This window comes from Saimiri boliviensis, chromosome 10 (assembly GCF_048565385.1).
Source record: "Saimiri boliviensis isolate mSaiBol1 chromosome 10, mSaiBol1.pri, whole genome shotgun sequence".
NCBI lineage: Eukaryota > Metazoa > Chordata > Mammalia > Primates > Cebidae > Saimiri > Saimiri boliviensis.
Genome location: NC_133458.1, coordinates 93791862 through 94852329, shown reverse-complemented (window position 1 = coordinate 94852329; position 1060468 = coordinate 93791862). Strand labels below are relative to the sequence as shown.

Sequence of the window (1060468 nt, the reverse complement as noted above, 5' to 3'; positions counted from 1 at the left end):
TGGAACATTTTAATTCTTTGCTATTTAAATGACATTAAATAGCAAATAAAACACACCATGACAAGTCAAGGGATTGACTTTATAAGAGAGGAAAAACTTTCTATTTAATATCTTCAATGGCACTTTTCCCCTGCCTCTTAAACAAGAGGCCCTGCATTTTCAGTTAGCACTGGGTTCAAAAATTATGTGTCAGATGCTGCCCACAGACATTTGATTGAAGGGATCGCCAGACCCTAAGCCATGCTGAGAGGAAAGGCAGCAGACAGCAAGAGATTTGACAGCCTTAACCTTGTCACTTACTAGGTGTGTGACCAGACCAGGGCCAATATTCTTTTTATCTCTCTGAACTTCAGGTTCTTCATCTATAAAATGGAGATAATATCAGCATCTACCTCCTAGGATACTTCAAGGATTTGGTGAGTTAATATATGTAACGTGCTTATAACAATGCCAAGCACTACTAATTACTGGGGGGAAAAAAAGTGTTAGATAACTAATTATGCCCTATAAAGTTTCGGGGAGAATTTAACAAAATAATTCATGTCAAGTGCCAGCCCTGTGCCTGGCGTTTAGAATGTGCTCAATAAATATTAGTTACATAAAATTGCATGTGAGATATAATATTGAAGTTCTATGGGTTACCATGGAGGAATGAATCCAACTAGTCCTGAATTTGAGTCTTAGCATAAGCCAGTTGTATTTGAAGGAGGTGGTACCTTTAAGTTAACAAAACTGAGTTTGTGGGCAACAGAGAGCAATTTCATACAAGTTGATGCTCTAGTTGAAGCCATCACACTTTAACATTCTAGTCTTGACATAAAAATTCATTTTTACACCAGTTGTAAAATTATCAACTCTAGCATGATTTAGTTTCTAGAATCATATCTTGAAATCCTAACAGGTGTTAACTCAAAAATGTTGTGTTCTTGCACTGGAGGTGCAGGTGCATATCAACTTTGAAATGTCGTTTAACAAGAGACAGCTGGGTCACCTGGCTCAAGCTTGGGGAACCTCATCTGGAAGTCCACCGGCTGCTAATGGCTTGACCTAGTTCTATAGGGAATTATTGTATTCACTACTCTATAAAAGTTAATGGTTTCTCTTGAACCTGGCTGAAAATCAAAAGCTTCACCTATCTTAAAGAGTATTAGCATGTTAACATCCCTATGAAAGTTACTCTTAATGTGTTCCTCTTTTTTTAAAAGAGGCTTGATTAAAGGAAAAACTACTTAGTCTTTATTTTTTTTTTCTGCTTTGGGATTAAGTGAAAGAGATTGACACCTGCGCTGAATAATGACCCAGAATAACAGTGCTGCGTCAGCACACTCCAAAAATTTTAGTCATTTCCTTAAGATCAATGGTAAGTGGAAAGTAACGGTTTAACAATAATTAGGAATGCTTCATATATAGGGAAGGTTCATTTAGACTAAAACATTATTGATATCCCATAAATTAATATTGAGCGTCATCTCACATGAACTGATATTTCACATCCCACCTCTTTTTGTATCGTCGTTAACTACATGTTTAACTCATGTACTGCTGACGGGGAAGGTTATTCTCATCTCTTTAGGGGCATTTGTAAGTACCTTTTAAAAATGATTTTCTTGAGAATTTCAGTAGCTTTTAAACCTAATTGATCAGTGATTCCTCCTCATTCTTACATGACACAGAATATTTAAAATCTAGGAAGTTACTCTGAACTTCATTTGAATACTGAATATTATCCACTGTGGATATCAGAAAATATAAAGCTTCCCCTGCCCCGCCCCCGCTGCGGCTCTCTTCCCCCATCCTGGTTTTAAAATGTTCTGCCTATAGCTTTTATAACAGTGCCCTTACTTGACACCTAAAGAGACTGCAATATACACAGTACACTGGGACACTGTCCTGTTTGGCAAAAGCATCTATTTTCAGGGCTGCTGTGGCTATTTAATGCTATGTCAAACTCTGAAAAAAAGGAAAGAACACTATTCTTTGTGAGCGCCCACTCTGAGTCAAGCCTGTTATATCTTCCATCATGTCTAATCCTGATAGCTCTGGGTGAAAGGTATGATTACTACTATTTTATTAATGAGAGAACTGAAGCTCAGAGAGGCTAAGTAATTTGACTAAGATCACACAGCTAATAAGTAAGGAAGTTAAGTTTCAAACCTAGTCCTGGCTTCAGAATCCCCATTGTCCATCACTCTGCTGTGTTTTCATTCCAAGACACTTTGTCTCTCCTTTCACCCTCCTGCTTAACATTATTTAGCTTTATTGAGCAAGCCACCCACAAAACGTGTGTGTGTGTGTTTTTTAATTTTATTTTCAGTAGAGACAAGATCTTACTATATTGCTCAGGCTGATCTCAAACTCCTGAGCTCAAGTGATCCCCCTGCCTCAGCCTCCAAAAGTGCCAGGATTACAGGCATGAGCCACTATGGCAGGCCTAATTTTTGTATACAGTGAGACGTAGGGGTCCAGTTGCATTCTCCTGCATATGGTTAGCCAGTTTTCCCAGCACCATTTATTGAAGATTTTTTCTCCATTGTTTATTTTTGTCAACTTTGTCAAAGATCAGTTGGTTGTAGGTGTGTGACTTTATTTCAGGGGTCTCTATTCTGTTCCATTGGTCTATGGGTCTATTTTTTACCAAAATGATGCTGTTTTGTAATGTAGTTTGAAGTCAGGTAATGTGATGTTCTGGCTTTATTCTTTTTGCTTAGGATTGCCTTGGCTATTGGCTAAAGCCATTTTCCTATCACTTATTTTGTAGAATTTTTTTTCCAATTTGTCTTTTGACTCTTAGCTTTGTCTGTGGTATCTTTTGCCATATAGAACTTTTAAATTTTGATATAGTCAAGTTTTTTTTATGATATCAACACTTTCATGAGTTCTAGAAAGGTTCATGGTTCTAGAAAGGCCTTCCCCGCTCGTACATCAGATCTCTGTTACAACTTGCCTGGTCCTCTCAGTTCTTCTCATGCTCTTAGTTTAGCAACTGCAAAATGGTAACGTAATGATAAGTATGTATAATAGAACAACAGACGGAAGGAAAAAATATCCGACCAGGTGCAGTGGCTCCTGCTTGTAATCCCAGCATTTTGGGAGGCCAAGGCAGGAGAATTGCTTTAGCCCAGGAGTTCGAGACCGGCCCGGGCAACATAGTGAGACCCTGCCGCTACAATACAATTTTTAAAAAATTATCCAGGTGTGGTGGTGCACACCTGTGGTCCCAGCTGCTTGGGAGGCTGAGGTGAGAGGATCACTTGAGCCTGGGAGACCGAGGCTATAGTAAGCCATGATCATGTCACTGCACTCCAGCCTGGGCAACAGAGTAAAACCCTGTCTCAATAATAATAATAATAATAATAATTGTCTGATCTTACCAAATAATATACTTGCATAAATTTAATTTCAAGAGAAAACTTTTCAACATCTAGGCATGAAATAGACTTTGAAAGACATTAAGTCCAGCATGCTATTTACTATAAAGCAGTATATATTCTCCCTGTTAGCTATGGAAATAGCAGTATAGGAAGCTGAATGAGTTTTAAACTTCAAGTCCCTAATGATTCCATTGACATGGGATAGAAAAGGTTCATATTTGTAAACTGACTCATCAGCCTAGCACAAAACCCCTGCCTTCTTGTTTAGTTGTTAGAACTACCCACAGGCTAGTAAGTGATGCTAAGTTAGCAGTGCTAAGGCTGACCTGCACCTGATTTCTACTTTGGCTACAAAGCCTCCATTATTCTGGAAGTATTCTACGGCTGCTCTTCCTTCACCATCCAGAGCTCTATTCACAAGGCCTGACACAAAAAGCAAACACTAAAACCTGAAATTAATTCAAATACGCAATGGAGGAGAAAATAGTGGTGTCATTAAGGGTGGTAGAGCCTGGTCCTTAAACTTAGGGCTGTAATCTCAGGTTTCATGAATTTGAATCCCCTCTCCAAGAGGAAGAGGAAATGAAGAGTTATTATTTAATGGATACAAATTTTCTCTTTGGGATGATGAAAACATTCTGGAATTAGACAACAGCAACGGTTACCTAACATTATAAATGTACTTAGTAGCACTGAATTGTACATTTTAAAATGGTTAAAATGGTAAATTTTGTTATGCATATTTTACCATAATAAAAAACGATAGAAAAAAAGAATCCCAGTTCTACCTCTTACTAGCTGCACAGGCAAAGGTTAATACACCTCCCTCTCTATCCTGCTGTGTACTAATCTGCAGAATAGAAGAGCTGATAACGATACTGGCTTCATAGGATTGTCATGATTAAATGAGACACAGGGGACAGGCTTTCAGTGGTTCATGGTAATCAAGTTTAGGTGTGTTTTCATGGTTTAGGAGTATGACTCCTGTTTTTAAACTCTCTTGCATCTATAATATAGTCCTCCGTTTGTCAGATTTCATGTACAAACCACCAGTTTCAGTTTTGCTTATAAGACAGATTTTTATCTGTTTGCTATCTTATGTAAAACTCTAATCACTCTTAAAAGATGCCAGTGATTCACTAGCCCAAGTAAACTGACCGAGGGGCAGCTGTGGCCTGTTTGAGTCTCCTAGATGCAAATTCTCAATACCCCCACAATCTGGAGGGAGAGGGAGATGCTGTCTACTCCAGAGGCTGGCTCTAACCCAAGAGGGCCAAACAGATGGGATCCTTACGTCTCCTTATCTTTTCATGTCCGTCCCACCCTGTCCCAAGTTTTGTTTCCCCAAATAGATCCTTCTGGAATACAGCTGCCATCACTCATTTCGTTGTCAAGGGGTGAATGGCTGCCTTCTTGCAGAGGAATACCACTCTGTAAATCAGCCACCAGGCACTATTTATCCCACTGATGGATGTCACACATCCACACATATGGGACCAAAACCAAAGCTCTGGACTTTTTTTTTTTTTTCAATCCATGTGTTGGATTTTTTTTTTTCCCTTTGTATCTTCAACTCATTACACTGCTGTTTTAAAATAAATTCTTCCTGAGAAATCAGTTTCCACATATCATCAAGCCTCTAATGCTAGGCATTGTTATTAACAAAAACAGTCCTCAAGAAAATATCCACATAGCCTTATGCATCTAAGATGTATTATAAAGCAATCTTGCTTTATAAAAAGACACTCAGGTTTGCTTCTTCTTTTTATACTCAAAGCCTAGTGAAATGAATAAGGGATAAATGATCCAGTGTATAAGGAGGAGGAGACAGTAGAGGGAGGTGAAGGCAGAAAGATGCAAGCCAAGACAGGGCCAGCGAAGAATTCAGAACTTATGGCTGTATTCTCGCAATGATACTTGGTATTTCTGAACTTGCCAGAATAAAAATGAAGTAATAGCAGCCAAGAGTTATAGTCCTGTTTTAAAAATTTAAAAGTTGCAATTAAAATGATTAAACTAAGTAAAACAGACACAGGAAACTTATAGAAAAAAATATATTTCCTGTGCGCTAAGCCTCTGATCCCATTAAGTACTTAAATAATATCCTCCTGACATCATGACTATATAAATAATATGTTACTTTCATATTTATGACATCAAGAGATTATATTACTAACTTATGAAAAAATATGTTTAATTTGCAATTTTTAAATGACACTGATATAGATTAGTGTATATTATAGAATTAGATACATATGCCATACCAGCTAGTTTTATATTTTATTATAAACATCCCAACAGGTGCAAAAATACCACCTAAAATAAAACAAAAGATAATGTATCTTATAACAATAAAAGCATATCTGCCTTGCATCCAAAAAGAAGGGAAAGCATATGTATATTTCCATCCCACATCCTTCTTTCTAGAGCTTTATCTAACTCTTTCTCAGGCACTGTGCCATATATCTCTAAGCCTTTGTATCTTCTGATTAAAAGAAAATGGTGTAGAATCATGTTTGCTACAGTCTGCTGCCAAAAGCCCATGTCTATAATTCATCATTAAAATGTGACAGTGTACGGCTACAAAGAAAGAAAAATCTCAGTCATCATGCTCATTTGCAAATGTTTCAGGGGCTGGAGATTGTTTGGCAATCCTGCTGTTTCTAGGTTATTTGTAGAATAACCAGTTTAATTGAGCTGATGATTGCCTTGTGTCTGCATAGCACTTCTGACTTAGATCTTTCTTTCTGCAATTGGCGTTGAATTGTACTATGCGGCAAGGGGAATGGCATGCATTCAGCAAGCCCAAATTCCAGGGTTCCAGCCCACCCCTTCTTTTCCCTTGCCAATCTGATTTCTGAGGAGTTTGTTTAGAATTACTACAGAAAAAAAAGAAAAGAAAGGAAAAGAAACCCCTTGCCCAACTTTTCAGACCATTTCATAGAATGCCTCCTTTGGATTGGGATTCTTGGCCCCACCAAGTTAGAAAGGTTTTATGCCTTTATTAAAGCAGAGGCCTGTTTAGGATGTTCTCTGTAATTGGACCATATCCCACTGCATGTAGTACACAATGTAAACCAACCTGTTGCAACGTGGAGAATAGTGCAAGTCAGATATTTGCCACCCAGTGAAGCCAGTTGGAAAAAGAAAGGAGTAGCGGGGAACCTGGGTTTAACACCAACCCTGTCCTGACAGGCACTAAGGCTGTAACATGAAGGAAATTGAAAACAGAAACATCAGGAAGATCAGCGAGAAGGCCTCTCTTTCTTCCTTTACTTTGTTCCTAACAAATATTCAGCTTCACCCGCTCTAAATCATGTCACTGGAATGAGGATTGTACACAAGGGAAATTCGTATCACAGAACAAGTATGGAAATAAACTGTCCCCGACCATTACTAGAAATGGCTACGTCCTCCTTTGGAATGGGCTTGTTGCCCTTGAAAGTAGATGAATATTCCAGAGTAATTGCATTTTGGAATCTGAGATTATGATGAGATTGACAGACATCATTTAAAATGGTTTTTGTTTAAATGAAGACCCTAATATAGACACCTTTCCAAGGAAAATGTAGACAATGTTCTCAAATATATAGTTAAATTTTAAAACCCTCAATTTTTTTCTCCTGAGACCCCCCAGGGAAGTAGCTATAGTCCTTTTCCCCCTTCAGGGAAGAGAGATAATCCATATCCTTTCAAAGCAGAAAGGAAGATAATTTTGATGAACATTTCCCAGTACATAGAAGTCACTCCAATTCAAAAAAGGTCTAAAAGCAAAGAGTGTGGCAAAGCTAATAGGAAAATATGATAATTATTTTACTCCTCCTTTATAAAAACCAATTAAATAGAATGCAATGGTTAGAAGATGAATTTCTCAATGGGCTTTTCATGACAAAGTCTTTAGAAACATTGTTCTATTCTTGGTGAAGCCAAATCAGACCTGAACCCTCAACAGGCATGCATATCACTAAATTATAGTGTACACACTGTCAAATATGGTTGAAATTCGGCTGTGCTGAATATGAATAGACAGGGTACTCTCTCTGAATATAAATTACATATGAGGAAAAAGCAAGGCTTTTAAGAACACCTAGCCCTCTGCTTAACTGTTACTTGCCTTAAGGACTAACTTATCTGAAATTAATACAGCTACTCCAGCTTTATTTTTATTGGATTAGCATAATGTACCTTTCTCCCTACCTTTACTTTCTACATGTGTTTTTATACATAAAATGGGTTCTTGTAGACAGCATATAGCTGGGTCTTATTTTTTTTTAATCTACTCTGTTAGTCCCTGTCCTTTAATTGGCTTACTTAGGCCATTCACATTTAAAGTGATTATTGATAGTTGGATTAATATCTATGCCATTTGTAACAGTTTTCTATTCATTGCCCTTGTTTCTCTTTGTTTACTTTCTACTCTTTTGCTGGCTTCTCTGTGTTTAATGGAGTATTTTATATGATTCCATTTTCTCTCTTCTCTTAAAATATCAATTATATTTCTTTTTTAAAAAAAAAATGTGGTCATCACCCTAGAGTTTGCAATATATATTTGCAACCAAACCAACTCCACTTTTTTTTTTTGAGGCAGAGTCTCGCTCCATCCCCCAGGGTAGAGTGTAGTGGCATGATCTCAGCTCACTGCAGCCTTGACCTCCATGTTCAAGTGATTCTCCTGCATTAAACTCCCCAGAACTGGAACTACAGGTGTGCACCACCGTACCCAGCTAAGTTTTGTAGTTTTGGTAGAGAAGAGGTTTCAGCACGTTGGCCAGGCTTGTCCGAAACGCCTGTCCTCAGGCGATCCACCTGCCTCGGCCTCCCAAAGTGCTGGGATTATAGGCACAAACCACCACACCCAGCCCCAAGTCCACTTTAACACAACACCATTTCACAGGTAATGCAGGTATCTTACAACAGCGAATTCTCAATTCCTCCCCTCATGTCTTATAATGTTGCTCTCATTCCTTTCACTTATTCCTAAGCTATAGTCACCCAATATATTGTTGCTATTATTATTTTGAACCACCTGTTTTTTGTTAGATAGCTATTGAGTTTCAGTTATGAAGATGGCAGCGATGACTGCCAGGCTCTTTTTATGTCAGACTAGAAGCCAAAAGTTGACCTGAATTTTCACCACAATAAGACTAGGTAAGAATATAGGACAAGTAATTAGGACCTAGAAGAAAAAGCAATGACACCAGAATCCACAGTCAATCATCAGAATACCAAAGTAACCAAGAAAAGTTTAAATGAGTGGAGAGATGGGTGGAAATAGAGCAGAGAGAAGGAATAGGGGACAGCTGTTTGAAAATCTAAACCTTTAGCTCACTGCTTTGTGAAGTGCAGCCTGAGGAAGCAAGGATTCTGAGAGACAAGTCAGATGCAATAAAAATATCTGAAATGTCTTGACTTAAAGGCATTGCTACTTTGTGGGTTGAGAGAGATGGCTTTAATTTAAAAGGACAATTGAGTAAACAAAGAGGGTCTGAGGTGGCAGTACACCTGCCCTCATTACAGCTGAAATCACGTCATGGTCATGAGACAGATGAGGTCTAGTTACGGGACTAAGGTATAACCTGTACCTAGAAAACCTCTTCTGCCCTGCTGATCTCCTTTTCCATATGTATAAAAATGAGGATTTGAAGGCCGGGCACGGTGGCTCAAGCCTGTAATCCCAGCACTTTGGGAGGCCGAGGCGGGTGGATCACGAAATCAAGAGATTGAGACCATCCTGGTCAACATGGTGAAACCCCGTCTCTACTAAAAATACAAAAAATTAGCTGGGCATGGTGGCGCATGCCTGTAATCCCAGCTACTCAGGAGGCTGAGGCAGGAGAATTGCCTGAACCCAGGAGGCGGAGGTTGCGGTGAGCCGAGATTGCGCCATTGCACTCCAGCCTGGGTAACAAGAGCGAAACTCCGTCTCAAAAAAAAAAAAAAAAATGAGGATTTGACTAGATGAACTGTGAGATGAACATTAAGATCACTCTAAACTGAAATTCTAAGATTCTATGAAAGGTAGGTAGGTAGTGGAAATAGTGATCTATCATCAGTCAAGGTCAAGAGTGAATTAGAAAGACCCCAGAGTTAAACCCTACAAGACAAATATTGCATAACTTATAACATGTAATTCCACATAAACCTGGGCTGTCAGAAACAAGGCAAAACATGTATTTGGTTGGTGCAAAAGTTATTACAGTTTATGCCATTGAAAGTAAGGACAAAAGCCACAATTACTTTTACACCAAGCTATAGAATGAACCAGCCATTTGAGGAGAATCGAAGAGGCCACCACAGCACAGAGACCTAGAAACAGGATCTGCTGAAGCTTAGAGCAGCCCCTTAGCACAAGAATGGGGAGAAGAATGCTCTTTTTTAAAGAAATTTTTCTTTATTTTTTAAACTCGTATTTAAGGTTCAGGGGTACATGTGCAGCTTTGTCATATAGGTAAACTCATGTCACAGGGTATTGTTGTGCAGATATTTCATCACCCAGGTACTAAGCCTAGTACCCAACAGTTATCTTTCCTGCTTCTCTTTCTCCTCCCACCCTTCACCCTCAAGTAGGTCCCAGTGTACGTTGTTCACTGCTTTGTGTCCATGTGGTCTCACCAGTTAGCTTCCACTTACAAATGAGAGCATGTGGTATTTGGTTTTCTGTTCCTCCATTAGTTTGCTAAAGATAATAGCTTCCAGCTCCATCCATGTCCCTGCAAAGGACATGATCTAGTGAAGAATTTTCTTTGGCTTTCCTAGAACAGCCACAGTAGGAATGGAAAGGTGTCCTCCAGAGGGACCATGGCTAAGAATGCAAAGGCTACTGGGAAGCAGACCCCAAAACAGGAAACAAAATAACTGCTTATTACATAGAAGGTAAAGGGCATGAAACACTGGAGGTAAATAAACAGAAATGAGAAAAGGAGACAGAGATGGAAGATTGATTTGTTGTTCTGATATTTGGTGAGAAGAATCACATCCAATCCTTCCCAGAGGACATGGGAATGCTTAGATTGGGTTGAAAGCAATTTTTTTTTTCTTTTTGAGGCAGAGTCTTGCTCTGTCGCCAGGCTGGAACGCAGTGGCACGATCTCGGCTCACAACAACCTCTGCCTCCCAGGTTCAAGCAATTCTCCTGCCTCAGCCTCCAGAGTAGCGGGAACTACAAGTGCATGCCACCACGCCCAGCTAAGTTTTGTATTTTTAGCTGAGATGGGGTTTCACCATGTTGGCTAGGATGGTCTTGATCACTTGACCTTGTGATCCACCCATGGCCTCCCAAAGTGCTGAGATTACAGGTGTGCTCCACCCTATCCAGCCAAAAGTAACTCTTATAAGTGGCTGTCATTAAAGAGCACACTGAGGAATGCCAACTGATTGAACATCAGAATTGGAGTAGACTTTATATCACAGCAAAGTTTGTGATGGCACGGATTCTCCACTGAGCAATTCTTCAATGGCCAGTTGTTCTGATTTCATTTACTTCAAGCTGTAATTATATTGGAAACCATGAAAATATTTCAAATACAAGGGTTTTTTTTTTAATGTTCTTAATTTTTTTTATATACTTTAGGTTCTGGGGTACCTGTTCAGATCATGCAGGATTGTTGCACAGGTACATACATGGTAAGGTGGTTTGCTGCCTCCATCCCCCCATCACCTGTATCTGGCATTTCTCCCCATGTTATCTCTCCTCAACCTCCCCACCCGCCACTGTCCCTCTCCTAGCCCCCACCAACAGACCCCAGTGTGTGGTGCTCCCCTCCCTGTGCCCATGTGTTCTCATTGTTCCACACCCGCCTATGAGTGAGAACATGCGGTGTTTGATTTTCTGTTCTTGTGTCAGTTTGCTGAGAATGATGGTTTCCAGGTTCATCCATGTCCCTACAAAGGACATGAACTCATCGCTTTTTATGACTGCATAGTACTCCATGGTGTATATGTGCCACATTTTCTCTGTCCAGTCTATCATCAATGGGCATTTGGGTTGGTTCCAGGTCTTTGCTATTGTAAACAGTGCTGCAATGAACATACGTGTGCATGTGTCTTTATAACAGAACAATTTATAATCTTTTGGGTATATGCCCAGTAATGGGATTGCTGGGTCAAATGGAATTTCTATTTCTAGGTCCTTGAGGAATCGCCACACTGTCTTCCACAATGGCTGAACTAATTTACACTCCCACCAACAGTGCAAAAGTGTTCCTATTTCTCCACATCCTCTCCAGCATCTGTTGTCTACAGATTTTTTAATGATCACCATTCTAACTGGCTTGAGGTGGTATAGAAGTTTTATTTACTCACATGATTATTTTTCAAAACAGTCATTCTACAGCACACAATGGCCTGTTAGTAGCTACAAATGAAATCCAATTAAATGACCAGTGAGAGAAGATAGAGGAAAAGGCAAAGCATCTGTGAAGTGCTTATGTGCCACACCATGTGCTTGGCTACTGACATCTGAACTTATTTGATGGGCACATCACCCCTTAAGAGAGGTGTGAGTATTACCACAGGTCTGAAGATCATGCCAACACATGTGAAAAAAAGTTCGATAAAATTATGGTATAATATTACATTTGAAATGTAACAGAAAACTGAGTGATGATACAAACATATTCGTTTTACCCAATGGATAATTTTTAACTAAGAAACGAATGGCAAATGTACTAAGATGACAACACTGAATGGATTTTCTCTGTTTTGAAAAATCTACAAAGCAAAATTATCAACAAAGACTTGAAAATTCAATAAAAATAAAACAAATATACTAGGAGGAAAATGCTGCAGATTCTATTCTATTCAACCCATCTTTCAAAGAGTTAAAAGTGCATAAGGAAAATCCAAGTTTGAGTCGAATCATAAACTTGACTTGAACTCTGTTGTCAATTGCCGGGGAAAGCATTCCAGACTCTAAGAACTGTTTGAATTTTTTTTTTTCCTTCAGAGCATGAAGAAAATGCTAGAGGGCTTACAGGGCTCCTGGCATGTAAATTGTAGCCATCAGGAGAAAACCCCACAATACTACCAAGTGACACTTTCAAAGTCTTTTTCCTGTAGTCCCTTATACTGCTACTACACAGAGAGGGTAAAGGAGTAATACAGAACTCTTCCGGTTTGAATTTAGCCAAGTAGTGCAGAGGGAAAAGAAGCACTTTGCAAAAACCCCACAGTTAAAAGTAATAAGGGGAGAAGTTTCTGTCAGTATCTAGAAGAGTTTTGTAAACGATTAGGTGCAAGACATCAGAGGCTCCAAAAGGAAAGATTTCTTTTCAGTACCATGTTTGACAAGTGATCAGTAACATATTTCATTTCTTGTTTAATAAGTTATTATCAGTTTCCTTTTTAAAAGAGTGAAATAATGTTTTCTGTGAAGGTTTGCCGATAAGCATTAGTGCAGTCAAAAATTGTGTGCCTTTTTATGAACAGACTGCACGGTAGAATAAAACACTATCTACATGAGCTTTCACACAGCAGAGCAATTAATTGACTTATCTCCCTGAACACTGTTCTTGCTGAAACTTATTAAAAGTCTGATTCATCAGCAGAGCCTGAAGCAATCATCAATTGCCTCATAATAATACAAAAGAAAAATAGGCGTCAGTTATGTTCTCATTTAGTATCTTAAAAAGATCCTCTTTGCCCTCTGTCTTTGTTTGAAAATATCTCTATTAAGAGTTGAAAAGAAAAGAAAAGAAAAATGAAAAAACCCTCCTACTTGACATGATATACGTTATGGCCGGGAACTGTGGGAGTAAATTACAGAGCCTCCAGGATACCAGATTAAGAGGAGAAGCTGGACTTTCTCAAAGACACACAAATCATTCAACATGTAGCACAACAGGGCATACAGTGTGTTATCGATGCCGAGTTCCAAGCACCATTGTTAATACAGACCAGAAGAGGAATTGTTCATTAAATAATACAAGGGGGAGGGGAGGGGCCGCCAGGCTTCTGCATTAACCCAGCAGAAGGATGCTTGTTTCAAAAGTATTAGGCAGCTTAATAGTTACTATTCCGAATAGAGTTTTGGTTTAAATTTAACTCCCAAATATCAATCTAACGACTTCTAAGCAGAAACTGTATTTTATAAACCCTTAAAAAAAAAAAAAAAAAAGTTTAGTACAGTTGGCAATATCAATAGCGCCCTCTACAGGAAGTTTTAAATCCACAACTCTGGCTTTCTTGAATTTGAAAACAAAGGCTAAGTAAGGTGAACACCCTCTGAGGACAAGATTAAATTAAAGAAAAATTTGGAATGTTCATGAGGTCTCCATTTCACATGGAGATTTGGGAATTTGGAACAAAGCAAAAGAAAACCACAGCCAGTAGCCCTGGATTAGAATGTGTGTGTGTGTGCGTGTGTGTGTGTGTGTGTGTGTGTGTGTAGTTGTTGGTTTGTTAACACTGGGTCATTTGAGAGAGGTCAATAACTCCAAATTCATCTTATTTTCCTTATGTTGAAATCTCAAAATTAGTTTTCTCTAGTCTAAGATTTGCTAGTTGCAATATTATACAGCATTACTCAGATCTTTTTAAGATGCAAATAGTGTTCACTTTTTTCAGAATGCATACATGACTAATGTGCAGACTTTTCCAATTATTTCCCCAATATTCAGTAAATAATGAATGTGAGGCTTTTGCATGTGAAAAAATCCGATGCTGCTGATAAACTACGCCAGTATGAATCCTAAAGAGATGGTTGCTTAATTACTACAAACAGTTCCTCTCCGAGATTAGTGGTTCAGAGTCAAACTTAGAAGCTGACTGTGCTTGAAGAAATAGTTACAACCACATTTTCTACCCATGTCACCACAGCCTTGAAAGTCAGAGATGCAGGCGTCTTATCTCACAGCTGTAATACATCAAATGACCTTGTGACAATGATTTCATCTCACCTTATTTTAGCAAGTTATCACAATTTGGAAGAGATTTACTTCTGATTTCAGAGATACGCCAAGAGTTATTAGGACTGACACAGCACATGCCAGCTCTAAGAGTTGAGGCGTTATTGTTTTGAGTGATGGAGAAAGAAGTGAGCAAAGAGTTCGGAGGCTCCGTTTTGGATCTCCACTTTGCTATGTCTTTTTAGAGTCAACTAATTTTTATGCACCTTAGTTTCTTCATCAGAAAAATGATGAAAATCTTCTGTTTGGAGAAATACTTGGAACTAGGTACCTAGAAATGCTGGATGAACTATACTAAACAATCTTTTAATAGTTCAGCTCATAAGAAAGGAAGGGTAAACAAATGGTTGAGCTCATTATGAGCTGGAAATCAGGTGTTCCCTGAATCTATGGCTGGTCTGTAGGCATCTGCCAATCTTGATAACCAAGAGGTTTGAATTTTAATGGCCACACTGAGGCCTAAACAAGATGGGGAATTGGAACCGAGACCTTACATAAAACCAAAATATTGAAGGAGTTCATCTTCCACAGACACCACACAAAGATAACAAGGAAATCTCAGCCAGGGCTCTGGGTCAGAATATTACATATTCACTGAAAATTCATAACTACAGGCCTGTCCCTCAAAGGTCCAGTGTTAAATTGATACTACCTGTGCAATTCAGGAAATTGCACAAAAATCTTTTAGGCCAACATATTAATCTAATGTGAACCCAGATGGGTAGTGACCTGCAAGGCCTGGCAGAAGTAAATGTAGACTCTTAGGAACTCGCTCTCAGCTGAGGTCTTTCAGGATTCCTCCAGATACAGCTGGATAGGAACTTAAAATACAAAAGTACCAAGTACAAGAGGAAATAGGTTCCATGATTGAGAGTCAGCAAAAACAACAGCGGAATTAGACCCTCGAGAATTTGAAATATTGAAATGGATGATGCAGAATAAAGTAACCAAGTGTAAAATGTTAGTGAAATAAATATGAAATAAAAACCTGAGAAAGTAATAAGGTACTCTCAAAACACCAGATTTTTTTTTCTTTATTTTTCTCTTTTAAAAAAAAATTTAAGTTCAGGGGTACATGTATAGGATGTGCAGGTTTGTTACACAGGTAAACGTGTGCCAGGGTGGTTTGCTGCACAGATCATTCCGTTACCTAGATGTTAAGCCCAGCATCCATTAGCTCTTCTTCCTGATGCTCTTCCCTCCCCACCACCCCACCCTCTGACAGGTCCCAATGTGTATTGCTGTCTCACATGTGTCTATGTGTTCTCATCAAGCTAGAGAGCTTCTGCACAGCAAAAGAAACTATCATCAGAGTGAACAGACAACCTTCAGAATGGAAAAAATTTTTGCAATCTGTTCATCTGACAAAGGTCTAATGTCCAATATTTACAAGGAACTTAGACAAACTTACAAGAAAAAAACAAACCACCCCATTAAAAAGTCGGCAAAGGACATGAACAGATTCTTCTCAAAAGACATATATGCAACCAACATATGAAAAAAATTTCAACATCACTGGTCATTAGAGAAATGCAAATTAAAACCACAGTGAGATACCTTCACACACCAGTACAATGGCTACTAGTAAAAAGTCAAAAAACTACTGATACTGGAGAGGTTGTGGAGAAAAAGGAATGCTTTTACACTGTTGGCAAGTTCAACCATGTGGAAGACAGTGTGGTGATTCCTCAGAGACCTAGAAGTAAAAATACCATTTGACTCACCAATCCCATTACTGGGTATATACCCAAAGGAATATAAATCATTCTATTCTAAAGACACATGCCCGTGTATATTCACTGCAGCACTATTCACAATAGTAAAGACATGGAATCAACCTAAATGCCTATCAGTGATAGACTGGATAAAAAATATGGTATATATACACCATGGAATACTATGCAGCCATAAAAAGGAACAAGATCATGTCCTTTGCAGGGACATGGATGGAGCTGGAGGCCATAGTCCTCAGCAAACTAATTCAGGAACAGAGAGATATTTTTAAAACTAAGAATTATATTTAAAAGCACAGGGTAACCTAATAAATTAGTAAAAACTAAAGAAAGAACTGGCAAACTGGAAGATAACACTCAAGACATTAACCACAACAAGAGCAAGGGAAACAAAGTAATGGTAACTGCAAAAGAATACTGAAGAGAAATGGAAAATAGAATCACAAATTGATAAATGTCTAATTAGAGTTTAAGAAGATCGCTTTACAGAAATTCCAGATATAATGGCATAGAATTTTTTAGAATAGATGAAAGATAAAAATTTTCAAGTTCAGACAGCACAAGTCCTGAGGAAGATAAATAATAATAAATTCATACCTACACTCATCAAAATGAAGCCACAAAACACTAGATGTAAAGACAATATTGAAAGCACCTAGAGGAAAAGGCAGCTTATCTATAAAGTAAGGGTAGTTAAACCAGCAGCACATTTCCCAACAGCAGCAACAAAAGCTAGACTGTAATAACATAAAGTCTATACAATGTGTAAAGGAAATATTAACACAGAATTTTACACAGAGAAAAAGTATGAGGGTAAAATCCATTTCACACAAACTAAAACTGAGTCCATTTACTGCCAGAAGCCACTCAATTAAAGAAATTTGAAGGATGCACTTCAGAAAGAAGGACTATGATTCTAGAAGGAAGTTCTGAGATGCCAGAAAGGAAGATACACAAAGAAGATGCAAATAAGTGGGTGAAACTAAACAAACATTGACAGTATAAAACAACAACATTAATGTCTAAATTGGGAACACAAAAAAGGTGGCCCCAAAACAGTGAACAACAGTATTATGTAAGATGGGAGGAAAATGATTAGACTGGCAGATATTTAAGTCTACTTATATACATATGTAAATCAGATAAAATGGAGTCATTCTGATGGAAGTACAGGCCAGAAACCATGATTCCTACCAGCTGGGTTCATCCCTGAGCTATGACCTTGAAGCCACAGGACCCTAAAAAATGATCTAGAAACTCATGTGACTGCATTATATCTGAACCATGCAGTTCTAACATTCTGTGTCTGTTATTTTGTTTTAGCAATATTTATACTTTTATTCTAAAAACTGATTATTAAAAAAGTACATACCCTTTTACCTCTTTTTTTCATTCTAATACACATATTTCTTTTTCTTAAATTTTTTTTTTTTTTTTTTTTTTTTTTTTTTTTTGGTGAGACACGATCTTGTTCTGACACCCAGCCTGGAGTGCAGTGATGCCATCACAGCTCACTGCAGCCTCTACTTCCCAAGGCTCAGGTGATCCTCCCACCTCAGCCTCCCCGGTAGCTGGGACTACAGGCATGCACCACCACACCCGGATTTTTTTTAGTTTTTGTAGAGAAGAGTTTTGCCATGTTGCCCAGGCTGGTCTTGATCTCCTGGGCTCAAGCTGTCTGCCCACCTCTGCTTCCCAAAGCACTAGGATTACAAGCATGAGCCCCCATGCCTGGCCTCAGATACGTCTTTCATTGACTTCAAAGTTGAACAATTTAGTCACGGAACCTGCAGAGGAATCGTATCTGTAGATACTTGGTTAACTAGCGAAGGTGATCTCTATGAGCAAGATTCTTTTTTTTTTTTTTTTTTTTTTTTTTTTTTTGTAAAAATACGACTTAAAAGCACAATTCTGCTGCCAGGTAAAAATTGTTTTCAGAGGACATCAATACTCTTATCTTTCAATTAGGTAATACATACTTACACAAGTTAACGTGGAACTGTTTGTATATGCTATAGTGCTATTTTATCATTAGTTCTTTTAAATGATGAGTTATATATACTTATCTTTAAAAATACAGATGCACATAATAGATGAAACACCCTTCTCAAAGATATCCAGTGTTAATACTTTGATTTTTTTTAAGAGAGAACTAATTATATAAACACTGATTTGGTATATTTAAGTGAACTTGGAATATTAAACATCTCTGGACTAAGACAGAGAGCCACAAGTTGAATTTTCACATAAAATTATTTAAGTTTTAACAAGGAAATGTTTACCAATTTAAATTGATTACAGCATTCATTGGCGAGGGTTTCACAGGAACTCAGATTAATATCTTTTTGATGCATTGCAGTGGGAAAAATAAATACTTCTGCAGTGGCCTTCTTTTAATGTTCTGCTTTTCTAATTGCACCAAGTATGCTGTCAGTGTTCTGATTATTACTATACTATCAAACTTGTCTCCTTCTCTGACTGCATCTAGTATACATATTAATTAATACATCTCTCTTTGGGGGGTTTTTGATTAGGAGAAGTAACTGCTTTGACAGCTCAGGTTCTCTTTAATACGGAATGATTTATTTTCATATATGAAGATCCTAATGCCTGTTCAATACCAGGTTATCTCAGGGGCCAGGATGGAAACCTCGTTGGAAGCATAATGCCACAAGACTGGGACAGGCAAAGTCACGTTAAGCCACTGAATTTGTGGTCATTGTTACAGCAGCAGCAATAGGAAACTAATACAGACACTATTCAAAAGACAGTTGTAAAGCTGTCATACTGTGAGCCTTGAATGTGAATTTGCTGCCTTTTCTTACTCTGTTATGATATCATGCGCTCACTCTCCACCAGCAGTAGTGCACACTAGGGTTGCCATTGTTAGGCTTGCAATTGTACTTTGCTAGCTAAAGACGCTCAGCCTTTGGCCTCTTTTTCATTCCCAGCATGTCCAGTGGGTGGCCTGTGATGTCTGGCTGCTAACCTTAAACGATATTTCATCCGATCTAATAAGCACTCAGCTCAGATGGTCATCTGTGCAAATGCCACAAGGAACAGCTCCCATGGGACCCAGAAGAGTATTCATTTTCCAAAGAGAATTAAAACCTACATTGGTAGCCGATAAAATAAGGACTCCTTAAAATGTAAAGAGCAATGAGGTTATTTTACCCCTTTGTTACGCTTTTAGAAAAAAGTAAAATTTAAATGTTAAGTGATTTGTATGTGTACTTGAGGAGTCAAAGAAATAGAAAGTCAAATAGCAAAACGTATCCTAACTTCCTTCCCCATCTTCTGTACTCCCCGAATTGGCTACTGATATGGTTCAGATCTGTGTCCCCACCCAAATCTCATGTCCAGTTGTAACCCCCAGTGTTGGAGGTGGGGGCTGGTGGGAGGTGATTACATCATGGGGGCGATTTCTCATGAGTAGTTTAGCACCATCCCCTTGATGCTGTACTCACAATAGTGAGTGAGTTCCCTGGAGTTCTGGTTGTTTAAAAGTGTGTGCCACCTCCCCCAACCCTTGCTCCTGCTCCTGCCATGTGAGATGTGCCTGCTCTCACTCCATCTTCCACCCACTTCACCTTCCACTGTGAAAGCTTCCTGAGGCCTCCCCAGATGCTGAGCAGATGCCAAGAAGTGACCATTTTCCAGAACATTCTAAAATGAACAATAGACTTAATTAATGCTCATGGAAAAAAAAATGCATGATGGTTGCTTTTGGGTGTCTATCTCAATGAATTAAGGGGTATTCAGATAGCTGGTAAAGCATTGCTTCTTCTCAATCATTGCATTAATTCTTCTCAATGCCTCCAGAGGCACTGAGCCTGCCACACTTCTGCTAAAAGGGAAACCTGGGTGCTTTTGCTTCCAGATTAGAATGACTGAACTGCCCCGGGTGTGTCTGTGAGGGTGTTTCTGGGAAAGATGGGCATGTGAGTCTGTGGACTGAGTGGAGAAAATCTGCCCTCAACGTGGGCGGGCACCATCCACTCAGCTGGGGCCTTGGATGGAACACAGAGGCAGAGGAAGCATGAATTCTCTTTCCTAGAGCTTGGTCGCCCTTCTCCTCCTGCCCTTGGATGTCAGAACTCTAGGATCCCCCGCCTTTGGCCTCTGGGAAACTTGCAACCAATGGCCCTTGGACTCTCGGGCCTTCTGCTTTAACTGAGAGTGACACCATTGGCTTCTGTGGTTCTGAGGCTTCAGACTTGGTCCAAGCCGTATAGCAGGCTTCCCTGGTTCTCCAACACACATTCTGTCTGTGGTGGCCCTTAGGCCCTGTCATCGAGTGAGCCAATCCCCCTAATAAGACCTTTATATATATATATATATATATATATATATATATATATATATATATATACCATCTCTCCATAAATATCCTGTTAGTTCTGTCTCTCTGGAGATACTGACTAAACAACAAATTAACAAGACATAAGCAAAACTCAACCACTGCCAAGTTCCTCTTCGGGAGAAATGACCCACCTTGCTGTGGTTCTATTTTGTACTTAGGAGTGATCATTTTCTCAGGTGGGTTAAGAAAAATTCCAATTTTATTAGGGATTAACCAATCAGCAAACCCATATAGCTCTTTCTGCCAGGGTATTCTTGGTTTAATTCAACCATGAGGGTAGAGGAATGTGTTTTCTGGGCTGTTGCCAATCATTCTGTAATGCTTCACAATTAGGTAAAGAAATAACTTGTATTTGTCTGACTCTTCCAGTGCTAACCCTATGGGAAATCAAAATCTGAAAGCTACATGATACTTTGAGGAGCTCTGGGAAGAATACTCCATTTCCCAATAGTCTGATGGGTTTCTTAAATTTCACTCTCATTGGTTTCCTTCCCTTTAAAATGGGGATAATAGTAGCACCTCTTCTGAGGATAAAGTGACTGTGAATATGAAAGCAAACTACCTGTCACCAGGAAGACATTCAACACACATGGGTTCCCTTCCCTCCTTGGGGTTAAAAGATGTTTACCTACTGTTACATTGCATCTCACTCTGAAACACTAAAACATGAAGTAGTTCTATGTCATGTTCGCCCCAATCTTGATTAGTACCTTCACTCTCTTCTGACTGACCCATAAGTGAGGGTAAGGAGAGGTCAAGATCCTAGCTTGAAGGGAGGAAAGATGCCACGAGGAAAAGAGTTCTCTGGAACCAGGCTATGATGAGCATCTATGGACAAACCACCTGCCCCCTAGTTTTATACTAAGCCCCAGTTCTGAAAAACTCACTACAGACAACACTATAATTTGATGGAAAGTACATGGGAGGCATATCAAATAATTACCCCTTATTATTGCTATGCTGGGTATTTTCACATATAGGATCTCAATTAATTCTCACAACAACCCCACGAGGTAGTACCATTGTCTCTATTTTTACACGAGGTTAACGTTTACACAGTAGGTCAAAAAAATTATGTGAGGTATCAAGATCACACGCCAGAAAGAAGAGCCAAAAATGGCAACAGACTCCTTCAGTGCCAGCCCAGCTGTCATGGCGGCCTTCTTCTGCAGCCACGGACACCACTAGTCGGGGCTAGAGTTTCTTCCAACTGCCTCCCCACAACCCACCCCTCAGATACCAAAGATCTTTCACTCATTTCTAATTGCACACTGATGTTGACTTTCTTTGTCTCAAGGTGCCTCAAACGGTTGTAAAACTTGGATTTTAATGCCCACAGTGGGATTCTTCCTTTGTTTCTTTGCAGCAATGTAGCACCATCACAGCACACCTTGTATCAGCCACTGTGGGTCAAAACCACATGTCAGAGAATAAAATAAATGTCAGGAAGTGAAGGCACAGCCGAGGAGACAGCAAATGCGGATGAGCAGCCTCCAATGGAGGGTGGCACAGTAGTGTGCAGACACTACGTGGAAGCGTTCCTAGTGCCTTCTGCAGGACCAGTTCACTGGCTAAGAGGAAAACTGAGCACCCAAAGCTTCCTGCGTAACTTACCTATGGCCGTAGAGAGTTTTCACTGGCCTCAGACCACACCTCTTTAGGGTGAATAACATTTGACAGAAAAGCTTTTTCCAAGCAGGAAAGAAACTTATAGCAGTAGTCTTCAAACCACAGCATGTGTCAGAATCACCTGCAGTGCTTGTTAAAACACTGATTTCAGCCAGGCATGGTGGGACACTCAGGAGGCTGAGGTGGGAAGATCACCTGAGCCCAGGAGTTTGACGCTGCAGTGAGCTATGATTGTATCCAGCCTGGGTGACAGAGTGAGAAACAAAGCAAAACAAAACAAAATACCGATTTCTCAACTCCTCCTCCAGAGTTTCTAACTCAAAAGATCTGAGGTGGGGGCTCAAGAATGTGTATTTCTAATAAATTGCAAGAGGTGCTGAAGCTGCTGGTCTGGAACTCTGCTTTGAGAACCACTGACCTAGATCAGTATCTCAACGTTGGCTGCACATTAGAATCCCCAGAGAGCTTTTTAAAATCCTGATGCCCAACTACGTCTAGACCAATTAAATCTGAACCTCTCAGGGCATGTGGGACCCAGGCGCCAGGATGTTTAACGCTTCCAGGTGATTTTCATGGGCATCCAGAATTGGGTACCACTGGTCCTGGATCTGTGAGAGCAGAGCCTTGGCTTTCTCCATAGCTCCTGAGAGTTAAGCAGAGGCAGCATCTGACATTCACTTTATCTGATAGAAGAGAACATGTTCATGATTATTAGTAGAAAAGAACTTAGCTGTTCTAGATTTTAAAACAAAATGGATATTTCAAAGACAATAGCCCTCAGAACCTTAAAACACTGAGGGTCAGCAGAACATGTTGTGATAAACAAATTGAATTGCTCTGGAAGTGCAGTTGGCTTAAACTGATGGGTAGAACATATGAGAGCAGTAGAGCGTGTCTGTATCCAGGCCTCTGCTATCCTGTAACTTTACCCTTTGACTTAATGCATCATTACTCAGCATCACCACTTTGTTACCGAGGCTCGGCTAATTTAAAACCCTGTTATTTATCATTTTCAATCCAATTTAAATTTAATCTTTCAACCACACCTTTATCAAGACAACTGTTCCAATTTTCAGAAAGTCATGAGAGTAGGGGGGAAAGTAGATGCCAGAAACTGCAGCCTAGCGAGATTTATGTCAGACCTCTCGTAACATTCTAGAATTAACTCTTTTAAGGACACTGGGCAGTGATCACTGGGAGCCAGCATGGGTTCCTCAAATGAGTCTTTCACCAAACCAGTCACATTTTCTTCTTTGACAGGCTTATGGGTCAGGAAGATCAGGGGGAATGCCATAGACAAAAATATATCTTCATTTCAGCAAAGATTTTGACATCCACTGGACAAGTTGAAGACACAAATGCCAGTACAGTTGAGTAGACTTGTAGCAGGTTGAACAACTCTACCCAAGGAATGTTGATTACTTGATGAATCACTCCCTAACCAAAGGGCAGTCACTATGGCAGACTCCCAAGTGCTATCTATGGTTTATGCAATCTAAAATTTCAATTAATGATGGATGAACACACAAAAGACATGCTTATCGAAATTGCAGGTGTGACAAAGCCAGGACAGAAGTCTAATTCATTAAATGTCAGATAAACTGAGAGAGGCAAAAGGTATCAATAAACTAAAATAGAAGGGTAATATGAACAAGTATAGACTTAATAGAAATAAACAAAATCGTCCATTTAAAAAAATCGAATGCATACATGGGAGACTGAAATTAAAAACAGGTTTGTGAGAAAAAAAAAAATCCCAGGAGTTTTAAGTGACTATGGCTGCAATACAATCTAATATGTCTTAACTTTTAAAAGCCTCAGATCTCTTTGAAAGCCTAAGAAAGCTAAAGACTATCTTAAAGACAAAATCCCATAGTTGTAAAATTTTGTTTACAATTTTAGGTGGCTCATGAATCTAGAGCCCATCTGTGACCAACCAGCATTCACAAACCCTGAGTTAAGGACCCTTGAATGGCATAATTAGGCCACCACACAAATTAAAGCAAACAGGCTGTTTTTTAAAAAGTGCAATATTAAAACAAGAGAGATGACAGCCCTAAAGAGCATGGTATATCTCAGTTCTAATCTTCAGCTTATGGTATTCAGCTCAATGTAAAGACTGAAAAACTAGAACACATTTAATGGTGAAGAAAACTATGTTAAATAAAGAACATTGAAAAGAACCTGAGAAGTCTATCCTTTAAAATTGTTTAAGGGAGGCTGGGCGTGGTGGCTCACACCTATAATCCCAGCACTTTGGGAGGCCGAGACGGGTGGATCACGAGGTCAAGAGATCGAGACCATCCTGGTCAACAAGATGAAACCCCATCTCTACTAAAAATAGAAAAATTAGCTGGGCATGGTGGTGCACGCCTGTAGTCCCAGCTACTCGGGAGGCTGAGGCAAGATAATTGCCTGAACCAGGAGACGGAGGTTGCCGTGAGCCAAGGTTGCGGTGAGCCGAGATCGCGCCATTGCACTCCAGCCTGGGTGACAAGAGCGAAACTCCATCTCAAAAAAAAAAAAAAGTGTTTAAGGGAAAAATGATAGCAGTCTTCCAAAAATCTGAAGACTGCATTTTAAACAAGGTGCAGACTTATACTCTATAGTAGTGCTATCTAGAAAGAATATAATGCTAGCCACATGCACAGTTTAAATTTTTCTAGTTACTGCATTGAAAAGTAAAAACAAACAGGTAAAATTAATTTTAATAATATAGTGTATTTAATTCACTATACCAAAAACATTATCATTTCCGCATATAATCAGTATATAGTTTTTCATACTAACTCTTTGAGATCTTTGTGTATTTTCCATTTACAGCATATTTCAGTTAGGATTTGCTACATTTCCAGTGCTCAGTATAGCCACATGTGGCTGGTGGTTACCACGTTGGACAGTACAACTCTGTAGCTTCCCAGAGCAAAAGAGAGCCAATTCATATATGTTAGGAAAGGATACCTTTCTAATAGAAGTGTCTAAAATGAAAAAAGACCCTTGTAGAGTAAAAACATTCGTCATTTGGATATGTTCTAATGCAGACTGGGAGATCACGAGTCAAGGGTTACTGAAGCATTTCCACGAGGGCGTGGGCTGGGATGGATAATCCTGTAGTTAGTTCTCACTCTAAGTCTATAATTGTATGATGAATGGGTTTGGGAACAGAAATTGTTTGAATCATCAACCTCCTAACATTCTGGGACAAGTGGCCAGCCAGCCTTTTCTAAGAAGATCTTGCCAACCTAGTTACACAAATACATGGCAGGTCTCAGCAGCAGAGCCAATTTGCCCCTGCTTCTTCTGTGTGGAGTCCAGCCTAAGTTATCCAAGAAGACAGCCCATATGCTTGGCCCAGGCTCTGACATGAGGCTCAAGCATTATCACATTACGAGCTAAGGTGAGTCTGGAAATAACCCACCTAGAACATATGTCTAACATACACACTTGATTGCTGCATTCATTCAACCAGCTCACCTTTAGCTTCAGTTTTGCATTGAGTTCATTAACATGTTGGTCACGCCTGTAATCTCAACACATTGGGAAGCCGAGGTGGGTAGATCACCTGAGGTTAGGAGTTTGAAACCAGCCTGGCCAGCATGGCGAAACTCCATCTATACTAAAAATACCAAAAATTAGCTGGGCATGGCGGCACGCACCTGTAGTCCCAGCTACTTGGGAAGCTGAGGCAGGAGAATCACTCAAACCCAAGAGGTGGAGGTTTTAGTGAGCTGAGATCGCATCACTGCACTCCAGTCTGGGTGACAGAGCAAGACTCCATCTCAAAAAACAAAAAGGTACTTATCAGGAACTCCTGAAAGGGCCATTCAAAAGGAAAGCATTTCGCAAAGGAGACCATTTGCTTGTGTGATGTTAACAGGTCACAGTCCCAGTCCTCACCGTCTGCAGCAGCTGATGATTGGCATCAGCATACAGTGAATCTAACCAAAATCGAATAAGCAATCAGTTTGATGAGCCTCTTATAATCCACATGCAACAGCAGTCAGGAGAAGCTGGAAGGGACATAGTGGGAGAGAAGATGGGCTCTGGAGGCCAGCTGCATGAGTTCAAGCCTACTCCTGCCTCTCACTAATTATATGAACTTGGACAAGTTATTTAACTTCTTTGTGCCTCACTTTTCCCATCTGTAAAATGGGAGTAATGATAGTACTTATCTCAGAGTTGTGAGGATTAAAGGAAATAACCCATGTATAACACTTGTTACAGACTAAACACTGTCTCTTTTATTACTGTCACTTGGAAAATCCCTGGTCTAGGAACATTTCTGGCCTCCATATTTGCTTTTTTTTTTTTTTTTTTTTTTTTTTCCAATAACAGAAGTGGTCCATTTTGAGCAGCACTCACTTCCAGATCAGAGCGGCTTTATCTTTGCTGACAGCTACATGGACAACCCACCTCAAAACCTAAACTATCTTCATGATGCCCACCTGACCCCTCAAGAAATCTGTTTTTCTTTTTTCTTTTTTCTTTTTACTCACAATCACATCATGAAATATGGGGTGTCCGTCCCCTCAAGCATTTATTCTTTGTGTTAGAAGCAACCCGATGATACTCTTTTAGTTATTTTTAAATGCACAGTTAAATTATTATTGACTGTAGTTACCCTGTCGTGCTATCAAATACTAAGCCTTATTCATTCTAATTTTTTGTACCCATGAACCATTCTCACCCCCAACCCCCATTCCCGTTCCCAGCCTCTGGTAACCAACCTTCTACTCTCTGTCTCCATGGCTTCAATTGTTTTGATTATTAGATCCCACAAATAAGTGAGAACGTGCAATGTTTGTGTTTCTGTGCCTGGCTTATTTTAAGAAATAGTGTTGAGGGTAAATTTCCCATAACCAAACAGGACAAAATCTTAGATGCCCCAACCTTTATTTTCTAAGGAGGTCTTAGGTAATCTCTAATTTTTTTACAGCTTCATGGAGGTGTATGCTTTACATACCATAAAATTCACTTCTTTTATGTTCAATGAGTTTTAGTAACACAATCCAGTTTTAAACCACTTCCGTTACCTCCCACTACTGCCCACATACAACTTCACAGTCTTCTGCTCCCCAGGGCAGAAGAGAGCCAACTGATAGGTGTCAATGCGGGAAGAACTTTCTGACAGAACAGTCCAAATATTGAATGAGTTCCCTTGTACAGTGGATTGCTCTCTGCTATTGTGTGTGGTTTCACTGAGACTGGGTGACCTCCTATCAAGGGCTATCTGGGCATGGGTGAGCCTGGGATGGATAATCCCAAAGGCCTATCTCACTCTGAGGCTATAATGCTATGACTGACGAGTTGAAAACTGAAATTGTTTCAAACAGCTAACACCCACTCATACCCCCAACCCTAGGCAACCAACCGCTGTCTTTATAGATACACCCTTTCTAGAAATTTCGTACCAATGGAATCATACATATGAAATCACATGTAGTCTTACATACCAGGCTTCCCTCACTTCTCACAAGATTTTTGAAGTTCATCCACATTGTTTCATGTCTCAGTAGTTTGTTGCTTCTTACTTTTATCCTCGTTGAGTGATTCCATTGTATGAATATACCACATTTGTGTTTATCCACTCACTTGTCAATGGACATTTGCTTTGTTTTCAGTTTGGGGCTATTATTAAATGACACCATGATGAACTTTTGCCTACAAGTACCTGTGTGGAAATATGTTTGGAGTGAAGTTGCTAGGTCATACTCTAAAAGTAAGTTTCATTTTCTGAGAGACAGTCAAACGTTTCCATTGCACCATTTTACACTCCCACCAGCAATGCAGGAGGTCCCCATTGCTGTACACCATCTCTAGCACGGGGTATTGTCAGTTGTTTTTATTTTAACAATACCAGTGGGTGTGTAGTGGTATCTCCTTGTACTTTCCATTTGCATTTTCTGGATAACTAATAATGTAAAGCACGTTTTATGTGCTTATTTGCCATTTGTATGTCTTCTTTAATAAAGCATTTATTCAAATCCACTGAAGCTCAGGCTTTTAAGAACAAAGGCTGATCAGTGGTAATCTTGGTAACTTCTGATTTCCACTTCTCACTTGAGGTACTGGTATGTCCCTGCCAGGCATTAAAGTGTGTATAAAACTAGAACGTTATAATGGAGGCAGAAAGAAGTGTTGGATAGAGTTTAGTTCACTGCTGGCATTTCGTAAACATTAACCACACTTATTTTTTCAAGTGTTTTTATTTTTCCTGAATATATGTATATGAATATGTATGTGGAATACATTCATTACAGAAAATTTGGAAAATATGTGGGCTGGGCTTGGTGGCTCATGCCTATAATCCCAGTACTTAGGGAGGCCAAGGCAGGAGGATTGCTTGAGCCCAGAAGTTGGAGACCAACCTGGGTGATATGGTGAGATCTCATCTCTACCAAAAAAAAAAAAAAAAAAAAAAAATTAGCTGGGCATGGTAGCATGTGCCTATGGTCCCAGCTACTTGGGAGGCTTAAGCCCCAGAGGCAGAGGTTGCAGTGAGCCAGGGTTGCACTACTATACTCCAGCCTGGGCAACAGAGTAAGACTCTGCCTCAAAAAAAAAAAAAAAAAAGAGGAAGAAGGAGAAGAAATTGAAGACCCCATATCCTACTACCACTTTTTAACATTTTGTCACTTCTGTACGTTTTTTACCATAATGCATACCATTTAAAAAACCAAACAGCAATTTTTAATGTACTTCTCAATTCCAATATAACAAAGAGCAACTTACTGAAATCTCTATGCCTTTCTGTCTATCTTGACTGTCACGGGAGGGACATGCCGCTACTCTTCTGATGTTCAGTCAGGAGGGACATCACAAGTCTGGACTTACTCCATGAGACGGGGGATAGAAACCAGGTCTTACGCTAGGACTGAGTCGCAGATAAAAGACTATTAGAGCTGGAGTCCAGACGTTGCATTTAACAGGTGAGGAAACAGGCCCAGAGAACTAGCGTGACTTTCCTGTGACCACTCAGCAAAACAGAGCTAGGCAGGAGCCAGAGTGGTGTGTCCTTACCCGACAAAAACACCCTCTCCACCACACCACACTGCTAATGCAACATGACAAAACCTTACACAGTCTAGCTACCTGCAGCCTACTTTCTGCTAGGCACCTCTATATTTTAAGATCAAAATGAAGTGTTTTAACACAATTTTTAAGAGAGTTGCACGGTACTCGGTTTGATAATAGGAAAGTCATTTATTCCACAAAGGGCACATTATAAGGCTGTCTTTCCAAAGTAAAAGCTGAAAAGAATTATCTTTGCCATGTGTAAAATATCTACTTAATTAACATGAGCACTCATATTACTGGGCAATTAAAATGATTTATTCAAAGAGCTTTATAGGCATGCCTTAATACCAATCTATAATAAACTGGAGAAATAAGAGCAATAACACTATCGTCCCAGTTAAATATAAGCATCATAAATAATATTTACACCTTTACGCAATTCATATATTCTTCCCAAATAATACAATTGTAATGTGGAGCTTTTGCTTTTCAGCGAGACAAAATATATTGCTGAGCTTTATTTTGCTTTTTGCCAGGCTAACACACAAGGAAGGAGTTTTCCTGGTCTATTTTGGACTCTTTGTCTCCTTGAGGAATAAATAATTTTAAAATTACTGGGACACCTCCATTATTACTCAGGCACTCCTTCTAGGGGAAACCCTCCCCAAATTCAGGGAAACAAAATCACTCCCAGTCCCTGGTTCTCACTCTTTTATATTACTGCCACATTTTATTATAATTTATTTGTCATTTATTAGTAATGTATGTATCTGCCTCCCTCATTAAATCATCAATCAATCTGCTTTCCCTGAGGGCCGAGAGTTGCCGCGAGAATCAACTAATCGTATACATGGGGCACTTAGCCCAGCGCCTGGCACAGAGCTGGTGTGACCTGATGTTCCCCACTGCTAACAGCATCTTTATTACTGACTTTACTCTGGGCTCACTACTTCCCAGAACAGAGTCTGGCACACTCAAAAATAGACTGGCACGTAGGTCCTTTGAAGAACTGATACTTTAACCCTCTAAGTCCTGGGCCATTCAAATTGTACAAGTTGGGATGAAGAGTCTTCCTGCCATTTTTCTTTTTTTCTTTTTGAGATGGAGTCTTGCTCTGTGGCCAGGCTGGAGTGCAGTGGCGCAATCTCGCTCACTGCAACCGCCTCCTGGGTTCAAGCAATTCTCTGCCTCAGCCTCCCGAGTAGCTGGAATTACAGGCACCCACCACCACGCAGAGCTAATATTTGTAATTTTAGTGGAGATGAGGTTTCACCATCTTGGCCAGGCTGGTCTTGAACTCTTGACCTCATGATCCACTCACCGCAGGCTCCCAAAGCGCTGAGATTACAGGCGTGAGCCGCCACGCCCAGCCAGTCTTCCTGCCTTCTTAAGCAGATTTTACTTAACAATCGTGGGGAATGTGGTGTCTACTAGGCCAGTCACAAGTGAAGACAGCCTGTCCTCAGGGCTCCCACAGGAGAATAATGGAGGACACGCGTAAGCATGAGGTCTTACAATCAAGTGCAGTGAGCAGCTTGTAGAAGGGACAAAGGGACGGGACTTCCAACTCCATCCGGAGGACCAAAAGAGGGAGGCATTTCAAACTGGCAGCCTTCATCCCGGATGTCAATGCAGGGCTGCCTGGGGAGGCCAGATAATAAAGGACCGCTGGGGCCACAGTGGTGCTGCCCGCAGGGCTCTCCGGGGCTCAAGGCCTGTTCCAGCTCCGGCCTGGCCCGTCCCCACCTCCCCGTTTTTCCTGAATGTTCTGCTACCGCCTGGTCCCTGTGCTGCTTCTGGTTTCCCCCTGCCATCGCTGTCTGCCGCTTCCTGAACCTTTCGCCCCTGCTTTCCTTTGCTCATCCTTACTTTGCTGTCTCCTGTCATTTATTTTTTCACTTCTTGGCTTTGGCTCAATCCTTTGTCTCAACGAAAGAAGTGCTTCTTTCCTTCTGTCTAGGGAAGAACTCATTCCTAGGCCTCGAAGTTATCTGGCAGTGCTGGCTTGCTCAGAGGTTCGGGTTTGCATTTTCACTGCTGCTCCCCGCACAAAACGCCTCTCTTTGCCACCAGAAATGTGTTCATTTTTCTGATTTCTTGGTTTGGCAATGTCTGAAGTGCCAAAGTGCAATCTTTGAATAATTAAAGCCTTATGTAGGCAGCTCTGGGGAACTTTCTACTGCTAATAAATCCTATGAAATTCTGTTACTGCAACTCCCCCAAATAGTTCCCAGAAGTCACTGGAGCTGCAGTGCGTATGTGTTTGTGTGCATATATTTTCTGCAGTATGTACATACTTTATATCCTTTACAAAGTGCTTCTGCCTGATTGGTTATTATTTACATATAAAAATACATTTCCCCAAAAGTAATTTCTTTAAAGCACAATACACGTAACTCAAACACAATTTTCCCTATTTCTATATATTTAAAGAGGCTCACGCTTTTCTGCAATCTTAATGCATTTATTTCTAATTCTTGAACGAACCAGAACGTCACTTTTATGCCCCCACACACGTCACCTTTATGAGGTGTTTTATAATTACCAAGCTCTTTCACATACAAGATTTCATTTTCTTAACTCAGCAACTCTGTATTATTTTTCTCACTTCACATATGACAAAACGAGGCAGAGAGATGTTGAGTATTTCTTCCCAGTCCTCCAGCTTAGCAGTGAGTGGCAGGCCTGACTTCAGGATACCTGAGGCTGAGGCTAGGAAACGTCCTTATAGATAGAAAGACCTGAACATTCACATTCTAGAGCCTCTCCCATTTCCACTAATAAGAAAGTGTAACTACTTATCCTTCCCATTCTTTCTTCTTTTAATAACAGGAGGCTCTTCTTGTCAACATTCAACTATAATGCAAAGACACTGCAGTAACTCTTCCTTCTACCTATGGTTTTTACAATGAGCAGGTAAGTACGACTAATAGACAGCATTACTAGGAAAAAAAAAGTAGCTGCTCGAGTTTTCTGGTAGAAGAAAAGGTGATAATCACTGCCCTATTCAGGTTCCAGAGAAGCAGAACCCGAGCCAGGGATTCTCGTAGCCATGATTGATTAAGGCATTGCTCCCAGGAGAAAGTCATACGAAGTGAAGCAATCAGGGTAGAGAACGGGAAGGAGGTGGCGCCTGGTGAAGATTAGCTTTAGCCCGAACGCGCAGGAAGATTTGCAGACACAGAAGTCCTGGTCTCCTGCTGGAGGACTCCCCAGGGTCTGCGCTGCCTTGAGGCAAGAGCAGGATTTTATAACCCTATCCTCGTCTGCCACTGGCCATGGGACAGAGCAGTAAAAGGAATCTCAGGAGAGACGGGTGGGGTGACAACATCATCTACCATAAGTACCATCAGTTGAATGCCTCCTATGGGTCAAACACTTGCCTATATTATTTCCAATTTTTACAACAATCCTAGAAGTTATCTTCATTTAATATGTGAGGGTATTGAGATATTAAGAATGATGTGACTTGCCCGCAGTGTCCATAGAGCTGGATGCTGACAGTTCTGGGGTTAAATCCTTGAAAAGCCTTATTTGACTCCAAAGTCCATGATCATCCCCTGTTCTGTGATACCAGCTCCAATTCCAGGTCAATGCTCAGTAGTGGGGTGAGCTGCAAGTAGTTACCCAGGCCTACAGTACTAAGGTATTCTTCCCTGGAAATACCACTGGGTATTTCAATAAAGCTGTAGCAAACTGCATCCACTCAACAAATACCTGTTGAGCATCTACTACATGGTTGACTCATTTTTAGCATTGGGAATACAGAGAGAATGAACACAGGAAAGATCTCTGCTTTTGTGAAGCTTACGCATATGAAAACAGATATAATCAATTTCTTTTGTTGCTGTCGTTGTTGTTGTTTGAGGCAAGATCTCACTCTGTTGCCCAGCTGGAGTTCAGTGGTACCATCCCAGCTCACTATAGCCTTGACCTCCTAGGCTTAAGCAATCCTCCCACATCAGCCTCCCAAGTAGCTGGGACTAAAGGTGTACACCACTATGCCCAGCTAATTTTTTACTTTTTATGGAGAGGGGTGTTTGCCATGTTGCCCAGGCTGGTCTCAAACTCCTGGCCTCAAGCAATACTCCTGTTTCAGCTTCCCAAAGTTCTGAGATTATAGGCATGGGCCATAATCAATATAATCAATATAACCTGGCCTAATCAATATAATCAATTTCTAGTACAATATTTGCTATTTAAAAATATAGGATAATGAGCTAGCGTGGTGGTCAGGGAAGGCCTCTAAAAGGGGATGTTATATGAGCTGAGGTCTAAGGAAAAATATGAGGTAGCAACGGGACCATTTAAGGGAAGAAAAGTCTAGGCTCAGGACACAGCAAGAACAAGGCCCTCAGTTAAAAGCAAGCTTGCCATGTTTAGGAACAAAGAGAGGGTTCATGTGGTTGGAGTTCAGTTAGCAAGACAGCAAGACAGACATGAAACTGGACTCAGAAAGGTAGGCATGGCCAGCAACGGTGGCTCAAGCCTGTAATCCCAGCACTTTGGGAGGCTGAGGCGGGTGAATCACCTGAGGTCGGGAGTTTGAGACCAGCCTGATCAACACGGAGAAACCTCATCTCTACTAAAAATACAAAATTAGCCAGGTGTGGTGGCCCACCCCTGTAATCCCAGCTACTTAGGAGGCTGAGGCAGGAGAATCGTTTGAACCTGTGAGGCAGAGGTTGCAGAGAGCCAAGATCGTGCCATTTCACTCCAGCTTGGGCAACAAAAGTGAAACTCTGTCTCAAAAAGGAAAGAAAAGAGAAAGGTAGGCATGGCCCAGACCACAGAGCACTTACAGACCCAGATATAAAATTGTAATTTTTTTTCTAAATTATTTTTATTTCAACAGTTTTAGGGGTACAGGTGGTTTTTGGTTACATGGATGAATTGTATAGTGTTGAATTCTGGGTTTTCCACGTACCTGTCGCCTGAATACTCTACATTTTACCCAATAGGCAATTTTCATTCCTCACCTCCCCTACTGAGGTTCCAATGTCCATTATACCACTCTGTATGCCCCTGCTCATTCATAGCTTAGCCCCCACTTATAAGTGAGAACATGTGGTATTTGGTTTTCCAGTCCCAAGTTACTTCACTTAAGATAATGGCCTCCAGTTCCATCCTGTAACTATTTTTTGCATAGCGTTTTAGCCAATGGAGTAACATGATCCAACTGACCTTATGAAAAGACACTTTGGCTGTTTGGTGGAGCATAGATCATTGGTGGGTGTGGCAGAATGAAAGCAGGGAGGCCAGTGGGAGGCATCGAGTCCTCCAGGCAAGCCATGATGATGGCATCCGGGCTAGAGAGGGAGGATGATGAAGAGAAGTGGATGGATCCAGGGTAGGTTTTGAAGGGAGCACTGATGAAGCTTGCTGAGGGAAGTGATGAAAAAGAGAAACCAAAAATAACTCCTAGGTTTTTTCATTTCACAACTGAAAGAATGATGGTACCATTTTCTCAGATGTGGAAGATTGTGGAGAAACAGGTTGATTGGATGTGGTGTGAGAATCATGACTTCTCTTTTAGACATGAGCAGTGTGGGATGCCAAACCGGGCCTTCACACAGGGCACTCGAGCGGGAAGCTGTATGTATGAATCTGAGCTTGTGGGAAGACCATCAGTCTATGGCCAGTACTTGAAACATTGGGACTGATGAAGAGATGGCCAAAAAGGAGATGGATGGGGGCCTAAGAATGACACCCACCTTGCTCAACATTTAGGGATAAATAGGGAAGGAATCTCCAGCAAAGGAACTGAGAAGAAAGGCTATGGAGTTAGACAAAAAACAGGGGTCTTAAGAGTATGCTGAAAATTTCCAAGGGGGATATATGCATAGGTAGTATTAAGGAGAGCGATTTTCAGATCTTCAACCTCATACGTACTCTCTCCAAACCCTTGCAGCCTGAGAATGTACCTAGTAAAGATGTTCTCCATCCCAATTTCCTTTCATGATTCCCCATCTATGACTTGCATCTGTCCCAAATCTTATTATAGTGCAGTGTCCAACAATGTGAAACCATCCTAGGCACAAAAAGAAAGCAATTAGAAATACTGGTGTCAGTTTGATGAAGTTAATAACTATAATATCCAGGTAACAACTGTTGGACATCACCTGACTTGCACAAGGATTTGCCCAAGGATGTCCAATATTTTGCTTTCCGGAAAATTGGAGGAGAACTTAACTGCGTTGAAAGTTGGTAGTTAAGAGCTAGATCATTATTAAAACTTCTTTGTGATAAATTACTCTGATTTGGGATGTATAACTCAAAAGGAGTTCAAAGAATTGGATAGCACTTCTGTGATAAAGTTTCTAGCTACTTATTTATATAAACAGGATTTCTCAGAGCTTACATCTTTTAAAAAGACAAAATATGGAGATGGTTACTGCTAAACTTGGTCTCACAGTAACAGTAAGTAGTAGTATCCCCAGAGTTGAGTGGGGGGAAAAGTCCTAACCAACTCATAAGAATGTTTACAATACAGTTTTCTTTTAGGGTAATGTTTTTTCATCAAAATTTGTAATCTGTAATGTTTATGTTATGTTGATCATGTATAAATAATTAAATAACTGCAATAATAACTGAATATTAAAGATTTTTACTTATAGAGCTTTATAGGAAATTTCTGAAGTTCTAACTTGAATTTATATAATTTAGTTGCAGAGAAGTTGGTGGAATAATAAAATATATTGGAAAAATTTTTGCAGGGAAACTTGAATGAAAATATAAATTTAAGGGAAAAGGAAACAATGTAAAATTTCTGTTAAAGAAGTCTGTATATTTTCTACACAAATTGTGGTATCAAGTTTCTGTGGTGTTTAGATTCCACTGGGCACATTTAAAAAGAGCCATAACAGTTTTAAGATGTCAATATTTGTAACATACTGGAAATTCTATCCCTAGCAACTATTTCATCTGACGATGAAAAATATAGATGTCAATTCTAAAAAAATGTGTAACAGTCTACAAAATTTTACAAAATTCTTTTAGGGGCTATATGAGTAAAAATATTTGAAAACAATACAAACCAAGAGAAATAAAGGGTTTTAAAGAGGGAATGTTTGGCTGTATTGGATGCTGCTGAGAGGTAACTGAAAATGCATTTGGATTGCCAACAGACAGATCATGGGTGACCTTGAGGAGAGCAGTTTCTGTAGAGTGGTTGAAGGGGCCAGATGCCCAGTTGGAATTCTGTTGAAGAGAGAATGGGAGGTGAAGAAGTAGGGACTGCAAGTAATGACAACTTTCAATAAATGTTGCTATGAAGGAGAGCAGTGAAAAGGGGTGGGAGCCAGAAGGATAGACGGGATCAAGAGAAGGGAGACAAAGATATCACAACACATTGTTTGCTGATGGGAAGAGTTTAATAGAGATGGAAAAGCTGATAATGCATGGAGAAAAGAGGATAATTCCAGGAGCAAAGGTGAGGGGGTAATATCCAGAGCACAAGCGAAGCATGGACATACCTTCCATTGTAGTGAGAAGGAAGGTGTATGATGTGTGGATATAGACACCAGTACTACTGTGTTCATAGATGATGCGGATAATGAATAGTGGAAGATGTTGTAGAAGAATTGGACATCTTGATACGGTCCAAAAAATTACTGCAAAGACATTACTAGAATAAACGAGATAGAAGAATCGGAAGGACTAGAGAGAAGAATGTTTGAGACTGATATTTTAGAGGAGATGCAGTTCTTGGTTTAGTCAAGAAGATTGATGGTAAGGTGGGATGGAGGAAAAAGTAATTAGAAGCAATAAAGTTAAGGAGCTGAGAGCCAGGGTATTGAATGGATGTTGATGTCACTGAGAATAATAATAGGAGTAGAATGAACAAGCCCATGGACCAGGTACCAATCTCATAAATAAAGGTGCATCCCTGGGAGGCTAGTAGAAGAGGGCTATAAAAGAATGTTGGGTGAAATGCTAAGACGCCAGGAGCTTTAAAAGAGCTGGGATTTCTGAAAGATGAAGGAAGACAAATAGTTTCTAGCAGATGATAGGTAGCTAGAAGGACAGCGATTCTACCTCTATGCTCTGAGATACAACGAGTATGAGAGAAAAGGCAGCTATCACTTTAGACAAATGTTGGCAAAGTACGTGCAGATGGAACAAGAGGGTCCAGATCAGTTCAGAGAGGAGCCTGAGGATGGGGCTGATGACAGACTGAGAGTGCCCGCCTGCGTGGTGGAAGAACACTGGAGGAGTCTGGAGCATGATGGCTGTCTCAGGAGGCTTGTGTTTCTGTCATGAAGCACAATGTCAGTAATGAAGGAATTTGCCCTCTTGGCCTCTATAAGGAAGAGGCACCATCAGTGCATTCTAAAGTCCAGAGGATTTAGCTAGAAGATATCTGTTCTTGACACTCAACATTTTTGTTTTAAACTGATAGAAAAAGCAGTAGATGTTGAGGAATTGGTCAAAGAGAAACTGTACTCAAGAACTGTCTCTTCGTAACTTCCCTCAAAGAGCTAAAGTTTTGTTTTCTTAATGTTCCTGCAGTGTCGGTATGTCACCACCAGAGAACAATTGTGCCAAAAATCATAAGATCTTAAGATCTTTCTGTTTTATTCCACAGATCTTTCTGCCCAAGCTTCTGAAGTTTTCCAACACACAGTTTAACACTCAGTTGAAGAAACATAAATTCATTATGAGATAAACTGAAAATACCTAACATTAAGCCATTCACAGCTAAGACTTGACAGAAAATTTTAGAGAAATAAGCAATTTAATGTTTACTTATCCATTTCAACTAACACAAACTGTAGTTGTAAGCCTAATTTGGCTCATAGATTTTAACTAGAATATGCCTTTACTACAAACACTGCTCTTGTAAATATGGGGTTAAAACTTCTTTGTGCATTATTTCAACTCAGAAATTCAAGCATTATTTGAATAATTCTAGCATTATTCTCTCAAATTCTAGCATTATTCTCTCCATTTCACAGATAAGAACAAAGGGTTACAGAGAGATTAAGTAGCGTTCTGGAGTCCCCTAGGTAATGGGAAGCCAAGATTCGAGCTCAGCTCTGCTGCCCTCCAAAAATCTGTAACATCTTCAATGCCACAGTTCTACTCTATGGGGGGCACTGTATTGTGAATAAGGATAATATGAAAATGAGAATCGGGTAGTTCTCACCCTCAAGGTGTTTATTACCTAATAGGGGATTCAGACCCACAGTGAGTTCCATAGAGAAGTTCAAAGCCATTCTCGGTGGATGACATCAAAGCTAATTGGAAGATCAGGAAAGACTATGGAAGAAAGGCCGCTTGAGATGGGCTTCGAAGGATGGACAAGAAGGCAGCAGGACGACAAGGGAATATACATTCACAGCCATGAGGCTCAGTCCTGAAGCAGCCGTCACACTCATTTCAGGATCAGCAGCCCCAAATAAGGTCATTCTAGCCAATTTCCTTTACCTGCATTCAGCCTGATCAAAGGAAAATTATGTGTTTGCCTTCTTTATGGCTCAGGACCAAGAATACTCGCTTCGTGTTGCCATGTTAGGGGAAAGACAGGGGAAGAAAAGTGAAGAAAGTTAGTTGTCCCCAGGATGTCACTAATAATGGGATGACCAAACTCTCTCCTGTCATAAATATCCTCCCAAAATATTTGGCTGCTCTAGTGATGTCATCCATGATCCTTTCCTTTTTCACCTGGACCCAAAATGATACACAATGGTTGTTTCTAGTGGTTAGCTGAGCTTGCCCTTAGCACAGTCTTAACATAGAAAATGCTTTCTCCCCCTAGTGTTAGATATTATACAATACTTCCCTCCAACATAGCCCTTCAAACACATTTAAAACACTATACACACATGGTCTCATTTAGTCATCAAAGTGACCATCTGGAATAATTACTATTATCATCCCCACTCTACAGATGAAAAAACTGAGCCTCAGAGGTGTCAAACTTTTAACCAGCTTCAGCAGAGACTCAATGATTTTATTTAAAAATATTTGCAAAGCTTGTTTAGCCAGTCTTCTTGTGTGTGCGTGCACCTCTACTCAGTGACGATGAGGGTGGTAACTACTGCTACAAGCATATATGAATACGTAATTTAATTTTACAAATACTTATTACTTACAGCTCATACAATTCAATCTAAACTTGGAAAAACTGCTAGTGTTATCTACTGAGAATTACTAACAAAATCAAGAACTGCAATTCTATTTCTGTTCCAAATTCTGTCTTTTGTGCCTTTGAAAAATAAAAGCTGCTTAAATCTCTCATGCACTGGAGTTTCACAGGTATATATTTGTAATGAGAAAAAGTATATGTACAATATATTTTGCAAACTTAAAAATGACCAGCATATTTTAAGCCACTAAACACATGTGATTTCTTACTAAGCTATTTTTTCAAAACAGGAAGGGAAGCTCATCAGATTTTTCTTTTTCTAACAGTCATACTTAAGGTCCAGAGAAACAACCTAAATTAAAAACAACTATTAATGAATTTGTTAATTTCTCTTTTTTGTGCTTATCACTAGCCAGTGTCACTGCTTGGCTGGACTATTCCTAAATGGCACAAAATGTAAGTTTCCATTCTATACAGATATTAAAACCGGGTTTGGCCAACAATAAAGATAAAATGGGGTGAAAAAAGATAGCTTCAAATGTATATTTTACAATAAGTATACTATGTACTTCTGAGAATTTGCTTAAATCAATATTTTAAGTCATATTGTTGCCCAATTCTATTAGCCAAATGTAAAGGGTTCACCGTAGGACAGAGCTAAAACATTTTGCTAATTTATGTTTATTGATAAGGACCTGGCTAGAGGAAGAAGATTCCACTTTTCCTTCAATAAAGAATGTGACTTTTGAACTTAGAGCTTAATACTTGCTGCAGTGCTAGTGGGAAATATACAATTAGAAGCTCTTTGCTGTTTTGTCAACAGGCTACAAATCCATGCGTCCCTCCTCATCCCCTCACCAAAAGACACAATACAGCGCGCTATTGTTCTATGCGTTGGGTCATTGGTGGGCAAGTGATCAGTCAAGGGTTTTGGCTGCAAGCAACAGAACAAACACTGGAGATGTACTGAAGACTGTGGGAACCCTGCGGAGGCCACAGCGGGCTGCAAACAGGCCTTGGGAAAGACAGGAACCAAGGGGTTGTGGAGTTGGAAAGCAGGCCCCAGAGGCGTAAACTCAAGCAGGAATCCTAAGGTCAGAAAACTGCTGCATGTTTTTATCCCTTCTTCCACTCAAGAGTCAATGTCCTGGAAGAAGTTATTTGGCCAATGTCAGGTCATATGCCCACCTCCTAGCTGGGCTGGGGCAGGGAGAAGAAGGATGTGGCCTCTTTTGCTTCCTTAGAGAGGAATCTGGATTTATGTTGCCACCGAGGCCTCACAATAATTGGAGAGAGGAAATTCTCAAAAAGGAAACTCGTGTGCTGTTGAAGAGGGGAAATGGAGAATAGGCAGCCAAAGCAAGACGAATGCTGACTAATGTAAAATAGGAAGGGTTGACGATGAAGGACCGCAAATATGTAGGAAGGATTCTAGAAAGAGCCATCACAGGAACACTGAGCATGGAATAGGCTTATGAACACAGCATCCGCCAGGTAATGAGCTATGAGTTAGTTGTACTGCTTTAATCAACCTCTGTGCAGTAAGTACTCTTATTGTTACAGTTATTTCTGTCCTATAGTAAGTCTCTCTTTTTTTCTTTTTTAGCTGAGGTTTATTAAAATAAATCAGAGGTTTTCAGCCTCAGGACTATTGACATTGGGGGTCAGATAATTTTTTGTTGTGGAGGGCTGTTCTGTGCATTATAGGGTGTTCAGCAGTATCCCTGGCCCCTACCTACTAGATACTGGTGGCACCCTGCTCCTCAGTTGTGACAACTATAAATGTCTCTGGACACTGCCAAATATTCCTGGAGTCAAATAAAACTTCCCCCAGTGGAGAATCGCTGAGATAAAGTAATTTTCCCATCTCACGCCACTAGGAAGGATTACTCCCAGACCTGTCCAAACCCAGAACACAAACTGCTAAGCAGGCTTGTAACATACTACACCTTTTAGAAGGCACTTTCTGTTTTTGTGTTATTACATATTGAAAGATTCTAATCACATATATTTATGGGGCACAAAGTGATGTTATATATACACAACGTGGAATGATTGGATCAAGTTAATTAGCATATCACCTCAAATTCCATTTATTCCTCCATTCTAACTAAAACATTCTACCCTTTGAGCACACCTCCCTTTTTCCCTCACTCTCTGCCTTTCATAACCACCATGGTACTCTATGCTTCTGTGAGTCTGACTGTTTCAGATTTTACATATAAGTGACAACATGTATTATTTGTCTTTCTGTGCCCAGCTTATTTCCCTCACCATAATGTCCTCCAGGTTCAACTATGTTGTTGAAAATAACAGAATTTCTTTTTTAAGGCAGAATAGTATTTCATTGTGGATAGATGCCATATTTTTTAATTCATTCATTCGCTGATAGACACTTAGGTTGACTGTATAACTTGGATGTTGTAAACAATGCTACAACAAACATGGAAATGCTGATATCTCTTCAACATACCGATTTCAAATTTTAGATATACAACCAGAAGTTGATTGTGGATCATGTGGTAATTCTATTGTTAGTTTTTTGAGAAGCCTCCATATAATTTTTTACAGTGATTGTTCCCACTTACATTCTCACCAGCAGTACACAAGCATTCCCTCTCCACATTCTCACCAACTCTTACTACCTTTCATCCTTTGAGAATAGTCATTCTGACAGGTATGAGGCGATACCTCATGGTGGCTTTAATTCACATTTCCCTGATTAGTGATATTGAGCATTATTGCTTATATCTGTTGGCCATTTGTATGTCATGTTTAGAGAAATGTCTCTTCAGGTTATTTGTTTCCTTGCTATTGAGTTCCTTACACATTTTGGACGTTAACTCCACATCAGATGTGTGGCATACAAATATATTGTTTCTCATTTGCATGTTGTCTCTTTACTCTGCAATCGTTTTCTTTGATGTACAGAAGCTTTTTAAGTTTGATGTAATCCCATTTATCTATTTTTTCTTTTGTTGCCTGAGCTTTTGAAGTTAAATCCAGATAATCATCGCCTAGACCAGTATTGTATGGTTTTCACTGCTATGTTTTCTTCTAGTAGTTTTACAGTTTCAGGTATGATGTTTAACATCTTGAGCTAATGTTTGTATATGGTATGACATAAGAGTTCAATTTCATTCTTCTGCACATGGACATCCAGTTTTCTCAACACCCTTTATTGAACAGACTGTCCTTTCCCCATTGTGTGTTCTTGGCATCTTTGTTAAAAAGCAATTGTCCGTAAATGCACGGGTTTACAAAGTACTTTCACACAGATTATTTCATTAGTGTCTGACAACACTCTTATGGGGGAAGTAAGACAAGTTTGGCTGTCTTCATATTTCTTCTGAGGAAATGAAGCTTCATAGAGATAATGATTTGCTTAACATATCTTAACACTCTCTTTATCCAGCTAGTACGTAAAACTGCATTTTTGGTTTGTTTGCTTTGTGTGTGTGTTCGTTTTTGAGTTTTTTGTTTGTTTGTTTCGTTTTGGGTTTGGGATTTTGTTTTTTCTTCTTCTTCTTTCCCATCCTACCCAGTGTTTTTCCCACCTGCCACAGTTTTACAAATGACAGAATTAATATTGGGAATAAATTCATCGATCAAAGTGTTAAAGAAAAACAAATTCTCCTAGAAGGATTAGCTCCTATATTTTGAAAGAAGTAAAAAGTCAAGGAAAAAAAGGAGAGGGGAAAAAGGAAAAATGAGGATGCATCTGGTTGCCCTGAAGGGTCCTCCTCACTCCCACCAACAACTCCCCAATAAGTACACCAAGTCACTTTGCACCCCAAAGAACTAAGGGGAAAGAATTTCTTTAGGTTTCATCTCAGGTTGGCCCTGTATTCCCTGTCAACAAAGCTGAAGCATTGTTTCGTTTCTGAATCAGAGAGAGAACTGACTCACAAATACTACTTTACCACTTGGCCTTTCATTGACAGTCTCATAGCCAAGACCAGGTCAAATACGAGGCAGCTTGGAGTAAGAGATCAGATGAGCTCATGGCCCTAGGCAGGATGGCTCCAGATGCTGGGGAAAGAAAGATTTTGACAGCTGAGATGTTCGTGCCTTAAAAGCAAAACAAAACTCCTGGCTAATCGGCAATCGAGGTAATGTCTAAAAAGAAACTAACATGCCTTGGTTCACCAGAGCTCCCGAGCTGTCCCATCTACCAATATAAGTGGTGACCAACAGTGTTACCCAAGAACCACTGATGATCCTGATATTGACTGCACACCATCAATGGTCTCTCCAGCCACAAGCAGCCATGGCAAGTCCTGGAGACACAGCAGCTGCCTCAGCTGGGGAATGTGTGACTGTTGGGGTCCATGTGGGAGAGTGGGAGACCTGAGAGTTGTGTGAGCAGGAGCCCCCAGTTAAACCAGCTTGCCAGCTCTTCTCCTTATATTATAACCCAGTGTTTATGGTATAACCCAATGTTTATGGTAAAGTAGAATGAGCCTGTCAAGTCAGTGGAGCATATTTAAGCCCCCATTCTGATTTTCAGAAGACGTGACGAACATGGTCCTTCATTTCTTTCGGACTTCAGTTGCTGTGCAGACTAAACCAGAGTGTGTATGCAAGATGCCTCAGACAATGCATGACATACAGTGGGTGCTCAGTGAAGGCTACCAGCTCCTTCACTATAGAACCACCCCCAACAAAACTCAGGCTCTTTTCTCCACACTGGCCTCCTCCTCTGCTATCAATAAGTACACACTAAATGCAATGATAGCAATTTAGATTCTGCCCCCATTCACCTTACTCAGCCCATAAACCCCCAAAATATCTTCTCCTTTCACTTGAAGGATCTTTCCTTTCTTTCATAAACCACAGCCACTTCCAAGAATTCCTTAATGAAAGCTCTGACTTGTCTAGAGTGATATGAAAGGCTATTCCAAGCAACTGCCTCCGCAGTTAACTTCTAGCGCGATACTGTATTTACTTAGTTCCTATGTGCAGAACTCCAATGCACACGCTCCATGTTCCCCAGGGGCATGTGCTAAGTGACATACACCCATCACATGAAGTCATGCATCTCTCAACTACAGAGATAAAAGCTTAGCAGGAAAAGGAAAAATGGATTGGGAGTCATTTTATTTTCTTTTTCTTCATTGCTTAAATGAAAAAAGACACATAAAAATTTTTTTCTTTAAAAAAATTCCAGATTAATAGAATTCTTATCCAATGGCTGCAAATAGCAAACTCCTAAATAAATCATACAAACACTTAAATACCAAATTTACCGTACCTCCCTTCATCTTCAACAAGTCATACAGGCAGGTCCAACCTGATTTTTCTCTCAGTACAGACGCCTGCTTGCAAGAAAAGACAGGAAACTCAGAAACCCTTTCAAATGAAAATGCAAAAAGCTGATAGACATTGAAGTTATTCCAAGAGGAAGCTGCTTTTCAAAGAAGACTCTAGATCCATGATGAAGAAAGATGTGCTGTAGAATTTGGATATCAGCAAGGTGAGATTTAAGAAGCCAGCAATACAGCCTTCCCTCTACCCCTCTCTGGAAAGTGAGAAATATTCTTCAATTTAGCATTTGTTTCTTGACCCACACCAGGTATAGGGAAAGAAGAAAGAAGGAAGTGAGTGTGTACCAGGGCCCTGGCATTTTTATCTTATTACTTGTTACAAAGCAGCTTCTTCCTCTGTATAATCACATGTGGCAGAGTTGCTGGTTGTTCCCCAGTATCCATGTTGCCCTACTTTATGGTGTTAACACTCTTAACCCCCAGGAAAGGAAACACACTGTCAGCTCCCTTGCAGCCAGAGGTGGCCATATGACTTAGCTCTAGCCAACCACAAGTGTCATGTGGCAGCATCCAGGAACCTAATGTGTCTCAAGCCTGTAATCCTAGCACTTTGGGAGGCTGAGGTGGGTGGATCACGAGGTCAAGAGATTGAGACCATCCTGGTCAACACGGTGAAACCCCATCTCTACTAAAAATACAAAAAATCAGCTGGGCATGGTGGTGCGTGCCTGTAATCCCAGCTACTCGGGAGGCTGAGGCAGGAGAATTGCTTGAACCCAGGAGGTGGAGGTTGTGGTGAGCTGAGATCGCGCCATTGCACTCCAGCCTGGGTAACAAGCAAAACTCCGTCTCAAAAAAAAGAAAAAGAAAAGAAACAGCGTGTGTATGCCTTTGTCAATTCTCATCCTGTGGCTGAAACACAGCACTCAGTGCTGCAAAGCCACACAGCAGGGACAGCCTGGCTCTCTGCCCCAGGAGCACCATAACAGCCCTAGGCCATCTACCCGTACTTTTACAGGACGCATAAAGGAACCTACCCAAGCAGTTCCTTTGTAGCTGAATGCAATGCTAATCAAGACAACAGGTGAGGGTAGGTTATCAGGTTAGCTCCCAAAAGCCTATTGATCTGACTGCCTGTGGATTTATATATCTGGGCCAGCCTGGGTAAATACTCAACACACGTTATCACTTCACCTCTAGTTCAACGCATTCAGAATTCCAAACCGTTGCCTAGACGATGGCGTAAAAATAAAACCTGTTGCTAAGTAGAGAGGGTGTTGCACGCAAACCCATGTATGCACAAACACGCATGTGTTATAATACAAATACATACAGTTTTTATTGAGATAGCAGCTGTGGAGGTGGAAATCCTTCTTTCCAGCATGCTACATCTGGGTAAACTCCAAGAGCCAATTGCCTTTCACTTTGTGGAAGAGTAGAAAATGACTCATTGTATCTCAAATGGGCTTAAGTGCCCCCTGATTTATTTACCTATCTGCATTCAATTAGAAAAGTGCCGTTCTTTTCTATTTATTTATAGACGTCATTTTGGTTATGCTGGCGCTTTACTGTATGTTGTTCATTTCTCCCGAACAGAGAGGCATGTTTACAAAGTCCTTACCCATAATTAGTGTCACTCCGTGGAACAAGGCACCTCTGTTCTATATGTGCCACAGCTGTCATGCTCTCCTCCCCACGAATTGCCCTGATGGGCGACTTGAGTCACTCATTTCTTCAGAAAGCATAAAAAGTGTTATTGCAGTGGGCCCGGTGCTCAGGGAAGCCATATCAGGTGTTACGCCTTGTGACAGCCCCGAGCTCAGAGACAGCCTCGTCTTATTACGTTTCCAGTTAATTATTCTTGTACTTTTCAATAGCTCTGTGTCATAAAAATGCGGCAGGTAGTCGATTCAGATTAGCTTTATCCTATCAGGTGATGGCAGACCTCAGATGACATGTTAATCAGCGGCTGTTGGCGTGGGTATGCTATACATGCGAATACCATTTAAGTGGTGGCAGGGGGAGCACTTTTATGGGTATATATTTCATTAGAATTTCAATAAAAGGGCTGTGTCTGTCTGAGAAAAATATAACAGGCTCCACTGCTGTATTTAATTTTTTTCTTTAGGATACTTTTCTATTAATATAAATTGCTTGAGGGAAAAGTAATATTTTTCTTCAAACATAAAGTCTTATTACAACTGCAAGGTACTTAAAAAAAAATTCATGATTCTCTCTACTATGGCTATGGGTGCCTCAGATGAAATCACAGGCCAAATGGACTTTGTTCCATGCCATGCCAAGGGTCAGCAGAAAGAAACTGAGCCATGGCTGAAGGAATCCGCCAGACCATCTCTGCGCTGTCCAGAGCAGGTGCTGCACACACATGCTTTTATCCCAAAGGGCGCAGGGGCTTCACAGAGCTCTGTCCCGTCACCTGTCACCATAACAAATGCACTATAGAAACGTCCTTCTCTTGCTTGAATGATTCAGGCAGTGCATACACAGTCAAAATGAAATCAAAAATTCTAAGTCTCTTGCATGAATGCATGTGACTTTTCTAGGGATGTTTTCTGCTGCAACGGAAGACATCACCAACAGTGGCTTAATTCAGAGGCACATTTACTGTTTTCTTACCAAGACACGCCGGGTGGCTAGGCCCCGCTGGTTTGGAAGAGTCATGCTGCCATCCAGGACCCAGGCTCTTTCCATCCGTTTGTTCCACGTAGGTATTCATCCTTACATCCGTGACTTCACAGTCGAAAGATGGGTCCCAGACGTCAGCTTCTGACACGGCCTCCTAGTGCGCCTCTCCTATTATCAACAAGTCAAACTCTTTCCCAGAAGCCCACAGCCACACTGGGTCACATGGCTACCCCTAGCTGAATGGCTGGAAAAACAGTATCTGGGTTTTTAAATCTCTGAAGTGGGATGTGGGCCAAAGAGGGAAGGGCTGATGACTCAACCAACAGAGTCTGGCCCAGGGAGGGCCAATGCAGTGAGGTGGGAGCTCGAATTGGTCAGGTCGTAGCCTTCTGTATTAGCCAGGTTCTCTAGAGGGACAGAACTAACAGGATAGAGAGATATACATAAAGCGGAATGTATTAAGTATCAACTCACATGATCACAAGGTCCCACAATAGGCTGCCTGCAAGCTGAGGAGCAAGGAAGCCAGTCTGAGTCCTAAAACTGAAGAACTCGGGGTCCAAGCTTCAAGGGCAGGAAGCATCCAACACAGGAGAAAGATGCAGGCTAGGAGGTAGGCCAATCTCACCTTTTCATGTTTTTTCTGCCTGCTTTAGATCCTGGCTGTGCTGGCAGCTGATTAGATGGAACCCACCCAGATTAAGGGTGGGTCTGCCTTTCTTTTCCCAGCCCACTGACTCAAATGCCCAGTCTCTTGGCAACACCCTCACAGACACACCCAGGATCAATACTTTGCCTCCTTCCATCCAATCAAGTTGACAGTACTAACCATCATACCTTCATTCCACACTTAATTTAGACATGAAAGCACACCTTAGTAGTACAGAAAGTCATTCTCTATCCTGCTAGCAGAGGAATCTTACCTACATTTTATTCTGATCAAGTCCCTCTTCTGCTAAAAGTTTCAAGCGACTTTCTGCTTATCTCCAGCTATAGTCCAAGCTCCTTAATGTGTTTACTAATGTCTGTAACGGCGTCTTACTACCTCCAGAGCTTCGTCTCTCCATTCATCACCCTTTGTGCTTGACAACTCAGTTATCCGAGCTACCTTCCATCTTCCGACTACACCCCATTCTCCCTTTTTTTGTATGCTGCTTCCTTTCCCCAGAACCACTTTATCCTACACATGTGCACACACACACTTTTCCACTTGGCTAGTCTTCCTTGTTCTTCACATCTCGCTGGAGATAATGTAACTCATTTCTGAGAAGCCATCACTCACTCCAAGGCCAAGTTAACTGTCCCTCCCATTGATTCTCCCAGAACCCTGTACTTCCCTTTCAGAGGGTGGGATCTAGGACAGGACTTTCGAAAGAAAAAGAACTTCTAAGGAAAAGAACAAAAATAAAAATTGAAGAAAATTTTTACCCATTTCTTTCACTTGGACTGACTCCAGGGTCCTATTCAGAGGTAGGGATATGTTTACCATGGCCAAGTGGTTTGTACAGTGGCTAAGAACATATGTAAAGTCTGAATGCCTTGGTTCAAACCCTAGCTTTCCGCTTATTAGCTGAGAGACAGTGGGCACATTACTGAACCATTCCAAGACTCAGTTTCTCTATCTGTAAAACGGAGATAATGGTAGCATCTATCTATAGTAGATGTGGTTGCTTTCCTACTCAACATGTATTCCTTACCTATTGGAAAAGTCTTCTGCCTAAGTCTTCCAACTATAGAGAAAACCAGATGCCAGGAAAAATTTTTCCCTCTGCTTCCTCTGGGGATTGACATGAAGAATGTGACTCTCAGATTGTGGCAGTCATCTTGTGATCTTGAAGGGAGCCAATCCAAAGTGAAAGTCACACACTGAGAACAGCTGAGAAAAAGGAAAGAACCCAGGTCCTTAACAGTGTCAAATGATAAATTTACAATCCTGGAGCTGCCCAATCTTTAAACCTCTTATTACAAGAGAGATTTCTTTGTCACTTATATAATTTCTGGATTCTATTTTTCATACCTACAACTAAAAAATATCCTAGGTAATGCACTCCCTTTGAGGACTATAAGCATGTGAGGTGTTCAGCGCAGGAGCTGGCCCAGAGAAGCCCTTGATACTTGATGTCAATCATCATTATCACCCAGGGGACTCTTCCAGGCCAAGGAAGCGAGACCATTCCCAACACTGCTCAGGCGAGTGCAGATTGTTGTGGAGGATAAATTCCTCAAAGGAAGGAACCTTGTCTAAGTAAAACTTGCTGATTTCCATCATTATCGAACCCAATGCTGAAGACTCTATGAAAAATAATCAGAATAAGTTTTGGTGATAACATAACAGCTCTATGCCTTCAAATGATAGTGGAATATTAAGCCTCAAATCATGTCTATTTGGTTTTTTAAAATAATTTTTTTAAAAACAACTAAAATCAGACACTTTAAAACTGGCAATTAAAACTAGTTGCATGTGGTTTCCATGAATGGCCCAATTTTCTAAACGGCTTGATTTATTTGGGGGATGTTAATTTACATTTGTCCCTTTCACTCATCACTATCCCTTTATTACCAAACTTTATTACTGCGGACTATAAATTCCTCCATAGCATATGGACCACATAACTTTCTTGAATACCTAATTAACAACGATTTTTTTTGAAACCATAATTATAACAAAATATGGTACATTTAGCTTAATTTTCAATGTAATGCTGGAAAAGTGCATAGGAAATTTAGCTTCGTGGCTCAGAGATGGGGAAAGCTGCCATGTATACACTCCATTCTCAAGAGGTCTGGGAAACAGATGTTCATAGAAGCAAAGGAGAGATGAGGATAATGAAAAAGTATATATGAAATGATATCAATGATTAAAGGCCAGGATGTAGTTCATGTTCATTAATAGATTGGAAAAAAGGAATAGGAAAGGGAAATCTCAAAGTTATCAAAGAACACAAAAGACACTCTGCTCTTAGCACAGGCAAAAAGCTTTCCCCCTTGGCTCCTCTGCAAAAACTTCCTTCCTCCTTCATGCAGTTTAGCAGTATGGACCTGCAAGTGCTGGGTGTGTGTCCTGAATAGGAACGATCTCCTATGGGTGGAACAGGACACAGAGCACTTTGAAAAATCTAGCGTTAATAACTGTGTAATCCTAGGATCATTCTTATTGATTTGTTTCATGAAGATACTTGGGAGAATGGAAGCTATTCCAGAAAATCATATATTACCCCCTAAAACTGAAAAATGCCATTTTCACTTTTACATAGGTCTAGCTCTTGCTTCTCCTTACCATCCTAGCCACTTATCACAGTTACCAAGTAATTTATTTGAGAAGAGACAGATATAATCCATCTTTAGAATGCATTTTACTTCTATCATTATGTAAAGGTGTCTGATGGAAATTCGTAAGACTCATTGCATGGATAGCACTCAGGAAAGCTCAAGGTCCATGGTACCTGCTGTGTCTCTGTATCACAAGTGACACAAAGTCCAAGAGGCTTCAGAAAATAAAGGGAAATGTATTAGCTTATATGATTAGATAGCAGAGATGAGGCTGACTTCAGAGAAGGCTGAATCTAGCAATGCAAAGAGTTATCACCAGTGATCTGACTTCTCTTCCTTCTGCAGCTTGGCTTCCTCCTCCAGCTCCCCACGCTGCCCTCTTCTCCCTACCTACCCTTGAAGCTCAGGGCTCTCCCTGGGATTGCAAAGCGAATGTCTGATCTCCATGCTTACATGCACCATGAAATCTAATAAATTCCATGGAGCAAAGAGAGGAATCTCTCTTTTCCAGAAATTCTAACAGAGGTTTTGTTTGTTTGTTTGTTTGTTTCTATCTCAACAGCTACTAGATTGAGGGACTCTCCCTGAACCAATCACTATAGCCAGAAGAAACAGGAAGAGTAATTGGTTGAAGCCAGTTAGTACTCTCCCATGAACTTTGTTTGTTTGTTTGCTTGCTTTTTGATATGGAGTTTTGCTCTGTCATCCAGCCTGGAGTGCAATGGCGCGATCTCAGATCACTGCAACCTCCACCTCCCGGGTTCCAGCAATTCTCCTGCCTCAGCCTCTCGAGTAGCTGGGATTACAGGCATGTGCCACCACGCTCAGCTGATTTTGTATTTTTTGGTAGAGACAGGGTTTCTCCATGTTGGTCAGGTTGGTCTTGAACTCCCGACCTCAGGCCATCTGCCCGCCTTGGCCTCCCAAAGTGCTGGTATTACAGGCATGAGCCATGGCGCCCAGTCTCCCATAAAGTTTTAAAAAGGCAAAAATTCCACCCATATCTCATGATACAAATGGAGAAAGAGAGCTTTCCCAAAAGGAATGTGAAGGACTCTAAGCTGTGAGGAGAAGCATCCTGTGCTGAGCAGAAAGCTGCTGAGGTAGCTTCCCCTCAGCAGGCGGCCAGCCTTCTCTCTCAGAGATAGCATGAAATGGAACACGTTGGAGGGTGCTGGAGGAGCAAACAATGGCCTATCTTTAAGACAAACAGAGATAGAATTATGAATATGGATATGGATATATTCTTAGTTTACTAGAATTAAGAATATGGATATGTATATATTTTTAGTTTACTGCTTATGCTAACCTTTCCCATGTTGACTCTGAAAGACAAAAGTAAGCACTTGTCCTGCATCCCACCAATGCTGGCTGAATACCTGTATCCATAGGGTAAATTCAAGGTGCTAACTTTCCTGTTTAATTGCCTCTGTGTAGCAATCAGCCTATGACTTAAAAGGCCTTGACTAGACTTGAAAGCAAAAATTTAAGTCATTCAACTGCAAATGACTTCTTTTGTGTGATTTTTGTGAAATCACATCACCTTTTCCCCAGAGCTACCATACAGGAAGCAAAACTCACAGCTCTCTCTGAAGTGTCTGGCACAGTGCATCATGTAGTAAAATAAATATTTGAACAAACAGTCATCTGATTGGATGAATGATTGAAGGTAAAAGCACAAGTAACAAACTAAAAAGGAGCAATCATCATGGTCACATCTCCCAGTTGTACATCGTCTCCTGGTGTCCCTCCGTCACTGAAATTAAAGTCCCTGGTCAAACAGACAACTGTTCACACCAACATGGCTTAAAGGCTGTATAACGGATATAAGTTTCACGGGCCAATGGTGGGTCTACTTCCTTAGTTGGTTCATAGGCCATAAGAACTTGGAGCAAAAGCAAAATTATAAAATTATGCAAGTTCACATCTCCCTATTGGCCCTTTCTCCTGAAATCAATGCCATGGTTGATAACCCCTCTTTCTCTTTCCCACCACAAAGGCATACTAGATTGTTTGGGAATGGGGAGAATTTGTATCAAAATTTGAATTTTAACTGTGGGTTTCAATACATTACTAATTGGACTTGAGAATTAGGGAACGCTAAGAAAGAAAGACTGTTCTGTCTGAACTTCTTCAGATGAAGAGTAAATTAAGAGGCAAAAATTGGAAAATATCGTAGGTACACTTTGATATTTTCTTTTAACCTTACTTCTAAGGCTTATGACCACTGTCCGAAATCCTTGCTGAGAGTTCTCGAAACTTCAGAATTACAGAAAAATCCAACCGTTCCTCTCCACCCAGGCACCACTGATGTGCGGTGGACTGTCTTCACTTAGGATGGTTATTGCCACCCCAGAGCCTGGAATTATGGAGCTGACAATAAACCCACAGGCCCAGTGCAATTGCATTGGTAAGCCTGCACCTGGCAACGTTTGTCTGTGGAATTCAGTTTCCCACAGCACACGCCTTTCCCCAGCACTAATACTATCATTTAAGAAACGAGAACAAGAGCTAGGCCAGAATCAGGGTTGGTTATGCCATAAATAAACTCATGTTTGAAGCAATTTAGCAGCTGCCTGGTGAGCCAGGCCTGAGAGGCTGGCACACACAGCCACCATGTGGATGGCCTGGCTTGGAGAGTGTTCTGTGCAAGGAATGTGGCTGTTGGCATCACTTTGTTCTGTACCTGGACTGGCTTGAATTGCTGCCTCACTGCCAGGAAAGCTAGCAGACCTTTGGGAACCCTTTAGGAAAAAGGCCATATATTTCATGTGACTTGTGAATGGAAAGATGGATGCTGTTGGCAAGCTGCTTTTCCTGCCAGGTTGGGCATAAGATGAGCATAATGGGAATTTAGATTACACAGAAAGAGTCTTTCCATAGACCTTATTTAGTAATAGCTAATCATAATAATAGCTTCCAAGTATTGAGTCCCTACTGTGGGCCAGGTAGTATGCTGAGCATTTTAGACATAGACATATCTCTAATTCTCACCACTATCATGCAAGGTATGTGTGTGCGTGTGTGTGTGTGTGTGTGTGTTTGTGTATGTGAGAGAGAGAGAGGGAGGGAGGGAGAGAGAGAGAGAGAGAGAAGAGGCACATGTTGATCATCATTTCATAAATGAGGAAGCTGCTGTTTGGAGAACTGGCAAGACTTGTTTAAGGCCAGCAATGTGCCAACAATGAGATGCAGGCTCCGTTTTGGTCAGCTCCTGAGCCCACGTTGTTGTCCCTGAATCACACTGTCTGTTACCATGATCTGTTTCTGCCCTTGTAAAATGAAAAGCCACATGGGTAACTGGTGATCCTGTGCTCACAAAACCTCTGGATTGCCCAGTGAGAGTGTTCAGCTGAATAACTCAGGGAATCTCAGCACATGAACATAGCTCGTGCCCAACCCAGAACAGCACTTCATACTTCTCACCTGGGAACCCTCTCTCCCTACAGCTTCCCTGGCCAGGGCACCAGGTCTGGGATGAGTTTTCAAATCAGGTGGCTGGCTTGGAACACAACAATCCCTCAAGGACATCGGTCCGCCCCAGCTCAGGAGGGAGGGCTCTGCTAACAAGTGGTTTGAATTATAGGGAATTCGAATGTGTTCCCTTTTCTTGGACAGAGTCGATGCAATTATGAAATAACCACGTTTTTTAAAGTGTGTTGTCCATATGCTGCTACAGCTGAATATTTTCATGAACAACAGACTCATGCAGAGTCACACCCCACATGCAAAGTGGACATACATAATCTGTGAAAGGATTCCAAAGTGAAATTGAAGCTATTGCATTGAAATTTCAAGCTATTGAAACCTGGACACTCTGGGGTGGGGAGCAGGGCAGAGTTAGTATTATTTAGAAAAGAAACAACAGCTGTTTAATGACACTCTAAGAATTAGAAAAATTTCATAATTTGCCAAGATGAGCCAAATGTTGTGACACATTAAATGCTGACATCGAAACATGCTGTAATATGAGTTCCTCTCTGCTTACTCACTTCATTTTTTAAAGGGGGAAGATTTTTTTAATATAAGAATTTTCTATTCTTGAACTCAATCTAAACATTATTGTTCTCCTTCCTGCCTTCTAAGTAGCATTAACTTAAACATCACTTTGAGCTGGTCTGGTCTTGTAACACAAAATGGTTGGAACAACACACTGGAAATCTCATAATAAAACATTAATTTAAGTCTAAGGGACAAAATTCCCTTAAGAAATACTTCTTTAAATTAACATTGCATGTTGGCACATGATGAGCAGATTTGGCTGTTTGAATATTTTTATGGCATGATCAGCCCCAGGGCCACAGTGTACAAGATTTGCTAGAAGGAACAGGGAGAAACATCCTACAGATACCCACAGAGCAACTGGATTCAAGTACACAAAGTCTTGACCTGTTGCTTCTATTCTTTCCCACTCCTTCATTTGTCCTTGCCTCTTCTCCTATCAAGACAACCCAGTGGTACTGAATATATTATTTCTTTCCTTTTATATTGATCAGAGTTCTAATGTCCCCATCCTATCTTTCATGACCTTGGCACTCACATCTCCCAAGTTGTAGCTTGTGGTAGATCCATTGTGCTGGATTTTGTGATGCAGTCCCCAGATCCCTCTACAGGAAGGAAGGACTTATTTCCCCAGCTGCTGGGATCGCAGCCAGAAGATGACCCTCAGCTGTTAACCATCTTTAAGAATTTCTTCTGTTGAAGAAAAGTGTCTGGCCCAAAGTTTCACCTGCTTCCTGCTGCATCCAGACTGACCAATATAGGGGTAAAAAGGCCTGATTCCTGACTCCTGTAACTCAGGGCAATACTAAGGGGTTCTCCCAAGTTTCCCCATGGAGTTGGCTAAGGCTTTTCTGGGGATGATGTTATGGCCTGAATGTTTGTGTTCCTCCAAAATTCACATGTTGAAATCCTAACCCCTAAGGTGATGATATTAGGAGGCGGGACCTTTAGGAAGTCATTAGCTCATGAGAATGTAGCCCTCATGAATGGGATTAGTGCCCTTATAAAAGAGCCCCCAGAGAGCTAGCTCATTCCTTCTACCATGTGAGGACACAGTAAGAAGGCACCAGCTACCAACTGGGAAGAGGCACTTAGCAGACACTGAATCTGTGGATGCCTTGATCTTAGACTTCCAGCCTCCAGAACTATGAGAAATAAATGTCTGTTGTTTATAAGCCATCGAATTTATGGCATTTTGTTATAGCAGCCTAAATAGACTAAGACAGATGGTGTCTTAGCCAACTTCTTCTTTTGCTCAATCTTCCTATTGCTTCCTTACACAGGTGTTGATCACAAGAGCATTGCCAAACATGCTGATTTGTATCTCAGAATCTACTCTCCCAGAAAACCCGAGCTGGGAAACTTAACCCATCACTGCAGTGCCCCATTTCTGATAACGTGCTGTCTGTGTCTGAATCTTGAGTTGAACAGAGGCTCTGCCCTGTAGTTTGTAGGGTTGGGCTTCTGATGGGCCACCATTCTAAAGTTGCCTGTCTCCTGCTGAGGATATGCCCCTGCCATGCCACCCACCCTCATCACCAGCTCTCCCTGTGTCCCTGAGTTCCAATGTGTCCGTTTGGGTCACACCACCTCTGCACAAGTCCCTGGATGACAGCTGAGAATCTGCATGGATTCCTGCCTATGGCCTATCTTCATCTGGCATCAGCAGCTCCCACCATCCTGTTGGGCAATTCCAATTACCTCCCAACTTGCCCAATGCTAACCATCTGCCAGAGCCAGCACAAATTATTGCTAACTCAGGCTCCCTTGAACAGTATGTCTGGACTGGAACTCTGCAATGAACAGGACACGCCCCTTGCCTCAGTACCTCTCTGCCTACAGGACCTGCTCTGCCCTAAGGGACAAATTGAGATCAAGCCTGACTCCTCCCAGCACCATTCATCCCATCCCCACTCCCCTTAACAACCAACCCTGTTATACAGTAAGTGGCATTGTTAGCTCAGACTGATCTCAAACGTAACAACTGATACTGATTTCTAGTTTCATACCATTGTGGTTGGAAACAATACTTTTCATTATTTTGATTTTTTAAAAAATGTTAAGACTTGTTTTGTGTTGGTTAACACACTCAGAGAGAAAAGAGTTTTTTTTTTTAAAGAAGACTTGTTTTGTGGGCTACCATATGGTCTATCCTGGAGAATGTTCCACGTGCATTAGAGAAGACCGTATATTCTGTTGTTCTTGGATGGAAAGTTCTGTATATATCTGTTAGGTCCATTTTGTCTAACGTGTAGTTCAGTTCCAGTATTTTCTTATTAATTTCTGTCTATTTGATCAGTCCATTGTTGAAAGTGGAACACTAAAGTCCCCTACTATTATTGTATTGCTACCTATTTCTACCTTCATGTCCATTAATATTTGCTTTATCTATTTAGGTGCTCTGATTTTGAGTGCATATATTGCTTACAATTATTTTGTCTTCTTGATGAATTGTACCCTTGATACATTAAATAATGTCATTCTGTGTCTCTTGCGACATTGTTTATTAAAGTCTATTTTATCTGATGTAAGTATAGCCACCCCTGTTCTCTTACGATTACCATGAGCATGGAATATCTTCTACCTTTTTACTTTCAGTCTATTTGTGTTCTAAAGGCTAAAGTAGGTCTCTTGTAAGCAGCAGATCTTGTCGTTTTAATTTTAAATCCACTTGGCCATTCTGTCTTTAGATTGGAGAATTTAATCAATTTACATTCAAAATAATTATTGATGAATAAAAACTTACTAGTGCTATTTGGTTAGTTTTTTTTTGGTTGCAATATTGAGCAAAAAGAAGAAAGCTGGAAGCACCACACTACCTGACTTCAAAATATACGACAAAGCTATAGTAGCCAAGACAACATAGTAATAGCCTACAGACACATAGACCAGTTGAACAGAATAGAGAACCAAGAAATAAATCCATACATTTACAGCCAACTGATTTTCCACAGAGGGACCAGAACACACACTGGGGAAAGGATAATCTTTTCAATAAATGGTGCTGAAAAAAATTGAATATCAACATGAAGCAGTATGAAACAAGACCCCAATTTCTCACCATATATAAAAATCAACTCAAAATGGATTAAAGACTTAAATGTAAGACTGAAAACTATTAAACTACTAGAAGAAAACGTAGGAAAACGCTTTATGACATTGGTCTTGGCAAGAATTTTTTGGATAAGACCTCAAAAGCGCAGGCAACAAAAGCAAAAACAGGAAACAATTAACATACTGAAGAGACAACCTACAGAATAGACAAACATATTTACAAACTATATATCTGACAAGAGATTAATATCCAGAATATATAAGGAACTCAACTCAATAGCAAAAAAAAAAAAAAAAAATCAGTAAAACATAGACAAAAATTCTGAATAGATACTTCGGTAAAGAAGACATACAAATGACCAATAGGTGTATGAAAAAATGCTCAATATCACTAATTATCAGGGAAATGCAAATCAAAACCACAGTGAGATATCACTTTACTCCACTTACAATAGCTATAATGAAAAGGCAAAAGATAACAAAGATTGGCAAGAATGTAGAGAAAAGAGAATACTTGTGCAATTATTTGTGGCAATATAAATCAGTACAGTCATTATGGAGGTTCCCCAAAAGGCAAAAAATAGAATTACCATATGATTCAGCAATCCCATTACTGGGTATACATCCAAAGGAAATAAAACCAATATGTCAAAGAGTTATCTGCACTCCCATGTTTATTGCAGCACTATTCACAATAGCCAAGGTATGACATCAACCTAAGTGTTCAACAAATGAATGGATAAAGAAAATGTGCTATATGTAGATATAGATACAGATATAGATATATGCAATGGAATACTATTCGGCCATTAAAAATAATGAAATCTTGTCATTTGAAATAATATGAATGAAGCTAGGGGATACTCTTTTAAGTGAAATAAGCCAGGCAGGCACAGAAAAACAAATACTGTATAAAGTTACCCACATATGGAATCTGAAAACGTTGATCTCACAGAAATGGAGAATAGAAAAGTGGTTACCAGGGTCTGGGGATAGCCTAAAAGGTTGGTCAATTGATACAAAGTTACAATTCAAAGGATTAATAAGTCCAGTGGGGTGATTCCAATGAACATTAATGTGTTACATATTTGAAAATAGCCAGAAGAAAGGATTGTGAATGATCTCACCACAAATAAATAATACATTTATGAGGTATGCTAATTACCCTGATTTGATTTTTACTCAATGTATGCATGTATCAAAACATCACATTGTGCCCGATCAGTATGTACAATTATTTTGCATCAGTTTTTTAAAAAGTGACCATTGAAATTGGTATATGGTTTTGTTTCTCCTGTAATCTGTTCCTTTCAAGACCCCACAGGCCCAGCATGAAGTGGGACAGAGGGAGGGGTTACAGATACAGAGTGAGATTACAGAAACAAAGAGTTACTTTTTGGCCCTTATTACTACATAGAAGTTTGAAACTCAAGAAATCTTATATTTTATAATCTTGCCATTTTAATTCTGCAACTGATGCTGTGTTATAATAAACATTGCAGATGCAAGCATTTGTTACTTGAGTTGTTTTACTTAAAAATCTTTTTTTTCTTAAGAATTCAGGAATTCAAACTTTGTACTTCTACTAGTGTTAGTACCGATTAGTCTGAATCAATGAAGTTGATATCTTATATAGTTACTTTCTTAGCCATTTCAGCTCACGGGAAAAGGGGCCTTCTGTACCGCTTTGATCTTCCTACTCAGCCCAATCTACCCTTCCACACTGTGACCAAGGATGATAGCCACATGTAGGCAGCAAATGAAAGACAAGAATGGTGATAATAAGTGTTTATTTTTACATACTTGAGGCCTTACATTTAAGGATCATGGGTGTTAAGGGATACAGATGGAGAAGAGCAGAGGAGGACAGGACGTTCTCTGCTTCCAACACAACATTCACTTTTTCAAGATTGTCCAGGGGCTGGCTGTGCTGATATTTCACTAATATAAAATGATTCTCTGTGTCTGTGAACGATTCTGTCTTCCAACCACATTTACTAAAAAGAGCTCCTGGTTTCCAAATGGCCTTTTCCTTCCTTTCTCTCTCCTCAAATTATAACTGTCCATCAGTACCAACTCAAAACCTCGCTTCCTGCACAAAACTTTCCCCGCCCTCACTTCTGACTGTCAAGAAAGGGGTACAGGTACAGATATTCTAGTGAACTTGGCATCAATCCCTTCTGATTTTTAGAATGAATTATTGAATAGTGACAAATGAGCAAGGGTAAGAGAAAGTGCTAATTGTTAGGAAGCTGTGTGGATCCACCACGTACAATTCACTCTGTTCTCCAGGACAAGTCAATGTAAAACAATAAATGGTTATTGGGTACCTCTTACGTTGCACATCCAGCACTGTACTAAGTATTAAAAAGAATGCAAGAGAAAATAAAGTGCAAATCTTTTCCTACGTGAGCCAAGATGGAAGCAGATACGATCAGATAGAGGTAGTGTATGGATGACGAAGACAAGATGCCCATTAAGAATTTAGTAACAACCAGGAGGTAGACATCTCAAGGTAAGAGCCAAAGTTCCATCTCTTCCCTTGTACTAGTCAACACTGCAATCCCTAACACAGGCAAAAATATAAAATACCTGCTTAACGGGTGTGAATAACTGGTATAATGGAGAGCGAAGTTTAGTTCCAGGATTATCTCAGGGAGTTGAAATGATGGGAATATTTTTTCTGATAATAAATAAAGATAAATATAAATTATTATAAGTTTAAACTAAAGAAAATCAGTAGAAAAAATACTTATGATACAGTGTTAAATTTCAGAGGAGAAACAAGAGGAGGTGGAACAAGAGGGCTGAACAGAAGCCTCCACCAACCATCCTCCTCCCAGAAGCACCAACTTTAACAACTCTCTACCCAACAAAGCACCTTCACGAGATAGACAATCAGATGAGCAGTCATGGTACCTGGTTTTAATTTCATATCACTCAAAGAGGCTCTGAAGAGGATAAGAAATACAGTCTTCAATTGCCAATACCACTCCTTCCCCATTCCTCAGCAGTAGCCACATGGCACAAAGAAAATCTGTGCAGAGAGAGAACCTGGGGAGAGAGAGCACAGTGATTGTGTGACTTTGCATTAGAACTCAGTGCTGCCAACAGAGAGCAAAACGCAGCTGATGCCCACAGAGGGAGCATTTAGATGAGCCCTAGGCCGAGGGGAATCGCCCATCCCAGTGGTCAGAACTTAAGTTTTCGCAAGCCTCACCACTGCAGGCTAAAATGCTCTGGGGTCCTAAATAAACTTGAAGGGCAGTCTAGGATACAAGGACTGCATCTCCTAGGCAAGTCCTGGTGCTGTTCTGGGCGCAGAGCCAGTGGACTTAGGGGGGCACATGATATAGTGAGATACCTGCTGGAGTGGCCAAGTGCGTGCTTGCACCGCTCCTCTTCTAACCCCAGGCAGCGCAGCTCACAGCTCTGAAAGAGACTCCTTCCTTCCGCTTAAGGTGAGGAAGCACTAAAGAGGACTTTGTCTTGCAACTTAGAGACCAGCTTAGCCCTAGTAGGATAGAGCACCTCTTCTGAGACCCCCATTGCAGGCCCAAGCTCCCAGACAACATTTCTATACACACCCTGGACCAGAAGGGAACCCATGGCCTTGAATGGAATGACCCAGTCCTGGCAGGATTTATCACCTGCTGACTAAAGAGTTTTGGGGCCCTAGATAATCAGCAGCAATACCCAGGCAGTACTTGCTGTAAGCTTTGGGTAAGACTCAGAGCCATGCTGGCTTCAGGTGTGACCCAGAACATCCTAACTGTGGTGGCTATGAGGAGAGATTCCTTCTTGCTTGAGAAAAGCAGAATAAAGAATAAACAGAATTTTATCTTGCACCTTAGGTACCAGATCAGCCACTGTTGGGTAGGGCACCAGGCAGCCTCCTGGAGTCCTGCATTTCAGGCCTTGGCTCTTGGATAGTATTTCTGCAACTGCCTTAGGCCAGAGTGGAGTCCACTACCCTGAAGGGGTAAGTCCCCCCACCTGGCAGCATTCACCACAAGTTAACAAAAGAGCCCTTGGGTCTTAAGTAAATACTGCCAGCAGCCTGGAAATGCTGCTCATGTGCCTGGGGTGGTGCTAGCCATGGGGATAGACTCTTCTTCCTGTGGAAAGGGGAAGGAAGAGTGGGAAGGACTTTGTCTTGTGGTTTGAGTGCCAGCTCAGCTGCAGTAGAATAGAACACCAGGTCAATTTCTAAAGTTTCTGACTCCAGTTCCTGACTGCTGGACATCATCTCTGGACCAGCCTGCGGCCAGGGAACTTACCACCATAAGGGGAAGGACACAGCCTGCTTGGCTTTGCCACCTGCTGATTGCATAGCCCTGGGACCCTGAGTGAACACAGGCGGTAGCTGGGCAATGGTATAGTGGGCCTTTGGGCAGGACTCACTGCTGAGCTAGCTTCAGGTCTGAGTCAGCACAGTCCAAATGGTGGTGGCCACAGGGGTGCTTGGGTCACCTTTTTGCCAGCTCCAGGCAGGTCAGCCCAGAGAGAGAGAGACTCCATTTGTTTGGGAGAAAATAAGAGAAGAGAATAAGAGTCTCTGCCTGGTAATCCAGATAATTCTCTCAGATCATCTAAGACCACCAAACTGGTAAGAGTCTGCAAGAATCATAGTGTTACTGGGCTTGGGTGCATGTCCCAAATGCAGATATGGCTGCAGTGACTAAAAACTTAGATCACAATACCCAGGTCCCTATGAATACCTGGAAAGCCTTTCCTTCTCCTTCTTTCTTTCTTTTTCTTTCTTTCTTTCTTTCTTTCTTTTGTATTACTATACTTTAAGCTCTGGGGTACATGTGCAGAACATGCAGGTTTGTTACACAGGTATGTATATGTACGTGCCATGAGTTCTAATTTGACTACACTGTGGTCTAAGAGAACGTGTGTTATATTTTCCGTTCTTTTCCAATCAAAAGACAAACAGTGGCTAACTGGACTTTTTTTTTAAAAAAAGACCCAATGCTCTGTTGCCTACATGAAACAAACTTCACCTGTAAAGACATACATAGACTGAAAATAAAGGATGGAAAGATATTCCATGCCAATAAATAACAAAAAACAGCAAGAAAAGCTGTACTATATCAGACTAAATAAATTGCAAGATGAAACTATAGAAAGAGACAAAGTCATTATATAAAGATAAAGGAGTCAATTCAGCAATAGGATATAACTATTGTAAATACATATGCACCCAAACTTGAGCACCCAGCTGTATAAAGCAAATATTATTAGATCTAAAGAGAAAGACTCCAATACATTAATAACTAGAGACATCAAACACCACACTTTCAGAATTGGACAGATCATCCAGACAGAAAATCAACAAAGAAACATTGAACTTAATCTGCACTACAGATTAAAATAACCTAATAGATACTTCAGAGCTTTTCATCCAACAGATTAAAATAACCTAATAGATACTTCAGAGCTTTTCATTCAACAGCTGCAGAATACACACTCTTCTCCTCAGCCACTGGATCATTCTTGAGGCCAGACTATATGTTAGGTCGCAAAATAAGTCTTAAAGCATTCAAAAAATTGAAATAATGTGGAGTATTTTCTCTGACCACAATGGAATAAAACCAGAAATGATTCACAACAGGATTTTTGGAAACTATGCAAACACGTGAAAATTAAATACTATGCTCCTAAATGACCATGAAGAAATTAAGGAGGAGACTGGAAAATTTCTTGAAACAAATGATCGTGGAAATACGACATATCCAAACCTATCAGATACAGCAAAAGGAGTACTAAGAGGGAAGTTTATAGCTATAAGCACCTACATCAAAAAAATTAAAAACTTCAAATAAACTGTCTAACAATGCATGTGGAAGAACTAGAAAAGCAAGAGCAAATCAAACCCAAAATTAGTATAAGGAAAGAAATAGTAAAGATCAGAGCAGAAATAAGCAAAATTATAATAAAGCAAACAATGGAAAAGATCAATGAAAGAAAAAGTTGGTTTTTTGAAACGATAAACAGAATTGACAAACCTTCAACCAAACTAAGAAAAAAGAAGACCCAAATAAATAAAATCAGCTGAAAAAGGGGACATTACAACTGATACCAAAAAAAATTTAAAAATCATTAGTGACTACTATGAGCAACAATATGCCAATAAATTTGAAAACCTAGAAGAAATGGATAAAGTACTAGACACATACACCTACTAAGATTGAACCATGAAGAAATCCAAAACCTGAACAGCCCAATGACAAGTAACAATATCAAAGCCATAACTAAAAGTGTCCCAGCAAAGAAAAGCCTGAGACCCAATGGCTTCACTGTTGAATTTTATCAAACATTTGAAGAAGCCTAATACCAATCCTACTTAAAGTATTCTGAAAAATAGAGGAGGAGAGAATACTTTCAGACTAATTCTATGAAGCCAGTATTACCCTTATTCTAAAACCAGACAAAGACACATCAAAAAATAAAACTACAGGTCAATATCCCTGATGAATATTACTTCAAAACTCCTCAACAAAATGCCAGCGAACTGAGCTCAATACCACATTAAAAAGATAATTCATCATGACCAAGTGGAATTTATCCCGGGGTGCAAGGATGGCTCAACACATGCAAATCAATCAATATGATACACCATTTCAACAGAGTGAAGGGCCAAAACCGTATGATCCTTTCAATGGAAACTGAAAAAGCATTTGCTAAAATCAAACATCACTTAATAATAAAAACCCTCAAAAAACTGGGTATAGAAGGAACATAACTTAACATAATGAAAGCCATATCCAACAGACCCACAGCTAGCATTGTGCTGAATGGAGGAAAATGGAAAGCCTTTCATCCAAGACCTGGAAAATGACAAGGATGTACATTTTCAACACTGTTAGACCATGTAGTACTGGAAGATTTAGCTCGAGCAATCAGACGAGAGAAAGAAATAAAGGGCATCCAAATAGGAAAGAAAGGAGTCCAATGATCCCTGTGTGCAAATAATGTATTTCATTTGGAAAGACTTCCCAACGTGCTTTGTGTAGGAGTATGCAGGAGCATGTGCAAAGTGCAGGAGTGAAAGAATAAGGATAGAAGGAAGAGGATGCTGGCCCTCCCCACACAGGATTTTAGTCATTTGTACACGCGTCTCGTTCCCACTAGATCATGCATTCTCTTCCCCAAAGGGCACAAATTTGTTCATGAGAGGCAAGAAACCTTACATTTATAATAAGCACAGGTATACCTATAGCACATAAACAGATCCACAATATTAAGTTTTCATGAGATGAAGAGGTAATTAGGGGGAAAAAAAATTCTAAAAAGCCTCCCTAAGGGAGCAATAATAAAAAATGTCTTAGGGACACCAAACTATGGTATTAAATTTTCATGGGCTGGATAGGTGATTAGGGAGGAAATAATCTAAAAGGGCTCCTTAAGGGAGTGATAATTAAAAGCTGGTTGAGGAATACCAAACTAGAACTTCCTCAAAACTAGGAACCATGTCATGGTCATTAATGGGTAGTGCTCAGTAACTATTAACTCAATTGTTGAATAAATGGACGAAATTTCAGGGTGACAAAGTGGGCCTCACTAATGAGGAGAGGCGTTGTAACTGATAAAACTAATAGTGAACCAGGTCTGTCCCCACAAGGTAGAAAATACCCTGTTCTTAGAAGTTTGCAAGCAGAGGCTAGATGAGGATTTTCATGAGGTAAGTGTCAGGACTAGTATAGAAATATTTGTTAAGCTTCACAAGTACACTATGGACCAATGCCATAATACCATACATTTCCTTACATATTTTTCCAGCCATTTTGGCTTTTAGGCAAAACAAGTCCAGTTATTGCAAATCTGAATGTCTCTCTCTGACTATACATACAACTTAACCATCACTTCAGAATTTGTACCATGAAGGAAAATACAAGAACCTGCTGAAAACTGGTGTTGCTGCTTTCAACCTGCCCTTCAGCTAGGAGACTCAGCTCAGAGTCTGTGGTTGTTTCTTTTTGCTACTTTACTTTCACTACTCTATTTTGCAAAGACCCTAAGAATATTGCAAATTAAATGAATCATCAAAGAATGCAAACTTAGATAAGTCACTGTGTTACTTTCTTTTAGATATATTTTTTTATTGCATTTTAGGTTTTGCGGTACATGTGAAGAACACGCAAGATTGTTGCATAGGTACACACGTGGCAGTGTGATTTGCTGCCTTCCTCCCCTTCACCTGTATCTGGCATTTTTCCCCATGCTCTCTCTCCCCAACTCCCCACCCCCCCACTGTCACTGTATTACGTTCAGTCTGTCATTAATCATATTTCCAGTTTGGTCCTAGCGGCAAAGCACTATGGGATATCATTAGGGAGAAAGAGCTCCACTGATGACGCAAACTAAATATGCAAAAAAAAGGGGCTGGGGGTAAGGCTCTTTCAGCACATGCTAAAAGAGAGAATTTTTCAACAATTAAGTCATATTTACATATGGAGATAGTTTAATCCTCCTCTCAATTATCTAGAAATTGAGTAACATGACAAGATAATTGATCAAAGGATCTATAAATTTGAATCACTGAGAGCAGCTGGCGTTTCACAGCCACTATACGATACCAAGGAAACCTTCAAAACAGGAAACATCACACAACACGAGAGAACCGAGCTATGGTGAATTTGTACTTTTCGGTTTTGCACAATGATTTGCAGATGTCCTTTGAAACCTGTGGCCAAGCAAGGGCATCTTGGGCCATGCTCGGCCTTCAGGGGACCTAACATTGCAGCCATCGAGATTAGGGAGCCCCCATGGAGCTGCTTAGCTGCTGCCAGAGGGAATGAACTGGTGGGAAAGGTGTTTCAAATTATTCCATCCTGAAGAGAAAACAGCTCCACAAAGCCATCACAAAAAGTACTTAAGCATCTGCTCTTATTGGACGTGTTTGGTTTGATCTTACTTCTCTGACCAGCGCCACACGGGATGGCACAGCTAAAGTTGCAAGGATTTCTGTATTAACAACAGAGAATTCGTGCCCCTCTGTCCTATTAACACTGTAAGGTGCCAAGGGCATAGATCATTACACTATGTGGGGACAATTACAGTGTGATCTTTGACAAAGAGCTGCGCCCTTCCATGACTAAAACCGGATGCAAAATTTCTCATTCTGGGGAACTTTTTTCAATGAGGGGGAGAAATGCTGGCTCTAAAATCTCACACACCATATTCCGGCAATTCTATTTTTTGAAAGAAAGAAGTTGAAAAGTTGAAACAAGTTGGCGAGAAGTCCAAAATATCATTCTGATTTTTATGAATGTTTACAATGTGAATCTACATTTGTTTTCTGAATGCAAAAACCTTGGGCACTGAGCCAGCCTGAGAGGCTACAGCCCCAATTCTGCCTGTTTTTCCAGTGTTACCCCGTTCTATAGCTGGACGGCTAGTGGAAGGGTGAACTCTGGAAATTTCTGGAAACACAAACACAGCCTCTACCTCAGTCTACGATCTGCTAGCAGCAAAATTAGAACCACTTCTGTAGCGATGAGCTTAATGCCAGAAAAGGGAAGCCCAGTGATTTCAGCTCATAGATTTGACGGTTGTCACGGTTCCATGAGAAAGAATGGTGGCTTCCTTTCTGTGAGAAATTTCCCCAAATGAATAATCCTTATTCATCTATTAGAGGGTTCACCCAAGAAATGGATTCTCAGCTTTACAGAATGAACCACTAAGATGTTCCTCTGAATGGAGAGCTTCATGGGTGACACTGAAGTGCTGTTTACAGACAGCTGTTGTGTACTTGGCATAACAAAAGAAAAAATGACACATACCTCTCAGAAAGGAGAGGGTAAGTCACCGGCAAAATTCAACTGGCTCCACCAAGAGTGTACACGCATATGGCTCTACAGGAATACTATCCATCACATCATGGTGTGCACAGTGACAGCCCAGAGCCCCCTCAATACCCGAAACCGTGGTTTGCAAAGTTTGGCCCACCATAGCAGAATTTTCCCAGCTGCCTGTGAGCCCTTTCAATTCCTGAGCCCCATCCTAAGCACTCACATCAGTTATCTGGTAGCAACCTGCCTTTTAAGCAGGTGACTACTTTTGATAAGTTTGAGAACCACTTCTCAGAAGCAGAGCATCTAACTGTGGTGTATGGCTATGCGTACAGCAGGCTCCCTCCAAACTTGGAAGAGTCTGGGCAGATAACAAGTGCTCAGCAAATATTATTCTTATCATTATTATTATTATTTAGAATAAGCATTTGAAAGCCTTTTGACAGGGCATCCTAATGAAAAAAAAGAAAAGCCAGGTGGAAACGTGACCATGCCTTAAAAATACACAGCACTGAGTCATTCATTCACACACCTTTGGCTTCCCTCTTGCCAAAGATACTTGAAACGATTTGAAAGTGAGGTCTGTACCTCACCACAAATGACAGTTGAGACACAGTCATAACCCTTTTGTGTGGGAATCTGTCTCAACTGCCCTGTGTTTTTAGTTCTTTCTTGTGGCCAACTCTCTGCATGACAATAAAATTTATGAATTGGATTTTACTGAGAAGGGAGGCGAAAACTGAATGAGGATGATGGGCTTAGATTGAATGCAGTCATGAAAAGTTGCCATGCAAAAAGGGTAGCTTGTTCTCATCCGTTCCTCCAAGTTCACTTGATATAGCAGACGACTGACTCTGGTTTGCAGGAAATCCTAGAAGCAAGTAGGAGATAGGCCCACATGTTTGAGGGGTGCTGCAGCTATTTAAACAGCAAGCTTGGGAACAGGAACGTTCTCAATCGACACCAGAAGATTTTTATTTTTTGATCTTTCAGCTAGTAATGTTGATGGATTACGAGAGCAGAGGCTAAATGTAATAAGGGGTCTGAACAAAACCAGACTTGTTTTTTGAAAAAGGAAATGGAATATAAAGTAACTCATTTATCCCCAAATTGAGTCTTGAAGAAGCCATCTTATCTGCCACAAATCAGGCCTCATAAACAATTTCTAATATCTGCGTTAGCATTTTCTCTCTCAGGGGGAGGTGCAAAAATTATTTCAGTGAAATTCTGAGAACCTATAATTACAGATGTTAAAAGGAGGAAGAATGTTTTTGCCAAGACTGTTTAGCAGGAAGTGCGGCCACAGTAAATAGAAAAAGGCAAAAATGAATTAAAAGCTCTCAAGGGATCAGACTGCAAAGGCAACAGAAATGCCCAATTATGGGACAAGTGGGAAGGGCAGAGACAAATAAGAAATGCTATTAACAAGTATCTTAATCAACACATACTACAGCCGAAGATAAGTTACATAATAACAAATTTTAATTCAAACAACTACTTTTTTTTTTATCAAACATCTACTCTATGCAAGAAACACTGTTGACTTGCAAATGAGTATTAGGCCTATATATTTAAATTTCATTTCCCTTAGAGCAGCCCATTGTGTTTTACTAAATTGTATGAGTCAGTTCATCAAGTCACTCTGAGGCACATGACAAAATGCAGATTCATGGGTTGGAAGCATTTCTTGGAGCCAAAATTTACAACTCTTGAGTATGGCTAAGGCGTAACACACCAGAGAGAAATAAGCATTGCTCACTTGGTCATGCCTACTCCACATTCCAGAATCATATTCAGATAAAGTCTACTAAATACAGTTTCTATATGTTTATCCCCTATGTCTACCTAGGACATTCTTTAACTTAGAACTGTATGAATAGCCAAAGGGTATATTAAAAATAGTTGAGCCCTACTTCTGTAATAAGTATTATATGTAACCTTAACCAATTTATCTTCAGCAAACTTTAAAGTTTAGTAAAGACGAATTGTTCAGAGCAGAGACACAAGGTCTAGGGTAGCAACCATGAGAACAGATATTCTGGCCGCCTCCTTCATTGTTGTCTATGCAGTATTCAGCTTTGTGCCTGATGTAACTAAACACTCGGTAAATATTTGAGAGATGAGCAAATAAATGAACAGACAGACTGAACGTACCTACTAGTAAGTTATAAGCTGTTAACATCAAACAGCAGTAGGGCTGGAAGCATGGATTCCCAAATGCGAATCAGCAGTGCTGGGCCAAGGAGACAGTCCATGTGGGGAGATTGGCTACATATGGGGGGCCTGAGCAAACAAATATATCAAGGATAGTGGGAGTCAGGATTCTCACTGCTGGAAAATAAAAAGCTATAAATATGGAAATAAGGTTGATTTTTTAAAGTATGTAGTACTAGGTTGGAACTGTGGGTATCAGTGTAAACTCATGTTGTTAAAGATAGATAGATAGATAGATAGATAGATAGATAGATAGATAGATAGATAGAGATAGATAGATGATAGATAGATAATGTGTGTGTGCCAGTTCTGTCCACTGAGAAGCCCTAAAAGCAACGACATCACAGTAACAATGAGTACATCTAGAGTCCATATCTTGGTTACTAAATGCCATCCTCCACCAAAAGGAATTAAAGCTCTTTGAAGAACTGATTCCAGACAAAGTATAAAATGAGCCTGAAACATCTTTCTGTGGCAGAATATAATAAAGTACTCAAAGAATGACAGAGGTGTCTCAAAAGGACACAGAAGCCAGCTTGAAGAAACTCTGAATGCCCAAGTTTGGGACAATTTGACCGTCAAAATGCTTAATGCTAGTATCTGATTATAACCCATTGAATAAAACAGGAATTCATTGCTACATCGTGATATAAATGACAAGGGTAACATTAAAGCCAACGTCTGAGTAAGAAGAAGAAGCTGATCATGTGGAAATCAGAGGCATGAGTGTTCCAGGCAATGGGAACCTAGAGTAAGGGTCCCTTAGTGAAGATGACCTTGGCATATTAGAGGAACAAAGAGAAGGCCAGAGTGGCTGAAGAATGCGTGGCAGGCACAGGAAGAATCACATGAGATAGATGGAGAGGTTGGCAAGGTCTAGACCAGGTGGAGCATGACCAGTGCAAGAAGCTTGGCGTTTATCCCCAGCATCAAGGGAAGCCTTCGGAATGGTTTAAGCATGGTTTGATTGGCATTTTTTAAGCATCTCTCTGGTTGCTGTGTAGAGAAAGAACTATCGGGGTATAAGTATAGAAGCAAAGAAGTGAACCGAGCAGTTACTGCAGTTGTTCACATTAGAAAAGATGACAGCATGTAGTAGAGTGATGTGTTGGAGGTAGAAGAAGTGGGCAGTTTAGGGATGAATTCTGAAAGAGGAGTTGACAAGCCTTGCTGATACATTTGACATAGAAAGGTAAAGAAGAGAGAACATCAAAATAGTTCCTTGATTTTTGGTTTCAGCAGCTAAGTGGATGACAGGGCTATTTACAGCAATAGGATGATTGTGAAAGAAGCAGATTTGGGAGGGAAAGGAAGTATCAGCCGTTCTGTTCTGACCATGGTAATTCGAGCTTCCTATCAAACATCCCCGTGAAGATGATGCCTGTGACAACTGGATATAGAAACTCTGAGAGTCAAAGCAAAGGTCAGAGCTAGAGACACGGATTTGGGAGTCATTGGTGTGCAGATTATATTGAAGACTTTACAGTTGGATGAGATCATACACAGGAAAAAATATTGCTTGGGATTAGAAGAAGGCTCGGGAATGTGCTCCAAAAGCCTCCAGCATTTACAGGTCTACCAGGGAGGAAGAGCCAGAGGAGACAAAAGGAATAGCCAGAGAGTTGGGAGAAAAACCAGGAGTATGTGGCATCATGGAAGTCAAGGTATTTCTTTTAAAGGTCTATCAAAAATGAGGCAATGTCACATAAAGTAAAACCACTGGACTTGAGAGCATGGAGGTGATGGTGCCTTGACATGAGCAGTTAGAGGAGCGGGGACAGAAACCCAACTGGAATGAGTGAAGCAGAGAACTGAAGTGAGAGAGTGAAGATAGCTCTTATAGACAACTCTTAAAGAAGGTTTACTCTCAAGGGGTACAGAGAAAAGGAGCAGAAGCTAGAAGGATAAAATGGGATCATGTAAGGTTTGTTTTTTATTTTGTTCTTTAAACAGGAGCTTTTGGAGCACATTTTTTGCTCTAGTTTGTATCCCTTAGACCAGGGATTCTCAACCTCCCTAGGGGACCGCACAGTAGGAGGTGAGCAGCGGGTGAGTGAGCGAAGCTTCCACATATTGATGGCCGCTCTCCGTCACTCACATGACCACCCGAGCTCCGCCGTCAGATTAGCAGCAGCATTCGATTCTCATAGGAGCAAGAACCCTGTGGTGAACTGCACACGTGAGGGATCTAGGTTGCCAGCTCCTTGTGAAACTCTAAAGCCTGATGATCTGCAACTGTCTCCCATCGCTCCCAGATGGGACCATCTCCTTGCAGGAAAACAAGCTCGGGGTCCCACTGATTCTACATTATGGTGAGTTGCATAATTATTTCATTATATATTACTATGTAATAATAATAGAAATAAAGTGCACAATAAATGTAAGGCACCTGAATCATTCCAAAACCATCCCCCACTCCCACCCCAAGACCATGAAAAAAATTGGCTTCCATAAAACTGATCCCTGGTGCCAAAAGGGCTGGAGGTCACCACCCTAGATGGAGTAGGGATGCTGGAGACGCAGCCAGTGATGCAGCAGGGAGGTATTGGTAAGAGTTCATGAGCTGAAAAGTGGTACAGAGCAGAAATAACTCCTTGAGAGAATGAAGGGGCAGTTTACGAAACAAGAAGGAAAAGAAAGGGGTATTGGGTAGATTCGCTGCCGAAAAAAGTAAAAAAAAAACTACTACTTAGTTGCTTCTATTTTTCTGATGAAGAATGAAGCAGGGTCCCAAGATAAGAACAGGGAGGGAGGGAGGAGGAGAAGGCATAAAAACAGTAAATTTGCAGCCTAAAAAAGGGAAATAAATCAGATTTGCTGCTACGTTCAATGTTCATTTGAGATGCGAGAGCAAGGATTTAAAGTGAGGACAGTCAGCACTGAGAAGAGGCGGGCGCAGACACAGAGCAGGTGGCTGGGCTTTAACCAGGACTGGGGCTCTCCCAGCCAAGTTTGGTGAGGGAGGAGGTATGAGAGAATGAGGGTGCTAATGTCCCTAACGAAAGGGCATGGCCGTTAAGCTGGATACAGAAGGCAGTGAGGGCACTACGGGAGGTAGTAAAGTGCTGCTCAGTGTTTTACCAATAGTCAATTTGTTAACAAGGCAGAAGAATCACAAGTGAGTACTAGAGTAGATTAGCTAGAGGACAGAGGAAAGGGACTAAGATTATGGTCTCAGGAGTGGATAATTAAAGAAAAAGATCATTGGAGGTGACACGGTGGAAGAACTGAGAGGCCAGTTACATTTAAGATTAAAAATTCATTTTGAATAGGCTGGATAAAGAAAATGTGGCACATATACACCATAGAATACTATGCAGCCATAAAAAAATGAGTTCATATCCTTTGCAGGGACATGGACGAAGCTGGAAACCATCATCCTCAGAAAACTGACACAGGAACAGAAAACCAAACACCACATGTTCTCACTCATAAGTGGGAATTGAATGATGAGAGCTCATGGACACAGGAAAGGGAACATCACATACCAGGGCCTGTTGGGGGTGGGGGCAAAGGGGAGGGACAGCATCAGGACAAATAACTAATGCATTAAGGGGGTTAAAACCTAGATGATGGGTTGATAGGTGGTGCAGCAAACCACCATGGCACATGTATACCTATGCAACAAACCTGCACATTCAGCACACGTATCCCAGAACTTAAAGTAAAATATAAAAAATAAAAAAATCAAATTTAATTTAAAAAATTTCTTTTGAAATTTGACAATATCTCAGCTTGCTAAATGAACTCTGCTTCATGCTTTCCCCACACTCTCTAAAATCTAAGATGATTAATTAGAAAAGAATAAGACCTAAGGTAAATAAACAGTAAAACAATTATACTACCTACTTAGTAAGTAGGTAGTTCTGAATTTCAAAACTCTGTTCATTCTGTTCTACCCAGGGATCCAGCTGTTCCTCACAGAACCCTTTTCTCAAGCAGCACACTTTGGAAAATGCCCATCTAATGCTTTTGGGTAGAAGAACACAAAGATCTTTGTAAAAGAGACTTTTTCACTACATCTCTGGGGTAGACCAGTTGGTTAAAATGTACGTTTCCCCCGCTAAGTTTCATAAATGGATAAAATGAGCTGCCTAATTTGTGTTAGTCTCACTAAAACTGATAATTAAATCCAATTTCTAAATCTTAAACCAAAGAATTGCTTTTAATAACCAAAATGGAGCTTTAGTTGATGGCTAACTTTACACCTTTTCTGCTACTGTCACTGCCAACTTCATGGACGTCTGACACAGAGTCCATCTGGTGATCATCTTGAAAATTCTTTATCATTTTCTCTTTGAATGGTTTTCTCCTAAGTGAAGTCCAGTGGAACAATGAAGCGTGCACCAGGGTTGGGGACTCTGCTCCTGGGCGGTGCCCCTCACCACCTCCCTGCCTCCCCGGGATGGGTTATCTGCCAACCCACTCCTGCCCCTAGCCCAGTGATCTCTGTCTCCCCAGCCCTGGTGGGAAGCTGGACACAAACACAGCAAGGGTTGGAGTTGAGTGCACACTCACACACCAAATTTCAGGGAGGAGCTCCAGGCACTTGGGAGTCTATACTTGACCAGAGAATATCCCTGTGCCTGAGAGAAGATGGGTCAATAAATAGCCAACAAAGAACCCCGTGATACACAGGGGCCAGGAGGGTGAGGGGGCTGGGGGAAGAATAGCAAGAGGGGCGGGGATTGGGGAGGCGATGACGTCATTGTAGATGACGAGGCGATGCATACAGCAAACCACCACCAAGGCACGTGTACGCTACGTAACCTGCATGATCGGCACATGTAGCCCAGAGCTTAAAGTATAATACGTACATTAAAAAAAAAAAAAAAAAAAAACCCATGATAGATTGGGTAAGAGAGAGAGAGACAGAAGAAAGAGAAATTTTTTTTCCCCCGAGTTTTGGACAAGAAGTCCTGAAATTTCATTTTGTCCTGTGCTCCACAAATTATATAGCCAGCCCTGGCCATTTAGCAGGTACAAACATGCTGATGAAGAAAGAGGAGGAGGAAGAGGAGAAGAGACAGAAGGAAGACAAGGAGAAGGAAGAGGAGGATGAATGTTACAAAAAAAAAAAAAAAAAAAACAAGAGGATAAAGAAGTAAAGGCAAGGTTTTACTAGGAAGCGAATACTTTCACACCACTTACTAAGTGTTAAGCAGCGTGTCCAAGTGCTTCACATGCTCTAGTGTATTTAATTCTCTCTACAATCCTTTGAGACAAGTTCTGCTATTGCCCCATTGTACAGATGAAGAGAGAGCAAGGCCCGGAGAGGTCGGGTCCTGTGTCCCGGGTTTCCCAGGCGGTCAGTGGCAGAGCCATGCCGTACACCCAGAGCATCTCACTGCTGCCGAGTCTGTGTTCTTCTCTGTGCTCTCATTCTGCCTCTCTGCATTATATAGCAATTACATATACTTGTACCTGCATCTCAGTTTTCACACTTTCCGAATATGAATCCACTTTGCTTACATTTGTCTTTCTACTCATAAAGCTTTTCTTAAAAATTGTCCTCTGCTTTAGTAAGCCACAGCTAATGGAAGTGCTGAATAAAGTCGACTCTGTAGAGTGAAGTGAGTGTTCTAATGTTCAATATGTTATCTTTACTTAAACAGACAACAAGTGTCAGCAAGCCTAATTTATTCACCTACCAATAATTATCTTAGCTGAGGATATGGGCCCATCCTTGGCTTGGAACCTTAACATAGAACAATCTTCATCATATTTCCTGTATTCCAAAATTAGATCTTTATGCAAGACAGGCCAGTAGGATGCAGGCAGGATTCGGAGCTACAATTCAGCAAAGGGGAAGGGAAGCCTGGTAAGGGGAGCCTGAAGCTAGGCTCCCATGTGGCCCATGTTCTTACACGTGTTTCTTTCCAAACTGCAGGCTTTCATCCCTGTAGCCACCAACTACCCTGGCGGGACCCTCTGGCATTGAAAGGCCCCTAGATTCCCAGTAATGGAATTTCCTTCTCTTTGAGAAGGGCATTAGTTTGTCACCATTTACACCCTTTATGATTTGTGCTGACTACATGGGATTGGTGTTATATCGAGATTGCATAAAAGTGGTCTGGCATGGTGGCTCACACCTATAATTCCAGCACTTTGGGAGGCTGAGGCAGGTGGATCACTTGAGGTCAGGAGTTCATGACCAGCCAGGCCAACATGGCAAAACCCCATCTCTATTGAAAATACAAAAATTAGCCAGGCATAGTGGCGCATGCCTGTAATCCTAGCTACTCAGGAGGCTTAGGTTTGAGAATCACCTGAACCCAGGAGGCAGAGGTTGCAGTGAGCCAAGATCGCACCACTGCACTCCAGCCTGGGTGATAGAGTGAGAGTCAGACTCAAAAAAAGAAAGAAAAAGAAAGAAAAAAAAAAGATTACATAAAAGAAAAATAAATGCTATTTGTAGCAAAAAGATTTATAAAGGGTAATGTTTTCCCTGATAATAAATACAAAAAAGCCTAGCCACCTTCCCAGCCTCCTGCCACCTAGAGGTTTTCATCAATTAAACAAACACATGGAATAACACTTGAAACAGACCATGGAAATAATAAAGACACAGACTCCAGGGACGCCCACTCTACCTTTCTGGTGCTGCCTTTGAACTTGATGGGGAAACGGTGGGGCATCCCTGAGAAGAGTGAGTGGGGCTGTGAGGATGGGTAGAGCGGAGGAGTCACCTGTATCCACCTTCACCTTCATCACCTCCAGATGAACGCCGAAAGGCACGGTGTGGATGGAGGGCTAGAAATAGCATTTTCACAAGTACCTGAAAGTCCAGCCTCCTCTTTATCTTTTGTTCAGAGAATAACAAAGAAAACGCCTCCACTAGGAATCTAGGGAATCAAAGGATGATATACCTTTGCTCTCTTTTACCCTAAAGTTACCTTGCAGTTTGCCAACTTTGAGGGGTAAAAATACTCTAACTTATGGATAAAGGTATTCTATGTAAATGAGTGGCACAAGTGAAAGATACATTCGGTATAAAGGAATTACTCTATAACATAAACAAGCCTTTTTTGCCCTTATTAGTGAGTTTTTCAGCTTCCCTTTGACCCACCGGTCTTCTATACCGGCCACGTAATATGGCAGACCTAATAGGGGATGCCATTTTCTTCCTTTCCCTCCACTGGAGTTTTTTCTTAGGGCTCCCTATCCTTCTCAAGCTAGGGAACGGGTCTCCAGATACATTCTAGGCCCTGACCTTAAAGGAACTAGAAGAGTATTGGAATGACCTTGTGTGTCACTCCAGCCAGTGAATTCGCACATTGAACATACAGATAAGCGGCTTCCTTTAGTCTAATTGATTGAAATGCCATAGACAGAATGTCAGTCCAGAATGGAAATCTGTTGAGTAGATGCTATTTGGGAGGACTTGTCTGGCACTTTTCATTTTTTTTCCCCACATAATTATTTCTAGGTGTCATATTATCAATCTGCAAAAGCCTAAGCAATTTGATTTCGGTAAGCCTTGAAGTTCTTCCTCTTCAATGTAGTAGCATAGGATTGTGTATTTAGGATGACATTCTGTGCCTCTTCCGAGAGTCCAGTATTTCATTACATATAACTAGATGTGGGACATTTTAGGTACAATCCCTGGACCAGGAACTGGTTCTGCCTCTCAGTCTCTTCCAGCCTGAACACACCTCCTAGGTCAAGCCATGCAGTCCAGCTCCCGTCTCAGGCAACCCCGAGAAAGAGGCATTGTAGCAGAGAAGGGAGGCTGACAGAGAAGCAGTGATGTTGGAAATAAGTGTATTGTTAGTCATATTTTTTCTGAAATGAATAATACAGTTTCAGTGTAACCCACCAATGCCTCAAGGCATGCAGTAAACATATTTTGAAGCTTAGAAAAGAATGTCGTAGACTTTCACGAATAGCACCTATTAATTTTTGCAACACACTTTTGTTTGGCATAGATATTCCTAAAACATCTGCATCTTGTCTGCTGAGGCATCATTATTGCCGCCTGATCTTGGAACCAACACATTGCAAATTGGCAACGTCAATAATTCAACATTCATGTATGAAATTGAACAGCCCTCTGTGGTCATCTGAACTGAGGGAATGAGCTTAACATTATAGGATTTATAGAAGAAACATAGGCTGTGGTAGACTGGAACGTCAGAATCATTCCAAACTTAAAATTCTAGGAATAAATACTAGGAATGTCTGGCAGGTTTTAAAATCAGATAACTTCACAAATTTTGAAAACAATTGGCTAGAAATATAAGAATTCATTGGAAATTTGGAAATATTGTTTTGGTATTACTGGCAAATTTCAGAAATGTATTTGGAAATTTATTTAAATGACTTGAAGAGCTTTCAAATAGATTCAAGATCGATCTTCCTCTGCTAATAGTCGACCAACGTTTCAAATACTGAATGGCCATCTACTATGTGGTACAATTAGAACTGCAGTCATCCCACATAGAACTCAAGAAATAGAGACAGAATCCTTCTCCTAAGGTGCTTACAACTGAAACGAAGAGATTAGTCTGACATGTACAGAACAATAATACAAAATACCCTGTACATTATTGAAAAATATTCACTGATGTTTACTAATGTGCAGTGCACTGTGCTAATTACATATAGTACCTAATCTAATTCTCTCAACAACACAATGAAGGAAGAAGATAGAGAAATGGGAACCAGATAAGCAAATGAATATTCCCCAAATTAAATAATTGTGATTGTGAAGCTGAGCTTTAAGCTGCGCCTGTCTGAATAAATGCAAGGCCATTGCTTTTAGCTCCTGTGCTATTTGCCACCTGATGTACCACAGCATCAGCTATTACTCCCTTAGAAATTCACAGATGAGGATATCAAGGCTATCACAAAGATGCCTCTTTCCCTGCCCACTCAAAGTGTGTTTTGAACTCTGAAGTTTATGCGGTGTCCCAGGTAGAATAAGGGAGAAAGTATCTGTTTGCTCTTTGTCATGTGGAATACGACAGCCAGAAACCCACCTCTGATTTGAAGGTTTTCACTGCTGGTGCCCACCCTGGTTTCATGCTGATAGAGATTTCTCTGCATTACACTTTCCTAGGGTAATCTGAACTCTCTTTTTCTGCATGAGATGCCAGTTTACAGCATGCAACAGGGAGAAACTAAAACTGAAGCAGAAATGTGGGCAGCAGAAAGCAAAAAATTATCAGCTAAATACTGTCAGGGAGGAGATGGGATGGGTCTCCTTTTGCATTTCTGCCAAAATACCTATGTGGGTGTCAGTTCTGTAAGTATCAAGTATGTCAGCCACGGAAGACAACCCTTAAATCAAGACTTACCTTCAGAATGAAAATCTGGCATCTTATGGGAGGCAAAGTCATATTTCTTGTTGACCCAACAATGTATCTGCTCTTTCAACAATCTTCAAGACAAATATTATCATCCCCCTTTTCACAATTAGGATACTGAGGCTTGGAGAAGCCACAGGAACCCAGCTGCCATCTATCACATACATTCTGCATTGTGAATCAACAAGGAGATTTTGAAAGTATTCTGAAATGTAAACACGATTAGAGCTGTTAACTAGACCATACTGTACTAAGCAGCAGAACTTTCAGCTAGAAAATAGGATGTAACTTGCCAGGCATGGTGGCTCATGCCTGTAATCCCAGCACTTTAGGAGGCCAAGGCGGACGGATCATGAGGTGAAGAGATAGAGCCATCCTGGCCAACATGGTGAAACCCCATCTCTACTAAAAATACACAAAAATAAAATTAGCTGGGCATGGTGATGTATGCCTGTAGTCCCAGCTACTTGGGAGGCTGAGGCAGGAGAATCACTGGAGCCCAGGAGGCAGAGGTTGCAGAGCCCAGATCACAGCACTGCACTTCAGCCTGGTGACAGAGAGAGGCTCTATCTCAAAAAAGAGAAAGAAAGAGAGGGAGAGAGAGAGAGAGAGAGAAAAGAAAGAAAGAAAGAAAGAAAGAAAGAAAGAAAGAAAGAAAGAAAGAAAGAAAGAAAGAAAGAAAATGGATGTAACTATGCCAGCTATGCACTAAGAAAAATGAAATGCCCCAGTTGAGTAAATCTCTGAAACCACATACTGGGGACTTCCCAGGCCTTGATGCTCAGCTCAAGCCAGGCTGCCAGCAGGAATGATACAAGACGCCCAGTGGATGACAGACACTGCCAGGATCTGGTGGTGCATTTCTGCAGCATTCACTGACTCCTAACAAAGGCAATATTTAGTTCCCAAGCTCCCGATCCTGATTGATTTGTCTTTTTTTCTTTTTTTTCCTCTCCTTTTCACTCCCAATTTAAATTATAAACTATTTATTACTGACACATCCTTTTTTTCCAGCCCAGCAGTGTCCTGGGCAAGCTTTTTGGCTCAGGTTTTCCCAGGCATTGTCAGGCATTTCCCTGGCTCCAACGACTCCAATGTTTGTCTGCAAGTGTTCCAGGCAGATGTCTGAAAATCACCCACTGACAGATTTATGTTCATCAACCTCTGCAACACTCTCCGCCCCCAGCCCGAACCATATCATACTTGTGGGTGAAAGCCCTTGGAGGCCAAGTTCACCAAGTCCTCTCAAGCACATGCAAAACTAAGCCACGGAATTGCAATGGCATCCCCACCCACCTCCTCGGCAATGCACGTTTCCCTGGCCTGTTTTCTACTCAAGATCTGGAACAACGTGGGTCTCCAGGTTTTTGAAACAAGATTAAAAGGTCTCTTTTACAGCACTTGCCGAAAAGCTCCCCAGAGGAAACGTGGTTGGCAGGTAGAAAAATCAGGACCTGTCTCCTTGAAAATCACAGCTGTGTTATCTTTTTCCTCCACTGATCACTTCCAGATTATCACTAGGGCAGCCAGCCATTGAGCCGGTCCACTGTGTCCCAGAGCCCAACTCTGGCAATAGCTCATTTCCCCAGAGACGGAAACCCATTTAAAGATATATAACTGGGTGATGTGCAGAGCCAGGGAGGAAGAACTTGTTAATGAGTGTGACTTTGCCACCGAGGCAAGTCCACACAGGAAGGTGAATTAAGAGCTGGTCCAGCAGGAAGTTTTCCAACGCGTCAGGACGAGGTTAAACACAAAAGAACCCTTTCTGGGAGGAAAGAAGATTGAAACTGTAGGGAAAAACAAAATGAAAACACACCCCATGTGAACCTCACAGTGATGAAATCTGTTGTTGGAGAACAGAGTCCTTCATTCAGTGTCTCCTGTCTGCTTTTGCAGAACACGTTTTCTGCAGTGCCCGGCTGGAAACATCTTCTTCTCCAGGGTTCTCTGGCACCTGCCCATTGCTCAGATCCAACCAAGAGGAGTTGCTAACAGAAGGCAACCTCAGCTTCAGACAACTACTGCAAACAGAGTCACCACTGTGATTTTTTCTGAAAAAATAAAATTGTCGAACCAGGACCCTGGCTGCTCAGAAGTCTCTTTAACAGAATTCATTAAATTGGCAACCCAGCAGGAATGGCAGCTTATGGGGAAAAGATTTGTGCTGTAGTCCCTGTTGGTGTTGACAATGCAAATGAATTGTGTCCACAAGAAGTCATTGCTTTGGCAAGAATCATCAGGAAGTTGACATATATATTGAGCCATTCTATTCACCCAGCATCTGTTCCATACCTACTGTAGGCTGGGACTGCACTAAGCACAAGGACAGGGTATCTCCTACTGACTCCCAGGGCCTGGATTAGCAGCTCCCAAATAGTGCTTTAAGGCATACCAGTCTTGAGGCAGAAAAATATGTTTCTATCACTGGAACATGGTTAGAAAAATGCTACATTAAACAAAGTTGAACAGGTTTCTTCACTGTTGGGCTCTCTACAGCCTTTATGTGCTGATGTGCCCATTAGTAGCATTTGCCAAATTTATTGACCATACAGCACTTTTCTATAACATACTTCTTAAGGTTGAATTGTACACCAGTGATCCAGTTGGCGAAGAATTGCTACAGGCTCTCAGTAAAGAGACACAGGTGACCCAGAGCAAGACTCCCCTTCCGGGAGTGCTCTTCTAGGTTTCTTCGCCTTGGGGTAGGTGTGTTGCTGCTCACTAAGCCTTACCCCAAAGTACATGAACTATGAGAGAGGCATGTCTTGGTCACCAGACACTGGGCTGCATGTGTTGTCTGTACCTTCACGTTACATATCACAAAAATCTGTGGGGCAGATGTCACTCTTCTGGTTTTAACCAGACAATAAAAACCAAGCTCAGAGATACTGAAGATCACGAAGGCATGGTGCTTTCAAGCTCCACAGCACTAACATTCATGCCCTATGATCAGCAGCAAACCATTTTCACTTGGAGGAAGTAATGAAGATGGATAATAAATACAGCACCATCTCCAAGGAAAAACCGATGAATGTTCTAACACTTGAATTTCCAGACTTTGAATGTAGAAGGAAGGGCACTGTCATCTCACCTTGAAGTCTTTTCCTAAAACATGTGTGATTTCACTGGACTGTTGTGCTTTTAATCATTAATTAAGCTGTTTCACCAAATCTGCACAAAATAATCTCTATAATCTTTCTTCACATAGCTACAAGAAACATCAGGATAGCTGCACTTCAAAGGCAGCAAATACCTGTTTTTTCCTTGGAAACATAGATATGTTTCCTTAAAATTGAGATCCTGGCCAAAGCTCCACTAGAAAAATCAGCTCTTAATCATCCTCCGATTCTTTTCTGAAACATTCTGCAAACTTTTAAGGGGGTTGCTTTGGCATGGCCAATATTTTTTCAGTGGTGTCAATGTTTTATGCTTACCTATTTCTATTAAGATTACATATTTTTGCAGTTCCCAATAAAACTGTTATATGGTACGCTAGAATAAATCTCAAAATCTCCCTGAAGTGCTAGAAGCTTTCAGATATATGTCTATTAAATTTTTATTTCTTCAGCAAGTGGCATGTGTGCCAAAATATGCATTCCATTGCTGAAATGATCACAAGTCCACAAAGCTGTGTTAAAACTGTGAAGGAGTATTGAGCTGTCCATCACTAGAACTCTACATCCATTGAGTGAGGAGTAGTTACTTAGTGGTTATTCCCACCTTCCACAGAAATCCCTGAACTAGCTGGTGTAACTCCCATCCCCCAAACACATTGGCCACTCAAAGCACATTAGCTCAATTGAAGTTTGAATTTTCCAGGAACAGATCAGATTCTTTTCTTCTTAGAATGGCTCAAGGTTTTTGCCCTAGTTTCAGAATGCCAAGACAGTCGGGTTCTCTTTTATCCTTAGGATACGGAATCACAGACCAAAACTAATAAAAATGCTTTCTGTTAAAACTATAATGAATAATTTTTAACTCTACCATCAAAAGGGAAAGACATACTGCCTACAGGTAAAAGGGATGCGAAGACAGGTTTCAGATTCATATGAGCAGGAACTTCCCATCAGATTAAGTGCATTCATGTTTCAGGCTATCAGATGGCATGAGCAGGCTCATGAGGCAGAAGTTCTCTGTCTCTGGAGGTATTTAAGCACCATCTAGATCGGTGGTTCTCAAAGCATGGTGCCCAGATGAGCAGCATCATTAACAGCTGAGTACACACCAAAAATGAAAATTCTCAAGACCCATCTCAGACCTGCTAATTCAGAAACTCTGGGACTGAGGTTCAGCACTCTGGGTTTTAGTAACTCCGATGCCTACTGGAGTTTGGAAAACACTGGCCTAAACCACCACTGGTCAAGAATACTGCAGGGAGAATTCAATCATCAGATGGGAGATTGGACTGGATGGCCATTCGATTCTGTAATTTCACAAGTCTCATACGGTTCTTTGGTTTGCATGATTTTCTTTTTGGAAATGAGGAACTGAAGCTCTACAACTCTCAGGTTTGACCAATGGCAACACTATGAGTTAGGGAAAGAGAACTAGAATACATCACTACAATTGTTGTCAACTCTGACATTAGAATGGCCGGAGGAGCTTTAAAATAAAACAGAATACCAATACCTGGGACTAATTTCTGGAGATGACACCTGGACTTACATTTTACCAGGTACTTTCACATTAATTATCTCATTTAGTCTCCATAATAACCTTATGAGATGGGCACTGTTACCATCCCCATGTTTATAGATGAAAAAGCCTCAGAGTGGTTGACTGACTTGGCCAAGTTCACAGAGCCAGTAAATGCCAGACTCAGCACCCGTGTTCCTTCTCCTCCACCTGCTTCCCTCCTCCTTTGTAGACCAGAGACTTTCTGCATGCCTGCGGTTCCCCAGGCCACCATGCTGCTGCCCTCTGGCTGCACTGGTTTTGTCACTAGGCCCTCTCAGCTCATGCCAGCATTTCTTGCAGCTCTACCACTCTGTGCCTTCCCCTCTAGGAAATCCAAGAAAGTATCATGGGTATTTCATTCTCTTGTAAACATGCTTTCATTGGCTGCCCTCAAAACTCACCATCCATGAGCAGAAAAAGAGGCTGCTTTTGGGTTCTGATATGAAGGCCACTAGGAGACCCTTATAAGCCAACTAGGCACTGCTAGCTAAAATTCTACTTTTTTTTTTTTTATCATTTAGCTATGTATTTCTTTCCACTAAAATGAAATTAAATAAAAATGAACTCAAAGGAAGACCATATCAAGTTGGTAACAGCCAATTATATCTTTGGGTGTGAATTCACTTAATTAGATCTTTTCCCACTCAAAAACAAAACAAAACAAAACAAAACGGTCTCTGCATGAGGTAGAAGAACAAAGGGGTGCAGAGCACAGTGCTCTTCCAAGAAGGACTGGCTCCGCAGGAGGTGTAAGGAAGGAGGGAGAAGTTCTGGTCCGAACAGCCCAAGCCTCCTGAGAAGTACAGAGGGCCTGTGGGAGGGGCCACATGAGCAGGGAGACTGTCACTGGGAAGGGAGGAGTACAGACTACAGAGAGAGACAGTGCCTGCCATGTGATGCTTTTGCTGCAGAAAAGGTTCTGGTCGGTGACTCCATGAACTAGTTAGTTTAGTCAGGGTCTTCAATGACAAGCCACGAGGTCCAGAGAGGTGCTGTACCTTGCCCAGGAGTGCACCAGCCAGACGTGGCAGAGCCAGGACCAGTACCCAGGGTTCCTGACTCCCTATTTTCTAAAGGAATGTATCTTAATACAGAATTAAATCAGAGTCTGTGGCAAGCTGGTCTAAATTAAAGAAAGTGACCAAGAGCATCAGTGACTACACTAATTTGCTGGGGTAGAATATAAAGTACATTGTGTAGGACCAAAGAACGTTTTAAATTTGTAAAAGGAGGACAACTCCAAAGGTCTGTTTCTGATCAGTGTTCCACAGGAGGAGGGAAGAGCGGACAGTGGGGGATATGTTTGAAAACATATCCAAGGTTTCCACTGCCCAGGGTTTTAACTGCTCAGTTCCCATTGGTCTTAATGATGCAGGGACAGCTGAAGTTCAGCAACGTTCTTTCAAAATAGGTCCTAAGGGCTCAAGAGTCCATGAAAAGTGAACTGAAAGATAGAAACAGTACCAGCCTCCCTTAGATGGGAAGCCAACCCAGGGGTGTCTGGTCACAATGCCATTTACATTGTCTCCTTAAATTCAGTGTAGGCTCATCTGACTGGTTTCACAAAACCACTTTTGCATTAAAATACGTATTCTTTAAAAGAGATTAAAGAGACATAATGACCAAACATCCCATGTGGACTCTATCTAGATCACAGTTCAAACAAAGCAACTGTAAACAGATATTCTCAGGACAGTTGGGAAAATTTGGTTATGATCTGCATATTGGCTGATAGAAAGCTGTGGTCATCGAGCATAATAATGATTTTGTAATTGTTCTTTTTAACATCTGTATAATTCAGAACACCAAAGCATGCAGAGGTAAAATGACATGAAGTCAGTCTTTTAAAATAATTCAACCGAGAAGAGGGAGAGAAGACCGAAGAGAGGAAGCAAATAAAGCAAGATCTGAACAATTAGGTAAACATACTTTTGTGTATGTTTGAAATCATATAATTTAAAAATCCTTAGACAAATATATAGAGAAATGTATCACCCTGCTCTTGCAATTACTCCTAAGAGCAAAATTGATGTGAAACTCTAAAAATTTCATAGTTGAAAAGAATGTTAGATCTTGTCCAGTCCACTCCACCCATCCCTGTCTCCAAGATGAGGGATCTCAGATCCCCAAAAACTCTTCTAACTATTTAATAGTCCAGCCAGAACTAGAATCTGGTTCTCCAGACTTTCTGTCCAGAGCTCCTACACAAACACCATCAGACAAGCCTAAGAATGTTGTTTTCTAATCTGTGTGATATAAACTCTCAGAGAAGGTACTACAATTATTTTACAGAAGCGGGGCTGGTCAAGGGCCAAATGAACACTTCCTTTGCTCATTCTGAGTAAACGTTTGCATGAAATAATTCTTTCTATTCTCTACGGCCTCACCCCCCGCTACTCCCTTCCACTCTTTTTTCCACTCCTTTCTCCATCCCCCAGGACACCCGCTCCTCTAGGCTTCTTGCATTCTTTGCTGCTTTTGACCTCATACTTTGGGTATCTGTGTCCACCCTCCACTGCCTAGCTCCTTCTCCTGAAATGTTGCTTAGTTCCAAAGCCCAGGACAATGCAGACATTCCATGAACCCTTTCATCCCTCCTCTAGTAGAAAGTGTTCTCTCCCTTCTCTGGACACCCCTAGCCCTTGTGTTGAGCCCCATTATGGTCCTTATCTCCTTCCTTGTTGATAGTTAAGCACATGTATGGCCTGACCTTTCAATGGTCTCATGTCAGGCGTGCTGAGATGCAGTGGTAGGAATCAGAGAAGAAAAGGAGGAAGCCAGAAGCAGAGAGACCATGTAAGGTCAGGAGCTATGAGGTGGCTTGTCCTGGAAATAGCAAGGGAGGGATAGAGCTTTGGACCAAAATCCAAACATCATTTCTAAAGGGTATGAAGGAAACCTGAACTTTTCCTAGCTGGAAACATCGATATCCAAAAGGAACCAGCTGAGGGCTTAGGCCTGGTATGTGGGCTCTCCTAGCATTGGCAAAATCAAGTCAGGCAGCTCAGCAATGAGGGCAGGGCAACACCAGCCAGGCTCTCAAACTGGGAAGCTGGTGAGGGTTAAGCAGGATGTCATCCGGGAGACCTGCGTCCAGGGAAGCCTCTATCCCTGGAAAGGAAATACATTAGCAAGTAGGCACAAATCAGGAGCATGTGCCAGAAACCCAGGCAAACCCACTGAGCATGACGGTGGCATGAAGAGAAAAGAGGGTCCTGAGACTAAGGCCCTTTAAGCGGGTGATCCAGGTGTGTTAATTTCACATGTATTGATTAAGCACATACTCCAAACCAAATGCCAGGGATACAGGGGTGTATTAGTCAGGGCTTCCCAGAAGAACAGACCAATAGCACGTATGCATTGAGAGAAAGAGATTTAGTATAAGGAATAAACAAATGTCTCACATGAGAATGCAGGCTGGTAAGTCCAAAATCTGCAGGGTCGGCCAGCACACTGGAGACCAGGAGGGCCGATGCTGCAGCTCCAACCATAAGGCAAAATGGGCGGTCTGGAGACCCAGGAGAGCTGCTATTCTGGTGTGAGTCCAAAAACAGTCTGCTGTATAATTTTCGCTTGCTGGGGAGATAGCTGGTCTTTTTGTTCTACTCAGCCGATTGGTTGAAGCCCACCTACGTTATGGAAGTCTCAAAATCAACCCCCCTAAATGTTCATCTCATCCAAAAATAACCCTCACAAAAATATCCGGAATCATGCTTGATCAAATAGTTGGGCATCCTATGGCCCAACCAAATGGACACATAAAATGAACCATCGGGGACAAACAGAAAAGATCTCAACTCATTGCAGAAACTAGAAGACTAAAAGGCCTTATACCTGGATGAAGACCCAATCATTATATGATTCCTGAGATGGGCAAGAAAGGATGAGCCCAGGAGCTTGTAGGAGTGGGTGTGAAGGGACTGTGCCAGGGGCCTGGCATAAGACAGGCAGCTTTTTAAGCTATTAGAGGGAAGGGAGCAAGAAAGCAAGCCATTCACCACTAGCACACGACACCGGAGCCAGGCAGCCTGGGTTTGAGTCTAGGTCTAACACTTGCTAACTTGAATAAGTTGAAATTTTTCTTCAAATAATACAAAATGAAAAGGGGCTGAGCCACATAAAGAGTAATTGCAAGAGCAGGGTGATCCATTTCTCTACATATTTGTCTAAGGATTTTTAAAATTATATAATTTCAAACATACACAAAAGTATGTTGACCTTATTTTTCAGATCTTGCTTTATTTGCTTCCTCTATTCAGTCCCATGTTTTTAAAAAGGCAATTTTATTTAAGTTGCCTAATTAAAACTTTTTCAAGTTTTCCCTTTGCCTTAGGAAACAGACTCAGGTTCTTATCAGGGCCTCTAAGGCTTCCTGATTTGCTCTGGATGTGTCTCTGCATTGACTCACCTCTTGCCTCTCTCATCTATGATCCCCAGGCACCAGGGATGCCAGGTTACTCCGAGTGCCCTGAATTATCTACAGGGCCTCTGCTGCGCTGTCACCCGTGCCTGAAGCAGCCCTCCTTGGGCCCTGCTCTACTCACCTGCCAGCTCCCCTGCATCATTAGGGGCTCAGTTTAAGGAAAAGTCTCCACAAGGTGTGCTTCTGTAGTCCCTCCTCTTCTTCACATCAATCGTCAATAACCTTGGAATTCGATGTTCAATCATTATCTGTCTTCTTCCTCACCCTAAGACTAGGAACCAAGTTTGTATCATTCACAGTTGAACCTCTGGGGCCCAGCACAGTGCCAGGCACATTGTACTCAGCAAATACATCTTTGAAAGAATGTAATAAATCTAGAGATGACAGGTTTCAGCTCTCAGCTAAGTCCAACTCATTTCCAGTGGCATTTTAGAAGCCAGATTGAGGATTCCGGAGTTTTGTCACATGGCAGCTGTCTAAGCCCATTTGTGCTGCCTAGACTGGGTAATTTATAAAGAACAGAAATTTATTTCTTATAGTTCTGGAGGCTGCAAAGAGCAAGGCATCAGCAAGTTTGGTATCTGGTGAGGGGGCTCAGTCTCTCCTTTGGTGATGGCACCTTGTTGCTGTGTTCTCTGGAAGGGATGAAGACTGGGTCCTCACCTGCTGGGAGGAATGGAAAGGCAAACTTGCCCCCTCAAACCCCTTTATTAGACACTAATCCATTCATGAGGGTAGAACCTTCATGGTCCACAGATCCTAAAAGCCCCACATCTTAGTAGTACCACCAGGGGTATTAAGGTTCTGTATGAATTTTGGAAGAAATGTATTCAAACCACAGCGGTGGCTGAGTGTGAAAGTTTCGTGTCACAAGCAACATGTGCCATAGCCAAGGGACATGAGAGGAGGAGCAAGGGCATGTGACATCCATCTCTTTATCTGCTGGGAGTTAATTCCATACGCCATCATTAGACTTCATAGTAGCCAATAAAGTTTCAAGAAAAAGTATGAGGGTGATTCCTATCTGAACAGGTAAAAACTGCTGGAGCGATCATTGTACCACAAAAGCAAGTAAACCAGAATGTGGTCCTCTATTAGATTCCTCCTTCAGTCATCATCCTCACATTTCATATGTATTCATGAATACCTTTTTATAGCTACAGAATTGTATCTGCCTGTACTGACACCAATGTTTTTCACTGCCCATTTAAAATCTTGTGCCATTATGGGCAATAAAGATTTTTGATTTGGAAGTCTGCCCTGGCAGATGTCAACCCACTTAGGAACCGGCTGTAGCTTCGGAAGGGAGCCGGAGTGGTTGGAGTAGTAAAAGGGCAGAGGTTAGAGTCAGAGATTTCAGAGCTGTGTGATGGTCTACAAGTTATTACCCCTTCTGAGCCTCAGGGTCCTCCTCTGTAAAATGGGTGTGTAGAGAAGAGAGCTCTCAGTAAACAGTAAATATTACAACTGGTATTCAGTTTCACACTTTGTGGATTTCTGCCTATGCTAAGCATCAACAGCAAGTGTTATAACTATGGACGCTTTGGCTGGCTGCAGCTACAGCCCAGGAAAGAATCTGGCTTTCTCAAACAGATGGCACAAAGACACCATCTAGGAATAGCTGCAGCATTGGCAGTAATAACAAAAAACTGGAAATAACCTAAATTGTTACCGATAGCAATATGATGACCATAAAAGCAAGGGGTAGACAAGAATATCATTTTTGCAAAAAAAGTAAAACGTGTATACATGTCCATATGCATATGTGTAAATGTACACACACACACATATACACATATGCACACACTGTTTCTGGTGTATAGACAAATATCTGGATGGGTTCATGCATATTATTAGTTGTTACCTCTGGGCAAATTTTATATACTTCTGTATTGTTTGAATTCGTTCACAAAAAAAATATGTTACCTGAATCAATCAACAAGTAAATAATTGAGGCCAGGTGCAATGGCTCACACCTGTAATCCCAGCACTTTGGGAGGTCGAGGTGGGCAGATCACCTGAGGTCGGGAGTTTGAGACCAGCCTGACCAACATGGAGAAACCCAGTCTCTACTAAAAAAATACAAAGTTAGCTGGGTGTGGTAGTACATGCCTGTAATCCCAGATACTCAGGAGTCAGAGGCAGGAGAATCAGTTGAACACAGGAGGCGGAGGTTGCAGTGAGCCAAGATAGTACCATTGTACTCTAGCCAAGGCAACAAGAGCAAAATTCCATCTCGAAGGAAAGAGAGAGAGAGAGAGGAAAGAAAGAGAAAGAAAGAGTAAACAAATAAATGAAGTGGTTCATTAAAATGAAATAATGTTTAAAAAGAACAAGCAGACAGGTGATATTCACCATGAAGTCTAACGCTGAGTGATCCAGGAAAGGATGAAAAAGGGTGGCTACTGGGAGCTATGAACAGCAGAGTCCCCACAAGTGAAGGAACTCACTTCAGGAGGTGTTCTTAGAATTCCTAGAATTCCCAGGGAAACGCTGGGTTCCTCTGACACCCACACTGATGTTGAAGGAAGTAGTGGGTTGGCCTCCAGGCTTGTTCAGCAGTGCACTGTAGGTTTTCCTGGGATGTTCTCTGAGAGACTCAGAGAGGAGGAAAGAAAGGAAGAGCAAAAGGCTAGACAAGAGCTACTGTAAAGACCGGAGGTGAGAAAGCCAAGGTGTGGGTTCAGAATTGTGTTTCAACATGAAATCAAGGATATTGTAAAAAAGACAGTTGAACAGGCCGGGCGCGGTGGCTCACGCCTGTAATCCCAGCACTTTGGGAGGCCGAGGCGGGTGGATCACGAGGTCAAGAGATCGAGACCATCCTGGTCAACATGGTGAAACCCTGTCTCTACTAAAAATACAAAAAATTAGCTGGGCGTGGTGGCACGTGCCTGTAATCCCAGCTACTCAGGAGGCTGAGGCAGGAGAATTGCCTGAACCCAGGAGGCGGAGGTTGCGGTGAGCCGAGATCGCGCCATTGCACTCCAGCCTGGGTAACAAGAGTGAAACTCCGTCTCAAAAAAAAAAAAAAAAAAAAAAAAAAAAAAAAAGACAGTTGAACTACCCCAGAAGAACAGGGGAGATGAATGTGAATTGTTAAGAGAAGTGTATTTAAGAACTTCACTGAAAGAGAGATGCTAAATATTCCTCAGTTATGTTTTAGGACAAGATCGGCAACTCATAGCTTCATAATTAAAAACAAGAGGCTGGAGGAGCTAGACTTTTTTAAAAATGTTTTTTTTCCAGGGGCCGGGCGTGGTGGCTCACGCCTGTAATCCCAGAACTTTGGGAGGACGAGGCGGGTGGATCACTAGGTCAAGAGATCGGGACCATCCTGGTCAACATGGTGAAACCCCGTCTCTACTAAAATTCCAAAAATTAGCTGGGCATGGTGGCACATGCCTGTAGTCCCAGCTACTCAGGAGGCTGAGGCAGGAGAATTGCTTGAACCCAGGAGGCAGAGGTTGCGGTGAGCCGAGATCGCGCCATTGCACTCCAGCCTGGGCAACAAGAGCGAAACTCCGTCTCAAAAAAAAAAAAAAAGTGTTTTTTCCTAGTTACAAAATTTGACAAACATGTTGCAAATTTGGGGACTATGAATGATTTAAGTGAAGAAAGTCATACATACATATACTGCCTGGACATAATTACTCCACACACTTCAGTGTATATTCTTCCAGCCTTTCATGTGTACAAAAACATACATATTTTTATAAAAATCAGAACCATATAGTATTTTCTGTCTTACAGGCTGCTTTTCCCCACTTAATAGTCTAACATAGAAATGTTTCCATTCTACTCCATTTTTTTACAATGTGAATTTTAATAGCTACAGCGTATTCCATGGTATGGGTATACTGTACTATAATTTATCTACTAGTCCACAATTATTGGATATTTATGCAATTTCTCTTTTTATGGACTTACAAAAACATTAATCTTTATGCATGCCTATCATTGCTTTTGAGATTTCCTAGGTGACAGAGAGAGCAACAAGTTTATGGTTCTCCATAACTACTGCCCAATACAGTCCAGAAAATAATCAACAAATATTCCCACCAGCAGGCTAAGAAAGTACTTTTCCTTTGACCCAGCAATCCTATTACTGGGTATATATCCAAAGTATTATAAATCGTTCTACTATAAGGACACATGTACACAAATGTTCATTGCAGCACAGTTTACAATAGCAAAGACCTGGAACCAACCCAAATGCCCATCAATGATAGACTGGACAGGGAAAATGTGGCACATATACACGATGGAATATTAGGCAGCCATCAAAAACGATGAGTTTGGCCGGGCGCGGTGGCTCAAGCCTGTAATCCCAGCACTCTGGGAGGCCGAGGCGGGTGGATCACGAGGTCAAGAGATCGAGACCATCCTGGTCAACATGGTGAAACCCCGCCTCTACTAAAAATACAAAAAATTTAGCTGGGCATGGTGGCACGTGCCTGTAATCCCAGCCACTCAGGAGGCTGAGGCAGGAGAATTGTCTGAACTCAGGAGGCGGAGGTTGCGGTGAGCCGAGATCGTGCCATTGCACTCCAGCCTGGGTAACAAGAGCGAAACTCCGTCTCAAAATAAATAAATAAATAAAAATAAAATAAAACATATTAAAAAAAAAAAACGATGAGTTCGTGTCCTTTGTAGGGGCATGGATGAACCTGGAAACCATCATTCTCAGCAAACTGACACAAGAGTAGAAAATCAAACATCGCATGTTCTCACTCATAGGCAGGTGTTGAACAATGAGAACACATGGACACAGGGAGGGGAGCATCACACACTGGGGTCTGTTTGGGGGAAATAGAGGAGGGACAGCAGAGGGTGGGGAGTTGGGGAGAGATAGCATGGAGAGAGATGCCAGATATAGGTGAAGGGGAGGAAGGCAGCAAAGCACACTGCCATGTGTGTACCTATGCAACAATCTTGCATGTTCTTCACATGTACCCCCAAACCTAAAATGCAATTTAAAAAAGAAAGAAAATTATGCTGTTTATAGAAAAAAAAAAGAAAGTACTTTTCCTTGCATCCTTCCGCCCCAATCAAAATGCGGTATTAGCATTTGAAGGAGATGAAAAGGAGGAATTTAAAAGGGAGAAAATGAAATATCTACTATAAGTGGTAATGTCTTTGTTTACTTGTCAAGAGCATTTTTCCACATACCTGTCATTAGTTATTTTTCACATATCCTCTTGCACTATGAGTCTATGATTGAGACAGAGCCAAATAAATATATTCCATTTTCTTTTCTTATAAATCTATATTTACTTAGGTAATAGTCTGGTGGATGGTTAAACCATGATATTCTTCTTTGTCTGGTCACACACAAAAATTGCCAGGACTCTCACTTATTTTTCCTCTGAGATCAGGCTCACATCTTTAATGGAAGACTTATAGATAAAGAAAACAGGATGAAGCCTTATATTTATTCTTGCTATCATTAGGTTCTAGAATAACACTGTTTAATTTATACATTCGAGCTACATTATAGCATTCCAAGTGCCAATATTGGAATTATGAAAAAGCAGCTGTTCTGGGCCAGGCGCAGCGGCTCAAGCCTGTAATCCCAGCACTTTGGGAAGCCGAGGCGGGTGGATCACGAGGTCAAGAGATCGAGACCATCCTGGTCAACATGGTGAAACCCCGTCTCTACTAAAAATACAAAAAATTAGCTGGGCATGGTGGCGCATGCCTGTAATCCCAGCTACTCAGGAGGCTGAGGCAGGAGAATTGCCTGAACCCAGGAGACGGAGGTTGCGGTGAGCCGAGATTGCGCCATTGCATTCCAGCCTGGGTAACAAGAGTAAAACTCCGTCTCAAAAAAAAAAAAAAAAAAAAAAGCAGCTGTTCTTTTGAGCTATTTATTCTCTTATTAGCAAGGTTGCTTAATTTTTATTCTGAAACTATATTTATTTTATTCCACTTTTATTGCCAATGTAAATTAAATGTATGTTTTTCTTTGCATATATTTAAATTTTATTTTTGAACACTTGTGCAAAAAATATTATAAAATCCCATTAACATTAATCAGGTCCATATTTCTCAAATTCTTATCTGCAATAACATTAAGTCAAATATGTATGTATAAGCGTATATTTTGAGTTATATCCATAAAGTTTTAGAAAGTGAGAAATTGGCCACAGGAAGGGAAAACTAGATATTTATATCAATCCTATTCTTTTACTGCCTCATAAAAGGTCCAACACAATATACAATTCCTGTTCATCTTCAGCAACCATGCAAATATTCGTGTCAAGCAACTTAATCAGAAAGCACATACACATTTATTAGGTGTTCCTGCATTTTTACATACAGCGAAGTTAGAAAAAGAAGAACCTCTCTACATTAAAATGCTCAAATGTTAACTAGATAAAGGCTGCTAATTTCTCTCTTGATTTATTGTTACAGTATTTTTTAAAGTTTTATTGCTTTCATCTTATAAAATGAAATGTAATCATATGTCACTTTGTTTTTCTATTAGATCTTAGTTAACTGTGCCAACATTTAAGTGAGGGCCCAAATTTTCAACTGGCCTCAAAAATTATGCCTATGAATTAGGGCAGTCCAGAACCAATGGCTCTTACCCAAATCAATAAGATTCATCGTAGGTCTGCTTACTCAACATATATTGTACAAACATTTGGAATTAGATAAGCTACAACTAATTCTAAGATTAGGACTAGAAATACAGACCTATGCTCTGAATTTTTAAGAAAATGGTGTTGGAGATGAGAGAGCAACTCTATATGCTGCCATCATCCTGTGAACAGCATTCCTTTTCTTTCAAGTTTGATTTTTATAGTAACTTAATCACCATAATTGGTAGGCAAAGAAGAGGTGATTTCTGTAATTTTTGTGGGTCCAAAGCCAAACAGATGTGGTTTTCTGTTCTCCTAAAGTGATTTTCCATGTTAGTCTTTAAAAGTGGTGCTTTAGCGATTGTTTTCCATGCTGGAGAGAGGGCTGGCTCTCCATGGAAGGTGAAAGGGGGTGTCCACAAACTCCTAAGCAGGACTTTCGTGGCCTTGCTTGCCTCTTCTGGCTCCAGCCCATCACGCCCTAAATCCTCCTTTCTGGGACTTTGGAAGAGGCATGAAAACTTTTTGGCATTCACTTTCCCTACCTATAAAAAGAAGGGATTGAATTCAAAATCTAAAATCTCCTCCAGCTCTAAATCCTATGAATTTATCATATTAAAATCCCACCGCTTAGATAATTATATTTACATAGTTTGATTTCTAAACAGTAAACATGACAAAAAATACATTAAAGTCCATTGTCATTTTAGCTTCAACCTGTATGAATCATTTGAACTAAGGCAGATTTTTAACATGTGATATTCACTTAAGAGAAATGCATAAATGTTTTGGAATCAATTTAACATGGGTATGTCTTCTCAGTAGAAACCAAGAATCAATCCAAAAAAATACCCCTCAAATTATCAGTGACATACTTAATGTGATATGAAATAAGCAGCCATTTATTTGGTGCTTTAAAATTAGTGGATTAATATTTTTATATGATATATAGGGTTACTGATATTTCATACTTTGTTATTTTTAGCTTAATATACCACATTTATTATGACAGAAATTAAATTTGCTAATGATACATAGGCCACTCAAATATTCTCTGACTTAATCTATTTTAAAGAATTTCCAACCCAATTGCTTATTATTTTCTGAAGTAGCTTCCATTTAAAATTCTCTCTCCAGATATCAAACCTCTAACTTCACTCAGTTACTTTTCCTATTTGGCAAACCTCCAGAGAATTTGTCTCAAGGTGAAACTTTTTAAGAATAGACATCAAATCCAAAGAAAGTCTTTTTAAACAATTGTTTCTGTCACATTAGTAACCCTGGGAACTCATTCACATCAATGGGACTTGTGCATCCTCCTCTTCTGAGCTAAACAAAACAAACTTGTGAACCACAGAACAAATATTTAGAATCAGACAAGCTACAATTAATTCTAGGATTAGGACTGGCAATATAGACAACAGAAATTCATAGCCAGGCTGTGTCTTCCAGAGATGAGAATGCTTTCTCTTCTTCTAGAGTACAGAGTACCTTTAGACAATAGGGGTCTTAATAAAATGTAGATCCTTATTCAGTATATCCTGGGTTGGACCTGAGTTGTAATTTCCTTTTTTTTTTTTTTTTTTTTTTGAGACGGAGTTTCGCTCTTGTTACCCAGGCTGGAGTGCAATGGCGCGATCTCGGCTCACCGCAACCTCCGCCTCCCGGGTTCAGACAATTCTCCTGCCTCAGTCTCCTGAGTAGGTAGGATTACAGGCACATGCCACCATGCCCAGCTAATTTTTTGTATTTTTAGTAGAGACGGGGTTTCACCATGTTGACCAGGATGGTCTCTATCTCTTGACCTCGTGATCCACCCGCCTCGGCCTCCCAAAGTGCTGGGATTACAGGCTTGAGCCACCGCACCCGGCCCTGAGTTGTAATTTCTAACTCACTGCTCCAAGTCCCAGAGCCTACATCAGCATCTCAGAGTTTGTGGGAAATGCAGACTTGCAGACTTTCAGGCCAAGCCCAAGCCTCCCTTGGCAGACTCTGCATGTATAATAACAAGATCCCCTGGTGATCTGTATGAACATTTGTGTTTGAGTAGTACTATTATACCTCAGTTTAGGGCTTATTTCCCAATGGGTTTTGGTCAATACTAAAGTTTGCTCCCACACACACTAGTCTAGAGTGACTGGATTCTCCCCCTCATGTACTTGAAAGGCTTAAAATCCCTACCAGACGGTTTGACCACAATCCAGGGACAGCTGAAACAACTGGTTGTCTGATGTCATACCAACCTGATCAAAAAGGAAGCTTGAGTGACTTTTCTGCTAGAGCAGGGGTTCTCAAATCTGTCTACATATTGGAGTCACCTTTAAAAAGGGCCTTTAAAAAGATCAAAATGTAGATCCTAACCTGGACCAGTTAATCACAGTCTCCAGAGCAGTGGTTCTCAAATTTCCAAACATCTGAATCACTGAAGGAACTGTTAACACATAGACTGCTGGACCCAAACCCAGTCTTTGTCTGGGCCAGGGCCTGAGAATCTGCATTTATGACAAGTTCCAAGGTTTTGTGTGTCTGTGGATTACGCCTTGAGAACCACTATTCAGGAGTTGGCCCTGAAGAGTAGTATTTTTTAAAGCCCTTCATGAGAGTTTAATGTACAGCCAAGTTTGATAACCACTGTCCTAAAGATGAGTCTATGAAAAATCCTATTAGCTCCCATACTTCGTGAGAAATGTGTTTCATCACATTAAATCACACACACTTCAGCACAGATTATCCATGGTTTCCAAATGTTTTGGCAACAGGAAATGTTCAGTAGGATTTTTGATTAAATGTGCATTTTTTAGCTTATAATAACATTAATTTATTCTTTTTTATTTATTTTATTACACTTTAAGTTCTGGAATAAATGTGCAGAATGTCCAGGCTTATTACATAGGTATACACGTGCCATGATGGTTTGCTGCACCCATCAACCTGTCATCTACATTAGGTATTTCTCCCTCCCCAATTCCCTTACCATCCTACAGGCCCTGGTGTGTGATGTTCCTCTCCTTGTGTCCATGTGTTCTCATTGTTCAACTCCCACTTATGAGTGAGAACATGCAGTGTTGGTTTTGTGTTCCTGTGTTAGTTTGCTGAGAATAATGGTTTCCAGCTTCATCTATGTCCCTGCAAAGGACATGAACTCATCCTTTTTCACGGCGCATATACACCATAGAAACGTGCATTTTTTTTTACTGCTCCTCTGAAAACTCCTCAAAAGCAGGGGCTGTCTTGAATGCACCTTTGTACTCACAGGTACCACACACAGGGGCATGGCACATAGACTGAATCTGTTTATTGTGTGCCCAACACCAGCCACCTGGAGATGGACATTCGCTCTCCTGAGAAAAGGAAAAAATTGCCTGAAATTTTCATTTTTCACCGAGCTGCCTTGGCAGCATATAAATGTAACCAAAACTCCTGAATCTTGACACAAGTATTAGACAAGCAAATTATCTTCTCACAGCCCATTCAGTTGGTGTGTACATGTGATATTCTCAATGGGAGCCAAAGCTTGAAAACCGGCAGCACACGAGGAAGGTGAGAAGCCCAGTTCAGGCAATCCCTGCACAGACAAGGGAGGGTCAGAGTTTGACAAGGTGAGCATCCCTCCCTGTATGACTGAAATGAAATGCCTAAGATAGAAAAAAAAAGAAAGAAGTAAAGCTAAAAAGCAGTATAAAGAACAAAATGGAAAACAGGATGAAAAGGGCAACACATTACAAAAAACTGGATCTGGAGAAATTCGGATTTTCTGAATAACTACATTTAATTATCAAAATCTTAGTGATTTAGATTGATTCTTAGAATGTGCAAGATGCAAATTCGATTTCAAGACCATGTTGATGTCCATCAAACACATTATGCAATGTGTATATTAATTTACTCTAGCTCCTAAACTTTGGTAACACGCCATTGAAGCTTTGCAAAATGTATCTAACACAGGGTCAATGTTAAGTAAATGTTTATTGGGTCACATCGCACAATGGGTGCTAGTAAATAACACTTCCTAAGATCTTCAGGTAGCATCAGCAGAAAACATCCAGTATTTGTCTATTCTTTTGAGGACAATAAGCAAAGAATACCAGTAGCCCTGTCTAGAACTTTCTGCAATGAAGGAAATGTTCTATATCTGTATTGTACAGTATGATAGCTAGTAGCTATATTAGATTGTTGAGCAACCAAAATGTGGCTAGTATGACTGGGGGTCTGAATTTTTAACGTATTCAATCTTAATTAATTTTAATTTAAATAGCTACACATGGCTGCTGCCTACCATACCAGACCTCCAGAAACAGGACGAATGCCAGAGTATAAATGCTTTAGGCACTACCTGTCATTCTCAGAATGGTGTCCAAAATCTGCCTCTTGCTCCACTCCTTGGATTCATCAGATCAAAAATAAGACAAACCTAAAAATACTCCAGTTAATTTCCTATAGAATAACAACACAGAGACTTCCAATGTGAAATCCACGCTCTTTGAAAGGCCACAGACTTCCTCACTGTTATAAACAGTCAAAGTAAAAGCAATCACAAGGACCAGCAGCTTTAGTATTTATATATCTCAGTCCTTCAGACAGAGGGAAAGACGCCCTTTTAAAGCCCAGACCTCTTTAGAGACTTCCAATTGTGCCACCCAGTGGCAATATGGTTGGTTGAATTTCTGACTCCAGCAGGATTCTTTCTGGCCAAGGAAAAATCCTGCGTCGCCAGGATGATGAGAAGTAAGTAGTCAGGTAAGACAGTGACGATGACGGGATGGGGGACCTAACCTGTCCATTCACACCGTGACTTTGTCACACTTATTTCCATCTTCAGTCAATCCATGCTTTGTCTTATAGCCTTTCTCAAAAGGATTGTAAAACAGCAGTGGTCATCATCTTGGTGGGCTGTTAATTGTGTTTAAGATTCCAGAAGATTGTCTCTGAATTCCTTCAGCCCAATGTATTTACATTACAGGAAATATATCTCCCACTCATCAAATTTTATATGAAGGTGTTAGATGAGTCTTTGCCTTTGATTAAGAATTTTTTAAAATAGAACACTTAGTGAGCCAGAAACATTTGGTAACATCATTTTCTGAGGATTTAAAAACACTTCAACACAAAATTAAATGCAGATGTATAATTTGAGAGTTCATGAATCATTAGTTTGTATATACATTTATAATTATGCTAAACCTAAATATTTGAAAAGCCACATTAGTCTCTGGCTATTGTAGCTAATTCTCTGGTAAAGAATTTGAATGGCATTGTGTGTAGGATTTAGTTGATTTTGTTTTCAATTTAGAATAACCATTCACCGGGAAAAATGCTCAATATGAAATATAGGTAAGCTCCTTATAGATGTAGGTTCCAAGAAGCAAATGTCTAAGAAACAGAAAGTTACATAGAAACTGAAAACAGGGGAACAACATATACTGGGGCCTGTAGGAAGGTGGGTGGTGAGAAGGGACAGCATCAGGAAGAATAGCGAATAGATGTTGGGCTTAGTAACTAGGTGATGGGTTGATCTATACAGCAAACCACCATGGCACACAGTTACCTGTGTAACAGACCTGCACGTCCTGCACATGTACCCCTGAAATCGAATAAAATTTGGAAATTAAAAAAAGGAACTGAAAATAACCAGCTCCACACAGCATTCAATGTCATTGTAAAGCAAGCAGATGGCGCACCTCTGGCTTCCACGACTCAAGAGGGCCCAAGACTGTACTAAGTTTGGCACAGAATCTTGCTGGAGCTCCAGATCTTACAAAAAATGTAACTCCAGGGGACATTTTAAAGTGATAGGAGCTGCGAATATCCCCTGGCACAAATGCAGAGAGAGCAAGCTTAAACCTAAGAAAATGACATGAACACAGCACTGGCCCACTTAGCATGTGTTGACACTTTTGTTGGCAGTCCTAGCAGAAAGACAAAGATTAAATGAACACAAGCACTCAGACTGGCACTAGGTAAGTAGCGCAAAGATGTTCGTCACATTTTTTTTTTTTTTTTTTTTTTTTTTTTTGGAGACATGGTCTGTTTCTGTCACCAACCTTGGAGTGCAATGATGCAGTATAGTCCCAGCCTCCGATCGTGGTTCAAGTGATCCTCCTGCCTCAGCCTCCAGAGTGGCTGGGACTAGAGGCCCACGAGACCAGGCCTGGCTCTTTACTGAGGATTTTGGAAGTCCTTCTCAGAAGAGCTCTGCTCTGGTTTCTCCACTGTCGTCCCCAGAGCCTGTTCTCAGCATGCAGTGGGAACCTAGCCAATTTGTTTCTTGACTCTAAATCAGTCCTTCACTGACTCCATCACTTACTATCTGTGCGGCCTGGGGCAGGCCACTCATCCTCTAAGCTCTGGAGGATCATCTCCAGAGACGTCTCCGAATCCAAACAAGGTACAAACAATCACAGGAAGTCCTTTGAATCCCGAGACAACCCTTGGATATGTAAAAGAGGGAGATTTTAGCAGACGTGAGGCTACATTCCAATTCTAAGTTTAGGAGAAGCACATACTATAAGAAAGGAGATTTGAGGTGGAGGATCCAGCCGGGAAGACTTTCCTGAGGCCCCCAGGCGCCCCCTACCGTGCACCTTGAGCATGCTTCTTTCAGCAACTGCTTCTTGACTCCTCTGTCTCCACCAAAGGAAAGCCTTATCTCAGCCATATTTTTCCCCCACATCTAATTTAGTCACTGGCCCACAGAAGGTGATCAACAAATGTTTGTGAAATGCATTTCTATGATTCAAAGCAACGTCATCTAACTTGCCAAATAGCAGCATCGTTTGAAGAGCTCAGTCTCTCCTTAGAATGTGTTTTTTATTCAAAATAGAAATAATTTATCAACAGGATGAAACATTCAGAATTTTCTGGCTAAGTAGAAATATGGCTGGAATATTCTGGCAATGGTGTAGCTGAGTCAGAGAAAAGTACTGTAGCTGTTAAGGAGACTCATGAGAAAAACAGAAAACCTAGCACACAAGGAAGGAAGGCGAGAAAAACGGGAAAGAAAGGGCAAAAATGAGAGAAGGCAGGAAGAAGGACAAAGCAATCTCATTTATGGGCTTCCATTTTTAAAAATACTGAATACAGTATTAGCAAAAATAACCTAACAGCATTTCAAAATAATTAAACGATAACCTGGTTGAGGTTACTTTGCGAAATGTAAGGTAGACTCAATATTAGGTGATCTGTTGATTTAATCCATCATATATTTAGAGCAAAAGGGAAAATTCATATGATCCTTTTTATAGATGCTGAAAAGATATTTGTTAGAACTCAATATCCCCTCTTTTTTATTGTTATAAAATACACATAATACAAAACTTACCACTTTAACCATCTTAGGTGTACAGTTCGGTAGCGTAAGCACATTCCCATCGTTACGGAACCCTCACAACAATCACAAAGCCCATTCATCTTCCCAAAGAGAAACTCTATACCCATTAAACATTAACTTCCAGTCTTCCCACTCCACAGCCTGTCTCTACATCTCTATGAATTTGATCACTCTAGGTACCTCCGAAAAGTGAAATCATACGATACTTTCTTTTTGTGACTGGCTTATTTCACTGAGCATGCCTTCAAGGCTCATCCATGTTGTAGCATGTGTCAGACTTCCCATTTTTTAAAGACCAAATATTATTCCACTCTATGGGTATACATTTTGTTTATTCATTCATTTGTTGATAGATACTTGGGTTGCTTTCACCATCTGGCTGTTGAAATAATGCTGCTATGAACATAGGTCCTTTATAAGCTTTAATTCTTTGGGGTATGCACCCAGAATTGGAATTACTGGGTCATAGGGTAATTCTACTTTGTATTTTTAGGGGAACTGCCATACATGAAGACATGAAACATGACACAATGTTCAAGTATACTTGAGAGATGTAAGTTAAAATGACACTAAGCGTTCCATCTACATCAAGTCATCCTCCATCCACTCATGCGTCCACCTCTGTTTATCCAGTACACATACGTCGCATGCCTACTATGTGTTGTTTGTGACTTCTGTATGAGACTCTGGAGGGAAGAACTCAGGGCTAGAAGACAGGAGACCTGGATTCTATCTAGATCAGCTCTTGATCTCCCTTCTCCCAACACTCCCAAAGTGTTAAGATACAATTTCCACTTTCAGATTAGCAAAAGTCAAAAAAAGGCTGACATACTTCTAACATGCTATAACATACTATGTTAGGGTAAATATGAAGAAATAGGCATTCTCATACATTGTTGGTGGAAAATACATTAATACAGCCCCTGTGGATGGAAACTTGCCAGTATTTATCAAAATTGAAAATGTATGAATATACCCAGAATTGGAATTGCTGGATCATACGATAGCTCCATTTGTAATTTTTAGGGAAAGTGGCACCCATGAAGACATGAAACATGACACAACGTTCAAGTATACTTCTTTTTCCTAAAATGGAGTCTCACTCTGTCACCCAGGCCGGAGTGCAGTGATGTGATCTTGGCTCACTGCAACCTCCACCTTCCAGGTTCAAGCAACTCTCCTGCCTTACCCTCCCAGGTAGCTGGGATTACAGAGAGCACCACCACACCCAGCTAATTTTTGTATTTTTAGTAGAGGTGGGGTTTCAATATTTTGGCCAGACTCGTCTCAAACTCCTTACCTCAAGTGATCAGCCTACCTCGGCTTCTCAATGTGCTGGGATTACAGGCATGAACGCCATGCCTGGCCTCAAGTATGCTTTTGATGAGAGAGATGTAAATTAAAATGACACAAAGCCATCTACATCAAGTCATCCTCCATGCATCCATGCATTCATCTTTCCATTTATCCGCTAAGTACAAGTTGCATAACTTTTGACTCAGTGATCCCAATTCTAGTAATTTATCCCCCTATCGTTATGCCAATGTATAAGAAAGGTGACATTTATGCAAAGTTATTCATTGCACTTTGCTTGTAAAAACCAAGGCAGGAAACAAACCCATCAAAAGAGAACAAGTTAAATAAATCATGGTACATCTCTGCAATGGAATACTAGGGGATCATTAAAAAGAACAGGGACATTTTCCTTTGTGCTGATGTAAGAATCTCCAAGAAATGTTATTATTTGGAAAGCACATGTATACAGTGTGCCACTATTCATATTAAAAGAAAAGAAGCCTGGGCACAGTGGCTCATGCCTGTAATCCCAGCACTTTGGGAAGCCAAGGCGGTTGGATCATGAGATCAGGAGTTCGAGATCATCCTGGCCAACATGGTGAAACCCTGTCTCTACTAAAAATACAAAACTTAGCTGGGCGTGGTGACATGCACTTGTAGTCCCAGCTACTCGGAAGGCTGAGGGAGGAGAATTGCTTGAACCAGGGAGGCGGAGGTTGCAGTGAGCCGAAATCCTGTCACCGTACTCCAGCCTGGGTGACAGAGCGAGACTCTGCCTCAAAAAAAAAAAGAAAGAAAGAAAGAAAAGAAAAGAAAGAAAGAAGGAAAAGAAAAAACAAATATGCTTTATGTTTTTGCTTTTTATGCATTTTATATCTCTGGAAAGACATAAAAGAAAACTGGGGACGATGGATGCTTATGGAGACTGGAAGTGGCACCTGAGGGACTAGGGTGGAATGGAGGCTTTTTACTGTATCCTTTGTACTCTGCTAGTTTTTGTAACAAATGACTAGGTTACCTATTGTTTTATTAATTTTTTTAAGAGAGAGGTATTCATCCAGATACTGACCTACATTACCAAGAGAACTTGCATCCACATTCAATTGCTGAGACTACAGTTTTAGGTTAAATAAATTTTTCAAGTTGACTTTTTCCACACTGTTGTCAAGACAACCTTCCTTTCTCCACAACATTGAGAGAATTAGGTGTCAACCTGGCATCTAGTCAGAAATAGCTGCTTAATTCCAAACATGGATGGGTTAGGAAGGCCAGAAAGTTATTGTTCTTATAGATTCATGTAACACCTTGTAAATACTTTTTGCCCAGTGGGGGCTCAATAAATGTTGCTGACTCATCTGTCACAAGGCAGCAATATTAACTCAGAAGGACTAACTGAAGTCAGTTAATCAGAAAATCAATTTCATTTTCCTTGTCATGGGGAAAATATTTCTGCTAAGTCGAGAAAAATGTAGAGTTAATTATTTTGTGTCAGGGATTCAAATGGAAAGCCAGGAGTTAAAGTGGTGAGAACAAAACAGTTGCAAATCAATTTGCTTTGCATTACAGTTGGCAGTCTTGGGCACACTTAGCCACATATGGAAGTCATGTTTACTGTTTCAAGAATATAGTATCACTTTACAGCGCTTAGTATTCAAAGTCCCACGTTATATTGCTTTTTTGTAATTTTTGAGCAATTTCTGGGCCAATATTTGGCACAAGGAGTACTAGAACCCTAGAATAATTGCAAACTTGCTTCCCCCCCCGCCAAGCTTTACTTCTTGTGGTCCTAAGACCATGATTGTATCAGATATTAATCTATAACCCAACCGCCAAATGGATTTTATTGAAGCTGCTGTAATTCCACCACCAGAAAACATGACAAATAGCCAACATGTCACTGAAGATTTATGTTTGGTTTTGAAATCCATTATCTTTTAGGAAATATTGCATAGTATGATTCACTGAGTAGTAGCAGTCTCATGTAGCCCAAGGTTTCTCTGTATTGATTTCACAGCATCGTTATTACAAATCAGAGTGTCTGCGCTTTGCTAGGCTCACAGGATTAAAACCATGCAGCTTCAGGGATCATTAGCAAAAAGTAAATGTACCCTGCAATACTAAGAATCTCAGACACAGCTTCTACATGATGGGAATAATGCAGCCTATATTTCCCCCTCTGTTGAAGGCAAATTCAAGATGGGGAAATGTGTTGCTTTGACTCAAGTGACAGAACTGAGTGCATGCTGCTTTTCACTGCTGGCAAATGAAATGGAACCACTTCAGATCTATGCAATATTGGAGTCTGAAGGGTCCTTAAAGATTCTGCAGTCCCAAACTCTCTCTTATCATGAACCAAAGCTCAAACAGATGAAGTGGCTTTATACCAATGCTCTGCCACTCCACCATGTCTAACACCTCTGCCCATACCCAATGCGGTGAGGGCGTGGTGTGGAAAGGAGGCAACTCAAGGGACTAAGAGCACAAATCACTCAAGGCCATGGTTCTGTCAACTCTCCCTTTCTGTTTCATTTGGGGAAATCCTCTTGATTAGTTAGGTGAGGGCACTAAACACTCTTGTCATGATGAAAAGCTCAGGACCTTGCAATTTGACGTGAGATGAAGAGGGAAGTGGAGGCAGGGGACAGTGGCAGAGGGTGTTCAAGTTACCTGTACAAACCGTTTCAGCAGACTGCTACTAATTAGGTGCTGCAGCAAAGGCTCATATTCTTACCATCACCAAGTGGATGTCCTAGATGGCTGTCTTGTTCTCATTTAGTTTTCTGAGTTTGGGAATCTAACTTTCTTTCTCTGTTCTTACTTTACTAAAACCTCTCTTCCACATTAGACACAGCTGACCAGCTCTTCCTTCTTAAAAATACTTTCCCCTCTTTGTCCTTAACCCTGCTAGTTTTCCTTCTATCTCACAGACAGTTCAATGTCAATCCGATTTTCTCCCTGTCCCTGACCCCTCATTTCCTCTCACCCGCTTTCTCCACTTAATGGCTAACAGACATCTTATACTTGACATGGCCAAAACAGAATTCATCATTTATTTTCTCCCACCACATATATTTCCCCCACTTCACCATCTCAGTGAAAACAATTCAGGAAACCATAGTCTAAGCCCCTAAATGTGTCTCATTCCTGAGCAAACAGAAGAAGGAGGACTATGCAGAAGTCACCAGCTGCCTGGCCCCCAGTGGGGTGAAGGCTTTGATTCCTTGGGGAGTCAGCACTGGCCTTCAAAGGCAAGGCACAGTCTGCAATGTCAACTATTTGCTGAATGTGGCACATTTGTAATGCAAACTCGGTCTGGCCTGATTTGCGTCAAGAAATAGCTCTAGTTCGTAAAAGCATAAGACCTCCCAACACTAAGTCAAGCAGCAAATCAGCTATTTCTTAGTTAATGAAAAACTCCTTCCCAAAAAGCAATAGGTAAGTTGAATCGTTATTGAGGTGGAAAGCATGGGAGGTGGGAGAGCAGAAGCAGACTGGCAGAGGAAAAACCTCATTTAAAAAACACTCTCCCTGCCTGGGCAACATAGGGCGAACTTGTCTCTTCAAAATAAAATAAAATAAAAATGAGTTAGTGATGGTGGCACACACCTTTAGTCATAGCTACTTAGGAGGCTGAGGTGGGAGATCGCCTGAGCCCAGGAGTTTGAGGCTGCAGTGAACCATGACTGCACCACTGCACTCCAGCCTAGACAGCAGAGCGGGCCCTGTCTCTAAACACAAAAACAAAATAGAAGGAAGCACAGAAACACTATTAATGAAAAGTGCTGCTGCATATTTTTCAGTGTTGTCTGCTATAATTGGCCATAGGAGAAGTGCTGGGGGCCTACCCAGGGGGCATTTTTAGAGCAAACTGGTATCAACAGTCAACAGCCACATGGAAAGAAATGAGGCTGGGGGAGGGATGCTGGAGCGCCTGATCGTAAGTTTTCTTCTTACCTTAAGCACTATTTGATAATCTGAATTACAATACTTATTGTGTGTCTTTAGAATAAACCCCTAGAAGGCCTCAATTTCACAATCACAATTTTCTTGCATAATCCAATGCTGTAATGGCCCAAGAAAATTAGAAGAGTTACTTGTGACTCCAATCATTTTTGAAATGTATCTAATTTGAATGTGGTTTTCATAGATTCATAAGTTGGTTTTATAAGTTAAAGTGCAGCTAAAACCTGCATAAAGCTGCCTAAAGCCATGCCAAGCTCTTTTTTAAGAAGTGTTTAAAGGCCCCTTTGGAAATGATGAGTGGCTACTGATTATTAATTTGTTTTGTGAAGGAATAAAGTTAAAAGATTCTCTTTGACTCTGAGCCAAAGTGAGTGTTCCACAAGTGATGGGATTATTCCAAATCATTCCTGGAAAAATGCTTGCTGGGCTGGTCATGATGAATTGTAACTTGCCCCTGTATGTAATTTAGTCTCTTCCATTCAAAATGTGGTCTGCAAACTGCAATTCCACAACCGGGTGGGTGGCTTTGCATTATCTCATTTAATTGTAAAATGACAATCCTATGACCATGTAAGGCACTGTTATTCATTCCATTTAACCAAAGAGAAAACTGAGACTGAGAGGGTTTATGCGATTTACACAAAGACACCCAACTGGCAAATGGCTGTATAGGGACCAGAATCCCAGTCGGTCTGACTACAGAGCACCAGCTTTTGTTTCAGGTTATAAATATTCCGTATCACAAAGTCACTAGTTTCCTTTGTCTGCAAATTTCTAGACCCTGGGACTCCTGAAGAAAGAATCTTAACAAACACTGATTTTTGTTTGTTCACCAACCAGACATATATTCCTCAGCTGTTCCTCGAGATCTTAACAGAGTATAGGAGCTATGGTTATGTTTACATACCATTTTCCCATGTGTTTTCCCAATCCTTATTCCAACCCTCTGAGGCAGGGAATCATGTCCTGATGTTTGAGGTGACAGGAAAAGGCCCAGGGAAGTACTCGGTGAATCAGCAACTAAATGGCACAGACTTCAGGCTTTGGCCCCTGACCTCTGTCTTCTCAGCACCGCTGACAGACGGTCCAAGGCCGTATTCCTGACGAGTCTGTTTCCACTTCCAATGAGCCATGGGGCATTTCTCCCTTTAGGAAAACCTTCTTCAAAATGGCTTCAATTTGGAATTGGTCAGACCCACTCTTCATCACTAACCTGTTTTGGAGACATGATTATCACCTTGATCTGTCTGTTTCTATAGCAGCTATAACTAAATAAATATCATACCAAATAGATCAGGTTGTAGAAAGGTTTACTTTTGGCTTTGCTCTCCACTCATAGCATAAATTGTGCAATGGAAAGAGAGCAGAAGGAAGTCCTTGTGATGCCACACAGACCAGGTAGTAGAGTGAGAAACAGAAAACAGGCTGAGCTGTTCTGGGGCCTTTAGCCCATGCTGCTTCAAGATGCAGGCAAATTAGAGCATTTGACTTTTACTTGTAGTTACAAAATATGAAGATTTTATGCATCGTCTGACATTCTTGGGATTGAGAAGGAGCAGGATAACTCCTAACAACTGAGATACACACACAAAAAAACTGTTTTCAATAAATTAAAGAGGAGAAAGAAAAATGATGCAGCTTCAGTCCTCAGAGATGTGACTGCTACGCCTACAGGCAATAGGACAATGTAGGACAATACACACACACAAACACACACACACGCATACACACATGCACACTCACATACACACGTGCGCATATGCACATGAACACACATGCATACGCACATGCACACACCTACACATGCATATGCACACGCACACACACCTACACATGCATATGCACACGCACACACACGCACATGTGCACACATGAACACACATGCATATGCACACGGACACGCACACACATGCATACACGCATGCATGCACTTGCACACACACATACATGCATACACACATGCACACACACATGTGCACATACATACACATGGCTAACATTTATTGAAAAACATTATGCGAGAACACATTATATATATATTAGCTCATTTAATATGGTTTGGTGATATTATTTTCCCCCATTCCACAGGTGAAGAAACTAAAGCCCAGAGAAAATAAAATAACTTGCCCAGGGCCTTTCAGCTAGTAATCAGCAAAGCAAGGATTTAAATCCAGATGACTCTAGAATCTACACTCTTCACCACCAGAAAGACGACGTCCTTGTGATTGACGGGATCCACAGCACAGACCCCCTTCATGGGCCTACAACTAACACAGTCACACAAGGCCCTGGGCTCAGAAGGACCCACACTAGGATAAATGCTCTGTTGTCACTGTCTTTAAAATTCTTAATAATTTGAACAAAGGATCCTGCATTTTTATCTTGCACTACAACTAGAACTGATGTAGTCAGTCCTCGGTAGGGAATACTGATTAGCAAAATCATGAGGTTAAAATGATCCTCCTTAATTATTTGGGATTTTAATTGAATGCTTCTGTGTTTGTGTCTGTTGTTTGTACCCTTTGGATATGTTTGAATTTTCTCAAGTATCCTAGAATGATTTAAGCTGACGAGGATTTGTCTTTCCCCCGAATCTGAATTCTAATTAACTTCCTTCTCCCGAACACTAACCTCTTTTCAGCCTTGGGAAGGGTGTATAATAGTCCAGAAGACAGGAACCAGGCAGCCTCTCCAGGTTCAAATTAGAGTCTTGGAAAAGACTAAAGGGGAAGGAATTAGGGTGGCCTTCAATGAACTGCTTGTCCATACTGTTAAAATTCAGTAATAATTTAGCAGCAAGTAGGACCTTTAAAAACTCACCCCTCATGAGGCAGCCAATACAGTAAGCGTTATTTTCTTTCCCAAAGTTATCGGGCATGTTTTGGGTGTGTGTTTGAAGGACTGAGATGGTGCTTCATTGTGTATGGATGGGAAGAAATTATATATTTGATTAAAGGTAAACGCTAATCTCAAAGGAAGTGAAAAGGGGTATACAGAGACAAGTATGTCTCCCCGCCACCGTGTTCCCTACCCCTGGTCTGGATTCCTTCCCTGAGTATAATCTAGTTACCTGTCTCTTGTGAATCCTCCTAAGAGTATTTAGGGTTAGCTGTGTCTTTGTTTTAAAAGGAGGAGGAGGAGGAGATCAAAATAAAGTAGATAGAAACTAAATATTTAAACCAGAAAATCTGAGACATAATTGCTATTATAAAAATTAATGGAATCTGGGGCTAACAGTTAAGAAGATACATGAATAATGAAAGACTCAAGTTGATATGGTTTGGCTCTGTGTCCCCACCCAAATCTTATCTCCAATTGTAAATCCCCACACCTCTAGGGAGGGACCTGGTGGGAGGTGATTGGATCATGGGGGTGGTTTCCCCCATGCTGTTCTCATGATAGTGAGTTAGTTCTCACAAGGTCTGATGCTTTTAGTTTTTTGTTTTTTGTTTTTGTTTTTGTTTGAGACGGAGTCTTGCTCGGTCACCAGGCTGGAGTGCAGTCGTGCAACTCGGCTCACTGCAACCTCCGCCTCCTGGGTTCAAGCGATTCTTCCGCCTCAGCCTCCCGAGTAGCTGGGACCACAGCCGCGCACCACCACACCTGGCTAATTTTTGTATTTTTAGTAGAGACGGGGTTTCACCGTGTTGGCCAGGATGGTCTCAATCTCTTGACCTCGTGATCTGCCTGCCTCAGCCTCCAAAAATGCTGGGATTACAGGCGTGAGCCACTGCGCCTGGCTGGTCTGATGGTTTTAAATGTGTTTGGTGGCCAGACATGGTGTCTCAGCCTGTAATTCCAGCACTTTGGGATGCCCAGGTGGGTGAATCATAAGGTCAGGAGTTCAAGACCAGCCTCGCCAAGATGGTGAAACTTCATCTCTACTAAAAATAATACAAAAAAAAAAAAATTAGCTGGGTGTGGCGGTGGGCACCTGTAATCCCAACTGCTCAGGAGGCTGAGACAGAATTGCTTGAACCTGGGAGGCAGAGGTTGTAGTGAGCCAAGATCGCACCACTACATTCCAGCCTGGGTGACAGAGTGAGACACCTTCTCAAAATAAAAACAAAAAAAAACGTTTGGCACCTCCCCCATCAAGCTGTCTGTCTCCTACCATCATGTAAGATGTTGTCTTGCTTCCCTTTCACCTTCCACCGTAATAAGTTTCCTGAGGCCTCCCCAGTCATGCAGAACTGTGAGTCAATTAAACTTCTTTTCTTCATAAATTATTCAGTGTCAGGTATTCTTTATAGCAATGTGAAAATTAACTAATACAGAAGTCAACCTGTGCAAAATTTAAGTGTTTTTCTTTATTTAAATCAAAAGAAAATGATTAAATGAATCATGTGGGAAAAAACAGAGGGTATTATTTTGCATCCCAAAAAATGTTAATTGGGAAATTAAAAGTTGTAATTTCCTATAGATTTAGCCTGGACTGGAACACATTTTAGTGAAAAAACAGAGCTTTATGCATTTCTTTTATTCATTTTTTTTTTTTTTATTAAGACAAGGTCTGGCGCTATTGCCCAGGCTGGAGGGCAGTGGCATGCTCTCGGCTCACTACAACCTTTTCCTCCCAGGCTCCAGCCATCTTCCCACTTCAGCCAACCAAATAGCTGAGACTACATGCATGCCTCAGCCCACTCAGCTAATTTTTGTATTTTTTTTTTGTAGGGACTGTAGGGATGGAGTTTCACCACATTGCCCAGGCTGGTCTCAAATTTTTGAATGGAAGGGATCTGCCTGCCTTGGCCTCCTGAAGTGCTGGGACTACAGGCATGAACCACCATGTCCAGAGCATTTCTTTTAAATTGTACGAATATTCAATAAGCATCTGTAATGCTCTGATCACTTTGCTAGATACCTAGGAGCTGCAGAAAAATAGGCACAACTGCTGATGAAGACAGACATAGAAGCATGACATAGCAACAGTGCTAATATCTACAAGCCACCATGCCAAGAGTGTTATGCCTTAACACATTTGATTCTCACAAAGATGTCATTGAGGACATTGAGGCCTAGAAGTCACACACCTTTAGTATTGAAAGTGTAGTTTATCATAGCAACAGGGTGAGCAATGATAGCTACCCATATGAGTGAGTGCTGTGAGTATACAAAAGAGGGGCCATGGAGGGGCAGTAATTATTTTATTAATTTGTTTTTTAGTTTGAACTTGGGAGTATCTGTAAAAATTTTCTCCTTACCCATTCACTCCCACACCCTACCTCATTTCTCCTAAATCATTCCCTCTTCCTTCCCCCACTCCCTCAAGAAATAGCATTTCAGACTCTGAGAAAGGAAAGAGAAATTGTGTACCACTTTTAAAAATGGATATAGCTTCATTATCTGTGGACATTGATTAAAAGTTGCCCAATGTTATATTGTCATTGATTTGTTATTGATATATAAATGTGTGTGTGTGTGTGTGTGTGTGTGAGTGCACACACGCATACATAAATAAATACACAAACTAATGTGTTCCCTTAAACTTGTTCTTTCTGGTGAAAAATACTGTAACAGTCAAATATGGAGATTGGAAGCAAACCAATATTGTGCTTGCATATGGCTATGAAAACCAAGGAGCCACGTCCAAGGAGAAAATAAAGAAGTAACTCAGGTCACCTCTGCCAAGTTAGAACAAAGGTCTCCTGAGAACCTAAGGACTTCCTGATGGAAAGACATTTCAGGAAATGAAGATCTAAGATTAGACATAATTTCATCTCTGAAACTTTTCAAATGATAAAATTCATCCAATATGTTTTCATAAATTTGATCCAGAGCCCATTTTTTGACACAATATTTGGTCTATATGGTAGGATGTGTTGTTTGGATGCCTACCAAAGTATTGGAATTCCTTTGACAGGAGAAACTGCAGATTTCTACATTCAATTCCTACCCAAAACCTAAGATGAAAAAAACTCCAACATAAATGAAGGAGTTTATCCAAGAAAAAAAATACAAATAACCTTTCAGCCATGGAAAACAGTGACGAACTGGGATTTAACTACAGATGGGATGACTTCCTTCACAGCATAAACTTGTGTGGAAGTGAACGACAGCATCTGAAAGCTAGAAGGTATCGTTTTAATTATATCAGTCATTTTTTTTTTGTAGGAATGAAAGTTCGAAATTCAGACCAAACATTCCAGGTAATTTCATTCACTCAATAAAACATCTGATCACTTTTATTCTTCTAATAACGCAAGAAATATCCTTTTAATGGAATGTTTAAAAAAATGTAATAAAAATTTTTAAATAAGTTTAAATAAATTTTAAAAGGAGCCAACATTAATATTTTGGGATATAGTTTTCTAAATATTATTTTATGCATTGGAGAATATAAAAACATAGATTTTATTTTTACAAAAATATATGCTCACTGAAACTATACATCAATGAATATATTTCTACACCACCACTTTGATTACCTACATGATATTACTCTGAATGTACAAATCATAATTATATTGGTTATTTTTAGATATTTATTTTTGTTCCCAATACAGTGCTAAAATTTATTTTACTGTTATTTAAGTTGCAATGTAACTAGTCTTGATACACATCCCTAATTATTTTCTTAAAATATATTCCTAGAAATGGGATTTCTGATTGAAAGGATATACACATCTCTAAGACTTTTAACCACTTTTGCCAAATTAATCTCTATTTATTCAGTCAGCAAATACACATTGATTGCCTATTATGTGTTTGCTTCTATACCCAAGTCTGAGTTACAGGTGGGGGACAACAGAGATATAGTCCTTGCCTTTAGAGAGTTTACAATCTAGATAGAGAGAGAGAGACAAGAAGCAAATACCCAATATTCATGACAGTAATAAATCATGAGCAAAACCAACAGAGTACCATGAGAAAATAGAATACAGTGACCTCACTTGGGCAGGGCCAGAGGAGAAATGCCAAGGAAGTTCCACTGGGACATTGAAACTAAGAGCAGAAGGTGAAGAGTGGCTGGACAAGCATTCTGAGAGAGGGACTAGCATTGTGTGCTATCCCCACATCCCCGCAAGAAGAGCTCCACGAAGGGACGGAAAGAAGCCATGGGTCCAGAGTTCAGTGACAGAGAAGGAGCTTGGCAGGTGCCACACTAATTGCAATGAAAGCTATCACTGAACGGTTTGAAGCAGCGGAGTCACATGGCCTGACTAATGTTTTTTAAATGACTCCCTCTGGCAGCTCTAAGCAAGTTAAGTAACAACACCGTTTAGATTAATTCTGTTGTCCAGAAAGTCAAGACAATGGTATCTTAAAAGGAAGCAATGGCAAAAGACATGGAGAGAAGCGGAAGAACTTAAGATATATTTGGGGATTGTATCAACAGCTAATAGCGGCTCAAGCACAGAAGAGGGCCTGCTATCCTAAACGCACAACACTGTATTTTTTAAAATAAATATAGTAAGATAAAAATAGCATTTTGATATTGTTTTTTATTTTGCATTGCTTTGATTACTAGCCCTCGAACATTGTTTATGAGCAATCTGCATTTTGGGTGCACTGCCTATGATTGGGTTTTCTCCCCCCTCTGCTGCTAGATCATTCTTTTTCTGGTTGCTTACGTGTCAGTTTCCTAAGGCTGCTGTAACAAAATACCACAAACGAGGTGGCTTAAAGCAACAGAAATGGCCAGGCATGGTGGGTCACACCTGTAATCCCCACACTTTGGGAGACCGAGACAAGTGGATCACAAAGTCAAGAGATTGAGACCATCCTGGCCAACATAGTGAAACCCCGTCTCTGTTAAAAATACAAAAATTTGCTGGGCACAGTGGCATGCACCTGTAGTCCCAGCTACTTGGGAAGCTGAGGCAGAAGAATCGCTTGAACCTGGGAGGTGGAGGTTGTAGTGAGCCGAGATTGTGCCACTGCGCTCCAGCCTGGCAACAGAGCAAGACTCCTTCTCAAAAACAAAACGAAAAAACAAATGTATTTTCTCACAGTTCCAGAGCCTGGAAGTACCAAATCAGAGCATCAGCAGTGCCATGCTCCTGCTGAGGTCTCTAGGGAGGATCTTTCCTTGCCTCTTCCAGCTTCAGGCACCCCCAGGTGTTCCATAACTTGTGACTGCATCAGTCAGATCTCTGCTTCCATCCACACGTGAGGTGCTCCCTGTATATCCATGTCCCCTCCTCTTACGGCACCAGTCATATTGGCTTAAGAGCCCACCCTACTCCACAGTTTAATTATTCTGCAATGACTCTATTTCCAAATAAGCTCCCATTCTGAGTGAGGTACTAGGGGTTAGGACTGTGACATATCTTTTGACGGACCCAACTCAAGCTGTAACAACTCACAAGAGATCTTAATACACTGCAAGTATCTTTCTCAGTTTGTCATTTTCCTTCGTATCCTGTTTATGATGTTTGGGATGGATAGAAGGTTTTAATTTTATGAATTTAATTGATCAGTTTTTCTTTTACCCAATATTTGTTGAGTGCCTACTCCGTGTATGTGTGTGTAACAGATGCTGTTCTAGGTATCCTTAGTCCAAAGATGAATGAGAGTTGACTCTCTTATCCCTACATGCCCAAAGTCTAGGTGGCAGGCACGTAAACAAATAAATATCATTCAATATGATGACTACAACAATAAAACTTTGCACTAGGGAGAGCGGGGCAAAAATAAGGAATGCTCAGAGAAGTTTGGGCAGTTGTACGGAAGAGGTCACTCATGCCAGCCCCCCTCAACTCTAGTAGGGACGGCACCAGGTTCAAGAGGCCGAACAAGAGACCCAGAGCCAGCAAAGCAGACATGGGGTTTACTGAGGGGAATTTACTCACAAGGATGGTCCAGGGTCGGTGGGCTGGACAGGAGCACTGCTCTTCCCAGTGGCAGCGGGCAGGGCAGGAGAGCTGCTTGTAGGAAGCGTGCAGTTTAAATAGCGTTTTCACTTAGCACCTTCCTCCTAACAACCTCCAACTGGCAACCTTCATTTAACCCAAAACACAGGGCTTTGATCTCCTGTACAGCCTGCGTTCCTTGGGAGGGCTGAGGGGCTCAGATATTCCTCATAGATAAGGAATGAATCTTTAGGTCAGCCACTTCTGGATTCCTTAGCTTGGAACTCCAAACACACATCTGGGTGCATCTGCCCTGCAGGGTCATTCTCAGGGTATGCTGAAGTCAAGTTATCGCTGTCAGGTGCGTCTACTATCCACAGGTGTCTATTGCACAAGGCCCGTGGGCAGTAGTTAAGGAATACAAAGTTTCACTAAGTATGCCTCAAACGGAAAGTTTCCCAGCTGACTGTCCATCAGCAGACTCTCACACAGCATCAGCCTCACCTGATAGCTTGTTAGAATGCAGAATCTCAGGCCCTGTTTCAAACCTAGGCAATGAAAACCTGCATTTAAATGACATCCCTGGATGATGCGTATACACGTGAAAATCCGAGAAGCACTGCACTAGCTTTGGAAGTCACTTTTTTCAGATTTGCAGTCACAGGCTTTTGTCTGTGATCACAAGCACATAATTAGAAAGTACTCTAGGAAGACTTGGAGCACAAGGGCAAACTTTTAAACTCTTCCCATGTGTTATGTCAAGATGCTGATTAGTACATCAAATGAGTAGCCTTCACCACATAGCTTCATAATCCATGGGAAAAGAGACCCAGTGTGCACATTTCAGGGTAAGCCCAGTGGAAGCAGAGGGGACAATTTGCTCTAGAGATGACCCTGGCATGACCCTGTGATTCAGACCGAAGATAAGCCTCCAAATCCATTCCCTGGATCAGCTGTTCAAAGGGGATTTGTCTCCTAGGTTATAATTGGTCTCCCGCTTGTATTTTGAGCAGGTGGTTCAGGGAAAAGGGAAACTTTGTTTCACTTATTTAAGCAGTTGAATAAAGGAAGCATCTCTTTGGGAAAGGAGACAGACAGAAATTGTTCCTGGCGTGGTAATTGGGTAGAGTAAGCCTGAAGAGGTGGGGGTAGAAGAGAAAGTGATGGAGAGAGAAACGGAAAACAAGACCTGGTTAGAGAAGAAAACTCTCACCAAAGTATAACAGCTGCTGGATCACTCAAAACCCAGTATTGTTCACTTCAAAGTCAAGTTCAATTCTGCATGCTGAAAAGGAAGGAATGCAAGGTACACACAAGGTGGATAACTAGGGACGAAGGTGTAAAACAATACAGCCTCTAGATATAAGACATTCCTTAGGAAACATCGCAACATGGATGAAGCCAGCCTCAGAGTGTGCAGTACCAGCCGGCAGTCTCATCGTTGGGTCATTCAGTCATGGGTTTTACTAGAACAAGACTGGAATCCATTCTAATGTATGCTAAAAGATATAACAGAGGCATTCAATGCAAATATTAAGCTGGTCTAGTGTTTACTACCTGTCTCCAATGCATTCTTCCCACCAAAAATCTGCCAGTGATTTTAGAGGGAACTTATGGGAATTCATTTTAATTCAGCAAATAAATGAAAAGACTTACTGCCTACAGTTTATTGTGATGGTCAGGGTTACCCTGTACAGTGAGAGAGACGTGCACTGCTCAACCCCAAGCACCCTTTAACGCTGTGTAGTACACAATCCATAAAAGCAAAACGTAGCTGCCCTGGGGAGAGAAGATGATAAAAACAAAGGGGATTAAGACAAGGTATCTACAGTCAAGAATTTACCATTTAATACAAAAATAAGTAGCTAAAAAATACATCCAGGAGAAACTCTCAAATTTCTATGACCAGCTTTGCAGAGGCTACTGCCGCCAGGAGTCCCGGTACCATCAGCCACGGTCAACCCTGCAGTGCTCAACGTTGCTATCGATGGCGACCCCTTGGACCACGTCTGCTTCAACCTATTTGCAGAAAAGTTTCCAAGGACAGCAGAAAATGTTCGTGCTCTGAGCTCTGAAGAAAAAGGATTTGGTTCTAAGGGTTCCTGCTTTTACAGAATTATTCCAAGTTTTATGTATCAGGGTGGTGACTTCACATGCCATCATGGCACTGGTGGCAAGTCCACCTACCAAGAGAAATTTGATGACGAGAACTTCATCCTGAAGCATACAGGTCCTGGCGTCTTGTCCATGGCAAATGCTGAACCTAACACAAACAGTTCCCAGTTTTTCACGTGTACTACCAAGATGGAGCTGTTGGATGGCAAGCACGTGGTCTTCGGCAAGGTGAAAGAAGGCGTGAATATTGTGAAGGCTATGGAGCGCTTTGGGTCCAGGAACGGCAAGACCAGCAATAAGATCACCACTGCTGACTGTGGACAACTCTAATTAAAGTTGGACTTGTGTTTTTTATCTTAACCACCAGACCATTCCTTCTCAGGAAAGCGCCCCTCCGCCCCACCTGCTCACAGTGTCCTAGAATATTTGTGCTCTTGCTGCAGTGCCCTTTGGGTTCCATGTGTTTCTTGTTCCCTTCCATGCCTAGCTGGATCACAGAGTTAAGTCTATGATTATGAAATAAAGACTAAATAACAGTTGTCTGTCCTCATTTGAGTCAGGGCATTGATGTAGCCTACTTAAGGATGTTACTTCTGAAACATCACTTACATGTTTGCTTAATTCTACATATCACTTAATTTTTTTTTCACTTTCCAGACCCAGGAAGTCTCAATGTTATTTGTTGAGTGGAATAGTGAAAATGTAGGCAGGGGCTGGGCATGGTGGCTTACTGCCTGTAATCCCAATGCTTTGGAAACCTAGGCAGAAGATCACTTGAGGACAGGAGTCGAGATCACCCTGGGCAACATAGTGAGACCCTGTCTGCACAAAAAATAATTAGCCCAGCCTGGTGGTACATACCTGTAGTCCTAGCTAATCAGAAGGCTGACATGGGAAGATTGCTTGAGCCCAGGAGTTAAGGCTGCTGTGAGCTATGATCATGCCGCTGCACTCCAGCCTGGGTGGCAGATTGAGACCCCGTCTCTTAAAGGTAGACACGGGCAGAAAAAGCAAGCAGCCAGAAATTAAAGGTTGAACCAGTGCTCAATTAATTCGTGCATTTAGAGGTGTTCTTCAAGGTGACTAGTGTCACAAAGTGAGAAATCCGTTATGGCTAATTTTTTTAACAAAGCTAAACTTAAACACTGCTAGTATTCCTTAAGGGCTTTAGTCTCTATGGGGAGGCCCTTTGAGTTAACTGAGTTGGACGATGTAGGTCCAGTTTATACATCTTTTAAGTTTGGTGGAATTCCTATGTAAAGTCTGAAAAGCCAGGTTCTTGGTACTAGAGTCGAGCTCCCTGCATAGGGTTAAGGCTGAGACCATCTGCAGTGACTAGTTACTCCTTCTAGCATATAGAACCTCTCCCTAGCTTTGGTTATGGAGACTTTGAGGTCTTGCCAACCTGACCAATCTGAGCCACAAGATCTGGTCAAAACAATTTCCTTCCCTTAACTGAGGACTTGGTTTCTCATGAAATTAAATGTACAGTGCTGGCAATTAGATGTATAGGCTAAACAATACATGTCAGAGGACAATCTAAGCTGTGGAAGCCCCTCCACTACCAACCTTAACTGACATCTATGCTTCTTTTTTTTTTTTTTTTTTTTTGATACGGAGTTTCGCTCTTGTTACCCAGGCTGGTGTGCAATGGCGTGATCTCGGCTCACCACAACCTCCGCCTCCTGGGTTCGGGCAATTCTCCTGCCTCAGCCTCCTGAGTAGCTGGGATTACAGGCACGTGCCCCCATGCCCAGCTAATTTTTTGCACCTTTAGTAGAGACGGGGTTTCACCATGTTGACCAGGATGGTCTCGATCTCTTGACCTCGTGATCCACCCGCTTCGGCCTCCCAAAGTGCTGGGATTACAGGCTTGACCGCGCCCGGCCCGCCATCTATGGTTCTTAACGCAGCAATCAAGTTTGCCTCTCCTAAAGATGTGAGGTTTGATCAATTGGCGTGTTCTGCAGATTTTTGTTTTACTGTCTAGCTGGTTCCTTCTGCATGAGTTACCAGTGCAACCCCTCTACCACCATCAACACTTGCTCATATCAGTCCTGTATGTTGCCTGATTACCTATCTCTGGGTGACATCATTCAATGTCTTAATGTACTTCAGCTCAGGCCTGAGCACAACGTGGAAATAAACATTCTTTAATTATCAAAAAATTTTTTTAAAGTCTATGACCTCTGACAATGAGAACCAGAAACTTTAAAATCCATTTGTCTTCATATAATGTGCATAAAAGTTATTTGGGCATTCATGGACCATTTTTGAATATGTTTTTAGTTGGATATTTCACGATCCTGTTATTTTTGAATTGCCCGTTTGCTTAAAATTTATCACCTAGATCTTTATGACTGTTTTCAGCTTTCTTGTGACTAAATGAGATTGGCAGGGCAGGGGAACAAAAAAACACAGCATATACAATTAACAGAACAATACACAGGCAGCAGCTACCTGACAATTCCATTTTCAGATCTTTTCAAAAAGGAAAAAGCTTACTTTGTTTTTGTATATCTTTTTCTAATTCAGTCTAATGATGATCAATTTAAATGTCTAGCTACAGGCATAAAAATTTTGAAACGACAAATGTTAGGACTTTGAAAGCTGTCAGTTCATTATGATCATAAACTTATTTTTAAAATACCTTTTTATTCTTAAAACCATTTTATTCTGAAATATTTTTTGTGAAATATTTTTATTCTTAAAATACCATATGCCCCTACCTCACACCATATGCAAAGATTAACACAACATAGTTCACAGATCTAAATATAAGAATTAAAACTGTACAATGCGCATGTCTACCAACTGATGAATATATAAACAAAATGTAAATACCCATATAAAAGAATATTAATTAAAGTTTTGATACACTCTACATAACCTTATAGACATTGTGTTAAATGCAAGAAGTCACACACAAAAAGCTACATATTACATGATTCCATTTCTACAAGATGTTCAGAATAGGTAAATCTGTGGAGACACAAAACAGAATTAGTGACTGCCAGAGACTGGAGAGAGGTGAGAAGGAAAAATCACTGCTGATAGGTACCTTTCTGAGGTTGATGAAAGTGTTCTATAATTAAGTAGTGATAACAATTCAACATGTGAATATACTTTTTAAAACCCACTGAATTATATACTTTAAAAGGATGAATTTTATGTTAGGTGACTAATATTTCAATAAAGCCATTATTTTTTAAAACTACACATGTATTTCAGAAAAAGAAAAACTAGAATAGGGAAAATGTACTCCAATTCTAAGGCTACAAAAGCCCTACAAGATTTATTTTCTAAGAGAAACATTTTTCTTTTATAAAAATGAAACAACTAGAGGGACTGTGTAATTTGTCAATTTATAATACAAAAATGATCGGGTCACTCCACAAACCACTCAAGTGAACTGTACATGGAAATGTAACATCCTGCAGAGCCCGAGGGTCTTTGCCCCAGACTTCTGTACACATTAAAATGAAGCTTCCCCAAAACTGCACTTACACACTGAAAGATCAAGGAGTAAAGAGTCATGATATCTACAATTTATTCTCAAATTCTTCAGCAATAACAACAAGATTAATAAATATCAGTATTTACCTAGAGAGAAAATAAATACAGCAGTCACTAGTGAGTCTGGGTTGTAAGTAAACAATAATTCATTACATTATTCATGCAGACTTTCTCTAAATTCCAGTTTTGCTATTAAGATAACAAGTGCAGAAAGTAATAAGGTGGATTTTATATACAGTGACTCTCATTTGAGGGAGCCTAATGCAGGATTTCTTGAATTTCCTATGTGTATCCACCTGTTACCTGAGAAATTAAGTGGGGTGGTGGCAAGGGGCAGTAAAAGGAGTGTCCCCGCCAATACCAACTTCCCAGTCCTGGTTTCTCATGTGAGTTTCTTGGTGATGGGTGGCATTTGAAGAAAAAAACATATCTTACCCTAACTACTAACTTAGGAAGGTCCCAGTCCTCACTCTCCATCAGTTAAGGCACTCATCTGAAGTGCTGTCATACATGCTTGCAAGAGAAGAGTTTCTTCTCTTGTTCCTTTACTCCAAAATTATGTTTTAAACAGTTAATCTAAGTTATAAAAAATGCATTCCTATACACACATGAAAATAACTGAAAGGATATCCACTAAACTGGCAGGGGAGGAGAGGAAAAGAGAGGTGAAAAAGGGATTTCTACTTTTTACTTTGAGTATATATTCTGTGTTGTTTTTATGTGCTTCAATATTCATTATGAACATTAACTAGTTTTATAATATTTTTGAGCCTGAATATCTGGCAAATCATTTTATAATTTTTTAAAAAAAATTACTCCTCTAGTGGGATGAAATCATACAATCTCTGTAATTTACTTTAAAATATTTCAACAAAGAAAAATATTAACTAAATGTGGCCAAATATTGGTAATTATTCAATCTGGACGATGGACATATGGTCGTATTGTACTCTCTATGGTGTATTTTAATTTTTTATAATAAATATTATTTAAAGGACCATTGTAAAAAAAATGTTTAAAAGAAAGAGATTGAGGGGGGGAAAGCTGAATCCATACATAAAATTATATGAGCAATAATTTGTTTTTTGTTTTTTTGAGACAGGGTCTTGCTCTGTTGCCCAGGTTGGAGTGCAGTTGCACATCACAGCTTACTGTAGGCTGTACACATGACTGTGTTCCAATAAAACTTTATTTGCGGGAACTGAAATTTGAATTTTATGTAATTTTCACATCAGGAAATATTATTCTTTTTTTTTCAATCACTTAAAAATGTGAAACCATTCTTAGCTTACAGGCAATACAGGCCAATAGCATGTGGACTGGATTTGGTCCCCAAGCCGTATTTTGCCAGCCTCTGCTCCCATCTAAAAACATTTATCATATATACAATGCAAAAGTGTATATTTAACGTTTCTCTACCAAAAAATATGATGAGGAGTTAAACCTTTAAATAGTAATTACCTCTGGGTGATGAGGTTATAGATGGCTTTTATTTTCTTCATTATAGCTTTCAGCATTTTCCAAATATCTTAAAATAAATGTATTTCTAATAAATAATGTTTTTAAAATAATCCTTTCACTATCTTCAAAAAGAGACAGGAAGACGAAACATGGAGATTAGGAGATTGCCCATCTGTCTTGAACGTCTTCTGGAGTTCAGATTGGATTAAATAACTTCTGAGGATTTCCTTCCTGTTCTGTGATTCTGTCTCCTCACACAATCAAATGCCTGTAACATAATTCTCTTCAATTTGGAAAGCAATCCTCTCTCTCGCTTCTCTCTGAAAGTAAATTTCCGAAATTAAGTCCGTAGGCTGAGGGACCCCCTTTGCCATCTGGGCAAATGTAATTAGCAACCCTGTCTGGTGTTCAGGGAACCAGGCAGCCTCACTCTTCTCAAACCAGCCTGGAAATGCAAAACGCAGTAGCACTAAACACACACCCCCGGAGGAAGGAGGAACGCCACAAGGGGGCAGAGAATCTGCAACCCAAAGAAAAAGCAGGTTTGGCCCCAGATAGAACATACTCTTTTGTAAATTGCCCAATTATCTAAATCTCTTTCAGCAACCAAATTAAGAATGCTATAACGACTTCAATTTGTTCAGGTAAAATGGTAATTCACAAAATTGAGCATGCCTTCTTCTTGGAGCCTAGATAACGAGGGTTTTTCAAAAAGGTTAAAGCCAATTGTGTTTTTTTGTTTTTAGCTATGATAAAGGATCTGGAAAATGTATACATTTTTCTTGTCAAACAGAGATTTTTTTTTTTTTTCTAGCTCACAAGCAACCACTGCTTTACAAAAATAGTCTGTTTTATTTTTTTCTATATAGCAAAATACAACCAAATCAAATTTGAAGGGGGAAATTCCTATTTATTATAATTCCCTCATAAAAGATCCAGGAATCAAATGGAGAAATATAAGGAATATGGACAAAGGAATATCCACTAAATCTGTTTAACCACGTAAGTTACCCTAATAAAGTAGCTAGCATTGTCTCCTAATTCACACATTTAAAAGTTAGGTAAAAGATTTAACTTTTGCTTTTTCGAAGTAGCAAATAATAAAGAATAACAAATAGTAATTGTACCTACTATTTATTCAGCACTGACTTCTCAAGAAAATACTTTTCATGCATTTTTTAATAATCACGACTACCCTAGGTGTAGATAATATTGTTACTCCATTTTTCTAAATGCAAAAATTCATCTGCCCATCTCTCACCTGGACATTCCTGACTCAGGCCTACTCACGTGTATACCCTGCTCTCTTCCATCTTCCCACTGAAAGACAGGCAATCCTGCAAGCATTCTTAGATTGATAAACATAATTCTTCATCAACATGAACAGACAACTGAGGATCACAAGAACAAAACACTCTTGGTCTCATTTCTACCTCTATTTTTCTCCTTTCCTTCACAGAAAGGAAAGAGGCCAGGCAGCAAACACAGACACCCCCAAGTCTGTTGGGGGACTGAGGCCTTCCCAGGCCTCCAAAGGTGCAGAGTCCAGAGATATCCAGAGCCTGCACCGGGGAGGACAGGGCTCCCGCCAGCTCCATGGAGCCTGCAGTCAGCCCCAGCCACACCTCACAGCCTGGGGCGGAGGCTCCAGGCCCTCCCTGGGTGCCTCTCTGCTCACCCCTCCATGCTGAGCTGCTCCACTACTGGCAGGCAGCCCCCAGGGCAGCAGGCTCTGGGAGAGTGGCAGGGTCCCGTTTGTCCCTGTCTCCCACCAGCTCCATGGAGTGCAGCACCGCACTGGGCTCAGCTCTGCCTCCTCCCTGCACCCTTACTGCAGAATCAGTGGGCAAGAGCAGGAAGGCAGGGTCAGAGTCCAGAGCAGCAGAGGCTCTGGGCCTGGGGGTAGGTCTCGCCTGGCCATGAGAGAGTCTGGACACCCCAGTCAGTACAGTCGACTGGCTTGGATATGCAGGACACAGAGGACCCATCACCACCACTGCTGTTCCCACAGCCACTCCTGCTGCCACCACTGGCACCTCCCCACTGCAGCTGGAGTGGTGGCAGCAGCCACCTCAGTCTGCTGCAGTGGAGTGGGCAGCTCCAGGTGCCAGCAGAGGTGCTGGCTCTCTGCCAGGCTGCAGCTGGACCAAGCACACTGCAAACAGCTTCCACAATTGGCACTGGGGAACATGATGGCCTCCAGAAGCTTGGAGATGCCAGGAACCTCAGGGCCCTAAATACCACTGCCATCAATATTACTTGGCCTGTCGTCAGCGTTTGACACTCCTTGATTCACTTGCCTCACTTGGATTGTAAGACACTACAGTTGTCTGGTTTTTCTCCTACTTTTACTGATGGGTCTTTCTTAGTCCTTTTACTGGTTCCTTCTCATTTTCTTGATTTCTAAGCTTTAGCGAGTTCCTGGGCTTAGACTTTAGACCTCTTCTTTTTTATATTTCCTCCCTAGTAATCTCATCCGATCTTACGGCTTTAAATACCATTTCTATGCCAACACTCCCAAATTTATATCTTTATCCTAGATATCTACCAGAATTCCAGACTCATATATTAAACCACCTACTGGCCATCCCCAAACGGATGACTAATTGCATCAAAAATTAACATATCTGAAACTGAGCTCTTGATTTTCTCTTTCCATTTTACAAACCTCTCTGCCCATAAGCCTCCTTCATCTCAGTTCCTGGCCCTTCTATCCTTCCAGTTGCTCAGGCCCATGTGGAGTTATTCTGAACTCTTCCCTTTCTCTCACACTCCCCAACTAATCCTAAAAATCCTGTTGGTTCCACCTAAAATGTAAAAGAGTAGATGTAGATAAATGTGATCACTTCTCATCATCCCCATTGCCAGTACCATCCTCCAAGCCAATTCATGGACTGTCTGTATTACTGAAATGGCTTCCAGGATGGTGCACTGATTCTACATGTACCTCCCTTTCATCTATTCTCAACACAGAAGCCAAAATGAATCTGTTAAAACGTAAGCTAAACTGTGTCATTTCTCCGGACAAAATCCTCCAGAGGCTCCCCAACTCATTCAGAATGAAAGCCAAAGTCTTTATTATGACATACAAGATTCAGTGTAATCTGATCCTCAATGCCTCTCTGACCTCATCTCCCAGTCTGTTCCCCATTGCTCACCGCTGTAGCCACACTGCCCCTCACTGCCACCTGGAAGTCAACAGCTCACCTCAGGGGCTTCTCACCTACTATTTTCTCCATGTAATGTTCTCCCAAATATCTGCCTGTCTAGATCCTTCACTTGAGACACTTACTCAAAATTCATCTAAATGAAGCCTCCCTGGTCATCCTACCCAACACTTAAAACAAACAAAAAAACCCATAACCCAACACTTTATACTTTATATCCCACTCGTTTAAACTTATGTTTAAAATTTGTCATTATATAATATATTATATATTTGACTTATTTATCTGGTTTATTCTCTCTCTCCTTTTCTCTTGTAAACTCCATGAAGGGGATTTTATCTACTTGGTTTACTTCTGTATACCCAACATATAAACAAAGGCTAGAGGGAGTATGCACTTAACATCTGTTCACTGAGTGAAGAGAATAAATAATTGACTAGATAAAATATGAATTAATAAACAAAGGTCAATGAACATGCAAGAAAACAAGCCACCATGAGTGAGTCCACAGAAACCACACACACCAAAAAAACCCATATTTAGAACCCCTTCTCCAAAGATCTCAGATATTGAAGTCATTGGCACAAAATATAACTACATGGAAATATTTTTTAATTAAAAATGAAGTATTTACAAATAAGCAAGGAAAAACATCAAAATGGCCAGATTCATAAAATAATCAGATTAGATTTTTGGTAAAAACATAATTGTTGAAATGTTAGAATCCTGTGAATCCGTTAAACAGAAATTAGACATAGCTGAAGAGAATATTAGTCACTCACTTTACGTCATATACAAAAATTAACTCAAAATCAAAGACTTAAAATAAGAGCTAAAACTAAAAATTTCTTGGAAGAAAACATAGGAGCAAAGCTTTATAACTATAGATTTCATAGCAATTACTTGGATATTATACTAAAAGCACAGGCCACACACACAAAAAAAAACAGGTAAACTGGGCTACACAAAATTTTTTTAACTTCTGTGCATCACAGATTACAAGGAACAGAAGGAAAAGGCAGGGAGAAAATATTTGCAATTCATATTTTTGATAAGGGTTAATAATAACCAGTATCTACAAAGAATTTCTACAACTCAACAACAAAAACCCTGATTTTAAAAATGGGCAAAAGGACTTGAATGGACGTTTCTCCAAAGAAGATCTACAAAAGGCCAGTAAGTACATGAAAAGATATTTAACATCACTAATCATCAGTGAAATGCAAATCAGAGCCCCATACTTATTTAGCACTGCTGCTATTTTTTTTTAAATGAGAAAATAACAAGCGTTGGCAAAGATGTGGAGAAATTGGACCCTTTGTATGCTGTTGGTGAGAATGCAAAATGGTGCAGCCATGCGGCAAACAGTATGACAATTCCTCAAAAAATTGAAAATAGAATCACCGAATAATCCAGTAATTTAACTTCTGGTTATATAACCAGAAGAACTGAAAGCAGGGTCTCAGATATTTCTACATTCATGTTTATAGAAGCATTATCCACAACAGCTGAAACATGGAGGCAACCCCAGTGTTCATTGATGAATTAATGGATAAACAAAATGTGGCATATACTGTACACACAATGGAATACTATTGACTTTTACAAAAGAGAGAAATTTTGGCATGCTATAACATGATGAACCTGGAGGATATTATGGTAAGTGAAATAAGCCAGGCACAATATTACAAATACAATATGATTCTACTCATAGGAGAAACTTAGAGTAGTCAAATTCATAGAGACAAAGTAGAATAGTGACTCCCAGAAGCTGAGGGGAAGAGGAATGGGAAGTTTTTGTTTAATGGGTATAGAGTTTCAGTCTTGCAAGATTAAAAAACCTCCAGAGATTGGTTGCCCAATATGAACGTACTTAATGCTACTGAATTGTACACTTAAAAATGGTTAAAGTGGTAAATTTCATGTTATGTGTATTTTACAATTTAAAAAGAAAACCTAAGTGTGGGAAAATATTGTCTATTGTGGTTTTTTAGTGTCCCTGACCATATAAAGTACCTTGCAGAGGTTATTTGTCCCTTGAGGACAGATGATGGTCAAATCAAATGAATTTCTACTTGGTGAAATTTCATACAGTAAAGGAGACAGTGAAAAAATTCAGCCAGAAAATACTGGTCATGTTTAATTTTACATGTGCTTTGTACCTTGTTTTCCTAGTACTTGCTCTAGCTGTTATTTTATTTAATTTGACTGTGTTAAATTAAACTAAATTTGGCCTGAGGCTGTCTCTGTACCGAGTCCCTAAATAACAAATGCAATCCAATTGTACCTAAATAAACCGAAAGCCTAATTTAAGAGTATATTTTGTAACAAATAGCTGCACTTCAGCCAATCATAGCAGCTGAGCTTCAGCCAATCACAGGCTGCCAACTGATCAGACCATGTCCAAATAAGGCAAACGCTGAGCTGTAATCAATCAAGCTGTTTCTGTACCTCATTTCTGTTTTCTGTCTATAAATGCTGCCTATCCACATTGCAGAGCAGAGTTCTCTGAACCTCTTCTGGTTCTGACAGCTGTCTGATTTGCCAGTTGTTCATTGCTCAAATAAACTCTGTTAAGTTTAATTTGTCAGAAGTCTTTCTTTTAACAACTGATTATCATCAATATCGAACGGTGAAGTCCATGAGGACAGGAAGCAAGGCTGGCTTTCACTCACTTTTCTGTTCCTAGTGCCTAGATACATCTCAGTGATACTTTAGTAGATACTGAAAACAGAGGAGCCACAATATAACAGTATCAGTAAAAGCTACCATTCATTAGACATCTTCTAAGTGCTTTACATATGATTTCTTATTTGATGCTCACCACAACTCTCCCAAGTAATGTCTGCCGTTTTCCGTGTTTCCACAGGTAAGCAATAGAATTCATCTTTAACAATCCATTTATTTCTTTTCCAATATTTTGACCTCAAAGACTGAAATGGAGTTTCACTCTTGTTGCCCAGGCTGGAGTGCAATGGCATGATCTCGGCTCACTAAAACCTCCACCTACCCTGTTGTAGCGATTCTTCTGCCTCAGCCTTCTGAGTAGCTGGGATTACAGGCACCGACCACCACACCTGGCTAATTTTTGTATTTTCAGTAGAGACGAGGTTCCACCATGTTGTCCAGACTGGTTTCAAACTCTTGACCTCAGGTGTTCCGCCCACCTCTGCCTCCCAAAGTGCTTGGTTTGCAGGCGTGAGCCACTGTGCTCGGCTGACCTCAAAGACTCTTAATCAATGGTTCTTAATAAGGGAGCCCTAGATCTGCAGCATCAACATCACCTGGAAACTTGTTAAAAATGCAAATTTTAGGGTCCCACCTGAGACCCACTGAGTCAGAATCTCTGGAGCGGGATAACCAATCTGTGTTTAAACAAGCCCTGGGGGTGATTCTGAGGCAGTTTGAGGACCCACAACTGTAAAGTCTCCAGTTGGATTTTTTTTTTTTTCTTTCTTAGACTTTTTTTCCAAAATCACTCCCCTGAGTTACTTTATAATACTGGTTATAAAAGTTTGAGGGCCCAGAACAAGGTTAGCTGTTTGGTGAGTCATTGGTAACTCAGGTGTTTGCAAATTGGTAACTATACACACATTATGAACATTTCCGCTAAAAGCAAAAGAAAAACACTTTGAGCTCATATTTTGCTACAAGGCCAAAGTTATTGTTTCATTCATTTTATTGAATATGCTTTGGATTGCCTCTGTAAAAGATTAGTTTTCATGTGAAATTCTCTCCATAAAAGTTTATATTTCACCAGTTCTTTTCCTTATGTCATGACCCCTACCCAAAATAAATTTAAAAGTTATTTAGCAACAACACTAATGTCAATAATAATAGCTTCCTTTGTTTTATCATTAAAGGAAGTTTTTGGAGACTTCTTTAGAATGTTAATGTATCTACTGCAAAGACCCACTTTTGTAGACTTAACTTTGTTATATTAGTATCTGATACTATGAGAAAGACAAATATGCATGCATGAGAAGAATCAACTCGGTAAGGCAAAAGTGAGTCTGAAAATTTCTTCCAAAGAATCATAAATTTTTGCAAAAGTGAGTTAGCCACTCATGGTAAGTTCTAACAAATTAGGTTAAATTGTGATTTTCTGAAATGTGGTTTGGAAAATGTATGCACCAGGGAAATAAATGAATTGGAAGAGAAAGAATAGTATTCACAGTATGAAAAGATACAAAGTGGACTAGATTCCTCTACCTAGAAGTCATATGTAAACAGTACTTATAGACAGAAAAGAAAGGCAGCAAAACTCCTCCACCAATGTTAGTAAACCCCAGCAAAAGTTTTCCAGTCTCTCAAGTCAAAACAAGTCAAAATAATCCAGTAAGTTGGCTTTAACTCACACGTCATATTAAGTGCTGAAGTGAAGTAACTGATGACTTGGCTTCCTTGATCTGATCAAAATTAAAATCCTCTTCACTCCCATCTCCTTTTTGTGGAAAAAAAAAAAAATGCATATATTTTTTCTGTTACTTTTCGATTACTTTGCTTTTTAAATGCAGTTCTTAGCTTTGTGTTATGTTTATCAAATACTAATAACTCACTTGATTGGGCCATTGCTCTGGGCCAAGTATACACTAAGGACTCCCCTTACATTGTTTAATTCAACTCCCACAACACCCCTGTGAAGTGGAAGCGTTACCAGCGGAGGGTGTCTAGGTTCTAGGCGTCTTGAACAAACAATGGGACACAATGCACAAACAAAGCAAAGAAAGAATGCAGTGACAAAAGCAGAAATTCACTGAACGTAAAACAACACTCCACGGTGTGGAGCGGGCCTGAGCACAGAGGCTCAAGGGCCCCATTACAGAATTTTGGGGGGTTTAAGTATCCTCTGGAGGTTTCCACTGGTTACCTGGTGTACGTTTTATGTAAATAAAGAGGATATAGTAAGGTTACAAAGTCATTTACTTGGCATATGCCCTCGGGAGAGGGTATTTCCTGTCATAGCTTAAGTGTGGATCGGGCTTATGTTCCCTGCCTGCAGATCCTATTTTCCGGCCTCAGAAGGTGATACCCTCTTTGCATATGAGAGAACCAAAGATAGATGAGAAAACTTTCCTGAGATCACACTCTGGTAACTGGTGTAGCCGATACCAGGAAGCAAAAAGTCATCTGTCTTAGGCAAAGTGAATGTTCCTCACCAAAGTAAAAAGCACAACAGAATACAAAACAGACAAAAACGCCAACAGGGTAGACCAGAGATGAGCTGTCCGGGATGAACTTGCAGAGACAAAGGGAAGTAGTAAATGGAGATTTTAATTCAACTAAAGAGATGAAGTTGTTTATAAAGAACACTTTAGTTCCCAAGAAACCACAGGAAGGCTATGTTCCTCATGGAAAAAGAAAGGGAAAGAGGAGGATTTTTCCTCCATACAATTACCATGACCTCCTGAAACCTGTCAAGCAGTGGTTCTCAAAGTGCGGCATGGGGCCCAGCAGCATGGGTAGCACCTGATGGCTTGCTGGAAAAGAAAGTTCTAAGTCCCCGTTAGAGCTACAGATATGCAGACTCTGGAGTGAGGCCCACTAGCCTGTCTTAACAAGTCCTGCAGACAGTTCTGATGTACATTCAAGTTTCTTTTGTGACATCCTGGGAAAACTTAGCAGTATGGCTTATTACAAACATTTCCATGTTTAAATCTTGGACCTGCTTACAGTGAAATTAATATTAACTCACTTAAGAATATTAATCCCATTCGGCTAAATGTTTTACCAAAACTACCTAAGCTAATGCTTCGAGCCCCTACGTTTAAAATAACAAAGCAAACACTTTTCGAACACTGACTATACACCAGGGACTCTTCTAAGTGTTTTACATTGATTAACTCATTTAGTCTTCATAAAAACGTATGAGATTTGTACTATTTTTACCCTCTTTTTACAAATAAAGACACTGAGGTTGAAATAGATTAAGTAACCTGCCCAAGTCCCACAGTGAGTAAAAGACAGCTGAGATCTGCACGTAGGCCACACAAGTCTAGAGTCCCTGTTCCTAACTGCTAGACTATCTTGGGGCAAAAACTCTGTAAAAAAAATCTATGTAAAGGATATTTGTAGGAGAAAGAGAGAGAAAGGAAGGAAGGAAGGAGAAAGGAAAGAAAAAAAGGGAAAGAAAAGAGAGAGAAAGAAAAAAGGAACGAAGGAAAGAAGAAAGGAAGGAGAGAAAAAAAGAGTACCTATGAAATTTGAATTTTGAAGAATTTTAACCATACTTGTCAAACCAGTCAACATATTAGAGGCAAAAATCAGAGTCCTATAATTTCATGATGTTAAAAGTCTCCGGAAACATATGTTAGAAGACTTTTGGAAGTCTTGGGACATTTGGAAGAAATATTAAGCTTAGGTGATTTTGTAACTCTACTGATTTTAAGATTCTGTGAAGGTATTTTGGAAACAATTTCTTTCTCGGCTTCTGTTTCCAAATTACATAATCATCTTCATCCTGTGGCAGTGCATTTATCCTGTAGTATATAACCAAGAACCACTCCAGAAAGCAAACTGCACTGACAGGTGAAATATACACTCGGTTTATCACATTTTGGCCTAAACAAGGAGCACAATAAGTAGACTGGAAGACTTTACTCTGAGCCCCACAACTCCTATTCTCAATATTTAATGACTGGGTTTTTTTTTTTTTCATACTCTTTCTGAATATCTGGCTTATTGGCTCTATACCAAATTAATTTTTGTTGTACTAGTGTATATGTAGTTAACCTGAAAACAGAGTGAGAGTGTTGTGAATGCAAAAAGTTTAAAGAGTTCTGCTGCTGGTTCCGGCCTACTCCATGGAAATTCTGAGGCTCTGCTTACTTGAAAGGTCAAAGCTGGATATCCTCTTCCTGTTAAAACCTGGGAAGTTTTTATCACTGCTACTTTGCAAAAGAGGTTAGTTTTCTGGTGACTGAGGAGGAGAAGAAAGGCTGGGATAGAGGGTGGGTTCCAGGCAAGATGGTGCCCAGGCAATCCGAGAGCTGCTGCCTCTCCACATCACAAAGAATGTATTAGGATTTGGTTCAGTGCCGAAAGGAAAGACATACCAAGAAGAAAATTACTTAAAATAGTGTCTTTGCTTTTTACATGACAGGAGTATTGCCCTTGCAAAATTCCTGCCACCACCATCACCTCATCTGGGACTTCTTGAGACATGGAGAACAAAGGTATATGTGGCCACTTGGAAATGAGGGGGATGATAATGCATGTCATTTGTTGGGATTAGAAAATAAAGAGGTCTCTGAAGTCGTGTGTCTTGTCCCATTTCCTTTACCAAATCTTCCATCATGTGTCCTACCAAAGTAGGAAGCTTTCCCAGATCCTTTGTGAGACCTTTGAACTCTTCCTATTTCGAAGGAAAGAAGCTGGTCTCTTCCCACATATTGGTAACTGTCAGTGGCTTGCTCTGGTTCCACCTGAAATATGCTCTATCATTGTCAGATCAAAAAAATTACCCACAAATCTACCTCCCAATGCATAACCAAAGTTGGAGATGTTGCTGAAGAGCTCCAGGAAAAGAAAAAAGAAATTTTATGCCACAAGCTTGGCTAAGGTAGGTTAATGAAAGATCTCTTTTAAATGATAATATTCTGAGACCTAAACATTGACAAGACTCAGAACCATCCAAAGTATGAGCGTTCCAGGCAGAAGAAATAGTTAAGTGCAGAACCCAGAGACAGAAACCAAGATTCCATGCTCAGAACCAGAAAGGTGAGTGTGGCAGGGGAAGGCTGCTCAGAGTGTTGTCTTCAACAGGTTGTCCACAACGAGGGAAGGGATTTGTGCCAGCATGTAATTCAAAGTACTGCTCTTTCAGCAAAAAATCTTACCTCCAAAAAAAAGCAGCTGAACTAAACAGTATACTTAGTGATGTAACTGATTCTTTTATGGGACTATTTTTTTGGCATTTTGAAAATATGTGAAGAATCAGTTTAGTTTAAGATTATAAATATTTGACAAAATTTCTGTGGTTTTGTACTTTAAAGATACTTTAATATCTTTTACTGTTAAAATAAGGATTAAACAATAAGCCAGGCACAGTGGCTCATGCCTGTAATCCCAGCACTTTGGAAGCCAAGGCAGGTGGGTCACTTGAGGCCAGGAGTTTGAGGCCAGCCTGGCCAACATGGTGAAACCACGTCTCTACTAAATATACAAAAATTAGCCAGGCATGGTGGTGTGTGCCTGAAATCCCAGCTATTTCAGGCAGGCTGAGGCATATGAATTCCTTGAACCCAGAAGGGAGAGATTGCAGTGAGCAGAGATCACACACTGCACCCCAGCCTGGGTAACAGAGTGACATTCTGTCTCCAAAAAATAAATAAATAAATAAAATTTAATATTCCAAAAATCTTCTACAATCTGATCATCGCCATATTTTTATTTTTAGTAACATTTCGTTCTTTGCTCCTATAAATATCCTTATATAGTTTCAATCATATTGGACACACATTTTTGCATTTTCAGTTAATATTAAATCTCATGCATTTTACATATCTATAAATAGAAATAATAAGAGTCACTTTAAAACATAATCACCAATTGCATTTTTTTTTTTTGAGATGGAGTTTCGCTCTTGTTACCCAGGCTGGAGTGGGATTACAGGCACGTGCCACCATGCCCAGCTAATTTTTTGTATTTTTAGTAGAGACAGGGTTTCACCATGTTGACCAGGATGGTCTCGATCTCTCGACCTTGTGATGCACCCGCCTTGGCCTCCCAAAGTGCTGGGATTACAGGCTTGAGCCACCGCGCCCGGCTCACCAATTGCATTTTTAACAATTGATTTAAGCACCTATCTTTCATGAAAAATTTATTTCCTTTTTTTTTTTTTTCTCTTACAAATAGCTTTGCTATGAAAATCTAGGTACACACTCTTTTTCCTTCTTTTGGATTATATCCTTTAAAGAACTCCCAGAAGTTGAATTACTGTGTCAAAGAATATGAACCCACATTTGCTATGTATTGCTTTGTTGCTTTCTAAAAGGGTTATAGACATTTAATGATTTAGAATTTTATCTGCAGAATTTTTAATGTAGTGCAAGACATTTGGTACCTGTTGAACTGTTTTCTTTTCTTTTCTTTTCTTTCTTTTTTTTTTTTTTTCTGTAAGACGGAGTCTTGCTCTGTTGCCCAGGCTGGAGTGCAGTGGCCTGATCTCGGCTCACTGCAACCTCTGCCTCCCCGATTCAGCAATTTTCCTGCCTCAGCCTCCCAAGTAGCTGGGATTACAGGCACACACCACCATGCCTAGCTAATTTTTTTGTATTTTTGGTAGAGATGGGATTTTCACCATGTTGGCCAGGCTGGTCTTGAACTCCTGACCTCGTGATCCACCGGCCTTGTCCTCCCAAAGTACTAGGATTACAGGCGTGATGTTTTCTTTAGAGTTCTCAGTTCCGTGACAGTTGGGATCCACAAGTGAATTTATGCAAAAGATTGTAATATATATATATATATATATAATACAAAACATACTTTAATATCTTTAATATCTTCCATTACAAAAGATTGTACTATATATGTAAGACAATATATATATATAGTACAATCTTTTTATTAACTGGGTATATATATTTCTACAATTCAGTTAATAAAATGATTAATAAAATTGCTTATTGCAACAATTTCTGAGAGACATTAGTCATTAACAGCTAAAATTTTAAGCACAGTACTCAAAAAAACAGACATAATCCCTGAATAGAGCCATTGGTCCTTCTGGAGATTTTCTGTAACCCTGACATGTAAAGGTACCTAACCACACAGTCCAGGAACCAGTGATATAGGAGCTAAAAAGCAAAACATTATTTAGGCAGTTAATAAAAGAGTTCGCAGTGGAATTTCCTTTTAACAAAAATTAGCCCACAAATCATTTCTTTTCTAACAAAGGCCAGCTTGTAAAATCGAGCTGCACACAGAGATAAGAAAGCTGGAAGTTTGCACAGCTAAATGTCAGCAGATGTGCCAATAGGAAAAGACTACCTGGGGGCCAGGAATATTCAACATGGAGGTTCCTTCTTCCCTTTTCTTTGTTTCCTCGTGTTCGGTAAAAAAGCAGGCAACATGGCACCAGCCAGGTGGAGACCCCATCTGCATAATGAAAACTCGATGGGATGTCCAGTTTCTCGGCGCTATGTAAATGACACACGTGGTCCAACCAATCTTTGGGCCCTATGTAAATCAGACACCACCTCCTTAAGCTCATCTATAAAACCAGCTGCATCTTACTGAGAACCCAGAAACCCGTTGGGGACCCCTTCCTTTGCACAAAAAAGCTGTCTTTTTTCTTTCGCCCATTAAACTTCTGCTCTTAAACCCACTCCTCGTATGTCCACATCCTCAACTTCCTTGGCGTGAGACAACAAACATCAGGTATTACCCCAAATGAAGCCACTTCCTCAGGCTGACCTTGGGTTGTGATCCAAGTTCACTTTGCTACAAAGGAAATAGGCTTGTACCTGCAGAACTGGGAAGAATCTAATTCATTACACACAGAAATCGGGAAATTAGTCAATAGAAGAATTCACCTAGATAACACCCAGGAGCAAACCAACCAACCAAACTGAAAAAGGAGAAGCATTTGGTTCATCTCATTTAGTTTTTAAAAGAGTAACATTGAATTTTGATGTATTAACTAAATGCTGCTAATTCACAGAGCTAGGCATGAAGATTCTTCTCTTTAGTTTTTCAAGGACATTAATTAAGATCCTAGCCATTTTTGCATTAGTAGCAATATCATAGAATTTCAAAGTACATTTTTTCTTCGCATCCTTTCATAACTTCCCGGTCACTAACAGCTGTGACAGGTTTACACAGGCAGAAGTAGAAGATGTCAATTACCCTGTGTATGGTTCTTGTCTTCCATGACTTTAAAAAGAAGACATGGTTTAAAGACAGCCAAGCCCAGAGCCAAAGTGGGATGCTATTAGGTTCTCCTCAAGGTCAGCACTCCAGCCGGTTTTGGCTTTTGTCAGTCCTTAAAAGCCTGATAATCTGCTGCATTCAGCCACCAGTTTTTGTAGATACCATGCTGGGCATTCAGTAACATCCTTGCCTCTGTTCCGTGTATAACTTTGACACTAACCCCTCATTAAATCCACTATGTAGAGGACAGAAAATATCACTTCTCCGTCGGAATGTTTACTTGTGGGATTCTGCAGTGTTGAGTCCTACTTGCCACCTGAGAAGGTTACATACCATGACAAACTGTAGGTCACACTGTACTTTGAAGAACCTTCCCCAAAAAGGCTGATTTTGGGGACAGGATCAGCAGTGCTGAATGGAGTTGCTGTTTGTGGACAAAGTTTTCAGGTCAAAGGTGAGAAAAAGAAGTAGCAGCACGAACAGCAGGAGGCCTTAGCTAGCAGCCTCTTCCACAGTAGTCACTAATCAAAGGGCTGGCTTCCACGTGCACAAAGTGAAAGAGGCTTTTCATTTCCATGAGGTCTCTTCAGGCATGCATATGCAGGTACACACACCCCATAAATCTTAGTAACCATCTTCAAAGATGAGGAGAAAATTTAGGTGCACCTGCTGTGTCAACTCGACTTGCCATGGGCAAACTGCATGCAGACAACACTAATTGTAGAAGCTTCCTCAGAGCCTGTATCAGAATGAATCTTATTACGAAATACCTCACTTGAGGGTTTTGTTTTTAAATGCATTCATTGAGTAAACAAGAATGTAAAGAAAAAGGAAATTACCAAAACAATATTCCTATTGAAAGTTTAAAAATAAAGCAAGTCTGTCTTAAAGATTTTTTGAGCTCTATTTTTTCAATTCAGTACCATCAAGTGTTTTTATATTTAGAATCAAAATTTTCTCTGCATTCGAAATGTCCTACCTGGTCATTTTCATGCTGCCAAGGAAACTGACTACTGAGTAGATTGATTTATACTGTGGCATATAGCCTGGTTAAAAAATAAAGTTACGAAGAAAAAAAAAAGGGAGGGAAAAAGCCACCTTTACTCATTTAAAAAGACAAACACTGCATGACCTCATCGATATGTGAAACAGGCAAACTCCTAGAAGCAGCCAGTAGAGTGGAAGCTGGGGATTCAGTGGAGAGGTAGCTGGTGGGAGAGATGAGAATAGGAGAGATGGTCAAAGGATACAGAGTGTCGGTTAGGAGGAATAAGTTTTAGAGATGTATTGCATAGCATGGTGAGCACAGTCAGTAATAATGCATTGTATATTTCGAAACTGCTGAAAGTAGATTTTTAAAATTCTCACCACAAAAAACGGCAAGTAGGTGGGGTGATAAATATGTTAATTAGCTTGATTTGCTCTCCTACAATGTATACATACATCAAAACAACACATTGTACCCCACAAATGTATTCAATTATTTACTAATTAAAATTTTTTTTAATAAATAAGTTTTTAAAACCTAAAACTAAAACAAAAAAGTTTGAATGAAGTAGCTGAGATATATCTTCTGTAACTTTCAATAGAATATTTTAGAATGGTGGTATTTTATTGTTAAAGAATAATTTGGGGGCGTGGGATTGAAGGGAGGGAACTTAACTATGGGTCAATAGACGTAGCAAACCACCATGGCACACGTATACTATGTAAAATACCTGCACATTCTGCACATGGATCCAGGCTTTTTTAGAAGTATAATAAAATTAAAATAAAAAATAATTTGCTTGACCTCATGCCATATAAAAAAGTTAAGTTGTGATCAATCATAGATCTAAAACAAGAGCTGAGACTAAAAAATATCTAGAAGAAAATCTTTGTGAACTTGGGTAGGCAAAGAATTCTTAGATAGGACACACAAAGCATGATCCCTAAAAGAAAAATATTAACCAGTTAGATTTTATCAAATTAGAAACGTCTGCTCTTTGAATAACATGATTAAGAAAATGAAAAGGCAAATGACAGACTAAGACAAAATGTTTGCGCACCACTATCTCATGAAGAACTTTTATTTAGAACATATAAAGAATTCTTACAATTCATAATTCAGTAAGAACAAATATAACACAATTTTTTTTAAAAAAAATGTTTGAAAGAAGAGATGCAAATTGCAAATCAGCAAATAAACACATGAAAAGATGCTCAATGTCATTAATTCTAATGGAAATACAAATCAAAACCACAATGAGATAACAGCACACACTCGTTTGAATTTTTTTAAAAGAAAAAAAACACCAATAATACCAAGTGCTGGTGAATGGAGAGATATGGAAATCTCTTATATTGCTGATGGGAATCATCGAAAACTGAAAACACCCCAAATATCTTTCAGTGAATAAAGGATCAAATTATGCTACAACCATGCAATGAAATTCTGTTCAGCAATAAAAAAGGAATGAACAGACTACTGATTCATGCAATGTGGATGAATCTTCAAATCCATTTTACAACGTGAAAGAAGACTAAAAATGCCATATGTGTAGAAATCTGACATTTATAAGACCTTATAAAAAAGGCAAAACTATGGAGACAAAAATAGAGCAGTGTTTCGAGGGATTGAGGCAGGGGAAGAAGTTGATTACACTTGGTATTAGCCAAAAGGCCGTGAAGTGGAAGAAGTTGATTACAAAGGAGGCTGGGAGACGTTTTAGGGTGAGGGAATGGTACTATATCTTGATGTGGTAGTGGTTACCCAACTGCATTTGGCAAAACTCATAGATCTGTCAAAGGTACATTTTATCAGATGTAAATTACACCTCAGTAAGAAAAACTAAATTCAATTCCTATTTCTTGCCAGATTAAAAATCAATTTTAGGTACATTAAAGATTAAAACATAAAAGACAAAATAAAACATTTAATACCCAACGCAGGAAACTATAATTTAAGATATTAGATTAGGGAAGAATTCCTTAAATAAGGCACGACATAGGAAAAGATGGATATATTTGATGACTTCTGTTCATCTGTTCATCAGAAGATGCACAAAGAGAGTGAAAAGTAAAGCCCCAAATGACAAGAAGAGATTTTCAACATTCATAATTATCAAAAAGGTATCAAGAATATACAATTAATTACTACAAAATAATGAAACAAGTACTCAAATAGAAAAAACCGAGCAAATACCAAAGTCAACTGACTTTAGTTACGCACTCTAGAGCGCACACATCTGAATGTTCTGTTGATGGCCTGCGATGTTAAGTGAATAATAAGATTAAGACACAGAAGAATACCTAAAGTATAATCCCATTGGTATCAAATTCCAAAACAGACAAAATTAACAATGATTTGCTTGATAGTACATATATCAGCTATTAAACAATAACGAAAAGTGAGGGCATAATGGCACAAAATTCACAACGATGGTTCATTTTGAAATGATGGAGGGAAAGGAGGGAGTTACAGGTTTTCTATTTCTTAACCTAGTGGCAGCTTCACACATTTTTTTTTTTATTATGTAAAGTGTGCATATGTGTTATATATGCTCTTATGTTTATGATTGTGTTTGTTCTAGTCCTCTAAGAAACAGATGCCAAAAATGGGGGTTGAACATGCAAGAGACTTATTAGGGAAATACCTGGAAGGGACCGCAGTGCAGATCTGATACCTCTGAAGGAAGAGAAGGAAGCAGGATTCCATAGGCAGAACTTTGGACTGCAGAGTAGTTCTAAGAAAGTTTCAGCCAGATCCATAATCCATAAGGAGTCAAGGTCACCCATGAGAAGTCCCTATTTTGCAGGAACAGTGTTCTTGTCATACCCAGCCACTGGTTGGGATCAGCCTTGGAAATCATGGTCTTGGTATGAATTCAGAGGTGCTTTCAGAAGGCAGTAGCTGTGATGTCATTCAGCTACATTCCCCACAGCAGGAGATTTGAAAAGTGCTTTTTTGTGGCTGCCACGATAAGTATGTTTCAAACTTTTTAAAAAACTAAATGGTAAGGAAAATGGGCAAAGGATGTTCAACAAACAGTTCCAAAAAAGAAAATCAAATGGCCCTGAAACAAATAAAATGATGTTCAGCATCACTCAAACTGGGACAATTAACTTTCAGATTAAATTGCATTGAGAGGCTCTTTGATGATCTAGGTGATTCCAAGTCTAGGGCAGGGAAAGTACAAAGGCAAGGCTAGCTTTTTGTTTATTACAGAATGATGTTATCGATACACGTAGAAGCAACACTGGCATTAGGGGAAAAAAAATCACCTTTTTTCAGTCCCCAAGGCAATAACTGATTTGGCAAAGATAGCATTGGCTATCTTTGCTAAAACACGGCGCAAAGTCTCACCCACCAGTTACTGACCAAATACAAAGACAAACTGTACATTACCGCTGGAGAGATCCAGGGGTCATCAGCCTTAACCAAGTAATCAAACCTGAGGACAGACCCAGTGGGGAAACCTGAGTGTGCGTGTCCCAGCTCACCTCACACTTTCAGGGCCTGGAGCTCAAGAACATACATAGGCTCAATGCCATTGTCTAGACATTTAAAACTTGTTAATGACCAACTTTCATAAAGTACATTTTATTCTCATATCTTGACAAATATACCTTTATAATGTGTATTAAATGCACGTAAGATACATCCAAAGCTATGGTTTTCAAACAAGGTTTTTAAGATAACTGAAACTTGGAAAAATATCAAAGACAACTGTATTTTATGATTAATTTTATTTTTATTTATTTATTTTTTGAGACAGCCTCTTGCCCTGTCACCCAAGCTGGACCAGTGGCGTGATCATGGCTTACTGCAGCCTCAACATCCTGGGCTCAAGGGATCTTCCTGTCTCAGCCTCCTGGGACTACAGGCATGCGCCACTATGCCCAATCAATTTCTGTATTTTTGTAGAGATAAGGTTTCACCATGTTGCCCAGGGTGGTCTCAAACTCGTGAGCTCAAGCAATCCACCTACCTTGGCCTCCCAGAGTGCTAGGCTTACAGGTGTGAGCCACTGTGCTTGGCTTATTATTGTGCACACGTGAATGTTGTATTGCTGGGCTGTGATTCTGTAATAAAATAGACATGCATAGTTTTATAAGTTATATATTTATTTAGAAAAAATTACTTTATGCTACCTTCACTTTACTAAAATCACTAACTAGGTTGTTATAATTAGCAATTTCACATGAATTGTGCCCTGTAGATAGTAATAATCTAAAAGACTAAAAATAAAATATAATGGTATTTAGATAGCTAAAATTTGAATATTTTATCAAAAATATAGGTTAAATAAATATAAATATATAAAATTTAAATTTACTTTTTATATATGCTTTCCAAAAATATTAATTTTCTTCTAAATATTAAAAATAATCTATTAAAAGGCAAATACAATTTGCCACTAACAAAAATCAAAATTTTATATAGGGTTAAACGAAAAGTATTTAATAAAGCTGCAAGTATATTTCCTTCTTTTGAAAACTTAGTGAAAGCTTATTACATACTTACAAGGAATATGGGGTTTCTTTACAATTCAAGTGTTCAATAGTCATCCAGTTACCCATATAAATATTAGATATTACACTTCACACATATATATGAACTGTTTGATACTAAAATGTGCAACTGTTACATACACCACACAAAATTATGAGTATTTCTGGAATCTCAGCTTCCAAGGTTAAGAAAAGCATGAAAATGGATGCTTGGTAGTACTGGAGGCAATCCTTCATTATGCAAGAGTGTTCTGCATTCATGTTGAGAAGAATGATTTTGTGAGTTAAGTTGTGTTGTCCTCTAAGTTCTTCTACCCCTCACCTCCTCATTGCATGCAAAAGCAGTGTCCCTCCATCATGGGCAGGGGCGCAAATCTAACTTTTCAGGGCACTGAGAACACTTTGGCTTCTAAGGATACAATGTGAAGAAGCATTTCCCTGGGGCCCAAACAGTGTTAGTGACATCAAGAGGAAACAAGCCAATGAATTGAGAATGGCACACTTTTTACAGGACAATTGGCCTGGTCTCCTTGAAAAGTTAGTATCATGGCTGAAAAGGCTAAAGGAATTAGGTTAAGAAACTAAGGCCATGTATCAGTCAGACATACCAGATGAAGCTTGATCTATTCCTGGTTCCAAAAAGTAAAACGTTGATAAAAGACTTGGCACAGTTAGGGAAATCTGATCAGGGACTGGCTAGCAGATGATACTATGAAATTATTGTTAAGATTTTGTAGCTTTAATAATGGCATTGTGGTTATATAGAAGGATGGTTTTATTTTTTAGGAAGTGCACACTGAACTCTTTAGCAATAACGTGTCATGTCATTAGCAACTTACTTTCAAATAATTCAGGAAAATATGTTTCTCAACTGAGAAACTGGTAAACATGCATATCACTATGGGGAACAGGTTGTGGTAAACAGGCAGCATTTCATAACTCTTAGGAATGTACATTGATAAGACCTGTAGAACAAACAATTTAACAAGGTCTAATGTGCAAACCCACAAATCTTTTAAGGCAAAAATTCCACCACTGGGAATCTACCTTACAGATACACTGGTACATGTGCAAAATGGTTCATGTCCATCAGCAGAGAAATGACCAAATCAATTATGACATGTGCATACAATGGAGTACTACACAGGGGGAAAACAGATGCTTTTAAGGTAGTGGTACAGAACGATCTCTATTACTAAGTGGAAAAAAAGCAAGGCACTGAAATCATTATAGTGTGATCCTATTTGTTTAAAAGAGAAGAAATATTTATGCATAAATTCTTTTTATGGCAGGATGCATAGGAAGTTAATCACAATGGTGTCCAAAAGGAGGAGAATGAGGTCTCTGAGATGAGAAGGATACTTTTCCCTGATGATTTTTGAATTTTAAATATGTGAATGAATCACTTACTCAAACCAATTTAAAAACTATCCACAAAATGCAAAGGCAGGTATCATGAATGTCAGACAAAGGTTTAATAACTATAATATATAAATAATGTACAGACCATTAAGAAAAGAAAACAGAGGGCTGAGTGGTGTCGGTTGTCGTTGACATTGCTTATAATGCTGCTGTAGGTTGACCTTTAACAGATTTCATTACTGGTTTTAAATTGTCTACAAACAATATACCCTCATATGACCTGTACCCAGGGTAGACTGCTGCCATGGTCCTGCCCTTAGTATGTGTCTGTCCCAACAGAACACTGGGTAAATGTCATGGGCAGGCAATTGACATACAGGGAAAAAAAAGAGAGGGAGAGAGACAGACAGAGGTGGGGAGATGGGTAGGGAAACAGAAAAAGAAAAGCCACCTCAAAATAGGTTCAACTTCATTACTAATCTTTTAAATCCAATTTAAAATATCTATGGAATAACATTTTCACAGGGGATTCTTAAGGTAGTAACATGCCATAGTGGAAAGTAATTGAAGAAGTAAGAAACCAGATTTTTAAATGTTCATAACCTCTGACCTCAAAATTCCATTTCTGGAAATTTATCTAAAGAATATAATCAGACGTGGGAACAAAAGCGTATTATTTACAACAGAAAAAAAATGAAAAAGTAAATCCCATAATAAGATACTAAGTAAATTATATCCACATTATGAGAAACTATATAAGCAATCATTAAAAATAACGCTACAAAATAATGTTTATTGACTTGGAAATGTTAACAAGGCCATTAAAACCATATGTAGCAAAAAAAATTTTTAACATGATAAAATTAACGTAAAACTTACCACTTTTTTTTTTTTTTTTTTTGAGACGGAGTTTCACTCTTGTTACCCAGGCTGGAGTGCAATGGCGCGATCTCGGCTCACCGCAACCTCCGCCTCCTGGGCTCAGGCAATTCTCCTGCCTCAACCTCCTGAGTAGCTGGGATTACAGGCACGCGCCACCATGCCCAGCTAATTTTTTGTATTTTTAGTAGAGACGGGGTTTCACCATGTTGACCAGGATGGTCTCGATCTTTCGACCTCGTGATCCACCCGCCTCGGCCTCCCAAAGTGCTGGGATTACAGGCTTGAGCCACCGCGCCCGGCCTCTAAAACTTACCACTTTAACCACTTGTAAGTGTACAGTTCAGTGGCACTAGGCACATTAACATTGTTATGCCCCTTCTACCACTGCCCATCTCCAGAACTTCTCTCATCTCGTAAAGCTGAAACTTCATATCCACTAAGCAGTCTTTCGTTTCTCCCTCCCTTCAATCCCTAGTAACCACAGTTCTACTTTCTGTTTCTAAGACTTCGACTATTCTACGTACTTTATATATAAGGGAACTCATACAGTATTTGTCCTTTGTAACAGGCTTATTTCATTTTGCATGATGTCCTCAAGGTACATCCATGTTGTAAGATGCATCAGAATTTCCTTCTTTTTTTTTGATCTTGTTGCACAGGCTGGAGTGTAATAGCGCGATCTCAGCTCACTGCAACCTCCACCTCCCAGGTTCAAGCAATTCTCCTGCCTCAGCCTCCTGAGTAGCTGGGATTACAGGCATGGGCCCCCACGCCTCGTTAATTTTGTATTTTTAGTAGAGACAGGGTTTCTCCATGTTGGACAGGCTGGTCTTGAACTCCCGACCTCAGGTGATCCACCCACCCCGGCCTCCCAAAGTGCTGGGATTTACAGGCATGAGCCACCGTGCCCGGCCAGAATTTCCTTTTTTAAGGCTGAAAAAATTCTGTTATTTGGATATACTATATTTTTTTTAATCCATTTGTCTGTCAGTGAATACTTGGGTTGCTTCTACCCTTTGGCTATTGTGAATAATGTTGTTATGGGTGTACAAACATCTGTTCAGGTCCTCAATTTCAACTCTTTTAGATGTACACACAGAAGTGGAATTGCTGGATCATATGGAAATTCTAGTTTTAATTTTGTGAGGATCTGCCGTACTGTTTTCTGCAGCAACTGCACACTTTTTCATTCCCACCAATAGTACACAACAGTTCCAGTCTCCACATCCTCACCAACACTGGTTGTTCTCTGTTTTTCTGAAAATAGTCATCCTATTGGGTGTGAAGTGGTATTTCATTGTGGTTTTGATTTGTACTTCCCTAATATTAGTGATGCTGAGCATCTTTTCATATACTTACTAGAAAGCAACCATTTTCATAACAGGAAAAAAAGTTTTTATATAAATATTATATAGGGGAAAAATGAAAAGAATAGACATCAAAATATTTACAGGGTACTGATATACTGTTTAGCAAATATCGGCTCCCTTCTCCAAGTATCACCGTGGGAGGAGTATAGTTCCCTGCCCATTCAAGTTGGACTTCTCCACCATTGTGCCTTGATTTGGGCAATGGAGTATGGCAGATCTAATTGCAGACCTTAAGAAATAGCATGTTTCTACTAATCCTCTGAGTAGACATGTTCCTCGTAATCACTGAGTTTAAGAAATAAAGTGACATCTATGAAGCAAACCTAAAATTGGCCTGTAGCCTGAAACAGAGCTGCCCAAGCCTACCCATGGAACTGTAAACAAGAGATAATCGCTCATTGTTTCATGCCGCTGAGATCTTTGAAGCCATTTGTTACACTGAAAAAGCTAACTAGTACATAGAGATTATCTCTGGATAGTGAAATTAAGTGTTTTTTAAATTATCTGTGCTTCTAAGTATTTTCCCAATTTTCCACTATAAATATGTACTGTTTCTAATATTACTTAAAAACCTAAAATATTTCATGCCAAATATGTGGTTTTTTTCCTGCTACAAATCACATATTTTAAAAGTATATTTCTTTAAATTTTGAATTTGTTTCACAATAAGCATGTCTTACTTTTGTAACTAGGAAAAAAATAATAAAGATTTTCTTTTCTTTTTTTTTTCCTGGAATAATGGTCATTCATGAATCCCAAAAGGGACTTCAAGGATTTAGTAGTGAAGCCAAGTAGACTAAGGATAAATCATCCTTCTTTATTGGTTGCTTGGGGCTGGGGTGGGACTGGAAAGTGATTAAAATGGCACTGAGTTTTTATTTGGGGTGTAGAAATGTTTTAAACTTGGATTGTAATCATGGTTATAAAATTTGCTAAGGACCATTGAATTATATATTCAAAACGGGTGAATTTTGTGGTATGTGAATTACCTTTCAATAGTTTTTTTTTTTTTTCCTCTACGTGACAATTTAAAGGAATAGAACTTCAGTTTCAAGAACTGAAACTACAAATAACTCTTTGTCCTAATAAAAACACAGACAACAATAAAAATAAAAATAAAAAATAAATATACAGACTCTCATTGAAAAGATAGACTAAGCGTCTTTGTGGGAGGTTGGGGAGGGGGAAGCCACAACCCTGAATTTAACAGGAACACCTTCCTTTCACTGAGAAAACTATGATTTGCAATCACATTCTCCTGAACAGTCTCAGATCGTCCCAGATAGCGTGTAAGAGTGAGGTTTCTGGTCAGAGGTTTAGTAATGGAATGGATTCGTGTTTTTGGAAGCCAGTAAAACTTCAAGATGGGGTAGGAGACACGTAAAGCAAAGGCACTAACGCACCCAGCTTGCTAACAACTGCAAGATGCAGACATCATCCACCATCCCCACAGCTGCAGGCTAACTAGTTAGCTGCTAGTTAAAACTTACAGAATATTAATGAATGAATTGAGTAGCTCCTTGTAAGGACTTGGAATGTAACCAAACACTCTATGGTCGGTTCCGAGGACAGCTTACTTGAACCAAAACAATTTCCAAATCATCTAAACTTGTCCAGACTACAGTAAAAGCCCTGTGCCCCCTTCCAAAAGTCCTAAATCAGCCCCTCTGTCTGGAAGTCATCTGTTTGTCAAACCTCTGGGCTGACATCTAACTCTTGCAATTTGAAAGTTGCCATAGCAACCAAGGGGAAAGTTTTGCTCAACAGAATATCATCCAAGAGCAATTTTTAAAAACCCTTTGAGCAGCTTCTAGAAGCCAAAGGAAATGTGAATGATGCACACCCCAAAAGTAAAATGTCTCACAGGTATAAAATCTGGGAATCACAAGGCAAGAAACAGAAAACGAGATGGCATTGTCAAATTAACAAAGCAGGAAACATGGCCAGCCCAGCCACCTCTTTTTATCCTGAGCACCTTACATGTAAGATGTCCAAGAAATGTTTGTTGACTTGATCTGATTTGGAGCTATTCAAATCCTTATTTCTTGTTCCAAAGAAGAATGAGCTTGTTTCATTTGAGCTGGGACCCAAATGCACTACATGAATATGAATTTCCAAAATCCCAGTACTTCAAATGATTGAGCTTTTATCATTGTGCTTCTTCAACCACCTTTGAGTTAGTATTTGATTTGACAAAAGTCCAAAAAACTGCTTTTGCAAAACTTAAATTCAATTAAGACAAAATAGAAAATAAGACAATTTAAAACAATTTTTTTTGAAGCGTATTTCAGGGGAAATTCTTTCTCTGTGTATAATGGGAATTTTCTTATTTTTCTATGCATTATTTATTCTGTCTTGTCTGATGAGGGCCCTTGATTTTTTTTTTTTTTTTTTTTTTCACATCCTCTGTGTTTCAGGGAACCTCTTCACATTTCAGAGGGAGGTTAGAACTATGTCTGGCCAATCAGATGTCTTACACTGCCCTTGCCACAATGATTGGTTTAGGGTTATACACATGACCCAATCAGAACAGAGTCAATGCTGGCTCATTGGCTGAAGAAACTGGAAGAGTTCATCTAATCTCATCATGTTTATTTCTTGGATTGTGAGTGACTGTAGCATGCTGCAAATAACACTGCACCAACAGACAAAAGGACTTGAGTTTCAAACTTGGCTTTGCTTCCTACAATCTGTGTGACCTTGGGCAAGTCGCTTAATCTCCTGGGGTCTCATTCTCCTCATCTGCAAAATTCCTTTGAAGTTTCTGTAAGGATTTCATAAGAGATGCATATGTGGAGCCACTTCATATGTTACAATGCCTTACTGAAACATCAGGCCTTGCCTTTTGTCTTCACGGCAGCCCCAAATGAAATTAGCATATAGGGCTGTTTGGATCCAGTGCCCTAAAAAACAAAAACACCCCACAAGAAGAAGAGAACCTGAAGCCACAGAATGTCACAGCCAAAAAGGAGCTTGGGTGATATCTGTTCCAACCCCCACATTTCTCCAATGAGAAAACTCACTCTGTCTACCCTTGAAAGGGAGGAAATGAGGTAAGAACAACTACTGCAATTACTCATGCAAGTTCCCCACATTAACTTAAAGCAATCAGATAACAACCTATGGCCTTTTAAGACAAAGACCATGTATGTGTTTTGGTAACGTGGTTATCTTTTCCTGTGGTAAACAGTGTCATCTGCGGATAAATGACAGTTACAGAAAAAAAAAATGGATTGACCAGTCAGTTCAACTCATCCACACAGTTCAGCCATCTGAGTTCTAAAATGGAAGGAAAAGAACTTTGCAATTGAAAAAATTGCTGAGCCATGTGTCTGAAATGCTTTAAAAAATCACAATGGGGATTTTATTTGTTTTTTTTTTTTTTTTTTTTTTTCATTTTCCTTGTTGGTGAGAACCACTCCTGCCAAGAAATTATTTGCCAAATGGTGACCTCATTTATGATGCCGGTAATGTGATGTTTAACAGCTGACATGTGACCAGTACTTCAAAAAAACTGGGTCCCTTCGCTTACACAACGACAGAAGTGTTGCAAAAATTCAGAGATGCACATTGAAAATTCAAGAATTGAATATGAATAAGGGTTACTGAAAGGCACAGCTGGTCAAATTTTCATTTATTTATTTATTTATTATTTTATTATTATTACTTTTTTAGAGACAAAGTCTTGCTCTGTTGCTCAGGTTGGAGTGCAGTGGTGTGATCATAGCTCACTGTATACCTTAAACTCCTAGGCTAAAGAGATCCTCCTGCCTCAGCCTCCTGAGTAACGAGGACTACAGATCTGCACCACTATGCCCAGCTAAATTATTTTTAAAGATTATAATAATAAAAACCCCTAGTACTCACTATGTACAGAAAGCAGTTTATGTGTATTAAATAAATTAATCCTCCCCTTTCTGGAAAACTGGGACTAACTCTATGAGGTGGGTGCTTTTTTTAAATCATCCACAGGTTTGAAGTGAGGCCCAGAGAAGTTGAGTAACTTTCCCAAACTCTCACAGCAGGAAAATAGTAGAGCTGGGATTTGAACCTAGGAACTTGGTTCTATAGTCAGACTGCTTAACCACTCTATTATACTGACCTTTTTGTGATATTCCTGCACGTGGAATACCTCATATTTTCTTTAAAAAATAACTTATATATGAAATTAAAATGAATTAAAACATCTGTTCAAATTTATCTTTCTAGAACACTCTTTTAACGACAGCATCAAGAGAAAGCAGAGTAAGAATGCAATATTTGGAGCCAGGTCACTTGAGTTGAGGCAACTGACTAGCAGCTGTTTTGATCTTGAGAGTAAGTTCCTGAAACTCCCAATGCCTCAGTTTCTTTGTCTGTAAAATAGGGATAAGAGCGGTACCTAAATCCTAGAGTGTTTGCCAGGGTGATAGTGAGATAGAAAGTGAAATAGTTTATGTAAAGTACATAGCCCAGCCTGGGCAACAGAGCATGAAAAGCCATGCTCCACCTTCCTATGAGTGAACTTGTTCATCCTCCTGGAGATGAGTTATGATCTCCATAGAATTCTAAAGAAGAAAATATTCCAGGCAAATTGGAAAAGAAAAAAAGATGTGCTAGATTTACACCAAAAGGAGACAGAAAAACCATACAGTAGTTCAAAAGCTCTCCAAATTAGTGCTCCAGCATTATACAGGAAAGTTAACAGATATGTACCTGGCCAATCCCAGATTTTAATTAAAGCCTATATTTTAGGCCAGACATGAAGGCTCATGCCTCTAATGTCAGCATTTTGGGTGGCCGAGGCAGGCTGATCACCTGAGGTCAGGAGTTCAAGACCTGCCTGGCCAACATGGTGAAACCTCATCTCTACTAAAAATACAAAACCTAGCCAGGCATGGTGGTGCATGCCTGCAATTCCAGCTACTTGAGAGGCTGAGACATAAGAATTGCTTGAACCTGGAGGCGGAGGTTGCAGTGAGCCAAGATTGTGCCACTGCACTCCGGCCTGGGTGACAGAATAAGACTCAGTCTCAAAAAAAAATTTTTTTTATTAAAAATAAATTTAAAAAAAAAAAACATCTTTTATTAGTCAAAATATAACGGGTATGGCCACCCAGCCAAAAGAGAGAACTTGCTTAATACATATGTGCTCTCACACACACAACACAAACATAAACTTCTTAGCATTCTGTTATTTCATTCTGCGTGGAAGCAGCAGGATGTAGATGCAGACGGATTTTTCATGTATTTCTCTTGGCATTATAGCCATATTTAATGTAACATCCAGTAAAGCAGAAATTTTAATTAAGTTTATGGCCTGACCATCTGTATTTGTTTGGAATTTCTGCCTCTTCAAAGCAAAATGTGAACCTGGCTTTAGACCTGGAAATATCTCAGGCTGCAACCAAAAGAATTAATCAACAAACTGCAAATGTCTGGTCTGAAATACAAAATAAGTTTAGAAGAAGTTGAAGCCTATTATCCAAATATCACAAAATACCTGGATATGAAGTATGTAGTCACTAACTTATTTGGATATGCTTCAGGGAAGATGAAAGGAAACTTTTATATATTTTCAAGGGAAGAAAAAACTATCTCAGCATCAATAAACTGCCAGAGAATCATTTAAATGCATTTTATTTATGTCTCTGGGTTTTGATGTTGTTTTTCTTTTAATCTTAAGTTCTCTGCATTTTGTAAATGAATAAAGCCCATGTACAATTCATATTTAAATGTTTTAGTTAATCATGGAGGTTTCTTTTCTTTAAAAGAGTAAAAACTCACTAATGTATACCAAGTAAGAATAGTGAATGTGACCAATATAAATTAGTAAGAAGCATTTGCATGAACTTGGAAGCAATGACAAAACACTTAAAATACTCTCTACTGTATGTATGGGCATAACTTGGACCTGCAGCCTCTTGTTTGCCTTTGAGCGGGTGAATTGAGCTGCTCATAGTTCAACTTTGTATTCTCTGTGAAATGCTTGTTACCCAAATTAAAGGTGCAAATAGATGCCCAATTTGAAATGGAAAATCTGAATGGAAACCCTGAAACAGCATTGCTCAACTCCCTACTAAAATACATATGAAGGCAAAAATTCACAATACTGAAAACAAGTACAGTCTCCTCACTGCCAGAATCTGGTAGGCTTTTCCCAATTCTTGTCTCCAGAAAAATAAACTGTCTACCTGGGTAAAAATGCCTTTATTTTTTCACCACCACCATCTTGCCCCATGAATTCAAGCTGAAAGACCAGTACAAGTCCTCAGCCAGGCAGAAAAATAGGAACTCTGTCCTCTTAAAGGACTGTTGCTTTTTGAGGTAGTCAGGGCCCTGTGTCTCCCACTAAACTCTCCCATTTCCAAACTAACTTCCTTCTGCCAACCTTATCCATTATATATACTCACAAATTTACTCATAACACTGTGTGCCATGCCAGAAGCTATTCTAGAAGCTAGGAAGACAGCAATAAACCACAAGAGCAACAACAACATAGACTGCTTTTGTGAAGCTTATCCTCAAGCAGGGCACAAAGCAATAGATCTTCTGTTCAGAGACTCATGCTCTGAGAAAACAGCTCGGCAGGAGGTAAGAGTGAGATGGGAGTAGAACATTGCACATGGGGAGATGTGGTCTCCACCAGAAAGTGCTGTAGTGGGAACAGGAAAATCCCATTTTTCTGTGCTCCCTCCATTCAGAGTGATAAACCCCAGGAACTGGGTCTCACTTCATACTGTCCAGCAAAGCAGAACTAGATTAAAAGCCTGCTAGACAACAGGGAGATAAACCTGTTTGATGTCAGGTAGGATAAACCACAGCAGAGTAAGGGGGACAGGGAATGCAGGGGTAGGGGGTGGGAGTGGGGACAGGGTAGTCAAGGAAGGCCTCCTCGAGGAGGTGACATGTGAGCAGAGCCCTGAAGGAAGAGAGGAAGTGAGCCACGTGGATGTGTGGGGAAGAGCTGCCCAAACCTGTGCATGGGCGTCAGCCTCCACTTGGCGGCCTCTGCTCCCGTAGGAACTCCTGGTTTGCTCAGTCAAGGCCAGTTGTTTCTGCCAACAGCATCTCCACAGCATAGCTTCCTGCTTCTGTGCTCGGGAATCTTCTTTAACACAAACCTCCCGAATCCCTGGGCAACAGACTTTATGGCTTACCTTCATGGTAGAAGGGCTGCAAGAGAAAGAAAAAGAAAAAAAAACTGGATTACACAGAAAGTAAGTATAGCCGAGGGGCTTACAAAAGTAGTATCCATATTACATCTATTCTAGAAAAATTATTAAATTTAAAATACAAATATGAAGAACAAAAGGTTCTACAAAAGGATACAAATCAGGCTTTGCTCAGTCTTGGCCTTTATAATAGTAAATTTTAGAAGACGATGAAGACTTTAGGGAAAGGATATGATGCCAGAATGCACATATATGTATCTATGTATGTGTGTGTACATATATGTGCACACGTGTGTGTGCACATGCACACACATATGGAGACAATAGTAAGTCATTCTCAAGTTTGTGACATCTCAGATAGCGAATCATCCCAGTATCTTGAGGAAATTTTTAGAAAATATATGCAGATGATCAAGACATATAGGACAAGTAAGACCTCTGGAAGAGGAAGTTGTAGCTAACAGATCAGAGGACTCCTCATGTACTCAGGCGGGGGCCTGGAATCAAGAAAGCCAGCTGCAGGCCCATGTGAGGGGGCCAGGCATGGCCCCACAGCACTTCCTCCACCACTGCCTTTTCTGCAGCTCTCTCCTCACTTTCCAGTGCCAGGAAACGGGCTTGTTGCACCATATCCTTCAACTCTCAGTTCAGAGGAAACCTTCCGCACGTTTAGTGGCCACTTAAAGCAGGAATGAATAGTGTTCTCTTCCAGTCCTTTCTAACAGTGGCTACGTGGGTCACTCTGTTAAGAAACTGAACCAGGAGAATTACTTTAAAAAGGTATTTTCCCTGCACAAAAGCAGAATGACGGAGCGCAACCTAATTGTCCTTTTTTCTGCCATGGAACATGAATGATGGTTTTCTGTGTCTTTAAAAGTCATACTGAGAGTCCTGAGTCATTGAGGTTTAATTGGGGAAGACTACTAAACCACCAATAACAGATATGATCTGTCACTGAGCCTCTTCACACTCTTTCTTACGGGATCTGTGCACATTAATTAAGCTTCAATCCAGCATAATCACAATTATGCTTTTTGAAAAAGGAGTTATAAGAAAATACACCCAAATGTTAAAGGAAGGGATAGTTTCTCTGGGAGGCAGACTTCTAGGTGATATTTTTTCTTCTTTATATAGTTAGCAGATATTTTAAAAACAGATTTTTTAATAACCCAGCAAATGCAATTGCACAAATACCATGTAATTGCAACCATGTAGAAATTAATACAGATGCTTCTCGATTTATGATGGGATTATGTCCCAATAAACCCATTGTTAAGATGAAAATATCATAAGGTGAAGATGCATTTAGTACACCTAACCTCCAGAACATCATAGTTTAAACTTGTCTCCCTTAAACGTGTCCAGAACGCTTACGTGAGCCTACAGTTGAGCAAATCATTTAACAGAAAGCCTATTTTATAATAAAGTGTTGAATATCTCCTGTAATTTATTAAATACTGTACTGAAATGGTTGTGTGGGTCCTTGGAGTACGATTTCCACTAAATGCATATCACTGTTATCCCAACGTGAAGTCAAAAAATCCCAGGTCAAACCTTCATAAAGTGGCAACTGTTTGTATGTCAAAAGAAGAAAATAAATCACAATGGATATGTAAATGAAACTATTGATTATTTCTTCCTTCTCTTCATTTATAGTTTCTAAATTTTCAATAGGAGCATATATTACATCAGTAATTGAAAGAAATTTTTCTTAAATTAAGGTGGTGAGTGACTTGAGCATGCTTAAAGAGAGCAAACAGACTGCTACTCGGATGCCAAAAAAGTGATTGCTAAATTATAAACAATTACCATTTTCATCAAGTCAGTCAGGCAGTTTTTACTTATACTTCAAGTAGAAGCCAATGTTTTTAGTTGCAAAGAGCTGAATTGCTTCTATAATAGAGTTCGAACTGCATAGGCCTGTTCTTTGAGGACATTAGTAGAGCTCTATAAATCTTTAATTTAATCCAAATTTAGAAAGATGTTCTGTAGGAAAGAAGGATAACAGACCCTGAGTTGTAGCCTCAAGATGGATTAAGTAGTCAGATCTATGTAGCTCCAGGCAAATCCCGCCAGGTGCACAGAAGGTGCATCAACCCGTTGCGTAGCTCACCTCATACAACCCAGTCCAATTTTGGATGTCAGCTCATTCCTTAATTCCCCTCAGACCTTGGGATCTAAAGTTAGAAATCCCGTAAAGATAGGACACTTGTCTGCCACACTTACCTCAGTGTCCTAGAATATGGGAGGTGCTCATCAATTTGTGGGACTGAAAAATATGTTCAAGTGCCCAACTTCACTGAAGGATTGGAAATCACAAAAAAGAACAAAAGATCAAAGAATAGCAAAGACCTTCCCAGTGGATGTGACTGCCAGCAGAGTCGTAAGAGGAGCGCTTCCAGAGGAAAATGGCCTGCTAGCACTCTCTCCTTCATCCCTGGCCTGCAACCACCACTTTGCAGTGGCCAGTGCCTTCCCCAGCAAGAGCCCCTAGACCAGTTGTCTTCTCCCAGAGCCCAGACCCCAAACAATGCTTGAAGCAAAACTTTGCAATTCACCAACTTCTACCTTCCAGGATAAAAAGTTCTGACAGCCGGCGCGGTGGCTCAAGCCTATAATCCCAGCACTTTGGGAGGCCGAGGCGGGTGGATCACGAGGTCAAGAGATCGAGACCATCCTGGTCAACATGGTGAAACCCTGTCTCTACTAAAAATACAAAAAACTAGCTGGGCGTGGTGGCGCGTGCCTATAATCCCAGCTACTCAGGAGGCTGAGGCAGGAGAATTGCTTCAACCCAGGAGACGGAGGTTGTGGTGAGCCGAGATCGCACCATTGCACTCCAGCCTGGGTCCTATTGTCAAAAAGACAAGGCATCCGAATCCAAGCTGACAGTAGCATCTTTTCCACATTTTAGAACATCCAGTATAAAAAAACAGCAAGAGGGAATCACCCACAGAACCGAGGTGCTGGGCTTTGGAACTACCAGGCCCCTCTCTGTGTTGCCTTCACATCAGCAGAGAGAAGCTAGACTCCTTCATTCTTTGCTCATGCCCACCTCTGCCCCAGCTATCCTGGCATAATTATTTGGTCCTTTGGAAACCAAAAGAATGTCCAGAGTCATAGTAGCCCAAATCTATATTAAGAACAAAAAAGCATTTCCTTAAACAAACACATTGCCAAGATTTCACTTCACAATGAAATCGGCCTTTATTTTACTTTACTGATCAAGTTAGTTGTTCATTGTCTTAAATCTTTCCACTTTGGAAAGGAATTTTGCTTTTCATTTACACTACCAAATAGCACATTAAACAGACTCCCAAACAATGTGTTCTCAAAGTAGAAATCGAAGCACACACTCTCCCCTGTTTCTCAAAGTTTGCCCACAGCTGCCCTGCCTCAGAATGACGTATGGAACTCTTAAAAGTGCAGATTCCAAAGATTTTTCTGAATCCGAATTTCATAGGAATGGGTCCCACAATGCACATTTTAAAACAAATTTCCTGAGGAAAAAGCTATGTGGTTTACATGTTTCCTGTTTATTGTGATAAATAAATGAACATTTAAAAGTGGGGAGGAGTTTCTTGAATGATTCTAGTGCAAACGAAAGGCCCCACTGTTTTGCTCTAGAAAAATAAACTGACGTTTAAAAGAAAAAAAAAAAAAAGCCTGCTTTTGCGGGGCCCAGTAGCTCATGCCTGTAATCCCAGCCTACCGATGGAGCTCATAAGTTCGAGACCAGCCTGGCCAACATGGTGAAACCCCATCCCTATAGAAAAATACAAAAATTAGCTGGGGTGGTGGTGCATTCTTGCAGTCCCAGACACTCGGGAGGCTGAAGCATGAGAATCGCTTGAGCCTGGGAGGCAGCGGTTGCAGTCAGCCAAGATGACACCACTGTACTCCAGCCTGGGTGACAGAGGAAGATCCTGTCTCAAAAACATAAACAAAACAAAGTGAAGTCTGCTTTTCCCACTTCTCTTCCATGTTTTCCCATGGGTATTCCAAATTTTGGGGGTTCAGGCTCAGCTGAAAATCCTCTTGTACCTCATTTTACAGATAGGAAAAAGCATTCAGGAAGTGCTCACCTGCAGACTTTGCAAGCACCTTTGTGGTCAGACTTCATGATGGCGAAGGAACAGTAGTCTATTTGTTGACTGCTTATGTGGTCCGTGTACTTTACATACATTATCATTTTTAATCCTATAGATAGAAAAAAATCTTACAGATGTCATTATCTCCATTTTGTAGTTGAAGAAACTGAGGCTCGGGAAGAATTTGAACTCAGGTGTGTTCTTTCATTCAGAGCTTGGGTTCTTCCTACTGCATGCAGATGCCTGTCACCCACCCAATAACGTTTAACTAGTTTTCTCTTCTTTTGTTCTGTTTTATATTTGGACTTTTCACCTGCCAAAATATATTCTATATGCCAATTGATAGCTTAAATTACATATGTAGGGCTATCCCTTTGATTTAAAGATTTGTTTTCTGCTAAATTCACCCTTTTGGTTTTTGCTAAAATTCACATTTTTAAAAATTCTTTGGGCATTAATACTCGATCGGTTCCTGAAAACCCCTTTAATAAGGAAAGGATGGCACAAGAATGAGACACCAGATGCAGGGGGGAAGGCACAAGTTTAAGATGCTCCACCTGGCAGGTGGAGGCTGCAGTGAGGGAAGGGAGTATCTTGTCACTCCAGGGAGAGGCAACAATGATCAATGACTGTCACCCTCACAGTTTTACCCACAACCAGCTTGCCCTGGGAGCCTACATGGATGTCTTAGGATCCATGGTCACCGGTAACAGTACTGTTATGCCCATAGCGGAGTTTTTCAGAGGATCTTTATGTATAAAATGGCAAGGAGGAATATTATTTGCCTGGAGAGAGACTAAGAATACAACCGACATCCATTAAAGTAAGTATGTTTGTTATTGACGCCACATCTTTGTTTTAGGCCATAAAAATGAGACGCATTTGGGTTGTGATTCAATGTGGCAAATCAATTTTATGAGCTTTTGCTTGTAAGTTAGGCCATTATCAGGCCCTCCATTGTTCAAAAAGGAAATGACACAGAGAGTTTGTTTAACAGCTGAGAAGGCAGTGGAAGGCCAGAAGAGCAACTCGAAGTTTGGGCTTCGAGTCTTTCTTTCCTTTTTTCCACGGGAGTGTGGTTTTCTTTTTTTTTTTTTTTTTTTTTTTTTTGAGACGGAGTTTCGCTCTTGTTACCCAGGCTGGAGTGCAATGGCGCGATCTCGGCTCACCGCAACCTCCGCCTCCCGGGTTCAGACAATTCTCCTGCCTCAGTCTCCTGAGTAGGTAGGATTACAGGCACATGCCACCATGCCCAGTTAATTTTTTGTATTTTTAGTAGAGACGGGGTTTCACCATGTTGACCAGGATGGTCTCGGGGAGTGTGGTTTTCAATTACAAGCTCTATGAGGTTAGGGATGGTGTCTGCCTAGGTCATTGCATTATCTCCGGTGCCTAGCACCACAACTAGAACAGAGAAGGTGATCAGTCAACGTTTATGACGAATGTTGAATTGAAGCCTTTCCGAAATCCCATGTTGGCTTTGTTACACTGATTTTGTATTTTCTAACTTCTTGCAGTGCAATAGAATTGAATGCAGTACCAATGTCTTAAGTTGCTAAATATCTGAGGACATATGAAAGATTTCAAACATCCTTTTTTTGTCTTTAAAGATGTCACTAGGAAAAAATGTAATAATATAGAAATATGATAGTTTAGAACAGTGTTGAAGGATCAAATCAATTCAAAAATATCACAATGTTAGTTACTGTTTTTCTCTTTCCTTTTGTTCTGAGTAATATTGCTTTGCTCCAGAAACAATGACTCATTTGTCATCTGCATTATGCTCTCTTCCAAATAAAATAGCTATGTAGAATGGATTTATACACAAATGCCTTCTTGAGTCTGAAGACATGAGGATAATATATTCAAGACTAGTCATTAATAGCAGTTATAGAAATGTCTTAAGTTTTAAAGTCTAAAGAACTCAATTTTTAGATTGCTGCAAGTTTGTTTGTATGAATTATAAATACGGAAAAACATTATTTCCTTGGGTAGAGATATTAAAGTAAAGTAGTTTTGTTTGTTTTCAAAGTATGTACTATTCAGAGTTATTGGATATGGAGTCATAAGCAATCTACTTATTGTGGTTCATGCTAGTCTTACAGGAATCATGGATACTTCTGTATTATAATGAGAGAATTATAGAACAATAAAGTTAAAGGCTGGGCATGGTGGCTCGTGCCTGTAATCCCAGAACTTTGGGAGGCCGAGGTGGGCAGATCAATTGAGCTCAAAAGTTCAAGACCACCCTGGGCTATGTTGTGAGATTCCTATCTCTACAAAAAATTAGCCAGACATGGTGGCACGCACCTGTAGTCTTAGCTACTTGGAAGGGTAAGGTGGGAGGATCACTTGAGCCTGGCAGATGGAGGCTACAGTGAGATGTCTTCACGCCATTGCACTCCAGCCTGAGTGATAGAGTGAGATCTTGTCTCAAAAAAAGGAAAGAAAGGAAGAAAGAGAAGGAGAAAGGAAAAGAAAGAAAGAGGAACGAAGGAAGGAGGGAGGGAAGGAAGAAAGGAAGAGAGGAAGAGAGGAAGGGAGGAAGGGAGGAAGGGAGGGAGGGAGGGAGGGAGGGAGGGGCCAGGCGCAGTGGCTCAGGCCTGTAATCCCAGCACTTTGGTAGGCTGAGGCAGGCGGATCATGAGGTCAAGAAATCAAGGCCATCATGACCAACATAGTGAAACCCCGTCTCTACTAAAATATAAAAATTAGCTGGATGTGGCGGCGCACGTCTGTACTCCCAGCTACTCAAGAGGCTGAGGCAGGAGAATTGCTTGACCCCGAGAGGCAGAGGTTGCAGTGAGCTGAGATTGCGCCACTGCACTCCAGCCTGGTGCCTGGCAACAGAGCAAGATTCTGTCTCAAAAAAGAAAAACATTAAAAAAAAAAGAAAAGGAAGGGAGGGAGGGAAGGAAGGAAAGAAGTCTTTTGAAGAAAGACTTTAAAAGATCACAAAGTATGGGCTTTGTTGATACACATATTCTAGACTAGGGAATATATTCAAAAGTCTTAGAAATAGGCATGCCCCCTGACCCAGTAATTCTACTTCAAGGAATTTATCAGAGGTATAAAGATATATGTACAAATAAGTACATCATGGCCCTACTTGTGGTAGCATGAAATTGAAAACAGCCTAGGTATGCAACAGTGGCAGATTTAAAAATACTCTATGGTATATCTAATACTTTGCAACCACTAAAGTAATATTTGTTTACATGGCAAATGTTCACCATTTATTGTTAAATAAACATAAAAAGCTGAGAAGGAGACAGAGTATGGTTGGTATGATGCCATTTTGGTAAGCTTTAAACTGTGTGTTTTTATATGTGTGCATGCACAGATACATGAAAACTGTCAAAAAATTAATAGTGCTTGGATTAGACACCTCTAGGGCCTCACATTCTTTCATCCAGACTTTTTACTTCAGTCATTGCTGTGGAAACCAACTACATAGCTGTAACCTGACAGTGTATTGCCTCAGCCGGGAGGAGGTCCTACCAACCCTGTAGGTTGTCTGCAGAAACCCTCTCAGCCTTCCGAGGTCTGTGCAAATTTGGAAGAACAAGGCAGTTCAGGCCCTATGGGGTGACCCTTGACAAAGAGAATATTGGAGCTAGTGAATTGATACTTCAAGTGATGTGCCAATGAACCTTTAACAAGCAGCTCTCTAACAAAAATAGCCCTGATTTGTGGCTTTCACCAACTTCTATGGTGTAAACATTCCCACTGTGGTCAATTTCAAGCTACCAACCAGATGTCACTGAGCACAAAGTTGTCACAAGATATGCACAACAGGCCATGCCAAGCTGGGCAAGCGGGTTCCAACACACCTTTGAATATATTCACCTCTTCCATCTCTCTCCTCTCTCTCTGTCTCTGTCTCTGTCTCTGTCTCTCTCTCTCTCTCTCTCTCTCTCTCTCTCTCTCTCAGAGACAGGATTTCACTCTGTTATCCAGGCTGGAGTGCAGTAGCATGACCACAGCTCACTGTAGCCTTAACCTTCCATCTCTTGGATGAACAATCTGAAGCACATTCTACAGTAAGACTATGCCTTAGTTGCCCAGAGTGGTGAGTGATTTGACAATCACTTTTGAATGGTTTTTCCCTCTTTCCCTGTTTCTCTTTCTCTAGCCCTCCACTCCCATTCCCTGGGGTCACTTCCCAAAAGACAACCTGCACAGGAGCCCTTGTACCAGGGTCTTTCTGGGGAAACCCAAGTAAGACAGAGGTTATTCTGGAATATGACAATTCTGGATAATTTCGACTTTTTTATGTGTGCTTTTAAAATGTTGTCCATTTCTTCCATCAAACATGCCACTTATGTAATATTAATGTAAAGGTAAAATGCACGTTATTTATAATTGTGGGTGAATTTTATATATTATAACTGGGATCCTGGTAAGTTGGAAATCATTGTACAATTTAGAAAGATTCAGCCTAGAGTACATGTTGGTCATTCTCCACACTCGCTGTTCGTATCATCCTAATTTTGAAGATATGAGACCAATCCATACGAGGGGAATTGAAAGAAGGGTGGAACCAGAAAAACAAGGACTAAAGAAAAAGAAAGGTTTCCTTATTTTTTTTTTTGTTGCTTATTTTCCCCTCAATCCCACCAATGATCCATTAAAGGATAATGAAAATAACAGCTACTGATGAAAAAACTGATTGACAAAGTTTAATGAGCAGAAAAAGTGATTTGGCATACTATTTATATTTAGAGATAATTGCTATAGATACATGAGTCTTAAAAACATGTCCATCAACAAGGAAGCAATAATGTCATTATATTCAGGACATGTTTCATTCCAAAGAAATCTTCATAAAGAAAAAAAATTTATTATTAAAAGAGAATGTAGTTAAGCATTCCATTTGCAAAAAAAGGTATAAAAATCTATAGATGTTAGAAATGGCCAGGGAAAAATATAATAGCACAAACATTTTTGTTCACAATATAAAAAATAACACATAGTGTAGTATTAAACTCCACAAGAAATACGTGGTGGTGGCCCAGCGCAGTGCCTCACCCCTGTAATCCCATCACTTTGGGAGGCCGAGGCAGGCGGATCATGAGGTCAAGAGATTGAGACCATCCTAGCCAACATGGTGAAATCTTGTCTCCACTAAAAATACAAAAATTAGCTGGGCATGGTGGTGTGCACCTGTAATCCTAGCTACTCGGGAGGCTGATGCAGGAGAATCACGTGAGCTGGGGAGACGGAGGTTGCAATGAGCTGAGATTGTGCCACTGCACTCCAGCCTGGCAACAGAGTAAGACTCTGTCTCAAAAAAAAAAAAAAAAAAAAAAAACAAGAAAGAAAGAAGTATGTGGTGTTTATATTTGGAAAATTACAAAATTATACTGAGGAATATGATTCTTAGAGAAACCGAGGGATAGCCACATGAAGGGACTTGGAGTCCTTAATTCTCTTTCCACTCATGAATAAGACCAAAGAGACCATATTAACCCCCTGTGGTTACACTGCAGGAAGAATCTTTTCAGCTTACTTCCTTTCAATTTGCTTTGTCTGTAATCAATCTCTCTTTCTCTCACTACATATATGGATATAGATGTATATAGATTAAATAGATATACACATACATGTAGACATTATACACATACACGTACACATTATACACATACACACACACATAAAATCCTAACTATGGAAAGAAACACACTCAAAGCCTTGAAAAAGTCTACATATTATAGTTTTTTGGTTTTTGGTGGTTCTTTTCTTGAGACAGTCTCTGTGTCGCCCAGGCTGGAGTGCAGTGGTACAATCTCTGCTCACTGCAACCTCTGCCTCCCAGATACAAGCGATTCTCTTACCTCAGTCTCCCGAGTAGCTGGGATTACAAGTGCCTGCCACCACGCCTGGCTAATTTTTGTATTTTTAGTAGAGACGGGATTTCACCATGTTGCCCAGGCAGGTCCACGAACTTCCGGCCTCAAGTGATCCGCCCACCTCTGCCTCCCAAAATGCTGGGATTACAGGTATGAGCCACAGTGCCTAGCCTTATACAGTATAGATTTACAATGTCATTTTTTTCTTCTTTAAAATTTCCATCTTCTACAAGAAGACTATTGTATGTATTACTTTTATAATCAGAAAAAAATATTTAAAATCAATTGAATTTTATGTTATGTGTTTTTCTTAATCACAATAAGAAAAAAATTTAATCAAGTTCGACTGGAATACACTTTCAGACTCTCAGGTATTTACATATGAATTATCTCATCAAGGCTGTATTTCTACCCGCCTGGTAGCAGTCATCAAAATTCATCCATCAAGTGTGAGGCACTCGTAGGGCCAGGCATTATGAAGCCAGCCAATGTCAGTGGCAGCACTTGTCACAACAGGGAAGCTTGAAAGCTCCGAAGCTGAGGTGAAAGTGTGACTTAGCAATATCTTGGCATGGGGCACTAAGACAGACACGGACTCAGGGACAGAGGGCTGTTCTCCCCTTAGGCAACTGGTTTTTGTCTTGCAAATCCTCTGGGTTAGGTGCTGCTTTTTATGTCCCCCTTTCCTCTGGCCTTGAGAAAGTTCAGAATTTAGTTGTGTAACATCTTTTGCAACTCCCCATGACCCTAGGTACATATTTTCGGAACAACTTTATTTTCTTGCTCATACTTTCTCTTTCACTTGATTTTTTTTTTTTTTAATTTTGGAGACTCTACTGTATTTGATGTCTCTGTATAACCTGCCTAAAATCATTTTGGAAGAAAATGAACACAGAAGCCCGATGCAGTGGCTCAGGCCTGTAATCCCAGCACTTTAGGAGGCCACAGACAGCGAATCTCAAGGTCAGAAGATCGAGACCATCCTAACACGATACAAAAAATTAGCCAGGCATGGTGGCACACGCCTGTAGTCCCAGCTACTCGGGAGGCTGGGGCAGGAGAATCACTTGAACCTGGAAGGCAGAGGTTGCAGTGAGCAGAGATCATACTACTGCACTCTGGCCTGGGTGACAGAGCAAGACTGCATCTCAAAACAACAACAACAACAACAACAACAAACAAAACACAGAAATTAACAAACTAAAAAGAGTCAGGAACACACTGCATTCATTCCCTCAGGTGCTTTGCAAGCTCTGTTGAGCTCCCTGAGAAGTGCAAAGAAAATTCAGTGGAAAGGGGGAAGATCAGCCTTCTAAACACACCCTTCTCACAAGCAGGGCCTGAGTCAAACTACTGACTTTCTTGGACCTTACTCTGTGAAAGATTTGCTTTCTTCCCTAAAATTTCTTGGAACTTTCTCTTGTCCTAGCTTCTCTGACTTGTAAGAGCCATAAATATTAGCTACCATAAAGTATTAGGTTGACGCAAAAGTAGTTGCGGTTTTTGCCATTACTTTTCAATTTAATATATTTGATGAAGTCCATTCATATAACAAACATTTAATGATGGCCTACTATATATAGGGAAGTGTGTTACATTAAAATTCTCACACTCCTGATGCCCATAACACAATTTCTCTGAGATAATTCTAGAGAATTTCTTTCAAGATATTTACAGCTCTTTCATTCACAATGGCAAAAGGATTTGCTACAACGTAAATATTCCACTATTTGGGACCAGGATAAATAATTTCCTAATTTGAAAATTGTAAACATTAAGATGGGATAGAAACACAGAAAAGGATATAGGTAGAAACGTAAGTATATTTCTATTTTATTAAGTACAGATATATTTTATTATGTCAAAAGTATATATAATTATATAAGTAGATGTAATCATATTAATAATTATTTAACATAAATACATTTTAGCAAATTATGGCTGTTTCTGTATATAAAGCCAGAAAGGTGTACACAAGAATTTAAATGGCTGAATTTGAAGTAGAGTTTTTGTAATGTTTTGTTTTGCTTTTGTTTCTGAGACAGTTTAGCTCTTGTTGCCCTGGTTGGAGTGCAACGATGCGATCTTGACTAACTGCAACCTCAGCCTCCCGGTTTCAAACAATTCTCCTGCCTCAGCCTCCCAGGTAACTGGGGTTACAGGGATGGGCCACCACGCCTGGCTAATTTTTTTGTATTTTTAGTAGAGACGGGGTTTCGCCATGTTGACCAGGCTGGTCTCGAACTCCTGACTTAAGGTGATCCACCCGCCTCAGCCTCCCAAAGTGCTGGGATTGCAGGCATAAGCTACCTCGCCCAGTCTGAAGTAGAGTTTTTTTTTTTTTTTTTTTTTTCTTGAGACGGAGTTTCACTCTTGTTACCCAGGCTGGAGTGCAATGGCGCAATCTCGGCTCACTGCAACCTCCGCCTCCTGGGATCAGGCAATTCTCCTGCCTCAGCCTCCTGAGTAGCTGGGATTACAGGCACGTGCCACCATGCCCAGCTAATTTTTTGTATTTTTAGTAGAGACGGAGTTTCACCATGTTGACCAGGATGGTCTCGATCTCTCGACCTCGTGATCCACCCGCCTCGGCCTCCCAAAGTGCTGGGATTACAAGCTTGAGCCACCACCCCCGGCCTGAAGTAGAGTTTTAAGTGTACTTTTTGAGTATGACTGGTCAGAAAAATTAAATTATTATTATTATCACATCATCAGTTGCTTTGAACATTTAGGTGCCAAAATTTTGGAAAGACTTAAATTTGTAAAGGTATTAGTGCCCATAAACGTGTTCAAATCACAAATTCTTCAACAACTGATCTAATAATTATTTGAGAAAAATTCATGATAACTTACTGCCTTATGAAAAACTTTGGACAACTTTGCTTACAGTTTCAATAGTGTCAGTCTTCTTTCGGTGTTAGCAAGGCTATTTTCCAAGAGTTCGTTGGCTTCAGCAGAAGCTTATTCTTTACTGTAGGTCATCATTCTCTGTTTGTGGCAGAATAATAATTTCCATAGCAGCCGACTGGGATATTTCAAGGAGAGGATTAAGACTTCAGGAAAGAGATAAACAAGAGGAGCAGATGAATAATGAAAATAATCATGATCCTTATTCTCAATCGGAAATAGAAGGAATATTAGGATGAAAATTTACAGTATAGGTCTTTTAGAATTACTTCAGCCTTCAAAACAACTACTTCAGTTCAGTTTTCCAGGAGAACTCAGCTACCCTAAGATGCAGTCACTCTTATAGTGTAGATGTTGTATGAATAAAAGGGACAGGAGGAAGCCTAATCAAAGCTCCATAACATTCCAATCAGGTACACGCCAATTGTACAGAAATACTCTCCAATAGCATCTTGGAAAGATATTTATAGGTGTATGTGAGTTATTACATGTGGCATACTACAGGCCAGAGTTAAACTATTTTATTGTGTTAATTTACTTTTTTTATAACAAAAAGGGTTCCTAGGGAGCAGCTTAGACAAGAGTAAGTCATTTGAAGAATCAATTTAAGTGAAGCATAGATTAATATGATCCACACTTCTATTAAAAACACTCTGGATAAATAAAAAATTCAAAAGAATATTGATGGAATTTGCTTGTGTCATCTGTATTTCAGAGCAAGTATTACATAACAAATGATTAATAACATCACACGTGGGCAACCCTAAATGTTTAGTTCTTCAGCTTAAAGCAATTTGCATGTTATACAATCTGCTGTTACGGCTCTATGCTGGATATACCTATGCTGTTAGTTATCTCAGACAGCAGACCAGCAGGCAGGCAGCCAGTTCTGAAGAAAGCTAGCTCAACAAAAGGCCAGGAAATGTTTTCCTAATTGTTTTCATTATGTTATAATTTACATGTGGCTAAATGCACATATCTGAAGTGTACCATTCTAGTAGTTTTGACAAAGCTGTAGGTCCTGTCATCAACACCCAAATCAATATAGCATTTCTACCTAGCTAAAAGGTCCCCTCGTGCTTCAATCTTCTCCTCTCACACCCACCAAGACAAGCACTATTCAGATTGTTTCATTGTAGGTGAGTTTGCCCATTTAAGAACTTATGAAAGGAGTCATACAGACTCTATTCCTTTGTGTCTGGCTTCTTTTGCTCAACAAGTTTCTGAGATGCATCCACATGGTTGTAGAGATCAGTAATTCCTTTTTATTGCCGAGGAGTATCTCATTGCTTGAATAGACTATTTTAATTCATGCATGCTAATTGATCATTTGTGGCCAGTCTGTATAATATAATTGTAAATCACAAGCCAGCCTGCCTATATAACCCACACCCTCTGTCTCATCTACCACTATTTCGCACTTCTAAGCATTAAAATGAAGTTAAAACCTCATCATTGGGACTGACAGAAAAAGCCAAAATGATATCATTTTCGTTAAAGACATGAGTTTCATTGCTTTCATATTTTTACCCAAACTACTTGCTGGGCAACCGAAGTGCAAAGCAGGGATTTTCTCAGGATTGCTTTAATGAATCTACAGGGATTTTAATTAGCACATCAATTATTTCAGAGCTACCACAGGGCGAATGTTGTGGAGCAGATAAACTTTGATTTGGAAGGTCTTCCACTCCTGCCCCTCTCATTGCCCCCTCCCCTTCCCAGGGCCCTCCCCAGGACAGCTATCCTGACGCCAGTCTCACACGGCCTTGATCGCAGCTGGCTATGACAGATGGAAATGGTTCTAATAAGTTAATTCTAGGGGTTAGATAATGAGGGCTTAAGGATTTTTTCCTGCCAGAGGGAATTTACATTTTAAAAGGGGCCTCTTGCAAAGTGATGCCAGCACGTGGACGGTAATCAATAAATGCTATCTCCATTCCGTTGAAGAACCAAAGCAAACTTAGAGGGTAAGAACGATATTTTCAGATCCAGAGAAACATCATGGCATCCTTTGAATTCGACCAAACTCTACTGATAATGTTGTAGTGGAACTGCCAGTGTCCATCCTGCTGCTGAATAAAGACAAGCAGGAGTGTAGACTAAGACACAAAGAGGGAGCAGCCTGCTCAGTCCTCCAAACCCCGTATTCAGACAACTCACTGATAGCTACATGCAGTCCTTTGCAAATGGGGAAGAGTAGGGGTTTGAAATGTTCACGTATGCTTATTCTTTCCCCAGCATTCCAGGCTGCCCTCAACCTTCCCCCAATTCAGGCAGCAGAGATGTTTTGTGTATGTGTGTGTGTGCACCTGCCCTCACAGAAGGGTTGCTATGGAAGAAAAGCAAAGAGATCGAAAAGAGAAATGACTTTGTCTTAGTCCATTTGTGCTACTGTAACAAAGGACTGCAGACTGAGTGATTTGATTGAAATTTATTTCTTACAGTTTTGGAGTCTGGAAATTCCAAGATCAAGATGCCATCGTTCAGTGTCTGGTGAGGTCCTTCTTGCTGTGCCCTCACATGGCAGGAGGGCAGAAGAGCAGAAAGGGACCTAAGGTGACTTCCTCCTGCCCTTTTATAAGGCACTAATCCTTAATCACTGACCAAAGGACCACACCTATTCATACCACCACAGCGGGAATCAGGTTTCACAGTGGGGATGAGGAGGAATTTTGAGAGATATTCAGGCCCTAGCAGAGTTTCCAAATAGACTTTTGAAACTAGAGACAATAAACTCAAAAAGTTTCACTCAAAACATTTAACTCAAAAAAGGTTTTTGAGCTTTAAAAGCCTGGATTATCAGAATCAAAACCAAGGTTCTTAAGGACTAGAGGCATGAAGTTTATAAGCCACAGATTTGAAAACATTGCTTCCCAAAGGTCATACAGACCCTCCATACTGAGGGAGGAGGAGGAGGAAAGCTATTGATACACTGATAGGTGTCCCAAAGAAGGAGTCACACCTGCCCCTGGGTGAGTCTAGATAGCTAGAGCCCCCTGCTGAGTTTGGGAATCTGAGCACAATCAAGGGCTATGTCTCACTCCTTAGTTGGGGTTGACAGAAGAGCCAGATCTTCTAGACCTTTCCCACAGTAGTGTGGTTGAGCAGCAGCAGTAGACAGTGATGATCGCACAGCCTGTCTGGGCAGCAAGACCCTGAGGCAGTCTCACTCCCATCTACCCTCAGTGTGATGAGGGAAATTGCCTTGATGCCATGATAGCCTCTATGCTACCAGTACACTGTTGCACAGGCTACCACAGAGATACAGGACTCAAAAGGATCAGAGACCAAATTAATATATTCAAAGCACACGATTTATCAAATCAAGCTATCCACACAGCAATCAAAAAGGGGAAAGCAATGGGGTGGGGTAATACACTTAGGAAAGGGTGCAAGAAAGGTAGAAGGACCACGCTACATAAAACTTGGGTTACGAAAGACTCATAGACACTGCTCTCTCCACCCCATCAGTCTTCTCTCCTGATGGTGTGGCTATGAGGACCAAAGATGAGCAAAGAGGCCTGAAACACAGAAGATGCCTGGGACCAGCAAAGGCAGTTGTTTTCTAAGACACACATACTCACATATCCCACAAACACCTGGAGTGTACATTCTCATCCCCAAAAAACATACGTGATGGCCGGCAAACCAAAAGATACAGTCATCTGAGAGACCAATGACCAGCGACCAAGTAAGAACTCAGACTGCTCAGCAGATGACAGTTAGAGGATTGAGAACCAGACTCTCAAGGAGCCTTCTAAGACATAGATGCAATCTAGGGATAAAGAGAGGAGAGGGACCCCCTGAAATTAACAGAAATCCTTGTTTTGACCGAGTTTGCCCTGTACTAATTATGTTTTCCACGACTGGGAAGAATGGGGACTCTGAATCTGTCCTGTCCGAGAAAAGAGATGGCTTCTCTATTTGACACAGTGAATGCTTCCATTATCACAGAAGGTTCTATAGCATTGTTCTAGATATAAACTGAATAGTAGAAAAATAAAGTTACATATTTGGAATAGCTAAGCTTACAGACTGACATTATCACTTACTGTACGTATACACATTCATCATTACTGGAGTATCATCAATTCTTCTCTTTTTCTAAACTTTTGTTTGTTTTAGTCAGATTAAAATACAGATTCAGCCACTTGCTTTCACTAAATTTTCTGTGTGTCCAGTGGCCTTTGTGTTCAAGATAGCTAGCTGCAGGAAAAGGATTTATCATTTATCAAGAACAGAGTGAAACCAACACTGATTAGGGAAAGAAAACCACAGTATCCTTTGCTAGATAAGGCCATACCTTGGGGGAATATGTAAGGACTCTAGCTGTTTCTCTGAGTACAATGGGAGTCATAGGTGGTTTAAGAAGGGAAGTGGCAACATCTGGTGCATATTTTAACATACTCACTCTGGCTGCTATGTGGAGAATTAATTGAGAAGGTATTAGGGTGAATGTGGGGAGACCATTTATTGCAGTACGCTAGGGTGAAACGATGGCCACTTGACTCAGGGTTATGGTAGGGGAGAATTTGAGAAGCGGTCATTTTCTGAATATATCTAACGGGAGTATGGCTGATGGATCATAACGGAGGAATGAGAGGAAGAGAGGAACAAAGAATGAGTCCATGTTGGCCTAGGCAGCTGGAAGAAGGGAATTTCCAAATATTGAGTTGGGAAAGCTTGCAAAAGAATAAGAGTTTGCAGACGGAGTGTTTTGGAACATGCCACATTTGAAATGGCTACTTAATCACCCAAGTAGAGACACTACATAGACAGCTGGAGGTGTAAATTCAAAGATGAGGGCTGGAGATAAAATGTTGGTTGTTACCAGCATCTAGACAGCATTTAACGTCATGAGACTTGCATAAGATCATTTAAGGAATGAGTAGGCGAATGAAGCTAGAGAGGAAAGGAGATCTTCAGGCTGATCCCTGAGCCTCAGCAAGGTTCAGAGATGCAACCAACACAGAAGTTTAAAAAGCAGTGATCAGGAAAACCTGAAAACCAAGATAGTAGGGTCCTCGAAGCCAAGTGAATATATAGTCAATGAGTAAATGATCAGCTGGGGTTGGTAGGTTGAATAAAATGTACACCATGAAATGAGCTTTGAGACTGAAAGCACAAAGATTATTTGGGCCTTGAAGGGATAGGTTTTGGAGAAATGACAAGGCTGAAGGCCTGGGTCATATGTAGCCCAGGCTTCCTGGGATGCTCATCTCCATGAAGTATAAGAGCACAAAGAATTTAGCACATGAAGGAACCAATGGATGCTATTGACTTGGACGGACTCAGTGAAACAAATCTACTGAGACAGATGTTATACACCTGAGAGACAGGACAAGAGCAACTCGAATTAGACAGAAAAATAATGAGAACATCATGAGTCTTCAGGTCCTAACTCACATGGAAAATGTATCAGCTACAGGGCTTAGAAACACCCAGGATTACTTGTGTTACTGTTAGATGACTTTTTTCTCAGATTAAATTTAATTCTCTGGCATTACCTCTTAAAACTCTTGGTTTTTCAGATTTAATCATAAACTGTAGCTGATGTCTAAAGGAGGATCAGATTAGTGAGACTAATAGTATAATCTACCTCACTAGAGACTTAAGTGGGTTTTCTTTTTTAAATAAACATTCCATTTTTGTACTTTTTAAAAGTGCAGAAGGGCATATAATTGAAAGCTTCATCCTGACCACCTCATCAGAGGAAACCTAATCATTTCTGGGTTACATAATAAGAACCCATTTCTTCCTTACATAATAAGTTTATATATATTTTCAAAAATCTATTTGTCAATTTAAGAGATTATTGTTCAAAAGGTTCAAGAACATTGAAGAGATTCCCAGAAAAGCAAAAACGTAATTCATTTTCATTATTCTTTTTCTCCCCTCCTCCAAAATGTTGATGACTACCACTTTAGTTCCTTCATAGGTTACTTTCATTATATGCTTAAATAGACTTCGAGTTATTTTTCATCAGTGTTAGCCATTACCTCTTGATTCATCACTATAATAGTTAAATAAATTAAGACCCTTTTAGAAGGGTTTCCAGATATAGCTAATAATTCCACATCTGTCTCTTTATCCTTACTTCAAGCCACCAGTGTTCAGTGTCCCCAGTGTTTACTGTCATTTCACCAGTGTTCACTGAAGTAACATCCTAAATGCTTTCCTTCAGTCCTTTCATATTCTCTAATCTAGAGACTCTCCACTTTGAGCGTGCATTGGAATCTCCTGGTAGGCTTGTTCAATCACAGATTGCTGCCCCCTCCCACAGTGTTCCTGACTGAGCAGATGAGTAGTAAGGCCTGAGGAGCTGTATTTCTAACAAGTTCCCAGGTGAGGCAGATGCTGCTGGTCCAGAAACACACTGAGAACCACTGCACTAATCCATTCTCTGCACTGACATGAATCTACTAAGCATTGGCATATAGACTCCTTTTTACTCTGGCACATCTTGTCTTTTTTAAACAGTTTTACTGAGATAGACTACCCATATCATCTAATTCACCGTTTAAGTCTACAATTCAATGGTTTTTAGTATATTCATAAACTTGTGTATATGTTGCCATAATCAATTATAGAATTCTGAAAGAAATCCTGCATCCCTTAGTCATCACCCTTAACATTTATTTATTTTGATAATTTTGAGTTCATATTGTGCCTTATTGGTCTTTGCATCCCTAGCACTTAACGTAATACCTACAGTAGGCATCAACTAGTGTTTGTTAAGTGAATGCAAAAATGCCATCAATTCACCTAACAGTCTATAGTTAAGATTTTATCATATAATTAAAAAGCATAGAATATATTAGAACAAAGACTGCTAGTTACCTCCTAGTAATAAGACTCTTCTTAGTAACAGAACCTCAATTTACATTTGGGTACACTGCCCTCCAGCTAAAAGACGACACTTTCCATTCTTCCTTGCAGCTAAGTTGGCCATGTGACTGAAAGTTAAAGCATTATGTAAAACACTGGAGAAGTCTTCCAAGAGGGAGGGGCAATACCCCTTTTCAGCCTTTCCCCCCTCCTGCTGCCTAGAACTAGGATGTAATATCTGGAGCTCTAGCAGCCATACTGGACAATGAGGATAAAGAAACAGAAAGCAGGAAGAGCCCTTGACCCTGAAAACCAAGGAATTTCATGCCACCTTTTACAGGAATATAGTTTTATTCTTAAGCCTCTATTTTTAGAATTTAATTGATCGGAGGCCAATGTAATCCTCACTGATTTATCGAAGCCTATACTACAGGATTCAAGGCACAAAAATGCCTTCTGTTATTACTGTTGAACTGAGCACACTTTTTGTTGTCACCTATTAGTGCTCCTTTGGGCATCCCTTGAACTTGGAGTCAATATCAAAGTGTTTCAGTCTCTTGGAGTAGCACTGATTCATTGAAAGCGAATGGGTAGACAGTCTTAGGGTCAATCTTGGTTCTGTCTCTTTTTTTTTTTTTTTTTTTGAGACGGAGTTTCGCTCTTGTTACCCAGGCTGGAGTGCAATGGCGCGATCTCGGCTCACCGCAACCTCCGCCTCCTGGGCTCAGGCAATTCTCCTGCCTCAGCCTCCTGAGTAGCTGGGATTACAGGCACGCACCACCACGCCCAGCTAATTTTTTGTATTTTTAGTAGAGACGGGGTTTCACCCTGTTGACCAGGATGGTCTCGATCTCTTGACCTCGTGATCCACCCGTCTCGGCCTCCAAAAGGGCTGGGATTATAGGCTTGAGCCACCGCGCCCGGCCCGGTTCTGTCTCTTAATAAACCTTGCTGAGCCTCAACTTCTTCCATCAAAGGGTGGTAACAAGACCCTACCTGTGGGATTGTTAGGAAGAGGAAAGGAGAAAGGCGTGTAACACATCCAAAAGAGTGACCGGCACATAGCACAGAATGTTTCTTCCCGCTCATGCGGGATTGCTTTCGAGAGCTCAGATCAGAAATGACTTAATTTAGGCTGGGCGCGGTGGCTCAAGCCTGTAATCCCAGCACTTTGGGAGGCCGAGGTGGGTGGATTACGAGGTCAAGAGATCGAGACCAACCTGGTCAACATGGTAAAACCCCGTCTCTACTAAAAATACAAAAAATCAGCTGGGCATGGTGGCGCATGCCTGTAATCCCAGCTACTCAGGAGGCTGAGGCAGGAGAATTGCCTGAACCCAGGAGGCGGAGGTTGCGGTGAGCCGAGATCGCGCCATTGCACTCCAGCCTGGGTAACAAGAGTGAAACTCCGTCTCAAAAAAAAAAAGAAAAAAGAAATTACTTAATTTGAGACATTGTGATCATTTCATAGAATCCACATGAAACATTAGACAATTAGGATTTAGAGGAATCTCAGCCAGATTACAAACTACACGAGGGCAGGGACTGTCTTGTTTACTGCTTAATCACTATTGTATAGAAACAATGCACTCAAGGAACATTGGCCGAATTAGTAGATAAAAACATTAAGTTCTATGGCCCTAATGCCTCAGAATCAGTATTTCTCTGCATGTAACACAGACTAAATATAGACCAGATCCCTGTAAACTGACCAATCAAACCTATATCAGAATCTTCCAAGGCCATTGCTAGACCAATGTCCCAAAACCCCTCTACAGCTGTTTCAGGGTCTTTGAACTCTGCAACCAAAAGAAGGGACATTATGCACAACTATTATTTATAAGCATCAGGCAATGGGATGCATGTCAAAGTTACAACACGGCAAAATAGAGGCAACCTGATTAAATCAACTGTATACAGACAAAAAATATCCCTTCTTACAATTAACTTTCTGCTTGGACAAACAGACACAAAACAGATAAAGAAGTAAATAAATGTGAGGAGGGCAGGCAGGGGCCAGATCAGGTATAAACTTGAAAGCCGTCATAAAGTGTCTGGATTTTGTTCTAAAGAATAACCAGAAGCCACTGGTGGCTTTAAAGGAGGGAATTTGATGACTGTGTGGACATGAATTTGGCACAGAGTAGATGAGGGGGACATGAGTTTAAGAGTTACCGTAGTTTCTGGAGAGATATGCTGATGGGGCAGTCGAAGTGAAAGAAGCTAAACTGATTTGTTTTAGAAGTGACCTGCCAGTGCCTGTTGATGGACTGGTTGTGGTTAGCATCCTTGGTCTGGAATAGTCTTAAGACATGGCTGTCATCTGCCTGCCTCTCAGTATCATGCTGATGGCTGAAGAGGTGTTAAGTTGGTATCTTGAGTCATTGAGGGCATCCAGCATTCGGTCATCCCCAGCTATTTCCATGAACAACCCCACAACACTTTAATAGTGAACAACAACAACAACAAAAAAATCAACTGTAATGTCAAGCACTTGGGAACATTCACATTCCTTTTTTCTTTTTATTCTCCTCTTGGGAAGAGTATTGATTGGGTGATAAATTCTGTACTCAGACCCTGACTCACCTGCTCTGTTAGGAAAAAGATCTCTTCTCACTCCCAGAGCCTGTATGAGCTAACTATTGAAAACTGTTATGAGCTTTTTTTAAAATTTATTTATTTATTTTTCAAAATACAATATCCCTACAGTGATTCTAGCAGCAGCCTCAGGAGAGAACTAGCATTCTTTTTCTTGACTTTTTATATTTTCAAAGGTTTAACTGAAGTGCCATGCAATCCCCCTGGAAATTCCCTCCTCAAGTCTGTTAAATAAGCAGGAAACAGATACAAGCATCTCAAACTTCGGATACTCATTTTGAGAAACAGGTGCAAGCCTTGTGTCCCTCATATCCAAGAAAAGCATCAGTGTTGATCCAACAACAATTTTCAGGAAGCAAATTTTGCAGAGGAGATCAACTCCGTGTGTAAAAGGATTTGGAGCCCAAACCATAAGTTATGGAAGAAAGGAAAGAATATGACATTTCTCTCCCAGGCAGGGCATTTACTATCTTAGTCAAGTTTAAGGATCTCCCCGGCACCAACTCACCACCCTGCCACTCTTCACTTTCTTACATTCCTGGGCTTCTATCCATCTTTAAAACTTTAAAGGAATGAAGTACTAATACATGCTATAACATGAAAGCCTAGAAAACATTACGCTAAGTGAAAGAAACCAGGCACAAAGGGCCACAAACTGTTATGATTCCATTTATGTAAAATATCTAAATAGGCAAATCTATAAAGACAGAAGATGCATTGGTTGTTACTTAGGGGTGGAGTGGAGGGTTAGAGGAATCGGGGATCATAGCTAAGAGGAATGAGTTTTCTTTTTTGAGGTGATAAGAATGTTCTAAGATTCACCATGGTGATACACAACTCTGAAGATAACAAGAACTATGCAATTGCATACTTTGAATGGGTGAATTGTATGTTATGTGAATTATGTCTCAATAAAGCTCTTACCAAGAGAAACTCTTTTATGATTAGTTTTAAATCACACTAGGCTTTATGTAAAAATTTACCTAACTCTTATTGAAACTCCATTCCAGAAAGGACATTGTGGATGAGCTGGGCAAGTGACTGTATTTATTGACATGAGTCATTCAGAGTTTCCCAAGAGGTACTCTAAAGGACAGCACGTTTTCAGCTGTTAATAGGTGAAGTAATTATTTTAAAAGGCTCCACAATCAAGGAAATTTAAGAATGATAAAGTTAAATTTCAACAGGATCTCTACTGCTGGAGCACTCAAAGATTTAATAGGCAGACATGCATTGTGCATCCCCAAGAAGGGGATTTACCAAACTGATTTAATCTTGAAGTCTTTTGTCACAGAGCATGGTGCGGAGTCAGTCTTCCATGACATCTATGCTCGTAAATGCATTTACTTTAATCTGAACAGGAACCCTTGGAAATAAATGTTATGCAAAAATTAACATAGGTCCTCATACAATGGTAACATTTTCATTTACATGTCTGCATCTTATTTTAAAAGTTCAATTATAAACATTGTTTTGTTTTCTAAATTCTTTTCATTCTATATTTAATATATGTAAACATACAGAGTGTAATTTAGAGTAGAAATTCTCTTCTTTGTTAAATAGTAAGACATTTTCTGGTATAACTTGGCTTGCTTCTATGAAGTGGAGTTTGTTTTATTTTTCTCCTGGAATAGAAAGGCATTCTAAGAACATATAAAAATCCTCAGTAATCCTTCTGTCCCTGGCCCATAGATCAAATCATTCTCTCAGAATTCCTCTTACTGCATTTCTCAGCAAAGATGTATTGGCAAGCTAAATGGAGAGGTTTCAAATTACTCAGACTTTATTAATTTTACAAAATATGCTTTGAAGTATGATAATAAATAATTAAAAGTAAATAGCACATTTGAGATTAGTGAGCAGATGCTTGTGAGCATTACTTACTGTTTCTTTCCTACCCTGTTCTTCTCCACTTGCAGGGCCACAGAAAAGGCAATCTATTGCTGCATCTTCCTCCCATCGCTGCGTCACGGCTTGAGTTACATTGCCCAGACGTACTGAGAAATAATAATTCAAGAGGGGAGGGAAGGAGACTAATCATTACGGAGCATAATAACTGGATAACTAGAATGGCAAGAAAAAGTACTCTCAGCCCAGGAAGGCACCAGGTTGAGAAACTGCAGGCACTCACCTGAAGCATGACACCTATCAGTAACTCTGTTTGGCAACTAATATTAAGAATCATTTGCAGTGGCCCTTGAATTTTGCAAAGCACCGTCAGATGCAGTATCTTAACCTTCAAAACAATTATGAGAGGTAGCTCCTTTTCCCCTGTTTTACAAATGGAGAAATTGTGGCCCAGAGAAATCAAGAAACAGGCCTAAGAGTCTCAGATAATTCTGTGGAACAGCAATTTGACTCCGAGGCTTCTGAAGTCAAAACATACTCTCTTTCCACCTTCGCTGAACTGGGAGAAGTTCAAAAGGCAGGCCGGGAAGAGATTGTGAAGATCTCTGAATGACAGAGAAGTTTATCCTTTACCTTGTAGGCACTACAATTGTTATCTAAAGGCATACAGCTACAAAATGCTTAGGCAAATAGATGAGCCATTTCTGATTCTCTTAAGAAAAGTTCCCAGTGTTTCTAACCTGTAAATGAGTTTAAATAATCATAAAAAGCATCAAATGTTTACTTGCTTTTTGTTGTTGTTCGTTTTGGCTTTTCTGTGTTTTTTTGTTTGTTGTTGGTTTTGTTGTTGTTGGGACAGGATCTCACTCAGTCACTCAGGCTGGAATGCAATGGCACAATCTCAGTTCACTACAGCCTCGACCTCCCTGGCTCAAGCAATCTTCCCATCTCAGCCTCCCAAGAAGCTGGGACCACAGATGTGTCACCATGCTGGCTAATTTTTGTAAATATTTTTTGTAGCGACAGGGTTTTACCATGGTTCTTAGGCTGGTCTCGAACTCCTAAGCTCAAGCCATCTGCCTGCCTCAGTCTCCCAAAATGCTGGGATTACAGTCATGAGCCACAGTGTCCAGCCTACTTTCTGTTTTTACTCCATCTTACAAATGTTCATTGCGTAGGTAGGCCAGGATCCTTTAAAAAGAGGTCCATATCTATCAGTTATTCATTAAGGATACAAATAAACTAATTTTCTAACCCTATGTCTGTCCTTCCAACCTTTATACTGAAACAGAAAGCAATATAAAGAAAGTTTAAGTCCAATATTACATATTAATTATTCAACACACATTAATTGAGCATTTTTTATGTATTAGACAGGCATCTTTGTTAGGGACTGGGCATTCAACAAATGAAGACCACATGTCACTACCATTATAGAGTTTGCAGCTAAACATAGCAAAGCATCCAGGCAAACAGAGTACAGTGTGATAAAGAATAAGACAGAAGGCCAGGTGTGGTGGCTCATGCCTGTAATCCTAGCACTTCGGGAGGCCGAGGCAGGCAGATTGCCCAAGCTCAGGAATTCGAGACCAGCTTCGACAACACAGTGAAACCCTGCATCTACTAAAATACAAAACATGAGTCAGGTGTGGTGGCATGCGCCTGTATTCCCAGCTACTCAGGAGGCTGAGGCAGGAGAATCACTTGAACCCAGAAGGTGGAAGTTGCAGTGAGCCGAGTTCACACCACTGCACTCCAGCCTGGGCGACAGAGAGAGACTCCATCTCCAGAAAATAAAAAAGTTAAAAAATAAGATAGCACAAGAGACATAGGAGCACATCACTAGACTTAGGGGTTGGGGAGGTTTCCTCAGGGAGGTGACATGCAGGCTGAAGGACCAGTGGGAGTACAGTGGTGTCAAGGCTGGAACCAGCGATTCTAATCTTGACTTTTGCATTAGACTCACCTGGAGAGTTTTTAAAACTACTGCTGTCTAGACCCCACCCAGGCCAATTCCGTCTGAATCTCCAAGAACAAGGTTCATTCAGGCAGCAATTTTTATAAATCTCTGCAAGTGATTCTAATGTGTAGCCCTATTTGAGAATCGGTGACTTCCACCTTTACTAAAAAGCATTTCAGAGTAAAAACAATGTGGATCATCTCTAAATTCAGATTTCAGTTCCATGTAAACTCAAAGTAAATAATTTTTAGATGATTTTCTTGGTATCTACAATGTGACCTTTATCTTTATTATCTTGGATTTCAAGAATATTTATGGCAAAAGAAACATAATACAAATTTTTTACACACACAAAAAAGATAAAGATAAATCTAAATAGTCTGAATATTACTAGCTTTTCCTAACAGTTGGGAGAAAACTGTTTTTGTGCTGGCTATCCCTGTGCTTTCCAGTATTTCCTGTTCTTCTACTACGCACAGTGGGAAGACTATTCTTCCTTGCCTCTTTAAAATTATTAGTGGTCAAGCAACTTTCTTTAACCAATAAATAGCCAGAAGAATTGATGTGTGTCTCTTCCATGAGGAAGTACGTAAGAGCTGGTCACATGTTCGGTCACATGTGCTCTTCTCCCACCTCAGCGATCCCTGAAGGTTTGGATCACAATGGTAGCATCTTAAGACAGAGGGATGATGAGGTCAAAGCAGCCTGGAGTGATGAGCACCCCGCCAAGAGCACTTACCTTGCAGAGCTGCTCACAAAATGCATTGTTTTAAGTCACTAAAATTTTAGCATCTTTATTATTGCAACACAACCTAGTTTCACCTAGGAACTACCTTCTCAACCAGGCAGATCCCTAATTTTGTATTTTCTTTCCCTGATTCACGAATTTTCTACTCACACACTTCCCGTGATTAACGTTACAATTAATATCCATCTTTTTTCACTCTTTTCCTTCCTTCTTTTCCTCCTTCCTTTCTCCCTCCTTTTTTCTTTCCTTTCCACTTGATCACTCATTTTAAAAATCATTGGAGATGCCAAGAAGAAGGAAAGTTAGAAAGTAGTTGAGTGGATGGTGCCCAGCAGGCTGGGGGACTGCATACAGGAGGACTGAGCAAATAAATCCACTTGGCCCTCCATATCTATAGATTCCACATCCATGAATTCAACCAACTGTGCATCAAAAATATTTTTTTAATCACATCTGTATTGAACATGTGCAGACTTTTTTCCTTGTTATTAGTCCCTAAATAACACAGTAGAGCAAGTATTTACATAGCCCTTACATTGTATTTAGTATTATCAGTAATCTAGAGATGATTTAAAGTATTCAGATGAGCTGGTCATGATGGCTCATAGCTGTAATCCCAACACTTTGGGAGGCTGAGGTGGGAGGATTGCATGAGGCCAGGAATTTGAGATCAGCCTGGGCAACATAATGAGATGCCATCTCTATAAAACATTTAAACAATTCACTGAGTGTGGTGGCAGAGGCCTGTAGTCCTAGCTATTCAGGAGGCTGAAGTGGCAGGATTACCTGAGCTCCAGAGGTTGAGACTGCAGTGAGGCATGCTTGCACCACTGCAGTCATATATATATATATATATATATATATATATATATATATATATACACACACACATATATATATATATATATACATATATATATATATAAAATTAGACACACACACACACACACATAATTAGATAGGTATAAAAGTGAATATAGATATTTCAATGTTTTGTCCTTTTTCTGTCCACTGAGAGATCCTGGAAGTAGCAATAGGCCAATCGCAGTAAGCCTACATAGCATATGGATTTCTAGAAACCATTTTCCACTAACAGAAGACATCTTAGGAAAAAAAGACAAATTGATTTCAGGGCTGGCTCAGCAAAAGCACAATTTGCTTCTGCTTTTTTTGAGTTTGAAAAATAACTTTTTTTTTTTTTCTTTTATGGAGACGGTCTGGCTCTCTGTTGGCCAGGCTGGAGTGCAGTGGTGCAATCTCAGCTCACGGCAACCTGTCTTCCAGGCTCAAGCCATCCTCCCACCTCAGCCTCCCAAGTAGCTGGGACTACAGGCATGCACCACCACACCCAGCTAGTTCTTGTATTTTTTTTGTAGAGATGGGGTTTTACCATGTTGATTACAGGCCTGAGCCACTGTGCCCAGTCTAACAAATAATGTCAGGAAGGAATGAAGTACTCAAAAATGATGGGGGCATGTGAAAAAGACATTGATGCCAATTTAGAAGGCTAACCACCTACCCATTAATTAAAGCATTATTAAGTCCAAGCATAGTTAAACAAACTAATAAATAAATGGAAAAAGTGAAAGCTCTTCTTTATAGCAGATGCTATCTATCAAATGTAGAAGAAATAATAGAAAATCACCATTTGGCAATGATCATAGTAATAACTTATTCAGACAAGAAAACTCAATGAATGCTAACATTTGTTAGCTAACAAGAGTTAGAAGACAGGTAAAATATTGACATAGTCTCAGAGTATGTTTCCACAAAAGACATATTCATTATAAAAGAAAAAGAATAATTTTCCAGTAAAGTAACCTGGCAGAAACCGCCTTATTCCAGTATAACATCAAATGTAACATCACCAGATTGAAATCACGTGCCAACTGACAGGATGCAAGAACTTAGCATTGCTTTTGTAATATTCCCTCAAAAATGCATGCCTATCCTGACTCTAATTATAAGGAAATACTGGAGTCTTCTAAATTGAGGAACATTCTACAAAATAACTTGCCCATAATCTTTAAAAATGTTGCAGTCATGAAAGTCAAGGAAGGACTATGGAATTGTTCTGGATTGAAAAGACTGAAGAGTCATGACAACCAAAGGCCACACATGATACTGTATTAGATCATTTCCCGAAGGACATTACTGAGGCAATTAGTGAAATGAATGGGATCTCTGAGTGACGGATATATAGGAGTTCTTTGAACTGTTCCTGCAACTTTTCTATGATTTTGAAACTTTCAAAAATGAAACAAACTGTTTTTACAATCTGTAATAATTTTATAGACTCCCAATTCTGGTTTATGTTATAATCTGAAAAAGTATGGAAAGCTTGAGAATAATTTCAAATTGTTTGGTATTAGTTATGGTATGTTTTGTTTATTTTTAGTAAAGTCATTGAAGTTTGATAATGATATGCTTTGGCTGTGTCCTTACAAAAATCTCATCTTGAATTGTGGTTCCCCTAATTCCACACACGACAGGAGGGACCTGGTAGGAGGTAATTGAATCATGAGGGCATTTCCCCCATGCTATTCTCATGATAGTGACTTTTCATGAGATCTGATGGTTTTATAAGGGGCTTTTCCCTGCCTTCAAACCGCACTTCTCCTTGCTTTTACCATGTGAAGAAGGATGTGTTTGCTTCCCCTTCCACCATAATTGTAATTTTCCTGAAGCCTCACCAGCTCTGTGGAACTATGAGTCAGTTAAACTCTTTCCTTCGTAAATTACCCAGTCTTGGGTATATCTTTATTAGCAGCATGAGAACTAATACAGATACCTTAATTTTTTAAAGTTGTTATTATTCAAGTTTGTCTTTTATATTTAAGTTTCTACAATCACTTAATGGTTTCAGAACAGTGATGTGATTTAGGGAAATATGAGTATATGTCTTTTATATTTAAGTTTCTACAATCACTTAATGGTTTCAGAACAGTGATGTGATTTAGGGAAATATGGGTATATGGCAATTAGGTATATGTACCAAGAAATTATTTTCAGGTCTTCAGTAATTTGAATGGATGTCTCTAGCACATGCCAACAGAATTATTACTCAGAAAGACATTAAATTAAAAATATAAAAAGAGAACAATTCCCAAGTATTGAGCCCATGCTTAACACAAGTAAATTCCTCTGGCCAGAAGAATATGAAATGAAGATTTTTAAAAATTGTCTTCAAAAAAGGCAAAATTTTTTTTTTTTTTTTCTGAGACGGAGTTTCACTCTTGTTACCCAGGCTGGAGTGCAATGGCGCGATCTCGGCTTACCACAACCTCCGCCTCCTGGGTTCAGGCAATTCTCCTGCCTCAGCCTCCTGAGTAGCTGGGATTACAGGCATGCGCCACCATGCCCAGCTAATTTTTTGTATATTTTTAGTAGAGACGGGGTTTCACCATGTTGACCAGGATGGTCTCTTATCTCTTGACCTCGTGATCCACCCGCCTCGGCCTCCCAAAGTGCTGGGATTACAGACTTGAGCCACCATGCCCGGCCAGGCAAAATATTTTCTTAAAAAGCAATTTGTAAAACAAAGAAACAAGAGAATTTTATTAAGCAAAAGTTTTATCTATCTCAATAATCGTATGTCAACAGTTTACAAATTTTTCCCAAAGAGGCTGCCCTTCAACTTGCTAGTAAACAGATATTCTGTGGACAATCCCAGCATGTACCTCCTAACACTGCCTTCTAGGCCAAATTCCACCCTCATCTACTGAAAGAGACACAGTGAGAAGTTCAAAATCTTAGCTTAGCAGGTATAGGGGCTGGTCTCTAAGTAATCCTTCAGAGAAAGGATTCAGGTCCCAGATTACCTCCCTCAACAGAGCATGTGTAATCTATCCCACTCAATGGCCAGTTGTATATAGTGTGGGGTTCATACTGAATGTGTACCTGTGCTAGGGACCAAGGGTCAGCCTGGACTCTGCTTTCCATGATGAGGGAGCAGTGTCCAGAGAAGTGTTAAGTCCTGCTTTGTCTACCTTACAATCACACTCAAAAAGTTCTAGTTGTCACGTATCCATCATGCCATTTCATATCATACTACTTTCATAAAAAGCAAGGATAAGGAAATATCATAGTTCTGAAAGTTTCACAAAATTTTTTTTCATTAATCTCAAAATTATTAGGTTGGCACAAAAGTAATTGTGGTTTTTGGCATTACTTTCAATGGCAAAAACTGTAATACCTTTTGCACCAACCTATCAATCACCCTGTGGACTCCTTAAGAACTGTATTAAAATGAGTAGAGCAGAGGGTGGCAAGTAAGTTATGAAAGGTTTCCATTCACCGTATTTTCTTTAACTCAGAAGTTTAGGCAGTTTAACATCAAATAGGATGAACAATTCCTCAGCCATCCTTAACTGTTTTTGTTTGCCAGGAGTGCTGTAACAAATGCCCCAGATTGGGGGGCTTAAACAACAGAAATTTATCTATCTTCCAGCCTTATCTGGAGGCTGGAAGTCCAAGATCGTGGTAGCAGTGGGGTCCATTTATTTTGGAGCCTCTCTCCTTGGTTTGCAGATGACTGTCTTCTCCCTGCTTCTTCACATGGTCTTCCCTCTGCGTGTCTCTATGTCCTCCCTCAAGGACAGCAGTCATATTGGATGAGGGCCCATTCTAATAACCTCATTTAACCTTAATTAGCTCTTTAAAGACTGTCTCTGAACACAGTCATATTCTGAGATATTGGAGATTAGGCTCATACCTGTAATCCCAACACTTTGGGAGGCCAAGGCAGGCAGATCACCTGAGGTCAGGAGATCGAGACCAGCCTGGCCAAAATGGCCAAACCCCGTCTCTACTAAAAACATAAAAATTAGCTGGGCGTGGTGGTGGGTGCCTGTAATTTCAGCTTTTCAGGAGGCTGAGGCAAAAGAATCACTTGAATCAGGGAGGCTGCAGTTGCAGTGAGCCGAGATTGTGCCACTGCACTCCAGCCTGGGCAACAAGAGTGAAATTCTGTCTAAAAAAAAAAAAAAAAAAAAAGAGCTGGGCACAGTGGCTCATGCCTGTAATCCCAGCACATTGGGAGGCTGAGGCGGGTAGATCACGAGGTCAAGAGATCGAGACTATCCTGGTCAACATGGTGAAACCCCGTCTCTACTAAAAATACAAAAATTAGCTGGGCATGGTGGCGCGTGCCTGTAATCCCAGCTACTAGGGAGGCTGAGGCAGGAGAATTGCTTGAATCCAGGAGGCGGAGGTTGCGGTGAGCCAAGATCGCACCATTGCACACTCCAGCCTGGGTAACACGAGCGAAATCCCGTCTCAAAAAAAAAAAAAGAGAAAGAAAGAAAAGGAAAAAGAATATGGGGGTGACATAATTCAGCCTCTAACAGTAAATATTAAGAATGGTTCTTTTTGCTAGATTAGAGCCTTTATTGATACTAATATCCACACATTTTAAAAACAGACAAAGCTTATTCTATGATTAAAATTTTTAGAAAATGTTCAGAGCTATGTGGACAACTTTGCTATTGCAGAAGTAGTTCCCTAGTCCACTAATTCAGAGGACATTCAGGTCTCTCTGCACTGTATCTTTGAGAGATCAGCATTGGTATTAAATTCCAACTTGATCTTTATCCTTCATGGGCTTACTATTTTTTTTTTTCAGCCCAGATACTGTGGAGCTTGTGGATATGACTGGGCCCTCAATTAATACTCATCTTATGATAGGTTTTGAAAGCAGCTGTGGTCCTAACCAGGGAGGTCTCCACCTTGATCACAATCTCATGGCCACTATTTCTAGACAAGCCAAGATGGCATGCATTTGAGAACATAGCTTTAAGAACTATCTGCTTTCCCCCAAATTCAAGGCCATAGTGAAGCTTTCCTACATTGCTAGAATGTTAGAGTGTAACTTGGTGATAGCTCTCAAAGTAAAAAATAAAAGAAAAATGTATAATAAAATTTTATCCTGAAATCTACTTCTGAATACTTACTATATTGAAAGACGTGTGTGTGTGTGTGTGTGTGTGTGTGTGTGTGTGTGTGTGTAATAATATGTGATGTGTACATGGTAGATGAAGAATTCATTCACTGCACTATTATTTATAATATGAAACATAAAAACAACTTAAGTATCCATCATAAGAGAGTAGTTAAATAACATTAATATATACATACAATACAAAAGTATGCAGCTGTTAAAAATATTGTACTGCTGTTTTTGTCAATGGCAAGCTAGGTTTTTCATACCAATCCGCCCACTGAACGCAATTTAAAATTGCTGGCTAAAATATTTTTTAAATAGCCCTTAAGATGAGGAAAATCCAATAAATTAAAAAAAGATATCTGAACAAAAGTGAGAACCCAGAGAGATAAGTGATCACAACAGCCATTTTTATCCTGAGATCATTTGTCAGTCCCAGCAACTTCAAACTTCTACTTTTTGGGGTGAAGGGAAATAAATCAAGGCTCACAAGGTACCCTAAGAGCAGAAATAAAACCAACACCAACACCATCTCCAGGGGAATGCAAGGGAAGTTGCCTTTACACTGAACTGAACAAGGGGGAAATCCCCCATTTTGAGAATTTTTTTAACTACAGAGTAGCTCTAACAAAAAATTTTACCTCGAATTTACATCATCTGGGTGGTCCAAAAGAACCTCAAGTCATGCATTTAGTTTAAAGCGATCCCAGACTAAATAGAACAGTTTTTATGTGGCAACAACAAAAGCAAATTCTCTACAGAGGAGATTCCTTTATCCTTGGCGTCAAAGAACCCCCACACACAACTTTTCAAAGGTGACAAGAATCACACGGTCAAAAATAACCAACCACCAGAGGAAATGAGGCATCATGAGCAAGAAAAGAAACAATAGAAAGTAGAAACAGACCCACAGATAATTGAAATATTGGAATTATTAGACACAAACTTGAGAAATTTCTGCAGATATAGAAAATATAAAAAGTCATGTAGTATATTTAAAAAAGAACTCAATGTCTAGAAATGTCTAGAATGTCTCGAAATGAAACCAATAACTCAAATTAAAATCTCAATAGATGGGCTTAACGGTAGCATTAGACACAGAAAAAGTATCCACGGGTGCAGCATAATTATAGCACTTGGGGAGGCCGAGGCAGGAGAATCACTTGAGTTCAGGAGTTCAAGATCAGCCTAGGCAACACAGCAAACCCTAGTCTCTACTAAAAATAATAATAATAAAAAAAAAATAGCTGAGTGTGGTGGCACATGCCTGTAGTCCAGCTATTTGGGAGGCTGAGATGGGAGGATTACTGAAGCCAGGGAGATGGAGGTTGCAGTGAGCTGTGATCATGCCAATGTACTCTAGTGTGAGCAACAGAGAGAGACCTTGTCTGAAAAAATAAAATGTATCCAGAACACACTAAGAGGAGAAAAATAAGATGAAAAAAAAATGGAAGACGGATTAAGATGCATGGACCGTCAAGTGATAAGGTCTAACATAAATTTAACAGAAATGATATTTTCATTATGCTGAAAGAAAATAGCTACCAACGCAGAATTTTACATATTTCTCAGTGACAATAACTTTCAGTAATGAAGGCAATAAAGACATTTGTGAAAGAAAAAAACAATGTATTACCAGATGACCCTTATTCAAAAAAATTCTACAGGTCCAGCAGCCAGAACGTAAGTGAACTCAGACAGAAGGTTTGAAATGTGAGAAGGAAGTAAAACCACAAAAAGAGAGGACATAAGAACGGCAAGCAGAGGAGGGTAGGGCAATGGCACTCAAGGGCAAAGGCAGAGGTTGGACGAATGCTGGAGTGAACCCAGCCCACACCTACAGCATCCTTCCCCCATCCCACATAAGTTTTGAAGTAGGAGTTTTAAGTATCTAAACGTAGAATTAGTCGACAAAACAAAAACCATCAGTTAGAAACTGGGCTAAAGGGGATAATGAGGTTAACTTGCAGGCTTAGTGGGAGAGAGGTGTCAAACATCCCGAAGGGCAGTATGACAAAGGGAATAAAAATGAAATGACCACCAACAATTCTACGTAAAAAAGTGGTTGTGAATCTTGGCAATGAATATGTAAAAAACCGCAGTTCTTCTCTGGAAGCAAGAGAGTAAAGAGATAAAAAATGATGTCTATGAAAAGGTAGCTGGGCCTTGATGTAGTCACTGCCTCTCAGGGGCTTGTCTTTAATTCTGCAGGTCCCAATCCTCAATTTGTCAGAGGACTCAGAAGTGAATAGTCTTTTAGAGCTTGGCTCTGGGCTGCACGTTTATTAAAGCATAGCCTCTGCAGTGATCAGAATGTTTACAGCCACCTTTAAGGTATCTGATGCCAGAAACAAGGTAAAATAAGAATATATATTGGTAGTTTCTTGCATGCGACTAAAGAACTCTTGGAAGGATGTTTCAGTGTGTTGGGAACTGGCTGGATAGACTACAGGAGTGGAGGAAGGCTTTTGCAGTGTATATATTCACATGGTCCAATAATAGTTACGTCATCTGAATTATCTATATAATTTAATTAAAGCAATTGTCTCCGCTTTTTCCCCTTCTCTGAAAACTCTCAAAGACATACAGTGTTTGAGCCACTTGGTGCACTTACGAAGGTAGGTAGTGATGGATCCTTTCCTCTGTTCTTAGAATGTTGCCATAAATGGAATCACATATGCCTTCCTGTCTTAAATTGCACACTCCTTGTCTCATGGGGCTCAGACACATCACAACTCGAATGCTTCACTGTTGTCTCCTCTGGGTCTCCAAGAATGTGACCTCTCCTGAGCCAGGAATAAGCCTATGATTAAATTAAGCCTGCAGGAATTAGAGACCAACTCATCCCAGTTTGCCCAAAACTTTCCCCAGTTTTAGCGCTGAAAATTTCATCTCCAGGGAAACGTCTCAGTCCCAGGCTAGCAGGGACAATGGGCCATCCTGGCTGCTACCAGCTTGGCTTATGTTTCATCCTCTTAGAGTTCAAAAGACTTCAAATTTATGAAAAAACAAACATGGTTGAATAGAACCCAAGTAAAACTAATAATGATATCAAACAATGCATATGTGACAATTATGATGTGTTAGACGGTGTTCCAAGTAGTCTATTCATATAGGCTCATTTAACCAGTCATAATAACCATGTCATGGATGAGAAAACTGAGGTCTAAAGAAGTTAAGTAACTTTCCCAGGATTAGAGAGCTACTATGTAGTAGAGCTGGGGTTGAAAGTCGGGTAGTCCAGCTTCAGAGAGCAACAACTTAATAATTTCACTATACTGCCTTTTGCTGTATTATCTTCCTCACATAGTTTTTATTCTTCAAATGTTGCACCCTCTTCTCCCATTTCTTCTCTCTGTTGTCCCTGCTGCTCCTATCTTGGCTCCAATTCCCTTATTCCCTCTGCTTACTTCTATTCCACTCTTCGTTCAGTGGTTACTGAACACGCTTACTGTGTGCCAGGCTGCTCTCAAGATCTCTCAGTCTGTCTAGAGGAGGTACCAGACATGTAAACGGCCAATAGCATAGCGCAGAAGTTCCCAAATGTTCTCAGTTCATGGTGCCTTTAGCGTTTCCATAACATTTCACGGTGCCTAAAGGTCAAAAGAAATACCTAATGTTTTTATTTATTAGTTTAATTCCAAACAACTCATTGTACTAGTAAATGTAGTTCTTGAAAGATGGATCTGTGTTTCTCTCAAAAGTTAAAAGATCCTGCAGTGGCCTTTCCTCCCTGTGGCCCTCTAGGGCACCGCGGTTTAGGAACTGTGGACATAGCAGTTCAGTGCTCAGCTCCTAAAGTGCATTGCTTGGGTTCAAATCTTGGCACACCCCTTACAGTGCGAGCTTCGAAGTGTAATGAGGCCTCCTGTTGTCCCAGCACTGTTTGTTGATAAGACTGTTATTTCTGTTAGCTTTCCTCATGGGTAATCGGTATTATAAAAGCAGCTATATCATAACAATGTGGCATGAATTTAAATAAAAAACATGTCACACTCCTGGAAAAAAGGTTGCCATCAAGCGATTAGAAAGTAAGTTCCACAAGGACAGGAATTTGGCTCTGTTTGGTTTACTGTTGTATGATCCAGCGCTTCGGACAGCACCTGGCACTGCTCTTTTACCTTCTTCTTTTCTCTACTTTAAACAAACTGAAAGGAGGGCTGTCCTGATTCTGATGTAATTGACAAGGGGCAGACCTCAAAAGAAATAGATTTCTACAATGGGTAAAAACTAGGAGTAAGTTCTGTGCTCAGTTTCTGGACAGAAACCTGATCTTCATTATGGGAACAAGGGAGGCATGTAATCCTTGTACCACTGCTCCTGGCACTTGGTGTATGATACTTTGCAAGCAAGTCTTTTTCTGGGCCTTTCCCTGTGGGTTTTATCAGTGGCTCCCTCCTGTGCTATCTTAAAGTTTCATCAGACTAACTTAGAGCCCACACAACATGGGAGGTGTTGAAGAGGGTGCGATCTTCAGCACTGCCATTTCCTGTGATACACATGTGCAGCTGGTATGATAAGGTGGAAAGGTAGTTTCTCCAACCCTTACTAAGGGGTGCTAGGTTATCATCATCCCCAGCTTCCGTTCTCCATAAGGCCCTCTCTGATGAAATTTTTATAGCAATCCTGTTTTTCTGCCGAGGGCTGGCTTTTTTATCTTTCGCATTCCAATTGCTCTGTCATTTTTCTAGTTTATTTTTTAAGTGCACAATTTAGTGGTTTCTAGTATATTCACAATATTATGCAACCATCACCACTAAGTATTTCCATAACATTTTTATCATTCCAAAAAGAAACCCCATATCCACTAGCAGTCGTTCTTCATTACTGCAACCCCCCAATCCCTGAAAACCATTATTGGACTTTTTGTCTCGATAGATTTGCCAATTCTGGACATTTCATTCAATGAATTCATATATTATGTGGTTTTTTTTGGATCTGACTGCTTTCACTTAGCATGTTTTCAAGGCTCATCCATGATGTGGCATGTATCAGCCCTGCATTCCTTTTTGTTGTTGAATAAAATTCCATTGTATAGGTATACCACTATACCACATTGCGTTTATCTGTTCATCAGTTGATGAACATTTGGGTTGTTTCTATTTGTGTCTATTATAAATAATGCTGCTATAAACATTTGTTTGTAGAAATATATTTCAAATTCTCATTCGTATTTCTCATATTTCGTTCTCATATTTTAATTCAATACCTAGAAATAGAACAGCTGGATCATTGTAACTCTATGTTTAACATTTTGGGGAACTGCTAATCTGTTCTCCAAAGTGGCTGAATCATTTTACATCCCCACCAGCAATGTATGAGGATCCCAGTTTCTCCACACCCTTGCGAACATTTGTTATTGCCAGGTTTTTAGTTTCTGTTTTTTCAATTACGGCCATTCTAATGGGTGTGAAGTGGTATCTTATTGAGGTTTTGAGTTGCATTTTCCTGGTAGTTAATGATGTTGAACATCTTTTCTCGTGCTTTTGGCCATTTGTATATCTTCTTTGGAGAAATATCCATTTAAATCCTTTGTGTCTTTTAAAAATGGATTGTCTTTCTATTGTTAAGTTGTAAGTGTTCTCTGTGTATCCTGGATATAAGCCCTTTGTCAGATATATGACTTGTAAACATTTTATATCATTTTGTGGATTATCTTTATTTTCTTGATGGTGTCCTTTAAAGTACAAAATTTTTCATTTAAATGATGTCCAATTATTTGAAATGTGTTTGTTTTGTTGCTTGCGCTTTTGGGGTAAAATCTAAGAAACCATTGCCTAATCCTAGATCTTGAAGATCTACTTCTATGTTATCTTTTATGAGTTTTATACTTTTAGTTCTTACATTTAGGTCTTTAATATATTTTAAGTTAAAATTGTTTATGGTGTGAAGTAGGGGTCCAATTTAATTCTTTTGCACGTAGGTATCCCACTGTTTCAGCACCGTTTGTTGATAAGACTATAATTTCCATTGTTGAATGTCTTGGCACCCTTGTTGAAAAGTCATTTGACCACAAATATAAGAGGACTCTCAGTTCTATTCCCTTGACACTGTCTGTTCATCTGTGTACCCATAACATACTGGCTTGATATTGTCAGCTTAGAGTAAATTTTAAAATGGAAAAGTTTAAGCTCTCCACGTTTGTTCTTCTGTTTCAAGATTCTTTTCAACTATTTTGGGTTTTTTGAATTTCTATATGAATTTTAGGATCAGTTTATCAATTCCTGCTCCCCCCCCCAAAAAAAATAATAGCAGCTGGGATTTCTTCTGCTGCTTCTTCTTCTTTTTGAGACAGAGGTTTGCTCTTGCTGCCCAGGCTGGAGTGCAATGATGTGATCTCAGCTCCCTGCAACGTCCACCTCCCAGATTCAAGTAATTCTCTTGCCTCAGCCTCCCAAGTAGCTGGGATTATAGGTGCCCATCACCACACTTGGCTAATTTTGTGTTTTTAGTAGAGATGGGGTTTCACCATGTTGGTCAGGCTGGTCTTGAACTCCTGACCTCAGGTGATCCACCTGCCTTGGTCTCCCAAAGTACTGGGACTATAGGCGTGAGCCACCACACCTGGCCAGTAGCTGGGATTTCTATAAGGATTATGCTGTTAAATTTGGGGAGTATTGCCTTAGATCAATTTGGGGAGTTTTGCCATTTTACGATATTAAGTTTTCTAATGAAATGTCTTTTCATTTAGTTATGTCTTCTTTAATTTCTTTCAACAATGTTTTATTTTATAGCTTTCCATGTCCAAGTTTTGTACTTCTTTTGTTAAATTTATTCTAAGCATTTTGTTCCCTGTAAATGGCATTGTTTTCTTAATTTTATGTTCAATTCTTCATTGGAATTGTTTTTTTAATTTCATGTTCAATTATTGATTTTTATATATTGATCTTGCATCCTATAATCTTGTTGAACTTATGTATTAGTTCTAATAATTGTGTGTGTGTTTGTGTCTCTCTGTGTGTGTGTGTGTGTGTGTGTGTGTGTGTGTTCCTTGGGATTTTCTATATATAAGATCATGTCATCTGTTAAGAAGTAATTGGGTTTTGGATGTTGAATTTACCAGTAAGAAGTCCTGTCTGCATTGGAGTGGAAATAATCTTGCCTGTGAGCAGCAAGATGCCAGATGGGCATTTTGCTATTCAGAAGGAAAGGCGGATTTTGATCTTAGAGTATTCACCAGAATGTTGGATTAAGCACCAGATCTTGAACAGAAATTTTGCCCCAGGGAACATTTAACATTATCTGAAGACAATTTTGGTTGTCACAACTTAAGAGGCAGGAGCAGGGCAATAGCCACAGATGATGCTGAATATCCTGTAACACACAGGAAATCCCCCAGAAAAACAATTACCTTGCTCAAAATATCAGTAGCACTGAGGTTGAGAAACCCTGGATTAAAGAAATAGCTTCTAAAAATGGCCTCTTCTCTCATTGACATGAGCCACTCTTCTCAAAACTGCAAGATTCTGAAGAAGAAGTATGGAATGAAGTTTAGGGAATGAGTTCTCAGCTCACAGCAGCTATCTGATGAAAGTAGAGATGGTGTTCTAGGCTCTGGGTCAGCAACTCCAAGAACAATTGGACCAAGGAGTGCACAATCTTCTGCACAGCAGAGATCAGCATTTGGCACAGAACACATGCCACCACCCCTGCAACACCGACACTGTAGCTGGCTCAGGCGCCAGTGGCCAAATGTGATAATTACTATGGCACCAACAGAGGATATGAGGTTTTGCGATGCTTGATGCTAATACATCTGATGGAGGAGCTCTTTAAGAAAAAGAATACAGCATTAGACACAGGGTCTTGGTAGGACTCGTGCAAGTGAGGTGCCTGAAAACTGCTTCAAAGTGGAAGTACAGACTGTAATGGAACCACCTGTAAATTTCTTCATCTTTCCTGCTTTTCTGAAGAACTCTTCAGCTAATTTGCATTAAGGAAAATACAAGCCGCGTGGTGTGTTTTATTTCCTTACTCTTTTTTTTTCAACGTCTTCTCCGGTGAAAACAATATAAAGTTCTGCAGTTTGGCTTTAAGATCGAAGTTGACAGTTGCAGGGAGATAAACAACAGCCCTAGACACTTAAAAGCAGGTGCTAAGTGGTTAGTCAGTACAACAAATGGCTTTTATAATAAATATTTCCAAATGTTGCACGATGAATTTAGTACCTAAGAAGTAGGCTTTGTAGATACAAATGAGTCAGGTAACCCATATTTCCATAAAAGCAACGAAATATGCATTTTTATGGTGCAAAGCATGATTTCATAGTTATAGAGCACTTTGTATCCGTTAAGTGTTTTCTAACCTTTAATTGTTTCTGTTAATGATCTAGTGAGACCAATTCTGGTGGGTACCAGCATCACTTGAAAGGTGGGAGAAAAAGGCAGAGGCTACAAGAAATTATCTAAAGGGCAGAAAGAGACAAATGCCATAGGAAGACAGACTCCAAGCAGTAGAAATACGGGAGAAATCCAAAGGAAAATATAACTGAAATGAATGCAATTGTGACCGTCACAGAAACCTGAATTTCTAGGCTGTGGCAAGGGGGTATCTTTCAGAGGTTGAGATGCCAGAATCAATGCAAGGACATAATGACCAGCCTTTAATTAACTACCGTTAAGAATGCAGAATTCCTTCTCAGTGAATGGCAGAGAGGAAACGCAGGCCTTCTGCTTGCAAATTTCTTTAGTGCCACTGTCCCTCAAGGAGTCTAGGGAGGGCAGCTTGGACCTGAGCCAAGACAGCCACATATACATCACACCTATCTCACTGACTGCTCAGAGCCTAGAGTACTTCTACAAACCACCCCACTCCTCTATGGTCAATATAGAACCAGTTAGACTCACTCTGAGCAGCTGAAATTCCAGCATTGTAGTTATTCATGTTTAGAAAATAGTAACACTCATATTAAGCGCCAGGCCCCATCCTAAGTACTTACAGACATTAACTCATTTAATCTTCATAACTACCTCGTAAGATAAGGGCTAATTTGACAGATGAGAAAAGTGAGGCCCAGAAGAGTTAAGTAACATGCTCAGGGTCACGCAGTTAGTAAACAGCAGAATCTGGATTGAACCCTGTGCAGTCCCTTCCAGAATCTGTGCTGTAATTGCTTCTCTATAACACCTTATTAAGAACCTTTAATGCCAGGCACGGTGGCTCATACCTGTAATCCCAGCACTTTGGAGGCCGAGGCTGGTGGATCATAAGGTCAGGAGTTCAAGAGCAGCCTGGCTGGCCAAGATAGTGAAACCCCGTCGCTCCTAAAAATACAAAAAATTAGCAAGGCCTGGTGGTGGGTGTCTGTAATCCCAGCTACTCAGGAGACTGAGGCAGGAGAATCACTTGAATCTGGGAGGCGGAGTTTGCACTGAGTGGAGATCACCCCACTGTACTCCAGCCTGGGAGACAATGCAAGACTGTCTCAAAAAAAAAAAAAGAAAAGAAAAGCCTTTAAAATACTTTTTTTATTGTGTTATTTACATATAAATGTCAATGAACAGTTCAACAGCATCAGAAAAATGGACAATGACAATAACCAAACTATTTTCAAAGATAAGAAAAGAATTTATATATTTTTGCCTCCAGGATTACTCACACAATATATGTACTTCTTTTGTGCTTCTAAGTTGTTTCAGAACTTATCATACTTGTTTTCTTGGTTATAGTTGGTTGGTGTTTCTGGGGCAAGTCCAGGAAACATTTCTGTTTTCCTCCATTAATTTGTGATGTACCTGAGACAGGGACCTTTAAAAAATAAAAGTCTTTGTAACTCCTGGAGTATCTAGGAGATACAATGCTTCATACAATGTAGGCATTTAATAAATGTTAATTGAGTTAGTGCTGGTTTTGTCTATTCAGGTTACAATAACAGAATATCAAAGACTGACTTGGCTTATAAACAACCGTTTATATTTATTTGTCACAGTTCTAGAAGCTTGGACATCCAAGGTCAAGCCACCAGCACAATTGATGTTTAATGAAGACCCACTTATTGGTTTGTAGATGACTCCTCTCATGGTGCCATCACATGGAGAAAGGAAGGGGTAAGGGAGCTCTCCAGGGTCTCTTTTATAAGGTCAGTAATCCTACTCATGAGGGTCTGCCCTCAAAACTTAATCACTTCCCAAAGGCCTTACCTTCTAATACTGTTACCTTGGGGATCAAGATTCAACACACGAATTTTAGGGGACATAAACATTCAGTCTATAACAAATGGAATTGAGTTAAATGCAGTCCAGGCCACAGCTGGGTCCTAATTTGATAGTGGATTAAAAGATCACTCTGTAGTAACACGGTACAATGGAAATTTTTGCAATGAAGGAACTGTTCTATATCTGTATTGTCTAACGTGGCAGTCACTAGTCACATGTGGCTATTGGACACTTGAAATGTGGCCAGCGTGACAGAGAAACTAAATATTTAATTTTTAAAATTTTGATTAACTCAAATTTAAATTTAAGTAGCCACAGCTTTAGAGTATTAGGTTTTTAACCAAATAAATTATTTCAGGTCCATGGATATAAAACCACTTCCTGAAACTCAGAGTCTTTGTTAAAGTTAAGGACCCAATCCTAGCAATCACAGATAAGAGACTAAATTACATTACCTTCTAAATGGTGTATTGATATTGTGCATTCAAAGTTCCTCAAGCAAAATGAAGGATCATCACTGAAACACTGCTTGTCATAAAAGATGATCTAAAAGCCCATATGTAGGGAGCAGATTAAATAAACTAGGACACTGCGGTAGGCAGAATAATGTCCCCTGCAAAGATGTCCACATCCTAATCTCGGGAATCTGTGAATACTTCCATGGTAAACAAGACATTTCAGATGGATCTTGATTAAGGATCTGGAGACGGGGAGACTGTTAACCTGGATGATCCAGGAGGGCCCAATGTAATCACAAGGCAGGAGTGTAAGAGCCAGAGAGAATGAGATGTGATGACACACACAAAGGTCACAGTGATAGGATTGCTGAATGGGGGCCATGAGCCAAGGAATACAGCCTCCAGATGCTGGAAAAGGCAAGAAAATCGATTCTGCACTGGAGCCTTCAAAAAGAATGCACTCCTGAGGACACTTCGATTCCCACCCAGTGAGACCAATTTTGGACTTCTCACCTCCAGAACTGTAAGATAATAAATAGGTATTGTTTTAAGCCACAATATTTGTGACGATTTGTTATGGAAACAATAGGAAACTAATACAAGTACTTCTGCATATAATGGAATACTATGCAGCCATTTAACAGAATGAAGAGCATCTACACATTTTCATATGGGAAGATCCCTGTGACACATTATTAAATGAAACACATCAAAGTCTCAGACAATGTGAGCCTCATGCTACCCCTTGGTTACAAGGGACATACACATGGGCCCGTATATATCTAGAAGGCAAAACAAAAAGTGAGTAATAGTGATTGCCTCTGGGAAGGGACACACTGGGGAGGGAGTGGGCAGAGCTGGAAGCAGAACTTCCCTTTCATGATGTACTTCTCAGAGCTGTAACACATGAGAATTGTCACTAGATGGAAAAATCCATTTCCACACCAAATTCTTTGGGGAAGAAGATAAACCATACTAAGTCCTATTGGCATTTTGCAGGCGTGTTGCCCTAAACTTCAGGGAAGAGTAGATAAATAACATTCCCTGACTTAAGCAATTAGCTGCTGGGTGTGAGAACGGCTAATCTCTGGCCCAGAGCAGCCAGAATTGAAGTTCAGATGGAAGCTGAGAGAGAGAGAAAAAAAAAACCCAAGGTCATTGTGAAAAAAGTAGACACTAACTCCACATTTGGGATCAAACCATTCAGAAAAAGATATGGTGCTTCTTTCCCAGAAGTATGTAAAGAAGAAATGTTAGAAGGAGGTTTTTGTTTTGTGAGCTAGAAACCTAGAACAGGAAATTTAAGAAGGTGGTGAGGCTATAGCTAGCTAATTATGAAGTGTGAACCGGAGAAGAAATGAAAGTCTGCAGCCACTCCTGCAAACTGGTGCAGTTATCACCCAAGGCAGCCAGCTGTCCCTGCAGGCCTCACTCTTAGCAGGGACTGTACTCCTCTCTCTGCAGTGACGTATCTCCCCCAACCAGGATTTCACCAGGGACCTTGGAGGACCCTGGCTAATGGGGCCCCAGGAGGGAGGAGGAACTTAATTGTGGGCAAATCATAGGAGTTAGCACTTGGAAAAGGTGAAGGAATGTAGTTTCAGTATAGGTTTGAGGTATAGAGAAACAACTTGTGAAACCCAGCATCAATTTGGGAAGTAGGGATGTTGACCCCCCAACCCATGAGATCTAGGGCTTCTCAAAGCAAAGGAGAAAAGGAGAGAAACCGCCAGGTCCTCAAAAGCACAGTTGTTTAACATTTGAATCACTGCTAAACCTCAGTTTGTTTATCTGTGAGATGGGAATAAATGGTACCTACCTCTGTGGGAGGGTAAAGGAAGCTTCCTGTGCTTGGCAAGCATTCTGGCACTAGCTGTCTTCTTAGGGTTTGCAGGCGCTTGGCGTTCACTGTCTCACTTGCCATGGGCTTCTCCATGTGTTTTAATACCATTAGCTCCTTTACCCTCCATGATGACCCCATAACGTAGGCTGCTTCTTTTCTGCATTTTACAAATGGAGAAACTGAGGCATGGAGCCCTCAAACAGCTTGCCATGGTTATCTAGGAATTGAGTAGCAGAAGCATGGCTTGACCCTTGGCAATTTGGCATTACAGGCTGCATGTTTAACCACTAAGCTATACACATCTTGTAGTAAATGGGAAAAAAATGGTAGTTGTGGCTATGGTGATAATGAGTGCAATGTAAAGGTACCATTATTTATCCCCATCATGCAGATAAATAAAATGAGGCTTAGAAGGATTAAGTGATTCAAGTGTTAAGTAACTATGCTTTTGTGACCTACTTGTGGGCCTCAGGTCCCCATCAGAGGGATACAGATAAATGCCACTAGGCCTGCTCCAGTGACAGCTCCTGGGTGGCTGGTGGGAGCCAGAAAAAGGGGGCCCCTTGAACACATCTGGAGATGACTGATCTAGGGGCAGCCCGATGTGCCCTGTGCTGCTGGGACTCCTCACTCACCATTACTAAAATGACTCTGGCATTAAGAGATATAGCTCAGGGTAGAGGAGGCCTGAGTGGGCTTAGCGTGGCTCTGAAGCAGGGCTCTGAGCAGAGCGGCATTATGATAACACGTGCAAGAACCCAGGATTCTCCAGGTGGGGCTGCCAGGGACAGACATTGACACTTGCAGGAATGGAAGCCATTATAGGGCACCCAGAAATTCCCTGTCTTGTTTGGACCAGAAGGAGGAGATTCAGCCTGAGAACACAGTGAGACCCCATGTTTACAAAAAATTAGCTGGGTATGGTGGCTTGTGCCTGTAGTCCCAACTACTCAGGTGGCTGAGGTGGGAGATCACTTCATTCGAGGAGGTCGAGGTTGCAGTGAGCCACGATCACCACTTCACTCCAGACTGGGTGACAAAGCAAGACCCTGTCTCAAAAAAGAAAAAAAAGAAAGAGAAGGAGGAGATTGCAGGAGTCAGGACACAGAATATGAACTTCATTCCTCATTAGCGCTTTGACCATACACCTAGCATGGTGGTCTGGGGAAACACCTGCTCTAGCTCCCATTGAAGTCTATAACGCACTAAAACAGCGCTTTGAGTTAAATGTAGTTTGAAAAGTTGGCTCCAGCTCAGCTTAAGAAACCACAGGAGAGTGAAAAGTTTATAAGCTACACCATTACTAAAATGACTCTGGTATTAAGGGATATAGCTCAGATTATTAATTTAATAACTGGCAGAGCAAAAAAAAAAAAAAAAGTTCTTGATTTTGGAAATGGTCTCATTCACTTACCAAGCAGGTAGATCAGACCTGCTTAAGTTTAAACTCATTTATTCTTTCTTTTTTTGTTTTTTTTCACCCCTGCTTTAATCTTCAGCTTGCTTCAGTTTTCTGTATCTATAAATTGCTTTTGGGAAGCTGTACTCACAAAATGTTTCAGTATGCAGTTGACCTATTTTAGTTCCTACATTTTCTTTTTGGTAAACACTTTTTTTTTTACTAATAAAATCATGTGGTCAAGTATGGTGGCTCATGCTTGTATTCCCAGCACTTTGGGAGGCCGAGGTGGGTGGATCACCTGAGGTCAGGAGTTTAAGATGAGCCTGGCCAACATGATGAAACCCCATCTCTGCTAAAAATACAAAAATCAGCCAAGCATGGTGGCACACTCCTATAATCCCAGCTACTCAGGAGGCTGAGGCACAAGAATCACTTGAACCAAGGAGGTGGAGGCTGTGGTGAGCTGAGATTGCACCACTGCACTCCAGCCTAGGCCACAGAGTGGGACTCCATCTCAATAAAACAAAATAAAATAATGGTTTGGGGAAACAAAATTTTGAAAAGGGGGAAATGGAGTGGGAGATAGAAATGGAGTGGGAGTGATATCTGCCACAGTGAGCATTTTTGCTGTTCCTTTCACAACCGCAGTGACCTTTTCACTGGTGATGGTGTTGAAGTGGGGGGAAAGGGGTGGAAAATCATCCCTAGTCTAAGGCCAGGTAGAAAAAGGCAGGTGAGTGAGAAAGTGCCTATGGGCTGATGACAGAATCCTTTACAGCTTCCAAAAGACCTTGACACTGAGATTCGAGGGCTTGATTAACTCAACAGGCAGGCCTGCAAATCTCTAGTGCAAAAGCAGGAGGAAGTTTCACATTTGTTGCAACACATTGTCATGGATCTCTCCTTCCTGCGACAACAACAGGCAGGGAGCTCTGCTATGATGACCTTTAGTCCTCAACTTTTGATTCTACCCTGTGGACTTCCAGATGCTACCTTGGAGTAGAAAGACCTGCCCTGCTACCCAACCCCTGGTTCCACAGTGGATCATTTGGCTTGGCAGAGCCTTTAAAGCTTAGTCCTTCATGACCCAGGTCAGGGAGCCTCAGTGAGTTGTATACATTTCTGTTGTAAAGGCTTCTGTTCCAAGTCAATTGTAAAATGCTGAACAAATCAAATGGGGGATTACATTGAATGAATATTTAGAATACCAGAATTTCATTCAACTATGAGTAATAGAAACCTGAGAAGCAGTGGTTTAAATCAATAGGAATTTATTATTCTCTCACAGAATGAGAATTCCAGAAGTAGGCAGTGCAGGGCTGATAGGGCACTTCCAGTTCATCATCCTAGTGGGGTCCACATTCTCACATTCATAAGATAGCTACTGTTGCTCCGGCTGTCTTGCCGTGCTCTTGGAAACAGAAGGGAACATGGGCCAAGTGAAAACAATGCCCAGCAGTTGACTCAGTGTTTTTTATTCTCACCCTGTTACTAAAGAGCAAGGTGGAAACAGATACTGGCTAGGTACCTAGAAGTCTCTGCTACAAGATGTCTCCGAATGGACGAAAAAGTGAATTGCTGAAAGTGCCAACTGTAACATGGCAGGAACAAGTTCATAGAAAAATTCAGAAACTCCTGAGCTCTGTTCATTAGTTCCCAAAAGCTGGCAGGTAATACTGACTGACAGTAATCCCACGAATCTAGCATTTATGACAAGCCTACCCAATAGACAGTGAAAGACATGACCACTGGAAACATGGAATCCAATTCATGACGCTGCCACCTCCTACTCCAAAAATGGAACCCATGAAAGGCAACATAGGAATATGTTAGGTACTATTTGAGTGCGCATGCATAGTTTTGTCAGTTTGCATGTTTTGCTTTTTTAGGAGATACATATATTTAAATGAAAATATTAAGTCAATTAAGTTTATATCAACTCTCTCCGCCATCTTCAAGTATATCTTTCATGCTTAACAAGCTGGTGTCACTAGTTACCTAAGTCCAATAAGATGAATTTTTTAGATGACTAAGGAATTATTTTAAGCAAAAATTAATAAAAAATTAACCAGCAGTAGTGGAAATAATACTAAACCTTACCGCTTGTTTCATCAGCATATATTGAATAATTTAACATATGGAAAGTTGTTTTGTTTTTAACTGACACATGATTGTTCACATCAATGGGGTACAGTGTGATATTTTGATACATGTAAATACTGTGTAAAAATCAAATCAAGGTATTTAGCATGACCTCATGGATTTATCCTTTCTTTGTAGTGAGAACATTCAAAATCCTTTCCCCTAGTTATGTTGAGACATACAATATAAAATTGTTAGCCGGAACCACTGTGTAATAGAATGCCAGAACTTATTCCTCCTCTCTCACTATAACTTTGTACCCACTGACCAATCTCTCCCCGTCTCACTCTCCTCTTTCTCCTCCCCGGCCTCTGCATCTGTGAGCTCAACTTCTTCAAGTTGCACCTGAGTGAGGTCATGAAATACTTGTCTTTCTGTGCCTGGCTTATTTCACTTAGCATAATGTCTTCTGGGTTCATCCATGTTGCTGCAAATGACAAGATTTCATTCCTTCTTTATAGCTGAATAGTATTCCATTGTTTATAAACAACACATTCTCTCTCTCTCTCTCTCTCTGCTCTTTCTGTCTCTTTCTTTCTTTCCTCAGACTATAGCAGTGAAAATAACATATTTTCTTTACTCCTTCATTCCTTGATGGTATTTATGAAAAATGCTTAACATCAGTAATCATTGGGGAAATGCAAATCAGACCACAGTGAGATATAACTTTACCCCAATTAGAATGGCTATTAGCAAAAAGAAAAAATAACAAATGCTGGCAAACAGGTGAAGGGGAACTCTTAAACATATTGTTGATGGAAATGCAAATTAGTACAGCCATTATGGAAAACAGTATGGAGGTTCCTCAAAAAATTCAAAATAGAGCTACCATATGATCTAGCAATCTCACTACTGGATATATATTCAAAGGAAATGAAATCAGGATGTCAAAGTTATTGCAGCACTGTTTGCAATATCCAAGATATGGAATCAACCTAAGTATAATATTACGTTTTTGACTGGTTGCTACTTGTGCAGAAAATAACCTTCCTTACCATTACCCACGCCTTCACCATCTGTCCGCCCCCTCCCCCCACACCACACACTCCTTACCCTTCCCTCTCCCCACATGACTGCTGTATCAGGAAGGAAAATTTTGTTTGATGGAGGTGCTGAGATATTCCTATTTCATGGAGAATAGGTTAGAGCCAGCAGGTACTCAGGCACTTGCGTTACCTTTGCATTAAAAAAAAAAAATCTTAATTAAAAGAACTGAAATGTATTTAGCCTGTAGACAACATAAAAGCAAAAGGCTCTGGGAACTCTGAACCACTGATGGTGAGTACGTAAATTGCTAAGCTGACTCTGGAAAATGGTTTGGCAGAATCTATGAAAACTGAACATAGGCATATTTACAGACTACACTCATGGCCATCAACTTAGTGACACAGCTTCATCCACAGCCCCACCCTAATGCTAGGACCCAGTTCAGCCTCCCTTCCTCTGTGATAGCTCAGGCCTCCCTCCTGCAGCGTTCCCTCCATCAGCTGGTCAAAGGTGGTCTAACCTTAGCCCATCAGAGGCACGTTCACCGCTGTGAACCTCAGCAAGAAAGATTAGGAGATGGGAAGCTTCCTCTCAGTAAGCTCCCTGAACACTATGTAAACTTTCCCACCCCTTGTCCAGAAACCTTCGAACTCTACACCACTTAGGATGATGACTTCACCGTCACTATCTAGCACTCTAAAGCCCAACACAAACTGGTTTATACAATAAAGATGAATCACTGGATCATGTAACAGCAAGGACCAATGTGGGCTTCAGGCACAGTTCTATCAGAATTCCAGTTCAGTTTCTCAGAGATCTCTTAATTCCACATTCTGCTAAGTTGGCTTTGTCCTCAGGCAGAAGTCCCTCCTGGTCTTAAGATGTTTTCCAGCATCAACTGGGTTATGTGCTTCCTTCTCAAATGATGAGAAGAGAGCAGGCAGAGGCTTATCTGGATATATATCTAGATAACCACTGGATAAAAGCACTGAACTTAATTCTGATGGGACTTTCTGGCCATACGCCCACTTCCCAAACCAATCATTTTGGCAGCAAGATTCCAGCTGCCTGCAGTGCTAAAGTTGCAAGCCCTAGTCAAGCAAACCAAAACCAAAACTAAAATAATACCCGTTGCACTGCCACCAGAATAATAAGTATCTTACTATGTCAACAATACTAAAAAGGATCCATTCAAATGACTCATCTCAAAATAAAGCAGGTATGCTCCAAAGTGATTTCACATCCTCATGATGTCTCTGAAATAGCAATGGTTGGCAATTTAAAGTTTCCTTCCTATAACTTAAAGCTCTACCTCATTGCTGTATTGGACTGTAACACCCACCCCCTTCTCCAAATAATCTAAGAAAATTTGGTTAGATGACCACATGCCATAGCATTTGTAGCACTGGATTCAGATACAACAATCATAACTCATCTTTGATTAGCATTTTAAGTTTCCAGTGTGTTTTCACATGCAGCATTTCATTTCGTTCCCGGAAGCTGGGTAGAATCTGTACTGTTAGATCCAGTTTGTAGGTAAGGAAGTCCCAGAGAGATTGAGTGACTTCCCCAAGGTTAATGATCTATAAGTGAAAAAAAAAGAGTTGGCATTCGGATCTAGGTCTTTTCAATGCTGAACTTCTGTGAAGACCTTTCCTCTGATCAGTCTTTTGGACCAGGGTATAGAATAAGAAGATAAGATGCAAATGTGATTGTGGTTCAGAAGAATAAGAGACCAAGCAGGGATTATCTGAAGAGAGGATTCCTCTGCTGCAGGACTTTGGTGCACAGGAGAGAGAAGACAGAAAAAGATATTCTCAACCTTTGCTTCTGCCCTTTTTTTTGTTTCCTTTCCCAATTTCCTTTTTCGTGTTTCTTTCTTGAATTCTCTTCTCTGGTAAAACTTTCTCAAACACAATACCAAACACTCTCCATGCCCAGGCCCCATTCAAGAATCAATCCTGAAAAGGCATCATATTTTCAGGGGGCTGGGGACAGGCAGGGAAAGGCAGCAGGGGAGGAACACTGGATTGGGGAAGGGGAAAGTGAGAATGGGAATGGTGAAAGACAGAGAAAGAATCTGGAATCATGAGTTGGCTCTCACCCTGAAGACTGTAATCTAAAATGTTTGATTACCATATACATTTTTAAAGAGAATACCTTGCAAGCAATATTGAGCTGCAGACACAAGAGAGGGGATACTCAAAGACTGGGCAGCCCAAACCTACCAACTGAAGGGTTTTGTTAATGATTTTATAGATAAAGACTGGTCAGGCGCAGCCAGGCACAGTGGCTCACGCCTGTAATCCCAGTACTTAGGGAGGCCAAGGCAGGTGGATCATGAGGTCAAGAGATTGAGATCATCTTGGCCAATATGGTCAAACTGTCTCTACCAAAAATATGAAAATTAGCTGGGTGTGGTGGTGTGCACCTGTAGGCCCAGCTACTTGGGAGGCTGAGGCAGGAGAATTGCTGGAACCTGCGAGGTGGAGGTTGCAGTGAGCCAGTATCATACCACTCACTGCACTCCAGCCTGCTGACAGAGCGAGACTCCATCTCAAAAAAAAAAAAAAAAAAAAGGACTGGTCAGGTGCTATAAAAAATTATCTTTTACAGCACATGCTTTAGATAAATTTAGAGTACTTAGACACTGAGCTTGTTGAAAATTTTCTTATGACTTTGATCTGCACTGGGGAATATGGAAAGACGCTGAGAACCAAGAAGTGTTACAACCAGGAAGACAGTCCTTATCAGCTATTTATTTCCTCTGATATGACCATTTACCTGGGCACCTCAGATATTATCTTCAAGATCTGTTTAAGGTGCAAAGAATCCTCCTTGAATTATTTCCAACAAGAATTAGATCACATCTAATCTCACAGTGATGAGAAATAATTAATCCGGATATTCTTGGGCTGCTGTGGCAATAAAAGTAATCTAACTTTTGCACTGTGGCATGGAAGGAAAAATAGAGCTTGCAAACTGGAAGCTTCATGGGCCAATTGTGGGCTGCAGGTGGAATGTGTTTGCCTTTCAATGTTTTAAGAGAACAGTTCTCTCCGGGTCTCCATTGTCCCATCATTCACACAATACAAAGGTGCATTCACACACCTCTTGTCTCATTGCATCCCCTGTCTGATCCTAAGGCTTCTGAGTTTGAGTCCTTGAAATAAGAAAAGTCATTATATATATATATAAGGCAATACAAGGAAGAAAGAATCATTTATCTTGGCAAACACATAATGGGATGAAAATTACAGAAAGGTAAATTAAGTTATAAAACCCAGGAAAAGTCATTTCCTAGAATAATGACTGGAATCTGGTTTCATTTTCTGAAAGGCAAAAGTAGCCTCCACATTGGTCCAGATCTGGAAAAGAAGGGATTGGGCTGCAGAGCCCTTTGAGAAGACATTTAGTGGGACTGTTTGTTCTGTGACTCTGGGAAGTAAAATTGCAACAGAAAATATCATTATGCCAAACAATTGGCTGAAAGGCAACACCAGTTAACTCCTTACAAAACAGGAGTCAAAGACAAAGAGCACGACAAAAGCAAAAGGGACACATTTCCTCATGACAGGTGATGCCTGTGTTCCCTACTCCACCCCAAAATCACCAGCAGGAAGGCAGAGAGTGGAGATTATCAGGAACAGGGTGAAGAGCAACAAAAGGGTAAAAAGTCTGACATCTTTTTTTCTTTCTTTCTTTTTCTTTTTTTTTTGTTTTTTAAAGACGGGGTTTCACCATGATGGCCAGGCTGGTCTTGAACTCCTGACCTCAGGCGATCCACCCACCTCAGCCTCCCAAAGTGCTAGGATTACAGGTGTCAGCCACCACACGTGGCTAAAAAGTCTGACATCTCTATAAAGTTTCGTTTTCAAATAAGGTATTGAAGACCAGAAACAAGCTTGGTAACAGCAATGAGAGGATCTCCCAATAGAGAAGGAGAGGGGAAAAGACAAGCCAAGAGCTTCGGTTTCTGCTGGAGGGCCCATGACATCTCCATCATCCCTTCCCCATCCTGATCTTCAGTATCGTCATCTAAGTGCATTTGGCAAAGCAGGATGCTTCTGCCCCTCTAGCTCAGTGTCTGTGATTTATGTGAGCATGGGCTTGCCCCTAGATTCAAGGGGAGAGAACAAAAATGTTCTATAATCTATAAATTAAAGTATGGATAGAATGTTAGGCGCCAGGACTCTGGAGTCAGAGCAGAGTTCAAATCCTAGGTCCAGCACTTACTAGCTTTAAGGACCTTAGCAAGTGACCTTATTTCCCAGGATCATGTTTTTTCTCATCCACAGTTTGGGCATAATAGCATTTGTCTACCTCACAGGATTTAAGAACTGCTCTGTGTTAATGCATCAAGTCCAATAGTAGGCACTCAATGAATGTGGTAATAGTTATTTAAATAATCATCATAATGAATTTGAACATCTGTGAAAGGGAAAGGTATCCTAGTCAGTCCACAAAAGCAGAGCTAGTGTCAAATCTCATGTCATGGCTGAATGGCTCCCTGCTTATCTCTGTTTAGTTGAATGGCTTTGCGTCAGGCGTCAGGAGACTGGGAAATAAGCACCATCAAAATAAATGAGACAAACATTTTGTAAGTGCCCGTTATGGGCTCAGCACAGTCACTGCGCTAGACCTTAGAAAGAGGTCTTGCCAAGGGTGGGTTCACCATCGTGGGAAGGAATGACTTGTAATCAATCCAAGCTAAGAGACTGAAGACTATCTTGCCTTGATGCTACAAATAAGAGAACAGCAACAAATAGTTAGAAACTGCTTTAACATTGAAAACTGAAATCTTAGCATACTGCCTTATCACAGTGCTGAGCTATACTCCCATGTAACTTTTATTGAGCAGTGCAGGCACAATGAAAGAGCTTCTTTTCTCCAGGAGGCTCCCATCAAGTGCAGAGGCTTCCAAGGAGGAATGCATTCACCCCAAGATGTGGGCCAGGCAATACTCTGCAGTATGGTATAAAGATACTAGGCCTTCTATTCTACGTTTAAAAAAGAGTTTGATTTGCTTCATAACATACATACTACATTTGTTTTGGTTTCAGTTTGTTTTAGAGATAATAGAGATAGAATCTCACTCTGTAGCCCAGGCTGGAGTACAGTGGTGTGATCATAGCTCAGTGTAACCTTGAACTCTTGGGCTCAAGTTATTCCCCCCTGCCTCAGGACTACAGGTGTGTACCACCACATCCTGCAGACATATGGTCTTGTTATATTGACCAGGCTGGTCTCAAACCCTTAGCTTCAAATGTCCTCCCACCTCAGCCTCCCAAAGTATTGGGATTACAGGCATGAGTCACTGTGTTCAGCCTATAATATACATACTATATTTGAAAAGTAGCACCTGTATATAATTTATAAATAAATATGAATATGAGATCAAGGTTCAAGTTTTCTTATTGATGGGATTTTAGATCAAAAGGTTTGAGAACTACTGGTATATAGGAGATGGGAGACCAGGAAGCCAGTAGTCAGAATCTGATGCGGAAGGAATTTGGCTAGAACACAGATGATAGGCATCCAGCTGAGCAGGGAAGGAAGAGGAGGAGGTTATAGGGAAGGCTTCCTGGAGGAGATGACATGCTGAGATGCTGCAGTGTATTTGGGGAAAGTGGGAAAAAGAATGTTTCAGGCAGGCTACACAGCATTTGCAAAGAAAGGCAAGATGGACTTTGTGTGAACAAGTGAGTGCATTTTGAAAACTAAAATGGCAGCACGCAGGGGCTCACACCTGTAATCCCAGCACTTTGGGAGGCCAAGGTGAGTGGATCACTTGAGCCCAGGAGTTCGAGACTAGCCTGGGCAAATGGCGAAACCCCATCTCTACAAAAAATACAGAAAATGAGCTGCGCATGGTGGTGTGCGCCTGTAATCCCAGCTAGTCAGGAGGCTGAAGTGGGAGGATCACTTTACTCCAAGAGGTCAAGGCTGCCATAAGCCATAATCGTGCCACTGCACTCCAGCCTGGGCAACAGAGTGAGATCTTATCTCAAAAAAGAAAAAAAAAAGAAGAAGAAGAAAGACAACTATAATGGTTTGGGGAAACTGTAGGAGGTAAGGCTGGGAGGCTTCTGCAGGGATCAATTATGGTCACTGAAGAGCAGGAAGCTTATTCTGGTAGTGAAATTACTGCTAAGACATTCTAGCAGGGGAGATGAGATCATAGAGCAGTATTCCCAACTTTATCTTTTAGTTCAGTGCCCACTGATACTTGTCTGAGTCCTAGAGGAAATGGATTGCAATGGTGTGAGCTGGTAAGACCTCAAAAAGCTACAGCAAAAAAAAAAAAAAAAAGTGCTAGTAGCCTTTGAAGTTATAGAAATCCTCGAGACTGTGCATTGCTGAGTGAGAATCAGTAAAACCTAAAAACACATCTTTGGGCAAAAAAGCCTCTGCAGTCTTTTACAAGCATTAGTGCCTTAGTGGCTCCATTACAGTCAACAGCAACCGAAGTTATCATCTGAGTGAGCCAAAGCTGGAAAGGAGGGAAATAGTAGATACTAGAGCAGCTGAGGGGGTAGTACATGGAGTCCTACCATGCCACCCCTAGCAGGCCCTTAGAAGAGATTGAGAAGGACTTTGCAAAGCACGTAGTGCTCTCTCATGTGAGGAGAGACTGTGCTTGTCTTATTCAAATTGTATCCCTCATATCTTGTATGGTGGAATAGGACTGCAAGGCTGCACAGATCCCAGGGTCCCTGTTCATGCAATTGCCTTTATAAATAGAGCCTTCTAGAGTTGTGTAACAGGAGCCTTGCGTAGATGTTAAATCAAGATAGGTTAAAGGAAAAAATGAAATATTGATTTCTTAGCTGCTTTTGTTAACATTATTCTAAATCTCAGGTTGGGCTGGCCTGAGCAGCAGTGGCTCCCATCAGATCTAGGCTTGGGGTTATCATCTGGGTAGCAGCGCGGCACATAACGTAGGGGAATGGACCTAGGATGCGCAATTAGAACTGCAGAGATTGGATGGGTGTTTTCCTACTTTAGTTCTGGAAAAGTCCTGCAAGGAACTAGAAATAAACACCATAACTATGTTTATAATCAGTAGGCAGAAGTAGCTAAGTGGAGAGCTAGGGACTAACACTCATGAAGAGAGGTCACTGGTGGCAACTAACAAGAATTCCCCCATTACTTAATTCTAAGGCCAGCTCTTAATCCTAGGCAAAATGAGACTGAGGGACAAAATGAGAATTAATCACCAGAGAGCAGATAAAGCTGATTCATTTCTGAGCTGGAATAAAATCAATACAGAGAACTTGCTTGCATAAATATTAAACAGGAAAATCTGGAATAGCTATCATCCTCCTTAGAAGAAGATGAGGCCTAAAGAAAGCATCCCATTTGGCCAAGGTCACTGTTGGTGGAAGCGACAGCCTTAGTATTCAAGAGCTGGGGAACATCAGATATTGTAAGTGTCCACAGACTTGCATGAGCTAAAGACCAAGGTTCGTGATCTGCTCACTCGACACAGTGGTGATAACAGAAGAAACAGCTAGTAAACCTGAAAATCACCTCAAGAGGGACCTGGAAAACAATCTAAAAAGCCAGAGAAAGATAAGAGTTGAAGGCAGTATAGAGTTAGATCCAAGACAGAATCTAATGTTCATATAGATCCTCTTGCATCGTGAACAGATGTCCACAGAGGACACAGGAAGTGCTCGGTTTTGATGATCAGTGTATGCCAAAATAAACCAATTCCTGTATGTGGAGGACAGACAGCTGTGTGAGGCAGGATCTTTCAGTGTCTTCGCTTGGCTCCATTAGACCAGCGAATTCACACCTTCCAGCAGCTGTCCCATCTTCAGGGGTACTGGACATGCTGGATTTGGGGAGACTGCTATGGGATCTCAAACCATTTTTAATACTAGGTACCGTACAATGGGGCCACTGCACATCCATACTTTGTGCCTACACATTGGGAGGCACTGGGCTCTGGGGAGAGGCAGATGGTTTTCAAGAAAAGGCTCTTGAACCCAGAAAATGCTTCTCGTCTACAGCCACTGTCATATCGTTCTGACTTCTCAGTTTCCTCACTGTCCCCTCTTCTTTCAAATATTTTCATTTTCCAAATCAGACAGGTAAACGTTTTTTACAAGTACAAAGGTATATCAGTCATCACCTTCTCTCTCAGATTCAGTAAGTTGAATTGTGTGTTTTACATATTTTCGTAGCTTAGATGTTGACTTTAAAGAGATATTGAAACAAACATTTAAAAAATGTTAAGTATAGAAAGGTAAGCATGCTATTATAAAGCGATTTTTTAAAAAGTTTGTAGGCAGTTACTATATCTTTGTCCTTCTATTGCCTATCAATGCCTTCTAAATGCACCATGAGTACGGAGAAAAAAACTGTGTGTACCTGGGAGAACTTGCTTGAGGTCCCTGTTGCCTCAGTTTACCACATCTTCAAAACCAATGGTTCTGACAGCCAGGTTATCTTCCAGATCTAAAATATCATAATCATGTATTTTACTTAAAGAACAGAAATGCCTAGAGAGTACATATTTTTTTAAAAGTAGCATGAGCAAAATGTCACATAAACAAAGCTTCAGTCATACAAAGTAGCAGGGTAGATTATTTTCAGGCAAAATAAACTGATTCCTTATAAAATATTAATAATTATCCAAGGTAGAGAAAATAATTTTGTCTTAAAAATCAAAATCTTGATTCATCTTGGAAGTTATTTTGGCTCATTTCATTTTTTAAAAAAAGTCTTATTTTTCAATTTGGCCTAGCAAGGTTTTATTTTAGGAACACTGAAACTGACAGGAGGTAGTGGAAAGCCATGCATTACTTCCTTCATCTTTCACCTGCGTATTTCTGGCACTTTCCGTCTCTGAGCCCTCTTGCCTGAACCATCACTCCACACTCTTTTGCGAGTTAATAATTCCCCATAGACAATTTTCCCTCCAGAGGACAGAGTTGCTACTTCTTCAAAGCTTTTGGGGCTCCCCAGATGCTGCACAGTGGGGGTGCCTAACACTCATCTCTAAGGGTGGCTGTTTTGGCACCATTTTTGGCTGAAGTTTTTGTATTGCATTTCCATGTCATTCGGTGTGGTGTGTGTCTGCCAGATATTCTGCCTGCTCTCAGTTGAAGGCCTTCCCAGATTGGGCAGCTGAATGTACTGCACAGCTGCCAAAATTCTAATTCAAGATCTAGAATTCTAACTCCTGCTCTTTAGACCCTTGTCTGGTCTTGGCCCCAGTCTCCTGCCAACTGGGTCCCTGGCTCATTATCAGGCCCACCAAGGCCCTGCCCCCACCCTCAATTGGACCCACAAAACAATTCTTGGCACCAAACTGAACTTCAAGACACAGCTGCCCCAGTCCCACCCAAGCGGAATCTCATCTCAGCAAAAGTTTGTCACCTTACTGTAAGCTGCAAGACAGAAGAGATGAGCAAGAGAAAATGCCACCAGTGATGATCAGATCACAAAACTTCCTGTAACAACAGACACACTACATGTGCCTTTACCCTAAGCACTCGCACAAAAAGCAAACAATGCCATTATCAGAAATAACAGTAGATAGAGATGCAGAGTTTATGGAGGGAGGAATACTATTTCTCCATGTATCTGAATCAGAGGGTCAGTGAAATTTGCCATACGGAAAAATGCTAAATTCAGTACGCATATATTAATATTAATAAAAAATGTACTGCTGGGTCATAAACTGCAGATAACGTGTAATATTTCTTAGGAACCAGGAAAAGTGTTACTGGAAAACACACACTTTACAGCAGAAATATGACTGCAACTGGAGGAGGGGGTGGGGACAAGAAAGTAATTGATTCTCAGCAAAATGCTGGTTTTCAGGGAAGCTACTAAATTCAGCTTATGTGCTTACCTGGTCAACATTGTGGTTTAAATGCTCACAGGATGAAATCGCTTCCTTTTTAAATGAAGATGCTAACAGAATGAAATTGCTTCCTTTTTAAACGAAGAGTCACCATGTCCCTTGACCTTGTTTCTTTTCTACTCCTTATATGCTTAACCAATACACGGTCCTTTCTGCTGTGCTGAAATGTAGATGGGTTAATTACCAGACCCGAGATGGTGGAGTGGGTACAGTGGGGTGCTGTGATTTGGGGTGATGAAGTTATTTTAGTTTACGTTTTCCCAAAAGGAGCAGGAAGTATAAAAACCGTGGTACATATGTAAAACACAGGCAAATGCACTTGACAACCAGGCACTCTATTTTGAAATTTAAATAAAGCTAAGATTTTCTTCTGGCCTAGAGGGAAGCTTCATTAAAATCAATTAGTACAAACCTCCGGAGAATATAGACTTTTTTTAAAGAAGGTTTAAAGAAGAAGGTGCACACAATTACCTTTCCTGGGTCCCCTGTGAATGTGTCACACCTAGACAGGTGGCTGAGTACAAAAAAAGGTCCCCAAGAGGGGCCAGGGTAACTCCCCGAGTTCTCCTCGCAGGGAGGTAGGTGTAAGTAATCAGTGTGTATATATTAAGAACGTCATATACATAACCAAGGAGGATCCAAACAGATGGCACGGATGGCAAGCCGTAAAGGGCAGGCCTAGCAAGATAAAGTTGGTGGCAGGGCTCGCAGGTGAGGCCTGGGTCCTAGCGCGGAGGTTGGGGCCGCACAGCTGTAGCCTCGCGCCGTGGTCCCTCCTCCCAGCTGCGGCGGCCTCCCCCAACACCCGCCCCCACCCTCCCCCAGCCGCTCCCGACGCCGCCGCAGCCACCGCCTCCTCCCCTCTGCCTCCCGGTGGCTCCTCGCTCTCCTTCCATCTTTCTCGCCCCCTCTCCCTCCGTCCCGTCCTCGCCGCTCCCCTCACCCCGCCTCTCTCCCCCTCCCCCAGCCCCTCCTCTCCTCACCCCACCCGGCCTCCCTCCCTCACTCGCCCGCCCGGCGCTCACAGAGCCGACACCAGGGGGGCTCTCGATGTAGCACCATGACAGGCATCGCCGCCGCCTCCTTCTTCTCCAATACCTGCCGATTCGGGGGCTGCGGACTCCACTTCCCCACCCTGGCCGACCTCATCGAGCACATCGAGGACAACCACATCGGTAAATGACCCGGGGGTGGGCGGGGGTGCCGGGCGCGCGGAAACTCCTGCCTGGGCGGGGAGCCCCGGAATGGCCAGGGGTGGCCGGCGGGGAGGGAGGCGGCGGGGCAGGGAGGGCGCGTGCGAGCCCCGAGGTGGGGGGTGGCGGGATGCGGGGGCGCGAGGTGCCGGGGGGCGGGGAGCGGGCTGGAGTGGGGGAGGGGGCAGGCGCCCCGAGGTGCGGCGGGCGGGCGGACGGCTGGGGGACTCCGGGGCGTGCACGCGGGCTGCGAAGTGGTGGGAGCTGGGAGCGCCGCGGCGAGGCGGCGGGGGGTGCGGCGGCGGGGCCGAGCGCCCGGGCTCGGGGCGGAGGGCGCGGCGGGCGGCGGGCGGCGGGCGCTGGGCAGGGGCGCGGAGTTTGTTGGCCCGGTGGTCCGAGCGGCCGGAGGCGCTGGGGGCTGCGGGGGGCCGGCGCTGCACACCGCGGGCCGCTTCCGCCCCGGCGCGAGCTGTCAGGTCTCGGCTGCGGCTGCTGCCGCGGGGAGGTGGAGCGGGGTGGGGGGGGGCGGGGGTGGCTCCACCGCGGCAGCCATTCCGCTTCCTCCTCCCGCCGCCGCCGCCGCCACTGCGTCCTGTCAGCGCCGGTTGCTAGGTGTGGTGCGTCGGGAGGGGGCCGAGGCCGGCGGCCGCGGGGCTGGGGCCGGGGCGCTCGCCCTCTTCCCGGGTGGCTGCCGAGCGGCCCGGGCGGGGCTGGGACGCGGGACCGGGGGCTCTGGATGCCCGCGCGTGCCCCGGCCTGGTGCGGACGCCTAGGCGCTGCGGGCTGAGGTCCTGGGTGCGCCCGCGGGCCGCGCCCAGCGCCCCGGGGTCGGCGCGCCCTGGAGGCCCCTGCGGAGGTGTCCGCTGGAGAGCCACCCCCAGGGCCCACAGCCGGGTATTTAAATGCATCCCGGCTCTTCGATTTGCTTTTCTAATAGTGCTAGGCCCGAGGTGCGCCGGCTGCGCCCTGGGATCAGCGGCGGCCTGCGCAGCGCCCGGGGCGCGGGGGACGCTGGGGAGGGGGTGCCCCGCGGATCGGCTGCTTTCCCTTCACGCCGGGACCCCTGGGTCTTTCAACAAGTCCTCTGATTTGCAGAAGTCCTTGCACACATTTACACACTTCTATCTGGAACCCCTGCTAAGGGAGGTGGGCCGGGTGCATCTGGCTCAGGTGATCCAGCCACCTGCGGAAGGTGTGGCCGACGCCCGCGAGTTGTCCTGCGTGGGCTAGAAGGTGAACGGGCCGAGCGATGTCCCAACGGGCTGTCTAATCCAGAGAACCTGTAAATTGCCCCAGGAAGTCCAAATGAATGCCATGGATTCAGTCATGTGGATGCAGCTCACGTTTCTACAAAGTTGAGAGAATAAATCACGACTGCTGTGTATTTATGCACGAGTAAAATGAGACAGAACCGTATACTCTTTTGCTTAGTATAGTGCTGTATCTGCACACAGTGGGTACTCAGTAAGTGTTGAATACCTGTTTAGAATGGGATTTGATGGGCCATCCAGAATAGGAGATAATCATGGGAAACGTCTACAAAATGTCTTTCAGAAGAAAATTCTGATGAGTAATTGTCCAGGTTTGAAACTTTTCAAGTTTCGGGCGTCCTTGTAATAACTTCTTCCATTTCCTCTGATAAAGGTGTGACAGAAGAGCTAGGCAAGTTTTGGTAGTCTTAAAAGCAGTTTAATGAAGCAACAAATTTGCTGATTCATAACATGATTGAATAGTCATAACTGAAAGTGCTTCAAAGTATTAAATCAGATTTTTCATGATGGCTAGTTTAAAATAAAGTGAAAATACCGGTATTGTGAAGTTCTGGTAGAAATGTTATTAGTTCAAGTTCTTCCCCTTACTCACAATGATAAGTAGAAAATAAGAAATATAAATAATGCTATACATTAATATGAATGATATAAGTAATATAAATAATATCTCTTGACTTCATTGCATATCCCATTCATTCTCGCTAACAGTTATTTGAGAATAAATATAATTTAATAAACTGGTTTAAAGACTGTATAAATTATATTTATTAAAATGTGTTAAAGAGTTATCTTGCTTGAGGATTTAGTTTGTATGAGATTGCTTAAAACTTGGTGAATCATGAGGTTTTAAGTTTAGAAATTGTCTTAATATTTTGCACACATTTTTTAAGAGGGCCAAGAGCTTGATACATTTTCTAAAATTCAGCTTTGAAGTAATGGTACTTCATTCCCAGAAAGCTAATGTTGTCCTTTTAATAGTGAAAATATGCAAAAATTAAATTTACAGCAGTAGCAGTGACTTAGGCAAATTGTGTGGCAGGGCTAGCACAGTTGAAAATAGTTTGAACCAATAAACTTTATGAAAAGTAAATGTTAAAATGAACAAACACTTGCAATTCCGAGGATGAAGAGGCTTATATTACCTCTGCTGGGGAGAGACCCTTTGCTATCAAAGGGAGCCCTATATGCAGAAAGAAGAAACAATTGATTTTTTTTTTTTTTTTTTTTTTTTTTTTTTTTGAGACGGAGTTTCACTCTTGTTACCCAGGCTGGAGTGCAATGGCGCGATCTCGGCTCACCGCAACCTCTGCCTCCTGGGTTCAAGCAATTCTCCTGCCTCAGCCTCCTGAGTAGCTGGGATTACAGGCACGCACCACCATGCCCAGCTAATTTTTTTGTATTTTTAGTAGAGACGGGGTTTCACCATGTTGACCAGGATGGTCTCGATCTCTTGACCTCGTGATCCACCCGCCTCGGCCTCCCAAAGTGCTGGGATTACAGGCTTGAGCCACCGCGCCCGGCCCAGAATTGATCTTAAGAAGAATAAAAATATCCTGGTTAGTAGATAGTGTCATATAAATACACTTTTGATCAAGAGACATGGGTGAAAACATAAAGCATTTAGTGAAAGTTCTATACAGGTATTGTTATGTGGTATTTATCATTTGTGTTTCAATCTATAAATATGTGGAGACAGTTATTTTTAATGATTGATTTACTGATTTCATGTTTATTGGTGAGTGGTTACATTAAAAAGATTCACGAAAAGAATAAGAGATGTAATTTGTTCAACAATCTTGTTATTTAGGAACCATGAGTGTTAGAGAGATATGCTTAGGCCAGTGTTCCATTTTGGGGGCCTATCTGGGTTATTACCACTTAGCCACTAGTAAAACTCCTTAAACAGTTGATAAAATGAACATTTATGGGAATACGATGTGTTTCTTGCTTGGCAGATTTTTCAAGGCCTATATTTTTCATTATAAAAGTATTATGCTTGGTTTGTGTAAGGGTTATTGCCGAGTTTAAAATGAGGAAACTGAGGCCAGTATAAGAAAATTAAATGCCAATTTATTCAGCTCCCAGGCGAGGTTCTGTGGTCAGGGAAAGGGGGCCAGAGAAGTCGCGCTGACTTCCTGGGGCCGGAGAGGCGGGGTGGTTTATGCTAGGAAGAAGGAGCAACAGCTGGGTGCTCTGATTGGGTCGGGGGAGCGGGATTGGGGCGGGGTGGGCTGCTATTGGTTTTCGGTGTAAAAGCCGGCCAGGGCAAACCCGGAGCCTTCCAGGGGAGCCATGCGCAGAGCCAGGTGCCGGGTGCAGAGCCAGGTGCCGGGTGCAGAGTCAGGTGCCGAGTGCAGAGGTGAGTGTGTTTGGCCTCCGGCGAAGCAGCAGGCCTTACAGTTTGGATTAATTAAGTGCATTAAGTTGAGAATAACTCTCTGTCGTCTCATATGTGTACAGGTAACTTTTGTTTTTAACTATTTTCCTCTCCCTGCAAGGAACAAAGATTTGGGGCTTTGAAACCAAGGGAAGTACGATTTTCACCATCCACTTTTTTAACTCTTCCCTCCTGGAATAATGCTGTACCAGTGTTTCTGTCTTCTTTCTTGCATTTCACTGCGGGTTCGGTCCTGGAATACCTGTCTCAGTGTACACACTGAATATCCTAGCTAAAACTCTCCTCACCCCCACTTAAATTGCCTAGAAATCCCATCGCCCTCCACCTGTGAAGTGCTTCTCCATCAATTTTGCTATCGGTTCATTCGTAGGTCTGGCTCTTTCGCATGGAGATGGGAAAAGCAGGTCCGGGTTTGTTTGCTTCTTATTTCCAGTAGGTAATTGAATTTGTGGAAACACTCTTGGTATGAACTTCCTAGATAGATGAAGTTAAACTGGTGACTGGGAATCTTAGAAACACCGGGAGCACTAAATTTAGCACTGAAGGTCGTGCCCCAGGCTCATGAAATGCCTGCTGCAACCCTGCATCCCAGTGCTTTGAAATTGTTTGGCTTTTTGTCTCAGAAACACAACTGTTGAATCATTCTTAGCTTATTTGATTATTTGGTGAATTTTTAAAAGTACCTCTGTATTTTGAATTTATGTAATAATATATATATTGAGTCCCTGCTTTATGCCAGGCAAAGTTCTGAGCACTTGATGTCTTTTGGTTAACAGAATGAAGATGTCACTCTTTAGGGAGTTGTTCATTCTAGGGGAGGGGGCCAGACAATGAACAACTGAAGTATGTGATATACAGGGTGTTGGGAGGTGGTTAGTGATAGAGAAAAGAGGAAAGCTAAAGTAGGGTCTAGTGTTTTGGGAGGAGAAAGTATTGGAATTTAAAATAGGTTAATCAGGGTGGGCCTGCTGAGAGGTTGATATGGGAGACAGAAACCTCCAAGGAGGAGTAAGAGTTAGGCATGAGGACATTCCAGGCCCCAGGGCAGGACTGTACCTCTTGAGTAGAAACACAGGAATCTGACCGAATTCAATTATTCATGTGATAGTACTGGATTAGCAGGTCATCTAGAACTTTCCTAAGATCTTAGGAGCCTCAGCTTTGCCATTGAAACAGATTTCCTTGCAAGGGCGCAGTTAAAAGGTAGAGTCTCATTGACCAAGAATGCCTTGCATTAGCTATGACTTGATTCTTGACCACGAATATCAACAGGTGTTGTGAGTCTACTTATTAGTGTCGTCATCTCCAAAACCCAGTTAATAAATCTATAGTGCTTCATTTCATAGGATAGATTTATAAACCATCTGATTAATAAAGGTCAAAGTTGCCAAAGAAAAATCAGGACATTTAATATCAAAAATACAGAATTTGGCTTCTAAGATGAGTTAGTAAATATTTGCATTATTTTCTCAAAAGAGCATCACAGTATACTAAATAGAAAGAGATAGGCTGTACGATACGTCATAGGCCCTTATTACTCTCACTTTTAGGTGAACAAACTAAGATACAGTTTATAATTGCCTAAGCTTTCATGGCTGGTGTGTACGATCTGAGATGTGAATTCCAGACAGGTATACAAAGCTGAGCCAGTTGCCAATTAGATGAATAACGAGACAGTCCTCCCATCTCCTCCTCTCACAGGGTTGGTCTGTGCTTCCTCCTTTAGAAAGTAACTGAACTCGAGCTGAACGTCATCTGAACAGTGGCATAGCCAACCCAGCCTGCTTGGGGTTGAATACATGTGTTTGCCACTGGTCAGCTATATGACCAGGCACAAATTAACCATACTCTTCTGTAAAATAGGATAGCAGTAGCATCCATCTCACAGAGTGGTTAATGGAGATTAACTGAGATAATACATATGAAGTACTCACCTACAATAATAAGTTGTCTACATCATCTAGTGTCTTGCCATTTGTATATTTGCTAAATATATATGTAATCCTACTGTGAAAGTCTACATTTGAGGTTAACATGGGTTGTATCCACCTATTCGTGGTGCTGTTCTGGGCATTTTACAACTATGTGACATCATCAGGCTCTTCCTGGGAAGGACTGAGAACGGGAAATAGGAGACTCCTCAACAGTCTAGCGCTGGTGTTGCAGCCTCTGGCCACATTCTTTTTTGTGTGGCCAGAGGCACTTCAGACCCTGGCAGAGGTGTTTGCCACAGTGGACTGGGAAAGTGGTGTCAAAGCCAGCGGCTTCCAACATGGCCTTTCCTTGTGGCCTGAATTTATTTGAAAAAATTCAGGACTAGAAAGAGGCACTGTGCATTGGCCCTGTGGGTGCCTTCCCTTGAGGACACTTCCTGTGGGGAGAAGGAATGACTGAATGAATAAATGAATGAATGAAAGGCTTGTTGCTGCCTGCCCTGCTCTATGCCTGTGCCCTGTGGCTTGGCAGCAAGATCTCCCTGTTGCTCCCAGGGTTCCTGAGAAGCCCCCAGGTGTAGTGCTAGGAGAAGTTTTAAATACACATACACATACACACACACACACCCCCCACACACACACCCATACACCCACACCCACAGGCAGGATAAGGGAACCCTACATCTGAAACTTCATGGCAGTCTTTAAAACTCTGTCTTCAGTGGTTTCTCCATTTGCCCCTTCTCACCTGTAAACAGATCGTCCTTTATAAAACATCACTGTTCAACATCCTGTCTCATAAGTTTCACAAGCTTCTAATTGTTTTGATTTAGTATACATGTTTTCTGACATATGACTGAAATATACAGACATGTACATGCAGCCTGCAACTGACTGGGTTGTAAAAAAAACCTCCATATTCTTCAGAAAATGGTTTCCTTTAGAGTTCATATATTTTGAAGATTTGTCCTACCTTGACAATTGTAGAAATACAAACTGACAGCTGTTTTGATAAAACCCAGTTCTTCCCGTAGATGACAATGAGGACACCTCAAGGCTGGTGCAGGCTGGTGACACTTGAAGAGGGGCTTCCCTGGGACTGTTTGGAAGCCAGAGGCCTGGTGTTGTACGCTGAATCTAAGAGACAGGAGACAATGTTTCTCAATTCCTTGAAAGCCCTCCTTTTCTAGTTGTTGTTTCTAGGGCAAGAATCATACATACCCCACATTTCCTGGTGTTTCTCCACTGCATTCTTAGCCCTGCCTTCAGAGCTTGACAATGCAGACGTGTCCTGCATACGAAGACATACTTACTGGATTGTAGATACACATTTTGTTTCGTGATGAGGTAATAGATTTATTGCGTGTTGAACTGGCTAAAGTGCTGAATTGAAAAGTGTCCTTTATTTAGAATCTGAAGATGGGAAACCATAGATGTCAGAAATTTGTGTGTATTTTCAAAAAGAGCTTTTCATTTAATATGTTTAATTGGTGTAAAGAAAAGTATATTTTTCCCTTGCTGCAGGAACTGGAATGTGGCATTAGTTTTCACCTACTTTTTTTTTTTTTTTTTAAGACTAGCTGCAAGCAGGGACCAGCTTAGTGAATATCCTCTTTAAGGATGAAGTCTTTCCAATTGCTCTCAACTTTGCCAGGAGTCAAAGGGACTCTTCTTGGGTCGCTAACGATAGACAGTCTGCCCAGCACTGGAGAGCACTGATAGTCCCCTGATGGCCGTTGTCCCTTGCCTGGCTCACCCACTGGCCTCCCAAGGAAGCACTGTTTATTGTTTGCCAGACTACAATGGTGATTTTTTCCTGAGATAGACCTCCTTGAAGGGACACAGACTGGATACCAGGTTAATAACATTGAAAAACTTACCATTTCTTTGGTATTATCTATATAATTGATACATAGAAATAAATACATATTTTAGACACAAAGGCATATAGGATATCTAAGACATATATAAATAATACATGTATATGTCTAATACACAAACCACATATATGTGTGTACGTGTATCCATATGTGTGTATATATACTTTTGTATTATACATTCTTTCCCTCTCTCTCTCTTTTTTTGAGACGGAGTCTTGCTCTATCACCCAGGCTGGAGTGCAGTGGCACAATCTTGGCTCACTGCAACCTCTGCCTCCTGGGTTCTAGCAATTCTCCTGCCTCAGCCTCCCAACTGTGTGGGGCTACAGGTGTGCACCACCACGCCCAACTAAATTTTTGTATTTTAGTAGGGACGGGTCTTTACCGTGTTACCCACTCTGCCAGGCTGGTCTCGAACTCCTGAGCTTAGGAAATCTACCCACCTCAGTCTCCAAAGGCGTGAGCCACCATGCCCGGCCCCCTCACCCCTTTCAAGATCACCACAGAAGATAGGACAATCACATTTTTTTTTTTTTTTTTTTTGGAGACAGAGTTTCGCTCTTGTTACCCAGGCTGGAGTGCAATGGCGCGATCTCGGCTCATCGCAACCTCCGCCTCCTGGGTTCAAGCAATTCTCCTGTCTCAGCCTCCTGAGTAGCTGGGATTACAGGCACACACCACCATGCCCAGCTAATTTTTTGTATTTTTAGTAGAGACGGGGTTTCACCTTGTTGACCAGGATGGTCTCGATCTCTCGACCTCGTGATCCACCCGCCTCGGCCTCCCAAAGTGCTGGGATTACAGGCTTGAGCCACTGCGCCCGGCCCTCTAATCACATTTTTGAGTATTTCTTATATGTTAGTGCCTAAGACAGTACTGTTTCTAAGGATTTGAAATTTATTTGGAGAGACCAGACATGTACAGACTGAGATAAATGATAAATACTAATAGGGACCACAGAGACAGATTTATTGTGAAGCTAATGAAGCTTCAGCCCCAGGGCCCCTCAACTGTGTAACACATTCCTTGCCATTTTTGAATATATTGCCAGGGCTCACCCAGCATTTTTCAGGGCCCTGGAGAAGGCCTAGCAGTATTTGAAGCAGGGCCTTCATGGGATTATAACTGGTAAAATTGGGAGAAGATTTTAGCAGCAATCACTTAATGTTTTTCTTTCCCATTCTGAGTTCCCTGCTGTCACATTTCTCGTTGGGTTCAATAACACTGGACTTAAGACTGCTTTTGAGATCTAGCTAGAAGGAAGTTGACTTGGGGCCACATTTCATTTGGGTTTAGTGGGATGTATTTATGTAGTTCACAGTCATCTCTGTGTCAAGTTATCTCTAGCCATCCTAGTGTAGAAATTGCTTCATAGGATTGACACCCACTGCACCAGCTCACCTGGTTACATAAAGGGGAGGGTCAGAGACCACTGCAGTGCTAACGGGTACCATGGCATCTGCTGTGGGATGGTTTAAGGTGTATAGACCCAGGTCTGTGGAGAATTCTTTCACTTGTTAGGTGTGTAAAATTCTGCATGAAGGATTCAATTCTTATCTAAGTGTAGTCAGTATAAAAGTTCTCTTCTGTTAGGAATATGCTCAATAATGCAAATATACTATTACACATGCACCATTTTTAATGGGAAGTCTGTGTGGAAGATTCTTTTTCATTTGACATCAGCCTGTTACCAAAAATACTGACAACAAACTTGTTAATGAGTATCATTGATACAAAGAGTGTTTAGTCTCTGTACGAGAAAATGTGAAATGTCCTGGATTTTTATGGCTCATATGTGAAAGAAAATTACGAGAGGTGATCACATTTGACAACAATCCTGAAAAAGGTATATGTCATTGCCAATAAAGAACTATAAGGCTGAAAGTAACTTTTCTGAATTATCCATAATTAGGAATAAATTTTGATCACCCATGCTTGAGGGGAGAGTGTAGAAAATGATATTAATATAAATCATTGTCATATGAGAATTCTTCAGAGTATACAGCCCAAAAGAAGTATTTATAGCAGTGTGTCAGAAAATTAGTTAATATACGTACTGGGTTCTCTTCCTGGATTCTGATTTTAGGATGTTTTGGTATTGCAGCTTATAAAATTGTGTGATTTGTTATGATTTCTTAATCTTAATAAATCACTTTTACAAACATTTTATAACGTTAAATTTTTTTTTTGTAAGAAAGGTCTGAAACTGCAGGCCCACAAAACTTGGGCCTTTTCCTTGAACTCCCAATTAGGGAATCATTACTATGTGCCACAGACAGTGCTAAATAATTTTCGTATAGCAAAAAATACTATATTGTATTTTAAATACTGTATTGACCTTCCCAGTAATGTGAAGTAGACATTACCCCCATCCTATAAGTACTGCCTTCCATTTTGGAGTTAAATATGCTACCATATTAGTCAGACACCACACCTAGTGAAATATGGACTAGAATGTTTGTTTATATTGTTATAAAACAGAAATATTTTCCTTTAGGACAGAGAACCTCTTTTACCTCAATAAGTATGATTATTTTAATGGATCTTTCCCTCTCTGTCTTGCAGCCCCTGCCCACAGCTGCACCAGCGGGGGTGTGCACTGAACTGTGTAGTCACCTCCTGTGCCCTGTTTCCTCCCCCAGAAACTCAGGGTCTTGTCATCTTCCTATTTTCCTCCCCAAGACATGTTTTCAGAAATGGTATGAAAATAAAAATTGAGAAGTACTTGGACTGTGAAAAAAATAAATTGCCGGGCCGGGCGCGGTGGCTCAAGCCTGTAATCCCAGCACTTTGGGAGGCCGAGGCAGGCGGATCACGAGGTCGAGAGATCGAGACCATCCTGGTCAACATGGTGAAACCCCGTCTCTACTAAAAATACAAAAAATTAGCTGGGCATGGTGGCGCGTGCCTGTAATCCCAGCTACTCAGGAGGCTGAGGCAGGAGAATTGCCTGAACCCAGGAGGCGGAGGTTGTGGTGAGCCGAGATCGTGCCATTGCACTCCAGCCTGGGCAACAAGAGCGAAACTCCGTCTCAAAAATAAATAAGTAAATAAATAAATAAATTGCCAAGGTAACTTTGGGCAGTGAAAAACATTTTTGAAATTAATTTCTGTAGGTGTGTATCTCTGAGGGCTACATATTTATGCATTTATATATTTGTGGTATTCACACAAATACCGGTTATATAATTAGTCCACTATAGTTTATCTTAAGGGAATCTGAAAAAGACTTTTTTAAAAGCTGATTTAGAAAGGAAATTGATTTTCCTTCTTAAATTGCCAGGGGTATTTGGTACACAGGAGGCAGACGCCTGGGTGGGGAGAAGCATGGACAGTGAGACTGTGAGAAGCATGGACTATTGAGATCTAGCTAGAGGGAGGTTGAATTGGGGCCACATTTCGTTTGGGGTTAGTGGGATGTATTTATGCAGTTCACAGTCATCTCTGTGTCAAGTTATCCCTAGCCATCCTAGTGTAGAAATTGCTTTATATTAGTTAAAATCACACAGCTCACCTGGCACATCCAGCTCACAGAACTGGATTTTGAATCCTTATCTCGCCAACTTTAGCTTTTCAAACTTGGGCAGCTCTTACAGTCTTATTTGCATGAAATAGTAATACTATTATTTATTATTTTGGGGGTCCTGAGATTGATTTTACTTTCACAGTACCTACTGGCTAGTGGCTTTAATAAGTAGTATGCAGTGTTAGTACCATGCAATGCAGAAGGAAGCCAGGACACAGAGCAAAGAACAGCCAGGAAAATTCCCTGGGGGAGCCAGGGTTGGCTTTGCTCCCAGGTGTACCCATATACTCAGTGCTTGCTCTTTACAGCCTAAGTTGTGATCTTTTACAAGATGTTTGCGTTTTCATAGAAGGCTCTTCTGCACCTAAAAGTCTTGCAGAAATAAATACAGAGAGGCTGGATTTCCACTCCACCAAGAGCAGTGTGGATGGGAGCAGTATGGACGGTTGATGAAATATTTTGATGCCAGTTGTCTGGTTGAGGTAGAAATGTTTCTGAATGTTTCATGGCTTCTGAAGAAAACACTGAGGTAGGACAGGATGCTCCATGAGCATCCCATCACAGTAACAACAATGAAAACAATAATTTGGCCATTCTAAAATGGTTGTAATTACTGAATTGTCTGAAGATGCTAGCTGGTTTTCTCTCCTTCGCTGATGATTATTTAGGGATAGGTTCTTCTGACAAACACAATACCTAACCACACACACACACACACACACACACACACACACACATCAACTTCTCTTTTATTTCAGATTTCCAAAATTAAAATCATGTAATTATGTTCATGTACTTTATTTTATTATTATTATACAGGGTCTTGGTATGTTGCCCAGGCTGGTCTTGAGCTTCTGGGCTCCAGCGATCCTCCTGCCTCACGTGCCCCAGTGCTTAGCTCATGTACTAAAGGTTATTTTTTTGTATCAGTGCAATAGTTACATATGAGCCCAACTGTAAACATTGTGAATTAAGCACTGAAAACCCTCTGTGCTCGTGGCCTATGTGTAGAGCCCTCACTCCTGGACACTTCCTTGGTGGCATCCACAGAGAGGCCACATGTCAAGTTCTGTCACTCTAGCACCAGACCTTAAGTCACTTTTACAGGAGCACATCTGGGCTTAAAATTGAAGCACCCTTTTTCTTACCTAATTCGTTTAGTGAGAGCCTCTCCAATGCTAATTTAGCTGCCTGATTTTCCATATACGGCACAATTATGAAAGTAATGGCAAAAGCAGGGGAATCTGTAAAGTCACACTTGTACAGTTTTCTGTTAAGTAGATTGAACACCATGGTAATAAGCATAAATAAACAAGAATTATGCCCAGGCTTCCTCAAGTATCAAATATCACATGAAGGAAATGGGGTTTTTGAAGTTTCTTTGTAAACCTAAGCTAGGTACTTCTTATGGAACTCTATGGCCTCAACAGTTCCCAGTTAACTTTTTCTAGGCCTCTCTTTTCCACATTGAGATCGTCTCATTTTACTTGAGAATCTGACTGGCTGGTGGACTGTGGAGTATGACTTACCTTCAGGACTGATAGCAAGTGTCACACAGGTGTTTCACAGCCGTCGTGTAACTTATGGATAGTTTAGGTTTTAGAGAGATGCCAAGTACGTCTTGTAATAAGATCTTTCTGACGCTAGACATCTGGAGTTTGGCATCAGCTCAACCAAATGGTTGATGATGCGTGATTTAAACTAATGTGTCTCAATATTCTGCCCGGACTGGAAACTCCCTTTTATATGTTGGCTCCACTTCAGCACTTTCAGGGGCCCACACCAAAATATTTGCTGTTAAAATATGCAAACATCAGACAGAAAAATCGAGAGATTAATGTATAATGTTAAGTTAGACCTGCACTTCACTTCAGAGGTTAAAATAAAGGAATTGTATTTTGTCAATCCCTGGAAATATCATGGCACCTTAAATGTAACGTATCTAACATATCTTGCAATAAGAATGATACTCATCTGTGGCTTGTGGAAAATCAGCCTTATTGGTTTATAAGTCACTGCATATATGTCAGAGTTTACACCAGTAGTTTAACACATGGGTAGCCATTCAGAATCACTTGGGTGAAGCTGGGGAAAAAAATGTTTCCCGGGTTGCATCCCCAGAGCTCCTGATGCAGTTGGCCTGGAATGATCTGGGTCAGGGCCTCTGTGTTCTTGGCCCTTCAGAGTTGATTCTAATGTGTTGCCAAGGTTGGGAGCTCATTGGGTTACGCTAATGAAATAATGAGCACTGGGAGGACTGTGTTGTTTCAAAAAGGAATCAGACTTTTAAAGGGGCGTGTCCGTTTTGGGTTTCAGTTCTGTGGGAGTAGTTTTTAGTTTTACTGGAGGCAGGCCTTTAATATACAGCAAGTTTGATGCTGTGATACTATCTCAGCTGTGTGGTTAGAGTAGAAATGCCCAAACTGGGGAGCCTGTGGTGGTGAAAGGATCTCAAACTCACATGCCTCGGGACACACACAGTGTATGAGGGAAGTAACCAAGTTCAGTGCAGTGGGGCGTGGTGGAGACTTTGGCAAACCAAAGAGTCTCTGCTTTGCTTAAAAAGGCAGCCAATACCCAGTGTTGCCATGTTGGGGTACAGGCCCTTTGTTGGCAGATGCTCTTATTTATTATTATTATTTGACAGAGAGAAGCTGGGAATTGAGATTTTTATGTGAAACTCATCTTTAAATGCTGGCAACTAATGGGTTTAAAAACATTGTACAGGCTGGTCGCGGTGGCTCACACCTATAATCCCAGCACTTTAGAGGGCCAAGGCGGGTGGATCACGAGGTCAACAGGTTGAGACCATCCTCGTCAATATGGTGAAACCCCGTCTCTACTAAAAATACAAAAATTAGCTGGGCATGGTGGTGCATGCCTGTAGTCCCAGCTACTTGGGAGGCTGAGGCAGGAGAATTGCTTGAACCCAGGAGGCAGAGGTTGCGGTGAGCTGAGATAGTGCCATTGCACTCCAGCCTGGGTAACGAGCGAAACTCTGTCTCAAAACAAAACAAAACAAAAAACATTGTGCAAGACAACTGCTCTACTCCACCCGATCACTGTGTTTAATAAGAGCTATTGCTGATAGGCCATGTGCTTTAATGAAGCACATACGAACGTCTGGATGCAGAGCAAATCTTGCATACTACTGCTTCCTGCAAAGAAGCTATCTGAACTATAGAAGTTATAATGAAAAGAATGGTAACTTATAGTGGTTTTAGTCAAAATTTCCATTGTTCTTTATGAAGCAGTTAACTTTCTTTTAACATGAAAACTTTGTGATAAAAAATTTTTCTTTTATACCAAATTCTAAAGTGATGAGCCTTAATCCTAAAAATGTATTAAGATTATGATCAGTACCTTTTCTCTTCCCTGGGAAAAAAAACAGGACCACTGAAAAACTGTCTCCAGAGTATTTTTATCATAGCAAAACCCTTTTGAAAGTGAATTTAGTATCCTATTATTTAAAAACAGAAAGGAAACTTAGAGATGATCTAGGCCAACTGGCTAATTCCATAGATGAAGATTTAAAGTCGTGAGTGAGTGCAAGTGCTTGGATGAGAAAAGCTGAGAGAACAACTGTAAGCCGTGGTTCAGTGTGAGGTTCCTGGAGCTCACTTGCCTCACTTGGGATCCTGGCTTTGCTCCTGTCAAGTTATAGAACCTGTCTAAAATGGGGTGATAGTATGCACATACCTCAGTGTTTTGTGAGACACCACCTATATTCGATGCATTAGCTGCCGAATTCTGAAGAAAAGAAAGCTGTCTGGTTAGTTCCCTTCCTTGTCATTTCTGGGTGGCTAGGGCGGAGGTTTTACTGTGAAGTGGTTATCCATGCCACTGGAATCCCACAGGCCCTGTGACCTTGACCAACTTAGTTAATTCCTCTAGCCCTCAGCTTCTGTGCGATGAGGATGGGAATAGTACTTATCTCCCAATGTTGTTATGAGGTTTAAATAGGAACATGACTTCGAAGGGCCTGGCGACCAGGCAGCCCCCACACATGTTAGTACTGATAGAATTTACCTTTTTTTTTTCCATCCATGGTGATACTCTCATGCCACACACGCCTCAGATTCTCCTGTCCTTTTTGTGTTTCCATGATATGATGGGAGAAAAATAATCAAAATAACCATATACATTTCTGCTTTTTGTTAAACATTTTAACTTGGAGATATTTGATGAAATTTGATTTCCCTGGTAAAGTTTTGGTTTGTATTTGTGTAAGTCATACTGAGCGGTCATAGGAATTCATGAGCTGTTAACACATTCCACACACAAATTCTTGCTGTTTGAAAATATACGAGCCTTAATTTAGTATTGTTTATTCAGATTTAAGTTTTTGAGACATTAGATCATGTGATTAGAAAAATGTTTCCATGTTTGATAAATATAATTTTCTATTTAGGAGAAAAGGCATTTCAAGAGTTGGGAGAGGTTTGTTAAACTATATAAACAGAAAACCTAATTATTTCATGTTGCAACAACTAAGCAATGGGAAAAACATGATTTTATGTGTATGGTTTGCAAAGGTTTGTTATGAATCATTTGAAAGGATTTGTAGGTCTTTTATGAAGAAATTCAAAGACAGGGCTATAGGACTCACAAAATGCTATGCCTTCCCCTTTAAGGGACTGTGTGTCTCTTTAATAATAGTCCTTGAAATGTTGCAGGTTTAAATGCTGGAAGCTTCTTGGGAAAACCCCAAGCTGGGCCTTCTTTTAGAAACTTGAATAGTGATAGTTGAATTGTTTACTTATTGCAGTGAATATTTAAGATACTTTACTCCTAAGCAATCTTTGTCAACGTCACTTGAAACCATTTTTAGTCTTATAGAATATATTGCCCTTGGTTTTCCTCTTTTAAAGGGCATGCTGGGATCCGATACAGTTAAGCAGCTGGTCCAGGCGTATTTGACTTAGCAGTAGTTGAGTAAGAAAATGGTTTCCAACTTAAAAAAAAATTTTTTTTTTATAGCCAAGGGCCTCTTTTGTTAATTTTCCTTCTTTCTTACTGTGGGTTCTATTTCTTGAAAGATTTTGTCCAACAAAACAGGCTGATTTAATAAGTAATTAAATGCTTTGTTTTTTAATTTGTCATGCAGCAACATCTCAAACACCTGATTTATATGTTTAGTAACTATTTATTGAGTGCCAACTATGCAGGCACTGTCTTGGAGCTGGGATACAGTAGTGAACTACACAGTTAAAGCCTCGTGCTCATGGAAGAAGCAGACAAAACACAATACGTGAGATAAATTCAGACAGTCATAACCTTGTGAAGAAAAATACAGTGAGTCAGGAGAGAGAGGATAAAAGGCCTGTTTGAGATAAAGTGGTGCCTCTTTGAGAGGAAATCATTTCAGAAGAGGTCTGAATGAAGTTCAGTGAAGCTCGATGAAGGGGAGTGAATGAGCTATTGGGGTGTCTGGGGAAAGAATGTTCCAGGCAGAGGCTTGCAAGGGCCTGAAATGGGCATATCTGGTGTGTTTGAGGAGGAGAGTGTTGGGGGTGGGATAGGAGAGGGAGCTGGGACCTGCATGTGTATCCCTGTGTCAGCCAATGTCACCACGTGGAGGGAACCTAATTCCAGCCCCAAAGGATGATGTGGAATGTTGTGTGGCTTCATTATGGTTAGTTTCCATTCTGCTTTTTTATAACATTCAAATAGCTCAAAGCCCCATTACCACCTTCAAAGCTCCCTAGGGATCTGAGAAGCCCTAATTGGCACTCCAGGTCTCTTTAAATCTAGTTTGCTTGTTTTTTAATTCTAAAAGCTCTATTTATTTTTTGCGTTCTGTATTGAAATAACAATTTTTGGCTAGTGTAACTCACTTGACTAATGTAATTTATTTAGTGTTTGCTATTTGGAAATGGTAGTGAAAAATAAGGTTTTTGTTTTGAGACAGAGTCTGGCTCTGTCACCCAGACTAGAGTGCAGTGACATGATCTTGGCTCACGGTAACCTCCGCCTCTCAGGCTCAAGTGATCCTCCCACCTTAGCCTCCACCACACCTGACTGATTTTCATATTTTTTATAGAGTTGGAGTCTCACTGTGTTACCCTGGCTGGTCTCAAGCTCCTGGGCTCAAGTGATCCTTCTGCCTAGGCCTCCCAAATTGCTGGGATTACAGGTGTGAGCCACCGTGCTCAGCCAATTGTGATGTGTTAAAAATAATATTTGGTACAGTTTTCAAACTGAGAACCTGTAGATTTCTTTTAAATTTCTTTCAGATTTCTTCTTTTAAATTGTGAAATCTGCAAAGATTTTAGTGGTCATGAGATTGCCAGAAATGGGGGCAGGAGAGGAGAATGGTCTTGAAAGTAGTAACGTAAAATATATTTTATTTGAGAAAAAGTACTGAGGGTGATTGTATAGAGTCCAGCCCTGAAGATATTATTTCACCATCACCTTTTCTTTAATTCTGAAAGGTAGTATTTTATGAATTCTATAAACAGTAGTTTTTTTCTTTCAATCTGCATGTTATGGAGAGATGTTAGTAGAAATACTTTACTGTCAGAATAAGACATTTGTTTACCAAGGAGATATGAACCTGTTGTCTGTATTTTCACCTGTCAGCATCTTTGTTCGAGTAATTGAAAAGTAGCGTGCTTTGGGTGACAGGGTGCCCACGCAGTCAGTCAAGTTCAAGGGAAAAATCAGAGAGTGAGATATTCAAGATACATGTATTTGTACCTATTATTTAACCTTTCCTTAAGATAAAATGATGCGTTAGTCAGCTACTGCTACAATAATAACACAGCATCACAAACTGTCCCAAAACTCAGTAACTTTAGACAGAAAGCACTAATGCTGTCTGGTCTGCAGGGAGACTGGTTTTACTGATTGAGGCTGGGTTTAGCTGGGTGGCACTGGGTTAGGCTGCTGATCAGCTTATCTGCTGTGGGTTGGACTCGCATCTACTCACAGGTCTTCCTTCTGGGAACCAGGCTGAAGGGGCAGCAGCTAGTAGGCGCATGCTTTTCTCATGGTGGACTGCTAGAGCTCAAGTGCCAAACCAAACCACTGAAGCTTATTTAAGGCCTCTATTCACATCATGCCCATAACATTCCTTTTGCCAAATTAAGTCATATGGCCAAGCCCAGATTTAATAGGTCAAGGAAGTATATTTCTTTTGAGGAGAAAGAGCTGTGAGTGAACAATAATCCAATCTATCATGGGTACATTTTATCAGAAATATAAAGAGTCCAAAAGGATTTTGATATTTAGTACAGAGATAAAAATTTTCTCCTGAAGTGACCACGGTACTCTTTAAACAGGAGGTTGCTGTTCCTATGACATGCCAGAGGGCTTGGGACACATATGTTGTAACTCCCCATGGAGGAGTTGATAAGCATTTCAGGCAAGGAAATTGAGACTTGACGGGGAAAAAAAGCAATTAAATGATTTCTCCTTGGCCACAAAGATTAGGGGAACCTGCTTCTTTGGTTAGGGGTGATCCCTTTTCATACCAAGGTTCCTTGAGAATCTAAAGGCTTTAATTTGGGTTGCCCAGTCTTCTGTACTTGTATTCCCAATTCCTGAGCTGCTTGGCAAGGCTGAGAAGGTTAAGGGATGCTTCCTGTGATGCCCTCCCCTAGGATAGAGACCTTTAAGAATCTTTGGGCTTCTTTGCCACTTGTTCCTGTGCCCCTTGTCTTCTCCAGTTCCAAGTTGATGTCACAGAGGATGGAAAAGGGCTGCCCAGCCAGTTTGGAACCTCTTTCTCCCATTCTCCTGCTATATGTCACACCTTCTTGTGACTCAGAGAGCAGTCACTGATGTCAGTGGATCTAGGTTCTGGTTGGACTGCTGTGTGACCTTGGCCAACTTACTAAGGTATGATTTCTGCATGTGCAAACTGAGGACTAGGATCCCCACCATATAAGGCTGATGTGTGACGGGCACATACTAAACATTTCATGACTATGAGCTGAAAATGCTTTTGTTATTATCTGGCGTAATAGGCACAACAGGCAGCATTCTGTTATCATTGTTCCAGTTTCTCCTCACTAAATTGTGGGCCTCCAGAAGACACGGTCTATGGCTCTGCATCTCATCTCTGTGTCCCACTCTGCAGTAGCACTGAGTTTATGATGCAGGAACTTAGACTGATAGCCACTGAATCATAGTCAGGTATGTTTCCTCTACCATGAAGTCTTAAGCTCCAAGGACCGGATTAGATTATTCCTAAAGACAGATTCAGTCCTCCTTTTTTCACTTTCATATTTTGCCTGAAATAAAGACTCTTGAAGCCACGGGACGTTAAAGACTTTGAGTTAGTTTCATGCTTTGCCTTTCATCAGACATGCTATACATCCAAGGAAGCCCCTGGTGTCTTTATATCAGCAGAGTTGCAAAAAGTATGGAGACTAATTTTCACGGTGTGTCTACAAGACTTAACGGGTATTTAAAGAATATATCCTTCCAATATTCTTCTATCATCTGTCCTTTTACTTGTCTCTCAGATTGTGGCCATGATCTTACTGTTTAGCTTGTTCAAACGTATTGTAAATGTTTCAGCTAGAGTCACTAATCCCAAGGAGTAGTCACGCTAGGATAAAGAGCTCAGCCGTTGTAACAAATAGGCCCAACCTTACATGAACTAAAGGCTCAAGAAGTTTATTTGTCTTTCACATAAGAGCCCAGGGTGGGTAGGCAGGCTGCCTGGTTCCATGTAGTCATTGAGGGCTTCAGGTTCCTTCCATTTTATTTTTCTGCACTCCCAAACTGCATTGCTCTGCTGTATAGTAGAAGCTGGATTCTCTGAGGCCTGAGGAAACTGTGTTGCTCTAGAGGGAAAGGAAGAGTATGGAGGAGTGCACATACAATGTTTATGGCCTAGGCCGTTAGTGATAACTTGTCATTTCCACTTTTATTGCGTAAGTGAGAACTTAATTGCATGGCTTCACAGAGCTGCAGAGGCGCTGCTGCATATATCCTCAGCATGGCCTAACTATAGTTCTATTACTGTGGAGGAAAGGGAGGTCTGATTTGGGTAGACAGCTAGCAAGTTTCTGCCTTGGACCAGTAAGTGAGCCTGCTGTTGAGAACTTTGCCTTTCCTTTGAATAGCTTACATACAACCTAATAATGGTTTAATGGAGAGAGTAGATGGTTATAATGATAATTAATAGTAGTTACAATTTATTGTGCTTCAACTAAGTGCTGTGGACTACAAAACACAATCAAAAGCATTTTCTCATTTCACCCTCAGAAAGGCTGCAAAGGAGATACTATCTGTTATTTGCGTTTTATAGGCAAAGACACTGAGCTTGAAGGAGAGTAAGTAACCTCCTCAAGATCAGTCAGTCTTGTTTGACTCCAGAGCCTTTACCAGACTGCCGTGGGAATGGTGAGATTCTTGGGGAATAAAGGATAATCATATACTACTTCTAAGTCTGGCTCTTATAGCTAGTTAGCAGCAAACGCTGTCAGGAAGAGCAGTGCGTGCACTGGAAATATTCAAGCAGAGGCTGTATAACCGTCTGCCAGGGAAGCCTCAGAGGGACTTACCGCTTTGCACTTTGCCATGGGCACCTCCATGATTCTCTGTGAAGATCACATGTAGTTGCTGAATGTGATTTGTGACACTCATTCCTGTGACAGCAGCAAAGCCCCCATTAGCACAAGTTCTGTACTTCCTTAATAACGAGTAGGCATCTGGTAACATAGAGTGCAGGAGGGCCAGTAGTTGAAACCAGAGTTCTCTGTGACCTTGACTAGTCACTTCAACCTGCAGCCTCCATTTCTTGGGGAATAAAATATGTGCATTGCACTTAATCACTGGTTTTCTAGGAGTGTTCTTGGGGCTCTAGGGTTTCTGTAGGACTCCCTACTAGTTTTCATCCCCTACCTATAGGGCTTTTGAGTAAACCTTTTTTTTAGATTAAAGGGTTTTTTCAAGTTAAAAAAAGTAGAAACCAAAAGGCTGGTTATAATGATAATGGCTAATATTTGTTGAATGACTGAATTGTGCTATGCATTATAATTGTTCGGACAGCCTTACGTGAATTAATTCATCTATGGAGTGTACCTATTATTATTCCCAATTTACAAATGAAGAAGCTGAACTACAGAGTGCTTAAATAACCTGCCCATTGTCACTTAAAAGATGTAACCAGAGTTCAAACTTAAACATTGAGGTCCACAGCTACATTCTAATGCAGGAATGGATGATTTCTGAGATTTCTTCCAGATCAAAAAACGCTGTGATTCTATACCTGATAGCTCAAGAACTTTTCTCTCCAACAAAACCAAAAACAAACTTCCAAATGATTTACTACCTTCTTGACAATTAGAGGCTGAATGCAAGTCATAAAGGTCCATATTTTGCTGATAATTTTAGAAAGCCTATCATCTTTTCATGATCACCTGAGGCAGCATGAGGTACTGTCATTCTGAAGTTTCTGACCATGGAGCTACTTCGATAAATATATCATGGCCTTCCTAAAACACAGCTGGTCCTGGGGGTGGAGCTCATAAGTGGGGCCACCTTCTGATGAGATGGTTTTGGTATGCAAGGAATGGCCTCCTGGGATGGATCTAAAGCAATGTTTTGTGGCTGACAGTGCTGCAGGGGCATTTGAGAATCCTAGAGTTTTGCAGCAGAAGGAACCTTTAAGGACATCTCACCCAACAGCCTCCCTTCACAAAACAAGCCTCGCCTACCATGTGTCAGGCCCTGCTGTAAGTGCTGGGGGTGGAGCCCCAAGCAAAGCACCTGCTCTCATGGAGCCTCCATTCTAGATGGGGGACACAGACTACAACAGAAACAGAAGTACGTCATGTTAGGTAGTGGTAAGCGCTGGAAAGAAAAGTAGAACAGGGTGAGGGGATAGAGGGTGACAGCAGAGTTCTGCCTGGGTTATGCTGTGTTTGGGGTTTTTATGCATATTCACATTTCTCAACCCTTTTTTCGCTATGTCCTCCTATACTCCCTCCAAAAAGGCAAAAATGCCTTTTTTTTTTTTTTTTAAGACGGAGTTTCGCTCTTGTTACCCAGGCTGGAGTGCAATGGCGCGATCTCAGCTCACCGCAACCTCCGCCTCCTGGGTTCAGGCATTTCTCCTGCCTCAGTCTCCTAAGTAGCTGGGATTACAGGCACGCGCCACAATGCTCAGCTAATTTTTTGTATTTTTAATAGAGACGGGGTTTCACCATGTTGACCAGGATGGTCTCGATCTCTTGACCTCGTGATCCACCCGCCTTGGCCTCCCAAAGTGCTGGGATTACAGGCTTGAGCCACCGCGCCCGGCGCCTTTTTTTTTTTTATTTGACATTTTTTCCTATTCTTATCCCTCTTCATGAGATTTTAATCCCATAGATAAACTGTGCATCTGTTGATGTCCTATGTGTATGTAATCTGTGCTTTACACTTAGAGTGAGATTCCCTGGAGGGCAGATGGTGAAAATTGGTTCTGAGTAGGATTATTCTTTTAATAATCTCTATCTATGTATCTATCTATCTATCTATCTATCTATCTATCTATCTATCTATCTATTTTTGTTATGAGCAAAACCAAACTCATGAAGCAGCCATTTTCAAAATATCACAATCTAACCTAAAATAACTTTTTAATTAAAAGCACTTTATTTCCTAGTTATGTTTTAATTTATGAGGGGTATCAGGGCTTGGGTGAATATTTTAAAAACTGTTCAGGCACTAGGAGTAAAGTATGAGAATGTAGACTCCCTGTTTTTATGCAGTCTATGGTATAATAGGCTGTGTATCTATCAGGAAGAATGGACTTTACTAGGTACACCCAGTTCTTCCTGCAGTTGATAAGGAGGCTGAAGACTGCGACTGAAGCTCCCTCACCCACTGCTGCAGCCTCCTCATAGGCCTCCCTGCCTCTCCTTCCTCCACCTCCCTAGAGCCTGTCCTCCACAGCAGCAAGGGTGACCCTTCAGAATGTCATTCATGTCAAGCCACTGTGCTGACATGGCTCTCCATTCCAACAAAAGAAAATCCACGGCCGGGCGTGGTGGCTCAAGCCTGTAATCCCAGCACTTTGGGAGGCCGAGGCGGGTGGATCACGAGGTCGAGAGATCTAGAACATCCTGGTCAACATGGTGAAACCCCGTCTCTACTAAAAATACAAAAAATGAGCTGGGCATGGTGGCACGTGCCTGTAATCCCAGCTACTCAGGAGGCTGAGGCAGGAGAATTGCCTGAGCCCAGGAGGTGGAGGTTGCGGTGAGCCGAGATCGCGCCATTGCGCTCCAGCCTGGGTAACAAGAGCGAAACTCCGTCTCAAAAAAAAAAAAAAAAAAAAAAAAAAAGAAAATCCAGACACCTTCCCAAGGCTTACAGTCTCAACACCTCCCACCCACACCCCCTTGAAGACCTCACTCTCTCTCTCCTCCTGTGCTGCACCCACTCACTGTCCTCCTCTTCCGAGTCTCCTAGTGTTGCTCATGTCTCAAGATCTTTGGTCTTGTTCCTTCTGCTTGGGTTTCTCTTCCTTAGGTTTTTAAAAATGTGTTATATTAAAAATTAGCATGATTTTAAAAATAATTTTAGATTTACTGAAAAGTTGCAAAAGTAGTACAGGGGGTTCCCATCAACCCCATTCTCAGTTACTTCTCTGGATTTTCCTATGAATATCCCCTCAGCATCCAAGTCTCATCTATTAAGAGGCATTGTCTCTCCATGCCAGCTGAGTTAGGAGCCCACCCTCCCGCTTATTTTGCTATTGCATTACCCAGTTATGTCTTCTTATAAGACTGTCCTCTGTCGAAATTGTCTTATTTATGTATTTGTTTGTCCAACATCTCTGTCCCCACAATCAGCTTGTGAGTTCCTTAGGGGCATGGACTCATAGCCAAGTACCCTGCAGTTCCTAGGGTCCAGGACAGCAGTTGGCACATACAATATTCTTACCTACTGATTGGCTTTCAGTCAGAGAAGCCTGGTCCAGGGCCTAAAGCCATGAATGGGGGGCCAAAATGAGGAGCTCATTTTTTTGATGTTCAAATGCTTGACATCGTTAAGCCCAGTTTGTGTTCATATCAGATCGAATTCTCGTGAGATTTTAATAATGGCGATCAAAGATAGGACTGCTTCTACAGAGAACCAGTCAGAGTTTATTTGGATAAACTGACGGTGAGAGGACTTACGCAAATAACTGGCTTTTCCAGAATAACCCTCTGAGACCAGTATCTTAGCGCCGTGTATTGTTGCTCCTTTATGTCTGAGAATTCTCTCCATCAAAGAGCTGTTCATTGCATGGATTTGGCCATTACCTTTTATTGGTTTGCAAATAGGATCTAATTTGAGACTTGTGTGAATTGGAATTGCATTGGCTGCTAGTAGCAGACACCTGACACAATAGCTTAGATCAAGAATTCTGGAATTCACCTGTTGCTATCTTCAGTGGCCCAGGGTGTTTGTGCCAACTGGAGTCTCTGCCATTCTCTACTTTCGTTAGCACTCCTGATTTCTAGGCTTCCAAAAGGAAGCACAGGAGGCCAAAAGGGCTTTCTGGAAGGCTCTACCAATAACTCCTGCCTCCATTACGTTGGCTACCCATCCCTGTCTTTTTTTTTTTTTAAAAATACAGGGTTTCACCGTGTTGGTCAGACTGGTCTTGAACTCCCGACCTCAGGTGATCTGCCCACCTTGGCCTCCAAAGTGCTTGGATTACAGGCGTGAGCCACCGCGCCCAGCCCATCCCTTTCTTTTTATCTCCTGTCAGTCAGTCTTCTATGGACCATGGTTTTTGGGTGAAGCCCAGGCAGTATTAGGAAGAGAAAAAAAGAGAGAGAGAGAGAGAGAGTGTGTGCGCGTGTGTGTGTGTATTTTCAATATGGCCTCCTTTCTCCCTAGGCCCAGAGTGCCTGCTATCAACTGAGTTTTGAGCAATCAAGAAGTATAATTCTCCTGCAGGCCACAATGTCCTGGTTCTGTTATGCAGAGATAAAGTGAGAATAGATATTGGGCAGTCCCTGCTGCAGGAACCAAGATGAGTGTTTTTTCCTGTAAGTTCTGCTACCTGAGAAAGTTAGGAGGAGACCATGTGGAATTTAAGCTTACATCAGGGATTTTAAAAAATAGTGGACTCTTCTATTCCTTGATTTTTTGTTCATTTTGAACAGTCCTAAACTCAAACTGTGTCACACCAAAACGTGATTTCGTGTATGTAGGTGCATGAGTTAGCATTACATTCTAAGCTTCATTAACAGGGACCTTGAAATACAATTGTTTAAAAGAAGAAAATAGCTGTCTCTGTCACTAATGGAAGTCATTTGTGGTTCAGGGTGGGTAGTAGGTGTGCTCCACAAAGCTATCTAAGGATGGGTTCCTTCTGTCTTGTGTCATCTTCCCCTCGGGCAGGGATTGGCAAATTACCACCCTTGGGACAGATTTGTCCTGTCTCCTGTTTTTGTACAGCCCACATACTAAGAATAGCTTTTACAGTTTTAAATGGTTGGAAAAAAAATGTGAAAATTATTTGCAACTCAGATTTCATGTCCATAAATAAAGTTTTATTGGAACAGTCATACTCATTATTTTCATACCGTCTGTGACTGCTTTTGTGCTACAGTGGCAGAGATGAATAATTGTGATAGAGCTGATAGGGCCCACAAAGCCAGAAATACTCACTGTCTGGCTCTTTTCAAAAGAAGTTTGTCAGCCTCTGCTCTAGGCTGCAGTCCCGACTCAGTGCTTGAGGCTGGCCTCCTCTCACTTTGTCTGCTTATCAGCCTGTGGGAAGAGGGACTTGTTAGTGGGCACACCTAGCTGCAGGGGTAGTGAGGGCAACCATTTGCCCAGCAGACACTGGAGGTGCTATACAAAGAAGGAGAGAGGGAAGTTGGGTTACATTGAGCAGACCACCACAGGTGCGGTGTGTATGCTTTCAGAATTCACTGTGGTTGGTTGAAGGATACTGAAGGTCATCTTTTTTTTTTTTTTTTTTTTTTTTTTTTTTGAGACGGAGTTTTGCTCTTGTTACCCAGGCTGGAGTGCAATGGCGCGATCTCGGCTCACCGCAACCTCCGCCTCCTGGGTTCAGGCAATTCTCCTGCCTCAGCCTCCTGAGTAGCTGGGATTACAGGCACACGCCACTATGCCCAGCTAATCTTTTGTATTTTTAGTAGAGACGGGGTTTCACCATGTTGACCATGGTTGGTCTCGATCTCTCGACCTCGTGATCCACCCGCCTCGGCCTCCCAAAGTGCTGGGATTACAGGCTTGAGCCACCGCGCCCGGCCTCTGAAGGTCATCTTAATGGATACTGAAGACTGTCTACGTAGTGTGAAGTCCAGTATAAACAAATATGGGAAATGTGGCATGATGGAGGAGAAGGTATTTATCTGCCCTTTGATTCATGTATTCATTCAATGACTGTCTCATGAGAATGATTTCCCCTCTTACTTGGTAGCGTGCTAGTTCTAGGATCTGAATTTAAATTTCTTACAGTTACTAACATACTCTTGCTTATAGAGCAGTGGTCTCCAAGAGTGGTCTTGGACAAGCAGCATCAATATTTTCTGGAATTGTATTAGATGTGCAGATTCTCAACACTGTGTCCTCTTGCCCCAGACCTACAAAATCAGAAACTGTGTGGGGCCGAGACCCAGCAATTTGTGTTTTAACAAATTCCTAGGCAATTTTGATACGCTCTTGGGAACTTCTGCTATAGAAGATGTAGCGTTAATGCATAACTCTAATGAGTGAATGGTCATCTCTCTTCACTGAATGAACATTTTGTGCTTTCTGGGAAATCAACAAACATTTTCTCCACTTACCTAAACTTCTTATCAATAGTCTTTTGTACTCAGAAAATGTACACAAGTCAAAATAGACAAATCATATTTTGGCTCCACATTTATTCCAGCAGACAGTGGCAGACTCTGCCAAAGCCACAAAGTGACTCCCCTGAAATTGGCCAGGTGACCACCACCACCACCACATAGAGCAATGTCAGTCCATGACTGATTCCTCTGTATGAAAAGGGGCCTCGACAGCCTTGACCCAGTGACTTACAGATTCTGAGGAAAACAGACGCTTGATGCCTGTCCAAAGTAAACAAAGCCAAAAGAACCTTTCACAAGTCTGGTTAAGGATCTATGGTTCCACCCAAATGATTTAGATGATTTCATGTTTAAGTATATTGTTGCATAGTTCTTGGCAGCCAAAGATACCAGTGTGATGGAGTGAGTGGCAGTTTGGATTGAATGAATACAGTATCTATCAGGGGTATATATGTGTACATACCAGGTACTATGATTTGGACATTACCTACATTAGCTTATGTAACCTCATAGCCACCTTATCAGGTAGGTACCCTTACGATCATTTTCCAGATAAAAAAGCTGAGGCATTGTGAGGTTAATTTGCACAAGGTCATCTTTCCAGGAAGAGGCAGGGTTAGAATTTGGACCCAGGTAGTTGGTTCCTGTACTTTCTATGTGTGTGTGCGCACACACACACTCATTCCGTGCTCTGTGCTGTCACAGCCTAGGCGTGGTGGTTTCTCTTGGTCTCTTCTGCATGGGTCATTTCTTAGGTGACAATTCTGAATTTAGGTGGAGGTTGCAGTTTCTGAATGGCCTTGGGTGGCCAGGCCCTCCATACTGTGTTCAGTACCTTTGATGATTAACTCTGAAAGGGAAGAAGGGATTATTTAGTGCAGGCCAGAGAGCTGTAAAAGGTTCCTAAATTAGTCGTTTCCCATCTGAATTTCTTCTCTTGCCTCAAAAACTAAAACATACTTTCTATTGGAAGAATGAAGGCTGTTTAACTCTGTGGCAGCACAGTTTGGTAATTAATGGACCTGTGCCTCTATCCGAAGAATGATATATTATTCCAGAGCCCTGCAGAATGAGTTAAACTCAGAGTGAATTATTTGGTTTGACTGATGTGTACAGTAACTGCAGATAATTTATTAGTGGGCCAAGTTTTAATCTTCTCTCAAAATGAGTTCTGCTCATACTCTGCCCAACTGCCCAGTCTCTTTCATGGTTTGAAATTGAGTAAAAGGAGAAGGTGCTAAAATAGTTGCAACAAGAAGTGAAACTTTCTGTTTCATCATAGGTTCCAGAAAATATACAGTGTATTTTTACTACAGCCTGCTTTCCATCTCCACTCCCAATCATTTTCATTAGTGATTGATGTGATTGCAGAGTGGTTTGGTGGGGAAACCAAATTTAGTAAACCACAGGCCAATTTTATTTTTAGTTTTAGCGAACAAGGGCAGATAGCAATTGCAAATAGCTTACTGTATCCACTTCTAAGCTTTTTCTTTTTTAAAAAATGTTTTTCCTTTTGTTTTCCCTAGTATGTTTTGTCTATTTTGAATATAATTGTTTTTTAGGAGAAAGGGCCATTTTTTCCTTCTATCATTGAGACCCCCCCTTTTTTTCAATATTGTAGTCATCATCTTAGTAACAAATAGAGTATGTTTATAGTTATTGATGTTACAGAAATTTCAAAACTCAGAAATTAAGTACCATAATTAATACATGATAGGTAGGAATAGGGAATCATAAATAATTATTTAATATTAATTGTCAACAGCAGCCAAAGATCGCTCAGTGATAGATAAATAAGATCAAGCAGAATAATAAAAGATCAAATTGGCCAGAGAATGTGAGTGGAATTCCTTTTTCAACTGTATGGTACAGTGGTGGCATTCAAGAGACATTCTGTAAATGTGGGTTAGTTGGTTGATTGTTGAATACATGTTTGAGTCCTGCAGTCACTCCAGGACATCAGAGTGTTAGAAATGAGGTTAAGTTTGACCAGAGGATCTTCAAGAGGCTGTATAATGATCTTATCTTAAATACTGGAATAATCAGTAGTGGTCTCAAACCCACGTGCTCTCCCCACTGGAGACTTCTGTAGGGACCCTGACAGTAGCCCTCTGCCATGCATGAACATTGTAATCACTAAGGGAATATCTTATTTCTGGTCTACTCAGATTGTGGGATCAACTTGTGGGATTGTAGCAAAAGCTCATCTGCGCTTGCAGATTGTTTCTTAAATCGTTGTACAAGCCAGTTACCTTCATGGGTTGGGATGAAAGGGGGGCAATTAAGGAGGACAGCAGTCCCTAAAACTTTGGGGAGGCTTTGTTAGGGGCTGCCTTTGTGTATACCTCTTCATCCCATTATGAAAGGACCCAGGGACTGAGAATTCTTGGCGTTGCCCAGTGTTCTGTCTGGATTTTTCATAGTGAAGTTTTTATTTATTTATTTATTTATTTTTTGAGACGGAGTTTCTTGTTACCCAGGCTGGAGTGCGATGGCGCGATCTCGGCTCACCGCAACCTCCGCCTCCTGGGTTCAGGCAATTCTCCTGCCTCGGCCTCCTGAGTAGCTGGGATTACAGGCATGTGCCACCATGCCCAGCTAATTTTTTGTGTTTTTAGTAGAGACGGGGTTTCACCATGTTGACCAGGATGGTCTCGATCTCTTGACCTCGTGATCCACCCGCCTCGGCCTCCCAAAGTGCTGGGATTACAGGCTTGAGCCACCGCGCCCGGCCCTCATAGTGAAGTTTTGATAGGGACTTCTTTTAGAGTCTCATGATAATTGTTCCAAGGGAAGTGGGTAGAGGGGCAAGTAAGTGGAGGGCAGGAGAGGATATATGTTTTGCAAACAGTTCTGAGCTGCAGGCATCCCAAAGCACCCCTACTAGTGGTATGGGTTTCTGGGTATGATGAGTGGTAACCTCACTGTGGTCATTGCCAGACCACATAAATTGTGATTGTCACATTCAATGGAATAAGTTTCTGTGGAAAAGCTATCAAGAAATGAAGGCTCTGGAAGCCTTGAATGAGGAAGAGATGAGGAGGAACTTGTAATACTTAGCTTGGTGAAGAGAAATATGAGGAGGGCTGTCAAGAAAGAGGGAATAGATTTTGTTCAGTGTGGCTGCAGAGAGTGAGACCGTCAGAATGGGGATGACTGGTTTGCCTCGGGTAGAATTTCCTGGTATCTTCATCTAGAACTGCTGAACAATCCTTTCTTTTCTTTTTTCTTTCTTTCTTTTTCTTAGTCTTTGCACTTTCATTGTAATTGGCTAAAATCTAAAAGCTGCAATCTGGTTATGAATGAAAATTTCCCTAGTTAGAAGTTAGTCACTTTTTTGAATAATCATATTCTAAATACAGTCTTTAGGAAAATAAATTTATTTAAAAAGTTGCTTTTTTTTTTTTTTTGGTGGAAATGTGATGCTTTTTATCATTTGCAAAGAACCAGATGCTTACATTTCATTAATTTTATTTCAGCAAACATTTTCTGAGAGCCCACTTCCTGGCTGACAGTGTTAAAAACTGTATGCTCCAAGATGAGTAAACCACGGTACACCCTTGGAGGGTACTGGTGGCTCCACGCTTCTCATAGGGCCACAGTGAAGGTGCTTAATCGAGGGAGAAATTATAATGAACTGGATATTGGTCTCTGGAAGTTGAAAATTATGTAAGCAGCTCAACAAATCTTTTAGATGATTTATAAATCATAAAACTTTTTTTGAGAAACTAAGAAACTATATAATACAGTTTTGCGAAAATGCAACACCAATTTACACAGTTTTTAAAAACATTTAATCATAATAGTTATGAAAAAGTTGTATGTAAAATTCAAATATATTTCTGTATGTCTGTATTGGGTTATCTCTGTGTTTTTCTTGTGCTTTCTTCCTGTCATTTTTTGCAGTCTCTCCTTTCCAACCTCCTACCTTCTTCCTTTTCCTGCCCTGTATCAACGCTTTCCTAGCTGAATTTCACCTCTCCATAACCCGTTCTTCAATCACTGCTCTCTTATCTGTAATTCTTCATTGACTTGCTGTATTTGCTCATTATTCTCATATTTCCTGAGTTGAATTTTTAATTTTTATCTTTCTCTTTTACAAAGGAACAATAAATCCGGATTCATTTGTTACTACTTACTTGGCCTTTGACTTTTCTCTTTCCTCCTCTGAGTCAGTGGGAGATAGAAAAAACTAATCCAATGCCTGACATGCAGGAAGCATTGAATACATATCAGAAGAAATGCAGTAACGTTTGGGAGAGGAAAAATGTGCTAACAGATGGTAGTATAGTCGGCTAACTGGGAGACGGAGTCTCAGTGGGTCAGAGGGCCAGCTTCCTAACACTAGGGATTATTAGATTCAGGGTTTCATGAGTCATAAGTCAAGCCTTTTTTTATTCCAAATACAGGACTTTTAGGTATTCAGATGAAAATTTGTGAAATTGTTGAAGAGATATAGCCAGATATGGGAAAATCATATAAAGGAAAGTTTTAACAACCCTGTCATGAAATCATGAAACCCAATTCATTTTCTTTAAAAACGACCTATATTGTTAGCTGACCTGCAGTAGTTTTTGTTGTTGTTTATGTAAGAGAACAATCTGATTCATCAGCAGACCTAGCTATATTTCATCTCTTCAAAATGACATAATGAAGTCAAATTGAAACTCCCACGTCATCATGTGAGAATGAAACTACGTAGACATGAACCTGCTGGTTCAATTTGGGAAATCTATAAATAAAATGCCAATGAAATAGATATACTAGAGGGTGGGGGGTGATAAAAAGAAAAGAGATAGATATACTAAAGTGAAAGAAAAATAATTATTAAGTAATGTCAACATGAACCACAATTATTCTTTGTTTTTTGTTTTTTTTACTAGTAGAGTGAATTGTGGCAATTTATGACAATTTCAAAATGCAGATTTCTAAAAGAAATTAGTTTGACTCTCAAACTTTTAAAAATTAAAAGATGGTATCCTCTTTTTTTTTTTTTGAGATGGAAGTTCTGCTACTTTTGCCCAGTTGGAGTGCAATGGCTCAATCTTGGCTTACTGCAACCTCAGCCTCCCGGGTTCAAGCAATTCTGCTTTAGTCTCTCAAGAACTACTGCTGTTAACATTTATGCATTTCCTTCCAGTCTTTATTTACATTATTAATTATTATGTATAACTTCTGTTGTGCTTTTCCCTTTGCCTTATAACTTAAAACTTTTTATTTCTAGTGCAAATTCTTAATACATGAAATTTTTAATGGCTGTATCCTATTGAATGAATACATTGTAATCTAAAATACTTGGACTCTACTTCACATGCTGCCAGCACACACTTAACACGAGTGGTGGAGTTTTGCACCTCAGGAGCTGGAGCCGGTCTCCTTCCATCGTCAGGCCATCACCATGGGCCTGTAGGCCAGTTGGCTGTGGCATGAGAAGGAGGTGGACACACGGGCTTTCTTTCAGACCCGCCTGAGTGCTTCCTAATGTCTCCCCTGTGTGAGGCTTGGGCAAGTTGCATGTCCTCTTAGAGAGGAAAGACCCTTCCTATGCCCTGTAGTCCTCATGCCCAAATGTGCAGAGCAGGGCCAGCCCGTGACAGTGTTCCCGCTGGTCCCCATGCAATGAGAAGAAAATATGGATACACTGTCGTGACCATTTCCTCAAGTTAGTGTGGGGGCATTTGTGGCCTTTATTCTGAGGTGATGCCTTTTGATGAGTGTGTGCACTAAATTGTTGTTTCTTTTACAAAATGGGATAATGATAGTCGATATCTTTATTTTCTGGACTCTTCTATGGGTGTTACTCTTCTTTCATGGCTGGCTTTGTGAAATCGTAACGTCTGGAAGCAACTCTTTTGCAGGCCAGCTGTGCCAAATGATTGGCAGTTCCCTGCATGCTCCCAGCATATCTTTTGCTCACCCTGTTGCTACTTTCTTGAATGTCCACCTTTGACAAGGTGGCAGATTTATCAAAATTCTCTTAAGCAGTACCCTGCTCCACTAAGCTTTCTGGACCTGCTTCCCCACCCAGCAGGATGATACTGTCCTGCTTAGAGTAACACTCATTTCAGTTACTGAGAGCCTCCTCTAGAAAGTTTCTTAAGGAAGTGGAGTCCTCTTCAGAAAACCTATCTCCAAGGGAGCCAGGGAATGCTTGTTAGGGTGCCCCTGGCAAGGAAGTAGAGAAAGGTAAAGCCCTCTTGCAGATCACGTGGGTGCTCTGTTTGCTCTAGTGGTCACTGCTGAGGCTGCTGCCAGAAGGGACTTTTCCAATCAGCATTGTGAGACTTTGTTTTATTTCATTGGCTCAGGGCAAGAAAATGTGGGGAAGACAATGGAGTAAGAAAATGGACAAGGGGGAGAAAATGAGATGACTGCCGAGTGAATTAATCAGTAATTATTTAGCCCATTGCTGTAGCCCATGTTTCAGCAGATACATTCGCTTTAGACAACTCCCACGTTTAAAGATAAGTGACCTTTCCCCCTGCTGATTCAAATTGAAGATCAATGTGTGCTTGTGTGGGAATCTGGTTGAACCCATGGGTTCAAGCATTCCCATTGCCTCTTTATTTTTGCACTCTTACCAACTGGATGCTCTTCCCTGTTTCTGACACTGTAAAGTTCACCAATGAGGGAAGCATGCCAGGGAGGACTTGAAATTTCGCGAAAAGACAGGGCCTCACAGAGCAAAGAGACTGGGGGTGGGGTGGGGACCTTTGAGTTTGACCCAGGCCTTTCTGCTTGCCTGCCTTTGCCTGCCTGTTTACATTTTGATCTTGAGAGGGAAAAAAATAGGTGAACTGTTGCCCTTTCTTTCTCCATGGACATCTTTCTTGACACTGGCGACATACTTCTTTGGCACTTTTTCCAGTCTGATAGGCATTTAGAAAAAAAGATGCTTTTCATGCATTTGTTGACAGATCAAGAAAGGGGATATAGTTGTCTGGTTCGATTGCTAAGATATGAGCCATTGGGCTGCTTGAGGAGAGGAGGCTATTTACAGGTTCTGCAGCCCAGCCTTTGTGTGAATGCTCCCTGGTAGCACAGGAAAGGTGGCCTACCACCCTGGATTCCTTCATGGAAAATGATGGGGACAGCAAGTAATGCCAGGAGAGAAATAGTTATTTTTGCTCTACTTGACTTTGGATTAGGGGGAAAGATTTGAGTACCATCTTTTCATTAATATCAGAGCAGTAAAATAGATAAATAAAGCCAACTTAAGCGGGTGGGACATATCTCGCCTAACCTTAAGGACTCTTCAGCTGCCCATTTCTGACTGTGTGAACCGCAAGGAGGTTTTCCTCCTGCAGACCCTGAGTTATATGTGTCATCAGTTCACCATGGCTTAGCAGTCAATCAGTGAACCCTGTCCTGTTCCTTTGTTGCTGTCTCATTGTTTCAAGTGCAGTGAGTTTGTCTTGAAAGCTAGTTTGTGAGCTTACTGAATGCAGCAACCATGCTTTTTAATTTATTTCACTAAAAAAGATCTCTAACATTAAGAAGGAACTTGGTAAATGGGTTTCAAATAGATAGATGGATGGATGAATGAATGAATGAATGAATGAAACAGTTTCTTAGGCCTCACTCTGATGATAAGAAGTCACATCAAGAAATACTCAGATATGCCTTCTCAGTAGATTAAAAGTCCAAAGATTAGACTATGCTTAAAGGTATTCCCTGGAGTCTATTTATAATAGCAAGAGTTGGAAATATCCTAAGTGAGTAATGATGAGAGAGGATTGGTTCAATGAGTACATTCACTTGCTCTGCTATGTAGCCTCTAAAACAATGATGGTGTGTACCAACCTAAATGAATGTGTGGGCCAGGCACGGTGGCTCACATCTGTAATCCCAGCATTTGGGAGGCCAAGGCTGACGGATCATTTGAAGTCAGGAGTTGGAGACCAGCCTGGCTAACATGGTGAAACCCTGTCTCTACTAAAAATACAAAAATTAACTGGGCATGGTGGTGTGCGCCTGTAATCCCAGCTACTTGGAAAGCTGAGGCAGAAGAATCACTTGAACCCGGGAGGCAGAGGTTGCAGTGAGCTGAGATTGTGCCACGGCACTCCAGCCTGGGCAACAGAGTGAGACTCTGTCTCAAAAAAGAAAGAAACATGTAATAAAGTGACATACCACATTATATATGTAATGCACAAATCTTGGGGAAACTAGTTGCATGGGGAAAAAGGAAAGAAAGAAATTCACCAAAATGTAGAGTGGTTGTGCTTTGTTAAGAGTGATTCTTTTTCTTTTCTTTTCTTTTTTAGACAGAGTCTCACTCTGTCACTGAGGCTGGAAGGTAGTGTACAGTCACTGCTCACTGTAGTCTCAACCTCCCCATGCTCAGGTGATCCTTCCACCTCAGCCTCCCTGTGCCCCCTTCCCCCAACCCACTCCCAGGTAGCTGAGACTACAGGTATGTGCCACCGCACCTGGCTAATTTGTGTGTGTGTGTGTGTGTGTATTTTTTTTTTGTATATGCATATTTTTGGTAGAGATGGGGTTTTGCCATGTTGCCCAGGCTGGTCTTGAGCTCCTGGGCTTAAGCTATCCACCCACCTTGGCCTCCCAAAGTGCTGGCATGCCCCACTGCACCCAGCCAAGAGTGATTTCTTTTTACTGTTTTCCAGATGTCATGGAAAGTAGCTAAACTTTCATAATGTTAAAAAAAAAATTGTTTTTACTAGTAGGGGAAAAGTGATCTGAAAGAAATATGTCAAGTGTGTACAGTTGCTGAATCAGAAGGTGAGTACTTGTATATGTATTCTTTGGGCTTTTCTGTATGATGGAAATATTTTATACTTCTCTTTTAATAAAAAGAAAATAGTACAGGTTGAGCATCCCAGATTGGAAAATCTGAAATCCAAAATGCTCTAAACTTGGATATTTTTTGGGTGCTGACATAATGCTCAAAGGAAATGCTCATTGGGACATTCTGGATTTTGGGTTTTCAGATTAGGAATACCCAACTAGTAAGTATAATGCAAATATCCCAAACTCCAAAAAAAAAAAAAAAAAAATCAGAATTCTGAAATGCTCTGGTTTCAAGCATTTTAGATAAAGGAAACTCAACCTGTAGTAGGTTAAAAGCAAGAACATAGCAACAGTATGACTAGTGATAGTTAACATTGTAGGAATAAGATCAAAACTTCTATTTATGACAGTATTCTGGGACCATTTGGAATAGGGAGACAATTGTCTACCACCCCTGAGGACAACTCTGTTTAAGAGTTTAGCATGCAGTCAGACTGTTTATAATGATCATTCTGCATCATCAACTAAACTCTTAATTATATTCAGTAGACTCCGTTTAATAGGGCATAGAATTAGCACCTTTTAGTACTTAATTAGTACTTACAGTACTTAATAAGATAAATTTCAGTTATCTGAAGATTCACTCATCTGTTACACCAGAACATCCTGAATCTTCAAGTGCCATGGGATAGCTCATGTCACCTTCACAGTGGGACAGGTTACAGGTTATATATCACTGTTCCCTAAACAGAAATACTTATTGATCAGTCGATCCTAAATTTCATGTTGTTCTTATTTTTTATAGTGAAGAGATTTCTTCAAGATGGTGGCTTCTCATCTGCTGGCTTCTGCTCCTTACTACGTCTAGTCATTTCCAACTCTTCATTTAAATTCTTGTTGGTTTGCCTAGCTTGACCCTTCTGACAAGTAATTTTTGTACCTGGCCAAGTGGCCACAGCATGGTGACATTTCTGCCAAAGACAAAATGAAGAAAAGTCAATAAATAGTATTTAGAATAGTAGCACAGGGCTTATCTGATGGCCTCTAGGAAGAGTATAAGACTGATATGAAGAAATGGAATATTACTCAGCAATAAAAAGGAACCCACTCCTTATCCACATAGCAACACGCATGAATCTCAGACCCATTGTACTGAATGAAAGAAGCCACGCACAAAAGCTACACACAGTTGGATTTTACTGCATGAAATTCTAGAAGAGGCAAGACTGTAGGGACAGAAAACAGATTAGTGGTTGCCAGGGTCCTGGAATGGGGAAGAAGATTGTACAAAGAAGCGCAAGGGAACGTTTTGGGTGCTGCTGCAAATGCTCTGTTTTTTGTTGTGGTGGCGGTTACCCAACTGTATGTATTTGCCAGAATCCATCGAACTACACACTTAAAAATGGATGACTCTTATTTTATATAAATTCTTTCTCAGTGGCTGCTAAGTGATATGAGAACGCTTCCAAGTCACTTTCCATGCTCCTTTGAAAATGAATTGTTACCAAACCCTTCTCACTCTTACTATTTGTTGGATACCTACAAGAAACTACGGTGCTAAATATTTAAACATGCTTTATCTGACGTTACTTAGGGGTAAGAGTAAGTGGTTGAGAATTAAGCTGCAGGGTCAGCGTATAATTTATCCTTATCTTTGCATTTTCCTCATCTCCATTTCAATATGTGCTTAGGCATGTTTCATATTTACCTCCAGTATTTAGGGAGGCATGATCTCTTAATATCTTACCTTCAGTACCCGAAAAAGCAAAGATTATACATGTGAACCCTGACTCACAGACCTTTCAGTGTCCTGGATATTTTAGTTAGCTTTTCCTTTGTCCTGCTTCTGGAAATGTGGATCCGGTTTAGAAGGGATCAAGGATGGGAGCTCTCTTGTTTTTGTTTCTTTTTTCCCGTCAACCTGCATCATGCTTTGATCTCTTGGTTTCTTTATTCCTTGTTCAGTGATGCAAGCTCATTATGACCTCTGCCATTAGATACAGCAGTATTGAACGTGTTTGGATAGTTATGTGGAAACAATTTTTAAAACGGAGAGTGATCTCATCTCCTAACTATAAGTAAAAAGTAAATTGAAAAAATCCAACCAAAATTAAATTTTCAGTTTCATAAAAATTTATGTTTTACTTTCCCTTCCTGGAATATGAATAATAATGCTGGAAGCTAAGTGCCATTTTCCAGCAGATTTACCTTTGATTTAAAAAGGCTGAAATAGAAAAATTAGGAATCTTTATCCAGCTCTCCATTTTTCTTCTTTTTTAAAAATTTAATTTGGAGTCTCATGTATAATATAAACGAGCATATTTGCTGCTAGATGATTATACTGTGACAAAACATATTTATTTTTTATGTCAGCCTATTGTTTGTTTGATTTAATTATTTTAAAGTTAGGTTTTATTTCCTTTTCTCTTTCCTCTCCAGCTGCTCTGTAAAGAGTCTGCACAGACCCCTGGCAGTGAGTGAGCCCCAGCCTCCTGGTGACAGAGTGGTGTCACTGCTGATTGGCAGGCAGGGCCTGAGACTCTAAAGCGAGACTGCAGCTCCCATTGTTTCCTGCAAATGTCTTGCCTCTCAGGGCCTTGGAAATTGATTACTGAATAATGCAGTGTATACACACTGAGAACTTACCATTCCAGACAGAACTGTCTGTTTCTCTTTTGATACAGTGTGCTGAGAACATGTGCAAAGCTTTCTTGGTCCCATGCCTTCAACTCTTATTTTCTCTAATATTTCAACGTTTTGGAGATCAGCAGTATCTTTAATCTTGTTCTTATTACTGGCTAGGCGCTAAGCGTTGAACTTGAAGCTGATTTGCCGTGTGACCTTGGGTTTGAATTCCCTTATCTTAAAATTGGGAGGATAGCACTGCCTGCATTGGAGAGAATGTGGCTTAGAAAAGCTGATTAGTGATTTTTTTTTTTTTTTTTTTTGAGCCGGAGTTTCGCTCTTGTTACCCAGGCTGGAGTGCAATGACGTGATCTCGGCTCACCGCAACCTCCGCCTCCTGGGTTCAGGCAATTCTCCTGCCTCAGCCTCCTGAGTAGCTGGGATTACAGGCACATGCCACCATGCCCAGCTAATTTTTTTTAGTATTTTTAGTAGAGACGGGGTTTCACCATGTTGACCAGGATGGTCTCGATCTCTCGACCTTGTGATCCACCCGCCTCGGCCTCCCAAAGTGCTGGGATTACAGGCTTGAGCCACCGCACCCGGCCAATTAGTGATTTTTATAAAGCAGTGTGTACAAATGCAGAACCTGTTCCTAGTTCTTTCCCTCCTTTAACACCCCCACCAGCAACTTTAATTTTCATAGGCTTATTTGTTCATTTATTCCTTCATTCAACAACTTTTTACAGAGCACCTTGTAGGCTCCAGGTACTGTTTTAGGTGGCGAGGATTCAGCACTAAATGAAATTGACTTTGATCTGCCAGAGCTTACATTTTAGGAGGAAAGATGGATAACAAAATAATAAACATGACCTAGCTTATGGTATATAAGGAGGAACTTATATATAAGGATAAAATGATCCTTTCCATAAAGGAACCTCTTTAAGACCTGTAGTCTGGCTGCACTGATGAAAAGAATATACCATAAATTCCTTTTATGGATAGTATCATTTCCCTTCTACTTAAAGCATGTCTATAGTTCCAAAGACCAGGCACAGGTCTATCCCTCTCTTTGATCACAGGGACACTTTACTAACTGCTAGAGGGTAGAAGAAACAGTTTTTCCATTTATTAATTCCTTCCGTGAATACTGAACATCCTAACCTGGTGGTGTATGGTCAGTGGACCATCATTGCCAAAGGTTGTGTCCCTCCATGGAATGGGAAGATGGGCATGCCGGCCAGGAGCAACAATACAGCATGGTGCTTTGTCTAAAGAGGGTGTATATGGTCAAGGTGTAGCGGTTAGAAGCAGTGCCTGAGGGAGTCAGAGAAGGCTTCAGCAGAGATAAAGGGCCGTGTAAATAACTATTTCTATTTCAGGCTTTTGAAATCAAAGTTAAATTTAATGGGACTTAAACTTGAAGGACATGGATGTGTTCTCAAGAAACACAAGTATCAAGAAGGGCTTCCTGAGCAGGGAACAGCACTACAAGGCTGGAGGCATCACAGAGAAAGTCTGATGACTTTTGGAAGTAGAAGTGTTTGAATCAATCTGCAGTAGAGAGAAGGAGGTGGAAGTTGTGGAAGGTGAGACTAGACCCAGAGGGTTGGACCTAGACTTAGAGAAAACTCTTCATATTCTCTCTTAGAGACTGCAGTGGCCCAGTGACGATTCCAGTAGCCGATCAGAGGCAGGGTAGAGACTAAAGCTCTTCTGACTCCCAGTACAGTGCTCTTTCAGCTCCAAAACAATGCCCATAGTTCCTATCCCTGGAACACAGAAGACGCTCTAGGCAGGGTTGACAGTGAATTGGATTGCATCTGGGGTGGTTGCTCAGGTTGTTTGAGGTGCATGAACACCTGGGCGGGGGAAGGGTTGCTGAAATCCAACCTGCTCGCTGCTGGCCACGCCCTGCGTCTCATGCTGGGTTGTCCTACCCAGAAGTAGTGGTACCTCTTTTGACATCCCACAAAGAGCCGCCTGGGCTAGCAGGGCCCTAGGTGACCTCCTGAGACATGCTCTGGCTCCAAGGGACAGATACAGTGAGCAACGTTAAGTTCAACAGCAAGGCCATCTATACTTGGCGTCTTACTGACGTGTCCTTTGTGCTGGGAGCTAAAAATGGCAGGACAAAGGAAAGGTGCTCACAGTAGAAGGGCCTTGAATATTTGGGAAGTACTTACGAAGTCACCTCCTCCATTGCCCTTAGAACTTATTTTTGACTCCTGGCGGTCAGTGCTCCCTAAGGTTTTAAAGTGGAGGGTCCTCAGCGGGCCTCAGGGAATATGTTACTGCTCACCTGGCTCTGAAAAACTGAGTGTCACTGGGGCTTTAGAAATGGTTCTCTAAGTGTGGTCCTCAGAGTACCTTTGTTGGAATTGTTGCATGTATGTGTGTCCGGGGGGTGGGGATACATACAAAAAGTATTAGATTCTGAACATCACATCAGAGTCTCTGGGGATGAGCTACAGGAATTTCACTAAGCTTCCCAGATGATGTTTATGGGCAGTAGCATTTTAGAAATTCTGTTTTCATGTCCTGTTGACAAAGAAGAGGGAAAAAAATGAGTCAACATCATTAAGAAGATAATCCTAATATTTTAAAATTAATTTTATTTAATCATATATCTTGAAAATCATTTTGTATGAGTAGTAGTAGAACTGCCTCATTGTTTCTAATGACTGCCATGTATTTCACTCTACAGAGATACTATAATTTAGCTAACTGGTATTTTTCTGACAGTATTCTTTTTTCTAACTGTAAACCCAGTAAGAGGTTGTACATCAATATTGACCAATAAAAAGTATTAGTTTTATAGTAAAAGAAATTGGAAAGAGTGTTTTGTGAAACTTTTTTTTTAGTTTTAAACATGTAGGTATACTGATGAAGGTATTAGAAATTATTTTTTACTGTCAGCTTTGGTGAAAACTCTGGAAGTCATAGGTTAAGAGAACTATACGTAAAGTATCTGTCAAGCACCTAACATCAGAACCTTGCATTTTCTGTCTCAGAGGGTGGTCACAGTAACTGCAGAATTTACTGTGTATGAACATTTGTACTAAAAACCAGGATTTCTTTTTCTTCTTTAGTTTGTTCTATGACTGATAATAATGAAGGCTTCCTGTTCTTAAAGCATGCTTTCTTGAAAAAGTCTAATTTGATCTTGAGGCTATAATATAATTCTATAAAAGTTGAATTGACAGTCTTACTGGAATTAACTCAACATTAACTACACCCTTTTTACCGAGGAAACCGGCCTCATTTGAGTAGCATTGGCCTCTTACCAACACCTTACAGGAATTTTCTGGCATTCCATGACTGTGTACCTAAAGAACTTAGTGCAATTTCTCAGAATCCACCTCTATAGCTTAGAAAGCTGAGCCTTTGAGAATTACTTTCCTTAAACCTTCTCTTTTGGTTGTCAGGCTTTCCATGTGGGAGGTATTTGTTCATTTTGTTAACTTCAGCTTTCTAGAAGTTACACGTTTTTGAGTTGTGTCTGCCTTGACTTTCTATTTTACATTTGGCTTGGAATTTCACTGTAACAGGATACAGGGCTGTGGCTGCATCTTTTGAGTCTATGAAATTTTGTTGTACTCCAAATTAAAAGCTGGGATAGCATAATACAACCAAGAGCTTCCTAAACTTTGTGCTGTGAATGAGTTTCACATTACCACCAGATATTCACAGCTGTAAATTTCTTTTTGTGTTAAAACATTTAACATTTCTTACAACCATTCAAAACATTATAACAGTTCAAATTATATTTGAGTATCACTTATATGGCTCCTTATGTCACCTATGTAAAGTTCTTGAATTCAGTGATTTTAAGAGATTGTCCTTGGAACATTTATCAAACTTCTTAATAAGATCTTTCCAAGTATTTTATTTGTCTTATCATAACAATGTGATATAAATTTAAAAACGAGGTTCTTCTTACCTGTTGCTGCATAAATGTTGTGAGATTATCTCTGCTGTAATTCAGTGTGTTGTACACATATTGTCATTGCCCCTATCTGCTATTGTGCTATGGCACTAACTGTTCCCTAGGCCTTTAGCTGATGGACGGAAGAAGACATGTGCCCTTTCAAAGAGTTGCCTTTGGTGTTTCTATGAAAAGCTTGGCCGCTTCATAGATGGAGTAGGTTGATGGCCCTTCAGGCACTGATAGGAGGACACAAAACCAGTGCCAGAATCCAAACCAAGGTCACTACAGGCAGTCAGGAAATTTGTCTGTGATGTTGAAGCAAAACAACTAGTACCAGGTCCCCGATCTTCAGCAGACTCCAACAGACTCAACCGTGGGAGGTGGGAGGCAGAGGGGAGGGCTGGACAGTAAAATCCCCTGCAGGACTTTTTAAGGGCACATGCGTTCTCTCCCCACCCTAGATCTACTGAGTCAGAATCTCAGTTGGGTTTGGGGTGAGGGGTGGCAGGTGTTAACATTTCCGAGACTGCCATAAAAATACTGTAGTGAGTATTTCTGTCTCTGTTAGCCTTCCTCATATTTTGAATCCTAGGTTACTTTGTTCTCTCCCTGTTTTCTGGGCTACTAAGATTTGTGACTTTTGGCCTGGCACGGTGGCTCACACCTGTAATCTCAGCACTTTGGGAGGCCGAGGTGGGTGGATCACCTGAGGTCGGGAGTTTGAGACCAGCCTGGCCAACATGGTGAAACCCTGTCTCTACTAAAAACACAAAAATTAGCTGGGTGTAGTAGTGGGCGCCTGTAATCCCAGCTGCTCAGGAGGCTGAGGCAGGAGAATTGCTGGAACCTGAAGGTGGAGATTGTGATGAGCCGACATCATACCACTGCACTCCAGCCTCGGTGACAGAGCAAAATTCGCTCAAAAAAAAAAAAAAAAAAAAAAAAAAAGATCTCTGACTTTCAACTTCTATAGGAACTGGAGTCCTTGAAGGACTTACTGTGTCAGAGTAAGCACCTCTTTCTGCAACCTTTTCCTGTCTCCCTCCACAGCCTCCTTCCCTTTCCAGAAAGAACTATGCCTTCTCCTCTGTTCCCCACATACGTATACTCTGAACGTACCTCCACACCACTTTCTCATGTTTGTCCATAGGGCTGTTGCCTCCTACTCGACTCTAAGTTCTTTAAGGACAGAATATAGTTGTATTCTTCACGCTCGTGTCCAGGGTCTAGTCGTTTTGTGCATCCTCAGTGAATATGATTAAACAAATGAATTACTGAGTGTAGGGAAACAGGAGAAGCAAATCCTAAATGTATGGTTTCCTGGGGCTACGATGACCGTACCCTAAACTGAGTGGCTGATACAATAGGAGTTTATTGCCTCCCACTTCTAGAGACTAGAATTGTTGGCATCGGAGCGTCAGCAGAGTTGTGCCCCCTCTAAAGGCGCTGGGGAGGGGTCAATTCTAGGTCCTTTTCCTAGCTTCTGGTAGTTCCTTGGCTTGTGGCAGCATAATTCCAATCTTCATAGGACGTTCTCCTTGTGTGCGTGACTGTCTGTGTGTCCACACTCTTTTTTTTTTTGAGACAGAGTCCCGCTCTGTCGCCGAGTCTGGAGTGCAATGGCACGTTGTTGGCTCAGTGCAACCTCCAACTCCAGGTTTAAGCAATTCTCTTGCCTCAGCCTCCCGAGTAGCTGGGATTACAGGTGACTGTCACAATGACTGGCTAATTTTTTTGTATTTTTAGTAGAAATGGGGTTTCTCCATGTTGGCCAGGCTGGTCTTGAACTCCTGACGTCAGGTGATCTGCCCACCTTGGCCTCCCAAAGAGCTGGGATTACAGGCGTGAGCCACCATGCCTGGCATGTCCTCCTTTTTATAGGGACACCGATCACATTGGATTAGAGGTCCATCCTCATGACTCATCTTAACTGATTATATCTGCAATGACCCTTTTACCAAATAAAATATATTCTGAGGTACAAGGGCTTAGGACTTCAGTGGATCAGCTCTGGGGGGATACAGTTCACCTCATGACACTAACTGTTCCCAAGGCCTCTAGCTGATGCACAGAAGGAGGAATGTGCCCTTGCAAAGAGTTTCCTTTGGTGTTTCCATGAAAACTTGGCCGCTTCATAGATGGAGTGGGTTGGTGGCCCTTCAGATCTTCAGGCACTGACAGGAGGATACTAAATCAGTGTTTTGTGATAAAATCTAAACCAAGGGCACTATAGGCAGTCAGGAAATGTCTCTCTGATGGTGAAGCCAAACAGTAGTAACAGGCCCTTGATCTTCAGTACACGGCGGTGGGGCAGTGACTCGGCCCTTGATCTTCAGTACACGGCGGTGGGGCAGTGACTCAGCCCTTCCTCTTCAGGTCTACCTAGACCTAATTAATTAGCCAGCTCACCAAGTCATTCACATTTATGTGGTGTTACAGCTTCCAAACAACTGTCATGTAATTTATCGCGTTTGAGCCGCCAGCCACTCTGGGAGGTAGGTAAGGTAGGTGCCTCTATTTTATGAATATGTAAACTGAGGGCAAATTCCTACTCACAAGTGGTAAGCCTGAGGCCCAATCCCAGATCTTTGGACTCCTAGTTTAGTGCCCCAGTACTGGACATCCACAGTTTCCTGCCGGGACTGTCAGTCTTTGCAAGTGAAACATTCAACATAACAAGGAAATCCAAAACCCTTTTGAGAAGAAGATGGGCGGCAAATATTCTTCACAGAACGAGTTTGGATGAGAAGCCTACTAGGATTTAAAAATCAGATTTCCTTTTTCTCTTTGAAAAGTGTCTTTAGTCTAATTTTAAAAACCTGTCATACCTGTCAAAAGAAGCTAGCGACAGGTGAACGGCGAAGCATTCTGAGAATGAGAATAAAGGGCTTTTTATTAGGTAAGGAAGGCATAGCAACTTAATAATTACTGTTGAAATAGTCACAGCAATGCTGAAGCTTCTCCATAATTTAATCTAACTTAATACTAACTGCCTCCTCCCTAGTGGCAATACATAAATTAATTAATAGTAGGTTGGGTTTGAAGCTATGTCTTTATATTTAGGCCATTATTAACTTGTTCTCTGTGCCTTTCTTACCTGGCTGGGTCTGTTCGTAGAGTTGCAGAAACCAGGGTAGCTTCTGGTTCCTGCTTCCATTGTGACTTCTACCAGCATCAGGCTTTTGAAAATGTGTGCTTTTTAAGTCTGTGTTGATTACCTTCTTGAAATAAACACATAAACCCTACAGAGAGATTACACCCACTTGTTTCATAGCAGAGAGCAGGTATGGTTCTGGAACGTGGATCTCTCTTCTTTAGTTTTCCTTGTGAGAGGCAGTGAACAGAGGATAGTAAAGACTGAGGGCTCTGAATGAGATTATCTGGAATTGAATCCTGGCTCTGCCACGTACCTACTTGCTGTGTGATTTGGGGCAAGGCCCTTAACCTGCCTGTCCCTCAGTCACCCCATCAGAACAATGAGTGATAATTAATTATATCATGACAATTGAATGAATACATGGAAAGTTATTGGAAGAGTGGCGGCTACCTTCTAAGTACCACTCACATTGGTTCACACTAATAAGGGAATCCCCTTGGGCTCTCGTTTGCTCTTCATTCCCCGGGTGCTGACTATTCTTTTGTTTGTAGCTAGTCACTCCCATTTGCCAGGTGGTCTCAAAGGATTGAAGTTGGTCATCCTGGGTTCCTTGCTGCACGATGACACCACTCATGTGGTGACTACCAAGAAACAGCATCTGTGGAGATGGGGAGGCACCCTCAGAAACCACTGCCATCTATATCCTGGGGATCATACAGGAATTATGCACAGTTCATCCAAGAGCTCAGCCCGTGGAGGCAGAAAAGAACTTGCAAGGCCTTATGAGGCCTGCGACGAATACCGTTAAGGAGACCCAGGTAGGGGACTGCGAAGGGCATTCTGATTTGCAGTGGATTGCTTGTTCCAAATAGATTCCTTCTTTGTTTTGGAACACCGCAGGCTTGGGAAGGATGACTGGCATCAGGAGAGGGAGCTATCAGCAGGAGAAATTTGACCACAAAGAAGATGCTGTTGCCGAGCAGTTGACCGGCCTCCGTGCCTCTGGTCCACTCCACCCCTTACTTTTCACAGCCGTGAGTGTGGTATTCTAAGACATAGACTGAATCATGTTACTTCTCTGCGTAGACCCTTTATGGGTTGCTCCTTCCTGCCCTCAGATGCTTACTGAACCTCCGAGGCCACATAGCACTGCAGTTCTCTGCAGGCTTTGGAGTGAGAGGTTGTGAGTCTCAGTCCCTACCCCATCGTGTTAACTGTTGATCAACTTCACACGAGTCACTGATTTCCAGTGCCCCAGCTGCCTCATTAAGATGGCATTAGGATGCCTAGCTTGTTGGGCTGGTGGGCAGGAAAGTGTATTTGCACAGGGTCTGGCACAGAGTAGGCACTTAGCATTGGCCATTGCTGTTTTCTGGCCCTGCAGCCTCATGGCCTGTGAGCCTCTGGTGTGAGCACATGTCCACCCATCTCACTCTGTGGGCTTCCTCAGGCCCTCTCCTTCAGGAAGCCTTCCTGGCAGTCCCTTGTCTTCTTCTCCGTAGGCTGGGTCCAGACATACCCTTGTCCCTGAAAGTTAGTACTTAGGTCAGAATTGGGTCTCATTATGCAGTATTTTAATTCCTCCTCCTTCCGTCTCTCTCCCTGACTAGACCACAAACTCTGTAAGGACAAAGACTCTGTTACTCATCTCTGAAATTGTGGCGTGTGTTAAAGTGGTGAAAGTATAGTGGGTGCTCACTGAAAAATAGGTGGATTTGAGCTGTCTAATCATACCACACATTCAACTCAGTGCCAAAGGCAGCCATACACAGACCCACTTCCACCAAGGTGTTGTCTCTCTCTAGATTCTGAGTGTGCTGCTGCTTCTAGGCTCATCCGTATTGGAGTGGTGCAGCCCAGATCCCTGTATGTGTCCAGGGATTTCTGTCTTTTCCTTCTTGAGGGAGGCTGAATATCCATTTATGAAATCACAAGATCAGGAACTAGTTCAATATGGGAGATGAGGGCATTGGGTTAGAGTTAGAAAAACTGGGTTGTAATCCCAGGCCTACCACTCATTCTTAGCTGAACTACCTTAACCAAGTAACTTAAAGTCTGTGTCCCAGCTTCTTCATCTGTAAAATCGGGAGAATAGAGTGTGACGGTTATTTGAGATAACAAATACCAAACATTCAGCATGGTGCCTGACACAGTGAGCATTGAGTAACTCCTCCTCGCTGCGATTATGCTAGTTTGTTGTTATATTTCGGGCTTCCATGGCAGTGTTGTATACTGGCAGTGCTAGCCATACATTTCAGAAGAATGAAATTTTTTCCCAAAGTGAAACAGGGAGAATGGAAAAAGGTATTTGTACAGTTGCCAATCTCAGCAGCTTGCAGAAACTTCATTACACAGAGTGGCTTAAAATAAGAGCGCCAGTACAATAGCACAAGACTTTAATACAGGAAGAGGACTAGAGATGAATTGGTTGATAATCTCCATCTACCTAGTTACATAGATACAAACAGAATTTTATGTTTATACCACCTACTTAGCCAGAATACCACCAGCTTGTTTGTAAGTATTTTGTTCTTGGTGTTGCTGTAAAGGTCACTGCACCTCACCCTGAAATGAGTTTTTAAGAGGTATTTTATAGTTCATGCTCTTCGCTATTGATCAGACTTAAAAAGTAATTGCCTCTTTTGAAGCTTTCTTTTGCCCTTGAAAACATCTCCTCCATGTTCTTTCAAAACAGTGTTTCAAAATCCCGTCCCCAGATGTCCATGTGTGGGGGGCGGTTATCAGATAAGATTTTGGCAGAAAGTCCTAAGTAAAGTTATTTTGCTATAAATCCAGTCCAGTTCTTATTAAAATAGCCAAAAAACATGTGGCTGTGAGCACGTGGCAGGGTGCTGTTTGTTCTTATAAGCAATTAACTGACATAAGAACAATTGTAAAACTTGTAACATGTAGCAACCCCTACATCTTAAACAGTATATTTAGTGCCACGTGGTGAAAGCTCTGTCTAATATCTGCCTTTTAGGTAATGTTTGTGGTGCCAACACAGCCTGGTTGTTAGGTATTAAGTCTGTTGAGGAGGGATGGCTTCTTAGTTTTGGGGAACACAGACTTTGGGAATAGAGCTGTCCATGTTTAAATGTTCACATTTAAGTTTCACTCAAACCTGTGTCAGTGTGTATGCAGTGTAACCTGTAAATGTTTGTATTTCAAATAGTCTGTATTTCTCAATGGTCATTTAGGCTGCTATTATATAAGGAAAAGGTTGCTTCCCTGGAATTAACTGGTTATCACTTAGGGAAACTGCTTTTGCAGACAGGATAGGCTATACTTTGAGTCCTTTTGAGTAATAGTGCCAGTATCATTTGTGCATTCATTTGGGGTCTGTTGAGCATCTGTATAAATAAAGCACAATGCATTTGGGAGGTAGCAGGAAACAGACCTGGATTCCATCCCTCAAGAAGCTTATAGTCCAAGTGAGAGAATATATATGTATCCTTAATACAAAATGGAAGATTATAAATAATAGTATAAAACAGGATTGGACAATATACTGTAGGAGTAACATACCTATATACACGTATCTTTCAATTTTCTCTTCTTAAGTCCTTGGGAAGTCCTCTTCCATGCTTGTATTGTCATGATAGGATCCTGTTTTTAAACTAAAATGAGCTCATTTGGGTGTAAAAAAAAAAATAAATATGTCACCTAGACTGGGTTCTAATTGATGGCCTGCAGGAACCAGGGTCCTGTTGTATTTCTTTAGTAAAAGAAAAATATTGATAAATTTAAAACAATGATAGAGGCTGGGTTCATGCCTGTAATCCCAGCACTTTGGGAGGCTGAAGCAGGAGGATTGTTTGAAGCCAAGAATTCAAAACCAGCCTGGGCAACAAAGTGAGACCCAGTCTCTATGAAAAATTAATTAAAAAAAAAAAAAAAAAAAAGCAAGGCATGCTGATGTGCATGCCTGTAATCCCAGCTACTCAGGAGGATGAGTTGGGAGGATCACTTGAGCTCTGTAGGGAGAGGCTACAGTGAGCTTTGTTTGTGCTACTGCACTCCAGCTTGGGTGACAGAGTGAGACTGTCTCTGTCAGTCAGTCAGTCATCAAAGAAACGAATACATGTGGAGACCCAACTTGGGCTGTTAGAACTATGACTATTTAGTTGGAGATGGTTATTGGCTATTGCCTTTGAAACTGTTCATATTAGAGAAATTCCCAAATTAAAAAAAGAAGTATCCCCTATAGTTATTGAAATTCTTCTTTGAACAGCCAACATGCATGGAGTGCTCAGTACCCACCAGGTGCTGTTCAATGCCCGGGGTTGACAGCAGCCATCAAGAGATGACACCTCTGCCTTCAGGAAATTTGGGTTTTAGTGTGGAAGACAGATGATACATGAGTAAATAAGTAAACAAGATAATGTTTCTGATAAGCCTAAGTGCTAGAAGGAAATTAGTAGGTAATGAGACAGAAAGAGACAAGCAGTTATGTGAGTTTTGTGGAGGGGCAGTGGGACAACATTGGTTAGGGTCAGGGAAGGCCCATCTGGAAAGGGGAAATTTATTGGGACCAGAGTGATGTGAAGGACTCTGGAAGAAGACCGTAGCAAAGGCCTAAGGCAGGAGCAAGTTGACCTGTTAGAGGAAAGGAAGGAAAACCCACGTGGTTAGAACACTGAGTGAGGACCGTGGTGAGGTTGGCAGGGGACCTGAGTCCTAGTAGGCCATGATAAGGAGTTACAGTAGCAGATGGGTTCCTAGGCTAGTGCACAAAAGACCATTTATCTCAAGTGGAAGCCCAGTTCTAGTTTTTTTCCCCTCTTCAGTGAGTCTAAGTTGAATAATGGGGCCTGGAAGCAAGTTGCTGTTAGAGAAAGAAGGAACAGGAGAAAAGAACATTTCTTTTCTTTCCTGGATTCTCCTGGCAGATCTTAAAAAGTGCAATTTATGTCATCATCTCTCTTCATCTAGAGCCCTTTATCGAAGCAGCAGATAGGCTTATGAGTCTTGGATTTTCTTTCCCTGTTGTGATACTCCTTCCTTGTCATATCACTGTAGCACTCCATTTTCTGAATTTAATTGTATCTTTCTTCCTCTCTTAATCATTCTCATTCAAAACTCTGATTTCTTCAAGGCAGCTGATGGTAGCTGATAATAGGAAAGTAAATCTGATTCATAGTGTGAATAATGGATGTGGTCTGGTCCACTTATCAAGTCATTTGCATTTTACAAAGGGTGTTTGTTAAGCCGAATGAATCTTCTGTTTTATTTAACAAGATGGTGAAATAAAGATGAGTAAACCGTGTCAGAGGCTTGGAGGGTGATCTTTTTTGGGGAGGGGAGAGCTAGCCTTGCTTGCTTGCCAGAGGCAGTTTGCTCCTGTCTGCTTTTACGGCTTCTTCCTTTCTTCCACGCACAACTTTTCTTGAAAGTTCCTTGTTTATCTGTAAGCATTCTTTGTGTTGCTACTGCAGCAGCAGCAGGGAGTTCCATAGTCAGGAGTACACAGTGTGAAGGCTCAGAGATGGGTGGGGTGGGGGCAGTGGTGACAATGAATGTATCCATTGTTTGCAAGTTTAGTGTTTATACATTGAGGGCTAACTGTATCTTAGTATTTTATTTGAAAAATTTCACCTGCAGTTGGAGGAGCTGAAAGATGTGATTATGGTTGACCTTCCTTCCATGTCTATGTTTAATTTCTACTCCATGTTTATGCATGTGGATGCAGGGTAATTCTGAATAATGGTAATGATGAAGGGTCATCATTACACAGAAGATCGTTCTATGCTCCTAATTAAAATTATGGCTGGAAATTGCTTCCTTATGTGTAGCTCCAATTGCCTTCCCAATAATTTTTCACTTTATAACTTCTATTTAATCCTCTCCTTACCTCCCTTAGAATCTTTCCATGTCCTTGAAGTTGACTCCTTTGAAATTTCTGTGGGCAGCCCTGGTTTCCCCTAAGCTATGGGTGTCCTGATAAGTTTGTTCCCATAAGTCTTTCAGCTTCTAAGTAAAACAGTCTTTGCTCCTCTTCTCCCACTGCATTTTTTAATGAGTTCTGGTTCTGGAACATGACTTGATTTCATGTTGTGGTCAATATTATAAATTAGCTGAGCCTTACTGATCCTTGTTCTTCTCCCTAATGAATTCATTGCTAACTGTCTTTTGGGCCAAGACCGGCAAGTATTGCTTACCCTAATTAGTATTCTCTGATGGCAATCAAGTGACCGATAGCTCACATGTTTTCAAAGTGAGCACTTAACTGTATTCCATATCATCAGTTATAGTAGGAAAATTACATATAATGATATTCTCCATGGAATTCCAAGCAAGAAATGTTTTACCCAAGAAGGATCTGATCATGGGAGTAGTAAAATCAGATCAAAGAGTATTTGTTTTTCAAATTAGTACTTTATGTGGTCAGTCTTTGCCCCATGTTCTAGGTGAGATTGTTTAGTACAATAAATTTGAAGATTTGTGCATTGCATTTTGCTTTCCATTAAGTTTCAAGAACCACTTCTAATAATGCATCCAAAGAAGAGAAGTGTTTTGTTGATTTTTCCCACAGCAGAGGAAACTTTTGAGAACAAATGCCCATGGCAAAGTAACAGCCCAGTTTTCCAAACTAGAGATTAGAAAAATTAGGCAACATTTGACTCTCTGAGAGTTGTAGCAGAACTCTATGCAAATTGTAGGATACTACTCTGGGCTAAGCCCTGAAGGTTTGTGGTTGGTGTTGAGAAATGCTGTTTTTGGTCATTTGCTGGATGGATAAAAGAATGTTGTATACAGAGCTTAGTCCACATCCTGAAGGCAAGGTTGTATTGACCGTGGACCAAATGTCTGTTCATTTTGCAAAATGCTTATAGGAAAAAGAGATAATACCTATGATCTTAAGAGTATTTTTAAAGATTCTAGTCATCTAGTGCATATTGTGGTTTTATTTATGTGAGGAGAGAAGGCTCTGGTAAAACAAAAAGTGTTTTGGAAGGGGATTGAGAATCTTCTGTTATTTCCCTAACCTTGAGCAATAGGGAGAAAGTTTACTGTGTACAGTCGGGTATACTCATTTAGATAGTTTTTTTTTTTTTTTTTAAGTGATAGAGAACACTCATTTTAAGGGTCTTCTGTCATTGTGAATATACAAATCACTGACATGCAATTCAATCATATTGTACTGAGGGTTCCTAGTCTTACTGAAACAAATGAACAATCTTTTGTCCAGGATAATTTGGCATAGAAACTACTGTGGTAAGTTAGGGCATCTTAAAATTTTATATGTGATTAAGTTAAAAACTCCAGAATCTGTTGTGAGGCCTGAGAATACTTTGTGTTTCTGGAAAGCTTACCAGGTAATGGCGATGATAATCTGAGTTTGGGACCATGCCCCATAATTCTCAGAGAATTGTTATTCACAAAGATTTTCCTGGAATATACTTGTAGTGAGGGATGCTGGTAGTAAGGGATCTGTGGGTCTGATTCAATTGTAAAGCACTTGTCAGGCCAAATATTGAAAGATTAAATCTCTGTTCTTTGGCCCAACACACATACATTTGATATTCTATCCAATCTCTTGTGTTCAGGAAGTTGTGGAATACTGTATGTCAGCAATAGACTAAGGAATGGTGTGCGAGCAACCCTTTTGAGAGAGAGTGATACCAGTTGGACTCATGATCACATTGGAGTACCACTCCACATAGAGCTTCACGTTTTATACCACATGGCCCTCAGAAAACCCTGGGTAAATTCATAGATATGTTGTTTAGTAGCATCCATGTTTTCTAGATGAGGAAACTGAAACATGGAAGCATTAAGTGGCTTGCCTCACATTCGTGTGACTACTAAGTGTTGAAGCTTTTGCAAGATTTCTGATACCAAGAAGGCCTTGCAGGGGAGTGTGAATGTGGGTAGCTACATAAACTCACATTCTTGTGTCTCATTTATAAACATGTAAGAATTTAGCTCTCGGTTTATGATGAGTACATTCTGTGAAATGTATTTATTTTTCAACCACTCCCTAGTTGAACAGAATTAGTTTGTAGACTCTCAAGCCAGGTTAAAAAAATGTTTTTTGTTTGGAGGAGGGTCCTTGGTTTTTTTTTTCCAGTAGAGTTTTTGGCTCCCTTTGGATTTCATGAGAAAAACCTTGGTCTAATACATTTCATTTAAGGTTATACTTGTTGTATGAATATATGGTAGAGGTATCCAGAGGCCTTCAGTAATGTGCATGCCTTCACTAAAATCAGCTAATGAGCTAGTAAAGGTTGCTAATAAACTCTGCCTCAATACTAAATCACTTTAATAAAAAGAGTTTTAGCATACTTGTACAAATGACATAAATATTTGTATTTATGCACTAGTTACATAGAATTTCAATTTCTTGTCATAAAAATCTCTTCTGTTTAGGCATTATTTAACTTTATATCTTAAAGAACTGAGGAGTGGTGGAAAGCTATTGACAGTGTTGTTAGATGTAAAAACACATAACGCATTAACTGCATATACTCTGAGCCCAGTATTTAAAAAATGTGTTTGGACGGAACCAGCACGTTATCTGGAAGAATGTAATGTACCAACTTATCTCTGGATGGTGGGATTATGCATAGTTTATAGTTTCTCCCTTTTGTGTTTCTTTTTAAAATTTTTTTGCAAAGAACATGTATAACTTTTATAAAAAGAACAAAATTCTTATTAAAAACTTACTTTAATGAGAGACCTACAGACTTTTTCTCAGCTACTTTAGTAAGCATCCAGGGAAGACGGAACTTGTAGTTCTTTTGTATAGTAGTATTGCCTTGTTTCCCTAAGTTAAAAAGTCCTCTCTCATTTTACCTTATTAATACCCTTTGAAAACTGGAGAAAGTACCATGTAACTAAGTTAAACACAAATTCCTGCATCAAAGTCACCTGGGTATGTTTATTAAAAAGGCAGATTCTGGGACCCCAATTCACACCAAATGAATAAAAAAAGTTTTGGGCCTAGAAATCTGCATTCTTTTTTTTTTTTTTTTTTTTGAGACGGAGTTTCGCTCTTGTTACCCAGGCTGGAGTGCAATGGCGCGATCTCGTCTCACCACAACCTCCGCCTCCTGGGTTCAGGCAATTCTCCTGCCCCAGCCTCCTGAGTAGCTGGGATTACAGGCACGTGCCACCATGCCCAGCTAATGTTTTGTATTTTTAGTAGAGACGGGGTTTCACCATGTTGACCAGGATGGTCTCGCTCTCTTGACCTCGTGATCCACCCGCCTCGGCCTCCCAAAGTGCTGGGATTACAGGCTTGAGCCACCGCGCCCGGCTAGAAATCTGCATTCTTATTAGGCAACACAGTTGATTCTGATGTGCAGTTACATTTGAGATTCATCCTTCTCCTTGTAGATTTCTTCATGGATAGCTGTCTTACAATGGTTAAAGCATCTTCTAGGCTCTTTTTTCATCTTCAAAGTTTTGAAACAACCATACACCTGCATAATATCCATTTTGTTGTCAGGAATGTTAAGAGATTCTCTCTAAAATAAGAGAGGTAGAGGGAGTTTGGGGGGGTATTCACAGAGGGTCTTCTTGTATGACTAAGACCCCTGTCCACTGCGAGGGAGCTCCTGCTGTTTAGGATGGAGGCCTGACGGTTGGCCACGAAGGGTCAAGGAAAAGAGTCTTGCATCAGAGAACCCAGTGATTCTCAGAGCTTGGCTCAGAAGGCTACCCCAAACTTACGTTTCCTAAAGAATAACTCACTTTCTTCTTTTTTCTTTTTTTTTTTTTTTGAGACGGAGTTTCACTCTTGTTACCCAGGCTGGAGTGCAATGGCGCGATCTCAGCAGCTCACCGCAACCTCCGCCTCCTGGGTTCAGGCAATTCTCCTGCCTCAGCCTCCTGAGTAGCTGGGATTACAGGCACGCACTACCATGACCAGCTAATTTTTTGTATTTTTAGTAGAGATGGGGTTTCACCATGTTGACCAGGATGGTCTCGATCTCTCGACCTCGTGATCCACCCGTCTCAGCCTCCCAAAGTGCTGGGATTACAGGCTTGAGCCACCGCGCCGGGCCTCACTTTTTTCTTTCTACTTCTCTCCCAGTCAGAACAATGAGTTATCTTAAGAAATCAGTAAATCAGCACCTTGTGTTCTGAGTGGTGCATTCTTTTGAAAAAGTCACTATGTGAAAAAATTCACATAACGAATGTGTTTATTTTGAATGTGTGCCATCATGCAGAAGGTACAGTGCAGCTATCCGTGGTTTCCTGTTGATTGGTATAATTTGCAGCAAGTCAGTGCTAAGTATAAACTCAGCAAATACAAAGTTATTGCTAAGTATAAAGACACCTTCTTGGTGAATTGGCCAGGAATGGTAGTTCTGAAATATACCGCACATCGGAAGCTCCTGGAGATTGCTGTAGCACAGGTTGCTGGGGCCACTGCCAGATTTCTAATTCATTATGTCTGGGGCTGGGCCTGTGAATATGCATTTCTAGTAAGTGCTCAAGTGTTGCATCAGCTGTAGGTCTGGGGACCACACTTCAGGAACCACTGACCTAGAAGATACATCTCAGTAACCAACATTATGATCACATGTACAACCTGATTTTTAACTTGCAATTTTTAAAGTGGCCTCCTAGGACTCTGAGTAGATGCTGCTAAGAGAGGATTTTTTTTTTTTTTTTTTGTAATCAAGTGGTGGGCCACTGAAATGGTTTGGCTGCATCCCCACCCAAGTCTCATCTTGAATTGTAGTTCCCATAATCCCCATGCGTTGTGGGAGGGGCCTGGTGGGAGGTAATTGAATCATGGAGGCACTTACCCCCCCGTGCTGCTGTTCTCGTGATAGTGAGCGAGTTCTCATGAAATCTGATGGTTTTATAAGGGGCTTTCCCACCTTTTGCTTGGCACTTCTGCTTGCTGTCGTCATGTGAAGAAGGATGTGTTTGCTTCCCCTTCTGCCACAATTGTAAATTTCCTGACGCCTCCCCAGCCATGCTGAACTGTGAGTCAATTAAACCTCTTTATGGGTATGTCTTTATTAGCAGTGTGAGAATGGACTAATAGAGCCACATTTTCCTTTTTTTTTTTTTTTGGTATTTATCTCCAGTTTCATGAAATACAACTTTTTGTCACTTTTTTTTCTTTTAAAGACCTCCTTGGTGAAATGAGGTGCCAATGGTGTTTCACTGTAAGGGTTAACATGAATTAAGGCAAACCTGGTGAAATGTGTTGTCCAGTCAGGGGTCACAACTCCCGTTGCATACCTTGACATTGTCACCATTCCCGATGTAGGTCCATGCAAGGCCACTCGATAGACTAGATTCCATCCCATTTCCACAGCTTCCTCTGGCATCTGTGTCCCCACCCTGACATGGGTTATACCTAAGGTTACACATGTTTCCTTAAAGGGCATTCACATTTAATAGTAACTCTTAAATACTTGAGAGACTGAAGGCATGGCTTCTAAGGCTACAGTGAGATGCTTTGCAGGAAGGGTCTGTCCATTTTTCCTTGCCCCAGTACTCTTAAGGTTAGCCTTAGGATCCTTGGCCTAGTATGCAGCTGTTAAGAGACTGTCAATTCTAGCCAAAAGCCAGCTCCAGAACTTTCTGTAATATATGTCCTGATATATGACTACTGCCTGGGATATCCCAGAGCCTTGATTGAGTTTCTGGAACAAAATGTTCCTTGAGAGGCAGCGGGCTTCAACCAGAAAAGCCATTCCCCCTCTTCTAGAGGAGATCATTTCAAGAATGTACTCTCCACTGGCATGGAAGCTTTTGGGGGTGGGGTGGGATTGGGAAGGGACTGGGCCTTGACCTGGAAAGGAGAGGACCCCTTGTTCTTTTCACTTCTCCCGTCCCCTCCCTTCCCTTCTCCTCTCCCTCATATGGCAGACTTTTGCTCCTGCACTGTACCGGAAGTGGCTCTAGAGACAGTTGTGTCCCTGAAGCACCGTAAGGTGGTGAATGGGAACTGCAGTCTTGTTGGAAGAGGGTTTAGGAACTTGTCTCAGAGTTGCTCTGCCCTTCCTGTACTTCGTGACACTCAGAGCCTCTGGCCTCTGTGCTGTTCCAAGCTCATTCCTGCCTGGCTTGCTCCTTTTCCTCTAGGTCTGTGTAGAAGGTACCCTCCCTCCAAAAGACCTTATCCAAAGTGGTCTCCCAGCCATGTCCATCTCCTCTCCTTATTAGGCTCCTTTTTTCCCTAGCTCTTATCACTACTTGAAATTATTGTTTGTAAGTTTTTTTATGTATTTGTGTCTCTCCTGCACTAGGAGGGGTGAGAATAGGAACTTTTTCTAATTCACTTCTGTGTCTCCAGCACCCTAAGGTAATTGTCTGGCAAATAGTAACTATGCAGTACATATTTGTTGCATGAGAGTGAAAGTGAGGCACGCACATTGCTTTTGCCTGGAGTAGTGTGTTACTAGGGTAGCTTTGGAGGATGATGGAGATTATGAAGGGGCTACATCCTTCCCATTCCTAACCCCTTCTTGGTGCCTCCATTGACTGGAATATGGTACACTTGAACCATAGGATAAGGCCAGGGTGTAGCTGAGGAAAGCTGCCGTATTTGGCATCCTTATAGGGAATTTGTTTGCTTGGATCCCATACGGATGGAGTCACCCAAAGGTCTTGTTCCCTCTGAAAAACTACACTTGAGACCAACCTTCGTCTTGGGTTGGCAAGGCCGGTGCATCAGCTGATTGAATTCTAAGCTGAAAGCATCATCTGTCTATCATGTAGCACTGATGAGAAACCAGGGCTTGAGAAACCACAAGGCCCAGCAGTCTCATTTTTTCGTCATCTCTCATGCTTACACTGAGTGAGGGTGGCGGTGAGGTGGGACAGGGAGGACAGGTACAGAAAAATGCCAGACAGGATGGGCAACCCCGGCAGCTTGCGGTCCTTCCAAGAGAATATCCTCAACTCTAGTCCTTTGAACACCAGAATGATGTTAATCAGGGGATTTTTTTTGTATCAGCATTGTCAACATTTACATTCACTTTACACATTGGATTTGCATCTGAAAAGACCAACTATAATCAACATTTAAGGGATAACACTCAAATTTGCATCTGATTGAACAGACATGTTAAGTAATTTTAGCCCCCGCTGTTGCTAGGAAACCAATTAATAATGCTCCACATTTCATTAAAAACCGGGTTCTATCTTTGCTTTCATTTAACTTCACAATTCAGCTGCTTGTGCTGCACTTTTTTCCCCCTCGGTAAATTGTGACAGATAAATTATCGTTTTACTAAATTTATTTCTGTGATTACAATTGTTAGTCATATCTGTCAATACAACTTCAAAGCTTTTTTAAAATGCTTTTGGGGGGAAAACTGAATTTTAACTGTTAATCATTTTTTCCTTTAGAAAGCTTATTGGGTCTTAAATAATATTTTTGTGAAGGCCTTCCAAATTGTGGGTTAACAAAAAAAAAAAGAAAAAAAAAAAGAAAAAAAAAAGCAATCTTTCCTGTTCTGTAATTGCACCTTCTCCATGTAATGACTAATAATTAGAATATTAGGCACTATTCAGAAAGTGACAGACAGCTGATTAAGCATTCAGCTGCATTTTATTTTTCTCTGCTTTCCATGGTTTGTAGGCTAGATCAGGTTCTGTCCTTTATATAGTGCAATTAAAATTTTTATGACTTTATTTCACATAATAGACTCCTGCTCTTATAAAGTACATTTTTTTAGCTACTGTAATGCCTCTTTGAGCCAATCAACTGGGTAGCTGCATTTAAACAGTAATGGCATTGTACAGTTTAGCATTTTGTAGTATTGATCTGGTCAAAATGCTCATTAAAAAGCAAAATTAATTCCTATTCACATCTGTTCTACAGCATTTCAGTCACTTTATTTAAAGGTGTCTGGTTCTTCCACTTAGTTAAATGGTGATCTCTCCTCTTTTCTAAGGGCTAAGAAAAGCAAAATAGAATCTGCTTTCATGTTTTACACTCTACTTTGATCTTTTGGATCTATCCGAAGGTAAACTGCCAAGGCCATGGACTTTGGAAGCACAAGGCCCTGCAGTCAGGTTCTAGCTTGGCTCCCTCTGTGGCTCTCAGCCTGTTTGTCAAGTGAGGATGAAAGGATGGCACTGGGGAGAAGGTGACACCTAGGATGGTGAAGAGTGGGGCGGGCGGCAGATAGTTGGAACCTCTTCCTTCCCTTTCTCTCGAGAACCGCTTGCGCTGCCACAGCACATAGTATCATAGACTAGTTGGCGTCAAGGGTTGAAAAGTATTTTTCTCACAGTTTTGGACACTAAAAGTCTAGGAGCAGGGTGCTGACAGGGTTGGTCTCCTCCAAGGCCTCTCTGCGTGGCTCACAGACGGCTGCCCCCAGCTGTGTCCTCACAGAGTCCTTCCTCTGTGCGCGCACACTCCTGGGGTCTCTGTGTGTCCGGCTCTCCTCTTAGTAATCACGTTGGATTAGGGCCCATCCTAATGGCCCCATTTTAACTTAATTTCCTTTTTAAAGTCCCTATCTCCCAATAGTAACTTTCTGAGGTACTGGGGGTAAGACTTCCATATGTGAATTTTGGGAGGACACAAGTCAGCCCCAAACAGACACTGACCGAGATACTGCACGTGGCACAGTGCTCTCTCCAGTTCACTCAGTTTGGTTTTTACTCAGCAGTCGAAACAGCTGAAACATCAAGAGAAGAACCAGGAAATGGGGTTCTTTGGTTGTGACTTTTCTGGTTAGCTTTTCTGGTTAGGTTAGAATTGATCAGAAATAGTAACATTACCTGCCCCCTTGATTTTTGGTTAGTATTTCTACCTTTTTGGATCTGTTCTATGGCCACTTTTACCTGACCTTAGAGTCATGAATATCCTCCATCATTGCTCTAAATGTGTATGCACAAGGTGCAGGAGTTAGGGATGCATGTCCACTTCCATTTTTAAATGAATTCTGGGGAAGTGTTTGCCTCCGATGTGGCTGGCACGGGCCAGGCTTTGTGGCCAGCACGCAATGGGCAATTAGAATATAATGACACAGACACTGTAGAGAAGGTCATTCGTTCATTCAGCTAATTTTTTCTGAGTGCCTACTGTGTGCCACTGTGCTGGTCACTTGGGTTGCAATGACAGATAAAAATAGGCATTGTCCCTCTTCTTACAAAGCTTACAGTCTGGTGGGGAAATAGACTTTAATCAGGTCATACCCTGGTTCTACTGGAATAGCTCTGATAAGTGCAGGAAAGGAAAGGCATGGGCTGCTTTGAGGGTGAGTAATGTTGGGGGTTAGGGAAGGCTTTGCTGGTTGAACTGAGATCTGAAGACAGTGAGACTTACTTTGAAGAAGGGCTAAGTGGTAGGGGTCACAGTGCTGGGTGGGGGTGGTCACGATTCAGAGTACAGGCAGGAGCATTTCTGAAGAGCAAACTGCATGTGCACAGGCACTGAGACAGATAGCAGATTAACATGGAAGCCACAGAGAAAAGAGCATCGTGGCCAGAGGAGAGAGCGAGGGTGGGGCATGCAGGGTGACACAGCTGGAAAGTCCCCTGGAAAGGCTGGGGGAGTTGGAAAAGACTTCCTAGGGAGGTGACATCTGTGTCTTTAAGGATTGAACTGATTTCTTCTGATAGAGAAGAGGGAGAGCCATCTTTAGATAGGATATCAGTATTTTGGTGTGTTCAAGAAATAATGAGAAGTTCATTGTGGCTGAAATGTCACCTTATGTGAAGGAAGCCATCATTCCAGTTAATGGAAGTTCATACTTCACTGGGTTCTAGCTAACTGGGGGCTCACTAAAATTTCCAAATTGGGATGTATCTGCCTGTAACTATGGAGGGGCTTATTACATAGAGAATGAATGAGTGAACACATGAGTGCTGCATCCCTGCATGGGTAGTGTTGATTGTCATTCCAGGATTGCCGTAACCTTGCAAGCAATGATACGTTAGGGTTTCATCCGTTCAGGTCTGGTGGATTGATGGAAGGCAGACCACGTTGACATCTCAGGCCCAGCTGGCTCGTCAGTCACTGTTTTCTCCTCCTCCACAGATCTGGCCTGGGGTGGGGCGGGGGTGGGGGTGCTTAATCCTGCTTGGTGGCCTAGTTGCCTTAACCATTTTCAACTCAAGACAGAAGGGACCCAAAAGAGCTCCAGCCCTATGATCTGGCTCAGTAGTTACTGTTAGGCTGACCTGGGTCATGGTGGCTGGGTTCTGGAAAACAAAGTTCAGATGTTCACATAAGCTGAGCTGCAGAGCATATTCCAGACATGATAGTGGCCTGGATTGGGTGGAAGGTGCCTGTCCTGTTTGCAGGGGAGGAAGGGGAAGAAAAGCTGAAACATGAGTTTGGGAGCACATTAGAGAAGACTCTCTGGCAGCTGTATCACTGATGGAAGGTTCTGTATGTTACTTGCTTTTGGCTCAGACATGAATTCTTATTTCTTTCCCCAAAGAAGCTAAAATCAGATAAAAGATTTAAAATTGGAGCTTAGAATGACATGTTTCTACTGCTTTTAACAATTCATTTAATTAAACAGAAATAAACAAGCCCACTTGCTGGCTGCTGCTAGCAAGAAATTAAATGAATTATTAAAAAGCGTAGAGGTAGAAAGTATCTATACTTCAGAGATTTTCATAAATGCAAGGAATATTCTTCAATCTTAAGAACTTTTCTTTCTATGTGAAGATTAGCACATGTTCTACCATCTTATAGATATGACGGTAGCTTGGGAGAGAACTTTTGTCAGCCAGCTTCCAAGATTATGGAAGCTGTCCTTTGGTGTCCCAAAAGACGGGGACACCGCAGGTGATTATAAAATGAGGGTATAGATTTATTTGTGAATAATGGGAAAGCTGTGTAAAACAACACCCAAAGGATGTCTCAGTTGGTCAACATGGGCTTAATAATCTATGCCCAATTAAGTGCTATCAGTTTTTCTAGGCCCCACAGAGAAATGTACAAACATACGAGACAATCTTATCAACATTGGTCACATGTATGCAACTACACCTCTGTTAAATTTTACTCACTTATAGGGGATTCAGGAAACATTATTGAGTACCAGTTGTCATTTCAGTGAGCACAAGGGTTGGGATGAAAATAGGATCACACATTTCCCCCTTTAGTTTCATATAAATAGTGGAGAAAAAATTACATGAATATAGAAATGGAGCTCATGTTAAAAATCCTACACCATGCTGCATCTCACAGCTTTATAGATGATTCCTGGACCCTACCAGCCTGTTTCAAATTGCACATCTCATATAGCTATTCTTATTTTGTGCTTGTAGATACTTTTCATTGTAGTTCCATTTTACCTGTAGCTGGGGTAACAGCTACCTCCCTTAGAGAGCTCTCTGGCTTCAAGCAGGGACAGCTCACTGGCCAGACGGGAGGGAAGAGCACTGATATGGCAGAATAAGGAGACTCCTGAATTTATTTATTTATTTATTTATTTTCTGAGACAGAGACTTACTCTGTTGTGCAGTGGCACAATCTTGGCTCACTGCAATCTCTGCCTCCCAAGTTCAAACATTTCTTCAGCCTCAGCCTCCCGAGTGGCTGAGATTACAGGCACTTGCTACCATGCTTGGCTAATTTTTATATTTTTAGTGGAGATGGGGTTTCACCGTGTTGGCCAGGCTGATCTCAAACTACTGACCTCAAGTGATCCACCGCCCCCTCGCACCCCACTCGGGCCTCCTAAAGTGCTGGGATTACAGGTGTGAGCCACCAAGCCCAGTGGAACCCCTGGATTTCATGGGTGGGGTTAATATCTGGACCTAGGGTTTAGTTCTGGAAAATATCTGGGTTTAGGGTTTAGTTTCTTAGCATTGTCTAGGTCCCAAGCAAATGCAGGGAGTAGGGGATTGAAAAGAGAGCAGCAGGGCAGAGCTGAGCAAATCTCCCATTTGCGGTGGGCTTCCCAGCTTAGCTAGGCCTCATCTGGGGAGAAGCTCCAAGCAATTCATCAGACAGCTTAAGAGCCCCTGCATGAATTCTAGAGGTGAAAGAATTGTGTGCAACTAGTGGTTCAGTCATCTTCCTCTACCCCTAGGGACAAAGGGAAAGAGGCCTGCTAGACTGCCTTCATATTTTTATTCACTTCTTTTAGCATTTGATGTTATAGTTTAGCTTCTCCATGTCTCAAGTTCCTCAAGCAATAAAATGGGTTTGATGAACTGGGGTCAGAAGTTTCCTTTGGCTATAATGTTCAGTAATTTGGCATTCTAGGGAGTGCAAAGAAGAGAATAAGCATCCAGTCCTCAAAGACCTTTACTCTAATTAGGGAATTTCATTAAACCCCTGAAAAGCTTAAAAACAAAACAGTCTCACCAAACAAATAAAAACTGTTAAATACTTTTATGTGATAAGGTAAGTGCTATTGCAAGACAGAAAGGGACTGATGGCCCCTGATGTGGGCTTGCATGCCTGTGGGAGTCTTTGTGGTCATTGGAGAGGTTGGATTGCATATTTTAGGATGGCAGGGTTAGAGGGGACAGAAAAAAACTACATCTGTCTGGCTCACTGCTGAATCCAACACATAGTAGGGGCTTGTTAGGCATCGTTGAATGTATCAGTACAGTAGAATATAACTGCTGATGCAGATATATGTATAGGTAATGCCCATAGTTAGGTAAGGGACTAGTGGGGTAAGGGACAGGGGATTAAGACAAGATTAAGCAAGAGTTTTTATCAGTTCATCGATATGCCCCAAATGCCCAGAATAGCATCTGGCACATAATGGGTATTCGGTAAATATCTGTTGAGTGAATGAGATGATTTATGGCATAATTTGGGACTGTCATGTAAGTAGTAAGGGGAAGCATGGAAGGTTTTTGAGAAAGTACCATTCAGGAAAGGCCCATGGCAGCCATGTGGAAAGCCGATTTTAAATGGAGAAATGAAGAAGCAAATTAAGAGATGATGAAGTGGACACAGGGTTGAGAGGAGGATCTGAAATAGGTAAGTGGCATTGGAAACAGAAAGGATGGGCAAGATGCAGACATCACAAAAGCAGACTTAGTGAGCGGTTGTCGTAGGTGTCAAGGGAAGTTTGAGTCAGAAGATGCCTATGGTCTGAGGTGCTAAGGAGTCCGGGTAAGTTGGAAAATGATCATATGATTGACATAGATAGGGGAAACAAAGCAGGGTTTTATTGAAGGGGAAGGGCAGGGGGCATTAATGGTTACTTTTAGATGCTTACGTGTGATATAAGGGCAGATCATCTCCATGGGGCACTTACTTGCAAGCCAACAAAAGGTTGAAATTCAGGAGCATCCTCTCAGGGCTGGAGATGAGGTTTGTGAGTGAAGGAAGAGGAGCTTCTCGAGGGTGGGAGTCGGTAGGGAGACCGGGGGCTGCCTTGGGAGCAGCGTGGCCACTGCCTCCTGGTTCACAGAGCTGTTGGCTTCCAGTTCAACTGTTTCTTTTCACAGCACTGAGGTCTTAGGAGCCATACTTTGTTCATGTCTAGGGAGCTTTCATTCTACCGGGTTCTCCCTGCCCTCTTCCCCAGCATTGCCTTCACTACTTATGGAGGCGCATTCTGTTGTTGTAGCTATTTATCTGGTAAGATCATCTGCTATGTGAAAAGTTTTATATTTTTTGTCTAATACATGAGCATCCCCTGTGGGAACAGATCCCCCTGCTGTTTTTGAAGGATATGCTGCTAATGACTCTCTCTCTGTGTGTGTGTGTGTGTGTGTGTGTGTGTGTGTGTGTGTGTGTGTGAAAACTCTTATAACCTCAAATGACAGGGTAATGTATACATTATGGATTGAATAAAAACTTGAAGAATGTTAATATCGAACATTAGAATTAGTAATGAAATACAAGGTCATTTGCCATAGAATACTGTAGCTTTCACATTTTTACTTTAAAAATTCCAGTTTACTAGAAACTTTCAAATAGAAATAATTGGGAATGTTAGATCCTTGTTGAAAAGTATTCTTTTTGTGTTCCTCTTGGTGGCACATACGCAAAAATAGGAAAGATACAGAGAAGATGAGCATGGCCCTATGCAGGGATGACACACAAATTTACAAATCATTTTATACTTTTATCCCTGTGAAAAACTTGAAATGTCACTTACCACTTTTCTGGCTGAGGTGGACCGGACATTTTCAGATTTGCCTGTTTTCCCTGTCCTATTTTTGTTGTATTTTTTTTTTTTTAATACTGCATTGGTGTTCATATAAAATAAACTTGAGTAAACCAGAATTCTGTGAGTTTTGTCAGACTTTAATTGTGTTGTATTGCTTGCTTTTTAAACAAATTCTGAAAAATCATTTAGCGACCTCCCAGTTGTAATTTTCTAAATAGCAGTTTGTGTCTGCATATCTCTTCAAGTCAAGCATCTGCTTAAAAGATATTGTTGATGATGTGATGAATGCAGTTTCATGAAACTTGGCAGTTCCCATAAATAACTGAATAACGTAAGTTGTATTTACCTCTGTAGTGTCTAGACTGCAGAATTAGAACCATGAGTTTATAAAAATCCAGGTTACTGTCTAGACAAATAGAGTAGTATTTAAAAATTGTGTTTTCCATGAGATAATGATGAGATTTTTAGAATACGGTATTGGGCCAAGTGGGTGGCTATCCGGAGAAAGGTGAGGTTGGTTCCATATCTCATACCATTCAGATAAATTCCAACTTGATCAATTAATTTTATATGATTACCAGTGTCGTATTGAAAAGAGTTATGACAAAGAAAGAAGGGAGGGAGAAACAAGAAAGTCAATACAGCAGATGACTAGTCTACCTCAGTTGGGAAAAGTGAAAAATGATATTTTTAAGATGGATTTCAAGGTACAAATACATATTTGTATCTGCATAAAATGCTGAGAAACTAGAAGACATTCCTTTATAACCTTGAAGTAAGAAGGGCTTTTTAGCCATGACTCAAAATCCAGCAGCCATTAAAAAAAATTGATAATAAACATTTGTAGAACTCTCCACCCCAAATCCACAAAACATAGATTCTTATCAGTACCACATCACACCTGCTCTAAAAGTGACTACATAATTGGAAGTAAATCACTCCTCAGTAATTGCATAGCATTTCCCAGGTTTAAATGAAATATTGGTTGGCTGCTTGTTTGTTATTTTCCTCCCTTATTCCTTCCTGTCTCCATCGTTAAGCACAGTTATTGGCATAAAAGAGGTTTTCAATACTCACTTTTAGACTGCATTCTAGCCTGGGCAATAAAGCAAGACTCCCGTTCTCTCTCCCTCTTTCTTTCTCTCTTTCATTCTTTTCTTTCTTTCGTTCTCTCTTTCTTTCTTTTTTTTTCTCTTTTTTCCCAAAAAACAAAACAAAACAAAAATTGATAAATTTGACTTAATTCAAATATTGTTTACCTGATTTTAAAAAATGGCATAAGCAAATTCAAAAGACAAATGACAATCAGAGAAGAAACTATTTGAAATGAACAAAGAGTTAATCTCTATATAAAGAGCTTCTACAAAGGAATAAGGAAGTGACATGAAGGCCAAGGTGGACAGATCATTTGAGGTCAGAAGTTTGAGACCATCCTGGACAACATGGTGAAACCCTGTCTCTACTAAAAATACAAAAACTAGCTGGGCATGGTAGTACATGCCTGTAATCCCAGCTACATAGGAGGCTGAGGCAGGAGAGTCGCTTGAACCTGGGAGGCAGAGGTTGCCGTGAGCCAAGATTGCACCACTGCATTCCAGCTTGAGCAACAAAGCAAGACTCCATCTCAAAAAAGAAAAGAAAAGAAAATGTCTTGGAATACCAATAGCCTAGGCAAAATATATGAACAGATTATCCTTAGAATAAGAGGTAACATTGTCTTGGCTGGGAATGGTTGCTCACACCTGTAATCCCAACACTTTGGGAGGCCGAGGCGGGTGGAGCAATCATGAGGTCAGGAGTTCGAGACCAGCCTGGCCAACATGGTGAAACCTCATCTCTACTAAGATACAAAGAATTAGCCAAGCATGGTGGTGTGTGCCTATAATCTTATCTACTAAGGAGGCTGAGGCAGGAGAATTGCTTGAGCCCGGGAGGTGGAGGTTGTGGTGAGCTGAGATTGTGCCATTGCACTCCACCCTGGGTGACAGGCTGAGACTCCATCTCAAAAAAGTAAAAAAAAAAAATATATTGTCTTCAAACCTACAAAAAGATCTTCATATAAGGTAATAACATCATAAGAGAAAGACAAACTTAAACTGTGCTGAAGTAGTACTTTTAACTTTATCAGATTGGCATAAATTCTACTGTGTGAATTTAGACATTGTTTGACATTGTTGACCACTTGTAGAAACGTCAGCACTATACTTCTGAGAGTACAGAGTGGCATAACCCTTATGAGGGCCAGTTCGGTCAGTTTTCCTCTACCAAGATTACAAATATAGTTACCCTTTCACCCAGCAGTCTGGCTCTGGCCATTTCTCCTGGAGATGCATCTGAATGTGTATGCAGTGATGTATAGAGTAAGTGTTTCATTAGACTATTGTTTGTAATAGAAAAGACTGGAAGCAATTCAAGTATCCGTTGGCGAAAGACTGGTTAAATAAACTATGATCCACCTTTACAATGGAATATTGTGCAGCATTTTAAAGAGAGCATGGAAACTCTTCATACACTCATAGGGAAAGATCTCCAAGATACGATATTAAATGGGGAAAAAAAAAGGTATAGAACCATGTATAGTATGCTCTTTTTGATGTAGAAAGGAGACAAAATAGGAGTCTGTAGTCATATCTGCCTGATGAATGAAGAAACATTGAAAGGATAAACAAAAGGAGCTCGATACAAGTGGTGACTTTAGTGGGTGGGTGGGGTGAGGGGTAGTGTGGATAAGGATGTGGTCAGCAGGAAGAGGCGGGGGCAATGCTCTCCGTTGTGTACTCCTTTGCATTATTTTTATATTTGAAGCCTGTAAAGTATTACCTATTCAAAACAAAAAATAAGTTACATGTCTTTACAGTCGTATTTCAGTGCCAGTTCACCGTATGTCCAAGGGCCAGAAATACCTTCCCAGAGCTTTGTCATTTCTTGGTGGTACTGTTGAGCGCAGCCTCCTAAGTGGGTCTTCTATTAGCTGTAGTTTATGTACAGCTGTGCTGTCCATTGTGGTAGTCACTGGCCACATCTGGCTTTTGAGCACTTGAAATGTGGCTAGTCTAAATTAAGATGTGTTGTACGTGTGCCTGATTGAGAAGACTTAGTGTGAAAGAAAGAATGTAAGCTATCTCATTTATAATTGAAACAATCTTGATTACATGTTGAATGATAGTAGTTTGGGTTTGAGGGGTTAAAGCATATTATTAAATTAATTTCACTTGTCTTTTCTTACCTTAAATGTGGCTACTAGAAAATTTAAAATTACATATGTGGCTTGGCCCTGAGGTTGGCATTTAACTTCTTTGTGCAGCCCTGATGTAGGCTCCTGTCCACAGTCAGCATGTCTGCCAGAATTACTTGAAAACAGCAACAGAGCCTAGATGTGTCATTTCACCGCTTTAAAGCCTCTTGCCTCCTACATGCCTGTAAAGACCCTTTGTAAATAGTCTCTGAGATCCTTCCTTTCCCCATGCCCCACTTCCCTGCACATACAAACACTGCTTCTCTTTACTCCCTGGACTGCAGGCCACTTCATAAATTTGAGTCTCTGAACACACTGTTCTTTCTGTTTAGAATGTCCTTTCACTTCCATGTTGTTGCCCAGAAAATTCTTGCTCGTCCTGTAAGCACCGTTCATGTGGCCCCTTCTTTGATGAAGCATCCCTATTCGCCCATCCTGTTTTCTTATAGCATCTGGTAGACTGTTCTCACACTCATCCTCAGTACCATGGGTGTCCTTTGAAAAGGTATCGTCTCCCTCACCAGACTGGGAGCTCCTCAAGGGCAAAACCCATGCCATGTTTCTTTTTGTATTCTCAGACCTGAAACTGGCAATAAATAAACCCTAAAAGTAAAAAAACCCTAAAAAGAAGTTGGTTGTATTTGGTTGAGAGTACACCATGCCCAGTTTGCCTTGCTGATGCTTCTATTTGTCTGATCTATATATTGAGGAAAGCAGGCTCCAACCTGTCAGTCTTCCTTGATTAAGAATAGGTCTCTTAGGCTGGGCACGGTGGCTCACTCCTGTAATCCCAGCACTTTGGGAGGCTGAGGCGGGTGGATCACGAGGTCAAGAGAGCGAGACCATCCTCGTCAACATGGTGAAACCCCGTCTCTACTAAAAATACAAAAAATTAGCTGGGCATGGTGGCGCGTGCCTATAATCCCAGCTACTCAGGAGGCTGAGGCAGGAGAATTGCCTGAACCCAGGAGGCAGAGGTTGCGGTGAGCCAAGATCGCGCCATTGCACTCCAGCCTGGGTAACAAGAGTGAAACTCCGTCTCAAAAAAAAAAAAAAAAAAAAAAAAAAAAAAGAATAGGTCTCTTTGGAATGCTCTAGCTTTGAACAGGCCAGCCTCCCTACAAGCAGAAGATTACAAACTGCAGAGATGTCAATAGCACCAAACCCGCAGTAAGTTCTAGTTTTTGGGGCTGTGTTCAGACTATAAGATGGAATTATCTGTATTCTGTTCAGAGAGCAGAACTTGCCAGGCTGGCAAGGTGCCTGTGTTTGCAGAAGGTAAAGGTAGCAGGTGGTTGCCAGAAGGTGAAAGCATTGGTGGAGCCTGGCCAGCTCCAGGGAGGCAGTGAGCTAGAGTAATGAAGTTCCCCGCAGTCTGATCTGTGGGAGCCTACTTCAGTTACCACCTATGTGGAAAGTTGTTCTTGTTTCTTAATATTCCCCTTGTCCTTCTCTTCTGTGTGTTAAGCTTTTGTTCTAAAGAGAAATGAAGAAGAATAAACAATATCCAAGATATGTGGAGCAAAGATTTTTGGAAGGAAAAATTGGAATTTTGCAAGAAACTTCTCTCCTTAGCAAAGTAGACTGAAAGGACCTGTGTTTGCCCCAAGATTTTAGAAGCATTATTACCAGTATTCAGAATCTATTTATTTCTTACAGAGAGATCCAGCTACTTTCATCAGGCAGAGCTTCCTGTGCAGCTCTAATAATCAGCTGAATGAGGAGTCCTTTCTTTAGCAAAATTTTGAGAGCTAGTAGTGTAGTAGAAAGGGCAGTGTCTTCCATGGCTAGAAAAACCAATCACTACCTAGTAGTCTGGACTTAGTTACTTCCTGTCTCTCAGCCTCATTATTTAGTAAAATGAGGCTATAAACACCTCCTGGGTTATAGGCATTACAAGAGGTGAATGAATGCAGGACCTAGCACTGTGCCTGGTCTATAGTAGGTTCTGGTAACTAGGAGTTATAGGTCCACTATGAATATAGATTTTCTTCTGCAGCTGTCCAGTGTTGAATCACCAGGTGAGCATGCCCAAGGCCAGAGAGAAGCATGTTCTTTCCTAACGGCCAGACTGCAGTGAGTGAGTACTCCTCAGCAGCAGGGTTAGTAACCATGCTTCAGAGCCTCACCACCGGCCCAGGGAGAGAGGACAGGAGCAGCTGGGTAAAGGAGTCAGGACACGTGGGTTGGAGAACTGGCTTTGCCATTAGTTAGTCCCATGAGGATTCACTCTGCCTCCTTGGTCCTGTTTGTAAAATGAGGCTGGTGATTATTTCCATCTCTAAAAGGCCATAGTCTGTCACCATAAAGCAATGGAAGTGGGCCCCCAGTGGTTACACTGCTTTGTTTTTAGAAACTGATTCCCCAGGCCAGACTCTTTGAGAATGAACCTGGACATTACGCAGCAAGGCTGTGTCACCTCCGAACGCCCTGAACTGGAGGCGGGTTCCCACTTTGAGATTGTGTCCAGAGGCCCAAGTTGTCTTTCGGGGCCCCATTCCCCGCATTCTGCTTTCACATTCTCCTGAGCTCGACCTGGCTCAATTTCTCCCTAGAGAGGCTCACACTTTTTTTTTTTTCCGGGATTGAGATCTGATCCTTGTCATTCTCTTAACAAGAGATACAGAATAATCATTTTTAAGAGGAAGATTATCAGCAGGCTGTTTTTAGAAGTGGAGTTTTTGTGCTTGATACAAATGTTTATGAATGTTTGCTTTCTCTTAAGCACTTGAGGTCTGTATAGCCAGCCTTCTCTGCCTCCCATCTTATTTGACTGCTAACCTGGGGCAGGCCTGCCGTTCATTCTTGTTTGAGATAGATGAACACAGTACTTCGTATGCCTTATGACCAGATAATTCCAGCTGGCAGTAATCAACATTTGGGGCTAATTATCATTATAAGATAATTTTATTGCTGCCCATAATTGATCTTTTCTTAAACCAATTGTAGTATTTCTTTTGTCATATAATTTAAATTTTTTAAAAAAAATGCTTTTGGCAATAAACTTTTGAAAACAGATTTCCTACACTCAGTTCTTTTTTTAAACCAACTTTGCAAACTTTAAGTGTGCCTTTATTAATGTGGTGATTTGTCTGCTTTGTAATATTGCATATTCAAAATAAAAAGAACATGAAAGCAGTTCCTCACTGAAGTGGATGTTAGAAAATCAGCATCTGGTTTGAGTAATGAGTCTTCTGGTCCAAGTTTTGCTTCAGTGAATGGAGCTAATGAAGCTGTCCTCTATTGTTAGGTCAGTGACTTCCCCTCCACTAACTTTTGGTTTCTTTCGGTTGCCAATGTGGAGGCCACTAAGGTTTCTTCAGAAAGTTCTTTCCTAGTAGTACTTGTTTTAAGTTACTCTGGGACAGCCACATATCTGTCACCAGCAGGGGAGAGGTGAAGACACCTCATGATCATAAAATCATAGGTTTGGGCCATTTCAAGTATCCTTCGCCACCAGTCAAGCTCTGGAAACGAGCAAAGTGGGGGAAAAAAAAAAAAAGCTCTAGAGTTGGAATGATTGAAAATTAGATGTTGGTATAGTACCGTAATACTCCACAATTCTGGGTCAGGTCTATAGACAGCTGTCCCAAGCTTGTTTCTACCTTGAACTTTGATGCTTGCAGAAATATAGTTGTACCTGGGAAATGATAATACTGCCTGCAGGGCACAGAGCCACCCTACTTCTCCTGCTGGTAACACACATGCACGTGCACATGCATGCGTGCTGCGTGCACACACACACACCCCTAGGAAGTCTCCTGAAAGTAAATACACTCTTTTTGTTACTAAATTTTCTGATCCATGGGTATCTATGCTAATAACAAGTAACAGTACCCTCTAATACTTATAGAGCACTTTTATATTCGTCATCATAAAGTGATTTGGCTTTCAGAAAACCACTTTAAGATGAATAGGGTAGATTTTATTATCCCCTTTTACTGAGGAACTTCTTCAAAGAAGCATTGTGACTTATTCAAGACATGGCTGTCATGTGGTAGAAAGCAATGATATTTTATAAAGGCCTAGTTTTATATTTTACCATAAAATCTAAGGGAAATGCTTTATTGCATGTTCTTCCTCAATAAAAAGCTCACCAAATGAATGAATAAACAAAGAAACATAAATAAAAATGTAACAAAACTCTAAAGAGAAATGTGGGATTCCCTCTCTGGGGTCCCCTTCCACAACCTTCGTGGAAGCTTTGTCTCTCTCATCTTTTTCTCTCTCCTTTTTCTCTGCCTAAGTAAATCACTTTTCTGCAAAAAACAAAAAAAGGAGAGAAATGTCTCCAGCAGTCAGAAAGTAGAAACATGGAAGCAAATGAATATTTTCTGTTTGTTACTTCTGTGCCTGTAACCAGATTTGGCAAGGATGCAGAAAAGCCTGTGGTAGATTTGCAAGAAATATTTATTGAACTTAACTGGATTAGCATTACTTTGCTAAGTAGGAAAACAACAGACTATCTCTTTATCTATGAATACTTTGATATTCAGGTTGTATCAAGCATAAAATGGGCCAGATTGACTATGAATTCCTTGTTTTTCTTCAGCCAGATCTAGTTGTCTCCTGTAGCAGAGTCCTCAGGAGACTCTAAGCCAGAAAATCAGAGTCATCTGTCCATCTTTTTGACCAGATTGCAAGCATTTTCCCATGCCTCATTTTTGTAATTTTAAATTTATTACCAGTGGTAGTTTTTACTGCTATCTTCACAAGAATAAGAGGAGAACAAAACTTTTGGACGGAATTAGAAGTCCCTCACAGGCAAGGCTCCTGGGTTGCTAGTGTGATTTTAGGTGACTGGGGTATCGTGCTACCCTGTGGCCAGCCATGTGGGCACATCACCACGTCTTAATCTTCAGGACACTGGGGCAGAAAGCCCCATCCCCTTTACATCTCGGTAACTGAACTCTTAGATCTTAGCTGAGAATCCTGGAATTTTTGCTTTTTCTTTCTTTAACTTTCTTTTGAGATGAAGTCTCGCTCTGTCACTCAGGCTGGAATGCAATGGTGTGATCTCGGCTCACTACAACCTCTGCCTTCTGGGTTCAAACCATTCTCCTGCCTCAGCCTCCCAAGTAGCTGAGATTACAGGCACACACTACCACACCCAGCTAATTTTTTGTATTTTTATTAGAAGTGGAGTGTCACCATGTTCTAGCCAGGCTGGTCTTGAACTCCTGACCTCAGGTGATCTGCCCACCTCAGCCTCCCAAATTGCTGGGATTACAGGTGTGAGCCACCACGCCCAGCCTGAACTTTCTAATTATAATTATTTTCAGTTGAGTCTTCTCCTCTTGCCCAGACTTCTTTTAAAATTTTAACTCTTCAGGAGCCAAATAAATGTTTCCCTTTTTCTTGATTAATGTGTGTGATGTGCAAGTGTTCCTTAAAAAAATACCTAGTGTTTTTTTGTAACCTTTACAGCTTCATTCTGAGTTCTTTACTGACAATTTCTCGTTAGATAATACAACTTCTCCTTAGATACTACTACTCTTTTAAATTCACTTAGGCCGTTTAGTTCTCAAATGCCCGTCTGTTTTAGCTTGGCTGATTCTTCACTTGTTGGCCCCGTTCGGCCTTCAGGAGATGAGGCAAGATGAGTGCCCTCCGTAATTCCGGTTTCTCAAGGCTAATACTGAACAGGGGTTGGCAGAGTGGGGGATGGAAGGACACTTATTTAGCAGCCTGTTGATAGAGTGAGTCCCAGTTCAGCCGTTCACTAGCTCTATTATCTAGGAGAAAAGTAAGTTAATTTGTACAAACCTTAGTTTCCTTGTGTGTGAAATGAGTTACATAATAGCCATTTCCCAGTGTTGAGGTGGATTGAGATGGTAAAATCGGAGGTACTTTATAGTATTCGATGCTGTTGTTACTGCAGATGCTCTTTCATGGGCAGGTGGTGGATACACCTTGACAGAGCATTTCTAGGTTATCAGATGAAATATGTAGGCATGGTGGCGTATCAGTTGCTTGAATAAGGAAAAGGATAGGCTATTTTTTAAATTTAAATTTTATTTTTCCCCACTTTATTGAGGTATCACTGGCAAATAAGTAAATATATTTACCTTATAAAATGTGATATTTTGATATATGTAAACATTGTGGAATGTTTAACACAAACCAGCTAATTAACCGACCCATCTCCTCGTTATCTTTCTGTGTGTGTGGTGAGAACATTTGAGATCAACCCTCTCAACAGCTTTCAAGCGTATAAAACAGAATTAACTATGGTTACTGTGCCTATAAATTACATCCCCAGAATTATTCATCTTACAAGTGAAAGTTTATGTCCTTTAGCTGATGGCTTCCTATTCCTCCTCCAGCCGCGCGCCCCCAGGCCCTGGCAACCACCATTCTAATTCTACCCTCTGTTTCTTGAATTCAACTGTCTTAGTTCCCACATGTAAGTGAAATCATACGGTATTTGTGTCTTGATTTTTTCATTTAGAGTAATGCCCTCAGGTTTCATTCATATTGTTATAAATGGCAAGGTTTCCTTTTTTATGGCCAAATAATTTCCCTTGCATGTGAATACCACAGTTTTTAAAGTCTGCTTACCCTTTGAGGGACTCTTAGGTTGTTTCCATGCCTCGGCTGTTGCGAATGATGCTTCAGTAAACGTGGGAGTGCGCGGATCTCTTTGAGAAACTGATTTTGTGTTCTTTGGACAAAATCAAAAGTGGGGTTGCTGGATCACACAGTAGTTCTGTTTTTGATATTTTGAGGAACCTTCATACTGTTTTTTTCCATAGTAGCTGTACCAATTTACATTCCCACCAATAGAGCAAGAGGGTTTCATTTTTCTCCACAGAGGACAGGCCCTCCTTGATCCGGCTGCCTCATGATGATCAGATCCATGAGAAACTGAGCAAGTGAACGTTCGAAGAGCAGAGCGAACTGTCAGGGAAGAGTAAAGACAACACGCATTGTTTTGATTATAGAGAGAGGAGCTTGGAAACCAAGGGCAGACCAGCCTGCCACCAAAATGTAATAAAAGGAGCATCATGCCAAGGCTCCTCATTAGAAACTAGGATGCCAATGAACTTGGACTGGATGAATTTGGCATTGCTGGAAAGGGAAGCGTGATGATAGGTTGGAAGGTTAATCCAAGCAGGGCATTAACTGGGCCTGAATATGACTGTCCCGACTAAGAAAAAGTAATGCCAAGTCCAGTGCCTGGCAGAGCAAGGGTTAAGTAAATACTTGTTGAGTGAATCAGTGACACTAAAGACAGTGCAGAGAACCAGTTGCATAATTGAGGTTGTATTCTCACACCGCCCTCAGGAAAAGCCTGTCCTCTGAAGAAGAGAGTTACTGCATTCCACCCCCCAGGTCAGTGAGCCTCTGTGACCTGGGAAGCTCATTCTTTTAGCCCTGATGGAGCACAAGCCTTCTGAGCTCAGGGAAGTGAGGTGTGCCTAGGTGTGATGCTGGCTCTAAGCCTTTATGCTATGTCTCTGTTTTCATGTGTAGGCCACCATTTGTTTTAGTTTAATAAATCATCTCTGTGAAAATGCTTTAGGTCCATCGTAGGATCTGTAAAGTGGAACCCGTTTGCGTTCTCTGACAGTAAACTACATTAGGGTTGTGTCTAACGGGAATGGTGTCCCTGTTTATTCTTTCCTTTGAACAATTATAGAATGGCATTTTGCTCTGATAATGTTGTAAACTGTCAGGTCATCATGTCCTCCTCTTGTGTATGTGCCTTGGGTTGATTGTGTTTCACTTAATTTTGCCTTGTTTCTATTGGTCTGCCATGGCTGCCTCTGGCTTAGACAGCTACAGTGTAATTTTTGGCTTAAGAAGCCAGTGGAGACCCTAGATCCCTATGTTACTGGCTGTTTCATGCTGTACATCGTGAAACACATCTCCAGTTTAGGTTTCTTCAATTTGGAGGGAGAAGCATAGTGAATCCAGGAACCAAGAACATTCTCAGCCCCACCAAAGCACTTTACCCTAGGCTGTCTGATACCAAAGTGGACACTGTACCTGGTTTTATTCTCCACAGGTGACTTGCCTCAGCCACTGTATGCTCTAATGTTGCTGTAGGAGGTCATGGTTTTTGAAATACACGGAAGTGCTTCGAGAGACTGGTTATAAAATTCTGCCCATGATGAGAAATGCCACAAGATACTCACTAAGTGCTGGAAACGTACTCTAGTACGATGTTTATGGGTTCATTGCTGTTTAAGGGACAAATATAAACCACACCTGTAAAACTGGGAGAATTAGGTGGCAGATTAATTTGATGTTGGCAGCTTGAGTTGTCAAAGTTTAGATGCTTCTGCTGCAATTATCAACTTGTAGTCACTTTGTTCCCTCACACAATACGGAAATAACCGAGGAATGATTTAAATAATTTTCCTGAACTCAAAATCTGTCAGGAACTAAGGCAGTCCTGTAACTCTCAGATTTCTCCAGTTCCAGCCTCGTGGTAGCCCACTAGACCATGGGGCCTGCGTGGAAGAGGAAAGTAAAAATGTCTGGACCTGTGTTTCCTAAGTCAGTGGAGTGCTGTGTCTCTTGCTTATATATAGAGTACAGGATTTCATATTAGTGTGCACGGTACTCACAGCTGAAAGGAGTATTTATATGCAGCCTTCAGAGGTATGCTTGGTATGAAAACCGTAAGTGATTTGCCTCACTGGTTTGTTTAAAATTCTCGAGCATATTGCTGTCCTAACATAGCTTTTATTCACTGCATCTCCTTTACAGTGGAGGGAAATGACCATGTGGTGAATAAAAATATACTGGACTTGATTCCCATCGCAAGAAAGGCCTCCGATGTTTATGTTAGAAGGTGATCCTGTGTTTCTTCTGCTTGACAGAAGGCTTGGATGTATAATGAGGTATTAACATGTGTCAGATCTTGTGTCTCCCCCGAACTTGGTGTTGTCTTGTAACACTTGAGTTCTATTTATTGAAATGATGACATGCGGTAATCGGGGCATTGCGGTAATCGGGGCATTGCTGTTCGGCAAGCCAGGTGCACGTCTGCGTCAGAGGTTATTGGGAGAGTGGCTATTGGAACATTAACTCCAGATTTCCTGACTTTTGTGTGATGAAACTATCAAACCCAATGTAGAGTTAAACCAATATCAAAAGCAAGTGAAAAGAAAAACCATTGCTCCCTGAAAGGAAAAATGCCACATCAGCAATACTAGGGGATTTATTTGTAATCCTTTGGTCTGATATGGATTCACTTATTTTCTCTAGTTTGGCTGTGATAAATAAAGCATTTTAAATGCTGAAGTAAACTGTGAGACAGCATTCACAGTGAGTATTGTTCTTGTTACCTACTGAAAACCTCCACATAGGCTTGAATTGGATCCCAGCAGAGCCCATCATGGCTTGCCAGTGTGTCATCCTTAAAACGGTTTCCCATGACATCTCATTTTTCTTGGGAATATGTTGTTACCCCTGGAAGAGAGTATAAATGCAAAATAGCTTTTTGCTTGTTTGGTTTACTTTTAATGGAGAAAGAAGCCAGGGTTGATGAGGTTGAGATGCTGTGTGCTCATCTAGTCACTTACATAAAGTGAAAAATGAAAGCTTTTTCTATAGCTGCTTGTATAATTCTTTCTGGTGCACTCTTCCTCTTCTGGGGTAACACAGTCTTGATGTAATGATGTGAGAGGAGTAAGTCAAGCTTGGTATGTTGCTGACAGGCAAAATCTTACAATTAAGCTGATTAAGTCTTAAATTGGTCAGTTTCCAACTTTGATATTAGAGTATTTAGCAGGATACAATTTTATAAGTTGCTGCTTTCTAAAGGAGCCTTAGGGTGTGACGAAGGAAATCCTTTTGTCAAACTAAAAGGTGAACTCGATACAACTGCCTTCCTGTCAACTCCGTGCATTCCTGAAATAGGGCAGGCGTTGCTGCTGGGCTCAGGTATCCCAAGGTACAGCTTTATCCATTCGAAAACCCTTATGTGTTCGGCTCAATTAGATTAATTTCCTTCCTCACCAGGATTCACAGTGCTTTGCAGTTTACCTGTGGTAACTAAATACTAGTTTTGTAAGTAAAAGGTACTGTTATTGACCTCAAAAGGGCCATGGCTCTTTTGAACTTACGGAGAGGAGTTCCCAACAACCGTTTCTAACCAAGATGGAATATGGGTTAGCAAAACTGTTTTTTAAGTAGAGTTTTCTACTGGCTAAGAGGCTTTTGCATTTAGAGGAGAGTTCTTGTTTGTTTTTTTAACTCTGTATCATTTCTGTTTGGTGTCTGTAAAAAACATCTGGCATGTCATATCCCAGCGTGCAGTTTTCTGTATCTCCTCGAGTTACTAGCATATTTTAAATACTCTTGGTTTAAAGATGAAGATCTTTAAGCTAAACCCAAGCTGCTGTCTATTGAGAGGTCACACAGAAATCCACCTCGAGTGAAACATGGTTGTATCATCAGGACTAAGCAAAAGTCAAGGGCAGAGTCCGCTACGCTGAGCGGCCTTAGGTTAAGTGGTATAATATTTCTGAAGCGCAGTAAAGAAAGAATGGGCACTGTTTGCACTCTTCGGTGATCACACTTCATCTTTTAATCTCCCCTTATCCTTCCCCATGGGAAGACAAAAATGGGAAGATTCAAATAATTATTTATAGGGTTAGGCATTCAATGGTCTGTGAACCTAATACTTTCCAGAATCCTAGTGTTCTAAGAATCCTCAGGAATCACAGGTCAAGCATGACTAATTAAGGCCACATCTGGCAGGACTGGCACACGTCTTCAACAGTGATAATAGTAACACTATCCCCTTCTTGATCTAAGTGACAAATTATGGAGTAGTTACGTTCACATTCCTTTTTTTGTGGGTTTCTTACATAACTCAGACAGGTAAGAACAGGCCATTAAATCCTATTTATTTATTCAAGAAATATTTATTGAGTGCCCAGTATTTGCCAGGCCCTGTACTAGGTACAAAGGATATAATTGGGAACAAAACCATAAAGAAATCCTGTTTTTGTGCAATTTATGTGTTAGCTCTAGGGAGGCGACCACAAATAAATGAAGTAAGTGAAACAAAAGTTATGTTGGGAAATGAAACTGCCATGGAGAAAAGTAAGATAAAGAAAGTGGAGGGGGGAGCATGGAGTTGTCCCAGTACTACCGAGGGTGGCCTGGGAGTCGCCCCAGGGAGAAGACATTTGAGTAATGACCTGCAGGAAGTGGGAAGGTGGCCAACAGGGAGAGCAGCATTCCAAGTAGAGGGAACAGCTCAGCCTGGGGCCCTGAGGTGGGAGGCTGCCCGGTGTGCTGGAGGAACCGCAGGGAGGCCAGTGGGGCTGGAGTGAGTGAGAAAGAGAGCAGGGGGAGATAACGTGGCTGTGGGCACCCACATAGGCCCGTGCAGGGCTTGAGGCATTTACTTTCTGGGACATGGGGAGCCACTGGGGCCTTGAAAAGAGGAGTGACAAGGTGGACAAATGGGTACTTTAATAGTGTGACTCTAACTGCCATGTCTTGGGTAGACTGGAGGGGACAAGAGTGGAAGCAGGGGGACTGATGAAGAGGGGATTGCAGTAGTCCAGTAACAAGATGATTGTCCGGGACTAGGTGGTAGTTGTGAAGGTGGTGGGAAGTGGCAGAGTTCTGGGTGGATTTTAGAGGTAAGGGCCTCAGGTTTGGTTTGGGTATGAGAGAAAGAAAGAAGCCAAGGATGGCTCCAGAGTGTCTGACCTGAACAACTGGAGGGATATGGTCAGCATTCGCTGTGATGGCTGGAGGAAGTTTGGAGGAAGATGGCAATCAGGATCTCTGCTTTGGCCAGGTTAAGTTTGAGATGCCTATTAGGTGCCGAATGATAGTTTTCAGTGGGCAATTTTAAAAATTATTCTAGAGATGGGTCTCACTCTGCTTCCCAGGCTGGAGTGCAGTAGCTTTTCAGAGGCATGATCATAGTGCACTATAGCCTCAGAGCCCTGGCCTCCAGCCATCCTCCCACCGCAGCCACCTAGGTAGCTGGGACTATAGTTACATACCACCATGCCCAGCATCCAGTGGGTAGTTTTTGGTGTTCGTGTCTGGAGTTCAGGAGAGAGGTCAGGACTCAAGGGAATGGTGAGCATTAAAATAATAGACTGGATGCAATCCAAGAAGCAGTGTAGGAGACCAAGAAGGAGGTACCACCAAGGTGGGAGGTAAAGCCAGGAGGGAGTGACCTGGAAGCCAAGGCAGTGTTCCAAGGAGAGGGGCCTGGTCATCCCTAGCAAGTGTTGCCTCTGGGGCAAGATTGTAAGCTGAGGCCCAAGATAAATGACTCACCAAGGGCCGTGGCTGGGGAATAGCTGGGTTAGGGCCCAAGGTCAAGTTCACTTTTTCTCTGCCATGAGAGTCCTCTGGCTGTTCCTGACCTTTGATTGCTGTTTTTTTGTTGTTGTTGTTGTTGAGACGGAGTGTCGCTCTTGTTACCCAGGCTGGAGTGCAATGGCGCGATCTCAGCTCATCGCAACCTCCGCCTCCTGGGTTCAGGCAATTCTCCTGCCTCAGCCTCTGGAGTAGCTGAGATTACAGGCACGCGCCACCATGCCCAGCTAGTTTTTTGTATTTTTAGTAGAGACGGGGTTTCACCATGTTGACCAGGATGGTCTCGATCTCTTGACCCCGTGAAGCACCCGCCTCGGCTTCCCAAAGTGCTGGGATTACAGGCTTGAGCCACCGCGCCCGGCTGATTGCTGTTTTATGTCATCGTGTGCTTTTGCATTGGAGGTGGCATTGTAAATATTTGTACTAGTTCTGATATTTTAGCAGCAGTATCTTAATGATTTTGTTTTTTAGAATGTATTAGAATTTTGATTTCTCATATTTTTATATAACTACGGAATGTATGTATGTTCACTATAGATAAGTTAGAAAAGCAGATAAGCAAAAGGAAAGCTAAGCTGTTGATTGTAGTTACACCACTCAGAACAATCATGCTTACAAATCAGTGTGTGTCCGCTCATACTTCTCCAACCACATATGTAGACACATGTATTTTTTCAAAACATGATTTTGTGCTAAATATTATATATCTCTCTCCCACCAACAATGTTATAATTAAACATTGTTGTATTTTTTTTCTTAAACAGTGCCTAGGTATTTATTCTATGGTTTACAAGGACATGGTGATAAGAAATGACCTAGGGATTGCCAATGGCAACAAATCCAGAAATCCGAGAGTGCTACTTAAGAAAATCATTTCTATTCATTGAGCAAAGCATGTGCTGGGCGCTATTGCCAGGCATTTTATTCACAATATGTCCTTCGTTCTCATAATAGTCCTGTGAGGTATAGCTGTTACTGTTTCCACTTTTATAGCAGACGCCCTAAGAGATAAAGACATTTATTTGCTTGTGGTTACCTTGAGCAAATGTTGGAGCAGGGATGGATTTGGTCCGTCTCTTACCTCTTTCTGTGTTTCGGATTTGAGCCCAAGCTAAGATGTCCCTCCAGCTGCCTGCCTCTGCATTGCCCGCCGTGGTGCTGGGCAGGCAGGGTGGTGGCACCGGCTGGGAGGGGTTGCTGGAGGCCTGCCACCCACCCAGGGTGGCTCTACTCCCCAACCATGCCACTGAGACGTGTCTGAGGAGGCACCATTTATTTCTCTGTGGTTCATAAGACAACGTATAGAAAATTAGCATTTTATCCTTCTAGCTGTATTCTGTTAAAAATGCATCTAAATGCATCCTGTGTCATATTGATCCCCTTTGAGCTAAGAAAAAAAATGGCATTTCCCTCAAGCAATTAAATATGTATTTGTTTTCTACAGATTCTCCAGTACACCAAGCACACACTTAAGATGGGCTTAAACTTTATTTATTTTTTTAATTTATTTATTTTGAAACAGAGGCTTGCTCTATCACCCAGACTGGAGTGCAGTGGCAGGATCACAGCTCACTGCAGCCCCAGCCTCCTGGGCTCAAGCAACCTCCTGAGTAGCTGGGACTATAGGCATGCATTATCATACCCAGCTTTTTTTTTTTTTTGTAGAAATGAGTCTCATTATGTTGTTGAAGCTGGTCTCAAACTTCTGGCCTCAAGTGATCCTCCCGCCTCAGCCTCCCAAAGTGCTGGAATTACAGGCATAGCCACCATGGCTAGCCAAAACTAAATACGTCAGAACCTTCTGTGATTCCCTTTCAGCCCTTCTCGAGCACCCTAGTCTTGTTAGTCTTGCAGTAGAATCAATATAATGTGTAACGTAATGTATGTAATAAATAGTATATAACACATAGTATTACTGTGTGTCTGTGATAGAGGCGTGTTTAATATGTGGTATACAGCAAGAGTTAAAATGTTGAAAAGCTGTAGTGGGGAAAAAATCAGATTGTGTTTGAAGTCACAGTTGTGTTGTTATTTACAAAATTAACGTGGCACGATGAGGATAAAAAGAGTTCCTCCTGTGTTTCCAGTGCCTCTGTTGGTATCCAGAATGTTGAGGGAACGCTTATGTTACCAAGTCACTAAACACGTTCCAAAGCAGTTCTGAAAGAGGCAGCTTCACACAACAAATCACTAGGATGTTTTTATCTTTTCAGGTGCTTCGATGACAGGACCCGTACGTAACTGCTATCACCAGCTTATTGTTAGATGGAGAGTTTAATCTTTATCCAGAGTGGATGAGTGCTGCTTAAAGTTTTGCTTTGTTTTTTCCAGTTTTTAGCCCATCACAAAATACAGTGTTGATGCACAGATCCCTCTAACCTGCTTCTTGGTGCTCCCATGACCACAGACTTGGTCCAGCTATTCTCTGCATTCTTTTCCAGACACACCTTTGGTGCTCAGAATTTCGGCAGATTTTTAAAGCAATGCATATGGATGGTGATCTTGTAATTCTGTTTTCTTTTCCTTTCTTCAACTCCTTTAAGTTTGGGTCTAGAGTGATCAGAGTGTGAAGGCACTTCTGGATGGGTTAAGTGAAGCTGAGCCATTTTGTAGGGTACTCATCATGGTGCTCATAGAGGCGTAACATACAGGACCATAAATTAAACTTGCAGAATCACCCTAGCATTGGGAAGTTGTCTGAGAGGTAAATTCCATCCATCTGAAAGTACCTCTTCCTGCTGGTAAGTGGGAACCTCCTCATTTAATAGGGATTTTATCTTGTTATTATATATACATATGTTCTACCTGAACAATCAATAGTTTGAAAAATAAAACTTTTTTGATTTGGATTTGGAGTGGTATACTTTATATAAGTTTTAGGCAAGCTTAGAGAGATGCTAGTCTAAAACCCAGAGTTTGTGTAAGGATTGTGATTTATAAAAATGCTTTTATGTGTTAGTTTAAAAATTCAGGTTTATAGTTTATTTTGAATTTGATTTATGGACAGAGTATTACTCTCATATATTAAGGTTGATGGGTTTCTCTCCCACCCTCTCTTCAGAACTTTCCTGTTTGTCCTTTCTAATAAATTTGGGAGTGTGGAACACACTGTCCATGATTCTTCCTTCCAACATTAGATTTACACTAATTAACAGAAGAAAGCAAGCATCTTTCAAAAACTCGACTTTAAGTACTTGGATATGTATGATCAGAACCATTAAAAAGAACACAATGTTTAGTGCATCTCTCTTCTCTTAGCGAGCACAGGAACTTCTCTTGGCTGCTCCCTGTGTTGAGGCAGGCCAAGTATAGCTCTAAGTACTGAAATCTTGGAGACTAAAAGGCTGTATCTTTTTGTAGAAAAGTAAGGACCCCTTTTTGTTCATTAGTTTTGTTTTTGTCACTGGTTAGCTTTTTAAAATGTTTAAAAGGTTGGGCATGGTGGCTCACTCCTGTAGTCCCAGCACTTTGGGAGGCCAAGGTGGGTGGATCACCTGAGGTTGGGAGTTAGAGAGCAGCCTGACCAACATGGAGAAACCCCCTCTACTAAAAATACAAAATTAGCTGGGTGTGGTGGCGCATGCCTATAATCCCAGCTACTCAGGAGGCTGAGGCAGGAGAATCACTTGAACCCAGGAGGCTGAGGTTGCAGTGAGCCGAGATTGTGCCATTACACTCCAGCCTGGGCAAACAAGAACAAAACTCCATCTCAAAAAAAATGGTGAAAAGCTGTTACATCTTACATACTCCCTCTCCCCCATGTTGGTGAGATTCCAAAGTTTGGAATTTTTAACTTTTCTAAGCTGGAATTTAGTCATTGTTTAAAAAAAAAAAAAAAAACTTTTTAGTCTTTCTGAAGTTGTGAATAGAGAGTGAAAATTTCATAGAATTTTTTTTGGTCAGGCTGAATACACATTTAAGAAATAAGTCCCAAATGCTAAAGAGCATTGGAATTTGGGGATGGCGATACGGCTGAGTGTAGTCATAAGAGACAAGATACTGGGCATTTGGACAAAGCACACTATCCTCTTTGAGAAGAAGAGGAAGGTTTCCATTCCATACTGCAAATAGTCCCCACATTATTCCAAGTCATGTTGGCTAATATGTCAGCAATAACAGAAAGTCCCAAGAAAATGATGCTGGCATGCCTCAGTCCTCGTCCTAACTCTGCCCTGTTGCTTAGTAGGAAAAGGTAGAGTAGTTCATAGAAGCCTATCATGGCCCTAGAGAGAGGACGTTGAATTCAGAATATTTTGCTTTGTTTTACAAATAATTCCAGAGTAGGAGTGGGGCATGATTAGTGGACTTTCCTTTATGGACTTCCTTGTTGCACTGGAGGATGGTCATATTTCTCTCCTCGGAGTGTTTTCCTGATGGTTGGATGAAATGTTGTGTGTGACATGCTTAGCACAGGGCCCCACACGTTGTCAGTACACAGTGTTAGCGGTTGCCGTTACCACCATCACTGCTAATCATGTGTTACCATCAAATGCTGAATTGTGAGTCTAGCATCGATTTATCCTCAGTGGAACACATTGTGAGGCGTCCCAGAGTTCAGAAGAACTAGAATCTAGTTGCACTTTAGATAAAGGAGCCTCTGAAATAAAAAGTGAATACTGTTCCATTCCGAACCAGAATCGACATTCTACCGGGGAGATTATGACTGAGTGGCGTTCATTTAGTGATGCCTCTTGGTGGCCTCTGTGCATCCCCTATGTGCCAGGCACTTGTCTAGGTGCTGACCACATAAAGATGAAGAAGCTGTACCTGGTCCCTGCACTCAGAAGTGTCTGAGGTTGGGCTGCTACAATGAAAACTGTAGACTGGTTGCTTACACACAAACATTTGTTTCCCACTGTTCTGGAGGCTGGGGAATCTGAGATCAAGTTGGTGAGGGCCTGCTTCCTGGTTTGTGGATGGCTGTCTTCTTGCTGTGTCCACAAGTGTCACAGAGAGAGAAAGAGAAAAAGAGAGAAGAAAAGCTCTCTGGTGTTCTCTTCTTATGAGGGCACTAATCCCATCCAGAGACCCTCATGACCTACTCATCTCCCAAGGCTTCACTCCGAATATCATCACATTGCCGATTACAGATTCAACACAGGAATCGGGGGGCACAGATATTTCAGTCCGCAGCAGCAAGCTTAAGGTTTTTGGGGTTTAGAGACAATGTTCCATTTTGTGTGCTTCAGTTTCATCATGTGTAAAACTTGGAATTTAATAATAATAGCTACGTTAAGGAGTGGCTTTGAGAGCTTAATGAGTAGCCTGGAGCCAGGCACTGCTGTGCAGAAGTGCACAGTGTTCTGGGCTTGGTTAAGCAAGTTGTGGTATGGCTGCTGGGAGTTGTGGCATTTCTAAGATTTACCTCTTTCCTGTCTTCATCCCAGTTCTACATGCAAATGACCTCCCAGACTCTAGCAGGCCTGTGGCTGCCACCTTTCATTTTAGCTCCCTGAATCTTCCCCTTCATTCAGCTACCTGAAATCCCACCTCCTCCCGGAGGCCTTGCTGTCTAATTAGCAGACAGCTGTGATTTCTTCTTGCCCACCCTTTATACATCCGGCTCCTAGAACTCTCCCATTTCTTGCTTAGGGACACAATGTAAGTACATTCACTTAAGTTAATGTGCCTGTGTTGTTCTGTTGTGTCAATGTGTATGACTTCATCTGTTTTAGGAAACAAGCGCTGAGGCAGGAATTTGGCTTAACTCATTTATACAGGGCTTAGTAAAAGGCTCTGTGGAATTAGAGACACCTAATAAATGCTTCAGACTTTTGAATGATGCTGTAATCATTTTAATGGAGGCTGATGTTGTGTGTGTTTAAACAAATGGCATGTTTTACAGCAACATTCTGGCAAATTAGCAGCATCTAAATTTTAAAAAGTCTGTACTTAGAAAATGAATTTTGTAAACTGTGGTAACATGCCGTTATTTATTGCTGAGCTCATTTAAGCAGAGGCCCAAATGCAATGGTGGGAGCCAAGATTTAATTTTTTGCAATATATGTTTTTTGAAAAGTTGGTTGGCATGGCAGGGTTTGAGTGGGAAAGGCGGGATGATTTTAAGGCGTTATTGTGAACTTAATGCATATTTTAAAGAGTTAGTTAAGAACCCTTTATATTAGGTTAGCAGATGTGATTTGGCACCGCCTCTTTCCACACATGTGCCCTTTTCATTAGGAATGTGTGCCTGATGTGGTGCAGATGGCATTTACGCCACTTGGTAATATTTTCCACAACCTGTTTTTAGTAATTAGGCTTGAATTTGCTGGTTCAAAATACAGGACGTCTTTCGGCAACTTTGTAAACGAAGGAACTTGAAATGTGGTGATTATACCAGCAGAGGGCAGTGTAAGCCAGTGTTTCATTTGCAGTCAGCCTTCCTGGCCATCCCGCGGCCTTGGCTGTGTTTCTACACCCCAGAGCCAGAATGTTCCCATTACTTTGAGACACAGATGCAGTTTGAGAATTAAAAAAAAAAAAAACAAAAATTAATTGCAAATGAAAAAGTTTAAAAATGGTCTTTTATTGGCCATTTTCTAGTAAGAAGATAAATTGTTCAGAATAGATTTGAGCTACAGTTGTGTTTTATGAATTTTTTTGAGTCATCAATATGATTATGTGAAAAGTGTAATTATTATGTAAATCATTTTGCTAACGCATATAGAAGGCAAAATATTTAATTTGATAGTAAGTGTTTTTCCTTGCTCAATAGTGGATAGTAAGATTTTCATTATGTGTGTAAGGGTTTCAGTTATTTTTATGATGGGGGTGGGGGGAAACTCATTTCCGATTTACGTGGTCCAGTCAAGTGTCTGTGACCTTCAGAGCGTTAACACCAAAGGACTGCTTCTTGTTATAGCCTATTGTCCCTTATAACCAACAGTGTTGCCTTTTACTCATAATTTTTTCTTCACCACAGAACTTCTCAGTAGCCCTACCCTCTGGCCATCTCATTCCCTTCATTCTTGTTTTCTCCAACTCTAAGAGCAGACAGAGGCCCTGCCTCCCCTTCTCCCTTTACAGTGGCCTCCCTTTCAGTTCTGCGTACTCCTCTCCCTTTTAGTGTCTTCTGCCTCACGCCATCCTTGCTGTTATGTATGAAGCCCTGACCTCCAAGGTATTTGGAGATGGTGCCTTTGAAGAGATGATGAAGGTTAAATGAGGTCAGATGGGTAGGGCCTGATAAGAGCTATTGCTGGTATAGGAAGAGGAGGAGCACCAGAGCCCTCTGTCTCAGCTGTGTGAGCACACAGCAAGAAGACCAGTCGATGAGCCAGGAAGCAAGACCTCAGCTGAACACTCCTGTTGGTGCCTTGATCTGGGACTTCTGCTCTCCAGAACTGCTTCTGTTGTTCAGGCCACCCTGGCGGTGGTATTCTCTTATGGCAGCCTAAGATGACTGATGCCCTCTTGGGATCCCATAGGGATTTGAGGTTTGGAGAAGGGGACCATGATTACCTGTTGGAAGGCAGCAGAGGCTCTGCTAGGACAGGTGGGCTGAAGATTAGCAGAAAGCCAGAGAATTGCTTGAGGTAGGGGCTTGATGTGGTTAGGGCTTGTGTCCCCACCCAAATCACATCTTGAATTATAATCCCTATAATCCCCATGTGTCAGAGAGACCAGGTGGAGGTGATTGAATCATGGGGGTGGTTTCCCCCACGCTGTTCTCATGATAGTGAGTGAGTTCTCACAAAATCTGATGGTTTTGTAAGGGGCTCTTTCCCACTTCACTTGGCACTTCTCTTTCCTCCCTGCTTGTGATGAAGATGCTTTGTTTCCTCTTTGCCATTCACCATGACCATAAGTTTCCTGAGGCCTCTCCAGTCATGCTGAACTGTGAGTCAATTAAACCTCTTTCCTTTATAAATTACCCAGTCTCAGGCAGTTCTTCATAGCAGTGTGAAAATGGACTAATAGAGGGTCTGCGTAGGAGGTCCGGGAGAGTGAACAAATACATAGAATGATTGTGTGCTCTTGATGGAGAATGAAGAGATAGGCTTGGATGAAACTGAAGACTTGCGGGAACAAGACGGGATAGGTTGTGTGGAGCCTTGAAAGTAGTTTGGCTTTGTTGCTATGGGAGCTTCTCAGATTCAGAGATGGCACACCCTTGGGTACATGTGGGAATCAGGTACACCAAAGCACAGAGTAGAGACTGTGCCCCTCTCTGGGGTGCCAGTTTTTCTGGGTGGGGCTTCTTCCTTGTTGGGACTCCAGATGTAATTCTGTGTGTTTCCTCTTTGCCGCCTTATTAAGGGGGCTTTGGTAGCATGATTGAGGGCAGTGAAGGAAAGAGAGCATCATTAAAACACCATGAGCAGGTGCGGCTCGGCCCTTGGCTCCCTCCAGCCGCAGGGTGGGGCTGAGCTGGCAAAAATTTTTTTAAAAGTTTAAAAAGTACCACAAGCAAAACATGAATAAGTGGAGGTGAAGCAGGTATTTCTGCCTGGAAGGAGAGGCTTCGGTCTGCTTGCCCTTCTGCCAGAAATTTTCAAGTGCTGGATGCCTCGTGGTTCATTCTTCCCTCATGGCATTCCTGTAAAATAGGTGGCTGCTTTTCAGCAGATGACAGTTTGGAAACAGAACTTATTAATATGTGTAGGGTCACAAACAAGCTGGCTGATGTGTCAGGACAAAACCCAAGCCAGTCCAAGCATGTCCAGGCCTTTCGTGCTATAGAGCGGTTAGGCAGAAGCGAGCAGCCCTGGAGAAGCGATGCTGGGGCTGGAAAGGAGACTGCTGGTATTTGGCAAGTCAGCCCTTTGGTTTCTGCCCCACCCCTTGCCAGCTGTGTAAATGTAGCCTCTGTTCTGAGTGAACATCAGGGATCTATACTGATGGGAAGAGGAAAGAAGGGATATTGGAGAGGCAGACGATTTACTTTTAGACCCTCTCTTGATCAGAAAAAGAAATACAAAAATTTCTTTTGCCTCTGAGCTCCACTTCAGAGGGTTACATTGCTGATTTTTGCATATTACCACTTCTCATAGCCTTACTGTATTTTGAACATACATACTTCTTCTCACCTCTGAGACGTGGGGACATGTATCAGTGTCTGAAATGATTTTATTTATATGTTTTCACATACTGTCTCTTGCTTTGGCCACACAAGAATCTTAAGTTCCAGTTAAGGCCAGGACTGCGGTCTGCCCTGTGGTATCTCCACGTTTATGATGTGCTTGTAACATTTGATAAAGATTTGCGAATGAATATGTAGAGTACTGAAGAGGGAGGGTCAAGTTGTCCTGAGCAAAGAATACATTCTTCCCACCCTGGCTTCTGCTCATCACACCCTTACTTTTGTGTGCAGTTCGTTCTAAAAGGCATTCTTGCTATTGGCTTGCTTGCAGGCATTGCCACAGGGGGGCGATGCAGCATTTGAAAAGAAGAGGCAGTGGTCAACATCTGCAGGCAGGCACCTGTCTTTTGGGTGTGCCCAAAGCTCAGTGAGAAGTGAAATATCACTGTGGCACTCTCATTGCCCCCGAATGGGCAGAACAACCCAGTGAACTTGCTGCCTGAGACAACTGACTATATTTTGGCAATGTGAAATGGTCATATACTAGGAGAAATTTTTAGCAAGTTGAAAGGAACATATGTAGGTAGGAGAAATTTTTAGCAAGTTGAAAGGAACATATGTAAGTGGTAATTGATCAAGAATCAAGTTTTTCAGATACTTAAGTTTGAAGTTATCCAATCAGTAATTTTTTTGTTTGCAACGAACAGTAGTCTGTTTTCACACTGCTGTTAAAGATATACCTGAGACTGGGTAATTTATAAATAAAGAGTTTTAGTGAACTCACAGTTCCATGTGGCTGGGGAGGCCTCACAATCGTGTTGGAAGGCAGAAGGCATGTCTTACCTGGCAACAGACAAGAGAGAATGAATCAAGTGAAAAGGGAAACCCCTTATAAAGCCTTTAGATCTTGTGAGACTTATTCACTACCAGGAGAACAGCTTGGGGGAAACCACCCCCATGATTACGTTATCTCTCACCAGGCCCCTCCCACAACACATAGGAATTATGGAGCTACGTTTAAGATGAGATTTGGGTGGGGACACAGCCAAACCATGTCAAACACCGAATTCACAGATGCTAATTAATGGTGGGAAGTAAGGGGTGATAAGTCATACTGAAGTATTGAAACATCAAAATTTAAAAATGCTTTTAAAAAGATTATGCCTTTCTATGTTCTTCAAATGCACGTGGCAACTAGAACTAGAACACTTTGTAGGAACCCTTTCAGGGACATGTTTTAAGAAAGATAATTTAAGTTACATGAAATACTGTATTGATTGTTTGTCCATGGATGGAAATTTCTAGATAAAAAATTCCTTTTTTCTTTTCTTTCCATTTTGTGGGGGGAAATCGGACCTCAGTCTACTGCCCACTCTGGAGTGCCGTGTGGGATTATAGCTTACAGCAGCCTCCATCTTTCCAGGCCCAGGTGCTCCTCCCATCTCAGCCTCCTAAGTAGCTGGACTACAGGCACAAGTCACTACACTCCGCTAAATTTTGGAGCTTATTATTATTGTTATTATTGTATAGATCAGGTTTTACCATGTTGCCCAGGCGGGACTCAAACTCCTGGGCTCAAGCACTCTGCCTGCCTCAGCCTTCCAAAGTGCCAGGATTATAAATGTGAGCCACCGCATCCAGCCAGAAATTTCTAAAAGCAGTTCTATGAAGTAATTTAAGCAGTTTTTCTTTTTTTCCTTTCCTTCCCTGCTTTTAATTTTTTTATATACTTTTAAAATTGCTTACCACTTGTCTGAAAAGGCAGTATAATATCAAAGCACAGTCCAACTGTGCATTTTAACTAAATAGAAGCCAAAAATAAGGAGCTGCCATTTCTAAAAATGACATTTTTAATTTCCTTCTTTGTCTACTTTGACATTGGTTGGTAATTTTTTTTTTTTTTCCTTTTTCTCTGAAATGGGGTGTTAGAGTTTAGATTATTGCTGTCAGGCTAAAAAAATATAATTTGAAACTAATTAAAAGTTGATAGTTTAAACATTGACTCCTCATTGAGTGCCCTTTATATATGTAATTACAGTGTTTACATATATACACAAATACAACATTGTGTTTACATATATACATGGTCATATGAAATACCTCAAATATATCCTCAATGAGAGGAAAAAGACAGTATTGAAAAGTTTACCAAAATCTAAACCTTTTCTCACTGGAAGTTCAATGTTGCTATGTACTTGGGTAATTAAGTCATCAGCAAATTTTATGCTAAGGTAACATACTTGGACCGCCTGAAATGTTATTACTGAGTTGACTTTACCGAGTTTTGACCTATTGACATGCTAAGATAGGAGGTATGTCTTTTCAGTTCTATTACACAGGATTCAAAGACCCATCATCACTGAAAACAAGAGAATATTTTCCAGTTGGGCCATACACGCGCTGACTATTCTAACAGTGATATAAATGTTGAAGTGTGTTTCTGAATTTTAAAGCCTCAAAGTAATAAAGTTTACATTAAAAAGATTTTCCTTTGATCTTTTTCTGTGTATGTATGTATATGTATATATGTGTGTGTGTGTATATATGTGTGTGTGTGTATGTATGTATGTGTGTGTGTGTGTGTGTGTGTGTATATAATTTAACTTACATTGAGCTCTTCATTCAGGTCTTTGTTCACATTAGTATTAAGTTGGTTTTAAGGCCATAAAAAAAAGTAAAAATATATTCTCTTTTTTCCAAAAGTGGATTTAATGGGAAGTACCTAAATTAAAAAATCTAAACTATTTTAAGAATGTTCTTAGTGGGAAAATTGTTATGGTAGCATATTGGGAGCAAGGGAAAATGTCTCGTAAATACCTAGTTTAACAACTGTGGTTTTAAATAGTTGTGAAAAATAACATGACTGTTAGGAGGAAACATTAAATATTCATGAAATATGGACGTCTGTTTGAGACATAATAAAAAATTGAAATTCAGGTTGACAGAAGAAAGTACATCTCTCAAAAGTATGTAAAAATAAGAATAATGTTATTCCCTCTGATAGAATTAGAACAAATCGTAATAATTTTAATTAACTTTTTTTTTTTGAGATGGAGTTTCACTCTTCTTACCCAGGCTGGAGTGCAATGGTGCGATCTCGGCTCACCGCAACCTCCGCCTCCCGGGTTCAGGCAATTCTCCCGCCTCAGCCTCCTGAGTAGCTGGGATTACAGGCACACGCCACCATGCCCAGCTGATTTTTTTGTATTTTTAGTAGAGACGGGGTTTCACCATGTTGACCAGGATGGTCTCGATCTCTTGACCTCGTGATCCACCCGCCTCGGCCTCCCAAAGTGCTGGGATTACAGGCGTGAGCCACCGCGCCCGGCCAATTAACTTTCAAATTAAACAACTAAAACGAAAGAAGTCTGTGGAATAGAGAAAAATTAAGAACTTGAATAGGAAAAGAGGAAGAGAAACAGAGGATGAGGAGGTGAGAAGCGAGGTGCGTCGGCTTTGATTCAGGCGCTGCCAGCTACCAGCCTGTGGCCTCGGGTGAATCAAACAGTGAAGCCTCACTCTTCTTCTCTATTATACAGGAGTACTAATAGCTGTGTTAGAGAAGATTGTGATGCTCAAATGGGATATTTTAAACAAAGAGTGAGTTTTTACTTTTCACGTAGATAGAATAGGATAAGGCTAAGAATCCATTGTAACACTAAAATAATTTCCTTTTGGCGTGCAGTTGGCCTGGAATTTGTATTCGATTCTTATGCTTCAATTTAATAATGTTTAGAGTTAAGAAAAATAAGATGAATAGACACGTTAGGCGGTTATTGAAGAAATTGGGGAAACGATATTAAGATTGTAGTTTTACGGGCTGGGCGCGGTGGCTCAAGCCTGTAATCCCAGCACTTTGGGAGGCCGAGGCGGGTGGATCACAAGTTCGAGAGATCGAGACCAACCTGGTCAACAGGGTGAAACCCCGTCTCTACTAAAAATATAAAAAATTAGCTGGGCGTGGTGGCATGTGCCTGTAATCCCAGCTACTCAGGAGGCTGAGGCAGGAGAATTGCCTGAAACCAGGAGGGCGGAGGTTGCGGTGAGCCGAGATCGCGCCATTGCACTCCAGCCTGGGTAACAAGAGCAAAACTCCGTCTCAAAAAAAAAAAAAAGATTGTAGTTTTACTGGATCTTAGCATCTTTAATAGGCAGAGAGATTTGTTGTTCATGGGTGATGATGATGATAAAGACTGTTAATGTTCATTGAATTCATGAGGTATGTTAGGCACTATAAGAGCTATACAGGCAATCTTATGTACTCTTCAGTACAGCCCGAGGGGTAAGTTCAGTCATTAAACTGATTTTAAAGTTGAGGAAAGTGTGGTTTAAAGAGGTTGAGTAACTTGATAGTATCCACAGTGGATACTGGGTTTGAAGCTCTGGTGGGCAACCTTGATTCTTGACTGACAGTGGTACCCTAATGGATTTGAGGGTACCTGTGGTCTTGGGGACCCAAATCTTACATGGACTTTTGAGTCTAAATGGTGTAATCTCACCACTGAGTTTCTTGTTTCCCTCTCATCTCAATTTCTCTCATCTTGTATTTTACTATATGTAGTCAGCAAGAACCAAGCTCCTCCTTCAACACTTTGCTTAGAAATTTTCTCAGCTGAATAGCCAATTTTATCACTTGCCATTTCTAGCTTCTACAAAACGCTAGAACATGAACACAGTTCAATCTAGTTCTTTGCCACTTTATGACAAGAATTTACCTTCCTTCATTATTCAGTAACAACTTCCCCATTTGTCTGAGCCTTCATTGGTACCCTACCTATTTCTATCGTCTGAACAGGATTACTTACGTCTTTTCTCAGAAGATGAAAACGTTCTATGTATCTCTACTCTTTTCTTTCTGAGCCCTCACCAGAATCACCTTCCAAAATCCCTTCACGGCAATATCAACATTTTCTAGCATGCACCTTCCAGCCTCTCTACCCGTTAACCAGCTCCAAAGCCACTTCCACATCTTTAGGTATTTCTTAAGGCAGCACTCCACTTCCCAATACCAATTTCTGTTTTAGCCTGGGCTATTACAATACAATACTGGTATCCATTTATTTCTCATGGTTCTAAATGCTGGGAAGTCCAGGATCAAGGTGCTAGCATAATTGATTCTGGTAAGGCCCCCTTACTGGTTTGCAGATGGCTTTGGTTGTGCTGTCTTCAAATGGTGCAGAGAGAGAGAGAGAAAGCAGGTTCTCTCAAGTCTTCTCTTACAAGAGCATTAATCCCATTATGGCCAAGGACTCTACCCTTAAGACCTAATTACCTCCCAAAGGCCTCATCTCCACAAAGCCTCACAATGGGGATTAGATTTTTAAGTTCCCTTAAATATTCAATACCGTTATTGTTTTATTCTCTGTTCTCCTTATATTGCTCATTGGAATGTACTCTGATGACCAAGTGTATCCAAATGGGAGATTATGTCTTGGGCAGCATTTTTGTTCTTGTTGGATATTGGCAATGATTGGAAATACGATGAATATATGCAGTGCTGATGATTTGTCCAGTGTCCCCCTAGTTAGAGATGTTGGTAAAATAAAACTAATTGAAGGGAGGAATTACATGAGAATGAAGTCCACTATTAGTTTAAGAATTAATTTATCCTGAGAGAGACTGTATAAGCTCTCAGAAACATCCATCCCTATTTAAAACAATAAAAAATAAACACTTGGGACAACAGAATGCGAATAGTAATTTAATAGCATAATGGCAGGTTGGCATGTGAATAACAGAGTTCTAGCAGAGGAGAATCAGAGGACCAGTCCTTGGAAATGGAGACAGGCCCTCTTTTGTTTGGGAGATATTAGGACAAGAGTTGGAAGCAGAAGGAAAAGGAGACACTCCTTAAACAAACCTGGTTACACTTCATCACACACTCCTCTGACTTTGATCCCTGTGGCAGGAAGCACTACTATTAAAGTTGGGACTTACTGAGGTTTTCTCAGGTAATTAGGAAAAGGAGAGGTGTGTTTGACAATGGACCCTTTAGGTCTAATTACCTGCAACCTAGTTGTGGCTCAGTGGCCAGAAGAGAGGCACCAATAGCACTTATTAATGTATTGCTTAATTTCCTTATAAGGCACTGGGAGCTGGTAAGAGAGCTAGCTTCTAGCAGCAAAATATCTCAGAATCCAGAAAGGATTTAGCAGTATGGAAGAGAGATTTGCAGAAAAATGTAGAAGTTGCAGTTTTAAAAGCGATGAAACTTTTGGAACATGACACCAGTTGAAACTGCTCTCGGCTACCATGTCCCTGTACCATTGCTGCTCACAGTAGATGGTAGCCCTGCAGATGTTAACCCTAAATGACTGTTAAGTTCCGGGAAGGGATGTGTTTTCAGACCCCCTGGTTTTCAGGCTGTGTCTGTTAATGTCGAGCATCTAATCTGTATGAAGGGGTTAAGGAGGTAGTTCAAAAGCCGGCAGGGAGACATCCACTGGGAAGCAGGAGTTAAAAAGGTCCTTTGTCAAACCCTTCTCTTTACCTCTCGCCTTCTCACCAGGAAAAAAAGTGGAGGGGAGAAAGAAAATGTTCAAGAATACTGATTTTGACTATTTTTTTCCTTTTAAAAGGTACATTTTCATTGATATAGGAGAACAAAAGGAGGGAAGGGAAGACATGACATCTAGATTTTGGTGCTCCTTGTTTGATATAGACAAATGGCCTCCTCCTTGCATTATTCCTGAAGAATTCTGAAAACGTCCTTAGAAATTTTGAAAAATCTTATGTGGAATTCTGAAGCTCACTATCCTAAGTAAATGAGTCCTTGATACATTTTTCTCTGCTTAGAAGCAAGAGATGATTAACTGTATGCAAAGTGTCTTCATTTTGTGTGACCATTTTTCCCCTTAGAAAATGGAGAAGTTGGTTATTAATACAAACCAACAGTGCTTTTTTGAATGACGTTATTTTCTGAATTAACACTGCACTACTCTAGTTTTAAAAATCCTACTCTGGTAAATGTCACGTTTTCATCAAAAATAAAGCAAATGAAAAGGAAAATCCTTGAACAACCTAGAAAAAAATTAGGGATCACTTTTGAGGACTGTTCTCATTCAGAGGTAATCACATCTATTTTGCCCTCTGAAATCAAATGGAGTATGATTTTTTTTTTTTTTTAACTTCTAAAGGGGCCCTTCCAAGATTGCTTCCTAGAATAGCTCTGGCTGATATATTCTCGAAATCAATTGAGACCCTGCCTTACTGTCAGCAGCATGAATCCAGCTTTTAAGGATGGTGTTGGTCCTTAGATTAGCAGCTGCGACATAGTTACTTTTGTCTCTCTGATCATTAATGCATAGAGTATCCGTGAAACTTGTTGAAAACTAAACAAAAGCCTACTTAAGTCAGTCATTTGGTATCATAAAACTGATTGTTTATAACATTAACATTTTTTAACTGAATTAAATTGATTAGTATGAGTTACAGAGTAAAGAGAAAAAAGACACATAATAGGTTAAATAAAGGGCTCTGTGTTTTCTGAATGGTAGGAAAATTTCCCAGGGTACATCACCCTTATAATACTACTGTGGGGAAGTTGTTAACTCTTTTTAAAATTCTACTTCTAAGGATATTTGTCATCATCAGTGGTAACCTTTTCTCTTGCTTCAGATGTGTTAAGTCTTTACACTTATTAATTCTTTTATGTAGTGTTTGTAGTTTGTAGAAGGAAATTGATTTTCTTGTAATGGGAAAATCATCGCTCCTATTATGACATAAAACTTTAATTTGATGTCTCCTCCACTGACCCAAACTAATTACAGCAAAAACACTTTAACCAAGTGAGTAAGGTTCTTTCTTTCATGCATCAATTTTACTACTCAGGGCTGCCCCAGAAAGTCTTAAATGAAGGTGCTGCTCTGTTAACCTGGGACTCTGTGTGTGTGCGTGTATATGTGTGTCTGGAGTAACTGCTGTGACAGGCAGTGAAATATAGATGCTCATGGTGAAACTTGAACTCCTCAGATCATCAGCTTCTAAGGAGCAAAGAAATATTAAAGGGGTTTATCAGTAATGGTTAGAACATACAACAGCTGAAAACATGGGCAGAGCCTCCTCTTTAATTTGGGCAGATTGGAATGCATCTCCCCAAATGAAACGGAAATAGTAAAATTTAAAAACTTTTATGAGTACCCAGCTCAGCTGCACCTGGCTGCTCTAATTGCCTTCACCCCAGTCATTACTCGGGAGGCAAGATGTTTAGCCACCAACAGCCCTTATTAATGTATAATAGGAATTTACTTGTAAAACAGAATTATTGGGATGGCATGATGTCATAAAGACAGAGTGCTGACATTTTAGATTGTTTTATATAGGGATGTTGAATTAGAATTTAGGAGTGGGATATTCTTTTGGTAATTAATCACAATTTGGTACAACCTCAGTGTGGATTAGGCATATGGATACATAGAATTCATGATTGTAGTGCTCTTCTACAAAGGCTGTGTTTGTGCAAATGCATGTAATTCTCATGAATTATCTATGGGAAAGAAAAATCTTCTCTAGTACGTTGCAGATGTACAGAATCTGACCACAGCAGGTGTAAATAAATGCAGTGTTTCAACAAGTCTGCCTCTGGATTTCTGTAAAAATGTAAAAGCCTCACAATTCTAAAACTGCCTGCAACTTTTCTTCATGGTATCAGTGATAAAAGAAATGGGATACATTAATTTTGCTGGACCTCAAACCTAGAATCTGTCAATATGGCTGTGTGATTAATGGCTACAGATTTTACCTGCCTCATAAATATAATGGGCCTTGATTACTGAGCTCAGATTGCAAAGCAATAGTTAACATGATGTCAACACTTCCATTGTAAACCCCATTTTTGGAGGGGTTTATAACATGGTCATAAAAAATCACGGGGGGATGACACTTTGAATATGAGGTCTTAGTCCAGGGAAACAAAGATATTTTCAGGAAAAGATTTAAGTGTTCCACTTACCTATTTGTAGGTTTATGAACACCTAAGCTGCATATAAAAATTTCAAGTTTTATGTACTTTACAGAGAAAAATTTTAAATAAATAGGATTTCTTATTGCTCATCTTGTTCAGTTTTTCTAAGGAAATACTATACAGTTAGAGAATACATTTTAAACCAGAAGGGAACATATTAAACACGATATGGTACATATCAGAAGATATTTTAAAAATCATTCTGTATTAATGTCTTTGGGATTTTATGCCAGTTAGCCACATAAAAATCGTATGTTTCAGATCCTTCTCAACAAGAATTCTAGGGCAAAGCTTAGTTTTTGCAAGCCTTGGAAAATGTGGTATGAACTGGGCCACGCAGGGCAAGACAAGGTTGCATACAAGAGACTACCTGAAACTGGGTAATTTATAAAGAAAGAATTTATTTCTTACAGTTATGGAGGCTGAGAAGTCCAAGGTTGAGGGGTTTATCTGGTGAGGCCTTTTTCCTAGTGGGGACTCTGCAGAATCCTGAGGCAGCACAGGACATCATTGGCAAGGGTGTGCAAACACTCCAGCCCAGGTCTCTCTGCCTCATCTTACAAAGCCGCCAGCCCCAATCCCATATGAACAGTCTAATCTATAAATGTTAATCCATTCACCTTTAAAGTCCCCACCTCTTAATACTGCCACATTGGGGCTTAAATTTCAACATGAACTTTGGAGAGGAAAAACATTCAAACCGTAGCAGACAACAAACATCCTTTGTGAACTAGAACTTAGATTGCCTCTTGCTGTGAAGAGAAAGAGTCTGCCAAGAGCTGCTCCAGGCCCACTTCTGAGCCTCCCTCCTGGGCATGGTGATGGCACGATGCTGCTTGCCCCCCCCCCCCAGAGGATGGGGTCACCCTTAGAAGTTCAGGATTTCTTCAGTGCCCTTACTGACCATGGCACAAAAAGACTAAAGGAACCCATACACTTTTTAATAGGCAGTACTTGTACAAGTTTGTGAGAGCAAACTTCCTGACGGGAAGCCAGGGTTAACTCTCTTGGAATTTGAGGGAGGTTGCATTGGAGGCCATGGTCAGAACCCACACTTTTGAAGTAAGAGTTCAACTCCCACAATGTACTTGACTTGGTGTATAGCTTAAGAGTTTTCATTTAAAGAGTCATCTCATAGTACTTTGTAATTGGTTCCAAAGCTACTAGTTGGCCTGATGGGAAGGGTTTTTGTTGTTGCCGTTAGTTTGTTTTTGTTTTGGGGAAATGGGGAGACTGGATTGTGCCATAAAATCCATAAAGCAAAATTGTTAAACCCACGGTGATACTGGGCAAGGGTTAGGTTTTCTCTTCTCATTCTCAGAACCTCCTTGTCTTTATTCCACCCCCCCCTCACAAGGAGGCTTTTCCACAGTCTTCAGAAGGCAGCAGAAAGTTGCAGTGTGGTGGTTACAAGACTGGCATATATCTCAGTACTGTTTGTCATGCCCAAAATATTTATCGAAATATACCCATGACATCTGCCCTCATTCGATAATCCTGTAAAGAAACAAGCCGTTTCACTATGTTCTTTATATTGTTAGACTTGTTATAAAATGTAAGATGTAGAAGCAATACCAATAATTCTTAGGTTGGCAGAAATTATTGGATGTTCCAGCCTGCTTGAGTCATAACACTGGGCCTTGAGTTGGTTGGGTTAGACAGTGTTGCTTATAACATTATAACATTGTTGCAACATTGTCTTACTCAATGTCAGGGACCAGTGTTTTTACTGGCTGGCTCCATGGACAAGGCTTTTCCTTGAATAATGCTCACATAAAGAACTTTAAAAATGTCTCTGATGACTGGTGGGTTAAGGCAGCAATAGCATTAATTGGCATAGTGATAAAGAAGTTTGTAGCACTGCATGTTGAAAAATACAAAATCATGCAGCTCTCTTGGCACTTCATATGCTGTGTGTATTTTAATCTTCACAACAACCCTGCAAAGTAAGTGGTTGGTTATGCTCTTACAGCTTTGGAAACTGAGCCTTAAAAAGTTTCTATGCATTTTCTGAGATCACATAGCTTGTGAGCTGTGGAGCTGGGGTGGGAACCCAGGTCTGTCTTATTCTGAAACCGATGGTACTCCCATTATGTATCAATAGCTCATAGGTCAGGTACTAAAATATTCCTAATTATGAGTTTATTTATTCAGTAAATATCCATGGAGTGCCTGTCATGTGGTAGGCCTTGTGCAGATTGCCGGGTTGTGAAATGACTGAGACAGCCTTAGGGTTTTATGCAGGAGTCGGGCAGGGATCCTGAGAAGTCACAGGAAATACACTTGAGGCACGAGGGCTAAACTGAGAGATGTGAACCCAAAGAGAGCACATGGAAGGGGCACTTGATCTAGGGTTGAGGGGGTTCAGGCAAAACTTACCAGAAGCCGAAAAGCTAGAAGGCAGTGGCCCCAGCCAGGTCAAGGGGATTTGGATAGGGGACAGCATTTTTTTTTTTTTTTTTTTTGGTTTCTTTTATTTTTTGAGACGGATTTTCGCTCTTGTTACCCAGGCTGGAGTGCAATGGCGCGATCTCGGCTCACCTCAACCTCCACCTCCTGGGTTCAAGCAGTTCTCCTGCCTCAGCCTCCTGAGTAGCTGGGATTACAGGCACGCGCCACCATGCCCAGCTAATTTTTATTTTTTAGTAGAGACGGGGTTTCACCATGTTGACCAGGATGGTCTCGATCTCTTGACCTCGTGATCCACCCGCCTCGGCCTCCCAAAGTGCTGGGATTACAGGCTTGAGCCACCGCGCCCGGCCCAAGGGAAAGCATTTTAATCCACGCGTGCAGCAGGTGCAAAGGAGGTGAGAAAAAGTGTTTCCATTAGGGGGAAGCTGGAGTGCTCAATGGTGGTCAGCTCTGGAAGGGCCTTGAGAACCCAGTTGGAGCCATTTCGACTGTCTCACAGGTTGTAGGAAGGCACTGGTGGTTTCTGAGCTGGGATTGAGGCGACCAGATCAGCATTTGAGAGGCTGACCCTGGCCACCTTGCAGAGCAGGGAGTAGTCATGGTGGCACCGAGGCCAAGGCCTCCTTTGCAGTTGCCCTGAGTGGAGTTGGGAGTGGACTCCAGTGATGTTCAGCAGGTGGATGCACAGTCCTTGGGGATTTCTGGGACGTGAGGAGTAAGGTCCTAGAGAGGGGCCAAGGATGGCTCCTGGGTGGCTGGTTGGACATGTGCCTTTCACCCAGAAGAGGCTGCAAGGAGGACCAGGGCAGAGGAGCTTCAAACATACTGGAGCCTGGGGAGCTACTGGTTGTACAGTAATAGGCGGCTGGAGCTGGAGGAAGAGATTTGAGAGCCATCGCCATACAGGTATTAACCAAAACCATAGGAGAGGAAAGACCGTGTGGCGTGAGAAGAGCACTTAAGAAGATCCCCGAGGCCAAGGACTCACCGAGGAGGGACAGAGTAAAGGGAGTCCGCACAGGAGCAGAGTGAATGGGCAGAGGCGGGAGAGCAAGGGGAAGCCCAGGAGGGAGGGGTCAGTCCGGTGAAATGTTGCAGAGAAAGCCCAATAGACAAGGGCGGCAAGGGTTAGGGACATCCGCGCCTCCCCGTGCCCCCACGCATTGTCTTAAAGGAGGTGATGCTTTGGCAGGATTTGTCTGAAAAATTCTACCAAGTGTCACTTCATTTTGTCAGAGGGACCTGTCTAAAGGATGATGTAGCAGGCTAAAGTTTCAAGTCTCCAGATACTCTCTCATAATCGTCACACATGCTTTCCTCTAAAATAGCCTAAGGACTTTTAAATAATAAACGTATTCGTTATCACAGAATGTCGCATTTTTAGGTTGAAAGTCATGTTAGAGATCAACTTTTTTAGCCCCTCAGTATTACTGTCAGTCATTGACTTTTTCTGTAAACACTTGTTAAACTCTGGTATCATCCAGGCATATAGATTAATATGAGCTTTACTGTAATGATCTTTTTAAGTGCAGCATTTTGTTGTAATGAAAATGATACAATATGCAAATGAATAGAAATAGAGAAAATTCAGTCTGTATTAATTTTTTCTCTCTCTCTGGAAAGATGAAAACACACATAAATGCAGACTGAGTCATCCTCCATAAGGTTTTGAGTATCACAAACTCCCTGGCCTTGATGTTTTACTAAAGTCTTCTGGGGGGTCTTGTCTCACTTCACTCTCTGGTGGTGTCGAGGCTTCTGGACAAGGAGAGAGCGTGGAGCAGAGGCTGCTGCAATGCCCCAGGCCCACCAGCTTGCCCAAGTGCATGGGCACTGTGTTCTGTAGCCCCAGCTACCTTTCAAGCCCCTAAAACACCAGCTAAGCAGCGTGAAGACATAGAACAGCGGGGAGAATGGCGCAGCTTGCTTTTTTTTTTTTGGTGCTGGTTATGACCAAACCTTGGAAAAAGCACGTGGAGCCGAGAAGTGCTGGATGCTCTCCCTCCTGCTCCCCCGGCAGGCACAGCCCCCCAGGCTCTCCTGCATGCCTTCCCCCATGCTGGTATGGGTTCCTCCGAGGGGGTGCGTGTTTACTCTTTATCTGCATGGGACTTCCTCATCGTAATGTGATTTCTATGGGGAGGGGCTGGCTCCATTTCAGGCTTACTAAAGAGTAACAGTACTGGGCTTAGCCTGTCCCAAAACCTTAACCTGAGCTGGTCACATCCCAGAGATGTCCTCCACTGCCCTGAGATCAAAGAATGCAAGGCCTGCTTCGTCTCTGCCAGCCGCTTTTCCTGTGCTGGTCCCCATGGGATTTTCTTGACGTTTGCCCTAATTTACCAGCTTACTACTCTGTGTCTTCTTAGGAACTTTGATGCCTTCCCTTCCCTAATACAGGCATACCTTGCTCTACCACGCTTGGCAGATAGTGCATTTTCTTACAAATTGAAGGTTTGTAGCCATTTTCCCAATGGCATGTGCTCGATTTGTGTCTCTGTGTCACATTGCGGTAATTCTTGCAATATTTTAAATCTCACTGTTATCGTATCTGTTACTGTGATCTGTGATCATCTTTGACATTACTGTTGTAATTGTTTGGTGGTGTCACGACCTGGACCCATAGAAGACGGTGAATTTAATCAATAAATGTTTTATGTGTTGACTGCTCTATCAACAGGCCCTTCCTCTGCCTCTCTCCCTCTCCCTGGGCCTGCCTGTTCCTTAAGACACAACAGTATTGAAATTCGACCAGTTCAGTAACCTTATGATGATCTCTAGGTGTTCAAGTGAAAGAAAGAGTAATGCATCTCTCACTTAAATAAAAATCTAGCAAGGATTAAGCTTAGTGAGGAAGCCATGTTGAAAGCCGAGACAGGCTGAAAGCTTGGCCTCTTGCACCAGTTAGCCAAGTTGTAAATGTGAGAAAAAAGTTAAAAAGTTCTTGAGGGAAATTAAAAGTGTTACTCCAGTGAACACACAAATGATAAGAACACGGAACAGTTTTATTGCTGATATGGAGAAAGTCTTGAGTGGTCTGGACAGAAGGTCAACACAGCTGTAACATCCCTCAAGCCAAAGCCTCATCCAGACCGAGGCTTCAAGTCTCTTCAGTTCTGTGAGGGCTGGGTGAGGTGGGGAAGCTGCAGAAGAAAAGTTGAAAGCTAGCAGAAGTTGCTTCACGAAGTGTAAGAAACTAAGCCAGCTCCATAATGTGAAAGTGCAAGGTGAGGCAGCTGGTGCCGATGGAGAAGCTGCAAAGATCCAGTAGATCTAGCTCAGATGACTAAGCATTTTTACAAGGCATTTTTTAGCAACAAAATATTGTAAAATTAAGATATGTACTTTTTTTACACATAATGTTAATGCACACTTCATAGCCTACAGTAGAGTGTAAATATAACTTTTATGTGCACCGGGAAATCAAAAAAATCAGTGTGACTCACTTTATTGTGATATTTGCTATTGCAATGGTCTGGACCCAGACCAGCAGTATCTCTGAGTTACGCCTCTAGATTACTCCCTGATCCATGGTGCTGGCTGAACAATCAGCAGGGTTTGTAAGCCATCGCTGCAGTCAGTAAAGGTTATTAACAGCATATTGGATGTTGTGATGAGATTAGAAGCAAAGTATTTGAAACGTGGCCTGCTGCATAGTGAGTATAATTAAATGTTTCTTAATTAAGAATTTTAGAGAGGCGCCAAGTTCTCAAGTTCCTACTCAGTTTATCAGCAAGTATGTATTGATTTACTTGTGGTTGTTAGCCTTTGCATTATTTTAATACTTGCTAACCTGTGGGTAAACTCTCAAGTCATTTTTGTTTAGGAGGCTTTTCAGTTTTATGATTTCTCATAATAAATTCTCTTAAGTGATACTTATATTGTATTTTGCTCCTAATGGCTTAGTTTTCCAGTATTTTCTAGTATTTCTTATTCTATATCAATGTCAGAGTAAAATGGGATGAAAGATGTATTTTGAGTTAACAAGTGATTAAAAAAAAAAAAAAAAAAAAAAAAAAAAAACAAGCAGGAGGAAGCTCCAAGTGGAGGTAGCAGCTGTGATGGGATTTGGTAGTCGGAGTCCAAGTGAGGTACATCTTTTTAAATTATGAGCATGGTTGGGCACGGTGGCTCATGCCTGTAACCCCAGCACTTTGGGAAGCTGAGGCAGGCAGATCACCTCGGGTCAGGAGTTCAAGAGCAGCCTGGCCAACTTGGTGAAACTTTGTCTCTATCAAAAATATTTTTAAAAATTAGGTGGGCATGGTGGCAGGCACCTGTAGTCCCAGATACTTGGGAGGCTGAGGCAGGAGAATCGCTTGAACTCAGGAGGCAGACGTTGCAGTGAACCAAAATTGTGCCATTGCACTCTAGCCTGGGTGACAGTGGAAAACTTTGTCTCAAAAAAATAAAATAAAATAAAAATAAATTATGGGCATTTTAGATTTTCCGTCTATAAAGAAAGGAGGTGGAACAATGTGGTATCTCAGGTCCCTACCAGTTCTAAAACTCAGTTATTCTAGTTCAAGAGTACAGGCAAAACTATGGATGGCTTTTTGTTTGCACAATTTTTATGAACGTTTTCACTGGCTTTAATATCTGTGTCCAGAATAATGTGAAGGGTGAGACTTTCACCAATACTCAACTGATCTCCTGCTTCTCTTCGTGTCCAGTATTTTCCACTTTTCAAAATTCTGTATCATCTACTAGTACTATAAGAAAAGGGACCAGAGTACAGTATCTGGATTCACTGTTCATAAGTGACATTAAGAAGTAAACTCGAGTTGATCCTTTGAATTATGTGTTTTATGTCAAGTGGTCCTCTCTCTATTCGCCTGGCAATTAAGAGTTGGTTACTTAAAATTAATCTGGAAGTAATACAATCTTCAATTCACAAAACCATTTTCTTTGCCTTTGAGTAGCAATGCAGCTTGCCTACCACAAGAGGGCACTGCAGGTGATTGCATGAAGGAAACAGTTTCTGCAAAAAGAAATGACGTTGATGACGCTGGTTTCCAGCTTAGAGAGCATTTTCACATGCATGTATGACGGTCTCGGCGGTTCTCTGTGTTGGATAAAGCATGCATAATTGCTCCCATTTTATAGATGGAGAAACTAATGCTAGAAAGGCTTAAAGATGATTTGCATAGAGTTGCACAGCTGGTAAATGCCATCCAGTGCTTGAATCCAAATCTCTTGCCGCTATACTACCACCCTGCCCATAAATGGTACATGATCATCATCCGAGTGACTTCCTAAAGCTAGGAAACGTCTGTTCTATGGGGAAAATTCTCAAATGTTTTCATCTAACACAGCATCTTGTGAAAGCTTTCAAGACTTAGGTTTTCTTCTGTTCCCTAAGACGGGAAAGGCTGGGAATTTGTCTCATAAGTGCCACCATGCACAGCCATCATTGCAATCTCAGTTGTTTTGAGCTAGATTACATAGAGGGTCTTAAATAGTAAGAAGGTAAGGAGGAGAAAGAGAGAGGTGAAAGTGAAGGAGAAATTAGGACCCAGATGTACATAATCCAAATGACCACTTCCTCAGTTTCCATGGTGAACCTGGAAATTCCCCATGGACTCGCAGAACTCCAGCTCCTTAAGTAGTTTCAAAGGAGATAGCAGAAAACAGTAAAGGCAGAAGCAAGGCTAAATCAGAACCAGAACAAAGCACCCCGTTATTGTACACCCAGGTGAAGATTTTTCTAAACTCTGAAATTCTAAGACTTAACACTGGGTGGCCTGCAAGCAGTCAGACAAGTGGTCACTTTGCTGGAAGACTTACATACCGAATTTATTCTATTGGCATTTTGCCACTTTTTTTTCTAGTTAAGGTGGTTCTGTCAGGTAATTAATTTTAAGCGTTTTTATTATTTATTTGTTGTAGGAAAAAAAAAAAAAAAGGCTCCAGTAGCAATCTGTGGTTATACCAGTTGCCTGATGATTCATGATTCACATCTAAAGCCAGAGTTGGTGTAATCAATACGTGAAAAGTAGGTGCTGCCTAATTGCCTTTCTAAATCAGTAAAATAATTAAAGCCTTTATAGTCTGGCCAATTAATGTATTGCACATCTGTATGGTCGGCTTAATAGGGAAAATGCTTGAGGAAGATAAAATCACAAGACCAAAAGCAACTAATAGCAGAAAAAAATATATAGTTGATTAATTGTCCAGAGACCAAACATTTAGTAAATCCTCCGAGTTTGTATAGTTCTGATTTAGTCAGCATTCCCATTGTAAAGTGCCAGTGTTATAATTTTTCATTCATCATTTTCTTAGATTCCAATGTAAGTGTCATTGTTGTGTTTAGTGAAAGAATACAAATATTTATTTTAACATTCTTTAAACAGATTCTTAGTGGAGGGTAGAGTTTTCTAATGCTCTGCAGCTGGGTTCGAGGCTTTAAAATTGGTTGTCGTCTGCACACTAAGATCTCTGCAAGTTCTCAGCTGCAGAGAGCAAAATCCCACTTGACAAGAAGTCTCTAGATATGGATTTATGCAATAGGATGTAATGTTTACTTTGGACCTGCTATGATCTACCTGGGAAATTTTCCCTATTATACATTTATTAAAAAGTTCTAAATATATATTTGCACAATTTTTTCTTATGGAAACATCTGTAAGGAATTATTAACTTATTCATTTCCACATGGAATTTTTTTTTTTTTTAAGAGAGAGAAAGACAGCAATTGTGTAAGCAAACCAGAGGAAAACGATGAACATAATATATTTAGAATTCACACTCTGAATTCCACTTGGATTTTCTTTCATTCTCATCTTGGTGCAGATAGATAACATTAATTGTTATTCTAACTGGAATTCAGAATTCACATCTCATTCTGATTTCCTTAAACAGTTTTAGAATTTCATCAGTCTTTTTTAGCAAAACCTGTCATAGGAGGAGTTGAGTATTGGCCTTTTTCCTTCTTTTTCTTTCTGGTTAGCCTGCATTGAACCTTTGGCCTTACCCCAAGTGTATGGGTGGTATATGTTTTTAAATTGATATATCAATGTTGACTTTTTGTTGTCACAGTTTCTGTTCATGCTCCCTTCAAACCTTTCATTTATTTGTTTCTGAACCTTGGATATCTCATAAAAATGTCACCATTGTGGTTGAACATTAAGCACCTTCCCATTTTGCTCTGGGCCGTTGAAATAAATTTGGACCAGGTGCTCTGTTCATAATGGAGCCCCTTGAAGTGCTCTGATAATGAGCCGTGAGCGGAAGCTGTCAGCCTTCAGCTGGCTTGAAGAATGCAATTAGAGCAGTTTTAATACTGCAGAGGGACCCCATCCAATCAAGGCCATTTGAGTGAAACCAAGTCTAGAATCCTAAACATGTTCTTTTAAGCATGTCAGCTTTGTCTCTGCACTGAGAATGGGGAGAAGGCATTCATGTACAATGGATTCATTTTATGTCCAAGAGAAAAAAAAAATGCTCTGAATACCAGTAGTAGTTCCCTATCTCTTATCTCTCCCATTATATGTCATTATGACCTTATTTATGATCTGATGTCACTGTGGTCAAGATAAGCCAATGTTAAATTAAGTTTCAAAGGAATCAAGGATTTAGCAAGCCCATTTCTAGAAATCCACCCTAGAAATAATGCACAGCCTTTTTTTCTTTTAATAGCAAAATACTGGATTCACGTAAATATCCTTTAATACGGGAATGCTTAAGTAAAGTATATTCACTGTAGGAAACACTACGCAGCCATTAAAAAGAAAAATCCGTCTGTTTTTATGTTGTTGAGTAAAGCAGGTCACTTATAGAACAGTTTGTACAGCATGATGTGTCTTTCAGGGAAAACCAACCAATTACAATATACATTTATAGGTAGAGAGAGAAGGTTGGGAATAAAGCATACCAAATTGTTTACGGTAAAAATCAGGAAAAGTGGAGATGGAGGGAGGTAAAGCTTTTTTACTCTCCGTAGATGTATATTTTTAAATTATTTTCTCATATTTGCTTGATAAATAATTTTTATATTCTAGGGGTAGTTTAGCTCACTTTCAGGCAAACGCCCTGTTGTAAGTAAACCGATGAGCTTCTGTGGCCCAGGAGGAGTGGAGAGAAGCTTCTGGTATTACCAGGGATGCTGGGGCGTAGTAGTGATGAGGGGTTATCCCTGAAGGAGAACTTTACATTCTTCATTTTGGAAAATCCTTCCAACAACCCAACAAGGTAGTTGCTGTTACACTTTGTTTATAGCCAGGGATGCACAAGTTTGGAGAAATGTGTTGATTTGTCTGGTCACAAATTTGCAGTGAGTGTTGTAAAGCTTTGAACCCCCGTCAACTTGTCTCCAGCGACATGCCCATAACCTCCTGCCTTTTGCCTGCTTGGTTTCTGAGGACAGTTCTTTAAAAGAAGATTTGATTCCCTGGGTCGTGTGTCCTTTCCCTCCTTATTTCTTTCAAGAAAATGAGAGCACAATTGAGGAGTAGTTGTTATTGTTGTTAATGGCTGACATTTTTTTATAAATGCTTGGACTAGGCATTAAGAAGCCTCATTCTGTGCTCATGGGATTCACCGTGGATTCTCCAGTGAGTGGAAGTCTTTGTCCTAAAATGAGGCAAAGACTAGTGGAAGTCTTAATCCAGTGTATAATAATGTCAGTTCAATTTCATTTGAAATACAATTTAAAAATAAATAATTTCACACAGACAAGCCAGGGTTATCTTCATTAAGGAGAAATATTATGCAAAATTTAAAGATCAGAATAATTATGAAAGTATTTTTATAAACTCCTTTATAAACTTACTCCTGCTAAGTAGTAGCTTACTCAAAGAGCTCATTTCTTCTAACGTATTTATTAAACCACAAATCTTTTTGATTTCATAAAAATAAGCTGATTTCATTAACAAAAGATATGACTATATGTGTGTATGTACACATAAGTGCATACAGATATGTATTTCTCTTTCTTATTTTTAAAAGCTCTCCGGAATTTTTTGTTTGCCATATCTTCTTCAGCTTGAATTCCTGCTTCAGATGGTGGGATATGGCTTTCCTGTGGCTTTTTAAAGTGTTGTGTGTAATATTAAAATCTCATTTCAAGTGCCCTCTCTATTCCATGACTCAAACTTTGGAATTATTTCTGTGAAAAAAAAAAAATTACTAAATTTAGCCACAAGTTCGCCTTTTCCAGTGACCTTAACTAACATTTCATGACCCTTCTTTTGACATTGTGACACTGACTTTTTAACTTATGTGGGGCAAAGTAATTACTTGGGACAAATAATGTAAACATCCTTGCCCAGAGGCCTGGAAAAGTAGGAACACATAGGTAGACATGAGGCCCTTTGAAAATGTTGAAATGACCCCTGTGCAGTACTGGGTTAGCTAATTTTATTTAAAAAAAAACATAAGAAAGCGATAGAATACATGGAAGGGAAAAAGCCTCACCTCTGATTTTTTTTTTTAACTAAGTAAACTCTTTTTTTAAGCATATAGTTTTAAATAATTGAAATTACTTAGCATTTAGGTTCCTTTTTCTTACACAATTTCTTTCTGATTATGATTATTTGGTTTTATGTTTTGCTTCTTATCAACTCCTTTGACCATGTAATCGTGAGAGTAGCACTGGCTCTTCTCTCCCTTTGTTGCAAAGAAAAATTCACAAATCCAGGGGCTTCTGCATGTAGAAGGTGAGTGTCTTTGAAAGTGGCCACAACACAGTGGTTTTTCTTCCTGCGGTTGCCAGCCAGCACACCCCAGGCAGGGGCAGTAATGTAGATGTGACGTAAACAGGCATGTTTCCTGTGATGAGGCGTGAGGGCTCCTTATTCTTCCAAAGAGAGTATGTCTCAGTGGTTGTAAGTATACCTCGTCAAATTGTCCCCCAGGAGAATACTTTAGGCCAAATCATTAAGAGACTCAGCCTAACAAACTACTTTGATTTAAGGTGAAAATAAAACAAAATGAAAAGATTTGAGTCCAGAGAGTCAGGATGGGAGTCATGTGGTCCTGGCTTTGATTTTCGGTCCTTGGGTGTTCCCTTGCCTGAGAGAAAGGGAGGGGAGGCAGCCTGAAGTTGTCATACTCCAGGGCAAATCTGAGGACTGACCTTCCCTCTCAGAAGACAAACTGCGGTTTTCAAAGAGCCCTGCACATAACAGCATGGATGGGTGGGCGGGCTGGGTGGGAAGTCCAGAGACCAGGTCTCCAGCCGGGCCCTGGCATGACTAGGTCTGCTAATACAAGCACTGTGTAACCTATCTAGATCTAGATATTAGTTGCTCATTTTAAAACCTAGGGGATTAGAGAGGGTCCTCTCCAACTCAGATGAAGGAAATCTAGAAGGCAGTAGTGTTGCCTTTTGTGTGAAAGGAAGATTGTGAGTCACACATTGCCTGCTGCTAACACCTACTGATAGTGCTAATTATAAAAGTCATATATTTTCATACCGAGGCAAGGCTGGAGTTTCCTTTGCTGAGGTAGGGGAGGAGGGGAACAAGGTGAGAGAGGTTGTCTTTGTACTTTTTTTAAATACAATTTTTTTTTAGTTATTCACAAAATGTCCTCACAGTTTCGGTTTTTAAAAACTATCCAGAGGAAAATCTGAAAGGTGTGTATGCAAGTGTATATAAACTAATTTTCTAAAAATTAAATGTACACGCATATGACTTTAAAAATTTAAAGGATACAAAGAAAGGTAAACTCATCCTTCCCTGATCCTCTAACCCCATCCCAACTTTTGAAACAACTGTTAAGTGTTTGTCTTTCTTCTAAAATGTTAACCATACATGTTTTGGGTGGTGGAAGGGAGCTGAATTATGGATGATTTCAATTTTTTTCTTTTTATTTATCTTTTCTAATTTTTATAATTACTTCTGGTCTTTTTAAGTTTTATCCAAGAATTTGTACGTCTGGAGATATTTATCTCAAAAGTGAAGCTGTGCCAGTTTACATTAAAGGCCTGACTTTGGGAATTGTTTTATGCTATTTAAGCATGAAGTTGCATATAGTCATATCCATAAGTAAATGTGGTAACAATTATTGTAAATGAACTTTATTCTTCAGCTTGAACAGATTATATTCTGTAGTGGGCTCATTTTGTTAATTGCATTAATTATTTATTACATACCGCCATTTCGCACACTTCAGTGGGTTGTGGGAAGTTGATTATAGCAGTTTGTTTCAAGTCAGTTTTACACCCTGGTTGACAAAATCATCACACTTTCTCACTGAAATGAAAGAGCTGGAATAATGCTTGGGGCAATTATAACAGATGCAAGGTTAAGGTGCAAACTGTGTGTGAAGCCCAGCCGCCATATCTTTAATGAGATCCAATTTATGCAAGCAATATATACCGTGTTTTCTTCATTCATCTTCTCAGAAATTCTTCATTTTAGTAGATTTTAGAACGGAAGACATGTTTGATTCAGACACATCTCCCCGACCATGATGCTAAACTTAAAACGTCATGAATTTCTTCTTTAACATTTTCTGTGTTCTGACAAGAAAACAAAAGTTAAAATCAGCTCTTTTGTATTGTTAGTAGTTTTATTCCATGTTTTTGGAATAAAAGATGCCAAGAACTTGTTAAATATGGAATCACTTGGAACAGCGCGATCTCTCCTGAACCCAAGCAGTAATAATGCAAATCGAAAGCAGCTTCCTCCTCCGCAAATTTGCACTTTTTCCAATCACAGATGTGTCCTTCCATGTTGCCGGTCGGTCTTTGTAAATGAAGCATATTTTTGTCATCACCTCCAAACCCTTTAATCAGCTGTAAGTGCCGTCACTGGCTAGAAGGTCCGTCCTTGGGTCTGTATGTGGGTGGCAAATGGTAAGTGAAAGGTTTCACTGAAATCTTGGCAGATTAGGAGCTGGGTTAAAAATACTTTTATGGGACGTACTGACTTTTGTGTATTAATATATTTATTGAAAAACCAAAATCTTTCCAAGTGATTCTATGAGGAAGGAAGGAAATAAGAGTTGAATCATAAAAGTTTGAAAGGAAGATTAAAGATTTTTTGAGGGCAGTCGAGGCAGGGTTTTCAGAAGAATTTGAATTTAGCCACTAAACTGTAGACACCTGCTAGTGTTAGAGTTGACAGAGGTGTATCTGTTGAGGGCATTGTATTAGATATTCGTCCTGGTGCATAAAAGTGGAGAAGAAATATGCTGTGATGAGCCCTATTCATAATGTTATGAACGCAGGTCTTGCCTGTGACTTAGAACGGCCTCTTTTGGCATCAGACCTCCCTGCACACTGGCTTCTGGCTGCACCTAGTTGGATCTTTGAATCACACCGCATTGCTTGCTGACCTGTAGTATTTCATTACACAAAGGGATTCTGGCTCTCCAGAGCCGAGTCCCTTTTAGACAGCTGCCTTCACCATGTAGGAATACTGTTTACCTTGCCTTCACCTGGTAACCAGTTCTAGGTAAGATGCTCGCTGGTCGTGGCCCTGTTCCCATGAAGGTATTCTCAGCTTTTGTTTCAGTCAATCAAATTTATTGAGTGTCTGCTCTGTGTGTGCAGTATGCGAGTGCTGGGGCTAGAAAGATGAATAAAACCACAGCCTGTGCCCTCGAGGAGCTCACACTTTTATGGGGGATTTTGGATGACCTTAATGCTTCAGGACTTAGTAAGAAATAAGCCCGAGTACTTGCGAAATTTTAAGCTTTGCTGGTGAATGTCATGAAGAGAATTCGTACCTTCCTCTTGCCTTCACACTCTGCCTCTGGCCCTCTGTGCTGTTCAAATGCCCGTCTTCCTGTGCTACCTCCTCTACCCTGGACCACTGCGGGGCTTGGAGGGAGCTTGTTCTAAAGTCTAAGAAGAGCTAGATGATTTGTGAAACTTGCTTCAGACAGCTGCCACTGACAGCCTGCCCGGAGCCGGACGTGGGGCGGGATCATGCCGGGATTTCTGTGACTGGATGGTGGAAAATTTTGCAAAAACATCTGTTCTATTTGGAGGGTCCAAATATTTTCAAAAACATTTGCTTAGCCAAAGCTCATATTTCACAAAACCTTTGCAAATATCTCGAAGCTTTTCTTCTTTTCCATATGGACATGGAAGCAAAGGAGAGGAAAATGTGGCCACATGTATGTTTTCGACGTCTTATTTCCAAGTGTTTGGCTTTTTCAGGCATGAAAACCAATCAGATCACTTTCATGAGGTATGCGGTGCCTCTAGACTGTTCTCTTTCTTTTGGATAGATACATGAAGTCTTGAAGAAAGAAAAATTTCTCTGAACACAATGGGAGAGATTACAGTAATGATATCAAGCTGTAGTTTTAATTGCTTGAAAATAAACGAAGAAAAAGGCAACACAGCTGTTTGAGAATGAGGACCAATCATGGGCAGAGCAGCAAAAAAAACTCCCCTTTCCTGGGATGACTGCCAGGGCTCAGCTCTCCACATCTGAAGACATTTTACAAAGTGCACTGTGCCGTGAGCAAGGAGAGAAAGGCATCCAGAGAAGGCGTGGGAGGACCTGAGTGAGGAGCCGGGCTCTGGCTTCCTCCCAGGCTGTGGGCCTCAAGGTCAGGGGAGTAGGAGCTCATGGCCAGACAGACAGGGGTGATGGGGACGTCTTAGGGAACAGTGTGAGTTTGTTCAAACTTGAGGGCATGAGTTTTTGAGAAAACTGCTCAATGCTCAGCACGTGAATGCTGCAGACCAAGCATGGAGCTGCACCCAGCACCTCCAGGAGAAAAAAGTGCTCCAAACTGTAAAGCTAAAGGCCTCTGCACAGGCGTTTAACTTGATTGCCTGCGAAGCAGAGGGTTGGAGATCAGTTTTCTCCCCCTTTATGTCGTTATGTATGTTCCACGTTGGGCATGGAGAGCAGCTCTTTTGCCCTTTGAACCTGGCACAGACCCGGGAAACCTGGGCCCCCTCACTCTAGATGCGTGGCTCAGGCTCGTGGAACAAATCAGCTAGCTTTCCTTTGTTTCTTAATGCTAGGGAGCAGGCAGGGAGTTAAAGGCTGAAGGAAGTTGAGGCACTTGTCCTTAAGACTATATTTAGTGAAGTGGAAGGTACAGCATCTGCCGTTTGTCGTGTCACCTTAGAACAAGGAAAAATCCCCAAGACACAAATATCTAATTGATGTACCATACCCGATCTCCAGATTAAAATGTAATACAGCTATGATGCGTGAGTCTCACTATGAAAACAGCCGATTGGTGAGGAAGGTCAGTTCTCACTAAATTGGAAAGATGAGGCTGTGAGATTAAGAGGAGGCAGCGTTGAGCGGGAGTCCGGATAGCCGGCTCTGTTCCCTGCTCTGCCACCAGCTGCGGTGCTGGTTAAGTCACTGGGCTCTTCCATCCCCTCTCTGCCTTGTCAGGAGGCAGATTCGATGATGTGTAAGTTCCTCCTGCTCTGAAAATCCTTGAACTGAGGACCTGATTTCCAGAGCCCGGGGAGCATCTTAGAAATGGAGTAAATTCCATGAGATTTTCCCAGGGGAGGCGTTGATCACAGTTTGTACAACATTCAGTCATGTATGGTTGCCATGATACCAGGCAGCGTTTTGAAACCATACACAGGGATAAGCTGTTCAGTCAATGGCCTAAATCACCTGCCTTTGCTATCTGGGCCAGTTTTCCGGCAATTCCAGGGGAAAGTAGGGGCAATTGTTAACACCTCGAAGATTTTGTATGATTTTAAAACAAAGTGGTCAAGCATCAACATTGTTTACCAATGACTCATGTGTTCTTTTTCTCTTTGTTCTCCTTTTTAAGAAAATAACATTTTCTCGGTATGTTAATTTCTCTGTTCTATCCTGCATGTACGGAAAAGTGTCTTGAAACCTATAATTTAAACCTCTCCATTTTCTGTATTTTTCCTGCTCTTGAGATTCTCATGTGGCCCTGATTAAAATTTTAATTTGTCAGTAGAGTCAAGTCTTATTAGTGCCATTCCAGCAATTGGGCACTGGGATCATTTGCAAACTCTGCAGGGAAGTTTGCCTTCGCACAGTTTAGGAAAGATTCTATTAATTAGATGAATGTTATAATTGATACAACAAGAGGATTGTTTAACTTAAGGGAAACAATTTATTATGCATGCATGAGAAGCTGCTAGGTATTTACTGACCAAATCGCATGCCCATTATGTACCCTTTTTGTATTTTAAAGATGATCATCTTCTATTGTTTACCTCCTAGCCCAGTTTTTGGCACACTTGAAAGTACTACAAATTGTCTTTTAAAAACAACAACAAAAAAAAACTAGGACAGACGCGGTGGCTCAGGCTTGTAATCTTAGCACTTTAGGAGGCTGAGGCAGGCAGATCATCTGACCGATCTGGCTACCACGGTGAAACCCCATTTCTACTAAAAATACAAAAATTAGCTGGGCGTGGTGGTGCACACCTGTAATTCTAGCTACTTGGGAGGCGGAGGCAGGAGAATCGCTTGAACCCGGGAGGCAGAGGTTGCAGTGAGCCGAGATCGCGCCATTGCACTCCAGCTTGGGAAGCAAGGGCGAATCTCTGTCTCAGTAAAAAGAAGAAAAAAAAAAAAAAACTACTTAGAAGCAGAGGGAGGCGGGAGCGCACTAGGCTGAGAGACTGAGGCTGAGTCTGGGTTCTGGTCCTCACCTCAGCACTGATCAGCAGGTGAGCATAAGTCATTTATCCCATCTGTACGGTTTGAAGATTGGGTAGAGACTTCGGACTGCCGACGTCCCCTTCCAACCTGTTCTGACACTGAGATTTCACTAATTCAAACTAAATCGCCCTACTTGGTTCAAATAAATTATGTTTTTCTAAGTGGCCCAAATCTACCTTCTTCCTCATTTTTTCATTTTGTTAGACTAAGCAGAAAACAAGAGAAAATTTGCCAATGCTTTCTCCATCACTGGTTCTCCAGAGCTTTCCAGCTGCAGAAGTCAGACTACCTAAGGCCTGGTGTAGCCTGGGCAGCTGCTGCTGAGGCTCTGGCTGAAGCCTTGGCATTGATTCTCACAGGCCCCTGGCTGTGCTGTGTGGTCACCCTTTTAGTTGCTGGATTGTAGGGGGCCTGAGGTAGCCCCAAGGAGAGGGCAGGAGCAGCACGGGATTCCTTCGGGGATATGGGCACGATGGTATTTGCCATTTGAGAAACAGTCCACTGGTTTAAGAACGAGAACAGCAGAATTCAGCCCGGCTGATGTCTGAGTTATCTCTGGAATCTTCTGATGGGTCAGGGAAACATTTTCACTGAGGATAATATTTACCTTAATTCGAGTTCTTTAAACCCAGCCTTTCCTACCTCCATCTGCTGTGGACCTAGTAAATGACACAGCTTTGCTTAGTTGTCTGGAGTGGACAGAAACTCTAGCATTTTCTCCTAGAGTTTTTATTCAGGTATCTCACAGCCATGGAGAGATGGCCGCAGCTTGTCAGAGATTCTTTCCAAGGGTAGGCAGGTACAAAGGAATTAACTTGTGGAAGCTTCATCTGGAATAGGGACCAGCCCTGTCCTGAGATGCTATAGGTACCTGCTAGTTCTTCTTGGCTCTGGATGAGCAGAGGCTGTCTTTGGATGGATTTTGTAGAATTTTTTTTTTTGGATAGGTTTTCTTAAAAAGACCATTCATCTTTTTAGGAGTCATAAAATGGAATTACAAACTGATTTTCCAATTAGAGTTTTAAAACAACAGTAACAACAAGCAAATCAACAGCAGCACCACCCTCTGGAAGGTGTCGAGGCAAGCACAGACACTTCTTTTCCAAGCAGGGACCTTGCAGTGCTCTAGCTGAGGATCATTATCTGGTTTGATGGTTCCCACCTTTTGTTGGTGGTGCTTTCTCTGCCACTTCCAGCCCTGATCAGGCATGTACCCAAGCCTTTCCAGTGTTGTTTTACAAAGAACCCAGCAGTTCTTAGAAATACCTCTGGTGACATTCCATAGCCTTAGAGATTTGTTTCTGTTATTGTTAGAATTCAGTGCGTCTAAGGTGTGTGTTAACACTTCTGTAATGTTCTTAGCAAAGACTGAATCTGCCCAGGGGTAATTTCTTTAGCATTTCTAAATTCTTGGTTCTAGGTGGAATAAAAACAGAAACAGAGATAACACTGTCAAGTTCCTTGCTTACATTAGTAGTCCTCTCGTGAACATTTAACTGTGCTCTTGGCAAGTTTTGCAATCCATCTGGTCCAGTATTTTGGTCACAAGTAAAAATTTGCTTGATGGAGCTTAACATCCCACCCCCTGCTCTGTGTCAGATCTAAAATGTACACTGTTGGGGAAAGGAAAAGTAGCCCCAGGCTGTATTGCTAACACACAAATAAAACATGTTGTAGTTTTATTTTCTCTGCCTTTTCACGTTTAAAAAGAAGGACAAATATAGTACCCACATAACTTGCAATTTCCTAGGAAAGAAAAAGAAAAGTCATGAGGTGGTTGGGTGATTTTCTTTTGCTTTAGCTATCACATTAACCCTTGGTATTTTGCTACCTAGATAACAAGATTCTAGGCAGAATGTAAAACATTTTTGGTAATTTTTCCAAATAGTTGCAAAATTTCTAGGCCATCCTGCACTGACTTAGTAACACATGTTGGGATAGGATAGTGACATTTACAGTCTGCTTGTTGGCAGAGAAAGGTCTGTGAAACATTGTGCAATAAACAAAGTGTGTTTCTTCCATTCCCACACCTCGCTGTCCGATTGCTCTCTTGAGGCACCTCCCCACTTCTCTCACCCACGTCTCTTCCCTAGGTTTTCACTCTGCCTACATTTATCAAGAACCCCAAACTGTGTCTCCCTGACCCAAGTCTGGCTCCCTTCTGGCCTCTCCTACTTAAAACCTACCACCCCCCAATCCTGTTCCCAAAAGATTCCTCATCAGTGCTCAGGGAGTAAGTCAGCTAACCGATTCTTTGGTCATTTTCACCACCACCACAATTAATATATAGGTTATTGTCTGCCAGGATCTGGGACTATGGAGGTAAAGAAGACCCGGTCATTCCCCTAAAATAACTTAACCTAAATGGGATTTGGATATGCTTCTTGAGTGAGTCTGGACTCAGGATTGACAAATGCCCTTCAAACTTTTAGATTCTTAGATCTAAAGTTATGTAATGAATAATGCTATAGAATGAATCTCTAATGGTGGAATTTAAGACATCCTGTTAGGCTGGTGAAGAAATTTTAAAGGCTGAGTGATCTAGTGCTTTTAAAATTGTACCCTGTTTATTCCACCTGCCTGTAACATCATTAACAGAGCAGTCTTTAGAGAGAGAGAAAAAAACTTTTTTGGTTCTCAAGTTCCTAATCTGTGAAAGAAGACTGAGTTAGATGATCATCAGATCTCTTTATGCTTTATCCCACATTCGTGATATTTTGTTTGGCAAACATGAAGTATGAGGAAGTTCTGTTGAACTACTTGAGTGTTGTTGGAAGTTTGCTTCAACTGTCATATTAATATTAATTTGAAAATTTATGGAATTTTTTGTAGTTGTATTTCAGAATGCATTGCTTAGTTTTTCAGTTTAAAAACTAGTTCTTTGTTGAATGGGTGATAAATAGGACCACATTTGTTTTTGTTCTTTTCTAGTTAATAATCAATTTCCAGAAATCTTGCTTTCTGCTCCCATGTTGGAATAAAAATTTTGCTTATATAAGATTTTTGCTTATATAAGATTTTTACATAGTTTCCTTCTTTTAAATTTTATGTTGGTTTCCTGCTGGCTGGTTAAAGTAGAAAGTGATGAGGTTTGAAATATGTTTCTATTTTGGGGAGAAATTAAAATTAAAAGACAAAAATAAGTAAATATATTGCCAGATTTTTCTGGGCATTAAGAGGTGTTAATTCCAGATCTTTGGTTTCCTTGATGCATGTAAATTTTGCCTACTTCAGTCAGGTATATATATATAAAATAGCATACAAGATGTCCAATTTTTTTTACTCTTGGAAGTTACCTATCACTGTTAGACTACTGTGACCTTTTAGAATATTTTTTTGGGGAGAAAAAATTGAGCATTTCTTGCAGTGATGTTGAAACTCCCTACTTAGATATGATATGCAACTCATTACTTTTAAAATTCCTTTTTGATAACTTTCACACTGTGGCATTTCTTGAGCCCTCCCTGATATGTCAAAGAGATGCATATAGATTGCAAACTATTTATTCAGGGAACCTCAAATGGTACTATAAATACAGTTGTAAAATGTCACGTTTTTTGCATGCTGGTGAATTAGATTTCCTAAAAATGTTTGTAATCCCAGATAGTTGCTTGTTTTTATTACCAAGGAACATAGGAAGATAATGCAAAAAATGCACACTGCATATCCTTCTTTTCTTTCTGTTCTATTTTGCTATAGTAACTGCTGTATTATATGTGATTTTGTTTTATATTTTGATTTGATTTAGCTTTTACAATTAAGAGCCCAGGTTCAAAGAGATGTGATACGAAACTCTTCTTAAAGATATTTGATTCTTTTTTCCCCTGAATTATATGGGTTAGACACTTAAGAAGTGTTTAATAATGTTGGTCATTATTACAAGGGTGATTTTTTGGAGGAAATTTTTTGTTATCCTTTGCTATCAAGTCTTCCTGCCTTTCGTTCTCTTTTTTCACCTATACTCTGGCTCTATTTCAGTTTGCAGAAGTGAGGATGCCTCATTCATCTTTCAGTTCCTAGTCTGGAGTCTGTCCAATACTGGGTCCTAAAAGAAAGATGAATAAATGATTTATATTTTTAAATGCACTTTTTAATATCTTAGTTTCAAATGTGGAAGTAATTAGAATCTGCAAATTCTTGTTGAAATAAAATGTTTTAGAATAAGGCATCGTGAAACCTATTTATTATTTTTAAATTATAAACAAAAGTCCAGCCCTTTTCTGTGGAAGAGAGAAAGAACAGGGTGTGAAAAAAGGATGAAATAATTAGTTTGACTTTAAATCCTTGGGTAGGCAAGGTGCTGGGCTTGGCATTTTTTCATATGATATAAGCAAAGAATAAAATAAGCTTAGAAGATGTTTTCTTGCATCATTCAAAGTTTTTCAAAACGTGAGGAACACGGTAATTGGCCAAGATTTCAGCTGACATACACATGAAAAGACGGCATATTTTTAATGGTTAGAGTAAGTGGCGTATGATGAGGAAAGAGTACATGACTATATGGATTCAGAAATGCAGAATTAAACACTGTGTCAGTCTGGGTCAAACAAGGAGACAAAAACCGCATAGGAATTTAAACAGAGGAAGTTTAGTATAAGGCATTACTAAGCTAAGACAGGAGACTTACTCTAAAGATGTAAAGAGAACTCAAAAAGTGCCCTCGGGCTGAAGAAAAATATGCAAGGAAGGACACACTTGGAAGCCACTCCCCGAGGCTGGGTTCAGACAGCTTTGGAGAGGATGTCGATGTAGCTCCCTGCAATGGCACGGAAGTTTGTTGGCTTTGGGGCACAGACAAAGCTGAGGCTCATGGGGAGTGGGGGTACCACGGTGGGCACAAAGCCTACAGCCTGCAAGGTCTATGTGGAGACCTGTGGAAAGGTGGTCTCCCAGCCTCAGGACAGGGCTCCATAGTCACTCAGGGACTGCATGCTCTCTGCACACAGGACTGGAGCAGAGATATCCCTGTATACATGCGCCACTGAAGGACAGTGAAGCAGGAGCAAGAAAACGTCAAAACACAGTACTCTGGAGCCAATACAGTGTCCCTGCGCCCTCTACTGACAAAGCCTAATGTTGGCTCATTCAACGTTAGGCTTTGCGTGAAGAAGAAATGCTTTGAGTCCAGTCCACTATCACAGAGCAGCTACTAAGGGGCGTATTTGGAGTTAAGCAGTGATCACCTGACACACTTGGCACAACCCCAAATCCTAATTTAGCCAAATTGTGTTCCTGATAATGAGTGTGATTTTGATACTTTAAAAATGTTCACGTATTAAAATCAAGAAATACTTCTCTTACTAAAGCCAGCTCTTTCTGATTGTATGCATAGTACATGCCTTTTTACATTATTTGTAATATATTGGGTTTTGAACTTTGTATATACAGCCACTCTGGGCCTGAAATTTCTCACGGCTCTTATTTGTACAGCTCTGTCTCATAGGGCTTAATAAGAGCAAGGGATAAGCACGTTTAACAAAGCCCTCTTCTTTTTCTTATTAACATGCTCACCTTTACACTTGATGGCAACAGCTGATTCCCTCCATTAGGCATCATTAAAATGATTCTTTCGGTTATTTTGATTAATGCTTTTTAATTTCGTTGTGCTCCTTCTTGGTCCTAAATTACAAGAGCAGTTAAATAGGAGTGTTCAGTGGAGTGTGTCTGCCATTCATTGTTATGCATATATTTATGTGTTTTGTGTACTTTCTTAAATAGAAGCTTCATAAAAATGAGTGCATTGGCAGAAATGTTTATGTAAAATTACATTTTGCGGAGCTTGATTTTACAACATAATAATACGAGAGAGAATATTGAGGAGTAGAAAGCAGCATCTGCATTGTAAGGTCTCATCATGGTGCCACAATCTAATAGTAATAGTAATAATAATGCCTTTTTTTTTTCTTTCGAGTGCTGACTATGGCCAGGCATGTTCTAAGTGCTTTATTGCATTAACTCATTTGATCCTTACAAAACCCATGTATGAGGCAAGTACTATTCTTATTCCCATTTTACAAATAGAAATATTAAAGCAGAGTTTGAATAACTTCCCAAGGCTGCCTGGCTAATCAATGCTGTGCAGCAGTTTGAACCCAGGCAGTCTGGTTTCAAAGCGCTCATTTCTCAACCACTGTAAATCATACTGCCTGCAGGATCAGTGGAACAGATTTTTTTTTTCAATTGTACTGCCCATCTGACAAGACAGGAAGAAATGCTCAGATGCTAAATACCAAGTAAAATTTGGAAATTCAGAGAGAGCTCTGGAGGCTGACTTTCACCCTGAACTTGCTCTTAACGTTTTTACAACCTCCAGAGCCACAGAAGGCAAAACTCTAGGCCCACCCACGTTGAACTGTATAATTAACAAAGGCTCCTCCCACCATGGAACTGGTACCTCTAGGCTATATTCTCTTGGTAATGGCAAGCTAGAAAAAAACCTGAGACTCCTCCAAGGAAAATTTTCTGTCTTGAACCTTAGAGCTGTGTGGAGGAGCAAAAAATAAATCTCCTCAGAAAATCTGTAACCACAGAACAGCTCATGGATTTACAGCTGAAATTCACACTAGCTGAATAGTCAGAAAAACATTCGCTTAGAATCTAATTAAAGTGGTACTACATTAGTAGTCTCTCTTGTCACCTAGCAGAAGCAAATGCAGATTTTTTGTGAAGGAATTCTTTCTTAATTTGACCATAAAGAACCCTTATGGAATTCCTAAAATACATTAGCTCCCATTCAAAAATCTCAAAACACACAAAATAAATTATTGTTGAAAAACAATCTGCAGTATCAACCTGTAAAGACTTCAGATAATGAATTTATCAGACAGTACATAAAATAAGTAAGTTTAGTGTGTGTACAAAAATGAAACAGGAGATCGAAAATATGTCTAAGGAGCAAAGAGTATTGAAATAAAGAAAATTTGAAAATGAGGCAGGTACAACTTATATTAACTAAAAATATAGAAACAAATTAGCAGCTTGATAGGCAATCAATGACAGATCAGATAGAATCAAATAAAGAATTAATAAGCTAGAAAATGAAATTGAATAAAGTATTTAGAATGTAGTACTACAAGATATAAAAGATGAAATATATAGAAGAGGGCAAAAAGAGAAAAGAGTGAATTTTCCAGAAGTGATTAAAGATACCAACACATTAAACAAGATTAAATTTTGAAGAGGTCCATATGTCTAGATATGACATAGTAAGATAGCTGAGTACCATGACAAGGAGAAAACCCTTAAGCAGTCACAGGGAAAAGACATGTAGCTTTCAGAGGAGCAGTTCAACTAAGTATAGTGATGACAGAGCAGAAAATAGTGGGACAATGTCTTCAGAATACAGAGAGAAAATTAGCCTGTAATTGTATGCTCAGCCAAATCTGTCTTTCAAAAATGAAGGTAAAATAAAGCAATTTTCATACCAGGGAAAGAAGAGCAACATATTATCACAAAAGGAGATTCTAAAATATGTACTTTCAGAAGAAGGTAAGAGATGGTGCATAAAAAGATGAGAGTTAAAAGAAGGAACAAGAAGTAAAGTGGTAAATATGTGGGCAAATTTGAATTAACAGTAACTATCTTTTGAGCTTAAAAAACCAAAATATGTGTCATTTATAACGTATCAGTCAGGAGGTGATTAGATATAACAAGTTTTTTGGGAGGAAGGTAAAGAAGTTGACAATGTTTAGGTTTTGATACATTATATATAATTTCAGTATTTTCAGAATAACCACTAAATTATATTAAATATAAATGGACAAATTATTCCAGTTAGGAGACAAAGATGATCAGTCTGGAGTTTTAAAAATTTTGGCAGTGTGCTGCTTCCAAGAATCATCTTCACAACACATAAAGAAAAGTTGAAATGAAAACTATTTAAAATTATATGCCCTGCAGAGTCCTACCAAAAGAAACCTGATATGTTAATAATGGAATTTAAGGCCAAAAAATATTAATAATAAAGAAGGTCCCAGCAGGTTCCGTTTACCAGAGACATAAAACACTTCTAAATGTTTATATGCTTATTACATTACTACTATGACCCCAAAATATGTAAAGTTAAAATTATTGAAATCACAAGGAAAAACAAAACTGTCTTGTTATAATGGGGCAGATTTTAATCTCTTTATCACTCTAATTGGGTGATCAAGCAGGCAAAAAAACAGTAACACAATTAGTGTTAAGCTTGAGGTAAAAGACATATAGGCCAGGTGCAGTGGCTCACACCTGTAATCCTAGTACTTTGGGAGGCCAAGGTGGATAGATCTTGAGGTCAGGAGTTCAAGACCATCCTGGCCAAGATATCTTGCCTCTACTAAAAATACAAAAATTAGAGCAGGCATGGTGGCGGGCGCCTGTAATCCCAGGTAGAAAGGAGGCTGAGACAGGAGAATTGCTTGAACCTGAGAGGTGGAGATTGCAGAGAGCTGACATAACACTACTGTACTCCAACTTGGGCAACAAAGCAAGACTCCATCTTAGAAAAAAAATGAAAGACGTAAAGAACCCTGCATCCAACATTTGAAGTGAAACAGCATTTTAAGGGCATGTAAAATGCTGCAATGAAAATATTTAAGAAAATTGCACTGTAAAGTCGGTAACAAAAACTAGAAGAAAACTTGTATGTTTGGAAATTATGAATCATGCATGCAAATAAATCGCAGGACAAAGCAGACAATATGGGAAGTATAAAATATTTAGAAATAAATAATGAAAATACTCTTATGTTAAAACTTATGGGATATAGCTGAATAGTACTTAGAAATGTATTGAAGAAAGGCTGGACATTAATGAGATGAAAGCATCTGTGCGGTACTGTTCCCTGCTCAAGTTGGTTAAACCAGGAACTGTGTTTCCCAGATTCTCTTTCCTCGTATAAGAAGGCCAAAAGATGAATTTGTAGGAGACTGGTGGGTAGAATGAATGAAGCAGTTGCCTTTGTTTTCCAGAGGACTTCAGGGTGAAATGAGATGATGAACAGAAATCGAGGCAGATGCAGGTAGGTTCTAGCTTGTCCTCGGTTTCGTCCTTTCTGCATCTAGTTCTTCTTCCCTTTGGCCGGCCACCTCAGGTTCTTTACTGTGGACCCACAAAAAGTGAGCTTTCGACTGGGCGCAGTGGCTCATACCTGTAATCCCAGCACTTTGGGAGGCTGAGGTGGGTGGATCACCTGAGGTCAGGAGTTCAAGACCAGCCTGACCAACATAGAGAAACCCTGGCTCTACTAAAAAATACAAAATTAGCTGGGCGTGGTGTTGCATGCCTATAATCCCAGCTACTTGGGAGGCTGAGGCAGAAGAATTGCTTGAACCCAGCAGGCGGAGGTTATGGTAAGTCGAGATCGCGCCATTGCACTCTAGCCTGGGCAGTAACAGCGAAACTCTGTCTCAAAAAAGTCAGCTTTCCTTAGACCTCTCTGTGAATCCCCCACTTTGTAGGTCCACTGTGGTGCTATATGAGCGTGGCTTGAGTTCCCCGCATAGAAACTCTGACTGGTCCTCCTGCTCCAGGGCTTCAGAAGGAGTGAGTGCTGTCCCCAGCAGGATCAGCACCACCAGCTCCACTTCCCCAGAGCCTCCCGCAGTAGCAAGGTCTAATTGCTGTAAGCATTCCTCGTGTCGCATCACTGGTGGTGGGTCTGCATCCCTTACTGGTACAGCATCCAGCCTCAGTTAGAAAATAACGACCACCTGATAACCCCTCAGAAAATGGAAGGAAATAATGAAACAAGAACTGGAATTAAGGGGAAAATATAAAAATTTTACGTTAGACAGGATCATGAAAGCCAAAAGTTTGTTCTTTGAAAAGATGAATAGAGTTGACAAACCTCTGCCAAGACTGATCGAGGGAAACAAAAAAGCCACAAGTAAATGATGTTAGTAACTGCAGTCACAGCAGAGTTTTAAATCTAATAAAAGAATATTTTGAACAAATTTGAGGCTCATATGTTTTAAATCTTAGACACAATGGGAAAATTCCTAACTCATTAAAACTGACCTAAACGACTACAAAGACCTGGATAGCTTATAACTATTAAAAATAGGAGTGAGAAGTCTCGTAGGTTCGGTGATGGGTTATGAAGATTCATTATAACATTCTCTCCACTTTTGTGTATGTTTGAAAAATCTCTGTACTCAAAAATTAAAGATTAAAAAAAACTTTTCATAGAGACAACAACAGGCCACAGATGTTTTTTTACCACATAAGATGATTGAAGATTAAATGAGATAATACATATGAAGTACTTAGAGAGTACTTCGCACAACATTAAGTGATCAGTCTATTATCACTCTTAACATTCCTTGGGCTTGTTTGCAGGATCACTCTTCAACCTATACTGAGGTACGAAAGTAGAGTTTAAAATAGATAATCTCTGAAAACCTCACAGAGGTAGACACAGAGGTTAAGGTCATAAAAACATTTTTTGTGTACTTTTACAGTAATCAGACTGAAATCATCCTATACTACCAATTCATTTATTTAGCAAATTGTTTACTAAGATGTGGGTTAAAGGAGAGATTCAGCCTAGCCCCTATCAGGTAAACCCTCTTGAACGTGCAGTGATTTCTGGACTTCAGTGATGAGGGTAACATGATGGATAGCTAGGAACTTGCTTTAATCTTACTTTCTATTATTGAGAAATTCAGGAAAATAGCCAAATTAGTGTATTGTTCAGGTGTTCCAGAATAAATTTACGGAATTAACATTTTAGCGTGCTCTAGAATAGCAGCTCAAAATCTTATCCCATACAGGCACAAAATATTCTGGTATGTATGTATTCATAAAGGAGAGTACAGATGGCCCTCAACTTAAGAGATGGGTGGCTTCTGCAACATTGTTGTACCTTGGCTCTTGAGTCATGGAGGTGAGGAGCTACAGACTTGGGAATGGGTTTCAGGAGCAGAGGACAGGAGTGTGCACCAGGAATTGTTAGCATAAAGAAGACCAAGAGAAGGGTGCTGTGCAGCCACATAGGTGATTGCAGAACAGCAGCCTGAGCCTCAGCTGAGCATGAAACCAGGTAACTCTCCTGACTTCATGAGCTGTGTTTGCTTTCAGTTTAATCCCTAGTTCAGCACTTGTCATACGGTGACATGATTCTTAAGGAGGAAAAGGTTTAGAATGATTTCTTCTGTGAAGTTTCATGCTCACACTCGGGTAATAATACATTCAGTCCAGCCTCAACAATTTCTTTCTTTTTTTTCTTCTTTTTTTTTTGTAGTTGTTGAAATAGATCAAGGAATGAAGCTGCCACGTGGTGTTGCCCTTTGAGTGTTGTAGTTAATTTTTTTATGGTAAAGACTTGCACTCCCGGGAGTCCCATCTGACACGAGGCTGTTCTCTGCTGTCATGTACATGTGGTGTGAACTGCCTCCTTTTACTAATTAACTTGCCTCCTTTTATTAATTAGTGCTCATTTATGCTTTAGTTTATTGTGTGCTCCAGGTTTTTTTTTTAAAGAGATACTCTCTAAATCATATACCCTCACCCCTTTATTACCTACCCTCAGTCACTCACTAGATATTTATGGAGCCCTGCACTGTGAAGCCCTGAGCTGGGTGCTTAGAGGATTCCGCGATGGGTAAGACACTGTCTCTGTTCACAAAGAATGGAAAGCAGAAGGAGCAAACAGGCTACTGTGTAGTATAGTATCAGGCAGAAGATAAGCACCATAGTACAGTGTTTTCTGAGAAATCAAAGGAAGAGGAGGTTGAATCCTGACTGTGCTGAGCTATGAGGCCTTAAACAAGTTACTTAACATCACTGAGCTTCAATCTCTGCATCTGGAATGTGGGGCTTGTATTATATGTGTTGCTTTGTGGTTTTCAGGAATAGAAATGATCTCTCTAAAGCACAGTGTGTGGGAAACAGGCTCTCCTTCAGGACAGCTATTATCATCAAATCAGCAAATAATCCTTATGCACCTACTCTGTGCCAGATGCTCTTCCAAGCCCAAGAGATAACATTGGTGAATACAACAGAGAGCCTTGTCTTCGTTAAGCTTACATTGTCTGAAGAAAATGCTATCAAAATATTATTAATTAACAAATCCATAATAAAGATTTCTTGCTGTTACTATTAGAATATCCATTTGGAGAAAGCTGGAAAGGTATACATGCGTTTAACAGTCCAAGATGGAAATTTGGGGAGAGGTGGAGGTAGAGGAGAGGAAATCATGCGTACCAAAGTGTGGGCTGGGAGGCATTCATAGGACGGGCTTAGGGAAGGCTGTTGAGGGGCGCTCTGGGCCAGGGCATGTGGCTAACCCTGCAGCAGGGAATGAGTGCCGGCCAGGGAGTTTATAGACAGTGATAAACCGTGAAGGGCCATCAGGGATTTTTAACCTGGAATATGATATGATCAGAGTGGAACTTTAGGAGTTTCAATATGTTAGTGATGCAAAAAGGAGCTGGAGGGGAAACTAGATTAGAAGTACTTGGAGAGATCACATCATTACAAAATTTAGTTAAAAACAAAACAAAACAAAACAACACTGAAAGGAATGAATTGGAGCCATCCTGTCCTTTAGTAAGCCTGTATTGGGAACTTTTAAAATTTGATTTTTCAAAGTCTTATTAACATGCAGTACATGAATTCTACGTGTACTTGACTGATTTTTAACAATTGCGTATTTCATCAATAGCTCCGGTAAACACCACCCAGATCGAGATACAGCACATTGCCGTTGCCAGCACCTATACCGGAGACTTTTGCCTCAAAGGGCAGCGTTAGCACCATTCACTGTAGCTTGTTTTGTGGAGGGATGGTGAAGTCTATGAGGTAAATCCTACCTAGCGCCAGCCGTCTTTTCAGCTCTCCGGTCCATCTCCCTCCCCTTCCTTCCTGAGCAGCCAGTTGCTACATTAACCAGACAGCAGGAAGAAAGGCAGACTGTGTCTACCAGCGTCTGCACCTCTTCCTGCGTTAACGTTTTAAGTGGGATACACGAGGCACATTTACCCTAATGGCCTCGAGCATGAGAGAATCACATATTATACCAGGCCCTGGGTTTCCTAGAGGGAAATGGCGGAAATATTTACAAGTAGCTTTAGTGTGGCCAGAACATACCCAAACAGACGGCAAATAGAGATCCTGTCAGCGAGTGCACAAGGGGAGGCTTCACTGGGGCACGGCTGGGGAGCAGGGGCGCTAGGGGCAGTGTTTTTTGCCATTCTCCCTCTGAAAAGTAGTTGTAAAGTCTTCTCTTTGTATATAGGAAGGGACCCATTTTCTTTCCAGTGCTAGTGACTGCCTTGGCATACACTAGTTGAATATACGTGCATCATTTGTTATAAAGGACAACTGGGATTGGTTAAATTTAAAAGGGTACATTCTTTTACGTTGTATCTCTTCAACTTCTGTAACAACTTACTATGGCAGGAGTCCCCAGACTTTTTACACAGGGGGCCAGTTCACTGTCCCTCTGGCCGTTGGAGGGCCGCCACATACTGTGCTCCTCTCACTGACCACCAATGAAAGAGGTGCCCCTTCCTGAAGTGGGGCGGGGGGCTGGATAAATGGCCTCAGGGGGACGCCTGTACCATGGGGTCAGTTTTATGCTAGAGCAAATAGGAGAGGCATCCTATTAATAGATAAATGGTATTGATTGAGCAAGAATGATGACTGACTGAAATTAGCGCTTTGTATGTTTAAGTAGATGTAGGATTCTATGCTCTGTGGAAAATAGAATTTGAAGGTTATGTTCTACTTCACTAATTGGTTCAAGGTACATTTACTTTTCAAAATGAAGATGGGAGGTGTATACTTGGGGAGATATGCAAAGTGTGAAATAGGCAAGGATTCCTACCCTAGTTGAAAACATTGAATTTTAATCTTGGAAGGAGCGTGAAGACTTAAGGGCTTCCCTTTTTTCTTTTTCTTTTTGCTTTATTCAACAGTTTTGTAAAAAGATTGATGCAGAGCTGCTTGGCACATGGGGTGGGGTGGGAAAGGTGAGGACAGTTCCTGTAAGGCCGTCTAGCATCTTCTCAGTACGAGTGGATTCAGCCCATATCTTTTTAACCCCCTCCAGTTCTTTCCTTACCTTACCAACCCTTTGCTCAAAAGCCAAGTGCTGGTGTTATGAAATTTAAGAAAAGCGATTTCATTTCAAACTCTTATTAGTTGAAATCTCTCTTTGGGATCACATTTATTTTGGTTCTTTGGGATATTTTTTGCCATTAATGGGACGTATGCAAATACTATTTTATCTGTTGTTTTCTTTTGCTGTATAGTAGAATCAAATTCTTCAGTTATTTCCTGAGTACACTCCTGCAAAAGATTTCTTCCTCCTGTCTGTGTAATTGTCACAGAGTTGGCAAGGATGCAGAAAGATTGGAATGCTTGTGCATTGTTTATGGAAATAAAAAAACAGTACAGCCATTGTGGAAAACAGTTCCCCAAAACGGAAACAAAGCATTATAGAAAACATGTTCCTTAAAAAACTGAAACTAGAATTACCATGTGATTCAGCAAACCCACTTCTGGGTGTATATCCGAACATAATTCAAAGCAGAGTCTCAAAGAGTTATTTGCACACCCATATTCTTTACAGCATTATTTACATAGCCAAGGAGTACAAGTGACCCAAGTATTCATCAGCAGATGAGTGAATTAAGAAAGTGTGGTGTGTAATTTCAGTGGAATATCATGCAGCTGTAAAGAAGGAAATCCTATCACATTACAGTACTGCCGACCCTCGAGGACAATATGCTAGGCAAAATAAGTCAGTCTCAAAAGGCCATACATGACTCAAAGCATATGACATATCTAAAGTGAAAATCATAGCAACAAAGTAGAAAAGCAGTTGTCAAAGTCTAGGGAAGGGGAAATTAGTATTTAATGGGCATAGAGTTTCCATTTTACAAGATGGAAAATTCTAGAGATCTGTTGTACAACAATATGAACATACATAACACTGCTGAACTATATACTTAAAATTTAATATTGTATATTTTACCACAGTTTTTTTTTTAAGCCAGTCTCCATTCTTGTCACTCTTTCTTTGAGTGAAAATGATTCCTCATCTTTGTGAATGTCCTATATTCTAAAACTAGGATTGTTAGCTTGATTTTTGTAAGTTTTATTTTTACATTCTGGTTGATCAGCATATGAAGTAATCACAAGTAACACAAAGATACAGTTGCTTTGCTCTGCTTAAGCAGCTGAAATGATTGGAGGTGTTTGTTCTAATTTGTTGAATACTTCTACAATTCCTGTTGTGCCAGATGGCCTATACATAGCTAGAGAAGCCACTTGTAGGTGAAGTCTTGAGTGTAGATTGTCTGCTTTGCACTGAGGTAAAATGTTGGGCTTAATAGGGATTGCTTTCTTCCAAAAGTTTTTATAGTAGATTTTTACACCTGCCTATCAATTATCAAATTAGCAAATTGATTCCAGAAACTCAAATAAAATGCAAGTGAGGGAAAGACAAAAAAAGGTATGTAATTTCCTTGGTGCTTTTCAACTTCTCGAGAGCAGGAGAGCACCCATTTTTTAATACGAGCAGTTTACAGCCACTCATGGTTAAATGGTTTATAGGATTCTTTGTAACGAAAGGTGGTCTAATTACCAAGGAGGAGAGAATAATATAACCAGGTTATTTACAATGTGTGACTTACTTAAATTATGATCCTGCTAACTATACAAAAACGACAGAAAACAGAAACATCAGAGCAAATTAAACATTTTGGCTTTTCATTAATTATCTTGAATATAGGAGGTGTGCACAAGGTTAATTTTTTTTTCTTTAAGCATCACATGAGGCTTGCCCTCAGAGTGAACCTGCAGTTTCAGATTCAGTGCATTGGCTTCTAAACAGATTCTTTTCCACTAGTCCACACTAGAATGTTTAGTTTGTCAGTAAATCATTTGGTAAGGTTTCTAATGCCCGTCTAAATCAATTTTAGGTGTGATTTCTTTCCTTGTGATTTCTGTTCTGAGTTACTAGTTGATTTTAATTGTTCTTATTTGCAGGCTTTAAATATTGATGGACTGTGTTATTTATAGCACTCTTTGGTGGCACTGACCTTTGTAGGGAGTTTGCGTATGAACCCCAGGACATTTTTTTTTAGTGGGGAAGTGGGATGGGTGAGGCTTGTTGGGGAGACACGTTAGTTATAAGTGACACAGATGAGTATGCAAAAGGAGCTAGAAAACTCAGGTTTCAGGAGGCAGTTGGCAGGAGACATTGCAGAACTTTACTAGACTAGAACTATTATTTAGTATAAGAATATTATACTCACTTAAAATATAACAGTAGTTTCTTTTTAAAAGAACAGTTATAGTGGAAGACTTTATTTTATTTTAGTTATTTGTTTTTGAGATGGAGTCTCGCACTGTTGCCTGGGCTGGAGTGCAATGGCATGATCTTGCCTCACTGCAAACTCTGCCTCCTAGGTTCACACGATTCTCCTGCCTCAGCATTCTGAGTAGCTGGGATTACAGGAGCACACCACCATGCCTTGCTAATTTTTTGTATTTTTAGTAGAGACGAACTCTTGACCTCGTGATGCCCACCTCGGCCTCCCAAAGTACTGGGATTACAGGTGTGAGCCACCGTACCCAGCCATAGTGGTAGACTTTCATATCCCTTTAGCAGAAATTGGAGGAATTAATAACAAAGAAGACATATGTAAAATATAATTAACTCAGTCAACAAACATGACTTAACGAGAGTATTTAGAATTATTCTTTTTTATCCAACGATAAGGGAACATATATTCTTTTCAGATATTTACGTGACACTTACAAAAATTGACAGAGACTAAGTCACAAAGAAAATCTCTATGCATTTCAAAAATTGTACATTATGCACAGTCTGAATTCTCCAAACAAGATGCAGTAATAGTAGATGTTAGCCTTCCCAAATCTAACAACATGGACATTTAAAAATTCTATCCTTTATAACTGTTATTGTTGTGGAATAAAATTCATGTAAGATAAAACAGACCCTATTACAGTACACAGTTCAGTCGTTTTCAGTCTATTCACAGAGCTGTGCGGCCATCAACACTGTCTAAGTTCAGGACATTTTCATCACCCCCAAAAGAAACCCTGTGCCCATCAGCAGTCACTTCCCATTCACTTCTCTCTTCAACCCCTGGTAACCACTAGCTTACTTTCTATCTCTATGGATTTGCCTTGTGACATAATAAAAATATAAATATATTGGTTTCTGCTTCTGGTGCCTCGCACAGAGCTCCTAAAAGCTTTGTAATTTTCTGAGCAATAGGGGTGCTAAGTATATCTTTAATTCTAATATTTGGTCTTTGACCCCAGTTCCTGACACAGAACTTCTACATCTCCTGGAATTTCCTGAGTGACAAGAATATCTGTTGTTCTAATGAGGAGACTCTTGGTGGGCTTCTGAATGGGGCTGGCCACCAGAAAGACCAAGCCATGGTTAGAAAGTTAGAGCTTTCAGCCCCACCTACCAGCCTTAGGGAGGAGAGAGGAGCTGGAGATTAAGTTCATAATCAATCATGCCAATGTGATGAAGCCTCCATAAAAATTCCTAAAGTCTGGGGCTCTGAGGCGTCTGGGTTGGTGAACATGTGAAGCTGGCTGGGATGGTGATGTGTTCAGAGAAGGCACGGAAGTTCTGTGCCCTTTCCACAGCTTGTTCTGTGCCATTTGGCTCTTCCTGAGTTGTGTCCTTTATAGTAGGTGGGTAAATATGAACAAAGTGTTTCTCCTAGTTCTGTGAACCATTCTAGCAAATATTGAGCCTGAAGAGAATGTCCTCTTTACGAGAACTTTCTGTTTATCACCAGTTGTTCATAAGCACAGGTAGCTACCTAGGCTTTCAGTTGGCATCTGAAATAGGGACATTCTTGTGGGGCCGAGCCTTTACCTGCGGGAACTGACACTAACTCTGATTAGTGTCGTAACTGAATTGAATGATTGTAGAACATCAGTTGGTGTCTGCCAAGGACTGGAGAATTGCTTGGTGTGAGGGGAAAAAACCCCACATGTCTGGTGTCAGAATTGAAGTATTGAAAATAGTAGAATAGAAAGGGTTTCATCATGCCTCCTCTAGGCATTTCATATAGAAACATGTAGTATGTGGCCTTTGGTGTCTGGCTGCTTTTCCCTGGCATGTTTCCAGGAGTCGTCAATGTTGTAGCATGTATCAGTGCTGCCTTCCTTTTTATGGCTCAGTAATATTCCGTTGTGTGGTTATACTGCATTTTGTTTATCCATTCATCCGTTGATGGACATTTGGGATGATTCTACCTTTTGGCTATTATGAATAATGTTGCTTTGAACATTTATTTACAAGTTTTTGTGTCAGCATTTTTTATGATTCTTCAGTGAATGAAGAAATTGTAGTGAAAATGATAAACTATTTTGAAGTTAATAAGAACGAGAATACTTCATATAGGAACCCAGAATTCTAGCCAAAGCAGTTTTCAGAGAACAAATTACAGCCTTAAAGACATTTATAAGAAAATTAAACACGCTTTTTTTTTTTTTTTTTTTTGAAACAGAGTCTGTCTCTGTCACCCAGGCTGGAGTGCAGTGGCACAATCTTGGCTCCCCACAATCTCCACTTCCTGAGTTCAAGCAATTCTGCTGCCTCAGCCTCCCAAGTAGCTGGCATTACAGGTACCCGCAAGTATGCCCAGCTGATTTTTGTATTTTTAGCAGAGATGGGGTTTCACTGTGTTGGCCAGGCTGGTCTCAAACTCCTGACCTTGTAGACATGCTTTTTGTCAGCATCCACCTAAAAAAGAAAAGAATCTTAGAAGTGCTAAAAATTAATGAACTAGGTATTCAAATCAATATTTGAGAAAAAGAGCAACTATTATAACAGAGCAAAAAGTCAAATAATGTAAGTTAATAAGTGTAAGTTCAGAAATTACATAAAAAAAAGATTAAAGACAAAAACCTAATGATTTGTTAAAATAAAACTCTTCCTTTTGAAAACATTGATAAAATAGGAACAACTGGCAAGCTTACTTAAGGGGAAGAGGGAGATAGAACCAAAGATTTCTAAAATTTTTCTATATGTCAGTCTTTTACAAATGAATTTGAAAATTTTAAACAATCATACATTACCAAAAATGACTCAAAAAGGAACATATGACTAGAAAGGAACCACAGAAGAAAGTTGATCTTTTGTCTGTCTGTCCATCCAACCATCCATGGAGGGTCCATTCATTCTAGCCAGCCATCTAATTCTTTTGGAAAAGTAGCCAAATCTCCTTCCTCCTCAATGATAACTAGGCACAGATTTTGTTATTTTACTTGTAATTTGTACGCCTCCAAAGCATAGAGAAAGGTAGGACATATCCACGCCTATTCTACAGACTGGTTTAACTCTTGTTACCTAAACCAGACAAGAATATGACCATCTAATTTATCAATATAAGTGTAAACCAAGTACAGCAAAATACCAGAATAGTAATACATTGTGATACTGTAAACTTAAACTGGGAAAGCAAGGATAGTCCAATATTAGGAAATCAGTGTAATTTGCTTAGTTAATAGCATAAAAAGCCAAAATCCATATGATTATCTCCGTATATAAGTATTGGAAGCAATGGATCAAGAGAAATAAAGCTTCAGTGAAGTTGAAAAAAAATGAATATTTTTAAATTTGATAACAGTAACCATGTATATAGTATTATGGGGGGAAAGGGATACCTTTCACAGTTGCATCACAGTCTATAAAAATGAAAAATAAAATTAACAAAAATTGTTTATGAGATAAATGATAGAAATTTACTGAAGTATATGCAAAGAGATATTGATAAACAGAGGTACATTTTACTCCTGGCTAGGAGCTTAGTATTGTAGGTTCTCTTCAAATTAAGGTAACACTCTTTGTTCAATTTCAATAAAATTCTAATTGAATTTCTTTTTACAACTTTAAAGTTTGTTTCTAAAGTTCATACAGGAGAATAGGTAGGTAAAAATATCAAAGAACTATTTTTAAGAAGAGAAATAATTAGAGGGAATTTGCCTCACCAGATTTTAAAATATGCTATGGAGAATCCATAAAGAGATCCATATGTACATGAGAATTTAATATATGATAAAGGTAACTTTCAACTCAGTAACAGTAGATGGGCTACTTAATATATAGTGTTGAGTCAACTGGCAATCTCTTTGGGAAAATATATATTTAGATCCCTAATTCATAACATACTACATTTCAAATCTATAAAATTCTAGAAGAAAATAAAGCAATATATTTTTATAGTTACGGAGAAGGCCTTTAAAAGCATGACAAGAAGCCCTGAAGTCTTAAAATGTTTAACAAATTCAGTTTCATGAAATTATGGTGAAAGAGACCATAAACAACATTAAATTATGGAGGGCCAACTGGGAGAAAATATGTGAAACATATGTAACAGAAAAAGCATTAATTTTCAAAATTTATGCAGAGCTCCCACAAATCAGTAAGGAAAAGACAATGAAATAGATCAGTGTTGCAAGGATTTGAACAACCACAGAAGAAATACAAACGACTGTTTAACATATCAGAATTCTTTCAACTTCAGTTACAATCAGGGAAAACAAATACTGAAGTCAGTTTTCATGTATCAGATTTCCAAAAGTGAAAATGATTGGCAATGTCCAGCACTTGGGAAGGCATGTCAGAAAGGACACTCTCGCAACATTCTTTCTAGAAATGTAGATTTACATAGGCTACTTAGGAGGGGAACACCTATCCAAACTTAAACCGTACTATTTCGACCTGACAGCTCTGCTATAATTTGGAAATTCATCATAACGGTATTTATAATAGAGGAAAGTTTGGGACAGCCTAAATGTCCCACAGTAAGGGAACAGATGAAATAAAGTTTGGAGTATTCATTAATGTAATGCCATGCAGCCATTTGAAAAGAACAAGCTAGTTTTCCATGATTTGACACGGACAGATGTCATATGTCAGCATGAGGACTAACAAGCCAGGTCTGGGACTAGGTGTGTCATCTACCAGCTGCTTGACCTTGAGCAAGTTGCTTAACTTCTCTGCACCTCAGTTGGCCCATCAGTAAAAATGGGGCTTTTTGTAGTACTTGGTTCCTAAAGGTTTTGTAGAAACTAAAGAAATAATTTCTCTGTCATGCTGGGCACAGCTGGAAGCACTCAATAAGAAACAGATATAAAATATAACACAAGCATTTACTTATTTGCTTTTACGTTAAAAATGTTAGAGAAGGAAACCTATCACAGTTGTTGTAATTAACCTAGGGAAGTGTGGTGGGAGATTAAGGATACTCACTTTTTAACTTTACACTTCTATATGGCTTTCTTAAATCAGTTAATGGTTTTCCACTTTAAAACAAAATTGCAGATGCTATTTTGTAATTTTTAAAGCCAATAAAATGCTTTTAAACAAACAATAAAAACAGGCCAGACACAGTGGCTCATTCCTGTAATTGCAGCACTTTGGGAGGCCAAGTCAAGAGGATGACTTACGGCCAGCAGTTCAAGACCAGCCTGGGCAAAACAGTGAGACCCCATTTCTACAAAAAATAAAATTAGGCAGGGCATGGTATAGCATGCCTGTAGTCTTTATTACTTATGATTCTGAGGTGGGCAGATTGCTTGAGCCAAGGAGTTCGAGGCTATAGTTACCTATGAGCACAACACTGTACTCCAAACTGGGCGACAGAGTGAGACCCTGTCTCTAAAAAACAGAAACAAAAAATCCTGCTGTGAGGTTCTTCTAATTCATGCACTCATTGTGCTTCTAACAATTTTGTCTGTCCTCTAGGCACTGTAGGTGTTTCTTATTCTGAATATAATCACTCCCCTTTGCCCTGGGTTTTGAGTATAGCAGAAAGTAAGTGTAGTGGTGGAGAAATAGTTTCATCTGGTTTCAGCAGACCTTTTTCTCAAGTGTCCTTATAAACTCTTCCCTTTCCTGGCAGTTTCCCCTTCATTTGTTACTCGGGTCGGATTGAATTGGGTGAGGAAGAAGGTAGCCCAGATACTGTCTGAAGAAAGCATATTTTGGATTTTAGGGAAAATGGGCTTCAGGGCACTTAGCCAGTCAACAGCATTTCTGTAGACAAACTCCGACCACTCATGCCCACCCCCACCTCCTACCTCCCACCTTCTTTGAAGAAGCAAAGCAAATGAATTTCTTTTATGCCTCCCTAATTTTCACCTTCCTCCTGGCTTCCTCCTAGCCTTTTTCCTTCCTGCCTGCCTGCCCCTTAGGCTAGGCACTGGTCTCACCTCATTCAGAGTTTAAGAGGATGGTGACCCCTGGTGTCAAAATTCCATCTCTTTTAGGGTTGAACTCCTTTTCATTTGTTTTTCTGGTTGCTGGCAGCAATAAAGGAAAAGCTGAAAATAAAGTCCCAAGAGTACCATATTCCAAATGGGGTGGGTTAGTCCTTTGCCCCAGAGTGATTATAATGTTTCTCAATCTGTATCCTCCCCGCATCCCAGCAATTAGGTGGTGTGTAGAGACCTAGGAATTCTCTGATGATTATAACCTTTTTCATTGTACTGTCACACTGTTAGTATCACCAGTAAATGACATCGTTTTTCATTACTATAGCTGCCTCCAGCCATAGAATCAGAAAGGTCATTTTTAATTAAAAACTAAAGAAAAATACATTTTGTGGGATTTTTTTTTTTCCTTAGAAGAATAGGTTATTAGCTTTCTTTGTAACTCCCACTATCTTGCTGAACTTTCAGAGAATGTGGGCAGACTTAAAATTGTGACAGTGAAGACACTTGGGAGGAAGGGGATCATTCATCCCTGTACCTGCTGTCTATATGGGATGTCCAGCAAATTATCTGTCAGAGACTAGAGCAAAGCAAATGGTGTGAGCATCATCTTTGTGCAGTTCCTGTTTTGCAGGTGAAGACTTTGCTTTACTTTGTTCAGAGTTCATAGCAAGCTGGAAATGGAGGAAAGAATGAGGATGAGAGGAGTGTTGAGAGGCAGGAAGGACAGATGGACACTCACTAGCTAAGAAGAGATGAGATAAATGTTATGATCTTCAGTGAGATGAGATATCTTTGATGCATTTTTTTTTTTAGTTGAGGTAAAGTTCACATAGTGTACTGTTTACCATTTAAACATTTTAAAGGGTACAGTTTAGTGGTTTTTAGTACATTCACGAGAATGTTCAACCATCACCACTGTGTAACTCCAGAAAGTTTTCATCACCCCAAAAGAAACCTCCAACCCATTAAGGAGTCCCTTTCTACTCCTCCCTCCCCCTTGCTCCTGGTAACCAGTAACCTGCTTTCTGCCTCTATGGATCTGCTGCTTCTGGTTGAATCCTACTGTATCTGTCCTTTTGTGTCTTGTTTTTTTCACTTAACGTAATGTTTTCAAGGTTCATCCATGTTGTAGCATGCATCAGTACATCATTTCTTTTTATGGCTGAATAGTATTCCACTGTAAGAATATCCCATTCATCAGTGGAGGGACACTTAGATTGTTTCCATTCTGGCTACTATGGATAATGCTGCTTTGAACATTTATGTTCAAGTCTTTGAACAATTGTATCCACTCTCTTGAGTGTTTACCTGGGATATGGTAATTGTATGTTTAACTTTGCGAGGGTCTGCCAGCTTTCTACAATGGCTGTGTAATATTTTTAGAGCAATGTTTAACTCACAGTGTTTCTCAAACTCCAACTCATGTACCCGGCCCTTGTCTAAGCCAGGAGAGCACAAAAATGAATAAAAAGCAGCCCCCATTCACAAACGAGAAAATGTTGGGGCTGTAAGGTTGGGTGGAACTTGCTGAGCTTAGGGGAGGGCAGTTCATGCTCCAGCTCTTGGAAGAGGCAACAGTTAAGCCAAAAGATGAAGGTGGTAGGTCACAGAGTAAGACAGACTTGCAACAGCTGGCATTCTTGCAACCGAAGAGCTCATATTCTGGGGGAAAGAGGACTAATGGTCCGCCAATCCAGGCAGCTATGTTTTGTGTAAGGTCATCAGCTAGCCAGTTTGTTGGTTTCCTAGTGCTCGGCCTTGTTATGTCACAGTTTGTTGTTTGCATTAGAGACTTAGCTTCACCTGTTAATGTGAATCCTCATTCAATATTCCCATATGCTTCCTAGTGATACTCAGATCATATGCGTCTTTTGCAGCAGTTTCACATCCATCTTATATTTTTGCAGGATCGCAGTGCCCCAGAAGACTGTCAGGTAGGCAAAGCACACACACTTAATAGTAGAATACAATCACATGTCACTTAACCATGGGAATACTTGCTGAGAAATGCTCATCTGAGAAATGCATTGTTAGGTGATTTTGTCATTACCTGAACATAGAGTGTACTTACACAAACCTTTATGGTAGAGCCTACTACAGACCTAGGCTATATGCTATAGCCTATTGCTTCTAGGCCAGAAACCCAAATAGTATGTTACTGCACTGAAAACTGTAGGCAATTATAACACAATGGTATTTGTGTATCTAAACATAGAAAAGGTACAGTAACAATACAGCATTACAATATTACAGGACCACCATTGCGTACATGTTCCATCACTGACCAAAATGATGTTCTGCGTCACATGTCTGTATATTATAGTGCATAGGAGACAACCAAGACAACAATGTTTTAAAAAAATCCCTCCTGCCAAGCACTTGGCCAAAGGACCATTGTTACTCGGGTTTTTAACATAAATTAATTTGCTTTCTGCTTTGGCTCCAGTCTTCACACCTCCTCAGTCTTACCCTATCCATCCTCCAGCTGCTGCCATTTCCGGTGATCTTTCTAAAACTTGGTCATGTCAGGAACCCACCTCCCTGGCAAGTCCCCCTCGGACTCAGAATTCTGTGCTTCTCCCCTTCACTTCAGGGTAATTGTCTCACCCTAGCAGGAACTCGAAGGTCTTTCTGAATGGAGCTGGCAGTAGTCACCTTCTCTCCCCACAGTGCGCTGTAATCACATGGGGCTATTTGTTCCACACATCACACTCCACCTTGCCTCTTTCTGTCACAGTTGGCTCCTTCTTTGAAATATTGTCACCATCTCTCAGCCCTCTTAACAAACTCCTACTGATCCTTCAAAACGTATCCTGTGTGCTTTCAGCACATCCTTCCTCTTGGTTGTCATTGTTTACTTCTGTGCTTCCCCAAGAGGACTGCCTCTTTTAGGCACTCTGGCCTTTATTTTCCTGGGGTGACCCCGCCATCTGGAACTGTACAGAGAACGTGTTTGAGGGCAGCACTTCACAGGGTGGTGTAGATCCTTGGAACCCAGTTAGGCTTGATCTCCTCCTACAGGAATAGAGAGGAGTCCTTCTTTGAAAGTCAAACAATTGTGGAAATGACTCCCTGCCAGTTTCTTAGATAACTTAGTCATGAGTAGCATTTGTGGGTATGAGAAATACTGTTTCTGAGATACTCAAGACAAGTATCTCAGACAGCCACATTACAGGGGAATTCTCTGAAGATTTATTAACAAGTAAGGTGGTCCTTTCCCAAATGTAGTTAAGGAGACTTGGAATCAAGATTGTTGACTCTGGTATGTATTAGAGTCATAACCCATCAATGCGAATCATCTGAAGTATGTAGGTCTTGCCCTTGGGCTGATGAGGCTTAGACACAAACATGTCTTGGAAAGTAAAGAGGCACAAGAAGCTGTGATATCTCATTGGCTTCTAGAAGGCTCTGTCTTGGGAAGTAGATGTGGCCGTGGAATTCTCTGCTGCCTTGGAAATTTGCGTAATAAGGTATCTAGTTTCATTTTTCCCATACCTTTTATAAATGTCACCTTTTAAAAAACAGCTTATACCAAATGATAAACTGTTTATCCATCTAAAATCAAGCTCAAAGCATCCCAAGCAAGAAAGTACAATCATCTGGGCAACCTGACTTGGAAAGAAGATAAACCTCCCTCCTTCCACCATCAGCAATATGAAATCATGCACACTCACACCCAGGCAGACGTGCACACAACTGGGCTTAAACACGTAGACATTCACCGGGCAAACAATAGTTCTTTGTGTTGTAAACCACCACTAAAAAGCCTTTCGCTCTTCAGTTCTCCAAATACTCTCTCCTATTACACACATTTTAATTTTTTTTTTTTTTTTTTTTTTTAATAGACGGAGTTTTGCTCTTGTTACCCAGGCTGGAGTGCAATGGCGCAATCTCGGCTCACCGCAACCTCCGCCTCCTGGGTTCAGGCAATTCTCCTGCCTCAGCCTCTTGAGTAGCTGGGATTATAGGCACGCGCCACCATGCCCAGCTAATTTTTGTATTTTAAGTAGAGATGGGGTTTCACCATGTTGACAAGGATGGTCTCGATCTCTTGACCTCGTGATCCACCCGCCTCGGCCTCCCAAAGTGCTGGGATTACAGGCTTGAGCCACCGCGCCCGGCCACATTTTAATTTTTTTTAAATTTTTGCCACATATATCCAGGGTACCCATTTATATGCATTTCTGAAAGAATTTGTGTCTTTGAGAGCACACTGTGTTATCTATGTAATAGAAATAATCTGTGTGATTTCTAGATGGGTCTTCTTTGCTTAATAGAACATTTTATGGTATGTCTACTATGTTGAATTTGGGGCATATTAAATTAAATATTAGCCAATTAAATTGATTATCTAAAGTGACTCAGTGCATTAAAGCCTGTTAGACAATTGTGGTCTTCTACCTTAACGTCACTGCAGTCAGTGGCATCCATCCCTGGATTCCATTCCCAGTTTCTCTCTTGACTCCGGGCGATCATAGAATTGCTATAAATTATTGTTTTATCATACCATTCTTTAAAGTGAGCATCTAAAACTCCACGTGTCCAAAATACAATCCTTGATCCCACCAAACACACTTCCACATCCCCATACTGCCATCTGCCGTGTGGTCCAGACTCTGTGGCTGCCTTCCTGCTCCTCAAACCTGCCTGGCACATTCCTACCTTCCCATTGTGGTACCATGTATCTCTCTCTCTGAGATGTTTACCCCCAGACTTTGTGTAGCCAACTGCTTATCACTTAGGATTTGACGTAAGTTCTTCCTCTTCACAGAGGTCTTCCCAGTCACTCTTGATTACATTACTCTTTAATGTTCTTTATTGTGCTCATCTCTCTTGAATATTTTCTTATATATTTGTTGTTTGTCATTTTCCCATCTAGACTGCACAAGAACAGGACCTTGTTTGCCCCACTTGAAGCAGCACTTCCCTGGCACATAGTTGGCACTCAAGATACTTAAATAAGTGGGTGAATGAATGAATAAAAAAATGACACGGGCTTTCAATATTGTTTTTTATGTGTTTAAAAGGCTCAAGTATTATGTAAAATTGAAGGCTTCTGACAGTTTAATTCATTTTTTATAAAATTAAGGTTTTTCTTTCATGTATAAAGAATACCCTTTAATAATACTTTAGGTTTGCATTATCTGGACTCTCAGCATTTTTTAATGTGTAGGAGTCTTCAGTTCGACGACTTTCTGAAAGGCTAACTTTAATAACATCAGACCTGCCATTTCCACAGGGCTTAGAATACATTCCAAAATGCCAGAGAAAATTAAATGCAAAAAAGCTCCAGTTAATTAATGTTTCAGAATAAATTAATGCTTTAGGTCTGACTTTAACTGACAAGTATAGTCAATTTCAAAGTTAAAACTGCCACCCTTTCCCCACGTCTGTATTTTGTGCTGTATTCAGTCATTCCAGTTATTTATCTCCTTGGGGCAGGGGGAGAAAGGAGACATATACACATTGAATTTCAAATTAAAATAAAAAACACAATTGCACTGATTATTCTTAGGGGAATGAGTTCTAGCATTCCTCATAACTCTCCTTAGTTATGCGATAATTCCATAATTTTCAGAGTTGAGAGTGGGTCCTAAACATCTTTACCTGTCCCCAAGATGCTGTAACATACTGAAAAGAAAGGAAGCTAACATTTATGTGAATAGCGTGTTCCAGGGACTACCTTGGCTTATTGCATATATCTCAGTAAGTCAGTTATAATACTGGTGTTTGCATGGGGCAGGGGAGGCACATTTTCATCTTGTCTGATTAATTTCTTATTTATTCTTGGATCTTAGACCATAGGAAAGAATTGGCAAAAACTTGTTACGCTTCTTTCTTTTTCTTATTCCTTGTCGCTTTTTTCCCTCTGTCACTTTCTGAACCTCAGTTTACCCACTTGCAACATAAATATATCTATCTCATAAGACTATGAAGTAATGAGTATGTGTGTGCCTGTGTGCATGTGTTCCCAATATGGCAGCTGATACAAAAGCATTTTTAAAAACATTAGAATGTTCTTGGAGGAGCCCTGCACAAAGGAGGGCCAAATAAATATCTAAGGTCTCTTTAAACCTTAAGATACTATGAGCTTATTCCGAGCAATAGTGAGTATTTTAAAATCTAGCACGTTTTGCGTCTAATTTACCACTATTTATTAGTTTGTTAGCACAAATAAATATTTTACTATGCAGGTCTAATCAGTGTGCTAAGCATTAAAGTTGTAGAGATAAAAGATAATACCTACTTATATTCTGCTTTGTTCTACAAAAGAATTTGAGGTAGCTGTAAAAGGTGCAGTTCATACCTCATCATGAGCATGGTTTTAAGTATACCAAGCATGGACAGTGAAGCTGAATCTATACTGACCTACAGATATGTTCAGCAAGTCTTTTGCTTTAAATAAATTTGTGTCTTTTTTTGTCATTTCCTGCTTTCTTATAAAAGTCATATGGGAAGGACAAGCTTCAGCTCGTCTGGAATTCTTGGTTGGGTTTTGGCTCTCAGTTAATCAAGGATTTGCTAGAGTTATGGGGTGTGTGCATGTTTCTTTTTTTGGAATTTTAGTTATGTGATATTTGCAAGTAATTCTTGGGAACAAGAATTTCAAACTGAATGTTCACAAGAAATAACAATATTATAAAAAGCAGATGTTGAACAGTTTTGTTTAAATAAAAAGGAAGATTATCTCTAGTATTTATAAATGCTTGAAAGAAAACAACAAATTCCGTAGTAGAATTTTTATCTTGTCTTCCTTTCCTTAGTTCAGTTATATAAACAAAATTATATGAATCTCTTAACAAGTTCAAGTCTACTTTGGATTTATAGTGTCAGAATCATAAAACCCTGAAAAATGAGCTTATATCTACTAGTTATGCTAATACAAGCACAGTGAGAAGCTGTTTGCCACAATATTCCCCCATCCCAAAGTTTGTATGTTGAAAGTTTTTTTTTCACCTGGATTACTCTAATATAATATGTTAATGTTTCATTTCCCTTGCCAAAAGTAGGCTACCCACTGCATGGAAATTTCCATTCTCCTCTGTTCTTTGTTTTGTGTTGCATTAGCCCATCAGTTCTAATATTTCTTCCTTTGTCTGGTACCATTTGTAAGAATTATCAGCTGAGTTTCGTGCTTTCTCTACTGGAAGAAAAAAAGCTTTTTGTTTTTCCTATTTGAAATTGTGATGTTGGCAATGAAAATTCCAAAGTCTCTCTGCCCATTTCTAAGTAAAGCAGTTTATGCATACATGTGACTAGAGGAGAGAAAAGTGAGTGCCAGGCAGAAATGATGAGGAGGCATATAGCCCAGAGACATCTGTGATAATTCATGCTATCCAAAAATGGCGTGAACCAACTCAGCGGAAGATTCCTTGTTGCTGGGGGTGTCCTGGAAGTCTGGAATTCATTTATAAGGTTTGAATAAGGAATCTTTCCATCTACACATCTCTGGATATAGAACAATCCTGTGAATTGGGAATTTAGAAAGAGAGTTCATTTTGACCCAATTTGTTTAAACTGAGCCTAGTTTTTAATAAAATTGAGATGAAATAGACATATACAAATAAAACTGTAAAGATTCCTTCCTTTCTTTCACATGAGGAAACAGAGGCTCTGAGAATTGAAGGGACCCATCCAAAGCCACACAGCTAGTTACTGATTTGGGGAATAAGAACTCAGATCTCATGACTCACCTCTTCCACTTTTATCTCCCCTCTTTTTCCCTGAATCATTTTCAGAATGTTTTACTTGAGTCATAAAACTCAACCAAGGTTAAAATGGGGCCTGCTAAACTCTTATAATACTACACAGACGAATCATGTCAGCTTTGCTTGAGAATTTTATTAAGACAGGTTTAATTGGTACTGCCTGGAAAACTGAAAAATAAAACAAAGTCACTGATTTCTCTGACTGTGCAGATCTCTTAGATGTGTTCTTTAAATTCTTCTGTTTCTGTATCTTATTGCTGAGGACATTTGCAAGAAAGCATAATATTTATTGTGTTCGAGTACATCTAGTCTCGCTGCTTTTTTTTTTTCCTACATCATAATTGTCCCTTTTCAGCCAGAGGTGGACAGTTAAGCAAGTTCTGCACGTACCCAAATAAACTCTGAAAAGATTGCTTCCCTCTGCACCCCAGTAAGGGTGTGCTCCACTGTGTTCCCTTGTCTCCAGGCCCAGAATCTTCCTAAAATAAACTGGGCCACTGAACTGTGCCCATTAATGAGCTGAAAGGTTGATGTCTGCTGTACCTAGAGGGAGTTTGTTCTGTAGATGCCAGTGGGCTGCCGTGAGGGTTGCTGGTTATTCACTTTGTTTGGTCTTGCTATGTGCTCTCTTTGTAGATGTTTCTCCCTATCCCTGACCATACTTCCCTACCCTCTCCAGGAGCACAGCTCGCTGCAACCTCTGCCTCCCGGGTTCAAGTCATTTCTCCTGCCTCAGCCTCCTGAATTAGCTGGCTAGCTAAATTTTTTGTGTTTTTAGTAGAGGTGGAGTTTCACCATGGTGGTCAGGCTGGTCCCAAACTCCTGACCTTGTCCTCCATCTGCTTCAGCCTCCCAAAGTGCTGGGATTGCAGGCATGAGCCACCGTACCTGGCTTGGAATCTTAATTATTGCAGAGTGCTGCATGTTAAAATGACTGGTTGGGGCCAGGTGTTATTTACTTGTATTTCCCCCACAGTTATTACATAATAGTGCGAGACAAATGATTATAATTTATTGAGTAAAGTTGCGAGGGTCCTTGGCAGTCATTTCACATACGTCTGCTTATAGAGCAGCTAGAGCCAATCCATTTGACTTTATGTGTGTTACATTGTTAGAATAAAAAATAAGGTCTTCCGGCTGAATTGTCACAAATATATCTTCTTCCAGTTAAAGATATTGTTTGACAATTGGATTTAATTTTTTCTCCTTTATTTTCATGTATTTATTGTCATACATGTCTATGGTCTGTTCTCAGGGTTTTAGGTTGCTGTTGCTTTAGAACTGAAATTGAGAACTGTTCAGAACAATAGTTGAAAGCATTGGTGGGTTTTGAAAACCCAGAAGGAAAATTTTTCGTATATACATTTTCTGATTTACATCTTGTCCCTCTGGGTACTCACTAATGAGTACATGGTAACAGTTTCTAAGCATGTCATAATTTCTCTGCACTTTATTCTCCAGCTTACTCCTCCTGCCCCACCCTTCCCAAAAATAAGGCAAAAAACCACAGGCGTCTCTCCTGCAGTCAGCTATCAGGGGAATGGGCTCTACACCGGAATTGAGTGGCTCATTTGCTTTTAAAAGTTTGCTAAACATTTTTTGAAAAACTATTTTCTGAAAAATTTATGTTTTATGATGCTCTTCTTTATCTCTTAGATTTCTTAAGTTTCTCATTCTTTTTCTGTTTTTTCACTTACTTGAAATTAATGTCACCCTGATGTTTTTCAACTCTATGACAGATAAATTGGGCTGTTTCTTTTTCTTCCTTCTTTTTTTTTTTTTTTTTTGAGATGGAGTCTCACTCTGTCGCCCAGACTGGAGTGCAGTGGTGTGATCTCAGCTCACTGCAACCTCCATCTACTGTGTTCAAGCTATTCTCCTGCCTCAGCCTCCTGAGTACCTGGGATTACAGGCACCTGCCACCATGCCTGGCTAACTTGCGTATTTTTAATATCATTTTTTTGAGATGGAGTCTTGCTCTGCCACCCAGGCTGGAGGGCAGTGGCACTCTCTTGGCTCACTGCAACCTCCGCCTCCCAGGTTCAAGCAATTCTCCACCTCAGCCTTTTGAGTAGCTGGGATTACAGGTGCCCGCCACCATGCATGGCTAACTTTTGTATTTTTAGTAGAGACGGGGTTTCACCATCTTGGCCAGGCTGGTCTTGAACTCCTGACCTCGTGATCCACCTGCCTCGGTCTCTCAAAGTGCTGGGATTATAGTTGTGAGCCACTGCACCTGGCAATTTTTATATTTTTAGTAGAGACAAAGGTTCACCATGTTGGCCAGGCTGGTCTTGAACTTCTGACCTCAGGTGATCCACCCGCCTTGGCCTCCCAAAGTGCTGGGATTACAGATATGACCTGCTGTGCTCAGCCTGTTTCTTTTTTTTTTTTTTTTTTTTTTGAGACGGAGTTTTGTTCTTGTTACCCAGGCTGGAGTGCAATGGCGCAATCTCGGCTCACCGCAACCTCCGCCTCCCGGGTTCAGAGAATTCTCCTGCCTCAGTCTCCTGAGTAGCTAGGATCACAGGCACGCGCCACCATGCCCAGCTAATTTTTTGTATTTTTAGTAGAGACGGGGTTTCACCAAGTTGACCAGGATGGTCTCGCTCTCTTGACCTCGTGATCCACCCGCCTCGGCCTCCCAAAGTGCTGGGATTACAGGCTTGAGCCACCGCGCCCGGCCTGTTTCTTTTGTCTATGTAAAATATTGCAGTTGGAGGACAGTTACTGCTCAGCCTTCAGGTCCTCAGCTTCACATTGTAAGTTCTCATCTTACTGGCTGTGATGGTATTTCATTAATATACAGGGTAGTAAAATATCACACTTTGTTTGCAGAGGCCATGGCATGTTTACCTTTTATTCAATAACAAATTCCTTTCCAAGTGAACAGGGAAGCAGGTTTCTCTTGATATTTCATCCAGATCTCTGTTTCTCTTAAAAGGATGATGATGTCATTTTTGTACTTTCTAGAAGGATTGTGGCATTTTAATTCAAAAGATGTGTTCAGATTCTAACTTGGTCATACACCTGGCTATGTGAGTATAGGGAAATTATTTTCACAGTTTGGCCTCTGTTTTCTCATTTGTGAGTTAAAGACAGGTCTGTCTGTTTCGTAAATGTTTCTGGAATGAAGCAGGATTGGGAAAAAAAGAATATTTTCCATACAATAATGTGAATATTAAATGCTCCATTATAAAAATTATAAATCAGTATGTGTGGGTATTAGTTTTTTTTTCTATTTTCATTATAACTGGCCACCTTCAAAGGCTGCCAGTTAACAGAAGAAATAACAGAAGAAACTGAAAGGATTTCTTTGTGCTTCTGATTGTTCTTCTCCCTGCTGTTTGTGTTAAAGGTAGTATGGCCCCCAGTGGGCAAAGTCTTCTAGGATTTGGCTAAAGGGAGCAAAAACCCACCCTAGCCTTTCAGATTCTCATGTTTCTTGACTCAAGTCACTTAAGTAAGGTTCTACTTAAACTTTGTGTCTGTGTGTGCATGTGTGTGTTTTGTCTGGTATCAGTAGAACACAGAACAATTTGAAATTTATATTGTGATGTTTTATTTCAGAAAGTCATCGAAGAAAATCTTTCTGTTTTTGGAGAAGTGTTGGTATTTTTTACGCATCAGGACTAATGAATTTAAGAAAGAATTAAGAGTTCTACCTGGGCACAGTGGCTCACACCTGTAATCCCAGCACTTTGGGAGGCCAAGGCGGGTAGATCACCTGAGGTCAGAAGTTCAAGACTAGCCTGGCCAATGTGGTGAAACCCTGTCTCTACTAAAAAATACAGAAATTAGCCAGCGTGGTGGTGGTGCTTGTAATTCCAGCTACTCAGGAGGCTGAGGCAGGGAGAACTGCTTGAACCTAGGAGGTGGAGATTGCAGTGAGCTGAGATGGGGCTACTGTACTCCAGCCTGGGCAACAGAAGGAGACTCATCCCACCTCCCACCCCCACCTCCAGATAAAAAGAGTTCCCATAGAGTACCGTAATCATAAGTTCAGCAACCAGGGGTCTTTGAAAGTCAGGAAAGAAAGAGGTACATGCATTTGAAAGAAAGAGGAGTTACTGTCAAGCACACAGAATAGTATTTATACATGTAGCTGCTGTTTTTGCTTTCCTCAGTTCAGATGTGCCCTGTGATCACATTACAGTAATTCCTTGAATCTGCTTCACACCCTCAATTCTCATTAGTGGGATGTCCTCTGTCTTCCAAGGGTCCTATTCCCCAAATAACTTTGAATCCTTCAGAGGCTTACATATGCAGCATATCCTAGGCCTAGCTAGTTTTGGGTCCTGTAGTGTCTCATTTGTAATCAGAGCCACAGTCTGCTGCCATCCCAGCCTCTGCCATTGTCCTCTGCCACCTTGCCAGCCTCAAGTCTTTATCCACATTACATACTACGCTCCAAATATCTGGTCTTCCACTTTAACTCCTTGTAAATGTTTTTATGAACTTTTGACCTCATGATTGATCCCAGTGCCTGTGCAGTCTCCTTGTTTTCACCTGAGTCAGCACTGTATCAACTAAGTACCAAGCACTTTGCTTTGTTCTAGGGATAAATATGGAAAAGATGAGCTCCCCATCTAGTTTGCTTAAGTGGCATAATCCATACTGACATAGGTCCTTTGTTAAATTCAGTTTGCAAGGTGCTTTAGTAACATCTTTAGAACGCAAAGATGAAGAGGTCAAGGACCAAGAGGAGTTGCTTGGGCGCACACGTTTGTGTTGGGATGCCTTTGCATCATTGTGGGGAGCTGAGGGGCGGTGCTGGACCTGCAGTGGGAGGACCAAGTGGTAGAAAGGAGATGGTAGGACAGGTGGGTGCAGCACAGGTTAGGGTCAAAGAATGGGAACTCTGGGTACTTTTAATGACAACTGTGCCTTTGTTGGTACGAATAATAACACAAGGATGAAAATGATGAATCTATTTATCTGAATATATCATACGAAGGTTTATCTTTATCATGGGGGCAGTTAGGTAGAGCTTGACAATCTTCTCAGTAAATGTTTATGAAATACTTTTGGGCAAGACAAAAACAGAAATAAAAACTTCCATTTTACCTTGTTCCCTAAACCAAAAGAGAGAGACATTATTTCAAGTTTAAGTTTTAAACCAACACAAAGATAAATAAAAACTATTTTAATGTCAACATGGTAACTGACGACCTGTACTTTACATTATAAATAGTACAATGGTTCATAGTAACTCATGTACTTTTTTTAGTGGTACAAGTCTCAATCTGACAAATAGATAAAGCAAAATTTACAAGATCTTTGCAACTCTCTTCCAAAAGGAATGAAGCCAGGCCTTGAAAGGAAGAACAGCCCTTACTAATGCAGAATTATCCATAACAAGTCACAGGTACTGTGGAGGTTTACCTGGTCAAGGCATTGTTGCTTTTCTCAAGAAGGTATTTCTGTATCCTGTGTGGTTTCATAAAGCCCTATAATTGGAATAGCCAGACCAAAATTTTCCAAGTCTCCTCTTTTGGCAGCAAACCTGGGCTGCAGAAACATTTTAGTTGTACAAGACATTTAAAACTGTTTATCTCTTGCTCCTGTCCACATTGATTTGTTTGTATTCCATGCCTGCCTTCCACAAGCCTATAAAATTTCCCTGAACTACAGTCAGAACTGAGGCTGTGTTCTGTATCTGTATATTTAATCTGAACACTCCTTTTCATTTCTTTGGAAACATTCTCCACCCTGCACCAGCCCCTACAAGGCTCTTGCTCCTTCTGGTTTGCTCAGTTCTGCATCTAGAGGGGCACCGCCTGCAGAGTCCTTATCTTTATTTTCTGAATCTCATCAGCTCACCTGCTTTGACACTCTGATATAATGATGCCAAGCTGTATTATTAACTCTTGGTATTTTTCAGATTTTGAAAGTAAGGATGCTTTAAACCAGGTATACCTGAGGCCAGTGCTCCATTCACCTCAACCACGTGACCTGAATGTGTGGCACTTTACTTAGTCTGAACTTTCCACTGATTCTTATGATTTCTTTTCCACCTAGTATACACTGCAGCCAGCACCTGAGTACTGACTGTATAATTCTTCACCTTGCCAGCTAACTTGGCTCTGCTCATTGCAAATGCAAAACGAAGGTGCCATTGCTTTCTTTTTTTAAGCTTTTAAATAATTAGCTTATACCATGTAAGAAAAGATCTAAACATTAGGTTAAAAAATTTCGGCCAGGTGTGGTGGCTCATGCCTGTAATCTCAGTACTTTGGGAGGTCGAGGCGGACAGGTCACAAGGTCAGGAGTTCGAGACTAGCCTGGTCAATATGGTGAAACCCCATCTCTACTAAAAATACAAAAAGTACCTGGGCATGGTTGCAGGCACCTGTAATCCCAGCTACTCGGGAGGCTGAGGCAGGAGAATTGCTTGAACCCAGGAGGTAGAGGAGGTTGCAGTGAGCCGAGACCGTGCCATTGCACTCCAGCCTGAGAAACAGAGCGAGACTCCATCTCAAAAAAATAAAAAAAATTAACATCTCCGTTGCCTCAATATTTAAAATGATTGCCATTTTATAGAAAACATTATTTCCTATGAATTCTATAGATTTTCCCATGTAGCCTTTTATTCTCTACGTAGATATTACCAAGTTCTGTAGTCACTTTTGTCTACAATATATCTGTTTAAGATAAAGAAAGTTAGCAGTTGCATTTGTAGTGACTTCCCATAGTCCATTCTGTTGCATGTGTTTGGTAGTTGATTATTCGAGAGGGGATATTTAGAGGACTTTCTTTTCATCTGCCAGCAATTCCTTACAACAGACAAAGTGTGACGTGTCAGATACTTTTGATTCCATTTTTTCTCCTTCATTATTAAGATATTTCATAAGCTTCTAAGTTTTCTGACTAAAATTTTGCCATATTATTTAATGGTCCAGCATAAAAACGAATTGTTGGTTTTGTAGGAAGTAAATTTGACTTGGCAGAACATCACAAGAGTGAGTCCTGTGCTGGGAACCCTTTTCTTCCCTGAGGTCATTTTCTAAGAAGCATTCAGCACAGTCCCTTGAATCACTCCAGCCCTTAGAAGTGAAAAAAATGCGAGAAAGATGTCAGGAATGTGGATATTAACAAAAGATGTCTGCATGGTTTTGCTTCAGGTTAGGTATATTATGTTAAATCTTCTGCAAAATAATTTTTTTCTCCTAGATGAAGCAACAAATTTGAGAAACTCATAAGTTTGCATAATCACGAAAACCATCTAAAAGTGATACTCTTTTTATTTTTAAATTTTAATAAGTAAAGTTTTTACTGTATTATTACCAAGTTTTCTCTCCACTGCAGGGAGAGGTCTGTAATGGCAAGGATTTTTGTCTTTATTTTTAATTATCTTTTGTATCCCCATCATCCTGAAGAATGGCTGGCATTAATAGACACTGGGTACATGTTTGTTGAATGAATAATTGCCTAATGTTATTCACCAATGCTTAATAGAGTTGTTAAGGCAAAGGAGACATTCCAAATGAGATGCCAAATCCTATCCTTATTTGTGACAATTGATTCTTGCATCTTTATTTGTACATATTAATGAGTGGATGCATTGTTGTTACATTCCTGGGGTGGATGGTTTTGCTTTGTGTCTAAAAGCGAGAATGGAGCAGAATGGAAAGGTGGTGAAGAAGAACATTGCAGCCTCTCTACATACTGCCTTTGGTTTAGTATTTAGTGCTACATGACCCTTAAGAATACAGCCATAGTGTGGGTTGTGCCTTTTTGGAAATAGCAACAGCATGGTTAAGTTAAATTTACAGATGATACTTAAGTGAGCTCCTTGGTCTTTGATATTTTTCAAAATCCTCCCACTTAAACTCTGGTTTTAATGAATAATTATTCTAGCCTACCCACGCTCTTGGAAATAGCAACAAGCAGTGAAATACCCAGAGGTCAAGAAAGGTAGGGTAATGACTACTTGGGTGCTTCATATTTAGCTGAAGACTATTGCTTTGCTGAAGATAGGTTTGCTTCATATTGAACTTGGACTTGTTTAAGATTAAGACATTTCCAGAGCCTTGCAGAGCAGTTTCTGAGACCAAACTTTAAATAAACCAATTAGAAAATACAGAGAATATGGCCGGGCGCTGTGGCTCACGACTGTAATCCCAGCACTTTGGGAGGCCGAGGCGGGTGGATCACGAGGTCAAGAGATCGAGACCATCCTGGTCAACATGGTGAAACCCCGTCTCTACTAAAAATACAAAAAATTAGCTGGGCATGGTGGCGCGTGCCTGTAATCCCAGCTACTCAGGAGGCTGGGGCAGGAGAATTGCCTGAACCCAGGAGGCGGAGGTTGCGGTGAGCCGAGATCACGCCATTGTACTCCAGCCTGGGTAACAAGAGCTAAACTCCGTCTCAAAAAAAAAAAAAAAAAAGAAAAGAAAAAAGAAAATACAGAGAATAAACATACTTTTATTATAATGTCTTCATGATCATCTGGGTTTTAGAACGTCATAGGCTCTATTCAGAAATGGTTCCCTTCACAACTGTGATTAATTCAAAACCTCTGTTGTGCTGTTCAGTGAAGCTGATAGCCCTGCCTTTCCACTGTATATCCTATGCAGCAGGAAAGAAACAGGCATCAGGGCTGAATCCCAGCCTTCCACAGCTACCTGTTGAAGGGTGAGTCATTTGCATAGCTGCACGTTTAATTCCTTAAATGGGAAATGTGTCTGTTTTGCAGAGTAATTATGAGGATTAACTGAGATAACATAAGAACCCAGCCTGGCCTCAACTAGGTGATGAAGATAGATTGTTGCCATCCCCATTAGCTATTTAATGTTTGTGTTGCAGCCAACAGATTGGAGTTCTGCGCTGAGAGTGCTCTCCCCACTCTCCTGACCTATGTTCCCTTATCTCTGCTCTTTAGAAGCCTTGGCATGGAGTCTAAGGAAGTGTTTCCCAGACTTTTGCATTTCATGGGCCAGTAAAATTTTACCCAAAAAAACTTTATCAATATGCCAGTGGTGACTCTCATTTTGCCAGTGAAAGACATTTTAAAACGTCACCTATTGTCAAACATCATTTCACAAAACAAAGGGTATTTCAATAACCAAACAAGAACATAACCCACAAATAAAGGACTGTCCTTATCAGTGTTTCATCCTTTGAGAGAGATCAGAAACAGGCCAGGGCCAGCATTAGGAACCACGTTTTCCTACTCCCCAGACACAAATAAAGATTTCCTTCTTTACCATGAAAGCAACAGCCCTTATCCCCAAGTGAGCTACTTTTGGGGCAGCCCCTCAGACCAGCATGGGGCTGGGGTCAGAAGGCCTGTTCATTCAGGCTGTTTCTACAGGGATGGGAGAAGGGGCCTCACCCCTCCTGACAAGCCACCTCAGCTGTTACCATTTAGGGGCCTGAGTCTGTGGTGAGCCCAGAGCTTGGAGACTTTCACCAGCCCTAAATGCCCATAAATTAAAGAGTCTGTTTTTAAACATGGGTAATGGAAAAAGACACACTGGCGAATGGGAGGGAAGGTGTGAAGCCCCCTCGGGGCAGCAAATCAAGTAAGTTTCTGTCCTGATGCAGTGGAAAACCGAGGTAAGGGGTGCTGTAAGTTTTGTAGCGTAAGCCATTCTGCGGACATGTCCTGACCACTCACCAGTAAGGAGGCGCTTGCTCCCCTCTCCAGTGCTGGTGGCTTCAGGAATACTTAACTAGGTCCTATTCAGTTAAGAGAACATTCAGTAAATGACTAGTAGGTATAGAGTTCTGTGTTAGGGGCAAGAAATTGGGTCTGTTTTCAAAAACGTGAGACAAATTGCCTTTGCATGGTACCTTAGATACCTGTACCATCAGTTAGATTCCCCTATACCAAGGAATTCTTATGACTGGTACATTCAGAGGGAAGACATCTTCAACATTTGTTTTGTACATATGTTAGAGGCATTGTGCTCACCCAGAGGAACCTGAGCCTTGAGGGGGAAACAGCTAGAATAGGTTCAAACTCAGGGCTGTTACTGGGACACAAATGCCAGGGATGTCAGTTTGGTACACAAAAGGCTCGGAGCTCTTGTGTCTGCACCACATTCTCTTATTCTTTTACTCCTCTTTTCAGAAGGATATTGTAGTAAGGAAAACAGGCTGCCTCCACTGCAGCCCACCCTGCTCCAAGGTTTAGGGTAGATGGTTTGGGCCAGCTCTGGGCTTTAGAGAAAAATGGCGAAAAGAAGCTTTTTGTAGCATTTATTCCTGTGGAGCATTTTTCCTTAGATTCATCTTTAGAAGCTACTTGTTGCTGTTAGCAACAAGATGAGGTTGTGAGCCTGCGCAACCAGACCCAGTGGGGCCTCTAGACTTGCTGTAACCTAGCCCTTAAGCTAAAAGGTAAAGGGGCTCCTTATGACCAGGGTGACTGTAAGTATTGGTTTACCATGGCCAGACCTGGTTTACACATTTGTCCTGCTGTCATTGTTAATAACCCTTCCCTTCACTGTGTCCCAGTGGTTTGGACAATGAATTAAATGAACCCCTACTTAGGATTCATTGACATATAACCTACCCCAATTTATCAGCACCTTGGCGAAGTTTGGTGGCAAGGTCTGAATAATAACAGTGTGCATTTGGCTAGAGTAACCCCAGCTCTCATGAACCTGTATTCATTATGGAAAGCTGGTCTAGAATTTAGGGTTTCAGAAACCTGGCCAAAAATCTTTCCATCTCACATCAGTCCAACATCTGCTGCTGCAAGCACCACACTGACGAGACTGAATACACCAGCAAACCATAAGTGAAGGTTTAGGAGTTAAGGATTTAATTTCAAAGTCAAGTCTTAAACCCCTGATTGGTTTCTTGACCAATCTTCTGTAGCAAACACATTTTCTGCCAACTTGAGAAAGATAGTATGTTTTCAAATGACCTATTTTCTTTCTGAAGAATTAAATACTATAGCAGAATGAGGCTGGCCTTGGAGTCAGAACTGGGTTTGAAGCCTGCTTATGCTCTTATTTAGCCATGTGGGCCAAGGCAAGTCAATTTACCTTTTCCTGTGTTTTCATGTTTTGTGAGGACAAGCATATCTTTTTCTCATGGTGGTGGTGGTAAGGATTTAGATACTGTGTTGCTATACAGACAGCCTGTCACCTACACTGAAAAGTTGAGTTTAATTTGTCTTTATTACTCATAGCTTTGAAGAAAGGAGAAAAAAGTGTTCACTAGATTGTTGTTAAGCATGAGGACAAATGTTCTTTAACACTATTATTGATAAGTGGCATTTCTCCAGCCGGGAGGTGACAAAGTAGCTAAACCCAGGAGAGGAAGAGTGTGACTAAGCCAGGAGGAGCTGGATACTCACGGTTCCATGTGGACATTGTTGGTGGGTCACCAGGTTAGGATTGGGGATTATAGAAAGGTGTGAGGGAACAGAACTACTGTCCTGGGTTTGTCAGACCCAGAGAAGAACTGGGGCTGTAGCTGTGGTCACTGTTTCCCTGTGGTCAGGGCTTTCTCTTCCTGGAAGAAGCTTGGCCATCTTTCAAAGAAGAAGCGTCAGTCTGTGCTTCTGCGGGTCATGGTGCTTTAGGAAGTAGTTGACCTATATGAAATCCTTGCCAAGCACTGCAGAGCGCTCCCAGTGTCCCAGTATGCTTGTCACCCCTGGTAGATTATAAACTTCTTGAAGGAAAAGGTTCTGCCTGCGTTTCATGATCTCTCAAGTTGCAGGCTCAGGGCATGGCATGTCAGATGACAGAAAGTGAGCCCTTTAATCTCTCTGGGAAGTTTATGAAGATTTTATCGTCACTTATTAATTTCCAAAGCATTTTCTACACTGCATCATTGTTAGTTTTCTGGAGATGCGAAATTCATCATGTCCCTCTTCCATTCAGGGTCCTTTGGCTACTAGTGTTCTCATACCTGTTTCCTCATCTTCAAAATGTTGATAATTATGGGAGGATTGTTTGAGGTCTAAATGAGTATGTGTGTACACACACATGCCTACATGTGATTGTGTATGTGCACACCCCGAGGTCACCAAAGCCCTCCCTTCTCCACCCTCTGACCCAGCCATTCTGAATGTCTTTTTCTACTTTTTCAACATGTTTTTTTCTCTCCTTTAGAACTCTGAACATGCTGTTCTCTCTTCTTAGACATTTTTTTTTTTTTTTTTTTTTTTTGAGACAGGGTCTTGTTCTGTCATCCAAACTGGAGTGTGGTGGCGTGATTACATCTCACTGCAGCCTCAACCTCCTGGGGTTAAGCAGTCCTTCCACCTCATCCCTCTGAGTAGCTGGGGCTGCAGGTGGTGCCAGCATATTCATTTTTAAATTATGTTGTGTTATGTTATTTTGAGATGTGCTGTTGCTGTGTTGCCTAGGCTGCTCTTGAAGTCCTGACCTCAAGCAGTCCTTCACCTTGGCTCCCAAAGTGCTGGCATGTCAGCCATGAGCACCATGCCCAGCCTTAGATATTTCTTTTACTGCCACTCCTGACTTTCTTCTATTCTTCCTTAAACTTAAATGTTATCTATTCTAAGAAGCCTTTCCTAATTTTCCAAGCCTAGGTTAATACCGTGCTTTTTCTAGCTGCTCATTTCTTAATGAAGCATTTATATCTCTAGCATCTGTAGTCCTTAAGGTAGCATAATTTATCCAAGCATTTATTACATTGGGTTGTCATTGTCTGTTTACCTGTCAGCCTCTCTCCTACTAAAACTGTCCACTCCTTGAGGGCAGGAACCTGTCCATATGGTTTATTTCACCTTAGCACCTAGCCCAGTGCTGGACTCATTAACACACATTCTAAAATATTTAACAGTATTTCCTAAATGGATGAGCAGATGAATACAGGTTAAATGGGAAGGTCTGTCCCAGGAATTAAGCTTGGTTGATAAGTGATTCCAAGTTTCAATATCATGTGTGGAGTAGATTCTTGCTAATTCTTGCATTATGTGTTATTTAGATATCAGGAATCTGGAATTTCAGAATTCACTTCTAATTCTTCAGGTAACCTTTTTTATTTTCTCTTAAAGCCTTGTTTTTCCTTGTGAATCCAACCATAATTGGAAAATTATTTCGAATTACTTACATCCTCATTTATGGTATTTGAAAAACAGCTTTTGTGGGAGCTCAGCTTTGTCCATAATAGCAAAGGCATAGCAAGGGAAATGACTTCAGTGAATCTGTCCTGCTGTATATTGGAGAAAGGGAGGTAAGTTAGTAATTATCAATTCACAATTTTCTATAGAATTATAGTGCTTCGCGGTTGGACTCGTTTCTTTCTTCCCGTATGAAGTCCTTGCAAGGCCGTTCTAGGCCATGGTAATCTCATCTAGGTGTGAACCTCACAGACATCGTTGTTCGTACTACCCCTTTCTTCAGTCATTCTTGTATGCCATCATTATTGTGTACCATTATTTGTTTTTCCTGTGTGTTTGTCGTGTATCCTCACAAAGTACAGACCTTTAGAGAATAAAGACTTCACGTCACATCTCTTTCAGTACCACTTGACACCCAGCACAGCTTTATGTAATTTGGTAATTTTTTACAAATGAAATAGTGTGGTGTGCACCTGTAATCCCAGCTACTTGGGAGGCTGAGGCACAAGAATTGCTTGAACCTGGGAGGCGGAGGTTGTAGTGAGCCAAGATCATGCCATTGCACTCCAGCCTGGGCGACAGAGACTTTGTCTCAAAACAGACAAACAAAAAAGTGAAATATTAAATAAAATCTTCAAGTATAATAAGTGAAAAGGTAAGACTGACTCCTTTTTAAATGTATATGTGCAAAGAAGACTAGAAGGATAGTTAAGGAAGAAGTAAAATGCACAGCCTGAGGCCGGGCGCGGTGGCTCAAGCCTGTAATCCCAGCACTTTGGGAGGCCGAGGCGGGTGGATCACGAGGTCGAGAGATCGAGACCATCCTGGTCAACATGGTGGAACCCCGTCTCTACTAAAAATACAAAAAATTAGCTGGGCATGGTGGCACGTGCCTGTAATCCCAGCTACTCAGGAGGCTGAGGCAGGAGAATTGCCTGAACCCAGGAGGCGGAGGTTGCGGTAAGCTGAGATCGCGCCATTGCACTCCAGCCTGGGTAACAAGAGTGAAACTCCGTCTCAAAAAAAAAAAAAAAAAAAAAAAAATGCACAGCCTGAGCTGTGTTTGGCTAGTTGATTATGGGTACCTTGTTTTTTTGTAAGTTTCTAGATTTTCCACATTTTCTTTAGTCATCTGTTATTTGTTATAATCAACAAAAAAGTATAAATGTTATTATTTTTTAAAGGAAGAGATTTTTATGCCCTATTTAGTATCGGAAGCTACAGCTGAACTTTGTTGGCGGCTAGGAGCAGATGTTGTTCTAAACTGTCTCATTGCAGCAAAGTTTATCCGTTTGTTAGGACGGTCAGGACAAGATGGTGCCAACTGCATTCTTTTGGTGGAAAATTGAAAAGATTTTGTCTGGAAAAGCAGTTAAGGGCAGTGCTGCCATGGTGTGTTTTGGAGCTATGCTTGAGAAGTGGAAAAGTTACATAATGTGGAGAAATTCAGATAAAAACCCAATTTTCTTAACAAAGCCCTTAGAAAATACTGTTATGACAATATCGTTGGACCCTGTCTGTTTTATCCTGAGCATATCCTTAGGTCTTTGAGACTGGGTTTCCTAGAAAACAGTCTGTAGTACTTTCTGTGAAGTTGGCAGCAAGGACTCTAGCAGGTGTGGTTCTCATAGCAGTTATCTTTTATTGAGCCTTTTTCCCGTCACTTGTCCATTGACTTGCACTTTCTCGTTTAATCCTCACCGCAACCAAAACCGGTAGGTATTGTTTCTTTGAATTTTACTGTAGAGAAACCTGCTGCCTCACAGAGGTTAGTTAATTTGCTGAAAGTGACCCAGCACAGTCAGGGGCCAGGCCAAATGCTCAGTGAGTGTCTGCTCTGCACCTGGGCCTTCTGCTGGGCCCGCAATGATGAACTGTGGTCCATGGCTCCAGAAAGCCGAAATAACCTCCCTGGGGAGAGGATATAAAGAGGCAAAAAGAAACCAGGTGAAGAGTCAGGTGGTGCACTGGGAGATCAGAGAGGAGCAAGAGTGGTCAGGCAGCTCTGCCTGGTGTCCAGTGCCTCCGTCCTCCGACCCTGCCCCACCGCCATGTCCTTGATTGTCCTACGTCCACACTGTCCTCACCTGCTCCTGACTTCTGCAGGCAGTGGCGGCCTTTCTTGCCCATGGCTTCGCTCCTGCTGCTCCTCCATCTATTAGCAACGGCGTTCTCGTGTGTGTGTCCTTAGCGTGTGCCGAGTCATCACTTCTACACATTATTTTATTTGTTCCTCACAACTCCATCGTGAAGTCAGAATTTTCATCGCTGCTTTTCAGAGGAAGCAAATGAGGTTTTGAGAGCTCACAGATCATGTTCAGATGGATAGTTAGGAAGTGATGAGCCAGGGACGTGAATCCTGTTTTGTCTGATTCCTAAGGCCCGTGACTTTAACCACCTGTTATAAATGCCTTCATGCACAACTTTATTTGCCCCACACTGCTCATCCTAAAAGAAAAAATGCTGTTCTCCCACAGGAGCCTTTCCTGGGGCCCTCTGGCAGAACTCTCTCGGCCTGTGTCCACCTGTCGCCTCTCCTTTGCTTCACAGTGATGGTCCTGCCCATCTCCTGTTGGACGGTGGACCCTCTGAGGTGCACTGGTCCCCCAGGTGCTTTGAATGCAGCAGGCACTGAGGACCATCTGGGATTCTGCGAGATGGAGGGTTTCTGGCGCACCTCCATTACTGAGTCGCTCTGGGGTATGGTTGTGAAGAGAAATTTAATTTTGAAATTCCAAAGAACCAGGTTGCATTTCTATTTCCTGCCTTCCTCTCTTAGACTTCATGAGGGGGTGGTTTGGTTGGTATTGGAAAGCTCTAAGCAGCTGCAGTTTTCATTTCACTTTTAAAACAATCAGTAAGTTTTAGTAATTCTCCTAAAGAAGCCTTGAGTGCTAGAGAAGAGGTGCTCAACCAAGGCTCCAGAGGCTTGTAGCCACTAGCATGGATACAGTTGGGGGACACATGCCAGTGTCACTTTCATCAGCAGTTCCTTCCCTCACTCTGCCTCTACTGAGAACAGGGAGCTTGGGGTTGAGAAAACGTTTGATGCTTTTGAAATGCTGCAAACTGGAGAGATGGTTGTGATATTAATATGCATGCCCATGCTTGCCATGGGGCCACGTAAGTGTCATGACACTTGTGACCACAAGATGTCAGTATGGGATCAGTCCTGAGTGTCCTAGGCTTCAACTCCTGTTTCCCTGGGTTTCTGAGCCGTGAAGAGGAGGCACCGTGGGGTGGGGGCCGCTGACTCTCTTGCCTGTTTGCTTCTGCAGCATTTCCGATTCATTTTCCCTCTGCCGTTTTCCATGTGCTCACACCTCACCAGAAGGCTTCTTTCCGTTTTCTCTCTAAGCTTACTTTCCTGACTCCTACTTAGATCCCAAGTCACCTTAGGAATTCCCCCATTTTGGTGTTATCTCAGCACTCTATAAAAATTTGCAAAAGAATGTAAGTTACAGCATAGTTTTAGCTCTTATCTAAGGAGGTTTCCAGTTCAGCAGAGGAGAAGATGGTATCTCTGGTAAGAACAGCACTATTAGGATGTTTTTGTTTTTGTTTTTTTGGTAAAAGCTTAACCTATACGGAAAATAACTGGAACTCCCATTAACTAAGCAGAGCAAGCAAAAGAGGGAGAAGTGGTGTTCAGGACAGAACATGTATCTGTTGAGGCATTTCTGTGCAACATATGTAGACTTTTGTAGCCCTCAGAGAGAGGTAGCTATATTGTACCCACTATTCTGATGAAGAAAGATGAACCATAATACTCTTCCTACAGCAGTTAGCTACTAACTGGTAAACTAGTGGCATAGCTTGGAATTGGAGTCGGGTCTGTTTGTCCCCAGAGCCTGTGACTCCCCCGAAAGCCTGGGAGTGTTACTCTTGTCTGTACCATAAAGCAAGGAGGAGCCTCAAGAATCCATTCAGGCATTTGTTCAGCAAGTCTCTCCCCAGAGACCCAGGTACATGGAAGATGTCATGTTGTGAACAGTACAAAGACCTATTAAATACATTGTTTGTGTCCAGGTGCAGTGGCTCACTCCTGTAATCCCAGCATTTTGGGAGACCAAGATGGGTGGATCACCTGACATCAGGAGTTGGAGGCCAGCCTGGCCAACATGATGAAACTCCGTCCCTACTAAAAATACAAAAATTAGCTGGGCATGGTGGCAGGCACCTGTAATCCCAGCTACTTGGGAGGCTGAGATAGGAGAATTGCTTGAACCCAGGAGGTGAAGGTTGCAGTGAGTCGGGATTGCACCACTGCACTCTAGCCTGGGTGACAGAGTGAGACTCTGTCTCAAAAAAAATATACACACATATGTATATAGGCGCATATATATATATATATATATATATATGTATATATATATAATTTGCCCTCAAGAAGCTAAATAAAGTCAAGGAGGGGGGTGGGAAAAGATAAGTAAATTTAGGTCGGTATAAACCAATCAAAGGGTGGTCACATTTCCATGAAATAGATAGAGGGGCAGCAAAGCAGAGGGGAAGGGCCATGGTCCAGGGTGAGTTCCGTTCCATCTATGAGCAATTTGTAGGATCAGCCTTCAATAAATCTACCAAATGAAGAGTGTTACTAAGGTCACATTTACCCTGACGCTCTGAGATCCTAAGATGGAATATGAGAAGGGGCATAATCCGAGCTGACACAGGTTGCCACGCCTATGTGCCTTTGTCCCCCAGACACAGTGAGATTGTGCTTAATCCTCTCGTTAGGTGGTCTGGTCCAAGGAGGACAGGTGGAAGCAGGGCAGGAGGCACAGCATGGCTTGACGGCACTGGTGCCAGTTTCCCAGCCCAGGGCTTAGATGCAGAGGAGAATGGCTTTGAGGCTTCTGGAAAGATTTGCTAGGGAAAATAGCAGAGGGCTTCTGGAGTATAACTTTAGAAGTACTGTGTCAGTGTGAAGAACTTGGCAAGGATAAACAGAGGAGCCACAAGGATGACTGAACATTTGAAAAATAAGACCTGAGAGTAGAGGTTAGAGAAACAGGGCTTATGTAACCTGGAGCTGCTTGGAGGTGACTTTGGCAGGCTTCTTCAAGAACAGAACTCTCAGGATCTCTGCACAGAGAGCAGTGACTGGCTCTTTTTGTCCGTATCAAGTGAGGACAGACTCCAATTGAACCGCAAAAATTTTAGATTTGATCTGTGGAAAAGTTTTCCCCTCACAGCCGCTGTGAAATGTGGAATAATACATCATGGAGAGAAGTTTATAGAATGTTCTCTTCTTCCTGTCTTTCAAAAAAAAACCCATCAGAACACAGTAGAACCTTTTTACAAATGTGATGCTGGAGGACAGGCTTCATTTTCCACTATAGAATATGTTGTGTTTGGCCTCTGCTGTGTTTAGGGGAATGTGATTGGTACAGAGCATATCAGGTTTCTCAGAACAGTGAATCATGTTAGTTATAATAATGGGTTCTGGATAGGATAGCCATATAATTTTTCCCTTAATCTGCAACACTTTGGAGAGTGAAATGGGGTGCTGTTAATAACAATGCTAGGACAACAGGCATAAAGTGGCATTGTCCATGCCAGTGTGTGACATGTGGTCACCCTGCTTCTGGGGCAGTCTTGTCAAAGGGATCCTCTTAAGATAGAACTCTTGTGTTCTCTCCTGCTTAGTCTCTCCTGTGGCTTCCCATTGCGCTTAGAATGAAACCCACACTCCCAACAGTGGCCCACAAGGGCCTGTGAGAGCTGGCTCCTGCCTTCCCCAGCCTCATCCCCACACTAACTGGATTCCGTGAACATGCACCGCCTCCAAGCCCCTGGCCGGCTCCTCCTCCAGGAGCTGCTTCTTGGTTTCCTGGCCCACCCCCATCCTGCCCTTGGCCCACCTGGTTCGTTCTCCCACTTCCTGTCTTGACTGGAACATCATCTTTGTGGAAAGGCCTTTCCCAGCCTCCATGTTGCTTTTCTCCATTTAGTCTCCCTGCCCATTTCCTTCTTGGAAGTAATCGCTTATCCACTTTAGGAGGCTGAGGCAGGCGGAGTACCTGAGATCAGAAGTTCGAGACCAGCCTGGCCAACATGGTGAAACCCCATTTCTACTAAAATTACAAAACATTAGCCAGACGTGGTGCAAGGCACCTGTAATCCCAGCTACTCGGGAGGCTGGGGCACGAGAATTGCTTGAATCCCAGAGGCAGAAGTTGCAGTAAACTGAGATCACACCACTGCATTCCAGCCTGGGCAACAGAACTAGACTCTGTCTCCAAAAAAAAAAAAAGCAAAAAGAAATTATCGCTTATCTTTTGCTGGTCTTTTTCACCAAAATGTACATATCACAAGGGCAGGATTTCACTGGTGAGCCCGTGAGTGTCTGGCCAGTGCTGCGCTCACGTGCCCAGGCATGGCTGCTGGAAAATACGTGTGGAATGGATGACTGCATGCAGTTCTGCAAGGATTAATTCATCTCTACACTTCCCTTTGCACCTAGAAGGTCTGTGTTTCCAAAATATGAATCAGCTGTATAAGTTTTTGTGTTCCACAGAATTGGCTGAACAGCGACTGTGTGCACAGTCCTATGCTAGAAGAAGCTGAAAACAGGCCTTATTGTTTGAGAACACAGAGGGTCTAGCTGAAGAGAAAACAAAGGAAACATTAACTGGCTTTTTTTTTTTTTTTTGAGGCAGAATCCTGCTCTGTCACTGCAGCTGGAGTGTAGTGGTGCGATCTCGGCTCACTGCAACCTCCACCTCCCAGTTCAAGCAATTCTCCTGCCTCAGCCTCCCAAATAGCTGGGATTACAGGCATGCACCACCACACCCAGCTAATTTTTGTATTTGTAGTAGAGATGGGATTTCACCGTATCGGTCAGGCTGGTCTCAAACTCCTGACCTCAGGTGACCCACCCACCTTGGCCTCCCAAAGTGCTGGGAATACAGGCATGAGCGACCAGGCCCAGCCAAATGATGGCATATCTAACCTAAGTGCCAGTGAAGAGAGCAGAATGGCTGTCACTATCATCCCTTACCCTGTTCTGTTTCTCTTCCTGGAAGTTACCATCTGACATAGAACACATAGCAGTGTATATTTAGTTACGTTCTTATTGACCCTTGTGCTTCCCAGAATGCAAATCCTCTTTTTTTTTTTTTTTTTTTGTTTACTGCCATATTTCTAGTGCCTAGAACAGTACCTGGCCCATAGTAGGTCTTCAATAAATATTGGTTGAATGAAAGACAAATGATACAAAAGAAAGCAGAGAATGAACCCCTGGGCTGCCTTTTGGAGTTTAACAGCCCCTTTAGGGAGGTATTGGGTTTGACTCCACCGAGGAGTGGAAGGAGAGCAGTCGAAAATGACATAACAGCATGAGTTAGGGCAGGGGGAGCCAGCAGGTACATGAGGGTGATGTGTTTGGTCTAGAAAACAAACCAGTATGCTTTCACTGTCGTTTCTTGAACTCGCAAACAATGCCCCCTTGGCCCTTGTCCCCTCATCCTCACTCATTTGGTCTGGGTGAGACCCAAGGCCAAGGCGTCAGGGGAAGGCTGGCTGCCACACACATTCCTTAGTGTTGGCATTAAAACAGCAGAGCAAAAATAGCCGGCCTCAGAAACGTGGGCAGCCGTGAATGTCCCACTATTCTAGGGATTAAAATGCAGTTTATGGGTTGTTCAGGCCTCTTAGCTCTCTTTCCTCTGAATCCCCATTCTGTCAGTTTCACCACCTGTTTTTAACTCCTTCAGAGGTTGGAAAAGAAAGAGGTAAGTAAACGACTTGGTATGTCATCACGAGCTCCGGGCTGGCCTCAGAGGCACTGCTCCATCAGAAGCCACTGGGGTGAGGGGCATAGGTTTTACCTCCCACCGTGGGCAGTCAGTCTGTAGCAAAGAAAGGCAGAGAGAAATGGCCAACTGGCTTGGTCTGAAGGCACTGGCAGCCTTCGCCATGCAGTTTACTCCTGAGGGCCTCAGAGGTTCTATAGTGCCCTCTTTAAAATGCCATCACCGCCTGGAGGAGGGGCAGCTACTGTTAGAGGAGGCCTAGCTGAGATGAGGGTCCTGTGGCGCTGTAAGCGTGAGATGAGATGTCCAGGCGTGTGGTGGGTGTGAGGGGAGAGGGAGGGACCTGGAGCCTGGGGAGCAGGTGGGGCCCAGAGCACCTCCATCGCAGCAGTGATTTTTTAGGGATGATCCTGAGCATGGACAGGTCCCTGTCATGGTGCTGGAGCTGACAGTACAAAGAGGGTTTGCACAGAAAGGATTCACAGGCACTGCTGGGAGGAGGATGTGTTTCAGGCCTGCAGCAAGCACAGTATCTTTATCTAAGCACAGGCCAGTCCTTTTCTGAAGAAAAGACAGAACAGTGTGTGAGCAGGTATAGTTTTTACAATTTCAAATTACAAAATATTTTATAATACATTACAAAAGATACCATAAATATTATAAACATACAGGAAATAATGCCACAGATACCCACTGTGTATCTAGCATCTTGCTTTAACACATAGCTCAGAGCATCAGTTCCCTGTTTTAAACTTTTTTAGAAAAAAAAAAAAAAAAAAAAAAAAAAAAACACACACACACACACAGAGATAGTACAGTTCTTATATATTCACATGCCCAGTTTTCCCTATTATTAATGCCTTACATTAGTATAGTCTGTTTTTTACAATTAATGAACCAAACCGATGCATTGTTAACTATTCTTTATTCAGATTTCCTTAGTTTTCCCCTAACGTCCTTTTTCTGTTCCAGGATCCTATATTAACATTTAGGCTTATCATGGTTGTCTCAGTTTAGTTCTCTAACTTATAAAATGGAATGGTACCATCTTCCCCACAAGGTTGTTGGACTTGCCCAAGAAAAGCTATGCTGAGGTGCTTCGAGGACTCTAAAGCTCTATCAGTAGCTCTCAAACTTGAGTTGCATCAGAATTTTTAGCATGGGACTTGTTAAAATGTAGGTTGCACTGCCCACTACCCCTCCAGATGTCTACACCACAAACACACACACACATACACACATGTGCACACAGTTTCTGCTTTTGCTAGGTCTGGGGAGTAGGAGGGGCTGAGAATTTGGCAGGCTTCTGGCAGCTGCTGCTGCTGCTGGTCCAGGACCGCCCTTTAAACCGTTGCTTTCTTCAAATGTAAGGGTTGATCCTTGTTGAGTGGGTGAGCCCACCATCTTTATGCCACTCCCTTCCCAAAAACAGACTGTTCTCAGAGAACACAATTTCCTGTTTACTTCTGTTCTAGAAACCTCTTGAAGACTGTCTCACAACCCCAAAGTAGAAAGACATTCAGTTGTCTAACACCCAGATTTATTACTGCTGGCTAGGACCCACGTATTTAGTCGGTTTCCATGCTGCTGCTAAAGACACACCTGAGACTGGGCAATTTACAAAAGAGAGAGGTTTAACGAATTTCCAGTTCCTCATGGCTGTGGAAGCCTCACAGTCATGGTGGAAGGCGAGGAGGAGCAAGTCACATCTTATATGGATGACAGCAGACAAAGAGAGGTGTGCTTCTGCAGGGAAACTCCCCCTTTTAAAACTATCAGATATTTTGAGACTTACTCTCACAAGAACAGCATGGGAAATACTTGCCCCCATGATTCGGTTACCTCCCAGCAGGTCCCTCCCACAGCATGTGGGGATTCAAGATGACATTTGGGTGGAGACATAGCCAAAATATATCAAACCATAAGATGGCTCACCAGAAATGGAGAGAGAACCCTGCTTCAGTTACTGCCACAATGCCATTTGTGTCCCTGTTCAATGGCTTGGGTGATGAGAGGGTTACTAGGAACCAGTAGCCAGTGCTGTCTTAGGAAAACTAAATGCAATTGGCATTTTCCTTCTTCCTTTCCTTTGTCTTTTAAGAAGGAAATCTTTTAACTGTCAGTAGTTGAAGAAAGCATGTATTCTTCCCCCATGTAATTTTAGTATAGAATCTATTTGGGTGGCTGTTGGAAGCTTGGATTTTAAACCACTGTATTTTTACAGCTGTCGAATCCAGTGCTTCAGTTGATTTAACTAGCAGCCATGGGTTTGTTTTTTGGCCTAGGTCAGCCACTGGTTGCTTTTGGAAAATTTGATGTTGGGCTTGTTTCTAAGAAAGTGTTACTGTAATTTTTATTTAGATGTTGATGGCAGTCTATTCTTCCCAACCATACCGTAATCCTGAATAGTAGTGCATATGTGATGGGTAATTCATATACTTAAGCCATGAAGATTAAAGGTTGCTGATTGAATTGGAATCACAGTTTAAAGAGGAGATTTTTCTCAGCCCTCGTCTCTCTGTGGCCAGCAAACAGATACGATTAAAGACCTGTTCAGCCCCTCCTTGTGATGTCCCTCATAGGATCACTGTTCTTGGCCACCTCAGCAGAGATCCTGCAGCCCCAGGGTATCATGCATGACTATATGTCACCTAATCTAAGATTACTAGGCTGCATTGGTCATGTCAGTGCTGTGGTTCTGGAATTATGGTCCTGAGATCAATCAGCAGCATAAGTGTCACCTGGGAACTTGTTTAAAAAAATGGACATTATCAGGCCCCACCCTAGAGCTACTAAATCAGGAGCACTGAGTATGCCCCCGTCTTCCCCTGCTGTTCTGAGCTGTAACAGGCCTCCAGGTGATTCTGATGCACACTCAAGCTTGAGAGGCTGCTAGTATATATACTCTATCCTGAATGGCCCTCCTATTTTTTCCTCCCACTGTCTTCTTCAATCACTGAATAATACTATTTTATGTATTTCCTTACTATTTAGCAAGCAGGCCCTGTGCTAGGTCTGGTTTAAAGGTGAATAGCCCCGGGCTTGTCCTGGGGGAGCTAGCGCAGCAGCGGTTCTCAGCCCTGGCTGCACAGGAGAATCACCTGGGGGTACACTCAGGTGCTTCAGTGGTTCTTTCATGCCAGATGAATTAAATCAGAATCACTGGGGCTATATAGCACGGGGACGCTACGTGGTAAACCTCCTCACGTTGGGAAACACTGAACTAGTGGGAGGGAATGCCCATCGAGTGGTTTCAAACTGCGGGGTAAGTGTGAAGACGGGGCATCTAGAAGGAGCAGATGGGAGGATCACTTTACCCAGGGTTGGGTTGTAGGGGGACAAAAGTGGGAGAAATATCTGCAAAACTTTTTTTCAAATTGTATTTAAAGGGTATACTAAAGGTGAGATGAAAATGTGGTTTAAATAGAGATCCACAAGTGATTTCAAAATGAGTCATGACGAAGACTCTCAAGGGATACTGCTTTCTTCTGCAGTGCATATCCTTCATCCTCTGTCCACATCTCAACCCTCAGTGGCAGTGGGTTGCAAAGGGCCAGCTGAGACCACACCTGAAGGGGCTGGCATGCCCTTTGACCTCGTAGTCCTCCCTCCGCTGGAAATGCCAGTTCTGGCTTTGTCTTAGGGACCACCTAGACACCAAGAAACCCCCTCTTCCCTGCTATCTGACTTTAAGAGGAGGCAGCCCAGAGGTGCAGCCCACACCTTTCAGTGACCTTAGTGGCTTACCTAACAACAACAAATTTGTATCCCAAGAATTTCACTTGTTTCTTTTCTGTTTTAAGAAGGAATTTTTTTTTTTTTTTAAAGAAAAAGGGGTGTTTACTTAATAATTCCTTCTTCATGAGTCCCTCCATTTTTGATTCAGAAGGTCAGGTAGGGAGATTTAATGTGAAATATTAGCTGTCTTTGCCAATTGCTGTGCCCCGTTACCATGTTGTAAGCCAGAAATAGAAGCGACCTGTTTTCAATGACAGATCAAAATTTAGTGCTATGTTGATGGTTCAGAATGAAGATTTTTTGACACAGTGAATGAAATACATACCAGTGCATTTCTGGTTGTGATTTAGCTGACCAAGTAGTTCAGTTATAATTATATTATTTTTACTCCTGGAGATCATTACTCTGAATGAAAAATGCTTCAGTATCCAGACTGTTAAGATGTGGATGGTGAACATTATTTACAACAACAAAAAAATTTTTTCCCTGGACTGTGAAACAGCTTTATGGGCATGTCGAGGCTGGAATATGGTGGTTAGCATTTAGAGTTAAACGAAAACATGGAAGTTTTTTTGGTTTTAAGAAATAAACTCGCCTGTCAGTTATTGTTTGCTGCCTTTTGTGACCCATCTCCCGTCCCTTAAGCCTGTTTTAATGGAATGGGGAGACACATCTAGGTAATATATAGTTCACATAAATCTGAGGACATGAATATCATAAAAGGGCATTGACACGAAGGGCTGGAGGGAGAGGCCGGAGGGGTTTGTTTATCATTTTTTATGAGGGCCCATGCTCTTTGGGATTGAAGTATCTTTTAATAGTAGGTGTAGGTTTGATTTGATCTCTGGGTCACTATGTTGTTTTTTGGGCAAATATTTCCCTGCGCTCTGATTACCAAGGTGTTAGAAGAATTTAAAATGTCCTCTCACCCTCAAGTTTAAAAGGCTGTGTGTTTCCAAGTGTCCGAGATGACATAAACGTTCACCAAGCCCAGTGGTGTTTTCATCACGACACCTTTCTTCCTCCTCACCTGTAATATAAGAAAACAGAAGCTGACATTTGTCATGTTCAGAAATCCTTGAGTGAAGAACTGTTTTAAACTGACCAAGTATGAGATTAAGGTTGTCTCCTCATTATCACTACCTTTTTATGCAGTATGATTAAATAACTTGTGCAATGCATTTTAAAACACAGAAGTTTAAACCTTAGACTTCATTAGAAGTTATTGGACTAAATCTGAAATGTAAACTTACAAAAGACTATAATTGAATAGATTTAACCTATACTGACGAAAAGGAGAAATCTCTAGGTGGTTATCTTTTTTTCTTTCTCTCTATGGACCTTTTTCCTAAACTCTGCAGGTCTCTTGTCTGTTGATTTGATTAATGAATATTTTGCCCACTAAAATTGGCCATTAATTATTTCCTTGGGTTGCGGCAATAATTACATCTTTCAAGTAAAATCTTATTAGCATCATAAGCAGAAACACCCTGCCAGGTGATGTGGGATTGTGGGGAGCCAGCTAGTTACCACCAGAGATAGCAGGTTCACCACATGGTAAGCAGCAGTTGTCTCTAGCTGGATCCCAGCAGTGGCAAAGAGAGAAAATGGACTAGGTCACCCCAGAATGGGAATTAAGACAAAGCAGCTCTGTAGACACTTTTGCTAGAAAATACTACCTACTGGCATGTATTTGTGATGTCATTTAATAATTGAGAATCCTATTACCTTTCATTCATTTATTCTTTCAGTGATCATGGTTACTTGCCAGCCCTTGGGCTAAGTCCTAGGGACAGGAGAGAAACAGGGTGCTGGCTTTGGAGAAGCTCAATCTGTTGGGAACAAAGCACTTTAAAATGGAATCTATCTTTATAACAGGCCTGACTATTAAGGCAGACTCTACCATGTAGCTTCATGGAATGCTTTGTAGAGGAAGTGACTTTTATAGTGGGCTTTGGATGATGGGTTTGAGGATGACCACAGAGAAGCAGGTAAAGACGAGGTGTTCTGGGTAGCATGTGTTACAAAGGGGTATCATTCTGGGCCCCAAAGAACAGGAGAGACTTAAATATGGGGGCTACTTGTAGGGGTGTGACAGGGTAAAGGATATTGAAGCACCCAGTACCTGGCAACAGCAGAAGGCTGAAGGGGGAAAAAGGAGGTGACCCTGTTAACAGAACCTGGAGAGTGGCACCCTTGAAAGAGGGACTACCCCGCCCTCCCAGAGCTCTGGCCTCAGTAGAGCATAGCAGCTGCTTCCAAAGCCATGCCTAGCTGAGAGGGAGCAGGAGAACAAATACTGGACCACCCTCTCCTTTCACCCTCTGATTTTCTCTGAACCTAACCAGAGGCAAGAGAGACTCTGTAGAATAGTGCTTGGCACATGGAACAGGGCAGAACAGGGCAAACAGGATAATCAGAACCAAAGATATAGAGTGTAGACAAGGTGTGTGCAGAGGACAAGAAGATAGGAGTTGCTGGAGTGTAGGGGGCATGTAGAGAACTGGAGGTCAGTTTGCAGAATTTGATTGATGGAGCTAAATTGCAAATGATCTTCTAAGTTTTACCTAAATCTCTTATCATATAAGCAATAAAGAGCCATGTATGGGGCTTAACACATGCCATTATGGATTTGTAATTTAGCAAGATTTGAATTTTTTCCAAAGTCACCATTTGGGACTCATTAGTCATTAACAACATCACTTTATCGGGTTATCATAACATTTTTAAAAAATGCAAAGGTGTTATCGGGATACATCGCGTATGGTGAGGTTTAGTAATGTTTTGTGAAACTTTCATGTGTTTGTGTCTGGAGGAGTTATATTTGTGTCTGGAGGGGTGTACTGGTTATTTAAAATGTACGTCTTACTGTGAGTTGCCTCAAGAATATTGTAAAAAAAAACACTGAACTAGATGATTGGCTAAAGTAGGAAGGTGTGGGCTGAAGGGAGGAGAGATGGACAGGCCGAATGGTTGTAGCAACTTTTCTTTAAGTATGTTATCTCTGCATTCCTTTTAAAACCAAGCCGGAGAAGTGAAAACTCAGTATCTTTATGATATTGAACCCATGTCTAGAGTATTAAACCTCATCTTAAGTAAGCCTAGAAAATCCATCAGAGTCTCTGCCTTCCATTTATTGAAACTCAGCTGATAGTAATGTTTACCAAATCCCAGAAGTCTCCTGAGCTTCTCTGAGGAATCTGATGTTTTGTGATTACCTTGATAATGTCTATTTTACTTAACCATGATAGAGAGTTTTGCATTTCACTTGAATGTGTGATAAAATCATTTAAATGTGTCTTGGTTTTATAAATTGAAAGGCTTTCCTTTTATGTATAAAGCAAGTTAGTTGATCACACAGTTTGTAGTGAGTCAGAAAGACTAGCCAAAAGGTGTTCTAGGCCGGGCGCGGTGGCTCAAGCCTGTAATCCCAGCACTTTGAGAGGCCGAGGCGGGTGGATCACGAGGTCGAGAGATCGAGACCATCCTGGTCAACATGGTGAAACCCCCCGTCTCTACTAAAAATACAAAAAAAATTAGCTGGGCGTGGTGGCGCATGCCTGTAATCCCAGCTACTCAGGAGGCTGAGGCAGGAGAATTGCCTGAACCCAGGAGGCGGAGGTTGCGGTGAGCTGAGATCGTACCATTGCACTCCAGCCTGGGTAACAAGAGTGAAACTCCGTCTCAAAAAAAAAAAAAAAAAAAAAAAAAAAAAAAAAAAAAAAGGTGTTCTATCTCTACTGAAAAGTCTCATGGCTCTTTGGAAGAACATTTTAAGAACTTTTGTGATGCAGTTCCCTGCTCTTCCAAGAGAAAACTCATCATAATACAAGTGCGTGTATGCACTCTAAGCTCCAAGGATAGCAAAGTAAAATGAAATCTAAGTTCTTTATACAAATAATTCTGGTTTCTATTTTAGTGTATAGTTTAAGCCTTCTCTTCCCAGAGATTATTTGCCAGAGAGACTAATCAGTAAGACGTGGCTGCGCTGGGGCGGGACCTTGGAGTTTATACGGGAATTGCTCAATTAAAATGTGTGATTCACATGGTGGCTCACGCCTATAATCCCAGCATTTTGGGAGGTCAAGGTGGGAGGATTGCTTGAGGCAGGGAGTTCAAGACCAGCCTGGTCAAGACCACACCTCCACAAAAAATTTTGTTTTAAAATTCACGCCTCTAGTCCCAGCCACTGAGCAAGCTGAGGTGGGAGGATCGCTTGAGCCCAGGAGTTTGACATTGCAGTGAGCCATGTTTGTGCCACTGTACTGCAGCCTGGGCAACAGACCCTATCGCTCAAAAAAAAATTAACAATTTTAAAAATCAATAATTAAAATGTATGATTCTCACCTCAAGCTTGTGAGGAGTTGGTACATGTATCATTATCTCCAATCCACAGGTAAGGAAACTAACTTGAGGAAAGCGCAAAGCTAGAAATAGAACCTGGACTCGAGCCTCGTGTTTTTTAAGATCCGTCACCCAAAGGAGAAACTTAATAAAAGATGGAGGTGCAGTAACAGTGTTGCAGCTTCTGTCATGGGTTCTGATTTCCATCAGAATTTGTCTACATATTTCATTCCAGTGTTTCCGAAGCATTCCAGCATTCTATGAAGCACTTTTTTAATGAGGGAAAAAAGAACTCTAGTGGGGAATGCTGGTAATGGGAGAGCCGTGCATGGGGCAGGGGCAGAAGTAGATGGGATATTTGTATTTTCTTCTCCATTTTGCTGTAAACCTAAAACTGCTCTTTTAAAAAGTCTGATTTTTAAGTCTTAAAGGAAAGAGAGGCACGGTTCAGGCCTGTATGCTTTCTCATCCAGCCAGTCACCTGGTCAACTTGTGTTGATTCCTGACACCATGGCAATGAGGGCAAAACCAAGCACTTAATTCAGAGAGCTGCCCACCCGCCCAAGAGCAACCTTAGGGTCCAGAAATTTTTTTTTTTTTTTTTTTTTTTTTTTTTTTTTTTTTGGAGGCAGAGTCTCACTCTGTCGCCCAGGCTGGAGTTCAACAGCATGATCTCGGTTCACTGCAACCTCTACCTCCAGCCTCTGAGAATCCTGGGTTCAAGCGATTCTCCTGCTTCACCCTCCCCAGTAGCTGGAATTAGAGGTGCACACCACCACACCTAGCTAATTGTTGTACTTTTAATAGAGAAGGGGTTCCACCATGTTGGACAGGATGGTCCCAAACTCCTGACCTCAGGTGATCCATGCACCATACCACGCCTGGCTAATGTTTGTATTTTTAGTAGCGACGGGTTTCACCATATTGGCTAGACTGGTCTCAAACTCCTGACCTCAAGTGATCCGCCCACCTCGGCCTTTCAAAGTGCTGGACATGAGATATATTTGGGTCCAGAAATAATTCTATGCCTAGAGTCAGACATGGACAATCAAAAACATAAACCTGATTGGAAAGATGAGGAATAAACTCTTACATGCTCCTATGCTATCGGGCTGCTGCCGTCCCATTGCAGTAGCTGGATAGCACTTAAAGAGCAGGAAGTGGGCAAGGCAGGGTGCCTGTTCCACATGCTTCTGGGATATGCAAGATGATGTTGGGTCACACAAGAACAAAATTTTTTTATGCTAATAGTTAGATAAAGCTTATTTTAATTTTGTTATAAAAATACCCATGTTCATTTATGGAAGAGATATAATAAAATCACCTCAAAAGTTAAAATACAAAGGAAATTGAGAGCATTGTTACTGAACAATATTGTAGGGCTTCATGCTGTGAAACAAGCAAGTTATTTCTACTCGGGGAAGCAGCAAATATGGTCAAATAGCACACACGTTGAAGTCAGACAAACCCAGATTTAAGGCTTCAGCTCCTGGTGGTGTGAATTGGGCCTTTTCTGAGCTTTATATTTCCTCAGGGAAGCATGGAGGGTCAGGAGATAGCTCCCTATTTTCATGAGGACTGCACATGGAAAGCAATTCATTTCATATTGAGCCGTAGTAGACACTCGGTGATAGTAATAATATCTTTATTATCAGTTATTATTACTACTTGAGAACTATTGATTGTTCACAAATGTAGTCCCACAATGTAAGCACTAAATGCTTTCAGACCTTACTACCTAAAATAATAATGGTACCTAGTGAGTAAGATGTTTTTCTTTGTCTTTTTTTTGAGACGGATTCTCGCTCTATCACTCAGGCTTGAATGCAGTGGCACAATCTCAGCTCATTGTGACCTCTGCCTCTTGGGTTAAAGCGATTCTCCTGTCTGGGCCTCCCATGTAGCTGGGACTACAGGAGTGCACCACCATACCTGGCTAATTTTTGTATTTTAGTGGAGAAAGGGTTTCATCAAGTTGGCCAGGATGGTCTCAAACTCCTGATCTCAGGTGATCCAGCCACCTCGGCCTCCCAAAGTGCTGGGATTACAAGCGTGAGCCATGGAGCCCAGCCTCTGGTGGGTAAGATTTACTAAGTATTTACCATGTATTGTGCTCTGTGCTATCTACGGCTTATCTCTCTTAATCCTGTTAATAACCTAATCATGTGTGGGAGCCTTGAGTCACTGTCTTTATCTGCTGAGAAACTTGCTCAAGTCACACAGAAAGTAGCAGACTATGTCAGTAACTACCATCTTACATTGTCTAAAGAAATTTAAGCCTTTAAAAAAAAAAAAAGCAATAGAAAGTCCAGAGTTGATTCCCAGAAGTCCTTCCACAGAAGCCAAGAATGTCAGGAGCCATCTGCCAAGTGCCAGATAACTGAGAAGGGCCAGGGACTTCCCAGACGCCCAAATTCACACCATCAGCGAGATCAATATGAGTTACAGCTCAGCATGCGCCCCTACTCATTAGCAAGCAGAATGAATACACAACCTGCACAGAATCGGGAGCTATAAATCCCCAGCTAGCACATAACCTCTGTGGCCCACAAGCCTGAACACGGTGTTCCTGCTGCCACCTGGGCATGGAGTCGGCATGCATGATGCTCTTGCTGGCCAGGCAGAGCCTGTTGGATCAGACTTTGACCTGAGTAAGCTGTGACCTGTGTGCACTTACATTTGATAACTCTTAGGCAGAACCATCCAGTCACTCTGTGTCCAGATGTTCAGTTTTTTCTTCCTGTGGTTTTTTTTTTTTTTTTTTTTTTTTTTTTTTTAAAAGCAATGATTCAGCGTCCCTGGAAGATAGGAAGCAATGAAGGCAATTCCTTTTGCCAAATCCTTGACGAAACTGCCTTCTGAAATACAAAACTAATATACTTGGTTATGGCCTGATTTGTTACCGAGGTGAATAATAACAGCACAGGAAAACCACTCTGGTTCTGGCCAATCTGACTTCCAGAAAATTCTGAAACCACAGAACAGCTAAAGTGATGTGTTCTTATTCATTTTAGGCCCACATTATGAAGAAATTCAATGACCAAAAAAATAAATGGTTCCCAGTCAGAGGTCTTGTCAGAACATCCTTACCAAATACATGAAAACCACTCACAATTCCAGGATTGTTTGTGATTTGGTTTTAGAAATACATGAAAACACTAACTTGTCTATATAATTACTAAGCTTAATAGAATAGAAAGTGAAAGGGGAGAAAATAAACCTGAGCCCCGAGTTAAATCAGAATTTAATGATTTCAGCTAGGTCCAGTGGGTCATACCTATAATCCCAGCACTTGGGAGGCTGAGACGGTCAAATCACTTGAGGTCAGGAATTTGAGACCAGCCTGGCCAACATGGCGAAACCTCATCTCTATTAAGAATACAAAAATTAGTTAGGCATGGTGGTGCACACCTGTAATCCCAGCTACTTGGAAGGCTGAGGCATGAGAATCACTTGAACCCAAAAGGCGGAGGTTGCAGTGAGCTGAGATCATGCCACTGCATTCCAGCCTGAGTGATAGAGCAAGACTCCATCTCAAAAAAAAATTTTTTTTTAATGATTTCACTGGATGTCGGACTTACTTACACAACTTTTAAATCACTTTCAATAGTTCCTTTCCAGTTACCTTTTTAGTTTGGGAGGGTGGGAGGGATGCAAATTGGTGTAAATAACTTTCCCAACCAGTTCTATATCCTTTACCAGTTTCTAAGCCTTCTCAGAGTCTGTAGTAGTAATTGTCAACCCTGATTGCATATTAGAATCTTTAGGGATGGGTCCTTGGCATCAAGACTTTAAGTTACCCAGGTGATACTAATGGGCAATTCTGGCTAGAAACCATTGGCCTCTAGGCTCTTGTTGATTTAGAAATGGCTGAAACCACAGGACACCGACTCATAGATTGGATACATAGGTGTCAGGTCGTAGGCCTCTAGCACAGGTGTTTCTTCTTAGCTTGGGAACATCTATTCCAGCTGGCTCATCAGGTGACCCCCCCCACACACCCCCAAACCCCCCCATGTCCCCGAGGTTATTCCTGCCATTTCTCTAAAGTCCAGGTACTTACATACTTACGTCGCAAAACATGCAAATAGTGATTCCTGTACTTGATTAGAAAAGCTGATATTTTTACACTAGATTATTCTTAGATCAATATGAGTTGCTTCCTCTACAGTCCAGTCTGCTTGAGAGCTGAGACCTTTCTGTATGTGTGTTGGCAGGGGTGGGTGGGGGCTGACCGGGGCACTTCAGTGCCTAGCACCCAATACTTGGTGTATATATTTGACCCTCTGTAAATATCCGTTATTGATTATTTTCATCTTATTTTGTGGTTTCCTGATTGGGTTTACTTCTTCATCAACTTTTTTTCCTTCTAGAATCCAAGTTTGTCCTAAATTTATATTTGAGTCAAGGGAAAGGGAGGAAAATTTCTTTCAATGCAGGTAGGAGAGATGTCACAGTACATGCAGGTTTCAGGTAAATGTGATGCATGATGTCAGAGCTGCCCTTTAAAGAAAAACAAAAATTGGCAGGTGGGGTGGAATGGGTTATAGGAAAAGGAGAGGAACAAATGGGAACAGATCTGCATTAATAAATATTCAGACTGAGCCCCACTCCTATGTCAGTGTTTGTAGGTGGTGATATTACATGTAGTACTGGGTGATGGAAGTTGTGCACACTCTCATTTTTCACTTTAATTGCCTGCCTGAAAAGATCCTGACAGCTTCAAAGGTTACTGCTGGTTGTATTGTTCATAACTCAGAAGTAATATGCATGTGCAATTTGCTTCATTATTGTCCACTAATAATTAATTCTGGAAAAAGTCTTAAGACGACCAAAAGAGCCATAATTGGACATGATTATTTTCTCCTCCTCTTTCTCCCATTCTTTAACCATTCCCATTTAGAGTTAGCCACAGAGGCTGGGATGATTTGGGTGTGATTTTACTCTGATTTTCTTTTCATGCACTTAGTATGGTACATTTTTAAAGAGGTTTTAATTTTTTTCAATCCAAGAAAATAAACACAACATGAAATATTTCATGTTTCAGATTAGAGTATCGGGTCCAACAAAATAAACCAGAATTCTGGTGGTTTTGTGTTTCAGTCAAGATTTGGTTTGACTTCATGTGATTGAAAAACCTTCAAATAATGGCTTAAGTGGAAGAGAAGTTTATTTCTCTCACTTTAAAGAAGACTGGAGGTGCTCAGTTCAAAAGTAGTGTGGAGTTTCACCCAGTCAGGGATCCAGACTCCTATTGTGTTGCTTCACCATGTATGACTTCCATTGAGAAGATTGTCTCATACCCAGAATAGATGAAGGAACTCCAGTCTTTCTTTCAGGCAGCCCGAAATAAATCTGCAATATTAAGGAGGCTTCCTGATGACTTATATACTCTTGGCCTCATCCTATTGGCCAAGACTTAGTCACATTGATGCACCTGGCTCAAAGAATGCTGGAAAATGTGGTTTTTATATGAGGCAGCCATATTTCTAAGTATTGTGGAGGGAAAGGGGGAAAATAGCTCTTGGGCAGCAGCCAGCTGTTCCTGCCACACTTACGTGAGTGATGAATTCTTATATTTTCTATGTATCATTATGCCACATAAAATGGAAATAATCCAGAACAGTGCAAATTTTAATTTCAAAACACTTTATGGACTAAAGAACTAAGCAGTAGTTACACTTAACATGTTTACTAATTTAATCCACATTTCTTTTTTTTTTTTTTTTTTTTTTGAGACGGAGTTTCGCTCTTGTTACCCAGGCTGGAGTGCAATGGCGCGATCTCGGCTCACCGCAACCTCCGCCTCCTGGGTTCAGGCAATTCTCCTGCCTCAGCCTCCTGGGTAGCTGGGATGACAGGCACGCGCCACCATGCCCAACTAATTTTTTGTATTTTTAGTAAAGACGGGGTTTCACCATGTTGACCAGGTTGGTCTCGATCTCTCAACCTTGTGATCCACCCGCCTCGGCCTCCCAAAGTGCTGGGATTACAGGCTTGAGCCACCGTGCCCGGCTTAATCCACATTTCAACCCTAGGGTAGAAAGGACTATCCTTATCAAGTTTCTGTGGTTGAAAAAAAACTTGAGGCTTAAAGAAGTTAGACAGCTAGGATTGAACTAGGCCGTTTGACTTATATGCAACACCATATGTGCCAGTGAGAGGGCGATTATCATAGAGAGCCTTCGAGACTCGGGGACCAGATCAACTAAAACACTGAACTCAGGGCCAATTTTTATTCTATTCTTTCTATCCCCCAGTCTTTGATATTCACTCTCTTGTGAAATTTACCATTCACTTAGTTTCTTTTTTCTTTTCTTGTTGTTGTTGTTGTTGTTGTTGTTGTTGTTGTTGTTGTTGTTTTGAGACGGAGTTTCACTCTTGTTACCCAGGCTGGAGTGCAATGGTGCGATCTCGGCTCACCACAACCTCCGCCTCTTGGGTTCAGGCAATTCTCCTGCCTCAACCTCCTGAGTAGCTGGGATTACAGGCACGCGCCACCATGCCCAGCTAATGTTTTGTATTTTTAGTAGAAACGGGGTTTCACCATGTTGACCAGGATGGTCTCGATCTCTCGACCTCGTGATCCACCCGCCTAGGCCTCCCAAAGTGCTGGGATTACAAGCTTGAGCCACCACACCCGGCCATTCACTTGGTTTCAAATGCAGCACAACCTCTGACTTTTAAAAAGTCCCTGCTGGGGAGAATTGCTTGAACCCAGGAGGTGGAGGTTGCGGTGAGCCAAGATCGTGCCATTGCACTCCAGCCTGGGTAAGAAGAGCAAAACTCCGTCTCAGTTTAAAAAAAAAAAAAAAAAAAAGTCCCTGCTGGAATTCTACTGGGCCTAGTAGGTTCTCGGCCAATAGTTGGCCGCGTTATATGATAACCAAGTTTTTAATCAGGGCAGTTGGCATCTTACAGAATATCCCTGTTTTGTTTTGAGAGACATGTTTTTGTTCAGTTGCCTGTTGGAATGTGTGGTGTTACGATGGGATTCTTCAGCACTTCGCTTCCTATCTATACCATGAATCTTTTATCTCCCCTTTCTCTGAGGTCCAGACTTCTTGGTTCTGCAGAATATCTTAACACACGTCAGAAACAGACTTCATATTCCTGACTATCAAATTCCTTTTCACCTTCTAGTTTCTTCTTTGTTTTTGTAATGAAATACTCAGATCTATAACATAAAAATCTTCTATTTTCATTTCTTTTTCACCAAATCTTGTATTTCTGTATCCCAGTTTCCCTTCAGTCCTCCCTGCCACCACCAATTATTTTTCGAAAACATGGGCCTTGTGAGTTTATACCTTCATTTCTCTGCATTGTCTGCAGAATTAAGTTTGAACTCTTGGAGAGCCTTGCAAGCCTTTTGTGATGTGAACCAATCTGTATTTCAGGTCTCTTGCAGAGTTCCAGCCTCACTGACTTCCTGCCACTCCCTGCTCCTTTCTGTTAAATACTTCTGCTTTATATGGTCAAACTGTCTTCTATTTAGACTCATCATTTTCTCATCTTCCCTGAATGTACATTTAGTTCAAGACTCGTGTAAATTTTTCTTTCAAGAAGTTCCCCTGAGTTGCACAGAGAATCATGTTTTGTTTCTAGAGTAGTTATGTTTCTCTATATTGACAAACATTGTAGTCTATCTTAGATGATTGGGTTTTTGTTTTGTTTTGTTTTTGTTTTTGTTTTTGTTTTGAGACAGTCTCATTCTGTCGCCCAGGCTGGAGTGCAGTGGCGCGTTCTCAGCTCACTGTAACCTCTATCGGGTTCAAGCAATTCTCATGTCTCAGCCTCCTAAGTAGTTGGGATTACAGGCATACCACCATGCCTGGCTAATTTTTGTATTTTTAGTAGAGACAGGGTATTGCCAGGTTGCCCAAGTTGGTCTCGAACTCCTGATTTCAAGTGATTCACCTACCTCAGCCTCCCAAAGTGCTGGGATCACGCATTGCACCTGGCCAGATTATTGTTAACTGTGAATGTTCATCCTTTTTGCTCAGTTATGAACCTACTGACTGAAAATTTCCCCTAAGCAACTAAACATGGCAAGAATTCAATGTCTCTTTTGAAATGAATTCACTTTATTTGTCTTCATTAAGAAAATAAGAACACTGGCTGGACGCAGTGGCTCACGCCTGTAATCCCAGCACTTTGGGAGGCCAAGGCGGGTGGATTGCTTGAGCCCAGGGGTTAGAGACCAGCCTAGCCAACATGGCAAAACCGCATCTCTACTAAAAGTACAAAAATTACTCGGGTGTGGTGGTGGGCACCTGTAATCCCAGCTACTCAGGAGGCTAAGGCACGAGAATCGCTTGAACCCGGGAAACGGGTTGGAAGTGAGCTGAAATCCTGCCACTGCCCTGAATCCTGGGTGAGACTCTATCTCAAAAGAAGAAAGAAAAAAAAAAGAAAATAGAAGCATTTATCTAGGTCCAAACAGCCTCTTTGTTATTCTTGTCTTGTTGCCCCCTCACCAGCCTTCTGGCCTCTGGATTTAGACTGCAGAAAATGACAGGCATTGTCACCTAGAAGCAATCTAGGAGCAATAGCTCTGTTTCCCATAATATTCATGTAGCTTTAAAGCAGGGTTTCTCAACCTTGGCAGTATCGACATTTTTGACCAGATAATTCTTTATTGTCAGCGCTACTCTGTGTGCATATATGTAGGGTGTTCAGCAGCATCCCTGACCTCCACCCGCTAGATACTACACTTGCACCCTCTCTCCAATTGCTAGTGGACTTTGCCAAATGTCCCAGGGCAGGGATGTGGTGGGGGCGGGGGGAGGCTGCAAAATTGTCTGCAGTTCAGAACCACTCTTCTAAAGTATCTCTGTAAATATTCTGCCACTAATGGATATTGCATCTTCAACTACACTCCTTTTCCACAGTATCCACAGACTTCTCCCATGTGCTTTCTGCCTCAATCATAATGCCATTCTAGGTTTCTTGCCCACACCTATGAATGACTCTCTATGCTCATACCCTTCAAAACCTGCCTCAGTTCCCATTCATCAGTAAAGCCTTCCCAGACTAGCCTTATCTGCCCTGTGTCCCTTATTATTGTGAATTGTACATCAGTTTGTAGCCCTCTGAACATCTGTGCTTGGTGGGATGTCTTTTGGTGGGAGTATATATCCTGGTAAAGTCATTTACCATAGGTCTGTTTTCCCCTCCTGTCTGCCTCACACTCTTAAGCAGAGCTGTCTGAGCCAAATTCTTTTGTGTCCTCTGTGGTCCTGCATATCAAGGGCATTCATTCATGCATTCATCATACATAATCACACTGATTATTTACAGAGCACTGGGCTTAGGATTTATGGCCTCTAAGATCTGGGTCCTTAAGGAGCTTCCATTTTAGTGGGGTGATAAGACATATTTGCAAATATGTGTGGTACAATGCATGTTGAAAGAACTATACGGGCCAAAGCTTTGGAAGGTGGGTAGGATTTCCTTGAGCAAACAATGTTAGGCAGAAAGAGGGGTAGCTTTTCTTTCCATAAACAGGTATTTGTCTTCCAGCCTTCAGAGACAATTCAAGAGCCTCATGCTCCTGCCTTTTCTTTTCTAAGTCTCACTCACAAGCAGCTGTCTTGTCTTCTCATAGGCTCTTTTCATGGGCAGGGTCCACAGAGCAGCTCCTTTATGATCTTTTGCATTGCATGCTGCTTGCATCCGTCATCTGGTTCATTTCTGGAGAAAGCAGGCATGTATGTGTGTGCACACAAATGAAATTAACTTGGTCCCAGGATTAAATGGTACCACCTTTTGGCCCTACTCCAGTTGGAAAAATTTTGTTGTTTAGTCTCAGCACCCCAGTCTCGAGGGCTGCTGTATACAGATGTGCAGGTTGTATACTTAACAAGCATATCTGGCAGCCATTATGGTTTCTGGCAGGCTCTGTTGTCGAAAGTACCAGGGCAAGAGCTTGGGTGGATAAAGCACACCCTGTCAACCACTGAAGAGTTTGAACTGATAGTGTCATTTTCATAGATAGAAGGGCTACACATCTTATACTTAGGGAAAAATTCAAGCCATCATTGATGATCCTAGGAGTTGGATAGATTGGTACAGTTGGGAAGTATCCTAGTCAGAATTATTTTTTATCATTTTAACCCTCTGGACTGCCAGAAGTAGGGAAGGTTGCAGCAGGCGGCTGATTGAGCCTCATGGAGCATTATCCAAACAGTTCTTGGTTGAATAATGTTTATTCATTCACTTATGGCAGGAAAACACAGGCTACAAATGTGAACATGAATGCTTGTTTTAATAGATGGTGTTATTGTGCTGCACAGTGTCCCTGACTTTCAGATATTTGACTCATAAAGTTTACAGCAACACTTAACTGCATCTGGATTTCACATTGAATTTGGGAAAGCAAGAATCTCACTGAAATTTGCACTGACTTCCCTGTAATGGAAATTATGGCTTGGGAAAAGTTTCAAATGACGTGTCTATTATAAACTAAGGAAAAGTTGATCCATTCAAAGGCTGATTATGTGCAATTGTAGAATTTTTTTTTTAAGGGCCATTGCCAACAAGAATTATTTGTTTCAGCAGCTGAAGTAAATTAGCCATGAATTAAAAGTTGGTCTTTGTAAATTGTTGATGCAACAAATTCAGTCTTCAAAGTGGGGTGAAAGTTGCAGCCAAAAATGCTGGGCTTTTAAGAAAGTATAAAAAAGATGATCTATATGGAGTCTGGTGAGGATGAGCAGCACTTTTTTTTTTTTTTTTTTTTTTTTTTTTGAGATGAAGTTTTGCTCTTGTTGCCCAGGCTGGAGTACAGTGGTACAGTCTTAGCTCACTGCAGCCTCTAACTCCCAGGTTCAAGCGATTCTCCTGTCTCAGCTTCCCAAGTAGCTGGGATCACAGGCATGTGCCACCATGCCTAGCTAATGTCGTATTTTTAGTAGAGATGGTGTTTCTTCATGTTGGTCAGGCTGGTCTCGAACTCCTGACCTCAGGTGATCCACCCGTCTCCGCCTCCCAAAGTGCTGAGATTTCAGGCGTGAACCACTACGCCCAGCCGAGTGACATTTTTGATAGTCCAAATGCTGGCCCAATGAGAGGACACAGGGCTTCTGGTCCTAGCCCTGCCAATACCGGGTTTGTGTAAGTAGATGTGTCAGTATCCCAGGCCTTGATGTGTTTGTTCCTTTGCTCGTGTCTTCCTCCCTTCCTTCTTCCCTGATTCCTCTCTTCCTTTTTTCTGTCCTGGTCTCCCCACTGGTTTGTTTTGGTTTCTCTCATTCACGTTTAACACTTTTCCTCCAATGTCTAGCGACAATTTCTTGACTGTTTTTGGCTCATATTTAAAACCAAGTCAGGTTGAGCTCAGTGGTTCACATCTGTAATCCCAGCACTTTGGGAGGCCGAGGCAAGAGGATTGCTTGAGGCCAGGAGTTCAAGACAAGCCTGGGCAATATAGCAAGACCCCCATCTCAAAAGAAAAGAAGAAAGGAGAGAAGGTAGGCAGGCAGGGAGGCAGCCTGGCTCTCCTATGGTGATGCACACCTGCAGTCCTATCTGCTGAGGAGAATGAAATAAGAGGATCTCTTGAGCCCAGAAGTTTGAGGCTACAGTAAGCTATGGTCTGATTCCACCACTGTACTCTAGCCTGGGCAATAGGGCAAGACTGTGACTCTTTTTTTTTTTTTTTTGAGACGGAGTTTCGCTCTTGTTACCCAGGCTAGAGTGCAATGGCGCGATCTCGGCTCACCACAACCTCCGCCTCCTGGGTTCAAGCAATTCTCCTGCCTCAGCCTCCTGAGTAGCTGGGATTACAGGCACGCGCCACCATGCCCAGCTAGTTTTTTGTATTTTTAGTAGAGACGGGGTTTCACCATGTTGACCAGGATGGTCTCGATCTCTTGACCTCGTGATCCGCCCGCCTCGGCCTCCCAAAGTGCTGGGATTACAGGCGTGAGCCACCGTGCCCGGCCTAAGACTGTGACTCTTAAAAAAAAATACCACAGCAATAAAAAGCTGCTAGAAGGCTCTGGATGGAAGCATGGATGGAGCTTGTTGACCATGCACTTAACTGTAGGGAGATCATTTAATTAGGGAATCATCAGATGTTGGCACTGGCAGTCTTTTCTCCATGCCCACTTAACTCAATCAGAGAAGAATCTTCTTGACTGGTTACCATTGTTATTGGGAGCTGTGGAGTTGGCATATTTCCATTTTAACTCCATTTTCAGCCCTGCACTCTCCCTTCTCTCTCAACTACAGTTGGTGTCCTGCTTTAGTGTCCCTAGATAATCAATCTTTTAAACAACACCCCTATTTTCAGCCCTTAACCTTCGCCCACTTGCCTTTTGCCATACGCGACACCTCTAAGTCCAGGGCCTCTCAGGGTTTCTGCAGGGGCTTCAGATCTTGGCTCTGATCTCCCCCACTGCAGGTGCTTGAGGCTGTATCTTCATCTACTCTAGGTCTTTTTCTACTCCTGTATGGGTTTTCCATCTTCCAAAACACTGATTCTAATAGTAACTTATTTCCGGATGCCTCTGGGCCATTCTTCTATCCTTGATGAGTTTTTTATTCGTGAAGTTTTTATTCATTTATTTCTAGTTTAGTGGGGCTTTGGATGGTGAAGGAAACAAGTGCTCTTGATGAAGCTGCTACCTGTAAGCAAAAGTCTTCAGTTTCATCATAATGAAAATAGTCGATCAGTGTATTCATTCAGCAGTTACTTTGCATCTCCTACATGCAGGGCACTGAGCTGAGTGCTAGAGAAATGAAAGAAGTTGAGACAAGTTCTTCACCTCTGAAAAGTGTGGAAGGAGAGGATATGCCTGGATAACCTCCCATTAGGGGCTAGGACTAGGAACACAGTGGTGCAGAATGAGGAGGAGGATGCAGCAAACTCCACACAGAATGTTGTGGAAGGCTGTGCTGAACAAACTCGACAACTCTGTGGCTTCACAAGTTCAATAGCTGGGGGAAGGCCATGAACAGACAGCACCCATTAGTTACTGCTGATTCCCAAGAAAAGTAGTGTATCCAGCCCAGATCTTCCACGTCACTCATCTGGCTGGGTGGGCCTTTGCCTCTCCAGGGTCTTGCAGCACTGCAAATCCCTCACTGCCTTCCCACCCACATCCTCTCAGGCCTCCCACTGTTGCCGTACACGCTTAAAAAAGATCCTGGCGTTTAGAGGATATCGAATTTGAACAAGTTCTCAAGGAGCATGATATCACATCTTTCCCCCGACTGCTACCTCCCAGCGTGTGAATAGCACGTTGCCCATAGAGGCCTCCTTAGTCTTGTTGAGAGGTTGTGTGGCTGATTCCTGACTTTCTTAGATTATAAGTAATCCAGGTTATAAAGTGTATACTAGCTAGAGCATAGCTAAAGCCCAAGAGCTCATTAATTAGCCTCACTTGACCAGGCAAATAGCTTTCATTTAGTCTTGACAATAGCACAGCAAAAGGCGATTCTTTGGAACCGTGGCCGTCCTGATGCTCGATTGCCATTGTTTCCAGTGCTGGAGACAACAAAGCTGATCAACATGGACTTCACGGAGACAACACAGAGGTCTCTGGTGCTCGCCTTTCCTTGGTTACGTTGCAGTTCTAGTTCCTACTGAGAAGGACCTGAATGCTGTCCTTTCCTTATTACTGCTATCTGCCTTGCTGTTTCTTTGCCACTTGAGAAGCTATGGGAGCTACTGCTGTGACCTGCACCCCTTCGCAATGTAATTGAGTCTATAAAATCATGAGTCACTAGGACCACATGAACTACAGAAAGCTCTGTTTGTACCTGTGTCTAGCATTACATAGCCAAGTCCTTATTACAGAGTTGTGCATTCAGAATTTCATTCCCTAAGATAAAGACAGACATTTTGCCATCTACTTTCAAGAATGCTATGTTTTAGAAATTTTGAAATAAGCTAGTGTAGGTGTTTATCACTTGGGTATTTTAAAATATATTATAGGCCGGGTGCAGTGGCTCACGTCTGTAATCCCAGCACTTTGGGAGGCCATGGTGGGTGGATCACAAGGTCAAGAGATCGAGACCATCCTGGTCAACATGGTGAAACCCCGTCTCTACTAAAAATACAAAAATTAGCTGGGCATGGTGGCGCATGCCTGTAATCCCAGCCACTCAGGAGGCTGAGGCAGGAGAATTGCTTGAACCCAGGAGGCGGAGGTTGCGGTGAGCCGAGATCGCACCATTGCACTCCAGCCTGGGTAACAAGAGTGAAGCTCCGTCTCAAAAAAAAAAAAAAAAAAAAAAAAAAAAAAAAAAAAATATATATATATATATATATATATATATATATATATATATATAAAATACGTGAACTACTTTGCCCTTCAGTCGACCTGAAATCTGTGAATATGCGAGGGACCGTGCATGGGGTAGTATAGGGCAGAAAACAGTGCTATCATCTCTGTTGGTGTTGTGCTTGGCTCTACCGTGCCTTGCTAACAAAGTTGATGTTTGAGTTTATCGTCTTGTCACTTCTTAGTGATATGAAAGTGGTCGAGTGTTTTTATGTGGCTGTTGACAGCCATGTTACAGAAATGCTTACTCTTCTGCCAAATTGCAAGCTTAAGGAACCTCATGTGGTTACGAAAAATTCAAGTATTTTTATTCCACAGACCATTTGCCAAGGTAGATTATATCTCCGGGCAATTATAGCCAATGTTGTCGTTCCACATTTTTATCGGCACCGTAAATGTGGCCGTGGCCATCTCATTTCATATTGTAATCCTTAGTGTAGCAGTTCATCATGTGCAAAAAATGTCTGAACAATGCAGAATGGTAGAAGGAAGTTCTTTCTGTTGGATTTAGTAATGTCTAATGCATAGTGTTACTCTTTCCAGTTTATTCTGATTGTGTCTCCTGTGCCCTCATATAATCCTCATGAGGAGTAGGTCATTGTGCAGGACCTGGGATCTGTCCTGCTCTGAAAATCCTACTCTCTTATCTCTCTCCTTTTTTCCTGTAGAGGGTTTTTTTAGCATCAGACAGTTACATTTCTGTCAGGGAGGGAGAAATCATGAAGGCAGCTATTATACTTTTACTGTATGTGAAGTGCTCAACAGCATAATAAAATCCATAAAATGGTGAGTCATAATCCCCACACACCAGCCAGCCAGGAAGCAAGTGACGGAACCGACATTTATTTGTGACCAGCAGCTGATGTTACTTCTCCGGTAGCACTTGTACAGGCCTCTCCTGGTTTGCAGGCACCAAATGCCCGATTTCATTCTAAGATTTCAAAGCTTTAATGGATATTCTAAAGGTTGCCCAAGGAAACACTTAGTTTGAAAAGGACATTTGGGGACCTGGTAGATGTCTGTCTGGAAGTTCTGCTGTCTTGTTGGTTACCAGAGTGCATTCTAAAAAAAAAACGTAGAATCCTACCTGAGGTGCTTCCAAGGTGATGGAGAGGGTGGTGTTTGGAAGCTTACAGAAATCTCTTTCCCACTTAGAATTTGAGGATATGTGAGCCTAAGTCTAGATTAGGTTATGGAAGATGATGAAGTAAATTAAGAAGACAAAACTTCAAAGCCTTGCTTTGTAAGTCAAGTGCTAAACATGATTGATTTTCTGTGAATCGAGATTACAAGATGCAGTTTGTATGATCAACAGGAGCCAACACCATTTGTTTGAGCATCAGAACTGTAGACTTTTATATAAGATGCTTCCTTCTCATTTCTTGAAGAGATTCTAGAGCTTGAAGAAGGAAAGAATAATATAAATATATGTGTGTACATACACACATGGGAAAAAATTAAAAGCAAGGTAGTTAAGAGAGGTAATATTTAGAACATTTTAGAATTATACAATCTGGGAACAAAGGAAAGCTTTAGAAGATGGTTTGTGTGAATATTGTTAGGTTGGGGAATGTCAGTTACAGGAATTAAGACAAACAAAAGATTATAAAAATGTATATGGGCCTCTTCTCCCCTTTATACACAAATTTTACACTCAAAACAGCGTTCTTTTCTTTCAAAATAACATGCCTTATGAAATCATGTACCAGATATCTCTTTGAAGGATAGTTTTTAGTGATTGAAGTTAAGGCCCCTGTCTCAAAAGCAAAGCCCTTTGATCATCAGTACCTAAACTTGAGGTGAAACTGTTTTGTGAGTACTTGAGAAGTTTTCTACATTGCCTTGTTCTTTCTTACATTCTTCCTTTCTTTACGTTTTCATGGTTTTTATCTCTAAGTTCTTGTTTTTTACCTTGTTAAGCACCTAGAAAGACCTTGTAGGACTGGCATGTCAGTCACCATTTGCACATACGGCCCACCCAGCATAGCAAGGTGCCATTTCTTTGGACAAAACACCTTTCTCTGTTGAACATTGTTCTACTGACTCCTCCAGCGAGTATCTTCTTTTCTGAAGCCTGGATATATGTTGGGATTACAGCAGATGTAAATGAGTGTGAGAGCTGTGTTTGAAAACTGTGTTTCCCCTTGAAGAGTGGTTTTCTTGTATTTAGAGAACCACTCCTTTTATCACTAGCCCAGAGATCGAGGTATACCCTCAGTTGCATGTGTTGTAATCATTGTAGGAAGGAGGAAACGCAGAGCTACTGATCTATGCTGGTTTGCGCTGCCAAAACCTTCAGACCCGACTCGATGGAGCCATTCAGAGAATCTTTGTCTCTTGTTTCAGAATTTGGCTTTCAAGGGCCTGCAGTGGCAAAGACCCAGGAAGCAGGATTTCTGAATAGTGTCCCTGAAATTCTTGGCATAGAAAAAACAATAAAATGAACATGCGATTCTTAATTTTAACACCAAGAATAAAACTGGCACTACTGTCCAGTTTTAGTCTGGGAGTTAAAAGCATTGTAATTTGATTTTTATGCTGTCATTGTTGCCACCCGTGTTCTCTGCCACTGTATCTGCGTCCCTCCCCCCATCACCTGTTAATGCACTTTGGAGTTAGTGGGCATAGCTTACATCTACCATGTGCAGTAAACACTTCCTGTGCAAAGGTGCTGGAAACAACATCTGTCATTACATCAAAGAAGGGGTTACTGCCAAGTGCAGCTGCAAGGTTTCTAATAATGAGATAGTTTTAAGTGAGGCTGTAATGAAAAGAAATCTGTGGGAAGTCTCTGAAACCTTTTTCTAAGAAAACGAAATTGAGTGCTCATTTTCCTCCCTGTATGTCCTTATTACATAAACATTGTTTTTGCATATATTTATACAGCCACTTTTCTGTGAGAAGTTTGAGAACACGTTTCTGGTTGTGAAAAGTACCTTTTTGGTGCTGTGCTGGAGAAGCACCATTTTGAAGCGTTGCTATGGTGTTGAATTCTGTCTCTATGAGGGGAAAGCTCCTCTGGTGAATGTAGTGTTTGTTGACTCTGAACCCATATGAGAATTTCTGATTGAGAGTCTAGAAAAGTTATAATAAACTCATTATACATTTTTAAAAAGAGAAGAACTGCCCTCCAGAATATGAATCCAAATGCAGAAATGTGTTCCATGAACAAGAACAATACTCAGTAGATTTTCAAATTGATGGAGCTTTCCAATGGAAACTAATTTGTTCCAGCGTTGAAGTGAGCATAATTAACAGAGACTTTCTTTCTTAGGCCGATTAACCAAAGAAAACCATGCCAACATTGTAACTGTAAGCAGTGAAAACCAATATTTATGAGGGGGATTGTGCAAAAGTTTGTGTGACAGATGGACATTTTATCACTGTTGATGTTTGGAATTCCCTTGAAAAGTAATGCAATATCTTGTTATTTATGAATGAATGAACAAATGATTGTGTTTTGCCGACTGAGTTTCCTTTAAAAAGAGGTGTACTAAATTAATCTTTTTCTCTGCTTAGCCTCTGTTAGGCAGCCTCATATATTCTGATGCAAAATCTAAAAAAATCATAATTTTGTTTTTATTACAGATACAGATCCGCGGGTTTTAGAAAAACAAGAATTACAGCAGCCAACCTATGTTGCCCTGAGTTACATTAATAGGTAAGCCACTTTAAGAATCTATAACAACCTCATATCTGCCACTTAACTTACTTTTTAAACACGTCTTTTTAACAGAGTAGAAGAATAATGTTTCAGTCTTAAAATATTTGCATGAGACTATTTAAAAGCAACATCTATACGGAATGCTCTTGTTTCTCTGTTGGGGAGAAGTTGAATTGCAATGCTCTGTGCATATGCTGCAAACATGACTGATTTATAAGCTCATTTCGGAAGTATTTTGTATGCAGAGTTGGAATTACGCTCTTTGGACTTCATAGAGCAGTTTGGGAGATTAATGGATTTATGTTTGAGTCAAACTTTTAAATCCTGAGGTGAAGAAGTACTTTATGAATTCAAAACATTGTTGGACTATCAGAATATATCAGAATATAATAAATTGAAATAATTTAATTTCAGAAAGTTATTTAGTAGCAGCTCATCTTTTAGTAAAAACATGCTCAACAACTGACCCCGTCTGTAGAGTAACATGAGTTTTTACTTAAACTGAACATGTGAACCCAACTTTAGAGGAACATTTCAAACTTGATATATCAGGTCTAAAAAAGGACTTAGTGTTTCAGCCAACTCAAATAATTAAGGAGACAGTAATATTTGGAGAGAACCTGAAATCAACTTAGGTTAAGAAAACACACAGTCCCAAAGCAAAAAAAGACAAAGTAAAAGCAAAACTCGTTTTTAATGAGAATGAGAAACTCTCTGCTCATAATTCAGGGAATGAATTTCCGTTGATGAGTCTTTTCATAGAAGGTGAGGAGTGTTTTTAGTCTCCTGGTACGGGAATGGAGGTTTGGGGTCTGAAGTGGTAACCTGGGAATGAATTATCTGTACTGTTTCATTTGAGGGCCTTTTTTGAAAACTTACTTGATTCTTGCCCAGATAGTGCTGTGAATTAGAGACACCTCTTGTTCCGTTTCAGGTTCTTCTGTGAAGCCTGTTTTTAAAAGGATTCGTTGGCATAAACTTGTATTTGCATAGCTCCCTTGGATTTCAATAGCTGCAGTTTTTCCTTACCCATAATTTTTGACATGTGTTAAGTAGAACGCCTTCAAAATTACATCAAATGAAAATAAAGACATATATACTTTTCTGGGTTTCTTACAGAGGCAGTATTGTTTTCCATAATTAGCAAGGGTTTTAAATTTTTTAAATTATATATTGAAGTTATATGAATTAATATAACTAATAATATTAGCCTAGTAATATTGGAGAATAGGATGAACAGGTATATAAATTGTGATATTGAATAGGACTTTTAATAGTGTGGCTGTCGCTTTGGGTAAAATATGTCACCTATGTGTATACAAATTTGCGTAACACTAAGTCATATTCTAATAAGAATCTATGAAATTTTCACCTTCCTTCTTTGAATTTATATTGTCAGCAATGCTGGACAGCAGGTAGCTACTAATTATATAGGAGTTACACTCACTAAGGTAAAAAATATTCTGCCAAGCATGATTTGGGACTACAAAATAAGTCAAAGAATAGGGACAGGGCCCCATACAAGAACCACCAGAGAACTTGAATCAAGTGCAGTTGTTTGGTATAAACTGTCAGTAGGATGTGCTGGAATTCTAGAATCAGGGCATGATCAGTGGGTGTGAAATTTCTTGGATAAGTCATCTTGGAGAAAGTGAGTCATTTTTAAAATAACATTTTATTATTCCAGCTGTATACAGGCATTATAGAAAATATAGTCAGACAAAAATGTAAAAACAAACTAAAACATCACATTCCCACCACCCAGTTATCACTGCTGCTAACACTTTAACTCATATTTTTTCAGATCATTTTCTAAAAATACATAAATATATAATTTTTAAAGAGCTCAGCATACTACTTTATAATCTGCTCTTTTTAGTCATCCATCTCTACTTTTTGATTTTAAATTTAAGTCTTGTCTAATACCCAGATTTCTAATCTAATATTCAGATTTCTCCAGGTGGTCTAAACATGTTCTTTATGGCTGGTCTGTCTAGTCTAGCAGCCCAATTCAGAGAATCACATTGCACCTGGATATTTTCTCCCTCAAGTTTCTTTTAATCTGGCACAATCATTTTATTGGCAATGACTTATTGAAGAGATAGGTTAGTTGTTCCACAGAATGTTTCTACCTTCCGGATTTTCTCTTGGCTGTTTCCTCTAGCCGTCATGTGATGAGTTCCTCTGTCTTCTGTATTTACTATAGATTAGAAGTTGGATCTCGAGAAGATGAGTCTTGAACTGGGTACCTCATTAAATTTACAAACCTGAGAAAATAGGGAATTTGACAGATCAAATCCCAGCTGGGAGAGAAGTAGACATATGTAGTGGATCAGTAAGTTTACCAATGATTTTTAAGTGAAGAGAGAGATTGGGTGGAAGGTTGCCCAAGTTACTGCTACTTCCACTCATACAGGATCCCTAGTGCCACATGCAGGGCATAAACTTACCACACAGCAGGCACTTTCGATGTATTTGCAGGAACCTAGTAGACGAAAGAGAGGGCCAAGCAACAGACAACTACTAGCCTGGCCATGATGGAAAGATGGCTAAAAGGAGTCTTGGAGACCTTGGGTAAGAGAAAGGAGACATGCAGTATCAAAATTCAGATGAAGCCAGTATGCATTCAAGATGATAGTAATGAGGGTTAAGTCATGTGAAAGAAAATCAGCTTGACAGCAATAGGCTAAATACAGCTGAAGATGGTGCCTTTTTGTTTTTTTTTTTAAATACGGTTTATACAAATAAGAGATTTTTATTTCCCCTGAGGGGAAATAAATCCTAATTTTTCTAAGCAGTGAAGACAAGAAAAGAATGATGATTTTTCTGCCCAGATATCTGTTTAAATAACCTTGATGGACATGTGGTCATCTCAAAATTGAGATGAAACTTTTCTTTGGCAATAACATTGACTAATCAATCAGAAGAGGGTTAGATTCCTTAAAATGGAGCTAGCTTTTTGGATTATTAAAAAAAGAACAAAACAGTTAAATAAAAATTGTTGCCTTTATATACCTCTTTAAAATTACGCTCTTGAGCATAATATGTTGAACATAATAGATATTTATGGATAGAAAGGAAAAAATCTTTGGTTTTCTTAAGAGTGGAGTTGGTTTGTTTTTTTCAATTGAGTCTCACTCACTTGCCAGGCTGGAGTTTGGTGGCATGATCTCAGCACAGTGCAACCTCCACCTCATGGGTTTAAGCAGTTCTTCTGCCTCAGCCTCCTGAGTAGCTGGAATTACAGACACGTGCCACCAGGCCCAGCTAATCTTGTATTTTTAGTACAGACAGAATTTTACTATGTTGGCCACGGTGGTCTCGAACTCCTGACCTCGTTATGCAACCATCTTGGCCTCCCAGAGTGTCTAGGCATGAGCTACCGCACCCTGCCAAAAGTGGGTGTTTGTTTGTTTGAGACAGAGTCTCACTCTGTCGCCAGGCTGGAGTGCAGTGGTACCATCACAGCTCACTGCAATCTCTACCTCCCAGTTCAAGCGATTTCCTTGCCTCAGCCTCCCAAGTAGCTGGAATCGGGCACACACCACCATGCCCGAGTAATTTTTTGTATGTTAGTAGAATCGGGGTTTCACCATGTTGGCCAGGATGGTCTCAATCTCCTGACCTCATGAGCCGCCCACAATGGCCTCCCAAAGTGCTGGAATTGCAGTTGTGAGCCACTGCACCCAGCCCAAAAATGGTTTTTTTAAATGACCTAATGGACATCAGCTGGATTTTGGATTTTGCATCTAATCTACTGCAATGCTGTGTGTCATACAGCCTCTGGAAAACTCCACTGTACACCTGCGAAAAAATGAGAATGAAAAAGGCAAATGATAGGACACAGTGGGGCATTGGGTTCAAACCTCCACAGTTAAGCTCCAGACTCTAACCATTGTGTAGCTTGACCTGCTGGGATATCAGAAACTTAAAAGTTAAGTATCAGAGGATAGAAAAGTAAGAGGAGAATTTGAAAGAGTTTCTAATATTGGAAAAATAGAGTAGGACACCTGGGCAGAAGGAGCATAGACATAAAAATAATAGCAGAATAATTCCCATGTCCTAGATAATTAGAGGTTAGCAACCTGATAAGATGAAATAGTAGAAGATGAAGGAGCTGAAAACACTATGAGAGAGGTAACGAGTAATTCCTATATGATAGATTGCTACCACTGAATTAGGTTGACCATGCAAGGCAAATCCTTAGCATTACAGGCCTCAGCTTAGTAAATAAGGACACCTTAGCATCCCCAGTCAATAGGAAAGAAAGGGCATAGCACCCAGGAAATCATCCTCCATCATGGCTCAACAATGAGGCAGGGGATAGGTGAGCTGCGGGGCAAAGGCAGGTGAGTCTCTATGAAAAGGTTACTGAGACGCATAAGGCTGTCCCTGGGTGTTTCCTTCAGATGATTGTCTAAGTAGTTTAGGTAGCTTAGTAATAACTTGTGGCTCCCAATAAATGGATAACTGACATAAGTGAAAGACATGATCCTGGGCACAGTGGCTCACACCTATAATCTCAACTATTTGGGAGGCTGAGGTGAGATGATTGCTTAAACCCAGGATTTCAAGGCTGCAGTGAGCTATGATGGTGCCACTGCAGTGTAGCCTGGGTGATAGAACAAGACTCTGTTTCTGGGGCGGAGGGGGGAGGGGGGACAAAGAATAAGACATGATTAGGTATATGGCCACAGCTGTTAATTATACTGTATTTTCTGCTTTTATTAAAATAATATAAATCGGAGTTTCCAAATTAACTTTAACTTACAGATACACACACACACACACACACACAGACACACCATATATATGGCATTTAGTGTAAGATGTAAAGAATTATCATCCCTAAGCACAAATTGGCATTTTTATACTCAATTCTTTTCATTTACTACTTAATAAAAATATACTATGTTCTTACAACTAAGTTACAGGTCTACTCTGATTCTCTTTGTAGGCCTCCCTGCGCTACATGGTGCAGTAGTGGCTTGACCTCTAAAAATGGTTTTTATTTAGCCTAGTATATGCCGTTGACATTAAGTAGCAAATTCTAAAATCTGTTTCATAGAACAGTAATTCCAAGGAGTGTTCACTACTTTCATATGTGTTTACTCTCACACTGTTTCTCTCTTTCTCTCCTCCCCTCCTTCTCCCCCCAGACAGACACACACACACACACACACACACACACACATTACCTCACTGACTCACAGTAGGGTACTGTGGTCTTTATATTTGGAACTTCTTGAGTTAAATAAAATGGTTTTCTTTACCATAGGATTTATTTACCTCTGCTATGCTGATATGCATTTTAAGACTCCAAGAGGAATAATATAATTCTCATATGTACCTGATTCCAGAGGACTTTTTCTTGCAGCATCTGATGGGAGTAGTGTTCTGCGTATAGTTTGGGGTAATGGTAATATCACTTCCACCTACTTCCTCAACTTCCCCAGGGAACCCTGAAGCCTTTTATTTAGAATGGCTTTTTATTCTTTTTCTGATTCAAAATACAAAATACTCCTTTTGCTCATCATTATCTGGGAAAAACAAAGACAAAATTTTGCCCTAATGGTCTAACTCAATCAGCTTCTTCTCTTGTGCCTCTTTTAGTGTTGTTCCAACTACTTCTCAAAACCTGCTCAGACACCAAGCTGGCTTCTATTAAAAATATAGCTTCTGTTTTTTTTTTTTTTTTGCTCAGAAACTATCACTGTTTTTCCCCACGTTTCCAATGTATTTGTCCTCTCTTTGAAAAGTAGAACAATGCAGGGGTTAAGACTATAGGAGCAGGAGTCAGACTATTCAGGTTCGAATCCTGTCTCTACCCCCAGAACAGTATCTGACATATACAAGACTCTCTGTAAGTATTTATTGAACAAATAAATGAATTTGTTTATGAAAGAATAAGAATGAATGATTCTAAGAACTCTAGGGACACTTTTATGTGAAAACAGGAGCTGCTACTGTCCACTTGCATTGAGAGAGCTTCATGGAATATTATGCAGCTTTTATTCAACATTCATATGGCATGCAGCATAAAAATATGTTAAATTGCCATCATGATTTTTCTCACCATAAACAGCTGGACATAATGGTTCTCAGGCTCTAGACAATAACCAGTGCAAGACTGTGGTCCCTGAGAGAAAGGAAGTTTAGGACGCGAGCCCCATGAGCATCGGGCCCTCACTGTGAGGACAACGTCCTTACTGCAATGGCATAAGCTAGAGTCCAGGCAGAGCACAGCAGTTTGACTGAACTGAGGAGGCAGAGGTCAGCGTTGGCACAAATAAAGCTGCTGAAATCTGCCTGTGTGTGTATGTGTGTTGAGGGAAGGGGGCGTGCAAGTGAAGATAAGGGAGCTGTGAAGACTTTGCAAAAATCTATGTGAGGATCATCCATGAGTCCATGTTCATGTTCAGAGTAAGACTGTAAATCAGAGTGGCTGTCACAAAAGTGAGACTAGAACAGAGAAACCATGTTGCACTCTAGCCGAGCCAGTATAGAAACAATTTATGGACACCTAGCCATTCAACTGAGATACCAGAAAGACTTCAAATTATAAATAAGGACTTTGCTCTAGGGTATGACTTACTCTAAAACCATCCCAACAATCCCTAAAACCAAACTCACGTAGGATTGTCAGAGGAGACTGAGTTTGGAGTCCTGACAAGTTAAATGGTCTTGGGAAACATTTTGGGCTTTTATTTTTTTAAGACGGAGTCTTGCACTGTCACCCAGGCTGGAGTGCAGTGGTGTGATCTCAGCTAACTGCAGCCTCCACCTCCTGGGTTCAAGTGATTCTCCTGCCTCAGCCTCCCAAGTCGCTGAGATTACAGGCACCCACCACCATTCCCGGCAAATTTTTTGTACTTTTAGTAGAGATGAGGTTTCACCATGATTGTCAGGCTGGTCTCGACCTGCTGACCTTGTGATCTACCTGCTTCCACCTCCCAAAGTGCTGGGATTGTAGGCGTGAGGTTTTTGAGCCTTTAAGAGATGTATTCTAATAAAACATAAATCTAAGCTTATGCAACAAGTTCAACACGATCAGTGTGAAATTGAACTGCCTGCTAGAACAAAACTCAGCATCTTCATAGGAATGGATCACATATCACAATGTCCAGTATGTAATTAAAAATCACTAGACATGAAAAAAGTAGGAACATCTTCTCTTAGACAAAACAAAGCAGTCAATAGAAATCTTCTCTGAGATAGCCCAGATGCTGGATGTAGGAGACAATGACTTGAGAGTAGCCATTATAAACATGTTCAGGGATTTAAAGTAAAAATAAATGGAATAAGAGGTTGTTTTGAATGAAAATAAAATCAGTCTGGATGCTTTTTTTCCCTTCTTCTACCAGAATGTGAACTGCTTAATGAAAGCTTTATTTCTCTTTCCCACATTTCTTCCCACTCCAAAACCTCACCTAATCCTCCCAAACTCTCACTCTTGCTGTTTCAGTTGGACTCATTTTTGCCAGATTTTAGTCAGTCATGGCCTCATAAAAAATGCTATAATTAGCTGAGTGTGTACCGGCCTTCTATTTTTTTAATACAAACAAGCCTGCAGCATTTGATGTTTTTTAAATCTAAAAGCAGTGACTTTTTTTTCTTGAAACCACCTGTTTATGGTCTTCTGAGAGCAGTCATATTTATTACAGTACAAGGCATGCCTTCCTATTTTCCTTTTTTGTCTACCAGAACTAAGGTTCTGCTGTGTCCCCGAGCCCCAGACTGAAGTTTGTGGCCTAATTCATGCCATAATAAACATGTTGCATGCTGTTAGGTTTCAAACACCAGGCATCGTGCTACCATTTTCTTAGCCTGTATTTTTATGGACATCAGTTGAAACAAAGCTGAGATGGCTGCCTGCCAGATTTTCCTTGTAATATCTCTAACTTGATTTGGGGTGTTCATTGTGTTTCACAAAGACCATATATTCTTGAGAGACGTTGGGAAGCTGGAAGGACAACCCTTATGTGACATTTTGACTTGCTCCGACAGAATTTGTTTGCATTGCTCGCACAAAACACTTGGTAGGAGAGGTGAGTCCTGGCACAGTTGGGTGATGTGATCCATTTGTTAGGAACTGTGCCTCCGGTAATCTACAGTTCATTCTTAGGACACTCTGTGTTTTAAGCAGTTCCTTATCCAATTGAAATTACATCAGACCATTTCTTAAAATCTTTATGTCTACTCATCAGTATTTATGACTGATCTTTTTGTGCATCCTTGAGCCCAGTTCAAAGCTGCTTTATAATTTTTCAAGGGTTTTAAACATGTTACAGGTCAGTAGAAATTCAGTGATATAGAAACTCTCTAGAAATAGACTTGGATTTCCTACTTCTTTTTTATATAGAAAGCCATTTCCTGGACTTTGTCATAAGCAAGAGCTGCTGTACTTTTATTATTTCAAACTGTGAAGCTGACCTACTGATCAGAGGCTCCAGTGCTACCCCTGCTGTGTCCTCTCCTGGGTGCCACATTTGCCTTGAGACCTCGAGGGTCTCAGCCCATCCTGTCTTCACATGTGATATAGCTCAGATGTCTACTCCAAATCTCATGTTGAGATATCATCCCCAGTGTTGGAGGTGGGACCTGCTGGCAAGTGATTGGATCATGGGGTTGGATTTCTCATGAATGATTTGGCAGCATCCCTTTGGTGCTGTCCTTGAGATCATGAGTGAGTTCTCACAAGATCTGGTTGTTTAAAAGTATGTGGCACCTCTTCCTCCTCTAACTCCTGCTCTTACCATGTGACACGCCTGCTCCCACTTTGCCTCAACCCTGGAATAAAAGTTCTCTAAGGCCTCCCTAGAAGCCAAGCAGATGCTGGCACCATACTTGTACAGCCTGCAGAAGTGTGAGCCAGTTAAACCTCTTTTCTTTACAAATTACCCAGTCTCAGGTATTCCTTTACAGCTTCACAAGAACAGCCAAACACAACTTGCCTTCACCTAGTTGCGAAATTAAACTTTGAATTTACCAATTAGATTAATTCCCTTGTCCTGATGATCTCGCCTACTCATCTTCTCTAATCCTCAGCCTCAGATAAACCTAACATGCACCTCTCTACTCCATGGCTGCTGAGAATTGCTACATAAAAGGATATAGCGAGGTGATTCCTCCCACTTCAAATGCAATCTTTCCAACCTCGGCTGGACCCTCAAGATTGACCTGTAACATTCTCAGGTCAAACCCTTCCTAAACTTACTGCAGTTCAGTTGGAAGTATTTTACACTGTATTCAAGTTCCTTATGGAAGTTCCCATCCCCTCATCAGCAGATGCTCTCAGTTCTGAAATCCTTTCTTCCTTTGTGCCCATTAGGTTGTTCTGTCCTGTTTCTTCTACTTCTTTGCCATAACAGCAAACTCCCTAAGTTTTGTCCCTACCATTCTGCTTTTCTGTCTGTATTTGTTCCATGCCTTGACCTTGGCTGTTGCCTATGTGGAGAGGACCCAAGTGCCCTGCTTCCTCCAGCCCCCATTTCTAACCACCCTTCTACCTGTGGGCATGGGAATGTTCTGACAGGCTTAACTCATCTAGTGCCAGACACCGTTATTTCACATCCTTCTCCAGAATGGCTCCTTTTTTTTTTTTTTTTCGGATTGATGATATGTTTAATGCCACCCACCCATTCACTAGTCCAGGAAGCTCAGAATTAATTATATTCCAGCTATCTTATTTCCTCACCCCCATTTCCAAATGATCAGGCACCAAATGGATAACCTTTGCATCCTCATCACCTCTTGAATGCTTCCCCTGCTCCCGTCCTTACTTGAGGCTCTGACTTCCTGTTTGGGATTGTCCCAAGAGTTCAGCAGTCTCCCTGTCTGCCTCCATTCTCTCCACTGAAACCCTGCCCACCAGCTGTCATCACGAGATCTGTGGAAGCATTCGTCTGGTCTGTCAGTGCCAAGAACGAAAACCTTCCATGTATTGCCCTCGGCTTGCAGCTTCCTCTGTCTTGTCTCTGCTTCTTTGTGGCTGTGATAACCCTGTTCTTCAAGATGGACATTTAACACTACCTATTTTACGAAGATTCCCTAATTGCTGAGAATAAATTGTTTAAATCTTTGATTAAGTTCCTTTTTCAAAATCATGTACCCCTACTGGGCATGGTGGCTCACACCTGTAATACCAGCTCTTTGGGAAGCCAAGACAGGAGGATCACTTGAGCACCCAGGAGTTGACTTGTTGTTGGCAAGCCTTGGCAACAAAGCAAGACCCCCTCTCTACAAAAACTTTTTTAAATTAGCTGGTCATAGTGGCATGTACCTGTAGCCCCAGCTGCTCAAGGGGCTGAGGCAGGAGGATTACCTGAGCCCAGAAGGTCAAGATTGCAATGAGCTATAATTGTACTCTATCCTGGGTAATAGAGCGAGACCCCCATCTCTAAAAAGTTAAAATTTAAAAAATCATAACATTTGCAGTGAGCTGAGATCACACCGCTGTACTCCAGCCTGGTGACAGAGTGAGATTCCATCTCAAAAAAAAAAAAAAAAAAATTAGCCAGCCATGGTTGCGCACAACTATAATCCTAGCTATGCAGAAGCTGAGGCAGGAGAATTGCTTGAACCCGGGCGGCAGAAGTTGCAGTGAGATGAGATCGGGCCTCTGCATCCGGCATGGGTGACACAGCGAGACTTTGTCTTAATTAAAAAAATAACAACCCTTAACACATTTTGCTATGACTGTTGAATATTGAGTAATATAAATTTTATAATTGTGTACAAATACATTTAAGATTAAAGCTTCTGTCCTCTCTCCCTGAGACCCCACCCTGTCCCACCCCAAGTTAACAAATGTCAACATCATGGCGGGTATTCCCCATGTGTGGGGAGATATATATATGGCTTTGATTGGTTGTGACATTTTTTTTTTTTTTTTTTTGAGACGGAATTTCGCTCCTGTTACCCAGGCTGGAGTGCAATGGCACGATCTCGGCTCACCACAACCTCTGCCTCCTGGTTTCAGGCAATTCTCCTGCCTCAGCCTCCTGAGTAGCTGGGACTACAGGCACGCACCACCATGCCCAGCTAATTTTTTTGTATTTTTAGTAGAGACGGGGTTTCACAATGTTGACCAGGATGGTCTCGATCTCTTGACCTCGTGATCCACCCGCCTCGGCCTCCCAAAGTGCTGAGATTACAGGCTTGAGCCACCCAGCCCAGCCGGTTGTAACATTTTTTAAATAGCCTAAAATAAACATCATATATGTGTATATGTGTGTGTGCATATACACACATATACGTTATATGCTTATATATGCCTAAAATGTATATGTATATATTTCAAATATATACAGATAGACATATATGCACATCTCTGTGTGTGTGTGTGTGTGTGTGTGTGTGTGTGTGTAATCCCCCCATACACTTATCTTTTGTTTTTTATATAACATCCTTCCAGGTCAATAGAGATAGATCTAAGTCATTCATTTAAACAGCAACACAAAATATTATGATACAGATCTAGAATGGTTTATTTCACTATTAAGTGGTGGGTATCCCAGTTGTTTCCAGACTTGCTTGCATGTGTTTGTGTTTAGCACCTATAACAATAATCCTACAATGTGGATTAATCCTTATTTATTCTACAGACCTATATTTGTGTGTGTGTGTGTGTGTGTGTGTGTGTGTTTTGAGATGGAGTTTCGCTCTTGTTACCCAGGCTGGAGTGCAATGGCGCGATCTCGGCTCACCGCAACCTCCGCCTCCTGGGTTCAGGCAATTCTGCCTCAGCCTCCTGAATAGCTGGGATTACAGGCACGCGCCACCATGCCCAGCTGATTTTTTGTATTTTTAGTAGAGACGGGGTTTCACCATGTTGACCAGGATGGTCTCGATCTCTTGACCTCGTGATCCACCCGCCTCGGCCTCCCATAATGCTGGGATTACAGGCTTGAGCCACCGCGCCCGGCTCTTTGTGTGCATTTTTATCTTAGCAGGAACTAAGTCATATTACCTCCTTCACCGGCCAAAGCCTTCCTGTCACACTTGGAATAAAAGTGAAATAAAAGTGAATAAAAGTGGCCAACATGGCTCCTTTGAGCATGCATCCCCTCACTTCTCCAGCCTCACCTCTTAGCACCATCCTCCTTCCCCAAAAAGAGCTGCAGTTCCTGCCCCTTGAGCAGGGATCCAGCTCAGGCCTGCTCCAAGGCACTTGTTCTCATTGGCCCCTCTGCTGGGATGCTGTCCCTCTTATCTGAGCTTCACACAGTTCATGTCCTCCCTTTCTCTTAGTCTCTGGTCAGATGTCACCGACACAGCAGGGCTTCCCTGCTTTAAGCAGTATCCTGTTCATCCCTCTCTGTGCCCTTACTCTTCTGTTATTCATAGTGCTTATCACTGCTTGAGTCACACTGTTTATGTAATTGTCTTGTTGAGTACCTGTCTTCCACTGAGGAATGTGGGCTCTATGGGCGCAGAGACTTTGTCCATCTTGGTCATTACTACATCCTCAGCTTCTAGAACAGTGTTACACAGTAGGTGCTCAATAAATAGATTTTGGATAAATGTGTCAGTAACAAGCACAGTTTTACATGTGTGTCTACTGTGTTGCCCTCCCATTGTGTCTTACTAATCTTTCTGTTTCCTGTCTTTTCACACCTGACTATATAGCAAGAACTTTGCACGTGGTATGAAATAAAATCATAAAGTGGCAAATTTAACACAAGAGATGACCTTGGAGATTTCCCTTCCACCCCCACCATACACATTTACAAGATGACTCAAGGTGCTACACCTCTCTTATTTCATTTGGAAATTCAGATTGCTGGCAGTAATCTACTTGATTTATCGTTTTCCCCTTATGTGCGGCACCTCAGAGTTAATTAAGAAGACCATGAATCTTCCCTCTGTAGCTCTAGTGCATTCCCATTAGTAGAATACTCTCATATTGCTGAGACTGTTGATTTGGGACTCAAGTTGAAACATTACTTAATTTTCTCACATTGAGGTTCATTATGCTGAGCCTAAAGACTAGACCTGTCTTTGAAGGCTCTCTCACTGGCAAGCTTTAAAATAGCTCTGTGTTCCCAGTTTCTAAATAACTTGTTCTCATTTCCTTCACTGTGGCCAAGGCCTTGCTTGGCTCAAAGCAGTGCAGCTAAGTCAGCTGTATATCCCCTGTAAGGCCTCCCATCCTCAGCCAGCGTGGACTCCTCCCCAGAACTCTCCCCTCTGACCTGTGCATAGATTGTCTCCAGTGATAGCACTTTGAACGTAGAAGAAAGAACATCCATATACCATATTGTCACAAACAGCACCCAAGGCCAATGAAGACAGCCAAGTCGTACGAAAGCATTAACCTTAAATCCTTGAAATACCCAAAATAAACCGTATTGAAATTAGGAAGAATGAAGGGCATAAGGTAAAAATTAATTCCCTTATCTCATTGTTTTCAACACATACTTGCTTCTCTTGAATGTCTAGTATGTGTGGGGCACTAGGCGGCGTATTTCTCTGTGTCGTCTGGAACTTCAAGCTGACCCTGCATCATGGCTCTTAGCTCCTTTTGACACCTAAAGAAATAGATTCCCAGGGAGGTTGTGGGAGCCCTTTGGCAAACTTGTGAAGCCTGTGGACTATTTCCCAAAATAGTGTTTTGGAATTAACTAGAACTAGTTAAAATAAACTAAGATTGATAAACTAAAATACGTAAGATTCCAAAGAAAACCAGTTACATTAAAATGCTATTGTCAAAGTAGTAAATTACAAATGTGTGATACAGTAATGTGTGCTTTTTTATTAAGGCCTTAAATAAGGAAGCTTAGGCACTGGGTTGGTAGGTTCCATAATTTCAGTTAGTAATGAGTATAAAATTTTGAGATATCTGCCATAATCGTATTGTGATATCAAAATATGTGACTTCTGTGGGTGCAAAGTCATGCATAGATACTGTGGAAATACTGTGACTCATTGCATATACTCATAACGGAAAGAGACGCTACATTTCAGTTACAGGCTAGTGAAAGTAATGATGTAAGTTTTGTTGTTGTTATTTTGTCCGGGTTCACGCCCTCTCTCCCTTTTGGGTCCTCAGATTAAGAATAGCCGAGTAAGGTGTCATCACAGTTCTAAGTAGTCAAGCTTTTAGAAGTGCGTTCTTACCCTAATTTATGTGATTCTAAAGTTGTTGTTTCTTCGTTTTTGTTTTGTTTTGTTTGATGTCATAGAGCTTGTCCATACTAAAATCTTGCTTTCTGTATTATCTTTTACATATTTTACACTTCATCACACTACCTTGTATAGTAAGTTGTGGCAGAAGCCATAATGAAAACCAAAATGTATATAGCCCTTTCTGTTTTACAAAGAGCTTGCACAGATACTTCGAGTTATGTGGTTTGTTAGAAAGTCATGTGCTCAAGTGAGCCATGATTCTACTTTAAAAGACTGCTCTTAACACTATTTTTAACAAGGATCAGAGAAATTGATTGACTTCCCCAAGTTTACACAGCTGGTAAATGGCAGGTGAGGTTTGAACTCTGAGATCTTCCTATTGTATATCCCTGTTTTTATCATTATTCTGGATTGCTCAGATACTGAGGTAGAAAGATGCCAGATGATTTTTCTCCATGCTGCACAGAATGGAGGCATGGCCAAGGCAAGGCCTGTGTCTCCTAATCTCCAACTCCATTGTCTTGCCTGTTGAACATTGCCTCTACAAACCTGCAGCTCAGAAATTACAGAGTTCTTTAACCAGACATGCAGACCATGTGAAATTACCAGACTTGAATAATTGAAGTGCTAGCCTGTATTTTATGTCATTGTCTCCAGTTGCAGATAAATTCCCCTTGCTTGTTTTTTGTTTTTTTTCATTCCACCCTAAGCAGGGGGTAATTTAGTCTCTGGTCATTGCACTGGCGTCAGCCTTGTCCCAGGAGCTTTTTTCCCTGGCTTGATATGAGTTAGTGCATTTTCCTTGACAATCAATTCACTCTGTACTGTTGCTAAGGCCGTAAACATGATGTTCAACAAGCAGAAGGATTCACAGAGAAGCCCTCCCAGCAGCTTCCACCTTCTGTGATCACCGAAAATTTCCCGGTAGATTTAAGTGACAACATGAGCCCTGTATAGTTTACAGACGGTGGGGCCGGCATACAGTCAGTCCTTGCCAATGTTGTCTCCCCACTAATGAGATACCATTCAGCATGCCAAGATCAGCAGTGGGATCTGGATTTTGGAGTTATCCCTGCCTTCTTGGTGATGCCTGTATGCATCTCTTCTTGATGATGCCAAACGTGGCTGACGCACTCTTTCATTTCAAATTGAGAGAGCTTAGCAATAGTCAATAGTTGTGTCTCTCAGGAATCACAGTATCGCCTTGGCAAATTGTGAGTTGCCCAAGTTTGCCTTTTGACCAGACTAAGGTTAGCAGAAAAGGATAAATGATGTCACATCCTGTCACCCAGACAAAGAGTACTTTGTTTCTTTTAGGAGTAGGGGCCATGTCAGTACTATAGACTACCAGGAAAAATACTATCTATTATTGGTACAAACTTGATTGATTTTTTTTTTCATTTTCATTATAGGGATGAATTCATTTGGAGCAAATTAGCTGGGAAGTTGCTTAGACTTGCCTTCCTTCTGCCCATCCAAACATCCCTACTTTCTTTTATTGCCCATTTTATCATTGTGTTCAGCACCAACCAGATTCAGTGATGTACAATTCTCCTGGGCCGAATAAGTGTGATGAAAAGCTGGTTTCTGTATTGCATTAATCTTTGCTAGACAGCAGGCATATTTTTGAAAACTCAAAGCCAGAATCCTTTTAATAATAAAGGCACATTATGCTCTTAACTCATTTACTGTTTTTGAAAATAGCACTTTCTGGTCTTTGGCATAAATTTATCTCAAGGGCTAAGGCATCAGGGTCTTATTTTCTAAAATTTTAAAGAGGCATGCATATTTGTATATAACAGCAAAGTCAAAGAACTCTTAATTTAAATTGGAAAGCTATTGTAAGCCCTGCAATTTCTGATTTCCTAGGCACAAGCACCCTTGTAGCCACTGAAAGATGCTGAATGCAAAAAGACCAGGCTCAGGCTCAGGAATTCTACCTTATACATGCATTTTTTTTCCATCTTCCAAACAAGTGCTTCACCAGTTGCTATCACCTCTCCCATCTGTTAATAAGTTTATTATGTGACTGTGAGTTATGGGACTAATTATATTATATGTCGTATAATACCTGTTATGGCAAAGCAAATTAATCTGGAATTTCAGGTGGTCTCCATTTAACTTCCATTTAATTATGTCTGATTTCTTTTGCTCAGCGTGTTTTTGAGTTTCTTCCATATTACTGGATGTTAGTACATGCTTTGTTGTTTGTTATATAGCATCCAACTATATGAATTACCGCAACTTATTCTCTGTTGAAAGTCTTTGACCCTATAAAGAGAGGGGTTATGAATATTCTTTTTCCAGTACTTTTTCATACATAGCTAATTTCTAATATATTACTAGAAGTGAAATTGCTGGCTTGTGGTATAGAGTATGTTTAGCTATTAGAAACAGCCAACCAGTCAAACTTTTTAACAATAAAATGACGGGACCACAATACTGTCCTAATGGCAAGGTTTGAGACTTCCTATTGTTTTGCATACTTACCAACAATTTGTATGGTTAGCAATTTCATTTTAGTAATTCTTGTAGTTGTGTAGTGGTATATAGAGCAATTTATTTTTGATCCATCTTATCTCTTATTTTATTTAAAAATAATAATTGGCGGGTGCGGTGGCTCACACCTGTAATCACAGCACTTTGGGAGGCTGAAGTGGGCAGATCACCTGAGGCTGGGAGTTCGAGACTAGCCTGACCAATATGGAGAAACCCTGTCTATACTAAAAATATAAAATTAGCCCAGTGTGGTGGGGCATGCCTGTAATCCCGGCTACTCAGGAGGCTGAGGCAGGAGAATCGCTTGAACCTGGTAGGCGGAGGTTGCATTGAGCCAAGATCACACCACTGCACTCCATCCTGGGTAACAGGAGCAAAACTCCCTCCCAAAAAAATCAATCAGTAGCAATAGGAACAAAAATGGAAAGAAACAGCACCAAGAATTTATCAACAAATAAGATGCTTTTGTATTTCCCTTCAAGTGTTTATTCATAAGTATGTAAAAAATTGCATTAGAGGAACTTCTTTAAATTTTGCTTTTTTATTTAACTTACATTTTTGTAGATTGCTTTTCAGTAATATATAGTGTTTAATGACCCTGATCAATCTGAATCCACAAATATGGCTGGCAAGAAGACATTACTTCATCTTTTTACAACGAAAAGTGTTAAGTCTGTTGCAGGCATCCCCAAACTACGGCCCGCGGGCTGCATGCGGCCCCCTGAGGCCATTTATCCGGCCCCCCCGCCGCACTTCAGGAAGGGGCACCTCCTTCATTGGTGGTCAGTGAGAGGAGCACAGTATGTGGCAGCCCTCCAACGGTCTGAGGGACAGTGAACTGGCCCCCTGTGTAAAAAGTTTGGGGACGCCTTGTCTGTTGGGTCCTTCCCTTTATCACCATGAGAAGAAGGATCAGGCAGTCAGAAAGCTATAAGATGCCCCTGTGTTCTGGTTTTTGTTATCCTATGCAAGCCGAGGACCCCACAGATCCCTTTGCTATTCCTGTTCCTGTCTCAGGGAGAGCGGTATGGCCAGAGCACGGGACGGGGGCCCTGCAGCGTCTGCTCTAAAGCTCCCTCAGGTGCATCATGGGTTGGCCAGTGGCTTTGACCCACTGCCCATAAGCCATCTTGAGGAGGGTGCAGCTACTTGAATTTCTTTCCCCCACCCCAAATGAGGACAGCTTTATTTTTAAAAAATAAAACCAATGTGTCTAAGATCCGTATGTGTATAATAAAAGCATAAAGATGTGCTTTATGAAAAGGAGACTGCAATAAGAAATGATAGTTGGGTCTTTTCAGATATCTTGATTTATCATTGATGTAGACCCTGACTAGCTCAGTTCCTTAGACCTGTTTAATCTCTGCCATCTTGCCAATCAACCTGGATGCCCCCATCAGTTTTCTTTTCTTGTTTAACGTTGAAGCAATGGAAAGTTAAACCACTCTCTCAGCTTTGCTGCTAATACTGCTTCATTTCGAGTTACCAGGTCAGAATCCCACATCTTTAAACGAATTAAGTAGAAGGAACTTTCTAGACAAAATCATCCCTTGAGAGTTCCCTAAGGATTTTGTTTATTCAAAAGCTTTAACTAATAAAAAAGCATGAAAAAGAAAACCTGCCTTTCCCACCAGAGAAATTTGGCCACCAGTAACGATTGCTGCAAACTTACCCTGCTTCTGCTTCTCCCATGCATTTATGGAGACTCGGAAAAAGGGGAAATGCAGTTTATGGACCTCATCTTGTTATAGGCGTGGCCACACACACCGTCAGTGCCCTTCTCTTCCTGGACTACCCCTGTGAACTTGACTGTGTTCAGGGTCAGCCTTGAATTGTGTTTTTCTCACTTGTGATGGGAATAGAATTTTGCATCCCACGCTCCACCTCCATCCATTGCCAAACCACCCCAATTCCCTCATCACTGCTTCAATCTGCACAAAGTGAGGTTTCATTTCCCTATTTGTAATAAAAATGCTATAATCATGTAAGGCTGGTATAAGAAAGAGTGGGTGGGGATTAAAGAAAAACAGCACTTTCTTCCCAAGTAAAACTTACACCTAGCAAGGCATCTTCTCTGAAAAACCTGGGGTTATTAGCTTGTGGAGTTGTGGAATGTATTGTATAGTGTTAATGTGTTGAGTGCTTTTTTTAAGTGAATCTTCTACAACTAAGAAAGGATGCCAGCATGCTGCTCATAAAGCATTAACTTTTTCTAATTACATTACCATGTTTCACAATGGCGGGGGAGGGAGAATTCAGATACTTCCAGCAGCTTTCAGCTTCAACATTCATGACAAAATACAGAAACACATGTATCCAAGTGACATGTCACTTGACAGTGAATAGTTTTCTGCCTCGTCTTGGTTTGGTATATGCAGTGGCTGCATTGCTCATGTGTTTTTATTCATATCTCTATATCCTACTGCCTGACTTGTTCTAGAGATGGAACAAGACAAACTTCAGAAGTTAAATTCAAACAAGATGTGCAGGAATGAATTTCTTTTAGGGATAAGGGAGGAATGCCTTCTGTTCAGGAAGGATTTATGATTTTTGGCTTTTTCTCTTTCGTTTTTCATTAGTCTTCAGACTACTGAAATATAATATGCTGAAGATTTATAAAATACAAGGATCTTTCCTTTCTCATCAGGAGTAAAGATCGAGAAAGGTTAATCAGCATTTTACTGGATATGCTCAAATGTATTCCAAAAAGATGTCTCATATGGAAATATGACATTTTTTGAAAACAGGGAGACATTTGCCAGTCTTCTTCATGTAGTCATATTTAAGGCTGTTGTGATCCACAGCGTTGATTCATCTCAAGCAGTAATTTTGGGATGTCAGAAGACTTAAGTGATAGCCATTTATGTGTATTAATATTAGCTATAAAGAAAACATGTATCTATGACTATAAAAATAAATTTAACTATAAAAATAAACATGTTCAGATCTTCTTTTAATACCTGTCAGCAGTTTTACTTTATCTTAGACTTTGCATTATAGAATGGAGGCATTTTGCTTAGATGCCCAGTTTTTTGTTTGCTTATTTGTGTTATAAACATCAGGGAATAGAGTTATTTTGGGTGTACAATGACTGGGAAAAAATAAGAAGAGGAACATTTTGGTGCTGTCAAGAGTTAAGATCTTTGCTTAGATTTTATGCTGAAGAACAATATGTACATATTTTAACCTTTGTGTCTGATACATACTGAAATGTGCAGTGTCAGTATCTATAAATGAAACCCTGTAGCTGTCGCAGCTGTCTTGACTTCTGAAAAACGTACAGCACATTTCTAGTCGTTCTCATGCTGATAATGTTAGAAAAAAGAAACACATGCAAACATACACTCTCTCTGTCACAGATACCACAATAAATTCCAGACTACAAGATGTAGTGGGAAAGCTTCTCTCTTGCTCTCTTGCTTTTTTAAATGACTTTTATTGAGATTTGTTTGACCATTTTAGCCAATTTTTTAAGGACTAACAGATTCATGAGTTGTCATTGTTGGCATCTGAGGTGACCCAACTAGCCTTTGGTAAGATTCATGACTACCAATATGTTGGCTCTTTTTTCGTTTGGTTTCCTTAGTCATCTTCTGCTTGACTTCTTTTTTAAAACATAATATACTGTGTCAGCCATTAAAAAAACAAAAACAAAAAAAACAAAAACAAAACTTCTTCTGATTATTAGGGAAATAGTAAAAAAAAAAAAAAAGTTTTGAAAATGATTTCAGTGGGGTGGATCGTTTATATTGTACCATTCTTGCACAATACTTTTATGTTCAGTGGCTCAATTTTTTGAGTTTCATTCTAATTTTTGAAGCATCTGTGGCAAGATTATAATTGGGTCGTACATTTAACTATTGTATCATGAGCATTCTCCATGTTGCTGCATCTTCAAAAGTACTAATTTAATGGCCACATAATATTCCATAAGATAGAGTTCACTGAAACATGCCCTTCATTTTGTCATGATGGCTGCTTACAAGCTTTCATTATTATAAATTACACTGAAGCAAACATTTTTTGTTGTGCCAAAAAAGATCCACTTAGATCATTTTCATAGAACCTTTTCTCAGAAGTGGTTGGACTGGAGAAAAAGAATATGGATGTTGTAATGCTATTTACCAATGAGTTTCCAATTTTTGTAACAATGTGTGTTTGGGATGATAATATTCATTAAATATCCCCAAAGGAAAACTTAGACTTTTACTAAATCCCAAAACATTTGGGGGAGAAGGATACAGTGGAAGCACTAGAGAAATTGACAATTGCCATCACGATAGTATGGGTATGTAGGTATATAAGCAACCAGTTCAGATGTTGTCCTCTTTCTCCATTGAAGAGATTGTGTTAAAATAAAAGAAAGTGCTGCTTACATCCAGCACTTTAATCTTCAGTCTACTTCAGTTTGTTAAAAATGGAGCCATTGCCTTCCATGTTGACTCATACCTTAATCCCAGCACTTTGGGAGGCCAAAGTAGGAGAATTACTTGATCCCAGGAGTTTGAATTGCTTTGATCCTAGGTCTCTGGGCAACATAGTAAGACCTTCTTCGTACCAAAAAAAAAAAAAAAAGGAAAAAAAAAAAAGCCCAGTGTGGTGGCTCATACCTGTAGTCCCAGTTAGGAGGCTGAGTTGGGAGGATCACTTGAGGCTGAGAGGTCAAGGCTGCAGTGAACTGTGATTGTACCACTGTACTCTAGCCTAGATGACAGAGCAAGACCCTGTCTCCAAAAAAAGGAGGAGCAGGGGCATTTGCAAACATTGATCCATTTGTGCAATTATTTGTGATACATCACAACAACAATGTGCAAAACCCCAGGATTGACAACTGCCCCCAATTTACGATTGTAACTTAATACATACTTAGTAATTAATATGAGTAACCATAGGGAACAAGCATAGCAATTCTGAATTTGGAATGAAATAAGAGAATAGTCTTTTTTTCTCATCCAAGAATTTGCTCTGATCCTCTTAACAGGTGGAAAGAGAGTTCCAAAGCTATATTGTTTCCAATTTAAAGTTAATTGAAATTTAACTGTGATATGGAGAAACATGATTATTACCATACTCCTAAAATTGTCATTGACTTAAGTAGAAAATAAGTTTGCAGAATGCCAAATTGTAACATAGTATACATGAGAACATGTTTCCCAGGAAATTGTTTTATAATGTATTCCCCTTTATTCCCAGAAAATCCATCCCAAAGAATTCAACTTTGTAGTACTATATAATTTGGAATTCAGATTCTGTAATTCTGAAAGTTTGCCCTGTTCAATTTGCTCAGCTTATTAAATTAAAGAGGTGAATGCTAACCTCACACAGTGAAGTTTTAAAAGGAGGAATGATGGGTAGATCATTTCTGTTAAGCTTCAGAGACCTTCAGGCTATTCATTTAAAAAGGACAAAAGAAGATTTGCAGTGTATTTCAGAAAGGCATATGTAGGATTATTCCACAGCAAGGGCCAAAGTTCAAATTCCCTAGAATATCAGGGGAAATTCTCCCCTCAGCATGTTACTGTTTGAAAAACAACTGCTTTTCTTGCTGATTAGAAATGATTTTAACCCCAGAGCTAAATACCGAAATGAAAGCAGCAGATAGGGAAGCCCTTGCATATCTTCTTGCTTTTACCCTAAGCCTGGCCATTAAAGGTAATTAATTTATGGGCTGGCAAATCCTACTGCCTTTCCTCTATGGATTTGTTAGTTCTGCATTCAATATGGGATTCCAAATAGAACTTGTATCCACCATTTATAAAATACAAGGACTGATCCCTTTGGCTTCTCTTGTCCCTCAGAGATTTCAGGATTAGCATGAAAGCTTTTTGTTTTTAGAAATGCAAGTCTTGACTCTCTGTGGACTGGGGAAGACTATGAATCACCCAGCCATGAGAGCCCGTCGGATAAACTTTTCATAAGTGATGCATACTGTGAGGCTTGGCCTTCCTAACACTTACGGCTATGGTTGTCAGGATAATTTCCTGAATATTACTATGATCACTTTTATCCTTTTCTAACATACCGTCAACGAAGTTAGCCACATCTATAATCAGAAAATTTTGAGGAAAAATGATGTGATACTTCTTAACATACTTATATTTCCTCTTGTGTACAGTTAGTCTTGTATCTGCTAAATATTCAGTAAATCAAGTGAGAATATCCATACTGCAGTGAATCGTGTTATTGCACATGACGACTATCAATAATTCACATCAACCAAATTTGATATGAAAAAAGCAAAGAGTGTTTATGATCCCTATTTAAATAATCTATTACTACGGCTGAGACACCATCTTCATTTTATAGTTAAGGAAACAGAACTCAAAAAGGTTACTCACCACTAGTGGAGCTGGGATTTGTACTCAGATCTTTCCAATGCCAAAGTTCTGGACTAACATACAGCCTTCTGCCTCTAGGTGATGACAGTAAATCTTTGATACCCATGATGGAAAGATCCAGAGAGCACCATGAATCCCTAGAATCTCAAATACCATGACATGGTTGTACAGTTTCCCCCTTACAATGCAGTGTTTCTCTGGCTGGAGCTCCTACTGAAACTGTTTAAATGACAGTGTTTCCTTGTTTTTTATAGACTGTCTGGTGGACAAGTCCAACTAGCATCAAAGTCAGCATTCTATAATTAATCCAAAAGTGAATTCTTCTGTAATCTGGGAAAACCTATCACTTGTTCCTTCTTTCCTGCCACCTCTGGCTCTTGCAGTAAGCTTTCTTTGGGGAGAGTTTTTTCCTGAAAAATAAACTCTTCAATGTCTTCACCAGAGTTCCTGGGCATATGTTTGGTGACAAATAGAGACCAGCTTCTTTCAGTTACGATGTGGCCTGGGACAGTCAGTGGGTCTGAGTCATCCATCACCTGTGCCACTCACCTACACACCAGCCTTGGACAGCAAGTGGAATTGAGAATCCCACCTCAGGCAATTACATTTTATATACAAATCATATAATTACATGTAATGGGTCTGATAAGTTCAGTGGCCTTTGACAAGTTACTTAACCTCTGTGTGCCTTAGTTTATTCATCTGTAAAATGGTGGTAGTAATAGCTACCCTAACTACTGTTATAAGTACTAAATAAGTTAATATTTGAGTCAGCTGTGGTGACTCAACGCCTGTAATCCCAGCACTTTGGGAGGCTGAGGCGGGCAGATCACCTGACGTTGGGAGTTCGAGACCAACCTGACCAACATGGAGAGACCCCCGTCTCTACAATAATACGCAATTAGCCAGGTGTGGTGGCACATGCCTGTAATCCCAGCTACTGGGGAGGCTGAGGCAGGAGAATCGCTTGAACCCGGGAGGCGGAGGTTGTGGTGAGCTGAGATCACACCATTGTACTCCAGCCTTGGCAACAACAGTGAAACTCTGTCTCAAAAAAAAAAAAAAGTTATATTTGTAAAGCAGTTAGAACAGTGCCTGGCACATAGTAAGCAATAAAACTGCTCGCTATTATTTGTCCTGGTTTCTCATAGAAGTTCAAACAGTAAGTCTTCAAACGCTGCGTTTCCATTTTCATAAAGAGGTTTCATTGACTCCATTTGCTTCTGCATGGCCTACTCTCACATGCTCCCTCTGTAACACCCCAGGATTTTCTTTGGCCTGTCATGCCTCTTTGGACTCCTCATTCTTAGCTGTATTTGTTGTCTGTTCTGCCCACCTCCAGCATCTCTGCTCTGCTTCCTCCCTCACCGTCCCTTCCTTGTCTGCCAACCTTCCTGTACTTTTCTCCCAGCAGGCTCTGCTGCCAGGTTGGAGCAGCTCTGACCCGGGCCTCCTGGGTGGCTTGGGAAGCCAGGCTTTGTTCCTCCAGATTTCACTTCCTGTGGCGTTACTTTTTGCCAGACTTCTCTCAATTCTCATTCTGCTGATGTGCCAACCCCTCAATTGTCAACCACAGAAGCCTCAGCCCTCTCTGCGGTCCAAAATATATCAGCAGCCAGGCTGAACTTCCACCCCATGCCATAGCTTAACTTCTACAGAATACCCTGTTGTGTGCTAAAGAATATACCAGCAAGACTGTCAGACATTGTTAGAGCCCATCAATCCTTGTTACATTTTTACACAGTGTCTTCTCTTCTGAGTCTTCCTGCTGGGTTCATTTAGTATTTGTTATCCCTAAGTGAATGTGACCTGAAGAAATTTTTGCATGCAAGATAAACGCAGTGCCCTTGGGAAGAAAGATATGCAGGTTAAAAATTAGCCTTAGAACACACAAGTTTTTTCCCCAAAGGAGTTAATTCTCACTACTGGATTCCCTGGTCCTTTCGATGTTGTGGCTTAGAGGAGATACATAAACTGGTTAAAATTTTCCATTGAAAAGGCCATTCAGAGCCGGGCGCGGTGGCTCAAGCCTGTAATCCCAGCACTTTGGGAGGCTGAGGCGGGTGGATCACGAGGTCAAGAGATCGAGACCATCCTGGTCAACATGGTGAAACCCTGTCTCTACTAAAAATACTAAAAATTAGCTGAGCATGGTGGCGTGTGCCTGTAATCCCAGCTACTCAGGAGGCTGAGGCAGGAGAATTGCCTGAACCCAGGAGGCGGATGTTGTGGTGAGCCGAGATCGCGCCATTGCACTCCAGCCTGGGCAACAAAAGCGAAACTCCGTCTCAAAAAAAAAAAAAAAAAAAAAAAAGAAAAGGCCATTCAGTTAAATAAGCACAACAAGTGTAATGAACTGGGAAGATTTCGTGTTCTGAGGTTTGCTTTTTCTTTTAGGAAGTTGCTCACAGATGTATGCCTTTTCCAGAGAGAAGAATTGGGGGGATTTAAATGCTAGTTTTTTTTTTTTTTTTTTTTTTTTTGAGACAGAGTTTCGCTCTTTTTACCCAGGCTGGAGTGCAATGACGTGATCTCAGCTCACCACAGCCTCCACCTCCTGGGTTCAGGCAATTCTTCTGCCTCGGCCTCCCGAGTAGCTGGGACTACAGGTGTGTGCCACCATGCCCAGCTGATTTTTGTATTTTTAGTAGAGACAGGGTTTCACCATGTTGACCAGAATGGTCTTGATCTCTTGACCTTGTGATCCACCCCCCTCATTCTCCCAAAGTGCTAAATGCATTTTTATGCTGAGTAAAGTAGGTGGCAAGGTTGCAGTATTTCACTCTAACCTCATTTTAGACCCCCAGTACGTTGCTGCAGTGATTGGTACAGTCTGGCCATGTCATCTGCAAAAGGGCATCTGATCTGAGTATGATGCACTTCCACAAGATTAAGAAACTCGTCTGGGCCGGGCGCGGTGGCTCACGCCTGTAATCCCAGCACTTTGGGAGGCTGAGGCTGGTGGATCATGAGGTCAAGAGATCGAGACCATCCTGGTCAACATGGTGAAACCCTGTCTCTACTAAAAATACAAAAAATTAGCTGAGCATGGTGACGCGTGCCTGTAATTCCAGCTACTCAGAAGGCTGAGGCAGGAGAATTGCCTGAACCCAGAAGGTGGAGGCTGCAGTGAGCTGAGATCACGCCGTTGCACTCCAGCCTGGGTAAAAAGAGCAAAACTCTGTCTCAAAAAAAAAAAAAGAAAGAAAGAAAGAAAGAAACTCATCCGTTCATTCTCTTCCTTTTTTTTTTTTTTTTTTTTTTTTTGGGGGTGAGACAGAGTCTCACTCTGTTGCCCAGGCTGGAGTGCAATGGCGCGATCTCAACTCACGGCAACCTCCACCTCCCGGGTTCAAGCAGTTCTCCTGCCTCAGCCTCCCAAGTAGTTGGGATTACAGGTGCCCACCACCATGGCTGGCTGATTTTTGTATTTTTATTAAAGACATGGTTTTTCCATGTTTATCAGGCTGGTCTCAAACTCCTCACCTCAGGTGATCCTCCTGCCTTGGCCTCCCAAAGTGCAGGGATTACGGGCTTGAGCCACTGCATCCAGCTGTTCATTCATTTTTAGAGTGTCTATAACATATGCTATATATAGAGAATGGTTACTATATACTCATGGATCCCAGGTACTTTAGAAGAGACAAAGAAGTATAAACAGTGGGTCTGTATACTCAAGATGAAACACATGGAAACTTAAATAGCAGTGTAAAGTATGTCACAGGGCCAAAGTATGTCCTTGTGCCAAGTTAATAGCTCAGATAGTCGGTGCTGTGACTTCATGGGAGTTAAAGTAATGAGAAAAGCTTCATGGAGAAAAAAAAATGAGATGGGCTTTGCAGTTTAAACAGGAGTTGGCTAGCTAGAGAAGAATGACATTTTCTGTAAAAGGAATAGTAAAATGACTTGCCTAAAAGTATTTCCTGATATTTGTCCAAAGAACCCTGATCATAATTAGAAAGCTTTGGGAACACCTGATGTCAAATCTTTATCTGCTGTTTACTCTGTATGTGGCCTTGGGCAGGTCACCTTGGCAGATTATAGCTGTAATTTTCTCATCTGTAAAGTAAAGATAATACAGAAAAGTTAATAACATGTCTTTTTATTTCACCACTCAGTAGGCTTTTCCCCAGTGGTTGCTGCCGTTAACTTTACTCCTACTACTATCACTATTCTGCACCACCACCACTGCTATTACTAATCTTGTCATTACTCTTGCACTATTACTGGTGCTACTGTTAAAGCCAGTTATTGCTGCTAGTACTACTCTAATTTCTATTAGCAGGTCACATCCCAGCTTCTTCCCTGCTTGTCCCCTTCCTCCCTCCCCATCGACATCCATTCTTCTTTCCAAAATATTCTTTGTAAGGAACCCTGACTTGGGGATGGCAGGGTGGATCTGGTACAGTCTGGACTGCAAAATCAAATTTGAAGGCTGAAGTCAAAGCTAGAACATTTGACCTTAATTTACTCCCAATTTATGGTGAGTAAAGATAAGTCACACAGAACTGGACCCCCAGGTTCATAACAAAAACAAATTGGAGAGCCTGGACTGGACTTTAGGCTTCACCAGAGCCATGTACACACCTCCACAGATGCTTTGGGTGAGCTGTAAAGTCTAGCCTGGCAGACTGCTTTGGTGGAGCAGCAGCCATGTTCCTGGAGTATACAAACTACGAGTTGCTCTATTTGACCACTGTCAAGGTTTCCATGTGATGGCTTTGTGGAGGTTGAGTCCTATATATAGCTCTGTTATCCTTCTTCTTCCTTTCCCCTTTACTTAGAGTTGGTTATGCCGCATTTGGAGAAAAAAAAAAAACGTTTTCTCTCCACTTGCTTTAGAAGGCATTTCTTTTCTTGCAACATTTCACCTACTCTTCAGTAAAAATTTACATCAGCGATCTTAATGAGGCACATTTTGAGCATTATCTTGTAGAGCCACCCTGAGCATCAAGTGCATCTTTTAAGAACAGGAATGAATATTAAAATATCCAAAGTTGGTAAGATCCAGACAATGTTTCTTAAATATGTCTTTATACCGTTAGAGAGAGATAAATCTGTAAAGGAGTATGGGAATAAGAAATGTATGAGTAAATTAATAAAGGGGACCCCATTCCTTGCACCTGCTCTCTGTGTGAGAAACAATAATTCCCAGTTCTCACCCTTGATATATTAGACCACTGTCATGGTTTCTATGTGATGACCTATTCCCTCATTTCTTGTTTCACTTACCAAGGTCTCCTATTGCATGATATGTAAAACTTGTCTGGTGGGCACGTTAGATATGTGTTTTACTGCTTTATCTCAAGGTCTGGAATATTTTACATGCTATTCTTAGAATTTCAATTAGCAAATTTAATTAACTAATTGGGGTTTCTTATTAAGAAGCTTGTATGATTTGTCATAGTAGTCTAGCCGTATATGCACCCTATTCTATTAAGAAGTCATTAAATCCTCAGAAACAGCCTGTGAATTCATTAATCTTACTGCATAATTGCAGTAGTCTGAGTATAGAGCAGGGGCATTTGCAAGATAGTGTCTTAAAATAGGATCTTCTAGATGGTAGGACATTATATCAATGGAATTGAACTGGGTAGGAAATACAGTAGTCTAGGGTAACCAGAGCACTCCGTTTGGATGTGTAGTTTGTTTTCATTCATTCACTTTCTTATGCATCTGTATCTGATGTTCTTGAATGTACGATGCTTCACACCAGCTGCATCATTTGAAATCCTGCAGAAATTTCCCCAGTTAGATGAACTACCTCGAGGTGTTGCTTCCTCTGAGACTACCTTGAACATCATCCCTTATGTCATCACATCCTAGAAAATAAAAGCACAAAATTATGTTATTTATTTCATAACTAAAATAAGCATCTCTTCTCAGGTGCCAAGTGGGGCCTAATATCTAGGACACAAGAGCTAGAAATTTGAGGAGTAAATGTGGCCAACTGATGTCAGGGTCTAGCTGCTGTTCCTGAAGGTCACAGGAGGAGTGCTTTGAGGATTTAAATTCAGTTCACCTACCCAGGAGAGAACCAAACATGATTCCTGTGTCAAACCCTAGTAGGCCTTTGCCACTGGGGAAAGGGAGAGAAAAATGCAGACTCAGGGCAGAGCAGAACTGAGTCAACGGCACAAACTCTCCATCAACAAGTGGCTTTGTGAGTTACCACGTTTAATTTTTCTGCTAAAACTCAAAAGTGAGATTTGCCATTATTCGTGTGCAGCCTTGCATCAATACGATCTCACATAAATAGACTCCTGCTTTGGCAGTAGCACTCCACAGAGTCTGCTGCCTCTCCAGCCTCCCGGTCCCCCAGTGGTTGAATTGACAATTTGCGAATGTTCTTCTCCGACAGTCGTGGAGGCAGATGTCCTCAGCAGCCTCGACTGGACGTAGGCAGAACCGTGAGGTGAGGCTTGGCGTGACTGCATTTTCACCCCATCCTCCTTTTGAGCCATGGTGTGGCTTGCCTGGTGTTCTCTGGCCTTGTACTCTGTAGCCTACCACACAGGGCCCTTTCTTACAGAATAGCAATCCCTGGCATTTTTATGAAGAGGAAATAGACTTTCTCTACAGTAGTGTTAAGAATCCTGGTTAGGAGTGGAAAACAGGGAAGAATAAATGAAGATTCCAAATGGAGGGGATGTTAGGGAGTAATAATGAGTGACTCATGAAGTTCAAGGGCATTGACTAATCATGGCCTAGTACATTATTCTCCTTGAAAGCATTCCCACTTTAAAAGCTTTGGAATGCCTGGGTCACACCCCCAATGAGCATGATCTTAATAGGGTCTTTGGTCACCTGGTGGAATCAGTGAAAGAAGTAATTGAGTCAGAGGACCCCCAGATTTGTAATATATGGCTACTCGCCTGCTCTCATGAGTATGTAAAGAGGAGAGGATAGATGCAAATTCACAGGTGCCACATCAGCCCCTCCACTACGTTCTACCCTGTACTTCGTCATGACAGCTCTCAGAGCCAAATAAAGCTTCTGATACTTGTGAAACGCTTTAAGATCTGCTGTACCCTACTCACTGACGTCTTTGACCCTCCTTCACTACTTCATCTCTGCTACCCCATCCCACTCAATCAGAACACAACAAGGTCATCTGTGCCTTCCTCCAGCACTCTCCTAATTTCAGTGAATGAAGTCGGCGGGCCCCAAAGTGAGTTCTTGGGAACATGCATCTCATGAGATGCCCTTAGAAAAAAGGAGTCTATGGATGAGTTTGGGACCTGCTGTGTGTCACAGGCACAGATTCAAAAGTTGGCAATGCAGATTCAAGCCTCTGAGAATTTTGTTCACTAAAGATAATCTGGTTAACCTTGTTGAGCTTTGGTGACGTTGTCACTAAAAAGCATGTTTTTACACAATAATGTCAGCTGGGAGTGGTAATATATGAGACCACAGTTAGGCATGACCTTTACTTAATGAAGCACTCCCTAAGGGGTGGTGGGCGAGTGCCAAAGCTCAACAATAGTTGTAAAATAATAAATGTAGTCAAATTGCTGAGCAAGTCTGGGGACTGAGCTGGGAGGGTGGAGAAAGAAGCCTCTCTCCATGATTCCCAGTAAGCAATTGCACCCAATTTCATGAAACAAAGATTTGTTCGCCTGACTCACAGAAATCCTGAAACCCAAAGAATGCCTCTTAACTTTTTTTTTTTTTTTTTTAAGAAGTCTGGAAACTTACAAGGCTGTAGGGAGGTGATGTCCATCAGGAAAACACTCTAGAAAGCTAATTAAAAGTCCTTGAGTGTTTAAGAGAAACAAATCATTGCAGCTCGATTGGAAAGGCCTCTGTCAAAAGCAGCCAAGAGCATTAACTTAGCACTGTTGTAAATGAAATGATATAAATCATACCGCTTTTTCTGAAAACACACTGAACTCAGAGAGTGCATGTTGGCATCCTTTTCATATGAGCTACAAAGGATGTGTTTCACTTGTGACCACTTTTTACTATTACTTCACAAATCTGGCAGAAACCAATGTTGAACATGCAAGAGACTAATATACTTCTTAAGAAATCTGTGTAGACCAAACCACAAGAATTTATTAGTCAGGCAACTTAATTGTCATTTAGTTGGAAGAAGTCAATTAGAAAGCAGCCCTGTTCGCAGTCTGGAAAATCAAGTGTGATGCTTAGAGAGTGACCTTGTTTATAGATTGGAGTGATAGCCTGCCTTGCTCTCCACCTGTGGGCCTCGACCTTCGCACATTTGATTGTCACAGAATTCACTGCATTTACACATTACCAGTTGATACCCTAAGCCACCTGTCTTTGAGTTGCTGAATTTGACCTTCAGATATGGGCTGACTAATCATAATACTGAAAAGCTGCTGGAGTACAAGGCAGTACTTCTTTTTTGAGGGATGGAGGACAGGATTGATATTACAGATGGACAACGAGGCCCTGCCAAAGTCACCATCCTAAATTAGTGTTCCCAAGCTCAGCAGCCACACCCACTGCCAGCCATACTCTATTCTACAGATAGTGTCCCTCTGCAGATGGTGGCAGGCACTGTGCTTCCAGAGGGCCATCTTCACTGATATTGCATGATCAGTGAGATACAACCCGAGCCAGGCTGGGCAGAGTAGTTGAGCAGGACATCCAGTGAAAGGAAGCAGGAAGAAGAAACACCATGGACCCCACTAACCAAAATATTTACCTCTAAGAGCCATGGTGGATTGGATGCCTGAGTAGGGCTACTACAGAAGAACAAGTCATATCTGTCGGAAGCCTCTAGGATGTTTGCAGTTAGACATCTGAAGTCCCATCTTCACTGGTTCCTATACAGATCAACTGGGAAGGGCTGGCAGACAGATTGATGAGCACACTGCAGGGCGCGGCATCGCAGGACACCAGGGTGGGAAGAAGTTGGATGCTCAGTGGGTCACGGGTCAAGTGACCTAGCTCAGGATGTATGCCTTTATCTGCCATGCCAAGGCAGTGTGAATACTGTCACTGTGGCTTCTCTGATGACATCCCCTGTAAGAAGCTGACTGTGTTACAGTTACCCAAGGTAAACATCCATCTTTTCTCCAGATCATTGAAGCTGCATTCCTTACCTTCTCACAGACTCAGCCCCTAACTTAGGATAATTATATATTTTACAGATTTTTGATCCGTCAAGGAGTTTAAACATACTTTTCAGTCTACTTATTTTCTAGTCGTTCAAGTTAAATTTGTCTTTTTTTATCCTTCATAACCCTGCACCCCCAAAGAATATAGGTGTGTGTGTGCCACCTCGTTGGAGCCTCTTTAGAGATTCCTGGGATCCAGATCTTTCTGAGTAGGTAGATTCCGAGGTCAGGCACCACAGCCAAACCACAGAACCTTTTGAAGCCTGCTCTCCTCTCATCCTCTCAGAGCTGAACTTGCAGTAAGCTGCAGGCACTTCAGCTAAGTGTGAAGTCAAAGGGCTAGATTTGTCATTTGTCATGGTAACTAAAATGTCACATTTTGGGTTCAGCCTTAAGTTTGTAAATCCTTTTTATACACATAAATTTTAATCTCAAACATGACCTTGTAAATGAATGCCAGAATTGGGTTTAGACTGTTTTTACCTCTTGGCTATGGTTAACAAAAAGTCTACCCCTTAAAATGTTGTTCAGGCTTAAAATTTATCCACCTACAGGTAGGATTAGAACAGCTTTAAAAATTACCCATTGGCTGGGAATATTTTTAGTACATGGTGCTATAAAGCCTTATATGACTTAACTTTTCAGCCTGTGGTTTGCCAGCTGGAAAAACTTGAGTTTGGTCAAACTTGAGGCATCATCAAATATTTGTTCCATGCTTTTAAAATAAAGTAAGCTCAGGATTATGCTAATGCTGTAACTAATATCCCATGCTACTGCCTTTAGAGCAACAAGAGGAAACTGCACATTGCTCTCTGCTAAAGATGATTTTGCTTAATATTATGAAACTCTTTGTTGATCAGGATGTGGTTCCACTTGGTAACATTTAAGAGATCAAATAGATAAGATTTGTAGATTGACTATTGATAGCAGATGCCTTCAAATCCCTCCATGTTGCACTCTCATAAGAATAAAAATATCTTAATGTGTTTTTTCCTAAACATGTCTCAAACATGTTTCGAGGGCATTTCTGTACATGAAAAGAAAACAGATGAAATTTGGTAACATCTGATTTTAATAGAAAGCAATATGCTTTTCATTCCACTCCCCCAGCCCTGTAGCTGGTTGCAGTTTTCTCCAGTCCCTTTTCCCTCAGTGATTTCATAGTCCAGAGAAAAACTCCGCTGCCAGCTACAGCTCAGCCACTTTGGAAAGGCCTAAAGGGATTTAACTTCTTATAGCCAGATCTGCATTTCAGCTGTCGGTTTACTTGTGAGACCTATGAAAGAATATGAGAGAGAATTGGTGGATCAGAATGTGACTTTGCACTCATAGGTTGTGTCTGCATGGGCAGAGCCCCTCATGGGAAGTTGGGAAAGGTCCCCTAGTGAGATTGGTGACACAGGTGAAGCATGAGAACCGTTTCCTTGGGTGCCAGGATCTTTCCCCTAATCCCCGTTTAGGCCTGATAGACTTGAGTTGTTGCTTCACAACTTACCTCCTCCGAAATGTCTTCTCTGACCCCTCTCCACCCCTGAGGGGTCATTATCCCTTCTATGCTAGGTGCTTCCTCTACCTTGTGCAAAGCAGTTAAGTTACTCCATTTGTGAACCTGCCTTCCCTACTAGACTGTGGGATCCTTGAGGGCAGGTGCCAGTTCTTACTCATTATGTCCCTGGAAGTGAACCCAAACTCATTATTATTTTGCCTTGAACTGCTGATGATGCAGCTGCTCTGAGTGCCCACCCAAGCTACCTAGTCATCAACCAGTTTCTCTTCCTACTGTTATAAGCAAGGAACATTCTGTGTTGGTTCAATTCCCCAAAGAGTAGGCTTTTGTAGTTTTTCTATAGGAGGGAATGTAGTGAGCATGAAAGGAGACAGAACCTGCAGCTCAGCTCAATAATTCAAGACACAGAAGCAGCAAAGGAGGGAGACTGTATAATGTCAGCAGTGTGGCTCATGAACCCACTGTCTTTCTCTTCTTATACCAGTTATCTTTTCTGTTGTGTTGATTCTAAAACTAGGAGATGCCTGAGCAGTATTTTTATCTTGTTCTTTTTTTTTTTTTAGATGGAATTTCACTCTTGCTACCCAGGCTGGAGTGCAATGGCGTGATCTCGGCTCACCACAACCTCCGTCTCCTGGGTTCAGGCAGTTCTCCTGCCTCAACCTCCTAAGTAGCTGGGATTACAGGCATGCGCCACCATGCCCAGCTAATGTTTTGTATTTTTAGTAGAGACAGGGTTTCACCATGTTGACCAGGATGGTGTCAATCTCTTGACCTCGTGATCCACCCGCCTCGGCCTCCCAAAGTGCTTGGATTACAGGCTTGAGCCACTGCGCCCGGCTTTTGTCTTGTTCTAATAGTGCGGGACCAGTGCTCTGTCCTCCTTATTTGGTTCTCTGCCTTTTGGAAGAATTGTTGAGTATAAGCACCAGCATCAGGACCAACTGCTTGGTGTAGTCTTTTGTAGTACAATGCAGGCAATGTACTTGGCTAAATATCAAGCTCATGGCACATAATGGACACTCTGTAGGTCCCTTGGACAACACAGGTGTCAAGTTTTGTTAACCAAATTTGGTTCAAAGTTAGAATGGCTTCCATAAGGACCAGACCTGTGTTTGACATTTGGTTTTTCAGTTATTATAGGTTGAAGATCCTTAGGGCCGGTGTCATAAGAATCCTGGTTTTTGGTAAAATGTACACCTAACTAGACCTACTCAAAGGTCCCATGGGCATGATAGTGGCTGTTCATGGGTAGTCTTCTGTAGATCTATTTTCATCAACTAGATAAGGCCACTGGATGATCCCAATCCCTCTTGGGCCTTGGATCTGGTTGTGCCTAAGGGCACTGTGCCATCTTGAGTTTGAAGCAGCTTTGCATAGTTAGTCTCGCAAGTGATTCACTGTCAACTGTTTAGGGCAGGCATCCCCAAACTATGGCTGGGGGGGCCGCATGCAGCCCCCGAGGCCAGTTATCCGCCCCACCCACTACACTTCAGGAAGGGGCACCTCTTTCATTGGTGGTCAGTGAGAGGAGCACAGTATGTGGTGGCCCTCCAACGGCCGGAGGGACAGTGAACTGGCCCCCTGTGTAAAAAGTTTGGGGACACCTGGCTTAGGGTGTCTGCTGAGACTCCTGCTATGACATCAGGCTGTATAGCCTCAACAACTCTGCAAAGAACAGAGTCTTAACGCCCTGGTATCTGGCTGACCTAACTAACCACTTCTATATTACTTAACAGATTACAAAATACTCTGGAATACATCGTCTCATTTGATATGCTTATGGTGGTACTACAAAGGTCGAACCTTGAAAATGTTAACCAATGCAAAGCTCGAATTGATGCCTATGTTTCACGAAGAGAGGTGGAGTGTGGAATGAGGTTGTATCAAAAGTATTGTGAAAAGCAGGGAAATTCTCTCTCTAATTTAGATCTGAAGCTGAGTGTCTAGTAAAAGGGAAGAAAAACTGAAGTCAGGAATCCTGGGAAGTTCCTAAGTTGGGGGTTAGAAGACTGTGGAGAGATCATGAAGGGTAAACTTGAGACTGGCAGAACTGTGAGAGGCAGCTTCTTAAAGATTGGCATTGGCTAGGATGCAGACTATTCATTTTATTTTATCAGTCAATTTAGTTTTTGAGGCAGAGTCTTGCTATGTTGCCTGGGCTAGAGTTCAATGGCGCAATCTTGATTCACTGCCACCTCCCTGTCCCAGATTGAAGCGAATCTCGTGCCTCAGCCTCCCGAGTAGCTGGGATTACAGGCGCATGCCACCATGCTTGGCTAATTTTTGTATTTTTAGTAGAGACAGGGTTTCACAGTGTTGGCCAGGCTAGTCTCAAACTCCTCACCTCAAGTGAGCTGCCCAGCCGGAGGCAGAGATTTACATGACCAGAAGAGCACACTTTGTGGCCCAGACCCACAGGGTGAAGGTCAGCATCGTGCATGAGCAAGGCAGCACTTCCCTGCATGTAGTTTGGGTTCTGGAACTACACATGCACTCTAAAGGCTGACAGTGTGGAGGCCTCCCCTCCCCAGGAAAAGAAGACACTGGGGAATGACAGGAGGGTGTGACGATGGAAAGGCTGGTGGAGGTCAAATGGAGCCCAAGGAACAGCATGATCAGCCGGAATGCTTGTGTTGACAATTGCCTTACATCACAAATCATACCCTTCCCAACTCCTTCCTTTCTCTCTCCTCAGCTCTCCCTGGCCTGCCAATATCCAGATGTCAGTAGTGTTGTACTATGGAATTTATCTGAACGACTATGGAATCGGAGGAGTCCAGGCAATAACATCTAGACAGGGATGCCAAGGTTGTAACTGATGAGAACAGCTGTTGTGGATGAGGGTGTGGCTGACAGCGGGGCCTGCTGAATTCGGCCTCTTCGCAGCCTTGTGATTTAGTGGGTGCGCGTTTTAGCTACGTCAGGACTTCCTGGGTATTCTGAAAATGGATCTCTTCTAAGGGCAGGTAGAAATCTGTGAAGTGAAGGGCTCAGTTTTCTAATTGCTGACATAGGGTAGAACGCTGCACAACTGTGGAATGAGCCAAGTGAAAAAGTTCCAAAACTCAACTGCTACCTTCACATAGGATATTTTATATCCAGGAGCCCCGATTCTCTTTTTAATCACCAAAAACATGAGCTAGCAACTATCTGCAGACCCTCGTAGGTTATCAGCATACAGATGGTCCCTGTGTTTCTGTTCCTGACTTTTTGGCTGTAAGTGCTCCCACGTGCCTGAAGTGACTCTTCAGAAGAGGGGACAGAAAATACAAGGGTGTACAAATGCTAAGTCATTAGAGTCATGACCAGCTCTTACAAGGTTTTGATTTGGTCTCTTTTTCCATAGACGTTGCGGCGTGCATAGTGGGAAAGGGAATGCAGGAAAAAAATAATGCTTCTTTTGGAGCTTTGAGGCTGTCATCCTTCTTGCCAGATTTGTTTGATTAGATGAGCCTCAGGTGAAGGGGATACAACAGCTGCCCCTCTGTGTAAATTATACCAAATGCCACATGTAGTTTTTATCTGGTCATGTTTGCAGTGATAAGCTGGAGGACTGTGGCATGAAGCAGTCGGGAAAATGCTCGAAACTGAGCACAGATGTAAACACCCCTGGGCCTTATAAATCTCCCAGAGTAAGTAAAGCTCCTCAGAGAGTTTCTCTCTGCCCGGACTGTGATTTTCAGCTTCTCCAGGACCTTTCAGTGGCTGGCTTCCCCCTACAGTGACCCGAATATCACCAACCCAGCAGCACCTTCCAGTGGCCTGGTACAGCACATAGACCATCTGCAGATCACACTCACCCCTTCACCCCCACATCCTCTTTTTGACATACTTGGCAGCCTCTGCCGTGATTTGACCAAAGATCTAGGTGTAAGATAAGGAAAGAGAAGTGGGAAAGCAAGCAGCTTTAGCCCATGGAGGCTGGAGGTAAAGAGGGCTTGTCTGAGACACCCAGCTGTTAGTCATCAGAGTGTCCGTCTCCAGCCAGCTCAAGGCAGCGCTGGTCACGGGTGCTGTGAGCAGCCAGGTGGGAATCAGTGGGCAGAAGTCTAATAAATTTTCATCAAGCACTCCAAAGCTTTGATCCACAGTGAGGAGTGGATGGTGATGGCAATTTATTATAGTCTGTCACTAGTGATGTAAATAACCAAATAAAGGGAGGAAAAAAAGGAGAAATTCACTACATTTAGACTTTTATAGTTTTTTGTTTGGTCGGTTTACAGATAGGTATGGATCAAAGGGGAAAAAAATTAAGGAGTGTTGACTAAATTATGTGAAATGTCAACCAATAAATGCTATATGAAAGCAGATTCATTTGAAAGGAATAGCAGAGGCTCCTGTGAGCCACACACACCAAAACCAGAATGACTGTAAGTGGTGGATTGTTAGTACCTATTATATTGTTCTTTATGGATGGCCACCATTGTGTAGTAGTTATAAATCCATCAGAAAAAGCATATCCAGAGATGCAATGAAATTGAACTGTCCACAGAAAGCAAAATAACTCAACAGTTATTTCCATCTTGGAAGTATTTGAAAGCATTTAAAGCTATTTTGCAAACATGACATTATGAGCATTCTTTGGCAGAGTAATTAAATAATCCACTAGAAAGAAATAAAAACATAGACTCTTGAAGATAATCAAAATGTATAATATCATCTGCTTTTTAGATATCATGGCATATGTAACAGATAAAAGGCTTTATATTTTCATCTCAGAGAGGAAAACCAAATTGCTTTGTGATTCCACTATAAAATGATCTAGACTTTAGCCAAGTTTGCTTGAAAACAAAGAATTCAGGAACATTTCTGATTGAATGCAGTGGGCATAGCATAGCAACTCAGAACATTTTGAATTCTTGTTTCTCCTTAGGACAGTAGCATTTGTTAGTAGCATATATTTATGTATTACAGTGATACTCTGTCCTCAGTGGAATAAAAGACCACTGTAGTTTACTAAACATGTAGGCACAAGTTCAAGGACTGACACATATACAACAAAACCCTTACTTGCCTTTGGATTCAAAACTCTGTAGCATCAAATTCTCTGTGTATAAATCTGTGTTTGGGATTGAGGTTGTAGCTGCAACATAAGATGGAAGCCACCTTTGGAACACATCAGTGGCCTAGCATAATTGCTCCCACTTATGGTTCTTCCACAGTCACTAGGGAGATTTAAAACCACAAATACCCTAACATCTAGAGACTCTGTTCTATTAGGGACGACATGCAGCCCAGAAATCTATTTTTGGAAGCTACTCACAACCCTCTGAATTCTGAGTACTCCAAAACTTCAGGGAAACTCAGTTGGTCATGGGGGGAATCATAGACTCTAGATCTTTTTTCCAGAATTTCAGTGAAAACAAAGGCTGCTTTAGCCCCAGCCCCTGTCAGCTGGTGCTAAATATGAGACACTATAAGATCCCAGAGTGCCTTCGGCTTGCTTATTAGATATATCTTCTTTAGGTTAATTGTTTAAAAATTATGTATTCTTATTTGGCATGTGTGGTAACCAAAACGTTTTATTTCCCTTTTAGACAAAACAAATTTACTACAGATTTAAACCTATCTCCTGGATTTCCAATTACAGATGTTCCTTGACTTATAATGGGGATATGTCCTGATAAACCCATCATAAGTTAAAAATACATTAAGTTAAAAAGGCTTTTAATACACCTAACCTACCGAACATCATAGCTTAGCCTAGCCTGCTTTAAACATCCTCAGAACACTTATATTAGGCTTTATTCTGGCAAAATCAATTCACACAAATCCGATTTTACAGTAGAGGATTAAATAGTTTGTTGAATGCTGTACTGAAAGTGAAAACCAAAATGGTTGCATGCTTACTCAAAGTACTCTTTCTATTAAATGTGTATTACTTTTGCACCATCATAAAGTCAAAAAAATTGTAAGTCAAATTGTAAATCAGAATCTGTCTGCAGAAAGAAGACTCCACCTCTGAGGTTTTAGAAGGCAGCTGTGTTTGTCAGTATTCTGTGAATTGGCCCAGAATCCTAGAACACTCATGAACTCTCAGAAATAAGTTACTTTCAAGAAACACCAGGCCGGGCGCGGTGGCTCAAGCCTGTAATCCCAGCACTTTGGGAGGCCAAGACGGGTGGATCACGAGGTCAAGAGATCGAGACCATCCTGGTCAACATGGTGAAACCCTGTCTCTACTAAAAATACAAAAAAATTAGCTGGGCTTGGTGGCATGTGACTGTAATCCCAGCTGCTTAGGAGGTGGAGGCAGGAGAATTGCCTGAACCCAGGAGGCGGAGGTTGCGGTGAGCCGAGATCGCACCACTGCACTCCAGCCTGGGTAACAAGAGCAAAACTCTGTCTCAAAAAAAAAAAAAAAAAAAAAAAAAGAAAGAAACACCTATCATTTCCAGACCACTGCCTCTTAAACTTAAAGTGCATACAAATCCCACAGGTCTGGAGATAGAGTCTAGGATTCTGCCTTTGTAACAAGTGCCCAGGCAGTGCTGATGTAGCTGGTTCTGAGAACTCCCAGCAAGGGCATGGTGACAAACCACAACCCCTGATACGTATTGGTTGCTGGTCTGGAGGGAATCAAATAACCATTAAAAATGGACAGGTGTAACTTGACCTGGGTGTGGGAAGTAGTAGTAACTTTCAGAGAGGAGGACGAGGAGGAACTGAAAATATCTGATTTTAGGGACCCACAAGGCCTGAGGCTTAGAGAAGAGATGCAGAGGACACTGCTGGCCCACACCAGGGTCAGGAGTCAGCAGGTGCTGCACAGAAACTCATGGGGATGATCAGGACAGCTTTTCCTAGTCCAGGAAATCGGTGCTGGGCACAGCTTGCCCTGCTGGGCTTTCCTGGACGTCTTCCTTGCTAGCTCTTTCATAATCCTCATAAAGCCAGCACCCACACCCAATTCCACAGCTTGAAATCACTGCTTCTGGATTTGCTTTATTTTCTAACAGTATGCCCAACGGCTGTGTCCTTAAGCCCCAGCCCTGAAACAAGGTTTTTTTGTTGTTTTGTTGTTTTGTTTTTTGTTTTTTGTTTTTACCAGCTATCTTTTATTTGGAGGTTAATTCCATTAGGATATGAAAGGATTCAGCAATGATCGAGACGGTGTTCCTTATGGAGGGGCTCAAGCCAAGAAGGTGGTGGAGGGGAGTGCAGAGCATGTCCTCTTCTTCAGTGGTACTTGCGTCGCCGCTCCTGGATCTCCTTGTAGGAAAAGGTGTAGTTGAAGACCACGTAGCATGCCAGCACCGTGGTAAGCCCCGCAATGCTTCCCTTCTTCACGTTGACATATTTGTTATAGTACCGGTGGCAGCCTCTTCGAAGCGCTCCGGCGATGCCACCAGGGCTGAAGTCCGGCATCAAGATCCAGCTTGGGGCCGGGCGCGGTGGCTCAAGCCTGTAATCCCAGCACTTTGGGAGGCCGAGGCGAGTGGATCACGAGGTCAAGAGATCGAGACCATCCTGGTCAACATAGTGAAACCCCGTCTCTACTAAAAATACAAAAAATTAGCTGGGCATGGTGGCGCGTGCGTGTAATCCCAGCTACTCAGGAGGCCGAGACAGGAGAATTGCCTGAGCCCAGGAGGCGGAGGTTGCGGTGAGCCGAGATCGTGCCATTGCACTCCAGCCTGGGTAACAAGAGCGAAACTCCGTCTCAAAAAAAAAAAAAAAAAAGATCCAGCTTGGCAGCTTTCCTCACTTGACCTCCAGAAGTTTCTTGCCCTTCAGTGGTACGACTGACGCCATCTTGGAGTCCTGGTGTCCACGGTCAAAACAAGGTTTTAAAAAGAAAAATTTTTTTTTTTTTTTTTACTTCAGTACCCCCAGAATTACCAAAGTGAGTTCTGAATCACTTTTCCAAAGATCCTACTTGGAAGAACTGTTCTCCTGTGGGTCTCATGGTAGTTTTAAGATGATAATGTATAGTGGAGAGGAGTCAAAGATTATTTCTTGAAATCCAAAGTGTGTTATCAGTCACACCATATAGCTGATGACAGGTTCCAGAAAGGGTGTGGCTTAGAGAAATATAAATTAGGCAAGGGGTTTCCTGCAAAGCCAAAGGATCCAAATTCTTTTTCTGTCCCTTGGAAGGCCAGTGAGGCCTCAAAATAGAAATGAAGCTCCCTAGGGCTGGCTTCAGTCATACTGCTGGATTGCTAACTGCTGACATGTGTTTTCAGGAAGATTGTTGCTAGTGGAAACAGCTTCAGGCAAGTGGCAGCACCCAAGATTCTCATGTGACCCCTGCACAATTTCTGGAAGAACATGACTTTACCAAAATAAATAAATAAATAAATGAAATCTCACATCCATATGTTTCAGTCAAGTTCCAGGGACTGTATGGTTGGCCTAAGATCGGGACTGTGAAATAATTTTTTTTTTAAGATTTGGTCAACATTACAATATGAAAAAAGTAGATAGTAGCTGCTCAAATCGGGCACCCACCTACAAAACAAATTAAGTCCACCATTTAAGTCACAGTTTGTATTTCAGATTACTTGATTTTTCAGTAAAATGTGTCAACAAGCATATTCTTCAAAATAGGAAGCCAAATGGCAAATGGTCAGATCAACAGAAAATTAAGGGATTGGTCTTCAGGCGAGCAAAGGCTGTTAAGACCTTATACGCTGTAGACACAGCCATTGAGCCACACTATTTCTTACACTGGACTCATGCATAGAACAATTTGGAATACCGAGACTACAGCTATGAATCTAACAGCACGCTGGGCACATGTATTATGTTCCTTGTTGCTAAAGTGTTCAGCAAGATATAGTTACTTTTGTAATAGTGTTCAGAGGGAAGTAAATAGTGTCGGACCATTGGGCTCTGCCCAGTCGGGTAATAGCTTTCATGCTAAACTTGTATAGAGAGGACATGTTTCCATAGTTCCTGTGAAACCTCGGTGGAATTTGAATGGCTGTTGGAGGACACACCAAGGAGGGAAGGGTGGTACAAAATAATTTCCACATCAGCATTGCTTTGTGTCATAGGAATCAAAGTATGAAAATCAGGAGACAGACTTAAACCCACAAGGCTTTATTCCAGGCAGAAATCTGGGTTTACCTTGAAAGAACAGGGTGATAAGAAGCATCAGGAATGTTGAACACTGGGCCCCAGATATCTCTGTGGAACGCATTAACTCTCAGCTAATGCCCTAGAGAAAGAGCTTTGGAGCTCACCCCAAATGACAATTAGCAGCACTCATCAAAGAAAGCACAGGCAGGCTCAGTTTATGGGAAAGCAGCAAATGCTCATGAGAGGGAGATGACTGACTTGAGTACCCCTGGAAAGAAATTAGCCCACGCAGTGTTCATGAAACACTTGATTTACACCCTCGTGGCACTAACTTGGCATCATTTCGAGGGGAAGTATTGGCTTCCTAATTTGAGATCATCTGTGGAGGAAGTAATGAAGTGGGCCCGAGGTGTTAGGGAAGAGGGAGCACGTTACTTCAGACGGAAATGATCGCATTCCTTTCCCGCATCTCCCCGGTCAGTCACTGAGAGACCAGCATCTGGGCCTCATTAGCCATGCAGCGGGGCCTCCGGTTAGCAGTGGAGGCGTCTACACTACCCTCCTTTCCCTGCATTGTTTCCCACGACCCTCATCCTTATCACAACCTGGGTGTGGCCACTAGGGAAATGCCGTTTGCCCCTTACAGTCAGGATAGATTCTCTGTTCTGTCTGCCTAGACCAGGCAGTCCGGATGTAGGGGATGTGAACATCTGTGTTTTAATAGGGGTTCACTTGAGACAGTGCCCTTCCAATTTGGGAAAATGCAGAACTGTATCTGAGGATGTTGCTTCAAGTTATGCTCAGAACCCTGCTCTATTCCGGGTTCTTGTCAGGTTGGCCTGGGCACGGTGGGCAGGTGAGGCAGGAACTCCTTGATGTGACAGAATTGCTTCATCTTGAAAAAAGAAGCCTCTCTGGATTAAGCCAGAGGAGGTTAGTGCCCCATAAATTACCACCCAAGGTTGGTAATGCTTGAGGTCATGTGACCAAACAGCGCCTCATCTTACTTCACTCTCAGCACCCCTTGCCCCATGAGAAAGCCAAGGCTTCTGTTTCAGACCTGCCTCTTGCCCTGCTGCCTTTGTGGTTTGTCACAGCAGAGAGCCCAAAAGGCATGTATTGTTTATTGTTCCTTATCATTAGAGTGCCACATAACAGATAACGGCATCAGGAACATTCTCAGGCCGGTGTCGCCCTGTCTTTTTCTACTAAAAGCATTTGTGGAGGTAATTTAAATGTATTGCCCCCCTCTTTTGAGAAGTGGGTGTTTTGGCTCTCAGCTCAGGCCTGGGCTCTGAAACTTTCGAGTTGGAGCTGTCACACAAGTCGTTTAACCTTTTTTCTTTCCTCGTCTCCAGAGGGAAGATGCTGAGAGTAGCCACCTTACAGGGATGTGAAGCACTGCCCACGGTGACTGGCACATAGTTAATGCTCAATTAAATACATACTACTCCATTTGCTATTACCAAAGCAGGTTGCAAAATGTTTGACTCGGATAACCCTTTGCGAAGAGAGTCGTCTTTGCCTTTGAATTCTTTAAGACATTTGTACCTACAAAGGGGAGACCTCACTAAATGATCTGGGTAGGATAGCTTTCGGCTCCACTGTTCTCATCAGTTCTGACCACAGGGGTGAAAGAGGAAGGCTGCATATAAGTCATTGTGCAGGGTACATACAAGAGCTCCATAAATGGTACTTCTAGCTGTTGTTATCTGCTATCTTGATCATTAGGAAAGGAAAAGGTGAATGGGAAGAAAGTGAACAGATACTCAGCACCTTCTATGTGATGGCACTGTGCTAGGTGTTTCTACATTTGTTACCTTCCATTCCCCTCACTCACCCTGCCCCCAGTGAGGTGAATGGTGTTGTCTCCATTTTTCTGATGAAGTGATTTATTCAGTGTCACACAACAAGTAAGTGACCGAGCTGAAATTTGAACTCATATCTGATTCCAGATTCCCAGAAAAACTGTAGAAATACGCAGTTCCCTGGCTCTCCCCTCCCCCTTACCCCACTTGCCAGCAGCTCCCCTCCTGTGGGCCATGCTGAAGCTGGCATAAATTTCAAAAACAGCTCATTCTTCCTGCTGGACAGGCCATAAGTAAGATGCATCATAATTAGCTGTGTCTGATTGCCCTCCTGTTGTCCTAAGCTGTAGCCCCTAATTGTATGGTGGTGGGGGTTTTGCTTTGGCTAGTTTTATCATTTTGACAGTTTGCTAATAAAAGGTCATCACATGTACAGAAGCACTCTGATTTACATATGGCAAGTAAAAGGGCATTATGGGAAGTCGGCGTCCAAGGTAGGCCTGTGCATTTGTTGCTATTGACACCCATGCTGAGATTCCATAATTGACAAGAAATGCTATTATTAAGCAGGTCTGTTGAGATAATTAGCACTCAGGGTTGCATTTTTAATCGGACTTGAGTCAGATAATTTATCACAGCAGTAGCAAGCTGTCAGGGTCACACAATAAATACTCATTAAGGCTGAATAAAGATTAACTGCAGGCTGAAAGAAAATTAGGCCAAGTAGTAACTTTTGATTTCAATATTTACAGTGCTAATTTGGACTGATATTGGCAAAAAGATCAGATCCCCAAATTGAGCTCATTTATGAAGGAAAAAGAAAAGGGATGCTATATTGAGATGCCTGAGTGGGAATCTTTTTAAAGCTTGAAATCTTATTCCTAATTGATTGCCCAAAATATTAATTTTGAAAGGCTCATTTGGTGTGGCTATTCTCGGAGCTTTGGTATCTCTGCATTAAGATGACAACTCCAGACAGAAATTGTGCATCTTGAAGGCGGGCGTAATTTGTTAACATTAGTCAGATACTGCACTTTTAATTTAATGCAACTCACTTGTCTTTGTTCATACATGGGCAGTTTATGGCACTTCAAGTTAATTAAAAACACCTACCATTAAAATATGCAACATCTTTAAAGGAAAAAGGAAGTCATTTCAGGCCACTATATTACCAGGCCAAGACATTTATGTACTTGCTTATAATTTACAGTATACTAAAGATAGGGAACCAAATGAGAACATTAGCATTTATGAATACAGTAAATTTTGTTGACAAAACCAGTGTAAAAGGTCAGATACAGAATCCACAGTAAATGTGCAGTTTGTTTATCAGACTGAGAGGCTTAGATTTTAATAGAAAATTAATTTCAAGGGCTGCTGCGTTAGCGTAAAACCCTTCTGATCAGAGACCCAAGACCCAGGCAGCCTCCACCCGAGCACACCACCCACTCACCCGAGATGCAGCAGTCAGTTGTCTTCGTGGACTGGTTGGTATCTCAGTGCTATCATCAGACTTGAGGGATTTCAGCCAAATCAGCGGCATCATCGGAGAGCTTTTGTTCAATGCCTAATTGTGCCTGTGAACGGCCCTGCGAAAGACAGGAGAGCATAAAGGTGTCGCCTTCTTCACCAGCCTTTCCTAGGAAAATTACTTTTTTCAGAAATGAACATGAAGAGGCCTTTGTGTTCCGGGCTGACTGAGAATGGTACTGGGGGCTTGCTCAGGGCTGGCGCAGCACTCTGTAGGGAGCAGGTTAGAGGAGGGCAGCGGGTGGGAGCCAGGTTTATTCTCCCCAGGAGATAGGGAGCTGCTCACTGCTGTGCCGGGGCTCCTAGCCCACACCTGAAGTCTGGCCCTGCTGCCTGCCTCAGTCCTCAGAACCCTCCTCACTGGCCACAGCAGCCATGGAATGGCTTTCAACCACTGTTAGCAAGTGACAGGGTCATGCAGCAGAAAGCAGAGCCCCAGATTCCAATGTATTCATCCCTGTAAACATGTGGGCCCCGTGATGAGCACAGGGATGAAAACCATCTGAATTCTGAAGGGGCTTCTCATGAAGTGGGGAGACAAACCATGAGAAAGTGTGTTATAAAACCAATCTCCCGGCCGGGCGCGGTGGCTCAAACCTGTAATCCCAGCACTTTGGGAGGCCGAGGTGGGTGGATCACGAGGTCGAGAGATCGAGACCATCCTGGTCAACATGGTGAAACCCCATCTCTACTAGAAATACAAAAGAAAAACTAGCTGGGCATGGTGGCACGTGCCTGTAATCCCAGCTACTCAGCAGGCTGAGGCAGGAGAATTGCCTGAGCCCAGGAGGCGGAGGTTGCGGTGAGCCGAGATCGCGCCATTGCACTCCAGCCTGGGTAACAAGAGCTCTCAAAAAAACAAACAAACAAACAAAAAAAAACAAAAAAACAAACCAGTCTCCCTACTGCAAATGCCCAAGGTAAGAAAAGCAACACATTAGGGTTGCTGATGGCAAGGTGGCATTTGGCTTATGACCTTACACACAGGGTGTTCCCCACTAAGGGGCCATGGTCGTTTCTTCCCTACACTTGTCAGTGCTGAAGTTACCATCAGAGGGGTGTGCAGAAGGAAAAAAGCCTGTGGCCATGGGTAAACAGCAGGTGGAACAGGGCACAGGGGCCGTCTCACCCCAGGACACACAGCTCATCCTCTTCTCTCCAGCTCCAGAGGCCTCTAAACCTGGCTTGGTGTCCTAGGAGCATTGGGGGTATGGCAGGACCTGGGAACCACACCCTGCAAAGGGAGTGAGGCCTCTCTCCTGTCCTGTTGCCTCCCCTGCCCTAGTACTGCTGCTCACCCTGCTGCTCAGGTCTTCCCACCCCCAGCTGTGATTTCCACCGGTTTTAGCATAGCTGTCAGTTCGTCTTTGCTGAGCTATGAGATAACTAAAAGTTTTCTTCCTCCCAGGAGTTTCGATATTTTACGCAGAGAATTCCTGATAACCAAACCACTTCTAAAGCCCCAAGTAATGAACCTCTAACAGGAGCATTTCGTTCGCGTATTTTGAAGCAGCAAGGTCTGCTCTGTGCTCTATAGACCTCATGGCCAGCTGCTACTTGGCTCTGCGACACAATGTGTTTTAGGGACATGGCCCAAGCTTCAGATTTCTTGCTAAATCGTGATGGTGGCAAAAGCAGAAGCAGTCATGGAAACAAGTGAGAGCTGTTCTCCTTGTAGGGGGCAGAAATCAGTTATTTCCAGTTCTTTTAAACAGAATCATTATGGCCAGGCATGGTGGCTCACATCTGTAATTCCAGCACTTTGGGAGACCGGTGGGTAGATGGCTTGAACTCAGAAGTTTGAGACCAGCCTGGGCAACATGGCAAAACACCATTTCTGCAACAAATACAAAACTTAGCTACTCAGGAGGCTGAGGGGGGAGAATTGCTTGAGCCTGAGAGGTGGAGGGTGCAGTGAGGCATAATCATGCCACTGCACTCCAGCCTGGGAAACAGAGCCAGGTCGTATCTCAAAAAAACAATCACTAAAAGCAACCAAACAACTATTAACAATAATGACTACTACCTACTGAATACTAGCTAATACCAGGCATTCTTTGAAGCACTTTGCATTGTATTCATTCAATCCTCACAACTATATCATACCCATTTCATACTTGAGGTAACTGAGGTACAGAGATGATAAGTAACTTGCCCGAGGCTGTAGCACCAGTGAAGTATGAATCTGAGATTAATATGGCCTGGACCTCCATGGAAATTGCTACAGGACAAAGGGCTAGTCAACAGATGAATGGGCCACAGCAGAGAAACAGATTTTCAGACGATTGTTGACGTAGACAGAGATGCATGTTTTATTGTGTTTTTCCCAGGGAAGAGGTAATGTTGGAAAGTTAAGAACAAAACAAGCCATGCCTCTAGATACAGTATAACCTAAGTTTTCTAAAGAGAAGAGGACATAAAATAGCAGGGCTCATTTGATAATGGAAGTAGCCATTCATTTCTATAGATAATCATGAAACTTGGAAGAGCCTTTCGAACACAGAGATTGGGTCATATTATGAAACTGTTAGGAATATGACCACAAAAGTGTTTTGTCATAGAAAAAAAAATGGAAGTGACCAAAAAATTCTTCCATTTGAGTTTGGTTCAGTAAATTGAGTGTATCCATCCCGTTTAAAACCATGAGGTAGATCTTTATGTACTGACCTGAAATTGTGTCCAAGATCTATTGCTAAGTTTAAGAAGAAAAAAAGTTGGTAAAGAAAATGCACCCAAGAAATGCAATCCAGACCATTTCCCAATAACCGATAGTGACTCTTGGGATAGAACTTTAAGAATTTTCCTTTCGTACAGTATCAATAACCCTGTGATGTTTGCATTTTTATGGAGAGAGATGTTGCTTTTGATTCCAAAGAAACAAAGAGATAGAAAACAAGTTTGAATGGATAGTTTATTCACTCAGGTATATGAGATTTCCTAATGGAAGATAAAGCTTTTTCATAGCATATTGATTCTATTGTTATACATCCATCCATAAAACCAAGAGGGAACACTGATTGCTTAATATTTTTTTCTCGTTTACAAGCAATAAACCTATTCTGCAGGTTTTTGAGTGTTTTAGAGTCAGTAATATATTTATTTTCCAATTAGCATATATGCTCTTAAAAGAGAGGATCATATTTTGGTTACCTCTAAGCAAACCAGATTAAGAGGATGTCATGGAAACATCCTAAAGGCAAAAGTTCAGCAACAGTACTAATGGCAGCTGCCTCTGTTGGGTAATTGCTATGTACTTCATTTAATCTTCACAACAGCCTGAGGGAGGAGCTATCATATTGGTCACCATTTACTAGTTAAAGAAAATAGGCAGAGCCAGGGTAAAGAACGTGCACAGAGCTAGTAAGTGGTCGGGGGAGGTTTCAGACTTGTCTATGAGTTAGTCTTGTGGAGTCCTTGTTAAACATTAAGCCTATGTGCTTGCTTGAGGAGTAAATGGTGTGGACATAAGAGCTTTCTTCCTAATGCACAAATCTCTTTGGTCTATCAAGAAAGTAAATTTGGCAAGGCTTTGACAATGCTAGTTGACACCAAGCAATATAAGTGCATGAAAAAAAAAAAAACACCTAACAACTGTTGGCAAAGCCTCACAAGAAAATTTAAGAATAAGTACAATTCTTGTTTAGAGAAATGAACAGAGCAAAGCTAAACATTACAACTGTAGAGCCCAAGCACCTATTTAACTTGCTGTGTAATGGGATACTTAAACTTGGAGTTAGCAAGCACGTCCGTGATTTCAAATATTTGGCTATGATTAAAGCAGGAAAGGGTATAAAACTATGTTTAGCTGGAGCATGGAGCTCATTCTGGAGGGGATAATAAACAGGGAATCTTTGACAACAGCAAATAAATCAGAACATGTAAACAGAAAGTCTGGCCTTATGAGCCGTTTTATACCATCAACAGGCAGGACAGATAATCGGGATAGACATGGGAGAGCATTTTAATCTTTACTACCACCATCTCATGTCAAAGTAAACAAATGGACAAAATAAAGCTGAAAGCTTATGTATTCTTTCAGTACTTTGCCCCTGAGTTTGTGCATTGGATATAACCATGTAGCATGCAGGGAGTATGTGCTGAACTTACCTTAGAGAGACTGCTTAGATTTGTAAATAAAAAGTGAAAGATTGTTGGGTAGCAATCAGGCAACATTTTTATTGTAGCATTTGTACTATGTCCACTGCACTCACAAAGAAACTCACTAATAAGTGAAGCATGTTGGTATAGACACACATGAGTAAGAGGGATTGCAATCTGGCAGCTGTAGTAGACATGTTGTAGAAGACCATGCTAGGTGAAACTGTTAAAACAAGTGGGGCCAGGCACAGTGGCTCACATCTGTAATCCCAGCACTTTGGGAGGCCGAGGCAGGTAGATCACGAGGTCAGGAGTTTGAGACCAGTCTGGCCAATATGGTGAAACCCTGTCTCTACTAAAAATACAAAAAAATTAGCCAGGCGTGGTGGTGTGTGCCTGTAATCCCAGCTACTCAGGAGGCTGTGGCAGGAGAATCCCTTGAACCTGGGAGACAGAGGTTGCAGTGAGCCATTGCGTAGCCTGGGCCACAGAGCGAGACTCCCATCTTACAAAAAATTTAAAAAAAAAAAAAAGTGATGGTGGTACTTCTGGTCACCAGAGAAAGCATGTCCTCTTGGCAAGCATGTATTTTTTCACACTTAGTTTTTCTTCTGGGCTCTGCCTGACTTCTCATTCTTTGGGTCATCTGTCTTTTCCCTAAGTATTCCCTAAAGTAAAGGGGAAGAAAAAAATCTTTTCTTGTTCTTTAACAACATTTTTAGGAAAAACAAATGAACAATAGCATTTCTACTTGAGCTGTTCGTGTTTTGAACTTCTCAGGGAGGGTGATATGGAAAGAGGAATCAGGGCTGGGACACGAGGGAGTGGGGGTGAGCACCCCCTTCATTGGGGCACTCCAGGTACCTCACTTGTCTCATCCTAGTCCTGGCCCTCCGTGGAACTCTGGGCAACCCAGCTTCTGGTTCCACTTCTGCTGCTGTGTGACCTCACCAAGTTGTCATTGTTCACCCTTCAAAATTGGGTAGAAGAGACTTGCAAACTATGGGATCACAGAGGCTGTGGATGGTTTGTTTTTGTATATAAGCAATACCTTCTGTTTTGCTAGGAGCTAGCAACTGAAAACTATTCAACTGAATGTAACAGCTTTGTAAATATAAATCACATACCATACATTTCATGTATATAAAGTATATAATTCATTGGTTTTAGTATATTCACAGAGCTGTGCAGCTATTGACACAAACTAATTTTAGAATATTTTTTGTCATCTCTCAAACCACATACACATTAGTTGCCACTGCCCATTTCCCCACTTTCTCAGCTCCTGGAAACCACTAATCTGCTTTATTCCTTTATAGATTTGCCCATTCTGGAGTTTCATACACGTGGAATCATATAGTATGTGACCTGTTGTGTCTGGCTGCATTCATTTAGTGTTACATTTTCCTCAGGGTTCATCCATGTTATCACATGTCAGTACTTTGTTTTTATTGCTAAAGAATGTTCTTGTGTGGCCGGGCGCGGTGGCTCAAGCCTGTAATCTCAGCACTTTGGGAGGCCGAGGCGGGTGGATCACGAGGTCAAGAGATCGAGACCATCCTGGTCAACATGGTGAAACCCCGTTTCTACTAAAAATACAAAAAATTAGCTGGGCATGGTGACACATGCCTGTAATCCCAGCTACTCAGGAGGCTGAGGCAGGAGAATTGCCTGAACCCAGGAGGCGAAGGTTGCGGTGAGCCGTGATCGCGCCATTGCACTCCAGCCTGGGTAACAAGAGCGAAACTCCGTCTCAAAAAAAAAAAAAAAAAAAAAAAATGTTCTTGTGTAAGAATATGGCATTTTTTAAATTCTTTCCTCACATGAGGTACAGTTCCATTCTGAGGATCTGCCAACTATTTTCCAAAGCAGCTGCACTGTTTAACATTTCCACCAACAATGGATGAGGATTCCAATTTCTCCATATCCTCACTAATACTTACTATTGTCTGTTTGATTATAACCATTCCAGCAGATATGAAGTAGAATCTCACTGCAGTTTTGATTTGCATTTCTCAAATGACTGATGTTATTGAGCATCTTTTCAAATGCTTATTGGTATTTTTATATCATCTTTGTAGAAATATCTATTCAAATCCTTTGCCATTATTTAATATTAGGTTATTTATCTTTTTATTGTTGCGTTATAAGAGTTTTTTTATATTCTGGATACCAGTTCATTATCAGATATATAATGTGCAAATATTTTCTCCCATTCTGTGGGTAGTCTTCACTTACTTGATATCAGTTGCAACACTAAGGTTTTAGGTTTAATGAAGTGTAATTATCTAGTTTTTTTCTTTTGTCACTTGTGTTTTTGGTGTCATATCTAAAGAACCATTGCCTAATCCAAGGTCAGGAGGATTTATTTCTGTGTTTTCTTCTAAGAGTTTTATATATCATTTTAGCTCTTACATTTACATTTAGATCTGTGATCATCTTGGTGTATGAATTCATTCAACTGAATTTTGAACCTTGCAAAATGATCCTTTCTGTAGATTGGATTGATTTTGGTGTTTTTTTCCCCAGATGGAATATGGAGCCAAATCTAAGTGCTCCAGAGACTACTGCCATGTTGTACCGTCTGTCAAACTACATTTATCATAACAATCTGGTATACTGTAATATATTTGTATATAATATACGGTGTGTATGTGTGTATATATATATATATATATGTATGTGGCAAAATGAAAAATATTCCTTGGCTTTCAACCTTCATTTTGTTTTTATTGCTATTGAAATGCCCTTTAGGTGGTGCTATTGCATTTTCTCTCTTTTTCTTCCTTTTGCCTTTAAAAATCAGAGGTTTTACATCTTGCTTTGGTAAGCCATGTAATTTACTTGAGGAAAGCCTTACACCAAAGTAGAAAAGTAAAATAACTGCATTTAGATGACATTTACCTGATATGGCTTATCCAATTGAAATTCGTGGAGACATTACCCAATGAATATCCTTCTTCAACTGGGTTATTTTGAATGTGTGCCTTAACTAACAAATGAGCATACCGGATTCTGAGAACTGGTTGCTCAGCTGTAAGATCTCCATGTGGAATTAATGATGATTTCCAGCTCATACTCTTTCAACTTCCATCCGGCTAATTAAAAAGTAAAACTTTCAAGTGGTTGACTTCCTAAATGGAAATGCATTCTTTATGTTGGCTGTTTGCAAAATGCCTCTTCTGTTAAGAAATCTGTGTACAGTTTTTACATCTCATTTCCTGGATTATCTTTCCTATGCCAACTCACAGTGTGGGACATTAGGAAATGGTATGCCTTTTTTTTAACCACTTAAAAAATTCCCAGGAAGGTTTTTTTTCCACTCCAACCGCCTTCCCATTATGTTCTGCAGTCTGCCAAGCTTGCCAGAACTCAGCAGGTAGCACACATGGTATGCGTGTCTGTGTAAGAAAGCTCCCCTGATGTGGACAAGATGTTAGTTGTAAAATGAAGCCAACATCTTGTCCACAAGTGTGCAAAAATACAGTATATCCACAAGCACCGATGCCGTAAGGAATAGCCAAATATGGCTTGTTAAAACTATTATTGTAAATGGGATTCAAAGACCAAAACTGCTAAATCTAGAGAAGAAAATCTATAGCCAAACAACCTATTTTGTTTGTACCTTTTCCAAAACACAAAACATAGTAATATTTTTGTGTGTTTTTTGTAATAAACTGGAGAGTCCCAAAGGAGGGCCTAGGAAGTATTTTACTGTAGACTATTTCCTACTGCAGAAGCAGCTCTGCTCATTTTCTGGAGCTTACGTTTCAGTTGGTTCTTACCCTCTCAGTGCTTGGAGTATTATTTTGGGAAAATCTCTGCTTAGTACTTATTTTTCAGCTAGTGATTGTTTGTTTGTTTGTTTTGAATTCTCCATCTGTACTCAAAATGATCATTATCGCATCACATATCTATTTAAAATATAGATTGAATGTTGTCTTTATTAAACCCTCAACTACTAATTTCAGAGCATAATTTTTAAAATATTTAATCATCTTTGTCCTACTTTTACCAGGCACATCCATAAATCACTGAGCCCATTTTCCTCCATTGGAAAATTGAAATAGTAATACCCATTTCACAGAGCTGTTTATAGTGTCCATTCTGGTAACATTTATAAAGCATCTCCTGGCCTGCCTTATATGCTCAGGGAATGACAGTCATCATTACCAGATCTTATATATCATCTTTACACATGTCTGGTGCGGCCCTTTCATATTTATACAGAATATCAAAAACATCATAAAGAAGCATAAACATTGTGTAATGTATGAAAAAGCATGTAAACTTCAAAGCTAGAAGAAAAGAATCATTGTTTTTCAGTAGTTTATCCAATCACCACACATGTAAATAGTTCTAAATCTCTTCAGCTTTTAGGTCTGTAGGAGAATGAGTGAGGAGTCTGTTGAGTATCACCAAGTTCATGTTCACTTCTTGAAAGACTTTGTTTTTTTGTCTTCCATCTCAATTTAGTTCTAGATGTCGTTTTGTTTTGTTTTGTTTTGAGGCGGAGTTTCGCTCATTACCCAGGCTGGACTGCAATGGTGCGATCTCGGCTCACCGCAACCTCCGCCTCCTGGGTTCAGGCAATTCTCCTGCCTCAGCCTCCTGAGTAGCTGGGATCACAGGCACGCGCCACCATGCCCAGCTAATTTTTTGTATTTTTAGTAGAGGTGGGGTTTCACCTCGTTGACCAGGATAGTCTCGATCTCTTGACCTCGTGATCCACCCGCCTCAGCCTCCCAAAGTGCTGGGATTACAGGCTTGAGCCACTGTGCCCGGCCTAGATGTCGTTATTTAAATAAAAGATTAGTTTGCAGTAAATAGATGCACATTAAAATGGTGTGGGATAAACAATATATAACTAAAACCTTCATTTGAAGTCTGTTTTTTTAAGTCTGTATTTCATGTTCAGAATCATAAATTTATTTACTGTTTCCAGCTGATTGAGAGCACAAGCTGTGCCCTGTCTTCTGCCTGCACCTAGACTATGAATGGCGGGATCTGTGGCTTTACACAGCAATAATCTTCATAGAATATTACATTACAATGCGGGAGCACCTATCAAACAATATTTTTCTCAACTGTGACAGGCAGAGAGCCAAGATTATGCGACCTCAAATAGCATTCTCATTATACATGGACTTACACACAGTGCATGCCTCCTTCCGTCCATGACTGGATTCGAACAGTTGGGGGAAATGTCTTAGGTAACTGACTGCCTTAGTCCTGTCCAACTCCTTCCCAAACCGTGGGTTTCTCTTTCTTTTCCTTTCTCACTCTCCATACACACAAAACTCTTCTCTGTCTTTACCTCCTTTTCCTTTGGCTTATTATTTCTCCAGTCCCCAAAACCTCCTTTTTTAAAAAAAAAATTACAATAGCCCATGCTATTAGTTTATCAAATGAGTTCCTGCTCAGGACTGAGCCCATGATGAGCCAGGGAGAGTTCTTTCCAAGTACATTCAAGAAGTCACCCAAACCTGATTTTTTTTTTTTTTTTCTGAGACAGGGTCTCACTCTGTCGCTCAGACTGGAGTGTAGTAGCACAATCTTGTCTCTCACTGCAGCCTATCCCTTCAGGTTTCAAGCAGTTCTCCTGCCTCAGACTCCCAAGTGGCTGGGATTACAGGTGTGCATCACCATGCCCGTCTAATTTTTTGTATTTTTAGTAGAGATGGGGTTTCACCGTGTTGGCCAGGCTGATTTCAGACTCCTGACCTCAGGTGATCCGCCCACCTCGGCTTCCCAAAGTGCTGGCATTACAGGCATGAGCCATGGCGCCCAGCCTCCAAACCTGATTTTTGACGTCATGTACAAACACACACATTGCTGTGCCAGGGTATCCCAAATCCCCACATGCAGAGTTTATTCTTTAAATGTGATACTCCTGGGTTTTTTGTTTTGTTACGCTTTTTTAGGATACAGATTTTAAAGAATGGTTTTGTAATTTAACAGGTTTCTCCGCCACCAGTATCTGGCAAACTATGACTTGTGAGCCAAATCTGGCCCTCCACTTGTTTTTGTAAATAGAGTTTTATTGAAACACAGCCATATTCATTTATGTACGATTTGTCTGTGGCTGTTTTCACACTGTCACAAGAGTGAAGTCATTGCAGCAGAAACTCAGTAGCCCACAAAGCCTAAAATGGTTCTTGTCCAACCTTTTACAGGAAAAGCTTGCTAACCCATGCTCTGCACATAATCCCATTGTAGATGGCCTTCTGGAAGACAACGATCTAATTACTACACAAGAAATTATCCTTTGCCACAAATTTACAGAAAGGACTTGGATGAGTCATTTAATCTAGTTAGATCTGGTTTCATTCAGTAAAGATGTGATTTTTAACACCTACTTATTTTTTCTGAGATCAAAGTGATGGGAAAACTTCAGTTACTGTTCATATAATACCACTGCCCTGCTGATAACTGTGTTATATTTAGCATATAGTTTTGTCGACACTTAACCTTTTCCTTTTTTAAAAAAAATAGCTGTCTGTCTATAGGAAAAAATTATTTGGAGTCTTTGGGCTATAGTGGCAAGACATAAATATAGTTTCTTAAAATAATACAAAATTTAGATTATATGAACATTTTCTTTGTGGTAGAGCAAAAACCTACAATTTTGAGTTTTTATGAAAGTGTTTAACTATTTGAACCATTTTTTCATGAAGAAAAATTTAATCTTTTCTTTTTAAAAATGTATCCCCAAACCAGAATTATCAAAAAGTGTACATATTTGTATTGTATTGCCTTTTCATATGCTATAAATGTGCCTGTTTTCATTAACCTCAGTGTGAGCATTTGCAATGCGTTCTTTTTGGGAGAAAAGGAGGACAAGGTTGGAATGTTCCAGAGATACTGTCGGGGAAAACAGTGGTCAGGTTTGCAATAGTGTTTTCTCATCTTGTTCGTCATAGCCAGTTTCTTTATATTTTCATGTGAGATACATTTTTAGTATTGTAACAGCTTTGTTCTGATCAAAAAGTAATATATGTTCATTATAGAAATTGCAGGAAATATAGAAGAAGGGATAGAGACGGAGATAAATTCTACTATAATTTTGCTCCTTAGAAATAACAACTGTTGATATTTTGGGGTATATCTTTCTAGGCTTTTTTTTTTTTTTTAACACATATTACATGCATTTAAAAAAAACTGCTATTATAGGCCTGGCGCGGTGGCTCATGCCTGTAATCCCAGCACTTTGGAAGGTGTAGGTGGGCGGATCACTAGGTCGGGAGATCAAAACCATCCTAGCCAAATGGTGAAAACCCCATCTCTACTGAAAATACAAAAATTAGCTGGACGTGGTGGTGTGCGCCTGTAATCCAAGCTACTCAGAAGGCCGAGGCAAGAAAATCACTTGAATTTGGTAGGCAGAGGTTGCAGTGAACTGAGATTGCACCGCTGTACTCCATCCTGGGCAACAAGAGCAAGACTCCTGTCTCAAAGAAGAAAACATCCCCTTTATACTTTCTTAAGAATAACAACAATGCTGCCATTTATTATTTGGTTTCACCCTGCGCTTTGCAACAGCTTAATCACTTGATCCTGACAGCATCCTTCATACACAGATGTAATAAACCTCAATTTACCCATGAGAAATTCCACCCAGAGGTTAAATCTTTTTGCCCAAGGTCACAGCTTATGGCTAAACTCACATTCTTAGGTACTGTATGTACTCTCCTACCTACAAACTTCGGCTTAGAGTCAATAAGCTAAAGTGCTTATAACTGGCAAACTAAGTAACTTGTTTGTGGTTAGTGTACTATTTAGTAAATGTGGTTCTTCTGCAGTGTACTCTGTAGTGAAGGTTTTCACTGAAGATTCCACGCTGACCCTCACTTCCTTCTGGAAGTCTGGAAGCCTGGATCTCCTCCACAGGGCTGCTGGACACAGTCCCTGGCCTGCTGGCCACCGAACCTTTCAGGGTGGCCGCCACTTCTGCTCCCTCCCACTGTTGGCCACAGTACCCGATAGGCTGTGGGCATGCCACAGGCCACTGGGCAATGCCTGGCTGCCCACTGGAGCCACCCTCTCCTAAACCACAGGGAAATATTTTAACCACTAAATAAATCATAAACCAGAACATAGCAACTCCTCTGAAGAAGCTGGCTCCTAGAAGACTGCTTTATTTATAAGTTTTGAAGAGGAGTCCAGAGGGATAAGTTGCTTAGAATGCTTTCAGTTGCAAGAAAAGTGAGTTGCCAGTTTAAATCAAATCTTGAATGTATCCCTGTTGCCCAGGTTAGATTTTGAGCCTACAAGTGGGCACTGTCCCTATCCTTCCCATCACTAACTGCTGTATGTTCTTTTTTTGACCTTTAAGTCCAGGGTTACATATTTTCATATGTACATATGCAGATTTGTTACAGAGGTAGAGTTGAGTCATGGGGGTTTGTTGTATAGATTGTTTTGTCACCCAGGTACTAAGGCTAGTACCCATTAGTTATTTTTCACGATCCTCTCCCTCCTTCCACCCTCCACCCTCCGACAGGCCCCCAGTGTGTGTTATTCCCCTGTATGTGTCCATGTGTTCTCATGATTTAGCTTCCACTTATAAGTGAGAACACACAGTATTTGGCTTTCGGTTCCTGTGTTACTTTGCTGAGGATAATGGCCTCCAGCTCCATCCATTTGCTTGCTCTGTTAAAAGGCTGCAACTCAAAGATGTTTAAGAAAGGTACTTGCACAATACCTAGGAAGGGCACTAGCAAAGAACAAACCAAAGAATCTGTGTCCTTTAGAGCATGCTAAATCAGAACTTAACAAAAGCAAGCTTCTTTGTTGGAAGGTAAATTTAAGATTGACTGCGACATCCCAGTCGTAAAAGGCCTTGCCTGCAATTGGCTTTCCATTGGAAAACCCAATAAAAATTTGTTAATGCAGTGTGATTCAAAATTACTATGAAAGTTAAGAATAATAAAGCTGAACCTAAATAAAGTGCTATTAAGTGTGTTTATCTCTGCATTAGGTTTAAGCTGCACTGGCAATGAAAAGTTTTTACTTTTCATTGTTCAGCAGTTTCAAATGTACCAGAAAATGCTGGCCAAAGACTGTTGCCTAACTGAAACCAGATAGGCCCAGACTTCCAAAAGCTAAGAGAAGAAAATAAATCCCTCTGTTCAAAATAATCTAAGCATTTTTTTTTGCATTTATTTTAAGGCTGAATTTACTCCCGTGCCGTAAGTTTTTGTTTCTTCAGTTTCTTCTGGGATATCTTCTTCTTCTGGGCAACCTCCTCTTCTGGTTTAGGAACAATCTGTTCCTTTTCAGTAAGGATCATCTCAGTGTGGCAGGGAGAACTCATGTATGGGTTAATTCGACCATGAGCTCTGTAGGTCCGGCGGCGCATCTTGGGTGCTTTGTTCACTTGGATATGCTCAATGACCAGAGAATCTACATCTAAACCCTTAAGTTCAGCATTACTCTCTGCATTTTTAAGCATGTGCAGCAAAAATTCAGCACTCTTTTTGGGCCACCGACCTTGTGTCCAGTCCCACTGCTTGGCCTGGGCACACCTGCCAACTCCACCATTGTAACGTCGGAATGGTACGCACTGTTTCTGTAAAGTGACATCTTTCAGATACTTCGTGGCTTTTCGTATATGCACACCCTTGATGGCCTGAGCAGTTTCATGTGTGTTCTTAAAGTGAACACGAAGATTGGAACCTCTTGATTTGCGTGACTTTGTGGGGTTCTCCGGATCAAGTGAATAGCGAACCATTTTCACAGATTACCTCAGGCCGCTTAGGGAAAGAGGAACAATCTAAGCATTTTAAGTATAGCAATCGCATACCGTTTGGCACAATTTAGTACCAGTCTGTGTCACTTTTCAGTAAATACATAATTAAATAACTACAAATGAACTATTCAAATAATAAACATGTTGACGCAAAGTTATATGACCTCATGTTGCATGTGGGCCTTGTAGATTCAATTATTATTTCATTTTATCAAGCACATGTAACATGAGAAGTTTTCATCGTAGGGGTCATGAAAATTGATTTGGGAAAGAAATTCTTCTAGAATTTGCTCTGACCTTCTTGTAGAATACTAATTAGCATTTGGGGTGATTTAAAGGGTGCTGAGAATGCCTTACTCAAACAGCGTTCCCACATCTACCATTATGAATTCTTTTCTGAGACAGAGTGTTGCTCTGTCACCAGGCTGGCGTGCAGTGGCGCAATCTCAGCTGACTGCAACTCCGACTCCCGGGTCCAAGGGATTCTCCTGCCTCAGCCTCGCGAGTAGCTGGGACTACAGGTGCATGCCACCTTGCCCAGTTAATTTTTGTATTTTTAGTAGAGATAGGGTTTCACCATGTTGGCCAGGATGATCTCAATCTCCTGACCTCGTGATCTGCCCGCCTTGGCTGCCCAAAGTGCTGGGATTACAGGCGTGAGCTACCACGCCTGGCCCGTTACGAATTTTCTTTTTTGGTAACTTCTCTTCATAGTTCTTTCTTATATTGCACATTTTCTTGTGAGATGTTATTAAAATGAGAAATACAGATTGATGACTCTATGAGGCCCTTGCCCACAGAGGGCTTATAGTTTACTTTAAAAACCAGAGGGAAGCATTAAAATCTCACTACTTAGTATTGTATACCAGACACTATTATAAGTACTTTATTATATCATTTAATGCTTACAACAATGCTGTAAGGAAGATACTATTACTCTCATTTTACAGATGAAGCTACTAAGGCACAGAGATGTTGAGAATGAGAGATGACAACAAACTAGGCTGGAGCGCTGATATGGTGACCACGTACAAGTATGTGACTACTTGTCCGTGGTCACACAGCAAGTAGATGATCAAGCTGGGAGTCAAAACACAGCAGAAAGCTTTCGAAGCCCATCCTCCTAATGTTCCTAAGTGACCTTCCCAATAGTGAGAGTTTCTTCGTTCATTTCTTTAGTAAATACTATAAAAAGAAGTTTGGGGAAGTAATTGGGATGGGGGCTCCACAGGGGATTCCCAGGTGAGCAGTGCTGGAGCCACTGCCCACCTGGGAATCCTGGGAAACAGCAGCTCCTGGATTTCCTGTGCTTCCTCGGCTACTCACTTACTCCCCTCTCCCTGTTCCTCAACTTCTTGAAGACAACAGAATCAGTTTGCAGAAAAAATTCACCCAATTCTTTTGCCCCTGGCAATACCTCAGAGATGGAAGCGAGGAGTATGTCTGTCCATACTCTTGAGAATGGTCTTATAAGACCACAGTGATACGGTCTTACCCTGTAAAGAAGAGGGCCAGGCTGCTGTTGTCATGAAATCAATGCTGTCAGTACATATGTGCTTCTAGAAACCTTACCTCTTTGTTGCCTCCTGCCCCTACACTTGGACTCTGCCATACCTCCAATCCCCAACATAGAAGGAACTGGTAAGAGGACCAGCCTGAGAGGATTCTTGAACTGCTCATCCAAAAGTGGTGTCTCTCAGCCATTCAGTGGCTCCATTCCTCAGTGTCCTTGTCTGTAAAATGAGTCTTGTATTATTCTTTTTGTCTACATGACTGACTTTGTTGTGAGAATCATGCAACCTTTGTATTGACAAATGTTTGTGGCATGTGTTCATATGTTCAAGGAAGAGAATGAGAGATGACAACAAACTAGGCTGGAGTGCTGATATGGTGACTTTTTCCAATTAGTAGAGCACCTATATATTCTTAAAGTCTGAGGTCTTCTTGACGTGGGCAAATTATCCATGAACCCAGGGGTTGCTCAGTCAGAAAGGTTAGTCTTGCTTTATAGATGTCAAGGAAAAAGTGCAAGCCAGGACCTGAATGGCTCTGTTTCACTATCTTCCTCACACAGTGCTGCCATTGAAGGTATGTCCTGCCAGTTCCGAAGCTTAGCTGCTGTTTGGGGAGTTTGCAGGTGCATTTATGGCTCACACCATGGTAGATCCCCATGTGGGCCACTGATCGTAGCTTGGTTTCACAATTGTACTCTCAGCCACAATTTCCGCAAGCCCAAGTACTGTGTCCAGGAAGATGGGTACTAAGAAGTTTCTAACTAATCATATACTTTTCCCAAACCAGCCTTCTTCTCCATCTGGAGGCTGTACGACCCGTCCACACTTTGCCTGTCCTAATGATAACATCACTCCCCTTTGGGGACTCTCTTCACTCATGCTGAGTGCTTCACTTCCTTCCAAGTATTCAGATCTGCATACCACAAGGGGTTCTCCAGGCCGGCCATGGTGAAGTTTCTAAGGTTTTTAGTACACCTTTCTTTGTAACTATGGAGGTGTCATTCAAGTATCTTCCCAGAAGAAAGGTAATCTGCATCCAGGTGACCTCAATAGAGATTCCTAGTTGTAGGGAGGGGCTGCCATGATTTTTAAGAACTCCTCTGATGGGCATTTTGCTTACTCTGCAAAAGACACAAAATACACAACATACCAAAATGTATACATTCAAATGAATATTGGCGTTGGGCTGGACACAGTGGCTCATGCTTGTAATGCTAGCACTTTGGGAGGCTGAGGCAGGAGGATCCCTTGAGGTTTGGAGTTGGAGACCAGACTGGGCAACACAGCAAGAGTCTGTCTCTACCAAAAAAAAAAAAGAAAGAAAGAAAGAAAATTAGTGGGGCATGGTGACCCATGCCTGTAGTCCTAGCTACTTGTGAGGATGAGGTGGGAGAATCACCTGAGTCGAGGAGTTAGAGGCTGCAGTGAGCTATCACTGCCACTGCACTCCAGCCTGGGCAACAAAACAAGACCCCGTCTCTAGAAAAAGAACATAAAACAAATGAATGTTGTCTTTTTAAAAAAGTACCACCTTGGGGGATGTTTACCAGACCTATTTCAATGACTCTACCATTGCTCAAAATATGTTTTCAGCTGCTTTTTTGGAATGGCCTTCAAAGATAATTTCCAATTTCATGAAAGGCTGAGATTCTATTTAGCTTCACCTTATTTGTTTTGGGTAAGTTTTTGCTGTGTGGTTTTTACTCTGAGGGGTTCTTGGAGCTGAATTACCCACCTTATTCTCCAAACTTGACTACAAATGGCCTTTGGCTTCTCGGCGATAGTTACCACCCTTAGTGATCTTCCATAGAAGTCAGGTATTTTCCAAAGTTGTTTTCAATAGATAGTCCAAAATATTTTTAAGTAATAAAATGCAGTACAGTAGAGTGAGTACATATATCCTCCTAAGATGGTAGCATTAAAGGGAATAACCCTATTTTTAAAAACATATATCTGGCATTTGTCTTTAGTTTGATTACAGTCAGTCACCCTGTGTTGGTAAAGCACTGTGTTCATGATGGACATTACTACTGTGTTCCGAAGGACGCTAGGCTTGTACTTCCTTATGGAGAAACTCACTCATCCTTGTCTGAACAGAAAATGAATTAAAGTGACTCATGCAGATTTGCCCAGAGAATACACCCAGTACCTTACTGGATTCATAAAAATGAGAAGAAAGTTTGAATGGCATTCATTTTTCTAGGTACCTTTATAATATACGACAGCAAATTGAAATAGCATTAGCTGCCTTCTTGCCAGCTTCAAATTATAGCATGACACATGGTTGTCTAAATCATCATTTAAAAGATCAACCCCTTTTCTGACTTTCCCACAAGAAGCAACTTTTAAAAAATGAAAATATAGGCCGGGCGCGGTGGCTCAAGCCTGTAATCCCAGCACTTTGGGAGGCCGAGGCGGGTGGATCACGAGGTCGAGAGATCGAGACCATCCTGGTCAACATGGTGAAACCCCATCTCTACTAAAAATACAAAAAACTAGCTGGGCGTGGTGGCGCGTGCCTGTAATCCCAGCTACTTAGGAGGCTGAGGCAGGAGAATTGCCTGAGCCCAGGAGGCGGAGGTTGCGGTGAGCTGAGATCGCGCCATTGCACTCCAGCCTGGGTAACAAGAGCGAAACTCCGTCTCAAAAAAAAAAAAAAAAAAAGAAAATATACTTCACGGGTACTAATTCATTTTCTCATTCATTTAACTTTGCGAGTTTCAAAATGTTCTTAGGCTGTTATTATAGTGAAAAAAATTTGTCTGAAATGTTCAGTTTCTGAAATACCTAATTGTCAGAGCATTTCTGAATTTGGCTGCAGACAAATGGTCAACATTGTCCTTAAGGGCCTATTAAGATTGTGCTGCAGCTGCCAGAGGAGAAAATGATAATGAGAACTCTCCCACCACTTTCAACTTTGCAGAGTTGAATGTCAGACATTATCCCCATCCCCATCCCACAAGAATACGGTAGAGGTGGCATTTCTTGTGCTCAAGAATAAGGCCCATACATAATTTGTGAGTGAACATTAAACAACACTTTATACCCAAACCAATTCATTTCTGTTTCTTCCATTAACCCAGGACGAGCCCATCCCTGCCAGATGTGTTGCATTTTACATCTCCCTCAGTCTCCTAGTGCTCAAAAATTGGTTCAGGGCTTTCTCAGGTTTAAGGTTAGCCACTAAATCATATCACTGTGGTGTTAATTTCCTTCCCTGTGCTGAGGATATGCAAATACATTTGGCCTAATCCTCATCACCTGTCCTCTCCTAGTGGGCCAAGTCTGCAAGCAGGCGTTGGTGGGACTAGGCTTGGGGGCCGCAGGGGGAACGGAGCGGGAGGAATGGCTGTAAATGTTGGCGGCGCCAGCCCAGCCATGCTCCCATCCGTTGGCAGCCCAGCATCTGCAGGGAAGTGTGCAGTTCCATTCAGTCAGCCACAGCCTCGCAGTAGGAGATAAGCCGGATGAAGGAGGCTGAGTCTGGCTGCGGATTCCAGGCTTGATAGAATAATGTCTGACATTCAACTCTGCAAAGTTGGGATGGGTGTGCAGAGATGATCCCACAGGAGCCACCAGCTGGCCTATTTTAACTTCGGCTGTTGACAGTTCATGCTGAGAGCACTTGTTTCTGAATTCAACAAATCTGGAAACCCGGCATCTTAATTTTGGGTTTTCATTTGGAAGAGCCATTTTACTGGAACCCAAACCCTTACGGACATTACCCTAAGGACATGGTGGTCTTGTCTACACCACTGAGTAGAGAAGACTAGGAAAAACCTCCAACACCAAATGGCTGTCCTAGGGAAAAGCAGCAGTCGGTTATGCCAAACAGCCACAGAACGCATGGTCTTAGTTAGAATGTCACCAGAGTCCCCAGGGACCTGCCGAGTCTCATCTAGAGACTGCCGCCAACAACCACAGCCTGGGTTCTCACCTCCAGACCACGGCTGCCTCGTAACTCCCTTCAGGTCCTTGAAGAGACCCTGTTAAAAGATTAAAATGCTGTGGAAGGAAATTTTAACATACGCAGTATCAGATTCTTTTCATCATCATATCACTTCCCATTTATTCCACTTATCCCAGCTTCCAGGCAAGTGTTGATCATAATGTTTTAGTGCCAGGGTGAGGAACTTTGAGGAGACGGCTCTGGCACCTTTGCGAGTTGTTAGAAGTATGTATCTCTGGGTGCTCCAGGAGGTTTATGAGTTACCTGGCACAGATTAAACTCTATAAAAGGAAATATTTTGGTCAAATGCTTCCTCTTTTAAATTAATACTCTCTTGACTATTCTGAAAAAAAAAAAAAAAACCCACTATTAAAAGCTGTTAGTATTTTGCTGACTTAAAAATATTAGGAAAAGATTTCCTATTAAAAGTTGTTGGTTATTTTGCTGCCTTTAAGAATATTTTATATGGCTGGGTACAGTGGCTCACACCTGTAATCCTAGCACTTTGGGAGGTCGAGGCAGGCAGATTGCCTGAGCTCAGGAGTTCGAGACCAGCCTGGACAACACAGTGAAACCCCGTCTCTACTAAAACACAAAACATTAGCCGGGCGTGGCATTGTGTGCCTGTAGTCAGAGCTACTTGAAGCCTGAGGCAGGAGAATTGCTTGAACTCAGGAGGCGGAAGTTGCAGTGAGCCAAGTTCGCACCACTGCCCTCCAGCCAGGATGACAGAGTGAGACTCCATCTCAAAAAAAAAAAAAAAAAAAAAAAAAATTATTTTACAACCAACAAAATGTGGTTGAAAAAGTACTATCTAAATGAAAATGAGACCTTTATTTGTTCTGTTTATCTTCAGTGTACTTCCTCATTTACATATGTATTTCTTTCTATAATGGTTTCTATCCATTTCATCTAAAAAGTTTAAAACACAATATAAAATGCCCTGTAAAAATTTATACTAAGTTCCCTAAAATACGTGAGAAATTCACTGTATTTTTCTAGGCATACACTTCATTCATTAGAATGAAAACTTGGCTGAGGAAATCATAGAGTTTGTCTGTATAATTAACTTCTAATTCTTCCCTATACCTAGGCTTCTAAAGTCCAGGTGTGAAAGAAAATTTTTTTGAAATTTTTTATATTTTTGTGGAGACAGGATCTCATTACATGGCTAGTCTCAAACTCTGGTCTCAAGCAGTCCACTAGCACTTCGGATTTCTAAAGCACTGGGATTATAGGCTTCAGCCACCATGCCTGGCCAGAAATTGCATTCTTAAATGAATAGTTCAGAGCCCTGTATTCTTCATGGATTATTTTAAGAATTATGATGATGATGAAGATGATATAATCCCTAACACTGCAACCCATTAGGAAGAGTTACCCGGGGCTCACCAAAATTTTGCTATCAAGCCAGCATTCCTTAAACAAGTTAACAGAGATGTTCTTTTTAAGTGAGTCTTTTGGAAGAACTGATGCCGGTGTACCCTTATGACGAACATCTTTCTTAGTGAGATCTGATTTATGAAGTTTTGATAATTGTTTTTCCCCTCTCTTACTGCCACTTTAAGAAAAGTCATGCTGGTAAGCTACTACAAAACTTCTGGCCTGCAGAGGGCTCTATAATACCATATTTTCCTAGACAACACTTGTAAAAAGCAAAAAAAAAAAAAAAAAAAAAAAGCAGGGGTACTTACTGGAAGGGGGAAGGGGAAGCCCAGAGGCTTTATAATGCTTCCAGCAGTCAGTCTGGTTGCAGTCTGGTAAACAGACTAGGAATTGTGGGCAAAGCCCTTTTCCTTGAGTTTTGCACCAAGCATGAGATCAGATGACTCTGTCCGGACTCATTACTTTAATAGCCTAGAGCTAGTTCACATAGCAGCAGGAGTCCACCAAAAAGGCATTTAATTATTGAAACTAAAACTGGTACTTGTAACTGCCGATTAGTAGGAGTCAGATTTTTTCAGTATTTCAAGTAATTTATAAAGCGCTTACACACATAAATAGAAAGCTTTAAATGCTGGTATTCCATAAAAAGTAAATAAAATATATTTTGTGCATTAAGAATTAAGTGGCATGATTTCATGTCACAAATTTAAAATGGTCAGGTGAGACTTGCCAACATTACTACAGCTGTGTTTTACATCAGGAAATTAATTAAAAGGGTCGCTTATGCTTTTTTCCACTTACAGTTATTTAGACCTCTCTGTATTACACCATATATTTTCCCTTCAATCGTTATATTATGGTAATTTATCTTTAGCAAGCGGTGTCTTACTCTGTTGTTGGTGGAAGTGGGGAGCATTAGTCAATTGAAAAATTTGTGCTGAGCTACTGATGCTGATCAGACGGCTGAAGGCACTTCCTGCTGGCCAGGAAAGAAGAGGGCCTTATTCGCGTGCCCCTCTTTTATCCAGTCTTGGCAGAATTCATTTTCTATTTCACTAGAACAAAGTTTTTTCTGGTGTCAGGAAGGGAAGCCGAGGAAAGCAGAAAAATACTTGACACGCCATGTGACACATCGTCATTTAGATTTAGCTGTTACATGAGACCTTATTTTTGAAGCCGACCTGCTCACACAGTTCAGTTATGGAATGTGCTAAACCTAAAGCCAATTAAAACATGCTCAAGCGAATAGTTGATACGCAGTTTGTAATGCAAATAAATAATGTCCTGATTTTATATATCAAAGCTAAATAAAGACTCCCTTGAGACATCAAGAACAAATCGATTACTCTGTACTTATTTACTGTAGTTATTAATGTTAACAATTATAATAAAATTATGACTTGATGAAGTTTTAACGACCTAAGTAATTTTGCTCCCCAAGAGGCATCGGTTGCCAAATGAGGCTGAAGTTTTGAAAAAAGCTAAGAACTCAGTGTACTAAAACATCACCATAGTGCCTTTAACATTGGATGTAACTTACAATAATGTGGATTATTTTTGGGTCACGGCCAGGAGCTTTTGGCTCCTCAAACACTGAAAGCACTTCCCTGAAGGCATTCACTTCTGTAAGAGGGTCCCTTTCCCTTGGATTTTAAGGGTAGCAATGAAGGAGGATTCCAAGGCGCAAGCAGTAATAACAACTTGCAGATAGAGTAAACTCCACAGGTTGTTTATTGTGAAGGTGTTTGGAAACCAGGATTGAATTTGCCTCCACATATATTGTCATTAGTGATATTTAGATTTAGAGCCAGTTCCCAACTAGTACTTTTTGAAATGATTGTGTATTAATTATTTAATAAATGGTGTGGGTAGAAGTGGACTGCTGGTCCAGTCTTCCTTGGCTTTCCAGAGCACTCCTGCAGTCAAGTAGCACAAAATTGAGCCCGCTCCTTCCTTTTGTAACCATAAGTCACCCCTCTTTTCTACGACTTCACCCAAGCAAATTTGGCATTACTTTAGTAATTATAAAGCTGTTGTTTCGCCGGGCACGGTGGCTCAAGCCTGTAATCCCAGCACTTTGGGAGGCTGAGGCGGGTGGATCACGAGGTCAAGAGATCGAGACCATCCAGGTCAACATGGTGAAACCCCGTCTCTACTAAAAATACAAAAAATTAGCTGGGCATGGTGGCACATGCCTGTAATCCCAGCTATTCAGGAGGCTGAGGCAGGAGAATTGCCTAAACCCAGGAGGCGGAGGTTGCGGTGAGCTGAGATCGCGCCATTGCACTCCAGCCTGGGTAACAAGAGCGAAACTCCGTCTCAAAAAAAAGAAAAAAAAGCTGTTGTTTCATGTTGCTGCCTTATCCTCATAGAATGCATCCTCATGTTTGCTCTATTTTATCCAGCTCTGATAGTTAACATTTTTGACAAGCAGTTACTGAGCTTTAAGGCATTATTGACATGCTTGCATTTTCCATTTACCATTGAAAAATTAAATGGTTTTCTTTAACTCTCATCACTGGCTTTAGCATGAATGACTTATGATCTTTATTCTTTATTGGTTTATTTCTCCAAAGTTTCCCATTTTAGTTTCTATTCACAATGGGGGGCCAAGTTCAAAATATTTCCGTCTCCTAAGAGCTCAAAAATTATAATTCTTCGAAATATAATTTTACATTTTATGCTAAGGAGATAGTCTGCCCACCTATGTTGAGCATCTCGTCTCCTAAGAGCTCAAAATGGTAATTCTTCGAAATATAATTTTACATTTTATGTTAATGCAACAGTCTACCCACCTATGTTGAGCATTTAAAGTTGCCCATTACTAGGAGCTGTGTTTCAATGCTACCTTCATCACTTAGTAAGAAAAGGACCATCAATCAGCCTCTTAACTTTTTTTTTTTTTTTTTTTTTTTTGAGACGGAGTTTCGCTCTTGTTACCCGGGCTGGAGTGCAATGGCGCGGTCTCGTCTCACTGCAACCTTCGCCTCCTGGGTTCAGGCAATTCTCCTGCCTCAGCCTCCTGAGTAACTGGGATTACAGGCACACGCCACCATGCCCAGCTAATTTTTTGTATTTTTAGTGGAGACGGGGTTTCACCATGTTGACCAGGATGGTCTCGATCTATTGACCTCATGATCCACCCGCCTCGGCCTCCCAAAGTGCTGGGATTACAGGCTTGAGCCACCGCACCCAGCCAGCCTCTTAACTTTTAAGAACCATGGTATTTCGCATGCTTGAAAGCACAAATCTGAAAACAAAGGACTAGGCAAGATGACCTCACAAAGTCCCATGTTTAGATTACTGGTGTTAATGAAACTTAAAACAGTCTGTATTTCTTTTCAACAATGTCATTTCCCATTTATAAGCAGCAATTTAGTATAAGCTCACGAAATTTAATTTTAAATCTTACTAGCTGATTTTTTTTTCCTCTTAAGTTATGACCACTGTTTTCTCTTTTACTCCTTAATTTATTTTGGAAAGAGGGAGTGAACAGGCCACGTATAGTCAAATTGTTCTGAGAAATGGAAATCTGCATAGGTGGTAAAAATTGCCACAAGCACAGTTAACGAAGTGAGTGCATGGCTGCTTGCAACTCTGCTCTCGGATTTTCTGTATAACTGCACCAGTACGTGCACAGTAACTGCCTTACTGTGTGCAAATAACACATGGAAAATTTCAAATGCTAGAAAATACTGACAGATCCATTCTGCAGCTAGATTTTATCTAAAGACTACTCATTTTCCTCCTTTGCTCAAGATAACACAGAGATGCCTACAACATGATCTCTGCCCTCCTAAGTCACTGAGATAGTCAGTGAGGTGATGCTATTATATATGGGCATTTGTGAAATAATCAAGTGCTAAACCTTGTGGTTTTTCTTAGACTTGGAATTGGTGTTTACACAAAGAGGTAAATGTTGGTTGGAGTGATGGTGAAGATGTAACTTGAGCCAGAGCTTGAAGGGTTATTAGGATTTTTTTTAAAGGGGCATTTGAGCTCAAAGGAAAAAATATGTAATTACAGTGAAATGTAAAAGTTTTACATACTTTGTATTAGGATGGATTTGATTTGGCCAGACGCGGTGGCTCAAGCCTGTAATCCCAGCACTTTGGGAGGCCGAGGCGGGTGGATCACGAGGTCAAGAGATCGAGACCATCCCGGTCAATATGGTGAAACCCCGTCTCTACTAAAAATACAAAAAATTAGCTGGACATGGTGGCGCGTGCCTGTAATCCCAGCTACTCAGGAGGCTGAGGCAGGAGAATTGCCTGAACCCAGGAGGCGGAGGTTGCAGTGAGCCGAGATCACGCCATTGCACTCCAGCCTGGGTAACAAGAGCAAAAGTCCGTCTCAAAAAAAAAAAAAAAAGAAAAAAAAAAAGGATGGGTTTGATTATATTGCAGTAACAAATTCCCAAATTTCAGTGACTTAACACAACAGTTTATTTTTTGCTTACTCCACATGTTCACCATGGTTCAGTAGTGGGGCTTTCTTCCTTCACTCAGGAACCTAGTCTGATAGAAGCTTTATCTTGACCCACATTCTGTAGTCACTATATCAGGAAGAAGTGCCATTGTGGCTCATCATTGCTCTTGCATTTCATTTTCCAAATCAAGTCATCTGTCTCATGTAACCTCAAGGGGAACAAAGAAGTGCATTGCCATCGTGTGCCCCAAAAGTGGAGAGTCAGACATGCTTGAGAAACAGCATCAGTGACTTCCACATCTTTCTGTGTAATCTTGCGTGAATCTGTGTAATTCTTTCTGTGAAAGAATACAATGCTTACTGTACAGAAAACTGTCTATGCAAACTTGTCATAGCATGGAAATCTCCAGCTTAGCTGCTAGGGATCTTAAAATAGCTTTCATGGCTTCAGCTTCCATCTAGAATAGTGGTATACATGTTGCTAGCCTTCTTTAGAGTACTTTTCCCCACTTTCAAGTACCCTGACCAGTGTCTCAGCAGACATCATATGTCTGTAAAGAGCATGTGAAATAGCTCCACTACCAGTTTCCACCTAAAACTCTCCCTCCCCTTCTCATTTGCTGGAAGAGCCATAAGTGTGTTCAGGTGGTAAACCTTAAATCATCTAAGCTCAGTGGTTCTCAACAGCATCAGGATCACTTGGGACCTTGTTAGAAATGCAGATTCTTAGGTGCCAGCCTAGACCTACTGAGTCAGAACTCTGGTCTAAGCTAACGGAAGCGATTCATTCCTCCTGCTACTGATTGATGTAAACAATACTGTGATGGATGTAGTTCTAGCCGGTGAAACCTGGGAGAAATAGGCCAGAGTTGAGAGTGAGGGGTGGCATCCTGGAACAGGTCCTCATTCTCTTTAGAAAAGACTGTGTCCCCATGGAAAGCAAACTCGGGATGGTACTTAATGCCCCTTCATGAAATGAAGCCCTTCTCTGAAATATACAGATAAATAAGAAAATGTTTGACAGGCACTTGAAATGTCCTCAAATTGTGGATAAGCAAATACAATCATACATAGGTGAATGAGTAGTAAGAACCTGCAGTTTACGGTACAGTCGGTTATTATTATTTTTTTAAGAGATGAGATCTCACATTGTTGCCCAGCTTGGTCTAGAGCACATGGGCTCAAGGGATCCTCCCACCTCAGCCTCCCAAAGCACTGGGATTTCAGGCATGCGCCATTGTGCCAGGCACAGTCAATTGCTTTTATTTGTGGATTAGGTGTAAAGTTGCCTTCTCACTAAAATGTATTTGTGTCCTCAAATCACTACTTGTGGTGCTTTCACAGTCACTCGCATGGGCAGAGCAGTGAGATTTTTGAGTTGCCTGGTGTGCACATTCCCAGCTGAGGCTGAGCAAAGTAGCCGCCCTCTTGTTTCAACTCATATTATGCACGTGTCCTTTTCACACTGTATCTAGTGCCTTGTTTGCATTCCGAGCTGTTGGTGGGTGATCTTGCTGTTTAAAATGGCCCCAAGCATAGCGCTGAAGTGCTTTCTAGTGTCCCTAAGCACAAGAAGGCTGTGAGGTGACTTCAGGAGAAAACAGGTGTCAGGTAAGATTACACCGGCATGACTCATAGTACTTTCGGCCCTGAGTTCAAGGAATCAACCATATGTATTACGTAAGGTGTCTTTAAACAGAAACACACCTAAAACAAGGTCATGTATTAATTGGTTGAGGAAAATGTTGCCACCAGAGGCTTGCAGGAACCTAACCTTGAATTTTTCAGTATTCACTAACTCAATTTCAAAGAAACTTAGTACTGTGAATAACAAGTATTCATATTAGTATAAATAATACTATTTGAAAGAGAAAAAAAATTCCACTGATTCCTTTTACTTTTTCCTTTCTCTTTTCCCTGAAACATTACCAAAATGTGTTGGAGACTTAGGCTGCAGACTATCCTTTAGGTGTGACTAATGTCCTTGTGGTGTTTTATTAGGAACTCCTTTTGGAGAGTCTAAGAATGACCAAACCAGTACGGACTTCACCAGAGAATTCCAACTCACTAGGGTGAAGTGTGCGTGGTATAAAGCCCTTTGAGGCCTCCCATACCCACCCCTGTACACACACACATAAGCACACACACAAAATTTTAATTCCTTTAAGCAAAAAAGTACAGGGATAAGAGACTTAAGGTCAAATCATTCTAAATATGAACTGAAATTTCATTTGAATTCTACTTAATTTTTCAGAATCAAATCTTCCCTTGTGAGAACCCCAGTATTTACTGGATAATATTTCAGTGTTATCTTGAATAAGTCAATAAATCAGGTCCATCATGTTTCAAATTTAATAGCTGCCTTATTAACCAAAATTGAGTATTAATAATAAAGTCAACATATTTACTGCCCTTTTCAGTGGGATGATTTTCATTATTCATTACTCAATTACTTTTGCAATAAAAAGAAATGAGTTATGATTTGTTTTGGATGAGCCTGTTGTTAAATTAATGGCTTGTTTCAAATGTTTCAACCTAAATGTTGTAGTTGAAGAACATCAGTAAAACTTTGCACTTCACCTTATTCAGGATAATAAACCTGTTCTAATCAAAACATTAAAACTTGCTTCTTTTTTAATTACTCTACAGTAATATATTGTTATATGATACCTGGAATATAAAACTTTTTTAAAAAGTGCCAGTGATCAAATTATGCACCTTGATTAATTAGGCAATAACCCATGAAAGATCTATTGTTACCAGTGGGTAAAGACTAGTTTGCTATTTAATGACCCAAGATGAAGTCAGGCTGAGCTAAGCTGAAAGAAGGCACTCGTTAACCACAGGAAGGATGAATTTTGTGAATTATAATTACCATATTAAATGGAATTTGGTGGTTTATTACAGCCCCCTTTTGTAACATAACATTATAAAGAATTCCTGCCTTCAGCAAGGCAGGAAGCTTGATCTCCTCCCTGTTTATTTTATAATTACTCAATAAAATCCAGACAAAATTAGTTGTTACCAGTAATTAATGACTAGTTTAATAAAAAAGGGAGTCTAGCAGATGGTGATTATTTTTTTAATAGGGCCTGCTTGAAGGAATCATCCTGATAGTAAACTCTTAACAGTAATTTGTAGCTAGCATGACTGGTGGTTGCCATCTTATTGGCTGGGTCTAATCCTCGCTTAAGAGCTGGGGTTCCTTTCTTCACCAGCTGAAATCCTTTATGTAAAGTAAATGGCCCTCTGGTTACTGCCACAAATAAAATAGGTCCTATGAGCACACCAGAGGGGGGTTCTAGAACAGAGAAGCCCAGTGCATGGCTTGTGAAATTCCAAAGCCCATTTCCTATAGGGACATTGGGCATCAGATAGAGTCGAGGCTGAACTAATCTACTGTAAGATTCTGGGAGACCCCTGTGTGGAAATGAAAGGTAACTGTTGCCCTGTGCTTTTGAAGAAGTGCTGCATCTCTAGGGGAGACCTAGTAACAATTGCAAGGTAAATGTTGGTCACACAGCCCTCTCGTCCTTGGCTGGTGAGCAGGAGTTTCCATTTTTAGTAAGGGATGTGGGGCCTGCTTCCTTAGCAGTCCTGCTGAAGGCATGAGAAAATCAGAAACGCAGCCTGGCAACAAAAGGTTGCCACGATTCATAGAAACAGGAACAAAACAGAAGCTGGGGTTGACGAGCACACACAGTAGTTTTTAACATTCAGTACCAAAGTACAGCCCCCGACCCAGCCATACGCAGTGATCTGCTTGGGCCTCACCCTGTGCATAGCATACTCCCCACAGTCGGCTTTAGAATTATTTGTGCCCTCTCTCAGACACATGTTCCAGGCTGTTAGCAGCACTTGGAGAGCAGAGACCGTGTCCCCATCCCCACATCCCCTCAGCCCATGTACAAGTACCTCTGTAACTATTTGTGAAATGGAGTTACAGCATACATCGGTCCTCAGCATCTCAGTAGCTGTTGAAAATATTGGGAACGATTACTTGCATTGCTGACTCAACTTTCCAGTTTGCAAGTATTCAAGAACTTGCAATCCCTATAGCAAACAGGTAGCAGGTAGTTCTCATCCACATTTCGTTTCTGCCACCCCTTGTGCTGTGTCCCCAGGTTTGGTCTCTCTCAATTCCCCTGCCTCTCTTATCATTCATTTGATTTTATTGTGCTGTAAATCTTTCTTTCTTTTTTTTTTTTTTTTTTTTTTTTTTGAGACGGAGTTTCACTCTTGTTACCCAGGCTGGAGTGCAATGGCGCGATCTCGGCTCACCGCAACCTCCGCCTCCTGGGTTCAGGCAATTCTCCTGCCTCAGCCTCCTGAGTAGCTGGGATTACAGGCACGAGCCACCATGCCCAGCTAATTTTTTGTATTTTTAGTAGAGACGGGGTTTCACTATGTTGACCAGGATGGTCTCGATCTCTCAACCTCGTGATCTACCCGCCTCGGCCTCCCAAAGTGCTGGGATTACAGGCTTGAGCCACCGCGCCCGGCCTTAAATCTTTATTCTAAAGATCCACCTTATGCACTTTCAGAACTTGTGGAAATAACGAATCAATGAAACTCGCATTTACAGATAAGAAAACTGAAGCCCAGAGAGGTTAAAAGTGTGATCACATGGTAGAGCTGGACACAGGGCTTGCCTGCAGGTCCCACCTTTGTTTCTCTGTACCAAGAACCCCTGCTAAGTAACAACTCATCGAGGATGAAAGAGAGAAATTAGACTTCAGTTAGAGGAGGTCAGATTTAAAACGGCCGAAGTGTCTCACTGCCTGAATACAAGAGAAATGAGGCAGCTGCAAGGGCTCCCACAGAGGGGTTGGAATTTCTTCTTCTAGAGATGTTAATCAGTCAAGGAATAGAGGGGAAGACCAGGCTTCAGCTGAGCTCTGACTCAGCGTGAAAGCAAGCACAGGTTTCCGTCCCTCCTGCTGTGGGTGTGCTGACCACTCAACTCCTTAGCACCAAACTCTGTTCACGTGGGGTCTCCTTGTTCCATACCCTCTTCCACCCGAAGAGGGACAGCGGAGATAAGACAGACCTAGAGAAGACCTCCCTCTTCGCAGTCCTTCCTGTCCAAAAGGTACGGCCTTCTGGTTCTTGTGTTACTTTTTCCCCGCCTTTTCTTTTCTTTTTTTAATTTGAGACGGAGTTTCGCACTGTTCCCCGGGCTGAAGTGCAGTGGCGTGATCTCTGCTTACCGCAACCTCCACCTTCTGGGTTCAAGTGATTCTCCTGCCTCAGCCTCCCAAGCAGCTGGGATTACAGGCGCCCACCATCACGCCCAGCTAATTTTTTGTATTTTTAGTAGAGACAGGGTTTCGCTATGTTGGCCAGGATGGTCTCAAACTCTTGACCTCACCATCCACCCACCTCTGCCTCCCAAAGTGCTGGGATTACAGGCATGAGCCACTGCACCCAGGCTCCCCGCTTATCTTAACACATTGCACGGTTAGAAAATGTCAATCTGGCTACAAAAACACACACATAAACACACACATATGCTGTTCTGTTTTGACCTCCCTTTGGTCCCATAAGGCCTGATGAGGAGGCAGATCTGGAGGCCCTCAGGAGGTAAATTAACTCCTTCAAAGACACTGGGGTAGTATGCAGTGAATTACCCGCTAAATAGCTCCCAGGTATTCTGAAAGATACATAATATCTCCTCACAAATTCCTCATGGTCTCTGAGGGAGCCATACACCCGGGAGAATGTGTGGTTAATTGCGTAAATGAGGCCGGAGCCAGCTGTGTCATCAACACCCTGAGTGGAAGCAGTACCTGCTGCCATCACATCCCGAAAGAAGATAGGGGAACGGGAGCTTTGCATTGGCTGTCTCCAGTCTTTTCCTAGCTGCCCTATGCAGGCCTTCTGTTGCTTGCTTCCTGCATTTTAATTCCCAGAATTCCTCTTTTCCAAATTCTGCATTGTAGGGCCACGTGCTTTGTAAATAGTCACCCAAGACACATTATAAATTATATAGGGGAAAAAAAGTTGGAAATAATTGGCTTTTCAGAACTCTAAATTTCAAGGTTTTTGTTTTAACTTTAACCTTAATCTTAGCAGCCCCATTTAACACTTTGCTAATACCTTTCTCACTGTGCCCTCTTCCTTCCTCCCTCTTTGCATCACTCATCTCCTTTTATAGGGGTGGGTGAGAAATTTCCTTTTGAAGTCAGTGGGAGTTTGAGACTCCTATCCTTCCATAGGATGCTGAGTATGGAGGTAAACTAGCCCCAAGATTTTTCTCAACCTCTCCAAGGGAAAACCCAGTTTGGTCTCAGGTCTTACCAAAGTAAAATTCCTGCGTTGTGAGCAGACTTTTCACTCCTAAGAAGAAAAAGGAGTCGACTTTTTTTCTAGGTGGTTTTGGTTACACAGTAAGAAATACAAGGTCAGTTAACATCACAAAGAATCCCCCAGGCAACTGAAAGACCTGTAAGTGAAAATTATCGTAAAGTATGCTTCACAGCAGGGACCAATGTTAGAGTTTTATTTTAGCAAATTGTTGGTATCTCATTATTTAGGGAGTTTGTGGACAGATTGAAATTGAGTTGAGCTACTTAATGCATAAAAGCCACATGTTGCCTATGTCCTGTGTTAACGATTTTCTGGTCCCAGTATACCCCCATTTTGAGCTGGAAGATAGAAATGCTATGCCTTTGAAAGAGAGGACATCTTTGCACAGAACACTCAAATAAATAAATGTACTTTTTCATTTCAGATCTTCACTCTTAATGTTTGCACCCCAGACATTCATCTAAAAACGTAAAAATATTAAGTCGGGGGAAAAAAAAAACCCCATAAACCTAATCTTCATTATCTTCTCCTGCCATTGGAACTGCACGTGTTTGCCCAAGTTTCCCTTGCCAACCTTCACCTCTTTTTCCCTGCTTGATTTCCTTCCTTTTCTCCTCTGGGTGGATGACTCCCAGATTTAGATCACCTGTTTGTACACATCCCTTGAGTATCCCACCACCGTTTTACACCCAGCATATCCAGACAGAGCTCTTATCAGCTATAACAGCACTGCTCAATAGGACTTTCTATGATGATAGAAATGTTATGTTTATATTCAGTATGGTAACCCTTAGCCATGTGTGGCTACTTCAGTTTAAATTAAGTAAAATTAAATAAAATTACAAATTTCATTCCTTGGGTATGCTAGCCACATTTCAGGTGTTTGTAGCTTCATATGGCTAATGGCTACTGTATTGCACAGCACAGACTTCTAGCACGTTGTAACTTTCCTATGGCATGATATTAGCTCTGGATCCTTGGGCAAACTAATGTCTCAAGGCTCAATTTTGTATCTGTAAATAGGACTGATAACCCCTTGCAAGCTGTTAGGAGGATTAAATATGGTAATAATGATAAAGCACCTAGCATAGCACATACTGAAAGACTTTTTAAAAGATCTTTTGCCCTTCTTGAAGCTTGGATAATGTGAAAACTCTCCAGAGCCATTTTAAGAAGAGGTTAGTTTGCACACTGTTGGGAATACCTAAAAATGCTGTGGATTAAATCTGTTTTAAAGCCGTAGATCTTTGGTGTTTGGTTGTTGGAAAATTTCTGAGCAATTCTCTGCATTGTGGTTAATGTAAGAGTGCTCAGCAGGGTCTAACAAGATTCTCCTAGTTGGTTGGAATTATTTTAGTTAGGATATTTGTCTCATTTCCCAGGGCATAATGACTGGAGGAAAATCTCCCTGAGGCTAGCATCTGTTGGAGTAATGATTCAGAGCTAACCCTGTCTGAAAATGCCCATTGCTTCAGTGGCTACTTGGAGCGGGGGAGCGGGGAAACAACCACTTGGTTTGCATACACGAACTTGGTGAAAGAGGCTCCTTGGTCACCAAAAATGGCCTGCGTGTTGGGTTCAGAGGTGTCGAGAAACTTCAGTCACTCAACAAGGAGCCCTCTGGTGTGGACCATTCCCACATACACAAGTAATGGGTTTTAAAGGGGGTTTGCATGGTTTATATACCGGCTGCAATCCATTAAAGCTTTAATTACACTAATTAGAGATTTGGGATAATCAGGTTAGCTGGCCTGAAATGGGGGCCTGTAGTCTCTGTGAAGAAAAGCTTTGCTAAATAAACCAGCAGGACCAACAGGATTGTGGGACACATGCATTCTTGGGAGCCAGCTGATGCTAAGGATTAGTGCACGCCTTTGGCATGCAAATGAAGGCTGCTCCTTGTAAATCAGCAGAAGGTCCAGAGGCCCCTCCAAGAAATACTTCATTAGTAGTTAAGTAGTGACATTCTTGAAAAATTTAAACACACACACCCTGAATTTTTTTTCCAAATAACCCATAAATTTGTGCAGGCTTTGCATGGGGTGGAGCGTAGAGGAGAAAGGTGGCTAGGAGATATTATAAAATACACAGTCATTTCAAAGCGTTCCTGAATAGTGGTTTTATGTCATTCTTTTTTCCCTCTAACTTAAAAACCACCCAAATCCCACTATGCTATACAAGGCAGCATACCATTTGACACACCTGAAAGAGTTGGGAGCCATTGGCTGATACTTTCAAATTAATAAACATTCAGTGTCATTCAGTGGTATAGACTCCTTATAACAGTGCTCATCCTTTGCTGGCATTTGGCTGTGTGTGTTGTGTCCCTGCAGTTTTGCTGCTGGCCATCCTACTCAGTTGTGAATCTGTGTTAGGTATTTCCCAGGAACTACATTGGAAAAATTTCCTTCTTTCTTTGTTCTCTTCTTTCTTTCCCTTCTTCCATTTTTAAAAATCTCTCTATATTTTTAAGTGAATATGTGGACAAAGGATGAAAAATACGTGAATTATCAATCATGGCCTAAAAAGGGAGGTAGGGAGAAAGCTTAAGTAAGATGGCAAAATATTGACGATGTGGCAGTAGTTGCGGATTTTTTTTAAATTATGCCTAATAAAAAGTTTAAATTATCACCATCATCAGTTTCCAGGTCCTCTCCATAACCAAAATTTACACAGTTTACCAAGTATTTTTAGCACTCAGACTCATTGGATTAACTGCTCAGTAGACAGAAGAGGAGATATGGAAGCTCACATTTCTTCGATTTAAAAAAAGGTAGTTATTCAGGCCGGGCGCGGTGGCTCACGCCTGTAATCCCAGCACTTTGGGAGGCCGAGGTGGGTGGATCACCAGGTCAAGAGATCGAGACCATCCTGGTCAACATGGTGAAACCCCGTCTCTACTAAAAATACAAAAATAAGCTGGGCATGGTGGCGCACGCCTGTAGTCCCAGCTACTAGGGAGGCTGAGGCAGGAGAATTGCTTGAACCCAGGAGGTGGAGGTTGCGGTGAGCTGAGATCGCGCCATTGCACTCCAGCCTGGATAACAAGAGCGAAACTCCGTCTCAAAAAAAAAATAATAATTAAAAAAAAAAGGTAGTTATTCAAAACTGGCTGGGCCTGGTGGCATGCACCTGTAGTCCCAGCTACTCAGGAAGCTGAGGCAGGAAGATTGCTTGAGCCCAGCAGGTTGAGGCTGTGGTGAACTATCACGCCGCTGTACTCCATTCTGGACAACACAGAGATTCTGCCTCAATTGAATGAATGAATGAATGAATATTATTCAAGTGTGTACTTACCTAAATAACCTAATACCTGAACACATTTAACAGGTGGATAACAGGGAAAACTAAGCTTGTCAAAAGATAAAATTACAATAGATTTAAAGACTTCACTTTTATTTGTGATTTTAGAATCAGGCAACACCTCATTTTATAAAATAGAATGTGTGTTCCAGTGAGCTGAGTCGATGAGATTGGCCTGATAAGCAGAAAAGGGCTGAGGAAAGCAGAAACGGGTAACAAAAACGTGCATTGGTTGTTTTAAAGTCATTTGTTCGTCTTAAAGGGGACTTCCAGCTTACGTAAACGGGGCCCTTTCTCATTGGTTGCTGTGACTGTCCTGTTTTTTGAAAAACTGGCCCGTTTCAAAGCTTAGTTTGAGCAAATCCATTCTGGTTTGGTACGCTTATTTGGGTCCCAGTGCAGAACCTTAATCCAAAACAGTGACTATCCCTGAATTTTATTTAATGCCCCTAAGTTCAGAAAGAGTTAAACTGAACTCTTGGAACAAAAGGCAAAAAATTGCTTTGAAAAAAATCAGCCCCCCAAACCCATGAGACTTGAGGTCTGTAAACTTGAGATGCCCACACTCACATGCTTTGTCACAGAACAGCCCAGGCTTGAAACTGTCTTTACCCCCAAAATAGTTTTACTGCCTTATTATTATAGTTCATTTAAGAAAACGTGCTGTAAACTCTGTCTTTCAACAATGCTAATCTACTGACTGCTATTCTCTGTATAAATAAATCTCCAATACACAGTAAATTTGAGCCATTGGCTCATATATATTACATTTCATGAATAGATGCTGTTAATCTGAATATGTCACTAGCAGTCTTGCTTTAGCTTGGGAACATACCTTGTCTTAGACATACTCACCTTTCTCTCTCAGATATTATAGTCTGGCAGCTTTGTTCTCTGATTCTCTGAGAAGGGATAAAGTATGCACCAAATATCTAGGGCAAGGTAATAGTGGAAATCTCAGTAGATACAGAGGAAAATGTGTAAGTCCGAGATGGCACAAACTTGCAGCTTACATGTCACCTTCATTGATTTATAGGGACTACATAGGGCACAGTGCTGAAGGCTGAGTCCCAAAGCTGCACAGGCAAGAATGTTATAATGGATTTGTGATGGCCATCTTGGACAGAATGCATTTAAGTGGCACTGGAGCCATCTCTGTGTGTGCCATCTCTGGCATAGACAAACCCTGCCAATCTGAGACCTCCTCTCACACTGAGACTCTTTTAGCATCTCATTTGCTTCTCCTCCCCTTTCTCAACCCAGTGTTTCATTAACTAGAGATCTCCAGTGTGCCTCACCCCCTGGTGCTAGATTCCCTGGGAGTCACTTGTTCTTAGCTGAATATTGATGGTTCACCCATTCACCTAAGGGTAAGGCCATGCAACATCAGAGAAGTACTTTTCTTTGGAAATGGAGGCGTCCAATCCCAGACGTAGATACCTATCTTCGCCCACCTGTGGACTACATAGATTCCCCTAGAAGTTACCTCTTATGTAAGAGTTCTCCTAGATGGCTGTTAACATTTATAAACAGTTTCTCATTCCTGGGAAAGAGTCAGGAGCATAGGGCCAGGACACATGGAAATACCACAAACTCTGAGTGCTCTCCTAACATATATTGAATATTATGTGAGCCAAGGGCTTTTCATGCATTTATACAATGAGATCTTGATAATAACCCCACCCCATGAGATAAGTGTTAGTATTACCTCTGTTTTTATAACGGGGACCCAAAGATAAGAAGGAGTCATTAATTTCCTCAAGCTTGAACACGTACTAAGTCAGATTAAGAGTTTGCCTTCAGAACCTAGATTTTTCAACCATCAGGCTATGTTCCCAGCTATATACTGGATATAAAACTCTTAAGAGACCATAGTGCAATTTTCTCTTGAGTTTTAAAATTTCTACGAGTTTATGGGGAAACTTATGCATCATCTCATTAGCAGCTTACAGTGAAACCTCAATAACTCATTTAATTTACTTCTAGAGAAGGCAAAACAAGAAAACTCAAAGCTGTTTGTAGTTTTATACCGCAAAACCTCATAAAATGCAGCTTCTTTGTTTTGTTTATTAGTCTCTACATGGATGTCAAATTGGCAATGAAAACCATGTGTAAGAAATAGGCATAGTTATTTGCAATTCAATGAAGGTAGAAAAGGAATGGAAAGGAGGATAGAGAGTTGCCAAGAGAAAGATATTCCACTTGGTCTCCAAACCAAAGACTTGTGGTATAGTAGTTTTCAGACGTGTTGTTTTTTTTTTTTCCTTGGCATCAGTGATGAAAAAGACCATGGTTTATTTTATTCAGGGTAAAGTAAATCAAAATTAATGGCTTCATTGATAAATTATGCTGACCTGTGGCTTAAAAGAGTGGTTGCCTGAGCAAGCTTTCATTAAGGTAGATTGACTGTATCATTCCATAGTTGTAAAGAAAATACACAATATTTGTTGGGAACATAGATAGAAATAGTATTCAGGAATGGGATTTTGTTTGTTATTTCAGTTGCTCAGCTTCAGTGCCTGGATTTCATTTGAATGGCAAAATTTAGGAAAAGATAGTACTGGTTTAAAAAAGTGGTTCTTAAGTGCTTCCCGCAGCACAGATGCTAGCCTGCCGCTGTTCGTGAGGATGTTTCCACTGGCCTGCAGTGTCTGAGCTGCCTGGGGCATGTGGGGCCAGGGAACGGGGGCATCCAGCACCTCACCGCCCCTCCTCGTGTCCAGCGCTGTAAGAGGACGCTCTGCCCTTGCTCACCGTCTCCCAGCAGCTCTTGGAAAGGAGAAGCTACTGAGTTTGCGTGCCCTTGTGTTTGCCTTTCGTTTGCTCAGCATATTTCAAGCAATTCCACCTAAAAGTAAGAGTTCTGTTTGGTCAGCATTCCCTGCAACTGAATGTTTTACAATGATAATGATTGAAAACACATTTTGATATTTTTAAAAATTTGTATCTACAGAATAATTGTAAACAGTATATTATACATAATACAGTGTACTTATGATGCAAGTATAAAGTAACAATAACATGAAATTTTATATTCCGGCTTTTCTGCACCGCAGTTTAAGTAGATTTTTCCTATGTAGATTTATCCTAATCTCAGAATACAGAAGACTCTTTCTGAAGAAAGGATTATTTTTTTCCAAGATTATGCTCTTCCTATGTTTTATGTTAAAATAGTTATTTTCTTTTTAATAAGAGGCTGGTGATGGTAGTTTGATAAGCTGTGCATGGCAATATAAAAATTGGCAACTCAATGTTACTTAAATACTTAAAAAGGTGTAGAATATCCAAGTTACAGTGTACCAAAGAGAATATAAATTAACTGTAGCTACCTTTAAAAAAAAGAGAAAAATAAATGAAATATAAGACAGTAGATGAAGGAAAGAGATTTATCTTGTCTTTTTATCCTTACCCCACCTTTCTTCTTCCCTCTCCCCCACCAAAAAAAAAAAAAAAAATCAACATCTATAAGCAAAATAACTACAAAGTTTGGTATGAAATTGTCTTGCCACCATATTTATTTATTTTATGCATATCAAGTCAGAATTCTCAAACAACCAGGAACTATAACTTTCCATATATTGTCAAATATGAACTTAGTAAAGAAAAATGGGCCAGGCCTGAGTAGCTCAAGCCTGTAATCCCAGCACTTTGGGAGGCCGAAGCAGTAAGCCTGCTTGAGCCCAGGAGACGGAAACCAGCCTGGGCGACAGAGAAGGATCCTGTCTCTAGAAAAATTAGCTGAATGTGGTACTCTACAAAAAATACAAAAATTAGCTGGGTTTGGTGATATATCCCTGTGGTCCCAGCTACTTGGGAGGCCGAAGCAAGAGGATCACTTGAGCCCAGGAGGTCAAGGCGGCAATGAGCTGTGAAGGCGCCTCTGCACTCCAGCCTGGTTGACAGAGTGAGACCCTGTCTTAAAAAGAAAAGAAAAGAGAAGAGAGAGAGAAAATAATGTCTCTGTTAATGCAGTAAGTCTGTCAGTTTCAGTTTGGCAGTTTCAGTTTGGTACCCAAGAACACAATCTGTTTCATTAGCCATGTGCTTCACAAATTATGCCCACAACCAGTGTGAAGGTCAAGTGAAAATCACAAAAAATACCTCTTATAAGTTAAGTGCCAAACTGATCTGATCAAATAGAGTGGGTTTTTTTTTTTCTTCCTGGTGCTGCTTTTAGTTTTATTATTTTGCATTAAAATTTTAATATCAGCATGTTAAAAGGGGCTCGGAGTTTTGGTGATACTGCAAAAAGTTTTACGAAGCTTCAAAATCCACCCCATGAGCCTCAGATCATGAAGTCAAAAATAGCTCTGGGATAAGTAGTGAAACATAGGATTATTTGAAGCATTGCTAGAAACTTGCTGAAATCAATGTTACTTGGAAATCCAGATTTTCTCTTTTTCTACCGAAAAGTACATTTATTAAGTTCCCAGATCACCAAAAAAGGACATTCTATTGATGAAGGAATGCTGACAAATGATCACTCTACTTGCTGTTTTTAGGTCATGTTTCACTAACTAGCTGTTTTAACCAAATACGCCTTTAACACCACTATGCTGCTAAAATAAGAGGACCCGCCACACGAATTTATTGGCAAACGTATGTTCTGAAAGCCAACATTACATTGAGACCTAGAGCAGCCAGATCCTTTGACATGTGGGCCACACATGGTTGCTTGCTGAAATGTACCCATTATTTCCATCACCATTCCCACAGCCACATTTCAAATGTCCATGCACTGTTCTGTTTGCTTACTGGTTTTCTATCCATCCTTGTCCTAGATTGCATAGTAACAGCCAGAGAAAAGAAAAATCCTTACTCTCCATATTAGACTACCCTTCAGAAGGTTAGATTGTCATGTCAGAAATACCATCGTCTGGAGCAATGAATTATCAGATTTGGGAGTGCTTGGAATCTCAGGGCCTATCTGCCAGCTCCCTGCAGCTTTTCTCAAAAGTTTGTTTTTGCTGAAAAATGACAATACTCAAAGGGCCAGTGAAAAGGCAGAACAAAGCTTTTGAACTTCAAATGAAGCATAGTTAGATGTGGTATTCTACAGAGGGTCTGCTGGCCAGCCAAGTCGGAGCCTTGTGCAACTTGATGACATCATTTGCCAAGCAGAGAACAACTGGACAGAAGGATGTCAGTCCAACAGCTAGCTGCATGGAGGGTCTCCTGTTGCCTGTCCTGCTGGAAAGACCCTCTATAATTTGGTTCTGCTCCAGAAATCAAGGGCAGGAAGTAAAGGAGAAGAGGCATATGGGTTTATAGATGGGCTCCAGCATGTTGTCTGAGAAGAACCTTCTTTTTCTGTACTATTAATAGGTACTATATCTCTCTTCTTGAATTTGCCTGTGTTTACCATTTAATAGCTGTCATTGCAATTAAATAGATGCCTGGGCTGGATGCAGTGGCTCACGCCTGTAATCCCAACACTTTGGGAGACCAAAGTGGGCAGATTGTTTGATCCCAGGAGTTCAAGACTAGCCTGGGCAACATGGTAAAACCCTATCTTTACCAAAAAAAGTATCCAGGTATGGTGGTGCACGCTTGTAGTCCCAGCTACTCAGGAGGCTGAGGTGAGAAAATCACACAGCTTCGAGTGAGCCATAGTCAAGCCACTGCATTCCAGCCTGGGCAACAGAATGAGACCCTGTCACAAAAACAAAAAAATAAATAAATAAAAATAGCGTTAATGCCTGCAGAATCAATAAAGGTGGCTGTTTGCTTTCAGAATCAGCAAAACTCATGATGGTAGTGTTTAACCTAATATTCACTATTCCAGCTCAGAAGTAACCAAATGCTGGTGTAGATGGCAGAAGGTGAAAGGTTTGTGAGTTAAGATTTCCGGCACAAGTGTTAGTCACTTCTATTATGAACCAGGAGCCTGACATTTCTCAAGTACAGAGTGTCAGGCCCTGTTATAAGTGCTCTATGTGTATTAACTTACTTAATCCTCACCACAGCCCTTGGTTGGGCCAGTCATTGTCACCATTTATAGATGAGAAAATGACAGCACCGAAAGGCCAGGCAGGGAACTTGCCCAGCGTCGTCACACAGCTGGGGGACATGGATCAGGGATTGGAATCCAGACAGTCTACCTCCGAAGCCCACCCTCTTAACTGCTGCACTAATACATTCAAACTCCAGGTCATGACCTCCCAGAGGGTCAAGAAACCAATGTGGTGGTTATGACCATCATATTTTGTTAAAGTGAAATAGAACAGAAAAGTGCCAGAGTATATCACATGTAGTAAAGATTGTTTTATGAAAATTTTCAGATATTTACATTAAAATGTCTTGTCCTTGAGTCCAGATATGTTCCATAATTCATAATGTTTTAATTTCATAAAGATAGTATAGTACAATTACTACATATTACATAATACTCTCCGTAGGGCCTGGGGTAGCCCCATGTAATCACATGCATTAATATTTATGCAGTGAAACACATGAATATTTTCAGTAAATGCAATAAAGTCTGTAAGTAGCCTTTCACCAGCTCAGATTAGAGTTTGCCTTCCAATGAAATTTTAGTGTCAAACTTCATTTTTTAAAATTTCAGATTTCGGAGCTTTGGAGATTTCAAAATTGCAGGTTGCAGACCTATTTATACATGTGAGCATACCAGGTCACACTATGAGACACATTTCTTTTTTTTTTTTTTTTTTTTTTTTTGAGGCGGAGTTTTGCTCTTGTTACCCAGGCTGGAGTGCAATGGCGCGATCTCGGCTCACCGCAACCTCCGCCTCCCGGGTTCAGGCAATTCTCCTGCCTCAGCCTCCTGAGTAGCTGGGATTACAGGCACGCGCCATCATGCCCAGCTAATTTTTTGTATTTTTAGTAGAGACGGGGTTTCACCATGTTGACCAGGATGGTCTCGATCTCTCGACCTCGTGATCCACCCGCCTCGGCCTCCCAAAGTGCTGGGATTACAGGCTTGAGCCACCGCGCCCGGCTTGAGACACATTTCTTATAATGGTTTGAAGTCAAAACAGAGTTTGAAAAATACTGTGCAATAGTGTTGCTGGAATCATTCACTGTTAGAGCTGGGAAGGACCCTAGCAGTGATGTATTCCATATATCCATAAAACCGAACCTCCTCCGTTTTAACAAGTAGAAAAATCAGGACCACAAAAGCGAACGCCGTGGCTCCTGGAGGCCACTGGTTTCTTTTTCCCAGAACAAGCCCCCCGGCAATGCACAGTGCAGACCTCTGGACCACATGCCCTCTCCAGAGTCATATAATCACAGCCCACCACACCACACATTTTGGAGTTTTCAGCTTTGTTTTCTTTTCAGTTTTTTCTGAGACTGAGAAGTTTCAAGTGGTCACTTCCATTTCTGAGTTCGCTGGTCCAGTGAAATCCAAGTAATTTTTTTCCCCAGCAGGTCACTTAGACTCAGGTGTTTTGGCCATCAAGTGAGGTGGCATTGGAGTCTCTGCCCGGGTTCCAGCAAATACTGTACATTTCCTGAGTTTGTGGTTGAAACTAGTCTCCCTGGACCAGCAGTTGACATTTTCCCCCTGTGGAATTATATTCATGTTTCCATGTTGAACATGTCAGACTGAATGAACATTGTGGTCTGAGGATTTAAAAGATTTATAATGGAGTCTTGAAAATTTACTTAAGGAATATGTACTTCCCCTAGCAATAACAAATATTACTACAAATGACCATATTAAATTAAAGTAACTTAGACAGTTCTGATTTGTAGGAAAGTTGAAATTAATCTTAAAGCAGTTTCAGTTTCAAAATGAAAACATTGCTTTGCCTGACCGCAGATTTTCAGGCTGTTAGTCAACAGTGAGTGAAAGAGTCTCAAGTGACTTTTTTTCCTTTAAGAAATATTCAGTTTTTTCTCTATGTGTAGAAAAGTGTTAGAAGGAAAAAACCCTAAAAAATCAACCATAGTTTTATCTGGGTAATATTTCTCTTAGAAAAAAAAAAGTTTTTACACAGGAAACATCAAAAATTCTTTTCATAAGCTGAATGGTAGGTAGACAGATTGCTATTAAATTCTTTATGCATGGGAATGCATATATTTGCATATATATTTCATAATTTTTAAAAATACATTTATTTCCTTTCTTTTCCTAATCTATGTGTTGGTCAATTAAAAAACTTTTTAAACAGAAGTCACAAATCCGTAAAAAGTGTTCTGTAAGTGTTCTTTAGTGAGATATGTTAATTTTTGCAATTTAATTTTATTTACTCTTTAAGACAAAGTCTCGCTCTTGTCCCCCAGGCTGGAGTGCAATGGCAAGATCTCAGCTCACTACAACCTCTGCCTCCCAGGTTCAAGCTATTCTCCTGCCTCAGTCTCCCAAGGAGCTGGGATTACAGGTGCCTGCCACCACGCCCGGCTAATTTTTGTATTTTTAGTAGAGACAGGGTTTCACCATGTTGGCCAGGCTGGTCTCAAACTCCTGACCTCAGGTGATCTACCCACCACGGCCTCCCAAGTGCTGTGATTACAGGCGTGAGCCACCATGCTCGGCCACTTTTTACAATTTTAAAAAAAGACATTTTTATCCATTCTCCGTTTCTTCCCCGATTAATTCCTTTAGTGAGTAGGCAAGAAGCCCACTTCAAATGCTTTTTCCCCTACGTTAAAAAATAAACACTAGAAGGTATACTGGCAAATGTTGAACTGACTTGGGGAGGGAAAAAAAATGCCAATTTGTGCTCTTGCCAGTTTTTGTGGTGTAAATACTTGGGCCATAGCCAATTTCAAGCTACCCACATGTCACTGAACAGAGTAGGTTACTTTGCATTATATGGAATATAGCTGTATCGTAATTCTACCAAACAGATAAAATATTAATGTAAATAATCTCAAGAACATAGATAATGTTAAAATGCAGTAAAATAATTAAGTGATGAACCTTGAGTTAAATGCCCTTGTTTTTAACAAAGCACTTGATTTAATTATTAGTTTACGTAATTTAGTTTTCAGTAACAACTGTGTTTAACAACAGACTCACCAAATCCCTCAAAGTTTAAGTCAGCTTTCACAACCCAGTATGAACCGGCTTCAGCCCACTGCAGCTGCCAGATCACAGCATTGTCACTGTTGCATAGCAGAGAGAATTCTAGGAGGTAGGCACAGCCAGCCTTCCCCAGACCATAGCCCAGTGGGGCTACAATCTAGAGAACGTCTCTCTCCACTGGGAGCCCAGTGGTTCCATACAGCAGGATTGACTGACATTTAGAGGATGAGCCTCTTGTTCTCCCAGCTGCCCACTGCCCCATGTAAACTGCCAGAGGGGTCTTCCTTGCATTTCCCCAGGCCCCACACTCCAGCTCCCTGAACCCTTTCAACAGGGAAAACCATTACAGAGTCCCAAAGCTTGACTGGGCTCTGATACCAGCTCTGCCACTAACCAGCTAAGTGACCTCAAACAGGTTACACCACGTCATTTCAGTTACTATAACGAATGAGGCAGTGGCACTGGCTGATCTGACTTAACCCAGTGAGTCAGGTGCAGTGGCTCATGCCTGTCATCCCAACACTTTGGGTGGGAGGATCGCTTGAGTCCAGGAGTTGGAAACCAGCCTGGGCAATATAGTGAGAACCCCATCTCTACAAAAAAATCAAAAAATTACGTGGGCATGGTGAGGGGGTGCCTGTAGTGTCAGCTACTTGAGAGGCCTAGGCAAGAGGATCGCTTGAGCCTGGGAGGTGTAATTGCACCACTGAACTCCAGCCTGGGTGACAGGGAGACCCTGTCCTCCCCCCAAAAATTCACATCAGCCATGATTACTGAGAGCTTCAGAAAGATCACCAAGAGTGTGCAGACTCACTGAGGAAAGCTCAGGCCACCGAGTGACATGACTCCCTTAACCTGATTTCAGCCTTAGGAGTACAGCAAACATTTCCAACTCTGACATTTGGTAAAACAGGGAACATCATCATTTGTTGGCCAGAATCACAGGCTTTGCTGTGCCTCCTCGGCTCCTCTAGACACTCTTGTCTCCCCAAATGATTCCTTGCCATTGGGAATCTGCCCAGTTTTTGACAGACAGCTGTGTTGATGGAGCATTGCTCAAAAACTTTGGTTTACTAAGTCTCAGTAAATGGGTTAAGTCATGGTTAATGAAGGGAGTAGGAAGAGGAGCAGCATGGTAGTGCAGGGGAGACACGGACCCATTTTAACCAGGGTTCCCACAGTGTTTGTGTGGCGTTCCCATGTGTGTGTATTTGTGGGGGCAGGTGGTGGGGGTGTGTGTAGTTGTCACTAGAACAAATTGTACAGCTGTCTATGTTGATATGGAAAGGTTACCATGATTTATAGGTTGTATGACCAAGTTCACAACACCAATCTAAGAGAGAAGGGAGAACTGAAAGAGGAAGGGTCAACAATAGGGCTTCAAGAGTGTTTATGTTTAAGGCTTTTAACATGGGTGCCTTGTTCTTGCTTCTGTAAAGCCCTTAAAACATATAACCCAAATGCAGATTACTGTCTGTAGCTGGCCAAAGTCATGTGAGGGTGAAGGTGGGGTTTGTGTGTGTGAGTGTTGTTACGGTTGTTTATAGTTGTTGTGTTACATCTGAACTGTAGGTGAGTATTTTACAGTAAGAGATATGAGTTCTGTAATCCCAGCACTTGGGAGGCCGAGGCGGGTGGATCACAAGGTCAAGAGATTGAGACCATCCTGGTCAACATGGTGAAACCCCATCTCTACTAAAAATACAAAAAAGTAGCTGGGCATGGTGGCATATGCCTGTAATCCAAGCTACTCAGGAGGCTGAGGCAGGAGAATTGCCTGAACCCAGGAAGCGGAGGTTGCGGTGAGCCGAGATCGTGCCATTGCACTCCAGCCTGGGTAACAAGAGCGAAACTCCGTCTCAAAAAAAAAAAAAAAAAAAAAAATTAGCTGGGCACAGTAGCAGGCATCTGTAGTCCCAGCTATTTGGGGGACTGAGGCAGGATAATCACTTGAACCAGGAGACAGAGGTGAGCCGAGATCATGTCACTGCATTCCAGCCTGGGCAGCAGAGTGAGACTCCATCTCAAAAAAAAAAAAAAATGACCAGGAACAGTGGCTCACACCTGTAATCCCAGCACTTTGGGAGGCTGAGGTGGGCCGATTACAAGGTCAGGAGTTCAAGACCAGCCTGACTAACATGGTAAAACCTTGTCTCAACTAAAAATACAAAAGAAAGTAGCCAGGCATAGTGGCACGCACCTGTAATCCCAGCTACTCAGGAGGAGGAGGCAGGAGAATTGCTTGAACCTGGGAGGCAAGGGTTGCAGTGAGCCGAGATCATGCCACGGCACTCCAGCCTGGGTGACAGAGCAAGACTCCATCTCAAAAAAAAAAAAAAAACCACAACATATATATGATCTAGAAGATGTAGAGAAGCGGTCTCTTCTCTCGCTCTCTCACTCTTGCTGTCGCTCCCTCTCTCGCACACTGGATATGCACCCTCTGGGCTTACTCCATTCAGCCATTCCACAAATAGAATTTCTGCTCTACACAAGGCACCTGTGTGCTCAGTACTTTTGGAGCCATGGGTGTAGAGTGTATCCTCAAGACACTTGGAGCTGAGTAAGGTGGACAAACTATAAAGACGTAGCCGTATTACAATGCTTTATGTAATAATAACAGCTTCTACATTTTGAACCACTTGCTACGTGACAGGTCAGTTACCTCATTTATCCTCGCAACAGTCCTCTGAAGTTGAAACTGTTATTGCCCCATCTGCCAGCAGGTCACCTTCTTAGGTTGTGAACATTCAGACTCAGAGATGACCATGGGCCACATAGGGCACTGGGTTCGTTCAGAGGATGGAGAGGACAGGCTGCCTGCTGCAGGAACCCTTGCAGCAGTGGAAACGGGAGGCTTTTGAGGTGCAGAGAGGTAGGAGGGGAAGCTATCCTGGTAGGGCTTCATGTCCCTCAGGGGCTAAAGCTCTTGAAACACGCTTTGGGCATAACTCCCCAGTTCTCTCCCAGGGCCATGCCCAGCTAAAAAGACCACCATGCTTGCGAAGTCCCAATCGGGATTCTTGGCTTCCTATTAGATAGGTACAGGTGGTTCCTAGTTCCTCCCAGGCTGTGCAGTTAACCTGTCAGAGGTCATTCTTAAGTAGGTAGTATAGTGTTGCCTAGTAACGTAGTTGACATACTGTCTTAGCAGGTTACCAAATTTAGCCAAACATCAGACTCATACAGAAAGGGCAAAGATGTATGTTAATTCCTTACCTACTCTCTTGTTCCCATTTTACAGAGAATAAACCTGAGCTTTAGAGAACTTTTATCAACTTGCCTCAAATTACATAGTAACCCAGCGTGGATTTGAACCCTGGGCTGACTCCAAATACCATGCTCTTCATTAAAATGCAAGTGTAAAAAATTTTTCTACCCCCATAAGCATGTCCATGTTTATTTTGCTATTTGAAACCCTAGTTTGAACTACTTACCCTTGAAAACAATCTGCCTTCCTGGAAGCAGCAGCCTGTTTATCCTGTGGCTTTGCCACTCCCTGGCACACTGCATACCCCAGTGTGAGAAGTGCAGCACCGTCCTAGCTAGCAGTTCTTCTTAGAATAATAAAAGAAAGCACTGGTTTTTCCTTTTTTCTGCCAGTCTATATTTTTAGTAGAGTTTATGAAGAGGGAAAAAAAAATTTAAGGAAAATAAAACCAATTTTGCATCTGAAAATAAATGAGTACCTGGCTATCAGGTGCAAACGATTCTCTGTGCCTTGACAGTCCTTTTTTCTTTTTAAATCATCACTATTCTATAGCACAAAACCTAAGAGCTCAAAGCAAAGCCTTGTTACTAAACTCAGTTCAGCATATAAAATCCAGTTTATATATCTGGAATGTATTGCAAGAACCATTCAAGAAATATGCCATCCATGTGTCTGAAACATAGAAATTTAAAACACCGTTTTAAAACATAGAAATTTTAAGACACTGTAACAATATTACTGTTGTTTCATTGGGTGTTTAATCGACTCTAAGCTTTCACCAGGCATTATCTGTTGACTTCCAAAACTTCATCGGGTAGTGAGGAAAAATACTAAGAAATTTTGTAGACACAATGTGAAATAGGTTGGGTAACATACCATGTTTAAGTGCATTGCAGTGAGCTTATGATAAATTATATTGAAATAGCCAAACTATAATTGATGTGGGAGGTGTTGGAGAGAGGCCTCGAGGGGCATGGAATGTTCTGTTTCTTAGCTTAGGTGGTGGGGACAGCTGTGGTTTTATCATCTGAACGCTTTCGTACACTCTGTTTACTATGCTTTCTGTGGCAGTTTTCAAAAATGCAGCTGATAAAGTTTGCCTGCCAATATGAAAAGAATGCTCTTTAGGTAGGAGACACCCATTTCATAGATTGTTTTGAATCTCATGGGATCCGAACTTATGAAATGGTAGATTATACAGTGAGAAAAGAACAAAGTTTGAATATTACCAACATCAGAGAAGCACTGGAAGAATAACTCAAGTTTCCAAAGTGAAAGTATCAGGAAAAGTCACCTTTCCCTTTCTGAGTAATGAAATCAGAACATAAACAGATCATTAGCGGTGACATTCCTCCTTGTTGCTCTTTTCCCCTCCTCTGGAATCTTGGGCCGACGTATACAGTTCTGTTCATGTTCCCTGAGGTGGGCCTGGCGCTGTGCTAGGAACTGGGGGCTAGAATTCTTGCCTTCATGGCAAGGGAGGCAAGGCCTTAATTAGCCAAGAAAAGTTTTTAAACCCAGATAACAATATGAGAACCAAAGTAATACACATTGAAAAAAAAAAAAAAAAAAAAAAGAGTTTTAATTAGCTGGGCATGGTGGGGCGCGCCTGTGATCCCAGCTACTCAGGAGGCTGAGGCAGGAGAATTGCCTGAACCCAGGAGGCGGAGGTTGCGGTGAGCCGAGATCGCGCCATTGCACTCCAGCCTGGGTAACAAGAGCGAAACTCCGTCTCAAAAAAAAAAAAAAGAGAGAGTTTTATGAGGCATATATGTTAGGTGGCCATTAAGTGGTACAAACAAGAAATACTAGCAGCCTGCAGATGAAGGAAGCACTGTCTACTTGGGAGTGGTTGGGGCACTTTGAGGATGTGTGGGCTTCCTATGGGTGGAAAGAAAGAGAATGCACTTTCCAAGAGGAAATCTTGTAACTGAAAGCATTACTGTGGGTGCAGATGTATTCTGTGGGTATAAGCTTTCTGACAAGGAGGATTGGCCTGGGGAAGAAATGGACCCGACTTTGAGGAACCTTAGAAATAACAAGCTGGAAGATAATTCCATTGCATTGGAAAAGGGAAGCTGTTTTGAGGTGTTGAATTTGGGACTGACCTGTGGCCAAGGTCCATTCCCAGATCGAGCATCTGTGAAACTCACATGAGTGTCATGAGTCCTCTCGCTCTCTTCATGGCCTGGGTTCCTTACCTTCCATTGTTGTTTCAGATTCATGACAGATGCTGCCCGCCGAGAGCAGGAGTCCCTAAAGAAGAAGATTCAGCCGAAGCTCTCACTGACCCTGTCCAGCTCAGTGTCTCGAGGGAATGTGTCCACTCCCCCACGCCACAGCAGTGGAAGCCTTACTCCCCCCGTGACCCCTCCCATCACCCCCTCCTCTTCATTCCGCAGCAGCACTCCGACAGGTGAGTGGCCTGGCCCTACAGCCTTAAGGAGGAGGAGAGGAGAAAGAGGAAGTGTGTGCAGTGTGTGTGCTGGGGCAGAAAGGGGCTGGAGACAGATCATGACCCAGACCCGCCACATTGTCGATCCTTTCACTAGTCTCTGTATATTGATTGATTCTTCTGTTTATTATTGAAGACATATTTATAGATTGTTGTTAATATGCATGTGATAATGGTTTTGTAGATTTTTTTGTCAATATATTTCCCATTTTTACTGTGCATATACATATACACAACATTTTTAATTGACTTTACAGTAATATATATTTCATCACCTGATTTACAACTGAACATATTTTGAAAATATTCTAAAACCGTTAAAATAATTGGTCCTTTAGAGGAAACATAATTTATTAAACAGTCTTAGAGAAATTTAGAGATAACTTTTCTTCCAAGGAGACTTTGTTGTTTATTTTGCTTGTTTGTTTGTTTGTTGAGACGGAGTCTCTGTCGCCCAGGCTGGAGTGCGGTGGCATGATGTCAGCTCACTGCAGCCTCTGCCTCCTGGCTTCAAGCAATTCTCCTGCCTCACCCTCCTGAGTAGCTGGGACTACAGGCACATGCTATCACACCCAGCTAATTTTTGTATTTTTAGTAGAGATGGGGTTTCAGCGTGTTAGCCAGGATGATCTTGATCTCCTGACCTCGTGATCCACCTCCCTCAGCCTCCCAAAGTGCTGAGGATTACATGCTGGAGCCAGACTTCATTGATTTTACAAAGCCTTTGGGAAAAGGGGGAGTCCTTGTCATCTCCAGCTTTTTCTGTAGATAGTGGGAACTTGCCCTTCAATTTAGCTTTTTCACTTGCTTCTTTATACCCACCTATTCACCAATCAAGTGATCCATTTTCTTCTTCCCAGTCCGTCTCTCCTGTTTGCCTCTTCTTTCCTACTCAGTCTCCCTGACACACACATGGATGCCCACTACCCAGCACTCTCAGCTCCTCTCCCCCAGCTTCCGCCTTAAAGAGGCTTCCGACCTTTTAAGGATACCGTCTTCTCTGATTTGGGTCAACTCTGCTCAAAGCTTTATCCTCAGTTCCACCATTAGGATTAGCCTGTAATCTGAAGACAACATTCAGTCGCTTAAAAGAAAATGTTAATAAGGAAACCTTGGCAGAGTTACATGTTGCTGTGGCTCATGCATATAATCCTAGCATTTTGGGAGACTGAGGCAGGAGGATTGCCTAAGGCCAGGAGTTCAAGACCAGCCTGCACAAAACAGCGTTTGGAATGTCTCCTAAGTGCCAGAAACTGAGCTACTGGGGTAGGCAGAGAGAGGCCCTCCTCCCTGACCTCAGGAGCTTAGACCTGTTGGAGGACATTGGCCTTCTAGGGGCCAAGCAAGATCACTCTTTTCTTCCTCTCCCAAGTGTGGAAATGATTAAAAAATAAAACAGCAGTCAGAGATGAGGAACAAAATATCAACTGTATTACTACATAAAGCTAAACTGCAGAATGGAGCTTGGATCTGTAACAATTGGGCTTCCTAGTATGTCTTCCCAGAGTTCTGTTTATTTCCCAAACTGTCTTTGTCAGCTTTCCCCAGGGTGGGAGCTGACCAGAGTGCACCCCGGGCCGTGAGCAGAGCGTGCTCAGCCCTTCCTCCCTAGTTCATGCTTCATTAAGTCACGTTCCTCCTTGGGCAAGAGTGAGTAGAGATGGTAGAAGAGGTCCGTCGTCTTTGTGCTGTCTAAGAAACAGAGAAATAGCCCTCCTCCCCCAGTGGGAATATAGACCGTCACTAATCAAATCAATACACAATTAAATATAACCCTGTAATCATGACAAGTGCTATATAGAACTCTTTGATATGAGGGCATCCAGTGAGGCGTTTGACCCGATCAGGAAAGGCTTCCCTTGAAAGATACATGAGTCAACTGAGTAAAGAGGAAAGAAGGAGCAATGTCACAGGGGGAATGTTTTGCAAAGGCTCCCTGGAGGGGGAAAGCCCAGCAGGTCCCAATACTGAAAGCAGGCCAGGTGGCCGAGCATAAGACGAGACTGAGGAGCTGGGCAGGGACTAGGGTACTGGGGGTCTTATTCAAGATTTTAGTTGAATCAAAGAGCAAAGAGAAGCCACTGGGAACCACACTGTCATGTCCTTAGCCATGATTAAAACTGCTTATCATCTCTGACAGTTTATGTATTTCTCTGTCATCCATTTTCTATTGCACAAGGTGACTACAGTAGTATTTATCAAAGTATGTTTCAGAATACCAATTTCACACAGACAAATTGGGGAAAGGGATTTCCTGTTAAGTTTGGGGAGATGATAAGTTAGACAAAGTTAAATGGATTTCTTTTTTTTTTTTTTTTTTTTTTTTTTTTTTTGAGACGGAGTTTTGCTCTTGTTACCCAGGCTGGAGTGCAATGGCACAATCTCGGCTCACCGCAACCTCCGCTTCCTGGGTTCAAGCAATTCTCCTGCCTCAGCCTCCTGAGTAGCTGGGATTACAGGCACGTGCCACCATGCCCAGCTAATTTTTTGTATTTTTAGTAGAGACGGGGTTTCACCATGTTGACCAGGATGGTCTCGATCTCTCGACCTCGTGATCCACCCGCCTCGGCCTCCCAAAGTGCTGGGATTACAGGCTTGAGCCTCCACGCCCGGCTAAATGGATTTCTTTAATTGAGGGCTTTAGTATGCACTGTTAGTCTCCAAGGGGAGGATTTAGTAAATTTCCCAAACTTAGTTGCTCTGATTAGGGGACCTTTTTCTCTATGGGAAATCTCAGGGGACTCATGGTTGCCAGACACCCTGTTCAGTCAGGATTGAACATTTTGAAGACAGGATTGGTATGGAAGATAAACCAGAGCTCCTGCCTGAACTGCTTCCTTTACAAATGGTGTTACCTTGAGCAAGACACTAATACCCATTATATAGATTTTGCATCAAAGTTAAATGTGGTAGCCCATCTATGACATGGTGTTCAATAAGTTCATCTCGTTGGTTTGGGGTTTTTGACTTTGTATTTTAGAAACAGAATCAAGGTCAGTCTTCTAGAGGACGAACTGGCTCATTTGTGTTAGGCGTTTGTCCATTTCCTTGAATAGACCATCACGTTTCCCTTGTATTTTATTTTGTAAAGACTGACTTTCTGGGATTTATGTTGTAAATCTAAGGAATGAAAGAGAGTGTAGTATAATTCTGCAATCCTCTTTTCTGGATATTTCTATGGTATTTATTCATGTAGAATATGAATTATGGGGGCATTTTCCAACTGGCTGTGTTTTATACCTGAGGTAATATGGACTGACTCATGTCCAACACCAGATAACTATGACTGCCCCAATTAGTAACGGGTGCCTTAGGACCCCATGAAAATAAAGACAGCTTAAAAGTGAGAGTTTATTATTTTTCATGTAAGAATGTTTGGAAGAAATGGAATCATTTCCTTTCCTTCAGACTTAAAGAAATCTTTCTGACACCTTGCCTGTTCTAGCAATTTCCCATTGAGAGAATTAATTTATGTTGTGGTAAAGATGTATCATTTTCAGTCTGTCAAGATCATTGGTAAGTTATTTGCTGCTGGAAGAACATTCCGTGTAAACATCAAAAATTAGCAGGGGAAATGGTTTCTTAAACCCCTACCATGTACAATTTTGATTGTGTACATTTTTCAATGTTTGGAATGTTATTTTACCTGTAGTTAGAGAGATCAGCTTATTTTGCCTGACTAATGTGGTTTCAGTCACTTTCATTGCTAGGTTATAAAATTCCATGTTTCTGCTCCTTAAATTTACTCTTCCAAGTTCCATATTCATGGTGCATTCCCACTTGAGAAGTAATAGTCATCTTGTAGGAACTTCATTTATAAAATGTTCTTTAAGGTCTGCTTCTTGACAATACTGAATTAGAGCTCAGCTTTATCGTAGAGTTTTGAGTATTTCTTAAGTATACTTGGAATCAGTGTTTGTCTTGCTATTTTTTTTTTTCCTTATTTATTTATTTATTTAGAGACAGGTTCTTACTCTATCACCTAGGCTGGAGTACAGTGACGCTATCATTGCTCACTGCAGCCTCTAATTCCTGGGTTCAAGTGATCCTCCCACCTCAGCCTCCTGTGTAGCTGGGACTACAGGCACATACCACCATGGCTACCTAATTTTTTTACTTCTTTTTTTTTTTTTTTTTTTTTTTTTTTGTAGAAATGAGGTCTTGCTATGTTGCCCAGGCTGGTCTTGAACTCTTGGCCTCAAGCAATCCTCCTGCCTCTGCCTCCCAAAACTCTGATTACAGACAAGGGGTACCATATATGGCCTGTTTCGCCTTTTTTACATTCTAGAACAGGCATCCCCAAACTTTTTACACAGGGGGCCATTTCATTGTCCCTCAGACCGTTGGAGGGCGGCCACATACTGTGCTCCTCTCACTGACCACCGATGAAAGAGGTGCCCCTTCCTGAAGTGCGGCGGGGGGCCAGATAAATGGCCTCAGGGGGCCACATGCGTAGTTTGGGGACGCCTGTTCTAGAAGAATGTCTTTTTCTCATTGTTTTTCTTTCCTATCCTTGTCTTGTTTTCTTTTAATATATAGAAAAATTATTCATTTAAGAAAAGCTTAGAATAGTTTAAATCATAGGTCAGCAAACTTTTTCTATGAAGGGTCCACATAGTAAATACGGTTTGCAGTCCACAGAGTCTCTGTTTCAGCTACTCGACTTTGCCATTGCAATGTGCAAGCAGCTATAGAACCACCTGAATTAATGGGCATAGCATATTTCATTAGAAGTTTTTCCAGCCGGGCGCGGTGGCTCAAGCCTGTAATCCCAGCACTTTGGGAGGCCGAGCCGGGTGGATCACGAGGTCAGGAGATCGAGACCAACGTGGTCAACACGGTGAAACCCTGTCTCTACTAAAAATACAAAAAATTAGCTGGGCATGGTGGCACGTGCCTGTAATCCCAGCTACTCAGGAGGTTGAGGCAGGAGAATTGCCTGAACCCAGGAGGCGGAGGTTGCGGTGAGCCGAGATCGCGCCATTGCACTCCAGCCTGGGTAACAAGAGCGAAACTCCGTCTCAAAAGAAAAAAAAAAAAAAGAAGTTTTTCCAGCCGGGCGCGGTGGCTCAAGCCTGGAATCCCAGCACTTTGGGAGGCCGAGGCGGGTGGATCACGAGGTCAAGAGATCGAGACCATCCTGGTCAACATGGTGAAACCCCGTCTCTACTAAAAATACAAAAATTAGCTGAGTGTGGTGGTGTGTACCTGTAATCCCAGCTACTTGGGAGGCTGAGGCAGGAAAATTGCTTGAACCCATGAGGCAGAGGTTGTAGTGTGCCAAGATCACACCACTGCACTCCAGCCTGGGCGACAGAGCAAGACTGTCTCAAAATAAAAAATAAAAAATAAAAAATAAAAGTAGTAACATCTAAAATATAATTACTGAGGGGAAAAGGCAGATAGCACTTGTGGAGTATTTTCTATGTGTGCTTACCGTATTCTTTATCTATGACATTGTATTTAATCTTAACAGCAGCCTGACTGAGACATTATTATTCCCATGTACAGATAGAGAAATAGAGGCTTAATAAGGTTAACTTGATGTGTCCGTGTCTGTCTATTCAAAGAAAATGGTCTTTCCAATGCACCCATACTTTATATCCACATTCATTAGTATTATATTAATACTTTAAAAAAAGCTTTTATTAGACTTTCTGACACTGTGTGTGAACTTGACACCTTCAAATTCAAAAGACAAAATATGTTCAGTTACTGAAACCTTGGTTCGACTTCATTTATTGAAACTTCCATTTCCACCTGCTCTACCATTCAAACAGCATGTCATAACAGAAGGACTTAACAGTTTCGTTTAGCCAGGGTTTCTCTAAGGCAGGCCCGGCGTCCCCAAACTATGGCCCACGGGCCGCATGCGGCCCCCTGAGGCCATTTATCCGGCCCCCCGCCGCACTTCAGGAAGGGGCACCTCTTTCATTGGTGGTCAGTGAGAGGAGCACAGTATGTGGCGACCCTCCAACGTTCTGAGGGACAGTGAACTGGCCCCCTGTGTAAAAAGTTTGGGGATGCCTGCTCTAAGGGTTAGCTGACTCCAGATGGCCTGTTGTTAAGTAATCAGGTTTGTGAGCCAGCTGGTAAACTTAATCTTGAAATTGGCCATGGTGGGAGTATTTACACCAATGAAATTGGCAAATAGTACATACCAGGACCTTCCCTGCCCCATTTTACCATTATACCACTGTTTTTTCCTTTCAGTATTTACCAGATTAATCTTACTTAGTTTTGTAGTTCAAGGAATTATGGATTCATGTGTCTGTGAATAAACCTGAAGTCCAATCACCAGTAAATAATGACTGCTTTGTAGCCACACCACAATGTTGTAGGAAAGGTTTTCACATTATATTGTTACACTAGAAAATTCGATTTCAAAATTGTATAAGCAATATGATCTCAATTTTTTTGAGGCAGTCTCATTCTGTCACCAAGGCTGGAGTGTAGTGGCATTATCTCAGCTCACTGCAGCCTCTGCCTCTCCGGTTCTAAAGATTCTCCTGCCTCTCCTTCCCAAGTACCTGGGACTTCAGGCACGCATCACCACTGCCTGGCTGATTTTTGTATTTTTAGTAGAGGTGGTGTTTTGCCATGTTGGCCATGCTAGTCTTGAACTCCTAACCTCAAGTGATCCTCCTGCCTTGGCCTCCCAAAGTGCTGGGATTACAGGCATGACCCACCGTACCTGGCCCATTATCTCAATTTTGTTTTTTGCTTCAGAAAAGTTAACCATAGTTAACTACCTTATTATTATAGGAAGATGAATGTTATTTTCTTCTTTTTCTTTTCCCATGTTTTCTAAAATGATCCTGTGTTTCTTTTTATAATTTAAACAACTTAGTTTAGTACATATAATTAGAAGATGTAGAATTACTGGTCCTAAAAAGTTTAATGGATCTCTTTCCATAAAATTAATTGATCTTTGGTATGGGGCCATTCCACAGCAAAGGCCTATTAGCTTTTTCGTCCGTCATTAGAGAGCAGGTTGTCTTGATTGTCATTGCCTACAGCTTAGTTAATTTCTCCACCCTCCCCCACTTTCCCCCACTGAATCTCTTAAAAGTGACTTTAAATCAGGCTGAAGGTTAAAATCACCTGGAAAAAATGTTAATCTATCTCTGCCTGGGCTCCACCCTCAGCCACTCTGCTTCATTGGTGGGTGGGGCTTGGGCTTTGGGAGTTTTTAAAAGCTCTTTTGGGTGGATAATTCTAACCTACAACCAGAGTTAAGAAAGTACTGTTTTAAAACGTGGCCCATCTCATTGTAATGTCTGTGTGCCTTCAAGCTTCAGTTTTGAACATATTTCCACATTGTCTGGAGAAAGGTTACTGTAGTCCATTTCCTTGGCCTCTGAGATGAATCCAGTGGGACTCAACAGATGCTCACTCATGTCTTAATGGAGAAGCCATGGAAAGAGCTGGCTGGGTTTCTGGTTCTAATAGCATCACATAGTTACTCCTGGAAAATATTTGTATATATATTTTGGCACTCTCTGGGGGAAAAAATGCAAGTATTAAACCAGAGAAGGGCACCCAAGGAAATTAAACCAATTTTTAGGCTTTCTTGTTTAGACTGTGAATACAAAGTTTAAGTTTCTGCATTGTTTTTCTTTACTTCATATTCCTGTATCTCCTTCTGTGGCCTTTTAAAAAACGTTTCTTTATGGCATTTACAATAAATTGTTCAGATTATAAAGACACTGAAAATGTCAAGAGTTATTAATGCATAGCAAATTATTTTAAAGACTATAGTATTAATTTTTCCCTGAGGATGGAAATTACTCTACAATACAGACTTACAGAACTGATAGACTTTTGCTTGGCATTTAGAAGCTCTATCTGAATGGAGTTAAGGTGAGCTCTTCCTTTATGCCCTTATTTTCAGAAAGCAAAATAAACCTAAATAGGCTTAGTAAGGACAGAAAATCCCAGAGAGAAACAGATAACCAAAATAAAATATAAACTAACATACCTCCCCTACCTACCCAAAAGAAAAAAACAAAATGGACGGAAAGTCTTGGAGAAATCCCAATCTGTTTAATATTGGAAATGGCGGTGGGGAGGTGGGGTGTGGCGAAATATTTCAGCCTGACTGAATTTTGTGATCTACTTAGGAATTCCTGAGGCTGTGATTTGGTTTTCTGACATATTCTGCCTAAAGAGTTGGAGATCTACATGATACGTAAGCAGTGTTCCCTGAAATCTTCCTATTGGTCTGATTTACATTTCCCTTTTCACGTACGTAAATGCTCACTTTTGTAGCTGGAGAATGAGAAGATGTTGTTCTGTTCTCTGCCTGCATTCTGCAGGTCACTGACAGGCTGTTTCCTGGCCTCCAGTTTATATGCTTGCTTGTTTATATATTACTCTGTTCTGGTCCTTGTCCTTTCCTCTTCCTTTGTAATTGACTAGTAAAACCTTTATCCCTCTGCCTGAGTGTCATGGTCAGGTCTTATGGCTCATTCTGCTTCCTCAGAATCTTCTTCAGCCACTTATTTTTAATCTCCTCTTGCTACTGAAAGTGTTGGAGTGAGGATGGCAACAAAGAAATGGGAATTTATTTCTTTCACAGCTGTACCACTTAGAAAAAAAAGTCCCAAACAAAACTTTATTTTGACTTGAAGAAAACAATCCAGTTGGCCAGGCACAGTGGCTCATGCCTGTAATCCCAGCCCTTTGGGAGTCCAAGGCAAGCAGATCACCTGAGGTCAGGAGTTCAAGACCAGTTTGGCCAATGTGCAAAATTCCATCTTTACTAAAATATAAAAATTAGCCAGGCATATTGACATGCACCTGTAATCCTAGCTACTTGGGAGGCTGGAGCATGAGAATCACCTGAACCTGGAAGGCAAAGGTTGTAGTGAGCCTCGATTGCTCCACTACACTCCAAGCTGAGTGACACAGTGAGACTCCATCAATCAGTCAATCAGTCAATCCAAACAGTCAAATCAGTGGTGATCTGTAATCATAATAGATTATGTCTTTTTTGAACTGTATAGTGCACAGAAGCATTCACATTCACCATCTAATTTGATCCTTATTAATACTTGATGGGACACAAGGCAAGTATTATTATTAACTTTTAAGTCCAGTGGTACAAATGCAGGTTTGTTACATAGGTAAACTTGTGTCTGGGGGTTAGTTGTCCAGATTATTTGATCACGCAGGTATTAAGCCTAGTACCCATTAGTTATTTTTCCTAATCCCCTCCCTCCTCCCACCCTTAACCCTCTACCCTCCAAAAGGCCTTAGTGTGTATAATTCCCCTGTAAGTGTCCGTGTGTTCTCATCATTTAGCTCTTTCTCATCATTTAGCTCCAACTTAAAATTAAGAATATGTAGTATTTGGTTTTCTGCTCCTGTGTTAGTTTCCTAAGGATAATGGCCTCCAGGTCCATTCAAGTTCCTGCAAAGGACATGATCTCATTCTTTTTTATGGCTACATAGTATTCCATGGCGTATATGTACCACATTTTCTTTATCCAGTCTATCATTGATGGACATCTAAATTGATTCCATGTCTTCGCTATTGTAAATAGTGTTGCAGTGACATTTATTTGGGCATCTATCTTGTTATAGGGAACTGTGCCAAGTACTGGGGATATAGAAAAGCATGAGGCATAGCCCTTCTGGTTTGGAACTTACATCCCTTAGTAGAAGCAGACTACATATGCTCATAGAACAGACAACATGATGGATACACACATGGGCTAAATTATCAGCACAGATGGTTAATAAGACAATATGGAGATACACATGGGGTCATTCTACACTGTTGTAAGGCAATTAAAAGATGTGTATTCACACTCATAAAATGTGATAGATAATTGCAAGACAGATGTTCGTTCCAAAGGAGATGGAATAAGGTGAGATCAGAGGGAAAGTGACTTGGGAAAACAGTTTTATACGCTATGATTATGGAATATGTCAGGTTAGGAAATTAGTGAGCACACCTGGATGTGCTGACTAAAGGTGGTATGCAAATCTCGAGTTTTCTGGGTGACCCTCCAGCACTCTGGGGGCATAGAAGTAAAGTGGTAAGAGCCCTTGAAACCAAAGGGGTCTCCATCCAAATCTTGGTTCTGCTACTTGAGAGGCAGATGGACTTAAACCTTTTCAAGCCTCAGCTTCCTCATCTGTACAGGAGCCAGGATTTACCCAACTGTCAGGATTAACTAAATAAGGATAGCGCCAAGATCAACTGCTGTGTTAACACCGATTCTACTTATACCAATTCAGAAAATAAATCAGCTTAGGAATATCCCTGCTCTGCTTTCAAGATACCCTGTATTAGTAAATAAGCCTCATCTGTTCAGAAACCATTGACTGTCCGTGGTGGAAATGGCTTATGTTGTCAGGTTAGTTAGGGTTTCTAGAAGTAGCTATATGGCACATGCAAATGAAAACATTTTTTGCTCTAAGCTGCATCCAGCCCTTTTGGGCAGACAGTATTTCACCAGCCCTGGCCAGAGCTGCTTGTGCATGTTTATTTTTGGTCTGCACTAACCTCAGAGAAGGCTGATTCCAGGAACGTGCATTACAGGTGATATTTACTAATGACCACTCTGGACATGGATAAATTTTCAGGAAGGAGATGGGGTCATTTTCTTGTCAGAATGGATACAAACGCTGTATCTAAAGTATATATGGAAACAAAGGAAAAAAAATTGGACTTCATTAAAACTAAACAAGTTTGTACTTTAAAGAACATCATCAAGAAATTGAGATGACAATCAGAATAGGTGAAAATATTTGCAAGCCATGTATCTGATACAGGCCTCATATCTATAATATGTACAGAACTCCTACAACTCAACAGTGAAAGGACAAACCAATTTAGAAATGGGGGTGAAATGACCCCATTATTAACACAAAAGCATTAAACGTATTGTTTTAGAACCAGGGGTGGCAGAAGCGAAGATGTGGCAAGTTTACCTATTTTTATATCCTATTTATTATTTTAGTACAGGCAGCAGTAATGCTTTTAACTGTGGAGACTCAGTACTAAGAAACAGAGCTCTGGATGTTTCCAGCAGGCAAACACACTGGTAAAGGAGTTCTGTCCCCTCTCTTGTTGAAGGATATGCCTATATAGACCCAACCATCATCACAGTTAGGACTGGGGGACACTCCTTTGCACCACCCAATCTTGGGTATTTTTAAATGTCAGATTCCCTTTAAGATACGTAGAACTGAACATCCCACTGATAAGATTTAAGTCAAGGTCAGAGGGCCATGTAAAGGGCATCTCAAAGTCTTTAGAACCAGGGGAGTTTTCACTACAGTGTCTCTGAAATTCCCCCAAGCCCCTCCTGTACAGAGAGGAGAACGTCCTTGAACCTGCTCTGAGGGGAGAGGACAGCAGATCTCATTGTCCCTCTACCCAGCAGAGAGGGTGAAACTGTCAGGTGTGATGTAGGTTCCTGGGGGCCACAAAACTGAGTGATGTTGACCCAGCACTTCCACTCTAGGTATTTACCGGAGAGGAATGAAAACATGTATCCACAAAAGGCAGGTGCAAGGATGGACATAGCAGTTTATTTACAATAGCCCCAAACTGATGAGTAGTTCATCCACTGATAAATGGGTACATACACTGTGATACATCCAGACAGTGGAGTATAATTTAGCAATGAAAAGAAAGTACCGATGCACACAGAAAAATGGATGAATCTCAAAAACATATGCTGAGCAAGAGAAGCCTGACACAAAGACTACTCATGAAATTCAAGTACAGGCAAACCAACCTGGGGTGACAGAAACCAGAACCATAGTTAACTTGAGGATGTCAGGAGGAAGGTTGTGGACAAGGGAACTTTCTTGAGTGATGGTGTCATGGTTGGGTTGTTGGTTTCACAAATGTGTATACATTTGTCAGGCTCATCAAATTATATACTTACCTGATGCAGTGGCTCACACCTGTTATCCCAGCATTTTGGGAGACTGAGGTGGGAGGATCAGTCAAGCCCAGGAGTTTGAGACCAGCCTGGGCATCATAGTGAGACCTTGTCTGGGTGTGGTGGCACATGCCCGTAGTCCCAGCCACTCAGGAGGCTGAGGCTGAGGCTGAGGCAGGGAGGATGGCTTGAGCCCAAGGGCTTGCAGCTGCAGTGAGCTGTGATTGTGCCACTACTGCATTCCAGCTTGGGTGACAGAGTGAGACCCTGTCTCAGGAAAAACAAGTATACACTCAAGATTTGTGTATTTCATTGTGTGTAAATCTTAACTCAATTGAAACAAAAGAGTGGGGGCTCAGGCAGGAATGAAGAACAGGAGTCCACAACTTCCAGTCACTCTTTGAACTAGCAAATAGCATTTCCTCTGTTATAAACAATTCTTTAGGAACAATGAAGTAAATACTTGCAGTAGTTTGAGTTTTAAAATCTCTGGAATTTCCTCTTCATTGAAGAAAGACAGTAGGCGGAATTCTTTATCCTTAGCCTAGGAACACTAAGGAAGCAGTACATGGACAAATAAAACAGACAGGGAACATATTAAGTAGAGAGAGAGAAGGAGCAGAGAAGAAAAAGAAGAGCTGGGTGTCAAACTCTCAGTCCAGTGACACATTGAGAATTGGTTAGTGACTGAAAGTGTTTCTGATAGAACTTACAGCACCTAAGTCTTCCAATATCCAAAATATTTTGTTTCCCATGAGATAAAGAGTGCTTCCTTCTGTTGAGAATTTTACAAGAAAGAAAAAGCCGCCCAGGTTCAGTCCATGTTGAGCACATCCTCAGAAACTCTTAAGTAAATCCAGTTTCTCTGATGGGCAGGGACTTAAATCCTCAGATTTAATATCTGTACTGACAGCCAGTAATTCAGTGTTTCTGTGTTATTTTTGTAATATTCATGCAAAGTGATCCTGTACCACACTTGACCGTTTACGTTGAGTTAAAACCTGACTTTCATCTCTACTATTAACTGTGTTGTTTAATCAAACTCAATAAAAAATAGTATGTCCACTGTTATGAATTACCACAGGAAATCTCAAAGGTCTTTACAAGCCATTTTTCACTTCGTGCTAGAAACACAGTTAGTGGTGAGGCGTTGGTCGTAGGTCCTAGCTGCTTTTTCTTTGTCCCAGCAGGGGTCTCTGCATTGGCCAAAAAAAAAAAAAAAAAAAAAAAAAAAATCATAAAAAGATCACAAGGTAAAGTTGTTTTAAAGAGCACACATTAAGACCGTGCTGGTCACACCCGTCTCCCCAAGAAAGAATGCCATCTTTTTAAGCCAACATCCAGAGCTTGCTCATATGCCAGCATCCATCAGGGCACACTTCTCAGTAATTTTCCTTTGGAAGCACAAACCAGAACTGAAATATGAGTGCTAAAGAGAGCAACATATTGTAAGCCTGGAAAATGGTGTGGATTCTACTGAAAACATGAATAAACAAACAGATGCCCAGGACTGCCATATACCTCCCCTGTGAAGGTGATGGAGATTTAGCACCTGAAGAATTCAGAGCCCAGACAAACACATATATTTCCAAAGACACCTTTTCCCCACACCCCTGCCCCCGCCACCACCAGTCTAAAACACGGCATATTAAAATCAGAGAAGCCCTTTCATCTTCATGAGTATCACGGCAGCAAACTTATTTTAATGTCTTTTCCATGTGGCTCAAGTTTTAACAACAAAATGATCCGCAGGCACACCCAGCTGCACAGCATTAAAGAAAGAACCTGCAGAAAACTGAGAATGCTTTAACTCAGCTAATTTTTTTTTTCCTAAAAAGGCAAGGGACAGAATCTCACTGCTCCTGTCCCGGGCTTGGGTCAGGTGTTGGAAATGCACTCAGAACAAGCGGTATTTGACAGGCAGGGAGAAACCGAGGTTACTGGAACCTTCCTGGGACCAGGGACGAAGAGGCTGCTGGTCTGGCAACCAAAATTACATCGTTCCTCTTTGGAAAATTGGACTGGTGTAATTCATATTTAACAGTAACAAATTGGGTTGATCTCATCAGATCAAAGATTTAGTTCATATTCCATCAGTCTGAATAAGTGTTTTTTGTTTTGTTTTTTTTAAAAACCAAGCCAATTAGGCTGTTTGGTGTGGAATACATAGATAAAATTAACCATAAGAAACTAAAATTGGTTGGGGGACAACTGTATATGAATTTGACATCTGCTGATGTTAGGATGTACTGCATTTTATCAGTACCTCAATTCTGAAGTTTTTTAAGGCAGAGTATTCTGCATAGTTAGAGGCCCAAGGACAAATCACTTGCAGGAGCCTGAATAATTTTAAGTAGTGGGTCCCAGACATTGTCAGCCTGCTAAGATGTTTTCCTTACAGCCTGAGACTGGATGCATTTTTATGTTTCAAATAGATTCCTATTTCAAAATTATCAAAATTTTCAAATATAAAAGTCAAGCAGACTTCTGGCAAAAGTGATAGTGGTGCTTTTCATGTGATCTGTTTCAAGCTTTCTAAGATAAGCTGTGTCACTGTAGAGTTGTCTCATCAGAATGTCGGACTTGAAAATGGTGCCTAGAGTCTTAAATTTAGGGGTGGAAAGGCCCTCAATATGCATTTCTGTTGGTGCATCCTCAGCTCTCCTCCTCTAGACGGAACTGTCTGGGGTTATCCAGGCTAAACAGTATGCTAACAGTTACGGGAACTGATGCTGGACAGTCAGTGTGGGATGGTGTTTCTGAGACATGATCGTGACCCCGTGTCTTGAGCAGGCCCCCACCCTTTTAAATGGCTAATTTCTAATACTCCACCAAATTCTGGACCATTATTGTGTTGAAAGTCTCCCTAAAATTCACCATGATGAAGTTAGTTTTGGCAGAGCACTTAGATGCTATGAATGGTATTTCACTGCCTTTAAAAGGAAGCATTCTTCAAAAAAAGTGTTTAATTAAACCACTTGGTTTCTGTAATACCAGTATATGTAATTTAAAATATGCTATGCTGTGTATGAAGAAAAATTATTTACTTAAGACTAACAAAACTTGACGAATGGTTAATACTTAAAAGCATAAAATGAAAATGTCTCAGCTCAGTTGTGAGTGAGCTGCCAAGGGGATCTTGGCTGGAGTTGGTTCTGAAGGGCTAGATGGGCTACTGCTACCAGCTGTGGGTCATACACCTTAATCTAGAAGGGTTCCCCCTCCCCAGAGATGAATAAGCCCCTTTTGAAAACTAAAACCATAAAATTAAAATTATGAAGTAACTGCAAATGTAAAAATTGGCTTTTTCTTTTAATCGAAAAATGAAACCATTTCTGGAATAACTATATAATAAATATGCGTTACAGAAACATAATACACGTTTGGTAACTAATACACAGTACTTGCCAAGTAAATAGTAAATCAAAAGTTTGAGCCAGGCACAGGGGCTCACACCTGTAATCCCAGCACTTTGGGAGGCCAGGGCAGGTGGATTGCCTGAGGCAACTTGAGCCCAGAAGTTGAAGACCAGCCACGGTAACATAGGGAGAGCCTGTCTCTGCAAATAACTTGTTTTAAATTAGCCAGGTGCAGTGACAAGTGCGTGTCATCCCAGCTACTCAGGAGGCTGAGGCAGGAGGATCGTCTTAGCCTGGGAGGTCGAGGCTGCAGTGAGCCTAGATTGCACCACTGCACTCCAGCCTGGGGTGGAGTTTAGATTTTAAGTTTAGTAGAATCTAGTTAACACTTTTTTTTTTTTTTTTTTTTTTTTGGAGAAGGAGACTTGCTCTGTCACCCAGGCTGGAGTGGAGTGGTGTGATCTCAGCTCACTGCAACCTCCGTCTCCTGGGTTCAAGCAATTCTCCTGCCTCAGCCTCCTGAGCAGCTGGAGGCACCCACCACTGTACCCAGCTAATTTTTGTATTTTTAGTAGGGACAGGGTTTCACCATGTTGGCCAGGCTGGTCTCGAACTCCTGACCTCATGATCCACCCACCTCCGCCTTCCAAAGTGCTGGGATTATAGGCGTGAGCCACCACACCCAACTAGTTAACACATTTGTAAGTAATCTATAGGGCTCTGTTTTCTAAAATGAATAAGTAATAAATATTCCAAAAAGGATTTTTTTTTCGTTTCCTTTTTTGCTTTCCAACAAATATGTGTTTCTTGGCATCCTCAAAAGTGGAAATTTTGCCAGGACTAGAAAGTTTGTCCTTTGCCATGTGGGTGACCTTTAGCTATAGCTATAAATGTGGCATACTGATGAACATTGTCATTTTAATTCTGTCAAGTAAGCAGGGTAAACTGGAAAATGAATTATGCTGTATATAAACTTGAAAGTAGCTCCATCTTCATGATAGCTGTCCCTCTTAAAAATAGCATCTAATGGCCTCCTAGAATTTCTATTTACTTTGTGTTTTCTATTATATAATAGTATATTTTGGAAGGACGGCAGGACTGAGAAGTGAATGGAAGTTTTCTCAGTACATTTTGCCTCTTTTGTTATCTTCCAAAAGATGGCAATTAATGGCTCCTTCAGAGTGTTTGCAGGTTTTTGTCTGTAAAGTGTTCTGAGTGGTCTGAATTTATTAACCTAATAAACCATATTGTTACTTAGATGCTGAATTAATATTTATCATTGGTTCCTCTCATTCAAGTGTACTTTCTAAGATATAAATTGAATGTATTTCTAGTATCTTTTTAAGATACTAAATGTAGCATGGTGTTTTTGAGACATAATTATGACCCTATATCTTGAGCAGGCCCCCACCCTTTTAAATGGTTACTTTCTAATATTCCACTAAGTTCTAGACCATTACCATGTTGAAAGTCTCCCTAAAATTCACCCTGATGAAGTTAGATACTAAACGATACTAACTGATTTGGTGTCTGAGCAAAGATACCAGATAGAATCAGTTCTGCATACCTTCCTGTTGTCTTCGTAATCATTGTCCCTCTCTGTTCATGATGCTTGCAAACTGGAGCTCAGGTGACAGGAGTTTGATGTTGATAAGTCTGAGGTCATGGGTTTAATTCTCATGAGCCAGTTAACTTGGCTTCATCCTGGCACCATAAACCACACCTTTGAAGCTAACTAATGTCAAACAATGGGTAGTGTGGTCCCTGCTGTTTGACATTTAGTTAGCTTCAAGGGCATCTTGGCTCAGAAAAGAGATGATGCTTGATATGAAGAAATGGAAAATACACGTAGGACAAATCATGTTCTCAAAGATTTGCCTTACTCTCAAGGTCACTGTGAAAGTATCAACTGAAATGCATGTCTTACTGCCTATATTTTGGAAATAAAAGAATTAGAGATTTCAGGGACTCCTGAGAGCTCTGTGTTAAGAACTCTAAATGGCCTCCATTTATGCATTGACAAAGTAGCAACATTGCTGTAACATGTTGTCTTCCTGGTTGTCTTTTGTGTTTGGTACAAATGTCCTCAGAATATTCAAAAGAATGGAAAACAGATTGGTAAAAATAATAATAATGTATGTCTTAAGAATGGGGACGCTGCAAACCATTTTAGTAGTAGTTGCCTGGTTAGAACGGGGATTCTAGTGACATGGATGGAAGGGGGCAGTTTCCACCTACTGCTCTCTTGTAAAATGATGGTCAGGGAGCCTGGAGAGTGACTCCATTCCCTGCCCTACCACTCAGATGAGAATTCTTGGGAGAATGGCAGGTGATGCTATGGCTTCATTATGTAAGTTGTCCTTCCTTAACACTCCTGAATTTACACAGTTCATTACTGCCCCCAACTCCTCCCAGTTAAAGAAGAAAAAAATACTATGGCATAAAATGGCATCAGATCTTTACACATATGGAATTTGGAAACCAGAAATGTATGTAGAGATCATCTTGACTCCTGTTTTCAAACTGAAGTCACATCTCATTGGTAGGTCATGAAATGAATTAGTAAGTTATAACCAGCATTTTAAAAAACAGAAAATAGAGTGTATCACACTCCGTAAGGATAAGTATTAGCTGGGGAAACTGTGTGTGTGTGTGTGTGTGTGTGTGTGTGTGTTAGATGTTTTCTGAGTTGTAATGTAAAATGTATTTTTCACTGGATCATGGTCAAAAACTGAAAACCTACAAGTGATCTAGGTGCATCTCTTTGTAAGTGTTGGGTCAAGGACACATAGCTAATTGCATAAAACAGCGCCACAGTGCAGGCTTCCTGATTCCCACTCTAGTGCTTATTCCTCACAGTCACATTCCAGCCACTACAAAATAGCAACTACGTTTCCGTAATCACACTGTGTCATGTTCATAGTTCACTCCTGAGACCACATTGAGGCGTAGCTATATAATTACCTCGGGGCCTGTAGAACCTGGCACACTCACAGACTCGGCATCACCCGAATGCATACAGAGACCCTGTCTAGAGCATAACCACAAAGAGGAAGAAAAAATGCCTTTTTTTTTTTTTTTTGCGAGGGAATCTCCCTCTGTTGTCCAGGCTGGAGTGCAGTGACGCAATCTCTGTTCACTGCAACCTCCACCTCCTGGGTTCAAGCAATTCTCCTGCCTCAGCGTCCTGAGTAGCTGGGATTACAGAGCTCACCACCACACTCAGCTATTTTTTTTTTTTTTAATTTTTTCAGTAGAGATAGAGTTTCACCATGTTAGTCAGGCTGGTCTCGAACTCCTGACCTCATGATCTGCCTGCCGCAGCCTCTCAAAGTGCTGGGATTACAGGCATGAGCCACCACGCCTGATCCTTGAAAAATGCTTTTTAAAAATATGGTGCTTTTTTGGGTAGATAATCCCCTTTGCATACTCAATTATTCCATCTTGGGCGTGACAGCACTCAGCATGTAAGATCATCATGAGGGCCATCAGGGAGAAGTGCAGGTGGAGAAGATGCCATCCACACCCTGATGAACTCAACAGGAAGGAGAAGAAACTGTGTCACCACAAATAAGATGGATGTGAAAAAAATATGTCTCTGTGAGCACAAGATCATCTGAGAGCACATATGGCAAGGAAAGCCGCAGCGTGGGGCCGCTTTCAAGGGCTTCTTGGAGAAGATGCTGACTTGCCAGAATGGGTTTTGTGTTTGGATATGAGACTCGGGAGCACAGGCTGATGTCCCTTCACAGAGGCTGCTTGTCGGCTGACCAGAACCCAAGGCTTTCTAGACAGGTGTTTTCTTTTGGCTCAGTCCTGGGGTAGGTGAAAGTTATTTCTTCCCAGTATTGAAGGAACACATACAACCACCTACCTCTATTGGCCCTGTAAAACCTGAGGTGAAAATAGTTGTGAGTTCCTCTGGGTTTTAAAACCATGACTTGCTGACATTTGGGGGAGCATTTTCCCCCATACCCAGTTCAGACTGTTGTAACCTTTCCATGTTGACTTCCAAAGATCTGAAGCTGCTGAGAAAGCTGAAAATGTTTTATCTAGAAAATCCACAACAACAACAAAAATGTTTGCTTTTCCCTATGTCTCAGAGAAGCCTGATCTCTCATTCAGAGCCGTGGCAGGCTTCATTTTTTTTGTTCTCCACTATTACCTCGAATTGTGTTTTTTTCTTGCTGGCTCTCTTGTTCCCCTTTCCTGTCCTTGTTTTGACAGGGAAGAAAATAAATGTGGCCGGCGATAAAGCTGGGGATACAGGCTTTCCAGCAGCAGCCTCTGCCAGAGTCTAGCGCCCTCTCGGTAGCCTGCCCTTCTGAATGCTAATTAGTTGTATGGGAATTTTTCACAGTCACCTCCCCAGGGAGCAGTCTCACCAAAGAGTAACCCTCTTGTCTAGACCATACAAGCCCATAAAGTCATCACTAGCTGGGATTTCCAAGCTACAAAGCAGCAATAGAAAAGACTGCCTCTAGTCTTTAAGGGCATTCACGTATAGAGTACTCATTGTGGAAACCCCCCCTTCCCACCAGCGCACAGACCGCTCTCCAGGGAGAGTAATGGAAACTCTCCCGCTCAGTTCCATCCTCTGAGGAAGGACACTTGGCTCATGATTTCTGCTTTATTTGACTCCAAATGGTCTTACCATCTCCTTGCATTTTATACCTAGTCTGCTCTCTGGGATTTTATTTTTAAGAAAGATCCAGCCATCCTTTTTACTTTCTTGCTTGCCAAAGCTAATTATTTATTAGTGAGACAAAAGCAGTTTAATACTTGCCATTTTAAGAAAGTAGGCTGGCAAGACTTACCTAGAGAGAGATTAAAAGGATTCAGAATTCTAATCCAGTCCTCTTTCTGCTTTAAGTACTTAGCAAAATCCTAGCAGCTGTGATGCCAGTGGTGTTAATGGGATGGGAAATGGAAAGGTGTGCTCTGGAGGGAGAGGGGCAGAAAGGGAGAACGTGCCCCTCCAGGTCCCACCAGATGCTCTTCTAAGAGTCAAGGTGGAAACAGATGACCAAAGCCATTCTAGAGTCCAGTAGAGTTGACTTTTCAGAAATACTGAAAATCAGGATTACCTTAAGGGGAAAACAAATCAGGAGTTATGCCTTATTAGATAACACAGTTCTGGAAGCATGCTGAAAAGAGACCCTCTATCCCTTCCACTCCACCTTGACCAGAGGCATTAGAAGGTTAGTCCCCTAAAGTAAGAACAATACTGTGAGTTACCATGTGGGGACACCCAGGATGTACTGGCACTTGGCTAACCAGGTCACTTGCATACCCATTTTCTATGTAAATGTAGACCAGAAGGTAAGAGTCATTAGGCAACATGCCGCAGGCCACACTGCTAGGAAGTTTTGGTGCCTGGATCTTAACCCAGGTCTGCTTTGCTGCAACACAAACTCCTGAGTGCTCTCCTCTGCTGCCTCTGAGGACTTAGGAATGACTGGAAGTAGAACATAGGAAATGTGATTCCTTTGTGTCCTTCCATAACATTCAGTTCAGCTCCTAGGATAGTTACTAGTTTTCTGGGTATAACTAGAAGAGGTCTTCTTGTTAATATACTGAAGAAACATCTAAGTGCCTACTGTGTACCCAATGAATGTACAGAGATAAAAGACAGGACCCCAGTAGCCCAGAGACTACTAGCGGGGAGACAGTAAGATTCACATGGGGTGGAGAGTTTTCTGATAGGGACAAGCTTGGCGGCTACACAGGACAAGTACCTGCCTAACCCAGACTGGGATGAAGAGTCGGGAGACTTCTTGGAAGTGCTGATCCCCAGTCCGAGCATTAAGGATGAGTATATCTTAGATGAAGAGAAGAAACTGGTTGAGGCTGGCTGAATCCTGTGGGTGGGGTGGGGGAAACATTCCTAGATGACAGGAGTTGGCGCTTTTTGCTACGTGTGAGGGGAAGTCAATGGAGGGTTTTAAATTGGGGAATGTCATGGCATGCTTCACCTTTTTAAAAGGTTATTCTGACTGATGAATGACTGTTGGGATTGTAAAAATGGCTAAAAGGGGGTCCCTATTCCAGCCATGCAGAGGAGAGAGGAAACCAGTGTGAGGCCAGGACGAGGGTCACAGCGGGGAGGTGTGGATGAACTCGGGATGTTTTGGAAGTAGAGCCGACAGGAGTTGGATGAGAGAGAGAGAGAGAGAGAGACAGACAGACAGACAGACAGACAGAAGACTCCCATGCAGCCCAGTGGAGGCCTGGCCATTATCTCTTCCACGGATGGGAGACGAGCAGGTTTTCAGGGGCAGTCTACAGTCGAGGACTTTCTTTTAAAATCAAGACGTGGTCTTAAATCACTGACCACCTCTGTCACAATATATCGTATTTCAGTAGTTTCCATACTTTTCCCAGTGACCTTCAAAATACGGCTCTTTGGGACCCACCACAAATCCAGCAAGTCAAATTCCAGGGGGTAGAGCCTGGGCCTCTGGTCCTTTCTGCAGCTCCTGGCGCTCCAGCACTGCCAGTCCTATATCATCTGTGGGTAGTGGTTGCAAGCCACTGCTCTGTTTTGTGTTTGCTGGGGCCAGGCTTGATGATCCCAAAGGCTGTTGACCAGCCTTCCTGCCCAGGGGCCATGCCAGCCCTCATTGATCATTGCCCAGCAGGCCGCTAGCGATTTCCCCAGATGAGTCATTCCGAGATTAAAGGTTCAAGGGTTGGCCTGATTAAGGCCATGCTTCTTTGCTATTTTCCCCTAGATGTTGGGTGTGTTCTATGGGAGGAACTTTGAAAGAATAATGTTTTCCTAAGTGACAGGAATGTCCTGCATGTTAATGTTTTTCATAAGGATCTAAGGCTCGGATGTCTGTCTGAATGATCTGATTCTCATAAATCGACAGATTGGTTCTGGAAATCCCATGAGCCTAGGCTGTCTTGAGAGATTTATGGCACTTCCTGCTCTTGTCGGGCCAGGAATAACATGACAGCTCCCTCTGCACTTCTGGTTTTTGTTCCTGAGGGGGTGGCAAAGGAGGGCAGAGGTGTGCTGAGCCAGTACCACTTTGAAAGAAAACTGTCCAGGCTTATTTTCCAGAACCTCAGAAAAAGCCTCATGTTCTGGTAAGGACATCACAGTCTTCTGCCTGCTCCTTGGGGATCTTCCCAGCCTCAGCTCCTTCACCCACATGGGTTCTGTGGTGTGGGATCAGGGCCAGAGCTGGCGGGAGCCCATGGATGCATTCCAAGGCTGAGCTAGCCTTTGTGAGCAGTGACCTCGGACCTTCAGCAGCAAGGCCCTGGGCCCCACTGGAGATGAACTCATTCCCACCATGTTTTTTTTTGTTTTGTTTTGTTTTTTTCTTTTTTTGGGGACGGAGTTTCGCTCTCGTTACCCAGGCTGGAGTGCAATGGCGCGATCTCGGCTCACCGCAACCTCCGCCTCCTGGGTTCAGGCAATTCTCCTGCCTCAGCCTCCTGAGTAGCTGGGATTACAGGAACGCGCCACCATGCCCAACTAATTTTCTGTATTTTTAGTAGAGACGGGGTTTCACTATGTTGACCAGGATGGTCTCGATCTCTTGACCTTGTGATCCACTCACCTTGGCCTCCCAAAGTGCTGGGATTACAGGCGTGAGCCACCGCACCTGGCCGCCCACCATAGTTTAAGATTCCTTCAAACCAGTGTTAACAAGTTACAAATTAATTGCTTCATGGCCTGACCAAGGACTAATTACGATGGCCTTAGAACCCATGTCTGGCAAATCTGTTTGACCGAATTATATGTGATATTGGTAGAAGTCTGATTGTTTTTAGTCCATATAATAATTGCATCAGTTCCACCAACTCTCTAGAAGAGAAATACAAGCAACTGACTGTCATGGCTGTTCCTCAAAGACCCAGCACTGAGTGCTGGAGGGGATACAAAGATGAGCCACCCTCAGAGAGGTGGCAGTGAAGTCACAGAGGAAGACAGGTGTCAATAAAGCTCCTAGGAGACTCTGAACCACAGGCCTTCAGTGACATGCCATCATGGTTCAAGAGGGGAGTAGTCACATCTACTGGGAACAATTTAGTTAACGGTGACCTCGGGAAAGTAGCATTTGAGAGGTTTTCAAGGATGAGTGCAGGAAAGGGTAGAGGGTAGGTTGGGTATTGTGTATTTCAAGCCAGAAAAACCTAAACAGACAGCCAGGGTATGGTGGGGACCCATTCCACACCAGTGAACTGATGTGTTGGGTTCGTGAAGCATATGCATAGATAGAAGGACCTTCAATGCCAGGCTAAGGAATTTGTGTTTAATAGAGTTGGCAGTGGAGCCATTTTTAACAAACAAAGGAACTAATGCAATCAAAGAAGAGCGATGTTATGGACTGCAGGTCTTCGGAGGGAGGTTGAATGTGGCAGCCGGAAAGAGGATGGATTGGAGGGCCGAGAAACTAGAGCCTGCCATATCAGCTAGGAGGTTATTTCATTAGCCCAGGGAACGTATGAAAACCTTGTCGGAAATAGATTTGATTTTCTTGATGAAATTTCTGCATGTTGGACGGGAAATGACTTGATGTGGAAGGCTTTTCGTTTCAGCGCTGTCATGCATTACACACAAATCCCTCCCAGTTGATAGAAACCTGCCCTGTCACTTAATATAAGTAAACCTTGTGGACACTGGAATGTTTATGTTTGGCCCAAAATGGCTCTGGTTTTTTACACAGCTGTAAAGTGTATTTAACTCCCAAATATAAAACACTTATTGACTACTGGTTCATAGCTTCATAAAACAAGGCTCCATTGCGTAGGTACTTTTTGTTGTCATCTCCTATCTTTTTATGCAGACCTGTTTCCTGATATTGTTATTCCAACAGGAAAAAAAAATCAACCCCAAGTAAACTACCTTTTTTACAAGGAGCCCAAAGAAGAAAGCCCCAAAGACAATAAGGAGCCTCCGCATTTATATTTTTAACCCAAGATTACAGATCTAACTAGCAGGGAAGCAACATCGCTTTAATTGTGAATGTTTTTCATTTTGGTTGTGCGTGTAATTAAGTAACAGATGTTCATTTTCCCCAGCTCAACTGTTTTTAATTCTTTCTTGAACATGGAGAGAGAAATCTTTAAACACTTGCCAAAATTTGGTTAACATTCCCTGGCTGAAGGTAGAAAATGCCCTACTGTGTTTTCTTCTCGGCCATATACCTGCTTGGGCTACCCACACCACAGAGCACAGGGGAAGGATTGCAGCTGGCACAGGTTTTATTACTGCAAAGTTAATTTGCAGAAAAAGCCTTTGGCAGGAGGGATCTGTTCGGTGTTTTATATATTTACTTATTTACTCTCTTTCAGTTATAAATAAAATTGCACTGTAAAACATTGCAGCTTAATTGCAGGAAACTCAATGCATTTTTTTGTTGTTGTTCTGCAAGTGGTTAATAGCTTGTTTTTTTGTTTATATGGAGTTGTAGAAATCTTGTGTAAGAATATGTTCACAGCCAAAGCTGTGTGACTTGGTTTATCATGTTTTTCCTGTGCTCTGTGGAACAGACGGCTGTTCATTATTGAAAGGCCTTTTTCTGTGGAGAATGGAGTTTGCTGGGGGGAAAAGAGTTTATGTAAGAATGCACAATGACTTCCAGAGACTATGGGCGCTCTGTGGCTATAAAGCCTCCACAGCACCACAGGCAGTGACATTATAACAATTTGCTTTAGCGCCTCAGAAGTGTTTCAGCTGCGTTTTCTGAAGTGAGCCCCACTGAACAGAGCACATACCACAGATAGCACCACCGCTTTCTCTCCACCTTCCATCCTGGGCACGTGTGTCTGCGTGACCAGTTCCCCAGTGACAGTCGGCTGAGGCAGAGAAAGTTCCACGCGCTTCAACCACGTACCCTTCACACGCTTCTAATTTCTATAATCCACCCCAAAAGATTGGGGCCGTCATAGAATTAACATTCGAAGCTTGTTTTTTTAAACCTTCGCTTTTTAGAAACATATAGAAGTAGAAAACATTTCTCTTGGATGGCCAAACTTGAAAATGACGCCTCTGATGTAGTTTGAAATGGCCATTTACAAATGCATGCTGTGTGGGCTTCTTGGATTTTGATGACCTTGCCCATTCCAGAGGTTGTCTGTGTCTCCCCCAAAGGTTTGCTGAGTATCTTTTCATGAATCCTTATTTAGCTAACTGGAAAATACTTTCCCTATAGTTCGTGACACACAGATTATCCCATTAGGACATCTGTGGATGACATATCATTGGTTTGTCCTGAGGTAAAAAGGAGTGTTCTCCTCACAGAGCAAAAAGCAAGGGAAGAAACAGTTGATAGACTTGAGCTGACAGACAGGAGGTTGGCTAAAGATGGTGATCATCGCCGGGCGCGGTGGCTCAAGCCTGTAATCCCAGCACTTTGGGAGGCCGAGGCGGGTGGATCACGAGGTCAAGAGATCGAGACCATCCTGGTCAACATGGTGAAACCCCGTCTCTACTAAAAATACAAAAAATTAGCTGGGCATGGTGGTGCATGCCTGTAATCCCAGCTACTCCGGAGGCTGAGGCAGGAGAATTGCCTGAACCCAGGAGGCGGAGGTTGCGGTGAGCCGAGATCGCGCCATTGCACTCCAGCCTGGGCAACAAGAGCGACACTCCCTCTCAAAAAAAAAAAAAAAAAAAAAAAAAAAAGATGGTGATCATCTCCTTACAGACCTGACAACCCCGTTGGCACACAGCACTGACCTTGCCTTTCCAAGGTCGACCTGTATGTCTCTGGATCAAGATTGATTTGAAAAATGAGCCATTTGTATCTAGTGGTGGCCTCAAATCAAACTCCAAACCAGTTGAGGAAGAGCAGCGAAGTTTTCAGTGGTGTGAGAACTTAGAATTGGAAAATCTCTCCTTTTTATTTGTCTCAGGACCCAACTTCTAACTGCCCGTTAGAATGACAATTTAGGAGCCACATTTAATCCTAGTATTCTTTCTCTATTCATGGAACTGCATCTACACATACCTACCATGGCTGGGGGTACATGAACTCAGTCAGTCATCCGGGAAGCATTGCCGCTACTCTGGAGCTTTCAAAAGCACTCACTATTCAAACCTCGCATTCAGAAAAGTAGATAAGCAGCTCGTTTGGATGGACACAATCACGGAGTAGTGGTGTGTGCGCTGGGATATGCCTGCCAGTAAGTTTTAAGCAGCCTCCCAGGCAGCATCTGTGACTCAGGAGGGCTCTGTTACCTGGCTTACAAATGCTGGTTTCCCATCTATTTGACCTAGGCAGCCACTGGCAGGACCTCGGAGGGTTTGCCAGTGACCTGGGGGCCGGACTTCCACCCTTGGACCTTTGCTGATTATGTCACCTGGGATAGGTCACCCCCTCCATCCCCAAACTTGGTCTTGTCCTCCATAAGAGGGGAGGTTGGCATAGGAAATCTGAGGTTCTTTCCAGCCTTGAAATATTATTTTTCTATGATACAGTGAAAACATTACATACAGGTCAAGCTTGGGTGTTTTAAAATCTGTCAGAAAGTATATACTGATGGCGTACTTGGGACTTGAGTAGGAGAGACTGTCAAACAGGGTCCCAGCCCCCTTGGAATTTAAAGCAGATGTGGAAGACATACATGAAAGGGTGGACATGGCCAGAACACAGGGAGCAGAGCTGGAGCCAGGGCAGTGAACAAGCTGGGCTGGAGCGAGAGGCACAACAGGACCAGTACCTCCTCTGAGACCCCAGAAGGTGAATGTGTGGGGGCTTTTTAAGTGCAGTTAGTGGGGCAGGGACTGATGGCGGAGGAGCTAGGAAAATGAGACACAGAAATTCAAAGCAGCCTCCCTTGACTTTGCACAGAAAGTCAGCCCTTGGTAGAAATACCATTTCCTAACCCTAGAAGGGAAGAAATGGCAGAAGGACCGTGAGATAGTGTCTTTTATTGCCATGTTTCTATTTTTGTTTTACACAAAACCTACTTCCTACTGTACATTACGAGTAGCAGGTGGGGCATCTTCCTGGCCTGCTCCACCCTGGATTTGATTCTGGAAAACAGGCCAGAAGCAGCCCTCGGTTCCTGCATGGGTTCACCACGCTAGGAAGGGACCCAAATAGAAGCCTGTGTCCGTTTGATCATCTGTCTAGGAAGCACAGGGAGAAGGGGGATGGCACAGCTGATGCTGCGAATGTTTGTACCTCCATGTTGGTGCCGTCAAGACACCGCTGTCTAGAGTCCCAAAAATACCTAAGTCCCAAAAATACCTAGTCTGTCCCCATTTATCACAATAAAAACCGCTATCCAGACCGGCCACCAGCAGTTCAGGCAGAACCGGATTGAAGCACCTGATGGTTTTGGAGTCCTCCTTGTAAATACATCATTCATTGCATTCCCATTCACAGCAGGGTGCGGGTCGTCTCCTGATGTCTGTTGCCACTTGTTTGGGAACTGATACGTGTGTTTTATTAGACCATGACTGCGCCTGGTTTTCAGCCCTGAATAGATGTCTAGTAACACTTAGTCTTGTTACCAATCCACAAAAAAACTCTTGCTTGGCCGGGCATAGTGGCTCACGCCTGTAATCCAACCACTTTGAAGGCCAAGGCAGGCGGATCACCTGAGGTCGGGAGTTCAAGACCAGCCTGACCAACGTGGTGAAACCCCGTCTTTAATTAAAAAAAAAAAAAAAAAAAAAAAAAAACACATTAAAAAAGAAAAGGAAAAACTCTTGCTTATCACTATGTGGCATTTATATGGCATCATTCTGCTCGGCAGGACATTTTATGAACACGCAGAGAAGTTTGTAGCTTGATATCCAGTGTAGCAATACATAACAATACATGTATCCGGAGAGGCCCTAAAGTTGAATGAACAGGGGACAAGGATGCAGGAAAGCACCCACCCACCTCTATTCTGGGGAAGAAAGCCACTCATTCTTGGCGTGACCATCTGCACAGGATCGAGACTGAGCTGCTGCTCTCTGCCAGGCACCGTGAAAAGCCTTCTGCATGTATTAACTCCATCCTTGCCACAGCGAGCTGCTGTTGTGGTTGTCATTTTTCAAGTGGGGTCACTGGGGCTTGAAGAAGTCCCCAAGATCCCACAAACAGGGCTGAAATGTTGGCCGTTTGACTTGGGTACCATGCTTTCATCAGGAGGCAACCTCTCACTGCCAGAGTCAGTGCTTAGAAGTCCTGGCAATGGGGAAATCTGAGAGCCACTTTTGAAATCCCACTGTGTCCAAATTAAAGAAGAATCCAGTCTTCAGAGGAAGTGTCATCCTGCCTTTGTCACAGAACATACACCTAGATAGGCTGGGCAGGGCAGCTGGGGAGCTGACCGGCTAGGCTGGAGCAAGCAACTCCACAGCTTGTTCAGGGTAGACGGTGAGAACCCCCAGTGAGGCAGCCCATGCAGGGCGGAGGAATCTGGTGGGGGAGAAGCAGGCAGCAGCCAGCCCCACAGGGAGTGGCCACGATGACTGGGGAATGGCATCTTCAGGAGCAGGCATGGGCCACGTGAGTGACAGTGGGCAGGGAAAGTTGGTCACCCGTGTTAACCCTACTGCTCCTGGGGTTCTGTCACTGATCCTAGACCTAAAGCCGTTGAGCAACACAAATCATCCTGTTAGATGGTGTCACGTGTGAAGTCACGTGTCTGCTTAACCAGTGAAAATGGCAACCAGTAGTGCTGACAGTATGGCAGGCACTGACCCAAGCACCTGGGTTGTATTCGCTCGTTGGATCCTCTGAAGTGGGCTCTGTAGCAAGAGAAGAAAATGGTAAATGGAATTGAATGTGTTGCTTTGAAGTCACTAACTGAGTCCGTGAAGAAACCAACATGGAACCCAGGCTATTGGGTCACTAAGTGTCCCCTCATGACCATGCGAGGTCCTGCCAAAGAAACAGAAATGACAGGAAAAGCATCACCAGGGTCACTGGGCGCTCCCACTGAGACCTTGGCCTTCTGAAACTGGCCTCAACGTCTATGTATAGGAGTAGCTTGTAAATAAGCATGCAGGATGTGAATGGCACTGTGAGCAGGGACAGCCACGCTGTCTTCCTCTCCCTTGGTCTTTGTCATGCCTGGAGTGTAAAATTCAGACTGATTTTTAGAACATGCTTAAAATGATCTCTTTGAGTGAGAAATTCTTGCCCTTGCAGTTTCTCCCAATTGCTTTTGTCAAAGTTTGTCACCCGCATAACGTTTTACCAGATTTAAATACAGCCCTGATGATGAGGCCTGCCTGTTACGTGCAATGTGTAAAAGCGACATTGCTGGTGCTTTTAGGAAGCTGCCCTGTTAAGAAGCCAAATAGCCTTCTTAAAAATCAGAAGTACTCTCATAAAACTCGTTTGTCATGCGGCACAGGCTGTAGTTTCCACATGGGACGAAGTGTGAAACTAAGCTTTTATGGGCAGTCTCTGAGATTCACGTGAACTTTCAGTGACTCTCACGAAACATTATTCCCGAGAGAAGCAGCTTACTTTCTGTTGGTGCATTTTCAAGTCATACGCTATGTCTGGGAAGAGACAATTACTCTGATGTAGTATACACTGGTTTTGGCTGGCACACCCTAATTATTTCTCATCTTGATCATTGCAGCATTTTTCTCAATATCAATCATCCTCCCTTTCCCAGCCCTTCTTTTGCGCTTTCTCTTGGCATAAAAACATCCACCCTGTCTGTAGGTGTACACTCTATAAATATGGCACATTTTGTTTCACAGTTAAGGAAATCGTGATACTGAAAACAAGCCCTGGCCAGTCCTGCCGCAGTGCAGACACAAGCAGCACGTGGTCCAACAAACACAGTGCTGTCACTCTCACTGCCTTCAGAAGGCATGTCACTAAGAGTGGGGCACTCCTGTAGCATCTGGGCCATCTCTGACCTTGCATTCCTCCACGGCGTGACCCCGTCTGCGCACCCAAGTCCTCCATCGTGCACCTCGAGGCCAGAGAGACGGCGTGTCTTGTTTATCCTCAGGTCTCCAATAATTCGAATGGATTAGTGAAAGTAAATTCAGGAATATAATCCTAAATCGGCACTTAATGTTTTTCCAACACCATTAGAAAGCAGTATTGTAGCCGGGCGCGGTGGCTCAAGCCTGTAATCCCAGCACTTTGGGAGGCCGAGGCGGGTGGATCACGAGGTCGAGAGATCGAGACCATCCTGGTCAACATGGTGAAACCCCGTCTCTACTAAAAGTGCAAAAAATTAGCTGGGCATGGTGGCACGTGCCTGTAATTCCAGCTACTCAGGAGGCTGAGGCAGGAGAATTGCCTGAGCCCAGGAGGCGGAGGTTGCGGTGAGCCGAGATCGCGCCATTGCACTCCAGCCTGGGTAACAAGGGCGAAACTCCGTGTCAAAAAAAAAAAAAAAGAAAGCAGTATTGTAATCTAGTGTGTTGGAAACCTACATTTTAGGCATTTTGGTCCTCTATTTATAGGCAGATAATTCTAATTAGATTATCGTCAGGCCTTTGTGGATCCCTGGCCGTCTTTCAAGCCCAGACATTTAATTTTAAAATGCTGATTAATGGCCAGGTGTGCAGTGGCTCATGCCTGTAATCCCAGCACTTTGGGAGGCTGAGGTGGGCAGATCATGAGGTCAGGAGATCAAGACCATCCTGGCTAACACTGTAAAACCCCGTCTCTACTAAATTAAAAAAAAAAAAAAATATTGACCAGGCGTGGTGGCATGTGTCTGTAGTCCCAGCTACTGAGGCAGGAGAATCACTGAACCCAGGAGGCAGAGGTTGCAGTGAGCCCAGATTACACCACTGCACTCCAGCCCGGGTGACAGAGCAAGACTCTGTCTCAAAAAAAAAAAAAAAAAAAAAAAAAAAAAATGCTGATTAACATGACTATAGCAATCAACGCTAATATAGTGTTAACTGTGTGCCGGAAGTCAACCTAAATATGCTTATAAAACCACAGAATCTTCACCAGAGCCCTGTGAGGTTAGCTCTAGTATTATTTCCATTTTATAGATGACGAAATGGAGGTGTGGACAGATGAGATATCTGTCAGAACGGAGCAGATTCCAGCACAGGCTGCCTGCTCCCAAGTCCCTCTCTTAGCCACCTCAGCATGCGGTCTCCGGATGGTCGGGCTGAGTTCGTGTCGTGCTCATCAGGGTTGGTGGAAGAATGAAGCTGTTCTGTGTGCACCTTTGCACATCGCAAAGTGTGGCCTGTCATCCTTGCGGTTCCTTTCATTTTATCATACAGATCTTGTAGTGTCTGTTAAGCAGGCAAAATTGCTAAATACAAAATATCCATACTACATACAAACGCCTGTGTATACTGTGCCACAGAGCACCGTCCAAGTGACTTGTGGCTGTTCCCTAGAACAGAGTCACCTGCTCAGAAAGCAAGGGTGGACCGCCCCTGAGAATGGTCACAAAAAATATGCCCCATGTCCTGAAGGGTACTGAATCAGCCGGGAAGTCTTCTGCATACTGCCCATCAGTCTGTGCACCTGTCACTTCTGTGTCTGTGGCTCTGCCAGCTCCCTTCTTCTGGGGTCCTTTTGAAGCTACGGAAGTCAGATTGGCAGCAGCTCTTCTCCTGGTTAGACTGTAGGTTCCCGGCAGGGAGGGCTGGCAGGTGGCAGTCACTTTTCTCCTCCTAGCTAACACAACATCTTGTCGATGGTTGCCAAAAACTCCCTTTCTCTTTCTCTCTTGGTCTGTTTTATATCCTGTTTAAATGTTGGATACCATTATTCAGTAGGATGTTTTTTCTGGGTTAAATGTTGGTTCGTTTATAAAGAAATCCTATCAGCTAGACGCTGATGGTTAAAATGGCTTTAAGGGATTTTACCGTTTCATGTAATACGAACTACATTTTACATGAGAGACAGCACTTGCACCCCTGAAATAAAAGTTTCATGAACGCTTTTTTTTTTTTTTTTTTTTTTTTAAAGATAGGGTTTCACCGTGATGGCCAGGCTGGTCTTGAACTCCTGACCTCAGGTGATCCACCCACCTAGGCCTCCCAAAGTGCTAGAATTACAGGGGTGAGCCATCACGCCTGGCCCTCGTGAATGCTTCTTTTTTGACATTGGTTTTGTTTGGAGACAGGGTCTCACTCTGTCACCTAGGCTGCAGTGCAATGGCATGATCATGGCTCACTGCAGCCTTGACCTCCCCAGGCTCAAGCAATCCTTCTACCTTAGCCTCCTGAGTAGCTGGCACTACAGGCATGTGCCACTATACCCAGCTAATTTCTATATTTTTTGTAGAGACAGGATTTCACCATGTTGCCCAGGCTGGTCTTGAACTCCGGGGCTCATGCAGTCTGCCTGCCTCAACCTCACAAAGTGTTAGAATTACCTGTGTGAGCCACTGCGCCCAGCCGGTAAGCACACCTTATATTCTGCTACTCTCTCTTCCATTCTGTCCCTTTTCAAATGCTGGTCATGCCCCATTAAACTGATCTCGTGACCTACCTCTGGGTGACAGTCTGCAGTTTGTAACCCAGAAGCACTACCGAGACTCTGGGGGAAGCAGGTCCTGTGAGGGAGCCCATTGCCACAGGAAAACGTTACAGTCAATTTCCCCAAATCCTAAGAAGCAACGAGAAAGCTAAGGGAAAGAAGTCATTTTGATCTCCCCAAGGGGGAAGCAGTGGAACTTCTGACTTGGGGGAAGGGATGGGAAAGGGTCTCTCTCTGAGCTCCCTTCTGTCCTGAAGAGACACTGGCATTTATTATTGCTCAGTTTTTCCTAAAAATGTAGGATTCTTTTTTTTTTTTTTTTTTTTTTTTTTTTTTGAGACAGAGTTTCACTCTTGTTACCCAGGCTGGAGTGCAATGGCGCGATCTCGGCTCACCGCAACCTCCGCCTCCTGGGCTCAGGCAATTCTCCTGCCTCAGCCTCCTGAGTAGCTGGGATTACAGGCACGCGCCACCAGGCCCAGCTAGTTTTTTTTTGTATTTTTAGTAGAGGCGGGGTTTCACCATGTTGACCAGGATGGTCTCGATCTCTCGACCTCGTGATCCACCCGCCTCGGCCTCCCAAAGTGCTGGGATTACAGGCCTGAGCCACCGCGCCCGGCCCTGTAGGATTCTTTTTTAAAGGTAGAGGACATGAAACAACATTTGGGAACAATAAAGGAGACGATATCTTCTTGTGCTTCTCGGGCAGTTTCTTTCTCTTCTGACCAAGCTGAGAGAGCAGGGAACTCAGGTACCAAAGGAGGTCAGCTTGGCCGGAGCCCTCAGCAGGGACGGATGCCTGCTGGGGGAGGACAGTAAGCTCTGAGCCCGGCGAGCCGCAGCTGTCGACTCCAAACTGAGTAGGTGAGCAGAAGGCTGCTTTGAGGTCTCAAAATGAAAAGAAGAAAAGGATGAAGCGCCTGGCGCTGTAGGGTCAGTAAGAAAGGGACTGGTTTCTCCCAGAGCATGCATTCCTCTTCATCCTTTTCTGAGAAAGTGCTTATTTAAATACATGCAGAACTTCTTATAGCTTTGTGGAATTGTCTTGAAATCTGCATTTCCAGTTTTTAGAAGATGTTGATTTGAATAGCTTTCATCCTGACGTCAAATTAAGTCATGGGCCGTGCGTTAGGGTGACATTCCTCCTTCTTCCCTGATGGAGGATGAGGGAGCCAGGGGTGAGTCACAGCCTCCTCTGCATCCTTAGCCCTTAGGAAGCCTCCTCTGCATCCTTAGCCCTTAGGATGGCCAGGCAGCAGTCAGGGCTCTGTGCTCCTGTGAGTCCGGGATCTGTTCACAAAGCTGGCAGCTCGGGGGCAGCGAGCCCTGCCTTCTCCTGCACTCCTCTGTTTGGCAGTTGACCCAGCGGGAAGGGCACTGCCCGCAAGCATTGCACCAACTTATTTCACTTCTTTGCCAGAAACTGGCACCGAGAACTGTGACAGGGAATTGGACTTAGGTGTTTCACTTGCTGGAAGCTGAGTCTCAGGTAGGTGACGTTTTTGTGTGTCTTCACTATACCTTCCTCCCTTGGGCCTTGGACTTGGATTTCTGTTCCCCTGAGAACCACATCGCATAGTCACAAGACAGTCACAACCTGGGCAGGAGGCCCTGTTTGCACATTGTCTCTGCCTCTGATTTGTTTCTTCAACAAGTACATATTGAGTGGCAATTGTGTGCCAGTCACTTTTAAGGATACCAGGAAATCAGTTGTGCAGAGCTTGCATTCCAGTGGGGAAGGAGGATGGCAAAGACGAAAACAACATCGTATAGAAAGTTAGCTGCGCTGTGAGGAAATACCCAGGCACGGAGGGTGTGCCTGGGTAAGGACGGGCAGGAGGTGATCAGGACGGGCCTCCTGGGGGAGGTGACATTTATGCTGAGATGACCTGAATGCTGAGCAACCACCCATGGGAAAAGCCAGAAGAAGAAAGTCCAAGGAGAGGGCACCATGAGAAGAAGGCCCTGTTGTGGGGACACGATCAGCATTTTGTAGCCACCAGTCTCTAATTCAGGGCAGAGAGAACAGGCTCATCAGAGGGACCCCAGCCAAATGGACATGGAGACATGCAAGCGTCATAAAAGAGACGGAAGGATAGTGATGGGCAGGGAAGGGATAGACAGTGAAGTAGCCATAGGCAGAAAAAATACATCTGCATGTTCACCGAGAATAACATTTTGAAGCACATGTTGATGTTTGCATTAAATTGGAAATGTCAGTAGTGAATTCATGATCCTGAAGAGAAGCCCAGTCAGCCCCGTCCCCAAGGCAGGCCTCCACAGTGGCCCTGCCCAGAAGCAGCCCTCACATGGGACCGTCGGGCCCCACACACAGCACCTAGATACTGGTCTCGGCGTTGTCCTCTATTGAAAAGAAAGGAATTAACCCCCTGTCTTAGGGCAGGAATCATCCAAGACAGGCTTGGAACTTCTGTTCTTGCTAGAAAGTAGAATGATTTCAGAGCAGCCAGGGAGCTCCCATTTAAAAAGGGTGGCGTGAACATACACATGCACCCAAAATGACAGCAGGGTTTCAAAGTCGTAACCCACACAGATCAAGATAAAGATGAGGCAGCAGCAACAGAAGCATAGAAGCCAGACAGCAAGTGGAAAAGAGGTCACTAACTAGGCAGACTAGAAAAAGCTGGAACAAGCTGACAAGGGTGAGCTCAGAAGTGGGGCTGATTCACATTCAGTAATCCCAGAAAGCCTCCAGAATTGCAGCAACCTAATAGGTACATGGTCTTTCTTTGGAGAGATGAAAATGATCTGAAATTGATTGCGATGGTGGCTGCACTACTCTGAATATACAGAAAACCGTTAAGCTGTATGCTTGAAGTAAGTGGATTGTATAGTATGTGAATTACACCTCAGTAAAGCTTTATGTTCATTGGGTACTCATGGACATAAAGATGGCAACAGGAGATACCGGGGACCATGGTGGGAGGGGAGGAGGGAGGGACAAGGGTTGAAAGGCTAACTGTTGGTTGCTATGTTCAGGACCTGGGTGATGGGATTAAGTGTACCCCAAACCTTAGCGTCACGCAATATACAAACCTGCATGTTTACCCCCTACATCTAAAATAATAGTTGAAAATATTTTTTAAAAAGTAAAAAATAAACAAAGCTGTTATATTTTTAAATGGAGGCACAGATGCCTCTGAACGTGGGAGTGCAGATAAGGCTGAAGTCAGGAGAACTGGCTGAGCGTCTCCGTGGGAGGGACCTTCCTTTTCCCCTTTGTTTCCTCCCTGACTCTTCGAGGCCAGGCGGCTACCGCTCCCTCCGGTGACAGAGCATGGGAGGGGAATTCTCTGGAGATGCTGAACCAGAGCTGCCAGGCAGAGCCCAGGGTGAGGGACCAATTCTGAGACCAGGGAGACTGAGGAAGAGACTCCATCCTGAATGGTAGAAGCCCAGTGCCCTTACCCTACTCACTCCACAAATGCTGACAGCCACTCACACACCAGGACAGCCAGCCCAAAGGAAAAGGGCCTGTGAGATGTCCCCCTCCAGGTTCCACTATGGGGACCTTCACCATGTAATAGACCCACCCCTGCACCAGAGCATCCAGTCAGCTTTGTATGCCTCACTCTTAGATATGAGCAGACAGACAAGAATTCTCAAGGTTCGGGAATGGCTTTCAGGACAAACAGCGTCAGAGACCAGATTAAAGAGGAAAAAAGGAACAGCAAAGCAACGGTGACAGTGCGTGGCTCAGGAGGAAGTAAAAACAAACGATAACCTGCTCCTTCCAGCGAGGAGAAAGCTTTGTGCATGAACAAAAGAATAAAAAAAAGAGTCTTTGGACATTAAAACAGATGACAGTAGAAATGAAAACATGGATAGAAAGGACAGAGAGATTTTAGAAAAATCTCCCAGAAAGTAAAAAAGAAAAAAAAAATCAGAGATTTACAAAATAGAAGTGATAAGAATATGACAGGATTCATCCAGGAGGTACAGCATTAGAATAAAAAGAATTCCCAGAAAGACAGGTAAGAGAGGAAATTATAAAAAAATTTTTCAAAGAAATTTCCCAGAACTGAAGGGCGAGAGATTCCAGGTGGCTGAGTCCCCGGCACAGCAGTGGAACGATGCAGGTGGAAGGATAGTGAGAGGCTGGGTCTCCGGGGGCAGGAGGACTCTGAGACCGGGAGTTGGCGTGGCTCGGGACTCGTGGGCATCAGCCTGATCGCCCCACTCTCTAGTCGAGTGTGAGGGTAGAATGAAGACATCCTCAGACATTCTGGGACTCCAGATTTTACCTCCCATGACCCAAGCAAGTGGTAAATGAAGGAAGAGGAAGACACAGAGTCTTGGAAAAGGCATCAGCCCCATGTGGGGAGAGGGAAAGGGAACTCCTGGGACAGTGGGGAAGGGGAATCCCAGGATGGCAGCCATGCAGGGTGGCCTGGAGTGGAAGGACAGAGGGCACCAGGCACCCAGAGACCGTCTCTTAGGAAAAAGGAGGGACAAGGGGAGGCAGAGAGGAAAGCAGGAGTTGGGCGGACCAGAATACCTCGGGGCGTAAACACGCTGAGAGGCTTATAGTCCATCTAAGGTTCGGCCTGAATTCAAGTGTGCAGTGCGGAACGCTGGCTGGGAATGCAGGCTCTGGAGCCAGATGGTCAGCTGGGAACCTTCGCGCCCCACGGAAGAGCTTTGTGGCCTCTGACAAGACACTCTGCCTCTCCGAGCTTCCATTTTATGTAAAATGAAGATAATCTGAGTACTCACCTAGCAGGGTTGTTGTGACATTTAAATGAGCTTATAGATATATAGCGCTTAGAGCTGTACCGGACACGTAGTGAGCCCCAGGCACGCATCAGCTGCTCCTGCAGTGAGGAGGATGGGGAGGAAGATGAAGATGAGGAAGATCACAACAGAGACTGTGGAGATGGTGTGGAACTCCAAGGAAGATAGAGACGCGAGCTTGGGCACCCCACGGCTCCGTGTCATCATAGTGCAACACTGAATACTAATGAAGCCAAATGCAGGAAGGCCTCACTTAATGTGTCAAGAGGTTCTTGGAAATTTTGACTTTCAGTGAAACGGTGTATAACAAAACCAGTTTTCCCAAAGGCTGATTTATAGAAAGAGAAGTTAAGTTCCTATAGCATATTTCTGGTCACAGAAACATCTCCAGACTTCTAAATAAAGACCCAAAACACTTCTAGTATTAAACATTAAAATAAATGTGAGCTATCTTACGTTTAAGAAAATCAGTTAAACAGGATAATGAGTTACCCAATTTTTGGTGCATCAGCGAGTGACAGTGGTCCTCATGGTAGTGGGTTAAACTGAGGAATAAATGTGTGAATATTGTAAGGAGCTCCTCCTCCCACCACAGTTCAAAAACCAGCAATAACACATGCGGCAGGCTCGCTGAGCACTTTTGTACTTCATCGTTTATTGTCTTGCACTTAAAAGGATTCTCATAGACTTTACAGATTTTTATTTGATAAGTTGTATTCATTCATTTTCTAACCCACTTAGTTCAGTTCAGGGTCTCAGGTAGCCAGAGCCTATCCTGGCAGCCCAGGACACAAGGCAAGAACCAACCCCAGACAGGACACCTTCCCATCGCAGGGCCACCCACACACTCGCTTAGATGGGACCACACAGACACACACCAGGGATCCTCATGTGCACAGCTCTGGATGTGGGAGGAAACCAGAGGACCCTGAGGGGAGAACCAGCAGACTCCACACACATAGTGTCCCCTGCTGGGGATCCATTTGTTTTTTCTCATCAATGTTGCAGGGAAACAGCGTTGAACAAGACCTGCTGTAATACAGTGAAATCCTCCTGGGAGGAGGGGAGTGTGGGAAGAGGATTGGGAGGATGTCAAAGATCAAAACTCTTATTTTCCCTAGTAGGAAATCAATAGATACCCCAAAACTGACACCAAAAACCAGCAGTAGAAGGACGGTATTTAGAAATGGGGAGGCAAACGCTGGCTCAAAGACTGGGAAAGCGTCACCGCAGGGAGGGGCGGGGCAGGGCACTTCTGTGTTTGATGGCCAGCCTCATAGGTCTAGCTGACTTTTTACTGCATGCAATTAATTATAACTTTGATTAAAGAGGAGAAAATTTAGGGCCGGGCGCGGTGGCTCACACCTGTAATCCCAGCACTTTGAGACACCGAGGCGGGTGGATCACGAGGTCAAGAGATCAAGACCATCTTGGTCAACATGGTGAAACCCTGTCTCTACTAAAAATATAAAAATTAGCCGGGCATGGTGGTGCACACCTGTAGTCCCAGCTACTCGGGAGACTGAGGCAGGAGAATTACTTGAACCCAGGAGGAGGAGGTTGCAGTGAGCCGAGATCGTGCCATTGCACTCCAGTCTGGGTAACAACGTGAAACTCCGTCTCAAAAAAAAAAAAAGAAAAAGAGGAGAAAATTTAAATTAGAAAATAGTAACGGGGAATATCAAAAGAGCCAGGAGGCCCCCTAACGGAGCTTCTGCTGACCACTGTGTGGTCATTTGAGCATCACAGAGCATGCTGATGAGTGGTAATTAATTGAATGTTTGAAAATCAGTGAGTCCAAAATGCTACTCAAAGTGGGAAAGGTAGTATAAAGTGTGCCCAGACAGCAGCTATGATATTAGAACAGTGAAAGGTGTTCTATAGATTGTTGTTTATAAAATACATGTATTTTCTCTGTCTCCTTTAGCAGATAGGCAGGAACTTGTGAATGATTCCATAGTTCTAGGAAAAGTAAGGCCTAGAGCAAGAGTAGGAACAACTGGCCAACACTCTTGCTCACAAATAGGTAGAAAGAGGACCTGAGAGTGGGTTGCAAGATAGGAGAATGGCCGTGTGCCCTGAGGACAGGGCTGGCCACACTGAGAGAGGTGCAATCTCGAATGACCCTCCTAATGAGACTGAGGCCGTCAAGGTGGCAAAAATGGCCAGATGTGGTGGCTCATGCCGGAAATGGTAGCACTTTCAGAGGCCGAGGAGGGTAGATCATCTGAGGTCAGGAGTTAGTGACCAGCCTGGCTAACATGGTAAAACCCCATCTCTCCTAAAAACATAAAAATCAGCCAGGCATGGTGGCAGGTACCTGTAATCCCAGCTACTCAGGAGGCTGAAGCAGAAGAATCATTTGAACCCAGAGGCCGAGGTTACGGTGAGCTCAGATTGCTCCACTGCACTCCACCCTAGGTGACGGGGAAATTCCGTCTCAAAGAAAAAAAAAAAAAGTCCTGTTTATGGAGCAAGCAAACCTTGGCCAAAAACCCTAGGAGTCTAGTCAAGGAAATGTAGGCTTACTTTTGAATCATCTTGTTCTGACTGCATCCTGACCAAGCATCAGTGTGGGTCCATAACCCCCAACCTCCCCTGGCCTGAGGTCAGTTCCTCTGTCTTTTAGGTCTCCTCAGATTCTTGTGACCCAGGAAGGTCAAAGCTAAGTATGGAAATGAAAAAAAAAATCATTCAGATCTTTGGAACCAGCTGTGTCATAGGCTAAATTTAGGCTTTATCGTCACTGTGATCATTGGTGTGTTTCATCTTTTGGTTTGTGTTTGTTTATTAGGAGACAAGGTCTCGCTCTGTCACCCAGGCTGGAGGGCAGTGGTGCCATCACCAGTCACTGCAGCCTCAACCTCCTGGGCTCAAGTGATCTTCCCAAACTGAATCACAGTGTTCTATCCTGGTTTTGCCCATTTCCAACCTCAGCCTCCTGAGTAGCTGGGACAACAGGTGTGTACCACCACACCCAGCTAATTTTTAAATTTTTATTTGATTGAGATGGGGTCCCAGTACACTGCCAAGGCTGGTTTAAAACTTCTGCCCTCAAATCATCCTCCCACCTCAGACTCCCATAGTGCTGGGATTACAGGTGTAAACCACCGCACACGGCCTTGAGTTTTGTATTTTTAAGATCTTTTAAAACTTAAATAGTAAAGTTGGCATAATTTTGTTGAACTATGTCAAATTTGAGTGCATTTGCAATCAATACTTAAATGCATTAGAACATATTATTTTAAAGATCACATACTGATGTATTATTCAATAGTATCTGAAGATTTAGAAACATTTGTTAGATTTAAAGTTATAAAAGTTTGTCATTAAACCAAGTACCATTCTTAAGTTAAAAACATTGGTCCTTCAGAGTTGAAAGATGCAAGCAACCATGATTTAAAAAAAAAAAAAATTCATGATGAGGCCCAGGGCTGCTCTTTGCCATGGGAGGCCACTGGAAGGTTTAAGCAGGCAAGCGAAGTAATGTAATTTTTTTTAAAGGACTAGAGGGAGTCAAAGAGTTGAAGCCGTGTAATCTTAGGTCCTTGTTCCCCTCTGAACTCGCTTCGCACATTCATTCGTTCAACAGACACATGTCCAGTGGCTCCTTTTGTGCCAGCAGTGTCCTGGCCACTGTGAAATAATCACAAATAATGACCAGGAACTCCAGATACCAGAGATTAATCCAACATCAGCTGGCAAGTCATTACAAAGTGTTAAGCCCAGTGGAAGTATTACTTTTGGCTTGGAGAACCAGGACGGCCTTCCACAGTTAAGGAGGAGATGGGAGAGTGATGTTCCAGTAATGAGCCGAGGCCCAGGAACAAAGAGGTCAAGAATTTTCCAGGCATGGCCCATAGTCCCAGAGCCATTAAAGTGTCTTTCATTGTAATCATCCGTTGCCAATGCATTTAGACTATTGTTGCTTCAGCTCCTATAAAGTGGGTCAGTACCAATTAAAGCTAATTTATAATGATAAATCTATAAGACAGAAAGGCAACTCTTTGCTAATGTATTTGCCAGAATTTGACACCCCAGCAAAGTTTTAATTTGCTGTCACTGCAGTTATCACTTTTGTATGAATATTAATGATCTGCATTATAAGAAAAATGTGGCATGTTGGGTTTCTGGAAAAGGTTGACTTTTATCTGTATGTCACCATTTTATGTTTATGACTACAAAGAATGAGAACTCTGTAGGCAGTAAAACAGAGTCGGGCCACCTCCACAGAGTTATGGGGTCAGCAAAGGGAGGTGCGGGCAGAGGTTCGAGGAGATGGGCAAGACTGGAAATCTTCCTGTGGTCAGTGGGAGAGCAAACGTGGCAGAAGCAGCCGGCAGTGCCCCTGGACGGCGATGCTGTAACCAGGTGTCCCGGGTTCTTGGCCTCCCGTGCCCCAGGAATGGGGGAAGAGGCCCTGGAGGTGCAGTGGGCTCGTTCAAGTAAATACTGGACCCAAAGAGTTTTGCAGAAAGCAATTTATTAGGCAGAAGGAAAGAGGGAAGTAGAGAGAAAGAGAGAGCTTCCATGGTGTCATGGGAGGGGATACAGAGATAGAGTCCATATAGGTAAGGGAGCAGGGGAGATTTTAACCTAGGAGTTACTCCCACCCCATTCAAGTTCTCATCCAGTGAGAGAAGCTTTTCCAGACTTCCTCTGGAGTGATTGATCTTCGACTCAGATGCTGGATTGGCTGCCTGGCTCACAGTAGAGCCCTTCCTTCCAGGGCTTTTGGCATCTTTTTAAACAACGAAAGCTCACCTGGGCTGTCTACCTAGCTCACACGCAGGAAAGTTAGACAAAGAACTCTAGGCTCCCCAGTAGGGGGGTGGATAGAGGTATGGCACTGGAAAGTTCTTGCCTTTGAAACCACGCCCCTTGTGGACCCAGGAAGAGAAGTTAACATAGTCCCTCCGTGTGGGCTCGGTGCCAGCGGGTGGCCGGGAAGAGGTGTGTGGGGAGGGTGGCAAGAGTTCCAGGCTGCCTTTGTTTCCTGATGTGATTCATGAAACCGACACTGATTTTTTACCTCCTTGCCAATAACCAGTAGAAGCTCCCCGCCGTCACAGGGTCCTACCCTGGTTTTGCTCATTTCTCCAATTGAAATGCTGAAATGACCTCTTGAGGCCCCTCCCAGCTGCTGTCCTGCTCACCCCAGGCTCCCACCACAGTGATTATGAAACCATAGAATATAAAAATGGAAAACTCAACCCAAGAAAGATTAGTGGCAGCCAGTTTTTATATGTCACACTGTCTGGTTAAATTCCATTTTCTTGCCGAAACTCTTAACATCAGCAAATATAATTTTAAAATTGATTAATCATATCTAAGACCATGGAGAGCCTTACAAAGACAGCTCTTGTCGCTTTCCTTTGGAAGACTGGACCACAGCCACCTGGATGGCAGGATCCCGTCACTGGCTGTCAGGAGGCTTGGCCCACTGCTCCCACCTGCTCACACACTGCATGCCACGTGTGGTTTCAAGCGACTCCATGCGTTGTGTTCGTTTTCCCCTCTCTGCAGCCTGTCTCCAGGGGCTGGCTTTGTCACATCTCTCTTCTCCCTGTCATACGGAGTTTATTCAATTTAAAAATAAAGGAGCACAAACTTTGAAACCAAAGACCCGATGGGCCTGTTGCTAGCCAGGTGACCCGCGGCACATCCATTACCACTCCCCACCCCACCCCCGCCCGGCACCCCAGCTTTCCCCTCTGTTCAGTAGGGGAGACAAAGGTTGGTGATGTGGAAAGCATCTCTCCTAGGGCCAGGTTCATAGGCGGCACCTCAAACCTAAATGGCAAAGCCGTCTCTCTGGTTCAAGAAATGCATGTGTAAAACACAAGTTGCCCCTTCTTAGGCAGCTAGAATTTTTACTAAAATAAATCAAGTAAGCACAGGTAGGTGCGGGTATGCAGGCAAGTGCCAGAATTTAAGGACAAGGGCACAAAGGGAAAACAGTGGGGAAAGGCTACTCTTGAGTAAATGGTGCTAGGAAAGCTGGGTTTCCACATACGCTTTAATGAAATGGGTCCCTTATCTTACACCGTACGTACAAATCATCTCGAGATGGATGTAAGACCTGAAGTTGTAAAACTCTTAGAGAACAGGAGAACACGGGGGGAAAGCTCCTTGACATTATTAGCCTTGTCAATGAATTTCTGGGGTGTCATACTGGAAGTTCAGTCTACAAAAACAAGGCAATGAGACTACATCAAACTAAAACCCTTCACAGCAAAGGAAACAAGATGAAATGGCATCCTATGGGTTGGGGAAATATTTGCAAACCATCCTCTGATAAGAGGTTAATAGCCAAAATGTATAAAGAACTCATACAACTCAATAGCAGAAAAACAAATAACTTGGTTTAACAATGAGCAAAGGACCTGGATAGATATTTTTCCAAAGAAGACACAAAAATGGCCAACAGGATGAGAAGGTGCTCATCAGTAAGCATTAGAGAAATGCAAATCAAAACCATCATGAACTATCACTTAAAAGACCACAGCCATTCAGACAGCTCTGATCAAAACGACAAGTAACAAGTGTTAGCAAAATAGATCTACCATATGACCCAGCAATCCCTCTTCTGGATATATACCCAGAGAAATGAAACCACCACCTCAGGAAGCTCTCTGCTCTCTTATGTTCTCCCAGCGTTACAGCAGACGAGAATTGGAAACAGTCGCAGTGTCCGTCAGTGAATGAATGCACCGAGAATCTGTGTACACACACACACAAAGACACACACACTCTTTGTCTCTCTGTGGAATACTATTCAGCCTTTAAAAAAGGAGATCCTCCTATTTGCTACGACATGGATGAACCTGAAGGACATTATACTAAGTGAATTAAACCAGACACAGAAAGGAGAATATTGCATAATCTCATTCATAGGTAGAAAAAGTCAAATATACAGAGATAGGGAATAAAACAGTGGTTATGGTGTGGAGCAAAGAAATGGGGAGATGTGGCTTAGAAGTTACAAAGTACTAGGTATGTAGGATGAGCAAAGCTAGAGAACTTGGTAGTAGTGGTGAGAAAGCTTTCCTTGGGGGAATGGGTGAAGGGTGGTTGGTACGCAACAGGTTTTTTCTGTTTTTTTTTTTTTTTTTTTTTTTTAGCGCCTTGTCCCTTTCCCTTGATGCTTCCTGGGATTTAGGGCTGGAAAGGGTGGAGTGGGGGAGAGAGGGAGAAGAGAGGGAATGTGAATGGGTGAAGGCCATGGCATGATCTTTTTCTGCTTAGAATCCTCCATGAGGCAGACCTGGAGAAGGGAAGCCCCTGAACAGGCTGCAGACACTGTGACTGTGGGTCAGTCACTTCCCGTTTTTTTTTTTTTTTTTTTTTTGGAGACGGAGTCTCAATGTCACCCAGGCTGGAGTCCAGTGGCATGATCTCAGCTCATTGCAACCTCTGCCTCCCAGGTTTAAACAGTTCTCTGCCTCAGCCTCCCCAGTAGCTGGGATTACAGGCATGTGCAACCACGCTCAGCTAATTTTTTGTATTTTTAGTAGAAACGGAGTTTCACCATCTTGGCCAGGCTGGTCTTGAACTCCTAACCTCGTGATCCACCTGCCTCGGCCTCCCAAAGTGCTGGGATTACTGGCATAAGCCACCCCGCCTGGCCCCACTTCACATTTTAAAAATTTTTTAATTTTAATTTTTGTGAGTACATAGGAGGTGTATATGTTTATGGGGTACATGAGATGTTTTGATACAGGTCTGCAGTGTGTAATAATCACATCATGTAAAATGGATTCTTCAGCCCCTCAAGCATTTATCTTTTGTGTTATAAACAATCCAATTTTACTCTTTCAGTTACTTTTAAATATATAATTTATTACTGACTAAAGCCAACCCTGTTGTGCTGGCAAATCCTAGGTCTTAGTCAATTTGTTTTGTGCCCATTAAGCCACCCCCTGCCCACCCTTAGTCACTCACTTCCGATGAGCGTGGGATTCAGTGGTCTGCAAGTTGCTTCCAGTTGTTAACATTCTGACCCCCCAGTCCAGGGTTCCCCAGCACAGCTTGCTAAGAGGGTGGCCTTGAGGACATCTGCCAGCCTGTCCCCAGAGGCCCACTCTGGGCCCCAAAGGGGTAGATTGTTTCTGTGACTCTCACACTCCAAAAACCTTTCCTGCCCCAATTGCTTATAACTATACACATACATGGTGGTTTTTTCCCCTCTTTTACACAGAGGAAAAACATATATATATGTGTGTGTGTGTGTGTGTGTGTGTGTGTGTGCGTGTGTATATATATATATATTTGTCAGTTTTGAAAATTGTGTGGAAATAGCATTTGTTGTCTCAGGATGGTGCGAGGCATGGAACAAGAACATGGTCTCATTTCCTGATGATTCTCCTGGCGGGGCGCCACGCGCCTCTCCTTTGGGCTTACAGGGTGGAGTTTCCACAGGACCTAATGATCACTAACTGTACTCAAGACAGGTGCTGGATACGAATTTGCCGTGTGAATAAATGAATGTGTCTGTCCTTAAGGTCCCCTTATTTTCCCCTAGAGTAGCCCGGAGCCTCACTTCACCCTGAGAGCCTCAGTGCGGACTGAGGCCCCGTTGCAGCCCCAGCTGGTCTGGAGGGCAGTGGGCTCAAAGTGAGGTGCAAGAAGGAGGTGTTAAATCTTTACACCTGCTCATAAAAAATTCACTACAACTATTCATACATGTATTAAGATATTTATACTTATTTTATCCCTACCCTTTTTGCTGCTTTGCATATGTGGTTTTTGCGGTAACGTATTAGTAAATATATGGCATTTAGGATAAAAATATTCACACACTCATACTCAGGGCAGTGCTCACAATTTTCTATTAATTGGAACACAGGAGTAAAAGCTTGGGAGGGTGTTGCTAGGAGAGGCAGCTTTGCTACCTCATGTGTTCCGGGAATGGGAGAGGACTTCGTAGCAAAGGTCTGGAGCCTGCTGGGAATTTGCTCACTCTGCAGCGAGTGTTGAGATAGCGGCTGAAGCAGCAATTGAAGATGAACGACTGAGGTTGGGATTGATTTTCCTCTTGTGGGAAGACATGAGGAAATGGATAAAGCAGAGGACAGAGGCTGGCCCGGTGGCTTTGGTGACTTTCGTTTCAGCATAGTTCTTTCTCGAGTTCCAAAAGGTTTGAAAGGAGACTAAGTGCAGTCGTGTTGTGGTCTCAGAAGCTTTCTGCAGGACACTACAGGCCCTGCCTGGGGTGCGAATGGGAGCCACCATCTGAGCGCCTGGGACTCAGGTCCGCGGCCCCTGCCCTGCCCACCCCAGGCCCTCTGGCTGCCACCTGGTGCTATAGACAGTTCTCCTGGTTGATAAAAGGGGAGCTTTTGGGGTACGGTAAGAAAAGCTGTAGTAGAACCCCAGTATGTTCCCCTGGTTTAAAAAGGGGACTGTTCTCAAGAGAGAGCAAGGGAACAGTAGATGAGATAAACGGCTCACATAGCACTTTGTTTATATCTTCACCAAACACCGCTTTATGCTTATGATGGGTCAGGCCTTGTCAGAGTCCTAAAAACAGGAACGCAATTATTCTTCACAACAGCCTTAGTGGGTGTGTACAGGCCTTCGCCCATTTTACAGATGAGCAGTTTGAAGCTCAGAGAGTTGGCGTCACTTGCCTGGGCTCACGGTACTCTGAGCGCCAGCTACGCTCCCTCCTGGCCTCTGCAGCCTCGTGGAGGTGGAAGCTGGAGTGTGCTTTGCTCCTTCCCTGAGCCCAAAGCAGATGGGGCCTGTCTGGTCCTGGAGTCTCTCTTGCGTTTTTTCCAGTAGGGAATCCCAGCCCTTTTGGGAATTATCTTCTTGTTTGGTTTCACAACAGGCCTTTCTAAAAATAGCCTTATTTTATATGGAATATATCTATGTAATAGGATTATAAAGATGGCATTGCTTACACTGCCTTCTGTGTTTTCAGCACTTACTCTATGGAAGTCCTCCTATTCCAGGTATACTATACACACTCATTCTGATCCTTAAATTCAACCTGCAAGGAAGAGACTTCTGCCCATTTTATGAAAGAGGAAATAAAAGCCAAGTGACAGGCCAGGCATGGTGGCTCACGCCTGTAATCCCAAAACTTTGGGAGGCCGAAGCAGGCGGATCATCTGAGGTTGGGAGTTTGAGAACAGCCCAACCAACATGGAGAAACCCCGTCTCTACTGAAAAATACAAAAGTAGCCAGCCATGGTGGCTCATGCCTGTAATCCCAGAGGCTTGGGAGGCTGAGGCAAGAGAATCACTTGTACCTGGGAAGCAGAGGTTGCAGTGAGCCGAGATCGAGCCATTGCACTCCAGCCAGGGCAACAAGAACAAAACTCTGTCTCAAAAAAAAAAAAGCCAAATGGCTTGTCCTTCAGCTAATGAAAGCAAAGGCATGAACCCAGGTCGGTGCTGATGTTCTTTGTTAGAGGACAGAATTAAGTATAAACAGAAGTCCATCTTGCTCCAACTGAGGGAGATGACCAGTTTCACCCAATGACTTGGTGGTGAGCTGCTCGTCACTGGTATGTGTCTCACCTTGCCTGGGACAGTCCCAACTTAAGCCTGCCAGCCCACACTACCTTTCCTTCTCAGAAGCATTTTGATTTGCAGGGTAAGCTCTATGGCCCCTGCCTGCCCCACTTGGGGCTGGCTACCACGGGCTTTCGCGGAGACGCTGTAGGCAGCTTCAACCCCTCGGGAGCTGATCGCTTTTGATCCAGTGGAGTTTTGAAGTTTTCTCTTCTGTTGGCTTCATTAAGCCCCCAGTTGGTCTGAGGTGCCCTACCCTCCCCCATTCTAAATGTTTCGTGGTTCTTGGTATTCAGGTTAACCAATTAGCCCAATTAGATGGGTAAATTAGTCATTCTTTCTGAAGTCCCGCTGGAGGAGCTTTGTGAAATAGCATTTATAGTTTTCTAACAAGCAAGTTAAAGGACACCAGCATGTGGCATTTGTTTAGGAGTAAAATGTCTTAATGCCCTACTTAAAAACAGATTTCAAGATTTGCTCCAGGACAGACCCCAAGTAACGCGACAGAGTGGTACCCCTGTGTCATCTGGTACGGCCATTTCCAAACCGTCTCTCTTTATTTAGGGAGTTATGGCCAAGTTCAGCGGAATTCACTGAAATCCACATTTAACTCCAAAGCTTCATGTTTGCCAAATTGTTTTTTCTGCACTACCCGAGAATTTCTAAGAGGCTTCAAAACAGACTGCTTTGAATTCCATCTCAGTATTAAATGGTGAAGAGCCAGCAACTCAAAGGAGATTAACAGGGAACCCCTCAGAAGAGCCTGGCATGGGGGGCTGGGAAGCAATGTGGGAAAAAGCGCTGTCCCTTCATGACTAATTCAGAGAATGCCTAAGCGTTTTAACCCACTGGGGCTCAGTTGCTCGTGTGTATAAAAGTGACAGTAATCCCACCTCATAGGGTTACTGGAGGATTAAATGAGATAATGCATATAATGTGCCTGAAACATAATAGGCACTCAATAAAATTCAGGTCCCTTCCTTCCTTCCTGGCTCCTTTCAACTTTTAGCCTCAGATGCCGGTGTCCCTGTTCCTGGCTCAACTGGCTCTTCAAACAATCTTATTAATGCCTATTAAAATGAAACCCAATAAAAGTGCCAATATTTGGTGTTGAAATAATTGATGTAGCAGAGTAAGCCCCTGAAGCACCCAGGCAGGCCCCTGGTGCAATGTAGCCTCACACCTGGGGGATGAATTTCACAACTGTAATTGCTACCATATAATTCTTATTAATGTTGTGCTATAATTCCTATTTATTCCACGGGGCTTGTAAATGCATTAGGACTTGTCAACATATTATTTTACACTGTTTATGATCTGTAGAATTATGTCCTTCAGGGTTGTATTGTGCAAAAGCTCCAAATAAATGGCTTTGGACCTCATTAAAAAAGAGCAAAAAGAGGCTGCTTGTTGAAGTGGTTCTCCGTCCCTGCCGTCTTGCACAGAAGTCAGTGGAGTCTATTTTAATTCGATTCTTAGCAGAGCTCTTGACCCTTAGGAATATAAGAGAATCCCCGCTTCCTTTCTGAGCTGCGTGACTGCGATGGGTCAGCCCTCGTGGGAAGTGTCACATGAGCTGAAGGGCAGATGTAGTGCCTAGGACTGCATGTGTAGGGGGTCATTTCATCTTCCAGGAGCCACCCTGTGTTCTGCTGCTGGCGAGTTACCCTCAGAGCTCCTGGCCTTCTATGTCTCTTGCTCCCTAGCGTGAGGGTATCCCTCTTTTAGTTCCAAATTTCCCAGCTCAAATCTCTAAAGAAAAAGACCTGAAATTCATTCCTACTGAAGTGGAAATACCTAGTAAGTCCAAAGCATACCCTGACCCTGGAGATTTTTTGCATTTACTAGGCCGATAAAGCGTGAAACTAAGGGGACAGGGTCTGCTCATTTGGGGGTGTCAGGCACTAGCATGGGGATTGTGAGGAGCCTGTCATTGTTGCTTGTTTTTTGGTTTGGGGCCCAGAGCGAGTCTTCCCTGTACCTTTGCAGCCACAGGCTGGGCTGCCGTAGAACCGAGTTCATGTTCTTGCTCCGCTAACTCCTAGGCGTGAATTGTTGGGAAGCCCTTGCCTCAGTCTCTTAGGTGGGAATGCAGGGCTCTTGCTCCCAAGTTGTAAGGGAATAAACATGTATTTACTGTCTCTTGGTCCCAAGAGTGCCCTCTCCACGGGCCATCAGTGCTGCCCTGCCACTGCCACGCCTCTTGTCCTGGGGGCGGCCGGGTGAACCTGTGGGGAGATGAGCGCTTCTGACAGTCCTTGCACTACTCTTGTCCTGCAGGCAGTGAGTATGACGAGGAGGAGGTGGACTATGAGGAGTCGGACAGCGATGAGTCCTGGACCACAGAGAGCGCCATCAGCTCCGAAGCCATCCTCAGCTCCATGTGCATGAATGGAGGGGAAGAGAAGCCTTTTGCCTGCCCAGTTCCTGGATGTAAAAAGAGATACAAGGTAATAGGTGCTGCATGCTTGGCATAACCACACGGAAACAGGGCAAGCTTCATGGAAGGCAGCAGCCCTTTCTTGATCTTACAGAAAGCACATGAAATAGAGGGAGACGCTCCCCTCTTGCATCAAAGTGTGTGGGCCTCACCCCTGTGTGCGAACAGGTGCCCTCAGGGCAGCGCTTGCCCGAGGCTGCTGCGGGACTTTCCCCTCTGCTGCCCTATGGGGGGCCTGGCAGGCAAGAGAGATCTTTTGTAGGAGGACCATGTCTTTGATAGCCTTCGAATTCATGTCAAATTGGGGGGCCCATCAGAATAGAATATCAAATGTGTCAACCTATTTATTTGCCAAATGCCTTCCCCAATGGATGGCCCTACAGGTGGCTCACGGGGGACCACTTTGAAATTGTAAAAGCCCCAGATGGCTCCCAGAGTCCGCTGAGGACTGTGGTAGGGTATTTAGCTTCCAGCTGAGGAAGTTCTTGCTTCCTTCCATCCACTGGCATGAAAGGGGATCAGGAGAAAAAGGTCTTTGGTATTTTTCTCACCAAACCACCCACATCAACTGCAGCCGCCTGTCTGCTGACCCAGGTCTCTGAGGGCCTGACTGGGCGTCATGGGCAGCTGGGGGTGCTAAATTTTCTATTAAGGAACAGGGACAAAACGACAAGAAATACCACAGTAGTCAAGTACGGGTCTAGAGGGCATTTTAAAAAAGAAAACCGCAAACTTCCCCATGCGGTGTTAGCAGCTCTTTAACATCCAACAGTGAGCTAGAAGTATAAAAATCAGAAATATACGTGGTATGCTTGATGAGAGGCTAATTCATTCACAGCGTAGCAGATTGACTGTTTTTTTAAAGCTTAAAAAAATGGTAGCATAAACACTTATATTGCCCCTTCTGAAATATGTGTCTCTGAACACTAATCTATTTCAGTACTTTTCATAGCTGCTATTGATATAAAAGCATGGTACAGAAATGCGTCGCAATGTTAGCATTTTTTAGGCTTCTTCTACTCTGTACCATTACAGTTCCATCACACAAACTCCAGACGCTCATTGTTTAAACTGAATTCAACTCCCCGGGATGCAGATGTGAGAAGCCTCTGAGGGCTGGCGGAGGAGCCCTGCATTTGGGTCAGAACAGGTCTCAGGATGCATCTGGACCTTCTGTGTCAGAGGCACGGAGTTGGGAGAGGAGGCAAGGGCCACTCAGGGGTTACCTTGGGATACAAAACATCCACGGGATTGTTGGACAAGCCCGTTTTTCCAGAGGGCAGCGCTTCATCGCAGAAACAGACCTCTTCCTTCTTTCTTGATCTCTACAGAGGCGGCTTTGAGCGGCCCCTCCCTGTGCTGTTCTCCCCGCAGCCATTCCTCCTACCACTGCCGCCCTGCTGCCAGCTCTCCAGGGCCGAGCACCAGGCTGGGAGTGTCTTGCACATCAGCCATGTTAAAAGGGTGAGCCGGCCGGGCACCGTGGCTCATGCCTGTAATCCCAACCATCCTGGCCAACATGGTGAAACCCTGTCTCTACTAAAAATGTCAAAATTAGCCAGGTGTGGTGGCACATGCCTGTAATCCCAAGCTACTCAGGAGACTGAGGCAGGAGAATCATCTGAACCAGGAAGTCGAAGCTTGCAGTGAGCCGAGATTGCGCCACTGCACTCCAGCCTGGTGAGAGAGAGACTCCGTCTAAAAAAAAAAAAAAAAAAAGGTCGGGGGAACCAAGTAATGACCTGTACTCAGGCTGACCAGCCAAAAAACAAAGGAAATACAAGCTATGCCCTGGGTTCTGGGCGGAGGGTGCGGGGGAGGCATTCCCTCTCTCCCACCTCTAGCTCCATCCCCCTTTTCTTACTCTTATTCGAATCCTTTCCTCCTCCTCCTCATTTGTTTTGTCATTATTCTTTTGCTTTTCTTTCTCTTGGGTTTTGGCAGTTTCTCAGTTGTCTGTGTCTCGGTTAGTGAGGGCTTTTCTGAGTGTTCTCTCTCCACCTAAGGCCACTGAGAATTCAGTGAGCCGTGAGCTGAAGGGGCTGCCGGCTCCAGCCCCATTAACTGGCAGGTGACATAGGCAGCAGTTGGTGGTCCTGATGCCCGGGAGGGAAGCGTGCGTTTCCTTTTCTGGGCCAGAATGCCAGGTCATGATACACAGGGCCACAGCACGCTTGTGACCACACCTCTGACCAGGCGCTGGAAATGAGCTGCTCCTACTCCCCAAAGCTGGCAACTGGCTCTTTCTGCCCCAAAGTAACTGGCTGGAAGGCAGGGCTGTGCTCCAGTGCCATTAGTATTTCATCTTACTCACTGCATCATTGCTGGCTTGGGGACTGCAGAGAAGAGGGTGGGATGAGCTGGCTACTGTGGGCTCGGGCAGAATCCAGAAGTGCTGCCATCTCATTTGTTCCCAAGGGAAGTCAGATGTTTCTTATTCCCTTGCTGCCACCGGCAGCCGTCTCTGCCAGCCGAGTCTCCGGGACACTGACTCAGGATCAGCAGCCCTCGCCATTTCATTGGCATTTACAGAGTGGAGAGAAGATGAGGTACCAAACTCCCCGACCTCATGCCGGGTAGGGAATGGGACAGGGGCCGCACAGTAACGCCAAGTCTCCATGTTTCCTTCTCGCGTCCACGCCTCAGTTAGGACTCCCTCTGCCCTTAGTAGACAAAAAATGATGTTTCCCTCAATCATCATTAAGTTCTAGTTATAACAGATTCTCTGACAAAAGAGAGATTAGCAAGAGAAAAACAGAAGTTTATCAACATGTGTATTTCATACACACATGGGAAACAGACACCCAGGGAAGGGGTGTCTCACAGCTTATAAATCATCTTCAACAAAGAACAGTAAGTACATTTTTAGAGAAGTAATGAAACAAAGGAAAAGGACTTTGTGTCTCTGGGAGCAGCAACTGGTGGAAAGAAAAAAGAAAAAAGGCAGCAAAGGCTTGTTAAGAGTATTAGCTTGTTAATGTAGATTCTTCTGGTACCATCTTCCAGCCCAATAAGGGTCTAAAGTTCTCTTCATTGGTTAACCTTTGATCTCCCTGGAAGAAGCGGGTGGGCTATCTTCTGCCTTTGTAATTTGTGTCCCGTTTGTAGATGCACACAGCGTGAGCAGGGAGCCTTCCTGCATCTGCTGCTGCTTAATGCCTTCAGCTGAACAGTCCTTATGGCCAAGAGGCATATTTGCGTGGCATATTCCGGTCCCCTGTCCCTTCCTCTCTCCGTCAGTATCTCTTTTTTTTTGAGGCGGAGTTTCGCTCTTGTTACCCAGGCTGGAGTGCAATGGCACAGTCTCGGCTCACCACAACCTCCGCCTCCTGGGTTCAGGCAATTCTCCTGCCTCAGCCTCCTGAGTAGCTGGGATTACAGGCACGCGCCACCATGCCCAGCTAATTTTTTGTATTTTTAGTAGAGACAGGGTTTCATCATGTTGACCAGGATGGTCTCGATCTCTTGACATGGTGATCCACCCGCCTCGGCCTCCCAAAGTGCTGGGATTACAGGCTTGACCACCGCGCCCGGCCAGTATCTCTCATTTTAACCCCGCTCATTTCTCCAGGCACAGCTCCAGTGCCGCCGCCTCTGGGAGCCCTCACCAACCTCCCAGACTGATTGCCCTCTCCGCCCCTCATAGGTCAAGTTTTCACCTTTGGACAAACCACATGCTGTTTCTGCATTGAGGCACCGTCTCCCATACTGTCCCTGTGCCCCTCATAGCTCATTGTCCTTCCTGAGCACCCAGCACAAATCGCAGATGTGACAGATGCTCTGAGGGCAAAGGAATCAAGGCATAGCCCAGGGGAACGGGGAAACGCACACTCCCCAGTGAGCCCCGGAGCCCCAAAGCTGTGGCAGGATTATTGTCTTTGAATTCTTCCCAGAGGTGTTCCAGACCTGAGCCCACCGCCCTTGCCCTGCTCATGCTAGCCTGAATTCAGGGGAGAGAGAGAGGACCTCCCTTCCTTATAATGCAGATAGATTTAAAAGATGGATTGAAGTGCTTGGAGGCTTTTTCCCTATGATAATTTTTATGTTAGAATGGTGAGGATTAAAGGAATTTTTTAAGGTTTTTTGTTTTTTAAGAAATGTAAAACAGAATAACCCCCTGCCCCCCAAAGTTCTCTGGAGTCCTCTACTGCAGAGAGGACATTGCCTCAGCGACAGACCCAGACACACAGTGTCCCATTTTTAAACACTGAAAACCAGTTAATGATGAGGGAGTGCTCACAAATTAACAATAAGTGGAAAAAAGAGGTGGGGGTGTGTGTGTGAAAAAATAGTGAAAAGAAATACGTCACATATTAACAATGATAGTATCTGTTCTTTTTTATGCTCTTCTGTGTTTTCTGAATTTCTGCAATTATCTAACTGAACATACTACTTAAATGACTGAGGGAAGAGACAATTCTTTTTTTCCCTAAAGACCCCACCCAATTTACAGGACAGCCCTGTGTGCTGCCGTGCAGTATCCAGTAGGGACCTGCGTGCACCTCAGCCCTCCTGCTTTCTAGGGCTGGTGGGGTGTCCACCCTGTGGAAAATGGCTTCACTTTTAACCCCCACCATTATCACTACTGCCACCCCCAATTTGTTGTTTTAGGTTTTTTGTTTTCCTTTTTTTTTTTTTTGAGATGGGATTACAGGTGTGCACCACCACACCTTGCTAATTTTTGTATTTTTAGTAAAGACAGAGTTTCACCATGTTGATCAGGTGGGTCTCGAACTCCTGACCTTGTGATCCACTCACCTTGGCTTCCCAAAGTGCGGGGATTATAGGCCTGAGCCACTGTGCCCGGCCCCCAATTTGTTTTTTTCTCTTCTTCCTCATCAGATCCCCAAGCAACTTCATCTCCTCCATTGTGTACAACATCCAGGGCCCTGGGAAATTGGCCATTGGCCTTATCTAGGGCCAGTATCCCATGTTGTACACATGAAGGCCTGAGTATTGACAACAAAGAGCCCATACAGGAAAGGACAGGGCGGCCCAGCTTGGCATCTGGACTTGGGCTTCCTTATCTGCTTTAGAGTAGACTTTTGGAAAAGCCTCTACATCGCCTGCTGTCTACTGACTGTCCCATCAGAGGGGACAGGTAGTTCCTAATGGTAGAAACCCCCACCTAAGTCCTCCAGATTTCTACCTCCCACCTTACCCACTTCCTTCCCTTAATAGCTTCATGTCAAAGTATCATTGTAATTCCGTTTTCTCCAGACTGTTATCGCAGTCCTTCTTCCCAACTGGTAAGATTTTTCACATACCACCAGCTGGTGGTTCTAATTAACAAGTACCTATCACCTTAGGAGACTATATGAGGAAATACAGACTATGGAATCAGACATCCCTGGGTTCCTCTTCCAGTTCTGTCATTTACCAGCCATGTGATCTTGGCCAAGTCACTCACTTTCTCTGAGTCAATTCTGCCATCCAAAACATGAGTTTTAATTAAGGCAATTGACATCAAGTACCCAGAATTATAAGCTCTTAAAAAATGTTAGCAACCTTCCTTGCCCTTTTCAAGTTTTATCCCATTTTTTTTAAGACCAAAGAATTTCAGCAATTTCAGGTTTCCTGCCATTATTTATTTTTGTTATTAATGTTTTGGAAAGATCAAAGTTGTTTCAGGACTGATAAAATAAGAAGCTTTGGTGGATCTTCTCAGAGTTCCTCTAGTCTTGGAAAGAGGAAGTTCCCGTGGCCTGTAACTGGATGGATGGATGGGGGAAATGTTTTAATAGAGTCTGACTTGACCTTGCACTAACATTTGTGAGAAGGGCAACGCACTGACACTTGTGAACATTTTTAATCACAGCAGCAAAGACAAAGGAGTCATGGCACAGCAGGTTCCTTGACCAACCCTGGAAATACCTCACGTTTCTAAATGTTCTTCCTGATGATGTCTGTGTGGTGTTGGCTGTGTTTTCCTCACAGTCTCATGCCAGACACACAACATAATGTTTACATTGAAGCTGGGAATGGGCCACAGTGCTTGCTGGAATCGCCTTAGCTCTGGCTTGTCCTTCTCTTGATGAACGACAGATCTGGCTTCACATTGGATTGGCTTCTGTGGTTTTAGCAATTTCTGGTCTTAAAATCTTTTTTTTTAGCCTAGTTAGTTATAAAAACTCAGGCTTCTTTGGAATGGCTAAGCCCTAATACCATTAGAGTTGCTGTGCCTTTTATCTTGGTTAATGCTTTTGTTTTTGATTTTCTCTATTTTCTGACAAGGTATGAATGGTTGTGGGGCACAGAGGTAGCTGGATTCTTAGTGATGTGTCCTGCATCAAGTTCCCCATGAAAACAAGGACATGAAATGTTTTAGTAGCCCTTCATCCATAGAAAAGGAACCTGCTAGGTGCCCAATATTTGTTGAGCTATAAATGGGATATTACTAAGCAGGCAGGTGCACATTTCTAGCATTTGCAAGCCAGGACACTTTCCACCATATTAAAGTTGGAAGTGCTTTTCTAATGGTCATAAAACTAATACACACACACACACACACACACACACACACCCCGACAGAGTACATGGCTTAAAACAGTTACCTTTCACAGTTCTCTGGGCTGCCTGGCTCAACAAGGTGGTTCTCACATGGGGTCTCTCAGGCAGTTGCTCTAAGACACCAGCTGGGGCTAGTCATCTGAAGGCCTGCTTGGGCTGGATACACACGTTGGCCTCTTCACTCATGTGCCTGGGTCTCAGCGGGGATGGCTGGAATGGCCAAGGACTGGCAGGGCGTATCTACCTGTCAACCATCTCAGTGGGTCTGACTCTGTGACTGCCACTCCCCTCCCCTTTCCTGCCCCAGCAGGCTCTGAAACCCCCAACATGCCTCTTACCAAGACAGGAAGTACCTTATGTTTGAAAGGACTGATGTATGAAGGACAAGGCTGAGGTGCAGAAGGCCAAGAGGGCCAGGTGTTCAGGGCAGAGTGTTTGTCCTGCTTCAAATCACTGGACAACCTTCAGACTCTGAGCATAGCCAACTGCTAGCTATTTGGCACCCCTGGGCTCAAGACAGTCCAGCAGAGTTCTCTTCCAAGAACTTTAAAAAAAAACAATGTGCACTGCACATCTCTAATGTAACAGTAATCACCAAACATTTATATTTAGTTGCAACCCTTCTTCCAGACTAGTGAGGCATATAATTGGGAAATGCTGTTGTTCTAACTTCATTCACTCAGAGTTACTGAGTATCTACAGTGTGCCAGGCACTGTACTGGATATTCATGAGACAACAGCAGGGAGCTGTTGTCTGTTAGCTCTTTAAAGGCATTCCATCAAGAGTGGTAACAATATTGTGTTGGACTCCTTTAGCTGGGCAAGGGACTGGGCCTACCAGGACTGGATTTAGGCAGTATTTTAGGAAACAGCTCACTCTCCTAAAATCTGTGCTCAATAACTTTTTGTCTCAAGCTGTCTCTTCTGTGTTCCCTTACTCTCTAATCTGGCAATAGCTGACTTGGAAATTAGGAGCTATGCTCAAATACCACATCTCTGCCATCAGTTCTTAAGTCTTCCACTAATTACTTAATACCCCTGAGCCCCTTTCCTCCCCATTTAATTGCGATGAGAATTACTGGTTGTTAAATCTGTAGAGAGAGAATCTAGGAATGGAGTCTTGCATAGAATATGCTGGTGAGCTAGCAAAACCGATTAACAGAAATTCAGAAAGCATTTTGATAACTTTAACATGCAGATGCTAAGAAGTCCAGTCTTAGTGACTATATAAATAACCTTAACATTTTTAAGTTCATTGTATGTTTGGAATGCAATACTTAAGGTAAGGCCCAGTCTAACCACAGGTGCTTATTAAACATGTACAGGTGTGCAGGGGGGCAGGATTTGGGCAACAGGTAGTTTCCACAGTGGCATCAGAGATACTGGCTTAGTGCAGAGCAGAAAACTGACAAAAACTCTAGTTAAGGCATGGTAGGAAACTGTTAACATAGTTGTCTGGAAGCAAGATGTAAATTGTTATCAAATCAAAAATTTATATATACGTCAAACTTTGAGATGTGCCCCAATGTTTTTTTTTTTCTTTCTTTCTTTAGAAAGATATTGTGTTGGTCATGCTGAGGATTTGTATAGAATTGTTCACTTTCTTTAGAGTGGGAAAGATTCAGAGGATTTTCTTTCTACAGTCTGTAAGTCTGTAGAAATATTGGAAGAAATCAGCACTTCCATTTTCAGAGTAATTGAGGCACATCTGAAATGTCGAGTCAGCTGTGTGTGTGACCATCTGTACAGCCCATGACCAGCACACAACTGGAATCCTCGCAAAAGCGTGCACTCTGAACAGGTGCCATCCAGGAACTACAATTCAAACCCAAATTGAGGTTTCCCAAGTTTGACATTCTGTGAGTCCATCTAATAAGAAATATTTTTTGTATTCTCCACAGAATGTGAACGGCATAAAGTACCACGCTAAGAATGGTCACAGAACACAGATTCGTGTCCGCAAACCATTCAAATGTCGCTGTGGGAAGAGTTACAAGACAGCTCAGGGCCTGCGGCACCACACAATCAATTTCCATCCCCCGGTGTCGGCTGAGATTATCAGGAAGATGCAGCAATAACATGCTGGTCATAACTGTGCCAAGAAATCCTCACCAGCAGTTGCTGATTTTGAAAACAGCCACCTTTTTTCAGGGGAAGCATTCAGCAACCCTTTAAAGAAAAAGAATTAAATGCATGCTTTAAATTTTTTCTGTAATTTTGGAATGATGTATCTTTGTAGAGTTAATGATTTTGTACATTTGCACATGTAATCATCATACCCATTTTCATTACTTTGATATAAGGTGCTAAACAAAAAAGCTCTAGGTTCTTCAGCACATTTCCCCCAAAACAAAATAAAATTGAGGGCATGTGACATATTGTTGAATTGTACTGCAGTGAAATCAACTGGGGGGAGGAGGGGCTGGCACTGAGATTTTTTTTCCAAGATTGTAATGTGATTGAAGTTTTAAACACATCAACTCACATATGTTCAAAACCAAAATAATACCTTCATTATCAAACTGGTTACCATGCCTTACATAATGGAGTTAGTATTTGTGAGTAGAAAGACTTTAGGTAATGGAAATATAAATAAGAATGTTTAACATAATATGCTAAAAATATTTTCATATTTAAATAACATACATAAAAGGTGTGCTTTCTGTGTTTTATATTATCTTGCAAATCCTTTTGCCCTTTAAAAAGCTGGAAATCTTGCCATCTGACTTACTAGTCATTTTAGTGTTATAAATGGCATTTTGTACAAAATAGTCTTTTCAGTTCATTCATTCATTAACACACATTCATTGAGTGCCTGCTGGGTGCAAGGGATTCAATCTATGCCTCTTGATATCTGCGGACCAAGATACCAATTTAGTGAAATACTTTTCCTTGAAATCTGTTAGGAAACACTTTGAAATACTTAAGTGCAAATTTTGTGTGTGTGGAATTTAGTTATATCTTCATCTTCAGATGAAGTTTTAAAGCACTTTGTAGTTCTCTATTGCCAACAATTTAATGATGTTTATGTGTTGCCAATTCTTGCAACCACTGCCCTACCAATCCTGTGGGTTGCAACTCAGAACTAAAATTCTAAGCATGTTTCAAAGAGGAACATTTTTGTTAAGACCCCTACTGCCTCTTCTTCATGCTCATCATTTTTGAGTCTTTTCTTAAAAGGCACTTTTCTCATCACATTGTAGAGAGGTCTGCATTCTCATTGGAAATGTCTGTTTAGCTTTATAAACACTTTGCTGAAATATGAAAATGAGCCTTATTGACAATTAAGTGCTTCTTGCAGCAGGTGGTCAAAGAAAAGCATGACTATACGACCCGTTAGAGTAACCTACATCTGGACCATTCCTGAAGTTTTTCTTCACCGACAGTACCATCATGCCTTGAGTGTTCTTTTCTCCCAAGTGCTATTCCTTAAACCAGAGAGTTTACCAGTTGCCTAATTATGCAATAAAAAAATGCTTTGCGATAGCTCACTGCCCATAAAACAAACTCAGATTGCTCATAAAAAGTTATCTTCCCATGTTCCCATCTGATGATGAAAAATCTTATATCACATATAGCTAGGAAGCAGGGGTCCCTCCTCAATTTTCAGACGTTTTGAAAGGATGACAATTCTGTTAGCCAGATGAGTAAACCTCTATATTCATAAGTTCTGAATCCCTCATAATGAGGGATTTTAAAGTATTTATAGACACTGCCCTCTAAAAATTTTCTCAGATCTGAAGCATGGTCTTGGTCCTGAATATACAATGTTATCCTATGTTTAAAAGGGTGATCCAGATGACATAGTTGGTGCATAAGAAGGCCCTACTTGGCTATTTCATATCTACCTACAATTGACCAAAAAAAGTTTTTAGGCCAGCAATTATTATTTAGCTTTGCTCCTTCTAGTGCAGAGAACTAGTGCAGGCTGGATCAGTAGTTTAACAGCTAAACAGTCATAAAATAGTCATTGTGCATGTTAAATTTCTTTCAATGATAAAACAAATTCCAATTTCTATTTACTTATTCATTGTGACAGTATTACTAAACAGGTAAGGATGGGAATATTTTGTTATACTGTGTATAGTGAATGTATTGTACTGTGTCTGTGAAAACTGTGCTTTAAATTATATTTTCATATGTTTTGTTGGGGACAGAGCACATTAAGTCCGAAAGCAACAGAGGTTTGTATCAGAATTAAAGGCAACTTAATCAAAATTCCTGTCAAGAAAAGCTGCTTATAAATGTAAATGAAATCACATTTAAAATAAACTGCCTCTGACCCAAAAATAAATATGGCTCTTTATTTTCCTTAGTGTCCATTATGAAATCCAGTATCAAGTGGAAATTAATATATCTATTCAGTTCCTCATTCTATCTTAGGCTGTTCAGGTGATGCATGTAGACTTTATTCCCTTAAATTTTTGCTTTGATTAGGTTGTATTACTTTTCTATCAATCACAAATTACTTAAACTGGGACCCAGTTAACTATTTTAAAATAAGTTCTAGGCTAGTAAGGATGAACAGCATCTACTACTGGAATATTCAAAGAATACTTTTGGATTAACATGGTCCATAATTATTACCTGCAACAAAAATGCTCCTACTGTTGAACATATTGTACCCAGCTATATTCTGCTTGTCATACCACCTATCAGGAAGCTGAAACTTCCAATCTCCAAAGCTACTGCTTCCTAGGACTGCTGTGTCCTAACAGCTGGCATCTGAATGCCTAATACTGGTTTGCCCTAGACTAAAATACCTTTATAAAGGATACTAACAATACACAAACTCTGCTTCCACAAACACACACAAATGACGTAATATGCTACAGTTCACATATAGCAACACAGAATGCCACCAAGTCAAAATATTAGGTTAACATCTTCAATAGCTAGTTCACTCAGAACAAATGTAAACTATTTCGATAACTACAAAAGCAGCAAAATCAAAAGTTGGTACTTTAAATTATTCACATGCACATTATAAAAGGGAAAGAGAATACAGTTCAGAATTATTTTAAAGGCCCGACACCAAAAAAAGATGTTTAAGATGCTAGATTAATGAAAAACTTTCACAAATAAATTTGACAACAATGAAATTACAGATCTCAGACAATGTGTCCTCTTTACTGTTAGTGAGAGTTCTATACAGCAGACATAACTGAGGAAACACATTACTTTGATCTGGGTTTATGCATTGTACTTTTAATCACTTACTCAGAATATTTCAAATTTATATTCTCATCAGGAAAATTTTTAAAAGATACTGATACATATTCTGTAGTTTTATGCCACAAACACTCCTGCTATGAGATGATTTAATATGAAAACAATTATACTGACATCTCTTGTTCCATTTTCCTATTAGATATATATATATATACATACAATTTCTAGGTAGTTTAAAAATATTCAGGTTATTCTAAAATTTTGTCATAAAATTAGCAAAATGCCTGTTAATTGCTAAAACCAACATTTCACATATAAAAGCATGTGATCTCATTCTACACGCAGCTCCATTTCTAAAAATTAAAAAGTGATTTAATGGGCTAAATTATAGAGCTATCTGTATTCAAAGAACTACTTCATAAGATTATGATAAATGTTTTTTATTACATAATACTTAGTAGTCATGCTCAATCAACAAGGTCAACAGAAACTTGTAAATATTCTGCTAAATAATCTAGCACACTATACATACACATTTTTCAGTGCAGTAACATTCAAATAACCCTTGTATCCTTTATTCAGACAATTCTGCAAACTAGGGAATAAATAAAGTTATGAATGCATATGAATTTTTATTCAAGCAGGTAAGATTAACAGATTAAAATTTATTGATAAGTCAAAGACTGACCCTGATCCTAGTAACACCAAACTCAAAGTAGCTCTTGGTCAGAAAGTGCAACAGAGGGTGCATGAAAATCGTCACTCCATGGTTTCTCTGTGGTCTATTTGAGGTGATTATTTTTTTTTAACCACTAAACTGTATTAACTCATAATAAAAAGTAACTAGTCAAAATTTAGAACATTCTGATCAAAATGGGTCTGCACATGCCTTTCAAACACCTGCTGGTCATAGTCAGGAGGGAACTGCTCGCTGCACATTGGGCATACCTTCCAGTGACTTTCAACATGTTCTTCAAATTTGCTCTGATCATAGTTGGGAGGGAACATTAACTCACAGAGGGGACACTTCTTGTGAACATCAAAGCTTAAAGAAAAAGGAAAGAATTACATATTTCTAATAAATGTAGAACAATGACTTGTCCATATATGACAAGGTTCCATTTACCTAGTTAGCTGATTATAATACTAAACAACCTACCTTAAAAGTCTTTACTCCAGAAACCTCTTTCTCTGCTTCTAAATGCTTGCTATAGACAATTGTGTAACCCATTTATAGAGCCTCTAAATTTAGTTTTACAAGTAGATTAACAAAACCTTTTTTTCCCCTTAAAACTTCCCAAATTCAATCACAATTATGTGAAACTAAGCTTAGTACCAAGATTTCTTCCAGGTTTAACAGAAAATACTTTTATAAGACTGTAAGGATAAATACAACTCATAACTTCCCACCAGTGTGTTTGGTTTAATAGCTCAAAGTTTTTATGGCACTGGTTTTAAATGACTTGTATGCACCAGAATCAGTTGGAGGACACATTAAAATACACATTGCCGGGCCCTATGCCTGGTGTTTCTGGTTCAGTCAGACCAGGCCCTATAGGTGCATTTCTAACAAGTTCCCAGGGACCACCCTTTGAGAACCACTGGCCTATGTAGCCCAAATTCTACAAAGGAAAAGAAAAAAACTACCTGGAATCAAAGCAAAAGCCTGTCCCATGCCCACGTAAATGTTGACTTGGAAGATCTGGAGCAGTAGGCACATTCTCATCTTCCTAGGGGAAAAATAATTTTGGAACTTTTAGGAAAAGTAAAACCAAATAAAATTCTTTAATTCAATCAAGCACATACTGACAGTAAAAAGGAATATTACAATTCAGGAAATTTTCTCTCGTTATCATTTAATTCAACTTTCAAATAAACATGTTTGAAACTTTGCAGAGTATTTCACTATGGACTAACAGTGTGGTGTTCTTGAAATAAGCAGTATTCCGTGGAATAGAGACATACCATACCTGTATATGTAAATGAAGCTGAGAACAGTATAACTTTTCAAACCTATATATGTAGGTAACTTTTACTGACTTTATCATTCTGCAGACTGGGTGACCACTTTCTTTCTTCTGAGATAGAGTCTCATTCCGTTGCCCAGGCTGGAGTGCACTGGCACGATATCTGCTCCTGAGTTCAAGCAATTCTTGTGCCTCGGCCTCCTAAGTAGCTGGGATTACAGGTGTGCACCACCATGCCCAGCTAATTTTTGTATTTTTTAGTAGAGATGGTTTCACCATGTTGGCCAGACTGATCTCACACTCCTGGCCTCAAGTGATCTGCCCTCCTCAGTCTCTCAGAGTGTTGGGATTACAGGCGCAAGCCACCACGCCAACCCGACTTTCATAAATACTCCATGCCGGCCCTACTTTCATAAATATTGTCAGACTGCATTATTGTCCCAACTATTCTCATTTAATAAATGTAAGCTTAATTGACAAGAAAGTGTCTTTGACAAGATACATCCACTGCATGATATATAGAAATCATAAACAAGGGAAAACTAATAAAATATGTGTGAGTTTGTATATGTATATTCTTGGGCACACACAGCAGCAAATCCAACTGGATTAACACATGTTAAAGCAAAGCAATGCACTAAACGACAAGCCTCAAAACTCTGATGTAGAGGAACAAAATCCAAAATTAAATCTTTGAGAGGCTGTCAAGTGAGACTTCTAAAAATCTGTGCACCTGAGTTTTAATCACAAAGAAAACACTGCTTTGGATTCCCATGCCTGCATCCCAGCAGTCGGTCTTTAGAGATCTGTACATGCTACATCAACATCCAAATACACAGGCTCATTTAACACTAAAACCAGCCACATCACTTCATCATTTCCTTTTTATCTCTCACCAGCAGTTAGCTGCTCTCATGTCATGAACTAACGGCACATGGCCAAGTGTAGCCAGCACTGATGGGAGTCTGCATGTACCTAGGTAGGCATGCTTGCCCAGAGCTGCTATTAATGGACCAGTTAAGTTTGTCATGGGAAGGAGTACCACAAAAGTGTATATGGTGTGAAGTGCAAAGTGAATAAACAAAAGACAAAAATGAGTATTTTTGGTACTTGACTATCCCTCTGACAATTTTCCCTCTTGAAAAGTAAGAGGTGGGGTAAAATACTTTTGTTTACCTATGAGTCTCATAGGATACAACTGGGCAAAAGGACAACAGAACAGAAAACCTCATGGGGGATTAAACTGGGAGATAAAACACAAATACTTTATATATTTCAAAAATTCGATCTTCAAGTAACTAAAATCCGGACAGCTTTTAAATCTGTAGATACAAAGAAGGAAGATGATAAAGTAGTTTAATCTGCTGAGCTTAATATATATGACAGTAAATTCTAATTCTGTGCCAGGTTACTCTCACTCACAGATTTAGGCCTCCCAGCAACAATCTTTGAAACACTGAGTATGCTTCAATAACTACAAAACAGTGATAATGAACAACATTTTCTCACTCTTCTTTGAAAAAAAAATTTTTTTTTTTTGAAATGTTGAAGAAAATAATGGGAAAGATAAAATGGGGCAGGTCTTGATATTCTATTTTTTAGAATTTTTATGACAAATATTTAAAATAGAATACAACTTTCTAGGGGCCAAAAATATAATGGAACCAAAAATCTCATAACCTCCTTTCCCTGTTTTATAATAGCTAACAGCCTACACCAATTTACTACTTCCATGAATCAGCTAAAAGTAGAATGTGTAGCTAAGGTTCCAGACTCAGATAACCTGTCAGACATGTTAACCCTACTCCTTAAATACCTGGAGGGGAAAAAAAGTAGAAGTAATTTATACTTTCTAGGTTATATATAATTTGGCAATTATAACCCTATTATTCTGTTATCTTCTAACACCCATTACCTAATATAAGGGGAGAGGAGCTCAAGAGTAGAATTCTACATGTTAAAATGAGAAACAGTAAGTTCTCATGCAATAAAACTTGAACCATCTACTCAGAGCATAGGTTGAAATCACAGAGTATGCAGTATGCACTCACTGTAAGGCACCAATATATATAATAAAGTCTCTCATGATATGGACAGACAGAATGATGAGTGAAATCTTTGCCCAAGAAAACATTTATTCTATTTTACTCAACAAGACTGGTTAGTTTCAGAACCATAGTAGATTAAAAATACTTTAATTGGGAAATGAAGCTATTAAGGCAGGCCCACTGCCAGTTTAAAAGAAAATGCTGGGAAAAAGAGAAAAGATAAGAACTCTAAATATTCAATGTTAGGCATTTCACTATTATTAACAGATCATACAGCCTTACTCTACATCTTAAGAGTATGACACCATATATTGATATTTCAATTAATAAACCTTAATCATCAAAGTTATATTAAACATTGCTTAAGAAGGCCAGAAAATCATATATTGTTTTAGAAATATTTCTACCCCAAATTATTAAATTATCAATTTCGGCAGTCAAAGTTACAAACCCAAAGGTTTTAACAGCAGATTTTAAAATATCGCCACTTAGTATTTTAGCTAAACTGCTAAAATAATCTTGTAAGCAAATTTGATTGTGAATATGGTACTGAAATACATTTATGAACAATTCCAAATTTTAAGAACTACCTTTTCAGAAAACTTTTATTAATCCATTTAAAGGTCTAAGCCCCCTACTGTGTTCATGTACCTTTAGACCCATCAGCACAATACTCTTTCCATTACAAACTGTTTTTTAAGCAAAGGAAACAAGCTATGATAAACTGAGGCTCAATTTGAAACTCAAAAACTTCTCATTATCTGCTCAGGATATCCTCTGTACAAAAACATTCTTGTTTTCTTATTAAAAGCATGTGACCACCTTGGACATTTGAAATAGTTTTGTTTTGTTTTTTTTTTTTTTTTTTGAATCAGGGTCTCACTCTGTCTCCCAGACAGACTGGAGTGCAGTGGCATGATCATGGCTGGCTGTAGCCATGACCTCCTAGACTTAAGCAATCCTCCCATCTCCGCCTCCCAGGTAGCTAGGACTACTGGCATGTACCACAATACTCAGTTTTTCAGAGACAGGGTCTCACTATGTTACTCAGGCTGATCTCAAACTCCTGAGCTCAGCTGATCCTTCCACCTTGGCCTCCCCCAAAGTGATGACATTACAGGCATGAGCCACCTGTCTGGCCTGATAGTAAAGTGGGTTACAACCTGTTGGAAAATAAACTAAGGTTAGATCACACTAACTTCAAAATGCAATCATGATCATATATGGTAGTTCCTCAAAAAATTTAAAATGAAATTACCATATTATCCAGCAATTCTACTTCAGGGTATATACCCAAAAGAACTAAAAGCAAGGACCTGAACAGATTATGTTCAATCGCTAACCTGTATTCACAGCAGCATTATTTATAACAGTCAAAAGGCAGAAACAACGCAAATGTCTATCCATATATGCACTGATAAACAAAATGTGGCATATATCCACAGAGTGGAATATTATTTACCTTTATGTAAAAGGAAGGAAATTCTGATACACATTTACAACATGGATGAACCTTGAAGACATTATGCTAAGTGAAAAAGCCAGTCACAAAAAGACAAATACAATATTATTCCACTTAACATAAGGTACCCAGAGTAGTCACATTCAAATTTTCAGGGGCTGGAGAAGACGGAATGGGAGTTGTTCTTTAATGGGTAAAGAGCTCAGCTTTGCAAGATGAAGAGTTTCTGGAGATTGGCTGCACAGCAATAAAGTTAACATTACAGAACTATATGCTGTAAAATGGCTAAGATGGCAAATTTTGTTATATTTATTTTACCACAATAAAAAAAAAGCCATCTGCCATGATCAAGTTACGGCAATTCATACTCGTGGGTTAAAGACTGAATTACATCATGTGAATCATTAGTATCCAGACTGTGGGGCTGTATCTACTCAGCATTTCCCAAGCTGTGTTGTAATTCTACCTTTGCTAGGAACTATGAATTGAAATATGTAGTTATCCTTCAGAAATTAGTAATGAATATGAAGAAGAAAGTTTCACCACTTAAAACAATTCTAAGTTGAAAATTATTACTTTAGTTAAAGAGCATTCACTCTTTAAGAAATTTATGTATTTGCTAAGGCCAAAATCAATACATAAGAGAAGAGAGAGTACCTGATGACTCTGGGTAACTTCTATTTAAAACAAGAGTATCTCCTTACCCCTCAGAACTCTGTTTTACTATGCAGTATTAGTCAGAATTCCTCCTCTTCTTATGAGATGTTATTGTTTATGCTTTGCCAGACATTCATTTCTAGTAATGTATCAATGATGAAATAACATTGAACTGTATAATTTATCTAAAAGTATTTAAAATCAGAAAGAAAATAATCGTGCAAATATTTATTAGTTTTCAAGTTTTATTTTGCTAAAATTTTCCAAATCTCTATTCATTTTCAAAAACTTTAGTTACTATGCTCCATATTCAAAATTAACTCAAAGTACACTAAAAAACAAATATAAGGGCTAAAACTCTAAAGCCCTTGTAAGAAAACATAGTAAATTAAAAACCTTAGAGAGGCAATGGTTTCTGAGATGTAACAGAAAAGTACAAGCAACAAAACAAACACAAATTCGGCTTCACTAAAACTAAAAAGTTTTGTGCTGCAAAGGGCACCATCATAAAAGTGAAGACAACCCATAGAACAGGAGACATATTTGCAAACCATATTATCTGATAAGGGGCCCAATTTGAAAATGGCAGAAGGATTTGAACATTCTTCCAAAGAGGATATGCAAATAACCAGTAAGCACATGAAAGATGCTTAACATCATTAACCACCAGGAAAATGCAAAGCAAAATCACAATGATAAACCACTTCACAAAGACAAAGTAAGTGTGGCTGAGGATGTGGAGTAAGTGGAACCCTCATACACCAGTGATGGGGAGTAGAGTCATGCAGCCACTGCGGAAAACAATCAGGCAGTTTTTCAAAAGGTTTAGGTAAACATAAGAGTTCCCACAAGACCCAGCAGTTCCAATCCTAAGATTTCCACTCTAGCAATTACTACTGGTGGAACTGACCTAGTAATTCCACTTTCCCCAAAGAAGTGAAAAGGGTACTGAAACAAAAGCATATACAACATGGCCGAAAGGTGAAAATAATCCAAATGTCTAACAGACGAATGGATAAACAAAATGTGGTACAGGTTGAGTCCCCTTATCCAAAATGCTTGGGACCAGAAGTATTTTGAATTGTGGACTTTTTCAGATTTTGTAATACTTCATTATGCTTGCCAGCTGAACATCCCAAATTTGAAAATCCAAAATGCTCCAATAAGCATTTCTTTGAGTATCATGTCAGCACTCAGTTTCGGATTTTGGCTGCTCAATCTACACATCCAAACAAAGAAACAAAAAAGAATAAAACCCATTCCTCATATTAAACATGGATGCATGCTCAAACATGGGTAACTTTGAAAACATGCTAAGTGAAAGAAACCAAAAAAGGTAACAATTGTATGATTTGACTTACATGACTGAACGTGCAGAACAGACAAATCTAGAGAGAAACAAAGTAGACTGCGAGTTTCCAGGGCTGGAGGGAATAGATGGGAAGAGGTAACTGCTACAGGGTACAGGGTTTCTTTTGGTGCTGAGAAAAATGTTCTGAAATTGAATATAGTGATGTTTGCACAACTCTGTGAATATATTAAAAACCACTAAATTGTATACTTTAAGTGGCAAATTGTATATATAAACTATATCTCAATAAAGCTATCACCAAAAATTAACTACTTTTCTCTCTTTTCTTTCTTTCTTTCTTTTTTTTTTTTTTGAGACAGACTCTTGCTCTGTTGCCCACACTGGAGTGTAGTGGCACAATCCTGGCTCACTGCAACCTCTGCCTCTCAGGTTCAAATGATTCTCATGCCTAAGCCTCCCAAATAGATGCAATTACTTGCATGCGCCACCACACCCAATTTTGCGTGTGCGTATGTGTGTGTGTGTGTGTTTTCAGTAGAGATGGGGTTTTGCCATATTGGCCAGGCTGGTCTCGAACTCCTGGCCTCAACTGATCCGCCTGCCTCAACCTCCCAAAGTGCTGGGATTACAGGCGTGAACCACCATGCCCAGCCCAACAATTATATTTCTATGATAACCTGGATTTTAAATAGTTTAATAGGCAAAAAGTGGAACAAACACATCTCTCTAAACTCATTAATAACATTTTAAAAGCCTCTACTCTATAAAAGGCATTATACTAATACGGTATAGAAAAGGGAATATTCAGCATTAAGAGATGCCAACCAGCTATATATTATCTGTTGGAAATTACTATGTATAAAAAATTTTAAATGGAACAGCAAAGAAATTCATTTAATCCTTTTGATGACAAATTCAATTACAGGCTGAGTGTCTTTAATCCAAAAATCTGAAAAGCTCCAAAATCCAAAATTGTTTAAGCGCTGATATAATGCTTAAAGGAAACGCTCACTGAAGTACCATGGACTTCAGATTTTCAGATTAGAGGTGCTCAAACTGGTAAGTATCCCAAAATCTGGAAAAAATATGAAATCTGAAATACTTCTGGTCCCAAGCATTTTGGGTAAGAGATACTCGAACTGTTTTTTCCTTTGTTGCTTATGCTTTTGATGTCGTATCTAAGACACCACTGCCTAATTCAAGTCATAAAGATTTATCACTAAAACACCAAAAGCAATGAGCAACAAAAGCCAAGATAGACAAATAGGATCTAATTAAATTCAGAGCTTCTGTACAGCAAAATAAACCATCATTAGAGCAAACCGACAACCAACAGAATGGGAAAAATTTTTGCAGTCTACCCATCTGACAAAGGGCTAATAACCCGAATCTACAAAGAACTAAAACAGATTTACAAGAAAAAAAAAAACCATTTAAAAGTGGGTGAAGGATATGAACAGACACTTTTCAAAAGAAGACATATATGAGGCCAACAAACATATAAAGAAATGCTCATCATCACTGGTCATCAGAGAAATGCAAATCAAAACCACATTGAGATACCATCTCACACCAGTTAGAATGGCGATCATTAAAAAATCTGGAGACAACAGATGCCGGAGAGGATATGGAGAAATAAGAACACTCTAACACAGGTGGTGGAAGTGTAAATGAGTTCAACCATTGTGGAAGACAGTGTGGTGATTTCTCAAGGATCTAGAAACAAATTCCATTTGACCCAGCAATCCCAAAGAACTACAAATCGTTCTTCTATAAAGACACATGCACATATATATGTTCATTGCAGCCCTGTTTACAATAACAAAAGACCTGGAACCAACCCAAATGCCCATCAATGATAGACTGGACAAAGAAAATACAGCACATATACATCACGGAATACTACGCAGCCATAAAAAACGATGAGTTTGTGTCCTTTGTAGGGACCTGGATGAATCTGGAAACCATCATTCTCAGCAAACTGACACAAAAACAGAAAACCAAATACCACATGTTCTCACTCATAGGCAGGTGTTGAACAATGAGAACATATGGACTCAGGGTGAGGAGCATCACACATTAGGGACAGCTGGGGGATGGTTTAGGGGAGAGTCATTGAGGGGCAGGAAGGGTGGGGAGGGACATCCAGGGGTGGGAAGGGTGGAGAGGGATAACATGGGGAGAAATGCCAGATATAGTATGCACCTATACAACAACCCTGCACGACCTGCACACGTACCCCAGAACCTAAAGTAAAATAAAAAAAGATTTATCTGTATGTTTTGAGTTTTGTAGTTTAGCTCTTACAATTTAAAGTCCAATTTTGAGTTAATTTCTATACATGGTACGAGGCAAGAGTCTAATATCATTCTTTGATCGAAATGGATATACAGTTTTCCTACTACCATTTGTTGTAAAGACTATTCTTTTCCTCTTGAATTGTCTCGGCACTCTTGATAAAAGTAAATTGACTGTAATCATACACTCAGAAAACACATTAAAATTAAAAAGACAACATATGAAAAACGGCAAGTTTGAGAAAGACAAAAACTCAAACAGTGCACCATGATAAATGCAAACAGGACTTGACTCAAGCCCTGGTTCTCAACCATTTTGGAGTCACAGACCCTTCTGAGAATAAAAGCTAGAACTCACCCCCCAAAAAAATGTCTATCAACAAAAAATGTCTTCAGTTTGGGGGTTCATAGCGAAGGGCTCATATGGAAAGTTTCAAATAAGCCACATATTAATAGAATGTGTGGGCTTTAGTCTTTAAGAGAGGGGAAAGAAATGAAGGTAGAAGAGAAACACTAAGAAATGCAAGAAGTTAGGAAGTTTAAAATTGTGTATCCCAAACATCAAAAATCATAAGATTTTCACCTGAAGATTTTGTTAAATGCAGTCTGATTCTCAGTAGGGCTAAGTGGGGCAGGAGATTATGCATTTCCAACAAACTCCTAGGAGATACCACTATTGCTGGTCTACCAACCACTTTTTTGAGGAGCAAGGATTTAGAACAATAGTTCCCAAAACTAGGTTGAAAGTGCTGAGGGCATCACAGTAAATTTAGAGGGTCACTGTGGAATAATTTTAATTTTCTAAGAATATTATTTATGTAGAAGTATACAGAAACACTCATTTGAGTTGGTCTCCAACATACAATAGACTTACAATTTTTGAACTTTAAGACAGTTTAAGAACTTTAAGCAATACACATCCAGCATGTTCCTCAACTTATTATGGGGTTACATCCCAATGAACCCACTGTAAGGTGAAAATATCTTTCAAGTCAAAAACACATTTCAACTTACGATGAGTTTATCAGGACATAACCCCATCGTAAGTTGAGGAGCATCTGGATTGATCATATACCACGCAAACATCTACAACAGTTGGAGATGGCTCACAGATTAAACTTTAAATCAGGCATCCCCAAACTTTTTACACAGGGGGCCAGTTCACTGTCCCTCAGACCGTTGGAGGGCCACCACATACTGTGCTCCTCTCACTGACCACCAATGAAAGAGGTGCCCCTTCCTGAAGTGCGGCGGGGGGACGGATAAATGGCCTCAGGGGGCCGCATGCGTAGTTTGGGGACGCCTGCTTTAAATAGTGCTAAACATTCCTTTCAATGACATCTTTGAGATGCTGGTTCTGGCAGTTGCTGTGATATAAAGCAAGTGCCACACTCTGAAAATTAATGAGAAACAGGAAATGAAGGTGGCTTGTCCAATCTGATTCTAAGGCTTGAGGAGTTGTACAATGGCCAATAGTCAGGCACATCCCATTAGTAACTATTTAGGAATGAAATAAAGACATTAATTTTCTTTCAATTTATGTGTATTTTTTTTTAATGACCACTAAATTTGTTAGAAGACAAATACTTAACAGTCATTAAGTCCTTACTTAACATCACATAGCAGTTCTTAGAAACTGCAACTTTAAGCAAAAGGACTTATAGCAGGTTGAAAGAAATATCATCATTTCCTTCTTTCTTTTTTCTTTTTTTTTTTTTTTTTTTGACAAAGTCTTGATCTGTCGCCCAGGATGGAGTGCAATGGTGTGATCTTGGCTCACTGCAACCTCCACCTCCCAGGCTCAAGCAATTCTGTGGCTCAGCCTCCCAATTAGCTGGGATTACAGGCACTTGCCACCACACCCAGCTAATTTTTTGTAGTTTTAGTAGAAATGGGGTTTCACCACGTTGGCCAGGCTGATCTTGAACTCCTGACCTCAGGTGTTCCGCCCACCTTGGCCTCCCAAACTGTGTGATTACGGGTGTGACCCACCACACCCAGCCAACATGATTTCTTTCAACATCAGTTCATTACGTTAATGACAGAAAAAACTGGTTTTGTTATACATCATTTTAAGTCACAATTTCCAGTAACTTATATGTGACATTAAGTGAGGACTTACTGTATTTCTTTTGACCTAAGAGTAACTGTGAAAAAAATTACTGAGATGCTAAGGGTGCCATGAACTAAGAAAGTATGAAAACCTCTGGTTTAGTCCATTTGACAGGTGGCTAAAACCACAGCTTCTCTAGCCAATTTCATGAGGTTCAATCCTGTTTCTACCCACAGCAGCTATGTGATTTGGGGCAAGCTATTTAATCTGTCTCTTGGTTTCCTCCACTATAAAATTGTGAGAGTAAGAGTTCCTACCTCATAGGACTGCTATAAAGAACAATAAGTGACTCTGTCTAAAGAGCTCAGCATTAATGGCAAAGAGGGGTATAGAAATGTTTGCTGCTGTCATAATTATGATATTAAAGTTATTACAATCATTAGATAAATGGGAGTCACAAAAGGTTTTTGATTTGACAACTGACCAGTTTCCGGTGCAAAAGAGCAGAGATATGGCAGGTGTAGGCCCTAAGGTAGGCTGAAAAAGTAGGTAGGTCATCTCAACCCTGCCTCAAAAGTGCTAGGGCCTGTGGCTATTAATCACTCCCAGGGCAGAAACAGAAAGAAAACAAGTCAACTCAAATTTGCTTTCCATATTCTTACTAAAATTACTTATTAAAACATTTCATTTGCAAGTGATTTTTGTTGTAATGACGAGAATTCTTTTTAATTCTGAATGTACATAAGAATCACTGTCTAACGTGAAAAATCTTCTGACTGCAAAATAAAGTTACTCAAGGTGTGCATATTAAGAGTCCTCCATCTCATTACCAAATCTAAGCATGTCAGCAAATGAGCACAAGACTCTAACACTGTTTCTCATGGGTTTGCAGGAGGGCAAAGCACACAGATCAGAAAGAACATTCTGCTAATTAAACTGAAGCAGATGACTACGGAAGAGAAGGGCTTGTCACATGTAACATCTGTGCCAAGAATGATCAGATTAAATATGCAAAATGTGAAGTAAAGGTGTGAAAAAGCAGTAAGATGATACTCTAGACCTTAAATAGGCTACAAAAGTTCTGACAGTTTTCCTAATTATTCCCAGTAATGGACATAGGAGGCCAAAAGGCAAGAGGGAGAAATACATTTTTCTCCATTATGGGTGTTGAGCACTAGGGCTAAAATCATGCCTGCCTGAACACTGATCAGTTTCTGCAAAGGTTAATAGCAATTAAATGCAGCAAACTAGATTAAATAAGAAACAGGTCATGATACCACTGTACTTGCAAAAAGCACGGTAAAGCATTTCTTTTAAATTCATCTTATGCACAGGAAATCCAAAAAGAGCTGCTATGAAGAAAATAACCTATTATCCAAAAAGAGCTGTTGTAAGGAAACAAACCGATTCATTAAATGGTGAATGAATCTCTTAAATAAAAGTTACAAAAATAATGGCATGCTATACAAACTTAGTCATCATCAGTATTGTGTTGCTGCCAGAGAATAAGAAATCCTAAATAGTAAAGACATCTCAAATATTACTTCTCCAAAAAAGAAAACCACCAGGATACATATACTTCTCTTTTTCTGACTCAAGAGTCCACACTAAAATCTAAAGTGAGATGTAAATGCCATAATGAAAAGATGCATACTGAAGCATAATATTGCCATTAACACTTTGCCGCTTCTAGCCTAGTACATCTATCATCAAAAAAGTATAGTTAGTTACTTAGTGAGTAAGATTAAACTATCTGATAACTCTAATATTCTAAGATTATTCTCTGAACTTAATCTTTTACTTTAGTATATAAATCCTAAAAAGTAATCTGAAGCATACTGATAGATTTTTCAAATTTAAATACAAGAAGGTTTTTTAAAAAATCAAACAGGCAATTGTGTGCAAACACAAGCACACACACTCATTCCACACACACGCATGCATGCACAAAGATACACACATGCACACATACCCTTACCTCTCTACATAAGCCAGAAAATAAAAGAGGGACAGGCTCATACAATGAAAATTCAATTTACTTTGCTATCCTCGGGGTCCTCTAAGCCATCAGGCCGACTAAGGTTTCGAGCAGGCTGGCTGCAGACAACATTGTCTTCCAGTCCCCAAGAGGGGACTCTCACAGGTGGCCTTTGTATTTCATCTGGGTAAAAAGCACCATCTGCTCCATCTGTAATAAAATTTTTGGAAGGGTAGAGTGAAACTAATTACTAAAATTAATGTCTCTATGTATAGATATGATGAACAGGATATAAAGAACCACTTTGGTACAACAAAAAAATAGATGTTTTTATTTTTAACCCAGGCAATTTTTTAAATTGTGAACTATATGTAATTAGCAAATAAACTACTCATCTCATGGTGCATCACTTCTAAATGAGGCCAGTTACAGTGTTAAATACTAAAACTGCTAATTATACAAATAAAATGTTTGTCTTAGAGTTGACTGTACCAGCAATTTGCTAATCCATGAAAATATAAACCATAGAAGAATCTCCAGATGCAGCTAACCCCAAACCAAAAATACTGTAATAACCTCTTGTTTCCTGAGATGCATAAGGATTACCATATTGCAGAACTGGTTGTGCATTTGACAGTGTGAGAATATAATCATTTTGCTCTGAACATGTGTTGAAACATTGAGGACTCTGGGAATTCTGACCTTCCATTTTCCTTTCTGCTTGATTTTCTAGACTCCTTGTAAGTTCCTGAAATTAACAAAAACAAAGGTGAATAAGCAAAGCAACAAAATACTTCATAATTACAGCAGTATTAAACATCTAGTCAAAATACAGCAACAAAATTATTTCCTATTATGAAGTTGGAATGCAACTGGGAAGAGTTAGAAAAGCTGACTCAACTTCTCATAAATGTAACCTCCACATATAACAAAATCAGAAAGTAGGATAAAGCCAATGTATTTTCAAATTTATTTGTGCCAAGAAAGTACACCATTCTCATTGATTTAATTTAGGGCAAACTGTGAATCTCTTATAACTTAGCTATGAATAAAAACTCTAAAAAAAAAAAGAAAAGAAAAACAGGGAATTCTATCATTTTAAGATTTTTTTAAAAGATGTGTCCTGTATAAACTCTTTCAAAAAACAAAGAAACATTCCCTAACTTGTTTTATAAGGCCAGTACTATTCTGATAACCTAAAACAAGGGTTTCACAAAAAAACTAGAGACCTTATCACTCATAAATATTAATGCAAAAGCCTTAACTTATTATAGCAAGTCAAACCCAGTAATATTTAAAAAAAAAAAAACACAAAAAAAACATAGTCAAATGGGCTTTCTCACCAAAAAAAAAAGTTACTTTAACACACAAAAACCAAATGCAGGTCAACATCCAAAAATCAATCAATGTAATTTACCTTTTAAAGGGAAAAAATATGATCATTTCAATTGATGCAGAAGAAATATTTTACAAAATTCAAGTCATTCATGTTTTTTTTTAAATCTCAGAAACCAAAGAATAAAAAGGAACTTTCTTAACCTCATAAAGGGCAGTTAAAAAACCTACCATGAACTTTAACAGAGAAAAACTGAATGATTCTACTGAAGATCATAATGAGATCAATAATAATAAGGCAATGATGTCTGCTCTTAACACTTCCATTCAAAATAGCCAGTGGATCAAGGCAAAATTAAGGTAGATTGGAAAGGAAGAAGTAAAACTATCTTTATTCACAATGTTATGAGGATGTACATTAAAAAATCCCCAAAAATCTATAAAAGCTAGGAAAATGAGTGTAAATAATTTAGCCAGGTTGCAGTATACAAGGTCAATATGTAAAACCAATTGTATTTCTACATACAGCAACAAATAACTGTAAAATTACAGTAAAATCAACAGATAAAATATTTAGGAATAAATAGACAAAAGATGTGCAAAGCCTATACACTAAACAAAATAATGCATTAAAAAGAGCATAAACAAATGGAGACATACAATGTGTTCATGGACTAGAAAACTTATTTTTACCTACTAATTTCCACCACCCCTCCCCACAACAGTTAACTGTAAATACAATGCAATGCCTATCAAAATCCCAGTAGGGTTTTTTACAAATTGACAAAGTAATTCTAAAATATACATAGAAATACAAAGGTCTTGTAACAGTTCATATGTAAAAAGCAGAAAGAACAGGCTGGGAATGGTGGCTCATACATGTAACTCTAGCACCTTGGGAGGCCAAGGCAGGAGGACTGCCTGTTTGAGACAAGCTTGGGCAACATAGTAAGACCCTATCTCAATTTAAAAATTTTAAAACTGCCAGGCACAGTAGCTCATGACTGTAATCCCAGCACTTGGGAGGCTGTGGGTGGATCACTTGACCCAGCCTGGGCAACATGGCAAAACCCTTTCTCTACAAGAAATACAAAAATTAGCTGGGTGTGGTAGCATGTGCCTGTAGTCCCCGCTACTCAAAAAGGCTGAGGTGGATCACCTGAGTCTGGGACATCAAGGCTACAGAGAGCCATGATGGCACTACTGCACTCAAGCCTAGGTGACAGAGTAAGACCCTGCCTCAAAAAAAAAAAAAAAAAAAAAGAAAGAAAGAAAGAAAAGAAACGAAAAGAAAACAAGAAAAAAATTAGCTGGGTACAGTGGCATATCCTGTAGTCCAGCTATCTGGGAGGCTGAGGCAGGAAGATCACTTGAGCCCAGCTATTTGGGAGGCTGAGGCAGGGGGATCACTTGAGCACCAGGAGGTCAAGATTGCAGTGAGCGACAATGAAGCCATTCACTCCAACCTAGAGGATAGGGGAAGATTCTTTCTTTAATAAAAAAGAAAAAAAGCAGAACAAAGTTGGAAGACTTATGCAACCTGATTTCAAGATGTATTATAAAGCTACAGTAAACAAGATAGTATAGTATTGGCATAAGAATACAGATAAGGAGCTGGCAATCTTTTTCCACAAAGGAGACAATAGATATATTCACCTTTGCAGGCCAAACAGTCTCTGTTGCAGCTACTAAAATCTGTCTCTGCAGTTGCAGTCATAGATGATACCTACATAAATGGGCATGGCCATGTGCTAATAAAGTTTTATTTATATAAGCCAGATTTAGCTTACTTTGCTGACCCCTGATAAAAGTCAATAAAATAGAAGATAGAGTCTAAAAGCAGACCCATACTTAGAGAGTATTTTCAACACTGAAAATACCTCAAGATGTGGAGTAAATTCTATGGAGAAAAAGGATGGTCTTTTCAATATGATTTTTAAAAGTTGGGTATTTATTTACGAAATAAACTGACTACATATCATACCATATAAAACATAAATAGATCCTAAATCTAAAGTAAGAGAGCTAAAACTACAAACCTTTTAGAAGAAAAAAATAGGAGAAAAACTTCATAACCTTGATTTAGGCAAAAATTTAAGACAGGACAAACAGCATGAATCATTAAGACAAATACAGATAAACTGGACTACCTCAAAATTCAAGTCTTTTGCTCTTCAAAAGATAATGCTGTAAGAAAAGAAAAAACATACCACAGACTGGAAGAAAACATCACCAAAATACCTGACAAAGGAATTTTATCTGGGATATATAAAGAACTATTACAAACAGAGATGACAGCTCAACTAAAAAAAATAGATTTGAACAGAAACTTCACAAAGGAATATGTACAAATGGCCTGTAAGCACACGAAGATGCTCAGCATCACTAGCTTTCAGGGAAATTAAAATTAAATTCACAATAAGATAACACTAAACACACCCACGAGGATGACTAAAATTAAAGACTGGCAATACTAAGTGCTGGTGAGGATATGGAGCAGCTGCAATGTTCATACACTGCCAGTGGGAATACAAAATGGTACAGCCAGTTTGGAAAACAAATTGGCTGTTTCATTAAAAACATACACTTACCACATAAGCCCACAATTCCACTCATAGGTATCTACCCAAGAAAAATGAAAACATATGTCCACAAAAAGACCTGGGTAGGAATGTTCATAGCAGCATTATTTCTAATAGCAAAATATCAGAAATAATTTAAATGTCCATCAGCTGGCAAGAGGATTAATGTCTATCTGCTAGTGAATGGATAACTTCTGCATCATTGCAATTACATGAAATGCTAGAAGCCATAAAACAACAGGGACAGAAAGCAGACCAGAGGTTTTTCTAGGACAGGGTGGGACGGTGGGTGGTGGTAGCAGAAGGGGATGACTGCAAATGAGCAAGAGGGAACTTTGTGCAGTAATGCAAAAATGGAAACGTTATACTGCTTAAGTAAGTAAAATGGTAGTTACAGAACCACATGCATTTGCCAAAAGTCATCAAAACGCATTTAAATGAATACTACATATAAACTGTACCTTAACAGAATTGTTATTTAAAAAAAAAATCAACCAGAGGCCTTATTAACAAAGGTTATAAGAATAAAAATTTTTAGTCTGGAAAGATTAGCTGGTTTTGCTGCTTGTCATTTCTTGGGGGTAAAAATGAGACTCTGTTTGTCTAAGTTAACACACTTTTACCTATATAAATGATCCAAAAACTGGACTAAGTAACCTTAAAATGAAAGTCACCATCAAGAGCAAAACTGGTAAACATTAAGAAAAATGCAAGTCAACTTAGACTTGATAAGAGATGTAGCAGGGAGGGCAGGGTGGGGAGGGATAACATGGGGAGAGATGCCAGATACAGTATGCACCTAAAGTAAAATAAATAAATTTTTTTAAAAAAGAGATGTAGCAATTAAAAGTTCTTTCTAAGCAAGTCTATTCATAGCATACATGTCCGTGTATCAACTATGCCAGGTACTGTGTAAAACTGTGAGGTTAAAATGGCATTCCTGCCTTTCAATGACTTATTATTTTATTGCAAAAATAAGACGTGAAATTTTAAGCAAAAAAAGAAAATACTCATTCAAGATACCTAGCACAGCATCTGTTACGTAGCAGGTACTATACTAGGAACTAGAGATACAAGATTAACTTGAAATGAATTTTGCCTTCAAGGACTTCAGTCTAATAGAAGGTACAACTCTAGATAAATAACAATTAATTGCAATAAGTTGACTTGTACAGAGATGAAGGAAAAATGCAATGTATCAAAATGGAAACACTATATACTAGGAAGAGACCATAGAGAAGAGCCATTTGAGGTGGATCCTAAGGAATTTTCACCAAGCAGATAAATCGCATTCTAGACATAAAGTACATGAAAAGATACAGAAGACATGAGAAATAGTAACATATTTCAGGCTTGGTAAATGAGTAATATGGCTAGAACAAAGAATGCGTATTAAGAATAGCAGGAACCAGGAACGGTGGCTCACCCCTATAATCCCAGCACTTCAGGAGGGAAGATCACCTGAGCCCAGCAGCTGGAGAACAACATAGCAAAGCAAGACCCTGTCTCAGGCAGGAGATATAGCTGAGAAGACAAGTTGGAGGTCATATATGTCAAATCTATCATGCAGTTTACTACAATGAGCCTTCAGGTTTTGAATAACAGCATGGTAAGAATGGTCCCTAGTAAGGTTAATTCAGAAAAAAGAATAATGGGCATACTCAAAACAAGAAGCAAATTAGTAGGAAAGCAGTGCAGCATGGTAGGTTAGAATCAAGCTGACCTAGATTGGATCATCAGAACAGCACTAACAGCCCTAAGGAATTTCTCTTTTCTAAGCCTTACAGGGCTATTGAGAAATGAGAGATATATTTAGAACAAGGCAGGCACTCAAAAGATGTCCTTCATCTCTTGCCATGACAGAAAACCCCAGAGATGCTGCTACAGTAATTCAAGACTGGCATGTGACTACAGAAAAAAGGAAAGGTTAAATCCAAGAAATATTTCAAACACAATTCAAAAGAAAGAAAAAGTAAGTTAGAGATGATAAAATGCTTCTTCAGAAGTTTATGCACATTAAAGAAGTATAGTTAAATTCTTCTGTAAGCAAATAACATACTATTGAAATAGAGTCAACGATTTCATCAAAAGATCTATGCATGCACTGGTACAGTCAAGCAACTTTATAGAGTTCCAACCTAATAGGGAGTTTAGTACTCCTACTCTACCACCAAAGATACAATAAATCCTTCACAAATAGGATTCAGGGTAAGAACAGGACTGGTAACAAGCAGCTTTGACTCCTCATGGGGGAAACACAATGTATGAACATGGACAAGAAAGTTAAGATTAGGCTCTTTTGCAAATCAGAAGACTGAACTCTCCCCTCCAAAACCTAACATGTGGACTTGGAGAAGGTTCTTAAACTGGCATTCACAAAGCCCCTCAAAAGGTCCATGTTTAGATTTCAGGAGGACCATGAACTTAAATGGGCAAAAAAATTATATCTATTCACTAACTTCTTACTAAAGTTTAGGAGTTTCTTCCATTGGAAACACAGGCCAAAAAAACACACAGTAATGGTTGTAGTACCTGTAACTTGGCCACCTACAGAAATCACATCGATCTGTTTCAATTACATTTGTTGTAGCCATCTCAAAGTAGCCTTTATATTCATCACCACTTCAAAATTATGATCATTATTAGACACACTGCTAAATCTTATGTTTGTTTCAGATTACATTTGTTGTAGCCATCTCAAAATAGACTTTGAAGTGATATTGATCACTTCAAAATTAGTCATTATTAGACATGCTACTAAATCTGATTTAACATTTAAATGAATAAGTATATACTCTACTATCACATATATTACAAATTTGTCTTAATATTTTGATAACTGTAATAATGTGTTTCCTTTGTGATTCTACACATTTTGCTTTATTCATTTTAAATCATTTTCTGAAAACAGACTTCACCAGACTATCAAAGAGTTCTAGACAAAAAAAAATGATCAAGAATCCCTGGGAGATCTTTCCTACTTTTACAAAGTCATGGATAACATTAGTGCAGCTATCTTATCTGAGCAAAACAGTATTAACTGCTGACTCATAATTTTCCTAAAACAGAAGGCCATCACAATTTATGAAAGAGATTTTGTCAGAAGTAGTCATCTTTTACTGTTCCATCTCCCAGGAGTCTGTTTATCTGATTGCCTTTGCCAGGATGCCTAAATATTTTTTTCTTCAGTACCCAAAATGGCTCACAATGACCCTGGTTTTACAAATTACTTGACAAGTTAAGGATGTTTCTGATATTCCCAACTGGTAAACAGGAGAAATAATATATTCCTCTTTTCTGCCAGCATGGGGATGCTTTGAGAGTAAAGGAGCATGGAGAGTACACCATAGGGCAACTAAATAGGTAAATTTTATACCCTCCATCCCACCTGCCAAAAAATGAAACAAATGTTCAACTCTAGTTAGATGTGCTTTTCACAGTGGTATGGGTTAGTAATCCTAAAATTATTTTCAAGTGTATTTACATTACACTTGAGTAAATGTATCAAGGAAACTGAGACCAAGTTCTTAGTCTAATTAGAAAAGGAAGTTACATTATAGAAAGAGAAAAGACTAGAATGTTTGCTATAGTTTTAGACTAGAATTAGAATTTTAGACTAGTATTTACTAATGAAGTGTGTGTGTGTTGTTGTTGTTGTTGTTGTCGTCGTCGTCGTCGCTTTTTAATATACAGAGAGGGAAAGAGAGGGGGAGAAACATATTTTCAAGCTCTATCTGCTAAGGACTTTGAATCAGTAAGGGCACACTTACAGCCCCGATCTTGGTTTCTAAACTACATTCACCAGTGAAAGGAACAGGACTCCTTGGAGAAAAGACTGATTCCAGGCTGGGACAGGAAAATAACAAGATGAGCCTGGAACATCTTACTACATCAGAAAGTAATAAGTGCTCAAACAATAATGAAAGATACAATAAAAGGCCACAAGAGCTAGTTTGCAGAGGCTGTTACTAGTTAAATCTGACACAATCTGAGTATCAAAATGATTATAAAAATAGATTGTAACCCATTGAATGAAACAAGAATCCATGAGTTTACAATGATAAAAAACCAATGAATAGATAAACAAAGTGGAGGGGGAAGAAAAGATAGCTTTTTCTTACAGAAAAATTCTAATCAATGTAGAAGGAATGATGGAGTTAGAAGATCATTAATAGATACAAAAATACTAGGTGAAAATTTGATAAAGAACAAGATATTTACATGGTCTCAAAGTATCTCCCTACAAATTACTTAGTTAATTACAAAGGGAAAATACTAATTTTACGTAGGTAAACCTGGTGGACAATACCTTAACCAAATAATAAAAGATCACTAGTATTGAGAAGGATAAATTCTGTAGTATTCCTGGCAAAATTTATAACCTAAGTTTCATCATGATGAAATACTAAACCAAAATATAATATTAAATAACTGGTCCATATTTTTCAAAAATGTCAAGGTTAAAAAAGGGTATAAAATTGTTCCTGATAAAGGGAAACTAAAAACATGACAACTAAACGCAATTTATGATCACAGATTAGGATTAGATCTTACCTCAAGGAGGAAAAGGCTATAAAGAATAAACAAAGTACTAAGGATATGATGTTAGTATGGATTGTGGGTTAGATGACAACACTGGGTCAGTGTAACATGGCTGAAAGAACATTCTTGTACTGAAGATGCAATATGCAGGGACTCTTACGTCTTCATCTCCAGTTATTGTCAAATGGTGGGGAAAGAATATATCTGAGAGTTCACTATACTACTTTTTCAACTTGAGTTTAAAATTACATAAAAATTAAAAGCTACAGAAAGTTCAAAAGCCCCCATATTTAAAAACAATAAACAGTTGCAACATAAATGAAAGAGAAAATCCTGTTTTCAAGAGGAAAAGTAAAAATACTTAGGAATAAACTTTATTTTAAACGAATTCTTCCAAACCCACATGAAGAAAATTAAAATTCCTGAAAGACACAAAACAGATTTGAACAACACATCCCATATCGCCTGTGCTTTATTAAAAGGTAGAACTATCACCAAGATGTTAGTTATCCCTAAGTTAATGTATACACTTAATGCAATATCAATAAAAATACCAACAATCATTTATTTCTGGAGCTAGAAAGTTAGTACTAAAATTGATATGGAAAACTAACCCCTCAAGAAAAACACTGAAAACAAGGAGTTACGAGAAAGGACTAACTCAACCAAATACTAAAAAAGACTATAAAGTTCTTACAATTAAATCAGCATGGTACTAGTATATAAATAGACAGACCAATGGAACCGTACTCAAAGTACAGAAAGAGACCCAAATGCATACAGAAATCTATTATACGATAAAAGCAATATCTCAAATCATTGACACAAAACTGACATTTTGATAAATGAACTGAGACAACTAGATAGAACTTTAGAAGTAGATAAACTTAGATTCATTCCCTCTGTAATATCCAAGAATAAATTCTAAATGGATAAATAAGAAATTTTAACGTAAAGAAAGCTGAAACTGGCCAGTCGCAGTGGCTCATGCCTGTAAACCCAGCACTTGGGGAGGCCGAGGCGGGTGGATCACCTGAGGTCAAGAGTACAAGACCAACCCGGCCAACATGGTGAAACCCCATCTCTACCAAAAATACAAAAATTAGCTGAGTGTGATGGCAGGCGCCTGTAATCCCAGCTACTTGGGAGGCTGAGGCAGAATCACTTAAACCCAAAGGCAGAGGTAGTAGTAAGCCAAGCTTGCACCACTGCACTCCAGCCTAGGCAACAAAGCAGGACTCCATCTCAAAAAAAAAACCAAAAACAAACAAAAAAAAACACCTGAAACTATATCAGAACAAAGACAAGTGAATTCCTCTATAACATGGGTGTAGGGACCGCTTTTTATGAAAAACTAAAAATTCAAATGCAACACATCAGTGGTTTTCAAAATTGAGCATAAATCAGAAACACCTGGAGGGCTTTTGTCAAACACATATTTTGGGCCATCATCTCCAGAGTTGCTGATTCAGCAGGACTGGGACAGGGTCCAAGAATACGCTTTTTGTTGTCGTTGTTGATACAGCGTCTCACTGTGTTGTCCAGGCTGTAGTGCAGTGGCGCGATCTCGGCTCACTGTAGCCTCCACTTCCCAGGTTCAAGCAATTCTCCTGTTTCAGTCTCCCAAGTAGCTGGGATTACAGGTGTTGAGCCACCACACCTGGCTAATTTTTGCATTTTTAGTAGAGACAGAATTTTACCATGTTGGCCAGTCTGGTCTTAAATTCCTGACCTCAGGTGATCTGCAAGCCTTGGCCTCCCAAAGTGCTGGGATTACAGGTGTGAGCCACTGCACCCGGCAAAGAATATGTATTTCTAACGAGTTTCCACACGGTGCTGACACTGCTGGTCAAGGCAGTACCACACGTTAGACTACACGAAAATAAAGAACTTTTATATGGTAAAAGTCACCATGGTCAGAAGTCAAATAAACTAGAGAAAATGATAAACGGGGAGAAAATCCTTACTATGTATATATCACAAATAAGGGCTAATATCTCTAACAGGGTAAATATATACATGTAAAATAAGGTAAGTAAAACAAACCAAAATCAGAAAATAATGAACTAAAGAACTCACAAAAAAGATACTTAACCTCACTTGTAATAGAGATGCAAATTAAAACTACACTATAATAAATACTATTCCTAATCTATCACATAGGCAAAAATTAGAAAGCCTGATTACAATTTGTATGGGAAACATGTCCATTTCTCATACATGGCTGGTGGAAACAAAAAATAATACAAACCCTATGAAAGGGGATCTGGCCATCTCTAACAAAACTGTACATGCATTTACCCTTCAAACCAGCAATCACACTTCCAGAATTCCCTTCAGGGAATCTACCCTGAAGGCACCACCCCAAACACTAGAAAACCATATCAGCACAGAATCATTCATTGCAGCATTATTTGTAAAATGTTAGAAACTACCTAAATGCCCAAATACAGGAGGTTGGTTAAAAAAATTATGGTATGTACAATGGAATATTATACAGCTGTTTAAAAAAAGGTGGAGGATTTCTATGATTTATATATGGAATGGTTTTCAGAATATAGTACTATTAAGTGAGGAAAAGAATACATAGGTTGAGCCTTCCCTGATAGAAAATCCAAAATCCCAAATGTTCCAAACTCAAACTTTTTGAGCACTGACATGATGCCACAAGTAGAAAATTCTACACCTGCCACATTTTTTCCACTGTTATTAATAGTAAATAATATTTTTTGCTGCTAAGTACTTATGTGTGAATAAGTATAAGAAAATGATTGGTTATCAGTACGCTGAGGACCTCACTTGTAACTGCCCTCTAAAATGGGAGCAGTCTTGTGGGACTGAGCCCTTAACCTGTGGGGTCTATGCTAACTCGTGGTAGTCAGTATCAGAATTGAAGTGAATTTTAGAATATCAGTTTTGGCATCAGAAAACTATTGCTGGAACAACAACACACAGACATACATCAAGAAGGACAAAGGCAGCTACTCAGGAGGCTAAAGCAGGAGAATTGCCTGAACCCAGGAGGCAGAGGTTGTGGTGAGCCAAGACCACGCCATTGCACTCCAGCCTGGGTAACAAAAGTGAAACTCCGTCTCAAAGAAAAAAAAAAAAAAAAAGGACAAAGGAAGGTTTGTCCTTACAGGAGAATGCCAAAGGAGAAATGTGGAAAAAGTGTTAAGAGTTGAAAAATCAGAATTTCATAACTATCACAGTAACCCCATCCAATCTCGAGGTCAAACTTGCACTTAGAATGGCACTTTTATGATGCATGATTTTGAAACATCGCTGGTCATTTGGAAAACTACTGGTTCAATGGGTTACGTGGATCTTCTAAATGCTGGCAAATTTTGCTATACAATAAAAAAAATACAGTCTAAATATTACACTCATCTTATTAGAAATGTTTATAAACACTGGAAAGCATCAAAGTCACAGTGGAAGATACCAGTTTTTCAAAATTTTAGTTTTTGCTTAAAAGCTTAAATATTATCAGTGGTAACAAATAATAACAACTTTTTCCTTGAAATAATAGGCTCATTTCATTTCACTTTGAGAAAATATTTGCCAAATACCCAAATCTGAATATAGAAGTTGTTCTTTAAGTAAAAATTGTGTTCCATTAAAAAAGAGACTAGTTCAACTCACAGCTCAATCACACTAGCGCTTTACCTTTATTAACCATCACACATCATCAGGCAACAAAAGAACTTTAGGGGTACTTTTTGTTTCATCACACAGAATACCAAAAAGACATGTACCCAAGGGTCAAGTGTAAATAAAACTAACACATTTTTCCTGTTTCAACATCTTCAGTAAGACTGGCTTTTTTTCCCTCTACTGTGAGCACATGGTGGTGATGAATACAGTAACTACTAACGCAGTTTGGTGCCACTGCCTTACTTCATAACAACACACAAGCAGTATTCCCACACTACTTTCACACAGTGCAAATCTAACAGTAGGGAGAAAAATCTGTGTTATTATGAAAATTGTTTCTTTGCAGGCACTTGAAAGGGGATTGGAGACCACAAAAAGGACCACAAATCACACTTTCAGAAATGCTGCATTATAGCATCTTTTACATTACAAATGTATCACTCTATGTGAATGTGAGGTTATGCTGTAAGTCATTAAACTTCAAAAATGTTTCCTATTACAAAAGAAAACGAGATAAACAGTTTAAGTAATTTTTATAAATTTCACTGTTTTTCTAATTTAAACATTGTAAAGCTTATTTGTTAAATACAAAATAAGTAATAAAGACCAAACTAATAATTTTCAACACTTTTCACTAAGAGTCTTAACATCTATTTCAGTCTTTAGTCATTCAATTTTTTTAAAGGCTCTTGTCACATGAACTATAAAATGTGTCTCTTCATAAAGCTGTATTATTATTTGGTTTCATATGATATACTTTTTTAAACTACATTGCTCAATACCTTCTCCCTGGAGAGGCTTTCCAAATGTGAAGTCAGACCACTTATTTCTTTGTCTTTTTCTGCCAACTGAAGCTGAATAAAGAAAGAAATTATCATTACTTTTTTTAATCTTCTCCCTCCTTGCAACTTTCCAGATCTGGTTTATACTGTTTTATGAAAATAATTCCTATTGCTAAATCCATTCATTTTCCTCAACTAATTCTTTAACTTCTCTGAATTACTTGTCATTTATTGACCAACTTGCCTTATTCTTAAAACTATTCCTTTATGTGAAATTGCATGAATATTTTCATCATCCCATGCCCTTTCTTGTGTGCTTTTTCTTCCCAATTCAAATACGAGTACTCTCCAAAGTTTCTTCTTTGGCTTCTTCTCTCAATATCCTCTCTGAAAACTCACTTTCTTACATAACTTCAAATATCATCCCCCTGGGAATAAATCACAAATATTAACTCATGTACCACTTTCTCTCTCCTAAGTTCCAAATCTGCCTTTTAAACTGATGGTTAATGTCCCAAGTCTACTTCCCTACTTCTGTTAACAGATCTCAATCTCAGAGCACACTGTGACTAAAGCTTAGAACCTATATTGGAATACTCTTTCCTTTTCCTCTTTCTCCAACCTCCAACATTTGCTGTCTCTAAATCATTCATTCATTCATTCAGCAATCATCCACTGATCACCTATTATAGCTTAAGCATTAATGAATACAAATACAAATAAAACCATTCTTCAGTGGTTCTTCCCTCAAGATGTCTTTTACAGCTTTCTCTTGCAGATGCATATCCTGTTCAATGGCAGATGATAAGGGCAGGTACCCAAAAGGAGGTGGCCTTTATCAATTCATTCTAAGAATATTTCTACCTGATTTCCTCACCTTAAGATCCTTCCCAGCTATAAATCCTCTTCAGTGCTACCAAATTATTTTCAAAAAGACTCACTGTGATTGGGTCTCTTTTCTCCTAGAAAATTCTTAACAGTAACTAGCACCCAAATTCCTTTTAGGCCTTCCAAAACCTGGCTGCAAGCTATGATTCAAGCCAGGCTACTCCATCACAAGTCCTAATGATCAAGACTGCTCACAGTTTGCAGACTACGTGCTCCACCTCTGACCTCCAAACATGGCTTAATGCCCTTCCATCTACTAGAATGCTGCTGCTTCCTTTCCCTAGATCTGCTTCTCCTCCCCTCCCAGTTTGTTCTTTCAAAGGTCTAGATACTCCATGTCTTCCCCTTAAATATTTGATTGGAAACAACTCTAAGGCAACTAAACTTATCATTCATGTAGAGCCGTATCACATTTTGCCTTGTCTGGTCGGCGTTAGTCTGTGTCAAAACAGTACCAAATAGGGCAAAAGAAATTACTTAAAAAGCCAAACACATTTACCAGCTACATCATTCTAGATATGTTGTTTAATCTCAATGCTTACTTTTATCATTAATGAAATAAAATTATCTGTTTAGCTTCCCATGGTTTATAGATGATTACCTCGGGTGGTGTTAAAATGTTGTGCACACTACCATTGTAATTCTAGCAATCTACAAGATTATAAACTCCTTAAGCATAGCACTGTGCCTTATATGATCACCCACAGGAGAGCTAACACAGTACTTTATGTATAATAAGCTTCAACAAACATTAACTAAATCATTTTCCTAGTCAACGTGCAAAAAATTCTTTTCATATGAATTCATGATTCACACTTAATAATCAAGGAAGTTGCCAGTTACTAAAAAGAATATCCACAAGGATCCCAGAAATAACAAGCTAATGTATCTTAGCCTGTAATGTGCTACATCTCCAGCCCCTAAAGGGGAAAACTAAAGTAATTCTAATTTTAAAATTAGATCATAGGTACAATTAGTTATGATATGGCAAATGTAAACCATTTAGAAATCCTGGTCTTTAGTCCAAAAAAAAATGTAAATTATATCTACATACATATCTTAAATTATACTAGAAAGAAACATATATTTGTATTAATTAGGTAGCTAGACAGACTGTTAATTTTTTTCTCTAATATTCTTTTGAGATGGAGTCCCACACTGTCGCCCAGGCTAGAGTGCAATGGCATGATCTAGCCTCACTGCAACCTCCACCTCCCAAGTTCAAGCGATTCTCCTGCCTCATCCTCCCAAGTGTCTGGGATTACCAGTGCCCGTCCCACGACCAGCCAATTTCTTGTATTTTTAGTAGAGATGAGGTTTCACTATGTTGGCCAGGCTGGTCTTAAACTCCTGACCTCATGATCCGCCTGCCTCAGCCTCCCAAAATGCGGGGATTACAGGAGTGAGCTACCGCACCCAACCTTCTCTATCATTCTTATAGATATCATTTATCATTTGGGCTTGTCTGTTGCCTAAGATTATTCTGGCAAAAATAATTGTCATTAGTTAGGATCACATCACTTGCTTTTACAGTATTTCATTTATGATCACAGTCACATACTTTGGTGATAAAAAATTCTAGCCCAATTTTTAAAATTACTGATGGCATACTGTTGTACTCCAAAAAAAAAAAAAAAAAGTCAAGACCCTAAAATAAACCTTTTTACTTATTTATTTTTATTTTTTAAGAGACTGGTGACGGGGAGGTATCTCCCTATGTTGCCCAGGCTGATCTCAAACTCCTGGACTGAATCCTCCCAGCTTGGCCTCCCAAAGAGCTGGGATTATAGGTGTGAGTCACCACACTCAGCCATCCTAAAATAATTTTACATACACACTCATGTTTGTTTCAAAATTAAAAGGAAGATAATGATCCCTTTTCATCTTTAAAAATAAACACAATTAAAAGATGTAATTTTAATAGCCATCTGAATCCACAGAATTAAAGCCACCATAGCAACACAAATGGTACCCATTTTCTCAATTCATAGTTAATGAACAATATTTATGTAGCTAAACATATAGCGCACTTGTATTTGTGGAAAAAACTCTCAATTATCCATATTTAAAATGTATATTAGACTGAATAAAATTATACATAATAGATTTTCAAAAGTTATGTCTTAAGTTTACGTACAATGAGTATCAAACTTACTTTATAATTGTCCTGTACTTCGGCTAGTTCAAGTTTTACATTTTCAGCAATTTTCACTTGTTCCTTCCATTTCAGCTCCATTTTTGCAAGTTCATCAGCATATTTATTGCATTTTGTTTTCTCATCCTAAATGAAATTAGTATAATTACCAAAAGATTTTAAACCCACGTAGAGTGAAAATCTACACCAACGTACTTAAATATGGGCTGAATGTTTATAATAACACTGTTCTAGCAGCATAAAAACTGGAATAATCAAATGTCTGTCAACAGACAATTGGATAAATCATTTTCTATCCACACAATGAAATAGTATATATCTATAATCTTAAATAAGGCAGATGTACAAGTTGACAAGGAAAAATGTTAAGATACATTAATTGAAAATAGCAAGTTGCTAAAACAAAATATAATCCATTTTTGTTTATAAGTTGTTTTACAGTTATAATACGATATATATATGTCTGTGTTGTATACAAAAATATAAACCAAAATATTAATAGTTCTTATCTCTGGGGATCAGAATCATGGAGGTAATTTTTGACATCTCATTCTTCATTTCTGGAACACTAACATTTCACAGTAAGTATATATTACTTTTGCAAAGGGAGGAAATAAAATCATATTTATACTGCTGTTGTTTCCATGCATTGATCAATTTCAGGATTTGCTGACCAAGATAATTTTTAGGTTAACTTCTTATACATTGCTCTTCTCTACTACCCAGATTATCATAAAGGAGAAATTACAAATCGTGACAAAAAGATAATTAGGCCAATTCCATTTGGAACATTTTGTTCAATGTGAATACACTTAAAGATATGCTTTGAGCAATTCCATGGAAAGTCTTTTAAACAAATAATGCTAGGTCAGCTAAATATCCATACCATACATTTCATATCTCATACCATACACAAAAATTAACTCAAAATGATTCACAGACCTAAGCAAAAAAGCTAATTATAAAACTTCTAGACGATAACCTAGGAGAAAATCTTTATTTCCCTGGATTCAGCAAATGTTCCTTAGAAGGTAAAAAGCACAAAACATAAAAAACTGATAAACTGTACTATATCAAAATTAGAATTTTGCTTTCCTAAAAACAACATTAAAGAAATGAAAAGGCAAGCTACAGACTTGTAGAAAATATTAACCTTACATATACCAAACGACATATCCAGAATAAAAAAACAAACTCAAGGTGAACAACCCAATGTTTAAACTACCAAAAAGATTTGACCATTCGCACAAAAGATAAAGAGCAAATAAGCTTAAGAAAAGACGCTCAACATCAAGTCATTATGGATATGCACATTAAAATCACAATGAGCTATCAGTACACACTTATTAGGGCTGGCTATGTAAAATGGTACAAACACCATACAAAAACAGTTTGGTAACTTCTTTTCTAGTTTTTCTTTCTTTCTTTCTTTTTTTTTTTTTTTGAGACAAGAGTCTCATTCTGTCACCCAGGCTGGAGTGCAGTGGCATGATCTTGGTTCACTGCATCCTCCAACTCCCAGGTTCAAGTGATTCTCCTGCCTCAGCCTCCAGTGCAGATGAGATTACAGGCATGCACCACCACACCAGGCTAATTTTTGTATTTTTAGTAGAGAAGGGGTTTCATCAGGCTGGTCACAAACTCCTGACCTCAAGTGACCCTCCCACCTCGGCCTCCCAAAGTGCTGGGATTACAGGCGTGAGCCACCGTAGCTGGGCTCTAAGAGTAAATTTTAAAAGAGCACTTCTCTTTATGAAGTTCAAATATTTTTCACTAATCTTTATAAGATGACAGATAATAATCTCTAACCTCAGTTAACTATTTGCCCATTACCCAAACAAGAACATTTTATTAGGTGAAAAGAAAATAATGACTTTAGGTCTCATGATTTACACACATGCCTATGTGAACAGGTACACAAAACACCCACCTCATCATCCCAGAGCCAAAATGAAACTAAGTAACAGTTTATGGGGATGGAAAGGAACTCAAAGATACCAATCAACCAAAACAATAAAGGTAAGGTAAGTCATTTACATTTGATAAATCTCTTTCATTTACAAGGGAGTTAACCTACCTGTAAGAGTTGTTTACATTTATTATACTTTTCTGTTTTCTCAGCAATTTCTTTGGTCATTTCACAGACTTGCCCCTTTGTTATTATGTCAAAATCTGTCTCTGGTAGAAGAAGACAGAAAACAAGACTGTTAGAAAGTATTTTGCCCTGGTTATCTGCCTGTTCAGAATAACTTAAAGGTCAGTATATTGTGAAATATAATAAATGGAATACTGGGGCCGGGCGCGGTGGCTCACGCCTGTAATCCCAGCACTTTGGGAGGCCGAGGAGGGTGGATCACAAGGTCAAGAGATCGAGACCATCCTGGTCAACATGGTGAAACCCCGTCTCTACTAAAAATACAAAAAATTAGCTGGGCATGGTGGCGCGTGCCTGTAATCCCAGCTACTCAGGAGGCTGAGGCAGGAGAATTGCCTGAACCCGGGAGGTGGAGGTTGCGGTGAGCCGAGATCGTGCCATTGCGCTCCAGCCTGGGTAACAAGAGCAAAACTCTGTCTCAAAAAAAAAAAAATAAAAATAAAAATAAATAAATAAATAAATAAATGGAATACTGAAGGACAGAAATATCTATTCATATCCTAGATATACAAAGAAGGATATATAAACTCTAGCCGAGAATTTTTACATGTGTTTGGCCAGAACCAAGTTCATATTCAGTAATAAAAGATTATTCTTTGATTTTCTTTTAATTTGCTAAAAAGAGTTTAAAAACAGCAACAACAACAAAAAAAAATTGTTCTCCTTATATAACTGAATAGACAGGATAAGTAGGAAAAACATACTCTGAGATTTCTCTCTCCCCTCTCTAAAAGCCAGGGTCTCACTATGTTGCCCAGGCTGGCCTCAAACACTTGGGAGCAAGGATCCTCTTGCCACAGATTCCAGAGTGTCTAGGAGTATAGGTATATGACACCACACCCAGCCTGGTTTTTTAAATTTTAATCATTCTTCTAGTCCTTCATTACCACTAGGTCTTTATTAAGTAAATACCCTGTAACACCACTTTAAGTACTACAGAGGATACATGAAAATAGAAGGCTCGATTCTGTCCTACAGGGGATTAACCTAATTAAGTATTAGTCTAAAATGTTTACATTTAAAAAGACTTAAAACATCAATTACTCCACACACTAAACAAGAAAATATATTTTCTCTAGTATTTAATGTCATTATTGTCAGATTTACATAAAGGTGAAAAAACTCAAGACAGATGAAAACCTAGTTAATCCAAATTTTCGTGTTATTCATGTTTTTACTATGTCTATCTAATCTGTTCTACAACCTAATAAAGTAATAAAAACTTAAGCCGGGCGCGGTGGCTCAAGCCTGTAATCCCAGCACTTTGGGAGGCTGAGGCGGGTGGATCACGAGGTCAAGAGATCGAGACCATCCTGGTCAACATGGTGAAACCCCGTCTCTACTAAAAATACAAAAAATTAGCTGGGCATGGTGGCACATGCCTGTAATCCCAGCTACTCAGGAGGCTGAGGCAGGAGAATTGCCTGAACCCAGGAGGCGGAGGTTGCAGTGAGCCGAGATCGCGCCATTGCACTCCAGCCTGGGTAACAAGAGCGAAACTCCGTCTCAAAAAAAAAAAAAAAAAAAAAAAAAAAGTAATAAAAACTTAATAAAAAGTAATACAAACTCATCAGCCAACAGGTACTCTAATGAGGGAAGAAGTACCCTATTGATAGAAAGCAGCCAAAAATTAATAAACAGAAAAACATGAGAATAATAGGAGATTTTTTCCCCCTGCAGAATTTAAAAATTAAAATGCCACAAATAAAATGCTTCACAATTCCATAGATTTAATGGAATATAAAGTAAACATTCAATTCGTGGCTTTTGTCTTATGTGGCCCAAATGAGTATTCACAAGCACCAACTCATTTTTAACATGTGTGAATAATCTCAAGAAGATAACTACTAGTTTACATTCATATTTTATATATTAAAGTTTTGTACATTCACCACATGCCCACATGCATGACTCTATTTTACATTTATGCCCTATTTTCCCTTTGCCTCAATTTCCTCACTCATCACATGAAGATTTTTATGAACATCATGAAATTCTTACACATGAAAGAAAGCAGTAAAAGTACTTATTAATATAGGACTTCCTACACAAAAAGTCTAAATGACTTTTACCTGCAGAAGGTGATGATGGCTTTACATCTACAGTAGAGGCAGAAGTGGCTGGGTCTGTGTTTACTGAAGCATCATTTACTTTCTGCTGACTCCCAATTTTCTTTGTGAAGACATTATTAGCCTATTCAAAACATTAGTAAGTTGTTAAATGAGTCAACGAATTAGTTATATTTCCTTCTTGCAGTAACTATGTAAATATTATTTTTACATATTACTTTAGAAAATCCTAAGCAGTCTACAAGGCTGCTCTTGTTTTAAAAGCCAACAAAGACCAACATCATACACTTCATTTTCCTGAAATGTTGAAAAAGAAATATATTTTGCTTTTTCTTATAAACTCATCAAAACACCACCAAAACAAGTCATTTAAAGAAATCTACTACAAAGTTATAAAGTGCTCAAAAGGCCCCAAGCCAAATTTATACATGTGAGTGAGTCTTACTTAAAGTAATCGTATTTTTTCACAAAAGCCTTCCTACTTTACTACATGTATTCCTTGTTTGTCACCTCTGATTTTAAAAAGTAGGACCAGGAAAGCATCATATGCATCATATAGTAAAAGAGAGCTATAGTAGCACTTTCAACTTCAAGTTTTAAATATGTTTCTTCCACATTTCCAGGAGTTCCTCAGATAGCAAGCCTGTATTTAAGTACAATTTAAGGACCCACATTGAAACATACATATGTCAAAACAAAAGAATTTTGTTTGCTGTATTACAAATCTACCTACCTATTCTCAAATGAAATACAGAAGAATTAGCTAATACTCTTTAATTCTTCCTAATCTAACAGATATGGCTAGGAAGAACTTGCCAGTGGCAACTGAGAAACCATCTAAGACCCTAGGGATGATTAATAGTGAACTCCAGTGAGAATAAATGTCATTGTCACAAGAGTCAATAATATGTGTTGAGTTTTAAGTGACAAAGATATTCACCAAGAACTTAAGAGGGAAATGGATCTAGAAAAAAGGACTCTCTCTCTCTCCTGCCCTTGTTCCCTTTGTTGGCTGTCTAGTAAATTAAAATTCCAGATTTTTTTAAAAGGAGAATTATTAAAATATTAGACCAATGACTAAATCGAGCAGAGATAAATTATATTTAAAAGACTGACATTTAGAATATTATAAATTTGATTTTCAAACAAAAAGACTAACAAAATATTTTACTATGTGTAAATTTAATGATACTTACTGATTGATCGGAAAGTTTGTTTATTTGTTTTTGGAGTCTTTGGCATTCCTTAAATTTTTCTTTATAATGGTCTGCAGCCATCTGAAGACGGAGTTTCAGATCTTCAACTTCTCTTCTTAGTTCGTGTTCCAGTGTATCAGTCTTGTCCTAAGAAAGAAACAAACATTCTAAGAAAAAAAATTAAAATCTGATACCTCCTCCTAATGTTAATAGGAACCCCAACTTCATTCTTACTTTTTTCCTTCTTTTTAAAACAGGGTCTTGCTCTATCACCCAGGCTGAAACACAGTGGCCCAATTATGGCTCACTGTAGCCTTGACCCCCCAGCTCAAACAATCCTCTTGATTGAGCCTCCTCAGTAGCTGGGACTATAGGAACACATCACTATACCTGGCAAATTTTTTAAATTCTTTTTGTAGAGATGGGGTCTCACTATGTTGCCCGGGCTGGTCTTGAACTCCTAAGCTCAAGCAATCTTCCCACCTCGGCCTCCCAAAGTGCTGAGATTATAGTTGTGAGCCACTGCCCTGGCCACTTTTTTCTTTATTTTGGGATTTTGGCTACAAAGCAACATAGAGTCTTCTTAAGTCGTTTTACATTCTTAAGACTAAGGTTCATTTAAAAAACTAGGAAAAAATGGTTAACTCTCTTAACCATAATACTGTTTTATATAGCTAGTAAGAAATTCCAAACAAAGCAATAATATCTGACATCAATATATTTAATTAATAATAGGGCAGCTTTCACCAACCATTAAGAATTTTGCTCAAAGAAGTTTTTCTTACAGCATACATTAACAGCAAGCCAAGAAGTTATAATAACTAAACAAAAGGAATGAAAATTTAAAATTCTCTGATCAGAAATTTGACTTATTTTAACATAATTTACTCTTTTGTGAGATTACAGTGGTTTTTAAAATTAAAATGCAAATTCAAAATTAACTTGCTTTACCTGATCTTTTTTCATAGCATTTAATTTAAGTTCTGCCACTGCATCAGCTAACTGCTTTTTCACTTTCTCGTTTTCCAAGCGTGCAGTATGCAGGTCTGCCATTGTTCTGTCTCGGACATTGACAGCATCACTAAGTTCCTTAGCCAGAAAGACAACTTCTTGCCGAGTTGCCTGAACCTGTTCTTCTGCTTTACGAAGTTGCTCCTTTAAAAAAAAAGTATCTTCCTGAAGAAAGCAGATAAATATATTTGTAATTCAACCATTCAAGTAAAAAACAGAAGCAGAAACAATTTTTACACATATTGCAACAGAGCCAAGATTTTAGATATTGATTTTTCTACTTATGACTTACAGAGTGTAGGCCTACAAAAAACTTAAGAAGTAACTTTGTTTTAGGTTCCCTCTATAACACTGTGTACTCAGTCTCACTGCTACTGCTTTATACAGAGGAAGCTAAAGTACAGGGAGTCAGGCAACACATCCAGTGCTTAAGGACCTGCCCAAACTGAGGCTCAAACAAGAGATCGCGTCCCCCAGAATCTCTCCAGCTAGAAATACTGACTCTCATTTTGTATGACAACCAGTAAAAATAATTCGAAAAGCTTCTTTGCAACAGCAAAAATTTTGATTAAAAGATGTTTCCTACTTTCTGCTCTAAAATACATCCCACATAATAAAAATCTATTTCATATTATTATAAAAGCACAGAACAGATTTAGACCTTAGTTCTAAAAACACTGATATACAAATATTTTAAATATTATAAGGGATGAGGGATACTTTTACAATCTTTTAAAAAGCTTTAGCAACTAGTAGTCATTTTTCTCAGGTACTTCCAAAACTATATTTTTCCTCCCAGAAGTATTGCTTAAATAGGAAAAAGATGGTTAGAGAAATTTTTAGCATCTTATTAAATAACAAGTAATCAAATACACTTCTCATGTTTGTATTTGCAATCTGTTACATTAAAAAGTAACAAGAGGCTGGGCGCGGTGGCTCAAGCCTGTAATCCCAGCACTTTGGGAGGCTGAGGCGGGTGGATCATGAGGTCAAGAGATCGAGACCATCCTGGTCAACATGGTGAAATCCCGTCTCTACTAAAAATACAGAAAATTAGCTGGGCATGGTGGCGCGTGCCTGTAATCCCAGCTACTTGGGAGGCTGAGGCAGGAGGAGAATTGCCTGAACCCAGGAGGAGGAGGTTGCAGTGAGCCAAGATCGTACCATTGCACTCCAGCCCGGGTAACAAGAGCGAAACTCCGTCTCAAAAAAAAAAAAAAAAGTAACAAGGATTAATCAATAATTCTAAATGTCATGCACTTCTGACATTTTAGGTGTTCCATTAACTATATCTGAGTATATTTAATAGCAAATTACTGAAAGCATCATAATAATGAATTAATCAAGGTAAATCTATATAATGGAATATTATGTGGCCATTTTTTTCAAATTAGGAAGATCTCTATGAACTGATATGGAATAACTGGCAACCTATTTTGTTCAGTGAGAAAAAGCAAGGTGCAAAAACAGCAGTATTTACAGTAGTGTCACCTTTTTTAAGAAAGAAGACAAAGAAATATGTGTGTATATGTACACATGCACATATAAGCTTATTTTTACAAAAAGAAACTAGAAGAATAAACTAGAAACTAATGAAAATATTTACATATCAGTAAAGATAAGAAAAGGGTTAAAAAAACTAGGGAAGAGAGTGAGACCTCAAAGTAAAATTTTTATATCATTTTGACTTCTGAACAAAGCAACTGTTTTACATATTCAAATAATAAAATTAAACCAAAAGGTTAGAAAAAAAGCAAATATTAAAATTAAATACAAATGAAATTATATTACAAAATTTAACATATGTATGCAAAAAAATAGTTCAAGTTCCTTAGTGAAATATGTTCTAAGAAAAAAGAGCTGTAAAAATACCTTAGCTTTATTTAGTAGATTTATTGTTGGAAGTTGCATTGATGTAATAATTGTCAAACTATTGGTGTGTATGGCTGGGTGGAAACCCATGAGTAATAATGATGTTTTGGAAACAAAAGTTCTCATGCTGGGAGAAAAGAGATATAAATACGGAATGCAACAAAGGAAGGAAGAATCCGAAGGTACTAAATCTGAATTGGAACAATCAATACAAATTAAAGATGCATAATACCCACTGGAAGTGCAAAGCAGCAGCCCCACAGTAGCAACAGGATCGAGTTCCTGGTTTCAAAATACCATTATCTACTAAAATTTTGAACAGAGTTCCTTGGAGAAATGGGAATATCAGGTCTGAGGGAATACCTGAAGTTAGAACACACAGTTGTGCCACGAAGCAAGAAGTATTCAAAGCATTATAGCAACATATCAGGACAAAAAAAAATCCAATTAAACCTTGAATTTAACCAAGGTTCCCCTGGCTAAATTTAGAAAAATTGGGGTATGAAAAAGAATGATGATTATACATAACAATATGCAACAAAAAATCCTTAAGTCCAAAGTTATATTTAAAAAAGAGGAAGGGATCACAGGAACTTCCTCATTATAAAAGATTACCTACAAATAACTGTAGAAGGAATCGAATTTTTTAAATCACCGTTTTTCTATCATTAATTATTACCAATGTAATAGCTGACGAAGGTGAGGAGCACCAAAGGACAATAAAACCACTGGGGAAAGGCTGTTGGTGAATAGGGTGTTCATACAGATTGCTTAATAATCACAAAGAGGGAAATAAAAGAAAGGCACCTATACAGACACAGGTAGGCATAACTTTAATCATTAAACCTAAAGTTATCAAGAATGGAACAAACTGACATATAACTTTTGATATGACTCCAACAGGATGGACAAAACAGAATCTATGTTTTTTGCAAAAATGTCTCACTTGAATCTAGTCATGAGAAACAATAGACAAATCCAGATTACAGAACATTTTCTCAGATTAGCCTGTTTTCTCCAAAAATATCAATTTCATAAAAAGTGTACGGACACTATTCTAGATTAAAACAGACTTATAACACATCAAAATAGTATGTAGTATTTGACTAACTCTGAATCAAAATAATTTAAAGGTTATACAAGAATACATTTGGGACAATTTGAATGTGAACTAACTATACATGAGAATCAATATTATTCCATCAATGTCAAATTCTTATGCATGATAATGATATTATGGCTATGAAAAAGAATGTACTTGTTCGTAAGAGAGACATGCTGAAGTATTTAGAGTAAATTATCCTAATACTTGCAATTCACATGGCTCAGGAAAAAAAGCCATATAGGCCAGGCGCAGTGGCTCACGCCTGTAATCCTAGCACTTTGGGAGGCTGAGGTGGGTGGATCACAAGGTCAAGAGATCGAAACCATCCTGGTCAACATGGTGAAACCACGTCTCTACTAAAAATACAAAAAATTAGCTGGGCATGGTGGCGCATGCCTGTAATTCTAGCTACTTAGGAGGCTGAGGCAGGAGAATCGCCTGAACCCAGGAGGCAGAGGTTGCGGTGAGCTGAGATCATGCCATTGCACTCCAGCCTGGGTAACAAGAGTGAAACTCAGACTCAAAAAAAAAAAAAAGTCATATAAATGGAAGAGATAAAACAAAGAATGGCAAAATATCTTATAGTACATTAGTATGCACTGTTCTTTCAACTATTTTGTTGTAAGTTTGAACTTTCTCAAAACAAAAGGTTAATGGAATTTTTTAAAAATCATATTGTATATACTTCATAGAGATGTTTTACAATCTTCAAATACATACAGTGAAAATACTTACTTTATTACTTGAGGTTGTAAGCAGGAAAGTCCTTTGCAGATTCTCCTTTTCAGCCAAACATAACTGCAGTCTGCCAATCTCTTCTTTGAAATGAGTAATCATGCCTTCTTTGTTCCCATCTAAATTTTTTAAAGTCTGGACCTCTGACATAAGCTTGGTATTTTCTATTTCTGTATTCTTCAAATGTACCTGTAATGGTGTTTGAAAACGTCAAGAATATTCTAACTCCATAACCTAAGTGAGTCAAAGTTTAAAATACCATTATATTTCTAACCCAAAGATTATGAAAGGAAGGAAAGTCATACTAGATGAGGATTTAACAGACCCAGGTTCTGCCCAATGACTAGTTAAGCATGTAGGAGCAGAACACAGCTTTTCTAAACTTTTTTTCTTTTCCACAGAGATTATTCTAAGGCCTAACAACATAACCTAATCTCTAGTCTTTTCCTTTGATTTAATGGTTTCAAGTTCTATTTTAAAATGCAAATAGAGTTGGTTGTTCTTTTGGGGAAACAAATTATGTTATTTGGCATAGTCAAATCTGGCATGACAAGACTCTGGAAAACTCACTTACTCAGAGAAGCTCTAACTGCCATGCTAGACGTTGTTCAAAAACGTCTCAAACAATTCAATTTTCTGCAGGTGAAAAGTACTATATCATTTAGTTTCAAAGTGCTGAAAAACGTATTTGTTGATTAACCCAACTATATCGATTTTCCCATGACTTTCGCTATTGCTGATTTGCTAACAGATATACAAATGAAATTCAATAACTGGAATTAGAAATACAGATCCCTAGTGTCCACTGTCAAGTATATCTTGCTTTGGTTAAGAGTACTGAGGAGAAATGAATTAACTCACTTCTTGCACTTTACTCTTTAAATGTACAGAATACTGAAGGACTAATTTCTGTTCACAAGGATATATTAACTCCTGATTCTCTGAAGGCATCAGCATTCAACACCCTTACAACATCGCTTTAAAACACTACCTAATTTTCATAATCATCAGCTCATGAAACTTAACAAGAAACTGACTGAACTCAGGATGTTCTTGAAATTCCTCATCTAGAATTGCCTTCAGGAAATGCTTATGAGCCACTTAAGATAGTAAGTCTCAATTTGCACCTGCAACATTACTGATAATTAAGCTAATGATCCTATATTTCAGGATTGCTTTAAAAAAAAAATAAACTTCAAACGGTCAACATTTGTTAGCACTGTTATTTTTTGCAAAATGACAGTCTGAAGATATTCTACAAGTCAAACTCTAAAATGGGATCATTACTAAATTAACGTTCTCCCCAAGGTATATATGAATGTCCTTAAAAATGAAAAACAGTTGTAAGAATTCTGATAAGTATCTTAATATCATTAAACCTCTTCAACTTATTACACAGTACCTGTTAAGTATCTAAAACAGCAGCAAATCAACTCCCTGAAAACTAGCTTTTAGGGGTGATACACAACAGGACTGTGACTTCCTCCTTGCTGTCTTCTCAATCACTTACTCTGAGAGAAGCTCTAGCTGCCATACTATGAGGACATTAAAGCAGCCTATGAAAAGTCCACTTCAAGAGGAGCTGAAGGGCCTCCTGCCAAAAGCCATGTGAGTAAGCCATCTTGAAAACAGATCCTCCAGTCCCAATCAAGCCTTTAGCTGACTATAGCCCTCGCCAAGAGGACTGCAACTACAAAAGACAAGAGCCAGAACCACTCACCTAAGCTGCTCCTAAATTGCTGACCAGCGGCCCCTAAGTTTTGGGATCATTTCTTATGAAGCAACAGGCAATAAATATGGAAAGAATAAATTACCTTATAAAGTTCCTTCTCATCCTTTTCCGTCTTCAACTGACATTCAAGTTGTTCTCTTTCGTGCTGTGCCTTCCTGAGTTTGTCCTTTAAACTGAGATAGGATAAAGTAACAATATAATGTTTTCAAGTTTTTAAATTTTTATTAAAGTTATTTTTTAAAAGCATATAACTACCTGTCTAATTCAGTTTCTTTTTCAATGGCTTTATGTGTTACTGACACAATATCTTCCTCAAGCTGGAGGGCTTTGGATGTAGCATCACTGTACCTCTTCTTAAACTCTTCATTTTCCATTTTTAAACTCTGTGTTACTTCAGTAAGATCCTGAGAAGCGATGACACAGTGTTTTGAGAAATACAGAAACATAACGAGGAAGGCAAATTTGCAAACCTTTAAGAAAACTATGCATCCTTAAAATTTTAATCCCACATTTGTTCCTTCCAAAATTGAGAAACTAAGACTATAATACCTAAAATTCTAACATATATTTACATTTTCGTATACTAAATTAATGGATAATTTGTTTTTTGCTTGGGGTCTCACTTTGTCACCCAGGCTGGAATGCAGTGGCATGATCACAACTCACTGCATCCTCAATTTCCAAAGTTCAGGTGATCCTCCCACCTCAGCCTCCCAGGTAGTTGGGACTACAGGCACCCATCATCACGCCTGGCTAATTTTCTAATTTTTTTTTTAAGAGATAGGGTTTTGCCATGTTGCCCAGTCTGACACTCCTGGCTCAAACAATCCTCCTGCATTGGGCCTTCCAAAGTGCTGGGACTACAGGCATGAGCAATGATTAGTTTTTTTGTATACATCTTCCCCGCTCCACCTTCAGACTTTTCATGTACCGTTTGTTGATTTTACTAACTTCTCCACCAGGGGGCAGGCAACAAAAATGAGAAAAAAAATTAAAAATCAGTCACTTTTCTTTTTCACATCTTGCTTTTCAATGTTACCCCAATGACAAATCAGGTCTAATATGACATCATCAAGGTTAACGTCCACTTTTTCTAGCACAGGTCACTAAGTGCCATCAAAGCACTAAAATATGCCTAAAGCTATGTTCCTAATGTTGCCAGAGTGACTCAGAGACCTAAACAAATATTCAAAGATACTAAGACAGATATAAAAGAGGTAGTAAGCGCAACAAATTGAATGTAATTCTACTTGGAATATTCTACTTTAAACAGATAATTATATAAGACTGAAATATAACAGTGTAAATAGGGAGGTGCTTTGTTAATAGAAAATGTCTATACAACAAAAGAATTGGTAAATTAAAATTATTTTTATTAAATAATTTAAAAATTTCTCCCCAAAACAGTAATATTTACCTACTCAGCAAAGAAAACTAAAAAAATTACTATTCAGCCAAGTTGAGTATGAAACATTATACAGTATTTATAATTCACATAAAAAAGCCGAATATTTTATTGATAGAATACCATTTTAAATATCTTGCTAGAATATGAACACTGCTACATTATTTTATAAAATAGTCAGATATACCCTATTGATTTTTTGTTCAAAGCAAATGTTTGTCTAACTGAATTTTTAACACTAACCAAAAACTGTTGTACAAAATGCTTTTTGGTTCCAATTCCATAACATCAGAGAAAACAAATAGTATTTATTTCCTCTGCAATAAATGTTGTCAATACATAATGACTGTTGTGAAATTGGGCAGATTTTCAGGATTTGTTTTGTCGATTTATAAAGATAGAGAGGTTTCTAACGTGTTTTGGTTTTTTTTTTTTTACTTTTAGTTTTACCAAATGTTCTCTTGGCACTGCAAATACACTACAGATTTAATCCAAGTATTTCTCCCTAGGACAAAACTAGTTTCCAATACTTTAGTAATGAAGCTCTATAATTGGTATACAGCATTCTATAAAATGTCTAGAAAAATAGAAAAAAATAACTAGCAACTGAATGTAAATCATGAATGAATTGCTTTGAGTCAGTTAACTTTACATTGAATTATAAATTAATTCTGACTACAATATATGTCTTAGAATCTTTCTCTGGTGCTCATAAAAGCACCTGATAGCTTCTCAGCATCTAAACCTCTTTACAAAAGGCATGAAAATGATAAAGTAAGGATTATTCTTCAGGCCTCTAGTTTTCATGTCTGAGCTAACCATAAGCATCTTCAATGTGGCTCAGTCCTCCTTAGCAAGAAAAAACCAAGGGCTTTGCCATTTCAAACAACTAAGAATCATGCTTTCAAAAATTAACTTTAAAAGAGTAAAACCTAAAACACAGCTTTTCTAAAAAACTTTGGTCACCATTTGTAAAGCATGCCAAAAGGACATCATAATTCTAATATTAAAACATAGAAAAACCATCAGATAATTAAGCCTGCTACATTGTACACCAATATGAAAACAATCATAAAAATTGGGGCAAAGAGAGATAAAGAGATTTGAGTATTTCAGATTCATGCAGGGATTTTCTTCCCACTCCTAAACTGAAAAATCATGTTTCCATGAGCCACTATTACCAATTCTCACAAGTATATGAATAACCAGATAAAAAGATTATGAACCATTCATCTAGGTGGCTAAAGACATTTTAAAAGTATTTAAAACAACAGAGAACATTTATTCTCATGTTAAAATCCTCATTATAAACAAAAGCATATGAAGAAACTAGACACAGTATCATTAACAATTATCCATTAAAAAAGTACAGTATTCTAGATTCACAAATATACACAGTAAAATTTAGTAAACCAGTACCTGAATAACAATTTATTGACAAAACCATTACTTTTGAAAATTGCTAGTCAGATTTTAACTCAAATTTTCACTCATTTTACTTAATGTGTAAGTCTTTTCTCACTCTACTTTTGAAATCAACTAAAATACCAAGTTACGAAGACAGCTACACAGACTATAAATGCATCTTCTCAGGTTTCTAGAAATCCACCAGACAAAAATATAACTAACAACAATATTTGACATGCAGTGGCTCACGTCTATAATCCCAGCCTTTTGGGAGGCCTATGTGAGCAGATCACCTGAGGTCAGAAGTTCAAGACCTGCCTGGCCAACATAGTGAAACCCCATCTCTACAAGAAATTAAAAAAAAAAAAAAAAGCCGAGTGTGGTGGCAGGTGTTTGTAGTCCCAGCTACTTGGGAGGCCGGGGCCGTAGAATCATTTGAACCCACAAGGAGGAGGTTGCAGTTAGCCGAGATCATGTCAGTACACTCCAGCCTGGGTGACAGAGCAAGACTCTGTCTCAAAAAAAAAGAAAAAAAAAGTTTTTAAAATGGAAAATGGCTTATCCAAACGAAATTTGGACACAAAGAAAGAATATTTTTGCACAGCTGTACATGTTTGTGTTTTATGCTAAGTGTTATTTCAAAAGAACCAAAAACTTTTAAAAAATTAAAGTTATGGAGTGAAAGTTACAGTAAGCTAAGGTTAATTTATTTTTGGAGGAAAATTTTTTTTATAAATTTGGTGTAGTCTGGCCAGGTGTGGTGGCTCATACATCTCAGCACTTTGGGAGGCCGAGGCAGGTGGATCATTTGAGGTCAGGATTACAAGACCAACATGGTGAAACCCTGTCTCTACTAAAAACATAAAAATTAGCCAGGTGTGGTGGTACGCAGCTATAATCCCAGTTATTTGGGAGGCTAAGGCACAAGAATCACTTGAACCTGGGAGCCAGAGGTTCCTGTGAGCCGAGATCACACCACTACATGGCACTCTAGCCTGGGCAACAGAGTGAGACTCCATCTCAAAAAAAAAAAAAAAAAAAAAAAAACTCATTAAATAATTTAGTCTAAGTGTACGATGTTTATAAAATCTACAGTAGTGTACAGCAATTCACTGGGCCTTCACATTCACTCACTACTCACTCACTGAATAACCTAGAACACTCCCAGTCCTGCAAGGTCCATTTGTGGTAAATGCCCTATACAGGTTTAACAAATTTTATCTTTTATACAATAATTTTTACTGTATCTTTCCTTTTCTAAGATATCTAGATAGTTTAGATACACAAATACTTACCATTGTGTTACAACTGCCTACAGTAAGTATTCAGTACACTAACACACTGCACACATTTGTAGTCTAGGAGGAATAGGTTATACCATATAGCCTAGGTGTGTGATAGGCTATACTATCTAGCTTTAAGTACACACTATGATGTTTGCACAAAGAGAAAATCACCTAATGACATATTTCTCAGAACATATCCCATTGTTAAGTGATGCATGACTATAGTAAAAAACATAATGAGGGCTACCTTTGATTTGCTGAAAAATGAGCTATGAGCAAATGCCCTTAAATTCAACTTTTATAAGAAAATAAGAGATCCAAGCATTAATTTTTGTGGTTGGAGTAGAGCCGGGGGTGGGGGGAGGACAGGCTACAAATTTACTAGTGTCTAAATTATTTCCTGAGTATGAATATATTCCACAGACAAGTGATTTTTCTTAACATTAGGTTTCATATACATTTTTAAAGAGTTATCGAATAAGTACAAAAATTTAGGGTAGTATAACTTTACTTACATTAAACTGCCTTTTAATTAAATTGAATGGAACTAGTCAATGATGTAGTTTTATAAAATAAACTATAAAAATGTTTAATTTTACAGTCCTCTGTCAATATAAAACTTATGGGTTTAAAAGTATATAAATTTACTATAGAAATATGAATTTCTTAAAACTATTACTTTGTAACGCAGGTACAAAATTAAAGTAATTGGCCTGAAATACATTGCTATGTACACGTAAGTTATAATCATCATCCCATATATTAAAATTAAGCCTTTTGTATCTTTTCTTGATGACAATTGGTAAAAACAAAAACAAATTCAATGAGATCATAAATTCAAAATTGGTTTTTGGCAATTCCATATATTAGGTACTAAAAGCCTTAAACTGCCTCTGTCCAAAACCAGGTACTTAATATTATGATAACAATAACAATTATCTTGAGAGCTACTATATAGGAAATGCTATGTGCTTCATGTATAATACATTCTCATTTGATCAGCACATGGCCTAAGAACTAGGAACAATGATGATGCTCGTTTATATGAGAAAAGTGAGCCACAGAGAAGTAGTTTATCAAAAGTTACACAGCTAGTAAATGCTAGAACTAAGAATGATTTCAACTTTCTAATATTCTTAAACAAAAGTTTTCTAAAATAATAACTGACAATTTTAATACCAGAGGTATTGAAATTTTGGTAATTTGATTTTTATCTACCCTTGATATGACCTTTCTTAAGAGTGGTACTAATACACAGATTAAGTTATAAGGTACTCTTCAAAGATGATTTCCAGATCTCATTTACAACCTGTTAAATTCAAAGACTACTACATTGGTGTTGTGGCAGAGACTGCTGCTTGCCTGCCAAATTACAACCTCCTTTCAGCCATAGTAATTACATAACACTGCCTAACTACACTGTATACCAGCTTCTTTTGCAATGCATTATAGTCATCTAAATTTTCATCAGTTAAGTATAAATGAAATGGTATATATCACTTCCACCTCTATAATTTACATTATTGATCATGCCTTGTCTAAGATCTTTTTCCCCTTTTCAGCCAGATGAAACCAGGATATGTCAGTTATCAACTTTCTATCATGAAGATATAAATTCTCCAGCAGTCTAACGGGTTGGGCAGTGGAATAATATAAAAGGTAACAAGACCCTGAATAATCACGTAAAGCAAATCTGCGCTACCCTCCCCAGACTTCAATGACTCATGACATAGACTGTTACATTAACAATGACAACAAAAACTTAATTTTACACCGCTGGGTTTCTTTGTCATCACACTAATTCATTATTAATCTCTGACTAGTATTCAAATCAAGTAACTCATTTGATACACTGCCATTAAGACAAAAAATTAAATTGGCTATGTAATAAAGTAAAAGATATGCATCACTGATCATACCCAAATTCAACTACTATTTTAAATTACTTAAAATGTCATTCTTGAAGAGAAAATGTAGCAAGTAATAGCCAAAAATATGGAAATTACAAAGCTAGTTCAAACACTGCTATGATACTAAGTATACCTAAACAATCAGAAAACAGCCAATTTAAAGGGCAACAAATGCGTATGGCAGAGGATCTCAAAAAAGTAAAGCACCTGTCAGAAAAATACTTGCCTCAAAAATCAAAAGTCTAGTTATGAGCCAAGCATGGTGGCATATACCTGTAGTCCCAGCTACTTGGGAGGCTGAGGTGGATAGCTGGAGTCCAGGAGTTCGAGGCCAGCCTGGGAAATACAGTGAGAGTGAGGCCTTGCCTCTATATTTAAAAAAAATTTTTTACATCAAGATATAGAATATTGTTAAGCAATAAAAAGAAACAAAGTACTGATCTATGGATGAACCTCAAAATCATCATGGAAATGTCAAAAAAAAAAAAAAAAGGCAAATACAGAGACACAGAAAGTAGACTCATGGTGGCCTAGGGCTGGAGACAGGAATATGTAAGGAGTGACTGTTAATAGATGCAAGGTTTCTTTGGCGGATGATAAAGAAATCCTAAGATTAAATTGTAATGATGGTGGTATGACTCTGTAAATATACAGAAACTATTCGATTGTATACTTTTTTAAAAAAAATCATGATAATTGAAGTTAATATAGGTTGGCTTTTGGATGCTTGCTTTCTTTTATACCTGCAACTTAGTAATCCTGGGTACACTCTTATAGAAACTATCTATATTCTTGAGTCCAATTAAAAGCATATTAAATAAAAATCCACATTTGTTTAAGTAATATAAAGTACAAGCAGCTACTCAAGAGTGTGACTAGGGGATCAGTACTAGACCACAGACAGTTACCTGGCTATATCAAGACAAGACACTTGTATAAAATATAAATCAACTACATCACTAAGTACACTGCTTCGTTCACCTAACAGCTTTTCATAGCAATACTTTCTCAATGAAGGAAGCAGTGTATTTACATACATTGCAGTGCATATTTTTCATTCCAACACAGACAAGTAACAAAGTTTCTGAATCAGCTACTCTGAGTACCACGAAATAGAAAACTAAGAACAGAATGCCAAATACGTGCAGAAAAACCATACAGGCTTTTAAACCTGTGTACCTACAATATCAGATAATTCAAATCACCTGAGAAAGAGTATTGTGGCTCCTCTAAATAAACATTTCTCCTGATAGTGACTCTAAAACACACAATTAGATGCAACTAAAATAGTGCCAAAATAGAATAACAAGAAAAGAACTAAATAAAACCACCTGAAAACTAAGAAAAACTGGATGAAGAACAGCTCTCAAGCCAGTGGACATCAGGATAAAAGGTCAGTGAATCCTGGAAGAAAAGAAACCACCAAGGTCACTTCTATAACTGCTCCAGCTTATCAATGTCTAGAGAGACTTTCAAGGCCACAGGGCAAGGAGGGCAAACTCAGGCAGAGTCCGGTGGTTTCCCTGAGCTATGGAGAAAAACTGAGAGTCTAAGAAAGCTAGGGAGAAAAGAGTTTTCAGGACAGAGTACCAGAAAAGAATCAGTAGAAAAAGAACTCCAGAGATCTACAAGGAGTCCTCTTCAAGTCTTGAGCTGATTACTGATCAGCATATGCATGTGAGAAAATTAACCCAGGCTGGAGAAAGAATCACCCAAAAAGGACTACAGAGAACAGTGCCTGGAACTCAAAAAGGGCCAAGAATAGTGGTTATTCCTACCAGGTAGAATGGAAACACTCATAATTCATGGGAGAACAATTATAGTAGTCTGTATAACTGAAAGAAGGGCCTTTCCTCCGTAGAGGGGCGAGAGTAACCCCAGTCTAAACGCTGCTCTGGTACCACCAAAGTTTGAAAACAAGGCTCAAAAAGATCAAACTGTTGCCAAGTAATTAAACTATATCCCAGAACAAAGCTCAAGACTATTTTTAGGAATATAAAAACTATCCAACACCCAGCAAGGTAAAATTCACAAAATACGACATCCAGTCAAAAATTACTATGCATGCAAAGAGGCAGAAAAATATAACCCAAAATGAGTAAAAAAAGCCAATCAATCAAAAATAATCCAGAAATGAGCCAGAAGATCAAGTTAATGGACATTTAAACATGTGTATTCCACATGTTCAAGAAGCTAGAAGAAAAATGAACAAAGTATATACAGAAACATGAAAGACATGAAAAAGACTAAAATCAAACTTCTGGGAATGAAAACAATAATGTCTGAGATAAAATATATGTATTATACAAACACACACACACACACACACACACACACACACACAGACACAGGATGGGACTAAGGCAGATCAAATATTGCAAAGAAAAGGTTAGTTATATTTTGTCTGTCTCCATCTAAAATGAAACAGAAGGAAAAGAGACTGAAAAAACAAGAGCACAAGTGAGTTCTGCAATAACTTTAAGGAACAAAACATGTGTGTACTCGAGTCGCTGACAAAGAGGAAGGACAGGAAAAAAAAATCGCTGAAGAAATAATAATAATAAAAACAGTAAAAAGAAAAAACCACACATTAAATACAGAGGAAGAAAAATACCAATGACATTGAATTTCTCATCAAAAACAATAAATGTAAGAAGAACCACATTTTAAAAATAACTAGTTAGATATATCTAGTTTATTGTTTTTGATATACAATTGTTTGAAATCCAAAATCTAGAATTCTATACACAACAAAAATCTCTTCTAAAACTAAAAGCAAAATAAACACTTTTCCTAATATACGAAAGTTGAACAAATTCATCAACAGAAGACCTGCACTACAAAAATGTTAAAGAAAGTCCTTTCAGGCAGAAAGAAAATGACAACAGAGAGAAAACTTTATCTATGCATTTTACTAGGTTGGTTCTTTATAAGAATCCTTAAAATTACTTACAATACACTGAAGAATACTTAAGTACTCCAAAAGATATCAGTACCATTTTGAAGGGAAAATGGCTAACTGAACTTCCTAAATGTTACTTTATATTACTAGAATTTCAAATTTGAAATTGTATATAATCTCCCTGAGAATTATATACCATGGTAAATTTATCAGTCAGTGCTTGACCAGAAAAGCAAACAGTTTGGGGGGACAGACAGAGAGACAGACAGAGACACCTAAGGGATTTGATCTTGTGTAACTGTAGAAGCTGGAACCAGTTTGTGTAAAGTAGGCAATCAAGAAAGACATTTATAAAGTGAGAAAAGCAAGAACATAGGAACCACAATCACCAGCTGAAGCCCGCCAGAATGGACTGAAAACTGAAATCCATGTTGGTTTTTATTCTGACCCTGATAGTCTAAAGGTTTTTTGATCACACTGGGGTCCTTCCTGACACACCTAACCCAGGAGATGGAGAAATTGGAACAGAATTCCACAGAAAGTAGAGCAATTGAAGACTGGCTATTACCTCATACCAACAAGGGAGCCAGGAGAGAAACCACAACTCATTTAAGCTACAAAAATGGCTGCTGCTTCACTTCTGCCTTCAAATCTCATGCAAGAATCTCTCTTATGGCTCATCCTAAACACATGACAGAGAAGGGAACTCTGGAAAAAAGTTTAACCTAGCAAAGTTGACATTATTACAAACCTACAGCCATAAAATTCCATTTATCAGAAAGAACTTTATTTGACTTAAGTTTCTGCAACTCAAAATTCTAAACTTCAAACTTTTAATGCATATGATCCTTCAATTGTATTATCATTGAGTTTCACCTAACCATACCATTATGTGTTGTAGTATATTCTGATAAGAAAAATTTCTTCTATAAATGAGAAAAACATTTCAAGGACTACGACCACAAAGTCATTAAATTACTGTACTAAAACTATATGCTGATTTTTTCCCACAATTTATCCTTTCTGAAATGGAGATGTATCTTACAATGAATGGTATATCTTAGTTTAAAATACTTGGAGTATTTTTTACTGGCAGTAATAATGGTATTTATTACCACGGCTACTTAAGCTCAATGAAGCAAGATATTAAAGCCTTCCCAAAAATCTTTGCAGGAACTGTTGATTTTCTATTAAAATTATAACTAATCACGAGAATCTTAAATAAATGTTAACCAAATTCCATAAAATGTGAAACATAATTTAAAAGCTATTGAAGTATTTTTTTCTGGCTTTCAATCAAAGCATGGTAACAAGTAAATGGGTAATGTGGCACAGTTATGTGATCGCTAGAGGGAGACAAATGACTGCTGAGTTTTAGTAACACAAAATCATTTGTTAGCTGTTACAAACTGGTATTTTCTTCCCTTTAAATGCCAGAATCCCACAATATTTATAAAATGATAAAGTGCAAAATAGTGCTCTTCTTAAAACTTCTTAAAAGAACTGGAAGGCCACAGAAAAAAACACTAAAGATGCATAAAAAGTAAACATTGTAAATAGCTCACATATAGTAAACCATGACTGTTCAAGAGTGACAGTTGTTAAATGTTTTTTTAAATCCCTTTCAAGATTGTAAAATCCCATACCCAAAATAAAATGTCACCTTCAGACCCTTCTTTCGACTACAATAAAAGCTAGTAAGAATGCCACATGCCCCAAAACTCATTGTTACCTATGTATTCAACAAATAATTGATGAATAAAGAGACATACCATGTTTGCATCTGTTATTATAAGTCACTGTAATATAGTAACAAAAACACCTAGCTTGGGTTTTCAGGTTCTCAACTTTGCCACTGGTTAACTAAGATGACTTTCATCCATGAAGAAACCTAAACTCAGAAAAATTGAGTGACCATCTTTTGAAAGCCATTTCAATGAGAATAAAAAGAAAACTCTATCTGATGACAAGTTCTTCTTTGCAGTATATGCTGTCACTCTACAACAACACAAATTGTCTTTATATTTTAGAGAAGAAAAAGCCAAAAACATAAAGATAGCTTAAGAGGTCCACACTAGCCAGAGAAGAGATCTTCCACATTCTCTCACTCCTATATCTATGATACTTCCCAAATACCTGGTGATGTCGCCTACATAGTTTGTGAAACTTACGAATCAAAACAGTATGAATATATATATGTTTGTAATATCCTCCTGTACATTATTTTAGGAATATTACTTTAACATTCTCAAATACAACATAGTTCCAAAATGCCTTGAAGTACATCATATCCCTCTTATCACTTATTCAAGTTGAAAATACAATTATATGAAAAAAACTCAATTCATAGTTTAGCCTCCAAAAAATTATAAACTAAACTAACTGAAAAACTTAATAGGGTCAACTCTTTTTAGTCCTATTAGAAAAACAAGATTCAAAATCACTGGTTCTCTGAGCCTCGGTTTTAAGTCTTTCAATTTCCAGTATGTATCTAGCACTCCCAAATACAAACAAGAATACAACGAAACATACAAACTGCTAATTTTCACAGAAGTCTTTGATAAATGTAAATATGGGGTTTAAAAAAAAATAGTATTGGAAGTTCTGGCCAGGGCAATCAGGCAAGAAAAATAAATAAAGGGTATTCAATTAGGAAAAGAGGAAGTCAAATTGTCTCTATTTGCAAATGACCTAACCATGTATTTAGAAGACCCCACAGTCCCAGCCCAAAATCTCCTTAAGCTGATAAGCAACTTTAGCGAAGTCTCACAATAAAAAATCAATGTGCAAAAATCACAAGCATTCCTATACACCAATAACAGACAAACAGAGATCCCATTCGTCATGAGTGAACTCCCATTCACAATTGCTATAAAAAGAATAAAATACCTAGGAATACAACTAACAAGGGATGTAAAGGATCTCTTCAAGGAGAACTACAAACCACTGCTTAAGGAAATAAGACAGGACACAAACAAATGGACAAACATTCCATGCTCATGGTTAGGAAGAGTCAATATTCTGAAAATGGACATACTTCCCAAAGTAATTTATAGATTCAATGCTATCCCCATCAAGCTACCAATGACTTTCTTCGCAGAATTGGAAAAAAAGAACTTAAATTTCATATGAAACCAAAAAAGAGCCTTTATAGCCATGACAATCATCAGCAAAAAAAACAAAGGTGGAGGCATCACGCTACCTGACTTCAAACTATACTGCAAGGCTACAGTAATCAAAACAGCATGGACTGCTACCAAAACAGAGATACAGACCAATGGAACAGATCAGAGGCCTCAGAAGTAACACCGCACATCTACAACCATCTGATCTCTGAAAAACCTGACAAAAACAAGCAATGGGGAAAGGATTCCCTATTTAACAAATGATGTTGGGAAAACTGGCTAGCCACTGCAGAAAGGTAAAACTGGATCCCTTCCTTACACCTTATACAAAAATTAACTCAAGATGGGCTAAAGATTTAAACATAACACCTAAAACCATAAAAACACTAGAAGAAAACATAGGCAATACCATTCAGGACACAGGCATGGGCAAGAACTTCATGACTGAAACACCAAAAGCATGGCAACAAAAGCCAAAATAGACAAATGCGATCTAATTAAACCAAAGAGCTTCTGCATAGCAAGAGAAACAGGCAATCTATGAATGGAAGAAAATTTTTGCAATCTCTCCATCCAACAAATCCAGAATCTACAAAGAACTTAAACAAAATGAAATGAACCCCACAAAAATCTGAGGGAAATACACTATGCAATTTATTCTCAATTTATAAACAATATCTTGTGTTAGTTGTATCTACTTTATAATCCTAGTTTATTCCTCCAAACGGCCAATTTCATAAAATGACATTGAAAACAACATATAATTTAAACCAATCTGTTGTGATAATCTCAACATAGCCAATTCTTTTACTAAGAACTGTAATTATCAGAATTTCATTTAGTTTTAATTACTAGAGTTTTCTCTCAGTGGCACTTTAGAGTGATAAAAGTCAATGTGATAAAAGATGAAAAAAGTTATTAATAAACAATTATGGATAATTCAGTTTTAATTTTTGTCAAGTATGGAATGGGTAATAAGCTAATCCTATTTTTTTTTTTTTTTTTTTTTTTTTTTTGAGACGGAGTTTTGCTCTTGTTACCCAGGCTGGAGTGCAATGGCGCGATCTCGGCTCACCGCAACCTCCGCCTCCTGGGCTCAGGCAATTCTCCTGCCTCAGCCTCCTAAGTAGCTGGAATTACAGGCATGCACCACCATGCCCAGCTAACTTTTTGTATTTTTAGTAGAGACCGGGTTTCACCTTGTTGACCAGGATGGTCTCGATCTCTCGACCTCGTGATCCACCCGCCTCGGCCTCCCAAAGTGCTGGGATTACAGGCTTGAGCCACCGCGCCCGGCAGCTAATCCTATTATTTTATAAAACAGTGAAAATGCAATAAATATCTCCTACTATGAAGAAAATTAAGGTCTCTGCTTATTACATGGAGTATTCATTATAAAACTTTTAATGAAATTAGAGATGACACATCAGAACAATCAGTACCTCAAATAGAAGACCTCCAGAACTACTATAGGATTCACACCATGGAACAGATTTAAAACAAGTGCCAAGAAATGTCACAGATCTTATAAGCCATCCAACCAAGACCAGTTTGAAAGTCTGAGTTGTAGCTGCCCAGCAGGCCTGCTTGATTAAAATGGAGTCTAATTTTGAAATAGGCAGCAAATTCATTAAAAACAAAAAAAATCCTGAAAAGCCCTTGACTGGTAACAAAGAGGAACTATCTCTCCTGGCAAACACATTTTATCCCCAAAATAAACAAGTGTCACCACATAGGTTCTGTAACTAAAGAGGGTGTTTTTGGTTACATTATACATGTATTACACTTTGAGAATATGAGAGAAATGCTATGAAATTCTACGTTGGATGATATTTTATATTTTAGTCCTTCCTTGATGATTCTCTGGTTTATATTATGAAAAATAGTAAATAATAGCAGCTACTTACATTTAGGGAGAACCTCCTATGCATCAAGTGCCATTCTAGATCCTTTTATCAACATTTTCTATAATCGTAAGTATCATTTAAAAAATCACTTTCAAGTGCTTCCCAGAGAATATGCCCCAATGCAAGAATAGCAGCAGAGAAGTAGTCTCCTCCAAGATTAGTGACTGTCATCAAGATTTAAGAGTTGCCATAAAAGCTTCTGCTGAAGACCTCTTCTGAGCACCAAAGCCACAATCTCCCACAAGTTTTGCTTTGTTAATCCCCTGACCTCAGTCTACCACTTTAGTCTTGTCTGTAATGCTTAACCCTTTTATCACCTGGACAGGACAGAGAATCTGAGACTGTTTAAATCTCAGCTACTATTCAAATGGACCAGAAAAATGGCCTGGAGAGTGAGTGAGTGTGAGAGAGAAAGTGTGTGTAATTTCACACAAATGAAGGCCTATCATTCTGCCATTCCTATTCTCAAAATCATCCATTCTTCGATTTCGAAGTAATCAGAGTCAAAACTTCAAAAGTCACATTTCAGGATACTCTTGATCTCATGGGCTTAGGACATGCTGAAATGGCCCTTTTTCATGAGTCATCTATCTCACCTTGATCCCTCTGGCTTGTAATACAGTTAAAAAAAAAAAAAAAAAAAAAAAGATTGACAGCATACTTTGGAAAATTGCCAAATCCAGGTACAAATCATGAGAAAAATATGTAAAGAATGAAGAAAAAGAGTAAAAACTATACAAAACAGCAAAGAATTACAACAAATGAGTTTAAAAAAAATTAGCTGAATATCCTAATAGTCATAGAGGGTACATATTATGAGATTTTACTATATTTTAATATTTGGTATACCTGCTTTAAAGGTTCAAATGAAAAAAGCAGTTCCTTAACCAAACAGAAAATCCTACTCCTATAGTCTGCTGCAGGACATTACATCTTCCCCAAGAATAAAACGAAATTACTTGCATATTTTTAACTAAAAAAGCTAATGATAATAATGACAGAAGTGAAGACTTCACAGACATTTGTAAGAATATCTGTAAATGTATACAGTACTTGACATTATGTTTACCCTCTAACTCAAAAGAACAATCCTCAAGCAAACAGAACAAAGCAAGAAACATCTTTTCAGAATTTAAGACTTACTTGTATAACATCTCTGCCCAGGTATGCAATATATAACCACTCCACTGGAGCATAAAAATGTTTGAGAATCACTGCACTAACGCTTCAATTAGCAATTATCAAGCAATTGCTCTCGGCCTTGTTGGACAAAAGCATAACAGAACAGACCCCACCCTCAGGAAACAATAGCTCAATATTGTCAATGAGCATAAATATAGCCAACTAGCTCTACTCTAAGTGAAACTCTAATATATATGATCCCAGTCTGTGCAGGTTTCATCAGAACAAATTGCTTTTCTTGTGAAAATACTACACAAACAAGTTAATGACTAGATAACTGTTTTTTCATCGTTTCTGGCTTCTTACAAGTCTATTTCTATCACTAATGAAGCCACAATGTGTCCTACTTGTATTGTACCTCTGTTTCTCCTGGCTCAAGAATTGTGCCAATTTTAATTAGTTGTTTCTTAGGGTAATATAGCATTTCTCCCATTAAAAATTTCAAAATTTTGTCTAATACTACATCTTATTTCACCAAATTATGCTTTTTTGAAAAGTACTTTTAATTTATATATCCTATTTTTCCTTTATTCAGTGTTTATCATTTCCAATTGTTTATAATTTCTAAAAAAATTTATCAAGTACTCTACAATTAGATTTAAAACATCTGGAAATAGTTGTCAGGGTCTACCTCATCAAGCCTGGTACCAAAAGTCTAAAAGTATTTTAACCATCTTACAAACATAAAAGAAGCTGTGGCAGAAGGTTAATAGGAACTGACCTGTTCTTGTATAGAAGTCTATCTAAAAGGCTACTTTTTTCAATACGTGGTTTTCACTCACTTAATTGGTTTAGCTCTTTAAAAAGGTGGGTTTCAGGCAATAGACTAACAACTTCAATCAGTTACATAAGACACAACTAACCTTTTGTTCTGCTTGCAGCTGGTCACATCTTTCTTTCTCCTGGTTAAGTTCTCTTTCCATCCTACCAACTTGTTCTCGAAGTTGTGCTGTTTCTTTTTCCAGAACAGCAATTAACTTTAACAGTTCTTCTTTTTCTTTCATGGTTTTCTCAATTTTCAACTATAGAGCAAAAATATATAAAGCAAAAAACTCAAATAAATTAGCTTTTTGCTTAATCCTAAAAAAATGTTATTACAAATTTAGTTTTCCATTTCAAAAAAAAAAAAAAACAGTGAAGACATTCACAGAAAGAACTTTTATGTTCTACCTGCTTTATATCAATCAACCTTTTAGCCTTCAGTTAGCCTTCATCAATCATAATTAAACCTTCTTTTGGTTGCACAAGGAAGAAAATATTAAAAGAAAGTTATAAAATGAGAGAACTGTATTATGAAGATGCCTGCTAACCATTTTTCAGAAAAGAACTAAAAGTAAGGCATATTAATTTTCCTAAGTGTTAATTATGGGGCTTTCTTATCCATAGTAATGATACTCCAAAAGGAAAAGTTGTACCTCTTCTTGAATGCAGACCTATAGGAAATCTTTGAATCTATTTCAAACTTACTATATGTTATACAAGGCTTTCCTCTACAGAGTTACTATTAAATGTGTTGATTCTTTAAGACATCAAGAAATTTATAGTTTCTATATACTAAATGGTCTCTACTTGGCTTAATTAAAATACTCTTCAAAGTAAAAACACAAATTTTAGGACAAACATGCAGACTCTAACAATATTAACAATGTAAGTGATTCTTACAAGAACAGCTAAAATAGCTCAGAAAAATTTAAACTTCACTATTCTAAAAGATTGCTAAATTAATGGTCATAAGATAGTAGTAAAACAAAGTTAGTATTTCTCTTACAGCAAGAAGTCTTTGATTCTAACTAGGGAAGAATGAAGACTCAGAAGGAATACTTAACAAAGGTGGCATTATACATTTAACTGGTCAAATGTTTTTCCTCCATACAGTGCAAATTGGTTTTCCAGAGTCATGGGATTATGAAATCAAACTGCAAATTCTAAAACGGCTCTTATCAAAGTTGAATAGCTGCAAACTTTCTGAATGACCCTTCTACCTATTCCAACAAATCAAATCAAAAGGCCAGGAGTAAATAAGCTCAAAAAGGGTAAAGTTTATTTATTCAATCATTGAATTTCTTTTATATCTTATCTATTTTTTAAAATGATTTGAGGTAGACTGCAATAAATGGCATTAAATAAAGTCAACAGAAAATTAGAACCGGGCAAGTCTATTACCCATAAAAGTTAATATCATTATTAGTTTAGCATTAAATCTCTCTTGAAACTATCTGGCAGCTTAGAAATATATATCTTGACTTAGCGCAACACAGAGTTTATAAAAGAGCCATCTTTTCCAGTGATTTATTTAATTTACATATACTTTCTGAAGAGTTCACTAAAGCTTAAGTAGACATTTTTAGAAGAATTCAAATTTTATATGTCTCATTTCTGCCCTCAATTTTGGATTTTGAAACATGTTAAGCATATAAAATAGTTAAAATTTTATAATGAAATTTTATAATGATCACTCAAACATCCATCACCTAAATTCACTAATTATTAGTATCTTGCCATGTTTATCTCTCTTTATATACTTAAGCTTATGTATCTTTTTTTCTAAACCATTTAAAATGAAATTGCAGACACTTCACTCCTAAATTATTTCAGAGCAAGCATCACCTAATGAGGACAGTCAGCTTTAAACGACCACTATTGTTACAGCTAAGAATATTAAGAATAATTTTTTAATCATCCAATAGACCATAGTCAAATATCCCCCTCTTCTCCCAATTTTCTTTTATCGAGAATACAATCAAGGTCCACACAGTGCAAAATTATGTCACACTAATCACTTTCAATGTCAACAGGGCCCTGGATTATGTCTCACATTTGTACTGATTTTGTGCAGTTTTAGATAAAATAAAGACTTTAATGGATATGGGAATTTAAAATACTCATCAAAATATTGGTTAAAATATTTAATCTTAGAAATAATTATTTAAGTAAAAATTACCAAATATTTACTTAGAAACAGCAGTTTACATTTTCTTTATATAAAGTACCCTTTGCAGAGTAGGAAGGAGTGAAACAGAATGTGGTATGTCTCAATCTACTCGGAGAAAAAGTACAATATAGATGTGAATGTCAAAATGGTCATCATTTTTCTGTTGGAGGCCCTGAAATGAGGGTGGTCGAACAAGTATTCAAAAAGCTGCAATATAAATGCTGACTGAATTCTTAAGATCTGGGCTTGTTTCAGCATCTTTGACTGGCATTCAACTACAAGGCTAATCATCAGGCAGTTGCACCACAAAATGTTTTAGTCACCCTATAAAAGTTACATTTCTTTAAGATAAGAGAGGAATCTCTGGTAAGGGGAAAGAAAGATATAAAAGAATTCACAATAAAAAATGATTGGTTCCTCCTAACCTAGGTTGACTGTCTAATAAAAGTATTGTATCTGTAACCTCTTGTCTTTTTGCTCCAGTTCTTTGAGGTAAATAAAAGTAAAATCAAAGGCATTAAATATTTACATGTCAAAAAAATCCATCCAACTATTAAAAAAAAAAAAGCAACAGCTGCAAAAGAAGAAATATGAATGTATTAGCCAAAAATGTATACTGAACCAATTTGATAAGCTATTTTTCTTATTATTATAATAGAGGGCACTATATACAATTAATCACAGTATCTCAAATATAACAGTCTAGTTCTTCAGGTATAGGATAAAGATATTGAAAAATGTGGTCTTCAAATGAGAAAAGAATGTCACTCTATCTCCATCAATGACTACTAAAAATTAATAAATAAGGTATTATTAGACCATCTATATAGTAAATTTATATTGGAGCCATTATCATGACTCCACAATATTTGCAAAAATAGTAAATAGCTTTTTAAATTTTCTTTTTAAATTATGGTTAATCTAGGCTTATTCATTTGATCAGAAGTGCAACAACAGGATTCACTCTAAAAAATGTTCAATCTAAATTAGAGACTGGGAAGCTCCCCAGACTCACTACCACACTTGAGAAAGAGAATGTTCATGGTAGTGAAACAAAGTTCACATCCAATTATAGTTAGATTTACTGATTTACACCATTATCCCAAGCAGCTTCATCCCCAAATGTGTAACGCTCTACAATGAACCGAGTAAGCCACCACACAAGGTTAGGCAAGGGAACATAAGGAAAGCTTTAGACCTAAACCTAAACTCTATCAGTACTTACTGCACTATCTGCTATGCACAAAATAAGGACAGGCCCTGGGGACAGGCCCTGCCACAGTGGCATCAACAGCATAATTGTGACCAAAAGATGGTTTAAGTATTTCAAAAAAGACATTCTAAACGTATTATTTTAGTTAAAAAGTGTTTGATTGTTGTGGCAAGTCTCATATAACCTTAAAATTCTTAAAATGCCAACCAACATGATCTCTGTTCTTAAAATTATAAATGAATCACTATCTCACTGTGAACACCAACCTCAAGAAGGCCTGCTTTCGTGGTCACCACTAACATGTCAGAATTTCCTTCATCTTCCATAGTAAGCAGCTCTTCAACTGGAGAAGCAGCTCGAAACTGGAAAGGTGTACTTGCTCCACGAATCTCACCCTTATGGGTAACATAACAGAACTGATAGAATTCTCCATCATCGTTTGGAAGGTAATATCCTAAGAGGGAGTTAACAAACAAAATTAATAAACTATCTATTACAAAATTCGTATTATTTCAATTTAACAATACTTGCCATGTCTCATTCCACACACTGTTCTGGGCACGTATCTGGGATATGTCCTTCCTCCTTTCACAAATTATCAAAACTAGACTCTTCTGTCTTCAACATTAAAATCTTTCTTCTCTGAGATCTAAGCTTGTATTCCCAGAATATCCTTTCCCCTTTTATCTTCACTAGAGCAAAACTCACTCATCTGGGAGAGGCAGTATATACTTTACAATGGGAAAGAGGCTGGAGAAGGAGCAAGGGAAGAAGCAATACAAAAATCTACTGGGAGTGGAGGTGGGAATATGTATTTAAAGAAATCTCCCCTCCAATTTGACATTCATTTACATGTAAATAAGAGATACTAACTAAAGGAATATGCTGCACATGAAACTATTCAAAGCCAGAAAAGATGATGAGGTCCACTAGTGCAGTACAGTAAAAGTAAGCTTTAGGACCCAGTGCGGCAGCTCACGCCTGTAATCCCAGCACTTTGGGAGACCAAGGTGGGTAGATCACTTGAGCCCAAGAATAAGAGAGCAGCCTGGCCAACATGGTAAGATTCTATCACTACAAAAAAAATACAAAAATTTGCCAGATGTGGTGGCATGTGCCTATAGTTCAGCTACTAGGGAGGCTGAAGTGTGAGGACAGCTAGAGCCCAGGAGGTTGAGACTGCAATGAGCCATGATGGTGCCATTGCACTCAAGCCTGGGTAACAAAAATAAGACCTAAGCCACAGGCTCTTAATCTGTTTAAAAAAAAAAAAAATTAAAAAAAAAAAAAAAAAAAAAAGGCCCTCTGTCTCAGAGACCCAAAATATTAACAAATAGATAATGTACTTTTAGTATCCAGAATAATGTGATCAATATTTATCTCCTTCTTTCTTCAATCTGTTATCCTGTTTAAATTTTGCTGAATTATCATAACTTAAAATTAATCTTTGACTCCCCTCCAAAGCTCACACAGTACTTTTTAACATTAAAAAATAAATATTTCCTATAACTTCTCAGCCTTTTTGGCTAAGATCAAGTGTAAAGACTACATACCTCCACAGTAAGCCTAACATTACTAGTTACTATGTACATGCCTTACATCAGACCTCAAAACACCAAAGGCAGATAAAGATACTGCACATGCACATATACACACATTGAGGGCACATATATGTATATATATTTGTGTGCATACATATTAAAAAAAACTCTGAATTCCCCACAATGACTTGTAAAAAGGAACCATTCAATTGTGAAATGAATACACAAAGATGAATATATTTATCTTATTAAATCTACCCTAAAAGCTATAATCACTATGCCTGCCGTTCTTCCATGTCTTGAAATTTTAAGCCTCAATTACTATAACTACTTCGCCTGTTATCACTCTTAAAAAACAACTGGCTTTTCTCCTTAGAAATAGAGAGGAGAGGGCAGACAATATATGAGAAATTCTTGTGGTACTTCAGAGCAAAGTAGCTTTGCTTTCAGTCCACAAAAGGAATTAGGAGAGGGGTAGAGCATATAAAAAAATATATAAGCCCACTAGGAAAGCTCCAATGGCCAAAGCTGAAACAATTTAAGTAACAAAACAATTATGGTATTGGCCAGGCAAAGTGGCTCCTGCCTGTAATCCCAGCGCTTAGGGAGGCCGAGGTGGCCGGATTACCTGAGGTTGGGAGTTTAAGACCATTCTGACCAACATGGAGAAACCCCGTCTCTACTAAAAAATACACAATTAGCCAAGCATGGTGACGAATGCCTGTAATCTCAGCTACTCAGGAGGCTGAGGCAGGAGAATCACTTAAACCCAGGAGGCAGAGGTTGTGGTGAGCCAAGATCTTGCCACTGCACTCCAGCCTGAACAACAAGAGCAAAACTCCATCTCAAAAAAAAAAAAAAAAAAAAGGTATTAAGACTTTATTTCACAGAAGAAATTAATTATTCCATGGAGACAAGGACAATTCCATCTAACATAATGACCCACTAATAAATATACAAGTAATGAACATCATTAGATAAACATCGAAATAATCGTCGTAAGCAAGATACACGGAGGGATACTAAAATTAGTGGCTGAAAATATGTGAGGAAACAAGATATTTCCAGTCTCAAAGTAGCTCCCTCATAATATTCATTAATTACAAAGGAAAAAATAAACTTTATTTACAGTGAAGAAACCCAGATGACACAATCTTAAACGAGCAATCAAGATTATTATCACCAGTAACAAGATATATGGACATCATATATTATCTCATAAAATGTACTGAGAAAGGTACAGTATTATTTCTACGGCATTCTTCCCAAAAATGCATAACTTCAATCTAACCATGAGAAAACATCAAGCAAAACCAAGATGAGAGACAAGCTACCAAAACAAACAAAAACAACACAAAATGCTAACAGCACTCTACAAGAAAGTAAAGGTTATGAAAGGTAAGGAGAAACCAAGAAGACATCTTTACATCTAAAATTACTTCAAAATACAAAGTTTAAATAAACAAATATAGACATGTATCTGGCAATATATATTTTTAAAGTTTTAAAAAAATCCACTCTCCTAATAGCTACTAAAAACTAATTCATACCAACTTTCCAAATGGCTACTAGGCTTATTTAAAAGCTTAAACAGAAAACAAAAAATATACCATAACTAATTAGCTCTGGTATCAATTCATTAGAAACTCTACAAACTAGACATTCAAGGTCTGATTTTTTTAAAGAACAAAAACTACCTAAAATAAACTGCTAAAAAATATGGTTCAAAATCATTTGAGATAGATGTAATTATTCAGAGCTACAATTTAAAGCTGCCTAGAAAAACTGTTGTCAGACTGATAATGAAAATAAAATGGGACAAAGTAAAAACTGAATTTTTAAGTCAACTTTTACAGACTATGCTTTCAGTATTCAACAAGATTAAAACAAATAAAGAAGGGTTCCTTTAGGAAGAAAATCACATTTAGGTATTGTTAGATCTTTCGGGTTTTGCATTTCAGGATTCTTATGACTCATCCACAAAGTAAGCAAAGTGATTTGTATTATGCTTGAAAGCCCTTCTGTAACACTAATATTTGATGACTAAATGGTCCCTGACTTCCTTATATAGCAAACAAAAATGTTCTAGACAGGCAGAAGCTTTGGGATTTCAAAATTCAAAATAAAAATTGCTGAATTTTCAGAAACTTGTAAAAAGTATTGCATTTATGCTTAGTGCCCATGAATTTTTGGGCAGGATCTCGCTCTTTCACCCTGGCTGGAAAGCAGTGGTACAATCTCAGCTCATCGCAACCTCAGCCTCCTAGGCTCTTGTGATCTTCCTCCCCACCGCCCCAGCCTTCCGAGCAGCTGGGACTAGAGGTGCACACCACCATGCCTGGCTAATTTTGGGGGTATTTTTTGTAGAGATGAGGTTTTGCCAAGTTGCCCAGGCTGGTCACAGACTCCTGGGCTCTCGCAGTCCATCCTCCCTGGCCTCACAAAATGCTAACATTAAAAGTGTGAGCCATCACACCTGGCCCAAAAATGTTTAAGTATTAATAGAAATAAACTGGATGCTTTTCTCTTTTTTAATCACTTTTAAACTTTCTGCCAAGTCCCTAATAAACAAATGCAATAGTCACTATAACAAATTAAATAACTTTTTTTTTTTTTTAAACAGATGGGAGTCTCACGATGTAGACCACACTGGTCTCTAACTCTGGTCACAAGCCATCCATCTGCCTCAACCTCCCAAAGAGCTCACCAGACCTCACAGTTAACTTATTTTTTAAGAGGAAATCAATCACAATAAAAATGATTAAAAATAAACCAACTTGTAAGAAAGAAGTTTAAAATGTAACAAAACCAATCCCAATATACACCTAAATTTAATTATCTTAAAAAGGCTACTAAAAGAGAAACTACATATATAATTTGTATCATTTCCTAATCCAGAGAACATCTATGAGGACCTAAATCATCACCCATATTACACTACAAGGTTTATCCTCTGTCCTCTGCATATTGATTTCCCAGTACAGGAAAGTCACTTAGATAAAATCATATCAATTAGTGTTAACAATATTTGCTGAAAACTGTCTGCCATGCCAGTGGTTCCCTAACTTCTACATAACAGAACCACCTGTTGATCTTTTAAAAATTCTAAAACCCAGGCCTTACCACAGACCAATTAAATCACAACACCTCCAAGTGGGACATAAATTTCTGTACATCTTAAAGCACTCAGGTGATTCCAAAGTACAGTGAAGTTTGGAAATCATTATACCAAAGCTATATGCATAGGCTCCAAGTTATGCTGCCCTTAAAGCAGGCTGATAGTCTCTCTTTGCAACTATAACAAATATTGACTTAAACTCAAGGGAGGGATCACTGTAAAAATTTTTCTAAAATCAGTAATACTAGAAATGTTTATCCCAAATTCAAACTGTTTTTTTGGTTCCTTTCTGAAGTAAGCATTTGCATGCTAACAAAGTATTTTCATGAAATAAATATTTTAGTATAGTTTGATTTTTTAGAGGTTTTCTTTTTAGTTTGTTAAAAACAAATTTATTTATTTATTTATTTATTTATTTGAGACAGAGTCTTGCTCTCTCACCCAGGCTGGAGTGAAATGGAGCAGTCTAGGCTCACTGCAACCTCTGTCTTCGAGGTTCAAGTGATTCTCCTGCCTCAGCCTCCTGAGTTGCTGGGACTACAGGCACATACCACCACACCTGGCTCATTTTTGTTTTTTATCAGAGACAGAATTTCACCATGTGGGCCAGGCTGGCCTCAAACCCCTGACCTCATGATCTGCCTGCCTCAGCCTCCCAAAGTGCTGGGATTACAGGCATGAGCCACCAAGTCCGGCCTAATTTTTAACAAGCTAAAGATAGTAAGCTAGATCAGATAAGGGAGAAATGATTTGGGGTTTCATTTTAAAGATCTAGGGCCAGCCATGGTGGCTTATGCCTGTAATCTCAGCACTTTGGGAGGCCGAGGCAGGTGGATCACCTGAGGTCAAGAGCTTGAGACAAGCCTGGCCAACATGGTGAAACCCCATCTCTATTAAAAATACAAAAACTAGCCAAGCCTGTAGTTCCAGCTACTTAGGAGGCTGAGGCACAAGAATCACTTGAACCCAGCAGGCAGAGGTTGCAATGAGCTGAGATCACACTACTGTACTCCAGCCTGGTTGAAAGAGTATGGCTTCATCTCAAAAAAAAAAAGAGAAAGATTTACAAGATTTTTAAATTGCATTAAAATATGTGAAAATATATGAGACAATAAACTTTATTTTAAATCACTGGTCTCATAATCCCGAGCACATTTTTTTAAAGTGATGATTCATACAATGTAAACTTCTTTCTGCTAACATAAGAACATTCTTAATAGATTTCATTGCTTAAAGATATGAGGAACCCAGAGGAAAAAGTCTTAACTATTAATAGCTAGCCCCAGGGGAGAGCAATAAAGTCCTAGAATTTTTTTTAACATAAAGGCAAATAAAGTTCTCAGTAGTGAAGAGGTTTTAGGGGGTGTTCAACCTGGGGTCAAAGGATAAAGAAAATGCAGGTCATTCATCAACTTCAATGGAGAAAAGCATCATATTTTTATTTTTACTAACAACTAAAATTGTAGCAGGCACTTTATTATCATTATTTGTGATTTTTGTCACTATGAGGTATTACTTATATGTTAATACCATTACAACTGTTACAGGTGTCTCAATGTTATCTTACTTGGAAATTATGGCAGTGATTAAATCTGCCAATAAAATACATCCTGTTAACACACAGATTTTGAAGCACATGTATTAATATATCAAAAATGTGTTACTGTAATATTTTAATTATTTCAATATAATTTTTCTTTGCAATTTTATGTCTCATTTTATAGACGTTAAAATATTATTCTGAGGCAGAGTCCATAAATTTCACCAGACCAAAAGGAATCTATGACATATACAAGAGTAAGAATTTGCTTTAATATAACCCTAAAGTCAGTAAAATTATGATATAAAATTACTCTGCAGCAAATTATTTGACAGATCTCTGAATACGTGGGGGTTTTTTTTGCAAGTTTTTAAGTTGTGGTAAAAAACACATAAAATTTACTCTCTCAAGCATTTTAAAGTATATATTTCAATGTTATTAAGCACATTCATGTTGTTGTACAACCATCACCATCATTATCTCCAAAATTAAACAATAACTCCCCATTACTCTCTTGAGGGAACCTGAATGCCCTGGGGACTACCATTCTACTTTGTGTCTATCAGTTTCCCTACTCTAAGTACCTCATATAGTAGAATTACACAGAATTTTTCTTTTCATGATTGGCTTATTTATCATAACATCCTCAAGGTTCAACCATGTCACAGCATATGTCAGAACTGCCTGAAGAAGAGGATTTTTTAAATTTTGTATATAATATCAAGCTAAGACAAAAAATTTTTTTTCTTTTTGTGATGGAGTCTTGCTCTGTATCCCAAGCTGGAGTGCAGTGGCGTGATCTTGGCTTACTGCCATCTCCACCTCCCGTGTTCAAGCGATTCTCCTGCCTCAGCCACCCCAGTAGCTGGGATTACGGGCACCTGCCACCACACCCGGCTAATTTTTGTATTTTTAGTAGAGACAAGGTTTCACCATATTGGCCAGGCTGGTCTTGAACTCCTGACCTTGTGATCCATCTGCCTCAGCCTCCCAAAGTACTGGGATTACAGGTGTGAGCCACCATGCCTGGCCAAAAGTGAATTTTATATTACTTTGTATCCATTTTATAATAAAGGAACTTACACGTGACAGAATTCCTATAACTCTGTAAGTTCTGTTTATCATGTTTGTGGGTTTCATGTAGGCTATTTTCCTCACATCTTTTTTGTTACATTATTCTAATACCTGTTATTACTCTTTCATTGTTTTCTCACTTGAAAAAAAAAAATCACCAAAAATAAAGATCTAAAAAGAAACTCACTCTTCAGTAAAAGTTAAGACAACAACCAGTAACTTTTTTTTTTTTTTTTTTTAAGATGGGGTCTCACCATGATGGCCAGGCCGGTCTTGAACTCCTGACCTCAAGTGATCCACCCACCTCGGCCTCCCAAAGTGCTAGGATTACAGGCGTGAGCCACGGCGCCCGGCCAACAACCAGTAACTTTTAAATGTCTACATAAAATATCATGTCACCTACCATAGATAGATACATTCTTAGGGCTTTTGCTGAATAAAGATATGAATTAATTCAACTTTGGTACCCTGGACACACCTAAACAAATCATTACAACAGAGTACAACATCTTTAATGGCAAAAGGCAACGAGTTTCACTGAGTTCTGCAGTTTCCAGTCCTTACCCTGGAACGCTAGTACACAATTGACTGTTGATCCTTCCACATACTGTTCCGGCATAGGGGACCACAAAAACGTGTAATAATCGCGAGCAGTACTCCATCCAACCTAAAAGTAAATAACAAGAGTGGTGGGTTTATAAGCAAACAGTTTAATATTAGGCTCATACAGCATATTGGTTTTTATTGTATTTTATAGTTAAAAAATACATTTAATATTCTTACAAATCATGAGTATTTTAACAAGCATGTCAAATTATGATTTTTTAAACTATAGCCTAATACTATAATAATCTACATAAATTAAATACCAGAGTTTCTACTGTATTAAAATGCAATTTGCTATCCAATTTCTCAAGGATAATCTAACTATCCATATGATCAAATATGAAAACTTCTGTTTTGATTAAAATTTCACTAAATATAGTGAGTTTTTAAACATTTTTTTATTGACCACAGAGTATTATTTTCAAAGGTGGCAGTCATCCATATACTGAATATTTAATAGATCCAACAACTGAGGGCATTACAGACTAAAGAAAACTAATAGTTAAAATATTAGACATACATTACAAATTCACCTCTGAAGAATTTTCATTCAGATATCTCAAAATTCAAAAAACTTAATTTATACCTCCAATTTGAGTGTTTTATTTATTTTACTTAGATATCTGCCTCCCCTAAATCCAGTAAATTCACTCATCTCTCATCTTTGACAAGTCTTGCCTGCAGCAAGACTTTTTTGTAAAAAGACCTTTGGCACCAAGATGTTTATATATGCACAAATAGACCACCTAATGCTAATACTAACATATTTTCTACTCACAACATGAATATATACATATCTCAATCTGTATTTTCCAGATGGACTGTACCATGCTAAATACTGAAAACTGGAGATGTTTAAAACAGGTACTACATACCATCTGCTAGTAAAATTACAAAAAGGTACATATCAGTCACAAAGTTAGATCATACATGTTCTATGATTCTGATTGGCCTGAGATTATAGGCAACAGAATACTGAAGCTGGAAGAACCTTAGTCACCTTTAGACTCTAAAGCAATGATTGAAACTACAGGTTACAACCCAGTAGGAACTGGTAAAGAGAATTTAGTGGTTCATGACAGGAATTTATTTTGTAATTATATAGAAAAGAAAGTATTGGAGTACATTAACGGTAAGTGTTTCGCAACATTTGGTTTCTGGTGTATTTGTCTGCTGGGACAAATCTTACAATTTATTTTGTTTCTGTGTCAAGGTAATAAAAACATTTGACACTGTTTATCTCTTTATAGGTATAAAGCTTGAGGAATCAGTAAACAAGTCATTTACCTCACCTGTTTGAGCCTGCTTTTTCTTTCCCAGTTGTTGGAAGAATTAGATGATGAACCTAAAAGCAGCACTTGAAGTGCCTATCCAAGGCAAACGCTCCATGAATAGTAATTACAGGTGTAGTATTTTGCAATACTTAAGAGCATAGGGTGTGAGGTCAAAATGCCAGAAAAGATCACTTGCTAGCTGTATAGTTTTGGACAAGTTATTCATTTCTATCTTCCCCTCTGATAACAAAAAGAGTCTCAAAAGGTTCTGTCTGTATTAAATGAGATCATCCCTGAAGACTATTTAGCACAGTGCCTATCACATAAGTGCTTGTTAGCAGCCTGAGAACTGAGCTTACCAACAAGTTGAGGGCAAGATATAATCCTGAGTAAAAAGTCAGAAATACAGAACTACGTTTCAAACTGCTTTTAAGTAAAGAAAACTAAACAATAGTTCTTAAGTCACTCAGAGAGGGGGCATGTTGGGCATGCATAAAAAATAAATGTACAAGGATAGACAACCTGGAAAGAAACAGAGACAGGCTCCTTTGGGATGTGACTGTCATGTATATAAGCTCCCACATGAAACTATGTTAGAGTGAACAATACTGGAAGAAACACAAACGATGAGTATCAGGAAATTATGTAGGAATCTACTGCAATAATAATAAATCTAATTAGAAGAGTCAATACACCATAGTGTGTCCAAACCAAAGGTTGATTCTCTGTTTTATTTTCCTGGTCACCTGGCTATAACTTTCTTCTTAGTGCTACAGGACACATTGAAATGCAAGGAATCTTGTCTTTTAGTCCACCACTACAAAGTGTAAAGAAAATTATTACACTTAGAGTTGATAACAGCAATTTTCAAACACTGAAAAATGGCAGGAAGAACATGGCAACACTTCGAACAATGGAATAAAATAACCAGTTATCTAAAACTGCCAAAATATATTGCTTCTAGGAGCTATACCTGAAACTAGTTAACCAGTTAATTATAGTCACAGAAAGCATTAAAGGCTGTATGTACGTTAAGAAAGAAACTGCAGCAATGAATATGTCACATACTTTAGTTTGAAGAATTACAACAGCAATGGGCATCATTCTTCTGTTACTACTACAACAGCAAAATAAATCAGAAAATGGAATATAACAAGGGTGACAGAAGGGAGAAAGCCACAATTGTTCCTTTTAAATAGGATTAACATTTCAGAAAAACATGTTGGATAAGTTTTTAATCGTAAATTCTGAGAAAGAACATACTGAAGACCAGAATGAAATCAAAGTTATCTAGAAAAAAATAAAGATAATAATAAATCCTGCAGAAACACTGAGAAAAAGACAGAAACATTAGGGTGGCAAGCATACAAGAGAAACCACTTGGAAAGAAAAAAAACAGGGCAGGTGACTAATTTTGGAGATGAATAAAGGGAGACAAACACAAGCCTTGGAGTAGGAAAGACACTGAAAATAAATTAGCTGATTACATATAGATACACCAGTATTTCCAAGAAATATAATTAAGTAAGGAAAAGAAGCCCATAAAAAAGTATAAAATGAGCCTACAAATTTTTCTAATCTGGAAACATATAACAACAGATATCACTGGAGAAGGTAGGAGTACAATAGGTAGGAGCATTCATTTTTCTTCTTTTGGACACAAAGTAGTTTCTAAAAATCAAGTTACTAGAGGAGTTCCTTACTTCAGGGAAAAAATGACTATGAAAATGCCTAGATATAAACAGGGAGTATGCAACACTATTCAAGATAGAAGTATCATAAACAGCATAAATTCGTCGATGACATAAAGTGGTCTAGAATTTTATGATTAAGTGAAAAAAATCAAGGCATTAAAAAAGCCATGAGATATGCCAGCAACATTCAAAAGACATATATTAGAATACATTAGAAAAAAGACTGAAAGTCTCCTTCCATTAATAAAACAAGACTGGAAGGAAATACTTAAAACATGAACAGTGCTAACCATTGATATTAGATAGGGATATATTTTGGTAGCGGGACTGTAGGTCATTTTATTTTTTTCAAGCTTTCTATGACTATTTTTACAATCAGAGGACTTTTTTTAAAAACAGAAAATGAGTGGAATGAGACAGGACTAAAGGGGGGATCAAGGCAGGAAAACAGGAGGAGGAGAAAAAAAATTTTGAAAAGGAAAGGAAAAACAAGGAACAAAGAAACAAAAGCTTGAAACAAAATATTCAAGCATAAAATCATTGTTTAGATCCACTTTCCAATCAGGCAACTTAGTTTTTGATGTGTTTGGCAGCAGTATGCAGTGAAAACAGTACCTTACAGGGAGGTTGTGTTTGCTTAGTCCAGGACATGTCATTAATTAGCAATGTGACTTTGAACACATAATATAACCACTTTGCACTTTCAATTGCCTCAACTAGAACACTATCTCAGAGATGTGAGAATTCTAAGACTGTAAAGTTTAAAAAAAAAAAAAAAAAATTCATGGACCTTATAGTGCAACCACAGTAGTCACCCTTTATCCAAGGTTCCACTTTTTGTGGTTTTAGTTACCTTAGGTCAACCAAGACCCCCAAAATAAGTGAGTATAGTATAGTAAGATATTTTGGAAGAGGGAAACCACAGTCACATAACTTTTACTCTAGCTGTTTGGTTAAGTGAGAGATGTGATTATTCAAAATTGGCAACAAAGTTGCTAATGTGCAGGGCAGGTATCACTTACTATAACAATTCTATTATCATGATGGTTCTATTTTTAGTTATTGTTGTTAACTCTTATTGTGCCTGATTTATAAATTAAACTTTACCATAGGTATGACTGTATCAGAAAAGTATAGTGTAAACAGAGTTTGGTACTACCTGCAATTTCAGGTATCCACTGGGGGTCTTTAATTGTAAGAGATGGCGTCTTGCCATGTTGGCCAGGCTGGTCTTGAACTCCTGACCTCAAGTGATCCGCCAGCTTAAGCCTCCCAAAGTGCTGAGATTACAGGCATGAGCCACTGCACCTGGCCTGCATCAGGTGCAGTTCTAAATATTTTCCTGGAATTTTACTTCAGTTCTGTCAGTAAAGAAAATCCATGCTGAACTTAGCAGCAACTCTGTTGTTAATTTTGAATAATCAGATCTCTCACTTAACCAAAGAACCAGAGGATAATTACTGAATGCCAGTTTACCTAAGGTTCAAATCTCAGCTCCAACGTGTATTGGATAACTTTGAACAAGTCACTTTATGGTCTGGATCTCAGTTCCCTCATCTGTAAAACAGGGAGTGTAATACTCAGATGAGAGATGAATGTATAAAATAATGAATGTAAGTTATATGTTTATTTTTGTTATAATTAAAACTAATCAATCAATACTGCATGGGGAGTTAAAAAAAACTAAAAGGAAGAAAAACCTCCAACCTGGTCTATATCCCTTGTTTGGCTTCACTCATTTCCCTACCCAACCTGGACTTCACTATCAGTCAATCATTTTAATAATGTACTCAAAACCACCACAGTATCCTTTGTTCTCGTAACTAACTTCTCATTCCCACCCTTTATCAAAACACAATTTGAATGACATCCACTGTTGGCACTCTTCACACAATTCCAGATGCCGAATCTCTCTGGAGAAAGTCATAAAATTGCTGCTTAGTAATCTTCTGGTTGACCTAATCCAATTCCCTATGATATTTCCACAGCAGCAAGGCCAATTCTCCATATTCAAGCCCTCCCCAGCTTGTAACACAGGACATTGCTCCCCCTTACTTAGATGCCACAGAACAAGTGCCAGTCCTAATTCAACTGACTACTGACATCTACTATGAATTCTGCTTATGGATTACTACACACAACTTATTTCCTTCTCAACTTTAGGCTTTCATTATCTTACATAGAAAATTAGGATGTCTGAATGTTCTCCTTACCTCCTTTCTCTCTGAATTCCAATTTATCTTAGCACTGTAAGAGTAAGCTTCACTTCTAAACTTTATTACTCCTTACTTAAAAACTGTCCCTCAAATATTAAAACAAACTAAAACATGATCCAAACTAACTTTTCCCATTCATTTTCTAAAACTGGTGTCTGCAGCTGGGCATAATGGTCCATTGTAATCCCAGTACTTATGTAGGCCGAGGCGTGTGGATCACTTGCGCCTAGCAGTTTGAGACCAGCCCGAGCAACACTGCAAAACCCAGTCTCTACAAAAAATAATCATAATAAATTTTTAACTGATAGCTGTCAGTTAAAAATAGGCAAATCAAATTCCTTAACACCTTTTCAAGCATACCATTTTCCCATCTTCATTCCTTCTCCCTTACAATTGCTACCCAGGCACTCTCTTCCTGCCTGCTTGTCAATATGGTGTCTATCAAAATCATTCTAGAGGGCAATTTGCAATACACATGAAGTGCTTAAAAACATGCAATGCCATAAACATGGTGATTCTTCTTCCAATAACTTACCCTATTAAACAAGCAGACAAAATAAAGATAGGTAGAGATCTTTATCAAGTATTATTTAATAAGCATTTAGCAACAATGTGAATTCCAATAGTAAGGAACTGGTTCAATGACTAGATATACACACTATGATGCATCAGTAATATGTGTGCATATATTATACACACATTATGTATGTGTATAATTATTTATTTTATTACATGTAGCTTCATACCAATTCTTAACAATGGTTAACATTAGGTAAGAGTGTTAAGCATGACTATTTTCTTCCTTGAGCTTTCCGGTATTACCTGAAATTTTTATTACATGCTTGAACTTCCTATTGAGTTTTAAAGTTTTATTCTGGCAAAAAATATGGAAAGAGTAGTAAACACAAGATTTTTTTGTTGTTGTTGAGAGAAAACTTACAGCCCTTGAAGTGCACAAGGAAAGAAGTATAGTTTAGTACTACCAAAGCATAAAAGCAGCAGCAGGAATGCCTAAAAATGAAGCTAGAAATTAAATCTTATGCAGAAGCCCTATATGGCTCTAGGTTAGTTGGTCTTGGCATTATTCTACAGATGATGAAGAACCAATGAAGAGTTTCAAACAAGAGAAAGACATGTTCAGATTTCTATTTCATAGCTTATAAACAGCAGTTAAAAAACAAAGGTAAGAAGACAAGAATGAAAGTGGGCAAAACAGGTGATCTATTGCAATAGTCTTGGTAAAAAAAATATGGAAGGCATGAACTAGATCAGTGATATTAAGGATTTAGAAATATGTAAGCAATAAAATGGTTAGAAAGGATGTTTGGATTTGAAGGGAAAGTCACAGGCTTTTGGCTTCTAAAAAATGAAAAAAATACAAGAAATAAACAGTCTATAGGAAAAAGTTGTTAATTCATCTTCTTGAAATATAATTTTTCAAATAACTTACACATATACAAAGACTTCTCACTACCCTTTAGAAGAAAGTCTATAAACCAACACTGAAGGTCTTCCACAGACAGAATGAAACTTATCTCCAATCTCATCTCCTACAACCTCCGTAACTGAAGCTTATACTCTAAACTGACTTACTCATTCTCATGAATATTCCTACCTCTGAGTCTCTACTTATTCAGATTCAGTATCCCTATCCGAAATGATTGAGACCAGAAGTGCTTTCGATTTATAAATTTGTCAGATTTTGGAATATTTACATTATACCTACTGGTTAAGCATCCCAAATCCAAAATATAAAATGTTCCAATGAGCATTTCCTTTGCATTTCCTCAGCATTCAAAAAGTTTTAGATTTTAAAGCATTTCAGATTTCAGATTTTCAGATTTAGGATGTTCACCTTGTACCATTTTCTTACTGGAAATGGCCTTCTTTTTCCTCAATCACATTTCTGTTTTCTTCCTCTCTGCACTGTTACTACAGAAAACACCAGTTCTCAATCAGTATCTTTCACTTGATACCTGTATCTCTCATAAAAATCAAAACTACTACTGAGGCCAGGTGTGGTGGCTCACACTTTGGGAACAGGACAGGACTGTAATCCCAGCACTTTGGAAGGCTGGGACAGGAAGATCACTTGAGCCTAGGAAGTTAAAACCAGCCTAGGAAACAGAGTGAGACCCTGTCTCTACAAAAAGTTTAAAAATTAGCCAGGTGTGGTGGTGTGTCTATAATCCCAGCTATTTGAAAAGCTGAGGGAGAAGGATCACTTGAGCCTAGGAGGTCAGGTTGCAGTAAGCCACAATCCCACCACTGCACTCCAGCCTGAGTGACAGAATAAGACCTCATCTCAAAAAATAAGAAATACAATTTAAAAACTACTACTGATTTCATAAAATTGTTACAATGAATGTTTCCATTTTAGGATTTGACAAGCCTAAAAAGCTGACACAAAAACAGTAAATAACTATTATGTTCTACTCAGAAACATCAAGAAATGAGGAATTCAAAGAAAGGAACTAAAAGTCATCAAATGCCAAAACTTTGGTCCAAATGTTTTTCTGCCTTCCTATCAGGCTGGACTTTTACTTCTAGATACTTCCAATATGCCTAATTTCTAGCAGCTATTCATTTCTTTCTTCTTTGTGTTTGACTTTATACAGATTAGATAATCAAAATTTCAAAAAACCACAACTAAAATAAACTGATTCTGAGGAAGACTATAGAATAACACAGGAGAAAAGTGAATGTGTTTTACTGTTTGGACATTCGTAACATTATTTTCACTGCTCAGAGGACACTCTTATGTTTTAGTTTTCCACTACATTCTGAAAAGTTAAAATTGCCAGAAAATGTCCTGCACAGCCAAGCGTACCACTGTAATTATCATCTTGATGTTCAAGGAAGTATTATACAAAATCACTGGTAAAATATAAGAACTGGGACTCCTCCCATCAAGGGGTTTATTATTCAGGCACGTTAAACAGAATACTCTTCTGAAACTGTGTAATACACTCTGAACAATATTTAAGCCAATGCAGGACAATAGAAGGGATAATAACATGGCTGTTAAGCTGTATAAAATTTATTTCAAATGACTGGAAAAAGAAAAAACAGTAAATAATACAGGAACCCAAAGAAAAAAAATTTTTTTTTAGGAAATGAATGGAGAAAATAGGAAAAAAAAGATTCTGAAAAAATTTTCATAAATCCCTGAGTGAAGGTAAACTTTTTGAACACAGAGAGGAAAATCTGGTGAAATGGAGTTCCCAATATTCATTTTATCTACTCCCCACTGTTAAATATTTCATGGTGCTATTTACAAAAATGAATCACAATGCAGTCAAGACAAGAGCAGTACAAGCTACTTATCAATCTGTTTTAAAATAAAATTAAAAGTGTTTACATGGAGAACATATTCAGAAAGTTTTCTTACCTTGAATATACCAACCCAATCTTTTGGATGTGGATGAATATATGGAGTTAAGGTGTAATGACATTCCAGATGTGCATTAGGAAGATAACTCTTGGCCACATTTTGAAAGATAACATGGGCAAAGTTGGAAGTCTGCAATGGGACTTCTTGAAAGGATGTCATTGTGAATCTGAAACAAGTAATTCATAAAAGTTAAATTATACCAACTAAGAATAAAAATACTTAATATTTAATATAAATTTCATGAATATTTACATGTCATAATTTTTAAAATATATACTTTTTAAATACTGGAACTTCTTAAAATTATGATTAAATTAAAAAATACAGACGAACTGTAAAATAATTAAAGTCCATATGGCTCAGCAAGTTATATGGGCATTTAAAAGTTTAAAAACCAAAACCAAAAATTCACCTCTCCTGAAAAGCCTAGCCCTCCTGCTTCTATTCCAATCAAAAGCAAATGAACCAGAGATGTTTTCATGCACATGCTGCCAATATAAACCTGCTGGCTCCTAATAACAGACACTAAGAAACAGAAACAAGAATAGTTAAGTCAGTATTTTATTAGCTATGGGTCAATTAACTTTTCCTTTCTATGTAGAACCCTTGAGCTTCATCATTTTCCTTCCTAACCTAGCCCATCCCATTCATCTCTTCCCCTCTCCCTAGGTTTTTGGGGTCCTATAATAAAACCTGATGCTAGCATCTCTGTGCCTGCATTTCTGCCCTATGTCATAATCCCCTGACCAGCATTTCTCAACCCGGGTTACACATTAGAATCATCAGGGGCCTTTAAAAAAAAAAAAAAAAAAAGAGATGACAATGACTTTCTGGGAGTGGGACCTGGACATGTGTGCACATGTGCCTGTGTGTGTGGGTGTGCACATGAATATACATATCCTTGCCCCTCAACCTCCCCAAGTAATCTCAATCCTGTATGCACACCAAAAACAGAACCACTATCCAACAACTTAGTCTCTACTACTACCTCTCATTTATTTCCACAGATCCCAGACCCAGTCTGTCTTCTTGGGCTTCTGGTACAAGCTTGTTCAATTCTCTCAAACCATGTAAAACATTAGCGGGTCTACTTGAAATGGCTCAGCGTATTTGTTCTTCTCTAACTATTACAAACCTACCATTTCATTCTAGGTACAATGATCCTACCTTGACTTCTAGTATTAACATGCCCTTTCCACATGTTTACTGATTAAAATAAACTTACATTTAAAAATAAAAGTGTAATGTTAATGAAATACATACCGGTGAAAATATATTAGAGATTCATGAACGCTCACTTGGCTTAGTAAACACCAAGCATTGGATACCAGATGAATGGTGAGAGTAGATTATAAAAATTGCAAGATCTAAATGTTTTCCCTATTTTGTGCTCTACTTTTGAGAAAACAGAAACAAATGAGGATTTACACAAAAACCAATCTGCAGAGTCTGTCACAGGCTCAATGCAATGACTAATTCTACAGTACACATAAGAAACTATGACTGACCTGACTGTACTTGCTGGAGTCATTAAAACAGGCATCTCTATAATAATAGGGAAAACTGGAGCAAGACTTTTGCTAATCAAATTAATTTAATTTACTTCACAAATCAATGAAATTTCTACAGAGCAAGCACAGCAACAAGGCTCTACTCATATTTTAGCCATTAGTAAGAAAGCTCATTGCTAAGATGATCTAAAAAACCATGCTTTTAACCAGGCGTCCCCAAACTTTTTACACAGGGGGCCAGTTCACTGTCCCTCAGACCATTGGAGGGCCGCCACATACTGTGCTCTCTCACTGACCACCAATGAAAGAGGTGCCCCTTCCTGAAATATGGTGGGGGGGCCGGATAAATGGCCTCAGGGGGCCGCATGCGGCCCGCAGGCCATAGTTTGGGGATGCCTGCTTTTAACTGTTTTGCTGATCTGTTTGAAATACTAAGGCAAATTTTTTAAGTTTTGTAATAATAAGCACTTTAAAATATATCAACTTTCTTCTTGTGTCCCCTCTGCTTCTGTTATGGCCAAAGTCCTGCTTTACTGACTATAATGGACATCCCAAAAACATGTCAATCATGAACCTGGAAACCACTGCAGAATATCAGGCTAGGTTGTCAGCCTCTCCCTACCTGATGTTTGCAAGGATTCCAAGGTAAAGAGTATACTCAGTAGCAATTCTTCTTTACCTCTGCACTAATAAAAGGACTTTACTACCAGCAATCATATTTCATGGAAAGACTTAACTGTGAATACTCTCCACCTGGTAACCTAAAGCCATCAGAAAAATGGAAAGGTAGCATTTACAAACACTAGAGAACTCTGCCTAAAATAACTTAAGAGTTCTATTATTTTGTTTCTTTGCATTGTCTCAGCTAATTTGGGTTCCCATGGAGGAATCAAGATACTAATGAAGTCATTAATGATCATCTCTTTTCAAGTAAGTGGCTTCACAAAGGGAAAAAAAACCACCAATAACAGTTCTTAAAAAGACACCAACCAACAAAATAAACTATAGCTAAATCAGCTGAATCAACATCCATTAAATACAGCTACCAAAACCGAAATAAGGCAGTAAGTAATATTTTTCTATTAAGAGAGTGAATAGTCATGCTTCCTTTGAGGAAGACATTCAGTAAGAAGAAAATAAACTAGCTTAGAATATACATCCCATGCCGGGCGCGGTGGCTCAAGCCTGTAATCCCAGCACTTTGGGAGGCCGAGGCGGGTGGATCACGAGGTCAAGAGATCGAGACCAGCCTGGTCAACATGGTGAAACCCCGTCTCTACTAAAAATACAAAAAAATTAGCTGGGCATGGTGGCGTGTGCCTGTAATCCCAGCTACTCAGGAGGCTGAGGCAGGAGAATTGCCTGAACCCAGGAGGCGGAGGTTGCCGTGAGCCGAGATCGTGCCATTGCACTCCAGCCTGGGTTAACAAGAGCGAAACTCCGTCTCAAAAAAAAAAAAAAAAAAAAAGAATATACATCCCATGTTTTTAATCAAAAGCTGATTAAGGGTAACACTTTTTTCTTAAAATTTAATAAGCCATTTCCTAAAAGTAAATTAAACCAACAAAGCTGTAACTATTTTTTTTTTTTATAAAACAAGGCAACAGTGTTTCAACTTTTGTTAACCTCAGTTATAACAGTTTTTTTTGTTTTTTTTTTTTCCTACAATCCAACCTTACACTTTTAGTTCCAGGAACTCAAGAAGTATACATTATAGAGTTAATAGTCTTATAAGGGATGTGTGTAAAAAGAAGATTTAAGGACTTTAAATTTTATGTCAATTTATAGTTTGAATTTTTACAAGTATATATAAATATATTATTTTGTTTTAAATAGCCCTATTAACAAGAAATTCCATTTTTAAACCCTATCCCAAATTTTACATTTTTAATATAAAACACTAGTATTTCATTTTAAATATAGTATTCACAATGTTTATAAGTCTGAAAAGTAAAATAATTTGTGATTATCCTATTAATAGCCTTCAATAATGTCTCTCCAACACTCCAATCTTTTAAAAATTTCATTGCTACAATTATAGAAATATTTTACAAAACTTATTCTAGTACCTTGTCACTTTTTACTCTTATTATAGTATAGCTACCAATCATTTAAAAAGTTTACATGGATGAATGTAATCTAAATATAATCATGTCATTAACCCATTTTAAATTTCTGATTCCCACATAGTTTCTCTGATTCACTCCTCCTACGGATAATACACTGAAGAGATAGGCAAGCTTATAAAAATGTTGGAATTCACTAAGAGTGTCAAGGTCGCACGGGAGTGGAGAAATAATATGCAAAGTCACTGCATCACCTTGTGGTAATGCCTGGGAAGTGTAGCTTCACTAATACCCTGAGAAAACGTACAAACCTCTCAGTTGGAGAGAGGTACAGTCCCTACACAAAAAGGAAAGTAGAAGCAAGCAGCTTTACCATGCCAAATTCTGATTGTCCTTCTCTAAACTGCATCTCCACCAACAGGATTATAATAAGTTGGCAAACCAAGGGTAAGTAAAAAACGTCCAATCAACAATTAAGGGGCCAGACACATTTGGCTGGGAAGCAAAGTCAAAAATGCACACACATGCTGACTACAGTGCCCTCTTCCAGGTTTCCTACATTCCCTAAAGTTCTAATGCCTCTAGAATTCCTTTATGTGTGTTATGCTGTAAACTGTATATTATAAAGTCTTCGGTCTAAATTCCAATTGTATTATTTTGGGAATGGATTAATGTCTTTAAAAATGTTAATACATAGTGAGCACTCAGTTATGTATATAGCTAAGATAAACATGGGGTCCAGGTGGGAAGCGTCTCAATGTTACCTTTACTTAATTCTCTTGGAACTTTTTCAATTCCAAAACAGATTTGACTTTTGTGGTAGTATTTTTCCAGTGGTTCCCAATACTTGTTTTATTTTAGCACAAAAATGTAAGCCTTAGTGTACTAATAAACAGACCATAGTAAGAACTTCTGTACATTAAACACATGAAGCCAAATTAAGCTTTTTAATTTAGATAACTATATAGTTTGCCAGTCCTAACAATTAGAATTAAAAAAAAAAAAGGTAATTTTGTTATGTGTGATAATATACTTATGGTGATTGTATGTTTTTTTTAAAGTCCTTACCAGTTAAAGATGCTAAGCTAAATGTAAGTGAAATGTCTTGATGTCTAAGAGTTGCTTTGAAAACTCCAAGAGGAAAAAAAATAAATGTGAGAAGAGGTAATAAAACAAGATTAGTAAAATGCTGGTTCATTTTACTGTTCATTCTCCTTTTGTGTATGTTTGAAAATTTCCTTAATAGTAAAACCAAAGCAAATAATGAAATGAAACGGATTAGGAATACTCTACTTATGACCCACTGCAGCTTAAAAACTGCATTTTAGAGTATGACACTTTTTACTCTTAGAAGTTTTATAATTCAGGTAACGGTTGACAAAGTTGCTGAAAGTTTTTCACAACCTCAGCTAAAAAATCTTTAGAATTATCTCCAAACTTTAGTCCTATAGGACAAACATATGAAAGGAAAAAAAAAATCCAGCAAATAGTTTCCAATTATTCATACTGTGGCTCAAAGAAAGACTAAAAATTATCAACAGGAGGGAGTGGTTTATAAAAAAAAAAAAAAAAACAAACCCAACCAACTATAAACAGACCTCTGCTCCCGAAAAATGTTATCAGCATTCTTTCTAGGAGGCAGAAGCAAAAGCCCCAGTCTATTAATTTGCACCCTTGCCAATATCCCTATTTCCAGAACCCTTTACACCTGAGTGCCACGACATTCTGCCCAGGTGTCACTCACCCACACCACTTTAATTTACTTTTTAGACTTTATAAGTTGGTTCCTAAAATGCTATGATCTTGGCCCATATATTTTAGGGTAAAGTTTTACCTTCTTCTAAAGGTTTATTTGGGGCAAAATAAGCTTTAAAAAGACAGAAATGTATAAAGCCCAGATTTTACATATCCAATGAAGTATACAAGGAGCGTCATTGGGATCTTTAAGTATTTTAACATCATTAAAAAGGATAAAATTTTGAATTCCAAAATGTTATCTTTGTTATGGAAAAGGTATTTACTGGTTAACTGGATAAACGTGGCTACAGTGAGAACTGTAAACAGGGCTCTACAATTTAAGAACGTGATGAATCGGCCGTTGTGGCTCCCGCCTGTAATCCCAGCACTTTGGGAGGACGAAGCGGCCGGATCGCCAGTCAGGGGTTCGAGACCAGAGTCACCAACATAGTGAAACCCCGTCTCTACTAAAAATACAAAAATTAGCCGGGCGTGGTGGTGCGCGCCAGCTACTTACGAGGCTGAGGCAGGAGAATCGCTTGAACCCGGGAGGGAGAGGTTGCAGTGAGCAGAGATAGCGCCACTGCACTCCAACCTGGGCGACAGACTCAAACAAAACAAAAACAGAACGTGATGACTAAAAAGCAAAAACTACAACAAGATATTCTTTATAGCTGAGCAGTTTGGGGGGGGGGGGAACTCATCAGAAGTCGTCATCATCAAACAACCCTTCAAGAAACCAAGTTTAACCTTGAAAAGAACAGAACGAAGGAGAAAGGCTGTCCTCAGCTCCTTCCCTAAACCCGAAAAGCACTTTGAGGAGAATCAACCCACTTTTAGTTTCTATTCAAATGATCTCTTTAAATGCTTTTGGAATTGAGCACCAAAATTATAACTAGTAATTGTTCGTGCACAGCTCGTAGAAATTTTAACAGTAGCAGAATGCAAACAGTTGAAAAATTAAGATTGATTTCCCCATCTAAATCCTAACAATAGCAATTCATAACCACTGTGTGAAACCGAAAATCTAAGTATGTCTAAAGTCAAACGCCAGTGTTTCTTAACAAAACTTTTACCAAGAAGGTGTGAACACACACACACACGCTAAGCTCTATTTTTTTACTAAGGTGTACACACACGCGCGTGCACGTTAAACTCTAGCCCCGGAGCGCAGATTGGTCGGGAATGGTCTACACCTGGCGAACCTGCGGGGTGTTGGGGCGGGATGGGGAATGGATTCCAGGTGAAGCAGGCGAGCAGCCAGAACAGCCAACTCCGCCCTCGGTGCAGGGAGTCTCCGCCCCCTTCGCCACCGGCGACTCAAACCAAAACAGCTGGGTTTCTCTCCGCAAAGACGAACCCGAGCGTCCTTCCCGGACGCGACCTACGTGTTTTCTCAGCCTACTGCGACAGTAGCGCGCACACACTGCCCTCAAAACAGCCACCCCAGAGTTGAGCCTTAGACACCACAAGCTTTTTCTTCGGGGGTCGCCAGCGTCACTCGTCCCCAGCCAAAGGGCCCCTGTCCCACACGCCTCCCCCAAATCGCGAAGGCCTGTCCCGCGGGCCTCCCACCGAGTGGGGCGGCCACCCGTTGCTATTCCAAAACTTCAGGACTGATCCAAGTCGCCCACACCCCGTCACAATCGCAGTCCGGAAGGGAAGGTTAGTCCTCGAGAAGAAAAGCCTCGTCACCACAGAGACCTCTCCCGAGACTGGCCAGGCCCCTACACTACAGGGGCTGAGGGCTGTAAGCACGAGCCCAAAAGGTCCAGCTGCGGTCCGCCCTGCACAAGGCGCTGGAGTGGACCGGGGAGGCCCCTTACCCAGTGGAAGGACTCCCGGACCGAGTGAGAAAGTTAGACAGGTTTCCGATCCTGATCCGCCATCAGCCGCCGAACCTCTTCCGCCACTATCGCCTGCCTCCGCAGACCGGCTACACCTCCCCTCGCAGCCGACAGCCGGCGTTGCGTCACTTCCGCCCACAGGGCGGTCTCTTCCGCCTCCTGGCAGGTTCGCCCCGCCCATCAGCGACGACACGCCCCCAGCCCGCTCCGTGGCAGGACGCGAAGTCTGACCCAGGTGGTAGTCGTCCCAGGGGTAGGCTATTTCTCTCTTTCCTTCGCCCTTTCCATTTTCGCTCAGCGACTTAATCACAGCAAACAGTGCGTTTGGATTTACTTTTCTGATTTTATATTATTATTTTGACATACGAAATGGGGAAAAACACCGAGGTTTAAGTAACTCACCAGCCGTGTCTAAAGGGCAGCTAAGAGGTCCATAAACAGTACTGTGTCCCTGCCAGCATCTCAGTCGGCCTAAACCAACCCACGGATTTTATAGATAAGGAAATAACCAGAGAAGCATGGGAGTGACCACACGGCTAGGGCTGCAACCCACTGAACTCCAAGGCTGTCTCTCAACTCCTGACCCAGTCCTGTGCTTTTAAAAACTGCCAAGTTTTGTTCACCGAAACCCCAGGTTCTCCCAGGAGCCTTTCAGTTCTAATGCTCTCTGATTGTGTTTGCTCTCGCTCCAGCAGAGGCCTCTTTTCCACCCGCATTTCTGTGAGTTGCCTGTATCATTTTCCGTGTGTGATCTTTGTCCCCCGTTCTCCGTTATTTATAAAATCACTTTCGCCTGTTGTGTATGTTGCCTTCCTATTATTGGACATTCAGTTTGAATTGTAACTCCACAGAAGCAAGTATGTCCCATTCGAATTCATCAGATTCCTCTGTTGCCATAAAACCATGATAAAACTTGCAATAGCACCAGAAAGGATGTGTAAATTAGCATTAACTGTTGAAGCACATTCTAAATACAGAACATTCAAAATTATCTTTCATATACTTTCATCTTCCACGTATTTCAGATGACCTTAGCTTCGCTAATACAGGTTCTCAATATTTACAGACTGATTTGTTTCCTGTATATTGACATTTTTGAACTTGGTAACGGCTGGATATTATACTTGATCATAGAATTTCAAAAGAACCTTAACAGGTCATTCATTTAGTCCCTCTCCTTATTTTCCAGATGAAGAAATAGGTGTGAATAATGAACATTTCACTCGGGTTACTGGTAGCAACTTTCTACCAGTAGAAATAACCGTGTCCCTTAAGAAATGTAAACATAGCGTTGAACTTTATAACCACAATTTGTCTTAGATGTCACTCTTTGTATTTTTAAATCACATTCCTAATTACATGTAATAAATTTTTAATTACCACTAATTTTCGGTTAATGAAATCAGAAAAACAATCTGCTTAATAAAAACCATAATTGAAAGACATTTTCTTTTCCTTTTTTTTTTTTTGAAACGGAGTTTTGCTCTCATTGCCCAGGCTGGAATGCAGTGCCACGATCTTGGCTCACTGCAGCCTGTGCCTCCCAGGTTCCAGCCATTCCGGAGACTCAGACTCCCAGGTAGCTGGGATTACAGGAATGTGCCACCACCTCCAGCTAATTTTTGTATTTTAAGTAGAGACGGGTTTTGCCATGTTAGTCAGGCTAATCTCAAAAGACATTTTCAAAGGTATTTTTGCTTTGTTATTTTTAATAATTTCTTGAATTTTTAGACCTTATTTTCCCAGGAAGGTATTTGTTCTGGAATTTTAACTTGCTTCATTCATTTTAGTAATCAATTTTTAGACCACGTTTTTCCCACAAAGATAGACATCCTCTTCGTATTTAATTGAATTTCTGTTTTCTGTTTGTTTGTTTGCTTTTGTTTTGAGACAGAGTCTTGCTCTGTCATCCAGGTCAGAGCGCAGTGGCATGATCTCAGCTCACTGCAACCTCCACCTCCCAGTTTAAGCTATTCTTCTGCCTCAGCCTTCCCAGTAGCTGGGATAACAGGTGCCCGCTACCACGCGCAGCTAATTTTTGTATTTTTAGTAGAGTTGGGGCTTCTCCATGTTGGCCAGGCTGGTCTCGAACTCCTGACCTCAAGTGATCCACCTGCCTCAGACTCCCAAAGAGCTGGGATTACTAGCATGAGCCACTATGCCTGGATTTAATTGAATTTCTACAAATTAGCCTATTATATGTAAGGCAGTAGACTACAGCTAGAAGAGATTTGATTCACTTCCTTTAAATGAAATCTTTCTGCCAGATGGATTTCAGAATTCAGAATTTTTCAGACTTTAGAGAGGTGTGTTTTATGTGACATCTGGAGCAGCACCCATAGTCAACATTTTTTTCCAGAAAAATTATCAATGTCACACTAAGATAAATGAAGTGTATAGCCTCACTTCAGTTAAGATCAGGTTTTTCATGTCAGGTTCTGCAACTTTGCCCTTGGATTTAGGTCAAGTTTTAATGACAAATGAGTCAGGTCAAACAGGTTTTGCCACCAAATGTTAAGAAAACATTTGATTTTCAGACCTTTTTAGTTTTCACAATGGTGAATAAGGGATTGTAGATCTATTGAAAGAATTATTGGAAAGTAAATCAGTGAGTAACCCATGATTTTTCTGGAGCAACTACAGTTTCAAGTAGTTTCTAGGCAGTTGTCCTGTGTTTTGATTGGGAAAATATGCTGACTATATTTAAAAGACCTAGTTCTTTCATTAGAGGAATTTATGATAGCAAAGGGAAGAAAGAAATGAGCCCATGAAAATGTAGGCAACTAAAGTATAAATGAATAAGATCCATGTTCAGAGATGGGAGAAGGTACAGACTTGTGTTAGCAGTATACTTTTCAGGGAGGAGGCAGGCCTGGACTATCAAAGTTAGGTATGAGTTTGAGGAGGAGATGTAGGAGGAAGACTTTCCAGTCAGAATTTAAGAGCTTGGGCAAAGGAATCAGGAAGAAAATAATAATTTCCTCCAAAGTTCATGTATTTCCCATCATGTCATGTTGCTTCTTACTAAGAGCATTTTGTTCATTTACTATGTGCTCTGGGAAACAAAGAATCGAGCATGGTTTCTTCCCTGAAACTGCTTAAAATCTGTTCAAGATATTGCAGGATGGTATAGGTAAGTGTCAAATTTGCAGGAAATGGACTCTGAGAAATAAAGTAGAAAGATATACAGAATAATTAATTTTGAAATTAGCAAAGCTTTGTAAAAGAGATTGGTCTCGAAATTTCGAAACAGTAGTAAGATTTGAAAAGATGAAAGAAAGGCTTACATAGAATAATGTAGTTTAAAAGGCACAAATGGGACAATTATTGAGTGAAACATGGATTGAAAATTTTTTTAAAAGTTCAAATAGACGTGTTTTATTAGAAACATCATTACAGGTTGTAAAGCCAGGCCAATGAGTTGTTCTCCTTTCTTAGAACAGTGGTTTATGGTAGAATTTGTGTTAAAGATTCCTTTTGCTATAACTGATTCTTAATTTAAAAAACAAAAACAAACAAACAAAAAAAAAAACCACCTTTGCAAACCTCTGTTTTCAAAAAGAAAGCTTTTAAAGACAAGATTTGAATAATAGTAGGTTTTGGATAGGCAGAGAAAGAGAGGATTCCAAACACTCTAAAAAAGGGTTGTTTTCTCTTTCCCTATCTGTTAGATTTTATTGATATACTCATTGTTCTTTGTTTCCCAACCCAGATGCTGGTAAAAAAAAAAAAAAAAAAAAAAAAACCTTTGCTCCTTTGAGGTAGATAACATTCCATCTGGCTGTTATCTTCTAATCTCCTCGTTCCTCATTCAGTGAAGACTGTCACCTAGTACACAGTCTCCTTCGTTCTACTTGGATGAGATTAAAATGAAAAGGCCAACATCCCAGCATTTTAATTTCCTGACTCCCTCATCTCAAATACTCTCCTCCAGTCCACTCCAGATACCTATTTCTGTGGTCACACCTCGGACCTTGTCATCATCTTCAAAAGCAGGCCTCCTACTCTTTGACCACAACCTGCTATTCTTCTAACTTGCTCATTCAAATATGCCCAGCAGAACTATTTTTCAAACTCATCAGTATCTCAGTCCATTAAGCTTTCTTCTTTTAATACTTTCCTCAGGGCTGGGCGCGGTGGGTCACGCCTGTAATCCCAGCACTTTGGGAGGCCGAGGCCGGTGGATCACAAGGTCAAGAGATCGAGACCATCCTGGTCAACATGGTGAAACCCCGTCTCTACTAAAAATACAAAAAATTAGCTGGGCATGGTGGCGCGTGCCTGTAATCCCAGCTACTCAGGAGGCTGAGGCAGGAGAACTGCCTGAACCCAGGAGGCGGAGGTTGCGGTGAGCCGAGATCGCGCCATTGCACTCCAGCCTGGGTAACAAGAGCGAAACTCTGTCTCAAAAAAAAAAAAAAAAAAAAACTGCTTTCCTCAGTATCCAACTTACAGTCCATGGGCTATCATTTCATTAACATGACTTCCAATACCCGTAACTCCCTTGACTTCCTAACTTGCACATTAAGGACAATTTCCTATAAAAGTGTATTACAGACTTTGTGGTCATCACATGCTTTACCACTAAAGTTTATGTCTGGAAATACTAAGCAGAAACTTTCAAGTTAAAATTCAGTGTTTTGGGAAGTTTCTTGCCCTATCAAAAAGAGAAACTGCAATTTATGTTATTAAGAAACAGAGTCTGCAGAGGTTTATATTTCAGTAAGACCTTTGCCCCACTGGCTCCTAACAGTGTTCTTTATTCCTTGTGCAACTGAAAGGTCACTAGAATGTAAATATTCTCTAACCTCTCTTCCTCATGTTACTGAGAAGAGTAACAGCCAGAAAAGTACTTTGAATTCTTAAGGTACTTAGGCCAACAAGATTCTTCTCTCCCAATGTTTCTTATTAAATACCTGTATTTTGTGAGTTACTGTGTATCAATGATAATTAAAGTTAATAAAAATTATTTTAAGAAAATGTTATTAAGATAATCTTCAAATATTTAATTTTAATCAAGGCTAAATCAAAGTTTAGACTCAAATATGTTCTTATTTCACAGATCCCAACACCTCCTACATTCTCAGGAACTCTACATGGTCTCGTTTTTATATTCAAGCCCCCACCTCCACCGTATCTTTTCCATTGTCTTTTTAAACATGCTGAAGTCCCTTCAATTTTTAAAAACTTTCCCAGATCCTTATTTCCCTCCAGCTCCTATTGTCTTTTGGCTTCATGAGCAATCTCCTTGCTTCTAGAAAGAATTGTCTATATTATACTCCCTCATCTTCCATCTATTTCCAGCAAGTTCCAGAAGGCATATTTCTAGCAAGATGCAGAGGGCTGATTTCTAACAAGTTCCAGATAGTGGATGTCCAGCAAGTTCCAGATGGTAGACTTCTGGCAAGTTCCAGAAGGTGAATTTCCAGCAAATTTCACCAGCTCAGCAACACAAGACTTCTCTGTGAGACTTTTCTGTGGGTCTCTGTTCAGGGCCCACAGCCGTGCCCAATCCAGGGCCTCAGTGCCAGTCCTGAGAGGTGATCTTGCTTGGACACTCTTATCTCAGACCTAGGGGTAGTGTCTCTCATTGTATCTGCCATTCTTATATACTTTAGGGCTCCTTTTACTCCTGTTAGCCTTGTTACTCCAATCTCCTATTATAGTTAATAATTCTTCATATTAAACTTTTCTTGTTCATATTACTGTGTGGTTTCTGTCTACTAATTGGACCCAGACTGATACCACCACTCTATCGCTTCATTTAGCTGCATAGGTAGAGGCTGTTTTGTTTATTTTTCTTTCTTCCCTTGAAGTAATTGCTCAGAGTTCATTTAGTTCCAACCAAGTAGGGTTGCTGCCATGTAGGTCTTTGTTGTACTGCAATTTTCTGCTGCTCCTTGATGTTAATTATGATGCATAGGGGCTAGAATTTCTTTAGTAAGGTATAGTTTAGGTTGCAGAATTCAATGAATGATGATTTATTGCCATTTAACATTGGGTTTAATAGATGAAAGAAATGTCTTTATTCTCACAAGAGACCATGGGTAGGCTGATCCTGCCATGAGGACAAAAGGAAAAATGAAATTATTACTAGGTACTTATGCTGAGCATTTTTAGAAAGTAATTTGTAATACATTTTATTAGTTAATTGTGAAAATTGGCTTTTCGGATTACTTAGTGTGATACAGCAAGTTCTAAGACAAGTTGTGAGTAGACAAAATTCCCCTTCCTGAATCTTTCCTTTTCTACACTTTTTCCTCTTTTTCAGGTACCCTTCACAGGTTTAACAGCCCCCACCGGCACCAAGCAGTCTTAACTCCCAAGGAAAGCCAAGCTGGAATGAAGCGTGTTAAATAAAATATGAAATCTTCTAAAGAGGTAACCATTGTTAATAATTTTGTTGTGTTTTTCCAGATAGTTTTTTTTAACTTTTTATTATGAAATAATTATAGACTAACAGGAAGTGGCAAAAAAAAAAAAAATAGTAAAGGGAGTCTGCTGTACCCTTCCTCCAGTATCTGAGTTGAATTGTGTGCCCCAAAAAGATAAGCTCAAGTCCTAATCCTGACCTTTGAATGTCACCTGATCTAGGGTCATTTCAGATGTAATCAAGTGGAGATGAGGTCACACTGGATTAGGGTGGGCCCCAATCCAGTGGCTGGTATTCTTGTGAGAAGAGGGATATTTGGACACAAATACACAGAGAACACCACAGGACAACAGAGGCAGACACTGAAGTACTGTATGTGCAAGCACAGGAACACCAGGGATTTGATAGCAACCACTAGAAACTGGGGAAGAAGTCAGAAAGAATCCTCTTCTAGACTCTTCAAAGAGCATGGACATGTCAATACCTTGATTTCAGACTTCCAGCCTGCAGAACTAAGAGAGAACAGATTCCTATTATTTTGAGCTATTCAGTTTGTGATAATTTATTACAGCAGCCCTAGGAAACTAATATGCTCGGCTTCCTCCAATGGTAATAGTTAGTATAACTATAGTATAATATCAAAGCCAGAATATTGATATTAGTACTATACTGTTAACTAGACCACAGGCCCTGAACTCTGATTTTTTTAATCACACAAGTGCGCGCACGCACACACACACACACACACACACACATCTCTTGCTTTTTAAATTCTTTGTTCTCAGTTTACATAAAGTTTAGCCATTAGAAACATGACAAAGGTTTTTTTTTTAATACAGAGCACCTTCAAATTAAAAACAGAAAAAGACTAACCAATGGAAAAATTGATTAAAATATATAAATAGGCAATTCATAGAAGGAAATTTATAAAAAGTCAATGAACACATGAAAAGATGCTGAGCTAGACTAATGATCAGGGAAATAAAAATTAAATCACAAGGAAATGTTTTTCACCATTAAATTGATACAAGTGTAGAGATGGATCAGAGAGAGACACTTAAACTCAGAGAGATGGGATGTAAATTGCTTCAAAATTTTTTAGAAGACACTTTAGCATTATACATAAAATTTAAGGTGTTTGTACTATTTGACCAGCAATTGTACTTCCAGGATTCTTGGAAATACTTACGCATATGCAGAAAAAATATTTAATAGGACATATTACTTTGAATAGGGAAAAATTAGACAAGCTAAATGTTGATTAATGGGGGAATGGTTAGATTAATGGTGATATGCCCATATTATGCAGCCATCAAACAAATGAAGTAGACAATCACATATTGTAAGTGAATATGGAAAATAATAAACAATAGGTATTAGAGAAGCTGTGTTTAAAGAGTGTGTGCTCTAACTGAATTCATAATCTGGCTCTATCACTTACTAGTTCTGGAAACCTGGGTAGTTTAAATATTTACTTAACTTTTGGAATTTCAATTTCCTTATAGGAAAATTAGAGTGGTAATAATGTTAGTACCTGTCTTAGATGGTTGTGTTATCAGCAGTTAATGTGTTAGTTTACATAAACAATATTTCAAATTGGTATCTAGTACACAGCTATTATTCAGTAATAATAATGTTAACTATTACCATTATTGTTTATATAAAAATATATAAATATATTTTTTACCAGTACCTTATATATTCATATGTATTTATATCTGTCTGTATATATGGAAGGATACATATAAAATTGTGATGTTTTCTAGAAAGGGGTATACCTCTTTTTTTTTTCATATGTCTCCTATTTTTCTGAGAAGGAGTATAACTTTCATCTTCAGTAATACATACTTCCGTAGTTGACTTTTGCTGTTGTTCTTGGCCAAACAACATCTGAACCTCCTTGCTTTGGAAATCTCCCACCTTATGCAGCAGATTTTGTATTTCATTATAATTATCGGAAATGTAAGAAATGTGTTTTTTCATACTCTCTTGTTATCAGGGCCTAGGCTCCACTAGTTAGCTACTTACAGAATTCATTCTCACCCAGGAGAGGCAGTAGCTTGGTGGAAACTCTATCAGGTCTCCAGAGGGAGACATGGCAATAATTGTAGCATCAGTGTTAGCAGAACCAGCTGTGTGGACAGTGGGAGCAACGGGAGTAGTTCTTCGAAGGCCTGGTCCCCCACTATGATTTTCAAGCCTTCCCAGAGGATCTGTGAACTGTCCACCACCTGTTCAGTAAAAACTGTTTTCCTAGATAAGCCAGAGTTTGTTTCTTTACTAGACACTGCAAAAACTGATTTTTGAAATGAAAAGCCTTCCTAATTTTTTATTATGAATAATTTCAAGCATATAGAAAAGTTAAGGGCGGACGCAGTGTCTCACGCCTGTAATCCCAGCACTTTAAGAGGCCAAGGCAGGTGAATCACCTGAGGTCAGGAGTTTGAGACCAACCTGGCCAACATGGTGAAACCCATCTCTACTAAAAATATGAAAGTTAGCCAGACGTGGTGGCATGTGCCTGTAATCCCAGCTACTTGGAAGGCTGAGGCAGGAGAATCTCTTGAACCCAGGAGGTCAGGTGCACTACTGCACTCCATCTGGTCGACAGAGCAAGACTCCATCTCAAAAAAAAGAAAAGAAAAGTTAGAAGAACAGTAAAATGAGTAACTGCATATCATCCATCCAGATTCATTCAAGAATTAGTAATATTTTATATATTTGTCTTATGTGTATGTTTGTGTACTTTCTGAACATTTGAAAGTTAGTTGCAAACACCTAGGAAAATGAATAATTTCATAATATCTTCCTATAAATGAGCCATATTCAGAATTCGCCAAATGTCCCAAGAATTCCTTTTGTACCTATTTTTTTTTCAAGCCAAGGTCCAACAAAATACATTGTATTTGGTTATGTCTGCTCAGTCTCTTGTAATAAAAAATGTAATTGAAAAAAGGGCAATATATGGCCTTTGATCTTTTATTGTCTTCTACCTATTGACTGAGTAGGTAAATATAGGAACTAACAGTTACTTCTCACTAATCGAATGCCAGGCTTATATGAGGTGTTGGGCATATCAATATGAATAGGACAAGGTCCCTAACCTCAACGATATAGTCCCTCTAGAGGTGTTTCTCCAAATGCACACAGTTTGCCTGCCTCACTTTTACCCAACTTAAGGAACAGAAATGGACAGGGGATATTAGACTTAATCATGTTCTTGACCCAGAGCCACAGTATGGGGCAGGAGAGCTGAGCAGGGCTGAATGCAAACATCTAAGGAGTTATCTATCATCTACTTCTCTCTCTTTCTTTCTTTCTTTTTTCCTTCCTTCCTTCCTCCCTTCCTTCCTTCCTTTCTTTTCCTCTTTCTTTCCTTTCTTTCTCTCTCACTCTCTTTTTTTTTTTTGGAAATGGAGTCTCACTGTGTCGCTCAGGCTGGAGTGCAGTGGCGCAATCTCTACTCACTGCAACCTCTGCCTCCTGAGTTCAAGTGATTCTCCTGCCTTAGCCTCCTGAGTAGCTGGGATTACAGGCATGAGCCACCATACCCAGCTAATTTTTGTGTTTTTAGTGGAGATGGGGTTCCACCATGTTGGCCAGACTGGTCTGGAAGTCCTGGCCTCAAGTGATTCATCCCCTCTGCTTCCCAAAGTGCTGGGATTACAGGCGGAGCCACCAAGCCTGGCTCATCCACTACGTTCAAAGTCCATACAAACGCATGGCCATCAGGGACTGTCACAGGCTGATTCCAGTCTAACTGTCCAGCCACAACTCTCACCACTTCCTCTTACAGAACTCGAACTAGACCCACAGTTTCTAGAATATGCTTCATGTTTTCCCATCCCTACATCGTATGGAAATACTTTCCCCCACCTCTATCTTCAAACTCCTATCTATACTGCAAGGCCCAAGATATATGCCACAAGCTCGGTGCAAATGCTGTAGAATCTACTTCTAACTGAAGAAAGCTTTCCTTCTTTTGTGCTCTAGTTTGTGTATCTCTTATTTTGCTTATAAGTTTTATTTTATATTATTATATTGTGCTTTTTCCCTAAGTAACTCACTGAAGGCAAGAACTTTATTTTAGTACTTTCTTATACTACTCATCATGTAGTAGGTATTCAATTGGTTTTTGTGAATTTGATTATAACTAATCGTACAACTTTGAAAGTAATTAGAGAGTAACTTTAACAAAACACCAGGCATTAAAAAGAATTCTAAGGAAAATGAGATTCAAATGGCTGATACTGTAGACCAGGTCCGTTTCACATCAAACATTGCTTTCTCAGGAAACCCTTCTGAGATGTTCCCAAATTAAGGCATGTTTCTATTATAATCTTTCAGCACCACATACTTTATTCATAATTCATAATTATAAGCATTTTTGCTTATTTCATTAATATATTTAGCATTAGACAGAAGATTCTGTAAGGCAAAGAGTTGTATTTGGTTTTGTCTATTATAGCCCAGCACCAAAGTGAATGGCATCTCACAGTATGATTTTCAAATGTTTCATAAATATTTGTTAAATAAATTTATGAATAAATGAATGGAATTGTATAATCATGAATCATGATGCCCAAGAATCAAAACATTATAAAGGCCCAAGAATCAAAACATTATAAAGGAAAACACTAATAACTGTGTAAGAAATAGTCCCAGCAGAGTGACCAGACCCTTAAGCTACAAAAGAACACATGGGTATCATGCTGTGCGCAGTGTTATTCTTTACTGATGATCGTAAGTTTTTTAAATTACATGTGGGTCAGGCATGGTGGCACACAGCCTGTAATCTCAGCACTCTGGGAGGCCAAGCTAGGTGGATTGCCTGAGCTCAGGAGATCAAGACCATCCCAGGCAACATGGTGAAACCCCGTCTCTACTAAAATGCAAAAAAATTAGCTGGATGTGGTGGAGTGCGCCTACAATCCTAGCTGCTGGGAAGATTGAGGCAGAAGAATCGCTTAAACCCAGGAGGCAGAGGTTGCAGTGAGCCAAGATTGTGCCACTGCCCACCAGCCTGTGAGAAAGGGTGAGACCCCATCTCCAAAAAAAAAACAAAAAAAGGACATGTGAATTAATTTAATGGAAAATTATTTTAATAAAGCTGTTTTTATAAACCCACTGCTACATAGTCTAAGAATAGTGGGCAGTTTTTTAAAAATTCTTTTCCTGGCCAGATGCTGTGGCTCATGCCTATAATCCCTATACTTTAAGAAGCCAAAGCAGGAGGATTGTTTTGAGCCCAGGAGTTTGAAACTAGCCTTAGGCAGCATAGTGAGACCTTGTCTCTACAAAAAAATTTAAAAATTAGCTGCGCAGGCCAGGCATGATAGCACAGGCCAAGCATGGTAGGTAGCTCATGCCTGTAATCCCAACACTTTGGGAAGCTGAGACAGGTGGATCACCTGATGTCAGGAGTTTTGAGACTAGCCTGGCCAACATGGTGAAACCTTTTCTCTACTAAAAATACAAAAGTTAGGCCGGGCACGGTGGCTCAAGCCTGTAATCCCAGCACTTTGGGAGGCCGAGGTGGGTGGATCACAAGGTCGAGAGATCGAGACCATCCTGGTCAACATGGGGAAACCCCATCTCTACTAAAAATACAAAAGTTAGGCCGGGCACGGTGGCTCAAGCCTGTAATCCCAGCACTTTGGGAGGCCGAGGTGGGTGGATCACAAGGTCGAGAGATCGAGACCATCCTGGTCAACATGGTGAAACCCCGTCTCTACTAAAAATAAAAAATAAAAAATTAGCTGGGCATGGTGGCGCGTGCTTATAATCCCAGCTACTGAGGAGGCTGAGGCAGGAGAATTGCCTGAACCCAGGAGGCGGAGGTTGCGGTGAGCCGAGATCGCGCCATTGCACTCCAGCCTGGGTAACAAGAGCGAAACTCGGTCTCAAAAAAAAAAACAAAACAAAACAAAAGTTAGCTGGGCATGGTGGCACATGCCTGTAATCCCAGCTACTTGGGAGGCTGAGGCAGGAGAATTGCTTGAACCCAGGAGGCGGAGGTTGCAGTGAGCCGATCTGCACCACTGAATGCCAGTCTGGGTGACAGAGTTAGACTCTGTCTAAAAACAAAAAAAAGCAGCTGGGCTTGGTGGCACATGCCTGTAGTTCCAGCTATTCAGGAGGCTGAGGTGGGAGGACTTGAGTCCAGGAGTTCCAGGCCTCAGTGAGCTATGATCATGCCACTGCACTCCAGTCGGGGCAACAGTGCAAGATTCTGTCTCTAAAGAAAAAAAAAAATCTTTTTCCATATATATATGTATTTGAGTATGTGTATACTATTGCTATAAACATACATAATATGTATGTATTATACACATATACACACATGTTTATATATCATATATATGCACATGGCCTTCTTCAATTCGTTTATTAAAAGTTATTTTTTAATTTGCAAGAAAATGATCTTGTAGGCCAGAGAAATTATTAACACTGTGTCTAATTTGAAGAAAGTAAAATGGAGATACAGCAATTATCTGATTCATGTGATAAACACATTCAGTTGACAATATAAACCAAAACTTAACGGTATGTAGATTACCATCTTATTTACATTGACCATATTTTCTGGATGACTTATAAATCTCTATTTTCATTGTGGGAAGAGCAAGCATAGATTTTTATTCTCTAAAATTTATCTTTAAAAAGAATGAAAAAATTTCTTTTCAGCGTACTTTTAATATTCTTCAAAACAGTATAGCACATTAGACTCCAGTATAACTACTGTCTTTGACACAAGCTAAGATCACATGGTGTTAACACTTCTTATTAAGGAAAATGTCCCTCTGTAGGTTTTCTATGTTCATTTCTGACACTTAATTAGATTTAATAAAGTTATCCCATTTATAGATTGCAAGAGCTGCCAGGACTTCTGAAACTGTACCGGAAAGATGGATGAAATTTGTGACTTTTCTCACATGAGGCCAAGTGAGATCAGACACATTAATTCTACATATGTAGCTGAGAATGTGTGTGCCTCCATGTCTGTGGCAAAGAAGCTCAGTGAACTTAAGGCGTGAGCTTTGGCAGCTTTCTGCAGCATGATGGGCATGAAGAAAAATGTTTATAAAAGAACACATGTGAATCCTTGGTACCTCTCGGTGTGATCACTACATTGCCAAACAGTAAAGGAATGTTTAAGTACAAATAAATTATGCATTCCCTGAATGATGTCTGCTCCCCAGTGTGTAATTACTGGATGTGTACTTGGGAGTTCCAAGTTTAAGCAAGTGTTTCATTTCTCACTTAAGGGACTCAGCACACCTCCTGGCACCCACCATACAGTAAACAACAGCTTCCAGATGCCAAAAGCACATTCCTGCCAGCAGCCAGCAGATGGCTGTGTGGATGGCAAACAGGATGCCCTCACACACTACTCCATCCTGCTGACTGGCTTGTTTAATTTACTTATTTGATCCCTACAAAAAAAGTCATATAATTAATTTCTGAACTTTGAAGTGTTATAATAAAATAAGCAGCCATTAACACACCACCCAAACTTAAGAAGAATGACAGCATTATCTATCTTTTTCACCTGCCTGTATATGTTTCTCTCCTTTACCTCACAGAATCTTCTCATCTTTCTGCCACCTCATTAGAGGTAACTGAAATCTTGATTTTTTTGCATTTGTTTCTATGTTTTAAAAAATGGTTTTAGGCCGGGCGCGGTGGCTCAAGCCTGTAATCCCAGCACTTTGGGAGGCCGAGGCGGGTGGATCACAAGGTCAAGAGATCGAGACCATCTTGGTCAACATGGTGAAACCCCGTCTCTACTAAAAATACAAAAAAAAAAATAGCTGGGCATGGTGGTGCGTGCCTGTAATCCCAGCTGCTCAGGAGGCTGAGGCAGGAGAATTGCCTGAACCCAGGAGGCGGAGGTTGCGGTGAGCCGAGATCGCGCCATTGCACTCCAGCCTGGGTAACAAGAGCGAAACTCCGTCTCAAAAAAAAAAAAAAAAAAAAAAAAAAATGGTTTTAGTAGATAGGTATAATACAGATATAGATATTTAAACTTTGCACTGTTTCGTTTTCCTTATTTTGTGCTTTATAAAAACAACGTATTTAAAGCCGCCTTCTGCAACTTGATTTTGTCCACCCAAGGGTATGTTTCCAAGATTCGTCTATATTGTTGCTTGTAGTTGTAACTCACACATTCATTTTCACTGCTATATTAAATTATATTGTGTGACAATAGCATGGTTTATGGATTCAGTCTACTGTGAATAGAACTACGCAATCTTGTTGTTGTTTGCTCTTATGAATGATGCTGCCATGAAAGTCTCCTGTGAAGAGGTGCATGACTTCTCTAGAAAAAAGGCCTAGAGTTGAATTGTTGAGTCTTAGAGTCTGCAGAAGCTCAATTTTTTACAAGACAGAGCCAAACTTTTCAAAAGTGATTTTATCAATTCACATTCTCACCAGTGATATGTAAGAGTGCCTCTTAGTCCACATTCTCACCAGCACTTGATATAATCAGCCTTTAGTTTTTACTAATCTAGTAAGTATAAATAGTATCTCAGTTGAGGTCATTCCTGAACTATTTTCATCTTGCCCAATTCTGACCATATTCCAAGCCATCCAAAGACCTGTGGATCTAGAAAGAATTAAAGGAAGTAGAGAGAGGTAGAGAGTATCATGTTTAGCCATGGAGACTCAAAATTGAGTTGATCCCTGCAAAAGCATTTTCTGGGAGACTCAAGGTTATGTAACATGTACATTTATACCTTAGATTAATATATACATTTTTGTTTCTTCCATATGCCAGGTAGTTTTATAGATCCAGGGATATCCCTGTCATGAAACAGACAAGATCCTTGCCCTCTTGATGGGGACAATAAAGAAATGGATTTAGGATCTAATATTAGAAAGTGAAGGCCAGTTTTGGGGCCAGATAGGCCATTGCTGTAATCCATTCTCCATAACACACTAGACATGTGACTTCTCTGAACCTCTTTCGTCTTTTATAAACAGCAGTTATCATCTTGCAAGGCTATTGAAAGAATCAGGAGCTGGTATAAAAAGATTAGTATTCTCCCCTGACTGGAGCAAGAGGATCCCAGGATCTCAAGGATGGGGCAATGGCATCTTCTAGATTGCTCCTCCTGGGGCTGGACCCACAGGACAACTCTTCTCATAAATGTTGACAGAGCCTGTGCGCCTCTGCTAACCAGCACTGGCTTTTCATTGCATCCTGATAACTACCGATCACCTCTCCCACTTCCTTTAATGGACATCTTGTTTCCAGTACTGCTTTTTCCTCTCTGTGAAGCTGTAAGCCTTGGTATTGAGCTATGTTCTTTCCAGCCACACTATCCTCCTTGCTATTTTTCAGACATTGTAGATAATCTTATTTACATATTGATTTTTAACAAACCAACCAGTAAAAATATATATGAGTCAATCTGGGAAAGTTGACCACTAGTTAATATTCAATAGTATTAAGGAATTATAGACAATTTTTGAAGTGTGACAGTGATGTGGCATGTCAAAGGAAAGTGCGCCCATCTTTCAAAATACATACTGAATTTCTTATGGATTAAATTATATGATGCCTTGACTTGCTTTAAAATAATCCAGTGGGAGGCTGATTAATTGGTTGGAAGTATAGCAGCAGATTAATGAATACATGGGGTTTGCTATATAATTCTGTCTGCTTTTGGATAGTTTAATTTTTTCCATAATAAAAGTTAAAAATATGATGCATATATGCGTCTGCCTTAGGGCCTATTGACATACTGTCACCTCTGCCAGGAATATTGTTCTTCCAGGTAGGCATACAGTGTACTTCCTTAGTTTATTCTGGCCTCTGCCAAATAAGGCCCCAAAGAGGGGCCCTTTCTGACTACCTTATGCAAAACAGCATCCCTTTTATCCTGTTTACTTTTCTAGTACTTTATCCTGCTTTTTTTTTTAAATAACATCCTTCACTAAGTGATATTTGCCGTCTTTGTGTTTGTAAAAATTGTAGGCTCTGTTTGGAGAGGAACTTAGTTTGTTTACTGACTGTAATGTCTCCATGCCTTGAACAGTGTGAGGCAGTTAAGAGAAACTAAAAATACATTATTTAAATGAATGGGCCGGGCGCCATGGCTCATGCCTGTAATCCCAGTTCTTTGGGAGGCTGAGGCGGGTGGATCACCTGAGGCCAAGAGTTCCAGACCAGCCTGGCCAGCATGGCAAATCCCCATCTCTACTAAAAATACAAAAATTAGCCAGGTGCGGTGGCGTACACCTGTAATGCCAGCTGCTCGGCAGGCTAAGGCACGAGAATTACTCAAACCCAGGGGGCAGAGGTTACAGTGAGCCAGGATTGTGCCACTGCACTCCAGCCTAGGTGACAAAGTAAGATTCCATCTTAAAAAAAAAAAAAGTTTGTATGTGTGTGTGTGTGCATATATATATAATGAAATAATATATATATATGCACACACACACACACACACACACATAATTTAAATGAATGAATGTACATGTTACACAGCTCAGTCCTCATCAAAGCCAAATCAGTAAATCTGCTATATGGAGTTACTCTATCTGCCACCAACTGATTATTCAGTCTGACTCATGCATTTAGGGATGGGAGAAAGCACTTTGTAAATGCTAAGGCCCTATATAGGTTAGTTATCATTATTTCCAATCCAGTTTGGAGGTACCAAAAGAATTGTCAGATTACTACAGTGAGGTCACCAGGAGTGTAATGTCTTAGAAAAGCTTTCATTTTAGAATCGGTTCTTCTGAAGGTCACTGCCTAGAAACAAATATGCTGTAGCTAACTTAACCCTTAGAAACATAGACCATCCGCCAGGTGCAGTGGCTCACGCCTGTAATCCCAGCACTTTGGGAGGCTGAGGTGGTGGATTACTTGAGGTCAGGAGTTCAAAATCAGCCTAACCAACATGGGTAAAACCCCCGTCTCTACTAAAAAATAGAAAAATTAGCCAAGCATGGTGGCGCATGCCTATAATCCCAGCTACTCAGGAGACAGAGGCAGAAGAATCACTTGAACCCGGGAGGCAGAGGTTGCAGTGGGCTGATATCATGCCACTGTACTCCAGCCTGGGTGATGGAGCAAGACTCTGTCTCAAAAAAGAAAAAAAAAATTCTTTGAAAAACATAATTTTGGATTGCATTTCCAATAGTACTGAATTTACTCTGAGCTTCTTACAACCATAAACTGATCCTTTTCTGTACCATTGTGCACATTAACACGAGACTGACCGGGCCTCTGCCCATGGAGCCAAGGAAATCAGGGTTCTGACTTCATAGAGAAAACCAGAGGAACTTGAAGGACAGTTGTCTCTCATTCTCCCTCCTTACCTTCCCTGCTCTGTTTAATGTGATAACAGTGATTTCTGGATACTCTTGCCAGATCTTGATTTCTAGGACTTTGGTTCTGCTCCTGCTATTTCCCACATTGGTTTTGGGGAGTTAATAATAAAGACAGCTACTGAGTTAGAAGGCTTTAGAGCTGCCCATTCCACAAAGACTGGCCCAAGGCAGAAGGTAAACAACTTCAAAAAAACTTCAGTGGTTTTGTGTGTGTGTGTGTGTCTGTGTGTGTGTGTGTGTGTGTGTGTTTTTAGACGGGGTTTCACCACATTGGCCAGGCTGGTTTCAAACTCCTGACCTCAGGTGATCCATCCGCCTTAGCCTCCCAAAGTGCTGGGATTACAGGCATAAGCCACTGCATCCTGCCTAACCTCAGTGTTTTTTTTTATGAAGTAACAAACTTTTAAAATCATGAGTTTATTGAAGGATTTCAAATTTAGCATATTTTACTTCAGACAAACATACTTCTCCAAGTTTCTATGAACAGTCATATTGCAAGCATTACACATAACACATATGTAGCATACGTATATGATAGCAAAGATTTTTCTTATCTGAACTATACTCATAATGGAATGTTACATAGTTACTGTAATAATACATAAAAGGAGAATACGATTTTAATGTGAGAAATTCTAAAGCATACTAAAGTTTGTGTAAACAGTGCTAAATGAGCATTTTCAAAACATTTTCTTTTTTTTTTTTTTTTTTTTTTGAGACGGAGTTTCGCTCTTGTTGCCCAGGCTGGAGTGCAATGGCGCGATCTCGGCTCACCGCAACCTCCGCCTCCTGGGTTCAGGCAATTCTCCTGCCTCAGCCTCCTCAGTAGCTGGGATTACAGGCACACGCCACCATGCCCAGCTAATTTTTAGTATTTTTAGTAGAGACGGGGTTTCACCATGTTGACCAGGATGGTTTCAATCTCTTGACCTCGTGATCCACCCGCCTCGGCCTCCCAAAGTGCTGGGATTACAGGCTTGAGCCACCGCGCCCGGCTAACATTTTCTTTAATATCTGCCTTCAAGAAGATTTTTCTGCTTAGAAAAGACCAAGTGGACCTACTATTAGTTTCCCACATCTTATAAATCTGACTGATGTGGATTGTGGTTCTTTTCGCATATAAATTTTTTATGGAAAAGAGCCTGGAATTCTGCGAAGGGCCACTCGCATGTAGTAATCATGCCTTGTTTTCAATAGTTTCCATGAGAAAGGAATCATAGATGCCAGGCGCGGTGGCTCAAGCCTGTAATCCCAGCACTTTGGGAGGACGAGGCAGGTGGATCACGAGGTCAAGAGATCGAGACCATCCTGGTCAACATGGTGAAACCCTGTCTCTACTAAAAATACAAAAAATTAGCTGGGCATGGTGGCACATGCCTGTAATCCCAGCTACTGAGGAGGCTGAGGCAGGAGAATTGCCTGAACCCAGGAGGCGGAGGTTGCAGTGAGCCGAGACCGCGCCATTGCACTCCAGCCTGGGTAACAAGAACGAAACTCCGTCTCAAAAAAAAAAAAAAAAAAAAAAGAAAGGAATCATAGAACAAAAAATACGGATAGGATGGCCAACTTCTGCTTTATGCAAAGATGAGGCCAGGAGGAGACAACCCAAGAACTGACCAAGGAAGCAGAAACGTTCACCACAGTGAGCCTTGGGGGAGGCCACGAATGCTGACAAGCTCCTTCTAAAAATAAAATGTCACACCTAACATTAAAATAAAATCATTTTTCGCAGACTTTCTATGGAAAGGCCTTTCCGTTTGTCTAATAACTAGTTCCTATAAAGAATTCCGAGCTTGGGGGATAGGAGAACAGGAGAAGCAAACACATGGAAGGATAGCTGGTTAGTAAATAGTTCATTATTATCAAGATGTATGATATAGAAGTCTATTTTGTGCTTCACTACCCTAGCCTAGATGAATTCATGGAAATTCTATGTATATTATATTTAATTTATCATGAAATATTTCAGACTTTCAAAAAAGCATAAAGAATAATAAATGCCAGGCATGGTAGCTCACACCTGTAGTCCCAGCACTTTGAGAGGCTGAGGCAAGCAAATCACTGGAGCCCAGGATCCAGCCTGGGCAACAGGATGAAAGCCTGTCTCTACAAAAACTACAAAAATTAGCTGAGTATGGTGGCATGTGCCTGTAGTCCTAGCTACTTGGGAGGCTGACGTGGGAGGATCACCTTAGCCAGGGAGATCAAGGCTGCAATGAGCCATGATCATGCCACTGCACTCCAGTCTGGGTGAAAGAGTGAGGCCCTTCTGAAAAAAGAAAGAAAGAAAGGGAGAGAGGGAAGGAAGGAAGGAAGGGAGGGAGGGAGGGAGGGAGGGAGGAAGGGAGGGAGGGAGGGAGGGAAAGAAGGAAGGAAGATTGATTTTCATGCAACCTTAATCCAGCTTAAAAATAAAACGTTGTCAAACTTTATCAATACTGACTTTATCATCAATATCTTGGAATGTTGACTTATTGATAAAGAAGGGCTCTGTGTACTCCCAGAGATTGCTCTCCCCTCCATACAGGGGTAACTACTATTCTGAATTGAGTGTTTATCAGCCCATGCATTTCTTGAAAATTATATTTCATACCAACTCTGTGGAAGCTATAAGCATACTCTTTCAATTCTGAAGCTCTAGGGCACGTTTAAAATTGTGCTAAAAATATCTCTCATTGCTATAGTAAGTTACATTAAAAATATTCTTAGCATAACATGAAGATTTCCACCATACATTATTTTAAATGAGTCAACTAATTGGTAGTAAATATCCCAAGTCAAATAATAGTTGCAAATAATCTGGGGACTCTGTGGATTAAATTTATGGTTTTTATTCTACCTTATTTTAAACTGAAAAAAAAAAAAATCAGCCATTCAAAAGTAGAAGGAACCCTTGATTACCTGGAGCTTGGCCAATGCTCATGGCATATCTAATCAATGGACAGTAGCCAGAATGAAACAGTTTAAAGGGGCTAATGACTAAGGAGTGTACGCTATACTTTTTAATGGAAGCAAAATTCCCAATGAACTCAGCCTTGTGTTTGACCATCCCTGGTTATAACTTAAGCATGTTTTAGAGTTGTGTGAATGCTTGCTAACCAGCAGGGCATCTTTTAATAAATCTCTGTACTGTTATAGTCACCCAAGACCCCTTTTCTACTAGAAACCAACTACTCTTGCCAGAATGGTAGAACAACTGATGCACTTAGGGCATTGTTTTAGGCTGGGTAAGGAAAAATATGAATGGGTCAAACAAAGCACAGTTTATTTTGTGAAGGGCCAGGTCAGTGACACAATGACAGAAATTGTCAGTGAAGAAAGCTATAGTCTCTAGCACTTGGTTTGTGGGGTTTTAGTTCCTAGGACAAAGACCTTATATTCTTAATACAAGTCCACAATTGTTTTATCTAAAATTTTGAAATCCAAAGAACTCTTGACATTGACAGTTTGTCACATCTGAAAATGCCAAAAGCTTGTACTAGTCTGAACTCATTTAGTGGCAAATCGTCACCTGAACTGATGTCAGGCTATTTAAAATCTATTTAAACCATTTACTGTTACTATTTTTATATTTTGCTGCAGAAATATGAATGCATTTGATTAGAAGGCTTTGCTCCAGACTCCCTGGAGGTGCTGTAATATATAGAATTACCATTCTAAAATCCAAAACCTTTTGAATTTTAGACTATGGTCAGCCCTACAGGTTTCAAATAAGGGATTCTGGAACTAGAATGGCTATCACTAATTTAAGAGATGCCATGGGCTGAAGCTGTTAGCCTTTTGACTATCTTATTTGATTCTCACATTGACCCTATGACTGAGATTAACATATTTCTGTACCTTTGCTGTTGTATGAATATACATAATATAACTTAATTTAAATAAGATTTTTCCTGTAGCGTAGCCCCTTGATTGCTGGGAAAACCCCAAAGCTGAGAACACTGGATCCTAAAACTGAGGAAAATAGGTGCCTACACTTCTCACTCATAATTCTCAGGAAAACTTTTAGCTATGTTGTGAGTTCCAGCTCTTCACCATGCTTTCTTAATGCTTCTTCCTTCTCCATCCCCAGCCCAATCCACATTAGGAGGACAATAAGAGAATCTCTGGTAAATTTGTACATTTGGGAAAGGCCTGCGAGGAGAGAGTCATTCCCCAGCTTAAGTTGCAATTATGTCCTGATCTTGCTGATTTACCCTTTGTGCCCACTTGACCATACGGAAAAAGGAATCAGGGCGTGACAACAAGGAAGGGAGAGGGGACAGTGGAGAAGCACACTGCTCCCTTGCTGAGGTATGTTAGCCTTAGCTGGTAAAACACAAATGGGTCAGTGGAAACAGTTGTGGATTTGGCTTTGGTTTTTTTTTTTGTATGAGTAATTGGTCAGATTTCTCTTGAGGGTGGCAAGGATCTGCGTGGACCCTGACAAAGACAGGCTTGAGCCATCTTGGGTGTTCCTATGGGGCAAGATCAAGGGGTGGCAGGACTGGAAAAGAAGGAAAGGAGAGGGTGTTGGTGGATTTTAAAAAGCATCAGGCTAGCTTCTCTCTAGTCAGAAACCTAAACAGTGGGGAGGAGCCCTATAGGGATCCCCAGAGAAGCTCCACTGGATGCCTGTTTTGCAGAGAGCATCTACAGCCAAGAGGGGACAACATAGCGAGATTCAGTGAAAAGATGTTTGCCATTTTTCGTTGCCCTCTCCCTTGCAATGATACATAGAGGAGAAAAGGACCCAGGGGTATGTGTGTGCAGATGTTTGCCCTTTTAGGTTTCTCTCACTTTGATACACACTGTTAACTCCATGCCCACCCCCATCCCGCTGTACTCTTTCCTCTACCTTGGCAGAGAAACTCTCTGGCTTAGACATGAACAAAAGAACATTGTTATTCAGCACAGCAAAGCAAGCTGGAATTTTCCAAAGGAATATGATTGAAGGCAAAAGAACGTAAAGAAAACACAAAGTTCTTAAGTACAGTGAGGCTAAGAAGGCACAGTTTTCCCCTCCTGCAATAACCGAATAGCACCAGGCTCTCACTGGTGGTGTCCACACTCTTGAGAATCCCATCCAGTGAAACCCTCAGATCACCCACATACTCTGTCTCCACACCCTTCTTAGTCTTCATGCCTTCTTAGAAGGAGGTTTGAAGGACATCCTGGGTGGATAATAGGTGATATCAACTCACTGCAACCTCTGCCTCCCAGGTTCAAGCGATTCTTCTGCCTCTGTCTCCTGAGTAGCTGGGATTACAGACACATGCCATCATGCTCGGCTAATTTTTGTATTTTTAATAGATAAAAAAAATAGTGCTGTTTTTTAGCTTTTGACATCCATTTTCTTACTTAACCTTCACAAAGACTCCTGTGGGAGATATCCTAATCACAATTCCACAAAGAGTGATTGAAAATTAGAAAGATGAAGCACTTAACTGTTAGTGATTTCATACTGAGGCCAGGTTTGAGCCTGGATTTGTCTGATGCCTGTCTGGCAGTGAAGAGGCTGTGGTCTACCACAGACCTGAGTGGCTTTATCAAAGTTACTTCACCTCTCTGAACCTTTCTCTCATCTATATAGCACCTATTTCATAGTTATGAAACATTCACATAAGTGCCTGCATATGATAAGTACTCAAAAAATGTTTCCCATCTGCAATGGACTAAATATATCCCACCCCCCACATTCATATATTGAAATCTTAGCCCTCATTGTGATGATAGGAGGAAAGACCTTTGAGAGGTAATATGTCATAAGGGTGGAGCCCTCATGAATGGCATTAGTGCCCTTATAATGCCTTCAGAGGGCTCTCTTGTCCTCTTTCTGCCTTGTGAGAGTCCATTGAGAAGCTGGCAGTCTGCAACCTGGAAAAGGGCCACCCCAGAACCAACCATGCTGGTACCCTGATCTTGGACTTCCAACCTCTAGAACTGCAACAAGTAAATCTCCGTTGTTGCTAAGCCATTCAGTCTATGACACTTTATTGCAGCAGCCCTAACTGTCTAAAACGCTACCATCACCATCATTATTATTACTAATATTAATGATACCAGCATGGGAAGACACGACCTGTCTCTGTCTTCCTTCTCTCTACATTTATATGTATTAATCTTCCCATTCTTTCTCACATTCCTCCTACCTTCATGGGTAGGTAAAGTTTATTTCTTTTTCTTTTTAACTGATTGCCCTGCTGATTGAATAAATTATCATAGGTTTGTTGGAACAAACCATATCAAACTTGTCAATCCACCTGTAGGCGAAACTTGGCTTCTTTACCTAGAGTGCTAGCCTGGCATCTGGACTTTAGTATAATGACACAATATTACATCCCAGGTGATATGATTTGGCTCTGCGTCTCCACCCAAATCTCCCGTCAAATTGTAATTCCTACTGTTAGAGGAAGAACCTGGTGGGAGGTGATTCAATCATAGGAGTGGATTTCCCCCTTGCTGCTCTTGTGATAGTGAGTTATCACATGATCTGGTTATTTAAAAGCATGCAGCAAGGCTGGGCACGGTGGCTCATGCCTGTAATCCCAGCTCTTTGGGATGCTAAGGCAGGCAGATCACCTGAGGTCAGGAGTTGGAGACCAGCCTGGTCAACATGATGAAATCCCATCACTACCAAAAATACAAAAAATTAGCTGGACGTGGTGGCAGGCGCCTGTAATCCCAGCTACTTGGGAGGCTGAGACAGGAGAATGGCTTGAACCCAGGAAGCATAGGTTGCAGTGAGCTGAGATCACGCCACTGCACTCCAGCCTGGGCGACAAGAGTAAAACTCCATCTCAAAAAAAAAAAAAATGTGCAGTACTTCCCCCTTCGCTCTCTCTCCTCTGCTTTGATATGTAAAGGCATGCTCACTTACCTCTTGCCTTCTGCTTGTGATTATAAATTTTGTGAGGACTACTAATCATGCTTCCTGTATAGACTGTGGAACTGTGAGTCAACTACACCTCTTCATAAATTAGTTACCTAGTCTCAGGCATGTTTTTGTAGTAGTACAATAATGAACTAATACATCAGAACTAGCTAAACATTTCTATCTCATGTCTAAAGGATGTCTTTGTTTCCCAAACCCCCGTGGTGAACCTCCTCGAGGCCAGCCATTCATCACACTTTTCCCAACTCATATGGCTCATGCTTGAGCCAGGTAAACTACAGCCTCTTCATTGCTAACCAGGTGTTAGACAAATCCAGGCTCAAACCTGGGCTCAGTACAAAGTTACTAATAGTAAGTGCTGAATTTATCTAATTTTCAATTCACTCTTTGTGGAATCGTGATTAGGATATCTACCACAAGAGTCTTTATGAAGGTTAAATAAGAAAATGAATGTCAAGCACTTAATGCAGAGGCTGGTCCACATCGCGAAGGCTCAGTAAATGGTGGCCAACGTCATTAGTACATGTTTATGATATCACAACTCCTTTACATCAACAGTTATGTGGGCAATACATATCAAAGGAAAAAAGAACTTTCTTTCTTTCTTTTTTTTTTTTTTTTGGATGGAGTCTTGCTCTGTCACCAGGCTGGAGTGCAGTGGTGTGATCTCAGCTTACTGCAACCTACACCTCCCAGGTTCAAGCTATTCTCCCTGCCACAGCATCCCAAGTAGTTGGGATTACAGACACAAGCCACCACACCCAGCTAATTTTTGTATTTTTATTAGAGACGGGGTTTCACCGTGTTGGTCAGGATGGCCTCAATATCTTGACCTCATGATCTGCCCTCCTCAGCCTCCCAAAGTGCTGGGATAACAAGGGTGAGCCACCACGCCCTGCTGGACTTTCTTTTACATAGTCTCTCACCCACATAGAACCTATTCAGTAAACCAGTGTTTCTCAACCTTAAGATACACATTGGCCGGGCGTGGTGGCTTACGCCTGTAATCCCAGCACTTCGGGAGGCCGAGGCGGGTGGATCACGAGGTCGAGAGATCGAGACCATCCTGGTCAACATGGTGAAACCCCGTCTCTACTAAAAATACAAAAAAATCAGCTGGGCATGGTGGCACGTGCCTGTAATCCCAGCTACTCAGGAGGCTGAGGCAGGAGAATCGTCTGAACCCAGGAGGCGGAGGTTGCGGTGAGCCGAGATCACGCCATTGCACTCCAGCCTGGGTAACAAGAGCGAAACTCCGTCTCAAAAAAAAAAAAAAAAAAAAAAAGAAGATACACATTAAGAGTCACTTGTTTACCCCTGAATCTTAATAATGTTCTACTCACCTAAGATAGAAGTACAAGTAGCACATATATGGACCTGGGTACTATTGGTTGCTTAATTTTGATCTCTTTATTGACAACTCCAAATCATAATTGAACGCAGCTTCCCTGCATTTATTGTTCTTAGGAATGTGATGGTTAAAGGCAAGAAATTTAACTGTAACACGAATGTATTGATATTTCACACCCACATTCACTAGCTGGGGCCACATTCCCCAGTCTGATCTCTGTTTCTATCCAAATTCCTTTCTGCAAAGTGTGGTCATTTCTGCCCCATAGCAGGAGCTAAAGCACTGGTTAAATAAATGAACTCACAGCAGAGAATGCCTTTCATGTTACAATCTTGGATGTTGTATGACTTCGTGGATAAGAGACATAGCACCCTTTCTTTGAAATATACCAAGCAGAAGCAGTGCAGTGAGCTTCTGAGTCAGACACATCTGTGACCCTGGGAAGATTAATTAACCTATGTGAGTTATCTATAAAGATGAAGATAATGACAGCACCTACCTCCTGAATGGTTGGTGATTAAATGAGTCCATCAATGAGCAGTGCACAGCTTTTAAGAGGTAGTCTCCTTAGTGCTGACCTCATATCTTCTTTTTTTTCTTTTTCGAGGTGGTATTTTGCTCTGTTGCCCAGGCTGGAGTTCAGTGGCACCATCTTGGTTCACTGCAACCTCTGCCTCCTGGGTTCAAGCGATTCTCCTGCCTCAGTCCCCCAAATAGCTGGGATTACAGGTGTGTGCCACCATGCCGGGCTAATTTTTGTATTTTTAGTGGAGACGGGGTTCATCATGTTGGCCAGGCTGGTCTCAAACTCCTGATCTCAGATGATCCACCCTACTTAGCCTCCCAAAGTGTTGGGATTACAGGCGTGAGCCACCATGCCTGGCCTCACATCTTTTCTTGGAATTGCCCCAACCTCTTTCTTACTTTCATTCGCCTTCTAGTTCCTGACCAGGGATCTTCTTTGGCAAGATTATATCTGGAGAATCATGTTTATTTCTGAGCATTTGAAGAGGGCTTTGACCAGGACAATAAAGGCCAGAAAACTGTCATATGTAAAGTGGACTTTTAGACATTAGGTAAAAACTAAGGCAATGTGAATAAAGTATGGACTTCAGTTAATCATATCAGCTTATTAACTGTAACAAATGTACCATAATAACATCAATAATAGAGGAAATTAGGTAGCCAGGAGCAGTGGCTCACACCTGTAATCCCAGCACTTTGGGAGGCCAAGGTGGGCAGATCACAATGTCAGGAGTTCAAGACCAGCCTGACCAACATGCTGAAACCTGTCCCTACTAAAAATACAAAAATTAGCTGGGCGTGGTGGCACATGCCTGTAATCCCAGCTACTCAGGAGGCTGAGGCAAGAGAATTGCTTGAACCTGGGAGGCAAAGGTTGCAGTAAGCCATCACGCCATTGCACTCCAGCCTGGGCAACAGAGCGAGACTCTGTCTCAAAAAAAATAGAGGAAATTAGGTGTGGGGTACGTGAGAACTCACTGTAATATTCTTGTACTTTTTATATCAATCTAATATTATTCTAAAATAAAAAGTTTATTCACTGTTAAAAATATTTATCAATATTAAAACTATAAAAGTCAAGATTTACATATGTTTATAATTTATTCCTATATGTACATGACAAAAAATTATCAGAATAAAAGTGGAATTTTTTTTTTTTTTGGTAGAGTCAATGTCTTACTATGTTGACCAAGCTGGTCTCAAACTCCTGGCCTTAAGAAATCCTCCCATCTTGGCCTCCCAAAGTGCTGGAATTATAGGCATTGAACCCCTGGTGATGCCTGGCCAAGAAGTTTTTTAAATAAACCTTTAGCCAGGAATAAAAATCACATTGGGGAGATAAAAATACTTGTTACTTTCTTGAAATATTTGCAGGCTTCTGTTGCGTGGAAGGTAAGATATGTGCCATATAGTTCCCAAGGAGAAATTAATGAGCAGAAATTACAAATAATCCAGTTTTACATCAGTTAATGATTAAAACCGTACCCCCTCACACATACACACATGCAAAATGGACACATTATAAAGTAGTGTATAACCACTTTGAAAGTTGTCCATGCAAGCCGGGCGCGGTGGCTCACGCCTGTAATCCCAGCACTTTGGGAGGACGAGGCGGGTGGATCACGAGGTCAAGAGATCGAGACCATCCTGGTCAACATGGTGAAACCCCGTCTCTACTAAAAATACAAAAATTAGCTGGGCATGGTGGCGCACGCCTGTAGTCCCAGCTACTCGGGAGGCTGAGGCAGAAGAATTGCTTGAACCCAGGAGGCGGAGGTTGCAGTGAGACAAGATCATGCCATTGCACTCCAGCCTGGGTAACAAGAGCGAAACTCCGTCTCAAAAAAAAAAAAAAAGAAAGAAAGAAAGTTGTCCTTGCAGAAGACAAATGACCCCTGTCAAGCCAATGTTGCAATGAGTGGATAGGAAGTTGAACTTGATGAAATTGTACGTGTTTTATGACCATTTGCTTAACCTTATGTCCATTGGTTCTACCTTGCCCTTTTCTACCTTCGTCCTTTTGGTTCATTAAGTTTTGAATTTGGAAAGGTCTTCAGAGACTACTTAGTTCTTATCTGGGTTGTGATTTTCTGACAATCTTCTTAACCTCTGGTATTTTAAGCAAACACATCACTAGGAATTCCACTTGTTCAGCTTAAATCACTGTTGTTTGTTATTTCTTACTCTGGCTCAAGATCCTCATCTCAGGCTTTCTTTGCTTTGACAACCTGTTTAAACTAGAAATCTCACAGTTTTGTTCTTGCCCTCCTGACATACAAGTGAAGCTATGGTTGGTCCTTCTGCCCCATATAGTCCCATGGACCTGCTGGGCCACGAGAAACAAAAAACTCTCTACAATGGATCACTGCCCTGGCCCCAGGCTGGCATCCAGTCTGAGTCATTATTTTCATGTGACACATTACTCATGGCCTTATATTTAGTGCACGAGTGGATCCTAGAAATGACACAGAAATGCAGCTTGGAAAATGCACCATGACTCACAAAACAGATAAACTGCACCAAACCATAATGTGCCACACACACAATCTAAGTTCAAATTAACCCTATCTCCTTCAGATTCACATTTTTCAAGTAAGAACCCAGGTAAACTGACTTAACTGAAATTTTGCAGACTCATATCTTGTGCAGATAGGACCACTGACTCTTCTAACAGCCTACTTCATTTACATATTCTGACCACCCCCTGCGGAGACCATGTTTACTACCTGTCACCTCAAGCCACCTTTTGATTAACTGCAGTCCCTGCCCAAGTTCCCTTTCCTGACTCCTTCCTTTTGAGACACCATCACAGTCATGCTCTGCCTTGCTTAGTATGCATAATAAATCCAGCTTTGAATAATCAACAGGTATTTCTAGTGATCTTTGATTAGTGAGTCTAACAGTTCTTTTGCCTGGTTATGCTCATTTTCTTCGTTGCCTAGCACACACCTACTCTTGCTTCAAGAATCAACTTAACTATCACTATGAGTCTTCCCTGATTTCTTCTTCACCTTTATCCTCTGCACTACTAGTTACCTCATCCTCTGTGTTGCCCAAGCACTTGGCCCAGATCTCCATTAGCTTTCCTCTCACTATATTTTCCTTCTTTTGTTTATATCTGCCCACTCTTTCCACCTTTCATTAAAAACAAGAACACTTTTATGCATCTTTATATGTCCAATGTTTACCCTGGTCCTAGATACCAAACAGGCACTGAATAAATAACTGTTACTTAAACTCAGATTATTCATAATAGAACTGCGAATAGAGCTTTAAGGGGTGCGTATGTTACTGTTCTTTCTCAGCCATCATATATATATGTATAAGGGAGCCTCATGTACAAATTTCCATTAACACCCATTCCTTTGTGGTAAGAAGAGTCTCTAAAACTGGGTACTGGGTGGCCAGGGTCACAAGTGATAATATAGGATTATAGGGACCCAGGTGATGGGCATGACAAATGCTGTTTGCAATTCTGTCTTGCACAAGGAAGAACAGCCCATTAAGCATTTTCATTTTACAAATTATTTTCATTATGCCTGCCTACTTATTACTGGTGGAAGATGTCTAAGTTCTTGGTGTTTTAAACAAAGAATTGGACAAAATGCACAAGCAAAGCAAAACCAAAAGCACAGATTTATTGAAATGAAAGTACACTCCACAGAGTGGGAGCAGGCTCCAGCAAGTGGCTCAAGAGCACTGGTTACAGAATTTTCTGGTGCAAGGAAACCAGTCAGAGGCTGAAGTAAAATTACAAAGTTATACCCTATGCAAACGTCTGATTGGTTGCAGGAGGGTACCAATCAGAGGTATTTTTCATTTTTCATCTGCAACACAGAAGGCGAGGGGTGTTGCAAAGGAAGTAGCCTCTGATACTTTTGTTACTTGGGTGTGGAAAGTTGGGGTTTTCCTTTTGATTCAGTTCTAGGAAGTCAGCATGAATCAGCCTTAGGTTCCCTGCCTCCAGTCCCTGTTCTCCTGCCTCATGCTGGGTGGGCTAGAAATTTTTTTTTAAACTAATTACTAAAAGAATACATAACTTAGCTTCTTGTAAAAAAAACAGCTGGGTGTGGTAGCACACAGCTGTAGTCCCAAGTCACTCAAGACGCTGAGGCAGAAGGATCACTCGAGGCCAGGAGTTTATATATGTAATAGATAAAACTATTACATAAATATATTACACTACTTCTATCCTAATGCAAGCACTACTTTTCCAAAGATATTTGCTATTATTAGTTAAATGTACATCCTTCCAGATTATTTCCTTGCATTACATGCATAGGAAAAATATAGTACTGTTTTTTGTATGTGTTTAATACAAATGTAATCAAGAAAGTAGTCAAGACTAAATGTCTTTTAATTTTTTTCTTTTTGAGACAGAATCTTTCTCTTTCATCTACACTGGAGTGCAATGGCACAATCTTGGCTCATTGCAACCTTTGCCTTTCAGATTCAAGCAATTCTCATGTCTCAGCCTCCCAAGGAGCTGGAATCACAGGCACCTGCCACCACACCTGGCTAATTTTGATATTTTTAGTAGAGACAGGGTTTTGCCATATTGACCAGCCTGGTCTTGAACTCCTGACCTCAAGTGATCCACCTGCCTGCCTCCCAAAGTGCTGGGATTACTGGCGTGAGCCACTGGGCCCAGCCAAGACTAAATGTCTTTAGACCTTCATATGCATATGAGATATCAGTGGTAAAGATTTCCTGAAAGATGTTCATTTACTTGGCTCTGTTACTTAACCTGTGTCTAAGTAAAAAAGTTAAGAACTGAGCATACCCAGAGCATGTGTGTATTCTGCATATAGCCTATTAATACTTACATTAATAAATATAAATCTATATTATATTATCCTTATGTTACCCCAGAATAATGGCTGATTCCCGTTATAGCTCAAGGGAATGTTGTGAAGATTAATGAGAGAGTTCATAAAACTATTTCAACTCTTTAGAATGCAAAAGCTAAAAATAAAGCAGTATGCTTTAAGTGATCAAAAACATCTGAATGCACAAGCTACATATTATCTTTAGTGGAAAAATAATTATTACTTTATACTGAAAGGCTTATATCTAGTTATAAAATTCTTATTCAACACTAGAAAAATCATAACGTAGATATCTCTTCTTTCTCACTTACATAAAACTCTAGTTTACCTGTGTAAGTGGGTCATCATTACATGTATAAATTTATATTTTAGAGTAGGAAAATCACACTCATACTCAATAATTTGTTTCCAGTGCCAACTTGAAGTATTTCCAACCAAACATTGAAAATGTACTTTTGAAATGTATGATGAAAAAGTATCGAGTAATGATGAATTGATGCATTCACAGTTGGAAAGTAGTAAGAGTTTGTGGTTGTGAACTATATTTGCTAATAAATTGTGTTTTAAAAGCTGCAAAAGGCTTTTAGAAATGCAATTAATATGCACATTAAAAAGTGTTCCAGGAAATCACCAGCTCAATATGGAAAAGTAATATGAGTAAAACACATAGTCACTATAACACTGTGTTTATGTAGCCCCTACTTTATGTGTAAAGGCCTTGTCTATCATAAACATGGTTGGAATAGGCAATGTACATTTATACCCAGCTAAGAGTTAATTCTCTCCCCACTTAATCATCTGAACAGAGGCTTATTGTAACCAATCTTGTTGGTATTGGGTCATTATCCTCTGCTTTCCTCAGACACAATGATGTTTTAAGGACATATCTTAAAAGGGTAAGTTTTACTAAGGGAGAGACTGGGCTAGAAGAGGCTACAGGGAAATTAACTCCTAGGTTTTCTGTCAGAGAATGTGTTAGGGTTCTCCAGAGAACTAGAACCAATAGGGTGTGTCTGTGTATGTGTACATGTACATATATAAAGAGAGAAATATTTATTTTAAGGAATTGGCTCAAGCAATTACAGAGAGTGGTCACCCCCAAATCTGCAGTTCAAGTGTGAAGGCCATCTGCCACTAGAACTTGCTCTGGGGGTGGTAGAGGTCCATCTTTTGTTGGAGTCAGGGCTTCTTCAATTGACTGGATGAGGCCCATCCACGTTAGGCAAAATAATCAGCTTTACTCAAAGTCCAGTGATTTAAAGTTAATCTCATCCAAAAATACTCTCATAGAAACATCCTGAATAATCCATGTATTTGGGCACCATGGCCCAGCCAAAATGACATATAAAAGTAACCAGCCATGGAGAACCATGGCAGAAGAGCCTTTGGGGGCTCCCATAAGGAAAAAAGAATACCTGCTGGCACTGCTAGTCAGCAACCTGCTGCAGAAAAATTTGAAATCCCTGTGAGCCAATTAGCTCCTGTTTTCAGCATGAAGCCTGCTATTCCTGAGAAGCCCCTTCAGGTCCTGCTCCAGCTCTGATCTTCTCTTTTAAAATCACTTCTCATCAGATAAATGTGAAATAGCTCCCACTTATTATTACAGTTAATCTTTACAGCAACCTTGTTAAGCATCATTTATTTTATTTAAAAAAAAATTATTTACTTTTTAAATTTTTAAAAAATTTATTAAAAACAAAAACAAAAAAGAATCATAAAAGAGGCAGAATATTGGCTGGGCGAGGTGCCTCATGCCTGTAATGCTAGCACTTTACATGGCGGAGGCAGATGGATCACTTGAGGTCAGGAGTTTGAGACCAGCCTGGTCAACATGGTGAAACCCTGTTGTACCAAAAATTAGTCAGGTGTGGTGGCGTGCGCCTATAGTCCCAGCTATTCAGGAGGCTGAGGTGAGAGAATCGCTTGAACCCAGGAAGCAGAGGTGGCTGTGTGCCAAGATTATGCCTATGCACTTCAGCCTGGGCAACACAGTAAGACCTTGCCTCAGGAAAAAAAAAAAAAAAAAAAAAAAGAGGCAAACTATTGTAATAGAACATTTCCTGGATTGGGAGATAAGGTGTCGAAGATGATGATGATGATGGCCAGGCACTCTGACAAGTACTGAGCATATTTTATTCTCTGCATTTATGCAAGAGAAAATCAGAGTTCAGAGATCAGCTTGCCTGACGCCACATAGCCAGTAAATAACAAAGATAGTATCGACCGGGCGCGGTGGCTCAAGCCTGTAATCCCAGCACTTTGGGAGGCCGAGGCGGGTGGATCACAAGGTCAAGAGATCGAGACCATCTTGGTCAACATGGTGAAACCCCGTCTCTACTAAAAATACAAAAAAAAAATAGCTGGGCATGGTGGTGCGTGCCTGTAATCCCAGCTACTCAGGAGGCTGAGGCAGGAGAATTGCCTGAACCCAGGAGGCGGAGGTTGCGGTGAGCCGAGATCGCGCCATTGCACTCCAGCCTGGGTAACAAGAGCGAAACTCCGTCTCAAAAAAAAAAAAAAAAAACAAAGATAGTATCAAAGCCAGGTTTCAGACAGACTTCAAGTTTTATACTGTTGCTACCTAGAGCAACAACTGTCTTGGCTTCAAAATTTCATTGCCATGAAGAGTTTTGTTGGAGGGCTGTGACTGACTGCTAGTTTCCTACCCAATATCCATTCTCATCTTCTTCTTTAGTAAGTAACAGGATCACTATTTTATTCAGGTAGCAGCATGCCCAGCTAAAAGACTGCAACTTCCCAGCCATGATGTAAGCAGAAGTTGCTGAATGAGCCCATGTGTCCTGCAACCCCCACTCCTGCCTCCTGTCTGGAATATGGACATGATGGCTTCAGCATACATAAATGTAGACTTAGCCTGATCTTTGAGTATAGTCAGTAACACAGGGAACATATTAGAAGAAAACAGACCATAAGCCTCCTCAGTTTTTTTAAAATAAACTTTTAATTTTGAAATAATTTTAGATTTACAGAAAAGTGGCAAAGATATAGTATAAAGAATTCCCATACCTTGAAAACATTATGCTAAGTGAAAGAATCCAGTCTTCTGATTACTCTCTCTAACGCCCACATACTGTGTGATTCCATTTACATGAAATATCCCAGACAGGCAAATCCAGAGAGACAGAAAATGGATTAGTGGTTTGCCAGGGGCTGGGGAGAAGGGAGAGTGGAGAGTGCTTAATGAGCACAGGGCTCCCTTTTGGGGTCACAAAAATGTTCTGGACTTGGACAGTGGTGATTGTTGCATAACACTGTGAATGCACTGATTCCACTGAATTACTGAGTCGGACACTTAAAAATGGTGAGTTTTACCACTATATAATAAAGTTCTCTTATACCTTTCAACAAGCTACCCCTAATATTAACATAAATGTACCTCACCATGGTACATTTGTCAAAACCAAGAAATCAATGATGGAATGACACTATAAAGATTTCTTCACGCTGTACATTTGACATTCTCCTCTTTTCTGAAAAGGTGTCTTTATTGCAATTACCCTTTGTTTCCCCAACTGTTATATACAGGGTGTGTTGGAGGCAGATCACTTGTCTTTTGGTTTTTCTTTTTTCTTTTTTTTTTTTTTTTTTGAGACAGTATTTCTCTGTGTCGCCCAGGCTCAAGTGCAGTGGTGTGATTTTGGCTCACTGCAGCCTCAACCTCCTAGGTGCCAACTATTTTTGTTGTTGTTGTTTTAGAGACAGGATCTTGCCATGTTGGAGAGGCTGGTCTCAAACTCCTGAGCTCAAGGGATCTGCCTGTCTCAGCCTCCGAAAGTTCTGGGATTACCAGTGTGAGCCATCACATCCAGCCTTGTCTTTTAGTTTCTAAAATCACAAAGGGTCACACCTAGTGTTTACCAGATGGTTAGGGCTGCACCTAGAAATCATGGAATTTTGCTGAATACTATCACTGGAGGAGACCTTGGGAAAAGAGTGGGTATATTCTATGTATGGGAAGAAGGATGTTTAGAAGTTGGATCACCAAAGTAACAGTCTGTGCCAGAAGCCACTAGTTGTGTACTCACTACCCATGCTTCTCTTTTTACAGGCCCCTTATTTAATTTGGGATGGCAATGTATTTGAGCTCCCATTAATTCAGTGATAATCCTAGCATAGAGATTTGCCATTTCCCAAATGTATTTAATATCTTTTCCATATTTTATTCTTCTGACTAATTAATAATTATGATGCTTACAGGAGATAGTAGATTTTTGACAATTTTTTCTAGCTGAGAATAAATGCAAAAGTTTCCTTTAGCATTTGCCAATGTTCCTGAGATGATCTCAAAACCCCAGGTTTAAATATTTAAATTTTTATCTCATATTTTATGATTATATGACAATGAGTTGCATGAACAAAATATTAAAGTCAACCTTGTTTCTCTTTTAAAATTATTATAATTACTTTTAGGTCTTAGTGGCTATGATTTTCATCTTTTCATATTTTGCATTCCGCAAGACATTGGATTAACAGATTTTTTTAAATCCACATCCTAAACCAGAATTGGGGTAAGAGGGAGGCTTAGGAATGGGAGTACTGGGTATTTTCTGTCTCTGTTATAGAATATAGATGGTCCTGCTAGCAAAGAAGGAGACCCTGGGAAGGCAGCCAATGAGGTTTGCCACAGGGGTCTTGTAGCTATCGTCACTCCATGTGCCCTGCATGTTTCTTAAGGCCAATAAGCTAAAATAAGAAGGATGTGAATGTCACATGGGGTGGAAGGACAAGGAGAGGGTTAAAAGACAAATGGCTGGTATAGAATGGCAGTCTGATGCATATGTAATATCCCAGAGTCAGGAAAACTGTAAACTATCCTTAATCCGCAAAGCTATTCAAGTCAGCATGACAAAACTGAGGGAAATCAGATGAATGCTGGTATTCAACGTTCAGCTGATTTCCCTCAGAAATATTCAATGGATCTTTTTCCTACTCTCTGAAGCCTCACACGTATTGAAAGTGATCTTTCTGTTGGAATATTCCCTCTTAATGGTTTGACTAGCTTTACCTCATATTTATTTGTTCATAATTGTTATTCAAGAGTTCTCTGGTGCTGCTGTAGGTTCTGGGTCATTAGATGGTAATTCATGGTTAGAAGTCCAGAAACTAATGGATAGAGCATTGTTTACTCTAGAAGATATGATAATCCTTCATTTGCATTTATTGATGAGGAGCCTCACCCAGCCTTTACAGAATACAAAGAAAGAAAGATGACATGCTATATTTGGGTTCCAGTCAATAGAATTATACCTTCCTAGCAGCCTCCCAAGAGCTATTTTCAGCATTTTCCTTAGAACAAAAGAGTTAATGAATAGCAGAGCAAAAGAGAAGGTTGACTTGTCATTGCGTGTTGTAAAGCATAGACAAACTTCTTTTGTTTTGCTGTTGTTAATAAAAAACATAATGTGCATCTTAATCAAATTTAAAATGTGGGCATTTGAATATTTTTAATTAGAAGGACTGGTGCATAGTGCCACCTTTAGTCAAATCTAGAGTTCCCGTTTCAGGGTTAAGTAATAAATGTGGGCATTATTACCTTTTACAATACACCATTGATAGAACACCAACTTTAAAGCCAATTAAAGGTTGGCAATCTTCCTACCATTGGCAAAATAACACTTGTTAACAGTTCCCCTTGTGACACGTTTCAGCATAATCACTGATTTCTGGAAACCTTATTTAGCACTTACGGATATTTTGAAATCTCTAATGAATTTCTTTTTATAGACATTTTTACGTTTTACTCTAATTTTTTAAAGGTGTTCAGGTAGTTTAATTTTATACACTCAGATGGTGTATGTACCCAGATATTTATATGTGAAAGACAAAATGTCAGAATATGTAGAACTATACTTTATAAATAATAAATAGTTTGCTCATAATACCCAGATTTTAGCAGTTCCGTTTTTGAAACCTAATTATGCCCAAATTCATTCAGAAAAATCTCACATTCGAACCTAAATATACAGAAATTGTTCTGTTTAATAAACTATAAGTTCTTGTAATTTAAAAACTGGTTAAAAATTGGTTGGAATTAGTACATTCTTTCACAGTTATTTACTTGAAATAAAAATGTTGTGGAGGCTGGTAAAGTCTTTTTTCATTTCATATGGAAATAATTTGATAAGTTTGGCAAAGAGGTGAGAAACATAAAAATGACCTAAGAATATTGAAGTGATTTCAGCTTTGAGTTACTAACACCAAGCAGAGAACTAGTTTTCACCAATTAAAGATTATATGCCATGCAAAATGCTAATGCAGAAATGGACAACAGCTAGTTTTCATTTAAATTTCGTAATCTGGCATGCTTCAAGTAGATAACATTAATGCAAGATGGTTCAGTGCATCCAGATATTGGCAGTAGATTGATTTAGGTAGTCATTAATGATCTTTAAAAAATCAGCAACCTTTAGAAGCTGCTTACATCACTTTTGCTTTATGTAATGTAGTCACACATTAATTAGCAATACTACACAGGAACAGAAAATCGTAATTTAGGCCAGGCGTGGTGGCGTATGCCTGAAATCCCAGCACTTTGGGAGGCCAAGGCAGGCAGATTGCTTGAGGTCAGGAGTTCAAGACCAGCCTGGCCAATATGGCAAAACCTCATCTCTACTAAAAATACAAAAAATTAGCTAGGCCGGACGCGGTGGCTCAAGCCTGTAATCCCAGCACTTTGGGAGGCCGAGGCGGGCGGATCACAAGGTCAAGAGATCGAGACCATCCTGGCCAACATGGTGAAACCCCGTCTCTAATAAAAATACAAAAAATTAGCTGGGCGTGGCGGCATGCGCCTGTAGTCCCAGCTACTCTGGAGGCTGAGGCAGGAGAATTGCCTGAACCCAGGAGGCGGAGGTTGCAGTGAGCCGAGATTGTGCCACTGCACTCCAGCCTAGTGCCTGGTGACAGAGTGAGACTCTGTCTCAAAAAAAAAAAAAAAAAAAAAAAAAAAAAATTAGCTGGATGTGGTGGCGTGTGCCTGTAGTCCCAGCTACTCAGGAGGCTGAGGCATGAGAATCGCTTGAACCCAGGAAACAGTGGAAGACAAAAAGAAACTGGACTACAGAGGAAGACTAAAGAGAAAGAAAGAAAGGAAGAAAGAGAAAAAAAAGAAAAGGAAGGAAGGAAGAAAGAAAAAATAATAATTTCACGTCTTTTTTTTTTTTTTTTTTTTTTTGAGACGGAGTTTCGCTCTTGTTACCCAGGCTGGAGTGCAATGGCGCAATCTCGGCTCACCGCAACCTCCGCCTGCTGGGTTCAGGCAATTCTCCTGCCTCAGTCTCCTGAGTAGCTGGGATTACAGGCACACGCCACCGTGCTAATTTTTTGTATTTTTAGTAGAGACAGGGTTTCACTATGTTGGCCAGGATGGCCTCGATCTCTTGACCTCGTGATCCACCCGCCTCGGCTTCCCAAAGTGCTGGGATTACAGGCTTGAGCCGCTGCGCCCAGCCCAATTTCACATGTCTTTATCTTTGGCCATCTGTTCCTTGACCCACACAGTGTTTATCTCAGGACTAAATATCATTATAAATGTTCAATTGCCCTTCTTTTTAAAAAGAACTCAATTGTTACAAGCTTAATTAAATACTTATTATTTGGTTTGGTTCAATAAACAGAAAACTCTTCCAAAGAAGTGTACTTGTTTAGGGATATGCTTTTTGTTTGTTTGTTTTCTCTTCTTTTTTTTTTTTTTTTTAAGAGACAGGGTTTCACCATGTTGGTCAGGCTGGTCTTGAACTCCCAACCTCAGGTGATCTGCCCGCCTTGGCATCCAAAGTGCTTGGATTACAGGTGTGAGCCACCATGCCTGGCCAGGGATATGTTTTTTTTTAAATTTAGAGCAAGACACAATTGAAAAGTTTGCAAATAATGTTGATAATGGTGAGAAATCAGATATAACCTATGTAAATAAAAATTGAAGTTTGCTTAAATAATTTCTTTCAGTTGGTATGGCAGGGACTGTTAGTTGCCTACCCATCTCCATTTACCTTTATTTCTTAGTAATAGTCTTATTTCTTGCTGGGTGGCCATGCATCTACCCAGCAAGATGACTACATTTTCCAGCTGTCCTTTGAATTAAGTGTAGTCCCATGACTAAGTTCTGGCTAATGACATGGAAGCAGAGTTGGGCTTCTTCGAAGGCTCCCTGCAGGGAGCTGATTCAGCCCGAAGGGAAGACTCCTTTGTACCCCTTTTGCTGATGTTGAACTTCAACAGTCAGCTTGGACTATGAAGTGACCTTGAGGTTGGAGACCCCCATATGAAGGAGGAAGAAGATAAAAGAAGACCAAATCCTGGAAGATTTGGAGTCTACAGTCATACAAGGACCTGTGCTCAGAAGGGCCTCACAAGTGGTTCAGTGCTCTATTATTGCTATCTTGACATTTTTAATAACTGTCATCTTTGATGTTGTATTTTTTGGTTTGGTTTTGTTTTTTGCGCCTGGGTCTCCCTCCATTGCCCAGGCTGCAGTGCAGTCTCACTGTAACTTCTGCCACTTTAGCTCAAGTGATTCTCCTTCCTCAGTCTTCAGAGTAGCTGGGACTACAGGCATGGACCTCCACGTCTGGCTAATTTTTTTTTTTTTTTTTTTTTTTTAATTTCTTGTAGAGACAGGGTTTTGCCACATTACCCAGGCTGTTCTCAAACATCTGAGCTCAAGTGACCCACCTGGCTTGGCCTCCCCAGGTGCTGTGATTGCCGGCATGAGCCACTGCGCCCAGTCTGCAGTTTCACCTTCATTTCTTAGTAACAGTCTTATTTCTTGGTGGGTGACTATGTATCCAGCGATGCATTGTATCATGTGCTTTCTAAGTAAAGTCTAGTAGAACAAGGAAGCATGAGTGTGAGAAGAGGAGTTACACACAATCAGCACGTCTGCTGTTTCTTGTTGCCCTATCTGCACGTAGCCCCATGAGCTCTGAATTCCGGAGGCCCCACAAGGAGTGGGAGTTCAGTGAGACTCACAGTGTACGAGGAAAATGTGTTAGATCTGTGACTAATTAATTAGGGTACTGATGGCCCCAACAGGCCACACTTTTCATCTGAACTGGAACTTGATATGCAGAAAGAAGGCAGTGGCATTTCTAGGAACATAAACAATCAAGGAATCCTGTTATGTCATTTCTTTTTTTTTTTTTTTTTTTTTTTTTTTTAAGACGGAGTTTCGCTCTTGTTACCCAGGCTGGAGTGCAATGGCGCGATCTCGGCTCACCGCAACCTCCGCCTCCTGGGTTCAGGCAGTTCTCCTGCCTCAGCCTCCTAAGTAGCTGGGATTACAGGCACGTGCCACCATGTCCAGCTAATTTTTTGTATTTTTAGTAGAGGCGGGATTTCACCATGTTGACCAGGATGGTCTCGATCTCTTAACATCGTGATCCACCCACCTCGTCCTCCCAAAGTGCTGGGATTACAGGCGTGAGCCACTGTGCCCGGCCCCTGTTATGTCATTTCTAACTTATGCTACTTCCCTGTAGTAGTCACAACTTACCCTGAAAATAATAACATAGAAGGAAAAGGAAAGATGGACAGCCTATAGTTCCTTTTCATTTCAGTCCTTCCTTACTCATCAGAAGCCAAAGGTAGAGTGTTGGTATAAGGTGCTTGTATCGAGAAGTGAAATAAAAATGGTTGATTTCATTTTATGCAATATTTTCATTATTCTGGTTAAGAACAAAGTATAAATGCACACATATGCTATGAAATATGAATTATGTGATTTTAGTGATCTCATGTACACAAATTAAATGTTCTTACACTTGCATTTAAAACTAGCATTGCTTAATATAAAGAAGAAGGGTAAAATTCATGCTATTATTGTAAGTTTTTGTTGTTCTTGTTACTTAGAATAACATTAAATAAGAGAGTTTAAAAAACACGATGGCAAGTTCAGAGAGATGTCTCAGTAGAAAAGAGAAATTTTTATGTTTCTGCACTCTTTTTGTTTGTTTGTTTGAGATGGAGTCTCACTCTGTTACCCAGGCTGGAGTGTAATGACACAATCTCAGCTCACTGCAACCTCCACCTCCTGGATCAAGAGATTCTCCCACCTCGGCCTCCCAAGTACCAGAGATTACAGGCACCCGCCATCATGCCTGGCTAATTTTTGTATTTTTGTAGAGATAGGCTTTCACCGTGTTGGTCAGGCTGGTCTTGAACTCCTGACCTCAGGTGATCCACCTGCCTTGGCCTCCTAAAGTTTTGGGATTACAGGGATGAGCCACTGCACCCAGCCTATATTTTAGTACTCTTAAGGAAACATTTTTCTAATTTTTGAACAGGGGGCTCCACATTTTCATTTTGCACTGGGCCCCACAATTGCATAGCCAGCCTTGACATCAAGGAATCACCACACCATCTTTGAACTGCCGGCTTTTGTGTTTAAATCACCATTTCATTTCGTCAAATACTATCCTTGCCTTTATAGTGTATAGTATTTTGATTTTTTGGAAAACTTTTGTTGGATTTCAAAAACAGTGGGGTATGGCATTCTTTTAAATTTTTGTTTTAAATATACAAACAAACACATAGCACACATAGGAAAGGAGGCTAAAAATAATTATACCAAAATATTAATGTTCATAATGTTTATCTCTAAGAGTTGGAATTATTGGTGCTATTTTCTTTATGTTTGTATAGTTTTCTGTGTTGTTCATTATTTCTTAAATGAATATGTAATATTTTTATAGTTACATGAAATTTAGAAAATTTACAAATGAATCCTGAATCAGTATGAAAGTTACTATTGAATCTAGAAACTATGTGAAATTTAGTTGTGTAATTTTTTTTTCAGACTTTCCTTAATTTAGGGATTTTCAAACCATAAAAACTATACAGGTTAGTCGTAACAACTGAGATTATACAAAGTTATATTTTTAAAAACAATTTTTCCTGGCACTGTGGCACATGCCTGTGGTCCCAGCTATTCAGAAGCCTGAAGTAGGAGGATTATTTGAGCCTAGAGGTTCCAGTTAGCTTGGAGAACGCAGCCAGACCCTGTCTCTTTAAAAAAGCCAAAAAACGGCCGGGCGCGGTGGCTCAAGCCTGTAATCCCAGCACTTTGGGAGGCCAAGGCGGGTGGATCACGAGGTCAAGAGATCGAGACCATCCTGGTCAACACGGTGAAACCCTTTCTCTACTAAAAATACAAAAAATTAGCTGGGCATGGTGGTGTGTGCCTGTAATCCCAGCTACTCAGGAGGCTGAGGCAGGAGAATTGCTTGAACCCAGGAGGCGGAGGTTGCGGTGAGCCGAGATCGTGCCATTGCACTCCAGCCTGGGTAACAAGAGTGAAACTCCGTCTCAAAAAAAAAAAGAAAAAAAAGCCAAAAAACTGTTTTATCTCTACATTCTGTCTCTGCCATCTAAGGCTAACATGTTAAAAGACCAACATGTATCATTTCACAAATTATAAAATATAACCTAGCCTATATAATTTGCTCATCTCTCACACACACACAGACACACACACACACACACACATTGATTTTTGAGTTTGTTTCTGTGAAATAGAATTATATTATAAACATGAATCCATAGCTCACTATTTTTTACTTAATGTATCACAAACTTCTCTACAAGAAAATATATAAATTTATCAAATTTCTTACTTCTCCATGTGTACATAGAGACATATTTTATTTGTTTATTTTATTTTATTTTTTGAGGTGGAGTCTCAGTGTCTTGCCCAGGCTGGAGTGCAGTGGCACAATCTCACCTCACTGCAGTTTCCGCTTCCCAGGTTCAAGCAATTCCCTGCCTCAGCCGCCCAAGTAGCTGGGATTACAGGCGCCTGCCACCATGCCCAGCTAATTTTTGTATTTTTAATAGAGACAGGGTTTCATCATCTTGACCAGGCTGGTCTTGAAATCCTGACCTTGTGATCCACACACCTTGGCCTCCCAAAGCACTGGGATTACAGGCACGAGCCTCCTCGCCCAGCCCATAGAGACATATTATATATATATGTATATATATATATTTTTTTTTAATTGCATTTTAGGTTTTGGGGTACATGTGAAGAACATGCAAGATTGTTGCATAGGTACACACGTGGCAGTGTGATTTGCTGCCTTCTTCCCTATCACCTATATCTGGCATCTCTCCCCATGCTATCTCTCCCCAACACCCCACTCCCCACTGTCCCTCCCCTATTTCCCCCCAACAGACCCCAGTGTGTAGTGCTCCCCTCCCTGTGTCCATGTGTTCTCATTGTTCAACACCCGCCTGTGAGTGAGAATATGCGGTGTTTGATTTTCTGCTCTTGTGTCAGTTTGCTGAGAATGATGGTTTCCAGGTTCATCCATGTCCCTACAAAGGACATGAACTCATCTTTTTTATGGCTGCATAGTATTTCATTGTGTATATGTGCCACATTTTCCCTGTCCAGTCTATCATCGATGGACATTTGGGTTGGTTCCAGGTCTTTGCTATTGCAAATAGTGCTGCAATGAACATACCTGTGCATGTGTCCTTATAGTAGAACGATTTACAATCCTTTGGATATATATCCAGTAATGGGATTGCTGGGTCAAATGGAATTTCTATTTCTAGGTCCTTGAGGCATCACCACACTGTCTTCCACAGTGGTTGAACTAATTTACACTCCCACCAACAGTGTAAAAGTGCTCCTATTTCTCCACATCCTCTCCAGCATCTGTTGTAGAGACATATTTTAAATCCCATTTTAAACTTCTCACTTTGGAACTTGGAGATATCTTTTGACAAAGATGCTTTGCTTGACCAAACTTTAGTCAGGCTCCTGAACCTTCTCCTAGGCCCATCTATGCACTTCCTTGTAAAATCCAGTTTTGGTAAGAGCCCTGCTAAGTCAGTTTAGCAAGAACTCCGCACCCTGCATATCCTATCACCCTTGATAACTTGATCAGGTTCCTCAAACTTCACCATCCCACAGGAGATGTCTGATCACCCTGGCTGGTCTTCAACAAGAATCCTGTTAGGTCAATTTCACCAGAATCCCCCTTACCCTTGATGTTTCCTCTTGGTAATTTTCTATCCACTGACCCCTACCCTGCTTTTTGGCTATAAATTCCCACTTGCCTGTGTTGTATTCAGAGTTGAACCCAATCTCTCCTTCACTGCAAAATCCCCTTGCCATGGTTCTTACTTGTATTGCAATCTTCCTGAATAAAGTCTTCTTTATCATGCTTTAACAAACATCATTGTATAATTTTTTCTTTAACACTTTTAAGTATACATTTATTAAAATAAACATTCTATCTATGGGCCGGGCACAGTGGCTCAAGCCTGTAATCCCAGCACTTTGCGAGGCCGAGGCGGGTGGATCACGAGGTCAAGAGATCGAGACCATCCTGGTCAACACGGTGAAACTCCGTCTCTACTAAAAATACAAAAAATTAGCTGGCATGGTGGCACGTGCCTGTAATCCCAGCTACTCAGGAGGCTGAGGCAGGAGAATTGCCTGAACCCAGGAGGTGGAGGTTGCGGTGAGCCGAGATCGCGCCATTGCACTCCAGCCTGGGTAACAAGAGTGAAACTCCATCTAAAAAAAAAAAAAAAAAAAAAAAAATTCTATCTATGGTGCTGTGGAGGGCAGAGGGTGGGTTTTTTTATGGGTTGGATGTTGCTTCCAAGTAAATTCATTCTGCCATCTTGATCAGAGTATATGGAAGGGAATGCTTTATATTTGTGTTTCCAGACAAGACTTATTTCCCACTCATATGTTTTCTCCTTGCCTGCCCTTTCTTACGCTGTATTTCATCCTATATCATGATAAAATATTGAGTCAGTCCTCTGGTCTGCAGTATGATTTTTGGTACATCATTCTCCTATTTTTTTGATGGAAAGTAGGTTTGGTACCTTAAAGAAGTAAGTCAATACGTAATCCATTATCTATTAGATTAACCTTAGAAGGCTAGGCAAACAGAAGCTTTACATTAACAGTAACTGCTGAGGAACTGGGGGAATTGAGGGATGCTTACTGGGTTGCAAAAGTGATTGATATTATAAAATTAGGTTTGGATGATTTTTTTTTTTTTTGAGACGGAGTTTTCTCTCTTATTACCCAGGCTGGAGTGCAATGGCACGATCTCGGCTCACTGCAACCTCCGCGTCCTGGGCTCAGGCAATTCTCCTGCCTCAGCCTCCTGAGTAGCTGGGATTACGGGCACGCGCCACCACGCCCAGCTAGTTTTTTGTATTTTTAGTAGAGACGGGGTTTCACCATATTGACCAGGATGGTCTCGATCTCTCGACCTCATGATCCACCCGCCTCGGCCTCCCAAAGTGCTGGGATTACAGGCTTGAGCCACCGCGCCCGGCCTTATTATAAAATTATGATTATTCCTGCATGATACTGAAAACAGATTAGTAAGGAATTGTCTCAAAACTGATGACTTTGGGTCCTTGCATAGACAAGTCTCAGTGAATTCCTCAGTAACCTCAGTGTCCTTATCAGTATGAAGCAGTTGGCAAGAAGAGTCTATCTACTCTCTAGTGCACATATATACACTTAAATGCCCTTAAATCTTCATTTAATCTGGGCTGGGGAAGAGTTCTGTACCATTGAATGGTTTTCTTATCATTTTACATGAGTAATTAACTTGTTTCTTCTTGGTAACATGTCCACCATTGCATCACCTATTTATAATGAATCACACTTTAATTTTTCTTATTTGTGGCTTTATCCTTATTGCCAGTTATTCATTGTTCATTGCTGTGCTCTGCAGTCTCTGCTGATGAGACTAGAAATTGAGTCTATCACCACAGGGAACAGGTAATTACCCTTTGGGGATTATATTTTTGAAAAAATAAATGGGGAGTTTTTACTCCTCAAATGAGTCAACAGAAAAATCTTTACAGGATGCAAGCATAAAATATAGGTTAAACAGCCACTACATCAAAAATATTATGGAAATGAGAAAAAAAGAAAAACCCTTTCAAGTCTATAGCTAGAATATCTTTTTCCAAGCTTGATTTTTGTACCAAAAGCTGTTCATTATTGCAGGGGCTTTCCTTACAATGCAGATAGAAAATAAAAATTAAATGCAGAAAAGCTAAATTAAAATTAACCCTCTGCCCCAAATATATATCAATAAATTACTGTGTCTCCCCAAACCAAGGTCATCTCAGGTTAAATGTGGTGATTAAAGAGGGCCTTGTCCTCAAGGCCTGGCCTGGCAGAAGCAAGCTTATGCAATAGGAAGTTTGTCTCTGGCACACGAACATCTGCAAACAGCTCCCTTTCTCTCTGCAGCCACTTCTCCCTCCCTCTAGCTCTCAGGGGTCTCCCTGTCCTTGCTAATTTTTTCCCTCAGCTGACAGCAAATTAATGGACAAGAGGGTATTGTTTGTGGAGAAAATTGTGCTGCTAAGTATTTACAGTCTTTGTATGTTTCAATATTTTTTGTTTTTTTAGTTATTAGAAACAGGGAGAAAAATTCTGGTAGAAAAACCAGTTTGGCTTTGGGTAGTGAAACCATATGGCAATTTAATATAATCAAACCTTAGTAATTAATTTCGCATTGTAATTGTGTTAAGTAACGCTAAGGTATCTAAGCAGCAGAGGTGGAAGAGGGAAAGTAAGAGTTAGCAGTATTTTCGCAATTTTCTTTTTCTGAGGGTAGAAATAGTCATGGGATCTATCAGACTATGGGGAAATTGCTATTTTCTTCTCTTTTGAAAAAATATTTAGCGTCGGGCGCGGTGGCTCAAGCCTGTAATCCCAGCACTTTGGGAGGCCAAGGCGGGTGGATCACAAGGTCAAGAGATCGAGACCATCCTGGTCAACATGGTGAAATCCCGTCTCTACTAAAAATACAAAAAACTAGCTGGGCATGGTGGCGCGTGCCTGTAATCCCAGCTACTCAGGAGGCTGAGGCAGGAGAACTGCCTGAACCCGGGAGGCGGAGGTTGCAGTGAGCCGAGATCGCACCATTGCACTCCAGCCTGGGTAACAAGAGCGAAACTCCATCTCAAAAAAAAAAAAAAAATATTTAGCAAAGGTGAAAAGCCACCACGAGGAGAATTGTAATCAGAAAGTTTCATTCTTGTAGGGGTTAAAATGTAAGTGTAATAGGCTTAAATATTGGGAAAATATAATTTAAACACCAGGCACTTCCTGCCTACAGCATAAGCAAACAGGCTGAAAGATGGTGGGACTGAAAACTAATATGTACTCTGGCCAAATTCTATATTCAACAGGAAAATCCCCACATTTGACTAGACTCAAGAGTAAAAAAAACAAAAAACAAAAAACTTCACACTTAACTGTGAACTTTTACTAACACATTATGTTCTTTTCCATCCTTCTCTTTTCAATTAGATATTTTTAATAGTTAATTATGGCTGTAAGTTATATAATTATATTTTCTTTTTTTCCTTTTTTGGGACAGAGTTTCACTCTTGCTACCCAGGCTGGAGTGCAATGGCGCGATCTCGGCTCACCGCAACCTCTGCCTCCTGGGTTCAGGCAATTCTCCTGCCTCAGCCTCCTAAGTAGCTGGGATTACAGGCACGTGCCACCATGCCCAGCTAATTTTTTGTATTTTTAGTAGAGATGGGGTTTCACCATGTTGACCAGGATGGTCTCGATCTCTTGACCTCGTGATCCACCCGCCTTGGCCTCCCAAAGTGCTGGGATTACAGGCTTGAGCCACCGTGCCCAGCCATAATTATGTTTTCTTAATAGGGTTTAAAGTGTTTAAGGTACTTTTCTGGTTCTTTAGACTTGGGATCTTCCCGTTGTATTATAATTTGAATATATACTTTAACTTTATTTTATTTTATTTTTAGAGACAAGATCTTTCCATCTGTGGCCCAGACTGCAGTGCAGTGGCTTGATCATAGTTCACTGAAGCCTCAAACTCCTGGGCTCAAGAGATCCTCTTGCCTCAGCCTCCCAAGTTGTTAATACTACAGGCATACAGCACTGTGCCCAGCTTATTTTTTATTTTTTTGTAGAGATGGAGTTTGGGGAGGGGGCTAGCAGTCTCAACTATGTTGATCTCGACTTCTGGCCTCAAGTGATGCTTCTGCTTCAGCCTCCTGAAGTGCTGGGATTACAGGCCTTAGGCACAGTGACTGGCCTAATTTTATTTTTATCAAATCCTTGGAGCTGTAGGTTTAGCTCATTCACTTTATGGAATAAGTCCACTGCACAAATACGTTACTGGAGAAGCCAGTCTTCCCTGTCGAACCAATCAGCTAAATCAGACTTACTGCCTATTATTTCAAAATGTAAATGAATGGCATATCATTGTGAATCTTAATTCCACAAGAGAGAGAGACAGAAACAAGGTAAGAGAGAGAAGGCATGGAGAGTTGCCAAGATTTTGTTGCCTGGATAAAATAAGGCTTTAGTAATTTTTCCTGAGACTTTCTTTGCTAGCTCTTTCTTTCTCTTTCTCTTTCTTTCTTTTTCTTTCCCTCCCTTCCTTCCTTCCTTCCTTCCTTCCTTTCCCTTCCTTCCTTCCTCTTTCTTTCTTTCTTTCTTCCTTTCTTTCTTCCTTTCTTCCTTTCTTTCATTCATTCTTTTTTGTTGTTGTTGGGGAGGAATGAGAAGAAGCCTCCTCAGAAGCAGCACATTTTAACTTATCCCCTTGTGAGTTACCCTCAAGACTTTTCTACCCCAGAGCAATGCACAAAGATAAGATTCAGGTTGGGGGAGAGTTAAGTCTGTCTTCTCTGAGACGGTAGAAGGGTGAATGTGTAAAGGGGGATATTGGCAAGCCTGAAAAGGAGGGCTCTCAGAAAACAAAGATGTAGAAGTTGGGAATCTGGAAACTGATTGCACTATACATCACTTGTGCTTTTGGAAAGTCTTCATGTACTCCAGGAATACGGGTATCCAGTTTGAAGCCTACTCCAATGAACTCTTTTTAGAAGTGCATGTGCTATAAAGATAGAAGATAGCCTTCCAGTGGAGAGGCATGCAAACAGCATCAGGCCTTCCAGAAACTCAGTAGGGTAAAGGGTACTGCTTTGTGAACACTTCCCACTATTGGAAGAACTCGCATTCCAAGGTTAAATTCTTTTCTTTATTTTAATCTATATGTTTTGAATTTTTAGAGACAAAAAATCCTATAAGACAAAAACATAAAACTAGAGTAGTATTTATTTTGCATTTTTTTTGCTCTACCAAAGTGGTATAAGACAGCTTCTGATTTACTTTCCACTGAAGCTCCTAAACGATAATGATAGCGTATTAAGGGAGAGTTTAAAGTAATGCCACATGTCAGAGGGTTTGAAAGCATGCCAAAAACATGCCCCCACTTTGATGACAACGATTGTATGGGTGAAATACAAACTTCATAATAGATAAACTAATGTTTCAAAGGAATGCTTCAAAGGACATTCTTCAGCATCACTTTATGGCTAACATGTTTTCATTTTACCAGTCTTTCCCAAAGCGTATCATTCCCTATTTTCTCCACAAATTGTAAAACATCCCCTAAAAGAGAACTAGCCATAAGGAAGGGTCAGATCACTACCGGTAGGGAATGTTTGTTGCATTATTCTCTCAGTATTTCTGACTCTCATATTCAGGTAATACTTTACCACATCTTTGAGGATATTGCTACTCCTTCAATCCATACAGTTCTGGGCTGTCATTTATATTCCTACCATCATAGAAGTTGTCACGTGAAGCAAGTCTAATCATTCATAGTATTCCAACCTCCCGGCCACACACTGGCCCAGTAGCAGGTATATGATCCAAGCTGGGCCAATTACAGTCTTTCCCTGGGATATTTATATCAAATTAGAGCACTTCAGTGAGGCTACTGAAACACAAAAATGCTAAGTTGTGTTGGATTTCTTATGGAAAATGATAAACAATGAAGTTTTCCCATTCGGGTCTCATATGGAGCAGGTCATGTAGGTAGAGTAGACAATGGAAAACAAAGACACAAATAAGAACACACAAATTATAAGGACTTGAACCCAGGCCCTGGAATGGTATTCACACAAACAATTGCCTGCATCACTGAGAGACAGGGAGGGCCCTGGTAACTTATGGATGACAGAGTCTAAAAATCAGGTATCAAAAGATAGAAGTTTCCAGGACAGATGTAACAGGAAAGTCCTATGACATGACTTTTTGGCAAGCAGAAAGAATGCCCGTGGGCTTTCGGCACTGACAGAACTTCCTGCATTGAAAGGAACTGTGTGTGAAAGGAGACAGGGATGTGAGGTTTTTAGAAGGGATGTAGGCTTTGCATGACTGAGGACAAGCTGGAGGCCGGGTGTGAAGGGATACGGAGGCAGCTGCAATACCTGTGTTTCAATAGTGCCGTCATGTGGCTATGACACCAGCAACAGCCCAGATCTAGCCCAGTGTGCCACTTGGGTTGCCGGAGCCGAATTTCTGGTTTTCTCTTCTAGAGGCAGACCTGACTGTCCAGTCCCTGAGTGGTATGGATTTCTTATGGTGGGAGGTGGGAACGATTAGAGAGATGGGATTACAGAGAAGAAAGATATTTTTCTGTCAGAGAAGTATTATTTGGGTAACACAAATAGACGGGTCCTCATTTTGTCCTTCGGGTCAGAGAAGTGGAGTTTGTAAGGGATGGTGTGCTGGAGTTGGCTTGTACCAGCTTATGAGAGCCGAGCATTAAATTTTCAGGAATTTTGCAAGCTCGTTGCTAAACGAAGCAATCATGAAAAATAAAATACACATGTCAGATTTAATGACAAAACGTTTACTGGGGAAAGAGCAGATTGAGATGCAACTCCATTTGTCAAATCATTGCTCAATTGTAACCATATGTTGGCTACAGAAACAAAAGCTTGGCAAAAATTAACAAACACATTCTTCAAGGATCCATTGGCTACATGGAAGTCACAATACAAGTATTGAATATTTTACTATTATTTGTAAATTGTATACTTTATATCTTTTATATCACAAAATTTATAATAAACTTATACACACACATATAAATATGTATGCCCACTTTTATTCCCTGAAGAGTTCGTTGTTAAACATTTACTAACACACCACTACTTCTAGGTAATATGCTTATAATTAATTGCTAATAACAACAAAATATAAATAATGCCTAATTTCATTCCAGACACACTCACTTAGTTCCAGACTAGTATGACACCATCCTAAGTCATACGCCATCAATGCCACAAAAATTTCAGGCTGTTACCAGTGCTTAATAGGAATTCCCATTAAGTTATTTACTTAAATGCTTTGATGACAAATAGACAAGTGAACTCCTATGAGATCTATGGTGAGACTGAAACTGTGTTGAAATGCTAAGTGCACAATATTTCTGGAAAGTAACATTTTATTCCCCCCTATATAGTTCGATTTTATATAATTATATAAGAAGTCAGATCTCACCATGAGCAACTTTTTTTTTTTCTTTTTTGAGATGGAGTCTTGCTATGTTTCCCAGGCTGGTTATAAACTCTTGAGTTCAAATGATCCTCCCACAAAGCTGAAATTACAGGCACACATTATAGTGCCTAGTTCATGGAAACAGTGGAAAGGTGGATTCTTATGCATGAAGACAACTAACAACACAATCTTTGCGACTCTAGAAAATGAAAAGGACAAGAGAGAAGCTTCCATTTTCAATGGCAGACTGTACACGTGTATTTGATCTGAATGCCATTAAAATGACAATAAAGGAAGAAAAATTGGAAAGGAAATAAAATCACAAGAATGAAGAGAATGTAGTCTTTGCATGAGTGTGGACAAGCTGGAGGCTGGGTGTGAAGGGATACTGAGGCAAGATTGAAGAGAATGGAATGCGAATCATCAATAGATGAGATTTGTTTAAAATTTATGGAACTTAGAAAAGAGATGGAAGCATGTAATGGATTAAACAGAAGGAAGGAGGGCCAGGCGCGGTGGTTCAAGCCTGTAATCCCAGCACTTTGGGAGGCCGAGACAGGTGGATCACGAGGTCGAGAGATCGAGACCATCCTGGTCAACATGGTGAAACCCTGTCTCTACTAAAAATACAAAAAACTAGCTGGGCGTGGTGGCGCGTGCCTGTAATCCCAGCTACTTAGGAGGCTGAGGCAGGAGAATTGCCTGAACCCAGGAGGCGGAGGTTGCGGTGAGCCGAGATCGTGCCATTGCACTCCAGCCTGGGTAACAAGAGCGAAACTCCGTCTCAAAAAACAAAACAAAACAAAACAAAACAAAAAAAACAGAAGGAAGGAAGCTGTAACGCAGATACAATCAGGAGGGGCTGCAGTGGCAGTAGGAATGAATTTGACCAGTAGCACTTCAGAGAAATTCAGAGGTTGGAGAACTTGGAGTCAAACCAGCATGAGAAGATGATAAAGATACTCCAGGTCTCAGAAACTCCTTTTCTTAGGAAATTACTTGATGTACTCAAGAAAAAAATAAGAAGAAGGGAAATCAGAAAGAAAATGATTTAGAATTCAGAAAATGTGGAACTACTCAGGAGTTCAATAAAAAGAACTTATTTTGGGTACTGCAGGCCTAGACATAAGTCTTTCCAAATTGAAACAAGAATTCAGCAGTGACCAAAAAGAGTATCTTCGCTAAGAAAGAAATGAATCCCATGTCATAGGTAAAAAAAATAAAATGTTGGAAGATATTTGGATATGTCAAAGTAAGCAAAGTAAGCATGTTCTTTTTCTTCATGGAAAAAAAAAAAGCAAGGCAATTAGAAACTAGAGGAAAACAAAAATGCTGAAATAAAGTTGTATTTCTAATATTAATCAATCTAAAATACAGTATAATCTAAGCAATTATATTGTGTTTAGAGTACAAGGAAATACAATACAATATAAGACAGAGTATAAAAACCAATCTGGCTGGGAGTGGTGGTGCACACCTATAGCTCCAGGTACTTGGGAGGCTGAGGCAGGAGGATTGCTTGAACCGGGGAGGCAGAGGTTGCAGTGAGCCGAGATCACACCATTGCACTCCAGCCTGGGAGACTAGCAAATCTCCATCCCTTTTTTTTTTTTTTTTTTTTTTCCTAAAAATTAAGGGCTGCTGCTTGATCAGGAGCAAAGCTCCATCTCAAAAGACAAAAATAAAAACAAGCTAGTTGACTATGATGTCAGAAGCATTCTCCTTCATGTATACAGCAATCCTAAATGGAATTTATAGTTTGGAAAAAAGCAAACTTCCTGGCTCTATATTGAATAATACCTTTATAGTCTAAATAATGAATTTAATAAAGTTGAATTATGATTCAAGTTTTAGAATCAATTTATAGATAAGACACAGAAAATGTTATTATGTTATGGCCACAGAACAAAATGTAATCCACTCCTGACAATATAAAAGAAAAATAAAGCTGATAGAAATTGGTAGGTAAAAGTTGAAGAAGAGAAGTAAATGAAAGCGACACTAATAACAGTTTTTTTTAAAAAAAACATAATGGGGAATTAAGAAATACTGTCTTAACCTTTTTTAAAAAAACATAGTGGAGAATTAAGAAATACTGTCTTAACCTTTTTTAAAAAAAACATAATGGAGAATTAAGAAATACTGTCTTTGAGTAAGAGAACAAGAAATAAAAATTTAAATATTATAAAATTTAAAAAATGATATAACTATCAAATATCTAAAAGAGGAAACACGGAAAGAGATGTAGATGTAAGTTGAATGAGTTAAATCCTCATCTTTTAGAGTGGGAGATCAACAAATAAATCAAGACATGAAAATATGAACATATTATTTAGATTTATAAAGTCTTTACTAGAAGTAAAATCACAACAATTAAACGCTGTGGTTTCTGGGGAGCAGGGGAGTATTGTTTCTCATACTTGCTTTTATAAGATGAAAAAATTTTAACCATATAAACATAGGACTTTGATAAATATAAAATTTAAAGTAAAGTAGTGAGGCAGGATAGTATGTGAAACATGAGCTCTAAAGTCAGTTTATGAGTGTTTAGTCTCAGCCTCACCATTTACTGACTATGTGACCTTGGTATGTTACTTAATTCCTTTGTTCCTTACTATCTGTGTGACCTTGAGAATATTACTTCATTCTTTTGTGCCTTACATGGCTGTTCTGAGTATTAAATAAGCCAGTGCAGGCTGGGCACGGTGGCTCATGTCTGTAATCCCAGCACTTTGGAAGGCCGAGGCGGGTGAATCACGAGGTCAGGAGTGTGAGATCAGCCCAGCCAACATGGTGAAACCCTGTCTCTACTAAAAATATAAAAATTAGCTGCACCTGTAATCCCAGCTACTTGGGAGGCTGAGGCAGGAGAATCACTTGAACCCGGGAGGTGGAGGTTGCAGTGTGCTGAGATTGAGCCACTGCACTCTAGCCCAGACAACAGAGTGAGACTCAGTCTCAAAAACAAAAACAAAAGGCCAGTGTATATTAAGGGCTTATTAAAGTGCCTATCATACATGAAATGGCCATTATTGTCATCTAATTTTGAGATAGACAACAGCTAAGGCTTTTGGAACTCTATGAGGGTGGATAGAGCTTTTCCTATTATCTAAAGCTGTCTTATTCTATAGATAGAATATTCTATAGAACCTCTTTAGAAGAAATTTTGATGATTGCTGTTAAAATGTAAAATGCATATTTTTGAACCAGTTATTCCATTTCTAGGAATTTATCCTCAAATTTCTATTCACATATTTGTTTAAAGATGTAAATTTTTAAATGTCCATTTCATCACTATTTTTGATAGTAAAAAATTAGAATTGGTTAAATGAATTGTAGTAAATCCATACCATATAATATCATGCAGTCTTTAAAAAGTGAGATAGATCTGTATGTATTTATTGAAATGATCTCCAAGATATATGAAGTACAAAAACAAGATGTAAAACAATGTATATATTTGAGTGGAAATGAAACACGCAGACATGCACACACACACACACACACACACACAGAGGAAACTTGTTCTGGGGTTGACTCTGGAGAGATTAATGATGCCTGAAATGAGAGGGACATTTACTTTGATTGCCCTTTTATACTACTTGTATTTTACCATATGGTTATTTAAAAAAAAAAATTTTTTTATTTTTGAGATGGAGTCTCGCTCTTGTCACCCAGGCCGGAGTGCAGTGGCGGGATCTTGGCTCATTGCAACATCCGCCATCACGCCCAGCTAATTTTTGTACTTGTAGTAGAGATGGGGTTTTGCCATGTTGGCCAGGCTGGTCTCAAACTCCTGGTCTGATCCGCCTGCCTTGGCCTCCCAAAATGCTAGGATTACAGGCATGAATTAAGGCTCTAAAATATTTCAGAAGTGAAATAAAATTAAAACTAACTCACAATTTCATTTAGGATGCTTTTTGAAAGTAACAGAAAACCAAACTCTACTTTGTTTTCATTGGCTTATGTAACTGGGAATTTACATAATGGAAGTCCAGAGTAGGGCAGGCTTCGAGTTTCACCTGGTGCAGGCTGCCAGGACTGTTATTTATTCCTGTTTGTTGGATTCATTTTCTTTCTCTTTTTTCTTTTTGAGACAGGGGCTCACTTTGTCACACAGCATGGAGTACAGTGGTACAATCACAGCTCACTGCAGCCTCAACCTTCTGGGCATAGGTGATCCTCCCACCTCAGCCTCCTGAGTATCTGAAACTACAAGTGTGCACCACCATGCCCAGCTAATTTTTGTTTGTTTGTTTTTTGAGATGCTGTCTTGCTCTGTCACCCAGGCAGGAGTGCAGTGTCGTGATCTTGGCTCACTGCAACCTCCACCTCCTGGGTTCAAGCAATTCTCCTGCCTCTACACTCCCAAGTAGCTGGGATTACAGGCATGTGCCACCACGCCTGGCTAATTTTTGTATTTTTAGTAGAGATGGGGTTTCAGCATATAGGCAAGAGTGGTCTCAAACTGCTGATCTCATGTGATCCACCTGCCTTGGCCTCCCAAAGGGTTGAGATTACAGGCCTGAGCCACCATGCCTGGCTGGATTCATTTACACACTGGCTTTTCTCATGACCAAATGTTACCTTCACATCTGCTCTCGTTAATGTCCAGAGAAAGAGAGGAAATCTCTCAGGAGGTTCTGCAGGTGTCCTATTACATCTCATTGGCTTAAACTGGTTCTTATGTCATTCCTGAACTACTCCCCGTAGTCAAAGGAATGCCATATGCGGATAAACTTGGGCCTGGGTTCCTGAACCAGTCACTGTGGCAAGGGAGATGATATTACCCTTCATTCAAAATAATCTTCCTCTGAAGCTAGGTGTAACAGTGTTTTCTGAAGTACAAGAGAAGAATTATACTGGAACCTGAATTAGGACACTATTAGAAAAGGGAAGAGAAGGCCGGGTGCAGTGGCTCATGCCTGTAATCCCAGCACTTTGGGAGGCCGAGGTAGGTGGATCATGAGGTCAAGAGATCGAGACTGTTCTGGTCAACATGGTGAAACCCCGTCTCTACTAAAAATACAAAAATTAGCTGGGCATGGTGGCGCACGCCTGTAGTCCCAGCTACTCAGGAGGCTGAGGCAGGAGACTTACTTGAACCCAGGAGGCAGAGGTTGCGGTGAGCCGAGATCGCGCCATTGCACTCCAGCCTGGGTAACAAGAGCAAAACTCCATCTCAAAAAAACAAGAAAAGAAAAGGGAAGAGAGGAAAATTGGTGCCTTGCAAGTAACCAACAGAGACCATGACTCCCACTCTAGTCTTCCTCAATCCTATTATAAAATCCTTTCCACTATAGCCTCCAAAAAGTTCACAAATTATTGTCAAAGAGAAGGAATTAATTTCTCTTCTATAGCAACAAAGTAATGTCTGACAATAATGATCACAATATGTCTTTTAAAAAGATGTAATTTATAGGAAATTCTCCCATTTGATACAGATCAGTTGTTAGATTATCCTATTACTTAGAAAACAACCATTGGGGGAATAGAAATACAACTATATCTTCAAGAATGTCAGGCCTGGAGAGGATATAGAATAATTATCATCATGAAGAATGTATAACTATAAACTCCAAAGTGGGATTCGTTAGGTCTAAGTTTCCCTCACTAGTAATTGTCTACAAAGAAACAATGTAACGGTGACACAGAGAAGGCCACAAAAAGCCTAACAAATAAGCTGCAGAATCTTTCCTTGCTAATAAAAATTATATTAAAATTTTAAAATCATGTTAAATTTATGTTAAAATTACCATGAACATTCTCTGTCTCCCAAATTTAGCCCAATATAGAGCCCAATATTAATGTTATCAAGAGAAACGATGGCAACTGTGAACTTTCCAGCTTATCTGTTTTTCATTGTATGCCCAGCGAAAGGAGATATTCCCAAAGAACTGCATAATGGAAGTGACGCTGAACGTTTCATGGACACCATCTACAAAACAATTATTATTGGCTGTATTTTGGACTTCAGAGTCTTGTCTTTGAGGTCTCGAAAGACCTGATAGCTCTTCTGGGCTGCATGGGATCCCTCTAGACGAGTTGTTGGAATGGTGATTGAAGTGGATAATGGAGTATTATTTGGGGTGTGTAATGGACTATATGTTTGTGTCCCAAATTCATATGTTAACTCCTAAAATACATTCAGTGGTGAAATTTGGAGATGGAGTTTTAGGACATGAGGGAGAAGTGCTCATGAATGGGAGGACTAGGGCCCTTGTAAAAGAGGCCTCAGAGAGAGCCCTCACCCCTTCAGCATGTGAGGACACAGTAAGAAGAAGTGTCTATGAACCCAGAAGCAGGCCCTCACCAGAGACTGAATCGCTTGATGCCTTGATCTTGAATTTCCCAGCCTTCAGAATTGTAAGAAATCAATTTCTGTTGTTTTAAAGCCACCCAATTTGTGGCATTTAAAAAAATAAATGTTATTGTGTATACTTAAGGAACACAACATCGTGTTACAGGATACATATAGATAGCAAAATGATTATTAGAGTGTAACAAATAAACATATCCGTCATCTCACATGGTAACTCATTATGTGTGTAGAGAGGGTTAGAGCAGGTAAAATCTACTCACTTAGCAGGAATCCCAAATATAGCCCAGTTTTATTAACTCTAGCTGTACTATGGCCACGGTGTTGTACATCAGCTCCCTAGACTTGTTCATCCTCGATACCTGCTACTTTGTAACTTCTAACCTACATCTCCCGGTTTCTTCCCTCCACCCACCTAACCCTGGTAACCACTGCTTTATTCTCTATCTGTGCATATTTGACTTTTTTTTTTTTTTTAGATTCAACTTATAAGTAAGACAATGTAGTATTTTTATTTCTGTCTGGCTGATTTCACTTAGCATAATGTTCTCCAGATTCATCCATATTGTGGCAAATCATAGGAGCTCTTTTTTTTTGTTGTTCTGTTTTTTTGAGACGGAGTCTTTCTGTGTTGCCCAGACTAGAGTGCAGTAGTGTGATTTCGGCTTACAGCAACGTTCACCTCCCAGGTTCAAGAGATTCTCCCGCCTCAGCCTCCCGAGTAGATTGTACTACAGGCGCCTGCCACTGTGCCTGGCTATATTTTTTGTGTTTTCCTGCCCCCTGAGTTGGAGTTTTGCTCTGTCACCCAGGCTGGAGTGCAGTGGTGAGATTCTTGGCTCACTGTAACCTCTGCCTCCTGGGTTCAAGCAATTCTCCAACCTCAGCTTCCCGAGTGGCTAGGATTACAGATACCTGCCACCAAGCCTCGCTAATTTATATATTTTTAGTAGAGACAGGGTTTCCGCCATGTTGCCTAGGCTGGTCTTAAACTCCTGAGTTTGGGCAATCCATCTGCCCCCGCCTCCCAAAGTGCTAGTATTACCACTGTGCTGGCCTTTTTTTTTTTTTAAAAAAAAAGACAGGGTCTTGTTCTGTTACCCAGGTTGGAATGTAGTGGCATGATCATGACTCACTGTTATCATGAATTTCTGGCCTCAAGTGGTTCTCTCATTTTAGCCTCCCAAAGCACTGGGATCACAGGTGTTAGCCACTGTACCTGACCAAGATCTCCCTTTTTAAGGCAGAATAATATTCCATTATACACACACACACACACACACACACACACACACACACATTGTGATACATATATATGTAAATATATTTGTATTTTTACACATATATATAAATATATGTATTTATGCATATGTACAGATCTACCATAATTTCTTTTTTTTTTTGGAGACGGAGTTTCGCTCTTGTTACCCAGGCTGGAGTGCAATGGCACGATCTCGGCTCACCGCAACCTCCGCCTCCTGGATTCAAGCAATTCTCCTGCCTCAGCCTCCTGAGTAGCTGGGATTACAGGCACACGCCACCATGCCCAGCTAATTTTTTGTATTTTTAGTAGAGACGGGGTTTCACCTTGTTGACCAGGATGGTCTCGATCTCTCGACCTTGTGATCCACCCGCCTCGGCTTCCCAAAGTGCTGGGATTACAGGCTTGAGCCACCGCGCCCGGCTCCTTTTCTTTTTCTTTTGAGACAGAGTCACACTTGGTCGCTCAGGCTAGAATGCAGTGGCACAATCTCGGTTAATTGCAACCTCTGCCTCCTGGGGTCAAACAGTTCTCTTGCCTCAGCCTCTCGAGTAGCTGAGATTATAGGCACCTGCCACCATGGCCTGCTAATTTTTGTATTTTTAGTAGAATTGTTTTTTTACCATGTTGGCCAGGCTGGTCTCAAATTCCTGACCTCAGGTGATCCACCTGCCTTAGACTCCCAAAATGCTGGATTACAGGCATAGGCCACCATGCCCAACCTCCACCATGCCCAACCTCCACAATTTCTTTTTTCATTCATCTGTTGTCAGGCGATATTTTGTTACAGCAGCCCAAATAATCTAAGGCAGAGTGAAACCCACAATTCTAGTACATATTTTAAATATTGCCTGAATGGAGTTATTTTAAAAAAAATTTCATAGTGTGAAGTTTGGCATATTAAAGGTAATTAACCTATTAGGAAGATGCCCTAAATTTGAAGTATTCTAGCACGTAGTTGATGAATTCTTAGCTGTGAGTTTAGGGGTGATGGGAAGTACACTGGGACCTGGGAATTGGTAAGTTTTACAAGGCAGGTCACAAGAGTAGGTCCTCTGAAGGGGTCTGTATGATAGGAACCTACTCAGTGGTCTATACTGTTCTATCACATTTTGCAGGTACATGGTTGAATGTCCAGTGTTAAGTGTAGTCAGGCACAAGTGTGAATAAAACTCTCTTCATTAACAGTCTCATCATTCCTGAGATGAACCCAGAGAAATGGGAAAGTTTATAATTAAATCGAATGACATAGTCCCTTAGCAGTCTTAGAGGGCAGAAAAGGGAATAACAGCATTTTGAAAATTGCCAATTTATTTTTTGGCCAAGAGTACCATTTGCACTTGCCTGACTAATGAAAGAAGTTATGTTACACATGGGACCATTGGAGTCCCTAATGAGTCAAATTAGTTTCCTTGAAAGGGCCCCAGTGGCCCTCTCAGTTTACATCCTGGCACAGCAGAAAGACCTGGACCTTGTCTGCTGGGACATGAAACTGGCTGTACTTGCATGGGAGGCCTTCCTTACTCTTGGTTCACATGGCTGAATGTCAGTGTACGCTCAAAGCCTTGTAAGCTTGGACAGATGTAGGAAGTTTGTTTGGTGACATTGGTTAAGTTTTGCCAGTCCTTTTTAGGTTGTAGGACTAGATAGTAGAGGTTTCTGAGTGGAAGATCTGGAATGGGGGTAGTTTTCTGACTTCTTGGTCTGAAAGCATCTTAAAGCCTGAAATTAACCATTGAAAGTATTAAGCCCCTGGCCTTCATTTCTAGGGGCCCATATCTGCCGAGGGCTTCATTCTGAACTTACTAGGAGTGCTAGGTCTTTTTTTCTATTTTTGAGACAGGATCTTGCTTGGCCGCCCAGGCTGGAGTGCAGTGGCACAATCATGGCTCACTGCAGCATTGACCTCTTGGGCTCAAGTGATCCTCCCACCTGAGAACCCTCCCTCCCCCACCCCCAGTAGCTGGGATTACAGGCCTGTGCCACCACACCCAACTGATCTTTGTGTTTTTTTTTTTTATAGAAATGGGGTCTCAGCATGTTGCTCCAGCTGGTCTTGAGCTCCTGGCCTCAGGTGATCCACCTGCCTCGGCCTCGCTAAGTGCTGGAATTACAGGCGTGAGCCACCATGCCTTGCAATAGATCTTCTTGAGGTGGGGTCTTTAGGAGTTGAAGGTGGACTTCATGGTGAGGAGCTGCTCTTCTACTCTAGTAATTAAGCTCCTCTGGCATCAGTCTGTGTGAAACTACTGAGCATGTAGCAGGGCACCTCCCCAGGTGTTTCCTTTTTAGGACAATGGCACTGAATGCTAACATGTAGGGTGCATAACAGGGTTGCCGACTTCCTGACTGCTGGATTCTGAGTGACCTCCTGGCCTTTCTCTAGAACTTCAAAGTCCCGTATGGGAGCCACTGGCCACAGGTGGCTACTGAGCACTTGAAAGGTGGCCGGTACGAATTGAGATGTACTATAAGCCTAAAATAGAACCTGGAATTAAAAGATTTAGTCTAAGAAACCGTAAAATATATTGTTAATCACTTTAAAATATTGATTATATAAAGAAATGATATTTTAAATATCTGGCTACATAAAATATGCTATTAAAATTAATTTCACTTATTTATTTATTTATTTATTTTGAGACGGAGTTTCGCTCTTGTTACCCAGGCTGGAGTGCAATGGCGTGATCTCGGCTCACTGCAACCTCCGCCTCCTGGGTTCAGGCAATTCTCCTGCCTCAGCCTCCTGAGTAGCTGGGATTACAGGCACGCACCACCATGCCCAGCTAATTTTTTGTATTTTTAGTAGAGACGGGGTTTCACCATGTTGACCAGGATGGTCTCGATCTCTCGACCTTGTGATCCACCCGCCTCGGCCTCCCAAAGTGCTGGGATTACAGGCTTGAGCCACCGTGCCCGGCCAATAATTTCACTTATTTATACTCTTTTGGAATGTGGCTACTAGAAAATTTAAATGGCTCAAATTATGTTTCTTTTGCACAGTGCTGCTCCAGATAATAGTCAGTGGGAGAGTAAGGCTAATGAATGTGTGGCCAGAGGGTGTAAAATCCAAAATCTATGAATAGATATTGTATCTGAGGAAGTGCTCTCTACAGTCAAGGCATTCAGAATTGAATATCTCCAGTTTGCCAGGAGGTCAACATACCACATCCATTTCAGTCCAGGACTTTCAGCACCACAGGTGTGTGAGAAGCAAGATCCAGGGACCAAAGAAGTCTATCAATTCAGAGTCATACAAAATATTGTTAGAAAACTCACATTTATAGCCAGTATTCAAACATCTGAACTGGGCTTGGAAAAAAAATTTTTTTTTTTTCCCTGAGAGATATGCCCAAGGCTTTAGCCTCCTTAGAGATCGCTCTGATGAGCCTCTCAGGACCTATTAGTACTGGCTGCAGAGGAAGTGAGTGGATAATGATGCCCTGTGGTCACTGTGTGCAGGCCACAGTATTCTCAACATAGGATCTCATTCTTCCCAAGGAGCATGGGACACTGCAGCCTGGTTTGAAGTGAGGAGAGAGCTTTTCTTCAAGAACAGTTGGCTACATGTTATGGGATACTATACATATAATTCAGCATCTGCCACAAATGCGTCATGAAAGATTGGTTCATGTTGGACACTGCAGAGCCTTTGGCTGGAAACAAATGGAAAAAGCAAATGGAAAAACAAGTGGAAAACTCAGAGTACTGCACTGGCCTTCTAATACACTCACCTCAATGGCCAGTCACAGCCTTTCTTCCCTGAGAAATCTTTGGCGTGCTGTGGGGGCATCTGGAGAGTGTTCGCCAATCTTGACCCTATGATTCACCTGCGCACCCAGAGGGGTAACTTTGGGCACCCAGCAGCATTTGGAACCAATCGATTCTGAACAGAACTTTCAGTGGACTGTACTTCAGTCAGCTTCCTGCTTGGTTTCCCATTTTGGCTTTCTTCCCCTTACACTGCCAGGCTGGAAACCTTTAGACTTGCCAATTATGTCTGGTGGCTCCAGCCTTAGACCCTTGGCTCCCCCTCAAGGGATTTGCCTTGGATCTGTTCTACCAGATCTCCTCTATTTGTATTTCCTTAGATATTAAAAAAACAAAAACAAAGCAAAATAAAAAACAGTTAACATAGCAGACCTGGTTCCTTCCCAGGTTTGCCCTTGGCTGACATCTCGGAACTTGAATTTGGAAAAGGTTTCTACTGTGCTAACTGATAAAAGTGGCTCACTATACCTAAACTGTACAAACAGTGTGAATTTGTGCTGAATACCTGCTTTCTTTCTGGGAGTTTGGAATTTGGTAGTAGGCAGAGGATGCTTGTGTGATTTAACTGCCAGTAAAAATGCTGGGTGCAGAATGTATGATGAGCTTCTCTGATAGATAACATTTCCCATGTGTCATCACGACTCATTACTAAGGAGTTAGGCATGTCTTGTGTGACATCATAAGGAAGGAATTATCAAAAGCTTGAGCTTGGTTTCCTCTGGACTTTGTTCCATGTGCTTTTGCCTTTGCTGATTTTGCTTTGTACCCTTTTGCTATAATAAATCATAGTCTTGAGTGTGACCATATGCTGACTCCTGAGTCCTTCTAGCAACTAACCAAATCTGGTGATGGTCTTGGGGGCCCTTGACACATCAGGTAATATACGGAAACCACTGGAGGATGTCTTGAATGTAATTTTTAGTTTGATTATTTTCTTAGAATATATTCAGAATAGGAGTCCCTGAATACACCAAGCATTATATAATATGGTTGGGAGATCTAAAGCACTAAAGCTGAGGCTAATAATATGTGGAAAATTGGCATATGTTGTAAATTTCTCAAAAGACGCCTGTTAGAACAGGTTACATAGGGTATACTCAAGAGAGATCAGTGCAGGAAGACCAAGGAAGGTTTGAAGGACCCAGTATGGCAGAAAGACATGCAAATCAGAGGCAGGACCCTCCTTAGACAGAACCCAAGGCCATATTCCAGGAAAGGGAATAGAGAGACAAGGGCTGGTATTGTCTCAGTCACACTGGCTGAGTAGGTTAAAATCAGAAAGTGTGTTGGAAAAACAAAATAAAACAAAACCTGGATCTGCAAGAAAAAATAAACTCCTGGCCGGGTGTGGTGGCTCAAGCCTGTAATCCCAGCACTTTGGGAGGCCGAGGCGGGTGGATCACGAGGTCGAGAGATCAAGACCATCCTGGTCAACATGGTGAAACCCTGTCTCTACTACAAATACAAAAAACTAGCTGGGCGTGGTGGCACGTGCCTGTAATCCCAGCTACTTAGGAGGCTGAGGCAGGAGAATTGCCTGAGCCCAGGAGGCAGAGGTTGTGGTGAGCCGAGATCGCGCCATTGCACTCCAGCCTGGGTAACAAGAGCGAAACTCTGTCTCAAAAAAAAAAAAAAAAAAAAAAAAACTCATTTTTTTTTTTTTTCTCCAGGGTGGAACAGTGTTACTGTCACCCAGGCTGGAGTGCAGTAGTGCAATCTCAGCTCACTGCAACTTCTACCTCCCAGGGTCAAGCAATCCTCCCAGCTCAGCCTCCTGAGTAGCTGGGACCACAGGTGCACGCCACCACGCCCAGCTAATTATTTTTTGTATTTTTAGTAGAGATGGGATTTTACCTTGTTGCCCAGGCTCTTCTTGAACTCCTGAGCTCAAGTTCTCTGCCCACCTCGGCTTTCCAAAGTGTTGGGATTACAGAGGTGAGCCACCACACCTGGCCACTTCTTTTTTTAAGGTATACTGTTCTTGATAAAGCTGTGGTCAGGAATCACTTTAGGGAAAAAATGTTTACAAATAGAAAGAGTAAAAAAAAAATGTTATTGAGAGGTATTTTCATTATTCTACCCTACAAAATGAAAGTTGTTTGTATATGTATGGTGTAGATTAAGTTTAGCCCTGAATATTTTTTATGTATTAAGTATTTAAAAAAAAAAAAAACTAAAAAAAGCCCTAAAAATAAAAAAAAGTCCTGAGAGGCCTCATTAGTTTTGTTTTCTCACGGACAACCAGAGTTCAAACTCCCAAAGGGGATGCAGTCCCTGATTTTTTGAAAGACAGAATATTACAGTGGTTATGAGCATGGCCTTTGGAATCAGATGCCTTGTTTTGAGTTCTAGTCCTATTTATAGCTGTGTAATCTTGGACAAGTTAATAACCTCTTCACTTCTGCCTTATCTTCAAATGCAAATAATAATTATAATTACTTCAAAGGTTGCTGAAAGAAAGACCTGAACTAATCCATGTAAAGAACTACATAGTGTCTGGCATATAGAGTATGCTCAATAAATGGTAGAGATCATTGTTATTATTTTTTAATTTATTATTATGTTTTTAAAGACGGGGTTTCACTATGCTGGTCAGGCTGATCTTGAACTCCTGACCTTGTGATCTGCCCACCTCAGCCTCCCAAAGAGCTGGGATTACAGGCGTGAGCCACCGCGCCTGGCTGATCATTGTTATTATTATAAGACATGATTCCTTTGCTCTTAGAAAGTGAATTCATAGGATGTTGTAAATAACTGAGAGCTATAGTGATAAGCACTGATAACTTACAAATGTGATAAAACAGAATGTCCCCTAACATTTTAGTTATAAAACTAACTAACAGGAATCACATGAAGGATAGCTTGAAGGCCCAGAAAATTTTAATGAAACCAGTTTAAAGTTATTATCACATCTTAAGAATATATCAGTCAAAACAAATTGCTGTTCAACTGTGGCAGGACAGAACAGTAGTTCCAGGACTTTGAGTTTTATGACCTAGTTAGGAAAAAAAAATTGCAGAATGTAATGAAGTGCTGCCAACTTTTCAATTTACCCAAGACTGGCATGAAAAGGATCTAACAGTCAGCTACCACTGTCATGTCCGAAAGGAAAAGATGTTTTATCTCCAAAAAATAACAAATAGCGTATCTTCAGAACAAAGATCATACTTCCCAGAACGTCTGCTAATCTAGGGAGATTTTTTTTCCTTTTTTCCCCAAACAGGTGAAAATCTCCTTAAAGGCAAGCAATACTCTTTGGACCAGCCCTTGGGATAAGAAAAGTCACAGTTGGGGTTGGGCACAGTGACTTATGCTTGTAATCCTAGTGCTTCAGGAGGTTGAGGTGGGAGGATCGCTTGAGCTTGAGTGAGGAATTTGAGTAGTGAGATCCCTGCCCCACCCACCTGCACCATCTCTACTATAAAAAAATTTTTTGTTTTAATTATCCAGGCATAGTGGTGCATGTCTGTAGTCCCACCTACGCAGGAAGCTGAGAAGGGAGGGTTGCTTGAGTCTAGGAGATTGAGGCTGCAGCTGAGAACATCACATTTTACTCTAGCCTGGACCACAGAGCAAGCTCCTGTCTCAAAAAAAGAAAAGGCAAACACCAGCAGTGCCCACTGTCCAAGCAAAAGGAAACTATACTATCTAACTTTGACCTATTCCTGGTTCCAGTTCCAACACCATTTCTTTTTTCTCTCTTTGTTTCTTTTGTAGGGTCAGGGTCTCACTATGTTGCTCAGACTGGTCTTGAACTCCAGGCCTCAAGTGATTCTCCCACCTCAACCTCCCAAAGTGCTGGAATTATAGACCTGAGCCAACTGTGCCCTGCCTTACAACACCATTACCAATGTGAAGACAAATATAGGCGATTTAGGCATTGATTTTGAGTACTTTCTGTTAAGTATATTCACCAGACATTTGATTTGTCTGTTTCTCTTATACTCATGAAGCAACCATCTAATTCCAATGTAGATCAACCTACAGGGAGAGCCTGGGTTGACCACATGAATTTCAGATATTTCTGGCAAATCACAGAAATGACTTCTAAATATGGCTTAGCTTCCTATGTAGCTTCATTACAGGAGAGAGAATATGTTGATTATGTCCACAGGGGTATTGCTGTTTTATTTCTCCTAGTAGATTAGTAAATTTGTATTCTGGTGCTATTTTGGTCTCTTGTGCTTTTCAGACAACTTGTCCCAGTCTCTCGGGGCCTGATTACTCCCAGGCACTGAGAAAATGATATTTCCAGGCTATGGAAGCAGCTGGTCTTCTTGTACACCATGGCACATGCACGATATTCCTTTTCTTTTTTTAATTTTTAGGCAGAGTCTTGCTCTGTTGCCCAGACTGGAGTGTAGTGGTGCAATCTCAGCTCACTGCAACCTCCACCTCCCAGGTTCAAGTTGATTCTCCTGCCTCAGCCTCCCAGGTAGCTGGGATTACAGATGTGCATCACCACGCCCAATTAATTTTTATATTTTCAGTAGATATGGGGTTTCACCATGTTGGCCAGGCTGGTCTCAAACTCCTGACCTCAGGTGATCTGCCCACCTCGACATCCCAAAGTACTGGGATTACAGACGTGAACCACTGCACCCAGCCATGCTATTCCATTTTTAAAGTTATACCTACCTACTGATGTATAAAAAAAAAAAAATACGTAAAGAATGACATGGCTTTATTAGTCAAGGTGCAAGATAAACTCCAAAATATATTGACTTTAATGAAGTTTCTTTCTCTCTTACAAGTCTAGAGTAAGAGGTCCAAGGCTGGTTTGGGGGTCCTACTTGGTTAGAGCAGAGGTTTGGATTTCATTCAGATATCCAAGTTTCTTCTGTCTCCTTGCTTTACTACCTCTCTAGGTATTATCTTCATCCACATAGTTGAAACTGGCTGTCTCCATGTTTATATTCTAGTCTGTGGGTATGGAAAAAAAAATGTTGAGGGCAAGGGACTCTGGCTTTAAGGAAAGATGTGGAAATCACACACATTACTTCTGCTCACATCTTATTGGTCCAAATTTAGTCATATAACCACATCTAGCTGCAAGGCAGGCTGGAAATACTCTGCTCAGTGTCATGCCTTGTGGCTAGGAATATATAAAACATGTTGGTTTCTTTGAATTATTGATCCAGACTTGTGGAATGATCCCTGTGAAATGTTTCCTGACCTTACTATTACGTAAAGAATAACAATAAACCTGCCTCCCCTTCTTCCCTGTCAGAGGTAACCTCTAACTGAAACCTGGGTTAATTATTCTCTTGCTTAAAATGATAGTTTTAGGCTGGGCACAATGGCTCACACCTGTAATCTAGCCCTTTGGGAGGCCAAGGCAGGCAGACCACTTGAGGTCAGGAGTTTGAGACCAGCCTGGCCAACAGGGTGAAACCCCATCTCTACTCAAAATACAAAAATTAACCAGGCATGTTGGCAGGTGCCTGTAATCCCAGCTACCTCAGGAGGCTGAAGCAGGAGAATCACTTGGACCCTGGAGGCAGAGGTTGCAGTGAGCTCAGATCATGCCACTGCACTCCAGTCTGGTCAAAAAGAGCAAAAATCCAACTCAAAATAATAATAATAATAATAATAATAATAGTTTTACTATCTGTATATGTATTCAAAAAATGAAATACTTTTTGTTCTGCCTGTTTTGAGTACCAAATAAATGCACTTATTCTTTTGTGACTTGCTAAACATTGCTTTGACTTTTGGTTCCTTTTTGCTTAACAATTTCATTTTTAATTTTTTTCTCCTGTTACATTTTACTGCAAATGGAAGGAACCAAGCCCCTTCTTTAACACTGCTTAGAAATCTCCAATTTCGGGCCGGGCGCGGTGGCTCAAGCCTGTAATCCCAGCACTTTGGGAGGCCAAGGTGGGTGAATCACGAGGTCAAGAGATCGAGACCATCCTGGTCAACATAGTGAAACCCCGTCTCTACTAAAGATACAAAAAATTAGCTGGGCATGGTGACACATGCCTGTAATCCCAGCTACTCAGGAGGCTGAGGCAGGAGAATTGCCTGAACCCAGGAGGCGGAGGTTGCGGTGAGCCGAGATGGCGCTATTGCACTCCAGCCTGGGTAACAAGAGCGAAACTCCGTCTCAAAAAAAAAAAAAAAAAAAAGAAATCTCCAATTTCGCCGGGCGCGGTGGCTCAAGCCTGTAATCCCAGCACTTTGGGAGGCCGAGGCGGATGGATCACGAGGTCAATAGATCGAGACCATCCTGGTCAACATGGTGAAACTCCCTCTCTACTAAAAATACAAAAAAAATTAGCTGGGCATGGTGGCACATGCCTGTAATCCCAGCTACTCAGGAGGCTGAGGCAGGAGAATTGCCTGAGCCCAGGAGGCGGAGGTTGTGGTGAGCCGAGATCGTGCCATTGCACTCCAGCCTGGGTAACAAGAGCAAAACTCCGTCTCAAAAAAAAAAAAAAAAGAAAAGAAATCTCCAATTTCATCACTTGTGAGTTCTACCTTCCACAAAACACTAGAACATAAACACAATTCAGCCAACTACTTTGCCATATGTATAAACTAAATGGGAAAGTTTGTTTTTTGTTTTTGAGATAGGGATTCATTCTGTAGCTCAAGTTGGAGTGAAGTGGTGTGATCGTGGCTCACTGCAGTGTTGACCTCCTGAGCCCAAGCAGTCCTCCCACCTCAGCCTCCCAAGTAGCTTGGACCACAGGAATGTACCACTGCACCTTGCTAATTTCTTTTATTTTTTGTGGAAACAATGTCTCGCTATGTTGCCCAGGCATATCTTGAACTCCAGGGCTCAAGCAATCTTCTCACCTCAGCCTCCCAAAATGCTGGGATTACAGGCGGGAACCCCCCTGCCCAGCCCTCTACTCACTTTTCCCCCTTAGCATTTAAACATACTCAAATGTCTTTCCTCTTTAAAATGAAAACAAACAAATAAAAACCTTCCTTGAATTTGCTGTCTTCTAATTTCTCCTTTCCTTCACAGGTCATGTTTCTTGAAAAAATAGGTAAGATTCATTGTCTTTATTTCTCCATTTCTCATTCTTTCCTTAAGCTATTGTGACTGGCCCCACCATTTCACTCAACCTGCTCTCCATATTAAAATCAACAATAACTTTTTTTTTTTTTTTTTTTTTTTTTTTTGAGACGGAGTCTGACTCTGTCACCCAGCTGGAATGCAGTGGTGTGATCTCGGCTCACTGCAACCTCCGCCTCCCAGATTTAAGCTATTCTCCTACCTTAGCCTCCTTAGTAACTGGGATCACAGGTGTGTGCCGCCACACACAGCTAACTCTTGTACCACGTTGGTCAGGCTGGTCTCGAACTCCTGACCTCATGATCTGCCCACCTCGGCCTCCCAAAGTGCTGTGATTATAGGCGAGAGTCACCGCGCCCGGTCAGTCAACAATAACTCTTAGCTGTAAAAGCCTATACAGACTTTTCTGTTCTTATCTTACCAATCACTGATTATAGTAACCAGCACTGTGAAACACTCCTTCTTTGAGCTTTGCTGCTGCTTCAACTTCTCTGACATCTTTCTGTCGTTGTTTTCCTCCCCTATGGACTCTCCATCTCCATCTTCATAAACTGATTTTTCTACACCCCTTTCCACCTCTTTAGGGGTGTTCCCACGGGCTTTATCAGCAACCACGTTCCCTTCTCATCTTAGAAATGTTTGGATAACCCCATCTACACTGATGATTTAAGTATCATCTATTAGCCCACGACTCCCAAATATGTATCTCTAACTCAGACTCTCCATATGGCCAGTTCCCTTTGAGCATGCCCACTTTCGACTCAGTGTTACTCAGTTTTCTGTCTTAGGAGATGTCACTTTCATCTACCCACTCACCCAAAAGGCTGGGAATCTTCCTAGGTTACCCATTCTCCCTAAGTCTCCTTCAACCCCTGAAAGTAACTGATAATATCAGTTTTGCATCTCAGATATCTCTCATACCTGCCTCTTTCTTTCTAGGCTTGCTATCACTCTCAGCATGAATTATTCCTGAGCATCTATTATGTCTTAGATAGTTTTATCTTTTATGGTAGTGGCTCTTAATGATCACTGTAGAGCAGAACTTGAGGAGATTAAAAATAAATTTGGCTGGGTAAAGTGGCTTATGCCTGCAATCCCAGAACTTTGAAGGCTGAGGTGGGTGAATCACCTGAGGTCAGAGTTCGAGACCAGCCTGACCAACATGACCCCATCTCTACTAAAAATACAAAGTTAGCCAGACATGGTGGCACATGCCTGTAATCTCAGCCAGTCAGGAGGCTGAGCAAGGAGAATTGTTTAAACCTAGGAGGTGGAGGTTGCAGTGAGCCAAGATCCTGCCATTGTACTCTAGTCTGGGCAACAAGAGTACAACTCTGTCTCAAAAAAAAAAAAAAAAAAATCAAATGGTTGATGACTCACCTTAGAAATTACTTTTAGATGACTAGACTTTCATATTTTGAAAAAGTTCTAATGTGCACTTAGAATGGCAAGCCATTGCTTTATGATCTGTGAAGATGAATTGGGCTACATGTAGAAGTCATCTGACTGGGAAGTATCAGAGTGACCCAAGGCTACCAGAATTATGTCATGAGCCTCTGGTAATTATACTTTGAACAAAGCCAAATAAACAACTGCAAAACCACATACTTCAGCTATTCTTGTTATAATTGTTATATGGGATATTGGACAAAGTTGATCCACTGCTTTCTCCATCACAAAGGGGCCAGTAGGTTATATAAACATATGATATCAACGTGGGAGACTGCTGACTTCTCCAAAGGCATCTGATTTTAATTTCTTCTTTTTCTTTTTTTATTTCTTTCTAATTCCATGAAACATTGTGATTACCATTTTTAAAAACACTGTAGCACATTTTGAAAATAAAATTTTACCTGGAGCTGTCAGTCTAAAATCCTATTTGAAGTCATGCCTGTGGATTAATTTGCTAAGTAACTGTCTGAGGTTGACACCCATTGTTGTTATCCTGTAGCTCTTCATCTTCTTGTGGGTAACCAGAACATATCTTTCCTTCATCCCGCATGCTCAAGTCATTTAGTTTGAGTGAGAATGACCTCAGCTTAGCTCCATTCTGAGCCCTGATACCAGAGCTTTGTATTATTCCATTGTTTTGTCAATAGCAATTGATTCAGAGATAAGCTAGAAACTAATCAGATTCTGTGAGGACAAAAGTTTCCTCTGTCTTCCATGAGGAAAATCATATCCACCCCAGGATGGTTCAGTATGAGTATGTAAGCAGCCATAGCCACTGGTCATGAGCTGCTATGGTAGCAACTAGGATAGCGCATGATGCTTGAAGATGAAGCCAAGACCATGGCAGGCAGAGTGGAGACACAGAGAACAAGTTTCTCTACTACGGAGTTCTCAGTAATGCAGACCAACATCCTCTTTTTATTTATTTAGGCGAATTAAAGTTTTAAAATAATCTGTGCTATGGTCTGAATGTGTTTCCTAAAATTGATAGTTGGAAATTAATCCCCCATAAAACAGTGTTGGGATGCGGGGCCTTCTGGGAGGTGTTTAGGTCATGAGGGATCTGCCACTGTAAAAAAGACTTGTGGGAGTAGGTTTGCCCTCTTTCACTCTTCTGCCATGTGAGGACACAGCCAGCAGGCCCACAGCACCTTAATCTGGGCTTCCTAGACCCAGAACTGTAAGAAATACATTTCTGTTTCTTATAAATTACTCTGTTTGTGGTATTCTCTTACAGCAGCACAAAATGAACTAAGACAACCTGTAACATAAAGACGGATTTAATATGCGGTCTTTATCAGAATTAAAATAGTTTTGGCTGGGTGTGGTGGATCACGCCTGTAATCCCAGCACTTTGGGAGGCCAAGGCGGGTGGATCATCTGAGGTCAAGAGTTCAAGAGCAGCCTGGCAAACATGGTAAAACCCTGTCTCTACTAAAAATACCAAAAATTAGCTGGGCATGGTGGTGGGTGCTTGTTATCCCAGCTACTTGGGAGGCTGAGGCAGAAGAATCGCTTGAACACTAGGGGCAGAGGTTGCAGTGAGCCGAGATTGTGCCATTGCACTCTAGCCTGGGAAACAAGAGCAAAACTTGTCTAAAAAAAAAAAACAAAAACAGTTTTATCACTTGTATACATCCCTTTCTAATGTTATTAATTCTTATGCTAGTTAATTTTTTTTACTAGTTATATAACTAGCAAAAAAGTAAGGATGATTTTTTCTTTCCATACTCAGAGAGCATAAAAATTCAGGTCCATGACTGAGCAACAAAATTATCAAGATGGACTGTAATGGGGATTTGTGGGAATTTGTAACACCTTTACACCATAGACATCATCAAAAGAGTTAGTCTCAGGCTCCTTACTATCATACCTTATTAGAAAGTATGCTGGGCATGGTGGCTCATGCCTGGAATCCCAGCACTTTGGGAGGCTGGTGCAGGTGGATCACTTGAGGTCAGGAGTTTGAGAACAGCCTGACCAACATGGTGAAACCTTGTCTCTACTAAAAAAATACAAAGTTAGCCAGATGTGGTGGTGCACACCATAATCCCAGCTACTCGGGAGGCTGAAGGAGGAGAATTGCTTGAACCTAGGAGGCAGAAGTTGCAGTGATCCGGGATAGTTCCATTGCACTCAAGCCTGGACAAGAAGAGTGAAACTCCCATCTCAGAAAAAAAGAAAAGAAAGAAAAAGTATGTAGTGCATTGCTCAATAGTATTTATGAACATTAACATGTTTAGATATGTTTTATGAAACAGAAACAAAAGAATATAGTTAATTCATTTGATTAAATGTTCATATTGAATTTGCATGCTGAAGACTACATAGTAAGTAAAATAACTATGAATATTAGATTGTATGATAATAATTGGCAGAATCAACAGATATTTATTGCATGGTAATTAAATTTATTCAATAACCTTTTGTAATCTATATTTACAAGGATCCTGTAAATGGGATCTTGTAATCCAATGACAAGATAGTGGTTGACCACCACAGTCAAAGGTAGACATATGGAACTGGAAAACACACAATATACTGGAGTATAATTGCTTCTAGGCCCCCTCAGATGACAGAGCAAAGAGATGTGTGTATACTATCTTGCGTCTATATACACATTGATAAATATTTCTATATGTAACCATCTGTATCTATATTAAGTTAAGCATGAGTTCACACTCATGTCTTCCACTCTAATCCATTTAAATAAATGCAATAATATGTACTTAGATTTGCTCTCATCTTAGGACACATTTCAGTTATCTTACCAGTGTTTTCTGCTCCAAAACATTTTTGAAACTGCCTAGAACAAAGACTTGTCATGCCTATTCAAATTCCTGTGGCTAAGTGACTAAGTTCTGGCCAGTCAGAAGGACAATTGTAGGCTGGGACTTATATGAAGCCTTCTGAAAATGAGAAGAGTCTGCTGACACATCCCTTTCTTTTACTTTTTCCTCCTTTTCTTTCCTCTTGCCTGGAAACTCAGACAAGATGACTGGACCACTAGCAGCTATTTGTGATCATGAAGTAATTATGAGGCTAGAAAATCATTTTAGATGTAAAAGAAAATGAGAAGTTTGGATTTTTGACAACTCAGAGCTGTCAAACTGGCCCTGGTTCTGCCTACATCCGCACTGTTTTTATGAGAGGAAAAACCAAATTGCTATCACTTGAACTTTGAACTTTGTTTTATCCAACCAAACCTGATGCTGATAGTTTTTTTTCTTTTTTTTTTTTTTTTTTTGAGACGGAGTTTCGCTCTTGTTACCCAGGCTGGAGTGCAGTGGTGCGATCTCGGCTCACCACAACCTCCGTCTCCTGGGTTCAGGCAATTCTCCTGCCTCAACCTCCCGAGTAGCTGGGATCACAGGCGTGCGCCACCATGCCCAGCTAACTTTTGATATTTTTAGTAGAGACGTGGTTTCACTATGTTGACCAGGATGGTCTCGATCTCTTGATCTCGTGATCCACCCGTCTCGGCCTCCCAAAGTGCTGGGATTATAGGCGTAACCCACTGCGCCCCGCCGATGCTGATAGTTTTTGAAAGTGACTTGAGGCCGGGCGCGGTGGCTCAAGCCTGTAATCCCAGCACTTTGGGAGGCCGAGGCGGGTGGATCACGAGGTCGAGAGATCGAGACCAACCTGGTCAACATGGTGAAACCCCGTCTCTACTAAAAATACAAAAAATTAGCTGGGCATGGTGGTGCGTGCCTATAATCCCAGCTACTCAGGAGGCTGAGGCAGGAGAATTGCCTGAACCCAGGAGGCGGAGGTTGCGGTGAGCCGAGATCGCGCCATTGCACTCCAGCCTGGGTAACAAGAGCGAAACTCCGTCTCAAAAAAAAAAAAAAAAAAAAAAGAAAGTGACTTGAGATATAGTTTCTTAATCAAACTGGATTCTTTTTATGACTGCTTATATATTATTCAGAAAAAGACTTCTTGAGAAAACTCATTTTAAGTTGAGTCTTAAAAAGTGGGGAGTGTAGAAGCGATATTAAAACATTTGGAAAAGAAAAAGGAAGAAGAAAAACAGGGAACCTGAGGAACTCAGAGTGCTCTGGGCAAGGGAGACAGTACTGCATTATCAAGAATGGTATCTTAGGAATAGGTGTAAAAATGATTAGATAGTGTTGGCCTTGTTGGGAAAGTCTTTTTCCTCTTCTTCCCAGATTCTTATGACAGGAATATTAGTTTGTTTTTGTTTTTTTTTTTTTTCTTGTGAGGGAGTTTCACTCCTGTTGCCCAGGCTGAAGTGCAATGGTGCTATCTTGGCTCACTGCAACCTCTGCCTCCCGGATTGAAGAAATTCTGCCTCAGCCTCCTGAATAGCTGGGATTGCAGGCAACCACCACCACACCCAGCTAGTTTCTGTATTTTATTTTAATTTTTGCTGGGGGAAGAGATGGGATTTCACCATGTTAGCCAGGCTGGTCTTGAACTCCTGACCACAAGTGATCTACCAGCCTCGGCCTCCCAAAGTGCTAAGAATACAGGCAGGAGCCGCTATGCATGGCCTCAAACATGCTTTAAGTGCTTCCTGAAATATTTTCTGATGGATGCTTTCAAATCTTTGTTAGACAATTTTAACTTGTCATCTCAGCATTGGCATCTATTGCCTTTTTAATTCAGCTTGAGATCTCCCTGGGTTTTGATATCATGAGTGATTTTTAAATTGAAATCTGGTATCATGAGTGAGTTTTGATTGAAATCTGGACATTTGGGTATTATGATATTTTGGATAATATTTAAATGTTTATTTTAACTAGCATTTCTTGACGCTGTTTTGGCAATGGGCATCAACTTCTAAAACGGCAAGTTGTGGTAGAAATCTAGGTTCCCTATTCCACAGCTGTTGACACCATGGGTAGTTCCTTGCTATTGCTGGGCAATGGTGGGAGTTTCAGTGCCCCACTAGTTTTCCACTGATACTTCCCTAGCTGAAAGGGCTTGGAATGCCTCCTTACTGCCCCAATGTAGCCTCCACTGACACCATAGACGGGAAGGGGTGACGTCTTTACCACTAGGCAGTGATGAACGCTCTGACCCTCCAATATGCCTTTAATTATACCATCTAAGCAGGGAAAGGGAGGGGTACCTCATCACTGTAAGGTAAGAATGGAAGTCCAAGCTCGCCCTGTGGTTTCCAGTGCCACTGATGGTAGAGAAGGATATGCATGGAGGAGTACTTGTTCCTGCCCAGTTGAAGATGAAAGTCCCACCCCTCTCTTTGGTTTTCTCTGACATCACCTTAGAGGAATTGAGTAGAGTCATTGGGGTGTTAGGATGTTGGGGTGTCTCATCACAACCTGGAGAGTGTGGAAGTCTTAGGCTCCCTACTCAGCCTTTGCTTTATGGGGTAGGGTCAGTGTGTGTGTGTGTGTGTGTGTGTGTGTGTGTGTGTGTGTGTGTGTATTGTTTGTCAACAGTAGAGTGATTACCTTCTAAATGTTTTCTTTCTTGATAGGCTGCTGCTTTTTTATCATTTGGCTAGAAAGAGCAGCGTTTTATTAGGGCACTTTTTGTCTATCTATGCCTCTTGGGATTTTTGGGGTTTCTGGTTTCTGGCTTCTCCATCACCCACTTTGGGGTATATAAGGCTACGTGAAAACCCAAGGAACTTCCCACCATGTTCCTCTCTAGAACCTAGCCAGTGTGACTTCTCTTCACCTTTCAACATCTTCCTATGTTTATCTTATATATAATATCGAGTTTTTAGCTGTACTTAGAAGAATAGGTAGAAATATATCTACTCCATCTTCCTGGAAGCAGAAGTCAGGGGCCACTATAACAATTCAAACAAAAATGCGTGGCAAAGACTCAGGGAGGAGTGGCAGTGCCTTTCAAACAAGGGCATCAGGAGGGCAGTCGAATGAAGAAATCTTGCCAGCCATAGGTGGTAACTGCATTTGCCAGTACAATAATATCTATCTGCAAGCATCTTCAAACAGTAAGAATTACTTTAAAAATCATAATGTCTGGCTGGGTGCGGTGGCTCACACCTGTAATCCTAGCACTTTGGAAGGCTGAGGTGGGTGGATCACCTGAGGTCAGGAGTTCAAGACCAGCCTGGCCATCATGGTGAAAGCCCATCTTTAGAAAAAAAAAAATCATAATGCCTTTTAAAAATCATAGAAACATATGAAAATTCCTTAATTTATGAATTAATGTACTGCTTCTTGGAGGAGACGTTATTCTACAAATTGTAGGAATATGGAGAAATTGTGACTTATCCTGTGGTTATAGTTGAGCAAGAAGAGCCAAACTTTCAATACCATTGTTTCAAAGCCACCACTATCAGTTAAAAAAAAAAAAAATGGAAAGACCTCATGCCCAGCTTTAGCTCTGCCTGCTCTTTTCGAGCCCCTTCCCCTTTTCTCTACTTCTAGTTTCTAGGAGAATGTTGTTCACAGGAGGCAGCCTTTCATTAATGCTCATTGTCAAGAAAAGAGACCCATAAATAACCGAAATAAACAATAACACTAGCTTACAATAAAAATGACAGAAGCAATCTGGCAATCTGATTGGATGTAAAATCTCAAGAGGACTAGGATAAAAACTGGGGAGATCAACTGATGTGGTGTCTAGTGTTATAAATAGCTCTGCTATATAGGTTGACGTAGTTGAAAGGCCAACTGCACTTCAGGAGCTAATTATAGAAACCTATAGGGCTGGGGGAAGAAAAAAAAAACAAAACAAAGAAATCTGTAACGGCACATTTATTGGTTGCAGGAGATCTATTCCAGCTAAAACCTGACAAGACCAAGAAGACAGGCACAGATGGGAAATGCTCAAGAAACTGATTAACCCCTAGTAGGGGTGGGGACCCAAATCTAGGAGACGGTCCAATTGCTGAAATGAGTTTTTCCTCCTTTCTTCCCTCCCTTCCTCCCTCCCTTCCTCCCTTTCCTTCCGTTTTTTCATTTAGTGTTGGGTAGAAGGTTGGGGTGGAGAGATGGCCAAAGAAGGGAATTATTTTCCTCTCAGTTACAGATAGGGACCTTGCACTCTGTACACGTTTTTGGAAACATTGCCAGCATGCTCAGAAACATGAAAAAGCCCTGATGGAAATGATCCAATTCCTTTGCTTTCCCTTTAGTGGTTTTCAACGCCATGGGTGACTGGGTAGAGTGGGAAAAAAAAGGTCAAAGTCAAATTTGTTGAATGTGCTACTTAGATTGGGGTTCGCATTTCCCTAGCTACTCCACACACAGTCTCTTTCCTGCTGTATTGCCTTTCTCCAAAGGCTGTCGTCTTGGTTTGGTGTGGTCACGGCTTCCAACCCTTTGGTGGAGTCAGTGAAGATGAGAAGCACTGCAATTACCTTCAAGGGGTTTACAGACTCGAATATGTACAGCAAGCACTGACAAAAGAGTGAATGAATGTCTGTCTCTCTGCAAGGCACAGTGACTCAGACCTGTAATCCCCAACACTTTGGGAGTCTGAGACGGGCGGTTCACTTGAGGCCAGGAGTTTGAGACCAGCCTGGGCAAGATGGCGACACCCCGCCTCTACTAAAAGTGCCCCCAAAATTAGCCAGATATGATGCCACAGGCCTGTAGTCCCATCTACTCCGGAGGCTGAGGCTGGAGAATCAGTTGAACCCGGGAGGCGGAGATTGCAATGACCGAGATCGTGCTACTGCACTCCAGCCTGGGTGACAGACAGAGGCTCGTCTCCACAAAAAAAAAGAAAGAAAGAAAATAAAAGGTCTGTCTTTCTAATGCACATACATATACTACTACTTTCTGGATTGTATCTTTAGTTTTGCTTACAAAATGGATTTAGGCTGTAGAACTTTCAAAGATTAGAGAAATGTGCCTTGGAATAGAAAGTGCAAATTTCTAGTAATTCTTCCCTTCAAAGATAATGTTACCAACTTCTTTTCCTACTATTTTTCGAATTTACCGACAAACCGTTGGGTTAAAAAACATCAAGTGAAACCACCATAGCACGTGTATACCTATGTAACAAATCTGCACGTTCTGCACATGTATCCCATCTACACAAGTACCCCGGAACTTAAAAGTATATTTAAAAAATAGTTATTACACACATGGTAGCTTTCTGAGTATTTTTGAAGCTGCGAGTCACTTTTGTCCTTTTGAGGAACGAGGAAACACGCAATACAGCCCTCCGTAGGGCGGTGCTGGGGGCAGGTTTTCTGAGGAGGCGGGAGCCAGCGGCGGGCACCACCTCCCACACGCCCACCGCTTTGATAAACAAGGAGACTCCCGCCCGCAGGCTGTAAACGAGGCACGAGCTTGAGGGAGGAGCCAGGGCACCTGATGTCACTGTTGAAAAAGGCCTCTAATTGGTGCTTCGCGCAGCCGCGGACCTTGGAATTCTGATTGGTCTGTTTTCCTGTCCGTAAGGGGATTGACGGTTCCTACCGCGTCAGGCCGCTCCTCTCGGAGCCACGCTCCTTTGCTTGCGCGTGGGCGCCCGCCCCCGAGCGGTGAGAGCGCGTGCGCGAGCGCCACTTTCCGTGGCGGAGCCCGCCCGTGCAGCTGCACAGGCTCGCATTCTGTGGGCCCTCCGGGAGGCGGCGGAGGTCACCGCGGGGAGGAGGGGCGGGGGCGGCATGGCAGCCTCCTTACGGCTCTTTGGAGCCGCGTCCGGTCTCCGGTACTGGAGCCGGCGGCTGCGGCCGGCAGCCGGCAGCCTTGCAGTGGGTAAGGACCTCGCGCCTCGTCCCCCTTGTCCTGCTTTCGGCCGCTCGCTTCTTCTGTCCAGACGGCCAAAGAGGTGTTTTCACGGGAGACGCTGCGGTTGGGCTGGGGCTTAAAAACCAAAATTTTGGCTGTTCCTAAAGGCCTGTCCTCTTCTGCTGCCGCCACTCACTCCGCGAGTATCCCCATCTCCCTTCCCTCCCTTTCTGCCTGGCTCCAGATGCACGGGTTCAGCGCCCTTATCGGGATTTAGGAAGAGGTGGGGAAGAGCTTGGGGTGAAGGGGGGAGTATTTGGGATCCCAGCATGCTCCTTCGGAGTTTGGACTTCGAGGACGTTTGGAGGGCCCAAATCCAGGGGTCAACCCCGCACTCACCCCCAGCCACCCCTGGCCCTGAGGGTGCACCTTGTGTGGGCACAGTCTCGGGCAGCAAGGCCTGATTGATGTTTAACCACCTGAGTCCGGGGGGATGGCCTTATTACATACGCGGTGTGTACAAGCCAGGCAGTCAGTCGTTCAGCAAAGTTTGAGTCACCCTTGACCAGCAAGACAGGCTTTCCCCCGATACTGTAATTGTGCTACCTAAAAAATGTCGTTTCTGTCAAATTATGAACCAGTACACTTTAAGCGTCCTCAAGATTACGGGCAGAATTGATCCTGCCTTCCTCCTCTCATACCGTTGTAAATTGTGGAAGTGAATTTAGGAAGAGGCGGTTTTTAGAGCCAGGATGAAGATCCACGGAGATCTAATACAGTCTTTCATGTTCTGCACGAGGAACGTGAGGCCCCTTGGATAAGTGAGTCAGGATATCCCCAGCAACATCTAGAAAGTGGTTCTCATTTCTTCCTAATTCCTACACTTTCTATCATATCAGGACTCCTTTTTAATTGGAAAAATTGGTTGATTTGTGGGGACACTGCCGTTGTCTTCTATGAAAGTTCGAGAGTTGCGACAATGCACCACCGTTTAGCAAGACTATTCTGAGGATTACCAAAAAAGCCTTGGCATTAATTTTTTCTAATCTTTGCTTAAAAAAATATAGCGGGTTAGGATTTGAGGCTCCCCCCCCCCCCGCCCACCTTCTCAATCTGTTGCCCAGGCTGGAGTGCAGTGGCCTAGTCACACTGCCCCTGCAGGCTCAACCTCCTGGGCTCAGGTGATCCTCACACCTCAGCCTCCTGAGTAGCTAAGATTACAGGGATGTACCATCACGCCCGTCCAATTTTTGTATTTTCGGTAGGGAGGAGGTTTCCCCGTTGTTGCTCAGGCTGGTCTTGAACTCCTGGGCTCAGGTGATCCTTCCAGAGTGTTGGGATTATAGGCATGAGCCACTGTGCCTGGCTGGGAATTGTAAGAACTTTCTCTTATAATTCTTCACAGCTTTCCATCCTGCCCCTCAGTGAAAAGTCTGAATTCCCTTTCTGATTGGAGAAGGACAGAGGTTCTGTGAGATGCAAGAGAACAGATGTCTGGTGCAGAACCACAATAACATGAAAAAAACTCCACAGAATCTGCCAAACTTGAATGTAACCACTATTTGAGCTTCATATATTGAGCTACAAAAGTGCCTCCCACTTTGGAGATAACCTTAACAGGAAAATTCGACACTTTTCCGCAGAAGCACCAGTTTTCACATCAATTCTTTGAGTTCTCATTAGCCAAGAAAGACTTATTTGCTGCTTAAGGGTTTTACAAGGTGTTCTAATGGTATTTTAATCAATCCTTGATGTACCTTTTAGAGTTATGAAAGTTGTTACCAATTCATGGTGGAAGAGACTGAGGCCTAAGACTGGGATACTTGCCTCTGTAAATTGGGAGGGTCTACCTCAGAGTGCTGATTAGACTACTCTAGCATATGGTCTTGTACTTTTGGCTCTTTGGCCCAAAGATGTTGTAAGAATATAGATTTCTGATAAATTTTAAATAGTTCTTTTGTAATGCAGTGGCTAAATCTCTTCAGCAGTTGTTTTTCTCTGGAATTATTTTAAATATTTAAATTCCTTTTTATTTTAGTTTACTGCAAAAGTGTTAACTTTTTTTGACATTAGACTCTTAAAGAGTAGAAAAAAAAATCTACCTGCAAGTTTGGACTCAAATGTCATTAAGAAAAAGAACCATGTTCAAATAGTAACATTATATGATACTCTGAATTCTGTAGGATATTTGTAGTATATTTAAGATGTTTATGTCATACAGATAATATAAGGATCTATATAATTTATTTACTGTACAAAAAAATGAAACCTAAAAGTTGCCAGTTAGTAGCACATCTTTTTTATTTCTTAGGTTTTAGAGAAGGTCTCCCTGTGTTGACCAAGCAAGGGTACAGTGGTACCTTCTTAGCTCACTGCAACCTTGAACTGCTGTACTTGAGTGATCTTCCGCCTCAGTTTCCCAGGTAGTTAGGACCGCAAGGGTGCAACACTATACCTAGCTAATTAAAAAAATGTTTTTTTGAGACAAGGCTAGTTGCCTACTATGCTGGTCTAGAACTTCTGGCCTCAAGCCATCCTCTTGCCTTGACCTCCCAAAGTGTTGGTTTTACAGGCATTAGTCACTGTGCCCAGCCTGCAACATCTTATTTATTTATTTGTTTATTTATGATGGGGTCTCTCTCTCTCCCAGGCTGAAGTGCAGTGGTGCAGTCATGGCTCATTGTAGCCTCAACCTCTTGGGCTCAAGCAATCCTCCTACCTCAGCCTCCCAGGTAACCTCTAAGAAGTGGCCTTATCTGGGTAGGAACTGAGGCCTTCTAAACTCGGAGAAAATTTTAAACATTATCACCATCAATAAATAACCTCTTTTGACATCCGGTCATCTAATTATATCATCCTTTCTTTAACTTTGCTACAGGCAAAGATGAAATAAAGAGAGCTGAGCCCTTTGAAAACTTTATCTTCTTTCAGTTCGATGTTGGCCCATCCAACATGGCTCATTGTTCTTGACGTCTTCAGCTTCAGTAACAAACATCATCAGCACTCCAGCTTTTCTAGGATCTTATTAGTGGGAATGGTTCTTTGGCTGAGATTTCACCAGCAGATCTCGTTTTTTGGTTGATTTAAGTGCCTCGGTGATTCTTGTTCTAACAAACATGTTGTACTTAATGCTCATCATTACACCTGGTCCTTTGACTCCCTCCCTTTTAAGTACATGGACATGCTTTCTTATTTCCTCATTTCTTTAGGTTTCTCTCTAGGTTTGTTTGTACCCAATCTCAAAGTTATTTATAATTAGGAATTTTGCTGATGCCTAATACTATTTTTCTCAGCCTCTTGCTGTATTTCTGGATACATCCATTGTTGTGGTCTGTTTGTGCCTTTCCCCAGCTGTCGCTTAGCTTAGTGATGGTGAGAGTCACAGAAGTTTGCTGATTAGATACAGTGCTTTCATTAATCTCTTGTTCATTCCCAATTACATTTTCAGATTTTCCACAGCATTTCCAGAACTTCAACTTAGGGCTGGCAGCTCCTGAACCAGTCATTTGGCAGAAGGATGCCATTACCGTGTGTTAGTTTAGGCAGTTTGTATTTGACCTCAGATCTAGGGAAAAGAATATTGGAGAGTCAACCTGCAATATGTAATGATTGCTGCAACACTGTTCACCTTTACATAGTCCACGTGATCAGCATCGTTACTTTGTAATTTGGTCGGAAATGGCTTTTATCCCCATTTGATTAAACTCACCTAGCTGGTTATTGATTCACGTAACATATATTAAATTTCACTGTGTGCCACTTCATTTATTTCATTTTATTATAAAAGTAGTTACAAAAGTTGCATGCTTATTGTAAAAAATGGGAACTGTTATAAAAAGTAAGAATATTTTCTTCAACTCAAGTGCCTTACTAATATATAGTTACAGTTTTTGACTGTCACAAACAATACTATAAAAAACCGTATCTTTGTGTTGTTCAGAATTTAATACATGGTAGGGATTGCCATGGCCCATAGTTGGGCACTTTTTTTATAAATAAAATTATATTGGAACACAGCTATATCCATTTGTTTATGTGTTGTCTGTGGCTGCTTTCAAACTAGAGTAGGTGAATGGAATAGTTGTTACAGAAGCCTTATAGCTCACAAAGCTGAAAATAATTTACTGCCTGACCCTTTAAGAAAAAGTTGGCTGGCCCCTTATGGGTAGGATGTATTCCTAGAAATGGAATTGCTGGTCAAAGAGTATGCATGTTTTAAATTTAAATTTTAAATAAAAGTTCAAATGTAAATTTTTTTTTTGCCAAATTATCATCCAGAAGATTGACCTAATATACAGTTTGACTGTATATGAGAACATATGTTTTCATCAGTTGTTTCTTACCAGGAGCAGTTTTTATCAAAGAAACAAGTAAAACTTATCCAACAGGTAAAAAATGGTATCACATCTTTTTTTTTTTTTTTTTTTTTTTTTTGCATTTCTCTGATTATGACAAGTTGTGTATATTTTTAGAGGTTTTTTGGGGGGTAATTTACGTATTTTCTGTTATTGTGATTTTTGCCTACTTTAAAAAATCACGTATTCATATTTTTCTTCTACATTTTAAAGTTATCTTACATATAAAATAAAGTAGCCCTATTTTTGTCATGTGTTGGAAGGATTTTTCTTAGTTATTTGTATTTTATCTGCTTGTGATATTTCTTCCCTATCTTAGAGATGCTAAACTTTATCCCCGTTTTATTATAAAAAATATGAAGCAGAGTAATATAACTGACATCCATATACTTTCCTTAGAAACAGCAGTTGTTAATTTTGCCACATTGACTTTTTTCCTTCCATATATATACCTATCCCACTTGAATCATATGAACCCTAATGCTTCATCATGAATCTAAGAATGAGGACATTCTCCTATGTAACCAAACTACCATTATCCTACCTAAGAGCGTTAGCAATGATTCCATGGTATCATCTAATGTATAATTTATATTCAAAATTTCATTATTTTCTTAAGAATGTCTCAGCTTTTTTTTTTTTTTCCAAGTCAGGATCTGTTCAGACTTCACACTTTACATTTGATCTATCACTTTAGTATTTTTTAATTGAGAGCTGTCTTTTGTTTGTTTCTATAACAATATTGACTTTAAAAACAGCTTTATTAGCAATATAGTGACATATGATAAATTGTATGTGAAGTGTACAGTTTGGTAAGTTTTGATGTATATAAGCCAATGAATCCCTCATCACAGTCAAGATAGTATGGCCGGATGCGGTGGCTCACGCCTACACTCCTAGAACTTTAGGAGGCTCAGGCCAGGTGATTGCATGAGCTCAGGAGTTTGTGACCATTCTGGCCAACATGGTAAAACCCATCTCTACAAAAAAAAAAGCAAAAATTAGCTGGATGTGGTGGCATGTACTTGTAGTCCCAGCTTACATGGGAGGCCGAAGTGGAAGAATCATCTGAGCTTGGAAAGTTGAGGCTGCATTGAGCTATGATCACACCACTGCACTTTTAGTCTGGGCAACAGAGTAAGACCCTGTCAGAAAAAAAAAAAAGCGAACATACCCATCACCAGATCCCTGAAATGTTTCCATACCTCTGGAATATACAAATATTAGTATATTTTTCCTAGGTATAGATTTCTAGCTGACAATTTTTTTTCAGTATTAAAAAAATGTTACACCACTGTCTTCTCATTTGCATTGTTTCTGATGAGAACTCTGCCATTGTCCTTATCTTTTTCCCTTTCTACATAATGTGTTCTTTTTCCCCTGGCTGCTCTTGGGCATTTGATCGTGATGTGTCTTGGTATAGTTTTCTTCACATTTCTTGTACTGGGGTTCATCCAGTTCCTTGGATGCATGGGGTTTGTAGTTTTCATCACATTTGGAACATTTTGGGCATTAGTTCTTCACATATATTTTCTGCCCCACTTCTCTCATTTGAGCACTGTAGTTACACATGTGTTTAGGTGGTTGAAACTGTCTCACAGCTTATTGATGCTCTCTTCATTTTTTAAATTACCTTTTTTCTCTGTGTTTTGGATAGTTTCTTTTGCTAAATCTTCAAGGTTACTAATCCTTTCTTTGTGGTATCTGTTCCTTTGTTAATCTTCCGGTATAATTTTCATCTCACACATTTTATTAATAGATTTCATCTGAAGAAATTTAATTTGGATTGTTAAAAATATCTTCCATAATTCTACCTTTGGAATATATGGACTACAGTTACAATTTTTAATGTCCTTGTTTTCTAATTCTAACATCTGTGTCAGCTTAGGGTTGGTTTTGACTTTTTGACTTCTGAGTATACATATTCCCTTGGGCTTCTGAGAGGTTCAACTTTTGGGCTTCAGCCTCTTTATACTTATCTGGTGATTTTATTAACTTTTACAAATTTCACCTCTTACTTTGAGACAGATGGCTACCAGGTATATCTCTTTTTTCTCACCCTATCCCTGAAACGTTGGTCATGATATTTCAGATAGTCTGTTGGACATCTTTCAGCTCATTGACAGCTCATAGTTACACTGTTTAAAACTGAGCTAGCTCTCTTTGATTACTTCAGTGAGGTATTGATAACACTATTCTCTTGCTATCATTTTGGACCTCACCCTTATTTTAGCCCATAATTCAATCCATTGTTATATTCTTTTACTTCTGTCTTTGAAATTTTTTTTTTGATACATATATATATATATATATATATATATATATATATTTTTTTTTTTTTTTTTAAATGGGGTTTCACCATGATGGCCAGGCTGGTCTTGAACTCCTGACCTCAGGTGATCTACCCACCTCGACCTCTCAAAGTGTTAGGATTACAGGCGTGAGCCACTGCGCCCGGCCCTGAAATATTTTTTATACCTATCTTTTCCTCTGGCTACCATACTTTATTAACTCTTTGTTATGGACTGAAATTTTATGTCCTCACAAAGTTTATACGTTGAATTTCTTTTTTTTTTTTTAATTTTTTAAATTTTTTTTTTTTTTTTTTTTTTTTTTGAGATGGAGTTTCGCTCTTGTCACCCAGGCTGGAGTGCAATGGCGTGATCTTGGCTTACCGCAACCTCCACCTCCTGGGTTCAGGCAATTCTGCCTCAGCCCCCTGAGTAGGTGGGATTACAGGCACGCGCCACCATGCCCAGCTAATGCTTTGTATTTTTAGTAGAGACGGGGTTTCACCATGTTGACCAGGATGGTCTCGATCTCTTGACCTCGTGATCCATCCACCTCGGCCTCCCAAAGTGCTGGGATTACAGGCTTGAGCCACTGTGCCCGGCCAAATTTTTTTAAATTTTTTGAGATGGAGTCTTGCTCTGTCACCCAGGCTGGAGTGCAGTGGTACGATCTTGGGTCACTGCAGTTTTCACCTCCTATGTATATATGGTCCTCCTGCCTCACCCTCCTGAGTAACTGGGTTTTCAAGTGCCTGTCACCATGCCTGGCTAATTTTTGTATTTTTAGTAAAGACTGGGTCTCACCATGTTGGCCAGGCTGGTCTCAAACTTCTGACCTCCCAAAGTCTTGGGATTACAGGTGTGAGCCACTGTGCCTATCCTAAATTCCTAACCCTCAATATAATGATATTAGGAGGTAGGTCCTTTGGGAAGCAATTAGATCATGCGGGTAGAGCCCTGTGAATAGGATTAGTGCCATTATACAGAGAGACATGAGAGCTGCTTATCTTTCTGCTCTCTGCCATGTGAGGATACAGTGAGGAAATGGCCTTCAGGAGGCTGCCACCTTCATCTTGGACTTGGCCTCCAGAACTGTAAGAAATAAGTGTTTGAGTGTTTGTTATTTAAGCCATTATGGTATATTTGTTATAGCAGCTCAAACTAAGGCATGTAGAGGATTGCTGTCACTTTTATATTGTTCTTTGCCTCCAGGCTCTTTCTTCTTCAAGTTCATTCATTGTACACTGCTGCCTTGTTTCTATTCCTGAAGTGTAAGTCTCTTCTGTCACTTCTCTTGGCCAGTCCTTCAATAACTACCTCTTGCCTACAAAATAAAAGTTGTTCAGCATCCTTCCATCCTTCCACATTGTGGTTGCATTTTTTTTTTTTTAAATCTAATCTCTTGCTGTTTTGTTTCTTTGTGCCTCCTTTAGGAAGAATAGGGAGCAGTATCATACAGTGTTTATAGGTGGAAACTCTAGAAATAGAATGTCTAGGTTTGAATCTTGGCCTTACAACTTAGTACAGTATTGGGTATTTTACTTCAGCTCACTAAGCATCAGGGTTCTCAGCTATAAGATGGGCATCATATATAGCATATGGTAATAGTACTGTTTATAAAGTGCTTAGTACAGTATCTGGCATGTAAAATTGCAGTAAAGATTAACTTACTGTCATTCATTTCTTCATGGCTCTCCTGGTTCTTTGTATATATTCATATTCCTTTTTCTATATGGAGTTCCTCCCCTCCTTACCCTCCTATACATTTGAAATCCTACCCATGTGTAATATCCACGTCAGATGCTACCTTCCTCAAGTTCCCACACCATGAATTATCATTTTTCATCAGCATGGTTTTGTAATACTTTATCCTTAACTGTCTTAATGTTAGTGTTTATGTACATGGTTATTTCTTCTTGGGTTTTAAGCTTGTTGAAAGCAAGGACCGTATCTCTTACCTTCCATGGTATCTCATTTGGTACATGTTGCTTAATACTGAATTTGTGAATGAATTGTGGTTCTGCCTTACCCTGTTTATGAAGTGTTTGACCTAGAGTGAATTGCCTGTTAAATTAACTGTCTTTAAATTATAATCTTCCTAGTTTCTAGTGTTTTTAGATTGCCAGATTATATCTTTTCAACCTTAATAGAGTAGTCAGGCACAGTAATGCTACATTTTCCTTCTGGTTATTATTGCTAGTTTGTTTTTGAGCATTAATTAGAGTTCTCTGATGAAGTGTACTTACTCTGTTTAGTACCAAAATAAAATTTCAATAAGGTGTCATTTTTCTGTTATTGAACCCCTTGTGGGCCAGAATGACAGGTAATTTCTATTATACCAGTGTATTGAACTTCGCACGTGTAAAATGATGTTGCACAGAAATGACACCCACATTTAATGGAAGTGTTAGAGTCAGTCATCATGTTAAAGGAATTAAATATGCTTCTAACCCAAGAAGACCTCTAGTTCTTAAGTATTAGGGCTTCAAATAATTTGCTTTTAACAAATCTCATTCCATTCAGATTAAGTTCAGAGAAGAGCAGATTAAATTCAGTTGAGAGGACGTGAAACTTCAAAGGGTGACTGTGATTAGTTGTTGGACTACACAATTTTAAAGCTGGAGTTCTTGAAAGAAAAAAAATAATGCTGGGAAATGAAAGGGCAAGGAGAGTTATTTCTCTTTTTTCCCTTGCTAGACTCTGAGCTTTTAAAGGACAGGGACCATACATTGCTGTGTCTGTCTCTGAGCTCTGTCATAGTACTTAATGCAGTGAATATTTGTTGAGTAGAGTTCTCAATCTAGAAAGTGAAAAATTGCATCTCATGTTATTTCCATAGTAATGTAAAGCCTCCCCACTCTGTAACACATTACTTTGATTCATATGCCCACAGTGTAATTTTAAAAAGTCTTATATAAAACAGAAAAGAATAAATAAAACTTGTATAGTTTTTGAGGCTTTTTTTTTTTTTTAATGGCAGCCTGGTCAACATGGTGAAACCCTGTCTCTACTAAAAGTACAAAAATTAACTGGGGGTGGTGGTGCGTGTCTGTGATCTCATCTACTTTGGAGGCTAAGGCATGAAAATTGCTTGAACACAATAGACAGAGGTTGCTGTGAGCCAAGATTGCATCACTGTCCTCTAGCCTGGATGACAGAGTGAGACTCCATCTTAAATAAATAAGTACATGATAAAAATAAAGTAAGGAAGTCTCTTCTTTGTGAAAGTTCAGAGTTGTTAGATCAAGGTCCTGATACTGTTATGCTTGCCCTTTGAAGTCTGTGGATGTATCTCCCCTTTCTCCCCCAGATCACCTTTATAAACTGGTGATTTCCATTCTCCTGGGTTTAACATCTTTTTGAGATGATGATGATGATGATGATGATTACTTGTACCTGTGGGATTGGGAAGATTAAAAAGCTTTTCCATTCTTGGAGCTGGTCCATGACGTAGGTCTTATTAAATACTTTCTGTCTTTTATATACATTATTAAGGGAGATAATATAGAATACTTAACATTGTAGGTGAATTACATATTGGGTGTTTTATAAATGATAACATTATTGAATTTATTGTTAGAAATGGTAAATGAATGTTATACAGGTACAAAACAAGGAAAATCTTAAAATTTTGTGAATGTGCCACGGAAAACTAAATAATTAGAAGTTAGTCTGCCTGCACATTGTTGATACCTTTAAATGTGGTTAGGTCCATTAGTTTAAAATTAGCCTTTTAAAAGTTAGTGGGTTTTTTTTTTTTTTTTTTTTTTTTGAGACGGAGTTTCGCCCTTGTTACCCAGGCTGGAGTGCAATGGCGCGATCTTGGCTCACCGCAACCTCCGCCTCCTGGGCTCAGGCAATTCTCCTGCCTCAGCCTCCTGAGTAGCTGGGATTACAGGCACGTGCCACCATGCCCAGCTAATTTTTTGCACTTTTAGTAGAGACGGGGTTTCACCATGTTGACCAGGATGGTCTCGATCTCTCGACCTCGTGATCCACCCGCCTCGGCCTCCCAAAGTGCTGGGATTACAGGCTTGAGCCACCGCGCCCGGCGTTAGTGGGTTTTTTTAAAAAAATAAATGTATTGTTATTTTATTTATGTTTGAGATAAGATCTCAGTGTGTTGCCCAGGCTATTCTTAAATTCCTGGGCTCGAGCAGTCCTCCTGCTTCAGCCTCCCAAGTAGCTGGGATGATAGGTGTGCACCACTGTGCCTGGTTCCTAAAAGTTTCTTATATTTAAAAAAATCGTAACAATTGACTTACCAATATTAAATGAGTGTTTACATTAAAAAATGTTATTTGCCTCTGTTGAAAATAATGTATTGAAATCAGTGTGTTCTAGGTCAGTGGCTTCCAAGACTCCAGTTGGATTCATTGGACTGGGCAACATGGGGAATCCAATGGCAAAAAATCTCATGAAACATGGCTATCCGCTTATTATTTATGATGTGTTCCCTGATGCCTGCAAAGAGTTTCAAGATGCAGGTGAGCAGGTAAGACCTTTTCTTTAGATTTGTTTTAGATTTTGAGGATTGAAAATGAGTATACATTCAAATAAGTGATAGCTTCTTAAAAGTATACCCAATGGAGTTGTAAACCTAATTCGTTGTTAATTGTGTGTGTGTGTGTGTGTGTGTGTGTGTGTGTAAACATTTATCTAACATCCAGATGTGCAGTAAAGAAGAGTTCTCATCAGACATTCAGGGATATCTATTCTTTGGCAGATAACTTGGAACATTTTACAAGTTTTGACATAGAGCTTTAGCTCTATGTCAGTTTCTGAGATAGTAACTTTACTGATTATGCTGTTAAAGTAGTTAGTTTGGTGGAAATAACCTCCTATGTTATTAAAAGAATAATTGTCTTTAAAACAAGAGTAGGCTTAGAGATATAAAGGCTAGTTTGAGTTCCAGCTCAGATAGTTCACATGCTGTCTTACTGGGAGCAAGTTACATCACCTCTGCTTATTTCCTCATCCTTAAAATGAGAATAATGACAACCTATGCCATTAGATTGTGAAGCTCCAGTAAGTGAATATGTGAACACACTTTATAAGCATCATATGGCAGCACTTTGTGAATAATTACTAGTTATTGGCTGTAAACCAGGAGACTACCAAAAAACAACTATGTCCTATAATGAAGAGTTGAGTTATAGTGGATCTCTAGTGTTTTGTTTTTAGGCTATCATTCACGTTTAAGGAATTTTGGTACTAGAGTTTATCATGCTGGATGATAGCATTTTCTGGTTAAATCTTGATTTGTTTGGATTTGTTAAACTTTATGAATAACTCAAATTACAGGAGGCCATGTATCAGTATCTGAATATAGAGGTTTTTTTTGAGATATGAGGGAAATTCTTCTTGGTTAAGTTGTAGAGTAGTAACAGGATAGAATGTGATCCCAGAAGAGAGAATACTGAAAAATCACTGAGAAAAAATTTCACAGTCAACTTCTAGATATAGACTTGAAAGTAAATTCTGAGAAATGCTATACCTAGATACAAAATAGAAAGTAACTTATAGAAAGGCTGTTTTCAGAGCTAGATGTCTGAATCTTTTTTCCTGTCCGTGGTTTTTATGCCATATGGAAATTGCAGCAGTATTTCGTGAGAATGGAAGTATGACTTTGGAACTTTTCAGGGTAATGTTGTGGCTGCTTATGCCTATTTCATTTCTGAATACTGATGCTATACTCCCAGTAAAGCAGGCTTACAGGCTTAATTAATGTAGGGACTTAGCCTTGTTGGAGAGATTTGATCAGTTGTTTAGTAATCTGGAAGGGGTGGCCTTTTACCATCTTCAGAGATGGTAAGCATTTCAAGTTGTTATTCAGTCTGAGATGAACCAATTAGTAGTTATTTTGAGGAGATAGTTACTGCTTTTTGGGATAGCACATTTATTTGATATTGTCATTTTGCAGTGGTTTATCTGTCAGTAAGAGTAACAAGGGCACTTGATCTTTAAACAGAGGAAATATCTTCAATTAAATACAGAATTTAAACAAAGAGTGGGGTAGGAATTGAATGAAGTCTGTTACCCTGGACTGGCAAAGCAGAAGTTTGTGACCTTTTAAATTGTTACTGACACAGGTCCCTCTATGCCTGTAGCACTTCCTCGTCTGTGAAAACAACTGTAACATCATTGCTTTGTGAATCTCTCATCTGCTTTTTCCCAGAATTCTAGAGCTTTCTGATGCTCTGCCTGAATTACCTCATACTCTGAAGTTACCAGGCTTACCTCTGTTTCCCAATAAGATTCTTTCTTCTTTAGTGTTGCTAATTTTAGCTAGGTATGAAAGAAGGCTACCTTAAGTATAAGATTTATCCTTGCATGAAGGAGATATTTATATTTTGAAAGGGAGAGTAAAGAATCTAATACAGTATTTAGTGAGCATCTACTATGTGTCAGGTCTTTTGCTAAATATTTTGTATATATTATCTCATTTTATGTTTGCAACAGAAGTGTTAATCAAGAAACCAATGCTTAGAGAAGCTAAATAATATCCCTAAGGTTATACAGTGGTTGTCATTACCTGCAGTTTCACTTTCTACAGTTTCAGTTACCTATGGTCAAATATAGTCTGAAACTATGAAGTAGAAAATCAGGAAATAAACAATTTATAAGTTTTAAATTGCATGCCCTGAGTAGCATAATGAAATCTTGTGCTGTCCTGTTCTGTCCAACCTGGATGTGAATCATCCCTGTGTCCAGTGTCTCCATGTTGTAGACACTCCCTGCCCATTAGTCACTTACTAGCTGCCTCAGTGATCATATCGGCTGTTGTGATATCACAGTGCTTATTTTCAAGTAATCCTTATTTTATTTCTTAAGGGTCCAAAGTCCAAGAGTAGTGATGCTCAAAGATTGTTGTAATTGTTCTGTTTTATTGTTGTTGATGTCGATTTCTTACTGTGACTAATTTGGAAATTAAACTTTATCATAGGAATATATACATAAAGAAAAACAGGCTGGGTGCTGTGTCTCATGCCTGTAATCCCAGCATTTTGGGAGGCCGAGGCAGGCAGATCACTTGAGGCTAGGAGTTCAAGACCAGCCTGGCCAACATGGTGAAACTCCATCTCTACTAAAAATACAAAAATTAGCCAGGCATGATGGCGAGTGACTGTGGTTTCAGCTACTTGGGAGGCTGAGACATAAGACTCGCTTGAGCCTGGGAGGCAGAGTTTGCAATGAGCCAAGATTATACCACTCTACTCCAGCCTGGACAACAGAGGGAGACTCTTTGTCTCAGAAAAAAAAAAAAATAGCTGGGTATGGTTGTGTGTGCTTGTAGTCCCAGCTACTTAGGAGGCTGAGGTAGGAGGATTGCTTGTGCCCAGGAGGTTGAGGCTACAGTGAGCTGTACACTCCAGCCTGGGTGACAGAGTGAGACCTTGTCTAAAAAAAAGGATTTGGTACTGTCTATGGTTTCAGGCATCTGCTGGGAGTCTTGGAATGTATACCTCTCAGAGGAGAGGTTACTACTGTACAGTGAATGAAGAGTAAGAGCCAGTGTGTTTGTCTTTGACTTTGGAGTTTTGGTTTTTTTAATTACTTGATGTATAGTCACTAATTGGTGAAATTAATGTGAAAGACGTGTGTGTGTGTGTGTGTGTGTGTGTGATCTCTGTTGATGATTCTGAAATGTAGCTACCTGTTAACCTATCTATAAACTAGATTGTTGGAAAATAAAGTGCCTTAATCGTCAGGCCACTGATCATTTGTCTTGCTTGCCCCCTCTGTTGTGTGGTTTTATACCTATGAATTATCAAATCATACAAATATGTGATTCCAAACTGTGATAAGTCTAAAGAAAAAGTAAAAGGTCACATTAGTTTTTAATAAAATATGTGTTACATTAGGTGAGAGGGTGGGTAGGGGCATTCTCTCTAAAGACCAGACACTTAGGCAGACAGCAAAAAGTAAGTAGGATTTATGCAGATTAAGAATGAGGACAAAGGAGCAATTTCCGCAAAAAGTAGAGCTTCAGTCTTTCCTAAAGACTTTTATCCTAGGTCAAGATACAGCTTGAGTGCCTACCATATGTGTAGTAGTTTACCTAATGCTGTTGGAGAATAAAACAAGTTGAGTTTGATGTGACAAGGTGTTGGGTATGTCTTAGGTGGCAAGACCAACTAATACTGCAAAGAAGCCCATTCCCCAACCCCTGCCAAGATTGCAGAAATGCTGGCTAGTTGATTTCTAAAGTCAACTGTACTTTCAGTGAGAGATTTGCAGGGAGGAAAATTGGATGTTGTTTTGAAGAAGTGCTTTTCTTTTTTTGAAAGCAAAAACTGAGAATTTATTGTTTCATGTATTTGAAGAGTTGGGGAGTGGTCTGGCCTCTGGCAGAGCTGAATTTAGTGATAACAGATATTGCTAGATTCTTTTCTTTTTGCCTCTTGGGTCTGCTTTTCTCCATCAGGTTCCTCTCTCTCTTCAAGGTGCAAGATGGCCACCTGCAGTTCCAGGTGAAGAAGTGTTTTAGAATATTATGACCCTGGAGGCTTTTCTTCAAGCTTTAACTAGTAGTAAAACTATAGTCATGCACCTCATAAGGACATTTTGGTCATGGACTGTATACATAAAGGTGGTCTCATAGGATTATAATAGAGTATTTTTACTGTACCTTTTGTATCTGACTTTTTAATCTGCATTCTAGTAGGGTGTGTTGCATGGTTTTGATTACATGATAGGTTAAGATAGGTTAAGTACACCTATCTTAACCTATCATGTAGATTTTACACTGTGTTACAGTTGCATGCAATATTCAGTACAGTAACATTGCCATACAGGTTTATAGCCTAGAAGCAATAGGCTATACCATGAAAGTCTGTAAGTGCTCTCTCTGATGTTCGTACAACGCGAAATCGCCTGTCAACCTTAAATAACAGTTCAGAAACTGTGATTAGGTATAGAGTTTATTCGAGCCCAAAAGGTGGTTTTATTTGAGCCCAAAAGATGGGGTTTCACCATGTTGGCCAGGCTGGTCTTGAACTCCTGACATCAAGTGATCCACCTGCGTCAGCCTCCCAACGTGTTGGAGTTACAGCATGAGCCACCTTGCCTGGCCATTCTGATTCCATTTCTGTGATGCCTAATGATATTGAGCATCTTTTCATGTGTTTACTGGCAGTTCATATATCTTCCTGGTGGGAGAAATGTCTATTCAGATCCTTTGCCCATTTAATTGAGTTACTTGTCTTATGTTTGCATTGTGAGACTTCTTCATATATTCTAAATACAAATTCCTTATCAGAGATATGATTTGCAAATATTTTATCTCATTCTGTGAATTGTTTTTCACTTTCTTGATGGTGTTCTTTGGAGCACAAGTTTTTAATTTTGATAAAGTCCAATGTACCTATTTGTAATTCAGTTGCTCATGCTTGCCAGATCCAAAGTCATGAAGATTTACCTCTGTGTTTTCTCCTAACAGTTTTATAGGACATCTTTGGGGGTTGGGGAGGTGGGCCACTAAACAGCTCACGTAATAGATAATCATTACTTAATTCTAACTCCATAGACACTTTTTCCTCCTCAAAAATTGCCTTAGCACTCAATTATAGTCAGATTACAGTTTTAATAGAAACTTGTTTTCTTCAGCTCTCACTTCATCAGCTTGACTTGATACAGTAACATAGGGGGAGGAAATGGTCACCTGTCCATAAAAATGTATGTGTCAACTCAAATATACCCTGAATTTTGTAACCTTTAAACCCTTCAGGGTACTATTGTGGCAAAAAGTTTCAAGGTTTCGCACGTACTTTTACATCTCATCCCAAGTCGTGTCTTAACCTTATAGTAGAATGAAATTCATTTTTTAAAATCCAACATTTTAAAAAACTAAACATAGCTATGAAATAATAATGTTGACATTTAATGTATCAGAACATATGCAAATTAATAATACTTTTTTTTTTTTTTTTTTTTGAGACGGAGTTTCGCTCTTGTTACCCAGGCTGCAGTGCAATGGCGCGATCTCAGCTCACCGCAACCTCCACCTCCTGGGTTCAGGCAATTCTCCTGCCTCAGCCTCCTGAGTAGCTGGGATTACAGGCACGCACCACCATGCCCAGCTAATTTTTTTTGTATTTTTAGTAGAGACGGGGTTTCACCATGTTGACCAGGATGGTCTCGATCTCTTGACCTCGTGATCCACCCGCCTCGGCCTCCCAAAGTGCTGGGATTACAGGCTTGAGCCACCGCGCCCGGCCTTAATATTACTTTTTAAAGCAGTGATCTTAGTAAATTACACTTGTTCCGATGACATTACCACTGTTCAAAACATTCTCTAAGCTGCCAACATAAATCATTTATCAACAAATGCTTTAATTTTCTGTTGCCCTCAGGACCAAAGCTTTTTTACCCTTTACCCTTCTCACTTCATTCATCTAAATTTCACATTGCCCTATCTTCCACTGCTTTTAAAAGCAATACTCAGAGGACCTCTTAGAGTCAGGATGCTTAAGAGAATAAGAGATGTGGAGAAGAGAGACAAGAAGATTTTGTCTTCCAGGCTTCCTGCCTCAAGTAAACAACACACAGAAATTTCCCCACTGTGTGTTGGGGGAGGGTGGCAACTGTACACAAGGAGCTAAGGCAAGCCTTTGCTGTTCACTAATCTGAGAGGAGCACTGACCCAAAACCTACCTTTCCTTCTTCACACCAGTGACATATTGCAAGGAAGAAGAAAAAGAAAACCCAGTAACTGAGTCTGTGTCTTGAAACCCTAAAATGTCTTTTTTTTTTTTTTTTTGAGACGGAGTTTCGCTCTTGTTACCCAGGCTGGAGTGCAATGGCGCGATCTCGGCTCACCGCAACCTCCGCCTCCTGGGTTCAGGCAATTCTCCTGCCTCAGCCTCCTGAGTAGCTGGGATTACAGGCACACGCCACCATGCCCAGCTAATTTTTTGTATTTTTAGTAGAGACGGGGTTTCACCAAGTTGACCAGGATGGTCTCGATCTCTCGACCTTGTGATCCACCCGCCTCGGCCTCCCAAAGTGCTGGGATTACAAGCTTGAGCCACCGCGCCCGGCCGAAACCCTAAAATTTCTATGCAGGAATCTTGGAGACCTTGTCTTCATGACTTTCATGATTACAAAGATAATTTCTTTCTTGGGTGAGTAAAGATTATATGCAATCTTCTGTAATTCCGTATTAGAAATGAAATGACCCTTAAGAGTTGGCTGTACAGTATTCTTTGTATTCCAAATTCCAGGAACATGACAATAATAAATGAGGCAGCTAGTCAGGAATAAAAATGCCTTTAAACAATTGCCGCTGGGCATGGAGGGTGGTGGTGACCAACGTCTCGTGCTTATGTCTCTCTGGGCCTGATAAATTTTGCAAGTCTCACATAGCTCAGACTGCTCCAGGTTATTTTTCTTTTCTCACAATGCATTTCTCAGAACCTATCTCCTTTGCTTGACTGTACGTGGATTGTTAGGGAAATAAAAACTTTGACATGTTTAATATGTTTTAAATGAGTATTTAATAGCTTGCTTATGCCTTTAAGTGTTAACGTATTCTGAAATGGCATTCATAATTGGTTGAACTTGTTATTTGTGACCATTTGCATAAAATATGTGGACATTTCTATTTCCTTATCCCCTTTTTTTTTTAAATTTAAAAAAGAGACAATCAAAGGGAAGTTTTATTATTATTATATAAGAGTTTATTAAAATAAGTTGGGCAGAGTGATGGACTCAGAAAATGAGTGTGTTTGTAGGGCAGCCTCCAAGGCCCACAGGAAGCTTGCAGTTGATGACGTTTTTTAACTTTTAGATTCAGGGGTAGATATGCAGGGTAAATTGCGTGTCACAGGAGTTTGGTGTACAGATTATTTTGCCATCCATTTAATAAGCATAGTAGCTGGTGGGTAGTTTTTTGATCTTCACCCTCCTCCCTCCCTCCCTCCGGTAGTTCCCAGTGTCTGTTGTTTCTTTCTTTGTGTCCATGTGTACTCAGTGTTTAGCTCCCACTTATAAGTGAGAACATGAGATATTTGATTTTCTCTCCCTGGATTAGTTTGCTTAGGATAATGGTCTCCAGCCCTGTCCATGTTGCTGCAGAGGATATGATCTCATTCTTTTTTATGGCTGCATAGTGTTTCATGGTGTATATATACCACATTTTCTTTATTCAGTCTACTGTTGATGGGTATTTAGGTTGATTCTATGTCTTTGCTATAGTGAATAGTGCTGTGATGAACATACAGGTGCATGTGTCTTTATGGTGAACTATTTATTCCTTTGGGTATGTACCCAATAATGGGATTGCTGGGTTGAATGACAATTCTGCTTTGAGTTCTTTGAGAAATAGCCACACTGCTTCCACAATAACTCTACTAATTTACATTGCCACCAGCAGTGTATAAATGTTACCTTTTCTATGCAGTCTTGCCAGCATCTGTTATTCTTTTTACTTTTTAGTAGCAGCCATTCTGACTGGTGTGAGATCGTATCTTATTGTGGTTTTGATTTGCCTTTCACTAATGATTAGTGATGTTCAGCATTTTTTTCCATATGCTTGTTGACTGTGTGTATGTCTTTTTTTGAAAAGTGTCTATTCATGGCCTTTGCCTACTCTTTAATATGTTTGTTTGGTTTTTGCTTGTTGATTTAAGTTCCTTATAGATTCTGGATAGTAGACCTTCGTGGGATGCATAGTTTGCAAACATTTTCTCCCATTCTGTAGGTTGTTGGTTTACTTTTTGTTGGTAGTTTCTTTTACTGTGAAGAAGCTCTTTAGTTTAATTAGGTCCCATTTGTCAATTTCTTTGTCACAATTGCTATCTTTGCCAGGTACATTGTCTAGAAATTATATTTCCTAGGTTATCTTCCAGGGTTTTTATAGCTTTAGGTTTTACATTTATGTCTTTAATTTATCTTGAGTTGAATTTTGACTATGGTATAAGAAAAGGTCCAGTTTCAGTTTTCTGCATATGGCTAGCCAGTTTTTCCAGCAGCGTTTATTGAATAGGGAGTCCTTTCCTTATTGCTTGTTTTCGTTGACTTTGCCAAAGATCAGATGGGAGATGGGTGTAGGTGTGCAGCATTGTTTCTGGATTCTATTTTGTTCCATTGGTCTGTGTGTCTGTTTTATACCAGTACCATGCTATTTTGGTTACTGTAGCCCTGCACAAAAGTTTGAGTTTGAAATCAAGTAACAGGATGCCTCCAGCTTTGTTTTTTTCTTAGGATTGCCTTGGCTATGTGAGCTCCTTTTTTGTTTCCATATAAATTTTAAAAGTTATTTTCTAATTCTGTGAAGAATGTCATTTGATAGAAATAGCATTGAATCTATAAATTGCTTTGGGCAACATGGCCATTTTAACAGTATTGATTATTCCTATCCATGAGCATGGAATGTTTTTCCATTCGTTTGTGTCATCTCTGATTTCTTTAGCAGTGTTTTGTAATTCTTGTTATAGAGATATTTCACCTCTCTAGTTAGCTGTGTTCCTAGGAATTTTATTCTTTTTGTGGCTATTGTGAATGGGATTGTGTTCTTGATTTGGCTCTCAGCTTGATTGTTGTTGGTGTATAGGAATGATAGTTATTTTTGCACATTGATTTTGTGTCCTGAGATTTTGCTGAAGTTGTTTATCAGCTTAAGGAGCATTTGGGCTGAGACTGTGGGGTTTTCTAGGTACAGGGTCATGTCTGCAAACAGGGATTGGTTGACTTCCTCTCTTCGTATTTGAGTGCTTTTTGTTTCTTGCCTGATTGCTCTGGCTAGGACTTAAGTACTGTGTTGCATAGGAGTGGTGAGAGAGGGCATCCTTGTCTGGTTCCGGTTTTCAAGGGGAATGCTTCTAGCTTTTGCCCGTCAGTATGATGTTGGTTGTGGGTTTGTCATAGCTTATCCCTTTATTATATTTGTGTTTCTGTTGGAAACAGATGCATCATTTCAGCTTTTAGTGTCTTTTTCAAAAACATAACTGATAATAATAACCAGATCTTCATATTGTAGAAATTTTGAATCAGGAAATTGTGAATGCATTGTTTTAAAAACATAAACCCTAGAACCAAACTGTCTGGGCTCAAATCTCAGCTCCACCATTTGCTAGCTGTACGATTTCAGATTACTTAACCTTTCTCTGCTTACATTTCTTATTCTTATATAAAATGGGGATAATAAGGGTAACTTTCTCTTAGTCCAAAAGAACCTGGCACATAGAAAGTACCACTGCTGCTGCTGCTACTGCTATTGCTGCTGCTGTGTTATTGTATCCATACCACATTTCTCCAAAATCTTCTCTAACACACCCCAAACGTACCACTGTCTCGGCTGAATCATTGAGTCCAGAATATGTTGAAAGAGAGTCACATTTATATTTTCATTCTTGATTATAGCCAGAAGGCCAAGAAGTGACATGTAGACATATTTCTAAATGAAAGAGTGAAGATACAAATTAAAACCAAACTAGGAGATAAAGTGATTTGATAGCATTCCTGTTTAAGAATCTATTCTGAGGCCGGGCGCGGTGGCTCAAGCCTGTAATCCCAGCACTTTGGGAGGCCGAGGTGGGTGGATCACGAGGTCAAAAGATCGAGACCATCCTGGTCAACATGGTGAAACCCCGTCTCTACTAAAAATACAAAAAATTAGCTGGGCATGGTGGCGCGTGCCTGTAATCCCAGCTACTCAGGAGACTGAGGCAGAAGAATTGCCTGAACCCAGGAGGCAGAGGTTGCGGTGAGCCGAGATTGCGCCATTGCACTGCAGCCTGGGTAACAAGAGTGAAACTCCGTCTCAAAAAAAAAAAAAAAAAAAATCTATTCTGCACTGCCCCTCCTGTCCCACATTTATTTTGCAGAAGATACTGGTTTTTCTTTTTAACGTAAGCCTTAGCATCAAGGGCATGAGACTTATGCTTCATTTTGATTGTATAAGATTTTCCTTGGCAATGCTGCTGATCTATGCCAAAAGTCTGGGATGTATGCACCATTTCTGGGTGAGTTTTCTGATTGAACTAGGCTTAATTAGATTCTCTTTTCTTTTGTTTTCTCTTTAAAATCTTGGAAACCATTTTGTTGTTACTGGGTTGTAAGGCTGAACATGTTTGCTTAAGTAAATCTCTTGGGATCTAATCTGGCATCCACTCAGGTCTTGTTAAATGAGAGCTTTAAAAGCCTCTTGCTGAGTGGGCTTCATCATTGTTGACCAAATGTTTCAAGATGTAGGCACAAAGTGGTTTTTTCAGTTTTTCAAGTGTAGTGTAATTTTGAAGTAATTTTTGATTTTCTACTTTAAAAGATTAAAAAACACAGGAGTGACAAGTTTAACAAGGTCATGGTCATTTTGTTTCTTTCTAAATTTCTGCTGCCCATCTGGGTTACTTGGAAGCAATGCTGAACTTATGTGACTGTTTTTATCTGTAAGAAGCAGCAAGATTTTTCTTTTCATATAAAGCAACTAGGTAGCAGTTGTCTTCTTCCAATGGATATGTAAAAAGGGGATGTAGTCCCTTCAGATTACTCTTGGCTCTTCACCCCCTCCTCATCCAGGAAAGCAGATTTTTGTTTTTATTAAACAGATTTTTAATTTAAGCAGATTTTAAATTTATTCAGTCATCTGTTTTTTTATATTATGTACCCACCATTGATGCATACTGGCATGCAGATAAATTAAAGTTAAATTCAGAAAAATTGACTGCAAGAATTCTTAAAGACTATATTGTGGTATACACAGAAACCAATTTCCTGTAGTCAAAATTGAGATAATAGAAAAGTAGAATTGTCTTAATTCATAATAGTATAAGTATGAGGCAGTTGGAATCAGCAGGAGATCTGTCTGGGGCAGCCTTGACAATCAGAGCAGAGCCATGTCCCAGAGTCAGCCAGACCAATGACCATCCACAGTTGTGGAGGTGTTGAAAACCTGCACAGTGAAAGTCCTGCTAGTGCTATGCATTTGTGCTGAATGATTGCATGTACTTCCATTCCCCTCAGCTCTTTTTCATGGGAACTATACCTTCTTAGAACTTAGATTATTAAATATGAAAAATAGTTCTGCCTAAGTTTCCTTTTTACTTTGGAGATAGGAACCCTGAAAGATAACCAAAATCACTATTCTTATTTTATAGATTTGGCAACTGAAGCTAGAGACATTACGTGGTTTACACAAAATCACTCATGACTTACTGGCTGAGCTACAACTAAGCCTGGGTCTCTGGCTTCCCAAATTAGTATTCCTTTCACTGATCCATGCTGTCTTTGCTTATCCATTCAATTAGCAAATGTAATTGAAGGGACTGTAATTAGTTTGGCTTCTAAAGGCTTTTGTAGTTGGTGTCATACTGGCAACAAGGTTGATTTTTTTTTTTCTCCCAGCTTTTGAGTCATGGCCAGATTTTGTCAGTTAGTTATTTCAGGGTCTTGAAGTCATCACATGGATGGCAAGATTACTTGAATGTCTGCTTATCTGTCTAATAAACATGCCTTTGTAGTACAAATTAGAGACTGGTATGATGTACCAGATATATATGTGTGTGTGTGTGTGTGTGTGTGTGTGTGTGTGTGTGTGTAGTTATTAGATATATAGCAGTTGTGACCAGTACGGTGGTGACATTCCAGCTATCACTTCCATTGTGTGTTTTTTTCTGGGCCCGTGAGCTTTGACACTACTTTCCTATATAATTGAGGGGTTAACAGTATTCTGGCATTGCAGCCATCTCAAGAAGCAGATGCTAAGGACGCAGGGTGCTGATTGGCCACCCCGTGCACTTGGCAAGTGCCTGAATTGGCACTGCCAATTCATGGGATCAAGAAACTTGGAGGTGTGAAATACCCTTAGGTCTGTGAGCTAATTGTTGGTGCCCCTTCAGGGCCCCTCTAAAGGAGTTGTGTGGATGGAATTTAATTTCTTTCAGTAGGCGAGAACTCAATTCCTAAGAGGAAGTCGGAAATTATCTCTTAGACTTCAGGACTTACTGATGTCCCTGAAAGATCTAGAAGGATAGAGCTGCAATAGAAGGAAAGCATGCCATTGTTTTGCATTCTGTTTATTGGAGTAGAGATGAACAAATGGGACTGTCTAAGTAACATATATTTTTGGTATAGTACAGGAGTAGAGAAGTATGACTACTATAACTTTTTTCTTTTTTTTTTTTTTGAGACGGAGTTTCGCTCTTGTTACACAGTCTGAAGTGCAATGGTGTGATCTCAGCTCACCGCAACCTCCGCCTCCTGGGTTCAGGCAATTCTCCTGCCTCAGCCTCCTGAGTAGCTGGGACTACAGGCACGCGCCACCATGCCCAGCTACTTTTTTGTATTTTTAGTAGAGACGGGGTTTCACCATGTTGACCAGGATGGTCTCGATCTCTTGACCTCGTGATCCACCCACCTCGGCCTCCCAAAGTGCTGGGATTACAGGCGTGAGCCACCACGCCCGGCCAACTTTTTTTTTTTTTTTTTTTTTTTTGTTAACATTTCACTGAGCTCTATTTTTCTTGAGTAAACCTGAACTGTTTGCCAGGAAATAGTTGCCTCTTCTAGAGTGTCAATATTTATGCAGGTATAGGAAAGGTTTTCATGCATCTTAAGTACTTATTTGTCATTTGATGGAAAATTTTTTAATTTTTAGAATTATTTGTAGCAAATTCTGATTATATATCAAAATACACAGGTCGACTGTATCTCATTGTAGATTCTAAAATGCTGCATTGTCTTTAGAGTGAAACATGAAAAGAGAATATCCTTTTTTGTTTATTTTAGAGTCAGAGATGTTTTATAATATGATTTGCTGCCTTGTTAATACACAGTATGCCAGGATACTTGATTAACTGAAATTTTAAAGGGTGACTTATTAAACTTCTTTTCATTAAAGCTGTATTTATCCTGAATTTGATTTAAAGCTGATAGTCTCTTGGGGAAAATTGAAATGTAATTACTTCTAGCTCTTAATATTTAGATTACACTCTGTATTTGGCTTTCTATTTCATTTTCATCAAATGCACATTAAAGATAAAAAGAAAATGTGTGTAAACTTCTACCACTTGAAAAACAGAGGCATTCCTATTCATAAGACGCTTACATGTCACTTCACATTTTTTAGTAGAAAATATGTTTCTACATGCATAATATATGTAGGAATATGTTAGTTTTTACATATGTAAGTCATTCTGGAGAGAAATGCTCAATAATCTGCCTGATAGTCTTTTTTTTTTTTAATAAAGAGAAAAAAGGCTTTTAAGGAAGATACTGTGACAGTTGAGATGCTGGATTTCTTTCCCTTTTTTTCTTTTTTTTTTTCCGGAGACAGGTCTCACTCTGTTGCCTAGGCAGGCTGAAGTATAGTGGCGTGATAATAGCTCACTGTAACCTCCAACACCTGGGCTTAAGTTATCCTCCCATCTCAGCCTCCCAAGTTCCTGGGACTACTGGTGCACACCACTACACCCAGCTGATTTTTCTATTTTTTTCTGTAGAGGTGGGGTCTTGCTGTGTTACCCAGGATGGTCTTGAACTCCTGGATTCAGGCAGTCCTCCTGCTCCAGCCTCCCAAAGTGCTGGGGTTACAGGCATGAGTCACTGCACCCAGCTGATTCTTTCTATTAAAGGAGAGTTTGAGTCAAAGGAGGGAACTCCTGGTCTCCTCTGACCTCTTTGGTTGCCACTTGGCTGGCCAGGTTTATCAAGGTGAATATGTGGGAGAGAGCAATGGGTGGGGGATGTGAGTAACAGTACATCTACTCATGCATGCACCTACACAAACAGGATAGACAGTGTAACTTTATTTTGCAGTATGTTCATGGTCATTATTAAATCAGAAATGAGGGTTGAGAGAGCCCTGATACCTATTCCTGTGTCTTTGTTCTATATTTAATTTCCTTACAAGTTCCGGTAGCTCATGCCGTTAACCTTCCTGGTGGTATTCACAGTCTTTGTAGTGTTTATGTCCTTGTCCTGACCTTTTCTTTTCTGAAACAGACTTATATTTTTTCTTTTTTTGCTTGAAAATAGAGACTGGAGGATGGTAGGGATTGGGATTTGAGATTTTGTTAGGGGATTTTGCTGCCCACCAAATCACTAATGAATTTTACATTTGAGTTACTAGGTTTGTTGTACTAAAATATTTTTCTTAGTCAAAATGTGTACCAAAGAGTAGGCTGTATAGGAATCCAACTAGGAAGAACCCATGAGAAGTATGTCTATTCCCAGGACTGCTGGGTTTTGCCCTTTTAGCCTCAACTCCCTTCACACTTTTAAAAATAAACCATAGATTTGATTTCACAGAAACTGCATCTGTGTATAATGATGTGCCTTTATTTGGGGCAGTAAGCTTTTTTTTTTTTGGTCATTTGGGAACAAGGATTAGTTTGTATGCACTGTCACTATTATAGGCATGCATGAAAAGTGGATCCTGTTTATGCTCTAGAAACTGCTTACATTTTAATTTAAATAATGTACCTTTGTCATTTTTTTTAAAGGTAGTATCTTCCCCAGCAGATGTTGCTGAAAAAGCTGACAGAATTATTACAATGCTGCCCACCAGTATCAATGCAGTAGAAGCTTATTCTGGAGCAAATGGGATTCTAAAGTATGTATTTCTCAACTGTGGGTATTTTCTTCTTAGGATAGTTCATGAATTTCATGTGTTAGAGCTATTAGGAAATTACAGTTTTGTCTGTTAAGCCTTTCTATACAGCTTCCTTTTTTTATAAAGTGAATAGTGTAGTGGGTTTTCTCTTTGTAAAAGGCTTATTTTTTTAACTGACATCAAGTATGTGACATTGTGAATAAATTCTTTTGGTTCTGTTTCTTTCCTTTAACTCTTGTATTAAATTTACCCTTTCATTGGTAATATGTTTAAGAGACATTTAAAGCTTACATTTTAAACCATGCAACTATTAATAATAAAATTTTCTTACAGCTTATAGAAATTCAGGGAAAGTGTTTTATGAAAAATATAGTCAAACACTGGGAAGAACACCATTGTTAACATTTTATTATATGAAAAAGTTATTGTATGTCTTATGGGTTAGTACATCTGTAGTAAGAACTTTGGGAAGTTGGAATTACTTTGGGAGGTTGGAATTAAGGTTAGTGTAGCTCTTTATGTCAGCGGTTGCAAATTATTTTTGGGAAGAATCAGACTTTGTCAATGACCTTGAGCAGTAGGATGTAAATAACTCCCACAAACTTGGCGTTCCAGTAATAGAACACAAGGCATAAATCGGTTAAGTAAAATACAGCTTAGGTCAGAGTTTCCTAACCAGTGCCTATCTTCTCTGGCTCTAGAAACTTTTTGGTTAATTGCTGCTTGTTGCTAAACCCTTGCAGTTATGTTAGGATGTCAGTGGTTGAATTCCTAACTTAGTTTTGTCATCTCACTGTTTCTATTCCTATTTTGTTAATTCAGCTTCAGCAAAGAGCTAGAGCAAACTGTAGATGCTGTAGTCACATGAAGGGCTAAAAAAAAGGGTTTAATTTCATGAAACTGTAATATGTGAAATTTGAAGTTTTTGAAAATGGAATTGTGTTAGAAAACTAACCAACTTGGAAGTAAGGAAGCAAAAGACACTTGGATATTAGGCAGAAAACTGATAAGATAAATGTTTAGATTTCAGGGAAGGTTAAAAGACACTCGTTTTGGATGGAGCTCTCAGGGCCACAGTATGTGTGGTCCGGAGGCATCCTAGCTGTCTCATTACCTAGCCTGTTTCATTTATGGTCCTGCTTTTACCTCTCAAGGAAAAGTTGCTAAGAAGAGGAGATACAGCTCTGCATTTGTTAATAGCGTTTGTTGAGGTATATAGTGACTAGCTACCAGAACAGTTTTGTTCAGGGAGTGTTTTTAAAAAGTTTGGCTTTACATTGAACTATAATTTGCTTCTTACGGGTGGTTCTTTATTTTTTCTGGGTGAGGAGCATTTCCACACACCCAGTGCATGTATAATTTTTAGGATGATTTTCCATTTGTTTAAAGGTTTAAGATCTTAAAATATTAAGATCACAGATTGATAAACAAATTTTTTTTTAGGTTAAAGAGAAACCTAAATACTCTTAGAGTATGCTATTTCTTTTCTGTGAAATATACCCAACCATTGAGTTTGAATTGTAACAATTCATATGTCTGTAATTGTTGTTTAAAGACTTTTATATGTATGTATTTTTGTTTTTATTTTGAATTGGTTTTGCTATGTTGCCTAGTCTTGTCTCCAATTTATGGCCTCAAGTGATCCCTCTGCCTTGGCCTCCTAGAGTGCTGGGATTATAGGCATGAGCCACCATGCCTGGTTATGTTTAAACCATTTTGTGTGCTATTTTTAAAATGGATTTTTCTTTTTAGTAGTTTTTATCAATGATTTTTCTGTTGTCTTCTTCAGTATTTATATTTATTCAGTTTTAATTTTCTAATCATGATTCCATGTCTTCTGGGTTAGTATACTTATGGTAAGAACTTTGGAATGTTTGGCCAGGCGCAGTAGCTCACACCTGTAATCCCACCACTTTGGGAGACCAAGGCAGGATGATTGGTGGAGCCCAGGAGTCCAAGATCAACCTGGGCAACATGATGACGCCTCATCTCTATATAACATTTAAAACTTAGATGGGTATGGTAGCATGCACCTGTGGTCCCAGCTACGTGGGAGGCTGAGGTGGGAGACCCTGTCTTTTTCTTTTTTTTGAGACGGAGTTTTGCTCTTGTTACCCAGGCTGGAGTGCAATGGCGCGATCTCGGCTCACCGCAACCTCCGCCTCCTGGGTTCAGGCAATTCTCCTGCCTCAGCCTCCTGAGTAGTTGGGATTACAGGCACGTGCCACCATGCCCAGCTAATTTTTTGTATTTTTAGTAGAGACGGGGTTTCACCATGTTGACCAGGATGGTCTCGATCTCTCGACCTCGTGATCCACCCGCCTCGGCCTCCCAAAGTGCTGGGATTACAGGCGTGAGCCACTGCACCCGGCCGAGACCCTGTCTTAAAAAAAAAAAGAACTTCATAAAGTTTGAATTAAAGGTTAGCCATAGCCCTTTAAAGAAATTATAATTGGCCAGGTGCGGTGGCTCACGCCTATAATCCCAGCACTTTGGGAGGCTGAGGCAGGTGGATCACGAGGTCAAGAGATGGAGACCATCCTGGTCAACATGGTGAAACCCCATCTCTACTAAAAATACAAAACATTAGCTGGGCATGGTGGCGCGTGCCTGTAATCCCAGCTACTCAGGAGGCTGAGGCAGGAGAATTGCCTGAACCCAGGAGGCGGAGGTTGAGGTGAGCCGAGATTGCACCATTACACTCCAGCCTGGGTAACGAGTGAAACTCCGTCTCAAAAAAAAAAGAAATTATAATTTAGGTTAGAATTTCTTAGCCAGTGAAGATAGACACGGCCTTACAGATAACAAGGAAATTATGTAGGTATATGTTTTGTACTAAGAGTAAAATGAAAATTTTTTCTGTAAGAATACCATTTAAATATTGATGCAAAATATGATATATGAAGTCTCTTTTCCCCTTATAGTGTTTATACATAAGTTACTCTAAAAAGCCAAAAAGACTGTGAGGTTTTCAGATTCTTTCATATATTTCCCTTTCTACCTGTTTGATATTTTGTCATTAGAAAGTTATAATTATAGAAGAATATGCCATCCTGACACAAATGGCTAGATTTCAATTGCTTATCTTTATTCTACAGAGTGGAAATAACATGGATATATGAAATTGGCTTGTTAAAGACAAATAAATTACTTTTTAATGACTCAACTATTTTACAAACAAAAATTTAAGTCCTATCAAATACCCTTTTAAAGTTAAAAGGTGTTTTAAATTGCTTACATCGTAGCCTCATGTTTATTATTATGGTTAGTGTGTATTTCGTCTGAAATCAGAATTTATACCATGTAGTATATGAGTTTTTTTTGGATTTTTGGAAGAAGTTTGGGTTTACTTTTGAGCTATAGTTGATCTAAAAAAGAACATGAGATTTTAAAACCTGTTCTAATTAATAATGCTTTTAATACTAAACTAAAAACCTGCTTGACATATGGCAGCTTTTTAGCAGTTTCTAATTCTGTAGATAGTTGCATGAAATTTTTACTCAGAGTTGTAAACGAGAAATATTTTTATTTATTTATTTATTTAGAAAAGTGAAGAAAGGCTCATTGTTAATAGATTCCAGCACTATTGATCCTGCAGTTTCAAAAGAATTGGCCAAAGAAGTTGAGAAAATGGGAGCAGTTTTCATGGATGCCCCGGTTTCTGGTGGTAAGTGGTAGCTAAAATTTGTGCAAACCTATTTCTTTTTGTCAAAAGCAGCAGTTACAGTTTTCTGGTAACATATGGATTTGTGGTAGTTATTTTTAGACCTGTTACAGGATTCTCACTCATTAAAAATAAAAACAAACTGACATTTTATTTAGTACTCTTAAGTCTAAATAACATTGTTAGTCTTAAACTCAGATAAAACGATGTCACAACTTTGAAGTGTAGTGAATTTTTGGTCCATTTACTGTGGATAGGAATACATCCGTTTTTAGAAAAACATTTTTGGAACTCATTGATCAAAAATACCTACAAAAATACTAATAAGCAGTTTTAAGGTTGGTATTAGTGCGATGTTTATTGGATGGAATCAATAAACTGAATAGATCTTTCTTAGAGTGGTTCTAGAGTTGAATTTGAAAATTGATATGGTACAAATGATCTTGCCATTGATTTTCTTTAGCTTCAAGAGTACAACCTGAAATTATAATCTGATAATAAAAAATATCAATTTGATTTTTAAAATACAATCTGAGATCACTTTGAAATTATTCTTTTGTTCTTATCAAGCAATTTTTAAACTTTGGTTTGTCGTTTTAGGGCATAAAAATGCTAATATAATTGAATACCCTTGAGTCTGCACTATATAGTAGATTAAAAGCTTTGTGCAGGGATGATTTGTGATAATTTGTTGGTTGACACATGATCGTTATGAGGTTAACTATTGTATCATAGCAGCTTATTTATACTGGTCTTATTGTTACTATGTTTCTATTTATAACATGGTTTGTTACAAACTGTTCCACTTCTCCACTTAAATACACTGGTTTAAAAATTACTGTATTTTAACTAAAGTTAAATGAAAGTGTTTTAAGTCCATTAGGTTTGATTGTTTGTTGCATGGTGGCAGACCAGTATGCAGACACAATGGGATTTGCAGTAGAGAGAGAGTTTAATAATTGTAGGTCAGTCAAATGAGGAGACAGAGGAACCTTCAAATTTGCCTCCCTGAAGGGCTTGGGGATGGAGCTTTTAAAGGGTCTGAACAAGTAGGTGATGGGCTAAAAGGTGGGGATTGCTGATTGATCAAGAAGCAAGGGGCGAAGTCCTGGGACAGGGAGATGAAGAAATGGCAGTCCTGTGCAGAGTTGGTTCCTTGGTTGAGGTCTTTAGACTGGTTGGCTTCAGCCATTCTGCTGGAATTCAGGATCTGAAAAACACCATAAGCAGTTCTAGGGTAAAAAGGTCCAGTGTCAGAGATTCTGTCTATAGGAACAATAGGGGAGCACGTGGTCAGCATTCCACATGACTCTTGGTTAGTTAGCAGCTACAGGGAAGTGGGTTGAAGTACCCCAGTGCACCCTGGTCAGTGCCTGACTATAATTCTGCCTAAAGACTGGCTTGTAGTTCTCCATCAACTCCTTGAGGGTGGTTTCTAAAGGGCTGGGGGGAAAGCATGGCTTAGATACTCAAAATGGGCCCACAGTTTTATAGAAGCCCTGTTGCTCATCAATCTTGAAACATGGAATTTTTGAGATCATTTGAACAAAACTGAAGAATTTCTCCCCATCCCTTTCTCTCAAGTCTTCATCTATTTCCTTTTCCAGACTTTTAAAAATGCATCATGGATTTATATATAGATACATACAGATAGAATAGTATTCTAAAACTGTAAATGGGAACATAACTATACTTTTATTATTATGTGGTTAGTATTTTAAAGAGCAGTTAAAAAAGAAACTCAGATGAATTTGAAATATTGATTTTTGAGAAGCAATTGGTTTCTTCAGTCAAGTGTTTTCCCCTGCTTCCTGCTAAGTATTATTCTGGGGAGTAAAGTAAGAATTATTACTTAATGAGTTTTCTAACCTATGGAGTAACAATTTGAAAAATTTCCTCTGGTTTCATTTTGATACTTAGTAGATCCACTGTGTGATGGCTCCTGCATACATTATCCTTATTAGAAATAATACCATTGTATTTAAGTGCTATGTGACTTCTTTTAAAAATCGAACCTAAGTAATGCTTAAACTGTTATATTTATCACCCTGAAACCAATGTGAAGAACCATTTTAATATTGATGTAGTTATCACTCTGTGGTATAGATAGTAGTTTATAAAGCACTTTGGCATACCTCAACCTATTTGGTGTTTCTTTTTGTTTTTGTTTGTTTGTTTTAATTTTTAATTTTTGTAAGTATATAACAGGTATATATATATATCAAAACATTTCATCTACCCCATAAGTATATATATATTTATATATATTTATATATATATATTTATATTTTTATATATATACTTATTTATATTTATATAATATATATACTTATGGGGTAGATGAAATGTTTTGATACTGGCATGCACTGCGTAATAATCACGTCATGTAAAATGAGGTTGGTGCTTCTTTTTGAAGCTGTCAAACTGTGTATCTGTTTTTTGAGATGGAGTCTTGTTCTGTTGCCTGGGCTGGAGTGTAGCGGCATAATCTTGGCTCACTGCAACCTGTACCTCCTGAGTTCAAGCAGTTCTCCCTGCCTCGGCCTCCCGAGTAGCTGGGATTACAGGCGCCTGCCTCCACACCTGGCTAAGTTTTGAATTTTGTAGTTGAGACAGGGTTTTGCCATGTTGGCCAGGCTGGTCTTGAACTCCTGACCTTAGGTGACCTGCCTGCCTTGGCCTCCCAAAGTGCTGGGAATACAGGTGTGAGCCACCATGCCTGGCCTCAAACTGCACGTTTTTGTCAGAGCCCACATCACGCTGTATTTATAGCCTATGATTTTCTTCCTCTTGAGTTTAAGCTTTTTAAGTTTATAGAGTAAGTTTTTTTCCCTCGATTTAAAAAAATTTAATATTGAATATATGTATAAGATATTTATAAAATACTTGTGAGGTATAAAGTATAAGTATACATTGGACTAATACATACCCCTACTCAGTTTAAGAAATAGAGCCTTACTATTTATTACCTTGGAAGTTCCTGCTTCCCCTATCGTATATTCTTTTCTCTCTGATGAGAGAACCAGCATCCTGAATTTTGTATCTTATTCCCATGCTTTTCTTTATAGTTTAACTCCATATGTTTTTATTTCTAAACAGTAGTTTATTTTCCACTATTGGAACGTTATAGAAATGGAATTGTAATGAGCATGTTCTCTGACTTGCTTTTTCACTTTACATTGTATTTCTGAGTTTCATCCCTAGTGTTACTAGAGCCCCTGGCTCACTTGCCGCCTTTGTGAGAATTAGTACGGGGTACCTCTTGCCAGGCACAGTGGCTCATGACTGTAATCCCAGCACTTTGGGAGGCTGAGGTGGGCAGATCACCTGAGGTCGGGAGTTTAAGACCAGCCTGACCAACATGGAGAAATCCCATCTCTACTAAAAATACAAAATTAGCTGGGTGTGGTGGTGCGTGCCTGTAATCCCAGCTACTCAGGAGGCTGAGGCAGGAGTATCGCTTGAACCTGGGAGGTGGACGTTGTGGTGAGCCAAGATCACACCATTGCACTCCAGCCTGGGCAACAAGAGCAAAACTCCGTCTCAAAAAAAGAAAAAAAGAGAGAGAGAGAAATAAAGGAAAAGAAAGAAGGAAGGAAAAGATAAAGGAAGGAAAGGAAAAGAAAGGAAAAGAAAGAGGTATCTCTCTGTAGCAAAATAGCCCTTCAGGTGAGCAAAATTAACCTTTGTGTAAAGAAAAAGGTACTCCTTTCTCTGGACACATGTAGCCCTATGTTAGTGTTTGTAGTTTGACACATTGAATGTGGATTAAATGTCAGCCCTTGCTCACCCCTTTGGCTAGATGCCCACGTGTAGTACATAAAATGTACTGCCATTACGTGGTTGTTAACATGTAGTTCACTAATTTTAACTGCTCTGTAGTATTCCTCTATGTAAATACATCACTATTTCTTCTTTCTACCGTGATATACATTTGGGTTATTTCCAAGTTTAAAAAAATATTATTCGCATTCCTATACACCATGGAAAGGTGTGGTTTTTTTTTTTTGTTTTTTTTTGTTTTAAAAGGCAGAGTTTCCTTTCTGTTGCCCAGGCTGGAGTGCAGTGGTGAGATCTTGGCTCATTGCAGCCTCTGCCTCCCAGGTTCAAGCGATTCTCCTGCTTCAGCTTTCCAGTAGCCAGGATTACAGGTGCCCACCACCACTCCCAGCTAATTTTTTGTATTTTTAGTAGAGACTGGGTTTCACCATGTTGGCCAGGCTGGTCTTGAAGGACAGGTGTCTTTTTAGTCTCTGTTTTTCCAGTGTAATGCTTGACCTCCTGGACTCAAGGGAGCCTTCTTAGTAGCTGGGACTACAGGTGTATGCTACCACACCTGACTAATTTTAAATTTTTTTTGTAGAGATGGATTCTCACTGTGTTGCCCAGTCTGGTATTGAACTCCTGGGCTCAAATGATCCTCTCACCTTGGCCTTCGAAAGTGCTGGGATTATAGCTATGAGTCGTGGTACCTAGCCTTTATTTTCATCTTAATTTCTTAGTCAAACCAGTGGTCATTCAGGAGCGTGTTTCCCCCAACCCCACTCATCTATTTGTATAGTTCTTCTTCGTATTCATTTTAGTTTTATTTTATTGTGGTCTGAAGAGATGGTCTGAAGAGATACTTAACATGTTTTCAGTTTTTTTTTTAAGTTATTCAGGCTTATTTTGTGGCCTAATAAAAGGTCTATTCTGGAGAATGTTTCATATACTGATAAAAAATGTATATTCTGCAACTGTTGGATAGAATGTTTTGTAAATGTCTGTTAGGACCATTTTGTCTAAACTCCAGTTTAAATTCAATGTTTATTTCTTGATTTCCTGTCTAGGTGATCTGTTTAATGTTGAGACTTGAGTGTTGATGTCCTCCACTATTACTGGGTCTCTCTTTTTTGATCTAATGATACTTGCTTTATGAATCTGAGTGTTCCACTGTTGGGTAGATATATGTCTGTAATTGTTATATCATCTTGCTGGATTGATTCCTTTTTCATTATTTAATACCCTACAATTAGTTAATTGTCTTTTTTTTTTAACTGTTCTCGATTTAAAGTCTTTTATCTGATGTAAGTATATAACTACTCTTGCTTGCTGTTGGTTTCCATTTGCATGGAATGTCTTTTTCCATTCTTTTACTATCAGTCTATATGTGTCTTTGTTAGTGAACTGAGTTTCTTGTAAGCAGTTGGATTGTGTTTTGGTTTTTTTTTTTTTTAGATCCATTCAACCATTGTGTATCTTTTAAGTGGAGAATTTAATCTGTTTAGTTATTATCAAGGTTATTGATATGCAAGGCTTTGTCCCTGTTATATTGTTAATTATTTTCTGATAGTGTTATATATTTTGTTTCTTTCTTTTTCTCTCCTTTTTAGTCATTATGGCATAGTGGATGTCTGTACTGGTACCATTTGAGTCCTTTTTTCTTTGTGTGGTTGCTTTGCCAGTGAGTTTTATATTTTCGTGTGTTTTCATGATGGTACATGTCTTTTTGCTTCCAGGTTTAGGATTCCCTTGATTATTTCATGTAGGACTGGGCTAGTGGTAATGAATTCCCTGAGCATTTGCTTCTCTGGGTGGGTGTGTGTGTGTTTTCCTGTCAGCACTTTGACTATATCATCCAGTTCTCTTCCAGCCTATAAAGTTTCTGCTGATAAATCTTCTGTTATTCTGATGGGGTTCCCTTTACAGGTGACTAGGTAGTTTTGTCTTGCTGTTTAGCTTTGACTATTTATTTATGTATTTATTTAGTTTTTAGAAACAAGTTCTCAATCTGTTGCCCAGGCTGAGTGCAGTGGTGTGATCCCTTGAACTCCTGGGTTCAAGCGACTCCCCTGTACCTCAACCTTCTGAGTAGCTGGGACCACAGATACACATCACCATGCCCAGCTAATTTAAAATTTTTGTAGTGACGGGATCTCAGTATGTTGCCCAGGCTGACTTCAAACTCCGGGGCTCAAGTGCTTCTCCACCTTGGCTTCCCAATGTGTTGGGATTACAGGTGTGAGCGACCACATCCCGCTGGCTTCGACTTTAGACAGTCTGATTAAAATTGCAGGGAAGATCTTTTAGCATTGTATCTTTCTGGGGATTGTTGAACCTCCTGTATCTGAATATCTAAATCTCTTGCTAGACTTAGTTTTCATCTATTATTTTGTTAAATAGATTTTCTAATATTTTCATTTTCTCTTCGTGTTTGGAAATACTAATAATTTGTATATTTGGTCTCTTTATGTTGTCCCAAATGTCCTGAATGCTTTACTCATTCTTTTTAATTCTTTATTTTTGTCTGACTGCATTATTTTGAAGATCTGTCTTCAAATTCTTAGCCTTTTTATCTTTCTGCTTGCCTAGATTTTTGTTGAAGCTTTCTCTAATGTATTTTATATTTCCTTCAATAAATTCTTCAGTTCCAAAGTTTCTGCTTGGTTCTTCTTAAAGATATCTATCTCTTTAGTAAATTTCACATTCATATGCTTAATTGTTATTCTCATTTGTTTGCATTGTGTTTCAGAATTAATCTGAGCTTCTGTAAAATCAATATTCTGTCCTGATGAATCTGCAAGAAAAAAAAATCAATATTCTAAATTTTTATCTGGAATGTTGAAGAGTTTTAAACATTAAAATACATTGTTGGAGAATTGTATTCATTTGGAGATGTCATATTTTCTTGCCTTTTCATGTTTTCTGTGTCCTCATGTTGATATCAGTGCATCTGGTATAACAGTCTCTTCTTCCTATTTTTGAGTTTACTTTTTGTAGGAGAAGACTTTTTCTTTTTCTTTTTTTTTTTTTTTTTTTTGAGATGGAGTTTCACTCTTGTTACCCAGGCTGGAGTGCAATGGCGCGATCTCGGCTCACCGCAACCTCCACCTCCTGGGTTCACGCAATTCTCCTGCCTCAGCCTCCTGAGTAGCTTGGATTACAGGCATGTGCCACCATGCCCAGCTACTTTTTTTTGTATTTTTAGTAGAGACGGGGTTTCACCATATTGACCAGGATGGTCTCAATCTCTTGACCTCATGATCCACCCGCCTCGGCCTCCCAAAGTGCTGGGATTACAGGCTTGAGCCACCGCGCCCGGCCGACTTTTTCTTAAAGATGTATCTGTGGTATGATTGAGCAGGGCTCTTTGACTTTGATTCTGGTTGCATGCAGTATTGTAGTTGCTGCATGGTTTCTATGGCTGTAAATAACTTTACTAGTATCTGTTATTTCCTTGGAAAGTTAGAGTGCAGTTATTAGTGGAAGCTGTGGTGAAGTTGTGGTATGGACTGGGAAGCCAGGTAGGCCAGTCTTTAGGCCCTAGTGGTGGCAGCAGTGGGCTGTGCATGCCTTTGTTTCCCAGGGCAATGTGTGATGGATATAGTTTGGATATTTGTCCCCCCAAGTCTCATGTTGATATGTAATCCCCAGTGTTGGAGGAGAGGCCTGGTGGGAGGTCATCGGGGCAGAGTTCTTGTGAATAGTTCACCATTATCCCCTTGGTGCTGTCCTCACAGTAAAGAGTAACTTCTCAGGAGACCTGATTGTTTAAAAGTGTGTGGCATCTTACCCCTCTCTCTCTTGCTCCCACTCTGGCATGTGATATGCCAGCTCCCCCTTTGCCTTCCACCATGAGAAAAAGCTCCCTGAGGCCTGTCCAAAAGCTGCATGGATGCTGGTGCCATGCTTCCTGACAACATGGGGAACCAATAGCCAATTAAACCTCTTTTCTTTATAATACTCAGCCTCAGGTATTTATAGCAATGCAAGAACAGCCTCATACATGCTGGCACCTGTGTCAGTGGTTACCAGTGGGGGCAACTCTTGGACCTTCAGATGGCTTATTCCAGTGCCAGTAGTGGCTGTGGGGACAAGATAGGTGAGCAGGTTGTCATGTCCCTGGCCAGCCAGAGTGATGTGAGCAATGGCAGTAGGGGTGGTTTGATTACCTTCTGGGTCCCTATCAGTGTGGACTGGTGGTGGTGGTGGCTGCAATACAGGGTCAGCCCCAGAAATGCTGCTACCAGGCTTTCCTGCTCTCTGTAGCAGCAGTGCCGCAGTGCTATACAGAGTGGTGCAGGGGGCCCTGTCTTTGCATATGAGCCTTGGCATGGAAGCCATGCTGCCAGTGGGGTTTCAGTCACCACCCACCTCCCCAGATAGGTAGCCCTCCAATTTGCCTGGCCCAGCCTCCAGTGGTAGCAGGAACAGGTATACAGAACAGGGGCAGGGGTACCATTCTGTATGTGAGAGATTGATCAAAGAGGCTGTCCCACTAGTGGGAGAGGACTTCACTCTTCCCTTGCAAAGCCAAGCACAGGTTTTTGTCATTGCTGGGCTTGGGAGTCACTTCTCATGGCCCCCTATAGAGAGCTGTCAGATACTGTAGAGTGTGCTTGGGTTTCCTTTGTCCCAGGTACTGCCTTTCAGTGCACTGCACCATTTTTTTCCCCTGGGGAGTAGTATTCCCTATGGGTTCAAGTATTTTAGATCCAGCCAGTGCTGTGCCACCACAGCCATTCCGGTCTTGGGGAATGGTGAGTGACCCAGCATGAGTTTCCTGTCTGGTGCACTGGCTGCCGTTGCAGGGTTTCCAAATCTCTACCTTTGCCAGTGTCAGGGTTCATGTAGGTAGAGGAGCTCTCCTGTGGTTCAGATTGCAACAGTCCATTGCAGAGGCGTGGACTGCCGAAGCTTTTTTACTTACTGTTTTCCTGTAATACAGAGTCCTTCGGGGCTCTTGGCTGATCTTGGTTAAGCTGGCTGTTCCCTCTCTTCTCTTTCTATGTCTCTGATGCCTTCCGTGAATTCACCCTTGAACTCTGTTGTTCTCTTCCATTTGAGTTATTTTTATTCCTAATTTTGACTCTTATTTCTGGAGAGGGTGGCTGTCCCTTATCTATAGTTAGCCATCTTGAACCAGGTAACTGAGTTTTGACCAAATTGGTGAAAATTTAATAAAAGTTGTTGGAGTGTTCTTAGGACTGCTGAGGTCAAAGGCAGTGTTGTGTCACTTAATGTTAAGCAATTTCATCATTGTTCAAACATCATAGAGTGTACTTACACAAACCTGAATCTAGGCTGTATGGCTGTAGCCTATTGCTCCTAGGCTGTAAACCTGTACAACATGTTACTGTACTGAATACTGTAGGCAGTTGTAACACAGTGGTAAGTGTTTCTGTATCTAAACATATCTAAACCTAGAAAAGGTACAGTATTAAATACAATATAAATGATTAAATATGGCACATCTGTATAAGGCACTTACCATGAATGGAGCTTGCGAGTCTGGAAATTGTTCTGGATAAGTCTGTGAGTGAGTGGTGAGTGAACGTGAAGGCCCAGGACATTACTGTACACTGCTGTAGACTTGACATACTTAGGGTACACTAAACTTACACAAAATATTTTCCTTTCTTCAATAATAAACCTTTGCTTACTATAATATTTTTACTTTAAAAAACTTTGACTTTTGTAATAATACTTAAAACAGTAACACAGTGTACAGCTGTACAAAATATTTTTCTTAATAATCTTATGAGCTTTTTTCTATTAAAAAATTTTTTTTTCCTTTTACCTTTCTTCTTTAAAAATGAAGACATGGGGACTGGGTACAGTGGCTCATGCCTATAATTCCAGCACTTTGGGAGGCCAAGGCAAATGCATCACTTGAGCCCAGGAGTTCAAGACCAGCCTGGGCAACACAGCGAGACTCCTCCTTTACCAAAAAATACAAAAATTAGTTGGGCGTGGTGGCGTGCACCTGTAGTCCCATCTACTTAGGAGGCTGAGGTGGGAGAGTCAATTGAGCCTAGAAGGTAAAGGGTGCAGTGAGCCATGATGGCACTACTGCACTATAGCCTAGGTGATAGAGTTTTCTCTATCTGTAGGGTTTTTACCTTGGATCAAAAATAATAATAATAATGAAGACATGATCACACACCTGGGCCTTTCCTAAGCCTTCACATTTACTCATTTGATATTACTGTGCTGTGGTTTGGATATATGGGCCCTCCAGACCTCATGCTGAAATTTGATCCCCAGTGTTGGAGGAGAGGCTTAATGGGAGGTGTTTGGGCCATGTAGGCAGATCCCTCGTGAATAGATTAATGGAGTTCCTTGGAGGTAAGGAGTGAGTGAACTCTCACTCTTTTAATTCCCACAAGATCTGGTTGTTAAAATGAGTTTGTCTCCTCTTCCTCCTTTCTCTTGCTTCCTCTTTTGCCTGTGATCTCTGCACATGCTGGCTCCCCTTCACTTTTTTCTGCCATGAAAGGAAGCAGCCTGAGGCCCTCAGAAAAGGCATTGGTGCTAGTGCCATGCGTCTTGTAAAGCTTGCAGAACTATGACCCAAATAAACTTCTATTCTTTATAAATTATCCAGTTTTGGGTACTCCTTTATAGCAACTCTAAATGTACTAAGACACATTGTCTTCCACTTCTACATCTTGTCCCACTGGAAAGTCTTCAGGGGCAATAACAGGCGTGGAGCCATCATGTCTTAAGATAACAATGCTTCTGGGATACCTCCTGAAGGACCTGCCTGGGGCTGTTTTACAGCTTACTTTTCTTTATCAGTAGAAGGAATAGACTGTATTTACTCTAAAAATATAGTAAATCCATAAACTAGTAGCAGAGTTATTTTATTTTCTTTAGCAAGTATTATGTGCTGTACATAATTGTATGTGCTACACGTTTATCTGACTAGCAGTGTAGTAGATTTGTTTATACCAGCATCACCACAAGCATGAATAATGTGTTGTAATGTGAATGGAATTTTTCAGCTCCATGATGATCTCCTGGGACCAGTGTTGTATATGCAGCCAGTCATTGACTGAAATGTCAATATGCAGTGCATGGATGTAGTATGTCTAGCTTTTAAATGTCTCTGTGCTCCTAGACTTCGGTTTTATTATTAGAAAGGACCTTACTAATAATTTAACTCTGTTAACATTTTATAGATGGAAAAATTGAGGTTCAAACAGGGTAAGTGACTTGCTCAGGGTTCTTTAGCTTGTTAGCAGCTCTAGGACTAGAATCAATTTCCCAACTAAATCTGATGTTCTTCCAAAACGTGTCATACCTTCTTCCCTTCAGTCTCATTCTGTGGTGGCCTCCTCTCTTTTTCATAGCAGTCATAGTTATGAGAAGGGATTCTCATAACTCCACTTGTATCCATTTTATTTACCCCAGTGACTATTCCCCTGTCTCCTGTGTTGCTAGCTGATAGGCACTTGGCATGTAGTGAAAACAGGGAATTGCCATATTTCCTAGCCCTCAGAGGCTAGTTTGTAATCTGAAAGAGGCATAACATTTCTGTTTCAGATTCACATGAGAAGAAACCATTGAGAAGCCATTATTCTTGAATCTGGAGAACTCAGGAAAGATCAGATCAGTCCTATTAGGTTAGGTCCATCCTGGAATGTTTGTTAACTGGCTCTAAGGGGCATTTGTTCTGTGGATGGATTGGGATGGAACCAGTTTTTGGGGTCTTTCCTGTTTGAGATCCTCCTGGCTTGTGCTGTTTCATCAAATAAGCCTCTAGAGAAAGAGAAGGTAAAGTGGTATTTTGACATATCTTTAACATGTTTTAGTTTAACGGGATAAGATCTGTTTTTAGGTGTAAGAATTTGTGAATTGAACAGAATTATAGTTGAAAGCAAAGGGATGAGAGGATTTTTATATAGCAACAATGATAGTACGGAATCTGTGCTATTGCAAGGACCACTGTGTTATGCTTATGTTTGTGCCTGTCTCTTTTACTAGACTGACGAGGGCAGACAACATGTCTTACTTAATTTTATATCTCCAATATATATATTCTAGGCACTTAATAAAGTGTGATTGGTTGAATCAAGAATCTTTTCTTCTTTTAAAATTCAAAATTGATAGTAAATATTTTGAGCCTTCTTGCGGTTATTCATCTTTCTGAAGCTGTCCTCCAGGTTATCTCCAGGTTATTTACCTCTCTGTGAAGTTTAAGCTAACTGCCTCTACGTTTTGTTATCAGTCAGGTAGTAGGCATATACTATGTTTAAAATGTTGTTTTGTAATATTGGGTGCCACTGTGGTGAGTGTGATTATGATCAATTTGGTGGGGATGGGGTAAGAGAAGTAGAGAAATACTCAGAACAACTTAAAGAGGAAGTTCTTTACATTAAAAGTTTAGAATTTAGAAAACCATATTAATACCATAACTTGAAAACAGTTACAGAATGCAAAATATTGCAGTATGGCAGTATTCCCAGTATTTAACAGGGTGAAGTGGAACTCTTCAGTACCAGTTTAATCTCTAACAACATTCTAGGCACTGTAAAGAAACAGTCCGCATCCCATCTGGGTTGCCTCTTAATACTTAGACTTTTATCTCATATTCAGCTTTCTAGATATTTAATGAGAGTGTAACACTAGATTTAGGCCGGGAGCAGTGGCTGACACCTGTAATCCCAGCATTTTGGGAGGCCAAGATGGGCAAATCACTGGAGCCCAGGAGTTCGAGACCAGCCTGGCCAACATGGTGAAACCCTATCTCTATCAAGAAATACAAAAATTAGCCGGTTGTTGTGGCGTGGACCTGTAGTCCCAGCTACTTGGGAGACAGAGATGGGAGAATCATTTGAACCTGGGAGGTGGAGGTTGCCGTGAGCCAATATCATGTCACTGCACTCCAGCTTGGGTGACAGAGTGAGACCTGTCTCAAAAAACAAACAAACAAACAAAATCCACTAGATTTAATTTATACAGCTGATTCCAGGCCAACAGAAAGACTTTTAGTTCTGGAAATGGAAAGTTTCTGGTAAAAATCAACTGGAAGTTTCTTAAGATGCTTCCCAGCAACAACCTAGGGGAACCAGTGGAAATTTGGAATTAGATTTGACAGTTATTTAGGACATCTTCTTTAAAGAAAAAGGGAATTAATTAATATAATTCTCCTACCACCTTTAGTTTTTTTGGTGGTGGTTGTGCTTTTATTGAAAGAAGTTTCCTTGGATGGTAGAGAGAACCTGGTTCATATCTATACGTATATATATGTATATATTCATACATATATATGAACCAGGTTCTTTCTACCATCCAAGGAAACTTCCTTCAAGGTTAATATATATATGTATATATTTATATGTGTGTGTGTGTGTATATGTATACATATATATATTTATTTTTTGAGACAGGATCTCTGTCATCTAGGCTGTGATATAATCATAGCTTACTGCGTCCTTGAACTCATGGGTTCAATCAGTCTTCTGCCTCTGGAATATCACCACCACGCCCAGTTAATTTTTAAATTTTTTTATAGGAATGGGGTCTGGCTGTGTTGCCCAGGGTGATCTCCAACTCTTGGGCTCAAGTGGTCCTCCTGCCTTGGCCTCCCAAAGTGCTGAGATTACAGTTGTGAGCCACTGTGTCTGGCTGAGCCTGGTACTTTTAGAAAGAGAATGTAACTTTAAAAATCAAGATCTACATTTCTTTCTTCAAAATATATTGTACTTGAAATTATTTATATAGTCCTTATAAGATTTATCTACTTGTTTCTTATTATACACTTTAATCTCATATTCTGTATTATGCTCACAGCATCTTTACCACAAGGGACTTGTCTCATTTTCTAGTTCATACAGTGAAGGCACTAGGGTTAAGGATTTAAAGATATTCAAAGTCCTTTGCCTCTTGAAGCTTACAGAGGAATAGAGTTAACATAAAAATAATTTCAATGATAATTGCTTTGAAGGAAAAAAAAAGGCAGGGTTTGGGAGATAGAAACAGTTTGGGAGATAGAAAGTATTGAGAGTGCTCTTTTGGATAGAGTGGATGGAATGCCCTTTCTGGAGAAGTGATACTTAAGCAGAGATCTGAATGAAAAGGTCTAGGGAAGGGTGTTTCACTGAAAGGAGTTGCTCTGTAAGGGCTCTGAGACATTGACCTAGCTTGGTGTGTTCATGGAACATTTATCGCTGCATCAACAGACTTAACAGTTGTTTCACTCAGAGTTTGTTAAATTGAATAACCTGTACTTGACTCCCCATATGTCTTAATACCATGCCTTTGTTTATCAGTTTGTTGTTTCCAAAGTAAAGTGAACTGGGCTTTATGTAAGTTAGCCCATGACACTGGTCTCATTAAGTGTGATACCCTGTTAACTTGTGCAAATCACGTTTTTATGAAAGTTGTAATCCTTGTTTAACGTCCAGTGTTGTTTAGTCATGCCATTTTGGATACATGCACTTTGATGTGTGTGTGCAGTGGATCTGCCACCACAGTGTTGGTTCCAATTTGATCAGCTCTCATCTATAATGAATGCTAGACATACAGCAAATTAAAACTATTGTTAGTGACTAATGACCAAATACTGTTCAATCTGCTTCTAGGGCATCATTATGACTTAACTGTGCTTGAATAATTGAAGAATAAACTCACTGATTGCCTAATACGTCTGTAGATTTGCCCAGACACCTTAAGTTGAAGTGACTCTAAAGTGGTACTTGTAGTTAGCCCCAGGCATTGCATGCTGGCAAGCCTCATTGATTGGCTAAACTGTATTGTTCTAGGTACAAGTTAATGTTAAAATTAAATAATTGAACTTGTGTGTATGTGTTTATATAACAGTTCCCTACCAGAAAACCAAATTTTATACTCTGCTTGGCTAAGTTTTAGTAATTTGTTTGAGGCATTCTTAGAATAAGCACAAAGCCTATTAAGAAATTTCTCTTAGAGTGCTAGGCTTGCTTGGTAAGTCTCAGTGAGTTTCATATAGACTTCATTATTGTTTTTAAAATCAACCATGCAGGCTTGGCCTTTACTGCTTACTGAACTGGCTACCTACTGTTTTTCCACTAGATCTGTATCTAATTTATGGTAAAAGGACCACAAAAAATTATTTATGTTTTGGCACCTAGCACTATTACAGTTAAGGGTCTGTTGGCATTTCCATTAAAACGTTTTCTTAGAGAAGTTTATAACTTGGCAGTTTTACTTGGCTTTGGGCTGAAACATTGCTATTTTTGTCCAAAAGCAAATTCTTCTATCAAATTTCATATAACTGAAATTGCCTTGGTTTATAATGTGTAGAGGGGGAAGGGCTATCAGAATAGGTTTTTCTTTCTGATACTCTCACAAGTGCTTTGATTATACAGTAGTTTTGCATGTGGCATTTATTCTATTTTATTTTTCAGTAAGAATTTATTTTTGTTTTACAAGATGAACAAGTTCTAGAGATCTGTTGTATAACATAGTACCTATAGTTAACAATACGGTGTTGAGTATTAAAAATTTGTTAAGAAGATAGATATTAGGGTAAGTGTTCTTAACCACAAAGCAACCACCATCACCACCACAACATGTGGGTCATGAGGAAACCTTTGGAGGTGATGGAAATATTTATTACCTTGATTGTGGTCTTGGTTTTATGGGTATTTGCATATGTCCAAACTCACCAAATTGTATACATTAAATATGTTCAGTGTATCACTTATACCTCAATAAGTCTGTTTGAGAAAGATTTTTAAAATGATTTGAAATATGTTGGTAAAATAATTCATATTCATGGCTTCCTGTCTTTAAAGAGATATAGTACTATTAGGTTTTTTAAAGTAACTTTTGGCCAGGCGCAGTGGCTCATATCTGTAATCCTAGCACTTTGGGAGGCTGAGGTGGGTGGATCACCTGAGGTCAGGAGTTCAAGACCAGCCTGGCCAACATGGTGAACCCTCATCCCTGCTAAAAGCAAACAAATAGCTGGGTGTGGTGGCCTGCGCCTATAATCCCAGCTACTCAGGAGACTGAGGCAGGAAAATCACTTGAACCTGGGAGGCTGAGGTTGCAGTAAGCCAGGATCCCACCACTGCACTCCAGCCTGGGTGATGAACAAGATTGTGTCTCAAACAATAAATAAATAGGCCGGGCGTGGTGGCTCACAGCTATAATCCCAGCACTGTGGGAGGTCAAGGCGGGTGGATCACAAGGTCAGGAGTTCAAGACCAGCCTGCCCAAGATGGTGAAAACCATCTAAAAATAAAAAAATTAGCTGGGTATGGTGGCATGCGCTGTAATCCCAGCTACTCGGGAGGCTGAGGCAGAGAATGCTTAAATCCAGGAGACGGAGGTTGCAGTGAGCCGAGATCGCCCCACTGTACTCTAGCCAGGGTAACAGAGACAGACTCAGTCTAAAATAATAATAATTATTATAATAAAATAAATAAATAAACAACTTTTTAATTAGCAACTGCCATTACTTATTATAAAATTTAAAGTACATTGTGCATTGACTTATATGAAAGGCTTGAATTATACTATCTTGAAAAATATAAAATAAGACTTTCCTTGGTCTGACTTGTTATTTAAAACTTTAGTAACGCTCATAATTAAAGTATACCTTACATTATTTGATGGACAAATCTATTTCCTTAGAAATGAGTTAAGATTGATCAGTACCAGTACACAGAATTGGGTCAGTTAAGTTAGCCATCTACATTTTCCCATAATTTTACTTATCACTCTATATCCGTAAAGTATCCTTTCTGTCTCTGGAGAATATCTTTAGCCTGGGATTTTCTACAGATTGCACAAGTAGTTCAGAAATGTTTGGTAAATAAATTCCAAGGGTTTCTTTGGAATTAGTCCTGAAAAAGAGGTGCCCATAAAAATCTTTTTACATTCTTTGGCATGCCTAAGACTGCCTTACAACAGTTGTCATAGACAAGAATTCATATATAAGGTGTTAAGTTCTTAACACTTTCAAAGACGACTGCTGACTCACTGCCCAAGATAAAACATGGTTGAGACAGCTCCAACAGTTTGTCTCCTAAAAAAATTACAGAAGAATGTGTTAGAGAAGGCAAGGTGTTCACTTTATAGTATTTTTTATTATTCCTATCATTATTTATTGTTAGTAATAATTATTATCGCTAACAACAACCTACCTTATTTCTAAAAATTTACTTTTGCAGTTTGCAATTCCTTTTTCCCCAAACCTGAAGGCCAAATTTTAATTGCATTGTAATATCCAATCAAGTAACCATTACACCAGCTGCTCTTGTCAGGCTCTATCCTGTGTGGAGGGGGAACCTGTGTTCTCTTCACATGGTTATGCTGGAAAGAATATGGATAAGGCAGGGGTCCTTCCCGAAGTAATCCCAGGGTATTTTTAATGTCCTTTAATTGCCATTCAGGATGTAAGTCAGACCAGACACAATTGGGTCTGGTCACAGTTTAGGACTACTGAACTCTGTTTATATAAAGGTAAATTTAGCAATAAATCTGAAGCTATTACTTATGTACAACTTCTTTTTCCTTAACATTTATTGATTTCTAAGCAATGTGAAATTCGTTCCAGTATACTCTGTGTATTGTATGTCTTTATTTTGTGTTGTCTGTCATCTCTGGATAGTATTGGCAGTGACGTGGGAGGAGGAGATGTAATTGAGAATTTGACAAGGGTCTTGGTACCATAATCAAACAGAAACCTTATCAGACTTATTTGAAGTTTTCAAGAAGTCTGATTTTCTTCAAGTTTGATAATGTTAACAAATGAAAAGTATTTTAAGTTTTAAGTCTGTCTTTCTACATATTTGCCATAAAACTTTGTTTTGTTTTGCATTGCTTGGGTGTTGTAGTTGAAAACATTTTAAATTTACATGCAAATTTCATAGTAGTGATTATTCCTTCAGGTCCAAGGAAAAATGTGGCAGCAGATATGCCTTCTGTCTTCTGCCTTGGAGAGATTTTAACCTGCCCTGAAGGTAGAAGATTGTTGTTGTTTTGCCTTTAGCGTCCGTTACCTCCAGGGATAGGAAAGATGTGGATTTCTTCTAGAAGAGTACTAAGAATTTTAACATTAATATCTGACATATTTTTGCATTGAGTTTTTGACTGTTAGTTTTGATCATCTTAATTATGTATCTACTACAGCCTCTAGGAGAACATTATTCCTAGGGAGATTTTTAAAATGAAACTTAATACGAGGCCAGGAGTACAAGTAATTTTATATTACTTAAGATTTCATTTCCCCTAATTCTTCTTATGTGTGAGAATAATACTGGTTCTCAAGTGACCAACATTTTAAATGTACTATGTCCATATATTGAAAGAATAGAAAACTAGTTTTGGCAGACAATGAAATAGTTAATTGGCTTTTCCAGCCAAGATAGGTTTGTAAAACTTTGTGAAAATTAAGAAATGGAAGGAAAAATATTTTTCTATTCACTAATGGCATATTTTATTAACCCTTTACCTTAGGCTATAAATTTTTTTTACAGCATTCTTTCATAAGATAAGCAGCTGGAGGAAGGAGCCTAGTTTACTGTAATTGTCAAATATCTGCAAACATTCAGATAGTTAAAATAATTATTTTCATATAAAATCCTGGGTAAAGATGAGGTTTTTCCAAAAATAAATGATAATTTGGAGAAAGGAATAAGAACGGCGACATAATTCTGACTTTGAGACCTATAATCTTTAATAGCAAGTTTTTTTGTTTATTTATTTTTATTTATTTATTTTTGAGACAAAGTCTTACTCTGTCGCCCAGGCTAGAGTATGTGGCGCGATCTCAGCTCATAGCATCCTCCGTCTCCTGGGTTCAGGTGATTCTCCTGCCCCTCCCTCTCATGTAGCTGGGATTATAGGCATGAGCTACTACACCAGACTAATTTTTTGAATTTTTAGTAGAGACAGGGTTTCACTGTGTTGGCCAGGCTGGTCTCAAACTCCTGACCTCAGGTCATCTGCCTGCCTTGGCCTTCCAAAGTACTGGGATTACAGATATGAGCCATGGCTCCCAGCCGCAGACTTTTAAAAACAGCATTTAGAAATGTTTGATTGTATCTCACAGTGTTTAATTGGACTAAACTTTTATATTCTTATTAGTACACGTATAAAATCAACAGCTTTTCATGATTCGGCATTAACATCTTAAATCTTGCACTCTGTTAGGAAATAGAGCAGTGCTGGATATTTTGAAGTTAATAGGCAAAGTCTACATTTGGTACATAAAAGTTACCTGATGCAATATTCAAGAGCTAGTGAACAAGGGTTTGGAGGGCAGGGGAGCCAGAGAACAGAGCATGCACAAGAATGACAGAGAGATTACATTGTCCTCTTCCATTTTAGTTGGTAGTTTGTTCTGAAAACTGTAAAGTTAAACTTTTTGGAGTTGTTACTATCCCAACTGGGAATGTAAAGTATATTGAACAAAATTTATTTAGCCTGTTAAAAAGTCAACCTAAAACTATAGTTAATTAGTTTATATTATTACATCACTTTTAGTAGAGACTCAGAACCAGTACAGTGTAAGAGGAGCTATTATCAGGTGAGCTGACTGCTACCCATATGGGGCTTTAAGATAATGATGAGTTTAAATTTCCTCTTAGAGCTAAGTGAGAATAAAACTGGAGGCAATAAATACTCTTGGCCAAAGCCATTAAATGAAAAAGCTGGGAATTCTCCAGCTCTTGACTTAAATTGTTTGTTTATCAGCTGGCGCCTAGTCTGGAGTCAAGAGCTGGAGATTTCTATCTGTGACAGAACTTTGAAACTCTTGCAGGACACTTTCATTTCAACTTAAGGTAACTTGAGTTTATAGCTTTGGCTTTAAAGATTACTAATGATTTACTCATTTCCTTACCATTTAACCAGAGTGGACTTTTTCCCAGGAAGGGATCTGTGTTTATTTAGGGCCTTTGTCTGCGGAGGGATTAAAAGGCAGCCCACCAGCATTGTGAACTTGATGGTAATAAAAGGTCACCAAAACACACCATAAAAACATTCTTACCATGGAATTAATTATACAGTGTAATTTTACAAAGCAACTCGGTTACTCCATCTTATCCCCTCCCCCATATTTAAACATTTCAACTTTTAAAAAGTACATCTTTAGTATAATTTTGGTTTATGAAAAAAATGGTTTTTCTTTTATGATGCTTAAACATTGAAGAAATTGTCATGTGCATATGTACAGTTTAATTGCTTAAAAATCTTAAAATATTTGAAATAAAAATGATCATTTATTGCTAAACTATGGGATGAATAACTTGTTCAGGAGGAAGTTAGAGTAGTCAGAAAGGATGGTTGATAATTCATAGAACAGCTCAGTTTCTAAAAGCCTAAGCCCAGTTAAGATTTTATCTGTGCCACCAGGTGGCATTGCATCCAAACCTGCTAGAGATAAAAGAAGGATTTTAAAATACATTATTTTTTGTTAAATACGTAAAGATTTTGCTTTTGAAGTTGGCTTAAAACTGTATCTGATGTCAAGGTTGATTAACTATCTCCATATCATTGAAACAGTTTCTAAACTCTGTAAATATTTGTTTTTAGGTTGTTGTTGTTAAAACGAAAGTAAATTAAAATGAACCATTTGGAGGGGATTGCCATTTTTCATCTAGTAAAATAAGCATTTAACATTTGGCTATTTTATTTTTGCTTTACTTGTCTAAACACTGGAGAGTGGATCCTGCCTATAAAAATTCTCACAAATATTTCAAATCCCCGCCCCCCACCATGTGGCAAGATTCCACCCCCTTCCCTGGCTCTTGTTAAAAAAAAAAAAAAAAAAAAAAAAAAAGTGTCAGCAGGTTTTACTGTATGGGAATTTTTAAAAAGAGGGAGAGAGCTCTGAAAGGTGCAAGTTGGTCCTTTTCACAAGCCTAACTATGAGATTCATTAGGCAGTTCATGTTCATGTCTTAAAAGCTGTTTTTTGGAAAGTAAATTCTTGAGTTTCCTGTACTGGTTTTCAGGGAGTCTTTATAGTCTTTTGAAAAAGCTCATTTTAAAACAGTGATAATGTAAAAAGCACAATAAAAAAAAAAGGCTCATTATAAATTTTATAAAAGTGTGATTTTTTTCATTAAAATACGTATTCATGTTCTATTTATATGAACCCATAAATATAAGTTAATAAACTGTAGCAGAAACAAATTACTTAATACAACTATCCAGGTGCTAGGATATGTTGTCAGAATAAATAAAAATCAGTGGATAGTCTATTGATTTTTGTTCTTTTAAAAAATGTATTCACCATGCAGAAATATGTTTAATGCTTAGCTTTGATCATTTCTCAAAAAGCTTAGTGCTACTCGTTTCATACTCTTGCCTCTTCTCTGAGGCTTCTTAATGTGCACAACCTGTTTAAGAAATGTATATGTTTTCAAAGTAAATGTTTGACCTCCCACCTTGATGTTCCCACTTAAAGCAAAACCCTACTCCCTTATATTTTGAATAACTTCATGAGAATGTGTGTTGTACTAAAACTAAATATATGCACTTTTCAGTATTACCAGAAGAGACCTTTTGGTTTTAAAAATTAGAAAATTTCACATTTGAAAGTAGTCTAGACAAAGGTACTCATGACATTTGACCCTGAAATTTTTACTTTTAAACTTGATACAACAGTCTGCTTCTTAGCTTTGTTGTATGCTAATATTTCTACTTATTTAACATCAAAAAGCTGTAGTGGTTTCTCTTTATAGATTATGCCTGTGTTCTGGAATTGCCTCCTGCTGTCCATGAATTGCTTCTTGGCTTGTGTTAGAATTTCTCACCAGGGTCTTTTATGAGCTATGTAGCCAACATTTAAAAAAAAAAAATCAAATTTGATAAACTAGATTAGTAAAAATTATACTTACTATTCATAATTATAATTGAGATTTCTTGGCTCAGCATATCAATTTTATGCATTAAGAGTAAGCACATGCAAATCTCATGTAATGATATGCATACATATAGTTGCCTACAGTGACTATGTTTTTCTAGTTATTTCTATTATATTAAAACAATGCTTTTTTGCTGAAATTCCAGAAATCTAAAAACATTAAAAAATAGTGATCATGAGACAACAATTCTTACTTGTTAGGGTGTTTGCTATTTAGTAATGAAGCATTTAGATTTGAGATTCTCTCATTTCAGTTGGAAATAGTATTGGTGTAACTGAGTGTTGCCATGGGAACCTCCACATAGATATAAAAGGCAATACTGTCTAAGTGGAGGAGGAGGGGCAACATACTGAAATACCGCTAGCCTAAATGATCTGTTTTATGTATGTGTTGGTGTGAGGGTGAGAGCTAGGATGAGAAGGGGAGAGAAAGTAGTAGAGAAAGTAATTATTACCAGTCAAAGCAATTTACTCATACTTTTGGATTCTTTTAGATGGAAGTGTTTTAAAGCTTGAAATGTGATTCTTAATTATTGGTATCATTTGTACACATTGGGGAGTCCTTGCATACTGTATTTTTAAACTGTGGTGGAATGTGTTTAACTTACTTGGTTTTAGATAAAATTTAATTCAGTGAAATCTGAGAATTAGCATATCAGTCTTTGAGATGCTTTAATTATAAATGTTATTAAAGATGGTTATCATGTTTAATTCTTTTTAAATATCTGAAATTTAGAAAAACTAAACTGACTAGGACACAGTTCATGCAACTTTCAAAGAAAAGCTGGCATTTTGGCTTTATAGAATTTTTAACATTAGATGTTAAAAATTAAATATTTTTAGTAATTTTGTATAAATAGGCAAGGAAACAATGACATATCTACATGTATAATATTTTATCGTTAAAAAAAATAAAGAAAACAACAATAAAACCTAACATCAAATGTTTTTATGTTCCTTAGGAGCACATAAAGATGATAGAGATGATTAGAGAACTACCAATGTAACTGCATACAAAGTAACACTTTTGTTTTTTTGTATATTTAGGTTACAAAAAGCAATGAAATTATGCCCAACCTGAGTTAGCCTGGTCAAATGCAGCAGCAGCAGCATCATTGCAATTTTAACACTATGAATTCTGGTTGTCAGATACAAGTATATAAAAAAAAAGGGATATTAACCTGACAAAAATTGTTTAAACTTACCTTTTTAGTCAATCCAGAGGAAAAGTAAAGCTGCCAAGGTAATATAACATCCAGGAGTTTTTAAATTAAAAAGAGTAATTTAAATTAAAAGGGGTAAGGGGGCACGAGCAAGCAAGGGAGAAGAAAGAGGGGTGAAAACGACAGACACTGCTTCCCCAGGCCTGGCTGTATCTGATGTAAATTAACCAGCAGTGGGAAGTGTATTGTTTCCAACTCCACATAAACAATGCTGGGTATCTCTTTGGGAGTGGGTGGGTGCAGGGATGGATGGGGTTGTTGAGAAGGGAACTTAACTTGCATGCAGAGTTTATAATCATTAGTTGTTTTTTTTGGCATGCAAAACATAGTAGGAATGAGAGTAAAGAATGAGAAAGTATGTTTGCATGTAAAATTGATCAAGTGAAACCTTAAAATGATGTGAAGTAATTCATAACTGTTAAGAGAATGCTTAGTTGTCAGTAATCTTCAGGCTAAAAAAATTTTTTTTAAGATTGACACCTTATAATATAAAACATTCAGCAATGAAGATACCCAGTGTTAAGTGTACTCTTGGCATAGTAGATCAGCTTAGCCCTACACATGGCTGCTGAAAACTAAAAGACTAAGGAAACTTGTATTTCTTGGAAAAATAGGTTACAAGAGGGATGAAAAGTCAAGTTTATTTTTAAAAATAAGAGAATGAAATTAAGAGCTGTAACATCCATGTTGTTTTTCTGTTTGTTTTTGCACACTGCTTTTTCTTACCCCCACTCTTTCTTGGAGTACAATCTGATAGTCTTAGCAGAGTGGAAAGTGTGAAAATGCACACAGCCTTATCAATAAGTAGATTCAAAATATCTTTAATTACCTTAAAATTTTATAGTGCAGAATTTTCTAGAAGTCAACCCATTTATTAAGTACCTTTAGTGTGTCAAGTTATCACATGGGGTGGTTTCTGTATTTTAAAACATTTCCTCCTTATAGCATTCTCATGAAATGCAGATTATCCTCATTTTTTTCAGTGAGGAAGTTAAGGCTCAGGAAGGCACAATAGGATAATATACAATTTTAAGAATTAGCCTGATTTAGCAAAAAGAAGACATTTTAGGCAGAGGATTTTCAAATACTATGACAGGACTAATCCATTCAAGTTTGGAGTTTCTTTGGGTTGCTAGAATAACTAAAAGACATTAGTTTGTTTTATTTAAAAACAAAATCAAGAAAAATACTTTTGCTGCTCTATCGATATCACACCGTTCAGTGACCTTGCCCCCATATACATACCCACAATTAAAATTTAGAAAGAATTATTAGCCAACCAAAAAAGGTTCACTTAGGTAATGTAAAGTAATTTTATTTTTGGTTTTCAGTGCTTTAATCTAGTTAACTAAAGGAACAAAAAGGGCAAACATGTATAACCAGAAGTGAAAACCAGAACTTTTAACCTTCTAACATAATTTCCTTTATTGGTCTTTTATAGCAATTGGATTATTTCAAAGAGCCAGAATATCTTATTTAGTCATTAATCATAATATGAGTACACAGGACAGCTTTACATATTTTCCCCTTTACCTTATATTTTTAAATGTTTATTTTCCAACATCACCCAGTTAAATGCACTTTTATAACTTTTTAAATACCCAAAATTGAGTTTTACAAATATCTGTGAGAATTTCAGTATTCAACATTAACCATGGATAAGCTTTTTAGTACGTTTATAGCTCAGGTTTCAACATTAATACATTAACAGTGTATCAGGCTTATTGCACAATCATAATAATAAAATACACCATTCAGTCATTGCATTTATCACTTGGTGTTATACTGAAAGAATTATATTGGTAACTGATGATTTGCATCTTGTTAGTATTTTTAATCCCTCTCAGTATATATAATCTTTCAGTAGTTTTATCAAAAGAAATCTGTCCCAATAACTTTAAAAAGAGAATCTTCAAGAATGAGGGGTGTTTTCTAATGGTTTTATCCTGAAGAGAACTCAGTGAAAGATACTTTATAGATTATGTTAAAAAGATCCAATCAACCAGTCCATACTCATCATGACTTAATTTTTATAGTTATATACATAGGTTTCATTGAAGGCTGTAAGAAAATGTGATGTTTATAACATTTGGCTTTGACAGTATTTGTCTGAATTTTGTAAAGATCAAGTATGCTAAAGTATGAAATGCTAATGTATTTTTGGAAAACAAACCGAACCCCACTTACCCAGTGTATTTTACATATTCTAAGAATGGGAATTCAATCTCCTGATAAGTCCAGCTTCATAACTCATAGATTTCTTGCACTAAATAAGGTTGGCAGCAGTTTGGAAAGAAGAGTAAAAACGAGGCCTTTCTTACGTTGGTGTGTTCAAAGGTAAAATATAAACCAGTATTCTTGTTACTGTAGCTTGGAGCACTAAAGAAGAGCCTTCTACCAGTTACCAGATTGTTTTAGAAATAATGTATGAAGACTTTTCATTTCAACTTGTTCTCCTTATTCTAAAGATTCCTGGCTTGTTATTTACACACACATACACACACACACACACACACACACACACACACACACACAATTATTTCTAGAAATGCTTATGAAAGGAAAGGTTTAGAAAAGGGTAAGTAAAGAAAATTACTTTTGAAAATATATTCTGACCCTGACCCTTACTGGGATAAAGTTCCAAGGGAATAAAGATTATTGCTAGCCAGAAAATTGCCCACCTAGATAGTGATGAAAACTGGAGTTTAGCTAACTCTGATTTTTGTGTGATTTTGCTCACTCTTTTCCTGTAGTTGGTTGGATTGAAAAGGATCTTTAGTGGGTTGTTGATTATGGCAGGACCAAGGTCAAGTTTAGTTTTGCCTGACTTCAGTGTTATCTTTTCAAACCAAAATGCCTTACGATAATGAGATTCTTTGTTGGATTAAAAATGAACAATTTTAGATGTTTATGCATGTTTTAAGTGATATGTTTTTTGAAGATAGAGGCTGTCACTTTAAAAGGGTGGAATGTTATATTCTAGGAAGTATGCTACTGTGAACATATGACAGTGTTTTCATGAAGGAGAGATGGTATGGGAAAACCATGGCAATGAAGGTGAAGAAAAATAAGGAACATGAAGGATGACTCATTCTGTTTTTGTTAAGGGAGAGAACTCCCTGACCCGCATCAGAACATTTTAGCATCTGAGAAATAAGAAGCTATTTATCTCTCTTATTTCTTCCACATCACATAGTAACTTAAACTTTGATTTTTCCCCCACATTGGCAACAAAAATGCGATAGAGCTTCCTTTTACTTATGTCTGAGTTTTGAATTTTCATGTGATTATATGACAGTATACACAATTATAAACAACCAACAAACATTTACTTAGAATTTTCCATGCAAAAAGGTTTCCATGCAAACCTTTTTTGAGGAAAAAAAAAAACAAAAAAAAACCTTTCCTTAAAAAAACTGAATCTTCTAAATAATTGGTATTTTTTTTTTTTTTTGTATCATTTTACTTTTTCTTGTTCGGTTTTAATTTTTAAAACTAATTAAAAAATTGAAATACAAACTATTTAAAGCAAAGTTTGGGAAGGAAAATTCATCTAATTTGCTCTGCTGTTTTTCTGCATTTTATATAGAAATTCCTTTTAAAAAATGTTATTTCCTTTTAGTCCTTCTTCAAGTTCAACCTAAGGAACACATTTGATAAACTTTCCTATTTGGACCCAAAATAACAACTTTGATGGACTAATTGATACATACCTAATATATGAACACATCATTGATACAGTGTTTGCTTTCTGAAGGGCTCCTTAATTATTCCCTCTCAGTAACGAACTAAAATTGTTGGATGGAATCAATCACCTATCATTGTAAGGTGTTCTGCATTTGACATAGATGATTACATTACCATACGTGGAGTTTAAATTGTATCCAATTTATGCCTCTTGGTAGTCATACTTTTTCTTTTCCTTTCAGTGTGCACTCAGTACATAAAGCTTGTGTGGGAAAGAAGTCCTTGCTTCCTGTCTTTGTTGGTATTTGTAAGTTCCTAATCTTCTAAGCGTCTTGGGATGTAGATCTGTACATCATGACTAGGGTTGGGTAGTTTTTATGGTGAGGAAGAGGGAAAAAGATAGTATTGAAGCAATTCCTGTCTAGGTCTGCAAAGTGCAGATTGTGTTTCTCTTGCAGTGGTGTTAGGTATATGGCCCTTTTTTGGGAAAGTGCTATTAAGTGTTTGGAGACCTTTATCTTTCTCTGTTTTGTTGTAGCAGTTGGAGTTGTCCTCTGGTGTTTTTGCGAAGTATGATAAATGTTGTACTAAAACTGCTTGGTGGAAGTTTGATCTGGAAAGATTACTGTTCCTTTCAGTTTCCTGAAGAAAATAGAATCATAGTATTCAAATCATTAAGCAAACAAGTCCATGAGCAGACCAGCAATAATATTGTGCACTTGTAATTGATGCTTTTGATTCTTTTTCCTTCTTTTTAAAAAAAAGGTTTAGGAGTAAAAAACAAGAATGATTATTAGTTTTGTCTGAAATAAAATAAATGGTAGAAATAGTCAAATCTTTTTCTTTAGAGCTTCTAGGAAGAAATATCTAGATAATGAAGGTTTGTCCTTATTTTATAAAAGAAAAATAAAAGCAAAGAAGTCATGTGGTTCTCTTATATTCTTATATTCCAGAAATAAAATGTTTAATTCTTTCATTCATATAGCATAGCAATCTTTAGTTTTATTTCTAGAAAGACTTCTTTGTATTTCCTGTATTTTTCTTTGGCCTTGCTTACTTTTAGTTTCATTCTGATTAGTTTGACTAATAGTATTTTTAGATAATTGTGTACACCTAATAGCTTTTATGCAATCTGTAATTTATCTGCATTGGTTTTGAAAGCTCTTAGCCACCACTTAACGTACTAGATGGAAATAAATTTTTGATTGATTAAATTCTCCCAACAAACAAACTTATTACTAAAAACAAGTAGAAGGTTCTAATCAAATTACTTGGCACTTAAAGACAGAGTTTCTTTCTTCTTGGGTGATTCCCACTGCAGATGTGCTCTGACACAATTGAGAGTAAATTTATAGCCTGAACTGAGTCTGTGGGGTGATTTGCAAACTTTTATTATTACCCATCTCAGCCACTTGTCATTATTTTCTTACACTAATATAGGTAATCAGAAATCGATCTGGGATCTGAAACTCCCTCTTCAAATTCCTTTATATATTCTCTCTTGTATGTATTCTTACTTCCAATAGTTAGGAGAAAAATAAGATAGCAGCGGCATCCACAGTCGTAAGCCCCTCTTTTTATTTGTGTTGGGGGAAAGTGATGAACTATGATCAAAACAGTAAGTGGTCTCAGTGGTATCTAGAGGCCACTCATATCTTTGACTGTGATTATGGCATCTGAGATACAGGATGTAAAGGAGTCTGGTTTGGGGGATTCTGGCAGTGCCTTTTATAGTGGTATAGCCCCTGTACCCAGCATACTATTCTAAGCCTGAGAATACGGGATTATTGATTCATGGTTGTTTTTTTTTTTTTTTAACTGAGGCTGCGGGAGATACATTTTGAAACCTAATAATATCATCGTTTTCCCCTGGCCTTCCCTTTTTCTGTATGGTTTCCATTTTCACTTGTGTCTTTAGCATAAAAAAATATTTATTTAGGCCGGGCACGGTGGCTCAAGCCTGTAATCCCAGCACTTTGGGAGGCCGAGGCGGGTGGATCACAGGGTCAAGAGATCGAGACCATCCTGGTCAACATGGTGAAACCCCGTCTCTACTAAAAATACAAAAAAGTAGCTGGGCATGGTGGCACATGCCTGTAATCCGAGCTACTCAGGAGGCTGAGGCAGGAGAATTGCCTGAACCCAGGAGGCGGAGGTTGCGGTGAGCCGAGATCGCGCCATTGCACTCCAGCCTGGGTAACAAGAGCAAAACTCCATCTCAAAAAAAAAAAAAAAATTATTTAGTCCCTACTATCTGCTAGGCACTGAGAATACAATGGTATACATCACAGACCTGCTTTCCTTCCTCTTGGTGCTTATAGTCCATATGTTTGTGTCATCTTACAAAGTATCTCAAAATCCTTCTTGGAAGTAAATATATGAATTAGAGAGTCATCAGGTTTTTGTTCCCTTTCTCTCTTAAAAATCTTTCTCAATTGGGCACGGTGGCTCATGCTTATCATCTTAGCACTTTGAGAGGCCAAAGCGGGTGGATCACAAGATGAGAAGTTTAAGACCAGCCTGGCCAAGATGGTGAAACTCTGTCTCTACCAAAAATACAAAAATTAGCTGGGCATGGTGGCCTGTGCCTGTAATTCCAGCTACTCGGGAGGCTGAGGCAGGAGAATCGCCTGAACCTGGGGGGCAGAGTCGCAGTAAGCTGAGATCCTGCCATTGCACTCCAGCCTGGGTGACAGAGTGACACTCCGTCTCCAAAAAAATAAATAAAATATTTCCCTGTGTACTTTTATTCCCGCCTTTTTATTTTCTTTGCTTATTTTTTCCAATTTTTAAAAATAAAATTAAGACTCCCTACTTCTACTTTAACACTTAATATTTTAAAAAAGGTTTTATTGCCTGTATACACACACACATATATATATAAACTTTAAAAAAAAAACAAAAATGGGATTTTTTACAAATTACTTTTTTTTTTTTGAGATGGAGTTTCGCTCTTGTTACCCAGGCTGGAGTGCAACGGCGCGATCTCGGCTCACCGCAGCCTCTGCCTCCTGGGTTCAGGCAATTCTTCTGCCTCAGCCTCCCAAGTAGCTGAGATTATAGGCACGCGCCACCATGGCCAGCTAATTTTTTGTATTTTTAGTAGAGACGAGGTTTCACCATGTTGACCAGGATGGTCTTGATGTCTTGACCTCACGATCCACCTGCCTCGGCCTCCCAAAGTGCTGGTATTACAGGCGTGAGCCACCGTGCCCAGCCTGCAAATTACTTTTTAAAATTTCATGTATCTTTTAGTATATACAGCTTGAGTACCCGAAATCTGAAACTTTTTGAGCACTGACGTGATGCTCAAAGGAGATGCTCATTGGAGCATTTCAGATTTTGGATTTGGGATGCTCAGCTGGTAAGTACAATGCAAATATATTCCAAAATCTGGAATCCAAAACACTTCTGGTCCCAAGCATTTTAGATAAGGGACATTCAGCCTGTAATAGATTTACTTTATACTTTTAAATTACTGCAAAATATTTTATTGTGTAGACAGACTTCCACTATTACAGAGGCTACTCTGAATACTCTTGAGCAGAGATATTTTCATGTATATGAAAATTTATCAGTAGGAGACATTTTAAGAAATGGTATTTCTAGGTCAAAGAGTATGTATTTTAAATTTTGGTAGATGTTGCCAATCTTTTCTTCCACCAAAAATGTAGGATAATGCCGTGGTCTGAATGTATCCCCCGAATTAATGTGTTAGAATCTTAATTCCCAATGCAGCAGTGTTGGGAACTTTTGGGAACTGTTCAGGTCATAAGGGCCCTGCCTTTGTGAATGGATTAATACTATAAAAGGGCATGGTGGAGGGAGTTTGGTCCTTTGGTACTTTCTTGCCTTTCTGCCTTCTGCCATGTGAGGACATAGCATTCCTCCCTTCCAGAGGACACAGAATTCAAGGTACCATCTTGGAAGCACAGGTGGAACCCTCACCAGGCAACAGACATGCTAGCATCTTGATTTGGATTTCTTAGCCTCAGAAATGTGAGAAATACTTTTCTGTTCTTTATAACTTAGCCAGTGTCAGGTATTTTGTTGTAGGAGCACAAAAGGAAAGAGTATTTGTTCATACATTTGCAACAGGCTGGTTGGGGGAACTGATACACTATCTTTACATTTCTTTCCTAGTCTAATAAGTAAAAAATAGTATAGTGTGGTTTTGATTTTTTCCTCCAAATTATGGTCTTGTTTGAGCATTTTAAGAACATTTATTGCCATTTATTTGCCTTTTTAAAAAGTCGTTGCTAATTCCTGTCCTTTATGCATGATTTTTTTATTTTTTATTTTTTTTAATTTTTTTTTTTTGAGACGGAGTTTCCCTCTTGTTACCCAGGCTGGAGTGCAATGGCGCAATCTCGGCTCACCGCAACCTCCGCCTCCTGGGTTCAGGCAATTCTCCTGCCTCAGCCTCCTCAATAGCTGGGATTATAGGCACGCGCCACCATGCCCAGCTAATTTTTTGTATTTTTAGTAGAGACGGGGTTTCAACATGTTGACCAGGATGGCCTTGATCTCTTGACCTCGTGATCCACCCACCTCGGCCTCCCAAAGTGCTGGGATTACAGGCTTGAGCCACTGCGCCCGGCCTGCATGATTTTATTAGAAGTATTCATTCAGCTATTTCTTATTTATAGTATACTAGGCATTGATCTTTTCTGATCAGTTTTATGTATGAGTATCAAATGCTCATTCATTTATTCAATAAATATTTATTATCTGTCATATACCAAGTACTAGTCTAGGCCTAGGAATATAGCATGGAACACACACACACACACTCCTGGCCTTGTGGAAATGACACTGATTGATTGAGACAGAGTCTCTTGCCTAGGCTGGAGTGCAGTGGTGTGATCTAGGCTCACTGCAACCTCTGCTTCCCAGGTTCAAGTGATTCTCACGCCTCACTCTCCCTAGTAGCTGGGATTACAGGTGTGTACCACAGTGCCTGGGTAATTTTTGTGTTTTTCATAGAAGCAGAGTTTCACCATGTTGGCTAGGCTGGTCTTGAACTACTGGCCTTAAGTGATCCACCCACCTCTGCTTCCCAAAGTGCTGGGATTACAGGCATGAGCCACTGTACCTGGCTGGAAATTGCATCTTAATGAGTATGAGTATGTATGGGGAGATAAAAATGTTGCAAATATTTTCTGTCAGTTTGTCCTTTCTTTAGTCTGTTATGGTAATTTTTTAAATACGGAAGTTTTGAATTATTGTACAGTTGAGTGTATCAGTCTTCTCTTTATGGCCTTCTCTTTGATGTCCTATCTAGATAAGGTTTATCCTCACTAAATTTGTAAAATTAAAAAGAAATTTATATATTCTTTTAGTTATTTTAATGATTTCTTTTTTAAAAATTTAAATTTTTGATTCCTTTGAAGTTTATTTTGTTGAGGGAATGAAGGTAGAAATCTAGAATACTTTTTCTTTTAAAAATGTATTTAGGCCAGGTACAGAGGTTCATGCCTGTAATTCCAGCACTTTGGGAGGCCAAGGCAGGTAGACCACAAGGTCAAGAGATCGAGACCATTCTGGCCAACATGGTGAAACCTTGTCTCTACTAAAAATACAAAAATTAGCCAGGTATGGGTGCGAGCACTTGTATTCCTAGCCACTCTGGAGGTTGAGGCAGGAAAATCGCTTGAACCTGGGAGGTGGAGATTGGAGTGAGCCAAGATCGTGCCATTATACTCCAGCCTGGGCAACAGAGTGAGACTTTGTCTTGAAAAAAAAAATGTATTTAATGAAAATCTGTCTTTTTTCCCTTTATTAATTTCAAATAGCCCATTAATTTCTTACACTCAATTCCAGTATATATTTGGGTGTTTTTCTGAGCTCTCTGTTGATATCTCATTGTTGAGTGTTTCCTAAGTAGGACAACTTTCCATTGCTTTATTTTACTGTCTGGAAGGGTAGTCGTCTTTCATTGCTCTTTTTCTTCCCCTCAGAATTTTCCAGATTACTTTTGCTTGTTTATTGTTGCAAAGTGACATGAAAATTTTATCATGTTCCTCCCAAAACACTGTTAATATTTTCTTTGGGATTGCACCAAATTTATGGATTAATTTATGGAAAATTGATATATTTACACAACTAAGTCTTTTTATTTAAGAATAAGTTATACTCATTGATTTCTTTTTGTGTGTCTCCGATTAGGACTTTAAAGTCTTCTTTAGGCCGGGCACAGTGGGTCATGCCTGTAATCCCAGCACTTTGGGAGGCCAAGGCAAGTGGATCACCTGAGGTCAGGAGTTTGAGACCAGCCTGACCAACATGGTGAAACCTCATCTCTACTAAAAATACAAAATTAGGTGGGCATGGTGGCTCATGCCTGTAATCCAGCTGGCAGGAGAATTAGTTTAACCTGGGAGGTGGAGGTTGCAATGAGTTGAAATCACATTATTGCAGTCCCGCCAGGGCAACAAGAGTGAAACTCCATCTCAAAAAAAAAAAAAAAAAAAAAAACCCAAAAAACTTTATGTAACAACATAAGCATTTCTTCAATAGTTTATTCCAAACTCTTTTTATCTTTGTTATTGCTGGTATTATAAACTCTTTTTTAAAAAAAGAAATTTCTGTTGATGTTTATACATATGAGAGGTATTGATTTCTATATATTAATTTGAACCCTACTTCCTTTTAGAATCAGTAGTTTTTCAGTTGTTTCTCTTTATTTTGTGCCTTTTTTCCTAAATAATTTTGCCTCTTTTTGTTAAGTTTTTATCTGTGTTTAAGTAGTTATTAAACATTTGGTTAATACTTCCAGAATAATATTGAATAATAGTGACAACAGGTCCTTGTCATGTTCCTGACATTAATGAAAATGCTCTTATTAACTTAAACACAGTGGTAGCTTTGGTTTGAAGGGGCTTTTTGAAAAATTAAGTTGAGGAAATATCTTTTTATTCATTAATTCATTCATTTATTTCAAGGCGGAATCTTGCTCTGTCACCCAGGTTGGAGTGCAGTGGTGCAATCTTGGCTCACTGCAACCTTGCCTCCCAGGTTCAAGTGATTCTCCTGCCTCAGCCTTCTGAGTAGCTGGGATTACAGGCCCGTGCCACCAAGCCTGGCTAATTTTTATATTTTTAGTAGAGATGGGGTTTTACCCTGTTGGTCAGGCTGGTCTTGAACTCCTGACCTCGTGATCCACCCACCTCGGCCTCCCAAAGTGCTGGGATTACAGGCGTGAGCCACAGCACCTGGCGTTTGTTCTTTTAATGTATGTTTGCATTATTCATTTCCTCAACCAATATTATGTTTCTACTATGGGTCAGTCACAGCATTGGCCCTGAAAAGTGAGCAGTCAGAAATAGGCACAGTCCCTGTCCTTGGAACTTGCAGGTTGATTATCCCTTATCCAAAATGCTTGGACCTGAAGTTCTGTTTTTTTTTTTTTTTTTTTGAGGGGGCGGGGGCAGTATTTGCAGGATACAAACCCGGATGAGCATCCCCAATTTGAAAATCCAAAATGTTTTAAAATCTAGTTTTTGAGTGCCGGCATGATGCTCAGAAGAAGTGCTCATTGAAGCATTTCTGATTTCAGATTTTCAGACTAGGGATGCTCAGCCTGTATTAATCATATAATCATTAAAAACTGTATCATATTTTGCCCTGTGCTACAGCAGCATTACATTGAACTATAGGAGAATTTACCTAAGGTGGATTTTCTTGGAGGTCAGGAAAGTCTTGTTGGAGAAAGTAACCATTGATTGTGACCTTAAAGGAGAGTATGAGTTAACTAGGCACAGAGGAAGAGCATGCCTAGCACCTGGTGGCACATTTTAAATAGGGAAGTATGGTTTTGGATGTGGCTGAAGAGAGAGGTTGGGCTGGACTAAGACCTTTTTCACAATGTTACTAATTTTGTTTATATGCTAAGAACAGTGGGAAGCCATTGAAAGTTTTAAGCAAGGGACAGCATGATCAGTTAAGAATTCTGAAAGATCATGGTAGCTATACTGTGGAAAACATTTTAGAGACAGTGTGAGAGTAAAAGCTGGGATACGAACTGGGAGGCAGTTGTAGTCCTGGCACACGGATGGTAGCTTGAGCTAGAGATGTAGAGATAGAGAAAAGTTGTCACATGATTTGTTTGTATGTTTTCCTAAAAGTAACTTAGATTTCGGCTTTATGAGAAGTCAGCCTGTAACATTCACCAAGAATACTCATAGGATGAATGGGGACAGGTGACTCTGTGGCTTTTGGGATAAAAAATAACCAAATTGGTCTGAGTACTTCTTGGTTTATTGTTTTTATTCTCATCCTGCTATTTCTTTTCATCTTTCTTATTTTGGTTTCTGATCTAAAAATTCAGTCTGTTTTCTTCAGATTTCTCTTCATTATCTTAAACATCCTTTCATCTAGCAAGCATTTGAGTACCTCCTGTATCAGGCATTCTGTTGAGGAAAGAGATAAATGGACCCCCAGGGACCTCAAGATCATCATAATGTATTAGGTGAGACAGTTGCATATTCATAAAACAACACATCGCACTAAATGTAACACACAAAATGAAGCTGTGATACATTTGAGACATCATTTGGACGCCTTTCTGGAATAGGTGAGGTCCAAATTACATTTTAAAAGATTAATGGATATTTGCCAAGTGAGGAAGGCGAGGGCTGTTTTCAGGCAAAGGGAATATAGCATTTACAAAGACACAGAACATGAAATAATACAGTGTTTTTGCTGAAATATGGAAGTTTGATATTTTTGGATCTGGCGTTTCTGGTTGTAAATGGAAGAGAAGTGGGAAGAGATGGGATTGGCTCAACTGGCAAGACACTTACATGAAGGTTCTTCTAGAATCACTGTATTCAGAAAAGCATTTACATTGATTGGGAGATATAAAAGGCTAGCATGAGAAATTAACATAGCAATGTATTTAGGTTTTAGAATTTAAAAATTTTTTAAATGCCCTTTTTACCTAGGTTAACAAGTAAATCGTTAAACTAAGTTTCAAGAGGACAGATTTAGTTGTACTTTTTAGAAAATACTGTCTTTATAAATGCCTTATATTGTGTATAAATAAAAATAATGAAAGTTCCCATGCTCTTCACTGAAGGCAGTCAGAACTCGCGGTAGGTTCAGTGATAATCTAAGTGAGCTGAGAGGGCTCTGGTTCTCACCAACTTTAAATTTACTTCTAAGGAGAGACATGGAGAATCTCAGATTCGTAGAGAATTTTTTAAATGGTGTTTTGATTGTACCTATTTAACTAATTGAATTTATATAGGGCCTCAGTTTAGAAAAGCTGAAAGCTAAACTTCAAATTAAAAATTTAAGACTTAGATGAGACCATTTGATACCAAAATATGATGGTATCAGTTAAGTTCCTTATAAAAAGAAAAATCAACTTTTCTCTTGCAGTGTTAGCATTTTCCTGAGCTCCTTTCTCTTCCCTTAAACTCCTTCTCTGTTATTTGAGGGAGATATTCAAGGATTGACGCTAACAGAGTACCTCACTGAAAGACTGGAAATGGAATTTCACTTAATCGTACCTGGTAGTATGGTATAAGAGAGTTATTTTCTAATTCAAATGATTCAAATAATATTTGCTAATATTATGACCAAACTTTGAAGAAAGTGATAGTTGTAGTTTATAGAATTAAGTGAGATCCTTATCTGGGACTATGAAGGAATTAACAGATACCTTCAGAATGCTTTATAGCTGAGGTGTATGTAGATAGATGTACAGTTCGAAAGGGATCAGATGGGTGGTGGTTAAGTAATAGTAATGTCCCTTTTAAAATCTGCAAACCAGAGGTCTGTTAAGTACAGTGCTTGTTTTTGCTGACATGGTCCTATGAGAAACTTGGTTTTTTTTAGTGGTTCTGAAAGAATCAAGAAGAAACTATTCAGGAGGTTTGGAAATTTGGAGCGTACTCTTTTTGCTTTGTAAAACAGACAGTTTTGGATAGGCAGGAAGTTCTGATTAATGGGTAGCAGAACAATTAATTAAAGTATAGAAGTGGATTAGGTATAGTGAAAAGAACACTTACATGAGAAATCTGAAGACAGATGTGAGTTCTGTTATTTCCTCTATCTGTTGTGTGACTTTGGGCAGATCAACTTTTCTGAGCCTCAACTTTTCTAGGTGTAAATAAGAGTGATGGGACTGTTTGTGCTGAGTCTAACTGCATTGCTTATTTTGAGACCTAAATAAAATGATGTACCATTGAATCTCTGGGAGTGTGCATATTCCTTTCTCTAATGCAATTTTTAGGGCCTGTGCTTTTTGTGAAAATTAAATGAGATTTCTATATATTTTTTTCTCACCAAAATCCTAACCTCAGGGTTGACTTTATCAAAATGTTCTAATGTAATCATTGTGGAAAGATACACATTGTGCTTACTTGAGAATGTTGTAACCCAAATCAAAACTCTTACTCTGGTTCACAAAATAGGACTTCTAGAGCTTTAAAAAGAAGCAATTTGGTATGATGGAACAATCATAGTATTTGGATTCAGGACTCCAATTTAGATCATCTACTAGTTGTATGAATTGAATATGTTCACACATATCCAAAAGTCAACCATAGAGTCTTTGCCACAGAAAAGGTTGCTCAGAGAACATAACTGTCTTCATTTTATATACAGAGAAGTATTTCTCCAGATTGCCTTTTGCTGATTGTCTTACACAATCAAGTATTTGATTTCAGTTTTCCTTTTAGTTTTTACCATATATTTGAAGATAGTGGAGTTAGAATCACTTTCTCTGATGCATACTAGGCATATGTCCTAGTAATTTATTATCTCTGTGCCTTTCTACATCTGTAAAATAGACATTATTATATAATACGTACCTCAAGTGTTGATTTCTCAAGGGTCTAGGGAAGTGCCTGATCCACAGTATGTGCTGAATAGTGTTCATTATTCTCATTGTTATTATAATCACTGTTGGAATTATTAAGGGGAAAGCATGAATTTCTCATTTAGTCAATAAGAATTTGAGAGCTAGCAGCTACTTTTAAGGATAAATTCTAGTTACCAATTTTTTACTTGTGTATACAGATTTGAAGGAAAAGGTTTTATTCACTAGAAAAATTAAAACAAAAAAATTAGGTTTTTCCCAATTCAAATATAAGCATTTTAATGATTTTTAAAAATGTAATGGAAGCATACTTACCCTTTTTTGTTAATCTGAATTTATAAGTGGAAATATAACATGCTGATGAAACCATTTTATTACATAAAAATACACATTTTCAATATATCTGTATTACTTAATAGTGCCACTCTCAGATTTTAAAAGTCATTCCTGTGGGATAGCTATTTGTCCCTGCAAATGCAGATACTTCCTAATTTTCATACATATTATCATTCACATACTTCAGTGAAGTAGTTTCCTTTCATTTTTAACTAGTGTAATTTAAAAAAACTTTGGTATCTCAAAAGTTAAGAGACTTGATTTTAAAAAATGATTACAAATGAGTATTTTGAAAAGCAATTCCTAAACAAGTGGATTTTAGGGGCTTAAGGCCAAGCATATAGGCACTCTACTTTTTCACTTTTGATCAAGAACAGAGTAAAAAAGTAAAAATAATCAGAGAATATAACATCTTATGCTCTTAGAGTATTGATTCCTCAGATATAACTGAGGAAATTTTAATAATTTCTAGAAGCAAAATTATAGAATTAGTAAAATCATCTTAGCAGAGAATAAGATGGTTTCATTTGGAAAAACTCTATACCAGGCCAGGTGTGGTGGATCATTCCTGTAATCTTAGCACTTTGGGAGGCTGAAGTAGGAGGATGACTTTAGGCCAGGAATTAGAGACCAGCATGAGCAACATAGCAAGACCTTGCCTCTATGAAAAATTTTTTAAACTTAGCTGAGTCTTGTGATGTGCCCCTGTCGTCCAGCCAATTGGGAGGCTGAGGCAGGAGGATCATTTGAGCCCATGAGTTAGAGGCTACAGTGAGCTATGATCATACCACTGCATTCCAGCCTGGGTGACAGAGTGAGACCCTGTCTCTTAAAAGAAAACAAAAGTAAATAAATACATAAAAACTGGTTACCAAAACTTCTTACCTTGTATTTATCCTGGACCTCCTTTCCTTACGCATTTTCCAAATTCGCTTAGAAAATGAAGCAAACCAAAAAAGCCAACAACTCTCTGTTGTCTACAGGCTTTGAACCTGAAACACAGTTGAATTTGACTTGTGTCTAGCCAGCAGCCTTTTTATATTTTTGGTCTTGTAATCAACAATGAATGGTTATTTTTGAAGTAAAGATGCTGAACATTTATGTATTAGAAACATTCCTTGGGGACTGATGTCCAAATATCACTCTCTCTGTAATACCTATTTTAGCTAAATTTCTGTTGGTATTTGTATCATTGATCCATAAACATTTACTTATTCCCTTTCCCTTCTAAACTGCTGTACTCACTCATGTTGTGGAAACTGCTAGTTTGAAAGTGTAACTACTGATGCACTCTTTCTCTTACCTCCTCAGTTGATTAAAATGTCCCATTTTGTGATGGCACTGCTTGGGTGAGAATCTTTGAATTACAGCTGTACCTTGGAATCTTTTCTCAGTTGTCTTGAATGGATTAGAAATGGTTAAATGCCTTCTAATACTCATCTCAAATTACCTTCAAGTCACTGATGGGATAAAACGAGTTACTGAAAAAGGAAAGAAACCTCCTAATTGTAGTGGTAAGGGGAGAGGGTACAGGCAATGGGGAGAGGGAGGGCACATGTTTGGGGGTGGCATGCCTAGGGCTAGAGGGTGCAGGGGAGGGGAGAATGTAGATAAGGCAATGAGCCATTCACATGAACTTTACCTGATGAAATGTCTTGTCACTTCTTTCCTTTTTATTTAAAAGTGGGTATTAGTGAAAGCTACTACAGCATTTTCTCCTAGTAATTCTTTTTTTTTTTTTTTTTTTTTTTGTCCAGTATAACTTGTTATACCAGATTTTCTTTTCGGTCATTAAGATTTAAATTTCATATTTCTGGTAGTAAAATCATCTCTGTCAAGTGTAGGGAATCTGCAGCTTTAACACCACTTCATGTCTGATTAGAAGGTTTTCTTTTGCAATTAATTTTCCTCTCAGCTCTTTGTGGAGAACAGTAGCCCACTGCAGAGAGGTTAGAATACCGTGGACTTTGGCTGTTCAGCTTTAATGATAACAAGGAGATAGCAAAGCAAGAATAAATGAGGTACGTTTTGGTGAGCAAAAAATGTGAACTGTCAGTGTGAGATCGGTTCTAGGAGCAGTTAGCCAGCAGTAATAGGGCACACTTGAGTAATTGAATTTGCATAACAAGGCTTGCTGAAGAGATCTGACAGGCATAGAGATTTGTCTAGCTAGAGAGCTCCAGATGGACGTGACCACGCAGCAGCTGGGTGGCACGTTGCTCAGCATGGACAGCACCGCCCAGACTGGCAGCTGGACCCTGGCGACTGCAGGGCTGTGGCAGGCCAGCTGGTGGCTTCTGACAGCCAGTGGCTCTGTTAGAGAGCCTTTTTATAATGGCCTGTCAGGGTACTGGACCTGCAGGGACTGGCAGGAGAATGTCACAAGTCACCAGTGAGGGTTGTTAAAGCTGAATAAATCTGTCCCAAGAAAGTAGGGGTGGTCACCGTTGAAACCAAAGCTAACACCTCACAGAGTGATTTCCCTCCTTTTCTAAGAGTACAAGGTCTCTCTCTCCTCTTTGTTTCTTTCTCTTTCTTCCTTTCTCACATTTACTCTACAATGCAGTCATTCTGGATTATTGTAATACTTTTAAAACCTTGAAACCCAGTTGCTAAACTTCCTGAGAACATCAGTTGGAATGGAAAAGAATGTTCCTTTTTGTGTTTTCCTTCTGTTTTTGCATATTTGCAACAAGGGCATATTTGTTTTTTTTAAGAAATTGGTGATAATTTAATAATTTATATTGGATATATTGTTCATGGGGAAAAAAAAACATTTAAAGGATTGGCTGGGGGTGGTGGCTCACCCCTGTAATTTCAGCACTTTGAGAGGCCAAGGCAGGTAGAGCCCCTGAGGTTGGGAGTTTGAGACCAGCCTCACCAACATGGAGAAACCCCATCTCTACTAAAACTACAAAATTAGCTGGGCATGGTGGTGCATGCCCCTAATCCCAGCAATTTAGGAGGCTGAGGCAAGAGAATCACTTGAACCTGGGAGGCAGAGGTTGAGGTGAGCTGAGATCATGCCATTGCACTCCAGCCTGGGCAATAAGAGTGAAACTCCCTCCTTCCCCCCACCCCGCCCCCCGCAAAAAAAAAAAATTGCAGACAAAATGAGTGTACTGATGTGAAGTCAGTTAGTTTAGGCCACCATCCTCTTCATGTCCAGGGAGACTGAAGTTATGTGAAGGAATTACATAACCCCCTACCTTCTTAGATTAGAATAGCATGGAAGAAGGCCAGTTTTCTGCTTGCTATTAATAAAGTTTACATCTGTGTTCTTGAATTGAGAATTTTGCCATCTTATAACAGTTTCTCCAGGGGGGGAAAAAAAATCACGTACCTAGAAAATACAACTTTTTTTTTCCCTAAGTCAGAGTCTCACTCTGTTGCCCAGGCTGGAGTGCAGTGGCACAATCTCAGCTCATTGCAACCTCCTCCTCCCGAGTTCAAGCAATTCTTCTGCCTCAGCCTCTTAAGTAGCTGGGACTACAGGCGCACACCACCGTGCCTGGCTAATTTTTTGGAAAACACAACTATTTTTAAGAATAGGAAAACTCTAGATACATTTTTCAGTAAAACAAAAAACTTAAATGTTAAAAGCTCATTTCCTTTTAGGACAACCAGAATCTAGTGAAATCAAAACATATATACACTTCCTTTGAGTGTGTGTCATTGACATTTGATCTGTTTCTCTTTGAATTGTCTTACAAGTGCTTTTGACTTTTTCATTCTTTTCCTAATTATTTCTCTTATCATCCCAGTGAATTAGACAGGGTAGATAATATCTTTATTTTAATGAGGTGAAATGTGAGCCACAATGTGGTGTCTCCTAGCAAATTTGGGGCTGTCTGGTCTTTGTGGCAGTCAGGATTGTTCTGAAAAGTTACTGTGTAACCTTCAGATTGGCAAAGATGTAAATGTCTCATCTTAGCATAGATAGGGAAGATGTGTAGCCTTATATTTGAACCCATTCAGATAACAGTTTGGTAGTATGCATCAAAACTTAATTTTTATACATATGTGTGTACGTATATGTGTGCATCAAAACAACTTTTATACATGTGTGTGCATTATACATATGTACACATGTACATACATATTGTGTATATATACACACGTGTGCACATGCATATAGCACATGCACACATACACATACTTTTATACATACATGTGTGTATATATATACATATATAAAAAACATGCACACCTGTGAGTATAAAAGCTCGCACTTATATATAAATTTACCTAGTAATTTACATATGTAAATTTTATGTATATATTATTTACCTTAATAATTCCACTTCTAAGAATTTATTCCCCCCAAATTAAGAATACATGTAAAGATTTAACTGTAAGAATGTACTTTTTAGCATTGTTAAGAACATTGGTTCTCAATGTGCCCTCTGTGGGTCCCAGGGGGCCATGAAGTGAAAATTACTGTTTTAATAATAGAGTAATACTCATGGTGCAAATGGAATGGTGAGTACAACTACTGCCCTTAGCATGAGTCAGAACAGTGGTATTGTATTCTTAACAGGTACACATATACAGTTCTGCTTAGTGTTCCTTGATGAAGCATTAAAAAATATTAGTTTTATTAAATCTTGATGTTGAGTACATGTCTTTTGTATATTTTGTTTGACATAATGGAAAGTATGCCTAAAACGATTCTGCTACAGTTGATATTGGGGTTGTCTTGAGGAGAAGTATTTAGGGGTTTGAGTTGCTAGCTGAACTATCTGCATTTTTGTAGAACACCATTTTTATTTCAAAAAATAACAAGGCATTTTATAGAAAGAAAAAAATGAGTCTTCAAGGAAAGCAACTGATGGTATTTGTTGCCAATGATAAAACTGGATCTTGCAAGTAAAAATTGGAATTTTGGAAAACCTGTATCTGACCATATGAACTTAACAACTTTCTAATCTTTAAAGACTTGTGAAAAGATTGTTGGTGCAGTTAAAGAATCTGAGTTTCTTCTGTTGTATAACTGGGAATTTGAATAACTAACTGCATAACTAACTGAACCAATATTTTCCAAGTAACTCTTGTATGATGTTACAAAATTATGCCTAAATAAAAGTTGCAGTCAAAGTGCGAAATAGAGGTATAGATTTTTTTTTTTTTTTTTTTTTTGAGACGGAGTTTCGCTCTTGTTACCCAGGCTGGGGTGCAATGGCGCGATCTCGGCTCACCGCAACCTCCGCCTCCTGGGTTCAGGCAATTCTCCTGCCTCAGCCTCCTGAGTAGCTGGGATTACAGGCACGTGCCACCATGCCCAGCTAATTTTTTGTATTTTTAGTAAAGACGGGGTTTCACCACGTTGACCAGGATGGTCTCGATCTCTCGACCTCGTGATCCACCCACCTCGGCCTCCCAAAGTGCTGGGATTACAGGCTTGAGCCACCGCGCCCGGCCTGGGGTATAGATTTTAATGTAACATAGTATAAAAAGTTATTTCCACATTGCAACAAGTCTTTAAGAAACCACCATTTTTCAAGTTTGGGAGTATCCACAAATATCGGAAAAAGTTATTAAAATTCTCTCCTACCTTTTTAAACCACGTTATCTATATGAGGTCAGCTTTTTCTTTTATATTTCAACCAAAACAATACATATATCTGCTGCTGCATTTAATCTGCTATGAAAATCCAGCTGTCTTCTATTAAGCCAGAACTAAAGAGATTTGAAAAATTGTAAAACAGTGCTACTTTTCTCACTAAATTTTTTTGCTTGTTTTTCCCAAAATATGTTAACATGTAGTAAGTTTATGATTGTTGTTTTTAAATCAAGTTAGAAACGTTTTTAAAATTTTTGATTTCTAATATAGTAAATATCAATAGGTATAATCCACATAAACAAAAGCTTTTGTGCCCTCAATAATATTTAAAGTCCTAAGACCAAAAAGTTTAAGAACCACTGGTTTAAAATGATGAGAACTTGGAAATAACCCAAATGTCCAATAAGGGAGAATTGATTAAATTACATATTATGAATCAGTGATGTAGATAAATATATGACATAAAGATATTTTACAGTATTTTGTTAGTACTAAAAGCAGGTTATAAAATAATACGTGATTTAATTTTATAAAAAGTTATTAATATATAATCTTTAATATTCTATAATACTTAGGTATCAGGCAGCTTTCTCTTGAAAAGGAAGGTAGAAAAAGGTTGTTTGCAGTTGTCATAAGAGTGTTAGACTACATCACGAGATACTGTTTCCTTCTGGCTTTTGATGAAGGTATTTGTTCTTTACTAGTTTTGTAACTTTGGCCAAGCCTGAATTTTGTTCTCCTTACTTTAAAAACCAGATCAAACTTCTTTAACAGAGTAAACTGTTCAATGTATTTTACTTCTCTCTAAAATCTCCTATAGCTTTTAAAATTCTGTATAATAGCAGTGTCTCTATGACATTTAATGCTTAATAAACCTTCCCTTGAAGTCAAAATAAAGGTCTTTTGAAAACAAGAACACATCATGTAAATATCATGTTATTTCTGTGAGAAAAAAAGTTTTGTGGAATAACAGCTGTAATACAGATAGTGAATTATCATCATGCAGATGCTTATTGGTAAAGATAGGTTAAGGTAGCTTATGATTGTATACTAAGTACTAGGCCAGGTACTTCATAAAATTGCTGAGTCCTTTACAGACGTCATCTCATTTAATCCTCACAAAAGCCCTGTGAGGTCAGTACTGTTGTTATCCCCATTTTACTGATGTGAAAAATGGTCTCAAAGAGCTTAAAGAACTTGTCTTACTTATTTGTAGAAGTGGAGCTAATTCAGACATGAGCCTGGCTGACTGCAAGGTTTGTGCTTTTTATCCATATAATAATCTCTGACTAAGGAGAAATGAAAAACCACCGTATAGACAGAGAGACCAGCTAGCCCAGCTTCTTACTCTGGGATACCAGATTGTTTCTGAGGTGGGGAGAAGCCTGGATTAAGTCTCATACACTTAGATCTCTAGGCCTTAAAGAGTCATTCCACATTGTTCAATGACAATAATGTAAACGTGTAAAACCCAGTGCCTGGTATATCATAATTATTTAGTAAATGGGAGTGAACTATTAGGAAAAGGAAAAAAATTCCCAAAGGCCCACAATCCCTTACTTGAAACTGTTGGATCTCTGTGAGTTTTGTTTTAGAATTATAGAAAGACAATATGTATATTTACCATATACTATGTAACATCCCTAGCAGAGAGCAGGGCAGCCCTATGTAATCAAAATACGTTAATTTCTGCAGTGAAATATATGAATATTCACACTAAACAGAAGAACTAGCCTTAAATCAGTTCAGGTAAAGTTTTGCTGCCAAATGAGTAAAGAAAAAATCTTTTGCATTTCTGAACTTACCGTATAAGAGTTGAAGGGAAGGGATTGTGCATCTGTAAAGCATACAACAACATTTCAAGAATAAAGCAGCATCAATTACTTTACTAAGTTGAATAGGCAAGTGATAGCTCTGTTTAAAAGAAACTCTTAAGTCCTAAGTCAAAGCATTAAGTCTTTTTTGCCTTTGATTTCAAATACTAACAATTACATCCGAAGAGAGAAAATAAGCATCTCTTACCTTCTTTCAAATAAGTATGTGTAACGTTAATTGAAGTTGAGGACTAAAATCAAGTACCATATTTTTTTTTCTAGAGGATCTGTGTTTATCAAAGAAAACACAGGAAGCTAAATCCATTTGAATTCGTCTTTTTTTGTAGATCCCTTTTTATAGTAGAATCTCACTTCTTTTAAATGAGAATGGAAAAATGATACTCTGTATGATGGTCTTTAAGTGCTGTAGGATCTACAGATACTAAATTCTTCCAAACTTTGAGAGGAACTAAGTTTGGCCACTCTTGAGCAAAGGTAATCTAGAAAAAGTGATAAGTATATAAGGTGATGGATATGTTAATTAGCTTGATTTAATAATTACACAAATGTATACATTTATCAAAATATGTTATATACCATAAACGTATAAAATTTTCATCAATTAAACCTTAATAGGGGAGAAAAGGATATCTACCTTCTGTACTTCTATAAAAGGAATTGAGTAATTCTAAAGGGAGGGAATTTCAAATTTTAAGTAGATAAGCAATTATTAGTTGATTGGCAGTACCTGTTGTAGCAAAAACTGAAGCTGAATAATTTAAACAGCTTCTTTTTTAATCTATGTCCTCTTCATGCCCTAACTTCCTTTCCTACTGGTTTATATTCCACTGTACATGACTACACATCCTCAGCTCCCTCATTCTTCCTTCCCTGTATTGAATTTGACCCTATCCCTGGTCAAATCCAACTGTTCATTTGCCCTGCATTGGCCCTTGAGTAGCTGAACATGGTTGGAATAAATGGATGACCATGTTGGTCTGGCTTAAATTTTAAATTAATGGTAACTAATCCCAAGTTGGCCCTTAGGACTGCTGGACAGTTCTCCTTTATTTCCTTAATCTCTCTTTTCCATCACCTAAACAAATATTTCACACCTTCTCTTGTCTCTCTATACCTCTGGTATCCTTCCCCAGTGTCAGCTGATGACCTTCCTTTTCACTTTCACTGAGAATAGACATAGTCATGAAAGAACTTCCACATAATCCACCACCCCTTAACCTGTATGCGTTTGTATGCACCTATACTCTGCCTATCAGTGATCTCCCTGACTTCAGCCTTTCTACTTCTGCTTTCATCTCCACCTCTCTTGCCTTCTCCCTCATTAAATCAATTTCTAGGAGTTGTTCCTTAATACGCAGTTGGGATTGAGAACCACTCTTCTATAACATAAACTCCACAGAACAAAGATTTGTTCTCTTGATCATTGATGTATTCTCAGTGCCTTTAACAATACATAACCCAATAGTAGGCACTCCGTCTTGTGAATGGATAGATGAGTGAATGGATAAATGAACAAATCTTTCTGGTAAAAAAGATATAAACTGCAGTACAAACTCTGAAGGGCAAAAAACGTAATAAATAATCTTTCCCTGTGTTTTATGAGCAAATTGGAAACTAAACTGTTTATCTTACAATATTGATTCAAAGAATTTTCTGCTGATTTACTATAGCCTCACCTGAAAACTTTTCCTAGAATTTTTATGCAGACAGTCCTAGTTATCTGGATTTTTTTTTTTTTTTTTTTTTTGTTACTGGAAACAGATTTTTCCGATTTCTAAGTGGTTAAGCTTTTCTTTTTTCTTTCTTTCAGTACAGTGGTAAAAGAAAACTTGTTTTTCAAATGAATTTCTCTGGTGGCAGTTTCACAAGTGAATAGATCTGTACAAATCCAGAACTGTTCATTTTACTCATTACTGATACTTGAAAGACCTGAGTTCAGCTGCCTGCTCCATCACTTTTTCTCACTGAAGTAAATCTGGGCATGATTCTTGTATTGAGAAATGCCTAGTATAGTCTCAATATAATTGACTGCATTTTTTTCATTAAAATAAGGGGAAGCATTTTTGTTTTCTTGACACCTGTGTTTCATGAAAAATCATAGGAAAACAGCCACATGTATTTTAATTCGGTTCAGTATCTCTTTTCCCTGAATCCTACTTTGTAGAAGTGTGGCTATTCAAACAGACTCTAGTATATTAAAATACATGCAGTGCAGTTTTAGTATGGGAGCAAGTATTACGGATTTTCTTTGGCTATAACTTAGTAGCATGGCAGGTTGTTATAGAACCAGTCCATGAATCCTTGTGAGTCAAATGGTATTATGATAAAGATACTTCACTTCTTTTTTGGTGGCTGAGTTTTTATTTGTAAGACAACCCTAAAATGGAGCTCAGCTAGGCCATTTCTAATCATAGTGTTCTAGTAGATGCTCTAGAACAAACATCATTAATGTGGTTAGTCATTTACTTGGAAAGCTATTGCTAGGGCAGGCTCACAGCTCTAGAGACAGAAAGCACATACACAAACCTCCTTGTTAAAGTGGAGATACAGAATGACTTATCAATGTAATAATAGAAATTAATGATTAAGTATATAGTTTATAGAAATTTGACTCAGATTTTTCAAGAAAATATGTTTTATAAATCAAAAGATAATTATTTACCTCCATTGGTCTTTGGGACCAAAGTTTTTCTCCTTCACTTTCTGCCCTTTTAGAAGACACAGTAAAAATAAAATTCATGAAATATTTCTAAATAATGGGTTTATAGAGATTCTGTGTGGGATCAGTGCTTTGCTGTCAAATTATTTATTTTAAATTTCAATTTATATGTTTTCTCTTTCCCCCCTCAGCCTCCTGCCACGCAATTTTTCTTTTTGGTGGAAGCATTCAACCTTAAATACTTGGAGTTTATGTTTTCTGTTAATAGGGACATTCTCCTATATAACTCTAAGACTACTGTCATACCAAAGGAATTTGACTTTGGTTCAGTGCCATCTAATATATAACTGATACTCAGATTTTCTCAGTTGTCCCTCAAATAACTGGACTTTCTAATTTTCTTTGATCCAGCATCTAACACAGGTTCATGTGTTATATTTAGTTGTTCTGTTTCTTCATCTTTCTTTAGTCTAGAACAGTTCCCATGCCCTCCCTTTAAAAATCAAAAAAAAAAACACAAAACTTCCCTGACATTTTTGGAGTCTAGTCCAATTATTTTATGAAATGTTTTTGATTCTGGATTTGTCTATTTTCTTACTGTTAATTTAAAGTTAAATGTTTTTGGTTATGATCATATAGAGTGATTTTTTTTTAAAAAGTTGAGCATTGAGTTATAGAGAATCTTAACTTGTTCTGCCTTCTTGCACCTGCTTTTCTTAGAGTCCTAACCTCTCAACTCAGGTGCAAGGAAGCAGGAGTTGACTACTTTTTGTGGGTGTTGAAGACCTAGCTTATTGTAATAAAAAAATTTGGTTTGATTTTTAGTAAAAATCAAGTGTCTAATTTGTGCTCTAAATCTGATCTGGTTAGTTTTGAAATTTATGTTAAGAAGTAAGAATTTGGCTGGGTGTGGTGGCTAACACCTGTAATCCTACACGTTGGGAGGCCAAGATGGGCAGACTGCCTGAGCTCAGGACTTCCAAGACCAGCCTGGGCAACATGGTGAAACCCTATCTCTATTAAAACATAAAAAATCAGCCGGGCGTGTTACTGGGCACCTGTAATCTTAGCTATCCAGCTTGGTTGACAAAGCAAAACTCTGTCTCCAAAAAAAAAAAAAAAAAAAAAAAAACCATTGAACTTTAGAACCAAAATGATATCTTACTGTAACCCTGATGCACAATACTAAGAAAACAAATATTTTCATTGACATACTGAACTTATAAAACTATTTATCTTCAAAAAAGTTTTAGTTTTAACTAATGTTCATGTTTAAGTAATGTCTTCAGCTCCGCATTTTCAGAACCCTATTAACTCTCATTTAGCAAAATTAGCATACTGAACTCTCTAAACTATTTCTTTGATTTAATGCTTTGATTTATTTATTTTCATACTAATGAACAATGGATGCTAATAACAGTATTCTGTGAGGAGTAAGGTTTTTTTTGAGGTCAGCAGTGTTTAGATTAATCAGGTTGACATTTCTTGCTGGTGGGTCATGAACTGTTGATAATAGCATTAAATGGCGATTCAGTTGTTGCAGAAGGTACGACTCATTATCCAGCTACTGTATTAAATCATTACGGAAACAACTGGCACTCCACACCCATGTGCTCTGTAGCAATGGTAGATCAAGGAAGTATGTTTGTTTCTTTTGTTTACATCTTAAATTTTTTTGGAGGCTTACTTACATTCTCAAAGAATGCTACAGCATTGCCACTACTTTAGGGAACCAGGATGATTATCTTGACTGATTTGGGAGGATGAAGGGATATATAATCCTTTGAATAACACACCAAAGTCTTCTCGTTATATTGCTAGCCTTTCTGAAACCTTGTTTTCATAATGAGTGTACCTGGGTTGCAAGTAATAAAAACAAACATATTTATGGATTTTTAAATTGGGTTTAAATTCAACTTATTTTTATAAGGATATGAGTGTTTTAAAAAGATTCGTATTCATCTTAATGGAGAAATGATGCTTGGAAAGTTCACAATGTGCTATAGAAGTAATTTCTTCCAAAGGGTCATTGTTATAAAAATTTGTGTAAGAAAAATTTAAGCAATAAGCTGGATTTTTTTACACAGTTGTTTATCTATTACCTTTTAAGATAAACTTCAGTCATTTGGTATGCATTTGATCAGAAATTATTGGTGTCTTTGAATTTTAAAATCAATTGTGTTTTCAGTATGTCCCATGTGTATGGGCAGTGAACAGATAGGGTAGCATGACAGTTGCATTAATGTTGATTTAGTTTTTCATTGGATAGTAAAGAGTTAGTGAAGTCAGTTTCTAATTATTATTATTATTTTTTTTTTGAGACGGAGTTTCGCTCTTGTTACCCAGGCTGGAGTGCAATGGCGCGATCTCGGCTCACCGCAACCTCCGCCTCCTGGGTTCAGGCAATTCTCCTGCCTCAGCCTCCTGAGTAGCTGGGATTACAGGCACGTGCCACCATGCCCAGCTAATTTTTTGTATCTTTAGTAGAGACGGGGTTTCACCATTTTGACCAGGATGGTCTCGATCTCTTGACCTCGTGATCCACCCGCCTCAGCCTCCCAAAGTGCTGGGATTACAGGCTTGAGCCACCGCGCCCGGCAGTTTCTAATTATTAATAAAATATCCCAAACACCTAGCCCCAGGGTATCACACATAGGTGCTTGATCATAATTTGTAATGAATGTGTGACACTTGGGTAGAAGCAGGAGAGCTTTTTGTCATTTTTTTATTTGCCAGAATATATTTTAAGGATGTAAGTACAGGAAAAATGAATATTTTCCTGTATAATGAAAAAGAATATTAACAACTTCAAAGTAATTGCCTTATTTAGGATGAATAGGTTTTTCAAATCTATCTTTAAGAGAAACAATACAGCATTGGAAAATTATAGACCACTAGAGGTCACTGTTTAGTAATCAACTTTTAATGAACCAGAACAGTCAGGACAGCCAATAAATTATAGTGTGGATTTTTCTAATTATGAATTCATATTTAATCATTCAATGACAAGTAACTGTGGAAATGGTTCTGTGTACTTTGCATATGTGGTTATGCTAATACACCATTATATTTCTCTGATGTTGGTCCTCCATCATTAGAGTAGAACATTGCCAAAGGCTTTCTTATGTAATCTTAATTACTAATTATGAGATGTAATTAACATTGTTACCACCTCCACATCTTTTGTGGGCAACAAGGTTTTTGAAAATAAAGTTTTACTCTAAATAAGTTACATTTAAGTGAACATAGGTGTACTGGTTATGATCAGTTTCTTCTCCCCCATGTCATGTCTTCCTGCTTCATTCTTGGTTTCTTTTGCTCCCATCCCTGTTCACTGCTCTCTCACTCCTTTCCCTCCTTCCTTTGGATTCCTTTTCCACTTTATTTTGTCAGTGGTTGAATGTTTCTTCTCAAGCTTTCCAGCCTTGATTCATTGAGTAGAAGAATGTGACTTTTACTGCATATGTTAAAGGAATCCTAGGGTGGGCAACTTGAGCCAAGCCAACCAGCAAAGCAAAGGAAAATTGTATGCATATAAGCAAGCACGCTGCTGTTGCTGGGAGCAGATGGCTGTCTTTAGTCTGTCCAAGAATCAATTCAGGAAAAGGCAGATTTCCTTACTTATGTGATAAAAATTGTTTTCCTCCTTTCAGGCTAGGCTAGTTGCCCAAGAGGAGGCCTCATGATCATAGGGAGAAAACAACATGTGCACATGTGTTTCCTTTTTTTGAAAACAGCCCTGTACATTCTTGCTTAGAAAGCAGGCACATCACACCATTGCTCAGACTTCCTCTACTTCTTGCTGCTTTTACTATCCCTGCTACTATGCCACTGCTATACAGTTATATCTACCTCACTGTTCTGAGATTTGTTTCAGTCTGCTGAAGATATACTTCTGATAAATTGTTCAGAAGCCTTATCTGGTTCCTTATGTTCATGCAGTCCAGCTCAGTCTTCCTTCTGAGTCTGCCACTCAAGGCTCTCCACAGTCTGGATCCAACTTACTTTTCCATTCTTGTTTTCTGCTGCTACTTTCCACATGCCTTAAATTCTAACCAAACTGGACTATTCACTAATTCTTTAATATTTGCCTTATTTACGCAAGTTCCTGGTGCTTATTTATGCTTTTCTTCTACTAGGATTTCAATTTCTTCTTCATTTTTTATCTGTCAAATTCTAAGCCCAATGTAGATGCCACCTCCTGTGATCTCTCCTTAGATAGAGGTCACCCTCCCTGTGAAGCACCATGACACGTAGGGTCTCACCTCACATTTGTAATTACTATGTACCTGTGTTCTTAACTATATTGTAAGTACAGAGATTCTTGGCAAATAAATCAAGAATGCTAAAATTTCCAATTAAAAAAAACCTATTTGGCAGAATATCTGACTTTCTAATTTTATTTTGGGAAAAGTAAAATAATTTTATAATGCTAAGGTTTGTAATACTAGTAAAGATTGTGGGATATCCTTTGCTAGAACTCTTGTCTACAAAAGATAGGCCTTTGTCCAATAAGCTGAGTTCTGTCTGAATACATGCGAATAGTAGTCAGCTTCCCCTTCTTGATTACCTGCTTTGTAATATCCCTGGGAATACAAACAATTCTCTATTAAATCTCCTAAATGAAAGGAAAATGTATTTTATAATTTAAAATGCTAAGTACATTTTATATGCACCTAGCTCTATTTTGAAGAAAGTGAGTTTCGTTGAAGCAATATTTGCCTCTAACGGCTCCAAATTTCTTGTGTTTTGGTAAAAATAGAGATGTGTAAGGTACATGGATTTTGAACTTGAACTATATTTTGGGGGCTCTTTTCAAGTATTAATTCCAGTGGCTGAGTATAGTATATAAATTTCATTATTATTAGAGGGGGTGATGTGCGTAACCACTTTTTTCTCTACTAGAGCAGCAATAGTAAAGTTTTGCATGTCTGAAACTATCCATGTACTTAGTTATGACAGAAGCTAACTTGTAGGGATTTTTGTTTGTTTACAAATAAAAAATGTAAAGAGTTACCTGTTTGAAGTTTGGAGTATACTTTTCCTTGGAAAAGCATTTTCTAATATATTTAGGCTCCTATTTTCAACCTCATGTATATTCAGGATATCCCTAAATTATAACACAATTAGCATCATATTTCTGTGGGAAATGATTTCAGAGATTCCTCTTGGGATACCAGCCCCTCCTATCCTTTGAGGAAAAAAATCACCTACTGTCTCTTCCTCCCCTTTTCTAAGCTGTGGGATCTAAAATTTTCTCTGGGGATTCACCTGCTTTTCCAAAATTCCAGCTGTCTCATCTCTAACGAGATTTTTCTAACTCTGTATCTCCATCACAGATTTCTGATTTCTAGATCTGCATTTTTATTTAGTGGACCCCTTCAGTCAAACTCATTTTCAGAGTCAGGCTTTTTTGTTTCATTAAAACCAGCTCTTCCTCTTGGTTCTCTGTAGTATATTACAATTGCAATTGTTCTAATCTTTTAGGTTTCAGTTCTGAAAGTAGCACATTACATAGAAATGTAATGTAAGCCACATGTATAAAAATTTTTTAGTAGTCACATTTAAAAGGTAATAACATAGGTGAGCATAATTTCAGGAATACATTTTCTTTAACCCAGTATATCAGAAACATCATAATTTCAACATGTAACCAACATAAAAATTACTGAGATATTTTACATTTTTTTGTACTAAGTCTTTGAAATATGTCTATTTTACATTTAAAGCACATCTGAATGTGAACTAGCTATATTTTAAGTGCTCAACAGTCACATGTTACTAGTAGCTACTCTGTTGGACAGTACACAGCTTTAGAGTCTGCTGCTACATTTTTTTCTTAGCCAGCGACATTCTGGTTCTGAACTAAGTTTGTTAATACATGCAAGGAAATTTACAGAATTTTTCTTGTCCCTTTTTTCCCATACTTCCTCCACTCCTGTTTTTAGAATAATCTGTAAATCAGCCATTTTGCTAGAATAAGTCATAGTGTTTGCTCTCCAGAAGCTCATACTGTAGTCTAGACAATGTCTAGTCAGTGAGATGGACATGGAGAAAGATACTGTGTTACTGTATGGATTGGTAATTGCCGTAACAGAGATATAAACAAGTTCCAATAAGAGGATGATGTAGTTAGGGTCATTCACATTTACCAGATCCGATTGCTAGGCCGTTGCTTTCCTGAAGAAGTGATCCATGTTTACCGTGTATTATGGGGTTGGATGAGGACATTCCAAGAAGACATAGTATTCAAAGTTGAGAATTACAAAAGGGCATGGCATATTTGACGATTAAATGAGAGTCAGTATATCTGGAATTTTGTTTGTTCTAAATTCAGCTACTTAGGATTTTCTGCACAGATTCCCTACTTTTTTCACCTTTATGAATTTGCTTTTGCAGATCACTTCACATAGAATTTCTTTCTCTGTCCCAAGTCGTTTCTTACCAGCATATCGTAATCTTAATCATCTTTTCTTGGCTCATATTGATCTGACCTTTTTAGTGAAGCTGCTTTTACTCACCTCTTTTAGTTTTATGCCCCAAATGAATGTGATATTTTTCTCCTTGGAATTTTGAACATTTTACCTTTGTATGACAATATATTTTGTATTCAAGTTAATTTTATAGTGTAGTAATAGTCTGGATCACAAAATCAGATTCTTAATTTGAGCAAGAATTGCATCTTAATTATTTTGGACACCCTGAAGAGCTGAGAGTAGGTTCCTTGTATACAGAAGGTATTTAGTAAATACTTCATTTGTGGATAATAAATTTTTTTTGAGATATTTAAAACAAAGGCACAAAATTGAAGTGATCTAGAGATTTCAAGTACTTAAGGCTTCTTATAGATTATTTTTATGGAAATTCTTCATTAACATGACTGATTGCTATATGTAGGTGGATGAAATTTCTTGATTTTATTTGTAAAAGTAGATGCCATAAAAACAGCATTCTGGCCGGGCGCGGTGGCTCACGCCTGTAATCCCAGCACTTTGGGAGGCCGAGGCGGGTGGATCACGAGGTCAAGAGATCGAGACCATCCTGGTCAACATGGTGAAACCCCGTCTCCACTAAAAATACAAAAATTAGCTGGGCATAGTGGCGCACGCCTATAGTCCCAGCTACTAGGGAGGCTGAGGCAGGAGAATTGCTTGAACCCAGGAGGCGGAGGTTGCAGTGAGCCGAGATCGCGCCATTGCACTCCAGCCTGGGTAACAAGAGCGAAACTCCATCTCAAGGAAAACAAACAAACAAACAAACAAACAAACAAAAACACAGCATTCTGTTACAAATTTTTAGTATAATGAAGGTGCTAAAGGTAAAGGTGAAACCTGTTTTATTATGAGAAAACAGTTAAAAGTATCTTGGCATACAAACAAATACAATGGAATTCAATCTTTCTATTGACGTTTAAGGACCTGTTTTGTTTCTTTACACAGCCATCTACTGCTTCTGGCAATATGGTGGACTAGGTATATTAAAATACCCTGCTCCTATAAAACACCCATGCTGGATAAATTTCAATAAACGTACTTTTAACTGTACTTTATATTTCTCAATAGAGAAGGGAGATCTTCAATGACCCAATAATTAAGTAGTAATCTGAAATAAGAATAATAAATAAATTGCTTCCAGGGCAGCCAGTGCTGATTCCAGAAAACAGGGGCTTTGGGTGTTAAAATTCATGAGTAAAACAATTCTGGGGTAATGGAAACCTAGACACTATGCTCACACAATGTGAGGAAGCCAACCTTTATACCCCAACAAAGCGAAATACTCAGAGGCCATAACTTCTGGGAGAAAGGGTGGTCTGTGGATAATAAGCCCGCTAAAGAACCTAATTAGGAAATCTGTCTGTCTATGCTGATTATAGGTTGAGAAATAAAATATATTAGTTTCTTCTGAATCTTTATAACAGTACCTCTGAACTTACGGGCATAGAGTTCAGAATTATATTGCTCATCCAGTTGGGAAGATACCCAACCAATAATTAAATTTAACACCTTAATTAAGACCTTAATTTGGTCTAGCACTTGTCATCCATTGAAAGAATAAAAATTCTCTCTGCAGAAAATCATCCATAATCCAGGACTCTCAAAATTCATAAATATCAAGTACAATAAATATAAGCTTACAGTTTAAAAAAAAAAAAAAAAGTACCAGACTCATAGGGAGACAGATCACCAGAGAAGTCAACAAGAACAAACATATTCAATCTCTATGAACTGTAGATACTGACATTTCCAAAACTGAATATTAAGTGACTATATATAAAACATTTGAAGAAATAAAAGATAGATTGAAAATGAATAAGGGTCCAGAAAATGTCAGAAATAACCAAATTTAGAAAAATCAATTAAATTTAAAAATTAATAGATAAGTTAAATGGTATATGGGATAGAGAATTAGTAAATAAGAAGATCAATAAGATCATCTAAAGAAATAACCCAAATGTACTACAGAAAGAGTTGGAAATGGAAAATATAAAAGGTTGAGACATGGATAGAAAGCTAGGAAGAAAAAGTTATACATGCATCTAATTGCAGTTCCAGATGGAATGAGGGGAGAGTGGTCAACATGATGATATCTGAGAATTTTCAGCATTAACATAAACCCACAGAAACAGGAGGCACAACGTATACCAAATAGGAGTTGAAATATTTTTAAAAAAGAAATCTTACTAAGTACATGATAGTAAAACTATAAAGTACCAAATACAAACCTTTAAAGACCTAGGAAAAAAAAGACACTTTACCTATAAAAGAACAGTACCAACTGATACCGTACATTCTCCCCTCCCCAGCATTATTGAGATATAATTTGAATACAGTAAAATTTACCCGTTTTCAGTGTGGAGGATTGATGAATTTGGACAACTATATATAGTCGTGTAACCATCTTCACATTTAAGGCAGAGGGGAGTTTCTATTACTCCAGAAACTCCACTCATGCTTTTTTTGTAGTCACTTTCTTCCTCAGCCCTAGGTAAACACTGATTTGCTTTCTTATACTATAGTTTTGCCTTTTCTAAACTACTATGTATATATCATGTATATGCATGTAGAATTCATAAAATATGTAGTCTTTTGTGTTAATAGCAGACTTCTTAAGAACAGTTGAAGCCAGAAAACAGAACTATATCATCAAAATATAGGTAACTGTCACCTAAGAATTTGCATCCAACAGAATCAAGAATGATAGTAGGTTCCAGTTGTGGTTAAGCTGAAGTAAATAGATTGTCCTTTCTTTCCTACTGAATGTATTAAAAGCCTTGGACAGAATGCCTAAAGAAGCTACCTGAGGACTCTGAAAGGTAAATCATAGCAAGTAGATTGGAGAAGGAAAATAGAACTTTAAATACAAAAGCTCTGGCAATGAGTTTCCTGGATCCTTTCCCCACTTTTTGTATCTCCCAGTCTGAATTCAAAGACAGCATGAATCCTAGGACTGTGCACAGGTGCAAACGACAAGAATTCTAAGGGACATTTCTGATCCAAGGAGCAGGAAGAGAGGCTCTATGAGACAGAGAAAGTGGAAGAAATTATCTCTTTTTTTTTTTTTCTTCCCTCCCAGCTCTGCCACATGATCCTTACTTCTGAACCTGCAATTTTGTGGTGGCAGCAGCAGCCAACCAGACCTGTAAAAATCCAGGGAGGTGAAGCCTCTCTGATCAGAGGAACTGTGGTCCAAACAGTGTAGAATTATTCCTATAGCTTTTTTCTTTTTTTAATTATCTTGCTGTTTGGACCCAGAGACAGATGTAGAAAGTCCTGTACTCCCTGCAAATAGTCAGAGGACCAAGTGGGATGGGGGCTGGAGGTGGGGTAGTAGAAGTGTCAGAGAGTGGGGCCCTTCACAGATAAGAGGGAGCTCATAAAAGGGAACCCCTGATGTTATGTATGAACCTCTGGGCCCACTCTTGAGCCATACAACATGGATCTAACCCTAAATAGCATACCAAATAATATGGAATAGACAGCTCCCCCCCGCAAAATACCAGACTGACTTCTGGCTGATGCACATCTAGGACAGATTCAGATACATGCTACTCGCAGAATTTGAAGACCCAGAGTCTAATAGCATATTACATCCCAAATGTTCATGATATGATGCAAAATTACTTGACGCAAAAAGAACCAGGAAAGTCTGATTAAGTCTCAAGGGAAAAGACAAGATACCAACCCTGAGATTGCCCAGATGTTTTGTATTAGGAAATGACTTTAAAACAGCTGTTATAACTCTGCTTTAAGAAATAATAGTCTCAGTTAAGAAATAGAAGCTATAAAAAAGAACCAAATGGAAATTTTATAACTGGAAATACAATAATTAGAGACTTGAAGAAAATCACTGGATATGTTCAAAAGAAAGCGCTTGTGACAAAGGAAAGAGTCAGTGAATTTGAAGATAGAAATTACATAATTGGACCAAAAGAGACTAAGAAAATGGACAGAGCCTTGGGATCATCTGAGATAATACCAAGAAATATCTAACATTCGTGCCAGTGGAGATCAGATGGAGATGAGTGTGGTGCAGAAATAAATATTTGGAGAAAAAAAAAAGTGGCTGCAAGCTTTCCAGGTTTGGTGAAAGACAAACTTACAGATTTAAGAAGCTCAGTGAGCCCCAAAAAGAATAAAGAAATCTATGCCCAGATCATTGTAAACTACTGAAAACCAGAGACATAAAAAACATGTTGGCTGGGCTCTGGCTCATGCCTGTAATCCCAGCACTTTGGGAGACTGAGGTGGGTGGATCACTTGAGATCAGGAGTTTGAGACCAGCCTGGATGACATGGTGAAACCTCGTCTCTATTAAAAAAAAAAAAAAAAAAAAAATTAGCAGGGCCTGGTGGCAGGCACCTGTAATCCCACCTACTCTGGAAGCTGAGGCATGAGAATTGCTTAAACCCAGGAGGCGAAGGTTGCAGTAAGCTGAGGTCGTGCCACTGGACTCCAACCTGTGTGACAGAGAGAGACTGTCTCAAAATAAAGTCTGTTTAAAAAATAAATTTTTTTTAGATCAGCTAGAAAATGATGCATTATAGATGAACAATGTTTGCAGTGACTTCAGAAAAAACATATAGGCCAAAAGGCCAGTGGAATAACATTTTTGAAGGGCTGAAACCAGAATTTTGTATGTGACAAAAATATCCTTCAGGAATGAAGATGAAATAGAGATATTCACAGGTAAAGGAAAACTAAGAAAATTCATCTCTAATTGATCGGCTTTACAAAAAAATAAAGGAATTTCTTCAGGTAAAAGGAAACTGATACCAGAGAGAACTGTAGAACTTCAGGAAAGAAGAAAGAGAAACAGAAATCATAAGCATTTGAATAGAGTATTTTTTCTACTTTTAAGTTCTTTAAAATATGTGTGATGGTTGTGATTAAAAATTAAAAAGCTCCTTGACTTACTGTCTTTCATAAGTTGAAAATATTTTAAGTTGAACGTGCATTTTCAACTTGGGTTGACTTTATCCAGACGCAGCCCCATGGAAAATCAAGGAGTATACTGAATTGCATATGGCTTTTGTACCATTGTAAAGTCAAAAAAAATCCTAAGGCAAACCATCATAAGTCAAGAACCTTCTGTAAAACACTGGTGGAATTTTCTATGTATATAAATGTAATATAGATGACAACTCTAATATAAAGGTAGTAAAATGTGGTAAATTTTGTACATTTCACTTGATATGGTAAAATATTAATTTTCAATGGACATGAAAAGTTTAGTATGTGTATTCTAATCCTAAGTCACACACATACACACACCCTATACAAAGATGCAGTAGATAAATTAAAATGGAATATCAAAGAATTGTTTAAATATTGTAATGCAGAAGAAGGTGGGAAAGGAGAAAGAGAAGAACTGAAAACATAGTGGACAAGCAGAAAATAAACTAGTAGAGTTAAATCCAAGCCTATCAATACTAACATTAAATGTGAATGACCTAAACACACCAACTAAAAGGCACAATATTATTAGATTGGATTTAAAAAAGAGCCAAAGTGTTAACAAGCAATTCACTTTAAATGTAATGATGTAGGTAGATTAAAAGTATAGAAGAAGATATACCATGTAAATACCAGTCAAAACAAAGAGCAAGGAAAATTACCAAAGGTGAAGAAGGACATTACATAATGATAAGAGTCAATTCACCAAGAAGATACTAACAGTCCTAAATGTGTATATACCTAATAATTGAAATAAAAACTAGCAGAATGAAAAGGAGAAATGAATGAATCCACAATTATTATTGGAGTCTTCAACACTTCTCAGTAATGCACATGACAAGTAGACAGAAAAATCAACAACAATATAAAAGAACTGAGCAACATCGTCAATCAAATGAACCTAATTGACATGTATAGAACACTGTGCAGCAACAGCAGAAAACATATACTACTTAAGTGCACATTTACCAAGATGGATGTTATCCGGGATCAAAATCACGCTTAACAATTTGAAAAGAACTAGAAATGGATTTAAACTAGAAATCAGTAACAAATATATATGGAAATTTACTCCTCAAATATTTGTAAATTAAACACACTCCTAAGTAATCAGTGGATCAAAGAGGAAATCTCAAGGGATATTAGAAAATATTTTGAACTGAACAAAAATAAAAATACAACATATTTGTGGGATGCCCCTAAAGCAGTGCTTGGAAGGTAATTTATAAAATTAAATGCTTGAATTAGAAAAGAAAGAGTTTCATAACAGTAATTTAAGTTCTAACATAAGAAATTAAAAAAAGAAGAGTAAAATAAAACCAAAGCAAACAGAATGAAGGAAATAATAAAGAACAGAAATTAATGAAATTCGAAACAGAAAAACAGTAAAGAAAACCACTAAAACCAAAGGGTATTACTTTTGAAAAGACCGGCCTAACAAAAAAAAAAAAAAAAAAAGAAGACACAAATTACCAATATCAGGAATGAGCACTGTAAGCAACTCTGTTGACATAAATTTTGCAGTGTAAATGAAATGGACTTTTTTTTTCTTTGGTGAGACAGAGTTTCATTTTTGTTGCCCAGGCTGGAGTGCAATGGTGTGATCTTGGCTCACTGAAACCTCCACCTCCTGGGTTAAAGCAATTCTCCTGCCTCAGCCTCCTGAGTTGCTGGAATTACAAGAGTGTACCACCATGCCCAGCTAATTTTGTATTTTTAGTAGAGATGGGGTTTCTCCATGTTGGTCAGGCTGGTCTTGAACTGACCTCAGGTGATCTGCCCACCTTGGCCTCCCAAAGTGCTGGGATTACAGGTGTGAGCCATGGCACTTGGCCTAAATGGACCTTTTTTTTTTTTGGAGAGGTAATTGGGGATGTGAGCTTTAGATTGGTTGGTTTGCGTATATGAAAGGCACACTTAAAGGTTAGTCTTTTACTGTCTCTAGGAGTTGACTAGCTCTGGGAAGGGCAGTGTCTCCAGGATCAGCAAGGGCCCAGATTTCAAAGCATCAGAAATAAATTAAAAGGCATAATTAATGCAATTAGTAACTGACATTGAAAACATTATTTATATTTGTTTCAAAAACTAAATAACTTGCTATACATCTAATTAAATGTATAGAATGTGTGTGCTAAAAACTACAAAAGTTGATGCAAGAAGTCAAAGACAACCTAAATAAATGGAGAAGTATACTGTGTTCATGGATCGATGGCTTTGAAGACTCTGTGTAGTAAAGATGTGAATTCCCCCCAATTTAGCACTATTACTTTTTATGGCATCTATAGAGAAATTGACATTAATTTCATATGGAAAAACAAAAGAACTAAAATAGCCAAAGAAATTTTAAAGGTGATTAACAAGGTTGAAGTCACATTACTCAATTTTTACACTTCAAAGCTATAGTAATAAAATGTGGTATTAGTGAAAGAATAGACAGAGATCAGTGAAACAGAAGAGTTTAAAATTAGACTCATGAATTTTGCACAAAGGTGCAAAGGCAATTCAGGGAGAAAGGGATGGTCTTTTCAATAGAAGATATCAAAACGATTCTGCATACATTAAGAAAAAAAGACTTGATCTTTAGCTCACATCTTATATAAAAATTAAAATGAGCTAAATGTAAAACTTTCAGAAGAAAATATATGAGAAAATCCTTCTGGCCTTGAGTTTAGAAAGAATTCTGTGATACGGCTTTGAAAGCACAATTCATAAAAAAAAATTGAAAATTGTACTGTGTGAAAATTAATAAACTTCTATGCTGAAACACTAAGAGGCTGAAAAAACAAGCCAAATACTAAGAGAAAATATTGCAAACTACATATCCCACCAAAGCCATGTAGCCAGAATATATAAACATTTCTCAAAAGTCAACAATTAACCAACTTAATTTGAAAATCGGCAAAAGATTTCAACAGACATGTCACCAAAGAAAATACCTGGTTGGCAAATAAGCACGTGAAAAGATGCTCGACATCGTTACCATTAACAAAATTCAAATTAAAACCATAATGAAATAACCAGTACACATCATTTATAGAATTGCTACAAAAACTTTTAAAATAACAACAGTTTAAGTGCTGATGAGTATATAGAGAAAGTGGAATGCTCATATTCCTAGTGATAATGCAAAACAGTACAGCCACTTTGGAAAACAATTTGATGCTTTCATAAAGTTAAACATACACTTAATCTAAAGGTTCCAGCAATCCCACTCCTAGGTAAACATTTGTCCTAGCCTGGATAAATGAAAACTTGTGTGCACACAAAAACCTGTACCTGAATTCATAATCCACTAAAACTGATAACAACCTAAAAATCCTATAGTGGGTGAATGGATAAACAAACTCTGTAACCTCCATGCAGTGAATACTACTCAGCAGTATAAAAGGATATGCTCCTGGTGCCCACAATAACAGGTAACTTAAAGGCATTACATGAGTGAAAGAAGTCAGTCTGAAAAGGTTATAATTATATGATTATATTCCTATAACATTCTGGAAAGGCAAAACTATGGGAGTGAACCACAGATCAGTAGGATCAAGAGTTGGGGAAGGCAAGAGTATTTGACCACAAAGTGGTAGCATAAGAGAATTTCTGAGGGTGAGAGAATTACTCTGTATATTCACTGATGATGGTGGTTGAATGAATGTATACTTGCTAAAACTTGTAGAAGAACTTTATGCACACATAAAATTTAGTTTTACAGCACGTTAATTTCAAAATAAAGGAATCATGATTAAATTAGACATTTTCAGTAAACAAAAACTGATAAAAGTTAACACCAGGAGATGTACACTAAAAGAACATCAAAAGCTTATCCTTTGATCCTAAAGGAAGGTCTGAGATGTGAAAAGAAATGATAAGGCTGAGTGTGGTGGCTCATGCCGGTAATCTCAGCACTTTGGCAGGCCAGGTCAGGAAGATCACTTGAACCCAGAAGTTTGAGATCACTCTGGGCAACATAGTGAGACCTTATCTCTACATTAAAAAATTAGCTGGGCATTGGTGGCACATGCCTATGGTCCCAGCTACTCAGGAGGCTGAGGCAGGAGGATCACTTGAACCAGGGAGGTTGAGGCTGCAGTAAGCCACGATTGCACCACTTCACATCAGTGTGGGCAACAGAGCAAGATCCTGTCTCAATTTTTAAAAAGAGAAATGGTAAACAAGAAATGTAAATACAGAATTTGAATTTAAATGGTCTATGAGATTGGGTAATTTAAATTATTAGGATAAATCTGAAAATATCTAAACAACAATAAAATATAAATTGTGGGATTAAAGAAAGAACTAAAATACTGAACAGCAATAATGTGTAAGCCAGGAAAGTCTAAAGGTCTTGTGTTATATGAAAGATAGGTCAAGATGTTGATTAACTTTTGAGTTTAACTTCAAGTATGCATGGTAAAATTTTAAAAACAATAAAAATAAAGAATATTATTTCCAAACCAGTAAAGGTAAAAAGAAAACAGAAACAACTCCTGAATCAATTTAAATTACAGGAAAGGAGGGCAAATAAAAACCACATAGAGGAAAAGCACAAAGTGAAATAGTAGGAAGAAATGGATTAAATGTGCCAAATTAAAGACAGGTGTTTGTTGTGTTGGAGTTTTAAAAACTCCTGCTGATCGCGCCATTGCACTCCAGCCTGGGTAACAAGAGCAAAACTCCGTCTCAAAAAAAAAAAACAAAAAAAAAACTCCTGCTGAATCTTGTTTATAAAACAAAGACTCAGAAAGTATAAGTATCTTTTTGACCATGCAAATTCTAACCAAAAGAAATAAGGATTTATAAATATCTAATAAATGGGTTAATTAGCCGGGCGTGGTGGCTCACGCCTGTAATCCCAGCACTTTGGGAGGCCGAGGCGGGTGGATCACGAGGTCAAGAGATCGAGACCATCCTGGTCAACATGGTGAAACCCCGTCTCTACTAAAAATACAAAACATTAGCTGGGCATGGTGGTGCGTGCCTGTAATCCCAGCTACTCAGGAGGCTGAGGCAGGAGAATTGCCTGAACCCAGGAGGCGGAGGTTGCGGTGAGCCGAGATCGCGCCATTGCACTCCAGCCTGGGTAACAAGAGCGAAACTCCGTCTCAAAAAAAAAAAAAAAAAAAAAAAAAAAAGGGTTAATTAAATGTGACAATTCTTAAGATTAAAAAATGCTGTTAGAGATAAAGGATCATTACTAATGATTAAAAGGCTTAAACAAAAAGATGTGACAATGTAAACTTATGTGTACTGTACCTAAAAACCTCAGAAATGTATAAAGCAAAAAATTATAGAACCACAGGAAGAAATTTATAAATGTCTACTATCACAGTGGGATCTTTCAGTATGCTTCTCTCAGACAGTTGATGATCAAACAACAAAAACAGTGGTAAATATATAGACTTGAAATAACACAGTAAATTTGATCAGATGGACATATGTAGAACCTTATACCCAGCGACTGAAGAAACTTACTTCTTATGACACATCAAAAAATTGACTACACAGTGGGCCACAAAGCAAGTCTCCAGCATCAGCAAATCTGTATCTTATAGGCTGATTCTTTGACTACAATGCAGTTTAATCAGGAGGAAAAATGCAATTAAAACCTATACATTTAAAATGTAGAATCACATTTCTAAAGAATTGTTTTTTTTAGTCAAAGAAGTCATATTAAGAAAAAAATGTTGGAACTGAACGATAATGAAAATACTGTATAGTAAACTGGGATGCAGCTGCAGCAGGACTTTTAAGGAAACTGAGGCCAGACACAGTGGCTCGCACCTGTAATCCCAGCACTTTGAGAGACCAAGGTAGGCGCATCACGAGGTCAGGAGTTCAAGACTAGCCTGGCCAAGATGGTGAAACTCCATTTCTACTAAAAATACAAAAATTAGCTCGGCGTAGTGGTGCGTTCCTGTAATCCCAGCTACTCAGGAGACTGAGGCAGGAGAATTGCTTGAAAACTGGTACCTGAGGTGGAGGTTGCAGTGATGCGACAGAGCAAGAGTCAGTCTCAAAAAAAAAAAAAAAAAACAAAAAACAAAAAAAAAACGACGACGACACTGAGAATGCAAGTTTTGAGTGGAATTTGAAAATATAAGGGAAAAAGGTAATTTTTTCCATTGTAACTTACACAGTGTAAAGTAAAATGAACTTAACAAGAAGTGAATAATCCAGTTTAAAAATGGACAAAGGATTTGAACAGACATTTCTCCAAAGAAGATATACAGATGACTAATAAGCACATGAAAATGTGCTCTATATTACTAACCATCAGGGAAGGGCAAATAAAAACCACAGAGATTATATTTAACACTCATGAGAATGGCTATTACTGAAACAACAAATAGAAAACGAGTGGTGTTGAGAATGCAGAGAAATTAGAACCCTTGTGCACTGTTGGTAGTAATGTAACATGGTGCAGCCACTGTGGAAAATTATATTGGTAGTTCCTCAAAAAATTAAACATGTAATTACCATATGATCCAGAAATTTGACTTCTGGGTATATACCCAAAGAATTGAGAGTACATATGTTTATAACAGCAGTGTTCATAGTAACCAAAACGTGTGAACCATCTCCATGTCCATCATTGGATGAATGGACAAACAAAAGGTGGTATATGTATGTAATGGAATGGTATTTAGTGTTAACATGGAATGGAATTTGGATGCATTCTATAATGCGGATGAACCTTAAAGACATTATGCTAAGTGAAGTAAGCCAGACACAAAGGACAAATATTATATGATTTCCCTTATGTGCGATACCTAGAATAGTCAAATTAAGAGAGAGAGAAAATAGAACAGTTGTTAACACAGGCATGGTGGCAGGTAGAATAGGGAAATACTGTTTAATGGGTACAGAGTTTCAATTTGGGTTAATGAAAAAGTTCTGGGGATGGTGGAGATGGTTACATAACAATATGAATGTACTTAATGCCACTGAACTGTACATTTTAAAAGTGTTAAAATGGTAAATTTTATGTTATGTACATAAACAATTACTAAATAAAAATCCAGGAATGAAACTTAAATGATTAATAATCACGACTGACTTGAATTTTACTATGAGACAAGATTCTTAGGGTTAAGGAACAAAATGCAGCTGTTTGCTCTTTTTAAGAAATATCAGCCGGGCACCGTGGCTCAAGCCTGTAATCCCAGCACTTTGGGAGGCCGAGGCGGGTGGATCACGAGGTCGAGAGATCGAGACCATCCTGGTCAACATGGTGAAACCCCGTCTCTACTAAAAATACAAAAAATTAGCCAGGCATGGTGGCACGTGCCTGTAATCCCAGCTACTCAGGAGGCTGAGGCAGGAGAATTGCTTGAACCCAGGAGGCGGAGGTTGCAGTGAGCCAAGATCGCGCCATTGCACTCCAGCCTGGGTAACAAGAGCAAGACTCCGTCTCAAAAAAAAAAAAAAAAAAAAAAAAAAAATCAAACAAAATTATATTAAAGGCTAACAATAAAAGAAAGATATATTTTGGGGGGGTACAGTATACACTACTCAGATGACAGGTGCTCTAAAATCTCAGCCTCCACCACTATACAATTTATCTGTGTAACCAAAAACCAATTGTACCCCAAAAGCTAATGAAATAAAAAATATTTTAAAATAAATGGATAAAAGCCTGGGCACAGTGGCTCCTCACACCTGTAGTCCCAGCACTGTGGGAAGCAGAGGCAGGTGGATCACTTCAGGCCAGGCGTTCAAGACCAGCCTGGCCAACATGGCGACACCCCGTCTCTAGTAAAAATACAAAAAAATTAGCTGGTGTGATGGCACACGCCTGTAATCCCAGCTACTTGGGACGTTGAAGCAGGAGAATCACTTGAACCTGGGAAGTGGAGGTTGCAGTGGGCAACTCCAGCCTGGGTGACAGAGCGAGACTCTGTATCAAAATACTACTACTAATAATAATAGAAATAAACAAGATATGATGGCAACATCATACTACAAAAACTAAAATTTAAGGCAAAATTTGCGATGAACAGGGATGTCTTACAATGGAACAAAATGGCACAACTTGTGAAGAGTTTATGTATACAGCATTATTGTATATCAGTGAATAAAGGCAAAACCTTTTGAAATTTAAGAGTTTGATTTAAAACTACAGTTACATTGGAAATTTATAATTCTCTCAGCATTTGACAGATCAAATGACAACACATATAAAAGTAATTAAGTTATGCTTAGTTTAATATACTACTACAAATAGAGAATATACTTTGTTACCACATTTCCATGGGGAAAACTGGCCAAGATAAAACCTTTAAAGATTCAGAAATAGAAAACTGTTTCACATTCTCTAATCACAAGGACATATGTGGTTTTTGTGATCCCTAATCATAAGGACAAGTATAGGGTTTTTTGTTGTTGTTATTGTTGTTTTATGAGACAGAGTCTTGCTCTGTTGCCTAGGCTAGGCTGCTGTGCAGTGGCGTGATCATAGCTCACTGCAGCCTAAACCTCCTGGGCTCAAGTGATCCTTCTGCTTCAGCCTCCTAAGAAGCTGGGACTGTAGGTTGGGGCCACCACACCTGGCTAATTATTTTTTAAATTTTTTCGAGAGATGAATCACACTGTTTTGCTTAGTCTGGTCTTGAACTCCTGGGCTCAAGCGATCCCTATGCCTTGGTCTCATAACGTACTGAGATTATAGACATGAGCCACTGTACCCAGCCTAAATACAGTTTTAGGCTGCATTTTGGGTTGATCTGTGGGCTCCCAAAATTTGTATGTTGAAATCCTTAACCCAAGTGTCTCAGAATATGACCTTCTTTGGAGTTATGATGCTCACAAAGGTAATCAAGTTACACTGAGGTCATTAAGGTGGGCCTTAATTTAATATGATTGTTCTCCTTATAAAAAGGGGAAATTTGGATACAGACACACATAAAAGGAAGATGATGGGAAGACACAGGGAGAAAACAGTCATCTACAAACTAAGGAGAAAAATCCTGAAGCAGATCCTTTTCTCACAGCACTCCAAAGGAACCAATCCTACCAACACCTTAATCTGAGACTTCTAGCCTCCAGGACTGTCAGACAGTACATTTCTTTTGTTTAAGCCCCCCAGTTTGTGGTACTTTGTTATGAGAGCCCTAGCAAACTAATACAGCTATCATTTCAAACCTGAAAGTATTCTGCTGGGTAGTTTTAAGATCAGAGAAGTTTTAAGCTGAAGTAAATGAAAATGAGAACATTTTACATAAAAAATACGAGGGATTCCTCCTTTCCTGAATGGGGTTACACCCCTTTACAAAGCTAAAACTGTGAAAGAGATTTCATAGACTTTATATGCTTTTGTTTTTTGTTTTGAGTCTGGGTCTTGCCCTGTGGCCCAGGCTGGAGTGCAGTGGTGTGACTATGGCTCACTACAGCCTCAATCTCCCGGGTTCAAGCAGTCCTCTTGCTTCAGCCTCCCATGTAGCTGGGACCACAGGTACATGTCACTACACCTGGCTAATCTTTAAATTTTTTTGTAGAGATGGAGTCTCACTTTGTTGCCCAGGCTGATTTCAAATTCCTGGGCTCAAATGATCCTCCTGCCTTGGCCTCTCAAAGTGCTGGGATTACAGGTATGAGCAACCACACGTGGCTAAATTCTTTTTATAATTAAAAATATATTGAAAATTGGCTGGGCATGATGGCTCACATCGGTAATCCCAGCACTTTAGGAGGCTGAGGTGGTGGATTGCTTGAGCTTAGGAGTTTGAGAACAGCCTGGCAAGATGGCAAGACCCCATCACTACTAAAAATACAAAAAAGTAGCCAGGTACAGTCATTCACTCCTTTGGTCACAGCTATTTGGGAGTCTAAGGCGGGAGGATTGCTTGAGCCTGGGAGTTGGAAGTTGCAGTGAGTCAAGATTGTGCCACTGTATTCTAGTCTGGATGACAGAGCAAGACCCTGTCTCAAAAAAAATTGAAAATAAGCTGAGCCTCTAAAACTCAAGGAACTAGAGGAAAACAAATATAAACCAATTTAAATAAGAAAAATGTGATAAATGTGGTCATTGGAATTAGGAAGTTAGTTAACAGCAAGAAAAATAGAATTGTTAAATAAAACCAAGAACTGGTCTTTCAGAAGACATCTTTAAGAAGTTTCACCAAGAAAAATAGAGAAACCATGAACATCAAGAATGAGGTAAGAGATTGCACACAGATATGGATGAAATGATAAGAAATTATAAGTTTGGGGGCAGAAAAGTGGGAAGTCGAGAGGAAAAATGTGATTTTCTAGGAAAAAATAAGTTATCAAAATTGATTCAAGACGTAAACACATGAGTAAACTTCCAATGACCAAAGATATTCAAACACCCATTACTAAAAAGGAACAAAGTAAGCATGCTTTTGAAAGACAAATCTTATGTAGTCTTCAAGTAATACTTAGTTTTTGTATATTGTGCTATGGCTGAATGTGTCCTCTCCAAAATTCAGGTGTAAATACTTTCTGGCCAATGTAAAGATATTAAGAAATGGGGTCTTTAAGAGGTGATTAGGTCATGAGGACTCCTCCTTTCCTTAGTGGGATTAGGCCCCCTTATAAAAGGGCTTCATGGAGGGAGTTTGTTCTGCTTGCCCTACTCTCTTCTGCCATGTGAAGACATAGTGTTCCTCCCCTCTGGAGGGGATACAGCAACGAGGTACCTTCTTGGAAACAGAGAGCAGCCCTCACCAGACAACTGAACCTGTGGGTGCCTTGATCTTGGACTTCTCAGCCTTAAAACTGTGAAAAAATAAATTTCTGCTCTTTATAAATTTCTCAGTCTGATATTTTGTGATAGCAGCACAAAACAGAAGACAATATTTAACTATATAATATAGTTGAATATTATTCTAGGTTCTAAGGTCTAGAATAATGCTTAACGAATTTAACAAGAAAAATGCAAGACCTATATGAGGAAGATGACAAAACTATTATGGCAAAGTGAGATCTTGAATAAATGGAGACACCACTTATCTGCTTGGGAAAGCATGTTAGCATGTCTGTTCTCTTGAGAGAATATATAAATTTTAATGCAAAGCCATGTTGTTTCTTTAAAAAAAAAAATCTTAAGCTCATCTGGGAGAATAAGTAAATGAAAAATGCCAATTTCTTTTTTTTCTTTTTTTTTTTAGATAGAGTCTCACTCTGTTGTTCAGGCTCGAGTGCAGTGGTGTGAACATGCCTAACTATGCTCAGCCTCCTGAGTGGATGGGACCATAGGCGTGTGTTATCATCTCCAACTAATTTTAAAAAATTTTGTTGAGACGTGTCTCACCATGTTGCCCAGGCAGGTTTCCTGGGCTCAGGCTCTATCCTCTTTTATTTTCCTTTATCCTCTATCCTCCTGCCTCGGCATCCCAAATATTATAGGCACCTGCCCCCCAGATTTTTTTAATAAGTTAATCCTAACTCCATAAATATCAGAACACATTATAAAGTTATAGTGATTAAAACAGCATGATATTTGTTCAAGAATAAACAGACTGGTAGAGTTAGGTCCCCAGAGAGACCCTTATATGTATAGGTACTTGGAATCTGAGTAAGGCAACCAGATCAATGGGGAAATGAATTATTTAATTTATTGTGTGGGGGGGTAAATCCCTACTTCACACCATACACTGAAAATAAATAGTAGATGGATTAAATAACTGTTTAAAAAAAGTTGTAAGAAGACAAAAATCTAAGAGAATATTTTCAAAATCTTAGAATGAGGAATACCTTCTGAAGCAATATATAGAATCAAAAACCATTTAAAAAATTAACAGATCCAATAATTGAAAACACGCACACATCTTTGTGACAAGATGAAAAGTTAAAAGGTAGCAACAGACTGAGGGAAATTATTTGCAAAATATATAACAGAGTAGACATAAAATCTATAATTAACAAGAAAAAGACCAAGAATCAAGAGAAAAGTAGAGAAATATACAACAGGCAATTTACTGAAGAAGAAACCCAGTGAACTATGTAAAAAGATACTCTCGGCCGGGCGCGGTGGCTCAAGCCTGTAATCCCAGCACTTTGGGAGGCCGAGGCGGGTGGATCACGAGGTCGAGAGATCGAGACCATCCTGGTCAACATGGTGAAACCCCGTCTCTACTAAAGGTGCAAAAAATTAGCTGGGCATGGTGGCGTGTGCCTGTAATCCCAGCTACTTAGGAGGCTGAGGCAGGAGAATTGCCTGAGCCCAGGAGGCGGAGGTTGCGGTGAGCCGAGATCGCGCCATTGCACTCCAGCCTGGGTAACAAGAGCGAAACTCCGTCTCAAAAAAAAAAAAAAAAAAAAAAAAAAAAAAAAAAAAAAGATACTCTCATTTTCTAGAGGACACAGAATGGCTTTTGTGTATCAAGTATTGCTTAGTCTTTCACAGTCCTGTCAAGGTAGATATTATTCAGTTCATTTAACAAATGAGAAAACTGAGTCTTAGAATTAGTAACTAATTCCATTATAATGGAAAAGTAATCCATAGTTTCCAAAGCCCCATAGGAAAAAATAAAAATAAAGAACTAGGAAAACTTACTAATCCAACAGAAGGCAGGAGAGGAAAAAAAAAAATCAAGGAAAAATGAAAGCGAATAGTAAATACAAAATAGTAAGTTATAAGTCTAATCACAAAGAATATCATAGATTAAATTCACTTTTCATCAGATTGCATTTAAAAAAATCTAGCTGTGTACTCCATATGAGAGACATACTCATGCTTAAAAAAAAATAGCAACACTGAAAGATTAAGCATAAAGGCAGAGAAAAATGATCCACTGAAAAAATATTAACTGGAAAATTTTATGTCAGAATCAACAAATTAGTAGCTGAATATGGACAGGTGAGGAAGAAGTCAAATAATTCCGAACTCGCATTTCCCAACGCATAGCCCCTGAAAAAAATTCTGAGAAGTTTCCTTGAAATTTAGTAAAAAAATAAGAGAAATGGTGTGTTCTCTATTCCCCACCCCCTACCCCTGGAAAATGTTCAAGGTGGCTATTTGCCTATTAAAATAAGTCCAGAAGTTCTCAGACATCTATTTAACTTTATTTGGCCACAAAACCTTTAATCAATTTGAGGAACTTTTTTTGTGGAGAATGACTCGTGTTGATAGGAAATTACTAGGGTAGCTCTCGGTAGCTCTCAAATGGAAACAAACTAGGGTGTCAGTGACTAGAATTGAGGACTTGGTGCTAGTTTCCGTTTTTCTGTCGTTATTATCTGTGTCTGCTATGCTTTGCATGTCAACTTCATTAGTGTTTACTGCAGACACTCTTCATGTGTTTCAACAACCTCAGTTTAGCAGTTCAGGGCATAATGCTATTGGTTTTGTTGGATTTGCTTGGCCACCCATGGACGAGTGACTGTTGCCGAGAGGCTGGGGGTACCTTTACTGTCCATGAGTACAGCCCTTTGGCCAGAGGAGCAGGACTTACTATCAGAAGGGGACAGATGAGAAGCCTTGCTGGCCAGAAACAAACAATACATATCTATACATTTATATCATTGTAAATTTGGGAAATCCTGCCATAAAGTGGGTAATGGTAATATCATAACTGAATGGACATGCAGGAGACCAACTGGGGGTCTATTTGAGGGCTGGAGGACAAAAGGTGTTTGGACATGTTGAATTCATTGTGCTTCTGAGGGCCAGTAGTAAGAATTAGCTAATAGGTAGTTGAAAATTTTGACTCTAGACTTGGAACTGACAAGTTGACTCTTGTCTTTGTACTCTGTTCTACTGAAACAAGTTGTATATAGTCAGGAGGTGGGTTGTATTAAGATTTGAGTAGGGAAAGGCCATTATCCATGAGATACATTTATGTATTTGGCTTAGTCTTTACTTTTTTAAAAAAAAAAAAAAAGCAAGAAATGTTCCTTTTTGCTGTGATTAATTCTCATGAAACCAGAAGAACAGTTCTCCCCACTTAAATTACCAACATTAAGCAGCGGTTGCCATTATCACATATAGAGAATTCTTTAAAAATTTTATTCCAAGGTTTTAGTACTTGAAGTAGACCAAAAATACCTTTTTTTTTTTTTTTTTTTTTTCCCCCTGAGACTAAGTCTTGCACGGTCACCCAGGCTGTAGTGCAGTGGCACTGTCTTGGCTCACTGCAATCTCCACCTCCTGGGTTCAAGCAATTCTCCTGCCTCAGCCTCCCAAGTAACTGGGACTACAGGCATGTGCCACCATGTCCAGCTAATTGTTTTTGTATTTTTAGTAGAGACAGGGTTTCACCATATTGGCCAGTATGGTCTTGATCTCCTGACCTCGTGATCCGTCCACCTCAGCCTCCCAAAGTGCTGGGATTACAGATGTGAGCCACTGTGCCCAGCCTAATTTTTTGAACTGCTTCCCAGAGGAGTGTTTTCTGCTCAATAAGGAAACGATCACGTGGCATCCAAAGTCTATACAAGCAGTATTGTGTCCTTTGTCCTCCCACAAATCTGGCTAGTTACCCTTCCTTAATGTTACATGAATGCATCATCAGAAATGGTTGCAAAAGGCTATGCATTGGCTGAAGGACTAGCAAGAATGGCAGAATGGACCATACTCAACTCATATGTAGGAGCTGGCACCCTCTTTAACTGTACCCCAAACCCCAAAATATGTGAGAGTCCACATTATCAGGGGATTTTCATGTGAAAGAGAGAATTCCTGGTTAGCCATGTGTAGCTTATTAGCACAGCCTTCTCTTAATCTTTAGTTTCTTGCTGTCCCCAGTTTTCTATTTGCTGCTGGGTTATCTTGCCTTTTGCTTATTTCTTATTACTCTCTACTCTGTCTTCTCTGACAGTCATCACTTCCTGAATTGCCTACCCTCAGAACTCATGTGAATCAATTTTCTTTAAAATAGAGGGCACATGATTATTATGCCTGTTTTTCTTCTCCAGCAAACTAGACAGGGATTAGGGATGGGAGAAGACCCAGAAGGTTGTGGTATTGGTGGTAATTGGATTACTCAGAATTTGGTTACTGGCCTTATTTTACTTTGTGGTTGTTAATGCTGAATGAAAGGGATGCATGTGAAATTTATAGAAAAATATCCAACTCCTTTCACAGAAATGTTAACAAACTACATGTTGCCTGAAGAAAATAAAACAGAAAGACATTACAATTGCAAGCTACAGATCTCTTATTTGGCTTTTAAAAATAACTTTTGGCCAGGCACGGTGGCTCATCACTGTAATCCCAGCACCTTGGGAGGCCGAGGCCATCGGATCACGTGAGGTCAGGAGTTTGAGACCAGCCTGTACATCATGACAAAACCCCGTCTCTACTAAAAACAGAAAAAAGTAGCCGGGTGTGGTGGCGGGCACCTGTAGTCCCAGCTACTCGAGAGGCTGAGGCAGGAAAATCACTTAAACCCTGGAGGCGGAGGTTGCAGCAAGCTGAGATCACGCCACTACTGTACTCAGCCTGGCCGACGAGCTAAACTGTCTCCAAAAAAAAAAAAAAAAAAAAAAAGACTTTTACGCCAGGCACAGTGACTCATGCCTATAATCCCAGCACTTTGAGAGGCTGAGGCAGGCAGATCACCTGAGGTCAGGAGTTGGAGACGAGCCTGGCCAGCATGGTGAAACCCTATCTCTACTAAAAATACAAAAATTAGCCAGCTGTGGTAGTGGGTGCCTGTAATCCCAGCTACTTGGGAGGATGAGGCAGGAGAATCACTTGAACCTGGGAGGCAGAGGTTGCAGTGAGTGGAGATCATGCCATTTTACTCCTGGGCAAAAAGAGAGAAACTCTCTCTCAGATAAATAATAAAAAGAAAGACTTAAAAGCTGAAAGATGTATTATTTGCAAGACAGAGTTTTAAAAATCATATTTTCCAGGGCCATTAAGTTAACTCTCTTTGTGCTCCAGATACTTAGCTTTCAGGACCTTAGAGTTTCATTGTAAACCAACATTGTATACTGTCTTGATCTGAGGTGAATGCCAGGGAATTGCTTTTTAGTGATTTTTAGAATGAAAGAAAACCATTTCATTCTCTGATTTGCCCTTTCCTTTAAAAACCCCACTCTGCATTTCTGTCTGACGGCTTCTGTACTGCACTGGTCCTCCTCTAGCCAGCCCAGCTCCATGCAGAACATTCTGTTGCTCTTTCAGCATAAGCAGGTCTATTGTGATATTTATCTGAATTCAAGCAAAGCTAATTAAAAGAGCTGCTGACAGTTGTTGTGATCTGACTTTGACTGCAGCTTGATGGTCATTATGGGTAAATAATGAACCAGGTCTGCAAATGTAGCAGCTGCCAACTGGGATAGAAGAACGGCTATTGCTTCCAATTTAAGGATCTATCGACCGCTTCTCTTCTCCCTCTAGATCTTCTGCAGAAAACTAATGTTTTCTGCTGCTGTGTATTGTGGTTTCAGCTGTTTCAGATATAGCCTATAATTTCCTTCTTTAATATTTAACTTAGGACATTATTAGCTTTCAGGCTTAACAACTTTTCTATTTTGAAGAAGTTCAGCTTTGTCCTTGTGTAGGCTGTAACTAGCTAATCAGCTATAGTTTATATGCATTTAATTTGTGTATTGTGCAGGAAATGGCTAGTCTATATGAGCAAGGTATAGCTTTATTAAGATGTTTCACAATCCTATGTAGATGCCTGTTCTAAAAAAAATAGATGCATGACTCTTGCTATTGTTTTCTTAAAGATAAACAGGTACCAAATCTCAGTTTTGAGTTTTGTTCACTTTGTCAGTGGCTTATGAAATATTTTGATGCAAAGCTCTATCCATTCAGAGGAACTGCTGCAGTGACTTTCATTAAAATGCAACACTGAATATATTGTCACTCCATCATGAGCTTTTCCTTGTCCTATTAGCAAGTAGGAACAGGTGCATTAAGGTAAAAGAGAAGGCAAATTGCATTCATAGATTAATATTCTTCCTGCAGATTTTTCATACTTGTGACAGTTTCTGGATTTAAAAGTCACATTCTAGAATTTAACACAAGCCAGCACTTAATAACACATCCCTAGCATTTATTCAACTGCCATAGAAAAGACTGTCTGCATTATGTAAAGTCTGAGGATACAGTGGTGCTTTGTGCATAATGCAGCAGAGCTTTGAGATCTTGCTGGGAGGAAATGATCCCAAACATGCCCCCGAAAGACAAGTCTTACTCTAAAAAATAATGATGAAAAATTGCTTATTTCTTCATGTGTTTGTGTGTTTATTTCAGGAAAAGCTAACTAAACTTTGTTTATCTGACTCCAGAAGAGTGCTGTGAGTGTTTTTGCTTTTCTGTTTCCAGCTTGGATAATGCCAGAAATAGTGTTAACAAGGGGTTATGTTATGCTGGCTTATGTTAAACCAGATCACCCCTAACATGTGCAGAGCCATTCATCTGTGTCACCAAAACCCAAGAGAACATCTGACATGGACTCTGAAACAGAAACAGTGATCACTTACAAATCAAACATGGCACGCTCTAAACTGATTGTGCACGGCAATCTTTTCTAGAAAGGACAACTAATTGAACATGATAAAGTGTAAAGTTAATTAACACCCTTAAATTTGTTGATTACTTTCACGGGATTATATTGTTCGTTGAGTAGCAGCTTTCTGTCCCAGCTGTCGCCTTTTTCTGCGAATGTCGCTGGTAAACAATAGAGACACCATAACAAGTCGTAAATGGTCCCTGTGACAGCAGCCCCTTGTGAGGCTGCATCTGTAGAAAATGATTAGAACAATTGCATTTTAAAGACGGCTCACATTGCAGCCCAAGTCCCATTGGTCCTCCTCTTGATCTCTTTTGATGGCAAACTGGTTAAAACATTTAAGTTCTTTTGAGTAAATTAAGTGATTTACTATGTTTTGCTATATATCAATGGAAGTGCTTTGGTGGCAATATTTTTACAGTATTAAAGACAGATATAATTTGAATTGTTCTTTTTAGTTTCCCATTTCTTTCCTCTTTGGATTTGAAGACTTCTTTCCAATAGCCATAGAATTGAAAATAATCTCCTTATTTTTAACTTGGGAGTGGTTAATCTAAGTTATTAGCACCTGCATCATGGTTTATCTACTGTAATTCTTTGGGTCAGCTTTTCAGTAAGGCTAAATTCCAAATTTCAGCTCTTTGCTACTGTTAGGTCAAAGACTTAAACGTGTTTAAGCTGAATAGATTTACTTGTTAATGTTTAATTTTTTTTTTTGGCAATAAAAATAGTATTTTATTCCACCCCCTCCCACCCTCCCTTCTCTGTCTAAATTTTTTAAAACATTTCTGTAATAGCTATATACCTTTCCAATGTATTGTTTCATTTGAGTGTCAAAGTTAGTATGGCCAGTGTTTTTATCACTATTTTCAGATGAAGAAACCAAGATTGAAAGGTGTGATAACTTGTCCAAGAGGTGTGACCCTGCACTATGATTTCTTTCCAAGTTTTTTAAATCACATTTTTCACTTTTAACTCATAATAATTAACCTATACATGTACATTTATGCTTACATGTTTATGCAGCAATAAGTGAAAATGCCATTACCACATGTGAAGAATCATGCTGCCCCAAAGTTGAGCTTTTTAAAAAAGGAATTGACAAATAAAAATTGTATATATTGTATACATGTTTTGAAATATGCATACATTGTAGATTGGCCAAACTGAGCTCATTAGCTCACATACGAACTGCGCGCGCGCGCGCGTGTGTGTGTGTGTGTGTGTGTGTGTGTGTGTGTATGTGTGTAGGGGGATGGTGTGGTGAAGTTACTTAAAAATCTACTCTCAGGGCCAGGCACGATGGCTCACGCCTATAATCTCAGCACTTTGTGAGACCGAGGCAGGTGGATCATGAGGTCATGAGTTCAAGACCAGCCTGGCCAAGATGGTGAAACCCTGTCTTTAGTAAAAATACCAAAAAATTAGCCGGGTGTGGTGGCAGGTGCCTGTAATCCCAGCTACTCTGGAAGCAGAGACAGAGAATTGCTTGAACCCGGGAGGCATAGATCGCAGTGAGCCAAGATCATGCCATCACACTCCAGCCTGGGTGACAGAGGGAGACTCTATCTCAAAAACAAAACAAAACAAAACAAAAAAAAAACTCAATAAATTTCAAGAATATAATAAACATTGATACTAAAAAGTTGAGCTTTTTTGATAAACTAGAAAACATTAAGTCTTAATGAGTATTCTTGATCATTTTATTAGTTATTGATAGCTGCCTGCCTTCTAAGAAGAAAATTAACATTTATCAGACACATGCCATGTGCTGGGTGCAAAGATTCAAACAGCTCATGTCCATAAAGATCTTAATAAGACACACCAGAAAAATCATTGATTAGAGTAGTGTAAGTGCTTTGTTAGAGACATCACCAGGAATGTTTTAAGGATAGAGAAAGGGGGGTCATGAAATACTTCTCAGAGTTGACATGAGTTGAGTTTTGAAAAATAGGCAGGAGTCAGGCAGGCAAAGAAGGCAGGGAAGGATATTTCATGTGAGGGAACAGCCCGAGATAGGCATGGGTGGTACCTGAAGAATCATTACACATTCTGGCCATTACAAATAGTTTTCAGCATGCATCAAGTGGTAGTTTTTGTTGCAAGCATAGTTGAGGAAATCAGAGAAGTGATTAGGATTCACTGAGAAGGAAAATAGAGATTTAAAAATTAGAGATCATTTAAGGAGAGAAGAGAAAATTCATTCCTTCTACAACTCAAGATGGAAGAGAATGTACAATGAGTTATATAGTTCTCCTTTTTGCTGAAGCATAAATATACAGGCACTTCAGAAAGAATAACAATGGAGAAAAAATGGAAGGAACTTGAGACTATATAAGAAATGCTAATATTGAATGATGTTTTCTGTTGCGGGTTATTTTCATGTTAATGTATAATTTAAGACTTGAGCCTGTTTTCATTCTTATATCAAATAAAACTGCCCAAAGATTGGGAGACAGATAAGCATAAATGTTAGAATGAGGTGATTTATTTTAATTTTTACCTCTTTTATAGGCAGAAGGCTAAGATTAGCCTGAAAAGGATATAAAGCAAGAACCAAACTTTAATTCAGTTTATCTTGCAAAAAAACGGTCACTATTTTTGATGCAAAAATGTGCAAACGTTGTTCATTACTTCATTTGCTATTCCTGCATGAAGTTCCAAATGAGAATTTTTAAAACTATGTAACTCAGTTCAAGGAAGAGATATGCTTCCTCCCAAACAGGGTTTCCCAAGACTTCTAAGATACTCAGATTCATATTTGAGATTTGTTGTGAGATACTATGTTTTTTTTTAATTGTTCTTAATACGGATTTTGTTCTTTTGAAAATTCTATTTTTAATTGACAAAAATCGTTGATATTTAGCATGTACAACATGATATTTTAAAAGATGTATATATTGTGGAATGGCTAAATATGCATTACCTTACATACTATTTTTGTGATAAGGGCACTTAAAATCTCTTTTAGCAATTTTCAAGAATACAATACATTGTTATTAACTATAATCACCATGTTGTACAGTAGGTCTCTTGAACTTATTTCTCCTTATTTCTTATTTTCTGCTCTCATAAGCAAGCCCACATTGGTTGTGAAGAGAGGTAGAGTATTATGTGCATTTAGATAACAGGCAGAACCTCAGCGTCTAATAAAAAGCATACCAGATTATTTGCTCAGTTCATGTTAGTTTAACCTGCTCTGAACTAGATTTGCAAATGGATTCAGAATACCTATATTCTTAACAGAGTTTTTATATGCCTACCCACAGTTGACAGCAAGAATATTGCTCTTTGAGAACAATTTGTTTTCTTTTTCATCCCTCTCTTTCCGATAATTTATTATTCTTTCAATGACGAAGGTTTGAAAAATGAAAGGAGGAATTGGGATTTGGTGGCAGTTGCCCTCATTGATCTGACACTTGGTTTATGATGCTACCTTTTGGCATTTTCTTCTGTCTCTTTTCCCTAATTATATTTTGGACTTTTTGAGTACAAAGACTAGGTTTTATATCTACCATGACTTTACATTTTGGACTTTCTGTGATAGCCGTATTTCAGGTAGTCTCTGAATATAACAGCAAACAAGTCCTTATTTTTGATTCAGAAAATATGCTTACTCGTTGAATCTTTACACATAGCACAAAGATCTAGCAAGTTGTTAAAGGCACTGCATAAATATTTGCTGATTATATTTTTCTTCTTTGGACCTTTGTATAACCGTATACCCTCTAATAGCATCAATCTGACTCTTTTATTAGCCATATGCATTTTCCTTATCCCTTCCCCTACCTCCATTTTCCAACTTCCCCCTCCCCGCACCATCACAAGTACAAGATTTCAAACTCCTTGAGAACAAGAATTGTTTCTTCTTCAATCCCAGGGTTGAAGACCACTAAAGAATGGATCTCCAATGATCAATTTTTTTATGTCAACTATAAGTAGGTGTGGAAGGAAAGAAGGAAGCTAGTTTAGCAAATGGAGTCTTCTACGATACCTTTTTTTGAGATAGAGAAGCTGACTTAGAGACTTTGTGCTTAGATTTAAAAGTGCTTCTCCACTATAAGGCTCATTAAAATCAAAACAGACTACCAAGAGAAGTGACAGATGTCTATCACTTTAAAATCAGGGTAGTCAGATACCCATTTTGCATGGTTTGGTCACTTGCCTTTTCATGTACTTATACAAATGAGTTCAACATTTCCAATTCTAGTATTATGGGAAACAATGGAGACATCATCACTGGAAAATGTTAGAAAAAGCACTAGAGGCAGCCACAAATATTTAGGTGTTTTAGAGTTAATGTAGTTACATGAGAACATTTTTTTTTTCTCATTCGGAACTATTTTTTTTGTACAAAGTAAAATATGCCATGGTTTTATTTATTAATATGATAAATGCAGGAAAGTAGATGATTAGGAACTTGAAACCCCAAAATTATAGAATTTCAAAAGCTTAAAAGTAGTTCAGTGATAATTTTCTCTAACCACTTCACATCATAGATGAAGAAACAGGGTGAACAGCTTTTAATGACTTGCTGGAATGATCGAAATGCTTTGTCTCTGATCCTTGGCATCTCGGGCATATCTTGTGAGAGCAGTTATCACATGGTATTATCGTCATCCTTTGTTTCCTTGACTTTCCTTCCCTCTTGCCTCCTGAGAATCTCTTTTGTTCTAGAGTTAGTGGATGTGAGTGAATGAGCCAACAATCACTGCCCTCATGGAGGCTAGTAGTATAGGGAATACAGACCAGTAACAAATCAAAGTGTGAAAGAGGTGATAATTGCTATGAATAAAATTGAAGCAGGAAAAGGAGAGAGTGATGAGATGCCATTTTAGATTGTTAGGCTGAGTGATCAGGAAAGTCCTCTCTGAAGAGGTGAATTTTGAACAGAGACTTGAATAAACTTAACTATACCAGTCATGAATATCTGGGCGAAGAATATTTCAGGCAAAAGGAATAGCAACTTCCAGGCTTTGAGATGGGAACATACCTCACCTGTTTCAAGAACAGCAACGAGGCCAAAGTGGCTGGAAAGCAGCAAGTGATGGGAAGAATGCTATGAAATGAAATAGGAGAGGTAGCCCAGAGCATATTATGTAGGGCTTTGTAGGACTTGGGATTTTATGCTGAGTGATAGGAAGTCTTTGGAGGGTTGGGATAAGGAACAAACATGAACTGGGTGAACTAGATTTATATTTTAAGAGGATTCCTCTAGTTACTATATGGAGAATAGACTTCAGAGACAAGAGGAGAAGGAAGATCAAGTAGGAGACTATTGCAGTAGTCCAGGCAGAGCATGCCTGCGGCTCAGACCAGGGTGGTAGTGACAGACAATGAGAGAAGTGGCTGGATAACCAGTATGTAACTTCTTAGGGGCAGGGACATTTGTGATTCATCCTTCACCCGAGTGCTTACCACAGGGCCTGCTACTTAGTAGGTGCCCAGTTAATTGTGTTGAATAGATAAAAACAAATGCATATTTCTTGTATCTTTCCCATTCACTAAGCTGCCATTAAAAGATTTTGCAAGAAGTCTTTACAGTGACGTAATCTTAACATAGTGGCTGTAGACCATTATAATTCTTTTTTTTTTTTTTTTTTTTTGAGATGGAGTTTCACTCTTGTTACCCAGGCTGGAGTGCAATGGCACGATCTTGGCTCACCGAAACCTCTGCCTCCTGGGTTCAGGCAATTCTCCTGCTTCAGCCTCCTGAGTAGCTGGGATTACAGGCATGCGCCACCACGCCCAGCTGATTTTTTTGTATTTTTAGTAGAGACAGGGTTTCACCATGTTGACCAGATGGTCTCGATCTCTTGACCTTGTGATCCACCCACCTTGGCCTCCCAAAGTGCTGGGATTACAGGCATGAGCCACCGCGCCCGGCCCCATTATAGTTCTTCTTAACCTGCACCAGCCTGCTTCTGTTATTTATAGATGCAGCCCAAACCTGCTAACACTTAAAAAGAAAGGCTAAAATTATCCCAGAGAAGACAATGGCTTAGGTAACTAGGAAAAATGCCCACTTCACAAATTCAAGTTAAAAAGTATTAAGTCCTTACATTAAAGTAGCATTTTTAGCTGGGCATGGTGGTTCACACCTATAATCTCAGCACTTTTGGAGGCCAAGGCAGGAGAGTTGCTTGAGCCCAGGAGTTGGAGACCAACCTGAGCAATAAAGTGAAACCCTGTCTCTATCAAAACAAAGAAAAACCTAACAGCCAGGCATGGTGGCACATGCCTGTAGTCCAAGCTGGGATGGGAGGATTGCTTGAGCCTGGAAGGTTAAGGCTGCAGTGAGCTATGACTGTTGCAGTTCAGCCAGTGTGACAGAGCAAGGGCATGTCTCAAAAAATAAATAGCATTTTTATTTTACAGCATATGTTTACATATTCACAGCCAGTCTATGAAGAAGTAATTAATACTTTTCCCATTTATACACCAAGACTCAAAAGTTAAATAATTTGTCACACAGCCAGCAAGTGGCACATCCCTAAAACAAATTATAACATTTCCAGATTCTTTACCTTTTCTATGATGCATACTAACTATCAACCACCCATTTGTTGAATATATCCTGCACTGTAATAGATAATGGGGATGCTGGCAAACCACGACCCCGGTGCTTGCTTTATAGGATTTTATAATGGAGGCATCAGACAAGAAAATCCAAGATTTTAATAAGCTTTGATAAATGCTATAATAGATTTAAGCACAGGGTGGATTTTAGTTTTGTATATACAATTATTGAAATATATAGTAAAATAAATATTTCTTCCAGTATTCTAGCAGCTACCCGAGTATGCATTCTGTATTTTTATATTTTAGAAAATGGATTTGAATTAAAATGGCATATCATTGTAATACATTTCTTATTTTTGATAGACATAAAAATCTATACAGTGTCTTCTGAAATCCATAAGATGTCTTACACAGCTTTAGAGTCCCAGCTTTCTAGATATTCTTTCCTAAGTTCAAATGGTTATGTTTATTTCAGGATAATTTCAGTCTTTTTGTTTTGTTTTGAGACAGGGTCTCTCTTTGTTGTCTAAAAGACTAACCAGCTGAGAACCATTGTCAGCATTAATTTTCTTTTTTTAATAAATGACTCTGAAGCTATTTAGCAGCCTGTAATCTAAATACAAATAAAATTGAGACCAAATACCAAATTGACACTAAATACAAATCTAAATTGAGCAAAATAGTTGTAAAACCTTAGTGGTTTACCATCTTGATAAAGTAAATTAGAAATAAAACAACACTTAAATGTTAATGTTATAAGAATATTTGAATGACAGATTAACTAATTCAAAGCATTTTTTATAAATTGGGTTTTTGTATATAATCCATCTCAAAGTGAATATATTTTGAAATAATGTAATTTAACCATATGTGTGAGCATATCGGGTTTTCATAAAACCTGAGTGCAGTGGCATGATCTTGGCTCACTGCAACCTCTACCTTCTGGGTTCAAGCAATCCTCCCACCTCAGCCTCCTGAGTAGCTGGGACTACAGGCGCATGCCACCATGCCCAGCTAATTTTTATACTTTTTATAGAGACGGGATTTCACCATGTTGCCCAGGCTGGTCTCAAACTCCTGGGCTCAGGCAGTCCACCCTCCTCAGCCTCCCAAAGTGCTGAGATTACAACTGTGAGCCACCATGCCTAGCTAATTTAGGTCTTAATTCTGCCTTTGCAGTGGGACTAGGCTTGATAGTGTTGTATGATTAAGGAATATGTATGAGAAGGTAAGATTTGGTTCCAAGGAATGCCAGAACTTTAGCATTACCCATTTTAGTCAAACCCTTACTTTGGGATGTAGGTTATGATAAAGTCAGAAATAATTATGATACGACGTCAATATGAGGAAAGAGAAGAACTATACAGACCTTTGAATTAAAAGATAAATTACTCTTTCTTTTGTGGTCTTCTCTTGCTTAAGCAACTTATTTCCGCTTTTTAAAATATGTATATGAACAAGTGAGAAAGTACACCTGTCAAAAGACTAACCAGCTGATAACCATTGTCAGCATTAATTTTTTTTTTTTTTTAAAATAACTGACCCTCTGAAGCTATTCAGCAACCTGTAATCTAAATACAATGCAAAGCTATTGACCTATGATGGCTAGTGCTGGATTTGTTTGTAAGCTTTCACTTAAATCATCTACTTAATTTCTCTAGGTGAGACCATCAGGATTATGAGGAATTGTAGTTACATGGTTTGAATAAAAATGGCTATAGAAATTGAGCAAAATAATTGTAAAACAGTAATGGTTTACCATCTTGATAAAGTAAATTAGAAACTAACAAAACAAGAGTCACTTAAATGTTAATGTTATAAGAATGTTCAAATGGCATAGATTAACCAATTGAAAGCTTTTTTTTTTTTTATAAATTGGGTTTTTGTCTATAATCCATTTCAAAGTGAAGACATTGAGAAATAATGTAATTTAACCATATATGTGAGCATCTCAGGTTTTCATAACATGTGGGCACTCTTCCAAGATTATTTGGCTAGCATAATGCTGACTTCTTTGATTTTAATAATTGGTTATGAATAATATAAACTGTAAAATGGAAAGCTACTTGATTTGACAATAGCAAAATATTCACAGTTTGAATGAAATAGTTATCTCTTTACTTGGGCTTTTAAAAAACAAATACTGTATTTCAGTGAATACATGAAATTCAAAAGCAGGACATTATTTGCAGCTGTCTATTCTAATGGCCAAATTTGATACATACTACAGTTATAGTTTCTTTGTTCTTACTGTACTATAAAATGAATTCCACATACTTTCCTAGGAAGTTTTGAAAAAGAAAGCCTAATTTGAAAATTCCGAATCAAGATTTATTTGAATATTAAAAACAGGCTACAGTGAGCTATGATAACTGCACTCCAGCCAGGGTGATAGAGCAAGGCCCTGTCTCAAAAAGTAAATAAACAGCATTTTTATTTTACAGCATATGTTTACATATTCACAACCAATCTATGAAGAAGTTATTAATACTTTTAATTAATATTAAAACCAAAAGTATTAAAATACTCTTGGTTTTATTTTATAGTTAATAAAAATTTAGATGAATTATCTAGGCATGGTGGCTCATGCCTATAATCTTAGCACTTTGGGAGGCTGAGGCAGGCAGATCATCTGAGTTCAGGAGTTAGAGACCAGCTTTGCCAACGTGGTGAAACCCTGTCTCTACTAAATATACAAAAATTAGCCAAGCATGGTGGCAGGTACTTGTAATCCCAGCTACTTGGCAGGCTGAGGCAGGAGAATCACTTGAACCCAGGAGGTGGAGATTGCAGTGAGCCGAGATCGTGCCATTGCACTCCGGCCTGGGCAGCAGAGCGAGACTCTGTCTTAAAAAAAAAAAAAAAATTTAGATGAATGAAGCTTCTTCCTCTCCCTTTAGGACAAGTCTAGATCATGTTTTCTGTGCTAAATTAAAAGTTGTTTCTCCAGTCATTTGAATGAATGAACATGCGTTAAGCCTTTGTTAAAAGCTACTAAGGAGTAGTGAAGCCAGTGTTAAAGTTTATTTCTTCTTCCTGCTCATATCACTAAAAATAAATTGCCCAAAAGATGAATAGGAGGAAGAAAAAGAAAAATCAAGTAATGTTGAAAAGTGCACGAGAATAATCAGTCAAAATAAGCAAGTTTTCCTTGCCTTAAAAAAAGAATCTTACCATCTGAAATGCCTACTTGTTTATAGAACAAACAGCCAGGTCTCCCTCTTTGTAGATCTCTTTATAGATAGTATTTATAGAGAGTAAGAACCCCAAATCCAACATGGGCAGCAGACCTCTCTCTGGCTGCTCCTTTGCTGATCAGGGCCCAGGTAAACCTTTTTTTGTATACTTTCTGTAACTTAATAGTTTCTTAGGAGAATAATGGATGCATGGGAATAATAAAATTTACATTTTCAGTTCCCTTATCTATTATGCCATGGTTGTGCCAAAATGATTAAGGTAAGTTGAGATTAAGAGTATAACAATCTCTATGTCTCTTTTGGTTTGTGATTAACCTGGGTGATACTTGATTACTGAATATTTCTATAGAGATTTAGAGTATCTTACACATGTGTGGCATAAATACAGTTTGGAGGTAGGATGTTTTTAAGTTGATTTCTCTAATTTTATTATCTACCTAAACATTTTAAGAAATGTATTCTTTTGCTTCGATCTGTTTATCCCCAAATGATTCAGGTGTAGGAGCTGCAAGATCTGGGAACCTCACATTTATGGTGGGAGGAGTTGAAGACGAATTTGCTGCTGCCCAAGAGTTGCTTGGGTGCATGGGCTCCAATGTGGTGTATTGTGGAGCTGTTGGTACTGGGCAGGTAAGATTTTTACATTAATGGCCTTGACTTGATGATGTAAAATTGGCTAATGTTCCTTTCTCTTTCCTGACCACATTTTTTTTTCTCTCTTTAATCTCTGGATTCTTTGCTCAGATTTTTTAAAAAATGTATTTGGAATAAATTAGTTTTGCATCATTCCTGATGGGCTTAAGCAGACATCAGCCAATTTACTTATTTAAAAAGATACTAAAAGTTCTATTATTGGCCAGACATTGTGGCTCATGCCTGTAATCTCAATATTTTGGGAGGCTGAGGCAGGAGAATCACTTGAGCCCAGGAGTTTGACACCAGCCAGGGCAGCATAGTAAGACCCCATCTCTACAAAAAAACAACATTAGTTGAGTGTGGTGACATAAACCTGTAGTCCCAGCTACTTAGGAGGCTGAGGTGGGGGGAATCACCTGAGCCCAGCGGTGGGGAATCGAAGTTGCAGTGCACCATGATAGTACCACTGCAGTCACCCTGGGTGATAGAGCAAGAATCTGTTTTTAAAAAAAAGAAAAAAGGAAAAAAAAATTCATTGTTAGGATCTTAACACATCATTCAAGCAACTACTGAAATCACCCTTAAAACTGCTTTTATGTGAAGAGCTCGTTTCTGAGTTGCTATTTTCCTCCATCTAATTTTGTAATGACAATTGACCCTTGAACAACAGAGATTTGAACTCCATGGGTCCACTTATACATGTATTTTTTTCCATAGATATCTTCAAAATTTTTTTGAAGATTTGTGACAGTTTGAAAAAACAGATGAACTGCATGGCCTAGAAATACTTTAAAAAATTTAAGAAAAACTTAGATATGTCATGAATGCATAAAATATATGTAGATAGATACCAGTCTATAAATATGCACAAATCTGTTATAAAGAGTTAAAATTTATCAAAACTTACATTTATAGACCATACATGGGACCATTCACAGTTGAGAGAAATGTAAACAAATGTAAAGAAGTATTAAATCATAACTGTAGGCCAGGCATGGTGGCTCATGCCTTTAATCCCAGGACTTTGGGAGGCCGAGTCGGGCGGATCACGAGGTCAGGAGATCGAGACCATTGTGGCCAACATGGTAAAACCCTGTCTCTACTAAAATACACAAAATTAGCCGGGTGTGGTGGTGCGCCCTGTAGTCCCAGCTACTAGGGAGGCTGAGGCAGGAGAATTGCTTGAACCTGGGAGGCAGAGGTTGCAGTGGGGTGAGATCACGCCACTGCACTCCGGCCTCGTGACAAGAGCAGAACTCCATCTCAGAAAAATACAAAATAAATCGTAACTGCATAAAATTAACTATAGTAATACTGTACTACTGTAATAATTTTGTGCCCACCTCCTATTGCTATTGCAGTGAACGCAAGTGTTACGAATATTGGCATAAAATGTCATGTGACACTAATCTTTGTGTGAGTGGTTCATCTCTTCAGTAAATGTTGTATCATAGTAAAAATTGATCTCTTGCGATTCTCTTGTATTTTTCATCATGTTTAGTGCAATATCATAAACCTTGAATGACACCATGGGACCCATACAGAGTGCCACTAGTGATGCTGGAAGTACTCCCAAGAAACTCAGAAAAGTTATGACATTACAAGAAAAATTTGAATTGCTTGATATGTACCATGGATTGAGGTCTGCAGCTGCATTTCCCCTTTAAGATAAACAAATCCAATGTAAGGACCATTGTAAAAAAAGAAAAGAATATTCATGAACCAATCATTGCAGCTACTCCAGCAGGCTTGCACTTTTTGTACAACATCTTTTTATCTCACAGTGAAAATGCAGCTTTTATGTGGTTGCAGGATTGCTATAGAAAGGCATGCCTTTATCTAATATGATTCAAGAAAAAGTGAAGTCATTATATGACAACTTAAAGCAAAAAGAAAGTGAAGGAGCTAAAGCTGGAGAATTTAATGCCAGCAAAGGATGGTTTGATAATTTTAGGAAGAGGTTTGCTTAAAAAATGTCGAGATAATAGAAGTAGCTTCTGCTGACCAAGAGACAGCAGACAGTTCCCAGGCTGATTAAGAAAAATCATTGAAGAGCACCGGGCATGGTGGCTCACGCCTATAATCCCAGCACTTTGGGAGGCTGAGGTGGGGCAGATCACCTGAGATCAGGAGTTTGAGACCAGCCTGACCAACATCGAGAAACCCCATCTCTACTAAAAATACTGGCCGGGCTTGGTGTGGTGGCACATGCCTGTAATCCCAGCTACTTTAGAGGCTGAGACAGAAGAATCGCTTGAACCTGAGAGGCAGAGGTTGCAGTGAGCCGAGATCACGCCACTGCACTCCAGCCTGGGCAACAGAGCGTGATGCCGTCTTAAAAAAAAAAAAAAAAAAAAAGAAGAAGAAGAAACAAAAAATCATTAAAGAGAAAGGCTATCTGCCTGAATAAGTTTTTAATGCATTATGAACTTATTATGGGAAAAAAAAGGGGCCCTATTATGGGAAAAAAAGGATGTTCAAAGGACATTTATTAGTAAGGAAGAGAAGCAAGCACCAGGATTTAAGGCAGGAAAGGATAAGCTAACTCTACTGTTCTGTACAAATGCAGTAGGGTTGATAATCAGGACTGCTCTTATCAGTAAAGTTGCTAACTCCTGAGGCTTTAAGTGAAGAGATAAATACCAGCTGTCCCTCTTTTGGTTGTATAGCAAGCAGGCCTGGACAATGAGAACCACCCTGGTTTTGGATTGTTTCCCTCAACGGCTTTGTCCCTGGAGTCAGGAAGTACTTTGCCAATGAGGGACTGACTTTTAAAGTTATTTTGATGTTGGACAATAACCCTGGCCACCCAGAATAACATGAGTTCAACAGTGAAGGCATCCAAGGGGCAACTTGTTTCTAAACACCATGCCTCTAATTCAGCCTCTAGATTAGGGGATCATGAGGACCTTTAAGGCTCACTACACATGGTACTCCATGGGAAGGATTGTCACTATGGAAGAAAACCCTGATAGAAAGAAGATCGTGAAAATCTGGAAGGATTACACCATTGAAGATGCCATTGTTATTGTAGAAAATGCCTTGAAAGCTGTCAAGCCCCAACAGTAAATTCCTGATGGAAAAAACTGTACAGATTTTGTGGATTTCTTCACAGGATTTATGGCAGAGCCAATCAGGAAAATCACTAGAGAGATTGTGCATCTGGCAAAAAAGGTGGGGAGTGTATGAAAGCATTCAAGATATGGATCTTGGAGAAATTCAAGAGTATTATTAATAGACACCACACCAGAGTAATTAACAGAAGAGACTTGATGGAAATGAGTGCTTCTGAATAGTGCCAGATGATTAAGGAAGAAGGATGTATAGCAAGCAGTGCCAGCAAACAGATAGACATTAGACAGTCTGGCAGAACAGTTCTGATTATTCAAAACTCCTTTGAACTTCTTTTACAACATGGACCCTTCTATGATACAGACACTGAAAATAAAGCAAACAGTGGAAGACAGATTGGTACCATGCAGAATCATTTTTAGAGAAATCAGAGCAAAAAAGTCAGATAGAAATTATATTTCCATAAAGTTATCCGAAGTGTACCTGCCTCTCTTGCCTCCCCTTCTACCACCTCCACCTCTCCTGCGTCTGTCACCCCTGAGACAGCAAAGAGCAACGCCTCCTCTTCTTCCTCCTCCTCAGCCTAACTCATTATGAAGATGATGGGATTGAATACCTTTATGATGATCCACTTCTGCTTAGTGAATAATAAATATATTTTGTCTTCCTTAATGATTCTCTTAATATTTTCTTTTCTTTAGCTTACTTTACCATAAAGATACAATATATTATATATATATAAAATATGTGTTTATCAACTGTTTATGTTATTGGTGAGGCTTCCAGTCAACAGTGGGATATTAGTAGTTAAGCTTTTGGAGAGTCAAAATTTATACATGAGTATTTGACTGCACCAGGGCTTGGTACCCCTAACCCCCTCATCATTGAAGGATCAACTGTACTTGCCATAGCTCTATTTGTAGTACAGTCAGGTAGCAATAACCCATGGACTTCAAACTTTTTCTTGAAAAGCAAGTAACTTTCACTTAGAAATATTAGGTGATCGACAGAGATGATTAAACAATACTGAACAGTGAAATCAAGCTAGTTGTCTCCCTCCCCCTCCCAACAAACACACACTCTCACTCCTCCTCTTAATGCTTTTATCCTAGTTGACTAGGATAAAAGCATTTATCTCACTCTAGATTTGGTATTATCTTAGATATATTTATTGTCTCCATACTGTTGTCCAGTCAGTCTCCAAGCTGTATTCATTCAAGTGACCTTCATTTCCATTCAACACAAGACCTGGTCCAAGCCTTTATTTCAGTGTCTCACACCTAGTTTAGTGCTCATGGGGCCTAATAGATCTCTAAATGCCAAATTTACCACTCTGTCCAATGCCATAACCCAGACCAACTCCATCAAGATGCTTGTGTCATCATAGTGCTTCCCCATTCTGAAATAGATCCCTATTTCCTACCATGTCAAATTTTAACTCTCCACCCTAGCTTGCATAGCTGACACGTTCTTGCCCCAGTCTTAACTATTAAATTTCTCACCATTCCTTAAAACATAGACATATTAATCAATTTTCTTACTGTTCCCCAACATCATCATGTTCTTACAAATTTAATCTCTCATATATTTACCCTTCCCCTCCGATCTTCTTTCCCTTTCTTGCCTGTTTAAATCCTGCCTTGGCCTCCTAAGGGATGATTTCAGATTCCACTTCCTCTCTCTTCCTGCCTTCAATTTCAGGTTCCACTTCCTTTCTGTTCCTGCCTTCAATGACCTTGTTGCTCTGAAATTCACCACTTAATTGTTTTTGTTGCCTTTTAATACATTACTCCCATTTCCCAATTAGACAGTAAGTTCCATCCCTTAAAGAGCAGTTGTGCCCTATAGTGCTGAGCCTGTAGCAGTTAAGTGGAAAATAAATTTCCACATATGCAAATTTATTACCTAGTGTGAGAGACCCACAAGTCTGCTCTGGGATAGCATGTGAGGTTCAGAGGGAGCCATGCTGTACCACGCCCTCTTCCCTACTCGAGAGAATCAACAGTTGAATGTTACTTTTAGAAAGTATCCCCAGGAATTGGGCAAGGAAAACCCTCCTGTGAGTTATAGCTTGGAAATAAAGATATTTAATATGTACTCAATTTATTTTCAGGCTGCAAAGATCTGCAACAACATGCTGTTAGCTATTAGTATGATTGGAACTGCTGAAGCTATGAATCTTGGAATCAGGTTTGTTGAATAGTACATTTTTATAGGCTTTCCTATTTGATTTTCTGATGTTAAAAAAAATGATGTTCATGAGAGATAAATGAGTTGATCCAAGAACATTTTGAAAGTACTTCATTATTGAACTTTAATAGACTTTGCTTACTGGACGAGCACAGGACCCAGGAGAGCATGAATACTCTTTGCCATTGCCATAAAATGTATTGCCTGTGCATTTGAAGTTATATTATCCTTGTTTATATGGGAGCCCCATTTCTTCTATTATGTTGAAATGCAAGAAACATTTTTACTATAAAATGTAAACATACTCTGGCAATGTCAGGACAAATTTGTATAAGACATGGTTTTAGTGTGTAGTGAATTCAAGTGGTATGCTACCATGTGACTAGTTTTATGTATCTTTAAAAAATAGCCCCCCAAACCTGCACTAAAAGTGTTCATGGTGGTTCATTCTCAGGCTAAAAACTGGATAGCATTCATAAAGCTGCAATTCATATGCATAACTCTTTGATTTTATTTTGCCTGTGGTTTAGTTACTTTGCATTAGTATGTCTCTTTCTATTAAAATGGCATACTTTGCTTAAAGTGATTCAGGAATTCTGTTTTTCCTGTGGATGATTATCTTTTAAATGCTTAAGGTTAATGTCTTAATTTTAACCTTTAATCTTTTGGGTTAGTAATGCTACCTATGATTAATCACCTAATTAATTTTTTGAATGTTTTGTATTTCATGAAAATAATATACATTTCTGACTTTAGAAAATGCTTAATGACCAAGATTCTTTCCTCAGTTGTTTTCATCGCATTCCCCAAAACTGCTTACGAAATATGTCACAAAACAGAATAGTGTTTCATACCACAGCTTTTGATAAAATAAAAAGAGCCAATGTACTTGAGATATTTTTGAAAACACAGTAATATATTCACATTTCCTCTTAATTACCATATCAAGATGCCGTTGTTTTATTGAATTGCCCTTGTCTCAGATGTTAAACTATCTTGACCTATTAAGTTGTCATGTTGTAATTGAGATAAAAGAGGAATTTGCTTTGCATCAGCACTAATTGGTTTATCAATATTGTGTACCATTTACATTTTAAAATTGGATGTCCATAAGATGGTAAGGCATGTCTGTACAGAGCCAAAAGTGGTAGTGTATAGGGACCCTCGTCAGAGTGTTATGTTTGTATTGTGGCCAGTTTTAGGATATGGGTCATTTATCATAATTGAAAAACTGGTTACTAGTAACTTATTTTCACATTCATTCTCTAGACTAATTTCATGGAGAGGAAAATGTAAATTTCTGGAACATAAATTACATATACAGTTAATTGGTGTTGACATCAGGATTGGTATGCATATGTATATTTAGAATTTTATTTTCATTTTGCTAGACATAAATGAATATATTATATAAAGTAAAAGGCTGGATGAACCTAGGTTATACTGTACTAAAACTTCCCCTCTTTGCCCGCTGACTCTATTTCTAACATTGAGAATTACTGGACTAGGATATTCCTTAGTAATAGTGAATGCATCATCTGGCATTTCTTGAATAATTTTCCTGTCAAACTCTTATTATAAGATGATCATCTGACCTTCTAAAATGAAGTTTTATATAGGATAAGTGCTTTTGGAAGTTCTACTCCAAACACCAGCTAGTGAAGAATAGTCGGTAAATCAATTGAATACAAGGTGTACAATGAAGTGAAAACCATTGGCTACTTGGAGTGGGTTTGTTTTTAAGGAGAAAGTGAAAAGTGCCAAATAGAGATGTAAGAGAACAGAAGCGATCATTAGTTTCCCTTATTTTTGGCTCTGATCAACTATGACAAAAATTATATTTAGAAATACAAAATTTTTAAATGTTTCATTTTTCTAAAACTCTACATATATACGATATATAGAAAATATATTTTAAAGGTCTGAACCCAAGGCAGAACTCACTAGTTGTACTTAACTGTTAAAAATAATTTATAAGTTTCTAGTGTTTCAGATTATACCAGTGAATTGCTTATTTTTTATAACATGAGGATTTTATCACTTTATCTTAAAAAGATTCTCAGTAGTTTAAAAGTCCTAAAAATGAATGCTTCTGCTATTGTCTTTTCTCCATGGTTTACAGACATGGTTTAAAGTGACAGGATTGTTCTCTAATAGAGTATAGAGAGCGGCCACGATTTATTGAGCTTTGCAAGGTGAAAGAGAAAATTGGCATCAGCAAGCATAAATTCCCAAGTAGTAAATTCCCATGAAGTAGTATAGCATCAAAATGGGTTAGCCACATTTATATTCCGTTCACTCTGAAGTGAAAATTTTTCAGAGTATTAATGTCAACATTTACAAATTGAGTCACCCATTCCTGTGAAGTGATCATTTCTGATTAATTTTATTCTCATAAGTCAGTGGTTTTTCTGGAACACTGTTCTTTTTTAAAAAATTGAAGAATAAAATATTACAGTTTAAAATTCTTATTGACCCTATGCTCTTTTACAGTGAGTCTTTATGGATGTTAGCGAAATTTTTAAATGTTGTTTTTAAAAAAAAAGGGGGGTAAAAAATATGGTATACAGTATATTTTGAGATTCTTATTAGACCTTTCTCCTTTTGAATTGGATTCCTATTTAGGCATTAGAAGCATAGTTTTATGGCCCTGAAAGTACCCTACTTGTATTAGAGAGGTTTTGTTCATGTGCATCACATCGAAACAACACTGGTAATGTTTTATTGTTTTGTTTTAAATTACTAGCTCCACTAGAAATTGAGTTTTTAAAAAAATATTGGTGGTATAACAAGCGATTTGCATTACCAACCAGGCCCAGGCTCCTCCAGCCGCCACTGTCTTGTGTTTCGCCAAAAGCAGCTTAAAGCTGCTGAACCTGTGGAAAGCTGTTCGAGATGAGAACTTTCCCTCCAGTGTAGTTTTATTAATAGTTTTTTGCATACTACCCTTAGAAGATGTTGCTTTTGCATTTATGTGATGACTGGAGCCTTAATTGTGCACCCTAATAAATATAACAGATGGCAAAGGTTTGTAATTTATAAATGGCCAAAAAAGTTTATTTGTATGTATCTATACTGTCTGGTTTTACATAAGAACAAAACAAATTATGTCACTAAACTGGGATGTATCACACGAACAGATCTGGAAATGAAACATCTAAGACTATGTCAGTCCAAGTCATTCACTATCCGTCTTAAAAATTTCTTGATAAGCTTATAAAATGCCACTGTATTGGCTCATTGACTTACCTTTACCACCTACTTCATAGCCAACTGCTAGCCAATATAATGACATTTGTTTGGGCGTGCATGTAGGTCTGCATCCAAGCTATCCTACAGACTTAAAACTTATCTCATTTATAAAATGACAAAAATAATTATATCTAGCCACTGGATTATTGTAAAGATTAAGTGAGTTAATCCATGTAAAACTTTTTAAACAGTTTCTGGCACATAGTAGGTGTCAGTATGTGGTAATGATATTTGTGGTTGTGGTAAGGTGGTTATTGTTTGAAATTTAATTGCATTTTAATTGAATTGTATTTCTTCCTAACATGTCCCACTAGCTGGCATTACATATTTTTTGTCTGTTTATTACCTGTCTTCCCATCTAGAACATAAGCTCCAGGAAGGGGAATGGTTTGTTTACTCATTGCCATATCTTAAGAACATACCAGGCAGGTATTAGGCACCCAAAGAAGATTTGTCAGATAAATGAGGAGAGGAGGGAGGAGGTAGGCAAGTGAGTGAGTGTGGGCGTAAGATATAGCACTTCTCTTCCCTTAGGTAAAAAGTTATCCAGGTGGGTCTTAACTCAGCCTTCCTGGCAAACAGTCACAGACTCCTGTTAGCTTCCTTCTTACTGTTTCCTTGACTGCAGGCATAGCAGTTGCGTATAGCAGATCTGAGTAAACATTGGTGTATAAGTGAATGATTAATTAAAATTGACATGGTCTTAGATGTTTCATTTCTAGATCTGTTCCTGTGATACGAACATCCCAGCTTAGTGACATAATTTGTTTTATTCTTACATAAAACCAGACAGTGTAGATTACTCACAGAGAATATAAAGTAAACAAACTTTTTTGGCCCTTAAAGTCTTGGTTACAATGAAAGCAAATGTTTAATTTTTTTTAATTTATAGTTTATGCATCATTTTTACTTCTTCCAAAACCTCATTTAAAATTCTTATGTTTTAGAGGTGAGTAGATTTGACACAGTGACGTTTATTTGAAATGCATTATATATGCGGTCAGAGCAATGAATTCATTCCGTTTATATCAGAGAACATTCCAGCAATTGTAAAGCCACATGCATGCACGCATGCACTCTCGAACCACATCCACTGGCAAGTTATTATGGGGACTGACAGACTGTCATTCTTTTGATGGCTTGAGCTGTATATCTTCTGAACAGCAATGGGGCTCTTATGCAGAAAGTATCATATGTTCCCAGCCAATTTACAGGGAAACAGCAATAACATTTTATCATGGTTGAGAGCCCAGTAGCTGCTTCCTATTAAACTTGCCCTTTCAGATACCTGTCTTGGATTAATTTGTTGATTTCGAATGGAAACTCAGTCTTCTCCAGTGAAGCATGACGTTCTAGGATAGACTCTGAATGACAATTACTGTATATTCTAGCTGGTTTCAGACCATTACAAGTCTTGGGCACAGTGGAAAACAGAGGACTTCAGTAACTGATTTTAATATCATGTCTAATTTTAACTGTCAGTTATGTATGTGCCAGAGAAAGAATCCTCAGAAAGATGAAATGCAAAAACACTTCTAACTTGCTCTTTTTAATGATACACTTTGCTGCGGGTGGGGGCAAGGGGAGGGAAGTGGAGACGGAATAACCATCTCCTGAAGGGAATCAGCATGGCAGGGTGGGGTGGGGGTCGAGGGGAGAAGCATCAGATTTGAAAAGTGAGAATGAAACAACTGCCACCTGATTTTTTGTGTGTGCCCCTCAGGATGCTTCTAAATAGTAATGTGTTCACCAAAAAGGGTTTCCATCAATCAGTGCCAGTATTTTTCCTTGAACATTCAAGAAAAATGTAGGGTTTTACAAAGTTAGGATAATAAGCTTTGCTCACCATTTTGTTGAATTATACAAAAGAGTGAATTTCCTTAGCAGTAAAAGCTCGTGAGCTATTTCTGAGTGTAACCTGGAAGATTAGAAAGAAGGGAGAAACTCTGCTGCTTTAAATGTGATGAACCATCTTAAAAGATGATCTAAATTAGGAAGCCCTGAAATTATATTTAGATGGAGGGAGAAAACAACATTTTGGAGTCTTTGAAAGTATTTTCTCCTTATGGTGCATATTAGACGTATGCATTCTTGAACATTTGTGCTTTGCAGTTATAGCAGATTAACTAATTGTTAGTTTGTGATTTTACTTTTCACAGTTATTCCCTAAGCACACTGGCTTTATCTTTTCCTAAGTCATATACTACAAAAGCATACCGATAGCCTAAATTTTATTTAAAAGGAGAAAGCAAGCATCAGTACCAAAGGACACATGCAGTGAACTTGGATCTTTATAAAATGAATGAATGAAACAATTGGGTTTCTTTCTGGGAATCTACAGTTTAACAGAAGGAATGATAGCCAATTTAGACTGAATTTCTGTATCTGTTAGAATCCTTAGTAAAATTCATCACTGTAACATAGGCCGCCATATGAATGCAGATACATGATATGCCACATGGCAGTCTGGGAACCACAGCTACCCCCTGAAAGCCTGCTTACATAACAGTTGTATTACCTTGTAATTCCATACATATTTTTGGCCGTTAGCCCTAGCCCCCTGCTCTCGCATCTGAAAAAAATGTTTTATTGGCCATATTTAGATTTTGAAATAAACAGACATGTATTTTGGACACACAAAGTAAACAAGAATCTAAGCATGCCAAAAGGCACAGTTTAACATTTACGTAAGTGTCTCTTTTAAATTTAAGAAAAAATGAAAGAGAGAAAGCAGAAAGAAAAAGCAGAAAGCTTTTATGACAATTGTTTCAAAATGGCTCTGTTTTGAAAGAAACGAAATAAATTGCTAGTTATAAAGTTTTATTTGAAACTTGATTTGGTGATACTTAGCAAAATTGTGCTTCTCTAACTGCATTATATCTTTAGAATCCAAGTAATGGAGCATTTTGATTCTATTTTTTCTAGGGTCCACATTGAACAGCCTTTTATATGCCATCAGCCCAGTGATAGAACAAATGATGTTTCCGCTTGGGCAAGCTTTGTTTTATCAGGATCAGTAACCTTATCAGCAGTTGACCCAGAACTATAATGCATGTCTCTGAATAGATAGCATATGTCACAACTCTGTGCAGACTTGCTTCATAAGCAGGATTGTCTAATGAAGATTTAATAAATAAGGAAAAGTTTACAACTAAAAAAGTCTTCTTTTCTAACAACTTTTCTTAAGCTCCTTTACAGCTCCTGGCTCATCTCTTACATTTATTCTCATAAAAACTAAAGGAGTAAACATACATATAAACGCATTCACATAGACTCCCATGATGCATCGTTTATCTGTCAGTATTTCTCTCTGAAATATATCATTTGTGGGTGAAGAATGTGGAATTTAAATTATCGTATTGGTTTAAGGTTCTTATGTGACACATAAATGTAGTGATGTCCAAAGACGAGGAAACCCTGAGTGTGATAAACCAACAATGCTTTTATGCAATTATATGTTATTTTTTCTTAATAGGATAACATAGGTTTTCTCAAATGCAAAATGGTCCTGACTCAAAAATGTTATTGTTTAATCATTTGTTTTTAGTGCCCTGTAATTCAAAATTGGATTCTTCACTCTCATGTCAATGTGCTCAGATTTTAGAAGACATATAATAAGTGGAGAGAGAAGATGGAACATCCTCATACGTAAATAAGTCATGCACGACTTGTACATTTTGACACTTAACACGTCTTTTATTTGACCTTTGACAGGTTAGGGCTTGACCCAAAACTATTGGCCAAAATCCTAAATATGAGCTCAGGACGGTGCTGGTCAAGTGACACTTACAATCCTGTGCCTGGAGTGATGGATGGCGTTCCCTCAGCTAATAACTACCAGGGTGGATTTGGAACAACACTCATGGCTAAGGTACGGTAAATGGAGACACTAACCAAGAGAGAAGGAAAAATATTTCATAGTCTAATAACACTTTCCTTCTCTTTCTCTTAACAAAGCATATGTCTCACCTAAGAGGCACAATTACTAGAATATTCACTCAATGAAAATGAGTAAAAACCTAGCTTAGATGAAAATCTTTATCTTGTTCATTTTTATTCCTGGCCTTTTGGATGAGAAAAATGGGGCAGATCATGTGTGTGTGTGCTTGGGTTTGTTTATATGAGCTGGTAACATTCTGTTCATCATAAATTTATGTTAATTTACCAACTTCTTAGAATGAGAGCATTGAGAATTTTCTCATTGTTAATAAATACATTGGCAGTGCGTATATACATCACAAAAGAGAGACTTTTCCCATTGATTATATTTTTCTTTTCTTTTTTTTTTTTTTTTTTTTTGAGACGGAGTTTCGCTCTTGTTACCCAGGCTGGAGTGCAATGGCGCGATCTCGGCTCACCGCAACCTCCTCTTCCTGGGCTCAGGCAATTCTCCTGCCTCAGCTTCCCGAGTAGCTGGGATTACAGGCACGTGCCACCATGCCCGGCTAATTTTTTGCACTTTTAGTAGAGACGGGGTTTCACCATGTTGACCAGGATGGTCTCGATCTCTCGACCTCGTGATCCACCCGCCTCGGCCTCCCAAAGTGCTGAGATTACAGGCTTGAGCCACCGCGCCCGGCCGATTATATATTTCTAAATATATCTTCCTGCTTTAAGAATATAGATGGACTTATATGTAAAAATTAGTTATTTGAAAAGCAAACTGTCATCCTTCTCTCATTTGAGATCTCAACTTCAGAAAGTCTGTGCTGTCAACTGTAGAGAATAATTTTTAGACCAGCTGACTTTCAGATTTCTGCAGCACTTGTTTTTCCCCATTTGAGGGTTTTCTATTTTTTTTTTTTTTTTTTTTTTCCCTGATCAAGAAGTAAAAATACAGCCGGGTGTGGTGGCTCACGCCTGTAATCCCACCATTTTGGGAGGCTGAAGCAGGCAGATCATCAGAGGTCAGGAGTTAGAGACTAGCCTGGCTAACATGGTGAAACTCTGTTTTTACTAAAAATACAAAAAGTTAGCTGGGCATGGTGGCGTGTGCCTGTAGTCCCAGCTGCTCAGGAGGCTGAAGCAGGAGAATCGCTTGAATCTGGGAGGCGGAGGTTACAGTGAGCAGAGATTGCGCCATTGCACTTCAGCTTGGGCAACAAGAGCAAAACTATCTCAAAAAAAAAAAAAAAAAAAAAGCAAGAATACATATACCTAGATACCACACAAGCATATCTTGGAGATATTGTGGGTTCAGTTTCAGACCACAACAAAGCAAGTCACGCAAATTTTTTGGTTTCCCAGTACATATAAAAGTTATGTTTATACTGTGCTGTAGTCTATTGCAGTAGCATTACGTCTAAACAATGTATGTACCTTAATTTTGAAAGGTACGTGTAATTGTTTAGACGTAATGCTACTGCACCCTTAATTGCTAAAAATGCTAACAATTACCTGAGCTTCCAGTGAGTCAAGAAGTCTTTTTTTGCTGGGAGGGCTTGCCTTGAGGTTGATGGCTGCTGACTGACTAGGTTGGTGATTGCTAAAGGTTGGGTGGCTATGACAATTTCTTAAAGTAAGACAGTAATGAAGTTTACTGCATCAATTGACTCATCCTTTCACAGAATGTTTCTTTGTATCATGTGATGCTATTTGATAGCATTTTACTCACAGTAGAACTTCTTTCAAAATTGGAAGCAATCTTCTCAAACTCTGCTGCTACTTTACTAAGTTTGTGTAATTTTCTAAATCCTTTGTTGCCATTCCACCAGCAGTAGATCCATCTCAAGAAACTACTTTCTTTGCTCATCCATAAGAAGCAACTCCTCATCCCTTCAAGTTTTAGCACAAGATTGTAGCAAGCCCCATCTTCAGGCTCCACTTCGAATTCTAGTTCTCCTGTTATTTCCACCACATCTGCAGTGACTTCCTGCAGTGAAGTCTTAAAAGCCTCAAAGTTATCCCTGAGGGCTGGAATCAGCTTCTTCCAAATTCCTGTTAATGTTATTTTGACCTCCTCCCATGAATCACAAATATTCTTATGGCACCTAAAATGATAATTCTTGTCATAAGGTTTTCAGTTGACTCTGCCCAGATCTGTGAGAGGAATCACTATGTATGGTAGCAATTTCCTTATGAAATGTATTTCTCACATAAGAGTTGAAAAACAACTCTTTGATCCATGGGCTACAGAATGGACGTTGTGTTCACAGACATGAAAACAACATGAATCTCCTTGAACATCCCCATCAGAGAGCTCTTGGGTGACCACTTGTACTGTCAAGTGAGCACTCAAATTTTGAAAGGAATCTTCTGACCAGAAGTCTCAACAGTGGGCTTAAAATATTCAGTAAGCCATGCCATAAATGGATGTGCTTTCTTCTAGACTTTGCTGTTCCATTTGTAGAGCACAGGCAGAGTAGATTCAGCATCATTCTTAAGGGCCGTAGGATTTTTTGAATGTTAAATGAGCATTGGTTTCAACTTCAAGTCACCAGCTGCATTGGCCCTTAACAGGAGTTAGCCTTTCCTTTGAAGCTTTGGAACCAGATACTGACTTCTCTTAAGCTGTGAACTTCTAGATGACATCTGCCAACAGCAGGCTGTATTATCTACACTGAAAATCTGTTGTTTATTGTGGCCACTTTCATCAGTGATAGCTGGACCTTCTGGATAACTTCCTGCAGTTTCTCCATCAGCACTTCCTGCTTCACTTTCCACTTTTATGTTATGGAGATGGCTTCTTTGCTTAAACCTCATGAACTAATCACTGCTAGCTTCACATATCTTCTGCAGCTTCCTCACCTCCCTTAGCCTTCATAGAATTGAAGAAAGGGCCTTGCTCTGGGTTAAGCTTTGTTTTAAGGGAATGGTACAGCTGGTTTGATCTATCCAGACCACTCATACTTTCTCCCTATCAGCAGTAAGGCTGTTGCACTTATCGCTCCTGTGTTCACTGGAATAGCACTTGGAATTTCCTTCAAGAACTTTTTCTGGCCGGGCGCAGTGGCTCAAGCCTGTAATCCCAGCACTTTGGGAGGCCGAGGCCGGTGGATCACGAGGTCGAGAGATCGAGACCATCCTGGTCAACATGGTGAAACCCCGTCTCTACTAAAAAGTGCAAAAAATTAGCTGGGCATGGTGGCACGTGCCTGTAATCCCAGCTACTCAGGAGGCTGAGGCAGGAGAATTGCCTGAGCCCAGGAGGCGGAGGTTGCGGTGAGCCGAGATCGCGCCATTGCACTCCAGCCTGGGTAACAAGAGCGAAACTCCGTCTCAAAAAAAAAAAAAAAAAAAAAACTTTTTCTTTGCATTTACAACTTGGCTTACTGTTTAATAGACCTGCCTTTCAGCCTGTCTTGATTTTCTACATGCCTTCTTCACTAAGCTTAATCATTTCTAGCTTTTGATTTAAAGTATGAGACTCCTCCTTTCATTTGAACTCTTAGAGGCCATTGTAGGGTTATTAATTGGCCTAATTTCAATCTTTTGTGTCTCAGGGACTAGGGAGGCCTGAGGGGTGAAAGAGACCTGCCATTCAGCAGCAGGGCAGTCAGAACACATGTGTACATTTATCGATTATGTTCGCCATATTATATGCGCTTTATGATGCCCCAAAACAGTTTCAATAGTAACATCAAATATCACTGATCAGCTGGACACGGTGGCTCACGCCTGTAATCCCAGCACTTTCGGAGGCCAAGGCCAAGTGGATCACCTGAGGTCAGGAGTTCCAAACCAGCCTGGACAACATGGCAAAACCCCGTCTCTACTAAAAATACCAAAAAAAAAAAAAAAAAAAAAAAAAAAAAGAAATAGCTAGGTGCGTGGCGCATGCCTGTAATCCCAACTGGTCAGGAGGCTGAGGCAGGAGAATCGCTTGAACCTGGGAGGTGGAGATTACAGTGAGCCAAGATCACGCCACTACACTCCAGCCTGGGCAACAAGAGAGAAACGCCATCTCAAAAAAAAAAAAAAAAAAAAAAAAAAAAAAAAAAATCAGATCACCGTTAACAGAAGTACTAGTAATGAAAAAGTTTGAAATACTGTGAGAATTACCAAAATGTGACAGCTACGTGAACTGGGCACATGCTGTTGGAAAAATGATGCTGATAGACTTGCTGGATACCAGAAACCTTCGATTATTAAAATACAAAAACAAACATGCAGTATCTGTGAAGCATGATAAAATGAAGCATAGTAAGACAAGAGGTGTCTGTACTTGGCTTACTCTCCCTCATTCCTCATGATGTTTGTTCATTCTGCTTCTTGAATATGCCTTGAATGCATCCAGTTCCCTTCTCCCCCACTAAGCAGTACCTTAGCTGAGCCTCCTTTGTATTATACCACAAACACATCTTAACTGATCTCGCCTTTCAGCCTGATGGTCTCCAGTTTCTTTCCCACACCAAAGCAAGAGTGTGCTTTCTAAAATGTAAAATCCTGACTGTGTCACTTCTCCTATGAAGTTTCTGTAGTAGTTTCAGTTACTTGGAGATTAAAGTCCATCTCTGCAACTTCTCTGACAAGCCCCCGGATGCCTTGCCTTTTGCTTGCCTCAACCAGACTCATTTTCTTGCCCATCCCCTTTCTCCATGCTTTCATCATGCGGAACTCACTTCCACCTCTTGTTCTGTCTCTAGCAAATCTTCACGTTTGCTGATCCTTCTGTCAGGATCATTCTTCCTTGCCCACCACCTCCCTGCCACCTCCATGTTTTCACCTGGCTCCAGGTCTGTGCTTCACTCTTTTTCTCTTCACCTTTCCCAAGCACCCCAGACCCTGCCTCCTTGGAACCCATGATGGTGCTCCTGCTCTCCAGTTATTCTGTGCTTACGTAATAGTCTTTCTCCTTAACACACTGAGTTTGGGTGGGCTGTGGCTGTCTTGCTCATCATTTTATCCCGGCCGCTGCACATTGTCAGCACACGTCAGATATTTATTGGATGAAGTCATATTTGAAACTGTATTTCCTATTTTGCGGTTTTATTTCTCTTTATGTTTTAAGAATTTTTAAAAATTTTATGTCAGTCTTACAGATTTCCACAGATAAGATGACACAGGGAAATTTTTTTTCTTCAAATACATGGAACAAAACAAACAGGTATTGTGGAAGGTGGGAAAATAGAAGAGACGCTCGGAAACCAAGGTTTCGGTCTCTTCTGCAGTTATTTGAAAGCACTTATTAAAAAATGTTAACTAACCATAATGTTTATAAGTATCTTACTTGTTCAGATTTCATTTTTCCTTCTTTGAAACCAAAACATTAGGAACCCCAGTTCCGAAGAGCCTTTACCACCAGTCTCAATGTGTTCTCTTCTCCTCTTGATTTAGGATCTGGGATTGGCACAAGACTCTGCTACCAGCACAAAGAGCCCAATCCTTCTTGGCAGTCTGGCCCATCAGATCTACAGGATGATGTGTGCAAAGGGCTACTCAAAGAAAGACTTCTCATCCGTGTTCCAGTTCCTAAGAGAGGAGGAGACCTTCTGAGTGTGCCCTTTGGCCCTGGACACTGTTGGGAACCAAATTCTGTCTTGGAGTCTCCTCCTAGTTCACTCCACAAGTATATGGATTTAATCAAAGGTCACCTATCTGGTTTTGATTGTCTAGGTCACAGTAATCCCTAGGACTTTTCACCCATTTTTAAACTGCCTATTCTTTTTGTCTTTTTAACAAACATATTATCTGAATTTTTTTTTTCTGCAAGCCACTGATAGCCTCTGCTAACTAGCTGAATTGACCTTTTTACAAAGTTTGATCCCTGAGCATCCTCAACTAAATCGTTCAATACTTCAATCAGGATATTATTTGCTTTACTTTACAAATAAAACCAAATATTTTGTCAACAGGATGAAACCCATCTTAAAGGAAAGAAAAGGAATTGGTGTGAAGAGAGAAGGTAGAGAAGGGAAATGCAGTGAATTACTCTCTGTCCATCAGGAAGTGTGCCTGTTAACCAAATGGTTGCGGCATTACCAGGTGACTGGGTGGTTCTCCAGGGAGCCGATGAAGCACAAGAACTGGTGCTGCATGTTCTCTTTGTGGACGCAGTCACAGTGTGGTAGTGTATTCCTCACCAACTCCCCACACTCAGCAGACTTGTTTTTATATTTTTTTCTTTCTTGTACATTCTTACCATGTATTTTTCAACTTAAAAAGAATGACATCTCTAGACCCGTTTCAGAGCCAATGATGATATTTGCTTTAGATAATTAATATATTATTATAAATAGAGCTATATTATTTTGAATTCAAATAAATTTCTATGCTGGTAATACTTTCCTGGAGTTTTTGTTTCTTCCCAATCATTTGGCGAACTAATGATCTGAGAAACTGGTGTTCAGACTAATGGGGAAAGTCTGAAAAGTTAGTTCACACTAATGGGGAAAGGATGGGAATAAAGAAGAAGGAGGAGAGGTCAAAAGGAACAAAGCTCTGAGTTGGCCAGTGACAAGCCAGCGTTTTGCTGCTTTCCCTTAATCCTTGGTATTCGTTTGAATGTTTTTTTAGGTTTTCAGTTCTATAGGAATTCAACCTGCGCTAAGTGTAACATGCCCCAATATAGAGCACACTCACCACTTTTCCCACCTCAGCCTCTAAAAACATTCCAGGTAAAAGACCTAGACACCAAATTTGGCAGAAGTATTACTACTTTCATCATTTTCCTGGTGATAAAAAAAATTCCAGGCACTAGTATAAGTGCTGGGGACACCATGACAAACAAGACACAAAACTTCTGCCCTCGCAGGGCATACGTTCTGGTGTCTCATGTGTTTGTGACAGACAAGAAATAAATATGTAATGTATTTTTCAGATAAGAAGAACTAAAAAGCAGGATAAGGGGGATGGATAGGGAGTGCCAGGGGTGGTTTCTTAGGGTGATAAGAAAAGTTCTTCCCAGTAAGGTGGCACCTGAGCAGAGGTAAGTAAGGGATTATGCAGTGCAGTATCTAAGGAACAGACATTCCAGGCAAAGGGACAGAAAGTACAAAGGGCCTGAGATAGGACAGTGCTGACTATGAGGAGTAACAGGGAGGCTGTAAGTGAAGTGACACAGGATGAGGGAAGCCAGATCATATGGGGCCTTGCAGGGTATGTTAGGACACTGGCTTTTATTCTGAGCAAAATGGGTAATGTATCAGCTTTTGCTGGATAACAAACCACCCCAAAATGCAGAGGCTTAAAACAATAAACATGTATTGTTTTTCAAGATTCCGTAGGCTGGCCATACTATTCTGGCCTAGACCAGCTCATCTGCAGCTAGAGGGTCTAGTTTGGCTTGACTCAGCTGGCACAGCTGGAATGGTTGTGGCTTCTCTCCACGTGGTCATGCATTCTCCAGGAGGCTAGTCGGAGTTTGTGGAAGCATTCCCAGCAGCAGCATAGGACAAGCTCTGACTTTCTAAGCCTCTGCTTGCTTCATGTTCGTACTGTCCCTTGACCACAGCAAGTGTCATAGCCAAGCCCAGAATCAGCATAGGAGGGGTCTGCATAAGAGTGTGGACATAAAGAGGGGCATTAAGGTGGCCTTTTTGCAAACAACCTATCACAACCAGCCTATGAAGGATTTTCACCAGAATGATGTGATCTGACCTCCTTTTTTAAAGGGATCACTCTGGATGCTGTGTGGAGAAGAGCCTGTAGGGGCAAGGCTGGAAGCACGGAGGCAATAGTAATAATCCAGTTGAGAGGTGGTGGCTGGGACCAGAACATTAAAATGATGGAGGAGGCAAGAAGTGGCTAGATTCTGAACATAGAAAATAGAGCCACTAACTGATGGATGGTATGAGAGAGAAAGTGGGGAGTCAGGGATAACCCCACTGTCAGTGGCCTGAGAAAGCAGAAGAAAGGAGTTGCTATTTCCTATATGGGGAAGATTGTGGGAGGAAGATTTGGGGAGGATGGTAGGAAGTTTAGGAGAAAAAAATCAGGGATTTATTTGAAATGCCTAGTAGACATCTCAGTAAAGAAGAAAAAAAGTCCAAGGACTGAGCCCTGTGTTACTATAACTTCAGTGGTTAGGAAAATGAGGGGGACAAGCCAATGAGACTGAAGAGGAGAGATCAGTCAAGTAGGGAAAAACATGGGAGCAGTGTCCTGGGAGCCAAAGGAAAACAGTAGTTTAAGGAGGGAATGATTCTCTGATGTTGAGTAATAGGGCTGAGAATTAATCATGTGGATTTCACAATAGAGCTTTCATTGGTGACTTTTTCAAGAGTTTTGGCAGAATCTTGGAAATGAAAGCTGGGTTGAGAATGGGAGAGGAATTGGAAACAGTAAAGTGAACTCTTGAAGAGCTTTGCTGCAGAGGAAAACAGACAAATGGGATAGACATTGGCAGGAAATAAGGGGTCAAGAGGAGTTTTATTATATTTTTTAAATAGGAAATATTATGGGATTATACAGATAGAAGTGGAATGATCCAGTAATGAGGGGGAAGGAGTAATGACAGCAGAGAGGATACTTGCTAAATGCTATCTTTTGAGTAGTTGAGAGGAAAGGGGTTTAACTGTGGTCACATCTCTGCAAATTAAAGAAACCAGCAAAAACAGATCAGGTTACATGTCAGACTGTCAGCATCTTACATGAAAGATAGAGTAGAATTATAGTTATACAGTTTTCAACACAGAATAAAATAGTTGTGCTGGAAAGGAATTACCTCTTGAGTGTGACCCTGTACAAGCCACCCTCTGCTAACCATTCATTTTCTCGTCTATTAAGTTGTCATAAACAATCTAGCCTAATAGTAAATGCTTTCTGGAAATGAAAACAAAAGGCATAAGGACACTTGCACATGATAGCAAGCATATGGAAAAATTGGAACCCTTATGCATTGCTGCTGGGAACATAAAATGGTGCAGCCACTTTGGAAAATAGTTTGGTAGTTCCTCAAAAGGTTAAACAGTGCTGGCACGTGATCCAGCATTTTCACTCCTAGATGTATAACCAAGAAAAGAAAAAGTATGTCCACACAAAACTTGTACACAAATATTCATAGCAGCATTATTCATAATAGTCAAAAAGTGGAAACAATCCAAATATCCCCCAAATGATAACTGGATGAACAAACTGGTATATCTGCACAATGAAAGATTACTTGGCCATGAAAAGGAATAAAGTACTGATTGATGCTACCACATGGATGAACTTGAAAACATACCAGGTGAAAGAAGGCAGACGCACAGGGCCACATATTATATGATTCTGCTTATCTGTACTAACAGCTAAGAGGCAAATCCAGAGAGACAGTAGCTACATTAGTGATTTCCAGGGACGGAAGAGAGGAAAATGGAGAGTGACTGCTAATGGATATGGAGTTTTTGGGAGACAGTGATGAAAATGTTCTGGAATTGGCCGGACAACAGTGGCTTATGCCTATAATCTCAGCACTTCAGAAGGCTGAGGCGGGCGGATCATGAGGTCAGGAGATTGAGACCATCCTGGCCAACGTGGTGAAACCCTGTCTCTACTAAAAAATACAAAAAATTAGCCTGGCATGGTGGCACGTGCCTGAGGTCCCAGCTACTCAGTAGGCTGAGGCAGGAAAATCCCTTGACCCTGGCAGGAGGAGGATGCTGTGGTCCGAGGTTGCACCACTGCACTCCAGCCTGGGAGGCAGAGCGAGACTCCATCTCTCAAACAAAAAGAAAAAAAAATGTTCTGGAATTAATAGTGATAGTTGTACAACTTCGTGAATATATTTAAAAATCACTGAGTTGTATACTTTTAAATGGTGAATTATAGCTCAATTAAAAAAAAAAAAACTAAGGAAAAAAGTCACGAGTTAAGATCTTTTAATAAGTGGTTCTCAACTGGGGTAGTTTTGGTTGCCAGGGGGGACATATGGCAATGGCTGGATACATTTTTGGTAGTCACATTTTACTGGCATTCAGTGGTAGAGGCCAAGAGTGTTGCTCAACCTCTTACAAGGCACAGGACAGCACCCACAATAATAGTTATCCCGCCCAAAATGCCAGTCATGCAGAATTTAAGAAACCCTGCTCTCCACAGGACCTGAACTCAGCATATCAAAACCCACGCTTCTCATGTTCCCACAAAGCCCTGCTTCTCCTTCTGGTCCTATTCCAGGACTCCTTCCAGGTTTTCAGGGCCCAGCCCCGACTTCTCCACTCCTCCACCCACTCTCCACAGCTAATTCTAAATCTCTAGTGCCTATTACAGGCCCTCAACAGTCCTTATCTAGGCAGCAGTTCCCAACATTTTTGGCACCAGGGACTGGTTTTGCGGAAGACAATTTTTCCATGGGCAGTGGTTGGGGGAATGGTTTTGGGATGAAACTGTTCCACCTCAGATGATCAGGCATTAGATTCTTGTAAGGAGAACGCAACCTAGATCCCTCATGTGCAGTTCACAATAGGGTTCCGGCTCCTATGAGAATCTAATGCAGCCACTGATCTAACAGGAAGCAGAGCTTAGGCAGTAATGCTTGCTCACCAGCTGGCCACTCACCTGCCGTGGGACTCGGTTCCCAACAGGCCATGGACCAGACCAGTACCGGTCCTCGGCCCGAGGGTTGGAGACCCCTGATCTAGGGTACTTCAGTATCTGCAATTGCACCTTTTATTGTTCCTAACAGCCTTTTTAAAGTATAGGGTACATACAATGAAATTTGCTCCTTTTATACAACGAACGGCTTTAGGTAAATGTAGAGTTTCACAACCATCACCACAATTCAGTTTTAGAACATTTCCATCGCCCGTGCAAAATCCCTTGAATCCATTTGCAGCCACTCCTCATCCTCCCTGCCCCCAGCCATTGGCGGCTACTAAGCTTTCTGACTCTGGATTTAAAGCTGCTTCTTGGCCCCCAACCTGGTTTTACTTCCCAACTGCTGCGCATTGCTGCAAGAAAGGTCTAAGACTGAAATCCTATCCAGCTCTCCCCCTGTTTAAAATGTTTTAGCCTAGGATACAGCCTGAAGTCCCTCAGCATGGTCTCCAAGGGCCTCCTGCTGTGGCTTCTATTCCATTTCACCAGTACCAGTGCCCACAGTACTTGTCTTTCCTCAGGGAGGTCAAGCTTCGCACACCTCAGTACATTTGCACATGTCATTTCCCTCATTTGGAATGCCCTTCGCCTCCCCTCTGGCACTGTGACTGGTTTAGCACTGTCATCTTCTAAAAAGCCTACCTCCGCTACTTAGTCTGTTTTCAAAGCCCCTTATTGGTCTCTTTCTCATCATAGCACTTGCCCTGTTACATTGTATTTGTAGCTTTGCTCATTTGTCTTCCGCACCAGACTGAGCTCTCCGGGAGCACAGAATGTGTCTTATCAGCTTTAAGGTTTGCACCGAGTTCAGCACCTAGCATTAAGAGTTCGACAAATGTTTGAGTAAATGAGTGAGTGAAAGGTAGGACATTACATTTATGTTAGGTGAACTACTGACTGCATAAAAATTTTCTTAAAGGTTCTTGCTTAGCAGACCAAGTTTATTAGTCAAAAGTTTAGCTTATGCTGTTGAAACTGGAGAAATTCTGAGAAAGAGAAAGTCCGCATTTTGGGTAGCAAACACTTATGCACATTATGTACATTAAGTACACTGATGTACTTTAAACATCAACTTGCACAGATAAAGCATGCACCTATTTCCCCTTATGGAGCACAGCAGTTGCAAATGTAATCCTACATAACATGCTATGTAGACCTTAAGGCATGAGGTGAATCTCACAATAAGCCAGACGTGATTTATTTAAGGGAGTCTAAACAGGTGTTTGGGAGACTCTGCCATCCTACTGATCTGACACCATCATAAAGGCACATATGGCTCAGCACGGCCGAGTCCACATGTAAGTGAACACACCAAACGAACTGGGCCTTCTCCTTGGCCATTCTTCTCATTGCACAGATTTCTCTCTTGTTTTCTAAGCAATCAGAAATGTGTAGAATACGTCCACATTATAGGGGGAGAAAGGCAGATCTTATCAGAGAATGGGGCAAAATTATCCATGTGCATAAATTCTACCCAGGCTACTGTCAGAAGCCTGCTGCTGCTCAGGAAAACAGCAGAGTTACTACCAGCCTCAGCTGCAGTAACTGCACCCTTGAGCATTCTCAAATGGCCAGCCAATGGGGAGGTGTCTGCCTGAGTGGGGTTTTTAGCCATCTTTCAGTTCAATTGGAGAGGGAGCTTAAGGACATCATAGGGATTTGTAACATTCCATGCAAGGTGTCAGACCCATAAACTAGCGTGTCCATCATACCGATGCGCAAGTGGACTCGTCTCTCATTGGTGGCAGACAGGTTGAAGATGACCTTTTGCTATGTAATTGTATTCATCATTTAATAATTCAAGAATATCTAGAAAGGATGAAGACTTCTTTATTCAGATTAGAGCAGTAATAGGAAAACACAGTCAATCAGAAGCCCTTTGAAACCAGCCTACAGGGAGTGCTTTCAAATGTCTTGGTTACCAGAAGCATTCCCGAGCTGGGAGACAGAACACCTGAGTTCTAGCCCTTGGGTCAGCCCTACGCTGTGTGTATTGTAGATCTGTTTCCTTCTCTTTAAAATGAGGGCATCCCATTGATCTTCAAGGTTTGTTTTAGCTCTAAAATTCTGATCCTCCTTAGTTAAGGGTTTAAGAAAATATGAGGGATATGCTTCTGACAGTTTTTGGACTCTCTCTGGTTAGGTATTATTTATTGCTCATATAGCCATCTCATTTATTAAGGTTTTTTTTATAGCCAGGAATAGATTCAGAGATCAATACATTTTTATTAATGATAGTCCGTCATGCCTGGTAAAGAGATGGCAAGAAAGCTCATCTAGAATGAGCCACTTGAATAAACCTGACACATAAGCTTAGCTACGAGCTGTATTTTGGCAGGCCTTTCTGTGAAATAATGACATTGGCAGAGGAAGAAACTGTGGAAACCTTCTTCACAGCCAGACTCATAAAATCAAAAGGCAGGTTTGGGGTGTGTTTCTCAGCCCTGGCTGTATATGCAAATCCCATGACTTTTTGAGTGTAGCATTTTATCTTCAAAAGGACAAAATTTGGCATTTGCTATAGTCATTAAAAATGACAAATGCCTAAAATACTTTAGACTTTGGATTATTGTAGGTTAGAATAAATATTGTGTCAATACTAAACAGGATTTTAGAGTGGAAAATTTCTCATGGACGTTGTCAAATCAAAGCTTAAAATATTTTCACTATTTTCCCTTTAATCACTTGAATTGAGCATAATTGTTGCCAGTTCTCCTTGTAAAAATGATGGTCTGGGCCTTTTGGAAGTGAATTCCTCCTCCCAGAACCATTAAGAGATAGCCTTGTGCCCTGAAAGAGTTAATTCACTTCCAGATGGAGCTTTTCAGCCCCTCTGAGGAGTTCACATGATATCAAGTTCACTAATCTTTTACAGTTGTTTTGTGCCTCTTGAACTTCGTTTGCATACCATTTGTGGATAGCGCTGAAGTATTCTGTGGTAATTTTAGACTATTTGAGACCTTTTCCAGAAATTTCACCTTAGCGTTCCAATCCCAGAGACTCCAGAGCAAATGCAGCTTTAATCTCTTGTCTCTCTCTCCCTCCTCTTGGTGACCTTAACCCTGACCTGAGGTCCGCTCTCTGTAAGTGCCAAACATGATTCATTCTCCCCGCTTGGTTTAGTTTTGTTCCTCTAATGAGCCAAGATGACCAGGGAGACCAGATAGCTTATTTGTGCTAATGTAAGTATGCTCTACTAGTTAACTCCTGACTCATTTATTTGGCTTTTACTTTTGCCTAGAATTGACCCCTTGTCTCAGAGATGAAGCATCTAGTTTTAGACAAAGAGATGCAAACAGTTAACACAAGAGTCAGGATACAGACTACTACCCGAGAGTGAAACGTAAAACAAACTGCTGGAGAGGGAGAGGATCTTAAATCCTGTACCTCAACTGCCAAATTATAGCTCCAGTAGAAGCGTTCATTAACACGTTTTATTATACAGCTACAGCCTAGTGTGCTCCGGTTCAGACTACTTTCCTCCTGTGAGTTCTAGGAGTCATCAGGTCTCCAAGTTAAAAAGTTAAAACGTTTTGTGTTTGTCATTTTGTGATCCGAATGTCTCATTTCTCCAGCCTCTGTAACAGAATTTCTGATTCTGTTTGTCTGTGCGGGCATGTTTTTCTGACTTGAGTTTAATACAGAGTCTCTTTTTTTTTTTTCCCCAAAGTTGCAGTGGCAGAATTGGGCCATCAAGGACGCTTAGAAGGTGATAAGCTGGAGGAGACTTTTAAGGAGAAGATTTACGATGGGTTTAGCTTCCCCGTTGTCCAGCTTGCCACTTTCAGCCCAATTCATTTCGAATTGGGAGGAGTCTGTCCACGGGGTTCTGACAAATGTGTTTTTATCCTTGTGAATTTATGCTCGATTCAGTGTCCCCCCCAAAAAAAATCTATTAAAAACTGATATGACTTTGAACAGTGGCTTGGTCCCTTATTATGGCCCTTCCTGGCCCTCCCATTTAATTTCTGACTGGACCATCGAGTGACATTACAATCTGCCCCTTCCAAAGCCGGATGCTCCTGCATCGCACTGTACTCATGGCAGTTTAGTCTAGTCCTTTTATAGGTCAGCGACACCTTGAAGCTTGTATACCTGAGTCACCACAAATCTTAAAAATGCAATTTTCTTGGCAGCTTCATCCTCCTAAGATGAATTGGAGGGTGGGAGTGAAGGACAGGGTTCTAATCTCTGTGTTACAACCAGGGATGATAGAGACCTCTGTCTTCACCCTAGGAAGCTGCTGGCTGAAGGACTAAATGGAGGATTTCTTAAGGGGTTAGTCACATGCTGGAATCTTGGTTGTTTTTAAAGCAATCTGCTTGTTCTCTGTCTAAAAGTATTGGTTGTGCTTCTCCTTGAAAAGTACCAATGGCATTCCCTCACCTATGATATAGCTTTGGATACATACCTACTCTCTTTGGAAGAAATAAAATTTCTTTATTTGAAATAAAATTTTATTTGAAGTAAAATTTCAATGAAATCTCTTCTAAGGCAATCAAAGAGTGATCTAATCTGGAGAGTTTGGGAATCTTTTCTCGTGTTAGCCCTGTTATGCCAGATGATTTCCTCAAAAAAAAAAAAATCATGCATGTATTCTGCATGGTCAGGTATTATCATCTTTGTAGAGAATTGTCTTTGCCTAATGTCCTATCTGATGGGCTATTCTGTGTATTCTATGCTACGTAATCTCCGCAAATGTATACTGTGGTCCATAAAACTGCCATACTGTTTTCAGAAACTAGTAATTCACAAAGTAAACCTGAGACAGTGTTGTTAATAAACACAAATTGCAAACAAGAAGGTAGTAAGTGGAAATAAGACACTCATTTAGGAGTAATAAAGCCTTTGATCTTACTTTGAAGGAAAGAGTCTATGTTTAAACTACCCATTCAGAGACAGCCAGATGCCCATAAAGACCAGTGCTTTTTGCTTTGATAGAAAATCACTGAGGCCTGTCTAGCAGGTCTGGTTTGTAAACAGATTAGTTAAAGGCTCATCAAGACTGATTTGCATAGGATTCAGCAAGCCCCAGTCACTTAATGAGCAATGCCATTTCCAGGTTAGGAAGAACACCATTGTTTTTTCTAGCTAGAAGACTTAGATCATTACTTTGTGGGAAAGGGAAAGAATATTCACATGAAGTGAACCCTTGCTGTCCTCCACTAATGGGAAAATGATGACCTAAGACTTGCTTTGCTTGCTCTGAACGGTGAAGAATGTCATGAAAGAAACAGGTGATACGTTTGAAATTAGGTTACAGAAAAGGTTCTTCTCCCCTTCTCTATTGTTTGAGAGACAAAGGAGGACTAATGTGAATTGTAATAGAAAAGGTTAATGCCCTGCAGACACAGACCACAAATATTTATCCACAAATGCTGACGGAGGACCTCCTTGGAGTCTGGCTGTGTGTGTCGAGGGCCAGACACTCCATAGGGCCCAAAGCAGAGAGAACCTCTGCCTGCACAGAGCCTCCCTTCTGGCGCCATTACTACAGAGGAATGGGAACAGCAGAGGAAAGGAATTTGGCAGTTTAAGCACAGGTTTTGAAATTTCTACCAGTGAGCCGCCATTTGCTTGAAAGATGGCAAGACCAGTATTTGCAGAGAGAGCAGATCCTCTGATCAATCTTACAGCACTTTTATTTTTGAGTTTCAGAATAATGGGGAATCACCTTCCTATCAGTAACTAAGAACCTGTCTTCTCCTTAAATGTTGGAGAAAAATGTCAAAAGAGGTGAGGCGTGATGGCTCACACCTGTAATCCCAGCACTTTGGGAGGCTGAGGCAGATGTATCACTTGAGGTCAAGAGTTTGAGACCAGCCTGGCCGGCATGGCAAAACCCCATCTTTGCTAAAAAAAAAAAAAAAAAAAAAAAAAAAAAATTAGCCAGACGTGGTGGTGTGCGCCTATAATCCCAGCTACTCAGGAGGCCGAGGCGCAGGAATCACTTGAACCCTACTGGCAGGGGTCGTAGCGAGCCGAGATTGCACCACTGCTCTCCAGCCTGGGTGACAGAGCAAAACTCCGTCTTAAAAAAAAAATGTGGGCCGGGCGCGGTGGCTCAAGCCTGTAATCCCAGCACTTTGGGAGGCAGAGGCGGGTGGATCACGAGGTCGAGAGATCGAGACCATCCTGGTCAACATGGTGAAACCCCGTCTCTACTAAAAATACAAAAAATTAGCTGGGCATGGTGGCACGTGCCTGTAATCCCAGCTACTCAGGAGGCTGAGGCAGGAGAATTGCCTGAACCCGGGAGGCGGAGGTTGCGGTGAGCCGAGATCACGCCATTGCACTCCAGCCTGGGTAACAAGAGCGAAACTCCGTCTCAAAAAAAAAAAAAAAAAATGTAGAAAAAAAGCCTTTGCCTATTTTGATCACTTAATAGATAACAAATGGAGGAGCTCAGTAGAAACAAAAATTAGAAACTGCTTATGTTTAACTTTGAAATTAAATTAATAAGCAGTTTCTAAGTAAAATAAAGGGATCTCTGAAGTTCTGACTCTGACTTCCAAGCGGGCAGTGAGCTGTCAGGGACAGTAGGTGCTTCTTTGTGTGGCTTGCGGCCGCATCGTCCTGCTTATGGGGGATGTTTTTAAATAGTGTCACCATTCGCAACATTAACTTGCTCAACTAGAAACTTGGGTTTAAATAGCAACATTTAGCCTTCGGGTCCTGCCTTGTCAAGGCCAAGGACCTCGGCCTTACCTTGCTTCCGGGAAGCGAGATGAAATCAGCACTCTCCTGGAAATGTCGCCTTGGATCCATCAGTGCAGCTCTGGGAAGTGTTAGAAGAGAGCCTGGGACGGTTTCAAAGTGGCGTGAGCAGGAGTCCGGGTCCTGTCCAGGTAATTCAGATGGATAGCGGGTGTAAAGGGAGGCCATGCCCTGTCTCTCCAGCTGGATTTGATTAGCCTAAGGAGGAAGAGGAGGGCTTGTTAGTTTGTCTGCTTGTGAAGATGGCTAGGGAGAGCATTCTAGTAAAAGCTACTTGAGACCAGGTAAGACACCAGCATTCCTCTCTAGAAAAGCTGGGGGTATTCTAGATCTCTCAAAGGACCACGTGTGAGCTCTCAGAGGGCCTTGCAGTCCCTCTTGCTGGCACCTCCCCTCGACCCCACTATTTCCTGATGGGGAGATCTCTTCCAGCTTACCTTTTTCCACCTTTCATTCAACTTCGATAGGGGCACAGTCCTGCGTCTTACAGGCAGGGACCCCTGCTCGGAAGGAGCCCTTTAGATGGTCACTGACAAGGCTCTGACCCACCTGCCTAGTGAGGCGGACTCTTGATGCCCGGCAGCACCTGCATTTCTACCACAGGCTGCCACGAGGCAAATCAGTATGTCTGCTGCCTGAGTAGATGCTCAAACACGAGCTCCATGAGGGCGGAGACCGTGCTTTTATCACTGAGGTATATCACAAGCACCTGGCATATTGGATGGATTCCATACACAGCATTTGTTTGGTGCGTGGGTGAATGAATGAACAAATAAATGAGATAACCCCAGTTTTTATTAATAATTTTCGTGACTTACTAATAAAATCATGAAGGAAATAGTAAATTCCCTTTCCTTTGGCTGTCCAGGAACATAGGCAAAGCCAAAGCTCCCGGGGTCCTGATTCTGTAGGCTCTAAAGCAGGAAGGATTGGAGGAAGGAGGGACTGATTGTAGTGAGGCAGGATTGCCAAGTCTCAGGAGGCCCAGCCCCAATATTTGGAAGCTTTCCCTGAGTTAGAAACACAAACACATAGATCTGTTATTAAGGGCCCAGGGCCAATTGCAAGGCATCAGGAAGAGTCTGTCTAAACATCCCTTCACACACAGAAAGCGCTAGCTTCTCACCTGTAGTAGATGCTTAATAAATGCCCTTGCTCTCAGAGTGACTGCATCTGAATCCTGGCAGGTGGGATCTTTGATTGGCGTCACGAGCCTGTTAGATTGAAATGCTGCTGTGCCAATCAAGCGTAGAGAGCACAGAAGCCCACCATAGCAGGAGACCAGAAACGCTGCTTAATCTCACTTCACTTCACAACTCTAAGTGAGATACGTCTAAACACTGCTTTAGTTCACAAACTTAAAATCAACTTTTAGAAAATAATGATGAAAGCCATCCTTTGCTGCCCTGCTCACCTCCCGCATCCTTCAATGCTGTATTAAAAGTTGGGCCACAGAGAGGCGAGGCCTGAGTTCCAAACCCAGTTTCTAGTGTGGGCTTGAGCTGGTGACTTAGCATCAGTGCCAGTTTTTTCATCCCTCATAACTTAGGGATGATAATAGTAACTATCCCATGGGGATGATTGAAAGGCTTAAATAAGACAGTGTAGGTGTCTGCCACATAGTAAATGCTCACTAAAACTTACGAGCTCTTATTACGAGCTACTGTGAACCAAGAAGCCAGTTGGTGAAAAGCAAACTTGATAAATACAAGACCGCCGTTAGCCATCTTCTACCTCAAATGGTTTCTGGTTAATTAGCAAGAGAGTGTTTGAACCTGCTTGTGGGATGATTTTTCTTATCTAGTGCCGGAGGACCCAGCAGAGACAGTGAATCCGAAAAGCCTGGCTCTCTCAAACTTGGCAGAAGTCAGAAATGTGCTGGGATCACTGATTGTATCTACTAAGACAAAAGCAGTGGTCTGCAAGTCACACCCTGGGAGACAGAGTCTGCTGAATGAATTCCACTCTCAGAGCTAGGAAGGGCTGTGAGCACTCAGCCCGGAGTGGGGGCGGGGTGGGGGGGGCGGCAAATGGTGGCTTTAAGTCCTGCACAACCCTCCTCTACCCCATTCTTCGATGTGGAAAATGGACACTTTGTTAATCTCATGTAAAGTGCCATGCAGATGCGGTTCCAAAGCACCTTCCCACCTCCACCCAATGCAATCCTCGTCCCTGAGTCTTTCCCATTTAGAATTTCTGAAGCTTCCAGACAAGCAGACACCACTCTAAACCTCACTGGAGACTGCTAGCTAAATGTTTGCAAACCCAGGGACTCAGCTGGTGCATAGCGGATTGGAGTGTAGACTGATAAAAATCTTGCTGGAGGGCCATCTGCCAATAGATTTTAAAAACACTCATTTGCAATTAAACACTGAAATAGTTACAAGTGTGTTCATTCATCTTAGCCTGTTTTATATAGTAGTATTGACGTGTGATTCAGATCCTTTTCCATGTCTTGGTCTCCTTATCTGGCTCTCTCTAGCCAAGCTTCGCCAGGCCCAGTGTGCCTTTGGCTTTGGAAGTGGCAGTGAGGTGGGAAAAGCCACCACAGAACTATAGGAACCGCTGGGTGTGGTGGCTCACGCCTATAATCCCGGCACTTTGGGAAGCTGAGGTGGGTGCATCACAAGTCAGGGGTTTGAGACAAGACTGGTCAACATGGTGAAACCCCATCTCCACTAAAAATACAAAAATTAGCTGGGTATGGTGGTGTGCACCTGTAATCCCAGCTACTTGGGAGGCTGAGGCAAGAGAATTGCTTGAGCCCAGGAAGCAGAGGTTGCAGTGAGCTGAGATTGCACCACTGCACTCCAGCCTAAGGACAGAGTGAGACTCCGTCTCAAAAAAAAAAAAAAAAAAAAAAAAAGAGTTGGTTAAATAACGAAAGTGTGGATTAGTAAGTCCAAGAGCAGCATTTTAAAAATATAATTACGTAAAATGTGGTGTTTCTCTCTCCAGTAAGCACCGTGTTTAACATTAGGTAAGTTACATTGGTATTTTTTGCATAACCAACAGATGGCTTTGAAGTTTACTCAAAAGACAACTAGAAAGGCTGGTCAGGCAAGGGATGGCGGGATGTTATAAAGCCTGCTTTTACCCAAGCATTCCATGCAGATAAGCACCAGGGTAGAGGAAGAATAAGAAGTGGTCCTCTAAACTTAAGTGTTCTGTTTCACTTCCTTCTGTCCCAAGTAGTTGCTAAAGTAATTTACAATTTGGAAAGCTGTGATCACCCTACCTGAAGCAGTAAAATCACATGGTGGGGCCTCCTAATTTATCACCGGCAGTAAATGCTAACAAATTATACTGTACTAAAAAGCCATTGCCCAAGACTTTAGCCCAGAAGACACCACTAAGGCAAAGCCTTTATTTTGATCGTTTTCCTAGGATGAGTGAATGTTTAGTCTACCGGCTATCTTTCAAGCTTACATTTTTATATTCTACCTTTTGGTTTCTTTGAACCAGATCCTAGCTGACTTCGGTATCTCCGGTAATGTACTTTGTTTTCCCTTTAATTCCCATCTCACGGTTACCTCTAACCCAGTGGATCCTTTCCAGCGTTTGAAGAGGGCAAACACTGATCTATGCTGAAGTTAGGACAGAAAAATATGTGCAAGAAAAATGATGTTACCATTTACACCCAGTCACTTGGCCAAGAGTCAGACCTCTTACTTTAAAAGCAAAATACGCATCAAAAACTTCAACAGACTTCAGCAGCAATGGAAAGCAGCATGTTTGGAAAATGCACGTCAGGAAGCCCATCGCTGAGTTTAGAATGATTACCAGACCCCATCATACTACCTTCTGGTGAAATCTAATAGGTTCTTGTTAAAGTCCTAGAAACTATTCAAGACCAATCCATTTAGAAAAAAAAAAAAAAAAAAAAAAATCCTCTCTGGGTGAATTTATTGATACCAGGGAACAGATTTATTAAAAAACCCAAGAGTTCTTCTCTAAACAAACAAACAAACAAACAAAAAAGCTTTTCTCAAGATGCAACAGGATCCTGAGGCCTCAGAGGCCCTTGGTCATGCGGGATTTGAGCATCTTCCTTACTCTTCCTAAATGCCAAAGAAAAGGAAAAGCGAAGAAGTACCACTTCTTCTGCCTCTTTGCTGCCTTTTAGATAGGTTGAAAACCTAGTTTCTGTTGGTTTTATTTGTTTCAGATCAGAATTTCTCTCTTTCCAGTTGAGTAACAGGGTTGCTCATGCAAGTCACCCATTCTCTTGCTCTTGTGGACTGGGGGCCCCCAGGAGTGGCAGCACCTGGGGCCATGATAGGCATACACAGCCTCTGCACCATCCAGACTTGCTGATCGTCATCGGCATTGTAAGTGTCAGATGATCCCCAGGGGACTCCTCTCATGTTCAGGTCTGAGAAGAGCTGCTGAGTATCCCTCATCTCACACTGTGCCAGGAGGTGCTGGTGTTTAGGGTTATTGTTAGGTTTTTAGTTTGAAGAAATGTCCTCTGCAAGGAAAGAATCCTAGACCCAGAGCACTCCAAGAAACAGAGGGCTTACTCATGGGCTATGCCTGGGCCTGAACTGGAGTCTGAAAGCAAGATCTGGAGGCAGCTCTAGGGACAGGCTGCTTTCTTCCCTCGCTCCTGTGTCTGCTCCACCGTCCCCACTTCACCGACTGCGTTCCAGCGCTTCCGTACGGCTTCTGCGGCTGCACAACTGTGGCTTTCACACGGTCCACAGGGCCCCTCCAACCCCTTTCTCCATCATCATCTCCTTTCAGCTTCAGCTTCAGATGCCTGATTTTCACCATCTAAATTCTCACGAACTAGAATATGATCATTCTAATGAAAGGTTTAGCTCTCAGCCTTCCACAGGTCACTGTCTAGCCTAGAATTGGACTCTGGATGAGCTTAGGGGTCTGGGGGTTCAAATGATCTGCACGAAGGCTGACCCTCAGCAGGGGAGGAGGCCAAGGGCTGGCAGACAGTTAGAGAGGCCTGGGAGGTGGGCCCTGGCCACCCTTAAAGTTATCACAGCTTGTAGGAACTGTAGAATAAAAATCTGAATGCAACTTGGGAAAAAAACTCTGGCCGGGCATGGTGGCTCACGCCTATAATCCCAGCACTTTGGGAGGCCGAGGTGGGTGGATCATGAGGTCAGGAGATCGAGACCATCTGGACAACATGGCGAAATGCCGTCACTACTACCAAAAATACAAAAATTAGCTGGGGGTGGTGGCACATGCCTGTAGCCTTAGTTACTTGGGAGGCTGAGGTAGGAGAATCACTTGAATCCAGGAGGCAGAGGTTGCAGTGAGTGAAGATCACACCACTGCACTTCAGCCTGGGTGACAGAGCAAGACCCCATCTCAAAAGAAACAAAAACAAAAACAAAAACTCTTACCTGCTTCCCAATGCAAATGTCAGTTTGAGCTAGGAAATAAAAAAAGTTTCTAAATTTATTTACTGCCAGACTTATTTTAGAGAGAGGAAGAAGGAAAGGTGGGTATGGGAAGGTGAACATTGATTTTTAAAGATATTTTGTGGGCCAGTGAATTTTAGGGACTTATAATAAGACATAAAACTACATAGCTGGGAGGCTGGTGAGAGGAAGTGTAACAAATGGAAATTTTCTGGAGTGTTACGTAGAAGACAGGTACCTCCCTACTTCTCTCCAAAGAGCCTAACAGCTGCATGTATGACGCCTGGAAGATGTTGAGAAGGTTTGAGAGTTTTAAAGTTATTACTGCAAGATTTGAGTCTTTAATCGGGAATCTTAGTTTTTCTGCAAAAATTATAAATCCCAGGGCAAATATGTCGGCCCTCTGGGCATCAAAACTGAAGCCTTTTGATGCTACAACAAGCTAACGTCATGGAAGCCCGGCAGCCTGGTTTTACAGGCACTGCCGAGAGCTCGCGGTACTGCCGTAAATAGACAGGATTCGGTTTGCACAATGTCTTTCTGCTAGTCAGGCCCCTCCTTCCCTTCATCTCTCCCTGCTGGCCAGTAAGACTCATCCCCCTGCCTCCACTCTGTCCCCTCTGGCCTAATCCACACACAGTTGCCACTTGGCCTTTCTGGAGCACAGCTCCAACCACAGACTTGATCTGCTCAGACACCTGCAGAGGCGGTGAAGGAAGAGCACCCTCCCCAGCCTGGCACCTGCCTTAACGCTCTGCACAGTGGCCTCACCTCCCACAGCACTCTCAGCCGCACCATACCCTCCTGTCATTCTGCAAGGTCTCCTTCCCCAGGAGCGCTGGCCCAGTCCCCTGCCCCTGCTCACTGCCCCCAGCTTTCCTGTCCCTGACTAGAGCCTCCTCTGGTCTCTGCCTTTCAAAATGCCCCCTATTTTCAGAGTGCATTTCATTTTCTTCTGAGACAGGGTTTTACTCTTGTTGCCCAGGCTGGAGTGCCGTGGTGCAATCTCTGCTCCCTGAAACCTCCACCTCCTGGGTTCAAGCGATTCTCCTGCCTCAGCCTCCAGAGCAGCTGGGATTACAGGCGCCTGCCACCACACCGGCTAATTTTTGTATTTTTAGTAGAGATGGAGTTTCCCCATGTTGGCCAGGCTGGTCTTGAACTCCTGACCTCAGGTGATCCACCAACCTTGGCCTCCCAAAGTGCTGGGATTACAGGCATGAGCCACCGCACCCAGCCCCAAGAGAATTTCTTTCTGCTTTCAAGATCCCCCTCCTCCTTCTCCCTAGATTGTTGGGGTTTCCTTTTCGTCACAGCAGCTGTGATCTCACATGACCGTTCCTCCCCTATTAGGTCAGAAGTATATCGAGAATGGGAACTTGAAATCCTCACACTGAATGTGACATGTTAGAAAAACAGTGATATAGTAATGCGGGTAGGATCTGGACTCCAGTTTCCTATCAGAATTCACATTCTGGGTGAATTGAATAACCACAGCAAATAACCACACTTATTTGCTGTGGTTTATGGGATGTTGCATATTGGCCTCTCCCAGCCTCAGCTTCCGTATCTGTAAAATAAAACCGAAATTGTACTGACCCCACAGGCTTGCGTGACGATCACCTGAGCCGTATGTTCCAAAGTGCTGCATGAACTCATCAGCACCCCAGAGAACATCACTTGCTGCTCTAGTGATGCCAGGAGGTGCTCAGCAAATGCCAAGCCCCTGTGCAGCCCCTGGACAGGGATGCCGGAGGTTCCAGGGTTAGCCAACTACATTAACCTGCTTGTCCATCAAGACTTTTATAAGAGCTGCTAACAGGCAGGAAAATTGCTGGATTTGAGTTTCACCCCCTCCCCTTAACCAGGTCACCTTCTGAAGGAGGTGCTAATGAGCAGCAAAATGACCAAAACGTGGGCAGTCAGGGAGGCAGAGAAGGAAAGAGCCGAGGAGCTTGGACAGCCCTCCGCTGGCCACCCAGCTCTTGAAGAAGCTAGGCCTAACAGGCGTCCCAGAGCCGAGCACGTGGCTCCTCTTAGCACCAAGGGGAGAATAACCATGCAGGGGCCAGGGCTGCGCTTCTAGTTCCGGTGAAGCTTTGGGAAAAAACCCAAATCAGGCCCCTCTCTCTCTGTCCACATAATCACCTTGCAGTCTCCAGCCTCCCCCATGGGCACGCTGGTGCTTTAATAATGGCTCTTTCTCTTAGGCAGGTTCCATTTTAATTGACCACCTTCTTGACAAATACTGAGCCACAACGATCCCGCCAAGTGGCAACCTAAGAGTGCCATCAGCACTGGAGGTTTTCATGTCTTCCATTCCAGACCCATGGCCAGAGCAGGCAGGTCCAGGCGGGGCAGGCATGGGACTGGCAGTTTCCCAGACATCCATGCACAGACGTGGCCCCTGTGAGACTTCCCTTACCATCTGTGGTGTCAGCGTCAGGGCTCCAGGGAGAAGCTGGGGCCTTGAAGGAGCAGGCTGGCAAGCCCCAGCATTCACTAACCATGACGTTTGCCAACAAACTTCACCCATCAGTGGCTCTCAAGTCTGGCGGCACATGAGAACCACCTGGGGTGGCGATGTGGCTGCTGACCTCAGAAGGTTGCTGTGTACTGAATTGAGATAATGTGTATTCAGTACTTGGCACTTAGTAAGTACAGCAGGTTTTCAAATGACTTTTTTTCCTTTCTTTCTTTCTTTCTTTTCTTCCTTCCTTCCTTCCTTCCTTCCTTCCTTCCTTCCTTCCTTCCTTCCTTCCTCCCTCCCTCCCTCCCTCCCTTTTTCTCTTTCCTTTCTTTCTTTCTTTTTCCCCAAGTTTGGCTCTTATTGCCCAGGCAGGAGTGCAGTAGCAGGATCTCAGCTCACTGCAACCTCTGCCTCCCAGGTTCAAGCAACTCTCCTGCCTCAGCCTCCCAAGTAGCTGGGACTACAGGTGTGCACTACCATGCCTGGCTAATTTTTGTATTTTTAGTAGAGATAGGGTTTCACCATGTTGGCAAGGCTGGTCTTGAACCCCTGACCTCAGGTGATCCGCCTGCCTTGGCTTCCCAAAGTGCTGGGATTAACAGGGTGAGCCACCATGCCCCACCAAAAAACATTGTTTAGTTCACCATTATTTCCTTACAACACTGATGAGAAAACAAAAATCAATTCCTGCGTGGGTTTTCTCTAAGTACTCTGGTTTCCTCCCACATCCCAAAGGTGTGCAAGTGGCTTGTCTACCTGGTCCCAGTGTGAGCGAGTGTAGGTGCGTGTGAGTGCACCTTGCGATCTGATGGTGTCCGGGCCGGTGCAGTCTCCTGTTCTGCACCCTGAGATGGTTCCTGCCACCTGCCACCCTGAACTGGAATAAGCAGGAAAATAATTATCTTGTTCTAATGAATTTGTCTTAAGTGTATATACAGCTCATAATTACTTTGCTATTTAATATTAGAAGAATTTTGGTCTTTATTTAGAAGTTTGGAGACGTTTTTGTGATTGGAAATATGCTAGGAACTTAACTCCTGTTTATAGCAATTAGCTTATGGGAAAATGGATTTTGTTTTACGGAGTTTCACCTAAAGTTGCAATTTCCATGAACCTACTGGCAATGTTAAATGAGGGCTTACTTCATTCCTTTTTTCGGTATTTGTGTCTCTACATCTTACAAATAACAGTATGTAAAATTAATATAGTCTAATAAAAACCAGACACGATGTGAGGTGACACTCTAGGGTGCTTAGTCTATACTTTTTCACCTTGTTGTGGCTCTGCTGACATTAAATCAGAGATTCTCAGTTGAGAGGAAAGGAAGCATGCTCCCTTAAAAAGCAACAAAGAAAAGCAGTAGAAGAAGCGGGCACAGTACACTTAGCACGCATCATGAACTGGGCTTGAGGCTAACAGACTTTTTTTTTTTTTTTTTGAGACAAAGTCTTGCTCTGTCGCCAGGCGCCAGGCTGGAGTACAGTGGCGTGATCTTGGCTCACTGCAACCTCCGCCTCCTGGGTTCAAGCAATTCTCCTGCTTCAGCCTCCCAGGTAGCTGGGACTATAGGCGCACGCCACCATGCCCAGCTAATTATTTTTGTATTTTTAGTAGAGATGGGGTTTCACCATGTTGGCCAGGATGGTCTCCATCTCTTGACCTCATGATCTGCCTGCCTCGGCCCCCCAAAGTTCTGGGATTACAGGTTTGAGCCACCGCACCCGGCCGCTAACAGACTTAGATTGCATCCAGCCCCCGACGTTTTACCTAAGATAAAAAGTGTGCGGCACACACACTGACAGCCCACGATCAAACTTTTTGTTTGTTTGTTTGAGCTGGAGTCTTGCTCTGTTGCCCAGGCTGGAGTGCAATGGCATGATCTCTGCTCGCTGCAACCTCCGCCTCCTGGGTTCAAGCAATTCTCCTGCCTCAGCCTCTGAGTAGCTAGGATTACAGGCGCCCACCAACATGCCAGGCTAATTTTTGTATTTTTAGTAGATATGAGTTTTCACCATGTTGACCAGGCTGGTCTCAAACTCCTGACCTCAAGTGCTCTGCCCACCTTGGCCTCCCAATGTACTGGGGTTACAGGCGTGAGCTACTGCTTCCAGCCCAAAACGATTTTGAATACCAAAATAATTTTCCTTCTAAAAGTGCTATTATATTAAGTTAGGATATTGATAATTCAAACATTTAAAGATAAATATTTAAAGAAAAACATTTACCAAAGGGGCATAGGCTATTTCTCATGATAACAAGTAGAAAAAGTTTTGCAGTGGGCTTTTGGGTGGGAAAAATGTGCACCTAGAGAGGTTTGCAAAACTCTCTAGCTTGAATTTATTATCTTCTCACAGGAGCCCTTGACTTGGAGGCATGTTTCTTGATCCTTTAATTTTGTGCTTAGAACATGTCCTTGGACGGGGGCCAAAGTTTCATAGAAAGAATTTAATTTCCTTGAAAGGTGTAGTAGCTCACTGGAAACCCCGGCGTCTTTGGGGTTCTGATAGCTGAGAATGACTTCGGGCTGTGAAACAGAACTATTTTCTTCTTGGGATGGAAAGCCAGAGCAAGATGCTCATCGGAATCACCTGGAGGGTTTGGCGAAACAGAGTGCTGGGTTGGGCACCTAGAATTTCCAATTCAGTGCATCGGGGTTGAGAGCTCAGTCTGAAAACGGGCATGTCTAACTACTTTTCACGGGGCACTTAGACTATAGGCCTGGTGGCCACACTTTGAGACCCACTGCTCTAACCTGACGTACAGAGCCTGGGCAAGCTCAGTTGGAAGCAGCTGCAGAGTTCTGTACCCCAGGGAAGGAGCAAGCCAGCATGCAGTCAGCTGGTGAGGTCTGTGGGCAGCCCCTGGGTATGGTTCCCCCCTATTTCTGTCTCTGGGCCCTGCTGGGAATTAGGCCATCTGACCAACCTGTAAATGGTGAAGGAGTAAGAATTTGAACCTAGGAAATGAAGAACTATGAAGGATCTGAGGTTTTACTTATAATCTAAAAAATTAGCCAGCTACAGTTTCAGGGATTGGCCACAGACACAAAACTCCTGGATCAGAGACTAAGAGCAGTTTATTGCTCATAGCAATAGCAGTAGCTAGAGTATCAGCATTTTCTTGTGCTGGTTTCATGAGCCTCATTGCCGCATGACAACCAAAGAGGGACAGTTGATTCCTTTACATGTGGCGGGTTGAGTTATAGGAGAGGAATCCTAAAATGAGGGAACCTGAATCTTTTATAATGGACAGAGAGTATGCCTGATCTCTTCTCTGGTGAGAGACACTGTATCTTCGAAGGCTGAGAACTCTAGAACATCTTTCAGAAGTGGTATACGTTGGATGTCTCCTACAAATCTCATGTTGAGATGTAATCCCCAGTGCTGGAGGTGGGGCCTGGTGGCAGGTGTTTGAGTCACGGATCCCTCACAGCTTGGTGCTGTCTTCAGGGTACTGACTGAGTTCTTGTGACGTCTGATGGTTTAAAAGCATGTGGCATCTCTCCCCCACTCTCTCTCTTACTCCCAAAGCAGGAGTAGGCCTTAGATGCGCCTACTCTTGTTTTGCCTTCTGCCATGAGTGAAAGCTCCCTGAGGCCTCCCCAGAAGCTGAGCAGATGCTGGTCCCATGCTTTCTGTATAGCCTGCAGAACCTGAGCCACTTCAACTTCCTTTCTTTATAAATTACCCAGCCTCAGCAATGTGAAAGAAGGGCCTAACACAAAAAGACAGTTTAGAACAACGTTATTTGGTATCTCTGCTTTCCTAAATGTGTAGAAACATGAGAGACCCATGAGTAATTGCCTCCTAACAAGTCTATGCTCTCAATACCTTACACTGGAGTTAGTAAACTATAGCCCCCCAGCCTGCAGCCTGTTTTCCTACTGCCAATGAGCTAAGAATGATTTTTACATTAATGGACTATCACACACACACACACACACACACACACAGAATAAACAACAGGAATCTTATGTGGCCTGCAAAGCCTAAAATATTTACTATTTGGCCCTTTACAGAAAAAGTTTGCCAACACTTGCCCCGTGCAGTACTGCTTCTGTAGCCCTGGGAATACTTATGCCAAGAGTTTAAATGAACCTGACTTACTCTAGCAGTTTCTGTAACCACTAGATATTCTGGGACAGGTATATTGCAGATTGAATTTCTTGGGAGGCAGACTCGGAGCTGGAGTTTAACGTGCAGACATTTATTAAGGAGCACCTTTGGTACTGACACCTGTGGAACACAGGGCAAGGAAGTTGGACTGGATAGAGTGAGAAGCTGAGCTGTGATGCAGGCCCAGCAGTAGACTCGGCCAGTCTCACAGGGAGCACTGGACCTGGAACAGGTCTCAGAGCGTTCCCAAGCCGGGCTGAGATGCCCAGGCCTTTCTCATGCATCAGTCACTGGTTGGATGTAGGCCACCTGCGAAGACCAGGCCAGGTGGCTCTTGGGAGCTGAGGCAGTCCCTAAAGGGTCTGACAACTGCGAGCTGTCTGCCCACCCCTCCCAGTAGCTGAAACAACTGGTCTTTTATTGAAGGAAAATTTTTTTCAGAGGGGCATCACAGTGTTCATCACACAGTGCAAACATTTTAAGGCCATGATAGTGGCCTCTATTAGATTATCAACCTTCTATAATAATTTTTCTAATCTTTCTTTTTTCTTGAGATAGGATCTCACTGTGTTGCCCATGCTGGAGTGCAGTGGTGTGATCTTGGCTCACTGCAACCTCTGTCTCCCAGGCTGAAGTCATCCTCCCACCTCAGCTGCATGAATAGCCGAAGAGCTGGGACTACAGGTCTGTACCACCACATCAGCTATTTTTTTTTTTTTTTTTTTTGTAGAGACATGTTGACCAGGCTGGTCTCAAATTCCTGGGCTCAAGTGATCCATCTGCCTCACCCTCTCAAAGTGCTGGGATTACAGGTGTGAGCCACTGTACCTTGCCTTTCTAACCTTTCTGATCCCCAAAAGTACTATACTTAGCATAAGGTACTGCAAGTGGTAAGGTCTAATGCATACATATTCAATGAGAAGATGAATGGGTTTTACAGACCAAATATTTGTGTCCTCAGATTCGTATGTTGATAACTAATTTCTAATGTGATGGTATTAGGAGGTGGAGTCTTTGAAGGGTAATTAGGTTATGAGGGCAGAAGCCTCATAAATGGGATTAGTGTCCTTATAGAAGGGACTCCTTTAATAAGGAGGATGAGAGCCTCTCTCATCCTCTTCTATCTATGTGAGGATACAATGAAAAGATGACAATCTGCAACCAGGAGAAGGCCCTCACCAGAACCCTACGAGGCTGGCAATCTGATCCCAGACTTCCAGCCTCCAGAACCATGAGAAAGAAATTGCTGTTGTTTCAAAGCCACCCAGTCTGTGGCATGTTGTTATAGCAGCCCAAACTAAGACAATGAGTGGGTGGGTGGATGGATGGATGAGTTACAAAAGTCTAAGTACAAAGTCCTTGTATTAATCTGTTTTCATGCTAAAGACATACCCGAGACTGGGAAGAAAAAGAGGTTTAATTGGACCTACAGTTCCACGTGGCTGGGGAGGCCTTAGAATCATGGCAGTAGGCGAAAGGTACTTCTTACATGGTGGCGGGAAGAGAAAATGAGGGAGAAGCAAAGTTAGAAACCTCTGATAAGCCCATCAGATTTTTGTGAGACTTACTCCCTATCACAAGAACAGCACCGGAAAGGCTGGCCTCCATGATTCAGTTACCTCCCTCTGGGTCCCTCCCACAAGACATGGGAATTCTGACAGATACAATTTGAATTGAGATTTGGGTGGGGACACAGCCAAACCACATCAATCTTTATCTTTTAGTTCTTTGGTTTTCCTTCCATGGTTCTTTCTTACTCTTCTCACTTTTCTCTAACCCAATCCATTTTAACCCTAAAATCACCTAGTAATAAAATGCTATGAACACAGACGTTAAAAAAGCATGTGTGGAATTAATTTTTAAAAAGCCAATTACAAAACAGAATTTTAAACCTAAAATAACTTAAATTTCTGAATATTCCAATGTATCTTGTTATTTTTAAATGAAATTCTTCCAAAGCCTTTATTAAAATTTTTTAAAACCTTTAAAATTAATTCTTGCTTAAAAAATTTAGAAACAGAGTATATAGACTAAGTCTTCCCTTTCTAATTATATTGACAGAATATTATGTCTTCTCAATTTAAAAAAATGCATATATTATTTACATATGTGAAAATGTGTTATTTGTCTACAATGGTATTATCAGAGAGAGTAAATTGGTTTTCCCTAAAAAGCATATACCAAACATCTTGGGGTTATTAAAGGCTTTTTGTTTTGTTTTGTTGTTTGTTTTTTTGAGATGGAATCTCACTCTGTGCCCCAGGCTGGAGTGCAGTGATATGATCTCTGCTTGCTGCAATCTCCACCTCCCAGGCTCAACCAATCCTCCCACCTCAGCCTCCCAGATAGTTGTGACTACAGGCATGTACCACCACGCCTGGCTAATTTTTGCTTTTTTTTTTTTTTTTTTTTTTTAAGAAACAAAATTTCCCCATGTTGCCCAGGCTGGTCTCAAATTCCTGGACTCAAATGATCCACCCACCTCAGCTTCCCAAAGTGCTGGATTGTAAGCATGAACTGCTGTGCCCAGCAAAAGATTGTTCTTTTGTTTAGAAAAAGTCCTAGTCATGTACTATAGCCTCAGCTCCAAGAATTCAGCAAAGGTGATTTGGATCAAATTGAATCGCTAAAGTCTGCTCCCCTGGAGCCTTTGCTTTAGATTCCCTGGGGTTGGAAGCTTAGTTGGGGAGGCCATGGTGATGGGAACTACAGCTGCTAAGAATGTCTTGCCTGATAGAAAGGGGGAAGCAGTGTTGGTAAAAATCTTGCATAACCCATGGTGGGAGAGAGTGCTCAGAATGTGAATCCAGGAGCACATGCAGTCTGGTAAGTCTTCCTCTCACTGAGAGATGGAGGGGACGTGATGGGACTAAGATGGAGCATTTCCCAACAGACTTGGAAATCTCCAGTTCTCCAAAATTCCTATGGCACTCATTTGTCAATCAGGTGTCCAAATGTCTGTCACTAACTCTCACAGGCTTTATGGGGCACAGAAAACCCATTGTTGCTATTACTTCCTTAAGAGGCCTGAGCCCCTGAAGCTCTGTCTGCCAAGGAGCAGAACGCTGAAGTCTTGGATACCACTGCACTCACCTCCTCCCAGGTCCCACTTCTGTTCATTAGGAGCCCCGGGGAGGGAAGCCCTGTTATAGAATGCCATGCCACCTCCTTCCAAAGACTGTTCTTAAAATCAACTCAAACAGGAAAATAATAACTGTGATAGACTTGACCTTTGAAAAAGAAACATTAGATCCTCTTTCTGGTAGCTGGGAAATTCATCACTAGCAACAAAATTGTGTGAATCACTGACAGAAAAGGGGCCAGTAGCTGTAGCTCTCACCAATACAAACGAGAGTCAGGCAAAAAGCAGATTAAAATATGATCTTTTTGATACTTTGCCTTTGCTTCCCGGGTCTTTGGTGTGTGGAATTGTAGACTTCATTTTTCTTCTTCTATAAAGCCCCAAAGCATTAAAATTAGGACAGTAGACCTGGGCCACAACATGCTTTCATCCATTGGCAAGAATTAGACCCCAGGGAGGAAGAGGCAGGGTAGTCTGCACTCAGGGAGACATCAAGAGGGCACCCTCGTCTTGGGTCCCAATTGGCCAGGCAGTAACAAGGATGAGTTTCTGAGCAATAAAGTGGGATATAAGTAGATGAACCACAGGAAAAGGAATCCTTGAACAGTTCCAGGCAGAAGTAATTTTCTACAGTTTTGGTTAGCAATTCCTTAATGATTCAAAGGAACAAAGGAAAACCGATTCAACAATCATAAGAAACAGATAGTGGCAAATTATTCAGTAATAGGGGGAAAAAAATCTGTAGAAGCCCTTTAAAAATGATTTTCATGCTAGATATCAGATTTCTGCTTTCGGTAATGGCAAAATAGGATATTTGGGCCAACCTACTTATCTGTTGAAGACCATCAGTAAAGCTGAACAAAGCAGTTTGTAAAAATCGGCTTGAAGGCATTTGAGAATAGATAGGCAGAAAGTTAAGATTTGTGGGAAGGCAGAAACCCAGAGCAATGCAAGCCCAGTGGCATTTAGGACTACTGCTAATCCCAGAACAGATGACTGAGGGGTTAGGAAAAAAAGCAGGGCTTTGATTGCTTTGCAGAACACAGGGGAATAGAAACTGGATTCTAGGGAGTCCCAAAGGGAGAAAGTCTGGTAAACCTCCTATAATTTGAGGTGATACCCATAAATATCTATACTCTGGAAGAAAAGATGAACCAAAAGTAAATTAACTTTCTAAGGGACTGAAAGTCAGCTTCAAATCCTCTCATTACCGAATTTGAATTAATGGTTGCTGATGCCCCAGCTATCATCCAGAAGCACAGATACATTCTTTCTGAAGAAATGATAACATTCTTCTAACTTTTAGTTTTTTTTCTACTATTTTTCATAACCAATTTCAGGCACGTATGCAAAAATAACCAGGCACATGAGAGAAAAGAAAAGTACAAATGAAAATCAAGAGAAGCCGGGCGCAGTGGCTCAAGCCTGTAATCCCAGCACTTTGGGAGGCCGAGGCGGGTGGATCACGAGGTCGAGAGATCGAGACCGTCCTCGTCAACATGGTGAAACCCCGTCTCTACTAAAAGTGCAAAAAAATTAGCTGGGCATGGTGGCACGTGCCTGTAATCCCAGCTACTCAGGAGGCTGAGGGCAGGAGAATTGCCTGAACCCAGGAGGCGGAGGTTGCAGTGAGCCGAGATTGCGCCATTGCACTCCAGCCTGGGTAACAAGAGTGAAACTCCGTCTCCAAAAAAAAAAAAAGAAAATCAAGAGAAAGAACAGATCCATCATGGGGGATCCAGACAAGGAAGGTATTAACTTAGATTTTAAAATAATCCTGCTTGATATGTTTAAAGATAACATTGTGACTTTTAGCAGAGAAAAATCTAATGGAATATGTAGAACTGAAAAACTCAGTAACTAAAACTAATAATTCATTGAGTGCATTTAACAGAAGAGTAGGTACAGCTGAATAGAAAATTAATGATCTGCAAGATAGGACATGAAAAAATATTTGGAATGATGTATTGAATGATGACAGAGGATAGAATAAGAGACATGGAGATACTGTGAAAAGTCTAACATAATGTGTAATTGGAGTCCCAAAAGTAGAGGAGAGAGATTGGGCAGAAGCAATATTTGAAGAGACAGTAGCTGGGAATCTTCAAAAATTGATGAAAGACATTGAGCTACAGGTTCGGGAAGTACTACCAGCTCCCAGCAGGATGAATAAAAGCAAAAGCAGACCTAGGCACATCACAGTAAAACTGTTCAAAACATCTTCAAAGAGTTGACAGAAAATCAACCAACTGAGGATCCTACACTCAGTAAAAATATCCTTCAAGAATCAAGATGAAATTAAAACATTTTCAACCAAAAATGGATAAATCTGTCATCAGAAGACCTGTATTAAAGGAATGCTAAAGGTTGTTCTTCACACAGAAAGAAAATGAGTAAAGATAGAAATTGGAGATACAGAAAGTAATGAAGAACAACAGAAAGTGTATGTAGGAAATATAAATATTGACTATGATAATGCTTCATGGAATTTATAATATCTGTGGAATTAAAATGCATGGCAACAATGTCATGTAATGTCAGAGTGAGGTGGAAGGGGATAAGTTAATAAATTAGTATCTTAAGGCATTATCAGAAGAGGGTAGAAATATAAAATAACACCAGGCTTTTATAAATCAGGATGTATTCTGCATTTCTACGCTAATGACCCAAGGAAAATTAATAGAGTACAACTCTGGACACATGCACTCATACCCATGCACACATGCACTTGCATGCACACACAGAAAAAACCATGGTGGCCAGGCATGGTGACTCACGCCTGTAATCCCAGGACTTTGGGAAGCTGAGGTGGGTGGATCACAAGGTCAGGAGTTAGAGACCAGCCTGACCAACATGGTGAAACACTGTCTCTACTAAAAATACAAAAATTAGCTGGACATGGTGGTGTGTACTACTCAGGAGGCTGAGGCAGGAGAAGCTTGAACACAGGAGGTGGGGGTTGCAATAAGCCAAGATCATGTCACTGTACTCCAGCCTGAGTGACAGAGTTAGACTCTGTTTCAAAAAAAAAAAAAAAAAGAAAGAAAGAAAAGAAAAAGAAGAAAGGAAAAAAAGAACACATGGGAAGCCTGCACCAAAATATTAATTGTGGTTATATGTGGGTAGAGGCAGCTGGCCAATTTTTCTCTTCCTTTGCTTATCTGTATTTTAATTTGTTTTCCATCTAGCATATAGAAAATGAATCATTACCCATCAAAAGAGCTCAGCCTTCTAATTCTATGACTTGTCTATTTCCTTTACTAGCTCTCCTGAGCTGGAGATAGATGATTTAAAGTAAAATTTGCTTTTAATTTGAAGTCTGGTTTGGTTTTATTGTGTTTTACTTAACAATATAAACTTAATATCTTCCCCTGTCATTAAATATTATTCTATAATATCTGAATGACTGTAGATTGGCCCTATGCAGAGCCACTCTGTAATTTATTTAGCCATTTTCCTATTGTTGGACATTTGAATTATTTCCAATTTTTAGAAGTGATAACTATTCCTAACGGACATTCCTGCATACATGATTTTCTCCTGAGGAGATTATTTTAGAAGTATAATTGCTGGGTCAAAGAGCCTACAAAATATTAAGTTTTAAAATTCCTATTACCAAGTTACCCTCTGTTAGGGCTGTATTTAGATGCTTTTTAACTGGCCAATGTAAGAGTATGGGGGGGTTAACTGTTTTGACAGTGTGCACAGAGTCTATGTCTGTGACAGCTGAAGGTTCTCTCCATGCTGCTGTGGTCACACCTAAAAACTATGCCAAGCAGGGCATGGTTGCAGTAGTGGGCAGAAGAGCTCATGGAATTCACAGAAAGGGAGCAGTCTTGGGGGTCTGGCTGAGTCTGGAGAGGCTTTGTGGAGAGAGGAGGCTTGAGGAAGGCCTTGAAGGTGGGTAATGGACTGGTCCAGAGGCAGAGAAGGCCGCTGATGTGAAGCAAGTGCCCGCCAGCAGCCCCAGCAGGTGTGGGCCCAGAGTGGTGGGACAGGAGAAGGTGGCAGCTGTCCCCGCGTAACGCGGAACCAGGCTGGACTAGATAAGATGGGTCCCAGCAGGCAAGGGGGGGGTCTCTGGAGCAAGGCAATGATGCGATGAAACGGATGTGCCTGTCTCCTCCTTGACTCCTCACTTGATGATTCCTCAGAAATGGGGAAAAACTTGGGCTTTTCTACTTTTTATTATATTAGAAAAAAAAAACCTGCCAATTTGCCAGACAGTCTTGGAAGGATAATAAAAACAAACTCTTCTCTCAGCAGAATAGAATTAGACTCACTTTGTTATGGACTGTGCCGCTACCAGTTAGAGAGAAAAGCCACTCTGCTGAATTCTCCACCTTCCAGCTGCTCTTCTTTAATCCGTGTAGTTTAAATCCCCCAAAGACCCTAAACTAAAGCAACTACCAATATCGAAAAATAAAAACAAATTGGGAGTTAGGGGGACTGTAAGGAACGCCTTTTGTTTAGGAAAGGCGAGGAGAAGAGAGGATGTTGAATGGGAACCTCTTCAAAGGTGAGGAAGAAGAAGGTTAGGGCGCCTTTCTTCCCGGGGATTTTCAAGCAAAGACATCAAGACTCCGGGAATCCCGAGGACAGCACCAGTGTCTTGTTAAATCAGGTAGAGAACTCTAAACTAGAAATTGATGAAAGCAGGTGATCTCCTAGTAGGGAGAAGCCTGAGCGAGCTAGGCTGCACTCAAGGATATCCCCTCAAAGGCCCTGCCTAGGGAGGAGATGTTTTGTACTTGCCCAGGAGCTGGTGTCCTGAGCCAGAGTGGACACAAGGTGATGGCTGATGCGGCAGACCCCCACCTCCAAGACTAGGTTCAGTGAATCCTGAGGTTACCCATACACACTGCCAGTCTGCCAAGAGACGCTGCTTCTCACTATGGCAGGTCATCTGTGACCATATCTCCCCTCTGGAGGAAGGGCAAGGAGAAGATGTCATCCATGGGACAGCAGTGGACAGCCGTGAACAGCTTTCCCCTCTCCTGCATGGGCAAAGGCACTCGGCACTGTCAGCAGATCTGGACCCTGTTTCCTTTACTCTGCATTGCTTGAGCTACATGAGCATGTCACTGAATTCAAGCATCGGACCTTAGGGGGTCAAGAAATGGGTTCTTAGATCATTAACTTTTTGGTGTGTTGTTTCAGCTACTAAAAGAGCAATGAGGGGTAGAGGGATGGAGTCAGGCTGACCAGGTGACTTTGGGTAACTTGCTTTTCCTCTCCAAACCCGTCTCCTCTCTGTAAAATAGGGCTAGAGGCCAGGCAAGGTGGCTCACACCTGTAATTCTAGCACTTTGAGAGGTTGAGGCAGGTGGATCAAAAGTTCGAGACTACCCTGGCCAATGTGGTGAAACTGATGTCTACTAAAAAAATACAAAAATTAGCTGGGCATGGTGATAGCCACCTGTAATCCCAGTTACTCAGGAGGCTGAAGCAGGAGAATTGCTTGAACCCAGGAGGCAGAGGTTGCAGTGAGCCGAGATTGTGCCCTTGCACTCTAGCCTAGGCGACAAGAGCAAAACTCTGTCTCAAATATATGTATATGGCTAAAAATAGCACACACCTCAGAGGCTGCTGTGAGGAGCAAGTGAGACGATGCCCTTGACCGCCCAGCAGGGCTCAGCACACAGGGAACGCACGGTGCAAGTGGGAGCTCATTTGCACTCCACAGTGAGAGGGCGTGCAAGCTGAGATGCAGCTTCCACTGCAGTCCAGGGGTCAAGTTAAAAATGATAAGGTCCTTCTCATTAAAAGACAAAAATCTTTCTTTAGAAAAAGGCTTCATTTGGGGCAGAGTGTTCCTCCTAGACAAAAAAGCCATCTCTGAATCCAAATATGAAGTGAGATTCAGAGATAGGACAGCCCGTGTCCTCAGAGATAGCACGGCCCCTGTCCTATCAGCTGCAGGACTCTCAATCCAGGTGAGTGTCCACCAGCTGAAATCAGGCCCCAGAGAAACCCAGTGGGCTGGATCCTAGCACCTGTTTCCCTTCAGTGCCCAGCTGCTCTGGCCCAGGTCTTTATTGCCCTGGTTTTCTGTGTCTCACCTGTGTGTACTTTTCTGGTAATTTGGCTCGTAGGGGAAGACCAGGAACAACTGGTAGGTAATGAAACGGAATACTTTTATTTATCCACAGTTTCAGTCGGGGAAAGCCTGCATTCCACCACATTCTACACAATAGGACTTAGAGACCTGTGCTTTAACTTGGCCTGGTTAAGGGTCTCATCACTGTCCTCTAGGTGGCCAGCCTTCAACAAGGGAACTGCCACCGTGCCAGGGAGGCCAGACTCAGTTCATCAGAGCAGGTGGACGTGGGAGGGGGTCTAGGGCTATGGCTCAAGGAGGTCACTAAGGTCCCTGGCCCATTTGCAGATGGGCCACCAATGAAGATGAAGTGTGGTCTTGGAGGCCACGGAGGCTCCCGGGAGGCTGGAGGCTGGCCATCTCTGCTTGGCTCCTGGGGCCCACTCTAAGCTTAATGGCAGTGGGTGGCAATCAGGTGGTGGGGCACATGGAGCTTCCTGCTGTGCAGCCTTCCTGTTTAGAACCAGGGGAAGGGCAAGGCATGCTTTCTTAGGATCCCTCAAAGACTGACCTCTGCTGCGCTCCAGTCGAAGACTTCCCTTCCTGCACATTTACCAGGCTTTCTCAGCTCTGCGCCCTTGAGGCCATCCTACTTTGCTAAAATATGCTTCCTAGCAAATGACACCCTGGTAAAGAAGAAATGGAGAATTCCATAGTCTAAGGCTTTGCCTCCTAAAATTCACACCCTTTTTGCCAGATGACAGGAGTGAGAATGACCTTTGATGTGGATGGTTGGCAGAGACACCCAGTGAGAGCCCACCCCCATCCGCAAAGACTTCCCCACGGAGCTGCATCTCCCAGCAGAGGAAAGCCCAAGTCCACGTCCATGCTGCAGGAGCCCACCTGTGTGTGAATCATCCCTCTACCTCCTCCACATCCTCAGAAATCTTAGCTTTACAGTCATTAAAAATATGATACTGAAATATTAAATTTCAATTTTTGTATTATTCCTTCACCCTAAAATGTGTCCTTGAATTGTAAGGAACAGGTGTCCATTGCTGTGCATTTATTGTATTTAGATTTTTATTTCATTAATTTTACTGAATAATACACGTACATCATCAAAATCTAAAAATTCCCAAAAGAGTATACAACGAAGATGAGGAGCCTTTCCTCCCGTCCCCGCCCTCCTCCCCAGGCCTCTGTTTCCTCTGCACATGGAGCAACCATTGTTTCTATTTTTTTGTGTCATTCCAGAGATCGTCTGCATATATACCAGCATGTATGTATGTGCGTCTGTATGTTTGTGTATTTGTGTGTGTGTGTGTGTGTGTGTGTGTGCACACTGTATCCTTTTCAAAGTACAAGTGGTGGCACATTGTAAACACTGTTTGCCTATGGATTTTTTTCCATTCAACAGTATATCCTGACACTTGTTCAACGTCACAATGTATAGCTCTGCCTCACTCTTTGTGCCATAATTTAACCAGTCTGCTACTGATGGACTATTGCGCTGTTCCTGATTTTTTGAAATTGTAAACAAACTGCAGAGAACATCTTCATGCATACTTAATTGGATGCAACACACATGTCTGTGGGTTAAAATCCTAGCATAAAATGCAAAACTATAAAACGCCTAGAAGATAACAGAGGACAAGACCTAGATGACTTTGGGTATGACAAAGATACAATCGGTGAAAACAATTGTAAATGCTCTTCATTAAAATTAAAAAATTAGGCTAGATGTGGTGGCTTACACCTGTAATCCCAGCACTTTGGGAGGCTGAGGCAGGCAATCACCTGAGGTCACGAGTTTGAGACCTGCCTGGCTAACATGGAAAAACCCCATCTCTATTAAAACTACAAAAATTAGCCAGGCATGGTGGTGCATGCCTATAATTCTAGCTACTCGGGAGGCTAAGGCATGAGAATCACTAAAAGAAATAATAAAACTAAATAAAAAATTTCAACTCTGCAAAAGACATTGTCTTTTTTTTTTTTTAGATGGAGTCTCAACCTGTCGCTCAGGGTGGAGGGCAATGGCATGGTCTCGGCTCACTGCAACCTCTGCCTCCCAGGTTCAAGTGATTCTCCTGCCTCAGTTTCCTGAGTAGCTGGGATTACAGGTGCACACCACCACACCCAGCTAATTTTTTGTATCTTTAGTAGAGACGGGGTTTCACCATGTTGGCTAGGCTGGTCTCCAACTCCTGTCCTCGTGATCTGCCAGCCTTGGGCTACCAAAGTGCTGGGATTACAGGCATGAGATACCATGCCTGGCCAGGACATTTTCAAAAGAATGGAATAACAAGCTACAGACCTGGAAGAAATATTATATTTACAAGAGACATATGTTATAAAGCACTGTTATCCAAAATACACAAAGAATTCTTAAAATTCAACATAAGAAAACAAACAACCTAATTTTAAAATGGACTGAAGATCTTAACAGATACTTCGCAAAAGAAGAGTATGGCAAATAAGCACATGAAAAGATGCTCCACATGATTTGTCATCAGGGAAAGGGAAATTAAAACATTGAAATACCACTATGTACCCATTAGAGGGGCCAAAATCCAGAACGTTCACAACACCAAACGCTGATGGTGATGGGAGCAAGGGGAACTCTCACTCATTATTGGCAGGAATGCAAAATGATACAGCTACTTTGGAAGGCAGTTTGTCAGCTTCTTACAAAACGAAACATAACTGTACCATATAATGTAGCACTTGTTCCCCTTGGTTTTCACCCTGTGGAGTTGAAAACCTACGTTCACACAAAAAGCAGAACATGGATATTTATAGCAGCTTCATTCAGAATTGCCAAAACTTGGAAGCAACTAAGGAGTCCTTCAGAAGCTGAACTGATAAATAAACCATAGTACATCCAGACAATGGAATGCAATTCCACACTAAAAAGAAATGAGTTATCAAGCCACGAAAAGACATGGGAGAATGGAGGAAACGTCAATGTGTAATTACTAAGTGAAAGAAACCAATCTGGAAAGTCTATCTAGTGTATGATTCCAAGCATATGACATTCCGGAAAAGGCAAAACTGTAGAAAATAAAAGATCAGTGGTTGCCAGGGATTGAGGGTAGGTAAGGAAGGAAAGGGTAAAATGGCAGAACCCAGATGATGTTAAGGGTAACGAAATGATACTGTATGGGGCTATAATGCTGGAGACATGTGATTAATACATTTGCTAAAACCCATAGAATTTACGGCACTGAGAGTGATCCCTAATGTAAACTAGGGGCTCCAGGTGATAACAATGTGTCAGAGCGGGCTCATCAATTGTAATAAATGTACTACTGTGGTAGAGGTGGTTGATAACTGGCGACACTGTGCCTGAGTGGGGGCAGAGGCCATATGGGAACTCTTCATGCCTTCTGCTCAACTTTGCTGTGAATCTAAAACAACTCTAAAAAATAAAGTGTGTGTGTATATATATATATTTTATTGCACTTTAGGTTCTAGGGTACATGTGCAGAACATGCAGGATTGTTGCATAGGTACATATATGGCAATGTGGTTTGCTGCCTCCAACCCCCGCCATCACCTGTATCTGGCATTTCTCCCCATGTTATCTCTCCTCAACCTCCCCACCCCGCCACTGTCCCTCTCCTAGCCCCCACCAACAGACCCCAGTGTGTGGTGCTCCCCTCCCTGTGCCCATGTGTTCTCATTGTTCCACACCCGCCTATGAGTGAGAACATGCGGTGTTTGGTTTTCTGTTCTTGTGTCAGTTTGCTGAGAATGATGGTTTCCAGGTTCATCCATGTCCCTATAAAGGACAGGAACTCATTGTTTTTTATGGCTGCATAGTACTCCATGGTGTATATGTGCCACATTTTCCCTGTCCAGTCTATCATTGATGGGCATTTGGGTTGGTTCCAGGTCTTTGCTATTGTAAACAGTGCTGCAGTGAACATACGTGTTCATATGTCTTTATAATAGAACAATTTATAATCCTTTGGATAGATACCCAGTAATAGGATTGCTGGGTCAAATGGAATTTCTATTTCTAGGTCCTTGAGGAATCGCCACAGTCTTCCACAATGGCTGAACTAATGTACACTCCCACCAACAGTGTAAGAGTGTTCCTATTTCTCCACATCCTATCCAGCATCTGTTGTCTCCAGATTTTTTTAATGATCACCATTCTAACTGAAGTGAGATGGTACCTCAATGTGGTTTTGATTTGCATTTTTCTAATGACCAGCGATAATGAGCATTTTTTCATGTTTGTGGGCCTCATAGATGTCTTCTTTCGAAAAGTATCTGTTCATATCCTTCATCCACTTTTGAATAGGTTTTTTTTTTTTTTTTTTTCTTGTAAATCTGTTTTAATTCTTTGTAGATTCTGGATATTAGTCCTTTGACAGATGGGTAGATTGCAAATTTTTTTTCCTATTCTGTTGGTTGCCAGTTCACTCTAATGATTGTTTCTTTTGCTGTGCAGAAGTTCTGGAGTTTAGAGACGTCCTTGCCTATGCCTGTGTCCTGAATGGCATTGCCTAGGTTTTCTTCTAGGGTTTTTATGGTGTTAGGTCTTACGTTTAAGTCTTTAATCCATCTGGAGTTAATTTTAGTGTAAGGTGTCAGGAAGGGGTCCAGTTTCTGCTTTCTGCACATGGCTAGCCAGTTTTCCCAATGCCATTTATTAAACAGGGAATCCTTTCCCCATTGCTTGTTATAAAGTCTATATTTTCAATAAATCCTAGTTTTAGCATTGCTGGGTCAAAGGGCATATGGATTTTAAATTTTGGCTGGTAATGTTTTTATCCATCCAAAAAGTGTCAGGGGATAAAGGTTAAAGAATAACTAAGAGGCATGTTATTAAAATTGCATTAAAAAGTATGTTTTAAGCAACGTTACACTGTGTTGAAAAAACTACAGAGCTATTCACATATAAACTATTCTCTGAAAGTGTCTATTGCACAAAAACAATAATGGCATTGATCAACCCCTTACTACCCATTGGGCATTGTGAGTAACTCACCTAAGGCCACATAACTAATATACGGCAGGGCCAGGACTTGAACCCAGAGCCTCAAGCTCATCCACATGCTGCCCACCTTACAGTAATTCAGACAGAACACAGAAATCCTGATTTCTGGATGTATTCACATTAAGTTTTTTTTTTTTTTTTTTTTTTTTTTTTTCAGAAAACTACTGTACCATTAGCATCTATACAGAAATAAGCCCTAATAACACAAAATTAGCACTGCTTATTCTGTGCCACTGGATCTTGAATGTAATACATAGGTTGAGCCTCCCTTATCCGGGTTATCTCTAGATTCTGGGTTCTTTCATTTAGGGCTGTGCTCCAGATTCACCCTCCACCCATCTGCACCCTGCCCTCTACCTCTGGAGGCTGGCATCTAAAGACAGCATCTCTCAGGCTTTCCGTCCTCTGGCTCTGGTTTGGTTTGGCCAATGGTAGGAAGTGGAGGGAGACAGAATGGCAGGAGTTGAGAAAGGTTTTACTGCTTCCCTCCTTTCTGGGCTGAAGTCTACAATATCTGAGTCTTGACATCTGATTCTTACTTCAGAACACTAACCCTCAGATATTGCTTATGTGATCTGCTCAAAGAGCAGCCTTTCCAACCTGAATCTTTGATTGCTTTGTGGGACTCTGTTTCCCCCTCTATACTCTCCAAAATTCTAACTCTGCAGGCAGAAGTCACTTGTCTCTCTAGATGGAGTGGGTGTGTTTCTGTCCTCTCAGAAACAGTCAATGGTTTTCTGCATGCTATGACAAGAGGATTGCTTTTGGGAAACTCTTTTTGGTGAGGTCACTCCCTTTTTGTAACAGGGGATACTCCCACCTTCACCTTCACTTCGTACAGATACACAATAATCCTCTGCAAAGCTATTACCTGGCTTTCTAATAAAAGTTTCTTTCTGTGTTACTGTCTCTTTTATCACTTCATGGCAGGTGATATTTCTTTGGTTTGGTTTTGCTTTCTTTGTTCTTGAGACAGGGTCTCACTCTGTTGCCAAGTCCGGAGTGCAGTGGTACAATCAAGGCTCACTGCAGCCTTGACTCCTGCTATGCTCAAGCAATCCCCCCACCTCAGCCTCCCAAGTAGCTGGGACTACAAGCATGCACCACCATACCAGGCTAATTTTTGTATTTTTTGTAGAGACAGGGTCTCACCATGCTGCCTAAGCTGGTCTTGTACTCCTGCACTCAAGCGATCTCCCTGCCTTGGCCATCCAAAGTGCTGGTCTTACGGGCGTGAGCCACCACACCTGTCTGGCAGATTATATTTTCAAAGTTAGATGCAGCAACATTTCCTATCCCGGGTGCTCTTCTCCAATGTGACCTTGACGCTCCTCCCATTGAGAGGTGGGTTTCTTGCTGCCTCCATCCCCACCCCCACCACCGTGGGTCTGAGTGAGCTTGTGATTGTTTCTGCTGGTAAAGTACACTAGAAGGAATGGGCTGTGAAGAAAGGGCTGTGGAGCTTTGTTCTCGTCTTTTAGAATTCTCCCTTTCCAAAGGCTCCCTCGTGGAAGCCTTCCTTTAAGACCTGAGCCTTCAGGCTGCAAGATGCCCACGCTGTGTGGGGTGCCGTGTACCACAGTGCTGGCTGAGCCAGCCGCCTGCATATCAGCCCAAGCACCTGATAATGAGTGAAGAACCCATCCAGAAAGTAGTTCTTCCATTACCACCAAATACGGTGCCAAGCTTACGACGGCTCAACTTATGAGTTTTCAACTTTAACATGATGTGAAAGCCATACATATTCAATGGAAACTGTACTTTGCATTTTCATCTTTTCCCAGGCTAGCAGTATGCCCTGTGATACTCTCATGCACCCAGCCAGCCACGCAATCACAAGGGTAAACAACCCATATTCGACCATGCACTGCATTGCCAGCGTTTCTCAGATACTGTGTTTTTTGTTTTCGCATCCCATCACATCTGTGAAACACCCATCTGTGTGTAGGCTAATGTAAGTGTTCTGAAGGCTGGGCTAAGCTATGGTATTTGGTAGGTTAGGAGAATTAAATGCATTTTCTACTTAGCAATATTTTAAACTTAGGTTTATGGGGGTGAAACACCATCGTGAGTCAAGAAGTGTCTGTATTCCATCCGCTCACAATTCACATCTTCCCACCTGAGGCCCAAGACAACACAGAACAGAGAAGAACCATTCTTACTGTGCCCTTCCCAGCACTTGACCCTTGGAACCTGTGAGCATCACACATGGTTGCAGTTTTATATCACTAAGTTTGGGGTGGCATGTTATGTGGTCACAATAATAGGGACATGAGCACACTTTATATCTAATGCTGTGTACTCATGTTCCTGTCACTGTGACTGCATAACAGTACGTGGTGACCGTGGTGGCTGATTTATTTAGAAACATACAATTCCCAAGGCCCAAATGGTTATTTTTATTTTACTTTAAGAGCAATGTGTAGGTTTATTACATAGATATATGTGTGCCATGGTGGTTTGCTGCACCTACCAACCCATCATCTAGGTTTTAAGCCCTGCATGCATTGGCCATTTGTCCTAATGTTCTCCCTCCCCTGGCCCCCCACCCCCGACAGGCCCCAGTGTGTGTCGTTCCCTTCCCTGTGTTCATGTTTTCATTGTTCAACTCTGGCTTATGAGTGAGAACATGTGGTGTTTGGTTTTTTGTTCTTATTTTAGTTTGCTGAGGATGATGGCTTCCAGCTTCATCCATGTTTCTGCAAAGAACATAATCTCATTACTTTTTATGGCTGCATAGTATTCCATGGTGTAAATGTACCACATATTCTTTATCCAGTCTAATTTGATGGGCATTTGAGTTTGTACCATGTCTTTGTTATTGTAGCACTGCAATACATCTATGTGTGCATGTGTCTTTATAGCAGAATGATTTATATTCTTTTCGGTATATACCCAGTAATGGGATTGCTGGGTCAAATGATATTTCTGGTTCTAGATCCTTGAGGAATCACCACACTGTCTTCCACAATGGCTGAACTAATTTACATTCCCACCCACAGTGTAAACGTGTTCCTATTTCTCCACAGCCTCACCAACATCTATTGTTTCCTGACTTTTTAATAATCACCATTGTGGTTTTGATTTGCATTTCTCTAATGATCAGTGATGTTGAGCTTTTTTCATATGATTCTTGGCTGCATAAATATCTTCTTTTGAGAAGTATCTGTTCATATTCTCTGTCCACTTTCGGATGGGGTTGTTTCTTTCTTGTAAACTTGTTTAAGTTCCTTGTAGATTCTGCATATTAAACCTTTGTCAGATGGGTAGATTGCAAACATTTTCTCCCATTCTGTAGGTTGCCTATTCACTCTGATAATAGTTTCTTCTGCTGTCCAAGGCCCAAACTTAAATGACATCCCCCCTCCACCTTTATTTTTAGAAGGAGTGAGATCATAGAAGTTCAGATTTTTCTCCAATCATCCATTAAGTGTTTTGAGAACAAGCACGAGTATTTAAAACTGAAAGAATACTATAAACCTCAACCCATACTGCTAAAATTCTGATGCTACTTTTATAATGTAGGGTTGCGAGTTTTCTTTTCATGGCTACAGCTCCCTCTGATCTTGCAGCCATCTGTCCCTGCTCTGATCAAAGTATTATAGAATGCCCTTTTGTCCCTGACCATGCCTGGAATACACATATAAGTTAGCTTGAACCACGTGAAATAGTCATTTTGTAGGTCATAAATGGTTAAATATCAGTAATTGCATGTGGTTCAACCTAATAGTAACTTCCAGCTCCACACACATACACACACACACCCCACTGAATTATACTCTTACCTCTCAGCCTTTCTAGTACTTGCTTCCTGCCTTCCTCTGGTGTTCCCACTCCATCTAAAGCTGGATTTTTCTGTATCTCAGCATCTTGTCCTTTCTTCCATAGCACTTATCATAATTTGTAATGTGTGTTTATTATTTAATGTCTAATACTCTAACTAGACTTACATAATCTCTACAAGAGCCGCATAGCCCTGTATCCCAGCCCCTGGCACATCATAGACACACAATAAATGTCATCTGAATTAATGTATATACAACGTGGCTCTCTTCATCTGCAGACAATGTTTTTATTCTGTTGCCAGAGCATCCTGTACACAGTGTGGTCCTTGCCATTCTACCTAGGTCAGAATTTAAGCTATTAGAACAAGGAATGGTTCTAATCCTATGGAGAATACTCAAGATACCATGTAACTCTTTCCTATCTTTCCAGCTCTTAGGATACTTCATAAGTCACGGTTCAGTGGGGATTCACACACCCATCCATTTAATCTTCTTTGTATCCTTCTATCCATGTATCCATTCATCTATCTATTTGAATGCTGAGCACTCACAATGTAGCCTTTGCTACTTGCCTGGAACCATGTCTTACCCATGAGAGGGGACACCAAACTGAATAAGTCTTGGTCCCATTCCCAATGAGCTCATGTCTCCAGAAATTGAAACAGAGCTGATAAGTGCTGTTACAGCAACTTGTAAAAAGTATCATTGGAACACAGTGAGGGACATGACTAATTACTAGCAGGAGAAATAAAGAAGGCTTCACACAGGTGGAGTCCACAGGGTTGGAGGTAGAAGCTACACCGGCAAAAGGAAAGGCTAAAAAGTTAGAATAAACCCAATAGTCTTAGATGTGATCCAAATAAATCAGGGAGTAGGTGAGTATTTGTTAACCCTTTACTCTGAATGCCTCAGACCACAGAGAGCTCTTTCCTTATTTCCTAAATACAGAACATGTTGTGCGTTTGTTACCCACGTTCATGCACAACTAATTCCATTTTCATAAACTTTATTGATTCTACCATGCTCTTTACAGCCACTGATTTTATATACTCTTCCCATCAACTTTATCATTTCACTTTGTTCACATCGTAGTAATTGGATTGCGTGCCTTAATGGCGCGGTAAGCTTTTGCACACTTTGCCAGTGACACTGCTGACTTAGCACAGTTTGTCTCACTTACTTTACTGCATTGTTCTTATTAATTCTTCTACAGCCAACTAAGCTGTTTCTCCTGGGATTTGCCTGGGAGACAGAAAGCCTTATTTCTGTCCTACTTTGCTATTCCTAGAGATGAGTAGAATTTCAAATTGTTCTTAACTTTCCAATCAATACAAATCAGGGGTTGTTTCAGCTATCTATTGCTGCATAACAAACCACCGGAAAACATAGTGGCGTCAAGTAACAGCAGCCATTTGCTATATTTCACAATTCTGTGGGTTGACTGTGCTCAACTAGGTGGTTCTTCTGCTTTACATTGGTGTTGGCTGGGTCTATGGTCATCTGGAGGCTTCACTGGGTCGGAATGTTGAAGCTGGCTCACTGACATGGCTGGCAGTGGGCACCGGCTATTGGCTGCAAGCTCAGTGCTACTGACCAGAGCACCTTAGGTCCCCCTCCATGCAACCTCTCATAGCATGGTGTCTGGATTCTAAGAGGGAGCATTTCTAGCACATAACAGCAGAGACTGCAGATCTCTCAAGGCTCAGCCTCAGAAGTTATACAGTGTGACATCTGCTGCTTTTTATTGGATGAAACAAATCACAGGGCCAGCCCAGGTTCAAAGTGAAAGAGTATAGACTCCGCCCCTCCATGAGAGTAGTGGTAAAGAATTTGCAGCCATCTTTAATTCATTACAGGCATTTTCCCTTATAGAGATCAATTCCCTTCTGAGGACATAATATACCGCCAAGGGTATCTCTGATGTTGCCGATGGTTCCGCAAATGTACTAGTGCATTACATTTCTCAGAAAATCACCTAAAGGCCTTGGCCCTTCTCCCTCTTTTAATGTGTCTTGCTATTATGGAAAGTAATTCGGTTCAGGAACTGTGCATTTCTTTCCACTTCTAGCTCATTGCTATTGATGACCATTGGTAAACAAAAGCATTTCATTTTTTCATTTCTATTTTGTCTTTATTGCATTTTTGGTTGAAAAAAATACTTCTATATCCTGTATGAACTAATCAAAAAGAGCTCCAATCAAAGCAGGAGAGCATATATAAATAGTCTCTCTTGAGAACAAAAGTGTAAACATAAGCACAATTTGCTAATTATTCTGATCTCGTGTTGAGATGAACTCTTAGTCATGACATTTATCCAAGGCAATATTTTTCTAAACAAGTATTTTTCTAAACAAACCTGGTATTTCCTTGACATTCATTTACTCATAAATCCTTTCCTTTCCTTTTGAATGCTTTGACTTGGATCAACCACTTTGGCACTGTTGATAGAAAGATGAATGAGACAGAGACCCTGCCTTCAATGACCTCGCAATCTGAGGAACTAAAATGTACACAACTTTATATACAGTGTGCTAGACAATGATGAAGGCAGTGATGGTATGAAGCAAGCGGTGTGGAAACGCAGGCAAAAGGGAGTCAATTCTGCCCAGGAGCATCAGGAAAGGCTTTGCAGAGTGTACAGGAGAGTGACCCATGCCAGGAGAAGGGCAGCAGAGGAGTGGGCAGTGCAGGGTCAGGCTAGATTGAGAACAGCATTGATTGCTACACTTCGGCTGCCTTCTTGTAAGTGGTGATGAGAGGCCAAAGGCTTATGGTGTTTTTTGTTTGTTTGTTTGAGACCGGGTCTCGCTGTCACCCAGGCTGTATGTAGTGCAGTGGTGCCATCACAGCCCAAACTGCTAGGTCCGAGTGACCCTCCCACCTCAGCTTCCCAAGTAGCTGGAACCACAGGCATGTGCCACCATGCCTGGCTAGTTTTTTCAATTTTTTTTTTTTTTTATAGAGATAGGGGTCTCACTATGTTGTCCAGACTGGTCTCAAACTCCTGGCCTTGAGGGAATTCTCCTGCCTCAGCCTCCCGAAGTGCTGGGATTACAGGCATGAGCCACTGTACCCAGCTGGCAAAGGCTTTTATTAGTGCCTCCAGGTTGGTGGTCCCCACTCCATCGGGGTCTGTCTGGGCACTGGGCCCTCCAGTCTAGCTCTCTGTACCTGGCTGCCTCTCCTGACCATGGAATCATGACGTGATTGAACATCCTTCTCAGGCTTCCCATCCCTCTTGGCTCTCATCACTGTGCTCCTGAGTCATGGGGCTACCCCAGTGTGTCCCATCAGAGATGTTCCCTCTGCCACTCTGCCCTCCCCCAGCATCCCCACCTCCTGCTAAGCCTTGATCCCTAGCCTTGTGGGGGTAGGGGGTTAGAGAGCCTTGTGAATCACAAGCAAGGTCACTGAAATGGTCTCAATGAAGAGAAAATAGAAAATGTAAAGACTTCTTGCTGTCTTCCCACCTTTATGCTTCCCACTCTCTGAGGTCCTGCTCCCTAGAGAAACCCTCCTGCCCTTCAAGAATGGCACCTCTGTGACCTGGTCCCTGATCTGCTGGGCTCATCACAATTTCCTCTTAACCCTGACAGCATTTAAACCTCTTAGGGAAATGATCATGGTCCGTACTTAGGTCAGAGTTGTCACTTTTCAGTTTGTCTTGTCCCGTTTCCTGCCCACTCTACCCCATGTTTTTTGAGGGCAACATGCATCTTGAATGCTTTTAAAACACTTCAAATAAACAAGACATAGGCACTGTAGAAAATGCAAATAAGCAAAAAGAAGGAAAGAAAAATGATCAATGATCCCACCACTGTTAACATTTGGTTACAGTTCTTAGCCCAGTCACTTGGCCCTTCGAACCATCCTACCCACTTTCCTTTAATTCTTGGGGCCTCCCAGGAGACTTGCCTTCTAGAGACAGAATGCACAGAATGCCAGCCAGACTCTCCTGATTCTCTGGGCAGAGTGTGCTTGTATACAACCAGCCTGGCTTACTATCACTCTCTGGGTGTTTAACAAGGATGGGGGCCCCCTGAATCCTGGCACCTCTTTAAAAATTAACAAAGCTGAGGACCAGATTCTGTGGGCAGTCCAGGGCAGTCAGAGGCAAATATCTGGGAGGGCCACTGTTTTTCAGCCTGCCAAACCCTCCCAGTCCCCTGCAATGAAACAATGTTAGGGCCTGAATGATACGGCTACTAAAACTCTCAGCCCCCAGGAATAGAATTCAGAATTAAAATTTCAAAGCCCTATATAATCCGTAAAGGTGCATGTAAACAGGATTATTGCCATCATTATGAGCACCAGAATTCTGCAAGCGCTTGGCGGTAAGAAGCCTGTATGTTTTTAATTTCCTCTAACACTTTGAATAGCCATTTGGTGGCCAATATGTTCTCAATAGCTGCTGCTGAACAGTCATAATATGTGGTTTATTCAGTATCCTCGCTTATACCTTCAAATAAAAAATTTTCCCAAGCACTGGGATCCGTAGACAACTTTAATTTGTGCACCAAAGTTCAAGAGTTCTTTATCGATCCGTTCTTTCCATTTTGGGATTTTAACAAAACAGTTGCTGGATATTATAATTCACATAACAGGAGAACATACAAGCATCATTGAAGACGAGAAATTATTGGGACAATGAGATACCACCTCACACCAGTCAGGGTGGCTGTAAGAAAAAAGATGGATCGTAGCGTGTTGAGGGAGACGTGGGAAAATCAGAACTTCAGGCTGCATTTGCAGTTTGGGGAAATGGAGCTCTGATGAAAATGTAAAGTGGTGCAGCGCTTTGGCAAATAGTTTGGCAGTTCCTCAAAATGTTAAGGATAGATTTATCCTATGACCCAGGAATTCCTCTCCTAGGTCTATAACAGAGAGAATTAACAGCAAATGTCTGTATAGCACCTTGTATACAAATGCTCATGGCATCATCATTGATACAGATTGAAGGTGGAAACAACCCAAAGTCCACAGGCAGAGAAATGGATAAAGAAAATGTGGTTCGTACATAAAATGGAAGGCTATTCCACCAGAAAGGGGAGAAGATGCTGATAATCCTGCACCATGATGGACTTTGAAAACATTGCGCCGTGTGAAAGAAACAAGTCTCAGAAGACTATGTATGGTGTGATTTTGTTGCTATGAAATGTTCAGAGACAGAAGCAGTGGTTTCCTGGACCTGTGCATGTGCGTGTACATGTGTGTGCGTGTGTATGTGTGTGTATAGGGGAAACGGGAGTGTAGAAAAAGGAGGATGACTTCCTAAAAGTATGAGGTTGGGGGATTAAAATGTTATAAAATTGTGGTGGTTGCACAACTCTGCAAATATACTAAAAAATATTAAGCCAGCTGTGGTGGCTCACACCTGTAATCCCAGCACTTTGGGAGGCCAGGGTGGGAGAGCCCTTGAGCTCAGGAGTTCAAGACCAGCCTGGGCAACATAATGAGACTTCGTCTTTACTAAAAATGAAACAAGTAGCCAGGTGTCAGGGCATGTGCCTTTGGTCCCAGCTACTCCCTGGGGGGCGAGGCAGTGGGTAAGGTAGGAGGATTGCTTGAATCCAGAGGTTGTTTTTTTTTTTTAAGCAGTTGTTTTTTAAAAGAAATGATCAAGCAGAGAGTTTTAGCAGCAGTTCAACTTTTGTTAATGTTCATTTATCTTCCAGCTTGATCTTCCTTTCATAATTAGCTCCACAACTGTGAAACTGAAGTTGTGACACCTGCCACACCTGTCTCCCTGGTCCCTGGAAGGGGCTGCAGGTGAGGTTTGCATCTGACTCCTAGCCTTCCTTCCTGTCCCAGAATCCTTAGTGGGCCGTTCCCCGATTCTGCAGCCTTCCCCTTGGTCCCTTGGGCTCTATAAATCACACTTTCCATTCTGCCCTCTCACTTTAAAGAGATCCGAGATACTTTGTATAAAAGATGAGGCAGCACATAAAAATAACCAGTATTGTACCGATTTGTCTCATCCGGTAGTTTGTGATACATACTTGTAAAGTTCTAGCAAATATGAGAAGCCACAGAAAATTGCCTCTTGTCCAAATAGAGGAGCTAGATTTTTTTTTTTTTTTATGTTATTGATCAGTGAGGTAGGTGCAATGATATTTTATTTCACAGTTTTCCTGCAGGAACAACATCCACCCAGCCTGCTGCAACTGCCCGGCCAACGAAATGAGCCAGTCTTTCTAGAACAGCAGCCATGGAAAAGTCTAGCTCGCTGGATTCATGGGCCAGGCAGCTCCATTTCCCCAAACTGCAAATGCAACTTGAAGTATACGACTTACTAAGGGAGCACTTTGTTACCGACGAGTTTGAAGAATCTGTTTGACAGTTGAAGTCAGACCGTTTTGATTTTTACATAAAGATAGTTAAACATTGTCTTGACAGGTTTATTCTAATTTGGTAAAGGCAATAATTTTATGGGATGGTAACTGTTTCCTTGCAGTCATGATTCCTGCTGTTACTCTTGCATTTTCTTCTAATTGGCAGATTGATGGGTTCCCAAGAATTTGCTTAAAAACCATTTGCAGAGGAAGAGACAAATCAGAGAGCTGTGCTTTCTCCCCTGGAAGGCCACTTCTAGTAGTGTGGGCAAGGGGTCTATTTTTACTCACAATTTACAAATTATTTTTGGCATATTAATAGACTTTTGCCTATTTCAATTTAATTTGTATGAAGGCAATAAATGTGCTTAGTTTAAACGTCAAATAATACTACAGCACTAATGAAGAAAAACAGCAATCGTTTCCCCACTCAACCCCCTCCTCCAGTTCTGTTTCCCAAAGGAAACTCCTTTCATCTCTTTAGCTATTCCTCCTGCTACATGCCTTCATATTTATCAGTAACAATATTACACTGTTTTTTCCTTATTTTTCACTTACAGATACTACCCACTGACTTCCTGCTATGAAAGATCAGAATTCAGCTTTCTTATACTCCTCTGCCCCATCATCCTGGAAACTCTTTTCCCGCTCTTCTGTGGAAAATCCTCTGGCTTTTGTTTGTTTATTTTTGTTACTGTTAATCTCACGTCTTCCTCTTTCTTGACAACAGTCTTGGTTTGGTGGAACATGTCTTCTAGTGACTTCTCAAAAAGTGACACATGAAAGGTTTATTTGAGACCTTGTCTCACCCCCTCATCATAGACTGAAAGTGGAGTGTAAGATTCTGGTTTGGAAATTATTTTCCCTTAGGATCTCAAAGGCATTATTCCATTGTCTTGTAACATTGTTATTATTAATTTTATTATTACTGAGTCAGGGTTTCACTTTGTCATTCAGGCTGGAGTGCAGTGGCGTGATCACAGCTCACTGCAGCTTGATCTCCTGGGCTCAAGCAATTTCCCACCTCAGCCTCCCAAGTAGCTGGGAGGACAGGCATGTGCCACTACATCCAGCCAATTTTTAAATTTTTACTTTTGTAGACATGGGGTCCTATTATGCTCCCTGGGTTGGTCTGAAACTCCTGGGCTGAAGCGATCTTCCTGCCTTGGCCTGCAAAGTGCTCAGACTGCAGGCATGAGCCACCATGCCCGGCCTGTCTTCTGACTTCTGGTATTGCTATTGAGAAGTCTGATCCCATATTTACTTTACTTGTAACCTGTTCTCTCTCCCTGTCAGAACTCTCAGTATCTTTTCTTTACCCTCAGAACTCTGAACTATCAGTATGATATGCTTTGTTACGAGTCATTTTCATTCATTATACTGGGCTTTCAAGCCCATTCAATCTGAAATATCACATCCTTCAGGAAATTTTTTGTTTATTTTTTGGATAATTCCTTGGTCCATTTTATCTGTCCTGTCTTTCAGAAATTAGACCTTCTGAATTGATTCTCCAATTTTCTCAATTTCTTTGACTATTTATTCTATTTACTGAGAGTTACTCAGTTAGCTTCTAGTTTGTTTATTACATTTAAAATTTCTGTCATCATGGGTTTAATTTCCAAGAGCTTTGTCTTGTTTGCTGGCTATTCCCTCTCTATTCTCTGATTTTTCTCATTCTCTGAGGGTATCAATCACTATTCCTGAAAGCTCCTCCACGCTCCTTGCATTGTTTCTGTGTCCTCCACAAAGCTTGCATCACGGGATAGCTAACTCAAGGTGCAGTTTGAACCAAAGAAACAGAAGGAAGTTATGATTGAAACCTGCTTCTTTTTGCCCCTGGAGACACTGCACCTAGTGAATCCGCTTGTAAACATTTGATTTCTCCTTCCTTTCCCTGCTGTTGCTTTTTCTGAATCAACTATTTGTCTCAGTCAGATTTTAATCCAAATTTGTGTTGGTCAGAATTCTCTGGAGAAACAGAACGTATATATATGTGTGTATACACAGACACACACACACAGACACACCCTACTGGTTATCTCTCTCTCCATATATATATATATATATATGAAACTTGGGAATCACGTATTTGTCATTCTTGTTATGTATATTTATATGGAGAAAGAGAGAGATTTTAAGGAACTGGCTCATGAGGGCTGGCAAGTCCAAAACCTGCAGAGCAGACCAGCAGGCTAGAGGCCCAGGGCAGAGCTGATGTTGCAGTTCAAGTCCAATCTAATATCAAAGCAGTTTCCACAATATTAACTGCTTGCTCCAGCAGTCATTCTTCTCTCAGTCTCTCAGGCTTGAGACTCAGAAACCACCTGCTCATCATTCTGGCCTTATGTACCAACAGCCATCAGCACCCAGCTGATGCTCCCTGGGAACTGTTTAGCACCAGTATAACAAAAGTGTGTGCTGGAAAATGAGGGCTTGCACAAACGGTATGTGTCCTTTTCCTTATCCTCAGGTAAAGATGGGGGCCTCTTGATGTGGGATGTGCTGGGCCATGTTCTGTGCTCCAGGGACTGTAGCGAGGCCAGCACTCTGAAAGGTCTAAGACATGGTCACTGTTCAAGGAACTCACAATCTGCAACCTGGAAGCACATGACATGGCTGGCTTCTAAGTCACCTCAAGTTAGGGGTGTGTCTGCACATTGTTTAGATGCCTACTGTCGCAGACTGGGCTACCCAGAAGCAGGCTCTGAGGCAGAGACAAATTTGCAGGAGGTTTATTGGGGTGTGGGGTGTGCTCTTGGGGTGGCACCTGGGGGAGGGAAGCAAGGTCAGACAACGGGAGGAGTCCAGCTGTGGTGTGGTGTCCATGGCGACCTCGGTAGATGCCAAGGAGAGTTCTGAAGCAGGGCTTTTCAGAGTTGTCCCAGTTGGGGAGCAGGGGCCGAGACTTTATACCTCCATGGACGAGTCACTGCATGCAGCAGGCCACCCCGGGAAAGGTGGTGACCTTGGATGAAGTGGCTCCCCATTGGGCGAGGCAATCTTTGAGGGCTTCCTGCCAGCAGCAGTCCCTGCAGCTGGAGACTGGCCCTTCATCCCTTAAGGGGCATGTGGGTGGTGCAGGCCTGTGGGACCCACCAGACCTGTGGATGTTGGTGTAGTCTCCACACCTCCATGTAGAGAACAAACAGGGGTTGAGTAAGTAATTCAGGAAGCCTCAGGTAATCTCCTGGTAATCTCAGGTAATGCATTCTGTTTATTACATGCCTACTCCCACTCCGTCAGACTGGGTCAGGGATTGAATACAAAACAGAAAAAACGGGTAAGATCACAGGCCCTGCCTGAAGGAAGCTTATAGTCTGGTAGGGGCTACCAAAAGGTAAGCAAAGAGGACAATATAATGAGAATCAGAAAACAGAGGGTTATGGAATAAAAATGTATTTTCAAAGAAGTCTTAGGACACCTAACAAAAGGCTAAATTTAAAAAAGAGGATACGTGCTGTTTGTGTAAGCACTCATTTTCCAGCACACACTTTTGTTACACTGGTGCTAAAAAAAAAAAATCCCCTGTAATTTGATTTGTAAACTAAGCATTTTTTTTAAGTTACCAGTCACCTACAAACAATAAATGCACTCAACTTTTTCTCAGTCAAGTTTCCCCTTGTCTGTTTACAGCATTTTTTTTTTCTTTTCTGAGTATGAAAGTCTTACAAATATATACGTGGGAAAAATACTCGAAAGAAATTCATCAAAATGTTAACAGTGCTTATAACTTCCAAGTTGTTAATTTATATGTATTTTTTTGCTTTAAGGTTTTTTCGTATTTCACAAATTTTCTACAAGTGTGAGTGACTTTTATAATCAAGGGAAATATACTTATATAGTGTGAAAATGTTACGACAAAGCTGTGTGAACACAGAAGATGAACCATGAAGCAGCAGATGAGGGAGAGCTTCCTGGAGGTGTCACCTGCACCAAGCGTTAAAGGTGAGCTGGGGCTGGGTGAGGAAAGGGGGGTGTGCCTAGTGCTGCACTTGAAGGGCACAAGCAGAGGGAGCAGAATGCGCCATGGCCCTGGGCGTGAAGAAGCACAGAAAGGCTGAGAAACAGGGAGCCCTTGAGAGGGGAGAGATGAGGCTAGAAGGCAAGAAAGGGCATCGACGCAGGGCCTCCGCGGACTGGGGACGCAGACTACCTGGAAGCCCGCATCAGACACTTGCACTCAGCCTGTTCCAGCTTAAAAGGCTTCATGATTGAACAGGGTATTGATTAATGGATGTTGTTTTGTGGAACTAATTTAGAAGTGAAAACTGATTTAGAGTGAAAAGCTTCCTGCTTGACGTGAAGTTTCCCCGCCTAAGCAAGGTGACCTGACTCAGGCAGAGAAAGTGATCTGTCAATACGAGAGAGGATACAGACATGACTACACACATATACATACACACACCGCCACACACACACCACACACACACCCCATAGCCCCCCCCACACGCACCACACCCCCCCACGCCCCCCACACACCCCCCACACCCCCCACATACACCCCACACCTCCCACACACACCCCACACACCACACACACACCCCACACACACCCCATAGCACCCCCACACACCCCACACACACCCCACACACACCCCATAGCACCCCCACACACGCCACACACGCACCACACACCCCCACACACACCCCATACCCCCCACACACCACCATACCCCCACACCCCCACACGCCCCACACCCCCCCACATACACCCCCCACCCCCCCACACACCACACACACACACCCCACACCCCCCACACACCCCCACACACCACACACCCCCACACACCCTACACACACCCCACACCACACACACCACACACACCCCCACACCCCCACACATCCCACACACCCCACACCCCCCCCCACACACCCCACACCCCCCCCACACACATCCCACACCGCCACACACACCACACACACACCATATGCACACCCCCACACCCCCACACACACCCCCCACACCCCCCACACCCCTCAAACACACCCCCCACACACACTGCTACACACACTTCCCACACACCACACACACACACACACACCTCACACACCCCATACCCCCCCACACCACACACACCCACACATACCACACACACACCCGACACCCCCCCACAACCCTCACACACACCCCATACACACACTGATACACACTCCCCACACCACACACACACCCCCACACACACACCCCACACACCCCACACCCCCACACACACCACACACACCCCCACACACCCCACACACACACCACACACACCCCACACTCCCTGACACAACCCCCCCACACATACCCCACACAAACACACCCCCCACACACACTGCCACACACACACACACACACACTGCCACACACGCACCCACACGCCACACACACCCCACATACACCCCATGCCCCCCACACACTCCCCACACACCACACACATACACCCCACACCCCCACACATCCCCCACACACATCACACCCCCTACACACACCCCACACAAACATCCCACACCCCCCCACACACCCCCCACACACCACACACATACCCACACCCCCCCACACCCCCACACACCCCCACACACCCCTCACACCGCCAAACACACACATCCCACACCCCCCCACACGACACACACACCACACACACACCCACACACACCCCATACCTCACACACACACCCCCACACACACTGCCACACACACCCACACACACCCCCCACACACCCCCACACACACTGCCACACACACACACTGCCACACACGCACCCACACACCACACACACCCCACATACACCCCATGCCCCCCACACACTCCCCACACACCACACACATACACCCCACACCCCCACACATCCCCCACACACATCACACCCCCTACACACCCCACACCCCCTACACACACCCCACACACACATCCCACACCCCCACACACACCCCCCACACACCACACACATACCCACACACCCCCACACCCCCACACACCCCTCACACCGCCAAACACACACATCCCACACCCCCCACACACGACACACACACGACACACACACCCACACACACCCCATACCTCACACACACACCCCCACACACACTGCCACACACACCCACACACACCCCCCACACACCCCACACACACCCCACACACACCCCCCACACACCACACACACACCCACACACCCCCACACACACCACACACACACCCCACACCACCCCACAACCCTCACACACACACCCCCACACACACTGCTACACACCCCCCCCACACCCCACACACACACCTCACACCCCCCACCCCCCCCACACACCCACACACACCACACACACCCCACACCCCGACACGACCCCCTCACACACCACACACACACACCGCCACACACACACACACACACTGCCACACACACCCACACACCACACACACCCCCCACACACCCGACAGAACCCCCCACACACACCACACACACACCACACACATACACACACCCCACACCCTGACACAACCCCCCACACACCACACACACACACACACACTGCCACACACACACACACACACCCACACACACACCCCCCAGCCTTAAGACTAGAATCTACATTTTTTTAAAAAAGGAAGAAGACAAGAACCAGGTCAGGCTCACTTTGCATACTTTAAAAGTCATAACCAAGATTTGCAGGTAGCCCTTATCCAGGGATCTGAGCTCTCCGCAGGTCATTAACAATGTTAACTGTTAGCAGCCTGGGAATCCATTAAAAACACATGTCTGGGGCTGTGGCCATCTAATGCTGCAGGACTGCATTTGACTGAGCACTTAACTCGCCTTTGCAGAACTCAGCACCTCTGTCGTCCTGTGTGCCAGCTGGGCTGGCTTCGCTGGAGACGCCCTTGGGCTGTTTTATCCAGTGCACCCTGGATAGCACCCACACTCGTTTCCTGTTCCTGGGCACCCTGGATAGCACCCACACTCGTTTCCTGTTCCTGCCTCAGTTTTGTCTGTGTTTGGGAAGAGCTAGTGGGCACTGCAAGCCCATGGCTTTTCTCCTAGCACACTTCCTCCTTCCCTATCCCTGTGGCACTGCCTGGCTGCCTACTTGGACTCTTGCTAACCTCTACTCAGGCTCTGCAACCTGCTTCCACATGCAACCTTGCTCCGCTCCTACTGGCTTTCACCTGGGCAATCTCCGAACCAGAGGAGAGGGAGTCCTTCGGCTGTCAAAACTTGAATGACTCCCAGTTATCTATGGCAGAGTACAACGTCCCCACTGTTTTGACACGCACCTCCCACGTTCACGGTGCTCTGTGGTCTGGCCTGACTTTACCACTGCGGACCCATCTCCTACCATCCCCCACGGACGCCCTCCACGCCAGCTGGCCAGGAGCACCTGCCCACAGAGCACAGACACTGCTGGATCCCCCCACTGGCAACGAGGACCCTGCTCACACCGTGATTAAGTTGGTACACAAGTAATGACAGTTTTTTTTTTTTTTTTTTTTAAAAGTGATTGCAAAACCACAATTACTTTTGCACCAACCTTTTGCAACTTTTTTTTTTCCTTCTTCTCTGCCAGGATGTGCTGGAAAGGATAGACTGCAGAATCAGAACGACCTGGGTTTTAATCCCGTATTAGCATCACAAAATATGAGATCTAGAACAAGATACTTAGTCTCCTTACACTTCCTCATTTGTAATGCAAGGATCTTATTCTCTCCCTCAGAAGGCTGTTGTGAGGATTTTATCTGGCGTTTACATAACACAATGTACAGGGGGACATATCCTGTTGTCTTAGGTTTGGACTGTCTCCAAATGGAGATGTCGGGGAAAGGAACTCCGTATTTGAAAGAGTGGAACCAGAAACATCCCTCCGATTCACAGAGGGATCCAGCAGACATGGCCCTAGTAGACTTTGGGAGAGGAGGCTAGAGCTTCACTGACCCTCACAGGGCTTACATATTAAGTTTGCCAGGGTGCCCCATGGGGGCCTACCTCACTGGAGGGGAGAAGGCAGAAACCTCCCTCATGATCTATGGCAAAGCCTTTACAAAAATACCTTCCTGCAACCCCCCCCATATGTATAAAATATGTGTGTGTGTGTTTGTTTGAGACAAGATCTTGCTCTGTCGCTTAGGCTGGAGTGCAGTGGTGCGATCACAGCTCACTGCAACCTCAAACTCCCGGGCTCAAGCGATTCTCCTGCCTCAGCCTCGTGAGTAGCTGGGACTACAGGTATGAACCCCTGTGCCTGGCATCTTTACACACATAAAGATGATCGTTAAAAACCACAACACCACAACACAAGAACTCTTCAAGGTGGAAAGGCAGCTGATTCCTGACAGAATGACAGGGCGGTGGCCAGGGTAGAGGTGGCAGCTGCCAAAGTGTCTTTCAAGTGTCTTTTTCTCAAAAGCTCTGCTGAGAATGTAGTGTCCATCTTCTCCTAGCCAGGGAAGGTGGGCTGTAAGGTTGCCAGCTTGTTCAAATAAAGACAGGAGGCTACTGAACTGTTACAGGAGCGGCTCATGGAAGCCAGGCACAGCTGGTCTTCATGGGGATTGAATGGCAGCTGGGCAGCCACCAGGGACTAAAGCAGATCTAAACTGTGTATGAACCTGAAGTTTTGCTTTAGTATGAATTAGACCTTATTATATCTGCAATTGGACTGTTTTATTTTTATTTGTATCTGTAGAGGCTGGTTCTCATTCCGTCATCCAGGCTGGAGTGCAATAGCGTGATCTTAGCTCACTGCAGCCTCAAACTCCTGGGCTCAAGCAATCCTCATGCCTCAGCCTCCCAAAGTGCTGGGATTACAGGCATGAGCCACAAAGCTTGGCCAGGACTGTTTTAATAACTGAAAGAGACCTGGAGAGATAAGTATCTGATATTGTCCAATTTCTAATAGACAGTGTTTGAAGGAGATCAACTAAGAAGCTTCTAGATTAAAGCATACTTCTTTGGGCCCATTTAGTGAATAATTCTCTACAGTGTGTAAAAACATTTAGTACAATGTTTGGCACATAGTAAGTGCTCAATAAATATAGTGGTAACAGTTACTGTTCTAATATTTGCACCTGGTACCTGCCACACAGTATTATTATAAATAATATTTAGTACTAATAATAGTTATTACCCATGTGCATGTCTCTCCCCCAACTAGACCAAGACTCTGTTTGCTGAATTAACTGTGGCAGGTGGGGGAAGAGCAAACAGTTTGAACATGCATTCTTTGCACTCACCAGGGAAGAGACATGATGTGCACAGAAACTAGTGGAAACTAGGAGAATTTGTCCAATAGCAGAACGGTAGCTTCATTGGCTCTGACAGATGTAGTTCAGATACCTGGAATTCTGCCTTCTCTTCAGAATAACTTCTAACAAGAAGTAGGGGCAATAAGGTACATGCAAAAGAGGGAAAAGCGAAGAAAAAGGACATGCTCCCAGCCCACGCTGTGCCAGAGACCATGCTGAGCGTTTTCATTTGTCGTCTCACACAATGAGACGCAATAACGAACACGCACGAATTGTGGCTGGCATTACCCCACTGAAACATGGATTTTTTTTTTTTTTTTTTAATGTGCAATGCTGCCGGGCATGGTGACTCACATCTGTAATCCCAGCACTTTGGGAGGCTGAGGCGGGAGGATCTCGAGGTCAGGAATTTGAGAACAACTTGACCAACATGGTGAATCCCCAACTCTACTAAAAATACACACACACACACACACGCAAATAGCTAGGCGTGGTGGCACGTTTCTGTAACCCTAGCTACTCAGGAGGCTGAGGCAGGAGAATCGCTTGAACCTGGGAGGCAGAGGTTGCAGTGAGCCGAGATTGCGCCACCGCACTCCAGCCTGGGCAACGGAATGAGATTCCATCTCAAAAAAAAAAAAAAAGTGCAATGCTTGTACAGAGAACTATGAGCCTATTTTTTCCGTTATAATTTTTGTGTAAACATGAAACGACAAGAGTTTAAAGACGGAGCCTCCCTGAACACAAGCTTAAGAGTTCCAAATATAATCAAAATCCTCTTATTTATTTTCTTGCCTAAGTGGCTTCTCCCAGGAGAACAGAGTGGCATTTCCTTCATTCTGTGCAGCAGTGATTGCAAATGAATGTGCTTTACCATCAAAACAACTCTATGCACCTCTGCAAGGGTAGTTATCTCATTCCATAATAGGTACAGACTAGAGACAGTACAGTTTTAAACCCAAATCTTAGAAATTCCAAGGAATTAGTCACTGGCTTGAAGAAAAGAACAGGAAAGGGTAAGACTGCAATAAAACAAATCCTTGTTATGACAGCCTTGTTCCCAAATAATATCTCCCTTACGCTTCTAAACTTCACCCAATCCATAGGCCAGTGTGAGTGGATGGATGTGATAAACGGAGGCAGAATGTGAAGAATAGGAAACTGATGAAGAATTAACAAGTTCTTCAGCCTCGAGTTGGATTAAGCTTGTTAATATTAGCTGGAGAATGCCTTTACTTTCAAATTGCAATGGGAAGATAAAAGCCTAAGAAAAAGTCATAGATATTTAGATTGATAGAGAATTTTGGCATCAACATATAATTGAAGTGCATCACATCGATGATGTCTTAGAAGATTAAACTCATTTCTATACACAGACCTATGGAACTAAGTTACACCAAAACAAAAATCTGTGGAATTAAATAAATAGATTTCTATTTGCCTAACTGATGTTTTTCAGCCAGGGTGCATTTTTCAGCTTAGTGATTGCTTGTATGAAAAACTACTCGTTCTGGAAAACACATTTCTGGTTTTCAGTTCTTGTGTGTGTGTGCAGTGAGAGAGAAAGAAAAAGCATACTTTACTGGGAAGCACAGTGTCGCACAGTGACCGAGAGGCGAAGGCGGCCCAGTGGACATCTTACACACCAAACTCCAGAAGACTCACAGGATGTGTTGCTAATAAAAATAAACTGGAACACGAATTCCTCTGGGAAACTCCCCAACCTCATCCCTTTGAGGGCTTGGGAAATCTCTCAGCCATTTTCCCGATGGCAACTGTGGCTTACTAGAGGTAGAGCCCCTTGGGGGTGCCTCCCTCTTCTTTATAAAAGAACGTTTCCTTAAGAATTTTTTAAGTTGGCATTTGTTACTTTCATTCTATGTTCTCTTAAGGCTATCAGACTAGCTTCTGTGCAGATGGCCGTGATGTCAAGTCGTTCCAGGGTTACATCACTGGCCAGCGTCATGCTGCTTTTGTGCGTCTGAATGAGTCTTTGCATCAGCCAGGGGGAACTCGAGCTTCCTGTCAATGCAGCCTGGTCTGATAAGGGCTAGATCCCAAGTTTCCATTCGGCTTGTCGACATGATAACTTTCACATCTCCCCTTGAATCAAATCCATCCACCTGGTTCAACATTACCAACATTATTTGCTGAATGTCTCTCTCACCACCAGAATTTGAGTCATATCTTTTTGTCCCAAAAAAGCATCAATTTCACCAATAAACATGATGGAAGGTGCATGTTTTTTAGCAACTCGAAACAATTCCCACGTGAATTTGGGCCCATCATGTAGGTACTTCTAAGTAAGTGCAGAGTCCATCACTTGCAAGAAAGTGGCTAAGGTGTGGTTTGCTGCTGCTTTGGTTAACAAGGTTTTATCTGTGCCAGGTGAACCACAGTGAATGACTCCCTTAGGGGGCTTTATACCCATCTCTTCATAATATTCAGGATGGAGTCCTTAATTTCCTGAATTTAGTTGCCCAACTTCCCAATACCAGCACAGATCTTCTGGGGGGTCTTTTCCACCTTCGTCATTGTGACTAGGGGATCCGTGTCATTCATCAGCACCCATATCGCAGCGTGCACCTTGCGGCTGAGCAGGACTGAGCAGCCAGCTTCCAGCAGATCCTTGTCTATAAATGAAAGAATGCCGACGTAGTGCTCTGAGCCCACAGATGTAGAACCAATCACGTGATTGTCATCAATAATCTCGCCCAAGATTCCTGCTGGCATCAGGGTCCCCTTAGATCACCCACTTTCGATCTCTCCTCCTCTTGCTTTCCTTCTAACAGTTTCATCATGATCTAAGGGGATCCTGATTTCTAAAGAATTCTTCCTTCATGAGAAGATAGTCTTTAATTCGCTCTAACTTTCAATAATTTTAACCAGGACTGAGTGTGAGGTGCTGGCAGTATCTGGTCCCTTTGTTTTCGTCTTCCTCCTCACTGCAGCTGGTCTGGGAGGTTCTTATTTCTTTTTCTTGTCCTTGTTATCCTTCTTGCCAGCACCAAGACTGTAACCACCACTCTGACTTTGACCCATCTTGCCTTGGCCACTCAAGCTGCCTAGTTTTTAAAGATTTTTGTACAGATAATGTCTTGCTGTGTTGACTGGGCTAGTTTTCAACTCCTGGGCTCAAGCGATCCTCTTGCCAAAGTGCTGGGATTACAGGTGTGAGCCATCGCACCCGTCATGGAACAAACATTTTTGACATGGATACAACTGTCTTAGGGTAGTTCAATCAGGAAAGAATTTGCTTCCAGAGACTTGGCTTTTAAAAGCCTAGTGGAGATAGAAGGTGAATCCAGCCATAAGTACATCTGCATGGTTTGAATCAGTAAAACTCCATGTGCTCTGTGAAGCTATTACTTTATCTTTCACTACGTGTTTTGAACAATTCTAAAACATAACTGTCTTGTTGACTTGGCTTCAGGTTTACATGGGAAAGTGGGCATAATAACTCCTCTGTAGCTCAAAACTCACGGGATGTGTGGCTAGAAGCCTTAGGTCAGTGTCCCAGAATTGTTCTGAGTAGCTCTGTGAGTATCTCTGTGGCAGACACAGTTCACAGCCTATTGGTTATTCACTCCCTTTTCAGTTTCATAAACATGATTTTACCTAGAGCAGCTATGTGTCCTACTCAAAATTCTCACGTCCCCAGAATTCCTTGCAGCTGGGCTAATACTTCATTTTCTAATTTGTTGAATATATTTTCTTATTACTACTGAGTAATTCCTTTAATTGCAAGCATGGTTCTAATCTTGATTTTATTCACAGAATATTACATTAAAAAGGAAATAGTGGTTTCACCAAGACCCCAGTGAGATGAACCAGGCTAAACCTTTGCCCATGACTTACTGTCCACTTATCTGAAAAGGAGTCGTTCTAGAACTCAGCTTCATTTGAAGCGTGGCATCAGGGAGCTTTGACACTAGAATCAAAGCTCCCCTTGAATCAGATCCATTCAACTGGTTCAACAGAGCAAGATCCTTAGCAGAAGAATGAATCAGGGTTTAAATCAGGAAATCTTTAATTCAGAAAAGAAGTGTTTAACATTTAACAAGATTTCAAATAATGTTGACTGTTGACTATCTTTTTAAAAATGAAGACCCCAAGATTGAAGAGTCACAGGTACTTTTAACATTTTCTTTGTACTTTTCCATATGTTTTCAAATTTTTTATCATGAAGATCTATAATTCATAACCAGAAAATCAGGTTATTTTGGAGTATAATAGAAGAGTTTACAAGAAAAAAGGAAGGCCTAATAAATACAATTGTCTGGGAGAACACGACATTACACAAAATAATATTAAGAGAAACAGCAACTTTAACATTTTCATCAGGTGTGCTTTTGAATGTCAGCTGCACATTGCTTGTCGTGTGCATTCCAAGTAACTGAAGTTTTTAATGTCCAAGATTCAATAATGTACTCTGTAAAATTCTCACTGATCTAATAATTTTTCTCCTTGTGAACAGGCATGAAAAGCCCATTATCTTCAATGAGGAATTCTGCTTGCAGAAATGGCCTAAATCTTGATAGAAACAATAAGAATTGAGCAATCCAAAGAACTCCCGCCTAACGCTAGTATGACATTCGGTTAGGGAAGATGTCCCGAGAGAAACGTAAACTATTTGAAAACATTCTGTTACTAAAACTTGGACATAAAAAGAGTGCCAAATGGACTGGATGCAACAACTTAATTCAAAGCACGCATGAGTTTGGCTCCTATGAATGCATTTTAACACATACTGTTTTTCATGTTCTCTTATATGGATATCATCCCTACCACATGAAGAAAGATCAATCGACATTTATTACTTGCTGAAGAACAGGTTAGAAGCAATCAGCAACCTCACGCCTGGCCTGGAGTCAAGCTGAGTGAGTCACAGAATCCTAGAACCTTGGTGAGAGTCTCCTCCAACCTCCCTCCACAAGTTCACCCCTGGGGACCAATTACAACCATCTGCTTAAGAGCTTTTACTCTGCCCGCCCCCAAATTAAAAGCTACAAATTGTCAAGCAGAAGGAATAAAAGAACAACAGAGTAAAGTGACCAGATCTTAAACTATTCGTGGAATGAAGAATCTCCAGACAGCTTCAGATACGTGTGGCTGAGACCTCAGAAGGTGCAAGTCAAGTGTGAGGGATGGGCGGAGGCTTTGTTTCCATTCAAATGGGACCAGTCGATAGATGGGTCCAGGAACCCCAGACAGTATGTGGATGCTATTGCTACATCTTCCCTGCTTACAGTCCAGCTTCATGAGAGAGAACGTATACCAAGCTTTTTGGACTGAATGGTTTCTTTGTGGGCAGAGTCACTCTTTTAAGATATTTTTTAAAGCAAAGGAAGTGTAATAGGAAACGTGCAGCATGTTAAGTGTTAGCTATTCTCTGGGAAAAAGTGGAATGATTAAGTGAACACTCTGAAGCATGCAATGTGTGACCAATATGTGGGGAGAGAGGATCAAGGCGAGGAAGTCCTAACCAGGAAAAGACAAGACAAGAGGATTGCAGTGCTAACACCATTTAAAAGCCAAGCGATCCTTTGATAATGAACTCTTGCTACAAACCATAAGGGGCAACTGCCTTTTGCTTTATTAAAAAATAAAAAGATGAGGTTGTCTAGACAAGACAAATATTAGAGATCATGCCTTAAATGCTCTTGTACTGGAAGATATAAAACATACACCCTCCTTCCTCATTTTCCTGCTTTTTACAACCAAAACCCAAGAAGTAAAAAATTATGGAAGAAACTGGGTCCCTGGGCCATTTCCACAGACAGGAAAAGCAGTTGCCTGGATGTGACTGGAAGATTTCTTCTCATCTCCTTTGTAAGACAGCGAGCGTGTTGAGGGTTGGGTCTGCGTTGGATTTTTAAACCCCTCCCACATAGCACTGTATCAGCCACAGAGCAGTCTTTCAATAAATGCTAGGTGAAGGAATGAATAAAATAAAATTATTACAACTTGGATTTTTTTGTTGTTCTTATTCTTTAAGTCATATTTTCTGTGAGTTGCTGTTTAGATTGGAGTTTTAATAAGAATTGTACACATGGCTGAGGACAGAATAAAGAAATACAAAGAATGAAGACTGGAGACTTTGGGATAGAGTGTGTGATGTGGCTGCGGTCGGCCTCATCCCTTAAATGAGGAAGGTGGACGAGGATGCCCTCTATCCCTTCTAGCTCGAATGCACTGTGAGTTGTCCTGCATCCTCCCATCTCATTCACCAATATGTTAGCTTTAAGCACCTCCCGATTTAAACCTCCTCCGCGATATCGCCTTTTCTAGCCATTCCATCACTGTTAATCTAACACACTGGCATGTCCAACAAAATGAGGACTTCAAATGTTTTATTGAAGTATGAGACATCTCTATAACAAAATGCCGTCAACAATGTGGCTGTTGATATTGACGGTGCCACGGGATGGCATTGTTCATAATTTTAAAAAAGTTTCAAACAATGATATCATAGTAAAATAAGCCTGGAATATCTAGAAGAAAGGAGAGTCACCAATATGTGATCATCCCTGGATGGTGGAATTATGAGTGGTTTTTATTTTTCTTTTTGAGCGAGTGCATTTTCCAATATTTTTACAATAAACATAAGCTTTGTATGTTATAAAACAGGAAAGAAATCAAAGCCTTCATCTCAAATGATCCTATAAATGATGGCCTTAGCTGTTCTTTAACTTTTCTTTTCTTTTTTTTTTTTTTTTTTGAGATGGAGTTTCGCTCTTGTTACCCAGGCTGGAGTGCAATGGCGCGATCTCGGCTCACCGCAACCTCCGCCTCCTGGGTTCAGGCAATTCTCCTGCCTCAGCCTCCTGAGTAGCTGGGATTACAGGCACGTACCACCATGCCCAGCTAATTTTTTGTATTTTTAGTAGAGACGGGGTTTCACCATGTTGACCAGGATGGTCTCGATCTCTTGACCTCGTGATCCACCCGCCTCGGCCTCCCAAAGTGCTGGGATTACAGGCGTGAGCCACCGCGCTCGGCTTTTTTTTTTTTTTTTTTTTTTTTGAGACATGGTCTTGCTCCATTGCCCAGGCTGGAGCACAGTAGTGTGATCATAGCTCACTGTAGCCTCTAAGTCCTGGGCTCAAGGGATCTTCCTGCTTCAACCTCTTAAGTAGCTGAGATTACAGGTGCCTGCCACTATGCCTGGCTAGTATTTTTTTTTTCAGTGTAGAGATGAGGTTTTGCTATATTTCCTAGGCTGGTCTCAAACTCATGGCCTCAAAAGATCTTCCCATCTTGGCCTCCCAAAGTGCTAAGATTCCAGGCATGATCCACTGCACCTGGCCTCATTCTTTAATTTTTCTATGGGAGGAAATTCTACGCTTTCCATTTATCCATTGAAGGCTGCTGGCATTTCTTGCAGACTTCACAGCAGGACTAAAGGTCTCTACTTCCAGAATTCACCTCCAGTTTGCTCTGGCACCACCTTCGCTCAGGCTCTTCGCAGGCATCGCCTCCTCCCCAATTCTTCTGTGCCAGATCCACTGAGATCCACCTAGTTCCTTCTCCTGTCACAGAGTGGAAGGCCGACAGCTAGACTCTCAGACTCCTAGACTATGCTTCTGGATGTGATTTAGATTCTGCAGAGATGGCCTTGCATAAAGATGAGAAAGAGAGAGGCTGTGGCCATCTTCCTGTATCAGGGCTGCCTGATGAGCAAGCACGGTTGGCAGCAGCTGGTCTCTACCAGTTTCGTGGGTAGCAGCCGGAGTGGAGGCAAGTCGGTTTTTGGCAGTTTCCTGGCCATTGCATCACAGCTGCTGTGGTGTGACCTTGAAGCCAATCATCCAGCCTAGTGACACCATGGCTCATTCCTCCAGCCCCTCCAATGACTTGGTAGGAACCTCATTCCCTGTGTTTCATTCCTTTGTTTTTGATGTGCCTGAAGTTACCCCTCCTGATCCCGCAGGGCAGAGTCCTGGTTCAGATCCCATCTGCTTCTTGAAGCTCACTGAAGATTTTGGGAGTCTAACAACGGCCTCACTTTGTGGATTTCATTCCACAAGAATAGAGCAGCAACAGACTGGGAGGGGCCCCGTGGAGGGCTGGAGGAGACAGGAGAGGAGGCTTGGAGAGGATCCTGGGGCTTTTGTTTTCTCTTTGAGGTTTCATGTTAAAGGTTCCTCGAACAAAGTGTTTCACAAGCTACGTGAGCTTTGAAATCCTCTGGGCTACCATTTATTTATTTATTTATTTATTTATTTATTTATTTATTTATTTAGAGACAGAGTCTTTCTTACTCTGTCACCCAGGCTAGAGTGTAATGGTGTGATCTCGGCTCATTGCAACCTCCACCTCCCAGGTTCAAGCGATTCTCTTGCCTCAGCTCCCTGAGTAGCTGGGATTACAGGCATGCACCATCACACCTGGCTGATTTTTCTATTTTTAGTACAGATGGGGTTTCACCATGTTGGCCAGGCTGGTCTTGAACTCCTGACCTCAGGTGATCCACCATCTTCGGCCTCTCAAAGTGCTAGGATTACAGGCGTGAGCCACTGCGCCCGGCTGAACTGCTGTTAAGAATCTTTGTGCACAGAATATCTGTGATGTTGCAACCCAAAGGAATAGAGACAAGAATAGGGTTCATTCTATGCTTTCCTGGAGGTGAGAGACTTGCTTGTTTACTGCAAATCCTTTCAGGGATATAAACCCTCACCCCTCCTGATTCAGTTAAGCCAGGCTCCATCTCCGTAACACCGTCAGCAGTTGGTCACTATCCTCTCTTTAGCAGCCTCTCCAATCTGGCGGTCTCCCTTCCCTTATTTTCAAATGTGTGACCATTCAAACTGAAATGTGAAACTTTCTGCAACAGGATGGGTGATTTATATTATTCTGTAGAGAGGGATAGAACTGCAAGAAAATTGATTTCTAACCAGACCCTGCTGTGCCCTGTCCCATCACAGTAAGGCACAGTAAACGAGAGGTTGATAAAGAAATGCCACTTTTCACCCGTCAAGTTGAGTACTTCATCTGACATACATGCAAAACTAATAGTTGTAGATTTAATATGTTTCCATAAATACATTTCTCTGTAAATCTGGATTCACAAATAAAAAAAAAAATTTTAATGCACCTCCTATAGATGTGGGAATCGTCTCTCAGTCCCCAAAGATGAAATATTTAAAACAACAATGATGACGATGATGATAATGATTCATGTTAACACATCTTTTCAAAAGCATTCCAGTAACATTTTAAACCTCATGAAGGGGTTGCATCAGGCATTTCTGGTCATCACTGGCTTTGGGGTGAAGCCCGGCAACTGTTTGTTCAATGACTTGGCTAATGCCTGGTGATTATGATGTCAGAAGCTTTGGAGAATCTGGCCTACAAAGAAATCCTAAGAAGTATAAAAGTAACTCTGGGCAGTATTACACACACCTGGGAGTATTTTTTTTGAATATTATGGACTTTTTAAAAGCATGTCAGTCACATGTATTAGAGGGACTTCATTTACCTGCTCCCTTGACACATACTTGCTGAAGTTTTTGTTTGGTACCAACCCATGGGGAAGACTGTTTCCTTCCAAAGGGACATCTCATATGAGTTTGCATCTAGGCTTGAGATTTAGGTGGCAGATACATACGAAATAACTAAGTCAATGGGTGTCCAGAGAATTGGGAGAATATAAAAGAATGTAGCATTATTATTATTATTTTAATTGAATATAATTGCCCTATTAATCAGTATTTGCATAATACTTGGTAAAGCACTTAGCTAATACATGGCTATATTCACAATTTAATTCACCCAGAATATTTCTATTCAGCATTTATATAGCACCTATTGGTTTATGATGCTAATATAGTAGATTCATGTTTCTGTTAAGGCTTAAATGAAATAAGTTGAAAGCCAAGTCCATTATATTACCTTCTTTATATAGAACCTTTCATCATGAAGGATTCCAAATTGCTTTACAAAGTACAGTGAAACCCTTTTACAATGAATTCCTAAGGGGACAGCTAGAGCAGTGTTAGCTGTGGCATTTCATTGTATGAGAATTGTATTCAGCATTATGGGATTGATGGGGAAGGAGCAGATTTTAAAATCGGTATACCCTTGGGAACTCAGACTGTGTTATTTGCCAAGATGTCTGCAGTCCAGAACAAAGGAAAAGTTAAGCTGTTATTGACCTATTAATGAAATTTTTAGGCTTACAATATAAAGTATGAACAAGGAAAGTATTTAATACAAAAACACCACCTTAATACAGTGAGTTAAAAATACATCATATATAGAGAATCTGCTAACAAATGTCATGTGATAATTAACAGATTTTTTTTTTCAAGAACTCATTAAATTTTCCTTTTTAAAAAATAGTTTGCTCCAACGTAACATTCAGAAAAGTGCACAAACTTCAATGTGGCATATCAATAGATTTTCACAAGCAAACTCACCTGTGTAACCTGTGTATAGTTGAAGAAATAGAATGTTACCAGGATACCCAGAGATCCCCGTATCCCTCTCCTAGTTATTACCCAATATCCTAAAGGGACCACTCCCTTGACTTTTAATATAGTAGATTAGTTTTGCCTGCTTTTGAGCTTTATGCAAATGGAGTTACACAGTATGTACTCTTTTTTCACAGCTTCTTTTGCTCAACATTTTGTCTGTGAGTTTATACACATACCTGTATGTAGCGAGTCAACTGACTTTGATTACTCTAGCGTAATCCATTGTATGAAGCTCCCATAATTTATTCAACAAAAGACATATATAGAAAATATATAAAGAACTCAAATCAGTAAGACAAAAGGAGACAAGTCAACAGAAGGGGACAAAAGATTGATCAGTGACTTTGAGAGAAGTTAAAAGATGAACAGTCTCATTACTCATCAGGGAAATGCAAACTAAAACATCACATACCATTATACTCCCACCACCAAGCTAAAAGGAAAAAGACTGACAACATCAAACGTTGGGAGGATGCGGTGATTTTCAGAGTGCTAGTTGGCATATAACATGGAACAACTACTTTGGAAAATTGTTTGACAGTTTTCTATAAAATGACTACTGTATTCCTGTTCTACTCCTAGGTACTTACTTAAGAGAAATAAAAATATTTGTTCCTATAAATATATGTGTAAGAATGTTCATACAACTTTATACATAATCGCCTATTCCCTCAATCAGGAAATAACCCAAATGACTATCTAAAGCTTACCGGATAGGTAATTTTTTCTTCTTTTGAATATTTCAAAAAAACTTTGTTAGTGAGCAGGAAAAAAAAACAGCAACAAGGATTAGTGCAGAAGTTAGTGAAATAGAAAATAGAAAAACAATAGAGAAAATCAGTGAAACCAAAGATTAGTTCTTTGAAAAGATCAACAAAATTGACAAACTTTCAGCCAGACTAAACAGGCGAAAAAGAGATCAATCTCAAATTACTAAAATCAGAAATGAAAGAGGGACGTTACTGCTGATGTTCCAGAAATAAAAAGAATTATAAGGGAATACTATTAAAAACTGTATGCTAACAAACTAGATAACTTAGATAAAATGGACAAATTCCTGGAAAGACAGATGCAACCAGACTTACTCAAGAAGAAACAGAAAACCTGACTAAACTTGAAATAAGTAGAAATTAAATTAGTAATAAAAAAGCTTCCTACAAAGAAAAGCCCAGGGCCAGATGGCTTCATTGATTAATTCTACCTAACATTTAAAAAAGAATTGGTGCCAATTCTTCACACATTTTTCCAAAAAATAGAAGAGAAAATTTCCCAACATACTCGTGAGGCCAGCATTACTACGATAGCAAAATCAGACAGACATCACAAGAAAAGAAAAACTATTTATCAGTATCACTTGGAATATAGGCCCAAAAGTCTTTGACAAAATATTAGGAGAGGCAATATAGAAAAATAATTATACACTATGCTCAAGTGGAATTTGTCCTATGAATGCAAAGTTGGTTTAACATCCAAAAATCAATTAGGGTAACATACTACATCGACAGAATAAGGACAAAAACCACACGATCATATCAATAAATGCAGAAAAAGTATATGACAAAATCCAATACCCTTTAATGATAAAACTCTCAACAAACTAGGAATAGAAGGGAATTTCTTCAACCTGAGAAAAGGTTTCTATGAAAAGCCCATAGTGAATATTATACTTAATGGTGGAAGACAATGTTTTCTCCCAAAGATTAGGAACAAAACAAGGATGTGCATTCTTGCTGCTTCTATTCGACATTGTACTGGAGGGTCCAGCCAAGGTAATTTGGCAAGAAAATGCAATAAAGTATATGCAGATTGAAGATGAAGAAGTAAAACAATCTCTATTTACAGATGACATGGTCTTATATATAGAAAATCCCAAGAAATCCACTAAAAAACTACCAGAAATAATAAATGAGTTCAGTAAAATCAATCTTATTTCTGTGTAGTAGCATTGAGCAAGCAAAAATTATATTAAGAAAACTGCATTCCAGCCTGGGCAACAGAGTGAAACTCCATCTCCAAAAAATAAAAATTTAAAAAAAAGAGCTGGGCGCGGTGGCTCACGCCTGTAATCCCAGCACTTTGGGAGGCCAAGGCGGGTGGATCACAAGGTCGAGAGATCGAGACCATCCTGGTCAACATGGTGAAACCCCGTCTCTACTAAAAATACAAAAAAATAGCCGGGCATGGTGGCACGTGCCTGTAATCCCAGCTACTCAGGAGGCTGAGGCAGGAGAATTGCCTGAACCCAGGAGGCGGAGGTTGCGGTGAGCTGAGATCGCACCATTGCACTCCAGCCTGGGCAACAAGAGTGAAACTCTGTCTCAAAAGAAAAGAAAAGAAAAGAAAAAACAATTCAATTTATAATAGTATCTAAAAGAATAAAACAGCAGTAAATTTAATAAAAGAAGTACAAAATTCATACTCTGCAAACCACAAAATATTGCTGAAGGGTATTAAGGAAGACCTAAATAAACAGAAAGTCATCACATGTTCATGGATTAGAAGATGTACTATTATCAGGAAGGGAGTATTCCCCAAATTGATCTACAGATTCAACATAATCCTTTTCAAAATCCCAGCTGACATCTTTGTAGACATTGATAAGCTGATCCTGAAATTCATATAAAAATGCAAGGGACACAAAATAGACAAAACAATCTCTATTTTATCTTTTAAAATTTATAATTGACACAAATTGTACATATTTATGGGGTACAGTGTGATGTTTCAATGCATGTGTGGACATTGTATAATGATAAAATCAGGATAATTAGCATATATCCATCATTTTAAAACGTTTATCATTTCCTTGTGGTGACAGCATTCAAAGCACTCTCTTCTAGCTATCTTGAAATATACAATATATTGTTATTCGCTACAATCACTCTACTGTGTAACAGAACACCAGAACTTAGTTCTACCCAACTGTAACTGGCTAGATGCTGGCCAACATTTACTCATCCCTCTTTTCCCCTTCCTCAACTCTCTGGTAACCACTATTCTACTCTCTACTTCTAGGAGATCAATATTTTGAGATTCCACATAAGAATGAGATTCCACATAAGAATGAAATAAGCCTGACCTTATTTTATTTAACCTAATGTCTTCCAGTTTCACTCATGTTGCTGCAAATGACAGATGTCTTTCCCTCCCTCCCTCCTTTCCTTTCAACCTGTCTTTCTTTCTTTTTCTTTTTCTTTTTTGAGACAGGGTCTCACTCTGTTGCCCAGGCTGGAATGTAGTGTGCAATCATGGCTCACTGCAGCCTGAAACTCCCAGGCTTGGGCCCCTATCTCAGTTTTTCAAGTAGCTGGAGACTACAGGTACATGCCACAACACAGCTAATTTTTTTTTTAATCTTAAATTTTAGTAGAGACAAAGTCTCATTATGTTGCCCAGGCTGGTCTGCAGGTCCCAGGCTCAAGTGATCCTCCTGCCTCATCCTCCCAAAGTGCTGGGAGTATAGGTGTAAGCCACTGCACCTAGCCAGTGACAGCATTTCATTCTGTTTTATGGCTGAATAGTATTTCTGTGTGTGTGTGTGTGTGTGTGTGTGTGTGTGTGTGTGTATATATATATATGTATATATATATATATATACATATATATATATATAAAATTTCCTTTATCCATTCATCTGTAGATGGACACTTAGGTTATTTCATATCTTGGATATTGTGAATAGTGCTGTAGCAAATATTGGAGTGCTTTTTGATATACTGATTTCCTTTCATTTGGAAATATACCCAGTAATGGGATTGCTGGGTCATATGGTAGTTCTATTTTTAATATTTTGATGAACTTCTATACTGTTTTCCATACTGGCTTTCCATAATACATTCTCACCAACAGTGTCTAACAATTCCATTTTCTCTACAGCAGCACTTGCTATGTTTTGTCTTTTTTGATAACGACCATTCCACTGGGGTGTGGTGATATCCATTGTGGTTTTAATCTGCATTTCCATGATACTGAGCATCTTTTCATATGTCTGCTGGCCATTTGTATGTCTTCTGTCAACACAACCTTGAGGGCCAGGCACGGTGGCTCATACCTGTAATCCCAGCACTTTGGGAGGCCCAGATAGGTGGATCATGAGGTCAGCAGTTAGAGACCAGCCTGGCCAACATGGTGAAACCCCATTTCTACTAAAAATACAAAAATTATCTGGGCATGGTAGTGCATGCCTGTGGTCCCAGCTTCTCAAGAGGCTGAGGCAGGAGAATTGCTTGAACCCAGGAGGTGAATGATGCAGTGAGCCCAGATTATCCCACTGCACTCCAACCTGGTGACAGAGCAGGATTCCATCAAAAAACAAAACAAAACCAAAACAAAAAAAAACTACCTGGAAAGTAAAGAAAAACTTGGAGTATGACATATCCCAATTTCACTCACTACGAAACTCACTACAAAGCTACAATAATCAAGACAGTGGGTTATTCTCTAAGGATAGACATATAGATCAGTTAAAAAAAAAAAAAACAAAAAACTGAGAGAGCAGAAATATTCCCCTGAATTTCTAGCCAATCGATTTTCTTAACAAAGGTGTCAAAACAATTCCATGGGGAAAAGAATAGTCTCTTCAGCAAATAATGCTGGACAATTGGATCTCCACATGCAAAAGAATGAAGTTGAACCTGTACCTCACAGCATATACAAAAATTAACTCAAAATTGATAACAACGTAAGTGTAAGAGCTAAAAATATAAAACTCTGAGAAGAAATATAGGGGAAATATTTGTGACCTTGGATTAAGCAATGGTTTCTTACATACGCCTGACGCTGAAGCACAAGGACAAGAAAGAAACAGCTGAACTGGACTTCATCACAATTAAAACTTTCATGCCCCAAAAGACACCATCAAGAAAGTGAAAAGACAACCTAGAGAAAATTTGGTACATCACACATCTGGTGAGGGATTTGTATCTAGATTACATAAATATCAATTACAATTCCATACAGTAGCTCCTCCTTGTCCATAGTTTTGCTTTTTGCAGTTTTAGTTACCCACAGTCAACCATGGGATGAAAATATTAAATAGAAAATTCCAGAAATAGGCAATTAATAAGTTTTGAATTGCAGGCCATTCTGATCAGTGTGATGAAATTTCATGCCATTCCACTTCACCTCACCTAGGATGTGAAGCATCCCTTTGTCCAGCATATCCATGCTGTATCCTCTACCCATCCATTAGTCACTTAGGAGCCTTCCTAATTATCATATCAACTGTCACCATATTGCAGTGCTTGTGTTCAAGTAGCCTTTGTTTTACTTAATAGTGGCCCCAAAGTGTAATCATAGTGATGCTGGCATATTTTTATAATTGCTCCATTTATTAGTTATTGTGAATCTATTACTGTGCCAAATTTATAAATTAAACTTTAACACAGATATGTGTACATAGGAAAAAGCATAGTATATACAGGGGTTGGTACTCTTTTCAGTTTCGGGCATCCACTAGGGTGTCTTGGAATATGTCCCCCATGGATAAATGGGGGACTACTGTAATAAAAAGACAATCCAATAGAAATTATTGGCATTGGATTTGAATAGCATTTCTCCTAAGAAGATATACAAATGGCCAAGAAACACATGAAAAGATGCTTAACATCACTAACAATTAGAGAACTACAAATCAAAACACCCCAGTAGGATGGCTAGACTGAAAGACAGATATTAGTATTGGGGAGAATGTAGAGAAATTAGAACAGTCAGACACTGCTGGTAGGAAAGTAAAATGGTGCACCAACTTTGGAAAACACGCTTATAGTTCCTTAGATGGTTCAATAGAGCTACCACATCATCTCATAATTCCACTCACAGGTGTATATATGACAGAAATGACACTGTGTGCCCACTCACAGAATTATAAATGAACATCCCTAGCAGTAGTATGTATAATAGGCAAAAAACAGAAACAACTCAGATGTCCCTGTAGGGGTGGAAAGGTGTGGTAACGTTCCTCATCCGTCATAAGAATCACAACCAACATGCCTATAGCCAAAGAGGAGTGAACAAGACCAAAGCATAATAAGCTTATTTCATCACATTTTTATGTGACATAGGGGCCTTCCGAAATGAAAATCCAGAAAGCGAAAACTGTTTTTAGGTTCAATGAAGGATGGACAGCCATGCAGAAATGTGAATGGATTTAATGGTAATAGATGGAGAGGGGGACCCAGCAAGACCTGACTGTTCAAATTCTTCTTGGCCTCTCTGTGTAGCATTCCTTCCTTGAAGACTGGGCAAGATCCCTCTGGAATGAGAGTCTTCAAGGGAGAAGGGAAAAGGGAGAGTGATCTTCCTTGGTTTTATGGCTTGCTTTGGGGAGAGGAGTTCTAGATTCTATGACTCACTTTGGGGAAGAGAAATTCCGGTTCCTATGACCCACTTCCAGGGGTAAAGATTGGGCACATCTCTTAACTGGTGAATGGATAAATGAAATGTGATATATCCATACTGGATGAGATGCTATTCAGCAATAAAAAGAAAAGAAATACTGTTGCATGCTATAATTCATATGAACCTTGAAAAGCCTTATGTTACGTGAAAGAAACCAATTACAAAAGACCACATATTACATGATTCCATTTACACGAAAGGTTCAGAATAGGCAAATCCATAGAGACAGACATGGGGGATGAGGGAGTTGAAGGGGACAGCTAAGGGGTGTGAGGTTTCTTTGAGCGGTAAAAATGTTTCTAAAGTTGACTGTGGTGATGGATGCATGACTCTGTAAATACACCAAAAGCCACTGAATTGTACACTTTAAGTGTGCGAATTGTATGGTCTGTGAATTATATCTCAATAAAGCTGTTAAAAAATAGCTTTGTTTCCAAATGACAAAATCAATACACGTTCTTTGTGGAAAACTTATAAAAGATTGAAAATACAAATGGATAAAATAAAAGTCACCCATAATCCCACAGATAACAAGAGGTAACATTCTGACGTCTATCAAGGACATGCTTTGGCTCTTCTGAAGCAAGGAGCAAGTTCCTTTACAGTACAAACCATCAAGAGCCTTAGTGGCTTTACTGGTCCCCCAAGACATGTGTTGGCATATGACACTGATTTCACAAAGCCCTCATGCTGGAGAAATTGGTTCTGTCTCTGAGATGGCTCACAAACCATTTTCACTTTAGAAATTGGGGTTGAAAGTGAGATCTCCTGAGGCCTTGGTAGATGGGGGGAACAGCAAAGGCTGTGTTTGCGTGGAGGTAGAGAAATAGAAATGTCTGGTGCTTGGGCATCTGGAAAGTGCTATGGAATGATGAACCCCTGAGAGAGAGGAAGAATAAATGTAAAAGTGAAGTAGAAGGCCAGGAGCAGGGGCACATCTTTGAAAACAAGCCTTATGTATTTCACTGTTTTGTGTAGGGATAGTCCAAGATCTGACAAAAGAGGAGTATTGATAATCATGTCTAAAAAACATTCCCAGCATGGATGTTACCACTAACAAATAACCTTTTCTCCACTGAATAATGTGCCAGATTGTATTTTCCAGAAGTCACAACATCTATACGGTTTTTCTATCCCATGTACTCTTTTTGCAAGATGCCTGACACTTCTTCACCAAGAGATGGGAGCCTATGCACCCTCTCCTCAAATCTTGGTGTGACTACCCTAACCAATGGTATATGGTGGAAGTGATGTTATGTGACCTCTCAGGCTAGGTCATTAAAAGAATATAGCTTATTGCTGGGCACGGTGGCTCAAGCCTGTAATCGCAGCACTTTGGGAGGCCGAGGCGCGTGGATCACGAGTTCAAGAGATCGAGACCATCCTGGTCAACATGGTGAAACCCCGTCTCTACTAAAAATACAAAAAAATTAGCTGGGCATGGTGGCACGTGCCTGTAATCCCAGCTACTCAGGAGGCTGAGGCAGGAGAATTGCCTGAACCCAGGAGGCGGAGGTTGCCGTGAGCCGAGATCACGCCACTGCACTCCAGCCTGGGTAATAAGAGCGAAACTCCATCTAAAAAAAAAAAAAAAAGAATATAGCTTTCACTTGGCTCTCTCTTTCAGGACACTTGCCTTTGGAACCCAGCTACCACGTTTTGGGGAAGCCCAGGCCACATGGAGAAGCCACATGTGGGTGTTCTGACCCATAGCCCCAGTTAGAAATTCAGTCAACAGTCAGCATCAATTGTGAAGAGGCTTCATATGCTTCCAGCGCTAAAACTTTGAGCTTTCCAGCCAAAACCACCATCAACAGTGAGAAGCAGAGAAAAGACATCCCTGCTGGGCCTGTCTGAATTCTTGATCCACAGAAATTGCAGAAGATAATAAATGATTGGCTAGTTTTAAGTCACCATAATTATGGTATTTGTTACACAGCAATAGATAACTAATACAAATAGTGATTGCAGTTTCAAAAGTTTTTCACAGTAATCTGTTAGTTCATGCAAGCACAATGAGGAAAGTTCTTTCCATTTTACAGAAAAAGAAATTGAAAGGCTGAGACATGTCTGGTGTTTTTGATTGGATGTGCACGTATGCTAACATTTTTAAACTGCATTATTTAGTTTTCTCATTATTACTGTTAACTTGAGATTACCTATCACAATCATATTTTATTAGAAAGGGAAACCTTGACTCCCTTAAAGGGACTCATAAAGACAAATAAGGCAGGAGTCAAGGAAGCTAGACAAACTGTTCCCTCTTCTTCCTGAATTTGGTGCCATTTATGCTCTAGTTTCCAACACTCAATAACCTTAATGGTGCATCAGTTTTAGAACTCTATGACCACCTGCAGAATCCCACCATCTTAAAGAATCTGAATCTAACACTCAAGTTATATCTCAGGCTATCTAATTTTCTGTAGATCATGATAAAATATGCTTCTGAGTTTCACAGGATCCCTAATGAACCTTTTGTGTTTGCTAGCTAACTGCTAAAGACACATTTGTTTCTTCTGCAACATTTTGCCTGTTGTCATACTAGGCTGCCTATGGCACATAGCCTGTGTTAGGTAAGGGTCTTGGTTATGAAAAAACACTGACCAAATGATAAGGTACTTGCTCTGATTTGAGATTTGATTAAAAACCATGACTTTTATCCTCAATCAGTATCTTGTACTTATTTTTTTGAAAAAATAGCAGTGTTATTAATTAAGTCAGCTTCCAGATCCTTGACAGATCTTTGATCAGAAATATGGCTCAACAGAACATATCTAGAAAAAAATACTCAAGCTGTGTATCTTGCCTATCTCCTCTGGGAAGTACGTCTGGAGGGAAGAGAAAGATTACTTTTTACTCTTTCTTATTTGAGCTTTTATTGTAAGCATGTATTGACTTTATAACAATAACAAAAACAAAATTTAATTTTGGAAAAGGACCAATTTAATTTGAGAAAATTTAATTTTAGAAAATTAACCCTCCAAAAGTTAATTTTAGAAAAGGACCCTGCTTCTGCAAGATGTTCATTTACCTTCACCTGGATCTAATTTCTTAATTTCCCTCTGTCCTTACATCTGTGTTATGGTTATAACGAAAAAAAGTTCAGTCATTGGCATTCGCTATGGAAAATAAAGATCTCTTCCAAAAACCCCAGACACATTCCCCAGGGAATGGTGGGTGCCATAAGCACTTGAGGGAAAATGTTTTCATTTTCAAAGGCTTCGACCTAGACTCTGGAGCGCTGCTCAATTCCTTCTGTAGTTCAAGGTGGACATTTGAATTTCCTTTTAGAATTCTGAGCTCTTAATCAGCATGAAACACTTCAACAGACATTGGTTATTTAAAGACAAAACGCAAATCAAATTCTAAATTGGAGGCTTCATGATACGTAGTTTCGGACGGTCATACGAAGAGGTATCTACACCTTATAGACTGACATTGTATTTGATCTGTTGCAAAGAGGAAGGGACTCCATCTGGGAGAAGAAAGAGGACCCGCCACATGGGAGGGCTGGGTGTGAGGAAAGAGATCCAGAAGCGACCTCCGGCAAGGCACTGCCAATAAACTCTTCGTGTGGTTCTCTCTGAGGTAGTTTTACCCTTTCTTCCCTGCTTTGTAACCCTTTTATAATCTCAAGGAAAAGTCTGGCTGAAAGATCCTAATCCGTACAGGATCATTGGCTGGCCATGTAGCATACCAAGTGTTCTAAGTTGTGCAGATTTTCTCTTTATCAAGCCAAAAATATCATCTTGTACGATACTATTTTGGCAGACTCTAGGATTATTTCCACTGAGTTTGTTGGTGTAATCCCCTTGGTTTACACTGAAGGATTCTCAATAAACAGCCATGTGAGGTCATTATTGCATTTACTGTTAGGATGCTGTTAAGTCAGTGTTTCTGAACCAATTCAATGTTCCCATGTAACGGTGCATGTGTAAAATCTATTTCAGACCAAATCCCAGGAAAATCTTTTATGCCCCTGAGAAATTAATACTTTTCCTCGTGGACAATGAATATGTTATAGATTAAGTTTTCTTTTTTGGCTTTGACTGCCAGGAAGCTCGAGAGTCAGATTTGCTACTCAATCATAATAGTTATTGGATCTCATGTCCAGCATCTCTCTGCTTCAGCTTGAACCTTGGATTTGTTCTTCTATTCCAAATGTTTTTACTGGCACTGTTTTTTAAATATCTCTCTATATTTTCTATTTTATACTGCTCAGTCTTTATATGCCGCCTCAATTCCTTTAATAAAAATAGCCCATTATATGTAAATAAACAAAATAACAGAAAAATTTAAGGTAATCAGTTTTTTTTCCACAGCTAACAGGGACTTAAGAAACAATCTAATCTGGCCAGGCACAATGACTCATGCCTGTAATCCCAGCACTTTGGGAAGCAGGTGGATCATTTGAGGTCAGAAGCTTGAGGCCAGCCTGGCCAACATGGTGAAACCCTGACTCTACTAAAAATACAAAAATTAGCTGGGCAGTAGAGGCAGGCACCTGTAATCCCAGCTACTCAGGAAGCTGAGGCAGGAGAATTGCTTGAGCCTGGGAGGAAGAGGCTACAGTGAGCTGAGATCACGTCATTATACTCCAGCCTGGGTGACAGAGCAAGACTTCATCTCAAAAAAAAAAAAAAAAAAAAAAAAGAAGAAGAAGAAGAAAATAAACAATCTAATCCAACTTGCATATTTGATCAGTGAGTAAAGGGAGACCCAGCAAGGTCCACCTTGATTTGCCTGGGACTGAGGGTTTTCCAGGCACTTGAGACTTTCAGCATAAAAATCAAGATGAGTTGGTCACTCTACTGGGTTAAGTGGCTTTTTTAAAGGCACTCAGTAGTAAATAGCAGAAATGGCACCAAAGCCCAAGCCTCTGGGCCTCCAAGGCAGCTCTCTTCCCTTATTAAATGTCATTTTAGAATCTGGTTTTATGAAAGCAAGAGTTTAAAATATGTATCTAGGAACAATTCGGTATCCATCTGAGTTTTTACATTTAGATATTCTTTCTTTCACAGGGAGTTACACTGGACTCTTTCCTCGTGTGTACAGTTGTATCCGCAGCTAGAAAAGGATAAGCACTCGCTGAAGATAAAGTCTCCACCCTCACAGCTTCCTGGCAGGTGCAGTTGACTGTGCACTTCTTGGAATGAGAAAGGAAACTCCCTTATGTCCCACTGCTCCAGGCTTCCCTTATGTTCTCCAGGGCAGAAGCTGAAAGACCTTGAAGTAACACTTACTGGAGCTTTGAGAATCACATGAGCTCCTGTGTCTTTTCAGTAGAATACTGTCCATTTTGAGGATAGAAACAAAAACTATCTCCTCCTTCCACTCTTAACCTTTTACAACACGTCCTCAGCCAGATCTAAGAACTGAAAATGACTTCCAGTAGTTTTCTGAACAAAATAGCAGCTTTGACAGCTCACCGTGGAAGCAGATTCTGGGAATGTGTTCGGATCTCAGCTTACAACGGAAACTCTTCTTTTATTGGTCTAATAGGCAATCGTTTAAACCAGTGTGAAGCAAGACTTAGCACATTTAAACCTGAAAATCTAAATAGTTTTCTCACCAGCTTAGGGGGACAATGAAAAGTGCAAGATGACTTGGGGTACAAAGATTATTCTAACTCCTGCTTGGCACAGGGTCCTTCTGGATCCCACGTCAAAGCTGATGCGGTGACTACACAGGAGACCCTCAGTCTCCGTGCTCCCGGCCTCTACAGGGAGACCTGGCAGGGTCCCAGCCCTAACGCAGCTGGCTACCTTGGCTGCTTCCCAAATGGAGATCTGATAGAATGTACAGACAAAATAGTGTCATCCTCAACAGACTCTTTTAATTTTTAATGTTGACCTTATCTTATGAGGTTCTATCAGAAATAGAAAATAATACTCAGCCCCATTGCTCAGTAACCAAAGTGTTCACCCTGCCCAGCAATTTTTTCCAACTTTCCAACTTTCCTCCCTCCTTCCCTCCCTGTTCTCTCCTTTCCTTCCTTTGTTGAGAAGGATGTTATAAATTTGGAGAAAACTAATTAAACTCATGTTTAGATTAATAATATGAATAATATTAATGATTAATAATTAATAAGAATAATAGACTCATGGATTGAAAACTACTTTTCAATATCTAAACATAGATTATTTGATGGCCATGTAGTATACCAAGTGCTCAATCTATGATTTTCTTATTATTCTTCCTTTTTAGAGTATATTAATATTTTATGATGGCTGGACATGGTCACTCTTTCTAAAGCTATCTTTCAGTTTCAAAACCAATTTAAGTGAATTGTTGGGGAATTATTATTAGAGTAGGGTAATTGTAGGGCTGCAGGATATCCCTATTAAGACTTTTTGCAGGAATCTTGGTAGGGGCTTGTGACTGCCCTGACCACATCGGTTCCTCTTAATTATACATTGATTTGGTATTGCACTGTGCCATGCTTGATATCATGAAGGTTCTACCTGCATGGAACTTGCAATACGGTGACTAGAAACAAAAATATCAGCAAGATGGAACAAAACAAATCCTATGGGGTTGCTGCAAAAGTAGATGCAGTTTTTTCCACTGAAAACAACAGATAGTAATAAATAGAAGGGTGAGCAACATGCTGTTTCTTTTTTTTTTTTTTGAGACAGAGTCTCGCTGTGTTGCCCAGATTGCAATGCCGTGGTGTGGTCTCGGCTCACTGCAACCTCCAGGGTTCAAGCGATTCTCCCTGCCTCAGCCTCCCAAGTAGCTGGGATTACAGGTATCCACCACCATACCCAGCTAATTTTTTTGTATTTTTAGTGGAGACGGGGTTTCACCATGTTGGCCAGGCTGGTCTGGAACTCCTGACCTCAGGTGATCTGCCCACCTCGGCCTCCCAAAGTGCTGAGATTATAAGCATGAGCCACCACGCCTGGCTAACGTGCTTTTTAATGTCATGACGTGTGTGTGTTTCTATTAGAGAATGCGTCCCTGTGAAAAATAGCCTTTAAACTGGAAGTGTGTTTTCTTTCAGTCTTGGACTAGCCTTCTCTCTGGGTGAGGACACATGGCTACCAACATACTGTGGTCTCAGGGGCTCCAAAAGCTCCTTCGCCCTCAAATGTCTTCCCATCTGGAGTCTGTCATGATGCCTAAATTCACATTATCGGGGTCAATCCTTTGATTCAAGAGACTGAAGCTGCAGAGGACACCAGTTAAAAACCTAAGCATGGCCCCTTTGGGAGAAGTAATACATTTTGCCATTGGGCACATGATAACAAGCAGGACATGATATGAAGCAGGTTATCAGATCAATTAGCAGTTACCCTGGAAAAGAGAACACAGGGTAAGTACATTTTCCTGGGGTCCCAAGAACACATTTGAATCTTGTAGCAGGACAGTGGAAATGGTAGGGGCACGGAAGGGTGTCCACGGTATAGAAGGAAGCTGGCAACTTCATTCAGGAAACACAAATGACTTTAGCCCTGTCTCATCCACTTTAACCAGGGGCTTACAAGTGTGTATGTGTCGGTGGGTAAGGGTGGGTGACACTGGCAGCCACCTTTGTGGGTATGAAGTCCTCAGTGTGATTTTGCAGACACAAAGTGAAAGCTCTGGGGCATCCGAAGACCCAAGACTGGCAAAGAATGTCATTAATGCCCATATTTTTTACCAACCACCATAACCAAAGGATCATTAACATACCCAGTGTCCATTCTTCCATACTACTTTCTACAGCACTCTCTGGCAGCCACCTCTTGCCCACGAGGCCCTTGTGCTTGAAGGGAACCTCTTTCCTTGCCCAACTCAAGGAATGGGGCCTGATGAGCATAAGTAAACTTCGCATAGCCCATTCCTCTGAACTAGCTCATGGGTATGCATGTGACCTAAGCTGGTCCAGTTAGGGTGAATTCCCAGAGCTCTGCTTGGCATTCTCTCACTGGATGAGAAGGAAGAGGCCAGTAGCTCAGATTACAGCCGAAGCTGTTACATGAACACTAGACAAAGCACTGTTTGGCTGTAGCCAAAGCTGTAGCCAACAGTGCAGAGCAGTGGAAAGAAACAGGGTCCTGAAGGATGAGACTGAGCCTCTGGACCGAGTATCCTGGAGCCTCCCCTACAGCTGTCCTATCAGTCACATGGACTTTTAAATACTCCAGTAAGTATCGTCTGACGACCAGTAGCATCAGCATTACCTGGGAGCTTGGTGGAAATGCAGAATCTCAGATCCCACCCTAGATTCCGTCAGTCAGAATCTGCATTTTAACAAGATCCCTCACTAATGAGCGTGCACTTTAAAGTTCAAGAAGCACTGCCCAATATAGTTTAATCCTGTTGACTTGAGTTTTCGATGACTCTCGATGTAACAAATCCTAAAAATCACAGGCTCCCTCCACTGGTGACTCGGGGCTTCTCTCTGCTTCTGTGGTCTTGATTAGCCCCTTTTTGTTCCACCACAATGAACTCCTTGTCCCTTCCACTCCTTTCTTCTTACCACTGTCCATTTAGACAACCATCTGGAGATGTCTTGTTTTCTCTGTTGACCTCTTAATCTATTTCTTAAACATCCAACAGATATGCAAGTTGGACCAATTCCAAATGGTTTTTAGAGCAGTGAGAGGGAGTTTAGCACTGACTAGCAAAAGACAACTTTACTATTTGTTTATTGCCAGGGTCAGAAGGTTAGCTCTTAGCTCACCAACCCAACCCTTGCAAGTGGTTTCCCTCTCAGGCCACCAGAGGTGTAGAGTTTCTGAAATACTTGGAAGACATAGATTCATTGGTTAGTTCCATCGTTGAGTCTGAGCTTTAGAGGAAACTGTTTAGGCAGAAAGGAATGGAAGGATCTCACTCTCCTCATTTGTTTGGGAGAGATGGGAATCCCATCTGCAAGCTTACTGATCAGGGCAGCACTTCACAGATGGCACGTGCTTAATAAACGTCCTATCACTGGTTCCCTCTTTAACACTGGCACGGCAATCATGGCCATTTCAAGAGGGAATATCCTGATCATTCAGCCATCAGCTAGTGTTCTTGCTGAGATCGAGATTGTGATTGCTGTGCAATCCCCTGTGTGTCAGATTTAAGGTGGAAGTTGTGACGTTTGCATTGGGTTCCACTCAGCATCAAATTTTTCCTGGAGATGCTCTTGACCTGTGACTCATAGATCTGCTTCCCTCTCTGGCCCTACACTAAAGTGTCTGTGTGGCTTTGGGCAGTCACTCCTCCTTCCAGCCTCAGTTCCCTCCACTGTCAAAGAGGGGACTGGACGGGATGGCCGCTCAAGTCCCCCCGACCTTCTAGGAGTCAGCGACTCTGCTGTGCCCTGCTTCCCCAGTATCTCTCTCAGTAACCCTCCCTACAAGTCATTCCATTTAACAGAAGGGAAAAGTGGAGCTCAGAAAAGTGAAGGGGTGTGCCCTGAGGTCTGACCATACAAAGTTAGAAGCGGAACTTGAGAGAAGTTCCGCTCTCTCGGACCGGCTCAGGACCTGGGCCTTGTTACGTGATCACATTTGTCTCCAGTAATTCCATAGCAGAGGAGAGCTAACGGCAACACGTGTATGCTATTTCATGAAATCTAATTTTTATATAAAATGTCTAGATTAGAATGCCGTTTTCTTAGCATAAAACGTTGTTGTTGGCCTAGCAGAGAGAGAATGTATATCATTCACCAAAAGGTTTACATGGGGACAGACATTCCCAGGTCTTAACATGCTGTCTCAATTGAATGGCGTTCATTTTAATCCCGTACTTGCATAATCAAACCAGTGAGCAGAGCAGCCAGTGTGTTTGCTCTGGGGGCCATTCATCAAGGTTATAATGGAAGGAAGAGCACCTGGTAACACTGCAGAAGCAGACTTCATTTCCCTTTGTAATTACAACGGTAAAATAACTTCCAAAAACCCAAATTGCTATTGAGCACTAGATAAGGCAATTCTCAGTCTCCACCCCTGTGAGTGACAGCCTCATTGCTGCTTAATTGAGCAGCAGTCAATTTCTTTTTGTAGCTAAGGTGGTAGCTTTGGCTTGTTTGTCACTTGGATGAACTGGTTATGACTGCGGGCACGCGGTGGCCTCATCCTGGCCTTGCGGGTGCTCATTTGGTGATTCTGCCGTCTGCCCATGCAGACTGGGGCGGCAAACAGTGCTCCTAGTAAGTGCTACTGTAACTTGTAATTTATTAAGGAAAGCAGAAAATAATCACAGAGGGCAGCTGCGTTACACAGTACCTGCTCTAACAGCGGTCAATTATAAACAGCAGGAATTCCATAAATGGCCTTTCTTAAGTTGAAACAAATAGATTGAATTTTCTTTCACTTGCTGAAAAATTTCAGCATTAAATTTAATCAATATTAGCATATGACATGACTAGGTTAGATAATTTTTGGCCTCTACACTGACTATAAAATGTTGTCAATTACCCTCCTTTATTCTATTTCATTTTTTTTTTTTTAAAGAAAAAGGCTATTGCTACAGAAATAAGTGATTGTGGCCTAAGGGACAGCAGCTGTTTAATTTCTGTTTTAATTTTAAAATCCTGGTCATACTGCCATTAAAAAAAATCAAACTCAGAGTTAATGATATGTAAAAAACCATTTAAGTTGAAAACAAAACATTATATGTTTCTTAAATAAAATACAATGCCCTATTTCTAAAAGTTTATTACAATCTTCTTGCAACCCAGCTCCATCATATTTCAGCTGTATGTCCCTGGGCAAGCTCGTTAGCCTTACTATGACTCACTTTCTTTACCTGTAAGGTGGCGACAACAGCTCCTGTTTCATAGGGTGCTTAGAGAATTAGGTAAGATACATATGAAAAGTGCATAGGACAGTGCCTGACAGGTAGCATGTGCTGTATTACATGTTTCCTATTCTTGCGCATTTTCTGTTCATTAAAAACTCTTAATTGCAATGATTAAATCATGTGATGCCCAGGAGAATAAATACATTTTTTAGTGCTTTCCGACTTGGTTTAGCACATAATAGAACCTTTAGGCTGCAGACTGCACCTTTGAGGAGCCTGAGGAAATAAACAGAAGGAGAGGCCAATGATTCCTGGGGAATGTACGCTTGTGGTGATGGGGACTCAAGACAGGGTTAGAATTGGCCACCTTCATCTTTAGGCTGCGTCTTGGCAAAGTGCAGGTACACGCCATCCTCTAAACATGGATGGAAGGAAAAAAGGGTTTAGAAAGTAAAAACTGCTGGAGGGAGAGGGGGAAGGCTGAAGGGGTTTGTGTAGAATAGTCTTGGTCTGACTGGAAGAGGACTCCATCCAGGGTGCACACGAGAATAACTCAGGGCAGTCCCTACCCCATCAGGACCCACTGAGACCCAGGCACCAGGATTTTGCAGGCACCCTGGGGGTAATTCCAATGTACAGCCAGGTTTGAGAACACTGCCCTAAAGAGTAGAGGAAGAGGAAGAGGGTCAGGTGAAACCTGAGTGGAGAAAATTTTAAACTACTGCTGCTGTGGCGAAAGTCCCAGGGAGTCAAAAAGAGATCATCAGTAAGTGCTGGGCTGTCATGACAGACAGGCCCTCTGAGATCAAAGAGTGTGTCTCTGTGAAAGACTTCTTGGTCATTATTTCTCGGCAGCCTCAGCTGAGGTTCCTTTGGTTTGTGAAAGCATATGAGGAAAGAGGAATTTATTGAAAAGACATGGGGGTGTCTCAGCAAAAGCCAGAAGCGAGGGAGGCAGGGCAGTGCTTGGGGGCTTGGCATCAAAAGGTCAGAGATTCTTACTCCCAAGTTCAGCCATTGATCAGGATTGAGTCAAGGCCTGCATTCCAGATGTCAGGTTCCTGGGAGAGGGAATGGTGGGCCCAGCCTAGTCGAGGTGTTCACTCCTAGACAATCAGCTACAGCCAGGGCACAAGGGCTCACCAGGGCTGCAGCCTGTCTGTGTACAGTTCCAAAGAACGGGATCATAGTGAGTCTGACCACCACGCCAAGAAGTGTTCATTTTCCCCTAATAACACTTGGCATCCTAGCCGTGGGAATGGGGAAAACCACATTCTGGGTCTCCAGGGCTGTACACTGTGAAGGCAGGCATCGACTGACGGTCATCAGTCAGGAGGCGAGCCAAGTCGCACGGTGGAGATGACTGAGAATAAGGGGAGTGTTGGTGAGGACAGCGAAGCCCCACACAGTGCTTCCATGCATCACCCCCACAACCTTATGAACTAACACTATGATGATCCCCATTCTTCCCATGAGGAAATTGAGTCATTAGGTGACTTGCCCAAGGTCACCAAAAGCAGTCAGGCTCTAGTGTCTGTGTTCCTTTGTCTTCTGAATTGCTATACCTGCCTCAAAAGATAGAAAGTGCTGGTGATGCTTAGAGAGTGGGGATACAGGAAAAGCAAGGAGTAACGAGGATATGGTGGGAACTGCCTCTGAATTCAAAGTCTTGGAGGGAGAGCAGGTCTAAGGGCTGAAGGCCCATGCTGTTGGGTGGCTGAGGGGTCAAGAAAGAGGATGTGAAAAGTTTGAATCCACATGACTCCATAAAATGATCCTTTTTATAACTGACCTGCAATTATATCATTAGCTGGAAAGTTCTCCTGAAACACTGACGAGCTCTGTTTTTTGTTTTGTGGTTTTGTTTTTTCCTCCTTTGAGGACTACTTCTGTTTCATCTTTAAGGGTACAGTGCTGAGGAGCTCTGCTTTGTTGTTAGACTTTTTGGTGTCATCAGACTATCAGCTCTTTGTGGGCAAGAATCACCCTAGTTGGTGCCCTATAAACATTCTGTTGATGGATCTAAATGGAGAGTTTAGGCCAGGCATGGTGGCTCACGCCTGAAATCCCAGCACTTTGGGAAGCCAAGGAGGGTAGTTGCTTGAGCCCAGGAGTTTGAGCCCAGCCTGGGTAACATGGTGAAACCTTGTATCTACAAAAAATACAAAAATTAGCCGGGTGTGGTGGTGTGTACCTACAGTCCAAACTACTCGGTGGGAGGATTGCTTGTATACAGCAGGTGGAGGCTGCAGTGAGCCATGATCACACCACTGTCCTCCAGACTGAGTAACAGAGCACGACCCTGCCTAAAAAAAAAAAAAAAAAAAAAAAAAAATTCCTCCTCCATTGACTGGTGTGGAGTATTTGGCCTGATGTAAGAAAAAACTACTAACCAAGAAAGTTTCTTCTTCATATTCTTCTATCTTCTCTTAGTGTTTTCTTACTGTCCCTGCAGTGATCTGCTGCCATTGAGACTGTGATTTAATTATGCAAAGTGTGACAGATCATTTGAAAGTTATTAGTTGCTGAGGAAGCACATTTATGAGGTGGAAAAAAAAGCCTTTGCATTTTCTTAAGTCTCATATCCTCTCTGAATGCTTTTTAGAGGGAAAGAACTTAAATTTTAAGTGATTAGCCTGCAGATTTATGAAATATTTCAATGAGAGATGTGACCATGAGAATGTGCTCAACTGTCTCCAGTGGTGAAGAGAAAGAACCCTGATTCCATGACTGATGCAAGATATGAGCTCTTCACCTGCTGTCAGCACCCCGGCCGCATCCACCATGTCTCTTTCACACCTCGGCAGAACTGTAAAGTCATCCTGCCTACCCTCAGACCACCTGTGCCTGGGAGGTATACACATTCTGGGCCCCAAACAACCTTTGGCTTAATAAGATGAGAGCTAAGTCTATATGTGGTAAGGAATCAGGCTATGAGTCTGTCCGTTGAGAGAGCATCTTCTTGGTTGTCATACTACAATCAGAAGCGCTGGAATACTTTGTCCTCAGGGTGTCTCCTAGCACCTCGGTCTCACCTGGAAGCTTCTTCAAAATGCAGGGTCTCGGCCAGGCAAGGTGGCTTATGCCTGTAATCCCAGCACTTTGGGAGGCCGAGGCAGGCGGATCACAAGGTCAAGAGATCGAAACCATCCTGGCCAACTTGGTAAAACCCCGTCTCTACTAAAATACAAAATTAGCTGGGTGTGGTGGTGCACGCCTATAGTCCCAGCTACTCAGGAGGCTGAGGCAGGGGACTAGCTTGAACCCAGGGGGCGGACGTTACAGTGAACTGAGATCGCACCACCGCACTCCAGCCTGGGCAACAAGAGCGATACTCTCATCTCAAAAAAAAAAAAAAAAAAAATGCAGGGTCTCAAGCCCTGCCCCAGACCTACTGAAGCAGAATGCACATTTTAACAAGATCCCCTGGGGCACTGCTAAGCACATGAAAGTCTCAGGAGCACCAGCAAATATACTCATCAGTCAAGAGTTCCTCAAGGGCAGGTTCTGTGCCCATTTGTCCATGTATCTTCCATGCCCAGAACAGTTAATGGGAGCTCAGCTGTTATTTGTTGTATTAAAATAAGTGGTTTACATGCAAAGGCACACATCCATGAAAGTTCGGCGTTATGGAAGAATGCAGAGTGGCTGGAGTGTACAGGAAAGGCAAGAAGTCTCTTTCCTTCATTCCTTCGACTGGTGTTTACTGAGTACCTGTGATGTGCCCATTATTTTTGTGTTTTTTTTTTTTCTTTTTAAAAAATTGTTTTCATTTTTAATTTTTGTGGGCATGCTTAGAATTGTTGTAGGGACTAGGGGTACAGTGACAATCAAGGTGCCCCAGTGCCTGTCCTCACAGAGCTTATCTGCCTGGGTATGCAATAAACTAGCCTAAGAACTGCTCTTTGAACCAAAGGTGAATAGGATCTTTTGGTTAGTGGTTGCTGCAAATTTAACTGCTTTTGACTAAAAATGAAGATATCCCTATTATTTTTCTGTTCACCTGTTCTTCAGTTGTTTCTCTCTCTTTCTCTCTCCCTGTACCTATAAGAATGGACAGGGCCAGGCATGGTGGCTGATGCCTGTAATCCCAGCACTTTGGGAGGCCAAGGTGGGCAGATCATGAGGTCAAGAGATCAAGACCAGCCTGTCCAACATGGTGAAACCCTGTCTCTACTAAAATATAAAAATTAGGTGGGCGTGATGGCATGCGCCTGTAGTCCCAGCTACTCGGGAGGCTGAGACAGGAGAATTGTTTGAACCCAAGAGGCAGAGGTTGCAGTGAGCCAAGATTGCGCCACTGTACCCCAGCCTGGCAACAGTGAGACTCCGTCTCAAAAAAAAAAAAAGAATGGACAGAGTCATGATTTTCAATCATTATCCTCATTGGCAGCAATGCCACATCTCACTTGTATTAAAAGTCTAAATCAGGACTTTATAATGGCTCTTTTGTGCTTTTAATGCATCTCAGCTTTACAGCTTTAAGACTCACTGCCTGCACCAGCTATGTATCCTGCAGAATGTAGACCACTCTCAGTTGCGCTATCTCTTGAGGGTATTCCTTCTGTAAAAGTCGGGTGTCTGACAACCACAAGAGAGGAAAAATTTACTTCCAAGTGCCCTTTTTTTCCACATTAACTTCCGAATGTTGAAACACGAGGCTTGAGTTGATCTATTCTATTTTTCATGTTGAATATTTGTCACTCTTTTCACCACTTACCAAGTATTTTTGGATTGTCTAGCATATGCTAGGCACTGTGGATACAAGGAAAGGATTAGCTTTATAAAATAGGGAGGCAGTAAAAATTGACTTTGATGTCTTTAGTCTTAGAAGTGGAAAGCCAGCTGGGCGTGGTGGCTCACATCTGTAATTCGAGCACTATGGGAGGCTGAGGTCGGTGGATCACCAGAGGTCAGGAGTTCGAGACTGGCCAATATGGTGAAACTCTATTTCTACTAAAAATACAAAACTTAGCTGGGTGTGGTGGTAAGCACCCATAATACCAGCCACTTGGGAGGCTGATGCAGGAGAAATGAATCACTTAAACCCAGGAAGCTGAGGCTGCAGTGAGCGGAGATTATGCCATTGCACTCCAGCCTGGGTGACAAAACGAGACCGTTTCAAAAAAAAAAAAAATAAAAAAAGAAAAAGAAAAAAAGAAAGAAGCGGAGAGCCACTGAAATAGAAGTATTATAGGATATATTTCTAGAGCAATGCGTCATCATTTAATAAACTATCTTCCTCCATTCTGTAGAATACTATGTAGTCACTAAATTAAGGATATTAAATATTAATATTTAATAACATGCAAAGATGATCCTGATATATAAGCCTCAAAGGTTAAGAATAACATATACAGCATGAACTCATTTTTGCTTAAAATAACAAATGTAAAATATCTGGAGAGAAATACATCAAAATGTTATGAGTATTTATCACTGCATGATGGGGTAATGAGGATTATTTATCAGGATTACATGTTCACTTTTGTTATCATAAGGAAAATAAAAAATATATTAAAAAATACACTGTCCTTCTCCCTGAGCCTTGGAATCTGAGACCCCTATGGGACAAACTTCAGTGAAGCTGTCTTGGAGCTTAAGGAATTTCTGGGCTCCATGCATTGGTTCAGAGGCAGATCCAGCATCAGTAATTGAGTTTTAATGATGGCTCCTCCCTTCCCTTACAGCTCTCACCTCAACCTTGGTTTTGACCTGAAGAAAATAAGACTATTAATAGTTACTATAGTGGACATTTGCAGCTGCCCAGCAATCTTTTGCACAGCCTTCCCATGTCTGGGAAATTTCACACATTGAGCCCTACCTCCCCTGACGGCTAAGAAGCTGTCAGAACTTGCTTTTCCAGTTTCTTGCTTTTCTAGGAAGTCTGAGCCTGTGTTCCTCCACTGTGGGAGGTTCCCTCATGAGGGTCTGATGTGGAGGAGACCTCTGTAAGAAGGATAGAGTCCATTTTTCCACAAAGGTGCTGGAGGAGACATGTAGCTTTGGGGGAACTAACTAGCATCCTTAAATGAATTCCTTTTCTGCTTGAACTGGCTAGCTAGAGGGGTCTCTGTTGTCTGCAACTAAGAACCCTGTCAGAGCTACCTATTCAGATGGTTTTCATTAACTTATGTCAATAATGCTCAAACCTTTTAGTTTCAGGATCTCTACTGGCTTAAAAATTATCATGAACGCTGAAAAGTTTTTGTTTGGATAGGTTGTATTTATAGATATTTACCATATTACGTCTTAAGATTTAAGAAAGTATGTATCAAGCTGAGATCACGCCATTGCACTCCAGCCTAGGTAACAAGAGTGAAACTCCATCTCAAAAAAAAAGAAAAGAAAGTATGTATCTAGTAATTCATTTAAAAATGACAATAAACCTATTTCACATCAACAGAAATAATATATTTTTATGAAAAATGATGTTTCTACAACAAAAAAATTAGTGAGAAGGGTAACATTAATTTTTATTTTTGCCACTCTCTTTGATGTCTGAATAAGTAGAGATCAGCTCAATTTTCTTATCTTCTACATTTAATCTGTTGCAATATGTTTTGTAGTTTTGGTTGATGTATATAAAGAAAATCTGGTCTTACACAAATATTGCTAGCTTTTCAGATAATTCCAGAAAGTTCTTCTTTGATATTACACCAAAACTTGACAAGTAGCACTTCCTTAAATGTTAGTTGCAATGTGGAATCTAAAACCATTATCAATGAACTCCTCAAGTTACCTTGCAATGTATTGGTATCTCTTTCAGTTTGATGAGATCACTTATCCACACATGATTTTGAAACATCATACATTGGTCATCTGGAAAATATACTTTCAACATTTCATTATAGAATATTTTTTTCTTTATCTTTTTTTTGAGGCAAAGTCTCATTCTTGTTGCCCAGCCTGGAGTGCAATGGTAAGATCTCGGCTCACTGCAACCTCTGCCTCCTGGGTTCAAGCAATTCTCCTGCCTCAGCCTCCTGGGTAGCTGGGATTACAGGCATGCACCACCACGCCTGGCTAATTTTGTATTTTTAAGAGAGATGGGGTTTCTCCATGTTGGTCAGGCTGTTCTTGAACTCCGACCTCATCTGATCCGCCTGCCTCAGCTTCCCAAAGTGCTGGGATTATAAGTATGAGCCGCCATGCCCAGCCCATTATAGAATATTAAAAATTATGTCTATTAATATTATTCCCAATTTCATCAATCACACTAGTCCTTTTCCTCAAGACAACTGTCACACTATCATGCCGAAGTGCTTTGTGCAGGAGTACAGGCACAGAGGAAAGGCCATGTGAGGACACAGGGAGAAGGTGGCCCTCTGCAATCCAGGAAGAGAGGCCTCACCAGAAACCTGCCCTGCTGACACACCAATTGTGGACTTCCAGCCTCCAGAACTGTAAGAAAATAATTTACTATTGTTTAAACCACTAAAGCTGTGTTATTGTGCTGTGGCAGTCCAAGCTGACTGAAACAGCTGCACGCAAGCTGGAAGCAGGCTTCCAGCCTGACTCACTCTACCCATGCAGTCTCACATTCACTTGCTTTCACATATAGTAGGGGTTCTTGTCACCAATCAGCCAGTTACCTGACATTGTATCATTTAGGATGCTTTTAGGCACAAGGGATATAAAAGTGTCTTAAACTGAAAGAAACTCAACAAAAAGTGTCTTGAACTAAAAGAACAAGAAGTCCAAAGGCAGGTGCCTCCAGAGTTGTAACTCAAGGCTCACAGAGACCCAGGGGTTTCCTGTTTTCCATCTTTCTATTATCCTGCCCTCAGGATATGATTGCTCCACATGATGGCAAGGTAGGTGCTGAAGTTCCAAGCATCAGAAGCCCTCTAAGATGTCTAGCAAAAAAAAAAGGGATGCTCTCATCCAGGTATCTCTCTTATGAGCAAGAACATTGTTTTCCAGACTCCCCGCACATCCACCCTCAACTTTCTCTCAGGCTTCATTGGCTGAGACCAGGACATGTGGCCAATTGGACACCAATCATCAGCAAGAGGAAGGAAACCACCAAACACGCCTCCCCTCCAGGATCTGGGTGGGTGGGCCCAGCCTCCTGTGATAAATGATCCAAAGGGGAAATGAAGAGCTGTTTTGGTCATCCCCTGGCTTCTGGTATAAATTTGCGATCATGTTATAAACTTGTCATTGTGCTATAAGTCTAGTACTAGGTCCCTGAACTTGGACCATTGGGCAAGAAAGTATAAATGTTATGATGCAAATCCTAACAGATACTCTTCCGGTCCTATCCACATCCCTCAGACCCCACCATTTCCTGGTTCTCCCCAAAACACAGATGACATCCAGCTGCCAGTGCCTCTTCTTGAAATTAACAACCCCTCCTCAATACCTTCAACCAATGATGGACAGGAGTTGTGTCTAAATGTCACAGTGTGCTCACCTCTGGTGGTCTAATTTTGGGCTAGGTCCTACTCCACTTCCTAGACTTGGCTCCAGCTGCCCACTGGGGCAGCTGGCTTACTCACGCACCTTTTACTGGCTGCCTCCCTTGTTTCCGCCCTCCCATGTGGATGCTCCCTTCCCTGCCCAAGGAAATCATTTGTATTTGAACCCTTGTCTCTGGATCTACTCCTGGGGAAACTCAAAGACACAAACTATTCTATGCTATATAAATCAAGCCAGACCTAGAGTATAGGGAATTCCCAGGGCGAATTTCAACTGCATCCCGAACCACGAAAGGTGGGAGGAATTGGAACCCACTGGGCATGTGGGCTGGCCATGTGGGCTGGCCATGTCTCATAGGGGCTAGAGTCAGACTCAGCCCTGATATTATAAGATCTCTTAAGGGAGTTGTCTTGCCAAAGCATCCTCATTAAACAAGTCCCACAGGAAGTTAGAAACCTATTTTGGGGCAAAGGCAGTGGCGGCCGTGGGGGGTGTGAGGAATCCCCAGAGACAAACAAAATGACTTCATATGTTCAAGGGCAAATAAACACAGTGCAAGCTGAGTGTGCATAAAAACTAAAAGGGAAGGAATCCAACATGGGAGTAGCTGAACAGCTTGGTTGTTAGCAATATGGACTCTGGCTAGTGTCTGACCTGTAAAAGCATTTTAGAGGGTGTTCACCTGGTTTTTGACTAATTAAGTGCAAGAAAAAATCCACAGTCAATAACAGAGTGTCGTGAATGCTGAAGGAGGAAAATCTTCAAAGCCTCTTCATATGATTTTGGTCCAATTTTCTATTTCCACTCATTGTTTTGTGTCTCAGCATTCTTACTGTTAGACTTTTATTTTCTAGCAGTACCTCACTCTCTGAAGTGTGTTGCCATATTTTCTATCAGTTTCTCCTCACAACAGTATGTCAATATCATTTTCCCTGTTCGAGGGAGAAAAAACAAGGCCAGAGAGGGAAAAACGCCATTGGCTCAGGTCAGGCAGGAAGCTACCAGGAACACTTTCCTGCCACCTGTGGGCAAGGCACCTCTCGGACATGTGTAAACAAGATAAAATAAGGCCACTTACTTCCTTAAGGCAGTTAAAACTTATAATTTGGAAAACAGAAAGTCTTAAAAAAAAAAACAACTATCACAACACTAATGGTGTGGATTACACTACTGATATAGACATACATGTGGCATAAATTCTGATGCCTAATCAACTTTCTCCCTGAAGTTCCCTGCTTTCATCTCTTTGTCTATGTAGTTTCTCCCTAGACCAATGCCCACCTCCTGTGGGAAGTTCTTGATTATGTCAGGTTTCAGGAATCTCCCTCTCCTGTCTGCACGTGATTGAACTTTGCCATCACATGGCAAATGCTATGTGTTCTGTGCGGTTTGCCTGGTCCCTTGCATGGTCTCTGGCACAGAAACGTCCAGTATGGATTATTTAATGAATGCATGAAATTTTGTGACAAATATGTTGCATGTGCCTCTGTGTGTGTGTGTGTGTGTGTGTGTGTGTGTGTGTGTGTGTGTTTGGGAAATGGTGGGAGGCTGGGAGTGGTCCCAGCCCGACCTTAACTTTAATTAATCAGTCAAGACAGGCGAAGTCTGAAGACCACAATGCCATAGTCAAAAGTGACTGGGACCACAAAACCATGTTGCTTCCTGCACTTTCCTGACAAAATCAATTTATCTATCTTTGAAGTTCTGATGTTCCTTACCATCACTTGCAAATATTGCAATTGCAGGCTAGCAAATGAGCCAATCTACTCAACTGACCACCTGACAGAAAGCTTGGTTACACTAGGCACTTCCAGAGACAGGAGCAGGCAGACTGCACAGCAGGGGCCGACCGTCTTACGCACACTCACTCAGCCACGTCAAAGGGAGGAGTGCTCCTCTCTTTCTCTGCTTCTTAGGTTCACATTTGGCCACAATCATTAATTCATTCACAAGAGTTTACTGGGAAGCTACCACGTGCTAGGCCCTAAACCAGGGACTGCTGAGCACACAGAACTCCTCTACGACCACATGGCCAACCGTTCGGGTGTTCTTTACAGTTTCTGGTGGGCCAATGATGACTCACCTTGCTTTCCAGAGCTGTTTTGTTTTCTTCATTGTTATTGTATAGGGATGCTCTGTCTGAACGTGATCTAATTCTCCTGCATGATTAGTGGACACTCTCTGTTGCTTGGTGGAGAAAAGGCAGCCATAAAAGTCAAGTCCCCATTTTGGTTCTCAGTTTCTTGCCCTTTCTTTTCTTTTTTGCGACAGGGTCTTTCTCGGGCTGGAGTACAGTGGTGCCCTCACAGCTCACTGCAGCCTAGACCTCCTGGGCTCAATCTATCCTTCCATCTCAACCTCCTGAGTAGCTCAGACTACAGGTGTGCACCACCATGGCCAACTAATTTTTTGTAGAGATGGGGTTTTGCCATATTGCCCAGGCTGGTCTTAAATTCCTGGGCTCAAGTGACCGCCCCCGCCAGCCTCGGCCTCCCAAAGTGCTGGGATAACAAGTGTGAGCCACCATGCCCAGCAGGTCCACAATTTATCTGTATCATGGCCGAGCACACCTGTTGGTCAATGAAGCCAGCACTTCCAGCAATGGCAGGCTAAACTCCTGCGCAGTCTGGATTCAGCAGTTTCTCAGCCATTCCTTGCAGCTCTTCATTCGGGGCCTCCTCCCAATCCACTCGGAGACTCACATGGAGTAGGATACAGAAATCACTGCACGTGGCACTCCTCCTCACTGAATGCTTCATTATAACCCAACAGGCAAGAAGTTTAAACTAAACAAATGCTCTCTTTCCTTTTCTTCTCCCACCCATCAGTCTCTGTCATCTTGATAGAGAAAATATGGCTGTTAATAGCCTGCAGTGGAACAAACATTTGCATAACTGTTACCTCAGAGCCCATAATTCTGAGCTAATTGGCTGATAGTGCTTAAAATGATTAAGTGATTGTAATTTATATGATTAACCAATTAAACCATTCTCCAGTGATTGGCTCAGGGTAGGCCTTGAGATGTGCACTTGTCTCCCAGCATGAAGGCCAGTGCTGTACAGTGTTAAATGTGCTTCCAAATGCTGACTGGTTCCTCTGACCAGCGGGTAAAGTCCTTTACACTGGGTGCTTAAATGGGATCATGTTCAGTGAATGGCTACCAAAGAACTCAGTGCCTGGAATAAAAGAAGTGGGAGACAGGGTAACATTTTTTAAGAATAACATAAAAGGGTCTCCTTGTTAGGGGGCAGTGCAGCTGTAGGCCAGGCTGTAACTGTTTGGGAAGGGAGAAAAAACAGCGGCTGGCATCCATGTCTGCTTCTCCAGGTGAGTGGCACTGGAGAGGTATGTAGAACTTTATGTGGCCAGCCACACACACACACACATGCGCGCGCGCGCGCACACACACACACACACACACACAGAGAGAGAGAGAATGAGAATAACATAAAAGGACAAAGTGGATGTGTTGCTTCCTAGAACCATGGCTGTTAGTTGAAAATAGCCCAATTCCACGAAAGTGAAAGACAGTTAGGACTGAAAATTTGGGAACCACGCTGTCCCATTCCAGCCCCAGGCTGGGCCACTTAACAACTGTATTGTGAGATCAGGTTATCGAACCCCTTTAAGCCTGTGAATACCTCTTCTATAAAATAATACTTTTACAAGTAAGGCTATGCATCCTATAATCCCAAGAAATATTAGTGGCCATTATTGTTGTTAATTTTATTGTGACTCTATTGCTCCACTGGAATATAAGCTCCAAAGACATCTTCACTTTTCTATTCCTGGTGTTCATGAAGGCGCCTGGCACATAACAGGGACTCAAAAATACGTGTGAATGATTGAAATGATCATGGTGAACACAGAGGGTTAAACTCACGCTGGGCCCTGTTTGAAATTGAGGCCTACATATGGCGCCTTTGTAACTAATAAGCAGGAGGAAATTTAGACACGTCCCACTATCCAAAGTAAAATGTCATTGCCAAATGGCAGTAAGAAAAGGAACTGTTTCGGTTTCTTGCATTGGGTAGAAGAAAGAAACTGGGTTAATTTGCCAGTGATACATTTCAGAGACACGTCGAATTTGGCAAATACAGTAAGGGAAAACTAACTTGAGTTCTCAGAACCAACCAGGCAGGTAGGCAAAAAGCAGAAATAGAACATATTGTTAATTTGTTAGGTAAACTCCAGTGCACTGTAATCCGTGTAGGGCTTCCGCCACCACTATGCCTGCTACCAGTAGCCGTGTTCCTTTACCTGTGCCCCAGGCAAAACATATCACCTTCTTCCGGAGACTTTTCTCAGCTCTTTAACCACTGAGAGATCTGGGAAGCCCAGCTGGTAGCTAGACTACAGTTTGTTCAAAAGCATAAGAGGGGCAAGAAACTGACATCCCCATTCTGGGAGCTGTGGCCAACATACCAAGGGCAGCATCTCATGGGTATCTCCCTCCCAGGCCTCCTCTGGTTATTAAATGTCAGCATAGTAAATATAGCAAATGTTCATCTTTCATTTACAGCGTAACGTGCAGTTGTGCCATGGGTACTACCAGGGGTGAGAGGTATTATACTGCTGTTGCTACTTACTGCAATAAACATGGATGTGAGGCCAGCTGTAATTTCCCCACACGGAACTGAACACTTTATCAGTTCAACAACATCTGACTCGATTCGCTTTCCGTTTTCATTCTACAACTCTCCTTCTTTTTCTCCCCTTTCATCCTGGCCCAGGATTTATCTCTTTCTCTTCCCTCTTGTCTTCCTTCCTTTCCCCCCGCCCTGCCCTCTTTCTTCTTTACCTATTTCTTAAATATGAATGCTTACTCTCCCTATTTTTCTTTTTTTTTTTTTAAATAGAGATAGGGTCTCTGTTGCCCAGACTGGAGTGCAGTGACACGATCATGGCTCGCTGTAGCATCGAACTCTTGGGCTCAAGGGATCCTGAAGACTCAGTTTCTTAAGTAGGTGGGACTAGAGATGTGCCACGGTGCCTGGCTTCCACGTACTTTCATGGGACAAACTCGGTTCATTTTGATGAATATGGCCATTCAGAAGTGATTGGAGTATTCATGCTATGGCAGCTGAAATTTTTATTGTTAACCTAAAAATAATTCCATTTTCTTTCAACATGGATTCTTAGCGTTATGTTAGTGTAACTTTACCTAAGTTCTTTTTTTAAAACTTTTTTCTCTTACAAAATATGCGTTCATATTAGAAATTTTATAAATACAGAAAAAGAAAAAAAATCACTTTGGCATGTCTCCTAATCTTTATTTTTCCTTTAAATCCTCGAACAAGTATAAAAAAATAATAATAATAATAAAAATTTAAACCTGAAAGATTGTACTCCATGTGCATGTGGCATCCGGACAGATTTTAGAGAAAGCCCTTTGTGATTCACTGGGCTTGAAGAAATAGATCAAGATATCTGACAAGTTTAAATTATGACTGGGTTCCCACAATACTGACCTCTGGATCCCTGAGCTTTCCCAGTGTTTAGGGAAGGCATTTGCTGGCTATTGCTCAGGAGAGAGAGAAGCCCAAGCTGTGCACTTGGCAGGTCAAAGCTATTCAATTCATCTCTAAATCTTTACAAATCCAAGAATTTCCCTGAAGTCATCATTTACTCTGAACTTGTCCATTGCTTTTGGTAAAGGAGAGGAAAGACCCTTGCTTTGGTTAAACATCGGCTCCTCTGAAACCAAGCATCGAAAGGGGGCAGAGTCCATAATTGATTTTCTGACAGGTTATAAAATATTAAAAGATGGGAAAGTTTTAAAACTAATTTTTAGGTATCCGTCTGAAGCCATGTCCAGCTGGCCCATAGGATCAATGAAACAACATTATAGAGAAATGCTGAACTCATACTCTCCTGGTTAATCTATATTTCAAAGATGAGATTGAGCTCTTAAATGACCTACACGCAGAGTGAGCCAATCCCCAGTTTAAACCTCCCATTTGGAACCTTGGTTGCAAAGATTAACTATTTCAAGGCAATGAAAGTCAACACATCCCTGCAGTCTTGGCAGGGTGGGAAGGTGGGAGAGAATCCAAACCGTGGAGAACAGGGCAAGTAAAGAGCCACAAGTTCTTAATGATGATTTAATGTCGACTTCTTAGCATGATTTTTGGCTTTTTATCTTATTCATTCTGGTGTACCTCTTGCTTTGCAGGAGACAAGGGACACAGCTTTATCTGTTCCTGGAAGTCCCCTCAAGCAAGGCATCTAGCTCATTTGAACTGACTGCTAAAATAAAATTATATATGCCGAGTGGCTTACATACAACAGAAATTTATTTCTCTCAGTTCCCACAGACCTTGAAGTCCGCAGGCAGATTGAGTGTCTGGTGAGGACTTGCTTACAGCTCATGGGTGGGACCTTCTTGCTATGTCCTCGCATGGAAAAGGAACACTCTGGTTGCTTCAGCCCCTTGTAAGGGCTCTAATCCCATTCTTGAGGGGTTCACCTTCATGACCAAATCACCTCCCCATACCTCATCTAGTACCATCACATTGGGGATTATCTTTCAACACATGAATTTTGCAGGAATATGTTCAGTCCACAGCAGGTGGCATTGTGGAAATTTGTCTGACCTTACGTGCAAATGAAGTCCATCCTAATAAGGAAGGGAGTGTTTTTTAGTTTCTTTAGCTCCATCTCCACTGGAAAGTCTTATCTGAGGAGCACAGGAATGCAGGGAGTAGTAGGGTTTCAGGCACAGGATATGAGTCAAGGATTTGACCTTGGGGCTTCCAGTTCTGTCTTTACCACCATCATCAAGTGGTCTTGAAGCAAAGGGGGACATTCTGGACTGGAAAATCTGTATGGGGATTCTATCCAAGCATCTCTAGAAATTGTTTCTTTTTCTTCCCTCTCAGGCTGGGCCTCCCTAGAATGCATTCTACCTTGTCAGTGCCCTGACCCTCTTGGAAGGTTCTCCAGAAGTTTCTAAATCAGCCTTCCCTCTGGTTTCTGGCCATTGCTCATTGACCTCTCTGTGACTTTCGGGACTCCTCACACTGGGGCCCAGTATTTATACGCTCTTTCTTCCTCTTCCTATAATCCCCCACTTCTACTCCCTCATTTCATGTTCCACTCCCGCCCTGTCCCCATGACCATAAACTCCTTGAAGGCAGGGATTGGGCCTAGCTCATTTCTATCTCCAAAACAGAGTACAGCTCCTGGCACCACGGCCCTCTGACTGCGTTTGGTCATTTATTTTCTTTGCTAGCTCCCTATCTAGTGTGTAAACTTGGCAAAGGAATACTGTGCCAGATTTGCTCACCTCTCTCTCCAGGGGTCTAGAAGAGTACCTGGCGCATAGTAGGTCCTCAGCACACACTTGCTGATGGAAGGACAGGCCAGCTGAGGCACAATGCACAGCAGATGTGTGAGCAGGTGATCTGGGGATGTAGCTCCAGAAGCTATTTGTTTTGAAAGGCTTGAGAAGAATGTTGAGAAAGGCTTAGCAGAAGAGATGGAATTAGATCTGGGCTTTAAAGGCTTAGTGAGCCTCTGTGGCTTAAAGGTGAGGACGGCACAATAGCCAAGATTTGGAAGCGACCTAAGTGGCCATCAGCAGGTGAACGGAGAAAGAAAATGTGGTCCATGTACAATGGCATACTATTCAGACATAAAAAAGAATGAGATCCTGTCATTCGCAACAACACAGATGGAAATGGAGGTCATCACATTAAGTGAAATAAGCCAGGCCCAGAAAGACAAACATCTCAAGTTCTCACTTATTTGTAGGATCTAAAAATCAAATCAATTGAACCCAGGGAGATGGAGAATGAAAGGATGGCCGCCAGAGGCTGGGAAGGATGGGGGGGTGGGCGGGGGTACGGTGGGGATGGTTAATAGGCACAAGAAACAGAATGAATGAATAAGGCCTAGTATTTGATAACAACAGGGTGGCTATAGTCAATAATAATTTAAGTGTACATTTAAAAATAACTAAAAGAGTGTAATTGGATTATTTGCAACACAAAGTATAAATCCTTGTGGTGATGGATATCCCATTTACCCTGATGTGATTATTACACAATACATGCCTGTATCAAAACATCTCATGTACACCATAAATACATATACCTACTATGTACTCACAAAAATGAATTTTTAAAAAGCAAGGAACTAAAGCCAAGGCAGGGGTGGAGACGGGTCAGGGTAGGAGGGCATGATCCCATTTGGGGCACAGACAGAGAAGGTGTAGGGGACTAGACCATTCAGTCGGAGGTCAGGGTGGAGAGAGTCACACAAGTGACTGAGGCCAGATTGTGAAGGGTCTGAGGTGTCCTAACTGGCACTGGGATTTTATCCTCTAAGGCTGTTGAGGGCTTTAAAGAGAGGAGTGATCGTTCAGATCTCTTTATAGAAACTGTGGATGGTGGAGAGGCTGTGGCAGGAGGCAGTCTGGTGGCAAGGAAGCCAAAGAGGAGGGTCTCACTATGGGCCAGAGGGTGGAAGACAGCTGTGATCTCGCCTTGAGTCTTATCACCCTGCCCTGGCATGCAGGAGTGGCTCCACAAAGAGCGGCTGAATGAGCGGTGCTGAATCAGTGCTGAGGTTTCTGTGAGTTTCTCTTAAACACATGTATTTTCAAGGTTAATTCAGTTCACATTAGGTCACTGGTTCTCAACATGGTGACTTTGTCCTCTAGGGCAAAGTTTGGAGACATACATTTTTGGTTGTCACAGCTGGGGTGATGCTACTGGCATCTAGTGAGAAGAGACCAGGGAGGCTGCTACATACCCTGTAATGCACAGGACAGCCCCCACCGCAGAGGACAGTTCAACCCAGGATGTTAATAGTGCCAAGGGTGATACAATTAACGGAATAATTCATAGACTACAGGTGGGTCCCTGAAAAAGGTTTTACTTTGCTGCAGGCAAGACCTTCATCCAAGAGTGACTTCTTGGAGTCATTTAGACTCCAGAGAGCACTTTAGAGTTGGGGTGACAAATAGCCTGAGGTTCCGACCTCAGCAATTTTGAGCTTGACTACATAACTTGCTGCAATCAGATGAGGGTCAACAGAAGCCACTATTAAAGCAAGAACACCTGTAAGCTGCCAGCGTTGTGCTGATCACAGGGTGGCACTCCAGAAATGCCAATCCTGTCCTTCTTTCCTTTTAATAACTCGCCCTATTTCTTCTGATTCCATTTCCAGTTTTTCCAGCAAGCACTTCCTCAGGTCCATCAGGGCAAGGATCTTTGTTTTCCGCATTGTTACATCCTCGGCACCCAGAACAGAGCTTGGCACAAAGCAGATACTCAATATATATTTGCTGAAGGCCTGAGTGAATGAATGAATGAAACAAATCCCAGTTTCCAGGAGTCAGAGAAGTCGCTGTGATAAGCTCTGTGAAGGTTTGCATTTTCCTGTGATGGACATATGATGAATGTTTCATGAGCAAACTGATAGATTAAAAAAAAAAAAAAATCCATGAACTGCAGCGGCCAATTTTTGCCTTAACAGGAAACAAGTTGCAGAGGCCTGTGTGGCTCCAAATTCTTACACATGTGAAGGAAAGATGTTCCAGGCTGATTTTGTTCACTCGTTCTCTCCGCTCTCACGCAGACCCCTCTGCAGGGAAGGTGGCCTGTCAGTCCAGGATTTTTCTTCTCTGAGCCTACAAAGCCCTATCAGAGCTGCTAGTCTCATAATCAAATTTTAATGACTGTCTGCTTCCCTTCCTAGATGTTTATAGTCCTCTGCACTCTGATTAGGTTTTTGGTCCCGCAAGATAGTTAAAAGCCCACAATTTGCACTGGGTGTTTTACTTTTTCTGAGTTAAGTGAGTGGGTAATGTTCCTTTGATCTTCCCTCCATGGATGAGGGCTGTTTGTGTTTTTAAGGCCCTCACCAATTATGGGAAATGGTCTCGGGGCTGGGTTGGAGGCTGGCCTTCTGGGTGGTTCAAACGTCCCTCAAAGGTTTTTATTCTTTCTCCTCCCCTCTCTCCTACACCCCAGGTGCTGAAGAACAGAGGAAAAAGCAGCAGCAAAAAACTCTGGAAAGAAAAATGAACTGGACTGTAGGCCAATGGAGGGTGATTTCTGAGGCGGTGTTCCGTGAGGTCAGAAGTGTTTCTCTCCGCAGGGTTTCCCTCACCTTTGATGGGGTTGGTGGCCAGTGCCGGGGAGACTGAAGCTACTCGTAGCGCCCAAGTTAAATCACCATCTTCATGGAGTTTGATAAGCAGCACTGTGGGAAGACTGACCAGGAGGAGACAGTCAGACCATCTCCTGGGCTGGATCTGCAGCTGAAACCAGTAACCAGCAGACCTCTGTCATTGCACTTATTCCAGAAATTATGTGTGCAGGAGAAATGAGGAACTGTGATCTCAGGAGAGAAGGCAGAGGACCTCAAGAATCATGTGCAATACCTTTGGGGCGTTTCAGGTGTGTCGGGATTGAAATATGAACCCCATGCTGCCTAGTGACTTCTTTGTGGTGCCTATACACCATCCTATGTGTGCCATGACTAAGTCACATGCAATAGCACGCCATTATTTTAATTAAGCTTATTGCAAGAGTAATCATCATTGCCGTTGGTATCAGTCATCAGCAATTTTCCCAATTATGGCCAAAAATGATGACAGTCTATGGTGACAATAAATGATCACACCTCTGGCTTGAATCGACATTTCACTGGACATTGTGAGGCTGTGCCAAACACTCCTGAGCTTGCTACGTAAAGAACTATTTATCTGTGACAAAAATTGAGTCTATCAGATATTCGGTTTTGCTTCCCTAATGGATAAGTTCATAATATTTGCAAAATTCATCCTTTAGTAGATGACAGCCACGGAGTCCAAAACACATTTAGAAAGAAGTTATATGCTCCTAGCTCAGGGCTGTGGCATCACAGCCATTCCCAACCTGTCCTAAGTGTGTATTAGTTGAGTTATGGCTTTTTCTTCCAAATGGACATGGGAAATGAAGTTGTTTCGATCGCAAAATGGCTCTTGGCTGTTTCCTATTTCTAAGTGAAAGCAGGAGGAAAAGAATCTGAAGGACAACAGCTTCACTCTCTTTGTAACTGGCCCTTTCTGGCATCTGACATGATTGAAATTCTTCAACATTTAAATAAGACAACCTGAACAGCCTAGTTGCCTATTATTCTTGTTACTGCGTTTCCATGGTTTAAAGCACTCCCTGGTCTCAGCCATTTGTGCTACAAATAATTTTAATTGAGCCGAGAAACTCTTGACATTTTAGAAATTACCTTCTATTTATAAGACTTTAAGAAGGACCCTTCCTGGCAGTCCTGACCTCTGTGTGATTTGGCCTTTTTCCCCCTGACTTTGAGTTTAGTTTTTTATTTTCATTGAACCAAACGGCTTCCATTCCTAATTTAATTGTGCAGTGGCAAATAAAAAGCTGATTTGATATGTGGGATCCATACACTCCCACAGCAGCTATGATATACCCGGGCTCCTTTGACTCACACATGTCAGAAACCCGCTCGTCTGAAGCTGGGTCTGCTAAGGTTGGTGAGATGAGTTCTGGGAAGATGACGAACAGTACCATTTGAGATGAGAGTCTAGAAACAGGCTCTGCCCGATCCCAAAATACCCTTTGCGGCTCATGGCAGTTTTCCAACTGAAAATTTTTATTTTTGTTATTTGCTTTTTCCAAATATCACAAATTCGGTTCTACTGGTGTAGACTTTGGTGTATTGAGGAAACTTCATTTTGATATGAATAACAAAACATTGTACATTTGTACCATACTTTCATATTCAAGTGTGCAGTGGTGTTCATTGCAAGGTAATATAAAACAAAAGCTAAGCAAGGAAGAGGGATAAAAAATGCCAAGGTGAAAAGACCTTACTGGTAAGATGACATTTGGCTCAAGACTTGGAGGAACTAAGGGCAGAAGCAACGTTTCAGGATGAAACAACAGCAAGTGCAAAGGCCCTGAGGCAGAAACAGGAGAACTCCAGCTTCGAGTGGAGTAAGCAGGGGTCACGGGTGGTAAGAGATGTGATTGGAGCAGCAGCAGGCAGGTTCTCGTGTGCAACCATGAATGCCAGCGTCAGGACCTGCTTTTACTCTGAGTGAGCTGAGAGCTCTGGAGGGTTTTTTTGTTTGTTTTGTTTTTTTTAAATGGATTCTGGCTCTGTTGCCCAGGCTGGAGCACAATGGCACAATCTCTGCTAATTGCAACCTCCGCCACCCAGGTTCTAGTGATTCTCTGCCTCAGCCTCCTGAGTTCTGGGATTACAGGTGCCCACCATCACTTCCAGCTAATTTTTGTCTTTTTAGTTGAGACAGGTTTCACCATGTTGACCAGACTGGTCTCGAACTCCTGACCTAAAGTGATCTGCCCGCCTCAGCCTTCTAAAGTTCTGGGATTATAGGCGTGAGCCACCATGCCCAGCCTGTCTAGAGGGCTTTGAGGAGGAATGTGGTGGTCTGACTTATGTCTGGAAGGGCCGGTTTAATACTAGGAAGAGGACACAGGCAGATGTGGGGGATCCGTTCGGAGGCTATTGCATTTGTCAACGAAAAGATGATGGGGCTCAGACCAGGGAGGTTGCAAGTGAGGGGTTGCCAAGGCAATTTGTTTCTGGATATTAATATTAATTAAGGAAAATATTGTGTAGTTTCATTTTAAGGTGAGAAAACAGCCTCAGAACTGACCTGCTCTAGACTACAGAGCAAGTGTGTGACATAGTTGGGTTTGAAACCAGACATCTTGGTGGGAGCCCCTCCACCGCACCCTGTGGTGACCACCTGCCCACTGAATAGAGCCCGACTATCTATCTCGGAGTTTCTGCCTCAGAACCTTGGTTATGTTCTCATTAACATAATAAATAAGGAATCAGGAAGAGCAAGGGCACCCCAGTCCCCAGGACACCGGTACAACTAATGCTACCTGACAAGTAGCAGGTTGGAGCCTAATGAATGGCTGGGAGGAGGAAGAGGAGGAAATTTGCTTCCAGGGAGGAGGGGAGCTCATTAGTGGCCTAGCTGCTCAGCTGGCTCAGGTTCTTGTTTTAAGCAGACCCCTGCACCGCTGGGTGTCTTTCTGGAAACAAACAACCCTCTGATTGCTTTGGGGTTCCATGGCTTTTTGTGTTTTTTTTTTTTTTCTTCAGCTGAGGTGAAATTCACATAACACAAAACCAGTTTAATTTTAAGTGGACCATTCAGTGGCATCTGTTGCATTTACAGTGTTGTGCAACCATCACCTCTATCTAGTTCCAAAACATTTAATCAACCCAAAAGGAAACTACCCACTGAGCAGTCCCTCCTCACTCTCCTCTCCCCACCCAGGCCCCAGGCAACCACCCGTCTACTTTCTGTCTCTCTGGATTTATTTATTCTGGAAAGTTCCTATAAATGGAATCATGTAATATGTGGCCTTTCATTGACTTCTTTCACTTAGCTTAACGTTTCTGAGGTTCATCGTGTTGTAGCCTGTGACAGCGGCTCATTCCATTTTATTCCTGAGTAGTATTCTAGTGTATGCATGTACCATGGGTGTTTATCCATTCATCCAATTGTGGACGTTTGAATTGTCTCCACCTTATTATTGTGAATGCTGCTGCTATGAACGTATATATGCATTTGAGTACTTGTTTTCAGTTTTTTGGAGTATATACCTGGGAGTGGAATTGCTGGGTCATGCGGTAATTCTATATTTAACTTTCTGGGGAACTACCAGACAGAATCGTTTACATTTCCACCATCAGTGTATAAGGATTCCAGTTTCTCCACATTGTAGCTAACACTTGCTATTTTCCATCTGAAAAAAAAAAAAAAAAAAAAAAAAAGCATAGCCACGTATGGGTGTGCCATGGCAACCCACTGTGGTGTTGAGCAGCATTTCCCTAATGCTTAGAGATGCTGAGCATCTTTTCATTTGCTTGTTGGTCATCTGTATATCTGCTTTGAAGAAATTAATATCTATTTGAGCTCTTTGCCCACTTTCAAATTGGGTCATCTATACTGTTATTATGAAAGAGATAGTACATACTGGGGGACAACAAACCCAGTCCCTAACATCGGAAGTCCAGGTTGATTAACTCTGAGTAGTAGTCTGAGCAGTGTTGCTGACTTTAGGGAAATGGCAACAACATTTTCACCCTGTACTCATCTCCCGTCTACCAAATGGGTCTCCCTCGTGTGCTCTTCGTACCGGGCTACTTGGGAAGGAGGACAAAGCTTGGGACTAAGATAAGCCATTCAGGAAAGGAATTACATAAGCCCAGGGAAACAAGGAAGAGAGGAAGTCACTGGCAATTGATTTTAAGGAGCACATAGATGATGAGGTAACAGAAGGAAGCCCAGTGCGTTTGTGTCAATGTCTGTTCACTGTGGAAGACTTTTATGGGCAGAGATTTCCATCTGAAACACTAACCAACAAAAAAAATCAAACAGATATGGGTTTATTTATTTTGATATTTTATAGGTATTAAAGTGCTTTTACTTAATGACTCATTGAGTTTTTATATAGCAGGAATGGCAGATAATGCTACCTCCATTTTGCTTCCTTGATAAGACAGAGTCACAGAGGCTAGGAGACTTGTAGTAATCCTGTGTAGGATTCAAACGCAATCCCCACCCCCATGCTCCGCCACCATCTTGTATTTATTCACTGAAGGACTTTCTCATAATGCTCTTTCCAATCATGTTCGCAAATGGAGCTACTGGGTCAGCGCCCTGGAAGCCTGCCACACCTTCCAGGAAGGCCTAGAGGTCCTACCTTTGGGCTTCCCATGTGTCCAGCCCTCCTGTGAAACTCTAAAGTCTTGGAAGGCTCCTGTAGTGTCAGCTCCACCTGTCTGTGTTTTCAGTCTGCTGCAAGGGCAGTGGACAGTGAGGCAGCAAACCAGGGGAAGAGGGTTACTGGGCTGAGGGAGGCTGAGGGAGGCTGATGAATATGCTGTGGGGAGCCCCTGGGCCCTGTTGGACGAAATGGGAGTTCCTAGCCCTGGATTCCTGTGAAAGCTGTTCCCCGGGGCTCTAGCCAGGGCTTGCAGCCAGTGCAGTAGAAAAGTCAGAGATGTCTGCATGCACAGGCTGGAGATTCTCCCTCAAGAAAGTCCATTCTCCATCTTGGGAGACCACCTTAGAGAGGCGCAGTTTACACCTTATATTTTCTGCATGAACAAAGTGCAACAAAACACCTTATCTAATTTTATTATTTTTATAATTATTATTTTTCCAGTAAGTTGGTGAAGGTTTTGGCAACAGTAACAGGAAGTTATGAACTGTGGCTTCTTATCTGGGGGCCAACATTGCTTCCAGGAAAGGACAAGAGATTTGAAGGCAGAAATTCCATCACGAACTGACCTTACAGTTTTGGGCAAGTCATTTACGCTCACTGAGCCTAGTTTCCTCATCTGAGAAATGGAAGCTAATGGTCACCACAACATCTCTTAAAAACTTCATGGATCAAATAAAAAAATACGTAGAAAATTGCTTTGTAATCTATTTAAAAGGATATATAAATATTAAATATTATTATTATAGTTTAAATTTAGCCTTTAAATGTCAGGCCAACCCAAGGTTAGGAGGGAATCTGAGAGAGAAGGTCAAGGACGCCATCAGACCATTGCCTGAGCTTTAGCCCTGATTTGCTGACGTATCTTTCTTCTGGAGAGGTTTTATGTCATCACAGGTGAGAATTATTTGGATGAGAGAGAGCGACCGATAACCTCATCTCCCTATATTGCTGCAAAACACAAAGTTTTCCAAAGTACTTGACTCAACTTTTCACAAAAATATCCCTGTAAACGTCAGGAAAGGTTCTTTTTTTGCAGTTGATAGTAGTAAAGACTTATTTGTTCATTCCCAGGCAAACAGATTTAAGACTCCTGGTAATTTTAAGATAAAAAAAAAATTAAAGGGACAAAAACATAGAGCATGGGAAAACCAGCTATTGTACAAATCACAGCAATTTAAAAAACAATTTTTCCCATCTAGGGATTTCTGTTACACAGTTGTCTTTCATATTATTTTTAGCATGTGTTTTTAAGTTGTTTTCTCAGCAGTTTTGGGTCTTATCAAGGTCTAAGCCCATACTTATTTTAGGCAGGTCTGAAAATGAGGCCTCTATTAAGATATATGAAAAGAAGGGAACACAGACCAAACTGTTAGCAGTGGTTACCTCTGAGAGGGGCTGGAGCAGAACCGGGAAGGAGGTGGGGACTCTGTGATCATGTCATGTAGTCAAATTGCAAATATATATTAAAATAATAAAAACAGAATTTGTTTCAGCAAATACTCTGTCTAGATAAATCCTTGTATTACCTGGAAAAATATTGACTTACGAACCCCATGGCATTTCTCCAGCCCCTCTTCATGACTCCACCTCTCCTCTCCCGCAACACAATGAATTGAAAAGTCATTGTCAATTGTTGAAAATTTGGGAGAGGAAGCAAAGCTCAATTTTGGCACAAGCGGCTATACTGACAAGCCTGACAACTAAAGCCCCGAGACTATGTACTCCTCAAAAGGAGAGCCTTTGTGCGTTATTCTTTAAATCATTCATTCAACCATTCCACGTGTTTACTGAGTGCCAGGTACTGCTCTACGTATAGAAATGCAGCAGCTAACAAAACAGGTAAAACTCTGCCCACAATTAACTCACTTTCCAGTATTGATACACAGTCTTAACAAAAATTTGTTGAATGAGTGAATTCGTTAATAAGCAATTCTTGGGCACTTACTACGGCCCAGGGATTATTTTAAGCATTGAGATCACAGCAGTGAACTTGACACAGCTTATATTTTAGGGAGGGGAAGCCAGACAAAAGCCAAATAAGTCAATGCAGAGATGTCAGATGGTAAACTGTATGCAGCTTGGCTCTTGGTGCTGATACCACTTCCTGCCTATACAACTACAGCTTCACAAATGGGAAAATCTCAGACCTTCCTTGCTGCCTGCTGGTTTAGGTCTTTGAACGGCAAATGGAACTAAAATTCCATCGACATTATGTGTGGCCCTGGGTCACACCTTCCCATTCTTCCGCCCAGTCCTCCCACAAAAGTAGCTTGCCTAAGAAGATGTCAGGTAATGTATTAGTTTTTGATTGCTGACATAATAAATTACCAGGAAATTGGTGGCTCAAACAACACAAATTTATTATCTTACAGTTCTGGAGGTTGGAAGTACAAAATAGGTCTCACGGGCTAAAATCAAGGTGTTGGCAGGATTTGTTCCTTCTGGAAGCTCTAGAAAAGAATGCCTTTCCTTTCCTCGTCCAGCACCTGGAGGCAGCTCACTTTCCCTGACTCTGGGCACCCTCCTCCACCTTCAATGCCCACAACATCCAGCCGAGTCCTTCTTACCTGCCTTCCCTCTGCCTCTCCTCCTCTGCTTCCCTCTTCCACTTTTAAGGACCCTTGTGACTACATTGGATGCATGTGGATAATCCAGGACACGCTCCCACTTCAAGGTCAACTATTAACAACCACAATCCTGTCTGCAACCTTAATTCCTCTTTGCGACATAGTCTAACACATCCACAGGTTCTGGGCATTCAAACGTGGGGAGGAGTGGGGATTATTCTGTGCACCATGAGCAGGCCAGAAAGGAAGGACCTGCTTTTTCTCCTTCAAGCCCCATCCCCAATTTTTGGGACAGTGTTGAACAACTAGGACATGACTGGTTTATACATGATGGCAGTAACAAAACAGAAAATGCTGCACCTTCCAGACATTAGGAACACAGAGCTTGCCTTATTTGTGGCGCCACATCCGCTTTCCCTGGCCAGCAGCTGTAGGCAGCAGCAAGTCCAGTAACTGTGCATGAGAGGCAACCACGACTGTGCATATACCCTCACTTTTTGATTCAAGCCATCGATATGTCAAGAAGTCAATAATTCTGATCTCCGTCTCTGTGAGTGATCCTTTATTATCTGTTCTCTTTGGTGACACCCAGACTCAGCTCTCAAATGGCTAAAAAAAATTAGAGTGGTCCCCCATCAAGATCACCAATACTGGCCAGGCACAATGGCTCATGCCTGTAATCCCAGCACTTTGGGAGGTCAAAGCGGGTGGATCACCTGAGGTCAGGGGCTCAAGACCAGCCTGGCCAACATGGCAAACCCCCCTCTCTACTAAAAATACAAAAATTAGCTGGGCATGGTGACAAGTGCCTGTAATTCCAGCTACTCAGGAGGCTGAGGCAGGAGAATCACCTGAACCAGGGAGGTGGAGGTTGCAGTGAGTCGAGATAATGTGACTGCAGTCCAGCCTGGGCAACAAGAGTGAAATTCTGTCTCAAAAAAATAAAGGTCATCGATACGAACAGCCTCAACATGCAACCCTGGCACGACTGTTCCAATGATCTATGGCTGCAAAACAAAGCACCCCAAACTCAGTAGCTGGAAACTACCACCATTTTCCACGCTCATAATTCTGCAATCTGAGCAGCGTTCAGCTGGGTGACCCTCCTCTCATCCTGTTGGTGGCTGCTCATGGGAGAATGTGAATGGCCAAGGCAAACAGTGTCTTGGAATTATTACAAAAATAATTTTGACCTTACACACCACCTGAGAGGGTCTCCAGGACTGACCCTCGAAGGGTCCCTGGAACACACTTTGAAGACTGCTGTTCTACCAATTTTTGGTTCTCCATTTTGAGACTGGACCATGGCTTGTTTGGGAGGAGGAACAGCAGCGAGTTCTTGGGAAACTCTATCTAAAGTCTTGGGGCTTCTGGGGAACTTTCATCGTTGTGAAACAGTGATCAGGAGTAAGGCAGGGCCCCGCCTGCTCAGAGAGCACTGAACTGGGTTTCTAATCTCTGCAGCTATTTGGCCTCTCCACAGTCCTCTAACGAGCACACTCCCGCTAAGGCACCATGTCCGAGGCAGAATTCCTATCATTTTGTTTCAGAGTATGTGGGATTTGTTTTGGGTCAATTTTTTTCTCATCAGACTTTAAAATTTCCCCAATCCAGCCCGAGCCTCACTCCATGTTAGATCTTCCATGACATGTACCATGGTTTCAAACTGTCTCTCAGCGGCATCGTCATTCCGTTTATTAAGAGAGGAAGGATTAAGCCATGCAGCTCTTATTAAAACCCACGGCAGTCACACTGCTTTGAAAATTTAGTGGTTAGCTAATATAATAGTCATAAAAGGTTTGGGGTTCTGAGGGCTTCCATAAACTTTGAATTTTAGGTGCCCTGAGATGCAATTTCTGAGCAATTTCTTTGATCTCTGGCTGCCCTGGTAAATCATTTATTAGGGCAGCCTTTTTAAACAGAACCCTCTCAACCTCTCCCACAAGATACATAAAATAATGTACTCTGCAAGCAGTCATCAGTTCCCTGCACTTACTGTATTCACTGATTACAAACCGATGGAGATGTTAGTTTTTTCAACCAATTCTTTTTATTCTCAGAAATTTGCAGAAGAGACAGTGATGATGGACCACGTGACACCAGACTGCAATTGCCTGAAGTTTCCAGAACAGGATGTGCTACACTAAGACTATTGCAGCAGTGTTGGCTTTTCTTTTTTTTTTTTTCTCACAGACCAAGATATTTACAACTCATAAAGTTTTCCAAGTTTTACTGGGTCCATCTCCGCCGTCAGTTGGTCACATCATTTTCTTGTAGCATCTTGCTTTTTCACTGCCCGCTTCCCCTGGTCACTGTAAGGCCTGTCCTCCCACTCTGTCTGCCATGACTTTTACGGATCCCAAGCGGAGAGGGGAATAGTCATCATCTATCGACAGCCACAGACCCCTGCCCCCAACCCACCACACACACTCGCCTCCCTGCTTTGTCTGAGGACTTCAAAGAAGTCAAAAGTAGCTGACATCCGGAGAAAGTGTAGAGATTTCTGGCTTCAAAAAATGTGTCACATCACGTACCAACTGTTCAACATGACATGAGAGGAGACATTTTGTGGAGAGAAGCCCCAGTGAAGGTTTGGAAACAACACATTTTCAAGTCTCCACCACTGTTATATTCAAGACCAAAAGTTCTAGTTTTATGGATTAAGAAAAACACTGGAGGCTGGACATGGTAGCTAATACCTATAATCCCAGCACTTTGGAGGCTGAGATGGGAGGACCACTTGAGTTCAGGAGTTGGAGACCAGTCCAGGTAACAGAGCAAGATCCTATCGCTCTCTCTCTCTCTCTTTTTTTTTTTTAAGAGATTTTAACTTAGTTGGCTGTTGTGGCACACACCTGCAGTCCTAGCTACTTAAGATGCGGAGGAGGGAGGCTGCAGGAAGCTATGATGGCACCACTATACTCCAGCCTGGGCAGCAGAGTGAGACCTTGTCTCCCCCAGCTCCCCCAAAAAAGGAATAAACAAAAGAGAAACTTTAAGTCATCCTGAAAAAAGTTACTCTCATGACCAATTTAAGTAACAATTTATGTCTTAAAATGAGGGAGAAAAACCTATTCCCAGATTTGTAAATGTGGGAGAAGGAAGACCTTTCTAAGCAAAGCAAGGCGCGCTAATGGAAGATAGAGATTGACAGATTTAGTCACATGGAAATAATGGTGCAGCACTGGCTATGTGCCTGCCTTAGCTGCTGTGCCGGTGTACGTGCTGAATTCCGGGTCACTCCCCCTGCATCCATGCATTCAGCAGAGGTTTGTAAATACCAGGGAGCTAGCCAGGATGGTGGTAAAGATCACAGATACTAGAATCAAACAGGCTCCACCACACGTAGTCTGTGACCTCAGGCAGGTCACCTAATTTCTTTGTGCCTCAGTTTTCTCACCTGGAAAATGGAACTGATAATGAAGATTAACTAAGATAATACAGGAGAAGTACTTGAAACAATGCCTAGCACATAACAAGGTCACAATAATGGTAGTTTTCATCATCATCTCTATTACCCTATATTAGATGCTGGTGCGAACTCAATTGCGTTCCCTCCAAAATTCCTATGTTGAAACCCTAACCCCCAGTAACTTAGAATGTGCCTGTATTTGGAGACAAGGTCTTTAACGAGGGGATCAAGTTAAAATGGGGCCATTAGAGCGAGACCTAAGGCACTATGACTGAGACTTACATGTCCTTATAAGAAGAGGTGATTAGGGCTGGGCGCGGTGGCTCACGCCTGTAATCCCAGCACTTTGGGAGGCTGAGGCGGGTGGATCACGAGGTCAAGAGATCAAGACCATCCTGGTCAACATGGTGAAACCCCGTCTCTACTAAAAATAAAAATCAGCTGGGCATGGTGGCACATGCCTGTAATCCCAGCTACTCAGGAGGCTGAGACAAGAGAATTGCCTGAACCCAGGAGGCGGAGGTTGCGGTGAGCCGAGATCGCACCATTGCACTCCAGCCTGGGTACCAAGAGTGAAACTCCATCTCAAAAAAAAAAAAAAAAGAAAAGAAAAGAAAAGAAGAGATGATTAGGACACACATGTATAAAGAAGACCATGTGGGCTGGGCTTGGAAGCTCACACCTGCACTCCCAGTACTTTGGGAGGCAGGTGGCCAAGAGGGCAAAACCCCGTCTCTACTAAAAATACCAAAAAAATTAGCCATGTGTGGTGGCAGGTGCCTATAATTTTCAGCTATTCAGGAGGCTGAGGCAGGAGAATCCCTTGAACCCAGGAGGCGGAGGTTGCAGTGAGCTGAGATTGTGACATTACATTCCAGCCTGGGTGACAGAGCAAGACTCTGTCTCAAAAAGAAAGTAAAAATAAAATAAATGAAGATCATGTGAAGACAGAGGAAACAAACGACCATCTGCCAACCAAGGAGAGAGGCTCAGAAGAACAACACTGCTGACACCTTCATCTTGGACATCTAGCTACCAGAATCTTAAGAAAATAAATTTCTGTTATTCAAGCCACCCAGTCTGTGGTGCTTTGCATGACAGTCCTAATAAACTAATACAGGTGCCTGATAGCTCCTCAGGCACGCGATGCCCGGTGATGAAGATGACAGCCCCAACGCCCTGTTCTTCTGGAGGCTCAAGTCTGGTAGAGATCAATAATGAACATGCAAGCCCAGCTAGGAACAATGTAATTTCAAGAAATGATGTGTGCTACAAAGAACATAGTAATGGTGACATGAAGGCAGCAGCGTGTATTTAGACTGGATGGTTGGAAGGACCTCTCACAGAGTGACAGGAGGAAACCAGCATGGGAACACTGGATCCACAGCATCCTGGGTGGAAGCAACCTGCTTGATCTGTTTGAGGAACTAAGAGGTGGCCGTTGTGGCTGGAGGGCGATGAAAGAGGGAGAGTGGCTGGAGAGGAACAGGGTCAGGTCACATAGGGCTGTAGGCCATGCAAAGACCTTGGATTCATATTTTAAAAGCTCACTCTACTGGGAGGGGAATGAGTGAGGGGCTGAAGTGGCAGCTGGGAAAGCAACCAGAAGGATGGTGACCTTGGACAGGGTAGGGGGTAGGGACAGAAAGAACAGGGATGGAGGTTTGCAGGACTTGCTGGTGTCTTTAATATCAAGTGGGGGCACAGGAATATCAGAGAAGGATTAAAAAGGTGCAAGGCATTTTCAAGAAATAGCTGCATGAAAGGTAATGCCATTTGATGATTTGGGGAAGACCACAGGGGCTGAGCGACTGGGTAGCAAGTTGGGGGTGGGATCCAGAGCCACATTGAAGCCAGTCCATGCCTGAGGTACCTCTTACACACGCCGGTGAGAATGTCAGGGAGCCTGTCTTTACAGGAGTTAGATGTCAGGGAGATGGAAGGTGGGGATACATATTTGTGATTCAGCCACACAGACAGGCGGGACCACTGAGGAAGGCACCAGAACAGAACGCCTGGGACTAGGACGAAGTCCTCTTAAGAGTATGAGAGGAGAAAACTAAGAAAGAGCCATCAAAGAGGTGGGAGGAAAAGCAGAAGTGCACATCCCCGAAGTCAAGAGGAAATGAGAGGAGTGACGACGCTCACGGACTAGCCATAATAATTGTGTCTGGGAACAAATGTGCGTTTGCAGCTGGCCTCCACACATGTGTGTGCACACAATCGTGGGGCTGTCTGTCAGTGTACACAGTTATAGAATCCCGTGTTTCCAGGGTTCGAGGCTCTTTTTTAAATTACATTTTACACATCAGTAAACTTGTAATGCAGGAACTGCTTTCTTCGGGTTATTTATATCCCTGGGTTGCAGAAGGATTTGTCAGGAAATAATATGAATGTTATTTATCTGACTGTTCAGCTTTATTGACTGCTACATTTCACATCCTTCAGTTCTTTTTGGCAGAGGAGTAAATAACACTGCTATTAACCTCTAACACCGGTATAAAAATAGGCAGTTATTAAGGGGTAAATATTACTTTGACGATTATTGCCCCAGTCTGCTTTCTCTGGGAGAGGTAATAAATAAGGCCTCTCGTGGGGTCCACAAAATTCCCAATTTTGTTGAGGGAGCTGGCGGTGCCTGTGGCCATGGGCTGTGATTTGGAGCCATGTGGAGCCTGTAGAAAATGCTGGAAGAGCTATTGCTCATTTCTGGAGGAAATCAAGCTAGCATTAATGCCCTGCCATGACTGTGCATGCAGGAGCTGAAGCTTTAGGTCCTAAGGTTTCCACTAGGAAGAATTAGAGACGGCTAAGACCCCTGTTAGCAGTGAGGCTGTGGAAGAGAGGGGGCAGGGCTCGGGAGCAGGTGAGTCTGTCAAAGCCCAGGGTTGTTACTTGAACCTGCTGCTGGGCCCACGCTATGGCTAGAGAAGCTTTGTACCCAGGGTTTCATCATGGCCATTCTTTAGCGATGGACAGGTTATCTGGCAGGATAACCAGAGGGAGTCATCCCATTCTGAAGGCGGGAGATGAAGAGTTATGGTAGCAGGTACAGAAAGTCTTGGATTAGAAGCCAAGAGCACTAAACTGTAGTCTCACCTCTAACCTTTACTTGTGTTACGGTCCTGGGCAAGTTATTTGCATTTTCATGCATAATGAATGAGGGGGTTGATCCACATGGTTTTCTAAGTTCTCTCCAGCTCAAAAATACTTTGTCAATGACCCAGTGAAGCCTAGCTGGAGACATGCACAAGGTGTAGGGAAAACACTGGTGAACAGTGAGCCAACGCCTAGTGATGTCTGCCCATACAGTGGACATGACCGTGCTCATCAGCCATGACTCCCTCACTGTTCTACCGGAAGCCCCAGCAGCAGAAGCGCCCACTGCTCAGGCGGGCCCCAGGCTAGAACTTGAACAGAGACCCCTTGGCTTTTCTCTGCAGCTCTGCCAGGGGCTGCTGTAACACTGGAAATCCTCGTACACTGTTTGTTCCAAGACTAAACGTTCTTGGCTCAAGACGCTTTTTGGCCTTGCTGTATCCTCTGATTACACGTGTAAAAACCTAGGTAATTTTTTCCTTATCTAGTGTGAACAAATGTTTGCAGCTCTCAGCCCTTTTATGATCAATGAAGCACTTTATTAATATTTTCCTCTGTTAAAGGAGGAACCCTAATGCTCTGTAGCTGTACATGTCACCCTTTTCTCCTAAATAGGAGTTAGTCAGTGCTCCTAGACTTTTTATTTTTTTATTTTTATTTTTATTTTTTTTTTTAAGACGGAGTTTTGCTCTTGCTACTCAGGCTGGAGTGCAATGGCGCGATCTCGGCTCACCGCAACCTCCGCCTCCTGGGTTCAAGCACTTCTCCTGCCTCAGCCTCCTGAGTAGCTGGTATTACAGGCACGCGCCACCGTGCCCAGCTAATTTTTTTGTATTTTTAGTAGAGACGGGGTTTCACCATGTTGACCAGGATGGTTTCGATCTCTTGACCTCGTGATCCACCCGCCTCGGCCTCCCAAAGTGCTGGGATTACAGGCTTGAGCCACCGCGCCCGGCCAGATTTTTTATTTTTAATTTTGTCAAAGCAAGAAGTAAATATTTTAGAATTGTTAAATATGTAAATAAAGCAAATAAAGTTGAAAAAGAAAAGGTGTTCAATCTAGACCTCGTGATTTAGGAACAGTTGGAATGTTTCATGCAGAATGAGAGGGATGCCTGCTTCATACTGCACAGGAGATGAACTCTGGAAGAGCTGCCTTCACATGAATGCACTCTAGGAGCCCACTATCTAATGAAAGCTTTGTGGAAGGAAACATCCAGCATTAATTTAATTTGTATGTTTGGGAAGTTTGGATTTTCACACATTAGCAATGTGGAGGCAGTGATTTCCAGTAAGGCCTATCTCTGCTTTTCTACATCTCAACTGTGCTAAAATTATCAACGGGGGTGTTGCTTAAGCTGTTTGTCTCCTTAAACAACACCTTGGAGAATGTGAACAACTTGGCATCTCTATTCTACTCTAAAAGCATGCAACACTTGAGACAGTTGTATCTACGAAACAACAGAAATACACACAAAAGAGTGAAATAGATAGTATTAGAGGCCTATTTGTTATAAATGGCAGCAGAATGGTTTGGAAATTCTGGCCTCCTTTACATTTTCCTGGAATTTACTATTTTATACTGCAGAGCTGGGTGCAGTGGCACTTGTCTGTAATCCCAGCACTTTGGGAAGCTGAGGCAAGAGGATTCCTCGAGGCTAGAACTCCCTGAGTTCAAGATCGACCTAGGAAACATAGTCACACCACATCTTTACAGGGAAAAAAAGTTAGCCGGGCATGGTGGCACCTACCTGTAGTCTCAGCTACTAGGGAATCTGAGGTGAGAGTATGGGTTGAGCCCAGGAGTTTGAGGCTGCAGAGGACCGTGATCATACCACTACACTCTAGTCTAAGTGACAGAGCAAGATTCTGTTAAAATACACGTACGCACACACTGCAGTATGTTAATAGACACTACCAGTATTTTCTGAAGGTTGTATATTACTGCATACGGACATTTTAAATCATTATGAGGGCCTCTTTAACTGTTAGTAATTCCTCAAATAACAAAAATGCACATTTTGGCAAAGAAAAAGAATTTTTTGCATTTAACAGTAGCATAGGGTATAGACACATGCCGCATCTATGTTTACATCGTACACACATATGATGGGAATGGAAAAAATGGAGAGCGAAAAAACAGAACCTGGAAAAATGATGAGAAGGGTTCACAGAAAGACTGGTTCAACCGGCAGAGGTGCGGCGCTCCCTTAATCACTGTATGCTCCTTTACTGATGAGGCTTCTGCAACCAACGTCGCCCAGTCACATAATGTCCGTGGTAGGATGAGACACCCGCTCTGTGAAGGCCATCTGAGAAGGTCGTAAGGCCCTACACTAACACACTGCAAGCGAGTCCAGCCCTTCCTGCCTAGACACAGCCCACTGATCAGGGCCGCAGGCAGTGTTCCCGCTGCTGTGTAGACTGTGGCTACAGAGGTCCTTGGCCTGACCTCCTCCTGAGAACTCTTTTCCTCCTGTCTCCCCATACTCCTTTTGCTACCAGGCTTGTCCTGTTCTTTCTAGCAACGAAACAAAGCTTGGTATGGCTGTGGCTCCTACTTGAAAATGAGCAGGGATGAAGACAAGGCTGTTGCGTTGGGGGGTGGCCCCTGACTTTTTTTTTTTATTGTGGACCATGAAGACCCTCCAAAGAGAACTCATTATACCGGAAGATGAAATCTAACACCCTGAGCTGTAAGCTGCTTGGGACCAGCGATTCTGAGGACAGGATGGTGTCTTTTAGCTAAAATCGTTTCCCGGCTGCCCCCTATTGGAATCATTGCGGGTGTGACGTAGGGCCGTGGTTTGGGGTCACAATATAAGGTAACAAAGCTAGTCAAGAGAAGAGGGAGAAATGTCGTGGGCTAGTTAACTGCACATGCCCCTAAGAACTATGGCAGGACTAGTGGACATATTTGCAGTGCTCTCTTTCCATGAGTAGGGACAGGACTGCAACACACCTGTGAGAACTGGCTCAAATCAGAGCTAGTGGCATCTGCATTGCGATTGCTGTGTAATTCAATTTGTACTCCAGGATGAGAGGCCCTGGAGAAATCAAGTCCCCATTGTCCAATCAGATGCTCCCCAGGACACATGGTGGCATCCACTTTGGGAGGCCAAGGCAGGCGGATCATGAGTCAGGAGTTTGAGGCTAGCCTGATCAACACAGTGAAACCCCATCTCTACTAAGAAAAAAAAATCAGCTGGGTATGGTGGCACGCACCTGTAATCCCGGCTACTTGGGAGGCTGTGGCAGGAGAATTGCTTGAACCTGGGAGGCAGAGGTTGCGGCGCACCGAGATGGTGCTACTCCAGCCTAGGAATGTTGACCACACAGCAGAACAACCCAGGGAAATTTAAAAATTCCTGATGCCTCGGTCCCATTCCTAGAGAGGTCTGCACTTATGATCCAGTTACAGGTATGTTTTAGTTTATGCAGCAGAAATATTTATGAAAGATAATCTGCAATGAGATGCTGAACCATATTTTCATAGCTATACTAACATTTCAAAAGCCCTTTAAGTCTATGCCTTCTGTTAATATTTTATGTCATATTAACTTAAGACATACTTACTATTTTAGGAATCTTTTGTTGTAAAGCACCTGTTTATGACATAACAGTCCCATCTAACTTTTCCGAGATTAAATTTTCATACACTAGGCTTCCTTGACATGAAGGTTTATCAGACACCTCACATGCACGTTGCAGGACCTTGTCACTTAAGTGTCACATTCTCATATTTGAATCTTAAACCCAGACATCATAAATTCTCCCCTTCTCCCTGTGTGCCTGCAAATGTCCCTCTGTTAGTGCTCCTTCTTTATGTGCTTTGCCACAGATGGTGTTCTGTGGTCTATTTATTTCCCTCCCACCAGACGGTATGCTCCTTGAGGAGTGAGACAACGTGTGAGCGTCTCAATGTCATGTCCATACAAGGTGCTCAACAAATGCTTGCTGAGCGCATGATGGGTGGCCGGGCATGCAAAGGAATGGTGCCAAAGGGAGAAGGTGAGGGTCAGGTGAGCGAATCTCCCCAGACTCCTCCTGCCTCCCACCTTCTCTCTCTGCTGGACTCCACAGCAGTGGCCCTGCTCCTACGGAGGGGTGCTGCTGTCATTCACCTGTGGGCACAGGCTTCAGTCTGTGGAGCGCTTGTTGATACTCACTCAGGGGCCTGAGTTTTCCCTTTCTATTGTGTACAGTGGGATTGTCACTTTCTCTCTCTCTCGGAGAAGAGGGGAGGCGGAGGGGGAAGGAACTTCAAAAAGGAGAAAAGAAGACAACCCCCCCCCCAACATTCCATCTTTCCTCAAACGTGTCCAAAGAAGGCACCCAAATAGGAAAGACCCAGCTGAATCAAAATAACTGTGCTAGAATTTGTGGCTACAAAGTCCATGTGGCTAACACTTCCTCTGACTTGACCAGGCAGAATTACGTCATCAATAAATGGGGAGTCATTTCAGGACAAAGCTGGGATGATGATCAAAACTGCTGCTTCGCACAAATTTGCTTTAGAAGTTAGTGCTTTGCATGTCATAAACAATACTTACTGATCGAAAGAAAGGGAAGGAAAAAAGAAGGAAGAAAGGGTGGAAAGAAGGACAGGGGGATGGAGAGAAGGGAGGAAGGGATTTGTTCTTACACTCAGAACGTGTTTTTGCCCATGACACCAAGTGTTGCACTACAAGGAAAAAAGTGGAAAACACCCTGTGGTGGAAAACTACACAAGAAGGGACGAGGAGAATAACTTATTCTCTAAATAGCTGGCATAACAGAGAATCTCACCAAACGGCGGGTGCTGCTTTTGGCAAAGAATATGTTTGTACTGGGTTGTAGAGAGGAGGCTAGGAGAGCAGGGTCATCCCAACCTTCTGGCTTGACTGATGGAATTCAACTTTGCAGTGTGGGAAACAGAAACTCGTATCTATGTTTTTCATTAATGTCTCATTCCATCATTGGTCCTTTTCTTGTTAATAATTTTTACCATGTAGTTAATGACTGGATTTTCCATTTGAAATGACACACTTTCCGCCATCTCAAGTGTGGCTTCATTTTCTTGGTTGGTGATACAACCCTTATACGAAACAACAGAGCACTCCTCTTTGCCTTTGCCACGTTATTTCATGTTTCCTTTTCTACCTCCAAGAAATATCAGAGGATCAGGCAGAAGCAAGGTTGAAACAAGCACTGACTGGACATTGAGAAATGGGAGAAATGCCCAAAGAAAAGTCTAGAAAGTCTTCTAATCAAGGCAGCCATGCGTCTCTCACATCTGTGCTTCCCCCTCCTCTCACACCTGATTGTGTGTGACCCTGCAGTAGGACCACAGGAAGTGACGCGAAGACCCAGGGAGCCTCAGGGTACCAGCTGACCTCAGACATGAGGGAGAGTTTGAGCACATGTCCCCCATCCACACCTACACCCTCCAATCCATTCTGTCGGAGTACAGGCCTGATGCCATTCAAGCCTCCGTTGCCCCTCCTGCTCCCATTCAAGCCTCCGTTGCCCCTCACATGCCAGCCCTCCATAACATCTTCTGCCCACTCAGCTTCATCCTTCAAAGCCTCCTTGTCAATGAAGAGCAAGAATTCTTCTCTAAGTTTCTCAAATCCTCCGCTCTCTGCCCTGCCTCAAGTCCTTCACTCCTGAGCTTCTGTAGAGAAAGCTCGGCTCTTTTCCAGCTGACTCTAGTTGAAGTACCATGTCCTGAAGAAAACTTTCCCTAACCCCCCAAATTAGGTGGGATACCCCTGCTCTATGTACACATACCACTCTGTACTTCTGACTCCCGGGGCTTATGATATTGGAAATTCATGGATTCATTGGCAAATTCATTTCAGTGTCTATTTTGCTCACCAGATTGTAAGCTGCACAAAAGCAGAGTGCATGTATCTCCCACTCAGCATTATAAAACCAGCCCAGCACCTCATGCATAATAGGCCCTCAGTAAACATCGGCTGCCGTTGTTGTTGAATAAACAAGTCAATAAAGTGGCATTTTGATCCCAATGTTGGTTTCCACAGTACTGCCCATTTCTCAGGATGTATCTTGGGCTCTGAGCATGTTCCCAGCAAGGAAAAGCAGCTATGATGGTAACAGAAGATCAGAGACTGAGATACAAAGGAGCCTTTACATACAGCACAAAAGAAAAACATAGCTTTAGAATCATGGAAAAATATGAAGACAGGGAGAAGGAGCAAGAAATAGTAAGCGCAGCAAGTATAAGGAGCCCAGCACTCTGACTCTGTGCCATCATGGGGCCTCTGAGGAGCCCCTGGGTGGGGCCTGCTGGAAGGGTAGAGAGGGAAGGATTCTGGCCAGTGGCAGAGGAATAGCTGGGAGCCTCTGATATTAGCACAACAAATTCATTCATCCAGGTCAGCTCAGGCTAAGTCCAGAGCCACATTTAGATGCTAGAGAAAAGGTGGACTTTCCTAAGGCCGAGAATAAAGAACTGCTGCTAGCGAGAGAGGTGGCAAGGAAGAAAGAAAGTGAACTGTAGAGATCTCTGACTTTAATAAAATCATGAGCAAAATGAATTTATGCGACTAACAGGCCAGCAGTGGTGTCAACGTTAAAAGGCCATTTGTTTTTCCATATCACAAAATGCAAATTACTAAATTTGCAATGTGAATACTTTATTGAACTCTAAAAATTCTGAATTCTTTAGACTGCTCTTTTCCTCTTCCCAAAAAGCTATTTTAAAAGCTCACATTAGAATATTTTATAACTCTTTTATCCCTCCTGAACATCTGTGAACTGGAAAGAATATAGTATATTACAGAAACAATCCATTTAAAGAAAAACAATTAAAATGAAAACTACTTCCATTTCTGTGGCATAAAACTCTAATTCTCTCTCCTTTGCAATTTTATTACCAACCTGACATGATATAGTCACAGCTTCACTTACACACAACGTTAATTTCACTCATACGCTACTTAATCTTCAAAACATTGCAGAATAACATTTTTCTTTAGTAATTTATCATTTACTATGATAAGGCAATGTGTTTAGAGGATGTTAGAATTTTTTTAAAGTTTGCATTTATCTCAGTCCTGAAATGTGCTCTGGGTGCTATTAAAATATATCATTTATACACTTTCACATTTAACTATATTAACTATACCTTAACTAGACATTTATTAAGAGCAGCATATTTATTTCCCATTCAGGACTTTTTAAATCTGCAAAGTCAGCTTTATGGAAATGAGCAATTTTTGCCAGCTTTACGCTGTGTAATAGGTTAAACTGAGCAGAAACCCCCGGGCTCCATTGTAGTGGGGTACACAATTGCATATCTTTTCTGAGCTTCCTTAAATCATTTTCTGATGCAGAACTTCTTATCATTCCACCAGTTGCCAGTGATATGTTATGAACTCTAAATAAGCTCATGACAGCTCTCCATTCACTCATTCATCATTTATCAACTATCTTCTATGTATGGAGATTAAAAGATGAACACATCTGACTTCGAGATCCTCCTCTTGAGGTAAATAACGAAAGCATAATGTCCTCTTGTTAATTTTATTCTTACTCATATAAAAATATGACACATGTACACATAGCTTTGAAAGCTTTCCAAAGGCCAGCACTTTCCAATTTTACCCATTTCTTTGAGTTTTTACCTTTATAGTTTTGAATACTACATTTCTACTGCTATTTTTTTTATTTTTCAGTTTTATTCTATGTTTTTGAGATGGAGTCTTGCTCTGTCACCCAGTCTGGACTGCAGTGGCGTGATCTCAGCTCACTGCAACTTCCACCTCCTGGGTTCAAGTGACTCTCCTGCCTCAGCCTCCTGAGTAGCTGGGATTACAGGCATGTGCCACCATATCCAGCTAATTTTTGTATTTTTAGTAGAGACAGAGTTTCATCATGTTGGCCACCTGACTGCAGGTGATCTGCCCACCTTGGCCTCCCTAAGTGCTGGAATTACGGGTGTGAACCACTGTGTCCTGCCATGATTTTTCAGTTTTTGATAGCATCTATTGATTCTCAGTTATGAAAGATACTGGTTTTATTTTCTTATACTGTCTCCTTCCCACACACACCAAACACTTACCCTCCCCTTGAAAACCCAGTATATATAGTATTATGTCAAGTAAGTAACTATCAATCACCATGAAGTCTTCGTGGTAGAATATAATTCCATTTCCTTTTGTTGTATAGCTGTTTGCTTTCCCTGGAGATTATAATTGCTTTGTTTTCTCATTTGTATAATGGGACCTTCAATCCTGACAGAACTGTAAAATCTCCTCTGCGTATGTTCAAGTACACTAGGTTGTCTATCAGCTGCTGCTGCTTCTACTTCTTTAACAACTAGAGAAATACTTCCTGAAAGATCATGTTTTCCTTTAAGACATCAGCCTTGGAGTCTTTGTTCCCTGCTACCATCTGGACTGGTTGCTCCTTAGGCCTGTTACCCTGTCAGGCTGAGACTTCCCTGTAGTCTCCGCCTGGAACTGTCCTTTAGCTCTCTCCTGTGCTGGATCCGTTTCCCCAATCCTAGGTCTTTTTCTTTCTTGACTTCTACCCGGTTTTGGTGAAGTCCATCCTCCAGCAGCGTCCTGAGGAGGGTGCATGAGGGGCACAAGATGCCTGGGAATCCTGAGTCTTTCTAGGGAGCCCTGGCACAAATAGCTCATTTCTAATTAGCTTCTCCCCTCTGGGCCTAGGTTGCAGCCATCAAAACTTTGTTGAAATCTCTTGTCTGCTGCTGTCTTCTCTCTTGTTATTTTAGTCTCTGTGAGTTTATGTCTTTTATATTATTTTAGAGGCATTTCTGCAGGGAACGGAGATTAAACACATGGGTTTCATTTACCATACTTAGCCTGCAGTATAGTCATTTCCTTTTATAATACTAGAATTTCATCCTGCAAATATGACTATTCCTCTATTCTTTCATTTACTCAAATATAGAGAGCGCACCTACTATATGCCAAGTATTATTCGATACCCTAAAGATAGTGCACTAAACAAAAGCAACAGAATTCCTTACCCTCACGGAGCTTACATTCTAGAGGGCGGGAAGGAGGGACAATAAACAAAATGATGACTGAAATATACCGAGTGACTTAGGGCAAACCTGAGAAGATTGATATTTACCTTAAATTGGGTCTTTTTAGACACAGGGTCTTGCTGTCATCTAGGCTGGAGTACAGAGGTGTGATCATGGCTCACTGCAACCTCGACTTCCTGGGCTCAAGCAATCTTCCTGCCTCAGCTTCCCAAGTAGCTGGGATTATGGGCACAAGCTACCACACCCAGCTTTTTTTCTTATTTTTTATTTTTGTAGAGGTGGGGTCTCATTGTATTATTCAAGCTAGTCTTAAACTGCTGGCCTCAAGTGATCCTTCTGCCTTGGTCTCCCAAAACGCTAGTATTACAGGCATGAGCCACTGCACCTGGCCTAAAATATCCTCCATTTTGTATCCTATCCTTTAGTTGTATCTTGTGCTTGTGCTTCTAATTAGAAACAGGCTGATGGAAACAAACACTGCAATGTTCAGAACTAACACTTCTAACATATTCCCAAGTCGCATTTCCCTGTTCCGTGTGTTTTATAATCTTTATTTCATCTGCTAATTATAACAACATAAATCATAGACTGTGAGCCTAGCTTGCAATACAGCTTAATTGGATGCAATATGTTTTCAAAAGAAAAATTCAAATTCATTACGATTTGAAACTCCATTTTGTTTTAGAGGAAAGTCCCAGTTTTCTGAGCACAGGCGTGTTTATTGCAGTATCACTTTGTTCAGTTTCAAAAGCTGAAATTTTAGGGGAGAATAGGAGTGGACAGGAATAGACCTTTCAATGCTAATATCACCCATTTCTAGGTAGCCAGATGAGGAAGGAGGAAAAAACAGCAGCAACAGTGAGAGGAATTTGGGCCAGAGGTGGATTGAAGCTGCAGAGCCCCTACTAAAACAATGATATGCTAGTGGACATGTGAGAATTTGATGGATGATGCTAAGAGTCAAATAAAAGTGAATTAACACAAGCAGTGAGCGATGTGGAGGAACCAGCAGGTAGGGAGACGGGAAAAAAAGTCAACATGGAAAACTTTGAGCAGCAGTAGGCCAGAAAGAGCAAAGGAGGGGGGCGGGGTGGGGGGGGAAGAACAGCCAAGGCTCTTGGGACGATTCCATGGCGATTCCTAAATGTTGAGCTAAAATTGGCTGCTTAGATGAAGTCATCATTACCAGTTCAGTTTAAATCTTTTTACAGAGGAAATTAAGATGTTGTAAAACCATTTAAAATGTTACTTATTCTATTTCTCTATCCTTCCTTTTCTTTAGAAACCGAGGGTGAAGTTTCATATAAACATGAATCAAAGAAGTAAAATGGACCAAATGGACCCTGGGGAATCACCTGGTCCAGGTCCCCTTTTTTTTATGCTTTAGGAACTGAGGTCCAGGTTAATTTGGCCAAGGTGAACACCACAGTCTTTTCTAGTTATTCGCAGCTCTCCCACTAGGCAGGTTGGGTCTGATTTGCTGATGGTGTCCCTGCCATCAGCCAGCACTCGCCCAGCCCAGCACATCTCAAGTGCTCAGTAACATTTTTGTTAAAGGAGAAATTGCAACTCACTGTTTCTATTTGGAGTTACTCCTCAATGGCCTATCTTACAAAAGACTGTCCTGTTCCCTCTGACTCATGATTTCTAGCACACAAAGCACTAATGGTTACTAACAGGGAAGAAATGTCTGCAGTGTGACAACTGAAATTTAAGAAAGTGTCGCCTATCAGTCAGAAACAGAGCCCTCCAGAGACCGCAGTTCCAGGGATCTGTGGCACCCGTCCCCCACCACACAGAGGTGGCCCCCCAGGGTGCCACAGTGCCCCTCTGTGAGAGCTGCTCATCCACAGAGCTGGCCAGTGAGTCATGTAACTTTAGGTTCATTACCTTATTTTTTGATAACTCCATGTTTTTTTCTGTTAACTGGAAGTCCATGTTTCTAAGTCCTAAGGAGTTACTACGTACACTTAATACAGAATTTTGAAAGCTGGCAGAGAAACAGACCTAAGTCTCTGATTGAGCACAAATGATGAGACAGCACTGGTCAGTACTGTTTTCAATTTGGTCCCTGCCAATCATTGACAGATAGTAATGTGTTGTGATCAGGTGAACACGTAAATGTACCAAGCAGCAGATACCCGCACACAATCCTATTGAAACAGCACAACAACCTTCTAAAATAATGTCATTATACTCTGTCCACAGCTAAAGGAACGAAGGCTTGGCCATGAAAAAGCCTTTCTCAAAAGCATGCAGAAGCTCAGGTTCTAACCAAGGGTTCAGTCTGACTCCAGCACCCTTCCTATACTCCATACATTCCCACGAGCAGGAATTCAGTCCGCTTGAAAAAATAACCAGGGCCAAGCAGGTGGCTTTGGGGTTCGGAGAAAGATTTACAGACCCTTTGGAAAGGCTGGTCTTTAGAATTGGCAAGATCTGTCCCGAGCTTTTCTTGGATGTCTCTTTGACCAAATATATCACTATTTAATCTATACAGTGGTGTTTTAATGGACAGAGCTCTTACCTGTAATAATTTTCTTTGAACTCATATGTGCTAAGAAATGCCAATAAACTCAGTTGAAGTAATTTCTTACCCACAGCACATGCATTTGCACAGAAGGACCCTAGATCTTAGAAACAAGAGAACAGCCCACAGTGTCTGCACGAAGCAGCCATTACATGCAAAATGGCCGTTTGAAAAAGAAAACATTTGACCCTTCCATTGATTAAACTTTCCTTCCAAGTGCCCTTCAGGGAGTACTGAGCTGGTTGCCAGGAAACAGAGATTCTTTTCTGGAATCAATTTTTGCCATTCTAAGTGACTTTGAGTATGTCACTTATTGGAATCTTGGTTCCCCATTTACAATGGGTATTCTTCCTCTCAGGCTTCCTCCACCAAGAAATCTCCAAAGATTACATTCAGAATATATCTATAAAGAGTTACAAGATTATGGCTAGGCAAGGTGGCTCAGGCCTATAATCCTAGCACTTTGGGAGGCCAGGGCAGGCGGATCACGAGGTCAGGAGTTCAAGACCAGCCTGACCAATACGGTGAAACTCCCTCTATACTAAAAATACAAAAATTAGCTGAGTGTGGGGGTGCATGCCTGTAGTCTCAGCTACTTGGGAGGCTGAGGCAGGAACATTGCTTGAACTCGGGAGGTTGCAGTGAGCCGAGATCATAACAGCCTGGGCAACAGAACAAGATTCTGTCTCAAAAAAAAAAAAAAAAAAAAAAAGACTTACGAGATTATTACAAATATATGAAACAATGATTTTTTTTAATTGTACATTATAATGGAGCTATTTTCAAATATGTCATTTAAAAGATGCTGAGTGATAGCAGTTGAAATTGCTAAAAATATTATCCACATTAATTCTACATAAATGTGAAGCCTTCCTTGTGGTTAAGATGTGTTTGAGGGAGCCTGGAGTCCTGGAACAAGCTTGGGTGAAGTGATTGAAATTCATTAGTTGTGTGATGTCATTTACTAGCTCTGTGACGAAGGGCCAGTGTCTCTGCCCGCCCGGGGTCAATTCGTTACTCGAAGTGAGAGCTTGGGTGAGATCATCTTAAAGGTCCCATATAACCTTTCTCTTATCCTGTAATTGTGTCACTTCTTTCTGATCACACAAAAGTATATAAAGCCCTTGGCCTCAAGTATTTTATAGTCCAGAAGGGGACTTAATAAACAGGTAAACAAATGAATGAGTAGCATCGGGACACATTGTGATAACTGCCATGAAGAACTGGACTAATGGTAATGACGGAGTACAGAGCTGAGAGGGATAATAAGGCAGGAAGGTGCGGAGGGCAACAGGGAGTCTTGCTAATTTACCTCATTTTTCATAGCAGTGTGTCGAAAAATATTGCTTGAAGTTGACAAAAGAAGTTTTCAACATATTAAAAGTTACTGGGGGCCAGGAGCAGTGGGTTACACGTGTAATCCTGGCATTCTGGGAGGCCGAGGCGAGCAGATCACTTGTGGTCAGGAGTTTGAGGCCAGCCTGGCCGACATAGTAAAACCCCGTCTCTACTAAAAATACAAAAATTAGCCCCGCATGGTGGCAGGTGCCTGGAATCCCAACTACTTGGGGGGCTGAGGCAGGAGAATTGCTTAAACCCGGGAGATGGAGGTTGCAGTGAGCTGAGATGACACCATTACACTCCAGCCTGGGCAACAGAGTGAGACTCATAAAAAAAAGTTACTGGGGTATCCTTAGAATAAAACCCAAAATGTCAGCCTTAAAAACTAGTAGAAAATAGATACATTTACTCAGAGCTTAAAGCAATAAAACCTAAGCAATAGAGCAAATGATAAAAAAAGAAAGAGTAAAATAAGTTATAAGATGACATAAGTAAAAAAAAAATAGTTAAGCAGGACATGTAAATGGGAAACTCTCCTTTTTAATAGAAAAATACTTTCAGATTGATTTTTAAATATAGATCAGCCACATTACACATTCAAGAAATATATCGATAATAAAATTACTTGGAAAGGTTGCTAGTAAAAGGTAAAGCAAAGACATGGAAATTAGGTACAAGCAAAAAAAAAAAAAATCGCAAGGATCATGATATTCAATTCAAAAACATACCATACAAAACAAAGATGGACAATTTATAACAGTAAACATATAATTTGGTGAATTTTCATGTAGCAAATAGCATTACTTCAAAATGCATAATAGAAAAACTGGAATAAAGACAAAGAGAAACAGACAAAAAGGCAATTGTGGTGAGAAAATTTCAGTCACTTTTTCAGGCCATGACAGATTAAGTAGACAAAAAAGAAAGCTAATGACAATTTTAATCCCACAGTTAACAGGGTGGAGTGTGTACACACATGTGTGTATATCTGTATCTGTACATATCTATGCCTCTAAACCCTGGATATAAAGAAATGCCTATTATCTAATTGTCCTTGAAATATTGATCAAAATAACCAGATTTATAAGAGACAAAAATAATCTTAACCACCTGGAAACTGAGAAATTCTAGCTTTAAGTCTTGGTCTATAGAAGAAATTAAAACAAAATTTTAAATGCAATCTCTAGAAAATATTGATAATGCAAGAATCATGTATCACAATCTTTGGGATACTGCCTGTCACCTCATGGTTATACCTACTAGTGTTGCAAAACAGAAAAGAATGAAAATAATTAATATGAGCAGTCAATCTGGCAAGTTACAAAAATGATAATAAATATAACTAAATATGACAAAAGGGATTAGTTTTTTTAGATGGAACTAAAAATAGATCCAAAAGATGGTACTTGGGATAAAGAAAACAATAAAATAGATAACAACCATTGCCAACCTAGTCAAGTTAGAAGATGAAACAACATATACAAAATTAGAAGTGGGTAGGGGAAGTAACAGCAAAAAGCAAATGCTAAAATAAAACAGAAAACTCACAAACAAATCCATGAGCTGCTTCTCTGAAGACAAAACAGAACAGAAAAACTCCTGGCTAAAATAATTAAGAAAAAAATAAGAATGTAAGCCAATACAAAATCAAAATAGTACATAGGGAACTGTTTTGTATGTATACAAAACAAAATAATTTTGAGATACTCAGCTCTACTGAAATAAAGCTGAAAACCTGGATGGTTTGTTTTCTAGAAATGGATGGTTTTCTAGAAAAACAAACTACAAAAACCAACCATAGAATTTACAGAAAAATCTAAATAACCAATGATTAGAGAAAAAAATAGCGTACATCATCAAAAATCCAATTCGCTCAAAAGCACCAGAATAAGACACTTTCATAGGTGCCAAGAAGGTCTTAAAGAAAAGATCTTTCCAGGACTACTTAAATTGTTCCAGGCCACAGTAAAAGAAGAAAAACTTTCAAATTAGTTTTTGAAGCTAAGGAGATAATAATTCCAAAACTTGACAGTGATAATATACACATAGAAAAGCTATAGTCCAAAGTTATGTGTTAATATCAAGGCAAAAAAAAAAAAAAAAAAAAGTGTTAGCAGACAGAATCCAGTACACTTTAAGAGAATGCTATCTCTTATCAGAATTTCAAAGACTGCTGCTGAGAGTAGCTGGTGAGAGTATAGATTCAGGAGCCAAACTGCCTGTATTTAGATCCCAGGCCTGGTACTTACCAGATATAGGATCTTGTACACATAATTATTTAACTTCTCTGTGCTTTAGTTTTTAGTTTTCTAATTTTTCTTGTGGGGTTAATTATAGTATATGGGGAGGGTTCCATGAATTAACACATGTAAAGTGCTTAGAATAGGGCTTGGCACGAAGTAAACACAGAATAAATACTAGCTATTTCCAATATTGGAAAAAGCCATAACTATAGTTTACCATCCTAATAGAGCAAAAGAGAAAAATGATAAATCACTTCCCTGGATGCTGAAAAGTCATTTAATTATCTAACATTCATTGTAAAATTTTTATCCAACTTTTAACAAAATATTATGTGGATGCTTTCATAACATATTAACTCAATAACATAACAAGATCATTCACCAAATCCTGAATCATACACAATGGGGAAGCCCTAGAAGCTTTCCTAATTCACGTCAGGAGCAAGACCTAGATGTCCATTCTTCCCGCTATTATTTGACAGTGTTCTAGATGTAGTAGCCATTACAACAGAATAGGTGAAAGAAGTAAGTGGAAGCATGGGGAGAGGGTGGGCGAAATTACCATTTGCAGAGAGCACAAAAAGATAATCAATTGAAAAATTACTATAGCAGGTAAAAGAATTCAGAAAATTGATGGGTATAAAAATAAGATGCAAAATATACACAAGTTAGAAAACAAAATGAAAAAAATACTCATTTATAATAAGAAACTGAAAAATAGCCAGGAATGAACTTAATAAGAAATGTAGAAGTTCCGCATGAAGAAACTTTCAGATGCCACTAAAGGGCACCAAAAAAACCTGAACAAATGGAAATGCTAACCTTGTTATTGGATGGAAAGACTTAATAATCATAAAAAGTCAATTCTTCTTAAATCAATCTAAACAGATCTATTTAATGCAATCTCAATAGACATACCAACTTTCAATTCCAGACAGATTTTCAATTTTCTATACAGAAGTAAACATACTAGCGTGTCTAGAAAACTCTGAGAAAGAAGAGTAATGAAGGATACTTGTCCTACCAAATGCTAAAATGCATGATAAATTTGCTCTATTCCTTATAATGAGATTTTGGCAAATGAATAGACTCATCAATGGAATCAGCACAGATTCCACAAATAGTACACTCAAGTTCAAATGAGAATTTCGTTTACAACAGTGACACTGTATATCAGGAAAGAGTACATGACATAAGCAGTGTGGAGACAAACGGACGACCATTGGGAAGCAAAATAAAGCTGTATCAGTACTTCTCTCCTTACACAAATTAAATGTTAGAAAGCAATCACAAGACCATAAACCACAGAAGTGTTAGAAGAAAGCGAGGAATATTCTTTTTCATTTGTAATAATCTTCGATTGGGGAAGCCCTTTGACATAAACCCACAAGTCCCTAAGAAAAAGCATGATTATATTTAACTATATAAAAATAAAAAATAGCTCCATGGCATAAACACTTTAAATGGAATTAAGAGAAACAACAAAATGGGGAAAAATATTTAAAATTCTTACAACAGAATATACATGTGTGATAGGCAAAGGCTAATTTCTGATATGTAAAAATAACCTACAAAAAAGTTCAAAAACCAATAGAAAAATGCGACAAACGATATAAACAAACTTCAAAGAAACACAAATGCTACTTACATATATGAAAAGGTGCTCAATGACACAAGAAGATAAGCTGGGAATTATAAGTGTGCAATAGCATTATTTTTGCCTATGAGGCAAAAACTTAAAAGCTTGTCAACACACTATACAGGTGAGCATATATAGGGAGTCACTGGCACTCTTGAACATTTTTGACAGGAGTGAGAATTGGTACAACCTCCAGAATGCAATCTGTCAAAATTTAAAATAAGCAAACCTGGGCCCAGCACGATGGCTCACACCTTTAATCCCAGCACTTTGGGAGGCTAAAGCAGGCATCACCTGAGGTCAGGAGTTCGAGACCAGCCTGGCCAACACAGTGAAACCCCGTCCCTACCAAAAATATTTTTAAAAAAAATTAGCCGGGTATGGTGGCACACACTTGTAATCCCAGCTACTTGGGAGGCTGAGGCAGGAGAATCACTTGAACCCAGGAGGTGGAGGTTGCAGCGAGCTGAGATTATGCCACTGCATTCTAGCATGGGTGGCAGAGCGAGACTCTGTCCCAAAAGAAAAAAATATATACACAAACTTTGGCCTGGCAACTTTACTTCTGGGAAAACTTGTAGTTGCCAAAATAATGAAAGATATATTTACAACACTGCCCAATGTACACAACTCGAAGTAGTCAAAAAACCATAAACAGAGAAGTGATTAAATAATTTATAGTATATCCTTATAAAGAAGTATATGTGCTAATTTTAAGAAACCCCAAGATATGTCATTAAGTTAAAAAAAAAAGTGTGTGTGTGTGTGTGTGTGTGTGTGTGTACAAATAAATGTTTGGAAAATCTTTGAAAGGTACATATGCAACTACTATTGGTGGTTATTTCTAGGGAAGAATTGTTACATACTATTGTGTGCTATGTAATTTTTTTTTTTACTGTGTAAATGTGAGGAATACTAAATGGTAATTTTTAAAATGATGAAACAAAAATAAGAAAGACTCAGAAATTATTTTATAAGGGATTCTAAGTACATGAAAGACTGTCCTACCATGGACAGTGGCCAGCCATTCTCAATTTTCACAGACAACATCTTCTCCAACAAAAGGAAATAGATTTAAAAATAAATATATATTTTTTGATTGGAGAAAAAGAATAATTTCCTGGTGGAGGTGAAGGAGAGTTGTAACATCCTCTGAAGGGCTTTGAAAGGAGGGTTTGAGTCTGGGGTTGGTGGTAGGTGACTGGGGGGAGGCCTACTTTCCACCCCTGGATGCTGTGACCCTCTTTCCAGGAGCAACACCTTTCTGCTGGCTGACAGTTTAATGAGCATTTTACCCAAGGCATTCACGCCAGTAGGAAATGCTGTTACATTTACAAGTGCCCATTAGTTAAAAGTTCTCAGAGCCACAGTAGACTCAGCACTGCGTAGGGTTTCCACTTGGGACTTCCTTTTGCTTCCAGTGTTGGGGACCAGTCCAAAAAGGGCCATACCTCTGGGAGCTTCTATGTTCTCTCAAGCATTCTAAACAGCCATGGGGACAAAATCTTGAGCTCCTCATAGTTGATAAATTATAAAACCCCACCACTCTCCCACAGAGAGCTCCAGCTTCTAAGGTAAAAATGTGGTTCCCTCCATAAATGAATGATCCAGGATACTTCAATGATGAGGGGGAGCACACTGAGAATAAATAAACTAAGCCAGAATAGGAGGAAAGCCAACTGAGTCCAGGTCGCAGCCCTTGGTCTCTGCTGCAAAGCGTTCTCCATCATTCATCCCCTTGGTCAGTGCTTCTCAAACTCTGGTCCCTGGACCAGGGGCATCAGCATCATCTGGAAACTTGTCAGCAATGCAAATGATCAGGGCCTTCTCCAGAACTGCTGGATCGGAGACTCCTGAAGCGTGGCCCTGCAATCTGTATCTGAGAAGCTCTCAAACAAAGCCAGTGCTCAAGTTTGAGAACCACTGCTTTAGGCTTCTGGAAGAAGACCCCCAACAGGAGTGAGCACCGGCTGGACTCTGTATCCTTCCCTTCAAGGGAACCCAAGGTGACATTTCAGCCTCATGGTGCCTCTTAGCTCTGGCTATTCATTGACTACCTGCATACCCTAAAAGGAGCATCCTCTGATGATACTGGTGACCTCACAGAAGGCACAGCCATTCCGACTTCTATGCCTGGTGTGGACACATTCTAGAATTGTCAAGGGAAGCAAGGTTGGCCCTATGGTCTTATGCTATGAAATACCTAGCATCCCAAGTATATGCCACTGACTTTTAGGGCACTAAATATCATTATTAAGGGCTAGAACCTTGGTAGTTCAAAAATCTGTTAGGATGTTACCTTAAATAAAATCCTTAAAACCCTGGCAACCATGTCAGTTTGCAGATTGCTGCTTCCTATTCCCTATCATCGTTAGGATTCAGTTGTCGTGGGAACTAAACAGGATTGGGGCAGGAGATGATAGGAGCGGAAGCCATACCCTACCACTGCAGTTCTGGTTCTGGGAGTCAGTAAATGTTCTTATTGTTGAGGCCAATTTGATTTGAATTTTCTGTTATTTGCTGCTGAAACATCCTACTGATAGTGAGGGTTATTATACCTTTGTGTGTATGAGGAAACTGAGGCACAGAGAGGCTTGGCGACTTTGAGATCAAACTTTGTGACTTTGTGTAAATGTTAAGACCACAGCTCTGCAGTGCAACACCACATTTTTACATCAGAAATCTGCTGCCCAAAGTACGCTGGGATAATTCACGAGATTAGGAACTAAGGACACCACCCACCACAGCATCTTTACCTTGAGTAGCACTCAGCAAGGCTGAATTTAGAGCAAGCATTCAGAAGCAGCTCTACTCGCTGAGGCCCTGTGATGGGAAACCAGGGTTGTTTTGAGGCTGCAAGCCTCCCTCTCCAATCCCATCTAGTGAAGTTACAAATTGGGGCTGCTTGGCGGATAGCAAATCAAGTTTCAAGGTTACAGACAATAGAGAAAGGAAAAAGGTAAATGGGAAATCATTTATCAAGACCATATTTAAAAGAAAAAAAAAAAGCTCAGGTCAAAGATGTAACACAATCTCTTAGCTATATTCCCCACTGGTGTTGGCAGAATCTCAGGGCATTGTGAAATTTAAATTCCATTTTCAATGGGTTTTGAGATTTGGGGTCAGATGGATCATAAATATTCTTGGCTATGAAGTTTAATGCATTTTTTTTGTTAGCTAAAAGGGATCAAATGGCTTGTTTTCCAGTGTGAAGATACCAACAAGTTTGGGGGCTGCTAGGAGGGCGTGGTTCCCTGATCTATACCTTGACTTTTTAGTTGATCACCTTTTCAGTCAGACATTTATGTCCAGCTTAATAAGGAATGCAGTGTCTGGAGGAGTTCATGGTATTTGGGAAGAGATGCAAGAATAAAAAAAGCCCCCTGTGAGGCTGCAGGGTTGGGTTGGTCCACAGTCAGCGGTTCAGGATGCCTGACATTAAGCTCGTTCTGTGCTGGGCGTTTGTCCCCCTTCCTGAGAGGTGAGCAGGCTGAGGGTAGCGTCCAGGATCAAACTGCATGTTCTCAAACGCCATATGAATGATGGTAGAAATGGCCAGGGGAGTAAAATAAATAAAAGGAATATATGAGAAGGACACTGTCTTCACCTCCCATTACTGTAGCCACTGATAAACCCTGGCCTGGCCATGCGCCTGCTGATACTGGTGGACTGGGTCACCCAATCCTGACCCACATGCCCTGTGCATAGCAGGGGCATCTGGGCACCACATCTTATATCACCATATCCCAAGCAGGAGCCCCTCCCAGGGACGGCTCAAATACTGCCAGCCCAACAGCAACCATCAGAGACTTTGCTATCCTAAGAGCACAGATAGAGTCTGCAGTGTCTTGGCTTTGAAGGACCCTCCCTAGTTCTCCCCACATCCCCTCCCATGTCTAGAAATCTCATCCCGCAGAGCCTAGACACAGGTTCCCTGCTTAGCAGTAAAACTTTTCCACATAGTGCTCAATCCTCGACTTCATATGCTTTATTTTTTCCCTACCTCCATCAACTGAATAACACCCTCTTGCCCACTGCTGCCCCCGTGGGCCAGAGGAAGACACCAGAAAGATAACAGCTACCTATGACCTTCGCTGAATGGAAGGAACTTCCTGCCCTCAGCAATCTTTTTCCCTTTCCAAATCACATCGTTTTCAACCCAAGCAAACAGACTCTTCCCATACAAATCCTCAAGTGCCTTGTGTGGAGGTGTGAAATTTGCTCAGTGGGGCTATTTTAGATCGCTGGAGCATAGCCCTTTTTTCCACCAGAGAAATAAAACACATTGCCATTAAAACACACTGCCATTAAAAATAGCATCGGACCTTTGATAATCTCTGTAATAATAAATGGGGCGATTACATTTTATATGATTGCAGTGGATTTCGTCCTGGCACTTGAAAACTTGCTTCTAATTTCTGAATCAGAAAATACTTCTGGTGGCAATGTATTCAAACCCTCATTTGAGCTAGAAGACTGGTGACAATATAGAGTTGAAGACCGTTACAATCTCTGCTGCAGTCTATTTCTCTTAATTGAATACCTGGTATTTAAAGGATAAATGCTTGAGGGGATGGATCCCCCATTTTCCATAATGTGATTACCACCCATTGCATGTCTGTATCAAAATATCTCATGTACCCCATAAACATATACACCTACTGTGTACTCACAAAAATTAAAAAGTAAAAAAATAAAAACATATCTGGTATTTTGTCACTTCTTTGGTAGTGGCTGAGGAAATCACATTTCCCGTAGGCTTAGCTGTTAGTAAGGTTGGCTTACAACGGACTTTCTAGCATTTTAGATATTGAATGAATACTTGCATACTGTACAAAGATCTGCAAGAGGGCTTGTTCCTCATTTAATACATGTCCACTGTTCAGAAAATTAAACAGAAAAGCAACAGGACCATGCCTTCTGGGTGGCACATCTAATAGGAGGACAGGAGTTTGATACCAACCCCAATGGTTCTTTATGCTACCTCCAGGCCCTTTTGTAGTTAAAGACGGGGGCTGTCACCTGTCTACACCTACCCTCCTGATGGCAGGCTTGCACAGGCTGGGAGAAGCCAAAGCAGCTTTATCGCCTTTCTGCAGGTTATCTGTCTTTCCTGGCACCATTTTTATTCCTCCTGGGTTTAGTTTTCTAACATCTCCGGCCAACAAGAAGTTCCTATTGGCTCACATAAGGATTCAAAGCTATAAAACTGAGAAGCAAGTAAAAATGCCTATAAGACCATTAACCTCTTTGTACTTGCAGCCAGAGTTTTTGGATCCTAGGAACTAATTTAAAATCCATTTGTCCTTCATGTTTGGACTATGAGTCCCCAGAGGCTTAATCAGAATGAAAAAGAATCAAATACCCCATCAGCAGCTCAGCCTCTGGTACCCAGCTCTTGCCTGTCGACCAGCAGGAGATTTAGATTTCCACATATTCCCTAAAATCACCTCAGAGGCAGAAAAGAAAAGGCTATCACGAAATTCAGTTGCAGCTACTTAGTGGAGGGAAGATAGGAACAGGCCAGTGAACTAAAGTGACCTATGTACGGTTCTAAGAATCACCCAACGGGGACAATGCACTTAAGCTGCCCCAGTCAGGGTCTCAAAGCGGGTAGGTGGGATGGGCACCATGAGGGCGCTACACGCTGCTATAAAGCGAAATGTGATATGCAAGATTTCCCTTTGTAGGTAAGTTAATGAGGGCAGGTTAGAGTGAAAGTTAAAGGCTGTCATAGTAGAGGGTCTATCTGCCCAAACCAAGTGCAGACAGCAGGGCCTGGCTGCTTTTTTATGGGCTGCATGAAACAAAAGACATCAAAACTACTGCTAGATTCATTGTCTAGCCCAGAGCCACAGTAACACTCTCATAATAAGGAACCAAAGGCTGAGAGTTCCCAACAACTCATGGAATGGGCTCCAACCTCGTCCAGTTAAGGGAGGCCTCGAGCTACTGAGCATGCAGCTCTGAATCTGCATGCTTACCCAAGAACTGTAAAACCATCAGCCTCCAGGTACAGCTCAGCAGGGGGCAGGAAGCAGCCACTGGCTTGATCTCTGGGAAACTAGAAGAAAAAGTCCTGGCTGGGAACCTGGGTTGGGAAAGCAGTCTCCATAGCTCACCTCTTTTTCCTTCGCAGACATTCTTTCCACTCCAGGAGGCTCTGGAAACATCAGCGAGGAAAAGGGGGTATCATGAAAAGCGCCTTGTAGAATACTTGGGAGTTGCTAATAATTGGGAGGGATGTTCTGAACCAGTTCATTTTTTAAAGCATTCTGTGAATTTTCATGATCCATCTAATTAAAGAAGAGAAGCTAGGAAAAAAGGCTCTCATTATGTTCACACAGAAAAGTAAAGTCGCCTTTTATAGAGATGAAAAAGTAAACAAAAAAAGTTTCTGCACTAATAGGGTCTCATTCATTCATTCACTTGATATTTATTGAGTATCTGTGAACCAGTCCCTTTGCAGGGTAGGATTAGGAGCCAATGAAGGGTGAGGCAAGGTGGTTGCCTATGGGTGATAACCTGCAACAGGGGGCAGTATGGAAGCCAAGCCGTTTAGCAGAATGAGCAAGGACAAGGCACTGGGAGGGCTCTGGAGGGGGACACCTAACTGAATTTGGAATCAGGGAAGAACTCCCCAGAGAGGAAGAGATGGTTAAGTGGACATCTGACTGCAATGATAGTCAAGGACAGTTTGGAACAAAGAAGGAAGTCGTTTCAGAACAAAGGGACAGCGGGTGTACTGTTTGATGGGACAATCCCTCTCTCTGTTCCCCAATCTCATGGCCAGAAAGATGCCCAGATTTTTTAGAAGTAATAATGAAAGTGGTTTTTTTTTAAGCTTTATAGTCTGGGCTTAATCCCATTCTGCTGCAGTTTGGATTTGTCACTATCCAAATCTCATGTCAAATTCTAATCCCCAACGTTGGAAGAGGGGCCTGGTGGGAGGTCATTGAATCATGGAGGTGGATTTCCACCTGGCTGTTCTCCTGAAAGTGAGCTCTCACAAGATCTGGTTAAAAGTGTGTAGTTCTCCCCACACTCTCTCCCTCCTCCTCCTCCAGCCAGGTAAGAGGTGCCTGCTTCCCCTTTGCCTTCCACCATGATTGTAAGTTTCCTGAGGCCTCTCCAGCTATGCTTCCTGTACAGCCTGCAGAAGTGTGAGTCAATTAAACCTCTTTTCTTTATAAATTACCAAGGCTCGGGTAGTTCTTTAAATACACACTCCTTTCAGTGTTTCTGAAATCCAAGCTTTTAAAACAGGTTCAGGCTAGGTGCGGTGTCTCATAACTATAATTCTAGCACTTTGGGAGGCTGAGGCAGGAAGATTGCTTGAGCTCAGGGGTTCAAGACCAACCTGGGCAACATAGGAAGACTCCCATTTCTACAAAATCTAATAAATAAATAATCCAGGCATGGTGGCACACCCCTGTGGTCCCAGCTTTGCAGGAAGTTTAGGTGTGAGGATTGCTTCAGCCTGGGAGGTGGAGGCTGCAGTGAGCCCCAACTGCACCAGTGCACTCCAGCCTGCAGCCGGGGATACAAAGCAAGACACTTTCTCAAGAAACAAATCAAAACAACAACAACAACAACAACAACACAAGTTCAACTGACAGTTTTCACTTTTGTTTGTCTTTAATGACTTAATGTAAATTAACCTAAAAATTATGCAAAATAGAAAACCTTTTGTGCTGATTACATTGGGAAATTTTACAGCAGCCTGAAGAACAATGGTTGGCTGAGTCTGTCTAATGTGAACTGTGAAGTAGAAGCATGCTGCCCAGGGGAAACGGGCGATTCCTGCTGGTCATGTAGAAGTAGGACCTGGAAAAACTTCCTAAGGGAGAATTTGGCTTTGCCACAGTGGAAGTAATAACCCAGGAGTAAAAGAAAGTTAGAACAGCCTCCCAAAAGTGTTTACAGCTGAAGTGCAGCTTATAGGGGAACAAAAGAGACTAACCGAATGGTGAGACCTGGGGAAAGCTACAAAAGCAGTTGGATTTATTCTGAGAGAAGGAAGGAATTACACTGAGATACACAAAGAAAGTAAGTTATCAGGGATCTCTTTTTTGACTTAAAGTCAACATGGTCCTGGAATCAGGTACATAGATTTTGGAGTCAAACTACCTGGGCTCAAATCTCTACATAACCACTCATTAGCCGTTTTAACTCTGGCCAGTTCTTTAATACCCTAGGCCTCTGTTTCTTCCATCTTGGGCCAGTTATACTGGTTCTTAACACTTTATGTCTCATTTTTCCCTACCTATAAATAAAATCGGGTTTTCCTTATCTATAAAATGGGGTTATAACAGTACTTTCCTCATGAAGTTGAGGAAGCATGCCTAGAACATAGTGATGCTCAATAAATTTAGTTATCGTTATTAGTATGCCCCACTTTTACCAGAAAAGAAAGAGAAAAAACAGGCTTACTTCCCCATTTAAAAATGGGCTTATTTACCATTTTTAAAGCAAGGATGTTAGCCCAGTATAAGAAAGAATTTCCCAAGCGTGAGGATGTTTAACAACACGAGGTGGTTTTCTTAGACAAAGCAAGTCTCAGAAAGTCTTGTCATGAAAGTCTGTAGGAAAGAAACTGACCCGGAGCTGCTGAGGCTGAGCAAGGTGAGGTGGCAGGGAGGTCTTGTGTTGGGGCAACAAGAGGAGAGCGCTTAGATCCAGATACTCTGCGTTCAGATCTCCACTTGCACAAATCAAACATACTCCCTTGGGCAAGTCACTTAGGCTGAGGTTCAAATTCTCCTTCATACCACTGTCCTTGGGAGACTCCAAAGAGCCAGTATGTGAAAACGCTTTTTAAGCATCAAATGCTATAGGGTAGTCAGTACCACACTATCAAGGCATAGTACTATTTTCTTCAGCTGGTGAGGAATGGAATGGAGAATGAAGCTCCTTGGCTCTTGGGTACCCTCTCAGCTCTCCATCCTAAATCGCCCTCCAAAGGGTCAGAAAAAAACACACAAGAGCAGAGAGACAAAGCCCAATGTAAATTATTCCTTAGGGCCAGTGCCACCATCTGCTCTCATGCACATTTTATTGACTACCAGTTAGTGTTGCCCTGGAAGGAAAGCCTGTCTCAACTTTGAGCAGAAGATTCAGGGACACTGGGGAAGTGGTTAAGTGACTTGCTAGTCCCTCTCTCTAAAGTCAAAAATCCAACATCACTTTCCAGGCACCCTGTGATCTCATGAAGAGATTTTGCATCCCACAGCATACTGGTCCCGTCTTTCCTCATGAGCAAAGGGACAAACCCCATAGGAGGTGAGATCTTGTGAGACAGTGCCCAACCATAACTGCTAATGAAGAGAGAGAGAGAGTGTGTGTCTGTGTGTGTAAAATAGGAAGTGCTCTTATTCCCTGTGTGGTGGGACCAATGGCTGAGATCGGCTACTCCTGCCCTCTGGAGTTGTGATGGGGACAGAGGCAGGCTTATCACAATTGTCAATCCTGGACAAATTTAAAGAATGTTAAGGAAAACATGACTTCCACAGGCAAGGAAACACAAAATGGGCCCTGACTATCCCATGGGTGGTTGCCTCGGGCCTCTCCCCGCTGGCTGTTGTTCTGTCCTGCTTTCTGCCTCCAGTTATTTAATTTATAACTGCCAGAGGCAAGAGAGCTGGAGACACACCCTGCTTTGGAGCAGAGACTGTGCGCCTTGGGTAAGTCACAGTTTGATATAGTTGGGATGTCTGTCCTTGTCCCCTCCAAACCTCAAGTTGAAATCTGATCCCCAGTGTTGGAGGCAGGGCCGAGTGGGAGGTGTTTGGATCATGGGGCCGGATCCCTCATGAATGCCTTCGTACTGTCTTTGTGGTAGTGAGTGAGTTGTCACTCTATCAGTTCCTGTGAGAACTGATTATTAAAACAGCCTGGCCCTGCCCCCCGAATCTTCCCTCCTCCCTCACCGTGTGATGCTACTCCCTTTTGCCTTCCACCACGAGTGGAACATTCCTCAGGCCCTCACCAGAAGCAGGTGCTGATACCATTAAAGTACAGCCTGCAGAACTGTGAGCCAAAGTTTCTTAATAAAGTACCCAGCCTCAAGTATTCTTTCATAGCAACACAAATGGACTAAGACACAGGTTAACCACAAGACGGCAATCCTCTCAGTCCACAGTTGGAGTGAGGACTAACAGAGCACCCTCAGTTGGGCATGATGAGCAACATCAGTCTTCAGCGTTTGCAGTTACGGTCCTCAAACTTGAGGGCGTATTAGAATCACCTGGAGGGCTTGTGCAACACAGAGGCTGGGCCCAACCCCAGGGCTTCTGATTCAATAGGTCTGGGGTAAGGCTCTAGAACCTGCATTTCTTACCAGTTACCAGATGATGCCTCTTGCTTCTGGTCTGGGGACTACATTTGGAGAACCACTGTTCTAAAGTAACCCAGTAAGCATCGGGAAAGGGTGCTTCCCCAGGCAGATGGCTACAGATCATACCGTGCCCTTGGTAGACAAGGACCTATGGAGCTGCTGGGGTAGTTTATGTCCCAAGTACAAAATGAAGACTGAATACAGGGCTCTGGAAGGGCTCACTGGGGAGGCAATTTTTCATCTATACCATACACCTCTGTCCGTTACCTGAGGTGCCTTTGTGGTGGCATCTTGGCTAGGTAATAACACCCACTCTACCATTTCATATGTACATTAGAACAGTGTCATGATTTTGAAAGACCTGCTATGAAAAAGTTCAAACGAGCTTGAAATCCACTTTCATGAATAAAAATTTCACTGTTAAATTTGTCAGTGAAAGAAAAAGACCTATTAATAAATTATATAAATTATATATAAATATATTATATAAATTATATATTAAATTAAATATATCAAATTATTAAATATATTAAATATTAAATATATTAATTATTAAATATTAAATATAATATATATTATATTATATATAATAATATAATATATAATAATATATAATATATAATATATAATATAATACATAATAATATAATATATAATTAATATATAATATATTAAATATTAAATGTTATTAAATATTAAATATATTATATATTAAATTATATATAAATTATATGTAAATTTTATATATATATAAATTTCTTTATTTTTTTTTTTGAGACAGAGTCTCACTATGTCACCCAGGCGCAAGTACAGTGGCATATCTCAGCTCACTGCAACCTCCACCTCCCTGGTTCAAGCAATTCCCCTGCCTCAGCCTCTGGAGTAGGTGGGATTACAGGCACATGCCACCATACTCAGCTAATTTTTTTTTGCTCTTTTAGTAGAGGCAAGGTTTTACCATGTTGGTCAGGCTGGTCTTGAACTCCTGACCTCATGATCCGCCTGCCTATGCCTCCCAGAGTGCTGGGAGTACAGATGTGGGTGGCCATGCCTAGCTGGTTACATTATTTTTATCACCTACTTTCAGAATAAAGTTCTCCTCTGGTGACTATAAAAGAATTTGAAAAAGTCATCATTCAAAGCAAAGTCTCGATCAAGAGTTCAGTGTAGCTATTCCAACATAAAACCTGAAACAGAAAAATATGCGTCTCTAGAAGCAAGCTCAAGTTTCTTGTGTTAAAACTTGAAAAGGTTTTATTTCGAAGTTTTATACGAATTCAGTTTTTAATATCTTTCTAGTATTTTGTATTTTTACTTTTAATTATATAACATAAAGAAAAGATAGTAATTATTTTCACCAAGCCGCATATTGAAGCTCTCCAATTGACTTCAGAATGCCATGCAAATATTGTACTAGAACCAGAACTTTCTTTTTTTTTTTTTTTTTTTTTTTGAGGTGAAGTTTCATTCTTGTTGCCCCCAGGCTGCAGTCCAGTGGTGTGATCTCGGCTCACTGCAACCTCTGCCTCCTGGGTTCAAGCCATTCTCTTGCCTCAGCCTCCAAGGAGCTGGGATTACAGGCATGCGCCACCCTGCCCAGCTATTTTTGTATTTTTAGTAGAGACGGGGTTTCACCATGGTCTCGAACTCCCAGCCTCAGGTGATCTTCCTGCCTCGGCCTCCCAAAGTGCTGGGATTACAGTCGTGAGCCGCCGCACCCGGCCTGCACTAGAATTTTCTACATGTGCTGTGTGGTGGAAATGGCAGACTCTATTGATGGCCTAGACAGCAAGCATCCACCAACTTTTCCCTTGTTAACTGAACTCACACCTGATTCAGATATTGAGAAGATCTGTGCTTAAGAGAAAGCCACGTTTCTCTTCAGCCCCAAGCCAGTTGTACAATTTCACTCTTCTTTGCCAGTGATAGGATTTAGAGTAGACATGTGATATTAACCTAGTCAATTAGCCATGTGAGGAAAAAATTTAGAGAAAAATTTTAGAGGGAAAATTCTAGTCAATTAGCCTTGTGAGGGCAGATAGAGGGGCTTCTGGAAAGTTTTCTTCCTCTTAAATGGGAACACAGCAGAGGGATATTCTCTTCTTGTCTTTGGACATTGTCAAATGAGTCTGTGATGGCTGGTGCTGCTGCAGCCATACTACGGCCATTATGAATTAACCATGAGGACAACCCCACATGTTGGGAGGGGCAGAGCAGAAAGGCAGAAAAAACACTGGACCCTGATGACCACAGAGCTACTCAGTCAACCAGCTCTGGATTTCCCTTACCTCTAGAATTCTTGTTAGGTGAGATGATGTATTTCTTCTTTGGCCAAGTTGTTTTTGTCTAGGTTTTCTATGCTTTGCATCTGAAAGTATCCTCACCAATGATACGCAGTGGGTTTAATGATCTAACTTTGCATTGCCAAATTGCCCTCCAGAAAACAGTCTCAAGTTATACCACCCTGGTAGGAGATGGGAATGCCTGTTTCCCTTTACCAGCGTTAGAGTTGTAATTCTTTGCCAAACTGATTGACAACGTTGAGTTTAAGATTTAGAGGGCCTGCCCATCTACTTGGGAGAAAGGACGTCAGTCTCCTGGGTACACCCACGGGCCTCTGCCTTAATCACAGTTGGTCTGTCTGTTCAGTCAAGCAGTCCTGTCAAAGCATCTGCTTTCTAAGGTTTAATTCTAGTCATAGAGTGTGCTTTAAAGTATTATGATTGCATTTAAAGGGAACACCTTCTTCATTTAAACTTCTTACTGACTGCCACCATATTTGTGGTTACAACCTTGTGTACAGTGAAAATCACTAGAAAGTAATCCTCCATCACCACTTAACGGGATTCAAGACATGCCACCCCGAAATATGGCATGGGGGATATTGAATATCTTAAGCTGAAGGAATTTGAGAAACAGCATGTGCAAGATGGGGCTTCTGACTTTCCCCTGAAGCAGGTCATAAGCCCCTCGTGGGAGAGGTAACCTCTAGACCCAGAGAGAAGCAGTCTTGCCTCTGAAGACGCAGGGAGGCTAGGAGGCGTATGGGCAAGCAAGCTTACTAAGGTCCCCTGTTCATAACATTTCGTTCAGACCTCCTTTGCCCTATCATATTCTCCACCACTCTCCACTCTTGCTCAAACCTAGCAGAGAAACAGCCGGGTTCAACTGCTCCTTCGGCTCTGTATCTCCTAATGAAGGGTCCCGTGTGACACAAAACTTGGATCGCATAAATGTATGGGCTCTTCTCTGTCTTTTATTACCAGGGCCCCAGCCAATAAACTTAAGATGAGTACAAGGAAAAGCTATTTTTCTTCTCCTGCACACCACTTGCTCAGATCAGAGTGTGGTGTGTGTGGGGTGTGTGTGGGGTATGAGTGTATGGTGAGTGCATGCTATGTGTGGTGAGTGTAGTGTGTGGTGTGACTGTGTGTGATGTGTTAATGCATGATGTGTGAATGTATGGTGTGAATGTGTGTCTGTGTATGTGGTATGTCAGTGTGTGTGTGTGGTAATGTGCGTGTCTGTGAATATGTGGTGTGTGAGCATGTGGTATTTGAGTGTGTGGTTTGTGTGTGATTGTGTGAGCATGTGGTGTGTGTGGTGTGTCTGTGTGTAGTGAGTCTGTGTGATGTGTGAGTCTGAATGTGTGGTGTGAGTCTGAGTGTGTAGTGTGTGTGATTCTGGTAGTGTGTGTGATTCTGTTAGTGTGTGGTGTGTAAGCATGTGGTGTGTGTGTGTGACATGTCTGAGTCTGTGAGCGTGTGATGTGTGTGTGTGGTGTGAGTCCATGTGTGGTGTGTGTTAATATGTAGTTTGTGAATGTGTGGTGCGTATGAGGTATGTGTGGTGTGTGAGTGTATTAACGTATGGTTTGCGAATGCGTAGTGTGAGTGTGTGTGTGGTGTTTAAGTGTCTAATGTGTGAGTCTGCCAGTGTGTGGCGTGTGAGAAACAGAAAGGGCGAGCCAAGGAGAGACTCGAGGACAGAGAGGGAGACAGCCACATGGGGAAAGGCCCACACAGCCACATGGGGCCTTTCCTGTGGGCACAGTGGTCTTTCCTGTGCCTGCCCTCTGTGAGACCCTATTTGGCAGGCAGGTATGATCACAGTGGACTTGTCTTTTGACATCACTTGCTCAAGGTGAAGGCTGAACAGGCATAAAATAAGGCCTCTGAAGATTTGACTTTCAGTGCTGTCACTGAATCCAATGTATTCATTCAAATAGGCTTAACATCAACTCTACTTAATAAAAATGAAGTCTATTTGTTGAGCACTTACTATGTGCCTATGGCTGTGTTAAATATTGTAACTCTTATTTCTCACAATAACCTTATTAGGAAGATATTATTGTCCTCGTTTTAAAGAAACAAAATTAAGGCATAAAAACGTTAATGTTCAGGGTCACACAACCAACATGAGGCTATGTAGATGTGACCTCAGATCTAGTTGACCCAAAATCCTATTGTGACACCCACTGCCTCACATCCCCTTTAGGGGAGTGCAGGCAACTACAAGACCAGATGGTATAAAGACTGAAAAGGTAAGAAGACTAAATAGCTCATTTGTGATTTGTCAATTTTACTTGTAACTTCAGTTTTGCTAAATCATATGCAACAAAAATATTACAGGCTTATTCTAATCATCACTAGGTCTTTGAATTTGTTTTTATTGTTTAACTGTAAAGCAGATAATAAAAGGCAATATGTGTTCAGGATATAAATTTTGAAAAGTACAAGGCATAAAAGGAAATAAAATAAAAATCACGCAGTCCCATCACAGAAAAAAGAATTACTACTAACAGTTGACGATAACCCTGTAAAATATGGAAGAATTGCTCTCTATTAGTATTGTAATAATTTTCCTTAAAAGACAAGTTCCACCCAACGTGACTGAAATGGCGAAAGAAGCTGTCAATAGCCATATTTTTCAGATACTTTACCATCTCACCACTTCATACCCTGCTCTGGTTCTAAATGTTTTTAGAAGTAACACTACATTATTACAGAAAACGACCTGATGTGTTTGATATGCATTATTATTAGGAGAAGATATAAGAATTTGGGGTACCTTATTAAAAATAACATAATTGGGCACAAACCAGGTAAGAATTGGGCACAAATCAAATTGCCCAATAAAAAAACTGGCAAAAAGCCATGAACTTATGATTCAAAAGAAACATATGCTTAGTAAATATACTCAGTAAATGTGAAAATATGCCCAATCTCTCTGCTGATCAAAGCAAAATATAGTATTACAGATACGACAATTTTTGTGCCTATCAAATGTTCAAAGGTTTACAAATAACTCAGTGTTGGAGGAGGTCTTGGAAGATAGGATTTCCCTATCCCTACCTGACGGGAGAAAAACTGGTGCAATCATTTTGCAAGTGTTATACATGTCATGAGGCTTAACCCATGCATTTCCAGACCCTTTTAAGAAAGGACTCTTGGGCCAGGTGTGGTGGCTCACGCCTGTAATCCCAGCATTTTGGGAGGCCGAGGCGGGCAGATCACCTGAGGTCAGGAGTTCAAGACCAGCCTGACCAACATGGCAAAACCCACAATACTGAAAAATTGAAAATGGCTTAAAAGTCCATCAGATAGGGAAACAATTATGGAACATCTGCACGATATAGAATTAAGCTGTCATGAAAATTTTTGAAAGCAATTTAATGCGACGAGGTGATATTTACAGGAAGGGGAGGAAGCAGAATATGAAACCAAAGCTATGCTAGGGTACAATTCTCATACACATATATGCAAGAAAGAAAATTTGAAGGAAACATATTAAAACACTAACAGTTGTTATCTTTGAATGATTAATCCATGTGTAAATGTGACTTAAAATTTTTTTTTCTAAAATTTTCTACAAATAAAGAATATATTATCAGCAAACATTTAAAAAAAATTTCTAGTGCTAACTAGGCTCAGGCAAACACAACTTAAACCCCCTAACCCTAAGATATCCTTGGAGGAGTCTCCATCCTCAAAAACTACCCCTTTCTCAGTTAATAATTATTATGGCAATTGCTAATATTTGTTGAGCAATAACATGAGCCAGGCATTCTGCTAAGCACTTTACATTCTATATTGCATATAATTCTTATAGAAGTCCAATAAGGTAGGCACTAGAATCACCCCTGCTTCACAATAAACGGGAGGATGACTTTGAGACTTTAGCAGGCGTCCCCAAACTATGCATGCGGCCCCCTGAGGTCATTTATCCGCCCCCCACACCCCCCCGCACTTCAGGAAGGGACACCTCTTTCACTGGTGGTCAGTGAGAGGAGCACAGTATGTGGCGGCCCTCCAGCGGTCTGAGGGACAGTGAACTAGCTCCCTGTGTAAAAAGTTTGGGGACACCTGCTTTAGCGATTCACCAAAGGCCTGTCAGAGATTAACATACAATTAAACCAGGTTTGACTCTAGCAAATCAAGGCTGACTCTGGAACAAAAATTAACTCACAGTTTTATCTGCCTCTAGGCTCTCCTCCTTCAATTAAAGCAATTCTTAAAATCCCAACTATTTAGTCTTCCACGTTCTGAGCTCTTTAGAAGGAAATGACGGTTCAGAGCTAAGAAACAGCTATAGGAAATAGTGACAGAAAATGTGCTCTGTCACTTTAAAGAGCACAGTCACCAAGTCTGGCTTTGGAGGTGTGAGGCCTGTGCAGTTGCATAGGGCCTATGCTAAAAAGGGCTCCGTGCTTGATTTAATGCTTTGCTGTCGCTGTCGTATAATTCTTAATAATTTCTGAACAAGGAGTTCACATTTTCATTTTGCACAGGGCCCTGCAAATTATGACACCAGTCCTGCTAGTCACACGTGAGTAACTAGGCCTCGAACCTCATTTAAAAAGACATAGTGTTTGGGGTTTGGAGTTGTGTTCTTTGCTTTTTATTAGCTACCTGGACCTGAAGACTAGGGAGAAGGTATTTTCCCTTGCTTAAATGAATCTTCCACTTGAAAACACGTGATGGTATTAAAGGAAGCTGGGCACCTCCTCCTCCTCAGCATCTCCAGTGGCCTCCATTTTAAGCAGTGCTCTCTGAGCATATAACCCCTGTTACTGTGGGATCTGGCCTGTCAGGCCCTGGTGTGTTCGACTGGGCCTGGATTAACAGCCAGAGTGCGGCTGGTCTTCCGGGTAAGAGGTGCGTGACGCAATGAAGGCTTTGCATATTTAGAACACCAAGGATTCTCCAGGTAAAAATTCAAAGTTTCCTAGTGTGTACTGTTCTATAAGGTAATTGTCAGGGTGGATAGAGAGTTGTGTAAGCTGTATGGCCCTACTCTTTGCAACAAGGTTGTGGCTTGGACAGCGTTTAGTATAAGAAAAACACATTGCTAGTAAACTAACTTCAGCTGGGGAATATTTTGGACTGCCAAGACTTGCTTCAGGGAAAACAATGAACTCTTACCCACTTTCTCTCTTAAAATTGCACGAGACTATATGACTAACTCCTCTGTGTACTTTCACTTTAGAAATGGGGTCCAGCAGAGGATGAAGTTAGGGATTCGGGGAGTGAGTGCTTCTGGCAAAACCCTGGGTTTCCTGGGGTTGATGCAGTCATTGTGCCTGTGAGAAGCCCAGGGTCTAGCAGCAGACCAAGCAGAAGCCATGTGCAAGAGCAAATGCTGCTGGGGAAACAAAACAAGAACGTGCATAGGAGACTGTGAACAACCAAGATTTCGTTGCTTCATCAGGCCCTCTAGCCAAACCAAAAAGGTCTCTTTGGCTACCTTGTTCTATAACAAACACGTGGATTTCCTCAAATGTACTGAAATCATGTAGAGTAACTGTAGAGGACTCAGTTGATTGTCTATCCATCACCCATTCTCACCTCTTCCTTCCTACAAGGACCCTGGTTTTGTTCGGGTAGGGTCCCTCTTCAGAATAACCTGTCACTCAGAATTGACTTTGATTAGACTGAGCTCATGGAAGTAATTCCATGGTCCATGTTAGTCACTGATTTAGGATGCCACATGCTCCAATTCTGGAGAAAGAAAAACCTTGCTGGAAGTTTCCAGAAAAGTCCTTCCTTGCTTTTAAGAGCTAACAGTGGGGAAATCAGATTCTGTCAACCTTGTAGGGGTGAACTAGGAGGCATACTGTCTCGATTGCTACCAACCACCAGCCAGTAGCCAAAGTCAGCTCCCAGAAGAGCACGGAATGGAAAGAACTGCAGAGAAAGAGAGTCAAAACCTAGATGGAACCATGCCTGAAGCCCACCCACTTTGGGCTTCTCATTATACAAGCCAATGCAGCTCTTTATTATTTAAGTTTGCTTGAGTTGGCCTTCCTATTACCTGCCAGTGAAAGCACAAAATGATCCTTCACAGTAGAGTCACCCTGGGATCCTGAAGAATTAGGCTCTAGGTACCAGCTTAATTATTTGCTGTATAAATTACTTTGTATAAGACCCAATTTCCCCAACCTCAGTTTTCTCATCTAGTAAAACTGGCCATTGTAATACCACTCTTAATTACTTTGGGGGAATATCACAAGAGGTGAAAAAATAAAAGATATGAAAGGCTTTTCAAACATGTAATTGTTATGCACATATGAGATACTATTAGAGTAAATAAATTTAAAATTGTCGAAGAAATCCACTGGTTTTCCTGGATATGTACATAAATAACACTGCCTTACTTTGAATTTCCATATTTTCATTCTCCTTTCCCTTCCCCAATCACACTTAGCATCTCATAGATGTGCGGGAGGCCATGACAGAGCTTTCTAAAATCATTTTTCTCTCTATTCAGCAGATTCCCAAAATACCAAGCAGAAAGATTCTGTAAATTTTCCTAAAGCATCTCCTTGAAGCCCCTCCCATTCTGTGCTTGGCACAGGAATCTGAGATGTGGTACTGAAAAGGCTTTTTGGGGCCAGAAAGACTGTCTAATCCTGGAACAGACAGAACAAGGGGATACATTTATCCTCCTAACAGGTAAATGAAATTGTCAAAGGCATGTAATGAATTGGTAAAATTTTAAATGGAAACTGTATGTGTTTTCAGAAATGCACTAACTTGTGATCATTCATTGCAGACAGAAATTAAACTCAAGTGAGGAAAAGGAAAATCTAGCCTGTGAAAAACACATCAACGCAAAGCCAGGAGCATTGAGAATCTGGGAGACCAACTGGTCAATTAAGGACCATGTAAAGATTTCCAATTTTTTCGTAGTAAATTATTTATTTAGCTCCTCCATACCATCAATATATTTTACAAGTTTAATACCCAAATTATAGCCGGCCCACCCATTTATGGCCCCATAAATGAGCCCTGACTTACCAATGTGAATTCTTCTTCCTAGCAGTGTCAGATTTAGATTGGATTTGGATCTATTGCTTTTAGCCTTATCAGACACTTCGAGGCTGTTATTTTATTGCTATATTTAAAATGGAAAGTGCTTTAAAATAGACTTGGGAGGAAGCATAACTGATTCCTGCCCCTATATGTCATTTCCTGACTTAACATCCTACTATGACCTAGGATAAAGGGTTGGAAGTCCACACAAAATACTTCTCCATCGAAGATTTCCCCCCACACAGAGAATTTTCTTGGAAGAAAGTGAGTGATTATAAAAAGAATGACTTTAATCTTAAGAGTAGCTGAAGCTTTTAGTAGTAAAACTGACAGGGAATTTCCATGCCTATATACTTTGTAAGTCAAATGAATAATAAAGAATATAAATGAAACACATCTCACCATTTCTTAAGTTTTAAAGTGTATATGGAGCTAAATTGTCAAGCCTTATTTCTCAAGGTTTGGATTTTGCAAAACACGTAAAACAAACCAATAAATTAACAGTATAAGAGAAGACTAACAAATCAAACCTGGGAAACAGCTTCCACTTATGTTATAAACAGTATTACAGCCCTAAGATTGGTAAATCCCACAGAGTGATAAATACAAAAACAAATGTAAGATATGAACAAGGACACCCAAAATTATAATAATATCTGATTGTGGGTTTTAGACCTTGAAAAAAAAAGTCACCAAAATATTTTTAAACCTTTTTACATTAGCTTTTTGTTTACATTTACATTATCACTTTTTTTAGATTTTTGTAAAAGATTGTTTACTTGACTGTAAAATAACAAGCCTCAAACTGCTGTTCATAGGAACCAGCCAAGCTCCATGGAAGGAACAGAGGGAAGGGAAGAGCTCAGCCCTCACAGTCGCCCTGGGAACAGAAGCCACGGGCAGGCCACTCCTTGGAACTCACTGTTCTCATATGAAAAACGGGCTTATCTCCTGGAAATATACAGGGGCGGGAGTGCTCTAGAGAAGCATGGTGTTTGGTGTCTTAGTCTGTTTCCAGGCTGCTGATAACGATATACCCAAGACTGGGCAACTCAACAAAAGAAAGAGGTTTAATCGGACTTACAGTTCTAGGTGGCTGGGGAATCCTCATAATCGCAGCAGAAGGCACGGGTGGCAGCAAAGAGAGAATTTGTGCAGGTGAACCCCTCTTTTTAAAATCGTCAGATCTCGTGAGACTTATTCACTATCGCGAGAATAGCACAGGAAAGACTTGTCCCCGTGATTCAATTACCTCCAACTGGTAATTGAATACACAACACGTGGGAATACAAGATGAGATTTGGGTGGGGGACACAGCCAAACCGTATCATTTGATTTTAAGAGAAATTATTAAGAAAGAAGGGCTGGGCATGGTGACTCACACCTGTAATCCCAGCACTGGAGGGATGCCCAGTGAGGGAGTTGGTCACAAATCTCCAATCAGCTTTTCTGTATTCAGATACTTTTTTTTTTTTTTTTTTGAGACGAAGTCTCGCTCTCAGCTCACTGAAACCTCTGCCTCCCAAGTTCAAGCGATTCTCCTGCATCGGCCTCCCGAGTAGCTGGAATTACAGGCACCTGCCACCATGTCTGGCTAATTTTTGTATTTTTAGTAGAAACAGGGTTTCACCATATTAGCCAGGCTGGTGTCGAACTCCTGACCTCAGGTGATCCAGCTGCCTCGGCCTCCCAAAGTGCTGACATTACAGGTGTTGAGCCACCACACCCAGCCCAGATACTTATTATCTGCACTGCCTTGGCCTTGCTTAGGGAAATCCCTATAGATAGTCATTTCCCTCCTCTTCTCTTTTCCTTTCTTCCCTTTCTTCCCCCTCTTCTCTCCCTCTTCTCCCTCTCCTCACCCTCTTGTCCAACACATAGCCATCCCAACATGCCCCAGTTACTTCTAGATTTTAAGGAAATGCAAAATAACTCCTCCAATTCATGAGCAGGAAAACAGACTACATTCCCATTGCTTGGACCTTCCCCCTTTTCTCTTAAAACAGTATTGATGCTCCATGCAATAGAACAAATTTCAGTAAACACTCACTCTTGCCCAATTTTAAAAGCTAGATGGCAAAGAATAGAGTTTTTATTTATTGTATTATCTGGACCTAACTTTAGTAGGGGAGGTAAGTTACTTTTTAAAAATTCATGGGTTGGCAATTTTTAAATGTGTATGCATAATGCTTCTTTATGTGAATAAAGAAAGGGCCTGCCTAAAATAAGTCACAGGTTTTGAATAAAACTCATGCATTTTTATATGCAGTGCAACTTGCTACTTAACTTTAGAGGGGAAAAAAAATGACTAGGCTCTAGAATAAGGAAACAGAGGTGAGATGATTAGGATTGCTTAAATGGATCCTGAAACAGACAGATATTTGGAAATTTTTTCACTCACTAAAAAATTATGCCTGTGGGGAAAAGGATTTTTCCATTTTTTGTTATTTTCCCCATTTTCTCTTTCTCTTCCCAGCTAGTATTCCCGGAGTTCCCAGGTGTGGAAAATACTTAATGAAGAAACAAGCCTCTCAGATCTCAGTTTCCTTAAAAAAAAGAGAGAGAGAGAGAAAGAGAGAGAAAGAAAGAAACAAGCCTTCAGAGCTGCTCAGTCCACAATTTTTTTCTCATTTTGCGTGTGTCTAGAAATATTGATATTTTCACTCTGACTATAAGATTGGTAACTCCCCAAATCAGGAGAGGGAATGGGTGGATGATCTCCTCTGTTGCTTTTTGAAGCCTCAGAATGGCATCCCAACAGAGCATGCCAACCACAGCACTTCCCTCCGAGATTTAAGATTAAGCATCACGGGTCCAGACTCCCGTAGATTTAAGCACCAACCATCCATGAGTGAATAAAAGACTCCACATCCTTTTCCAAGAGTCCAGTTTTCTTCAGCACTTAACAAGTTCAATATGTTGGATGGAGCACAAGGGCGTCCTTCTACAGAGGTTAGGAAACTCGCAGGCCATGCTTTACTACATTGATAACTCAGTGGCAGCCAAGAGCACATTCCTCACTTTGTTCATAATCCCCATTAATCAGCCCTTGAATGTGGCCAAATTCCAACTAAAATCATTTTCTTCAGGCCTACTTATACCTTTCCTGGAACTCTAAATGGACATCATTCTTCCTCGTGTGCTGGGCTGCCAGGCAGCCTTCCTGGAGCTGGTCCATAGCCTGTTGTGGTCTGAAGGTGGTTGTACCGTAGAGGGAAGGACGCAGGAGTTCCCAATAGGTAGTGATTTGATCATCACCGGGCCACAGGTGCCTGCTCTCTTCCTTCACATCCTGTGGGAGTTGATATACCTGGGAGTAAAAGCAGCTCCTCAAAATATAACACATGTCCAGAACAGACAAATCCGCAGAGACAGAAAGTAAATTCGTGGTTGCCAGGAAATGGGGGACAGGGGCAAACAGGGGTAACTACTCAATGGGTTATGGGGTGTTCCTTTGCAGTGATAACAGAGTTTTGAAACTAGAGAGAGGTGTTCACAATGCACTACATTGTGAATGCACTGAATGCCACTGAATTGTACACTTTAAAATAGTTATATGACTTTCACCTCAATTTTTTACAAAAAGTAAAACACTACTTTCACAGATTTCATTCATCCTTAATTCTATAGTTAATTCTTGGATGAGACAAGGTTTCAAGGATACATTTTGAGAGAAAATTCATACCACCAAATTAATCTGTAAGAAGAGAGTTGAACAATTAGCCAATGAGTCTGTTTAATATTCAGGGTGAAAGAGCGGCCTTTCTTAATTACCTGAAGAAAGTTCTTCTCATCTTCCCTAAGTAAAGACTGCCAGTCTGTCTCTCTTTAGATGAGGCTATATTCTCACACAGTGAAAGCCACATACATTAGGATGGAGATGTCAGAATTAGTAGCATCATGGCGTGCGGTGAACCTCCTTGGTCACCGCTGCTGTGTGAATGGCTTTTGCTGTTGAGGGGACACCTCTATTGGCTGGAATGACAATGTCCAGTATGAGATGCCCACTGCTCCAACCCCCTCAATGACTGACCCATTTGCTTTGTCTAACTCAAAAGGATCATGCACCAGACATGAGCGATCCCCTCCATCCCTTCAGTGTGAGGTAGGCTCACTAGACCCACAGTGTTCCACTTTTAATGCAGGTGCTACATGAAGCAGTAATTAAAGAAATGTAGAAGTCACACATGCCAGACCATTACACAATCCAGCCTTGACATGGGCTTAAATATACCTATTTAGGAATGTTCCACCCTGTCAAATGCATGCAACACAGAACAGCTAGGCAGGGTATGAGCTAATTGATTTCATCAATGTTTCTAGTATTTTCCAAAATTCTATTTTAAAAAAACCCAAAGCATGTCTATGTTTTAAAAGTGTATATTTAGTTTGAATCTTTCATCACACCAATTGTAACAGTTGAACAACCCTGCCTGACTCAGTGACCCAATTGCATGAGATCTGAGTCTCCACAAACCCTTATTTACTAACTCATGACTGCCCAGCTGCTAATTCCATTCTGTTTTAGCTTTGTCTAGTATATAATTAGTGCTGAATTTTTGGTTTGTTTTCTAGAAAAATACATAGCATAATAAATAAATAATAAATAAAATTTAGAAAACCTGCCAGCACTGTTTGTAATATCATAGAAACAAAGAACCAAAGAGACTATAGAGAGTTTATTTTCCAAATGCCTCATTTTAGAAGTGAAGTCCAGAGAGGTTGAGTTTCCAGAGTTCCACAGCGGGTTAGCTATGGTGTTAGAGTAGAATCCAGCTCTCTGATGCCACTGGATCCATGCCACTGAATCATTGGTTAGGATCTACCACTTTGACACTTTTCACTTAAGAAGCTCCAAAGCCAAAGAAGGATGCAATTTCCATGTTATATAAATGAAATAAACCATGATATTACTTTATAACATTATTTTTTCATATAGGGTATAATGAAGAAACAAAACAAAACAGTACCTTAGAAATCTGCATCACGTCTCACACACACCTCTGCCCTGGAAATAGGCAAACCCAGCAGGCCAACCCTCAGTGAAACCTTAAAACAAACCAGGCCAATTCTGAGGTCTAGACAGGCCCCAGACAGGGTTTCCCGAAGCTTTGAATGTGACTTTAGAACTAGGTCATTTAGAGGCAATTTAACTCAGAAACCACACTGACATTCAGGACATTTATTTTGAAAACATTTTTAAAGCATCTACTCACCCCTTTAAAACACAATTTTGTGTTTTACTTGGGGCACACCAACTGGAATTGCAATGATTATGGTTCAGATTCACTAAATTTACATAAGTTCTATGCCCAGCAATTCACAGCTCCTTCCTAGATGCTTCTACCCAGCATCCAGGAGAAATTTGCTTTGTTAAAAAAATTCCAAAAATTGTGTTTAATTTTTACATTGCTTTTGCAGCAATAGAGTGTTATACTTTTAGGCAATGTTTGCATGTTCCAGAGGGCTGGAAACAAACAAACAAACAAAATATGACTGTATCTTTTGTTCAAGGCAGCCAAATTATTCATCTATCCCACAGCATCATTAATGCAGAACTTGTCTTGCAATTAGTATATACTTAAAATGTTGCTTTTTAGTGAAAAAATGAGTGCTCCCCAGATACATCTGTTCACAGGTACATAGACTGGGACATAATCTTCTTTTCTATAAAGTAACCAGGAGCCACCATTACAAAGATGCCAGCAATCTTGTCACATTCGAAGTGCTGCATATTAACTGGCATTCCCAGTGTGTAAAGCAACTGTTTCTATTTCAGACTCATTTTTCTTTGTGGACCCTGCTCTACATCAGCACAATTTTTCCTTTCTGATGAATGATAGTGTTGGTTTTGAAAGTTTGGCGAAAGGTATCTGAGACTCAGGACATGCTCCTTATGTCATAATGAGGATGAATATGTGGTTCTTAAAGTTTAGATCTCAAGAAAGCACAATTACGCTCTCAACAACATGTGAGACCTATGAGACCTATTGTTAACTACCTTAAAGTATAACTCTAGGATAGCATCAGGCTTCAACAGGCTCTGCAACCTCTGGGTTTCTTCTTTTAATCCTTATTAGTCATTTTAATTTCAGCTTTTTAAAAGTCTTCTTCCAATTGCCCTTTGGGAACAATAAAGTGGCAATTAGGTATGACAAAGGCATGGAATAGACACAATTACTTATTGCCATAGTAAAAGAAAAAAGATGAGTCTATGAACCTATCAAGCCAATCTGCAAAATGGAATGGGTTGCTGGACCTTATGAAAAAGTATCCAAATATTTGCAGAATATATTTTTGGCTACCTCCCTATAGAGATTTTAAACCATTTTCTTTTATCAGAGAATTTACTACCATTACATTTTATATTAATTTAATGACTTTGATCAGGCAATCATCATTTATTTGCCTAAATTACCAGTCCCTTAGTACTTCATCGGCAAAGGGAAATATTTCATAGAACATGAGGCAAAGCCTCTAATTACTAGTAGAGTATAATTTAAAGTAACTTCAACAGGTATTGTAATTTTGACCAATTGAGTTACTAATTTGGAGAATCAATTATCTCCTGGACCCTTTTAATTTCCTGTCTCGTTTAATTAGCAGTGACTATCCAATTATACATTTGGCATAGTGGTAATATTTGCATCTGCAAATCTTCAGCCAATCATCCAACTGAACCTTGTTGTCATGTAATAGTTATATGGGTTTGAAGACTGATACATTTATGCATCCGATTATTTTAACAATTTGTACCAAATTAGTCATAGATTTTTCTCCTCATGTATCCTTTCTTCATCATTCATCTTAAAATTACAATTTTTAAAGCAATCTTATTCACATAATTCATCTGGTTTTTCTCCTTTCCCCTGGCCCTACTCAAAAAACTCTCAATCTCAAAAAAAAAAAAAAAAAAAACAATCAAAGGGATGGCAAAAACTGAAAAATTAAATAACATCATCCAAGCCTGCAAGATGAAACTAGTACAATCACATACTATTAGTTGCAATGTAAATTATGCAAACCTTTGGAAAGCAAGAGTTACGTGAGTAATGTCCATGCACTTTGATTTAGTAATGCCACTTCTAGAGTTTTGTCTAGAGAAAATAATTCCATAGAAGAAATAATTCTGTATTCCAAAGCTGTTCTCTCCAATGCGGACTTTCACGGTAGCAAATAGCAACAAAAACACAGACAAAACCTGAAACCAAAAGTCTAACTGTAGAGAAATACTTCAATCAGCTATGTCAATAAAACAAAATGTCATGTAACTGTTCAACATGGAAATTACTGACTATGCAGAAGTATGGAGAAAGTCTATAGAGTGAATGGAATAAGCAAACTACATGTACAATGAGACAATTGCAACCATTTAAAGATGAGTGCCCTTGTTCCTTAATACAAGGAAGTCCAGGAAGTGCTATGATCTCTCATGGCGAAACTGAAGTGCTTTGGGGCCCTAGAAGGAGCTGTTACATCCATCTGGGAGACTGTGGGGATGGTGCATGAAAGGCATTTGAGGGTTCCAGAAAGTAGAGAAGGGGTTAGTGTGTGGGGAAAGGTTCCACACCAAGGGAAGATGTGCCATATTCAAGGACCACCAAGGGTTTGATCTGGCTGGATTGTAGGGTATGCACACAGGAAAGGTGACAGGGAGAGACCAGCTTCTTACCGTTGAGGGCAAAGTTTTAATTGTTTTTTTTTTTTTTTTTTTTTGGAACCAATGAGAGAAGCTGTTTTAGAGTACAGAAAGGCCACATGCTTCAAGCCGAATGAGAATAGAAGGAGCTAAGCTTGAATCCTGTGGCAGTCACGTGGTAACTTTTTGACCTTCAACAAGTCACTTAAGCACCGAGTCCTGGTTTCCTCATCTGTACAATGGTAGTAATACCTACTTCCTAGGCGAATGTGAGAATTAAAGGTAGTGTAAATAAAGTACCCGGCACCTAACAGAGACCACATAAGCTGTACTTTTTGGTGTTATTAATAAGAGTAATCTGATGTTGGGAAGTAGGGCAGATGAGGGCAAGGAGAAGAAGGCGGTGCTGTGAGAATCACTGCAGGCACTTATTCTGCTTGACCGCACATAAAGAAACCAAGCCTGAAGAAAAGGGAGGCTGGCAAATGGAAACAACACAGACTCAAGAATCACTGTGGAGGAAGAATCCACAGGGCTGGGACACGGTGGACCCCAGTTTGCTGAGGTATGAGGCTTATGTAGTTAGGGTGCTCTTTCCCTCTCTCTTTTTTTTTTTTTTTTTTTTTTTTTGAGACAGAATCTCGATCCTGTTGCCCAGGCCAGAGTGCAGTGGCACAGCCTAGGCTTTCCACAACCTCCCAAGTGCAAACGATTCTCCTGCCTCAACCTCCCGAGTAGCTGGAACTACAGGCACACAGCATCATGCCTGGCTAATTTTTGTATTTTTAGTAGAGACAGGGTTTCACTATGTGGGCCAGGCTGGTCTTGAACCCCTGACCTCATGATCTGCCCACTTTGGCTTCCCAGAGTGCTAGGATTACAGATGTCAGCCACCACACCCAGCTGGGGGACCCTCTTCAAAGAAAGAGAGGTTTTTTCAAAATTTTTTTTTTTGAGACAGGATCTCGGTCTGTCATCCAGGCTGGAGTGCTGTGGTCTGATCACTGCAACCCCTGCCTGTCAGGCTCAAGCCATCCTCCCACCTCAGCCTCTTGGGTAGCCTGGGACTGCAGATGCACACCGCCACACCTGGCTAATTTTTAAAAGGTGTTTTTTACTAGAGACAAGGTCTCACTGTGTTCCCCAGATTGGTCCCCAGTTCCTGGCCTCAAATGATCCTCCTGCCACGGCCTCCCAAAGTGCTGGGATTACAGGCATGATCCACCACATGAGCCTAGGATTGTTTTCAAATTGAAGAATTCTTACTATTAAGTTTCTTTTCTATGCAACTTCTTGTAGATGTGCTCACTAATTACAGTCCTCCTGCAGGTTTGTGCCCTGCAAACACAGGATGATAAATTCTATTTTAAATTATTCTCCTTTGAAAAAGTCTAGTACATTCATAATGGTGTAAATCGCATTTTAGGGTATGTTTCTGATAGGACAGACCTGGTATGTTGACCAAGTATCAATGACAGGTGAGTCCTTGGCTTCCAATTTTACATGCCTGAAAATGGGAAAACTTTCCACTGACTGCTCCACACATGCACGTCTCACTCCGCCTTCGCACCTGCACAGCATGATACACGTCTAGCCTTATTTCTTTGTGGCATGATGCCACATAAGTGAACACATGGGTGGTCGGAGTGTCCTGGAAGCCATCCCCTGCACTGGAACAACTAACATTAATCAAATATAAACAGAAGTGCCTTCAAAATACATAAATATGGCCCATTAAACCCAAATAAATGCATCCTCAAATTCAACTCAAACTTAGCCCAGTCTCCAGACTGGCATTTGACAAGAAGGGAAGTGTGGCAGAGGAAAAGTTGGAGTCAGAAGAGACATCAGCTAAAATATAGTTTCCAAATTGTACAAAACCTATGGCCTTGTGAACACACCCAGGGCCTCCCCTGCCTGACCTCCCCACCCCACCCTACTGCCAGAACCCCAGAAAAACCCAATGCGTATGAGGGGCTCCACAGTTTAAGCTTCATCTGCTTCTTGGTAATTCTGTCTCTTAGCAACGATTGGCTGTGGTAAGTGGACAGAGAAACAGGAAGTCAGGTTTTGAACCCCAGTAAGGGGGGATATTATGGCACCATTAGGCAAGAAAGAAGATCAAGATGAAAGGAACAGATTTAGTCTTGTTGTAGAATGGTAGAGAAAAATATAATAGCCAGTCTTATCTTAAATATGGTGAGTTGAAGATACCCGTAGGACCTCCAACAGAGATGTCAAACAGGCAAAATCACTTGAAGGGGTCTGTGTGGGATTCTCTGGTTAACTGACACTCTCCCTCTAAGTTCTCAACCTGCATCTGCAATGTCTGTTTCTTGACCGTTTCTCTAATTCTGTCTTTGCATTCTGTTTTACTGAAATAAAATGTACTTGTAATGATCATTTTTGAACAAAAACCCTGTAGTCTGAGATTACTGTGGTCAGAGTACAGGTAAGAACGTGACATAAAGCTTCAGTAAAATTGCAAAGTCCTGCTTTCTATTCTCTGTCTTAAATAATTCACAGTGCCTTCAGTGTTTTAAAAGGGTCCTATGACACAGAACCAGCAGGAATCTCCATTTACTGTTCTCTTTTTGCCAATTCTCCTAGCTTGGGATAAAAATAAAAGAGATGATAGATAGTTCACTTATTATCTTGGTGTTCATTTAGACTATTTTGTCTGCAGTGCAAACAGAGTAATCAGAGGATGAATCAACAATGAGAACCATTGTGGCTACTGTACGCGACTGTAAATTCATGCTCATTGAGGCTGACGTTGCTTGACAGACTATTTTTCACGTATATTACCTTCGCTATCTATTCGTGTCCTCCTCAATTGATAGCTAATGCATCGTCTGTTATTGTTCCATGTAGCAATTGTGGTTATCTGGTAACAATACAATGATGTAAGAAATTAAATATTAATAGGCAATTTATAAAAAGGCTGAAATTTTACATTCCAATAGATAAAATTGAAAAATGGAACGTGTAAAAGGCTATAAGAATTAGAAGGCTGTTTCTCACTGAATGTGTAAATCAGAAGCTCTCTGGATCCTTTTGTGTTGTCCAAGGATTAAGAGAAGTTAAAAGCCACAATGTCTCCAACTAAAACTGGGTGACATCCACTGTCATGAAAAGAAAAACATAAGACAATTTTTGTTTTGTCCTTTTGGGAAAAACACTCAAATAACTGAACTGATTTCAACTAACAAGACAGAACAAATTTGGGTGCAAAACAAAAAAGATCCACACCAACTCTAAACCAATCATTTACAGCACTTGATAATGCTTATTTTTAAATCTTTTCTCGTCCCTTTCATGTTGAATTTCTGAGGGAGGCATGTATCTCATGCTAGTTCTCGAATTCATCTGGGTCACATCCGCAGTTTTATAACAGCAGGGAAAAATCGATTGCCACAAAATTCTAGCCCAACTGGATATAAGGTCCTAATCTCCCCGCAAAGCCTACTGTCATAGAGTTGACTTTCATTCAGCCAGAGCACTGACTGGGCCTCCTGTGTGCCAGCCACAGGCTGGACAAGGTGATGAGGGCCGACCTGAGGTGGTAGGGAGAAAGGAATGGATGATAAACGTTCCAGTTACTTTTGCCCCAGAACTTAGTGGCTTAAAATAATAACCATCATTTTATCATATCTCATTATTTCTGCAGTCAGGAATTTGGGGAGTGCTCAGCGAGGAGGTCTTTCTAGGCAGGGTCTATCATAGCAGCAGTCAAATAATGCTTGGAGCCGGGTAGTCAGCAGAGGGCGGAGCAGCTGGGAGCTGGCCAAGTGTCTCTCTCTTCCTGTAGTCCCAGGCCTCTCTGTGTGGTTCCACCACGTGTGCTAGTTTGGGCTTCTCTACAACAGGGAAGCCTCGTGGCTCCAAGCCACAAGTGTTCTAAGGAACAAGGTGGAAGCTAAATGGCCTTTTTTGGGTTAGTCTCAGCAGTTAGATGGTTTCACTTTCACCAAATTCTGTTAGCCAAAACACTCCTAGAAGTCTAGTTTCCAAGAGAAGAAATACAGACCCACCTATCAATAAGAGAAGCGTAAAGAATTTGTGGATATATTTTAAAACCAGCACAGTAAGGAATTAGAATTGACAGGTTTAGTGATGGATTAGATGTCAGCAGTAGAGGACACAGAGTGGAAGATGACCCAAAAATGGTGACCTGGGCCAGTGGAAGCATAACTAACCAAGGTATGGAACTCAGGAGAAAGAACAGGTTTGATGAGAACAAGGTAGGTTCAGGACATGTCTAAGCAAAGACAACCAGCAAGGCGGTTAGAAAGTTGTGTCTGGACCCAGGGAGAAAGTCGGGAGACTGAAGGCTGCGAGTCACTGCTGTGTAGGGAAGCTTAGGCTTGACTCTCCCAGGAAGAGTGTGTCGATCAAGAAAAGAAGTCTGTAGACTGAGGAAATTAAATTTTGAGTTTATTTGAGTATCTGCAACCACTCCATAGGCTGCATCTACCACAAGCAGATGTAAATGTGACTGACTCCACAGGGCATGTCCTTGCTAGTGAGTGGATATTGAGTAGGGCCATCGTGAAGGTGGTAGAAAAAGACTGCACCAGGGCTGAGGGATCCCAAGGTCATGGTCATGTGCTTTCCCTACCACACCTCCTCCCTGCTATGTGCTTCTTTGTCATAGACACACTCCAAGACTGCATTCAGTTCCCACGGATCAGCTGCCTGCCTCTCCAAGCCTTGGTTTCCTTTAATTGTGTGAGTTTTCTCCAGCTCAGCTGTAAACTACCATCCTTCCCTGCCCTCCTGCCCCCATTTCTCTTCTTTTCTCTTCCATTCTAAATTCCTGGGCTTCCCCCACCCCTGCTTATCTCCCTTCTCCTGTGCTAAGGTCTGGATTGCGTCTGATTCTCCGTTCTGCCCATTTGACAGATGGAGACACAGACCACTTGTCCATACAGCATGGCATTTCCTAGGCCATTGCTACAGGCTTGCACTATCATTTTAAATTCAAATATCCACTTCTCCCCACTGAAAAAGTAAAGAGGAGCTCTTCTAGATTCCTTTTTACTTTTATTACTCTCTTCTCAAATCTTTGGGACTGAATCACTTGGACTCCAATTGAATTTGCCTTTTTCATCAAATCATCAGATTTTCATCAAATCACTTGATATTTTCTATCTAATAATGAAACCCCCCCTGGCCCCTTGATCTTAGCAACATTCTAAAGATTCACTTGAAAACCAAGGGTTTGTTCAGCACAAATGTGAACTCATTGGATTGTGTTAGTCATCCTACAAAGGAGACAGATAAAACAGGTATTGTCATTATTCCCATTTGTACTGAAGAAGAAATGGAGGCTATGACAATTCGAGTCACCTGTCCCAAAACATACTGCTGGCAGCACAGATTTAAACTCAGGTCTCCTGTGACACCATGACACACCACACTGCTTCTCAAAGGCCTATTGCAGATGACATCCATTATAGTGCAACATTAGGTAACACTTATTTGTAATGAAAATAGACATTCTGAAGAATCAATACTAAATCAGGATATTAAATGGATGGTGTTATAATCTTGGTCCCACTGAAGGTATTCAGGTGTAGATTTTATCATTATTATTTTAAATTTAGGGACATTGACACCTTTATTATTATAACTTTTTTAGGATGACTGTGTCTTGGGGTATTTCTCTGAAATAGCATCTTATTAATCATGAATGGAGTCTTGACTTTTATTTTAATCATGTGTCCAGATATGAAGGGAAAACGAACTCCTTTCTGGGGAAGCACCATAAGGCAGAAAGAGGACTCTCCTGGCTGCGAAGTGAGACCGAAGGACTCAAGCCACTTTGCCAAGGCCTTCCCCATTCCTACCTTAATTTAAACACACACACTCACAACCTCCTTTGATTTACACTGCTGTAGCCTAACTGTTTTGGAAAGTTGATGTTGTGGAATCCCTAAGTCATCTGTGACCTAGGTCACTAACGACAGGAGCAATTTAGTAAAAGTATTAATTGAAACTCTCCTGACAAGCCCTGCTCCTTCAGATAAAGTTACACATCAAACCACACATGCCGCCAGGCTATTCTGAGCAGGCTGAGATTTTCAATATCTCATAAACAGGCCCTTCAATCACTACAATCTAATAAGGCTATAATCATCATTGACACTGTAATGATTAAAATGAATAAAACCCATTAAGAAAAGTCATGTTGAGTTATTAAAAGTTTCGCTCTGTGTGATATGTAATCTTTTATCCATTTTTTATGATGAAATCTGTAACCATCTATCCACAAAAGACCATTAATTTACTGCTCTGTGGATGTTACCATGCTCTTTAGTTTAACAGCTTATCATTGATTTCTTGAGGGAGATATTATATTTGGAGAAATACACATGGAACAAAAAGCCCGAATGTTGCTGTAAATTTCCCACTGACAGAAGGATCAAAGTATCTGGGTCTGGTCTGCAGCTCCGGGCTAGGGAACAAGTTTTCTAGAGCAGAGCAAGCCCTCCGGCTACCAGGCGGCAGATACATGTTTTCAGGCATCACAAATGCTTCTAAGGAAAGGTCATGTGCACCATGGTGGGAGGGGGGGAAGACAATAAAATGTCCATTAACCAGAGCCTAGTTAACTGGCTTATTGGCATCTATTAGAAACAAATTGCAAACAAAACTGATCCTATTATAAACTTCTCCTCCTCCCCTCGGTCAAGTGCAGTCTCTGATTGGCTTAGAAGAGGCCCCAACAAATACAGTGTTGTCAGATGGCTCCTTTATTTGCCAGGAGAAGATTGGGTTTCAGCCAGCAGCAGGCTCCAGCCCGGACTAGCAGAGAACTAGAGTTGGGAGGGATATGTGGCCCCGTCAAACAGAAAGAGCACTGGAAAGGTGACTAATGTACTCAGGTCCGCATTCTTTCAACAGGGACTTTTTTCCCCTAAGCAAACAGCAATAAAAAAAAAAAAACGGAATGGAAGAATGTGGACACAGTGTTGAGCTAAGTGGTGGGGGAGCCCGATTCTTAATGTGTACTTTTTCTTATAATAAACTCTGCTCCAGTATCTTTACTGCTCATCTCCTATTTAATCTTATTAACAGTAAAACCTAAAAAGATTCTGTGAAGCCGAGAAGAGAGTGTTGTCTTTGAAGGCATTCTTCATTTTTCCTGAAATAATTAATAAATCCATTTGCCAGCCTTCTTCAGCTGCCTCTCACTGAACAGACTTGCCAGGGTTCTCCAGCAGGTAAAGACAAGACCCACACCACAAGGTGAAAATGGTGGGCTTATGTTTTATCAGATTTCCTTATTTTCCAGATTGGCTTCTATCACTGAGGTCCTGCTGGGTTTGGAGGGCTTTTTTTTTTCCCACCTTATCTAAATAACATTAGGTTATAAACATTATTCATAACATACCATCTCTTTTACTAAGGGAAGCTGGTCTTTACCAAAATAATCAAATATTCTTTATAATCCTCCCCTTTAAAAGAAAACAGCAAATTCCATTTATAAGGTTGAAGTATAGTTCAAAGCGCAGCTAATAGACATTGATTTTTATCAATCTTTGGAGAGTTAATTTAAGCCTACACCATTCCATCATGTAAGACAAAATGGTTACTAAATGAAATTAAAAGGCAAATTCGCCAAGAATAAAAAGGAAATCGTTCTTTGTATAACACATCATTAACCTGTGGAAATAACTGCTTCGGGGCATGATTAAGGCTAACAGCTTAGTAAAAATTTGTAAATGATGTAATACTTCTACAGATAAGAATGGCATTAGTGATTGTGAACCGTAAGAAAGCTCACTTTTCTGTGCACACACTCAGTACTGCAGTTGGAGTCAGGAGGACACTTCACAGGCCATTGCCATGCTTTTCACGAAGTTGGTGACACATAAACAGAGCGATATACTGTGTACACACAATTAACATTTTCTATTCTTCTCATACCTTCGTCTCATTTTTAACTATATTGAAATCAACTGTGGTTCAAAGTGAAAATGGAACTGGGTGAATTATTTGTCCATTTCCATGAGGCAAGCTTTTATTTCCCCTCACTTTTTGGGAGGAAGGGATCAAGATGAAATGCAGTATAAATGGTCATTTGACTACATCTAAAGCCCTTTAAGAGGATCACATTCTGATCAAAAAGGACTGATATCGTGAAGAAAATTGTGTATTGTGTGTATCTGCATATAAAATAAAGTAAAATAAATAAGCCAGAGCAGAGGATAAGGAAATACAGAAGAAATCACTTCAGTACATCAAAGAAGGCTCCTTTTAGTCTATCTTCAGAGAAGGTGAAATTGACTGTTAAAATACCTATAAAAAATTTTAAAGACATTCATGAATTTTAATTTATCATCATGGTATTAAAAATATAGCTCTTTCTAACCACGGAGGCACTGAAGATTTTGTGACATGAAAGTTTTCCTGGTGTTAATTTGAGCCTTTAATTAATTACAACCTTTTAGAAGGGGGCTGTATAACTGCCACCAAAAAAAAAAAAAAAAAAAAAAAAAAAAAAAAAAGGTTACATAGAGATGATGAAAAAACAAGACTCATTGCAGATTTTTAGTGAAGCTGTGCATTGGTGAGCTGTGGTTCTCAAGTGATGAGTCAGCACTTCTGTGATTCCAGGTGGAAAGAGCAATAAAATCTTGCTGAGTTTAGTTATTGAAATTATATGGTTTCATAAATAGTATAATGTTGTTCTCAGCAGGTAAATGTTATATTTTAATGACATCTATATTATAACACATACAAATTGTCAAGCTCAAGGTCAACAGAGTCTTCTTCAATATGAGCAGCTGGAGCCCAGCACTGAGGCTGGAAATGAGTAATTCAGGCTCTGAAATGCTGAGGGTGTGGGAAGAGAAACTGAGATCACAGTAACTTATTAATTAGGAAAAAAGATATTTTCCTGGTAGGTCATTTGGAGGTATAGGAAATGTGCACGTGTGTGTGAGTGAGAAAGTTGTATAGATGACTAAGCTTTCTAATGAGGTAACAGAACTAAGTGAAGATTTTGCTAAAATAAAGAGGCAAGCCTGCTGTAGAAATGAAGAACCTTGGATTGCAGCTTTAGTTATGTTAAAATACAAGTCAAGTGCTCCTTAATTAGAACCAATATACTCCTGTTCACCTGGTCACCTTTAAGCCCAGGTAACTACATTTGTATATCTAAACTCCCTCCTGAACTTATTAACTTAAAAACAAAAAAAGCCTGAAGAGACTAACTTTGTTTGGGTTGTTACTAAATCAGCTTTCTTTCATTGAAAAGCCTGCTCATTAGCTGTAATCCTTCCAGCTGTTTTCCCTTAGAGCCTCTGCAGGTCTACTGCCAAGACTAGTGTGGAGATTTTCGCTTGGATAAATGGCACATTATTGCTCCTCTTTCAAAATGTCTCTATACCACAGGGTGACTTTAGTTAATAACAATGTACTATACACTTGAAAATTGGAAAGAGAATAAAGTGTTCTCACCACAAAAAAAATAAGTATATGAGGCCATGGATATGTTAATTGGCTTGATTTAGCTATTCCACAATGTATACTTATATTGAATGTCATGTTGCACACCACAAATATGTATAACTTTTAATTACCAATTAGAATTAATTAATTTAATTAAATCACCCTCATGTATGAACCACTTGGTAATTTACAAAGCACTTTCCTTGCATCAAATTGTATTGAATCCTCACAGCAAATTCTGAGGTAGACAAATCTCTGTTTTATAGATGATAAACCTAAGATTTAGAAAAGCCGATTCATTACCTAAGGTCAAACAGGTCATTGTTGAAGCCCAGGAACACATTTAGGTCTTCTCTCTAGAAACCTGCTTCTCTTCTTACCACACCAAACCTCACGCTAGGAATGTTGAACACTGCGTGATACTCAGTAGCCATTTTGAAGTCATGATACATAGTTTGTCACTGCTAAACCTTTTATGGGTTGTGTTTCTTTAGACATTACAGAGGAAAGTGTTTTAAGAGCAGCTGCCTGTTTGCGCTGGTCATCCCTAGACAAACAGTGCGGGCGATGGGAGCTGCACAATAGTTATGCTGTCTGCTTTTCTTTCCTGAGACAGCCCTGACTTTGTCTGGAGACCTCCCTTTCTCTATGTACTTCATAGTGAAGCCTGGAGAGACCAAGCCAACAAGGTACTGCTGTCTTCTGTCGGTGACTGGTTTAGGAAGGAGCATGTGACACAGTTCTGGCCAGTGAAACTCAAGGCGAAGCCTACCAAAGGCCTTTTCAGGGAAGTTTCCTTAAAGAGAAGCACATTAAGGAAAACACTCCCTCTTCTTTTTTTGAGATGGAGTCTTGCTCTGTTGCCCTGGCCAGAGTACAGTGGCACAATCTTGGCTCACTGCAACCTCAGCCTCCCAGGCTCAAGTGATACTCCTGCCTCAGCCTCCCAAGTAGCTGGGCTTACAGGTGTGTACTACCATGCCTGACTAATTTTTGTATTTTTAGTAGAGATGGGGTTTTACCATGCTGGCCAGGCTGTTCTCTCGAACTCCTGACCTTAAGTGATCCACGTGCCTCAGCCTCCCAAAGTGCTGGGATTACAGGTGTGAGCCACTGTGCCCAGCTGACATTTCCTCTTTTAATGGGTTGCATCGTCTCATGAACATGAGAAGAGCTAGCCTTGGGAAGAAGCTGATCCACTGAGAATGACAGAGATGGTGGGAAGCCAGGTCCTTGATGAACGGCTGATAGATTCATCAACCCTAGAGCCACCATGCCCCAGGACTTCTTGTTATAGAAGAAAAGAAAATTCCCTTATTGTTTAAAATAGTTGAATTGGTTATTTACAGTCCAGCATCTAACAGAAAATTTGTCTACTTACAGCCAAGCATCCAGCAGAAAATTTGTCCAGGTGAACAAGTTGGATACTTATCTCAATTTAAGGGCATTTAAAGTTATGCTACAATCAGCTGAAAATATCTTAAATTGTCTAACAACTATAGGATACTATTATATCTATTAAGTGTTCCAACTTTCCTAAAAATGTACTTACTTTCACAAATAAAAAGCACCTGACTATATAAAATCATCTCATATGTAATAACCATACATGATTATAAATCTGGAGATCAGCATAAGGAAATGGTTAGAAATCTTTTAGTTGAAAGCTTTGGATACTGTATATAGTCTTAGAAAACCCTTATAATTCTAAATCTTATGATGGAGAAAATTCTAATACTGATACATACAGCTGTGTCATCTGTTAACATCACAAAGATGTTGTGGTAACTCATGGAGTCTCCATAATGACACCTAAGGTGAGCCAGGATCAAAAACAGAATTAGGATTCACAGTCATGCTGAGAAAAATGTTCCACTATGTTTTCCTTATGAAATACAGTAATATTAAAGGATGCGATGTAAACCATATTTCAGGGAGAGAGTAACAAAGAAGTAAAACAAAAATGGAGTGGTTACACGTCTGAGATCCACATATCCTTATACGTGTGAGAATGCTATCGATGAACACCTTGAATCAGGAATGTGTGTGCTCTCCACTTTTTCATCAACAAGTCTCAGGAAATTTAACTAGCTTGAGATAAAGGTAATTTTCCCTGGCTTCTGTGTACACTAGGTCAATATTTCTCAGAGCCTGTTAGATGTTAAAAGATGTCCTTTCCTCCCCTCCTCTCGACCTGTGCCCCTGCTACCCACAAGAAAGGGAGGGTCTTGGTGCGGGTTTCCCTAGCAATAGGGCCTGAGTCAAGGATTAAAGTGCAGGTAGTTTATTTAGGAGGTGATTCTGGGAAACGCCAATAAAAGAGTGAGGAAGTGAGGCCAGGAAGGGAAGGGAGCCAGTATGGGGAGTTCTATCAAGTCAGTTTCTACTCTCGGCAGCAAAAGAAATAGGATATTTATATTTATCAAGCAGCTTGAGAAACAGGAGATTTTCTAGATCCTATGGAACCATGAGGCAGTTAATGAGTGAAGAAATGTCTTTGGAGTAGAAGAAGATTGTGTAGCAAGATCCTCATTTCTGTAGGGCAGAGCTGGGGAATTGACTAAATTAAAACTCAGCAAAGATCTGCTCAATATAGATGCAGCTATTGATGATTCATCAGTAGTTGTTTGAAACAGTCACTGTCCCCATAATAATATTAAAAGATGACCTACCCCTGATAACTCAGATCTAGTGAAAGTTAAACTAGGAAAACTTGGTAAGCATGAGACAAATAAAAGCACGGACAATTCCAACTAATTTAGCATATTGAGCATCCTGTGCAATTTTTGCTAATTATATAGACAGTGTATATTAGATTGAAAACCAAACTAAAAAAGATTCATTATGTTTGCACTGTGTGTGCATGTGCGTGTAGTGTGTGTGTGTGTGTGTGAGTTTTGAAGTGGAAAGATAAAATACAAGCATTTACTTAAAAACTTATACCACAAATTTATACAAATTGAAAAGAATGCATAATATTGAGCTAAAGCAATCAAACACAGAAGATATCCTAAAATTTCATTTATATGACTTAAAACAACAGGACAAAGTAACCCACGATATTAAGAGTTAGGACAGTGAGGCTGGGCGTGGTAATCCCAGCATTTTGGGAGGCCAGGACAGGCAAATCACTTGAGGTCAGGAGTTCAAGACCAGCCTGACCAACATGGAGAAACCCCATCCCTACTAAAAATACAAAATTAGACAGATGTTGTGGTACATGCCTGTAAGCCCAGCTAGGACAGTGGTTATCCTTGGGAAGGGATTGTTGACTTCAAGGAAGGCAGCACAAGGGGCTTTTAGGTGCTGTTGATAATCATCTTAATGTGCCGCTTTCATGAATGCATTCAGTTTATAAAAATTCATCAACTGGGCATGGTGGCTCATGCCTGTAAACCCAGCACTTTGGGAGGCCAAGGTGGGCAGATCACGAGGTCAGGTGTTCAAGACCAGCCTGACCAATATGGTGAAACCCCATCTCTACTAAAAATACAAAAATTAGCTGGGTGTGGTGGAGACTGCCTGTAGTTCCAGCTACTTGGAAGGCTGAGGCAGGAGAATTGCTTGAACCCAGGAGGCAGAGATTGCAATGAGCCAAGATTGTGCCACTGCACTCCAGCCTGGATGACAGACCGAGACTCCATCTCAAAAAAAAAAAAAAAAAAAAAAATTCATCAAGTTGTACCTTCGTGATATGGGCACATTTCGGTCAGTTGGGTTAGAGGCAGATTGAGATGGAGTTAGAAGTGCAAAAGTTTCACTGGAGAGTAACACCTGTGAAAAAGAAGGAGGGGGAAGCAAGCCTGGGCAGGAGGAGCTGTCAGACCTTCAGGCAGAGTGGGCAAAGTCTCTGCCAGCTCATCAACAGCTCCACAATGAAGCCAGCTCATAGGAGGAATTTTGTGGTGGGTGGAAATGACTTGGCCTTGGAACAAAGTCTTGCTCAGTCATTGGCTGGGGCCGCCTTGACAAGGAGTGTCCTCAGCTCAAAAGCTGAAGGGGACCCAAGGTAGTTAACAGTGATAGGCTCTCAAGTACCCTTACTCCTTGTAGATGGGCAATGAGTTCTTTCTTAAAAGGGATCTGGGTACCATATAGTGCAAGAGACTGAATTGTGGATATATATAAATATTAATAACATAATATATAAATACATGATATTATGTTACATTTCATTAAAAAGTTTACTTTTAAGAAAACAGAATGCACCATCCACTCCAGGTGTTCTCAATATCTGCTTGTGAGGAACCCCAGGGTTATACACATTAAATCAAAGCACTCCACTAATGAAAAATGGAAAGATAACCATTTTTTTCTTCCACTTTCACAGAACAAAGAGCTAAGAGAATGATAAGTTTTTCTTACAAGCTTTTACCTCATAAATTCTTCTTAAATCTTTGACACATACTACTGAATGTCTTTATAAGAATAAGATGACATCTGACCTAGCACAAAATTACATCTTTTGTCATATCAGTATTTCACAAGATTTCACAAAGAGCACCACGACATCCAGGTGTCCCACCACAGGAACAGGAATAATAATGAACAAAGCTACTTGGAAATAATGGAAGCTAGAACTCTAAGGAACCCACAGAAGGTCAGTTGTCAAATCGCCAGCCACTGGGGGGCAAATGAGCCAACCTCAAAATTCACAAGCAGTTACAGTGCTACGTGTCTCCCATGTGTACCGGACACTGTGTTGTATGGAGTTCCTCATCTTGGTAAGTCCTCTGTTTATTCCCTTAAGTTCAGTTAAAATTTACCCATATGCTTAGTCTGTTTCTGCCTACATGTGCTTCACTAGTCTGCCTATCTTAGTATCAGAGACACCCAGGCCTAGATCTTAATCATGCCCTCTCGAGTCCAACACACACACACACACACACACACACACACACACACACCTTTCCAACTATCCCCACTGAACTTTCCCACTCATAACCTCTTATCTCTCATATCATGCTCTCTGCCTGACCCACCAACCTGGCCTGTTTCCCAGACCAAGAGCCTCTAGGCTTGCCCTGTCTTGTAGCCACCCTGGTGCTAAAATATGTTAGTCGTGAGAGCATTTTTTTTACAAGTTCATAATAGAGCCAAGTGTGTGTAGCAGAATATGTGTGTGGGGTGTGTGTGTGTGTGTGTGTGTGTGTGTGTGTGTGTGTGTATTGATGTATATATAAAAATCAATTCTCCTGAGAATAGGAGGAAATAGCAATCATTTGAGGGCCATATCATCAGAAATGCTTTTGTATACAATGAAAGCAACTGTTTAAAAAGCATTGCTGGCCAGGCACAGTGGCTCATGCCTGTAATCCCAGCATTTTGGGAGACCAAGGTGGTCAGATCACCTGAGGTCAGGAGTTCGAAACCAGCCTGGCCAACATGGCAAAACCCTGTCTATACTAAAAATATAAAAATTAGCTGGGCAGAAGAATTACTTGAGGCTGAGGCAGGAGAATCACTTGAACCCGGGAGATGGAGGTTGCAGTGAGCTGAGATCGTGCCACTGCAGCCTGGGTGAGAAGAGTGAGACTGCCTCTCAAAAAAAAAAAAAAAAAAAAAAAAAAGCATTGCTCTGGTTTTAAAAAGCATTGCAATGGTTTTAAAGCACTGCTATAAAGCAATGATTTCCAATATAATCAGAAATGGAGTTTGTTCATTCATTCAACAAGTATCTACTAAACTTCCTCAGACTATGATCTAGCCATGACGGAGTAATAGGAACTGAAGTTACTCTCTGCCTGAAACATGCAAACAAAACAAACAACAAAAAAATGGCAAAAAAAAAAAACTCCAACAAATGTATAAAATATATGAAGAAATATATGAAACAATATATGAAACAATAGTCTTTAACACATGGGATATAAGTCAGTGAAGAACAGTGATCCCTGAAAGACGGGAAACATACAAGATGAACCTTATAATTACCTTATTCTACTACCTGGAGAGAGTTTCCAGGATGTGGCACAGGGAGGGGAAACCCAGGAAACAAACAAAAAATTCTCCTGGTTGGGGAGAGCCTGGAAAATAGGGAGGCCAAGGTGGCTAAAGAAGGCAGGACAGAGTGCCAGCGAAGAGAAAACTGCACAGAGGACTTCACAGAGTCGAGGAGGAGATGCCCTCAAGTTTTCAGCAAAGTACTGATTAGTGAAAGTCAGTAAGGAAATCACCTGAGGCCAGGAAAAGAAGCACCTAAGAGGATGGGAGGAAACAGTCTCCAAAACCCATCTGGGACCAGGAATCCTTTCTGTTCCACCAGCCATAGTGGAGAACCTCATAATTCCAAGGGCATTTGGTAGAGTTCTCCAAAGAAGTTTTCCTCAGTAGTGGGGCAAGGTCAGTGGTGAGGCAAAAGCTCTGGTCTTGTCTAAAAGGATATTAAAAACAAGACCTCAAAGAATCAGACTGTTGCAAGTGACTTAACTCCCTCCAGGAACAAAGCTGAAAAACATGTATAGGAATAAAAAAAAAATCTAGCACCCAATAAGATAAAATTCATCATGCCTGGCATCCAAATAAAAATTACTAGACACACAAAGAAACCGGAAAATACGACCTGTGATGAAGAGAAAAATCAGCCAACTGAAACTGACCCAGAAATGACACACTTGATAGAATTAGTAGACAGAGTTAAAAAGTTATTATAATTGAATTACATATGTTTAAGAAACCACAAAACTGAACATGAAAGACTAATATATTTAAAAGATCTTTTTAAGCTACAAACCAGGATGTCTGAATAAAGTCAGTACTTAATAGTACTGTACCAATGTTAATTTCTTAGTTTTGATAAATGCATCATGATAATGTAAGATGTTAACTTTTAAGTAAACTGGGTGCAGAGTGGACACTGAAAACACTCTGTACTATCTTTGGGAACACTCATTACTGTCTTTGCAGCTCCTTGTATTTTTGTAAATTTAAAATCATTTCAAAATAATTTTTTTAAGTAACAGAACAAAGTATCATATGCCAAGAAAAGAATACCTAATCAAATTTCTAGAAATAAAAACTACAATGTCTGAGATGACAAATATACTGAATGGGCTTAACAGTAATTGTTGAAGAAAGAATTCATGAACTTAAAGAAATAGCAATAGGAACTGTTTAAGATAAAATACCAAGATTTGAGCCAGGAGAGGTGGCTCATGCCAGTAACCCAGCACTTTGGGAGGAGGAGGTAGGCAGATCACCTGAGGTCAGGAGTTCAAGACCAGCCTGGCCAACATGGTGAAACCCTGTCTCTACTAGAAGCACAAAAATTAGCCAGTTGTGGTGGCAGGTACCTGTAATCCCAGCTACTTAGGAGGCTGAGGCAGGAGAATCACTTGAACCTGGGAGGCAGAGGCTGCAGTGAGCTGAGATTGTGCCAGCGCACTCCAGCCTGGGCAACAAGAGTGAGACTCCATCTCAAAAATAAATAAATAAATAAAATAAAATACCCAAGGTTTAAAATCCTAAAAGAAAAGCACATCAGTGAATTGTATGACATCTTCAAAAGCCTAACATGCAGTAACTGGAGTTTCTGAAAAAAGAAGGGAGGGCTGAAAAAATATTTGAAGACACGATAGAATTTTTTTTTCAAATTTCATTACCCACAGATCCAAGAAGCTCAATGAACCCCAAGCACAAGAAACATGAAAAACACTATACCAAGGCATAGCACAATCAAATTACATAAAGCCAGTGATAAAGTAAGACTAAATAAAGAGAAACAATATTAAACTCATTCGGAAAATATGGGTAAATATACAGGACATTTATTAAGAACCTACTATGGTCCAGTGCTCAAAATCTTTTTCTTTTCCTTTCCTTTCTAGTCTTTTTCTCTTTTCTTTCTTTCCTTTAGAATATGAGGTCTAAGATGACTACATATGTTTTTGCCTTGGACCCTTGGTTCTTTGAACTCCAAGGATATATGCCAGTCAAATAACTTTTTCAAATGCCCTTAAATCAAATGCCCTCCTTGCCCTTGAAGAAAGTTATAGTCTAGTAATTAGTAAAACTACTCAGTTTGTAAGCTTTTAGACTTACATTTTATTTTTCTTAAGGATATCTATTGCTACGCACTCCTAAATATAGCATGTTTAAAGTTGCTTATAACTTTCAAATTTTCACAAGTGAAAAAGAATTTTTTAATCATTATACACCTGTTTTGAAGGGAAAGGAGTTCTGAAACTGATTGTAATTGGTAATTGTATTCAAAGAGGGAAGGAGAAGGGACATCTGAAACTGAAGGGAAGGAAGATTTCCAAACTCAAGGCTTTTGATATTTTTAAAAGTACAAGTGTGAAGAGACGGAAAGTCATCACAGTGTGACTAAAGTCTACATTTGAGTGTGTGTGTGTGTGTGTGTGTGTCTGAGTGTGTGTGTGTGGGTGTGTGTGTGTGTGTGTATGTGTGTGGTGGAACAGGCAGACTTTAGAGTTACATTTTCCATCATTCACTTCTAGAAATTTATCCAAGGATTTGCTTATACCAAATATACTTCTGTGTTTATGAACAACACTGTGACAATATTAGAAATGTTCAATTTGGATGTTCAGCATGGGAGTGCGTGGCCTGTTGAGAGAGACTTTTCAGCATGCCACTTGGTATACATTTGAATAACATAATCACAAAAGCCTAGCCTCTGTCTTTCCCTCAGCCTCTCAGCCTCCCTTTCTTTTCATATATTCCTCTCCTTTCCTGCTGAAGCATGTATCACTTCAAAAAGAAAAAAAACAAAAAGCTTGAACCAGGAGGATTTCTGTGCACTTTGGCAGTTCCAGAACTCATTATCCCTCAATTGACCACTGGAGACTCTACTGCTATATATTTAAATCACCCCAGGCATTAGCTGGGGATGGATTTATCATGAAACTTTTATAATAGAGAGGGCCACAGGGAATAGAGTGCTTTTAAATGTCTCCTCTTCTGCAGGCAAGTGGTAACTTCACTCTGGTGAGTCCCTGTTGCTTTACTATTACACTCAGATGTTTTCATTCCAAGAGGAAAATATTATGACTGAATATAAAGTTTTAGTATTTGAGATGGTTGGATTGCACACCAGGTAGCTGGATCTTTTTTTCTATATTTAATGTATTCTAAGATCAGTTATATTTACTGCTTCTGATTCCATCTGGTCCCCATGCCAAATGAAAAAAAGGCTTGTAGGAAACCAACATAGTATGAGTTTTAAAAAACTGTTTTGTGCAAACTTCCATCTAGGATATAAATCCCCTCTGCTGCATTCCGTAACAGCACCAACTTCTCAAATGAATGAGAATAGTATTTGGGATTTATGTGAAATGCAAATTCAGGACTTGGACAAAAGATTGAGAACCAAGGGCTCTCCTAAGTGACAGAAGAGCTGAGGAAGTGTGGCTAAAGTCTCTTCCCACAGCTGTCCTGTCTAAGTCAGAGTCTTCTAAAGACCCTGAACAGACGCGGAAGCTCTTCACATAGGGGCAGAGCTTTGGAACAACTGATGAGCGTGTAAGGAGCCATTCTGAGCAACGGGGAACACTCAGAGTCTGTGCCAATGAGAGACCCAAACTCCAAGCACTCAGGGACTGAGCGTTGTCTCATATGCTGCTGTGGAGGAGGTGGATGCAGCATGAACACAAAGCCGTGCGAGGTGGATGGAAGAGGTGTGGAACCAAAGACAGCTGTCTCAAGAGAAGGTTCTCAAAGACCAGGTGCCCACTTAACTGTGAAAAAGATCTTTGTTGGTGGCATTAAAGAAGACACTGAAGAACATCACCTAACAGATTTCGTTGAACAGTATGAAAAAAAAATCAAAATATTGAAATCACGACTGACCAAGGCAGTGGAAAGAAAAGGGGCTTTTCTTTTGTAAACATTAACAATCATGACTCTGTGGATAAGACTGTCATTCTGAAATATCATCCTGTGAGTGGCCACACTGTGAAGGTGGGAAAGCCCTGTTGGAGAAAGAGATGGCGGGTGCTTCATCCAGCCGAAGAGGATGAAGTCATTCTGGAAATTTGGTGGTGGTCGTGGAGATGGTTTTGGTGGGAATGACAACTTTGGTCATGGAGGAAACGTTAGTGGTTTTGGTGGCTTTGGTAGCAGCTGTGCTGGTGTTGGATATGGCGGCAGTGGGGATGGCTATAAGGGATTTGGTAATGATAGGAGCAATTTTGGAGGTGGTGGCAGCTACAATGATTTTGGCAATTGCAATAAACAATCTCCAAAATTTGGACCCATGAAAGGAAGAAACTTTGGAGGCAGAAGCTCTGTTCCCCATGGTGGTGGAGGCCAGTACTTTGTCAAATCATGAAACCAAAGTGGGTACGGTGGTTTCAGTAGCAGCAGTCACTATGGCAATGACAGAAGAGTTTAATTACTGCCAGGATCAAAGCTTAGCAGGAGACGAGAACCAAAGAAGTGACAGGGAGGCTACCAGTTACAACAGATTTGTGAACTCAGCCAAGCACAGTGGGGACAGTGCCCAGCTGCTACAAAGAAGATATGTTTTAGGCAATGCTCACGTGTATATGCAAAAAGCTCAAGAACTGTATTTGTGGCAGGTTATTTTAGTTTCTGTTCTGTTCTGTGGGAAGTATAAAGCATTCTAACAAAAGATATTAGTGCACCCCTGTTTACAATAGCAAAGACCTGGAACCAACCCAAATGCCCATCAATGACAGACTGGATAGGGAAAATGTGGTACATATACACCATGGAATATTATGCAGCCATCAAAAACGATGAGTTCGTGTCCTTTGTAGGGACATGGATGAACCTGGAAACCATCATTCTCAGCAAACTGACACAAGAGCAGAAAATCAAACACGGCATGTTCTCACTCATAGGTGGGTGTTGAACAATGAAAACACATGGACACAGGGAGGGGAGCACTACACACTGGGGTCCGTTGGGAGGAAATGGGGGAGAGATGGGGAGGGTGGGGAGGTGGGAAGAAATAGCATGGGGAGAAATGACAGATACAGGTGAGGGGAAGGAAGGCAGCAAACCACACTGCCATGTGTGTACCTATGCAACAATCTTGCATGTCCTTCACATGTACCCCAAAACCTAAAATGCAATTAAAAAAAAGAAAAAAAAAGATGTTAGTGCACCCATACTGTGGATTGCTAAATGTAATAGTTTGATCATAACACTGAATCAATGTGTTTTTTAAATAAATAAAACTCTAGCTAGACATAGAAAAGAAGGCTTGAAAGATACACACTAAAATAGCAATACTTCTTTCTAGGTAGTAGAAATAATTTTTAGTAATATTTATTGTGAAACTATTTTTCTCAATTGCAAAAGTAATATAGTTATCATTATATAAAAATTAAGAGAAAAGAAGCTAAAAGAAGAAAATTTAAATTATCCCATAATTGTAGCATCCAGAAAAAAAGACTATGAACATTTTGAAGTATATCTTTCTGAAATTTTTAAAAATTAAAAATAACTTTTTTTTTTTTGAGACAGAGTCTCACTCTGTCACCCAGGATAGAGTGCAGTGGTGCGGTCTTGGCTCACTGCAACCTCCACCTCCCAGGTTGAAATGATTCTCCTGCCTCAGCCTCCTGGGTAGCTGGGATTACAGGCACATACCACCACGCCCAACTAATTTTTATATTTTTAGTATAGAGACAGGGTTTCACCATGTTAGTCAGGATGGTCTCGAACTCCTGACCTCATGATCCACCCACCTAGGCCTCCCAAAGTGCTGGGATTACAGGCATGAGCTACCACACCCAGCTACTTTTTTCTTATTATAAAAATAATATCTATTTAATGTTAAAAAATTAAAAATATAGATAAGCACATAGAAAAGCATTTATTGAATGATTTTTATTTTCTCTCTTTTGCTTATTTTTAAACTATAAGTTTTCTTTTTTTCTTTGAGATAGAGTTTCACACTTTTGCCCAGGCTGGAGTACAATGGTGTGATCTTGGCTCATTGCAACCTCTGCCTCCCAGATTCAAGCTATTCTCCTGCCTCAGCCTCCTGAGTAGCTGGGATTACAGGCATGTGCCACCATGCCTGGCCAATTTTGTATTTTTAGTAGAGACAGGGTTTCTCCATATTGGTCAGGCTGGTCTCGAACTCCTGACCTCAGATGATCTGCCCGCCTAAGCCTCCCAAAGTGCTGGGATTATAGGCATGAGCCACCATGCCCAGCCCTAAATTTTCAAGAATGAGTATACATTGCTTTGGAGTACAAAATTTAAAAATGTATTAATCAGCCGGGCACAGTGGCTCACAGCTTGTAATCCCAGCACTTTGGGAAGCCAAGACAGGCAGATTGCTTGAGGTTGGGTATTTGAGACCAGCCTGGCCAAATGGTAAAACCCTGTTTCTACTAAAAATACAAAAATTAGCCAGGCATGGTGGTGCATGTCTGTAATGCCAGCCACTTAGGAGGCAGAGGCAAGAGAACTACTTGAACCCAGGAGGCAGAGGTTGCAGTGAGCTGAGATCATACCACTGTACTCTAACCTAGGCAAGAGAACAAGACTCCATCTCAAAAACAGACAAAACATAACAAAACAAAACAAAACAAAACAAAACAATACAAAACAATGTCTTTGTGAGAGCTGAGGTACAGGCAGTTGGAAGCCAGCTGTGTGAGCTAGATCTGCAGATATTGGCCAGGGTAGAAATGAGTTTGGGCCTCCCAAATCTTTGGAGGCTTTCAATGGTTGCAGGGCAAAATGAATTCTGAAGTTCTCTCAGTAAATTTCATGAAGTTTATCTGGTAAATTACCAATAAAACTTAACTGAGTTCATCTCATATCTGGAGACCTTTAAAGCTGCTATCATAAAACTCTACTGATGAAAGACTTTCTTATTGATTGCAATCACTATTGGCTCAGCCCACCCAACAAAAAGCAAATATGCATTTCAACCCTTGAGAAAACATATTTCAGAACCCCACCAATTTTATGAGACAGGCCTAAGAGATAGAAGTATTTATTCGAAGTCCCATTGCGATTTTTCAGGAAGCCTGCTTCAATCAGGAAGAGCTCTGCAATCCAGAAAACTCCAGAGCAGCAGTGATTCTTGCAACCTAGCCATAGTCATGTGGTCTGATTAAAAAGATGCTGCTAGGCCATGTGCGGTGGCTCATGCCGGTAATCCCAGCACTTTGGGAGGCCGAGGCAGATGGATCACCTGGGGTCAGGAGATTGAGAGCCGCCTAGCCAAAATGGCAAAACCCTGTCTCTACTAAAATACAGAATTAGCTGGTGTGGTTGCATGTGTCTGTAATCCCAGCTACTTGGGAGGCTAAGGCAGAGAACGGCTTGAACCCAGGATGCAGAGGTTGCAGTGAGCTGAGATGATGCCAATGCACTCCAGCCTGTGTGACAGAGCAAGACTCTGACTAAAAAAAAAAAGAAAGAAAGAAAGATGCTTCCAAACCCAGGCAGCCTAATTTGCTATTTTATGCTATATTAACATTGCATATCTATTAACTTGGCACACCAACTATTGATCTGAAAATAAGTTCTTGCTCTCACATAACAAAGAAGAATTGCAGTTTATAATGAAAGAAATGTGCATAATCAATTGCTTAGTAGAAATCATTATGTTTCCTTACTACAAAGGCACCTAATTAGCAAAGATTTTCATTTTCTGCTGATATCATGGGGGGGCCAGTCACTATTCTAAGCACATAGCTATCCCTTAGGTATATGAAAATTTGCATCATGCAAATTCCTTTTGAGACAATACCTTAGAATGAAGTAGAATATAGATTTGGCATGAGATTTTTATGGAGAGAGGATAGAGTGGTCTTTTAAGTAGTGATGGTATTCTTCAGGAACCAACCAGGGAATTTTTCAGTCTCCCTAGATATACTCCACAATTTTTCATTCTGCCTAGATAAAAACCTTCTTAGAATTCTCAGCATAATAAATAGAATATTTTTATATTTTTCCCTACTGCTCTGGAGGTTCTCATAGCACAGTAAAATTTTAAGATATACTAAATATAATCCCAGAAATTATAGTATAATTAGACTTAGAATAAATTTTAATTAACTGAGAGCATTCAATACTGGTAAAGATGTGGCAACATATGTACTCTCATGCATTGCTGGTTGCATGGTAAATTGGTACCACCCATTTGGAAAACAATACAGTAACTTTATAAATGTTATATATTTTTGACCCAATGATCCTCCTTTTGGAACTCTATCCTATTATATCAGACCAAAACAGTAGGAAAAGGCTATGTGTAAAGATAATCTTTAAAGTACTACTTCTGGAAGTAAAAACTGAAAATGACTTAAGTGTCAAATAATTAGGGCATTCCTTTACTTATAAGCAAGAAATTCAAATGTTCACTTGGCAACACTTAGCAGATGTCAGAAGGACCCTCATACTTCATCTGTTATGATTGTCCAAAATATTACAAAATAGGGTTAGATGCATGGTATCCAAGAGTTTCCTATTCAAATGCAATTCTTTAAAAAGAAAAACCCAAAACCCTAAAAGAGCAAGACGGGAAACATAAATCTGGCTTTATCAGTAATTACATTAAATGTTAATAAATGGATATATATATATCAAAGCATCATGTTGTATACCTTAAATTTTATACAATAAAAATGTTAATGAACCAAACATTCCATTTAAAAGATATTATCAGAATTGATTTTGTTTTTGTTTTTGTTTTGAGATGGAGTTTCACTCGTATTGCCCAGACTGGAGTGTAAGGGCATGATCTAGGCTCACTGCAACCTCCTTCTCCCACTTCAAGCAATTTTTCTGCCTCAGCCTCCCCAGTAGCTGGGATTATAGGTGTGCACCACCACACTCAGCTAATTTTTGTATTTTTAGTAGAGTTAGGGTTTCACCATGTTGGTCAGGCTGGTCTCAAACTCCTGACCTCAGTTGATCCACCTGCCTTGGTCTCCCATAATGCTGGGATTACAGGCCTGAGCCACTGCTCCTGGCCTAGATTTGATTTTTAAACCAAAACAATTCAATGACAACTGTATGCTGTTTTCAGGAGACACACTTTAAATGTAAGGGCTTAGAGATATTGAAAGTAAAAGTATGGAAAAAGACAGTTATGCAAATTCTAATAATAAGAAAGCTGGTATGGCTTTATTATTAGACAAAATAGACTTCATGACAAGAAATATTATCAGCGATAAAGAGAAACATTTTATAATGATAATAGAGTTAGTTCATCAGAAAGACCTTACAATCCTAAATTTGTATATGCCTACTCACATAAACTTCAAAATAAAATATGTAAAGCAAAATTAAGAGAACTAAAGGAGAAATTAAGAAAGCCACAATCATGGGTGGATAATAGTCTTTGAGTCATGATAGATCACTGGTAGTTCAACTCATAATTATCTCTGGGTTGGCTAATAATGTAGCCCTGGAAGAATGGGACGCATACACACAAATCTCTAATTCTGGGAGAAGGTGAAGGACAGGCCTCAGATGGCTACGGCAGTGAGAAGGGTTCGTGGAAGGTGGGCCAACAGGTTAGTTCTAGGGCCATATTAGACAGAAAGTCCAAAAGGAGAACTGCTAACTAGAAAGGCGTGGTGGGAAGATCTGAATGGAATGAGAAAGAGTATGACCTCGGTTTGAATGCCCATTTCAACACTTAATCAGTAATCCTGGACCAGCCGCTAAACTTCTAATATTTTGACATTTTAAAAAAATGCAGAAAATGATTTCTGCCTTATGTGTTGATATGAAAGTTAAGCAGACAACATACGTGAAGAATGCTGGCAGTCCAGTATCTCCCCTTTCATCCTGCTCCCTGATGGGGGCCCACATGCTCAAGGTTTCTGCGAAGAACCAGGAAATAAATTGGATGGGGATCCCAGGATCTAAATCACTGTAGAAGAAGGAAGAATAATTTACCTAGTCCCAGCAAGGTATGGAGAATCTCAAAACAATCCAGTCTCTAGGAGGCCTGGCTACTCTTTCCTTGGGCAAAGTGAAAACAGTTCCATGACAGTTCTTAGTCTCCTCAATAGAACCTATTCTAGCATTCTCCCTACGCATCTACATGCATATGCTGTCTCAAGGAATTAAAACTGTCTCAAGAAATTTACTAGAATTTTAACTACCCAGACCCTTTGGCGGCCATCAGTTCATTGACTGACCTCCAGACAAGACCTCATATAAAATTTCTCTCAGAGATGTATTTCTTTCTTCAAAATTTGCAGAGAAAGCTAAATTCTCCCCTCCTTCCTTGGAAGTACGTTTCAGTGTCTCCTTTTTACAGGTAGAAAGTTCTTCCTTTCTTACCTAAGTATCGATGAAACAAGGCAGAGTCCTATAAAGCTGAAACAGAGTTACAATGTGCAGTAGGGGCTGAGGGGAGGAAGAGCCTTTATAGGCTTTGGAAAACAAGGACAAACTAAAAAATGGCATTTATTCCTGGCCTTGAAGAATGGGCAGGGTTTTGGCCCATGTGAAGAGGGGATTGCAAACGGATCAAAAGGTAGATGGGGAATGCAGAGCCTGTTGGAGAAGGACAGATGATGGTCAGGGCCATGGGGAAAAGGAGGAAGGAGGGAAGGAAAGGTGACACCATATTGTGGAGGACCCCACACACTAGAAAGAAAACTGTTGGCTTTATGTGGTAGGTAACAGGGCACGATGTGGCAGGAGGGGGTACACAGAAACATGTGGTGACAGCTGAATTTCAGAGAGATTCATCTAGCAGAGAGATTTGAAAGGTGAAAGAAAGAAGGAGGAAGAGAGGTGAAAGATCAGTTAGGAAGTCCTTTGAACCATGCGGAAAAGAGTTGGCTGAATGTCAGGGAAAGCATTGGAAATGAAAGTGAGAACCAGCCTGAGGCCTTGAGCACAAGACGCCTCCTAATTCATCTGTATGGACAGGGCCTGACTCTCAGTAACTATTTCTTGAATCACAGTTGCTATTCAGCTATGAGATGTGACCACGAAGAGGTTAGGAAGAAAGAGGAATGAAAGGGGATAATGTAAAAAAGAGCAATGGATACATGGTATAGTTTCAAGACCCAACTCCCCCACATACCCAAATCCATGAATGCTCAAGTCCCTGGTATAAAATGGCATAGTATTTGCCTTTAACCTACGCACATCTTCTCTTATACTTCAAATCATCTCTAATTACTTATAATACCTAACACAGTGTAAATGCTGTATAAATAGTTATTATACTGTATTGGTTGTTTACTTGCATTACTTTTTATTGTTTTTTTTCCAATTTTTTTTTTTTTCCTGTGGTTGGTTGAATCCTTGGCTGCAGAACCCACAGATGGGGAAGACTGACTGTAATAGTAATTAAATAGAGAGAGCTCTATCTCAAGACTCATTTCAACAGTTTCTGGCTCAAGGCTCTTACAATCACTACTTGCTAAATAAATGCACATCCAATTGGTGGTGGGTCATATTCTCTCTTTGTGTCTGAGGAACATCACATTTACCTGATCCTATTATTCCAAAGAGCTGCCATACAGACCAAATTAAAGGAAACCTAGAGAAATGTATTTTGAGCATATTGTCACAATGAACCCCTGTTGTTGAGAATCTATATGTATCAAACACTGTGTTAAACACTTTATGTGAATTATCTTATTTAATTTTTAACTACCCTAAAAGTAGATGCAATTATTCTCTTTTAATAGATAAAGAAACAGAGGTTTAGTTAAGTTACAAAGCCGGGATTTGAGCACAGGCAGTTTGATTCCAGAACATGGACTAACTTCCCCAACACTCAGTGCCTCCTTCTACGCAAGAAAACGCACCACCACTGCAGCAGTCCTCTGCCATTTATTTACAAACAAATGTGATGTCAGAGCAGCGACTCTGTCTTTTCTATGACTGGTTGTTCCAGGTCAGAGCTTGCCCTTCAGATGTTCTGCTCTAAGAAGGTGTAAAAGCACCCTTTACTTCTGAAGGAGGATTTGGTGGGAGAGCGCCAGCCTGCCACACCGGGAATTCTGTATTAGTGTGTCAATCTCAGTTTTTGTTGCAAGCAACAGAAGTGAATTAACAAAGTTAACAGAGGGATAAGATAATTTAATGGAAGACAGTTAGAAACACTGAAGAATTAGGACTGGAGTAGCTCCAGGCTCTAAGGGTAATCTCTTCAGGAGGCCTCTGTCTGGGGAAATCAATAACCACTATCTAGGTTTTACAGACTCCATCCAAGAGAGAACACCTGATTGGCCAGGCTTGGATCATGTGACCATCACTTACCTAGAGGATGGCCGGGCAATCTCACCAAAAGGGCCCACCCATATGGGACAGGGAATTCCCCCAAAGAGAATCTGGTTCTGTCACCAGAAGAGAGGGGAATGAATGCTGGGCAGCAAAAACAGCAGGTGCCCATGACACTGTGGGAAGTTTCACACATTTGAGCTGCAGATGTGCCCAGGTGTATGCAAAAGCATCATCCTGATCCTTGAGCTACTATAAGAGAAGTTGAAAAAGTGACTCCCTGCTGCACCAGCGGCTCTAGATATAGTTAAAATCATCTCTTACAGTGTCATTAGGCAAGTAACATGTGAAATCAACTAGGAACATTTCATTTTAAACTTTGCTGATTTTTCAAATTTGCTTTGCATTCTTGGTAATGATTTCTTGCTCTAGTTTTATGCCTTCTCAGATAAAGTACCATCATACATGATGTGGGCCCCATTAGACATGAAGTAAGCATTATTTATGATTTAATCAGAGTTACGAAGCGTTAAAAATAGGAAAGAAAATTATTTCCATAGACCTTTCCAAAAACTTAGAAGCTGAGACTTAATTCGTCAGACTTTTGCTTTTCTCATGCCAGGAGGTAGTGAGGACTGTTGGGTCAATAGCTGAGGCATCTCTTGCTTGCAGTATCACAGGGAAGTGCTTGGATATCTCCCAGATTCCATCTCAGAAAGATTGGGTCCTGGTCAAACTCAACCTCCTTTGACAAGTTGAATAGCAGTGAGGCCTCTTATATCTGGGTTTTAACCTTATGGGGAGGTTAAATGGGTCAACCATTATAAACGGGGATTCAAGGACAGCTCAGGATACAGACCAGGTGGCGGATGACTAAGAAAGCTTCAACTAGATTAGTGTAGTACTATACTTTATCAGCATGTGAAATATGTATTAACGCTTACGTAAAACCAGTGTCTTTTCCTTCCTTCCTTTCTTTCTTTCTTTCTTTCTTTTTGTCCAACCCTCCTTTATACTGACAAACATGGTACAGAGATGCTTAGGGAAAAGTTGCATTGAAATAGAGGTGAGAACACAAGAAAAAAGGAAAATAGAAAACGATAAAGCTAATTTTAGATTTCCAAACAATGAAGTCACTTTAAGAATCACATTAACAATGAGATAAAACTAAAGTAAATTTAAAAAATGTTAAGGTGCAAATAAAAATGATGAACTTTGTTTTGACCTCATATTTTTCAATTCAATAATTATCCTGAAATGATTATCATCTTAATTTAGCACTTTTGTTTTTCTGAGATAGAGTCTCGTTCTGTTGCCCAGGCTGGAGTGCAGTGGCACAATCTTGGCTCATGGCAACCTCTGCCTCCTGGGTTCAAGTGATTCTCCTACCTCAGCCACCCAAGTAGCTGGGACTACAGGCGTGTGCCATCATGCCCAGCTACTTTTTTGTATTTTTAGTAGAGATGGGTTTCACCATGTTAGCCAGGATGGTCTTGATCTCCTGACCTTGTGATCCACCTGCCTTGGCCTCCCAAAGTGCTGGGATTACAGGCATGAGCCACCGCACCTGGCCCATTTAGCACATTTTTTTTTTTTTTTTTTTTTTTTGAGAAGGAGTCTCACTCTGTCGCCAGGCTGGAGTATAATAGTGCAATATTGGCTCACCCCAACCTCCGCCTCCTGGGTTCAAGCAATTTTCCTGGCTCAGCCTCCCCATGCCCGGCTAATCTTTTGTATTTTTAGTAGAGATGCAGTTTCTCCATGTTGGCCAGGCTGGTCTGGAACTCCCCACCTCGGCCTCCCGAAGTGCTGGAATTACAGGCATTAGCCACCAAGCCAAGCCCATTTAGCACTTTTTAAAAGTCTTCTGCCCTTAGGTAGATGGCACTGGTCATGGTGAAGACTGATGCCTTAGATGCTGCTACCATTGACCAATATGGTTCCTGTTGACTGAGAGGCCAGGGGAAGACAATAAGGAATAATGACTACACAGCAGGAGAGCACGCCATGTCTTAAGTATTTCTTCCTTTCACCCTTGACATTTTCCTCATGCTGACAACTGGAGGGCATTTCTCCAACTTTTACAGATATTCCCCTTGACCTGCTCCTTCAATAGGTCTTCCTGCTTGGGCTAGTGTACTTGTTACAAAGAAATTTTCCTTTGTCCTTGATCTGCAGCTACAAATCATAACTAATAGTGATTAACATCCATGAGCTAAGAAGTGGACATTGCTCCACTTTACAATGAGGAAATGTAGGCTCAGAAAAGTTAGATAACTTTAATGAAGTCACATAGCTAGCTACTAATAAAGGCAGAACTTGAACTTAAGTCAATCTGACTCAATAATCCATTATTAAATGTCATGGTTTACTTTTCTAGCTAAATTCCTCTAATTCTATTTCCTCTAGCAAAATTCTCTCTAATTAGAAAGTATAGATAAGTCATTCTGAAGAAACCAGAACTCCAAGCCTTCTGAGTGTGGGCTCCAAATTGTATATTATCTTTGCCATTAAGAAACCCCAAACCAGGCCGGGCGTAGTGGCTCACGCCTGTAATCCCAACATTTTGGGAGGCCGAGGCAGGTGGATCACGAGGTCAAGAGATCGAGACCATCTTGGCCAACATGGTGAAACCCCGTCTCTACTAAAAATATGAAAAAATTAGCCGGGTGTGGTGGCACGTGTCTGTGGTCCCAGCTACTTGGGAGGCTGAGGCGGAAGAATCACTTGAACCCAGGAGGCGGAGGTTGCAGTGAGCCGAGATTGTGCCACTGCACCCCAGCCTGGTGACAGAGCAAGACTCCATCTCAAAAAAAAAAAAAAAAAAAAGAAACCCAAACCAAAAAGTAAGACAAAAATTACATCAAGCCAGTAGTGGTGGCACATGCCTGTAGTTCTAGCTATCAGGAGGCTGAAGCAGAAGGATTACTTGAACCCAAGAGTTCCAAGTCCAGCCTGGGCAACATTTAAAAAAGAAAAAAAGAACTGGTGAACTCCATAGGGCTTGAGCAGAGAAAGCTATGAAACAACTCTAATGCACACATGTGACTCTCATGGAACAAGAGATTCAAGGAACCTAGCCCACAGACCTAAGAAATAGTATAATTCACACCCAACAAACTACAGATAGTAGAGAAATTTTAATTTGAAAATTAATCTGAAGGACCTTCAAAATGTTCAGAGATGAAGAAATATAATTCACAAAGTAGAACAAAAGAACAGGATGACTTGGGGGGAAATAAACAAGTATATATCCCAGACAATAACAAATCTTCTCACTAAAATTAAAAAAAAAAAACCTCAACAGATAAACAATAGAGTAAACATGGAAAAGTTAAGAGACATGGAAAATAGATCAAAAAGCTCCTGAAGGAAAGAACAGAGAATGGCAGAAAATCAATATTCAAAGATATCCTAACTGGGAATTTTCCAGATTGTTTTAAAATTTTTCTCAGATTAAAAAAACACATCAACTTCTCATCAGGATACATAAAAACAAATCTACAAAGAGACACATGACGGCAAAACAGTAGACCATCAAGGACAAATGGAAGAATCTTAAATGATACCAGAGAGGAAAGACAGATTATCAACAGAAAAACTAACAATCAGACTGATTATGAATTTCTCATGAACAATAGATTCCAAAAGAAAACAAAATAAAATCTTTAAAGTGCTAAGAAAAAACAACTGCCAACCAGGAATTTTGTGCCATAATGTGGCAGAGGTAATGCCATGAATTCACTAAACATGCCTTCTGGGCAAACAGGATGACTACATTTCTCAGCTTCCTTTGGGGCTATGCAATTGGATTTCTGGCCAACATGGAAATAATGTGCAGCACTTCTAGCCTTGTCTGAAAAAACATACACACATACACATACACATACACACATACACACATACACATACACATACACACATACACATACACACATACACATACACACATACACACACACATACACATACACATACACACATACACATACACACATAAACATACACACATACACATACACATACACATACACACATACACATACAAACAAACATGTTAAATAGCCAATAGACTCCCTGGAAATAACTCAGTGTGGCAGAATCACAAAATGAAAAGAGCAAGGACGTCTGAGGCACTGGTTGGAGGGAAGAGATTCAAGAGAGCCACCTGACACATATTAGACTAAGACATGAATGAGAATTTCATTTTAATTATGTTAAGCCACAGAGATTTAACAATGAAGGTGACAGAGAAGAAAAGGCAGGAACTGGGCACAGCTGACCATTGTGAAGACTGTTTTGAACATTGAGATGGCAGCTAGACAGTGCTATTGATCTTTTTATTTTATTTTTTTTGAGACTGGATCGCGCTCTGTTGCCCACCCTGGAATGCAGTGGCACAATCATGGCTCACTGTAACCTCAAGTTCTTAGGTTCAAGTGATCCTCCCACCTCAGCCTCCTGAATAGCTGGGACTGCAGATGCACACCAACTTGTCTGGCTAATTTTTTAAATTTAGAGATAGGGTCTTGCTATGTTGCCTAGTCTGGTCTCAAATTCATGGCTTCAAGCCATTTTACTGCCTGGACCTCCCAAATTGCTGGGATTACAGGTGTGAGCCATCACGCCTGGCCTATTGATCTTAATATACCAAACAAATAAGTATACAAGAATGAAGGTAATAGCCAGGCATGATGTCATACACCTGTAATCCTAGCTACTTGAGAGGCTGAGGCACAAGAATCATCTGAACCTGGGAGGTAGAGGCTGCGGTGAACCAAGATCATGCCACTGCACTCCAGCCTGGATGATAGAGCAAGACTGTCTCAAAAAATAAATAAATTAATTAATTAATTCAAGGTAAAATGTGACCCAATTCATTCTAAAAAATATTACTAACAAATATATCTCAGAAAAAGGGAAATGAATTCAGAAGAAAGGTAAGGGAAGCCAGTAGCAATAGTGAGCAAAGATTATCAGTTGTAAGTGTTACTATTGCTAAACAAATATTGGCTTACAATAACAAGGTAGAAACAAAACACTTGATTAAAATGTGGAAAATTGAAGAGGAGGATGTAGAAGGAAATCTGAGCATGCCTACTTTCTTGTATTATTTAGGAGATGGGTAAAAATGTTGATTGTCCTTAGACTTTGCTAGAATGACATTTGAAATTTAAGTTTTACCACCAAGAGAATACAGAGTAAGGCACAGGCTAACGTGGCCCAGTGTGAGTTTCTATGTCCCAGGGAGCCCTCATAACTGTTTATCTTGCTCTCTTCCTATTGTAATCCTCCAGTACTGGCAACCTGGCTCAATAAACATTGAGCAAATTAAACAACTGGGAATGGGAATGGGAAGGATAAAATACAACTGTGAACTAACTGAGTCACATAGGTGCTCTCTACTCAAATCCTGACAGACCCCTGGCTAAAATGCCATAGTTGTCACTCTTAAAGAGCAGAGAACAGGCCAGGCACAGTGGCTCACACTTGGAACCCCAGCACTTTGGGAGGCTGAGGCAGGAAGATAACTTGAGCCCGTGAGTTCAAGACCAGCCTGGATAACATAAACAGATCCTGTCTCTACACAAATAATAAAAAAATATTAGTCAGGCGTGGTGGTGCATGCCTGTGGTCCCAGCTACTTGGGAGACTGAGGTAGGAGGATCACTTGAGCTTGGGAGGTTGAGGCTGCAATGAGCCACGATCCCACCACTGCAGTCGAGCCTGGGTGGCAGAGCAAGACGCTATCTCCAAAAAATAAAACATTTTAAAAAGCAGAAAATGGTTTAGCAGCTTCTCAAAATGCTAAACCTGCAGTTACCATATGAGACAGCATCTCCACTCTTATACCCAAACACCATGAAAACAAATATCCACACAAAAACTTGTACGTGAATGTTCCTAGCAGCATTTTTCCAATAGGCAAAAAGTGTAAATGCCCCAAATGTTCATCATATGATGAATGGATAAACAAAGTGCAGCTATTCACACAATGGAATGTTAGACAACCATCAAATGTAATGAAGTACTGACACATACTACAACATAATGAACCTTGAAAACATGCTAAGTGGAAGAAGCCAGACACAAAACACTACGTATTGCACGACTCCATCTATCTGAAATGTCTAGAACACGCAAATCACAGAGTTAGAAATTAAATTCATAGCTACCAAGGATTGAGGGAGCAGGCGAAATGGGGAGTAATTGCTAAATAGGCATAAAAATAAAATTTTGGGGGGAGGGATCTGGTGTGGAGGCTCACGCCTGTAATCCCCACACTTTGGGAGGCTGAGACAGGCAGGTCACAAGGTCAGGTGCTTGAGACCAGCCTGGCCAACATGGTGAAACCCCCTATCTACTAAAAATACAAAAATTAGCCACGCTTGTTGGCACGCACCTGTAATCGCAGCTACTGGGGAGGCTAAAGCAGGAGAATTCCTTGAATCTGGGAGGCAGAGGTTCCAATAAGCTGAGATCATGCCACTACACTCCAGCCCGGGGGACAGAGTGAGACTCCATCTCAAAAAAAAAAAAAAAAATTCCTTTTGGGATATCGAACATGTTCTAAAATTAGATTTTGTTGATGTGATGGTTGCACAACTCTGAAAATACTAAAAAATATTGAACTGTGCACTTTCAATGGGTGAACTATACATGAATCCTATCTCAAAAAGTTATTTTTAAAAAACTACCTAGCCTGGAATGGTGGCTCAAGCCTGTAATCTCAGCTACTAGGGAGGCTGAGAGGGGAGGATTGCTTGAGGCAGGGGTTTGAGACCAGCCTGGGCAACCCTGTCTCTATAATTTTTTTAAATTAGCTGGGCATGGTGATATGCACCTGTAGTCCCAACTACTTGGAAGGCTGAGGCAGGAAGGATTTCTTGAACCCTGGAGTTCAAGTCTGCAATGAGCTATGATTGTACCACTGCACTCTATTGCCTAGGCAATAGAGTGAGATCCTGAGACCCTGGCTCTAAAAAAGAAAAAAGAAAACAGCCTAGATTTTCCCCTGCCCAAAACACACTACCAAAAGATCTCAGATTAAATTGCAAAAAAGAAATAGAGGCCAGGTGTGGTGGCTCAAGCCTGTACTCCCATCACTTTGGGAGGCTGAGGCGGGCAAATCATGAGGTCAGGAGTTTGAGACCAGCCTGGCCAACATAGTGAAACCCTGTCTCTACTACAAATACAAAAAATTAGCAGGGCATGATGGCACATGTGTGTAGTCCCAGTTACTCAGAAGGCTGAGGTAGGAGAATTGCTTGAACCAGGAGACAGAGGTTGCAGTGAGCCAAGATCACACCATAGCACTCCAGCCTGGGCGACAGAGCGAGACTGTCTCAAAAAAGAAAGAAAGAAAGAAAGAAATAGAATATTGTTTCTGACCTTGAAATAAACATTAGTAGTTTACTTCATGTATATGTTTTAATGTATCTTGAAATGTATTTAATGCATATTTTAAAACAAAAAAGCGAAGACCACCTAAACTAATA

At 40.6% G+C, this 1060468-nt stretch overlaps 3 protein-coding genes, 1 non-coding gene and 3 pseudogenes across 20 annotated transcripts; 4 read left to right on the top strand and 3 right to left on the bottom strand.

The window, feature by feature from the left end:
* Positions 1-213608: 213608 nt before the first annotated feature.
* JAZF1 (JAZF zinc finger 1) lies at positions 213609-563259 on the top strand. Of its 3 annotated transcripts, none has more exons than XM_074379646.1 (5): positions 213609-213945; positions 407394-407466; positions 502564-502760; positions 553017-553186; positions 561588-563259. In XM_074379646.1, the coding sequence occupies exons 1-5, from the start codon at positions 213831-213833 to the stop codon at positions 561762-561764; spliced, it is 732 nt and encodes a 243-aa protein (XP_074235747.1). In that variant the 5' UTR covers positions 213609-213830; the 3' UTR covers positions 561765-563259. The 3 variants fall into 3 exon arrangements, with proteins under 3 accessions (XP_074235747.1, XP_074235749.1, XP_074235750.1); XM_074379648.1 differs by lacking the exon at positions 213609-213945 and adding an exon at positions 275146-318772; XM_074379649.1 differs by lacking the exon at positions 213609-213945 and adding an exon at positions 318779-326916.
* On the top strand, positions 279030-279133 carry LOC120365457 (U6 spliceosomal RNA). Its single transcript, XR_005580393.1, has one exon. It is a non-coding gene; the product is annotated as a U6 spliceosomal RNA (small nuclear RNA).
* On the bottom strand, positions 466664-467266 carry LOC120365395 (large ribosomal subunit protein uL22 pseudogene; annotated as a pseudogene).
* Positions 545574-649460, bottom strand: TAX1BP1 (Tax1 binding protein 1). 13 transcript variants are annotated; one of them, XM_074379639.1, is made up of 19 exons: positions 649315-649460; positions 642172-642340; positions 633555-633657; positions 625984-626171; positions 622436-622594; positions 606704-606852; positions 606531-606621; positions 604717-604905; positions 600945-601148; positions 599994-600140; positions 598801-598921; positions 596651-596751; positions 594574-594699; positions 591531-591602; positions 579209-579380; positions 578694-578842; positions 566506-566588; positions 565807-565903; positions 545574-545778 (listed from the first exon to the last, which is right to left on the bottom strand). In XM_074379639.1, exons 2-19 carry the CDS (start codon positions 642331-642333, stop codon positions 545629-545631), a joined length of 2463 nt encoding a protein of 820 aa, XP_074235740.1. In that variant the 5' UTR covers positions 642334-642340; positions 649315-649460; the 3' UTR covers positions 545574-545628. The 13 variants fall into 13 exon arrangements, with proteins under 13 accessions (XP_074235740.1, XP_074235742.1, XP_074235739.1 ...); XM_074379638.1 differs by having other exon boundaries at positions 545579-545778; positions 600945-601169; positions 649315-649459; XM_074379640.1 differs by having other exon boundaries at positions 545579-545778; positions 579239-579380; positions 600945-601169; positions 649315-649459.
* A 70-nt stretch (positions 649461-649530) lies between these two features.
* Positions 649531-865052, top strand: HIBADH (3-hydroxyisobutyrate dehydrogenase). Of its 3 annotated transcripts, none has more exons than XM_074379645.1 (9): positions 649531-649588; positions 655607-655716; positions 740445-740605; positions 755553-755662; positions 759208-759329; positions 846179-846312; positions 851504-851580; positions 858547-858703; positions 864109-865052. In XM_074379645.1, the coding sequence occupies exons 3-9, from the start codon at positions 740501-740503 to the stop codon at positions 864265-864267; spliced, it is 864 nt and encodes a 287-aa protein (XP_074235746.1). In that variant the 5' UTR covers positions 649531-649588; positions 655607-655716; positions 740445-740500; the 3' UTR covers positions 864268-865052. The 3 variants fall into 3 exon arrangements, with proteins under 3 accessions (XP_074235746.1, XP_003935207.2, XP_010344003.2); XM_010345701.3 differs by lacking the exons at positions 649531-649588; positions 655607-655716 and adding exons at positions 729402-729491; positions 739421-739560; XM_003935158.3 differs by lacking the exons at positions 649531-649588; positions 655607-655716 and adding an exon at positions 729267-729491.
* A 58169-nt stretch (positions 865053-923221) lies between these two features.
* LOC101051955 (26S proteasome regulatory subunit 4 pseudogene) lies at positions 923222-924478 on the bottom strand (annotated as a pseudogene).
* A 54853-nt stretch (positions 924479-979331) lies between these two features.
* LOC141579989 (heterogeneous nuclear ribonucleoprotein A1-like) lies at positions 979332-1045402 on the top strand (annotated as a pseudogene).
* The last annotated feature ends 15066 nt before the right edge of the window (positions 1045403-1060468 follow it).

Bases quoted from the DNA above. Each gene is read 5' to 3' on its own strand.
- JAZF1 (XM_074379646.1), top strand. From the start codon at position 213,831: ATGACAGGCATCGCCGCCGCCTCCTTCTTCTCCAATACCTGCCGATTC. The intron at 213,946-407,393 runs GTAAATGACCCG...TTTTTATTACAG, and splicing joins CATCGAGGACAACCACATCG to ATACAGATCCGCGGGTTTTA. The intron at 502,761-553,016 runs GTGAGTGGCCTG...CTTGTCCTGCAG, and splicing joins CCGCAGCAGCACTCCGACAG to GCAGTGAGTATGACGAGGAG.
- TAX1BP1 (XM_074379638.1), bottom strand. From the start codon at position 642,333: ATGACATCCTTTCAAGAAGTCCCATTGCAGACTTCCAACTTTGCCCAT. The intron at 633,658-642,171 runs GTAAGAAAACTT...ATTTACTTTTAG, and splicing joins ATTGGGTTGGTATATTCAAG to GTTGGATGGAGTACTGCTCG. The intron at 606,622-606,703 runs GTAGTTATATGC...ATCCTATCTCAG, and splicing joins AAAGAAACTGAATTAGACAG to TTTAAAGGACAAACTCAGGA.
- HIBADH (XM_003935158.3), top strand. From the start codon at position 729,401: ATGGCAGCCTCCTTACGGCTCTTTGGAGCCGCGTCCGGTCTCCGGTAC. The intron at 851,581-858,546 runs GTTTGTTGAATA...GACCTTTGACAG, and splicing joins GCTATGAATCTTGGAATCAG to GTTAGGGCTTGACCCAAAAC. The intron at 858,704-864,108 runs GTACGGTAAATG...CTCTTGATTTAG, and splicing joins GAACAACACTCATGGCTAAG to GATCTGGGATTGGCACAAGA.